Source organism: Amia ocellicauda, chromosome 23 (assembly GCF_036373705.1).
Source record: "Amia ocellicauda isolate fAmiCal2 chromosome 23, fAmiCal2.hap1, whole genome shotgun sequence".
Classification (NCBI taxonomy): Eukaryota; Metazoa; Chordata; class Actinopteri; order Amiiformes; family Amiidae; genus Amia; species Amia ocellicauda.
Window position 1 is genome coordinate 5,095,559 of NC_089872.1, and position 997,918 is coordinate 6,093,476.

General features: G+C 41.0%; 28 protein-coding genes, 9 long non-coding RNA genes and 1 other non-coding gene across 62 annotated transcripts; 16 read left to right on the plus strand and 22 right to left on the minus strand.

Annotated features, from left to right (window-relative positions):
- The first annotated feature begins 5,605 nt into the window (after nt 1-5,605).
- On the plus strand, nt 5,606-17,190 carry gng4 (G protein subunit gamma 4). The gene is made up of 3 exons (XM_066696921.1): nt 5,606-5,905; nt 10,496-10,603; nt 16,061-17,190. The coding sequence occupies exons 2-3, from the start codon at nt 10,505-10,507 to the stop codon at nt 16,187-16,189; spliced, it is 228 nt and encodes a 75-aa protein (XP_066553018.1). The 5' UTR covers nt 5,606-5,905; nt 10,496-10,504; the 3' UTR covers nt 16,190-17,190.
- A 5,994-nt stretch (nt 17,191-23,184) lies between these two features.
- eif4a3 (eukaryotic translation initiation factor 4A3) lies at nt 23,185-28,404 on the plus strand. Its single transcript, XM_066696721.1, has 12 exons — nt 23,185-23,441; nt 23,820-23,892; nt 23,988-24,054; nt 24,182-24,244; nt 24,936-25,068; nt 25,232-25,312; nt 25,419-25,560; nt 26,002-26,140; nt 26,584-26,699; nt 26,886-26,993; nt 27,507-27,634; nt 28,166-28,404. The coding sequence occupies exons 1-12, from the start codon at nt 23,288-23,290 to the stop codon at nt 28,180-28,182; spliced, it is 1,221 nt and encodes a 406-aa protein (XP_066552818.1). The 5' UTR covers nt 23,185-23,287; the 3' UTR covers nt 28,183-28,404.
- Nucleotides 28,405-32,357: 3,953 nt separating this feature from the next.
- Nucleotides 32,358-55,508, minus strand: LOC136718902 (atlastin-2). 3 transcript variants are annotated; one of them, XM_066696695.1, is made up of 14 exons: nt 55,418-55,508; nt 45,899-46,167; nt 41,528-41,662; nt 41,070-41,174; nt 39,737-39,787; nt 39,046-39,102; nt 38,518-38,610; nt 37,944-38,082; nt 37,421-37,548; nt 37,276-37,332; nt 36,790-36,861; nt 36,038-36,469; nt 34,600-34,614; nt 33,958-34,473 (listed from the first exon to the last, which is right to left on the minus strand). In XM_066696695.1, the coding sequence occupies exons 1-14, from the start codon at nt 55,488-55,490 to the stop codon at nt 34,363-34,365; spliced, it is 1,737 nt and encodes a 578-aa protein (XP_066552792.1). In that variant the 5' UTR covers nt 55,491-55,508; the 3' UTR covers nt 33,958-34,362. The 3 variants fall into 3 exon arrangements, with proteins under 3 accessions (XP_066552793.1, XP_066552792.1, XP_066552794.1); XM_066696696.1 differs by lacking the exons at nt 33,958-34,473; nt 34,600-34,614 and adding an exon at nt 32,358-33,947; XM_066696697.1 differs by lacking the exon at nt 34,600-34,614.
- Nucleotides 55,509-79,532: 24,024 nt separating this feature from the next.
- hnrnpll (heterogeneous nuclear ribonucleoprotein L like) lies at nt 79,533-113,875 on the minus strand. Its single transcript, XM_066696634.1, has 13 exons — nt 113,433-113,875; nt 94,710-94,828; nt 92,600-92,837; nt 89,992-90,079; nt 88,645-88,739; nt 88,482-88,554; nt 84,906-84,977; nt 84,274-84,488; nt 84,010-84,131; nt 82,936-83,137; nt 82,459-82,516; nt 82,174-82,272; nt 79,533-80,424 (listed from the first exon to the last, which is right to left on the minus strand). The coding sequence occupies exons 1-13, from the start codon at nt 113,661-113,663 to the stop codon at nt 80,369-80,371; spliced, it is 1,668 nt and encodes a 555-aa protein (XP_066552731.1). The 5' UTR covers nt 113,664-113,875; the 3' UTR covers nt 79,533-80,368.
- A 15,390-nt stretch (nt 113,876-129,265) lies between these two features.
- On the plus strand, nt 129,266-156,415 carry galm (galactose mutarotase). 3 transcript variants are annotated; one of them, XM_066697131.1, is made up of 7 exons: nt 129,277-129,750; nt 130,145-130,302; nt 137,460-137,666; nt 137,973-138,054; nt 143,347-143,497; nt 149,893-150,067; nt 155,489-156,415. In XM_066697131.1, the coding sequence occupies exons 1-7, from the start codon at nt 129,564-129,566 to the stop codon at nt 155,564-155,566; spliced, it is 1,038 nt and encodes a 345-aa protein (XP_066553228.1). In that variant the 5' UTR covers nt 129,277-129,563; the 3' UTR covers nt 155,567-156,415. The 3 variants fall into 3 exon arrangements, with proteins under 3 accessions (XP_066553227.1, XP_066553228.1, XP_066553229.1); XM_066697132.1 differs by lacking the exon at nt 137,460-137,666; XM_066697130.1 differs by lacking the exons at nt 137,460-137,666; nt 137,973-138,054; nt 143,347-143,497; nt 149,893-150,067; nt 155,489-156,415 and adding an exon at nt 134,785-135,824 and having other exon boundaries at nt 129,266-129,750.
- A 2,901-nt stretch (nt 156,416-159,316) lies between these two features.
- On the plus strand, nt 159,317-172,119 carry soul4 (heme-binding protein soul4). Of its 4 annotated transcripts, XM_066697135.1 has the most exons (7): nt 159,328-159,811; nt 162,281-162,348; nt 164,474-164,660; nt 166,298-166,389; nt 167,577-167,718; nt 168,110-168,293; nt 169,273-172,119. In XM_066697135.1, the coding sequence occupies exons 3-7, from the start codon at nt 164,495-164,497 to the stop codon at nt 169,445-169,447; spliced, it is 759 nt and encodes a 252-aa protein (XP_066553232.1). In that variant the 5' UTR covers nt 159,328-159,811; nt 162,281-162,348; nt 164,474-164,494; the 3' UTR covers nt 169,448-172,119. The 4 variants fall into 4 exon arrangements, with proteins under 4 accessions (XP_066553233.1, XP_066553230.1, XP_066553232.1 ...); XM_066697136.1 differs by lacking the exon at nt 162,281-162,348 and having other exon boundaries at nt 159,317-159,811; nt 164,425-164,660; nt 168,215-168,293; XM_066697133.1 differs by lacking the exon at nt 162,281-162,348 and having other exon boundaries at nt 159,325-159,811; nt 164,425-164,660.
- Nucleotides 159,373-159,446, minus strand: trnai-aau (transfer RNA isoleucine (anticodon AAU)). The gene has a single exon. It is a non-coding gene; the product is annotated as a tRNA-Ile (tRNA).
- Nucleotides 172,120-176,635: 4,516 nt separating the features above from the next.
- On the plus strand, nt 176,636-270,370 carry LOC136718742 (inactive tyrosine-protein kinase 7). Its single transcript, XM_066696467.1, has 20 exons — nt 176,636-177,226; nt 240,804-241,097; nt 250,448-250,550; nt 250,932-251,116; nt 253,556-253,703; nt 258,654-258,784; nt 259,640-259,906; nt 260,793-260,929; nt 261,068-261,203; nt 261,378-261,497; nt 261,584-261,733; nt 261,887-262,031; nt 263,329-263,456; nt 264,545-264,745; nt 265,253-265,408; nt 266,772-267,004; nt 267,162-267,242; nt 267,605-267,756; nt 267,947-268,125; nt 268,557-270,370. The coding sequence occupies exons 1-20, from the start codon at nt 177,094-177,096 to the stop codon at nt 268,715-268,717; spliced, it is 3,240 nt and encodes a 1,079-aa protein (XP_066552564.1). The 5' UTR covers nt 176,636-177,093; the 3' UTR covers nt 268,718-270,370.
- Nucleotides 270,371-277,669: 7,299 nt separating this feature from the next.
- Nucleotides 277,670-315,804, plus strand: LOC136719372 (serum response factor). Of its 4 annotated transcripts, XM_066697294.1 has the most exons (10): nt 277,670-278,674; nt 288,942-289,208; nt 304,416-304,656; nt 306,391-306,555; nt 306,951-307,067; nt 308,322-308,513; nt 309,671-309,747; nt 310,285-310,338; nt 311,791-311,918; nt 312,379-315,804. In XM_066697294.1, the coding sequence occupies exons 1-9, from the start codon at nt 278,024-278,026 to the stop codon at nt 311,890-311,892; spliced, it is 1,866 nt and encodes a 621-aa protein (XP_066553391.1). In that variant the 5' UTR covers nt 277,670-278,023; the 3' UTR covers nt 311,893-311,918; nt 312,379-315,804. The 4 variants fall into 4 exon arrangements, with proteins under 4 accessions (XP_066553391.1, XP_066553392.1, XP_066553390.1 ...); XM_066697295.1 differs by having other exon boundaries at nt 306,394-306,555; nt 311,791-315,804; XM_066697293.1 differs by having other exon boundaries at nt 277,671-278,674; nt 311,791-315,804.
- Nucleotides 315,805-320,620: 4,816 nt separating this feature from the next.
- tpcn3 (two pore segment channel 3) lies at nt 320,621-353,090 on the plus strand. Of its 3 annotated transcripts, XM_066696838.1 has the most exons (19): nt 320,621-321,035; nt 326,604-326,686; nt 328,711-328,825; nt 329,921-330,049; nt 330,484-330,600; nt 330,986-331,104; nt 335,897-335,998; nt 336,421-336,547; nt 336,930-337,131; nt 337,395-337,539; nt 341,196-341,381; nt 342,635-342,699; nt 344,063-344,150; nt 344,654-344,723; nt 346,832-347,051; nt 347,664-347,754; nt 347,968-348,081; nt 351,909-352,021; nt 352,308-353,090. In XM_066696838.1, exons 1-19 carry the CDS (start codon nt 320,931-320,933, stop codon nt 352,454-352,456), a joined length of 2,340 nt encoding a protein of 779 aa, XP_066552935.1. In that variant the 5' UTR covers nt 320,621-320,930; the 3' UTR covers nt 352,457-353,090. The 3 variants fall into 3 exon arrangements, with proteins under 3 accessions (XP_066552935.1, XP_066552937.1, XP_066552936.1); XM_066696840.1 differs by lacking the exon at nt 326,604-326,686; XM_066696839.1 differs by lacking the exons at nt 326,604-326,686; nt 328,711-328,825.
- Nucleotides 353,091-368,726: 15,636 nt separating this feature from the next.
- Nucleotides 368,727-426,440, plus strand: LOC136719373 (tau-tubulin kinase 1). The gene is made up of 14 exons (XM_066697297.1): nt 368,727-368,879; nt 370,832-370,979; nt 377,688-377,761; nt 379,673-379,813; nt 382,150-382,254; nt 395,516-395,581; nt 396,004-396,096; nt 396,359-396,484; nt 396,798-396,952; nt 399,632-399,833; nt 402,340-402,515; nt 403,168-403,726; nt 422,300-423,858; nt 425,407-426,440. The coding sequence occupies exons 1-14, from the start codon at nt 368,772-368,774 to the stop codon at nt 425,885-425,887; spliced, it is 3,993 nt and encodes a 1,330-aa protein (XP_066553394.1). The 5' UTR covers nt 368,727-368,771; the 3' UTR covers nt 425,888-426,440.
- An 11,417-nt stretch (nt 426,441-437,857) lies between these two features.
- On the plus strand, nt 437,858-450,679 carry slc22a7a (solute carrier family 22 member 7a). Its single transcript, XM_066697042.1, has 10 exons — nt 437,858-438,229; nt 442,014-442,117; nt 445,583-445,737; nt 446,234-446,402; nt 446,535-446,658; nt 446,922-447,031; nt 447,909-448,123; nt 448,751-448,859; nt 449,148-449,354; nt 449,751-450,679. Exons 1-10 carry the CDS (start codon nt 437,858-437,860, stop codon nt 449,839-449,841), a joined length of 1,656 nt encoding a protein of 551 aa, XP_066553139.1. The 3' UTR covers nt 449,842-450,679.
- Nucleotides 450,680-452,680: 2,001 nt separating this feature from the next.
- LOC136718936 (solute carrier family 22 member 7) lies at nt 452,681-461,741 on the plus strand. Its single transcript, XM_066696741.1, has 10 exons — nt 452,681-453,430; nt 453,728-453,831; nt 454,443-454,597; nt 454,880-455,048; nt 455,393-455,516; nt 455,739-455,848; nt 456,815-457,029; nt 457,764-457,872; nt 460,246-460,452; nt 461,114-461,741. Exons 1-10 carry the CDS (start codon nt 453,047-453,049, stop codon nt 461,151-461,153), a joined length of 1,617 nt encoding a protein of 538 aa, XP_066552838.1. The 5' UTR covers nt 452,681-453,046; the 3' UTR covers nt 461,154-461,741.
- Nucleotides 461,742-462,350: 609 nt separating this feature from the next.
- On the minus strand, nt 462,351-486,728 carry crip3 (cysteine-rich protein 3). Its single transcript, XM_066696742.1, has 9 exons — nt 486,552-486,728; nt 480,685-480,779; nt 472,044-472,101; nt 470,073-470,213; nt 468,196-468,270; nt 465,642-465,736; nt 464,716-464,773; nt 464,259-464,365; nt 462,351-464,153 (listed from the first exon to the last, which is right to left on the minus strand). Exons 1-8 carry the CDS (start codon nt 486,592-486,594, stop codon nt 464,289-464,291), a joined length of 642 nt encoding a protein of 213 aa, XP_066552839.1. The 5' UTR covers nt 486,595-486,728; the 3' UTR covers nt 462,351-464,153; nt 464,259-464,288.
- Nucleotides 486,729-489,325: 2,597 nt separating this feature from the next.
- Nucleotides 489,326-502,032, plus strand: pex6 (peroxisomal biogenesis factor 6). Its single transcript, XM_066696747.1, has 17 exons — nt 489,326-490,569; nt 490,666-490,835; nt 491,033-491,116; nt 491,310-491,421; nt 491,637-491,773; nt 492,063-492,174; nt 492,428-492,630; nt 493,278-493,473; nt 493,636-493,712; nt 493,991-494,123; nt 495,006-495,211; nt 495,368-495,429; nt 495,613-495,721; nt 496,219-496,335; nt 496,653-496,730; nt 497,738-497,877; nt 499,987-502,032. The coding sequence occupies exons 1-17, from the start codon at nt 489,346-489,348 to the stop codon at nt 500,121-500,123; spliced, it is 3,297 nt and encodes a 1,098-aa protein (XP_066552844.1). The 5' UTR covers nt 489,326-489,345; the 3' UTR covers nt 500,124-502,032.
- On the minus strand, nt 501,126-510,519 carry LOC136718943 (uncharacterized). Its single transcript, XR_010805335.1, has 3 exons — nt 510,411-510,519; nt 504,118-504,265; nt 501,126-502,167 (listed from the first exon to the last, which is right to left on the minus strand). It is a non-coding gene; the product is annotated as an uncharacterized LOC136718943 (long non-coding RNA).
- A 6,523-nt stretch (nt 510,520-517,042) lies between these two features.
- Nucleotides 517,043-646,533, plus strand: hhat (hedgehog acyltransferase). 4 transcript variants are annotated; one of them, XR_010805312.1, is made up of 14 exons: nt 517,057-517,226; nt 518,019-518,157; nt 521,239-521,306; nt 522,013-522,126; nt 522,922-523,116; nt 531,549-531,761; nt 535,247-535,418; nt 543,714-543,864; nt 560,197-560,232; nt 578,588-578,789; nt 580,460-580,604; nt 625,614-626,092; nt 631,294-631,374; nt 644,727-644,741. XR_010805312.1 is itself a non-coding variant. In XM_066696454.1 (13 exons), the coding sequence occupies exons 2-13, from the start codon at nt 518,040-518,042 to the stop codon at nt 644,804-644,806; spliced, it is 1,575 nt and encodes a 524-aa protein (XP_066552551.1). In that variant the 5' UTR covers nt 517,043-517,226; nt 518,019-518,039; the 3' UTR covers nt 644,807-646,533. The 4 variants fall into 4 exon arrangements, 3 of the variants coding, with proteins under 3 accessions (XP_066552551.1, XP_066552553.1, XP_066552552.1); XM_066696454.1 differs by lacking the exon at nt 625,614-626,092 and having other exon boundaries at nt 517,043-517,226; nt 644,727-646,533; XM_066696456.1 differs by lacking the exons at nt 631,294-631,374; nt 644,727-644,741 and having other exon boundaries at nt 517,056-517,226; nt 625,614-625,700; nt 625,950-626,370.
- On the minus strand, nt 631,568-749,343 carry LOC136718738 (potassium voltage-gated channel subfamily H member 1). Its single transcript, XM_066696453.1, has 12 exons — nt 749,115-749,343; nt 746,205-746,231; nt 741,644-741,767; nt 739,456-739,562; nt 738,356-738,484; nt 737,780-737,898; nt 735,462-735,854; nt 724,638-725,067; nt 701,458-701,657; nt 697,419-697,671; nt 680,098-680,294; nt 631,568-636,693 (listed from the first exon to the last, which is right to left on the minus strand). The coding sequence occupies exons 1-12, from the start codon at nt 749,185-749,187 to the stop codon at nt 635,842-635,844; spliced, it is 2,904 nt and encodes a 967-aa protein (XP_066552550.1). The 5' UTR covers nt 749,188-749,343; the 3' UTR covers nt 631,568-635,841.
- A 5,035-nt stretch (nt 749,344-754,378) lies between these two features.
- Nucleotides 754,379-763,728, plus strand: rcor3 (REST corepressor 3). The gene is made up of 12 exons (XM_066696445.1): nt 754,379-754,753; nt 754,862-754,918; nt 755,709-755,786; nt 755,896-755,948; nt 756,319-756,480; nt 756,730-756,854; nt 756,946-757,024; nt 757,208-757,426; nt 758,433-758,510; nt 758,958-759,015; nt 759,294-759,538; nt 760,426-763,728. Exons 1-12 carry the CDS (start codon nt 754,630-754,632, stop codon nt 760,756-760,758), a joined length of 1,611 nt encoding a protein of 536 aa, XP_066552542.1. The 5' UTR covers nt 754,379-754,629; the 3' UTR covers nt 760,759-763,728.
- A 1,578-nt stretch (nt 763,729-765,306) lies between these two features.
- traf5 (Tnf receptor-associated factor 5) lies at nt 765,307-778,309 on the plus strand. Of its 2 annotated transcripts, XM_066696862.1 has the most exons (11): nt 765,307-765,425; nt 767,051-767,279; nt 767,552-767,609; nt 771,545-771,646; nt 771,920-772,084; nt 772,484-772,561; nt 772,994-773,068; nt 773,311-773,403; nt 773,871-774,011; nt 774,169-774,340; nt 774,649-778,309. In XM_066696862.1, exons 2-11 carry the CDS (start codon nt 767,056-767,058, stop codon nt 775,212-775,214), a joined length of 1,674 nt encoding a protein of 557 aa, XP_066552959.1. In that variant the 5' UTR covers nt 765,307-765,425; nt 767,051-767,055; the 3' UTR covers nt 775,215-778,309. The 2 variants fall into 2 exon arrangements, with proteins under 2 accessions (XP_066552959.1, XP_066552960.1); XM_066696863.1 differs by lacking the exon at nt 773,311-773,403.
- A 636-nt stretch (nt 778,310-778,945) lies between these two features.
- LOC136719374 (creatine kinase, testis isozyme-like) lies at nt 778,946-782,301 on the plus strand. The gene is made up of 4 exons (XM_066697298.1): nt 778,946-779,023; nt 779,360-779,406; nt 779,698-779,896; nt 782,249-782,301. Exons 1-4 carry the CDS (start codon nt 779,008-779,010, stop codon nt 782,299-782,301), a joined length of 315 nt encoding a protein of 104 aa, XP_066553395.1. The 5' UTR covers nt 778,946-779,007.
- On the plus strand, nt 782,262-786,345 carry LOC136718733 (creatine kinase M-type). The gene is made up of 6 exons (XM_066696446.1): nt 782,262-782,488; nt 782,905-783,037; nt 783,108-783,273; nt 784,919-785,042; nt 785,454-785,643; nt 786,097-786,345. Exons 1-6 carry the CDS (start codon nt 782,348-782,350, stop codon nt 786,264-786,266), a joined length of 924 nt encoding a protein of 307 aa, XP_066552543.1. The 5' UTR covers nt 782,262-782,347; the 3' UTR covers nt 786,267-786,345.
- A 322-nt stretch (nt 786,346-786,667) lies between these two features.
- On the minus strand, nt 786,668-789,006 carry mrpl57 (mitochondrial ribosomal protein L57). Of its 3 annotated transcripts, none has more exons than XM_066696447.1 (2): nt 788,863-789,006; nt 786,668-787,590 (listed from the first exon to the last, which is right to left on the minus strand). In XM_066696447.1, the coding sequence occupies exon 2, from the start codon at nt 787,576-787,578 to the stop codon at nt 787,264-787,266; it is 315 nt and encodes a 104-aa protein (XP_066552544.1). In that variant the 5' UTR covers nt 787,579-787,590; nt 788,863-789,006; the 3' UTR covers nt 786,668-787,263. The 3 variants fall into 3 exon arrangements, with proteins under 3 accessions (XP_066552544.1, XP_066552545.1, XP_066552546.1); XM_066696448.1 differs by having other exon boundaries at nt 786,668-787,593; nt 788,863-789,003; XM_066696449.1 differs by having other exon boundaries at nt 788,913-788,993.
- Nucleotides 789,007-789,646: 640 nt separating this feature from the next.
- On the minus strand, nt 789,647-893,039 carry mark1 (MAP/microtubule affinity-regulating kinase 1). Of its 7 annotated transcripts, none has more exons than XM_066696440.1 (18): nt 892,636-893,039; nt 864,757-864,960; nt 859,070-859,123; nt 818,279-818,327; nt 816,789-816,854; nt 815,792-815,862; nt 813,845-813,901; nt 812,490-812,726; nt 811,698-811,817; nt 811,142-811,241; nt 809,570-809,682; nt 806,714-806,888; nt 805,504-805,685; nt 804,164-804,267; nt 803,198-803,365; nt 801,697-801,957; nt 795,705-795,749; nt 789,647-791,957 (listed from the first exon to the last, which is right to left on the minus strand). In XM_066696440.1, the coding sequence occupies exons 1-18, from the start codon at nt 892,684-892,686 to the stop codon at nt 791,603-791,605; spliced, it is 2,412 nt and encodes an 803-aa protein (XP_066552537.1). In that variant the 5' UTR covers nt 892,687-893,039; the 3' UTR covers nt 789,647-791,602. The 7 variants fall into 7 exon arrangements, with proteins under 7 accessions (XP_066552537.1, XP_066552536.1, XP_066552535.1 ...); XM_066696439.1 differs by having other exon boundaries at nt 806,735-806,888; nt 864,724-864,960; XM_066696438.1 differs by having other exon boundaries at nt 864,724-864,960.
- Nucleotides 893,040-907,090: 14,051 nt separating this feature from the next.
- Nucleotides 907,091-909,265, minus strand: LOC136719376 (zona pellucida sperm-binding protein 3). Its single transcript, XM_066697299.1, has 6 exons — nt 908,854-909,265; nt 908,642-908,760; nt 908,464-908,567; nt 908,191-908,371; nt 907,975-908,095; nt 907,091-907,821 (listed from the first exon to the last, which is right to left on the minus strand). Exons 1-6 carry the CDS (start codon nt 909,214-909,216, stop codon nt 907,732-907,734), a joined length of 978 nt encoding a protein of 325 aa, XP_066553396.1. The 5' UTR covers nt 909,217-909,265; the 3' UTR covers nt 907,091-907,731.
- A 2,347-nt stretch (nt 909,266-911,612) lies between these two features.
- Nucleotides 911,613-913,664, minus strand: LOC136719377 (zona pellucida sperm-binding protein 4-like). The gene is made up of 7 exons (XM_066697300.1): nt 913,156-913,664; nt 912,963-913,060; nt 912,856-912,884; nt 912,473-912,740; nt 912,239-912,386; nt 912,084-912,162; nt 911,613-911,985 (listed from the first exon to the last, which is right to left on the minus strand). Exons 1-7 carry the CDS (start codon nt 913,636-913,638, stop codon nt 911,804-911,806), a joined length of 1,287 nt encoding a protein of 428 aa, XP_066553397.1. The 5' UTR covers nt 913,639-913,664; the 3' UTR covers nt 911,613-911,803.
- A 4,828-nt stretch (nt 913,665-918,492) lies between these two features.
- LOC136719378 (zona pellucida sperm-binding protein 3-like) lies at nt 918,493-920,630 on the minus strand. The gene is made up of 9 exons (XM_066697301.1): nt 920,220-920,630; nt 920,008-920,126; nt 919,830-919,933; nt 919,560-919,737; nt 919,341-919,461; nt 919,102-919,187; nt 918,907-918,947; nt 918,707-918,826; nt 918,493-918,605 (listed from the first exon to the last, which is right to left on the minus strand). Exons 1-9 carry the CDS (start codon nt 920,580-920,582, stop codon nt 918,493-918,495), a joined length of 1,245 nt encoding a protein of 414 aa, XP_066553398.1. The 5' UTR covers nt 920,583-920,630.
- Nucleotides 920,631-922,512: 1,882 nt separating this feature from the next.
- Nucleotides 922,513-925,346, minus strand: LOC136719014 (uncharacterized). The gene is made up of 2 exons (XR_010805345.1): nt 923,450-925,346; nt 922,513-923,351 (listed from the first exon to the last, which is right to left on the minus strand). It is a non-coding gene; the product is annotated as an uncharacterized LOC136719014 (long non-coding RNA).
- An 8,957-nt stretch (nt 925,347-934,303) lies between these two features.
- On the minus strand, nt 934,304-936,820 carry LOC136719379 (zona pellucida sperm-binding protein 4-like). Its single transcript, XM_066697302.1, has 6 exons — nt 936,313-936,820; nt 936,120-936,217; nt 936,013-936,041; nt 935,630-935,897; nt 935,241-935,543; nt 934,304-935,142 (listed from the first exon to the last, which is right to left on the minus strand). Exons 1-5 carry the CDS (start codon nt 936,793-936,795, stop codon nt 935,303-935,305), a joined length of 1,119 nt encoding a protein of 372 aa, XP_066553399.1. The 5' UTR covers nt 936,796-936,820; the 3' UTR covers nt 934,304-935,142; nt 935,241-935,302.
- A 5,213-nt stretch (nt 936,821-942,033) lies between these two features.
- LOC136719015 (uncharacterized) lies at nt 942,034-942,762 on the minus strand. Its single transcript, XR_010805346.1, has 2 exons — nt 942,284-942,762; nt 942,034-942,182 (listed from the first exon to the last, which is right to left on the minus strand). It is a non-coding gene; the product is annotated as an uncharacterized LOC136719015 (long non-coding RNA).
- A 119-nt stretch (nt 942,763-942,881) lies between these two features.
- Nucleotides 942,882-944,159, minus strand: LOC136719380 (zona pellucida sperm-binding protein 3-like). Its single transcript, XM_066697303.1, has 5 exons — nt 943,797-944,159; nt 943,585-943,703; nt 943,407-943,510; nt 943,137-943,314; nt 942,882-943,038 (listed from the first exon to the last, which is right to left on the minus strand). Exons 1-5 carry the CDS (start codon nt 944,157-944,159, stop codon nt 942,882-942,884), a joined length of 921 nt encoding a protein of 306 aa, XP_066553400.1.
- Nucleotides 944,160-946,553: 2,394 nt separating this feature from the next.
- Nucleotides 946,554-949,262, minus strand: LOC136719016 (uncharacterized). The gene is made up of 2 exons (XR_010805347.1): nt 947,025-949,262; nt 946,554-946,926 (listed from the first exon to the last, which is right to left on the minus strand). It is a non-coding gene; the product is annotated as an uncharacterized LOC136719016 (long non-coding RNA).
- Nucleotides 949,263-957,843: 8,581 nt separating this feature from the next.
- On the minus strand, nt 957,844-960,677 carry LOC136719017 (uncharacterized). Its single transcript, XR_010805348.1, has 2 exons — nt 958,781-960,677; nt 957,844-958,682 (listed from the first exon to the last, which is right to left on the minus strand). It is a non-coding gene; the product is annotated as an uncharacterized LOC136719017 (long non-coding RNA).
- A 4,925-nt stretch (nt 960,678-965,602) lies between these two features.
- Nucleotides 965,603-966,331, minus strand: LOC136719018 (uncharacterized). Its single transcript, XR_010805349.1, has 2 exons — nt 966,248-966,331; nt 965,603-966,168 (listed from the first exon to the last, which is right to left on the minus strand). It is a non-coding gene; the product is annotated as an uncharacterized LOC136719018 (long non-coding RNA).
- A 119-nt stretch (nt 966,332-966,450) lies between these two features.
- Nucleotides 966,451-967,728, minus strand: LOC136719381 (zona pellucida sperm-binding protein 3-like). The gene is made up of 5 exons (XM_066697304.1): nt 967,366-967,728; nt 967,154-967,272; nt 966,976-967,079; nt 966,706-966,883; nt 966,451-966,607 (listed from the first exon to the last, which is right to left on the minus strand). The coding sequence occupies exons 1-5, from the start codon at nt 967,726-967,728 to the stop codon at nt 966,451-966,453; spliced, it is 921 nt and encodes a 306-aa protein (XP_066553401.1).
- A 2,396-nt stretch (nt 967,729-970,124) lies between these two features.
- LOC136719020 (uncharacterized) lies at nt 970,125-972,836 on the minus strand. The gene is made up of 2 exons (XR_010805350.1): nt 970,596-972,836; nt 970,125-970,497 (listed from the first exon to the last, which is right to left on the minus strand). It is a non-coding gene; the product is annotated as an uncharacterized LOC136719020 (long non-coding RNA).
- Nucleotides 972,837-981,449: 8,613 nt separating this feature from the next.
- LOC136719021 (uncharacterized) lies at nt 981,450-982,590 on the minus strand. Its single transcript, XR_010805351.1, has 2 exons — nt 982,387-982,590; nt 981,450-982,288 (listed from the first exon to the last, which is right to left on the minus strand). It is a non-coding gene; the product is annotated as an uncharacterized LOC136719021 (long non-coding RNA).
- A 9,627-nt stretch (nt 982,591-992,217) lies between these two features.
- Nucleotides 992,218-995,051, minus strand: LOC136718794 (uncharacterized). Its single transcript, XR_010805317.1, has 2 exons — nt 993,155-995,051; nt 992,218-993,056 (listed from the first exon to the last, which is right to left on the minus strand). It is a non-coding gene; the product is annotated as an uncharacterized LOC136718794 (long non-coding RNA).
- Nucleotides 995,052-997,918: the final 2,867 nt, after the last annotated feature.

A 997,918-nucleotide genomic window follows, 5' to 3' on the forward strand; every position in this document is an offset into this window, starting at 1 on the left:
TTGAGCTAACAATCGCGGCATGATCCCCCCCCCGGCACCGCCTCGTGAGCAGGCATATGGCAGGGTGTCCCTTTGCATGGTTCTTGGTGAACTCCATGGAAGTAGGCCTACCATGGAGGAGACGGCGTTGTGGTGACAGCAACTGAATTCCCATGCTTGCCTTCCCAGATCTCCCAGATCTCTTAGGAAGAGTTCTTCCTAAGAAATGAGGAGCAAATTGACAATTTTGTGGGGCGTAATGCGGGGCAGCCAAGCGGATGCATTCAGCGGTGGAGTGGGAATGGAGCTCTCTCATTCTCCGGTTAATTGACCAAACTCCACAGAACTCCAGAGCTCTCCTCCTCTGATGCGGAAATCCCACTTCTCCCTCTCGCTCAGTTTCCCCTCACCTCCGCTACAACCCTGTGAAGTTGCTGAGAGCATGCTTGCAAGTTTCTCCAACATCTAGTGAAACACCCAAGCACTGAAATGTGCATTACGGCTTGTTGTCCCAGTGGCTGTAGCCAGATACCAGAGAAAACCAAATCATCGGCCCAGCAACTGGAGGGGTGGGGAAACTATCTATAAACAAGGTTTTGCAGATGAGAATCCAGTGAGATTTGCACATGAATGCACATAATAACAATAATAATAATTTAAGACACTAAACTCTTTTACGGGAAATTAATTTGGTAAACTGCAAATGCTGTTTAAAACCCAAACTACATGACAAAAAAGATGCTTATGATTTTCTTTACTTTTCAAGTTAGTTGCTTCCAGTTTTTTCTTTTACTGCTAACTGGGCAAAGTGCAATAGGCAGGCTTTTAAACTGTAGCACGACATGATGGCAGCGTGAAAATTGTGCAAAACCAGATTTTTGTTAGTGTGAGAAGGAAAATATTTGTTTTGGTTTGATTTTGATTTTATGTACACTAAAAGACAATGTTTTGGTTATTTTTTCTTTTTCTTTTTTTTCTTTTTTTTACTTACCACGTCCCTGTTGTCTGAATTGTGGATTCTATTAAATGCTGCAGGACTCTACATTTGCTTCTAGAAACGTAAGCACCTTCTGACATGTTTGAAAGCTCTCTTGATGTTTACAAGTGTCTTTGCTGCCAACTGTCACATGGTCTATGGACCAATTTCAGTCTTTTTTTTTTTATTATTGTATACATGTACATGTTCTGGAACAGTCTTTATCACCTGTGTTTTCTGTCTTTCATGCAGTCATGCGGCCACAGGGAAGACTGAAGTATCGCTTGTGCCGTTCATGATAATGTGTGTGGGATGAAAGTCGCGCAAAATCCAATGTCTGGAGTGTGAGAGTTGAGTGCGAGCTTGCGGTGTGTAGGGCACTGTAAAATGGTTTATTTTCCAGTGTTGAATTCATTCTGCTCTGTAATTTAAAATCAGCTGTGAACTATGTAAGTTATTTGAGCTGGCAATTCATGTTTTTATCATTAATTAATAAAGCTTTTTTTTTTCCCTAAAACAGGGAGAGGGGTATTTCATATTTTTATACATATGTACAAAACAAGTGATGGCTGTACACACACACACACATACATATACATATAAATGAACAAGACTTAATAGGTCTGGTGTCCTTTTGTTAGGGCAGTTAATGGGTAAAGATTGCATCCACCCATCTTCATTTGTTTTCATTACAGCCATCTGTTGAATGTAAATGTAGTATTTGTACATGAGCCAGTCTCTTGTTATTTATAGTAATTCAGATACGTTATACATTTTAAATTGAGGTTTTTTTTTTGTATTAAGAACCTTTGTTTCCTTGGAATAATGGAAGGAGCCCCCAAGCACATCACAATGTTATGTAACTGAACACAGACATTTTTAAACTAAGTCATTCTTTGTTCAGAAGTACCCACAATGTAAACATCCTTATTAATATCCTCATACAAGCAGAAAGTTTCCTATGTTGTTATCAATGCCCAGCTGTTTCTAATTCAAACTTCAAGCTTCAGCTGAGTCCTGGGTCAGAAATGGGTGCATGATGGGAAATCGGAGTGGCAGAGGAATCCTGACGGGATCAGAACTGGGAAGCTTTACAAAGGAAGCCCATAATATACAAGTCTGCTATGAAACGTGGAACCTAGAAAAAATTTTTAGATGTCTCTAATGGAAGGACATTTTTTCAGGTCACAGCAAACAAAATGGTCAGGTTGTACAGAAAATAAAGTACTTGATAGAATGTTTAATTTTAATTGTATTTAAATTTAATTTTATATTTAGAATTTGTCGCATTTTATTTTATTGTATGTATGTATATATGTCTAAAGTATATATGTATTGAAAATGATTCACACCCATATTAAAAACTTTATTTAGTGTGTGATGCAGTTTAAAAAAATATTGTTCATTTTATTAGGTTTAATTATCAGTTTGAGGTTTTCAGAGTTTGTTGATCAGTGATTCAGCCCAGAGAAAACCACAGATTCTAGCTGAAGAGACATTAGAGAGATCCCCTGGAGATGTGTTAAAAAAAAAAAAAAAAAAAAAGATATCACTGGAAAATAAGCATAGTGTAATTAACATTATTAAACTAAATAGATCGCTGAAGAACGTGATGACAAGTATATATAGGGAAAAGATCAAACTGACTTGTAGTTCGGTGAATCTAAGTTACCATCACAGTAATGAAGCTACTGGCATTTCCGGCAATCAACCCCACCTTAACCCCCTTTGGTGGCACAAATGTAACTGTCCCACAAGCCCAGCATGAATGTGGAAGGAGAATGGAGCTGAGGGGGTTTTACAAGGTATGTACACTTTGGCAGTACCCATCAGAGTCTGGCCATCAGAGGGTCAAAGGGAAGATGTTGAAGGAGGCTGGATGCCATGGCTGTCTCACTATTATCTGATAATCACTTAATAAAGAAATGTTTATCTTATGGTTAAGTCTTTGTGATGCAAACCCTAAATCAGTGTAGCAATTTCTGCCTTGGTAATTCTTAGTAAGTATCAGTTATTCCGTGTTTAAGCAGGTGTGCCTTCAAGATCCAATAACTTTCTCAGGGTAATAAATAAGCGGTGTCACTATAATTGATTACCCTGTTGTTTTCACTACACAGTAATACAAATAAAGCTGTAATTGTATTTATAGACCAGTCCTGTGTAGACAGATAATTATAGCTTAAGCAGGAAATATAATCATATAATGAAGAATAAAATCTTGTATTTTTTATTTTTAAAGAAGACTTCATTACATATGAAATGACTGTTATTGACTCTCAATACCAGTCATTTTGTACATACCTGATTTTTCTTACTGTTTGTATGGTCATGTGTTCTAATTGCCATAGAAATCCAGATAGTACTGTGGAATGATAATTAAAAAATACAGCACACACTCTCACTAACTCTGTAACTGCTAATAAACTGGCTAAGACGAAGATGCCACAGTTTCTATTAAGTCGTGTGCTTCTTGTGATGGTAGGGTTTAAGTGATAACAGAACTATTCAATGCATTATGGGAAATATTTAGGCTCAGGCCTACTGTGGGCATTTTACCCCTTCATAGAAAACAAATCTGAAGTTTGTCTATTTTCTATTGGCATGCTGCAATGGCTAGAAAATACAAAAGAAAGGCTGAGAGCAGAGGTTATGGAGGGGGACATTTGGCATCCCTGCTTGTACTTTGAGGTGTCATAGAAACAGGCATGTTTCAGACCATGGGGCAGTAAAGCTAGGTCAACACCAACCAACATTATCAAAAGACACTGGCATAGTTGTACATGACCAGATCCAGTACATGGCAAAAGCATTTGTATGTCTTGACTAATTTAAATGTATGATAACTGGCAATTGAAGTAGTGAAATATCCCTTAATGAAGACACCAGAATGGAGACAAAGACTGGCTCTCTGGCTTCTTTTCCCATCATCTAGAGCCATCAGCATTTAATTTGAGAACCACAAGGAACAAACCTAACCCGGGCAATGACCTTCAACAGGCCAAAGTTGCAACAGTTTTTTGACCTATACAAAGAAATACTGGAAACGCATACCTTTCCACCTGCTGTGTTTGGATGATGCATTAGACTGAAATTGGGACAATCCACAAACCTGACAAAACTGTAGGTTCCACGGGTGCACACCAGGTAGCTAAAATGATCAGTGCGATGAGGGCTGCATGCATCTGCCTGCCCCCAGTCTGTTTTTGATTTTCCCCTAATGTATGGACTTTACAAACCTCACAGCTGCATGCACAGAAAGTCCACCCAATACTGTGTTGGACAGTCATCATAGCCAACTGTCCCTGGCTGCAGTCAATTGTTGAACACTGGCATTCTTCTACTTACACTACCGCCTCATGGCACACGCAAAAACCAAATCACTACTTCCCAACACAACATTATAAATATTGGGGCCAAAAGGGGCAAAAACACCTGAGGCCAGAGCAAGTACAGACACCGAAAACCAGCAGCCGTGATGCGGATCAGCAGTGCTGCTGCTCCATCAGTGGATAACCCTTTGCCAGCAGTAGATCATGGAAGTCGGGGCAACTTACATGTTTTGCATTACGATAGACAGTTACTCATATTACAACTGCGTCTACTTAGATGTCGGTTATACATAACTAACCCATCGCTATGGCCAGTCTTAATGAGGCTTGTTCTCCTCTCCCCACCCTATACTAATGTGAAAAACAGCGCTCCTGCTGCGCCGGATCGGCGGGATTGTGCAGATCTGCGCAGAACTGCGTGGCCAATACTTACAATTACCTACAATTCGCTGCACTGGTCAAGGCAGCTGGTGCTGACCGTACGGAGATACTTCTCATTGGTGGACGAAATGTTTTAATATTGTCTTCTACTGAAACCCATAATGCCGGCAGCTCGGAAATAATTGAAATAGGTTGCATTTTAAGTAGCGAAACAAAATGAAAAAGCACCAGCGAGAAAGTATTGGACTGGAGCTGCATTCCAGTGGTTTCTGATTTTCCACGTTTTCCTTAATCATTTTTAATAAATAATAATAATAATAATAATAATAATAATAATAATAATAATAATTATTATTATTATTATTATTATTATTAGTATTATTATTGTGGGGTAGAGCTTTATAACAACACCGCCACCTTTTCCTCAGGATCCCCACTCTCTGAACTCACTTCACGGCGGACCAGCTGGGAGACCCGGTGATGTAAACTGTGATACTGTGTGATGTAAAATGAAGCAGGGAAGCCTGTCTGCCTCCCCAGAGCACCGTGCTGCAATGAGGGCCATTCAAATGCAATGGATGCCATTTTCACAGTGCTGTGGGCAGTGAGACGGGGTGTGTGTGCGGTGCTGGGGGGGTGGGAGAGGCACACCGGGGGAGAGTCCAGTCCCGTCCCCGACAGCGGCACGAAAGCGGTCAAGGTTGCGGGCAGAAGCCGCATTCAGCGTCGCACCTCCGCCAGCACAGGCTTCATTTTGTGGGGGTCTGATGCTGTGTGACACCCCTCCTTGCCCTATATTCTCGTCGTCCTAGGGGAAAAAAAAAGGTCTTTCCCCAACTGCATTTATCACCCTCTCTCTCTCTCTCTCTCTCTCTCTCTCTCTCTCTCTCTCTCTCTCTCTCTCTCTCTCTCTCTCTCTCTCCAAGTCCAGCACCATCAAGGTTGGGCTGTGCGGTCCTCCCAGGGTCTCAGATTCAAAAGGAAAAGCCCCCCCACGCCGCTTGTGAGGAGCTTAAAAACAGGTTTAATAGCATGAAGCTCCAGCATCTAAACTGGTTATTATCTCATTAAGTGTGCTTACACTGTGACTGGGCAGAGTGCGTGTCATTGCCGTGTTTTCTTCTCTTTAACTGGATGTGAGTTCCCCCCCCCCTCCACTTGCTTTATTTTTACTGATCCTTTTTGTGGGCAGGAATCGCTCCCGTTTTCTGAATATCGAATCATCATCCGTCCACTTCAGGTAGGCAATGTCTATTTACTGGGTGAGTTATTTTGTGTAAAGACGTATTTTCGTGTCTGATGATGGGTTCAGTGCACGGTGAGGAGAGGCAATAATCAGCGATTTCGGTAACATATCAGAGCATCATCAACATGGTTGTTGCAGTAAGTAAGCATTATTCATATGCAAAGGAAAAGGGAAGAATATGTGCAATATTTGCGAGGTGGGCATAAAATAACTCCAAGCTGAATTGCTCAGATGCTGGGGAGGGTGGGGTAGGAGTGCAATTATGTAAAACAATGCGAGAGAGAGAAATGTTTAGCCTTGGATTGCATTGCACTGAAAAATACCTAGAATGTGCATGTTATAGGCAGGGTTTGACAGGCATTTCATTGCAATCCGACATTGGAGCTGCTGGTCAGCACATTTGAATAAAGATTGCACAGGAACACGGTTTTACCGGACTGTATACAATAATGTTGCATGTCGGAGGCATGCTATATATATTAAGAATCAAGCTGTATTCAAAAAGATCAGGGGAAAAAATGTGTTGATTATTGGGAGACTTTTGAACGCACCCTTCGCAGAGACATGGGGCTCTCTTTCATTAATTTATTGTCTTTCTGTCATTTTCCTTTTTGTGTATATATATATATATATTTATATATATATATATATATAAATCAATCGTCCCATTTAGAATTTCGGTTATTAGCAGGAGCTGACGGCTGCTGCGCTAATTGACTAATTGCCGTCTTGAAATATTGCTTCCGTAGTTATAATGAAGGAGTTTCTTGTTGTGGTGCTATTCCACTGGTCTTTGAAAACCTAAGGAATTCCGATTTGAGCTACAGCACAAGTGTTTATTGAAATGGACTTCATATATAGTAGTGTTAGGGTGAAGTTTTTCTCAATGGTTGCCTCTTGACACAATTGAACCAGCCCTTTAAAAATATTAAAGGTTGGATCTGTTTTTTTGTTTTTTTTGTTTTGTTTTTATCCCCATAACACTTTTTTTTTTTTTTTTTTTTTTTTTTATGAAAATCATAATCATAAGTGCGGGAAGATATTGGTATTCAAATCATAAAGATTGGAGTCAAGGATTTTTTTTTTGTATATATGATATCAGACAAACCGTTTTAAATCCATTGTTTAAGAAGTCATTTTCACAGCAATTACATTTTCATCCTACACAATCTCTTAATTCAGACCCATTGACAAATCCATTAATATAGCACTATTCCTTTCCAAAAAAAGAAAAGAAAATCCACATTACACAAAATACTCTGCCTGCTATGAGTTCTGTATGATTGTGAGCATCATTAGGCATTATTTTACTATCTGTCTTGGAGGGTTTTATCTTGACTTTATGTTTTTTTACACATGTATTGCCCAATTGCTTCATTAGACATTCAGCGACTTTTTATACTCTAATTAGAGGAGCTGTATTCTCCATGAACAGATGTGGGGCTTTCTCTGTGTCGACCTCTGAACCCTGCAATCTATAGCAGCCCAGGAGTGAAAAATTAATTTAGCGTTTTCAACATGCCATGAAAAAACAGCTTTAGCATGAGCAATCATATCCAAGCAAGCTGTGCAATACCCTCCTCATCCATACTCCTAGTTCAGTCCTCTTCTGGGTTCTGAATACGAGTTGAAGGCTAGTCTGGCCAGCTCAGCTCTCTCACTTGAGGATACTGACCAGTCTAGTTTTTTGCCTCTCAAGCCACCGTACCCAATCCACTACAAAGTTTGTGGACTAGGCAAGGAGATCTCCAAAAACACACCCCTCCTCCCCTCATTTTAGGAATGTAAATGTTGCCAATTATGTCTTCAGAAGTGCCACCCATAGCTTCATATTGGAGTGTCTGCTTTATGATCTCAAAGCTGCACAGCTAAGGAGTAAATTGCATAGCAATCTAAGAGACTGGAAGTGATTTTTAATACAAAAGCATACTTCTTCCTTGTTCTTCTCCATTGATGTTTTTTAATGCCTTTGTTCCTCTTGATAATTGTCGCCCCTCTGCGAGCCCTGACAATCACTTCTAATATGTAGCTGGAGAAATACAATGATATAATACAGTGATAGAATACAAAACACTTATTTGTTTTCACGCTCCACTACAATATATCAGTTTGAAAAATCCTGTGTGAGGAGCAGAAGTCATTAACTAGTGTGCTAGGAGGTTTGCTCATCCATTAACAATGAAAACAGTGTTTTCCACTTGGCTAATTGCATGCTTATGGTTTTAGATGGTAAAACCATAATTTTCGGGGATGGATTTTGCACCAGTCTGGAACTCAGTGGGTTTGGTTACCGTTTGCCGTTTCTTCATGTGTTGATCTTTGGGTCTTTCTTTTGGCACAGTCACCCAAAGCATGTTTATATATTATAGTATAAAGCAAACTTGGTCTAACCTTATGATCCGTTTGGCTTTTTAGCATTAGTATGCTGTATCAAAGAGCCATATATTATATGTACGGTGTGTATGTGTGGAGGCGGGGGGCAGCAAAATACTTTTACTATTCCTATAAAAAGAAAACCAGCATGGGATTGACACTGAGAGAATTTAAAACACTTCCATTAGTCAACTTTTGGGAAAGATTATTATGGTTATTAAGGACTGAAATAAAACATGCTGTTGTCGCCACTCCAATTCAGAGTTCTGTACAGTGTTTCTTCTAAGAGGGTGATTGATTGAGGCGTAAAGGATAGCCGCTCCAGCAAGCTCCCTTGGTTTCCAGCACTTTTTGACAGACTACCAAACCCCTGGTATTCTTTAAGCAAGGTCATTTACCCAGATTTACCTCAATACGTATCAGGCAAGCTGGGATGAGCATTCTTCAGTTTACTGGCTTAATAATGTTATCCTTCAGCATGATAGGTTGGTATTATACTGAAATATAAGTTTATTTTTGTGTGTGTGTACTTGGGAACTGTATTACCTTGCACTACACACTTCCTGAAGTATTCAAGAACATCAGAAAGTGTACCAATAAAACAGTTTGCCCCACCTTGCTCATTTGCCTTGGTATAGTTAATCCAGTGGATACCAACCCTGGTCCCAGGGTCCTGCTGTCCTGCTCACAGAGTATGTCATCCTTCTCTGAACCTGGCAGAGCATTGAAAGCCCTCAAGTCAGGGGACCGGTCTTGTGGCTTAGCGGGCAGCTGGTCAGATCAGACACTCGGATGCGAGACTGAGACAGCACCTTGTGCTGTTTCATACTGCACATGACTAAATATGAACATGTGCAGTTGGATAACATAAAAGCACTTTTATTTACTGATATGAATCTACACTGGACTTACACATATCGAATATTACTTTAAAATGTGTTAGTGGTCGAAGGGACCCCGGGAGGCAGCTTATATTGTAGTGGGTTTGCTTGTTCCACACCCCTACAACTGTTATGTAGTCTGAGCTGCCCAGGTCTGAATGCAAGCTTGTGTCTTCACAAGATCATTCTGGTGGCTGTGATAAATAACAAATTAAAGAAAGGCCAGATTGTTGCCCTTTACCCATAACAATGTGTTAGAGTCAATCCACGTCTGTTAATTTTACAGTGTACCTCAGTTTTGTTTTTTTAGTTTAGTTTTTTTTTAAAGACCTTTTCTTTTCGTGATATCGGTATCGATCTATTGAAATAAGCTACTGTGACTCTGCATGCAGAAATGCTGGGATATGCAGTGTGCCAGCTCAATTACTGCACTAAGAACCGCTCATATTGTGGTAATGCAATTTTTGAAAGTGGGATTAAGTCATTTGCAGCATATATATATGTATATTATATATATAATTGTTTCCAATATCGCTGCATGGACGTTAAAAGCAGCACAGGCATGGAGGCTGAATTTAATCAAGTGAAGCGTGCCTGCCTGCCAGCCTCTACAAACTGGAGCAGGCTTCACTTTGAAAACTAGTCTCCTGTATTAGCACGCATTAGAGCAACAGGGCACTTGAATTTAAAAGACATTTAAGTGCTGCCAAGTCTTTCTTTTACACTGCAGGCCGTAACATCAACTGCGTTTGTACGCCAGCTATTTCATTTGACAACAAAAGTCAAAAAAGAAAAAAAGAGAAGCACAGATGTGAGGATACTAATCAAGAGGAGGTTTCAAGGCTTAGAAAAATGTAGGGAATGTTCTACCACTCTTTAGAAATTCATCTTAGGTAGCAGTCTTTTTCATTTCCTTAGCAAATATCCTGATTTTATGTTTTTAAAGAAGAAGGCCCTCCCAGCATTGTTTTTCCAGATGTAGTATAATTTTACTACTTACAGAATAACAATTACAAATAAATAAATAGATACGTTCATACATACATACAAAAGGTATGACTTTGTAGCATCCCTATGATCTTAATAATAGATAGACTTAAACATTTAATTGTGTAAATCTGAGTATGTAAGGAAAGAAAAAGTAATGGTATGCTACGAAGTAGATATTATTAGTATTATTAGTATTATTTATTTCTTGGTTGATGCAATTATCCAGGATTTAAGGGGAAAGATGGTGTCCTCTTCTCAAGCCCAACCCAATCAGCCAACAAATTCATTTCTACTACAGTGCTGCTGTGGGATTTTTGACCTGCTTTTGTCTTTTGTGTAGGAAGCCACAATGAAGGACGGCATGGCCAACAACAGCACAGCCAGTATATCGCAGGCCAGGAAAGCAGTGGAGCAGCTGAAGATGGAGGCCTGCATGGACAGGATAAAGGTACAGAGATGGTGTGTGGGTGGGGTGGTGAGCTAGCTGACCTGGGCATGTATGTGGGATGATGGAGCTAAAACCTAATTGGTAGTCTCTATGCAGGTATAGTCGGGCACAGCAAAGGTAGTAAATATAGCTTAATACGGACAGTTTAACAGTAGCATAAGCGTTGGTATAATTAAAACATGATGTACCATGATGCAAATTCAATACATTGTAAAATATTGGGAGGTAGAGAAAAATGTGACATAAACCATTGAAAACGATGTGTGGTAAAGCCATGGAAAAGCTGACAAATTACTATTCCAATTGAATGCACTTAACTTGCATAAGGGGATTGATAGTATCATATATATTTGCCTTCTACTGAGTACCTTTTGTCTGTCAACTTGAATTTGAAAATGTATTCTCATAGTAGAGTTTGGAGTCTAGGACCGAAGTTGCAAATGAGTTGCTGTGACTACCTGTTCCCCAGCCATGCCATATAAATAAATAAAAATATATATTTACTCCTTTTGGGCTGGATCTGTAGGCTAAACCCTGAACATTAGCTGTACATTGCATTCTTTGTTTAGTACCGAGGGGTTGTTTGCTCTGAGAGGGGTGGATGACATTCGCTGGCCCAGTGCAGGCTGTGATGCCCAGATAAGGCCTGCAGCATTGATGACACTGTAGCCCTGGAAACTGAAGACTCTGAGACAAACATCCCAGCATACGGCTCTCTGGTTGGCCTTAGTATAGACGAAAACAGCCTGAATATGAATATTGTATATTGAAAGCAAAGGCTTCCACACAGGTGTGGCTTATGTGTTAATTAAGCAAGTAACATCCCAGCATGCTTAGGGTCATGTATAAGATTGCAGGACAGGCCTGGGTGCCTGTAAGACTATATGTCTATATGTCATTTTCCTGGAATGGTTTGGGTGCACTAATTCCCTCAGAAGGCAAAGGCAATGCTAATCGCTACTTAATGGTACTGAGTGATTATCTTCACCCCACGTTACAGCATTTCTTTACATCCAGTAGGGCTGTCTTTCAGGATGACAGTGCCCCCATCTACGGAGCACAAGTGGGTGCCCGGATATAGATATATCATAACAGTCTCAGTCATCAAATCTGAACCCAATAGAGCATTTATGGGATATTCTGGAACAACGCCACTGCGTTTTCCACCTATATCAACCAGAGTTGATTGACTTGCTCGTGACTGAAGGAATAGTGCTGCATCCCTCCTGCACAATTTGCACACACTGGCAGACTCTATGCCATGGCACATACAGGCCATATTGGCCACACGTGGCTGCCCAACACCCTTTTAAGTGACTTTACGTTGGTGTTTCCATGACACTGATCACCTTGCTTTGCTTGGGAAAGGTCTGTGGAAAATTAGGATGACATGTTAGGGGCCCCTGAGAGGCTTAGGTGGCCAAAGACTCCATTTTGTCCATTGATACACAGAAAAATATATTAACATTTTTCTTAAATTCCGAATTTATTCATAATCTATTTAAAAACCTAAAATGTATGTCAATTATTAGTGATATTTAGTGATCTGTACATAGAAGTTAGTGAGCTAACGTGCCTCATATGACAATTAAAACATGTTTTGAGATTTCTATTTCAGGGTCACACAAGGTGTAGTAATATAATTACTGTTAGCTTTTAGCTTGACTAAGGGACTGCTTTTAGTTTTTGTTGACAAATCTCTGCAGGTGACATTATAAAGGGGAACAACACCCTAGTTACAAGTCTATAACTGCATTTTGTTAATAGAATCTCAATATTGACTTAACGTGCTTTATTGACTTTAGACACAGTTTATTTGAAAATATCAAATATACCTGGTGATGCCGTGTGTTTAATGAAGCCATGAGTTTTATTAAAAACTGACCCGACTGAGGCACTATTCTCAGGGGCTGTGACATTATCTAAAGCTTCTTAATTACATAACTGGTGTTCAGTGTACTTACCATCAACTATTACCCTGTGCATCAGGGGAAGATCACTGTAATTATCTAAGTGAAAACTATTCTATTCATCACATTTTTATTTTCCCCCTGCGCTCTCTTCCTTTCTGTCCTGTTTTAAACGGGAAGCACGGCACAGTTCATCAGTGCGAGCGCGCCTGTATCATTAGCCTTTCGAGTCTGTGTCACCATACACCATTACAGCAAAAACGCAGGAATAACGAATAATCACAGGATTTGTCAGTCTGGATCAGGCCACATAACTGTAGGGAGACCTGCACATTTGGGTTTCCAATCAATGTTTGAAAAGGATAATACAAAACACAACAACCAAGTAGGTGTTGGTTGCAAAATGAGAACAAGATGCACTTCCCCACACCAATGGAATTTTTTGTATATTGGGAATTGAGGACACAAGTGCATGACTTATTGTTACTGTTTTCTGTATTTCAGAACCTAACCTAACCCCCCCCCCCCACACACACACACACACACCCTGAAAAGCAGTCTCCCTCAGATGTACTGAGGACTGCTTCTTTCCGGACGTCTCCGAATGTAATTATGGTACTGCCAGTTGAAGGGAGGCATCGATTGTAGGAACAAAGTACATGTTCAGCTGAGAGCGGTTAGGAGTATTCATTATTTCCTCAATCGCACGGTGGAATGTGATATTGGTAATTAGAGGGCCCTGCCGCTATCACTGGGAATATAATTATAGCTTGTCTCCCTGGGTTGCAGCGGTGCTGTGTGTCATGCTGGTGGGAGATGACACACTGAACCTTCCTGCCATCCTCTATATCTTGTGCGTTTTCAGATTTTGAACACAACAGGACCGGCCTGAGGCACAACACAGCTCGTGTGAACAAGTGCTGAAGGAAACTGGACTCCAAATTGTCATGTGTATGTGTTGGGGCTGCCCTGCAATGGCCTGGCAGCATACGGTGGGGTGGGGTGGGGTGCACCATGATCCTCTAGCAGATTTAAGTTGTTGTTTTTGTGTGTGTGTATTTCATTATACAACTCTATGACCCTTCCATGTGGCAGACGTATAGATGTATAGTATGATAGTTTCCTGCTCATGAGATGAAGTATGATCAACACTGAAATTATGCCTTACAAAATAAATAAACTGTGATTTGTTTCCCCCCTTTTTGCACGCATTGTGTAAGCGTAAATTAGTCTTTAAAGACTCCATGCTTCTTCAGAAAGTCTTTGACAATTCAAGACACACACGTCTGCAAGTTTTGCACTGCAAGCCCAGAAAGTCCACAGCCCAGCTATTACGCCCATTGGAGAATTTCCTGCTGCTGGATCTTTCCAAATACTGAACTCGGAGATAAACAAGGGTCTGAGATCAACACAGATGGGTCCGTGTCCGAGTTCACCTGTGGCCCTGTCCCTGACATCGGCTTGTCTGCAGCTGCTCCCCATTTCGCTGACGCAGTTTGTCCGAACGTCAGCTGTCATTTGCTGTATTCTGATATTGCCGTGAAGAGGTTTTTTCAGCAAGCATAAGCAACACATCACAAAAGGTGGCAAACACACAGTTGTGTAGTACCTTTGCACAGTTGTTGACCACCTTATAGCACCCTCTCCAAACACACCTGTTCAGAAAGCCCCTCAGTAATACCTCAGCCATCTCCTTATTTCTGTTTCATGCAGTAAAGGACTGTGATTGTTTAGCTATACCATGGACCCAAACACCTTACTTAGTTATATCAAATCTAGGAAATTACTTTTAAGGAAAATGTCTCCCCAAATGTTCTTTTGGACATTTTATCCAGTCTACAAAGGCACTGATGTCTGAACCTAACAGAACAGTTCGGAGGCAAGAGTTGTGTCTTTTTTACTTCCAAGATGTTTTATAGACCGAATCAGATTGAAAATATTATACTGACTGATTCCTCCAGTGACTACTTAACCAAGATCTGTGATATTTAATTGTCAGATGATATCAAATAAGAACATTAAAATCTGCAAGATATGTGATTTGTGAAAATATGACAGGAAATATCTCAAATTATTAAATAAGTATGACGTTTATGTTTAATTTAATATTATGTTTTGGGGTTTTGTTCTGTTCTGAACATTCAAATTCAGCTTCACTAGATCCAAGTTGTAAACTATAAATAAAAATGTACATCATACCACAGCAACAGAACCCCCCTCCCAGAAACATTCCTGAACAGTACCTACTCTTCTCTCTCTATAGGTTGGCATGGTATAAGGGGGCCAACAAAAACAGACACCTTATTATACAGGAAGATTAAAGAAAAGAGAGCAGGGATTTTCCACATTATGAATTGCTTATCTCTTGCCCCAGGTACTGTGTGCTTTTGTCCTTAGCTAAGCTGTAAATGCGGTTTGTTTTCAATAAGTAAGCAAGCCGTTAATATTTTCGAAAAGGCTGCCTGGCGGCCGGACTGTCTGCTCTAATTGCTCTCATTTGGTTGCTCAGCAGGCAGACAGGCAGTTTTTTTTTTTTTTCCTTTCCTTTAGGACGGTAAGCACAGGATGAGAGCTGACTGTCATTTGTTTCCTGTGCTGCTGTGTGGGGTTACTGAAGTGGAATAAACACAGCCCTTTCCAGAAGCTATGTCTCTCTCTCCTCTCTCTCTCTCTCTCTCTCTCTCTCTTTTCCCCCCAGGAGTAGCCATTCCTCCAAGTCCCTGAGCTTGATGCTGAAATTTCACATTTTGGTATCATCTCCAGGGGCGAAATATAATCCCGTTTTTATTTTGATACTATTCCCGATCACATGGTATCACTGTAGGTGACAAAATGAACAATGACAGGCTCATCTGAGTGACAGCCTACTGTCAGAAAGTATGTCAGTCTAATACACCAGTCAAAGTGCAGCGCAATTCAAAGAGAAAGGCGATGACCAGAGTACAAGTCATTGCTTTTTGTGTTTCTTGTTTTTGTCCCTTTCAGCACTAACTGACTGCCATCTTGGAATGACCTAGTTTCTGACACTGCCATTATTGCAAGGCTGTCATGGTTTGTTGTTGTTGTTGTTGTTGTTGTTGTTGTTGTTGTTGTAGCAAACAAGGTCTCTGAAATATTTTTTGTGATATATAAGAAAATGGACAAACTTTTATAGGTAATGCCAAACCCTTTATTCGCCTCACTTAACACAGTCCCTGTTGGTCAAGACAACTCCAGAACAAGTCTGTGTCTAAGGCAGCAGTGAACCTGATATCATACTTTAATACCTGCAAAATAATCTGCTATTCAGTAATCACCAGATCTTGAAAGTTAAGATCTTGTAATTTCTATTTTCTATTTCTATTTTGGGGCTTGATTAAGGATGACGATAGTTTGTTTCTTTTTCTTGTTCTCGGGTGCCTTCAGGGCAGGAGCTGACCTGCTGGCCTGCTTCAATACCCAGTTGCAACCTTTAAGTCACCAAGGTTTGCCAGGGCTTACACTGTAATCTGTACCGGGGACTTGAGCCACAATGACACTGTTTTGTGTTTGTTTGTCTTGCTCTCAGGTGTCTAAGGCCGCAGCGGACCTCATGGCGTACTGTGACGCCCACATACGAGAGGACCCGCTCATTGTGCCCGTGCCCGCCTCCGAGAACCCCTTCCGGGAGAAGAAATTCTTCTGCACCATCCTCTGAGAGCTCGGGGAGTCAGAGCAGAGGATGCGGGGTCCCTGCCGCACCACACCTTGACCGCTCTGGAGCTGACGAGCAGCCTGAGAGCCTCCAAGTCCGCCTTCCTTATTGAGAGCAGCCTCTGTGTGAGGCCTGCCAGGAGTGGCACCAGTCCAAAAACTGGTGTCAATTGATTGTCTGTGTTTCGTTTAGGTTTGTTAACGCTTATTATTAGAGAACAGCATTGCTCATTGCCTAAAGAGAGATTTTTGATTTATTTATTTGTTGGTTTGTTTGTTTTCTTTTTAAGTGATTGGACTTACATGCCTTGGGACAATAGAAAATCAAGCAAACACAGGAATTCTCTGGAAAAACACACACTTTCTTTGCAGTTGAATCCCTTAACAACATGGTTTTAGATACAATTCAGGTCAAGAAAAAAACAGGTACAAATCAGGTATACATTTCAAGATTGAAAATATTTATTAATTTTCATTATTTATTTGATTTTGTTTATTTATTTTTCTCTGTTTTTTTGCCCAAGATATACCTACTGGTAACAAGATCGCTCAAATTAATTTAAAAAGGATCTTACTTGTAAGCAATAGATTTTTCTTACAACACATTATCACCTAATCTGGGAGTTGGCTGGAAAAGTAGAAGGTAACTTCTAAGCATTTGATTTGGGATATATCACTGTTCCTGTGCCCTAAATGTACTGCGTTGATATACATAGACCATTAGTTATCTAGCTTTGCAAAATTGAGACATGATTTTGTTGCAATTTCGGATTTCCTATAATTGTTTCTGTATACTGCTATATACTTACTGTCTCTGCGTTATCAAAGCTAATTGAAAGAGGATTAAGTGAAATTGAACTAAAAAATATTCAACCATCCAAAAATGTCTAGGATAGGCACACATTTGCTAGGGGGGGGGGTTAACATTACTAACAAAGCATGTTTTAAAGCGGTTGAAAATAATAGAGGAAACCCTGGAATTAAAAAATTAAGAAATGTGCTTCATTCAGGATCCGTGAATTGATTATGAGGGGTATGTAATACTTTAAATTTCGATTAAATCACAGCCATATTTATCTCGCTATATTTGAATGAATCACCAGTGCTTGCCTTTTCTAAGCACAAAAGAGAGCCTCTGAAAGTAATGCAAGTTATTTTAAGAAATAACCAAGCTATCTTGGGTAGGGTTTATGTCTTTCCATCCGCCTCAGTGGTTTTCATGTCTAACCTGTTCCGTATCCTATTCTAAGTGTTTCTGTGGGATTATCTGGAGTGGGTCTTGCTCACTAAGTTCTGCAGACAAACAATTCATGAATGTGTTAAAAATAGCTTCTGATTTGACTTCCACAAGATCAATAAATTAACCTCAAACACATGTACCTGAAAATACACTTAGGGAATAATGTTGACGTTTGGGTACCACTGCCCTGCAACTTCAAGGCCATTCCCTTTATGCTGTTTTTTAGGAGATCAGGAAGTGGGACAACACTTATATATATATATATATATATATATATCGCGCACAATGGGCCACGTACCTCCTGGCCAGGGTGGGTTGAGGATCCAGCAGGGGCAAGCTTGATTCGTTGATCATGAGTGATTTTGGTGGCTGCTCAGGTACCTACTTGCATTGTATCCTCTAACTGGTGTCATAAACAGACTGGGGGCATCACGGGCCTTGCTGTGCTAGAAACCATCATTCCATTTAACATGCAGAGCATGTGCAGCAGTGAGCCCAATTAAGGAAAGTTAATTCAAGATGCAAAACCATTCCCACTTTCTAACAGTGTGTGGTCCATTTACAGGGCAGCCGAGGGTTGGGCTATGGGTAGTTTATTGAAATCTGCTCAGAATCCAGCCAATGCTTCATGGTCTCAGCAGAAGCCGTATCAGAGCATCCTGCAGAAAACATCAGATAAGAGACAAGTGGATGGCTGTGATAACTGTTTCCATAAGAAAAAACATAGAAAGACATTTGCCTTTTTTTCACATGGATCTGCTGGATCTCCTGACTGTGCAATCACAGTTATGAAGTTAAATAAAGAAATCCCAGATACACTGGAAAAAACCCTTTGCCATCCTAGAGAAGCACAAATTGTGCCCATTAATAAAACTTTCCCGAAAAAATGCCTGCAAAGCCAGGACAAGACTTAGAGACACAGATAGAGTAACTTATTTATATTAAGCTTCACTTTATAGCCCATACATACATGTACTGTTTCATTTACTGTTAGAGAACTGCCTCTATCTCTAGAAAAAGACGTAAATATTATATATAAATATATATATATTTAAAAGAAGGACGTGTGTGTGTGTGTGTGTGTGTGTGTGTGTGTGTGATTGGGTGTTTATGTAATGACATATTAATGTAATTCTATATGAATGTATTTATCTATTTCTTTATAAGTTATTGGAATAGGATTATGGCTGGTGCTGAAAACTATGTCGCAATATTAATGATGCATTGCGACCGGAGTAAACTATCATACATGGGCATTGAAACATTGCCAAAGTGCAATACAGAAAGAAACAAAAAAAAAGACAAGACATTACCATCTGTGAATGGCTTTCACTCACAACAGAGGGAGATTGGTATTAAACTATATACCTCTTTATCGGTATATCTAATTTTGATGTCATCCCTGAATTATGTGCCACAAGATCTTGAGAATGAGAGCTTGACAGTAGGACCCGGTTGTACCCTGTAAACACCCATATACCTTGCAGTTTTCCTCTGATTGCCCCAAGATTTCTTTCTTCCAGCCTTCCCTCAATTCAAGGCTAAGTAATATTAAATATGGAAGTATTAGGATTTCTGGGAATTGTGCTGAAGTCGGGATGGGGTGAAGTGACATCTTGCTCCAGGGTAGAGTAGTTCGCTGGTCTTGTTACTGGAGGGTATCTGTGATATCTTTGCTTTGTGAAAGACATCACTTGGTCACACCCATCTGGACACCATCAAGTTGCTATTTTAACATATGCTGAGATGGTATGTTTTTTTTCTTCTGTATTTTGGACAGATGCTGTCTGTGACCCATATGCTTTCCAGTTTCTGTCACCTGGGTCTTTGCTGTTTTACCCCATAGGTATTTCTCAATGAAATCTGGGGAGTCCCTGATTGGGGGAGTGGGGGTTGGGTTCGGAGTGTTCCAGTTGGAAATGTATAACTCATACTTGGAAATTCAGGTCCTGTTGTAAAATATTCTTTACAGCCACCCAAGTGACAATCCTCACTCACTGTTATTTTCCGGGTCCCATGTTTTATAATCTCACAAACACTACAGCTGCCCCCACCCCCGTCGGAGAGTCTCACACAATCGGTACAGTTAAGTCAGAATTTCCCTTACCCCCTGATAACAAAGTCGCACTAGGCCACTGACTCACCCCTTCATTGAGCAGTTTCTCATCAATCCTGTTTAATGTTTTTTGGTTGTTTTGTGTGTGCATTCAGCCTTTGCTTTCCAGAATAATCTGTGTAAATTGTTATTTTTTCCTATCAGATATACAGCACCACTTCAGCATGGTCTGTAGCATCTGTGAGAGCTTGGCACATTTTTCCAGCCCATTATCAGTTAAGACATAAAAAAATAAATCTGCTATAACCCTCATGTTCTGGGCATGCAGGACTCAGTTTTCAAAAACAACCAACCATCTGTTAATTCTGACTTTCTGTTAATAACATCATCAGAGATGTTTATACATTCTTGGAAAGGAAGCCAAACCAATGTGGAAAAGAAGTATAAAAAAATAATCCTGAATGAATGATTATAAAGGTTGTCTTTTTTTCTACACTGAATTAGTGTCCATTTCTTGCTGTTGAAACAGGAGGCAAATCCAGAAAAAAGTTTGCTCTTCTCATTGGTTTGGTTTGGTTTGTTTTCTTTTGCTGGGGCATTTTCTGCTATGATAACTTTATTAGACTTATCCTGGTTTAGTAGCAGGTGGCTCTGGCCTTACTTGAAAGATGTGCATGCTTTTCCACTCCTTCTTTCTGAGACAGCCTACTCTTTAGAAAAAGACAGTAGACCATATTAAAGTGCATGTTAGATTGTCAAGCTCTGTGAGAATAACTTATCATGTATAATACTGTCACAGCCTTGACTAAGAGTGGAAAAAAAATAAGCACAATTTTAGACTTTGCTGTTTTTAAAATTCAATTAAAATGAATAAATAAAAATGGAAGTGGTTCCTTTTTACAAAAAGTAGATTTGAAATACATTTCGCAGAGCGCTGATACTTAAATGGAATATGTGGTTCCTTCACGTTGTAAAACCATATTTCAAAAAAACTTTTCACCTTTTTTGCTGAAGTGTAAAGCCATGTATGTAGCAGAGAAAATCATCCCCACAAAAATGTAAATGTTTCGTGCCGCCATTTTCTGTGGAATCTTTTGAGAAGGTGGGCAATTTGTTTTCTTTGTGATGGTGACACTAAAAAGCCAACCCCATCTATATTTCTGTTAACTCATGATCCAGATGTCTATTTTATAACCTGATTACATTTTCAGCCCTAACGAAGACTTAATGTGCTGGTGCAATCTTCAGCAAATTAAAAATATGTCCCTAAAATGTGCAAATGTTTTGATTTCTACCTGCCACCCAAACCTGAAGTAGAGAGAAACCAAAACCATTGTGAATTCACAATTTCTTTAGTATATTTAGGCTCAGTCTCACATTTGTTTGGCTTGGGTTAGGTTGTTACAACTGATCACCTCTGCTTAGGTCCACACCAGGAGCTCTGTGAGATCTGACAATGAGCATTAGGTTCATTTTATCGGTCACGCTGAATTACCAAATTCTAAAGACTGAACACTTTTTAGTCAATCAGGAATTGTGTTCAATATATGGAAACCTGGTCTGTTAGGGCTGAAGGGGTATTCAAATTTCTCAACAACTTAATCTACCAAAACGCCTGCTTAATATCTCAGAATGTGTCTCCAGATCTTTATAATTTGATGACGTAAGGGGTGTCCTATAACACCTGTAAGATGGAGGCTCAACCAGGGTTGGCCAGCCCTAGCTTAGAGAGGATGTGGTCAGGGTTTGGACCAGTTCCTACAAATACCCTGTGTGATAGCATAACACCCCAAGAACCCCACAGTCCACACTAAAACCACTCACAACGCCATGTTCAAGAAAGCTCAGCTGGACTTACAGTGTCCAAACAGAGGAACATAAGTAAGATTTCTTTGCTTGTAGCCAAAGGATTCTAGAATCTGGTCATTTCTTGAAAGCATCCAATTCTCCTATGCTTTTTACAAGGAATTTAACATTGTTTCTTAGTTGATATGTATTTGTTTATTTATTAATTTGCTGTTGTACTTGTGTCTACATTAGGATTCTTTCTGGTGTCTTTATACAGTAATTCTACACAGTTTTGTTGAGCTCTTAGTGTATATGGTTACACAAAGCCAGTGTTCTGTTTTTTCTTTAATGATTTGTGTTCGTGACTTTGTTTCTCTGCTATGTCTATAGATACATGTAGTTATTTTTATTTTTTTAAGAATTCCCACTGTGCTGTACCAGGGGTGTCAAACTCAGTTACTAAATTATTTAAGTTATCTTCTCAATTAGGCTTAATTAAGATGTGTGTATGTATATATATTTAAAATAAAAAAATAATCAATCCCTGAACTGTACCAAGTACCTGGAAGCAGGATTAGAAGACTACAATATCAGACAGAAAGGACCGCAATGATTCCAGTTTCTATATTTTTGAAACTGAGAGATCAAAACATCACAAAACTAAATGACTTTTGATCCATTCCATTCTGTACTTGGTCAGCACAATATATAATTCCTTTGATACATCATTTTGTCAAACATTATTATAAAGTACAAAATACACTCACACACCAATGGATCAGGGTTAACTTTATAGTATAATTTAAAATGTATACAGTATTGTTTGGCATGTTTTTATTTGATTTCTTTGTTTCAGCAACTCACCGAGATACCTTGTAAATAATGCATACCCTCTTCTATTATGTACTGTATATGGTACTGTTTTTGCACTAAATTCTTATAGAAGCCTAGTTGTTTAGCAGTGTGCAGCAAATGTCCGACACAAACTCGTTTTGCCTAAAATATCAGGCTTTATTACTGTTTGGTTGAATACAAAAATGAAATGGAACACAATAAAGGCTTCCAAATCACTTTGTGCAGTTTTCATTGTTATTATTACTGCTGCTATAATCATTTTACATTATTAGATTCTACCATGGTACGTGGTTTTATATTCTGTAGTATACTACAGAACAGGTGTACAGGTGCAGGTGTACAGGTTTACTATGATATACTATGATACATTCTTAGATTCTACCATGGCACCATAGTTTTTAAAATTTGACAATGTCTTAAACTGTATATTTTTGTATTTTATGACATCAGACAATAAATACAAACAATACAACTAGAAATAATGCAATCTACTAAAATTGCTGAATGTAAAATACTGGCTGAATCGTGATGTATATTAGGTATATCAAAATAAATGAGAAAATGTAATGAATACAAAATGAAACCAAGTAAAATAGATTGAATGCTATGCCCTGCAAGTCATTTGGTGTTTTTCTCCTGCAATGAGTTTTAGGTGGTGATCAGCCCTCATGATGCTGGGTCATTCAATAGATTGATGATTGATGGTAGCAGAGGGCGCTATATGAGAAACAAGGCGGCGTGGTGCCCTCTAGTGGTCAATTGCCTTTACCATTGCCTATCCGTGTACTAGTCCTATTACATTTGAGTAATTCCTCGATTCAACAGTAGACTGTGCAAATATGCGAATTAATTGATTCACAAGATTATAATCTGCGCATCTTTTAGACAACTGACCCGTTCATCAAAGGCTCCATTTATTTACTATTGCTTTGGATGAAAGGCACATCTTCACGCCAGCACCTAAGGCATCAGATATTAGCCACCCTGATCACATGACAGCGGTGTTAGCAGCGCAGGTGCGTTGCCGCCTCTTACGTCACCGCGCCGCTTAGGCCCTTGTTTACGCGTCACTTTACACGCGTCTTTCTGCGCCAGCTCGGGGCTCGTTGTTGCCGCTCTGCAGTGCTGTTCTCCCTTCGTTTGCAGCTCTTTCTCTCCACGCCATGGCAGCGACACCAGCACCGGTCAGGAAGAGACTCCTGAAGGATGAGGACATGACCAAAATTGAGTTCGAGACGAGCGAGGAGGTGGATGTGACCCCCACGTTCGACACCATGGGCTTGCGAGAGGACCTCCTCCGCGGGATCTACGCTTACGGTGAGCCCGGGGATGTGGTCGAGGTGTAGGCCTGTCCACGTCTGTATAAATCGGACGAATTCAAGTAAACATTTAGTTGGATATTGGCTCCCTTTCGGGGGACCTGTGACGTACGGTGTAAATTTCTTACGAAGATGTTGAATTATAGACTTATTTTATGTATTTATTTTCAATTTATTCAGTTGGTTTAAATACGCGTTCTAAGGTCCGGGTTCAAATCTGTCCCGGCGTGATTCGCACCGTCCCGTCCTAGTTCTTTATCGTCACTTTTTAAACTGAAAATGTGTAATGGAAACGGTAGGAAAAGTGTAAAATGTTAAATCTGGTCGTGACCAGGGGGGAGTTTTCTAAGGAATTTAACTTTCCCCCCCAATGCAGGGTTTGAGAAGCCATCCGCCATCCAGCAAAGGGCAATCAAACAGATCATCAAAGGCAGGGACGTCATTGCACAGTAAGTACACTTTGCGTAACATGTTTTGGTGTCCCTGTTTTAAAATGGCAGGCTGTCCAGCTGAGTGCGTAACGTTGCGTTGTTGTTGATTGCAGGTCCCAGTCTGGTACAGGTAAAACTGCCACTTTCTGCGTCTCCGTGCTGCAGTGCTTGGATATCCAGGTAAGCTGTCCTTTTCACTTTATTTGACATGACTGCTATTGATCTTTATTAAATCAATTCATTTGACTTTATTTGTCTTGCTTGGTTCTGTTTTAAGCATGCAGCACACTTTTTTTTCCCCTCCCAGGTTCGGGAAACCCAAGCACTCATCTTGGCTCCAACCAGGGAGTTGGCAGGACAAATTCAAAAGGTAGTCTTTCCGGTTTCTTTGTTTTTCCCCCACCTTGCTTCACTTTAAAAAAGACAAGACTCTCATTATTACCCCGTGTTGTATTTTTTATGTTAATTTTTGTGGCACTGGACTAGTGTTGTAGGAGAAATCATCAACTTCCTTTAAAGTTCACACTTTAAAAGTTTGCAGTTTTTCTCATGTTTCCAAATTGCCTTGCACAAATACCAGTTTATGGTATACGGTTATATATCAAGTATTACTCAACAGTACTCTTGCTCTAGATTTGGGAACAATGTTTTGTACCAATTAATGTAATAAATGTTTCTAATCTACCTTCTTTTACTATGCTAATTAATCCTCGTGAACTGTAGTAAACCTGTAGTAAACCTTACAAAAACATGTTGTTTGCCAATAGAAGTCCACAGTGTTATAGATATCTATGTGGAGATGTATATCATTATTTCAAAGAAAGGTTGCCAGTACTTTTGCCTGCCCTATTATCTACAAAATAAAATTTTAAATGCAGACTTGTATCCTTGTCAAAACTAAATGGGCAGAAGAGAACTTTTGACATCTGTCTGCAGAGTCAATTTTACTAAATTCTGTAAGCTTTCCTTTCATTTTGTGATGTATTCACCAGTGAGTATTTGATCAGAGAACCAGGTTGCATGGGAGCCGTGTGAGCTGACCAGTTTCATTCCTTCTCCAGGTATTGCTGGCTCTCGGGGACTATATGAACGTGCAGTGCCACGCCTGTATCGGTGGCACCAATGTCGGAGAAGACATCAGGAAGCTGGATTATGGGCAGCACGTCGTTGCTGGCACTCCAGGACGTGTGTTTGGTAAGATCCCTGCGCTCGATTGGTGGCTTTCGGGTAGAGGTCCGATTTTGTGTAATGATTTACAGCACTGTGGGTGTCATAACCGTATGGCAGCATTTTGGCTACTGCAATCCGTTCTAGTTTGGCCATTCACCCCTAGTTGTCTGTGCTATGCTTTGAACAGACATGATCCGCAGGAGGAGCCTGAGGACTCGTGCCATCAAGATGCTGGTTCTCGATGAAGCGGATGAAATGCTTAACAAAGGTAAGGGTATACCCTGCAGATGAGTAAAAGAAACCTGTCTTTCTTTGTCAAACTGATATATTTCCACTGGCGACAACAAATTACATCATCCCTCCTTGCCTTTTAGGTTTCAAGGAGCAGATTTATGATGTGTACAGGTACCTGCCCCCTGCCACACAGGTGTGTCTGATCAGTGCCACATTGCCACACGAAATCCTGGAGATGACCAACAAGTTCATGACTGACCCTATTCGAATCCTGGTCAAACGGTAAGGGGCCTTAAAGATATCTTTGTATTAACGGAGCTGCCATGTTTTGGTTTTTATTTCATTTAAAACCCAATTACCTAAAACCAGGAGATGCAAAAGAAAGTTACGTGAAGTGGTACACAAACTGATAGGCAATACAAGAGTGACAATAGAAACAAAGTGTGCTTGGAGTTAGTCTGTAGACCAGAAGATGCCAACTCTGTTAGCAGAGAGACGCAATCTCTAAATCCTCAATCACAGCATTCCCTTAAACTGGGATTCATGTCAAATTATTATAGTGGCGTCCATTTATTCCTCATGCCCTTTATTGTAGCTCCATAAATACTGGTTTAAACTCACGTTTTGTGTCCATGGCTACGTGGCTTCTGAAACCCTAGTGATACGATAAAGCTTGTTGAAGCTGGTTTCACGTGCCTTCTCTGCTCTGCCCGCTCTTTCCAGTGATGAGTTGACCCTGGAAGGTATCAAGCAGTTCTTCGTGGCGGTGGAGAGAGAGGAATGGAAGTTCGACACGCTGTGCGACCTATACGACACCCTCACCATTACGCAGGCAGTCATCTTCTGCAACACCAAGAGAAAGGTGAGTTCTTCTCTGCACTGTGTGTGTGTTGAGTAGCTGACATCCAGGTTTCCCAGTCCTTGTCCAGGGGGCCCGGTACCTTCTGATCCCCCACTCCTAATTCCTTTTTGCCTCATTATTGAGCCCTTAATTGGTGATAATTGGAAAGATTGTTTTTTCCCCACCACAATTCTCAAGTTAAAGTTAAATCAAGATTGCGAATAGAAAATGGGATCAGTCCTGTTCCACCCTCTGCCACATTTTTGAAATGATCTGTTTATTCCACAGATGCCTTTATCCAAGGTGAAACCAGTACTTATCCACTGGAATCCTCTGTTCTTTACACTCCTTAATGTGGCTGGAATGATTTTACTCCTATGCAGATTGCATTGCTTGCTGAATTGGGAGACTGACATGGTGGTGTTTGGATCTCTTAATGATTTTGCTTCTCTGACGCACAATAGGTTGACTGGCTGACGGAGAAAATGAGGGAAGCCAACTTCACGGTGTCTTCGATGCATGGGGACATGCCTCAGAAGGAGCGAGAGTCCATCATGAAGGAGTTCAGATCAGGCGCTAGGTAGGCATTAACTCACTATGTCCCTCCCGTTTCCCTGGTACTGGTTAAAAGATTACTCTGTACATGCAGTGATTAACATTGATTGCCTTCAGTCATTAAGACGTCTCATTTTGCCCTGTTGATTGTATTGTAATTGTATGTGATGGCTGAACCACTGCATTCACATTTGTCATTGTGTTTTTGCAGCCGTGTTCTCATATCCACAGACGTTTGGGCCAGAGGCTTGGATGTTCCTCAGGTGTCCCTGATTATCAACTATGATCTGCCGAACAACAGAGAATTGTACATTCACAGGTAATGTGCCATAAATGGTCCTCTTGAATCATCCTCGACTCATAGAATGAAACCACCTGGAGGGGAGGCAAGCACTAGGCCTGGGCCTTAAGCCGTGGACCCCCAGATATTTACATTCTCCTGTAGCGATCTGCCACCCTATAGGAGTTATTGTTTGTTGTTTGTGTATTTCAATGTGTGGCTACCCTGCAGAGGGCGCTATACAAAAAACAAATACATTGTTTTGCTGCCCCTGCTGAAGTCAGGTATTAGTTCTCTCTTAAAGAGGCTACACTAACAAAATAGCCAAGTGGGTACGAATCAGCTGAAGTCATGAACGGCTGAGACAAGATAGTCTCGTCTAATGTCCAGTATTCACATCACTCATTTGAAACTGTTATTGATTTTACTCATTCTTGTCTGTTGAGCAGTTTCAGAACTGTAAATGTAACGATTGCTGTTTGTGTAAGTTTGTATTCATGCATTAATTGAATGCCGCTGCTCGTGCACTCCTGCCGTTTCTCTCATTTGCAGGATTGGGCGATCAGGTCGTTACGGGCGTAAGGGTGTCGCCATCAACTTTGTGAAGAACGACGATATCCGTATCCTCCGCGACATCGAGCAGTACTACTCCACACAGATTGATGAAATGCCCATGAACGGTAACCTTCCACTTGACATTGTAGTTTATAAGCAAAGCTGTGTGCATTTATCTAGGCGTCTCAGTTTTTTTTTATGTATTTTCATTGCCAAAGCCTCTCCAACACCGTGATATTGATTTAATAAATAAAGGTAGTACATTAAACACACTAAAGGCACAATCTATTGTTGAAAGCATAATTCACATCCTTGTGTTCCTCAAGTTATGTGTTTGACATTGTAGCAGGATTTATTTTATATTCTTTAGATCTGTCGTGTTCTTTTTTATGTAAACAAATAATATAATGAAGCTGAGTACTTACTGGTTCATGTTTTACTTATTTAATTCTGACTAACCAGCTTTGTGTAATTTTGTTTCTCTTTGGCATTATTCAAATTACAATGTAAAACAAATCCTTAATAGTATGCAGTCATGAATTTTTTTTCACTGATTTGTATTCACATTTAATTTCTACTGGCTTATACAATGCTTTTAATTGAAGAAGTAAACTGATTCTTCCTAATTAACCCCTTTTTTGTGTTTTTTTGTGCAGTTGCTGACCTGATCTGAAGAGTACAAGAAGTGCCCAGAGAATTAGCTGGATTGTGTGGATTCATATTTGTTTGTTTTTATATAGAAATCCTTCTATAGCACAGCTCTTGTTTTTATATAAGTTTATCTGGATGTTTCCTTCCAAGTTTTTGTTATTGCCGACCATATTACAGACATACATGCCACATAATTGTGAAACCCTTTTGTAAATAAAGCATTTGGTTTGTTGCCGTAATGTCACCTGCTGTGTAGCAAACTGCCTGCTTTGTGCTTTGCTCTTGTTTACTCCAGTATGATGTCTGACTGACTTTCAACTGAACAGTTTTAAGATTGAATTCAAAATCATTCTGAATGAGCTTTCATAAATCACTTTAATCTGCACCTCAGATCCAGCTGGTATCAACCCCTCTGCTGGGCAGTCATGAATTTGTATAGGATAACAAAACCTTTCTTTCCTAGCTGTGATGTTTGCTTGTTTTTTTCAGATGGAGGTTGACACTGCAGTTTAAGCAATAAGTATTTGGTTTGAAATGGCTTTTATTCTGATTATTATTATTTTATTTTTTAGCTAAACTTCAGCACAAATAAAACTTCAGCAAACTGCTCTGTCTGCCAAAACATATCTTTAAACTTTAAACTAATTAATGAAGATTTCCAGACCAGTGTGTGTAGTTTTGTTCAATTAAAGATGTTTACTCCTTTAAAATGAAATTAAAAATAGTCTAAGACAGCTGTTGATGTGTAATGAGGGTAAAAAACAGGCATTTCTTTATCCAAATACACTTGTATTTTGTAGTGGAGTTAAACCATAAAACCAGAATCCACTAGATACATCATTATAGAGCACATGTGTGATCATGTCATTAATTTGTATTGATTGATGGAAAGTGTTCGCAATTTGAGTGAGGGACAGTCATGTAACTGAATGACCACATATATTTAAGTTAATGACATCCTTAATTGTGGCTCGGGTTCGAGTTAAAATTACATACCGTTGTTTACCAAACCATGCCCTCATGGCTCGAGAGAATTGAACAACAGGTGGAAATTGATCGATTGATAAGGGCCGTGTTTGAGTCGTACGATACATTGCATCACACAAGTGAATATAGCATTTGCAAATGTTTTAATCCTATTTCTGTTTTTGTGTGTGTGTGTATATATATATATATATATATATATATATAATATGTATATACACACCGATCAGCCATAACATTATGACCACTGACAGGTGAAGTGAATAACACTAATAATCTCATTATCATGGCACCTGTCAGTGGGTGGGATATATTAGGCAGCAAGTGAACATTTTGTCCTCAAAGTTGATGTGTTACAAGCAGGAAAAATGGGCAAGCGTAAGGATCTGAGCAACTTTGGTAAGGGCCAAATTGTGATGGCTAGACGACTGGCTCAGAGCATCTCCAAAACAAGTCCGATCCATGGAGGCCCCACCTCGGAACTTACAGGACTTAAAGGATCTGCTGCTAACGTCTTGGTGCCAGATACCACAGCACACCTTCAGAGGTCTAGTGGAGTCCATGCCTCGACGGGTCAGGGCTGGTTTGGTGGCAAAAGGGGGACCTACACAATATTAGGCAGGTGGTCATAATGTTATGGCTGATCGGTGTATTTTAAAGCATTCCCCTCCCCCTCGTTTGTATTAATTTTCATCTAATTTAGATGTAAATACCAAATGAAATGCAGGACAGTTTCATGTTTGCATTTCATGCCAAGTAGACTTATTTATAAACTGATATGGTGGTTTCAATTCACATTTAGGACAGTTATGACAGACTTTAGAATGACTAAATAAGATGCTTCAGTAAGACATAAGAGTTCACAATTCAGGCACAGCAATGGAGTGAGCCTCATATATGATGGTCTGATTTATATGGGGAAAACACAATTGACATAGTAAGACTTCTCAAAATTACAGGTATGAGATCAGCAGCTGTGTTTATGATCACATTAGAGAATGGCAGATTGCCCCACTTGCCATTCCTTCAGACCTGAATTAGGTTCCAAGGTTTTGAAAAATCTTTAATGCAACCAGAAATGAGACTGAATAAAAATTATGTTTTAATCAAAACTCTTTAATTGCTAAACTTTTTGACCATTTGAATGGATATCAGGTCCAAACCGTTTTAAAATACCAATACCAACATCATATGATAGCATCATTACTGTACAGTGTGAGGTCATTAGACTGCACTATACTTACTGTACAGTGTGAGGTCATTAGACTGCACTATAGTTACTGTACAGTGAGAGGTCATTAGACTGCACTATAGTTACTGTACAGTGTGAGGTCATTAGACTGCACTATAGTTACTCAACAGTGTGAGATCATTAGACTGCATTATAGTTACTGTACAGTGTGAGGTCATTTGACAGCACTATAGTTACTGTGCAGTGTGAGGTCACTATTGTTTTTATATTTTATGTTATAGCTATTATCAACTAATTTTCTTGTCCTGATGTACTTTTTATAATAGTAAGGTAATTAATTAATCTGTACTGGACAACTGAATGCAATAACAAGGTTTCCAACCTACTGCCCATTGTAAAAAAAAAAAAAAAAAAATCTAAAAGTTCCATTTTAAAATATTGTTTTAAAATGATTACATCTTTCAACCAATACCTATACATGTGAATAAAACATGTAAAAATATTATTTACTTTGCCCACCATTTCTCTCTTCAATCGGGTGATTTCAAATTACAACAAGATGAGCTATACTGCCATTTGATTGGTTATTAATCAGCCAATAAAAGGAACTTCAGGATATAAGGGGTGTTAACTTCTACAAAAGCCCCAAAAATACAACCTACCATGTGACATCCATTGTAATGGACACAAGATCTTAAGGCGTTAAAAGCAAATGTATGAGTAAAGTTACTTTGAACAGCTTCATAAAAACTACAAAGATAATATCAAATATTTGATAATATCAAAATATACTGGAAGTTTGACCAACAAATCGGCACAGATGGACATCTTACAGCAGAACTATAAAATTGGATGAGTGCATCACGGAAAAACAAAACATCATTGAATGGAAAATGTCATTTTATGGTTTAATAACCAGGTGAGGACTGATCAATAGAGCATACTGGTAGCATGCGTGGGTCAAATACTTTAGTTTGGGGTAAATGGACAAACTGCCAATTCAGAGAAAATGTCAAGAGGCAGTCAGAGGAGAGCAACCAGACTTATTCCAGGTCTGAAGGGAATGTCCTAAAGAGACACAGAGGGAACTGAACCTTTTCACCCTGGAACAGAGGAGACTTAATTCTAGTCTTCAAAAGCATGAAGGGCATTGACCACCTCAAACCAGAGGAGCTTTTCCAGAGCAGCAGGGACACGTGGACAAATGGAAATTGGGCTTCAAGTAAAAAAAAAAAAAGTTACAAAGGCCAAAAACACCATGTAGAAGATGGGATGATGAAAGCAGACGATGTCCTGATAGAACGAGAGACACTTTGTAAATCCTCTGCTGTATGTACAGTCTTTTTTTTTTTTTAATGCATATATACAAATTTTAAATTTTCATTTCTATTCAAATCTCCCCAGCCAATTTTAAATTACACTCCTGCTACAGGCTATAGCAGACTTAAGAGCAACAAAAAGTGAACAGGGACAACCGGTGAGGACTAGTAGGAAGGAAGGTTGAAACTCCTCCCAGGCAGGGGTCTTTCCCATAATACTTACCTCAGGAGAAGGAAAGGGGAAGATGTGTGAAATATTAGGGATGATAGTGCCTGTGTTTAAAGCATTAACATTTTGTACAAAGATAAAATGAACCTCAAGTTCAAAAGTGAAATCTACAACCCTCTCTATAAAACTGCAGCATAGTAAAATTTAATTTGTGCCAGAAGAGTAGATTAAAACAATGGCAAGGAACTGGGCTCCTGGGGGCCACAGTGCACACCAGTGGATTGTCTCATCCACACCTTCTCCCATCAAGGGAAATCATGCAGTTAAAAAAAAAAAAAAAAAAAAAAAAAAACACACACTTCACTGAAGTCAAAACTTAGGGCAGTGGTAGAGTAAAAAGAAAAGGCACAGCAGGCCTGGCCATCACTTCATCAGATGAGTGCACCAGCTCATATCCACACAGGCTTTTACATTGTTGGTCAACTCACTCACTTACCAGTACCCCTCCCACCCCCAAACAAGACAGTCTAATGTTGAGCTAGTATAGGTTTATTGTGGGGACAGATGAAATCTTCAAGGTTCAATTAATAACTTAATATGGTCACTTAAGAAAGTGTTCTGACAGAAGATGCAAGCAAGATGCCCTCCTACAGAGGTGGAGATAAAAAGGGTTTGGGGGGGGGAAGAGAAGATCACAGGGAAATGGCCAAAATAAAAAATAAAAAATAACCACACCCCTTCCCTCCCCACCTCCCATTAACTCAGCATAATTTACTATGTAGTACTTTGATTTAATTATGCATTGAAAAATAAATTACAGGAAATAACTTTAAAATGCAATGAAAGAAAAAAAAAAAAAACTAACATTCCAAATTTGCTTTTGCCAGAAGGGTGGAATCGCAGCTCAAGGCAGCTTCACAGGTTTAGGAAAAAAAAATGAACAGAAAACAACTCACATTTACACCAACCACAAGACATTCCTTTACATTGACTGCACTTTACCCTACTACAGAACCATATTTTTTCCATAAACTACAAAATTTGATACAAAATTGGTATTTATATATTTATAGTTCATATACATGCCCTATGTGTGATCAAAGAGGAAAAACAATTACAAACATCAGCCTGTAGGCAATACATTTTGGATGGAATTGTCATGGAAACATTGGCATTATCAAATGTACAATAGTGCCACGTATATTACAGAAAGACAGGAGAGGGTGGGGGGGGAGAAAACTTAAAATCACCTAAATATTTTTAGGGCGAGTCCGTAGATGTAATTGGAATATAAAAAAGAAAATGTACAGTCTTGAATTATGTCCCCTGCCCCACCTTTCTAACTATAGGATCTTGATCTCTACATTGTATGTGCTGGGTGGGTCTGGTAACATGCAATGTTTAATACTGGTACACCAACAAAGCGAAAACTAGTGGTACTGGTAGGAGTAGTGGCTCAAGGTCTGCTTCCATTGAGGAACCGTAAAATTCAAGAACTAGTTCAGACCGGCTCAGAGGAGAGAGAGAAAAATTGTAGATAGCTAGGTTTTGCCCGAGTTAAACAAAGCAGCCATGAGGCTACCTTTCCCTGAAATACCCTTTAAACCAAACCAGTGCAATCCGTTTAATAAAAAAAAAAAAAAAAAAAACCCTACATGCAATAGTAAAAAAAAAAAAAAACCTTTTCTAAACCAGCCCTTGATTCCAATTAAAGAAATAAATGGTTTCCAAATTCAGTTTAAAACAAACAAATGGGGGGGGGGGGAAATTCATCTCAAACTCGTCAAATTCAGCAAGAAAGGGGTGTGGACAGGGAGAGAAGGGAAACGGACTAGACCCCCCGATGGGCGGCCGCAGCTTGTCTTCAGATTTGGTGGCAGTATCCTGTGAAGCCAGCTCAGCCAACTACAGTGAAGAGTGTAAACTTTGGTTTGCACGGTCCTCAGTCTACAATACGCACTAGGACACCAGAGCTGGGGTACAGGTGACCGTGATGGGGAGCGTCACTTTGTCTTTAATTTGGCATGTTGGGTGACCTGCTCCGTCAGACCGGCTTTGATGGAGTTTGCCACAGTCTGGCGGATATTATCCTCCATAAAGTGATCGCTCAGGGGCTTCAATACCTGAAAAGTGAGAAATGTAGAACAAAAAAAAAAAAAACATGGTAAAATGATGTCAGAAATGGTTTTACAAAAATAAAATGCAGTAGGACAAACCAATGAAAACAATTGTATAAATAGTAAGAAAATAAAGCTTTACATAGAACTATTAAAATCACAACAATTGTATACCAAAACAAATGTAAACCATGGCAACAGAACGTGATGCAGAACAGGACTTCTCTAAAGACTAAAACCGTACAGCCATCCCATCCCCAAAAGTAAGACTTCTAAAGATGGTGCAAACTTATACTCTACATGCAGTGTGAACCAGGTATACTTTACAGTATTAATCTCTAACAGCATGGACAGTCCATATAAACAATGTACTAATATATATATATATAAATTGAATACAAAGCAAAAAAAAAAAAAAAAGCTAGTTTTTCTTCTTGTTATTGTTGTTTGAGGACAGTCTCTTTCTCTGCGTTGGTACAAAAGAGCGGCGCACAATTCGACTTCTCGCCATTTCAAATAGTTTGGAAACCACCTATAAAACAGGGAAGAGGTGAGGGGTGAGGTAAAGGGAACAGGTAGGTTAGTGCCAGACTTCAGAAAAAGCAAGAACTGATTTGAAAAAGGAGCAAGGCTCACTGGAAATGCCATCCCCTCTCACCTTTCTCGGAGTCCTCTGTGTAGCAAAAGCAAAAAGAAGCAAGAAGATTAAAAGCAGTAATGAAAAGTTGCACATTTAAAAACAGGGATAAAAGAGCAGGTGAAAAGTGGGTACAGGTGAGTGGTATTTCAGAATTCAGGTGATCCAAGGATAAAGTGGTGGAAACAAAATTCCTTTCAAAACCACTACACATTCACCGCCAAGAGAAGACTCAAATGCACAATTCCCGTGCAATAAAATGTCAACAAGTGATCGGGTTTAATTAACTAGATTTGGAAGCTCTTATGGAATTAATGTGAATCAAAATCTTCAACTGATAAAAATATCAATATAATCTATCCATTAGATGGAATTTAAAACTAAAATGCATTTACACCTGCAAGATTTATTTAATAGAAATCAATGGCATCTGGGTGAAGAGGGATCAAGTGCTAGAATAGCATTTCTTATATTTCACTTTGTGAAATGTCTTGGGCAGAAAATCCCAAACAAGCAAGAATGGAAAACTGGTGGAAACCAGTAAAAGGGAACACTGACAGGAGTATTTGAGAAGTAATAAAACTTAGGAAGTTAAGTTCGAATTTAAGTTCTTCCTCAGAGGAATACAGGAACCTTGTAGCTTACATAAACGAAGATGTTAACGTATGCAATTTAGTTAGATTCTCAGGGATTTAAATGCGAGTTGCCGACAGATAGGCCGTCTGAAGTGGACTATTGTTTTACTGTTCTATAGTTCTGAATAGATTTAAAGAAATGCTGCAATACAATATCCAAATCAAGGAAAAATCAACATTTATCATATAAGACAACTAAACATGTAAATACTCTTACATGGAAGTAATGCTCTTAATTACTGCTGTTCAGAAAACACCACTGTAGAATCAACCAAGGCCTTGAATATTACTCCTCAATCATAAATGTAGTCTTAAAACAGGCAATGAAAGTTAGATGGGACAGGAATGAAGTTCACCGGGCAAGAAGTGGAGCTGTATATTACTATGCTACTCCCTAACCGATCCAAAATACCCAGGGAACCAGAACAGCACTACATTTTGAAATTGATGGAATCCAGCAGCAAAAACATTTTTACCCTCGGAGGGGAAACTCTTGCAGTTGCCTCCAATGCTGAAATAAAAGGATTTCCATTAAATGTGACTGTATGGAAGAAAAGTATCAAGTAAATGGCTTGAATTGCAAACTAGTCTTTATGAATCTTAACTAATTTTGGATCGTACACTCCAACACAAACGAGTAACCCAAGAGAGCATGTGGGCCAAAATTGTTTAAAAATTTAAGCCATTCATTTTGAAACACTACCTAAAAGGAACTTTTTATATATATATATATATATATTATATATATATATATATATATATATAAATTTTAAAACCAAAGAAATGAACAACAAAAAAATTAAAAAAAAAAAAAACACACCCACCTGTTCCCACAAGGTTTCTGCTACTTGATCGATGATTGCTCCCAGTTCTCTGAACTCTCCCGAGTATTTGACGTATGCCCAGGTGCACAAGGATATCAGTGCTACTCCCATGATAAGGTTACAGAGGGTAGCTATTGAGTTCAAACCAATGAAACCAGTCACTCCTGAGATGATGTACAAGGCAAACATGACAGCAAAGAGGGTAGCTGGTGTGCGAGCAGCATAAAATATATTTTTGCTGTCGTTGTGCTTGATAAAGTTTGCATAGACCTCCTCCAGCTCTGCCTCCAGCTGCTCCTGGTACCGCTGACAGAACTCCTCTCCGCCCATCTTCTTCACCGCGCGGAACTGCCGGATGGAGGACTCCTTGTAATCCAGGTGCTTACGCTCCAGATCGGTAGGTGCAATGTAAGGCTTGTCTCCTCCACAGACCTGCGCAGACAGTTCAGGCGGTTAGCTTCACGAGACAAACTGACTAATAGCTAAAGCACACTGGTGGCCCAAACTTCTGAAAAGTCCTGCAATTAAACCACATTGAGGATTCAACCCAGCAGCGGAACACTCCTGTGCTGGGGAAATATTCCTCCATGGGAAACTAATCTCTCACTTCTTTAGAAGGCTCTATTCATCTCATGTGTGAAGTAGTGGAAATATAGTTGCTATAGAAGAATAGAAGCACTCATGGATTGTTTGAATATAGTTCAAGTTGTGAGAGCACTAGTGAGAGCACCAATAACAGCCCAAGTGCCTACCTGCTCCATGTTTTTGTTGTAGCTATCTTTTGCTGCCGCAACAGCGGTTAGGTTGTTGGCTTCGGCGGTTGCCTAAACAAGAACAAAATTGGAGTTTCACTACACAAAAATGGAGCAACAGGGACATTTACCTTCACACATTTAAAGCAGAAATGGTGTAAGAAATGCACCACTCAACTGATCAAGTCTTCAACCAACAAATTTAAAATTCACACCTCTTGATAAAGGAACACTGAGGAACTATCCTAAATACCATAATGGGTACAAAATCCAGTGAAAGTCTTGGAGCAAAAGCAGCTGTCGGACTTACTTTTTATCAGGGGTTCCAAGGGGGTTCAACATCAAAACTAGTGCTTTAAAATTAGATGCTGGATCACATTAGACCTGGGCAGGTTGTGAAAGATCCAGCCTTGGAATGGAGAGACCTTACTCTACTCTTATTTACTTTCTGTACATCATGGGGAAGAACGCAAGAAAGGCACCAACCTGCAACATGGATTTGGGATGAGGCAATTCCTCTCCTTGGTATATTTTGATGTAGGACTACATGAGGGGGAAGAAAAGTAAAGATAATATAAAACAAATGCATATTAAATACACAGAACTACAAGTGCACATACAGACGACTTACTTTAAAATACTCCACAAGATCTCGGCAGGTCACTTTGGACCCACTTATTTCTTTTTCCACCAGGTGCTCAGGGGCTAGTAGCAATGGCACAAGATTTTCCAGCTGTTTCTTGAAATCACAATCAATATCTTAAAAAAAAAAAAAAAAAATTACAAACCATTAAATGTCACCCAAAAAAAAAAAAAAAAAAAGGCTTCAAAATGGTGATGCCCCTTAAACACTGCTGCAGTCTGAGAGTGGGGTTCAGCAGCTACAATTAATAAGTCCAACTAAAGTGCAAAAAAATTGTTAGTTTTAATCACATACATTTACCATTTTAAGCATTTAATGCCATCAGCTGAACACTGGCTATTTTGCATATCAAAAACATCTTGCATCTTTGGTTAGAGCCAGTATAAAACTGGCAAGCATTTCACATTTGGGCTGTGCAAGTTCAAGAGCCTGGCATTCCTAATTAGCACGGAAGGAGGGCAAGTGGATCAAGACAACTTTTGCATGAGAATGTGAGAGAGGGAACCTGTACCTTTCAATCTTCCATCAAAGTTTGGATTTGTGGCGACTTTAAGACCAGGATGTGGCAGTAAAAAACAGCCAATGCTGGAGAAACAGGAGTGGATGTGTTTCCTCACATTCTGCAGCTCCTCGTGCTGATTTTGTTTGACCTAAAACAAGAGAGATGAACCCTGCTATGACAGACGGGCACCCTCCAATTACCAGTTGTGCTTACTCTTATTACCAGCTTTCCCTTACCATTTACAGATCAATATAGGAGCACCTGCATTTAAAATCATAACTTCCAGTGGAAGTTGTGGGTAAACATGGCAGATTCAGTTTGACATTACTCACACATGCTCTACCTTCCAAATTGTTTAAACAATGCCAGAATTTGAAATTTTAAGCATCTGAAAAGGGCGATCAACATACTGAAAACCAGGGCCCTGTTCGGCAAGATACATAATTTATGCAAAGTTTATAAGATATGATATACAATTTAATGTATTGCGGTACCAATATCACTGACCCCTTAGTAACATTGTAGCTACATTGTGCAAGAATACCTTGATGTGTAGGAATGCTGTACACTACAAAAAACTCACCTGCAATCTCTTCTCTAAAAAACTCTCCCCTCCCTTCAGACCATACTTGTGCTCATAGGGATAGCTCCAGTCTCTTATGAGAAACATAAGTTTCTGTGTGAAAATGGGCAAGAAGAAGAAAACCAAAATGCTTTCATTTTTCAAATGCTGCATCTGGACCACACTCTTTAGTATGTAAAGAGAAAGTTATGATTTTGCAATATAAAGATATTTTAGGTAAAGTCTTACATTTACAGAAAGACCGTGTAGTGCAATTTGTTTATAAGAAAAATATACAATTTTCTCTTTTTAGATCCATTTTTAATTTTGTATAGTTCCCATACAGGGTTGCCACAGAGCACGTTACAGAATGAAAAATCTAGATCCACACACACAAGATGGGAAGATACATTTGGGGAGGCCTTCATCAAGCAGTGGATGTGCATCTATACACATTTGAAATTCAATGCAATGATGCCTTATAGACCACCATTTGCATTAAATTAGCCTTTGAATGTGTCGCACTTAATTAGACAAATAATGGCATACCTGGAAGGGTTTCTGATAGATTTCCTCCATTGCAAGCCGACCATATTCTGTAAAGAGCTATAAAGAGAAGGAATGAGGAACACATTAAATCTAATTCATACAAAATGGAGCAAGGGATCCCAATGGGATCTATGTGTCCAGAAGCACCACTTAGTTTCCTGGGTAAAAAGTATAGATTATAGCATATGTTAAGGGTGTGTATGACTACTCCTTACAGCCAGGCATATAAGATGTGCGTATTAGTGCGCATGAAATTACAATTGATTGTACGCTGTGCATTTCTCTTTGCTGCATAAGGTTTCAGTTTCTCTGACAAGCCTGTGATCACCGTCGGGCACGCTTTGGCCATTACACACTTTCTAATAGTAGAGGGGGTTCAACGAGTGCAGATCTGCTGCTACTGTCAAAGAGCTCAGCGCTTTTCAACACATCCCTGTCACTTTGAAAAGCTTCTAGTCAATGTGTGGAAATTACAAATGTATTACTTTAAAAGCTTTAGGGTTCTCAATTTAAAAACTAGTCTAAGATTACTGCCCATGGAAATCAGATGCTGAAACTGCAAGGTTATCAAAAAATGTACTTAAATGTTAGGCACATCTATTATGCCCACTGCATTTTGTTCAAGTCTACAACGTGGCTTAAAGTGCACACCGAAGCTAAAGCATTGACTTGGAAAAGGAGTAGTGTTTACCTGGAGATGTTGAAGGTCATCTTCCTGTATATTTTGAGACAAGTTATAAACCTGGAAAAGAAAATTCAGTTTAAAAAATAGGAATGAGAAGCAATTGAATGTACTAGACGTTCACTTAATTTCCCACACTGGCTATTGTTTCTACATGTAGTTTAGGGTCTTTGGAAATCCAAGTGCTCGCATTTGATGCTGTTCTTCTTACATTCTAGTTTCCTCTGTAGTTAGAAACAAAACCATTGAACTAAGTTCTATCCCCTCTCCCTCTTTTTGCTGTAAGCTTCCCATCAGAATCCATGTTTTGAAGATGCATACTAAATCACTGAGGACCTCAAGTCATACTTCACAGTCCCCATGACGGAGCTAAAACAGGAATTGCAGCTGGAGTGCTAGCTTTACATTTCTATACACGCAGCTTTCCCCTCACTTTAAGGGCACTACCAGTCTATAGCGGGCAGTGTAAAGTACTGTACAGGAGGACTGAGAACTGTGCGAGATGTACCACGTGTTTCCATGGTAACAGGAGAGCGTAGCTCCAGGGCTCCTGTTACCAAGGAAACTTCAGTCTTTTTTTATTGATTTATTGACCTTTAAATGAAAATTTTGGAAATTCTACAGTGTGCTATAATTGTTTTTAACTATCTTGCATGATTGCACCATTGCTTAGGTTAATTCATGGTGTGGTTTACAGGGCTGTACACCAACAAATTGCCAACACACCAACCAGGCTAATAGCCCATGAAAATTAACCTGCTTGGATTATGGCCAGCACACCCAGATTAAAGACCATCTAACATTGCAAAAAAAATAAATAAAAATAACTTGCGATTTCTGAATAATAAACCATGAAACATTCTGCACTAGTTAGTGCTTTGTTAGATAATTACAATGGAGGAAAAACTTAAATTCATGATATCTCCACTGAGCCTTGTACTGATCAGATTGGTTGATGGGGGTTTACGTTTTGCTGCTTGTTTGCAGCACCCCTCTGCCACTCCCATCTCCATTTAAATCAATGGGATCTGCCACGCCACATCTGGTGTGAAAGCCCCTTTACAAGATGTCGCCTCTTAGCAAACGGCATGCAGATGTTAGCGCTTTATTGTTGGAAGTTAGGACTGATGCAATTTTAACTCAATTTGAGGTCGCCAAACGGACAGACTGACATGCTTCCGAAATTCGCCCAAGGTGGATTAGAGTACAGTTTTGGGTTTATAACCATTGAGGTGTAGAGTACCAGTTGCCTTGCATAAACGTGCCATCCAAAGGAGTAAAAAAAAAAAAAAAAAATTCTACCCGTAGAATGTTGCAAATGACAAAGCAGGAATGAACTCACCTGTACTGAGCTGGTCATAGTGCTTAAAGCAAACACTGTTGCACAGTCTTTGATGGTTGACTGACTGTCAAAGGCCCCCTGTGTGTCAATTAATAGGACTGCAACCTACAAAAAGCAAAATAAACTAGATTTAGTGTGCCCCATGACATCCTACACCTTGTAAATTGAGGATTTGGGCAAGAACAAAGAAAATTACCATTAAAAAGAGTAGAAAATATCCACAAGAAAATTTAAAACTGATTATTCTGTAAACCCTGCCAGCTGCTTCTTAATGAAAGAATACCGTCTGAGAAATTGTACTCCATCAAAGTGTGAAATCCTAAAGCGTTCCTCTACAGCAAAGAATTGTCATCCCCTTAACACTACACATGGCTTCAAATCCGTAACTTCACAAAAGTGAAAAAGCTACATTGTATATTTCGGTAGTACAAGCTGGAAAGCACAAAATAAGTAAGCACCTTGCTTCCATCAGGCTTTTCAACCACAAACACTTCACTCCAGACTTGAATACCCGTCGTTTCTCTCTCACAGCCTCCTCTCCATGTAAAACCAGTCAGAGGGTCTTCATTGCCACCCAACCAAGAACAGGAATTCTAGGAAGAGAAAAACAGCCTGTTAACAACAAGCAATCTATACTATGATCTGTGAATGTTAAAGGGTTCGTCAAGCTGTTCCACTGGAGGGCACTGTGCAGTTAGATCTAAAATAACCATCACATTGCTGCAATTCAAACACTGAATTGACAATTCACACAATTTAATACTATATATTCCTTGTACACAATGGTAAGACAGGCATCAGATTGTTCAAATAAATACAATGTGTAACCGTGATTTCAGTGAGATTAGAAGGCATAACCCTGATGTATGTCAAACCCATCACATGTAGAAAACTATACAACCTAGAGGAATGCCACATTACAACCAATTACGAGCCACTCAGGAAAATAAGTGGCCCATGCATCACACGGTATGCAGTACTAACTGGCCGCCTTTGGACTACAACAGTCACTCCAGCAGACGCAACCTGACCATATAATGGCACTTGGAATCCCAAGAGAATTCTGTTAAAACCTCTCCAAGACAGCAAATGAGGTCTTCATGTGTTGAACAAAGGACAGCATTAATACAAAGCATTCTTTGAACCAGATCAGCTAGAAACTATGGATAAAACGGATTACAAGTGTTACAAAAGCATTTATTTACACTCACCTAAAGGATTATTAGGAACACCATACTAATACTGTGTTTGACCCCCTTTCGCCTTCAGAACTGCCTTAATTCTACGTGGCATCGATTCAACAAGGTGCTGAAAGCATTCTTTAGAAATGTTGGCTCATATTGATAGGATAGCATCTTGCAGTTGATGGAGATTTGTGGGATGCACATCCAGGGCACAAAGCTCCCGTTCCACCACATCCCAAAGATGCTCTATTGGGTTGAGATCTGGTGACTGTGGGGGCCAGTTTAGTACAGTGAACTCATTGTCATGTTCAAGAAACCAATTTGAAATGATTCGACCTTTGTGACATGGTGCATTATCCTGCTGGAAGTAGCTATCAGAGGATGGGTACATGGTGGTCATAAAGGGATGGACATGGTCAGAAACAATGCTCAGGTAGGCTGTGGCATTTAAACGATGCCCAATTGGCACTAAGGGGCCTAAAGTGTGCCAAGAAAACATCCCCCACACCATTACACCACCACCACCAGCCTGCACAGTGGTAACAAGGCATGATGGATCCATGTTCTCATTCTGTTTACGCCAAATTCTGACTACCATCTGAATGTCTCAACAGAAATCGAGACTCATCAGACCAGGCAACATTTTTCCAGTCTTCAACTGTCCAATTTTGGTGAGCTTGTGCAAATTGTAGCCTCTTTTTCCTATTTGTAGTGGAGATGAGTGGTACCCGGTGGGGTCTTCTGCTGTTGTAGCCCATCCGCCTCAAGGTTGTACGTGTTGTGGCTTCACAAATGCTTTGCTGCATACCTCGGTTGTAACGAGTGGTTATTTCAGTCAATGTTGCTCTTCTATCAGCTTGAATCAGTCGGCCCATTCTCCTCTGACCTCTAGCATCAACAAGGCATTTTCGCCCACAGGACTGCCGCATACTGGATGTTTTTCCCTTTTCACACCATTCTTTGTAAACCCTAGAAATGGTTGTGCGTGAAAATCCCAGTAACTGAGCAGATTGTGAAATACTCGGACCGGCCCGTCTAGCACCAACAACCATGCCACGCTCAAAATTGCTTAAATCACCTTTCTCTCCCATTCAGACATTCAGTTTGGAGTTCAGGAGATTGTCTTGACCAGGACCACACCCCTAAATGCATTGAAGCAACTGCCATGTGATTGGTTGGTTAGATAATTGCATTAATGAGAAATTGAACAGGTGTTCCTAATAATCCTTTAGGTGAGTGTATATATACACATTATACAAAAAAAGAAACCCCGAGTGCCAGTCCAAAGTAAGTGTATAGCAAAATCATTCCTTAGTTATGCCAATTCATATTATTTTCCTTGTTTAACACCTCAAAAGATTAATTCAGGTTTCGATTATAGTAGGATTTCCCAACCAGTGTGCTGGAGCTGGAAAAAAAGCACAATATTAAAATGTGCATTTAAATGAAATAGATTTGTGTTGGAAATACCCAATGAAAGGTTTATACATTATATATATATATAAAAAAAAAAAAAAAAACTGTACAGCTAAATACAAGCACTGTGTAGATGCTATTAAACTCTTCACTTGCAGAGGGTGACTTAACCTTCTGCGTCATGCCTGTTAAAGCACAGGAGAAGACTGCTGCGTACAACACTCAAAGTCCTCTTTACTTGCACATGCTACATAGCATTCATAACTTCCACAGTGCACCTCGTGGCTGCTGGTCACCAGAGTAATCTGTATGATCACCATCCATTGACATTCCTCCACTTCATGAACCACACATTAGGTGGAGGAAAGGCTCCCACAGCTCCACACACTGAGCATTTGAATGCTATTAATCTAAAATTGCTATTAACAGGTCAATGGATTTTAAATCAGGCCCTAAAAGGATGTTATGAAAGACCCATATTCATTTTTTTTTTTTTTTTTTTTTTTTTTTTTTTAAAAGGCACCTTTAAGGGTCATACAAGCAGGAAGAATGGAGATTAGGGGGGTGGGGGGTTGAGCTGCAACGTTCCACAGCAGAAACTCCAAATTCACAGCCTGAAGGAAAATTAACCTTCCAGGGTGCAAGGACTTTAACAATAAGGCCAAGCTCAGAAGTTCCACATCACACGACTCTTATGTGGGGAAGGAATAGTAATGGTCTTCAGTCTGCCACCTGTTCCAAAACCCCCAAGAGCATGTGGCTCGGGGCAGCAGGACCACAACACAGTGGTTCCAAGGTTGTGGAAAACAGGAGAGCAGTTTTTAGTGTGTGGGTTCCTCCCCAATGAAACGGGTCGATTACTGGAGTTAATCAGAGAGCAGAACATTTAAAATGTATCCCCCAAACAGGCAGCAGACCAATGCCAATGCCAACGGCCTGGTCGGACAAACCCCTCCCTTCCAAATTGGTCTGCAGAAGCACGTTAATCAAATTTGTGATTAAAATGGAGGGGGGAAAAAATAAAAAATATCCTGTTTAAGCTACATCAGAAAACAACCTCCATCACAAAAGTCAGTCACAGTCCCAGAAAATGTCAGATATTGCAAAATGCTATCAACTGGTTTTACAGACCACAATTAGCTCCCCATGATTAACATTCTTGTCCAAGACTAATGCTTATCTGGGTCTGTGAAGCCTAACCTATTTGTAGGAAGTATTTCAGTCAAGTTAGATACTTTAGATTTAAAGCTTTGTATAAAAATGTGGCATTCCTCACCTCTATATACAAGTTCCATGAAAAACCACTCCAGATACAATTTGTTGTGTGTAATTTAACAATGCATGCTTTAAAACCATTTTTTAAAACTGCAAACTTAAATGGGCAAATTTTGCACTGCAAGAAAACCATACATTCTAAAGATGCAGAAAAAAACAGACTAACTTTGAATTAAACAGTTTCTACAAAACAAGATAAAAGAACAATTCTCTGAGTGAGGGGACACTCACAAGCTAGGGTCAGTACTAATCTCTGAAGGGAAGGATGAACAAAGCAGCTTGAGTTATCAGCTCACTTAACTGGTCTTAAATCACTGCAGCGCTCCAAATATGAAAAAGAAAAAAAGCTAAGGACACTGAATCAAAGCAAAAAGTAATTTCATCTGTCCTTCATAGCATTAACACATCTATAAAAATAGCTCTTCCCTAGCTACCTGACCTATAATCAGAAATGACAGCTCAGAAAGTGATCCACATCATGTTGCAGGCTGTACATCTTCACTAGATTACTAATGGTCAGAAAGGCCTGGCAAGGGTGAGGGGCCCTGCAACAATCTCGTCACCTCGTGAGGACACCAACCCCTACACTTTATATTAAGTCATTCATGGGTTTTAAAGTAGAAAACTCAAACTAGATCGATGAACAGCACTGTCCTGACCTCTGACCCACAAGGATTCATTCCACCAAGTTCAGGAAAAATGAAAAGGCTTTATACTCAAGCTCCAGTATTTCACGAAATAAGGAATTTCAACAAGCTTGGCTAGCTTAAGCTGCGAATGTGTACTTCATTGATTTTAGTATTGAAAGGTTACTTAATCTGTACAGCGACCAAAATAGGACTACTGGTTAAAACCACCAATGGGCGATTGTGAAGCACTGTAGGTTAATGAATCACACGGACAACGAGCAATAGGCACAGCTATAGAGTTCATCCCCCACTTGGCAGGGCATACCTTGTTGTACATGTATCGAAGCATGAAGTCCAGCAGGAAGGACTTGCCCTTGCGGAAGGCCCCGGCCACCGACACCACTACCACATTGAGGTCGCGGATGTGTTCCTGCAGGAGGATGCGCTCCAGAGCATCCTCATCCAGCTCAAAGTTGTGGTTGTCCTCGTGGGCCAGCACGATCTGAATGGGGCGTGCCTCCTTCATGGGGACATCGTCTCCATTCAGTGGCTGTCCGTCCTCACTCGGGGGCACCTCCTCCACACAAGGCACTCCTGGAAGACATTTGTTACTGACCAGGGTGGAAAGGCAGTGTGTCCTGGCACCATTGTATTACAAGTTCAAGGATTATAGTGCTTAATATTATAGGTAGATATGGGAGTGAGTGTAAAGCATTGCAGGGCTGGGCTGCTCCTTTTCCAAAAGTACATTGCTGAAGCTAGGTTACAAAATCATATACATTATGAATTCTGATTAATTCTTCCAATCTCTGAATGCATGCGTTATGGAAATGCTTGGTTTTCGCTTTCCTTCAGCACATCAGAGCATGGAGAGGGCATTATATCACTGCTGACTGCACTCACTTCAGAGACTTCAGAGTAAATATCAATAAATAAAGACAGCTATGTTTTTATATAAAAGGTGGCTATGACATTAAAAACCTGTGTCAAAAAGTCAGATCCAATTAGTCTACAAGCTAGGCAAAAATTACACCAATGCAATGGCACTAAATGTATTTGAAGAGGCATTTGCTTTGCTCAGAGAAAGGGGGATTGTGTCAATAGGAAAATTGGTGGCCTTCATGGCCGATGGCAGCACTTAACATGGGACAGATGACAGCGGTGCAGGCATAATTTAATGACACCGCAAGTCACATTGGAGATTTCTGGTGTATGCCCCACAGGCTTGAAACAAAGTTTTAAAGTGTCCTTTATGTTTCGAGTTTCCAGCCATCCCACAAATTTAAGATAAACCATTTAGTTTAAAACCAGCCACAGACACGTCAACCTTGTTATACAACTTTAGCGGTTGTGTCCATGGGTCTCTCTACAGACCACAACCTCCCATTTGTCAGCAAACATTACATTGTATGGCCTCACTTGAAGTATTATTTTTAATTAACTATATGCTTAATACACAAGTTAAATATTAATCCATAAAATCAGTTTTCCCAATGTCTTTCCACCTTTTTGAAGACATGTCTGGCTATTAAGGAATTTTTAACATTTTATAGGAGCAGTAAATTGCATCAGATTCTTTAATAAAAATGCATTAGTTTGAGGTATAAGAAAACATTTGACGCCAAGGTGTATAATTGGCTACCAAATTTTACAAAGTTTAGGAGCCAAATGCTCCCAAGGAGTTCTGCAAAGTGTGCCCTGCCGAGACATCTTAATTCTAAATTCATCACTGCCTGAAGTGGTGAATATATGGGGCTCTGTATAAATCAACTGTTAAACTCCGCAACACCCTAGCCTGCATTGTACCTTTAAAAGCATTTAAAAAAAAAAAAAAAGAGGGGAGCCTAAATATCAATATTAAATACGAGTCAACGTGCCTACTAAAATACCACAAATTTGACTGTAAAGGACACTTTTCACATTGCGTGGAATGAGAGTCATCGAGTAGGAGCTTGCACTATTCTCTGCTGGATCAGCCTACGTCTCTAGTTTAATAGACTCCCACAAGAATACCCCCCACCCCAGTTTCCTCTTGAGCGTTGTAGCTTTCCAAGCAACAAATAGCTATTTGGTTTTACTCTTCCTCCCCAATAGATTTCAAGAAGGGCAGCAAAAATGTGCCACTGGGCTCCATTCTTGGACCCATCCTTTATTCATGCATTATGCCTATGGGTAGAATCCAAGTCTCCACTGCTACAAACACCCAACTATGCAACCAAGAAAGCAGAATTGTGCAAGTGGTTTACATTCCAACATTAGAACCTGGATTACGTAAAATGTTTCTCTGCGATACCTCATTCAGTCCATCTTGAAAGAAGATGGATGTTAAATCACAATTCATGTCCATGTTCAATGGCTGTCAAAAACAAACTGCAAGCTTGGTAGAGGCCAATACACACTAATGCTACATCATAGTGTAGGATTTGCCATTACAAATTTTCCAATGAAAACCAATCCCAGTGTAATCAAAGGTTCTAAGCAAGGAGTAAAAAAAATGTAAGCTTAACACTTATTCTTGCATTCCATTTTTTTTTCATTCCTTGGAAAAACATCAAAACGAGGCCGTGTTGTGGCACTTCAGGGGTTTAAAGCACAGGAAACTTACTTTGAAGAATGCAGGTTGTGCACAAGTTGACCATAGCTTTTAATGTTAACACAATGTAGAATTGTATCTGAGCTTTCAGGATTTTGAAACCACACACACCAGGTGTTTTCGGATGACATTCCCCCTCACCCTTATTAGAATGCAGACATTTAGTGTAACCAACAAATTTAAACATTCTGTAGATAGGTTGTTTTTCATTGTGAGCTTTTGTTCAGTTTGGGAACTTGGGTAGAAGTGAAGGTTTTCATTTCAGTTTGGACAATTGGTAAAGGAAGAGGAGGCAAGAATTTATGGGAATATCCTGTAAAAATGTATAAAAACTCATGAAACGCATATCCACATACACAATCCACAGCAATCATTAAGATTATTGTCATTCAAAAAATGAGTGTGTAGGTTACCTCAGGCTAGAGTGCTGGGACAGCATTTAAAACTACCAATTACAGAAATGTCCAATTACTCTATGCAGATCATACTGGACTAAGTTATAAAATTTACCTTTCCAACACATCCCATTCCAAAAATCACACTTAGGATAAGTTACCAGGTATTAATCTATTGAAGCAAACCAGTGTAGGCGAGTGGGTTGATTCAAGCAATGCAAATATTGGATTGCACTGCAATCAAATTGATAGTTGCAGGTGTTATTTTCCTTTTTGCACGTGGGATTGTTTACTTGCAAGAACAGCCATGGACACAGTAATGCTTCATTGTCTACAGAAACTACAATTGCCATCAAGTAATAAGACAATGGCCAATACGGACTTGATAATTATGACTCAAATTGCTGTGTGTAGGACAAATCTTGTAGTTATGTAGTTTTTCCACAATGCAGGATGTTATGACATCCCGAAACACAAAAAGCACACAGTGACGGCTTTTGCCTTGGTAAAAATGCATTACGTGTTCCATATACACCAATTACAACACTTACAAATGCACAAGTCATTTCTGGAGCTGTGCTAGTTCACAGTCCAGGCTAAAAACTAGTCTTTCTAGGGTTATACTTTGCAACCAATGTTAAATCGTTTACATTGTCATAGTTCTGGTTCTCACCTCTTCCCTCTGCTTATACAAACACATTCCGGTCAATTCCGGTCAAGAGGTAGTGGACCAAGACATTCTCCAGTGTAAGCAGACTGACCTCGATGGTGACCTGGTGAGCCAAGACAGTTGAACTTGTTTTCCTGGGCTGTGAATTTGGGCCCCACTCCCCTTTACAGAGACAATGCCCATTCTTCAGTCTGTAAAGTGCTCCGTGGCAATTCCTTTGTGAAAGGTGCTATACTGAATGAAGAATGATTGACAATTGTTACTTTCCACAACAGGATCTGCTTGCAAACAGATTTACCCGACCCTAAATGTACATCTAGACTAAGTGCTACACTCATGTACATCTCCAATTATCTGTGCTCTGCTGGAGTCGACAGTCGGTTCCAGGTCTGTCAATATCATTGACTTCACATGTATATTCTTGTGGCTTATTTCATTTTTCAATGGGATGGGAGAGAGAAGAGGGAGAGGTCTTAATTGGATTCATGTCATATAAATGGCAGATGCATGCAGGGTTTAAAGTAGTGCATTTTTCTTGGCAGGGCTACACTGCACAAGAAAAATGCAATTTGATTTGCAAATTTCAGGAATAACAATGTATGAGGAGGGTTTCCAAGAGAGACAACAGCTCCTCTGAAAAAGCCTGCAGTGCCTGGCACATCAAGAGTAGCATCTGAATTCTTTCATTAATAAGCCCATGCATTCCATCAGAGCTGTGCCAAGGACAACATATTGGGGCATAATCTAGAGCTCATCAGGACATTATCAAGTTACAGCAAATGATGACTTTGCAGGTACCGAAGGCTGCTGTAGAACAGGATATAAATAAACCTTCTCCATTTCACATGGCTTCCCTATGACAGCTAGCAGAACTGCAACCTCCTGAAGGACCAACAATGCAGGCTCCCATCCCTCTAAATATACATGCTATACTGCAGACTAGAATTACAATAAGCATAACGATTATTCAACAGTTCTGATTATTTTTCCCCCCCATCCCCACAGAAGTAACCGACAGTTGAACAGCTGCAAGAGCTCATATTGATTAATCAGCATTGTGGGAAGAAATGGGCAATAGAGGAATTTACCGATTACTTGTAAACATAAGATTGAGCTAGGAGTCCTACATAAGAGGCAAAAATCAACCAATTTCTGCATTTGACAGGACCATGCATGACCACCCGCACAAAGAGCTGCATGCATTTCTCATTGAGTATTCTAGTAGTACATCAAATATGTTCATTAATCACCAGTAAAATAGGTTTTAATGAAAATTTGATCTAACTAAAAAGGAATGGCTTAAATGCTACATTTACACAAAAAGGTCAAAATAAGTGTTTCCAGAGTAAAACTAACCACCTCCCTCCAATCCCAAAATAAATAAATCCAATGAAAATGCTTTTACACAACACAATAGAAGGATGCCATCACAAAATTACATTCCAGTCATGAGCAACAGAAACTCCAGATTGTCTTGTGGGGGCAGGAGCAGTATACGGTCAACATGGGTCAACATGGGTCAACATGGGTCAACATGGGTCAACATGGGTCAACATGGGTCAACATGGGTCAACCCCCCCCTCCCCCGCTGCAGCAAGGCAGATTAAGCTTCCCAGAAGCACATAGTTAACCAGGTACAGCCTAAATTTAAGAATATGAAACTACACCCATGTGTACAGTTTCAGCACAGAGCCAGGACAAGGAATCTATTCTCTTAATATTAAGTCAAACTGGCACACCCTAACATTAGATGAAGTCAAATTCACATACATACAACACAAACAAATATTATGTTGGTAACCTAGTTTTCACTGCATTAGTCAAGACTTATCTGGTACACAGCTTTCAAATTACCTGATCAGCATAAAAAAAATCATGTGAAGCATGCTTCTCAGATCTCGTGGAGTACGGTAGCAGTTCTATTAACTTAATTTACAGTGAATTAACCAAAGTTTGCAGCATTGACTCCGATAAGCAGATATTGTGTGTAATGCAAAACAAGGGTGAGATTCTATAATATAGAAACAAGTATTAACATTAAAAGACATTTAGAAAGACACCCTTCGTTATGAAGAGGATAAACCTACTTCCATAGTAAAGTACTAAATACAATGAGGAATGACCAACTCTGATCAAACTAATAAATGGCAAGTCAAAATCAGTACAAAATGAAGTTAAGACTTGAACTCTTTTCACACTGGTGCAAAGGGATGTGGTTTCACAACATACATGGCCTGGGTAAGAACTAGGGTCCGAACTGAATTTATAAGTCAAGATTTCAAATCAGAAAAAGTAGACAAAAATACTTTATGAAAACTTCTTCACGTTTCCAGGTATAAGAAAGATCGCAGTAAAGCAAGAAATTCTAAATTCCATGTCCATGACTGCTTCCATGTAAACACATTCTCCAAGATTTCAATTGAAATGGCATTTCCCTTTAATATCCTCTCGTATGAAGCCCAGACTGTCTTTAAGTCTTCATAGTATTTAAATCAAAATTCCCTAGTCAGGCGATTGGCCATTTAACAATCGTTACATTGCAAACATTCGTTATGGACCAAACAATGTCCCTTCACTACAGTATACATTACCAGTACTATGATTTTTATTTTAGTTATTTTAAACCTGCTCAAAATACACTCCCAGAATGAAACATTTACACTGGTTTAGGGATTTAGGTGAAAAATCTACTGTATGTTGGTGCAACATGCATTTTCTGTTACAAAATTCACACCTCTATGAATATTTAGAGACCGCTTATACAAAAAGCTTACAATGTGAAAACCTTTCACCCAATTCACTGGAAACTTAACTCTTATCCGCTTTTGCAGTCATCCTGTGGAATTTCTCAACTCCACCAATTTTAATTTTTCAATCTTTAAAAGACAAAATAAAACTGTGGGATATTATAATTTGTTTCAATGTTAAAGTTATAAAAGTTTTATTGCCCAAGGGGTTAAAGCTCAGAAAGCTATGCTGGATCTTCACAGTCATTTAAGTACAATACTAGATATCTGAAGAAAACTACAAACTACAAAATTGCCTAAACCTACGACTTTGCGAAAAGAAATTCACATGGCACTCCCCGTTCCATTACCGAACACCTTAGCGAAAAACTTGGAAACAGGCTGGACAGGTTAATGGATTTAGTCTTGGGAAAACTGCATCCCTTTAGGGATTAATGGAAGGAATGCGTACACAGCCACTCATTCTTGAAGACAGAGTACATACTCTTACAGGGTAGTGTACAGTGTGTTCTGCTCCATAGCAATTTTGGTTCTGTAATATTTCAAAGGGTGTAAATCTAACAATGAGAACGCCAATCTGTGAAGAACCCAGAAAGCATGGCCCCACGTAACCACCCCCTACTATCGATACATTCTTTCCAAAGGAGATTCATATGCCTCAATGAACCAATATTAAAAGGTGCTTTGAAGCAGAGCAGTAATGCAACCAATGATTATTAGGCTAGAAAATAAACTGATTAAACGTATACATTTGTAAGACTTCCAGTCACTTTCAACCCATTCATAACAGACACACAGATGCCAATAAAACCAACAATGATCATGAACAATCACATGTGAGGCACTGAAAGGTGGGAAATTAACCCTACTGTACTTTGTTTTCTTCATGGTCACTGCATTATTGATTTAACGATCTGCTTATGTTTAGGATTGGATCTTGGTTTGTTAAACCTGTGGGGACAGGTGCTGTTGGCATTTCAATCCAGACCAGAATGTCAAAGCGTTCAAATCCTGCATACTTCAAAATGAAGGTGAACCTCTCCGCATTTACCAGGTTTAACCAAGTACCCAGTGTCTGTCAGGCAATATGTTCTGTAAAGCTTTATGCTGTGAAATTAGCATTTTCTGACCGTCCACCACAGATCCCAGGTGTCATTAACTTATTAATTTGACAATTTACATTACTTCACAGATCTCAAAGTATTTACTCACACCAAGTTTATTTTTTATCTCATTAAAATGTCTTCACACATACAACTGAAGATTTCAGAAGGCAAAGAAAGTTCTCTGCAATGTCAAAAGGTGCCCTTGCAATTACTTGTAACGGCTGTAATCCCATATTTACAACACTTCTGAAACAGTCCTGCGAAACACCAAAGGCTCACAGAGATCATCTCTGCACAAGCCTTGCATACACCCAGTGTTTCCCATGTGCGTGTGGACTTGCCACGTGATAACACCCAGGTCTTTTCAGAAACCCGTCAGCACTCAGCAGTTAATATTTAGGGAGAAAAAAAAACAAAAAAAAAACATCAAAAATGGAACAAAATGATAAGCTATTAAATCAATACTGCAACAGAAATTAAGTTAATACAATGGAGCATTAAAATAACAGTAGGTGCTCATCATAGGAGCTGACCTACTACCCCTTGAAATAAAAGGCATCTAGTCACCTAGACTTCTCTCTCCCCATCACTAGGTTTAGCAAACACTGGACACGCCACACTAATCCAATTCTCTGTCCATCTATGGAACTTTTCCATTTCACAGACTTTCCCCAATCCCTTCACTCAGGAACAGAAAAGGTTCCTAAAAAGATCCAAAAAACACACTTGAACATTTTCAATTTATCATCCTACAGGGACTGCTGCCAGTTTCCACAGACAGATTGGCATTACCCTACATGTGAAAGTGTCAAACGGGGTCAATGTTCAAATTCCTACGTGTGACATTAAGATCAAGGACAACTGAGCAATGCAGAGTTAGCTTCTGTCCCATATTTCGCATGCGGTGTACAGCATATAAAAGAAAGGTCCACACTGACTTTTTAATCTTTTCAGGGCCACCTCTCATAAGCAAATCAGGGGGCTTAAAAGTGGAAGGCAGGCACATTACAGTCACTGCCTGTTTTGCAACTGTAATGAAACTCCACAAAGTAAAGAAGGTAAAAAGTAATTTGTTGCAATATTAATTTTCTTTACCAACCCAAATAAAATCTAATTTACAGCTGTGTCATGGGTTGTGTAATGCTCTAGTACTCTGGCCCAGCAAAAAAAAAACTTGTAGTTCAACTAATCTCTGAGCAACAGACATCTGTTCAATTTCTGTATGGTCTGCCCCTTGCACATTATTATTCAAATATTAAGTATGACCGAGATGCATTTGAAGAACTATAAATGTTTGCAGAGGGGTTAAAATTGAAAATAGTCGGTTTACACAAGTTCCTTTACAATCAGTACTCTAATAAATTAGTAACTCGGAAAAGTGAACTTCAGCCAAAGCATTTCATATAGTGAACATTATCTTCTTGTCTGTTCCATACACGAGATTAAACGCTCAGGTTTTAAATTAATAAAAATACATCCCAAGAGGGGTGATCTGGTTTGGAAGAAACCCATTTCGGGGTCAGTTCATATTCATGCTCATCATTTCTGCATTAACATCAAACAAAATGTGTCAATAATACAGATGATCGGTTGAATTATTTGAGGGCAAACCATGCTGAACGAGATCGCTGCTTGGCAAAATCAATGCAACCGGTCAGGCTAATTGGTAGGAGACCTGAAGAAGCTCAATACATTTCTGGTCCACTGAAATACGTCCAAAAGCATCGCAGTGCACATCAGGATGAATGCACCTGGGAGCAGCAACAATCAGTACTGCCCCCCCCCCCCCTAGTAGCGAAGAAATTGGTGTGGAGAGGAGCCAAATAAAGCGCAATAATTCCAATACACTCTTGGGTAATATCACAGCCATGTAAATAAACCCGTCATTGAAAAGGTTAAAAAACAAAAAAGGGTCAACGGCGTATATATTTCACTTGACAGCGCTGTAAAATATTCAATAGTGTACTGCATAGCGTGTAGAAAACGTTATTACATCCTTTAAAAGGTCGTCGTTATTATATCATAACTAAAACCCAAGTGCCAGGCCGGGGCTTTTCTCAAGGACCCTGGCCGTGTCGCGCAGCCGGACCCAGCCCCCCTCAGACGCGTCAGCCCCAAATTGACAGCGCTGCTGGCGGGACAGAGCAGGCCAGGTGTGAGAGGAGGCTGAGCCCGGGGAACCGAGCACCCTGCAACTGCATCTCAGCCGGGCAGCACCGCAGAAAAACACACACTGAGCCCAAGCCGCACATCCGAGAAGGAGTCCGATTACGCGTATATATTCTTTTACAGCTCTACAGCGCTCCTAGAAAAGGCTTGAGATAAGCGGTTACCTTCAGCGAAGACGCTGCTTTTGCAGTTTTGCTCGAATCTATTTCGATTCCTCAGCCCGCTCTCCTCCGCCATCTTGTTCTGTTTAAAATAATCAAACCCGCTGACGTCAAACGCACTCGGCCCCCTTCTTTATTGAGTCGAGGCGGCACTATGGCGTCCGCCGGGTCCTAAATAGCTCCAAGGGTTTTGACAGCAGCACCTCGGTGAGTTACAGCAACAGAGGCAATTTTGATTTCAATAGTTGCACCATTGAGGCAATTGCATTTGTGATATCAAAAGTGCAATTGTTAGCCAGGAACGGGCTAACAAAATGTATAGATTACAAATATTTGATTTCAGTATTATAAATAAGTGTATGTAACTATTATGATTTGATATAAATAGCATTTAGCCTATAATATACTACAAACATATCTGTCTAAAAATACAATTAGGGGTATGAACATAGTTCTAGTGCTAATAGTTGAATTGAGAAGATCACTTCCATATGTATAGATCTGGATGATTTTGCAGTATTTTAAAGTAAGATAAAGTTATTCCCTATCGAGATAGTCCCTTTATCTGATAGCTGTATCTGATGCTTTGAAATGTTTCTTATGCAAATTGTAAGTCCTGGATAAGGGTATTTGCTAATAAATAAACAATAATAATACCACAAAACACACTACTGTTTTACTGGAAGTGTATTTTTGTCATCATAAAATATATTTTGGGTGGTATGGATTATTTTGTAAGGTTATTAATCATATTTATTGGATGTAAAATGAATGCATTTCTGAAGTAAAACATATATTACATACTATTTAATCCACAATCTGTTGATATCTGTAAGTAGGCATAACAATACAATTTGCATGCCACATTAAAAAGACATGGGGGGTAACTGCCCCTTTTCACAGTGATGTAATTATGGAAATGGCAGCCTATTCTGTTGTTCAGTAAGTAAGTAAGTAAGTAAATCAATTCAACATCAAAAGGTGTAACTCCATGTCAGAGTCTAGATTTATAACATGTATTATTTGACATAGTCACTTATCTACACTAACTATTATGTACTGAACAATAGAACAACAGTAGTTGTGTTTTAATGCATCAGCTGTCAGTGCATTTATCCATAGTATATCGCCTCCTCATTGCCAATGTTTTTAGTTTTCCTTTATACTTGGTATAGGTCAATACAGTCTTGTTTATTAATATGAATTGCAAATGCATCGGTCCTTCAGATTCAATCAGTTTTTACCTTTTGTGTTTACTTTGGTGAAAAGCAATTTAATACCCTTAAGAAAATGTATTTTAGTTTCAAGGTACATGTGAAGAACAATCTGATCTAATACCTTCTTGGGGGAGTCAAAGTGGAGGAGAGGGCTGTTGCTGAGGTATGATGCATTTGAGAGAGAGCTAGAATGGGGTGACCCAATTCCTTTTACTACTTTAAATGCATTATTCTCAAGAGGCTGATTTGATTGCAGCGCCGGTTTCGTTAATGTGCTGCGTTCAATTGTACCTTCCAGCTGTTCTAAAAAAAATGTTGTTTTCAGTGTCCTGTCTAGATTCCAAAAATAGTCTGTTGTACCATTGTTGCAGCAAGATTGTGTATCCCATATATGAAGTTCTTTGTGTATTGTCTTGGAGAAGCCAGTTGTAGTTCTGTTTAGCTTTTTAGAAAAACATTTTCATCTGAGGCCATATAGAGAACAAAAGACAAAGTCTGATAAAGTTTGGGGTAACTCACTGCCCAGCAACCACAGGGTGTCATCTTCTAGATGATATCATGTTCTTAAGAAAAACTTGAGATGAGTCTTAATGACCAACTGTATCCAGAGCGCTTGTTATAGCTGAATAAACTATTTTGGTATTATTCTATTTAAATTAGGCCCTGAGTATTCCTCATCCACCTATCTATTGAGGGAGTACATTTCTCCCTATCAGAACAATGACTGACTAAAAAAGACTCAAGGAAGACATCAAGGAAGTGTACAAAGGCAAAGTCACAGCAAAACATTCTGTAAAGGAACAAAATACACTGCTATAGGACTATAGAGGCACACGTCAATGGTGAGCATGTTGAGCAGGGTTGGTAATCTGATCTTTTGTCATTGGCTGTGATCAGTGCAAGAGAGAGATGGATTACAGTCTAAAGGTGCTATCTGAAGTATATGCATGGAAGCCCTAGTATTCATAACAATCAGCAGGAAAGAACGTACAGTAATTTCTAATACAAAATATCACTCACCTTGTGTTTGTTAAACTGTTTCTTTTTTATGTCTCTTTCCAACGTTTGTACACAGCCTGCATCTTTTGAATGTCTTAATAATAGTATTTAATTATGTTTATTATCAGGGAAGCTGCCATGTGTCTAACAATGACGGGGCCGGAATGTCTGGGGGGTGGGGGGGAGTGGGTGGAAAATCATATGTTTTATAAGCTTACTTACACAATTTTCAGGAGTGCGAAACTGTATTTAAAATTATATCCAATCACAGAGCAGCATTTCCAAACATTCATATACCTCTTATCTTATGTATAGATGTAATCCCTTTCATACTCAAAGGTAATGAGGAAATGCCCCAAAGTGAAGGTGGAGAGGCAATAAAACGCATGAGCACCAAAAGTGTCTGTACACAACGGGGTCCGCAAAGTAGGTCAGCTTTGGTAGGACACACTACACAGCGGGAAGCACAGCGCTGGGCCGAGGAAAACACAAGTGCCAGTCAGTCCTGCCTATAAGCAGAGAGTTTTGATATTCTGTGCCGAGAGTGAGCTAGAGTAGACATGATGTTGTGGAACTGATAGGATGTGGAATCTGACCATTTGAAGCAGTCTGATTTGTGTAGTACAGCCTCAGTCCTCACTTCTGTCTGCTGCATCTTTGTGAACTCCATGTCCTTGTATGGTGCCCATTAAGAGCTGATTTAATAACCCGTTCCTCACAGCAGAAGAAAACTGGAGCCTAATGCCAACCGTAGGGATCAAGAAAGATTCCTAAAGCTTAAGCAGCTACACACTCTTGTCTGTTGCACATGTTGGATTCTCCAGGGATGTGTTGGAGCCATCCACTTAAACACTACATCATGACATTAAGATACGCAATCTGCAGGAAAGGTGAAAAAGCATACATGCACGGTCATTGTGGTTAAAGCTGAGAAGGCTCAACTTCTAAGGCAAATTTAGTGTAGTATGAAAACTACTTGCAAATCTTGCCAGTTTATTTTTCCTGTTGATGCTACAGGTTGTGCACTTAGGGAGGAAGTGAACTGGTAAAGGTGAAACCATCAGAATTATTACAAAAACTGGTATGGAGAACTGAAGTCTTATAAAAGAGTATATGGGACAGGGGACTTTTAACTTGGTCCTGGAGAGCACGTCATGTGTATTGTATTGGCCACCCTTAAGTGAGCAATTTATAAAGTCTTGGAAGCATTTCATTCAGATCATTTAAGCAGGCGTTTTGCTACATTCAGTCCTTTTGAGATCATTTGGAATAAACACCATAGTAGCCTCTCAAGGATCAGATTTCTATTAACTGCACATATTACTTGCTTAATTGTTAACAGGTTCATAGTCAGCAGAAATTGTAGCATGCAAAGAGTCAAATATACCAGGATAGGAAATTTGAAAGTTATTAATACATACATGAGACTCTAATGTAAAACGTGTGAAATTATCTTTTTCCTACAATTTCTTCCGCTCTACTCTCTGTTCCAAATTTTAGATAAAGCAGTATTAAACTTAAATGGGGACTCCAAAAAAATACTGATTAAGTTACAAGGACAGAAATAATGCAGGATAAAAAAAGGGATAAACACAATTACCTTTTTTGTGTTTATCTCATTATATTGCAAGGGCATTTGGGTTTCAGTCTTTATGTAAAAACAACGATAATACCAAAACAGGAGAAAGGTGCTAGTCCAGTGTATCCATAGATCTTCATTCTCTAAAGGAAAAATGGTCACCTGCTGAGCATCAAATATAGAAATGATGTGTCTTTCCAAGATCTTTAATATTTCAGCACCCAGAGATGCACCTGGACTGTCCTACACAAATGCAACGACTGGATTAGGGACAGAAATTAAATCTGCTTTGGGTTCACTGTTATGTCTGATTATTGTTTGATGGCGGATGCAGCCTGGAATACCAAAGCATTTCAGACAAAGTATGTTTGTGTTTTTAGAGCAGTGAGGAGCAAATGGAAGTCTTCTAAATTGATTTAAACACAAATTAGCAACATAAGAAGATAATAACAGAAGGGGCCATCAACAATATTATTTTTGTTAACACTATACATAAAATATATGTTTCAGGTATGTTATGCAATGAAAGTCAATATGCAGATGCATGGATGCTGTACTGTTGTCTTTGTGCTGAATCAAAGGAACAGCTCCTCTCTGCAAATATACCACACATCATATCTCACTCCCCACCCAGTCACCACACTGCCTGAGGTTCTACAGCTTCCTCCTTGCTTAAATGAAGCCCAACAGCAATAAAGCATGCTGCTGCTCTCACTAGAGTTCAAAACTTTCTTTGCACATAAGTCTATTGCAACTGTAACAAAACTCCACAAAGTAAAGAGGGTAAAAAGTAATTTGTTGCAATATTTATGCTGCCCTGATAACTTCCTGTCCCTCCCTTTGCTTCTTTGCTCTACCACCCAAACGCAACTGTGGGAACATATGCTTAAAAAATTTGCTCGGTTTGCAAAATAACATAATAGAAAGAGGCAGATTTACAGTGGCTTATTTAAAGAGTTTTGGTCCCCTCCGTGGAATACAGTTTCACCAGTGTTGGTCTGACACAGGGACTCCCAGAATTCAGTGCCTACTCAGATCATAGAAAGGTGTTTATTACAATTCTTAATTTTCTCCAAATCATGCTCAAGTCATACATGAGGCTGGAGGTCCGAGAGATTTTACGGGACAGAACTGTGAGTCCAGTTACAGTCAGGGCTTCCCGCATTGTGAAGCCCCTTTGGTATATTTTATTATAGTCAGTTTAAACAGTGCCTGTACGAACCTGCTGACATTACTGTCCATTAAACCTCAGTACTGCACATGCTAATTGTGAAAGGCTTTCTATTAATTAGAGGGACCTCTTTGTCTTCAATGTGAAGTGGATGGTAATTTAAAAAAGTATTTTTTCCTTTTATTATCATCCGTTCATCTAATTTCAATAAGGAAGGGGTCACAGTATTTATTATTAGTATCAATCAAGATTTATTCAAGAATTTGTAGTCCTCATAAGAGGCTGCTATTCAATTTGGCTACCATGCAAAATGGAGTCAGTGTCAGCTCTCTTCACTCAAAACCCGACAACAAGATGTTTTTTCTCTTTTGTTTTGTTGGTGGTGTGTTCTCTTCGTTAATTTGAAAATGGAAGTGGTGAAACCTTGTGACTGTGAAAGCCAGTGGTCTTGTTGCTGGTTCAGCTTGTACTTCAATCTTAATGTACTGTGAAAAAAAACCCCGCTAGATTCCCTACTGGGAAGCATTCTGGTTCGCAGTCTAAGAGGTCACATGGGGGCGAGTTCAAGAGTAAGTTGCACTCCAGTAACCTCTGTGATTCAGTCTCACTTACACACACTGCTCCCTATTAATATCACTACTTCTACTACCACTACTACTAGTTGTCCTACTTCTAATAATAATAATAATAATAATAATAACAATAATTCATAATAACCATAAAGTAATGACTAAATGAACAATTTTATCAAAAAACTACTAAACAAAACAATAATAGTGTTCGAGCTTCCCATGTTAAATATAGTACACCATTTTTTACCCTCAAGCAATGTCTCCAACTCTGTTAAGGTCACTGTAGTCAAACCCCTCCTTAACCCACTCTTTGTATATGTGTAAAATAAATAACAGAGTGCTGCAGGGCTCTTTTCTGGGACCTACAGTGAGGGGGAAAAAAGTATTTGATCCCCTGCTGATTTTGTACGTTTGCCCACTGACAAATAAATGATCAGTCTATAATTTTAATGGAGATGTATTTTAACAGTGAGAGAAGAATAACAACAAAAAAACCTTAATGTGCTTCTTCTTGAGCCACTCCTTTGTTGCCTTGGCTGTGTGTTTTGGGTCATTGTCATGCTGGAATACCCATCCACGACCCATTTTCAATTCCCTGGCTGAGGGAAGGAGGTTTTCACCCAAGATTTGACGGTACATGGCCCCGTCCATCATCCCTTTGGATGCGGTGCAGTTGTCCTGTCCCCTTAGCAGAAAAACACCCCCAAAGCATAATGTTTCCACCTCCATGTTTGACGGTGGGGATGGTGTTCTTGGGGTCATTCCTCCTCCTCCAAACACGGCGAGTTGAGTTGATGCCAAATAGCTCGATTTTGGTCTCATCTGACCACAACACTTTCACCCAGTTCTCCTCTGAATCATTCAGATGTTCATTGGCAAACTTCAGACGGGCCTGTACATGTGCTTTCTTGAGCAGGGGGACCTTGCGGGCGCTGCAGGATTTCAGTCCTTCACGGCATAGTGTGTTACCAGTTGTTTTCTTGGTGACTATGGTCCCAGCTGCCTTGAGATCATTAACAAGATCCTCCCGTGTAGTTCTGGGCTGATTCCTCACCGTTCTCATGATCATTGAGACTCCACGAGGTGAGATCTTGCATGGAGCCCCAGACCGAGGGAGACTGACAGTTATTTTGTGTTTCTTCCATTTGCTAATAATCGCACCAACTGTTGTCACCTTCTCACCAAGCTGCTTGGCGATGGTCTTGTAGCCCATTCCAGCCTTGTGTAGGTCTACAATGTTGTCCCTGACATCCTTGGACAGCTCTTTGGTCTTGGCCATGGTGGAGAGTTTGGAATCTGATTGATTGATTGCTTCTGTGGACAGGTGTCTTTTATACAGGTAATGAGCTGAGATTAGGAGCACTCCCTTTAAGAGAGTGCTCCTAATCTCAGCTCGTTACCTGTATAAAAGACACCTGGGAGCCAGAAATCTTGCTGATTGATAGGGGATCAAATACTTATTTCCCTCATTAACATGCAAATCAATTTATAACTTTTTTGAAATGCATTTTTCTGGATTTTGTTGTTGTTATTCTGTCTCTCACTGTTAAAATACACCTACCATTAAAATTATAGACTGATCATTTCTTTGTCAGTGGGCAAACGTACAAAATGAGCCGGGGATCAAATACTTTTTTCCCTCACTGTATACTATTAATTCTGTACTTACTATGCCTTGGGTTGAGATCTGGTGACTGTGAAGGCCATAGCATATGATTCACATCATTTTCATACTCATACTTCATATTCAGTGAGCCCTCGTGCCTGTGGATGGGGGCATTGTCATCCTGGAAGAGACCACTCCCATCAGCATAGAAATGTTTCACCATTAAGGTGATCACTCAGAATAACGTGACCCTTCCCTCTAAGGAGACAAGTGGACCCAATCCATGCCAGGAAAATGCCCCTCACAGCATAACAGAGCCTCCGGACCCCCTCACTGTAGGGTCCAGCAGTCAGGCCTGTACCGTTCTCTTGGTGTCCCACACATGTACTCGCCCACTTGTCGAGAATATGGTGAAGGATGACTCATCTGACCAGATCACTTTTTTCCAAATCTCTGTAGACCAGTGCCTATGGTTTCTGCACCACTGAACTCTCAGATTTGCATTTGTCTTTGTAATGAGGGGTTTATGCACTGCAGCCCTACTATAATACCCCTCTCTGTGTAGTTCTCGACAAACTGTTCTTGTTGACAGTCTGATCACATCCTGCATTGACATTCTCAGTCACCTGGGAAAGAGTTGCTCTTCTGTTTTTCCTTACATATCGCAGTAATGCACGAGCATCACGGTCATCGAATGTGCACTTTTGACCACAATTTCCAACCCTATTTAGTGATGTCTTTCCAATAGATCTAAATGCAGATGTAACTGTAGTCACTGCTCCTATTGATACACTAGCCAGTTGAGCGTCTTTGTGACTGAAACTCCTGCCATTCGTGCCCCAATAATGACCCCTCTTTCAAAGTCACTTAGATCCTTTCCTCTTGCCATCTTGATCCAAAATCGAGGTCAACTGGGCCTGCTCAGCATTTGTATACATGCCACAGAGCATGATAGGATGTTAATTGTTTAATTGTATCATGCATTACACCTGTTTGGAGGCATGTGCATTCATTATTTTCCTCCACTTTTTCCATTAATTTGTCTCCCGATTGTATATGCAAATCAAGATGACTTTAGATGATATAACCTTTAATTAATTTAGAGACTCATCTAATTGTATCCATTAATCTTGGTAACCACTGGTTACATATTCCATTTGCAGTGGTTAACCTTTCATACTCTCTGTAAACAGCTATTTTTAATGACTGTGAACTTTTGACAGCCCTGCTTTTCATGTCTCCATGTAAAACAGGAAGATGGGAACAAAATAAAACCATGCATTCCACTGGATACAGACAGTTGCTGTAATTCACTGTGACCAATCATGGTCATGGGTTTATACACCACTGCGGAAGACTGCTTGTGTCAAGCATAAAAACTGCTCTGTCCTCCAGTGGTAGAGTCACGAATAAACTTATAATCACAGAGATACTATTAACTAATGTCACAAAAAGTGCTTTTCAGCTGTCTACATCAGTGCATGTAGTTCAAGTATGGGCCAATTATTATGAAGGATGCTACACAAAATAAACATTGACTTATTCATAGTCGGAACAACAGCAGTGTGCAGGCCCTGTCGTTTTGGATTATAATAAGATTACTGATACTTTTACGTCACCAGCTGCTTAGCCATGTAATCAGTGTTACGTTGGTCTAATTGAGGAACAATAATGAAGGAGCTGAGATGTGAAAAAGAGAAATTGTGACTCCTTCACCGTGTGCAGTGAACAGGTTACACATTCATGGCTTAGTTTTACATTTTAAGAGGAGATTAAGCTGGTTGTACTGGCATCTTCACAGCAGTTGTTTCCCCACGGGTGCTGCTTCCAATCCACTGACTGTGAAAAGCAGTCAGGAAGCCTAAACCTAGGATTTCTAACATGAAAGTGTGGGACAACAGCCAAATACCGGCTTTGATTCCCTTTAATATGGCTTAGAAATCAGGATGGTGTTTGGCAAAGGTCAAGGTCACTTCCAAGCACTTTCCCTAGATCTCATTTATTTGGTCATCCTCCCCACGAACTTTCAGAGATTGAATGTTTATTACATGAGCATAGCTAGGATTAGCCTGAGGAAAGCTCCTCACAATACAGCATTTGTGCCCTGTGTTTGAAGGTTATACTTCCCACTCTCAAAGAGAACACCACCACCTCCCAAGACATGCAATTTTTGGACAAAAACATTTTGGTTTCTGTAGCACATTTTCCTAGTTTATGTTTTGTATTTTCTTGGGCAATATCCCTGCTGGCACTCGCCACAAGAAAATAACAAATGTTATGCATCTCTGTGGGCACATTTAAAGAAATCTATCTTTATTATTTTGTAAAGATGATGACAAAAGATGACTAGTGATTTTTTAACTTACTAAAAGTCAAAGCATAGACTTTTTACAGTATTCCCTTATTGTGTTTTTTATCATGTGGGTTTATACTTCACCCAAACTCAATTCTGGATGGTCTAAACAGAGCACATTTTCTTTCATGTGTCTACAACTTGGACTCATGCCTTCTCCTCTCTGGCTCCCCAGTGATGGAACAAGCTGTCTGTGAACATCAGGACGGCACCATCTCTCATCACCCTCTGAGGCGTCCCCCAGACGCCTCTGTTCAGCCTGTACTTGTAGACCTTGTAGGTCTCTGGCAATCTATATCCTTGCCCTGCATCCCGTGCCTAGACAGAGCGATGCCAACTGAATCACTCTTATTTGTGGTCAGTTTGCACATTATTCACTTTATTGCTTCTAGAGCTTCTCTCAGTTGTCCTGGTTATTACTTTGTACCCTTACAAAAGCACCTTTTGTTGTATTGTGTGATTCTGCAAACATTGTAGTGTTTTTGTAAGCCTTTTAAGGCACCTTAGATATATAGGCCAAAATAAAGTAATTCTTAAGTTTTACTGGCCAAGTACTATCCACTAATTAATCAATAAATAATAAGTGTGTCTAATTACAATCTGGCTGTAATGCAATTGTAAATGAATAAACAAGGAACCCCAGAAAAGGATTTCTTATGTTAAGCTCAGATGACAGGCTGCTCTTGGGGGGGGAGTGAAATACACATTTTAGTGGTGAACTGGTCTTTACTACTCAAGTATTGGAGCTTGGGATGGATCACAAGAGCAGTGGCGGTGCTACAGGGGGGGGTCTTCCAGCCCCAGTCCACAACCTAGATGTTTTGATCAAATACTGTCAATGCTATCCAACACTAATGAAGACTACCCTAAGTATGTACAAAAGATTCTTCACAGCTCTGGGTCTGTATATCTATTTGGGAAGAGGACGCCTCAAAGTCATAGGGTGTATTTACACCCCCCAAAAAAAGATTGCTAGGCAGCTTAGAACCATCTAAAAACAGGCCAATGTCAAAGGATGACTCGTGGAGGGCTTTGTGCTGAAATTGAATCTGAGATTTACTTATTGAGATCTATGAAGACCTTGGCCAAGGGTGAGTACATCCTTTTAGGTTGACCAGCATATTGAATTCTTCCGGGTGTGGTACACAAACGCTCCCTCATGATTAACTTTCACAATATCCGAAACAGAGCCCTGACATAACATTGTCTCAGTTACACACATCACCTCGGATTCTTACTTCTTTTAAAACAAATTAATAGAAACATTTGAATTGACACTGGGTTTTATTTGTTTGCTGGGAACCTCTGTGAATTGGCGTAAATCCACCCCTGTTGTCACAAGTGGTGCAGAAAGTGGTTATGTGTCTTTTTTGATGACGTTTTCTTGGGGTTTTATGGAATGACACTGACTGAGGTGACTGAAACTTGACATGGACAGACAGCATCAACAGTATGTACTGATTAATCAGCACTGTGGGCAGAAATGAGGGAAACTGAAGAGCAGGCCCACTTTGGCTCTCATGTCAGGTGCAAGGTTTCTGGCCACCGGGCTAATTAATTAGCACAACTGTTCGTAAATCGCAAATGTCAATCACATCAGTCCATGTCGTCCTATGTTGCTCCCAGAAAACACCATCCAAATAGCTGAATAATTTCACAGCAATACTCTCAGCAAACTAACTGATGTCACAAACTTAGTGGTTTCAAATGCAGGGTTGTTTTTTCCTCTGAGTTTTGTTCCAAACAGGCTCCCAGTTACTGGATGACTAAGATTTGCTGCTTAAGTAAATGACCAAGAGCGCAGACAAGGGCCCTGATATAAGCCCCATGTCTACCTATCTTGGATGATGACACCCAGTGCCAAATGGTTTTATCTCATTTCATGAATCAAATGTAATTAAACCAGTTGAAGCTCAGGTCGCCAGAATGAATCAAAAGCACATTACATTAAAACAATCGTTCATGGTTTATTGGCTCCCTTCTCTGTGTAGCTTTCATTAAACCTTCATAATGCACAATGACCGCAGGCATAATACACCATAACATTTTTTCCTAATGACACAACAGGCACATCATTACTCATTACACTGATTATAGTACTTGTTTGTGTTAGAGTTAAGGTGTGGGAATGTTCTGAAGTATGTTATGGTTTACATTGTCTCAATGAGCAGATGAACCACAGTGAACAATAGTAGATTGAATGAATGTGATTGTGGTGTTATGTAGCCTTGTAGTACTTTAAGTGTGTTGAAGCCCACACAGAGGGCGTGCTGAATAAAGTCTAACCAAAGAACTTGTTATTCCATCTGCTTAAAAAAATACTTTAAAACTGTTTAGTAAATCGGTCAGATTAATGTATTAATTGAGAGCTTTAATTGGAACAAACATCAAAAGCCATGTCTTAGCCATGTTTTTTTTACATCCCAGATTAAATAATGCTACAATTCTTTAGATCTCCAATATATTTTTGTCCTTAAAATATATTCATAATTGCTGGTCTTTCGAATGTGCATCAGGAGCTAACTTAACAGTTATATATATGATAGCAATGAGGCCCTTGCAGAGCAAAAACATAATCAATATTTCATGCTCTGAATTGAGCAAGGCCAAACTAAACAGTGTGAAGAGAAATGAATAGCTGAACACAGGCCAAGCAAGACTTTTCCTGGGTCTATTACAAAACCTGAACTGAATGCATCTGCACTTCCCTTCCTAAACTCTTGTGTCTCCCATAGTCTCAGACCAGCTGAGATTATATAGCAGTCTGGAATTATGTACCATGTCACAGGCCACTGTGCATAGGTGTGTCAGTTTAAGAAGTGTGGGATACAAAAATAAAATAAACATTACTGTCTTTCTTCTGCTTCCTTTTCCTTGTTCCAATCCAGTCTGCGCTTGCAGGCAGGAAAAAATGGACGAGTGATAAGTCTTTCTCCAGGCTTTAAAATACACTGGAAAGACTAAATGAGAGAGCTATTTTCACTGCATATTAACAGCTTCCATTAAGCAACTAGAATGGAAGTTTCTGGAAACGGAATCTGCGTTGTAAAAAAATCGCATTGACAGTTGAAAAGTGGAAGCCGTTCACTGTGTTAGAATGTAAATATTTAAAAGCATTATAGTTTAAAAGGGGGTTGACACCTACACTCTGTAAGGAGCCAGTTTTGCATGTGACCTAATGCAAATATCACAGGTTAGGGCATTTTCGTATAGATCACACATTATCATGTGTTACACATTAAGTATATCCCTAGGTGCTCTCTGTAAGGAGTTATAAGCCACTGCTCAATTTGACCTTAAGAAGAGGTCAGAAGTCATGGGGGCAGGATACAAGAGTCAGCCATTAGCTGATATTTTCCTGTTCAGTAATTGCTGTTGTTTCCTACAGAATACAAGAGTCAGTCTTATCTGTTACTTTCCTGTTCTGAAATACGTACATTTGTATTGTCTCCCACAAAAAGCCTTTAGCTTGAATCCTGCTCAGTAATAAAAATAATGTAAAAAGTCAGCTAATTAAGATGCCAATTAAGTCATGCAAAGCTGTTTACTTAAAATCTGCATTTAATGTAATGTCGTTCTAATAAGAAATACAGATTGCTAGTGAGATGTTAACTGTTCTAACAGCGTCTGCTTCAAACAGTGGTCAAAAGTGTGCTGACAGAAGGTACAAAACATTATCACACAATCACTTGCATTTTGGAGGATATGCATTTTTTGCTGGCCTCAACTTTGCTTTGCTTCTTTTTTCCAATCTATTTGACATTTTCGTGTTGTGCTACACAGTTCTTTTATTTGAAGTATCAGACTGAGATTGTCCGATACATGATTGCTCCACCTCAAATCCAAACGTGAAATGCAATTGTCATAGCAATGAAATGCAGCTGTCAAACCGATGACCTTTATAAACCTAGAATAGGGCTGTATATTTGGCTTAAAGGACTGCTGGAGTAAAATATCTCCCCAGGTGATGGTCCAGAGCCAGTCAATCAGCAAGAAGGTGATACAGAGCTGGGAAAGATCCACCCACAAGTTCACACATGCTAGCCTATCAGCATCCTGGCTCCATCATCCAGTGGTCATCCTGGGCTGCGTGGGTGGAACAGCAACACTAGCAAGAAGGCCCAGATGGGTGACTGATACTGTTCCACCTTCACATGTTTTTAAGGTGGCACTGAAAGAACATGAAGCATTAAAGCTTTGCCAAGATTGATGCTGCCAAAAGTCAGTTCCTGCTGCCAACCAGAGCAATCAACGTTATTAATTTGCTTAGGCGTGATCTTGCACATGAGCTTTTAAATTCAATGTGTTGTTCATTAACAATTGAAGACAAATACTGACTTCTTATAATGTGTTGATAACTGCAGACAACAACAAAATAAGTCAGATAACTGAATACAAATACATTAAAAGCCTTTATTGGTTATTATTAATGCTGGCTAATGAAGCCATGATGGTCAATGGTTAGCTTTGATGTCATTCCTGCTTTAAAAATCAACGCCTCTCTGTTTAAAGGAGGTTTTCAAATTTGTGTCCTGTCTCAAAGTGTTGTCATACTATTATACCCAGCCCCCTTTGATTGTTCACGGCAATCACAAACTATTAGCTGCCACTTCAGTCCCATACAGAGCTGTTTGGCAAAGCACTTAAAAAACATCAGGAAGTACTTAGGCAGCACTTAACACCGACTCATCTTACCCAGCACCGGTCAACTATGCACTTAGTATTCATGAAGGCCCTCATCAGCCGAGCACTGCGCTAGCCAGGCATCGCTCCAGGACACTACTGACCAGTGACTAGTGTGGCTATCCATCCTCCCCCTGACCCTCTATCTCTCTACCTTTCACAGGCACAGAGGCCCAGGAGGTGAGTGAATGACTATTCCCAAGGTTTGAGTCAAGCTAACAGCTCTGTGTTTAAGTCCCACTTGTGTAACACCCCATTATCCTGTTTTTCTGCAGCTCATTGTGATGTCATTGGGCCTTACCATCGAGTGCTGTGGCCAGTTGCATAAAATGTCTTAATTAAATAAGTAAAGCATGTAATACAGCAGTTGTTCCACATACCCAACTCCACACTTTTTATTGTGGGGAAAAATGGGGGCAAATCAATTAAAAATAAAAACCTGAAATGTCTTCATTAGAGAAGTATTCATTCCCTTTGCTATTACATTCCTAAATAAGCTCAGGTGCAACCAACTGCCTTCAGAATTAATGCAATGTGATGAGTGGAGTCCTTCTGTGTGCAATACATGTGGTTCAGATGATTTCAGATCAAAAAGACCTGTCTCTGTAAGGTCCCACAGTTCACAAATTAGGCCTGTATAGTGTCAAGAAGGAAGACATTTCAGAAAAAGTCCTGTTTAAAATCCCACCTGGCATGTGGGAGACTGAAAAGTTGTGGCAAAAGATTCTATGGTCTGATTAAACAAAAATTGATCTCTTTGGCCTAAATGTAGAGCGTTATGTCTGACGCAAACTCAACATGGCACATCTTCCTATAGGCACTGTCAATGTAAGGCAGGTTTCCAGTGTGACCATTTTTTAACACTTTACACTACATAAACTTTAGATTTAAATTTAAAACTCACCAAATATTGGAGGAAGGCACATTGTGTATTATTTCAGGCCGTCACCTCCTGGATAACGGAAACACAGCAGAAAAACTTCAAAAGCACCTGAGGTGTCTTCCTGTGTTATTATTGTTATCGTTTCACTTACTCCTTGAAAGTAATTCAGTTTCCATAGATAACATGTGGGACAAACTGTTAAGAGTTATTATTTTCTCCTTTCCAACAGCAGATGAGCTTAATGCACAGCAGAGATAATTTGTGCAAGTACACAATCTCACATTCAAGGAGAGGAGAAATCTGTCACTTTGATTGCAGTGTATTCCAACATTTGCATCACCGAACCACACACCTGTGCTGGTTTGAATGAATAGGTTAATGCGTGTTTACATATTTTAAGTGTATGATTTCCGGAATTGAATATGTTTGCAAGGTAAATTGTAACTTTCTTATTCCAGTACATTCTGCACAAAGTCATTTGTTTTGGTCGTTTAAAAATGAAAGCTGTTTTAACTCCAGTCCAAGGTGACTGCTTCACGTACAAAAAAAATATTATATATATATAATCTTGGATATACATTACATGTGTAAAGTGATGCAGGAAGTTCCGTCTCTTCCAGAATTGTGGCAAATCAATTCACACACACATTTCTCACTGCAATATCAGGTAATTATCACACAACAAAAGCACACAAAGACAATAAATTAGGATCTGAAAACAAGATGTAAAATATAAAGCTGAAAACAAGTAAAGCAGGAAAACAATCCTTTTTCATAGTAAGCTGTAAATACATTTTTGGCAAACCCGATCAGCAACATATGAAGTTCTCTGTAATGCTGATGTGACACACTGATTTCTTTTTATTTTGAGAAACACAAAGCAGCTTTAGTAAAAGTCTGAATGTGTATATATATATATAGTATTTATAAATAACATGGTGTATTTTATTTTGATATAGGAATACACTGCAAATGTTATATATAAGAGTACTGTGCTATAGAAGATAATGCATCCGATATGAATTCTTGTAGTGATGATGACTTTTAGCCTGAATTTGATATCCTTGAACAAAGGTAATGAGAGAGAGAGAGAGAGAGAAGGTTATTATATTATTGTTATGTGAAATTATGTTATCGTTTGTAGGACAGACACCTCTGAGAAGAACACATTTGGAAAGAATACATATAGTTTTTGAATCCAATTTACTTCAAGCGATTTGAGCATTGCTATTACTGCAAACAACCTCAGTCTTCAGGTAAGGTCATTGCAACAAAGGGCACTTACAATTAAAGTGATGCACTGCCGTCAGAGCTGTGGGTCGGTTATAATTCATGCTCTATGTATATTTTACATTTTAAAAGAAATAGAGTGTTTTTTATTTGCTTTATGAGGCAGTCTGAAGTGTGGAAATGTCAGCCAAGGATTGGTGCCTTCCTAGGTGGCAATATATTGCTATCAGCCTCCATAGTCTATAGAGCCCCCCCTTTATAGACACTTCATGTTTTCTAGAACATGAAATTGGCAATATTTCGTCCTCCACTTTTTTCAGACACCAGATTAAATATCTCCATGGAACGGTGGCAAAGGTCTGGATGCATAAACAGCTTGCACATAGATGACCAAGAGGCAAAAAGAGTCCGGGCTACAGCAAAATTCAGCTCCTACACTTTTGTGGAAGTTGACTTAAAAAACTAGACCACATACAATTTGTTAATTTTTTATTTTTTTTTCCTCTCTGTAAAATAAAAACAATGCACCATGAGCCAATAATGTCCTTATTTTATAAAGTAATGAAACAGGAGGCAGTTCTCAGCTGGAACTGGAGGGACTGAGAATCATGTTCAGCTGACACATCCCAATATCATTTCAATGGTCGAAAAACGGATTTTGCCTGCTGGGTTATTTTTTTTTATTCTCAGTATATGGCTGGCAGCCACACAATTAAAATAGTGCCCAACTCCACAAACTGCCAAGGGAGAGCTGAAATATTCAGTTGTCTTTTTAAAATATAAAAATGGTGGCTTGTGAATGGTGTTCATAAGAATCTAAGGAGCATCAACATTTGGAAAATTGTTGTTTTTGTATTTGAAGCTCTTAATCTAATATATGATGTGCTAGATATAGTTTTACCAAAAAGCATTTAATTATCCTTACAGATGACATAGAACGCAGTGTTCCCCAGGAACTTATTGTAACTTTGGATGGCAGAGCGCTGGATCTTTCACCCATGCCAGCACAATTTTCCTCCACAAAAATCTGAGCCATGACAATCATGTCTGTAATGGATTATGCAAAAATATGACTATTCAATCAATCCTTTTACAGCTAAATTGAAATATTTCTGTTACCTTTTTTCAATTTACAGATTGGGTGATTGTGCATTTGGCAGGAAAATTATAAATCACATTATTATTACTATACTTATTATTGTTATGAATTGGTAAGACATTAATGCTAAAAAAGGCAGGCAGGACTGGGCTTGAAAAATCTGTTTTTACAGGGTGCTTGGGAGGCTTTTGTTTATTTACTGTTCTGGCCTTGTTTGGATAGACTACACCGAACGGCAGGGCCCGGGGACACAGTATTGCACCTATGGAGACCAGCATGAAAACCAGCAAGTGCTGTATTTGAAGTCGAATATCTTTATTGATTTTTTTTTTTTTTAAAGCGTTTTTTCATACCATACTCTTTCTATGTGCATTCATATATACAAAGACTGGTCTTTCTCTCTACCTAATGAAGGAAGACTGAGGTTGCTTTACTTTTACTTCCTTATCAGAGAACATTAAGTCAGGGGTGACATTCAAAGCTCAAGATTGATACATCTTCAGTGGTTAGGTGAAGTGATACGGATATTTGAAAAAAGAGGATATTTAAGGTTTAAATGAGCTGAACTGCCCTTAAAAATGTGAGACCACAATCTAAAAACGCAGGATTGTATATAATACTCAGCTGCTTAGTCAAGATATGTCCAGTCATTGTATATTTAAAAACTGACATTCACAAACATGTTTTAAAGCATACCAATAAATAGGCACATCCAAGTATTCGTCCTCTTGTGGGAAGTGCTCCTTACTTACAGCCACCCACATGATTAATAACAACAGGGAATACAAAGAGGAGAAAACAACATTGTAGAATAAGAATCACAATGAATGGGGAATGTGTGACCTTCGGGAAAAGAAAGAGGGGAAAAAAAGAAAACGAAACCACACACAGAGGGGCTGAAAAGAAGCCAGCTTATTTGGTGCCGCAGCAGCAGCAGCAGCTTTTCAGACCCAGACCAGTCTGAGTTGTAAAGAGAACCGAAACATGAGCAAGGCACAGATGACAGCAGCAAGGCGGGATAATTTTAGTGCCGGGGTCACCAGAGAAGGGTGCGTATACAGATCCAAAGGGGATTGGTGTAAACATAGAGATCGGGCCTGCACACAGATACAGATACAGGGAGTGTAGATTGTGAACATAACCCAAAGGCTAATGACTAATGGACACTTTGAGACAAGTCAGACTGTTGAACTGAGAGATATAATTGTGGAGTTAAAGATTCAGACCTTCTTTCGATAATAATTGGTGTTTGTTTACTGCACCAAGCATATAGTTAACTCTGATCAGCTGTTCACTCTTAACCCAGTTCATTAGTCATGCTATTGACTTGATTGTGAAAGTAATTGCAAATTAACTGTTAATTCACATTTATTTTCCATTAGCGTGTTATTGTGTGAAGAAATGTTAATGCACTTTGACTGTAGAAACAATATTGCAATATTAACCCTATGGATATGTTTTTTGTTGTGTTATATACTGATTTTAGTATGTTGTGAAGTGCTTGAAGATGTCTTCCACTATATATAATTAATACTGACTTAAACTGATTAAACAAAGAACTTGCTTTCACTTCTACTTATTATTATTATTATTATTATTATTATTATTATTATTATTATTATTATTATTTTTAAAAAGAAGACGGAGAAGGAGGAGATTAATGATAATATTTACAGGGTATGTACATCCCCCGCATGGTTATTATTGTGTTTATATAAAGATAAATTATCTTCTCGTAATTTTCTACATCTTTGAAGTTGTCTATGACATTTACACTTGTGAACTGCAGTTTGCTTGACTTGATAAAGCGATGTGAATGCATCCCCCCTTCCAGTGAACAGGAACCAGCAACATTGTTTATTTTTATACAAGAATGTTTCACAGGTCTATTTTAATCTTTTCATTTGGTAAGATAGCTTTCGCACCAACGTTCACGGCACGATTTCTTGGTGACGAACTTACAGTATATTAAACAATGTGACTTGGGGTACTCCAGTTTAAAGGTTCGCCATCCCTGGTCGAGATGAAGAAAATGATACATGTATGTAAACTCCTAGATCTTTTTCATATGTTGCTTCTTCTAGTTATATACTTTTTCAATTTAATATTTGTGTATACTATGTTTTTGTTGCCTACATTTATTGTATTCCATTCACCTACGTTCAATTAAATTTGCCACGTGATAAAGCATAACTGAATATTGTCGAAGTCATTGCACTCCTCTGAACTGCCTCTAGAGCAGCAATATCCTTCTTGAAGTGTGGAGCCCAGAACTGTACACAGTATTCCAGATGAGCTCTAACTAGTGCATTGTACAGTCTTAACATTACTCAAGTCCCACAATTGGTTCAATTAAGCAGTTAACGATCTGGACAGAAGAAGCTGTAGACCCTGAGGCTCTCCAGGACCAGGGTTAGCCACCCCTGGTCTAGAGCATTACTATTAATTAGGGAAGGGAGAGGCCCTATTACTGATACCTGAGGAACCCCACTTATTATGAGGCCACATTCATGAATCTGTTTTCGATACATCAGTTCCTCCTCCACTTGCCTACATTGTATTGGACTCCCATAGCACCTAATTTCAGAATTAGTCATTTGTGTGGACCTTAACCAAAAGCTTTTGGAAATCCAATTATATTATATTTTAAATGATCTACTGCTGCGGCGGATTGTTCAAGAAAGAAGGAACGCCGGCAAGACATTATCTACTTTGTCTATATTCATGCTGTATTCAAGAAAATACTTTCCCATTTAGATACTGCTCTAATCTTCATCCAGTGACTTTGGAGACCTGTGGTTAGTATGGTGTCCAACATGCAGCCCATAATGTCAAAATAAAAAGGAAAGAAAGGACACATCTTCACCATGGCAACTCTCGGTCACAAAGCAGCTTATGTATTCAAACCACTTGCTGACAAGTTGGGATAGCAGTTGCTTAGGGGACCCTGGCATGTTATGCAACAGCTGTTCCTTCCAAGGGGAAACCTCTGCAGCCCTGCAGCAGATCCCAGCACGGCTCAGGTTCAGCACAGGAGGTGGACAATTGGGGGCACTGTTCCAAGACGTCTCAGGTTGCCTCAGTAGAGCTCCTTTCCACGGGCAATGGGGGAAATATAATACTGCTCTTGTGTGTCCTGTAAGTGTCCTCTCAAAAGACAACTTACTGTTCTCTGTATCAAAAATTGAAAAAAAGGAAAAGAAAAATCCATATGATTATGCTCGTATAAAAAACAAACAAAAAAAAAACAGACTCCTCAGCAGTTGGCTCCCCAACAGGCCTCCCTGTGCAATATACACGATTAACAGGCTTATCTTGGTCATTCATATTACAGCTTCTTTTAATCACCAGCTGATAAAACATCCTATTGGGTGAAGCCTCCTTTACAGCCTTTTTTCTATAGTAGATGGATGAAAAAAAGTGGAATTCCAGTGGGATAGCTCCTACTCCCCTAGGCCGAGGGTCTGGATCTTCAGGCCGTTGGAAGATAAACTTGCTGCCGCAAGAACCATACCTACCAGAGGTTTAAAAACATAGGGATATATGAAGAACAAATGCGATCAATAGATCAAAAGGTGTAATTTGAAATGAAGGATATTGGTTTGAGAGGCAGACCTTTGTAAAGGGTTAACTATATTAAAACACGAGGAGATTAATATGTACTAGATTGTATGTATCCATAGTTCCAAGAAGTCTCCAACAGCTCAATCCCCCATAGCCACTCATTTACATACGATAAATTGCCAGTCTTGCTCACATTATTGCATTCATTCTTAAGGGGTTTCTTGAACTGCACAGCACACCACTGCAGGCTGAATGCAGGGATAGAGTGAAGGAGAAAATGTCATTAGCAGAAGCACAGCCATGGCTTACTGAATTAGAGAAGGAAAGCACAATTCTTCTCCAATCACAAGCCTCTTTGAGATACTGAAGCATGTGTGAACCTGCACAGAAAAAGCACAGGCCTGATCTGCCCCTGGTATGGGGGTCTTTATGTTTATTTCTCACCGGGAGAAGTCAAGGAGTGTATGCGTTTCAAAATGAATCCTAACCTCCGTAGCAGTGAGCCAGAAAAACCCACCGTGGAATTACAAACCCCTTAAAAACAAACCGAAAAGCAAACAGTACAGCTGCCTCAGAGATTCAAAGGGGTCAGGTATTGAAAAACACATTTTCAAAGCGTTCTCTGTTGCCCTTGTACGACCAGCTTTGGCTGTAGTTACAGCACGGTTCATCTTTCAAAGACTTCTTTTGTTTCTATAAACTGAACAAAAGGTATATTATCATGTTACTCCCGAGTTCCAGTCTATTTTTTTTTTTTTTTTTTACAAGGACACAAAATGTGATTAAAGTATGCAGCTCTCTGACAGCCCAAGATAAGACGCCACATCAGCACTTGGCTATTTTTAGCCGGCTGAACATTCAGTCTCAGTTAAAATACAGATAACTCTGAGAGAGTTGCGTAACCCGAGTCTGCAAGATGTTCAGACACATGGCTTGTTATTTCCTAAGTGCTTCTCAGCAGCGAGGGACCCTGTCAAAAGCAAATGGTGTGTGTGTGCGTAGGGGGGTGTCTTTGTCACAGCAGAAGGATAGAGTTTGCAGAGACACACATTTATAACTTGGGAGACTCTGGTGTGTGGACTAAGCTGATCCTAAATGAATATCTGCGAGTAAATAGATCTTTCTTCCTTTTTATAGCATCTGGCCTATATTTTCACTTAAAAAAAAACTAAATTCTGTTAGGAGAATAAATGGCTGAGTCTCTCAAATCCTGGCCTGATAAAACAGATATGCCAGAAGTGTGGTAAAGAGCAGAGGGGGAGTCTGGCTCCTAATCAGGAAGCTGATTTGTCCAAAATAGGTGACTTGTTTTCCTAGCTCTTAGCGGACCACCAATGAGTGAGATAAGTTGGCCGTGAACCCAAGCAATCAATAATGGCTGTTCAAACCGCAGAGATTATCTGCCGTTTATGGAAAGTTACCCAGATAGGGATTTTCTTCAACAGTTTATTTTGAGTTTCACACATTCGTAATTGACAAAAAAAAAAGGAACTCACATCCTGACATGGGTAAATGAAAGGTTATGCCACAAGATTGTGTCACTACTTCCTCTAATTACACAATGATTCAAAATGGCCTCCAAATCTAATGACTTTTACTTAAATTGTCATAGTGTCAATTAAGTCAGAGTGACTAAAATTTTTGAGACCCAATCAAGTTCCCACCCCCCACAATGTGTACGAAATAACATGGAAGGCTTTCCTCATGCCATTGGTCCAAAACTATCCCTCTGTCCAAATTACATCCATGATGGGTAATTTTTCCTCCACAAGCACACTGAGTGAATTCCCCCTCCTTTTCGGCTGTGTTTATGCTCGGATGTGAAAGCGAACAATCAGCATTTCCTTTTGTGGGGACTGAGAAAGCAAAATGAAAACGCACAGCAACGCGAGCATCACTACACATCATTGTGTAGACTGGGGTTATTCAATGAGTTTGTGCAGCTTGTAGAAACATACAGAAACGTCCCCGATTCTTTCACTCACTCCCGTTGATATTAACCTTGCCTAGCAGTGCTCTACGTGGATGATTCCTAAGTCATTATATGACTTGGTCCAGAATAAGCAGAGTTCCTTCTCTGTGGGAGGCAGGGCCGGGGAGAGAGGTACGTCTGTAAACTGGGGGACCGTGAAGGATGCTCCAAGCCTTGGCCAGAACAGAGACTAATTAAACTCAGGGTTGTGCAGATACAGTTATTGACCTCCGCGCAGTGCTCCCACAACAGGCAGCTGGCCAGCTAGGAGAGCGGACATTTTCAGATCCAGAATTTCAGCCTTGGCCCCCTCGCTCCCCCAGAAAACACACAACACCCCTCCCCCAAACACACACACACACACACACAGCTTACAGCGATTCTATGACGACTTCATCTTTCACACTGCTTCCCAGAGCACCCTTTGACTCCAGCATAATCTCTGAGGCATGCGGGACGTGCCAAGTGGCAAGAAACAGACGACCTATGGTCACAAGTGGGTGTAGCCTTATCTCAGCCCTAAGAATTAATGAAGTGGAGCCTCGCACACTTGGAACAATGCTATAAACTCAAACAACGACAAAACGCGCTCACTCATTTTCTTGTGTTGTTTCACTCGGAAAGCACAACTGATTCCCTCCCGTCCAAAGCAGAATGCATCCACGACTCCCAATCATTTTTCATTTCATTTATTTCTTTTAAGCACCGTTCACCGCCCTGGAGCCCGTCTTTTGAAGTTACTGCACTTTTCTACAGTATTCTAGCTTGGCCTTCTCAGAAAGCCCCTGGTGCGCAGCGCTATTTCTCGTTTAATCCACAACACTCGGAATTGAATCAGGTGGTACACAGGACACAAACACACTGCGCTATTAAATTGTAATCCATGTCCGAACCCTTTTAAAATAAAATGCAGAAACGAGAAGCATCCCCAACAGCAAATTACATTGCTTAATGGATCTTAAACGCATTTAAAGGGGCATTAACATACTCTAATGATTTGCGCACAAGGGTTAGCTCATCTGAACAGACAACGTGCCATTTATCCTTTGGCGCAAAACAAACCCAGCCACTTTAGAAATCGAATCCATTAGCTACAGCACGTCGGTTAAGGCGCACAAGTGAACACAAAATTGGGATTTAAACCGCTGCAGTTTTGAATTTGACCAGCAAAGAAAGAAAAACTCCAAAAGTAGTAACCAGCAAATGTTTAATGACTCATGCTCACAGTGGAAACGCCATGCCAGGTACAAACACTGAAACAATGCACTGAAAACACTGACGGCTACAAAAATCATGGACATCTAGGTGTAAACATTGTACAAACACAGCGTCTAAAACTGATCAAAGTGCCTTCTCTAACAAAATGGTTTTGCTCTATTCTGAAGTCAGACACCAGGTCTTACATTAGATTTCCCCGCCCCGCCCCTTAAGTACTATACACATTCATATATTACAATGTGGTCTAAATATTACAGTCTATAAACATGTTGTTCTCTTAAGTACCAAGTGAGCCCAAGTCTGGGAGTTAGGCCCTCACACAACCACGGAATAAAATTAAACTTGAACAAGCTTGCAGAATTTGGTAAAATAATACACTGTATCGTATAGGTCAGTGAAATCCGTTCACGTCCGAAACAGAGAGCAAGGATCCGCTGGAATCTTTTAAAAACACCACACTGCTCTGGCGTTTCACGGCAATAACATCATTTTCATTGAAATCAAGTAATCTCAGGGATGCTTGAATAGGATTCTCTCTCCTTTCTTTCGTTTTACCCACAAGATCACTCGGATAAACCAGGACGCCCTTTCCCCTCGCCTCATTTGTCTGGCGCCCCAGATCGTCTACTGTAAGATTTTAAGTGTGATATATATGTATATATACTCTCGTCCTCTGGCTGCATGATCACAATGAGTTAATGAAGGCTGAGAAAAGGCAGCTTCGCAATCCGTCGGCTGCCCTCGGCGATCAGGGTGGATCGTGGCTCTCCTGGCAGCTGTCCCTCTGACTCGACACTGGTCTCCAGCTTTATAGGTGCGATGAAGTGGAGAAGCAGAGTTTCAGGGTGTACGGGTTGGATCCATCTGCAAGAGGAGAAGCGGGAGGTTAGACGAGGTGGCGGCGAGGCTTACGTTGCGTGATCAGCGGGACATTCGTTTCAGAGTCTCGATCGCTATGCAGAAGACAGAACCCACAGAAACCCAGGTATTATCACGACACGCACTTTTGTACTGAGGGTCAATTCATTAAACATCTGGTTCAATTACTAATCGACAAGTCAGTGTGCTTTTTATACTTGGAGCACTGACAGTTTCCCCCGTGGAAATAATGAGGAAGATAAAACAGTTACAGTCAAAGGTATTGGCGCTGTACAACAACAATAATGCGCTGCACTCCTTTGCTTAGCTTAATACATAATCCTTTATTTAATGTCACTTCTTTTCCAATAACAAGTGTTTTAATTACCTCAGGTCAATCGACTGGAATCTTTACTACTACGCACTAGTAGAAAAACATTTTGAAATTACACAATTAATAGAATACACTGGTGTAATAAGCAATATATATTGCCCCACACGAATTTGTGAATAATATAGTTTCAAATGAAGGGTGCCAGCACTTTTGTTTTCTGTCACTATATGTAAACCTGTTCATAGGCCTAAAATTCTGTCCTTCTTTAGGAGTGAAAAACCTCCCAGAGAAAGCAGAAAACCTTTAATATTAACCTTTAGTATTAATATTAAAAACCCCAGAGGACTCTCTACTCCACTTTGAGATGACAGTTCGAATAGCACGAATATTTTGACAACAGGGGCTTAGTCCAGCCAACTGCACAGTTCCTTCTCGCCACATTGTGCACGGATCAAAAGTAACCAATGAGGGTATGGGAACCCACAAGCCCCTATCGCCAACATGGCTGTGACCGAGTACCCCCAACCGCGGGCTCCAAACGGCTGGCAGGCGCTCCCCACTTCATTTCAAATACCTTCTGCTCACTTATAATTTACATCTTTGCAAACCGGAGTTCAAGGACTTGAGCTTCAAAACAAGGTCCTTCTGTTTGAAGCACACAATAGCATACATTATATAAAGACAATAGGCAACGTGCAAGCCACAACAGCACAAATATCTGGACCGTTCCCACTCTAAGTTAGGCAACCTACTGTAATCCATGTGTGTGTGCTGCAATTACACTGACACAAAGGGCCACACTTCCTTCACTGAAATATTTAGAGCTGGTTCATATCGTAGGGTGTAATTGCTGCTGTAGAGTGAAGCAGCCCACCTACGCAGGCGTAACAGTTACATCAGCGTTCGAGTCGATATGTAAATGTTGCCCTTCGCAGTGTGGAGATCCAGGCAGACGGTTTTAACAGCGGTGAAGGTCTAATCGCTCCACAATACCGATTCACCGGCTCTCTCATATCCACCTGATGTGTTGCTGGGAGACTTGTATTCAGGTGGTCGGTGCAAAATCCTGCTTTATTAAAAACACTAAGGGGAACTTTGAGCGTTGGCTATAGTTTAATTAAGAAACGCACTTTGAGATTTAAATGTGTTAATTAAGGGTTCATATTTCCACATAAGTACCCAGACCTAAGACACGCAAACTGGGGTTTGTAAGGTTTCCCAACCAATCGGTTTATGTGTGTGCGCGTGTGTGTGCACACGTGTGTGTACGCAACAATTCTTCAATCCAGGGGAGGAAATGCAACAGAAAACCCACAAAATAAAGGATTTTGAAGATCAAGTCAAGATATCTTATTCCAACTTAATACAGTAAGGAGTGAACAGACAGTTCTGTCCATCCACTGTTATTCATTGCCACTTACTTGGTATTCTGATCTGGTAGTGATTCAGGACCGTCAAGACTTCAACGGCATGCGTCTTAGTATCAAACTCTAGTAACCCTGAGATCGTTTTGGATGAGGCTAAAAAAGACAAAATCAAGACGACATTGGTTATGTTTGGAAACAGACCTCCACGTCTCATTGCTTTTCATGATTAGCTGCACAGTTTCTATTGTCCAGATACAAACTTGTATTACCCCTTGTGTGCAAATCTTTGTGTAACACATCAATTGAGTCATTCGAGTCACTAATTTGTAGCACACTTACGCTTTGCATCGAACACTTTGAACTTGATGAACCCAGGCACGTCGTGTTCGGTACACAACTGCAAACAAACAAAAACAGAGAAGCAAAAAGGTACGTTAATACAACAGCAGCACAAAGTTAGAGTTCTGGGTGGGACAACAGATTCTGATTACTGTGCTTTAAAGTAACATCGATTTAGTAAAGCCACTTGCTGTACTGTAAGGCTTTCAAATCTATATCCTACACCACTAGATGGTGCTGCAGTTCACTTTAAAACTCAATCTTTGAAGAGGCAGACCATTTGGAGCTTGCTCTGTGTTTTGTCCTGGGCATGCCTTATTTAAACTTTAAGGTTGGAAAACTAAAAGCTGTACAGTTCAGGCAGTAAAGTAACCTCCCTATCTCTCCCTGGAGTTGGGGTTTCCCTGGCAGTTGCCTGTCAATTTAGACCGACAGGCACCATAAACGCACTGATCTGAGAAATCGAGTCACCCTCACCCTCTGCAGCTCGTCCTCGGTGACGCAGGGTGGCACGTTGTAGAAGTGCAGGACACAGGAGGGGGGCTGGATGATGTTCTTGGAGGCCTGGCCAGCACTGGTGAAGCGGTTGTTTCGGGTCATGGCGAAGTCTTTGTAGCTGCTGGTGCCATCTTCCAGCTCGAACACCTGGCTGGGGATGACGGCCTGCTGCTTGGACACACTGCCACAGAGACGGGACACAAAGAGGCCAGCAGTCAGCCTGTGGCACACCTTCGCTTGACTGTTGTGGGCGATTTAGCGCAGCAGTGTAGGAGACCGAACGTCAGCTCACCAGTGTTCCAGAAACCTACCAGAACTACACCAAATGTTTATTTAAACTCAGAAAAACTATTTTCATTTTGAGTCCCTGTCCTGATCTTCTATGCTCCATTATTGTGCATTGTAATTGTGAGTATTGCTCTTTTATTAAAGTGGGGCGTATTATAAGCAAATCAGCAAACAGGGGAAGTAACTGTGGTAACTTTTAGGGCTTTGAATACTGTAAACAGAAAGACTAGGTGGTTTTGTATGTTATGAACTGCATACCGCATGAAAGACTCCCTGTGATTAGGGCCTGTGTGTGGTTCTCTCTGTTACGAAGAAAGCCTTTAAAGATTGAGCAAAATTCTCAAGTTTACTGTAAAGAAGGATTATCCTGTCCAATGCCTTTTCAGAGGTCCATTTCTGAACACGCTAAACTAGACTGGAAGCACAAATGGGCATTCTTCTAGTAAAACACTGTGTAATAAGCAATAACCACAAAGTCTTTTCAATATTTCAAACCGCTTGATCTCTTGGGAGCCAGTAAAGAATGATGCTGTTGAGGTCTTGGTGGCCAGGCTTGAACAGTGGTGTGACACTATGCCTTGGAAATGCAGGTGACGTGTGGTTTGGCGACAGAGATGCCGTACATTGTGTAGCTCCACCGCAGACTAGAATTGCGTCTCAGGAAAAAAAAAAAAAAAAAAAGCCCAAAAATGGCCGATATGAACAATGCACAATTCGTGGGAAATATCCCAGGCTCCACAGTATGTCACAGAAGCAGAAGCTTACCAGACATTGAGCCTCTTCCCAAACACCTTGATGCTGTTGAGGTGTGTGATGGCCCGGTCCACAGCGTACTCATCGCCCATCTCCACCAGAGCCGTGCCTGGGACACTCTTCATGAATTTCACCTGCGAAGCACACATGCAGTTGTCAAACAAAATCTCCACCCACAATCTGAAATGCACTGAACACGATCCGCCACGTTTTAAGACTACAAGGATGGCGACCACAACCCCGGCCCCTTATCAACTGATCGGCCCATCCCCTGACCTTCTCGATGTTGCCGTAGAGACAGAAGAGGTTGAAGATACGGGTGCAGTTCATCTTGCTGGGGTGCAGGCCGCTCACCATGGCCACGGAGCTGGAGGAGTGGCCCATGTAGGAGGAGGTCTGGGGGAGCGGGTAGGCCACCACCTCTGGGATGTCGTGAGCGCTCATTTTATACCTGTTATTACTGGGCAGCGGCAGCAGGGGGCAGTGGGACCCTGGAATGGAAAACCGCAGAATGCATTCATCCCACACACCAACAGAAATCAGTCTTCTTGGGGAAGGTCTGAGGTTATGGCAGCTGTTGCATTTGTTATTGTTCACTTATGCTTTTTCACGGATTGTAATTCACCGCAGGCCTGGGGTCAATCAAAATCACTATTACAGCAGACTGAGTTACAGTTACAGTAGAATTAAAAGAACCCCCCCCCCAATGAACTCAATCCTAAATGGTAACTTTTTCTCATTGCAGTCAGTTTAATATTAATCGACTCACTACTGATGCTGAAATACAGTGTATCATGTCTGGCTTCCGTCTCCGATTACAAAACAAACGCCAAGCCAAGCCATCTGTCCTGAACCCCACACTCCGAACGTGCCTTGCTCAGAGGAAAAAATCAAAGGCCGAAGCTCACCGTATCCATTATCACTGTAGGAGGACGGGTGCTCTCCTAGAATAGCTTGTCGTTGCCTCCCCTTTCCTCGGTCTGAAAAATGTAGATGTTAAAAAAAAAGTCAATTATGGAAAGGAAAGACACAAAACATATAAACAGAGATAATCCACAAACGTGCACCTACTTAGCAGTCACATGCTTAGAGATATGGAACAGTCAGAGCAAAACCTGCTAATTGTGTAGTGGTTGTCTTTTTTCTTTTTTTTCTTTTAATCTTACACCAGGCCTCACATTTAAAAAAAATAAAAAATAAATGACTACACACTTGCTTGCTTGCTGGCCCCTTTACACATGGCTGAAGACAAAAAGGCCATTTCAAGGTCACGGGTTTAAAGAGTTTAAGGATCTCGGGGAGATGGTAACCAAGGTGATGAAACATTGTCGACATATCGCATAACTGCATATCAAAGTACATTTGATTTTCCAAATTCTAAACAAGCAGCTTTTTCTCTCCATTGTTTAGCTATTTTAGAAGGTTTTTTTTGCCCCACATGATGAGTAAGTAAGTAACTAAGAAGCAAGTTTACAGAATTGAGAGCAAAAGTGCTAGTACAGGTTGGCAAAGGAAAGGAAAACTGTATTGCAACTATTATACAGGCAAGTACAGACCATTTGAAAAAGAAAACAAAGTTGTACAGCTTAAATAAAAAACAAAATGTAAAAACAAACAATAAATCACACCGTAAGTTTTACATTTTCTTTGCATCTCTTGTGAATAACTTTACAATGGGGAAAAACAGTACCTGGGTTATACCACTAGCGTCAACTGCAACACTTTCAAAGAGGCCTCCTTTATACTGGTACTTCAGCACAAGCGAAAAACATCAACCTGTGTTACATGGTTTTACAGTCAGTACAGTCCAGACAATTTCAACTTAAAACAGTGTCATACATTCACAGTGGAGCAGCAGAATGGACTAAAGGACCTACGCTTTCAGTGGATCTCCCCCCGTCACTCTAACCGCTTGGGTGAGCCCATATGCTAATATTGGATCGGTCTACAGGGAGCGGCAGTGTGAAAAATAAAGATTACGTCAGTTAATGGGGGGCTACTTCCATGGCAAGCTGGAAACAGTCTTTGAAACAGTCTCAACACGGAATGGCTTTATCTGAATAGATTTGTTCCAAATACTTTCATATATTGCTCTAGATCTTGTTATATTGGCTAGTAAGTTCACTGGCCTTTAAGAGAAGAGAGATATTCACAAAATTAATTAATTAATACAAACAATGAAGGCAGATAAGAGATTACTTAAAGACAGCACTTAAGGAGTTCATCCGATTTGTGACGCATACATAAAGATGCTCTGAATAGAAGACAGAAATATATTTGTTTTAAATCTGATAACGTGTATCTGGCTCTCCAGGTTCCTGTGACAAAATCAGTTTCTAAAAACCACAAAATTCCCCTGACATTCGTAGCCTGTAGTAGGCAATTATACGGGGGCATTGCAACAAGACGTCGAATGGCAGCATGAGGCTGAAAATCAGACAGTTTTGGGTAGGAGGTTTGGAAGGGTTTCACATGTATGCGGTGGAAACAGAAACTAAACACAATCTGACAGGGAAAACAAGTAATCAGATTGACAGGAGCTTGATTGAGTTACTAGCTGTAAAAGGGCAGGAACTTCAGTCAATTCTGCGTTGCCCCATTAACATTAGTTTCAGATCAATAGCAAGATACTTTTAATTACCAATTTCTCTTTGCATCGTGAACCAACAGTATTTTACAAAATCAACATTCTTAAGGTTGACAGATTTCTAAAAAGGGGGACTACAGCCATGCTAATCTCAACAAGATCCCCAACAGAATACAGCAGAAACCAAAAGACACTTTTTACCCTTGGCTTCCACTGTACGTCTCCGTGTACCTTGGCTTTGAAGTACCAAGGCCAGATTTAAAACAGACCACACACTTAATTGGTTTGTCATTTTATAATTGCAATTAGGACATCAAATTTTTACTGCAATTAAATATGTTCTTGTTCATTAGACACAACAGCCTTAAATATGATAATTATCTATCAAACAGATTAAGTGAGCAACATACTGATGTTGATGGCACTGCATTAAAAATTAAATAAGTAAATCCAATGTTATTTTATATATTCTTATATAATTCTCAAAGGCTTTTATTCCAAAATGCCATTAGCAAAAAACAAACAAAAAAATATTATGAAATGGTCAGTCAATTTAATTTAACATTTATCGTCCATTTGGCCAATTAACTTAATTCTAACTTTCCGATATTAAGTTTATTTCCAAGTAAGTAAAAAAAAAAAAAAAAAGTTGCCAATTACACTGGATAAAAAAAGGCTTTGGGAATTATGGAATTGAGGATGCAGCTTTGAAAGATGTTGATTGACACAACCTAAAAAGTTCAAATGCCCCTGAAGAGCAACACTAATTTCTTTTTTTTTTTTTGGTTTGTTGTTTTTAACCTGATCTGATGAAAAGATTGTCATTCAGGTAAAAAGTGTCTAGCAAAGACAATTGGTCCCCCGATTGTTTATAACTGGTATTTTTGAAAGGTCCTGTTAAAAGCATGAAGACAGGGGATCTAAAGCTGGGCCCACGTCTGTGTGGGGTAATTCCTCCTGGAACAGGGGGGGTTCCTTCCTTACGAGGCGTGTTGAGGCGGTGCATGCAGACAAGGATGTGTGGCAAGTCTGAGGTCTGTCTCTCTGTCTCTGTCTCTCTCAGGGCTGGGAATGAATGCATGATGAGGTGCAGAGTCAGCCTGGCTGAGGTCCCTCCTGAGTCCATCTCAATTTCTCTGTCCCCCTCTGTCCTCTCTCCTCACTGTAGCAGCGTGCAGGGCGGTAGAATCTGGACTATGTGGTCAATCAGTCCTAATTTCGTTTTTTTTTTTTTGGTTTGCTGTTCAGGAAAGTGAGTGTGTTGCTTGGAGAGGTAGGAGTCTTATGTGCTTGCTGCCTTGTCTGTAAGTTTGAGTTCCACCTTGACTTTGGTCCTTTACACCAAACAGTAGGGGGAGCTAGAGTCACAGTATAGGCAGCAAAAAGTTTGCATTCTTTTGTTTTCGCTTTTAAATACTAACCCTTATAAACAAAAAAGAACAATGCTAGGACATGTTTCTATACCACATACAGAATATATATATATATATATATTTTTTTTTTTTTTCAAATGCTTATCAGATGACCAATATATTTTATTTCAACATTTTCAGCCTGAATGTGACTGATGCAGGCAACAGTAGAAAATAAATGTCTCACTCAGTGCGACTGCTGAGATTAAAATCTTCTAATTCACAGCAATGTGAGAAAAAGCTTTTAACTTTCTTTTGCCTGATTCTCTCCCACTCAGTTGGCAGTTTCTTCTACTGAAACATGTGGGAGTAACTCGACTGCGACAGTTCAATAAAAATTTACCTTACACCCGCATACAGTCACGCTCAGGCAGATCGAAACTACCTAACATCATTGCGTTTACTTCGCTGGTTAAGCAAACAGAAGGCACCAAAGCACAGATGGACAGAGCAAAGTCAGAGACGTGATGAAAAAAAGATCTTACCTCGTCTAACCAAATACGGTTTAGTGTAGTCCCAACTATCATTGTCATTTCTGATTACGTTAAGGCGGGTGGGCTACAGGAAAAACAAAACAAGAGCACACTGTATGTCTGGTCTCAGGGAAAATCGAAAGAATGAGTGGAGGCAGAAGTGGGGGATATTTACCCGGGCGTATTCGATTTTCAGGGTGCAGCAGCCGGCGTAAATATCGGCTCCGTTGAGGGCAGCTTTAGCTTTCTGAGCGCTCTGAACGGATTCAAATGTAGAGGCAAGTTAAGGAAGGTATTTTACAGTTTACGGAGACTAGATTCCAATATTATTCAGGAAAAGGTCTGCAAATAGTATTACAGGGCATCGCCAAGTACAGATTCCAGTGATGTGCAAGGAATATTAATGAAAGACAGAAAAATGAATCAATGGCATGCGTGTAAGGTTCAGACTTCTCAACAACTGAGGGAAAATAGAAAAGAAAAAAACGAAAGATGTATTTTCTTCCGTAATATTTTTTTCCATAAAAAAACAATGCAATAAAAATAGGTCAGCCTCATCTTGAACAGAAAATGTGCCAATACTGCATGTATACTCGCCGCATGTCTCGCAGTGCCCATGCTGACAATTCATATACATTTACCGACCTAGAAACAGCCAAACCAGTGGCATCTCAGTGCCATCACAGATTGTGTTTCTCCAGTAATGTCTCCCCTGCCCTGAGGTGTGACACAGAAAGTGACTTTACCCAAGGTCACATTTACAGGCCTGTGTTGGGCATGCGGTCCCCTGCAATCATGCAACTGAAGTGTGTTCTGCCACGCTGGGTCGCTAATAGTATTCACCACAGTGGAAAGTTTTACTTTCTTCATGGCAAATCATTATACTGCCCCTCACACCCATATATCGTCTGACCTGTGGTTTGGATTGTTTCTTTGATGTTGTTTGGCAGGTAGCAGAGCTTGATTTTATAGAAACTTACAGGAAGTGCCAATACACGACTGAAAACAATATCATTATTTTCCCCAGATTTTCTCATAGCTTTGTCAATTCTATCAAAAGGAATATGTAACTTTAACAAATCATTCTTTATTGCGGATCACCTTAAACAAAGGCAATCAATCATATCCAATAATAGATCATAAAATCTAAATCAAATGTGGTCAAAAACAGAAGGCATTAGTAACAGGATCTGAACAATATTGCTTATTTTTTAATAAAACTATTGTAAAATAGGACACATTACTGTATTCTTTATGACATCAGATTCACGTGTTTTAGGGTAATCTTCCGCATGGAAAGTTTATTTCATGAATGACATGACCCAGTTTCTGGCCCGGTGACATGCATATTTAATGAAATCTGCTTCCCCCATGCTGCGGGTCTGCAGAATATCTGATGCTCTTCCACAGTTGTGAATAATCTGAAATAATCTGTAAAGTTAAAAGGCCATCCTGTATCTAGGGGAATAGACCCTTGCATAGCTTTCCTCTGGCTGAGGCTGAAGCACAATTTGAAAAGGATATTCCACCATCGCTTGAATCCCGTTCCGCTTGAAAATCACAATGCGCAGCACATTTCCAATGGGATTGCACACGGTATATAAAACATCCTGAAAGGAAAATGGAACAGGGGGGGAATAAATATAAATACAAATCAATAAGAATTCCAATTACTGTAAAATCAATTTTACAAGTAGTGGAAAGGAGTTCAATTTAAATTTGAGGGTCAAACAAACTGTCCACATTTACCACAGTGACTGGAATCCAGTGCAATTTCACAGTGTTAAACATGCAATCTGTCCTGGTTTTAATAAGGATAATCACAAAATTGAATCCTCACAAGATCTGAAATGTACTTCAGATCACAACGGTAAATCTATTTAAGGTATAAGATGTATTTAAGATAAAATCATCTTAAATATACCTTACACCTTTACCAATATGTATTCTTTATGACATCAGATCATCTAATTCACGTGTTTTAGGGTAATCTTCCGCATGGAAAGTTTATTTCATGAATTACAAAAATATGTTTTAAATTTCTCCTACAAGGTAAGAGAAGGGGACTCTATAGGTGAGCAATAGCTCCATGTCACTGGAGTTTCAAATCTGTTGCATTTAAGATCGATGGCATGTAAGGCAAGAATTGAAGATCTGGGGTCAAGGGTTTAAGCAATACCTTTATTCAGCAGAGCAAGACTGTACCCAAACACTATCACAATAGATTCCCTGCCTGATAGTAAACTATGGCTTTGCATTAATCCTGCTCTGTAGTGTAGGGTGTCAATTTAGATAATTGCACCTAATGAGCCGTGATAGGATGAGACATAACATGCCATAATACCTTGGCATAATGCTCGGCACCATACTTAACTTAATCAGTGTCACGTGAATCTGCAGAACTTCTAACGTCCCGTTGCGAATGGTCAGTAAATATGTAAAATCGTTCTGCTGTCAACACAATTATTTTATTAGTGGTGATAAAACCACATTTAATATACATTTATATACATTAAAAATTGTTTTTTTCACCACTATATATTATAGTGGTGTGTGTGTGTGAGAGAGAGATAAATAGCTATAAATACACAGATATGGTCAAAGTTGTTGGTACCCCTCCACAAAAAACAAAGAATGCACAATTTCCTCTGAAATAGCTTGAAATTGACAAAAGTAATTGGCATCCACCATTGTTTATTCCATATTTAGAAACAGACTTTGATTTTGATTTTGTTTTTCAACATAATATTGTAAATAAAACAAATGAAAATGGCATGGACAAAAATGATGGGACCCTCAACCTAATATTTTGTTGTACAACCTTTAGAGGCAATCAAACATTTTCTGTAGCTCTCAATGAGACTTCTGCACCTGTTAACAGGTAGTTTCAGGTTTGATGGTGCCTTCTCCAGACTGCAAGTTTCAGCTTTTTCCATAGATGTTCAATAGGATTGAGATCAGGACTCATAGAAGGCCACTTCCAATGTATTGTTCTTATCCATTCTTGGGTGCTTTTAGCTGTGTGTTTTGGGTCATTATCCTGTTGGAGGACCCATGACCTGTGACTGAGACCGAGCTTTCTGACACTAGGCAGTATGTTTTGCTCCAGAATGCCTGGATAGTCTTGAGATTTCATTGTGCCCTGCACAGACTCAAGGCACCCTGTGCCAGACGCAGCAAAGCAGCACCAAAACATAACCTTGGGGTTCATCTTGCGTCTCTTTGGCAGTTATCCTTGGTTCTTTTTCTGCCATTCGCACTATCCTTCTGTTCAATCTGGGGTCGATTTTCCTCTTGCGGCTGCGCCCAGGGAGGTTGGCTACAGTTCCATGGACCTTGAACTTCTTAATAATAATTGCAATAACTGTTGTCAAAGGAACGTCAAGCTTCTTGGAGATGGTCTTGTAGCCTTTACCTTTACCATACTTGTCTATTATTTTCTTTCTGATCTCCGCAGCCAAATCTCTCCTTTGCTTTCTCTGATCCATGTTCAGTGTGGTGCACACAATGATACCAAATGGCACAGTGACTACTTTCCTCTATTTAAATAGGCTGAATGACTGATTACAAGATTGGACATGTGTGATACTAATTAAATAAACTAATTAGTTTAGAATATCACTATAATCCAATTATTTATTATCTTTTCTAAGTGGTACCAACAAATGTGTCCAGGCCATTTTACAATATCTTTGTAGAATGAGCAATAATTCATCTCTTTTCACAGATTCATTGCTTTATTCTATGACATACCAAAAGCATGCAAGTATACATGATGCAATACCTTTTAATTTAATCACTTTTCAGGAGGAATGAAGCATTATTTCAATGAGCTGTAAGGGTACCAACAAATTTGACCACATCTGTATACACACATATTCAGATGTACACACGCACACCAGTAGTAAAATATTTTATTAACTCACCACTTACTATTTACTACTTATTCTATTTTTCAGCAATATCAACATTCCCAGGAAGAAAATACTAATTAAATGTAAAATTCAAACACTGCTGTACATCTCAAGAAATGCCACCCTCTCACTGCCAGGTTACATCACACACAGGGAGCAGTCCCCCCAAAACACCATTCTCATCTCTCTCAATAAGGGGACGTGTTCCCTCCTCACCGTAGTAATGGGGTACAGGGGGTTCTGGATGGACAGGAGCAGGACTTTGTTGCCGCTGTTGGGGTTGTCGGAGTTGGTGGGCCGGGTGATCCTCTTGCTGGTGGAGTAGTTGAAGAAGGCCTGCTGGCCCGCGATGTAGACGGCCTCGCTGGCGCCACACGCCACACACTTGTCCGCGCTCTCCACACCCTCAAACTCCACCAGGGCCTGGCGCTTGAAGGGCATCATCATCACGTAACTGCAAAACACGAGCACACAAACACAATTGCCATATATATTTTCATCTTTGACAAGGATGAAGTTGTGGCGGCGTACTGAACATTCATATTTGCCACAAAGTTGACCATTGTTTATGTAGGAATTGATATTCTCATATAGTGAAGTTAGCGTTCTCATGCTCAGTTTTAAATACACACAGGCAGGGATACATAAAGCATTAAAGTTAAGCATTAAAGTTTAAAAATGGCTCTGCTATTCCACAGAATGTTCTAAACGTCTGGCTACAAATAGGGTGTATTTTGTTCAACACCAAAAATGAAAGAAACATCGTATGAACAATGGTATACATGGTATACATGCAAATTTAGCTCATCCTTGAGAAAAAGGGATGTAATGTTGCCATTGTGTGCTAATTACCTGAATATTATATAAGTAAACACATGGACATTTATTCTTGTCATGTTATAGAGCTAAATATGTCATATTCCCTCCTACATGGTGCTGTGTAGCAAAACAAAAAATGTTTGACCTACACATTCAAAGAGTACTTATTAAAAACAAATACTAGGTAACTGATTAAGCCATTAAGAGCTGATCAAAAGATCTGAAAGGAAAAGCAATAAAACAAATACCGAGATGAATTAGACAATATCAGACAGAGACGTGGGTTATTTTTAACTTCCATATCAAGTAGAAAGCAGTCTGTACAATAATCTGCTGTTTTTAGGATGCCTTGCTTTAACAAAGTACAAAATATGAGGCTGTGACACAGATCAACTTTTCATGAGAACAAAACAAGCTCAGCATTGCCATGTTAATCCTGTGTTAATGTTACAGCGAATCAGTTACAGTAAATTGCCAACACCGCGCTGACTATTACAGCATAGACAAAAACAGTGTTTGCCACATACAGCACAGATCCATTACCACATAGACAAAAACATTGCCAACACTGTGCCAACAATAATATAAAGAGCATCCCCATTACAGCGCATTAACCCTGTTTAGACAACTGTATTACTCTTGATTATTGAAAATTACTTCTACTACTACTGATAATACATTCCTATTGAGGTTTTGTATTTTGGTGTGTTTTGTTTAACCTCAGTTGCTGTTGACCTGTCTGTCACACTGTATAGCAGAGGGGTATAGCTGGGAAACTAACTGTCAACACCAACTAGAATGGTTTCAATGAGAATTGTTGTAGAGTAGTATGTGAGTCTTTGCACACATTACATAACCCTTGGGCTATAGTATTCCCTTCATCTGGAAAAACAGTTTCCATAAAAGACTTTTTAAACAAAACAAAACTGTGTCTAGCATGAAACAAATGTGAAGGGTATTATTTTGATTTGGCAGTAGTTGAAGTCACAGTAGTTGTACAATCATTGGGTCTTTACAGGGTTAATGCGCTGTGATGGGGACGCTCTTTATAGGACAGGCGCTGTTATTTTTGGGTTTCCTTTCAAAAAAGGTACAAGAACAGAGGGGAAAGCATATCTTACCATTGGATTACTTCACATGACACAAATACATTTAGTTGTGAATCATCTGACTTGTGCGTTTAATATAGAAGCAGAGCGAACGTTGCATACAAAAAAAACACATTGTGTAATTTAATAAAGCAAACCAAGCTCGTAAGAAAGAGTACTTCACTAGCCTGCGAAGTAAATTATTTTCACAACATGTCAAGACAACAAACACAAAACCCAGCATTACATACCGTGAGTATCAGGGCAACATTTGGTTCAGCAAACTGCATTTGACATTACATTGAAAGGTTTATTCGAACCCTTTAATCTGCAATCGAGCGGTACTCGTTTGCTACCCCACAGTGAACATCAGGACCAGGCCCCAGCTGTGAGGACAAGCAGACCGGGGAAAGTCTTACCATATTGTTCCGAATTTCTCCAAGGCTTCCACCAGATCGGCCTCCACCACCGACTCACACAGCCCCCGGACATGGACCACAGGGGACGGGGCGATCCGGTGGGCATCGTCCCCATTGTCCTGTAAAGGGAGACCTCGGATTAGGAGCGCTAGGAGTCAAACCGGGACAGCTGGCTGTGTGCAGAGCAGCTGTTATCAGATGGTCGTGTAAAACTGCATAAAACACAGTCAAATGCATGCTAATGAGTTCAGAACTTGTTGCTTTTACATGCAAATGCACCCTGTTATTTGATGTACACCTTGTTTTCTTTATTCAGAGATGCCGTCCTGTAGTAGATTTTTATAGAAGTATAAATAACTGCGCTTACCACAGAAATGAGGGGGAAAAAAAATCATTGAGGAATGTAAAATTATGTTTTTAATTGTCCCCCTCTCAGGTTTTAATTTGCTTTTGTTCTTATTTCCAGTGATCTATTCTAAAGGCTGTACGTTTTTAATAGCATTTCCTTCTATTAAAAAAAGCACTGAGATCTGGGATTATATTCTGTTTTAAAATGTGTTTTGCTGCAATCCACCTAAGCACATGAAGGACATTTCAACTGCTTTGATGTCTTAGGTTTCAAAGCAAGTGGAACTCTCGACAGAAATAAAAATCATGTGCACTTGCCTAATTCTCCTCAGAAACAAAACTGTTTTCAACGCAACACACACAAATCTCCCAAAAACATAAAGAATCAGTCATTGTAAATTAGAATAAATAATGAAATTAAATCCAACATATAATTAAATAACAGTCAAGTGTTAGTAGCTAAATCAGGTGCAAATTAAAAGAAGTTAATGGTGAATTTCAGCCGAACATAAAGTAGACTTTGTTAGTTCAAATTACAAATATAAATGTCACCCTTTATTAATTTGATATAGGAAGGTGATATAAGCATTTCTTTGGGCATTTATGCAAAGGTTTATCCCACCTGGCTCCTTTCAGATGTACTATGGGGTCATATTCTGGCTGGATCGTGTGTGGTGCGAGATCAATCTCCAAGCATATTCATATCGCATTAACAGGTGCGACAGCTTCAACACAATTGAGCTTTAGAGGAGTGTCATGTGATTTATGCACTTCCAGGAAGGAGAAGAAAAAACAAAGGCTAACCACAGTTTTGTTTAGATGGAGAGCAAGAGTGGCAGGAGGGAATTTGGCGAGATACTCAACACATTTGAGAATAATGCAACCAGAACAGATGAACTCAGGGATGTAGGCTACATCTGTGCGAGCAACAGTAAAGAGCTGTGGAACCAAAAAATGTTCATTTTTAGACCGAATAAAAACGTTCTCCAGCTAGACCTTCCATCTGGCTGCTTTCCATCACCTGTCTATTCCAGGACAGAAGACCAATACAATGCATTTTACCAGTAGCTGACATCTCTGGATTATACAGACAAACCAGCTGAAATAAAGTTGTGGCAATTGAAGTTATGATTAGAATTACTTAAATAGGAGTCTTATTGCGTTACTTAAATATTAAAATCGACAATCTACCATCTCTGCCATCTGGAAGCACTAACTATTTATATTTGCAGGTCTAGTTCATATTTCTTGGTTACACTTGTGCCAGTAGAACTAAGGTAAATAAATGTACTTTGCATCCTTCCCCAGTACATGCATGCTAAATAGAGATAAGAATGATACCAGTGAAATGAAGGAGAGAAAGAACAAATGTATTCCTACAGTACTTTGGGAGAAACTAAGTGAAGGATATTGCTTCAGCTACAGCACTGTCTCACAGCTGTACAGAAAACTAGCCCCCGTTTCTCAATCTCAACATCCTCTCTACCTCCTACTCTCTTTTCATGTCAACTGTCTTTAGTCTTCTTTCATCTCATTGCCTGTGGTGTTACGAAAGCAATATCTTTTACAGGCATCTCGCTTCCCAGCGTCGCCTTGTAGTCACTTCCCTTTCATTCTGCAAGAAGCCCTCTCCTTCACCTCTCATGCGTTCCCCTTTGACAGCGAGGTGAAACAGTTGTCACTTTCAGAGGCAGTTCATGTGGTGTAGGTGCAGTTAGGGCAGGCAGCCCGTGTGGAAGGGTGGTTGGTCATGGCTTTGCTACACAATTGAGTGTGTAGGTGACACTTATGGGCTGTGTATTTTCCAGAGAAGAAAAATCTGTGACGTGCCAATACTGAATTAAAATAAAAAAGGAATATGAAGGAGTCTACCGAAAAGCTTTCAATGCAGGGAGATGTTAACATTTCCACCCACTCCACATCACTGCTGCAGAGCAAGGCAGATGTATACCATTTCATTTTGTTGAAGGGGAATTCAAGGATTTTCATTAATTTTGGTTGGACTGTCCATTACAGTCTATAATGCATCTCATCTGCATTTTCATTTTTTCCAGGATTTTGTTTTTGGGCTGGTTTGGTTACTGCTTAAAGGAAGAATTCCAGCAAAACCAGAATGAACAGACCTCTTCAATTGGCCTCTTCATGTCTTTATACAATAAATACAAATTGTTTTCCTCTGGTACACCACTCATCATGTCAACCCTATCAAAAGTAACTTTGCAATGAAACGTGACCAGAGCACTTCCTCCATTCCAACCTTGATATTTGGAAAGAGTAGAGCCTTGGATTTTTGGCATTACGATTTGCCTTTAGATCTTAAATCAGATGTATTTGCATGCTAATTGCCCTGAAAATGTATGTTTAATTCGCAGTCGAGAACAATGTGCAATGATACAACTGACAGCTTGGAAGCTAAATCAGGCAAAGAGTGAGAACGGCGAAAAAAGAGCAAACTGAGGCGTGAATGTAAGCGATTAGTGCAACTGCTTAACTTTTGTGGAGTGGAATGAAGTGCTCAAGAGAAATGGGAAAATGAATCGTCTCATTCACATACTACATCACATATAAAGATAATTTTCATACAAAAATAAATGGCAAGAACACAAAGCCCTAGTAAGAAGTTTACAATACTGTACAAACTTTCTGTGCACCTTACTGATGCATACATATTGCCGAAGAAAGTTTTTCATATGTTAAAAAATAAAAAGCTGGTTTAATACATCTGATTTAATCTGAAAGGTTTTTTTTTTTCTCAAAAACATTACAGAGCCACAATAACGTCTAATAATTTCTGATACAAATCAATAATCAAAAAACAGAGAACTACCTTTTGAGTTTCAGCCAAAAAAGGTGTGGTCAAAAGGGAATAATTTTTTGACGTCACTGCAAATTGGACACCAGGATGCCGAATGAATCCAGCTGTTAATTAATTGTGCTGCTAAGGGGCTCTGCAATCAAAAATGCCATCAAAACATTGACAGGAAATGGTCATGAACATAACAATATCCCAGCAACTTTTCATATTTTGGCTTTTTAAAAAAAAAAAAGTGTATCGGTTTTTGGCTGACCCATGTCAGCTTCTACAATAAATCGAAACTAAACGTTTTCAAGTTCCCCAATGCTCCAAAGCTGCAGTAGGGGGAACCAAAAGTGCCATCAAAAAGATGACGGTTGAAATGGGAAGCCCCAAAAACTCACAACAATAAACAAAAAGGATCTCTATTTTGTGAAGTGACATTTTCAATCTCCCAAAGCCTTCAAATGAATTGCTTGAACATCCACATTAATATCTGGCAATATTAATAGGGCTCTGATTCTGGGACTGTTATGCTTCCTGTCATATTACAAGGACAGGGTTATCTGGTGACACTTGCTGACATAGGAATGTCAAGATATAAGCATTTTCTCCTTTGCATACAGTGAACGGAAAACCCTGCCATCTTTAGCACCGTTACTTGCTTCTCTTGGCACTATGTAAATGTGCCTATGTAAATTGGAGGTCACTTGGCTTAAGGGTACAGGAAGTAGAATAGAAATTAGGCTTTAAGTAATCAGACGCAGATAATCAAATCGTCAGGAAAGCACAAAGGTCAGCACAGTGGCATAATGCATCAGTAGAGTGACCACAGGACTCGCTTAAATATCGCTTAAAAGATCAAGCAAAACAAAAGGTTCAAGATAAGGCAAGAGTCACACTCTATAACCGATGGAGGTTAAACTACCTTCAAACCTAATCAAGGTGGATGTGCCTTTCGTTTTTGTTTAAATTCATTTGCAGATGAGCAAACAGATCTTGAATGACTGAAACTGAATTCAACAGCACACTTTTAAAAGTCCATGTGTTTGACCAATGTACAACACACAGGGGAAGAGAGGAAATGGGAACAGATTTCTTTCTGCATTATTATTATTGTCATTGTCATTTAGCTGACGCTCTTATCCAGGGCGACTTACATTTGTACCCATTTATACAGCTGGGCATTTTAATGGAGCTTCTAAGTGAAGTACCTTGCTTAAGAATACAACAGCACTGCCCCACCCAGGATTTGAACCCACAACCTGATGAGTCCAGAGCCCTAACCACTACTCCACAGTGCTGCCTCACTGTGTGGAGTGAAGGGGGGTGTTTGGGAAGATGGTGAAAGAGTATTCTTAAATCATCGGATTGTAAAAGTATTTCCAATCGATTAAGTAGACCTTTGCAATAATGAAATTGGTGATCATTAGAAAACTTCGCCTGGATCTCTCTCAGCCCTCAAGGTCAGTTCAAACTACTCGGTCAATGAAAATTAAAGTGTGTGTAGCTGGTAAACTTGCTATTGTTTTCTTCTTTCTTTCTTTTTCTACTAAGTATGACTGAAGTCTAAAATGTAACAGTATGCAATTTACAGGTGTAAAATGCATTGTGAAATTGTGAACGGGACCATTCAACTTTATTCAATCTGAATTTTGCATTAAAATGATATAAATTTAACCGAAGCAGGTTTCCATTCCAATCAATGCATTTTAAAACAAGACCAACTGTTTACTATGCAATCCGACATGCAATTATATTGAGCCGAGCAGTACAATTACAAATGCCGGCTTTGGAGGTAACTGGGATAATGCAGAAATTAAAGCACTGTCTACAATGTGGATGGAAGATAAAGTTAAAAATAAACTGAAGGAAGTGTATGAGTGCTGCGGTCTATGAGGATATAACTATAGAAGCGATCACAGAAGGCTTCAATCGATGGTTATCAATCACTCGCCCGACCAAGTTAAAAGGAAAATAAAAACACAGACTTTAAAAATTACAACAAATGCAGTGGAGTCCAGAGAAAAGGTTGCAAATTTTTCAGAGGAACTCAGAAGAAATACTGAGCAGCTGCTTGGATTTTGTGGGACATATGGAACTGCAGCAGACAGCACCGAAGACACAGACACTTCTGAAATACTACTACTATAATATATTATATGTGCTGTATGTGTGTGTGTATGTAATAGACATTTTCAGATTATAAATCTCAATAGGCTATTGATAACTAATGCATACGATTTCTTGGGATTTAATGTAGATGTCCTACTAAATGTGCTTCGCTTTCGGGTGAATTGCATAACACTTTTAGACTTGCAAAACTGAAGATAGACATTTGAAAAGGGAAATATATTAATTTGATTCCCCATTTAACCAGCTTTTTTTTTATTATTATATTAGAAAGCTTCTGCTGCAAAGGGTTAAGATTACTTTAAATGAAAATATAGAACCGAACAACAGCCTATATAAGTTGTGATTATAAATACATCACATACACCTGTAAGCAGACCTAAATGTCATCCGTAACTGGTTTGTTTGCGCAGATTTATTAAATTCCCGACATGCATTTCATTTAGGCCTAAATTTGAGGCTGCCCAGGGCAGGCCTAATAAGTGTGAACGGGGTCTTAAAAACAAACTGAACCGGAGGGTTTAAAGAACAATGGCCTAGGTTTTTAGTGGTGTACATCATTTTGTTTTGGTTTTTCTTGGTTTTCTTTTTTAAGGCCTTCAGTATGCTAAATGGTTTCTCAAGATTCGCCGGATATAGCACAGCAGAACTGGTTCAGTTGGAGCCGATAGAAACATCCGCTTGTGTTCGGCGGTTTGGAGTTGCTCTCTGCAAAGGTTTTTGCTCAGGAGATAACGGCGCCGACATTTGCGGTCAGAACAACGCCAAAACAGAACAAAAAAAAGGTGGTTGTAAAAATTCACGTGTTTTTATCAAGAATAGCTTTGCGGAATGAAAAGTGCATTATGTGCACAGTAGCTCAAGGTGAACATCAAAGGGGTGTGAATTCGATTGCCGACAAGTCACAATCGGCCGCCATACAATGTTCCTTTACCCGGGTTTTGTGTCGTGTTCTAGCTTCACAAAACCACTATGCCAAAAACCGGTTGCGAGTCAATTCAAGCACACAGACAACATTTGCAAAGAAAGAAAAAACAATAGGGTTTCGTATTTGGCAAAGTGCATGAGCATGGTGCAAGGCAAGATAAGGAGGCTTCTCTCAGTTATTTTTAGCAGGCAGCTGACATTTAAGGAGTGGCTCAGAATAAATGTAGGCCACATTGTAAAAAAAAACTCCACACCATGCATTGTGATACACGGGCAATAAACAGGAGGAGGAATGTGCACGGTGGGAGAGCTGTGTGTACCTAGAAGAGTTTCATTAATTGTAGACATACACCCTTACTCAGGGTGACCTGCAGTCCTACACTAATTTAATGCAAGTTTCATAATTCAATATGAGAGATCTGAGACAAAGGCCTCAACAAAGTCAAACAACAGCAGCATGTTACAGAGTGATTTCCCATTTCCCAACTCAATTGCCATTATATTGCAGGTGGATTTGCACATAACACCAGTAAACAGCTCAAAACAGCTGGAAATAGGGTATGTAGCATTCAGCACCCATGCCAACTTGCTTAAAATCTATAACAGTATGGTTGTGGTTGAATGAGAGTTTGTCAGCTATCCCCAGATACTCTTACTGCTCTCTATATTACGCACAGTCCTGTAGATCACTATCCATATAAATATATTCATGGAGCAACAATGGCATGCGTTATTGTATATTTTTAAAACTTTGTGATATTCCCCATCTATGCTTAGACTCATATTCTGCTCACAGACTTTCCCTCCACTGTCCTAATCATGCACAACATAATACAAAGGCCAGTAAAGTACAGTGTAAGCATATTCCCTAACAGCCACAACAAGGTGATCACACACTTGCTTTAAAGTGATTTCAGGCTGATTATACTTCAGCAGGGACACGTGCTATAAAATGAAAATTCCCAACAGCCAATTTTATAAACTTGCATGATTCTCAACTACACTTTTTATTCTTTTAAAATAAAGAATACACCAGTGCAGCACGCAGCACAAAAACATTGCAAGAAAACCTCGCCATGGTTCGCTTCAACTGTTAATGAATCCTCTAGAGTTATTTTTTGGGTCAGTGTTTGCCACCCTGTCAATACTTTTTTTTACGTTATTGGATCTAAGTCCCCTACGTTCAAGACGTCGGCAAGATTCGTAGCATCTCACACTGATGCTGGGGACATGCCAACTCCAAGGCAGTTTTCTCTGTGACTGACATACACTCCTGCCCAAAAACTAGTGTACATCTCATCAGAAGCTTATGGAGATTCGATAAAAGGCCCTACTGAAGGAGCTGAAGAAAAAAATTATGATGTATGCTAATATCTTTCAGATCCCTGCGGCTGGCTTTTTAATGGGTTACGAATAATGATCAAGAACCAACTGGGAATGAAACTGCGTGAAACTCTCCCATGATCATCGTTCTGCTGAACTGCTTTGATAGTAGACACAGCACAATTTTAAATGATATATCTAAACCCTTCCAGTTGTAAAATCCTGGAAGGGTTACAATCTCTCTCTCAAGCTCATTCATAATTCAAAATAAAAAATAAAATCTGCTGTACTTTGTATTTAGCATTAAAATGGTGACCATTTACCTCAATAATATTAAATATATATATATATATATATATATATATATATATATATATATATATATATATATACTGGTTTAAAATAATATTCTGTGTTTAATTGCCTGCCGTTGACGTTGTGAGTGTTGAAAAGGTAGAAATACCAATTATAGGTGTGATGCAATCTTCGTTTTCTGTTCGGGCTGAAATGAAAAATATTTTCTAACAGCCTTGCTCACCAGTGTGTGCAATTATTTCATTGAATCAGTCCCTTAAACTAGTAAAACAGTCAAGAATGCTAAGTAAATATGGGGCTCACTCTCTTGAAATGAAAATAAAAAAAACAAGATTCTCTAGGCAGTAATTACATTTTGACTTTGCTAAATGTTCAAAACAGTACAAATAAAAAGATCATGCATGAGAGTTATCTGTAAAAAAAAAAGAAACACTGCAATCTTCTCGGCCTCATCCGTTTTATTTTTGTCTTGTTTTGCAAAGTTTACTTATCAAAGCTTTAAAAGGAGAAAAAAAAAAAAAAAGCATTCTTACAATCAGCCTGAATTCACTTTAAAGCAAGTGTGTGATTACATTGTTGTGGCTATTAAAACTGCACAAGGTAGAGATAGAAACGTTAAGGAAGCAATTTCATGATTTGAGATTTGTTTTAACTCTCCTGATCTGTCCACACATGCACCATTTACAAATCAAAATATCATATTATGTATCATGTAGAGCAAAGACGACACCAAATGGCATTGTATTTGCTCAGTACTATCTAGGTGTATTGGTCTTTAAGCAATTCAATCATTAACCTTCTTTCCAGTAACTGTGCCATCTCCCCAGTAGGTCAAATGTACTAAACAAATAAATAAATAAGGGTGCTTTTGTACGTCAGAGGCCATTTCTTATCTGTAAGTGTGTTTGTATCTGAACAGGTTTTATGACAATACAGTAATTCAGGTTTAGCTTGTGCAATAGAAATGACACGCAAACAAAATTCAAAAAGTGTAATTTGAACTGGATCTATCAGGATTACCAAAAGTAGAAGTCAGTAGAAGACTGAGCCTAAAAACATTCAAATAGAATTGGGAAGCTTTAGCCCACGACCCCTAGATTCTGGGCCCCCAAAATGAGTCCAGTCCAAAAACATGGTCATCTTGAGGAGCAGGATTTTAACAAGATACCATCCCATGATCCCAAATCCAGTAGTTGATCAGCCCAGTCTGCCATTAAAAGACCATTTCAACCACGGGATTCCCAAACCGGTCATGGAGGACCCCCTGCCCTGCTGGTTTTTGTTCCAACCCGAGCTCTTAATTGCTCAATTGATTCCTTAATTGAACTAACAATGCAGTATAAGGCTCAATTATATAATTAAGAGCTCGTTTGGAACGAAAACCAGGAGGGCAGGGGGTCCTCCAGGATTAGTTTAGGAAACCCCAGTTTTAATCAACAGATGCTGGTTGAAAGTAGTGATGTTACAAAACCCTAGACCTGGAAGGCGGCAGCGCCTTCTATTTTTAGTTTTATCCAGATTGTTAATTGCTTAATTGAGCCAATTGTGGGTCCTTAATTAGTCAGAACTTTCATGCGTTCCAGGTATCCTGTGGTTGGTGATTTAGAGAGACCTATAAAGCCTGCAGGATTTTGGTCCTCCGGAACACGGTTGACCACCCCTGCACTACATGCTATTATACCCAGGAATAGCAAAATGGGATACTATGGATTAGTGGTCACCAAGCCTGGTCCTGGGAAGCCCCAATCCATCAGTTTTCATAGGTGGCTTCAATCAGTGGCTGATCATTATAGCTGACATTGTAGCTCTGCAGGACCAGGGTGAAGATCTCCAATTTTATCATGTTATTATAGTTATAGCATCTTAATTGAACAAGGATGCAACAAAAATGTCTAAACCTCACTGAAGCTGGTTCTCGTTTTTATTGCTGCTCTTGCTCTGTTATTGTTATGCAATTTAGAAGAACTTGGCATGGTTTTTACACACTAACATACAATGTACTACACATACACAACATTACAAGAGTAACACCAATATAAAACAAAACAAAAACAAAAACCGGGAAAAAATCTGCATTACATTAAAGTACAGGCTTGTATTCATGTTTATTATGATGACCATAATTGCATCTATTTGGAATCACCAATTATTTTTGTTTTATATGGTGAGAGTTGACAGTTCCATCCGGATCTCTCCTACACCTCCTATACTAATGCAGGAGAGAAGTCAGCAAGCGAATAAACCGCGCTGATAAGCCATCTGCTTTCCTTGCTACCGTGCAATTGTGCAATGTGCTGCAAAGCTGTAGCATTGTGGGGAGGATTGCAGCACTACAGAGATCACAGGCTCCCAATAAGCCCAGGTTGTGGTGGAACAAGCTGTGGAATCCCTGACTCAAGCCCTGCCAACAATCTGGGTGACACTTGGGTGATTGCAGTCAAAGCAACCACGACACAAACCAGATTAGAACCAGTGCTCTCTGGACTATAGGGCTCAACCCGGCCGAGGCTTCTAGCAGCCGAGCCATCCGGGAGCTCATCAGGGGTGCAAATTATGACACACCCCTAACACAATCCTCGGGGGTGACTGCAAGCTTTATTCCTTCACTGCAAAGACACGGGAGCAGTCTCCGTCTGTCCCATCGCCCAATCAAAGACTGCCACGCTGCATCAAAATGCTGCTCCTTATTACTTTCCCTCTTTCGGTGACACCAAACCAAATTAGGCAATCTGAAATGGGTGGAAAGCAGTCACATGGAGAGAGAGAGAGAGACAAAAATCGTATAAAAAGGCAAACTGAACACTGTGCTTTAATACACAGTGTACGGAGAATGAGAAATGTTTGACCACTGACCACTGTGTCAATGAGATCTCTCCAGAGCAAGACTGGGGAGGTTTTTCTGGTGAGAGAGGAGGCCCTCTGCGATCGAGCAGCTGAGAGAGACGCCATGTAGAAGTTGTTTTGCTAAAGATGCTCTTGTGGCAGGCAGGCCTGAGGGAAGGCAGCGCAGACACAGTCAGCAGGGAGGTAAAAATGAATATATAAATAAACATACAGCGCTTTGAGACAGCTCTGTTTGAACTCGACAGACATTGAACCCAATTTCAAAGCACAGGGCTTCTAGTGGTGTTCCGGCCTGATCCAAAGAATCAGCCCGCGTTTGAACCCCTATTGAAGCTCTATTGATGAGGGAGAGGAATAATCCACACACAATGCACTGAAGTACAGTGTGGGAGACATTAACTGCTTTCGTAATGTGCAATTGGAACTACAGCACTGTGCAGTCGATTCTCATCACAGGAACTGCGGGTACTTTGACAATGAAGGTGTCCTTACTTTGCCGGAGAGGTTATGCCAATTATAGGCTCTCGTTTTACAGCACTACGCTTTATTTTTTAACAGCAAAGCAGATTGGCCATTCTGAGGTATAAGAGGTTCTACCTTACAGAAACGCGTGCCAAAAATCAACTTTATGTTTTAGTCATCCATTTTACAGTACATTGAGCACATCAGACATCAGTTTTTTCCTGCCCCCCTTTTTGTATGGCAATACGGGTTAAAAAAGCTTTTCAAATTCACAGCTCTTTCACAAGAATGTTTTAAATCGAAAAAATCTAATTAAAAATCAAATGAGTTCTGTAAGGGGTAAACAATGGCTCTCTCAATCTATCACCACAACTACTATGCACTGATTTTTTATTTTTTAAGGGATTAAGGTCTTGTTTTCATATTAGCACAGCACTACGCCATGTGGAATATGTGATCACAAGGACCTTCATTAAAAGGTTTTACCAGCTTAATATTCATGTGCACTGCAGTCAAGCATCTCATGAGCTGTAATGCAGTACAGTATTGTTTTTCTCACAGACTAATTCTCAATTGTGACAGCTTTGGGTTATATCCCTCTACAACAGGTAACTCCAAAATAAACCTTAAAAATACAAAATCAATAACACAAATAATGTATTTTGAATGATGTCACCTAATCGAAGTGGTTTGCATTTTTTATAGTTTCAAGTTGAATTCAATGACTTCATTTAAAACAAAACTATTACATGGTTAGGCCTTCTGTCCACAAAAAAAAAAAAAAAAAAAAAAGGTCAAGTGGCATACATTTTGAGGTACATGTATATTTTGTATATTATATTAAATGGTGTTGCCCTTGAAAATCTAAACACTAAAAGCCGCAACCACAGGATTTCACTTTCACAATTATCTATCTATAAAATCTATATTTACAGACAAAGACATTTATTTGGCCTTAGATCTCTGTGCATTTAAGATTAAATGAAACAGCTGTTCAAGGAACATAAAACTATTTCTTTTATATTAAACAAACCAAACAAAAAAATCCAGAACTGCCAGATACTGCTAAATAAAACAAACTCACAAGCAAAGTGGACAGACCGGTTTGATTTTCAGCACTTTGTGAAGAAGGTAAACACTGGAGGGAGGAATAGTGACATTGACTGGGAAATGTTAATAATGCTCTCCAGCTTTTTGGAACGTTCTCTAGCAATGGGCATTTGATGTTTAGAGCAGCTGTTTGGAATTCAGAAATTAAGTTGCATAATTCAATTACTCTGTGACTTTGTAGCAGAGCAGTGTGGAGGGGCACAGGGAGAATTAATTACGCCAACCGCGGCGAGATTCGTTACAGAGGCTCCGGAGCGAAAAACATCTTTGTCACCCTGTGATTAGCCTTTGTTTTCATAAGCAAATAGCAGTGTCCTTGAAAAACATACAACAAACAGAACATACACGGAAGACAAACTTTCAATCAGGGGTCAAAGGCTGTCATGCAATTAGAGACCAGCTTTATCAGTTTGCACACTGACACCAACAACTACCAACTTATTGTTGTGCTGTTAACCTCAGCCTGGTTTCAATACCGTCAGGCCTTACTAAAGCTTTGAGGATTGGCTATAATTAATCCAATATGGTACACATGCTATTATCTAGTACAGATTAATAATTGCTGCCTTGTGGTTCCTATGTTTACCATTCAGCCTCAAACACTTTAAATATAGATACAGTAACCATGCCATCCTTTTAACACTACACTGAACACAGTCATGCACTATGAAAAAATATGTAAATTAAAAAATAAAAACCCTTATTATTATTTTTATTATCCAGGGCAACTTACATTTGTACCCATTTATACAGCTGTGCATTTTACTGGAGCAATCTAAGTGAAGTACCTTGCTCAAGGGTACAACAGCACTGCCCCACCTGGGACTTGAACCCACAACTAAATGACTTAAATCCAGAGTCAAAAATCAAACAAAGCACATGCTCTCTGCAGTCAGGCTAAAGTCACGTTCTTGTAGCGCAGATGTCTGCAGTTCTGCATGAGTCTGCACGGCTCCACCAATTGGAACGCTGAGATTCTGCAACTTAGGTCTGAAAAGTTCATTTTCTTTATACCAAATATCTAAATAATGTCATTTAACAAATCACCTGTGTATTTGATGCATTAAACATTGTACCAGATGTTAAAAGACTGATGATTAAAGATTTCCTATAAAACCTGTTAGTTAGGGGCTCTCAGGGACTGTGTTTGTGCAGATAAAAATGTGGAGTATATTATTATTTGGATTATTGTTAATTTATAACATATAAATAACACATTTTCCGATTAACTGTACACATATTAGTATTTAACTCATGTCCATGTTAGTTTTCGCGTTTATGAAGACAATCCCCATTCATTCAACAAATGTATTACCCTGTATTACCCTGTTTAGCACGAATTGTACCTGTAGTACTAGAAATAGTACACAGTAATCCAAGTGTGTAGTGTGTAACTGGTATATTAGGTTTTATATTGTAGGTTTTTATCTTTATCTTGTTTTATATTAGGAGGTATCTTGTTTAAAGTATACTTATATTATATTTTTTAACGGTCTTCCCTGAGCCAAATCCAAACTATGTTTACTTCTATTGTGACATTTAGAAGTCTTTCTAAAACAAACCATTTGTTTTACGAGATGTAATGGTTAAATCATCCCTTCTCTTTATCGGGGGATGAAATGGATCAGAAAACAGTTTTGTGTACAAACGGTGCAATAACTTCTATCAAAACACACAATTTTCTGGACATTTGCCCTGGGAAAGTCGTCTTTTCTGCAAGGCTGAACGCTACAGAATTAAGGCTATACCGTAGGACCCGATAGTACAACAACACATAAACAAAGGAGGACTCCCCTGACACTCGTTGAAGCCATCAGAGATATTGCAGAAAATAGCATGCTTTCCTCTGAGTATCAATCCTGAAAAAATTTCCATTTAATGCATCAACGTCCACTCTGTGTGGTGCTGTGTAATGTTTCAATGCTATCTTCACCTAATTATCAAGCACACAAGCTGTTGAAAAATGCTAACATATCACAGAAATAGCTGATTAGTGCAAAAGGGAAATATTTTTACTCAAGGGCTTCAAATAGTAGACTACCATGCACAAAGCAGTTTGAAGTATTTACACAACACTAAAGACTCCCAGCACTTCAAACAGCAAGGCAAAATACGAATATAAATACGCCATTTTTTTCTCTTTTTTTTTTTTATGGAGAGCACATAAGATCCTCTTTGTGATTCTCTGCCACACTAAAGTTAATCTCTGCTTCAAATCAAATTACCAGTCAGTCATCATTTCTAGTTGCAACACCTAATGGGCCTTGTTTGACAGTTGATTCTTCCTTCTACAAGGTGAAAACCCATGCTTGTAATTTCCTGTCGGCGGCAAATGCATTTTTGTTATTCACAAGTACAGCGTTACTCTTTGTATCCTTTGAAAAGCACTTGTGTAATACAGTATCCTTCTATATAAAGTATTGATGATTGATCATATTGTACTTTTATTAACCTTTCAAGTCACCTTGGATAAAGCCCTCTATGAAATTAATATTATAATAATAATAATGTTGCTGCAAAAGTGCTGTACCATTCATTCTCTAGACGTCAAACACTTTCACAAACAACAGCCCAAAAATGAAACCTCGGCTAAGTAGGCCAGCCATTCAGACGATTTGTCAGAAGACGGTTCCAAGACCACAGTACACTACTGCTAAAAGCCCTTATTCCCAATGCAGTCTTAACCCTGGGAACATCAAAAATTTTACATAACTCTCAGTACCAGAAGCGGCACAAATAAAAAGGCATTAAGAAGACATTGGTCCAAAATAGTTTTATAAACACAAACCAGCCTTCGTGGATGTCTAACTAGTAACATACAAACAAATCAACTGGAATTTATATAACAGATGTATTGTACTCATTTCTGGAGCAGGCAGTCTTCATATGAAACAGAAAAATAACAATTGAAGCCTCCATTAACTTGCCATGAATCTTAATCTCTGTGCTCTAGCTGTGCAACCTTTTACAAAACAGGTTGATCAAACTGATATCATCAGCATACCAACACCAGCTGCAAAACACCACCTGTTTGAAAAAACAACACAAACAAAAATGAAGAACCATCTTCTTTGAAAATCTAAGTAATGATTCATAGACTGGGGTAGTGGCAAGACCCTAAATCAACTGATCTATACAGTGCTATCTTAAGTAGACATTTTTACAGACTGCTACGAAGGCCTTGCTCTTCCTGCTGCTCCTCGTGTCTAAGTACAACTGGCGGGCAAGAATGATGCGTTTCAACGCAGTGCGAATAAAACGGTCACTAACAGATACTGCATTTGCTGTCGGTTTGTACTCTTTGGAATTCTTTTTTGTAGCGAAAGTCACATTTGACTAAAGCGTAATCCTGCAGATGAATATAAAAACACACGGTTAAAAAATATCTTTGATTAGACGTCCACAAGTAACATTTAGTCAAATACATAAATTCCATGCTCTTTGCGTTTCATTTCTAATATTCATTTTATGTTCTAAAATACACTTAGGTTTGTGCTGTTCATCACAGATGGGGAAAGTACCTTGGGTAAGGTGACTGGCGTGAATATTACATTTAGTTAGCCTGCAATTAACACATTTCCAAACCACATTCTATCAGTTTCTCTCTCTGGTGAAAAGAAAATGACGGTTCTTTTAGCGTTGAACTCCAAAAGTGTTTCCATTTTCCATTATAATTACCCTCTCACTGTTCTTAGCACTAGTGACATTTTTAATTTGTCTTTCCGGCTCTGAAGGTGCATTTATTTATTTTGCACAGCAAACTATTCCATCCTAAATTTGCCTGGTTAAATCAAGAACAAACCAATTCAACACTCATGTCTTTCAGTAGGTACAGCATTCACTGCAAGATGTAAATGTCAGTCATTCAAATAGATCCAAAACTAAGTAAAACTGCTAATTGCATCAGTAAAAGCAAAGCAGGGCAGCGAGCCGTGACAATATGCAATGCCATTCTGATCCTGTCCAACACCAAGTCCAAGTAGCTGCAAAAGGTTGGTGTTTCTCCATTTTAAACCTATCACATTCGACAAAGAAAAATCAATAGCTAATTTATTGGACAACCTGGCTCTCTTTTCATACCGGGTGCAATCCCATTAAAGCAAGAGGCTCGACTAGAGGCGTGCATTCATCTGTGGTACACTGCCAAGCATGGGTCCTTACTACGGGCAGATTTGCATTGCCCCCTGCGTTTTATAACTTGGGATGAAAATGAGCAATATTACAGAAAGTGAATTAACGTTTGCATTTGCATGTGGCAGATAACGTTAGTAAACAAAATGTAAAATGATCAGTGTGGTAGAAAACCTATCCAGAAATGTCTCAAAACCACTTAAGCATGGAACAATAGCAACAGCAAAGCACCCTCACTGTGTATTTCAACCGAGTTACAAATCCTGTAATTCAGTGTGTAAAGAAACAGACTATTTTTGTACAGCGAGACATAATGAAATCACTGACTATTATTTCCCCTTCCTCGAGCAATTAAAATTGATAGGTAATCAGTGGTCTATTGGCAATAATGCTCAAGCTTTAATTTATGTAAAGTCGGACTGAGCACTGCTGAGATAAAAGGGAATTTGGTATCATCTGTAAAGCAGCTGGTTCTTTTGGCTCACAGGCAGAGGACTCAAAGCTTTTCCTCAGATTTGCACAGCCTTGCTGGTAACCTGCCTAGCATTCTGCGTTACTAATCTAAGTACTACTTTAAATGCTTTCCGCTAAATGCAGTCTACTATTAATCTGAGATGGCACAGAGTGATACCCAAAGAAAACAGGCTTTTCTTCTCCAATCATCTGGGTTTAAACTAATTGTTAGATGGTGGGGAGACAACACAGGATTACAAATGACTGGAGAGCAACCTGGAAGCTCTGAATATCATCTAGCAGTTTGCAAGGCATACACTAATAATGTGCGACATTAGGCAGGACATGTCATTGTGATATTATGGAAAGCAAGCATTTGAAAAGGTAAGAGGCAGAATATATCAGGACAGATATATCTCCAGTATAAATCTTTTTTTAATATCAACATAAAAGTGTGCAAAAGGGCTCTTGCGATGTGTTTCACAATTATCTGGGTTTTTGAATGAGTGAAAATTATAGGTCATAAAGGTGACATCATAAAGGTCAAATATGTCCTCTATTTATTCTCAAGGTGTTTTCTATCAAGTGATGGAGTACATACACATAACCATCACATGAGAATGAGTCGAGGGAGTTCGTAAATGCATTTGCTCACTTTTAAAGGCTAGGGTTTCAGAAATTGCATAGGAATTATGCACAGAAAACATAACAATAAGGTTACTGGTCTCAAAATAAGAGGTACAAATACATTGATCTGTTTGGTACATCATTGCTAAGGGCTGTGAAGGCATTTCAGATCCCTGCAGCAAATGCACTTGTTCAATTGCAGTGGGATGTTTTGTTTGCACGCTGCTCTTGTATATCAGATTATGAATGTGCTTCATTGCAGCCACCTAAAATGACATTGACACGTATTTGCATGTGCGATTTTTTTTGGGTCTCCTGGCACTGCCAATCATGCAGGTAGTCTTTCGCATGGTGGATTACAACAACTTCCTGCATGCTGCACAATCTAGCAGCCTAGCCCAATCGACAGAGGAAACTAGATGCAGAAATGCCCTTCTTAAACACTACAAGCTAACCAAAAAAGAGGAGGACATTTCCAAACTAGGAGAGACATTGTTTCTGGCTGTCGTGGTCTGGTTTCATTGTGTCGTATGGTTACATATGTAACATGTGAGTGAGACGTGTGTCACACAGGATGCCAGTATAGGTGCTATGATTACTTAAGATAATCTACATCTGCGTCCACTACTGAAAAAAAAAATCCCACAGCTTACTTTTCCTGACACATTGATTTGATGTTCGTGACAACTAGAGTATATATGCAAACCAAATCAAACTTGCTGTAGGAAAGACTGTAGTAGCGTAGGCCTGTCAAGAATTAACCACTTGGTTAGCAGCCCCGATTATTTTGAATTACTCACTTTATTATGATATAGGGGTGCTGATCTCCTCACAGCTGACCCTCAAGGTACAGCCGGCCATACCCTACTCTAGCAAACATGCTTTTAATACTTGATCAATGCCCTACTATCTATGCATTTCCATAAGCAACAGAACTGCTGAACAATATTTCGTGAAAGTACTTGCGCAGTGATTGTGTGGATCGTTGTATCGAACGACTTTCTCTCAGGGCAATTCAGTGTCAATAACCTTTCCAGTCACTGTAGGAAACGCAGCTCTGTGCGGACAATTCACTGACATTGGTGCCGGATCAGCTGGACACGGTGCGAGTCCACCGCACACATCCCGGAGAGACCAAAGTTATATAGCGCCACTCCGCACACTGCGCACTTAGTTCAGCCCGCAGACACGTTTCTGTTGATTTTCTGCGGGGTTGCTAAAGTTAAATCAGGTGGCTGGCGCACTCGGGATCTTACCCTTCTATTAGCTCCGTATTTCGAGGAGGACCAGTTGGCCCTTTTCTCCGCACCGGGGCCAGCCGCATCCTCGTCGTCCGCCGGCAGCCCAGGCGATGCCGACCCCGAGTCCTCCCCTTCCTCCAGATCCTCGCCCTCCTCCTCCTCCTCCTCTTCCTCCTCCTCTCCCGTCTTCAGGCGCTTGGGCGCTCGCTCGTATTCCCCTTCTTCGTATTCCTCAATCAGAGACATTGCTGGTCCAAGGGGCTCTTTAACGGCGGCCGGAAAAACCAAAAAACAGCGATCGATCAGACGCTTGACAATCGCCCCCTGCAGCCCCGTTGACCCCGTCAAGCCAGTGCTCTCCGCCCAGCCGTGTACATCAACCGCCAGCTAAATGTCACCCAGAACCCGCAGCCTCCACGTATCTGTCTCGTCCCTCTTTGTTCACATTGCAGTACTGACTGCTAAGCCCCGCCTCGCAGCCTTGCCATTGGAGAGCCCCTGGCGAATGCCGTCCTCTCATTGGGTGCGGCGACTGCCCATCTTCCGCAGGGCGGGTGATCTGAAGGCTCCGCCGCGGCAGCTCCATTCAGCCGGCCTCTGCTCTCCTCCTCGTCTGTTGCTGACGTCTGGGGCTCGGTGTGTGACTGCGGAGGCGTTAAAGCAATGTGTGGCATCCAATGCAAGGATTGAACAGTAAAGTAACTGCGTAGAGCCTATTATAAAGACAGACTTCACTTAAAAAGAGCAACTTTTCATTTCCCTGGCTGAATGATTCGCTTTGGACACATTTGCGCAGAATCTAATCAGTAACCCCCGCGTTATTCTGCCCTAGGATGTGTTGACTAGTTATAAATTTAACCGTTCACACCAACATTTTTAGTTTTTTATTTTCTTCTTTATTCCGCAGATAAGTGTATCTGTAGAAAATATGGGAGATGCCTGCTTTTCCAACGCAGTTATAAAGGTGTCCGAGTTGTCTTTCTCCAACTGACATTTCTTCACTACTAATAAATTGGCTTGTTCAATGCAGCATATGTAATCATTAGGAAAATAGCATAAATGGTCCTGCTTATTATTTGTATTATAATATGCAAATATGTTCAATTAAAATTCAGGCCGTTTAAATCCAAGTGTTGGCAATTTCCGGGCAGTAGTTATGGGCAATGGGCCAAAAAGTCACTTAAGTCTGAAATTAAGGGTGGTATGTAGAAAGTGGTTAGGAAAAGCACGGAGAGTACACATATTTGTACAGAACCAGCTAACTGGGTGAATAGCTTTGATCATTTAAGGGATTTGGATCTTCAGGATATGCACAGGGCCTGGGTTCACACATAAGAGTGACACCTACTGGTCCACCTACTCCACTACAGCAGCTAATTTATCTTTAGAGGTCACCCAGGTCTTAACCATGGCCAGTCCAGTTTGTTTTTTGATTTATGAAGTCTAGGTGGTATTGTTGCTGCTAATAGTATAGATCAGTGGTTTTCAAACTGGTCCTGGAGTACCCCCTGTCCTGCTGTTTTTTTTTTTTTTCTCCAACCCAGGTCTTAATTAATTAATTTAACGGTGTATTGCTTTGTTGGTTCAATTAAGGATTCAATTAAGCAATTAAGACCTCGATTGGAACAAAAAACAGCAGGGCAGGTGGTACTCCAGGACCGGTTTGAAAACCACTGGTATAGATTATGATTAATATGAGTTTTTATTGTCTGACTTAATCATGTTGCTTGTGTTTTTGGTTTTGTGTGATGTATTGAATATAAGATTGTCTCTCACCATGCACTTCTTGAGACCTTGAGATGTAGTGCATGAAAATATGTATTATTACTCCTACTCCCACTACGAATAATAATAAATAATATGACAGATGGAAACCCACTATCAAGTACTGTGTTTGTAATTTAGTGTTTTTGTTATTCACTGTAATACAACATTTTTATCCTTCAAAAAGTACTAGTGTAAGATAGTATGATATTGCATTATTATTATTGTACTATGGCTTCCTCAATGAGAAATCATTAAGAAACACACTCTGTGTATTAGGAAATAAGACATGGATATTACTGTATAGCTTACGTAGTAAAATTTAATTATTAACTACAAAATGTACTGTTTATTATTTACACCATAGTAAATATTCACATACATAAAACACTGTCAGTTGTAGCTGCAGTTTTAAACACTATGGTCAACTGTTTTAATATATCTCATTATATAAAAAGATACTATAGATTATCAAAGTGTTTACAGTAGCACTTACTAGTGTTTTTACTGTAGTAATTTTAAGAACTATGGGGGGGTGGACTAGTTTCACTACATTTTGTAAGTTATTGCAAGTTCATAATAAAGTACATTACAGAACAACTTCTAATATAGAATAAAAACACAAAAGAGTAGATTTGCTAGTGTACACAGTGTTTGTTTAAAAAAATTATAGCAACTGTTTATAACAATAGTTTACTATTGTGTTTTTGCCTACAATTTCATACAGTATTAATTATCTTGAAGCTATGTCATCCAAGTTTCAGACCAAGATTATAATAATATTTATTTAAATCAGGATCCCCTCCAACATTTGAACATCCCATGAGATGGGGTGGGGGGTACATTGGCAACGAAACCAAGAATGTATAATTATAGTGGGAACAAGGAAGGCAGGCTCCTCAGCACAACATAGCAATACAATATATTTTTCATTCAATATGGAGGTGACTGACTGATACACGGATTCTTCCCTATTGCACATTAAACAGGACTAGACAATATACATATGCATTTGCCAAATTGATACATCTGTTTCCTATTATAGATTCTATAAAACAGTAATGTATTTATATCTTAATTAATAAGAGCAGTGCTTTATCCAATAGATGTATATATATTCTCTTTATTACTCTTTGGTTTTGGCACACTCTCACTGTGTTGAATATAATTGTCTCTGAGCTGCAGAAACTGACAGAGGCTATCCACAATTGTACATTTGAAATGTGAAATGGTTAAGAGAGCCAGACCTGAGAACCAAATTAAGTTGGGGCCTTGTGGGGAACTGGGGCCCTTTGTCAGGGAAATTACAAAATGACAGAGTCTCATATGTGCACGGTCAAAATGATGTAAGATAATGACAGCAAACCTGGGAACATCAAAATGTATTTCTGGGGAAAGTAAGGCCCCTTTGACAATGCAGTTATTCTCCCGTTCTAGAAGGGCTGTAATTCAACACATCATAAAGTTAAATGGAAATGGCTTTGGTGATCATATGAGGCAATAACGAGCATGTGCTTATGTGCAGCCTTGCGGACAGAACTGAAACCCCTTTAAAAAATCTTTGCATGTCATCCTGCTTTTTTGTAATGTGGAAATTGCACTGTCGGGGTCAGGGCTTGTTTTTCAGCTGCAGTCTTCAAAAGAAGAAGTGTCTGCTTATGACTCACGTTTGACATCTCTTTATCTTCCAAAATGCAAGATATGACATATATATGTCACGAGCAGTATATATATATGTGTGTGTGTTTTTTCGCATTTTGCTCATGCTCACAAGTGAAGGCAAAGTGCTGATCGTAAAATGATAACTACTTTCAGCAGTATTTGTGTGACGGGTTCAGACACTCACACTGCCGGTTACCTCTTGCTGACGAAATCTTAGACGGATTATTTTGCTTTAATTAATAACACGCAAACCTGACTGACATTTGTATTATTATTATGAATAATAATGTAATTCATATTAATATTATTGTTTTTAGTTCATGCAAGATCTCAGGGGTATTCGTTTTTATTATACTGCATCGTTTGGCGGATGCCTTTACACAAGGTGACTTAGAGGTATTAAAATAATTGCGATACCTATAATGGAGCATTATCATCTCCGGTGTTACTGCGGATAAGTGACACGGTGGAATACTAAGTGGAGCAGTTTAACAGGAATGTAGGATACAGCTTATAAACAGGCAGCGAATGCGACAATACTGCACATAAAATTAAGAATGACAATAGGCTTGAACACTAGAAGAAATTGCTCAAAAGAAAGTGCTTTTGCTGTGATCATTCTCTAGTGTGAATGAGTGCTGTGCTGCTAATGGCAGTTTAGGTTGCAAGGGAGATTAATAGGAATAGTTTCCCATTTATACATATAAAAACCTCTGTAAGACCAGCAGTTTTGCAGACAACAGAATCATACAGTACTGAAAAAAAATTACATCATTCTTATCAGGTGAAGTATTGCTTCTTGTTTTTAAGTTGAGACCTGCTGTAGCTAAGCTCGCTATTTCTAGGAGAGGGATTCTAAGTGACAGTGCTTAATTAGTACTGAATGCATTTGAATATACTGTCCTGTGTTGTTCAATTGGGTTTAGATCTGGTTACTGTGAAGACCATAGCATATGATTCACATCATTTTCATACTCAGTATGAACCCATTCAGTGAGCCCTCGTGCCCTGTGGATGGGGGCATTGTCATCCTGGAAGAGACCACTCCCATCAGGATAGAAATGTTTCACCACAGGATAAAGGTGATCACTCAGAATAACTTTGTCATGATTTGCAGTGACCCTTCCTTCTAAGGGGACAAGTGGACCCAAACCATGCCAGGAAAATGTCCCCCACAGCATAACAGAGCCTCCGGACCCCCTCACTGTAGGGGTCAAGCAGTCAGGCCTGCACCGTTCTCTTGGTGTCGCCACACATGCACTCCCCAATTGTCGACAATATGGTGAATTAGATCAGTGCCAGTTTTTTGCACCACTGAACTCTCCTCTTGCCATCTTGATCCAAAATTGAGGCCAACTGGGCCTGCTCAGCATTTGTATACATGCCACAGAGCATGATAGGATGCTAATTGCTTAATTGTATCATTCAGTACACTTCTTTGGAGGCATCTGCATTCATAAATGTTCCATTTATTCAGTTTTTTCCTTTAATTTGTCACCTGTCTGTATGTCTGTGTGTAATCAGGTTTGTCCCCAAAACCTCCAGTCCTTGGGAAGAAAGCGACCTGCTTACTGCAGCTTTATAGAGAACAGACTGTATAACCAGAGGAGTTAGTCAACAAAGAATATGTAACCAAAATAGCCTTTTATTGTCTGTCAGCAGACCTGATCCCATATCAGTTTCATTGGTAGATAGAGGGAGAATACATTTGAAGGGTGCTGCAAAGTGAAAGCATTTGGCAGTGACATTTAACATCCTTCGTTTTCTTTTTTTTTTCCACGATGATTTGCACGAGGTTTAGCCAGCTTGAATCAGATTTCTGTTTGAAAAGACAACAAGCAAAAGGAAGAGGTCAAGGAAAAGCCAAGCATGTACAAACATCTTCCTGCAAACTATTTGACACTATGCAGTGCAGTGGCGCATACGCAGTACTGTATGACACTGTAAAGAATAAAAAAAGAAAAGAGAGGCAAATCATTTCAGAGATACTGTGTCAGGAGAGTGCGAGAAAACATTACACAACTGACCTAGTTCTTAATGAATTCATATTCTAGTGCTTTAAATACTCCAATGCAGAAGATAATTTATAATGAGCGCATTAGTGCACTGAGCTGTGACTGGACGCTTTCGGGTTGGGCGTGTTACAGGTGCTTCTGTGTGTAGCAGGGAGGAAGTGAAATTACAGAAAGACCCATCTGACTAACTACCCATATTGTGAGTGCATGGTTAACACTTCTCACATATTGTATTTCAATTTGAAAGTGTTAAATGTTCCAGTTCAGGTAATCGTAACCTATATCAGATTGTTATTACTTGGCAGAGTGGGCTTAAGTTATGCTGAAAGGAAACCCCATCTGAAACTGACCTACAAATAGAGCAGTTTACGGCAATTAGTACCACAATTAACAACTGAAGAAACCTTAAAAGCATTAGTGGAGGGCAAAGGAAGTGGAATCCTGGTCAAGGCATTTGTGACAAGGGTAGCTTAACTCAATTTTTGTTTTACAATTTTAATAATGTTGGCTTATATAAGTTTGCAGAGGCCTATAGGGGTACAATCCCTGTAAGGCCATGTGTCACTTCATGTTGATATATTGGGCTTTGAACAAGCAGACTGCATGTCAATTTATTGTTTTTAAATGGCAATGTATTATATGCAAAAGAACGAGAAGAAAAAGGCAAGTTTTACTGAATTTGACTGACTTGACAATTGCACAACCTGACAATTGCACAACCTGCTCACCAGGCAATTTATATATATATATATTCACGAGGAAGGCTGTACATGCCAAACAAATAATATTAAGAACAAGGCAAGAACTCCTTTCTACATGTTGTCGATCTTTTGCTTTCTAATGCTCATTTACAGACTTCAGGGCATTAATAAGAAGAATGCAGAATGTCAGTTTGAAGGGCATAACAATTACAACAAGCACTGTCATGGGTTAGCAAAGGCCGCTGTCCTGTATTGGAGGGTGAATACGTTTCCTTACTAAAGGGAAGTGAGACGCGTTTCTAAACAGATGTCGACACATCAAGATTTTTTTTTTTCGAAATCTCTCCCAGTACCTAGTGGTTGCTTTTGAAGACATTTTTCTCCTGTTTACAGATTTAGCTTTTTGTCTGCAGAAAGGGGAAGACACACTGCCCTCTTGGATAAGCTGATGTCTGACATGAAGGCGGAATTTCAAATGTGGAGCTGGCTGGCTTGAATTTGCCTAGACAATGCTATTTCTGTCAGTCATGAAAATAATTGTAAGGAAGAGAAAAAGCTTTGAACAACAACAAATTACCCTATCAGGAGTGCAAGGTGGTGGCAGTGAAGAGTATGAATGTGTGTGTGTGTATTTGTATGTGTGTGTGGGGGGTTCTAGGCTAGTAGCATACCTATTAAGCTGAAATTCCTTTAGATGTTTAATACATGCAGTGCAGAATATAACAAAGGGGAATTACAATGCCCACAGTGTTTTTTATGGGCACATTTTAGATTAAAAATAGAACTGAATCGTTTCTTCAGGGTTCAGAACAATACCTGTCTTTAAAATTACACCACGTGCAAAGTGAAAAAGATCACAGTAAATTGTTTAATTCCTGGGCAATTAACAGGTAGGCTGATTTGACCCAGAAACAAAGGCTTTGCTCTTATGTGGACTTAAATATTGTTCTTTATTGTTCTGCATTAAATACAAAATATTTATATATACAATCATCAGAGCATCCTCTCCCCAAATAAATGGACATCACTATTTACACATTGATACATGTAATGAATATAGAAGAGACAATCATACAAGACACAAATTGTCAGTTCGCTGTAATTAACTTAATAACCATTCACAGGGAAATGCAATCAAATGGAAACCAGCCTTTAAGAATAATATACTTACATTTACTGTTAAAGACTGATATTTAATTTAAGGATTTACTAATAAAATGTTCTGGCGTCTCTGTGGACAGGCTAGCAAGAGGAGATGGCAGTTGGAGATGGAATCGAGACCTTAAACGCACCAACTGAAACATTCATGAGTACAGACAACCCCAATGGGCATATGTAGAAGTTAAATAGAGTTTATTTTGGCCTAGACTCACTTGACTAAGGGAACAATGACCTGGCCATGAGGACGAGGCCATCGGAGCCCCCCCACTAGGTGGAATGAGCCAAGGGGCTGCTGCAAAAGGCGTAATTTGGGGTAGAAGAGGGATGCAAAGCAACAAATGCTGGGAAAGTGTGTTTCTCTTTCGATGGGAAAGGCAGAAGTCAGGCTCCAGACTGGTCTTTCTCCCAAACTTCAGTTTCAAACAATCCATTAGATACAATATGCAAACATTTTTAAAAACTGAGAAAACAGTGCTCCAGGTTTTCTATGTACCTCTCAATTATCAGTAGTTTAATACCTGGAACTGGTAATTCTGACCTCTTAAAGCGATCACTGAATCAATTCATTAATTAAAGGCCTTTACACCACCACAATTGTTGTTTTGTATCATTTTGCTGTGTTTTGTTTCCCTTTTCATCATTTGTCTTTCAATGTATTCACTTTGTGCTTTTGGTTTGGCACTATGCTGATTGACATTCATTGTTTTGATTACCACACACCTAAGTCGGTAATTGTATTCTGAGGTGCTAGTTTTCCTACAGTCATTTAATGCCCCACTAGGCTTATGGGCATGTATACAAACATGAGCAACACCCTATTGTGTCCTATTGCCTACACATGAAGCAATGTTAGGAGTTTCCAGTGAGTTAAGATGTTGGTTTATGTGCTAAAGTGCCTCAGGTATTAAATTAAAGTTACCCTCAGGAATCTCAGGTCATTGATGGGTCATTGATGGATTTGTTTGTCCAATGTGATAATGACTATAAAAGAGAAAGAATGATAGGGAGAAAGAAGAAAAGAAAAAGAACAAACAACCAACAGGTCATAAAAACCCATGCATTGGTCTCCCAAGTTGTTCTGACCCTCATTGAAAAGCTGTGGTTCTTCTTCCATTGTTAAATATCTAGATCTGTGAAACTTACTCATGTTACTGGAGAGCCTAAGGGTCTTATAATAATAATAATAAAACTTTACTTTCTATAGCGCCTTTAAAAGTTGCATCTCAAAGCGCTTTACAAGGAAAAAAATAATAATAATAATTATAGCTTATGGCTATCAATCCATTCAAGCTTTTCCAAACTTAATTGAACCAATTACTAAAATAATTGGTCTAATTGGCCACTCATTTCCTGGTCTATAGTCTCTGCAGATCTGATGTTGCCTATACTGTACAACTGATCTACTGATACATATGTTTTCTATCACCATCCTTTCTTCGAATAAAGAAATCAATGATATAGTAATAACCGTAACATTGATTACATTCTGAATCATTAGAGCTCGGTATTTATAGGTGTAAAGCTCACCCTGGGATGGCTTTGTGGTACAGGCCACCAAACAAAATTATTTTAGAAGGCATTACAGCATGTTGTTTTTGTCACTCAATGATTAGTGTGGTTTCGGTTTGCACAGTTTGCAAGGCCACAGCCAAGGCAAGCTCCTGCTTGTAAATAAAACAAACACAATTTGAAATCTGTCCCCTAGCTCAAGACCAGACTGTACTTGGCCCATTATATTTAAGCTGCCAGCTATTGTGATGAATGGTCCTTTCATGGGAGTTGCATTAAAAAGTAAAAAACGCAACTTGTTTTCTTTGTGTTGATCTCTAGGAAACAGTTCACAATGTGCAATTTTAAAGCATTCTATGAGCTTCCCTTTCTCCACAGGGACTTGACTGGGCCCTATTGGAAAGGGTGGTTCTCTGATCTTATCACAGGATCATGACCTACTGCTTTGAACACTGCCTGCCCTGTTTCCAACCTCCACAGCCTTTCCCTGCTCTCGTGTGGAAGAATGCTGCCCTGTATTGATTTCTTCTTGTCTGATGTGCTTGTCTGATGTTAAATACACAATGTTTCCAAATCTACAAATCTGTACCTTCATGTGTTTATATTTCTAAGCATCAGAGAGAAGCATCTGACAAAAACTGAAGCCACCTCTGAGTTAAAGTTGGCAGGTTTCTATTAGCTTTCATCCCAATCTTTGACTAACATGTTATATCTGGGTGCACAAATTGCATTTATACAGCTTTAATAAGGGAGAGGGCACCCAGCAGGGTCCTAGGCAGGGATACACTGTATTCATCTAGACCGATAAAGGCCAATTGGTTTGGCATAGAAAAGTGTGTCTGTCCATATATATATGAAAAGAGAGACCCCATTTGCTACAATATAGTCCCATAATAAGTGACCTTCACTAGTGATTAATTGTACACTATTAAGTGTATGTTATTAAGGTCCATTCTCATAGAAAAACCCATTGTACATTACATATTCAGAAGTAAAAACTTGGTTATGATACATTTGTAATCTCATTTACAATCTCTGGGCCACTTCAGGAGGCTGAAGACAGAGCCTACATACTCCAATCCCCATGCCATCAAGGTTATCCTGTATTTTGCATACTGCAATCCCACAATGCTTAGAGTCCATCTACCACACCAGTGAGAGGTTATGATGCAGATGGAACAGTTATTCCCTGATGGCTTTTTCCCTTGGTCCCAATGGGCCAATTGTACGCCACCCTCTGGGAACTCCAAGCACAAGCCACCAAATGGCACAAGTGGGATTCAATCCACCTCCCTCATCTGTAGGAAAGTCTTCTTTAACCACCACACCAACCAGGGGCAATTTTAGGCTATAAGATGAGAGAGAGCATGACATGAAATAGCACAACTGAAGAGGAAGTATGCAATAGGATATGACACATGTGAGAAAAGGAATAAGACTGTGAGCAGAAGAAATGAAACGACTATCATTTTGATTTGACTGCTGGTGGTTTTATTAAGATCTCCATGTTATTATTTATGGTTACAAATGACATTAATTCAGAACAAGGTGTAATACTGTGTTCATTAACTATTTTAAGAAGGGCTGTGTTTTATACTTCAAACATATATCAACTAGGAATGTATAGCAGAGAACAAATCAGGTAACAAAAGAGCAAAATTTGATTTTTATTGAGCCCAATTAGGTCAATCTACTGTACTTAATATCTATAGTTTACTAATGAAGCTCATAGCTCATTTTCAAATGACCACATCTTTCTCATACCCTGATCATTTTAATGCATGTTCCATGTAACTACATGCCAATTATTTCTGCTTCAAGCTGGAACTGGTTTCTATAGAAACCGTAATCCTTATAGCAATTTTCACACTTGATTCCTTTGTACCCACTGAGCAGAATATATGAAAAACTGGCACACAGTAGCTCAACAAACTGGTCAAATGTGACTTTTTTTTCTATGTAGGGCAAAGCACTAACTGTTTCTAATTTGAAGGTCTACATGAAAATACACAACAATGTAATGTCTCACTACACAGCCTTTTTGATTCTGATGTAATCTGAAGGTGTGTAGTGTCTGTTTTTGTCTTCATTTTATGGTCAATCTTCTCTAACCAGTGACAAAGTGGCACAAAATATAGCAGTATACCTTTGTACTGTATACTGTATAAACCATTAGCTCTTCCAATTGTATATTTTCCATAAAAGAAAAGAAAAAGTTTTGTTCAGAGAACGTTACCATATTAAGCATTACAAAATGGGTTAAGGAGTGTGTGTTATTGTAATATGAAATACAATGCAATTAAGTAGGTAACCCATATTTGTCCATTACAATAAGACACTATTGTTAACTGTTTTTGAAATATTTTAATAGCACACATTAATTACAATAGGGGTTATAATGAAGTTCTTTCACATCTTCTAACAAAAAACAAAACCCTCCCCCCAAAATTAATATAAGAAAAATTCTAAAGCACTCTTGTGTTAACTGCTGCCACTGTGTTGGGCTCCCAGAAATAGCCAGGGCCGAGGGAAACTGACAGACTCACAACATATGATGCAAACTGTGATTTTATTACAGTGTTGGGGTGAATGAAAACAAACAAACAAAAAAGACTAGCCCTTATTGAGACTACCCTGCTCCCAATTGCTCCCCACCCCCCCAATCCTGGCAGCCCTGCGGGTCAGGTGCTCCCACGCACCGCGTCATTTTCCCAGGGCTTCTGGGATACGTAGTGTTGACCTGTCAGTCATTATGTGCTCCTCCTAGCACCATGTCAAAGTGTTTATTTATGTTTTAATTTCCATATAAGGTGAATTGGCAAATCACAGAGAGATATACACTGCCTACTGACACTGCATTGAAAGAGACATCTTACAAAAACTGAAACAGACTCCAACCCTTGAGTGACAAAAGAAAGTGGTTGAAAAGTATGAAAAAAGAATTACAAGTATGCTGCTGTAGCAAAACAGGAGGCAAGAATAATGCTATATTGTTTAGGCATATTTTTTCAAGTATTTATTTTTAAATTGCATATATTATTATAGCTGTTCAGCATGGGCTTTCAACTGTTGTAGCTGTTTAGGTTGCTAGTTACTCTACTTACAGTACACTGACGTCTGTGAAGGGAAGTCGGGAAGGAAGTTGGTGTCGCACAGTACTCTGAAGGCTATTGATAAAGCATAGAGCCCTGCAACCCACACAACAGTGTCTCTAGGTTCCCTCTGCTAAACAGATCCACATTTCCACCTTCCAAAGGACATTTAGGGTAAGAGTAATTTGCATATGTGAAAATCATTCAAAACTAGGCAGAGGCTTGAGGAAAAGTGCATAAATAGGAATACGTAGGCTGAGCACACAAGAGCCACATGGATTAATTTGTGTGGGTGGTCAGCTTTGACAGCTTAAATTGAGAAATAAAATTATTTCTTGTCAGTAAACAAACTATACCATTATTCACATGTCATACATTATTGTTATTTTAGCAGAGTTCTGTTTTTCTTATGAAACTAAACAAAATAAATGATGACTTCACAAATAAGCAAGCTTTATTAGTGTCGAAGGCTGAGTGAAAAAGAGTTTCATTAGAATGCTTGTGAAGGTATTGCAGCTACCAAGGCGTCTGGGGCCCTATGGAGTAACTGATCAATTATTTAAATTGCAAATTACAGACTTGTAATGGAAAAATGTGTCTAAATGTGATTATTGGCCCCTAAAATCATGCAGGATGGCTGAATTTGCCCTGCAGTGTTTCTGGCACTTGTATTGATGTACTTGGTATTTCAAGTCAGTAAATGCATGCATTGTGAAAAGCGACAGACATACTCCACAGTAAGAGACAATTTTAATGAAAAGATTTTCAGATATCTATAACACACACACATGCCATGATACAGTTGCTGATTTGGTAGAATTGTTCCAGTACTTTGTAAGATCTGCATATTGTACCAGAACAAATACCATTAATTAATTGCGCCAAGTAATTAAAAGTAAATGACCTGGTAAGAATCTCAGCTGACATCTATGCCATTACAATTGCCAGTCCTAGCAGACTGAAGAAATAATATTTATACACATACACACATATATACAGACGGGTGACAAATTAAAGGAAACACCAACATAAAGTGTCTCAGTAAAGTGTTGGGCACCACAAGCCATTAGAACAGCTTCAATGCGCCTTGACATAGACTCTGTGATCTCTGGAACTCTACTGGAGGGATGAACACCATTCTTCCAAAAGATATTCCCTCATTTGGTGTTTTGATGATGGTGGTGGAGAGCGCTATATAACACGTTGGTCCAAAATCTTCCATAGGTGTTCAATTGGGTTGAGATCTGGTGACTGCGAAGGCCATAGCAAATGATTCACATCATTTTCATAATCATCACACAATTCAGTGAGCCCTCGTGCCCATTGTCATCCTGGAAGAGACCACTCCCATCAGGATAGAAATGGTTCACCATAGGATAAAGGTGATCACTCAGAATAACTTTGTCATGATTTGCAGTGACCCTGCCCTCTAAAGGGACAAGTGGACCCACCCTCACATGCACACATATTCCTATAAAATCACAAACAAAATCCCATGGGTTTTTAAAATCAGGTTTGGCCAGGGTTTGTGAAAAACTGTCCTGTTTAAAAAGTTCAATTTTGCACACAATTTGGAAATCACCAAGACACTTAGGTGTTCCACTGTAAAAGGTCACTCACTCAATCCCTGTCCATTAGAAACACAGTTCCTTGTTGATGTTGTCTAAAGTGCATGGGCTTGTGCGAATATCTAGTATTTTGGTGGTGCAGGTTTCATTTTCATGTTCACTTCAGTAAGTGAGGATTAAAGAGGTTTATGAAAATGCAGAAAAAGGGCTAATGTTTCTCAGTTGTGGAATAACCTAGTGGAGGACTGTATCTCACTAACACTTCATTAATATGGTGTAATCTAAGAAGGATGTTAGAAAATTCAAACAAGAATTATTTGTTCTTCTTAGCTCCAACCGTAAATCGAACTTGCTTTTTTCATTTGTCATTTTTGTCAGTTAAAGTCCATTTCCCTAACTCAACTCAGTATGCCTGAGACAGCAGAAAATGGTTAGTATAACTGAAAGCAGTGTGCGTGTATTCGGTGTGTCTAACGTACCTCAAAATGTGCATTGGTTGGATGCATCAGACTTTTGCCCAGTGGGCTCTTGGGGAAACAGATAAATGAATATTGGCAATCCTTTTTACACATCATTAAAGACCCAAAATTAGCACAGCTGTCTATCCTTGTTAAGCCCCAGGCCTTATGCATTGCTGTCTGATAATTAGTACTCAGTTGGTGGGTAGTACTTACAAAATAGGAATGATTTTAAAAAACTTAAATGACTTCTTAAAATCTATGTAAAGGATAGCCAAAGGTCCCCCAAATTCTAAACTAAATAATAATAATAATAATAATAATAATAATAATAATAATAATAATAATAATAATAAAGAAATGAATGAAATGCCAGCACTAACAAAAGAGTAAGTAACAACATATTTTGACTCAGTCTCTTTAAACTTATATTCTACATGTATAAGGACAATATAATTTCATAAGCAGTGTTATTAAACATCTAAGTGTAGTGTTGCTCTGTTAGCTGTGATTTACAATACTAGCTGGCTTCCCTTCCACCTATTAACACATCAAACCCATTTTCTAAAATAAAATACTTCTGCTTTAAAAAAAATAACAACAAAAACATTGCAACTGCAACTTATGCTGAACTGTAAGCTTCAGTTTTAACACCAATCTCTGGAAAGCCGCAACCTTGTTTGGATGGTTGTGTTCTTGCCTATGTAACACTTTCTGAAACCACTTTAATTATCTTGAGAGATTAATGGTATTTCTGCTTTTAGTGCTGTGTGAAGGCTCACAGTGCGACACGGTTGAGGGGCATCAGGGCGAAGATGAGGTGCTGAATGTAGATCAAGTGCAAGCCTGGGGCAAGAGAGATGATGGAAAAAATCATCAGAGCATGGGATCGGATCCCAGAAGCACACAGCTGCATTCAAACATTTACTAAAACAGCCTTTGTCATAAAAGGATACCCTGTACGACTTATTTTTAAAGCAGATAATCCCCCTCGTTCAGACGTCACCCTAAAAACACAATTTGTGAAAAGCTCTATATTAATTGATTAATTGGAAGACTGTCAGAAGGAATGTAAGACTATAGTACTCTGTGAACCATATGGACATTCTCAAAGGCGGGTGCTTCCTCTACACAAAATAATGATACATGTCTGAACATGTTTTAGAAATTATGGAAATTGCAAATCAGATCATATTTTAAAGCAGTGTTATATATATTACTTTTTTGTTACATTACTTTAAAGTGAAATGCCTAGCAGTGTAGCCTGACATTTTTTTGCATAGTTAATTAAGATATATATATTAAAAGAGTTTACAAATGAGAGGAGGCCATTTGACCCATCGTGCTCGTTTGGTGTCCATTAATAACTAAGTGATCCAAGGATCCTATCCAGTCTATTTTTAAATGTTCCCAAATTTTCAGCTTCAACCACATCACTGGGGAGTTTGTTACAGATTGTGACAACTCTCTGTGTGAAGAAGTGTCTCCTGTTTTCTGTTTTGAATGCCTTGAAGTCCAATTTCCATTTGTGTCCCCGGGTGCGTATGTCCCTGCTGATCTGGAAAAGCTCCTCTGGTTTGAAAAGTGTCACATTTTAAAACTCATTATAAAACCTACAATAATTTATAGCGGTGGTTCTCAAACTAATCAAACACTGCACTATAACACAACATTTGTCTAAGTAACATGTACTATGGTCAAAACGGTAATAACGAATGAAAATACGGCAATTTTCTGAATTCCCTCAAAACAGTTTTTGGGTCGCATTCTTGTAGCGCAGATTTCCGCAGTTCTGCGCAGATCTGCAGAATCGCAGCGATCCCATTGGTGGAGCCGCGCAGACCTGCGGACTTCTGCGCTGCATGAACGCGACTTTGGATCTTCACTTGTCGCTTTCTGATGATGTAACGCGTCACAAGCTTACAAATTTCCTTCTATTTCACAATTACATGGACTTTACCGACATATAATTACCATAACACGATATTAAAATCAATGAATAGGATTTTAAAATAAAATTCATAATTTATGTACCGATACTTATTTTGCGGAATTACGTCTTCTTGTTCGTATACGTTTACTTTACTGAAACATCCGGGAAATTAGGTGTTTGTAAATACACTAACTCGTCAAGTTTAGTGGTCATAAACTTATCGTTTGGTAGCATGTATTGATTGCTGACGACGCTTTAGCTTAGCTACAATTAAACTGACAGTATGACTCAAGTAACAAAGGAACAATTTGGTACAATACCACAGAAAGGAAGCGTAGAAAAATTTATATTAAAATCCGACGATGTGGTGGTAGAAATCATATCTCTTGGATGTATAATTACAGCTTTAAAGACGAAAGACAAGCGAGGCCAATTTGATGACATCGTTCTTGGTTTTGATAATCTAGAGGGTGGGTTGTATTTTATTGGCACTTAATTCACTACACTACACTACAATTGTGAACATCGGACATCTAGATCTACAGAATCAAATACGGCGATTTGTTTCCGTGTGGAGTATAGTCTGGTCGAAATCGTGTAGCGCAGATGACCGCCGTTCTGCGCGGCTCCACCAATGGGATCGGCGGGATTGTCCAGATCTGCGCAGAACTGCGGAGATTTGCGCCACGACATACGTGACCTATAACACTTTACTATATACTAGCGTCAAAAAAATATATATATTGAACAAATAGATACATAATGATGGTTTATTAAACAGCGTCATAGAGATGTTTTTACACCTTTACAGTTTCTAGTTTGCAGCAGGACGTTTCTCGACTCGTCTTGTTTGTTTTCATGCAGGATACTGCTTTGGAAATTCGCGGTATTTTGGAGCCGTTGTGGGACGGGTAGCCAACAGGATCGCCAAAGGGAAGTTCAGTGTGGATGGAAAGGAGTATCAGCTTGGCATCAATAACGGGCCTAATGCTCTGCACGGAGGACTGGAAGGCTTTGACAAGGTAAATGAAGAGACCAGTGACACATGTCACTTATCAGTGCAGCTTAAATGCAGATGTCCGCAGTTCTGCCCGGGTCTGCGCGGCTCCTTCAATGCAGATCAGCGGGAATCTGCGGAACAAAAATGGGAGCTCGTTTCTGCAGTTTTATGCCCTGGAATCTAAAACAATAGGGAATATCATGATCTGGCCATGCGGTTTTAGTTCAGTTTGCTGGTGGTGTTCTCAGTCAAATGTAAACTGAGTAAAAGGAAGGAACCTATACTATTTTGGAAGCAGGCAGTAGCAAGTTTACAGGCAAAGTGCGAGTGTTGCAGTGGTGTGGGGATAATTAATTGTTGGCATGTATTAAATTATGCATTTTCATTGCTTTCAAAAAGCACACACATAACAGTTGCACAATCACGATTTCTTTCTCATGTGCTATCTACAATTATTTTGAGTTTAAGGGAGAAATGTGTGCTCTGTGAAACGGCTGAAAAAGGTGGATTTTTTCCCCCCACCAATAGGGGACTTTTGAGAGATGTCTGGCAACCCTGTTCACAGGTGCCCACTCAGTTACATGTGTTGTGTGGCAAGCCAAAGTTCACCCGGTCTGGACCTGCGCTTTGGACAATTCCTACAGTGGGCAAATCATAGAAAGCAGCTCATCACAAAGAGGGTTTATTTAAAATAATCAGCTACTGGATTCAATTTGTATGAATTATATAACATTTAAAAAACAAAACGTCATTCATCATGTTGAAGTCTTCTGAATTGAATTAATATAGATCACAGTGCTTTGGTAGTACTTAGACTTTTAATCTTGTACGCTGAAGAACACTCTTGTGTTCCAAGCTTACACATGAGCACAGCTTTCGAATTACTATAAAAATAAACATTGGTTCCAATACTATAATAATAAAATCCATAAATGTACACTGCGATCCTTGGGGAAGCCCAGTCACAGTTGCCTGGGACATTGCAATACTCCAACCAGCAATTTCTTCACTAGAGGCCTCTTCCCTAAGTCCTGAGTGCTGTGGGCCACGTCTTCAATAACTAGTGTGCTTTTGCAGGCGAAGAACAACTGATTTCAAACTGGGGCCCACGCAAAAGGGATTCAGTGGATTGTGCTAGAGAAGGCTTAAATTTTCTCTACCTTCACCCCCCATGGTGTCAGTTTTAAATTATGTCCAGCTGATTGATTGGATTTGAAATTTATAATCCAAATCTTACCAGAACGCCTCCTGTTTACCATTTTTAAAGTGGCACTGGTCTGTATTTTAATGTTTGGCCATGCATGGATTGCTTTGTCATGCTTCCGGCATTATTCAAAAGTAACATGTAAATGATTCTCCCCTCAAGGGCTTGCAAACAAAAGATGCACGCATGTATTTGCCCAGACTGTTATCTGTGTTAGAGTGGAGTGGGTCTAATTTTGGTCATTTGTATCGGTGTTCCCTTGAGACACATTATGGGTTATCTGACATTGCCTCATTTGACAGCAAATGAAAGAAAAATAGAGATAGTGTTGGGCAATTAAGCAGGGAACTCTGTTAATGCATTATCTGTGCATCGGTGAGTTTGAAACCTGTGCAGACTGAGGGAAAGAAACACTGTTGGAATGATATTTCCTAAGCAAAAGATCCTGTTCCAGTGACATCATATCTGCCAGTTGCATTGTTCCAGGTTGGCAGAACAAATTAATCATATCAACGATGGTTGCCACTGGCGTTTGCCCTGTGTGGAAAGTATGACGTGGCCCTTTGATCTTTTAATTGATTTAAATGTACAAATTCACAGAAAACAACTACTATGAACACATTTAAGACAATTAAGTTTGCTTGAATAGCATTATCCTGAAATCAGTGATTGCAGTAGCATTGCATGGCATTGTATGTTCTGCTGTTGATGTGACCATGTGCTAAACCTTTGTAGTAAAACAGGCTGTTATTAACTCTGCAAAGGCCAAAATATGTATGATTCCTTCATGGATCTGTAGAATGCATTCCCGTCCTTTAAATCAGACCTATATAGATGCAACGGAAAAGCTTTAAACCTTGTCATATAGAATGCCTTTAGAATTCAGCCTTGGGCCTTGATGTCCTCTTTTATAATTGCATTAGATCAATTAAAAGCTCAATACACTATCATAATGGCTCTGCAAATAGCTCAGTTCAGTTTAATGCTAACTAAACCATGAACTGCATGGATCAAGGCTCGATCCCTGATGTAAGTATAATGATTAACTTGGATCTGAAACAAGGCCTACTATTGATTTCAATCTCTTCAGTGTACTTTTCTTATGTTTGCTTGCAGTCCATTTCCATAAATAAAACAATGTGATTTTATTTTTGAAATCATCTAAATGATTCCTCTGGATGGATTCTGGTGAAAGTGTATGAGAAAATAATTTGCCTAGATTTGAGTTGAAAATCATGGTGTTTGTGGAATTATGTTTCTTGGAAAGGCAGGAGCAAGTAAGCCTGTATTAACTCCTGAATTAATTCAAAAGTACCAATTATAATGAGAGAAGAATGGCCAAGAGAACATTCTGCTTAGATTTAGTAGCTAATGGATCCCACAATTTCATCCAGACGTTTCCTGAGTCAGCTTGAGAGTCACATCGCTGTCAAGCTCAATCCTGAGCCCTGTAAATCTTTGTTTAAAAATGTGCCTTTTAAGTGCCTTTTCATTCAAAATCTTAATTTCCACTTGTGATCTCAAGTCCTCTTCCCATTGCTGACTTTGCAGTAGTCTGTGGGCTGGACTTCTACCATCACCTTCAGGAGTCTGAATACCTGCAACTATGTCTCTTGCCATTAGCTCTGTTCTGTATCTGTAGGTTTTTTAAATAAGTCAAAATATCCTGTCATATTGGCTGTTCAACCTTTTAAAAATGATTTAATTTGTTTAAGGACTTCACACAAGCCTAGGTATTAGTGTATAGTTATTTTGGTTGAAAGGAAAAGTAGAGGTTCTTGTGTTTTTATGTGTGTGTGTTTGGTGCTTTTTCATAATAATGATTCTGTAGTCAAGGTTTGCTTTACCCTTGTTGTGTTACTGCCAGGCGATCTGCCTGCTTTAGGCTGCACCGCAATAGGATTTCATTCTGTCTTTTTCATTGTCCAAATGTACTACCCACACACTCGCAGTGTCCTCTGTTCTCTAACACCCACTCCATCACCTTTGCACACCAGCCTCTACCAACACAATGAGTTTGTCAAGGAACATCATGTACAGTGCAGTAGAATTGAATATACGGAAATGGCCTTTCTGCTAAAGCACTGCAGATTATCATCGGGGTGGGAAATGTATCACTAATAAAAGACTGATTCATATTTCCTGATAGAAAAGAACATCTTCAGAACATGTAGGCCTATATATTCCTAATCAAAAAGTTCAGCCTACACTGTTTAGCAATTTAATAGATTTGTTGTTTTTTCATACAACTCTGATCTATATTCAGGATACAATTATCGATCGAAGCGACTTATACTAATGTGCAGAATACACAGATGGCTAGGTTTGTACTAGGTTATAGAAGAAGAGCCTCATACAAAGAAGAAAATGTTGTGTGCTTACAACAGATGGCTGTTTCTGCCTGTCTGTCTTGTTTTGAGAGCTCTTGCCAGTTTCCACCCCTAAGGAAACGGAGGTTATCTAATCAGCAGAGCTAACCATGCTATTCATTTCCTTATTGCTTCTTTTACACAGAAAGCATTGACCTTTCCAGGGCCCTGTAAAAGATCTGTGCAGCTATTCACTACACTGCAGACATACTGTTTTTGGTTACCGCAACGTTTTGTGCTTTACTCTTATAGAGTTGAAACCACTCCTGTGCGATTGGTTTGCCTCTCCACAAAATTAAGGAATTTAATCTTTTTAGCTGTAGGCTAAGGCTCCCTTTTCAACAGGTGATAGATTGTCACCCTAGTTCAAATTCTTCCTCACTACTGAGCATATATCATGTTTGTCAGGGCCCTGTTTTTGCTCTTGAAGTTTGGAAAGCAGAGTCTTTAGGTGGGTAATGCTATGTTTGTCTTAAAATTTAAAGCACCCGCTGTTGGCATGATTTGAGTTATTTGGCATCCTTGTTTTTGTCGACATTGGAGCTGATACAGTGTGTGTCAATTGTACTGCAGTGCTCTGTCTCCCAACCTGCATTTGCTCAGCAAGTAGGAGTTATTAGGCTACCGGAGCCACTTTGGAGACAATGGTTTACTCAGAGAAGGAACACAAGTTTTATGTTCCTTGTTTTGATCTGTTGAAAGTTTTGTTTCTCACCTACAGCAGTCTCTCAAGGCAACTACTGTCGCTACTGTCCACATTCTCCTCCTCACTCACCTCAGCCAAGAAGTCTTACTTCCAATCTCTCTTCAAATCCACTGTCAACAACCCCTGCAAACTCTACTCCACCTTCTCCTCCCTCTTTGCCCCCCTCCCCCTCCTCCTCCCTCATCTCTCACTGCTGATGATTTTGCCTCCTTCTTCTCCTTTAAGATTGCAGACATCCGCAGGCTCTTCAATACGCCACCCTCATCTCCCATCACACTGAAACCTCCCACCGATCAAGCTTCCTTTTCTTCATTCTCACCTCTCTCAGATGCTGAAGTTTCTGCTCTCCTCCTACATCATAAACCTACAACATGTGCCCTGGATCCTCTCCCTTCTCGCCTCTTCCAAGCAACCGCTCCTGATCTTCTCCCCTTCATCTCCTCCGTCCTCAACTCCTCACTCCTCTCCGGCTGTTTCCCCTCTGCATTTAAACAAGCTGCTGTCATCCCACTGCTCAAGAAACCAACCCTTGACGCCAGCTCTCCTCAGAACTACCACCCTGTCTCCCTACTCCCCTTCCTCTCAAAGACTCTCAAGCAGGTGGTCCACCATCAGCTCTCTGACTTTCTGTCCCAACACTCACTCCTTGATCCTCTGCAATCCGGCTTCCGCACAGCTCACTCCACTGAGACGGCTCTCCTGGCAGTCACCGACTCCCTCAGCTGTGCTCGGGCGGCCTCCCTCTCCTCCGTCCTCATCCTCCTTGACCTCTCCGCAGCATTTGACACCGTTGATCACTCCATCCTCCTCTCCTGCCTCACTGACCTTGGAATCTCTGGGACTGCTCTCACCTGGTTCTCCTCCTACCTCAGTGACCGGTCCTATCAAGTGACATGGCGAGGCTCCTCACCTCATCCACCCCCAACCTCTCCTCACAGGCGTACCCCAAGTCTCTGTCCTGGGCCTGCTCCTTTTCTCTCTCTACACTCGCTCCCTGGGCCCCCTCATCGCATCCAATGGTTTCTCCTACCACTTCTACGCTGATGATGCCCACATCTTCTAGATCAGATCTTCTTTCCCTCTTCCGACCCTCTCATACCCTCTCGCATCTCTTCCTGCTTGTCTGCCATTTCTGCCTGGATGCACTCACACCACCTCAAGCTCAACCTCTCCAAATCGGATCTCCTGTTTTTCCCTCACTCTTCCTCACCTTCTGCTGACCTCCCCATCTCGATCCCCTTGGAATCCACCACACTCTCTCCTTCTTCTTCTGCTAAAAATCTAGGAGTCACCCTCGATCCTTCGCTCTCCTACACCCAGCACATCACCACGCTGACACGCACCTGTAGATTCTTCCTGAGCAACATACACCGGATCCGTCCCTTCCTCACCGACTACTCGACTCAGCTGCTCGTCCAGTCACTGGTCCTCTCCCGCCTGGACTACTGCAACTCCCTCCTGGCTGGCCTTCCTGCATCTACTACCCGCCCGCTCCAGGTCATCCAGAACTCTGCGGCTCGTTTGGTATTCTCTCTGCCGCGATTCACACACGCTACCCCACTGCTCTGCTCCCTCCATTGGCTCCCGATACCGGCACGCATTCAGTTCAAGACACTGACCCTCATTTACCGCTGTCTCGACCACACAGCCTCAAACTACCTTCAGACACTCGTCTTTCCATACATCCCCTCCAGACCACTGCGCTCCTCCAGTGTCAGAAGACTAACTCTACCTCCTCTCCACTCTGCTTCCTCCAGAGCCCGCTCCTTCTCATCCCTGGCCCCTAAATGGTGGAACGACCTGCCCACCGAAGTCAAAACAGCAGAGTCCTTGACCTCATTCTGGCGCTTACTCAAGACACATCTTTTCAGACAGTACTTGTAATATTAGTCTTTTTATCCCTGCAAAATAGCACTTTACAGTTTTATTATGCTTTTTGGGCTTTTGATTGTTTTCCTCCTTGCTCCCTTTCCCGTAGCCCTTGACTGTGACCTTGACAGCACTTAGCTTTCACCGTCCAGGATGTAGGACCTCACTTACTGTACTTGTGTAAATTGGAATTTGTAAAATGTATTTTGAATTACTATGTTTTAGTTAAATTGACTTAACTGTATTTTTGCACTTTGTTTTGCACTTATGGTGTAAGTCGCCCTGGATAAGGGCGTCTGCCAAGAAATAATAAAAAAATAAATAATAATAAATAAATAAATAAATAAATAAATATTATTATTATTATTATTATTATTATTATTATTATTATTATTATTAACTAAAATGTATTGAACATCGACATCAGTGTTTGCTTTTCCAACCGGGGCTAAAATCCTGAACTGCTGTGTTTGGAAGACTACCATTTTTGATTTTTTGTTTTGGCTGCAGCATTGAACTCCCCAGTTCCATATGGCCTTGTCAGGTGAAAACAGGATTAACACATGAAGCTCCCAATCAGGTTCAGAAAGCTCAAACAGGCTTAAATAACATCTTGTCAGCTTCTCATTTAAAGTCTTTTTTTTTTACACCACAAGTTAATTTTTATACTCTTCACCCTGGTTTATATATAGTAGTTTGTAATGCTGTTGTTTGGCTGTCATCTCATTCATTACTTGTTTCTTTTCACATCCTATCATGCTCTCTTCGTGATTCTCAGCAGCTGTGTTGATTTTCTGAATTGAAAATGTAAGCCGTTTTGATAATGCTAAACTTTGCACGTTCTCGCGCACAGTAAATCACTGTGTGTGTGAGTGTGTGTGTGTGTTAATGCCTGTGAATCTTTATCTTCTCTCCATCATGTGTGTAATGCTCTCCTACGTTTTCTGGCTCATTGCTTTATTTCTGTCGCTTTCCCGGTGACATTCCCAAACACACGGCTCCCAGCAGACTGACACCCGGTTGCTTTGCAGGCCATCTGGACTTCTCAAGCGCTTCCTAATGGAGTGAGCTTCTCGCTGACCAGTCCAGATGGTGATCAGGGCTACCCTGGGGAGCTGCGGGCACAGGTGACCTATGAACTGGCAGGAGAGGTGCTGACAGTGCAGTTCACAGCAGAGGCTAGCAGGACCACTCCCATCAACCTCACCAACCACTCCTATTTCAACCTGGCTGGACACGTAAGCCTTACTGACCTTGTTGATTAGCTTTTTATTATGTTCGTATCCCAATATGCGTGTATATTATGTGCATTTACAAGCATATGCACTCAAAAAAGGAAAGCACTTGTCAATCGGTAGTCCCGGTCAAAAGCATTTAAACCTCACTTGCTGTTAAGAATAAATAGGAAATAGGAAATCGCTAGTTCGAAAAGTGAATTGGTGTCATTTAAAATCAAATTGTGCAAACTCTGTGCAGAATGCAAGCTTTTCTGAATAATTAGGTGCAACCTAATGGAATCCTGGAATCCTCTGTTTTGCCCCCAGGCTGCCCCTGACATCTATGATCATGAAGTCTCCATCCCAGCAGAAGCATATCTGCCCGTTGACGACACCATGATTCCAACAGGTCAGTTAAAGCCCCCGTGCTGAAGTAGCAATTACACTGCTGCGATTACCACCTCGGAAGTGCTGAGCACTCACTGAAAAGGAAGCTGTGGTTTGTTCTGCTCTGAAAATTGTCAAGAACACGTGTCGGCTGTCGGGCCCCCAGAGCTTTTTCCTCTATTATTCAGCTTGTCACATTTGTGGCATAGAGCTTTGGTTAGTTAAAACAGTAGCTGGGGGGGAGGGGGGGGTCTGATCTTAGTGTAGGTGCGCACATTGACTGGTCAAACGCTAGCCTGGGGGAGCTGAGAAAAAGTCCTCTCTTGGTGGCTATAGCAGCAAAACAAAATCTGTTTGACTCTGTGACAGACTGCCGTTGACTCAAAAGACATCTGCCAGTGACCACTCTATAACAGGAAGTGTGCTCATCTCAGGCATCACAAACTGGGAATTTGCTAAAATATGGAAATGAAACCACTATATCCCTAATATAGACTAGCTAATTTCCTCATGACTTTCACCAGCAATCCAAAGCACTATATAAGGATCATGTGTGTGTATATATATATACATATATACATGATCCTTATATAGTGCTTTGGATTGCTGGTGAAAGTCATGAGGAAATTAGCTAGTCTATATTAGGGATATAGTGGTTTCATTTCCATATTTTAGCAAATTAAAATGTATATATGTGTATTTATATATATATATATATATATACATACATACATATATACACATATATATATATACAGTGAGGGGAAAAAAGTATTTGATCCCCTGCTGATTTTGTACGTTTGCCCACTAACAAAGAAATGATCAGTCTATAATTTTAATGGTAGGTGTATTTTAACAGTGAGAGACAGAATAACAACAAAAAAATCCAGAAAAACGCATTTCAAAAAAGTTATGAATTGATTTGCATGTTAATGAGTGAAATAAGTATTTGACCCCTTCGACTTAGTACTTGGTGGCAAAACCCTTGTTGGCACAGAGGTCAGACGTTTCTTGTAGTTGGCCACCAGGTTTGCACACATCTCAGGAGGGATTTTGTCCCACTCCTCTTTGCAGATCCTCTCCAAGTCATTAAGGTTTCGAGGCTGACTTTTGGCAACTCGAACCTTCAGCTCCCTCCACAGATTTTCTATGGGATTAAGGTCTGGAGACTGGCTAGGCCACTCCAGGACCTTCATGTGCTTCTTCTTGAGCCACTCCTTTGTTGCCTTGGCTGTGTGTTTTGGGTCATTGTCATGCTGGAATACCCATCCATGACCCATTTTCAATGCCCTGGCTGAGGGAAGGAGGTTCTCACCCAAGATTTGACGTTACATGGCCCCGTCCATCGTCCCTTTGATGCGGTGCAGTTGTCCTGTCCCCTTAGCAGAAAAACACCTCCAAAGCATAATGTTTCCACCTCCATGTTTGACGGTGGGGATGGTGTTCTTGGGGTCATAGGCAGCATTCCTCCTCCTCCAAACACGGCGAGTTGAGTTGATGCCAAAGAGCTCGATTTTGGTCTCATCTGACCACAACACTTTCACCTAATTCTCCTCAGAATCATTCAGATGTTCATTGGCAAATTTCAGACAGGCCTGTACATGTGCTTTCTTGGGCAGGGGGACCTTGCGGGCGCTGCAGGATTTCATTCCTCCACGGCGTAGTGTTACCAATTGTTTTCTTGGTGACTATGGTCCCAGCTGCCTTGAGATCATTAACAAGATCCTCCCGTGTAGTTCTGGGCTGATTCCTCACCTTTCTCATGATCATTGAAACTCCACGAGGTGAGATCTTGCATGGAGCCCCAGACCGAGGGAGACTGACAGTTATTTTGTGTTTCTTCCATTTGCGAATAATCGCACCAACTGTTGTCACCTTCTCACCAAGCTGCTTGGCAATGGTCTTGTAGCCCATTCCAGCCTTGTGTAGGTCTACAATCTTGTCCCTGACATCCTTGGACAGCTCTTTGGTCTTGGCCATGGTGGAGATTTTGTAATCTGATTGATTGCTTCTGTGGACAGGTGTCTTTTATACAGGTAACGAGCTGAGATTAGGAGCACTCCCTTTAAGAGAGTGCTGCTAATCTCAGCTCGTTACCTGTATAAAAGACACCTGGGAGCCAGAAATCTTGCTGATTGATAGGGGATCAAATACTTATTTCCCTCATTAACATGCAAATCAATTTATAACTTTTTTGAACTGCGTTTTTCTTGATTTTTTTGTTGTTATTCTGTCTCTCACTGTTACAATACACCTACCATTAAAATTATAGACTGATCATTTCTTTGTTAGTGGGCAAACGTACAAAATCAGCAGGGGATCAAATACTTTTTTCCCTCACTGTATCATTATTTGACATACAACTACCCGTTTATACAGCTGGATTTTGCTTGCGAAATCTGGGTAAAGTACTTTGCTCACGGGTACAACAGCAGTGTCAGGTGGGGTTGAACCCACAACCCTCCACTCAGGAGTCCAGAGCCCTAACCAGTACCCTATACTACTGAAATAAGCACATCTATTTTTACTGCTGCATTGGTTTTACTTTTACTTCAGCAAGCAGAAAAGGGAAACATCTGAAAAAGGAACAAAAGCTCTTACGGTATGCATGTTGTTAGTCACTGCTTTTCAAATCAAAACTGAAACTCACCTGCAAGACACAAATTCCAGTTCCAAAACTGTTGTTTTTTTGGCCGAAGATTCTTGATTCCGTAAAGGAATGATTGAATCAGTCAATAAATCAATCTTTATTTGATATAGTGCCCTTCACCAAGAAATTGTCCCAGAATGCTTTGCCAGACCATTGTCCACGTGATACACAAGTCAGTGTAGACATGTAGTACAGCAGATAAGCAGGGAGGGGAGAGAACCAAAAAGTCACTGGAGAATATAAATTCCTGGGGGGGTCCAAGGCCGAATGGTTGCCTCCCCTCCAGGTTACAGAGTTATGAATAGAAGCTGCTGTATTTGTTTTGAGGATTTTAGATTGTCCTGCGAACAAAATGAAGTGAGGAAGTGAGGATGAAGTGAAGGCAGCTGAGGTCACAGTATTAATGTGGTCCTGGCCTAATTAGGTTAGTGTCAATTCAGAACAAGCACTCTCATTTCAAGGTGCGCCTAACAAGCTCATTTATAACTGTCTGCACGGGCTCTTCCTGGACTGAGTCACTCTTCGTGCCACGCTGAACGGGAGGCCTTTATCTTGTACTAGCTCTGACAGAAACGCGTATTATTTGGTGTGATCATTATTTATACATTTACTTTACCTCAGAGACGTTCAGTGCAACAGAAGTGTATTTTGTCATAGTTACTGAAGGAACCCTCTTAAAAGGATGAAAATGGCAGCGCAGGAGTTGTGGTGCAAATGGAAAGGAAGTCTTTATTGCAGGCCGGCCTGGAAGAACAACAGTGAACGCGAGGTATTCTCTTGTTCAAACAGCTTTCTTACAGATCTCTTCCGGGTTTTGCATTTGATACAGTTCTAACAAAAGGTGCATAATATCCAATCAGCAGCAATCCTGGATGTGCATGTGGATTGGTTCAGCCCTCGCCTCTCTACTTCCTCTTCCTCCTTTGGAGGGTTGGGTTGCCGAGCAGCGGGGGAGACGTCACTGTTTCCTCCACAAAGCATTCTGGGACGCACAAAGGGCTGTAGTTGGAGAGAGTTGTTCCACGTGTTTTGCATGTGGAACCAAAGAGAAAAGTGGCTGTGCAGGGGCAGGGGACAAAACTATACAACACAATATTTTACATATTCCATCCATATAAATATATATATATATATATATATATATATATATATATATATATATATATATATATATAATGTTTTTGAATATTTATCCAGAACTGATATGTATTTTATTGTATTTAAATTTCTGACAAGCCCTCAGTTCTTTCAGTACGTTGTTTTGTACGACCATACTTTGGGGTAAGAGGATATTTGTCATTGCACTTCTCTCTGGGGCTGATATCTTACTGATAAACTACATTCAGCATTTTGAAATTGAATACTTAAATTAACTGAAAATGCTTAATTTGGCCTTTTATATAATTGCCAGCAGTTTAATTTGTTCCATTTGTGCAATATTTAAATAACTGTTCAAAATAACATTTGTTCCCAGTTTCCCAAACATACAAATAGGTGTGGCTCATTATTCAGGGGGCTGGGTATATAAAGAGGGAAGGGTACGTCTGTAGGCAGAGATCTCCTGTTTACACCTGCGATTTAGTTGTTTTTGTTGATTGTTTCAAAGCTTGTGCTTGGGGTGCGGAAGTTATGAAGCCACTTATTTTCTAGTTTTAAGTATTTTGTTTTGATAAACTACATTATAAGAGTAGTAAGGAACTAGAAGCTCAACCAAGAGCCAGTTTTCCATTGCTGTATTTTGACAGTCCTTGGTGTAGTGTTTACATGGGCTGCTGAATTGCAACACAAAACCCACCAGAACACAAGTTGCGCAGAAGTGGCTTTTAAGACACACAAGATCTTCCGCAATACTTTGAACTTCTGTTGTGGTTTGATTCAGGGTCCCATACTTATATATAAACACCAATGCAACGAAAACAACATCAGGCTTTATTTAACATTGAGAAAAAGTCATAGAGAAACTGATGGCTGAGAACAGCAGAGTCCCTAGTCCACGTCTACACAGGATGTTTCTGGCTAGCATCATGTCACCGTTTCAGGACCAGCTACTCTTGATTGGGGCAAATGGGCCATCAAGCACTGACCACAACGGTTTAATACTCCCAGGCTGCGTGGGGACTTTGCATGCTCTCTCACATACACAGACATTACTCTTTGAGCATGACATTGTCTATGCGAGCTGATCTTATTGGTTTACAGGATGCTGTAGGTCTGCCAGTCAGCCGCATCGTCTCCTCTATATTGCAACATCAGACCAGGTGTTGGGAATCGTGCCAAACAAATATGCATAGAGTGAAAACAAGCAATCACTACTAGAATAAAACAAACCGCAATATGATGAATCAAACATGGGGAATGTTATGTGGAAGGCAAGACAAAACATGGTTGTAGGTATGATATTAAGTTCTATCAATCACTTTGACAGTTTGGATGTTCTGTCTGCCACCTGGCTGCAGAGCTTTGAGTTAATCACTTAAGTGACATTTTGACAGACTTAAAAGGTTAACTAACATCAATAAACAAAAGCATATCCATCACATTACACAATACAAAGAGTACTACTGGAGAAAAAAAATCTAAGCAATACAATGAAGAGAGAATCTACACAAAATAATACATCCCTGTTGGTTTTGACCTTCTTTATGCTTTCCTCAACTACCCCAGGTGAAGTCAGACCAGTACAGGGCTCACCCTTTGACCTCCGGAGCCCAGTGCTGATTGGCCAGCGCTTGAAGGACGTGCCGGGCCCTGGATTCGATCATAACTTCTGTGTGTCGTCGCCCGGGGAGCCGTTGGCAGAAAGGCCTTGTGCAAGGTCAGTCTGTGGCTCTCCAGGACGATGGTTTCTCTCACCCCCGTTTCTTCTGCTTTTCACTCCAGATTAGCCCATGTGCTTATTGAACTTGAAATGTAATATATTTTCTGCATTAGGTCTCTGTGGTTGCTCTCTGTTGCATCGGTTATGTCTTGTTAACACTCAGAGCAGTATTCTTGGTTGTCCTGAACTGCTTGCTACTCTGTGGTTAACCATTTGAGATGTTTAGTGTTGTAACACTCCTATAATAAGTTTGTTTTGCGTGAGCCAGATTGCATACCAAACATTTAATCATGGAAATGTTATACTTAATGGTGGCAACATTGAAATACAGCTGGTACTGTGCTATCTTTCTCACCCCTTCAGAGTATTTATTGTGCTCACAATAGGTTGCATCATACATTGATGCAGTGAACTTTAGATGGACACTGGATTACTTTAGATTTTCATTATTTGTCAGAAATGCTGACTGTTTCTGTGTTGCGATAGTGAAATGAATTTACAGCTTTTCAAAAGACTATCTAGCACTGAATTTGAATGACAGCAACTGGGCTGTTTGAACAGTGTTTCAGACATTCAAGGCAAGAACAAAACTATTGGTTATAACACAGGAAATGGTAAATGGGCGATACGCTATAGACCCCATGTGAACAATAAGCAGTGCATGAAAAATGTTTAAGGTGTCAGTAAGGTGCTATATAATATATATATATGTTTTTTTTAGTTCTTGTTTTTCTCTTACATGATCTTGTTTGCTTGGTTCTTAGGGAAATAGACCTTCCAGAAGAGAAGTTAAACAAAACTGAAAGTAAATAGCTAATGTAGAAAAGGAACCAAGAGACAAATTGAGAGTTTGTTTGTCTGTGTTGCCTACATGTTGACCTCCCATCCTCCGCACTATGGGATAATGTACAGGCTGTTGTGTGTTGCCGGGGCCTCCAGCTGCTCGGATTTATAAATAGCTGCAACTCTTCTTCAGCGTCTCCTGCTGCTCCTGACAAGCAGATTGCTTTCAGACCACTGTCACACGGGGGGTGGGAAACAAAAAGCCTGGCAACAACCAAAAAAAGTGCTTTTCTTTAGTTCAGTCATTTAGAGCAGAAAAGACGTGTGATGCAGTTTTGAAGGTTCCCATGACAGCACAAAATACAAGCACAGAAAAATAACAAGCTGCTCGTGCTGCAGGCGTCCCACACCGAATTAAAAATAGTTTGACTCTGAGCAGAGGGGATCTATCTCACCTGAACGTTCTCTGTAGACGTCTGACAAAAAGGTTATGGTTCTTGCCGATTTCTCTTCAACAAAGCTGTTTATAGTAAATCGTTTCTTGTTGGTTGAAATAAATTGAAATGGGTCCGCTGGTCTATTGCATTGGTGACAACCTTGAAAGAGAGAAAATGTTCAATTGGCAATGGGCCAGACGCATTGCAAGACGAACAGACCAAAGACGGACACACAAAGCTTATCGAATGGATCCCAAGAGGTTAAGTGTCTCTTATCTTGTAATTAAGTAAACATGTACTTCTGTTGAAAAGATACCAGCAGGAGATTTAGATGTGAATTCATTTAAAGGGAGCTTGTATGCAGGGCAACAGTTAACATCCAACATTTTGCATACATACAACAGCACAGTGGTAACAAAATCACAATTAAAAATAACTCCAGACATTACAGGCTTGAAATACACTCACCTAAAGGATTATTAGGAACACCATACTAATACTGTGTTTGACCCCCTTTCGCCTTCAGAACTGCCTTAATTCTACGTGGCATTGATTCAACAAGGTGCTGAAAGCATTCTTTAGAAATGTTGGCCCATATTGATAGGATAGCATCTTGCAGTTGATGGAGATTTGTGGGATGCACATCCAGGGCACGAAGCTCCCGTTCCACCACATCCCAAAGATGCTCTATTGGGTTGAGATCTGGTGACTGTGGGGGCCAGTTTAGTACAGTGAACTCATTGTCATGTTCAAGAAACCAATTTGAAATGATTCGACCTTTGTGACATGGTGCATTATCCTGCTGGAAGTAGCCATCAGAGGATGGGTACATGGTGGTCATAAAGGGATGGACATGGTCAGAAACAATGCTCAGGTAGGCCGTGGCATTTAAATGATGCCCAATTGGCACTAAGGGGCCTAAAGTGTGCCAAGAAAACATCCCCCACACCATTACACCACCACCACCAGCCTGCACAGTGGTAACAAGGCATGATGGATCCATGTTCTCATTCTGTTTACGCCAAATTCTGACTCTACCATCTGAATGTCTCAACAGAAATCGAGACTCATCAGACCAGGCAACATTTTTACAGTCTTCAACTGTCCAATTTTGGTGAGCTTGTGCAAATTGTAGCCTCTTTTTCCTATTTGTAGTGGAGATGAGTGGTACCCGGTGGGGTCTTCTGCTGTTGTAGCCCATCCGCCTCAAGGTTGTACGTGTTGTGGCTTCACAAATGCTTTGCTGCATACCTCGGTTGTAACGAGTGGTTATTTCAGTCAAAGTTGCTCTTCTATCAGCTTGAATCAGTCGGCCCATTCTCCTCTGACCTCTAGCATCAACAAGGCATTTTCGCCCCCACAGGACTGCCGCATACTGGATGTTTTTCCCTTTTCACACCATTCTTTGTAAACCCTAGAAATGGTTGTGCGTGAAAATCCCAGTAACTGAGCAGATTGTGAAATACTCAGAGCGGCCCGTCTGGCACCAACAACCATGCCACGCTCAAAATTGCTTAAATCACCTTTCTTTCCCATTCAGACATTCAGTTTGGAGTTCAGGAGATTGTCTTGACCAGGACCACACCCCTAAATGCATTGAAGCAACTGCCATGTGATTGGTTGGTTAGATAATTGCATTAATGAGAATTGAACAGGTGTTCCTAATAATCCTTTAGGTGAGTGTATATCTGCTATTGTATGGGCTATTTGATTCTGTGGTATTAAAAACATTTTAATTTCTCAACGGTTTAAAGATCCCAGAGATGTAAAGGGTCAAGATGTTTTTGGGGGGGTCGCATTTTCCCTTCCATCATGAACTTTGATGGATTCTCAAATTCTGGAAATGTATCTCATAGTTCAGTGAAAAGGCTAGCTGATGTTTTTCTTCTGAAAATGACTAATGGATGACTAATTGATGCCTTTTGCTGTTACATTCACCTGATACAGAGGAGCTAAACTACAGCCATGCATCAGAAATACATTTACAGCTCACTGAGCTAACACAGGGTAACTGGTGTGTTTTGTTTCATATCTTTTGACATTGTAGTCCTTCATCATGGAGGATTCTAGTCATATAAGCAATCAGCTTTTTCTTTAACTTCATAAAAAAATTAAAATATCAACATCTCTTATCTGTGCTCCACTTTTTTTTTCTTGCCCCACAGTCCATTTTGAATCCACACAGAAGAGTGTCCCTCACTCCCAATTGACAACACTCTCCTATTAGGCAGTCTGTTCACACTTTTATGCAAATATTTCAAATATCTGTATCACCAACTTTTATAATCAGAATTTAAGAGAACAATTTTTGTAATATGATTTCCAAATTAATCATTAAAGGACTGATGTTCAAAATGTGTTTTATTCATAGGTTATTTAGGTCATACCTTTCTGCAGGCCTACCCAAATGTAACTGCAGGCCACATTAGACAATCATTGGACACCAGGGATCAAACCAGCTTGTTAAAAAACAATTAAGTGTCTTAAACAGGGTCTGCTTTGTCTAAACGCTGACAATCCCCTGTTACAATGTGGACGTGACTGTAGTTGAACAGCCACCTGACGTAATTTTTTACCTGAACCTGTGCATCCCGTAATAAAGGAAATCAATGTTATTCAGAGACAGACTTTAAGGTAGGAGTTGTGCCAAGCTGGACATTTTTTAAGGTCATAAAAATTGTTCAAAGGGGGACTCAAACTCAACCAAGTAATTATAGATCAGTCAGTCATTTCTGTAACGTGTCACATGAGGATAACAACAATGTTCACCACTGTGGTGACAGTCCCCACGTAACTGCACGTACACTGCAGGAATGCCACGAGCAAACTAAGCACCACAATGCATTTTGCAGAAAGTGTCAGTGCTGTAATCTCAAGCATGTAAGCAATTGTCTTCAGGGCCGTACTGTCCACAGCAGCCATAGCAAGTACTGAAAATGTACAGTCACGTCCACATGTTAACCAGCATTTAGAAAGGGCTGATGCTGTTTAACTCGCTTAATTGAGGGGCCATTGTTCGCCCCTACTGGCACTGTGCCACTTTGCATAAATGTTCAATATTTGAAGTGTAAATGTGAACCTTCTGCAAGATGCTAAATGGCTAAGCTACCAGATAGGCCTATACTGATATGTTTGTGCTCGGTGTTGTCGCATGCCAGTCTCGGCATGCAGCCAGACAATTATAGTATTCTAGCACTCTGTATACGAGACAAGTACAGATTATATTACTGAAGGCACCGTAAAAAGACTCCCGTAGTTGGGTTATGAGAGAGAGCGTGCCTTATAAGGTGTTTTTTTGGACAGCATTGGTTCTCACCTTTTTTGGGTCCTTGCCTCAGTTCCACAGAGCACCTCTGGGATGTACTTGAAGTAACAAATCAGCTATTCTTGCTGCACTAGAAACTACTGTGGGAATAATGTATACATTTCAACCTAGATATTTTTTCAACCAATAATGCTAATTTATTTTTGTATTATTGCTAGAAGGCGTCCTACATACACTGCCTTCATTACAGACTTTAGAAACTTCACACAACCTCTGAGATCATTCTCCCTCTGTCTGGTGTGGCTGTGTCATAGCTGCCTGTTTCAGTGCTTTGGAAGCCCAGGCTGTTATGTGTCTAAGTCCCGAGACTCTCCTCCGTTTATCTTCCCGAAAACCTACCCAAAATCCTATTCGTTTTCATTGGAGGCTTGTCATTCCATATTAGCTTCCCCTAGCTGCCCGTGGCTCAAAACTGTTTTATTCCCCCCAAGTCGTTTGACAGGTACATCCTTCTAGCAGAATTCAATACACTGTTGTTGCTGCTGCTGCTGCTGCTGTTTTGTTTCAATGTCGCTCAAATTGAAACAAACTTTCAAACAAGTGGCTTTCAAAAACCAAGTCACGTAGTATCTTCTATTTCTCTGACTTGCAGCCTGACACAAACTGCTATTAATTCCAAGGTTGGTCTGTGTGAAATGGCCCACGGAGGCACTGATTCATCCGGCGAGAAAGCGGCCTTTGCCAAGAACCTGTTTAACCAGGCCCTTGTGCACTCAATCTCCCTGTTAATGCACTACTCCTAGTTATTATTTCCTTCCTGATTCAGCAGTAGTTTATACAAGCTCTGGCCTGGGTTGGGGCTGACTTTAAGAACTGTTTTTTTCAGATTTCCAGCAGTAAAACATTCTATTCCAAGAAGCAGATTTGGATACAGCCTATCGAGCAACCCTTTCTGAAGAAACGCAGGCACCGAATCCCTCCCTAATTCGGCTGAATGGGATCCTTGTTCTGTGATTGGCAGCACATGTACTGCACAAGTTCCCTTTGAGGCTTGGCAGGATTTCCTATATTAAGCTATATTATGAGAGTGATCTAAAGCCCAGTGCTTCCTGTTGTTCTCCCCAGTTGGCACGGCCTCTGCGAGGAATTCTTTATGGCCTGGGTTTAGCTGCAGGCGCAGTGCGATGAAAATGATCTCAACACTGGGCCTGTCTCCCTGCCAGCCCGCCACTGCACTGATACAAACACTGTCTTGGTCGCTGCTTGTGTCTGCAAATGCAAAAGGTAGTGAAAAAGGTATTTTTAGGTAATGATGTCAATTTATGTCTGGTTTCTGCACACCAGCAGGAAAAAGTTTTCACTCCCTCCCTCAGCTACAATGCTTAGAATTTGCACTGATGTTGTTTGTATTAGGTTTGTTTGCTTTAAAATCACCATTATTGGTGATATAGGTTTACTGCTCAGAATATGCACTTGCTGAACTGTGGTGTCAGATTAGCAGTGGCAAGTGAAAGTAATAGGATGTTGAAAATTTACTAGGGTGAGCTGACTTGACTGGAGGCAAAGGATTGAGTGTGTCTGTAGAGCACATGAAATTGGGGTTCCCAGCTGTATATGTGACCTGAAATAGAGTAAAGGAGTTGTATGTGCGTCACCACTGAGCACAGTCTGATGTCCATAGGCAGCACTGTGGAGTAGTAATTAGGGCTCTGGACTCATGACTGGAAGGTTGTGGGTGGGGCAGTGCTGTTGTACCCTTGAGCAAGGTACTTCACTTAGATTGCTCCAGTAAAATGCCCAGCTGTATAAATGGGTACAAATGTAAGTTGCCCTGGATAAGAGCGTCAGCTAAATGAAAAAAAAAAAATAATAATAATAATAATAATAACGTGTGTCTGTCTTTTTAGAGTGTATCACCCTGGGAGTGGCCGGGGCCTAGCAGTGAGCACCACCATGCCCGGAATGCAGTTCTACACTGCCAACTTCCTGGATGGGTCAGTGAAGGGCAAGGCAGGGGTGGCATACCCCAAACACGGGGCCTTCTGCCTGGAAACGCAGAACTGGCCCAATGCTGTGAACCAGGTAAGCGCACAGTTGGGTTGTTCCCCTGAATTGAAGTGGAGCAAATGTCAAAAATACCACTCCTTGCCTGACATAGAGCAACACACCCCCAACTGACCAAAACCCACTTAGATGTTTGCATTTACTTGCAGTCATGTGACTCTGACAAATTGTATTTTACAGGCTGAAGTGTAATGTGGAAGAACATGTTAGTCAACATTGTTAGCTTTCAGTCACTTTTCTACCTAACAGTTTTATTTATTGAAGCTATAATTTGTATATTTAATTTGATATTCCAATGTTTTCAAATAATATGAACTTTATAATGTGACGGCATATTTTCATAGAATGCAAATAACTCAAACTGTTGAAAGCATAAGCATTTTCTTGATGTTTTAGCCTCCCATTTACCTCCAAGGGCTTAGTGAAGCATCTCTTTTCTGGGGTGGGGGCGTTAACTGAAACTGAGACTATAGGCCTCTGCTATCCTGATACTGGGGGAGGAAGGTGCAAATGTAGCACTCAGATGTTCTTCAGCTGAGCAAAGAGCTGGATTTCTGCTGAGAGGTGATCTTTGGGGGCACTGAGTGGGCACATGAAAATCAGTCTCCTTACTCTGCTTAAACCACTCAGTGCGGGCCGGGAGGAGAAGCCGCCCGCAGGCTGGTGAAGTGCACACTGTGCTAAGTTTCGCTGGCTCTCGCTGACTCATGGGAAAGCGGTGCACAATTTTGCTGCTGGCTGAACGCAGTGTTGAAAGGGGCTCTCCACACTTTCCTGTCAATTGCTGGTTGGTGCTTTTGGTTTTGTTTCTTCTTTATTTTTGGTGGGTTACCGATCTTTGGGAATTGGTTTTGGCTCCCAGGACCAGCCTCCTAGATGAGATCAAGGCACAAATGTTTTCATTGTGAGACTCTTTCTCAGCCCTGTTTCTGGAAACTCACTCTGGTTAGCATTCAGCCTGAGCTCACAATGAAACCGTTGTTTCACTTCGTCAAAGCCATTTCTCTTGTCCTCCAGGTGTTAAGGGGGAAATGGTCTAAGGATGTGCACCCAGTTTGCAACAAACAACTGAAGTTCAGTTTCTGCTTACTTGATTTAATATTGAAGTTATTAAAGGGAAATAGGCACGGTTCTATGGTTTAATGCATGTTTATGTTGTTGCTATAATGTATAATTCAGATGTATACCACTCGTCCAGATTGATTCTATCATACTTACCAAATAGTGGTGGATGTGAAAAACAAGCATGTGTGGTCCTTCGGGTTTACAGGATGTGCTGTGTCATAACTTCCTGGCCACCAGACAAACGACAAAATCACCAGATTTGTCTTCCCCATGGCAACTTGACTCGATTATCATCAAGTCAACTAAGTCTTACTGTTTCTTAGTGCATATTCTTACGCCTTGATAGCGGTTATAGTTTCCATAGACAGCGTGAAGTGTTGCTGTGTCTACGGCTATGGGAAAAACACATTATTAATGAAGTTATTAATCTCTAAATGATGTCTGAGATGTGATTCTATCTTACATAAGCAGATCAGATTCAGTAAAAGAAGAGTTTTCAGAAGAGTTTTTGTGATCCCCGGAGACTCTGAAATGAAGAGGTGAGAGTCAGTGAAGAGGTGTTTGTTAAATACATTGTGCGCCAGAACGTGACCCCGGAATGCACTGGTCTGTGGTGCCCTGTCTGTTTTGGTTCATGAATTACTGGTCATTTATCTCCTCAAAGGCCTAACCCTGCATTTGGAAACGACACGCACTGCGGCTGCTTCCAGAGAGAGGAAGAGGGTGTTTCCTGAAGATACCATTAGCTCAAAACCATTTTAACCATTTAATCTGGTCTGGTTTGGCAAATAGACACTTCAGCAGTTGGTGGTTTTCCAGTGTTTGTTTTAATGTGTTAATGTTGTTTACAAGAACGGGCGCCGTGCTTGGAGAATGACTTGGTGATGTCACTCTCTGGAAGCACTCCTTTTTAACCCCCCCATATCTGGTTATGCAAAGTTATACAAGACATGTGTGATGTACTTGTCAAGACCATTAATAAATATATAGTAGGCTAATACTCATTATGACTATTAAACCTGTACTATGTTACAAACTATGCATCCTGAAACCCATTTTTTGCCCTCCCAGAACCGTCGGACTCAGTGTCAGCTGGAAATCAGGTTTGCAGACCTGCGTGCAGTCTCTCCACAGAGCTGTGATTGAGTGTGTGAATTTGCACCACTGTTTCCTAGGAACCCGTAAACTCACAGCTTTTTTTCCCGGGGGGTTGTTTAAATCCAAATCATTGGGGCCGTCACATGAGTACCCTGGGGGGAGCGTTGATGCCTCTAAATAACAAACAAACAAATGGAATATGATCTTAATCCATTTTTATTTATTTTTTTAGCACACACCAGGGCAACTTACATTTGTTATATTTTTTTACATCCAGTTACCCATTTATATAGCTGGGTTTTTACTGGAGCAATCTAGGTACAGTATCTTGCTTGCCAAACAAATGGAACATGATCTTAATCCTCATAAAGAAAAGAAGCAATAGCTATTTTGTTTACACATTTTTTTGATCCATCTTTCACTTTCCCTTTCAAGAAAACAAAGCTGGTAATTACATAAAGTGCCTTTCCTGGAACACAGTGAAGTTTTTTTTTTATTGTTGTTGCCATGTACCTATGGAGACATAGTTGAGTGTGAAACAGCTGTAATGTGTTCAGGCCCTGCGCTTTATTAAGTCCCCCACACTAGGTGCCCTGAAAGCACTTGTATGGGTTTAAGTATGCGTGGGAGTGAGCTGTTATGGGGGAGGAGCGCTAGTAAAGAGAGGAGAGGTCTCATGGCAGCACATTCGGAGCTGTGACCCTCTGTGTGTATTGATCGCGATCATGTTCACAATGTGGAGAAACTAACCTAAATGTATTTCCATCATACGTGCCGACAATACCTTACCATGTTGTTGTTGCATTCCTGGGAGTGAAAAAGATTCTTATACTGGTGACGTTCTGGGACTAGAGCTGCTAGTCCAATGGTGAAAGAGGCTTTGTGTGTGTGGTGGGGGGGTAAACACTTCTGTAGACTGGCAGTTGTACAAAGGACTGTGTTTCAGATGCCAGTCTTTGTAAATAAAATGGAGCTAGACCTTTCAGAGTTGAAGCAATCTTGTTTTCAAAATGGCTCTCCTCTCTCTTCCAAGAAAAAACATGAATTCTGTCATTAATTATAAAATAAGAAATGTGTTGCACGGATTTTCTGCTTTGCATTTGATCTCAATTAAATAAATAAGCCCTTTCCCCACCAACTGAAAATGGCTGTTATGAAGTTGGTAATAAAAGCAGTCAACTTGTTTTTATTGTGGACTACTGGATATACATTAAAATGCCATCACCAAGAACACCTTATGGCAGTAAAGTGCACTCTTACCGTACTGCAGGAATACAATGCAAGCAAAAGCAGTTTCTAACAGGCATGTACAGTAACAAGAGGGTCCCAAAAGCAGGCTTGACACAGTAGATATCGTATTCAGTGCATCTCAAGATTTCTAGAAATGTGGAACAAATCCCAGCAGTTATTTCTGGCTTGTAACTGAAATTTTTCCCCCTTTTTAATTCAGCAGTTTTACAGAGCTTTGTCCAAGCCTCTGTGTGCACTGGCTGTGAAAATGCATTTTGAATGTAAAGTAGTAGGTCATGATGAGCATCTTTTGTCCAGTTTTTGTTTTGCAGTGGATTCTACAATTCACTTAGTTGAGTCATTTCCTTTGATTACAAATTCAGTTGTACTTAATTATTGTACTCATGGTACGTCAGATTCACTAGAACAATATCATGTTCGTTTGGCACCAGTCTGAAGCAGTCTGGAGGTTTTCTTGCTAAGGGAACTGCAATCTCTCAGTGCCATCCTCCTGTTCTAATGTCTTCACTCTCCCAAGTCCTGGCAACTTAATAATATGCTGTTCCTGCTACTGCCACCGTAATGGCTGGCAATCTGCAGCTCTATAATGATACCCTTTGTGTTTCTTCCGAGCCCGAATTACGTGGGCGACATCTGTAATCGCAGGAGCCCATGCCTGTGTGAGCTTGATTGCAGCCCGCACTAGATTCAGCTGGAGAACAAAGCGCGCCGAGCAAATGACAGGACAGAAAAAAAAAAAAATACTTCAATTAGCATGAGTACGGTACCGGTGCCTGCGCCACTGTAGGGAGAGTGCCCTCTTAGATGCTCCGTCACGGGTGCAAGCTGAATTTTCATCTCTGCTTTTATCTCCAAGAGGCCGAGGACAGGGCAACGACCAACATGTAAACGTGCCGACACAAATAAAATGACAGGAAACTGATACAGGTGTTATTTCAGTTTCCTTTCTTACTCTGTGGTGTATGTTGTTCTCTTTGCTGCAGTCCACACTGCTATTATGTGTCCTCTGTAATAATCATAGCCTTTCCAAATAGAAACGGTTCTGCACCGATCTCTGTGCAGTATATTCTGAGCAAGTGCACCCGAGTAGCTAATTAAGAACAGTGACGCAAGTTAAAAAGAGAAATAATTACCAGAAAGCGCATGAAAAGGCCCAGTGCTCTTCAGTTAGTACTCTAATTCTAACTCTCAATCCTGTTCAAGAGGGCACACCTGTGTCTTTTGGAAACAAAACAAAAAAATATTCTTAATTGCTTTATAATGCTGAGCCCTTAATTTAACTTTATTCTTAATTTACTTTTGTAAGGGGGCTTTATCTGCTCTTGGCAGTTGGATTGAATTACATACCATTTTAGATGTAACACCAAATCCTCCACGTGTTTAATGAACTGTCGTTCTCTTAAACCTGTGTAAAGAGCTGCAAACACTGCAATAAGATCATTTGGCATGTGTTTTGAACCCTAGCTGTTTACATTAACAGACACCAATTACTTCAGAAACCCAGCACTTGGAAGAGTTAAATTAAAAAGAGTGGTTAATGCTATTATGTCATACCAGCTCATCTCATTGAGAGAAGGAGTTGCTTTAAAACAAAAAGGTCTCACGGAAAATATGTAATAAAGGGGTTTGGTCAGCCTAACACCGGAAGACACGGCGGTCTCCCAGGAACAGGCTTGGGAAACCATATCCTAACTCAAAAGACAGCCTTTTCATATTCGTATCTCTTAATGCAGAAGCGGTGTCAGGACGAGAGTGGGAAGCGAATGCAGAATTTGGAAGATAAAACAAAAAGTCTTTCCACAGCATGCGAATTAATAAATAAATAAATATCAAGAACGCATTAATACAAATATCTTCCCCTCTCATCTTTTATGTTTACCATCTCCTTGTCACCATTTCTGTCCATTTCAGTCAGTAGCTGGTCTGAGAAACAGTAGCACAGATGACCAATCAAAAAGGAGTGTTTCACCGAGCCCTAAGCAGGATGTGTCTTCTGTTTTCTCTTCCCACCTGTGTGTGTAATAGGCCCATTTCCCAGATGCCCTGCTGAGGCCCGGAGAGAAGTATCACCACAAAACCAGCTTCAGGTTCTTCACTGCCTAAAACCAGCACCGTTAGAGGACTGTAGGAGAACAGCAACACGGACAGCCGACTGTATTCTGCGATTGCCAGTGTAGGCTGATCTTTTCTTCTGTTTGCAGCAAGGATTGGTCATCCAGTTACACACTTTATCAGTGCACAAGAAACATTACAAATTAATAATAATTTTGAAAAAGTGTTGTGCAGTCTTTTGTGTGCCTTAATCAACTACTGTATAATCAAAAACGAATCTATGCTGAACAAAATGCCAAGATTAGGATCTATATCGATGTTGCGACGCCAACTAAGAATCTTTCACATGGAATCAATAACGGGCCCAAATCTATCGTCTACCACAGTTTTGAGAAATACTGCGTTTTCATGGTGAGAAGCAAATGTGATGTTGAAATAAAAATATATGATGACGGGAGATCTGACTTCCCCATCTTAGTAACTTAATTGTTGGAGAGTGATCTTACTGGAGCTGTTTTACGAACTGATTGGCTGGGGTGCCAGTGTGGTTCTGCCTCAACTCATTGCTCGGGCAATCAATTAATTGGCAATGGCCTGCAGATCTCCTCTGGGGTAGTTATCTGGGTAGGGTAGGGGTCCAGTCCTTTTGTTCCAGTCCTGTTTGTCATTCCTTTTTCAATTCAGCTGCAATTCAATTACAGTCTGTTATGTCAGTGGCAAAAATAATTGGACTTGGAATTTGGAATAGGGTCCAAAAGAGGGAATTGGAATTGAGCCCAACCCTGGTAGATGTGTTCTTCAGCGATCCTGCAACCTCTGTGCTTTTCTTTTTCTCTCTCGTTCACTACATGCACTGTCACGGTTTTAATTTGTTTGTATCATTAAAGGGACAATACCTAATTTCCGGGCTAATAAGTTTTTTTTTTTTTTTAATTCTCCTTTTCAGATTTTCTTGATATACACCTTGCACAGCTCACACGTGTGTGCGTGCACACACACACACACATACATACACATACAATTAGGTCCATAAATATTTTGGACAGTGACACAATTGTCATAATATTGCCTCTGTATGCCACCACAATGGATTTTGAAAGGAAACATCTTTTAGATCTTTTCATCTTTAATTTGAGGGTAGTTACATCCAAATTGGGTGAACGGTGTAGGAATTACACCCATTTTTATGTGTTCCCCCAATTTTAGGGTCTGGAACCCATAGACATCACCACTGTACTGCAGCTGTCTTTAGTTCTGACTTGTTCTTTGGGTGTTTTGCCTTCAAAACTAACCAATCAAACCAATCAGAGAGATAGCAAAAGCATTAGGTGTGGCCAAATCAACTATTTGGTACCTTCTTCAAAAAAAAGGACTGCAATGGTGAGCTCAGGATCACCAAAAGGCCCGGAAGACCACAGAAAACAACTGTGGTGGATGACAGAATAATTATTTCCATGGTGAAGAAAAACCCCTTCACAACAGTTGGCCAGATCAAGAACATCGTCCAGAAGGTAGGTGTATCTGTGTCTGTGTCAAACAATTAAGAGAAGACTTCACCAGTAAATACAGAGGGTTTACCACAAGATATAAACAGGAAACAGGAAGACCAAATTACAGTTTGCCAAAAAACATCTAAAGAACCCTGTACAGTTCTGGAACAACATCCTATGGACAGATGAGACAAAGATCAAGATCAACCAGGATGATGGGAAGAGAAGAGTATGGAGAAGGGAAGGAACTACTCATGATCTGAAGCACACCACCTCATCTGTGAAGCATGTTATGGCATGGGCATGAACTGGTTCCCTTGTATTTATTGATGATGTGACTGCTGACAAAAGCAGCAGGATTAATTCTGAAGTGTTTAGGGCTATATTATCTGCTCAGATTCAGCCAAATGCTTCAAAACTCATTGCACGGCACTTCACAGTGCAGATGGACAATGACCCAGAGCATACTGCGAAAGCAACCCAAGACTTTTTTTAAGGTGAAGAAATTGAATATTCTGCAATGGCCAAGTCAATCACCTGACCTGAATCCAATTGAGCATGCATTTCACTTGCTGAAGGAAAAACGCACGAAGAACAAGCAGGAACTAAAGACAGCTGCAGTACAGGCCTGGCAGAGCATCGCCAGGGAAGAAACAAAGCATCTGGTGATGTCTATGGGTTCCAGACTTCAGGCAGTCATTGACTGCAAATGATTTGTAACCAAGTATTGAAACTCACAACTTAATTCATGAAATTGGGGGGACCACATATACAAATGGGTGTAATTCCTACACCTCCAACTTGGATGTAACTACCCTCAAAGATGAAAGTCTACACTTAAAGCACATCTTGATTGTTTCCTTTCAAATCCATTCTGGTGGTGTACAGAGCCAAAATGATGACAATTGTGTCACTGTCCAAATATTTATGGACCTAACTGTACATATATCTTTGATTTCTCCTTTCAAAGGTATATAAACATAATCATCTCATGGAGACTGTTTCTATTTCTCTTAATATGCTTCTATATGCTAACCAATTCATTTTTTTTTTTTTTTTTTTTCAAAAAACGATTCTGGTGTATGCTGCACTTCAGTCTCGTATTTCATACATCTAAAATCAACCGTTCACAAGTGTTCTGTTTGTGCATGTCCATTAACCAGATAATAATGGAAAATAGGAAGCAGACGTCTGGATATTTAACTTTACACTGGTATAGAATGTAGTTGCTTCCCAAAAAATACTTGGATCTACTCTAATAGGTTCTGAGATACTCATGATTGTAACTGAGTAGCACTCAGCTTTTTGTGCAATAAAGAGGTGTTGAAGCGCCATCTAGTGTCTTCTGGACTAAAATTGCAGCGCATGATTTCATTTGAACCCAGAGTGACATGCACATGTTTTTTTGTTATTAATTTCCCTTTCTGTATTAAGGACACCAATTACAATAGGGGATTAGATCAAGAGCTAGCCAAATTATGACACTAGCAAAGAGTGTTTCGTTCAAGTGCAACAAATACAGGATGTCATACAGCAACAAACACTAACGGGCATATTGCTATCAAAGTGTGCAGAGCGGTTGCTATTTCTTTATAACAGCTCTGGCGATATCCCAGCCCCTGCAGATGCTTCAGTGCAATAGCACCTGCGCTCAACAGGTCGGATGCTGCTGCCGGACTGCATGGGGGTCTGTCTATCCCAATAAAAATACATACACAGAATATATTCAATCAAACAATATAATATGTATGTAATTGCCAAAAAGACTGGGTCCCACTCTCCCGCGCCGGCTGAACCTCAGAGCCTATTCACAGGCGCGACCCCACCCCTGCCCGGCACGGGGGCTTTGACCTGCTCCGTTGCCGGCCTGGGCCGGTTCACCCCTCCTTAGGCGACCTGGTGACCCCCGGGCTCCCCCAGGGGCGCCATGTCGATGCCGGGCTCGGTGCGGACGCCCGCTCGGCATAGCCCGCTGCAGCCCAGAGCCCCGGCGCTCAAGCGGTCCGCCAGCCTCAGCCTCCCGGTGGCTTGGATTACAGGCGCACGCCACTGCGCCCGGCTGTTTCTGGGTGAATATGGAGGTCTGATACGGGTTTTATGGGACTTTATGGAGGTTTGGTATGGTATTTATGTGGCTTTATGGTGTATAGACATGCACACGACGTACCGCAAAAATGAGGGGAGAATTAGCACCTAGGACAGTAGTCTCTGGGCACTAGTGGTTACAAAGCGCATAAGAAGGTATAAAGCAGTTAAAGGGAGCCCTGACTATGTTAAATATTTACAGCAACAAATAAAATAGTTTATATTCAAACAATCTGTTAAAAGTTAAAAAGGATAATCAGTCCAACGTGTGTGCAAAAATTATGGCCAGTACGGGGATCGAACCCGCGACCTTGGCGTTATTAGCACCACGCTCTAACCAACTGAGCTAACCGGCCGTCGACGGGTTTCGAGGTCTTATATTTTGTACATGAATATTTCTATAATTGAATAAGCAAAAGTAATCTTGGGGAGGGATTGTAATTGATTGATGCAGTTAAAAGAGACTTTTGCGCCAGGCGATGCCATTGTTCCCTCAGCGGCTCGCCTGCATTTTTGTTGTTGCCGGCCAGCGCATTCTAGTCACATGATCCTGCTGGAAGCCGCTACTCGTCATGTGACTAGAGTGCGCTGGCTGTCAACAAAACCTGCGGGGTGAGCAGTGGAGGAGCGCAGTGGTGTGTAGTGGCGGAGCGTGTACTACACTGCGCTATTATTCGCCTAAGCCCGCCAAAAACACGGCGAACTCACCTCAGCTGCACAGGTAAGACGTCGTTTAGCACCATTGTAACGTTTTCTTCCTATCTGAACTGGCGAGGGCGGGCAGGTGGAGGGGGCTCTTGCCTGACGTTTGAAACACACACTTGTCACTGGTCACTCTTCTGCGGACTGCAATGCCTTTTACTGCAGGCGTGTTTTTGTGTGTATGTGTGTCATTGTAATTGTTGCCTAATCTTGAGGTGTTTTTTTCTCTCTAAACGTTATTTTGCGGTGCGAGGGCTGTCGTGTTTGCAGTTGCGTGACCGCCCCGCTTGGATGGGAGCGCACTGACCTACTTTCCTCCCCCGTCCGCCGTGTTTTCCCCGACTGCGGCTCCGGTCTCCAAATGGGAGAGCCCAGCGGGGACACATCTGATCTTAATCGGCTGAGGGGTCCGAGAGGGCAATCCCGTTAGCCAGTGTATGCTTTGAAGACTGGTGATAGCTTTCAGATCAGCTGTTGTAGTAATTGATTTGTAGGATGCCGTCATGTCCTGTCAGCGCATTGGACGTGCCAGTATTGACACTATGCACACACGCTGAACACAGTCCCAGTTTGTGCATGTCCGGGTTGACTGGGTCTACTTGGCATGGCTTGGGAATGCACTTTAATCATCCTAAAGCATGGACCAAATGCTTTTTATTTTGTTTGCCTTGCGGGTCCTGTTTTTGAGCTCACTTGGATCAAATAGCTATACACTGTAGCACGACCAGGGGTGCCGCTTTATACTTCTGTCTCCTGTTCTCACTCCTGTTCTCACTCCGTGCACATGCATGCATTCATCTGTCTCTCTCTGGTTTTCAACCTTGCCTTTCTCATGATGTGTGTTTTATGTGTGCGCAAAGTATGACTTAGATGTACGAGTTACTGAAGTTCGGCTATTCTGTAGAGATTTTGCTCAGCTTGTAATGTTACCACTGAGTAAATTGCATGCAAAGTCAAATGTTTGTTTTTTGTTTTATATGATGTATCAGCAGCAGGAGTAGCTTATATCAATCCACTGCTTGATGAAGGCCTCCCCAATAGTGTAGACATCTTGTTATGCATGTATATATCCTGTTAGGATGTTTACCATGTTTTATAGATCTTATTTTACTGTGTTATGAAAACTGCACTGTTGTGAATAGTGTGAGTTGGTATCCATATTATCATGCATAAGGGAAAAACAAAAAACATTAACCATTTAGTTCATTTCAAAACTGCTGACAATGTCCTGTAAAATGTGTGTGATTTCTGTAAAATAAGAAATTGCCTATTTTTTTATTATAATGTTGTTAACTGTATAATTTTAAATGTTGCTCCATAAAAAAAAAAAAAGTGTCACTTTAGTTAGTGATCAAATGATTTGACTGCCTGGTATGATATATGTGCAGATTGTTTCTATTTTAGCTACACTGTACCTGCCACCCCCAATTGGCTTTCTCTGTGTACCATTTTCGTTCTGTGTGAACACAATGAAAATCTTTAAAAGCATATTATACATTATCGAACACACCTGAATTCGGCAGACTTTACACCGGTTCCAACTATTAAAGTGGTGTAGCCTCATCGAACTGATTGTTTCAGTTGTCCGCTTTTGTGTTTTCAGTACCAATCTTTTGCATTACACCCATGTTTCGCATGTGATTCAGTGTTATTTCTAATCACGTGTACGGACAGTTTAGAAGCTGCACTTCAAAATCAAGGTCATGCTTAAAATCCAAACAAAACCACACGTATACAATCAGAGAAACCATATCGACTCGCAGGTGACATTTGTATTAAGTAAGAATGCAAAAGTTTACCGTGTGACAAAAACAAGTAAATCATCATTTAAAAACCTACCCTACTTTAAAAAGGATTTGTTGGTCTAATCTGAATCCTTGTGGACTATGGAACTGAATATATATTAGAGGGATATGCTGCAGCAAAAATGTATAGGCTTTTTCCACTTCTCTTATGATCTTGTTCTAGGCTCATCAAAATTATACCTTTTAAAACTTGAATGACATTTAAGACTAGGTGCTTAGCAGATTAATATATATTTATATATTTACTATTTTTGTAGTATTGTTCATTTGGAAGTCCAGAAATATTTCATATATGTTGGCTTGAAGTTTAGAAAAGGAGGATGTGAATAGTTGTTCTGTTTTGTTTTTTTGTTTTGCCAATATAATCTGAGGTGGTTCAGATCCAGCTGACCCTGTCTGGAAAGCAGTCTTGCTGTCGTTTGTTGTCACCTGATTATCCACACACCCTCACCCACGCGCCGAGCCACCCACGCGTTTCTGAGCGCAGTATCAAGGTCTGTGTTTTTGTGCGGACGGTTGCCATGGGATTGGGGAGATTGTGCTCAAGGGCTGAGGGGCTGCGGCCGTCCGGGCTCTTCCTGTGATTGTCTCGCACACAGGTGCCAGGCCAGCAATACAGATCATTGCTGATCGTGTCTCAGTTGAAGCTGTCTGCTCATGGCCCATATGCTCCCTTGTTTCAGTGTCGAGGTGCCATGGCTGGCCTGAGAGGATTATCCCCACTGCAGACGACACTCCCCCACCAACCAACGTAGACCCTTCTGATTTTCTCTAATCTTAATGATAATCACTGTAATCTCTAGATTTCTTTTTCAACCGTGATGTTGTTTAGTCTTGTAATGTTGTATATGAATGCTTATTATGTATCGAATATTGAATGCTAGTGCTTGTTAAACTATATCTGTCGCCTTGGATTAAGTTATCTGCTAAATACCGAAAACAATACAATTACACAGCTCACAACCCAAAACAACAGTAGCTAGCAGACCTTACCATAACCAGACTTGAGGTCAAATGTGTTCCTATCACTCCTCTAGCAATTCATCCTCCCTTAAATGCAATACACCTGTATAGGATCTCTGCCCCCTTTGGCGATGGAGAACTTTGGGAGCAGGGGAGTTTGATCGGAGTGAGCTAGGAGAGCTGGGATTAATGAGGTCTCGTCTGGAGGAACAGGGGTAACCGCAGTCCTGAGAGCATTTGAAGAATGCTGCAAAAGTGTTTTATCCCCAGTCTGATCGCAACCCTGTCAGAATACATGTAGAACCAATTTTCACTCGCCTGTCAAAACGTAAAATGTAGGCTGCGTTTACATGTGCGTTTACAAATATAAAGGTGTAAGGCTGAATTACAACAGCGGTGTTACATTAACAAGCAGTTATCATTTTTGTCCCCATGGGCTTACTGTATTTTTCAGGGAATGTGTTGCTATCCAAGTTCTCCCATTGTCACGGCTGTTAAGATCTGAGATTTTTAAGAGTTTGGGTTTTAAACTGTGCTGTACAGATGACTGCTGTGCTTTCCTCCAGGCAGGAACCACAACTGTACATACACTTCAAGGCCAAAAATATGTGGAACATCTTGTTCCAAAATCATGGGCATTAAAATGGATTTGGTTCCCCCATTTGCTGCTATAACAGCCTCCACTCTTCTAGGAAGGCTTTCCACTAGATTTTGGAACATTGCTGCAGGGATTTGCTTTCATTCAGGCAGCCAGAAGAGCATTAGTGAGGTCGGGCACTGATGTTGTGTGATCAGGCCTGGCTCGCAGTCGGCATTCCAAATAATCTCAAAGGTGTTCAATGGGGTTGAGGTCAGGGCTCTGTGCAGACCAGTCAAGTTCTTCCACACTGATCTTGACAAACCATTTCTGTATGGGCCTCGCTTTGTGCACAGGGGCATTGTCATGCTGAAACAGGAAAGGGCCTTCCCCCAAACTGTTGCCACAAAGTTGGAAGTGCAAAATCGTTTAGAATGTCATTGTATGCTGTAGTGTTTAGATTTCCCTTTAGTGGAACTAAGGGGCTGAGCCTGAACCATGTAAAACAGACCCACACCATTATTCAAACTCCACCAAACTTTACAGTTGGCACTATGCATTCTGGCAGGTAGCGTTCTCCTGGCAGCTGCCAAACCCAGATTTGTCCGTCGGACTGCCAGCTGGTAAAGTGCGAGTTCTCTCCAGAGAACGTGTTTCCACTGCTCCAGAATCCACTGGCGGTGAGCTTTACACCACTCCGGCCAACACTTGGCATTGTGCATGGTGATCTTGGACTTGTGTCCGGCTGCTTGGCCATGGAAACCCGTTTCATGAAGCTCCTGACAAACTTGTTCTTGTGCTGATGTTGCTTCCAAAGGCAGTTTGGAACTTGGCAGTGATTGTTGCAACTACTACTACATACTTCATGCACTACATGCTTCAGCACTCGGCGATCCTGTTCTGTGAGCTTGCGTGGCCTTTCACTTTGCGGCTGAGCAGTTGTCGCTCCTAGATGTTTCCACTTCACAATAACAGCACTTACAGTGCTAGCAGCGCTAGCAGGGCAGAAATTTGACTAACTGACTTAATGGAAAGGTGGCATCTTGACACGTTGAAAGTCACTGAACTCTTCAGTACGGCCCATTCTGCTGCCAATATTTGTCTATGGAGCTTGCATGGCTGTGTGCTTGATTTTTATACACCTGCAATGGGTGTAGCTGAAATTGCCGAATTCACTAATTAGAAGGGGTGTCCACATACTTTTGGCCATGTAGTGTATGTGTTACCATGTATAGGTCCAGCTGTTATTTGATTGTCTTCCAAATCCAATCTCCTTTCCCCATTTAGGCTACACAATTGTAAGATGTCCAAACTCTTATCCGTGTCTGTGTCGAAGGTGTCCTGCAGATCCCCGGGAATGGCACGCATCACATTCGAGGACCTCGCCGCGTTGGACGACGAACAGCTGGATGATGATGATGTCGCGCAGAACAATCCTGAGCCAATGGCCGAGGAGGAGCAGGAGAGACTGTTTGCTCATTGGCAGGCTGTGGCCAGCACACACCAAGTATCCCTCCCACAAGGTACAGACAAGGGCCTGTATTCACATAGTTCTATAACTTTCGAGTCAAATAAGAGTCTGAAAAAATAAACTGTGTACTGAAATGCTATGCATCACCATATGTCTGTATTCAGATGCAGCTGCCTCCGCACCCCTGAGTGTGTTGGTATTGGCAGGCTGATCCAAGCTAGCTGTGCAAGATGGAGGATTGGGTTTTGATTGCCAAAATGAAAGCACAGTTTAATGTGCACCAAACCTCTGATCTAGCGCAAAGACTTGACAAGTTTGTGACTCATAGATTTTATACTTGTGAAATAAGCAGAGACCTATATATAAGGTTTCAAAGAGCAACATAAATAATTGTTTAAAATGATTTCACACAGGGTTGCAGAGTTTTCTAATGAGGGTCTAAGTGTTGTGTGGCTTTTGTCCTGACCAGCTCTCTGTAATGAATGTAGTATAATTACTGCATTAACTTGCTGTAATTAAATTCTCAGGGGGATTTTCAAGATTCCTGATGTAATGTACCTTAAATCAATGGCAACTTTTAAGCCCTGAACTGTAAAAGACCTTGGAAAAAGCCTATTCAGAAAATAATGAGATTAACGGATTTCGACTGGGACTCGAGCTGAAAGGAGAATTGGAAGTAGCAGCGTGGCATCCCTTCAGGATATGTTTTGTATCTGTGAATACTTGACATTTCTCTTTGATTATTTACTAACTTAAGGTGGTAATATTTATTTTTGTTCTTTGTTTTGGAAATGGAGCAGTTTGCAAAATATCATATTCCAAAACAATGTCCTGCCTTACAAAAAAGACATTAATATATAATTTGTTCAGTATCGTCTGTCAATAAATGTAGGTGGAACAATGAACTGTGATTAATTACTAGGTGCTTAAGACCGTTTTAAAGTTGTAACCTTTTAATCATGTTGTGTTTAAAAATGCCATTTAGGAATGCAATGAAATGCATAGTTTGAGGTGTAAGTGTATTTTGGGAATTCAACCCCTGTCTATAGAGAGAGCCCTTCCAGTGCACTTAACCAAATTAATCTGTGACCGTGTGAGAGAAAATATCAAAGCCTGACTTGGTCAAGCCCACGTGCTGCCCAGGTTACTCCTGCTGTCAGTGGGCGAGATGGCGGAGGCTTTGCTACAGTGCTGTACGGTGCAGTACAGCACAGTACAGCTGGAACACAGCGGTTTTGACAGCTTGCGACTCTCCCACCAGTGCAGTTGCCAGATGATAATCGGGCAGGATTGGAGTTGCCCTTGTTCCTGTGACAGCCCTGTTGAGTCAGCTTAAGCCTGTGGTCATTGGACGTCCAGTTACAGTTACTATAAAAGGAAAGCGTGTTGTTTTTTCATTCTCGGCTCCAGATGTGTTAACCTTCATATGTAATGCACTGTTGATGTTGCTCTGTACACACAAATCCCAGGCTGCATATTGGTGCCCAGTACCCAAACTGCATGGTACTGTGGGGCTACAGTGTCTGAAAATGGCAGCTGGAGAAGTTGGAAATTAACTTGATCTTGGTTTTAATTCAGGAGGGCAGATACTGCAGATATCTGTGGGAGTTTGTGGTCAGGCTTGAGTAAACATAATGTGCTTATCAGTGCATGTGTGTATTTACTTCTGCTTTTTTTTTTTTTATCCAGAGATGTCTGGTCCGATTCAGCAGATGACAAGACAAAACCAAGCACAAGAGCAAGAGCAAGTTCCTTATGTGCCGGTATCTCGGCATGAAAAGGTAGGCTGGATTCTTACACTTGGGTTTTGTAGTGTGTGTTTATTTTTTTCTTGTCAGGGGAGTAAAGAACTTGTAATCTTTGTTCTAGAACTCCCTTACCACAATAAAATGCTTATCGAGACCTGGAAGGTTGTAGAAACCTACAAAGTGAGTTTGAAAGGGAGCTATCTTTAACCGTGGTAAAGTGTGTGTGTCTGTCGATGAGCAGTGGGTGGCTTTGTTCAAGCAGTGACAGCTTCTTTATGAATACTGCCTGGTGTTTTAACTGATAACCACAAATTACACTCCACGAAAACCTACATAGAAAATTGTTTAAATTTTTTTACACTGTTAAAACACCAGATTGGCAAGATATTTTAATAATGTAAAGCATGCAAACACTATACAACAATGATTTAATGATACAGAGAGGCCAAACACTACTGACCAATCGCATTTGTCTTTAGATCCATGTCATAGAATATGCTGGTTAGTGATGAGCAATGTAGAAATACGGGAATGCGGCGTAAAAGGAAAAGTATTCATGATTAGGAGACAAAGTGAAGATTTCACTGAAGAAAGAATTAAAGGAAACACAGACTTTGTCCATAAATACTACAGTCATTTCTGTGGTTTCGGAGAAAACGGGCCTGTGGGATCGTGGAGGATGTATGCGGTGCTTTTCATATCCAATTGAAAACTCTGGCCTCCTCCTGCTGGTGTGGAAGATATGTCACTGACGGAAACCACAACAAACATGAAAGACAACGCGATGAAGAGGAGGACGTTACTCGAGAATTTGTGACTAATGGCACCGAATAATGGCCGATATGGAAAATTGCTCAAATGGGCAATTCCGTCTATAGCACGGCTGCGTGGAAAAGTTTTGAATCTGCAATCTACATGCTAAAATGAACTTTGATCACAAAATAATCTTTAACTGTTTTGGGCAGGAAGAAGTTTAAGAGATGTTGGAGAAGTAGTTAATGGATTACATGCTCACTTCACCCCCTGTAAAAGCCATTTATGTTTGAAAGCTGAAAATACCGGATTTTGTCAAACAGTGATTTAGAAAAAGCAGAAAAAAATAAAACCTTAATAATAGGTCCTGTTCATGATTAAACCTCTCTTTCTCTGTCTGACCGTGTTTATAAAGCCGGGCTCTGCGGGGGCAGCACTGAAAGGTGTTTGTTGCTGTGGTGTTTCAGCTGGAGGAAGTGCAGTATGAGGAGAGGGTGTATCCAGCTGGAAAGTGGGCCTGTATCACCAAGGGAGAGGACATGTATGAGCAGAGCATTTCTATGGGCTTCATGAAACTCATGCGCTACATTTGCAAGGAGAATTCTGCAGGTATGACCCAGCAAACATGCACGGGGCATTTCATTGTTTAGGACTATGTATTTTAATCGAGTCACCCTTTGTGCTCCAATAAATCCAAGGCTGTATAACATTTACAGGTCTAAAGAAAAATATTGACACCTACTTTATTTCCTATGTTATGATGTGGTTTGATGGAATTATGGAGTTCTCAACCGCAATGTTTAATGCTAAAGAATCATTAAGTGTATGATTCCAGTGTATGAAGCACACTCTTTCAGTTACTCTTAGTAGCATATGAGTAGTCTGTGTGTGCTGGGACTGTACGCCTCTCCCAATGAGATCCGGATCTCTTTTTATGATTATTTCTTAAGTTAAATAAATCCTCCCAATAACCAGTTCCCACTATGGTCCTGTTTTCCAGGGCGCTACTTGGGAATGACCATTCCTGTCATGAATGAGATCCAGATGTTGCAGGATGGGAAGGGCTTCATGAAAGATATCTTGACCGCGTATTACCTTCCGGCAGAGTTCCAGGACGACCCCCCGGTGCCCACAGACTCTGAGATCGCCATTGTGCAGAGAGAGTCTATCCGAGTCCTCAGCAGGTGAGCCAGTGAGGGCCTGACTTTGCACTAATACATATAAAAATCTAAACCTAAAATATAAATACAAACCACTAACCCCCCCACAAAAAAAAAACCCCTACATTTAGCACATAGATTTCACTACCAGCCACCCCTGAGACGTGAACATGTACTGAGGGACTGAAGAAATCCTTTGGACAATAGTCTTTTCATCCTTAATCAACTGCTGGGTATTTGCGAATACACATTGGGGGTAGGAAGATGTTTCTGAGTGCTTAGCAACTAGTTTGAATCATCCAGGGATATTTTGCAAAGGGGATGTATGCCAGATTATTTGAATAAAGCAAACTACGCATAGAATCATTTATTCATTTTAAGAAAAACAATATGCTAGATTTAAAGCATTCACGTCCGGTTCTTGTCAGCAGGGTCACAGATGGACAGGACAGGGGCGGTATGACATTTATACCTTAGTAATTAATAACATGGTTGTCATAATATTACTGTATTATGGTAATGGTATGAGTATGTATGTATCTTGGTCTGGGTCTTGGTTCAGATAAGATTTTCTCACTGTGACTGCTGTAGCCTGCTAAACCACTGATCTGCATGCACTGTGCTGTTTGCTTCTCTCCAAGCTATGCCTTTAATGAGGGCTTTATGGAGTTAATGAGATCAAGTGGGCACATGTGCTTTTCTCTAGTGCTGGTGAGCTGTGCTCTTTCACAAGGAGCCAGACCAGGTTTCTAAGTCAAACTGGGCCTGCACTTCCATCCTGACTAGACGCGTGTCCTGTTTCAACTCTTTCGTTCATTGTTTCATTGTCGCTCACTCCTCCAGCCCAATGACTTGCGTTCATCGACTTTCTTCTGCTTCTGTTCTACGGGAACTTGTTGTGTAACGGGCACCTGTTTGAATTTACTCTCGAAATCAAAAGCAACTATGGAAACAGAACCAGGCCTTCACTCAGATGCCGCGTTGCTTGTCTTTGAATCGGCAGGGTGTTCTACGGGACGACCACCGAGGAGACCATTTCCAGGCAGATCAGCTTGCTGTGGGAGCTGCTGGGGTCCACGGACGACTTCCACAGGGACGTCTACATGGTGGCAGTGTACCAGAACCCCGGTGTGCCCTGCCGGAGAAACGAGATCTGGTTTATCCGCCGCGACCCATAGAGGCCAGACAGGGCCCCAGATTGCACCTGAAACAAACTGGGCCCTGGGTTCCCTTGCACTATGTCTACCCTAACACAGATTTATTGCCTGTATAGACATAAAAACAAAAATCCAAGAGTTCCCCATACCTGGTTTCCTTTGTGTGCCTAAATTGTCATTAGAATGTAGAGATCTGGTAGCTTGGAGATGCTTTTCCCTGACAATGGGGGGAGAGAGAGAGAGAGAGAGAGAGAGAGAGAGACACACACACACACACACACACACACATACACACACACACACACACACACACAGACTGAGATAGACTTTTGAGAATTGGGAATGTACTAAGCAATTCCTTCTGTTTTAATATCCGATCCTTTTCTATTCTTGACATCTCCACCACAAAGCTTATAGTGGGAAACAAAATAAGGCTTTCACTGTGGCCACAGTAGGAATTGAATGGTTAGTGAAATATCAGGGATGGCCTATTAATACTTCACAAAATCCTCCTAATCTTTGGTGCATTACAAAAAAACTCATATATGTAGGCATAGCTGTCAGGACGGTGCGTGTGCCTCTCAGCCTTCCCTTTTGAGGGTCTGACCTCGGGACTCGCCCCCCCAGCCGATGTATTTAGACGCAGCGTTTTACTCCGGTGCTGACTGGGTCCAAGTGTTTTGTGTCTGCAAATCTATAGGCTTGAACTCATTACTCGGAAGGCGGGGGAGGGCATGGCATAGTTTGGGTGTCTGAGCTCCTATTATGGTTTGTCTGCCTGTCTAATGGTGGGGGAGGATTTAAAAGGTTTGTTTTGAACACATTCTGGGTGCCGTTAGTTTGTTTTGGAACTATTCACTGCCTGCCATTTACTATTATTGTTAACTGTTGGTTGTTTTTATGCTTTATGAAAAAGTCAGTCCTCTCAGTCTGTAGATTGATTTTCATGTTTTGGAGCTACTTTAACCAGTCTCAGCCAGGAGATGCACAGCAATAATCAGGGCTGGCATTAAAACGTTTATAGATTTTTTTCTCTGGGGGCATTATTCTTCAATGTATATTAGGTTTTACATCTGTTACAATTTGAATTAAGATTTTTTTCCATTTGGAAGAAAATGTAGTATAGATATCTAGTGCTTTTTGAGATTTTTTCTTAATTATTATTATTATTTGTTTTTATCATGATAGAATCTGGAATCCAGCAATTGTTAACAGTTTTATCCTATCTAGGTGTTTTATTGTCAATGCGGTCTCTCTAACCAAGGACATTTGTTATTTAATTCAAATGTTTACATGTTTATTTTTTATATATTAAAACCAATGGTGAAACTGACATGCCACTATCAGGCAACTAGCATCAGCACTTGTCTTAGACATAAGCTATTTTTATGATGAAGAATACAATCCTGAGGGCACAACAGGACAGTATTTAGACCATGCTTTTTATTGTTCAATGGATTATGACTGAGGAACACTATATGTTTGAGTAATTCAACTAGATTTATCATGTACTAAATTACCTCCAAATATAAATGGCTAGGAATGCATAAACACATTCTGTTACAAAAGCTGAGAAATTGATCTTTGATAGTATATGTACACTGTACTGAGAGCGTTAAAGAGATACATTGGTGCTTTGAATTCTCATCATTACTGTTCTTCAGCTTAGCACCTTCGAGTAGCCAGTGTATTCAATTTTAATACTAACTGCGTGGTAAGGTGATTATTTTTTTAAATAAACCTATAGCTCTTTGAAAGGGATACTATTATTAACTTTTAAATCATTTTAATATTTATGTATGTGTGTGTGTATATATATATATATATATATATATATATATATATATATATATATAATGTGAAACACACACAAACAAACTATGTATGTAATGGAGGAGAGGCAGGGAGCAGGTTATTTTTAGCTCCGTTTAGTAAGCTAGTTTAACTTGGACGAGGTGAACCGAAAGATAATCATTTTTCTGACCTCAGCAACAATCGAAGAGATGGCACGTATTTGGAGCAGTGTTCTTCAGAGCCAGGCCTCGAGGTCCTGCTTGCTTCTGATTCGCACTTCATTCAGCTCGGGCCCTTTGAAGAGGTCACGGTTACTCACTGAACCAATCAAACGCTCTCCGAAAGTGTTTTCCAGGCACCTCTCACCGTACCCGTGTGAGGCCCCGAAGCTCTGGATTTGAACACTGCTTTGGCGTAACTCTAGATGTTTTAGTCTGACGCTTTATTTTTCTTCAGTCTTCTTTTCAGCTTTTTGTACCGTGTGGATTATGTGTAGTTTTTTTTTTCTGGTTTCAGTTCTGTGAGGTACGGTGCTTTTGTGAAATTGCTTTGAATGCTTTTGTATGTGTTCTCACTTTGAAGGCGAATAAACCCTTGTCCCCTATGTGGATCTCCTATCTATCTATCTGTCTATCTATACGTACATGTATACGGCATGCGCAAGACAGTGTTTGAAGACCACGTTCCAGGAAGTGGAAGTTCTCGTCTGTTTTTATTGCATGCTGCTGTGCAGAGTAGCCTGCTGCGCTGTTGTTTGAGACACTCGGTTTGTGGAATCTGGGGTTGTTTTGTTTGCATCATGACAAAATGCAGCATACATTGAGATGGGGGTTTGTACGAGGTGTATTGTCATAAGAGAGACGTGTCCTGTGTTAATAAAGTGTATTTCAGTCAGTCTACCCTGCTGTGTACTGTATTTATTTACTCACATTTAAATGCATATAAATGGCAGTTTTATACTGTTATGCTTTAGTGATGCACTACTTGACGTTTTAATACTACTGAGCCAAGATTAAATCAATTTAAACATAGTCTGGAAGAACCGGCAATGTAACCATAAACTCGCAACCTATGTGACTCCGTAGCTGGCAATGTGATCCTGCTGGTGTCAGAGTCATTTAATTAGTTTCTGACAAATCTATAAATATCAAATGTGAGACAATAACAAGATCAGGGTGTGGCGATGCAATTAAAGAGTGGAACCTACCTTCCTTCTGGGACCACCATGATGAAATGAATTACCTGGATAACCCCAATGTAGAAATTTTTAGACCAGTTAGGCGCCGACAGCACCTTTATTTTGGAACTGAAAATGAATGTTATGAAACTGAAAGACTGCCTATGTCAAATGGAAGCCGAATATTATGGATGTCTGAGGTCGCTTTTTTATTTTTATTCTCGCACTGAACAGGAAGTTTTCACCCTCTTATGTCACTTTTATCTTTCTGCTCTATTAACAGGAATGTACGGTTGCCCTGAAGTGCAACTGCTGAAAAAATAAAGCAGGGGCTGCGAGATTTGCAGTGGCTGTGAGATTTGGAAGTGCTGAAAAAATAAATCAGGGGCTGCGAGATTTGCAGTGGCTGTGAGATTTGGAAGTGCTAAAAAAATAAAGAAGCTGCTGCAGCATTTTCAGAAGCAATTACGGAAAGGGAGGGTGCATTGTGAAATATATTTGACTGATGCCATTGGACAGCAAGCAAGTCACGTTGGCCGAGTTGCTTCTCCAGAAGAGCCAACAGAATCTGAGAAACGGGCGCCAACTGCGCAGAGCACGAAGTATCATATTAATATTGCTGTGATCTGCTCTCTATCCACTTTGTGGTGATATTTTAAGAGTTATAGGGCTGTCCTAAAATGTATTTGAAATTAATGAAAGCTTATGGAATCACTAATTTAACTAAACATGTATATGTCCATATACAATTACAGTACTCAGCCTATATGTAAACTCTAAGAAGTGAAGGTTCTAATAAGAACCTTTTTGGATTCCCAGGGTTGATACTGTGGAGGATCCTTAAGGTTCTTATTAGAACCCTTTACCAAGGTTCCCTGCAAACCAGGATCATTGAAGCACGTTGAATGTATGTTAAATCAATCGCGATCATGATGAAAAGGGCTCTTAAATGCTCCCTTGTGTTTACCACGGAGCTCACGCTTCTTAAACGATCCCTTTAACTTTAAGGTTCGATAGAACCGCTGAAGAATCTTAAAGTTTTAGAGTGAGTATGTACTCGGTTGGTGTTTTTCTGTTACAGTTATTAATTTACTGTAGAAGCTTTATTTTCTGTTCACTGTATTTGAAACATTTTACGTTTAAAAAGTAAAGTAGTCCTGATCCGATGTAAATTACAATGTCTGGTCACGCATAAGTGGTGCAGGCTAATTCGATAGCAATTCCAAAAGATAGAATAACACTCATTAATAATAATAATAATAATAATAATAATAAAAGATGTTGATGTTTATAGCAATTAAATATACTTTTCTGTGTAAATGGGTTAATGTGTGTGTATATATATATATATATATATATGTTTGCTTTATAATATATATTGTGCAGGCACATTTGTAAATTGTTTATTTGAAGTAAACAATACAACAAAGGTTAAGGTTCCCAACAGGTTTTGTACAGAACACTACAGACAGGTCGTGGTTTTAAAGCAGAAAAGTACATTCAGTATAAAACGCATGTAGAAGTAAGATAAGTTAGAGAGACAATGCAAAAGTCCTTAATAAAATAAAAATCCATCCATTTTCGAAGCCGCTTATCCTGGTCAGGGTGGCGGGGAAGCCGGAGCCGATTCCGGCAGGCAAGGCGGATCGGCAGGAATACAGCCAGGACGGGACGCAGCCCATTGCTGGGCAGTTTAGCTTTGCCGATCAACCTGGGGTGGGAAGAAGCCGGAGACCCGGGGAAACTGCGCAGACAGACACCGAGCCGAGACCCGAACCCAGCGCCACCGTGCCGCCCCTAAAATAAAAATACTATCTTATATTAATGTGTTGTTTATTATTGTTTCTTAGTGTTTTGGAGATTCATATTTGTTAAAGCCGTCTCTCTGATTTTGCATTTCCCAAATTAGCTCATGCTCTTGTGTATTAGATCAGTAAACTGCTCCTTCTGATGGAATTGTTAACGGATGTTTTCTGTTAGCGCTTAAGAATAATAAAGCACTGTCACACTGCCTTGTAATAATGAAGTACAGTTGTTAATTTAGTAAATCTAGCTACTTTTAACCCCATTCTGTCTCCTACCTAAGCTTTCATTAATTTCGAATACATTTTAGGACAGCCCTATAACTCTTAATATATCACCACAAAGTGGATAGAGAGCAGATCACAGCAATATTAATATGATACTTCGCGCTCTGCGCAGTTGGCGCCCGTTTCTCAGATTCTGTTGACTCTTCTGGAGAAGCAGCTCGGCCGACGTGACTTGCTTGCTGTCCAATGGCATCAGTCAAATATATTTCACAATGCACCCTCCCTTTCCGTAATTGCCTCAGAAAATGCTGCAGCAGCTTCTTTATTTTTTCAGCACTTCTAAATCTCGCACCCGATGCAAATCTCGCAGCCCCTGCTTTATTTTTTCAGCAGCTGTTTTATTTTTTCAGCAGTTGCACTTCAGGGCCACCGTAGGGAATGCGCCCGTGCTGTATTGACTCAATGCTGTCATCTGTTGGCCAGTTGTTATAGACACAACACTCATTTATTACAACACAATTGTGGTTTAAAATTAAATCATTTGGTTAATTGTACTCAGAGGCATGTGCACTGAGACTGTAAAGGGGACCCAAAACATGTGGTGCACTATATTTCCCTCCACAAAGCATAGGGGGCCAACAAATGAGGCCCTGCACTTAACTTTTAAAGCAGCGGTGCTCAATCCTGTCCTGGAGGACACCGTACCCTGCTGGATTTTGTTCTCAGTTACTTATTCGAACCCTTAATTGAACTAATAATTTCCTAAATCAGTCTTTTCATTATTTTTAACAGATGGGGTTTTATGTGAAGTATAAAACTGTATAATTAAATTATCTAATTATGGCACCAACTTTGAATGGAATGGAATCAAATTGAGTCAAATTACTTCAATTAAGGGTTCAATTAAGTAATCGAGAGCTCGGTTGGAACAAAGACCAGCAGGGTAGGTGGTACTCCACGACCAGGAGTGAGAAGCACTGCTCTAAACACTGGTAGAACAACTGGAAACAAACTATCCTTCCCTATCACCTTTTTTGGAAAGACATTACCTTGAAGGTGTGTGAGTCACGCCTATGTCATTGAATCATGGGTTGCGGTTATTTTTAGAGTGCAAATAAAAACACGCATACAGCGCTGATAAAGACTCCCATAGGATTCAGCGCCTGTTTGCACAGCAGTCTGTGGGTGCTGGGGGGTCTCACTTTAGCCGGGACAGATTAAATCCAGCGCCCGGGAGTTCACAGCCTGTCTGGCCCTGCAGCTCCTTATCCCTCTGTCTCGGAGCCTGACTGGGAAACACAGTGCCGCCCGTTTGAAGTCTGTGTAGGCAATGCACCAAGTCCTGTCCCTTCCTTTACCAGTCACTATAGCCTTTCACATGACGACACTCGTTTAAAGCGTGTAATAACAGTGTTTATTATATGTTTATAACTAAAAATAGTTCTTCCCATGCTACTCAGATGGAAATGTAATATATAAGAATCACTGTAACTCTCTTATCCTTACTCAAGTCTGTTTAGTATCATTATTGTTATTATTATTATTATTATTATTATTATTATTATTATTATTATTATTATTATTATTAATAATGATAATAATCTACTAAGATTTGTCTTGTTATTTTCCTACAGGACAGGGCATGAGTGCGGGTTAGGCAGGGGGCAAACTAACTTTTATAAATATATTTGTTTAAGATTTATTGGCTGGTTTTAATGAAGGGAAACTTTTAGGTGAATATCAACTAAGCTTCTTTTCAGTAAGTTTGTAATTATTAATTTACTTACTCTGGATAGTTTCAAGTGCCAATGGAAACATATACATAGATGGATACATGAATGGCATATTATTATTTGGTTTTGTAGCAGTAATAACACAGACAACAATTATAATAATGTAATTAATGTTATTAAATAACACCAGTCCCTTTCGGTTGCAAGGTCCAACATCTCAGTTGTATCCCATTCAAGGCGTACACGCAGCGCAGTTCTCCGCAGTCCTGCGCACATTTGCGGCATCGCACCGGTCACATTGGCGGATCCGCGCACAGCTGCGCAGCCCGACCGCGAACGATTCTCCTTCCCTTTCTTCTCCTCTCTCTTCATCGCCCAGGAGGTAGCAGCACTGATCCCCTTTTCACTCTTCCCATTGAAACCTGCTCCTGGAAACCGGAAGCGGCTCTAACACAGGGGAGAGGGGGAGAGAGAGAGAGAGAGAGAGAGAGAGACTTTCCTTTCCTCGGAGCGCAGCGGAGCGGCGTGCGGAGCGTGTGCGGTGGTTTGTGGGACTGAAGCGGGCGGCAGCCGGGGCTTGTTGGGAAACGGGTCTCAAGCCGGAGGGAGCCCGTCAGGACTTGCTTTGCAATCTTCTTCTCCTTCGTCTGGAAAGAGAGGAAGCAATAAAAAGCTCTGTGTCAAGATGGAATAAACTCTTTCCCCAGAGAAAGCCAACTCTCCGTGCGACCCGGACGCCAGCGCTAGAAGTGGGAGCCCTTCTTTTTCCTGCGCCAGGGTTGCTACATTGGCATAAGATAACATTTTCGCAGGAACTGGTTTCGTGCGCCCCTGTTTGCGGACAGCCCCGTCCCCGCCGCCACTCGCCTTTCTTCCAGTCTCCTCTGAGTGTTCGTTCGCTTGGGTTTGGGTGGTCGAAGCACTCAAGCTATCATGGAGCTATCGGCGGAGGAGCGGAGTCCGCGGCGGGACTACCACCCCCCGGCCCCAGACACCCGCAAGCGCCGGGAGCTGCGGTCCCCCCGGGCGGCCACCGCGCTGGCCCTCAGCCTACTGTGCGCGCAAGGTGAGTCCCCTCCGTGTGGGTGCAAAACGCGTTAAAGCCGGGCAAGTACGGTGCTTTGTACGGGTTGCGGAGGACAGTCCCACCGAAAGGACCGGGGAGGCGATGCAAATGCTTCGGTTCTGAATTATTGAGGCTTTGTTTTGTTCAAGTCTGAGCAGCTTTGTTAACATTGCTCTCGGAGGAAGTTTATTATTCTTGCGTCGTTTACAATTATATTTTGCTCTGCAGCGTGATTTGGATTTGGTGTTTTTTGTTTGTTGTCGCGCAGAAACGTAAGAAAGTTTGCAGAATAGTTCATGCAGCTAATTAGTGCCTTAAACCCAAACCCCCGTGTTTTGGGACTGTAAAACTGCAAATTAATCTGTATTTGAGTGGATTGTTATAGCCATCGTGTACTACTACTTGTAACGGTGGCTTTTGGGAAGTTTTATAGTAAAGGTGCAAGTTAAAAGCGTAGGCCAGATAAAACAGCGTTACTATGCACGTATGTGTACTGGGTCAGAGCTGTACCTGAACTTGGGGGGTAACTGACATGAGTGTAGGTTTAATTAGAAATGCTTAATTGGGTACTTGATTAGAAATCTGCTGATGAAAAAGGCTAGTTACTGCCCTTAATAGTATATAACGTTATTTGGAAGTTGCGTACTTTACACACTGTAAACTTTACACTGTTTACAGTTTACGACTTTATAAATATTTTTTTCTTGTTCTCCTGGATTAGTAAGAAATTGGTGGTCCATCCGTCACACTGTGAGGAGTCTCTTTGGGATGGTTTTACGGCGATGGTGGGTTGCAAGGGAGTTTGGTTTGTCCCATGACCAGATCGGGTTGGAAATGGTAAAGCAATCCGACGTTAGTGAGCTCTGAGCCTTGAGCTTTTTTAAACAAAGTTGGATGTTCGTTCCCCTAAGCTAGTACATGATCTAAAGGACTGTTATCTTTGCTTTTTTTAAAAAATAAAGGTTTTGTGAGTTTCTTAAAACATGACAAAGATGCAATTCAGCCACTTTCTCTTTGATTATCATGGTGCTAACCCATGCAGAAGAAGTCCACACTTCACTGCCCGTGCCTGCCGATCCCTCCAGCTCCCAGTTGAACCAACACCCACACAATGAAGCAGGCAGCTCCGAGTTAGGACACAATTAGAGCTGTTAGTGGGGAGCACAGGGTTTAGTAATGCAGAAAGCCAGGTTTCGGATGTCTTTGCTTAGGATGTGGTTTTGCTTTCCTAACCGTCTCGCCCTAAGCTGTGCTCCTTCAAGCCTGTTCTCTGGTCGTGGTGCTTGGTGATGTTAGGAATCCACAAGACAACTTGTCCACTGAACAAAATAAGGTCTAACCGTGTTATCCCTCCAAGAGTGTTTTAGATTTTACCTAAGTTATGAAGAGATCTACCCCCCTATCCTCCCTTGTTTAATGAACACTATGAGACTCCTGTTCTCCTCAGATTTGTATTTGTTTGTGCCCAGGGAAGTTTGAGAAGTAGTGCCTACTCAACGAGGATAGCCGCAGGGTCTAGGAAGGAAATTGCAGCTCATTTACAAGGAGACAAAAAGATAAAAGGGCCAAGTCTGAGGGACACTTAACAGATGCTCAGTCTACACACTTCAGTGGTTGGTGAAATACCTTCTCCCTTTGTCATTGTAATCATTAGTGATTGGTTGGTGGGGGGTACTTTAGATTGTACTTGGAAAAGTACTTGATCCAGTTATTTAAGAAATACAGATTATATACATTTACTTCCTGGGAGTCTTAAGAGTCGAGTACAGGCACTGTTAGAAAGCAGACGAATAAAAATGCGGCATTGTAAGTTTGATGAACTCTCACCTACTCACTGGAGGCTGAAGACTTACAGAAGCACCGTACTATTTTCTACAGGCCGTGACTTTGACTGTGTTTGGGACAGATTTACATTTTGTTTGTTTTTTCTCCTGTAAAATGAATTCAGCGGGTCCTGCGTGTGTGGTTAGTATTGTTTGGGTTGAGATGTTAAACGTCTCCTTTTGTCCAAAGACTAACGACTTCAGCCGCTCTATAAAACACTGCTGCATTACAAATACTTCAGAAAGCCAAGTTGAAGGCCCATCTGAATTGTTTACCTGGAGGTAACGCAGCGCAACAGGAACCAAACCAATCCTTCTCTTTTATTGCCTTGTTGAGCTGGGTACTGACGAAGATTTTAAATATTTATTGGTGCAGTTGTAGGTTGTTAAGTCTGATAATAATATCGCTCTTGGATGGTTAGATGGAATGTCAGGAACTAGTGGGTTTCATCACATCAAGTCATAACCAATTGTAAGCCAGTCTATTGTCTTGATAAGATGGCCAGGGATTCTTCTTGGATTCCAGGACATGAATGGCAATGTCTCAATTTGTGAATTGGTCTATTGATGTATTTGACGTCTTCACATCTGGAAAGTAATTAGATTTTTTTTAACTGTTCATGCAGATTGCTGTGTGTGCATACTCCATATTAGTGAGATGAATAGAGAGACCCTGAGAAATGATCATGTTTGTGTTATTTATTATCTACATTCTTAGATGTTTTTAAGGAATGCACGCTGGTGTGATATTGTAATTCGCTCCCTAATTTGGTGAAGAAAGGCAAAACAAAAGCATGTAGTGCATTAGGGCATATACAGTGTGGGAAAAAAGTATTTGATCCCCTGCTGATTTTGTACGTTTGCCCACTGACAACGAAATGATCAGTCTATAATTTTAATGGTTGGTGTATTTTAACAGTGAGAGACAGAATAACAACAAAAAAAATCCAGAAAAATGCATTTCAAAAAAGTTATACATTTATTTGCATGTTAATGAGGGAAATAAGTATTTGACCCCTTCGACTTAGTACTTGGTGGCAAAACCCTTGTTGGCAATCACAGAGGTCCGACGTTTCTTGTAGTTGGCCACCAGGTTTGCACACATCTCAGGAGGGATTTTGTCCCACTCCTCTTTGCAGATCCTCTCCAAGTCATTAAGGTTTCGAGGCTGACGTTTGGCAACTCGAACCTTCAGCTCCCTCCACAGATTTTCTATGGGATTAAGGTCTGGAGACTGGCTAGGCCACTCCAGGAGCTTAATGTGCTTCTTCATGAGCCACTCCTTTGTTGCCTTGGATGTGTGTTTTGGGTCATTGTCATACTGGAATACCCACCCACGACCCATTTTCAATGCCCTGGCTGAGGGAAGGAGGTTCTCACCCAAGATTTGACAGTATATGGCCCCGTCCATCGTCCCTTTGATGCGGTGCAATTGTCCTGTTCCCTTAGCAGAAAAACACCCCCAAAGCATAATGTTTCCACCTCCATGTTTGACGGGGGGGATGGTGTTCTTGGGGTCATTCCTCCTCCTCCAAACATGGCGAGTTGAGTTGATGCCAAAGAGCTCGATTTTGGTCTCATCTGACCACAACACTTTCACCCAGTTCTCCTCTGAATCATTCAGATGTTCATTGGCAAACTTCAGACGGGCCTGTACATGTGCTTTCTTGAGCAGGGGGACCTTGCGGGCGCTGCAGGATTTCAGTCCTTCACGGCATAGTGTGTTACCAATTGTTTTCTTGGTCACTATGGTCCCAGCTGCCTTGAGATCATTAACAAGATCCTCCCGTGTAGTTCTCGGCTGATTTTTCACCGTTCTCATGATCATTGAATCTCCACGAGGTGAGATCTTGCATGGAGCCCCAGACCGAGGGAGACTGACAGTTATTTTGTGTTTCTCCATTTGCGAATAATAGCACCAACTGTTGTCACCTTCTCACCAAGCTGCTTGGCAATGGTCTTGTAGCCCATTCCAGCCTTGTGTAGGTCTACAATCTTGTCCCTGACATCCTTGGACAGCTCTTTGGTCTTGGCCATGGTGGAGAGTTTGGAATCTGATTGATTGATTGCTTCTGTGGACAGGTGTATTTTATACAGGTAACGAGCTGAGATTAGGAGCACTCCCTTTAAGAGAGTGCTCCTAATCTCAGCTCGTTACCTGTATGAAAGACACCTGAGAGCCAGAAATCTTGCTGATTGATAGGGGATCAAATACTTATTTCCCTCATTAACATGCAAATCAATTTATAACTTTTTTGAAATGCGTTTTTCTGGATTTTTTTGTTGTTATTCTGTCTCTCACTGTTAAAATACACCTACCATTAAAATTATAGACTGATCATTTCTTTGTCAGTGGGCAAACATACAAAATCAGAAGGGGATCAAATACTTGTTTCACTCACTATATATATATTTTTTTCCATGAGCAATTGTTGAAATTTGTTCAAATGATCCGTTTCTTCAGGAAAGCTTGATTTTTATCTGTTTCGGGGCAAAGAGGAAATTTGACTGAATTCTGCTGTAAACTGTTTCATTAGAACCACATTTTCAAACTTCTCTAAAGAAGGTCTAATAAAAGCAACCGGCAGTTGTGATTAGAGCTCTTATTGAATAATGCGGAACAGCCCTCTCTCTTCTTGGAACTGACTGACTATTCCGAGACCCCACTGTGAGGCGGCTAGAACTTCCCATACACAAGTGTCTGTGTCTGCAAGCACACCGGCACCCCCCATCCCCACTGTCCCTTTTGTGACTGGAGAACTCGCTTCCAGCCCTTTCACACTAGCAGCCTTACCTGGGTCGACCCTACCCAGGTTCAGATACGATATCAAGAAAGTCAGGCATGAGCTTTCAGACTACACTTTCAATAAATGAGTTCAATCTCGGCTCACAGAGAGAAGTCTGCAGGGTGGCTCGCTGTGCCCGGGTAAGTGCTGGCAGACCCGCCTCCCCGGGTGCATCTCTCTTGGTCCGTGCTTTCACACTAATGACAGCCAACTTCCGGGTCGCTAAAAAGTGCGTTGTCATAACCTGAACTAAATATACAGAGCTACAAACTGAAAATAGCCTTGTTTGTAAAATTTGCCTATAGTAACAGCTTTCAGACATCAACTTCAATGTGCAGTGGTCTGTGTACACCTACCAAGCTTCATTCGGATGGTTTCCTATTTACCTCTGGAACTTCCAAAAGAGGTTCATTCATCACTGCACTGGGATAGACTGCACTGCCAGATGCATTGATTTGTTCAACTAGATATCAGCTCTGGGAGGATACTACCATCTAACCTATCCTTATTTGTCAAAGAGGCAAACAGTCTGGATCCACTGAATGCCGGAAATTGCCTTTGTCTTCAGCTGTAACCTTTATTAAGATTCTTATGGCTACACCATAACCCCGCATAGATGAAGATAGCAGCCCAATTCCGGTGCTGGAAGGAAGATGGCTGGTGTCCAATAAACTGATTACTTAATGCCTAAATTGTAGCGATTCAGGTTCAGAAGCAAAAGCATTTACCATTCACCATGTGGATTTAGCTGTAAGTTGCTAATCTTTCTATTGTGATGCATCTTATTCACAATTGACTTGTGATTATTGTGTAAAAAGTCCTTGAGCAGAATGCTCTACCCTGAACTTATCACACAAAAAGTGACTTTTTATCAAGAGATGAGTTGGTACTGTACTGCAGGGCTTTTCAGTTCTGGTCCTCCGAGTCCATCATGTTTTCGCATTGTCTTCCCAGTAGAACTCCTTATAAACATTTTGAAGATTTTTCATAATTAGTGATAGATGCCCATTTTCTGCACTTGTTTCTTAAAATACTGTTAGGGTTTTTATAACCACGTAATTTTATGTTAGGGTTTTGTGTACTACATCGTGGCTTCACCATAGAGGTCATACAATTTTGATGTCCAGGCACAGGTGGGAATTTACGCTCTCATTGATATAGTTTACATTCCAGAACCCTGGCTAATTTGAAACCATACACCTCAACCAACGTAACATTAAAACCCTGAAGTGCTTTGGCACAGAGTAATTCATCATTTGTAACCCAGTGTATTTAGGTCTTAAAATGGTTAAAAGCCAAAAGGAAAGTAACTGGTTCAAATAAAGGGATCAACAAGAGTGCTCACTGAGAGTCAGTACCAGAGGTGAGCGGAAAACCCCAGCTTTATCGATTTACACCTAAAAATTATTTATGTTGGTTGAAAGATTAAATATATGAATGAAATTTAAGTCTTTCAAATAAAAAGAAATGTAGAGGGCAAAATCTGAGTTTCCTACGAGATCTTAAATTTGTATGATCTATCGCAGAAGATAAAGAAGACTGACCCCCAGAGATCAAAGCCATTTTCCATGCTTGTGAGATGACTGCCCCCTCCTCTTTGTCTGAAGCCAGTTCAGCCATAAATCAATCGGTTGTAAATCACTGGGTGAAGGTATAGGTGCCTTCGATGCAGCTTCCCATTTCCTGTCAACACCTGGTGTTTTACGGTTGCTTTATGAATAATAGGTGGAAATGTATTCCGGGGAGTTTGGTTTTCATGTATCTGCCGATAAGGAAGCAAGCTATGTAATCTCCACAGTGTAGAGGGGGCAGGTGTTACAGCATCTGTCTTTATAGTGTTGTGCAGAGGTATGTATGGCATTTAGGCTACCTATATAGTATGGTTGTTGGCTGAAAATATCCTGGTATATTAATCATTCAGTTTTTATTTGTATAGCGCCCTTCGCAGGGTAGCCACAGAGCGCTTTACAGTTTGTAATATTATATGGTCTCTGGTGGGAGGATTTTCTATAGGGTTTTGATAGTATTGAGAGTAAGCTAAATGAATGATGAGACTGCCATCTGTTATGATCTCATTCTGAAAATATGTAAGCGTAGCAGCTGTTTATCTTCTTTAAGTTCTAGTCGCAGTGAAACTCGGTCCTGGTTAAATATGGATTTACTATTATATACATTTAATCCCTGTGTGGTATCAGACTTTACTTACCTACACCCCCTGATCTGACCACACTTTCACAGGCCAGATGTAGAGGGAGCAATGTGCCCTCTGAAAGGTTTGCAGTCTGGTCTTTTGCTTCTCTTCACACTGAGACCACAACAGCATAAGAAAAGCACTATAGGACAGACTGATGCGGCTCTCGCCCAGATCACCGCAGACTCGTGGAGGCCTGGTAGGTCATGGGGATCCCTGTCGCCTGGTTAACCAAGGAAACCCTGGCTGACGTCTCGAGCTGCGCCAATTGCTTGACACCGTCTAAGGGAATCTCTATGCTCCAACTCTTTCTTTAGTAGATCTGCCATGTCGCCAAGATTGGATTTGGCAAAGTATGGCTTTAAGGACACAACCTGTATTTCAATTGGAGAGCTATCGATTCAAGAGCTGTATAATGCAGTGACCTATCGGTGTTGGTAAAGTTCGCGCTAACTGCTTGGAAAGCTACATCAATAGTATCCACTTATGTATTCATTTGTAAGTTGGTAGTTTAGGCCTTCACATTAATAAGTGAAAGTGTACTAGAGTTGATGAGGTTTGTCTTTTGTTTGGTAGTTATTTGGTGATGCATTTAATTTTAAATTCTAGGAACTCCATGTATTTATCAGCTATATCGTTTTGAAGTTTGTTCAGTGATTCAGCCTAGAGAAAACTGTAAAGATGAGTGAACATATTTAAGATGGCTCATAGAGTTGTCTCTCTTCGCTGAATCTGTGTTCAACGAACTCTAATCACTAAATTAATAAACACTTTCTTGTTCTAAATCAACTTCCGAAAAATGGTTCCAAATGAAGCATGTGAACCCTCTCAATTACGACTGTGTGTTTGTGTATGTTTTATTACTACCCTGTTAAGTTATTCTGTACAGTTTTACATGAGAGATTTGAATTTTTCTTCTGTAACAAGGAGGCAAGAGAAATGTAGCAATGTTTCCACTCCAGTTCCATCTCTGCGTGACCTTGCTGAGTTCATGCGCTTCCTGCTCATACGTGGAAGCATGCAGACCCCTCGTCAAGGTGTGGTGGGTTTCCATTGCCAAGTTCCTACACAGGACCCTGGGAATTCTGTTCGCTATAGATGCAATATTCATCTAGCACAAACTGCTTCACCAAATTCATTTTACCACCCCCCTTTATTTTTAATGCAGAAGTGTTTTTCCATTTATTCACTGAAACAGGTAAAAAGGCCTAACACCTCGAGCACGAGAGCACAGCGGGGCACGCATTAGTGTCGTGGAGCTGGAATCATTCGGCTCAAGCTGCGAGTGCATTCTGCCAGAGCTGCACGTGGTACTTGAAACTGGGCTGCTTTCTTTCAGTTCCCTGTCGACTCATTGATTGTGCATGCATGGGAATCCCTGGATGAACCACCTCCAAGAGAACGGACAGTACTGGGGGGTGGGATTAAAGCATGAGATCAGAGAGGCGTTTCAAGAGCAGCAACAAAGCATTGAGAATGATGGTGGAAGTGGAAAATCTGTTTGCTTCAATTCACATGAGGCACAACTGTGTTTTAATGGCAATCCACTCCTTAACCTATTATCCTGAAATTCCTGCTCTGGTGCCATGGTCTCTCTCCACTGCAGCCGAGCAGGAAGCAGGTGGTGGTACGGAGGTGCGGAGAGCGTAGGGTTCTTGTTTTGGTTGTGGCCTTAGTATACAGAAGGGCTTGTGTGTTTAATTGACACACTGCGGCACGCAAGCAGACCAGTAGATCAGCAGCACAGGAGTGTACTTGTGCGGGAGAAGGTTATTTTTCAAAAGAGTTGCATTTCATACGTCTTTTCCTCCTACATCTACTCACTGTAATGGGCTTCGGCATTATTTTGGTCCGAGGCAATATATTCTGCTATAGACATTGTAGCATACAGGTCCAGTCCAGAGCAGATGCTGTGTTTGGAGTAGCATCAAGGACAATGTAGGGATGGATGGATTTAAGATGGCTATTCCGTAGAGGTTGGATTAATTTGCAGTCTTTGTGATAATGCAGAAAAGCATTGATTTTTCAAATCGTATTTTAGCTCTTCATCTGCCGGTGCAATTTGACTGACGCACTTTAAATCTTGAATGCCTGTTGCTGGTGTGTAACTCTTAAACTAGACAAGTCTTGAGTTGCCATGTAGAGGGAGTCCTGTTCAAATGTATTTTAGCTTTCTGTTACTTCTGATCTATGATCATACTCTTAAATTTCAGACTTCAATCATACTTAGTACAAGAAAAAACAATAGCAAGTTTACCAGCTACACACTTTCATTTTAATCGACCGAGTAGTTTGAACTGTTTACATTATAACTCATTACTTAGCCTAGACTTTTTTTAATATATATAAAGATGTGCGCTAGCGAAATGTAACAGTACATTTAAGGCTATAGATCGATATGACATTCAAACAATACAGAGACAATACTGTGTGTCCTGCAGTGGTGTGAGCTGTCTTGGTGCCCGTGTTTATTCTGTGTTTATTCCGCGTCTCTCAGACACGCAGTCCCTGGGGGCAGGTCTTGAGTTACGTCACATGCTGACGCTTTCCGCCCGGCCCAGGGTCCGGCACGTTCACATATACATTTAGGCCGGCCGGGTCGAAAAGCGGGACTAGTTTTGACCCAGCCCAGGGCCGGCCTAAATCTATGACCCCGTTCACGTATGAGTTAGCCCGTCCCATGTTGTATGTATGTATGTTTTGTGGTTAGGCCGTGGAGTGTTAAGCTTCACGGTATTTCAACATACCAGGACTCGCTGACCTAATAAATCAAGTGGGGAATCTTGAGTGCTCCTGTTACGGGTGTGTAATGCAGCTCCACGTTAGGAGGGGGGGGATATACACAAAAAAAATAATGCAGGGACGGTAGTCTAATGCAACGTGGCAGATGAATTCCTCAGAGATGTCTTTAAGAATAAGATCCACACAACTGATTTTGGCGTGAAGGGTCCGGCCCCCTGCCTGGGCCTGATCAAAGCACAGCGAGCGCCTGAGTCTGGGAGTGGGAGGCTCACTCCTCTCTCGGCCTTGCCCATAACGCCAATCAATAAACAAGCAACCTTGTCACTCTGGGTGGCATGTTTGATGCCCTGGCGACTTTTATTCCCAGGCATGTGAGCTGGCCACTGGCCAGCACGCGCTACCTCACTGGGAAACTGAGAGCATGTCAATGTTTCTCACTCCCTCGCTTTCTTTTCTGCCTGTTATATTCAACAATGTCTGAATTATGATACTGGCTAGCAGCCACCAGCCAGAATGTTGTCTCATATGGTCTGTAATTACCTTGCTTTGTTCTTTTTTTGGGGCATTTTTTCTTTCTCCCCACGCTGCCTGCTTCTAGCAAGCAAATTCTTTTTCTAATGATAACCATACTAGTTTGACATATGTTGCGGCTGTAGGCCAGGCTTTAAAAAAAATTATAATTACGGGCAGAGTAGTTGCAATTACCACTGAGCTTGGTGCTAATCATTTGTTTTTTTTCCCTGAGAAAACAAAACCCAAAGAGAAGGAAACTAGCAGATATAAAATCCTAACTGCCATGATTATCAATGTTTGCAGCAACCCTGTCGCCAGTGTTCTGCTTACTTTTTTGTAATTGTTGTTTTTCCTTTATTATTAATGAAATCTGTTTGCCCCAGACTTTTATGGTTTGGATTGTGGATCATTATCTCTGATTTGTATCTGTAGGCAGTGCACTAACTATATATACTAGCCCAGTCAGTCCACAGTAGAATATGGTGCTATAGTACCTTTTTTGTTCAAGTTTTATGCTCATGTTGCCTGGTTGTACAATTCCTCCTTCAGGTAATGACTGCATTAGATTGTGACTATTTCCATCCAACAGTATTTAAATGTTTATATATTTGAGTTTATAATAATAATGAGCCCTTATCTTAGTTTATAAATTAACCTTATAACTGTTTTTATAATTGTGACCAATTAGAATAAAACAATATACTTTCCTGCTGGAAAATTACGTTTACTTTTTGTGCTTGTTTTAAGTGAAAATCCTTAAAATTGAAAGCAGATTGTGAAGGCAACCAAGTATTTGTGAATTGTGAGTTGTGAATTGATAAAACAAACATTTATCTGCTTACATGGCAGACCTAGCTGATGAAAACAATACTCAAAAAACCCTCCTATATAATCACTCAAATCATCATTATTTTTGTTTGTTCAGTGCGTTTTGGAAAGACAGATTACCCACACCGCTCTGCCAAGGCATGTCTGCAGTAATCCATGGCTGATTATTAAAACATGCACATTGCCTAACTTCTGGCTAGGCATTACGTCAAGGAAACAACACCGATTTATTTTTGTCGGATAAAATGCAGCAAGTCCCGTGTCAGCTCTGCAAATTAAGAATGTGAAATTATTCTGTGCTGTTGCTGAGAAGTTGTCCTCCTTATGCTTGTGCTGTACTGGGAGCATTGACAGCAGTATTTTTCCATGATTAAATGTTCTGCCCATGAAACAATATATTGTGGGCTCCTCGTTTATTACTGTACTTGTGCTTCCTTGCTCACCTCAAGTCCCTTTGGCTTAATAACAAGATCTTGGAATAATTTTTATTACATTTCAGTTTTTAATTGCAGCACTGTCATTGTGCTCTTTTCAGTAAAGCACAGTTACACATTAAAGCAAACCACACATGAAAAGCTAAGAGAAGCTAACCCAAGATACCAATACTGTATTCATTTTCATAAAGTTCCCTTCATGGCGGGAACTCTGCAGAATTGAAGACAAACACAGACCGTTCTTTAATATGATACATGCTAGTTTTATTTGCCTCAGCAGTGTTGTGAATTTAAAATATGTCCATCACTGCATCCTTGCTGCACGATCAACGATTCTTTCACATTATTAACCTTTCTGATAGCTTCATGTTTCTCTATCACAGTGGGTACAACTTCAAACCAGTCTGCTAAGGATCCAATACAATTGAGCCCTGCCCCCTTAAACACATTCACGCTGGCGGTAGTGAGACGTGCATTCTTTTAGCTGTGTGAAAAAAACGCGCTGCTCTGAAGTTTGCAACATTGGGCTGAAAGGTTAGCCACGTCCATCTGGTATTAAAAATGCTTCCTGTTGCTATTAAACCCGGGCAGCACAGTCTTGCTTCATCAGCCTCATTCCTGCAGTGGAAACGATGGCTCCCTCAGGCCAACAGGAAAATCGCCGTCTGCCTCGCGCTTAGGATTGTTAGGGAAACAATAGGCATTTCCTTGCAGCTGCAGGTAGATATTGCTCTGTGATCAGGGAACATTGATCAAGGCTAGGCCACCAGTTGCTTCCTGCTTGTTTGCAACCCCACTGATGAATGTACACGTTGGAAGCTGGAGTCTTTTGAACTGTCGTTTTATTTATAGGGCCATTCAGAAAACAAAAAACACAAAAGCTTTCATTTTTCTTTCATTCTGCCTTTCAAAGCATAGCCAAACGGGAAAAAGACTTCCTAAGCTGCTACCTTGACAGATTAAGGCCTGTTGGACATTTCCACTGTGCAATGTAGTTCCTGTGCAGTCAGATAAACTGATGCCCCCAACACACACACTTAATTACATCTGCCTGGTATGTGTTGGAAGGTGTCGGTGACTAATTGGAAATTCACAGCTGCTGTCCTGCTCCGTTTTGAAAACAGGCCTTTTTGTACCTGATCTCTGATAAGCCCTGCAGGTTTTTTTATTTTATTTTATTTTGCTTGAAGCAGGAGAGGAAAAGCCCTGACCTTAGCACTGTGTGTTTTCATGGCACCTCTCATGTTTGACTTCATGCAGATGTATGCAATAAAACCCCATTCACCCTCTCCAGCAAACCAACCACAAAGGGCTGGCTTATACAAGATCTTTAAACAGACCAACTTGATCAAGCTATGAATATTTAGGCCTACTGTTTTATTAAAGTCTCTTTTTTTTTTGGGATGGGGTTGTGTACCTATCTTTCAATATTCAACCTGCTGTGGTTCCTCTAAGCTGAATGAGGATTTTTACTTAATCTAAATAAATCAAATTCAGGTGTTAAAAGGTTTATTGTGCCCACTTAAAGTAAAAGCCTTGTCCAGGTTTTTCCACACCATCTGGTTAAGTTTCCTTTATTAGTGTGTTTTTATTAGTAAATGTCCACATTTCAGAAATGCTGTAACCTAGGCATACTAATTATTGACGTTGGATAGGGAACATCGATGGTCTAATGATGGTTTATTACAGCTTTGATGGCTTTCAAGATCTTAACAAAGATGACTAAGTACCACTATAAAAATATAGATAGCAATGGTTAATTTGAAAAACTAAACTTTGAAGAATCAGTTGACAGTTATTTAAATTGGCTTCCCTCCTACACAAAGTGATTTAAACACTTTTTTTTTTTGAGGTCCCACGCTACCTTGCCAAGCTTGCAGTGCACGGGTGAGTGGGAGATGACACTGGGGCATGTGCTGCAATGTGTTATTAGGCAGAATCATTGAGGAAGAGATGCTCTAGAGGAGAACGCTACGTTATTTTTCTGGGTCTGCTTTCAAACCTCTCCCTGCCTCTCTTGTGGCCGTGTTCCTGCCTGCACATGGGGCTGCTAATTGGACCTGGTTTAGGTCGCAGAATCCACAAGGCTCTGCCGATTTGATGAATTTCTACAAGAAAGGGTTCATGCATTCACTAGCAATTAAAATGTCGCTAAGCCAATGCAGCTGTCTTTGTGGACAGCAGGACGGCAGCAGAGGTTTAAGGTGATGAGAATGCTGTGGTGGCTCCACATAGAAATTGGATATAATTGACTAGATCACCTTAGTATTCATTCTTTAAGCCTACAATATCTCATAAATATCGCTTGTTGGTGGCTAGTACTCCTGTACTCAATATACAGGGTCTTAGAAGTGTTCAAAATACAACTTTTACCCCTTTTTTTAAATTAATGGATATTTTAGCACTACCGTAACAATAACCCCCCCCCCACATCGCTTCTGCGTGCTTAAGAAATGAGTTCACTGGAACACTGTTACAATGGTGTGAATGGTTTCCAGACCTTGTTTTTTTTCCCTTTTATAACTGTTTTAACAAAGACAGAGACTGAAATTGTATACCCTAGCTTACTAACACCCTGGGAGCTTTGATCTTCATGGGGCCTCAGATCCAGAATCTTTATTTTGTAACTTGATGTCAAGCGGAGTCAAAGATGCGTAGAAGAAATATAGGCCCTGGCAGCCTTCACTGTATGGGTCTGAAGCATCTCTGCTTGCTGTTATTTTATTGGCCTTTATTCAGATGTAAAAGCACAATTGCTTTATAAGCAATTATATTTCAGGGATTTCAGTTTTCAGCCTTTATTTTTGTCCCTTTTTTAAAGTGCTTTGAACCAAATTCCCTTTCTTAATACAAGAAAGTTTAGTCACCAAACATTTGATCCTTCCTCTCCCTTTAGCTGCTCATTTCACATTTGAGCCTGTCATTCAAATAAACGTAAAGCAGTCGCATGAATCACTTCTCTCCCCCAAACCACCCCCCCCAACACCCCCCCATCACGATGCTATTTTAAATGCCACTCTGTTCTCACGCTTTACCTGATTTTAGCTCCAATGTGTTACTTTTCTCATCGTTGTGTTGTTTTTCAACTGCAAATTAAACGGCCTTTTCTTGTAATTTGTATGCAAATGCAAACTTATGACTGACCTAATGCAGTGCTATTAACTCTGGTCCTGGAGCACCACTGTGTCTTCTTTTTGTTGCAACCATGAACCCTCAAATCCTTATATTAACCATCTCCAGCAGCTGCTACTGAAAAAGGACCAATTAAGCAATTATTGCTACATACAAGTATCCAATTTAGAGTTCAGCTAGGAACTGCAGTGGTAGGCATATTCCAGAACCAGGGCTGAAAACCACTAGCCTAATTCAAGTGACAAGTTATAGTAAAGCAAAATCTATTTAAAGCTACAGCAGCAGAAGAAGAAAGTATCAAATATTCTGGAATAGCAATCATGGGCCAAAAGAGTCTTGTGAACTTATCTTCCATTATTGGCAGTGTGCAGCAGAGTTTGCGCTAGACTTTTTTTTTTTTGACAGCCAATGTGGCCGTTAATATTCCAGAATTCCAGCCATATAGAACTACTGGACATATGTTTTAAATAGCCATATAATAGCCTACATTTAAACAGCAATAAAACACAAACGCTATGATCCAACAAATGTATTTTCATTCTGCTGACTACTTTATATAACTTCACAAACTTTGTGAACTGATAGGCTACAAAAATAAAATAAAACAAATCGCCTTGCTATTGTTAATTAAATAAAGCCATTAGCCTACATTAAATGTATGTCTCTTTGCATTCTAAGCCCGTCAAATTAAATAACTTGAAAATAAGTTAAATGAAGCAGTTAGGTCTAAAACATAAAATAGGCTGTTCTGTCCAAATTCCACATTTGTCAAATTCCCGTTTGTTTGTGGCACAACTTCATTGAATAGGAGTGAACCGCTGCTTGTGCAAAGTTGAAGAAATCCAACCCCTTGGCACAACTTGCAACTCTCATCAACCTTGTCACCTTTTCTTCAGTGACGTGGTTTCTCGGGGCTGTTTTTTTTTTTTTTAATATACTGTTCTGGAGTGAGAATCCACGCACTGCAGGCACACTGGACACAACAATTGTGCTGTCAATCTTTCCCAGCTTTGCCCGGTTGGGATAGATATAGTCACATGACCAAACACTCAGGCAACATATCTTATAGGTCACACAATATTAGGCTATTTAATATGCTATTAATCAATTTATTTATTTGGCATATTTTCCACCGGACGTTTTGGCCGTCGATATTTTCATCTGCCGGACAACTACACATGATACCGGCAAACATAAACCCTGGTATGCAGTTCTGTCCTCCTTGGGATGTTTTATGGGTTGCAAAGCAGAGATTGGTTGGATGGACAAGATGGGCAGTCTGAATAGGTCAACGCTTTGGTCAAGTTTAGTTTACTTACTCTTGGTTCACTATAAGACCGTTGTATCTGAATGTTTGGCGATGATGAAACAAGCGGGTGAAAAGGGAATGTATATTACTGGTTCATTAACTCGGTTTAGAACAGCAGTTGATTCATAATCATTGAAAAAAGCTATGGCTGTTCCCACATCTGGTGATCTATTTATACAATACTGTGGTCTTTTTCAACTCAGTTGTGAATGTGGCAGGTGCTTCTAGACCCTATTAAATAGAACAACCTACCATTTCTGGTATTTATTACACTATAAAACATGCATCACAAATGGGGATATAGAAAGCATGAGTGTGTTTAAATACATGGTCAGTGTAATGCAATTATAAGCAGAAACATTTTCTCCGGGGTGTGGAAAATTGCATTACAGGGCATAAAGGTGAAAAAGTAGACATGCTGAAACCACAGCTGGGTTAAGTATTACACTTGTAAATAAAGCCACGATAAAGTGTTTATTGCTATATTGAAAAACAAAAGGTTGATGGTACATTAGGCTATTATTAAAATACAATATGTGTCTAAGTGAGTAGCTGTTGAAATTTCTGCAGAAGAGGATTCCACCAGAGGATAAACTCTTGTAATCCATACTATTTAGCAGTTTTGATGCAGAATATAGATGTGGAAAAGTTCAAAAGAGTTCCCAAAAAGGTAAATAAATAAAAAAATAAGTTGGCATAGCAACATATGAGGCAAGACAGAAAAACTGAAGCAATTGATTTTCTTAAAATATTTCCTTTGTACTAGAGAATTCTGTAATGCAAACAGATTGGGTTTGAAACCTGTGACTGTCCCTATAAAGAACGTATGGTTATATGAGATCCCTATGTTGTATAAATTAACTGAACTGTTTTTTATTGGTTTGTTCAACATTAAATGTGCAGAAACTGAACGACAACACAAGTTCACACAAATATACATTTGTGTCACTTTTCCTTCTGTAGGTTTCTAGTCCTTGTCATTCCTATTTAGTGGCTGTATCAGATCACTGTAATTACCACAATACCTCAGAATAACTTAGTTTCATGTGTAATTAAACCAACATTGCAGACACACACCATATTGCTCACAGATTAGGAGTACTGCGCTTTGTCAGACATTCGAAACCCATGTGTTTTGCCACTATGGAAATAAAACTTCTGACTGGCGGTAACCATAGATACTTGTCTTGCTGTACACATGCTCGTGACTTACTTTGATCTGTTGTAATTAATCTTGTCTCCATTCAACAGTACCACCTATTTATAATTACTCCAGACCTTTCCAGGCTTTAAACAACAATGAAACAAACTAGACTGCCACTTAATGGTTACTGTGCTACACGTATAAACACATCAAGGCTTCAGCAACACACGGTTATAAATGTGTAAATCAAAGATTAGGTAAATAATATGATTTACAACCAGAATAGCCTTTTGTATATATTTACTTTTGCTAATATTAATGTACATGATTTTCAGCCTTTGATTTATTTTCTCATTTATGCCTTGGGCTTCACTTAAGTTCAGTTTTATTATATAGACTTCATAGCAGTTGACAAATTATTGCCTGGGATCAGAAATCAGAATGAGAAACAACAAATAAAATTAGACTATATGAAGCATTCAGCTGCAAACTGTTGGATTTCTGTTGGAAATTAGTGCTGTCTATAGGAATCAAATTGTGGAAACCACTTGAATGACTTCCCTCACTTTATTGAATCCACCCCTGTGTTAGTGTTAGAGCTGTAGAGAAGACTTATTTAATCTTACTGTTGTCCGGCTGGTTTGTTCATTCCCACTGAGGCATCTGATGTGATGTACAGAGTTGTATGAGGCTAGAGCTGTACACGTCCAAAGAAATAATTCAAGTAGCAGATTTTCCATTAGTTTTAATCTATACCCTTATTGCAGCTCAAAAAAACAAAACAACCTAAGACCGCACTGGAAACTCAGCTTACCGCCAGGTTCAGTCTCATAAAACCCTGGAGACCGATACAAGACCAGCTACGATTTTTGGCACGTAATGAACCGAAAATGAAGTAATTAAGTAAGGTTTGGGCCTGGACTTCAGCGAGTGAGTGAGAGCGTTGATTTTCCTTATGTATTTGCAGTCTGGTTATTCCAAGTATACAGTTGCATGAAAATGTACCATTTCAATTGAGAACAGTTTCTTGATCACCACACCCAAGTTCCCTATGGCTGCGCACAGAATTTTGCCAATCGGAAGAATTGCTTTGTCGTTTCTTCCCACTGTGCCAACTGGTCAACACAAACTCTTGCAGCTGTTTAAGCGTCAGTCAACCAAGTCAGTCGTGGGCTGCACTAAAATGGGGGATTTGATCATGCCTGGAGCATGTGTTTAATTGTCGCCCTCACAATAACAATGACCGTAACTGTACAGCCAGACTTGGAGTCCCTCACAGTGGCCTGGCTAGCATTCACGATGGGGTTTGGATGCTGAATGGCAGTGTCTCTGTCTACCATCTCTGTGGCTAACCAGTATTCCAGGAACTTTGGGTGAACTTATTGTAATTGAGGAAAAAGGGATTACAGAGGATGGAGAGAAGGGGTGGAGAGATCTGTCCTGTGGGAGCCTCAGACTCCAGTCTCAAAAGCTGGTCATATTTCCAACAAATGGCTCCTGACAAGCCAGACCTGTAATAAATGTGGAATCTTGTAAGAAACTCTACTAAAGCATCAAGGAGGTACATTACTGACTGGCCTGTTGAGCAGGGTTACAAGAAAAACCATTGCAATTCAAATTGATAACATTGATTCATGCCAATATGTAACTGAATAACAAAAATGTAAAGTCCATTTAGAGCGATCTCTGCAAAGTGGAATCCTCTTTTTAGTCCAGCACACAATCCAGTGGGTTTTACTGTTTTGCTAACTAATGAAGAGATCCTGGTAAGAACCAGGAGAAAATCTAATCGATGAGGACCTAATTTTAAAGTATAAATTAATTCTAGTAAATAAATGTTACATCACTGAATGCTAATGAGGAAAAGACAAGAAAAAATTAAACTCTTATCCTCGTTTATAAGATTTGATTTTGTCTTCGATTTAAAAATGCAAAGACACATTGCATCGCTGCAGTCTGGCACACTTTCTATGCAGACAGTATTGGAGAATATACTATTCTAAGAGTCTCTTGATAATTGTCACTGTTTCTACTGCAGCTCTCTATTTTGGTCTTGTGGTACGTCTGTTTCTACTTAGGGGACTCCCCATATTAAATCTGAAGAGTCTTTTATCCTTAAACTCGATGCATCTTGCCAGCAAAAATAACTTCTTTGTCTAGTCCTTTTGGGTTGTTTGAATCTCAATTAATATATATATATATATATATATTATTACTGTACATTGACTTAAATTAAGCTCCCTGGTACTGACCCATCTGAACAAAGTGCAGTGTTTCATGGGCTTGTCTAGTTGGTATACAAAAAAAAAAAACATTAATATCTCGTTTTGCAGACATTGCGGCCCCACTGAAAACTTCAAAGGAATGTGCCTTCAGATTGGTCAGCGGATGTGGATAAAACTTAAAACACTTTCCAGTCTCCTCCTGACCTAGGTTGTTCAGATCTCGCCAAGCCTTTTCAAGTGTATACAGATGCCAGTGTGGTGCCCTGTTGGCCCAGAGTTGTGAAGAATTGAGAAACTGTACTTTTGCCTTCCGGATCCTCCCTGTGCCATTCACTGTTTGAGATGGAGTGTTTGGTGGACAACCCAGTCATGGGCTGTTAACATCCAAAAAAAACAACTAGGACTGACTAGGTAGACCCTAAAGCTATTTTCACAGTAGTACACCAGCCTGGGTTATGATGACCCACTTTTTAATAGTCTGTTTTGTTGTTTTCTTCTCTTCAGTTGCATATAATCTGGCTTTTTGCTATATGTTCTGCTCATCTTTGTTTTTCCTCAGTCTATTTTTTCCATCTTTTAATTTTCTGAATCTGTTTTAATCACTAACAAATTCAGTCCTTTTACGGTTGTCAAATCATATTTTCTTTGTAATTCTTTGTAAAGTTCTACTCCTAACTTGTATTTGGAAACCACTCTATTATATTTCACCTATAATACAATATATCAGATTTGTCAACTTTTTTTAATGTTTAAATATAATCTTTTCTCTCTAATAAAAAGTAATTCACCCTTTGCCCTATGGGACTGACAACTGAACATGCTTAGAAAGTAAAATACTTTTTTTTGTGACTTCAAAGTCAGTCCTCACTCTTCAGAAATTTGACATGTTGTTTCCAGTGGTTGATTCGTAGGGAAAATGCTACCAAATGCTAGACATCGTCTTCAAACAAGTGCCAAAGAAGTCACATGGGTCAAGATATTATTGCTCAGTGAAGCCAGACATCAGTAATAATCTTTTAAAGTGTCGGTTCATCAGGGGACTAACATTGTGTCCGCATTATGCATAAACCCGGCGAATTACTCTTCATTATGTCAACTCTGCATATTGTGCTAATTGGCTATTCTTTTCACAGCAATTACTGTTTTTAGTTTTCATTTCCCTCTGATTGCCATTGTTAAAATTTGTCAGTGTTGATTAATGGAATGAGGAAGGTGTTGAAGGTTTTAAATTGGGTCCTTGTCATAACAAAGTGTGAGCTATACTGTACGTTTTTTTTTTTTTTTTTTTTTCCTCTTCTCTTTCATTCGGTTCCCATTTTCCAGAGCTGGGTCAGTACGCTTGGGAAGATTTGGCTTGGCTTTCTGTTTTTCATTTCCGGATTTCCGTGTTTTAATTTTTCTGCAGTTCTATTGAGGTTTTGTTTGTTCTTCACTCTTGAACATTTCTGTACAAATTTAACTCCCCAGGCCAAATCACACATGTAATTGTAAAGCCTTTGCCCCTTACCTGGCTGCTTAAAACTTGAACTTGAGATGCATATCCCATTGGTCTCTGTCCTAATTCTTGTCTCTCACGCTTCTGCTTTTTGACAGAAATACAGTTCTTGGCAGTATTAAGACATCCGTTCATACTGTTTAAAGAACAAGAGACCAGATTTTTGTTAGATCGGATACAGGTTAAAGATGTGCTAATGAAGTCTAAAGAATGTCTCCCTGTAGCATTTTTCATGGTACTTCTCAGCCTATAAAAACAAACCTTATAGAGTGCAACACTACTGCTCATAGTTGAGGGTAAGCACTGTGAAACATGGTCCAAAATGTGTGGTGAAAAACAGGAATTGAAACATTTGAGTTTTGAATGAAAAGACACAGATGGAAGTGCCTCTGTAGTCAGACGGAAGGACTCTGTTTTGTAGGAAGTACAGAGGTTTACAATATTGGGAGAAAATATTACAACAAATCCTTTGAAGAAAAAGTATCCAAGTCTTGACTAAGTGCCCCAGCTAAACAAGTGGGGAGTGATGTGGCTCCACTAAACGTCTGCCCTACTCCACCTTTGAAGCTCAATATTACCCCAGTCCCCCCAGAACTCCACGCTGCATTCTACTGTGGCCTTCCCCACCGAATATCCCATGCTCTCACTCCTTGAACAGAACGTCCCTTTCACAAAGCCATAGACTCCGGGGGCCTCCTGCCACAGTCTAAGCTCAGAAGAACGCAGACGCCTGTCCAAAACTACCCCAGCCAAGAGGAACAGTGGCTCTGCTTTAGTTTCACAGGAAAGCGGTTTTATTTGGTGTTAATCCAAGGAAAACCTCACAGGAGAGTGTATGGAGCGAGTGTGACATACCTGCTGCAGGACTGCACTGGGCCGAGGAAAGCGCGGGTGTGCTGACAGTAGTCTGGTTCTAGCTGTGTGAAGTGTCCATTCTCGTGTTTTGTCATGTCAATTGATGGCTGATTCATTTCATTGTCATGTTGAGGGATAAAGGTGTTTAGTTGGAGGGGGTTAACGTAACTTTTCTTTGGAGACGGCGCTGTATCATTGGATTCTCATTTCTCAACACATTCAGTATCTCTTCAGATATGCCATGAAATAAATACAAATGATTCTGATCTAGTAATATACCTGAATTGACAGTACCCATAATCCAATTATAATGCACCGAGCATTGTGGAAATCAATGTACTTAACATTACATGTATAAAATGAGGAACTGAATCTGTAAGCACTTTCAAATAGAAAAAAAAAATCAGTACAATACTTACAACCCCTGTAATGCATCCTCATATGGGCTTTTTTGTGTTTATTTTCATACATTGGATTTATGCAGTAATATATCTGAGATAAAGCCTGAATTGATAGGGGTTTATGGTAGACTGTCATTCTGATTTCTAAATAGGATTTAAGCCTTTTCTGGTTTAGGCACAGTAGCTAAGTCTGTCATTTGTGAAGTATTAAGCTTTGTTGGCAATATATTGAATGCTGTTTGCAGGGCACAGACCTACAGCAACACAGTCTGAAAGCTGTGTATGTACGCAAATAGCTCTTTAGGTTAAATAACCTCCCACAGTGTCAGGAGAGCTGGAGTTTTGTGGGTATGGTAGATATCCCTGCAGATTTTAAAGTTTTACACAACTCTGACCTTCAAGGCATTTAACTCTTCGATATCGCTGTTTAAGTTTTTGTGGATTCTAGATGCTGCTTTCTTTAAAGACAGCAAGAAAAGGGTCCCTTTAGACCCTGGTTTTTGTGGCAGGGTTTTGAAATTGCATTAAGCTGTGTGGTGGGCTTCAGAACTCTCCTCCAAGGGGCTAGAGCTCCGAACAAGTGGTTCTTGTTAGTAATGAGATCAGAACGAGACTGCAATTAAAATACAGCCCATATGCTTTTCATTAGATTTTTTTTTTTTTTCTTTAACTCATTTCAGCGATGCGCTTGCCAAAATAGACTCGGTTAAATCAAGCAGAATAGGGTTTTTAGTATATGAAATATAAGGGAATAATTTTAGTTCTAGCTTTCAGGCTGCTACCCCTTCTCCACTAATTTCAGATTAAACATTCAATCAGGCAGGTGACTGACCAATGAAGAAATGTCTCCTATCTCACACGATGAACGTCATTTGAATTTCACTGAAACTCTAACCTCTGGGCTCGTTTTGGAAACTTTCCGGAAGCTGCGACTTAATTGGAAGCAGTTCTGGCATCAAACGTCTCCCAGATGTATAGTTATCCTGTCTGTTATACACGATTAAATAATAATCCTATATTTTCGCTTTCTACAGAATAGGCCTGGGCTTTGTTCCATTTTTTCCTCTCCCTTGTTTAAATGTACACAGTGTAGTTTATGTAGCAGTCCTCTCCTTGCACCGACTTATATAACGTCTTGGCTGGAGTTTATTGATGCCTTGGGGTTAATCTAGAGCAGCGGTCATCATTTACTGTGACCCTTGTGGAGGTTTGAGATGGTGAGGCCTTGCTACTGTTGGAATCGATTATGCCTGTGGTCTTGATTTAAAATTAAGCCCCATTAACACTGAAATGCCGCCAAATTGCAGACAAATTGATGGCAACGTTTGCCTGCTTTTTCCCTGTTTCCCCCCGTTCACACTGGGTTTGAGGACCCATTCACACAGAGAACAGAGATTGCTGGCAAGAGCGTTGTGACCATGGGAACGAGATGTTACAGAAGCCCGTGGATCCAGAGACCGACACTCTGGACGTGTTTGTGCAAGTGCAATCATTTCCCCATTTAAAGATGTGGGAGAAGCAGTAAAATACTGCGAGATGGATATTTAGGAGATGTCGCACTATTGTTATTGTATATTTTTATATAGGCTAAACAATCACCATTCAGCAGCATAACGCTGATTATAATATTCACAAATATAGTAGCCTATTGTGTTCTGTATAACTGCATACAGTGTGTTTAAATAGACATTTGGATGCGGTCACTATTCAGACTGTCATACGATTATGAAAATTAATTTCTTTGCTGGTCAGATCTGAGCACATTCTGCACAACGTAATGCACCTATGTATTTGATTTGTATCGGAAGTAGTAAAATGTGTTAGACTACACGTAGTAACTTTATTGCCGTCATTATTTTTTTGTTATTTATTTAAGTACAAAATAACAGTACAGTTCATATATGCATTTATCATGTAAAATGTAAATATCCTCTGTTTTACTACTACAAAAGGACTTGATGCTGAATTTGCCGGCAATGACCCATTCACACAGACCTTGCTGGCAACTAAATAAATAAAAACATGGACATTTTTATTCCCTAATATAGCCTCATTGCTACACAGGGAATAACACTTGGGTATAACTGCAATGGGTATGAATCATTTTAGAAGCGCTGAACAGCAGAACTGTTACATCAAAGATGGTCTGAAGGCATGCAGTTTATGTCCAGGGTGCAGTTTTATTTTTTCATGTTTATTGTCTCTGGGCTGTTTTAGATTAACTGCACTTCCTAGCCAGTCTGTGGGTTTCAATAGACAAGGCTCTCCCATTGTGTCGCAGAGGCATTTGTGTGTGCTATAAACACTGCAGTATCACCGCTTCACCCCCTGTATTCATTAAAGGAAACGGGAGAGGAGTCAGCAGTTATTTATGGCAGTGATATGACAGAATCCGTATTGATTCAGGGCAACTGGCTGCCTCTGCACCTTATGAAACATTCATGGAAGTGGGTTAGGGTCAGCTGAACCAAGGGCAGGCCATTCAAATGCTTATTTAACCACTGAGAGTGCTGGAATGAAGCCTCTCTCAAATAGCAGCCAAAGAGCGAGGATGACCTGCCCCCGCCAAGGAAACAGACTTCCTCCTCCAGCTATGACTTCGGTTTACGACCATTAACCTTAATCCTGCAGTGCTGGTGTCTATACCTGCGTTGTGCATCCTCAATCCACGACCTTAAAATCACCTTTACTTCAGTGGAATAAATGAATGGTAGATTACTGTTTTTTCAGTGCTTCGTAGCCTCTGTGCAAATGAAATGTCCATTAGGGTTAGTGTGGGTCAAGAACTCTTTCCTCACCTCACTTTGTGTTTATTTTTATTTTCCATTTGTTCTCCTGCCTTGATTTTCTGCAGAGAACTGTCTTAGATTTCTAAAAGGTAAAAGGATGAAAATGTTCTGACCTCTTTGTCAAGACTCATTCCCAGCTTTCAGTCTGGGGGAGTTCTCGGTTGTCCATATCTCTTCAGTATCGCAGACCTGACAGTAGCCAGAATCGAGCTCTGGGGTCAGATGATTCTGTTCTTCAGTGGACGGTTTTGGATGAAGTCACCTTTCTTATGGAGTTTTGCCCGTGTTGTGTGACACAGATTCGTCTGAAGGGCTTCCGTTTTTGCAGTTGACAAATAGTGTGTGTTGGGCCTATTACTTCTAGGTGACATACATTAAAGAACTCTGAATCTTAAAAAGCCACTTAGTGTTAATATTGTTACTGCGAAGTTTCTGCCTTTCCCCCCGGGCTAATGAATAGCATAATGATTCTTGGAACTGGCTCTATCTAGCACCGATCCTCTCCTAATTATAGTCACTCAGTAGTTTTGTTGAAGTATGTGTGTATTATGGTACACTTTATTTGAGTAGAAACATTTCCCATCTTCATATTGCAAACATAAGATTCATCTTAAGGGTTTCCACCTCGGATTTTGCCATAGCAACAACATATAAAAATTGAAAACTGCTGTCTCTGTAATGTATACTTTGCAAGTTTAATTGTAGCCTTGTTTTATAAATTAGGTTTTCGTCTTAAACTATTCCGCTAAGTTAAGTCTGATACACATTACTGTTTTAAATGTTTTTGAGGGGGGAAAAATGACCTTTTTTGAATAAAGTTCAGTGTTCCGGTTGTGGCTGATTTAGATAATGTAATACATACTGTTTATGTAATACAAATAATTTCCTGCCCCCTGGAGTCCAATGTAACACTAAACAACAAATGCTGCAATCGCCGAATATCAGAGGGGATTAACCCTTTGCATGGACTCCTTTTCTCTCCGAACATCAGCCGCGGACGTACAGAGTCCACAGTAATTGATTTTCCCATGGCCAAGCTGTGTCTGAAGTCAGAGAAATAAAGAAGTGGCTCATTTTTGCACGTTTGCTGTAGTCAAAACAATCTTGTTTAAGCATGGTCGACTGCTTTCTTTTGCATTTCTTTTCAGGAGCGAGGAAACGAGACCCTGCCACTCCTTGAAGTCTGTCTTTTCCTTGTAATTAAGTCTAATAAAGTTGTCGGGTGGTTGCAAGGCTGTTTGTGTACAGGGTCCTCCTGTGCCCAGGTGATTTGTAATTTGCAGTTACGGTCACACCTCGCCTAGGTTGTAAAGAGCAACTATTCTTGCAGCCCCCAACACCCTTTCTCTTCTGAGCCTGCCTGTCTGTACTCGCCAGGGAAACACTATCCACACCAGAGTATTTCCTCTGTTGTCATTATTGATCCCGATATTAGATCACTCTTACTTGGAGCCTTTCTGTGTTTTCATTCAGATCTGCGCCATTTCCAACAAGCAACCATTTGTGATCTTTGATTGGGGTGGGAGATATTGTCTTTGAAAATTCAATCGATTTGTATTTTATATAGCGCCCTTTTTATCATCTGTGCGCCAATGCCAATACAGCTTTGAGTTGGCTGTTTTTAACAAAGAATTACTCTAATCTTATGGCTCGCTTCACAATAACAATTCCCATACTGGGACAGAGTTGGATCATGTTACCTTCTTTCAAAGAAGCCAGTGCAGAATAAACTCCAGTCATGATTTTGTCTGGTATTTAACATAGTTAATATGAAATATCTTGTGGTTTAGAAAATGCTGATGCAAAATACTATTCGGAGAATATGTGGCACGTTATTTGTTTTTTATTGTATTTTTAAAATGTTTCCCTTCATTATCATAATGTTTTTGTCTCTTTGGCAATAAATGTTCACAACCATGTAAAACACAAAAACCTTTTATGTGAACAGCAGAAAGTGCTGACTGCTGTAGGAATACAGCATCGATTGGATATGAAATAAGTTGTAGACTGATAAATGTGGATTCTATTGCACTTTTTCTGCATTCTGGGGGCTAATGTGTGCTTTATAAGCTCCCATATTTATTTTACATCTCAGGATTCCCATTGCTAAGCATACGTCCGCACGCTCGAGGCATTAAAACCCATTAGGCTGGGGCTCTGCCTGCAGTTTTGTGTGCTGAACTGTTGAGAAGTCGTGAAGGTATGGATAATTACATCACCTGAATTAGCATGTGATATATAGCCACACTTTGCTGTGGTAGCAAGAAAACCCCTTAAAGATAATATTGGTGATATTCTGAACCTCAAAGTAGCTTAAAATCAGACAAGAATGCAAATTGTTAGCTGGCCTGTCATTTAATCTCCAGAATTGGTTATAATGCAAGAAGCACACAAGGCAAAAGTGTAGTATTGGACTGCAGGGATGGCAATCAGTTGTAGTTTGGACGGTTTCTGATGACGCTCTTTGTTTAAGCACAAAGCCGCCATTAGGAAACTCTGTGAAATGGATCTTTTCTTCCAAAAAAGGCCATTTTAGATTAACCTTGCAATGGAAAGTCTTCAGTATTTTGATACCCCTTTAACCTTGAAAGGTGACCAGATCCCATTACATTGCTTTGCGTGCTTTTCCTGCCCAGAATGTTTGGACTCTGTGAAAGGGGAAAGCTGCCATGTTTGTCAATTAAGAAAAATGACTTTTCTGAGGTTATCCAAGTGTCATATCTTAACTACCTTGGTAGACTCTTGTTTCTGTTTCCATGAATAGAGGCATGTCATTTTATTTCTAATATTGCTGGCAGAACACACATTAGTCTGCAGCCCACCCTCTTTGAAACCAAACCCCTGGGTATTACAGTGTGTTTAAGGCGGAGGTGAGTGTGAGTCTGAAGCTTTCACAGCTCTATCTGACCCCTCTGAGTGATGTCATCTAAAAGCCTAGGATTACCACAGGGCTCTGAAATAGCTCCTGCTGACTGGCATGTGGGAGAACAAAACCCTCTCCCTTTGAATACTCATAACCTGGGTCCATTTTAAGGTGTTTTAGTGTATTTGTCTGCTGAAATACTCAATCTGTAATGTAATTTGCACCCCTGAACACACTACTAACCTTTATAACGTTACTGTGTGAAAAGTTAAGACTGGTATGTTGGTTGTAAACAATATGTAACTTCTCTTCTGACACAAACAAACCAAAAATAGACAAATAGGTCGGATAAATATATTCAGATAGGTTTGTCATATTTGTATTTTGATGAACACTATTTGCTGCTTGGATCCTATGCTGATAATTGAAGAATCCTTGCAAATTCAGTTAGTCTTAAGACAAAAGGCCAAAAGTGGACAGAGGTTTGATCATCAAGAGTTATATTGGGCACTTCAAGGGGGAAAAAGGGCAGGGGAAAGAAAATGGGCACCTCTGCATGCCCCTGTGTAATTACGTGCACACACAGCAGTGCTGTTGCAAACTCAAAACAAAACTCAAACATTTTCCATTTTGTTTTTTTGTTTATGATATATTTATATATATTTTTTTCAATGTATATGGCACTAGTTTGATCATATAGTATAATGCACCACAGCTGTGCAATGCACTTCCTTAGGCTCTGAGGCGCGCACTACACATTAAAAGAAATGTCAATCACTTTTTGGAAAAAGGCTTTTAAGGATCTCTTAGTTACAAGTTTTAAAAATCTTTTCAGACTTTTTATTGGGCTTTTTAATTAAGCTCATTGGCTAACCTAGCTGCTTGTTTTCTTGCTTATTTCGTCTGTGTGTACTGTACTGCTGTATTGCAACTGTGTACTGTGTCTGTTTTGAGTGTAGTGCGTAGGTATTATAAATGTATAATAATGTAGTTGAGGAGGTAAAGAAACTGTTGTAGCTTGCAAGACGCACATGAGTAACGAGTAACTGGGAAGGCTGAGTACTCTGTGCAGTTTAAACGGATCCAATGTGCCGTCCTTGACGGACAGGTTTTCGGGTCCAGGGGCAGCGGCCTGCACCAGCTGAGCGTCTCCATTCTGCCATCGCGGCTCCGGTGCGGTCCAGTGTAAAGTGCTCCTATACTGTCCACGGGTGTTGCTGCTGCCACCGCCATCTCTCAAACTTTTCAGTAGCTGCGAACCAGGTAGACCCAACTAATCGACAATTAATTACATTTTAAGATTTTTATAATCGACGTAATCGCTAAGTTGTTGCAGCCCCACTGTCGCTCAGTACTATTGAATCTGTAAGTGAGTTTTAATGATGAGGCAGATAATGCCAACTAGTAGGTGATTGGATATCTTGCGAAATTAACCGCTGTGACACTGGGTCATGAATGTAATTCACGGGACTTGTAGTTTTCGTTGCCTTCTCAGTTAATTGCGACAATCCGTAACCGAACTAATTTCCCACATTTGCTGCTTTCATAATGATTAGTGTAAAATATCGTTATTATAATCATAATTGCAAGAGAACACTCTTCCCACTACAACACGGAATCATTTCAGCAATTTTCATTTTCGGTGCCTTCTTGAGCCTTGCAGCTGTCAGCGTCTCCTGTCAGCTGTTTATTTAAACAGGAGAATGATGAGAACCCAATCAAGGATGTCATCAGATCTGGCGTGCTGGTGCTGTGGGATGCTCCAGCCAGTGACAACACAATATAGATGGCGATCAGTATTCCCACGCCCATTAAAGAAGCCCACCCTGCAAGTTTAGCACTATAGAAGTTTGGGGTCCCTGTGCTTGATTGACATGAGGTTTATCAGAGCAAGATTAAATCACAGTTTTGGTGTCTGTGATTAAGACACTGTTTTCTGGTGAGGGACTCAGTCTTGCTCTATAAAGAACCGAAATTCTACCACCACAATAATACCAACTAAGTAGCCTGCTATTACAAGCCCAAGTTCACATGGATCCTTGCTTTCTGAATTTGTCAATGAAAAGGTTACACACACACACACACACACGTAATTTCTCTGAAGTGAAATTTTATGCCTCAGTGAATTGTTTTCTTTCTTAGCGAAGATCAAGTTTTTTGGGCTGAAATGTGAGATGACTGTTCAGCTACAAGCATTTCACCATTTCTTGTTTTATCTGCTGGGCATTCCAAAAAGAAAAGTGGTGTGGTCTGACCAATGGGAAATGGGAAAAGTGGAGAAGATTTTATGTATTTTTTCCCCTCCTGTTTTGTGTCTGTACATTATTTTAAAAAGATTATCTTAAATTGTTCCTTGTAAGTGCCTCTGTTCTGCACAGCTTTATGCGTACACTTCCTAGATTTGTTTTCCATTGAGCAGCATGCCTTCCTAATAGAACCTACTGAAATTATTTGAATTCAAGCTTTAATATAGTCAGGTATTTTTCTAGGGATGAGTGAGTTTGCATCTAAATTAAACCCTCTTGGAGTGAATTGCCTCAGGAAACCTGTCACACTGGTGGAATGGGAGACGGCTCTACAAATCACTTCAGGCTCGTCAACTGAAGGCAATTTCTACCAGGGATGGTAATCTCAGGTAGTTACCTGAACTCGTTTATTTGGATAGAGTCCAACTGCCCGTTATTTATCAGTGTTTCGTAAACCTATAGGAATCCAGTGTTGTCCATCATTGGTTTACAAGTCAACACACATTAATTTGTAGGGATGCTTTAGATTTTTATTTTTCAGTATGAGGGGCAGCCTAACATAATGAAATCCTCCTGTAGAATTGAGCAGTGGCCCCAAATTGTAGTGGATTTACTGGTTCCTTTTCCCATTGTTTGCCGGGACATTCTGGGTGGTGCTTGAGTTCCAGCCTCTGAGTCTGTGTCTATGTCGGTTTACCGCTGGCTTCTGTCAAGCTATCATCTCATGGGGAGAACATCTCAGCACCGCCCCAGAGGAGACTCCCTCAGACCCCTAGAGTCAGCTTTCAGGCAGCAGAGACCAATGCCTGGAAAAGGCCACCTGTGTCACTTTAGTCAAAGGCCTACAACCATAGTCAATGTAGCAGCTTCGCAGTCACTTCTCACAGTCGCCCATAACACCACCAGACACATCCACTGTATCCAGCAGCAAATTAATTCTGTTCCTCTACTAGTGCACAACACAGTGCTGGACTGGACCCCCACTATTAGTAGACAGAACATTTCTTATTGGTGCTTGCAATGATATGTTACAGGCAGCACTGTGGAATAGTGGTTGGGGCAGTGCTGTTGTACCCTTGAGCAAGGTACTTCACTTAGATTGCTCCAGCAAAATAACCAGCTGTATAAATGGGTACAAATGTAAGTCACCCTGGATAAGAGTGTCTGCTAAATGACAAATAATGTCATGGATTGGTGTAGATTTTACCTTTTTATGTTTTGGTGCTCAATTCTATTTTTAGAGAAACTTATCTGTATAATTATTCTAGCTTAGGTGTGAAGAACTTATTAGCTGATTGTTTTCATGTGAGCAGTTTCAGAATTGGATCAACTTTAAATGGCAAGAATTTGTCAAATAACTTCTCAGTGTGGAACAAAAGGGTTGTGGGGTGGGAGCTTTGAAATAGGTGTTTCACGGCCAATAGTGTTCACCCAGGCAGATTCTCGATACCAGACATTTACAAAGCAGTCTGTACTAAATCACACTGCTCAGTCAATTCAATCTGACCTGTTGCACTGACTTTAATCACTTCAGCTGGTTACATTTCACTGGGCCTCATCCCTTTGCCTCAGTTTTCTGCTAAAAAAAAAAAAAAACCCTCCTGCAGTTACTAATCCTTAAGCTTATTAGCAGTGCAATTTACCACTGACTTAATCTATGAGTTGGTGGCCCCAGTCCTCCACTGTAGATATTAGTTTGTTATCCAGCTAAATAAAAAAAAAGCATTTGCCAACTTCAGTCTAATCTGAGACAGGGTTCATTACTAAATCATCTCCTAAAATTACTTCTGCTTTCTAGTACCTCTCTTCCTTAGACTCCAAAGTTTCAAACAAAACTGTCATTTCCTGCTGCGGTACTGTAGTGGGCAACTTAAACACAATTGCCTCTCCAACCCAAACCATTGCGTCCGAAGACGACCACAAGTTTGCCTGGAAAGCTCAACGTTCGTAGACTGTTGATCTAAGGCACATTCCACAAGTTCAAAACTCAAGTCTTCAGTGAGCAGTCATGCTTTAATGCAGTCATGGTATTTCTCCCTATCTGTTGTGTGTTGTTAGTCTCCTTAAACATGGAATCAAATTAGAACCTTGAAAGACAAGGCCGGGTTTATGCAAATCCAAACCACGGTCTTTGAAGATCTGAAGGATGCGGTTAGCCATCATTCCAAAACCCAACCATTTTTCAGTGCTCCCGAAGCTGCAGAACATCTCATCTCTGGCATTGACCTGAACTGCCAGGACCGAGTGTTGAGAGCACTTCACAGAACTCAAGCAGCCTGGAAAATCTTCTGAGGACACTTGAGCTTGGAAAGTCATCAGTCCTTGCCACCAGACATAACAGTTCAGGGCTGCATCGCTGTCTGGGCTGCAGTGGTGTGGATGTGGTTGCAAGTTTGGTCTCTCATGTTCTGTGCAGATACTTCTCCAGACATGTTTTAGGTCTTCCAGGAGGCATACTAATGAGTGAGCCATGCCACAGGACTGATCATCTAAATATTTATCTCTGCTGTGGTTTTTAACAATCCTTTTAAAAATGTGCAAACCTAAATGATCCTAAACTTTGGAATGCAGTGCTGTGAGCTGGCAAAGATGGACTTGTCAGTTTAATGGGGCGCTGATTAAAGAGAATTTCCCCACTCCACCCGGCCACCCTTACTCCATTCTTTTCATCCTGCATTTTCTTCCCCTGTTGAAACCACCTTCTCTCCATTTTCATGTATCTTCAGTCTTAGCCATTTTTTTTCACCCTATGGTGAATTAATCGCATCTTTGTGGGGAAGGGTGTTTGAATTCATTAAAGCAGAGCACATCACAACATATCTTCTCATTTCAATACAAAAGGATCTGTGATGTCCATACAAATGTGCTCATAAGGGTGTTTTTGTGGTCAAGCCTGTGAATTTAATCCATTGAACAAACCCTCCTTTTTTTGTATTTGACTGAATGCTAGTTGTTTCTTTTAATTCTCACTTGCCTGTAAGAATTTTAAGAGACACGAGAAAAAATCACTATGTGGGGAAGGAATTGGACCTGGCTGTTAATTTTTGTTTGTTTTTTAGTTTAGTTTTGTTTTCTAGGTCCAGCCTCCTAGTGCACGACACCCTGAAAGCACTGTAAAAACTGTACTGAATGGAGCTTTGTTATTGGTCAAAGTGGTGTAGCATCAGAGGAGACGTACCTCTGCTTCAGGAGTTGAAAATGCAAGGAAACCAGGAAAGTCTGGGACTTTTGAATGCCTAGACAATGTACAGGGCCAATGGACATCATTTTATCATCTCCACCCCATCTGCTTTCCCCAAGGATCCCTATGCAAGAGTTATCTAGTAAGGAATGGGTCACCCCTACATTTGTTTTGACAGTGTGATCGTTTCATAACGTAGGTGCTTCAGCTCTCGGAGCCTAGTTTTCATCACCAGGAATCTGGCCTCAGTTTGCCACGTGGGCTCTTGGAATTACTGTCCCAAGTGTTCAATAGTCCTTTCTAACGATTAGTTTTAGCACAGTAGTCTGTCATGTGCAGGACTTTCTTAGGCGGCAGAGCTATGAAACTGATATCCCAGAGTGGACGGGGATGGGCTAGTACAGTGAAACAGCTAGCGTTGGGTGGAGTAAGAGTTGGACAAATGTAGATTGCTCTTATTGGTTGAGGCCATGCTTGTGCTAGGTTTATATCTTCAAGTCTGACCAGGAAAATTGATTTAAATCCTTATTTAACAAATTGTAACTGCAGGACAACTATAACTCTGACCCTATAATGGAAATTGGAGATTTGGTGTTTGGTGTTAACAACCCTAGAAAATGGTTATACAAGGTGCTTTGTTGTGATTAGAGCTGGGGCAGAGGGGAGGTATGTAGAAATATCCGGTTAGATTTTATTTGCCCTCAGAAGAAAATATTTAGTCCCCATTTTAGTGCTCTGCCTTTTCTAAACCTTGTAAATCATTCATAACGAGCTTATTAGTGCAACTGCATAAGTGTGATCATCTGCACAGCAGTCTTCAGTTTCCCCATCACACTGTGAATGCTCCGCACCGGTCACTGCAGGGGCAGAAAAGGCAATCGCTGCAGCTTAGTGGGGGCCGGGAGATTTCAGGACTAATTGCCAGGGGAAAATGATAGAGAGAATGGAAGTTACTTTTGTTGTCTGGTCAATTAACAATCCATTGGGGCCTTCCTCTCCCTCTTTCCCTCTTTTTCTCTGGCAAATCCCTCTCAAGCTATATAGTAGAATACTATATACACCTAAGATAATTAAACCTTAAACAACAATTAAACATTAACAGTTGGTTTCTCAGACTTAGCTCTAGTCTTGGATTACAACATTATGTAGTTTAAGACTAGTGTTAATCTGGGTATGTGAAACCGGCCTTAAGTCTCCGGTAAAGAGTCCTCTCCCTCTCTCTCTCTCTCTCTCTCTCTTGTTGTGTGTGGAAAGACATAAATTATCCCTCTGAATATCAGCATCGCATGCAATGGCTGCAGGGGCCTGTTACGCCTGGGAGTTCAACAGGCGATGTGTTGCAGGATAGTAGCTGTCTGTGGTGTAGCCAAATACTTGTATACTTTGATGCAGAACGTCTTGGGCTGGTGTTTGACAGACTGCATGGAGACCTGCCATTTGTGTTCCTGCAGGAAGATCGAATGACAAGGTAACATCAGAGGAAGAGGGTGTATGAGAGGAAGGGTGAAGGAGTGCCAGTGGGAGAGGGAGGTAGAAGAAGGAGTAGAGGTAGGGAGAGAGGGAGGAAGGAAGAGGAAAAGAAAGGGAGAGAGGGGGAAGTAGTTAGAGATCCTAAGTTTTGCCAGCATCCAACCTTCCTGTCAAGTTTCCAAGTAGCTCAAAGGAGTTTCCACTCAAGCCTGAGCACAGCGCGCAGAACTAACGTGGAGAGTTGACTAATCCCCTGTCCCGAGCTTGAACCCGTTCTCGGCGAGCCCAGCCAAAGCGTGGTGTTTTTCAGGTTTTACCTCTCCTTTTAATGGGTTGCAAACAGCAAAGATTAATAGCTTCTATATGGAGTCCATGTGCCCCTTTCTTGTTACGCACCATTAATTGGAAGGCCCAGACGCCTTCACGTGGGGTCTCTCCCTGCGTCTCCCCTTCACCACAGGATCTGTGGGTCAGCCTGGTTCAACTCAGATCTCCCAGGGTGCCTCCCCCGATACCTCTTCTACTTAACAGTTTACTGGACGTGACTTACAGACAAGTGGTTGGTTGTTGCCCCCCCCCCCGTGTTCAGGGACACTTTCAAGGGTAAAACCACTCCAGCTTGCACTCTTCCATGTCACCTCTGTTTGAAACATCAGGGTATAAGATACTAAAGCAGCCAGTCTTTGCCTAGACTCGAGTGTAACCCCACAGTTGTTCTGGGGATATTTTTCTTTAGGTCATCGAACTCCGACAAACACTTTCAGCACTTTCAGGTCTCATTTCAGCACAGAAATGGACATTAATGACAGAAAGTGTTGCTTTGGACTCCGCTGTGGCTCTACATTTGATTATTTCTAAGCGTTTTTTGGATGTGATCCTGAAAGAACAGCCTGTGACAAACAGCCTGAGCCGTGTCCGGGCATTGTGGTATCTTGCATGCCTAGTTTGTGCGTTGCTGGTGGGCAGGGGGCGCTGGGCAGAGCTCAGCAAGGGAGCCGTGCCTCTGGGCTGCGCAGTAATGGAGGCAAGGAGACGCGTTGAGCTTCGGGGATGAAGAGAGAGGCTTACTGCAGTGTAATGGCGCATTTCCGTAGTGTGTGGACGTGGGGGGTGGCCTCCACAGCACGGTCTGTGAGCTTGTGAGCCCCAGCTGTTGTTCTTCAGGCAGCATGGACTGCGTCCGGATTTAACTGGAGTGCAAAGCGCGAGAGAAAGGGAGGGAGGGGTTGTAGTGTTGCAGAGTGGTGGAGGTGGGGGGTTAGATCCCCAACGACATGCTGTGAAAGAGGAACTGACAGGAATAAATGAATTCAAGATGTGAATGAGCCATCACTTTATTTGGCAGAACAAGCCCCTTACCTCCTACCCTCCGTCAATCCCACAGTCCTCATCTCTGGACTCTGTGCCAAGCCTCCCATTACTGAGAAGGTGCAGGACGGACCGGCCTGGCTGTTGGCTGAAAGGAATGTTTGCGGTCGGCTGTTGAAATCTTTTTTTTTTTTTTTTTTTTTTCTCCCTGTAACCATTTTCTTTCAATTAAAACATCAAATAAAATCAGAGCTTGCTCACCACTTAAGTCTGCAATAAATTAAGACATTTTTTAATGCAGTTCTCCTAGTGTGCATGGCTTTTTTTTAACCCCTATGATACCTGTAAATCACGAGAGTGAAATGCTTCTTGTACTATTTTAGTAATTAATTGGTTGAAATTAGGTTAGGTTCTGATTTTTGCAGTCAATCGAAGTCAGCACTCGTTGTATTTCTGAACCCGATTTACACAATTGCCTGGCTCACTTCAGCACTTGCAGATTGTGCCCCGATCGCAATGCCAACCATATTGTTTGCAGATGTTAGCCATATAGTTGATCAGTCCCTCCACCCGGCCGTCCCCGCCTCAGACCAGCTTGTGAATTGTCTCCTGGCTCTTTTGGACCAGAGCTCTCTGAGCAGCTGAAGACAATCTTATTTGGTTCCCAAAGCCAGCTCTTGCTCTTTAAGGACTCTGCAGGGCACATTAACTCAATGACCAAATATCTGCTTAATTTCTAGTTTCCTTAACAGGTACAAACAAGCCAATGTAGGAAGTATTATTTTGGTTTCCCATAAAAAAATGTCTGCGTTTGCATTTTACCCTTTTTCTTGTATTACTTTTAGTTGGATTTACATAGACACACAGTAATGCACTATCAGATCTGCCTTTAAACATACATGATTTGTGACTACGCATTGCTCCGTATTGAATGGGTGGCTAATTTGTGCACTTAATGAAATACCTGTGTGTCACTTGTTCATCCAAAGTCCATTTAAGTCCTTCCCTATTCGAGACAGAGAAACAAAACTGAGCTACTGAGGGGTGAAGTCTGTGTCTGGCACATGTACTGGCAGGTTTCTGATGGTAACTCAGATCTCTGATACAGTACTGCCTAAACAGCCCTGCATAGCCCATCTCTGTTGTAAAGCAGTGGTTCACGGGAGCTTGGGATTTCACAGCCATGAATATCAGCTTTGTCATTCTGACTCGGGAATGTCAGCGCTGGAATCTTGGAAGAGGTTCAGGAACTTGGCGAGGCAGAGATTAGCAGAGGTAAAACAAATCCCTGATAACTGACACCCCCCAACTGCTGCTGGCCCCCTCCCTTCACCTTATTTTTCCTCCCTGTCTCTGACAATGAAATACTGGGTGATCTCTTGCCCTTCTGGGATGTCTAATGCAGTCAGGCTGAAGCAGTAAAGTAGCAGTAATCCTCTCAAAAAAAAAAAAAAAAAAAAAAAAAAAAAAAAAGACATGGGTCAATATCTTCCAAATGAGTTTTAATAAATACATTTTAGCACCTGTTGGAACTGTCTCCCTGTCTTCAAAATCAAGTTAAGCATTGTGCACTTTTATTTAAATAAAAATCTCTGAGCTGTTTCTTATTTTTGAGTCTTCAGATGTCTCTATAAAGCCCTTTATATATGTGGTTCGGGTTCATCTAGATGGGCAACAAGTACTGCGCACCAGATTAGTTCCAGCTAATTTTCTACTGGATTAGCATGGACGTTGTTGAGTAAGTGCAGTTGTGTGGGTTTTTCCCCCTCTTTCTTTCTGTTTCGCTCTCTGAAGGGTTAAATTTGTGCTTGAACAGGCGTGAAGGAAAGGTGTCCGCTTTCTTGGAATTGAAGCGCAGTCAGTGTGGGAGGCCTGTGGGAGCATTTACACTCTAGTGTGTTAGATCCAGGGGAGTCTCCGCTAAAACAACCCAGTCTGTATCCCCTCCCTCATCGGGAGACCGCAGCCTGAAGGTGCTGTTCCAATAACTATTCATGTGTTTCCTTTTTTTTTTTCCTCCTTTGTTTTAAATACATACCAGAGCCACACCTCCCCCCTCCCCCCCAAGAACATGGGTCACTTTATGGAGTGACTGGCTGTAGGTAAACCATGTTTTGTCTTGTTATATTGATTAAAAATCATGCCTTCAGTTTTCTCCCTGACCTCAGACTGGTTGCTCAAAAGCCATGGGACCAGCTGACCTTCCAGTGTCACCTTGGAAAGGGCTTCGGGAACTGGTAGTGTTTGGAAGTAGTGGTTGTAGTGCTTTCTGTTCATCTGCATGCTTTAAATTGTCATAAGCGTTGGCTTTGCAGGTGAGGGAAGTGTTGAACAGAGCAGTTGCCCTGACTGTCATTAAACCACAGGCCCCTCCACTAATGCAGCCACACTAATGTGGAGATCTTGTGCTAATTGCTGCAAAGTCCTGAACATCATTTTAATTACACTAATGCCTCCCCTCCTACCTTTTTGTGTTATAAGCAGAAGTAATTTATTTATCATCCTGGTCAGTGCACTTACACACTGGAAACATGCCAATTGAAATGTTTTTTTCCTCCATTCTTTCAGTGCCCAACCCAACCTGACTCAATATTTTCTTAACCTGTAAAAGAGAGAGACCAGCACTCCTTCAGACAAAGGAGCAGACATGTTCCCTAATATTGTCCTTTCAGTGTGAAATGAATAGATGGGATTTGGCTGCCATTTGGTACTCAACATGTCAAGAATGGTTATACCTGGGATGTGTTACTTAGAGGCAGGTGGGCAGCATTAGGACTTGGCAAAAACAACACTTCATTTGAGCTCCAGCAGGGAATGAAAGAACCCAGTCATCATCCAGCTGGTAGATTTGCCCTTTAGGAATGTGTGCATTTAGTCCAGTGTTTGTGATACTTAACATTTTCAGGCATAATAGTGATCCTTAAATCTTAAAGGTGCTTGCTTGTCTTTATTTAAATATAAATTGAAAGGAGAAGGTAGAAGGCAATCCATTTTGAATTGCCTTTAAAGTGTTGCACCACCACAAAAGCATCAGACCCAGGAAAACTCCCTCAAGGAACAGGCAGGCAGTAGTGTAGTGAAACAATACATCCCCCCCCTCCTCCCATTCATTAAGAAAAGCAAAGGTATCGTTTACAGCGCTGCTTTCTATACCTGCAGGGCTACGAAAGTGCTCCATCATTTCTGCACAGCTATTACTACGTCCACTTCAAAGTAACCTCGACAGATTGGATCTCCTGACATTTGTCTGTTTTGACAGGCCGGGGCAATGTTTTTGCAGCATTGGCCACTTTTGAATTTCACTTAATTACGAAGAATTTTAACTAGGGCTCATTTAAGATAGACTAGAGCCCTCTTGTTCTAACCTGGTATAATCTTGCCTTGAATGGTTTTAATCGGTTTGGAAGACATTGGACAAGGTTTGTGAGAAAAATGTTAATGGTCTCTTGTAATCCTATTTAAATGCTCTGTCAGTGTGTACCTGTATGGGAATCATTTTTTTTTTCCTTATTTCCCAGTACCTTTACATTTGTAGAATGAATACATTTGAAGATGTACAATCTAATATAATAGTTGTTTTGAGGACATGTTAAATAGCAACACATCTTAATTTCCACTTTTATAACCTGCTCGAGGCAGCAAACCTGACTCAGGTTGCCTCTTTAGTTTGATTTAATTCCCTCTTATGTTATCAGATTTCATTTTATTTTGTTCATTCTCATGTACCAATTGAGCAAAGCAGTGCCAGAACTCTGCATGCAGGAAGTTTGATTTCATTTCACGGAGCTATGGGGCATTGTAAAGAATGTCTAGAACTCACCTTTATGACAGGGGATAGATGGAGAATGAGAAAAATGTGTGACCTTGGTTCAGCTAAATGAGACTCACACAAACTTTCCCCAGGTGCTGCTTTTCGATACATTAATCGCTTCTGATTTCCATTAAAAGGAGCTCAGTTTATGCTTATAACAGGAATCATTTAGTGAATGATACAGGAGAAGTTTAGATATTTGCTTCTCCACCTTGATCTCTTTACATTTCAATTCATAGCACCCCTATCAGCCGTGTAGAATGACACAAAAGATTTGTTTTCCAAGTAAAGATTGTTGTTTTTTTAAGTCTGACACTGCATAATTCCTCCACACTAAACGGTTATGTGGTTTCTGAGCATAGTGTGACTTTTACGGTGAGAGTTAAAAAACTGATGCCAGATTTCTTGCAATATTTCCTGAAATGGCATATTGTGCGTCTCCCCCCCCCATGTCGAAATGGTCTTGCTGGGCTTAGGAATGTGACAAGGGATCTTGTTCTCCGTATATGGAGATTGAATCTGACGTTCGTGGGGAAAACCGCCCCAATCTCACGTCTGACTTCCACCTTCCAATTATAAGTGTCCCCTCCATCAATGCAGTCCCTTAACTCCTCCTAGATTAGTTCTGTGGAGATGTGGGCTCATCTGCCCCTTGGTTTCCCGTCTCCTGCAGCAGGTTTGTTGGCTCAGCTGCTTGGCAAGAGAAAAACTCGCTGGGACAGTCTGTCTAGCTGGGTTTGCTTCCACCCTGTACTGCTTAGCTGCTGCTCTCTGGAAAGGAACTGGTGTGAAAGCCCCTCTTTTTGCACGCCAGGTGCGGATTGGCCCTGCCATTGTTATCGTTATTGGCACTGAACATGTGAGAGACGGCAGCATTGGCTCTGATTGTTTGAGACCCCCTCCCACCTCTGAGCCACACACTTCTCCGGGGTTTACTCCTGCCAACATCTGACCTCCTGTCCTCGTCAGATAGTCCCCTTTAACGAGCCTCGGCAATTAGCGTCCACAGCCACTTTCAGGGGGGTCCCACTGTAGAAAACACGGTCCCGGTTCCAGAAAAACAAAGGGTGGGGGGGGCCCGAGTGGGATTTCATTCACACTTTTCAGACGGCATGCTATTAAATTGTCTTGTGCCCATTGGGTCCAGCAGTATCATTGTGTCTGTCAAGCCTGACTGCTTAAGGACAGTTTTCTTTCAATTTATTCAGCAGATAATTAATTGAGTTATGTTCAATAGGGGCCTTGACTTCATAAAAATAATACATGGCCAAGCAAGTTTGCAGAAACTGGGTTATGAGTGATTGCCTATGGTTTGGGAAGATTTGTTCACCGAATCCAGTAAAAGTACATTGTCTCTCTACCTGCATAATACCAATGTGAAAAACTGAATTGTACTTTCTTTGTAACAAGTTACTGAGGTATGGAGAGTAATCAGGGGACTCCGGATGTGCCTTTGAAGTGTAGCAGGGATAATCCTGTTTCTTCACATTAAGAATCTGATCTGTGTGTCTTTCGGGTTTTTATGGACATCGAATAGAAAGATGAATAAACGTGAGTAGCAGGTTTGTTTGCAATGGGAGGGTTCTCAGGTTTAGACGTGCTCTTAAATTAAGCTGGCATCTGTGAGTATGCTTTTGATCTTCGACAAATGCAGATCTTGTATAGCATTTCCACACTAAGAGCTCTGGGAGTTTTTGTAGATTTCTGAAAGTATGATGCTATATATTCTGATGTGTGTATTTTTGTGTTTATCTTGCTGGGTCCATAGATTTGGGTGGAAAATGAGCATGTCTATACATTTTTACTTTATTACTTCCTACTCTACCTCTCTGTTAAAGTGCCTCAACTGTTCACCCTATAAACATGAAGTTATCATTAAGTGTCTTAGTAAAATCTCCACTGTGCAATCATTTATAGGAGCTTTCATACATTTCCCTGCTCCCTTTCCTGTCTTCGAAACAGAACTGTCTCAGGTAATGGACTCTTCCCAACTCACTAGCATCAAGGGAGTGCAGACCTCAGAGTAGAGATGAATTATTTTCTTTCTGACCTCTGTCCAAGAGTGATCTTCTACGCAGAGCGAGACTTCCTGCACTTGTCTACAGACACAAGCCATACTGATGGGTGTGCTATAGCAACGGGCCTTCCAAAACGTCCGTAAGATGTATGCTGCCCTGTCTGTGGAAAACCAGTTGCGGTGTTGCCTTGAGGATGGGTTTGTTCACTGTTTGAGCAAGTTCCCATTTGATCTCCAGTCCCTTCTTGTTTTTGACCTGATCAGTATTCCTGCAGCATCATACAGACAGTATGCTAATGAAGTCCCACCATCTCCCGTTTCTTCCAATCCTAACTATTGACCCCCACCCTGCTTAATCACTGTTCCTCTGAGCCGCAGAGCCTCTGATTGCTCTGAGCCTCTGCAGCCAAGCAGAAAATCTCGAACCTGGTGCCAAAACCATACTTTATAGAATTTAAGTCTGTCAGAGTAAAATATCTCCTGATTTACATCTACTGAGTTCATGCAAGACAACGTTTCCTCCCAGCTCTTCCTTCAGTTAGAGCGTGCATGAGATATTACTCTTTGCCTTTTGAAGTCCATCTCTATGCGTGGGTGATACAAGGCTGAAAGTTAGTGAAGACTGAGTGTCCTGGGCAAGACTTTACTGGTAGTGTCTTCCTGCCCCTCTCCCCTGAGCTTCCCCATCTATAGTATCTTCCTGTCTGGCGCCCAGAGACCTCCCTGTCCATTCCCCAGCAGGCCCATTCAGCCGAACTCCTTTGCTGCACACACTTACACAATACACTACAAATTGAGGCTATATAGCACCTTTCATCGTGATGAATCACAAGGCACTTCAGAAGAACCAGACTCCAAATGGCAGCTTGAACAAATAGGTATTTAACTGGGACTTTGATTACAGAAATATACACACAGATTCATTTTGGCGTGGAGTTGTAACAAGGGAATTTATTAACTTAAAAGTCCTGACAGCTTTTGTTTTCTGTTCTACCCGAGGAGAGCAGATGAGTCCAAAGTCTTGCGAACACAAATCAAGGCCCCTAGCGGAGGGACTTGGAAAGCTCTGCTATGTAAAATGTGCTGTGAACATGCCAGGAAGAGAGAATGTAAAGTGAATGTGAAAAGCACATTGAAGAATAGATCTCGAAGGACAGCGAGTATGCGTTTTCTAATCAAATCTACTAGTAAGTCTTGCTGCTGAATACTGAACTAATGTTGTTTTGGAATTGGAACTAATGACCAAGTTTCAACCCCCACCCAGGATTACAGGAGTCCATCTGAGAGAAACCAATAACATGAATTCAGGGGGTGATATGTAGTGGAGCATGGTTCTTAGGTGGAATTAGGAAGCCTTGCAGATGGGTCTGCCATAAGGCTCAAATTGAACTTCACATCCCTGAAAACACTCATCTCGGCTGGATGGACTAAAGCCGGGCAATGGAATGGATTGCACAGGCTGGTATCAGATTCTGCGTTTCCAAGTATCACCCACTAGAAATGTATGTGGATGAGGCTGTGACCAGTGTTAAGACATGACAAGGCACTTTCAACCCCCATCCTCTCCCCCCCACATAGTCTGTCTCGAATGATGGATTTGCCATAATTATCAGGAGACTGAAACAAGTGTCTGCAGTGAAATTGTTGAAACGGACTCCCCAGCTTCCCCCCCTCACACTTGCATATATTACAAGCCTGTCACCACCCTTACACCTCTCTGTACAGATTCCACAACCAGGTGTTAAAAGCCCCCCCGGAGCCATGGCTTCCAGTGACACCACTCTGAATCGCACTTTGTCTAAGTCAGAGAAGGGGAGGAGACCCACCCACCCAGAGGTTTAATCTTAGTGCTCATTTTCACAAATAATTCCTGCTTTTCATACATGCATAACTACATAAATGCATGCATGCATAGATACATATACAACATAAATTAAATAAAAAAAAAATGCTCAGTTCAGCATTTCAAGGAATAGAATTAGAATTTTTTATTTGAATCTGATATGAGTTAGTAAAGTGAATATTGTTGGGTGCATTAGAAAGCTGTTTGGTGAAATCAGGGTTATATTAGGTCTTAAGGTTCCTCCATGTCCTTGCCTTTTTGCTTTCGTTCTGTCAGACGCCCTACCCCCCAATGTCTGAGTATCACACAGGGCTCCAGGGAGGGGATTTAGGTGTTAGTAACTTGATATCTGATAGGGGGTACTGGGTTTTTCATTTGCATGTAATTGTATGGTTAAGGAAAAGCATATTCAGCATATCAAAAAGAATGTGTGCTTTACGCTGCATTCTGAATTGTACCATTGTGAAACAAAAAACACAGTCTCTTCTCTTTTAGCCCCCCCCCCCCCCCAGCTCTCTAATTCTTATGGAAACGTCTATGCCACTAGTTTATAGCATTACAGAAGTTTGTTTAAATAATTCAATACATATGGAAGAAAGGGCAATTTAGATGCACTAATTAGCAACTACCTTACTGTAGCAGTTGTCTGATTTTTAAACTTCTTGAAAGGAGTCAAACCTCTAAACTCATTCCAGACTTGACGGCACATTTGATTATAAATGTGTTCCAGTGTGCTTGTTTTTGTGGGCTGTGCGTGGCTGTGTCCAGTTATTTGCATTTTCCCATTCAGACTTTATTTTTGTTACAATCACACATTTCCATTTTATTTATATTCTTCTTTCACAATTTCCCCCCCCGCCCCCATGTGGTAAATATTGATCGACCTCATCGTGATTAGGAAAGTACATCAAATATTCATAAAGGCTGCTCTCAAATGGGATAAAAGGCCATCACGTTTATTACACAAACATTCCTGTTTTTTGCCTTTGTTTGGTTTCTTCCTGTACTTCCTTGTAGGTTTAAACCTGTGAAGGTTTTTTTTTTTACTGCCTGTCATTTCATTACCTGATAAAATTAGTACTCTTGAGTGTTACAAATCTCCAGCAGGTGTTCATATGTACGCTATAAATTAACCTACTTGTTAGCATTTCAGAAATGTTACATCCACATGAGCCTGGATTGAGGAAGAAATTTGAGTTACTCCTTTTGATTGATGTTCCTCAGCTGCTTTAGGTGAAATTTAATTTACCTTTTTGTCTGTTGAGTCTTAAATGAATGTGTAAAGGAATTAGTAGCTGTCAATCCTTAAGATAAACACCTTTTTTGAATTATTTATAATTGTCAATAAATCTTTCCTCTGAACCTCCCAGTTTGAAATCTGAAATTGATAATTGACTTGTTCTGGCATGAGAATAGTGTGATGGTCTCTCTTCACGCTGAGTCCACTGTGCAAATGGCAGAGCTATAGCATGCTAAGGGGGTAAACAGCTCACTCAAAGCACACCCAACCCTGGCACCACTCAATGTGGTTTAGGACCAATCCAGCCATACCAGAGCCCAGATTCAAACCCCCAATATCTGGACTTAACCTGTTTTAAACCTTGGAAATTCTAGTAATTGCTGTAATTTCTTAATAAATACAGTAAGTGACGTCTACAGTTTGAACACTCAGGAGTTGCTGGGTATTTATCCCCATTTGCAGTAGAAAATTAAATAGCATGTACAGTAATTAAGGTGCTCCGCTGTGTTCTCGTTAAGGGAAGGTAGCTGCTGCTTGCCGCCTTTGTAGTGTAAATTGGCCACCTACAGCGCAGTGCAAATGACAAAGATTTCAGCACACCGCTAAGCATGTTAATTAAAAGTTAATGGATTGTAATTAAATCTTACTCCGAAGGAATACATTGATTCCCCTTTAAGTTAATATAGTTCGGTTGAATTAATTTGTGGTCTGTCTGTATTTATATTTAGTAGTTTTTATTTGATGTTTCCAATTTTATGTATATATATTTTTTATAACACACCAGGAATGGTGATTGACATAGCTGAATCAGAATTTTAGATAATTAGACAATTAGGAAGCCTATGCCAAATGCAAGCATCACCTCCTCCTTCCCATCTGTACTAATGAAATACCAATAACAGCATTTAGTGTTGATTCCCAAAGAAAGCATCTGAAGAATGGTCTGCTTGTCCTTTTTTAATCTGGTGCAACACACATCATTTTGGCCATGTAGTTATTGCTTAATAATGTCTTTGTCTGCCTCGAGGTTGTGGTGTTCTCAAATGTCATCCACATATTTGCAGCATTTGTATTTCATGAACAGGCTAAATTATAAAGTTGACTTTCAGCATGTTGCTTAATTTCTCCTTTCATAACTAGCATTATTTGTATTTAATTGTTTTGGTATACTTTGGTCTTTGTGGGAGGAGAGAACTCGTAGTTCACGGGGGTGATTTATGAAGTCGCCCAGCATGTATTAATTGGGTGGTATGCATGCAGGTCAACGCAACATAGGATGTTGTTGAGTCATGCTGGCAGTCTGACCAAAGCTGCTATAAGTCCGACCATGTAGTATAAACTCTGCAAATGTGCACAGACTTGGTGGTGGCTTTTCCAGCAGAGGGTACTACAAAAATGAACACATGGGTCACTGTCCATAAATAGCTGACCAGCCAGTGTAGGCTTTTAAATAGAGGTTGAAGTTTTACAACGTTCTTATCAAATCTTTAGCTCTAATAGGGTTTGAAGTTTGAGATTATAAGGTCAATGAATTTACCCCACTGCTATAAGTGTAAAAAGTGTAACCAAGTCTTTTAGGATTTATTTTTCTATCTGATCTTACTTTAAGAGGACAATTAGAGATTGGCTATGACTGCAGTTAGTTTAGTAGTGCTTTAAGGTCTATGAACTATTGTGTTGAGAGACAAATACAATCATTACACATGATGTCTTTGACAAGCATTTGAACCATGGCTTGCTTCCATTGATAGTCCCAAGACAGACTTTGATGGCTAAATTCAGTACAAAACGAGAAACGCAGCAATTTCCTGTCCTGATTGTTTTATAATGATAATAAATAGCTAATGAAACGCAATTAAAACCAATACAAAATGATAATAAATTGTTAGATATATCTGGTCAGGATCTATTTATTGGTCTTTTGCTGAAGTTGTCTGAATATAAAGAGAGAATTAAATAGCTTTAATTTCCCTGGATGATCTCTGTTAGTGATATGTTGCTGAACACATGCCAACTCCAGAATAGCGCAGTTCAGTCCTGGAGCAGAGACTGGCTGGAAGCGTGTCCCAGGCAAGCAGCCACAAATGCTGAGCTGGTGTGCTTAGTGTCTAGTTGAGTGTGCTTATGCGTGTGTTTTTTTTTTTTTTTTTTTTCTGAAATATGAATTTAGTTGGAAAACTTGGGAAAGGAAAATGTGCCATTTGATCCAGACTGCACAGAACCTCCTCCACTGAGCCGTGGAGGGGACACAGGATCCTGCCCAGTCTTCAGGCCCACAGATTCCAGGGGCTAAGGGGCAGCTAGGCTCTTAACACTGGGCTCTCTGTTGCAGTGGGGGGGATGGTACAGCTTCACAGGGACTGTTACCATAGCGATGTACAGAAAGAAAGGGGGGTGGGGGGTAGGTAGGTGTTGCGTGTGTGTGTGGGCTTGGTGTAGGGGCAGGCGGTATGTATTTATTGTTTAAAATGTATTAGAGGTAATCAATATGGCCTCCTACAGTTCAGTGAGTAGAGTGGAGGAATTCAACTCTGCCGTTGTTTCAGTAGAGAAGGAGGAGGCAGGGGGGGACCTGGACTAAATTATACCTCTAATGAAGACGCACGAACGGATACAGACACATGCGCACACACACATATACTACTGGCCCCTTTGCAGGGCGTCTCTTTGAGCAGGCCAGTCTGATGGCTTTGCGTTTTGAAAAGGGAGACCGCAGACTCCACGTGGACAAAGGACATCAAAGCTCAAGTCCATTTCTTTGTGTGCGTGTTACAGTTGCTTAAATTTACTCGAGCCAAGTTCTTTTATTTCATTAAATTGTTTGTTTGGGCATTTCCATTTATTTGTTTCTAATTTTGCTTTCTTCATATCAGGGTGCTTTCTGGTCATATTCAGATATAGTAACGAGCTCAACATATGTTGCCTGGCCCAAAATGCTGGATCGGTTTCACGATCAGCCTAAATCACTTCAGACAACCACATGCAGGGGGAACAGGGAAATGTTTCAGTTCAGCAGGAATGTCTTTTACTGTAGCTTGCTGCATTTCAGACCATGCCAATGACTGAATGATTGCGCGTTTGCAAAGCTCTAGTTTCTAAATGTTATTTTGGCTGTGGCTGATGGTTGTTTATTATTAATGCTGGGACAATCGTACAAAAGTATTTGATCCCCTGCTGATTTTGTACGTTTGCCCACTGACAAAGAAATGATCAGTCTATAATTTTAATGGTAGGTGTAACAGTGAGAGACAGAATAACAAAAAAATCCAGAAACGCATTTCAAAAAAAGTTATAAATTGATTTGCATGTTAATGAGAGAAATAAGTATTTGACCCCTTCGACTTAGTACTTGGTGGCAAAACCCTTGTTGGCAATCACAGAAGTCAGACGTTTCTTGTAGTTGGCCACCAGGTTTGCACACATCTCAGGAGGGATTTTGTCCCACTCCTCTCTGCAGATCCTCTCCAAGTCATTAAGGTTTCGAGGCTGACGTTTGGCAACTCGAACCTTCAGCTCCCTCCACAGATTTTCTATGGGATTAAGGTCTGGAGACTGGCTAGGCCACTCCAGGAGCTTAATGTGCTTCTTCTTGAGCCACTCCTTTGTTGCCTTGGCTGTGTTTTGGGTCATTGTCATACTGGAATACCCATCCATGACCCATTTTCAATGCCCTGGCTGAGGGAAGGAGGTTCTCAGCCAAGATTTGACGGTACATGGCCCCGTCCATCGTCCCTTTGATGTGGTGCAGTTGTCCTGTCCCCTTAGCAGAAAAACACCCCCAAAGCATAATGTTTCCACCTCCATGTTTGACGGTGGGGATGGTGTTCTTGGGGTCATAGGCAGCATTCCTCCTCCTCCAAACACGTCAAGTTGAGTTGATGCCAAAGAGCTCGATTTTGGTCTCATCTGACTACAACACTTTCACCCAGTTCTCCTCTGAATCATTCAGATGTTCATTGGCAAACTTCAGACGGGCCTGTACATGTGCTTTCTTGAGCAGGGGGACCTTGCAGGTGCTGCAGGATTTCAGTCCTTCACGGCGTAGTGTGTTACCAATTGTTTTCTTGGTGACTATGGTCCCAGCTGCCTTGAGATCATTAACAAGATCCTCTCGTGTAGTTCTGGGCTGATTCCTCACCGTTCTCATGATCTTTGAAACTCCACGAGGTGAGATCTTGCATGGAGCCCCAGACCGAGGGAGACTGACAGTTATTTTGTGTTTCTTCCATTTGCGAATAATCGCACCAACTGTTGTCACCTTCTCACCAAGCTGCTTGGTGATGGTCTTGTAGCCCATTCCAGCCTTGTGTAGGTCTACAATCTTGTCCCTGACATCCTTGGACAGCTCTTTGGTCTTGGCCATGGTGGAGAGTTTGGAATCTGATTGATTGATTCCTTCTGTGGACAGGTGTATTTTATACAGGTAACGAGCTGAGATTAGGAGCACTCCCTTTAAGAGAGTGCTCCTAATCTCAGATCGTTACCTGTATAAAAGACACCAGAAATCTTGCTGATTGATAGGGGATCAAATACTTATTTCCCTCATTAACATGCAAATCAATTTATAACTTTTTTGAAATGCGTTTTTCTGGATTTTTTTGTTGTTATTCTGTCTCTCACTGTTAAAATACACCTACCATTAAAATTATAGACTGATAATTTCTTTGTCAGTGGGCAAACATACAAAATCAGCAGGGGATCAAATACTTTTTTCCCTCACTGTATAGGCAGTTTTTGTTTTTATCCTATTACCAGAGGAAACGTTCGCTAGCTGTGTGTTCTCCGCGTCTCATGCCATTTGTGCCTAAGCTTTCTAACCACACTCTCTCAATTGCGATAATGCTGTTATTGTTTTGTGCAGCGCCAAGAAGATTACACTAATATATTATTTTCATTTCCGTCTTCGCTATATTCAGTCTTAGCTGATAAGTCATGAGTTTAAGCTCAAATCAATTCTGAAATGTTTTTGTGCATCCTAGATTAAAACTGGACACTTAATTTGGCAGCTGTAAGGGGGAAATTCCTTTAGTTATCAGGCTTCCTGTTTAAAATTGTCATTTATATCTGGCTCTTGATCTTTGTTGGTTAAATCCTGAATCAAGACTAACCTTTTTCCTTTTTTCTGAAGGGCCCCGGGTCTGTGACTAAAGGCGCTGTATATGTTTGTTTTGTGATGATTCAGCTGTTGAGAGGTTTTTCTTGTGGGGGATGTACAGAATGACACGAAATCGTTATTTGACCATTACATGGGACAGAAGCTACCAGAGTGTGTGTTGGTTCATGGCAAACTGGGAGGAAGCGTGAGGAAAGAGAATTAAACTGTGCCAATGTGTGAACTACTTTGTTCACCCAATTGGAATGATTTCTAAAACACTTTTTCAGCTGTTCTGTTCTAAGTGTCCATCTCAGTCAGTGTCCGTCTGTATGCCTCCTAGAGAATACCTTCCTAATAGTCTAATGGCTTTGAGTCTGTTATAATTTTATCTTGGCATGTTCAGAAAATGTATTTCAATTCAGTGCCAACGTAAATAACAATCAGAAGTGAAAACAACCCGCAAAAATCTGGTTACTCGTTCAAACCCGGGCTCACAGCACGTTAGCAGATGGCCATATTGGCTTCAGTGTTCTTGTGCCCCATAAGACTACAGATTGCAGATGAAGGATATTTCTTGGAACAGCTGAGGGGAGTGGGCAGAGCAGTTGCGATGAATTTGTCATTTGTTAATTAAGCTGTATCGGGATAGACTGGGTGGCCAATGAAGGCTTACTCTTTGAAGCATACGGAGCGTGTGGCAGACTGTACACATTCCTCTGTAATTCGGCCTTTGATGTTAACTTATCTTAATATAATGAAGTCTTCAAGTGTAGCTATTACTTGCAAGGGGTATGGTGTGGTTTTCTTTCCCGGTAACAGGCTTTTTTCTGAGATTTGTGTATTAACATTTACTGATGAAGCCCAAGTCTTAATTATGCCAGTAATGTGGTGTAAAATAACAGTATCTTCTCCGCGACTCTTGTAACGAAACCTCATTATAATCCGTTGCTGCTTTTGGAAACCGAATGCGCCACGTGTCAATTACACAGTTTGCTGGCACTGCGATGAATAAACACTAAGTTTTTCTCCATTTTCACCATATCTGGAGGCCAAGCAATATTCCCTTTCTCAGCAGCTTAGATTTGGGTTGTTAGCTTTTTTTTTTTCTGCATGAAAGCAGAAATGTAAGCATTCAGTTATCGTCCACACCCTAGCATAGTATTTGTTGTGCTTGCAAAATGTCTGTGCCCATTAATGGTTGGCAAAATGTACCTGCTTGACTAGGCCTTGCCTCATCAGAAAGATTAAGACACCAAAACTGAAATGGGAAATGTTGTTCAGGGGATTAAAAAAAAGTTTCTGGCTCTGGTGTAATTAATATCGGATTTGCTATCTTTACCTCCAGTGGACATGTATTTCTTTACAGTGTATGTGTTTCAGTGAGAAGGTAAAAAGGGTTTATTTCCACCAAAATTGTTAAATGTATTCAGCTGCCCAGTTCAGTTACATCGCATCAAAAGCCACTGATCAGCAATTGAACCCTGTTAACTATCGTGTTGAAGTTAAATGCCTCTGACTTGAGAAAGAGAAGCAGCATTATTATACCAGACCCAAATTGGTGCAAATGTGACAGCAGTACATTCAGGAGGTGGAATAGAGGATAGGCTAGTCTTTCTCTGCTCTCTGTGTTAATATATTGTGGTTTAGTTTTGTTTCTGTGGTTATTTTGAACAAACATTCAGACCAAGTATATAAGTCAGCAAGAAGTCTAATTTGTTTGCTGGACATTAAGAAAAGAAAATTGGAAAATAAACTTTCCTTTTCTTCCCAACCCCCCCATTCCCAGGTAATGGAATACTTAATAGATGCTGTTTTTGCTTCCCGATATCAGAGTGCTGCTTCCGAAGAAAATACAGCTGCAATTCTGTAGTTTTTAAGATTTGGAATGTGAAGGGTGTGTTTTTTTTTAATTATTTTTTTATTAAGTGCTGCTGTAGAATGCTCAGCTCTTTAGGGATTACCTTGAAAATGAGAAGCGAGGAGAGGGGGGTGGAGTCCTGGGGAGCTGTAATTGTGATAGATAGATAAAGGAACAGTTGCCATGGCATCAAAACCCGTACAGTTTGGTTTTAAGTGCAGGATCCCTTGGGAGAAGCGTTCCCAACAATGCCACATGGGAGACTGAATACATTTGATTGTATTCTCCATTGTGAGGCACAAAAAAAGCCCTGGGTCTTATTACTGGAAAACAGCTCTGGATTTACACAGCAGACCTCTACACGGGCAGTCTCCAATGGCCTTGCAATCTAATCTTGCAGCCTGTGAGATTATTAATCCCAGAGCAAACAAAACCCATACTACAGGTTTACACTTTACCTTTTGTAATGAAGTGTGAGCTGAGCTTAAGATGGTAATTTTACGTTTTTTATTTTTTGTGTGGTATAAAACAAACTGCACCGTTGTAACAATCTATGTTTACAAATGGATTAATATGCACTTCCTGGTGGGAGATATTCAGTAGCTAGAATATGAATTTGCAGAATTTTGAATCCAATCCGCACATTCTGCATATGAGAATAATGAATAAAATGTGGGGAATACTCGGCTATATACTGGACTAATATAGAATATTAACTGCACATGACGTCCACACCTTAAGGAATACTGAACTCCGATGATTGTTACTGTAATCGCTCTCCACCACCACAAATGTGTATTCAAACCTTAACCTTTACTTAGTGGTAATGGCACTGGAATGATAAACATGTGGCAAAAACAACTCTCCCCTCCCTTTTTAAAGAAAGCAAAGAACACCGTAATTCAAACCCCTGATGGGTGCTCTGAGGTAATGTATGGCTTTTTCCAATTTTTCAATGGTGTATAGATGGGCAACCCCAATATTTGTGATGTTAGCAAATATACCACAGACTGAGCTACTCTTCTTGATGCTGTCATCTGCTCTGTAGGAATAAAATCTTCAATTGGATTTACAGGACAACAATAACAGTGCTGGACTACTCCCATTTTCAAAACTCAGTGCTCTGGTTACATTGCCTGTAAATGTAATGAATACTGAATCCCACATTAAAAGATTAGTAATGTAATGATGTGGTAGAACATGTCACATGATTAAACTGCTGACATACTAATCATGCCCGGTAATGACACCACTGCATGACTGAAGAGTGTTGTTTCTCGTTTATTACACAAGTCATCTGTAATTGAAAAACCATAAAGACTAGACTGTGTTTTACACAAAGTATAGAGCACTTCATTCCTCCCAGCACAAGGTGGTCATGCAGTCTGCTTCATTAAACCACTTAATGATTAATAATCTCCCAATTTCCTTTAATTTCATCAGTCATTCTATTAACACACAATGAGGTGACCAACAACAGCTACTGGCATTTATTTAGTCATACATCTTATTCAATACTATTTCATAGAATACATTTAAATGTTTCAGTTTACTCATAGGAACACAATTTCTCAACAAAGGATTACAAAACACAGCACGTTTTCCTGGAACAGTTTAAATAAAATGCTGAAATCAACATCAGTACTGTATACAAAAGATAATACAATTCTTCTTTAATCATTTGTTTTGTCTGCTCTCAGACATATATTTTTTTTCTCACTTTTGAAGGCAAGTAATAAAAATAAGTGTTTGAAACCGAATGCCTCTCCAGCAAATAAAACTTGTCTTAACCTAAATTAAACTTAACAATTTTATTATGTAAAAAACATAACTCAATTGCGTCATAATGTAATTTAATCAATTTCATAATATAATTTAAACAATCTGAAACACTAATTGAAGATAAGAAAAGGTGAGAAATGCTATTGCACATGCATTGGAATTTAATCCTTGGTTAATGGTGAACTAGACTAGGCTATATAATTTCCCAGGTTGTGATTGTCCTGGTAGCCAAAATATGATCATGAAGCAGAATGTTAATAGAATTCCATGCTGTTCCGTTGAAGCTTACTGAGAGCCCCAAGTGAAAGTTGAAGGTTATAACCAAATCTAGCCTTTAACATGAATAATCTGAGTTTAACCCAGCTGGGTTGATAAGATGACTGTCTCCAGCTGTTTAAACAGTCACAGAACCAAAAGGCTTTCTGAGTTTTGCAGCAGTGTGGATATGATTTCTTTCCGCCCGCGTCCCTGTTATACGGCACCGAAAGATGAAGAATGCTTCTTTGGGATGGCTGAGAGCAGTTTTTGGATGGACTGCGGGGAAGGCTGTTTTTTCGGTTCAAGGGTCTAGACAGGAAGTGAAAGATAACCTTTTCTTTTGGGAGTGCTATTGCAAAGAAGACGTGTGCTGCTGTTGGAATGCGATCCACATACTGCTGCATTGATCTGTGTTGGGAGCTTCTGGGATTTTTATGTCATCTTGTATTTTTTTTTGTTGTAGTCGTTGCACAGCAGTGTAAAAAAAAATGATATGTGCATGTAATTGTTTGTCTGTCTTTTACATAACTAAAGGATCACTTTTATGAGCCTGCATAGAGAATCAAGCTAGAGGAGGTCATCGGTGACATGTATTTTGGTCAATTAACATCATAATCTGAACTCCAGATGTCTGCAAAAAAGCTGCCAAATGTGCTTCTGGGAAATAAGTATAATTCTAAAGTGGAATTCGTCTTTTGTTTTTAAAAGAAGCATTTTAAAAAGCAGGACACTGAATTAAGTATTGTCCGGCCAACGAAGCATGGAGTGGTGTCTTCTGCTTTTATACTCAGTGGCAATCAAGGTTTCTTCCAGAAGCTTAATAAACTTCCAGGTGTTTTGTGTAACCACTAAATGACAAAAGCCTAAAGGACCACAGTACAGTATTTATTTTTTATTTTGAATAAATGTGAAGATGTTTGTATTTAGAAAGAGCAGAGGAAATACAATATTACTTGCATACTTATCAGTTATGAGCTGTTTTTTTAGGTGATTTTTATCAGACTCCTTTTGGAGTTTTTTTTTTTGTGTTGATATAGCATTTGGTTTGCCTAATTGATTCTCTATTTTCTAATTTAAATTTGATTCAACACTGCACGTTGAATAAACACTTTCCTTTCTAGTTATCAGCAACCACACTTACCACCTCTGTGCCCTTTGATCTGATTAAACCATTAAAGCAGACAAATATGAGAATTTCCACACCTTTCTGAAATGGCTAATGCTTTAACGTTGTATTTTAAGTCTCTACTACTTGCCATTTTCCTTCCTGATAGACCAAGGGAGACAGTTGTGTCCTGGTAACATGACACAATGCCGTATTACTCATTGCCACCTTTAGGATGTGGACTAGGAGATAAATACCTGTAATTTTATTGGAAGCCAGAGACTTCTCGGCTTTATTTACTGTGAGGGAATGGAATGAATCAAATGTAACATGAAAAGGCTGTGGGTGCAGTGTTGACGCTATAATGTAAATATCGGGAGAGATTACACGGTACAGAGAAACTGCTGACTCATTACAGCTGTGCCGTAGAGTATGAAAGAGCTCACAGGTCTGTTTTGTTTTAGGTGAGCATTTTTTTTTTTTTTTAATTATTTTTTATTATTTCCCCCTCCCATGTGGGCGGGTTACTATACTTTCCTTTCCTTTGGCATCAGAGGCATTGATCAATCTCATAACTTACTACAGACTGGAAGAGAGCAGTCGAGCAACTTTTTAATGATCTGAATGCTAAATAAGAGTTCTCCAGGCTGGAGTTAGAGTAACCCCGGATCATGTCCAGTGGGGCCGTAGTTGAACTTGACACAAATGTGCTGAACATGTTGCACTGCTTGGCACCAGCCCTGGAACTTTGGCAGCCGCTCGTACATTCCATCCCCATTAATGGAACGCACGGTAACCACGCTGTATCGGCGTGGTTGCAGTAAGATGAAGGATGCATTGACTCGGGCCAGGTGCTGCACAGTGTGCTTCTGTTCAGGGTGCCTTTTGAACTGGTCTGGTGACTCCCTTTCAAACGGGTTGGTGATGAGCCGTACAAGTAAAACATTGTCGACGAGCTCCGCCTCCTAACACCAACCGAAAACCTTTCCGTGTGCTCCGAGTGCCGTCGCTCGTGTTCTGGTTTGCTTCGCACTTGAATGAAAAAAGGCTCTCTTGGATCTGTGACCTCATTGCACCCAAACATATAGTACTTCAGATATACTTTTTTGCTGGAACACTTTGAAAGGAAACAGAGGGGAGTCTGTGCAGCAAAACTTCAAAAGGATTATTGAATGTCTAATAGTCTTCTGCTTTGCAAATCCAGTTAGTTTGAGAGTGTCAGACCTGCATTCTTACCAGTGTGCTCAGACTATAAACCAGTAGGCAGTTTTGGTGTAAGGGCTGGCAAAACTGCCTACTGGATTATAGTCTATATTCTGTATAGAGGCCACCGGTGTACCTGCACATGAGTGATCTTTAACACTCACTCCTAACCTCTCTCAGGGGGTTGAATTTCCTGGACTCTATAGAACAAAGCTGCCACAGGCATTTAAGCCTTTATAACACTACCTTACACCCATTAGCGAAGAAATGCACACAACAGTGTTTATCGTACACGCTGTACAGCTCTCAAAGTATAGAGTTACTGAAAATTTCAAAAGCAGTACACTGTGTAATTATTGTGAGCTTCCTATTGTAATTTTAATAGGGAGACTTTTTTTTTGGGGGGTGTCATTGATTGGGACTGCATAACAACCAGAAGTGTAATTTCATGGACTGAATGTAGCCTGTGTAGGTTAATGGTCTTAAAAGCAAGCTATAAGGGAGATGTGTGAGAGTTAGAGTTCAGATAGGAGAAAGCAATTGGGACTTCAATGGGCTTCCCTTTGATTATGGGGCTTTCCTTTAATAACAGGCTTCCCCAGGAGAAGCATGAAAGTCCTCCCGATGAGACGCTGATAAATGACAACTTTCCACAGACTTGGAAGACTTCAGCTCTTGGCACTTGGCTCTTGGGCCCCCCCCCCCCGACTTCCTTTGCTATCTTGAAAGGACTGAACAGTGATCCACAGGCTTAAATTCCCATTTGATCTTTTCATATCTGGAGCCGTCTTGCTTCAGCAGATTAAACGCACTTGGCTCCTTATTTGATGTATGAAAGAAGCAATCTGCTTCCTCGAGGGTTCATCAGTGTTTAAGAACTGCAAATCTTCATTTCAGCTCTCATCGTAAGCTATCCTCTTCCAGCCCTTCCAAACCCAGTCTAAACAGTTGCCGCTTTGCTTTCTGCATCTCCTTCTCAAGCAATAAAGCAGGGAAAGACGGATTGCTTGCTTGCTTTAGTAAAGTCTAAAGATGACAGCGCATTGCAAGCGACGAAAACAAATGTGGCATTTTAAAGAAGGAATGGCTTGATGTCTTACCTAGATCACATTCTCTCCGACACTGCATCTTTCTTTGGCTCCCGCAGTGTGATGGATGTGTGGGGATTGTGAATCACTCAGGAAGTTCCCTGGTGCTTGACAGGGACTGACTGTCTTATTAACTCAGTTAGAGCCGAGTGGTCTCTCCAAGTAGTGCTTTTATTTCTGTTCTGTTTGCACTGTCACTATAGTGTTGCTTCCTAATTCAGTTCACCCACGACATCTCTATCTCTGAAATAACTTGAAGGAAAAAGGCAAATAAAAAAAGGCATATTTGTTCTGGCTTCTCTTTTGGAAAGTATTTGACATTGTTCCCCAAGGTTGAAATCAGGCATTTTAAGTCGTGCACAGTCCTGCTTAAAACAGCTAATCCTTTGTACAGTTTCTGTGGGCAGGTTCGTTGTCCAAAACATTGTTTTCTTCTGCTCAAAACAACAATTTAGTGATAACATCTCGTACTTTAAGCTGAAATCTGCACGTGTCGCAAAACTAAGGGGGTTTTGAGGCGTTTCTATGCCCCTCTCAGAACCTGTTTTTTATATAAAGATCGCAATTAAAAACTGTCGTTCTCTGCAGACAATTACTAGACATCCCGAGTCGCCAGCGCAGCAGACTGAAGCTGTACGACGGGGGGAAGAAATAATATGGCACGATTACAAAGCGTTCTTCTTGGCTCAGAGTGCCAAGAAATCTGTGTATGGTTAAAAGATAGACTTCCCCCCTTTCAAACATCAAATAACCCACCCTGACATGTATTTATTGACCTATTCCATGTATACCTTTTGCACAATTTGTTTACCCAACATTATTCTATTGTCGCCCTGGAGCTCTTCTGAAAGAGTTGATCTGCTCACACCGAGTTGGTAGAAAGCAGCAGGAGAATCGCAAATTAATCCTAACACCAAATTTTTAAAGCTCACCTCAGTCCTTAGTGGAGCCTTTTATTCAAATCCTGTAAATTACATTTCCCTCTTGATAAAAGCGAAGATGTTGCGGAGGCTACATTTAAATCCCCAATTGATTTACTGATGACATGACGACCATGTCACATTGCACAAAAGTCAAGCCATAGTCAGCCTTCTGGGGGCAAGTTTTCAGTGCCTTGCGTGTCAATCATGAACTCCACATGCCATTGTGGATTAAGATCTTGTCTTTTTGAATTGGAACATCCATTCAATATTCCCTCATTAACCGAATTTGGAATCACCAATTAGTCAGCTCCCCTCCCCTGCTGCTGCTTCAGTAGGAATGAGACAGAGCATGCAACCTCTTAAATGCACTTTGTCAATCCCATCTGCTACTTTTCACACTACAAGCCCAGAATGCCCTCAGCTCTGCTCTGTTCCACCAATTGGAAGAGCTGCTAAGACTGTCTGCAGGCTGCCAGTTCTTCAGAAGCAGTTAGTGATGTGCGAGGAAATTGAGAGGTTGCCCCAGATGATGACTTTTACCTACCCTGTTCCCAAGTGCACAGCCAGTTGTGCATCACCCCCTTGGGAGCTCCTGGCTAGGTCAACAGAAACAAAATGGATATCAGCTGGGCTTGCTTACAGCAGAATTTAAAGGGAATGTAATATCGGGCACAATAGCCAATGTGGCTAATCTCCAAAGTAGAAGCATTACAAGACCAGAGCTAAGGACACGTACTTGCAAGTTCAGACATTGTCAGCAGTCATCAGCTGCAGCTTCATCTCTGCCAGAGACACCAGGCTGAACAGTACTTATTCATAACAAACTGCTGTCTCACAAAACCACTAAAGAGCAAGTTAAGCATTTCCTAAAAATAGAAAATATTGGAATTTAGCATGCCAGGATTAATTCTCAATTTTTATCACCCCCAAAACATTTAACACCTAATCGTTCCAAGATTCCAAAGTGGTAAAAGTGCCCCTACAGCACCAACAGTTCGACTCCAGCACTACGTGATGGGGATTTCCCTCAGGGCAGGGTTCAAATTGGCTGCCAGGGCAGGGAGAATTTGAGGCCAGGGTTTTCTTGGCTACAGCTTCTTGGCAGGTTTTCCATTGGCTTACAGTACACTGCTCCACAGTATCCGTGAAGGCTACATCATATCTGTAATGAAGATAACCTCGGGACCCAAAGTTTTTCGTTGTTCGTTTTTCTTCACATCTGCAAACCAAATTAATCTTACTTGATGAGGAAGAGTTGTGGATGACGTGCCACTGGTCTTTCCCATGATGCTGTAGCTCTGCTGCTTGCACTTGACTAGCCCACCGCAGATATCTCTCCCAGAGGTGCAGACTGTATTCATACACCAGTGTGGGTCCTCGGATGGCTCTTGGAGAGTGAAAACAAGTGACAACTGTCTGCTTTCTGTCCTATGAGGGTTCAATATTGCTGTGTCTGCAGCTGTGTGATGGCCATTAATGACAGAGTAGGTCTGTTATTTTCTGGTGCTGAAGAGATGAAGTCATAGGGCGTCGAGTTCTTCTGTGGCCTGTGGTGCACACCATATCCACAGTTCAAGACCAGCCATGGTGCAGTGTGCTCTGAAGTGCTAGGTGGTCCAGACCGCTTGGGGGTTAGTGATACAATTACATTTATTATAACGGGACATTATAAAATGTACAATTTTGTAATTGGGAGCAGTTAACATGTCCTAGTGTGTGACTCCCTGTGTATCTGGGAGAGCTTCTGCTTGGCCATGTGAGCCAGCTGGGAGCAGTCTGTCCGCAGGTCAGCCAAGACAGAAGAGACTGTGCAATGGCAGGACCTGGCCTTTGTCTCCTCCAGCAGGCCGTGTGAGTGTGTGTAGAAGAATGCCCCACTCACAATAGAAGCCTTTCAGACAGGCCCCCCCCACCCCTACCCTGGTATTCATACAAATTCCACGCACATTATAGCTGAAAGTATTCAGACCTATTGCTTGAAAGGTGACTCAATCAATTTAATATATTTTGTCTTTGCCTTTTTTCAATATGTTTTTATTGAACCACAATTCACCCTTGGGGAAAACTGTTAGTTATAGAGAATCTTTGCATTGCCATGAGCAATATTCGAAAGTTCATAGTCCCCTCCTATCTAAATGTATTGTACCTGGCATCTTGAGTTTGTCTAAGATAAAGCAGTATTCAACTAATCCTGAAAAGATTTAATAGATTAATGTAGATTTAACGGTAGTTATCAAACTAATTTGAAACATTTGGACATTCCTTTAGAGGTGTCCATACTTTCATCTACAAACTGTGTTAATATAAAAAAATATATATATTGCTAATATAAAAATACAAAATGCATTGCTCTTGATGTCATTTTCTGCAAACACATCAGCTTCTCCTATTGTTTTTCTTTGGCAATACTGCAACCTTGCCTCACAAGGACCGGCAGGAAGAGTGGGAATTCATCAAACGCACAGAATGCTTTCCGTTAAATTGGTTTTGGATAAAAACGTGCACGTTAACCATGGGTAACTTTACACCTTGTGGGGAGAACTACAGTGCCTCTCTCGTCTGTGCGCTGTGCTTTATCAGGAATGAAAACTGCGGTACGTCATTGTGTTCTGGAAAAAACTACCCTGGATACTGTTTTTAGACGCCAGTGCAGTGCGTCACAGATAGGAGTTTTGCAATACCGTGTCGATGTAGGTCACAAGGCCGAAATGTTTAATCAAGTTGGCAGAGGTCCAGGTCGTTGAAGACGGTGCCTGGGTTACAGCTCAGTGGCGACCTCTGCATTGCTTCTGTAGTTACATAAGAGACGTTAAAGATGAGAGCCATCCAGCCCATCTTGATAGAGTAGTGACTTTGTTCGTCCCATTCCTGAGTTGGAATACCTGAATTCCCTCTGTGTAAGAGCTTAATTTCCTTTAACCCATCCATGTATGACACTCATTTAGGAGTTTAGGACACTCATCTTCAGTCTTTTGAAGTCTGCAGGGCAATGTATTTTTTGTAATTGTTTGCAAAATTGTAAACTGTGGTAAATCAGATTTTCCTAATGCATTATAATATTTAGTTTAATGTTTGTTAATTTCAGTTCTCTGCTTTGTACCCTGTCTGCGATATTAGTAATGCTGTGCTGTTTAAAAAGAAAATATACCCCCTTTGTCTGTCATTTCCTACTCTGTGACCCATACAGTTAATGTTGATATAACTGCTTATTCATCAGTGATCTATTTTCCCGGATAGTTGAATAGAGTCATGCTAGCAAGTAGCAGTCGAGATTCTGGATGACTGAACTTAGAGACGGGGGGTGCCAATACTTATAGATGTAGCTCCATATTTTCTGAAAGCCATCTATTTGTATTATTTTGAAGAGCTTTTTTCGGGGACAGCTGAAACAATGACGGCGATTGTATGCTTGTTCTGCTTCACATTCGTACCTCTATCACTCGTCCTTTTGGCCTTGCGTCTTACTTTTTCTGTGCTGTGGTTGGCGGTACAGAACAACACAAGAAAAGACTCTTGTTTTATTCATTGGCGCAGAAGATGTCTATTCATGGGCTGGGAGATCAGGGCCAGAATCTGTTAAAGTACTCTGATGGATAAAATGTGGAGGGGAGAGGCAGCTTTCAAACGAAGATGGGGGAGATAGAAAAGGGGGTGTAACTGCCCTCAGCTTTGCATTTCCTGAAGCACATTGACAGCCCGGGTCAAGGAACGGGCCCGTACTCTTGTACAATCTTAACCTCTCCTTTTCTCCGGCAGATTTCTCTAAACCCCGGCAAACAGCCCGCTTAGTATTGTGCGTGTTTGAAAGTCCTGTGTGTATAGTTGTGTAGCCAGGCCTATTTGCCAGACAATGTGAAGAAATATGATTGATTTTGGTGGTTGTTTTGTTTAATCGTGTGTGTCTAAGGTTGTTGTTTTTTTATTCAGTAACTGCAGTGGTATAAATGATGAATTTGCTTGCCTCATACTTCTTGGGTCTTCATACATCATTCCGTCCTGAATGCTTTGATTCACTAACCCTAGACTGCAGTTTGGGGTGTGTTTTGGGCCTACCTGGTGACTGGTTTCCATTTGTTGGTGCTTTCATTATCCTGTTTAGAAATACTGTTGTTGACTGAACTGATCAAGGCCTCGATTTATCTTGCAGCTGCAGTGGATAAAGGCTGAGGTGGGGGGGTAGGTGGAGGAGATGCTGTACAGAGAATTTTCTTTAAACGGAAGGTGGGGGGATTAAAGCTCTAGAATTCCAAGCTGTTTGTCAACTCCTCTTTATTACTCTGTCAGTGACCAAACAGTATTTACACACCCGAAAATATCTAAAAACATCCACTGATGTAAGCCAATTAAATATGTAAGCCCTGTATTTACTCTTTATGAAAGAGAAGCGTGCTTGTCTTTCAATCGGCACTGAAGACTTAAGCCAGTTAATGCATCTCCACGGGCGAGGTAGTAGGGGCTCGCTGCCAGATGCCATCGGCAGCTTACCTGTGCTGTCTGTGCCAGCTGCGGAGTACAATGTGCGCTGTGAAACGCATCCGCACCGGCCAGGGAGTCCCAGCTGTCCCTCGAGTATGTTTGTAAAGTCTGGAAAGATGCACTCTTTGGCTGCAGGCTTTTATTTGTTGGAATTAATAAACCGTAATCAGCAGCTGAACAAAGACTCACTCGTTCGCTCTTCCCTCTCACCATGCCCCACGTGCAATTTTTTATTTTATTGGAGACTGTTTTGAGTACAGTATGAACAGCTGTATTATCAATTGTACATGCCCAACCTCCTCACACCTAGCTAGAACACTTTAAAGGTAATCTCTGGACATGTATTTAACTGTTACTTTCAAACAATTTTACCAACTACATATATCAAATGTCTTCAGTAGATTAAGGAAGCTAGATTATTGTTATTGGTACAAAATGTTTTCTGGAGTATTCATTTTAATCTTGCCTGTTTGCATGACTTTTTAGAACACACACCCCCCCTTAGTGTGTTGCAGTGCATCTAGTGGGACCCACACTGTCTGTGAAAGCCCAGTAGAAAGAGAGAATCCATGCATTCTTCCTAAGGAGACAGAGAGAGACTAAGTTTAGCCTCCGATGAGCCACAATCTCATGTGAAATTGCATTGCTCTTTGAATCTATGGCAACTGCCGGCGACTCGAGCTGTGTCTGGGCTGGGGGTCCCCACACGTACTGCAATGAGCCACTGAGGGGCAAGTCTCCAGATCCCATCAACGCACTGAACTGCGCATTCTCAACAAACAGCTATGCTGTTATTTTTTGCAGTAACTGAGGAAGAAAGAGATTGATTGAAATACAATTTAAGGGCATTGTATACTAGTTTTGTAACATGTAAGCCACCTCAGATAAAAATGTCCGACAATTATGAATAATAATCCAGTTAAGGCCTCCAGCTGGAAGGAAGGATTTCTGCAGTCCCAGCTACACTATTGCTGACCTTATGTACTGTCAAGAAGCTTTCCAATTGTCATAATAGTTTTGAATAATAGTGTGCACCACGTTGCCTTTGTCTCTTTGTCGGTTTGAACTTTCTCTCATTGATGTTGTCTGATCCCATTTTGAATAACAACCTCCTTTCCTTTGTTTGTCCCGTCTCTCAAACAGTGCTCCTCATCCAGGGGGCCTTGTACTTTACCAAGGAACCCAAGTCCCAGGATGCCTTGCACGGCCGGAGTGCCATGCTGCGCTGCGAGGTCAGTAACCCGACGGAAGTGCACTACACCTGGCTGCACAATGGCGAGCTGGTCCAGGACAACGAGCGCCGCTTCCAAGAGGGCAGCAACCTCAAGTTCACTGCCGTGGACCGCCAGCTGGACTCTGGCAACTTCCAGTGTGTGGCCAGCAACCCAGCCGGAGCAGAGGAGGCCCGCTCCACTAACGCCTCCTTCAACATTAAGTGTGAGTCCCCGTCCCTGACCTTCTCAAACGCCTCTCATCTCAGATTCAAATGCTATTGCCTATACGCCTTTAGTACCTTTTTTCCTTCTGCATCAAGGTGAGGTCTTCTAACAGCTCTCCTAATCCCAATGTGAAACGTGCTCACCTGCTCCAGACGGTTTCAACCGATTCCATTCCGTCTCCTCCAAAACTGGAGAAAGTCACAGACCAGTTATTCAAATTATTAAAAGGGGCGTACACCGACTTGCAAGTATTTGCAAATAAATCTGAAGCCCAAGTCATGCACAGGAAAGCCAAAAAATATTCAGAAATTGCTTAAATAATTTTACATAAAAGAAAACCGTAGACAATAGTCAACTCCTTAAGCTTGCTCTCTATCTTTGTCTCTTGATCTTATTTATAAAACAAAGCAACTCACTTTCCTCCAGAAATACAACTCTCCAGGTACATTGTATTGCAAAATACTGTCTACCTCACTGAGCACAACCGGGAGCACCTCGCCCAGTCTGGAATTACACCTGTAACAATTCAGGAGCCTGTAACAGTGCTGACTGCACACAGCACCTTGAACATGCTTTCCATGGGCATCTCGCTGAAGGAAGGTTCTGGCATTGTCATTTGGGGCTCTTGACAAGGGCAGCGACATTTACTTTCATAAATATCCTGAAAACAAAAGACTAGTCTGTTTGGCCAAAAGCACTTGGCTTGGAAAGAGACTAAACTGACTGACTGTTGAAAGGTTTGCTTTATTAATCAGAGCTGCACACACAGTCCAATGTGTAGTTCCTGTTGACCTCCTGATGTCCTAGAAGTCACGGCCAAAGCAGTAGGCCAAAACAAACCATTGCTCTTTCAATACACTGCAAATTGGTCCCATTGGAAGTATGACTTTGTTCTTTAAGATAAGGATCTTCCACTAAGTCAACTGGCTTGAAAAGAAACACCTACACCAAGAAGATTTTTTGTCTTTTTAAAGAAAGGCCAGAAAAAGTCCTCCTCCATACTGCTTGCCAAGATTAAGCACGAGTGAATGGCTGTCTGCGTCTGATAATGAGCAAAAAAGAGTCCCATTTTGTTGATTTTTTTTCTTTCCAAAGTGCAGGAGTGGCCAGACTCTAATGAAAGAGCAATTTGTTTTTGTTAATGAGGGTCAGGACTTTGACGGCTCGGACTGGGAAAAGTAACACAATCAAGTGTCAGTGAAGTGCCGAGCTCCCAGGCACACTGCTTGTTAGTGCTGATCATTAAGGGAGATTGCCAAGCTGGAAGGAAAATCTGGGAAAAAATAAAATGCTGATGCTGTCAGGAGAAAGACAACCAAAATAATCAGTCATCCAAGAGTAACAACTATGGTTGTAACGGTATACCAGTATGGCGGTTTATCGCGATATTGACATGTTCACGATATGATAATTGTACATTTGCTTATCCATGTTTTTAGAAAAAAAAATTAAACCAGATCTCACCTGTGATGCTGCGCATATGCAACTTCTTTCCACTTGACTGCTTAGACTCCACCCATACATGTACAGCAGAGAAAATGTCCGAGACAGAGGCTGCTAATTCTAATCTCTATCCCCCACTGAAAACAAAGTTAAAATCTGCAGTATGAGAATACTTGGAGTATCTGAAAAACGAACGCGGGGTTGTCCTTGAAGATGGATATCCAGTTTGCAAGAAATGTGGACGAAGAGTGGCTGCAAAAGGAGCAAATACCGTGGAGGGGAAAACGTATTTGATCCCCTGCTGATTTTGTATGTTTGCCCACTGACAAAGAAATGATCAGTCTATAATTTTAATGGTAGGTGTATTTTAGCAGTGAGAGACAGAATAACAAAAAAATCCAGACAAACGCATTTCAAAAAAGTTATAAATTGATTTGCATATTAATGAGGGAAATAAGTATTTGACCCCTTCCACTTAGTACTTGGTGGCAATACCCTTGTTGGCAATCACAGAGGTCAGACGTTTCTTGTAGTTGGCCACCAGGTTTGCACACATCTCAGGAGGGATTTTGTCCCACTCCTCTTTGCAGATCCTCTCCAAGTCATTAAGGTTTCGAGGCTGACGTTTAGCAACTCGAACCTTCAGCTCCCTCCACAGATTTTCTATGGGATTAAGGTCTGGAGACTGGCTAGGTCACTCCAGGACCTTAATGTGCTTCTTCTTGAGCCACTCCTTTGTTGCTTTGGCTGTGTGTTTTGGGTCATTGTCATGCTGGAATACCCATCCACGACCCATTTTCAATGCCCTGGCTGAGGGAAGGAGGATCTCTCCCAAGATTTGACCGTACATGGCCCCGTCCATCGTCCCTTTGATGCGGTGCAGTTGTCCTGTCCCCTTAGCAGAAAAACACCCCCAAAGCATAATGTTTCCACCTCCATGTTTGACGGTGGGGATGGTGTTCTTGGGGTCATAGGCAGCATTCCTCCTCCTCCAAACACGGCGAGTTGAGTTGATGCCAAAGAGCTCGATTTTGGTCTCATCTGACCACAACACTTTCACCCAGTTCTCCTCTGAATCATTCAGATCTTCAGACGGGCCTGTACATGTGCTTTCTTGAGCAGGGGCACCTTGCGGGTGCTGCAGGATTTCAGTCCTTCACAGCGTAGTGTGTTACCAATTGTTTTCTTGGTGACTATGGTCCCAGCTGCCTTGAGATCATTAACAAGATCCTCCCGTGTAGTTCTGGGCTGATTCCTCACCGTTCTCATGATCATTGAAACTCCACAAGGTGAGATCTTGCATGGAGCCCCAGACCGAGGGAGACTGACAGTTATTTTGTGTTTCTTCCATTTGCGAATAATCGCACCAACTGTTGTCACCTTCTCACCAAGCTGCTTGGCGATGGTCTTGTAGCCCATTCCAGCCTTGTGTAGGTCTACAATCTTGTCCCTGACATCCTTGGACAGCTCTTTGGTCTCGGCCATGGTGGAGAGTTTGGAATCTGATTGATTGATTGCTTCTGTGGACAGGTGTCTTTTATACAGGTAACGAGCAGAGATTAGGAGCACTCCCTGTTAGAGAGTGCTCCTAATCTCAGCTCGTTACCTGTATAAAAGACACCTGGTAGCCAGAAATCTTGCTGATTGATAGGGGATCAAATACTTATTTCACTCATTAACATGCAAATCAATTTATACGTTTTTTGAAATGCGTTTTTCTGGATTTTTTTGCTGTTCTGTCTCATGTTAAAATACACCTACCATTAAAATGATAGACTGATAATTTCTTTGTCAGTGGGCAAACATACAAAATCAGCAGGGGATCAAATACTTTTTACAACAGTCAAAATAAAAGTTCGGTTTAACTTGAAGAAATAATGACTGAAATATATTACTATTGTACAATAGAATGTAGCCTACTTAAAGTTATAACAACAATAATAATAAAGTTTATTTAAACATTATTTAAGGAATATATATTTTTTTGTCCATATTTTTAATTTAGTAAACCTCTGTTGTGCAGACTAACAAAAGTCGTTACCATCTGATTGCATTTTCAATAATATATTTGTATTAAATCATAGAATCCATACAAATTATATCAGACAACCCAGAATTTGAGGAAATAAAATACATTTCATAAGACTCTTATCTTAAATTATTATCTTAAATAATAATACATTAAGAATAAATTAAGGTTTTATTAATTACATTGATTTAGACATGTTTTTGATAATAAACATTTGAATTAGTTTGCCCCATCTAAGTTATATCCCACATTTCAGTTCCCATTTACATCCATGTTGTTGGTTCATTATGTGGTTATATGTAGTTACATGCTATTTTTATCATGTTTATAATTCTGTTAATTCTTTAGGGTCAAGCTACCTCTGCAAAGACACTTCCTGATCCAGCTCAACCAACTGTCACACAGTCACTTGCAAAAGGAATCAAGTTAGATCCTACATCCAAACAAGCCAAAGAATTGAATCATGCTGTAGCTTATTTAATTGCTAAAGACATGATGCCCTTTAGAGTAGTGGAAAAACCTGGCACTTTTTGCTCTCCTATTTATGCTGTTCAAGAGGAAGGACAGTTTGGTTTATTCTGGTCTAATCTAAAGAGAAATAACTTATTCCTTATTTTGTTCAAATGGGTGATGTGTAGCTTGTCTTTATTTTTTCAAAAGGTAGACTCATACTTCCATAAAATAAATTTTTCATAAAAAAAGTTTGTTATAATAAACCATATCTGTTTTCATTCATTTAAAGGTAATTGTAGCTGATGATTATAATAATAATGATTGTTTAATATCGTATACCGTGAAACAGTGATATTTTCTGAGACGATTATCATACCGTGAAAATCTCATACCGTTACAACCCTAGTAACAACATGCTTGTAAGTGCATTTTCTGTCCGTTTGCAACTGCTCTGCAGGTACCAGGGGATTAGAAAGCTCCGGTTTCATTACGCATGCCCTGTGCGGTAGACCGTTCAATAGTTGTATTTTGGGAATGTCATTCTGCCAAAATGACATTACTTTCAGCTGCATCCATTTTGGCAGCAAAGCTGAAAAGAAATGAACAGGCCCCTTACTAAAACCATCCCTTAAAGGTAGGGTATGCAATCTTTTCCAGAAAATGTTTTTGTTATACTGGTTGAAAGTCTCCACATCCTGATAGCAATCAATTATTTAAGTGGTCTAAAATGTAAAATCTTCTGTGGAAGGGACAGGACTAAAAAAGGATCGACCAATCATTGCATTCGGTCCGAATGTAATGATAGGATGTCCTTCCTGTCTGTCAATCTATATTTGCATGCCGCTGCACAACTTGTTTGCATAGACAATCACACATCATCAGCGCAGGAACCTTGACACTGCAGAGTGAGCGTGAGAACGGAAGGCGAGCCGCAGCTATTATTTTTAAAAACATAATAACCGTTAATAAGTTGTTTACGTTAGTTATTATTGTAATGTCTAACCTGTGAATGAGACATGTAATCTGAAAGCGTTGCAATCGATTCCACCAACACATCTCTCCTCCTGGCGCTGAGACTCTGCTCTGTGTGTGCGCGCATGTGTGATATAGGGGGCGTGGCTTTTGAGACGTCTCTGAAGCGAGGGTGGGCTCTATGCTTTCAAAACAAGCTTGGTAACCTGCTGGCCTCTCAGGATTGCATACCCTAGCTTTAAGAAAGAACCCTAAGATCTTTGTCTTCATTTATAAACTTTGATGTTTTCCTTCTCTTTAAGAAATAAAAGGGGTTTTCTATTAATAGTTTTTGAGCAATTAGCAGACCTATGGTAAAATGCACACATCGGAAATTCAGTGTCATAAGCCTTGTTACAGCCAATGTCTCGCGATTGCTAAAACTGTCACTAGTGACCGGTTCAAAACGTACAGTTTCCCAGAACTCAGCAAAAGCTCTTAGCTGAAGTGATCTGCAGGAGAGGCATCAGTTTGCATTGCTTTCCAAACTCTCTCCTTTCCCTTAAAAGCTTTTCTGGTCAGCCCCTTATCACACTATCTGACAGAGATGCTTTCTGTAATCAGCTCTCAGGCCCGAGTCTGCGATCTTTTTTAATGGAATGGATTTTTGCTGGAGATTTATATTGCCGGGGTTGCTGTGGCTCAGGACTGATGAATTCTCCCGTAATATTTTTGAAACCCAAGTTTTTGTTGTTTTTTTGTTTTTTTTTGGGGAGGGGGGGGGTGGTTCTTCCTAACGCAAAGGTTATATGCTGGGTTGTATGCTGCCCTGGGATATATAACAGGAAACATCCCAGATGAGCTTGAACACAGGCTGCCACTGGAGTAACAAAATCCTATACATCACGCCTTACCTTTGACAGAACAGCCCAGTGTGGAGCCACTGTTTCCTGAGTGTTGCCTGGGGAGCTGGGCCGACAGTGTTACTACATACCTGATCCACAACCTGCCTCTTGGACCTGCTCTGAGCCATCACTTTATCCACTTAGAAGTTGTTTTCAATGGAAAGCTCAGGGAATTTAACAGGATAAAGAATTTGAACCACCTGGTATAGCTTTGAGGGTGTTTTTATAAATCTGTGAAAAGGGTTTAAAGTCACTGAAAATTGTGAATTGTACAGTTCAACGGTGTAGAAAACAGATGCGTGGGTGAAAATTGAGCAGCCAAATATAGTAAAGTACCCAGTGAAATTGATCAGTAGACATCCCAAATGACAATGAACCTATTTGTGCATTTGTTTAGTTACCAGTATTTATTTTTATCTGAAATTGTGAAATGGTCTATTTTCGCATTGGGTTTTCTTCTCCTATTAACACCACAGATTAAATCCCGTCTCTTGCTGTGTGTGTGATGAGGGGTCAAGGAGTCGGCGATTCTTTCAAATGCAGTATAAATCCTGTGACATGCAGTTAGCAGAATCTTGTAAAACATTGAGGACAAACTGCAGTGTCTGTGGGTTTGTTTGTCTTTTTAAGGTACCTCCCATTTAAATAGCTGTGTGTGGTCAGAACAGAACAGCCTTTTTCACAGTGTGACCACTATGTTTCCCCAGGGGGAGGACTGCAATGGCAGTGGGATGTGTATACAGATCCAGTCTGCTTTTCTCTTAGCCATTAGTTGCTTCCACTCGGATCCAAAAACAGTTGCTTTCTAGAGTTTCAGGTAATCTGTAAAAATGTGCACACACAAGTTGCATAGTTCAGGTTTGGCAATAAATGTAGAAGATGCACAGTGACTCAAAGATACAGTACAATTAAAGTAGCTATTCTGAATAGTGAATAAAGGCATATGAAGAGCAACTAGTGTAACACAAAGTTAAACAGTATTGGTGAGCTCTGTGAATAGAACTGTATTGTCTGTGTGTGTGGTGGGGGGGGTAGCTTTCAGTGTCTCATATGTTTGAGCAGATGGGCAGACGGGTGTTATCTGTCTGTCACCCGTCTTGCTTGACAGTGAGTACTGGCTCCCCTCATCACAATGCATGTATGCATCCAGCTGGGTGACAGAGATGGTAAATTAATTTCCGGCTCAATGTTGATCCTAAGAAAATCATATATATGGTATAATCACTGTCGTCAGATTAGGTGGGGTTCTCCTGTGCAGTTTTTCCCAGTCGCATGGTGGGCATTGCTCCCACAGCTGTAGGAACCTGTTGGAAATTGAATTGCTGCTAATTAATCCTGCTGTTTTTGTTCTCGTTGAGTCTGAGTGCAGGTGACAGGTGATCAAACAATGCGTGACAGCAAGCACAGCTCGGCAGGAAGACCAGGGGAAGAGGGATTTTGTGTCTTTTTGCAGTGCTGTTAAGCTTCGCGGCTCCCAATTTACACACTACATACACACGCTGGCACATTAGGATGCTGTAGTGTGATCGTAAAAGGAGAGCATCAAATCTGGAAGACTGGAATAACTGTTCTATGGATTATCATATTTCTAGAGGAAGCCGTGTAGCCCAGTGATTATCTCTTAGCATCACAATCTCTATACAGCAATAATGCTCTGCTCTATTGATACTGGCAGCTCTTTTATAAAAGAGTGGATCGCTGATGTAACTGGCCACTCAGGAGTTTTGTCCTCTGTATCTGGACTCGGGGAAAATCTTCTGCCGTTGGACTGGAAAATAAGGCAACACGTTTCACAGAACTCCTTTCCCCAAATGTAGTATCGCAAATGGGAGATCTTTCTTATTATAGATGTTTGGAGTTTTCTTCTACTACGACTAAGGACGTGGAAATCCTCCCCAGGAAACTGGAAATGGGAAAATGATTGCCTTGCAAATCGTCCTGCACTGTCAATCAAAAACTGACTGCAAGGGGTATTGCCATCTTGAGAAGGGTCGCCTGAGGTCACAGGCCTCCAGGGGTGGCAGTCAGTGTATCAGTCAATTTGTACACATGCTGGAAAACTCCATAGCACTTACCCTACGGCTATGAGATGGTCGTTAAAAACATTAAAATATTGTGTTTCACAGTGACATTAATTGAAACAAAAACCAAAAAGTGTGCATGTACAAGCATAATCATACTGTTGAGAAGCCCTTATGTAAAGTCTTATTTCCATTTTATTAATTTAGAACCTTTTCCATTGAGTAAAATTAATGATTTAGATTTATTTTGCCATAATCTTCAATCTAATTTCTTGATCATAATTCAACATTAAAACCTGGAAGCTTTAACTCCCAATTCCATCTAAAAAAGCTTTTTGACATATTGGGCCTTTTTTCTTTTTCTGCAAAATTCTCCAGTTGGAAATATAATGGTTTTCCAAGCTCTGGGTAGACTGATTGGGCTAGTAATAAACAATGGATAATTCTTCTCTGGGATTGTGGTCCTAACTGTTGCCTCTCTTTGAAACGCACCCACTCATGTGATAATTCAGAACAGTTTTGAATGAAGCCAGATACACAAAGATTATTTAAACAGCTGGACAGTTGTAATGTAGGTGGCGCAGCTAAAATGTGATCTTAAGCGATTTTAAAATAATTGTTTATTTTTAATTCCAGCTGCCTCCTCACAGCGTCTGGCAACTGTTTTATCGGTGCTATTCCAAGCTGATATGAATGTGAGGGGAGGCAGAAGTTTGCCTGTGTTGTGGACTGTTTGTAATGGCTATATTCCCTGGTTGCCGACTTCTCAATGGATTGAAAAAGGAGAAATTATCTTCCCGTTCTTTTTAAGGACATGTTTCTGCAGACGTTGCCACTTGTTTGTGTCACAGGCATTTCTTCTGAGCACATTTTATGGAAAGTGGACAAATACTTGAAGATAATGGAGACTTTCTTGGTATTGAATGTGCCACTCCCATTCGATAAAAGCACAGTTCCACAGTGAAAAGTCTCTTATCTCCAAGTAACTGGGGGGGCAGTGAGAGAGCAGGGATGATATGTGTTTTAATTTCTTTGATGATTAACATTGCCAGGCAGAACTCCTTCTCCTTCCCTGGCCCCATAGAGAGACTGTAAATCTCTGACCTCCCAGGGTTTTCCTTCACTGCGTATATTATGTGCAATATAAATATATCAAGCAATAATTATATACTCAAACAACCCCCCTCCCCTGCCTCCAAAAGAACAAATGTTGTTATTGTTGCAGTCGCATGGAAGCTTCAACTGAATTTGAAGATTGTCCTGAATATTCCTCCCCCTGTTTGCAGAACACTTGGAAACTGATTGTAAAACACCCTTTAGTTGGGTAGAACAGGTTCCTCTCTTCTGGCTGCCCTATCAAAGTGCTTACAGCAGTTAAAGTGCAGATCGATTTTTGCGTTTCGAAGTCTGTGCGCAGTCTGGATAGTGGAAGTTAACTTTTTCTTCACCCGTATCCAAAGGGAACTCCCTTCCTGTTCAAGTTTGGTACTTTCAATTTGTACCAAATGCCGAGGGCTTGACTTCCTTGTTTCCTCCTTGTCTCCAGGGTTAGAGAGTGGAGGGGTCACGCTGAAGGAACCAGCCTCCGAGGCGGAGATCGAGAGCTCTGTGCCAATCACGCTGCGCTGCCACATTGATGGACATCCACGGTCAGTCCCTCTCCTCCAATCATGGCTTCAGAGTCTGCTTGACCATTTGTATGCTGCAAATATAACTTTAGTTATGTTTCCTTTTAGTCAATGCCTATGTCACCTGTTTTTTTGTTTTTTAATAGCCAAAACAGCAGCTTACCATTTTAGTTGAATTATTTTAGCTGAACAATATTCTGGGATGTACCCCAAAGTAAAACACTGGACTATTTCAGCTGACTGGCGTACCAGAAATATTTCATTAAACTCGCACACTGAGAACTCTTAACTTCAACCACATGTTTGCAAGCATTCGAAGGAGACTTTGAAGGAAATTCAGACCAAACTGACAGTCTGTCCCACTACTCAGTCGTCGTCTTATGTCCTTCTTGCCTGTTTCAGCCCAACCTGCCAGTGGTTCAGAGATGGCACCAAGCTGACAGAGAAAACCCACCAAATCAATAACAAGGAGCGCACGCTGACCATTAAGAGCGCCAGCCCTGATGACAATGGCCTCTACTATTGTTGTGCCAAGAACGCAGCCGGTCAAGTCTGCAGCAACGCCAACTTCACGCTCAACATTATAGGTGAGCTGGTGCCCCTGTGCTTACCTCATCAACATCTTGTTCATAGAATCTGAAGGTAACCAGTCAGTGAAAAGCCTGGGGACACCCATTATCTCTTTGTGTAACTGACTGCTGCTTGTTTAGTTTGATGAGAGCAATGAACTAACTGGGAAAGAACTTCATTCCCAGTCCTCATTCAGTTGTTTTTGAGTGTGTATTTACATAATTAAACCAGACTCTCTCAAAAGGTGATCTTGGTTCATTTGGCCAACAAAAGTGAGTGTTAATATAAATGGAATGGAGGTTTTTTTTTTTCTAAATTAATGTACCGTTTCCAAGTGAACAGAGTTTGGTTCATTAGAAACAAACAATATTGGAAAAACTGCGGAGAAAATTCTAACTCTTGATCTGCTCTGCCACTACTTTATATTTTCATACGCCTAACAGCATTTGCCTTCAGGTCCTAACCTGTATCCCTCTAGACGTATTGTGTGGGAACTGCATTGCAGAAACAGAAAGGGTTTTGGTTCTCTGAAACAGATACTCATGGTTTGGTTTATTGGACTGTTGTCAAACTCATCCCACCAGCTCGGCTGTCTAAAGCCTCTACAAAATGTAAGGAAGAAACACTGCTGTCAGTTGACTTTCCAGGTGTTTAGTGTCTGAAAAGCATTTTGCAGAAATTGTGCCGAATTAGTCCTGCTTGAAAATCTGATGGTTTTCCACAATCCCCTTGCCTGTAAGGCAGTATTAGCCATCATTTTCTGGGAAGGGACTCTGCAACACTGAACTTGTCTGTATTAAAGATGTGAGTGAGAGAAATGGCCTCTTATTGGGTAGAGGTTTAATCTCCTCAATTTCAATAAAATCAAAGAAACCTCAGTAGAAAAATAATACACGGATATTTGTTTCAATTCCCTCTTTTTAATTCAACTTGCTTCAGTACTCACAGTGAGTTTGCAGCCTGATTTTTTTTTTTTTTTTTTTTTTTCTAAATGAGTTTTTCAAGATCTCTGGCTGTATTAAAGTTACCACCTGGGGTTGAAAGTGCTTTGGACGTTTGGCTCAGTTTACAGACCGACTTGCTGCTACTTCTGTGTGTGAGAGCCACCGTTTCGGTTGAAAACAGGAACTTGGCAGGTCTGAGTGGTTGACGGGGCCCCGATCAGCCGCCATCTAGAGCGGTTCAAAACTGTGGAGCAGCCCTGTGTTTTCACAACTCCAGGGGGAATAGCGTGTTCTAATTAGTCCCCTACAATTTAAACTGCGAAATTAATTCATATCCCACAAACAAACAAACTATTTATGATGGTTTCAAATGCTTTTGACAGGTGTCTCCCAGTTCTGCCATTTTAAGCTTCAGACCTCCTCATTTATATTTGCTTGTTTTCTCTTCTCTTCATGCTAATCCCCTTTTCGTCTATTAATCCCCTTGTCACACAGTAAGCCCTGACTCTGTGAAGTTTGCTCTGCTTCCGTGTCTGTAGAGCAATGAGATGTGCGTTTTCACCGGGGCTGATTCCACTGTAGCTTCAGTGTTGCGCAGCCCATCCCCCCTCTACCATCACCCTCGTTGCCCCACACTGTTCACTTCTAGACAGGGCTGGGGTAACTTATTTTGTTCCATTCCAGCTGCAGCTCAATTCCATCCAGTCCATTCCTATTCCAGTTCTCATTACCTTTACATGGCACGAGTATTCGGAATATAAGAATCTGGAATATATATTCAGAATATTCCGTTTACATGCATTGGAATTCTTGATACTCCGCAAGAGGAATATTCTGTGCAGAATCAAGTAAAACGCAATAAAAGCTATATGCAATATCCTGCAATCCATCTATTATCAAGTTATTGTTTCATAAAGTATAATCTGTATATAAAAAAGGATACTGCATACAATAAAAAATCTTATTTTCTTTTTTCAAATTTTCAGCCATATTTATTCCACAGGTTGTTGTGCATCCAGCTCGTGTAGGTAGCCACCATATTCCCATATTTGTGCTTGGCTTCCAATCAAGGGTAGCTGTGACACTGGAGATATTTTGTTAGGTTATTCACAGACATTTTTGATAAGCCTTTTGAGCTTCAATTAGGAATGTTTCCTGACCTCATTAAATCAGCCAGAGGCCCAGGGTTGTTGAAACTCTGCTGTAGTAGAACCTAAAACCTGGCTCTGTCTGTTGTTCACAGTGTTTAATAAACATTGGTATGCGAGCGAGTAATGTAACGGTGCCTAAGAACACGGGGAGGGGGAGGCCTGTCTGCTAGAAAGAGTCACTTTTGCACTTTCTTCCATTCAACTGCTTTCACTGTCCTGCAGTGTCTTAACTATTCAAGAGCTTTTGAATAATCTGTATGCCGGGGGGAAAAGCACTTGTAGGTTTGGAAGTATTAGTTCAGATTCCAGCTCTTTGTTTTCATGACTCCCGTCCACAACCCTTCTGTCCTTCCTTCCTCAGATAAGAGTTTTCCAAGGCCGGTGGTCAGCCCTGAGGACCAGGTGGTCAACAAGAACGAGGAGGCCGTGTTCCACTGCCAGTTCACCGCGGAGCCGATGCCCAAGGTGGAGTGGTACCACGAAAACGAGCTGGTCACCAACAAGTCCAGGTACTGCCCATGATTTCACACTACAGAATCTGGCTTGTTGTGTAGTGAAAGTAACCTGCAGTGCTTGAGATGGTGTATTTTTCTCTCCAGGCGACCCATGAGAAGACTGTCCTTTTTTGGATTAATGTCCACCCTTCCAAACGGTTAAAATGTGTTTTCACATTACAGAAACGGGTTCACTTTGGTTTACTCTTTCAGTTTTAACACTGAGCGCTCCCTCACAGTTTAGAGTTGAGTTAGTAGCTTTCTTACCTCTGTAGATCGTTTACAGATGGCTTATATTCCATGCATAAGATATTTATTGGTCTCTTTCTCAGTTTCAAACAAAGCAAAGAAAGTTGCGCGTGTGTGTGTGTGCGCGCGCATTTCCAACACACTGGTCTGATATCTCGGTGTTTTGCTAATGATGTGCAAAAAAGGTTGGTCACCGTATTTATCGGGTTAGAATTCCAGTTCTTGGGATTTGGGTGGGGGGTGGACAACAGCTGCATTTTTAAAATTTTCCCAGATTGCGCCCCCCTTCTCACATGTACTCACGCAGTATGCACACTGTGTGACAAAACATAATCTGCACACTGTCCACACAGGGGATACTGGACTCGAGTGTCACAGACCAGCACCGTTCGCTTCGTGACCTGGAGAGGAAATCACGTGTGAGAAAATGCACTGCCTTTTTTTTTTTTTTTTTTAATACCTGGGAAAAGCCTTTCACACCAGCCCAGACACCACGCATCCCAGAGCATGGCTGGGTTACTTTTATGTGGCCACTCTAACAATCGGTCTCTTTGCTTAACTGGGCCTCTGCAGTTGTTTAACCGGTGTTTCACACCTTTTTATAAAGCTGTCAGCCTGGCCTCATGTAGCCCTGTCTGTCTGCCCGGCGGGCTGCAGCTCCTCTTGCACGCCTCTGAAAACAGCTTTCACAGCAGGATGTGAGCCGTAGGGAACACCGACATGCTCAGCAACCCTGTGGCTATAGAGCCCAGCAACAGCGTGTGGTTTTTAGTAGATTTTCATTTTTTTTTTTTCTCCCCCATTGGAAAAGTTTCAGAAAAGAGATCAGTTTGATCACAAAAGGAGGGTTTAGAACAGGGTATCATTCATCATTAGCTAGAACTACCTTCCATTTTAAAAAATACTAAACCGAAAAGAACCCTGCAGTCTCCAATCGATTTTGAAACTGAGCCCCTCTTTCTGATCGGAGTGGGCCTCAAGCAAGAAGAAAACACAACAGGTCTGGCAAAGACTTGATACTTGGAGGTTTAAAATCTACCCTGATTTAAGTGTGTTGGTTCTTTGACGAACAGGCCTTCATAGTCTGTAGATGGCGAATTAGGCAGCGATTTGGGTGCTGTCCAAGCAGTTCAGGAGATTAACACGTTATTGAATCTGTGCTGATTTAAAAGGGCGCAGATAAATCGTGTCTCTCGCGCCCCTTCATGCAGATAATCTTCCTGAATGAGGATCGAGCCAATTCCTTGGGCTGGCTGCTCTCATGTTATTTTTCTCTGTACTGCGGTACTATCTGGACCTTTAACTAAGCCCTCATGCTAAGATGAGCCAGCATGTATGTGGCATTCCTTCCTTTAAGTGTCAGATTCAATAACATTCACTTTCTCAATGGCTTTCTTCAACCAAAGCCGCCAAGCTCAAGTTTGACAGCTTTTAAATGTGTTGGTCTTAGATTGGATTATAATAGCAATCGAGGCGCTTGTTTGTATTTTTATTTTGGTTTTCTTCATTCCAGGGGTGATGGTAGGGATGTGCAGAAGTGCATGCCTGTCTGCATGTGTGTGTTGAGGTACTGAGATCAGGACCTTCCTGTTCTGTAGAAATTGAGCTAAGTTTACTTCAACATTTTTATATGATTTTAGGGGGACTTTGGATGTGGTTTGTCCTATTGTGATGTAAAAGTCTGGGAAGTTATGCAAAGGTTGCAAAATCAAATCTATAAGCAGATGTAGAAAAATCTTCTGAGGAGAGTAGGATTTCAATATCAGCTGACAGGGACGCGAGCACCAGACTTCCAAACGGAGAGCACCACAGTGTCTTTCCTGACCCCTAGACTTTCTGCCTACCAATGATAATGAACCCCTTTACTGGCGTCCGCATTTACGAGTTTGGATGCGGAGAAGTGATTAACAAAGGAATTGGCCCACTGGCGAGACTCGCACTGCCCTGGGCTCTGATGTTTTATCGCCCTATACTCTGCTATCCAATTCCAGAAACTGAAATAGGTGATAAAGATATTCTGTATGTCTTTTTGAAGTGATGACCGATAACTTAACATCCCACATGAGCGTAGTGTCTTTGTGTACTTGGCAAGCCTGCAATGGAAGCTTAGTCAATTGTATTTTTTCTTTGTCTGTTTATTATTCTGTTATTATTATTGATTGCATTTCCCCTGTCTCCCTAGCTCCTTGTGTCTGTAGACTGGGATGGTAATATAGTTTTATTAGCCTGAAACAAAGCAGTACAGCCAGAATTAGTTAATTGTTTTAAAATGGGATACAATAAGTCAAAATGAGTGCATTCTGTCCCTTCAACACTGAGTTTCATTTAGATAAGAGGGGAAAAAACATACTAATGTAAGTTGTGAACAATAATATTGTGTGGATGACTTTTATATGAAAAGTTTAAATCTTATTGCAGCAGTCATACAACACGTAGGGGATATCTAGATATTTGAGTGGGGTTTGTGTATGTTTGATGGTATACATATATTTGTGTCTGGGTGCATGTTTGTGTACATCTATGTAACTTTCCTTTATGTACAGTGAGGGGAAAAAAGTATTTGATCCCCTGCTGATTTTGTACGTTTGCCCACTAACAAAGAAATGATCAGTCTATAATTTTAATGGTAGGTGTATTTTAACAGTGAGAGACAGAATAACAAAAAAATCCAGAAAAACGCATTTCAAAAAAGTTATAAATTGATTTGCATGTTAATGAGTGAAATAAGTATTTGATCCCCTATCAATCAGCAAGATTTCTGGCTCCCAGGTGTCTTTTATACAGGTAACGTTCTGAGATTAGGAGCACTCTCTTAAAGAGAGTGCTCCTAATCTCAGCTCGTTACCTGTATAAAAGATACCTGTCCACAGAAGCAATCAATCAATCAGATTTCAAACTCTCCACCATGGCCAAGACCAAAGAGCTGTCCAAGGATGTCAGGGACAAGATTGTAGACCTACACAAGGCTGGAATGGGCTACAAGACCATCACCAAGCAGCTTGGTGAGAAGGTGACAACAGTTGGTGCGATTATTCGCAAATGGAAGAAACACAAAATAACTGTCAGTCTCCCTCGGTCTGGGGCTCCATGCAAGATCTCACCTCGTGGAGATTCAAAGATCATGAGAAAGGTGAGGAATCAGCCCAGAACTACACGGGAGGATCTTGTTAATGATATCAAGGCAGCTGGGACCATAGTCACCAAGAAAACAATTGGTAACACACTACGCTGTGAAGGACTGAAATCCTGCAGCACCTGCAAGTTCCCCCAGCTCAAGAAAGCACATGTACAGGCCCGTCTGAAGTTTGCCAATGAACATCTGAATGATTCAGAGGAGAACTGGGTGAAAGTGTTGTAGTCAGATGAGACCAAAATCGAGCTCTTTGGCATCAACTCAACTCGACGTGTTTGTAGGAGGAGGAATGACCCCAAGAACACCATCCCCACGGTCAAACATGGAGGTGGAAACATTATGCTTTGGGGGTGTTTTTCTGCTAAGGGGACAGGACAACTGCACCGCATCAAAGGGACGATGGACGGGGCCATGTACCGTCAAATCTTGGGTGAGAACCTCCTTCCCTCAGCCAGGGTGTTGAAAATGGGTCGTGGATGGGTATTCCAGCATGACAATGACCCAAAACACACAGCCAAGGCAACAAAGGAGTGGCTCAAGAAGAAGCACATTAAGGTCCTGGAGTGGCCTAGCCAGTCTCCAGATCTTAATCCCATAGAAAATCTGTGGAGGGAGCTGAAGGTTCGAGTTGCCAAACCTCAGCCTCGCAACCTTAATGACTTGGAGAGGATCTGCAAAGAGGAGTGGGACAAAATCCCTCCTGAGATGTGTGCAAACCTGGTGGCCAACTACAAGAAACATCTGACCTCTGTGATTGCCAAGGGTTTTGCCACCAATTACTAAGTCGAAGGGGTCAAATAACATGCAACATGCATCATTAACATGCAAATCAATTTATAACTTTTTTGAAATGCGTTTTTCTGGATTTTTTTGTTGTTATTCTGTCTCTCACTGTTAAAATACACCTGATAATTTCTTTGTCAGTGGGCAAACGTACAAAATCAGCAGGGGATCAAATACTTTTTTCCCTCACTGTATGTATATATTTTGAAGCCTGACCCGGGGTCAGGTGATAGAGGGGTGATATATTCCAGTCCTCGTCTTCCACTTCCTCACTGCTCGGACTACAGAGCTGCTTGACTGCTTTTTCACTTTTTTTAGCTTCCAGCTTAGGCATGGGAACCCTTTAGTCATTATGGAAGACCCTCCTTACAACTGTGATCTACAGCTCTCCTGATCTCTTAACAAGACAGGATGTTTCTGGCAGGGTAGTGAATACATTGTGCCTGCAGTGACAGCAGTCTCAGACTTTCTTTTTGCTGACAAAACAGAAGCATGTGGTGTGTCTGGGGGAGGGGGGGTTTACTCATCCACACAAACACTTTTCTTCCACTTTAGCTGCTTCAGGTTTTTGAGGTGCAGTGGCCCACCCCAGTAGCTGGCTATGTCAAACTTATAGGCGTGCCTTGACACAGACGTGATCTCATAGTACCAACCCAATTCATTTTAATTTGATTTTTACACCTGCCCCTGAATGGGATCAAATGGATGAAATTCTGAAGTGTTTGATTTTCCCCCGTCTACACATTTTGCTGGAGTGCTGGGCATGTTTTTGATGGCAGTGTTTTTGGTGCTCTCCCCAGGGTGATGGTGTTCAGCAATGGCACCCTCGTGATCATGCAGGTTAAGGCCCGCCTCACCGGGCAGTACAAATGTGTGGCCAGAGCGCCGAAAGGAAACGCCGTGAACCTGCAGGCCACACTGAGAATCGCAGGTAAGAAAAAACGCACGTGCACACACACACACACCCCTCTCTTCACTCGCATCACAATGACAGCTTTACCAGCTTTTGCGTCTCTTCCCACAACAAATGATCTATACACCTGCTTTTCCTTCTGTATGGTCTTAAAGATAATATGTATTTTTACTGTTTGAGAAAACCGCTTCCGTAAATCAACCTACAAAAAATTTAATTGTATTCCTATTTATATCTTTTTGGGGGGATGTTGTGGTCAGTGGTACTAATCCACACATTTAATCTGCTGTTTCTTTAGTGTCTTGTTGATTTCCCCCTGCGGGACTCTGGCCTCTCTCCCTCAGTTGGGGCTCTGGGCAGCAGCAGGTCAGGGCCTCACAGTGCCACAGTCCCCGCCATTGTTCACTCGGCAGTATTTGTTCTTGAGGAATTTTTAAACCCTGGACCCTCAGGCCACATATATTTGCAACATTGACCTACTGAACCAGAGTCCTATTTAATTGCATTAATTCACTTAATCTGTCACTAATCCGTTACAGTGTTAAACTGGATTGTGTCATAGCTATTCACAATTTAGAACTGAAGTCATTTGCCTGTTTTTACACTTTTACCCACTTAATAAATCTGCAGTTTTGTTGTAATAAGCTTTTTTTTTTTTTTTTAAATCATCTCACTGTGATCAGTTCCAGCTGCATGCCTTATTTAAATAACTGGGCTGTGGACATTCAGTGGTTGTAGTGCAAAACAAGTTGGCCTTGACAGCATGTGTTTTGGTACACTTTTATTAGTTTGAACTAAATGGTGATATCCCAACTGGGTGGAATATAATTGTACATTCCTGATCTAAGACAAAAAATCTCTCTCCTGCCCTAGAAATCGAGGACATGCCTCCCTCGATGACCAGGGTCTTCACAGGGGACACCATGCAGAGGGTGAGATGCCAGGCCCCCCAAGGACACCCTAAGCCCGAGGTGTGGTGGGAGAAGCAGGGGGTCCGCATCCCTTCCAGCGGCCGAATATACCAGGATGGCTTCGACCTGGTCTTCAGTCCCATCGAAGGGGGAGACTCGGGCAACTACACCTGCGTGGCTGAGAACAAGGCCGGGGAGAAGAGGCAGGAGCTCAGCGTAACTGTGGCCAGTAAGGAGCAGCTTCACTCACTTCCCTCTGACTTGAACAGGACTGATTCTGAAACCAAGAACACTCTGCCGCCAGATTAAACTGCTCCGGGGTTCTCTGTCCAGTCCAGTGTTGGGGAATCGGTTTTTCCTTCCAGCTGAGCTCTCAATTACCAAACTGACACCTTAACTAGGACTCTAATGAGCTTCAACAGACTTTTTAAAATCTTTTTCTGCTTAAAGATCATTAGGTGTTTTCACACGACTGCAACTGACACGCCACGAGGCCAGCCCCGGGTTGACTTCTGCCTACGTTCACATTTCCCCAACTTGACAGCCCCAGCGTTGTCACCCCAGGGAGAACATTTAGCCCCGGGTTCAAAACTCTCAATCCCGCTCTCGGGCAGTGGGGAGGACACACCTGGTTGAGAGTTTTGCCCTGGGTTTAAATTGTCACTGTGAATGCAGCTATCAGAAATGTGAAGGTGTCGCCCAGGGGCAGAGAGGCCCATGGGAAAAGCCCTTTTATAGAAAAGCTAATGAAGTAAATAAGCCCAGTTGAACCTGAAACTAAAAGAGTGGTACTGGACAGTCCATAAGCCTCTGAACTGGGTTAGGCAAACCAGCTTTCCATGCTGACCTGCTGCCATCCCTTTCAGTGGAAACTTTCCCTTGAATTGGAAAAGTAGATCTCATTGCCCAGTAATCTGTCTAGTGATTGAAATGCTTGTTGTTGGGCTTTGCACTGCATAGCTATTATCCCTATTAAAATGTGCAATGGCATTTGAGATTGGGCAGTGTTGTATATAATTTTCTAACTGTAGGAAAGGATTCAGTTTCCTCCTAGGTCCGACGTGCTCCTGTGTATTTTAAAGAAATTCTCTCTCTCTCTCTCTCTCTCGTGCCAGCAATCCCAGAGTGGGTGACCAGGCCTGGGGACAGTCAACTGGAGGAGGGGAAGCCAGGCTTTCTGCACTGCCATGCCAGAGCCACCCCCGAGCCCGCTGTCACCTGGTACCGCAACAACATCGAGATCCAATTTGGGGTGAGACTGCTGCCCACTCCCACGATGCACTGCTTGCTGCAACACGGTCCAACCTTTTTTGCAACCTGCCAGCACTTTACATTGAAACTCACTGCACCACTACTGTCTGATTCATTGCGAACTCGTGCTTTATTTCAGGATGGCCGCTTCACAAAGCTTCCTAACGGGACCCTGCGCATCAACAACGTGGAGGTGTATGATGGGACGCTGTACCGCTGTCTTTGCAGCACTGAGGCTGGCTACATCCAGGGCCAGGCCCGAGTGCATGTGCTCGGTGAGTTTGCGTCTCTGTCTTTTAATCACTTTCTGTGCTCTGAGATTGTGGTTTCAGGGTGTGCCATCATATCACTCTCTCAATATCACACTCCAGTCTTCCCAAGTGTAATATATTATCGGTTTTGTCTTAATTCCGTCCCCCACGTTCACTCTCTCTGCTTGTGTGTTTCAGAGAAGCTGAAGTTCACCCCTCCCCCCCAGGCTGTGCAGTGCATGGAGCTGGATAGAGAAATCACCGTGGTATGCTCCGCCACGGGCCGAGAGACCCCTGTCATCCAGTGGGTCAAAGCAGGTCAGTGGAACATAGAAAGATGGCCCCTTCCCCTACCTCTTCCTCCTGGGTCTGGGCTTGATAGACTCCTCTTCTCTGTCCCTCAGATGGCACTGAGATCCCCCCTCGGGTGAATCAGAGGAGTGGCGTGTTGCACTTCACAAAGGTGACACGCAGCGACGCGGGCAACTACACCTGTGTGGCGTCCAACAGCCTGCAGGGGGAGATCCGGGCGGCAGTTTACATCAACGTGGCAGGTAAGACACCTCCCCAGCCAGCACTGCTCTGTCCAACCCTCTGTTCTGCATGACGGTCTCTTCCAATTCTCCTTTCTCAGGTGTGCCGTGCCACAGTGTCAATGTGTTCTCACAACTCTTGTTTCTTCTCTCTCGCTGGATTTTGTTTTCCAGTGTTCATCTTGTTCAAGCTGGAGCCAGAGAACACCACAGTGTACCAGGGCCACACTGCCATCCTGCACTGCCAGGCCACCGGAGATCCCGAGCCCTCCATACAGTGGATGATCAAAGACAAAGTCCTAGACCCCAGCAAACACAGGTCCAGAAAAATACTCTCTACTGTCAGTCCCAACTGTTTAAACTGCTGATCAAAACCTACTCCCAATTCGTTGCATCCTGTCTGTGTGCCTGTGAAATAGTCATCGTACAGAATGTAGCAAACCATGAATAAATCTGTAAACTGCACTGGAGTTAAGCTAGCCTAACCGCGACCAGAACGGCATGTGTCTTTTAATAATAAGTGAGACTCTTGCCCTTTTCCACCCGTTTTGTTTTTCTTTGGAGAATGAATGTTAAGTGCTTATTTGTTTAACCTCTTCCAAATCGAGTCATACGGATGCCTGCTTAATAGTGCACTGCGATTTTCACATCAGTTCCCAAATTGCTGCTGCTTTTCTCGGCGGTTATTAGTTTGGTGCCAAGGAATAGCGTCTCGGTCATGCATGGCACCTGTGAGGGCTGCCAGCTGCGCAGGGTTGTGTTGTAAAGGGTGGGAAGGACAGCTATTACAACTAATAAGATCTGGGGTTAAATGGTCTGGCATGTGATGCGCTTGGCTTTCTTGGGAAATAGTTTATTTTTTGTTGGCAGAGCTGCTTCAGAATCGTATTACTCTTGATTAATATAAATTCTTAGCCTTGAAGCGGAGCGTTTTAGCTGGGGAGCTGTGCTTGATTTCCTGAGATCTGCTTTAAGTAGACATGGAAGCTTCTCTTCATATCCCAGTATCGGTATATATCGCAGTTTTGTATGTTTTGGGTCTGTTTCCCTCCCTTTCTGTTTTTCCACCAGCTTGTATAAAGTATTAAAACATTAATAACTTGCAATGCTCTAAATGGGATAGTGATAGAACTTCAGTCGGAAACTTGGAATCTCCAGATGGGGGAGAGATGTAGGTTAAGTAGAACGTAGAAATGCTGTTCCTGGAATCAGATCACGTGCCCCTGGCGAGGGTTTCTTCAGTACACACACCAAAGCTGGTTATTTATTACAAATAAATACAGAAACTTGGGTGGATTAGAGGAAGTCATTAAAGTACAGTTGCTTTTGCTTGAAGCAGTTTGGAATCACAAGTCTCTGTTATCATGAAGTTCCCACATTATCTCAACTGCTGATCAAAAGCATGAAGCATCGTTTACTGGCTACCAAAACAAACCAAAAACTACCACATGGGCCACAAGGTCCTGTGTAGGGAAATTTTAAACTAAGATAGCAAACTTCATCAGCATCACCATACATCTTGAATACAACACAGGCTAAATCAACACTGGCTTCATCCCGTGCAATATTCCTCCATCCCAGGCACTTACAGAACGCCTCGCTGTTTCCCTTCTTAGGTTTCAGAAGATGCCGAACGGCTCCCTGATCATCACGGACGTCTCCACAGAGGACACGGGCAAATACACCTGCATAGCTGGGAACAGCTGTAACATCAGGTCCAGTGTGGCTCAGCTCTACGTTGTAGGTAAGAAACCCACTCCTATAGGCCAGTGCAGTATATGAACCGTAAAGTTCTGGTCATATAGGCACTCTTGTAATTTAATACCAGAGTTAGTGTTACACTTGTTTAAGTGTCGACGATTTCACTACCGTACATGATGTACACCATGCCTAATAAACATCTCTCATCAGGACTGACATACTACCTATTGTGCAAGAGATTTCATATCAGATAGATCGATAATCAGTCTGGCTTTCTTGACTTTCAGCCTAATAACCTCTGAGCAACCTCTTCAAACCCCGAATCAGAACATTCTAGCACACTTCCTTGTGTTGCTGTGTGCAGCAGGCTGGGTTTGAATGGTGTAGTGAGTGGTATTTGAAGCGATGAAAAAAACGAGCCGCCATCCTGCCACATGGGTGTTTTGGGTCCAGAAGAATGGGTCTTCTGGTTGAAGTGGTATTCAGCTGAAGTGGCGCCCTACCAGAGTGAAAAGCCATTTGTGTGGAAAGAGAGAGAGATGGTCCATGGTCTTGCTGCTCCACACTGTAACTGAAGTGTACATCTTTATTCCCCGGCCATGTAAGGCCAAGGGGGGAGCTGAGAGCAACTTTAACTAGACAAGAAATGGACGGCTTTCTGTAAATAACAGACACGGGGATAGAAAGCGAGATTGAATTAAGCAGATAGATAGATAAAGCTTGCATTCAGTTACAAAGGATACAAGATGACAAAGGGGCTCACTGTAGTCAATGACTTTAAGGTGGCCCTTCATTTGACATCTGGGCTGGAATGTAATCTGATAAGTTTTAATGCAATAAACGTGTGTTCGAACCTCAGGGAAGAGTGGAGAATTCACAGTGGAGTGAGTATGTAGAAGAAGTAAAGGGCTGTATAACATGCATGCATGGTGAAATAGGTAGCGGAAATCTGTAGGTATAAGTGAAAAGGCAAATACCAGTGTGAATGTCATTAACTGTCCTACCAATTATGGTACAGTACGCAATCCCAATTGCCCCAAGGCTGACTGTGCCTGGCTCCTGTGCTGCAGCGCTCGCCTTGCACCTTCTGAGAGGTTTTCTGACGTTGTGTGCATTTGTTCCCCCTCATAGAAAAACCTGTGACCAAGCTGACCAACGATGGGGAGAAAGCGCCCTACAAGATGATCCAGACCATCGGGCTTTCGGTGGGGGCGGCGGTGGCCTACATCATCATCGTGCTGGGGCTCATGTTCTACTGCAAGAAGAGACGCAATGCCAAGAGGCTGCAGAAGACCGTGGAGGGGGAAGAGCCAGAGATGGAGTGTTTGAATGGTCAGTGTGGCTGTATTTCTTAAATAGTTTTTAAGAGGACAGCGCTATTTTGGGCTTGCGTTACCCAGACTTGAGAGAGTGTGCAGATAACAAACGCACAACCCAACCTTTAACTCAGACAGAAATGGTCCAGACGGGTAATCCGCATGCTATAAGCTCTAGTTTCTTATCCAGCTGTGTTAATTGTGCCCCTGCTGTAGGCATTAATGACTGGCTGCAGCAGGGAAATAATTAGTTATTACTTTGCACTCTACTGTAAATTGCAAATCAGGTGGATAGGTAAATAGACCTGATACCCGAGATCGGCTTTTATTTTATTATGTAACTCTGAAGCCGTAAAACAGGTCTATCCTGTACTCGATTGCACGCCAACGTGTCTGGTGCCTTCCCTCGTTCTGGAAAGCCGATTTACAGGGATACTGAAGGAAGCACTTTGGTTAGTATGCTAGTACGTGGACTGAACTGGCCTCTTGTGTTCTCATGCGCTGATGTGGGTCTTGGCTGTAGGCGGGACAGTCCAGCAAAATGGCCAGACAACAGCGGAGATCCAAGAAGAGGTGGCACTGACCAACCTGGGCACCACGGCCACCACCAACAAGCGGCATAGCACCAACGACAAGATGCACTTCCCCCGGGCCAACCTGCAGACAATTACCACACTGGGTACGAGCCATCTAGATAATAAGAATACATATCTGCCTCTTCCCTTCATAGCGTATTATAATACCTAATCATGTGAAAGTGACACTTTTCTACACACACAGGCTGTGACACGTACAGTATGGGTAATAAAATGTCTCAGCCAATTATAAACCTGCTTGTCTACCTTAAAGAATTTACAACTTCTATTTATTTTTTTAATTATTACATTGTAAAACAAATCTGGTTGCTTTGTAGAGTCGAGACAATTTCAGGACAACTGTCTTTAGAGCCCTATTATTTTTCCCATCATCCCCATCTTTAGTCCTTCCAGTAATGGCTCTTGCTCTAGGCCACACAGTCAAAGGACACCTGCAGCTATCCTCACTCTGTCCTCCATCTCTCCCGGGACCCCTGACTGCTGCAGATCCACTGCAGGTGCACCACTCCCATGATGCCTTGCTCTCACCAAGACACCTCTATAGATCTACTGCAGATTTTCAAATGAGCTAATGGAGGGTTTTAAAAAGAAAAGTGAATGCAGTAAATTCGTACAAACTAGGGTAGAAAACTTCAGTTTGGTTTTATTATTCACAATCTAGACTGTTTTGAGTGCCAGTGCATTCTGTGGAAGTGTGATTTTTATTTTTATTTTCCAATCCACCCAAGTGAACTAGTATAATGCTGTATTCAGGGAAGTCACAAATCGATAAAGAATAATGTCAAATGCTCCGACAATTATCCTAATTTTAAAAAGCCTGTTATTGCTAAGGGACATGCAACTCGCTAGCAATACTTGTCAGGGTGTAGATATTTTTTAATTATAATTTTCACAGTTTGGCAGAGTAAACACAGAGTAATGAAATCATTATGGAAATCTGTTTCTTTACACTCTTTACTTTATCCTCAAAAGTTTCCACACCACTATAGACTGCAACCAGTTCTCCATTTCAATCCATGAGTCTTTCATTCCTTCACTTGGGTCCTCATAATGAACTGAGACTCGCTCTGGGACCCCCCTGTCTCTTCTGATTTTCATTAGTCTTCATTACTTAGACTAATCAAACCCTTAATTGCTTTTCTTTTTTTAATGTTCTTTCTTAACGAGTTTCTGAAATCTCCTGCTTTAACATTGAGTTAAAGACTGAAAGATGAAAAAGTTACCCAGTGGAGGAACAACAAAAATAAAAAAGCATTTAATCTACTTTTGTTAATTTAAATGAGCACTGCTGTCATTCCCCCACTTGTTTCTGTGCGATTCCACATTAGTATTAAAAGGGTGTTAACGCAGCAAGACGATAAAACTTTTATGAATATGTCGCTGCGGCGATTAGATGTCCTGAGGTTGGGCTGTTGTTAATGGCGGAGCGTGTGTTGTGCTTGGCAGGGAAGGGCGAGTTTGGGGAGGTGCTCCTGGCCAAGGCAAAGGGGCTGGAGGAGGGCGAAGGGGAGACGGTGGTCCTGGTGAAGAGCCTGCAGACCCGCGACGAGCAGCTGCAGCTGGACTTCCGCCGTGAGTTTGAGATGTTCGGCAAACTCAACCACGCCAACGTCGTGCGGCTCCTTGGCCTGTGCCGGGAGGCCGAGCCCCACTACATGATCCTGGAATACGTGGACCTGGTAACTCAGCCCTCTGTCCTTACTCTACACACACACACTTTAATAGATTCAAATTTGAGTTTTTAGAGGGATGGGTTTACTGATCAGCAGGAAAATGTTTGAATTTTTGAGTTTAGCCTTGGATTGAGCTGTTTTTTTGCGTGTTTTGTTTCTTCAGGGGGATTTGAAGCAGTTCCTGAGAATCTCCAAAAGCAAAGATGAGAAAATCAAGCCTCAGCCGATCAGCACCAAACAAAAAGTGAGTACAACTGGGCTGCTGTGAGCACTGCTGTGCCGACCTGGTGAGAGCATCCCCGCAGTGCTGCAGGGTCATTGCAGAGGTTTTGAAGGGATTTTTAAGTAACCTTTCAGACTGCAGCCTGGAAAAACAATTAAACAGTTGAGTGTTTATTTTATTGAGTCACAAGATAAGATGAGGAATTCATGAGAGCCAACTCCTCAGACACTAATAGTGCCTGCTAAGATCTAATGAATTTTATGGAAACGCACTCTGTCAGCAACGACTGTGCGTCCTCTGTGTCCGGTACTGTGATGACCGAAGTGATTTAAGACCCCCCTTTTGTGTAACTGCTGTCACTCACCATGATGTCCTTGTGCCAGGTGTCCATCTGCGCCCAGGTGGCATTGGGGATGGAGCACCTCTCCAACCATCGCTTCGTCCACAAAGACCTGGCTGCCCGCAACTGCCTGATCTCCGCCCAGCGGCAGGTCAAGGTTTCAGCCCTCAGCCTGAGCAAAGACGTCTACAACAGGTAAGTGAGACCGGCTTTTTATTGGCTAATTCTAAGACCAGGTTCATTCAATTCCAGACACCTGGTCATGAAAACTTCTCATTGAGCTGGGATCTGCTGCCACCCTGTGGACAAATACCCATAGTGCACCTGGGCCTGTGCCACCCGGCCAGCTTGAGCGCTCAGTTTCTTTCTCTCTCCCTCTACGCAGTGAGTACTACCACTACCGCCAGGCCTGGATCCCCCTGCGCTGGCTGCCTGCTGAGTCGGTGTTCGAGGACGACTTCTCCACCAAGTCTGACGTGTGGTCCTACGGGGTGCTGATATGGGAGGTGTTCTCACACGGGGAGCTGCCCCACAGCAAGCTGAGCGACGACGAGGTCCTGGCAGGTGAGAGGCTGGGCGCCACCCTGCCGCCGCCCACACAGTCCTCGCCAACCATGGCTCAGTTGCCCTTACACAAGGCGCTGGGTGGGCTCCAGTCAGCCAGGGTTGCCTCAGCAGCCAGCCACGCACCATTTGATCCCGTACGCTTTAACGGTTGACAGTGACATATTTGGGAGGGTATGGAAGAGAAGAGAATATTGTTGGTTTCAAATTATGTGGGGGGTTGAATTTCAGCTTTAAATGTATCTAGACCCACAAGCATTTGAACTTGGCTCAGATATTCTTAGTGTAGAGGGCTTGAAAAAAACATATCCAAGGGTGATTGGAAACGTTTCTGCTATTGTGCTGCTTCGCACACAGGTCTGAGTTACTCCCCAGGCAGGAGCTGCTGGGTGCGTGTTTCTCTCCTAATTGCCTTGCCCTCGTCCTGACAGGTCTGCAGTCTGGGAAGATGAAGCTGCCCCTGCCAGAGGGCTGTCCCTCCAAAATCTATAAGCTGATGGTGCGCTGCTGGGCCCCCAGCCTCAAAGACCGGCCTTCGTTCAGCGAGATCGCAAACGCTCTGGGGGAGCTGCCCACGGACAGCAAAGTGTGAGAGGACTGGACTGCGCGTGCATGTGCGTGTGTGGGTGGGTGGGGGTTGCGTTGGTTCCAGACTGGCCCACCGCGCTCCACATGGCGCCGTCAGATAAACCCTTTTGCGACCTCGGAGATTTGAGTCAACGATTTAAATTCCATTTTGTTTTTTAAGAGACTGCTTATTATTATCTAGACCTTTTTATTATGTTTGTAAACAACGGAGGGACGTCTGCCTTAATCTCAGCGCTGTTCTCACTAAGCCTTCTGTTTCTCACTGTGCGTTGGGGGCCGCGGGGGTGTCCAGACCACATTCCCACAGCACAAGAGATTTTTCCACCCCTCAATGTACACCTCTGGGAACTACCTCTGCGTAAAAGAAAATCGAAAGTACAAAGCTCCATCCCAACACCTACCAATCTGGACAAAGGAGTTGAGTTTTAAAGCTACCCTAAGTGTAGCACTGTTAATGCTGTCTGTCTGGGCTGGATTGTTTCAGGTGACATCATTGGTTTGTGTGCGTAAAGGAACCGGGCACACAAAAGCCTTTGTTTTTAATTCCTAACCGGGCCGCGAAAAGCAAGGACAATGGAGACCAGGCTCGGTCCCCTTAAGAAGCAGCTCTACAGAGGGCTAGTATCTGTTACTGGCCTCCCTGGCTCGGGATGCAGCGTAGGCCGAAGAACCAGTGGCCAAATATCTGAATTGCTGAAGGGCCCTGACTCATGCTTTGCACACCAATAGTGAATCAAGCCAATCATGACAGTGCAGCAGCTGTGCTTTGAAACGTGGAGAGAACGGCACTCAAACTGCAATGGAAAGGGGTGTGGAGGGAGGGAGGTAGGGCTGTGTGGGGGGTTATTCTTTGTATTTTATCCTGCAGTGCTTTAACAAGGACCCTCACTTTTGTTGGGGAGAGTGTATCATTTCCTGAAGCCAGTGGTCGAAGCAGAGATGACTATTTAGCAGCTGTATATGAGAATAGTGGCCCTGCATCATGCCCGAGTGTCATGTCTTTGCCATTTCCCCGCTCCTTGTTTTCCTCACCCGCCTGGTTCAAGTGAACGTCGCTTCGCAACAAGAATTGGAGGTCTACGCGGAGAGACCTTCCCCCTTGTTGATGTACATAATGTAGAAACCATACCGCTAACCACACTAAAGTTACCTGTTTTCTATTTTAGAAGGAGATGCTGGAACCTGTTTATTTATCGTGAAGGTTCTTTGTTTTTATTTTTCACCAAGGTACAAAATTTCGTATCCATTTTTTCTGTATTTTTTCATTAAGGTTGTATATGTATTAGGCATTTTATTAATACATATCATTGTACAACAACAAAAACTAGAGAAAATGGAAAGGCTGAAAAACTGGTAAGACTGTGGGTCACAGTTACATGAATAACTTAAAGTGCCTGTATATGAAGGATTTTTTTGGGGTGAATTTTACAATATCTTTTAAAATGCCGAGGCCTCTTGTTAAAATTTTTTTTTTTTACGATTTTGTTTTATACATTTATGGTTTGTTTTTAATGTGTAAACTTTTGAAATACGTAGCAGTTTCATTTTACCTGAATGCTAGGCACTTACACCTAGTCCTTTTAATCTGCTTGTGCAAATGGTTACAGTAGCCATGATTTATACCTGCTGCTCTCAATAAAGGTTCACCTTTTTTTAACTCCTGTCCTGTGTTTCATGGCTGAATGGTATAGTCAGCAGTTCAAGCAATGCAAGCCTTTTTGACAATATGTAACACTAGGATTGTGTTAAACTTGCTATGACAAATAAGTACAGGGTGCGCAGTGTATGTATTTGTGTAGGTTTTAATTGGTTGAGTCTTTGTTTCAAACTGAACATCACATTGCCACTAGAGGGCATTGGAAAAGAAAGTGTTGTGATTTGGACTAGTCACAACAAACTGTACACTGAATCAAAGAAAAATCGAGAGAATTTGCTCAGTATAAAGAACGTGTTTGTATTTAATGTCAGCACCTTAATCCAGGAATATACTTGTCCATTCCCACTAGGTCATGAAACTTTAATTTGGTTGTTAATCCTCCAGATGCGTTCACAGTGATATTAAGCAGTTACAATGATATATAAAACACTAGTGAAGCTTCACCACTTCGGATGGTGAAATGTGGGAGAAAGCATTCCTGTGTTCTCCCTTCCGATATCACCACTAAAGCTATATTTTATTAATGGTGTCACTGAGCCACACTCCTGTTCTGCTCCCAAACAAATTGCAGTCATTAACGTCGCCAGAGTGGAGCAGAAGCATCTGCCGGTGGGGGCTGTTATTGTAAAAGCCAGAGCGTTTAAGTGTTTTATGAGGTCAAACCCAGGGTGTCTGTTTCATCACCTGTATCTCCGGACAGACGCGTCTGTTCTGTGTCAGACTGAGGGCCCTGGACAATCTCCAGCGTTCACCTCTGCGTTGCAGTACAAACTGGCGATGCACATGGCGTTGCACGGTTAGTGGAAGGAGTTCGGAGTAACGTCTCTCTCCATAGGTATATAAAAGCAAAACCGCATTTAACCTAAAGTAAGACTGAGTTTAAAATGTGAACTTTCAACACCAAGTCTAATCCTTTGATAGAAGTGCGTCTTTTCTGTTTTGTTTCATGTCCTAGTGACTTCCTGTGCTGGGCGTCTTCGTACTAATTCTTATTAATTCTATTTTTGGACAGGTTTTCAGCTAACAGGTGTCACTTCAAACTATAAAGCAGGGATTTAAAGACCCATTTGAACTTTAGGTGAGTTTAAAAAGGTTTAGGATCAATGTTTTGAGAGGACATCGGCGTACAATTAATACCTTCTGAACAGACTTTTCAAGCTTTGAGAGGAAGTGATACATGAACGTATATCAAAGTCACACCAGTTTCCTCATTAGCACTGATGCATCTTTAAAATGAGAAAAAAATACTTCCCCTATACTACATATACTTTTTTTTTTTTTTTTTTTTTTTTTTTTTTTTTTTTTTTTTAAACCAGATTGTGATAACTTGCGGTGTATATTTACCGCACAAACGCGCACGCTGGAAGAAAAAAAAAAAAGGGATGGAATAAATGACTATTTGATGAATGTCAGGCAAGATCAAAGCCTTCCACTGAGCAAGGGACGATTTTAGTCATTCTTTTTCTCGCGCCATATCGGCCAATAGCGCACTTCCCACACACGAAGGTAGCTGATAGCTTGGCACTACGTATCCATTAAAGAGCAGCAAATCAATTTTTGCACACGAGGGAGAGCAAAGCACACGCACGCACACGCAACATTTTAAATCACCGCTCTCGGTTTCAGATTCCCTCATTAGTATTCACCAGAAAGCTCCAGGCATCAAGTAGATGGAAATGCAACAAGCTTCTCGCGGAAAGTGGCATCTGGAGAGGAATAAGGCCAGAGCGATTTCAAATCCTCTTTGTTTCACAATCCACAATATTCACTCGGTTTTATTTCATTACCTGGATGGAACCCCCCAATTTCACAAACGCAGACCCCATTTTTTCTTAGCACTTTTTCTAACGAGATAAATATTCCCCACCTTGGACACCTTGAACTTGAAGGAGCTGCACATTTCTGTTATTAGATAGTCAGTTCAATTCCAGTGCAGCTGCTTTCCTTTTGTTACCGACAGGTACAGCATGCCAGGCAGAATTGTTCTATCTCTAGGTGACCCGTTGTGTCAGGGCATTGTGAACGATGCTTGGACTGAGTGCGTTTCTAAGAGCTAGTCAATTACTGGCAATTTGAAATTGGAACTGGATTCTTTTTAGATTGGTGTTAGTTGAGATGCATTTTAGGATTTGTTTTTATTTCTGCTTTTAATATATACCGATTTTTAAAGATCCCTGTAAAACGTGAGGACTGGGCCATTTCAGGACCAGGCTAGGTACTACACTGTACAGATTCAGCACTGTTAGGTTTTTATTTTCCTTCTCACGTCTAACCTTTTCCCCTTTGATTGCGAGGAATAAGGAGACCTCATTAAGAGACTTTGTTTTAACAGTGATTCATGATTTCAACTGCCACCCAGCTACGCACAAATGTCAGAATCCGCATGTCTAACCTTACGCAATAAAATGATCACTACACAAACAAACCCAATTGTATGATTTGACATGTAATGCGATTTAAACGCCAACCGTTTTCATTTTAAATCTGTGATCTGTACCGTAATCCTTTTAAAACTTGAAACCGGAGCTGCTGTACTGAACCAACAGTCTCCCTCCCTCTCTCGGAACGGTCTCCCTGGGTTATCGCCCTCCTCTGTTCTTGAAGTGCCACGCTGATCTGATGAAAATAATGGGTCGCGTGTTCTTTAGGGATTTCCATGGCAACAGCCCACACACATGCCTACACCCTCAACCGTACGACCAGCATCGAGGTGTTGAAGATGGAATATACATGCATGACTCGCAAGCCTCATGCGTGGAAAGATTGTGGCTTTGTTAACCAACCTGTCAATTAACCCCTAAGACGACAGGGGAGAGTAACACTGACTCCAGCGGGGGTCGGAGCTGGACTGGAGCCTTCAGTTTGTTTCCGGGGGACCTGCTCTAGATCGGAGCTCCTTATCCGTCGTGCTGATGGCACAGGAAGGAATTCGAGGAAAGGGAAGATTACATTGGAGGCTTTTGCCTTTTTTTTTTTTTTGGTTATTGTTCAGATCGAGAGTCTGCTACACTGTACCCTGTCTCACGTCAATTATCCCCACTATCTCTGAATCAGGGTCCCAGATACTGGCCACACCCCCTGTGAGCCCAGCCTGGGTTTCTGACTGATGTTCAGGTAACTTTCAAAACAAACCCTTCACTTCCTTCCTGTTCCTTTACCATTATGATGATTGGAAAATAGAAAGTATTTCCATCGGGCTCTTAATCAAGCTGATTATTTTGTGTCACAATCCGTTATATGCTGGCCTGTGCTAAACAAAACGATGATTCAGTTCTTCGCACCATTAGCGAATGAGACGTCACCTTAGAGACGAATGAAGGACTAATCAAAGACGTGTTGTAGAAACCAGTTGATGGGATAACTAACTTTTACCTTTTTAATCAATTTTCCCCTCATCATTCTATGGAGCCTGACGGCTTTTTAAGCTTTATAGGTCATAAAGGTTGATCACTTTCAAGATGTCAGCTTGCATTCACTCTGTCCTTGAGGCCACTGTGTGTCTGCAGGCCCCACTCCAGCGCTGGAGAGTCGCCAGCTCCCGGCAACACAGCAGAGTTCACAGAAGCAACTGCGAAAAACATCAGACAGGCCTTAGCCCAGGGGACTGGACTGCGGTACTCAATTGCTGAAGACATTTGTGGCTTCGACAACGTACACATCGGAGGACATGTTTTGTCTCATGCCTCCTGACGCATCATGGATGTTCTAGAAGGGAGTTGAATCCAGCAATTGACGCTTCCAAATTGTGGTGAAAAAATAAGGACAAGTAACTGTCGAATGTGTATATATTAAAGCAGACATTAACAAGAGGGTTCACTTGTGCTTTGTCTGGCCAGGGGCAAAGAGCTCAAAACTGTGCAAGGATCCATTAGCATGCAGTTGTAGCATCCAGTTGCGCTACAACCCGAGGCTTCATAGAAAACCTACTCACTCATAACCCGCCTACTGTAACCCTTGATCACGAGAAGGCTGTTGTGAAAAACATCTCTTGACATGCAAATGAGGCTTTATTTTTGGCCCGCGCGGCTTCGGCCGATTCGCACTTCAAGGGTTCTTCGCAGCCCTCGCGTGGTCGTCTTCACCTGGCCTCCCCTCTCTGCTGCCTGGGGTGGCGGTGTCACCTTGTGTCTCAATATGCCGATGCGCAGAGGACCCTCTCAACACGGCTCCTGCAGTGACGTGAGAGTGGAAGGCTCCCTGGGTCCGCCTGCCCCTTGTCTTACAGCTCAGAGAGGCTTCTGGGGGTCCATGGCTACAGGCCTAGGCCTAATGGTTGCCTTCCCTCTAGACAATATAATTCTATGTTATAGCAGCAAGGAGATCAGAGAGTTCAGTAATACACATGAAAGTTACTTGGGAGGTGGGGAAGGATATTCCTAGAGAATCTCAGCATTTTAAAACTTCTACATTTACCATCATATGTAACTGGTCAATGTATAACTGATGCAAGGTTATTGCAACAGCGTTAGATTTGCTAGCTTTTAGAGTTCCTTTATACTGTCAAACCAGTAAAAGGCCAGTTTTACAGAGGGCTTTTGCAGAGAGATCATATATGGGTTCACGTCTCAATTGTACAGCGACCATGAACCTAAATCTGCACTCATAAGAGTCATTAGTCAGTTTTGCATTTCACCATCGGGGATTTTCAAAGCTTAAGGGCAGAGAAAATGTTCAATACACCATACATGGCTTTCTAAGCATTCCACAGTAGGTACGACTGCAGCTCGGCTCTGTAAGGAGTTATAAGCCCCTTTGACGGTTATGGATTTAGCACAACGTGTAATATATACATATTATACACAAACCTTGTGCTGTTCTTTAAACACTAATTTATAGACAAAAATGTTGGGTTTATCTTAACAGTGGAAACCGTAAACCCAACGGGATGGAAGTCTGTGTTGATTCATGAATAAAAACAAAAAACGATACCAGCAGTAACACTGTGCTTTAAACTTTCTCTAGGGTTTATTGAAATCTAACCCTCTGTGCCTTTTAGGAAGACCCAGTCTGAGCTCCTGAGGGGTTGCATTTGATTTCTCTGAGTGGAAGCGGTCGCAATTTGAGAGCATGAGCCATGTTGGTGCTGTGGCCCCCAGGTTCATGCTCGAGATTCCTGTTAGTCTGGCCAAAGGCTGCTGTGTCAGAGGCAGGGGGACAGAGCTAACTGGCTCCCACCAGGGCAGCGGCATCACGGTGAAGGCAACAGAACCGGAGGGTCATTTTCACTAAGCAGGAAACTAAATTACAGTTCTCTGGAATTTGGGGAGTTAAACCTACATCTTCAATAAAATACATTTAAAACAGACATAATTATTGTATTTAAATGTGATTTTATTGATTTATTTTGAAGGCAAACTGAAAGCTTCACAAATAAATGCATTTCTCACAGTCCCATTCTCCCAAGATTTACAACCATGCCAGAAAGTTCATGTTAGAAGTGATTCCCCTACACCGGGGATTCCCAACCCTGGTCCCTACCCTGCTGTTTTTTTTTGCAACTGATTTCTCAATTACTTAATTGAACCCTTAATTCAAGTAATTTGTTTACATTTGACTGTTTACTACCCTTCCCAGACACTGGCACGCTAACAAAGTGACACTAAAAAAGGGTCCAGTCCAGACCCTTCAGGTGTGCCTCTCCGAACTGTGACTGAGCAGCTCTGGAGAACGATACCTCCTCAGAACTGCTTAATTGGTATAATTGCCATCGCGTTATTCGTCCCTGCATATTGGAAGAAGGCCTAATCGAATTTAATGCAGCATCCAGTTAAACAGTTGCCATAGCAACTGGGCCAGCCTGGCATCGTTTGCCGTGCTGTAAAGTGAGAGGGCTGCCGAGTCCCTGACAGCTTCATACTGGGTGTCTTTGGTTTCAGACACAGGCACGGCCCCCCTCTGTCCGACAGTGATCGGGAATGTTGTTAAACACACAGCCCAGTTCCATGTTTACAAGCCAGTGGTCTCAATATCTCAAACTCAGCTACATAACCTGAACTGCATTTCAGAGCAAGAAATATCCCTAAATTGATGCTGCAATAGACTGGCTAAATTATGAGCAATACTAGGTGTATTTTTGAATCTCCAAATCATGTCCTGGGTTCTCAGTTTTTGTAAAGAAAAGAGTTGCAGGTGTCTGGAACAAACTACCAAGTATATATATAGCAGCACATTCCTTCAAGAAACAGCAGCATAGAAGTATGGGATAGATTTAGCTACTATAAACAACTGAGTTAATGCCTAAATGACCTCAGCGGTCCTAGAATGCAGTGCAGGAAAGGCACAATGTACAACAAAGTACAACGTTTTTTGTTTTACATGCCCAACAAAACTTTTTTTTTTTGTTACAGCAGTTTTCCTACTACATTTCAATTAAAATACTGCATATATATTTTCTATCCATTAGAATTATTTTAGTTTTACTTATGTAGCTTAATCCTTCATCACACAACAATCTATAAAATAAGAAAAACGTTTTGACTTAAGTTTAGTAGTATAATGTACATATCTCTATAAACTCTCATGCAGCAGATTTTTCCTCATCCAGAATATTTCCCATTACTTGTAAAACTTAAATGTAAAGTTAATTGTATCCGGATTATACACTAGATTAAAAAGCAAAACAAACGAATGGTGGTTTATTTCTATCAGACTTTTCATTAAACACAAAACGCACGACACACGTCAAAGCCACTAATTTATTGTAGGCTACGTCACTTAATTGCTTCCTGGTTATGCTAATTGGAAGCAATGTGCACTACTTTATTACGGTTAACTAACGATTCGCGTGTCCTGTTGGCAGTTTGCTAGGACAACCACTATAATGTAATAGCAACTGTCGTAACTAGTATAAACCAGCAAAAACCGTCCAAAACCAATTGCAAGCTCTCAGGTAACAGATACTACACATCTGTCCCCGCATGCAGCCGCACTCTCTGACCCGCAGTATCTCAGCGCTGTCGCTTTAAACGCGACCAGCAACCTCCTCTCCGCGGTGACGTCATGATGAGCGCAACCATTTTGGCATTTATTCTAATGACCGCGGCCTGGCGTCCAATGGCGGCGCCGCTCCGGGCCTGGGTGGCCAATCGCGGCGCACCGCTGTGACTCACCAAAAAAGGAGAGCGAACACCATAAAAGGAAACATTGTATCTCTTTATATGGAGGAAAGTAGATCTCGGGCTGCGATATCCGTCCACGCCAAGATAGTTCAAAATAAGTAAAGGAAGGCTTTCCTCTCACCGTGGCGCTGGTTTAAATCGAGGTGGGGGGTTTGGGGGGCAGATCGGGCCACCGGGGACAATTCGAGGTAGATTTGGGGGGAATGTGCATGACTTTAATGGGGAACTACACGACGAGGCGGAGTGATCTGCAGGGCGTGATGCGCGTTTTCCTTTTGGAGAAAGTGCTGCGAGTTTTGGAAATAGAGGAGGTTGAGCTTGACTGCGCCGGGCGGAGGGGTCTTATGGGGCAGCATCACTTCTAAAACTTACTTCTGCGCTTCTAAAAGGGCCGGGGAGCCTTTTGGACTGGCCGGGCAGTGTTTTCTGGCTTGTTTACCTCCGTGCCGGTTGGTGTATGTGCTGCGCTGTAATCACACCAACACGCACCGGCGAGCGGCTGGCTTTTTAAAGACACAGTTGTGTTCACAATATAATGTTACCTAGCCAGGCTGGGTCGGCACCAACTGGAAACGGGGCATCGTCGGGCAGGGGCAACACGGGACACGGTTCGGGGGTGGTTGGGAGCGGGGTCCGTCCCGGCTTGGTCAGAGCAGGGTTAATCGGAGTAGCGACTGGGGTCAGCGGCGGGGTTGGGCGATCGGGGGACGGGGCTGGGATGTTGGGGGGAAACGGGACAGGAGGGGGTTCCCGAGGGGTTGCACGGCCGGGGAATGGAGCGGGATTGGTCGGATTGCAAGGGACGGGTCCGGGGGGCATGGGAGGCATGACGCCGGGAGTTCCCGTTCCCGGGGGTGGGAGGTATGACCCGGAAAGGGAGAGCACGCCCCAGGTGTACAGCGCCTCGGACGCCGATTCGGAATCGGGGGATGACGACGACCCCATGGGCGCAGCCGGGGACAGCCGGCGAGGGGTGAAGCGGGAGAGGCCGGAGATGGAGTCCGCGGTGGTGGGACAGGAGGCCGGGGTGCCACCGGGGGGATACGGAGGAGTGGCTGGAGGTGTAGCCGGTGCAAAACCTGGGAAAAAGACGCGAGGACGAGTGAAGATTAAAATGGAGTTTATCGACAACAAGCTGAGGCGATACACGACATTCAGCAAGAGGAAGACGGGCATTATGAAAAAGGTGAGTAGCGACCCGCGGCACACAGGCCTGAGCAGAGCTGTCACGGAGGTTCATAAAGTTACCCGGCGGTTCCCAGAGTTCACTCGGTAGATGTTCACGACACATCCAGCTCTACAGAAACGCACACTAACTTTTTTTCTTTCAAGACTGAGAGCTAGGCGAGTAGTAGCCGTGCATTTAAGTTTGCAACTCGAGGTGAATGGCACTTTAAATCGTCCACAAACGACTACAACAACATTCAGCTATTAAACCAAGGAACTGTCCAACAACTCCCAGGGTTGATCAGTGTTGATCTTTATCCAGGGAGACAGGGGCGTCCGTCACGCTGTGAAAAAACAGTCCTGATTCTACATCCTGCATTTTGAACGCAGATCTTGTTCAGGTTGAAGTCTGGAAAAACCACAGATGTGTGTTTAGAGATGTGTTGGGGGTTAACACAGAGCAGCCCCACAAATAATAGCGGACTGGGCGCACGTCTCGTCTGTTTACATGCGCGCAGGACTGGGCTGCTCTCCACGTGTAGACCGGAGCTGCGGGACTGCCGCTCCTGCGCTGCTGCTGCTGCTGGCGGGCAGGGGGTGGGAACTACTACACACTGAAAACACGGGCAAGTGCTTTATATAGAAAGGAGCAACTGGCACTAACACCCCCCCCCCCCACGCCCCGTTTGACCTGTCAGTGTTTATATCTGTAGCTGGTACGTAGTAACATGAGATTCAACAAAGATGTTTCTAAACATGTAAGTGCAATCTGATAATGGTAGTGTCAGTGGTGATATTAGGGTCATAATATTGGAGCTTTTAGGTAATAGAGAACAGGTGACCACCAAAATAAAGCTTCTAATAGTCGTATTAAACTATTTTGTTTTTCTTCATTTAACCATATTCTTCATATTTTAACCCAGGTTTAGCCCAGGTCTAAGGCGTTTTCAAGAGGGAGTTAATGTCATTCTGAGCCACTTGTTGCTTTGAGTGTATAACTCATCTTGGATTGAAATTATTCGATATTAAACATCCCTGCTTGGATATCTAGTCCTGAGGACCACATGTGTGGTCTGGCATCCCTTCCAACTGTGCATTTAATAACGTAGGCTTATTAAAATCTAAGCTGAACACATCTCATAATGTAGTCTTTTTATTTATTCATTTATTTATTTTGTCTGCCCTCAATGGAACGGGTTATTGCTGCCCCATATCTGTTCAAATCATTCTTTAATGGTGTACCAATTAGTGATGAACAGACAGGTGGGAATTACTTTGTTACTCACTCGTGCAAGAAGCATTGTAAACTGTAGCCTACATACCCCCAGTTGCTTCAAATTGAAGATACCTCATCACTAAATTACTGTACCCAAAAGTCACACTGCTGATGTCTAACCCTGTGACGTCTGAAAACAAATAAAAAAGAAAAGGAAAGCTGGAATCTAGCATACAGTTCAATAAGAATAAGATGGGGAGTCTTGAGGACTAGCGCTGATAAATTCTGGTCAACATAACAATCAACTACACAGGTTAATTATTCAAAAAGAACATGATCTTTAGCCATGCAGTGTAGGTGGACGGAGGCACACCAGGTCCAGGTTGATACCACTGCCCCACCCGACTCAAGCGATTGTATCATAACACCACCACAGTATTAGGCTAATGCCTGACCATACAGTATTAATCAGTACCTCCACCTTTTCATCTAGCTCTGGGGATTTGTGTTGAAACCCCCCCCCCCACGGGGAGGAATCTCTTTCACAAATCAAAACCACATTTAAAAATAAATTAAAGCAACAAAAAAAAAAGATGCAAAACGGAGAGATGAGAAACTGCTCTGAGATGCTATCTTGTATCCTGCCGTTAGATGTGATGTATACAAAAACGTCATTTCATCTCGCATCTGTGTTTTCATCTTCAGCTCATCTCTCCCCCTTGCCTGCGTTTAATAGCAACACTTCTGTCCTTTCCGAAGGGGCGCTTGAGTTCGGTATGTTCTTCAACTCGGGATCGTATGAAGTGCAGAGGAAAACGCTCTTCTCTCTGGTACTCGTTGTTTCATGAATGTTGTTTGCAGGTATGAGGATCTCGGCCTACATCTGGCGCTTGACTCCGTTATTGCCCATTGTAGCTCCAGCTCAAAAGTGTCCCACACTCTCCTGTTCCCTTCCTTCACACTGCACCAGTTCGGTCAGAGTTGAATTTGTTTTGAAGGAAAGTTTTTTTTTTTTTTTTTTGCTGTCATGGTTGCACCCAGCTGTTGCTCTCGCCGTGACCAAAATGCATCATTGCCCTGGGCTTCATGGTTGAGTTGGCAGATTCCCATTTCTTACAATCCCTGTGAGGCCAGTCCGAATCCAGTACAAACAAGACCTGTGGTGCATCACTGTTTGGCTTACTCGTTTCTTAAAGTGGTCGGTGTTGTTGGCATTGCACATCCGAGCGCACACAAATGTTCTATTTTAATTTTCTCCTGCAGTTAGCATCTGTGCGGGTACTTTGCTGTCGCTTCCTTCAAAGCCACAGGCCCTGTCTTACCTTGAGTTTTCAAAAGTAATGTAAATGTATCTATAATCTGTAGGCCTTAATGCCAAATGGTAGGAATGGTTCCTCACCAAGATGGACTGTATTAGCTTACCATGGAGTAAGCTACATCCTGTGGTACTGCGTACGTACATGCACACTGGGCGGCCCGTGTAACGAGTGTCATTCGTTCAGCTTGTGTTCAGTAGGAGAGTAGAATCTGATTCTGAATTCTGATCGTGTCTGAAACCTGGAATGTGATTGAGTTTGGGGTTTACTAGCATGTTGAGACTTCCACCTGCCTTCGTCTGGAGCTGAGCACAGTTGCCTAGTTGCCTAGGCTGAACCTTGGCCAGAGAGTTTCAGGAGTGTGCAGGTCAGTAGTGAAGTGCTGTTTGAAAGGAACCTCCTGTCATCTCCTGGCGCTGTGCCTGAATCGGTCCAGGACTCTCCCTCTCCCTCCCCTCCCCCAATCCACATGCTCTGATTTTTCTTGTTCATATCAAATCCTTCCCTCCAGTCCATGTACACATCCACACACAGACTGAGGCGGCCTCGCATAGTCACTGTGATTCCTGCTGGACTCTTCAGATGAGGCAACGTTCTAAAGCCAATTAAGCCAATTATTCTCTTAAGCCCTTAAAGTCTATCTTCATGAAATCTCTGTACTCACAAGCACAAGCTTAGTGAATATGGTGGGAAATATTTAATTACTGCATATAGAGTTTTATTGTCTGTTAGGCATTGAGGCTCTTAGACAGTCTATACAACTGCTGACTTGAGCATGCATTTACCACAGGCTTCTGTTAGGGATTTTTGTTTAAATAATTTCCAAATACCCTTTTTAAGCAGTGTGTTTTTGGAATATGTTGGCAATGACTAGACCTCCATGTGTTTTCATTACTTGAGCAAAGTATGAGAGTTTCTTAGAATAATACATGGTACAGCAAAAGGTGAAAGCGTTGACTGTTAAAAACGTAGGTGGTGTGTGGAGATAAAATAACTTGATGTGCGAGCACAGCAGATAATCTACAACTTTGAATGCGGCTTGCATCATTTTGCACTGTGTAGCACTGCTGTTGAGCACATTATAACGCCACCTTCTCTGCAGGCATTTCAATTACTTAGTTGCTTCTGAAATCCCTGTGTTCACATTCTGATGCACTTTTCCAAGATCCCAGGCAGATTGGGAATGGCTGGTTGTAATTAACTTGTACTTGACTGACTTTGAGGGTGTTCAGAGGTTTTTGTAAAGGTACAGAGGATAATCGCTCATTCCTTGGGGAAATTCTTCACCACACCGTTATCAAATCAGCATTGAAAGGAAAGCTTCTGATTTATGAAACCTGAAAAGGCATCCCTTTCTTTGTAGTATTGTCAATAAATTTAACACGTCATTATTAATATTAATTTATTTTCTTCATCTGTGTGTGTGTGTGTGTGTGTGTGTGGGGTGGGGGGGGGCGGTGGTGATTGTCTGTAGCCACTAATTATGTATTAACATTTCTTCCAGTATACCAATAAAAGCTGTACAAAAAAGTAAATGTGTATTTTAATTTAAAATAAGTGTGCAGGTCAAAGTTTAAAGAAAAGGCTCCAAATGACTTAAAGCATATATGTACAGCCTCCACATGGGAGATTTAGGCAGCTCCCCAGGTCCCTAGCCAGAAAACTACCCCAATGGCTGTAACACTAAAGATTGTACACTGATAAAAGGAAAAGGAAGTTCTATTGCAGGTGACCTTACTTTCAGCAAGCTGCAATATATTACAATGGCCATGACAACCCACCACCTATCCCACGTGGGCTCCAGGCACCAGTGATAGTCTTCAAGAAATTTGAGCTTCATCTCCTGAATGATGCAAAATAAAATGCCCCTTCCATAAGATGTATACATCCAAGTTTCTCTATTTGAGAGAGGAATGAAATACAGATCACATCGGATCTTATAATTGTAGCCTCCTGAATGCTGTTCAACAACAAACAAAACCTGTAGTTCTAACAGGAACTGCTGGAAATAACCCTGTACCCCGCATCCAGCAGTCTCGCCGTGATTACTAAGCAATGGTGAACTGAGACGCATTGGGTACTTTGTTTGATATGATTCATGAAAGTGTGTAGGCTGTTAACCAGTTACCTGTTGGGAGTTGTCAAGATAGCGCCGGGACACCAAGAAAAGAAACCCGAGGTGTGCGTCTAGGCATGGTCACGATTTACTCGGCTTCATCTAGCTTGCCAAGACTAGGAGCTGTGCTATTGCTCCTTTGAATCTTGAGGATATAAACAATTATATAAGCTTGGCTTCCTGCCTGCACCAATAGACGTGGAGATAATTTGCTATCATTATTCATGTTATGCCTCTCAAAGCCATATGTGGTGTGATTATATTTTAATATATATATTTTTTTTCAATCCTTTTGTTACTCATGGTTTAGTTTGAGCAATTTGTGCTACATGGCTCTTCTGATCTGTTACCCCACTTATTAATCGGATCAGAAGGCATGTAGGCTCGTTTTTTCCTTTTCCTACAGTTTTATCGCTTAATCCAAACCCTGTTTATCAGTATTTCTTGACAATGTCCTTGTGGTACTGTAGGTTCAGCATTTTCTGTTACTGACTCATCCTGCACAAAAAACACCCAAAGAATGAAACCATAAACTGTCTGACAGACTGTATTTCACATTAAGGGGGAGGTCCTCTGAAAGTCTAAAGTTCTTCACTAGTTTAGTCACTTCTCCTCCCCGGTCTCTGCATAACATCTCTGACTTCACTTCCTGTAGTAGTGTAGTCATGGAGAGTAGGTGTCTTCTGATTGTCAAAAATGAAAATCCAAATTTCACCAAAGGAATGTTTTCTCCCTCTTCACATGCTATCAAATCGGACAGAGTAAGCCAGTCGGGGCGGTGCGGGGGGGTTCAGAGACTGGTAGAGGGGTCTTTCTATTTCCGACTGCTTCCCAAGCTGACGTGCTCTCCAACTGCCGATTGTAATCTGGCCGATCCTGAACGATGGTCGGTCATGAGGAGGAATGTGTGTTCGCTCAAACTGAGTTCTTTCCATCTGCCTTTGAGATTGTTGAGCTGCTCACTGTGGCCTTGGCACCTGGCCACAGCCCCCTTGTATCAGGTCCATCTGCTGGCTGTGTGTCCGTCTGCAGCGTTGAGGATGCTAATAATCGAGCCAGGGTATTTTAAAATGGCCCTGAAATGAAAGCCTAATTGGATACCATTATACCAACATTGAATACATGCTGAATGGTTTTTATTTTATTTATTTAGTTCCCAGACTTATTTCAAGTGACTGTTATTGTGTTTTTATTTCCTGCTGGAGCCTGGTTTGAGTAGAACAGTCTCTCTCTCCCTGTGGGGTTCAACTTCCTAGATTTATCGCAGCAAATCCCTGCAGTCCTGGCAGCAGGCGGGACTGTTTTCAGGTGCTCTGTAATGCAGGTGTGTTCCTCTGTGTCAGTCATATGAGGAAGTGGAACCCCTTTGTTGAAGGCTTTTTAAACTTTAATTCCCCCTTCCTCTCATTGAGTTGGATATTGGTAGGCAGTTTGATGTATATCTCCTGTATTTTATTTGTTATAAGACAAGAGGCCTTGAAAGTCTGCTTTACACGAGGCGTCTGGGAGTACAGATACTGTGAGTTTCATGAGCAAGATCCTTTTATTTTCATTGGCCGTTTTCTTGTTCTTGTAGCCATGTTGGCAGGGCTGTGTTCATCCAGACAGCGGCTGTTTTAGCATTCGCTTACAACACAGGCTACAGGCGCTTCTGTCTCGTAAGGGCAAAAGTGGGGCACTTCCCAAATCACAAAGTATGCTGCCATCCTGATGGGGGTAAAAGTATTAACTTGTATATTCCAAAGGATTGACCTTTCAGGTCATCTGTAAAGTGGATGCAAGGAGGAGGAAAATGGAGCTGGCTTATCAGATGAACGTGGGAGAAGTCAAAGAGCCCTATTTATAAAACCCGTTTTCATGCAGCTTCCTTGTGAATTTGATTATTATATGTGAAAGAAGAGTGTTATAGAGTTTCCTGAATTGGGGGCAGTAAACATTGTACACTAATATTGGTCATATGACTTTCTATGCTGGCGAGTCGCTTTCACTTGCTCTCGTTGCACTTGTTTCAGTGGTCTTGCGAAGACCTGTCTAGCCACGTAGATTAGTGTAATCTGCTTTAGAGCGCTGTTTGTTTGCAATCCCAACCCAGTTTGGGTGATTTGAGGAACTTTCTTAGGGTGGCGACAAGATTCTTGGATCCTGAGGGACTTGGTTAAATGTGTCTACATGAATAGAGAATTGCAAGGAGATAGGCGGGGGGGGTGGGGGAGGTACAAACGCAAAACCACTTCCTGTTTATATGTGTCCATGCTTACAAAAATATCATGCTGTTTCCCAGTGGTTTAGCTTTGGTGACTTATTTCTGTTCCAGTAATGGTTTGAGCCCCAGTCTTAAAGTAAAATAAATCTGCATCTGGCAGGGATCCAGTGAGTTTAACCTCATGACCTGTTCTGCTCCTTGACTAGAGCGATCGATGAGGTGGGGTTGGCAGGTTGTCTGCTGGGTGTTGTTCATCACGAACTCCATTAACAATAGGCGCAGTGCTTGTCCCTCCGAGTCCTATCTCTGTGGTCTCAATTATCAGTTTTGTGTTTTTCCTGGAGTTGGCCCATGTTATGTTTTGCGAGTCTGTTCTTGACAGCCCACAAGCTGCAGCCAGTGCGTAGGAGATGCCTCTCTCTGCTGGTGATCAATGAGCCCTTGTCCTGCAGGGCTGTGTAAACACCCAGGGTGTGGATGCCAACTGTAATGTGCCCACCCCCCCGATCAGCAGCGTAACATAACGCACGCTGCCGTCCTGATTTAGTGAGAGCTGCAGAAAAGCAATTGAAGCAGGACTGCAAAGCAAAGCTAGCCTGCTCCAATACTGAAACTCTGTAGGCCGGCTGAGGTCCTCACTTATTTGCTGATAAAAGGTGTGAAGATATTGAGAACAAAGCTTGCACAAGGTTTCAAGATAATCACATGCTGCTTTTAAAAATATATTTGGGAGTTTCCATCGGTGGTCTCTTGCAAAACATTTATTTAAAAAGCTTGATCTGTGCTCCACGCAGAGGCTCCATCGACTCGAGACGTTTCTGGGAAGTACCAAGAGATTGGACCAGCACGATGGGGATGAATGACCTCTTGGCATTCATGACCTTTCCTCTGTTCTGATTTTCCTCTTCAGACTAGAACCAAATGTTTTTAAACACGTTTTATTGACCGATGGGCAGACTTGGGCTGGTAAAACAAGCCACTCTTCCTCGCCCCCTCTGACTTCACTCTGGCATTTCTGGCAAGGCTGGATGGTGGCAGTGAAACGTTTACTATATTGAATAACTGCAGACGCCTTCTTGCCGGGCTTCCAAAAACAACAAAATAACCCCAAACATAGGATGGCTAGTAGTGCATCACATTACATCAGCACTGGGCTATTTTGTGTGTTTGTTCTAAAGCATTGTTGGCAGAACTCCCCAGATATTCCAGTGTTTATGCACAGATAAAGTATGTAACCTCTAACAGCTACAGCATTGGATGCCATTATATTTGTTTGTTTCATGTCCTTAGCACCAGTTTCTCACAGAACTCCCTAGTTTGTGGTTTGATTACCAGCATCTCTATCCCAAAGTGGCTCTTAAGGTTCATATCCACTATGGCTTCTGGGATATGGGCTGAGCCTTGCGTTTGGGTGTAGCGCTGTGCATTTCAAATAATCCAATAACGATATCACTATTTTAAACCCTTGTATCAATGTTTACTTTTAATTGTACTGACATGAGACAGTAGAGCAGCACATGTAAAGAACTTCAAGATGACCTAATAGATAGACCCTTAAATTAACACTTATATTGTGTGGCGCCTACATTTTACAGGTTAAGCTTTTCAAAATGAAAAATATCCGAAGCTCATGCCTTACTTTGTTACCGTATCATCCACTTTACTGGGTTGGAAAGTTAAACGTACACCACCTTGTTTCTCCCGGCTTACCCGTCACCACAAACTCATTTCTGGGCCTCGGGGCGAATGATTGTTTCGAGAAGCACATGAGAGGAGGGCCTGGTGAGTGAAACACCGTTCCTGAACGCTGTCTGTGCATTGTGCCTTGATTTAAAGAGATCTGTGGTTCATAGAAGGCACGTTATTGATTTAAAAGTTCTAAATTGTCTTAAGTGATCTTGGAAACACTTCATGGCTTTCCTTCAGAACGCACACCAATGTTTACACTCTGTACAGTGTGTGTTGGAGGCAGTTTTCCTTTACCTGATCTACTGTCTGTAAAAAAAGCAACCAGCGTTTCCTCTTGTTTGACAGCTTCTCATTAAAATGCACGAGAAAGTAAGGGAACAGTGATGTAAAGTGGTCGCTAGAGCTCCTTCACTCTGTTGCAAAGTGTTGTTTAGGACTGTTCTGGTGCAGGGTCTTGGTGTTGGAGAGACGAGGTAGCTGGGCTTACTGGAGTAATCGGCCCCTATGCAAATACTTGCTGGGAATTCCCATTTTTCCATGAAAATGACTTTTCCCTTCAGGGCTGCTAATGACAGAGAGAACCATCCTGTGCACATTAATGTTTCTCCCATTTCACAGAGTCCTCCTGGGCTCAATGGCTTGGCTCTGTAGACTGGGAAAAATCAGTCTGCATATGCCACATTAAATATACATTCTAATTACATAGGAGTAAAGAGGCAGGCTGTCTTTGTTTATCTGCTGTTCCTGCTCGACTAAGGTAATTAGTCATACATATTTTATGTAATATTAGATTTTTGGCATATCTTTTTTTAATGCTTCGCAGGATTACCCTGACCCGAAAGGTTTGCTTAATACACGAGTTGGTGAGACTGGAGGGGATGATGGCCTTAATGAGTCCCTCAGGATGTCATTTTTAAAACTGAAGCAGAGACTTATCCTAAAACTGTCATCCTGCTGTGTTACAAAGTCTTGAAGTCATGTCTGTGATTTTTCTTCATACGCTGACAAGTTTAAAGTCCACCGCAAAGACTGTTTCATAGTGGTTGTTGTACAACAGGGTGTACAGCCTTGGCATTTGGCTTCCGCATAACACCATGGGTCTGTGTTTCTGTGTCTATGGCAAACCACATGTATGTTCCTGGAAGTTTTTGTATATTTTGTCTTTAGTTTGTTACATTGAATAGGCTACTCCTAAAAACCAAATGTCCAAAGGAATTGATACATAGGCCTTAGAAGGTTTGTGGCTTCATTTATTTATGCATTTATGCCATTCAGCATGTTACATCCATTCATTTGTCGATGTCTGATTTGATTTTGACATGTCAGAGGTTTCTCATCTCAGTCTGGCCTTATCCACTTGGATGTTTGTGTGCTATGAGGATGGAAATGTCCCTTTATGGAATGGAGCCTCCCATTGCATAGCTGTTCAATCCATCTTGGGATTTATGAGCTGCAGCATCCTTTAACATCAAACTGAGGAAGTGAAGAATCATATCAGTCTCACGGTCATTTTAACTTCCATCTGAGAAAAGAAAACTAGAAGCTCATATCCAGCACATAGTGTTTGCTGATATGCATAGGAGGCTATTGACCATAACCTAGTGATTGTCTGCTCTCCAGGGCCAGGGTTGGACACCTATGACGGTGGCGTCCTATGCAGCAGACCCTTGTTCCTAGCTCAGGTTGCTCGGCAGTGGGCGTCTAGTTTCCTAGCCTGTGATTGACCTGCCTTCCTCTTCTCTCTAGGCTTACGAGCTGTCGACATTGACAGGCACCCAGGTGCTGCTGCTGGTGGCGAGCGAGACTGGGCACGTGTACACCTTCGCCACGCGCAAGCTGCAGCCCATGATCACCAGCGAGACGGGCAAGGCGCTGATCCAGACCTGCCTGAACTCCCCCGACTCGCCGCCCCGCTCAGACCCCACCACCGACCAGCGCATGAGCGCCACCGGCTTCGAAGAGACCGACCTCACATACCAGGTGTCTGAGTCGGACAGCTGCGGAGAGACCAAGGTAGGGTCCCGTCCGGTCCCGTCCGGCTCCATTCACGGTTTCACTAGGGCTTTACTGGATGCCAAAAGTGAGCTGTTCTACTAAAAGTGCATTAAATGATTGCTAGTGCAACAAAGGTAATCCCGCCCCACCACCCCCCACATCACTCTTGCTTCCTGTCAATGTCGGTCTCTTTCTCTCGTTCTTTTTCTTGTAGCTTCTCTTTTCGCTTGCTTGCTGTCCCTTGCGGTCTTCAACCTACAAAGGAGCTACTGCAGCTACTGTACCTTACTTTTAAATACTTGTAATCTGTATGTATTGAATGTATGTGGAGGTTTTAAGAGATCTGGGATTTCTTTACCATAGCAACAACGTTTATTTTTCAGTTTTGCAAACCAGTCACATAAAGCCAAGTAACTTCTGTGCAAAATCATGTCTTTGAGTTTGGATGGTATGGCCAGGCTGATGGCACAGTCAGATTTAGCCAGGGTGCTTGTAAAGGAGAACTTAAAAAGGTAGGTGGCCAGGCTGATGGATGTAATTTTGTTTTTTAATCTCGTCTCGTCTAATCAAATATTCATGAAAAACATTGGGTTAATATGGGATAGTGAGAACAATTGTGATGGCTCTACTATGCATTGCATTAAATATACATGATGGCATCATCAATATCTTTTAGTGGCAGACCGTTAATGCTCAAAGCTGAAGCCATTCATTATTGAAAAGGTTCTCTGCCCTTCATCACTCTCCTCAAATCTCCATTGGTCAAGCAGCCCAACACTGAGCATCTGTTTGGTGGAATTAAATCACATTTTTGTAATCCAGTGTCTCCAAAATTGTACGATTTAGATTGACATCACAAGGACGTATAGCTTAATGAGGTCACTTCAGACATTATACTTGATAATTCCAAATAAATAATTCTGTACAATCCAAGCTCCAGAATTAGACGGCACAATCAAACCACTCTTTATATTAATGCTGTTAAGGGGATGGAGTAGGTGGTGTTAAGATCATTTTTGATTTTAAATACTGCTCAGTAGACCTTTAATGTAACCTTTCTTGCTTAGTGTTTATACTTTTTGTGTATCTATATCATATTTATTTATGTATTTATTTTAATCATTTCAATGAGATCAGCCAGTTTTTTGGTATAAAATTGTAGGCTTAAACCCAAAAGCTGTCAAGCCTCAAAAAAGCAGAGTTTTCCAAAAAAAATGCCCTCGTTGTTCTGGTAGGTTATGTAATATTTTGCGTTTCTTCTCATGGGTCCACACAGTAGCAAGTGATGTGTACTCGTTAAGAGTAAGGATTATAATTACTGATAATAAATAAAGACATGACGAAGCATGACTGCGTAATTCAGTTAAAGGGTATTATATATATCATTATATAGATTATCATTTTCTATAGAACTATAGACTTTTGTACCTGGGCTACTGACTGCTTCCTAATGATTAACCTCATTTCAATTACATCTTTGTATGTTTGTCATCCTGAATGTGCTACAAAATCGGATCTTTTCCATCAGTCCTGTCTGTTATTCTGGGTTCTCTACAAGAGCCTATGAGAAAAGCAGTCTTGTCTTCAGTGCAGTAGAAGAGCCCAGCAGCATCGCAAAACCACTAAGCTGTGGTTAATAATGAATAGAGCCCACAAAGTGAATCCTATATTGGAGCATTTTGCTAAATTCGTCTTGGATACATTCAGAATATTTATATCCAAGCTATTTCCTTTCCAAAGCATTGCCAAATCTCATCTAAATTGTACCAGGAGACATTGTTGCGCTCTCGCATCGCAATCCATGATGTCGAGTCCCTGTCTTTGCATCGTGAATGCAAAAGCGACAAGGTGCACAGAAATGCTGAAGCGAATCCTCTTTGAATTCACTGGGGTTCTCCTGCGCTGAGGTGCAATTGGAAATAATGTGAAACCGCGTTCTTCCTTTTAAAGAACAACCAAAAATTGTAACCACACTACATTTTCTATATGAGCTTGGTTGTGTTCATTTATATATTTACAGACCCTATCTGCACGCCATAGTTTACCCATACTCTTAGAACACCACTAAAAACACTAACACTGTGTGTAAGCAGACTCCTTTGTTGTAAAGCAGTTTGAATAACCCCCTCTCTCCCCTGAACTAACCTATCTCAGTCCCTCAGTGTGTTTGTTACCTGTTAACATTTAAAAGCGTTGTGCCAACCTAGCATTTACTTTTTCTTCAATACAGCACCACTCGAAACAAACACATTCTAGTACATGAGTTGTAGTCCCTCCTTCGTTCTATGGCTTGCCCTCCTGCAGTTACAGCCTGTTCCAAGTTAAATGTGAGTGTCCTTGAACAATAGCATCAGCTGCCGAAAATCATTTTGGTCATTTCATTTATTTATTTCCCCTTAACAACAGGTTAAAATGAGACTTTGATCAATACATGAATGGAGATTTAGTGAACCACTCCCTGTACTGCTGCTGTAGCTTTTAGAAGTCAAGGATTTTTCTTTCTCTTTCAATCCCCCACCCCTCCTGTGTGTTTGGTTTGACATCCGGCAATGAAATGGTGCATTTGGTTTACAGTGGAGTGTCTGCTTATTAGCAGAGATTGTATGATCTTGTGTGGTTTGCCACTGCCTGGAAGTAGCCTCCTGTAAAAGGCAGGTGCTGGCAGATTTTTCACTTCCTTACGTGGTCTAATTTAAAAAAAAATGCAAAAAGGGGGCAACATCTGTTTATGTACCGTTTGATCTGCTTCATTGCGATATGAATTTTGTTGGCGATTTGAACTGTACAACCCAGTACACGAATGTATATAGAGACACACACAGCCAACATACACAAGCACTCTCCTCTCATTGATAAAAATTTGATTCTGCCTCCATGGCTATATATGGTATGGTTTCCCTGCCTGCTTTCTTGGCAGCGGCCTCTCACATTCCTTATAAGCTGCAGCTGTCTCTGTCTTTGGTGTCGTGTGATTTTTTTTTTTTTTTTTTTTTCTCCTATTTAGTAGGGTGGGGGTAGATTGAGGTTGGGGGATGGGGGATGGGGGGTGGGGTATGGGGGGTGGATATTAAAGAGGGCAAATGGAATGGAACATTTGGCAGAAACATTCCCTGGGATGTAATATATTCACATTGGCTGCTCGGGGCTCTGTTTTGGAGTCACGCATGCTGTTTTAGAGGGAGGGGAGCAGCCAGAGGAAGAGGAGGTGGCAGTGGTAGGGAGGGTTAAAGTTTAGACTCCTATAAATGTCTACAGGCAGAATGAAGAGATGTGATCATAAAGTGACATGACGACAGGTTGCATCAGTGGAGGACTAACATACAGCCTTTATTTGTGGTGTTTTGTGCCTGACGTTCCTCCTGATTTCTGTATTCAAACATCATAATTCGTTTGTATATGACTTTATAATAACATTTTGAACTGCACTGAAGACAATTTGTAGGATAAACTCAACGATTTGTGAAGGTCTGTACTGAAATTGCACTTGCTGAATTACAAAAACAAACTCAAACATGAATGTTGGTACGATGGCCCAAACCAGCAGATGACTCAAGGCAGTGCAGCCTGGGGTGAGCGAGGGCGAACCTTCAGTGTTCAGAGTCTGTGGTTCTCTAACTTTCGAAATTAACTAGTTTTGCACCCTAAGACTTATTTCAAGTATTGCCACACACAAGTGCTAAACAGAGGTGTGAGCCACAAACGTGAAACATGACTTCCTCCTGTAAGTGACTGGAAGTATTTAATGCCGGCGATGGCAGAGTTGCTGCTTGTTTGACCGCAGATTGACTGGTATATAGGGTGTGCACTTAATTGAGGAGGGGAAGTGGATTTTCGTCCGTGAAAGCTGCACTGCCCCAATGTGTTTTTTGCCGAACAGGTAACCAGTTATGTTGCCCAGAGGCAGTTATCCTTGAATTTTGAGGTATACAGTTAAGGGACCATTAAGATTGCTGTAACTGCCTTGTTCTTCCATAATCTAGTTTTGCAAATTAGTTTTCCATCTTCCACAGTCTATTTATCTTGGTTGTCCTTTTTCATCCTTTCCAGTACATGCTGGAGACTGGTCAGACCTGTGCCCCAGTTTAAAACCTTTAAAAAAGTCATGCAAGTTTAGTTGGTCTCTTAGGGGTCAATTGTCATGTTGAAAAATGAACCTCTTCACCCACAAAGCACCTTGCTGTGCCCACTACAGGAGAATGACGAATGGAAAGTGATCGCTCCTTTAGAAATGTCCCATTCATAAGACTACAGGAAAATAATTTGGAAAAGGTTCATGATTTTTCATATAAATGTATTTTGTCTGATTCCTGCTTGTTGCAGTAGGATTTGTTACTATGCCCTCTAGCTCCATCAGTCCTGCTGGGGGTATCTAAAAGACCCTGACAAAACTCGTATTGGGTATAAAAATAAAATGAGAGCATTGCCGGCAGGACAGATGCTGGGAGCATGTATGCGAAGTGGTTATTCTGCGATTTCCTTTGGTTTCATAAATGTCCTTCATGAAACTTCACCTATGTATCAATGCCTGCATTTTAATGTCAAATGCTGGGCTTTAAGTGACTAATTGTAAACTGGTAAGACTGAATTATATCTCCGGTGTTATAAAGACATGCTTTAACCAGATGACCTTGCACTTCAGCTCTGGCTCCAAGTGGAAATTTACATCTGATGTGATTGAAACAGTGTCTAATTCATATAGCCAATATTTGAACCATGGAATAAAAATAATATAGCTACAATGAGATTCCCCCCCATTTTCGATTTCTGGCAATGTGCATGTTTATTGCTGCTATCTATGTTGGTCAATAATGACATTGAGAGCTATCTGCATGGCAGCAACGGAGCTCGATAGCAAGGCAGTCTCAAAAAAATAAATGAAGGTCCATCCTTATCTATTTAACACTGCTGTGGTTGATCTTTTCTCTGGGTGTGTTCAACAAACTCTGAAGATAAGTGTTAAGATTCCAGCTGATTGAATGGAGTCCAGACAGATGCTGTGTATATCTTTGTAAAGTGTTGATTTATTGATCTGGACTTCAACTATATACAAAGTCTTAAGCTACTGGAAGGTTTCAGAAGATTTTGAGGATTAAGAGAAATGGATCTAAAGATTTTTAAACTACATGGTATGCCTAGCTTATTTCTTCGAACAACCCAATGAAATTCATCTGGATTGATTCTGGTGAATCTGCAATTTGTTGTTTTTATTTACTCCACAATCCGTGGGTAAGCATAAATAACATGCTTTCCTAATTCTTTGGAATGACTTGAAAATATTAGAATAGAGCTCTGGCAACAATTAGGCTTGTAACTAGGAACCAGATGAGATAGTCGACTGAATGGCCGATCTTGATAAAACATTTCCTGCCATTTAATCGCCTAATCTCGTGGAAGTAGAACTTCTATTATAGCGGCTTATATCTTAATGGTTAGGGGGAAAAAAATCTCTGATTTAAAGCTATGTATATGAAATATGTTTGAATACAGTCACCAGCATATAGGGCTTTCCAAAGTGAGCCCTAATGAGACATCCCACAGCCTCCGTTCCAGTCTGCCTTTACTTATTGTCGAGGTTCTGTCGTATCATTATTTTAGGGGGCAGTTATTGTTCAGGATCATTGCTTCCTTTGGGTAAAGAAGATGTATAGGATGTAATGTTGCTCAGTAGAGCTTCCATTAAACAACAAGGAGAAATGGAGATATTGGTGATGCTGGGACTGGACCAGGGAAACCACCAACTTTTGGAGTGGTAGAAGGTACCCGTAAAACAAATTTTGGCAAAGGGATTTTTACTTTTAATCGATTTGAATTCATCAGATCACTTTAGAATGAATCTGCCACAGTGTTGCATTTAATTTTTATAGGGCTGTGATGGTTTGTCCACATGCTCTGCTCCCTCCGAAGCTTAGCCATTGCACAAGTGTCGTGCTCCAGACTGAATGGGAATTTAAGATCTGTTGCGGATATCTCCCCTCGTGCAACAAACTGAGATGAGCAGTGTACCGTTTCCATTGCAAAAAAATAAAATGGCATGCTTGCTTAATTTAGAGTAGAACACGCAACTGTTGAAAATTTAAGTATTCTGATTCTATTTGCTTCAGTGGTATTTTTTATTAAATCCACATAGTTCCCACTGTAGTGCATTTTAGAAACACCTGGAATGCTTTTGACCTTGACCATGACGGTGTTATTTTGTCCTATTTATAAGGAGTACAGTCTGTTTGTGGCCAATTTTTTATTTATTTTTTGTTCAGTCTTCATCTACAAGAGTAAAGCAGGCCATGTCTACATAGCTTGCTTTTCTTTTGGTGTCTTTTCTTAATTCTAAAGGTCTCTCCAGTTTAGATCCACTCAATTTAACTTTAAACCTGTGCCACACGGTCAACAAACCCATTTCTAGATAATCATAACGCTCTCTCACCCCCGTTTTTCATCAGAATTGCACACGGTCTGTGAGGCTATAACTCTGACACTTAAATTACAAGTGTGTGAAGTGTCCTGGAGTGAAAATGGGAACATTTTCACCTTCTGTTCATGGACAGCCAGATCAAGTGGAGATGATTGGGGCGGGTGGTGGGAGAACTGGAGTATATTTCATCATTTTTAAAGAGAACACTAAATGGTGTGAGAAATGTAGATCCCTTTTTTAATACCAAGAGTAGGATGTATATCCCAATTTTAACTTTACTTGAACATGTGTTTATAGCAGATGCACAGTAATCAACCTAAGCAGAGGGGAATATAGTTAGCAAAATGAAAACTTTTATTTTACCTATTATGTCTTGTGTAATACACACAAGGAGTTAAAAGCTCCTCTAAGCTTCTGTAAGGGAGTTGATTGAAATTCGTGTGTAGTACAAGGGTTGAACTTGACTGTCTGCATTTGTTAAATGTACCGCTTCTTGGGAGAAGAAAAAACTGAAATATTTGTTGTAAATCCATGCACAAAGTGTCAGATTCCACATCAATTGTTATTCTGATGCACGTAGAGATCAAAACTAAACAAACATGCATGCTGCAAAACGTGTCCAATCTGGTGTGTATGCATTTAGTTTTGAAAGCTGCAGGCTGTTCTTCAAAGTGTTTTCTTGTGCAGCGTTTGTTTTCACCTTAACATTCAGTATAAATCCGATGCATGCAACTCTGCAAACTGTTATTCTTAGTTGGGCAAGTTTCATCATGAATCCATTGTATTACCTCTTCGGAGATTTGAACCTTTTCACCTTTGATTTATTATCCCCCCCCAGGTTGCGGGGTGCAATTTGTATAGGCTGTGTTTGCAAAAAAAAAAAAAAAAAAAAAAAATCAGTGCAACATTTTATAAGGTCATGAACCCCAGGATACCCTTAATATGGCAACACTTTTGTTAATACTTAAACATGAAACCCTGAGGGACACAGACAATGAAACACTCTTCTGGAGGACTGTGTTTTAAAGCAGCCAGAAAGTGTCCTTCAGCGTGGATGATCTCCCCTCTGTTCTCTAGAACAATGCCTCTATTGGCTGGGGGAAGGATAGAGGGTGACAACGGAGTACCATTGAGATAATGGAAAGTTAATTTGCTTAGATATGCACCCTTATCACAAGGCTGCTCCTAAACTGGGTGTCGAGAGAGGGAGAGGGAGAGGGTCTGAGCAGAGGAATCGCAGTGCCAGGGCAAGCAGTGGATTGTGGGTATGGCACCCCCCTTTCCTAAGAGCGACAGACCAGGACACCAGCCATTGGCTGCCCTTCTCCAAATTGGGCTGCCTTGCCTTTTTTAGCAGTCCCAAACGGAGCTGTGAATTCCATATGGTTGGCAAGCTGACAGAGGGAGACGGGAGCCAGCAAATGGGAGATTAAAGCTGTGACAGGAGGGCAAGCTATACGATTGTCTCGCTGATTTTAACCCTCCACAGGTCAGTCTGGACTCGGGCTTTAACATCTTGGATTACTGTGTAAAATCCTTCAAATTTTCTGATTTTATAAATCTGTATAAACATTCTCCCTTATCATAGCAGTAAAATAGAAATCTTCCCTTTACACTCTGAAGTGATAGTTATTTAATCTTTCTAAAGCAAATCTATTTGTTACATCATACTTAACTTTATTCTGAAGAGAATGTTTTGGGAATTGGAACCCCAGTGACTTTGCAAAAAGTGTATCAGTGTAAATAGACTTTTCAGTTTACCTCATGTAAAAAAAGGAAATAAACCCTTTTGTATATTTTAAAAAATGCTATATTAAACAATACAAAAAAATGCACTCTCTCCTCCTCCTCATTGTGTAAATTCAAACTTTGAATACAATGCATAATGAAAATGTTATTGATAACTGTAGTATATAGATGTGATCCATATTGTCAATCGGGAAATGGTATTCCCTGACTGAAGCAGGAAGTCTTGAGTAGCCCTTGTTACGGGGATGGGTATTATGGGGTACCTGGTGTTGCTATGACAAAAAGGTGTGCAACCTAACCCAGGGCAGCGAGAAAACCACAGTCCACTGTTTATACATTCTAATATATATTGAAAACTGTGCTTAAAAATGTATATACATCCCCAGAGATTATTGCTAACAGTTCACTGTACTGTACTGCTGTCTAAAAAAAACTGTAGTCCGTTCTTGGAAACAACTTTTTCAACATTAATGTCTACGTTGTAAATATGAAAATGCATGTCCGATTATTTGTGAGACTGTTTATGCATGACTAAGCTGAAATTTCTTGAAGGATTGCATTGTTTATCTCTTTGCCATAGCAACGGAAAATTTGTGGGCGCTCTCCAGTTCTCCTTACAAGCACTGTAGTTTGTAGTGGAATGATTTCGATCCAGATAAATTGCATTGTACTGAAATGTCTGTACATTATAGAATCGCATGCACGTAGGACTCCCATTCTATTACCCCATATTCTGAATTGCTATGCTGTTTTGAGTATGCTGTTCCAAGTATGTGATGCCCAGTACCTCCCTTGTGTCCAGGATAATCTATGAATACTAGCGCATGTAGGCACCTTATTTGGAATACGCTACCGAAGTATGAGGAGGTTAGAGACTGTTGCTATGGAAGCTTTTGTAGTATATACCACTATTTTTGCTTGCATAGATAGTTTATAGAGACTATCCTGTAGTGCACCGAATAACATTCTAAAACATCCAATGGCGCTAAAGTTTCCAATTTGTATTTTCATAGTCATGACAGATTGTACTGTACACTTGTTTTTCTCTTTGCAGTTTTACACAGTGAAAGAGTCATGCAAAAACAGAATACATTACATTTCTAGTAGTCATTCTTCCTCTACAGTTCAGAGCACCATATTCAGGATAGTCATTGTTCATCAAGGCTGGAGGGAGAGTGAATGGAGGTCTTGCTTCCTGTTGCAACAGTTTAGTGCTACGGCTTCAAACATAACAACATTTATCTGTTTAATGTGTTGGGGGGGGGGGGGTTATGCTTAATTATTCTAATGGTTCTCCAAAGTTTCAAAAGCTTTGGTAACTGCATTAGATCTGGAGCCAGTCCTTTAACGCCATGGAGCATTGATGCTAATCAGGTCTGTGAAGGGAATAATTAGTTGGTTTCCACTAATTTTGTCCTCATCATAAATGCACTTGACTAGCAGGTTAGAGTGGGGTGCAAGCGAAACCATTGGGTCTTAAAGAAGAGGACTGGGAGACTTCAGTGAGTGATTCAGGAAGTGGGGGTGGGGGACAGAGAACACCACAGGGCTGGACTATCTCACGCTCCTGACACCTGCTGGGGTGGGTCCTGAAATGACAGTTGTGGAGGTCAGAGGGTGTGCCACCAGATCGGCACAGAAGGGACACAAGGTGTAGGCCTCTCAGGTTTCCATGGCCTCATCTACATTGTTTGTGGACTGGAATCCTTTCTCATCAACTTTTGGCTACTTTGAACATTACAGAGAAGGGTTTTAGTGGTGCAGGCAATTGGGACAGTCTGCCCTGCACCCTAGACAGCTTGGCCCACAGTTGGACAGGGGAACAGCCCTGGCCTAGAAGCCCCTTTCTTCAGGACATTAAAGATCAAATGCCACCACAGGCTGAGGTTAAGCAGGGAGTCTGGTGTGGGCCCTCCAGTGTTTATTCATCTGGCCTGGCAGTCCTCATCAGATAGTATGGATGTGATTTTCACAAGTGCTTGTGCAGTGTCAGTGCCCAACCCTCCTCTTGCTGTGGTCCTGGAGTCTGGCTCTTGCGTGCCTCATCTGCACAGGCTCCCTACTGCCTCCAGGGGGGATAACGGGGCATTGTGATTTTACAGTGAGGCTGTGTTGCACACAGCTGGGTAAAGAGTGCCAGTCTTTAAGGTCCAAGTCCAACACTTGGGTACCAATTTACTGGGTTAGGAGACAAAAGGAAAATAATCGTCCATCCCCGTTTTGCTTTTGTTTTACTTCACATTCTATAGACTGGAATGGTTTGGTTATGTTTATGTACGTACAAATAAACATCTTACAATCATAATCAATTTTAAGCAAGATGGACAATATGAGGCAAGAGAATTGTATCGAGCGTTTGTCCCAGGTTGAAGATGAAAATGTGATCTGGGCCTTCACACTGGGGTGGGGTGGGCAGGGGAGGGAATAGGCCCTCTTGTTAAAGCTGTGAAAAAAATTAAGCTCAGGGGAGTGACCTTGCCCACACTGACCCCAAAGGCCTGTTCCAGCTGGTGTGGAGGGAGTTAACGGGCCTCCCATCGGCTCGGGTTTCTGCTCGGCTGTCTCTGGCCTCAGCTGTTGCTGCCGCGTCTCCACATTCTGGCTGCACCGCCCCGCCAGGACAGCCACGGCTACAACCCCTGTGTCCTACATCCTTCAGCTAGTGAACACTTTTGTAGGATTTAAGGTATAGTGTAATGTTTTCCCAATATCACACCTCGTGAGGTTGTTTTAATCTTAATTTTGTTTTATATATAAGTTACATCCCACTTAAAAAAAAACTAAAAGCACGAATGTAATAATAACGAATGTAACTGAGGCAAGTCTGCCCAAATCCTTATCTCTGCGTTCCACTGAGTCTTCCAGATCGGAATGGCTGCATTGAGCCGCGGTATGTGCGCCGTCTCCGTCAAGCTTTTCACAATGGGTGCTGATGATCCAGTGAGGTCAGCCAGCATTCCCCAGGCTAGGGACTGGCACTCTGACAGTAGCGTTTGGCTCCCCTCCTCCCCTGTCGAGACCCGTACCCCTGTGCTGAAATGCAAAGTCTCAGAGCAGCTGTTCAAAGCCCTAACCCTCTCCGACTGCAGCGCATATGAGGGCTGCTGTCGTCTGTTGCAGCAGCTGCAGCCTGGTCTGTTTGTGATCTGCAGCCACCTCACACAACTCCTTGCTGTTACTGTGCCAACTTGTCTGAGGGCTCCCTACTGTGAATTAAGGGATCAATGCAGTGGGCATAGGAAGCCAAAACCAATTTTAAATTTTTAACTGCAAATAGTTGAGTTTGGGCCCCAACAAATTATCTCCCATTTCCTGTTTGAGATTTGGGAAAGTGGTAGGATGGGGGAGTACCTTATTAGTGTATCCCTGTGTGTGTTCTTGGGATAGGGAAACTGTGTAGTCTACTGGAACGGCTAGTCTATGGAATGCATTTAGTGCTTTTCACCCACTGAGTTAGTGACACACAAAACGACCAGCAAGAGAGCCTTCAACACGGCCCCTGCAGACTGACTGCTTAGAACCAAGCGTGCCCCTTAAATATGATTCACCACACTTTCTGAATTGCCATTTTAAAAGGATTGTGTAATGCATGATAAGGGTTACGTATGTACAGTTAAAACAAAAAAAACAAAAAAACCTCTGCTAGAATAATTTGCAGTGTAATACAGTACTAAATCGCATTTCTCATTTAAATATAGGAAAAAAAAAAAATTTAAATAGAAAAGTCTTTATTTATGTAATTAGACTGTAAAACCAAATTTGCATGCTGGAGGTATTCTCTTAATTAAAACTGTAGCCTCAACAAGGTGTGAACAGAATTAAGAAACCGGAATTAAGTTACAGCTCCTGGAAATGCATCCAAAGCTCTACAGCCAACCATTTGCAAGGTGTGTTAGAAACTGTATTGTGCAGAAAATTCAGGCAATGCATTACAGCAGGTTGTGTCGGTGTAGGTGTATTCATCATTTGTGAGTGCACACAGGGTTGTCACATTGCTCTGCTTTTGGCTTTTGAATGGAGAACCCGAATTTCATGAACTTACCGTTACCCCAGTCTGAGCTGCAGGACCAGTTTTTGTGCCCTAGGTACTGTGCTGTGGGCCAGGGGCTGGTTGGCACAGCGGTGTAGTAATGTAATGTGCCCCAGCAGTCCACACAAATGTTCTCTACACCCACTCCCTCTCACCCACCTACCCCTCAGCTGCACACTGCAGGAGACGTGATTCAGGCCTGCCAACCCCACAAGGTCTTTATCAAGTGATCATCCTCAGCATCTCCTTTTTATACCCGACTGGCACAAGCCGGCTCGAATTGTCATCCCAGTTTTCTCCCCACCCTCCATATTATGATGAACACACTACTGATGCAGACCCATGTCAGACAGAGCCTGCACCGATGTGTCATCACAGTGTAAAATTTAAAATCATCCAAAAATGAGAGGAAAAGGCTTAGCAAGCCATTGTCATGGAAACCCATTAAACAAGGAACAGAGGGTGTGTGTGTGTGTGTGTGTGTGTGTGTGTGTGTCTGTGCTCTCCATCAAGGTTGGACTCTTGGAGCAAAGTTATTAGTCATCTATGGAAAGAAAGGAGAAAAAAAGTACTCGGCAGATCTATCTTTGGGGGGGTGGGGTGCTACAGCTAAAGCACTTTAGTTTGTCAATCATTTAAACAGATGCCCCTCCTCACCATTTAGTTTCCTGCTGTCTTTTATTATTATTATTATTATTATTATTATTATTATTATTATTATTTGTATTTCTTGGTAAACGCCTTTATCCAGGGCATATACACTCACCTAAAGGATTATTAGGAACACCTGTTCAATTTCTCAGTAATGCAATTATCTAACCAACCAATCACATGGCAGTTGCTTCAATGCAATTTGGGGATGTGGTCCTGGTCAAGACAATCTCCTGAACTCCAAACTGAATGTCTGAATGGGAAAGAAAGGTGATTTAAGCAATTTTGAGCGTGGCATGGTTGTTGGTGCCAGACGGGCCGGTCTGAGTATTTCACAATCTGCTCAGTTACTGGGATTTTCACGCACAACCATTTCTAGGGTTTACAAAGAATGGTGTGCAAAGCGAAAAACATCCAGTATGCGGCAGTCCTGTGGGCGAAAATGCCTTGTTGATGCTAGAGGTCAGAGGAGAATGGGTCGACTGATTCAAGCTGATAGAAGAGCAACTTTGACTGAAATAACCACTCGTTACAACCGAGGTATGCAGCAAAGCATTTGTGAAGCCACAACACGTACAACCTTGAGGCGGATGGGCTACAACAGCAGAAGACCCCACCAGGTACCACTCATCTCCACTACAAATAGGAAAAAGAGCTCAAAAAGCTCACCAAAATTGGACAGTTGAAGACTGGAAAAATGTTGCCTGGTCTGATGAGTCTCGATTTCTGTTGAGACATTCAGATGGTAGAGTCAGAATTTGGCGTAAACAGAATGAGAACATGGATCCATCATGCCTTGTTACCACTGTGCAGGCTGGTGGTGGTGGTGTAATGGTGTGGGGGATGTTTTCTTGGCACACTTTAGGCCCCTTAGTGCCAATTGGGCATCGTTTAAATGCCACGGCCTACCTGAGCATTGTTTCTGACCATGTCCATCCCTTTATGACCACCATGTACCCATCCTCTGATGGCTACTTTCAGCAGGATAATGCACCATGTCACAAAGGTCGAATCATTTCAAATTGGTTTCTTGAACATGACAATGAGTTCACTGTACTAAACTGGCCCCCACAGTCACCAGATCTCAACCCAATAGAGCATCTTTGGGATGTGGTGGAACGAGAGCTTCGTGCCCTGGATGTGCATCCCACAAATCTCCATCAACTGCAAGATGCTATCCTATCAATATGGGCCAACATTTCTAAAGAATGCTTTCAGCCCCTTGTTGAATCAATGCCACGTAGAATTAAGGCAGTTCTGAAGGCGAAAGGGGGTCAAACACAGTATTAGTATGGTGTTCCTAATAATCCTTTAGGTGAGTGTATGTTATATTGTTTTGTTCTCTTATACAGAATTTAATCGTAGTGCCTGGCAATAACCTGATCCATGTAACCATAGAGGACAACTTCGATCAATGCAGGAGTCAGAGTTGTCAAGTAAACAAACTTACAAAACAAAGTGAATTTTAAAGTTATGACTTTCTCATCTGGTTTGCACCCCTCGACCTACTGCTCTGAGCTTTTGTTTCATCCTCATGATTGACATCTCCACTTCCTCCCAACTTCCACAAACGTATGAGCAAGAACTATCGCAGGATGTGTATTGTATGTGCTCCACCTGTACATTTTCTACCTTTTGTAGTTTTTTCCGCAGAATATTTGCACTGACATCTTTGTTCTATGCATCACAGTTAAAACTCTAAAGTCTTCAAAGCTATTGTAGTGATGAAGGAAGGTATTTGCTGGAGAATTCAATTGATTATCCAAAAGCTCTTCCCTGTTCTGCTGTATCAAAGCCTTTCCTTATGTTAATGTGCACTGTTTTTAAAGATAGTCTGTTACTCTTGACGCATCTCCCTTACTGGGGTCGGCTCATTGTGAATTCTTCCACAGTTGTCGTAATGAGGGGCCTGTAAATAGAATAACCTTTTACCTCCAGAAGCACCTGTTTCTCTGTCACAGTAATTCATTCCATGGGGCCTCACAATCCTCATGCTGTGGGCCTCTAGCTGCCCAGTTGCTTTGTGTTTGTGGCCTTGTAGCTCAGCTTCTTGTCATCGAGTTCAGGGAGTTATGTTGCACCCAGTTGGTTAGGAACTGAGCAATGGACAATATTGATTGGTGGTTTGCCTTTTCGTTATGTCTTGTGATCTTCAAATGACCTGATGACTTTCTCAGACCAGATCTCTGCTCATAGTCACTGAGCGTAAAGAGGACTCAGTCTGTGACTTCATGTCTATGATTCACAATATGATAACCAGACAAGGTCATACTACTTTCATTGCAATGTCTCGGGGGTTCCTAATGACCAAGAACTCCCTCTTGTTTGTAGCTCTTGTTGTGGTTCTCAAGGCCCTGATCCCGTCTTCTCTCATCTCTTCCTGCAGGACACATTAAAGCCTGCCTTCACAGTGGCCAGTCTGCCCGGCACCACCACCACCGCCCCCACCACCTCCACCACCATGCAGGTCACCAGCGGCCCGTCCTTCCCAATCACCAACTACCTGGCACCTGTCTCGGCCAGCGCCAACACCAACAGCATCACCAGCGCCAACGGTACCGTGCTCAAGACCACGGGCCCCTCCGGGAGTGTCATGCAGCTGCCTGGAGGCTTCACCTTCATGTCAGGTAGGGAAGGAATCTGTGCATCTCTGCTCTGTTTGTTCAAGCTGCTAACCTTGTCTTATTTCTATCACGGTTTTTGTTGTCCACCCTCCTGATGCAGTTGTTTTAACCTGGGAGAGCTCTGTTTGGTTGTAATGGATGCCCAGATGTTTTTTACTGTGACTTTGGTCTCTCTCTCCTGTCTGCTGGAGCTCCGTGGGAAGAATTTTCATTGGTGACATCACAGGCACAATGGAATTCATTCCTCTTAAGCTTTTGGAACCAATCAAGCCACACATACTTCAATCAAAGCAAAGCACAATCCTAATAGCTCAAATTCCTATATGTATATGTACATTTTTCTTGGCCACCAAATATTCATGCTATCTGTTGCCAGTGTTATCCAAGAGAGACCAGTTATCCATTTTCGAGTGTGTATACAAACAACCTGAATAAAATCTCCAATCTAAACAAGCCAAATTGACTCTTCCTGTGAGAAGTATAATTAAACGTGTTGGTTTGTTTATGTGATAGTTAACCACAATTGTTTGTATTGTCATGAGCTTCTGTACAGTACAATAGATGCACTTGAGACAAGTGATGAAAGGTCTTCCTCTCACTTAAAGCATTTCATGTATTATCTTTCCACAGAGGTGAATGTTTACAACAGTAACTTGTTTTGTGGCAACTGGCAGGATTTATAGTCGTTTTTAACTTTGAAGCAGTGTTTATGGTCTTTATCCTGTGTATGCAAATGACTTTTGTATATTTTATTACAACAACCTTTACAAACCATAATTGCGATGAGAACTTCCCTTGGTTCACTTGAAAGGGCCAACTGTATGTTCAAACATGTTCCTCAATGTTGCTCATGCAGTGAGGCCAAATTCTAATGTTCAAGGCACATTTGCCATGATTGGGTACGCATTAATTATTCAGAGGTGATAGAAACTCAATTTATTACCCATATTTAATTTATCCCAAACTAGCTTTTTGTAGATTACATTTCATATGAGCTTGCTTATGCCTGTAGTACTTGCTGTCAAAATACCATTTGGTGACACACACATTTTGAACCTTTTTAAAAAGATATCTGCATTGTTCATAACATTTAAAATTGCATGTCTTTCCAGGGGTTTCATCAAAATTCTGCTGAAGTAATTGAAGTACACTTAATGTTTTTGTGCACCTAAAACTCCATTTTTTTTTATTTTTTTTTTAATTTCTTCCCATGGGTAGGAATAGTTGGTATAGATCTTACCTACTACTCTATTCCCCACCATAAAATCTTCCTGCTCTTCTTTAGGAACTATGAGCCTTGTTTTAATTTGAGCACCCAACTACTCGAGATTCAAGGGCGAAGAAATTTGAACTGTCGCTCTCCTTCTGTATTAAAGAAAACTGTGGTTCTGTAACTTGGGTCCCGAACCCAAATTATTCAAAAAATACTGTTGTTACCTCGTTTGCTTATGTTTTGACAACATTCCTCAGAACATTTGCTTCATATTGGGTTCAAACCACAGATGTAATAGTACACATCCTCTGACGACAACAAACTGAGCCACTGTGTGTCCGTGACCCTGCAGAGACAGATTCGTCCTGTTCATGCACACGTGACCACAAAATCCATCCGAGACGTCTCCTTCTCGAATCCAGAAGGACAGTCACAGTTTGATCAAACTGTCAACTGAAGGCAAGGCTGGGCCTGAACATCAGAAAAGCAAACTCAAACCTCAGTGTGTGTGTTTTGTGTTCCAGCAGGTACCCCGCTCCCCCCGGGCACCCCCACCATTCCGATTGGGCAGCTGCAGTCGCACTCGCTGGCCATCCAGGGCCAGCAGGGGCAGACAATCCAGGCAACGACTGCCCAGGGCCAGGGAGGACAGGCTGTGTTCCGCTTCCCGGCCACCGTCTCGCTCACAGGTCAGTGTGGCCCCGGCCTGTTTGTCTACCAGATATATGTTGACGATAGAAACTGTGATGTCAAATTAGAGCAGTCCTTTTTTCTTTCCATCCTTGACACTAGAAACAGGCATCCCTGTTCACATGCAGAGAGTTCAGCTGTGATGCATTTTGAAAGAGCTCTTGTCTGCTGTGCTAGACTAGATTGTATTGTGCAAAGTGTTTACCTACATCAGTGTTCCTCAGCTCTGGGTTTGTGCTCCTGATTCCGCCAGCGTTTTTAATTGGGTAGTGCAACCATTTAGTCATTTAAATTTACCCCCCGATTAACCTGTTTAAACTCAAAAGCAGGTAATTGTTTCTGCTCTGCGGACTGTGGGTTTCACAGTGCTTTTGTACGTCTCTGTGCCTGGCAGGTGGAGCGATGCCACAGCAGCTGCAGGCGATCCAGGTGCACCCCACCACACAGCACAGCCCGGCCAGCTCTAGTGACAGCACCCCCGAGATGTCCCAGGCCTCCACCAGCTCTGCAGGTAACGCAAAGCTCTGTGAGGCAAAATCTACACAACAACAGATCCAGATATACACACACCAGGAATAAAGTCAGCAGTGCAAACGCACAAAACTCCTACAGGGATCCCTCCTACTCACTCGCTCCCAATGCAGGCCAACGCAAGCACACGCATTTCTGCTAACACCAGCACACACCTCAGACTAGATGCTGACTTTCACACAGATGGGTGGGTGGGGGGGGGGGGGATACACAAAGCCAGCCTTAATATCCTCAATATCGGGGATTTCCATACTCACACACACACACTCGCGGTGCCCTGTGCATCCCTGCCCTAATGGCACGCATTCCCACTCCTCTACTGGCAGGGGTGACGGGAAGAGGCGTACAGTACCCCACGCTTGCAATTACATGCCTCCCTCCTCGACTGCTGAAGGCACGGCACATACACTCCCACGCAAAACTGAGCACGAGTCCATACACACTGGGGAGAAAAACAGCCCCACGCACAAGCGGCAAGTACAGTGGCACTGCCACCTGCAGCTGCGCAGCATTAGACACGCGTAATTAAATGCACAGCCTGGCGCAGTGGTGTGGGCTACCTGCATACCAAACACCCATGCCTGTTCATCCGCATGGAGCCACAGGAAGACGGCCATTGTACTGAAACGCAAGTTCTTTTTATCTCGAACTCAGCTGGAATAAACCTTTTTTTTTTATTGTAAATGAATCGAATAAATGCATATATTTTTACACTAAATATGTATGTAGTTAAATCTATATTAAAGCTGTTATATACAGCATAATCCTCATTACATACTTATTACATTATTAATTATTATAAATAGCCAATTTGTTGGAGCCATTCCTGTTCAGTAGTTCTCGGATGGGGTGGGGGAGATTTACAGCAGCATCCAGATTATAGTTCATATTCTGGAAAACTGTTGGAGAGGTTTGTGCTTTATTTTGGGGCAAACCCCCCAGTGTATTTAAAGAGAAGTCTCCTCCTGTACTGTGTTGCCATCTAGTGTGCAGTAGTAGCCACAGCTTCATCTTTGGTCGGTGAGGTTTTGATTTCCTCGCCTCTTAAGAATCTGGCGGCTGCAGCACTAAACATCCCCTTGTGCTGTTACTGCGCTTAAACGTGTGCCTTTTTATTTTTTATTTTGGAGAAGTTGAACTCTCGCCCCGTTTTCAAAACGTACGGTGTGCATTGGGTGGCCCTCGTACCTGTATCATGCTCAGTGTGCTACAGACTCTTTCTCTGTGCCCGCAGTAAGCCTCCCTGCCACCATCGTCACCTCTTCTGTGCCCACCTCCATGGCGGGTCACATGATGTACCCCAGCCCCCACGCGGTGATGTATGCCTCCACGCCCACCCTGGCAGATGGCGGGCTGGCCGTGCTCAACGCCTTCTCTCAGGCCCCCTCCGCCATGCAGGTGTCCCACACGCAGGGCCAGGATCAAGGTGAGCCAGGGCACAGGGCTTGGGGTGTGCAGTTCCAGGGCGAGGAGTTGGGGACAGATAAGCCACCAGGCCATAAACAACGGGCAGGAAGAAGGAAGTGGTGCGTGACTAGGGGGAGGGGTTAAAATGATCGAGGTAGTAACCAAGCATAGGGCCTAGGGTTGCCTTGATATCAGAATTACCCGTCAACAAGTTTTGATTTATTGAACTTTTGTTTTTTCTACGTTTATTGTAATTTCGGTGTCTACAATATTTATAAACGCACTCCTATTGGAATTGGAAGCTCTGTTTTGGCATGGAATTCTTTGTATAAAATAAAGCGCAAGTGTTACAATAGAGTAGGATGTGTTACTTCATTAAAATAAACCTCTTTAATCAGTATTACAATTATGTATTCTTTGGAGTATTTTCTTAATAGTGCCCCAAATTAAAAACCACGCAACACATTTATAAAGTATAGATGTATAGATATTGCTTACTTATGTGTATGCAATTTACTACATATAAAGTTTATAGGTTATTAAATGTTATAAAAAGGAAACTGGTTAAAATTTTACACCTAATATTTTTGTTGCCCTGCAGTAATACTACTTTGTACATTCACAATCTTTCAAATGGATGCACACGGTACACAGTGAAAACAAATAACTATAATGTCAACATGTATGACAAATCTGAATTAACGATATTAAATGTTTTATTTATGTAGCAGCTGTACTGTGAACACTGTGTAGCAGCAGTGTGTATTCATTTTAATAATAATGAATTAAGCCCTTTTTTCCTTTTCTTGTGTTTTATATGTACGGAAAAAAAACTTTTTGGTATTAAGCCTGTGGTAGGAAAACCAGACTCTGCTTTTTTCATAGACTGTGGAACACGGACACCGAATGTTTAGATTTTGTATTTAAAACCTGTGGCATTAGTCAAGTGGGAAGTCAGTTCAGTGTTATGTAATCGTGGCAACCCTAATCAGGCCTAACTAGCTAGATGTGAGTAACTGAGGGGAGTGATAAGAGGGAGGTGAGCTGACAAGAGGAGGGGGCTGCTGAAAGTCATTAAGCACAGGGATTTAATGCAGGGGAAGTGTATTCAAAGGCTACTGTAAGGCGGAAGACAGTTTAGTAGATATTGTCTAACAGGATGATGTTGTTTTTCAGGTGGAGTCCCTCAGGTGTTCCTCACAGGGCCTCCAGGAACAGTACAGATCCCCGTCTCCGCAGTGCAGCTACACCCAGTACGGAAAAATCTCCATTTTACTAGTTAAACTTTAAACACTTACTCATAAACAAGCTCGCACCCTCGTTTATCTGAGTCTTGCTTTATTGTCCTCCAGGTTTCAGCCCACCGTTCCGTTTAACTTTTTTAACTTTTCAATTTATTTGAAGGGTCTGTTACATAACACAACACACATGTCGAACGGCCTGGGCTGTGCGAATTTCGGTGGCAATTCTGGAAAAGTGTAATCTTGAGTCAGGGTCTCCCCTCGGCTCACATGAACGAGCACAGTTTTCTTTCACATTACACCCATGGGGTTTGTGAGCTGAGGGAAAAGATCCATATGAAGATTTTAAGTTTAGTTTAGAATGTATAAAGATTTAATCAGGCAAAACAAATGATTATAGATTTCTTCGTACTTCCTAGATTACACCTAGAAGAAACGGCTCTCTAAAGTTGCAGTAGATGAGTCAGTGTCCAGAACAAAGCACTCTTGGGGGACGGGGCAGGGGGGCTGCAGCGCAGTGGTGCTTTATTCACCTGTCTTGTGTTCTAGATGGTGATTGGCCAGCAGTCCGGTAGCAGCAGCAGTAACCTGACAGAGCTACAGGTAGTCAACTTGGAAGCCCCCCACAATGCCAAGAGCGACTGACAGACACACGGATACACAGACATCAAGGCCAGGAAGCGCAGACATAACTTTATAGAGACTGCCACGACTATTTATTGATGCCTTTTAGCAGCATATATACGAAAATGTATATATCAATATGGATGTGCACTCCCTAATATATACACTTGGGGGTGCATGTGCATATTTACATTTTCACACACCCGGTATACATATGAAACGTATGTATATTTGTGTGTGTGTGTGTGTGGATACGCACACGTATGCACACACACCTCAATATAGGAAGAGACAAGGTATTGTCTCCGTGTCCTTGGATCCTATTCTCATATAACTGAGAGTGTCGTATTGTGTGTGTGTATTTTTATAGTGACAACGTTACTGCAACATGCGCACATTGCAGGTGCTGCGGCTTTTCACTTCAGCCAAAGAGACATTAATTTGTGTGTATTTGGGTGGGGGGCGGTGGGGGTAAGGGAACCAGGGAGATCTGAAAATGTACATAATACTTTTTTTATTTTGAGAAAAGAGAAATGAACTATTTTTAGCCTGTTTGTGCAATGGCATGTGGCTGTTTTTGTTTTTTTTAATATACATTAGAGAGAGGGAGCTAGGGCTTTTTTTCTAGGTAGAAGTGGGCAAAAGCCCTGTAATACATTGAACCATGTTGAGAGAATCCAGTGCCAAACCATTAGTGACCCAACAGGGCTGATTTGCTTCACACAGAAGAGTTCTTGTTTAACTGCTTGAGGAGTTCCCCCTGTTGGTGATCAGACAGTAATGCAGACCGCATGTATGTGGGGCAATGTGCAGGCCAGCACAGGTCTCTCTCAGACCAACCATTGACTGCATTTTATAGTTTGTTCCATTTTTAATTAGCTTATTCTACACTGTATGTATCCTCCACTGGGTGTTCCCTATGCTTTGCCGACACTGTACTACAGCTTAGTTACCAAACTCCTAGGGTCCGAAATATCGAAATTGTGTGTCAACTACCCTACTTTTTAATTAATTAATTGTGCGAGAAGCACAACAGACATGGATTTAGAAGGATAATAAAGGCATCCCATCTGTAACTGCTGGTCTGTGATAAATGATCCCTTTATTATGATGAGCAACATATGGCCCAAAGATTGAGCTGAACTACCAGAGCATTATTTTGATTTTAGCATTTAAGGAAAAAGTCCACTGTTTATTTTCAGTTTACTTTCAAAACTGAAAAGCTAAAATCTTTGGTTGATCTGTGTATGACGTTGCGGCTGTGGCACCCGCATCACAGCCAGAGCTGAGCTGTGCAATCATCAGTCCATCTAAGAACAAGATTTAGAAACTGTATAGTGCGTGTCTCCTGATTTGCTGATGTGTTCTGAAGCTTTGCAAAATCACTTAGGTTATCTTTCCTGTTTTTTTTCCTTGTAACCCTTTTTTCAGGGAGATGAGTACAGAGAGATGCATCTGCCAAATAAAAACAAAAATGCTTCTTCCACTCCCACCTTCCCTTCTGATGGTTATATATTTATTTACGAGAGATGACACCACATGGCAGCTTTTTCTCCTTGGTTAGTCGTGTTACGTCGTTTTTCTCTTGTAGTTTGTTTCTGAATCTGTTGCAGTCTGTGGCAGGATGTCTGTCTCCTTCATTATTCTACTGTGTTGATTGCTTTTAAGATTTCTTTAGATCAGTCACTGTAGTTTGACTGAATTCAGGAGGTGTCTTGACAAAAACTGAACAAAATTCAAAAGAACCAAAGTGGGTGTTTTTGACTTTAACCACACATTTCTCAAGGTTTTAGCTGGAAGTCTGCGGTAGACAGATATTCTCTTCTAACTGTAAAAATAATTGCGAGAAGGCAGTGTGTGCAGCCAGTCAAGCAGAAAATGCCCGGTCCCCCTGTATGATGTCACCCATTCGATTTATGACACTGCCATAGGCATCCATGGTAACTGTCCCTAAATAGCTGGAGCATTGATCAAAGCATCTGATCAAGGATCTGATGCCCTTTCTCCTCTTTTAAGCAGACTTTCTCCTCCTTGATCTCCAGTTCTAACTCAACTGGATCAACGCCCCGAACACACTCTGGAATAAGGCTCCGTTCCCCCGTGTGCTTCAGTCACGCAAGCCTGGTGAAGAACAGCCATTTCCCATAACGAGCGAAGGCTTGACATTGAACTTGTCTAACATTTGCAGACTAACGCTTTTTTGGATTGATTGAATTTGAAAAACAAAACCAATTTGATTTTAGAAATACTGTATATGCAGTGACTTAGATTGCACTTGCTGAGCTTTTGTTCTTCCAAATTCTCAAATATAACGGTTTGCAGAAGAAAGCAATTTGGCAAGAGGAGGCGGGAGTGGAAGAGCCTATAATATATGTGCATACCCTATTTAAAATAAATCGGTTCTGATCAGTATACAATCATACTGGGAGACGCACTGCGCCCAAGGAAGCCCCCTTCCCCAGTTCTATATATTAGAGAAATGCTCAGGGTGCAGCTGACGGAGCCCCAGTCTCCCAAAGCAGTCGCTAGTAAATGAACCGCTTCTCAATTTATCAGAGCTATCGGCCAAAACGTTCAGTCAGTCTTTCCTGTAAACGCAGATGTGCCATTTCCTGAGCTTGTGGGACTGACCCAGGCTTTTCCATTCCAGCAGATTGCAGGCTCACAAAAGGCCTCCCACTATTCAAACATCAATGGTCCTGGACCCCAGCCCCCCAGTCTAAATAAATACCAATCAGTAATGTTTTTCCAGTTATTTTCTTTCACACACTGCAGCTCTTGCCCAGCCACGTGTTCCTGCTGTCCAGTTATAGTCTTGCATGTTTAGTTCCCTTTCATCCACTTCCTGCTCACAAGAAAGTACAACAGAGACCAGGACTCTTGACTTTGCTATGACCATGATCAAAGGTTTTGTTTATAATATTTTGTTAATATGTACTGTAATATTTCAAAGTGCTTAACATGTGCATTTAAAGGGAAAGGGAGGAGTGGATCAGATATTTGAAAATGTGAATACCTCCCAGCTTGGTTGTTTGAGGATTTCCAATTACTTGGTTTTATGATGTCCTTTTAGGCTGCAATTTGTTTGAAAAGTTTTTCAGTATAAATGAAAATCTCACACCCAAGAAAGGTGAAGTTTTATGCACATTTAATATTGGCGTAGATTCTCATTACTTTATTTCTGATTACTTTTCAAGAAGAATAAAGTGGAAATATATATACAATATGATCTGTCAAAACATTTTCACATTGGATATCTCAAACACACATTATTCAATTATTTAATGGAAAAAAAGAATATATGAATAGATTACACACCACATAGGTTTCCCGAATTGCATTTTCGCCATTGCAGAAACCTTGAACTCTGTCGCCAGTTTTGCAATGACTACAAATGGCTCCAGATCTGTGACGCTGGCTTCTGAAAGTCAGGTTTGGAGACCCACCCGCGGCCTCTCCACAGAGCTGTGATCGCTAATAAATAAATCCCGTTGTAGGTATTAATGTTTAGAAATATTTAATTCAGCTCTCTCTTGCCAGAAGGTCAAAGGTCAATGTGGACAGTTGGCCTTTTTTTATTTTATTTTTTAAACTCTGGTACATTTATGGTTGTCCTTTTTTTGCCTTGTTGTATTTTATCTGTGATGGGTCCTTTCCCTCAGGAATTGAAACATTTTGTTAATACCGTACCTGGGAGATGCCATCTGCTGCTGTTTGGTCATCCCCTGTTGGCGAAATAGGGGTGGGAGGGATGCTGTTGAAGGGATTGGGGCTGAAAGGGAATGTTGGACAAGCGAACACCAGCGCTTTCTCTGTCTAAAATGCTCAGTGCGTTGGTCAGCCAGTGATGATCTGTGGCTTCTGGTTCCACCTGGAGCGAGTTCAAGATGACTTATGAACTTTGACATTTGCTTCCCAGAAATGGGGCAAGCAGTCCTTTGACCCGTTGGGTGACCCGGCAAGCAGCTACTGGGTGACCCATTGTAAATGGGAGGGAATGAAGGCCAGGTTTACCCATAGGCTCACGAAAAGCAAATTCATCTTCAAAAAACAATGGCAGAGTATGTAGATTGTTTCAATTCAGTGAGTTCTTAATGTCTGAAATGGCTGACCCAAGGGCACATGACAGACTGGTTCTTTGGCCGAAAGCATGGCACCCCCTCCACTGATATTTCTGCTGACCCAGACCTCAGTGTGACGTTGATCCTTTGCATCATGGTTTCTAGAACGTGACACACTGGCTTCACAACACGGTTTTCTGTAACTCTTAACAGACCATTGAGAAATGGTCCCCTCCATTCTGTGCTCACTAGAGTCATGCTCTGACTTCGAATGTAGGGGCTCTGGCTGGCGGCCCACAGTCAGGCCAGCCAGTGGGATTGGGAGGACAGGCGCCAGGCCAAACTCGTCGAATCTGTAGCACAGCGGTGCCTTTCTCACTGTGCCAGCTGTGCTTCCTGTGCAGGATACCTGGAACGAAGAGGCATTCACATCAGAACAGCTACTGTAGTTTTTATACTAGGGAAATGAGAGAAGAAATCCTCAAACCGAACAAAACAAACAAAAGCCTTGAAATAGTAAAATAAAAAATATTTTTCTAAATGTTTGATTTTCAGTATTTATGTACTACACATGACGACAAAGAAAAAGAAAAGACTGCGTTCTCGATCTGTAGTTTTCTGTGTGTGGCTTGTTTTCTCATGTTCCCTTGCGGGTGGAGTTGGGCACACTTCTGTTTTTCCTTTCTTCTCCAGCCATAGAAGTCAAGGTTTAGGCTGCTTCAATGTGCTGATCCTTGTGTCTTTTTGTTTTATCTAAGGAAATCTCGCATTTTCCTGGATCAGTCACTTTTATTCTAGGGCTTTATTTTGTTTTCCCCTGACGCACATGCCTTTGTATTTTTATTTAATAAATATATTAAAATGGACTTGAAGTGGAGGCATTAAAAACACTGATGACAATGTTTTATTTAGACTTGAGAAGAAAAAAACAACTTTAAAATTATCACAATCCTAGTGTTCAGCTAATGGACAAAGGCTGAAAATGGTATTTTCTAATGTCACTTGTCCCAATTTCTTTTATTTTGTGTGTGACAAATATCGAGGAAATAAAAACATTCTCCACCAAGCACTGAGTTTGATAAGCTTTTTGAAAGCTGTTTTTAAATTATAATTTAGTTCCACACGCCAAGCAAACGACATGGTATAAACCTTGACTTTTTTTTGTAACTATGAAAATAGAATTACGGATTGTACACCAGATCTCTTGATATGATATGTGATTAGATTATTCTAAAATTATTATTATTTTATTTTTTTTGGTAGTTTGTTTTTATTAACTTCCAGAGTTTTGTCTGCGGAGTTTATGTATGTAACACGGTAACTCTGTACAGAGATTTCTTTTGTATAAAAAAAATAAAAAATAAAAAAAGCTTCAATAAATGTATCATTTGTGAACTCTTGCTTTATTTGTGTGATTTCATTATGTGTGTGACAGAACATAGTGTATTACAAATATATTGAAGCCATTGGCAAACCCAAGACATTGGTTTTTCAGGTCAACAATACTGTAGTTTACATCTAATTGTATAGCTATATACAGAGTTGGGGTAATGTGTTTGTAACATACTGCAATACTGTAATTTTACTTGTCTTAATAATGAGTTAACGTAGTTTTAATTTGAGTAATAATATTAGTTTCTTTACAGTTACAGACTTATTGATGCCTTTTAGCAACATATATATGAGTGTTTTTTTCAATATGGACATGCACCCCCTAATATATACACTAGGGGATGCATGTGCATATTTACATTTTCACACACGCGGTATACATATGAAACATATATATATTTGTGTGTGTGTGGATATGCACCCAAATGTTCTTGGGTATTGTCCTAATTCACAGAAGGTAAACACAGATGGCTGAGCAAAGGTGGGGTCCCTGGTATCAATAGTAACAGAAGGTTGATAAGGACACAGTTTGCTTATCAGTCCTGTATCAATAGCATATCAAAAGCTATTGATAAGGACGAGTAAGGAGACAGTCTGTCTCTGTTGGGAGGGATGAGTTAATCACTGCTGAGAAAGGTATGGGTGAGCTGTTACCCTGGAATGTGGGAGAGTGGGGTGAGGGCTCCATTGTCACTTGGTATGCTAATAGGCAGCTGCCATTGGATACTCTGGTGGGTGGGGTGGTCACTCTGGAAGGTGGAGTTGGACAGGGGTTCAACTCATAAAGGCTGACTTGTCCATAAAGTCTTTGTATCAGTTTTGCCTTGCTGTATCCGGTATACTTGTATGCTGTGATCTATATTCTGGACTCTGTAATAAATCACATTGAACCTGAACTGTCTTAGTTCCAGTAACTGCTACAGGAGGTTCCATTTTCCTACAATGGATGATAATGCACATGGTGCCGAGGAAGGTGAGGGCTTAGTATTCGGGTGATGATGACCTCTGGTGGTGAGCTTGTAAATTGCGGGATGTGTGGGATGAAACAGTGACAATTATTTTATGTTAAGCATTAAGGAAAAGTCCAGCATTTACATTCAGTGCTGATCTCTCCCTGGAAAAATGAAAATCTAAAATCTTGGGTTGATCTGTGTATAACGTTGCATCAATTATTTCAGTCAAGATTTAGAAACTATAGTGCGTGTCTCCTGATTTGCTGATGTGCTGAAGCTTTGCAAAATCACTTGTAACCCTTTTTTCAGGGAGATGAGTACAGAGGCATCTGCCAAATAAAAACAAAAATGCTTCTTCCACTCCCACTTTCACTTCTGATGGTTATTTATTTATTTTGGAGAGATGACACTACATGGCAGCTTTTTCTGCTTGGTTAGTCGTGTTACGTCGTTTTTCTCTTGTAGTTTGTTTCTGAATCTGTTGCAGTCTGTGGCAGAATGTCTGTATTTCTCTTTCATTATTCTACTGTGTTGATTGCTTTTAAGATTTCTTTAGATCAGTCACTGTGGTTTGACTGAATTCAGGAGGTGTCTTGACAAAAACTGAACAAAATTCAAAAGAACCAAAGTGGGTGTTTCTGACTTTAACCACACATTTCTTAAGGTTTTAGCTGGAAGTTTGCGGTAGACAGATATTCTCTTCTAACTGTAAAGATAATTGCGAGAAGGCAGTGTGTGCAGCCAGTCAGTCAGAAAATACCCGGTCCCCCTGTATGATGTCACCCCTTTGCTTTATGACACTGCCGTAGGCATCCATGGTAACTGTCCCTAAATAGCTGGAGCATTGATCAAAGCATCTGATCAAGGATCTGATGCCCTTTCTCCTCTATGGAGGGTGATCAGTGCCAAAATTAAGATAAACGTGATTATGAACATGAAGATGATTATGAACATGATTATCAACATGTAGATGATTATTAACATGATTATGAAGATGAACATGAAGAGGATTATGAACATGAAGATGATTATGTGTATTGGATTAGCCAATAAGCACACTGGCTACCGCCCACTCTGATTGATTGTGTGTTCGAATTATGATGTATGGATGATGTTTTTTAGATATATATTTTTTTTACAAATATATTTAATTTCATGGAGTTACACGGTTTCAGAGTGTGGAGGACTATCAATGCTGAAATGTAAAATAAATACAGAGAACATAAATACATGATTAAACGAATATAGGGGCATTTAGACCTATATTTATTTATTAATCTATTGATTTATTTATTTCAACATTTATTTATGCATTCATTACTTTCATGTATATATTTATTTCCTGATTGTCTATTTGCTATCTACATTTCGTAGTGTCTCTTGTATTTTTTTTTCTTTTTCGATGTGATAAAACATTGAACTCTGTCAATCAGAGCTAGTGGGCTGTAGCCAGTGCGCTTATTGGCTAATCCAACGCACATAATCATCTTCATAATCATCTTCACGCTCATAATCCTCTTCATGTTCATCTTCATAATCATGTTAATAATCATCTTCATAATCATCTTCATGTTCATAATCACGTTCATCTTAATTTTAGCACTGATCACCCTCCATACTCCTCCTTGATCTCCAGTTCTAACTCAACTGGATCAACGCCAAACACACTCTGGAATAAGGCTCCGTTCCCCCTTGTGCTTCAGTCACGCAAGGAGAGCATAAGCCTGGCGAAGAACAGCCATCTCCCATAACAAGCAAAGGCTTGGCAGAGGCAGAGTTAGTCTTCTGGCACTGGAAGACCGCAGTGGTCTGGAGGGGATGTATGGGGAGACGAGGCACTGAAGGTAGCTTGGTGCAGTATGGTCGAGACAGCGGTAGGTGAGGGTCAGTGTCTTGAACTGAATACGTGCTGGTATCGGGAGCCAGTGGAGGGAGCGGAGCAGTGGAGTAGCGTGTGCGAATCGGGACAGAGAGAATACCAGACGAGCCACAGAGTTCTGGATGAGCTGAAGCGGGCGGGTATAGTTGCAGGCAGGCCGACCAAGAGGGAGTTGCAGTAGTCCAGGCGGGAGAGGACCAGTAACTGGACGAGCAGCTGAGTCGAGTAGTTGGTAAGGAAGGGTCGGATACAGCGTATGTTGCTCTGGAAGAATCTGCAGGTGCGTGTCAGCGTGGTGATGTGCTGGGTGTAGGAGAGCGCAGGATCGAGGGGATTTAGATGGAGAGATCAGCAGAAGATGAGGAAGGGGGGTGAAATCCAATTTGGAGAGGTTGAGCTTGAGGTGGTGCGAGTGCATCCAGGGGGAGATAGACAAGCAGGAAGATGTGAGAGGAGATGACAGGGTCAGAAGAGGGAAAAGAGGAAGATCTGGGCATCATCAGCATAGAAGTGGTAGGAGAAACCATGGGATGCGATGAGGGGGCCCAGGGAGCGAGTATAGAGAGAGAATAGGAGGGGGCCCAGGACGGAGCCTTGTGGTTCGCCTGTGAGGAGAGGTTGGGGGGTGGATGAGGAACTTCGCCATGTCACTTGGTAGGTCCGGTCACTGAGGTAGGAGGAGAACCAGGTGAGAGCAGTTCCACAGATTCCAAGGTCAGCGAGGCAGGACAGGAGGATGGAGTCATCGACGATGTCAAATGCTGCAGAGAGATCAAGGAGCCCTGTTCCTCCTCCCTGCCTGGAAAGACAGGGGGAGTGGGACAGGACAAACAGAGAGGATAGGGAAGAAGGGGTGGTTTGAGTTCTCAGGGGGAGATCCATGTCTCAGTGAGAGCGAGGAAATCCAGAGAGTGGTGGGAGGCAAAAGCGGGGATGAAGTTGGCCTTGTTGGAAGTAGAGTGGCAGTTCCACAGACCACCAGAGAGTGGAGTAGACAGGAGGGAGGAGGAAGGAGGAAGGGAGAGACAGGAAGATGAGATTAGGGAAGCAATGGAGCACAGGTGCACGGCGAGAGGAAGGAGTGAGCAGGACAGGAATCGGCAAGATCGTCTCCTTGCAGTCTTCTCCCACAGTCCCACAGCTACAGTCCCTGCCCTTTGGAGATTAACTACTACATAAAGTTAATAGTCGTTCTACCTAGTATAGTATGGGTAGTATGTGGTTGATATATATTGAAAGGTTATCTCAATTAAAAGAATGCTTGAGTGCTGTTAGTTTTGCGAGTGTTTATAATGAAGCTAGTAAATTGAAATATATATTTGATGTTACGTTGTGGAGTGCACAGATCTCTACTGAGATTGTATTGTATTGACTGCTCTAATTGTTACCCAGTTTATACCAGACTACTGACAGATGACTTTGTTTTTTATTATTGCTGAGCCTTTGTAATGAAGTTGCTGATTAATACAAGATTTCCTACACTACTGAGCCGAGAACTAAGGCAACCCATGGCTTTAAGCTACAGTTTATTTGTTTGTGTATGTGTAATAATAATATTATTATTCCTTTTTTCTCAAGAAACGAATAACGACTAATATATTACGTTTTATCAGTAACGACCCCAACACTGTATGGAATCATAATAGGGTGTCAGCAAATTGATTGCAATCGTCCCTGTGCCACTGAACATTACATACATACATAAACACTCACTCTCTCTCTCTCTCTCTCTCTCTCTCTCTCTCTCTCTCTCTCTCTCTCTCTCTCTCTCTCTCTCTCTCTCTCACACACACACACACACATTGGTATATATATATATATATATATATATAATATATATATATATATATATATATATATATATGCACAGTGACGATTGCAATCCATTTGCTGACACCCCATTGTGATTCCCATTTCCAGGAGGAAACAGCCTCTTTCCTTCAAACCTGCTCGGATTCCCAGTTCCCTTTCCGCCAGGTCTCTGTCACATGACGGGTCAAAAATCATGGCTCCAGCAGGGAAAACACTCAATAACTTTTATTGCTAAGTTTTTCAAGCAGCAGCCCTTGCGTAATGTCGGAGCAGTTTGCGACTTCTGTCTCGGGTAAAACTAAAGACGCACGACTGAAAAGAGGATTTGAAGTCTAGCCCACCAAGAGGGATCCTGCAAGACGTTTTGCTCTTTTTTTTTTGTTTTGTCTCCTGTCGTAGTGGACTCCCACCTACCACGGGATTTCCTGAAAACTGCCGTTTGTGCTGGATGTAACAGGAAAGTTGCACATCGAGATGTCACAAACTGAAAACGTTACCCATCCAGTCTCAATGACCACCTCCGTCCAAAGCAGTGCTCTTAACGGGGACAATGAGAAACAGAACTGCAAAACCGAGCTGGTAAGAGATGCCCTTTTTCCACTCATCTGTTTTTGCTTTAAACTGCAACTCTACACTTCTGGGGCTTTCAGCTGCTCGACACACCGAGGAAGCATTGCAGTCTGAGCTCGGGGATGCCTTTTCTCGAGTGCACTTGGTGGGGTTGGGTCGTTTTAAACGGGACTTTAAATCTTCGTGCATTGAGCCCCGATCTCTAATCTGCGTGTAGGAATGTGCACTTCAGAAGTATAGCGGTCGCGCTGCTGTAGCGCAGATTTCGGCAGACCTGCTCAGATGTGCAGAATCTCGCCGATCCCATTGGTAGAGCCACGCAGAACTGCGGACATCTGCGCAACACGAAGGCGACCAGCGTTCGCAGGAAAATGAAACGGATGCTTATATTAAAAAAAAAAAGACGAGTATGTCCTAACACAACGTTTAGTTATGCCGTTTTTACGTTTACATAATATGCTCCTTATCTCCCATTCCGTTCAATTCAATTCAGTTCTTACTCGAGGGTCTAAAGCGTATGTGTAAAGTGTGCTGACATGAAGTGTACTATTGAATGCAATATTAAACGTGCCGTTTATTTAGTTGGTCAATCTGAACATTATCATCATATTATTATCATATTAAACGGTGGCAACTCAGGTTGAGAAAAAGCATCCATGACGTAAACAGGGAACGCAATTTTGAAAGTGTTAACTTTCTGCTTAAGATGAGTTGTTTCCTTCTTGTAGAATTAGTAAAATAAACCTATAAACATCTTATGATATAAATATGATTGGATTATCACTAGCAACCTCTTTATAGCTGTGACCAGGATGACTATTCTATATCCTTTATTCCTGTCTTAAACAATGTCAATGTATTTGAGTTGTATACGTCCAAATTTAGTATAGGGTGTACTGGTCACACTTTACTATAATGGTAAACAATTCTTAATAAATTGATCTATAAATACCACAGGAGTAACACGTGAATACTATGTGTTTCATCTGTATTCTGCTGTTAATCTCATACATTTTATTAATAATGTTGACCGCTGTTGTAAAATGTTACCATTATAAAAAAAAAAAAAACCTTTGCACTGGTTCAAAGGTTTCTCATGTTGTACATATGATGTTTTTTCAGCCTTGTTTTTGTCAAAGCCTGTCAAGCAGAAAAGAAAAACCAAATGCACATTTAAGAATCCTTCACCTATTTAAACATAATAATAAAATAAAACCTAAATAGTGTCTGTACAGAACATAAAACTACTTGGAATACAATTAAATTAATCTCTGGTTAATGTTATTAGAAGTGCATGTGTTACTTCTTATGAAAAAAATGTTATTGATTTGTTATTTTAAATGAAGTAACTCCAAGGTAACAGTCATACAGAGTGGTCAAAAATATGATAAAGCAGCAATAACAACAAAAAACTAGAAGTTGCATGCAACTTTTAAGGCTCCCATGTTGTAACAGTAGGTTTCAGATTTGAGCAGGCATTTGTAGTTTAAATGCATGTGTTGTTAAATGTGTGATTTTCAATTCTAATCCACTGTAGTATACATTTGAGGTTTTCAATCTTTTGTCACTTGAAGTGTGTATTTCAATGTCAGTGAGGTATAATATTAATTTCTTGATTGCATGCATCAATTTTGTAAGGTACCATTGTATTTTTCACTTGATTCTAGCATATATGTGAAGTTTGCATTGTGTCATTCAAGATGCAGAATGCAATTCCCAAGTTTGGCCACATGATGGAGGTAGAGGTCTACATAAGGAATGTCATGATTGGACTGACATGTGAAGCTGTCATTTTGGTTGGTGTACAGCAGCCAGGTTTTGTGTCCTATCAACTTGGCTTCATCAACTTTGACAGATCTTTGTATTAGTCTAATCACTAACAATTTAAGTACATTAGGCTATAGTTCTGAATATATTTGCTGTCATAAGTGACATAATGTAACACAATTTGGTGAGTTTTTGAATATGCTGATGGGTCAATTTCATGCTTTTATAAATATGCGTATTTAGCATATGTGCACAGTAATTTTCTTGTGGCTGCCATGTTGTTGCACACAGTCACTTATCTCTTGCAGACAGTTAGCAGTGTCTATGTAATACATGCAAAGTTTCAGGGAACTGGGCTTTAGAGTTCCAGAGTAGTAGCTGTTTTCATTTTCGCACGCGGACACATGTTAAATCCAACATTGCAGCTTAACCGTGTACCTCAAAAACTTAATTATCAGGTTTTATGTTCAAGGCACAGACATAGACATAGGTGCTGAGTTTCATCTGCATACTGCATTCCAGTGTAGAGGTAATCTGATACTTGTCTGAAGCGACGCATACGTTTTTTTTCATTGGCCCACAGCACCCATGTTTTTCACTGGGGCAACTAGCCTTTAACACCCTTGGTAGGACTCTGTACTAGTGTCATGCATGCCAATTTGTGTCACAGTGGGTAAAAGGGGCATGGATTAGAAGGCACCAAAGCTGGAATCAGAGAATGCTACATGGCGGACAAAGCGTGCGCCCGGGGAACTTCTGATGAACAAGCGTAGTAGTGGGGCATAAGGTATGCATGTGTATGAAGTGGCATAGGCATGTGTCATTAGGTTTTGGAGAAGAAGATTTCTGTTGCATTTCACAATTTAGACAATGTAGTATAGATTTGAGGTTTTCAATCTTTTGTCACTTGAAGTGTGTATTTCAGTGTCACTGGACTTTAATTTAAATGTCCTCATTGCTTGCTTCAATGATGTCAGGTACCATTGTATTTTTCACTTAATTCTAGCATATATGTGAAGTTTTCATTATTGTGTCATTCAAGATGCGGAATGCAATTCCCAAGTTTGGCCAAATGATGGAGGTAGAGGTCTATATAACGAATGTCAGTATATGGTTGAGGCTGTCATTTTCATTGGTGTATAGCAGTCATGTTTTTGTCCAATCAACTTGGCTTTTTCAACTTTGACAGATGTTTGTACTAGTGTTAATCACTGAAAATTGAAGCACCTTAGGATTCACTGTTCTGTAGATATTCACTGCTGCATGTGACTTGGCCTTCAGCATCGGTACCAGTGCGCCGTATCATCGTCGGTGACAAAACTCACCACAATCAAGAATAACATTGTAATTTATTATTGTGCCAAGTTTGGTGAGTTTTTGAATATCGCTCATGGGTTTTTGTTTGGGGTCAAAGTTCATGCTTTTATAAATACACGTATTTTGCATATGTGCTCAGTCATTTGCTTGTGGCTGCCATGTTCTTGCACGTAGTCACTTGCCTTTTGCACATGTTGACAACAGTTTTTGCATAAAGGTTTTGGTAAGCAGAGTATTCATGGTCAAGTTCCCCCTCTTGTGGTCAAATATTTTAAGGAACAAGCCAGTTACAATCTCAATAAACCAACTACACTTATTTTAGTTAAATATATCAATTTAATTACATGATTAATACCATCAATACCTCTAATATCATAATATATTAGTAAACACTTGATTCTCTAAGTCTCATTTTGTGTACACAATCTAACCATTTAAGTAGCTTAAGATTGCTGCTGACAATTTGCAGTTACCTTCTCAAGCTTATTTAGTTGCATACCTGGTATTTCATATAGTTATCACATAGATTTCTGATGTGTGCATTATATATATTTACAGCTGGAAAAGCGAAGTACATCACTATGGAGCAAATAGCTCCAATTCGTTTTTACTATTGCGCCTGACCGAGTATGTCCGTTTTCTCGGGTTTAGCTCACACAGTACACGTCTTATGTTCACCCTTTCAAATCTACTTTATAGAGCCAACGATTCTACATCTTACCATAAATTACGATTTCACTGAGAGAGAAGAGGACAAAATTCGCACCCCCCCCCCCGTTGCATCGTTAACATGATATAAACTCGTTGTGATCTCAGATTGAAATTACTTTCAAATGAAAGCAATAACCCACCGCTACAGATCCAGCAATGCTATTGCTCTTGTACCACTGTCCATTTTCATGTATTTATTTTATAAAACGTGTATTAATGTTTCTTATGAATCACATTTAATCCTATATTTTAGTTGCTTTTCTTCACGGTTTCTCTACAGCTGAAATAATCCCTCAATAGTTTGTGTACTTGTTATAAAAAAATCAAACGAACAAGGAAACAAAAACAAGCTTTAAACAGCTTAAAACTCCTGCAGCTTTTAAAATCGTAGTTACCTTCTCAACCTTATTTAGTTGCTTACTTGATGTTTAATTTGGTTGTCACATTAATTACCGATGTGTTGTGTTAATTTTAGCTTCAGGTGGCACTCGGTCTCAGTTTGAAATTACTTTCAAATTAAAGCAATAACCCACCGCTACAGATTCAGCAATGTCATTGCTGTTGTACCACTGTTCATATTCATGTATTTATTTAAATAACTTGTATTTTCGTGTTTTGTCAATCACTTTTAATTCTGTTTTAGTTTCACTTTCGGTTTGTCTCGCTTTTCTCCACGGCTTCTCTATTGCTGAAACAATCCCTAACTATAATCTCAGTTTACACTATTTGTATTTGCTTGCAGAAGTGTCTGTGTGTTTAAACAGATACTTTCCATTGTAATAATGTTGCAAGTGACTGATAGATCTTAGTTTTAGTTTAGTTTTGTACATGCCAAAGATGGCGCCTGAATCTTGTTTTCTCAGTGAAAAATACGATATATGCTGCCACAAGTGGTGAAAGTGCGTCATTACAGTCAGAAAATTGGACAAAATTGACTTTTTGTCTCAAACATTTGTTCATTGCTCCCATATTTCTTCATGTAGGAACTTTTCTTATAGAATATTTGTAGAGAACAGTCCAAAGATGCTGTATACCAAAGCACACATCAGTCAGTCAAATGGTCTATAAGGAGTTGAGACTGAAGTGTTTTCAGCATAATCGAACATTGTGGGCACACCATGTGATTTATCAATTTACTGTTATATCCAAATCAAGTATTAACATAAGCGCACTATGTAGAAAAAGTTCCATAACTCAACTCTTTACCATTCCTGAGAAAATGATGTTTAAAAACAGTCATTTTTTTGGACTACAGTCAAGATGGCTGCCAAACCATGTGACTTTAGGGCACCATATTGCATTCGAGTGACCATACCATAGACCCCTACACTCATACCAAGTTTGGTGAGTTTTCACCAAGCGGTTCAAAAGTTATAGGCATTTGAAAATATTCTGGCGGAAGAAAAGAAAAATAATAATAAAAATCCTTACAACAACAATAGGCTTCCGGGCATCCTGGACCTGGAAGCCTAATAATAATAATAAAAATCCTAACAGAAACAGTAGGCTTAGAGCACTTCCTGCATGGAAGCCTACAAATGTTATAAAACTGACTCTGTTGTGGAGTCCTGTGTGACAATGAGGGAGGGCTTAAAGAGGGTAATTCAAGTGGTAGCTGCGCTTGACTGCTTTTAAAACGCCATCTTCATACAAAGATGGAAACGTTTGAGGGCGATGCTGCACAGAGCCACATGAGACTTGGTGACCTTGAGCACTTGGCTGTAATGTCATCTACTACATGTTGGCCGCTCCTGTACCTTACGGTCTTCCGTTGACTTGCAGGAGCTTCAGCTGGCAGCCGCATATGTGTCGGATGCTCAGTACAACAGGAACGTCTGCTTTGAGAAGACCCCGCAGGGCATCAGGTTAGTAAAGAGTTGGCAGGGGCATGAATGAAAACCTGGAAGATCGAATGGGGGGCCTGGGGTGGACATCCCTCACTGGGGGAATGAGAGGGACACAGACAATCCACCATTATCTGAACCACTTGGTTGCTGAACCACATGAGTGTTCCACTGGTTCGACGGTGTTTTCTAGGGGTGATTGGCATGTAAAATTGAAGAGCAGCTGTAAGAAGAGTTTTTGTAAATTAGCCAGTGCTGTGGGGAGAAATGAGTTAAACTGATTCAGCTGGTGTGAGAAGAGAGGGATTCATCAGACAGAGTGTGTCTTCTGTGCTTATTGGTCTTTCTCTCACCAGGTGAATCAGTGTCTGTCATTTCCTCGCATGTGTCTCATCTGTAAATGTGAGGCGTTTCAGTCAGTCATTCTGTACCCCATCCAGAAAACATCCATTCAAGTGCAGAACAAGTGCAAAAATTTGCCTTGCCTGGACTCTTTTGTCAGTGCTTCTGGAACTTTCTATCCATGTGACTAGCCTGTTCGGTGCTTGTGGTAACAGCTGCTTTCTCCCTGTGGGAAAATGAAGGAAAATGAAAGTGCGCAGAGTATAGTAAATTCAGCCTGTTGTAAGATTTAGGCCGAGACCAAATGAAAACCTTGGCCTACATGCTAATTGCATATTTCTTATGCGTGATGGCATTTCTTTTTAATATCAAAGTAGTAGAACATGTCTTTGAATGCGCTGTGTTGCCCGTTCAGAGTCCTGACATCACTTCCACAGAACACCTCCGGGATGAACTGGCACAGCGGTTCATGAAAGCTGCAGAGATGGACTTCACTCTCTGCACTAGAAATGGTGTTATGGACTGGCAGCTGTCATTAAAGTCTATGACCTAAAACAGAATATTTTTAAAAGATTGATTTATAGAATGCATTTTTTTTTTTAAAGGTGGGAAAAAGTGGACAAATGGTGTATTTTACAGTGCATCCGGAAAGTATTCACAGCGCTACACTTTTTCCACATTCTGTTATGTTACAGCCTTATTCCCAAATGGATTAAATTCATTATTTTCCTCAAAATTCTACAAACAATACCCCATAATGACAATGTGAAAGAAGTTTGTTTGAAATCTTTGCAAATTTATTAAAAATAAAAAACTAAAAAAGCACATGTACATAAGTTTTCACAGCCTTTGCCATGACACTCAAAAATTGAGCTCAGGTGCATCCTGTTTCCACTGATCATCCTTGAGATGTTTCTACAACTTGATTGGAGTCCACCTGTGGTAAAAAATTCTGCAGCATTGACGGTCCCAATGAGCACAGTGGCCTCCATCATCCGTAAATGGAAGAAGTTTGGAACCACCAGGACTCTTCTTAGAGCTGGCTGCCCGGCCAAACTGAGCGATTGAGGGAGAAGGGCCTTAGTCAGGGAGGTGACCAAGAACCCGATGGTCACTCTGACAGAGCTCCAGCGTGTCTCTGTGGAGAGAGGAGAACCTTCCAGAAGAACAACCATCTCTGCAGCACTCCACCAATCAGGCCTGTATGGTAGAATGGGCAGACGGAAGCCACTCCTCAGTAAAAGGCACATGACAGCCCTGAAGGCACCTGAAGGACTCTCAGACCATGAGAAACAAAATTCAAAGACAAAGATTGAACTCTTTGGCCTTAATGGCAAGCGTCATGTCTGGAGGAAACCAGGCAACGCTCATCACCTGGCCAATACCATCCCTACAGTGAACCATGGTGGTGGCAGCATCATGTTTTTGGGATGTTTTTCAGCGGCAGGAACTGGGAGACTAGTGAGGATCGAGGGAAAGATGAATGCAGCAATGTACAGAGACATCCTTGATGAAAACCTGCTCCAGAGCGCTCTGGACCTTTATTTAATTTAAGGACATATTAAATGACTACAGGGGGCACCCCCCTCCATGTTTGTGAAAGCAAAATAAGGATTTTCTCATCTATAAATTAGTTTTTAACGTGTGAAAGAGGACTCAAGTCAAGCAGCCAACCAACCAATAAGCTGCTTTCTGTCTTTTAGATTGTATTGGCTCTACAACCACTGGGGGATGCGGGTTATCATATACATCTTCATCATCATCGATATGGCCCTTGCTGTGTTTGAAGACCCGGCTCTCGTTCCTTTACCGATATGGGTAAGCACTGCAAAAAAGCAGGAAATAAATGGACCTGAAAGAAAATACATGTAACTTTTAGTAGTAGTAATAGTAGTTTTATTATTATATTATCAACTTTGTTATAATTTAATGACTAAGTTGTATTGAAAGCATATTTGTGATGGGACATACAGGGCACCCAGGATGACTGAGAAGGATCTTGTTCATAGACTGAAGGCTGTGCTTTGGTAGAGAGAGAGCTTTCTTTAGTGGTTTCATTAACTGCTTAACACACAACTCCCTATTTCTCTGGACCCTTAAAAGATTCCCTTGACAGAAGTGGAAGCTTTGATTTAGCATCTCAATCCAATGCATTACCATGTACATCCCAAGAGAAGTGTCTGGAAATAGCCCCATTATCTCCTACATTTCGGAAGTCGCTGGTAATATTTAGTGATTTAGTCTTGACCAACAGTCTTATCCACTAGGATCCTCTTGTCCTCATTTAAGTTTTGTCTTTCCTCACCACAAACTGTCTGAGAATGATTCTGAGTGAGAGACACTAACACTTTGTGTAAATCTACAAGCAGTTTTACATGAATAGCAATATTATCATGATTTCACTTGCAGTCACAAACTATTCTGATTGCAAAGGGCCCAGTAAATGACCTAAAACTGGAGACATAAAATGCTAACTACAAAAAGGAATATGGAGCCCAGCCCCCAAATCTTATATATATATAAATATATGTAATGTCTGTTAATTTTTACTTAAAGCATCTTTTCTTCTAAGGGCTTCAGAATCCCCTCATTGGGTCAATCTAAATCTCATCAGTTCATGGAAAAATAGGATTTGACTCCTAGGGCCTGTCGTCACATCACTCTAAAATGTGCAAAAATCATCTAAGCATTACAGGGATCATGTAAGATACCAAAGTGGCTTCAAACTTAGTCTTCCTCAGGTAACGAGTCAGAATGTCATGGTGTTTCTGATTCATTTGGCAAAATTGACAGGTCCTCTTTCTTGTGCCAGCCAAAAGGACAGGAGATGAACCAGAGGTGATTCTGATGATGTCAAACCGCACCTTCATCCTTTCCCTGTGTCGTTATTCCTTTTTTCGGATTGTTTTCCAGGCAACGTCTGTGGGAGAGTTAATCTGTCTGTGCGCCTTCACTGTGCGTCTGGTCCACTATGCCAAAGTCATCCCACGGCAGAAGTTCTGGAAAGATCCCAAAAACATTTGCATCATGATTGTCATATTAGTAAGTAGTCTGTGTTCGGTGTTTCAAACTTTCCAAGGGCACAACAGAAATGTCTCATGTAGACTGTAAGAGTTCAGTCCACACTGAGTTGGGTATTTTAGGGTCCTGAACAGGAAGCATTGGCATTTATATTTAAATTAAACATTCACCGTTAAATTCACATACTGTATTATATGTCACATTGGATAGGGTCTCAGTCAAACTAATGCTGAGAAAACCTTGTTGTCTTCAACTTTGTATTGACTAATCAGGAAAATAGTGTCTGTCATATGAAAGTGAAATTTAAATGCATTCGGAATAGTAAGTTACATATTTGCACTTTAATTTAGTTTTGTTGGTGAATGGCAATGGCTTTTGCATTTGGAAATTCTCAGTTTCAACATCTGCAAGTAACCTACGTTTGCATTTCAATCCAAATCTGCCTCTCTCCCCAGCTCACATTAGTGGATATGATCATATTTGGGTCCCTGAAGGCCTTTGGGTACTATGGGGTTCGCTGGTCACGTGTGCTGAGACCTCTGTTCCTTGTTAACATCACAGAAGGCCGTCAGGTATCCAGCTTCATCATTCTCTTATATATATTTATCATTAGTGACTATTATTTCCAGCAATATTCAATGGCAAAGGTCTGGATTTCAAATTACAGAATGCTTTTTCACACCTTTTTGAAGAAGTCCCAAAGTCGACCAACTGATTCCCTGGGAAAACATATTGTACATGTTTTTCACATTCAAAACATTTTCCTATCATCTGTTGTGAATTTTGTATTCTATTTTCATGGGTGGTCTGGTTTCAATTAGTGAGTGCTGATCAGCTAGTAAAAATGATGATGCAGAAGTTAAGCTTGGTTTGGAGATTGATTGAGGTGTTTAAGATTTCTCTTCTGTCTCTCACTTTCCCACAATGCCCTTTCCCTCCCACCCATGTCTCCTGCAGGTTCGAAGGGCATTCAGGAGTATTCGAAACACCTTGCCACAAATCTTGTATGTGTTTCTGCTGTTCATGTTCAGCATCCTGATGTTCTCTCTTATGGCACTCAAACTGTTTGGAAAAAGGCAAGTGTTTGGAATGTCTCTTATGTTTGTTCATGTGGTTTTATAATGTAAGTTATTTATTAATTATTTGACTCTTGCTTTTATCCTGGGACGGCAGAAGTGCACTATAGAAGGGTGGGAGGGATATCCATACATTGCAAGTTACAGTGTACGGTACTGTTGAGCTTTAGAAAGTACTCTCCAAAGTACATTCACTCTTCCAAAGTGAACCATACAATATTGAATTTGGAATTGGCAACTTTTAACTTTCAAAATATATAATAGTGTACTTGTAGTGAAATATCTGATTCACTGCCTATGATAGTTAAGTCTTGAGGTCAGTGTCACATACTGCAGTGATGCATATTGTTTTTAAGCCCATGTTAAATTGTTTGACTGACCTACATTTTTATTCCTGCAAATGAATATTGCCTTATCCTAACAATGTATGCATTGCCATCAAATTATATAGAGTATGTTATACTAACAGTTTCTTTTGGTATATGGGAAGGCCCTTAAAATAACCTCCTTGGAACGTCTAGTTGGCCATTCGAGTGCCTGTCTGTAATTTTGTTTGCCCTTAAATGATTTAGTGTGCAGAAAAAAAGACCACCAAGAAAGCCAGATATGCGCATGGGAAGGCAGCGAGCAGAAGAGTAGCCAGGAATGTGGAAATCGGGTTACGTACCAAGTTGCATTTCTGAGGCAGAGTAGGCTGTTGCAAGACTACAGTGCAGATGGTGGGGGAGCAGCATTGGTGGGTAGACTGATGCAGCTCTCACTGACAACTCATAGTTACAGGTCATAGTTACCCATTAATACTGTTTATTAGGTGAACGTATTTTACATTTTACATTTTACAGATAAAAGCATTCAAAATTTTAATTCTTGTGACTACATTTTTTTTAAATCAATTACTAAAATCACTTAAAAAAAAATTAAAATCTCAAAGTGATTAAATTCAAAATAACTGAACATCTGCTAACCAACAAAAAATGTCAAATACATTGAAAATAACTGAAAATGAATCGGACAAATCAAAAAAATAAAATAAAACAGGAAAAATAAAAAACAAACCAAAACAGTCCAATTCATTTAAAATTAAAACCAAACGGCCAATGCATTTGACAAAGAAATATAACAAAAACAACCCAAAAAACCAATCAAACTAGTGTTTTTAAAAACAACTAAATCTTTAAAAACAATTAAAATTCATTTTAAAATATAATCTTTTATAAAATAATTAAAAGATCTTGGCTCGGGCTCCAGCAGCGGGAGATGGTCGTCCCCGGAGGTGGGTCCCATCAAGGGATCCTAAGCTCCCCCAGATCTTTTATGTGCCAGATCTTGTAGGCTTCCTCCTTGCCCCTCTGATGGACCTCCAGATTGACATACTCACGAATGAGTACCATGCCCCTCCGCGCGGTGACAATCGGGTCCAGCTCCTGCTTATTAAAAAGGCAGATGTTCCGTCCCTCCCACAGGGCCTGCTTCACTGCGCAGACGACACGCCACCAGCACCTCAGGGAGGGAGATGTTATTCCTTTGGCAGGGCCATAAAGGATCCGCTGGGCGGTCGTCCGCACAGGAACGGCAAACCTGCGGAGGAACGGGAAAAACAGGAGCCAGACCCTGCAGGCGGAGGGGCAATCCCTAAAGATTAGAGCCTCTGTCTCCTTCCCCAGGCAACCCTTATAGGGGCAGGTGTCATAAGGAGCTATGCCCCTTCTGTGCATGAACACTCGCGTGGGGAGACACCGACTCACAGCCATCCAGGAGACCTCTTTCTGTGTATTCGTGAGGCAAACGTGCGTAGCGTTAGCCCAGATAAACCGGCAGGTTTCGGGAGGGAAATCTTCTATCCGGCTGGTCTCCTGGGTAGATCTCATCTGGCTACAGATGGTCTTATAATCCCAGGAGGCCAGCACGACTTTATGGAGGCCTACTTCGAGCGCAAAGGCTCGGAGCACCCTGTAGAACGGCGGGGGATCCCACGAGTGCGGCTTGGTGTTATCCATGGCACAGAGGCCGAATGGTCTCAGGCTGCGGGCAAAATAAAAGCGGTTCATAAAACTCACTTTCTTGCCAGCAGCCTGGATGTTCTTGACCACATAGGCCAGCCCCTGCGCCTTTACCAGCCGCACAACGTCCGGGGCCCCCCTGCCTCCATCCAGGGTACCCTTCACCATCTGCACTCTTTTCAGCCTCTCCATTTTGCTCCCCCAGACAAACCGAAATATAATTCGGGTCACTAGTTTTGCGATGACCTTGTCTGGGGGGAAGATCATTAATACTGTTTTATTGTTTGGAGTATTTTACATTTAACAAATAAAAACAATTCAAATTTTTAATACTTATGATTAAAAACTTTTTTTTAAATCAATTCTTAAAATCACTTACATTTTTTAAAATCTTTGTGATTTAACAAAAACAAAAAAACTTAACTTTAAATAAACAAGTGCACAAAACAACAAAATAAACGTGATTAAAGCAAAACTGCTAACCAACATAAAAGTCAAATACATTGATAATAACTGAAAATGCACTGGACAAAAAAAATAAAAAAAACAATTAAAAAGGTAAAAATAAAAAACAAACAAAAAGGTCCAATGCATTTAAAATTAAATCCAAAACGGACAATGTATTTGACAAAAAAATAGAACAAAACTAAACCAAAAAAACCCCTAAACAATTAGTGTTTTAAAAACAACTAAATCTTTAAAAACAGTTAAAATTCATTTTTAAAAGTCATTTTAAAATCAATCATTCATAAAATAGTTAAAAGATCTTGGACTCGGGCTCCAGCAGGGGGAACTGACCGTCCCCGGAGGTGGGTCCCATCATGGGATCCTAAGCTCCCCCAGATCTTGTATATGCCAGCTCTTATAGGCTTCCTCCTTGCCCCTCTGATGGACCTCCAGATTGACGTAGTCTCTCACAAGCACCATGCCCCTCCGCGCGATGACAATCGGGTCGACCTCCTGCTTATTGAATAGACAGATTTTCCGTCCCTCCCACAGGGCCTGCTTCACTGCGCAGACGACACGCCACCAGCACCTCAGGGTGGAAGATGTTAATCCCCTGGCAGGACCGTATAAGATCTGCTGGGCCGTCGCCCGCGCAGGAACGGCAAACCTGTGGAGGAACGGAGAAAACAGGAGCCAGACCCTGTAGGCGGAGGGGCAATCTCTAAAGATGGGAGCCTCCGTCTCCTTCCCCAGGCAACCCTTATAGGGGCAGGTGTCATAAGGAGCTATGCCCCTTCTGTGCATGAACACTCGGGTGGGGAGACACCGACTCACAGCCATCCAGGAGACATCTTTCTGCGTATTCGTGAGGCAAACGTGCGTAGCGTTAGCCCAGATAAACCGGCAGGTTTCGGGAGGGAAATCTTCTATCCGGCTGGTCTCCTGGGTAGATCTCATCTGGCTACAGATGGTCTTATAATCCCAGGAGGCCAGCACGACTTTATGGAGGCCTACTTCGAGCGCAAAGGCTCGGAGCGCCCTGTAGAACGGCGGGGGATCCCACGAGTGCGGCCTAGTGTTATCCATGGCGCAGAGGCCGAATGGTCTCAGGCTGCTGGCAAAATAAAAGCGGTTCATGAAACTCACTTTCTTGCCAGCAGCCTGGATGTTCTTGACCACATAGGCCAGCCCCTGCGCCTTTATCAGCCGCACAACGTCCGGGACCCCCCTGCCTCCATCCAGGGTACCCTTCACCATCTGCACTCTTTTCAGCCTCTCCATTTTGCTCCCCCAGACAAACCGAAATATAATTCGGGTCACTAGTTTTGCGATGACCTTGTCTTGGGGGAAGATCATTCCTACGTAGAGGAGTATCGGGAAGAGGATGGCCTTTACGACCAGCACCTTACCAGCCATCATCAAGATCCTTGTGCTCCAGCCGTGGATCTTCTTTTGGACCTTAGATATGGCCTCCTCCCAGCTCCGGGTGCCCGTGTTGGTCCCGTCGATCGTGATCCCCAGAACCTTGATAAACGGCTTCACAGGGAACACGGTCGGCGGGCCCCGGCCGACAGGCCATGCCCTGGAGAGGTATACCTCGCTCTTGGCCTTGTTGACAGCGGCCCCCGTCGCCCTGCAGAAGCCGTCCAGCAGTTCCTCGACCCTGGCCACGGCCACGTCGTCTATGTAGGCCAGGGCCTTCAGTTGCTCTCCGCCGGAACCCGGGAGATGGAAACCTGTCACCCGGACGTCACGGCGGATCGCCTGCATGAATGGCTCCAGACAGAGGACGTACAGCAGGGCCGACAGGGGACAACCCTGCCGGACCCCCGACCTGACCGGAAATGGCGTTTCACAAGGACCGTGCTGCTTAGACCGCTGTAAATGATCTTAACCCATTTCCTCAGGCCAAGAGCGAGACCCATCCTCTCCATGACGAGCTGCAGGTATTCGTGGCCCACTCTGTCGAAGGCTTTCTCCTGGTCCAAGCTGATTAGGACCAGGGGAAGCCCTCTCTCGTTCGAGTAGGCCACGACATCCCTGAGCAGCATGGGAAGATCATTAAGCTTGAACAATTGCCCCTTGAGGGTTCCCTGTTAGAATTGGCTACAACATCCCGCTCAGACCCCCCCACGCCGGTCCTACAGGCGGTCCGGGGGCTGATGCAGATGCAGGTTGATCCGGAAATAATTACCATGTTTATACCTTTTGTTTCGGACATGAATTCATATTTTACCAATGAAGTTGGATAAACTACCCTGATGAAATAAATGCAACATTTTCGCTTTAATTATTTTCATAAACAATTTCTTTCTCAATTTAAAAAAATATATTTTTCTTACCAGAAAATTTGTAACCCAGGAGGGGACACCATACTTTACCAATTACCTCGACATTGTGTTTGAACTGTATGTGCTGGTGACCACCGCGAACAGCCCTGATGTCATGTGAGTATCTGGTACATTATACATTTCATCTGTGCTATATTCATACTTTGATTTGCTATTTACAGAGCAGATAATTGCGCATAGAAGTTCATATTCCGCAGCTTTCGTTTTGCTAAAACCTTGAAAGACGTCAAAAAGAGCTCAGAGCGAGCAATTACAGTTTCAACCAAGCTGCATTATTACAGTCGAATGGCACGACATTGAATTACTGTACCAAGGCCGACTTTCCAGCTGGGTAATAAGACATGGATTTTGCAAAAGTATGGGGCATTGAAAAGCAATATTCAATAGCCCTGTTCATTATGAAAATTTAAGAACTATGATGTGGAAGTGAAATGTTCAAAATATCCCCTAAATACCCACTTACCTTTTCTGTACCCTGGAAGTCTAACACATTTATTTGCCTTTACATTGTCTTAAAGGATGCCAGCCTACAATAACAGCTTGTTTTTTGCGGCTTTCTTCGTGTTGTATATTGTCATCAACACCTACATCTTCATGTACGTATTCCTGGCTGTTGTCTACAACAACTACAAGAAACATCTGAAGGTAAATTTTCTTTGGAGAAAGTCGAGAGGTTCCTGAGTTTCATTTTCTGTATTCACTCTGTAATTGTATGATTGTATTCAACAAATTAGTTGGTCAAATAAAGTAATATTCATAAAGAAGAATACATTTAGAAACCCTTTTTTGGAAATAATTTTATAGTTATTATTTTTATTGATGCAGTAGAAATAAATATTCTTGAGAGAGACGATAGAGTTGAAATGACACCTGAAAAGGAGAAGGTGAGAGAGAGAGAGGAACAAATGGTGAGAACCACAGATTCCAAAGAAGGAAAAAAAATGGAGGAGAAATAAGAGAGGAAAGTGGATAAATGGGAGAGATGAAGTGACTGATGGGCAAAGTGTGTGTGGTGTGTCTCTCACAGGAAGAAGTGAGACAAGTGGTGAGGGCGAAGAGAGACAAGATGGTGCGGGCCTTCGTGGTGCTGCAGGAGAGCCGGGGGGGGCAACCGGTCGTTGCGCAGGAGGACTGGAACCAGCTGGTCAAGATGGTGCAGCCGGACATCAGCACCTCCCACCGGCAGCTGCTGTGGAGCGTGTGCAATGAGGACAAGAATGGATACATAGGTTCGTTTCCTGTCCGGCGACTTACAGTAATCGTGAAACTATGATGTCATGCTGAGGTCACCCCCTCTCTAAAAGATGGAAAACAAACATCCCTTGCCAGTTATTTATTTAATGAAGCATTTAATTTGCTTTTGTTGGGTGAAACCCTAAATCTCAGAGACTACTGGAAGTTATTTTGTGTTTTCTGAAAGATGTGTGTACATAATATGGGCCTCATGGGTACAAATGTGTAAACAGTTAGCATGGGTGACTTGTCTCCACAGGGAAAGCTGCCTTTGTACAGCTGGCTGACCTCCTTAACATCCAGGTTATCACCCTGAAGTCTCGCATCCACCCCCTGCAAATTAGATTTCCACGGCTTTACAGCTCGGCGGCTAGCAGGCTGATCTGCCGCCTGGTGCGGCACAAGTAAGTGTCTTTATCTGGAGGTCCCTCCCCTAAACCTCACAGGCTTCCGTAGGACTTTCTTCTCCAGTCAAGCCACATCTGAGTGTTCGCTGTCCCTGTGGTGAAAAGCACACAGCTTTGCACAAGAAACCATGTTATTGTTGATTTCCAGTTTTTCTAAATGTGTTTTGTTTTTGTGAAGCACCACTGAATTTGGTCGGAAATCATTTATTTTTGGTACCAAGGGAACTGGGAATAACTATGAACATAAGAACATAAGAAAGTTTACAAACAAGAGGAGGTCATTCGACCCATCGTGCTTGTTTGGTGTCCATTAATAATAAGTGATCTTAGTTATGGATGAGGTTAAAGGCCTATTATGTAAAGCTATCGCTGCTGTAGCGTAAGGTACACTTATAAATATCAATTAAAGAAGTGAATTGATAGTATCACCTTATCACAAATCCTGGAATCTTGTAGAACTCAATTTCTGTAATAATTGCACGCAGACACCAATTCCAAAGATATAAATTGTCAAATTTATTCAAAAACAAAGACTAAATGTAGCACTACACTAATTATACAAAACGGAAAAACTAATTAAAATTCAACTCTAGATCAATAAGTCAAAGACAAATCACTTCCGTGACCAAATCAAATACCATGGGATCGCATATGATAACACACAAATCGTTAAACAAAAAAGGTTATAAACACATTGACTACAATACCGGTTAGTAAGACGAAGGTGAGTCTCTCATTAGTATTGTTAGTCAGACATTAAATAACTACGCAGGTTAGTATTTATGTCAGGTAACTTCTCGTTATATATATATATCAGTCTCATTTACGTTTAGGTGCCGAGAAAGATCCTATCATTACTTGTTACCACAATTTCCCTTAACTGATTATTATTCAATGATTAAGGATAGGCAGGGCCACCTATAATCTGGTGTCTATTAACTTGTGTCAATTTCAGACTAAACAGTGAAACAGGAATGAGAAGATATTTCTCGGCGTTGACAGATTTTATTTCTAAAATGATCAACAAAACAGTTTAATGCAACACACATTTATATTTAAGCAAAACTAAATGATATTACACATTCTAGAGTTATGAATCACAGATTAACATTTCTAATTGAATTCTCAAATGTCATGAATCACAAACCCCAAACTGTTAAACTTATCTGAACTTCGTCGCAGAGAGGCCTCTCTGGCTTCGGGCTCAGATAACAGCACACGGCACGAGGTCTGTGTGGTTTGGAACAAAGGCAGTCCGGTTTGGCTTTGTCCAAGAACTTCCACTCAGTCGATGCACCTGGAAGTTGGGGTTTCGCGAATATAGAGTCTTTTCCAAACAGATTTTCCACTGGTTTGAAGGCTCCAAGGTTGTGCACAAAATGTTCTTGGCAAGCAGGGTCTCTCACCATACTTATTTGAAGACAAAGTCTTTGAGGAAAGCAGGGCCCTGTTTGGTTCCAAGGGTCGAGTTTCTTAAGACTCAAATAGCTATTTAAATGACTGACACTTTCGTATACAGTCGACTTTGTCCAGCTGTAAAACTCCACTGATCAGGTGGGCACAGGTGGGCATGTGCAGTCTGTAAAGTTCTTTATTTAATAAAGTCCTTTAAAAGAATTCTTCGTATGGCTCAATCTCCTTCTCCCAGTTTAACTCTTCTGTTGCCGGCAAAGACTTGGTTGGTTTCTGGTTCCGGTTCGGGCAACAGAGCTACAGGTTGAGCTGTGGCAGCGAGTTTCTGGTTCAGGTGAGAGAGAGAGAGAGAGAGAGAGCGTGTGCTGTTCTTTATACGCCTGTCAGATCAATAGGTGATTGGTTCTTGAGTTTGGATTTCGGTTTCACCCCCAGTGTCCTATTGGAGGGGGCTTGATTTTATGACTGATGTCAATCCATGCCATCTTTTGGAAATGCCGGTTGGCCCGGGTTCGTAGCTCTGTGTCGGGATTTCGGCTCTCGTCCATTCCAAAGAGTTTTTATTACCTACAGGCCCCCTTCCCCAGACATCTCACAGCAGGATTCCAAACTATTTGGCCTATTCTCGGTGCCATCCTCCCAAGACTGTCACTTTGATGTAAACCAGTCCCACACTTTAAGGAAATCTGATAACTTTGGGGGGAGAGGTCTTTAGATCAGTGCTTCAGCTCAGAGCTAATATGCTCTTATCAAAATACACCCATCATAATGCTACAGCGTGAAGTATGATATTAATATTGCTGTGATCTTCTGCTCTCTATCCACTTTGTGGTGACATATTAATAGAGTCATAGGGCTGTCCTAAAATGTATTCGAAATTATTGAAAGCTTAGGTAGGAGACAGAATGGGGTTTAAAGTAGCTAGATTTACTAAATTAACAACTGTACTTAATTATTACAAGGCAGTGTGACAGTGCTTTATTTTTATTATTATTCTTAAGCGCTAACAGAAAACATCCATTAACAATTCCATCAGAAGGAGCAAGACAAGAGCATGAGCTAATTTGGTAAATGCAAAATTAGAGAGAGGGCTTTAACAAATATGAATAACTCCAAAAAATCGAAGAAATAATAATAAATAACACATTCATATAAAATCGTATTTTTATTTTGGGGCCGGCACGGTGGCGCTGGGTTCGGGTCTCTGCTCGGGTGCCTGTCTGCGCGGTTTCCCCAGGTCTCCCACTTCTTCCCACCATCAGCCAAGTTGATTGGCAAAGCTAAATTGCCCTGCAATGGGCTGCGTCCCATCCTGGGTGTGTTCCTGCCGATCCTCCATGCCTGCCGGGATCGGTTCCGGCTTCCCCGCCACCCTGACCAGGATAAGCGGCTTTGAAAATTGATGGATTTTTATTTTATTAAGGACTTTTGCATTGTCTCTCTAACTTATCTTAATTCTACATGTTTTATATTGAATGTACTTTTATTATTATTATTATTATTATTATTATTAATAATAACGAGTGTTATTCTATCATTTGGAATTGCGCTCAAATTAGCCTGCCCCACTTATGCGTGACCAGACATTGTAATTTACATTGGATCAGGACTACTTTACTTTTTAAACGTAAAATCTTTCAAATACAGTTAACAGAAAATAAAGCTTCTACAGTAAATTAATATTGAGATTGGATTTCGGTTTCAGCCCCCAGTGTCCTATTGGAGGGGGGCTTGATTTATGACTGATGTCAATCCATGCCATCTTTTGGAAATGCCGGTTGGCCCGGGTTCGTAGCTCTGTCGGGATTTCGGCTCTCGTCCATTTCAAAGAGCTTTTATTACCTACAGGCCCCCTTCCCCAGACATCTCACAGCAGGATTCCAAACTATTTGGCCTATTCTCGGTGCCATCCTCCCAAAACTGTCACTTTGATGTAAACCAATTCCACACTTTAAGGAAATCTGATAACTTTGGGGGGAGAGGTCTTTAGATCAGTGCTTCAGCTCAGAGCTAATATGCTCTTATCAAAATACACCCATCATAATGCTACACTGCGCAACAACCTTTTCCTCACAAGAGACAAAGGAGAGTGTGCTTCAAGTTGAAGGTAAATCCTGGATTTTAAACTTCTAACCTTAAGCTGCTTCAGAAAGTCTTGATCCCATCGAGGGCATCATTACCCCTTGCTTATTGTATCTGTGCATTTGAATGACCGCAGCCTGGCCCGTCGTCTCTTGCAGGGGGTTCATCTACATCTACGACCTGGTGATTCTGGTGAACGCTGTGTTCATCGGCCTGGACGAGGAGAACCCACTGATCTCCAACGCGGAGTGGGTGTTCCTGGGACTGTACTTGCTGGAGATCCTGCTGAAGCTGTACACCTATGAGCCGCGCTCATTTTTTGCCAGACATGAGTTTTGGAACTGGTAGGCATTGGACCATGTGCCAGTTTACTGACTTTTATGATTTGTTAATAAATGTACTTCATCAAAGCTTCTACAAAGCAAAGTAACAAGGTTTGCTAAGTAAGGTTCACCTCAGAATCACACATGATGAAATCACTTCTGATGATTAAATTTGACCTGTACTATTCCAAACTTACAGCTGATTTTCACCCTGAACCCTTTAGTCCATTCAGTAAAGTGAGAGATCGTGTCAAATCCTAGGTGTTTACCTTACCGATATAATATAAATGAAGGAGGATATCTCTTAGCAGTAATATAATGGTGTCCCAAGAGATAAAATACAGTAATACAGGTATTTTTAACCTCGTGAGCCACCCATGCAGGTTTCTAGGAGATGCATTGAGAGGGACTGGGTTATCAAGCCCTAGACGAAAGCATGTGAAGCACAGTGCTCTCTGAGGAGTCGAGCTCAAGTCAGCTGGCTTTTAAGCTCGAGAGTGCCCCAGCGGGCCGATGTTTAATGCACACTGATGGCTGGAGTGGCTGCTTCCCCTCAGCTGCAGAGGTGCAATCTGTGTGGAAATTTGTTACAAGATAGGGGGATGTTTGCCAGCATCTAGAGCATATAGGCAAACAAAGCACTTAATTCCTATTGAAAGCAAGCGGCAGTCTGGTCCCTGTAAGACAATTGATCACCTCCTCCTCATTCGCAGGGCGAGGATGGGCATTGCAGAAGTGATTGATATACCGCTTTCATACCCTGAGAGATGGGCTCACCCGGGCTTTTCTGAACTAAGTTACAGATATCTTGAAGAAGCTCTTGGGGACAGAGAGCACAAGTGGTCTTGCTTTCTTTTGAGGAATGAAATGGCAGGAAATGTTTGCATTGACATTAGGGCATTCCTTTGGGCAGCAGATGGATTCATTGCCCAATTCTACTTACATGGATACGCAGACATGCATCTTTGGGATGGTAGGAGAAGAAGAAAAGTGCATGTACAGTTAGTGGTATGGTTCAAACACATAGTAAGTGTAAAGATATATAGGACTGGGGGATGGAGACGACCCAGGACCCAGCTCACCTTGACCCTGTTCTGGGTGAAGTGGTTATTCGATATAGATGGATGGATGAACACGCCACTCAGCATCATGGCCTCCAGAACACTCAGCTGTATTCTCTCTCGCTCATGAGACTAGTTGCTCTCAGTTTAATCTTTGCAAAGGTTTTCTCCAGCAGTGCAGGGCTTTATGGATTTCTGCTTCTCCTTCCACAGGTTTGACACCATCATCATCATTTCTGCTTTAGTTGCCACCATCGCCAACTCCGCAATGAAATCATGTGAGTAAAAGCCAACCCGCCTAATGAGCCTAATGATAGTTGTTATTGGAATCTTAACTCTTTTGTGAATGTGTTTATTTTACTACTTTTACTACGTTTAATTTATGTACAGTTGCAGTTGGTGGTTCATTTAGTTTATATTTCATTTTTAAACCATACTTATCATTAATGCCTTTCAGAATTTGTTTTGGCAGTTATTCAGCTGAGAGAAAATGAAGGATTCAGTTGACTGAACTCATTTGAGATGGGAGAGAAATCAATTGAGTGGCAGTCCCTTGTTTACACAACCCCTGTCTAAACTCAGGATACTTGCCAGACACTGTATAGCTTTAAGGAATAATATTTACTAAACTTAATGGAAAATAACATTTTTCAAAGAAGGGTTGTGAATATCTTCAGCTACAACTGTATGTATGTGTATCTATATGTGCGTGCGTGTGTGCGTGCGTGCGTGTGTGTGTGTATACAAATGTAATGGGTATTCAGATCATCTAACTGTTTTCACATTTTGTTGCTTTAAAGCTTGCATTCTTGACACTTTGAAGTAGGAGTGAATGTATTATATACACAACATACTCCATACATAACAAAAAACAAAAAACAGACGTAATTAGATAATTAATATGAAATAAAAATGGTAGTCATGATTGCCGAAGTACTCCTACCTATTGGTGTGGCAAACCTAAACAAATTCAGGTGCACAAAATGACCTTGACAAGCCACTCAATTACTTAAATGGCCTCTGTCTATGTGCAATTAAAGTGGTTCTCATGATTTTGGAATAAAACCATTCAAAATCGATAGATCGATATAGACACATAATGTGTGTGTTCAGATTTTTACAGATGGGCTGTTCATTTTAACTTCTCAATTTGTGTTTGTAAGGTCTGTGCTTTCTTCACATTCTGTTTCACTAATGATGGTTTGCTTGAAGTTGGCCTCCCTTGACTGCTGTGATGCAGTGATCCCAGCCCCTGTAAAGTCTCCTTCAGCAACGTGGAGGAGCTTGTAGCTGTTATTCAGAGCACAGCGATTTCCCATTTGGCTTTCAGAGCAGTCTGCTGTGCTGCTGTGTCCCCATTTCTCAGAAAGCACTGTTGTGCTGTTCACATCTCTGTGTGGTAGGCAGAGTTATTATAGAAAGTAAGAGGTAAGGAATATAAAACATTTTAGGAGTGGTATTTAGATTTTGACCTGAGTAATGAACTAGTTTGAATTAACCATGCCACCATACTGCCCACAAGCCTGCTAAAAATGTCCTCCTAAAGCTGCTGCCAAGCCCTGTCCTGCAGAGGGATCTTCCTTCCTGACCTTCAGAGGAGAAAGCACTTTAAACCATATGGGTGTCTGTTGTGTATTTCAGCTGGTGGCTACACCAGCCGTCAAATCCTGGATATAGTCTTTATCCTAAGGGTCCTGAGGCTTATTCGCATCGTGGACAGTATCAAGAGGTAAGGGTCTCTCTGCTTTGTTGTTCAATTAGGTGGAAGAGGTGAAGGGATGATTAGTGGTTAATGAAGTTGGGCTGTGATTTGCACTGCCAGTTTAATGCAATCATCTCTCTCCATTAACTGTGAACTGTTACTCGGTGGTCTTGAGAAGGTGTCCATTGATTTTGATGTGTATGAGTTTATTTGTGTAAGGATGTATTATTACTACTACTATTGCTCTTTGGTATTTAATGTTATTATTTTTTAGCCACTTTTTCTTTCAAGTTATAAAGGTAATGCTGAAGTCTGTGTGTGTGTGAGTGTTTTTAACAAATGTAATTCATGAATATTGTATTAGGAGTCTTGTAGGTGCTTAAATCTCAGCTGATTTCTTTAGTATGAAGAGAAACAGACTTGGCAGAACATGTCTTGAAGAATGCATGAGTTTCTCACAAAATCATTACAATCAATTTTGAGTTTTCCACTTGCTCTTCATGGAGTTTTGAATCATCTGTGTTTTTCAGGTTTCGGGCTATTATCAATACCATTATAAAGATTGGCCCCACGATTATTACTTTTGGACAGCTCATAATTGTAAGTCAGCTTCTCCTCTAACAATGTCTGAGTTCATTATCTGTCTAATAATATGTCTATAATGCAATCACCTCATTTTCCAAGACACTTTTTTAAAAATTAATATTCAAAGCAAGCTTAGAAACAACTGGGTTTGGTCAAACAAGTATTTCTCTGTCTTTAAACTGTGGTAACCAAGACTAGATATTTAACATTGGTTGACATTGAAGTTTTTTCATCTGGGATTCCAAAACATCTTGTTAATGGTTTGCCGACCAATCTAATATTATCTCTGTGGTTCTTGGATGAGACCTGTCCTGCTCCTGCACTACACATTTCAGTTAATACAGTGGGGGGAAAAAGTATTTGATCCCCTGCTTATTTTGTATGTTTGCCCACTGACAAAGAAAAGATCAGTCTATAATTTTAATGGTAGATGTATTTTAACAGTGAGAGACAGAATAACAACAAAAAAAATCCAGAAAAAAACGCATTTAAAAAAAGTTATAAATTGATTTGCATGTTAATGAGGGAAATAAGTATTTGACCCCTTCGACTTAGTACTTGGTGGCAAAACCCTTGTTGGCAATCACAGAGGTCAGACGTTTCTTGTAGTTGGCCACCAGGTTTGCACACATCTCAGGAGGGATTTTGTCCCACTCCTCTTTGCAGATCCTCTCCAAGTCATTAAGGTTTCGAGGCTGACGTTTGTCAACTCGAACCTTCAGCTCCCTCCACAGATTTTCTATGGGATTAAGGTCTGGAGACTGGCTAGGCCAATCCAGGACCTTAATGTGCTTCTTCTTGAGCCACTCCTTTGTTGCCTTGGCTGTGTGTTTTGGGTTATTGTCATGCTGGAATACCATCCACGACCCATTTTCAATGCCCTGGCTGAGGGAAGGAAGTTCTCACCCAAGGTTTGACGTTACATGGCCCTGTCCATCGTCCCTTTGATGCGGGGCAGTTGTCCTGTCCCCTTAGCAGAAAAACACCCCCAAAGCATAATGTTTGACGGTGGGGATGGTGTTCTTGGGGTCATTCCTCCTCCTCCAAACACGGCGAGTTCAGTTGATGCCAAAGAGCTCGATTTTGGTCTCATCTGACCACAACACTTTCACCTAGTTCTCCTCTGAATCATTCAGATGTTGGCAAACTTCAGACAGGCCTGTACATGTGCTTTCTTGAGCAGGGGGGCCTTGCGGGCGCTGCAGGATTTCAGTCCTTCACGGCGTAGTGTGTTACCAATTGTTTTCTTGGTGACTATGGTCCCAGCTGCCTCGAGATCATTAACAAGATCCTCCCGTGTAGTTCTGGGCTGATTCCTCACCGTTCTCATGTTCATTGAAACTCCACGATGTGAGATCTTGCATGGAGCCCCAGACCGAGGGAGACTGACAGTTATTTTGTGTTTCTTCCATTTGCGAATAATCGCACCAACTGTTGTCACCTTCTCACCAAGCTGCTTGGCGATGGTCTTGTACCCCATTCCAGCCTTGTGTAGGTCTACAATCTTGTCCCTGACATCCTTGGACAGCTCTTTAGTCTTGGCCATGGTGGAGAGTTTGGAATCTGATTGATTGATTCCTTCTGTGGACAGGTGTCTTTTATACAGGTAATGAGCTGAGATTAGGAGCACTCCCTTTAAGAGAGTGCTCCTAATCTCAGCTCGTTACCTGTATAAAAGACACCTGGGAGCCAGAAATCTTGCTGATTGATAGGGGATCAAATACTTATTTCCCTCATTAACATGCAAATCAATTTATAACTTTTTTGAAATGCGTTTTTCTGGATTTTTTTTGCTGTTATTCTGTCTTTCACTGTTAAAATATACCTACCATTAAAATTATAGACTGATCATTTCTTTGTCAGTGGGCAAACGTACAAAATCAGCAGGGGATCAAATACTTTTTTCCCTCACTGTAGGTTTCTCGTCTTAGCATTAGAACTTCTGTATTTCTTACTAATACGCAAAATATATACCAAAGCTCATTGGACACAACCTTTGCATTTCAAGTATTTACCACACCACCACCAAAGCGTGAACTAGAGATGTCTAATTGAGCCAAATATATTTTAATAGTCACTTTAGTGTGGTGTTTTTTCTTCTACTTTTTATTCCTTGTTGGCAGGTGGTTTATTACATCTTTGCTGTGATTGGTATGGAATCGTTCAAGGGAAAAATCACATTCTACGGCTTCAACTCGTCGGACCCTGCCAGCGCGTACTGTGGCAACCCACTCCTGAAAGACTCTGCGTTTGCAAGACACAACTACTGCAAGAACAACTTCAATGACATTGTTTCCTCATTCATCCTTCTCTTGGAGCTCACTGTTGTGAACCAGTGGAACGATATCCTTTTGAACAGAAGCCCCAGGGATATGATGCTATTTTGAAGGATTTTGACCTGAAGTTAATCTTTCCTATTTATGAAATAAAAACACATTATACAAGGCAAAATGTTTAACCCCTAAGCTTGTTGGCTGTATCTGTGACTACACATTTACAACTTCATCATTTTGTATTGGAATAAGCTTCAGTCAACGCTAAACCTACACACGCACGCGCACGCACACACAGAGGGAGATAGATTGAAATTGAATGGATCTAATCCCAGCAGAACAGAGGTTCAAAAGCTAATATCAGAACAGTATGTCTTTGTGACTTTCTTTAGGAGACAAGGTGGCAGTGAAACCTGCAGTCTAAGCATCATAGGAGTGTTGTCCTCACTCACAGGAGTCATTAATGCTTGTGTGTGGAGGCTACGGGGAAGGCGGAAGTCTGCAGGCAAAGATTGAGGCTTTTAGGGGAATGTAAAGTTAGGATTATATTTGGGAAGATAGGATTTAGATGCGAGCTGCACCAGTCCTCCCTATGATGGTATAGGTCTGCCGTTTCCTCTGAGGACAGGTTTATGAATGAATGTTTTTGAACTGCCTCCTGTTTTCTTTAACCTTCCATCACTCCTGACCAATGGATTTACAGTGGTCACTCACGTTGCAGCCAGGATCTATTTTGTTGTGTTTCACATTGTGGTGGTTATCATCATTATCAAGTAAGTTTGTGTTTAATATTATTGTCTCAAGTAAACAAACTTTGTAAACAAAAAACAAACTAATACCTTACTCATCATGAAGTAGCTCACTGGTCAGAGGAATTTAGCTGCATCCTGTTTGCAAATTTGCAAATGTGCTAAAACAACAAAATCTGTGAAGTGTTTTGTTGATGAAATCTGATCGACTCTTCTGTTTGCTTGTCTGATCTGCAGCATTTTAGTCGCATTCATTCTGGAAGCTTTTTTTGTGGAGTATACGTTAGAAAAGTGTGATCTACAGACTTCAATTGAGAAGAAGATACAGGAGCTGGAATTGGGAATTGAGCAGTAAGTATTCTATTATCAATACTAATCTAGCTAGAGGCACATATGTTTTGTTGTTCGTTATATTTGTTTATAATACACATGTTCAATATTCTACCGCATATATATTTTTCCAATTTTCTCTATCCTAGCTTTGATTTCAGCATTAAACTTCAACCAAGTTTTGCCCAACACTGTAGTCTGTACGGTTGCCCTGAAGTGCAACTGCTGAAAAAAATAAAGCAGCGGCTGCGAGATTTGCAATGGCTGTGAGATTTGGAAGTGCTGAAAAAATAAAGCGGCTGCTGTAGCATTTTCAGAAGCAGTTACGGAAAGGGAGGTACATTGTAAAATATATTTGACTGATGCCATTGGACAGCAATCAAGTCACGTCGGCCGAGTTGCTTCTCCAGAAGAGCCAACAGAATCTGAGAAACGGGCGCCAACTGCGCAGAGCGCTGTAGCATAAGGTACACTTATAAATTTCAATGAAAGAAGTGATTTTATAGTATCACCTTATCACGAATCCTGGAATCTTGTAGAACTCAATTTCTGTAATAATTGGACGCAGACACCAATTCCAAAGATATAAATTGTCAAATTTATTCAAAAACAGAGACTAAATGGGATTGCATATGGTATCACACAAATCGTTAAATAAAAAAGGTTATAAACACATTGACTACAATACCGGTTAGTAAGACGAAGGTGAGTCTCTCATTAGTATTGTTAGTCGGACATTAAATAACTACGCAGGTTAGTATTTATGTCAGATAACTTCATTATATATATTAGTCTCATTTATGTTTAGGTGCCAAGAAAGATCCTATCATTACTTGTTACCACAATTTCCCTTAACTGATTATTATTCAATGATTAAGGATAGGCAGGGACACCAATAATCTAATGTCTATTAGTGTCAATTTCAGACTAAACAGTGAAACAGGAATGAGAAGATATTTCTCGGCGTTGACAGATTTTATTTCTAAAATTATCAACAAAACAGTTTAATGCAACACACATTTATATTTAAGCAAAACTAAATATTACACATTCTAGACTTATGAATCACAGATTAACATTTCTAATTGATTTCTCCAATGTCATGAATCACAAAATCCAAACTGTTAAACTTATCTGAACTTCGTCGCAGAGAGGCCTCTCTGGCTTCGGGCTCAGATAAAAGCACACGGCACGAGGTCCGTGTGGTTTGGAACAAAGGCAGTCCGGTTCGGCTTTGTCCAAGAACTTCCACTCAGTCGATGCACCTGGAAGTTGGGGTTTCGCGAATATAGAGTCCTTTCCAAATAGATTTTCCACTGGTTTGAAGGCTCCAAGTTTGTGCACAAAATCTTCTTTGTAAGCAGGGTCTCTCACCTTACTTATTTGAAGACAAAGTCAGACTCAAATAGCTATTTAAATGACTGACACTTTTGTATTCAGTCAATTGTCCAGCTGTAAAACTCCACTGATCAGGTGGGCACAGGCGGGCATGCGCAGTCTGTAAAGTTCTTTATTTAATAAAGTCCTTTAAAAGAATTCTTCGTACGGCTCAATCTCCTTCTCCCAGTTTAACTCTTCTGTTTTCGGCAAAGACCGGTTCTGGCAACAGAGCTACAGGTTGAGCTGTGGCAGCGAGTTACTGGTTCAGGTGAGAGAGAGAGAGACGTGCACTGTCCTTTATACACCTGTCAGATCAATAGGTGATTGGTTCTTGAGTTTTTGAGATTGGATTTTGGTTTCAGCCCCCAGTGTCCTATTGGAGGGGGCTTGATTTATGACTGATGTCAATCCATGCCATCTTTTGGAAATGCCGGTTGGCCCGGGTTCGTAGCTCTGTGTCGGGATTTCGGCTCTCGTCCATTTCAAAGAGTTTTTATTACCTACAGGCCCCCTTCCCCAGACATCTCACAGCAGGATTCCAAACTATTTGGCCTATTCTCGGTGCCATCTTCCCAAGACTGTCACTTTGATTTAAACCAGTCCCACACTTTAAGGAAATTTGATAACTTTGGGGGGAGAGGTCTTCTTTAGATCAGTGCTTCAGCTCAGAGCTAATATGCTCTTATCAAAATACACCCATCATAATGCTACAGCGCGAAGTATGATATTAATATTGCTGTGATCTTCTGCTCTCTATCCACTTTGTGGTGACATATTAATAGAGTCATAGGGCTGTCCTAAAATGTATTCAAAATTATTGAAAGCTTAGGTAGGAGACAGAATGGGGTTTAAAGTAGCTAGATTTACTAAATTAACAACTGTACTTAATTATTACAAGGCAGTGTGACAGTGCTTTATTTTTATTATTATTCTTAAGCACTAACAGAAAACATCCATTAACAATTCCATCAGAAGGAGCAAGACAAGAGCATGAGCTAATTTGGTAAATGCCAAATTAGAGAGAGGGCTTTAACAGATATGAATAACTCCAAAAAATCGAAGAAATAATAATAAATAACACATTCATATAAAATCGTATTTTTATTTTGGGGCCGGCACGGTGGCGCTGGGTTCGGGTCTTTGCTCGGGTGCCTGTCTGTGCGGTTTCCCCAGGTCTCCCACTTCTTCCCACCATCAGCCAGGTTGATTGGCAAAGCTAAATTGCCCTGCAATGGGCTGCGTCCCATCCTGGGTGTGTTCCTGCCGATCCTCCATGCCTGCCGGGATCGGCTCTGGCTTCCCCGCCACCCTGACCAGGATAAGCGGCTTTGAAAATGGATGGATTTTTATTTTATTAAGGACTTTTGCATTGTCTCTCTAACTTATCTTAATTCTACATGTTTTATATTGAATGTACTTTTATTATTATTATTATTATTATTATTATTATTATTATTAATAATAACAAGTGTTATTCTATCATTTGGAATTGCGCTCAAATTAGCCTGCCCCACTTATGCGTGACCAGACATTGTAATTTACATTGGATCAGGACTACTTTACTTTTTAAACGTAAAATCTTTCAAATACAGTTAACAGAAAATAAAGCTTCTACAGTAAATTAATAACTGTAACAGAAAAAAACACCAACCGGGTACATACTCACTCTAAAAATCGAAGATTCTTCAGCGGTTCTATTTAGAACCTTTGGGTTGTTCGTGAGTTAAAGGGTTCGTTAACGTTTAAGGTTCTTTAAGGATCCTTGTTTGCAGGGAACCTTGGTAAAAGGTTCTAATAGGAACCTTAAAGGTTCCTCCACAATATCAACCCTGGGAATCCAAAAAAGATTCTTATTAGAACCTTCACTTCTTAGAGTTTATATATAGGCTGAGTACTGTAATTGTATTTGAAAATCTACAGGCTCGCCAACGTGACTTGCTTGCTGTCCAATGGCATCAGTCAAATATATTTTACAATGTGTACCCTCCCTTTCCGTAATTGCTTCTGAAAATGCTGCAGCAGGCGCTTTATTTTTTCAGCACTTCCAAATCTCGCAGCTGCTGTTTTATTTTTTCAGCACTTCCAAATCTCACAGCCACTGCTTTATTTTTTCAGCAGATGCACTTCAGGGCCACCGTAAGTCTGGCCTTTTTTTCAGAATCCACTTTTTGTTTGCTTCAGAATTGTTAATATCCCTGTCAGGTGGATTTACAAAAATCTGAACTCAATGCACGGTTTCTCCCCAAAAGAACAGTGGTGACATCCTCATACGTGTTGTCTGGGACTATCATGTGACTTTCCAATGGGGGATTTAGTTTGGTGTGTCCAATCATTCAAAGAGTAACCCAGCTGAACACCTTGAAAGAAGGAATTTGAATGTGAATTATACCTATTATATATATAATATTATACACACACATATTGAAGATAAACATGTCAAGAAATCCCTTTGTTTCTGCAACTCTCAGAGATGAGCAGGATAAGGGCATTGCGGAAGACATGGAAACTCAGGAGAATGACCTTGGCCCTGCAGAAAACGTCAAAGGAAAGTCTTCTCTCATGTTCAGGATTGCATCAAAAAGTGAGTCATTCCTAGAATCCCTGCCTGTATGTTTTGTTTGTCCCTTTTTGTAATGTCTTTTGAATGCACAATATACATGTTAAAAATGCAACACACACATTTAAGAGAATACACAAAAATCTGCCTCCATAACTGTTTTCTTCTCAGAATTCCTGCTGAAAACGTTTGAGAACTTATTTTTAATTTGTAGCCCCCCGATGTTGTTCACAAGCTGGTATAGAACCAGCGCACCTTCTGATAAGACCATTTCTGGGTCCTGTGACAACTGTTCTCATTGTTACCCCAGGATACAAGACTGTGGATACCCTGTTACAGAGGATATTTGAGGCCGATCTGGGCCCTGAGGATAACGGCTGCAGTTTGGACGAGTGTGGAGAGGATCCTGACAATCCTTTGTCTCCAGGCTTCCAGAACCCAACCTTTGACAGCATATAGTTTTTTTTTTTTTTAATTATTGAAAAAGGGATTTTCAAATCACTTCAATGAACTGTATTATTATATATATAATATACGTATGCATTGCTTCCATGTATGGATCAAAGGTTTATATTCTCTCAAATGTATTGAAAATTAACCAAATGTACAGGCAGTGAAAAAATGAAATGAAGTAGATTGCATACTTCATATTGCTATATAGTACAAAGTATTTCTTAATGTATGTATTGTTATTATTGTTGTTGTTTTTATAAGGATATGAATGTAGCATAACTGTATCCATAAGAAAAGCTTTATATGCAATATACTTTGCCTTCTGTGATAAATTATTGTATAAAGTATATATGAGAGTACATTAATGCTGGATTTGAGTACAGTGTGATTCAGATCTGAATGGTCTCTTCTGCTTTTATAAGCCAGGACATGGTTCATTCACACTTTTCACTATTTGTACTTTTTCATGTAAAGTTATGCTTTGTGTGCTAGGTTGGATGAAGGCTTTTCTAGCAAATCAAGTGATTTAAAATACACTTCACAGAAAACCACAATGTTTCTGATGCATTCCTTTTTCTTTTTTTCTTTCCTTTTAAAGCGGTCGGTTCTCGCTCCACCTCAACATGAAGCTTGTTCTTTGTTTTTGAAGTTGTTTTTTTTTATTCAGATCCAAAGCACAGTAAGCAGGGACTTTACTGCTGTCAGTCACAGGCCTGAAACAAGTATCTGTGGGGACGGCCTGCCTGCACTCACAACATGCAACTCCATTATCTCCCTGCAGGGGTCCCTCATGTAAATACTCCTAAACATATATTATGTCAGCTTTGTGTGTGTAATCCCCAAACTGGGGTTGATCACAAAAACAAAAGACAGGACATCACTGAAAAACAGGAAATGGAAATAGCAGTTGATGCAGAAAGGCTGTTACTATACACTCACCTAAAGGATTATTAGGAACACCTGTTCAATTTCTCATTAATGCAATTATCTAACCAACCAATCACATGGCAGTTGCTTCAATGCATTTAGGGGTGTGGTCCTGGTCAAGACAATCTCCTGAACTCCAAACTGAATGTCTGAATGGGAAAGAAAGGTGATTTAAGCAATTTTGAGCGTGGCATGGTTGTTGGTGCCAGGCGGGCCGGTCTGAGTATTTCACAATCTGCTCAGTTACTGGGATTTTCACGCACAACCATTTCTAGGGTTTACAAAGAATGGTGTGAAAAGGGAAAAACATCCAGTATGCGGCAGTCCTGTGGGCGAAAATGCCTTGTTGATGCTAGAGGTCAGAGGAGAATGGGCCGACTGATTCAAGCTGATAGAAGAGCAACTTTGACTGAAATAACCACTCGTTACAACCGAGGTATGCAGCAAAGCATTTGTGAAGCCACAACACGTACAACCTTGAGGCGGATGGGCTACAACAGCAGAAGACCCCACCGGGTACCACTCATCTCCATTACAAATAGGAAAAAGAGGCTACAATTTGCACAAGCTCACCAAAATTGGACAGTTGAAGACTGGAAAAATGTTGCCTGGTCTGATGAGTCTCGATTTCTGTTGAGACATTCAGATGGTAGAGTCAGAATTTGGCGTAAACAGAATGAGAACATGGATCCATCATGCCTTGTTACCACTGTGCAGGCTGGTGGTGGTGGTGTAATGGTGTGGGGGATGTTTTCTTGGCACACTTTAGGCCCCTTAGTGCCAATTGGGCATCGTTTAAATGCCACGGCCTACCTGAGCATTGTTTCTGACCATGTCCATCCCTTTATGACCACCATGTACCCATCCTCTGATGGCTACTTCCAGCAGGATAATGCACCATGTCACAAAGGTCGAATCATTTCAAATTGGTTTCTTGAACATGACAATGAGTTCACTGTACTAAACTGGCCCCCACAGTCACCAGATCTCAACCCAATAGAGCATCTTTGGGATGTGGTGGAACGGGAGCTTCGTGCCCTGGATGTGCATCCCACAAATCTCCATCAACTGCAAGATGCTATCCTATCAATATGGGCCAACATTTCTAAAGAATGCTTTCAGCACCTTGTTGAATCAATGCCACGTAGAATTAAGGCAGTTCTGAAGGCGAAAGGGGGTCAAACACAGTATTAGTATGGTGTTCCTAATAATCCTTTAGGTGAGTGTATAGCAGTTACTATTGGGTTGTTTTGGTGGTGTGTTTATATATGGAAAGAGGAAGATAAAGACTTGATATAACCTAGCTTGAGAAGGCCAGGCACAATCAAACACATTGTGATTAAAGCAGGCAATGTAGTAAAATGATGTTGTCGTCACTGCCTATGGAAATGTCTTTCTGAAACTATTGCTGAATAAATGGAGACAGGATAACCGAGAGCGGAGAACATTTGGGGCTTGTGTCCTCTATGATGAGATGGGTTTATTTCTTTCTTTGTAGTTCAGCATCTGTTTCGGTCTTAATTGGTTAGCTGTGCGGATGGTAATGGTGGTGCTGGTTGCTGAAGGCATGGAAGAGTTTGTGTTAAGCCCCCCAGGGCCAGATTATAATTGACGGGGTCGTGTCGGGGAAAAGAAGGCACTGACTGGAAGGCTTGCGTGGTATCGCCTGATAATGTGCTGGAGCTCTTTGTGCTTTCATTCTCCTGCTTTTATGGGTGCAAAACTACAGCAGCTTCAAACAGATCTATTGCAGCCTTAAAGCTTTAATTTTTGTTTTATTGTTATTGTTTCTTTGTTTATCTCTTTTTATGATTTCTAGGAAGTTGACAATTGAGATTTTGTATGCCGGTTGTATTGTTGCACTGCAGAACCACATTTTTACCCCCCTCCCCCTTACAAAATTACTGAATATGTCCAGACACCTCTGGAAAGAAAGGGAGGGTGGGGCTCAGAGAATTGACACATTATCATTCTGTGATTCATCCTTTTATTGAAGGATTTAGGATGCTGGGACATAATTGTCCTTGGTGCCAGGTATCTTTGTGTTTTGAAATTATTCCTTTATTTGTTGTTGTTGGTTTTTACCCTTTTCACTTTCTACCCTTTTAACCCTGTCCTTATACATACAGGCCTCATTGTCAGGCTCAACAAAGTAGAAATATATTGAGTTATTGCTTTTGCATTTGTTAAAGTAGCTAAATTTGGTATAGTTCTGTAGTCCTGTTAACTGCTTGGAACAGGTTAAAGACAAATAAGAGTAGTAAACAAATTGTGTGTATCTGTATTTGCCTTGGATTAGGGCATACACCTAAGAAATAAATGTTGAATTATTAGCAATCCTAGCAACATTGTATCGGAATCAGTCCCATCCTGTAGGCTTTAATGTCAACACATTTCACATATTGACAACAGTCTAGTAGTTATTGACAAAATATATATATTTTTGTAGACTAAATCAGTGTTCAACAAACTCTGAATTAATAGTTAATTAATAGTTTGGTAACAGTATTAATAAGTGAATCACCAAACAGCTCTTCAAATTAAGATTGTGTATGACAGTGTATATAAAAATGAATTGCAAACAATTACAGAAAAACTAAAAGTGTAATCGCAAAAACAATAAGAAATAGAAATGAAGTAAATGGATCTGAGAGAACAAATATGGGACAATTAAAAGAGTGAAGTTGGAAGTTGGTGTGTGTGTGTATGTGTGTGTGTGTGTGTGTGTATGTACATATATATATACACACACACACCAAATTCCAACTTCACTCTTTTAATTGTCCCATATTGTCCCATTTTCTCCCTCTGATCCATTCATGATTTTTTTTACCAAAAGATGAAAAAAGGCCTAGTAGAAGACAACCACATAAAAGATGGGAAGATGAAATCATTAACTTTACAGGTGTGACATGGAAAAGAGAAGCTGTAGATCGAAGCAAGTGGAAACATCCTGGGGAGGCCTTCATCCAGTGATGGATTGATATAGGCTGATGGTGATGGTGAAATATGTAATGTCTGTGCACATGTGTGTCCAAGTAAACTGCCCTGGGAGTTTTTGCCTTATTCCTGCACACTTTTGCAGAGCTATTTTTGAACCATGATTCCAGAATTAAAATTAGTCTTTCAAAACGAATGTAAATCATACATACAAAATTGCACACGTGATGCATGTTGTCACCTAAGAATTCTTATTCTGCTCTGTGTACTTTGCTTTCCTTTAAAAAAATAATAATAATAATTAAAAAAAAAAAGAATTTTAATTAATTAATTAATTCTTTAAGTTTTGGTTGAATTAAAATAATGTACATGTGCACAATTTATACTGGAAGCATACATATATAACTGATATATACATACGGTTTAATAGTGTGTTACCTTTTACGTTAAAGTAGACATTTTAAAAATAGATTACAGGCTGCTGCCATATTCCAGGCGCCTGCTTGGTATTTATTGTTTCAATACTTTTCCCGTGTCCACTAGTCAGGCGAACGCTGCTAAAATCAGTGTTAAAGAGATTTTAGCAGAATACTTCACTGAAGTTGCTATGCAACTGAAACATCCATAGCTAACTACAGCTAGCTTACGGCTCGGGGAACGCAGGCTCCGAGGTGCATTGTGGGAGAATCCCTGTGATGCTGATTCAGGAGGAGAAGCGGAGAGCGAGAAGAGGAGGGTGGAAGATGGTGCAACAGCAAATGAGAAAAAAACTGCAATGACCCTGCGAACAGAATAATGCGTCTCTACAAAGCTTCCAAAACTGAGATCTTATTCCGGCGGCAAAAGAACAGGTCAGGAAAACCGCATTCCTCTGCTTATTGTTTCTCCTCCTCGACGACGATATGCATATCGTTAATGTATTTTTAACCATTCGCTTTTCATTGCATTGGCACCTTGTCTATTGTAGTAGACTACTAGCAAACGCCCATAGGGAGCACCTTGCTATTGCCATAGCGTGTGTATTATTTACCAAGAACAGCAGTACCGCCTCGACATAAAACAAGTGACGGCTTCCATCTGCATTATGGCTAATAAATTAATACATGTCACTTCTACGGAATAACGATAATGAATAATTGACTTAAATGCATTATAATGCAGGCCTTAGACGAATTGCTGGTTCGGTGTAATCATGGGAGTTGTAGTCTTCTGGTGTAAAAGCTTGGCGGGGCGAGCCTTTAATTTTCCCAAGTGAAGAACGACATCTCCCAGAGTGCTCTACCCGCCCTACCCGAGTAGATGGTCCCTTTTCGTGCAGGGTTGACTGTCTGGAAATACCTTCAATGGGTGCCGTCTGGAGGCGGGCCCCGAGGGTTGGGGAAGCTGAGGCGGCTTCCCATTGGCCGAGGTTGTTCGGGGTGCCGGGTGAGGTGCGCGCGGGGTGGATGCTGTTTCTTTGGCAACCGGTGTCCGCGTGCGCCGCCTGTCGCGAGGAAGACGCGCGCTGTGGGCTCACGCTGCAGTGCGGACAAAAAAAAAAAAAAAAAAATGTAGGAGGAGAGGGATAGGCTAGCGGGAGGACTTGGCATTTAATAAAGCACAATAAAATACTTTAACCTCCTTTGGACTTCGCTGGACGTCTAAGTTGCCGCCCGTGTTTGGCTGTAACCCGTTCATTTCTATTTTAGACGGAAACGCAGGCACTGCAATGCTAGGAAATCCTGCATCCGAAAATGCCTAAAATCACGACTATAAGAACAATTTCGAGCGAGTAATCAACGGGGGATATCCTACCTTGCTGAAGTGGACTATCATAATATATTACATAATGCAAATCTACTTTCTGCAAAGATATGTATTGGACACAACTTTGATAACTAATGAGAAGCTATATAATAATATTGGAACCCATATTTAGTGATCCCGGCAACAGAGCTAGTGCTAGTGTGTGCGTTAATTAACAGCCTTTCTGCATAAGTAAAACGGGAAAAAAGGGGCAACTAAAACAGGACAGCGCTTTTATGTTCCTCCTGGTGGTGTTGATGGACCAGGCTCCTCGGTGATGAATGATCCCCGGTTGTGTAGCATCGCACCCTGGCAGAGCCGGGAATGATGCTCCAGTGCCGCACGCCGTGCACTGACTCGCACTGCAGCGCCACTCTGTAGGTGAGAGAGTAATTTCATGCCGGATCATCTCTAAGGCCACCCCGCCTCACTCTTGGCGAATGGATCGGGAAGAAGGGGATTGTAAGCCCAGTGGATAAACGATCTTCATTTTAGTTGAAATCCTCGGAGACGAGTGGGTCTGCGGTGCTGGGGACGCACATTGACGTGTTCCCTCCCCGCACCTCCCCACATCCCACATGAAGGTTACAAAACGGAGGAGAGAGGAATGACCACAGTAGTTTCTGTACCAGGTAAAGCCACCCTTTACATCTCCTATCTAATGGCACCTGTCAGTGCACCGGCTTCCCTTCTGCAAAATAATTAGCCTGCTTTCATTTTCTCTCTAACGCACCGACGTTTCCTTATGCGTGGTTTAATCTAAATGGTCTTTTTCAGGGGTTGGGTGCGTGGGTGTGAGAGGGGGTGTTTTAGATTACATTAGGAAACGTGTAGGGGTGTTCATGCTTTGAAGCAGTGTTTTTGGGACGTCTTATTTATGCTATGGTTCTCACAGCTTAGTGCTAGAAAGTGGCCTATATAGAAATATGCCTATGAGGCGAAATTGCTGCAAAATGCATTGTAACGTATTTATAGTCTCCCCCTACCCCCCGCAGTTTATTGTATTGTAATAGCTCTGTTGCAACTTGTTTAATTGCAAAAGCTGCATGATTTGTATTGATACAGAGGACTGGGGCGTGGGGGTGGGGGATTCACATCAATACATGTCAACTCCATACATTCAAAATGCACATGAGATATTGTCTTGAGATGCACAATAATAACCTTCAGCTTTCTGTGCTTCAGATACACCACCACTGCAGCTATACAGACGGATGCATTTCATTTCAAATATCTCACCAGTGGTTTGCTTTAAATGACTACCCTTTCACTTTAAACCAACTTACTCTCTTTGCATGTATTAATTTTAACAATCACATGGATGCCACCTTGCACCATACTAAAGGGAGGAACAGTTACTACTTTTATGAATCACTGATGACTGTAATCGTCTTTAGATACCTATATGCATTTGATTCTAATGATGCAGAAATGCATTGTCACCGTCAAAGCTGTCCTTTCTTTCATTGATGTGACTGTGGCTGCAAAACCTCATTTTTTTGGAGCAAGAAAGGTTTGATGTATCTCAGATAAAGTATATTGTTAACTTCCAAAGTCAGTCATTAAATCATGCCATATTTAGAATACATAAAATACATAAATAAACAAGACATGGAACTAGATAAGGTCTTAGCATACTTCAAGTTTTGATGATGATTTTAGGGTTCTAGTAGTAAACTGTGACTTAGGCTTTTGTGTCTTCAAGGGCAGGTTTGCAAATTGCGGTTAATACAGAGCCATCACAATGTAGGCCTAGGTGTCATCTTTTTAAAGACACCGAATCAAGGTGTTCCTCGCTCCCATTTCTATTCTGTTCTCTATTTTCTAGAACACTGAAGAAGTCCCAACTTGAAATATTTGATCAAAACTGAGTTCCTAATACATTATTCTCATTACACCCTATTTGGATGGGCAAAATAGCATAATGATCAGTCTTATGTTAGTGCACCTATTGTGTAGCCTAGCTGCAAGAATAAAGTAACAGTGATTTGGGCTGATATTTTTGCCTATAGACAATGCAGATCAACAGAGGGCGCTGTTCAATGTCTCATCTCCCTGTTGCCTTTGATTGTCCTTGTTAAAATCAATATCATATTGCCCCTGTCTTTTGGTTAATGTGCAGTTTACACTGAATGTGTAGCACAGTTATTAGGTGTCTTCCTGCTGAAGATGAAAAAACTCATCAATTTGTTCTGTTGATGAGAAAAATAAATATATAGGATGTTGGTCTACTGGGTGATACTGCTTTCTTAACCGTTTAGTTAGCGGACTCACAATGAAATAATAGCATCTTTAAGGTGATAAGATAATCACCCCACTTGAGTATAAATTATGGGCCTTACACAGAGCAGGCAACCCTCCAATATTCAAGGTTGTCTTCATATTTTGTCTTCTTATTTTAATTATGCTAAATTCTACAGTGCGACAGTCGTGTCAGTGATTCAATTCCAATCTGACACAGCAGTTTGGTTTTTATAGAACTGTTCTACTGCAGTGTTGTGTTTCCCTGGCAGGTGTAACAAAATATCCTGTATTTCATTGACTTACAGGCTGACAGAGGAGGGTTTTGGCATCGGGTGAATTGGGAATCCGGTACATGGCATTTTAAGAAAGACGTAAGGTTTTTTGAAGAGGTTTTTTAATATGGTGAGAGGTTTATGTGTTCTTGAGTAAGACCCTGGAAATGTGGCTGCACTTCACCTCTTGAGTCCAAATTGAAAATGGCTGTCGCAGCTTCTCATTCCTGGGATTTAGACAATTTGTTATTTTGCTCTTTTAGGAAACCTGAATGCAACAAACCCGTGCTTGTGCAAAATAAATCCCTCACCTTCTATTTAGAGATGCTGAGACAGAAGACCGAAGAGGGCACATTTTCTTATCCGCCTCTGCCAGTATGAGTCTTTTCTAGCAAGATTAGCAGAGTACAGTTCTCAGAGTCTTGCTAAAGTCCTAAATCCATATTTTGTGGGGAAAGCCAAAGAAAGCTGTGCAACTAACAACTTTAATTCCAAACAGAGCGAAGCTGAGCCAATTATATTATTTTATTCCACTGAATTCATATTGACCTTTTTTTATTTTACACCTGAAGGCAACTAAAGAGAACTGCAGCAAAATGAGCTACTGTCTAAACACTAGGCAAAGCTAAAGATGGTGGTCTATAATGAGAGACTGACTTCCGAGAACCTAAACAAGCTCCTAACGGAGTTTACAATGACGAGTCATTAAAGAGACAGGAAAGGCTCATAGTTAATCAGAAATAAATGAATGTGATCTAGTTTCGTATAGACTTTCCTTGAATTAAAATAAAATTTGTATAGACAGAATGGTACAAAGTGGAAATTCAAAGGAGCAATGAGCTGCACTTGTTTGGGCCTTTCTACACTATTTTACAATTGGGAAAAAGAAACCAACATGTACAGTAAATGTTAAGCAAAAAATATTCAAAACACATTGCCTAGATCCCAGTGAGATTAGAACATGTTCAAATACAAACATTTAATTGTTGATTCTATTCATATTTTGAACAAATGAATGTATATATTGTTTTCTTCACATAATTTCTATCAAGTTTGGCATATCTGTTTCAGTCTCCACCTCAGGACTATGAAACACATATAAGAAATTAGTCTGGAGGCAAATTAGATTCTGATATACTGAAAACACAGCCTGCTAACCTACTGTGTGGTTGCATATATGCTGTTTACCCCCAGACTGCTGAGCTCCAGCCTAGGCAATATCTGGAGCTAGCTCAGCTGGGGTTAGTGTGGAGCAACCAAGTGAATCGACCTCATAAGATTATGTTGTCCCTAGGCTATGATGGTGCAGAGATATATTTTGTTTTCTATGCTGGTCTCTACATAAAATTGACCTGCTGAATCCCCAAAGTACCCCTCAATATAGGGGCATGATTTTGCTGGACCCTTTTCTAATTCGTCCACTGAGTTAACTAACTGCGGTTTACTTACCACATAGAACGGCACTTCTTGGGCAAAATGAACCCAAACCTGGGTTTTTATCCATGTTGTTTTAAAACAAAGACAAGGTAGGCTCTATGAGGAACTATACACAATACTTATTTTTGTAAACCCAGGAGAACCGGTACAGAATAGCACGTATAAACCCTCTTTTTGTTCCAGACAGTGTTTCAGTGACCCAGATTCAGTTGTATGTATTTCTCAATATTTAATTCATGACAGGGAGGGTTCTATTCTAGGTGAAGCATATTTCCGTGTGTGCAGTGCAGGATACATACTACAGAGAGTCTTGCCTAAGCGATGCCTATGCAGGTCCTTTTGTCTCCATTAATTCATACAGTTGAAGTTTTCAACAGAAATCATCTCTTAGTCACCAACACATAGTCCTCACAAAACTCCAACTAAATGGATCTAATGATGTCACCTAATTGGCTGTATTTGTTTATGAAATAGCTGAACCTTTGACAGCATGACTTCCAAATAAAAAGTCCCAAGGTGCTCATTTTTATACTCAAAGACTGATAAGTTTAATGTTGTAGTTTCATTAAATGTATGGATTATCCTCTCAGAATCTCTGTCCCATTCAAAGACACTTACAGTGAGGGAAAAAAGTATTTGATCCCCTGCTGATTTTGTACGTTTGCCCACTGACAAAGAAATGATCAGTCTATAATTTTAATGGTAGGTGTATTTTAACAGAGAGAGACAGAATAACAACAACAAAATCCAGAAAAACGCATTTCAAAAAAGTTATAAATTGATTTGCATGTTAATGAGGGAAATAAGTATTTGATCCCCTATCAATCAGCAAGATTTCTGGCTCCCAGGTGTCTTTTATACAGGTAACGTTCTGAGATTAGGAGCACTCTCTTACCTGTATAAAAGACACCTGTCCACAGAAGCAATCAATCAATCAGATTCCAAACTCTCCACCATGGCCAAGACCAAAGAGCTGTCCAAGGATGTCAGGGACAAGACTGTAGACCTACACAAGGCTGGAATGGGCTACAAGACCATCGCCAAGCAGCTTGGTGAGAAGGTGACAACAGTTGGTGCGATTATTCGCAAATGGAAGAAACACAAAATAACTGTCAGTCTCCCTCGGTCTGGGGCTCCATGCAAGATCTCACCTCGTGGAGTTTCAATGAACATGAGAACGGTGAGGAATCAGCCCAGAACTACACGGGAGGATCTTGTTAATGATCTCGAGGCAGCTGGGACCATAGTCACCAAGAAAACAGTTGGTAACACACTACGCCGTGAAGGACTGAAATCCTGCAGCGCCCGCAAGGTCCCCCTGCTCAAGAAAGCACATGTACAGGCCCTTCTGAAGTTTGCCAATGAACATTTGAATGATTCAGAGGAGAACTGCGTGAAAGTGTTGTGGTCAGATGAGACCAAAATCGAGCTCTTTGGCATCAACTCAACTCGCCGTGTTTGTAGGAGGAGGAATGACCCCAAGAACACCATCCCCACCGTCAAACATGGAGGTGGAAACATTGTGCTTTGGGGGTGTTTTTCTGCTAAGGGGACAGGACAACTGCACCGCATCAAAGGGACGATGGATGGGGCCATGTACCGTCAGATCTTGGGTGAGAACCTCCTTCCCTCAGTCGGGGCATTGAAAATGGGTCGTGGATGGGGATTCCAGCATGACAATGACCCAAAACACACAGCCAAGGCAACAAAGGAGTGGCTCAAGAAGAAGCACATTAAGGTCCTGGAGTGGCCTAGCCAGTCTCCAGACCTTAATCCCATAGAAAATCTGTGGAGGGAGCTGAAGGTTCGAGTTGCCAAACGTCAGCCTCGAAACCTTAATGACTTGGAGAGGATCTGCAAAGAGCAGTGGGACAAAATCCCTCCTGAGATGTGTGCAAACCTGGTGGCCAACTACAAGAAACGTCTGACCTCTGTGATTGCCAACAAGGGTTTTGCCACCAAGTACTAAGTCGAAGGGGTCAAATACTTATTTCCCTCATTAACATGCAAATCAATTTATAACTTTTTTGAAATGCGTTTTTCTGGATTTTTTTGTTGTTATTCTGTCTATCACTGTTAAAATACACCTACCATTAAAATTATAGACTGATCATTTCTTTGTCAGTGGGCAAACGTACAAAATCAGCAGGGGATCAAATACTTTTTTCCCCCACTGTAGTAGCAGTAAATGGATACATTTCAAAGTATATGATTGGCTGTAGGAAAAGGTTGGGCACGTTGCTCTGTTTTGTTTTGTGGAGGCAGGTTTAAACACCTGGACTACTATAGATTATCTGGAGGTTATGGGGCTAGTTAACAAACCCTTTTAAAATAGTTTCCTTTAAACGCTTTCAGTCTTAACCCCAAACTGGAAGAAGAAAGGTAACCATTCAATATGATAAGAGCAAAAAATAATAATTCTGGGGACACTTCTTTTTCCGACTGATTAAACCATTATCTTGTGAAAGTGCTGTTTGAGAGAGAAATCTTTAATTAATTGGCGATATTCATAGTCAGGTGCTAAAAAAGGCACGGAGGTCGCTGCACATCTTTTCACAGCAATTCCGATGTCATCCAGATATAGATCCTCCATCATTTCATGGAATACAAATGAATTGACGAAAGACTCATGGGTATTGTGGGATGAGCAAATGCTGTGACTGCCTGGGTAAACCTCCACTGAGTTAAGACACACGCGTGCATTGTGTAGAGATACCTTTCCTGCTTGGTCATACTGCTCGGATTCTCTGGCTCTCTCTCCCCCAGATGCTTTTCTGTTTCTTTTTGCTTTGCTCTTTTCTGCAATAAGTGCATAAAGCATAGCTGAAAGGTACTGCACACTGGAAAAATCCAGCATGATTTAGTATTCAGGATTGTTATCTGTCAGTTCATGCATGTATTGTTTTTCCTGCTGTTCTGGGCACCGCATGCATAATGGCACACATTTCTTGTTTTAAATGCAATATCCTGCTCCCAGCTGAATGTACTGTGTAAGGAAAAAAACACACCATCTCAATAATACATTACATGGTAGACTATTGCTGGTTTGTTTTGCTAGTTTATTTCCCTAAATGCAACTGAAATGAATTATTCTTGAAGAAAAAACATTTGGCCGTGCAATTGTACAATTAAAATCAGCTTAACAGTGTAGCACTATATACTAATAATGTGTGCCATACAGTAGTCCATCTCACTTTCAATTCTCCTAATTTGGAAGTGCTCATGTTTGAATACATTTTAGTCTCAACATTGGATATTACATGGCTAGCTGATTATGAAACATCTGTGAACATTAGTTGCTAAAGAAAAATGTATTATTGGTTGGTCATGGGATGAGAATGAATGGAAATTGTGAAAGAGAAGAGGATGCAAAATACAACAAAAAGTAACCATTAATTTTACAAAGTGTCAAAATGTGATTCAAATATGTGTTTACAAAGATATAAAAACTCTACAGGTGGGCATTCCTTCATTTTATTGCAGTTTAAAGATTTCCTTTCATAAGTTGGATGGAAATAAGACTTCCATTGCACAGTATTTTAGGCCCTTGTTTTACAATTTGTGCACACATAAATAAGTCTACACCTTGCTTTAAATGTCATGTATCTTACTAGGGCTGTAAATCTACCTCCAATTAGCTAAACTTGTAAACACATCATAAATTTGATTATCCACCATTTAAACAAGCATAAATGAGCATTTCAGTAATTAATCATTTTATATTACACCAGCAATATTTGAAGTAATATGTTGGTCCATTTAATACTTTGAGGTGCTTATCACATAGATTAAAAGTATTAAAGTCAAACATAAACATTCTGTCAATATAATGCATCTTTAATTTATTTTGTAGGAAAACGAGCATTATTACTGTAAGGTGTATTCTAGCTTTACCTTGCACAACCTTAAAATAAGCATAAGGAATTTCAGTTTCAGAATAGTTTTCACTTTAGTTTTTTAGCATTTGGTATTAAATATGAAAATAGCAAGGTGCAAGGTTCAGAATGATTTTTATGGAGAATAACACAATGCATTGGGAATGAAAGCATTTGCATGGGTGCTCTGTTGTGCTAACTGGAATTTGCATTATCCAGACCACAAATGCTTTTGATCAGAAATACATTATTCAAATTCAATGTAAACAACAGTGACAATAGTGTTAAGAGCTCAGTGCTGCATAGCTGTCATTTCACAAATTATCTTAAGGCTTCTCCTGTTTATAAAAAGAGGAACCCAAGTCTTCCCTTGTAGTTTAATGTTGAATTTTGAAATATTTGACTGTAGAGAAAGTCCACTTGCTCAGAGAAGTTAAAAATGAAACAAAACAGTGGAGTTTACCCTTTAAACTAAAACAGTTAAAGAAATGGTTCATCTTTACGTGATCCTCAAATCAACTGTAATTGTAAAGGTAACTCTGCTTCCTGTAATGTGATTAATACTGTGTACAATAAACAAACAAGTAAATACTACAGCTTGTGAAAAGGTACAAGTGCCATGCTGTAAAATTATGATTTTATGAAATATAATTTGGGACACTAAAACATTTTTTAAATTGACAAGTGCACTGTAAGGGAACATGCTAAGGGGCTGGGCCAACTTTAAAGGGGAAACTGAAGAAACCACACCAAGGATGTTGGAAGGATTAGTTTTAGTTTTTTAAAATAAACTATTGTCTCAATTATTATTTAAAAAGTTTTACTATTACTAAAACTACTATGATTTTAAAATTATTATTATTATTTTTTTTTTGTCTGATGGGGTTTTAAAAAAATATTTCAAATATGTATTTAAAGGTTGAAACTCTTACAGCCCTACCTTACTGTATTAGGTAATTTAAAATAATCTCAAATATATTTGCAGTTCTTCAAACCTGGTGAAGCTGATATGGATATTACCAAGCCTCCTCCAAATTTGTGCTGGATATGGGCATTCAATAAAAAGCCCAGTTAGTTAGCTCTCTTACTGCCTGAGTATTAGAATTAACAGGTCTACAAAATGTTGTATTAGTTTTGAATGCCTAAGTAAGAAGTACTGGATTATATCAACATTGTTCTCTATTTAAGATTCATAAGGAACCTGTTACACCCCTTATTGTCGATTTTGTTATTCTTCAGTAAATAAAGTCAGTGATTATTGTCACTTGCAGTTTCACACACACACTCATTATGTTAAACTTTATTGAAATAACTCATTAATCTTTATCAGCTGAAACTCTGCTGGAACTAAATTTCATTTCACTAGCACCATTTACTACAAGCTACATTTAATATTTAATATTTTTCCTATAAAAACTGTGCTTTGTTATGAGACCCTGCTATTTATATAACCTGCATTTGTCTCTTATTAAAAATGTTTGTTTGTTACTGATGGGATATTCTGTTGAAGCTGTAGTCTGTCCTTTAGATTATTTTTCTTAACAAAAACTATTCCAGTAAGAATAGCTCATGGTCTCTGTTTGACAAAGCTGATTGCCAGGAATCAAGTTTTGCTGAATTAAGAATTTGCTAAACACACATTTTAAATCGGAAAGACGGGGGATGGGAGAAGAGCATTCTGTTACACCAGTTGCATATGTTTTTTATTTATGTGATGCTTTCCCTGTGCACTTTCTGGCTTTTGGTCTTTTTTTTTTTTTTCACTGGAATATTTATCCTACAAAAGTATAATCTAAAGAGAAATATCTATAGAAGACCTCACAAACCCTTTAACACTGCATTGTGTTTATGCATAATATGAACCACTCTGAAGAAGATGTAAGTAATCAACAACCAACTGCTATTATGATGTTTTTTTTGTGGTGGTGGAGGGTGAGCTCATGTACTAATTACCTTTCATTTTTGGAAGTTCACACTCCAATAGGGTGCTGTGGTAAATTGAGTGTTGGATGCTTGCTGTAGACTAACTGCAGATTAGCAGTGCTGTTTGACCCACTGGAGACCCGGGACTGAGTGGCAGGGGGAGGTGTTGGGGTCAGGACTGTGTTGAACTTCCACAGAGCGACAGGGGTCCTGCAAGCACCATGCCAATCAGTCAGAGACCTGTAACCCAGTTCCTGGACAGCTGCATTGCCTTCTGGGCTGCGGTCCGAATGACTTTGTGACAGTAGTTTCCAAGTTTGTCACGTTTTCGAAACCTCTACCCACTAACAGTTTCTGTTGTCTTACAAAACGCCCACAGAGCTGTTGCTCTCCAGGACAGCGTCTGCAGGCCTCTGTCCTAGATATTAGATAAATGTTTTTAACAGCCTGAGAGGACAGTGTTTTCACTGAAGGTGAGGAAAAATGAACCGATTGAATTAACTACCCTTTCCCAATTCATTCAATTTGTGAGTTTGAAAAGCAAGCAAGAGGCTAACTATGTTTTATTTTGAAATACAAACCAACAACCAAATACATATAAAAAATAAGAACCCATTTTACATATTCGCAATAGTTTAAAGGTCTTTCCTTATGTGCTGTTTCATTTGTTCTTTTTCCTCTTCCTTTTGGGGTGGGGTGCTGATTTTACAGATGCTTATTTATTTTTCTTTGCTCCATAACAGGATTGCAGGTCTGTGTTTCAATTTTGTATTACATCAGAGTGGTAATACAAACACATGAAAGTGGGATAAATGCCAAGATGGAATTTAGAGATGCTTACATGTGTCTGTGTTGAATCTCCTGCAGATAAATGGCTCGTTTAAGTTGGGAGCTGCCCGTGTACTGTCTGGCTGGCCAATGCAGTGCCTAGCACCAGCTCTTCAGGACGAAGCAAACATGAACGGGGCTGGGGAGCAGGCCGATATCCTCCCGGCCAACTGCATGGTCAAGGACCGCTGGAAAGTGGTGAGTATGGATGGTCATTGCAACCAGCGTTCAGATTGACGTTTGTGAAGTTCAAACACTCCAGTGATTGGAAATTACTGTCATTAATGGAAGATCAGCCCATTTGGAGAGTTTACAAAGCTGAGAAACATGCTGAGATGGATATACGCTACTGAGGGATTTGGCCCGATTAATCTTTTAAGACTTTCACTACAAGTGCTATTAAAATATAAATATATATGTTGTGAGAAACTAAGTAAAGCCACCAGACACAACATTCTATACAGCAAACCAGCTGTTACATAGACTCTGCCATTCAGTGCCTCAATCCAATTACTTTCAGATCTGTTTGGAAATGCTTTTTATGTTGTTGCTAATTCACATGGATACCGCCAATTGAAACGAGCAGTGAAATGACAATGTTGCCCACTTGACTAATGCACAGTGGGATTATGGCTCAGTGACACAGAACCTTAAAGTGCCCTTTAATGCTGTCTTTGAGGATGGTTAATTGAGAGCTCTCTAGCCTAACACCTCCATTAATCTAGCTCATATCATCTAGGAGGAAGGATGACAAGGCATCTGGGATTGAGTTTAGAGGAGCTTGTGACTGGGCTGCATCCTGCCTCTTGTGGCCTTTAACATCTGGGCCCAGTCAATCAAGGACATTTATTACTTATTCACTTTATATTTCTCATAGTCAGTTGAGGATGAGTTGGGGTTAAACATTGAATAGTCTCCTGCAATACTACACAAAAAAACAGACAAACAAATTATTGTTTATACAATTAATTACTTAATATTCATCTTAAAGGATTTGTTGTTATAATGCAATTCCCTGTGCTTCTCCCTTTTATATAATACCCAGTTTGGTTTGCCAATTATCTGATGTGTATCTAAAAACTATGTGGGAATGTATTTATTTAACTAACTATCAAAACTGGTTTAGCTGACAAGTGTAGGATATAAAATGTATTAATAACCTTAAAAAAGAAAATCATATTACATTCCTTTATTTTTTAATTTAAATGATTTTAAATTTAAATATCATTTTGACTAATTAACCAATTTGCACATCAGTGGTTTAGTTTATCTGTGAAATTTCACTCTCTTGGGCATTTGGATGTTCTTTACAGAGAGCAACAGTAACAGGAAAAAGTGACACAAATAATATATGAAAGCCCTGGTTGTGCACAGTGGAGCTGTCTTGTCTGTGTAACGTAAACTGAAGTCGATTGGAACTCATGCACTATATTCTGTGGCTGATCAATAATGCTTCTGGTTTTCCTCAAACTACAATTGTTTCAAGAAAGAGCAGGAAGTTAAATTGTAATCTCAAAACAAAAGCCACGATGCACAGTGCTTTTACATTTCAGATGAGTTTTTATTGATGACAGATGGGCTTTCTGCTGGTTGATAGGCAAAGGAAATAAACTATATTGCCCCACTGGCTAATTTAAAAAACTGTGGAAAATCTGTGGTTTAAATGCCCAGTTCTAATCAATGCTAAAATCAACCATGCATGTTTCTAATAGATGGAGAGAAATTGGCTGAGGCTTGCTTACTTTTTTCTTTTTTACAGACAGTTGTGGACTTTACTGAACACTAGGGCTTTATTGTGTACCATATACTTAGACCATGTATTCTCAAAGAAGGACTAATATATTTTTAGAAGTAATGCAGATCCAATCAATTAATTATTTCTTGATTATAGTCAAAAATATCTTATAACACAACGCCTTTTCTATAGATTCACCCTTGCAATGGGTGCCGTCTTCATGCAAAAACAAAAGCAAAGGTGGGACATATATGGATAACAATTAATCGAGATTCAGCACATAGCAGAGACAGCATACAAGCATCAACACTACGATGAAGAGTCTGGCTGTGTCCTGTGTCCGCGGCTCTGGCAGACACCATCTTGTACAAAGCTGATGTTTCCCCTTTTTTTCTCTCCTCTTTTTCACGCTCAGCTGAAGAAAATCGGGGGAGGAGGTTTCGGGGAGATCTACGAAGCCCTCGACCTACTGACCAGAGAGAATGTAGCACTGAAGGTGGAGTCGGCCCAGCAACCCAAACAGGTCCTCAAGATGGAAGTCGCGGTCCTGAAGAAACTGCAAGGTGAGTCAGACCATGCGCCGTGTGGGGTTTGGGCCTGCCATGGCACTTTAACTTCCCTATATCTTATTCCTGCTCTGTTGTTTATTGTTGAGAGGGTATTGTGCCCTTTGGTGTATATTTCACTACCTTTGACAAGGACCAATACAGGTTTTGTTTTTTGTTTTTCTTGGTATCATGTATCATGGGTAGTTATTGCTGAGTTGGGATGTGGAAAATGACTATAAACTGGAAGGGATCAAATGGCAACCCTCCCGTACATCCACCCCCCCCGCGAAACTGAACACAATGCATGAAAGAAGACATCTTGACTGGAGTGAGAAACTTTCATTTTATAATGAGTAACAATCTGTATGATAAAATCGTAAAGAAACAATACAGGTACAATAAGTAAAAATGCATGTTTCTACAAAGTCGCACTTGCTCTTTAAAGGGAGTGTTTGTATGTTCAATTTACGTGGGCTTCATATCTTGCTTTTTTTCATATGCTGCTGTGTGTGTCCCTGGCGGTTCTCTTGTTATTTCTACTCTGATTGTCCTGTGCCACACTTAGTAACTCCTTGAGCACACGTTCCTTCTGAGAGTCCTCCAGGCTTCTTTACAGGAGAGGAGATACAGAGCAGAGGTTGTGTCACACAGGAAGATGTCTGGAAGAAACTAGCGGCTTTGCAGAAAATAGCGGACCACTGATTTTCTTCCCAGTTACACCTCATCACAATCAGTCCCAGGAGTATTCTGTTTGCGTTTGCGTATCTTGCAAAATCACTTGGGCTCCTGGCATTTTTTTAACTGTATCAACACAAATATCAGTAATACTGTGATTCAGTGAAGATATTACAGAAAAGCCTATAAATAATCCTACATTTGCTAACCTTATCTGAAAAGGCTGTGTGTGACTTGAGTTATTTAAACTTGCATTTTGAGTAATAACACATGCCTTTACTTCATAGGCGATTGTTTCTTCTGAGTGTGCTTTAAGATGGAACCAAATGCCAGTTTTTGATTGTATTTGAGGTACAAAAGTAAAGACTGACGTTCTTTATAATGACACATTACGGTCATATGTAGCCACCTCCCTGAAAGTTGAAACATGACATTGGAGAGCTTGACTTCCTGCTTGCTGCCCTCTGGAAGCTAGAAGTTGAAAGTATTGATGCTGCTGGAAAAAGATCAGACATTTTTCTGCTGTAACAGAAAGATTAGCTACTGTCGGGAAGCCGTTTCCGTTCTCAGACGTGTCTACTGGGAATCCCTGATATTGAAAACCTGAGCACACACATTCCCAGGGTGTCTTTCTCTAGTCTCCTTAATCCATTGATATTTCCATGTGAGGAAATCCCTGGTTTAGCCATATTTGCAGCTCCCGTGGTCAGCTCAGTGCGAGTATACCGATGAAAGTAAACAGCGCAAGCATTTGTTTCCAAACTGCAGGGCTGTATTGTAATGAGACTATAGCCATTTGAACATGTCATTTTAACCTACATTACATGTGACATGTTTTCAGGCACTTCAGTGGGGCTCAGTTTATTTTCTATGGAAACAGCTTTGTACAATTATTTTTTAAATAATTAGTCTAAATAAAACATTATGTACATCACTTGAGAAAAGACAATGCCAAGTTACAGATTCTCTGTGTGTTCATTTGGATTCAGATTAGTCCTACTATAATTACCCAGGAACAACACACTGTGCTTGAACAGTTTTCTCACCAAATAGCAAATGTGCTAGTTTTGAGCTTTCTTATCCTCTATGAAAATACATTTGTGAACCTTTAAGAACTGAGGAAAATGGTGTACAGATAACAAACCGTATACAGTAGATTTGCCAGTGACTAATACAAAAATGATTGCCTTATTGTAAAGACATAGAAACTATATTGACCACAGTATTTAAAACTGCATCTACAGGTATATGCTGTACATATATTAATATTTACAATTGTGTTGCTCTGAATACTGCATTAAGCTTTTAGAGTATGTTTTTTTCCCCCCGTTCTTTCTTGCTGAGAACCAAGGTACATGCTGAGTCACAGGTTTATGAGAAGAAAGAAAAAAAGGTCCATGACTTCTAGATAACTTGAAATTAAGGAACTTAAGGGATTCCAAAGACTAGCATCCTATATCAACACATTTCTAAAACTGTAACTGTAATTGCTCTTTCATCCTTTACAAGCTGGAGTGATTTTTAAGCAGATAAGAATCCAGTGCTCTAGTGCTGAATATCGCAAGACGAGGGTGTCCCGGAGGCCGGTTATTTCAATGTACCCAAGGCTCAAACAAAGCCCGTCTCCCAGCAGCTGTGTGTGATTCTGGAGAAACAGCAGAGGGACACACCCATACTGCACCAAATGCAGATTTAAAGCTGGAAAGACTACGTGGAGCAATTAAAGGCTGTATGTTTAATGCTTGCCAGGTTGTGAATGATAAATAGGGAAACATGAAAGCCACACTACTTAAAGAGTAAAAGCAACAAGTCAGAACTCTGCTACTAACTTTAAGACAGAACACTTGTTGACCAGTGATATATATAAGTGAATGTGTCTGGGTGTGCTTGCTTCACTATATAGTGTATTTAATTCAAATATTTTAGTAAGCGGCACTGAATATGTTTTTTCCACCAAAGGGAAGAAACTTCAGGGGGATTTTGAAAGGTTTTATGCTTCAGTGCCAAATTAATGCTTCTAAATTGGCTGATATTTATTTGGAGTTGATTTAAAAAACATTTTACTGTAATTATAACACCGGGCACGTCCGCAGAGATCCTTAAACTTGCTATACTGTGTGTGGTGCTGTGGTGCATTATTCCAGTCCCCACCCCAGTGACTCAATCCTGCTGCTTTTTGTGTCTCTCTTCACGGGATAAACTGCTAAAGATCAAGCTGAAAAAAACAAAAACGGCTGTATTAATCAAGCACGCCGTCTAATTCAGACTTAAAAATGCAATGGAACCCACACTGTTATGCCCAGTGGCATTCGATCCCTGACATTTTTCATCCCGGGCATATGCTGCTGAAGAAACGTTTCAGGACCTGTACAGATAAAACACCAGGCAAATGAGCTCTGAAGACCAGCGGGCCCCGTGCAGGCTGAGAGACAGTGCAAGGCCTTAAAATATGCAGTGATTATGAATTCCTTGGCAGTTCCTCTCAGATACAGGACTTTAAGTTACAGTTGCACCTGTCAGATGCATTCTTTCTGGTTCATAGCCTGGAGATGCTCTAATGTTACTGCCAGGCATAAAAAAAAACCCATCCAAACCAAAATGTTTAATGAGCCTGAAAGGTTTGCGTGCCGAGCTTCAGAGAATGTCTAGAAATACCTTTTGTGTCCTTTGGATTCTATTTCTTTATCTTCATGTGAGTGCCAGTACTTAAAAGGGATTAGTTGCTTAAATGCCAGTGCCTTTGCTGTTTTTTGGCAGCTACAGTGGTGTCAATATTTTACAAAAGCCTGAGCACATTGTGGTTACTTGTGAATGTCATATAGAGGTAGCCCTGATGATGCCAAACCCAAATGAAAGAGATGATGTTATAATCCTAAATTTTTGAGTCCATTCCTCCGGGATCATTACTGGTGCAACAATGGCATATTTTGGGCTTAGACATGCTCGCAGTCATGTATAATATTCTACTGTCAAGGCACTAGATGGCAGTATAACCAGAAGAGTATTGCCCCCAGTACACCGGCGCTGCCTTAAATTGCCTTAACACTGTCTCAAATTGGATTGCATGGTGGCGACTTTTCTATTTTCTTGCACAAGCCAAGTATCCAATAACCAAGTAAATTCAAAACCCAATCCTAACCCAAACCTTTACCCCAACAGTCACTCAGCCCAAATCCTCTTCTGCCTCGTATTCTGTGTATGAACAGCACGTCTTGGTTTGGAGGCCGAGTAAGATTTGATAATATATCACACATGACTGTAATTGCTTGTAATCAAGTTATGTCCATTTGCAAAACCAATGACCTGTTACTCGTTGTTCAGCAGTGATTCATCTGTACTGGCAGTCATCTGGAAAACAAAAGCTGCAGTTCTCAATCGTTTGTGCTGAAACTTGTGGCAATTTTTACATAAACTACACAAAGTACTGTATTCATGAAACCTGCATTAGAAAAGAAGAAATGTTTAAACAGGCGTAAAGAACCTGACATGAGGAGCTTGTGAAGCTAATCCAGTTATCCGTTCTTCGTCACTTGCCTAATTGATCCGAAAAGTTTGAATGCCTGAGACATGTCGTTGCACTCCTAAGCTATTATTTTGAGGAAGACTCTGCAGTAAGCACATTCCAGTCACGTGTGAAACAACAAAGCTGAAAAATACTGATCAGTACCGTAGACCTCTGCAAAATACGCAGGTTCTCCATTTCAGCCTAAGGCATGACCTACAGCTAGTAGTTTCGATCTTTTCTCTCATGAAACAGCAATATTTCAAGCGGCTGATGGCAATGATGCGGGTATAATTCATTCATATACAAATGACTGTCAAAAAGCACACAGCTGGTACTTTTCAACATGCCGAATAATCTGCACTGACTGAATAAATTATGAAGACTATCCTTTGATCATATTACATACATACATACATACATACATACATACATATATATAAGTAAGGATATCAAACATAAAGTAGTATTCCTTGCTGTTATTTTACTGTAAACTTTCTTATCATATTGACCCCTTCCACTGTGGACCAACTTCATCCATGTGTCATGAGGGGTTTTGGCAGTTCAGTTCTAATAGTCTCCCAGAGCATGTATATCTGCTCTCTCCTTTTTCAGTCTCCTGTGAAGCTCATCCCATAACATTTCGGGGGTTAAGGATCTGGGACTGGTGAAGTCAGGGCCTCCATTTTAAAACTTGCTGTACTTTATAATGGAAATTCTGAAGGTTTTTTATTTGATTAGCATGATTCCCATGATGGGAAAGACAAACCGCTTTACCCAGAAGCAGTACGAATGGGAGTGAGATGGAGAAGTCACGCTTTTCACTACAATTAGGCAGTGGAGTCTGAGCTGTGCAAAACAGGATCTGACATTTTCTCACCTCACCTCTATTCCAGTGGAAGTGGAAATATAAAGGTGGAGTTGATTTCTGCCAACACAAGTTAATGTCTGTTTAATGACACAGCATTGGATTGGGAACAAGCTTTCACACTACAATTTCGATAAGCCGGTTAGACCTAAGATCTAAAGGAAATACTGTGATGTCTTTTGGCTCACTCACTCACAAACCACTTATACTCATGGGACAGGGGTAAAACACGTTTTAAGTTTTAAGTATCTCGGCAATGAGATTGATCAACACCCTTTGAAGACTGTACTGTACTTGCTTTTTTTGGAGTTTTCATATAGGTTGCCATTTTTGCCATATTGTAGTATAATCTATACAACAATGCAAACGACAGACAATCTAAATCAACCAAAGGAAGCAAGCACTCTCTAAAAACAGATTTAGCAGCCCAGGTCCTGCTAAGGATTTTTAAAGGGTTTGTTTAGATTTCTTCCTTAACCTTTATCTCATATAAGTTCTTGAATCTTTGCAACCGGGCTCATAGTGTATGAGCTTTTTATGGTGATGTCATGCCTCTGAACTTAGTAGAGCGTTCAAACCCCCCGTGCCTCAGCAGAGCAGCCTTTGCCATAGTGGATTCGTCGCTCCGCTGGTGGAGTTGTGCAGATCAGACGCTTGGAGGTTTGCCTGAGACGGCGTTTCAAATACGAGAGGAGGCTCTGACCACACACGCTTCTCTGCATTAGCCATACGCAGTGTCTCATCAACTTTCAAGGTCTCTTTAAGAAACATATATTTAGAGAAGATACACTGTACCCTCTCAGCTCGCCTTCCTTCAGAGCCTGCTCCGTTTCCACCCTCGCCCTGAAGTGGTGAAATGACCTCCCCACTGAGGTCAGGTCTGCACAGTCCTTGAGCACCTCTAAGTGATTACTCAAGACACATCTGTTCAGACTGTACCTGTAATATAGCAGCCAAATCCACTGGGCTGCTCAGCGCTCTTGTTGTTTTGCGACTGATTCTTTATGCTCCTGTCTACTTATGTATTGTTAGCACTGTTTTTCTCCTATGCCTACCTTTTTTATGTAAACTGTAAGCCTCCCAGGATAAGGGCCAATAACTAAATTATGATAATGGATTACACTTGCAGACCATTCTAACCTTCTACCCTGAAACCCCTCTAATTATGTGGACCCTTATGTTAGTCACCAGCTTACATAAAGCTAAATTACATTTTTTTCTAAATATTATTATTCTCCTGGAGGTGTATGTATTTTATAAATATATTTAAATATATGTGGGTATGTGTGTATAGAGAAAGTTTAGAGAATTTTATCAGGGTGTTCAACATTCAGGTAAAGTTCCACCAATTATTTTGACATTTTTCCTACACTCACACTCACTGTACTAATTAGTGCTGAGAAATATTTATATAGAAGAATACAGCAACAAACTCAGCCTTTGATGTTTTTATATGTTGCCCTTGGGGGATGATTGTTCTTTTTAAATTTTAAAATTTTCTCTATTGGGATTGATTTAAAATGTGAGGGATGTCATGTCTCTAGTGATTCCTTAGTTAAATAACTCAAACCTTGTCTTGTTCTGTGAAATATTATGAAGTGTGTGCCATTATAAATCTGCTTTCATTTGATGGGAAAGATCTGCAGTAATAATAATTCCTTTTTATTTTATTCTACAGGAAAAGACCATGTCTGTAAATTTATTGGATGTGGAAGAAACGAAAAGTTCAATTACGTAGTCATGCAACTTCAGGTAAGATCTCCCTTCTCAACCAGCCTTTTATTTCAAAGACCTACAAACGTTTTTAGTTTAAATCAATAAATCAGAACAAATCGTTCATCCTGTTACATCCAAATTGTTTCTTGATCTAGGTCAATACTTCATATTTTTTTATCTCATATTAAATTCTTTAGTTAAAACATGAAAAAACCAAAAGAACATATAATAACATGGTTTTGTTAGGATTACTTAGAGCATGAGCGGGAACAGTCATTGTGGAAACTAGCAGATGCGTTGTTGCGTCCAACTTGTTTAGGTTAAACACACAAATGTCATCAGAATCCACTTACAGCCTCATTGTACAGCACTGTATGTGAGCTTTATGCATTAGCACAAGGCCTCCTGAAGGACTGGCTTGGAACCGGGTAGCCTTTTCAGCTGGCTTGCAGAAAGCCCTGCTGCGTGGAGAGCTGTAATTTCAGCCGTTTCCATGTTTTCAACCACTCTGCCAGTGGGTTCTGGAGCAGGGGAAACAGGAGGTTGATGAATCATCTCTAACCCTGCCTCCAACTGGAGCTGTCTCCTTTCTCCAAACCAATTTACTGAACATTTAAGCCCGCTACTCCATTAATTCTTGCTGATAAGAGACGAGCTCGCTTTTTAATTATAAATGTTCTCATTTCAATATGCTTACTGGCACTCTCTCATTTCCTGCCTAAATGTTCACAGACCTATAACTGATATGGATTGATGAACAACAAGTAACGTTAAAGAAGGACAGATTAAAATGGAGTCCGAGAGAGGACTGTTTGTGTTCTGATTTGACCAAAGTTAAATGTATTCATTTTTTATGCAGTTTTTTTGGCTAACAATAGCTATTAGACTATGATACATTTATGCAGTATACTATATATTGAAATGCAACAATGAAAACCTAAAGCAGCCAAAAGATTAAGAATAAAAAGGACTGCTTTGGGAACCTTAGTGTTACCCAAGCCAATTACTAACTAACAACCGTGCAACACTAATACAGGTTAAAAAACTTGAAAACTGTATAACTGTGTCGTACACAATTATAATCATCCTGATCATATGTAGATCTCTGTGGACCCTAGAGATGTAGGGTCCCAGAAAATTCTGAGCATTTTTCTCTGAAATGCACAAATCCTCTATGTATTGCTGATACCGATCTAGTGCTTAATCTGTGAACGTGTACATTTTCCCGGCCCCTAATCAAAAGGTAATTTATTTGTTCTATGATATACTGGTTGACTTTTTGAATATGTCGGTAATGTATAAATAACTTTTGTGAGAGTATAGCAAAGATATCTGTGGTTTTTGTTTTCTTTGAGTATATTTTGCCAGTTTCAGTTGTGTGAAGTCCATGTCCATGTCCACTTACACACAGAATGCTCCCTCTGTTTACCTCCACAAGAAAGAGCCATAATTTTCCATTGAAAAGCAGTGCGTTGAAATTCTCCACTCTAGTACAGTAGAAGAGAAGAGCTGACATACATCCCCTTTCTGAAATGCTTCTGTGAAAATAATGCAAAGTTTTAACTGAAGTCTGACTCTTCTAATTAAATGCTGATTTCTTGTCTAATTCCCCCAAAACAGACAGTGGGCGGGTTGATTGAAACAAAATTATTATTATTCATTTTTAGTCCATATATATTAATATTACACATTACATTATTTTATTTCCAAAATAAGCGACCCCACCATAATGGCTTAAATGGATATTCAATTGTTTGATAATAGAAAATTCCAAAGAAAGGCCAAATATTCCTTGCTAATTGTCTCCCTACAATAATACATTTGTTGGGTTGAGTTTTGTGGACCCTGGGATTGAATACAGATTGTCTGGTGCTAATGGGGTGGGGGGTGGACAGCTAATGGCTGTTACTTGAATATTCAGTAACAGTGGTCTTTTCTTTCTTTCAGGGAAGAAACCTAGCGGACCTCAGAAGAAGTCAGCCCCGGGGGACCTTCACGATGAGCACAACCCTGCGATTAGGAAAACAGATCTTAGAATCGATAGAAGCCATTCACTCCGTTGGGTTCCTCCACAGGGATATCAAACCCGTACGTACCGCCCTTTGTCCCGGCCTGTCTGTACAGAGCACCACCTCTGATGAGGGTAGATGCACATATCAAAGAATCCGTCCATTATAATGTCAGACTGTTTGTTATAAAGGCAGTGCACCTGGACAGGATAATTGGCTGAACTCCGTATTTTAATTAACAGTGATAAATATCATATTTTTTATTATAATTCATAAAAAAGTGTCAGTTCCCAGTCTACCCATGCCTTAATATCTTCTCATTACCACTTTGGGGTAATTTCCAGCATATGTTAACGGCAGACAAACATCATTCACTTGGAAATCTGTGAATTTTGTCAACCAAACAGGAGCAATAACTCAGTCTGTAAAATTGATTAACAATGGCATACACTATATATATATATATATATATATATATATATATATATATATATATGTGTGTGTGTGTGTGTGTGTGTGTGTGTGTATGTGTGTGTGTTGCTTTTCTGTTGGACTGTTGCAGATCATTGGGTGAAGAGCTGATTAAGACTTCAGCAAATTTGGGACCTCATTGGTCATTTTTTTCTCATTAGTCTGATCACAGTCTCTTTGGAAAATATTCCCCAGAGGTGATGATTTACTGAGTCTCACCAGAGAATTCACTTTGGACAATACTCTATGCAAACTGCCCCTCAGCTACTGACATTTACATAGCTCATTAGAAGCTGCAGAGCAATGCAGATGCAACTGACTAAACACTGAGGAAGGCAGGCTTGTACGCTTGTTCTCGTGATGCTGGTTTCTGAGAATAAAAAAAAGATCATATATCTATAAACTGAAGAAGCAAGAAGTAAGGGATACTTTTAGTACTGCAGCAATGTACCAATGACCAATAGATCACCCCATAGCAGCATTTACTCACTCCAACCTATCCAGCACATATCAGCTGCAGAAATACATACAGTAAAAAGAAACTGAGGGAAATGGTTACCCTGCCTGCCTCTTATTCGCAAGATTTTACTGTGGCATTATTGACATTATGATTATTTATTTCTCAGCAAATGCCCTTACCCAGCGACGTCTGCTATTACACATTAAAGGAAAACTAAGATAAATAGCAGATATAAAAATACTTTATTGTGATCTTTAAGTGTCATGTCATGTATTTTCGTTATGTCAAAGCCTCTCCAACACGGTGATATCGATATAAGAAAATATAGTACTTTGTGTAAAGTCACAAACTCTTGGTGAAATCATAATTCAAAAATCTCTGTTCCTCAAGCTATGATGTCCTTGTAGAATCAAGTGATTATTGTCAGTGTAGTCTGAATGCAGAATGGTCTGCCAGTGAGGTGTTAGTTCTTGAAAAAATAAATAAACAAAAAAACAACTCAATTCCATTAAATAAGGAATATGTGTTTCCATGAATCTCTGTGCAAGTGACAGATGCAAATTTTCAGGTCAAATCATATTTATTAATGTGTAAGATAGCGATCACTTTGAATAGAAATGAATGTGGATATTTATCCGATGACTGGCAGTCAAATATTAGGAGATGATTGAAAACGGCTTCCTTGTCAGTTATCCAACTGTTTATGTAATAAATAGTACATAATGCTATTATTTTATTATAATAAAAAAAAATATATGTAGTGTGTGAACAGGAGCAATAACACGTACGGAATATTGGTGGCAAACAGACTCAAAAATTATAATAAAACCCAGACAGAACAGTATGTGTCCCAACATTTTTTCAACCTGATATTAAAATCTGAATATTACTGCCCCACAGAAACAGAGTATAACATATTAAAAGTACAATCTGAATGAAATGTTAAATACCATAGTTGCTAGTATAGTACAGACAAAATTTATATAGTCAAACAGTATGAGTCAGGGTTTGTTTTATGAGTTGTAAGACCAGTAGCCAGTGGCGTAGTAATGGGAGGAAAGGAGATGGCGATTCAGGGGGCCCTGAGATGTGGGGCCCATGCAGCAGGGACATGCCTGTTTGTCGCAATCTCCCTTCCCCCTATCCATGCCGCGATCTTGGTACTTCGTACCGCACCTCGGCAGCAATCCTTCCCCCAGACCGCACTTTGCCAGCCCCCCCCACCCCCGGACCCGCACTTCGCCAGCAGGTGGCCCTGAAATCCTTGCTACGCCCCTGCCAGTAGCTAAGGCAATGATAATCAAAAGACCTGAAATGAAAAACATTATAGATTTCTAAATATTCTTTTTTACTATCTGCATGTTCAACTTTCATCTGTCACCTTTGAAATACCAGTACAAGATAAAATATAATGAGTTTGAGGACCACTAGCTTACACATTTCACTTTACTGCTGAGGTTAACTGATCCTTTCCTTTCTTCCAGTCCAATTTTGCAATGGGAAGACTCCCTTCAACATACAGAAAATGCTACATGTTAGACTTTGGCCTAGCACGGCAATATACCAACACGAATGGAGAAGTCCGCCCTGTAAGTAACTGCCTAATTTTGTATTGCTCTTTCATTTGGGTTAGGTCAGCTCACTGGTTTTGTTTTCCTTAAGCTTGACTACTAGCAAAGTAGCTCTTGCTTAAAGTGGCTTTTGCAAATGATCTTCAAATCAAATGTAGCTGATTACATAGGAAAAAAGAAAAAACATGCTGACTGCTTTTGTTAAGAAATATATGTATGTATTCAAATGACTATTGACCTAAACAGGTTTAAGTAATGATACACAATTCCCAACTTGATATGGGATCTCGTGCATCAGTCAAGATGTCTTTAAAAGCCATGTTTAATTAAATGATGCCTCTTTATTATTAAACTGATTCTTCATTCTAATTTGTGATTAAAGCACCGATGTCAGAAAAAAAAAAACAACTACCGTATCGAGCTATATTAACTCTAATTACCCAGACTGGTTTCCTTTGATTTGAGTTTTTGCATATAATTTGATTTACAAGGATGTTAATAGGGTATTCATTTTGTGACAGAAAATGTAAATGTTTTCAAGAGGCAAACAAAACCCGCTTTGCCTCAAGATGAAGCAAAGAAGGGTTACTGATGAAGAACATTAATTCTTAATCCATTTCACATGAAAGCCATTCTGATTTCTCCAGCTGGGGTTGTATTGACAGTTTGGCATACATGCATTGCAGCCTCATGTTTGTTCATTGCCTATTAAGACCAATTGTAAAATAACAGACAAATGGTGAAAATATCAAAGTGTTGTAATTTTCAGTCTGGGGACATGTGAAAGTTTTTATTTTACTCTGTGCCTAAGATGACAAGTTTTTCACCCCAAAACCACTTTGTAAAAAATTTATTTAGATTAATGACTTAGCTTAATGACTTAACTTAACTTAAACAGAGGTTCCCCCACAGCCGTATACACTGAATTTCATTATATGTATTTTTTTTTTAATATAGATTACATTTGTTATAGTGTATTGTACATTAAGTATGTCATCTGCATATAATGTGCTACTCTGAGAAGTAAATGGAACACAAATCATCTCTTCTTAGAAGTGTACTGCATACAACAATGCATTATTTTTTTGTGTAATCTATTAGGCATGGATGTATATATGCCTCAAAAATATATGTACATCTTATTCCAATGTCTTTACACTGCAGGAGGTCAATGTTATTCAAATATGTTAAGGGCTAGCAGTTTTTCACACTTGATTTAATTGAAGGAAGTCAACAGAATATAGGCAAACAAAACTGTGAGAAAAAAACAGCTTTGCCTTGTGCTTATACTATTGATTTGCGTTCAGAAAAATGCATGCCCAGTCATTTATTCGGAGCCAGCCTGCTGTTCACTGGGTCTGTGCTGAAGGTGATTGCTTGCGGGGGTAATTATGGGATTCGATAAATAAAAATAAAACAAGGACGTTACATAGTGAAATGCAGTGAATGTATTCAGAAAGACTCTTTACAGTTTTCCAATGACAGAAGTGATGTTCCAGCCACATGCAGAATTACGCGCTTGTTTAGAGACATACAGATCATTATTTAAGGCTCCATTAGACTTTAACAATACTAAGCTGTTTTTTTGTTTCTGTTTATATTGGTCTGTATTATAATTATATTTCTTAGCAGATGCCCCTATCCAAGGCAAATTACAATTGTTACAACATACCATATTATTTTTGCATATCTAGTTAAAGTACCTTGCTCAAGGGTACAAAAGTCCTGGGACTGAACCCACAACCCTCCACTCAGGAGTCCAGAGCCCTAACCAGTACTCCACACTGCTGCCCTATACAGTATAATCGTCTGAATGCACAGGCTTAAACTCAGATGTAGTGTCGTTACACACAATTTTGTCAGTTACAATTACACACAAGCCCCGTTCACCTTTTTCATTAATGTCTGAGTGCTTATTAAACAGGCTTTTCCTGAATCCTGCTTCCACAGGATAAGGACTCTGTCACGATGCCAAAACCACAACCCATACATGTGGTCCAACTATCCTGGAAAATGATTAGTTTCTCGCAAACTAGATAAAACAGATTACAGATCCTCATTGTGCACCTTGACTCCCATTCTGTACACTGAGTTCTCTGCAGTGAAAACTAGACGGATGCCCTCAGTTTAACATGTCTAATGGTTATTTGCTAGGCAATGAGTACCCATCTTGGCTCTGTGCCTCCTATTGTGCATCAGTATGGGCTAGAGCCAAGATGGATCTGCCACACACAGGCACCCGAAAATAAACTGGTGGACTGTGCACTCTGCAACGCATCCAATGATCTCCAATTGCCCATTAACTCTGCCGACCACTACGGCTTTCCCATTAGCCTGTGGCTGTTTAAGATGAAAGTAGTTCATCTTAGTCACCATAGAAAGCATCTGAGTGGCAGTACAAAGTTTGCACAACCGTGGTCTTAAGTCCATTCCATCAACTGGAATCTCCATGGTTTAATTTAGGCTACAAATGTGTTCGATAAACTCATTAAACAATATAAATCAAATAAAGTAATCACTACTTCGCCATCACAGCTGTCCATGACTGTACATCAGTTGTCTACTGACAGCTCAGCTTGGAAACAGTGATCTCTCAACCAGCGGGTCCCAAACATTTTCACACTGAGGCCCAGTTATTTGTGGCACAGCCAACATACATTTTATTGCATTTAATATATACACACAATGCACTCGTACAAAGGAAATAGTGCAATAGAATACAGAACACTTGAAGCATTTTAAATTATTTTCTTAAAATTTGGATGGATTGTTTTTAATTTTGTTTTTGAGAGGAATGTGATAGCGTGCAGGAGGAAATATGCTACAGACTGGCTGCAGATGGGCTAAGGGCAGGAAATGGTCAATGGACAGGCGTTTGAAAACCACTCCTCTAAACTACAGGGCCTAGTGTGGTTGCTAAGCAGAGGATTTTACCAGCTGATCCACTTTGGAGCCCTCACAATTTGATCCTTTTTGACTCAGAAGATCTATTATCTACTCAGGAATACAAACTGATTGAGTGCTGGTATTAATTGTATGTGATTATAATTTAACACATATTAAAAGTTAATCCACCCAGAGGTGCCTCTTCTGTAAACCAAAGCAGATACAATTCTCATAACAATCTCCCTGATGGCTTTAAGTGGAGAAAAATAAAAAGACTCAATCAGCTGCAACCAAGCTTTCATATCTTATATCGAGACATAAATCTTGTTTGGATAACAAGTGTTTAATTATACCATCAGCTTATTTGTTGCAAAGGCTACAGTTTAAAAAAAAATACAATTAATTTGCGTTCTACACAAGTATGTACACGTGTATCCTTTTGGAAAAGAAGTAGACTGTTCTTTTAAAAGATGTCAATCTCTACACGTCTGCTAAATGTTAATGAAGGGTTTGCACTTTGCAGTTAAAAAGAATGATTAAACCAAGCTTACTTGGAAGATCATAATGATTTTTTCCCCCATTATTTATTTTATTTTTTATTTTTGTATCTACGTTACTCATTTTACTAGTTTTTTAAGGAGGATGTTTCAAGTATGTGACAGTGCGATTGACTAACCTTAATTCTAGTTATATTTGTTTTACCTTTTGGTTATTTGCTAATATTTGCGCTGGGCAGGTTGTCTGTATTTATATTGTGACCTGCAAAGTCAACCCGTTAAAGGCTGTATATAAAATCTGCTTTATTAGAGTCAGGGTTGGAGGTGCCTGGTCGTGCAAATTCAGGGGGGAGCTAAAAAATCATCTCACATCCAATGATACTGATCCTCCTTTGCCTTTTTGACATTTTCTTTGAAATAATATTCTTCAAGCTTTCTAAAAAAAAACAAAAAACTCTGGTCACATGTATGTAATTGCATTACTATACTCTAGTCATCTCTGACAAACAGTTACAGGCCTAACAGGCTAGTTCTTTGTGGGAACTCCATTGTTTGTTTTCATTAAGATAGTGCTAAATCACAGCTGATACAGCAGATGTTGCTATGATATGATCAAAAGCACTTCTTCTGTTTTGGCTCTGATTAACATTGGTGCACAGGGGAGGGATACATCATGTTTTGATAAGAGTGATGTTGCCTTAATTACATTGGACACTTACATTGATGCTAATTATTAGGTGACATAATGAGAGAAAACAAAGGGTAGCAAAGATATAAGTCATGCAGACTTTGTGTACTGTTATGAAGTCACCGCACTGATTATTCCCAACTGGTTGTCAAACACTCCCCCCTGAATGTTTGCTTTCTTGAAGATGTTCATTTCTGTATCACTGCGCATGAGACTAAAGACACTTCTGTTTGCATACAAACCAATATATTACACACACAAACCAATATAGTATGCATGCGAAGTTGTGAACCAATACTGTATGCATGCAATCCAATGTATTATGGCCTGTTTGGCCCCTCATACTTTTCAGTCATATTTTGTTAGAGCCGAAGTCAGGGAGTTGCTGCCTGGTTACTGCTGTAAAAATGAAGGGGAGAGGAACAAAATTAAGTTGTCCTGCAGGAATGTTAAACTGATAAACTGAGAAATTGATAAACTTATTGTGTTCCTGACTGGGAGATAAACTTAGTGGTAATGTTACCCTCTGGCTTTAAACTGAGCAAAATATGAATGTCACAGACAGAACACAGGGAATGCCTGTAACATGTGATTGGTCCTCAAGCCTCATTTGGCAGTCTATGAGGAATGCTGCTTATTTTAGTAATGGAAGAGGGTCTTGTTCGTTAATAAACAAATTAATATTGAGCGAAAAAACAGATTCACTTTGCAAACCACTTGAAGCTTCCGATAAACTTTCAAGGAGCCTGTTGTTGTTTATTGGTTAACAGGATGACTTTGAGAACAGTGGGCCTGTAGTGCATCATGTGTTTTGTATTTTCTTGAGAGGAGAGAAAAAAGGAGCACAATCTGGGCTTTGAAAGAACATGTCTGCAATCGAGAGCTCTCTTCCCCTTCTCAGAAGCTGCTCGTTGCTCTCTTTGTAATTTCCACTGGTTGGCATGCTCTTCCAGAAATCTACAGCATGTTATTCAATGGAGAAGGCAGGGGGGAGCTTGGAAAACCATCTGTTTGTGTAGTCAAATGGAAGCAAATTAATCGGAAATGTGTCTTGGGTGCCAGTTTGTTCTTATACTGGGTTTCCATTTGTGCTCTCTTTATACTACCTCCTCACATCCTGTGCAGTTCAGAAATTCATCCCCCCCCTCCCCTCCCCATCAATGTATCATTTTACTCTTGCATAGAATATTTACATTTATTTTTGAAACATGTCTTTTACTGCTGTAATCCTCATATAGGCCTACACCTTTAAGCAAGGTAGAGAAAAAGTGAGAACTATCAGTAGTGCTGAATTTTGTAAGGGAAGAAAAGTTATTCCCACACATACTTCAGGCTAGCTTCCATCTTGCGTGTGTGTGTGTGCGCGTACATGAGGAAATTCACTGGCCTACACATTAACAGAGAGAGAGGCTGAAAATGTGGCTAATGTCATAGGAGGCCTTAGCCAGAAGAAAATAACCAGATGTAATGGGATTTGGAAAGATTTTTAGACCTCTCAGTTTCAAGTGCTGGTGCCATTGCTTAATTTAGTCCCTGTCTGAATGGCTATTCAGAACTTACAATTAGAAGTATCTTAATTCCCTTCTTCTTAAATTCTCTTCTGAGTGCAACTACATGAGAGGAATATATGCTGTGTCTGTATGCATCAGTGGACGATGTTCTGAATCCTGGCTTGAGCTGGTATTTGTGTGTGTGTCTGTGTGTATTTCTGTAGCTGAGTCAGCTGCTCTCCATTGATTAGGAAGGCAAGCCTCCCATGATTCAACCTGCACTGCAGTAGTTTTCTCAAGCGATAGTAAACCCAGCAAGTCACAGAGCCTCCAGTGAAAATGACCTTCAGCCAACACTGTGGATGACACTGAAGGCAGAGAGGAGGATTCTCAGCTGCAGACTCTTATACTGACACCTGGCACTCAGCTTAAAATGATTAAATCAGGCTTGTCTTATAAGGAGCTGGGATAATGGAGTATATATTTATAGATTACACATACAATTCTGATTTAGTATGCAAACATTCGCCTTGATTCCTGTATACTATAAATAGAAAACCTGACCATTCTACATAATCATTTTAACTTATTAACTTGGTCCATGTTTTCAACGTCCAAGGCCTGTAACTGATTAATAAAATATTGTCCCATTACCATTTTTACTGTATTTTTCTACCCTGTTTGTTGGTTGGTGGGTGTGGCCAAATTCCTGTATTTTCTCTTCCCAACCAATCAATACATTAATTGTAATATGAGTCATTCTATGGACCCCTAAACTACATTGTAATCAGAAACCCTCTGACACACACACCACATTTTAATTGCCATTTTGCCATTTTAGACATCGAAGGCCTCCATTCCTTTTTCAGAATTAATTTTAGTAAAGTCAATAACAGACCGCTAGAGGCGGTTTTTAAAAAACACCAGTCTTTTTTAAATGTTGACTGCTGCACCTTCTGGTAGTATTAAAACATCACCTGTAGGTTTGGAGACTGCTGGATGTAGACTTGATGTCTACTTATGGGTGTACGCTCAGTGACATATGAAAACAATGATGAAAACAAACCTGGGAGTCTAGAACCCATTTTAATGGATTGGATTGCTGGTTATATCATTAATTTAGTTTCTGGACGTATGCAGTTCAAGGAGTATGCTTATAATAACGGAAATGTCAAACCTTTTCATCTTCTTAACAGCAGAAATGTTGTTACTCTAGGTCTAATTAAGTGAAACATCTGATTTTATGGTGCTGTGTAGAACCCAACAAACACTGGGATGCAGAGATGTTTAATTAATCGTTTTCTCATTTGGTCCATAAGTGATTCTCAAGATTAATACACTATTGCCAGGTGCAGGCTCTGTAATTAGTCGAGATTTGAAATAATGTACTAGTCAGCAAGATGTACTTTTCTCTCTGTATTGAGTTTCATTCCTTGCAGTCCACTCAGACATTTCACCATAAAATGATCTCTTAGTGATTTTTAGATTTTTAGAATACTTCCGGTACCACGTGCCAGGCCAGGGAGACAGGCAGAGATTAGAAAGTTTAACACGTGGTTGAAAGCTTGGAGTAGGGTAGAGGGGTTTAGGTTTATTGAGCATTGGTCTTTCTTCTGCGATAGATGGGACCTGTACAAACCGGACGGTCTACATCTAAACAGAAGGGGGGCTAATGCATTGGGAGAGCGTATGTGCAGTGAAATTGAGAATCATTTAAACTAGGAACCAGGGGGGCAGGGAGCTCTGACAATGGGAGATGTTCCTCTAAGGAAAGAAAGCCAAGGGAAACTGCTAGTAGGAAAGTCCTGAAATGTTTGTACCTCAATGCCAGGAGTATAAGGAACAAGATGTTAGACTTGGAAGCCACAGTGCTAGCATGTGACTACGATGTTGTAGGAGTGACAGAAACATGGCTTACAGAAAATGATGGGGATGAAGTTGGAAGGATACACACAGTTTAGGAGAGACAGGCAAAATCGAAGAGGGGGTGGGGTAGCATTATATGTGAAAAATGACATATAGGCAGAAGAACTTGTGGGTGAAACTTTTGAACAAGAGATCTGGAGGATTAGCGGTAGGAGTGTGTTACAGGCCACCAAACTCAGATATTCAGAAAGATGCTGCATTGTTCAGTGTAGCAAGGATGTGGCTGTTATAATGGGGGATTTCAATTTCCCAAACTTAGACTGGGAAAGCCCAGTGGGGACTACAGAAGCAGAAATAGAAATGGTTGAGATTGTAAATGACTGCTTTCTAACTCAATTTGTCAGGGAACCAACCAGAAAGAGTGCATGTATTGACTTGATCTTTTCAAATGACCAAGATAGAGTCAGGGGGGCAGCAGTTAGAGAACCAATGTCAAATTGTGATCACAATATGGTTAGCTTTGAGGCATACTTTCAAAAAACAAGGTCCAAGTCTAAAACAATGGTCTACAATTTTAGAAAGCAAACCTTGAAGGTATGAGATGGCACTTAGAAGAGGTAGACTGGAGCACATTGGATACAGAGTCAGTTGAAAATGGATGGGTATATCTTAAGAATATACTACTTGAGTCTCAGGAGCAATTTGTACCAAAACTTAGCAAATTGAGGACCAAAAAACACTGGCCAAATTGGTTTAATAGAGGTATGCAAAAAATTATCAAGAGAAAGAAAATGTTGTATAGCGTATACAAAAGGGATGGTGACGAAACAAAATACATAGAATATGTTGAGCTGCAAAGAGATCTTAAGAAAGGGATCAGGAAAGCAAAGAGGGAAATAGAAAGAAACATAGCTCTTCGAACTAAAACCAATGCAAAGAGCTTTTTTCAATATTACAACAGCAAGCGGTCAATAAAGGAGGAAGTGAAACAGATTGGTGCAATCACAAGGGCAAAAATGGAGGTATCTTGTAAAACGAACAAGATGTGGCAAATGTTCTAAATTAGTATTTCACAGAGGTTTTTACAAAAGAAAAACAGATGACATGCCACAGGTTGACAATCAGTCCAGTTAAACCCTAAGAGAGATCAGGATAAATGAGGAGGAGGTACTAAAGGGACTAGCAGAATTAAAAACAAACAAATCACCTGGGCCAGATGGGATATTTCCAACAGAAATGAGGGAAATTATTTATAGGCCGCTAACTCAATTATTCCAAATGACACTTAGAACAGGGGATGTGCCAACTGACTGGAAGATAGCAAATGTCATACCAATCCACAAGAAAGGGGACAAAACTGAGCCAGGAAATTACAGACCAATCAGTCTCACCTGCATCACTTGTAAAATGTTGGAAAAAATGATTAGACAGAAAATAGAGGAGCATCTTAATGAAAACCATATTCTTGGAGATAGTCAACATGGGTTTAGACGAGGCAGATCATGTCTTACTAATTTATTATAATTTTTTGAACATGCAACTGCAGCTGTAGATCACGTGAAAGCATATGATATGATATACTTAGATTTCCAAAAAGCTTTTGATAAGGTTCCACACCAAAGACTGATCCTCAAATTGGAAGCTGTAGACATTCAGGGTAATGTAAGTAGATGGATTATGAACTGGTTTATGTATAGGAAACAGAGGGTGTCGATTAGAGTGAGGTTGTTAGTGGAGTTCCACAGGGATCAGTACTAGGGCCTTTGCTTTTTCTAATCTATATTAATGATCTGGACTCTGGGATAGTTAGCTAACTAGTCAAATTTGCAGATGATACTAAAATAGGTGGCTCAACAGATACAATCTTGGCAGCACAGACTATTCAGAGGGACTTAGATAATATTCAGTTGTGGGCCGACACCTGGCAAATGAAATTCAATGTGGACAAGTGCAAGGTAATACATGCAGGTAACAAAAATGTCCACTATAATTACACTATAGGAGGTACAGATCTAGATGAAGTAATGCATGAGAAAGACCTAGGAGTCTATGTGGACTCCTCACTTTCTCCATCCAAGCAATGTGGGGAAGCAATAAAAAAGGCAAACAGAATACTAGGGTATATTGTCAAAAGTGTATAATTTAAAACAAGGGAAGTAATGTTAAGACTGTACAATGCGCTAGTTAGACCTCATCTGGAATACTGTGTGCAGTTCTGGGCACCACACTTCAAGAAGGATATTGCTGCTCTAGAGGCAGTTCAGAGGAGAGCAACCAGACTTATTCCAGGTCTGAAGGGAATGTCCTACTGAGAGACTGAGGAAACTGAACCTTTTCACCCTGGAACAGAGGAGACTACGTGGGGACTTGATCCAAGTCTTCAAAATCATGAAAGGTATCGACCACATCAAACCAGAGGAGCTTTTCCAGATCAGCAGGGACACACGCACCCAGGGACACAAAAGGAAATTGGGCTTCAAGGCATTCAAAATGGAAAACAGGAGACACTTCTTTACACAGAGAGTAGTCACAATCTGGAATAAACTACCCAGCGATGTGGTAGAAGCTGAAAGTTTGGGAACATTTAAAAATAGACTAGATAGGATCCTTGGATCACTTAGATATTAATGGACACCAAACGAGCACGATGGGTCGAATGGCCTCCTCTTGTTTGTAAACTTTCTTATGTTCTTATGTTCTTATGTTCTTTGCTATGAATGAAATGCAGGAATACAAAAGTAAATACATAAGCTCTATATTATTATTATTTTTATACAGGCTTTTCAGATTTTTCCTTGATAAGGCCGAAGATTGTTGTGAGGCAATAGTTTTCCTCTGCACCACCCTTACTAATCTTAACCTACAAGTCTGTCTTGAATGAATGAATGGCAATAAAAGTGAATCTGAAGCAAATGATGGGGTTGCAATGAATAGGCCAGCATGGTTTGGCAACATGTTTGGTTTCAGTCAAGGAAGTATGGCACACCAATGCCAAAAGGTATTTACTTGTATCTGAAGCACCAGTGGAAAAATTGGGATTTCAAACTGATAATTCTCGAATGCACTAAGGAACACTGAAAATGCACCTGTCTCTAGCCAATCCCAGTGCAATGGTAGAGGTTGTATATTAAATACACAGTAGTGCTTCAGAATTGTTGCTCATTTCATATGTGCACAATACATTTTGCTTTATTTTATAATTATTATTTTTGAAAATCATTTAATTGCTTTGTTTCCAAACCTGGAGCACAACCTCACCACCCAGACTGCACACATGGCACTTAAATATTTATCACTGCATATTGAATTTCTTCCTCGACACTGAACAACTGGAACTTGGCTGGTGGCGTGACTGGAACAAATCATCACAAAAGTGTAGCTCAGAAAGGGCATTCAGTCAGAAGTTATAAGCAAGGTTTCATTACACGTTGATATTGTAACGATGAAATCAAGTTATTTTACATCATGTGCATTTCTCTTTCATTGTGTTTCTCACTTATGTTCTCTCATGGATCTTTTACGAGTAATTCTGTTTTTTTTTTTTTTTCTGATTTTGATTGCCCCTGTTATTAATTATTCCAGCAGAATTAGGTTGTGTGGAGATTTTTGCAAAGCGGAAGGACAAGAAGAGGAAGGGGAAAGAGAAATATCTTAGTGGCGTACCAATACCATTTTCACAACCTTATTTTAATTCCTCCCTGTGTATGATCTCTCTCTAATATTTTCACCAGTCACATACATAAGCCCATAAGCTCGAGTCCTACCGGGCCACATAGGCTTCTGGTTTCCATATCACACTATTCTAAGCAGTAATTTTGCTAATTGAACTAATTGTTTGCTTAATCAGAGCAGCTTGACTGTTGGAATGTCACCTCTAGGGTCCAGATTTGAGGAACTGGTCAAATGCAGCAGAATCAACAATGGAAAATGCTGGAGAAATGCATATGATCTGACATGAAAGGAATAGGAAATGAAATAACGTTAAACAGGGCAGACGATATGAACTTGTCTTGAACGACAGCAGTTGCATCATTTTATTATTAACGTCTTTTGATTTACGTTACTTTCACATATTGATTTGGTTTGACTATGGTTTTTGATTATTCTGCTTTATTTGTCATTGTGTCTTGATTTTGTGTTTCTTCTTCTTCCTTTTATTTTGTGTTTTACAGTTCCTTTTGGCCTTTTATTTTGAAGCGTATGTTTGACCTGTTTCTCCCATCAGCCCGCTCGCTCGCTCGCTCCCATCACAGTCACAGTTTGACAGAGTGAAGTTGTGAGTGTGCTGTCACCAAGCTTTTTTGTTTCGCACTGCTGCTCATGGGTCTCGCCAGGGATTTGGATCAGCCAGGGCAAGGAAGCTCTGTCATTCAAGAATCTGTATTGAAGTAATAGGAACACTAAAGACCAATTAGTAGGGTCTACTGTACTGTTCTCAAACAAAACAATAACATTTTCTTTTAAACTTCTTCTCATAGTGAAGTTTCACATGTTACTGACATGAAAATGCTCAAAAATATCTCCCTTTCCATTCCTGTTCAGTAGGGTCTTGATTTATTCTCTTACCAACTCAGGGATATGGATGGTTACAAACCAAATCACTTGTTCAGTTTTATTTTTTTATTACTGGTCAACAGAAAACCACACCATGTCCCCCAATAAGGAAAAAGTTGTCTATTGAGAGAAGATTTTGAAAATGGAGTGCAATGATCTTCAACCTTTTTGAACATAAGAAAGGTCTCAAGCTGGCAAACTTGATTTGGCTATTTGTATATTTTGTTTGGTGAATTTCAGCCTTGAATCTATTATAGGAAAGATTCAGCTGTATGACTGGTTACTATATTTTTCTCTCTGATCCTTCTTCCCTGTTTTACATTGAAAGATATTAAATATTTTGAATCCCATCATATTTTCCACTGGACAAGACTAAAGAGATTCAGTACCTATCCGTTCTTGACAATCATTTGAAACCATGACTTAGTCTAATTTCTCCTCTTTGACCTTTCCCCAGAACACCACTGTCCTCTTTGTAACTGGATCACTGTGTTCTAAATTACATCTTACTGGAGCATTGTACCATTTTAACATTTCTTCACTTGATGTACCATACACTTTTTTGATGTATATCCGTGTTTTTGATTTGGCTTTTTTTTTTGGGCTTGTCCAGATAATGTCAAATTTTCCGGTTTGATATTTGTAATGTAACCTGCTATCTGCACATACAATTTGTAAACCTTATATTTAATTGACTGGATGTCTTCTCAGTTTGTAATAGTGAGAAACAAACAAACACACAAGTTATCAAGATGTTAAAATTGGAATACAAAATAACAGGAACCTTGGGATACTTCGGTAAAATTTATGCTTGTTTTTGGTGTACAATACTACACTCCCGGCCTGATTTATTGTAAGGGTAAGATCAAAATGAGAAGACAATTCTTAACTGCTTTGATTTCAACTCTGTGCTAAAGCTCTGGTGAGACCCTTGACTGCAGCCGAGTCTCTGTTTGATTTGTTTGCTGTAGTTTTTTTAATTTTAGTTGCAAGTTTCCTTCAAGTCAGTAAATTTTGTTACGTGCATGTTTTTAACTCAAAAAAACTAAATGCCAGTTCCTGCATATCTTTCCTACAAAGTGCATTACATTTAAATCGGTGATTGCACAGTTTTTAATGTGAAAAGCATAAACAGGCCACTGGTCTAAACATATAAGGACTCCAAAGAACTCTTAAAACTGAATAAAGTAATGATGCTAGTTAGTCTTTGGAGCAGAATCCTTATAAGATTGAATAAACGTGCTTTGAATGGTTGTGGAATATGTATTTTATTTACATGTTTTCTCTTTGTTTTTTAGCCTAGAAATGTTGCAGGATTTCGGGGAACAGTTCGCTATGCTTCAGTTAATGCACATAAAAACAAAGTGAGTGCCTTCTACCATTTCAGTTTGCCTTAGGTGTCTTACATATATTTTACTGGACATCAAAGAACCTGGAAATTCAAATTTGCAATAATATTTTATGTTTCCATGTTCTTAGTAGGAGTCCCTTTGTTTGGGATTCACTGTGATAATGTAAATGGCTGTTCCTAAATGATCAATGACCCATTCCCTGTGAAATGCCATTATTTCTGACATTGACAGTAATGAAATTTCAAAAGTTAGTCCATGCATTTCACAAACTTTATTAAATTATCCAAGTTTGTATTCATCTCTATATAAAACACATCCATGTGAGACATCATACATATTCTTTCACTAGATTGAATAAAAAAAGAGAGAATTGACACATCAGCTCATATAAAATAAAACCATAACGTTCCCCTTTTCTCTCTGCTAATTTTCAGGAAATGGGTCGCCATGATGACTTGTGGTCCTTATTTTACATGTTAGTTGAATTTGCAGTTGGTCAGTTACCTTGGCGCAAAATTAAGGATAAGGTAAGCACTTTTTGTTCACAACAGTTTCCAATCCTATTGAAATGTCTTTAAATCAATATTACTAGAGTAGTTCTCTCTGCCAAAACATATGGTTAATATGTGGATTTTTGTATTGAATACAGTTATCTGCACCCTTATAAATGTTTACTGCAGTATAATCATAGTAAAAAGTGTAGCAAGGCAAAGTTAAATCATGTTTGCTGTTTTTTGGTGTCAAGAGTATTAATTATGCATAGTCCGTCCTCTTTTATGTTTTTTACAGGAGCAAGTTGGCCAGATCAAAGAGAGATATGACCACAGGATGCTGCTCAAACACATGCCTTCAGAGTTTCACACCTTCCTAGATCATGTATTAGGCCTTGATTATTTCACTAAGCCAGACTATCAGGTAAAAAATATATAATTTAATAGATTTATTTTGCCTTTTAGTTGATGGTGTTTCTACTTTTCCCTGATCCAATTTGAAATGGTTCTAATGAGATATAAGGCACACACTTTATCAGAACTTCAGCCCAACACACATTTTCACACATTTGAAATTGGCTTTCCACTGCATTGTCTCAAGAAGCCCCTTGGAAACAAAGCTACATTGAAGGCAACCATGGACGACACAGAGTGGGCTGTTCTGCAGTTGAGGTGGTGCTGCCCAATGTTACCCTGACCCCTGCCTAACTGATTGTATGCTTTATTGTGCTCCGCAGCTTTTAATGTCAGTGTTTGAGAGCAGCATGAAGGAGCGGATTATAACGGAGAACGAGCCGTTTGACTGGGAGAAAGGAGGCACTGATTCATTGTTATCAACCAGCACCTCCACCCCACCCCAGCACAACACGAGGCAGACGGCAGCCATGGTGGGGTAAGAGAATCTCCCTCTTCAGACCGAGTGCCTGTCCTACCCCCTGTAACGAATCCACACACAGACACCCAAGGAAAAAGAAAGTTTAAAGGAAGGATGTAGTAGAGTCTTCATTTTGTCACAAAATGTATGTGGGACCTCCTTCTCCCATACACCCATCCAGGTAGTGAGAGCAGAAGGATACTGATTACATTTAATTGAAAAAATAGTTCCCCTGCCCAGATAACCTGGAAAAACGCCAAAGCACAACAAGTTTGATTTAAAGGCAAGTATTGCACAAGTTCCCTCTTCATGTAGAAGTCAAATTAAAAAATATATGAAGGCTTTCACACACAAGATCTCCCCAAAAAGATGGTCTCAGATTGATGTCCATAAAAAAATTGAAAAAATGAACAGAACAGGTGGGGGATGAATATTGGCCTGCCTTAACCTTGGGCTTCAGAGAACTACTTTAATGATAATTTATCCTCTTCAACTTGACATTCATACACAAGCACTCTTACTTGCAATCACATCGGAGAAAAGTTACAGCTTTCCGTTTCCATGAGGATCCTCTCTTTGAAGCCGTGGTCTGCAGCGGTGCGGCACAGCGTACTGCCGCACCAGCTCCCTATCCAACTGATTAGATCTCCGGAGAGAGCCATTTCTTCCCCTCGCATTCTCAAGCTTTTTCTTTAGATCTGCGTTGTTTTGATAAAGATCAAGAAAGCGGTTTCTGTGGAGCAGTGGGAAAAACTTGGGGTGAAAATTGACGATACCGAGGGAATAATGTTTGTTATTATGATAGGAGGACGGCAATGTCTGATTTTATTTTCTGCTCAAATACAGGACAAACCGGCTATTAGGCATGATAAGCAGAATAAATGGTCACCCTCTCTGTCTCTCACACACAGAAAAGACTAGAATAAACTGTCCCTTTTCAGGCTGCAAAAGATTGTACATTAGGACTGTTTGGGCTACTGGGCTGTGCAAGGTATTGTAATTGCAATAACACTAGAAGAAACAACTTCTCTTGAAATACAGATGGTTCATAATGCCAGAAAAAAATTACCAACCAAATGCCTCTAGGGGAAGCTAAACAAAATATAGTTCCCAATATCTTACACAAAGGATGAAAATATGAAGAATAAATGTGCATGCAGATCTCTTAATTTGTATTCCGAGCTCAGAGCTGATGTTAGCTTTTAAAATGATTAATGCAATGCAACATTTAACATTGCACCCACCCGATTCAAGCAAAACGGCCTGTGCTAATTCACAAGCATTTATATGCAGACCACATTGAATCCTGTCCTGCACTGTCTAGACCTTGTGCTGTTTGCCTCAGATTTAGACTAGACTTAGACTAATATGGACTACACTCAGTTTAGGGGGAACTAATTCAATTTGGAGGTATTTGCTGAAGTATTAAGATACATATTGTGTACAGTACACTGATTGCGGATGTAAATTAAAAATCATTTGCAACCCAAAAGACTGGCTGTCCAAATAAGTAACAGACATACTTACTTTAAGGAATATGAATGCTTTAATCTCCTTGTTCTGTTTTAACTGGATGATTTATCGTCTTCATGTACCACTTTTAATAACATTGATCATTTAAAACTTTCTTGTGTGGGATTTGACTGCTGTTTTTGGCTTACACTGTTTTATTGGCTTGTACACCTGCAAATCCAACCTCCGGGTAATGTTATAATGGTGAGACTGACGTCTTAGTGAATGATTCAGTGGAGCGAGTGCAGATCGCAGTGAATTGAAAACTAGAATTCGGGTCAAACCTGGAAACGTAAATAACTTCTCTTCTGCCCTAATAGAAGCTCCGGTCAAAATCCTGACCTGGTGATGCTTAAAATGACTGATCGTTTCAAGACATATGCACTGTGAGCACATCTCACTTTATTTGTTATTTTGTTTGCTTTTATTTAGAAAGCTTCAAATTCCATGACGGTGAAAGGGTGATGTGAGCATTGCTTGTCATTGAGGTCTTTGAAGAGATTGTCAGCATGGGTCACAGCAGGTCCATTTCTTCCCCACCCCTTTAATACAGTTGCAGACAAAAGTTTTGGCACCTGTCAATTGAAACAGTGCTATTCATGAATACGTTTACCTTGATAAAGCTTTAACAATTATATATTTTTCAGTGTGTCCTGAATAATGAATTATCCTAGTGAGTACTTCTAAAACTCCCAACATAGATTATTTCAGAGTGAGGTGCCAATACTTATGGCTGCAATTCCTTAGATATCAATGGAGAGGCAGACAAAAGTATTCACACCCTGTCCAGTAAATCAACCAAATTTAAAAGCATGCTATGGTTAATATAAATTAAGAGTGAATACCTTGGTGTCAAGTGAAGGGTGACAGTACTTTAGTCTGCGACTACTATCAGTCTTTTGAGGACATCTGGTTAACTGCATTTTTATTATCATTTGGTATGAGTGACCATCATGCACCAACGCCTCCTACAGTAAAGAGTCAGTCTAACATCCATGTGAATGTCGAGATCACAGTCCCCATTGCCAATGAGAGAGGTCTAAGCTGTAACCTGTGACTGGTTGTGTATGAAAGCTGAGAACCATGGGAAGTGGCTAGTTGACGCACTTAGGAGCTGGAGTCTGCAGTCTGGAGCTTGTGCTGTGGAATCCATGCCCAACAGACCTAAAGTGCCTCTTGTTTCAGGGTTGTGAACGTGACCCCAGTGCCCGGAGATCTGCAGCGAGAGAACACGGATGACGTGCTGCAGGACGAACACTTCAGCGACCAGGAGAACGCCCCCCCGGTGGTCCCCGGTCGGCAGAGCGAAAGCCAACTGCCCAACGAAGTTGAGGTGTGGGAAGATACTGACTTCAACCGTAACAAACTCAGGATCAGCATCAGCAAGGTACTCTCCTGTGGCCTCTCTGCAGCATCTCGCCAGACCTGTGTCCATCACACACATTGGTCATTTGTGTGTAGCACCTTTGTTACAACTAATCCTGGTCCTTGGGGAACTACTGGGTCCTTGATTCAGCTCCTTGATTTCCATAGTAGCCGAGTCAGAATTGATGTTGTAGGGAAATTGAAGGTACATTTTTGAGGCCAACCTGTAGTCTTGATATTCTGTGGAGCTGAGACTTGGTTTCTTAATTGAAGTAGTTATTTGCTTAGTCCAGATTAACATGATCTTTAGCCACTGATGTAACCCTTGTATAAAAGCTGAAGGATGTGGACCAGAGATAAAGACCATTGGTTACAAATCACACATGCTTCTTATTATACATTTTGTCCTAATGTAATGTAACTAGTCTTAAGGACTTCAAGTAAGAATGAATTGATACTCAGGACATAATATAAACACTGGGTTACTCTTATTCATATACAAAACACAAATCGTATATCACAACTGAAACATAAGAAGGGTTATTTTCAAAGGATTTAACCAGAATCGTAGTGAAATGGATTTCATCTTTGTTGTTGTAGTTGCTATTATTTGTATTACGGTTCTTATTGTTTTAACTGCAGTGTCTGTGCTCATGCAGAGGACTGTTTGTAGGGGGATCAATACTTATACAGATACTCTTTATCCCAGAGTATTTGTGTGTAATTTTTATTTTATGATCGCTTCATTGAGAAAATATTGTGCAGGCAATAAAGAATGCATTGATTTAATACACTGGGGGTGAGGTGGTGTGTAGTGTAGCGCAGTTTGCCTCAGCAAGCATACTAGTAAATCGTTCAATTGTAAACTGTCAAACTCACTGAGTGTCAGCTTAACAAATAAAGCCGCGTATATCACTGCAGTTTGAAAGGTTCATTTCAGCAGCAAATTTACATTTTAAGTTTTTTGCAGTGCCTATACTCCCTGTTTTAGTCCAGTAACTAAAACAATATATAGTATAAGGCAGCTATACTCTACTAAATATTCTACCTATGATTGAATAAGCTTTGTTTTGTATAGAAACGTGTATGCAATACAAATCATCTTTTGTTGACTGTGACACCTTGCCAGTTTTGCAGAAGGAATGACAACTCCAGATTTATAACAACCTTTTGTTTACCACAAAATAGGATTTCAAGCTTTTGGCTACAATTTGTCTAACACATTTTCTTTCACAAATTTGCAATGTCACTTGGTGTCTTCTGGACTTTCATAAATTAGGATCAGAAAAGTTGTATGTCAGAGAAGTATTAATCAAGGTAAATGTTTAATGCAAAATTTTAAAAACGTTTTTTTTTACCTATATTTTTCCTTTACACTTATAAATACATGCATAATTGAAGAACGTAACACAGAATCCCAAGTTTTATTGAAAGTTCTTTAACTTTAAACTCAGACAATACTGAAGATATATCCAACAGGATTTACATACATACATTTACAGTTTCTTCATCTCTAAAAAGCAAAGCATGCTACTTACAATTCGGAATAAGTTGCCAAGTAGTTTGTTCAGTATGTACAGTAATCTTCTCAAAGTCCAAAAAATAATGAAGATTTTCTGTCAATCCAAACAACTGTATGGACAAAAGTATTGATACCTTTCATTTGTTTATTAATTTATACATTGAGACAGTGTTCATTGTATATAATTGTATTGAACTATAGTTTAACAATATTGAGTAAACTGAATGAATTGTTGAGTAGCGTATTCAAAATACTTTCAGACACAGCTCATAAGTGTTGGCACCCCTTGTCTCGACATAGTTCACTCATCTGCAAAAAAACTTGCATTGCTACTTGCTTGGGTGAATCCTAAAAATAATGAGCCAGAAGTTTGTAATTGGTGAAGAATGGTTTCATAAACAATAACATTTTCACTTTCATATTCTGTGGTCTTGGACTGGTAGCAACATAATCCATTTACATTTGGTTATATTAAGTACATAAATAATAAACTTTTTGTTCTTATTTTCCACTGTACATATTTTTGTGTAGGTTTTATTTTTATAAATTCATGCATTATTAAATGTTTTCTAATAGGCAATAAAATGCAGCAGGTGTTTTTCTACTATCAGTCAGTTACATTGGATAATTAAATGTTACCACTGTAAATTATAAAATGTATGGTGCTGTAATTAGTTTTTCCTGTTATCGAATGCATCTTCTTTAATATGATAATATTTTTGACATTTGCAAAACCTGCTTCTTCTCTTAGCTGTGTTTGGTGCATCAGATTGCCAAATGTGTTATTTCATATCTGAAATGAAGCTGAGATTTTAAGTGTGACTCGTAGATGGCACTGCTGATAATATATTATTGTTCAAGATGTTTCCACTTTTTTTTTATGTAGCTTTTCCTATCCTAGGCTGGACACCAATGGGCACCACCCTGTGCTTTCACAATGGTCTGGGCATGTCGGCAGCAGCCCTATATTTAACCTTCATTCTCCCTCGTCATCGTTTCTCCTCAGGCACAGAGTGCCCTGGAGGAGGACCCCAGCCGAGGAGCCTGCCCTGTGTCTCCGGTCAGAATTCCCCCGGAGTCACCCAGCGTTCAGGTGCGCTCTCTGAGGTACCGGCGGGTCAACAGCCCCGAGTCAGACCGGCTGTCGGCAGCAGAGGGAAGGGCAGACATCTGTGACCGAAGGTGGGGGTTCCGTTTTATTTTGCCACACCTGCTGTACTCTATTGCTTCTTTCAACAAGGTATTCATTCAGTGTCTCCAACCAGCTCTGCATTCGAACACCCAGTTTTATGGTTAAATGAATGCAATTAAATGAAACCTCCAAGAGACTGACATTTGATTCACATGTACTTAATTCTGCTATAACCGTATTAAGAATACAAATCAGAGACAGCCAATCTTGAATTGTGTATGCGGTACCCAATAAAAACGATTTATTAACCACACACATTCACACTACAGTTCATGTTGACCTGACACTTGAATGCATTTGGCTGACTTGTCAAACACTCCGTTAAAATCCTTTAGAAAAAAAACTATGTAGTCAGATATGCTAAGCTTTGTTTTTCACTACATCTGTGCCTGCCAGTGGCATTTTAAATGATGGATCTTAGCCTCCAATTAATCTTCGGATTATCAAAATGTTGGCAGATCCCATATAAATGGAAGGAATCGTGGGATATCTAAGTGCATCACTGATTGGTGGTTTCAGAATAACAGAACTGGCTTCTCTGTTAATCTTTTTGTACGTGAAAATTATGAATTGACTTAAGCCAATAGTTTCATTAACAATATGCTTATTTCCTGCTAACTGGTTTTGAAATTGCCGTTCCAGATCTAAAATGGACATCCTAGGCTCTCCGTCCAGACAGGTGTACTCCTCTCAGCCGGCGCAGATGCTGTCTGTGGACACTGGGCAGGGGGACCGGCAGGTGAGCGGGAGGATAGAGGTGTCCGTCTCAGTGGAGCACGAGGCCCTCAGCAACGCCTTCAAGTCTGTCCCCCTGGCTGAGGAGGAGGACTTCGACAGCAAGGAGTGGGTCATCATCGATAAGGAGACGGAGCTCAAGGACTTCCACCCTGGGGCCGAGCCCAGCACCTCGGGCACCACGGACGATGAGCCGGAGGAGTTGCGGCCCATCGAAGAGCACGAGGAGAGGAGGAGGCTGGGGGGTGCGGAGGCGGTGGTCCGGCCCAAGGAGGGGCGGTCCCGGGGCATGCTGACCGTGGCCGAGGAGGACACATCGCGGAGGAGCGGAGGCCGCGGGGGCCATTCTGCGTCAGAGAGCAGGCAAGAGATGCCCACTGTCAGCCCTGCCCAGTCTCCGTGCCACTCGCTGCCTTCCACCCGGCCCAAGCGCAGGGAGTCGGAGCCATCTGGTCCTCACAGACAGGTAAGGGCTTCCTCAGCACTCTGAAAGGGCTTCTCTGACCTGAAAATGCTGCAGACCACATTCCTAAATCCCTTTGTGTTTCTGTTGTTGTTTTCTTTTCCTTTTCCTTTCTGTCATGGAATCTGAACATAAAGGAAACAGAAAGAAACAATTTGGTCGTGTTCAGGGATCCCGGAACTCTTTCTTTTCTTTTCTTTTCTTTTCTTTTCTTTTCTTTTCTTATCCATTCAGAATTCTTGAAACCTGAAGATAAAAGAAACAAGTCTCTTGAGATTCAGTTGAATTACGATCCTTTCAAAAGAAGCTAAAATGGACCAAATCCTAGTGTCTTCAGATGTTTTTTTAAATTTGATTAATCCTTTATTTTGTATCCTGTTGTATTTTTTTTAACTTTCTCAGTTTTTTTATCATATGCAACAGCTTTAATCCTATAGCTGTTTGTGCTGTGCAATAAAAACAACATGAATTGCAAGTATTAAAAAATAATAAAAATAATAAATAAAAATTAGACTAACAGGAATTGCCTTGTTTAGGATATACATAAAAGTTGCTCATCATAACTTGTGACTCTTGTGTGATCTAGGAATGTGGTTTGCTGGAAAAAAATAAATATTGAAAATGGAAAGAAATTTGAGATTTCTCGCACTGAACTGCCAATGAATAAGTTTAAATAAGGAAAGAAGGTGTGCCTTAGTTTATTTTTTTAAAACAAGATATGGTTAAATTTAACACACACAATGTTAAATCAAAGCTTATGTGTCAACAGTTTTAAGTTAGTTTTCCTGCTTTTTGTCTGTAAATTTTGACCAGCAATTGTGCTCAACTGTGCAACAACAACGAAACAAGATTTCACATTACATATTACCGGTGATCACAGTTAGCACAGCTTATGATATCTGTGTTCTGGATAGTAAATCAAATGCATCTTATCTCCTGTGTTTGCTAATCAGACCTTTAAGGTAAGTATTCTCTGCGTAAATATCGGAATACATACTTCTTTTAATATATGCAACTGACCGCATACTAAAAACCTGGGAAATATAAGCATGCTTTTAAAGACAGTGTTACAGAAGCGGGGGTTGGGGGGTTCAGTTCAGTACTTAGTGATGCACCTCAGAGACATTTTTCAAGTGCTAAAAATGTTTTTACAGAGTTTTAAGTGCTTGGGTACAGTAATCTGGAAACTGGGCTGGTGGCAAAAGGTCAAGCTTAAGAAAATACTTTTCAAAAGTTGAGGAACCAAAAATGTTCTTTGTTTTTAAGCAGAACGATTGAAATTACATTCACAGGAAGAATGAAAACTAAAGGAAAAAACAGGACTGGAAACAAACAATGACTGTATATCACTCTGTCCATAACTGTTAATTCACTACAGAACAACTAAAATGTCCCCACTTGAAGCAAGCTGTGAGCATTTTAGTGTTCTGTGAACTATTGTACCCACAGTGCATGTAGCATAATTAAATATTGTGACATCATTCAGTGCTTTGGCATACTGAAAAGCAAGATCTGCAGCTGTCCAGTGTTGACACAGGGTGTTGGCTTTCTGGGTCTATCGGGGCAATTGCTAGGTTGGTTGTCAACCCAGTGGATTATGTGTTGATGGGATTCCTGATGGGACTACCTTTTAGCCTCTGTTGTGCTGGTGCATCTTGGTCTAAGGTACGGAATAGAAGTGGGGTGGAATCAAAGATGCTGTGTCTCTATCCAGTGTCAGCCTTTTAGAGATTTTGCTTTCAGAATAAGTACAGCAATTGGCTGTAATTCTGCATTTAGGATCAGTATGAACAGCCTCTGTTTGTTGCCATTAACACCCATTGAACTGAGTGCTGTTTCTATCTGGATAGAAATGAGACAGACTTACAGATTTCTGTGCAACCTGTGCTTCCTGTTGGAACCGATTGCCCTGTATGCTGTGGCAGATTGTAGATGCTGGGAAATTGTCAGTCAAGCCAGAGACTTAGTATGTTGTCTGCGTTTTATTTTAATTTTTTTATATGACCTATATAAGCAACAGCACCATAATACATGCCCAGGAGCTATATCCACCTCCATAGCTGATTCTTTGCTGTAGTTATAAGAAAAAACCCTCGCAAGAAGAAAGAAGTGCCTGGGTGCCTGTTATGCGATTCCATTCCCTGAATCATAATTTAAAGTCCGCTATTATGGAGAGTTGACTCTAGGCCTGCATGCTCTCTATCAAAATATTTAATTAGATTTCAAAGTTGAATATATACAGTATATATATTTAAGTTCATATTATGAGGTTTAACTTGCTGGGACTAGAGTATTTACTGGTGCCTACATTCCAAGATTGGACCCAGTATAGCGGAAAATAAACTTAGTCTCTCTTACTGGCACCAACTATCAACTATCTTATTTTCCCGGAGTCTCACGGTTGTAAACACTTGTACAAGACCGCTATCTAGATACAAATTCTAAAGCTCTGTTTTTGCAAATGTGCGTAACTAAGCTCATTGACAGGTATGTCTCTACCAACATAGTGTAGTTAATATGATGACAGTTTACAGTTGAGCAGTTCTGAGGTAGTTGGTAGTGCAGTCTCCAGTATTTTGAAAGCTCTGTGGTTCATAGCTATCCATACTTGTGTTTGAATGGGCTCAGACGAGTATTATTAATGTATGGGTGTATAACTTATGGGTGTCGTACATTTGAACACTGATCATATGCTTTACAAAAGTGGAGTAATATGATAAGTATCTGACCTGTTATCCAAAGCTAATTGGGATGAATATAATAATAATTATAATTATAATATGCATTTATACAGTGCCTTTCATCCCACAGAATCCCAAAGTACTTTAAAGTTGGAAGGGGACTTTCATTTGCCACTAAAGTGTAGCCCCACCTGGGTGATTCTTGGCAGACATTTTCTTGGAGTCAGTTCCTCACTATACTGCACTACCCTGCACTATGCTACTCTTCACTGCACTGCAGATAAAGTGTAGACATAAGCAGTTATTTAGCCAGTTAAATGGCGGGGGATTTTGTTTTGGTAGGCCATACTCAGAAAGCCGGATTTGGAATTGAACCATAACACAGTTAGACCTCCACTCTCTGAAAAGGGACCTTTAATGTTTAATGTTTAATGTTGTCACAGCCACAGACCAGCACTCTTCTCCCAGTCCAAGCACTTCCACTTTTCCCCACAAGATGTCACCATCACCCTTCCTTAACAGTCACTTCTCCCAGCTCAGTCATTCAATCAACATTCCTGAAACCCCTGTGCACTCAGGCGATCAGCCTCTGCTCCCATTCGCCCTGCACCTCCCAACCTGGTTCCCTGCTCCATATATAAACCCCTCACTAACACTCAGTCATCGCAAAGATTTGTCAGTGCATCACTACAATTCCAAGCATTCTCCCCATGCTTTGTTTAGCCTTGTCTCATCCTTGTTTCCTTGACTTTGCTCTTCCCCTGGTCGCCTGACCCTTGCTCGTGACTACGACCTCGTCTTTGCATTACCACCAATTGCCCTGTCCTGCCGATATCCGACCCCCGCCTGTCTTGAACATCCCACCAGCACCCGCAACTGGGTTCCCCTCTTCCCGTGCCCACGGTACGTTACAGAAAACTCCGCCATCTAATGGACCCAGCAGTGCTGACCACCCTCGCCCCACCCTTGAGACTGCTCTGGACCAGGACTTACAGGCGGAAGTCGCGTGCTGAGACGAGGCGCTCACCATGGCAACTCATCCATCTGGCGATCAGACTGGGCAATTCAATGAAGACGAGGGGAACCTGGTCCACTCCTGCTTTGACTTGTCCGACTGCCAGCCTCAGCCCTTCACCCAACCCCGTGGGTGAGATGGAGTCCATGCCACTGGGCAGAACACGCCTGTCCCCCGATGAGAGACAGAGGAGAGTAATGCAGCACCTCTGCCTGTATTGTGGACAGTCGGGGGATTTCCGGTTTGTGTGTCCAAGTCGTCCTGGCTCCCCTGTCACTTCCCCTGCCAACCCTGTGAGTGCCAAACTGTGCCCGCTCGTCACTCCGGCTCAGTGCAATGTCCGGGCTCGGATCCAGCTCGGTGATAAACACATCTTTGTTTATGCACTGCTGGACCCCAGTTCTGCAGGGAATTTCATAAACAGGGTGACTGTCATTAAACACCACATCCCTCTCTCACAGTGTGTGCCCCTCTCCACATCCGGGCTGTCAAAAACCAGCCCATTGGTTCCGGCCCGGTGTCCCAAAAGACGAACCCCATCACAATGTCCATCGATCTGCTACACTTGGAAACACTGCCCTTTCTGGTGATCGACTCTCCTGGAGCAGACATCATTCTCGGCCTGCTGTGGCTCGCTCACCACAACCCAGTCATCTCCTGGACTGATGGGGACATAATATCCTGGGGACAGAACTGTTTCTCCCGGTTCTCATCCCTGCCGGGCGACACGCATAGAGAGCCCCCTTCTCTCTGCTCTGACACAGATCCCCCTGAATACACAGACCTGGCAGTGGTGTTCAGCAGGACCCAGGCTTCCAGTTTGCCACCGCACCGGCCCGGGGACTGTGCCATTGACCTCCTTTCGGGCACCTCTCCTCTCAGAGGGCACATTTACCCTCTCTCTCTCCCAGAGTCACAGGCCATGGAAGAGTACATCAGAGAGGGTCTGCACCTGGGAATCATCCGTCTGTCCACGTCGCCTGCCGCCGCCAGCTTCTTTTTAGTTTCCAAGAAGGACGGCATTCTTCGGCCCTGCATTGACTACAGGGGGCTCAATGCAGTGATGGTGAAGTACCAGTACCTGCTGCCCTTGGTGCCTGCCCCCCTTGAGCAACTAAGAGGAGCCTGCTACTTCACCAAACTGGACCTGCGCAGTGCATACAACCTCATCCGGATTCGAGCTGGGAATGAAAGGAAGACAGCGTTTATCTCCCACACCGACCATTACGAATACCTGGTCATGCCGTTTGGTCTCGCCAATGCCTCTTCTGTCTTCCAGGCAGTCGTGAATGAGGCTATGAAATCATTCCTGAATCGGTTTGTCATCGTCTACATTGACAACATCTTGATCTACTCCTCCTCCCTCTCTGAGCATGGCTCCGTCCACCTGTCCAGCGAATCGTACCTATTTCCCGTCATCTGTGTGCCCCCACATGCTGCGCTGGATTCATTCGACTCCTGCCTCTGGCCATCCTGGTGTCGCCTGTACTGTTGTGTTGGTTCGGGGAAAATTCTGGTGGCCCGGTTTAGTGCGTGAGGTCACCAGGTTAATCGGTGCCTGCTCCACCTGCGCACAGTCCAAAGCCTCCAGACACCTCCCTGCTGGTCTGCTCGAGCCGCTTCCTGTCCCTCACTGTCCGTCGTCCCACATTGCTGTGGATTTCATCACAGATCTCCCTAAACCGCAGGGCTACACCGCCATCCTGGTGGCCATCGATCGGTTCTCCAAGGGCTGCTGGCTCATTCCTCTGAAGGGACTCCCCACTGCGCTTGAGATAGCGGAGATGTTGTTCAATTACGTCTTTCGCATCTACGGGCTGCCAGAGGACATTGTTTCCGACCGAGGTCCCCAGTTCACCTCCCTTGTCTGGTCTGCCTTTTTCAAGGCACTACACGTGAATGTCAGCCTTAAGTCCAGATATCACCCCCAGGTCTAATGGACAGACTGAAGCGCCTCTTGCCCTTGGCTGAGTATGTGCAGAACTCCCTCAGCAGCTCTTCCTCCGGCCTCACCCCATTCCAGTGCACCCTTGGATACCAGCCTGTCCTGTTCCCCTGGGATGAGGAATTCACGGATATCCCAGCGCTGGATGACTGGTTTTGCAGCAGTGCTGCAGTCTGACAAGTGGCGCACACCCGGCTGCAGCGTGCAATCCGACGCCAGAAGACCATCACCGCGGTCCAGCATCACAATATCTGCCAGGACAGGAGGTTTGGCTGTCCACCCAGGACATCAAGATTAGGCTGCCCTCCAAGAAGCTCAGTCACCGATTATATTGGTCCTTTCCGGATTCTGCTCCAGATAAATCCAGTTGCCTACCGCCTGCAGCTGTCCCCTCACTACCGGATCGCACCCACATTCCATGTCTCCCTGTTAAAGCCTGTGGTATCAGATCACTCGCCTTCTCCTCAGCTTGTCTTGTCTCCTGCTGCTGCTCCTCCTCCTCCCCCTCTGGATCTCGATGATGGTCCTGCTTACACTATGCACTCCCTGCTTTGATCCCACCTGCAATACTTGGTGGACTGGGAGGGATACGGTCCAGAGGTGTGCTCCTGGGTTCCTGCCTCCGATGTCCTTTACCCTTCCCTCATTTCTGACTTTCATGCTGCCCATCCCTCTGCACCTGCTCCTCGGCCCCGTGGCTGTCCCCGCTGTGTCCTGTCTGGTTGGCTGACCGTGGAGGGGGTGGTAATGTCACAGCCACAGACCAACACTCTTCTCCCAGTCCAAGCACTTCCACTTTTCCCCACTAAATGTCACCATCACCCTTCCTTACCAGTCACTTCTCCCAGCTCAGTCATTCAATCAACATTCCTGAAACCCCTGTGCACTCATGCAATTCGCCCTGCACCTCCCAACCTGGTTGCTCTTCCCCTGATTGCCTGTTTGCCTGATCGCCTGACCCTTGCCCGTGACCACGACCTCGTCTTTGCATTACCACCGATTTACCACTGTGCTGCTGATATCCGACCTCCACCTGTCTTGACCATCCCACCAGTACCGCAAATGGGTTCCCCTATTCCCGTGCCCACGGTACATTACCAATGTCCACAGGGGGAACTGGAGCTCAGTTTAACATCTGAAAGATGGGCAAACTGGCCTATTTAGTTTTAACTCCACCATGCTTGGTGGTCATATCTAAGACGTTAATACATACTGGATTAATTAATTAATTGAAATTGTCATATTTGTCAAAATTAGTCGGTCTTTATTTTTGGCAAAGATGCATAATAATAAAAAAGTCATTTCACTATCCATCTGCACCTCCCAGACTTCGGGTATTTATTAGGTATTAAATACTGTCTACTTGGCTGTTAAAAAATGCCAATGTATGAGCTCTTTGCGTATCTCATAAACACTTTTCATGGGAGTAAAAAATAAAAGTTACTCATAATTCTCACGGTTCTAAACCTTTGTGTTATATTTCAGATCATAGTTAATTGTTAATGCGCTGACATGATTTTTTGCTACTGCTGTGTGTCTTGAAATAGTATACGTGACAAATGGAAAAGGTCCAGCATGACAATTATAATACGATTATAATTGGATCAGAAAGAGAATAATGCCGGGGTCACTCTACACGATTTCTACAATCCAACCCGATTTTGTGGGCAGCTCACACTTAACAACTATTTTGCACCGAATTTGTGTCTTGCGCCGTGAATGTGCGCACACTACACGATCGCTTAAGTACAGGAGAACACACACTACACGACTGATCTGACATCCTTGTCGTGGCGATCTGTGTTACAGCCTCCAAATCTCGCAGAAACACACGTGATCCACACAGCGAAAAGGTCAACAAACACGGACGTGCACATGTACAGGTCACGTTTGTGCTGCTCCACCAGTGGGGTCAGTGGATTTCTGCAGATCTGTGCAAAACTGCGGAAAGAACGCGACCACAAGCTGCTGCTGCTGTTTGTGTTCGTCTGTGCGGACAATATATATATATATATATAGTATTTTAATATAACGTGCCCCGAAACAACCATTGGTATTTGAAGTATTTTAATAAATACGTATGACAATCTTAGTCTCCTGCCATGTTTATTCTTCCTGTTTCTTCTCTCTTCTTCAGTCAGCTCAGCTCTCATTGGCTGCTGATCACGTCACTCTCCACGATCGGCGCTGATCAAGTCGTAAATATTAAACATGTTTAATAAAATCGTAGGGGCTCCGACAAGCTTACGATCGGATCGGAGGGCAAGCGATTGCATCGCAGCCCGTCTCATACTACACGACCATCGGCAGCGGGGATGCGGCCCGACCAGGCTGCTTGTCGTGACGATCAGTGCCGATCTGTCGTGAGGGCCAAATCGGGCTCAAATCAGGCTTAAAATTGTGTAGTGTGACCCCGGCATAAGTGTTTGGGTGTAAGATAAAGACAGCAAAAATTCTAACTTTCTTTTTTATGTATTTTATGTTAAGAGTTAATTTAGGTATCATAATTTTGATTATTTTGATGTAACGATGTCTGATTTAGAACTGCTTTCACCAATAGAGTAATACGCCATACACTTTATCAGAAACTTACAATAATAATGAGAGATCTCTCTCCAGTCTTCTGTACCTAAGAAAATTAAAATGTCTTCACAAGCTGAGATAACACGTGAAATTAATCACAAGGCTTTGTGTCACAGCCTAGAAAACCCTTTGTATTGTGATTCAGTTCGCAGTGCTGCTGTTGGTAGAGTGTGAGAGTGTTTGTATGGGGGTGGGGGTTACAGCTTTGAGTCTCTGCGTTGTGATTCACACAAACATCCTGCACTTAGTTAGTCCTGCACATATTCTCTTCAGTAAGTAGGCTAGCTTGACTTTTAAGACCTTTGAGTCTCTTTTTTTTATATCTTCTCCCTCTGAGGAGATTTCAGCAGCATGCACAGAGAAAAAAAAAAAAAAGATAAGACAAAGAAAGAGCTAGTCTTCCCCCGCCTGACACCTTTTCCTCCACTCTTATTGGTCTTTTTCAGTTGGAGGAGGAAAGGCAATCCCAACAGTCTTTCCCGAGGCCCAACCAATTGAGAAGATTGGCATCCTATGTCTTCTCCTCCTCAACTCTGGAAACGGAGCACTACCCTCACCCAGGTGGCACTTTCCTCCAACGCAGTCGCTCAGCAGAAAGCAGCCCTGCGCGCATACCCGCTCGAAGGCACTTGCCCCTCTTACCCGGGAGTCAGAGACCTAGGCATTCGATCCTCATTGCGTCAAGATTACAGGTTCAGCAAGTGTTGGCGAAATTTAGGAACAAATCGTGAGATATACACAAAAGAAAGCAAAACCAACAAACCCATCACAGATAAAAAAGAAAAAGAAAATAAAAGAAAGTCTAAAAAAAATAAGAAACTTTTTCCTTTTTTTTAAATTCGTGCAATAAACTTGGTCTGCTCCACGCATTCAGAGTTCAATGCAGTACATGAGCCCGGGAAACTAGTAGTGCAAGTCAATACCATAAGGAGAAAGAGGACAAGACAGGATGGTATCGCTTCAGTATTGGTTTCTGCATGTGTAAATAGAGGAGGAGAAAAAAGTCACTGTTGATACATAGACTTTTTGAATTGGTGTAAATTTAGATTTGAAAACTCATTATATAAAAGTGCAGTTTTTTTTTTTAAAGGGGGGGTGGGTTTGGGGTACATTTCTGTTACACATTTGTTGTTAACAAAAAAAGTAGTTATTCTGATCTCTTAAGGTTTTTGCTACAGAATCTCACTCCAAAAGCTTTCCCTGCCACTTCTTCAGAGGTGGAAGAGAGGAACGGAAGCACAGACTGCACGTTTGGGTCGAATCCTTTTTTGTTGCTGGTGTTGAAAGGATCCACAATTGCTGAAATCTGTTTGTGTTGTGGTGTTCGTTAGTTCTCCAGGAAACACGCGGCAGTGGTTGAACATGCTTCCTAAGAAAGCTTACATGAAGCTGGGACTGAGCCCAGTCTGGGATGTTATGTGACTGTCAGGCTGTTTACATTCTGCAAAAAATGTAATAGAAATAAAATAACAGCCCTGCGAAGCTGAAAACATTGACAGCAGTTAATTAACAGTTTTGAATATGTTTTTTTTTCCGGTTTTTTTTTCATACTTTAAGGCAAACTAGTGTATTATAAACATAACATGCACAGAATGTACACCCATGTTATACATGGCCAGATTTGCTTTGTGTTATGAAAACTGTCACCGAATCATTGCTTTCACTGCAAAATCCAGAACTGCCTCTTGCTTATATCATGGTGACAGGCCTGCATGGTGTTTCCCTATAGTCTTCCAGTGTGTGAGGAACCCGACAAAATTGTCAGAAATTCTCCTGCGGTGCAGTCATGTGGTTTTGTCAAACCACAGTCTGTCAGTCAGCCTATTTCATAAAGAGTGGTCAAGTGTCCACTCAGCAGCCTTAGCCTATGAAAGTGATGATCTAGCAGTATAGTAAAGGCGCCCTGACACGACTAGATAGTCCCATAAAACAGTTCCATTCCCGAGAGATTGTCATTGTAGGCCAGTCAAACCATACCATGATGTGTGTTTTTTTTATTATTATTAATGCTGGTAGCAGGTTATTTAAACAAAGCACATGAATGTGTTTCGGTGATGCTAAGGGCATCCCAAGGGTAATGTTTCACTTTGTGGAATCTGGCTTTCTTAAAGGTACTTCAGGATGCAGCAACTCCAGGAAAACCTGAGATAATGCCAAAAAAATTACAAAATTAAACCGAATGATTTGTCAGCAGATTTAAGATAAAATTGAGTCCTTAAGCATTAAACTCTTTGGTGGCATCTGTTTAACTGTCACAGAGAAGCATTTTCTTCTGTATTTGTTAACAGATATTTTGTAAACCAGGCTTTGCTGTGCTTAATTGAGCATTTATCCAGGCAATTTGGAATATGAGGAACGACTGGAAGTAATGTGAGGAAGATGAACTATTCTGCAGCAAACCCAAAGTAGCCATCAACCCCTGAATAGCAATCCCTTCTGTTCATTTAAACTTGCTGTGTTCCACCTATACAGTTTTAAAACATTATAATTTCTGTTTACTGGAATTGGCAAAGAACACTCCTAGCCTAAGGGGCAACAGCACATGTAATCAGAAGATAACCAAGATAATTTTTCAAAGGTTGTAAATTATTTATTTCAAAGTCTGTTAGCATTTCGGTGAACAAAATGTATTGATTTCACTGGCATAATATCTATGAATAGGTTAGGCTTTGTTTACATCTGAAAGCCTGGTTTTTGGATTTACATAAAATGGTTCCACTTTAAGGAAAGGGGGAAGAAATCTTGTAAATGATTTAATTTGAACATTTCAAGATGTAGAGACATTGCTTCTTATTGCTACCAGGAGGTCAAAGACAGACTGACAGTACCCCTTAGGTTTTGCTTCCTAATTGACACTGTGTACAATAATCAGGCTGTAGTAGATATGCCTGTGTAAATACAAGAACACCTGACAAAGTGTAATATAAATTGGGTTACACTTTATAATAAGGTGCTGCTTATTAAGGTTATTAATTATTTATACATGTTCAATAGATGATTAATATATACTTTCTAAAGCATCACTAATGCATTATAAATTAGTTATTATAATTGGTTATTACTCAGTTATAGCAATGTATGGAATGAACACAAGGTTGAACTGGTAGCTAAAAAGTGTTCCTCTTACACATTTATAATCAAGACAGGAATGTGTCAAGACAGTAGTGAAGTTTGCTTTATAACCTGTTCATAAATTATTTGAAAGATGACACTTTTTAGCAACCTGTTAGACTTTTTGACCATTCAATGTATTGCTATAACTGATTTATAATGCATTATTAAAACTGTATAAAGTATATATTAATCTATTACACATTTATACATCATTTATACATTAACATGTTAATAAGATATTGCCTTATTATAAAGGTTGTATAGTATACAAAATCTGAACAGGTGAATATGACTTAGAAGATATGCAGGCAGGGCGTGAAATGCTATTGATTGTGGTGGAAAACAAACTGAAAGTGTGATATAGACCCATTACTACAATAACTATCTTGCTGATCTTAAGGGTTTCTTGTTGGATAAGATTGTTAGCTTTACCTTTCTTTGTTTTTCTTACTTGAAGTGGGGGGTTAATCAACTCATTTGTTTTAATTTGTGATTAAGATGTTGCTGAGAGTGTAACCACTGGAAAACCTGACTACACGAACAAAACGGAGTGTGAATTGAAATTGCACCGAGAAAATGTTGCCATGTGATCATTTTCTCACACTAGACACTTTGTAAACTGGACTTTGTTGCATACTGCAGTTACATCCTGTATGTTTTCTTACCATCTCCACTATTATTATTATTTAGATTTTTATATATACTGTGCAAAGACTTGTATTCATGAACATTTGACCCCACAATATGAAGAGACATTCCTTTGATTATCTAACAACCTCAAAACATATGGCATAAAGTTATATATTAGATACCTTACGTATATCGTACCTTACCTTATTGTAAGGCTGGTAAGGCACAGAACTGCAAGAATGTCATGTGAAAAAAGTTCTTAATGTTTCATGTATGGTTATGTTGGTGCCATTCCCTAAAAGACTATTCAAAAAGTGTACTGGTCTTTGTCCCTTAAAGGAGGGAAACAATACCTAGTAGAACAAATAATAGAACATTTTGAAAAACAGCTTCTCTAATCCCTTTTCTGAAATAATCACGCATCCTATACATGGTTTCACACAGATCTACATCTGCGGTTTTGAATGAACCATGCTCTCCCACAAAAATAAAAAATACACATCCTGTTCCTCCAATATTTGAACATAATGTGAAGTTACAAAGTCGTATCAATTTGGATTTAAATCTGTGGGGAGGAATATTATGTTAATCATCATGAAAAAAATACACTAAACACTTCAATTAACACAACTCTCTGTTTGCTAAGAGTAGGTATATGGGTGACATTGTTACCCAAAAAGACGTTTCAGCTTTGTGGGTATTGTGAATTGCATGGCTTTGTATACTTGATGGGTCTGTCACAGGTAATATTTCTCAAACCCACAATGTAGAGTAACTGAGATTTAGGCTGAGATTAAATCAAAACGTTGACCCACCCGCTATTAGACAGTACAGTACTGTCCTCAATGGTGGCTTCAGGTTTTGTAAGATGCTTCATTCTTCTAATCATTGATAAATGTAATCGCTATGAGCTGGTGGGTCAAAGGTTTGAATTAATCTGTCCCAGTTAAGCGTGTAAATTACAAAAAGACCAGAATACTTGTCATAGCTTATAAAACAACACAATCCTTTTAAAATGCTTCTTAATTTATTTTTCAAGGGTAATTAGCTTTATATGTCATTAAAAAGAATATTAACTGTTTTCCTTTATTATTTTGCTACATGTGAATGTTGTCTGATGGGTAAATATCAATCAGGTAGATATATAATGTTTCAATATGACTAATACATATAGTAAAAGATCAAATATTATTGGAGAGACGTAGTAGTGTGTTGCGGGTTTACAGACTTGTTTGTTACAGTCAGCATCAAGTTGTGGTGGACTGTACCTTGTAGAGTAATATAAACCTATAACCTTGAGTTCCCAGCAATTTTAATATTCAGAGGAAAAAAAAAAGTTTGTGTGTGATTTTCATTCAAGTCCTGATATTGTGAAATTCTGAAACTATTTTGCCTTACAGTCTTTCAGTTCTTTTCCATGCAATAGAAGTTGCCTTTTTTGTTTAGTATTTTTTTTTATTTTTTTTTATTTGACTAATTCATTTTGGATGCTGATTTCATGATTGCTGAATTCACTATACCGTCATGACATCCATTTTGCTTTTTGTTTTGTTTCCAAAGAGTTATCTTTAGAGGAGAAAAGCTTGTAAGTGAAAAAGAAGTGAATAATGTTAAGAACTTAATAAACTATGTAACGGGTATAGTTTAAAAAAATGTTTGCTGCTATAACAGAATACATTACTAGAGTGCAATACTATATAGAAATATTGATATCGATGGCCAATATTTAACTGTAGCTAGATACTATTTGTGATGTCTGTGACCTGTGATGCACGATAATAGTGCTCAACAATACAGTTTCCATAGTTCACCTCAAGAGTAACCAAAAACAGGGACAGGGTTCTTCGATGTTTCTCACTTTCAGAGTGTGCGAACGCTCCTCTTTTGTGTTGCTTTTGTATTGTTTTATCTTCAGTGCATTCACAGTTTTAAGTGTATTATGTAGTTAAGCAATGGAAAAAAAACAGCTGTTTAAATGTCTGGACAGTCTTTGACAGAGATTAAGATACTCGTGTTTGTGTCCTACTTTTCTGTTGCTCTCACGAATGGAATCACTGCAGTGCTTAAATGACCCACTATTACATGAATGATATATTTTTTTATGGTTGCTTCCACTTTGCCTAACTAAGCACTTAAAGCAATTGTCTGTCTGTGCTAAATAGCAATCAGAATGTAACAACTTGTAACAGGGTACCTTAACAGAGAACAATCGATACCTACACAGATATAGGCTTATTCTTTGTGAAAACGGAAAAACAAAATTAATTGCCAAGAGCTTTGTGCATAAGTGTAATTTGGATTACTTTTCTGGGAAATTAATTCACATTATATAATTTAGATGTTATTATTGTTAGAAAATCAGTAACAACTGTACAAATACTTGCAGATGAGGTTTCAATGTGTAAACATGAGAGAAGTCCTTATTTAACTTTCAGAACAATTTAAAAACGTGTTTAACATGAATATAGTCTAGGGAGGTACCAAGAATCTGTGCACCGAGCTAACATGTTGACGCAGAGTTCATTAATAAATAACTAAAGGTTTATGAAAATGTCTTCGAAAGCTGCTTTTTAAAACAAGATGGATTCACAGAAGGAGTCCATATGCAGCCATGGTCCCCAGCAAGACTGTCATGCTTTTATCGTAATCTGCATCAATGTGAACAAGTAATCCATCGCTGCTTCAGGATTTACTCACCTTTGAGTGGTTGTCCACAATATGACGCAAGGAGCTTCAACGAGGGTTAGATTGAATGGTGAAAGAGTCAGACATACAATAGGGTGGCAGCATAAAGTTTCAGACATCAATGTGCAATTCTTTTCAGATTGTCTCTGATCAGCACGATTCTCATCCAGTTTCCCCTTTTTTACTTGGCACAAATCTCACTTAGGCCTAAAAGGATTCACTCTGCGAAAGGCTCTTTCTGTAAACTACACTGCTTTAGCCATTAAAAACTACTGTATATTGAATGTATGTGTTCTTAAACTGCTGAACTGGGAGTGATTTACAGTGATCTACTTTTGGCGTTCATCTGCATGATGTATTTTAATCGTTGTAAAGAGCCCATGCTGTATTTCACAAAACATAGTGTTCATTTCCAAGAAGAGGTGCTTCATGGCAGTCAGAGCCCACCAAATCCCCCTGCACTGTACCACTGGTACGCATCGCTTGGCAAGACTCTGCTTGATTTGACACACGTCACCTTCTTAGCTTGGGAGAGCTTACAACCAAGACTCCACTATCATGAAGCACTTCCAGACAGAGAAAAGAGCTATATTTATTTTTTCCTGTTGCTTTTGTATCTTTCGACTGGTAAAAGGATACTCACGGATCTGTGATACATAGTTAAACTGGTACAGACGAAATGTTCAGATGTAAGTATATGTACACATATATATATATATATATATATATATATATATCCATTTTATACCTATCAGACAAAATCAGAACAGTCAGCCATAACTATCTTAAAGATTGTATGTGTTTATTTCTATATTTTTTTCTTGTGATATCCTGTTTTGTCAGATACTGAGTGCTATCACTCTGATGGTATACTTTTTGAAATGGGTGTTTTAGATTTTAAGTGCGAGTAAATATTTCTACCATATACAATAAATGAATACAATCGGGGCAGCACTATATTTGCACACTAATTCTTAAATGCTTGTACTTAGTTTTAAGAGTACAGATAAATTGACCTGATAATATTTATCCAACAGTTTGGATGGAACTTGGTATTCTGGACTACTCTGCTCAATGTTTCCAGATACTGGAATAAGACAGTGCCAGAGCAAAACCCAAAACAGATTTCTGTTCAATATTATCAGCAGAAAACGGCAACATTTTGATAATATGCGCTCCAATAAGAGATCTTAAAGCAATTCTTGAACAGTGAATACATCTGTGTCCTGAGTAAAGGGTACACTCTAGGCTCCTCACATATGTGTGCATGTAAATCCATATCATCGACCAGTGTGAAAAGCAGGTCCTGATTGATCATTCCCCATTCAGACTCTTACCCATGACCACTTCTGCCATGTGATTCATTTTTAATTCCTTAGTGTGCGTTTGTTCCATATAAAAATTAATTCTCCTACAAAATTGTACAATGTTAAAGTTAGCAAATTTACCTTAGTGCCTGATATAGCCTATAACACCTGAGTGTGATGTATAGGAAAATAGTAATAATAATAATTCAAATCAACAAATTCAGAGTAGTTATGTGTTTAGATTGTATTCAAAAGAGATTACTGAGCAGACCATTGTATAACCATGTTTGTAGTGCAGTATGATATTGAGTGTGTTGTAGTAATAGTATAAAGTATGTTTGGTGCTACTATATTGTGCAGCTTCCCTGCCATTAGCAGTATCATCTGTGCTCTTAGTTTACTCAATTTTCTCAGTGTCTGTTTACCATTTTGTGATTGAATGATGGAATAAATGTTCTGTTGCTCCATGTAAATCCCCTGTTGTCGTACAAATCACCCAGACATTGTACCATAATTCTTTGGAGAGCATAATATCAACCAGCACTGTAAAGACACCTGCAGCTGATAATTGTCAGTTTGCCATTCTAGTTCTAGAAGCCCCGCCCCCTGAATTGTGTTTAACAAAATTAATTAGTTTGTTTGTCCATTTGTTTGTTTCTTTGGTTACCTTTTTTAAATATAAAAGCTGCTTGCTGCACTTTGCATTATAGATTAACTGCGAACTTCTGAGGACACTTAAACACGTATTGTAAAATATATTTACTGTTACAGCAACAATGTGATCCGTGAGTGTCTTTTCATTATATATCATTTAAAAAAAAGCCTTTCTGAGATATGTAATCAGTTTTGTAACGCAATAACACTGTACAGTAGGCTTGTAAAATCTACAAGAAAAGCATGTATTTTAACATTTTTAATAAAAGTTACCAATGTACATATATACATATATATATATATAAATATTAAATGCATTACATGTATATTAGCATGCAAGAAAGTTGCTTAATGGCTGTATATATAGCAATCCACTGTATCTAAGGATAAACTTGAAATCACAAATGGGCTGAGTGATTAAAAAAAAAATGCTGTGCAATGGATTTTTTGTGCCTTTTTTATTCATGTATGTAATCTAGACAATCTTGAAAAGCTTGTATACAACCAAAATATTATTAAAGGATTTGAGGGAGGACTTTAAAACCTTGTTGTTTTGTTTTTGCTTGTCGCTTACCTACGTATTTTACCCCAGTCGAATATTCAATATGCAAAACAACATAATGGACCAATTTACTGATCACAACAATTGTCTTGTCATTTCCTGTCAGTCGGTATTCTATTTTTCATGTACTTTTTTAATTAAGCTGAAACCAAATCAGATCAAGCACACATAATAGGATATTAAAAATATTATAAATTGAATGCACTGGGAAAGATGAGCTACATAAACTATTAATTGAATTGTGTTTTATATGAAAAGTGAATAATTTCTTCCTGTGATTGTTCCACTTCGCTGGTACAACATTTCGTTCACATTTCTTTCGGCAGCTTTCTTTGTTTCAGACTTTAACCTGTTTCCAAACCCTGCATTCAGTTTTAAGTTTCTTTATGAACATTGATCAGAAACCCGCCTTGGTTAGTACTGGAATTACATTCAATTGGTGTAATCTGTGTTATCTGGATTCCTTTTCGACCTTTTACCAGTGTTCTTGCATTCAGCACACTATTTCAAGATAAAATACAATGAAGAGTCATAGATTGTATGCACAGAATGTGTTCTAGTGTGCTGTTTGTTTGTGTTGTTATACTTCCTTATTTATACAATAGTTATCTTTACACTGAAAATTACTTTAGTATTCAACATTTTTCTTGGCACCTGATTTCTATAAACGTCGAAGCAAAGTTGTGTCTATCCTAGTAATACTCCGCTATTACCTATGTGGTCAGAAAAGCAGAAACAGTGTAATGGCAACTGTCTTGGTTTTAACTAAATCCAGTCATTGAATCTTTAGCATCTTTTTGGAATCTAGTACTATTCTGAGCTTCAATATCATTTGATGCAAAGGCTTCGTCATACAAGATACAGTAGTGTAGGAATTTTACATTTAAAGCTGACCTAATTTAATAGTTTTACCAAATACAGCCACTGTCCATGAACAATTTTACACCCTGAACAATTATTTACAATGTTAGTGTTACTGAGTGATTGTTTGTGTGTGTGCGTGTGTGTGTATGTGTGTGTGTGTTGATTTGGTGAAATCTATGAAGGAATTAAAAAAAAATCTGGGCATCATACAGGGAGCGCTTATCTGCATGTTTCAAAGAAGGTATGTTCAAGGTATGGAGAATGGTAAAGCACACAAACAATAGTTCAACCAGGTAAAGTAAACATTGGTAAAAGAGAGTACACTGACAAACAACTAAGAAATACAATGGAATGGTCAGATTTGTATTCTCTTCAAAAGTCTGTTCCTACCCATCCAGTTTGCCTTTCAGTGCTGTTGAAGTAGGTCCCTCACATCAATGAGAGATCTTGTCCACATGACTCTCCCCCCATGTGCAATCATTAATGTTTTTTTGTTGGCTTCGTTGCAGGTACTATCAGCCAAACCTTTTGTGCAGAATGGTCTGCCTTTGCCGGTGCCTTCTTGTCTGCCTTACCACGACTACCGAACACAGGAGCAAGCAGTGGAGAAGGACGTGCCGAGGCTGCACGCTTTCCCCCACCACGGGGTGAAGAGAGTGGGTTTCTTGTCGTCGGTGCTGACTGGTATCTTACCGCACCACCACGAATTCCACATCCTGCCTGTTGAACACAGGGAAGAGGGGGACAAGGCAGACTTCCTGAAGGCCGGAGCCGAGCCACAGAGCGAGTCCAGCAGCGAGCTGAGCCAGAAGAGTACGGAGCGCAGCCAGGATGGAGCCCCCTCCACCCTGCTGGCCGACGACCAGAAAGAGTCCAAGGGCAAGGCTTCCACCGTAGAAGGAGACCTGGAGATGGAGGAAGGCTCCAAAACGCTGGTTCTGTTCTCCCCAGGGGACATGAGAAAATCCCTGGCAGCGGGAGACCTGGCCCCAGATGTGGATTTGGGGACGATGGCTGCCATCACTCCGCAGAGCGAGAGGCCGCAGCCCATGGGCAGCCAGTTGGATGTCTCGGAGCCAGGGACGCTCTCCTCCGTGCTGAAGTCGGAACCAAAGCCCCCAATCGCTGCCACTGCCACCTCCTCCCCGTTCACCAAAGTCGAGCGCACTTTCGTCCATATTGCCGAGAAGTCGCACTTAAACATCATGTCTTCCAGTGGCCAGCAGGTGAAGCAGGACGACTACGACTTTTTCGGAGGGGTGGAGGAGCCCTCGGCCAGTGGGGAACTCCAGGAGAGGGAGAGCGTCAAGGAGAACGGGGAGCTGAGTTCCACAGAGAAGGAGGCTGAACCAGAGAGCTCGGCGCGGGCAGCCGCCCCGTCAGAAGCATCCACCCAGAGCCCTGTGGAGGACCCCAAGCTGCAGAATGGTATAGATGTCTCCACAGAAAATGAAACGGACCAGAAGCCCGAGGAAATCCCTCCTCTTGTCTCTGTAGAGTCTGAACAGGTTGTCACAGAAGTATCTCCCATGGTGCACCTGGAGCCCCCACCGGAAGAACCGAAAGAAGATGTATTGCAGGAAGAATGTCCACCCAAGTCCCCAGAGGAGAAGGCAACGAGCAAACCTGCGAGGGAAAGATACAAGAGCCGGATCCCTGTCCTGGTTTCAGAAGAAGACACCGGCTCGGATCACTCGACTTCCCTGTCTGCCAAAGAGCGAATGCACAAGAGGATGAAGCAGCAGGACCTGGCACGCTTGATCATCGAGAAGCGACAGGGCCGCTTGATGAGACTGGCTTCGGGAGGCTCCTCCTCGGCCTCCTCTGGGGATGACCGCCGCCGCCCGTCTGAGACATCGGCCACTGGCTCGGAAGAGGAAACGCACGACTCGGACGACTCCTTCACCAGGAGGGCTGTCAGTTCCAAACCCAAAGCTCTGGAGAGTGAGGCAGGGAGGGAGCGGCCGAGAAGCAGGATCCCGCGGCCTGTCACCCCTGTGATGAAGCTTTCAGGCCAGCAAGGGTCTGGGGTCTTATCTCCGCTATCTCACACAATACCTATTGCTCAGAGACCTCCAGCCACAATTTTTAATAGGTATGTACAGAATGATCACCTGATGCATGTTTTTATTGACCACATACGAGTGGACTTTTTCTGGGAAAGGGGAAAGCGACCTATACACCTTGCATGGATATTAACTGTGGACCCCAGTCCCAAGGTGCACACCCATCAAAACCCACAGTTATACTCATAATCAGAATACAATGATCTCCATCAATAAAATCTCTAAAAATAAATTCTACTGAATACAATGAAAAATTCAGGATAAATAGTCTTGATGGGTTTAAAGCAGTATATTCAACCACATACAAGACCAGTTGTCTACACAACCAGCTACCACATGACAATTCTTACTTTTTATTATGTCTTGTCATAAGCAATGCTCTTTGGAAGTCATTTGATCATTTTGTGTGCCAAACCAAATTCGTTATAGATCCATTTATCTGAAGTATCTGAAGATTTTTGATGCTTTTGTCCAAACAGTGGTTAGTCTGTTAGTATTCATTCAGGGTTATTGTTATTATTATTGTGTTAAACAAATCGAGGACGGGGCTGATCAGGGTTTGACTGGACAACAGAACATCTTTAGCCTGACGGTTTGGAAGAAAGACAACTAGTAAAATGAGGAGAAAGATTTGTATTAATCCAGTCTGAAACTGGTGTATGAACTATATGTATTCCACTGAGTGTAGATTATTCTACCAAAGGAAATGTAACGGAGTAACTACTTTTTACATAAAAAATCAGGGCAATCTAAAACTGTCTACTAAATACCTGGATGAAATAGTGGGGTTAATTAGTTACCAGCAACCGAAACGAGCAAGACATGCGGAATGGCCTGTCTTGAGTTGTTTTGTTCTCGTTAATTGGCGTGTGAACTCATTCTATACGCAAAATGCAAAGATTGCAGAGAAGATTTGCACAAGGCTATTGATTGTGCATTATGCAGTCAGGCTGAATCAACATTTAGACACTTCTTGGCTCCATTTCTCTTTATTTAGCTTCCTGACTTTGTTTTCAGGAGCTTTTATGTTTTTTTTTATTTTTTATTATTATTGTATTTAACTGGTTTTGCAGGAATGTTCCAGACTAATATGTGTTTAACTATAGACTGGAATACAGCTGTACCACTATATTTATCCAATTGCTGAAGCCGTTTACACTGTGCATGCAAATCCTGCTAACACTAATCACAGCAAATCTCATTCATGTTACAATACTTGTACAATAAATGTATCAGAGACACCACATATTTTTCATTTGCATTAAGTTATCTTAATCTCTTAGGCCTGGACCAAATCCAAATCTCGACTGTACTTCCTATAACAAATGAAAAACCATAATTGACGATGGGTTTAGCATTAGGCAGAATCCTCCGTCAAACAAAAAGCTGTCATTTTTGAGCATACCAAATTCCATCGCTCTGTACAGCACAGTTTTTAGGATACAGTTGTTTGGGTAGGCTAAGTCAATATATAACTACTCTGTAGATTGTAGTGACAGAGGGCTTTTTTGGTTAATTGTATGAAAGAAAACATTAATATATCTAATAATACAATACTTGTACTTGTCTCGTTCTAGGCTTCAGATGCAAAGACCAGGGAATGCAGGCATGAATGTCCACTCCGACTCCAGGTCCAAACAGATGCAGTCGCAGCCACAGCCCTCCCCCAGCCCGGCTGCGTACCGTGGCAGCCCCCGGATGCCTGTGCGGGGGAGCTCCCGCCCATCTGCCACCCCCCTGCCACGCAGCCTGAGCGCCTCCCCACGCAGCTTCTCCACCTCCCGAACAGACAGCCCCTCCCCCTCGCGCCAACGCCGGCAGCCTGCTGTCATGGAGGTCCGCCGGCAGCTCATCTCGTTCCGCGCAAACACGGCCCTGCCGCTTAAGCCAAAAGCCCCAGCCCCTGCAGTGTTAGGGGCCGGAGGAGGGGCAACAGAGGAGGCCACAGCCCCACCGCCGAATGCCAGCAAGCCCCGGGGCAAGAGCAGGCCTCCTCTGCAGGTGCATTCAGCCCGAGGAAGACGAGAGGCCTCCGAGAGCAAGGCCACCGGCAGATAATAACCTTACTGTGCCGCCGTCAGCCACCATGGTAATTTCATGCTTCTTACTCTACTTCAGAATTCCACACCGCCTCGAAAAAATTAAAATCTCTATCCCCTCATTTCTCCTCACCAACACGCCCAGGCCAAAATAAACATTTCGGATTTCTAAACGTGATGTATTATAGACCTCTTAGCAGGATGTGGAACAACTGACAAACACAGATACTGAAGGCTTGAAGACTCTGTGTTGGGCCAGTGTTTTCCCACAGCTTTGCCAACCAGCGTCTGGGAGTCCATACCTGACCCGCTGTCTCTGCTGCTCCGGTGTCTGTTGACCATTGTTCACTGTCATCGACATTAACTAGAGGCACTGAACCCACGTGTATCTCACCCTCGCTAGCTTTCAAAGAGTGAAGCTGCAGAATTCTCATGCAAACACATTCAAACCTCAGCTGCCAACTGTGAGCCGACACTGCTGCCAATGTCCAGTTAGTGCCAGCGGCCCAGACAAAAAGAGAGACCTCAACACTGGCCCAGCAAATTGCTGGATTTCTGTGTGTGTGTGTGTGTGTGTGTGTGTGTGTGTGTATATATATATATATATATATATATATACACACACACACACACACACACACACACACACACACACACACAAACAAATATAAATGTACGCATTTCTTGTTTTTCTGCAATAACAGGAATATTGTTCCAAAAATGAAGGGGGTATGAAGAGCAAAAAAAACAAAAAGAGAAGTACAAAACAATTACCACTTTGGAGCTGTAATCTCATTAGTCCTTGTTAAACAAGGAGAGAGCGGTCGTTCATTCAAAATTCATAAGGAGCGATCAGACAGGTGTATTACTGTATGACACACTAGAGACCTTATTAGTATTAAGAGCTTCCAGTAACAGCAACAGAAAAAAATAAGTTGTCATCTCATACAGTATAGGAAAGAGTGCAGCTCGGCCCTGCTGCCAGTCCTGTATATTATCATGTTGAACTATCAGCCCAATCTCTTTATTTTCTTTATTTTATATTCTTTATTTTTTTACATGTGAACTTAATCAATCCGAGGACAAACGTGCAGTCATGCTTTTGTTGTTCATGTACAATATACCGAGCTGTCTGCCTTGTGCTTTTTAAGAGGGTCAGCATTTCAAGGTTATGCACAACAGAAGCTGCCATCTTGAACTTGAGGCAGACAGCTCTGCCATTGTGGATAAGCACTATAATCACATTAAACCCGGATACAGTTATTGACTCGGTTCCAGGGAAAATATGAATGTGTCTGCCGTTTCCCATAAGATACGGTCTTTTGCTGTTTTGCAAATCACATGAGGCACCCTCCACCATGAAAAGCAGCCAAAGAAATGTCTTTATTAACTAGAGGACAATATACAACCATATACCCATTGGCTACCCAGTAAAATCCCTTAGTTTTCCGCTGTTGCAGAGTAAACCGGCTTAAACCCTAGGCTATATTTAGCTAATTCAAATCAATAAAAAATGACAATGCACTGGTTTCAATTCTATGAGATGAGAAATGAGAATGATTTCACTTAAAAAATCAATCAACCTATAATTCACGTGGAAAGATACCATAGTGTTGTTTTGCACATGAGCAGATACTGTAGTGTTTATAAACTTCTAGGGCAAGTTTTGTGCAAGTCTGTGCATTCATTGGAGGACAGCCCAAGTTGATTGATTGATTGGTTGATGTAGAAAACTAGACCAATTATTTGAAATATGACTGAATGTCTTTCACACTCACTTACAGTTAAATACATTTTGGACGGATTCAAACTAGAGAATTGTTCTATCACTAAATTATGCTACCTAATCTCGAATCAAATTAAACATGGTCACAAAGGCATTGCCACAGATTGTTTTACAATGGGATTGATGAAGTTCCATCCAAGATTCATACTTACTGTGACTCAGATCCAAATTACTTTCTCATGATGACAGTGCAGACGCACTACAAGACAATGCACGCAAACAGCGTCCACCCAGTGTAGGATCCCAAAGGAGTGTATTTTAGTGTTTATTTGCATATAAATTGTATTTAAAAAAATGTATAATATAGAATAATCTATTTATTTATTTATTTGTTTAATTAATTGTTTAATTATGCATGGCTTTAAGTGTTATTTTCAATTAAAATCTGAATAGAGATGGCAAATCTGAAATGTTTATTTGGTCTGGGGGATATACATAAATATATACATTTATGTATATATAAATGTAAGGGCATGGGAAAATGCAGCACTGAATAAGCCTGGAATTTAATTGTGAAGCCTTCCATGAGAACAATGGGCATGCCTTTTAGTACTTAAACAAATTTTTGGTGTTTAATAATACTTTAAGCAAAGTCTGTATATACCATAATTATTTCTGGGTGGGGAAAAAACGAAAACATCTTTATTTTTGTCGGATGAAAGCGAAATCAAAACAAAACGTACAAAATGTGTTTTTTTTTTTTTGCATTTGGGTAACTATCACACACACCATCATTACTAAAACATGTGCAGAACAAAATGCCACTGAAAACTGTATTTCCCATGAAACACTGATGGGACGGTGAAACAAATGTCAACCCAAGTTACGTTCTCTCTTTGTTATTTTAGGCAGATGGTAGATGAAGCATAACACTACTGAGAAGTGCCCCGCAGTGAAAGTACAGTAATGTACAGGCACTTCCAGCGTGGTGTTGCTATTTGTGATACTGAACAGCAGGACTGTGGGAGGGGGGAATGGGATGGTGGGGTGGTGGTTTAAGAGTTTATTCCACTGACAGGTCCCCCAAGTCACTGAATTTGACTGAACGGCATGGCCTGTACTGCAGATACCCTGATCTTGACATCTATCTTACACTCCCGTTAGACTAAAAGCCCATTACATTCAAGTGTGAATCAGGGACTCAAAACAATCTTTCAAATTTTGCGTCTAACATGGCAATTTGACTTTCACCAGTTAACTAGTGTGTTACTGTTTTTTCTTTTGTTCATTTTTGTTTGTTTTTAGGTTCTTAAAATAACAAAAACAACAAAGTAGAGCCGAGACCAAATTGACACTAGTATTCCAATATAGTAAATTAAAAAACTATGGTTTTCCCAGTAGAAAAATCTGTGTTTAAAAGATATTGGTCAGAAGGAGCATTGCAAAGATTAGATTCTACATCCTCGAATTTTTCAATTATTTGCATTCCATTCTCCTTTGAAACAAGTTAGCTTGTGATACTAGTTGTACAGGGATGGGTGGAGGCCATTATATTTATGTGTGGTTCTGGGTTTCCATGCCTAGTCTGAACATCAGCTCATTAAATGGCATTGCTAGAATGTGTCTTTATTTAGCTGCTGTTCTGAACACTGCTGAACAAACACAGATCTGTGGTGACTGACAGTGTGCGGATGTCAAAGATGTTACAGGAAACATGTATTTGTTTGTATAGATCTATGCTTCTGACAATCATATCAAGGAAACCAAAAGAACATTAAGGATATTTTTGGAAAATCACTTTTCATTTTGCCAAATTGGTTACACATTTTTTGATCAGTTTTATTCTAATATTAGTATTAGTAATATTATTATTCCTTCTTGGTAAATCATTTATTTATTTATTTAATTTTGTCATATTGTGAGCATGACACATTCTGTTGAACTGAGAACTGTCATACAACAATTTCTTACACAGGTCCAAGAGAAAAGTATGATTTCAGTCTCATTTCAGAAATCCGCATCTGTGTGGCAGTAGAGTTCAGCACCACAGCCACCATATCCCCCATAAAAGGCTAAATATAATTATTATGTATCAGTTGGGCTAGAATCCAATTCGAGTCCCTTGGAAGGTAATTCAGAAATGCTGGTACCAAAAATTAAAAGACCACACAGATTCTTACACCCTTATGATGGTGTCTATTCGTGGCCGACTTCAGAAGCGAGTGTGTGTATTGTTTTAAAATTTAAGTTTCAGTAAACCGAGGGACAGGTAACCAGCAGAACCATTGAGGGACAGGTAACCAGCAGAACCATTCGCCCTTACAATAATCCGACCCCAAATGCTTGTATGGTCGTCTTAGATGCAATCAGTTCCAAATAAGTCCATGACGTCAATATGTGTAGGGGGGAAATATATTATTCCTGATTGCATAGACAGTCACCTTCAATTGGTTTTAAACTCATAAGTAAACTGCATTGTGTTTCATTATCTATATAGAGATTGTTGAAAATGTTGCAGTTTGATTTGCAGGTTGTGATATAAAGTTTCTCTTGGTGTCAGGAGAATTCCCATCAGAAAACATTAGCTTCATATCTGCCCAGAAAACTGATCATTGGGTTGTTTAACCATTAAAAACCATTGCCTTACAAAAATGTCCAAAAGTATGGGCACTTTAATGAATCAAACTATAATTAGTAATTTTGCCTTACAGTCGACAATAGAGTTCAACAAAAATGACCTCAGTTTTCTACCCCTCGCTGTGCTACAACTACTACTGTTATTAACTAAATCCAAACAAACCTCCATAAAGTAAATCAGAAAGATTCTGTTATAAAGAACTTAATATATTCTACAATTTCACAAGTTACACCAATATTCCTGATCGCTGCTAAAAGAAAGTTGAGAAAACATAAAGTATTAATCCTATATTCACCCCAATTAACCTTTCAACTAATGTCCTTGGCATGTTGACCTCTTTAGCACATGGATGACTGCTAGTCGTTAAAGGTCTAAAGTTATGCAAGTGTACAGTGTGACCTGTCAGTGAATGGACTGTTGGTCTGTGTTAATGCATCATGTTGTTGTTGCTAGGATTTTTTGTGGTGGAATTGTAAGTGAATGAAGTGTCTTCGAAAGAAAAAGAAAAATCCTTATCTGGCTTTAGCTCTCTCTGCTCGGATCGGCGGTGTTTCAACACTGCGAGATCTAACGATGCACCACCTTTTTTTGAGTTTCAGAGAGTTCTTTTGTCAGGGACACCGACTCAGTTTGAACCATATTGAAATCTGATACCACAGGCCCGTGCTCAATACAGAGGCGTGCGCCAGAAACTAGCGGAAAACTAGGAGGATAAAAAACGATGCGTGTGTGCACGGCGAATACACGCGTTTCAGAACACGGTCACGCCACAGCTTATAGCATTAACTGAAACAGAACCAGAAAAAAAAATATATATATATATATAAATATATATATATATATATACAGTGAGGGAAAAAAGTATTTGATCCCCTGTTGATTTTGTACGTTTGCCCACTGACAAAGAAATGATCAGTCTATAATTTTAATGGTAGGTGTATTTTAACAGTGAGAGACAGAATAACAACAAAAAAATCCAGAAAAAAGCATTTCAAAAAAGTTATAAATTGATTTGCATGTTAATGAGGGAAATAAGTATTTGACCCCTTCGACTTAGTACTTGGTGGCAAAACCCTTGTTGGCAATCACAGAGGTCAGACGTTTCTTGTAGTTGGCCACCAGGTTTGCACACATCTCAGGAGGGATTTTGTCCCACTCCTCTTTGCAGATCCTCTCCAAGTCATTAAGGTTTCGAGGCTGACGTTTGGCAACTCGAACCTTCAGCTCCCTCCACAGATTTTCTATGGGATTAAGGTCTGGAGACTGGCTAGGCCACTCCAGGACCTTAATGTGCTTCTTCTTGAGCCACTCCTTTGTTGCCTTGGCTGTGGGTTTTGGGTCATTGTCATGCTGGAATACCCATCCACAATGCCCTGGCTGAGGGAAGGAGGTTCTCACCCAAGATTTGACGGTTCATGGCCCTGTCCATCATCCCTTGATGCGGTGCAGTTGTCCTGTCCCCTTAGCAGAAAAACACCCCCAAAGCATAATGTTTCCACCTCCATGTTTGACGGTGGGGATGGTGTTCTTGGGGTCATTCCTCCTCCTCCAAACACGGCGAGTTGAGTTGATGCCAAAGAGCTCGATTTTGGTCTCATCTGACCACAACACTTTCACCCAGTTCTACTCTGAACCATTCAGATGTTGGCAAACTTCAGATGGGCCTGTACATGTGCTTTCTTGAGCAGGGGGACCTTGCGGGCGCTGCAGGATTTCAGTCCTTCACGGCGTAGTGTGTTACCAATTGTTTTCTTGGTGACTATGGTCACAACTGCCTTGAGATCATTAACAAGATCCTCCCGTGTAGTTCTGGGCTGATTCCTCACCGTTCTCATGATCATTAAAACTCCACGAGGTGAGATCTTGCATGGAGCCCCAGACCGAGGGAATAATCGCACCAACTGTTGTCACCTTCTCACCAAGCTGCTTGGCGATGGTCTTGTAGCCCATTCCAGCCTTGTGTAGGTCTACAATCTTGTCCCTGACATCCTTGGACAGCTCTTTGGTCTTGGCCATGGTGGAGAGTTTGGAATCTGATTGATTGATTGCTTCTGTTAAAGGGAGTGCTCCTAATCTCAGCTCTTTACCTGTATAAAAGACACCTGGGAGCCAGAAATCTTGCTGATTGATAGGGGATCAAATACTTATTTCACTCATTAACATGCAAATCAATTTATAACTTTTTTGAAATGCGTTTTTCAGGATTTTTTTGTTGTTATTCTGTCTCTCACTGTTAAAATACACCTACCATTAAAAGTATAGACTGATCATTTCTTTGTCAGTGGGCAAATGTACAAAATCAGCAGGGGATCAAGTACTTTTTTCCCTCACTGTATATAGGACACCGCAAACAACAGAAAATACTTCAGGGGAGGGTTCTCCTTCCTTTTGCTTCTTATTAGAAACAATTTGCATCACTTCACAAGGTACATGCAGCAGCCCTTTTACCTTGAGAGAGAGAATGCCTTTTGGATACATGTACTTAACTTACACTTTCTAAATCCCCATCCCAGTCACACAGATATAGTCCTACATCAGAAACTGAATATTTTGAACTCTATGGAGGCACAGAGGTTTTCCTCTTCAAGCCCGAACCAGAGTTCAAGAAAAAATTACAACCCACCCTTGCCAATTTGAAATTGCAGCCCCAGGACTTTATAATGGATTGGCTGTATAGGGTCCAAATCTTCACTGTAGGAAGTGACTCCAAGGGGTGAAGTAGATGCCCTTTCAAAGTATATGATACAAAACACAATGAGGTAGACTGCAAGCTTTCAGAGTTGCTTTGAGATGTTTATTTTGCAATTTTTTGAAAGAATGATGTGTCAGAAGGTTATTCTTTGATGTGTGGAGATAAGGAATTGGAAAGATCTTGATAGTGTGCGGTCTTGTTTGTGTTTTTTTTTAATTATTATTGGATTTGCTTTACAACAAAAAGTTTTCATGAAAATAAAAAGCTGACATCTAGTAAGGAGTTTTGTGACATACAGCTGGTGAATGGGTGAAGGTCTTTATTAAATCTGCTCCACATCAGTGATAACCAATATAAAACAGTAGGGTGGTGTATTCGCTTAGATTATAAACCCACAACACTCTCTCTCACATCAAAACAAAGAAAAGTGTGACATCTATAAAATACAAGCAAGGTTTTTGGGTCAAAAGGCTATGCCTCCATTTTTTAGCGATGCCTCCATAATGGTTTTTATTTCTCTTTTTTTTTTTTAAGGAAGCAGCTACATAATGTTTACACATTGCAAATAGAATGTACAAAATAAAATAAAAAATAAACTAACTGCATGGCAAATAATTATTGGCCATAAAAAAAATGGCATGTATCATATTATTATTGGAAGATATTGTGAGATCTCATTAGCCATTTGTTCCTTTTTCATAACCAACTCTGTCTATACAATCTCACAATGTGGACTCTTGTTTGTATCAGAAAGCAGCCATCATTTGTTATTAAAAGGTAATTACAGACCCATGCTATTAAAAAGCCTGCATATCTTTTTACTGTCGTTGGCCTGTTGTTTTTCTTTACAAAGTGAATTGTTTCAACAGATGATTATTTGTATCAAATATGTTGATGCCCTCTCAGTTTAGGCTTCATCTGCAATGTGTGTGAATAACTTCTGACAACTGGCATGTCGTTGTGAAGTCTGCACAGCAAGTAAGTATATGGACTGTTTTGTCATTGTGTCAGTGATCTGATGCCAATCGTCTTAGTAGTCTTATAAAACAGTCAAAATGCCCTGTTACCATCTATTCCCCAGGTGCCCACAACTATTGTATTGCAGTCCATGGTGTAGATTTTGTCCTCTTTCGATGGGAAGGGGCCCTCCATAAAAATATCTGTTCTGCCCTTCTGCCAACTTTGAACAACATTGACCTGCCTTCCCTCCTCGTAGACTGTCTGTTGTCCTCTCCAGCAAAAAGGATGGCACAGAATGATGAGTTGCATGGACCTTGAGGTTGCATGGACACCGTGTTCCTTTAATTGAGGTAAAAAAAACATGATTGTAGCCAACCATGATCTTACAAAGCATCACAACTTCTATTTAGGGATCCCTGCCTATATGCCACTGCAGTGCCTAAATCGTCACTTAAAAACACACTCCTCTGAATGTCAGTGTCTTCAATTCAGTTTGATTAAAAATTCTGCCCACTGCTCCCATTTGATCAAAGCTTTTGCATTTTCTTTCAAGAAGGAAGCAGTTACAAATTTGGATTCATGCCCAAACCCTTCCCAACCCCAAAAGACCATCATGGTATGAATCCATTGAGATTTGGAATCACCTTCTGAAGAACATTTTGACTGGTTCAAAATGCACCATTTAGGTCTGAGGTGTTCCTCTCCTGAATGCCAAAAAGATGCCCAACCTTGTCACGAGCATTACTTACTCAAGGACACTCTGACCCATGTTTAAAACGCAAGAGAAATCACTTTCTACAGCTGCGGTTTTCAGTGCCCTTTAAAGATGTGTTTACACGGGAGCCTTTATAGATCAACAAAGAACTACTGTTTTAATGACCTGGATTCTAATTTAAGAGATATTCCAGTAATGGACATTGATGCTTTATTAAAATCATTTAAAATTATACAAACCATTATAGTATAGTATGTTTTCACTTTATATAGTTGCTTATATTTTTCTAACCCCTGCAGTCACCGAAACCAACATTTTAGAAGAAGTCAGGTACATATCAGAACAAAGTTTTCAACATTAATCCACACACAACAGGTCAATCCACACAGAAACTATGCACGCTATGCTGCACAATTGTATAATTCATTTTTCACATCATTTCACAAGAAGGACATATGGAACATGTTTGGCATTGAGGACTGTATTCCCTGTATATACTGGCACTGCTCTGATTATTTTCATTTTAAGAGTAACTGCAATGGTTTGATAAATACAAAATCACACAGTATATTTCTCTGTTAACTCGTGCTATTTTTAACTAATTTCCCATTAAGATGATGCGCATTAATAGTCAACAACAATTTTGTGGAAATAGGAATTCACATGCTGCTTTGTTTATGATTACATTAGAATTGTCGTCACTTTTTGTCAAGATGTTATCCAAAAAAAGGCCTGAATACAGAATACAGAATATGAACTGAGCTGATGATTCCAGCTCAATGCTTGAAACGTGTGAAATTAGAAAGGATAAATCCATGAGTGTCTTCACATGCAATTAAATGTGTTTTATGTTTGAAAATGGAGTTCATTTTTAACTGCCCCAATGTGGTTGTGTATCCAACCCTTGAAGGTTGGTGTAAAACATTTTTCTCTACTGGGAGTTGAGCTTTTTCCAAATTTAAAGCACTTTTTCAATACAAATGATAGACTAGTAGAGCAGTTTACATTTACAGCCATAGAAGGCCTCTCAATTTCATTTCTTTAGAGTGGATGAAAGTAAGTATTCGGCTTACATAGGCCTCTCATTTATTTTCTTGGACAAAGTACGAACTTACTGAGTTTCAAATCTCAGATAAAGACTGCAGCCTATTTTTAAAGGGTTTAAAATAAAATAACATCCCAGGAAATGGGGTTGAGGTCTTCCAGACGTCATCCGAAAAATTGGAGAGGAGTGATCCATATTAAGCAAGAACCTCTTTGTCCCCAACCAGAGGAACAATACCCTTTCTTCTCGTCTGAATGGGAGACTTGCACTCATGTGAACATGTATATAATGCTAGGGGAGCTCCAGGCTACTAAAGGTAAACAGTGTGTTATATTTGTAGTTTGTCCATATGGCTAAGTCTGTGCTCTCCTTATTGCTAATTTGGTGTCAACACAACAATATTATGCCATGTGCAGTAAGTGCCATATTAAATTATATTTGTCCATGGTTTGGTATGGAATGTTTGCATCTTATATTTGCAAGGACGCCAATTAAATCTAGTTATATTTGAGAGATTACAAAACTAGCAATGCAAAAGAGGTGGAAGGAGAGATGTTACATTTGAATTAAGACCTTTTTGTATATAATTCTTCCACCCCAATCACCTGTCTCTGTGACATATTGACACTAAATTGACATTTAAACTCTGCCTGGGCGTACATACTGCATCTCTGTGGTTTGGTTTTATGCCTCAGGGCCTATGTAAGCCGAATACTTATTTTCATCCACTCTAAAGAAATGAAACTGATGTTTTTTGCTATATTATTATGTTCACATTTCTATTGCTTTACTGCAACTTCTCCTATGCCTGTATTATGTATGCACATATTCACTCATTATACTTGGAAGTAAGCTCATTATATTTTGCTGCACTTTTGTAATGCCATAAGATGTTTCTTGTGTAAACTGTAACTCGCCCTGAATACATAATAATAATAATCATAATAATAATATATTGTAATTAGGCAGGACACGTGAAGTTCCACAATGCAATGCATTTTATGGAATGTGAAAATGAATTACAATGTGTTTTTGATATGTCTTTGGGAAGTTAATTACCTGTGGGCACAGACCTGTTTTAGCAAAATGGTTTGGATGCTGTATTAACTATTGCTTAGTCCAAATTGGGAGGCAATGGGAAGAAAAAAAAATGTGCCAATTCCAAAAAACAGAAATTGAGATGTTGCTGTGTTCCAGCTTTTATCTGTTGACCTTTTCATAGAGCTGCTCTGTAAAATCAATTAAAGTGGAACTGACATCTGAATTGAGAATGAGAAGCTTATCTTCACATGGAAAAAGCACCCTGTACATCAACTGACTGCAGTATGACGAAAGATAGAAATCTCCCTACTGCAGATACTTAGGCATGAGATTACTGTCACTAGAGTGGAAGCATGAAAAGCACATGCCCTGCCGAGCAGCCCTGGCATGTGCTACACATGTAACAGTGTTAAAACTGTGTCATGGGGCTTTGGGTTGGCCTCAGCTCGGAGCGCACGTATGAAGTTCATAAACCCTGCTCCAATCCAGGCTTGAGGCGGCCTAGGTTTCTTTGGGCTCGAACTGCCGTCTCTCTATGCCAGAAGACCTGCCCCCCGTTGCAGTCAATTTGGACTACATTCAGAGAGAGATTAGGTCACTGTAACCCCTGTTGATGTTTTTGTATCCCTTCTCTCAGTGTTTCTGTGTGTGTTTTAACCCTTCTTTCAGTCACTCTGTGTTCGTGTCGGTGTGTGTACCCTATAGTCCCACTGTCTATCTCAGTGTATGAGCTACACCCTCTGTCTGTTGCCATCACTTGGTTCACATCAGCATGAATTCTGGGATATTCGGCCCCCAGCTACCCAAGAATCAGTCCATTTCAATGGAAGACCCCCTCCAAGGAAGATTGGCTGTTTTTCCCTCCATTACTGAGATACACAGTAGATTCTTGCCATTAAACGGCTCAGTACAGAGAGATTTAGTTTCAGCTATGTTTTGAACAGAGACACAGACATGCCCTTCCAAAAAGAGGTGGTTACAGAATTAGCCCTGAGATGAATGATGCCAATAACACAACTGAACCCTTTGCCTACCCTGAGAGGGTAGAAAATCAATTTAAACATGTGGTTCATCTACATGTGACTGAGTCCCAGCCTCCCACACCCACATACTGGGTCTTTCTCAGATCTCCAGGTCTCCTACCATTTCCAACTAACTCCAAGCCAACCAACATGAGGTTTGACGAGCTGCTGCAGGAGGTTGGTGCATTCTCCAGGTTCCAGTGCATGGTGATCCTGATCCTCTGCATTCCCAGAGTCATAATGCCCTTCCACTTCCTCCTGCACAACTTCATCTCAGCTGTGCCCCCCCACCACTGCGCTCTCTCTCGCCTGCACAATGGCAGCCTCGCTCCGGAACTCCCAGAAGCACAAGTGCTGCTTCTCCAAATCCCCAGGGAGCACGATGGCTCTCTCAGCTCCTGCACGGTCTTCACCCCCCTACAACTTCCTCCCTTCTCCGGAAACATCACCAACACCACCATCCCTTGCCCCCACGGCTGGGTTTACAATCACTCGCAGTTCCTCTCGACCACTGCCACGCAGGTAAGGAAAACAATCTGTTCAGAGTGTAGTTTGGGCAATTTTTTTTTGCCTCTTCTGTTGCTGACTTGCTGGTTAAAGGCACTATAATTCTGTATGCGTGCTTCATTTACTGTACTCCAGTGATACTCCTTTAACTGCACTAGGGAAATGTGGTAAATGTAAAAGACAAATACATATATATGGTTATTTTAAATCTTGAAAATGTCATTGGATTAAGGTATCAATCAAATTATTATTTCTAATAATGATGATAATAGAATAAATCTGTCCTATTTACAGTGTAAGCCTCGTTTTCCTGAGAGAGCTCTCCCAATTAAATACATTTTGCCTCTTTACATAGAACGAGAGTTTGGTACGAGTTGAGTGTGACTGCAGAGGCTGAGACCGGCTCCGTAGTCAGCATGCTGGGATTGTGGGAATGCTCAAAACATTGAACATCTGTTAGTTTTATGCTATGATTGAAAACAGAAATGCACTGCTACTTTTCCCCGCAGATGTGTCACTCATGGTATTCTTATGCGGTTTCAAAAAGCTTCTGACTGTAGTTTCAGTCACGTGTTTAACGTTGTTTGTTTGTTTTTGCAAGCATAAAGGAATCAGTGTGTAGAGAGGTCAATAATTAATTATTGAGCCTTGGGAAGATGTGTAACAGCCGTAGATGTCACAACAGCCTGTTAGAGGACATTCATAAAGACACATGGCAGTAAACAAGAAATTATTCAATTTAGTACAGTATCCAGAAATAGACAGAAATTGATCATTTTTACTGAATTAAGAAAGACAGTGATATACCTGTCGACCTTCTCTGTGCTGTTGATAATGACATGGACAATGGAGTTATAGACAAAAGTATTGGCCCTGTCTGAACTCAGTTCTCAAACCTGCATCTTTGCTGCTACTCACTAAATAAAATTCGATATGTCAGTGTTTCAAAAAGTATATAAAAATGTTTTTAGTAGTTTTTAGTTTTTAGTAGGGCTACTTTTTTCAGAATTGTTCTTTATTTCAATATGAAACGTCAAGTTAAGATAATTGGAAAACTGTTATATAAAGTAGGGTATCAGAAAATAAAATCTGAAAACAGGGGGATTTTATTAGTCCTGGAGTCACCCTGCTCTCAATATGACTATAAAAAGTTGACACTTAGGAGTTCAAATCTGTCTGAGGTTCACATCTGTCACCGCCAGTTCACTTTTGATTAGTTATGTAGAAAACAAATGAAATCTGACAGATTATTTTCCTGCAGCTCGTCATCAATACTAAAAGTCATGTCACCCCTCCTGAGCTGCTTTCTGCAAGAGATACATTGTAATGGCCGACTGCCACTTATTCACACTAGGAATCAATGCCATGCTGTGGGCACCGGCTCTGATTATCTCACAGACCCCTTTGTTTATTATATCAAAACAAGGATTGGTTTTAATCTCAGTGACTCCCTGGTACACTGGTGGCATGGCCTGTCATGTGCTAACTGGTAACCATGAAGTTTATTTTCTATGAATTGAAGGAAAACATGTATTAATTAACAGCTGCAAGACACTGACATCAGGCGTCTATTAAATCTCAGCCCAGAGTGCAGGATGCTCGCTATAGCCTAAATCGGGCTGCTTTCCAATCCCTGCAATGCTATTGATAGCTGTAGCCAGGAGTTCCCAGGATGCAGTGCACATCGGGCCAAACTCTGCCAGGGTGGGTGAGTGGAAGTCAGCCAGACAATCCTCAGTTAAAAAAACATCTACTTCCCTTACTGACAACTAGCAGAACTGTTTGTGACTGCTGTGACTGACCTCTTGTGTGACAAGGAATGTCACAGTCCTTTATGGCTCATACACTTCATATTCATGTATGCGTCTCAGCCATTGCCATAGAACTGTCCTGTCCATAGAAAATGTCCTTTCAAGAGCTACTGGGATTCCTCAACTCAGCTCCCATGTTTTCTGTGTTTGATAACGTAATCACTAAGGGTTGCTTTATACTTTTGACCCAACCCAGTCTCAGTTAATGGTCTTTGACGATCTGAGTGACATCATCTGGATTCCTTAAGTGACATATTTGTGTTGAGAAGTCATACAGCCTTTTCTTTTGTGTAATGTACAGGGTGTGATCATGGTGAGAGATTTCCAGTGGTTGCTTGCCAGTGAAGCACAATTGAAAACCTGGTATATGGGTCTGCATCTGTGAGAGAAATACAAGCAGCCTTTAGGCCACAAAACCTGGACTGTAGAGTTGAATTTCAGTGAGTTGGATATGTTCATTTTAAATCACTGTATTATAAAGACCTTGAAACTTTTCATTCTGATGAGTAAACAGGTGTTCTAATTTTAAAAATGTTAGACCTCATGTAATTTTTATGTAAACCAGGAGGTCCCATAGAGATGCAAAATCTTGTTTTCCAAGAGTTGTGTTGAATTCAGTCATTCAGAGATCATGTGGAATAAACACGTGCAAGCCCAAAGCATACAACTTCCCTAAACAGAACACGCAACTCGCTTACTTAACCAGAATGTAATTTGTTTTCAGTCGTGAAGTGGAACATTAACAGGACGTCTCACATGGGCACCACGACTAGAGAACATATTGCCCAGAAGAAAACAACACTTGCTGTGGTCAGTTAGGGAAAACCATACAGCCAGGTGTGGGTCGCACATGATTTCTGAAAACCAACAATTCTACTTTCATGAGCACCAACCAGTGATGACTGAACTGTTGTTTTTTGTCATATGTTTGGTGTCACTCATTTTCCCAACATTCCTTATGAGCAAGTATTCACATAGGATACATTATCTCTTTAAACATGTCATGCAGTGTGCATTGACTAATGGTTCGCACCTTCTTTGAGCTTTGTGTAGACATTACCCCTGTAAAGCAATTACTGGCAAGTCCTTTTGGGAAGGGCGCTGTTAAATAGAGATTGATTGATGAGACAAGCCAGTCAGTGTAGCTTGACATTTGTGTAGCTAGAAACGCGCGCTCTCAGACGTGTTTGTGAGTGCAGTTGCTTTGTTGTGTTCCCGTGTGTTTGCTCGTTTGGCAGTGTATCCATCAGCTGTCTGTGCACTCTAGACATCATGATGGCCAATTTTAAGAGGCTTGAGGTTTGTTTCCTCAGAAAAGGCTTCTATTTTCTCAGAGAGAGCAGTAAATCATAGAGATGAAGGACTCTATTACAACTCCACAAGTTTATGACCGTGCCAATCTCTATAGGGATCTGTAAAGGGCTCATTTTCCATTCCTGCTGGCACAGGCCTGTACTGTAATCAGCCTGTGTATTTCATTGTAAAACTACATAACACATTTTGCATATTCCCCAATGGGGTCTTTTCTTTTACACCTCCACAACATTACAGAGTAACAATTCCTTTTCTTCATCAAATAACTCCAATTAAGCTCCCCCATCAATATTACCTTGCCACACACATTTAATTATGCAAAGCACCAGCTGCCTTTTATTTTAATAAGACAACCGATGCTGTCCTGCTTGTTTGCAGTAATTCTCAGAGGAACGTTTTTTTCACAGAACAACAAAAAGCCTTCCGTCTTCTTTTTTTCTCTTCTCTCTGGTGTCTGTTTTATTGAATCTTCTCAGAAGCAGGATGTAGGAAACCTGCCTGCTTGTTATCTTGTTATATCTGACACGGTTGTGTGTGATGCTTATGGACAGCCCAGAAGAAAATATAGCTGCAGTATATACAGTCATTTTAAACCCATATCTCTTGATTTGTTGATTTTTTGTCAATCTATTTAAAATTAGTAATGTTAGCAAATGTCCTTTGTGCATTCCCAGTGGGATTTGGTGTGCGAGAACAAAAAACTCAACCAAGCTCTGGCAACTTACTTCTTCATCGGAGTCACACTGGGAGCAGTGATCTTTGGCTACTTATCTGACAAGTATGTTTTACATGATTCTCTTTACAATACAAATTTTCTGTGTAACTCTGTATGCCCTGCTGTGTCCTTGTTCATCATCATGCTATAAGATAGTAAATGTATTAAACATAGTCATTACATTATATACAGAGGGGTGACAAATTAAAGGAAAAAACAACATTAAGTGTCTCAGTGTCCTTCAATGTGCCTTGACATAGACTCTACGAGTCTCTAGAACTCTTCTGGAGGGATGAACACCATTCTTCCAAAAGATATTCCCTCATTTGGTGTTTTGATGATGGTGGTGGAGAGCACTGTCTAACACGTCGGTCCAAAATCTCCCATAGGTGTTCATATGGCGAAGGCCATAGCATATGATTCACATAATTTTCAAATAATTATCGATCCAATATCGAGGTCAACTGGGCCTGCTCAGCATTGTTATACATGCCACAGAGCGTGATAGGATGTTAATTACTTAATTGTATAATGCAGTACACCAGTGGCGTTGTTAGACCTGGGCTTCCGGGGCTTAAGCCCCGGGTCTTTTTGTACTAGCCCCGGGTCTTTTGATCCATTTCCAAAAATATATTTGTACTCCGAAAATGTACCATAACAGCATTGCTGCCCAATTTTTCCAAACATGCATGTCTTGCAATAATACGAAAACACAATCAACACCCCCCCCCCCCTCCTGTCTTACCGGAGAAAACAAAGAGAAAAATTGAGATCGGGGGATATTCATAAAACATTCGGGGCTTTAGCCCCCCTAAAACCTGAAGTCTAGCGTACACCTGTTTGGAGGCATCTGCATTTGTTATGTTCCTCCACTCATTTATTCAGGTTTTTCCATTAATTTGTCACCTGTATGTACATGTATTTCATTGTCTGGTCATCTGACACCCATTTGTGTATTAATTACAAATCACTGAAGAAAACATATTACTATGATATTATATGGGTTATTTTGTGTTTTAGTTATTTACTTAATTTGGTCCTTTCTAACATTCTACATAGAACATTAAAGTTGTGGTTCCATGCTTGATACATCCAACTTATGCTTCAATGACAGTAAGGTGTCAGCTACTCCAACAACACTGTGTACAAAGAGTGCCTCTTGGTCTTAGTCTTAACATATATTCTTGTTCATTTGCACTTATCTCCTCTTGTCTGTGTGTCAACATTGGCCCGTGATGAAGTTTTGCAGATACTGAATGTCTATATTGTGTTCCCTGGTAACTAGCTCTGTTCTACACTAAATACATTTACTTCCTTTTAATATGTGTGTTCAGGACCATCCTTTAAGACCAGGAACAACCCTGCTTGCTCTTTTTGTTTTATACCTTTTTATGTCCAACCCCGCCAAATATTTACATATATGTTGAAAACTGTGTATGTGTGTATATAGATCAGGGTGGGGGGAAGTCTGGCCTCCGGGCTGAATACGCCCCTGAGGCTGTTTGCTCCGGCCCTAGAGTCCATTTGGAAAAAATAATTTCTGTGACATACACTTAATACTAGAAGCGCCGAGATTATGTAATAAACATCTCTACTGCGTTTTAACTGCATAAACACGAAAATAAACATATTTACCTAGAATAGCCAAAATCGGGAAATTTTGAATGGTCATTAAAATACATAATAACTCAAATATAACGCATAATCCTGCCTGCCCTTTACAATAGAGTCAGTCTGGCGCTCAAGTGGCGATCTCTACCTGTCTACAGTCTTTCATGTGCTTGAAAAACACTCGCATTGTACAGCATTACAGGTATTTTCTTACAACTGTAGTTAGATCGAGTGGATACAGTGATTACCCGCAAATAAACATGGATTGGAAATGGAGACTGAAGAGAGCTCGTTTTGGACATGCCGTGTATGAACATGACTGATTCAGGGGCATCAGTGATACTGGGAATGACAAATCATTCGTCGGTTTGTGCCAGTTTTGTAAAAACATTGCGATTGAAATGCCAGGTCCAAATGGCACTCCACTGATCAATACGCGATTGCTACTGCACATAGTACAGAGTGCAATAACGCAGGCACATCGCGTGCAAAATAATGATTCATGGACATTATCAGTGGAGGAGCATTTATTGCAATGCTATATATTCGTGGAGTAAAAGTGTCCACTGTCAAAATGCAGTGTGAGGTACGAGCTCATGCAGGGAAAATGCAGAAACGTGTCCTGTGTGGACTGTCCCGAGCTGTCAGGTATGCAGGATAAATATATAGTAAATAGTTCATTGAAATACACTGCTTTTATTCACTGTAGCTTTGTATGTTGAAAACAAAATTTACAGTGTTGAAAATGTTTACTTTAGTGTACAATTATGTTTTGATAAATGCAATAGTTATTTTTGAACTATAAAATATTGCTTTTGAGCATTATTCCAATATTTACGTTTACACCGTTTTTGAACTTTTTGTTATTGTAGGATATATCGTTATTTATGTTTTGACTGCAGTGTGTGCGTTTAGAAAAAAGTGATTTGTTCTTGCATTCGAATGTAAGTTTCATCTGTATTAATGTTTTGATGTAGGTGTATTAATTAAGGTTGGGGACCGTGAATACATTTGTGAACACTCAAATGGCCCTTGATTGAAAAAGGTTCCCCACCCCTGATATAGATACATATATGCATAGGTTTATGAATTAATACAAATAATACCCTATATGTCATCTTTATATAACAGTAATTTACTGCCCATTTGCAGTAAACAAGTATCTCTAAAATCATGGATATAAAGCACCCCATCAAAAGTTTCCATTAGATCAGTTACTAAGACATCATATGAAGTACTGAACCTTTTGAACCTTTCAACTGTTAAACTAAATTAAACATTTCAACACAAGGATACATAGTTAGTCTTTAACAACAACACCAACCTTTTCCTTCCTCGCGACAGCACCAAAAAATAAAATAAATTAAAGCTAATAAACCTGCCAGGTTACACAATCCAAACACAAGTAAACCAGTGACCTGTCATTCTTCATAATTTCTTCTATTAAAGGCAACTAGCAGGAGAAACAGATCTAACCCCGCCCCTTTCAGAATTTAGTTCACTTATTATGTCTCACCATCATACCTGCTGTTTGAGGTAGTCTTATGTCACAGGTTAATGTGAGTAGAGCAAAACAGTCTGAACCGAGGCCTGGACAAAAGCAAAACTTTCCCCTACCCACCATTTCCAAATTACAAGCTTGTACCTTATCTCGTTTTAAATGAAGGCAGCACTTTCTACTACTTAAAAATAAAAATGTAATGTGTGATTCACAGGTAGGTCAAAGTTATGATGTGGTCTGGGCATATGTGAGTGTGAAGACTAAAACCGGTTTACTTCAACACTGTTACACAGATTCATAAGAGCATGAGGTACTTTGAGCCATTACATCCTGTCTCAGTGGCTATAATCTCCTGCCAGTAGGCTCTTCTTGATTTGTGTACACCATAATGCTTTCCCACTGGCTTTGATGTACAGGTTTGGCCGCAAACCCATGCTGCTGGTCTCCTTTGTGGCCAGTACAGTATTCGGAACAGTGTCGGCTTTCTCTGTGTCCTATGTGATGTTCGCTGTGACCAGGACGCTGAGTGGCATGGCCCTTACCGGAATGTCCCTCTGCACCATTGCCTTGAGTAGGTGAAATTTGCTATTTTTGTTTGGTTTATTTTTTGGTTTATATTATCAAAGAGACTGAAATTGACTGAATACAATATCTGTGCAAGAAATGCAAAGTAAGCCATCTTTATTTCCATATAACTCTCATACAGGACATCCAACAAACTCACTCACACCTCATTACAAAGTGCAGTGAAATACAATCAGTCCAAAATACAATATACACTATACAACATCTTAGTGCAAATGAGCTGACCAGTACAGAATAAATTCAATGAATACTCCTTGCCAACAGTATACAGAGTAAGGACATTGAATTACGTCTTGACTTTACAAGAAGACCAACGGCTCAATTGGAACGAAGGCATTTTTAACTAAACAAGCCATCCAGTTCCTGTAATATCCATCACTTATCCTTGCAATTAACAAATACCAATGACGATGGATCAATGGGGAAGTTAGAAGGTGCAATGGAGGGTGAATTGCCTTGACGATTGCTTTGTAATTTCCCAGGTGTGGAATGGATTGACATCAAGCACCGAAACTTCACCAGCACTATCATCGGTCTCTTCTGGAGTTTTGGGAGCATGCTGCTGGCCCTGCTCGCCTATTTGATCCAAGACTGGAGACAGCTGATGCTCGCGGTCACCTCACCTTGCCTCATTGCCATCATCACGTGGTGGTAAGGGTACCACAGCAAACCACGGAAATGTATCCAGCAAATCTGATGTTTATTTTCTTTGATCAGATAAAAAAGCAACACATGCACATCCCGAATCTTATAAGTCATGATGTAACTCTATAAACATTGCAGGTGGCTCCCCGAGTCTGCGAGATGGCTCTTGGCTAATGGAAAAGTGGAGAGCGCTAAACAATACCTAGCCCAGTGTGCAAAAATGAACAGGAGGCAAGCTTCTTCCTCTAAGATTAGCACTGAGGTAGGTGATGTGGTCAATGGCGAGGGTCCAGAATTCAACTTCTTTTTCTTAGCCTCAATATCAGCAAAGGGAAAACATTCATGATAAAATAAGACCGCAAACTCGATATCCAAAATCTATAAATAACAATGCTGATTTTAACCATTGTTTAATTAATAATTTCATTCTATTGACCCATTCGTTTTTTTTGTCCAAATATAAAAGCAGACTCATTCCAAAGTCTGCAACAGTACATTTATTTCCAACTCTTTGTACCTGTCTAGGCCCTGACCAAGATAAGCATATCAGAGAATGCTAACCAAAAATATTCCTACTTGGATCTGGTGAGGACCCCAAAAATGAAAAGAATCACAGTTAGTTTGGGAATTGTCTGGTAAGAGTGCAACGCATGCCTCATTTATTCATATTCTCATTGAATGTATGACAGCTGCATGACATCTGTTAAAAATCTGCTTAACAAAGACTTTAACTTCAGCCACCTTATGTCCACCTAAATCATTACTGTGCACAGTAAATATTTAAATTTTTCAGTCTAAATTGAAAGATCATTCGGAAATGATTTGGCAAATAAAACATTAATTTAATAATTGAGCTATACCTTACATATGCTCCAAACACAATGTGGCCTGGCATGTCTAGAAACATAAGAACATAAGAAAGTTTACAAATGAGAGGAGGCCATTCGACCCATCGTGCTCATTTGGTGTCCATTAATCCAAGGATCACATCCAATCTATTTCTGAATGTTCCCAAATTGTTGCTTCAACCACATCGCTGGGGAGTTTGTTTCAGATTGTAATAACTCTCTGTGTGAAGAAGTGTCTCCTGTTTTTTGTCTTGAATGCCTTGAATGTGTTCCTGGGTCTGTGTGTCCCTAGGTCTGTGTGTCCCTGCAGATCTGGAAAAGCTCCTCTGGTTTGATGTGGTCGATGCCTTTCATGATTTTGAAGACTTGAATCAAGTCCCCACGTAGTCTCCTCTGTTCCAGGGTGAAAAGGTTCAGTTCCCTCAGTCTCTCAGTAGGACATTCCCTTCAGACCTGGAATAAGTCTGGTTGCTCGCCTCTGTACTGCCTCTATAGCAGCGATATCTTTTAAATCTGATGTTTTTTGTTGTTGTGTTTGGTTTGTTTGCCTGCTTATTTGTTTTTCAATGAGAAGATGTATCAGAGACCACCCCCCCAACCACTCCACCCCAGCTACAGTGCTTCTCCATTCACAGACCCATTTAATTTCATTGTGATTTTGTAGGTTTGGAGTTGCTTTCACATATTATGGCATCAGCTTAAAAATCACAGGCTTTGGAATGGACATGTACCTCACGCACTTTATATATGCTGCCATTGAGGTGCCGGCCAAAGTGGGGACCTACTTCGTCCTTGATAGAATTGGGCGAAGAAACAGCCAAGCTTGGTCTCTTATCATCACAGGAATCCTAATAGGAGTTAACACAGCCATCCCCACAAGTAAGTAACCAACAGTATTTATTTAATTTGATCTGTTTCTAAATTGAACGCAACATAACAGATTTAAAATAAAATTGTCCATCAGTCTTTGAAAATCACCAAGTATGAGTTTCATTTCTAGCAATGGTCATCTGCCAAGAAGTACATTGAATAGGGTATTTTACAAATACCAATGCATCTTGTGGTTGCTATGTTTTTTTAACTCCACATCAGTGTTTTGAAAAACAGTAAGTGAACCCTTGACCTGTGTTGTGTTGTGCTACTGATTAACTTGAGTTTGTAATGAGGGAAGTTTGGTATCAGAACCTTTTATGTCCCCTGATCTCTTATTAACTCTGTGTATTTCAGTCCAATGTAGCTTTTGTTGTTAGGAACGGAATACACACCAGTAACACAAATTGAGAGATGATTTTTATTATAGATTATTTTATTATTATAATAGAAGAATAACATTTTTAATTTAACTGGTTTGTCTATAAAAGCCACTACTTGTGCTGTGCTTGGCCACAGTTTATGCCCAATTCCCCAGACTGCAGGAGCTGTGACAATAATGGAGGTCTTAGTTAGGGTCTTAGAATGGGTTAATGACCCCTTTAGTTAGGTTGATTCGCTCTCTGTCCTCCTCAGCTCAACGACTGGTCCGCACTCTGGTTGCCGTCCTCGGGAAAGGATTCTCAGAGGCAGCCTTCACCACGGCCTTCCTCTACACCGCAGAGCTTTATCCCACTGTCCTCAGGTGAGTGTCAGTATTAACAAGACATATCTGCTGAGGTTCATTTAAATGTGGCCTTCTGTCCTTTTCCGTTGGGACATGAATTTCAAAATGGGCAAAAATAAGATGCTGCTTGCAAAGTCAGTTCTGAAACCTCATTGGAGTCACTTGCAAACTCCATTGACTTTTCAGAAAATGTCTCCAGTCTCCACTCTTACACAATCGCGCAGTACAGTTACAAAAATCGGACTTCTCAAAATCACTTCACAAACAGGTCCTGGCCCACACTTTCCTGTTCCCGATTGTCAATAGGCAGTGTGGTCTGGGTTATACTTCTTTCGTGGGACGCCTGGGGGGCTCGTTGGCACCCATGATAATGCTCCTGGAGGACTTGTGGCTTCTGACACCTCCCCTGATCTTTGCTGGAACCGCCGTTTTCTGCGGCTGTATCGTGTTCCTGCTGTCGGAAACACAGGATGTCCGTCTTCCGGAAACGGTGGTTGATGTGGAGGAGGGCAGGTATGATCAGCACAATTATCAGCATCAATATTGTAAATTCTTATTGAAAAGTTGTCTCCTTAAAGCTCAGCTCTTGTGTAAAATGTTAAGACTGATCCTCTGCTAACTAAACAGCAGATCTCACTTTCTCTTTTGGACTACTAAAAGGCATTACTTTCAACGAATATCTTGAATTTTTGGTTTTTAGTTTTATTTAAAGTCATTAAAAAAAATCTATGCTGTCATTGTTTCATTATACTGCTTTTTCAGTATTAGACCATAGGGTTAATAAGCATAGTGATCATTTAATCTGTAACATAAATTATAATGTATATGTGTATGTAAGCCTATTGTTTTTCTGTTTTTTTTATAACAAATGTCATATTGTTAAACCGGTGTATTTTATTTCACTTTCAGGCATAAGCGTGATCTGGAAAGAGAACCACCTGCTGAAGATCTGAATGGAATCAGTCTAATACCAGTTGCTACAAATGGAGCTGGTCATTGATAAGGGATTGTGGCCACTGTGCAAGTAGGGTTGAGACCATAGACCACTGGACCACTATCTGACTTTGAAATGAACAAAACACAGAAATTGAATAATGTATGTCTTATCAGTTTATTTCTTACTTAGGAATGGCATAAGCTGATCTACAAAGTACTTTTGGTTAGGGATATATCTGGTTATACACAGACCTGCTGCTGAATGAACAAAAGTGACAAACTTTTTTTTTCTCATGCTTTTTTCAGGGATGATTTTAGGTGCTGTTGAGATGTTACACATACTGCACCACAGTAAAACAGTAATACAGGGTCCTAACCCATGTTTGATCAGGTCTTAACCATTTAATTTCTGTCTGACTTCTAATGGTTCGGATGTTTGTTGAACAAATAAATTAGAAAGAAAACTGTGGTGGAAGACTCAGTGAAAATAAGTGCATCCATTTGAATGCACTGTTTACATTGTCATGATGGGTCCTAAATTATTTTTGTTGTTGTTGATTCTTTCTTTTTGGTTTGGTATTGGTTTACTTTGCTCTGTGTTTCAAGTGGTACATCATTGACAGTTAACATTAATTGATCGATTTAGCCAATGGAATGAATGATCAGACAGTGGAGGAAAATAAACAAACACGAAATAACTGCAGAGAAATTGTAGGCTGCTGCCACACTTTTCTCAGGATGTTTTAAATCTTTTGCAGAATAACAGACCTAAGCTGAAACCTGTCGTCAAGCGGGGTATGGCTGGAAGAGTAGTCCCATTTCCTTTAGTCAAAGACACTGGCAGATACTCAACTAAGGAGTTTAAACTGCAAAATAGAAACAGCAAAGTTAAGTTAAAGACAAATCTGGTACTCATGTGGCTATTTGTTCAATTCAGTAAGTGTAATTGCATGTGCCAGTTAGATATCACATTGCAATGGGCTGCTTGTGAAGACATTAATCACTACTGGATGTACTTGTAATTGTGACCCTAAAAAGCCCATCTGTCAATTAGCAGCTACATTTCGAATAATACCCACAGGGAAGGCTAGGTGTTTTTGTTGTCTGCACACTCGAAAACAAGGAGCTCATTGAAAAAGAAGAGGTGACTTTGTCAAATAAGAGTTCATTAGAATCACCTGAGGGCTCAATGTTGGGTCTCACATTTTATTACAGGCTCTTAGCAATGCCTCTTAATCAGCATTTAATGTAGTGAAGCTGTAATCCGTTTTCCTTCTCATTTGATCTAGACAGTAGGTGACTTTTGAAATTGAAGGAACAATGGGTGGTTTTCAAGGAGCTTTCCTACAGTCAGAATGGGCCTGCGAGACCAGCGTTTGTTTCTACTCTTAGTCTGAGTTGGCAAACCTCATCTGTTACCAAGGAGAGAAGCTTTCCAATTTCATTGTGTCCAATTAGATGGGACTCTGTTACCCATTGACCAATATTTGATAGAATGTATAACCTTTCATAAGGACAAGATGACTTTTGAGACTCCAAAAGCACTCCAGCATACCACCCTATTGCTCTGTAATAGTTAGTGACTTGACAAACTTTACCTGGTCAAGTAAATGGTAAGTGTGACAGATGTGTGTGGAATTGCCTTGTCAGTAAGCTGTAAGGATAAGATTTGGTAGTGTCTGTATGTCATCAAGATTTGCCACTTTGCCACTTTCCAATACATTACTCTGAATAGACTGACTCCACTGCATTTTCAGATCATTTTTGTGTGATGTTCGGTTCGTTAGTTATAACTCGGGTTTCTGATTTTAAGGACTCATTCCCAGTTGTGCAATCTGAGACTGATCGTAGGGTCTAGACTTCACAGAGAGTGTCACAATGCAAGTGTAAGAAATCTTTAGAGGACAGGGATTACGGTACATCCCAGGATGCATTATTAAGTGAGGCTTGTACAAAAATTTATGTGAACTTTTTCATTACGTGGAGATTTACATAAGCAATACTCAAGAAGGTGAAGGTCATACAGGCCAAAGCAATCCCTTGAAATGTAAGGCCCTCTGCATATTACTCCTAGTAATAATAATAGTAGCATAGAATGCTGCATATCTGTCTATCTATATCTAAACATTTTTATACTAATAAGGACAGTCATCAGTTTACAACAGAGGTTTCATCCTGTAGTTTTAGCCAGACCCCTTGACATAAGATGAGTACATGGATATAATTATACACCACATTTTTCAACCATAACATCACTGGAGATTTGCTTTGTATTCTATGAGAAAATCACAATAAATGCATTTATCAGGGAATAATGATCAAATGATCTGTAAATTGTCATATAACACAATTTAGCTCATAAAGAGGTGGGTTTTTTAAGCAACTAATTTTTTTTTTTTTTTAAGGGTTTATATAATGTGACCTTTATAAAGTGATGCTAGTACTATTATTATTATTATTATTATTATTATTATTATTATTATTATTATTAGTAATAATAATAATAATAATAATAATAATAATAATAATAATAATAATAACAATACCTGTAAGAGCATTAGTACCCAGGAAAAGTGTTACCTTGAGAAAATCCACACTGGGATCACATTTATTGGCATAACAATGTATTACAAGACAAGGTGCAAGAGCAAGGAACACATAATTAACAAAGTCGGCCTAAACTCATGATGCTGAAAAGCTCTTCTGTTGCATTATAAAACTGCCCAGTTGATTAGGTGAATATTTTCTTTGCATTGAGGTTATCAGCATACAATCACTGAAGCCTCAGAGCAGTTGGACTTTGAACTCAATTTAAACAGTCTGAGAAGAAAATGTAAAGAATCTGTGTCTCTGCAGGAGAGTTTTAAGACATGATGTGTGCCATGATTAAAGGACAAAAGCAGCAATGTGCAAACATTGTGAAGGATCATGGGAGGCTGTTGATTTGGATATCGTCTGCTTGTCACTCTTTCCTGTTTACAGCCTGCAGTTAATATACTGCAACCAAAGTAAATGTATAAATATAGACAAAGAATGCTGGGTTAACACTAACCCATTTTAATCCACAATTTATTTCCATAAGTAACCTTTGGAGCTCCAGGGAGATTTAAGAGATTCAATAAGGTCAAAGTCCACTCTGAGTGTACAGAGGTAGACCTGGGTATTGTAGAGGCAATGCTAGCTCAGCTACTTAGGTGACAGGAGTTTGGATTTGTTCCTCGTGGCGGGAGCACTTCCCTTCAGGGCATCTTCATTAAGCCTGGTGAAAGATGAAGTTTGAAAACCTCCTCACCGAGATCAACGGCTTTGGGAAGTACCAGATCCTGATCTTCTGTTTGATCATCATCCCTCGGATTACCCTGCCCTGCCACTTCCTGCTCAACAACTTCATCGCTGCCTTGCCCTCCCACCACTGTGACTTTTCCTCCCTGGGGGATGGCGACGTTTTCGGCAACCTCTCCCAGGAGCAGAGGCTGGCTGTCAGCATCCCCAGGAACCCTGATGGGACTCTCAGCAGCTGCAAGATGTTCGCTGAGCCTCAGTTCCAGCTGCTGAATACCACCTATGAGAACGGGACCCAGCCTGCCATAGTCAGCTGCCAGAATGGATGGGTGTATGAAAACAGCACCTTCAAATCAACTCTTGCAACAGAGGTATGGCTTTCTTTCTATTCAGAGATATCCTGGAGATGGAAGATGAATCGCAAATATGTTTCCATTGTGCACATAACCCCAAGCAATGGGATGGCAGTAATGAGGGTCCCATGCTTAACTCTAGGTATCTACTCAAAATCCAATCAGGAATGATTACATTTATCCATTTTAAAGATATGAAATCTCTTATACAGTCACAGTTGTTTTGATATTTAGTGTGACAATAACTTAAATCCTCACTGTTGCTAATAAGTGCCTCAATCATGCCATTATGCAAACTGTTTCTTCTCTCTGAAGTGGGACCTGGTTTGTGACAAGAAAGGAATGAATCGGGCCACCGCCACCATCTTCTTTGTTGGTGTGATGTTTGGAGCTGTTGCATTCGGCATCCTCAGTGACAGGTAGAATTGTCTTCTGGCCTTACAGCGTCTGGTACACCTTTCTGTTTCTGTCAATATTGAATTATCACATTTACATTCACACTGGATTCACACCTTTCTAAATGTGTTATTAGGAGCGTTTCAAAATTATGACAGTGGTCTATACATTCCTGTGCACTGTAACTAGTACCATAAAAGATAGTGATTAGTTTAATTGTTTTCATTCTGTGAGGTAATGAATGTAGATCCTAACCACAATTCGCTTAGCTTGTTGTCAGAGGAAAGATGGTGGAATAACCAAGCTCTGTGAATATTAAATGAGGTCTCTTCTTGACCAAAGGATTATCCAAAGAAACCAACAAACATTCTGCATCGAACTACCTATGGCCTTTTACCGAATGGCAAAGTGGCTAACTGTGTCATTATATTTTGTATTGCAAACTCAGGTTGAACACTAGTATAGAATCTCTTTGTTTTGTGGTAGTTATATTGTGAAGGGAGTTTGACTACTTTCAACTGTTCCTTGATATATCATCCTTGGCTCCTGGTAACCGCTCAGTCCAAAATTATTGTGGAGTTTGAAACACTTGTTTGAAGCACAACACAGCAGTGGTGACATACTTGTCTTGCAGGTATGGCAGGAAGCCCATGCTCCTGGTGTCCTATATTTCAGCGATAGCTTTTGGATTCGCCAATGCCTTCTCAACATCCTATATAATGTTCGCCATCACGCGTTTTTTCACCGGTTTCAGCCTCACAGGGATCAGCATCATTTGCATTGTCCTCAGTAAGTGGGATCTTTTCACTTTTCTCACCATGAAGTCCAGCTCTTTGCTTTTCTGTGGTATTTGATTCAATGTATATTTGTCTGTTTCTCTCATTATGATCATGATTTGTGTTTCTTGGATATTGGTTTATATTATATTATAAACCACCAACAAGGAAATAACCAATCAGAGAGCAGTAATATTATTAATAATAATAATAATAATAATAATAATAATAATAATAATAATAATAATAATAATTGCAGCTGTGGCAGAGTTTAACATATCCCTTTCCCTCGCAGGTATGGAGTGGGTGGACATTGAACACAGGACATTCATAGGGGTGATAGGTAGCATGGCCTGGAGTGCAGGCAACACACTGCTGGCTGGCATCGCCTACTTAGTGAATGACTGGAGGCTCCTGGTTGTGACTGTCACCTCCCCTCTTTTCTTGGCTGTCATAACCTGGTGGTAGGCACAAAAATGGGGTTTCAACTGTACCAGTAGAAATAAACAAAACAAACTGACAATTAAATGTATTTCCTTGTTTGTATTAAAGTCCAATCCAATTTCTGGTTCACAATGGTTCACTTTCTTCAGATATGTAAATATGTAATGTGTCAATATGACATGAGATTCAATTTTAAATATTTCACATCAGGGTGGATAGTGAGTTAGTGGTTCATTTGTGCAAATGGTTGTTTCCATGGTGATGAAAGTTGATCTTTTTCAGCCGAGTTTTGAAATAGTTTTGTTTTTGTCCAAATGTTTTTTTGTCACCTGTAACTTTGGCAACAATCTTGGTTTTGATGTAGCTGGATCCCAGAGTCTGCGAGATGGCTGCTCGCCAACGGAAAGGGGAAACAGGCACACAAGTACTTGTCCAAATGCGCCAAAATGAACAACAGGGAGGAATTCTCATCCAAAATGACTACCGAGGTAAACCACTAAGACACACACAGTTCCTCAAACCTCAATACAATAACACAAATTCCTGTTTTTCCTATTAACAAGACATTTACTGTCATCACTGGACCACCTAGACTCTATCTCTCTTCCCACTGGTATTGTTTTGTTGAAAACATTATGAATTATTCACTGTACAATGTAAGAAAAAAACAATCTTATTTTCACTAGATTTAAACTTATTGTCTTCTTCAGACACTTTGCAGCATTATGACTGTGGAGAAAGGAAACAGGAATTACACCTACCTGGACCTGGTGAGGACTCCCAAAATGAGAAAACTGGCTATTTACACTGGGACAGTGTGGTAAGAATCCCCTGCCTGCCTAATGTCTGTAACAATTGTGCATTTGTGAATGAGGAAGCCATTGGCACAGTAATGGCCGCCCAACACCATTGTTCTTACAGCAAACATGATTATAAACACCCTCTGTTTCGTGTCATAATGTGATTGTCTCCTGATAGGCAATCTCCTGTGATAGCCTTATGTCATTTCTTTGGAGAATCATCAATATTTTGAAAACACTTGCTCTATAGTGGATAATGCCACTTTATGCAATATAGTGCAATCATTACAAGTTCCCACCAAAAGTCAATATTTCCCACAATGCCTAAGCTATGGTAGTGTGAGGAAAACAGGCCAGATATGTCAGATATGTGTATACATGACAGGGGGTGTTCTGTAAGGGAATCTGTACAATAATCTGTATATAAGTGTTATTGTTTTAGTTCATGTTCATGTTTCAGGCTTTGTGGGCATCAGAAAAATGTGTATGTCAATATAACAAAGGTCTCCCTATCTGAAGCATGTATGCAGTGCTAACTGTTGATGCATGCTCACAATTGGTGGTCTTAAATACAGCAGCATGAAAAGACGAATGGATTCTTGTTGGCATCCTCACGCGCAATAGTAAATAGTAATAGAAAAAGTAAAGCAGTTGAGGTTGGAGACAGATTATTATTTTATTACAGATATTACTCACATGCAGATGGACCACATTAGGTTACTGAAAAGAGAAATATGAATTATCTTGGCAAGAGAAGAGTTCAAGTATACATGAAGTAGTAACACCCACTGTCAATTTATGGAAATCAGGGTGCCCAGCCCGCGAAGGGGTCTTTGGCTGTAGGTTTACTGCATTGATGTGGGTAATGTGTTTAAACTGCTGAAATATTTCTGACCCTGAACAACCATTGGCTGAACCAAACGTATACAAATGATGTACCTGTAACACATAATGTATTTTCTTTATTTCTTCTTTTTCTTGAATAGGTTTGGAGTTGCCCTGACCTATTATGGAATAAGCCTGAACATTACTGGGTTTGGTCTGAATATATACCTCACCCAGTTCATCTATGGTGCCATTGAAGTGCCCGCCAAACTGCTGGTCTACTACAGTCTTGATTGGGTGGGCAGAAGACACAGTCAAGCTGTACCATTAATTCTGACTGGAGTGTGCATCGCCATAAACATTGCCCTTCCGAGGGGTAAGGACCCCACTTTATTTTATGCCTTCATGTCAAAGAGTTGTGCTTTATAAAAAAATGTATATTCTATGTAATGTGTAAAAAAGGAGACATGGTATTCAGGAAAAATTTTACAATTTTAGGAATTACTGACCAAAGACCTTTTTAGTATAAAATCATATTGGAATTTAGATTACGAGTTAGTCTTGCATACTGCACTTTTTATGACTATAGGTATTCATATTAATTTTTTTCCTGACACCTGTTTACACCTGTTTCACCCAAGCAAGCAACTCAACTGTGCACATAATCTTGGTTATATAGATCTCTTTAAATCAGCAACAACTTCGGAACTGGGAAAAGCTATTAAACTGAATCCAATTAAGCCAATAATGGGTTGAATGAAGTGACTAAGAGAATGAGAACAATGAAAAACTGGAGCCAATTAGACCCAACCCTATTGCGAAATGTCACTTAGAACTTTCAGGAATGCTAAATCGAGAGCACCGAAGCAGAAAATGCGTTGGAAATAATCTCAGAAAGTGTTTCAGTGTGATTCTCTGGGGCTGCTTCCCAAAATAGACTTCTGCGAGGTGAAGGCCAAGAGTTGTAACAGAGTCTAATCATTAAAGGTGAAATAAAAATAAAAATCAATACTAGCTTTTAGCATGGTGCATGCTTAGACTTTTGTGTATTGGTAACTGAAAAAAATACGTCTAACATATGGTGGTGGTGTTTTTTTATGTATTATTCAGATTTATGGCTTTTCCGCACCATCGTTGCCATTCTTGGAAAGGGTCTCTCAGAAGCTTCCTTTACTGTGGTCTTCCTTTACACAGCTGAGCTTTACCCTACTGTTGTGAGGTGAGTTGCTGTTATTTAAGTGAATGTTATCTGTAACCATTTGTCAGCAGGATCTAGAGATTTGCTTTACACAGGGATTAGGAAGATCAGGTATTTCCAAGTGTCCAGAGGTTAAACATTCAGTCTGTAAGTGTAGGTGATTACAGTTCACCAGGTTTAACTGTGTTGTTGTTGTTTTTTTAAGTAGTTTTACATTATAGGCCTCTATTTTTTTTATAAGCACTGATGGTGTTTTATAAACAATTGTTTTACTTAAGAGCAGCCTAACCAAACCAAAAAGACAAAACAAAATGAAATCACGCAATCTTGAGGCAAAAAAGCAACAGTGATTTTTATTTCTAACAGGGACAATGCTTGAACATGTTCAAGTGACAGCTATTCAATCCCACGGTGACACTGTCAGTTGTTTGCCTAGCGTTAAATTAACTTTGGTCACGCGTTTTAATCCAATAATAACTACAAGCCTCAAAAACAAGATAGTTTGACCTAAACAAGGTCAAACTGCACGGCCCTGAACATCTTTTCTGAAACTCCCAACTGTACACTCTACAAAATAAATTTAATTAAAATGGACTCCCTCAGGGTCCAGTGACCAGCAGTGACCACATTAGATTTCAGTTCAGCTTAAAGCAAAACAGGTAGAAGCCATAGATTGTCAATCAAATACCAAGAGTATTTTTACCATAATTACTGTTCATCCTATGAACCAGATACACTCATTGGTTGAAATTGTGATGAATTACCCAGTGTCCCATGCAGTCGATTGGGTGAATGTCTTCTCTGGTAGAAACCTGTAAAAAAACTGCTCCCTGACTGTGGACCTTTCTCTGTTTTTAATACACTGCTGCCCGATAATGTATTGTCCTCCGTATGTATTGTAACTTTTCAAGATAGACAATATCCCTTATGAACATTTACCACAGTAGATCTGCATTAGTTTACTTCCAAATATGTGACCATGGTGTCCTACAGTAAACTTTAAATGGAGTTTTAAACTAAGGTTCAGGAGGTGGAAAACCCCAATCTCACACCTGATGATGATGTTGGTGGTGGAGAACTCTGTCTAACACGTGTTCAATTGGGTTGAGATCTGGTGACTGTGAAGGCCATAGCATATGATTCACATCATTTTCATACTCATCAGACCATTCAGTGAGCCCTCGTGCCTGTGGATGGGGGCATTGTCATCCTGGAAGAGACCACTCCCACCAGGATAGAAATGTGTCACCAGAAGATAAAGGTGATCACTCAGAATAACTTAGTAATGATTTACAGTGACCCTTCTCTCTAAGGGGACAAGTAAGTAGTCCCAAACCATGCCCAGAAAATGCCCCCGAGAACACTAGCCAGTCTTTGTGACTGAAGCTCCTGCCATTTGTGCCCCAATAATGACCCCTCTTTCAAAAGTCACTTTGATCCTTTCCTCTTGCCATCTTGATCCAAAATCGAGGTCAGCTGGCCCTGCTCAGCATTTGTATACATGCCACAGATTATGATAGGATGTTAATTTGCTTAATTGTATCATGCAGTGCACCTGTTTGGAGGCATCTGCATTCATTGTGTTCCTCTACTCATTTATTCAGGTTTTTCCTTTAATTTGTCACGTGTCTGTACGTCTAGTGGGGTTGTATGAACTCCTGAAGGATGGATAATAAAGGAGGCTTCCAATGAATTATTTTGATTTAAGAAGTCTTAACTTTTGTCATTCCTTCACTTACATTATGTATGCATGTTTGTTATTGTCATTTCAGAACAGTACGTGTAGATGGTTTGAACTGAATGTTATTGTCTCGCACATGGGATGATATGAAAGTATTCAAGGGGTGGAATAGCTATTAAAAGAATGAGTAAGATGGGCTGAATTATCCCCCCCTCTCTCGGTTGCGACCTTCCTTATGTTCTCAGAGTTCATTTGAAGAGCAAGCTAGAAATCTCAGCAAAGCACACCAGCCCTAGAGGCAGGGCTTAAAGAACAGTGTGGCTGCTCCTGAGTGACATCGCAAAAAACTATTGCAATGTTTTGTTCAAACAAAAACTAAATATTATACATATGTCAGTGTGGTCCATTAAAAAGTAGTAATTACTTTTGTCATTCATCTTGCAAACTGCAAACAAAATGCATTAAAACAAACTAAAAATGTCCAGTTTCAGACTACAGAAAAGTCATATGTACATATGATAATACAGGTATAATAAAAATGTTGAAGACAGCACCATTCCAGTGATCTGCCTGGTAATCTGTGTTTTGCAAACAATACTTACTAAACTGAAGAATTCTAGTTCTTCATTGCAGCTGTGCCATGGTAAATTACTGCAGGATTTACCCCCGCGGTTGAATAACCCAAAATGTTGTTGCTGTCTTTGTTCCTGCAGACAAAACGGCATTGGCTACAACTCCTTCATGGCGCGGCTGGGGGTGTCCTTCGCCCCACTGATCATGCTGCTGGAGGACGTGTGGAGGATGTTACCCCAGCTCATCTTCTGCTTGGTAGCCATCGGTGCCGGACTAGTGGCGTGGCTGCTCCCGGAAACCAAAAACGTACGCCTGCCAGAAACCATTGAGGATGTAGAGCAGACCAGGTACTGTCATCCAACAGCAATGTCAATGATATTGTATATAATGATTGATTACTCTTGTAAACTTTTTAAGTTGCCTTACAAGTCTCTGCCAAATGCATTATTAGGCTTCCAGGGCCAGCATGGTTCACTATGGCTGATTTCCAATACTTTTAAGCAACAATTGTCAAAATTCATAGGATTTCAATTTTTACCAGTCTGAAATTACCATTATGTCCTAAATGTACTCTAGCAATACAGTAGTATAGCTAAAATGTTGAATTGCATATTTTAATTTTAAAGGAATCATATGGTATTGAAGAGCCATAAATATTATGTAACAAAAACATCTAAATCTACAAACACCTGCAAGCCTCAAAGTTACCTGCAACTTCTAGTTATTCTAAGTATTACATTATTCTTAAGATCATAATATACTGAATAATTGCAGAAATGCTCTAAATATTGAACATCTATCAGTTTCATGCAGTGTTGGAAAAGATAATAGAGGGTTGGAAAATTTCAACTGAAATGCACTTCTGAATAATTCAAGTGCCTCTGTAATGCATCATGACATTACTGTACCATGATTGCAGTGCTCAACAGTGATGAGAGTTTGGAGCGACAGGGTCAGTGTTACTCCTTCCGCCGCCGTTGCTTTCACCTGCTTATGATTGTGTTGCAGGAAACGGAGTGTTGCCTTTCCAGCCCAAGACAATAACTAAATCCCACTGAAGCCCCTAACCTAGTCTCTGAAAACAGCTGGGAAACCGTTCGAAATGAGAAGAACTGAAAAAGGAAAACAAAGATTGTGGATACACCTATTGTCTGGTTGCCTCAAAAACTATACGATAAGAAAATGTATACGGTTTTCTGATCCATACTTTATCTTCCGAAAGATACACATCTTAAAAAGTAAGCAAATGTTTTCAGAAAATCTAATTCTCTGAATGCATTGTAAGTCCTTGTTATTGCATCAGAGGTTAACTGGCTATAGCACTTTCATTTGTATTGTTCACTCAGGAGTGACCACAGATTGCATTGTACACATCTGTGCTTTACATGTTTTATACCTTTCCATGCGTTACACTGCACGACAATCCTACCCCTAGAATGAATGAAACGTACTTGAATCATTTGTACACATTCTAGTTTCCCCGATCTGGTTAATTGGGTTTTCATTTTTTACTTCACCCTCTCTCTCCTGCCTGGCAGAAGAGAGGGAAAGATACAAAGTTGGATTTAAAATACTCTGTAAAAAGTCCCACAAATTAAAGACAATTCACATAATAAAAAGGAAAAGTTTAGTAATACTAGTGTTTGTCTGAATCATCCATCAACCCCAAACCTTTAGAAAAGTTTCTGCTTCCACTGTGACTGAATACAGCAGTGTAGTCATTTTCAGAAAAAAGTTGAGGAAAATGGTCTTGCCTTGGGTGCTCTAAGGTATAATGTAAATGCAAATCTGCTACAGTCACAATATACTCCTCTCCAAAAAAGGGTATTCCACATCACAGATAAAAACAGATTAAATGAGAATGGCATGTTCATATCATTCCATATTTGACTATGCCTACTCTCTTTGTTCCCTCTGCTCAGATTGTTATCGACTATCTTCATAAAAGTCACATCAGAAAAGACTCCTCAGATCTTATTACCCAGAACAAAATTACCTCAAGACACAGGAGACCTGCAAAAGTGTATAATGAAATAAATAAATCAAATAAGTTTAGGACTAATAATAGGAGGCATCATCAGCCTTTATCGATCCACTGCTAGATGCAGGCCTCCAAAATGTTTGCACTTGTTTTAATGAACTTTTTCAGGTCCCAACAGCAAATCTTATTTAATCTTTTAGGATATATAAAGTGGGGTCAAAATAAATCTCTCAATTCTGTTTAAGGATAAAAAGCAATCACCCATCAGTGTCAAAACTATGTTTATTCAAGACTGTTATAAATAGTAATTATACAAAAACAAAGCAAAACTAAATTGCTGTGCTTATTATGCATTGAAGTTTTCATATTAAGTTCCATCACTTCAGGGCTCAAATCAAACAGTTTTTTTTTTGTTTGTTTTTTTAAACAATGGTTTCAGTACAACAGCTGACAAATTATATACAAATTAAACAATCGTCATTCTTCAAATGCCAGCAAATCTTTCAGTCGGAACCACCTGGGCTTTTATTACAACTTACCTTTTCATCCTTGTATTTCATGTTCAAGATACATAAATACACAGCAATGCAGCTTTTTTAACAGCAATATTAACATTGTTCATGATAGAGGCCATTACATTTATTATAATTGTCAACACAAGGACTTTTTTTTTTTTTTTTTTTTGTATTACACATAAGAGGAGCGAGCATCATTACATCATATCATAAAACCGAAATCCCGGCAAAGTGTTAAATCGACAGCTTTTGTTTTGGCATGTCACATAGATCATAAATTAGAGCAAGTCTTAGCCGGCTAATTAAGCGGTTGAACGCAACTCCCAAATAGGAATGCAAATTGGTTTGTGGACGTTGCTCTCTGACGCTCTCTCATAAGCCAGCCCTGTTCCTCGAGAGTCCCATGGCTTTATACATCCGCAGTCACCAAAGAATTGCAACTAATCGTGCCCACAAACGCAATCCATTAAGTAGGTAACAGTTTGTCTAACCAGGATTAGCGATAGGCCAACCCTGATATAAGCCAAGGAAAATAAAGGTAGTACAGTGCCATCCAGTGGCTTCCATGCAGGAAACGCAAAGCCTTTGCACTCGACACCAACTCACACTAAACAGGCTAACGTCATATACTTGTTGGTTGTCATCTTCCATTAAAAGATAATAATGCAATGAATTCAACACATTGGTATTTATTTTTTCATACCTCACTCTGCATTGCTGAGGTTGACCAATTATTATTTCAACCATCTCCAAGTTAGAGAAGAATAGTCCACATTGTCTTAGGCTGTTTCGATGTGCTGGAGCTAAATTCTCAAAGATCCAAATCTAATTATGCCCTAAATGCACTCTAGCAGTCAGTAGTATAGCTAAAATGTTGAATTACATCTTTATTTTAATTTTAAAGGGATCAAATGGTATTGAAGAGCCATCAATATTATGTAACAAAAACATCTAAATATCTTAAGGATGTTCAGAGGAATCCCTAGACCAGACCAGGAATGAAATGTTTACGATTTTCTAACAATGGTACCATTTGCAAGATGCTTAGTTAACACCAGACATTTTCAACACTGAGCCTTAACGAACAATATCACGTGACTTGAGAAATAGCATTTCAAAAACCGAGCACCTTTTTACACCGAGACAACTCCCAGATAAAATGGCAATATATGAAGAATAATATTTAAACACTGATTACATAAATGGTAAATGACATTCTATGAAAGAATAATGCATTTGGTTTTCTACCTGCATGAAGTCAGATACTTGCCAGCCAAATTGAAGCAACATTTATAAGTATATACACAGACTGAACAGTTCACTTTTAAGATGTGCCAAAACAATATCTTTCATACATGTTAAAATAAAATTAGTTTTATACACTTAAGAATTACATGGCGCAAAGAGAAAGAAAAGCATATGCAGGAAGTCCAAAAGATATGAACGTACAGTTGCAGTCCAGTAAATCGCCATTCATTCATTTTTCTTCATTCCAGGGAATCCATAATAAAATGTCTGCTTTTTTAATGCCCCTTCCAGACGCATGAACAAACTAGGAGTTAAACAAAATCAAAGTCAGCAATGCTGCCTACTCACCAAATAAGGAAGAGAGGATATTTTCAGTTTCTTATTTAATATTCACATTTCAAATACATACCTTGCGTATTCGCCATTTGTGGCAGGAGAGTTAGGACTGGCTGGAATTCACAGTCTGCTCGTTGTCTTTCTCATAAACGTAGCACCCCACCTCTCCGATGTTCACTCCTAGAACAAGGACACTGGTTCAAGCCATCCATTTTGCAACACGATTTTTGATTTTCTGGTTTTACTTTCAAACTAACATTAAAATGTCAGTCATTTAATTTCTAGTTTCTCAACACACTGTGTTACAAGTCATTCTCTCCTCCATGGCTGGTTCCACGGAGGTGGTTGTAGTGGTGAATAACACAGCATCCCAGAAGACACTGCTTCTCGACTTCTTGAAGGAAAGGAAGTCTACAGACAAACTATTAATCTTCGAATACCAGAACAGGCTGGCACACCGCAAAATGAAGAAAACGAAAACAGACAACCACACACAAGAAAAGAGCTAATTCAAAAATTGTGAAACTGACCTTTTGGTCCAAAAAGGTATCCATAGCAAGGAACATGGCAATATGGCTTCCCCTCATGCTGTAAATAAAAGCAGGCAGATGGACTGGAATTAAAACCACATTATGATGAGCAGATCCATTTCTCTCAAATGAAATGCTGAATAGGTCTAAAAAAGGAACCTCTGAATAGCTTTGTAGGAAGGAACATGCAATAGAAAGATGAACAGTGCACATAAATCTGTAGAACATGCTATCTTGACTAATTTAATGAAAACAAATTGAAATTTTGCATCCTTACTGGTTGTATGCAGTATTTCCTTTTTTTATTATTTATTCAAGTTAGCCTATGAAGTAAACTTTGTCAAAGAGGAAAATACTTCAACACATTTCAATGATTCTCTTAATCGCAGCTCAGACTTTTGCCTCCAATGGTCTGATCCCCAGGACAGAAACATTAGAACTTCCCTAGTGCTGTGTGACACGTCCTCATTTAACTTAAATTGGAAAAAAAATAAGCAAATCCATCATATTTAAAAAGTTGTGCTGCTGGGTTGTTTTTGGTATCCCGGGGTGGTGAAGCATGTGCACGATGTGAAAATGCAGCGAGCAGCTCCATTGTGAGTGAGACGGATACCATTGAATGCTTGCCATTCTTCAAGGTCCCACCAGAGGGCAGCCTAATCCCTCACATTACAAACTGTTCTGCCACTAAAAGGTACTACATAAAATAATGCAAAATCATGTGGAGTCCTTGGCTTTTTAAGACATTGATTTAAAGGTACACCATTGAACACCTCAGATCCATTCTTGCCCCATTATGCTGGCATCCATTTCTAGCTATATGACATGAACAGTAGTGGCTCTCGTGATTAATTACCAGTCTGCAAAGGTGGCTATATTTACTGAACATGACTGCCCTCAAGCCCGACTCTCTACCCTAAGTGTACCTCGGCGTGGCCTCCGGAGGTCAAAGTCTTCTTACACCTCTGACAGCGCAGACAGGGCCGGTGCCAGTTTCTGCCCAGGGACATCACCTTCTCTGCTGCAGAGGGACAGAAAACATGGCACAACACATCGTTAGGCCACTGTAGCTCCTGGGCCAGCTGTCTGGGGCAGCGAACTCTGGTCCTAGAGCTGCCCAGTTCAGGAAGCTTAAAATCACTGCCTGGATCAGGAGATATTAAGTCTCTGGCATGTTGAATTGTGATCAGTTAATCAGAATTAGTCATTGAGGGTTGAATGTTACTCAGATGTTTTGTTTGTTTTTCCCCTTTCAATGTCCAGCTTTGCCTTATTTGGAATTGCTTAGCTGAACAATAACCAATAAAGCTGCAGTTGAGAGTATTGACACCCTCTATTATCTTGGGGGTCTGGAAACAAAGTTTAGGGAATAAGACACAGCGGGAGGTATACAAAACACAAACTCTCTAGAGACCAAACCATTACAGTAATAGCATTCAGTGTAATGTGACATTTTCTACAGAAAACAAATACACCTTAAAGTGACAAAATGAAATTAAAAATGTAATTGCAAATAAACTAAATGTATATTGTAAGCTATAAAAATGACTTTGTACCAAGTGTCCCCTAAACAGCTCTGAATTGATACTGAAAATAACAAAAAGGAGGAAGGAGATAACTTTAGAACAGAAGAGGGAAGCCACATTTCCAATCGCACAAATGGAAGGGAGAAAATAATGTGACAAAGAGGTGCCAAATCAGCTGGTGATAAGTCAGGTCTGCTTGTCACTGTATTGGCATTTCCATACTTGCAGTGAAGGGAGGGTAAGGACACCGCACCTAATGATTTATTGAGGGAAAAAGTTAAAAAAAAAAAAGTGATAGTGAGACGTGGGTGTAAATCTATCCAAACAGCAGACGTCTCTATGCGGTTTCTACAGAATCCAGAATAAGTATATTTTCAGCAATAATCTCCAAGACCTTCTGTACGCTTACTGAAGCAACCTTCCAGCTGGACAGAAAACCAACAGCAGAGTCAGGCATAAATTAGACAATACAGTCCTGGCTTTTTAAAGTATTGCTTTTAAAAAGAAAAAAAATCTATCTAAAATTAATTCAAGGAGAGCCCTATGAAATCCATTAATATTGTAGCATGATCTTAAATGTTTGATCAAAAAACTGATAGCAAATCAGGAATAACTATAGAAGTTGTATTATGAAACTGAAAAAGCTAATAATTGAAAAATAAACGTGCACTCTCAAAGGGTACAGTTTGAGCTCATTAATAATGGAAAAAAAAAAAAACATACCCTTCAACTTTTCCAATTTTAATGACCAGTTTCTGTGGCTGCTTTGAGCAGTGGGTGTGTTTTACTGTGATGTGGAATTTCTGTGATGCATTCATGCTGGTGATAAAGACTCTACTGTAGGGCCATGAGAAGTGTTTCCAGGGTATTTATAGTGGACGGCATGCCCCGAAACAGGCCCAGTTCTATTTTTAAACTGCCGAGACCCTCAGAGCACAGGAGAGCACAATCTGTAGATTCAGTGTCAGAAAAAAAAGAGGGGAAATGGCTCCCAACTGCCAGTACAAACAAGTTAGTCCTCATCTCATCCATACAGACCATTTATCACGACCTGATGGCAAGAGAGCCAGGCCGGACAACAAAAGGACCCTTTCCAGTCCCGACCTGGCTTTTTGAATGCCACCAAGGCCGGAACCAACTCCCAGCACAGTAAAAATAACAAGACAAAATGCGGTTTGTGAGGGATGAATCACAAGTTTCCAGGCACAGAAGTCACTCCCTTCTCCTGTGACTTTAGAGAATTACCACTCCAATTTGGACTAACCACTGCAAATCATTATTAAATATTGGAGGACATATTTTTAAAAGGTTTGTTTTATTATACAAAAATTGCCAGAGGGTTTTGTTCCGTTTTGTTTTCCCCAGCACCTTTAAGCTTTCCAGTCTTAGGTACTCAATCTCCATTTTCCATTGTGAATATATGCAAAGTGAGGCCAAATACCCATGTACATAGGTGAGGGGATTAAATAAGCTTCCGTTTTTTCCCTATGTTGGGCATGACTGTGAACATCACTTTACCTTCATTTAAAAACAAAAAAAAGACTCTTCAGCCCAGAACCACAAAACAGAGCCATGAATAACAAAACCTCAACACCACTGCATGCGAGAATGCTCTGCCATAGACACCACTAGAATGCACTGCATTTTTTGTTATTTTTAGTAAAAAGCCAACTATCACCTACCCTCCTACCCCCCCCCCACAAAAACTGAAACGTATACACATTTGCTTTTCAGTTACACAGCACTAAAAGCACTAAACAGTTATATAACATTATATATATATATATATATATATATATATATATATATATATATATATATATATATATATTCACTGCAAAGTCTGAACAACTCCTTGTATTTTATTTTGTTTTTCTTGGAAGAACATTCCTTTGAGGGTGTAGGGTGTAGGAATGTTTGAATACATTATATTTTGAGCCGTTTTGGCACTTACCGAAATACACCACCTTTCCACAACCAGGGCACAGCGAAGTCTCACCAGCAAAAGTCTTCACATAGGTGGAGCCCACTGGAAAAACAAAACCGTGCTGTGACTGTGACACCGTTTACACAATTAGAAGCAGTGTTCAGGAACGGTCATATCATAATACTACTCATTATCATGTTTACGTAAAAAAGCTGTAATGTCATTTCTAGAGAATTTCTCAGCTTGAAACCTATCATGTCTGGATTGATTTTTTTTTTTTTGCATACCGTACAGTAACATTTAACAGAAATCCACGTCTCCATAGCAACATGCTCTCCGCGGCACTGCGGGTGTCAGTTTGTGTCTGAAGACTTCACGGTCTGTGTGGGTGGATCAAAACCTGCACCTATTCAGTTCTGCAATTGCCCTTCAAACCTGAAAATCTTTTGGAGAGATGAGGCAGTCTTACTAAATAATTCATAAACATACAGTCCTAGTGAAAAGTATTCATACCCTTAAGTTCTAATGGTATTTCAGTGGCCCACTTAGTTGAATAAACTATACTTGTATTCAATACCCAGATCATCAAGTGTGTTAAACACAGATTCAGCCCAGAGGAACTAAATATTTCAGTGGACTGAACAGTTTTAGGAAAAAGTGACTGACCGTATCGATTTCTGTAGAGTAAGTGTCAAAGGTTTGCATACTCCCTACACACAATATCACGTCCTTTGCTAATTTTGGTTGGTTTGTTTTTTAGACTGGACTATTCAAACAGCATCAATCCAAAGAATAACACCGAAGGGAAAAACAGTTTTTAAAAAGCTGCTACTTGCTCCTTCAAATGCTCTATTTGTCCACATCTTCAACTCATTCATAGCTCATGGAGAATAAATGAGTTTGTCTAGCTGTGAGGGTAGTACATTTCATGCAATCCCACTCATCTATTGGCTTTGGGATGCTGCTGGGTGGATTTCAGCCTGTTGTGTTTGCAAAAGTTGTCCGAGCACATTCAGCTGCACTTGCCTTGTGTGTCAGATTTAGGCCTCCAGACTTGTTCACAAGGTTGAAACCGAGAACACGTAGGGAATTATTTGCCAAGGTCTACCCATGCCGTTGCAGATCTCAATCGACTCTGCAAGGGGGAGTGCAAACCTGAGCCTTCCTTTACCAGGGCAAGATTTCTAGATAAGATACCATTTCGCAAAAGGGCCAAACAGTTTGAACTCCACAGGAAAGACGGAAGGAACTAATTTGTGTTGCTCCCTACAAACGCAGCCCACCTCCCACTTATGAGCGGTTAATGTTCGCATATCTCCCGCTTGGCTTTTTTGGAGCGTCCAGCTGAAAGAATAGCAGATAGATTTTGCCTGCTCTGCTGAAAGGAAAAGAATCATTAAAACAAATATTTAAGGAAGCAAGATTAAAACTGGCCAATTAAAATTCCTCTGCGAGGAGCAGGGGCGCTCATTAAAATCGTTTAGCCACGTATCCCTTGACAATCTCATACCAGTTCTATTTTAAGCTCATTAGCAGAGTTGTGCTGAAGAGTGTTCTGGACTCGCATCAAATAAAAAAAATAAAAAATAAAAAAATAAACTGGTGAGAAAATAATGTACTTTCTTCCATTACTTAGATCCTTATCTTCAATGTCTGAATGAAACCTCTGAGGTCTCCAAAAGTAGTCAAAAAACTGCTTGCATTGTCACACTTTCAATTTGGCCTGGTCAGGAATTCATGTAAACAGCCAAAGATCATTTAAACACTTGTTTATTAGCCTCAGCTAAATAAATACATTACTGATAATTACTAATAACAACTTCATATGGTTTTCATTTGTTCGGTTTAAATTTGTAAATCCAAAAAATTAGTGATCCCTCCCAGCTGCCCCGCCCTTCTCTTACCTTTCGTCTGTGGCCTTATCACCTGGTTGGGCGTCCAGGGGGTTGTGGGAGAGGTGTCAATGGGGCTGTCCATGGACCGGTTGACCGGGGTTGGTGGTGGGGTGTCGTAGATGTAGGAGCCGGCACCTCCAATGTTAACACCTACCAACGGCATGGGCAGGGTAAAGTGGCGACACACTACAGTCACATGCCAACCCAGACCACCATCATATTTTGCAATGCTGCAAGTTCAATACATTTAAGCCCCGGAGAAAAAGCCCGTTATGGTGCAATAACGGTTGATTTAGTTTAACTGCTGTAGCACTAATATGCTAAATATCTAATATGTACGATGCCTGTTTTTAAGGTTGGGACTTTTGGTTTGTGGTTAGGCTTGTATTCAGTCTGGGAGGTAAATCCTGGTACCAAAGGTTAAAAGTTTCTTAATTCTTCTTTCTCCAATTGCCGATGCTGCTAAATGAGTACTCTCCTTCGCTATGACACTTGCAATTATTATCCCAGGTCAAGCTCGCTCTACATTGCCTAGATTTTTGAATCATTTTTAATGTGTGTGTCACCGTTCAGGCTCCTAATTTAAAATCATTTTAAATTAAACCGGCCCCAGCGAGGATAAACTGCTATTTTATTCATCCTAAAAAAAAAAAAAGATCAAGAATCACTTGAGGGAATAAGCCAATTAAAGTCCTCATTAGATTAATTTGTAGAAAAGTAGCAGACGTTCTCCAAATGGGGGAACAAAAAGGTTTTGACAAAGTGTTGCCATGCGTTTTAACATTAAGGTAAATATTATGGCACAGTTTGTCTTTTGTCTTTATTGTAATGGTTATGATGATTTATTGGTCTGGTGAAACTCCACTCCAAGTCTGACATCTGAATGGCAGAACTGGAAATACTTTCTCTTATTCTTCTTGGGAATGTGTTGAATCAACAAAACAGCCAGTCTCTGAAAGCCATATTGTGCACTATTTTCAAACTGTGCATTTCACAAACATCACGCTGGTCTGCAGAAATGAACAGACAGCCAGAACCATTCGATCCTTGGAGGGCCTGTTGCCTTTCATTTCTTTCCAGGTCTTTCTTCGCTCCCAAATCATTTGGTGAAACCGGCCTCAGACAGTGCAGGACTGGGACTCGGATAGGTTGCGTTTACATAGTTGTGCGAGAACACCCTTTCAACCAACCATCCGAAACACGTCCCCGTTAGAGTCATTCGCTCTGTTCGTTAGGAGTGCTCAAAGAAATTCCCACGAAGCTCATTTTTACATCCGCGCCATTCCATTGTGTTCAATCGCATTGCAAATTCATTTAATCGTTTTAGTTTTTTGTTTTTGTTTTGAATCGCACTTCCTTGTGATCAAGTTGCAGCAAGTATACACAGAAGCAGCTTCTTGCCATTTATGGCGATTTCAGATTGGATTTTACCTTTCACTGTATTACTTGACAACTTTAGACTGATGTTGCGGAAATATGCTGCTAAGCCTCCAAGCAGGTTTTTGAGGTGTCTACTCTCAGACCACGAATAGCCCTGGTATAGTTTTAAGGCTGCCTCTATCACTGACAGGCAGGCAAATGGTAAGAATGGGAAAAACAGCCATTGCATACAATTCAGCAATTAAATCTCTAGTGCAGATACAACTGTTTATTGTTAATGCAACAATATAAATCTAAATTCATGAACTGTCTTCTTTAAAAACATGTTGCTAGCTGAAGTTCACACGTTTACACACGTATGCAAAACGACTCCTGTGGAACTACAGCTCCACTTAGATCGAGTTCAATATTTGCATGTTGCCCTGCATTGTTGTTCGTTTGTTAGTTCAGTTTTTGTATTGTTTTAAACTTAAGACTGTACTTTTTAAGCTATAAAAAAGTAACAACGGACAACTTTCTGGGTGGAGCGAGATCCCTGGAATATACTGTATAATACGATTCTACAGGGAAGAGCTTTACATCAAGGCCCCACCCTCTTACCTTTAGGTCCAAAGAGAGTCCCATAGCATGGTTTGTGGCAATAGGGCATCCCATCGTGCTGTGAAACAAAACGGGAACATGGGACTTTAGAAACACCAAATACAGTTTATATTGGATGACAAATGTCTGCCGACTTATGATTGTACGGCACCAACACATTTCAGTGTAAAAACTACATTTGACCAAGTGCCCTATACAAAAAACTGCTTTGGAAAATTGGAAAAGTAGTTCCTTACACACAGTGTTCGTAAATGACAACGAGGGCATTGGCTGTACACTCTGACAGATTCCACATCTCCGCCAGTGACAACACACTGCGGACAAAACCCTGACCAAGATGAAATTAGACCAACTCTGGAAGCTAGAACTAAAGTGCAAGATGTTATTTCTCCTCATCACAGATGCCTTCCAGATGCTTGCCGCCAAGTACTGTTGACACTGATAAATAAATATGGAAGTAGGTCGAGTCTACTTTGTTGGTTCATTGCAACATGGCAGTTTAGACTGCTTTCAGTTCTTGGTCCAATCGAATCATTTTTGTTTCTCCAATGGTTCCTCCAAAATATACTATTTAATATTATGATTTAAGTCATTTATCAGGTGCCTTTTTCCAAATGTTCACATACAACAGGGCAGGGGTAACAATATTATAAAGCATTCTAGGCTTTTCCATTTCAACTTTAAAATTGTATTTATTTCTCCTTTAGAAGCAAACTTTAAATTGTAAAGTGGCACAAACATTTGAAGCAAAATCTGGGCAAAATAAATCCTTTCAAACATTACTCTCATCACATTCTTATTTTTAGCAAACTGTTTCTAAATGTGCCTCTCATTCCAAGCCATGAACGGACCAATAAAATAATATCTGTACAACAAACAAAAGTTCCAGTAGCAAGAGAGAGGAGGAATGAAGTCAATAATGCAATTCTCAGTGCCCTGGGAGCTCAACTCCTCCGCCTTACACCTACTAATCACTTTCTACAGACTAAATATAGATGTGCAGCTCACAGACTCCTACAGAGTGAGCCACCTCAGGCAGTATTGCATAACAGAGTACAAAACCATGAGCTGACTAATATACACAAGAAACAAAATACTCAGGATATGGTCTTATTGAGTGAGCTCCTCATTTTGGAGAATTATAATAAAATAATATATAATATAAAATGCAAAGATTGGGAAACGGACTTGATAGTCAGCTTCTGTCAAAGTTATCCACTAAAAGATGCAGATCAATTTAATATTGGAGGTTATATACAGCCGATTTTGCTCACTTAGTGCACAGTGGCTAATAAATACTAGCCATATACCCAGCACTCACTTCAGAGAACTTTAATAGTTTGTTTCAGACCATAATCTGTTATCCACATGCTTGTTATTTTCGCAGCTCTTATGGCTAAGATTTGAAGTTCAATACTGACTAGGCTTAGATATCTACTTTAAATAGTTAAAATCTCTGTTTCAAGATCTAGGTGGCAGGAATCTCAGACTGATACTATGTTGCAACTTTTAATGGTCATTTAAGTTTAACTGCTTTTACAGGTCATGCTGTCACTAGTTCTCCCTAGAGATTTGGAAGAAAAAAAAATCATGCTCAAGGCGAAACCAGATTTCAGAGATTCAAAAAAAACTTCACTAAAATATCCCATAAATGTCTCTTATACAGGAAGTGGTTTCAGACAGACTGGAACTGCCACAAGTCAGATATCCACATGGGTTTGCTGGGGCAGTAAATAAATAAAATACAAGTTACACACCAAAGCTTAGTGAAATATCTGCCCTGTCAAAGAAATAAATATGAGGAAAACATTTTTTTTTTAAACTACCTCAAAAATGTATTTATTTTTTAAATCTTTGCAAGATGTTGAAGATTGGATGTTGGATATTATTATTAAATTGTTATAACTTATCTGTGGGTCATTCAATGAACAAAATGAAAATTGTAGCTGTAGAAACTATAAAATTAGTTGTGGATAACTTTGTCAGACTTGGGTTGTAAAGCTTGCATTTTTAAATCAATATCTCATTCTATTACCAAGACTAATCAATGCTCTTGGTGGGATTCTTTACTGGCTGCCTGGCTTTGCTCAACTCCAGTTTAAATCTTTGACTCCCAATCAACCGATCATTGTATTCATGAGAACAGGTTACAAATGGTGGTCTGAAATCTCTAATTTCTCGTTTTTTAATTGCAGAGATGTGATACTGGTAACAGTAAACTGAATTATTGGAGCCATTAAAAATGTGGCTTCAAGTTATAGTTACTCCTTTTCTCCCCTCAGTGTAACACTAAAGTAACCAAGGGCTCTGATTTTCTGCTGATTTAATCAGATCTATACTTGTGAATGCCTATTTCAGCATTAAACCTGAAAACTCCTAGAATCAGTGAAAACTTTGCATAGCTGCCTGCTTCAAACGCCAGAGGAGAATATGACAATGCTGGAGGTAAACGCAATGTCCTGTTAGAAATCTGTTGATAGTTTTTACAAATGTTTTGAGTTTGGTTGTTGTTGTATTTGTAGCAAGTCTCCCCTGTCTTGTGGGCAGAATGAGGCCATTGTGGTGCATCAGTTTCAGTTGATTTAGAGAATGCATTTCAGATGAGTGTTTCCATTGCATCCAGCTTGATCAGCTGGTGGTCTCTTTCCTGTGTATTAAAATTCAATATTAAGAATTCCATCGGATTTCACAATATTATTTCATTTTTAAATTATACCAGATAAAAAATTTTTTTTTTTTTTTTTTACCCAAACTCGTACATAAAAATGTGTGGAGGCCATTTAGTCCATCATGTTGGCGAATCTCATCCTCCACCAAGAAACTGCTTCATCTATGTGGCTGGGAAACTGGTTCCAGACCCCTACAACTCCTTGTGTAAAGTGTACACAAGAATAATGTCTATTCCTTGGGTTGTCTTATCCATGTTTTTTAATTATCCATGTATTCCTGAGCAGAAGACGTTTTCTAGAGCAGCAATATTCCTTTTGTAAAATGGTGACCACAATTGAACATAACACCCTAAATAAGTTCTGCTAGTGCCTTGTATAACTATAACATCACTTCAAATCAATTTACATTTGACACTTTTCCCTTGATACTGAGTTTTCTGCAGAAATATCTCAGCTCTTTACAGTTGCTGTATATTTTCTATGGTTCACTGTACCACATTATTCCAATTTACCAGGCTTAACAATGGATACCAAAGGGTTAAACTGGATTAAACTTGAAAACTGCTCTTTAAAAAGCCAGCTACCTACACCCATATTCCTGAACTCATGAATATTCATGCTGGAAATGCAAAGGTCATATTTTTAACAAAGCTAGAAGTCATGGGCATTCACCTCATTAATGTAAAGCATGTGCCCCTAGGAAAGTATGAGCTAATGTGCAGCTGTGTAGTTTATCTGGCAAAGAACAGACACATACAAGGTGGTGCTGGATAACAGAAGAACCTGTCCCTGCTCTCACATTCCCCATGTAAGTCAAGGTCATTAAAGCAATCCATTTCAGTCCATTTCAGGAGTGCAAGGGCCCATTCCCACCCCAATTCCCAATGCTTAGACAACACTGCATTAGACTTTCAGTTTAGGCCTGAAGTCCATCCAATCTGCTAGGGTTTAACCGATTTGCTTTCGAACAAAGATAAAGCCCGTCTTCTTATACCCACCCAAATAGTTTTCAGTGTTTAAATGATGATGCGACTATCTGAACGTTCGATTTCAGGCGGAAATTGTATTATACCTTCAATATTTTCAGGTCTATAGAGCTATATAAAATGCTTTCCTTCAGTCTTTTGGCAGTTTCTGTTTGGAGGTTCAGCAGATTAAACCATTTTGTGACTGAAAGTAGAGGGAAATACCGGACTGTAAATGGCTCTTTTTCACTATCCTCAACTAACTTGGTGGATTGTGACAGGCAGTCCAGATGCTTGCAGACTGGTATTTAGGCAGCCACAGCCTCCAGTTTGAGTACTTTGCTGATTAAGTCATAGACCATAACTGCTGAATGTACAACTGTACATATGCTTTGTAGACGGCAAAACATTGGCTACATTTTGTGAGCCTCTAATTTTCACAGCAATGAAATCCGACTCTGTGACTGACGAGCTTTGAATGCTGCAATAAGTCACTTAATTAAGGTTTTGCTTTGCTACGATTTTATTAAGGCCACAATAGAGGCTCTTTCAGAACGGTCCACGAGACTGGATCTTGGGAATGGTTGTTCTTGTTTTTTTTTTTTGTTCCACTTCAGATTTTTGTGGATCCACTATAAGGAGCTACCAGCGTGAGAGAGCCATTAAGGATAGTTATAGTTATTTAGGATTTCTGAAACCCTTAACATTTGGCACATCGTAGGAGAAATTTGGAAATATGTGAAAAATGCCTCAATAGGAAAAGTCTTTAGGCATTTAAAAAAAAAAAAAAAAGAAAAGGTAGATCATATTTCAGTCACTATTACACTTCCAAGAAAAAGAAAATAGCATGGGTTAATGAAGTGGAGAAAAAAAAAGTCAAACTCTAGTGATTTGTAGAGATGTTTCCTAGCTTTTAACTCTGTTCCGATCAACACTATCCCATTCTGTTAGCAAGTTGGCTGCCAGTCATAAAGCCGAGCACCGAACAAGGAATCAGTGTGCGAGAGCTCGGCGATAAGGAACACTACCGGCTTTCTGCTCCGAGTCCACTGTGGGATTTAGCACCGAGACTTGGCCTGGACTAGAATGTCAACCCGACTTCAAACGGGGGCTCCGAACAATCAAAGGTATTCTGCAAAGACATCCCCGTACCAGAGCATAATGTAGTATTCACAACTGCCAAGAGTCGCAAGCAGACCCGAGACAATGTTAGGCAGGTCTACTCCACACAAATAAGACCTCTCAGATTACAGGGCTGTTATCCCAGGCTAGGATTAACAAAAACACACACAAATCAAATGGCTAGCATATTGAAAAATAATTGAATAGAATCAAACAGGATGGCACCATGTATTGAGTCTGGGCTACTGACATTCAGTATCTCTGGCTTTCTCTACAATCCACAAGGATTTCCATCTAAAATGGAAAGGATTAAACAGTATTCTATGTAATCCACTATTTTCATTAGGTTTTAAATTGCTTCAACTTTTAATCCAAGATGGGCAGTATTAGGACAAAGCTCTTAAATCATTACTGAGTGTCGGAGAGATAAATAGATTTCTTAAAACTACGGTCTCCAAAAACACAAGATTATTAAAGGTCTATTAGATCAAGGTGACTCGTATTGCGCTGTATCATTAAATATATAGAAAACCATTCCAAAGTTTTGATTGTCTTTTACACCCCCAGTCTGTGCGATTTCCTTTGTCCTAAATAGTCTTTTTTGCATGGTTCAGAAGGGTCTTGTTTGTTTGCTTTTATTCCAATTTCTACATTGAAGGAACACATGAGAACTGAATTTCCGATCCCTCGGTTTCTCCTGGATAATTGCAGGACATCCTTCAGCTACCCAGTAGGGGGTAGAAATCAATCACTCTTTTGTCAAGAATGTTAAAAGAAACAATAAAATACACTCACGAGCAAAGAGCGAGCTGAACATGAAACATTGATCGCACAAAATATTAAAAACAATATTTAAACACATTGTAGAATTACAAACCTATTTTACAAGTGTGCAAGACCAACTGGTAACAATCGGTCATTTAAACACCTTTCAATTCTGTAGAGAACCATAGAGATGAGATGCTACGAATCTTCCTGTAGGTTCAAATAGAACTTCTAGTTTTTCAGCTACAGGTAACTGATATAAATAAATCCAAACTGTTACTCTTTCATGATTAAATTCACAGCAAAACTGTAGATGCTTTAACCTGCTTTGGCCTCTGATGCAGGGAAATTAACTGTCTCCATTTTACTTCTTTACACCTTGAACTAATTATTTTGGCATTTTTTTCTTCTTCATCTTCATTCTGCTAGCTGAAAAGGGTCATCGGATACTGCGGAAGAGGTCTGGAAGTGCTAATGAGACACGATTTAAATCCTAGCCCGCTTTCATCAAAAATTTACGGACTGGCTGGCGTTCTCGGCCCGAGGAGAAGGAAACTGTAAGGCGGCGAAGAGAACAGAAGATGTGGATTTGATTGCACAGCCAGGTTGCAGATCAGCGAGCCAGAAAATGCTCTTGTTCTTTGGCACAGGACAATCAAACCTGCCGTGGAATCCATTATATATCACAAATCATTCAATGCAGGTTTGGTGCCATTGGACAGGAGATGGTGTCAGGTTCACTGGGATTTCTATTGCTACTGTTTGAGCATGTTCAGTTCCAAGGCTCAAAAGGAACGTTCGAGGCCAAGGCAGAGATTGGGCAATATCTGTGGCTGACAAACCCATCACCATCACCCATCTAGGTTTTTGCTCAACCAATATTAATATTGCTGGGAGTAGCCTACACTAAAACAGTTATTTAGATGCAGTGATTTAGAATTATATGCACTGTAACTCTGTGTCAATTTGTAAAATCCCTTACTTTTTCAAGTCTGAAAACACTTATTAACAAACTTATTAATTACAAATATGTAATTAGCAATTTTCCTGTAGGTCCTGTAGTTTTGATTTGGTCTAGGTCGTAGCCTCAGATTAGGAACGTTTAATTAGTGTTGATGGGATTTTAGATGCCCTGGGCCTGTGTCATCTTGTAGCTCAAAGACATCAGACTCCAATTCTGAGCCTGCAGTGTCTTCTGCATTTCATTCAGCTATTTAATTGGTTTATTTATATTAATTTATTGTACAGTGCATTCAGATTTACACTATAGTACCGTTGAATTATGCCAGATTACTTTTTGAATCTAATAATGGTACATTGGGTTACATGACCCAACATGCAAGAAAATGCAGATTTGATTCATTTAATGATTTGGTAGTGGAGATATGTACACAACCTATTGTGTGATATGTTATGGTAATAAAATAATGTAGCTATTCAAGTGTAAAACACTACAATACTGGCTGGGTATCTTATCTGTACAGACACTAAGACAACACCCTTTGAATATGAAAGATTATACCTCTTTTAGGCCATCTGAAATCCTATACTAGAGAAAGGAATGTTACTAGTTCATTTGTTAATGTTTTAAAGCCTATATGGATGAAGGTAAAATGTTCACGCCTGAGTTAGTATCAAGAATTAGCATTTTGACCTCTATCTTGACAGAGGTCAGAGCACTCAACTTGGAGGTTTATGAAGCTTTTTATGTACTGTAGTTTTACTTTATCTATTAATTTTGTTCTCAGTCTCTGGCCCTGGTTCTTTGTGGAGATAATGGTCTAACCCTATGTGGTTCAATAACGGTTTTGAAAAACTTAACCAATACAGTACTTTGCCCCGAGACAAATATTCTTCCAAGGAAATCAACCACACAGTAATTTCAATTGTTCCTCTGTTTTTTTTTGGCTCCCCCCCCCAACAAAAACACCAGGCCCCATCTCATCACAAAAACAACAGTGGTCTGCTTCCAATTCCATGACCTTTCGTTGCCGGGACCCTGGTCAAGGGTCAATGGTCAAACTCCCCCTCCACTGACTTGACATCAGGATTCTAAAATTACTTTGGGTTTATCTGTAAACAAGACTGCTACATGACCACAAAACAGAACCAAACAGAAATAAATCATAACGAATGCTTTCACTGTGAGGGATGTTTGGTACAAAAGGCTAATTATTTCCCAATTTCTTTAAACAAATGCATAACCTCTGCCAGTTAAGAGATTTGGCTTTTTACAATCTCAGCTCTAGCCATCTCATGTCAGGTTTGCATAGAAGCAACAGTAGTTTACTAGAGAGCAGAAACAAACATAACAGACTAAATTTCCCTAACCCACAGTTAAATATAACTATCATATCAATCTCCTTTATCATAGAGATGTAGAGCTGACTGTTACCTTTAGATTGCATTCTCACCCCAACCCCACCAACCAGAAGCATGGAAAACACCAAGAGCCATAGAAGACAGTTTAAAAGCTGCCAGTTGGTGACTATGATTAATTTTATCTACTCAACCATAATCAAGGCCTTAAACAGTTGATTATTGAAGCACTCCCCACACCACGTATCCATACTATAAAGAGACTAAAGAACCTGATAATAAAATTGATTGATTTAAATGGAGTATAAACACAAACATAAGTGCAAACATCAGTTCTGTTGAATACACAGGCCTTATTGTTGTAGCAACCCATTATGTGGGTCAGACACTCACACAATCATCTTGAGTTAATGATGTAGTTGAAGCCAAAATGTTTGAAGTGTTCCAGATTTCCCAATTACCGTCCATTTGAAACGCTTTCCTTGGCGATTAGCATGTAGTGGACTTAATGATATTCATTAAACTATACCGATTTAATCAATGATAACTGTTGAACACTGGTATTCAGCCTAAAGAAAACTAGATTGGAGTTGACTGAAACAAGTTAAGACCAATATTCAATGGTTAATCAGAATATCAGTTTTTGGGTCACTTGGCAAATAAATCTATCAGGAGGCATTTCTCTTCCAACAACCCCCCCTACAATTGTAAGACAACCACAGAAAATCACCCAAGAGGCCTTCTTTCCCCTGCTCTCTCCCGAGCCCTCAGTAGGATTGGGTATCACCAGCAGCTCCTTACCTCGGCATGTCCTCCCGCAGACAGGGTCTTATTACATCGTTCACATTTCAGGCAGAATCGATGCCAGTTCTTCCCCAGGGAACTCACTTTTTCAGCTGGTATGCAAGAAAGAAAAGAGTAGAAACAAAAAAGAAAAGTCAGCAGAGCCGATGCAGTTGAATCTTCACAGCAGCGGCTCAGATCGGAAGGGGACCACTTTTTCCAAGGTGGCAAGATCTCTCTGCAGTCAAACTGGGACGGTTGGAAATGGGAACAAAAGTTGCCCTTTATTTAACTTCAAATGAAGCATTACCTCTTCTAGTAGTATTGGCGCTTAATTACCTTGGCACCCAATCCATCCGTGATCAATCAATTGATGGTGAATCCTGATTTTCATGTGCTAGTAACTGCAAACAGAAATACAGACCTAAACCAAATGAATACTTTGTAATACAAATGCATTACATCTCTTTAATTGTAACTTTTGCTGTAATTTTCCATTTGGTGTAATACAGCATTAATTTACATTTAAACATTGGCAATGATCAAATCCCACCGGGTCTCTACGGGTCTAGTGACACACTCTGCGAGATAGCGAGAAGATCTGAGAGGAGCTTACAGTGTGATAATTATCAATGCTGTTCGTTCTACCCAACCTGAACAAAAAATCCAGAGGGAAAAGGGGGTGGAAAATCAAACATTACATCAATCCTTTAGTTCTTCATGTTTGAGACCAGCTGTGCTTCCTCTTCCATCACATTATGCAACATAATATCCCCTTTAAAGATAAGGTATTGGAGTTAATAAGAGAAAAAATATGTCTAAGATGCACATAATCTAATAAGCCTTTCCCATTCCAATGCTTGTCCAACCATAATAAGTATTTTCTACAAAAGAACTAGGACAGAAAGTGCATTAGATTCAAATGTTGCATTTTTGGAAGGTCTCTTGGAGGGGGAGTCGGGCGTCACATAGGGATGCTTCACTTCACACTGGCAAAAACCTGAAGTTAATCCAGTTTCTGCCCCACAGAAACGTGAAATTGAAGAGGGGGAACGAAGGTATAAAAAAATACTCTGCTAGCTCAGGTTGTCCCACTTATTACAAACACCTTTAAAACAAGAGATGAATGTACCAAAAGGGAGTGGCTTTCCTAAAGTGGTGTTAATGTTATGGAATTCAGACTTTGTGATGAGAGTACAATATTCATAAAATCCTTTGACTTGGACTTAACAATGCAGGAAATAAAAAAAGCTTACTTTCATTTCAAGAAGCTACCTATATTGAAAGCTTAGGTAATGGTTCCCAATTCCGTTTATACACAGAAGTATAGACTACTTGATAAAACAGTTATAATTTACCCCGAGGCAGACATGAATGTCAAGCTCACAGAAGTTAATAAGCTACAATACAGTCGGCGGCAGTTTCCCCCAGTGTTATGACTCCTAAACATTTCACACCTCAGTAAGCACTAAGCAGCTGTAATCCACATTGACTGCATGAGAATGCATCTCAATTCATCTCTCGGTGGGGTCCCCACAGGATAACCGTGTAACCTGCGGTCTTATCAAGGCGGAAAGCTTGGCACCCACATATGAAAAAACAAACATTACAATCAGCTGTGGACCATTTCAAGACGTTTAAGTCCATACTTTCCCACATTGCACCAAGGAGTCAAAATGCAGGAACCAATAATGCCGTTAGAAATTAATTTTTATTTTATTTTCTTAAGAAGAGAGCAAGAACACACCCACCCACATTCCTCATTTGAAAGACAAAAATTCTCTTAACTAACCCAACTATTATGAAGACCTGCAACTTGACAATGTAGCAAACTACAGAAAGTCAAAATGGCAGATTGTAAATTGGATCACTGGGCTGTGGATAGTCATTGCGTGTCACTGCAGTGTTACACGTGCCCTCACACTCAGATGCAGCACAGCAAGCTGTTCTTGGGCGAATACCTTCGGAGGATTCATTTTACCCAGTTCTCTCCTTGTTTTTTCATAAAAACGTGAATTTCAAATGCAAATCATTGAAAAAGGTGGGGGGGGGGGGGGAAGGCAAGCCTGTAAACTCTTACACCAAACAATCATTTCACCTGCTCAAGAAATAGGGATATTTTCCATTTGGTGACACTGAACTACACTGAAGAAAGAAAACAGGAAATCTCCATGGAATGTAAATAAATCATAGTTTACTATATGAGGATGGGGGTGTTTTTTATTCTTTCCTATTGCCAAAAATCAAGATATTGGATGAGTGTTGGATGTCTGGTGCTCTTATTGGACTCAAATATACATCAGAGTATGAATAGGATTTACACATTGCACTATCTACACCCACATGACTAACTAGCACTGATAACTCAAAGACTTGGGTGCACATGATGTGTAAGTCAAAAAGGGCTGGTTTCACTAACCCAGATTAGTATTAATCTTGGAATACCCAATGTTGTTTTATGTAAAATTGGACAAGCCTAGGGCTAATTTATGGTCTGTGAAAGCAGCAGATAGACTAGTTCACGTCCGGGACTCTTGGTAGCATTATTAGTCAGGGTAAAAAGTATTGAAATGAAACAATGTTATTCAGCGATTCCTTTAGTTCAAGTTAAATATCTTTTCATAGTCAAAGCTTTACACAGACCTGTCGTTATTAGTCTACATTTAAATGCAGGGTATGACATTGTGAATTCTTTAAAATTACGCATTTATATAAAAGAAACCTACAGAGGGTCATGCCCAAAGTCCTATGGCAACTATCTAAAACTGACATGCAGACATTTGGTTATCATATAAGACACTGTAAAATGACACTGCAATATTGTCGCTGCCAGTTCTTAATGGTTCATTTTTAAAATCCGCTTGTGGAAACCTCAGAACAGCTCAAGTAGCCGAGTGGGCCTCTTCCACTGCCTCTGAGGAGCGGACAGTTTTAATTGCTTTCCTGCATTTCAGTTCTTGACATTTTTGTGAATTGTTAAAGGATTGCTGTAGCCAATGCTTCATGCAAAGTCACTCGGTGTGCACTCTGCAGCTTTAAACACCATGGTGAACTTATTTTTTGGGGAAAAGACATATTTCCATGTTTTTCTTAGTCCAGGGCTTACATAGTTTGTTAGAAAAAAATAGCCTTCATACATTTTTCCTGTCTCAGCGGGTTTAGTTATATAACTTACCAGATCATTCTTATTATTTTATTTATTTTGCTTTGTAAGAAGAATAGGAAAGGCACTTAAAAACAGAGAATTGAAGCATGGGCATTTTCATCCCCTCTCAGCTCCCACATACACTGAAGCCAAGCTATTATGATAAGTTTAAATCGCTGGCAATCTCTAGTGAAAGATGACATTAAACCCTATGGACACCACGGTGTGTGATCATTTAGGAAGCATTTGCCTCATTTCACAAACACACAAGATACAGGCAGGGCCGACACAAACAGGAGCATCCGTGATGCATTACAGATGCTTTCATTCATCATTGAGGTCACAAGTGCCGTGGAACAAATATTGTTTATTAAATATTCATACGCTACTACTTATTTGCAGTTCACCCATAACCTCATAGTGATCTATATTAAACTAGCTGGACACTCTTTTATATAATTTCCTTTAGCTCTGGCTCGAACAGAGGAAATGAGATGCGCATAAGTTTCATGCTTTTGGTTTGAACCCCACCCTCTATGGTTGACCCCTCTATGCATTTTACCAGATGTCATGCGTTATGCAGAGTGTGTGTGTTAGTCCTAAGCTAAATGTAATAATCTGCAGCCTATTACTGCCAATACCCTGCACTGCGCCACAAGCATCAGAGCTGAAATCACTTTGACATGATATGCTAGTTGTAAAGAGCACCTGCACTAGAATGCACATATGACACGGTTGTTGATATTTTGGCACCCACAGATGGTATTTTGTTAGCACCTATATGTCCATCAGCAGAACACACCAGGAGTGTGGTTCACAGAACAGTACTAAAAACATTTCACAGCGAGCATAGGTTGGACCTCATACCCCTAGAACACCTCTGGGATAAACTGTAAACATGATAATTAACTGTGGAGACCAGGGAAGTGTAAGCCTTCGGTTTTTAATGCCCGGTGTCAGCCTGCCCCTGGGGCCGGGCAATTCCAGTCTTCAAAGACAACAAAGGTTTCTGGTTTTCATTCCACTTTCACTCAGGTCTAATTTACTTTAATTTAAGTCATTATTTAGAGAATACATCAGATTGCCTCTCAGTTTCTAATTGATAGAGACCTTTAAATATGACAATTCCTCAACTCTGCCCTACACTTTGTTTATACATTGAGAACTTCTATCTGTAGTTTGTTTAAAAAATAAATAAAATAAAAAGGAGATGGATCACTCAGTTCTTACTGAAAAAGATAGACTATGCTGAAGTATAGCCCGCCCCCCAGAAGAGATGCACCAGTCCTTTTAGCTCCTGGAACCATTACTGTCACTATCCATCCAAACACAATTATGCCACAGCTGAATAGGTTTCTGTCAAACACTGATGTCCCCCACAGTGACAATCAGCTATTGATGGGGTTCCAGTACCACAGCCTGTGCCAGGAGGTTACATAACTTATTTGTTTTGTTCATTTTTCATGGCCATTAGAGGAATATTTACAAGGCTTCATTTTTCAGGATTTGGGGGGGTGCTATGATTTGAACCTCCAAATACAAAGGATTGTATCCGACACTGGACAGACATGGTAGAAGACCAACCTCAACAAAGCTTGGTTTAACTTAATATTCGCCACAAGCCTGAACTCAAAATGTTGCTATATCTCTTGAAAAGGGGAAAACCTTGCATTTTATTGATTTACTTAATTTCTCGTTGCTCTTCATGTGGACCAGCGATAACTCTAGCGTCTGATTGTGGAATCCCTGTCAAGTTAAAAAGATACAGGCTTACTCATGTCATGGCCATCTACACTGCTGAAACAAAACCCCCTAAAAATAAAAAGTGGCGTTCATATTTCAATATCAGTTTTATTGGTTCTCTACCTCCCTGACAGCCAATCACTTCAGAAATGCCAACAAAGACTCACACTGTGTGGAGGAAAATCTCAGCCCCAGCTGTTATGTAAAAAAAAGAACAGCTCATATCAAGGGAGCCTGGCACATCTGAGAAAGGCAGAGTTGTGCGTTGCAGTTTGTGGAGTCGAGGATGAATGCCATGGAGGGCAAAAGTGACCTGAAGACAAGGATTGTGGTCACTGAATACAGAGACACTGCACTACTGAACTAAAGCCACAATGAAGAGGTTGATGGTTGATCAGTAGCTGCTTTATTGTATTATTATTTGTATTCAATTACGGATAGGTTCCATCTGGGGATCACAAAAAGCCAAAAAGAGGAAACTATTTTAAAAAACAGATGTGTACCGCACACACCAGTGCAATGCATACTTTAATGTAGCTCTTTACTGACGTCTGACAGATAACATGCCAAATGGGGATCATACCACATTTTGAGGAGAAACTTTGAGTGCCCTTGTTTTTAACCCTTCAAAAGGAACATCAACTATGTCCGCTGTATACAACATTGCAATTCCATTACAATATAGACAAAGACACAGATGCAGTAAAGCTGATCTTCGTTTAGAATATGGTAGGTAGATGAATGCTACATTATAACAGTTCATGGACCGCCTATAATTAAAATTACACAACACGCAATTAGTGAATTTTCTTTTGTTGATGGGTTTAAATTTAGTAATAGAACCGAGAACCAATAGAACCAAGAACCGACATCGGCATTTCAATTAAGATCCCCAATGGTCAGCGCGTCTGTCTGGAACAGTAACAGGTTCGCTTGCATTCTTCACAATAATGCAACATAATTATGTAATATCTTAATAATCAAGAATCAATCTTACCAAAAAAGACAGGTTTTTCGCATCTGGGGCAGATGGAGGTCATTCTGCTCAAGTTCAGCTGCCAACCACTGAAAATTTAATCCCGACTGCTCTTGCTCTTGCTCTTGCTCTGCTCTGCTCTGCTCTGCTCTGTTTTCCACTCTGCTGTACAGATCTGCTCTCCAGTTCCCAATTCCGCGCCGCCAACTTATTCAACTTTAAAGATCCTCGGCGTCCCGCCCCCTGCAGAATTCACACGGGTGGGATGACATGATAGAGCTCCTGATTGGTTGGTGAACATGTCATTTAAACCGGTCGCGTCCGTCTAGCGCAAATTCACGCAGTTGTGCGCAGATCAACAGAAGTCCGCCGATCCCATTGGTGGAGCAGCGCAGACCCGCGCATAACTGCGTAAATCTGCGCTTCACGAACTTGACCTGTGGGTGAAGTCCACAAAAAAGGACCCGGTCGGAAAAAACGGCTTGAAAATAATGTAGTTGCAGCAATTCTGAGTTTTATTGATGAAGCAACAGGTTGGTGATACAATAACGTTTTGAGCAATCAATCAATTACAGATCTGCACACCCAGAATTGTGTTACAGACATACACACAATGTCAGTTGTCGTGTTTGTTTTCCCTCTCATTTGTTTTAGTTGATTGAATATGTCAGGATATGTCACGACCCCACTGCAGTAAAAAGAAAAGTAAACAAATAAATAAAATGGGTGTTGTAACGTCAACAAAAAGATGTGCTTCATATCTCCTCATCGGACTAAGGTTATGTACATAGTATGTCCGGTCTGCTGGCAAAACAAAATTACGTTGTTCAATATCCCCTGAAAAGAAACGATGGGGGGGTCGTCTTTTTTTATCAGTAACCAGTTTGAGAAACGTCTGTATACAAATGAAGTGCAGCACTGTTTCATTGCTGCAATCTGTGGGTATGTTTACACGTCACTGTGATGACGTAAAAAGCTGACATATGTGACTACTGCGTCCTGCATAGCTTAGCTTAATTAAAGACACGTGTAACATTGAGTTATATTATTATTATTATTATTATTATTATTATTATTATTATTATTATTAGTATAGTTATATATTACATGTTAGGATAATAAATCGCCTACTCCCTATCACTTAATCAACTGATTAAATGTCATATTTAAATTGGTCCCTCTAGTCTTTCTCTATAGAATGGTGCTTTTTAAAGTCATAAACTTCAAAGCTGTTTTAAAACACGTCAATCAGTACAGAATGTAGTAAAAGTCTCTCAAAAGAGGCAAACAAGGTGGACTGAAACTGTGATTGTAAAAACAAAAGTGATCATTTTCTCTAAACCAAAACAGGTTGTGTTTTTGTTTCCAGTCCTCGGGAGTCTTTTCCACAACTCCCATTTCTATATTATTTTTAAAGTGAGGGCAGAACACTAATACAAATATATAAATGTAACTCTTTGTTGTTAGGCCATAAAAAACAAGGATGTTTCTGTATCCAGTCCTAAAATGGCACTGCTACATATGTCACAACAATTAAAAGTTAAATTTACCAAATAATGATTGGTATTGTGTCCTAAATTTGTATCTTCATTCACATCAGGCCAATATTGTGTTCTACAGAACTCATCTTTTGTGTCCTAAAATTAGATGTGGACATATAATAAAAACGTTTCAGGAAACCTTTCAAACTGCATTGTTATTTTTATGTGATCCAGTATTTGTTTGCCACCATCACTTAGCATCTGGAAGACAATGCGTAATTCACTCCCTACCTTCCAGATATAGATATATAGAGATGTTATTGTCTAGGGGGCAGGAAGGAAGCTGTCTAAGCCAGCCAGTGGTGTTACATGCATTTGTCTTTTTAAAATAGATAAAGAATATTGAACTGCCTTAGACTTTGGCCATGTTATTGATAAAAGGGGATTGTCTCTCAACAAAAAGGCATTTGTTAAGTTGTTCCTTAGAAGAGTCAGACAACATTTTAGAGCTTAACGCTAACTCTCCAAGAACAGAACATGCAATACATGTACAACAACAAAAAATCATAAAATGTAAGGTTTGTATCAAGTCCGAATAGTATTTTTTGTTTTGAAAATGGAGTCTTACATTTTTCTGTCTAGTATGAGGTTTTTACTTGAGAAAATTAATGTACATTAGGGATAGGCAGTTCCAGTTCTCTAGGGCCAAAAGGATTGCTGGTTTTCATTCTACCTCAAGTCTTAATCACTTAACTGAAGTCATTATTAAGATAATTAGTCAAATCTCCTGTTTATTCCAGAGCTAATCAGCTGCTAATTAAAACCTACAAGTGTGCAGGATGTTCGCCTGGAGGCCTGGAATTGCCTTGTCCTGATGTTCATTTCAGTCTAATGTCATGATGCACAGTGTTTTGAACTGCCACCTCTCCACACTTACACTGTTTTTCTGTATCTGGTGCTGTTGTTTTGCTTGGTAATTTAAAAAAAATGAAAATAGGAAAGTGACATCTTTTATAATCCCAAACCTATAAATTCACTTTTTGTTTGTACAGTAATGATGTATTCTCAAGAAATACGAAACACAAACGTATAAATATAGTAACATGACAGTCAGAATTTACTCACAAAGACTTCACTGTTATTTAATTTGACTGAAACCTCACATTTTCGTTTATACTTAGAGTACTGTATTTGTAAAGCACAGGCAGTGGAGGGAAATGTGTATTGATCTGTAGCGCCCCCTGACGGACCACTCGCAGGCAGCCGCGGTGTTGGACAGCTCTGGGCTCCGCCCGGCGCCCTGGCCCTCATCAGTGCGCTCTGTGCTCGACAACATGGCGGCGCAGGTAGAGCTGTTTTGCCTGGATCCCTTTCCGTCTCACTACCATCCTCTACACGTGTTGCTGGCCAGGTGTCATTTCAACCGCGTATTTCCGAGTAGACATGACTCCCCCTGCGTGCTGCTGGCTGCTCGACGGCGACAGCCCCCTCCGAGGACTGACATTTTCATCTGCGCCCAGGTAACTGCAGAGGAAGACATCCCGGACGGCGGGGCTGTGGTGCGCAGCGACAGTGTTGTAAAAGTCTACACAAGCAGGCTTTTTCAGAGACATTACGGGTTTCAGGCCGGCGCGAAGGTTGCGCTGCGGTTAGTGGCGCCGCTAGGTCTCAGTAAAATAGTCATAGGGGCGAGAAGTAGGCAGAGTTTTAAATGGGCCACTTCTGACAAATTCTCCAATGGGCTTCTTATACTCGCCTCCTGTCAGAAACAAACCCTTTTGGCCAGGCAAGGGGACGTGTTGCTGGTTCCTTATCATCCCCTGTTTGGCGATGACATTGCCCAGGTCCACCAGCATCTCCTGGACCTGGTTGTCTTGGAGACCACGCCTGTCACGCAAGGCGTCATCAGCGTCAGCACCAGCGTGCTAGTGTCGGACTGCAGGGACCTGGCGCCCCCCCACAGCTCCTGGGAAGGGTCTGGCCATGCATACACCACCAGACTGTTCACATCCCTCTATGCGTCCGATTTTGCACACTATGCCAACAGTCTGAGCGGAGGCAGTTCTTTGCTGGACACCAAGAAAGTGGTGAATTCATCCTTTTCGGACTTTCTGCAAGCTTTAGAGTGCAAGGTTGATGTCCGGGTCGTGGACGTGTCCAGCCTCATTAAACAGGCGAGGATCAAACCCAAAGATGAGCGAGAGTCAGGCTTCGACATAGATGCGTGTGTGTTTGTGAGCAAACAGGCACTGCTGAAACTGGGGCTGTTCAACCACGAGTGGGTCATCGTGTCCGCCTTCAGCGCCACTTCGGACAAGATGAGGAACTCCACGAGGAACGAGCCCCTGCAGGGTCTCGGGAGGGCTGATGACAAAGTTGGCAGCAAGGATGCGGGGAAGAACAGGGGCGGCCACTTCGCTGCCATTGTTGTCGCCGATTTTGCCAAATCCCCTGAGCTGGAGCTGCAGGACAGTGCAGGATTGGTGTCGCCCTCTCTGTGGTTCAACCTGTCCGGTGGTGCCCAGGTGCCCATCAGCAGCAGGCCCGTTAAAATAAAGGTGAGGTGCCAACATTTCTCAGGTGCAATTGGTTTAAGAGGGCGGTTTTAATTGTGCATTGTTTGAAATTGAGCTTTTCCAAATGATGTCCTACAGAGGTGCTACGAGCGGCTCTCCCCAGAGGGAAGACGGCGCAAAGACAGCAAGTCCTGCACCGTGTCCCCACCCTACGCCACAGCACTGCACGTCGAACCTGTGATTTCACCAGACTACAGCGCCAGAGGGGTCTTTGACAGTGTTTTGTATGAACACTTTAGCTCACCCAGGTTAGTAAAACACTTGAGAGAGATGTGCATAGAGTTTTCAGCCTCAATCTGTTTGTACAGCGGATAAATCCAAGATTGGTGGGGGTAAAGTGAGTTTTGCCCCCTGGATGAGCACCCTGTAGAATCGTCAATGTCCTGCCAGGTGTAGTTGAGACTGTCACACAAGTTACATCCCCTGCTGTCTTCTGTTATTACAGGCTGGTGCAGCTGTGGGATGTGTTGTGCATTCCCACTGAGGGACACGCTGAGTTCCTCGAAAGTCACGCAGAAGGATTTACGAGGTAATGTCTCGCCCCTGTTTGAAAAAAAGCTAAGATTAAAGACACCAACAATATAATTGGCTGCTTGTGAGAATATCCATGCGAGAAATAACATGTACTCAGAAAGACAGCAGCATCAACTGAGATATGTGTTATTGTAGATGATAGTCACTTTATTTTTTCCTCCAATCTTTTTTTTTGTGTGTGTGTGAAGGTGGCCAGTCCTCTATTTCAAAGTGAAGAAAGTCTGTGGCGCCACTGTACAGAAAGGAGAAATTAACCCTCTGGGCTACCTGGCAGATACAGAGCACACGTCTCTGTACATGGTAAGACAGAAGTGCTCCTGTGTAGGCAGAGTCAAGTTTTCAGTTAAAATACACCATGACATCTTCACATCTTAATCGGTGATTGGAAAATAGTTTCAAAACCTGTGGGACTGTGGCCTCCCAGCACCAAGGTTGCCCATACTGGATTGTCTTTGTCTTAACAGCTGCCAGTGTGTTTCGGCTGTAATTTCAGTGCCGTTATTTTCCGTCCTCAGGCGGGATGCACTAACAGCTGCATCCCATCCTCCGGCCTGGCAGATGGGCCCTCGTTCTGGAGCTGCCTCTCTCCCCCTGGCCTGTCGCTCACCGTGGAGGTGCTCACCAGCATCATTCAGCCTTACGTCACGGAGGGGTCAGTACCCGTGGCTGCAGCTCAATGAACAGACACCTGCAGTGTTTTTATAATTATCTGTAGTTTTTCAAAAAAGCTAAAAACTTTTGAATGGACAAGTTAGGTTACTTTCCTGGTAATATTATATTTCAAATAAACTTTCCGGACCAATGCATTGAAGATGGAGACAATAGTGAGTTTTTTTCTCTATAAAATACCCCCCAACACAATACAAATAATAGGTTTTATAATGCTTCACTCTCTAGTTGGTCCATCCGCTCAGCTTCTCTGTCCTGTCTCTGCCCTTCAGCGCTATAATGCTGGCGAGCGCCTGCACTGTTTTGGTCCAGGGGCCGAGGGGCAGTGGAAAAGTCACCGTCATCCGAGCTGCGTGTAGGAGACTGAACCTGCACTTGCTCAAGGTACTTTTTTTTTCTTGTTTTTAAAACAAAATGGTAATAAAAGTAGTTATTGATGTGATTGCTTGTGCATTTTATTTGGAAAGATTATTAAATTGTGTTCAAACTGATGATCTTTGATCCAAGGTCAGATAGCAACCCCTTTCGACTTCCTTCCTAAACATAGTGTGCCGTGAACAAGTATCAGTGTTGGATAAGAGTTGGGGCTGTGTGTTTGTGCTGAAATTGCTATAAACCGATAGGGGGGCTCTTGCAGGTGGACTGTGTCTCTCTGTGTGGCGAAACGGCCGGCGCCACGGAGGCCAAGCTCCAGACTGCCATCTCCCGGGCCAAGCTGCACCGGCCCTGCATCCTGCTGCTGAGGAACGTCCAGCTGGTGTCCAGGGAGCGCGGCGGTCCCGGGGACGACCCCAGGGTGGTCTCTGCTCTCCAAAAGCTCATTGCGGACACGCCAGCCAGGTAACCGCCAGACCAGTTGCCCTGTACCCTCGCTGAGGTGAAGCGCGAGTGAGGTCAGGGGCAATTTATTAGCCATGCCACTTCAGTATTTTGTTTTACTGAGGTTGTTTGCCTTAATAACTCTTCTACCCTGTAGCATGAAAGCTGAAGTGTGTGGAAGAGTGAGGTAGTACCATGTGACTAATAAAAACAGGATTGCTCACTCCAAGGACATTCCAGCACAGTGTGATGCTAATTAGCAGGGTCTGCTGCCAGGAATCGAATCGAAAACAGACAACAGCGAATTACTCAGACATGCATTGTTACTCATGCCACAAGTGAGAATCTCAAAGTAGAAAATAGAGGTGGTATTAGCTATCCATTGTATTCCTCTTAAAATAAGCAACTTATTTTGCTTTTATTCATTATTCATCATCTGTTTTTAGGGTCTGGATAGCCACGGTCCTGCAAAAAAGTTGCCTAAAATTGTCAGAGTATATATATGAATTCAATAAATTCACTGGTCATAGTTGTGCAAATTATTAGTTCCATGAAGTCATTGAGATCTTATTTTTCTTTCATTTCACTGCTTATTCGCCTAAGAAAGAAGTAATAAAAACAACAACAACAACACAACAGCTCCTGATTTTGCCTTCCTGTGTTTGCAGCTGTTGCCAGGTGGTCGTGGTTGGCACCGTGTGCAGCCCGCATGAGCTGTCCCCCGATGTGATGGCAGCATTTGTCCACCAGGTGCCAGTGGAGAGCCCCACCGAGGAGCAGAGGAAAGCGATGCTGACCAGTCTGGCTGCGGGGCTGCCTCTGGGGAAAGATGTGAACCTAGGCAAGATCGCCAAGCAGACTGCGGTGAGGACTCTGCCCGAAGCTATCCCCCCTACCCACTTCAGAGGCCCGGGCACTGTTTTTTTCCCACTAAGCATTCAGAACTGCTGTATTTTGCTCCTCAAATTCAGTCTCTACACAGGCTTCCTGTCCAAGAGAAACTGAAGATGCCTTTTTGTTTTTCAGGGCTTTGTCCTTGGTGATCTTAATGCACTGCTGGCCCATGCTGGGAAAGCAGCCCACAGACGAATCCTGAAGACCTGGTAAGACATGTTTCTGGCTATTGCACGGACAAAAAGCACCTGCTGGACAGACTAGGATTTTATATTTTATATATCTCCCGACGCTGATCAGTGACTGTGACACCTCTGCCTGTCTTGTCAGATTTGTGACTCGGATCGTCTGGCTCACCTATTGAGTCAAATGTGATGCATCTGATTGTAATAATTGAATAATGCAATAATTATATTAAGGATAATAAGAGCTTTGGTAGGGGTCGATGCCCGAGCAGCACAAGATTAACATTGTGGCTTTTCTGTAGTTTCCCTGGTGGTATCAGTTTGGCAGAGGAGGAGGACCTGTGTGCCTCAGGAGTGTCCATCTTGGCAGAGGACTTCAGCGGCGCCCTGGACCAGCTGCACCAAGCGCATGCCAATGCCATAGGGGCCCCCAAGGTAGGCTGATCACACTGGAGAAGAGAGATGCTCAAACATTGATATGACTGTAAAGTTGGTCAGTCATTTCCTGCATAATTGTCCCTGTATAACTTGGATGGGTGTTTTCTCCTTTTTTAAGTTACTTTGTATAACTGAGATTACATCTAAAAACTCAGTTACCTTTATATATGATCTAGGGCCTAATTTTCCCAAGCTCCTCAAGTATTTAGTCATGATTTAAGGGCAGTAGAAATGTTTATTAGAGTTACTGAAACAAACTTCAGGATTAGCTTCCCACTCAAAATGGTTGCAAAAACTTCTGCAGATGTATCTTAATTTGACAAATTGCTACATTGAATGAACTGAATTCAAACTGCAGGTCTTATATCATTCCCCAGTGTGGGGCGCTCTAGGGATTCAGGACTCGAGCACAGTCAGTTGGAGGAACGTCTAGTGATTAAGAAACTGCTTTCCAATTTAAATCAATTGTTCTGTAAATCTGTGCTTTTTTTTGTACACTTTTGTTGATAAATGATGTGTTCCCACTAGAAAATTGAAACGTTAAAATGATTTATTTACACATCCTAAGAAATAATATTGAATAAGACATATTACCAATAAAAAGAAGCATGACGAAATAAATGCCCATTGCTGCTGCCGCTTAATCAACACCTCTGTTAATAGAATGACTAATTGAGATCATCAAAGGAATCTGGAGATTATTAATCAATTAATGGTTTAATGTAACAGACTGCATGACCATCTTGCACTGGGAGGAACATAGACATTGCGTGTGTTTCATTTCTTGTGGTCCAGCGGTACACTTTGCGTCCCGTCAATGCTCAGCCACCCACAGGAGAGCGAGCTGTGGGTGACCGCTGTCTGGTCTTTGTGCACTAGATCCCGTCGGTGAAGTGGCAGGACGTGGGTGGCCTCCAGCAGGTGAAGAAGGAGATCTTGGACACCATCCAGTTGCCCCTGGAGCATCCCGAGCTGCTATCTCTGGGCCTGAGGCGCTCTGGGCTGCTGCTGTACGGGCCGCCGGGCACTGGCAAAACCCTCCTGGCCAAAGCCGTGGCCACTGAATGCGCCATGACCTTTCTCAGGTACAGAGGCCCAATGGTCCCTCTCCCCCCACTGACCTCCAAAATGCCAGCCAACTCTCTTGCAATTTTAATGACAGAAAACCAGATATGGACTTGGAAACCTTGCTATATTTGCGATGTTTGTGGTATAACTATTAAAATCTCTCCTTTTGCTAGTGTTAAGGGACCAGAGCTGATCAACATGTACGTGGGACAAAGTGAGGAAAACGTTCGAGAGGGTGAGTTTGTGAAAGCACCAGTTGAGCTTGCTTTGCAGCACACAGGAATCGGGTCTGTATTCAGTTAAGACTAATCTTATTTTTTGTTAAAATAATGAGCCCATCTCTATTTATACTGTGAGAAAACAAAAGGTAGTTTTTATTTATCATAAAACAGAAATGTATCTGGCTTTCCTTTGTCAGTGTTTTCAAAAGCAAGGGCTGCTTCCCCCTGCATCATCTTCTTTGACGAGTTGGATTCCCTGGCTCCCAACAGAGGCCGGAGTGGAGACTCAGGAGGCGTCATGGACCGGTATGTGTCATTTGTATATTGTGAGTCACTGGCAGCCCTCGGAGAAACCAGAAAGAGCCTGGGAGTTTTTAGGAGGGCCTGGAAAACCTGGAATCTTGCTGCATTGACATCTAGCTGCTAGATTGTTTGGTGGCACAGGTTCTGGCAACCAACAAATCCGGCTCTTATTAATTGTCTGGGTTGATTGGCTGAGGTCTGTTCATTAGCTTGTTGGGGTGGGGCCCATTTAGCCAGTTTGGGCCTATGATTGTGTGCCACCTGTACTTGAAAAAGGAAGGATGTTGATGGATGTTAGAGAGGGTGGCAGGGAGTCTCTGATGTCAGGAATTAAAATCCAACACAAAGGATAGTAAATAGTGTGTAGTATTTTTTTTTTTTTTTTTTTGTGTTTTGCCTTGTTGCAAGAAGCTTGGTGTGAGAAAAGGGCCACTTAAGTGAAAACCTTAATTAATTTAATTAAGGACAAGCCTTATGTGATACTCATGATGTGTTTTTAGAGTGGTATCTCAGCTCCTCGCTGAGCTGGACGGGCTACACTCCTCAGGGGACGTGTTTGTGATCGGAGCAACCAACCGACCCGATCTACTCGACCAATCACTGCTCAGGCCTGGCAGGTAGGCACCCAGCATGAGTGGCCAATGAACTTGTTTTTCGTTGTGTTTTTTTCAGCATTACAATGTAACGATTCCAATGACTGAACGTTTTCAATATCTCAAATGACAGAACTGTAGTTCAGGTGAGACCACAGAATAACCCTCAGCTTTTATGATCATCAGCTATACTATTATTGTCCCAGACATGTGGGATTTAAGATTGTTCCTCATGATTTCTAATTCTGCAGCACTTTTGGTTCCTTTACATTTGACTGTCATGTGCAGGTTGTTTTTTCAATGATCTGTTTTAAACTACTGTTTTTCGTGTCCTCTGTCAGGTTTGATAAGCTGGTTTATGTGGGAATCAACGAAGATAAGGAGTCTCAGCTACAAGTCCTGAAGGCTATAACCAGAAAGTAAGTCTTCTCAATCAGAGACTCAGCTGCGCCAAAGCAACATGCCAACCTATTAAACCATGGACAGGGTCTTGCCAAAAGACTCTCCAGTTTTAAATCTATATATTGACTGAAATATATGACATAGATCATAGCGTTTGGTGTTACAGTAAACGGGTGATAACTTCATGGAAAGACGTTGTATTCCTTAAACTGAAAAATCGACTGTTTATGCATCATAACAGATTGTTTTTGGGTTACGCATGATTTTCTTGGAGAAATGAGAATCCCTTTGTGTTCCTCTGGACCTTGTAAAAGCTGTACAGGTTGAGACACTGTCAGAAAAAGACAGACAAAGAAGCCAGCATGCACGTATGTCATTTTCTCAGACCAAAACAATTCCATGTTACCACACAATACACCACAGGATATTTCCACTCTTTATTTTGCTAGCCTTTAGCAAAGGAGTAATTTTTTTAAAGAAAGAAAATAGTTACAGAAATTCCAGGTTACAGAATGTTTTCATTTCAGTCATTTTGGTTTTTAAGTCGTGACTCGATGCAAGTCGGGAGTCACAGAACGCAAGGCAGCTTGAAAATAAGATAATTTGTGCTACATTTCCAAACCCATAAAAATTAACTCGCAATACACTTGCCCTTTCTTACTCGTTCTCCTCTCTGTTTCTCTCTCTTCAAGTATATATTTTTGCTTTTCCTCTGCCCTCTTCTCTAGTCCTTGTTCTCATTGCTTCTGTCTTTTCTCTGGCCCATCTTTTTGCAATAGCCTTTGTAAATCCACATTCCTTCTCTTCTTCTGGAAGCTGTTGATCCCATCCCTCCGTTCTCTGCAAGTTCAGGCTGCTCTTTCTCCCTCCGTAGGAACGCTGCTTAGTAGGAAGTGTCGGTTAGGAGCCGGCGGTCATTCCACACACTGATGCCTTCTGTCTGTTATCGTCCGTGTGTCCCTCTACTCTCCAAGCCACAAAAAACACCCACGCCTATCTTTTTTCCCTGCCCATTTTTCTCTAGGTTCAAGGTGGATCTGAGTGTCAGTCTCTTGGACATCATTGAGCATTGCCCCCCCCAGCTGACGGGAGCAGACATGTATGCGCTTTGCTCGGATGCCATGACGTCGGCCATCAAAAGGAAGATTTGCAGGATTGATGAAGGTCTGGGATTTTTTATTTTATTATTATTATTTTTTTTACTTAAAACCCCTCTGCTTCACAGCAACATGAATAACATAACAAAAACTGTGGAGTTACGGAAACGGATTCTCCTAGCGAGGGAAGAACATCTCCTCTCTCACCAGGTTAATCCGTTTCAATCATTTCGAGACACAGAATTGCTCAGCTCTTGCAGCTGCATTTCTGTTGTAAGTGTCAGTCACAAAACTCACAGTCAGTGTCATTCGGTAGCCCTCCCAGCAAACAACATCCAAATAGACGAATAGCCATTTCATTGTAGTTCTACTTACAAGTGCAGATTTTAAAAAAAAATGAAGTACATTACATGCCAAAAAGAAACATTCACAAATGGTGCATAAAGCCAAAACCAATTTAATTTGGCAAAATCCAGTCTGTATTTTGCTAGCTTTGTGAGTTGCTTTCATTTCTTTTGCATCTAAACTTCAGACCAAAGTTTTTGTATTTTTTTCATTAGAAATCAAGCATAATGAGAGAGCAATTTCTGGGAATCAATAAAAGCAAATCAACTCAATCTAGGAGGCAACGTGGATCAAGATATAGTTTTATAATTGGATCATATGATATGTCTATATGCGAAGGACATAAGAATACAATTGAATCTAACAGCATAATCGCAAGCATTAGCCTAATGGGCAGAGATGCATTCAGATCCAGAAGGTTGTTTTATTGATTCTGGACACTGGAAAGCTGCATAGGTTGAAACCAAAGGCAAGGAACCTTTTTAATGCAATGAACACGTTTTGAACAGATTTCAGTTTAAAATGGTACTTGTTTGCATGAAACACGTGAAAGGGGAGATTGTGAAAGGGACAGTTACTATGGAAAACATAAAGGGTTCCCCCACCTCAAATCCCACTCTGGGTTGAAGACTGGTTGAAATTTAGTTTAAGGTTTATTAAACCAAACCCACAGCCAATTCCTGACCATGCTTTTCTGTACTTAAACATCATTTTGTAGCACTTGCTGGCTGGTGATTCATTGACTCCCATTACAAACCTGTCCTCTCTAATGCTGGAACGCCTCTCCCATATCCCCTCTTCACCCTCTCTATTTACCGTAAATCCTTTCACAGACACAGTCTTGTATAATCTGTCAGTCTGTCGCCAAAAATGTTGAGTCCCACAAAGACCATTTATGCTGCTTCTCCAGTTCAATGTTTTTTGGAGGCTACTAGGTTGGAAATCCTCAGTCAACTCAACTCACAGCTATGATGTTTACATAGAAGAAAGGTCGGCTGTGATGCCATGAGTTGTCAATGCAAACAGTTGAGGTGGAGCTTTCTAGCAAGGAATGTGGAGCTCACAAGGTGCCTGCTAAGACACAGGGGGCTGTTGGACAACAAGGAGAGGGGATCCTGGCCAACTGAATTCCATACATCTCCTCTAGAACTTGTTTATTTTCGTGCCACCCCCCCAGGGCAGCCTGTTCACAGTGGACTTTGACACTTGATTCAAACCAGTGTTGTCTAGACTTTTATTAAGCTAACAAATAACAGCATTCCAGGTGATTAAAATGACCACTTCGCCTGCTGAAGATGCAAAGAAAAGTTAGAACATGCTGGTCCTGTTATCTCTTATGAAACCACGTAGATTTAAATAGCAAGTAGCAACTGTCAATCGTTGTCCTGTTGCAGTTTTAGAGACAGTCAAATTCAGACACATCAGACAAGGTAGAGAACTGAAGTATAGCTTTTAAAGGTCTTCCCAAATTGTGTTGCTTTAGTGTGAAATTTACTTCACTTCTAACTCCAAATAAAGGTCAACTAGTGGAGGAGGGGGAGTTTTCCTTTCATTATTGAATAGGTATACTTTTAGTTCGTCAGTTTTCAGGGGTAATAATAGATACAAGTTTGAAGCACACTATCTGAATGCATATCAGTTATTACATGTCTTAAGTAAGTGTTTTGTTTGGCATTGGTTGCTTTCTGTCTACGTAGAGAACTATAACAGGGTAATAAAGATCAGCTCTAGCAAATGGCACAGACACAACGTAGAATTCATGAAGCAGCTTTTAGCTCACAATCAGCGGAGTTATCTTACTGCTTGTGTGTATTTCTCCTCCTCTACCCAGGTCTGGACACAGAAAATTCTGAGCTTGTTCTGACACAGGAGGATTTCCAACACGCGCTAGAGAAACTATATCCATCTGTATCCGATCAGGAGCTGCTGAAGTACAAACTCATCCAACAGAAATTCACAGCAAAGTAACAGCACCCAGGTCGGCCCAAGATTTCTTTAATGACATCCCTTTTCAAAGCTGGCCTTCCGCAGGCCAATCCACATACTCCTGCACTACATTCACAAAACGCAGAACTACTCCTGAAGCTTACTCCTTTTTTGTTTTCTATTTTTTTGTTTACCTTTTGGTTTTAGCGGGAACAGAAAGGGAAAAACAGAATCACAGAGCTCAGTTTTCAAGGTCCGCTACACCTGCTAGAAGTTCATCCTTCAAATCACAAGCACTTTTTACTTCATAGGGAAAAAAAGAATGTTACTACTTGTAATAATATTTATTATAAACATTGAGCTTCTCGATGTTTGCTACTGTTCTCCATGCCCCAGATTAGCATTAGCAAAAATAACATACTCCATAAAAAAAACACCAAATAAACCCTTAAATCTGTCATTACATTTTCACCAGAGATATATAAACATGTCGTAACATTAACAGCAGCTTAGACACACTGGCCTATTTGTAATAGCTATTTTATTTAATTTTTTTAACAAACTGCTGTAAAACAAATCACTCACTTTTTAGAAGAAAATATGTATTTGTCTTACATGATTAATGGTAAATTCAGCCAGTCGCAATGCTGTAGTTTGTTAGTCACATATTCTATGCAATTATTTAATAAAATAAAATATGAATGTAGCATTTAAAAGAAAATAATAATACTAATATATATATATAAATATATTAATGTACGTATGGTAAAATTTCAAAGCTGCTTACAAACCCAATGACTTGGGCACAATTTAAAATGAATAAAAATACAAGTTATCTCACTGAAACGGAGAGGGCGGAGCCTCAACCTGATTGGTTATGATAAGACAGACAGACTGTCCCCATTTGTTGGGTTAGTAGGGACGGTCATCCAGTTAGCTTGTGTTCAGTAGACAGATTTGCAATGCGTTAGTGTGAGATAACTGGACTCAAAATAACGTCAATAGGGAGCAACCCTCTGTATATATAGGATGCTTTGTGTTGTGTTCTTTTTTTTTACTCTACCTGGCTTTATACTAGTTTTGAGCCAACTACTACTTTACTGACCTCAAAGCTGAAATAGTTCGCAAACACAAACTGGAAGGGGTACAGGCTGCTGGCGATTTTGATAGAGTCTGTAATGCAGTCGCCTTTTGCCTCTATGGGATTTCTTCCTGTTTAACAGATGTATCTTTAGATGCAGTGTTTCCTTCAAAGCAAGGCCACATCCACTGTGCACTTAAACTCAGAATGGGCAATCTTCATTACAGGGACAGAAAAAAATACTTAAGTTCCTTGCAAATCAAGATGTGTCTTCTGTGGATGTTAGAAACTAATCATTTCAGTTCTAAAAGCAGATCAAGTGATGTGATTATTCAATATTATCCAATCAGTAAGTGTAAAAACATAACTTTTGGAGATTCCCTCTGCTTTTGGTACATCTTTTTCTTCCATACTCTTGTTATGTTCATCTTGATGGTAAAACACTAAATAACATTAGTTAGAAATCAGAGTAGAGTAGAAATCAGGAGAGCATTTGTGGGCAGCTGGGAGTGCCAGTCTAGTGCACTAGTCCTGTTGCTAACAGGCTATGATAGTACCCAGCACAAACCTGGTAGCATCTTGCTCTTTCTTGAGACACAATTTCTCTGAACAGTGTTAACATACATTCCTATTCCAGAAAATAAATAACAATAAATAGCAGATTACAGGGAAATCATTTTATATTACTGTTGGAACTAAATGTAAATAATTTACAAACACCCCAATTTGTAATATAATGAACCATAATAAATATATATTTAAGAAATGTACACATCACTGTATATGAAGTGGCTGATAACGGAGTTGTATGAATTCTTGTGGTCGATTATTATTATTATTTTTTTTAAATAAACATTACATTCTCCTGTGTTTTGTTAGTTCGTCGATTCAGATTCCATTGAAAAACTAGTTCCTCTGCAGTGGCTCGGACTTCCGTTTGCAACCCAGCATCTCCTCCTCTCTGCATCGTGAACTCAGGTGAAATGAGGCATTCGAATGGAGGTGCTGAAAGACAAAAGAAGGGCTCTGAATAATTTTTTCCCACAGTTCATATCTTTCCAAAGGAGGGGGTACCCCGTAGGGAACAAATGTATGTTTCTAGAAATGTGCCTCTTTTTTATATACCACAATAGGCCCCTTTTTGGCCCCATTTCAAATATATATGGGATATATTTTAGTCTATAATCCATATACTAATTGCATATGTTGAACATCTATTTTGGAAATTAACCTCCTATATAGGGATTACACACTAAAATACATTTACAATATACAAAAAGGCGATAATTGTATCATGTGAAAACTATAAGGATCACATATTTCTACTATGTATTAGAAAATGTATTATATACTCAGCAAAAAAAGAAACGTCCTCTCACTGCTTTTATTTTCAGCAAACTTAATGTGTAAATATTTGTATGAACATAAAAAGATTCAACAACTAAGACATAAACTGAACAAGTTTCACAGACATGTGACTAACAGAAATGGAATAATGTGTCCCTGAACAAAGCGGGGGTCAAAATCAAAAGTAACAGCCAGTATCTGGTGTGGCCACCAGCTGCATTAAGTACTGCAGTGCATCTCCTCCTCATGGACGGCACCAGATTTGCCAGAGATGTTACCCCACTCTTCCACCAAAGCACTTGCACCCTCCGATCCAACAGGTCCCAGACGTGCTCAATGGGATTGAGATCGGGGCTCTTCGCTGGCCATGGAAGAACACTAACATTCCTGTCTTGCAGGAAATCACGTCCAGCGAAGGTGGGTTTGTGCCCATAGGCGACGTTGTTGCAGGTGATGTCTGGTAAGGACCTGCCTTACAACAGGCCTACAAGCCCTCAGTCCAGCCTCTCGCAGCCTATTGCGGACAGTCTGAGCACTGATGGAGGGATTGTGTGTCCCTGGTGTAACTGCTGCCATCCTGTACCTGTCCCGCAGGTGTGATATTGGGATGTACCGATCCTGTGCAGGTGTTGTTACACATGGTCTGCCACTGCAAGGACGATCAGCTGTCTTTCCTGTCTCCCTGTAGCGCTGCTGGCACGTTCATGCAGGTGAGCAGGGACCCTGGGCATCTTTCTTTTGGTGTTTTTCAGTGTTTTTGTAACTGTGATCTTAATTGCCTACCGTCTGTAAGCTGTTAGTATCTTAACGACCGTTCCACAGGTGCATGTTAATTAATTGTTTATGGTTCATTGAACAAGCATGGAAAACATTGTTTAAACCCTTTACAATAAAGATCTGTAAAGTTATTTGGATTTTTACAAAATTATCTTTAAAATACAGTGTTCTGAAAAAGGGATGTTTCTTTTTTTGCTGAGTATATTTCCTACCACTTTCAAGGAAATGATAGATTACAAACCTAAATTGGGCAGTGGGAACTTTGCTAACACTGACAAATGCAGTGTGTAGTATGAGACAACCTGTAAGATTAGAGAGAGTGGGTACCTGTTTGTCCCGGGTCTGGGACTCAAAGCGAGCGAGTGACCTTTACCATTGTACTCAATGCACAGCCAATTGTTCTGGTCAAAGCAGGGAGCACCGTCATTAAATTATCACTTCTAAAGTTCACCCACACCATTTGTACACACGCATTGCACACACTTGGGAAAATTATGGTGTTACCTGCAAAGCTTGCTAATATCCTGCTAAGAGAAAAAGTACAGTTAACATTAAATATTGTTCAGTTTCAGATGCAGTTACAGAGGAATGTATTGACACCCTTCGGTGGGAGCAAAGTTCTGCAGTTCCTTGAGTTACGTAACTCTTTCATTAAGCTATTCTTATTTTTATAATATTAATATCTTAATATCTGTTTCAGGGTTCGTTGAATGCTGATTCAGCCCAGTGAAAACAGATGTAGGGGTTGAACTTTAGACTCCATTTATTTTCTCTTGGAGTTTGATGCCGTTTTCTGTGTCTCAGTCTTATGTTTACAGTCATTTTATTTACCGCTTACGTGGCCTTTGCAACTTTTGTGCGTTTCATCCTTTTCCTCCTCATCAGGGTGACCTGGGGCCTTTTCAACCCAGCGATCAGCAACAGGAGTCTAGGCCGGGACTTGGTGAGCCAGCTTCTCAGTAGCGTCCCTTTGGGAAACCTGCAGGAGGAGGTGACAGAGGAAAATTACTAACAATGCACACCGGCCTTTCACAAAGCTATGTCTGAGTGTAAATACAGTTTCTCAACTGTGCATCACAAGGAGAAGCAAAAAACAAAACAAAACAGAAATTTGGCAGTGGGAGGCAACAATATAATTAAGCTCTATTTCTGGTGTCACTTCACTTATTTTTAAGATGTATGAAATTAATCTGTCTTCCTCATGACTAGAGCTTGGAACACCAGTCTTTAACTGGAACCCGGATCTCAGTGCGAAATGCTGCTGCTTGTTTTCTCACTTTTAACCCCATAAAGAGATGCTATCCGTTATAGGGCTGGTTTCACAGACCCCAATTAGCTCTCGTCTTGGACATTCCAATGTTATTTGAGGTTGAGTAGTCCAAGACTAGTGCTAATCAATGTTTGAAACCAGCCAAAGGACTCTTAAAGAAAATACGATTTCCTAAGAAAGGCTGGTATTGAGAACAGAAAAGGGTCTGCTGCCCATCACAATCTTAAAGGCAATGCTTCATAGCTGTAGTGCAAAAGCCTCTGACGTAAAGGAAGTTTGGCCCAAGTCTTGAAACACTGCTGGTAGAAAGAATGGCTTAATTTAGGTTTGTATTTATTTTGAATATTAATCACAAAGCCAAGTAAAGGCCCACTTTATGAGTTTCCATGTCATTGATTCTCATGGTTCCCGATCTGGTCTGTAAAATTCTAGCACTAATTCTGATTCAAAGGGTGGAGGATCCAATACCAATTTTCCTAAAGACTCAATTCAAAATATCAACATATATCTCTAGTACTCTTCAGAACATCTGCTTTGAAAACATCTGTGGAAGGAGGTGGGCCACCATGGATAGAGATTGCAGTGCAATTACACTACATCTCACTGTTGATCTGGTTCAACCAAAACTACAAGTGTGGTCTTCTCTCATCACTAAAGTTAAATAAATCCCTCAACACTAATATGAAAAGATTTGTAGTCTGCTTTTAAGTTTGAGAGGGCTTCAATTGAGCAATTACCAAGGCCTCAAGTATAAATCTTAACCTACTTACATAGCCTATGTATCTGCAAAGATGATTCAGAAGGTCTTTATTTGAACTACACATATAAGATGGATGTGTCCTTCTTAAGACCAAGCTGTGCTGCTCAATCACACTCCACTATGCTCAGCATAACCTCAGGTGAGGAAAAAACAAAACCCTGCACATCTGGTTGTTTTGTCCATGCAAGCAGATTTAATCTACAGATTTTCAACCACTCCTGCAAACACAAGTCACAGGTGGAAACGGAAATGCAGAACCTAAACTTTTTTTAATCAAAAGATGCTGTTTATTCAACACCTCAGCAAACATGGAGAATTATATATTGCCATATCTTCTATAACTTGTCTACTAGGCTTCTGGTCAACTTTGCTGTGTGGGTCTACTGACCACTGTAATTAAGGCCTGTTGTAATGTTCCTGCTACCCTCCACAAGGAGAAAATGCCTTAGGCTGTATCTAATATGCTTTTTTCCTTGAGTGCAATATAAATATATATATAATTTGTATGTGGCAGGTTGTTTGAGTAAACACAGCAAAGTAACTTTAATCTTAAACTTTTAAAAGCACAATGGTGGCCTTTCTATATACATTACTACAGAGGCTTGAAATGAATATGAATTAAAATGAATAAGTAAATAATTTTTTTTTACTGATCCTTGCATGATTTATGACATTTAGAAAAGGAATTGTTAATTGACATTTTGAATTATAACCCTCAATTCAGATCCCTTTTTTTTGCTCATGGATCAGTAATGAGCAATCAGACTACTTCTCTTTTAACTGCACTAAAAAATCTATGGTAAGTGGCAGGTGGGAGCTCAGCTCTGGCAACAGCTGACTGGTATCACCTGGGATCTGCTCGACTGATCTCACCTCCCCTATAGTAGAGCCAGACAACCCCAGGTGACCCTGTACCAGTATAATAAAGTTATTTCCTGTTGTCCCTAGCCCACATCAACAGCATTGGCATCTATATATGCTAGATGCCATTTAACAAGCAAACAGTAACCCTTCTAACAAATATGAAAGACTCGCAAGCACAGCTTGCCAGCCACAGGTTATATTTCATATGGGCCTCTGTTACAATCCAGTCCATAACTATAAAATTAAATAAGTTACCAATCACTCTGTCTTTTACAAGTATTTTTCTCTTTACAGACATGTGGAAATGATCATAACTCACCTCCTTTAATGAAGACAAAGGGAGTTTGTAGGGAGTTAACCAACATCTGTAATTTTTTATCTTAACCTAATCTTTATTATTATTGTCTGGAACCCTTTACAATAGTGCAGACTCCTGAACTTCAATCCCGGGTGGGGGATACTGCTGTTTTACCCTTAAGCAAGATACACACACTGTAGGCAAGGATCTCACCATTGTCTTGGATTATGCAAATAGTTAATAATTTCCTAATTGTTTCATCTGGAAATACTTGTGTTTTTGCAGTCCAATTTGCTGAACTGTAGCGTGCAACTTTTATCTTCTATCTGAATTTGCAGCTGCATTTTCATTATAGTCATTTCTGCCATGTGGCATCGTACACTACCAAACAATGCTTATGACGAGCCGTATTCTTTCCAACGATACTGTGTTTTCAATTTTTGTTCATTCTTGATATTGTTTTGTTTGTTGTTAAAACAAACTCATTCAAACCTAACAGCACTGTGTAGGCCAAAGTAATTCAGCTAGTGATGCTGCAGCCCACTTTCCCCCAAAATTCTTCTTGCCAAACTAACCAGCTAGCCTCCTGAACAGCGACACCTCCAGACCCTAGATGTACACGTCCAGCTATAGTACAGTATGGCCTGCTGGTCTGGGGCCTGTGCTTTGTTTCTGTTTTTTTTTTATATACATCCATTGCCCTGAATCCCTCGGAGTTCTGAGTGCTGAGTCCGTTGGAAAATATAAAACCTTTAATTGTTTGACTTTTGCTGGTTGAGCACAGTCTAACTGACCAGAGAGAAATCTAGCAATGTTTAGATCCGTAGAAGCCATTGTGTTTGGATGTCGATGTTAAATATATTGAACACACCATTGTTTCTTTGCTGTGGGTTTTTTCTTTGTTTGTTTGTGGCGGGTTTTCTCCAAAGATACTCCAGCCCAAAGCATAAGGAGTGTTTCAGGCCAGTTTTGTCTTGTTGTTTGGTTCTCAAGACTTTTATGAAGGAAAGTATATTCTGTTCTAACACATCCCATTTTATCCTGGTAGTAGGTGGAATATTGCCTATATCAGACCCTCCAAGCCAGTGGAGAACTAAAAACAGCAATCTTCCCTGCTGATTTCAGTCCACGAGACAATTCCACTGCCTTCTCTGGCTTGCAAAGTATCTGACATCCTTGCATGACCTCTTGTGACACCCCACACCGTAAACTTTTGATTTCCTTCTCCAACAGACATCCTCTTCTATGAGTTCATATCCCAGCCCAGAGGCAAGGAATATCCTCAAACAGCAATAACCTAAGGTGGACAAAACCTCTTGCTTCTTCAGGAAATCCCTGCTGTCAGCTGTCGAATCCACAAGATAAATTATGTTTTTATATACCAGTGGAAATCCAAATTTACTAGTATCTACTGCTACACAGTTTAATTTCTCCTTAAACAGAACACGTAGAATAGAAAATTGCTCCTTTTCTTTAGGTTTTGGGAAGAAGGAAAAAAGATGGTTGTCTAGTTTTTATACATCTTTGAGACTTATTTCAACCCTTTTGAAATATGTTTAACGTCTTATTTGATAAGCTACAGTGAGGGAAAAAAGTATTTGATCCCCTGCTGATTTTGTACGTTTGCCCACTGACAAAGAAATGATCAGTCTATAATTTTAATGGTAGGTGTATTTTAACAGTGAGAGACAGAATAACAACAAAAAAATCCAGAAAAACGCATTTCAAAAAATGTATACATTGATTTGCATGTTAATGAGGGAAATAAGTATTTGATCCCCTATCAATCAGCAAGATTTCTGGCTCCCAGGTGTCTTTTATACAGGTAACGAGCTGAGATTAGGAGCACTCTCTTAGAGGGAGTGCTCCTAATCTCAGCTCGTTACCTATATAAAAGACACCTGTCCACAGAAGCAATCAATCAATCAGATTCCAAACTCTCTACCATGGCCAAGACCAAAGAGCTGTCCAAGGATGTCAGGGACAAGATTGTAGACCTACACATGGCTGGAATGGGCTACAAGACCATCACCAAACAGCTTGGTGAGAAGGTGACAACAGTTGGTGCGATTATTCGCAAATGGAAGAAACACAAAATAACTGTCAGTCTCCCTCGGTCTGGGGCTCCATGCAAGATCTCACCTCATGGACGTGGAGAACAGTGAGGAATCAGCCCAGAACTACATGGGAGGATCTTGTTAATGATCTCAAGGCAGCTGGGACCATAGTCACCAAGAAAACAAATGGTAACACACTACGCCGTGAAGGACTGAAATCCTGCAGCGCCCGCAAGGTCCCCCTGCTCAAGAAAGCACATGTACAGGCATGTCTGAAGTTTGCCAATGAACATCTGAATGATTCAGAGTAGAACTGGGTGAAAGTGTTGTGGTCAGATGAGACCAAAATCGAGCTCTTTGGCATCAACTCAACTCGCCGTGTTTGGAGGAGGAGGAATGACCCCAAGAACACCATCCCCACCGTCAAACATGGAGGTGGAAACATTATGCTTTGGGGGTGTTTTTCTGCTAAGGGGACTGGACAACTGCACCACATCAAAGGGACGATGGACGGGGCCATGTACCGTCAAATCTTGGGTGAGAACCTCCTTCCCTCAGTCGGGGCATTGAAAATGGGTCGTGGATGGGTATTACAGCATGACAATAACCCAAAACACACAGCCAAGGCAACAAAGGAGTGGCTCAAGAAGAAGCACGTTAAGGTCCTGGAGTGACCTAGCCAGTCTCCAGACCTTAATCCCATAGAAAATCTGTGGAGGGAGCTGAAGGTTCGAGTTGCCAAACGTCAGCCTTAAAACCTTAATGACTTGGAGAGGATCTGCAAAGAGGAGTGGGACAAAATCCCTCCTGAGATGTGTGCAAACCTGGTGGCCAACTACAAGAAACATCTGACCTCTGTGATTGCCAACAAGGGTTTTGCCACCAAGAACTAAGTCGAAGGGGTCAAATACTTATTTCCCTCATTAACATGCAAATCAATTTATAACTTTTTTGAAATGCGTTTTTCTGGATTTTGTTGTTGTTATTCTGTCTCTCACTGTTAAAATACACCTACCATTAAAATTATAGACTGATCATTTCTTTGTCAGTGGGCAAACGTACAAAATCAGCAGGGGATCAAATACTTTTTTCCCACACTGTATCTTCCCTTGACAAATGCACAGCTAATCCCCACTAATAAAAGTTACAGGAGGTGGGCATTTTCCAGCCGTCAGCCTCTTTCTGACCTTTGACATCAGCTGCAGCAGCTGACCAATTGCAGGAATCCATTGAACTGGTAGCAAGTTACCTGGGGATTCTTTATATAAATGTTCATCTTTATTACCATCATTATTATTATACATTTTTCTTATAGAAACATAACCCTATCAGTTATTCACATATTCTGAATCACATTCTGCTAGAACATCTATCGAATGCACATTTAAGAAGAGCAATGCAATTGTCCCCCAGTTCTCCCCCTGGTGTGTCAGAATATTGTTTAGCCACTACTTAAATCCAGCCTTCAAATATTTGCATATCCAAGGCACTAGCATTTTAAAACATTGGCACAGTTCAGTGTTATCAGACTACAAAATAAGCTCTGAAAATGCTGAGACCTTTTTTTTTTAAATGCGTGCAGTAAACATACAAAATAGCCACATCTGTGGATAAAACAGCAACTGCATGTTAGACTTCAAATTCAGATTAATGAATTCCAATAATGGCTTTTCCCCCCAGAAGATTTATTTTGTAGTAGATTATAACAATAAATTAGAGTTCCCTATTCTGCTTTGCATGCTCTAGCTCTAGCTCTAGTGGTTGTAAACTCCCCACACACACCCCCACCACAAACCATCACCCAACAATATTAAAAAACTTACATATCGGAACCTCATAAATCTGGAAGGATATGAAACTGAAAGTTGTTCTTACCAATTGACCCCACACATTTGTTAGGTTATACCCCCGGCGTCCCTGCAAAGGTACATATATGATCCAGATGGAGTTTCTGCTCTCACACTAGAAGGTTCAGCCAGGATGCAAAAACAAATCTACTAAATAATGGGAGGCCATGAACTCTGAGGGGAGGAGGGGGTAGAGGGTGAGAGAGATGTGGTGTGGGGGGGTTAGGGGGTGGGTTAAAATGCAGGGTCCACTCAGCAGTTCTCTCTGCAAATGTGAATGTCCCATCCTGGGGCCCTGACCAATCGGGGCAGAGAGATGCCCAGTTGCCATGACATCTGACACATTTACCCACCAAAAAAAACCTTTTACCTTTTTTATTTTTTACTGTGTGTGTGTGTGTGTGTGAGAGAGTGTTTACAATAATACAGATCTGCACCAGGGAAGGACAAACCTAGTTGTCAAATGAAAAAAAACAGGGTAGAAAAGGTAAAACTACCAAATATTCTGCACAGTGGGAAGTTGAATTGCATTTTACAAGTAACCCACAGAGAAAGCTAGAAAGGGTTGATTAAAAGATGGCCACCATTGTGCCAAGCCGAATGAGAAACCCGAAGTTTAAAGTGAAAGTAAGAATTATTTGACTTATTTGGTTCCTTTCTGGTGTGATTGCTTTCAGAAGACCTGGACACATTTTGTTAATGTCTTCTCAGGTCCCTTTTACCCATTTTAGTGTGTGTTGTGCGTTTGCGTAGCTAAAGGGATCAGAATCAAGTTTAGTTAAGCCTTCCCCTCTTCTGCACAATGAAAAAAAGGTATACTGCAGTACCAGACAATTTTATGTTGAATTTTTGTCATGACAAAGAATGTCCCTGGACCTTTCATAAGTCTTACTAAATTGAGGAATATTTAAAATCATATTATTGTTTATGAATTAAATGTTATTGTTATATTTGTGGAGGGGAAGGAATTTGTATTAGTATTAACTTTTATGTGAGAGAGCGTGTGTGTGAATGGTGTCAGCAGCTAGGGCAGAGACAAGAAATTATTATTACCGGGATTAACATTTAGTGCACCTGTTAAAAAGGGCATGATTACAGGCGTTTTAAAGAAACCACACTGGTTGTTTTAAACTTTCTAAGAGTTTTTGCCATCCTTGACAAAATCAAGAGGAGCACTGCCTAATTGACAGCATGCACACCTCACATGAAATGCTCTGCTTGAACCTTGACAAATTATCCTCTTTCAGTCACTGCAAACCCTTTGCCAGGTGTCCCAACCTTATAGGAAGATGATTTCTGCTGCTGCGCAATCTCCCTGCATCTGTCAGAGAATTCAATGACAGAACTTGGATTACATCAAATAGATACATCAAATAGATAACATAAAGCAATTTTCTCTTTGCCCGTTCGGAGGTGCTCCGACCTCCAAGAGCAGCATTCCTTCTTGGAAATTACAGTGCTTGCTGCTCTCCATGACTAACATGGCAATCTCTTGCGCACAACTGACACGCTTGTCTTGAGAACAGATGGTGGATCCTCACAGAGGAAGAATAGATTACTTCAATAAGCAATGTGCCTCCTTTCTTGTACTTTTGGTCAGGTGCCACTGCATACTAAAACCCTCCACAGGTTAGAGCAGGACTCGAATGGGTTGAAAATGTCACCTGTGCATCCATAGATGCAGTGTATTGGATGATTGTCACAAATGCCAAATGACAGACACCAAACAATCCAAATGGCAAATCCAATGAATGGTCAAAGTCCATAAGTCAAAATGTCTTTACCCAATTCACCTTCACCTTCACCTCAAAGGGTACCAACTTACTGCTTTTATGCAGGAAGTCGGACAGTCAGGTCAGGTGCAGGTCAGGTGCTTCCTTAACATGATTCATCCTCCCAGGGCTTCTTGGAGGTGTTGTGTTGATCTGCCGGCCAAGTAGTGCTATGCCTCGTGCTATGCTACAGTAGTTATTATTCTTTGCAAATGACTTTCTCAATTGGAACAAGCAGAGAGATAAAAGGTAGAATCTGCTAACAAAAGAATACAATGATTGCACTGGATTATTATTATTGTTATCATTTCCCAGTATGAAAAACATGCAGCATGCCAACTGAAGCGGGCATATCTTAAAAAGTGAAGGAATATCATACTAAACACACAAGACTGTGATTAGTCTGCAATTTTCTCTGTGTTGGGTGCAGGACTGCATGACTCTCTCTGTATAGGGTGCAGTGGTGCAGCATCACATATCTGAAGCTGATTTTGAAGGCTTTAAAAACTTGCATTCCTATTGTTCTTTTCGTAAAACAAAACAACAGATGTGTTGAATTTGAGCAGTACAGATCTAGGACCCAGAGTCACAAATCTGTGAACTCATTGGTATTACAAGAACTCTTAAAAGAAGAAGAAAAAAAGTTTCAGGACACAAATCTAAATTTTTTGTCACTGCAGTTTAACTCTGCGCAGAGTGACTCCCTAGGTTTTCAGCAAGTGATTCTTCCAAAGCCGGGCCAACTTGCTTTGCATGTGTCAGATAGCATGTGTGAATTGCTGTAGGGGGCACCGTGTTAAGACATGTAAGCTGCTGGGAATGTGACTTAAGAAAAGGAGACTGGGAAAAGGGCACAGGGCACACTTGTTTCATTGGTCTTCTGGGCCCTGAATTCCCAGTTAACCAGTGCTCCAGTATATGCTTTGTTACCCTACATAAATGTGGTTTTGAAAAGCTGTTCTCAATTTAAAAAACATATTTTAAATAATTGATGATTATTGGTGGTCCCAGCCCAAAACTAATGTATACTTCTAGTAAGTACAAAAAAAATGTTATTGTTTAATTTGTATTACTGAGTAAAATCTGACACTGTAGGAATACGTATTACATACAAGGGATATATTAAGTTTTCAAATGGCACTTTAAATCCTGAAGCTGAAGTGCTACAATCCTGGTTAGTAACTTAATCCTGGTTAGTAACTTAGATAGGATCCTTCAAGATAAGGTATTCTGGGAAGAGCTGAAAGAATGCAGTGTATGCACATTTATTGAAGCCTCTGTACAAAGTGTGTGCTTCATAAATGGCCTACAGACGTTTTTTCTAATCCAGGTCCTCAGAACCCACTGTGTCTCCTATGCTTTTCTTCCCCATGAGCCCTTCGTCACTTTGGCCTATCAAAACCTGTAATTTAACTATTTCCATGATACGCTCTTTTGTCATATGAATTCCAGCTCTTAAAAGGATTATCTGAAGTTACACAATAGCATTTTCCCAGCAAAATGGCCTGGGATTTTGAGTTCCCCTCAATTACCTGTAATTAACAGTGTTTATTAGAGAAAATGTCGATGCTCTATGATCTGTGTTTATGCACCATTCATTGGTAACCTAAGAAGTTGTTCATGAGGGGTCAGGAGAGATGTATTAGACAGGTTGAAGAACAGCCATTTGCTTTAAAGGGGGAGCAATTTATTAAATCCCGTCTCTGAAAGTCACCTCTGCTTCCGGTGCGCCTGCGGGGGCATTGGGTGCATCGACGCCCTGTGGAACACATGAGGAATATAGACGCATCTGATTGGTGCTCTCAGCAGCAGCACAGCAGCCCATTATACAATACCATTGTCTCCCGAAGAGACAAAACCAGGAGGGCTTGTATCTGCTTAGCTAAAACAATGTGATTAGCTGGGGAGTGACCGAACGAAGCCAGGATCTCATTGCTAGAACAGTCAGTGCTGACTTCAGCTCATCCCCGTGTTTATACACTGTTCAGGGCTGTACAGCACATGCAAGGGCTATGAGAAGCATAGATTTATTAATTCGTTGTTAGATTTTATGTTCCTTATAACTTCCTAAGAGGAGTCACAAAAGGCATGAAGGTCCTTAGGTATCTGGGTTTTCATAGTTGAGTTGTGTGTTTTCTGTTTCCAGATAATGATATAGTTTTTATGCCCAGAGCATTTTTGAGAAATAGTTTTCCAAAAATTGATTTGAAATTCCTCTGATGGATGACCCAGTGCTTTTAGGTACCTCCTTCATTCTGTTCTGCAAACAACATGCAGCCCAAAACATCCATTTTTGTATCTATTAAAAGCTAAAGGAGGAGGAGAGAAATATCAGGCCATTTGATCACGAGAAAGCTGAGTAAAGGAAAAAACAAACAGCCTCCGATCTAACACCGCAACACACAAAGTCTCAAAGCATCTCTTACAAAAAGTAAGCGTAGTTCAGTACAATATGCTTTAATTATACTAAATATAGACTTTTTATAATTTATCTTGAGATGGCAGTACCAGTGATATACCACTTTACTCAGTTTAGTCAAATATCCCTCGTGTGTGTGGTGTAATTTTCAGGATCTGCACAAACAGATTGCTCTCACTTTTTGGGAAGCACAAGGTACATCACAAATGAATAAAATAAGTAATTTCAAAACAATCAAAAACCAGTCTAGGTTTCACAGTTTGACAAGTCATTTTAGTTATCATATAATGTGAATATACATTTTAAACGTACCAGTAGCGACTTACTTAGGGACTCAGGACAGTAATTGCTTCATCTGCCTATATAATACACTGAAACACTTTAGAAATGCAAGCACAGATCCAATACAGACTAAAAGATATTTCCACAGTGACATCTTGTCATTATTTGTACGTCTGAAACTCAGGGATGGTATGGGTCAGATAGTGCATTCAAGTCCCCTATGAAAGTGATTGAGATGAACAGGGGGATCCGTCCAAAAAAAGGTAACAAATTATTATGAGGTTAAAATCAAAATCATAGAGATCTACCAGTGGGTTGCCATCTATGTTGACAGGCTGGCAGTCCAAGAAGTTTGAGTCATGATCTATCCACTGTAGGGGCTCCTTCATGAGATACCAGAAGAGTTGTGTGTCTTTGGGGGGGTTCATGGGCTTATCACAGAGACGCCATACAGCAAAACATGTGGAAATATCTTGGAGAGGCCTTCATCTGGCCGTGGATCAATAAAGCCAGCTGCTGAAATATACACTCACCTAAAGGATTATTAGGAACACCATACTAATACTGTGTTTGACCCCCTTTCGCCTTTAGAACTGCCTTAATTCTATGTGACATTGATTCAACAAGGGGCTGAAAGCATTCTTTAGAAATGTTGGCCCATATTGATAGGATAGCATCTTGCAGTTGATGGAGATTTGTGGGATGCACATCCAGGGCACGAAGCTCCCGTTCCACCACATCCCAAAGATGCTCTATTGGGTTGATAAAGGGATGGTCATAAAGGGATGGACATGGTCAGAAACAATGCTCAGGTAGGCCGTGGCATTTAAACGATGCCCAATTGGCACTAAGGGGCCTAAAGTGTGCCAAGAAAACATCCCCCACACCATTACACCACCACCACCAGCCTGCACAGTGGTAACAAGGCATGATGGATCCATGTTCTCATTCTGTTTACGCCAAATTCTGACTCTACCATCTGAATGTCTCAACAGAAATCGAGACTCATCAGACCAGGCAACATTTTTCCAGTCTTCAACTGTCCAATTTTGGTGAGCTTGTGCAAATTGTAGCCTCTTTTTCCTATTTGTAGTGGAGATGAGTGGTACCCGGTGGGGTCTTCTGCTGTTGTAGCCCATCCGCCTCAAGGTTGTACGTGTTGTGGCTTCACAAATGCTTTGCTGCATACCTCGGTTGTAACGAGTGGTTATTTCAGTCAAAGTTGCTCTTCTATCAGCTTGAATCAGTTGGCCCATTATCCTCTGACCTCTAGCATCAACAAGGCATTTTCGCCCACAGGACTGCCGCATACTGGATGTTTTTCCCTTTTCACACCATTCTTTGTAAACCCTAGAAATGGTTGTGCGTGAAAATCCCAGTAACTGAGCAGATTGTGAAATACTCAGACCGGCCCGTCTGGCACCAACAACCATGCCATGCTCAAAATTGCTTAAATCACCTTTCTTTCCCATTCAGACATTCAGTTTGGAGTTCAGGAGATTGTCTTGACCAGGACCACACCCCTAAATGCATTGAAGCAACTGCCATGTGATTGGTTGGTTAGATAATTGCATTAATGAGAAATTGAACAGGTGTTCCTAATAATCCTTTAGGTGAGTGTATATACCCTGTAACCTTCATGTATAGAGACAGAATATAAAATTCGGACCTTAAGGAGACATGTGTGTATATGCCAAAATAATTGTTTAATTATATTATTAAAATATTATGCTTTGATAAAAGACCTGTTTTTAGGTTTTGCAACGAAAAAGAACATTATTATAAGGGGTAAAGATATAACCAGTTTGTCCCCCTATTGTTGACTCCTTAAGTTTTTCTTATCCTTTATAGGGTAGACACTCTATAATGTTTGTGTAGCAAGTATTGCCGTTGTAGTGTACACAGTATGTTTAGCTTTTAAGTTCCAAAATTAAGCCTTATTTGGCTGGTTAAGTCTAAAATGTGATTATGAACATAATCCATTGCACAATGTCTCCCTAATATACTAAAACAGCTATATATTTGGCAGAAAAGAAGAAATGATGAATGTCAAAGAACGGCTGTGTCTTTAAGAAAATAACAGCTTTTTGACGTGTTCTCCTGGGTTTCTGACCCTGCGCTGGCGGTGTATGGTTGAAGCTTTGTTTCCAAAAAAAAAAAAGCGGCTTGTCCAATCGACATAGGTCCCATCCAAACAGATTGCGCAAAGACACCCTCGATGGCCAAATCCACCAATAACAGGACGGCAGGGGCGGGACAGAATCCAAGTTGTCGGAGCAGATTCCAGGACTATTTACAAAGTAGCAGAGAAGAAAATGTAGCCGGTTCCAGAAAACTGGAGACATGTTAGGAAAATAACACGTTTTTTCTTGTGAGTAGAAGTGGAAGCGTTTCTTAGGTTTCTTCGTTTAAAATTCACGGCGTAGAGACGGGATTTATTGTGCTTTTGAACGTGCAATAGTCGCCTAGCTCTGTTTGTATCCCTTCTACTAAAACACGTTTTGCTGTTAGTGAGGGGACGCAAATTTAATATTCACCGGGAGAAAAGTCCCAAGTGTTTCGGTCATGTGACATAACATTGTCAGAGAGCGTCATACCTTGCAATATTTGCATAAGTGAAAATAGATTATAAAAAAATAGGTCATGCACTACAACAATTGCAAGATAAACCCACTTATTGCATTCAGAGTTAAGAAGGAAAAGCGAAAGTAAATATATTGCAATGTTGGGGGAACACTCAAATCCATTTTTTGGGAGACATTATAATATTGATTTGCAGTATTTGTGGATCTATTTTTCTGAAGTACGGTAGTGTAGTGTCCATCAGTTACTATACTACCTACAATAGCCTATATGCTACAGTTTGATAATAGTTTGATACACTTTAGTCGTGTTGCTGTTGTTTAAAACATCAGCAGACACATGCACTTCACTTTAATTATACCTTTAATTTAATTGATTTATGTATAATTCATATATTCTGCTAACATGAAAGTGTCCAAATTGAAATTGACATGCATTAATGACTTGAGTTAGCACCTTGTTACTTGTTTGGGAGAATTTGGTTGTTATTGTTGTTGTGTATAATATCATAAAAAAATCACCACTTCAAATATAAAAAGTAGATTTACTTTACTAACCACTGTCAATTGTTTCATTGCAGGACAAGAGCTTCCAGGTGAAAATGAGATCTCATAAAGCCAGTCTCGCAGCTCTGCCCACTTGGGAAATAGCTGTGTACTGGCTGTTATCATTTGGTTCTCATTTTTACTCTTTTTACAGCTTGCACAGATTTTCCAAAGGTAAGATTAAACTTCCAGATGTGTCACCCGTTCCATGACCTCTGAACTCCGGGTGTACAGGATCATTTAAGATAAATTGAGCAAATAATTGTGATACCAATAGATGATTGCTGATCAAAATTCCATTATTGTCATTAGGTGCCATTCAGCCGTTATAACCACTCCCTAGTATAATCCAGCAATTACACAGGCGATGCATATTCATCTTATCCATCTTTTCCGTGACTGAGCTTCTGTTTAAGTAAGTAGTTAATTCAGTTTATGGTTCAATTAATGGCTCAGCTGGAGGAGCAGGATTGTGAAGCCCAGAGCTAATCACAGAGACTTCCAGTTGGGCCAGCTTTGTCAATCTCGGTTCTGTGAGGTTTGCAGTTACATTTCAATTTTGGCCAGACCCAACTCTCAGGTACTTAGTTGGTTGAATTACTTTATTCATTAGGTACACGTAGCATTTCTCTTCGTTCTTCCAAAGGTTCTGTTAAGTGTATAACATTATAATTAATAAGCCAATTTAATAAGCTATTTAACATCGTTTTGCAATTAGGTGCTCCAGTTGAAACAAACACCAGCAGACATTGTGGCCCTCAAGGGACCGAGTGAGATGCCCCTGTGGGTGTCAGGGCATAGACATTGTTCATACTAGGCAGCCAATTAAAGAGCAATCTGAACTTCCTTTCCTTCCAGAAGATTAAAATACTTGGCATTGTATTACAGACAGTGATTGGTTTGCTCGAATCTTATGTAGCAAGTGAAACGGGGCTCATGTAGTTGTGCAGATATTTATTACTGGTGTCCTGTTAGCATAGCATAGATGAACTCAAAGAAATGATTCACTCTTTTTATTCTGCTTTTAATAGGCCATCCCTATCAACATCCTCCACATTCCCCTGCACAAAACTGTCCATTTGTATGTAATTGCACGTTGCACAGCGGTGAAATAGATGAGTTCAATCTGATTGGTTATATTATATATTGGTCATATACGCATATCTTTTTTATTTTCAAGTATGTGCAAGTGTTCCCAGGCCTAGAGAGAGACCCAGCTAAAAGGCAGCTCTTCATTAGCGAGCTCCTGGACATAAATAATTGAAGCCATATGAATGCAGGTATACAAAGGGAGGTCAGACGTAGCAGGAGACACAGCTGTAGTCTAGCGCTTGTCTTATGGAGGATCAGTCGGTGCCTGAGGGCCTTCTGCAAACTCCACGGAGATCCACAGGCAGGTGAAAGGTCTTTGAGGTAAATGCTTTAGTGATACATGAGAGATTTTCCACTGGAACGTTTTTTTTTTTCCTTAAATGAGCCTTTGAGAGAATGTGTCACAAATACATTGACAAGTATGTGACAGTATATCTCGCAGTGTGACCATTAAAGTATCTGGAAGCTTCACCTCTGCATCTCACATTTCTATTTTTAGGTGCATCTCTTTACTTACATATAACTGAATCTTCAACTTCCGTCAAGCTAGCTCTCTGAATCCAGTACAGAAGGCACTGCCGGTGTTCACTGTTTGCTCACTAGAGGATGCTGCTACTCCGCTGGTCCTGCACTGCAGTTGCCGCTACTGTATAGTGTCTCTTGCATGTGAATTCGGCGGAGTTGGTGGTGCATTAAGTTTCCAGATTGCTGCTGCACCAGACAGGGATGCCTTCTGCTTAGGTGATGAGGTGATTGCCAGAGGAAGTGAAAGGAGATAAAAAAAAAATAAAAAAAAAAGTGACACTGCACTGCAGTCAGGAGGAGAGGAGGGCTGGTGGGTCCTGAACAGGGAAGCCTTTGTGCATTTAGGGGATTCCCCCGACTCAGCAGAAAAACTACCAAGCAAACAAGCGTCTCTCAGGGTACGGGAACGACCGTCACGTTCACATTGTAGCAGATAAAACCAGAGATGGCAGGAAGGGAGGAGGGTGTGCAGGCTGCTCCCGGGCTGGTCTTGTGACTGCTGACTCACAAATCAAAGTCTCACAAATCGAGGCACCACCCTTTTTCTTTAAACTGCACAACAACAATCTGTAGACTGGCTCCGAGCCTCCCCAGATCACGGATACAGATTAGGGAGACCGTTTTAATGTCTGCCGCTAAGTATGGTGAAGGCTTTTTGTTTCATTACCTGTTTTTCTCGAGTTTACACATTTGACAGCTGACTCAAAATGCTTGTTTATGTGACTGATTTTATTTGATTTCCCCCTGTGCACTGGTGTCTTACAATGTCCCCTCCAATTCAAACACTCTGTGACTTGTGGTTTTGCTAGTGAGTATTATTAGCTAGGCTTAAGCAATGGCAGCTTTTGGAGTCACTTCAATTGGTTTCTGTTTACAGTGGATTCCTGGTAGTAGCATCCCAAGCTCAGGTACTAGGCCTCACCTAACCAGACCCCTATTTTCAGTGGAGGAAGCGAGTCCAGAATCAGACCAACATTATGCAAATTACTTCAGATATTATCTGAAAACACTGAAATTTGTGATCATATTCTCAAAAATAGCATATTCTCCAAGTAAACGTGCTCTTATGAAAATATATTGTGATAGTTGCCTGCTATTGACTATACGCAAGTGCCCTACATTTCCCCCAAAAGATATTCATATATTCAGTGCATATTATACAGGAACTTTAACTTGGACGGTCACGTCAATATAGAAAAACTATTTTCTGATTTTGCAAAGATCTCTTCCTGGTGCCGGTTCTTCTGCCTTGGGGTTGTACAAAAGGTTGTGGCTTGGGATCATGGCCAAAGGCAAAGTAATTAAAAGTCCTTTTCATTATTGCTTTGACGTAAAACATACTCTGGCATCAAAGTTATACGTAAATAAATGCACAAGCAGATAAATGAATGTCAAATTCCCAAGCAGAAGGTTTCATTATATTTCTCGATAACCCTCTCTCGCAGTGAAAGCAGTACTTTTAAACGGCTGTCAGCATCGGGTTCGCTTTCTTAATGCTTGAGCGTCAGTAGGCATTGTCGTGAGCCACTTTAGCAATGAAAGCCTGGCTTTGGTGCAATACGTTTGCTGATTTGCCGAGCTCTGAAAGTCCCAGTCCTTTTCTGTGCCTTCATTTCTTATATTTCACTTTTTCAACAGGGTATGAAGCAGGCCTGGGGAGAGAATTTGAATTTGAAAAAGGATTCCTGATTTGGGGCTTCAAAAAGGTAATGTTCAATAAATATGCATTAGACCCAATCTCATTGGAATGATTGACGGTGTTGTCTGGCTTTTAAAGTGTCCTGGTACTTTGACTTTTTTTCTGGATATTGTTCAAGCTGTTGCGCAGTGGAAGGAAGTGGCAGCGATGGTACAATTTTCTAATTTGCCTGTAGTCTCTGAATTAAGTTTTTTCCTCAAATGTGTTTGAAAGATGCACAGAACAATAAATGGACTTGTATTTTCAAAATAAGCCCCTCAGCCAGAGGGTATTGCTGCAGATGTGTCCAGTGTGAGTTTCCCATGGTGCCCTTCTATAGTACAAACAGTGCTCCAATCCTAATTAGCTCTTTCACAGCCTCAAGCAAGAATAATAGTTACATATTATTTTCTGGCAATGCAGTTTATTACTTATGCACCCTCTGATATTCTGTATTCTGTCTATATTCTCTTGCATTGGCCAAGACTGATCAAATTGAGCTCAAAGCCTTTCAGGTAAACTTCGCTGGGGAAGCATATTAGTGTAATGCAGTGCTGAAAAAAAGCCCTCTGTTGAAAAACTGATATGCCACCCCCTCTCTCTTTTTTTGCCTTGAGGTGTTTGCAGAAACAGGCTTTGTGGAGTTAGAAACCACCAGGAGATATTCACTAAGACAGCACTGCCTTTGGTCACTGACAATCCTCATTTCTGTGTCCATGTTACTTGTTATTAAGGACCCGACAGACTTTGAGTGGAGCTTTTGGAGCGAATGGGCCAAAAAATGTCTAATCTGGACTATGCTGGGCCATGCACTGGTGTCCAAGGTGTCTGATTTCTACATTCCTAAGGTAAATTGCCCTCCAATGCCCCCCCCCACCTCCACCGATTATATTTAAAAACTTTCATCTGTTCAATTTGTTCTTTAGTCTTGCTTCTCAAATACGTACAGCCCAGTATATGGTTTTGCAGTTTGACTAATATGCTTGCCTGTTTAATATGTTAAAACTTCATTTAACGGCAGACCCATTTGTTTCAATACCTTTATGAAGATGTAGACAACCGATTCTACCCCATTACTGTTACTTTAATTTATTCTCTACTTTTGTCAAACAAAGCTTGCCTGGTCACAAACCCATTCTTCGGTTGTGCAGAAGAAAGACCGTTTTTAATACAAGGAGTAAGTTCAAGGTTAAGGGAGAATTAATTGATGCTTTGAAGTCTTTTTGTGCATTTGTGCAGACATCCCTCCTGCCCGTCACAGCCTTTAGGGGTCACGATGAAAATAGTAGCACAGCGAAAGGCCAACAAAATTAAAATGCAGAGCGCTAGGAGATGTGTTTTATTGCTCCAGCATTATCTTTTTGATCCCTGTATAGCCTGCCAATTTGCAGATATATAAATCTCATCTTACAAATGAGTAATAAAACAGATATGATAGAGTCCTGGGTATTGTTGTGCATAAGAAATAGTTTCTTACACACTCTCTGTACCATTGTCCTTTATGAAATCTGTCTCCCTTCTCCCATCTTAATTGTTAACTGTTTTTGTATGTTTTCACTGCCCAAGAAATAATTCATACATAATAATATTTGTGTAGCAATATGTGTTGGTGGCTGGGGACTTATCCAGGCTTTGTCCCTCAGTGCAGGGCTGCAGTGCTCACAGTGTATGGGGTGCTGGCAGCTGCGTCTCTGGTGGGGATGAGAGGGGTGGCTGTTGTGGTGCTGCACATGTCTGTCTCTTACGCTGTGGCTCTGATGAAAAGACCGGCCCTGTCCTGGACCTGCTCCATAGCGCTGCTGTCCACCTTTCACATGAACGCCCTGCAGGAAATACAGGTACGGAGTTGACACCGATTAGGACTCGGATTTATGGGTCTGTTTGATTTACGTTTTGGTTTAGGGTAACTTAAAAACTGCTTGGTCCAAAAGTTACGCTTTGGCACAATATAGTGTGAAGCAAAACATTTGAGTCAGAATCCAGTTACTGTGGCTAATGAAGGTCCCCAGGTCCAGACTAAATCATAACTTTACCCTAGCTATTTCAAGAAAAGAAGATTAGTGGAATTTGCAAACTTTACCCTACCAGGCTGTAATCTTAATCGTGAAATGTAAGTACAATATATATCTCGGACGCAGGTGACTGGCAATGCTTAAGCCTTTCTCCAAGGGGAATGACATATGCCATAGCAAACTCATTGTTCACTGTGTTCCTTCTTAACAATCCACAACAGGCTAACAGATCTCAAATGGTCATCCTGTGCCAGTGATCCTAAAGCCCCCTGTCACTTTGCTTATCTACACTAGAGAATGTAGTGTTGCATTTGCCCTCTATGAAAATGACTGTCCAGCTTCTCCCTGGTAAATCAGTTTTCTTTCTCCAGTGTCTTCTCAACTAGGGGGTTCTTTTGTCCAGTGCAGGAATATGGTTGGCAGGCGAAGAAACACAGTTGTTTCAGAAATCTTGCTGTTCTTGTGTGTGTTCTAAATGATCATTATCTGCTGGTCATCTCATCTCTTTGCATGTAGTGTGGCTGCTATTTAGGGTTTACTGTAGTTTACTGTACTGCTTTGGTGCAGCTTGCAGAAACTGTGTATCACAACACCCAGCCCCCTGCTGCCTTCATTTTATTGACTGATGTGTTCCTTGTACATCACCCTGAGTACAGTTTTTCTCCCTCCAGTTTGGATGGTCTAATTCCTTCTTCAGAACTGCTATAGTACCAGGACACTGCATGTGTCATGGCACTGCAGCGCTTAGAGATCTGTTCCCAATAATTCAAATCCCTGTTAAAATGACTCCTGTTTGCTTAGCGTAGCTCAGTGTCTCAGAGCTATCAGTCAGCAAAACAAACAGCCCCTTTACAGACACCATTTATTAATGAGGGCTTCTATTTCCTCTGGAACATATCTGAGCTCTCCTCACAGTTTAAACCCTCGGTTCGCTACAGCTTCATATGACCAAACTACACTTACATATGCAAAACAATTCCTTCCAATGTCCAGACCCCGGTAATTCAAGTGTTATAGCCAGTTGTGCCAGTGGAAGTTACCCCTCATGCATCTCGCCTATTCCCCTTGTTGACACAGTAGCCTAATACACATTTTTTTTGTTCTGAAGCACTGTGACACTCAACATGACCTTATATTATAATCTCCCTTTTAAAATCTTTATTTTGTGTCATTCTATAGTTGCTAATTAAGGAAACTTGTAGAAAACATTAAATGCCCCCTTTTAATGTTTTTGATTAATGGAATGATCATTAATTGATTTTGAAGGTCAGTCATAATGTGAAGCAGTGCTCATCAAATATGTAAGAACCCACTAAAAATGCTATCTGCTAAAAGCACACCTCATAGAAAATCTCATTGGAGAAAAGAGGAATTAAAAATGACATGATTTCCATATGTTTGTGTATTTTAAAGCTGATTATTGTAGTCTCACACTAATATAGTTCACAACTAACATTAAATAGCATACTTGCCTGAGAGAGTCTTCTGTGGATTTTTTTGTTATTTATGTGGCTGGGTGGATTTTGTTTTACATAAACTGATTTATTTTGTACTTTGACAACTATGGAAGTATTGTATATGATCTTTTAGAACATAAGAACATAAGAAAGTTTACAAACGAGAGGAGGCCATTCGACCCATCGTGCTTGGTTGGTGTTCATTAATATCTAAGTGATCCAAGGATCCTATCCAGTCTATTTTTAAATGTTCCCAAACTTTCAGCTTCTACCACATCGCTGGGTAGTTTATTCCAGATTGTGACTACTCTCTGTGTAAAGAATTGTCTCCTGTTTTCCATTTTGAATGCCTTGAAGCCCAATTTCCATTTGTGTCCCCGGGTGCGTGTGTCCCTGCTGATCTGGAGAAGCTCCTCTGGTTTGATGTGGTCGATACCTTTCATGATTTTGAAGACTTGGATCAAGTCCCCATGTAATCTCCTCTGTTCCAGGTTGAAAAGGTTCAGTTCCCTCAGTCTCTTCGAGTAGGACTTTCCCTTCAGACCTGGAATAAGTCTGGTTGCTCTCCTCTGAACTGCCTCTAAAGCAGCAATATCCTTCTTGAAGTGTGGTGCCCAGAACTGTACACAGTATTCCAGATGAGGTCTAACTAACGCATTGTACAGTCTTAACATTACTTCCCTTGTTTTAAATTATACACTTTTGACAATATACCCTAGCATTCTGTTTGCCTTTTTTATTGCTTCCCCACATTGCTTGGATGGAGAAAGTGAAGAGTCCATGTAGACTCCTAGGTCTTTCTCATGCGTTACTTCATCTAGATCTGTACCTCCCATAGTGTAATTATAGTGGACATTTTTTTTACCTGCATGTATTACCTTGCACTTGTCCACATTGAATTTTATTTGCCAGGTGTCAGCAACTGAAAATTATCTAAGTCCCTCTGAATAGCCTGTGCTGCTAAGATTGTATCTGCTGAGCCACCTATTTTAGTATCATCTGCAAATCTGACAAGTTTGCTAACTATCCCAGAGTCCAGATCATTAATATAGATTAGAAAAAGCAAAGGCCCTAGTACTGATCCCTGTGGAACTCCACTAACAACCTCACTCCAGTTTGAAGCAACTCCTCTAATCGACACCCTCTGTTTCCTATACATCAACCAGTACATAATCCATCTACTTACATTTCCCTGAATGCCTACAGCTTCAAATTTGAGGATCAGTGTTTGGTGTGGAACCTTATCAAAAGCTTTTTGGAAATCTAAGTATATCATATCATATGCTTTCACATGATCTACAGCTCCAGTTGCATGTTCAAAAAATTATAATAAATTAGTAAGACATGATCTGCCTCGTCTAAACCCATGTTGACTATCTCCAAGAATATGGTTTTCATTAAGATGCTCCTCTATTTTCTGTCTAATACTTTTTTCCAACATTTTACAGGTGATGCAGGTGAGACTGATTGGTCTGTAATTTCCTGGCTCAGTTTTGTCCCCTTTCTTGTGGATTGGTATGACATTTGCTATCTTCCAGTCAGTTGGCACATCCCCTGTTCTAAGTGTCATTTGGAATAATTGAGTTAGCGGTCTATAAATAATTTCCCTCATTTCTTGAAGTACTGTTGGAGATATCCCATCTGGCCCAGGTGATTTGTTTGTTTTTAATTCTGCTAGTCCCTTTAGTACCTCCTCATTTATCCTGATCTCTCTTTAGGGTTTGACTGGACTGACTTTCAACCTGTGGCATGTCATCTGTTTTTTCTTTTGTAAAAACCTCTGTGAAATACTCATTTAGAATATTTGCCACATCTTGTTCATTTTCCAAGATACCTCAATTTTTGCCCTTTATCTGTTGCACTTCCTCCTTTATTGACCGCTTGCTGTTGTAATATTGAAAAAAGCTCTTTGCATTGGTTTTAGCTCCAAGAGCTATGTTTCTTTCTATTTCCCTCTTTGCTTTCCTGATCCCTTTCTTAAGATCTCTTTGCAGCTCAACATATTCTATGTATTTTGTTTCGTCACCATCCCTTTTGTATGCGGTATTTTCTTTCTCTTGATATTTTTTTGCATACCTCTATTAAACCATTTTGGCCAGTGTTTTTTGGTCCTCAATTTGCTAAGTTTTGGTACAAATTGCTCCTGAGCCTCATGTAGTATATTCTTAAAATATACCCATCCATTTTCAACTGACTCTATCCAATGTGCTCCAGTCTACCTCTTCTAAGTGCCGTCTCATACCTTCAAGATTTGCTTTTCTAAAATTGTAGACCATTGTTTTAGACTTGGACCTTGTTTTTTGAAAGAATGCCTCAAAGCTAACCATATTGTGATCACAATTTGCCATTGGTTCTCTAACTACTGTCCCCCTCACTCTATCTTGGTCATTTGAAAAGATCAAGTCAATACATGCACTCTCTCTGGTTGGTTCCCTGACAAATTGAGTTAGAAAGCAGTCATTTACCATCTCAACCATTTCTATTTCTGCTTCGGTAGTCCCCACTGGGCTTTCCCAGTCTAAGTTTGGGAAATTCAAATCCCCCATTATAACAGCCACATCCTTGCTACATGCAGTCCTGATTATACTGTACAATGCAGCATCTTTCTGAATATCTGAGTTTGGTGGCCTGTAACACACTCCTACCGCTAATCCTCCAGATCTCTTGTTCAAAAGTTTCACCCACAAAGATTCTGTTCCGTTACTGGGATCTAATACAAGTTCTTTTGCCTCAATGTCATTTTTCACATATAATGCTACCCCACCCCCTCTTCGATTTTGACTGTCTCTCCTAAACTGTGTGTATCCTTCCAACTTGTATTCATCCCCATCATTTTCTGTAAGCCATTTTTCTGTCACTGTGGCTTCCAAGTCTAACATCTTGTTCCTTTTGCTCCTGGCATTGAGGTACAAACATTTCAGGACTTTCCTACTAGCAGTTTCCCTTGGTTTTCTTTCCTTAGTGGAACATCTCCCATTGTCAGAGCTCCCTGCCCCCCTGGTTCCTAGTTTAAATGATTCTCAATTTCACTGTACATACACTCTCTCAATGCATTAGCCCCCCTTCTGTTTAGATGTAGACCGTCCGGTTTGTACAGGTCCCATCTATCCCAGAAGAAAGACCAATGCTCCATAAACCTAAACCCCTCTTCCCTACACCAAGCTTTCAACCACGTGTTAAACATGTCTGCCTGTCTTCCTGGCCTGGCACGTGGTACCGGAAGTATTTCAGAGAAAACTACCGTGGAGGTTCTGCTCTTTATTTTTGTTCCTAACTCTTTAAATTTGTCTTGCAGAACCTCTGTCCTACCTTTTCCTATGTCATTGGTTCCAATGTGGACCATGACCAGTGGATTCCCCCCGGCTTTGGCCAGTAGCCCGTCTACTAGTTTAGGGAGATCTGAGCACCAGGCAGGCAAGATACCATGCGGGTCTCCTTGTCACTAGAACACACTGTGTGATCTACACCTCTAAGAATTGAGTCTCCTACTATAACTACCTCCTTCTTCTGGGGGGGAGTGGGCACCATGGTGCTCTGGTGCTCAACTGCCCCCCCATCACCCTCTGAGCTGTCACTGTCCAACTCGGTGTCCAGCAGTTGGAACCTGTTGGGCAATTCAAGCTCTTGGGGTGTCTCTAGGGGTTGTGCACGCCCTTTTCTGTGGTTACGACCTACTGTAACCCAGCAGTTCTCTACGCTGTCCTGCTCTAAGGTCTCAACTGATGCACACCATCTCTCTCATGGGCTGATTGACCAATTCTTCTATATCCCTAATACATCGCAGATCGACAAGCTGAGCCTCAAGATCACGAACCTTGATCTCTAGGATTTCAACCTGCTGACAACGTTCACAAATGAAGCCTTCTTGGATGAGTTCATCCAGGAAGGCAATAATTCTGCAAACCTGACACTATAGTGGCCACATGCTTCTAAATGTTACTTTTTTTTTTTTTTTTTTTCTTTATACTTCTCTTGGTTCCTGCTGCTAGTCAACTGTCTTAACTTTTGTCAGTGAGAAACAGCACAGCTCTTTCTCAACAGCTGCTTTAAGTAGCTTTTGTATACCTACCCCCAATTCACACCTAACTGGCCCCACCTGGCTCCTCCTGCAACAGAATTCCTGCTAGTCCTTTCACCAACTGAACTGACTTCAATTTAGGCAAACTACAGACAATGCTAACATCAATTAAGGCAAACTTTAAAACAAAATGAGCAATGCTAAGACTGGTCTGAAACTAGTCAAACAACAAGATGGCTACCTCTCACCTGTACTCTCCTGTCTCCCTCTGTGGCAACTTCTAAATACTTCTGTTTTTTTTTTGGGGATAGTTTTGATAGTTTTAATTAAAGACCCATTCTCTCTTCAAGTCTGACTGTATTCATGGCTCAATAAACAGTATACAGTGTATCTCATTCCCTTCTGAGAGTTTTAAACTAGACTTTATCTTCAGCTAGCATTTTGCATTTGAGATCCACTAACCTTGCTTGCTGAGAATAATAATTATAATAAATAACCATACAAATAATGTTGTACTGATCCCAAACCACAGCTACATCTACCATTGACCTTGTGTGTATGTGTGTCTATGAGAGAGAGTTTTTTAAGAGGTAACAAAGGTACAGAAATGAAGGCAAGTTCCTTTTGAAAATTGCAGGGATGTAACACCTGTGGCCTACTCACTTCCATCTGTGTCGGCCAGCCTGTACTGCTGTTCCCTGTGCTGGCATTGCCTCATCTGCTCTGTACACTAAAACGCTATTGAATTATTGAGAAGCACACTTGAGGATAAGTCAGTAGATTTGACCCAATAGGACAGGAGTTCAGAGAAAAGGGAGTCACGTGGTCTCACTTCCCAACAGAAACTGTCTCTTCTTCGCACTTGTACAAGGATAGAAAAATCTTGGTAAGAAGGGCATTGGGTCAGATAAACCACCAAGAGGCCAATGACAACTTTGAACGATCTGCAGTGCTCCATGGCTGAGAGGAGAAACTGTCCATGTGTCAACACTAGCTCAGATTCTCCACACATTTGGCCTGTATGGATGAGTGGCAAGAAGGAAGACTTTTCTGAAAATCCTGTAAAATCCTGCTTGAAATTGCAAAAAGATGTGGTAAAAGATTCTGTGGTCTGATGAAACAAAAATTGAAGCATTTGGCCAAGAAGAATTGGTTTATTTTGCACAATCCAGATGTGCAAACCTGGTATAGACCCCAGAAGACTCACAGATGTAATTACTGCCAATATTTGGTTCTACGAAGTATTGAATAATTCTTTAACCAAGACATTTAAGTGTTTTTCATTAACTGTTGTTCCTCAAAAAAATATATCTTGCCCCTTCAAAGAGTAGGCTGTCTAAATCAAAGGGAAAAATCCCATTTTAATGCATCAAAACTGCTTTTAGTGACGCACAGCCCAAGTTAACAACTTACCCAGCTTTTGAGAACACAATGGCATTATCTTTTCATAGCCAACTGATTCTCCACTGTATGTCCTGTATAAAAGTACCCATGACCACTGCTACTGGAATAGCACGACAGTGGCCAGAAGAGTTTCACCCCAGGGTTACTGCAGGACACCTTAAAACCCTTTACTTCATAAGACGAACTTCACAACATGGTAATTACCCTATTACTCAGAGTGACTTCAAATGTGTTATTATTGGACGGAATTGTTTGCAATAAATATAAATGGTTATCCCGGTAAGTAGATAATGGCCTTTCTAACTGCTGATCCCTTGTCTATTAGAGTATCATTTATTAAGTCAACAATTTGTATTGCTTTTACACTGCTTTCCGTCTTTGCTTTCTTTCCTCTTGTGTGCCAGACTTTACTGGGTGACTTAATTAAAGCCCATGAGTCTGTAGAAAAGCCCAAATAAACAAACACAAGCAGGACTGCTTAAGATAACAGAAATGGCTTAAAAATCTGACTGTATGAAGCAAATTCAAGTCTATATTTTACTACATTGGCTTATAAGGCATCTCCAAAAAAAGCAGCCAAGTTACTTGTAAGAATAATTAAGAGAGATTTTCTTAATACCATTATTTAATACTTCAAAATAATTCAACAATCTTAAGTCTCTGGAACAGCTTAGACCACCCATTACCACAAGCTAGTCCAGATAACATTCCAGAACCATTATCCTAACTAAAAAAGACTAGTTCATTTACAAAAAACGGAGAACTTATTTATTAATTTATTTTGTGAATTCCTAAGACAAAATAACTTTCTAATCTGTGCATCTGAAGAGCTTCTCTTTTGAAAGCCCATATACAGAATAAACCTGAGAAAGGCTCATTTCATAGGGGACTGTTGGGTGAAGACTTTAGCATCACATGTAGCACTTCAATCACTCCAAAGTACACTTCACATGCTAGAGAAACACAGCCAAGACAGAAACTACATTATTATGATTATAATTAGTTTTTGGGTGATTTTTCTTCTAAGTGAAACAAAAGCAAAAATGTAACTTGGTTCCTTTTATAAAAAAAGAAGGGAAAAGATGAAAAAGTTCATAGTAATGAGCATCTCTGATGAAGGAGACGGTTTGACATCTCTGCCATCTAAGAATCTGCAAAGCATACGTTTTTGGTCTAATTTTGCAAATAAATGGGTTCGGTCAGAGATCTCTAGAGGGATAAAAACTACAAGGCCCTGAAGATCAAGGTTACCCATGATGGAGCTAAAACACAATGCCCAGTTTTGTGTGGCACATATAAGATTGTAACCCATGTTGCCTCACCCATTCCTTAGGCTGAAGCCGTCGGTCTTCAGTGGTTCCCTTTTCTTTCTGTTGCAGAAAAGCTGGTATGAGACGGAAAGTGAGTACTACCTGCTGCTCTTTTGCCTGGCTGTCAGCTGTTTGCGCTACACCAGCTTCAGCCTGGAGTTCTGCTGGCAGCCCTTGCACAAGTCCCACCTCACCTCCCTCTTCTGGTTGTCTGCCTACATCTTCTATCACCCCTTGTTCTTCAATGGACCCATCATCACCTTTGAAGAATTCTCTTGCCAGGTACTCGCTCCCTTTGGAAAACGTAGAGGATTATGGGTTGTAGCATTTCTGAGTAAGATGTCTGATGCATAAACATTAAATTAGAGGTGGAAGTCTAAATACATAAAGGGACCTAATTAATTCAGGTGTAGCAAACAGTTTGTTTTGTTTGTGCTTCAAGTTTAAGTCAAAGCTTTTAGTTTTCCCACAAACAAATGTACTGAAACATTTCCGAGCTAATGAAAGGAAAGGGAGCTCATTAATATAGTAAATGGTGCATTGGTTTTAATATGCGAGAACACTCTTTCCAGCTAATTTATTTGTAATGCACTGCATACCATTTTGTACCATTTTCTCCAAATGGAGCTGTCCTATTTTTCATGTTCTTCGCAGGCGTTGACAAGTTGTTGCCGCATAAAAGTAATGTTTCAAAGCGCTAATTTGTGAATTGTTCCACAGAGAGCCCATACAGATTAGTATAAAAGGAGAGACCCAGCCAGAGATGGATGTTTCCCCATTTTCCATCTGGCGGAGAACCCTGTGACTTATTAACTGCAGTAGAAGCCCCACTGCCCTGAATTCTGAAGTGCTTTCCTCTCTAATACTAATGGTTTTACATTGAAGAACAAAGAGAATTGAAATTCCTGTGAAATATATTTGGAATGGAGAAGGAAATAAGCCCTGTGAATGTGAATTAGTTTCCTGCAGAGTAGGGGCGCATGCTGACTAGGCAGTTCAAAGGCAGGTTGTGCCATGTTTCACAGTATTTTGTCACTTACTGGATTCTAGACATGTTTCTAGTTATGTAGTTCACTTAAGATTAAACTATTTAATTTGCTTTTATGTCACACTACAGAGTGCATGAAACTGCTGTACCCTCCCATGCTATATTGCATTCTCCACGAAATGCAGTTACCGCTCCTCGAGTGTTTGATATATAGAGCCCCATAATCTGATTTGAACAGCACATCGCTATCTCTGACATCAGCGGTTCTCAACCCATTTGGCGACTTATACTCTAAAACGCTTAAAAAATTGATTTAAAAGATACGCTCTCCAATTTGTGATACTGAACACCTAACATCCAACTCACCCTTTCTGGAGTGATCTTGGGGAATTTTCTGAGCTCGGTGCTAAAACAAATTTGATCGTATTTGCTGTGTGGATGAATTGGTTCTGACAATGCAGAAAACGTGAGCTGCTTATCCTGCAGAAAACAAGCAACCAAGAAAGTTTGTTCTATAATTTCTGCTTTGGGCTTTGAATCCATAAGGGGATTTTGTGCTGTGTTTTGTGTTTTTGTTTGTGCTTTCTTGTTCATTTTTTCTTCCTGCTGACCTTATAATAGTTTTGCTTTGTGACAGTAATGGTGTTTTAAGATCATATTCCTCTAAGGCTCATATTGATGGTTGATTTCACCAGGGTTTTCCTGACAAACTGAAGCAATTGGATAGGGTACAGTTGTGTTATACACTAACATTGCTGTTCTCAAATAACAATTGTGGTCTTTGTAAGTATCTTAAGATTTGAAAGGAAAGCTTAGATAGCGATTATGATAAAGCTATAGTAACGAATGAAAAGAGTGAAGTAGTAAATCTAAAAAATGAACACTCTACTTTGAAAATGCAAAGATAGTGAATAGCACTTGCATTAAGTAATTTTGTAACAATTTATTTATTTCCTTTTGAGAAATATTTGTCTTTATAAAATACAAAGCTGTTCCATATTTTGTCTTTATTAAAGGGACACACTTTATATTTTCCTGTGGTGATGCTGAAAGGCCTCCGACAAAATTGGTGGCAAAGAGAATATCACCTTCTGTCTTCAGCCACATGCAGAAGCTGTCTGTACACTCATTTGTTGAGGAAAAACTCAAGATAGATAGCAGATACATCATTCAGACTCCACTTTAGATGTTAACAATGTTCCGATGAAGAAAGGTGCATGGATTCTCTGACTCCCAGTCACTTCACAGGTTTTTTGTGTTCTTCTCTTTGGGAGATTTTGAAGTTTGTGACATAAAATGTATTTCACTGGCGAGACAGGGTCAAATTCGAAGTGCCTTTTCTATTTCCGATTTTATTACTAAAGGAAATTCCAATCCAGTAAGTGAACTGCGTGGGTCTGGGGAACAAAGGCATTGGTCACTTTTTCACAGATTTCTCTATTTGATTGATCTAATAAACTATTTACTTCACTTTTACAGTGTTATTTCCTTACTATGAACCTTACTACGGTTGAAAGTTCCTCTCATTTTTTCTTAGTCTGCCTTTTCTGAAAGGATACTTTTGTTTGAATATAATGGCCCATTCGTTCTCTCATTTCCTTCTTCCTTACTCTTGTTTTTTTCTTTTGCTAGATCAATAGAAGGAGTTTCCCCTTGGGTTTATCTGATTTAGGGAACAGTGGTCATTAACCATTTCTGCCATTTAATTCAATTTCAATTTAATTTTGAAAAAATGGTGGATGGGTGAAAAAACAAATCGATTATTGCCTGCATTTTTGTATTTTGCACATTGTTGATCTGAGTTTTGTGCTTGATCCCTTTAGTTTACAGTGTAAACATATGTAGGGTAATTTGACAGTTTTGCCTTGGTAATACCACACACTTACTTTGCTTTACCCTGGTTTGTGCCCCAGTTCACTATACCTTGCCATTGGGTACAATCATTGGCTTTTATAAGGGATATCATGAGAATACCTGAACACCACTGGGCAGCACTGTGGAGTAGTGGGTTCAAATCCTGGGTGGGGCAGTGCTGTTGTAGCCTTGAGCAAGGTACTTCAATTAGATTGCTCCAGTAAAATGCCCAGCTGTATAAATGGGTACAAATGTAAGTCACCCTGGATAAGAGCGTCTGCTAAATGAAAAATAATGTAATGAATACTCCTCTCAGTACTAATTGTATGAGTTGGACTCGTATTGATTCTCAAACATTTCCTATTGCTGAAATATATGGTCAACCCATAATTTCTTCTGGACGCTTTCCAACTTCCTTGCTAATGCGTATTGCTCACATTTTGTTCCTAGTGCTTCTTGTTTTGAAGTGTAAGTATCTATGGATGGTCTTAACTGCAATTGTCCTTTCATAATTAAGTCTGTATCTGCTTCACTGGTTTCATTCATCCTCCCCTCCCTACTGTTCAATTTAAAATTCTTCTTGACTCCTTTGTCCAAATAGGTTTATGAAACAAGTCTTCTCTGTAGAAGGTATTTAAATGTCCCATATAACATTGATGTTATAGGTTTTGTTTTTAATGTTTTTTTATATTTTTCTTAAAGAGGAGCTGTTCTGTCCTGTAGGAACATACTTGGAACTTGTCTTGAATTAGAAAGAACTTGAAAAGTTTCCAGATAAGTTATTTTTCTGAAGAAATGTTCTGTCAGTACCTTTCCTGATTTTTAATACTTGACTCAAATGCCTGTGTAAACATCTCTGTTCCAGGTTAAATAAGATCCAGTGCTCTAATTCTGTAATGTAGCACCGGCCAATGTTGTCTTGCAGATGCAGAAGCCATATACAAGCACTGCCAGGTTGGGCGCCCGTGCCCTGTTCGTGAGCATGATGAGAATCATCCTTTGGTGGTGTGTGGCAGAGTCTATGATTCACCTAATGTACATGCACGCAGTCCAGACTAATGAGACCTACTTGAAAATTCTACCATACTGGGCTCTCGGTGAGTATTCTCCTCTGTGTTGTTCTAATTTACTGCTTTACCTTTTTCTAATTCTTTTAAAATGCATCTCGTTGAAGAGACATAACAATGTTACCACATATGTTGTAGGTGTTGACATATCTCAGTTTAAAATATGAATCTGCCCTCTGTTTACCTTCTGCAATGTCCCTGCAGCTGCACCCTTCCTGTTCTTGTCCCACGAATCTTTGGAACTTTGCTCCCTGAAGATTCTAAATATATGCACACCATTTATTTGTTTGAGTAGAAAGGCTTTCACTTGATTTGGTGTATTTAGACATTTAGACTCTCTTATATGTAAAGGGAGGTGCTTTAAATATCAGGTGATTGATTTGTTCACTGATTGCTTGCACATTATAATTTCAGTTCAAGTTAAAACTGCCCAAGAGCAAAAGAAGGCTTAACTAGCAGAGAATTGTTCCTGAAATGTTCCTGCATTTCTCCTACACTAGTTTGGACAACACAAAATAAATGACAGTGGTGTCTTTAAGCCTGCTGCAATGTTTTTGACAGATGGCAGAGTTCTGTGCCCTTCCTCCCGCAACCGTTTCATTTGCCCCTCCAGTCTCTTTCTGGTTCACTGTTCGAGTCCAGCCCAGACGGGTTCTGTGCGGATGAAGTCAGGAGTAGGTCATTGTTGATATTCTCCTTTAAGCACTATGTTAATACTCCCAGGTTTGTGACAATGTGCAATGTGCAATGAGGTATACATCTGTACTGTCAGTTCCTCACAAAAAGCAACCTCTACAAAGCACAACCTTTGGTACAATATTTTACCTGTGAAGAGAGACTGGTTCCATTATGTTGTAGAATATTGTGAATGGGTCAGTTTATATTTTGTTATGGTGTAATAACCAACCTAATCTTCCATAAGGACCTTGTATGACAAACTATGTATGTTTATATAGTTTTAATTGATGTGATAGGCAAGCTGACAAACTTTAGCTTTCATGAAATGACAGTTCCGTCTGATTTGGCTTTAGAGCTGCGGAGTCTTGTACAAAAGTTCCAGGCGTTTCCACGTATCAGATCCCAAGCAATGTACATCACATTACTGTCTCCTCTGATATTAAATAATGAGTAGCACTTTGGTCTAAGAATAGCAAAGCCATTATTTCAAAAGCATCTTAAAAAAATTATATATTAAAAAAAAAAAAAAAAATATATATATATATATATATATATATATATATATATATATATATATATATATATATATATATAGTGAGGGGAAAAAAGTATTTGATCCCCTGCTGATTTTGTATGTTTTCCCACTGACAAAGAAATGATCAGTCTATAATTTTGATGGTAGGTGTATTTTAACAGTGAGAGACAGAATAACAACAACAAAATCCAGAAAAACGCATTTCAAAAAAGTTACACATTGATTTGCATGTTAATGAGGGAAATAAGTATTTGAACCCCTATCAATCAGCAAGATTTCTGGCTCCCAGGTGTCTTTTATATGGGTAACAAGCTGAGATTAGGGAGTGCTCCTAATCTCAGCTCGTTACCTGTATAAAAGACACCTGTCCACAGAAGCAAGTTATTAATCAGATTCCAAACTCTCCACCATGACCAAGACCAAAGAGCTGTCCAAGGATGTCAGGGACAAGATTGTAGACCTACACAAGGCTGGAATGGGCTACAAGACCATTGCCAAGCAGCTTGGTGAGAAGGTGACAACAGTTGGTGCGATTATTCGCAAATGGAAGAAACACAAAATAACTGTCAGTCTCCCTCAGTCTGGGGCTCCATGCAAGATCTCACCTCGTGGAGTTTCAGTGATCATGAGAATGGTGAGTAATCAGCCCAGAAATACACGGGAGGATCTTGTTAATGATCTCAAGGCAGCTGGGACCATAGTCACCAAGAAAACAATTGGTAACACACTACGCTGTGAAGGACTGAAATCCTGCAGCGCCCGCAAGGTCCCCCTGCTCAAGAAAGCACATGTACAGGCCCATCTGAAGTTTGCCAGTGAACATCTGAATGATTCAGAGGAGAACTGGGTGAAAGTGTTGTGGTCAGATGAGACCAAAATCGAGCTCTTTGGCATCAACTCAACTCGCCGTGTTTGGAGGAGGAGGAATGGTGCCTATGACCCCAAGAACACCATACCCACCGTCAAACATGGAGGTGGAAACATTATGCTTTGGGGGTGTTTTTCTGCTAAGGGGACAGGACAACTGCACCGCATCAAAGGGACGATGGACAGGGCCATGTACCGTCATATCTTGGGTGAGAACCTCCTTCCCTCAGCCAGGGCATTGAAAATGGGTCGTGGATGGGTATTCCAGCATGACAATGACCCAAAACACACAGCCAAGGCAACAAAGGAGTGGCTCAAAAAGAAGCACATTAAGGTCCTGGAGTGGCCTAGCCAGTCTCCAGACCTTAATCCCATAGAAAATCTGTGGAGGGAGCTGAAGGTTCGAGTTGACAAACGTCTGCAAAGAGGAGTGGGACAAAATCCCTCCTGAGATGTGTGCAAACCTGGTGGCCAACTACAAGAAACGTCTGACCTCTGTGATTGCCAACAAGGGTTTTGCCACCAAGTACTAAGTCGAAGGGGTCAAATACTTATTTCCCTCATTAACATGCAAATCAATTTATAACTTTTTTGAAATGCGTTTTTCTGGATTTTTTTGTTGTTATTCTGTCTATCACAGTTAAAATACACCTACCATTAAAATTATAGACTGATCATTTCTTTGTCAGGGGGCAAACGTACAAAATCAGCAGGGGATCAAATACTTTTTCCCTCACTGTGTACGTATATATATATATATATATATTATTTAGAATCTCAACTTTTCCCCTTTTCATACCGACCGCTGCAGAATTGCCAATTACTGTCAAGAATAGCTGTGACCCAAGCATCAGCCTGAGACATAACGCACTGTACACACGTGCTCTGTCAGCTTCATTTCATCGATACATTGAACTTTCTGTCTGTTAGTATGAAGTTACTTCTATAGGTCACCAGCAACAACACAAGCAGCAGCTGGGTATAACTTAGGACTTCTTCTGTAGCCGGGTGGCGGCATATTGGAACTGACAAGACTTGCAACAGAACATAACTTAACAATAATACCCACTTCCACCACACTTGATTTTTTTTGTACAAATGTAAATGTAGTTGATGCAAAGCTATGACACATCTGTCAATCAATATGTTAAGAAGCTTCAGAAAAAGTCAAGGTCAAGGTAGTCATCATTCAAAATTCATTGCAATACAGGAATATCTTATCTTAGCTGTGTGGCACCAATCTTGTATTCTTATAATCACCAGGTAAAAGGAAACCTTACCAATACCTGGGCTGATAACAACTCCCTAATCAATGCCAATCACTCTTGTACTTGTCTATGTGTGCGCCACACCTTGGCAGCATTCCCGCACAGTTGGCTAGTGGCACAGGGTCCACGGTACAGGGCGCTTCCTTCACTCTGAGTGGATTTTAATTAACGAGTTCCTTTGGGAGTCCAACAAAACACGTTTGAAGGTTCCAGACATTCCTCATGACAAAAGTATATGCTATGTTTAATTGTTTGTTCATCCACTGCTTATTTTACTCCTGCCTCCTGCAGAGTACCATCTTATTCTTCCTGCAGGGGAAGGGGATGGAGGGGGGGGGGAATCAGGGTTTTCTGTTTTTTGTTGTATCATAATCTTAATTTAATTGTTTGCCAAGTTGGTTATGTCTCTATCTCTATATTTGAAGGTCTTTTTTTTTGGGGGGGGGGTTGTTGTTTCAAGGTTCTGCACATAGAATGTAATTGAGAGCAGGAGAGAATATTTAATTTGTCTAGCTATTTAAGTTCTCAGACTACACTGAAAATCCAGAGGAGACTGTGGCCTTTGAAGAATGGACTATTCTGAACTCAAAGCTCCTTATTAAAAGATGTAAATCCAAACATCTCCTCAATTATTTAACTGGGTGTCTACTGTGTTTAAGAGCATAGATATGGTATCTGTTTAAATATAAGTTTATAACTACTTTCTATGGAATCAGGTGTCAGAATGTTTTGGAAGTCATAAAATAACCAAAAGGGTGCATATTGTCTCTCAAAGAAAAAAATAGACACTGAAGAATCAAAGCTCTATGTATTAATATGCATTTAAGAACAATCGTATTTACAAATGCAGTTATAAATTAAGTTACAATTGTGTACTTACATATAATTACACTGTTATTATAAGGAACTATAGATGTAGTTACTGAGTACCTACTATGTAAATACTGTTACTAGGAGATGTATTGTCAAATATGTGGTTCTGTATTAATGGTTTTGTGCCGCAGTGCCTAATGCTGTCTTATTTAAACCATAAACAGGGGAGAAAGATTAGAATGTATAATAAAATTGAGAATTATCCACCTGCTTGTCACACAAGTTTAATCACATGAAAACAATGCAGTAAATGGAATGATTTGCTTAATAGCAAAGAGAGAGGTTGTTAATGTCCTGAATTTCAATGTCAAGCTGAACGTCAGATTGGCTCGGTTTAATAACCGGCGCAGCATACTGCCTGGGGGGGATACAGTTTTTATGTAATAGTACTTACCGCATGTTGTGTATCTTGTGTTACACAAGAGTTTCCACCTTTTGCTATTTTGAGGGTTAATCCACTTACTATAATAAGTGGTATTTTATCATTCGTTGAATTAATTGCTTTTTAGCCCTTTTTACGATTTGTATGCTCTTCAGATGTATATCAAATCCATCTACCTCCTGTTAAAGATACAACCGTAATGGTTATATGGTTAAATTCATCAAACAGAATCAATAATAAATTAAATTATTCTGTTTGTTCAGCTCTTTAATTTACTACATAATGCAGAAGTAAAAATGTGGTTCTGCACCAAATCATCCAGGGTAAGTAAGGCTTCCTATATAGGGTGTTCTACGCTTTTCTGTTTTTATTTCTCTAATTCTCCATCAAACAGTAATTTTCTCTGCATTCTGTTGCTTCAATGTAACTTTAGTCTTGGTCTCCACAGGCCTCAGTGTGTCAAAGAAATCTCTTCAAGAAAATTACATTTCTGTGAATAGTATTCAAAGGCACACTACTAAAGACACAAAACATGCCGAATACATTCCATTAAAAGAGTCCCTAGGCACTATGCAAGCATTTAAGCATGCAGTTTAAAAATAAGTAGTGTTAATGTTACTCAGATGTTCTGCATAACAACAGATTTTCACACTATAAGATTAATCATTTGCCATATTCCTTGTCACAGCTGAGGCTAAGTTTATCCCTTCATATGTTGTATTTTACCACTCAATGAATACGTGTAACTGCTTTTGTTCTTTCTAGTATGAATGTGTTTACTTAAGCTGGGCTTAATCTTCCAATAATTGAGAACGTATAAACCAATCATTTTGAGACTGCACTAGTTTGCCTTTAAGGAAGCAATGGACTGTAAAAGGTGAGAGTATTGTCACAAGCCTAGTTAGAGTCTTAGCCTTCCACTGTTGAGGTAAATTGTTTCATACAGCACTCATACTGCAGTATTTAAATATGATTGCAGCTTTTTTGGAGAGATCCATAAATGAGGGAAAAGCCAATGTATTTTAAGCTTAAAGGTAGGGTATGCAATCTTTTCCAAAACATTTTTTGTTATACTGGTTGAAAGTCTCTTCACGTCCTGATAGCAGTCAATAATTTAAGTGGTCTAAATGTAAATATATATATATCTTCTGTGGAAGGGACAGGAATAAAAAAGGATCGACCAATCATTACATTCGGTCCGAATGTATTGAAAGGATGTCCTTCCTCTCTGTCAATCTATATTTGCATACCGCCGCGCAACTTGTTCGCGCAGACAATCACACGTCATCAGCGCATGAACCTTGACGTTGTGCAGAGTGAGCACGAGAATGGAAGACGAGCTGCAGCTTTTATTTTTAAAAACATAATAACTGTAAATAAGTTGTTTACGTTCGTTATTACTGTAATGTCTAACCTATGAATGAGACATGCGGTAATCTGAAACTGTTGCGATCTATTCCACCCACACGTCTCTACTGGCGCTGAGACCCTGCTCTGTGTGTGTGCGCATGTGTGATAGAGGGGGCGTGGCTTTGGAGACGCCTCTGAAGCGAGGGCGGGCTCTATGCTTTTAAAACAAGCTGCTGACTGCTGTCCTCTCAGGATTGCATACCCTAGCTTTAAGTAAACACATTCATTCTAAAAAGATCAAAAGCAGTTACACTTATTCACTGAGTGGAAAAATACAACATATGAAGAGATAAACTAGGAATATGGCAAATGAATAATCTTATAGTGTGAAATTCTGTTGTTATGCTGAACATCTGAGTAACATTAACACTACTTGTTTTTAAACTGCATGTTTAAATGCTTGCACAGTGCCTAGGGACTCTTTTAATGGAATGTATTCGGCATGTTTTGTGTCTTTAGTAGTCTGCCTTTGAATAGTTTTCACAGAAATAATGTAATTTTCTTGAAGAGATTTCATTGAGACACTGAGGCCTGCAGAGACCAAGACTAAAGTTAAATTAAAGCAACAGAATGCAAAAGAAAAAGTCTGCTTGATGGAGAATTAGAGAAATGAAAATGGAAAAGCGTAGAACAGCTTATATAGAAAGCCTTACTTTCCCTAAATTAATTGGATCCGAAACCAAATTTGTACTTCTTGTAACTGGACAAATCATGAAGGAAAAATAAGAGCAGAATTTTTGTGTCCGTTGTAGTGACAAGTCCACAAACAAAGTTGAGGTCAACCATCCAGGGCCAAGAGTCCTTCCATGAATAATGCATAACAAAACAAAACTTTAGTAGAAGTTCCCAATTTGCATTTAAACACATTTCCACCTGGAATGTTCTGAATCAAGAAAATACAGAGTACAATGTAGAAAATAAATAACAAATGAAAAAACAAGAAAACAAAAACGTAAACTTTTTTTTTTTTTTTTTTTTTAGAGGAACTAGAATTAAAAATGTGGGATCTCCTACTGACTCTTCTGTCTTTCGGATGAAATAGTAGGCCTTCTGTATGTTTGATTTCTCAAAAATGCAATCTGTCCAAAAACATCACCCTATGCACTTTCCGCATCCTTTGCAGCCCAGAAACCATCTAAATGGAAATTAAATGCCGGAAAGCGCACAGCTCCAGATACATATATATTGTTTCATCAGGCAGCAAATCCCTCATGAGGAATGTTTACGATATACGTTATCTCGTCCGCGAGCTGCAAGCCCAACGCATGATTCATCCCTGAGCTCGTCTCCGCCCTTAAGTCTCGCGCATCAACCCTATTAAATCAAATACTAATTTTACAATTGCAATTTTTTTGATGAAGAATGGGTAATGGTTTCTATATATGTGGTTGAACATCACGGACAACATGCTTGGATTTTGAAAATGGAAGGGGGAGGGAATGGAGTTAATCTTTCTAATCTGGGAAGACAGAACCATGTAAAGCCATTTCCTCACTTTAGCTGGAGCTGTGGTGTATTTATTTATGGAATAATTCTGATTTATTTTGCATGAATGCCCATTCTTCTGAATTTTTTTTTTATTTCCAGTTAGTAAACTTCTCCCTCATAATAGATGGGAAGCTTTAATGATCCCCTTTGAACAATAAATCTTCAGTGGGTGATTTGGACTCTGAAGACTAAATTACATGCTTTGACCTTTCAGGAAAACTGGTCATGTCAGAGCATCTACAACAATTCTTCAATCTTGCAGTCTGTTATCTCTGTTATGTTACAGATGTATTGATTGCATTTCATAAAATAAATCTACATTTCTATATGTGCTTAGTCAATCAAATAACTTTCAAAAGCCTGTTTTGGCAAACTATTCCTGTGGGAATAGAAACTTGACATTTTCCATCTTTCAGGTTTGGTTTTAAGGGAGCCTCTTTCTTTCTACATACTATCTAAATGAGAGACTAAAACATAACCAAACATACACTAGAGTACACATGGGATTAAAGAGAAGCACACAGATTTGGTGCCCTTTTAAGGGGTCAGTTTAACGGGTTAAATTTTGTTAAAATGATTCCATGATTTATTTTTTATCTCTAATTGTTTATTTGTTCTATGCTTTAATTTACATTACATTGAGACATTAAACTGTGTATATTTCAATAAGAACTGGAAAAAATTAGGTGTTCTAAAACTTTTGACCGGTAGTGTACATTTAAAGACTTAATTAACAGGAGTAAGAATGGAAAAGTCTGTACAGTGTTTTTAATGTTGAGTTTTACACTGGACTTGTGTTGACAAAAATCTCCTTCGGCTTCCAGGTGGGCTTGCTTTGGGCCTGGTCCTGTTCTTCTACGTGAAGTACCTGGTGCTGTTTGGGTTTCCTTCACTCATTGTGCAGCTGGACGGAGTGACCCCACCACAGCTGCCTCGCTGCGTCAGCATCATGTACAGCTTCACAGGGATGTGGAGGTGAGCTTTCCTCTCCTTCGTCAGTTTGCACATAACACCTATTTTTCATAACTCACCGGCTTGGTTTGTTGTAGAACATAAGAAAGTTTACAAACGAGAGGAGGCCAGTTGACCCATCGTGCTCGTTTGGTGTCCATTAATAACTAAGTGATCCCAGGATCTTATCCAGTCTATTTTTGAATGTTCCCAAATTGTCACTGGGGAGTTTGTTCAGATTGTGACGCCTCTCTGTGTGAAGAAGTATCTCCTGTTTTCTGTCTTGAATGCCTTGAAGCCCAATTTCCATTTGTGTCCCCGGGTCCGTGTGTCCCTGCAGATCTGGAAAAGCTCCTCTGGTTTGATGTGAGTCCACATAAACTCCTAGGTCTTTCTCATGCATTACTACTTCCAGTTCTATTCCTCCCGTAGTGTAATTATAGTGGACATTATAGTGTACTGCTTTCTAGTTAGTTACTGGTTCAGCAGATATACATTTTAAACATAAGCAACCACAGATGTAGGTTAGCTGTAACATCAAGTCATTTAAATGTTTTAAGAGGTTACAGTATTTATTGGAAGCACGGTGTGCAGAGATTACTGCAGTGGGTGAGCAGGCTAACCTTTAGCCAGGTTATTTTAATGTCTTCCACTGCCTTTTAATGCCTGTGAGGATGTTGAATAACAGTGCTGTCATATCCCAGTGGACTTGATTCCTGAAAATGAAATGTCTTCTCATATGCATCCACTATGCCAGAGAGAAAGATGAGAGCTGCACTATTTTTGTACAGTCGTAATTTTTGTGTAAGCATACTTGTTTCTTTAACTTTTTAAATATTATGATATAATTGGGAGATGACAAGTTATTTTGCTGCCTTGTGACTTGTGGGTGAGAGAGAGCGTTTGACTGGTCAGCTTTCCCGCAACAGACCTATTTCCGCAGTGTGCCTTTAAAAAGAGGACGGCTTTTCCCAGCCACTCCAACAGGCAGCTCTCTAGTCGAATGCAGCGTGTGTAGTACTGAGTCCTGCCTGCAGGAGGCACAGTAGCCTCAGTTTTACCAGTTACGAGTCACTGAATGTAAATACACACACTATAGAATAGTACCATGTGATAAAGAATGGTACTTTATTGCACTAAACATACAAATTACTGCATGCATAGACTTGCATAGATTATAATATAACAAAGGTAACTGCTCGAAATGCAGCTGTGCTTTGTAAAATATACAGGTAGATTTGAATTATTCTTGACTGGAACTTGCATGTTAGTGGGTGGGCCTGGTTTTACTCCAGTTTCCTTGCCCTATGACCTGAATCACTATATAAACGGCTTCATTCACGATTAACGACCAGCGGCCAGGCAAGTCATGAGGTGATAGGGTGAAGTCTGCCATCACATATCAAGTAATGATGCATAGAAGAAAATCAAGCGGGGTAAGTTGCTGTTATGTATTTTTCTTATTTTCAGTGTAGCTGGTTTTGTAATACTAATTTGCGTTAAATTGTAATCTGTAGCTGTCATTGTCGGTCTGAATCTCCCTTTTAGCTTGTGTAATCCCCCCCCCCCAAACGCAACCCAGAGCCTCCCTGTCGGTAAGGATGAGAGGCATAACAGAGTTTAGGAAACACGCTTTTGGTTCGAAGGGATCATTTTTATTCAGTGAGAATGAATGTGAATGTGTTTCCATCTCTGCAGTTTAACACTGTCCAGTTTTCCTCCTCCTTCCTTTTTAAAGAATGGACAAAAACCTTGATATGGTGACTTAATATCATCCCGATCCTTACACAGAAAAATAAGCGTTTTTGTTTTTTTTTTGGGGTCCTTTTAACACTGCAGGATACTGATATTGGCAATTGCTCTCTGCCCTCTCCATTCCACAGTGCTTTTTAGATTTGTTAATGTAAGCTCCCTGCATAGTCCACCTCCCATCGAGATATAGACACACATATTAGATTGCAGAATTATTTTTTGGATTCTTGAAAGCACACCTACAGAGCTGTATTTTTTCTTTTTTCTTTAAACAGAAACTGGATATCTGTCCTGTTTGTTTTAGCTACTTTGTTTGTATATAGTAGTATTTACCAGGTCTGGGCATCAAGGCAAATTCCTCTCATACAACGGTGGTTCAAGAGGTGAAAAAGAGAGAGAAAAAAACTATGGAAACTCAGGCAGGCAGTATCGATGTTCCAGATGATGGATGATAACTCTCTAGACTCCAGGACTGCTGTATTGGCAAGGGGGGGTGGGGGTGTATGAGGGGGTTGTCACAGTTGCTGCTGTTCCTGTACAGAGTTGATACATTGATTTGCCCCCAACCCCCAGGATACTATTGAGGCCCTTGTCTGAAACACATTTGTAGAGGTGTGTGTGTGTATCAAAAGATTAGCCTATAAATGACTTTGTTATTGGCTTAAGGGTTTAAGCATTGATCCAATGAAAGCAGCTTTAATCCCAGTTTTGCCAACTGTGCACTACAGATGGGCAGATTGTGCTTCAGCAGTGGAGTTAACAATGACTAACTTTTAATTATCTGAGTATTAAAATAAAATATGGTAGATGTAATTGAATCTAATACAATTCATAGTATACGTTTGGTTTTGTGAGGTGAATGACAGGAATTGGGAAAAGGATCAAAGAGAAAATAGTGTCTATTTTCTACCGTGTCATCCTTCAAGGGATGAATGAGCTACAGGCGAGAAAATGACTGTAGAAATCCAAACCATTAATCTAAGATCTGGTTGCCGTAGCTCCACTTTCAAAACCGGCACAACTACTGAGCTCGCGGCACTGTTTCATCGCTCGAGATTTCTTTGGCAACCGGCTTTCCTTCCACAGTGGTTGTTTCTGCCTCCAGAAGCGTCTCTTTGATTCATGAAGCCGTGAGTTGCTGTAAGAGCATGAGACGTACCTCTTCAGTCTTTGCCTGCAGATTTAGAAACTTAGGTTGCTCTACAAGGTAGTCAATGAGAAAAGCCGCTAACCTGGGCCAAGTTTTGTTTAGATGACCTAGGCTGTGTCTTGTGAACTCCATAGGTTTTTTTTAGTTTTTTATTCTTCATGACCAAATAAAGTGTTGTATCATATTTGTTTGCACAGGGTAAGTCTCAAGGGAAGACCACAGCCAGCAGCACCACTTAGGAGCTTTCTAATCTTCTTGCTGCTGTATCATATAATTATACTGCCTGAAGGGGAGGCAACCATTAGACCTAGACCTTAAGCTATAGTCTAATGGTATTTGTTTATTTTGCTTATCTGTTATATTCAATTTGTAAATCACTCCTGCGAAGGGCACTATACTAAATACAAATTGAATATTATGTTTGGACCACTCGTGAGATGAAAAGCTCCAGTAGATAAACAGTATTCTCTCCAATTCCAAGCAGACTAGTTTATTTTGCTAGAGTCAGTCCAAATTCAGCTTGCTTTGCAGACACGTATTTGCCAGATAAATGTAAGCAAATCAAATGCAGCAGATTGTGTTTTCGGGGGTCCGAGACCTGCAAATAAATGGAAGATTTCTTCATTATTTTTCCAAGTCACACATTGCTTCTCGGTAGTTCATTCAAAATACTAATTTCACATTCAACCGCATGGCATATGAAGGCAGTGCTCATTCACTATTCTAAAACATATATTTATCTATCTGGAACAGTATGTTGACATCTGAAGTATCACTTTGAAGATGAAGAACATGATTTACTTATTACTGTAAGACGTTAGCTGTCTGTAAAATAGGTTGAAACAGATTTCCCAAAATGCAAGCAACAAAATAATGAACTTCATGCTATTTGACATCCTACATGCATTATTACAAGTCAGATATAGTAAGCCATAACTGAAGCCTCTAATATTACAGAAGTCAGATGCTTGAATCACTAAAGCAAAATTACTTTCATTTCAAAAAGCAGTACTACGCCTTTTTATGGACAAGGGCATCTGCTAATAAATAACTAGTTGTGCTAGTTTTCTGATTGATGATACAGGTCCATGTAGAGAGATGACTCCTGCTGAAATAAGTAATGTATGGGTGCCTGTAGTTTGGAGATGATCATCTGCACTCAAATCTAAGGGTCCTGCTGAGGGGAATGCAGTGAAGGAAGTGAACAGAACTGAATACAAGTGATGAAACATAAACAAATGTATACAAAGTGTAGCGTAAGGTACACTTATAAATTTCAATTAAAGAAGTGAATTTATAGTATCACCTTATCACGAATCCTGGAATCTTGTAGAACTCAATTTCTGTAATAATTGGACGCAGACACCAATTCCAAAGATATAAACTGTCAAATTTATTCAAAAACAAAGACTAAATGTAGCACTACACTAGTTATACGAAAGGGAAAAACTAATTAAAATTCAACTCTAGATCAACAAATCAAAGACAAATCACTTCCGTGACCAAATCAAAGACCATGGGATCGCATATGATAACACACAAATCGTTAAACAAAAAAGGTTATAAACACATTGACTACAATACCAGTTAGTAAGACGAAGGTGAGTCTCTCGTTAGTATTATTAGTCAGACATTGAATAACTATGCAGGTTAGTATTTATGTCTGGTAACTTCTTGTTATATATATATATATATATCAGTCTCATTTACGTTTAGGTGCCGAGAAAGATCCTATCATTACTTGTTACCACAATTTCCCTTAACTGATTATTATTCAATGATTAAGGATAGGCAGGGCCACCAATAATCTAATGTCTATTAACTTGTGTCAATTTCAGACTAAACAGTTAAACAGGAATGAGAAGATATTTCTCGGCGTTGACAGATTTTATTTCTAAAATTATCAACAAAACAGTTTAATGCAACACACATTTATATTTAAGAAAACTAAATGATATTACACATTCTAGAGTTATGAATCACAGATTAACATTTCTAATTGATTTCTCAAATGTCATGAATCATGAACTCCAAACTGTTAAACTTATCTGAACTTCGTCGCAGAGAGGCCTCTCTGGCTTCGGGCTCAGATAACAGCACATGGCACGAGGTCCATGTGGTTGGAACAAAGGCAGTCCGATTCGGCTTTGTCCAAGAATTCCGCTCAGTCGATGCACCTGGAAGTTGGGGTTTCGTGAATGTAGAGTATTTTCCAAACAGATTTTCCACTGGTTTGAAGGCTCCAAGGTTGTGCACAAAATCTTCTTTGTAAGCAGGGTTCCACCGTAGTTACTTGAAGACAAAGTCTTTGAGGAAAGCAGGGCCCTGTTTTTTCCAAGGGTCAAGTTTCTTAAGACTCAAATAGCTATTTAAATGACTGACACTTTCGTATACAGTCGACTTAGTCAATTGTCCAGCTGTAAAACTCCACTGATCAGGTGGGCACAGGCGGGCAGCGCAGTCTGTAAAGTCCTTTAAAAGAATTCTTCGTACGGCTCAATCTCCTTCTCCCAGTTTAACTCTTCTGTTGCCGGCAAAGACTTAGTTGGTTTCTGGTTCTGGTTCTGGCAACAGAGCTACAGGTTGAGCTGTGGCAGCGAGTTACTGGTTCAGGTGAGAGAGAGAGAGAGAAAAAGGCCGTGCGTTGTTCCTTATAGTCTGTCAGATCAATAGGTGATTGGTTGTTGAATTTTTGAGATTGGATTTCAGTTTCAGCCCCCAGTGTCCTATTGGAGGGGGGCTTGATTTATGACTGATGTCAATCCATGCCATCTTTTGGAAATGCCGGTTGGCCGCGGTTCGTAGCTCTATGTCGGGATTTCGGCTCTCGTCCACTTCAAAGAGTTTTTATCACCTACAGGCCCCTTTCTCCAGACATTTCACAGCAGGACTCTAAACCATTCGGCCCATTCTCGGTGCCATCCTCCCCAAAACTGTCACTCTGATGCAAACCAGTTCCAAGCTGATGAGCTAAGGAAATCTGATAACTTTGGGGGGGAGAGGTCTTCTTTAGATCAGTGCTTCAGCTCAGAGCCAAAATGCTCTTATCAAAATACACCCAACATAACGCTACAAAAGTAACGTTGAAGTTGAAACACTGAATTACAGCTTTAAACCTAGGCTTCCAAAAAATAAAGCACTAAACCCTGTGAAACACTGATTTTGTATTTTTTTATTTATTTCTCTCCCTATATCCCGATCACTTGGGTTATTATATTGATATACATCCGTATTTATTTATCCCAAAGACAACAGCCAGACCAAAGAAAATATTTTTTTTGGAAACCTTCTCTGTGTAAAAGGTGTGGAGAATGTACCTAAAGTTAGAAGACATCTACTGCATATTTACAGGATTGAATGGGGATGTGCAGTTGTCCGTGGGATGTGTTTTGTTATAACTTTACAGTACACTGAAATCAGTAGGCACATCATGATGTAATGCAGTTAAGAATAGGGAAAGTTACATAAGCCCTCCAGAGCTCTCAGCAGGTAGCGTCTCTGAGCAATATGTTTATACATCTAGCATAGGTCTGGGCTGTTGAGTGATCCTGAGTGTAATTAATCCACCAGCAGCTCCTCGGAGAGCCTGGTCAGATGCTTGGGGCTAAAAGGGCTGCGTAGCCATTTTAGGCAGGAAGAACATCCAACACAGGGCATGAGTCAATATAGAGACTGTGGTATTTATTTGAAGTAGGGAAATGTCAGGACTGTAGGTACAAGAAACTAAAGAAAAGTTTCCTCACATAAAGGCTTCATTACTTGCATTACTAATCCCAAAAAACATAGGGTGGGTAACTAAAATAACTGTGAAAAGAGAGTCAGGCTTCCAGGCAGGGGTGCTGGGTGAGGGAGACAGGGTCTGCAACAACTACTGCAAGACAGGGATAGAGAGGTCAAATGAGGGAACGCCAAGCTGCTGGGGGGGCTTGCAATCAAGTTCAGCGCTACCGGCTGTGCGTCTTCAGCTGACCTCCTGCGGCCGGCTGATGAACTAGACCCAACCAACGTGGCCGGTCACAATCACATAACCCATCTGCCATGTGCTGGGACAGGGGAATCATGTCACAGATCATCATCTTCTAAACAAAATTTCATATCTTGTTTGCCTAAGACCTTGTCTCCCACACTTAGATTTGAACAGCCTGAACGACAAATTTTAGCTTCCTACGAATTACACAAGACAATGTTGTGAAGTGGGTAGGAAGAAATCGGGAGATGAAAGAATTCAAAGTGAAACAACCAAGAAATGTCTGATAGAAAAGACCAAGATGGAGTAAAGATGTAAGGCCAAGATAGAAAAGTACACCGCCTCTCTTGGTCTCTCAGTTAATTGCAAACTGTAATGTGCCATCCATTGTAATTAACTAAGCAGGTTTTGTCTTGCTTGTAAAAGCCAAAGCTAAATTTAGAAAGGTAAGCACCCTGCAGCTTTCCTTATAATCCACTCCAGCATGTACATAAAATCTAAGTAGCTTCAGTTATGTCTGTCATACTTCTTTACAACTATTGAGTGAAGGAGCTCGTCTCAAAGCAACTGTGAACATTCGTTTGCAACGGTTTTTCATTTCTTAGTATATAGATCTAGTTTATAGGTCTCCAGGGCATTAAGGCCCTTCTGACTAGAAGATCTTTGTACAACTTGAGATTTCTGTACATCTTACGTTTGAGTATTTTTGAAAATATTTTTTCAGTCCAGAAGATTTACTTTCAAAGCAAACTGGATTTGATGTCAAATGTATTTTAAAATATTCAAACATTTTGATTTCTGATATACACTCACCTAAAGGATTATTAGGAACACCATACTAATACTGTGTTTGACCCCCTTTCGCCTTCAGAACTGCCTTAATTCTACGTGGCATTGATTCAACAAGGTGCTGAAAGCATTCTTTAGAAATGTTGGCCCATATTGATAGGATAGCATCTTGCAGTTGATGGAGATTTGTGGGATGCACATCCAGGGCACGAAGCTCCCGTTCCACCACATCCCAAAGATGCTCTATTGGGTTGAGATCTGGTGACTGTGGGGGCCAGTTTAGTACAGTGAACTCATTGTCATGTTCAAGAAACCAATTTGAAATGATTCGACCTTTGTGACATGGTGCATTATCCTGCTGGAAGTAGCCATCAGAGGATGGGTACATGGTGGTCATAAAGGGATGGACATGGTCAGAAACAATGCTCAGGTAGGCCGTGGCATTTAAACGATGCCCAAAACATCCCCCACACCATTACACCACCATCACCAGCCTGCACAGTGGTAACAAGGCATGATGGATCCATGTTCTCATTCTGTTTACGCCAAATTCTGACTCTACCATCTGAATGTCTCAACAGAAATCGAGACTCATCAGACCAGGCAACATTTTTCCAGTCTTCAACTGTCCAATTTTGGTGAGCTTGTGCAAATTGTAGCCTCTTTTTCCTATTTGTAGTGGAAATGAGTGGTACCCGGTGGGGTCTTCTGCTGTTGTAGCCCATCCGCCTCAAGGTTGTACGTGTTGTGGCTTCACAAATGCTTTGCTGCATACCTCGGTTGTAACGAGTGGTTATTTCAGTCAAAGTTGCTATTCTATCAGCTTGAATCAGTCGACCCATTCTCCTCTGACCTCTAGCATCAACAAGGCATTTTCGCCCACAGGACTGCCGCATACTGGATGTTTTTCGCTTTGCACACCATTCTTTGTAAACCCTAGAAATGGTTGTGCGTGAAAATCCCAGTAACTGAGCAGATTGTGAAATACTCAGACCGGCCCGTCTGGCACCAACAACCATGCCACGCTCAAAATTGCTTAAATCACCTTTCTTTCCCATTCAGATATTCAGTTTGGAGTTCAGGAGATTGTCTTGACCAGGACCACACCCCTAAATGCATTGAAGCAACTGCCATGTGATTGGTTGGTTAGATAATTGCATTAATGAGAAATTGAACAGGTGTTCCTAATAATCCTTTAGGTGAGTGTATATCTTCAATTATTTAGAAAATGTTTCCCCTGGCCATTTCAGAACACAGTCGGAAATATGTTCAGCTTTGAAATCAATGATTTTCGCATTGAGAATTTTGTCTTATTTGATTTACCTGGCAAAAAAACCCATTTAAAATAGCATAACTGGGGCAGGCTGAAAGAAGAGCTTGTTTCTTCTGCAATTTCTTCATATTTTGTTTCTTTCTAGCTGTTCATCACACACTGTATTTGTTTCTGTGAAGGTGATTTGCTATCCAAGATAACAATTCCAAGAAAAATTGTTTCCCAAATAATTTTCTCACCACTGATTGCCAGAAAGTGCATACACAGGACGGGAGCAAATCGACTTCAGCCTAGCCATCAATCACAAATTACAACGCAGCACAGTACCTGATGGATTTGTATTAGGTTGGAAGGAAGGAAGAATCTCCTGTCAAACAAAAAGGCTCAGGAAGTTTACTTTTCAGTGTGCTTCTTAGACTCTATTCAAAGGTTTTGGGTCATACACACATGCATTTGGTGCTCAACTCAAAATAGTGCTCTATTGATTGAAGTGAGAAAAGGTAGAACAGTTCTGGTAGGTGGCCCTACCTTTCAGAACTTATTCGAACTTATTTTGTTAGTATATTTAAATAAATTATTAAGTAGTAATCAAGCTATATGATGGAGAGATGCACTGATAAGAATGTAAGAACCAAGGAGGAAATTAGAAAAAATAGGTTGTCTACTTCCTTCATCAAAGCAGTTAATGTTCAGAAAGACCAAAAGTCCAAAGTCTGTTCAGTATGTCTCTTTTTAGGCATTTGGAGATTGTGCATTGTACCCATTCAAGAAACACTTAGATTGATGACCACCTCCGCCATATGACAGTAGCAGAGAGTCATTCTGTATTTATCTTTCTAGATGTCTTCTGACATTCTAGTGCGTCGTCCTCTCCCCCTGAAGGACGTCTCAGCTGTGCTCTGCTAATTATTTAATTACTATTTTTAATATCAAGAAATGGGAAAATCTCGTCACCAGTTGGGGGATTGAGCTGTTTGTTTACAAGTGTCAACTTTTCCCCTGAAGGTATGGCTCCCAGACTCATAAGCCTTATGCATTACTCAAGCAGCAAAGTTATTGGGCTCCCCTTGAATTTCCTTCTGCCCTGGATGACCTTCAGCACACGGATCCCCTACTGAAAAGTCAATGCACATTCTTTTCCTCCAACGTTTTGAGAATTATTTGTCTGCTGCACCCTCATAAATTATTGGAAAAATAAAACTGATTACTTCAGAGCAGTGCAAAATCATCATTATTTTTTTTTTTATCTTGGCTTTTGGGCTTCTTACAGTGCATGCTGTGCAGTGCTGAGCAGTACCACCACATGCTCGGTTTAGAGGCACCACTTTTAACTTGTCATGTGTGCATTCTTAGTCAATTCTTGAGTTCGGCTTGCACAGCGATAGAACACAGACAGAATTTAAAAACGGAGGCTTGGTGTAAAGTTGGTGTTGAATCAATAATTAATGTGTCCGTTTTCGTGCTGAATGATATATTTGTATTACCTCACCATAGTCTGAGAATAATGCTTCTGAAATATTAAAGAGTATGAGCACACCTTGGGAATACAGAACAGCTGAGTTTATGACTGGAATCTTATACTTCTTATAACTTCAATATTACATACGTATAGGCCGGGTATGTTTTTCCTGTTTTCAGTATTTCATATTTGATTCACAAGGTCTGTGCATTAAACAACAATAACCTGAAAATACATTATCATTCTAAAGTCAACAACTGGTTGCCTACATAAACCCTCCTAGGAAACATGAAACTCGAGGCTTTCCAGGCATTGCTTCTTTTGTTGCCCCTTCCTAATGTCATCTGTGACACCATTAATGGCAAAACGTCCCTGAAATGTAGTAATTGGTGTTCATGTACCTCCCCCACTCTCATCTGCCACTGCAAGTGCCAACTGGCGCTGACAATGTAGACCCATTTACTGAGCAGAGTAGCGTTTCGTCTCATCTCTGAATATGGCCAACATAATCCATTCTAATTTTTCTTTTATATGCAAAACACTGCCTCGTTAGATTTTCATTAAGGGTCTGAGAGATCACTGTCATACTTTGCGGCAACGTGTAATTTCAATGTAAGCAACATCTCAGACACTTAAGAGTCGCAAAATTAGTGTTGGCCACTAAAAGAAAGATCATTTGCTACTAATTATCTACATTTTCTGATTGGTTGCCCAGTTTTATGTTTGAAATCATTCTTCTCCACTAGACTGGGTTGAGTCTTCCTCTGTTAGACAGTGTGATCTTCAAGGTCATTATTTTTGTGGGGGATGGCTCGGGTTACAGAGAGATTGTGAATGGCAAATTTGGAGTGTAAGCAGGGATGTTTTTGTTCTCAATAGTGAATAATTCTAATGTGAGTGAGACACTTGAGTTAAAGTGCATCTAATGAGGCATATGGGAGAAAGTTGTAATGTGACATTTTAACATCTTAATGTATTTAAAAAGCAACTAATGCAAAGTGCTCCAGTCAAAACCTGCTGGGGTGCCACTCTTTTTATTGCATGTTTGAGGTTAGTCTGAGTGTTGTCCTCTCTGAGTCAAGGGCAAACATCACACAAGAGTAGGCTAAAGTGGATAAATGTTGACTTCTAAATGAGGTTAGACTCTGTATGAGTGGATGCAGGACTGAAAAAAATGTTCTGGATGTGTCTTCAAAGTACTCTATCAGCCCTTTAGACACAATAAGGCAAGGTGGCCTTGATTGAAACCTGCCCCTTCCTGCAGGGGGGTGCACAGAAACGACACAACACATTGTTCCTCCATGGCAACCACAGGCCAGTTGCGGGTTGTAATTAGGGTTCCCAGTGATCATCTGTGCTGGATTTATTTGAAATGTTGCGGGTGGGTTGAATGACGAATGGTTTTGGTCAGCTACAAGTACACAATAAAAATACTTCTACTTGGTATAGTGTCTTCGTCTTGAGTAAGCCCCCTATGGTGGTTGTTTTCTTCTCTTTAATGGCCCTCAGTGGGGCCATGTATGAATCAGTTTTTTAAGTGTTGTATAATGAAACCACAGTGCACACGAATAATAGTCCCACTCCCTGCTTATTGCAAGCACTATCTTGTTAATTATTAACAGTAGACTGGCAATAATCACCTGCTGCAATGGATAAATCAATCAATTTTGATTTTAATTAACCAGGATCTTGCTTTGTGAGTTTTATGCATAATTTCACATTCATTATGCATTTATGGGGAATGCTGTGGTGAAGAACGAGATCAATGCGGACTGAGGCTGGGCTCGTCTTTCTATTCAGGCAGGAACCGATTGTTCAGTGTGCGGCCACAAAAGGCCATTGAGCCTGGCCTCCACAATGCAGAAGTGCACAGCTGTCTGGGTATCAGTCATAACATGTGCTCCGTCGCCTAGCGCTCAGCTCAAGTCCTCCCCGTTAAAAGACGCGTCTGCTATTGACAGAGCACTTGATTTTGGTTCCAACTACGCCTAATGAAGAAGTACAGCAGTTACGAATGATTGAATTTGCCCAGACTCCTCATGAGCCGTGAAGCAGGCTCTGTTGAAATATTGATGCTACAACCTCAAGCTTAATTTGAGTAAAACCAAATTAAACTGAGATGTTTGATTAGGCAGAAAGACATTTACATTTTCCTGTCATTATTATTTCAGAAACTTTTTGGGCTCATTTTACAGAATATTAATTTCCTTGTCTAAATGTAACATGCAAGTTTAGAAACATGGATATACTTGATGCCAAAGTGTGATATTATTATTTGTTTTGTCAGGCCTTGGCTGTTCTTTTATATAGTTTGTTGAAGTTGCCTTGGATAAAGGTGATGGACAACTTAATACTACATAATATTAATTGTCCTCTATGGCTAAATGGAAATGAAGTGGAATATGAGACTCTTGAGTTTGTGAGTCTTGTCAGTCTCATAGTGCCGTCATTTAAAAAAAGAGTCTTTCCTGGAGAATCAGTTTAAGGACATTGACTTGGTTTAGTCAGACAATAGTTGAGAGTTTTATATACATTTGTAATACTTTTTAAATAGTGTGCTTAGATAATACATATGGGTCTTTAATTTTGGTGTTGTGTTGTTGTTGTTATATTTGACTGTCCAGTATTTTCTCTGCTTCCAAGTCTGAGGAGAAACACCCTTGTAACATAGCACATCCAAAGTAACTATGAGTCTGGGCTTCTGGTAACTCCAGTGTTTTTTTTCTCGTACCACTGAAGCAGGGGTCACCAAAGGCGGGGGGTTGGGGGGGGGGCGTTGTCCAGGAGAACAAGCTATATCAACCGTGACCCTGTATTTTCTTGTTTCCGTGGACAACTTTTTATTTTTCTGCTTTAGGAAGCATGTTTCTGAAGTTAACAGCACTTTTACAGCAGATGGGAGAACACGTTAAACTAACATCACAAGTGATCAAACTCAGTAAGAGTTTTATTAACCTGTCAGAGGGGGTAGAAAATAGATAGATGCACAAAGTGTCTTCATTAAAGCTTTTGAGGTTTTGAATGCAATCCATGGTCAAGCAAACGCACATAAAGTCTTGCTCCTTTCTCTAATGTAAATTTCTGCATTTTTCTCCATTTGGTCAGTGGCAGTTTGATTGTACAAATTCTGCTGCAGTTGAGATATGTATTCACATAAATACATAAACTGCAAACTATTGCGGAATGAGAATGAAACAAATGCAGCACAAGTCAAATTTAATGGAAAAGGGGCTCCCTTGTGAGAACTGTAATGTACTGATGCGTGGGTTATGGGGACTGAGGAAATAAGTCACAGGGACGGCTTTAGTTAATCATAACTATAATTTATTGAAGAGAACACATTCTTAAGAATTGCTCTAACTTAATGTGCTTATCCAGCATGACAGTAGTCAACCTTCACCATCAGAGGGCGCCCCTCAACAGATTCTACTATTCAACACTCCTCCCTCTTAAATTGTGCGGTCCATACACTTATTTGTGTGTGTGAGTGGCTGCCTACCAGAATGCTGAAGAACTGCCGATCCTTTTGTGCAAAGTCCACACAGATAAGTTTGCTACACCCGGATAGGCCATTTCCAGGGATGAGATGGTGCAGCTGGAGATGTGTCCCATACTGCCTGCATACAGTACACTGTTTAACCCTTTCCTCAATGTCTCTCTCCAAATTTGGCCACCAGACAAAGCTTTGTGCTAAAGCCTTCATCTGGCACAATACAAGATGCTCTTCGTGGAGGTTTTCCAACAACTCGGCATGATCACTTGGTGGTATTATCACCCTCAGTCCACAGAAGATACAACCTTGTTCAGCTGACAGTTGCTCCTGTCTAATGACATAAGGCTTTAAGGCTTCGTTTTCCAGGTGGTTTGGCCATCCTGTCATGGTTAACTGCCACACTGTGAGATAGAACCGGATCATGGCATGTTGCTTTTGAAATATCGTTGGATGGCAGTTCTTCCATGCAAGAGAAATGTGTGCATAGGACAGTGGGGAGGCTTGCCGTGAAACAACCATAATAGTTTAAAAGTCCCAGAGATGATCTAAGTTCTGCTACATTTTTTGGTCGTGGGGCTTTAGTAATTGCCTCCACCTTGTCGTCAGTTGGATGCAAACCTTCAGCATCTACCAAGTGACCCAAGTATTCTACACTTTTATGCATAAACCTGCATTTGGACAATTTTACTTATAGCATTTCAGTCTGGTAAAGACCTCTTCCAGTGTTTTCAGGTGCTGCTCTTCACTACTAGCAGTTATTAGGATGTCATCAAGAAAACACTCCAAGGTCTTGAAAATGTTGTATATCTGATCCATCACAGACTGAACAATTAAAGGTGCACTGGAGATTCCAAAAGACAGACTGGTATTTGTATAACCCCTTATGTGTATTGATCACCAAATACTGCTGTTAATCTACAGTTGCTGATATGCAGTGTTGAGATCCAAGTTACTGAACACAGTCTGCTTTGGGGACTACAACAAGTGCTGTCCAGCTGCTCCTCTCAGTCTTGGAGATGATGCTATCTTTCTGCAACTAGTCTAATTCTTCTCCACAGCTTTATTGAGTGCACAAGGAACAGGCCTTGATTAGTGGACTATTGCTCTGGCATTTTTAATTAACCAAACTTCAGCTTTGACTACCGGTCAACAGATCTTTCTCAACATGTGTCTTCGAATAAGTCTTGAGGAAAACGAGATTGGCTTTGTGCAAAGAACTCTATGTAGGAGAGAAGCAAAACTCTCTTATGTGGAATTGTATACATTTTATTTAACATGTTATTTGGGGCTTGGTGTGTATGCACAATAGAAAAAAGATTTGCAGTGTATGCATGGATTAAAAAAAAAGATATTGGCAAACTACTAACTGGGGGCCCAGGCAGTTGTGTTCATACATGAGAGCAGGCATGAGTAGAGAACTGATTGGCCGCTTCAACTGTAGGAATGTGTGGTGTGACCCTGATCTGTAATGTCTGTGTCTGTGTCTGTTATGGTCTAGTTTAAAATGATGATATTGATAAATCCAAAAAATGAAGGAGTAATGAGTGTAAAATGTACTGACATTTCAATGGAATAGCAATCGTTAGGAAATAGATGGAGTAAAGACGATAATAAGTTTGCTTCAGTAACATACCTTCGGTACATCAAAATGGGAAGCACTACTCCCTCTTAATGGGCAGGGGGAGCTTGAATCAGATTATAAATTGTATTGAGATTAATTAAGAGCTGCAAATTGTGAAGCAGTTCAATTTGCAAGGTTTCGTTCTGCCAAGAAGAAAATGGTAGCCGTGACCGCTCTCTGTAATTATAACATTTGAGACAAGATTAAAAATGGGCTTTAGACTGATGTGATCAGTCTTGTTATTTGTTCTGTTTCGAGGGTGTATCCAAAGAGTGCTGTCAAACTGCAGGATATGATTATTTGTCTTTTGTTTTCTGGGAGCGGGTTACAGTGACAGTGACAGTGACAGAGGTTGTTAAGTCTTACAATTGAAGTACAGCTGTAAGAGTTTGCATTGATTAATCAGCACATGATGAGAAGCAATGAATGAAGCTACGTTCAGCTTGCAAGATAGGAAGGGAAGTCTTCAAACACACTCAAGTTTCCAGACTGTGTTGTACTTAATCAGCCACATGTGGTTTTAATTAAGTCTTTTTTGTTCAATAGAAACTATCTTGCTTAATTGCAATTGACTGTCAGCTAATATCTAGGAAAATCAATTACAAACTTTTCATATTAAACCCTTTCCAAATTATTCTACTGTCCACTTCAATAGAGTCTTGTTTAAAGCTACAAAAATAGTGTGCAGAATCCTACAGCTGGAAGCGGACATTGTCATAGATGGGGGGATATTATTAGTCTTATGCCTGTGACCTTATATGTGGAAGCTGTGTCTCTTCTTTAGTTAACACTTAATGCCTGCTCTTTCTGTCATTTTTAAATAAAATAAACCAAACCTCTTTTCTTTTTCAGGCACTTTGATGTGGGACTGTATCATTGGTTAATCAGGTAAGTCGCATTCTTCCTACAGCTCCTGTCATATTAGATTTTTCTGTGTAAAACCAGTCAATGAAACATGGGTCTTAAGAGTTGTTTGTGTAACACCTTGGATGCAGAACATTCCTCTTGAGGAGGTGTACTGTTTTCACAAAAATAAGTGCTCATGTCCAACACAACAGGTAGTATTGACTGGAGATGTAGGTGCAGTCTATTGATCTTATCCCCCATGTCTGTTTCCAGCGTTCAGCGCCTGTGTGGGGAAAAACCTGTGATTCACCCTGTTTGTCTTTCAATGGTTTGTTTTCCTTCACCTGGGGAGACCAGCACTCTCGTAGACCGAAACTTCCATTTCCTCTTGTGACATTGCATTTTGTGAAATGAGTTCTGCGGTGAAAACCTGAGAAACGAGAAATGGGGAATGTTGACAAAAGAGCAAAGTTGAAATTCGTGAGCGATCTCAGGCAAATGTTACCTGAATAATGATATGTGAAGTTTGCGCTACTTAGTTGTTAAGGCCTTAGTCCTGTCTCCATGGTGATTTGAGCAAAGTGTACCTTTCCACAGAGACGGCTTTGATCTTTTGAGGTTTCTGTAACATCACACAGACAAGAAATATGTTTGACTTATTTGGCAGCGGATTGGTTTTATGTTATTGATGAGTCTTTGAGAGCACCAGACTTAGGAGTGTGCAAAAGTACTGCTTGATAAGGACAGCTGTGACTTATTTCATTTTTTTATTTTTTTAATTCTGTTTTATAAATAAAACAATCTTAAAATAAAAAAGTCCAGCCTGAATGGAAAGTATTGTAAAGCTCAACTGGGCAGCTCCTGATATTCTCAGAATGCTATGTAATATTAAAATGAAAACAAAATGTAGGCCTATGTAAGAATTCCTTGAACCTTGTTGGAAAAATACTGTACATGTGAATGCTGCAGTGCACCACTCAAACCTAAGAGCATAATTAATAAAATATTACTTATGCAGCATATACAGTAAAACTGCACTGTCACTGTGGGAAATCAATTTATTTTCACTGTTCAAACTTCATGGCAATTTGTCATAACAGAAAGAGGGGATGGCAGGTGTCAGATGATTGATTATCCAGAGAGTTTAATCAAGTAGCATGATATAATTTTACCCAGTTTAAATAAATAATATTGTTTACATGCTTTAATAATGGGGTGGTGAAAAACCTTACAGATGTAGTCTTTTTTCAACTTGATTTGCAAGCATGACAAATGGCCTAAAATCATGATTGGGTTTGATCCAGAAATGTAACCCTCATGTTCCTTTTGTAGTACCACAGTTCATCCCCATCCCCTAAAGATATTACAACTGGAACAGTTTGTAAAAGAAAAAGAAACAAAAGCAGGTTTATTGGTACTTACAAAACGCTTCAAGTAGCACGTAGGACTGTGCATTGTAAATTAAACATTTTAATGGAATTAAACTAGTCATAAATCAGCCCCCCAAGGTTTTTCATCAGTTATGTGGCTTCCCAGATGCACTGTAATACATATTTATTGGTATATCAGTAATAGTGCTCAAGGGCATTGCATTGAATTACAACTTAAAAATGTATGTTCTTGCTTTTCTTTTGGCAATATTCGGTTTGCGAAATTGATTCTCATTTTGTTTCGTTTTTGTGTTTTTCTTTCTTTTTCTTTCAGAATCTGATCAATTTCACCAAAGTCAGTGAGAGTGTAGTGTTTCTAGTCTAGCGTTTTGGATTTACACCTTTAGTAACTGGTTTCACAGACCAAGATTAGCACTAGTTTTGGAATCTGCAGTGTTATTTAAAGTAGCCGTTGAAGTCACAAACTTATATATATGTTACAAATCGTATATAGATAATACCACAGAGAAAATGGAACTTGGTTTAATTAGGAATTATATTTTTTTAAGCAATAATGCTTATTCTCAGAGCCAGCGCTTCTGAGGAGGGCTCTGTCACAGACAGATATGCCCCGTTTCCGGCCCTGGACGCTTAAACGGGTGTTTCCACTGGCTAAGTGTCTGGATGCGTCCGTGTTTTGTGGATGGTTAACAATCTGGTGCTAGACGTGTCCGTAAGCGTCCGTCCCCACTGAGGACATGATTCGCTTTCAGAATTGGAGGTGTGTGCTTGACTTGTAGACACAGGGAAGAGATCCGATACATTGTGTTGGAAGATATAATTTCAAGTGCCCTGTGCGATCACGAAGAAATTACAGTTTTATTAGCAGCATGGAGTGAAATCCACGTACAAAGACAATGACTGCTCACAGTTAATATCCGAGTGCATTAAACACTTGGATTTCACAGGACCGGTGCAGTGCCGTGACTAGTTAAAAATAAACTGAAGGATAATAATCAGATCGGTAGAAGCCGATTTTATTAATAACTGGACGGTGTTTCAGGCTGTGTTTTGTGAATGGTGTGCAGGACAATCCGCAGAGACAGTCAGTATGAAGGCGAACACGATTCAGTTAACGTTCCCATTTACAAGTTAAATTAATGAATAAATAAATACAGCAGATCTGGTTTTCCTCTCTAAAACATTAAGGACTGGTTTAATAAATGCGTCCATAAACGCCATGACTGAGACGTGCACACTTTAGTTCAATTATAACCTGCTATATTGTAGCTGGATGATTCATCGTTAAACGTGTGTATTTTGTTCCAACTGTAGCTTGCCCTGGTTAAGGACGTCTGATAAGTAAATTATAAATAATACGGCAAAATGTATTGTTTGCAGTTACAAATCTATAGTAAGAGTAATAAATTAAGGGAGTCACGCTGTGCCGTTTAAAATACATATCTACTAGCACAAATGATGACGATAATAATAACAATACATATTTGCAATTTAGTATTATTGTTGCACATGGAAACGTATTCTTATGGGACCGTGCTTGTCTGAATATAATGTTGTGTATACATGTTTAGCTCTTCCTGATATCTCTTAACAGAAACGTGTATTTATTACGCTGTTTACAATCATGTAAAGCAGAAAGAATAAAACAGACACACAAGTCCTCTCCACGTCAGGCTGTGTCGCTCGTAGTGTTTCCTGTCTCTGTTTTTAAAACGAAACACAAACCAAACCCACAGTCAAAGATCATTGTTTTCCACTGTCTTACTAGGCTGTGTATCTGTATTGTGCTGTTTTCTTCCCCTGATATTTCTAAGCAGAATTGGCAGCACATTAAGACCTGATGAAGGTCATGTAATGGGTCAGCGTTTGCTCCAGTGTAACAGTGGTCACAATAAAACACCCTGCTGTTCATCTGCGTACTATTGCACAGACAGAGCTCCTGCTAGCCAATGTGTGTTTTTTTACAAAAGGGAGTCTAGCTGGGAACAAATAAATAAAATAACGGACTGTACCTTCAATGTACCATATGTCTTTTACTTCACTTAAAACGGAGAGCCTGAAAGAGCATCCCAGCGCACCGAAGATGGGCTCAGTGACTTAATGTAGAAGGCAGAGAGCTAATATTTTAAAGCTTTCAGCTGCAGGCTGGACTATCAGGGAGGGGATTGAAAGCTTAACACTCTGGTTAAAACTTTCTTCGACTTTTGCAAACTCAAATAAACCCCAAGAAATGTTCTCAAACTTTCTTAAAATGAAAAAAAAAAAAAAAAACACACACAAACGTACATATGTATATACTGTAACTATTTTAGGTCTTTCTTAATTGAACTTTTGTTTCAGTTTTTTTCTCCTTTAACCCATTTTCGAGTCTTGCTCTGAGAAAACTGGCAGTGCATTTTCACAACATTTTCAAAAAGCTTTCAAAATCAAGCTGCAAGTGAGGAATATAGGGCTTCTGTTGCCCTGACCGTACTGTAGAACTGCAGTCCGACAAATAACGGCAAAATATTATTTTAGTTTATTTTCGGTGCCCTTTTTTAGCAGTTCTCTGAAGGCTGCAGTGGGCAAGTATTGTAATTGGCTGGTGGGGTGACAGAGTGCTTCCAGCAGAGCTCTGTGGGGAGTCAGGTTGGGTCAATATGATTCCGCCCCTGCTGGGAAAGAAATGGATTAGGAGTTGAGGGAAGTTCATTATCGCTTCTCTCCAGACCACAGTGCGTCAAATGTACAAGTACCCTCTGTCTTTACGTGTAGTAAAGGGGCTTCCAGGGCTGTGGCATCAAAAACAGCTAATAAATTCCTGTTACTTGTTCATTAAGCCAATAAAGGTCATAGAAATTATTATAGAAATGTACAGGTGTATATGTGTGTACACTACATGGCCAAATGTATGTGGACACCCCTTTCTAGTCTCCATAGACAAATATTGGCAGCAGAATGGGCTGTACTGAAGAGCTCAGTGACATTAAACGTGGCAATGTCATAGGATTCCACGTTTCCAACAAGTCAGTTAGTCATCTTTCTGCCCTGCTAGAGCTGCCCCGGTCAACTGTAAGTGCTGTTATTGTGAAGTGGAAACGTCTAGGAGCGACAACAGCTCAGACGCGAAGTGAGAGGCCACACAAGCTCACAGAAAAGGACCGCTGAGTGCTGAAGCATGTAGCATGTAAGAATCGTCTGTCCTCAGTTGCAACAATTCCAAAATTGCCTCTAGAAGCAATGCCAGCACGAGAACTGTTCGTCAGGAGCTTCATGGGTTTCCATGGCTGAGCAACCGCACACAAGCTGTTATCAAAGATGCAGTTAAATCTTGAGTTATTCGTCAAGTGACCACAATTATACTCGGCACAAATAAAACAGATGTCTCTGTGTCTGAATAATTGTAACAGGTGTGCATTATTTATAACCCCCTTTAGCAAAGAACAAAACAAATACACTAAATATATGTATTTATTCGCAAAATATGCAAGTGCTGCTTCCATTGCCAGGACTGTTCCTACAAATACTTATGATAATGTAAAGGGGGCGCTGTCCAGATAAAAAATACAGACTGTAAGAAATTTGACAGAGGCAGCTGAGTGATGCCCACAAAGATATTTTGGGATTGTGGGAGTTGTGTTTCTCAGGTCTATGGCTGACTGTGGTCAAAATATTTTAGTAATTGCCCACATACATACCAAAAGCACAACACAACAGACGTTTTTTACATTTTGTCCCTTTGATTGAATTTCACGTTAAGCAACTCATTTATTTCCACACACCTAGCGCTGTGCACTGTTGCTGTTTTTCATTGTTTCCTGTTCACATTCTTATTCCCTACTGGATTTGTTTATGCTGAGTGCATATCGTCGTATTCAGGGATCCGCGCTCATAACTCATTTTTCGGCACACGGTGGATGAGCATGAAAATTAGTTTGAAGTGTAAATCGAATCTTCCGCATGTTCAGTAATGTAAATTTCAACAATAACTCCTGTGTTTCAGCATAGTTCCGCTAATGGCCCTGATAAACAATAGCGCTTGTTTGTGATGGAAATGAGGATTGTTTCCAATTACTCCGATGTTCTAAAATGCAATGAATGTATTTTTAGCTTGAGTGAACCTTCTTTCTTTCATGTGAGGAACATATTGAGTTTGTTTTAGCTGAGCTCTTTCTGTTAGACCCAGAAAAAGTGATGTTTATTTGTTTCTTCCTTTACATGCCCAGATTTGTTTTGTGTTAAAAAAAAATAAAAAATTAATGCATCCATTGGACTTCCTATTAGCGTAATGACATTTTCAAGTTTATTTCCATGTTGGCAAGCAGAGGTCTTCGTAAAACACAGAATGGCATTGAGCGATTTTAGTGCATTAAGAGGGGTGTGGGCTTTCGAGAGATATTTAGTTTTTAGGTGTCATTCAGGTTCCATATATCATCAAAAGGTACCATGATTGATCTGAAAAACAATAAATAAAATGGTTGCTCACACTTCGTGCACTAATAATGGAATGTGCAGAACTGTCTCTCTCATATTTCCATGAAACTTGGAAATCTACTTGGAACTTGTTCCAGTAATACTTCCAGGAATACATATGCTTTTAGTTCATTTTCATTTTGTGTATGTATGATTTTCATATACCTTTATTGACATTGTGGGATATTGGAATATTATATGGCACAATTCTATTTGTTTCCATTTTTTGGTATAGGCCTGATATGTTTTCTGTACATGCTGACAGTGAATACAAACCTCAATATGTTAAAATAGCAAAACACTTGATTATTGTAATCATTTGAAAGGGATGCCCACGTGAATATGAGGCTAATTACATATGGAGACGTTATTTACAGTTAACAGTTTGGTATTTGTTATCTAGGTAAATTGGTATTTGTCACAGATGAGCCATCCTGCTTTTTTTCCATGAAGTCATCATAATTGTGGCCGCCAGACATAACATTGATATACTATCATTTTACTCCTCCAAGTGGCAGCTGCAGAGTTCATTATTATTTTTTGTCTCATCTCAATCACATTCTGGGGACTTGCACATCATTTCCATTAAGTGGAAAACTGCAGAATGAGAAATTGAATACATCTCATTTTAAGGATGGCCAGGGGTAAAGCTAATATGAAGTCGCTTTCCTCAGTCTTTGTGCGTGCGCGCGTGCGCGCGCGTGTGTGTGTGTGTGTGTGTGTGTGTGTGTGTGTGTGTGTTTGTTTACTTAGAAATGGAAGTAGAAGTCTAGTGTTTCCAGTCTTTAATGTGTTCTGAATGTACAAATCTTTGAGGACCTCTTCTTAATCTTGAATAACAGTTTTCAAATCCAAAACAGGATAGAATGAATTGAAATTCTCTTACTTAATATATTGGTAAATGGAAGCTCAGTGAAATAAAACAAAAAATGCCACCACATCCAGTATTTTGTACTTATTCACTGTATTTTGTTTCTCAGATTTAAAAGTCAATTTACACTCTTATGTTAAAAGGCATCACATTCACTTCCACAACATTAAAAGCTGATGTTTGCATTGTACTAGAGAACATAGTAAACGAACATGCTTCAAGCACAGGATTTGATAGAAGATCATTCATGTTTAATGCTTAGGTTTTGAGAGTGTTTTATTTTATTTATTTTTTCCAAAAGAATCATTCATTTCCCCCTTTTTTCTTATGACAGTAGCATTATATCAGCACTCAATATTATCAAGGGTTTTGTCTCTCCTTCAGGTTTGTGTTATGGTTAACCCTGCTTTTTGTGTTGCCCACAGTTCTGCAGTTCTGCAGTTCGGTAAAAATAAAAATTCCTCAGTCTTGATGCAGCTGAAAATCTTTTATTCAGCATGTCTGAAGTGCTACCCCACATGATCTCCAAGAGAGCACAATCTGGGCTTTTGTTAAAAAATATTGCTGGACAGACTGTCTGATAGGTAATCAATGAATTAGTCAGACATAAATAAATTGCATTTCAGGTGTGACAGTTAGTACTTTGTTGCCAAGTTCAGAGCTGATGCTCCAGTTTAAGACAAGATCCTCATGAATGTGGAGAGTAAACGACTGTTGGGGACCTTGTGTGTGCGGGTTGTTTAACCCATAATTTTGGGTTTAATATTATTCAATTTATTTCCTTATTTCCTTATCCAGAGTGACTTACAATGTTAGATTCACTCCACTTACAATATATCAAAGTATATTACATATAATTACCCATTATACAACTGGGGTTTTGCTGGAGCAATCTACAGTACCTAGCTCAAGGGCAGTGTCACCTGGGATTGAACCCACAACCCTGTGCTCAGGAGTCCAGAGCCCTGACTGCATTCCACACTGCTGGACTATGTAAAAATTTTACTACAGCTTTGAAAAAGCAAATTGTAACATCTGATGCTTTAAAATTCCCTAGCTTCTATGTGTTTACATGTTTAATTAACTGAGTTTCCTCAGACCAGTTCTGGAGATGTTATGTGAATTCCAGACACAGAAAAATGTGCAGTCCTGCTTCTTCTAAAGATAGGCTCTCATCCACATCTGTCTGCTGGCCAGTTCCCCCACTCTACTTCCATGACAATGGTCTAGACATAGTCCAGTATAGCAGATCTCAGTGTGTCTGTGCCTGCTTCACCTTGCGTTGGGCATTGTCGCACACTTTGCTATAACATTCAGTATTTCAAACCAAATTTTCTCATTTTAATATGGCAGGGTGCTGTAAAGGGGCAGCATTCAAATGTATTGATCTGCGGGCCCCGGCACAGCTAATTAGTTCTTTTGTTTACATCATTAGGGCCTTGTTATTATGCAACTGTTTATGCATGCACTTTTGAAACAAAAGAGAGAGAGCTGTTGTTGAGCTCCAGAGAGCTCAGGGGCTGAGAGGGATGATTATTACTGATGGGAGGGATGTTCCCCATCCAAACAACGGCCATTATTAACACATGCCTGACAATTGTCTTTGATGTGCTTATTTACACTGAAGATAATTTTATTAATTTTAAGGACACAGCATTTGGGGCTTTATATTGCAGACGTATAATGAAAATACTACTAATTAGCTGTGTTTTGTCTTTATTGTGCTCTTTTTAGTACATTAAGCCAGTGCTTCTCAAATTGTTTAGATCTCATGACTCTTGCGGCAGACCACACAATAAACTGCATAATTTAACATAAATAACAATTTGAGAAGAAATAACAAAAATCACTATCAAGAATAACTATCTTTGTATGTTTTGATGTGATAGAATAATTATAGTTTATTTTCATCTTTCCCATTTGATACCCATTTATCAAGAGAAGGATGTGTTATTTTATTTTAACATTATAGCAAAGTGGAATCTGGGCCGTGGTTTAGTGCTATAAGATAATTTACATTTTAAATATAATACATTGATTCTCTAGAAAGATTAATAAGTATAGTTTTGTTGTAGGTATTACTGCATTGATCACCAAATAAGTTTCAACTAATGAGTGTGAATACTTTTGACTTCACTTTAATGTACATATATTTATACTTTTTCCCCACTGTCTACATAGTACAAAAAATACAATTTTGGGTTGATGGTAACAGGACAAAAAATATGGTTTTAGAATTCCAGATGTGTTATTAAGTGCAACTTGCATCTAATACATCGGCAAAGACACAAACAAATAATAACACAAGAATAGAAAACTACATTAGAGGGGGGTTGTCGACTCGGCATGATGCTTCCTGCGTCAATGACTGTCAAACTGGGAAAAACAAATTTCGGAAACACTTGCTGGTCCTTTAAATGCCAGGTTTATCGGCTTTTTCACATGAGAAAAGTCCTCGGGATTGCTTTCAATGTAAACAGAAAATAATGTTTAAAGGGTTTGTCCTCTGGGTAAATGTCAGTGATGTTTTGTTCTGTGTATAGTTCCAGCTAATAAACATCCATTATTTTTACTGCCGGAGAGAGGAAATGGAGGTAGTAAAGTGTGTAGTAGAGGGTAGGAAACTGGCTCATGGCCCACTTCTGGTTTCCGTGTAAAAAAAAAAAAAGCTACACTCACAGGCGTTTGAGGCGGGGGAGCTGGGAGGGGGGTGCGCCAGCTGTATGCCGCAATCAGTTGGGGAATTTTCTGCCAAAAACTGACAGTCCATTAGGTCAAATACAGCTTTTATAAGGAATAATTTCATGCAAAAAAATTGGTAGCGCACCATATCAAAGCTCTGCCCATTCAAGGTCCACCCATGGCAACGTTAATGCTGATGTCTTCATCTCGTTTGGTCATTTGATGGTGTATCTAGATGTATTTATGAATAAAGGCATTATATGTATATCTTTAAAAACACAAATCTACACCTCTGGTCTAAGCTCCTTTTTATTTGAACATTTAAAATAATGGAAGTTGACAGGAGAGGACTCTTGCATTGTGGTTACCTCTGTAGATGACGCTATTGGAGTCAATCTGCTTTAATTCTGTGTTGTCGCGTTGCGGATATCAAAAAATAATCCCTCTTCACTCAGATGTAGTATTTTATTTATGCTGTGTTACATACAATATGTACACAGCTGCTGTGGAGAATGAGTCCTTTCATGTGTTTCATTAAAGGTAAACCCAGGGCCTTTTATAAAATAGCTGGTGATCCAAAGTGTTTCCAGGTTTGCGTGGTTTGACAATAAGATGAAATCCCTATGATAGAAAGCTCAAGCAGAATGCATTTTATTACAGCCTAGGCTACTAAAGATTCCCCGAGTGTCTTAACTGAGTGAGAACATATGTAGGCCATGCAAAAGTATTAAACATCTTAATCTCTCTGTTGCACTCCATGGTTTTAATAGTTTAACCTGTAGTCTCATAGATATTATTATTATTAATTTCTTAGCAGACACCCTTGTCCAGGGTGACTTACAAAATATAAGAGCAATACAAAGTGCAATAATACAGTGCATAATACATTTTACAAATTCCAATTTACACAAGTGTATATGAGATATACAGTAAACCATATATGATGTCTTACATCCTGGATTGTAAAAGCTGACCAGATGTTAGGTCACAGTCAAGGGCCAGGGGAAAGGGAGCATAGGGGAAATCAAAATAAACAATACGAGTACTAGTAAAGCAATGCAAGAGTATGACAAAAAGTGCAATCTTACAGGAGAGTAAATGACTAAATTACAAGTAGAGTCTGAAAAGATGTGTCTTGAGTAAGCGCCGGAAGGAAGTCAGAGATTCTGCTGTTTTGACAGTGGGAAGGTCATTCCACCACTTAGGGGCCAGGGATGAGAAGGAGCGCCTCTGGAGGAAGGAGAGTGGAGAGGAGAGTGGCGAGTTCTGGCACCAGAAGACCACAGTGGTCTGGAGGGGATGTATGGGGAGACTAGGCACTGAAGGTAGCTTGGTGCAGTGTGGTCGAGACAGCGGTAGGTGAGGGTCAATGTTTTGAACTGAATGCGTGCCGGTATCGAGAGCCAGTGGAGGGAGCGGAGCAGTGGAGCAGGGTGTGCAAATCGGGGCAGAGAGATTACCAGATGAGTTCTGGATGAGCTGGAGCGGGCGGGTAGTAGTTGCAGGCAGGCTGGCTAGGAGGGAGTTGCAGTAGTCCAGGCGGGAGAGGACCAATGTCTGGATGAGCAGTCGAGTAGTTGGTGAGGAAGGGTCGGATTCGGCTTATGTTGCTCAGGAAGAATCTGCAGGTACGTGTATGCGTGGTGATGTGCTGGGTATAGGAGAGCGCAGGATCGAGGGTGACTCCTAAGTTTTTAGCAGAAGAAGAAGGAGAGAGTGTGGTGGATTCCAAGGGGATCGAGATGGAGAGATCAGTAGAAGGTGAGGAAGATGGAGGGAAAAACAGGAGATCCGATTTGGAGAGGTTGAGCTTGAGGTGGTGCAAGTACATCCAGCTGGAGATAGCAGACAAACAGGAAGAGATAAAAGAGATAAAGATAAAAGTCATGGTGATGATATATAGATATTGTAGTACCTATTTCTCATATGACATTAATATGATTTGTAATGATTTTTTTTTTCAAGATGTCTGTCTGTATCTACTTGGCAGAATGAGTAAAGATGCCAAAACACAATAAAATCGGATCTCGCGCCAACCTGTGCCCATTTAATGACATTTCCCTCAAATCTACAGAATGTATGCAACCAGAAGGGACTGGGCTTTGAAATAAGCACACTGTAAGGGCATGAAATATTCACATCTTCCAATGATTAAAAAGTGAAGTACTAACATAATAGTTGAAAGGATTATCTTGATAAATGTGGCACTAAAATGATTCCCTGCTGTTTGCGCCACAGAGGTTTATTTGGTGAGAAACATTGTATTGTCTTTCTAGGCCAAGCTAAGGTTTAACTGATAAGTTTCAATCATTTAAACATTCCTCGGCTGGAAAGCAGCGCCTTTTCGAATTCAAAGGCGCTGTAGAAGTCGCATGTATGTAACTCAAACAAAGACGGGTCTCTCAATATAACCTAATTACCTGCTCGAGGATGTCTTCTTCAGAGTCACAGATCAGGGTTATGAAAGGGATTTGTTTCGAACGCTTTGACACTGTTCATTAGTTTGTAATCATCTCTTTGTGCTAGTGATCAAAAGGCTCCACTTTACATGTTAGATGGCATTCACTCCACAAAGCTCATCCATAAATTATGACACATATTAGTGTATTCAAATTCAGGGGTCTCACGCATTGAACTCCACTGACCGAAAAACATAGCACATCACGTACAAATTCAGCCATTTTCTGTTTTTTTCACCACACATTTTGTGTTTGCCTGATTTCTCTGAATAGTTTATATGTATTTCTCAAGTGTTTTATTATCCATACTTAAGGCAGTCAAATAATCACAGTCAGTTTTCTGATTGCAATTTTAAATTTGTTTGGCTTTTTTCACCCACTCAAGATTCTTGCCGTGTTGTTCACTTGGTGCTATTTCTCAGACACTTTACTTGTATCTCGCCTGTTTATTTTAATATGACTGGGCCCTTCATGAACTTGTGAGCCTGTGCATACGATTATGAAATCCATTTAAACAATGAGTAAGTTTCCAAAAAAATTATAATAAGTGGTAGCTTCTCATTTGAATTCAGTGTCAGTAACTCACTGCAGAATGACTAAACCTTGTAGATGTCTCAGCTCTTATACATATTCTAAACCTGACAAGAAATAAGATGCCTTTCACTTTCTGTCAGGGATTTTACAATATTTGCAAACCTTTTGGAAAAAAAAAATATTTTAATCTACTAATAAATATTGTGTTTAGTATTCTTTGCACAGCCCATGACCCAGCCAATAGTGCTTTCCTGGCTTTAGGATGAAGGAATATATGAAGGATATGAATATGAAGGAATTTTTATAACCTGTCTTTCCCATCTAATTTTGTCTTCCTTATTGGTAGTGGTTATTTAGTGTTATTACTGTGTTATTACAAACATTTTAAAGTTAGACTGGGGTGAAATAAGGTGAGGAACTCTGCATGTGCTCCCAAATGTTGTGAGCAATAACGAATGCATTCCACATGGAAAAGGCAGTGAATGTGTTCTGTAAAATCATGATGCAATGCTTGATTGTTTAATATTTTTTCAGCATCCGTTATGGTCAGCCTTCAAGAGATCATAGATTTGTGAGAATTGATGTGATGAGCCCTGCTACTTTTTTTTTGACAGGAGATATAGTTTAAGAAATGATGCTTGACAAACAAGAATCTATACAGAAATGTCTTTAATATGTTATATGTAATTAAAGTTTTGAAGGCCAAAAAGAGATTCTACAGATCTGTTTTGTTGCAAAGACATGGACTGAATTTGAACACGCATATATATATATACAGTGAGGGAAAAAAGTATTTGATCCCCTGCTGATTTTGTACATTTGCCCACTGACAAAGAAATGATCAGTCTATAATTTTAATGGTAGGTGTATTTTAACAGTGAGAGACAGAATAACAAAAAAATCCAGAAAAACGCATTTCAAAAAAGTTATACATTGATTTGCATGTTAATGAGGGAAATAAGTATTTGACCCCTTCGACTTAGTACTTGGTGGCAAAACCCTTGTTGGCAATCACAGAGGTCAGACGTTTCTTGTAGTTGGCCACCAGGTTTGCACACATCTCAGGAGGGATTTTGTCCCACTCCTCTTTGCAGATCCTCTCCAAGTCATGAAGGTTTCGAGGCTGACGTTTGTCAACTCGAACCTTCAGCTCCCTCCACAGATTTTCTATGGGATTAAGGTCTAGAGACTGGCTAGGCCACTCCAGGACCTTAATGTGCTTCTTCTTGAGTCACTCCTTTGTTGCCTTGGCTGTGTGTTTCAGGTCATTGTCATGCTGGATTACCCATCCACGACCCATTTTCAATGCCCTGGCTGAGGGAAGGAGGTTCTCACCCAAGATTTGACGAAACATGACCCTGTCTATCGTCCCTTTGATGCGGTGCAGTTGTCCTGTCCCCTTAGCAGAAATACACCCCCATGTTTGACAGTGGGGATGGTGTTCTTGGGGTTATAGGCAGCATTCCTCCTCCTCCAAACACGGCGAGCTGAGTTGATGCCAAAGAGCTCGATTTTGGTCTCATCTGACCACCACACTTTCACCCAGTTCTCCTCTGAATCATTCAGATGTTCATTGGCAAACTTCAGACGGGCCTGTACATGTGCTTTCTTGAGCAGGGGGACCTTGCGGGCGCTGCAGGATTTCAGTCCTTCACGGTGTAATGTGTTACCAATTGTTTTCATTGTGACTATGGTCCCAGCTGCCTTGAGATCATTAACAAGATCCTCCCGTGTAGTTCTGGGCTGATTCCTCACCTTTCTCATGATCATTGAAACTCCATGAGGTAAGATTTTGCATGGAGCCCCAAAGAGAGGGAGACTGACAGTTATTTTGTGTTTCTTCCATTTGCGACTAATCGCACCAACTGTTGTCACCTTCTCACCAAGCTGCTTGGCGATGGTCTTGTAGCCCATTCCAGCCTTGTGTAGGTCTACAATCTTGTCCCTGACATCCTTGGACAGCTCTTTGGTCTTGGCCATGGTGGAGAGTTTGGAATCTGATTGATTGATTGCTTCTGTGGACAGGTGTCTTTTATACAGGTAACGAGCTGAGATTAGGAGCACTCCCTTTAAGAGACTGCTCCTAATCTCAGCTCGTTACCTGTATAAAAGACACATGGGAGCCAGAAATCTTGCTGATTGATAGGGGATCAAATACTTATTTCCCTCATTAACATGCAAATCAATGTATAACTTTTTTGAAATGCGTTTTTCTGGATTTTTTTGTTGTTGTCTCTCACTGTTAAAATACACCTACCATTAAAATTATAGACTGATCATTTCTTTGTCAGTGGGCAAACATACAAAATCAGCAGGGGATCAAATACTTTTTTCCCCTCACTGTATATATATATATGTATATACACTCACCTAAAGGATTATTAGGAACACCTGTTCAATTTCTCATTAATGCAATTATCTAACCAACCAATCACATGGCAGTTGCTTCAATGCATTTAGGGGTGTGGTCCTGGTCAAGACAATCTCCTGAACTCCAAACTGAATGTCTGAATGGGAAAGAAAGGTGATTTAAGCAATTTTGAGCGTGGCATGGTTGTTGGTTCCAGACGGGCCGGTCTGAGTATTTCACAATCTGCTCAGTTACTGGGATTTTCACGCACAACCATTTTTAGGGTTTACAAAGAATGGTGTGAAAAGGGAATAACATCCAGTATGCGGCAGTCCTGTGGGCGAAAATGCCTTGTTGATGCTAGAGGTCAGAGGAGAATGGGCCGACTGATTCAAGCTGATAGAAGAGCAACTTTGACTGAAATAACCACTCGTTACAACCGAGGTATGCAGCAAAGCATTTGTGAAGCCACAACACGTACAACCTTGAGGCGGATGGGCTACAACAGCAGAAGACCCCACCGGTTACCACTCATCTCCACTACAAATAGGAAAAAGAGGCTACAATTTGCACAAGCTCACCAAAATTGGACAGTTGAAGACTGGAAAAATGTTGCCTGGTCTGATGAGTCTCGATTTCTGTTGAGACATTCAGATGGTAGAGTCAGCATTTGGCGTAAACAGAATGAGAACATGGATCCATCATGCCTTGTTACCACTGTGCAGGCTGGTGGTGGTGGTGTAATGGTGTGGGGGATGTTTTCTTGGCACACTTTAGGCCCCTTAGTGCCAATTGGGCATCGTTTAAATGCCACGGCCTACCTGAGCATTGTTTCTGACAATGTCCATCCCTTTATGACCACCATGTACCCATCCTCTGATGGCTACTTCCAGCAGGATAATGAACCATGTCACAAAGGTCGAATCATTTCAAATTGGTTTCTTGAACATGACAATGAGTTCACTGTACTAAACTGGCCCCCACAGTCACCAGATCTCAACCCAATAGAGCATCTTTGGGATGTGGTGGAACGGGAGCTTCGTGCCCTGGATGTGCATCCCACAAATCTCCATCAACTGCAAGATGCTATCCTATCAATATGGGCCAACATTTCTAAAGAATGCTTTCAGCCCCTTGTTGAATCAATGCCACGTAGAATTAAGGCAGTTCTGAAGGCGAAAGGGGGTCAAACACAGTATTATTATGGTGTTCCTAATAATCCTTTAGGTGAGTGTATATAGAAAGAGGGAGACATTAATTTCAGCAAGTTTTCTGTATGTCATTTTGAGAACAAAGATGTGAAAGTGTTTTTTCCTGTTTCCTGCATGGGGGTCTTAATTTATTTAAACCCAGTTAAAACTATAAAAAAAGCTTTACAAGGATTGCGTGAGAGCCTCCCAAACTGATATCACTGTCCTTGGTTCGTATTTTGCATGCTGTGCGCTTCAGTAGCGACTTGCACGTTGTGGCAGATAATGACATCTGACAGCCCGTTGTGTAACCATGGCACCCTAAAGAGAAGAACATTACCTCTCTATGAAAAGTTATTCTTTGTTCTATGAAAGATGAATTGGAAAGAGCGCTCGGAAATGGTTTTCTTCATTAAACAATGATTGTTTTGTTGTTTATTGTCTTTTCTTGAAATAGCTAGCATGGTTGATTTCCCTTGGAATAAGAAAGCTAGACTTCTGATAAACAACCCCAAAAGACAGGAGAAGAAGTGAATGACAGAATAATAAAAGTAAAATGGGAAAGAAACCAAAAGAGGCAACAGTGCCTGAATATCTCATGTCCCAAAGCATATGATTTAGAGGAAAGCTAGAGGTACATTTGGTCTTTTTTTTCAGCTTTCGAAGTTAATCACTGCAGCAAGTCAGTCTGTACCAGTGCCGCCGGGGGTTGTGAATGAAAGATTTTGACAATCCTTTGGAGACCTTGAGAAAATTGCTTAGACAGCCCAGATTCTTAAAAATACATATACATTATTTTTATATATATATATATTTTTTTTATTCTTGTTTTTTCCCCTTCCTTTATTGTACAATGTGATTAATTCCAAACAAATGTAATTATTTGTTTGCAAATGTTTATAAATATTGGCGTGGCAATTTGTAGGACCAAGCATCCAGGGTTTCCTCAATTTGTTGTGCAACAGCAACCCCTGGTTCTTGTTTTGCGTCTGTGTGAGCTCTGCAGCATTTCCAAAAGGAGCTACATTTGTCCTCCATCCAAGCATTTCGCTCAGCTGTTAGCACTGAGCATTTGTAGTGTACAATTAACTGATGACCTGACAGTGAATGTGTATATGTTAGCTTCATCATTCTCATGAGGGTATGAGGGTTTTAGAAATAAACACAATGAAAATGAAATTAATTGGGCGGGGAAATAAATTGGAGATTTATTTGATTTTCTTTCAAATACATATTTATTTATCCTTCGACTTTGAATCAAATTGTATATGGTATTATTGTAGCATACAACCAATTACATGTTGCAGACATATTTTAAAACTGCAGATGTGTCGAACAGAAAAGACACACCAGTAAATGGCAATCTAGAGTTTCCTCAAGTGTTTGAGAATGTAAAGGCATCTGTAGTGCCCTTGTTTTGCAGAGTCTACAGCAACAGATTACTTTTAATGTATTTCTTTTTAAGCCGGCAAACATTCTTAAGCATGACTTGAAAATGTTTGATGTGTGGAGAAACTTTGGTCTGACCAGATGAAAGGCAATTGTGCTTCATTATTACACCCCCCCAATCCAGCCAGGCTAGTTGGTTTTCAGGGGCTTGCAATCTATGATGTACTAAACTAAGGTCAATGCTGCTATGAAACTGACTGGAAGAAGACTTCAGTATTTTGTTAAGTGGATGCAAAAGATAAGTTACTGAAACAAATAACTGTGAATTGAAAATACATAAATAAGACGCAGGGGATTATTTTTGGTGGAAGTCTGCAGACCAGTGTTCTACTTCTAAACATTGTACTGTATAAAATCTCAGACTGCAAGCTTATAAACCAGTCTGTTTGGCCAGTGCTCTTCAACTGCACATCTTAGGAGAAATTGGGAACCGTATTTGTGAGCTACAGTATTTCAATTGCTTCTTACTGTATTTAAGGAACTCTAAAAACGTAATTATAAAAATAACCGGCTTTAAGAGTCCATCCCTCGAAATGTATCACACTGTGTATTATTGACAAGGTTGTCATTCTCATGTTCCTGAAGTCATTATGCAATCTTTAAACTTGGGCTCCACAGACATTTATTGGCCATCAGTGTTATGGATGCTGAAGATAAGAGCGGTAATGAAAACCGTGTGGCAATGGCTCACTTTTCACACACAAACTGCTGTGTTGTTTTTGTCTGCTGCTGTGGTGCTGCAGGAGAGATGGTGATGGTTGGCTGGGTCTTCTGGGCTTTAACGGCAATAAAAGCTGCATGGTTTTAAATGGAATCCAGATCTGTACTACAATGCAATATCTTTAGTCTGGAATTATTATGTGTTTAAATCAGTCAGATCAGCGCTGTCTGGTTTCATTCAGCTTGTAAGCAGTTTAGCATGGTAACTGTCTGTATCTTCTCATATTGACAGAAATTGACTGAACCAAGCTTAACAGTGGTGACTTCTTCTCCCTTACGTCTTGTGTCTGTTGTTGCAGGTATATCTACCTACCCCTTGGAGGTTCTCACCATGGCTTACTGCGTAAGGTAGTGTCCACCGCACTGGCCTTTGGGTTTGTCTCCTTCTGGCACGGAGGCCATGACTACTTAATGGGCTGGGCCGTTTTAAACTGGATGGGGATCATGGCAGAAAATGGAGTTAAGACAATCCTGTCCATCCCCCTTGTTTTCAACTTCACTGTAAGTTTGATTTGATTTCTCACCACCTCTGCTTCCTGTCTGAAACAAAGTAGGAGATAAAGTCCAGTTGTAGTCCAATGTTTTCACACCCAACATATGAAACATTATTTGAGAGAGAGAAAGAGAGAGAGAAAAATATATTTAATAATGTTGTGTATTACATGAAAAACATATGGACAGATTTTCACATGAGGCCTAATATTCCTGAAACAAACTCACAGTTCACAGAAATATATAGAGACTGTCCCTCAGTCTAGGCCTAATGCTCATCTTAAGCTTTATCAGGCTTTATAAGTTCAAGCTTTATGATATGTGTAGGTATTTACAGTATGCTATGCTATGGCAGTGTGACTGTGCAATTTGAAAATGTAATCTCCACTAAATTTCTAAGAGCTACTATGTTGCAGAGTTTCATACTCGAGGGGGAAATAAAGGGAAAGTTCTCGGATGCATTTTAAAATTAAGCCAGTTTTAGAAATCATGTAGAGAGCGTTGCAACAGTCTACCTGGTCATGCATGCCTTGTCTCTAGTTTTCTCTCCTCGTATTCGATGCCACCAAAAGTTCATTTGATTTCCAATGAATAATTTGTCCACTTACAAGTGTGGATCCCTGGCAGTTGGGAAAGCTGGCCTGTATATGTGTGTGCGTGTGTGTGCCGCAGCCAGAGTGATTAATGGTGTGTTGTAGAGGCTTTCATGGGTCTACACCTCCTTTCACTGCAGGCTGCTCACCAAGAACTTGCTGAGATTGAGTGACCAAAGGACTCTCTGGAGCCACCAACTCCAACGTTTCATATTAAATTCAAATGGATAGAGGAAATTTGACATGTGTAGGGAACAAGTTCTCTGTAGAAGAGCGTGTTATTTTGATGCAGAAGAATCGGTCCATTCCCCTCCTTTAAAGTAGTAAAGATTAATAAATTGTGGCTCCCCCACTGCAGCGCCACTGTTTGTATATATAAATAAACTGTCTTTTAGTGCTTGTAAACATGAATGAAAAGAAAAAAAAGGTGTATAGTTGCTTATAACTTATATAAACTTATATTTGGTGTATAAATATGTATACATGCACTTGTATTTACTGGTAGGGTGTTTATGGTTATGGTTATAAAGAACTAGATGTTAGGTTGCGATTCAGTCCTGGATACTACCCAAAGGGACAGGGTCTTATTTTGTTACATGAGACCTCGGTGTAACGTATCTTTGTATAACAAAGCTGCCTTTTGGCCACTGTGTGCTGTCACTCAAGCAGTTTTCCCCTCCTGGTATAAAGATTGGCACATAGTGACCCAGCCTCATTTTGCTCGAAGCCGAGAAGTGCCCATTGCAAACCTTGAAGCCTTTGGCTAGAATCCTTTTTCTCGGATAACTGGGGTTACATTACCAACCTAACGTTGACTTTTGAGTCAAGAATACTACCAAAGTGGGAGAGGTGGCCATATAACCAAGCTGTTGCAAGAGAGGCCAACAGCGGACTGGTGTGGAAGCTTGCCGAGAGGCCTAAGCCTGTTAGGATTTAATAAGGAAACCAAACTACAATATATAACAACCCTGTATTAATTTGCCTCCTATCCTCTGTACTGAGTTACAGTTAACAAGTTGAGGTTGTCTCCTGCTTTTTTGTCCTATTTGTGCATAAAATCTGACTCTTCCTCTCCTTCCACTGTAGGAGCGCTGCTTCTCTGCACCAATGAGGCGAAGAGGTCAGGCCTTCCTGTCTGCCTTCTGCACGGCTTCACTCATACTGTCCAACCTTGTGTTTCTCGGTGGGAATCATGTGGCCCGCATATTCTGGACGCGGATTTTTGTTCAAGGTATGTGCTTTGATTGACAGCTCACATACACCAGCTGGCCTCCCTTGATAACATGAGCACCGGGAGAAGCTCATGTATCAGGACACTGGCTTAATCATGATCGTCTCTCTGACTTTTTAACCCAATGCACGTGATAAAGGTCCCCTCGGAAAAAAGTGCCCATCTTGTGCAAAGATAAAGCCCTGAAAATTGCCAATGAAAAGCATTGGTTCAGGTTAACTTGTTGAATCCTCTTTTTAACCTCTGTACTACCAGCTACGTTAGATAACAGAGCAGTCTGTGGTACCAGTAGAGATGCATAGACGTATATATCCTTCAAAATGGGCATCCGTTTCCTATCTCACCTGAGCCCTCCATTACAGTGCACAACTCCAATACAGTTCTCTTAAAAAATCTAAAATTCAGTCGTCTCTGTTCTGTACTATAAGGTTTTAAATTAAATACTGAATTCTTAGCTGACATTCATTGGACATTCATAATTGTGTTCTAGGGGTTCTCCAGCTCTTATCTCCCATTTCACTGAAATTTGCATTTCTCTGCATCTTATCTGTTCCTTTCTTTAAGAAGGAGAGAACCAGCGTAATTCTCAGTCGTTCTCTAAATGACCATAATTGTTTTTTTTTTCCTTCTCCTTCTTGTAATGTGTTAAGCTTCTGGGTTACATAATTGATTTGGAAATCACCGGTCATATTGTATTACTTTCAGTCTGTTCATATTGTGTATTTATCATTACTCATATGTCCAAACATGTTGTGTTGTACAGTGCAATTTAGGTATTTTTCTTTTTCTTTGTTTCTACACTCACCTAAAGGATTATTAGGAACACCTGTTCAATTTCTCATTAATGCAATTATCTAACCAACCAATCACATGGCAGTTGCTTCAATGCATTTAGGGGTGTGGTCCTGGTCAAGACAATCTCCTGAACTCCAAACTGAATGTCTGAATGGGAAAGAAAGGTGATTTAAGCAATTTTGAGCGTGGCATGGTTGTTGGTGCCAGACGGGCCTGTCTGAGTATTTCACAATCTGCTCAGTTACTGGGATTTTCACGCACAACCATTTCTAGGGTTTACAAAGAATGGTGTGAAAAGGGAAAAACATCCAGTATGCAGCAGTCCTGTGGGCGAAAATGCCTTGTTGATGCTAGTGGTCAGAGGAGAATGGGCCGACTGATTCAAGCTGATAGAAGAGCAACTTTGACTGAAATAACCACTCGTTACAACCGAGGTATGCAGCAAAGCATTTGTGAAGCCACAACACGTACAACCTTGAGGCGGATGGGCTACAACAGCAGAAGACCCCACCGGGTACCACTCATCTCCACTACAAATAGGAAAAAGAGGCTACAATTTGCACAAGCTCACCAAAATTGGACAGTTGAAGACTGGAAAAATGTTGCCTGGTCTGATGAGTCTCGATTTCTGTTGAGACATTCAGATGGTAGAGTCAGAATTTGGCGTAAACAGAATGAGAACATGGATCCATCATGCCTTGTTACCACTGTGCAGGCTGGTGGTGGTGGTGTAATGGTGTGGGGGATGTTTTGGGCATCGTTTAAATGCCACGGCCTACCTGAGCATTGTTTCTGACCATGTCCATCCCTTTATGACCACCATGTACCCATCCTCTGATGGCTACTTCCAGCAGGATAATGCACCATGTCACAAAGGTCGAATCATTTCAAATTGGTTTCTTGAACATGACAATGAGTTCACTGTACTAAACTGGCCCCCACAGTCACCAGATCTCAACCCAATAGAGCATCTTTGGGATGTGGTGGAACGGGAGCTTCGTGCCCTGGATGTGCATCCCACAAATCTCCATCAACTGCAAGATGCTATCCTATCAATATGGGCCAACATTTCTAAAGAATGCTTTTAGCACCTTGTTGAATCAATGCCACGTAGAATTAAGGCAGTTCTGAAGGCGAAAGGGGGTCAAACACAGTATTAGTATGGTGTTCCTAATAATCCTTTAGGTGAGTGTACATTGTAATGCTGAGTGTCACAGATTGTGATGTACAAATTCATAATGTCCTGATATTTGGTGCTGCTACCTTGCACAAGGACTTTCCATTTAATGTGGATTTATTTTCAGTTATTGCCACACGAGTCCACTCCTTAGAAATGTAGTAACAGTTCGCTGACAGTATATTTATGCTTAAATCGCTTATGTTTAGTCACCTTAAGTATCGTTGCAATTAAGCATTTCTTAAGCAGGCTTAAAATAATTTGCTAAATAAAATAAAATAAACAGCTGCATGGTATCATGCATTTGCCATTGCCTTTGTCTTCCTGCTGCCACTGTTCAGCTGTAGATCAAGTAAACATTAAATAATTGGGTGAGCACTGTGTATGGGCTTTGCCTGTTTTCTGCAGCCTTTTTATTTTTTGCCTCTACCAGGCCTCCCAGCCGCAGCTTTACTGCCTGCAGTTGTAATCCTGTTCAGCATGCTTATATCTTTATGACAAGCATGGATTTAATATTTTATCACGTAGAAGCAGACAGAGATGAGGATGATGTGGGAAGCATTGTGTGAATCAATTAAAGTGCCCCACACCCCCTCCACGTCTTGTTCCCTCCCTGCTCCCTCAACCTCCTCCCTCACTCTCTTCGGACATCAAGCAAGGCACAGCGGCACCAGTTCAATCAGCCTTTGTTCTTGGCAGCTCTGTGTGCTCCAGACGGATTGAAAATAACCTCTTCTTAAGCTCCTCGTTGGGTTCTGCAGATATGTCTGAATGCAGTGGGCTCCGAGTGCCTTCATTTCAGGTTGGGGTTACACAGCCCTGCAACAGTTCCATATATCATGAGCACGCGGTCTGGACTTGCTTACCCTACTTTCCCAGAATTGTGGGTTAATCCGTCTTGGTTGGAGAACAGAATAGGCAAACCCCTTGGGTGTGAGAGCAAACTGCATGTGGATTTTTTTCCCGCTTGAGAAAAGAATAGCAGACATTGATTATTTAAATCTTTACAACCAATTTTTTTTTTTTCTTTTTTGTAATGCCAAGGTCACAGTGCTATTATACACTATAATGCATACTCTTTGTTTGATTCTGTTATATTATTTCTGCAAAGATGAATTTACTATACTAACTAATAAACTGGTAATCTTGATTCCTGAAGTATATATGAGGACACTAAATCACATTGCGCAGTACTCCAAAGACCATTGCTGAAGTTGTGAAGCCTGTGCAACACTGTTTTGCTTCCCTCTCTCTATATAGTCAGCTCTTTCAGGTCTTCTTTGGATGGAAGAATTAGTTCAAATGAACATATGACTAATTTGAACTAAAAACTTAAATTATAAAATTAAAAAAGAACATATAATCATCTTCTCTAAGCTTCCCTAAATTGGGAATGGATCCTTTATTTTTCAGCCAGCTGCTACAAATAACTTGTAATTTCTCTGTTTCTTTGGGTTCAGTATACAGAGGCTTTCTGTGCTGTCAAAAAGTAATGGCAAGGTCACTGGCATTACCTTTAAAATGATGCTCTGTGATTTTTAAATTTTCGTTGTTTCCATTGGCCTTGGCAGGCTAAAATCCTGTTAATGTATAGGCTGGATTATAGGACACAAAATACATTGTCAAGAACTGATATAGTGTTTTATCAAGGGGGCCCAAACTCTCCCCTTTGTTTTCACTGTGTTCCACCATGTCTCTGAAAGCTTTTTAGAAAGGCAAACATTACATTTCTTTCCTTTACTGAATGTCAAGGGGTTTCACACTGTGCAATGGTAACTACCTAAGTGTGTCAATAATTAAAGATCTACTGGCCGGTATTTCTTAAACAATCTTAATATAGTAACAGTACCACTTTATTTCCATAACACAAGGATTAGTTACCATCGGTTTGCTTTATCTTGGTCGGGAGCTCAACTTTTAAGAAACTCCTAATATTGTAAGAAAGCTAAATTTGAAGAAATCCAAGCACACATGATCCTAAAAATAAAACGGAAACAGTGTTGTGAGTCTCCGCATTGTTGTTGTTAATTAAATAATGCTCCGTAGATCTCCGTAGATCACAAAGAGGAAGCTGGCAGAGGATAGCAATGTATTGCAGGTATCTGGTGCTTTCCTAGGTGAAGAGGCATAATTATGATTTGTAATTGTGTTTTATAATGCCGTAAGTCCTGTATTTTTATGCTGAGATGCTGTGACGTGTCTCTACAGTCCTGCTGACTAAGAAGCAAAGCAATGATGAAGGATGACTAATGCAAGAAAGTAGGGCTGTTTTTGAAACAATTAGACGTCCTGTCAGATATGTGGACACTACAGTGGGGTGAAGTGGTGTTTCTTTGCATAGATGTGCAAAGTATTCTGCATTGTGGCTTTGCTTTAGTGGCAATATTAAGGTTCTTTAATGCATTTGCTGGTTTTATTGAAGTGTTGCTGCTTGATGTGCTTCACTTAATTATCCCTGCCTGTGAAATCCAAACCTGTCACTGACATCACTTTCAACAAGGTTTTAGCAGTGTCTGTTCCTTTTTTTGCCTTTGTTTGAATGTTTCCTTCCCATTCCTTTTCCCTTTCCTATTGTCGTTTCACATCTGTTAATAATGGCGAAGATCGTGTAATTAACATCATTCTGAGGTTTTAATTTGTGGTATGATTATTATGCACAAGCCCCCTGATGACTTTAAATTGCTGGGTGCTGCACCTGCTTTGTTCCGTTACTGTGTTTACTGGAAACATGATTAGCGTTAGTTTTTGAAAAGCAAACTACTGCTGTAAAACGATGCATGCACCGAGTATGTGTTTAACACAGGGATTTTGTATGAATAATTCCTGGAGGTGTGTGATTGCAATCAAATGTAACTTCTAAGTCTCTGTTAGAAGTTCAACAGCAGTTAGTCTGCAGGGAAAGGCACAAATCTCACACTTGGAGGGAGAAATCATACACAGCAAGAAGTTGAGAAGTTATCATTTAAGTTAAGCTTTATTGTCTTAACTTTGTGCTCATTAGTTTTTAATAATCACAGATCACCAAGCTCTGTGGTCATAATGGTCATTATTGGTTGACTATGAGCAAACCATAATCTTTCTTCCAAAGTCCTCAGCCTGGAAAATGACACCTTTCAAGGTAGAAAGATGAAGAATTCTGTAAAGGACCAAACGCAAGGAACTTGCTTTAAAGGGATCTGTGTGCCAGATTTTGGATTATATAACAGTGGATATAGCTTCATTGGAGACCCCAGGAAAGGAGCTTTCACCACTTTAAACATGACTGAGTGATGAACATGTCACCATGATGTGGAGAATGAGATGGTGCCAATGGGGCCATGGTACACTTCGCGTCTCAGTAATAATTTGGGAGGTTTGCAAATCTGGAAGCTTAGAACTTATTCTCTACTCTTCCAGATAGCCACAGTACTGAACTTATTTCCAGTGAGTTAAATACATTATGTTGCCCTGCATTTGAATGACTGGTGCATTGCTAGTCTCTTTTTTTTTGGGGGGGGGGAAACAAATTCTCTTTTGAAAGGCTTCAAAGCATGTTTCTATAGTTTTTAATACTTTTTATGTTGTATCTTTTGAAAGGCTTCAAAGCATGTTTCTATAGTTTTTAATACTTTTTATGTTGTATAATTACTAAAACTCATTATGCAGTGTCTGCTTTGTTTATATGATGTCATACTGTCTGTTTATACTTGAGTGCATTATACTGTGTGTGTCCACGCACATTATACCATGTGGATAATAACTATTGCTAGCCCTTGGGGAACAATTTTTCAGCTTCTTGAACTGGGCTTGCTAGCACAGTGGCTGGTGCACTCTACAATTCTGGGCTCACCTCATTTAAGTGATAGATAACTTCCTCAAAGCAAAGGAATACTCTTTAGGGTCTCTGACTGACATGGATTAGAATGCTGATTCCTGAGAGTGGGAATCAAGTCTCCTAATGAACAAAGAGCTTCTGTGAATGTCAGCAACGTTAGGTTAGTGAAATCCTAGTTTTCCAATAATAACTGAGAACCTAACCATCAGTGCCAGCTCATGTCTGTAGTAATAACTTAGTAAATGAACCTTAGTGCTAGCTCACTTCTGTAATAATAACCAAGTAACTGAACCTCAGTGATGGGGAAACGCCTTAATGATAACTGAGGAACTGAGCACAAATATTCGAGTGGTGAAAATCATAGAATAATACAGTATTAATAAATACAGACCGAAATGTATACAGTAATGTATACAACAGAGTAAAAACTGTTCAGCCGAACGTGTCAGAACAAGTAATCTGCTCACCTGGGAGTTGTAGAGCTGGTAGGCTAAACTGCAACCTGATCAAATTCAAATCTGCAAGCAATAATACAGTAATATAAAGTAGTTCTAGACACCTCAGGAAGGGGCAACGGCCAGCTTCCACCGCAGCTGTAGAGAGGAGATAGCACACAGTACAATCTCTTTATTTGTGCACAGAAAACTGCTCTCTGAGTCACAGGTCATACCTGCACAACCTTCTCCCATGGATATGAGCTGTTATTTCTATGTGAATTAGAGAGGAGGAAGGACTGAATCAGATTTTCATCAAATATTTGTCTGTATTTATCTTCATCCATTTTGCCCTCAGCTCACAAACTTCCTGGTCCATGCTGATGCAAACATCCCCATAGCATGATGTTACCACCACCCATGCCTCACAATACGGATGGTATTACCTGGCTGAAGTGTGGATTTGTTCTTTACATCTACTTGTTTGAAAGGCAGTTCTGATGTGCTTCTCTGAGAGGGAGGGAGGTTCAGCTGGCTCAACAGATGTAGTATTAATTAAGAGATGCCTTCAGCCTGGATGTACTGTGATTCTCATAGGCTGGGCATGAATCTCGTCAAACACATGCTAGAGCATGTCAATCAACATTTTGCAAGTCATGTAATAGCTTTACACCCCACAGAAGAATTATCCTCAAGCAAAGACCTACACAGCTGGGCTTAGTCGGGGCCAACATTATAATCAAGCGACTTCCCTGCCCACTCAGGTTAAGTGACTGTGTGTGGCTGAAAGGGGACACACCAAATACAAAGTGTTATTATTATTTTTTTTTGTTTGTTTGTTTTAACTGGTCAGTGTGTAACATTTTTTTGGCAAGAGTCACAAATAATTTTGACAAAGAGTGGGGATATGATTTCATTCTGTCCAGTTATCGAATGTGTAGCCTAATGGACGCATATGTTTGAATCCGTTCTTGGTAGTTCTAGTTCCAAGTGGCTGATCTGCATTGCTGAGATGTGCCTTGTTTGAGTGGGAGACATCTGCTGTGGTCCTGTGACAGACCTCCTTCATGCTTTCGATGGAAGTTGGATTTGTCCAATTAGTCCCTTGAGTAGCATTCTAATTAATCACAGGGAATTTGTATGGGATTCAGATTAAGACAGAATCTGGGTAAAGTGGACATTCAGATACAAAAAGTATATGCCTAAACTGTGTAATAAGTAATGTGCAACTTGAGTAACTGTTAAACTTACTTCTGAGGACAATTTAGCAGTATGAGATATATTTTTATAAGAAAAAATAATTTTGTAGCCGCACTCTCACTTATTCGTATTTTTAGACCAGACTTTTGTATAATAAAAAAAAATGTTTTATTGAATCAATAAAACATTTTTTTTTGTATTATACAAAAGTCTGGCTACAAAATACATTTTTCTTTATATATTTTTGCCTTATTTTGGCCAGCACCTCATGGGAATGAAGACGCTGTAGTGCATGGATGCTTTCAACTTACATTCATACATATATACACTCACCTAAAGGATTATTAGGAACACCTGTTCAATTTCTCATTAATGCAATTATCTAACCAACCAATCACATGGCAGTTGCTTCAATGCATTTAGGGGTGTGGTCCTGGTCAAGACAATCTCCTGAACTCCAAACTGAATGTCTGAATGGGAAAGAAAGGTGATTTAAGCAATTTTGAGCGTGGCATGGTTGTTGGTGCCAGACGGGCCGGTCTGAGTATTTCACAATCTGCTCAGTTACTGGGATTTTTACGTACAACCATTTCTAGGGTTTCCAAAGAATGGTGTGAAAAGGGAAAAACATCCAGTATGCGGCAGTCCTGTGGGCGAAAATGCCTTGTTGATGCTAGAGGTCAGAGGAGAATGGGCCGACTGATTCAAGCTGATAGAAGAGCAACTTTGACTGAAATAACCACTCGTTACAACCGAGGTATGCAGCAAAGCATTTGTGAAGCCATAACACGTACAACCTTGAGGCGGATGGGCTACAACAGCAGAAGACCCCACCGGGTACCACTCATCTCCACTACAAATAGGAAAAAGAGGCTTCAATTTGCACAAGCTCACCAAAATTGGACAGTTGAAGACTGGAAAAATGTTGCCTGGTCTGATGAGTCTCGATTTCTGTTGAGACATTCAGATGGTAGAGTCAGAATTTGGCGTAAACAGAATGAGAACATGGATCCATCATGCCTTGTTACCACTGTGCAGGCTGGTGGTGGTGGTGTAATGGTGTGGGGGATGTTTTCTTGGCACACTTTAGGCCCCTTAGTGCCAATTGGGCATCGTTTAAATGCCACGGCCTACCTGAGCATTGTTTCTGACCATGTCCATCCCTTTATGACCACCATGTACCCATCCTCTGATGGCTACTTCCAGCAGGATAATGCACCATGTCACAAAGGTCGAATCATTTTCAATTGGTTTCTTGAACATGACAGTGAGTTCACTGTACTAAACTGGCCCCCACAGTCACCAGATCTCAACCTAATAGAGCATCTTTGGGATGTGGTGGAACGGGAGCTTCGTGCCCTGGATGTGCATCCCACAAATCTCCATCAACTGCAAGATGCTATCCTATCAATATGGGCCAACATTTCTAAAGAATGCTTTCAGCACCTTGTTGAATCAATGCCACGTAGAATTAAGGCAGTTCTGAAGGCGAAAGGGGGTCAAACACAGTATTAGTATGGTGTTCCTAATAATCCTTTAGGTGAGTGTATATATTCACATAAGGACATTGGGTGTTGCATAAATGAAATAAGTATCAAAAGAATTTTGAAAAACAACTTTGTAATGTATTTGTTTGTATGCTGCTTTTTAAATGGGAATAGGTATATACTCCAAATGTGATCATACAGCATAAATTTAGATTTTGCCATACTATGCTGACGCAGTCACTAATTGTGTCTTACTATAAACATCTTCTCTATAACAGTCATCAGACATAATCACTTTCTTTGTGCCCACATTTGTATGCATTACATTTATTTGGCAAGTCATGTTCAATAACAGTTTACTTACAAGGTCTTCTCAAAATGTGAGTATGGCATTTGCTGTAAAATTCTCCTGAAACCTGTCCAGCAAAAAAAAATATATATATATATATATATATTATATTATATATATAACCCCCACTATTTTAGGTGTCACGGTTGCCTCGTGAGAGGACCATAAAGCTAATAGAGAAAGGACCCAAGTGCAGAGCTACTACACTGAGCGGACAGAAACCAAGGAGAATCCAATAGCGAGGTCGAGGTCACAGGCAAAAGGTCGAAGTCCAGGAGGTCAATAGAAACAGGTACAGGACAAGGGGCTAAGGAGAACAAGGAACCAGGAGAAACAGGTAGAGCTGACAACACTTTGCCCAGAGTGAGGGCAGTGAGGGGTTTATAAAGGAGAGCAGAAACTTAGAAGACAAGAGCAGGACCAATGAGAACAAAGGACAGAAGCAGAAGTGCACAAGGGTGAGGAGGAATGTTAATTGATAGAATTAATAAAGGAAAGCAGTGAAGGGAGCTGGAAAAGGCAAGAGAACATTGGCGGCCTCTAGTGGAGGAAGAGGGTCAGGGCTAGGGAACTGTGACATTAGGTCTTTCTTATAGAAGCGCACACAATTTATACTGTACTATGGTTGCATTTTTTGCCTATTGGTATGTTTAGATATGTCAGGATTTAATTTCAAATTCTGTGGTGCAGTTTTTGGCAACAGATGATAAATAAATAAATCAGTATTCATTAAAGTATTTTAATCAATCTGTTTTAGAAAAATAAATATTAGGATTTGGGTTTCCAATTTGAATTCCTTCTGAAGGGCTGTGTCATCGTGTTACACAATGTGCATCACCTTGCTTTCACTTTTGTGCTCATAGGTTATCTGCTTGGAACTGGTACTTTTCCATAGCCTTCCAATTTCATTTTGCTGAAATGGGAAAGGAATGAATATGAACACTTTGTAAATGTTTTGTGACATTTGAAGAGTGTTGGGTGTATGTCAGTTGTCCCATGAGGGGGTGACATTTATGGAGTCACAATGTACTAATATGTTGATTGCAGTTGTAGCTGGGAGAGGAGCTGTTGATTGACTGTGGCATGAAGGGTAATTTAAACCAAACAATCCACTTAAGTGACCTATTAGTTAAAAGCAGGCACGAATAGTCTTCACTGTGGTCCTGAGAGGCAAGAAATGCATACTTCACGGACAGCTTTTTTGAGTATTTTCACATCTGGGGGCAACAGCGTATTAAACTTCTACTACTCAAATGGATCTGATGACAAATCAGTGAGCTTCTTCTCCAGCTCTTCTCTCACTTTTCTTTATGTCTCAATTAATTGTGAAAGCTAATGCTAATAATATTAATAATAATATAATACTAATGTAATAGTGTCATAATAGTGGTAAAAATATGTAATACATATGTAATAATGTTAACTCTCATGTGAGTTTAAGCATAGGGTTTAAAGTACTATCTCTCACATTTTATGCAGTTTCAGCAATGGTTTAGCTAGGTATAGTAATTCATATTAAAAAATATGATCCATTAAACTATACATATTTATCAACAGGGTTGGGAGGGTTACTTTTAAAAAGTATTCCGTTACAAAATACTGATTACCTTGTTTTGAAAATAATCTGTAACCTAATCCAATACATTACTCCAAGTCAGTAACGTAATCAGAATACTTTTAGATTACTTTTGGAATACTTTTTTCACATTATTAAAAAACAAAAGCAGTTGAGTTCAAGAATTGAAACAAAATGGACTACACATTCTAATATGGATGACATATTGAAATTGTTAATTTGTATCCACAATACAAACAATTTAAATGGTAATTAAGATTTGCATCAGTTGAATTTTCTTGCATATTTATACATTTTGTAGTAGTGTATGCATTTTTAAACAAGTGAAACTGCATAAATCAGAAAATGCGTTAATGTCAAACATTCACAGTCATTTTAATGCAGGCGTTGGTTTCAGTTTTTTGCTAATCATTGATGTGTGCAACGCTTTTTCTTGAAAACTTAAACAGGTATCTTCTCTGTAAGTTCGTTAAATGCTTACAAAGACTACAGTTTATTGTGTTCTATCTGTGAAGATACACGGATCAAGCAACTTGCTATAACAAAGGGGATTTAAATGTATTGCATTGTTCTATCGACGAGAAACTGGTCACTGGTTTCAAATCCCCAGCATCGAAAACACACATTGAAATCAATGCAATTAGCGCATCACTTTTTAGTATCAACGTATGAGGAATGTTATGCATCTTGTTTCAGCCATTAACACATTATTGACGTCTTACCTTCTTTTAAATGATATGTATCAGTTTGAAAAGATTAAAGGTTTGACATATGAGGATCCCCTTAACGTACACTCTGTTAAAGAGCACACCACTGGTTATGACTAGTTTATTCAGTCTGTGTGATTTGTTTGGTTTTGATTCTTACCTGTAAAATTCTCCTGAAAACTGGTCCAATAAAATATATATTTATTTATCTGAATCCCACTATTTTGTGTCTTTCTTATAGAAACCACTGGTTAGGACTAGTTTATTCAGTCTGTGTAATGTGTTTGTTTTTAGACTATTAACATGTTGTATGTTGTTATTTTGGTATTATATTAAGTCTTTCAATCTTAAGGTCACAGAACCAGCTATGATGCAAAATATTGAATTATTAAATCATATTTATTATATTTTTTATAAAAATGTGTATTTTCTACTCTGATTTCAATCATAATTCTATTAAGGCTGCACACATAAAATTGTACCTCCTGATGTTAAGTTGAGTCCTTTAGAGGACGTGGTGGGCACATCTTGCACTTTAATATTTGCTCCATTTTCTTTCTTTGAAAGTGAACAATTGCCTGTACTTCAACGAGTTAAATCCCTGCTAACACACAATGTTGCCACAACGTTGCAAAAACGTAATTTACATTAGCACAACATTTTAGAACTGTGTGTATCTGGGATGCTGACTAACCTTTGTTGATATCTAAAGTTTAAACCCCCCTTGGCTAAACTAAGTTTAACCAGCTACAATTTATAATTTATAGTTCTTTCTAGGCTGGATCAGTTTTAAACCACCTCAGAAAATTATAAATATGTAAAGTTTAATTAACAATTTTAATTAAACTAAATAAATCTCTAATTTACATTGTTTCAGATTCAGTGTTTCACTGTTTACAATACATTCAACTGTAGCTCAAGCTTTTAATTATTTGCTGGATGTCAATGAGCTTTCCAGATTATTTTGACTGCAACTGTTATATAAATATAGATGTGGAGGGATTCAGACAATGCCGTTGGCTTTTCAGAACTGTCAGCACAACAATGCTTTTTGTTTGTCTGTTAGATTACAGCACACCACCGGGGAACACACTGATATGGGATTTTTCCCAAGCTCATATTAAAAACATTTCAAACGTCCAGCTGAAACAAAATTACTGGTATTACTGGTTTCATGACATCTTACAGAGAAATGGCCTAAAATGTCCTGACCTCATTCTACCTTGGATGAAAAAACAGGCATTGGAACAGAATTTCTTTGTATTTTATTCCTTATAAGCTTTGGTCTCTCTATGTATTTTAGGGTTTCTAAGTGTCAGGTCGATTATCTGTGTAAGGCAGTGTTCAAACTCAGACAAAGATAATGACATTTCTCAACCCACTGCCATATAATCATGCAGTCAAGAACACATGAACTTTGACGGATTGTCAAGTTGATTTTCCTGGTGAAATACAAGGACATAACTGAAAGTGGACTGTGCTTTTCTGCTTTAGCCAGATGTGTCATAGATATGCCCATGCTTACTTTTAGGCAGACATAGATTTTGCTTATTTAAGTGCATTTAGTAAAAAATGTATGAACATCCATTAATTTATCTATTAATAATAAAATTAATTACAGAGTTTAACATAAACCCCTGTACATCAGCATAGGTTGAGAGGTTGCTCAATGTTTCAGTGAACTATTATCAAGAATCAATTATATTTTTTAATCTCTTTTAATGTTCCCCAGAAAGATTTGTTTTCAGGTGATCCCAGCATCTGTTTTCTATCCATACTATTTTCTCTTCCTCACATCTCTGAATATGCTTCTTCTCTTGGCATAAATAATTCAAAATAATATCATGAGCACGAGGTCTGTAATTTCCCCAGGATCAGTGTTTTGATTGGCGATTAGTGAAATATTGTTAAATATGAAGGTTAGTGATCATGTAGCTGCAATAAAGGTGCTGAAGCACAGTAATAATAATTGTAACGTGATCGTGTCACAGTGCTTGACATAATTTACAACACTGAGATCAGTGGACTTGCAGATATTACTCACATGCTTAGGATATTTGAAGAAGTAGCATTAGAGAAATAGGGCTTGCACTTGTTTTGTTTCTTTTACGTTTTCAGCCTTCTCAGTTCCAGTGCTTGTTCTGCTGACCCTATCTTTCTTCAAATATTATATTATAACCAGCCTCATCCTATTTTATGTCTTTGAATATTATGCCTTTTAGTTTAACGCCCATCCCAACGAAGGTCAACATCAAAGTAGATCACATGGGGGGGAATGAAAAGAGACCAATTTTTATATCCGAATGGAATAATGTGGAATTGTGGCTATACACTCACCTAAAGGATTATTAGGAACACCATACTAATACTGTGTTTGACCCCCTTTCGCCTTCAGAACTGCCTTAATTCTACGTGGCATTGATTCAACAAGGTGCTAAAAGCATTCTTTAGAAATGTTGGCCCATATTGATAGGATAGCATCTTGCAGTTGATGGAGATTTGTGGGATGCACATCCAGGGCACGAAGCTCCCGTTCCACCACATCCCAAAGATGCTCTATTGGGTTGAGGTCTGGTGACTGTGGGGGCCAGTTTAGTACAGTGAACTCATTGTCATGTTCAAGAAACCAATTTGAAATGATTCGACCTTTGTGACATGGTGCATTATCCTGCTGGAAGTAGCCATCAGAGGATGGGTACATGGTGGTCATAAAGGGATGGACATGGTCAGAAACAATGCTCAGGTAGGCCGTGGCATTTAAACGATGCCCAAAACATCCCCCACACCATTACACCACCACCACCAGCCTGCACAGTGGTAACAAGGCATGATGGATCCATGTTCTCATTCTGTTTACGCCAAATTCTGAACCATCTGAATGTCTCAACAGAAATCGAGACTCATCAGACCAGGCAACATTTTTCCAGTCTTCAACTGTCCAATTTTGGTGAGCTTGTGCAAATTGAAGCCTCTTTTTCCTATTTGTAGTGGAGATGAGTGGTACCCGGTGGGGTCTTCTGCTGTTGTAGCCCATCCGCCTCAAGGTTGTACGTGTTGTGGCTTCACAAATGCTTTGCTGCATACCTCGGTTGTAACGAGTGGTTATTTCAGTCAAAGTTGCTCTTCTATCAGCTTGAATCAGTCGGCCCATTCTCCTCTGACCTCTAGCATCAACAAGGCATTTTCGCCCACAGGACTGCCGCATACTGGATGTTTTTCCCTTTTCACACCATTCTTTGTAAACCCTAGAAATGGTTGTGCGTGAAAATCCCAGTAACTGAGCAGATTGTGAAATACTCAGACCGGCCCGTCTGGCACCAACAACCATGCCACGCTCAAAATTGCTTAAATCACCCTTCTTTCCCATTCAGACATTCAGTTTGGAGTTCAGGAGATTGTCTTGACCAGGACCACACCCCTAAATGCATTGACGCAACTGCCATGTGATTGGTTGGTTAGATAATTGCATTAATGAGAAATTGAACAGGTGTTCCTAATAATCCTTTAGGTGAGTGTATATTTATATGAGAGTACATGAGAGTGATCCAGTACAGCCTTCCTCACAGGCATTGCCATCTAATTAAGATCTGCAATTAGCATTAATGGCTGCCTCCCACATCCAGTCTTTTCCAGAACCCCTAACAATCATAGATTGCTGGTTTGTTTCCAGTGACGTTCTCATCTGGATGTTGGCTAAATTATCCGGAGATGCTTTGGGTGCTGGAAAGGTTGCAAGAATGTGAAAGGTTAATTTGCCTTTAATGGAGGGGAAATGTAATAAAAACCAATTTGGTTGATGGAAGTCAGTGGTTATTGTAAGTTTTATATGAGTGTACAAGTTTAATATGTACACGGTCGCCGTTAGTACGGGGGTAATGAATATTGGAAACTGAGGAATTTTCAGTAAGAAGGAAAAGTTACAGCCGGTCTGTACAATAAATAATGGTCGTTCCCTCAGGCAGTTGAAGTCATCTGATGACCAACTGCCCAGTGTGTTCCCCAGTCTCATTTATAATCATCACTTTGCAGTTTGTGGTGCATTTTCAGTTCAGCGAGTGCTACTTAATATATTTAGTAAATGAAAATACAGCTCAATTGATGATAATGATGGGTTGTTTATTATACAACTGGATTAATACCGTTACTTGGGCTCACTCAAAAAGGCTTGAAATTCACACTTCCTTGTACTTAATATAGTCACTCTCAAATCAAATTAATTGCCTCACTCTTAAATGAATGAATGAATGAATTTTTAAGTGCTAGTTAATAGGTTTCAATTCAATTAACAGAATGTTACTGTTCAAGAAATGTACATATTCTCCCATACAGTCTGAATTAAGTCTGAATTTTATTATATTATATTATATATTATATTATATTATATTTATTATATTTTAATTTATTAAATGAATGTGAAAGTGTAAGTCTAAGCTTATTTTATTTTATTATTTTATTAGAAAACTCTTCACAGACAGCTATAGTTCTGGGGTGGGGTGGCTGTACATCACATGCGTATCATGACTTTGCCCTTTGCTCTTAACACTGACCTACAGTTGCTGTCGATAGATGGAAACTAATTGTGTCGAGTGCTTCACCAAGAGATAACAGCAGGATTGTTCTTCTTTTTAAGTAGCTGAAGTGGACTACAATGAAGCAGAAATCAGATGCATTGCATTTTTATTTTCTATCAGTTTAAGTACAGTTACACCAGCTTCAATCAGGGCTGTGCAAAACAGCTGACAAATAGAACGACAAAAAGGTAGCTTTGACACTCGTCTGAAACCTTTCTGTGATTATTACAGCAAATGGGATCATTGCTTGTGGATTGCATTGCATACTGTGCCACTCCTCCCAATCACTTGAGCCCATTATCCTTGGTTTAGTAAATGTCAACAAATGTCATGTGGCTTTGGAAGAGTGTCAGAAACAATTTGGTGAGAGTCCCGTCAGAACTAAATAAACAGATTTTTTGAGTCAGAGTATAGTTGGCTCAAAACCTTGAAGATGAACCTCTGGGGTGTGGGGAAACATAGCTTGGAGGAAACCATTAGATCCAGAATTAAAATAGCATGGCGTGGGCGGACGTTGCGTTGTGCACTGATGTTATTAGGAGACTTGCCCTAGAAGTAAGACTGTACGATGCATGTTCATGGGAGACCATCCACTGGGTGCTCTTGAGGGCGAATGCTACTTGTTGTCTGACTGTTGAATGTTTGTGTATATGTAGAACCTTGGATGTTAGAGCTTGCTAAACCTATAAAGTCACAATTGATAAAGGCATCTGATAAATAACTACATTAATACTACTATGTTGACTTAATTTTAAAAGCCTTCTGCACACAGTCTTCTTATTAGACCACTGACTCGCTTTTTCTAAGTTCAGAATCGGATCTGCAAGTGTTATAACTCAAACTCCTCAGGTGGCTGAAAACTGTAACTGTGTGACCAATTTAGTGATCAGTTCTTTAGTCACTTCTGCAAGAGCTTAGAAGCCATGGAAACCAGAAAATCAAGAGGTTCTACGGGGATGTGAATTGCTTTGTTATACCCAAGGCACCTTTGATAGGAATCCTGATATTCTCCAAACTTCTGCGAGCATAAAAATCGGGAGACCAACCAATATTCGAAAACACATTATAAGCAAATTATGCAGTGTAAACTGTAAACCCTTTAAGTGAGCTGATTAGTAGAGACTGCAATGTGCTGAGAATCAGTTAGATTGGTGCTTGTTTGGCACACATATTTTGCCTTGTTTCTTTGGTTTCCCATGGAAAAAATGCTCAGTAAGGATTGAAGTAAACTGTGTCAGCGATTACAGAAAACACAATCCAGTCATTTGTAAATTATGAAACAAGCAATTTTCATACTTGTTTTTCTGATTATAGTACAAAGGAACACACATAGAGCAGTGGCATTGTCTTTACATTATTTTTTTGTATATGTTTTGAAGTGTCAAATCTCACTGCTCGCTTCATCTATCTCTAACTGACTTGAAAACTTCCCTTAGATCTATAAAACAACGGTCTTGAGTTTGATGCTGTCTCTGTCTTTCACAATGTGATTAGTGTTGCATAACATATGTTTGGGAATGAAAACAATCCCCGTCACTCTCTTAGTTTCTAGTCTAAGCATAAATACAGGTAACACCTCCCCCTTTTCCACTTTGCATATCCCAATGTTTTCTACACTGCTATTCTACACCACCACTGCAAAACTGTCCTTGTTGCAAAGTCAATGAACAGCACAAGTAAAGTAAGCTTGACAAAATGAATTAGCCACCCAATCTTATAGCTACCTATAGCTATCTAACGTTACCCAATTTTACGGATGGATTTTCTATGGATAGTGGCTTTGGACAAATATTTTGACTATTCGAATAGTTGCCCCCCCCCCCCCCCCCCAGTTTACAATGCAACATGCGAATACTGCAATGTGACAATTTTAGCAATTTTTGAAAAAGTTGTGAACTTAGTTAAATAAACATTAGGTTATGTAAAAAATACCTTCTTATATAGTATTAGAAGACATATGGAAATGGCATAATAACAGCAGCAATAAGCAGACCTGTTAACTCTCACGTATCTTCTGTCGTATTACTGTTTCCCGATAGTGTCACAACTTTTCAACAGTACAGGCTTTAAAATAATATATACACCGATCAGCCATAACATTATGACCACCTGCCTAATATTGTGTAGGTCCCCCTTTTTGCCGCCAAAACAGCCCTGAACCATCGAGGCATGGACTCCACTAGACCTCTAAAGGTGTGCTGTGGTATCTGGCACCAAGACATTAGCAGCAGATCCTTTAAGTCCTGTAAGTTGTGAGGTGGGGCCTCCATGGATCGGACTTGTTTGTCCAGCACATCCCACAAATGCTCGATTGGATTGAGATCTGGGGAATTTGGAGGCCAAGTCAACACCTTGAACTCATGACTCATCAGACCAGGCCACCTTCTTCTATTGCTCCGTGGTCCAGTTCTGATGCTCACGTGCCCATTGTAGGCACTTTTGGCAGTGGACAGGGGTCAGCATGGGCACCCTGAGTGGTCTGCAGCTACGCAGCCCCATACGCAACAAACTGTGATGCACTGTGTGTTCTGACACCTTTCTATCAGAACCAGCATTGACTTTTTCAGCAATTTGAGCTACAGTAGCTCGTCTGTTGGATCGGACCACACGGGCCAGCCTTCACTCCCCAACGTGCGTCAGTGAGCCTTGGCCACCCATGACCCTGTCGCCGGTTGACCGCTTTTCCTTCCTTGTACCACTTTTGATAGGTACTGACCACTGCAGACCGGGAACACCCCACAAGAGCTGCAGTTTTGGAGATGCTCTGACCCAGTAATCGAGCCATCACAATTTGGCCCAATTTTGGCACAAAGTCGCTCAGATCCTTACGCTTGCCCATTTTTCCTGCTTCTAACACATCAACTTTGAGGACAAAATGTTCACTTGCTGCATAATATATTCCACCCACTGACAGGTGCCATGATAACAAGTATATAATGTTAGATTCGACTATTCATTAAAGATGTGCACTATCAACAAGTGAATTTTCGACTTCGGTCTCATCCCAACTTTGGATTATGGGAATTAGTTATTTTTCTAGTTATTATTGTTTTTGTATTCATATCTATAGCACATATATTATAATAAACGTCTTACTATCTATTTGTTGTAGTTAACTGACATCCCTATGCATCAAAAAGTCACGAGAGGTGACCTACTGACAGCTGTTCTACAAACAAATCACCCGGTTGTGTATGCCCCCGACCCCCCTAGAACAATCAGTGCCCCTGCTGCAAACACAGAATCCTGTAGGAAACACTGGCATATCCCTCCTCCACCACACACATCACTCTTGAAGCAACTCCTTGTCTCTTTCAACCAAGTGTGTGGGGGGTGTGTGGATTTTATAGCCTCGTGGCTAGGCCATTGTTGCTTTGGCCTAGCAGGTTTAGGACAAATATAATGAGGTTGTCTGAAGCTCCAGGAAGCTTCTATCCAAATTGACATCCAAGATCATCCATTTATACAGTTGGGTTTTTATTAGAACAATCTGGTTGAGGTAGCTCTCTAAATGGCACAACAATGGCAGTGTCTCAACTGGGATTTAAACCTAACCCTCTCTGGTTCTGAGTCTGGAGCCCTAAACACTACAACGCACTGAATTCACACAGGGTCCATGTTGTGTAGCGGAATCCTGCTTGCATCTGCACAGCCCAGGCTGCAGGTTTGCCTGTACTGTTGTGACCAGGAGGAAGAAGAGGCAACCAGCAGGCTGGCATCATGAGGTAATGCGCTGAGGTAGAAGGGCAGCTGCCTTTCAGCATTCTTCTCCATCACCAATGCAAATTAATCGTGAACAGGCCTACCAATAAAATACACTGATCAGCCATAACATTATGACCTTTGACAGGTGAAGTGAATAACACTGATAATCTCCTTATCATGGCACCTGTCAGTGGGTGGGATATATTAGGCAGCAAGTGAACATTTTGCCCTGAAAGTTGATGTGTTAGAAGCAGGAAAAATGGCAAGCGTAAGGATCTGAGTGACTTTGACAAGGGCCAAATTGTGATGGCTAGACGACTGGGTCAGAGCTTCTCCAAAACTGCAGCTCTTGTGGGGTGTTCCCGGTCTGCAGTGGTCAGTACCTCTCTCAAGGAAGGAAAACCGGTCACCCGGCGAAAGGGTCATGGGGGCGGCCAAGGCTCATTGATGCACGTGGGGAGCGAAGGCTGGCCCGTGTGGTCCAATCCAACAGACGAGCTACTGTAGCTCAAATTGTTGAAAAAGTTTGTGCTGGTTCTGATAGAAAGGTGTCAGAACATACAGTGCATCGCGGTTTGTTGCGTATGGGGCTACGTAGCCGCAGACCAGTCAGGGTGCCCATGCTGACCCCTGTCCACTGCCGAAAGCGCCTACAATGGCCACGTGAGCATCAGAACTGGACCACGGAGCAATGGAAGAAGGGGCCTGGTCTGACGAATCACTAGTTCAAGGTGTTGACTTGGCCTTCAAATTTCCCAGATCTCAATCCAATTGAGCATCTGTGGGATGTGTTGGACAAACAAGTCCGATCCATGGAGGCCCCAACTTGCGACTTACAGGACTTAAATGATACCACAGCACACCTTCAGAGGTCTAGTGGAGTCCATGCCTCAACGGATCATAACTGTTTTGGCAGCAAAAGGGGGACCTACACAATATTAGGCAGGTGGTCATAATGTTATAGCTGATCGGTGTATGTCCGCATGATCGGAACCTGCAGTTTCTCACTTAAATTACTCATTAGTAATTTTTCTATTGTCTCAGGCAACAGCTAATTGTCCCTTTTAAGCATGACCAATTGCTTCCGAAAAATGTATATTTTTATGCAAGAATTTGTGTTAGGGCTAGGGTTTAGTTTCATTTGTTTTATAATGTGGGATTTTGGTTTCTAACAGAGTAGGGATGAGCCAGAGTTCGCTTCTTTCCTCCCACAAATATGTTTTGCCTCTGGTTGGATTACAGTGGCCATATTTTCTTTACAGATTTTGCTGGAAATAGGGTTAAGGCAGGGTTAGGGTTTCATACAGTTAGGTCCATAAATATTTGGACAGTGACATAATTGTCATCATGTTGGCTCTGTACACCACCACAATGGATTTGAATGTAAACAATCAAGATGTGTAGACTTTCATCTTTAATTTGAGGGTAGTTATGTCTTAATTGGGTGAACGGTGTAGGAATTATACCCATTTGTATATGTGGTCCCCCCAATTTTAGGGGCTCAAAAGTAATTGGACAAACTAACATAATCAATTAATTAAATTGTGAGTATTGAAATACGTGGTTGCAAATCCTTCGCAGTCAATGACTGGAACCCAGAAGGTCTGGAACCCAGAGACATCACCAGATCCTGGGTTTGTTCCCTGGCGATGCTCTGCCAGGCCTTTACTGCAGCTGTCTTTAGTTCCTGCTTGTTCTTGGGATGTTTTGTCTTCAGTTTTGCCTTCAGTAAGTGAAATGCATGCTCAGTTGGATTTAGGTCAGGTGATTGACTTGGCCATTGCAGAACATTACACTTCTTCGCCTTAAAAAAGTATTGGGTTGCTTTCGCAGTATGCTTCGGGTCATTGTCCATCGTGCAATGAGTTTTGAAGCATTTGGCTGAATCTGAGCAGATAATATAGCCCTAAACACTTCAGAATTCATCCTGCTGCTTTTGTCAGCAGTCACATCATCAATAAATACAAGGGAACCAGTTCATGTCCATGCCATAACATGCTTCACAGATGAGGTGGTGTGCTTCGGATCAAGAGCAGTTCCTTCCCTTCTCCATACTCTTCTCTTTCCATAATCCTGGTTGATCTTGATCTTTGATCTTTGTCTCATCTGTCCATAGGATGTTGTTCCAGAACTGTACAGAGTTCTTTAGATGTTTTTTGGCAAACTCTAATCTGGTCTTCCTGTTTCCTGTTTATATCTTGTGGTAAACCCTCTGTATTTACTGTTACTGTCAGTTCTTGATTGTTGACTTTGACACAGATAAGCCTACCTCCTGGAGGGTGTTTGTGAAGGGGTTTTTCTTCACCAGGGAAAGAATTCTTCTGTCATCCACCACAGTTGTTTTCCGTGGTCTTCTGGGCATTTTGGTGTTCCTGAGCTCACCAGTGCGTTCTTTCTTTTTAAGAATGTACCAAATAGTTGATTTGGCCACACCTAATATCTTTGCTATCTCTCTGAAGGCAAAATGCCCCAAGAACAAGCAGGAACTAAAGACAGCTGCAGTACAGGCCTGGCAGAGCATCACCAGGGAAGAAACCCAGCATCTGGTGATGTCTATGGGTTCCAGACTTCAGGCAGTCATTGACTGCAAAAGATTTGCAACCATGTATTGAAACTCACAATTTAATTCATGATGACGATACACTTAGCTCACGAGACGAGACGATACACGATATTGTGTTCACGAGAAGGAGACGAGACAATATTTTAACACTATTTTTAAGAAATCTTCAATGACGAAATATGACTTGAAAAATAGTCTTTTATTTGACTGAAAGTCACAAAATGCAAAACAATGCAGGTGCATTTTGAAATGTTTGAACTAATCATCTTGTAATGAATGTTACTTCAGTTCTACTTTCTGAGTATGAATTATCATATGCAGTAAAAGACAGAATAATATGCAAGCACTGTAAAAGATTTTGCCACAAACTCAACTGACTGGCTTTTCTCCTGTATGATTTCACATGAGTCTCTTCAGACCTTATAACTGTGCATGAACTATGCATGAGCTTCTAACTTCTAACTGAAGCTGTATGTGACCTTCTAACTGAACTCCTTTCCACAAATTGAACATAAAAAATTAAAACCATATAAATAACAAAAATAAATAACAAAATAAGTTTTTCTTAGTCTTATTTTTTAAGTGCAAACAATAAGTGCAACATAATGAAAGTAGTACTCTCTCGATACTAAAGGGCAAACAGAGACTGACCAAATTTTTCTTCAAGCATGATACAGAGCCCAGCCTAAGATATGGTCATGTTCTTTTTCAAGAATATAAGCATGTCTATGTTTTCTGGCAGCAGTTGAGACCTTTGGGCAGTAACTATGTCTCCTGCAGTTGAAAAGACACACTCCCTTGGAACACAGGGATGGAAAGGTATGCTTTGGCAAGTGGAGACAGCAAAGGATATTGAGAGCAGTTTTCTCTCCACCACTTCAGAGGGCAGCTACTGAGTGGGGTAGAGGCCTCTCTTCTGTAGAGTTCAATTTCCCTCTCGATCCCTCTTTTGGACTGTTCTAGCTCAGTAGAGAAAGAGTCCCCTAGCAGATCCTCAAGTGCCATCTTCTTGGAAGCAGTCACAATAGCGATGCCATGGTTTGGTCTGTTAAGCTCCCAGTCAGTGACCGCTGCTTGTAAAACTTCGGCTATGTTTGGCCCTGTGTGGGACTCGAAAAGTGGGCGAGTCTGCAGTACAACATTTACCATTTCCCATTCACTGTTGATTGTGTGGGCTGTAATTGTGATATAGCTCTGCGTACCCCTAGAATCCAGCCGTCAGTTGTTATTGGCGATGCTTTCTGCCTCTTTCAGGGTCTGTACCACCTTGGCCTTGGACTCTTTGTAGAGGTTCGGGACCACCGTGCGAGTAAAATGCGTGCGTGACGGGATGGTGTACTTCGGTTCCAGTGTGTGGAGGAGTTGCCAAAATCCCAGATTTTCCACCACGGAAAATGGCCTCATTATCAGCTGCAATGAAAATGCCGATGTCTCTCGTTATTGCCGTGGCTCTAACGCTTGACTATGAATGTTGAGGCATTTGTCAGCGTTGTCTGGCCTTTCAGTGTTTTCTTCACAGGCGCGGTTGATTTTAGTTGAGAGCTGTGGTGGTTCTGTAGGTGTCTTTGCATAGTGCTTGTGTTAGCCGCGGTGTACGGCACTATTTTCTTACAGTGCTTACATATTGTTCGTGTCTTGTCTGTCACTCTGTCGCTGTTTATTGTTTCCACCAGGTACCCAAAATGCTGCCACACAAACGATTTTTAAGTGGCGGGGGCATCTTCTATGCTAATTTCACCCTCACACTCCATCATGCTGATATCGTGAGACAGCTTTTCACCTCGACGAGAAATATCGTCACGTGGCACGAGATCTCGTCACACCCCTACCGTTCACCCAATTTGGATGTACCCTCAAATTAAAGATGAAAGTCTACACTTAAAGCACATCTTGTTTCCTTTCAAATCCATTGTGGTGGTGTACAGAGGCAAGATGATGACAATTGTGTCACTGTCCAGATATTTATGCACCTAACTGTATGCTGGGATACATGTTATGAAGAATGCATTCTGGGTAAATCAAATCAGTCTTTTTTATTAGTTTTCCAAACTTCACTTCAGTTTGTTAACACTTAATATCTGCTCACAAAACAAATGCCTTTAAACCCATTCAATCACTCATATAATGTTCCCCCGTCGGCACCAGGGAGAAATGAAAACGTCATGCCAAGCACTGTTGACAAATTGCATTGATTACGCTGTCAGTTATATTTGAAGAGGGTTGATTGCTTCAGTCATGCACTAATATGGCGATTGGGTAAACACGGGTAATAAAATTAAATACAGAGGAAACACATTAGTAACTAATTGGCTTAAAAGAAGAAAAACAAACACTCCGGTAATCTATTAGTAATAGTTATGTTTTCATACTTCACACAAATCATGGTTGAATGTTACGTAGAAGAGACATTCCATTTTCATTCAGAGAAACATTTAACTTTGGCTAGAAATACATTTACAGGCACCAATTTTCAAACAAACATGACACAAACCAGTCAGGTTTGAACATTGAACAATGAACATTGTAGCCAAAATATTATATTGAATTATTGGGTACTGTAAACAATGTATGTTTTCTTTATATCACTGTGCATTTGGACTCATTGTGTTAACTTGCCATACCTGTATATAATTCAAAGTCAATAATAAAACTAGTGAGGCACAATGATTTGCTTAGGCCCTCCCATGTTAATACATTCAAACTCAGAGACACTGCTAACCTGTGTTTCAAAACATAACGTGACTTGACGTTCCCCCTTTTTCTTTTTCTAACACATCTTAGTTTTGTGTTAGAGTTTGAATACTGGCAAACTACTGGTCTACTAAAAAAACTGTCTTTGCAGGATGGAGTTCTTTTATGTACAATTTGAGGGTGAAGAATAGCAAGCTGCAAAGTTATATTTCCCTAACAATTACATTACATAATTCAGAGTAGAACAATTGAAAAAGCCCTTAGTGTCCACATTATTCCTAAATGATCTTTGAATGTGAGGTTTTCACTTCAGCTTTGATTATTTTCAGCAGTGGAAAATTGTAAATAAATTGAGACACCTGGCAGGGTCTGAATGTGCCTCTTTGTTCTAGCTGCAATGTATAACCACCTCAGCTGAAGGAAAAGGGATTTATATATACTTTAAACACCTCTATATTTAATTTAACAGACATGTTCAACAGTTTGTCTAGAAATATCCAATTATCCTGATTTATAGAGCTATCGAGCACTCCCTGCACCTGAGAGGCACAATATTACAACCTGTTCAATTTGGCATGAGTGAGACAGAATAAGCACATACGAAGAAGTGGAGCCTGTTTCAGAAATGGTATTACAGTAGATCTACAACAATTCCTAAACTAAAGGTGAATTACAACTGGTTTAAGACCTGTTATTTCTGTGGGGGGATTACTGAATTACTAGATTACTAGTCTTATTAAAAAACAAAAAAGTAACTAATCAACAATAAATTAAATTACTTTAGATTTTGACCTGTTCTGCGAGCACTGTAGATTTGATTGCAAATCCTTTCATTCAAACCTGCAGGTTGGAAAGGACAGCTATGCAGAAATCCGCGGGACACAGATGTGTTTATAATAGCTGATAAATGGCTTGGGGCGAACTCTGCTATTGTTGGTCTTTGTCTGTGGTGCATCAGCAGGCTCTGACACAGCCTCTCAATGTTTGGAAATTGATTTATTTTCTACCGGTTGTCTGAAATAAGAAATTGAACTGTAGTCAAATATATGGGGACATATAGAGGTTACAGTATTTGTAGTTTTTGTAGTTTACAAAAACTATAATTACACATATTGGGGGTGGGGCACAACAGCATAGAGAAACCGTTTTATTCCTAATTTATTTGATTTTGTTATAGGGGAACATTATAAACTCACAAGCTGGTGTAAATACGTTATCTAGACAGTAGATATAATCGTGTCAGTGTTTATAAAGAATGCATCTTCTGAGACAGGCCTCTGTTATCCCGCAGACTGACACCATGTAAATGTTCCAGGTCCTTCTGCAGACACACAGAAAGTAGTCCTCTCAATCTCAAAACAATCAGGATTAGAGACCCATTTGAAATAAATTCTGTTTCTCTCTGGTGTAGGAAGGGAGGCAGGTAGGCAGGAGGCGTTACCTATCAATATAAGACAGAGCAATAATGAAAAACTGTAATTTTCTTAATGCATTTGGTCACATCGCAGAAAAGAGCTACTCTTTTTCTGGCAGTCACCGCAGCCTGCAAAACTCAAACCCCTGGTGTTTTCTAACGCCTTCAGTCCTTGAGAACAGATGCCTTCAGTGTAATAAGCTTCGAGCCTTTATGTTCACTCTCACTCCGGATGGCACCTCTACTGGAGACCTCTTGTGAGAGTTACCCACTTTGCCCAGAATTTCACTCTGTTGTAGAAACTACCCAGCAATTTCAGGACACACAGAATGAGAATGAATCACACTTGTCTGTGTGTGTTCTGTCAGCTACACAAAACATACAAACAGTACTGCAGTGCAAAGTATTAAAACTCCCTCAAATATGACTGCATTTCAAAGAGTGCACAGTGGACTCAATTAATCTTGACAACAGTGAAACATTTGCACTGTTGATATATCTATAAATATAAATACAATTCTTGCAGGACATCCGGAAGTAGTGGCTTTGTAATGGCACCCCATAAGTCTGTCAACAACATGATTATATTGAACAGCATACAGACCGTTGTTAATTGATTGATTGATTGATTAGCCCTTTTTTATTTGCTTAACAGATTCTCCTGAGAGAAAGTGATCCCAATTATACATTTTCCACAGTGTGCACTGAATGCCACACGTACTAATAGACTCTTATTACCTTTAATAATTGCCAGCTCATTTTCTCTCAGTTTGGAAAGAAAATATAGTTTTTGAGGCCATATGGTGTTGTAGGCATGAAATGCACCTTGGTTTTGGACCAGTGCAGATGAATCAGGTCACAATTAAATTCTCTTAGATTCTGATTAATTAATTCTGACCACTTTACAACTGGTGCTAGAACAATGTACTTTAAATGACTGTAATTGGTTTTAATTAATTTTGGCCACGGTTCAGGTTGGTTGATTTAACAAATGTATATCTGTTGTGACTTGTCCTTACTGAGGATTTTTGAAATGGAAACTGTGGGAATCCAGTCCAGAAGCCATTCATCCAGTTGCTGTCTGGATTACTCTGCTGCTTAGGGAAGCACTGTAATGTTTCTGGTATCACATTAAAGTATAAATTGTCCTGTTGGAAGTTTGTAGAGATGGCTTCTATAATCCCGCTCAAAACCCCAGGGAGATAAGACTGTGATAACTGGATTTGTGTTACTCTTTTAAAGTGGAGCCATTGGAAACTGACTGACCTTTGATTACAAATGCCACTGGCTCCACCTTTTGTAAGTGTCAGCTTTGCTGTTTCAAAGGCGGTGAAGCACAGATATATCAAAGTGCCAAGCCTCCCTCTATCAAGTGATCAAGTGCAAGGCAAGCGTCCTGTCAAAGGTCAGAGGCACCAGCTGCTCATTCTTCAAAATATGTCTTGAAGGGGTTAAAGAGACTGGGGCAAAACATTAATAATTAATGGTAGACCAGGAAAGGACACACTACTATAAAGACAATGTATATGTATAAAAGAATGTCGAGGCTGTGCTCCTTTGAAAATGGTGATTAACCACCTGTCATGTTTCCATCACAGAATGGTTATTTGTGTTAAGGAATCTTTGGATTTGATTGTCTTGCTCCAGAAAGTATATTCATAACATGCACATATCATATAGGTTTTATTTTCTATACCTTTGTTGAGCAGGTATAGAAAATAAAACAAAACATATGTGCATGGTATATTAATTTACTTTCTGGAGCAAGACACTCAAATCCATATCTTTGCAATGAGCCCAAACACAGGGTCTGGATGTTGACTCAAATACAGGCACTTGATGTAGTATGTTTAACAGTAGTTTAATTTCTGTTTATAGTTCTAACCTTGAGAAGAGCACATAGTGAAGTGTAAAAATTATTTAAAGCAGGTGCTGTAACTTAATAAATGGTGAATCGGACTTGTGGCAGTTGATTTAACTGGAATTAAAATATAAAGAAGGTGAAACTCAGTTAAGAGCAGCTGCAACATACACACTGTTTCAAAGCTTTTTGCAAAACGAATAATCTAGAAAAGGCAGCACCCAATTGAAAGAAAATGCAGGAGTAAGAGTTGCAGCACAGAGTTGCACTATTAACCTTTTATTTTGCATTATTTTGTGCATTCTATTAATATCAAGAAAGGAACATGAAATAGGTGGTATGAAATCAACATCCATTTTCTTTTTTCATATATCATTTAATGTTATGATTGTTTAATGTGAGCAGGCAGAATTATTATCATGTATAATCATGTTGTGGATGAGTGAATGCTTTAAAATGAATGAATCTTGTATTTGTATAGACATACATACAGAAATACATGCACAGAATTATTGATTAAATGTTTGGTTGAATAGATTATTTTAATGTTTGAACTACATTTTAAAAGACATTAAATTATTAATAATATAAAAATATGAAACACGTAGGCATATATGATCATACAGATGTGCTTACAAATATAGTTCACTTGATACTAATGGATTTGTATCCACTTTAGCAATACAAATAAACACGTGTTGTTGTTTTTTTAAACTAGTCCTTAGGACAAATTCCACTCCAGGATGATTGGTCCTTAAGTGGCTGATTAAAAAAGAAACATCTAAAATGTTATTGTGAATTTTCTTGAAGGTATGTGATTCAAAATGGTATGTAATCATATTTGATTTCTTTTTTAAAGTATTTTCATTATCTAATGTTCCAGGAGAATTCTAGGTCATATCCCCATTGTTGATTTTCAGATCTTACAGGTCAGGTTTAAATCCAGATAAAAAGACATGGGCTTTCATAGGGGAGTCTTTTCATTATCCACTTCAGAAGGAGGAGGCAGAATTTATTCCTATAATATACATTCAGAATTGCCTCATGGAGTCTAACAAGATCTGTGCCTTAATCAGCAAAGGATGCTAGAGTAAATCCTCTTTGGTGTAATCTTGAAGAACCAGTGGGGCATCTGTAAACCAATTATCTCTTAGCCCATTTGTAGCAACGGGCACAAAACTCGACTTTATTGTGATGGTTTCAGGCAATCGGGCATCATCAACTTTGGAAATCTGGAGGTCTTGCACCTGTCAGACTGGGGGTGACAAGAATGTGCATCTCAGTAACAAGATGACTCACACAGGAAATGACATCGTAATCAGAAAGCATCACTCAATCTAAACGGCTAATGTGGGGGAAAGTACAACTTTGTATGACTGATTTAATTGGAGACCAGAGATGTAGCAATAGGCTTTGGGAAGTTAATTACTGAAACGAAAAAACTTAATTTGATATGATTTCAAAGAGATGACAAATAGATGCCTAGATTGGTACGGAGATATAAATATACTAATATAGTGTGTGTGTATATATATATATATATATATATATGTATAAAAGACACCTGTCCACAGAAGCAATCAATCAATCAGATTCCAAACTCTCCACCATGGCCAAGACCAAAGAGTTGTCCAAGGATGTCAGGGACAAGATTGTAGACCTACACAAGGCTGGAATGGGCTACAAGACCATTGCCAAGCAGCTTGGTGAGAAGGTGACAACAGTTGGTGCGATTATTCGCAAATGGAAGAAACACAAAATAACTGTCAGTCTCCCTCGGTCTGGGGCTCCATGTAAGATCTCACCTCGTGGAGTTTCAATGATCATGAGAACGGTGAGAAATCAGCCCAGAACAGGGAGGATCTTGTTAATGATCTCAAGGCAGCTGGGACCATAGTCGCCAAGAAAACAATTGGTAACACACTACGCCGTGAAGGACTGAAATCCTGCAGCGCCCGCAAGGTCCCCCTGCTCAAGAAAGCACATGTACAGGCCCGTCTGAAGTTTGCCAGTGAACTTCTGAATGATTCAGAGGAGAACTGGGTGAAATTGTTGTGGTCAGATGAGACCAAAATCGAGCTCTTTGGCATCAGCTCAGCTCGCCGTGTTTGGAGGAGGAGGAATGCTGCCTATGACCCCAAGAACACCATCCCCACCGTCAAACATGGAGGTGGAAACATTATGCTTTGGGGGTGTTTTTCTGCTAAGGGGACAGGACAACTGCACCGCATTAAAGGGACGATGGACGGGGCCATGTACTGTCAAATCTTGGGTGAGAACCTCCTTCCCTCAGCCAGGGCATTGAAAATGGTCGTGGATGGGTATTCCAGCATGACAATGACCCAAAACACACAGCCAAGGCAACAAAGGAGTGGCTCAAGAAGAAGCACATTAAGGTCCTGGAGTGGCCTAGCCAGTCTCCAGACCTTAATCCCATAGAAAATCTGTGGAGGGAGCTGAAGGTTCGAGTTGCCAAACGTCAGCCTCGAAACCTTAATGACTTGGAGAGGATCTGCATAGAAGGAGTGGGACAAAATCCCTCCTGAGATGTTTGCAAACCTGGTGGCTAACTACAAGAAACGTCTGACCTCTTTGATTGCCAACAAGGGTTTTGCCACCAAGTACTAAGTCGAAGGGGTCAAATACTTATTTCCCTCATTAACATGCAAATCAATTTATAACTTTTTTGAAATGCGTTTTTCTGGATTTTTTTGTTGTTATTCTGTCTCTCACTGTTAAAATACACCTACCATTAAAATTATAGACTGATCATTTCTTTGTCAGGGGGCAAACGTACAAAATCAGCAGGGGATCAAATACGTTTTTCCCTCACTGTATATATATATATATTGCAGCTGTCAAGTGTGTTTCGGGCATTTTGTCTTATCTCTGGGCTGGTGAGAGCTGCTGCTACGGCGGTTTGCTGCTCCAGGTAACGATCCAGCATATCCAAGGTGCTGTTCCATCGTGTGGTAACATCCATGATTAACTTGTGTGATGGCAGTTGTAGCAGCTTCTGCTTGGACATCAACACCGTGGTAGCTGTTGAACTCTGCAGTACAACATTTACCATTTCCCAGTCACTGTTGATTGTGTGGGCTGTAATTGTGATATAGCTCTGAGTACCCCTAGAATCCAACTCGGTTGTTATGGCGATGCTTTCTGCCTCTTTCAGGGTCTGTACCACCTTGGCCTTGGAATGTTTGTAGAGGTTCGTGACCACCGTGCGAGTAAAATGCGCGTGTGACGGGATGGAGTCGCCGAAATCCCAGATTTTCCACTACGGAAAATGGCCTCATATCAGCTGCAATGAAAATGCCAATGTCTCTCGTTATTGCCTTGGCTCTAACGCTTGACTGTGAAAGTTGTGATGCAAAGGCATTTGTCAGCGTTGTCTGGGCTTTCAGTGTTTTCTTCACAGGCGTGGTTGATTTTAGTTGAGAGCTGTGGTGGTTCTGTAGGTGTCTTTGCAGTTAGTGCTCATGTTAGCCGCGGTGTACGGCACTATTTTCTTACAGTGCTTACATATTGTTCGTGTCTTGTCTGTCACTCTGTCACCGTTTATAGTTTCCACCGGGTACCCAAAATGCTGCCACACAAATGATTTATAAGTGGCGGGGGCATCTTCTATGCTAATTTCACCCTCACACTCCATCATGCAGATATCGTGAGACAGCATTTCACCTCGATGAGAAATATCGTCACGGTTTAATATCACGAGATCTCGTCACACACCTACTTAAAGGGGAACTAGTGTGAAGCACCTGCTGACAGTGAAAAGCTGTTTTTATTTATTTATTTATTTATTGAAAGCAATCAACAGATTACTCAGCTGGAGCTACGTGTGTCTCTCTATATGAGATAGCCGAAACCGATCTTCATTTAGGAAAATAAATGCATAAAAGTGCCCCTTCCTCCTCCCATTATTAGCTACAACAACCAATTTATTTCTTCTTAATCGATTTAATGTGGAAAAAGATGGCATGTTTGAGATGACCAGAAATTAGATGACAATTCCTTTTCCAATGCGAGACAATGGACAAGGGACATCCAACTGTGTGATGTAGAACTGAAACTCATTCAATTGCTATGTGTAGGTTCCTATAAAGACTTAAAAATAAATTCCAAAATAAATTGGAACAGTTGGCATAATGTATATCTGCTCCATTTCTGACAAACATTTGGCAATTAGAAAGGAAAAAATATGTTGTCCCCTGTAAAATGACCAGGGATGCGGCAATGAAAATTTCATTTCGGTATGAAGAAACAAAAATATCCAACCCACAACATTTAGTCAGTTTCAGATTTTTTTTAAATATTAGAATGCATACATGCTTACATGATGTAAACCAATCATTTTAGGTAATTAATCAGTTAGTTCACCTTTAAGGGTTTAAAGATGGCTGAACGTTTGTTTATATAGGTTTCGTTTATATCAGTTCCCACAACATTAGTCAACTCTAAATTATGTTATTTGTTTCAATTTGATCAGATAATGTTGTTTATGTTGGAATTTATGTTATCTATAATAACATGACATATTATAGCCTATTGATCACCCTGATTGATTGATTACCCTTTTTAAAACATTTTATTATCAGACACGCTTAACCAGGGTAAATATCTGTATATTATAACATGCTGCATTTCAGTATTATGTAAAAATTGAATATAGAATTCACAAAAGGATGTTGTAAGCTTTTTCCTTGTTTCACTGCCGGAGCAATTTTCTTTCATTACAGTTGCTGTGTTGCACATGCGTTCAACGATACTGAAGCTCTTGTGCTGGTACACATTGATTTTAAGTAACAGAGAGATAATAATTGAGCTCAGCCATACAGTTGTTCCCTTCAGGCAACCAAAAGCCAGTTATTCTTAGTTTCTGCAGGTAATGAGCATCAACAACACACATAAATGGATTTTTAAGTGCTTTTTTTTATACAGCTGAAGGAAACTAAAATGAAGCATGAGAGAAGTGTTAGGTAGTGCAGTGCTAGATGTAGGATTGTACCCTAAGGGTTTGCCCAGCTAGATCTGATCTTTTCTCACTACATTAAAGCTTTACCATCCTTTGATCTGTGGAGCAGCTTTATGCGGTACACTATCATATCCATTATTGCGAGGTTACACAATGACAGTCAGGTAACACATGGGCTCTGGTTCGCCAAGCTTTCTATGTATCTGTCACTCATAATAATAATGGTCATGCTTTATAACTGTTAACAACAAGGTTATAAATACTTTAATACAAAAGCCAGCCAGTTTTATTGCTTATTTATTAATAGTATGTACTAAGATTTACAGTAGCAGCTATTACATGCCTAGTAAGGATATGACACCAGTTAAACGACAAAATAAATATTTTTGTAAAACTTGTGGTTATCAAGGACTTCTATGTATGCTCATTTCAGGCAATGGAGGGTTTTGGGTCAGTTCAGGATACACACGCTGCTCCATTTCAACCAATACGGCCAACTAGGTCAAATAGACACACCCTAAAAGCACTCCTGATGAAGTCCTTGAACTCACAATCAGACCCCCTCCAGGGGAAACAGACTCCAATATCCAACCAGGCGTGAGTGGACCTGTATTGTGAAAACCTGCTGTCTGACTCACAATATATCTATACGAAATTGAGAGTGGCTACTGTGCTTGTGCAGAATACTTCAAAAGATCACAGAGATCAAGTGGGTTTGGAGGAGGGGTGACAGAGGTGTTCAATTCCTGTTGCAACTAAGGTTCTCCAGCTAACAGGAGTGCAGGAATGAAGCCTCGGCCCCGAGGGAAACTGTAATTTGCTGAGGCTGAGGCTCTGGCTGTCTGTGATACTCGATTGAACAGCTCCTAATGAGCATACATCAGAGGCCATAGTCTCTTACCCTTACTTTCACAGAAGAGAGTTCATACATTGTCTCTAATATATATATTTGTACAACAAGGGCATACATTTGATCCTATATGCCTCCCTCTGTATATAGTGTGTGTGTGTGGACATGTTCATGATTCATTCCCTTGAGTGAATAGTGATCCTTAATCTATACTTGTTAATCAATAGTATCTGCATCAGCCTGGAGAAAACCTTAAGGATTCCAGCTGTTCGGACTGGAATGTTGGTTTTCTTTGCTTTTCGTTTTGTTTAGTTTCTTTAAAGTATTTTTTAGGCTGAATCAGTTTGAAAACAGTTCTGAAATTATATAATTTATACATGAACATTTTTAATGAATGACATAATAACATTGTCTGGAAGGAACAGTGTGAGTACTTTCCAGCACAACTCTACAATGTTTAGAAGATAGGAAACATTGTTCATGTAAAAAAAAACACTGATAGAAGCTGAGCTGGTATTGTCGGTAGCTCCCCAGCTTTGGGTCTGAACTTACAGTAAGACTCCTTTACAATTGCATTCAATAGCATTCTTTAGTAATCTCATTAAGGACAAAGGGAGCCCTCTAATACTGATTGTGTACTGCAGGACCAACTTTCTGGTTTCAACTGGCCTTAGACGGAAAACATGCCTGCTCAGCAGATTGTCTGACACTAACCTTCACCTCGACATTATCCTGCTGTCATTGACTTGCCTGCAGGAATGTATGAGTCCATTACTGTATAGCAGCATGTATAGAAATGCAACCAGCCTGAACCCCACAATTGTATCTGTCATTTCAATTGCAATAAGTGACTAGACACATTAAGAGCCAAAGGCAATACTTTCAGTAATCCGGAGCCCGGGAGGCATTGGGCATTATCCGATTAGATGGCTGAAGTCATATAGCAGAAGAAACCTACTTCACAGGCTTGTCAGAGGTAGAGCTGATTTTCTGAATAAGGGTAAATTAAATTGGATTGTGGGATAGAGGAGGGGGATGGCATAAGGTTGCAGTGTTTTAGAAGTGATCTTCCCAAAGCCTTTGAGATTACACTTTCTCCCAGGTATTGGGTCATTAGCCAGGTAGATACTAGTCTTGGTAGCACTCTACTTCGGGAAAGTATTGATGGTTCGGCAGTACAGACTCCAAGACGCATTCACCTGGGAGGGCTTGTTATTTAAAGAAAAGCAGTGTGTAACATGTCTACATTTAAGTGATTTCTATATGTATGTTCTTTTTCCTTTATAATTATGACAATTCATGTATTATTTCACTACTGTTTTGGTTGTGTCCTGCAATTGTCTTCTGTGTGCATTGGTAGGCCTTCGAGACCATTATTCTTGCAATAATTGAATTGAATAATTGAATATTATAATTCCTATTATAACTATAGTTTCTGTTCCTCTGTTTTCACTTAAATAAACAGCAGTGTTCCTGTTTCCCACAATTCAGCAGTTCTTGTATTCCCCTGAGTATCTTGTTTTGGGAGAGAGAGAGAGAGAGAGAGAGAGAGAAAAATGTAATGCAGGTGCATGTGCCTGAAGTGACTGTAATAGTGGGGCCAGGCAGGGCACACACACTGTTTATTCTTGTTTTTTTTCTCCTGCACCGTCTTCATCTTTTACTTAAACTTTTTTGGTTTGTTTATCTAGCATTTACAATATTGAGTCTGTAACTTCCCATGTAAGTGGGTTACAGTGAGGTTAGCCTCCATACTAAGGGTTACAAAATGCCATAAAATGAAGAAGAATTTCCTTTATGACTTTGGACCAAAAAGACTAGGTTGTGACTTGAAATCCAGTGGACTGATTCAAAAAGGTTTACTTTTTGTATTAACCCGAGCTGTTAATGTAAGCCTCTTTCTACTGAAATATTTTTTGTCTTGAAACACAATGGCACTTTGCAATACTTGTAGTCTTTGTGTGTATATTGCTGTATAGCTGACTGGCTGCACTGCATTTCCTTACCCCTGTAACCAGTGACTGTTTTCAAAGGGTTGCATTATTGTGTATGCATTGACATATTTGGAGGGCAACTGAATTTTCAAAGGTGAAATTATTAAGGACTGCTGTCATATCCGGAAGCTATGTTATAATGAACATGCTTTGAAAGGGATCACACACAAAATAAATAACAAACAATCCTTGTGATATATGTAGGCCAGGGTTTCACAGAGCTAAACCAATATGTGTTTTTGATTCAATTAAATGGAAAATGTTGTGTAAATGCTGGGCAAATGCTGGGCAAATCCGTGGAGACTTCAGAAATCTTCAGTAGATACATGCAACTGACTTGGACTGCATTGGAATGGGGGAGTGTAGCCGGGTGTTTAATTATTGAGATTATTATTATGATGAATTACAAACTATTTTATATACTTGAAGTGTTTGTGTATTTCTGTTCTGAACCTTTACCACCTTAAAATGTTATCAGTCTACATTGTTTTAATGGAGCGTTAAATGGAAATGTTTATCAACTGAAAAATGTGAAGCTGAAAAACTCTCAGTCCTCCAGGGAAACTACAATGGGAATGATTTCTGTCCTGGAACAGATTTCACAAAAGTATATTAAAATCATATTAAAATGTGTTTAAACCCACTTCAGATTTGCAAAATGCAATACAGCAGTCAAGTGTTATGTTTGTGTACAAGTCTCCAACTGGCTCTATCCACAGATGGTTGTTTTGCTTTTTCTCCCCTCTCCAGATGAAGGACGAAGAATTGTTCGGTTTTGTTAAGTGTACCTACTATTTCCCAGCCAGTGAATATATATATATATATATAGGGAAAAACACACACTCGCAAACCCACGGGTGTTTTAATTACTGTGGGAATCAAGCAGCTGCTAGAATTCTTTGATTATCATAATCATTTCAAGCAATCTATACTAATTACATTTCCCTCATATAATTAGGTTTTATTAAGCAATATTTATTATTATAATTAAGTGACTCCATTACATAAACTAGGCTTTAAACATCACGTTGAGTGTATTGTGCCTCTTTTCACAATCATGCATTATATGATCACCATTGGAAAAAATCTAATGTAAATGCATCAAAGTTTCAGGTTAAAAAAGAAATAATAAGAAAACAAGAAATAATAATGAGAGTCAGGGTTAATGCTACAGGTATAGTGAGGGAAAAAAGTATTTGATCCCCTGCTGATTTTGTACGTTTGCCCACTGACAAAGAAATGATCAGTCTATAATTTTAATGGTAGGTGTATTTTAACAGTGAGAGACAGAATAACAACAAACAAATCCAGAAAAACGCATTTCAAAAAAGTTATACATTGATTTGCATGTTAATGAGGGAAATAAGTATTTGATCCCCTATCAATCAGCAAGATTTCTGGCTCCCAGGTGTCTTTATACAGGTAACGAGCTGAGATTAGGAGCACTCTCTTAAAGGAAGTGCTCCTAATCTCAGCTCGTTACCTGTATAAAAGACACCTGTCCACAGAAGCAATCAATCAATCAGATTCCAAACTCTCCAACACGGCCAAGACCAAAGAGCTGTCCAAGGATGTCAGGGACAAGATTGTAGACCTACACAAGGCTGGAATGGGCTACAAGACCATCACCAAGCAGCTTGGTGAGAAGGTGACAACAGTTGGTGCGATTATTTGCAAATGGAAGAAACACAAAATAACTGTCAGTCTCCCTTGGTCTGGGGCTCCATGCAAGATCTCACCTCGTGGAGTTCAATGATCATGAGAACGGTGAGGAATCAGCCCAGAACTACACGGGAGGATCTTGATAATGATCTCAAGGCAGCTGGGACCATAGTCACCAAGAAAACAATTGGTAACACACTATGCTGTGAAGGACTGAAATCCTGCAGCGCCCGCAAGGTCCCCCTGCTCAAGAAAGCACATGTACAGGCCCGTCTGAAGTTTGCCAACATCTGAATGATTCAGAGGAGAACTGGGTGAAAGTTTTGTGGTCAGATGAGACCAAAATTGAGCTCTTTGGCATCAACTCAACTCGCCGTGTTTGGAGGAGGAGGAATGCTGCCTATGACCCCAAGAACACCATCCCCACGGTCAAACATGGAGGTGGAAACATTATGCTTTGGGGGTGTTTTTCTGCTAAGGGGACAGGACAACTGCACCGCATCAAAGGGACGATGGACAGGGCCATGTACCGTCAAATCTTGGGTGAGAACCTCCTTCCCTCAACCAGGGCATTGAAAATGGGTCGTGGATGGGTATTCCAGCATGACAATGACCCAAAACACACAGCCAAGGCAACAAAGGAGTGGCTCAAGAAGAAGCACATTAAGGTCCTGGAGTGGCCTAGCCAGTCTCCAGACCTTAATCCCATAGAAAATCTGTGGAGGGAGCTGAAGGTTCGAGTTGCCAAACGTCAGCCTTAAAACCTTAATGACTTGGAGAGGATCTGCAAAGAGGAGTGGGACAAAATCCCTCCTGAGATGTTTGCAAACCTGGTGGTCAACTACAAGAAATGTCTGACCTCTGTGATTGCCAACAAGGGTTTTGCCACCAAGTACTAAGTCAAAGGGGTCAAATACTTATTTCCCTCATTAACATGCAAATCAATTTATAACTTTTTGAAATGCATTTTTCTGGATTTTTTTGTTGTTATTCTGTCTCTCACTGTTAAAATACACCTACCATTAAAATTATAGATTGATCATTTCTTTGTCAGTGGGCAAACGTACAAAATCAAATCAAATACTTTTTTCCCCTGCTGTATATATGCAGGTTCCAACAGGGTCAGCACCAATATCTCACCCTCTCTCATTCTCACTCTTACTCTCTCACAACACTACAATATATATATATACATTACATTTTGTGTTTAAATGAAGCATGTGAATACTTTTGAATACAAGTCTCTCTTTATTGTATATTATTATTATGTATTTCTTAGCAGACGCCCTTATCCTGTGCGATTTACAAAACATAAGAGCAATACGAAGTGCAAATAATACAGTGCAGTTCAAAACATGATGTACAGGTCCTACATATATGAATTGATGTGTATATGTATATAGATATTCACGTATATTGATGTATGTATAGTGTATGTTTATGACATGTTCGCCAGATGTGTTACATACCACTTTATTTAAACTTAGTTTGTTGGATGGGAGTTTCTGTCTGCCTTTCCTCCTAGAGTAGAAGAGGAGGACTCATTTAGTGTTAAAAACAGGAAAGAAAATAAAAAACCAATTGATCCGGATGATTCCTGGCATAATGGCCTGTCAAGCCCGGGCAGATCCTGCTGCACTGCAGTTATTTGGAAAGCTGTCCGAGGTGCTGAAATGTAGCAATGATAACAGATTGAGTGTCAGTTGGAAATGCAGCCCTGTTATTGTCTAAATTGATCAATTGTCTGTGATGCGAACAGATCTTGCTTTGCAGACCAAAAGGGTAGCTGTGACTGTTGCTGTTGCTTCCCCACTCCACCCTGCAATTAGTGTACAGGTGTGGGTAAACACGCCACTACCCAACTCTGCCTCTTTATGTAGACTTTTTAAATAATTCACTGAGCTGATACTGCAAAAATATCTGTATCACTGCCGTTTAGTGATTTAATTATCTGTGATGCCACACTTTCTGAAATCTCCTGATTCCTTGGCTGGTACCATAGGTTCTTTGGATTTAGATTGATCTCTGTCACATACACTGTACCTGACAAATCAGTGATTGTAGAAAGCATGTGTTGCAATCCCACCCTGTTTTTACATTTCTTCCAAAGAAAAGACTTACCATGAACAATGATACTCTTTTACCAATCATTAGATTATGTCACCTGTTTTGGATTACTTATATAACAGTGTGATCCACGTTACCTGCTATTGTTTCTGTGCAGCTAACTGACTGACCTGCTGCTGAAAGTACACAGCAAGAGGGCCTTTAATTCCAACACTACCTGTGTCAACTTTTGGCTTCACACCAACTCGACTCCCTCTGGGAGCTGAAGCAGCACAATCGGGTTATTTAAAGCATTCCTGAAATCAAACGCATTTAACAAAACTGTAGTGACCCCTTTTCACTTTCACACTCTGAAAAACTGTTTAGCATTATTATTATTATTTGTTATTTTTGGTATTAATTCCTGACACCAGACCACATTAGTCCATTCCGCTGCAGTAATTACAATGATTATTAGCATTTGCAGAATTAGTGTCAGTATTATTTCCTCTACCCAGTGCTGCTCACTCCAGCACACAGATTCAGCTTGAATTGCAGTACTACTCTACCTAAAATGACATTGGCTAGTAAACGACTAGAGCTAATGTGTGTTTGTGAAACCAGACCAAAGCATGGCAGAGCTTTGAATGCAGGCTATCTATATGTTGTGCTCAGGGATAAATAGTGCTTGCTGGTTTCCACAGGGAGTTGCGTAGTTTTCCCTTTCTCTGCTTTCAATCAGGGTACAGACACTATGTCACTCTCCAACCCCTCTGCCTGGTGAAAACACAATCTGATATTATCTCATTTAGAGCGATGATTTCACATTAATTTCTAACCTTCCTTGGCAAAACAATCACTTAGCTATTGGGAAGGGCGCCCTGGCCCTTCCTTGCTGCCTGGGCTGGGGGGGCTGTGATGTGATTCTGAGCAGGGAAAGCCATCGTGACTGCGGCTTTCGGTCTCAGCCCTGCCCTTCTCCCATTCTGTCAGCATTTTGTTCCTCCATTTAATTGTTAGTTAATACAATGACATCTTTGGAAAATACTTGGGTTCATCGCCAACCCTGATTACATTGGAGAGATGTTGGGTCTGACAGGATATCAAACTTAAACCCATTGTGTTTCAGATTACGGTATGCAAATAAGAGGGTATTGAAAATGAGCTCCTTTGCTCTATTCTTGTCATTTGCATTTCTTGTTTTGTAGTGGAGTATATGTATTATTAATACACGGTTATGTATTGTGCAACTTATTACCACATCCAGGCCCCTCAGCCTATTAAATTGTGGAGAGACCATCTTAATACGCTCTCTGTAACCTGCGCTGAGAATGCACAGTCACGAATAATGGTCTTTCTTGACCAACAGGGCCTGTGTCTGATTCATGCTAAAAGGAGCTGACAAACCCGCTTCTGAACTATCCACCTGGAATACAGCACGACTCTATGACAATGACATTACAGAGCTCCTTGCAGATGAACCAAGCCACTTAACATTACGATTCAAAGTCCTGAGCGCTGGCACAGTTTCCAAAGTGACACACGGAGGCAAATTTAGAGTGAAGGACAAGCTGATATCATTCACTATAAACAAGGGCCTTTATTTGTTATCAAAAGCTAACTTGAACAGATGAAAGACTCCTTCTGTTTGCCTTAAGCCTTTACTTTTCCATTGGAGCTTATGAAATGCATGTGTGCTGTTGTGTTTTTGTTTGTTGCGAAAAGATCAGCTGATCAGGTTCTATTGTGTCAATCATAGTGGTTACAATGATCACGTGGTAATGTACAGTATATCCAATGGAAATGGTTAATATAATTTCAGTATGAAAGCGCTTCCCCTCAAGGCACAGAATTTATAATTTATGGAAGATATTAAAAAAGTATAACAAAAAGGAAAAATAAGCATCTGCAGACAGGTGGGGTAAGCAACCTTGCATATTAAGATGAACAACAACAAGAATAAGTTATTAAAAAGCGATAATTCAACTGGAACAAAATACCAAGGACAAAGTGGGGCAGTCTCAGTGTGGGAGCCTGGAGTTTTGTATTATGCAGGGCTGGATAAGAACAGTTGATATACCACTAGAACCAAAGTGGTAAAAACTCCACAATTTATGAGAGCTCATTTTAAGATTGCAAGCCTCTGCATTAATAAAATACAATGGGGAAAAGGTTTGCAGGATTTCTTTAGAAGCCTGATTTGTTCCTTGTTTTTGTTTTTTAAGAAGTTTTCCTACCTCAGCTTGAGTGAGCATTACTTTATTGCACCGGAGAGCACTTTCCTACTGGCCACAAAACATCACAGAGGGACTGAGGCAGAAATGAGAATTGAAATTGTATTATTCCAAGGAATCAATGGCAGAGGCTTGTGCACACTTTGCCAATTGTATTTCAAGCTGTTATATCAGCTGAAGGTGGACACACTAAATACTTGACCATGGATGCCAAAAACACTAAAGTAGCTCCATACAGTATTGAGGATTGATTTTTCACTCAGGCTATTTTTTCTGTGCGACCTGCAATTTTAAACGTGGAGATCCATACTGTTCACACTCCTGCAGTTTTGGAAATGCTCTCAGTGGTTACTGTACAAAAGGCACAAAGAAAAAAAAACTTCAGATTCTTGTATAATGTCAATCTGAACAGACAGAGAGCTTGACCTTGACAGAACAATACTAGACCTCTGTTCTTTTCAGTGCAGTTCTGAGGTGACTGTAATTGAGACTGGGCTTAAAGGGAATGTAAAAGAGTATTTTCACAAACTACAGAAAACTTTGAACAATAATCCAACAAACTCTGTCACAAATAATAGAATGCTATCTGTAGATAATATAATATCCAGTCCGCTCACAATGCTAACCATTTAAAGCCCTATTCACAACATAGATGCTGCATTTTATGTTCTGCATTTACCATTTACACACAATATTGAAGGTTCAGTGTCTGCAACTTGGCCTCATTTACAAATGACATGGATATTGTGGTGTTAAACTATTTTTTTTTATGTTTAGTTTTACAGGACAGGATTTGTTTTATTTATTTATTTTTGAAAGTGGAAATCAGATTTCCAGAAATGGTAGGCAATGATATTAAGTAAACCTATGTGGGGGTCCAGCAAAAAAAATAACCTACACATTGACTTTTTGTAAATATTGACACTTTTTGTGTTGTCTTTAAATGTTCATAGAATTACGCCAGCGACTCCTTGTATTATATTGGTAATTGGCAGGCTGTTGTTTGTTGTGTAAATCTGATTGGAACTAGAAAATTATCTAGTCAGTGTATTGCACTGCTGGCTATAGGGAGTGATGGTCATACTGAACTGTTACAGGTATTGGTAGGGTGCTCATCATTCTTAAAATAAAATAATGCACAACTAATGCCTATTGGAAGCGAGAGCACTTTGATTGGAAGACATTGAATAGATTTTTAACATCTCATATGAAATATTAGACAATTGAAATCATCTGGTTGGGAATACAGTGAGGGAAAAAAGTATTTGATCCCCTGCTGAGTTTGTACGTTCGCCCACTGACAAAGAAATGATCAGTCTATAATTTTAATGGTAGTTGTATTTTAACAGTGAGAGACAGAATAACAACAAAAAAATCCCGAAAAACGCATTTCAAAAAAGTTATAAATTGATTTGCATGTTAATGAGGGAAATAAGTATTTGATCCCCTATCAATCAACAAGATTTCTGGCTCCCAGGTGTCTTTTATACAGGTAACGAGCTGAGATTAGGAGCACTCTCTTAAAGGGATCAATCAATCAATCAATCAGATTCCAAACTCTCTACCATGGCCAAGACCAAAGAGCTGTCCAAGGATGTCAGGGACAAGATTGTAGACCTACACAAGGCTGGAATGGGCTACAAGACCATCACCAAGCAGCTTGGTGAGAAGGTGACAACAGTTGGTGCGATTATTCGCAAATGGAAGAAACACAAAATAACTGTCAGTCTCCCTCGGTCTGGGGCTCCATGCAAGATCTCACCTCGTGGAGTTTCAATGATCATGAGAATGGTTGAGGAATCAGCCCAGAACTACATGGGAGGATCTTGTTAATGATCTCAAGGCAGCTGGGACCATAGTCACCAAGAAAACAATTGGTAACACACTACGCTGTGATGGACTGAAATCCTGCAGCGCCCGCAAGGTCCCCCTGCTCAAGAAAGCACATGTACAGGCCCGTCTGAAGTTTGCCAATGAACATCTGAATGATTCAGAGGAGTGGTCAGATGAGACCAAAATCGAGCTCTTTGGCATCAACTCAACTCGCCGTGTTTGGAGGAGGAGGAATGACCCCAAGAACACCATCCCCACTGTCAAACATGGAGGTGGAAACATTATGCTTTGGGGGTGTTTTTCTGCTAAGGGGACAGGACAACTGCACCGCATCAAAGGGACGAAGGACGGGGCCATGTACCGTCAAATCTTGGGTGAGAACCTCCTTCCCTCAGCCAGGGCATTGAAAAAGGGTCGTGGATGGGTATTCCAGCATGACAATGACCCAAAACACACAGCCAAGGCAACAAAAGAGTGGCTCAAGAAGAAGCACATTAAGGTCCTGGAGTGGCCTAGCCAGTCTCCAGACCTTAATCCCATAGAAAATCTTTGGAGGGAGCTGAAGGTTCGAGTTGCCAAACGTCAGCCTTAAAACCTTAATGACTTGGAGAGGATCTGCAAAGAGGAGTGGGACAAAATCCCTCCTGAGATGTGTGCAAACCTGGTGGCCAACTACAAGAAACGTCTGACCTCTGTGATTGCCAACAAGGGTTTTGCCACCAAGTACTAGTACCAAGTGCGTTTTTCTGGATTTTTTTGTTGTTATTCTGTCTCTCACTGTTAAAATACACCTACCATTCAAATTATAGACTGATCATTTCTTTGTCAGTGGGCAAACGTACAAAATCAGCAGGGGATCAAATACTTTGCCACTGTTTATAAGAAATGTCTTGAACCCCAGCATGTTAAAGATGTACAAGTGTGTTCACTCTTTTAAAAATAATGGAAAACTTAAGAATACATCTTTTTCAATGAATCAAGTGTAATACTTGAGGAGAATCCTATATTATTATACATGTTCTTATATATTATCATGTAATATTATTAATTGTCTCTCTCTCTATACAGGTTGGCCTACTGCAGCTGTATCAGTGCTAGCGTTTCTGTATTGCTTTGCCCAGATAGGAATGGAGTGGGACAGAAAACGTCAGTAAAGTGAGCTGAAAACCAAACTACTGTGGGCTATTATGTGTAACTACAGAAAAATTGATGTAATTGCGTGTACAGAAATGTGGCCTAGAATGGAATTCAATACGTTTTTTCTACACTCCCAATTTGGATTTGCAAATATATAGACATCAGCTAGACACAGCGCTGCCACCCCTTTCACCAGCACAGGAGACGAAGAGATCGATCACTTATCTTCCACATCTTGTGTAGTAGGAGCATCTGCTTTTCTTTCAGTCCAGTCCTCAGTGGATCTGCAAGCAACACAGGACGACAGCTCACCCAACCCTGGCAGCATTCAGAGTCTACCCTGCCACAGTCAGCAGCTCTGAACCAGCCATAGATGGACTATTGGGCCCAGCATTCACTTCAGAGCTAAGGTTTTTGAACACTTCAGTTTCTCAATAACCCGTTACATTTTTGTTTATTTAAGATGCATGAACAGGAAGGTTCTGTATAAGGAGGAGAAAATGACAAATTCTGTGTCAATGTTGAAAATAACAAATCATGTGGCTGTGTTTTATTTATATTTTAACTAATAATCCTCATCCTGTATTTTTTAACACAATTCAGCACTGTATTTACAGTTTTCCAAGTTGTTTCATAAGGTGACCGAACAGAATGAGGAATAAATAAATAAAGACCTTTCAGCTTCCTTCATGATAGATGAACTGAAATCAAGGAAAATAATAACGCTATAAAATAAGGTACAGAGATGAGACACAACGTTTTACAGCAGTGAAGAACTGTGAACCAAAACCTTACTGGAAATCTTATTTTGTAGACACGGTGGTGAACGGTATATGAATGCAATTTTAAATCACCTTTGAGAAGACAATTCAGTGTATGGGGGAATTAACTACCTTTCAAATGAAGAAAAATCAGCTCACAGATTGATGGGACACTGACAATACATCAACTAGAGAAATAGGAAATCAAGGGTTTTTCATTTCAATTCAAGCGTTCCGTTTCTTGGCTTTCTTGTATTGCATGTAGCCGGTGGTGTTTCTTCTTTTAATTATGCGTCTGTTTTTTGTATTATTTATGTGTCTTTAGGGCTATAGATCGACTTACATTCATGCACTGCTTAAAATAGCAGCACATTTGCCTAAGTGCTTTACAGAGCTAGGAGCTCCCCTCACAGATCTGTTTCATAGCACTGAAAGAATAAGAACAGCTCCATGGCACTAATCAGATTATCGAGCAGGTCAAAGAAAAATCCTATTTAATTACTATTGCTCAAAGCTTAGACTTAGTTGTTTGAGTTGCACAAAGCTAAGAAAAAACTAATATTTATTTATCTCTCTCTCGGCTACATTACCATTAAAAAGCTTATTGTAAGACTAGGTTTCATTACAATGCAATCCTGTAAGCAATGGATTAGCCATGTCATAAAAACGCCTGGTAATTGGCATTAAAAAACAAAAATTTTGATTAAACTTTGATTGGACTCAGCGATTAGCAAATGCCAGGTGTGTTCTGAGTGAAGGATGGTCTGAAGAGTGTCTTTGCAGAGAACCTTTTGGTGGGTCAAGGATGTAGTGCCTGTTGTTCAGGAGCACACAGCCTGTTCCCGGCGCTGCTGTCAGCTAAGCGCAGCAATAATCTGCATTTCACGATGTGCAGCACTTATGTCATATTTAGCAGCATGAAAAGAGAGCGTTCCAGGATGATGAATCTGAAGAGGTTGTGCTTCAGCAAACTATAGGCATCAGCTTAGCTGTTCTGTTGCTCTGTGCCAGCAGCTGACAATAGAGCGACACTGTGTTAGTATGATAAAGTAACAAACGCACTTCCCTGTGGAGACACGGTGCATCTAAGGCGAGATGTTATGCTGTTCGATAACTCAGATCTACACTGTAAGGAAGAGGGACGAGCCTCTCTGGGCTGTTAATGAATTCCACTGGAGACCGTGCTCCATGTGTAGGTGTTTTCAATATTACTGCCAGTGTTTTGATGTAACCTTGAAATGATACTCATCGTATATCAGTGTAAAAGCTGTTTCAAGAGAGCAGCATGCCAAACATTTTTACAGTCCCCATACTGATGCATTCCCCCTGTAGGATGAACTTGAATAGTGAATCACAAAGAGGTTGTAGTGACCAGTAATATTGCCTGACATATTAACTGATTAGCCCTGATGGTGGAACAATATGCATTCAAAATAATACATTTAATGTACTTCGATGACCTGTGGGGTGGCCGATGTAGGGAGTTTTTAAGATGGCAGAAATGTTAGGCACTTAATGAACAAATATTGATTGTGTTAATTTCACAGTGACAATCCTGCATCGTACTTCCCTTTGAAACTGAGGACCTCAAAGGGTCTCAATATGAGCTCCAGCTGCCATTCCTCAGGAGGTCCCCCATCCTGGTTTTGTCCCACCTGAGCACTTGACTACCTCATACAAATACTCATTGTCTTATTCCTATTCCTATTCCTATTCCTATTGAACAATAAAAAAGTAATATGTAATATGTGTATTATTTTAAATAATATTACTCAAAACATCTGTTTGTCATGATATTTTTTTATATTGTTTTTCTTCATTTCGATAAGAACCATTCATACTATGCTGGTCTGTAATTTATGATGAGGTGTCTTTTCCTGATACATTGTAGTACTTAATGAGAGCATAAGTTTTGTATAAAAAAAAAAAAAAAGCTATGCGACCCTTGTGATCTTGAAACACTGTTGTCAGATCTTCTTGTTCAGCACTGATGACCAAAAACCAGTCATCTTAAACGGCTGTGCTGTGGAAACAATGTACTAGTAACTGATCTTATGTTTAATGGAAATGGACATGCTTTATCACAAGCCGACTTTTCCCCTTTTCTTTCTGCGTCATCTGAAATAGAGCAGTGATACAACTTCAGAAACAACATGCAGGGTTGTAGGTAATGAGTGCATTTAACAAACAGCTTGTTATTGAACTGGGACTGGGATTTCTGGTGAGCTGGCTTTATCCTTCCTTGATTCATCTGTACCCCTGGTCACATAACCCCAAGATTGATGCTCTTACACAGAAGCGTAATTACTGCGGACACATTACCAAGCGGAAGTGCAGGTGTGTGACAGAAGCCCTGTATACCCTGTGGGCACGGTTGAATTCAAAAACACTACCCTCAGAAAAACCTTCTCTGATCCTGGGGGATTTAAGCAAGAAAGAGCAACTTTCTCCAGGCTTTCCCTAATTCTTTAAAATGGAAGAATCGTCCAGAATTATAGATGTTTTTTGTTCACCGTTATGAAATCTGCTAGCTTACCTGGGTTGCTGAAAAATGGTCTAGTCTGTGAGAGTTTGTAGACATGAAATCTACATTCCCTTTTCAGCCAGACAGGGGAGTAAGTATCCTGGGTATGGTTTCATTGTAGCGGACGTCTACTGTGTGACCGAACATCTGCAGCCCCCCCCCTCGTGTCAGACAGCATGTGCAGCCATCACCACTTTGCCCCTTGTCAGCGCCTCTGCTTCTGATGCCTGACCCAGGATGTGCGTCCCCTGAGCTCTGCACACTGACCACAGTCAGGAGTGGAGTGTGTGGATCTGTCAGCCTGCGCGCTCGAGCCAATAGCAGCATCTGTCACCTTCACCAGCGGTTTACGATGAAAGGTATCCCCCCATCGTCAGTGCACTGTTTAGTGTTCATGGGAATTGGTACAGCAGTATGATGTTTAGTTATTTGGTCTTTTCTAAATCTCGAATCTCTGAATGTACTGAATGTCAGTGTTGCAAAGATTAAGCTACTTATTTCTATTTGGTTTCTATTCAGGCAACTGGTGAAAATGGTTCCAATTACATTGTTTTGGGGGATGGGGGTTTTGTGTAAAGCTTAATTTGAGCACAAAGTTTCAGTACATTAAAAGCTGCAGCTGCTGTGTAGGAAACAGTGTTTGTTACAAGGTGTTAAGCTTTCAGAACAAAGACTAAGAACAGAAGGATAGGGAATGGGTGGGTTGGTAGAAAGAAGCCTTTGATCTGAGCAGTCAAGAGGAAAAACATTCTACGTTATCCACAACCACAGAGTGACGCTGGCTTCTCGGGTGAGTCATTTCGGCTGAGGGATCCAAATGTATTTGTTGTTTGACTCGAAAGGAATGACAGTGTGCAGAAAGTCATCGCAGGACAAGATGTCTAGTCTAGCATGAATGAAAGTTATGGGGGTGCAATGGTGCTTTCAGATGTTAAAGATTAATAGAGGAATTTGAATAGAGAAATGGAGAGATTTTTGAAACAGCCAGCTACTGTATGCATTTACATATAATTAATGTCTATTCCATTAAGCCTGGGGTTCCAAACACTTGTGTATACCGTCTCTCCCTTGATAATTGTTTGAACCAATTATTCAGGGATACAACCTTTTTGAAACAGAAGAAGCCTTTCACTGTGTAGAGGTAGTCTGATTAACCATCGCGACTTCATATTTGAATAGGAAATGTAACGCCCTGAAAGCAGGGTTGTGTGTGTGAGGACCAGAAATAAAATCAAAGGGAAAATATTCTAATTTACATAAATGATGACATCCAGTGCCAATAATTAAAAACAAACAAACAAAAAATAACGTTTCAAAGGACAGGGTCTGTGGAGCTTTACACCTGACATAAACACCTTCCTTAAATGCCAGATTTCTCTTGTTATTTAGGACTGTGCTTGAGTCCCAATTTCCTGAACCGAAAACACTTGACCTACACACTTGGTATCTCATGTTTAAAGGATTTTGTTGTTGAATGAAGAACACAAACACCTGGCTAAAATGCCAGTAAGAATATTATAGAACTATAATGTTTTGCGTCGTCGTTCTATAGTCCCAGATACCAGGCTTCAATCACAATGAGGTAGTTCATTTTATAAAAGGAACAACTTCTGTAGCTTGACCCTGGACTTCATGTCATAAAGGATTATGGTTTTGGAACTGAATGCTGGACTCAAATAGCTGTGTTAAATGCCAGGTATTTTTCCGTTATAATGGACTGTACTTGTGTAGCTGTACTGAGGACCCAAACACTGGGTTTAAAGGCCCAGTATTTAAATTATTATTGACTAAGGTTGTGTAGTTATACTCGCCTTCAGCTGCATCCCATTGAATGTGCAAACAGTATCTCCTCTTCTACTTCTTCAACTTCTTTTCAATCTGTGTCAGTTGAGTCAGATACTCAACTCTTCACCCATATCACATTATCCAAAATATAGGCAGGTCACAGTTGTCCCAGCCTGTAATGGGAGCACACAGTCTCTAATCTCTTTTATCCATTCAGGCTGTTCCTGCCCTAGGCTGGCTACCCTGTAGATCTCTGTCAATTCATCTTCATCAGAGGCCTGCCCCACTGTACAATCCCTACAGGCCAAGGGACCTATTACAGAATCTCACTTTATTCAAACATGAAATATACATGACATGGGTTGACTGGTGATTTTTACAAAACTGCTACTTTCTGCCCGTGGTCTCAATCCCAGTCATGTATTTACAAGTAATGATTGTGCATTTGGTATTTCAGTGGAACATAAGTACAGGAGGTGGAGTGCACACAAATGTGCTCAAGTAACTATATTTGCAAAGTTAACTGTTTTTTAAATTACAGCTCCAGGGATCAAAGCTTGGGTTTACCAATTCACAACTGCATTTCAACCAAAAGCTCTGGGAGTAAATTCACCCCTCAGAGGTAAGCATCTCAAGCATGCACATAAATTATATCTGAAATAAACCAATTCATAGTTGTAAAAGCAGTACTGTATGCAGTTGGGTGCTGGTATATATTATACTATAGTGTATGAAGCAGAAAGTCTTTGTGAAAATACACCCAGCTTAGGGACCAATTTGAAAGAGCACACCGCTGTAATTTAGGACCAAACCGGTTCATGTATAAAATATTTTATTATTATAAATAATATTTTACATATCTTTACAAATACTCTTATTTGTGCTTAGTTAAAAGTTTTGTTACAGGAAATATATGAATACAATAACATGTGCATAAATCACATTGTTCTTTTTTTATGTTTTCCCCTTCTTTTTTTGTATAACATTCCAAAACAGTACATACATTGCTACCTGGCAGCGTTCATGGCTGACCACAAAAATAGTTTCTAATTGTTTTTCTTCATTCTTCATGCTTGCGCAGATGTATTAAAGAAGTGCAACAGAAAAATCAAGTAAAACTTTTTTTGGTGCTTGACATTGGAAAGGGAAGGTAACATGATGTTGTACAAAGCAGAACAGCAAAACAGATGTACAGTAATTGTAATGCACATGCATGATGGCTAAATGTAGTTACACCATTTCATAATGCGACTCTTAAAGGCTCTGTTTCTGGGTGGCCTCACTAGAATCCCAGTGAAGTGCAGAAAAAAGAAAATAAAAAATTGAGACTTTTGCCCTTCTGTTGAGAACTCGGCTCCTCCCTCTATTGCATTACAATTTGTAATCTAAGGAAGGATTATAATACATTTGAATTACTTTGTATCTCAGATTTGATTTCGTTTTTTAAAAGTCCATAGCATAACAGACACTTAAGTTGGGGGAAGGCCTTCGTATAAAATACATTTTGGGGTGTAATAGTGTTGTTGATCATGAAACACTTTCATTTTCTGCATAGAAGTCTTGCTCTTTCACATTGACGTAAAACATCCCTAAAGTCATCTCTGTTGGATTTTTCCCTATCCAAAAAACACATTTATTTAGAGCTTTTGTGAAAAGTAAAATTAACACTTTTTAAGATATTGCTTAGCAGTCTGCCAGTGCTTATTGCTGGCTCTTATGTACTGTCAATGGCGAAGGAAATACCATGCAATGTTTTGGGGGGTTAAACCTCATCCTTAAGAATCAGAAGCCTATTTTCAATACCTTATTGATATCTATTGCTTGGTACTTCAGTAACTGTACAAACTGAAATACATATTTTTCTAGGCTCTGTCAGAAGATCTGTGTGCCTTCTGCAACAGAGAGATTTCACTATGGGACCCCTTTGCACGAGACCATACAATAACACCACATGTTAGTTGTGATGATACGGACAAACTGGTAAAGGAAGATCATGTCACCCAAACCCACACAGCGGTGAAGTAAGATGGATAACAACATGGATTTACTGCATTTAAAATACACATAGAACTGAAGCTAAAGACAACCAGCTTTAACGATTTATTTTCATATATTATAGAAAAGGCCCAATTTGATATTTTATTAATTCTAAAGTACATACGAGCATATTATTGCAAAATTATTAAACTAAAGACGGGACTGAAGTAGTTTATTTTGTTATAGTATTTTACATTACAAAAAACAAATCAAATTTTAATACTTATGATTAAAATTTGTTTTAAATTCAATTCTAAAATCATATCTAAATGTTAAAATCCTAAAAGTGATTCCAAACGAAAATACAAAATGAACTCAATAAACAAATGCATTAAAACAATCAAAACAATTAAATGTGTAAAGGTGGCAACTGCCAAACAACAATAATTTAACAAAACAGTCGAATGCATTGAAATGTAACGGAAATGCATCAGATAAATAAAAAAACAAACTAAACATCAAAGGAACAGAAACAAAAGAGTCAGATGCATTTAAAGGAATAAAAGCAGTCAATGCATTAGACAAAATAAAAACACACAACCACCAATCAATCAAAACAAAAGAAAAACAAGTGTCTTTTAACATAAATAATTTCATTAAAAACAATGTTAAAATGCAAGTAAAAACATTATTTTTCAAAATTAAAAGCACTGATGATACGGACAAACTGGTAAAGGAAGATCATGTCATCCAAGTAAGCTTGGATTTACTGCGTTTAAAATACACATAAAACTGAAGGCCAGCAATTGTCTAAAGCTTGGCTAAAGACAACCAGCTTTAACAATTTAAGACTTTTGTTTTGTTTTATTTTCCTATACTCTAGAAAAGGCCCAATTTGATATGTTATGAATTCTGAAGTACATACTAGCATAATATTGCAAAATTATTCAACTAAAGACAGGACTGAAATAGACGGGTCTTTGAAGTCCTCGCTGCAGAAGGTTAAACTTGCTCACTCGAAGGGTTGGAGGCCTATGGCAAGCCAAATTATCATTTAGAGATATCTCTAAATGCATTTAAAGATATCTTCAAATATTTAAAGATATCTATAAATCATTTAAATATGTCTATACATGATTTAGAGATATCTGCAAACGATTTAGAGATATTTAAATAAGGTGCTTTTTAAAGATATCTCTAAATGATTTGCAGATATCTCAATGATTTGAAGATATCTAAATCATTTAAAGATATCTGCAAATCATTTAGAGATATCTGCAAATCATTTAGATATATCTTCAAATGACTTCCTGTTCATTTAGAGATATCTGCAAATCATTTCAAGATATCTTCAAATGACTTCCTGTATTTTGGCTGAGATTATCACTTCCTGTTTTCTTATTCAGTTACATAGAAATGTAAATCAATCAAATCCTGTAATCGGCCCAAACCATTTCTGACAACCGCCTGAAAGGAATAGGAATTTAAATAATGCTGGCAAACATATATATATATATATATATATATATCTCAGTGATTTGGAAATAGTTACCCAACATTACTGTATTACTGTCGGTCACACTAACAATCTGAATGCTTGTGTGCAAACTGCTCTTAGTTTCAAGAGCTATCTATAACAAACAAGAATGGGTGACTCCTGAGAGTTTTCCTTTTTAATTCACATTTTGAATGACAGGGGATGTAATTAGGATTGTATGTAGCTTCTTAACGCCTGGCTACAGCAGAATAGACTATAAAACATACAGCTGAGAATGAAGAATGGTATCGTAATTGTAGCTGTAGATCCCAAGTGTAAATTTGGAGCTTGTAGATCCACAGTAAACAAAACTGAGGAAACGCTTAGCTCAGCATTGTGTATGGATGCAGAATGTAATTACATATCTGATATCCATGCCTAGGGAAAGACAGCAATGAAAGACAAAAGTCAAGGCCACTGGTAAAGACTCACGCATGTGTAGGCCCACGTGGTGTCAGAGTAGTCTTTGCTTTGAGCCAAAACGAGAGGGCTGGGCGAAGGGAGGATTTGGAAGACCTGCTTGCTAAAGAAACACATCCGTATTCCATTGGCTATGTGAAACCGTGCAATACTTCCATTAGCAGTTCAGGTTTTAAGCTTGAGGTCCGAGGACAACGACTTTGAAAACCAGAAAGGGAGGAGATTTCTCCTTCACATGGACCAGACCGAACGATAAGGTTTAGGAATACTTTAGTGCAAAAAAACGCATTCAGTTCATTTCGACACCATGATATGTCAGCACTCATCTGCATAAACCACTATGGAGGAACAGGCGAAGGACAAAGGAACATACATGGGTGGTCAGTGGCTAAATGACATGCTGATAGCAACATACAACTAATTTGTGACACAACACAGAGGTTTACGATTGAAATAAACTGAGAGCCAGAGAGCTGATAGGAATGGAAACAAAAGGTGTTTAGAAGTCGATCTAAAACAGGATGATGGTCCTGAGAACTTGTTAATGATTTTGCGGTCATATAAAACATTAATAAATAAATAAATACAACTTAAATAAATGGTTTGCTGCCTGTTGATCTGAAACAAGAACAAAACTAAATGAAACAAAAAAACTAGCAAATGGACAATTTACTGTTCAGAAAGACCTAAAATCGGTCAATAAGATAGAAATCGCACAGAGGCTCTTTTGATAAATAAAAATAGAATTCGGCTCTTTCCATTGTAAACGCTACAAAAAAGGAGACAAAATAACGACCCGTGAGAACTCAGATATACAGCTAACATTCACTGCAAACTGAGTCGAGCTGTAATCCAGTAACGTAATCCAGCTGTAATCCAAGGTGTGAGGTGCAGCTACAGTGCGGACTGAACTTCACCTCCATGCAACCACACCCCACGATGGGTCCATGCTTGCCTCGCTGGAGTGACAGCTCAATCAATCGGGCGCATTGGCCTTCCTGGACATCGTGTCAACCAGCCTAACGTTCCCGCAGCCACAGTCACAGGAACACATTGCGTCATCTGACCCGATGTGGTTCCGGTTACAGTCTGTGCACCGTTTCCAGGACAGACTCAAAACTCTGCTTCCGAGAAGTGTCGGGGGGAGAAAAAAAACTACGAAAAAATATCCTCCTTGTCCGACTCTGGAGACACCGGCCTGGAGATTTCAAACAGGTGCTGAGGCGAGCTGCGCGACTTTCTAGATTTCAGTATTCTCAGCAATTCGGCCAGCTGGCTCTCCAGGCTGGCCATCCTGCTGTTGAGGGCCTTGATGTCCTCTTTGAGTTCATGCTTCAGCTCCAGAATGGAAGCTTGGATGGTGTGTTCAGGGATGGGGTAAAAGGTGTGTTTGACCTCGGCCTGCACCGGGCTCCTGTCCTGGGGGCTGCGGACCTCTCCCACGTTGTCCAGGCGCAGGTCACTTTTGGTGATGCCACTGTCGCATGAATCTGTCTTCTTCAGCGACGTCTCCTCATGGGATTTAGTTCTCTCAGGCAGGGTCTCCATGGATTCGGCCTTGGACACTTTGTTCCAGTTGTCGGCCTTCCCCACGGACTCCTTGAACCTGTTCCAGCCTTTGCCTTTGGTGGTCTCGGCCGATTTGCTCCCTGCATAGTTGGCGGCTGCTGGGGCTTGCAGCTTGGCTCGGTCCGAGGCCCCTGAGGCGGAGGCGCTGGTGGAGACGGAGGGGACGGGCGTGGCAGGGCTCTCGGTGACCGTGACGATGCTGGTGGTGGCGATGACGTCCTGGGGGGCCTGCTCGATGTGGACAGTGCCTTTCTCCACATCCACATCGTCCGGGTCTTTGGTCCTCTCCGCGGCCAGGCGTGCCTCCTTCTGCTGCCTGAACCTCTGGAACAGTCTGCGGACCGGGTGGTCGGGGGGCAGGTTCAGTGGGGCTTCGTTCTTCCTCCTCAGCCTCTCCTCCTCCTCACGCTTCACATCACTGATCTTCCGGAATACAATCTAAAGGGTGCGACAAAAACAAGTCAAAATCAGTGGTTTCAAAGGCCTGTGTAATTATTACTACCATATATATTTATTAACATGCCCTAAATACTAGATAATGGCATCTTTATATAGCAGATTGGAAAGTGGATAGAGATACACTAGGCTTCCAAATTGCCTTTTCTTGTTAAACTGGAATACTATTTCTGCTTTACAGCTCACAATTTGTGTGAATCCATGCATCGCAAAAACCTGTAGTAGTCCAAGTCAGAATTCTGGATTCTGATTTAGACTACTGTTACTTCTAAGGGCACAAGGAAGGACATCTTGCTGATTTCATTGTCATCCTTTTGTTGGGCCAACCTTCTGAAGCTGGGAGAGAATCTGCTCAGCTAGATATATTGCTGCTAGTGGCAGGTATAGGTCTGATGCATAAGAGATGAGAACACTGTGTATTCCTGATGGCTACCAGATTGCATGCAGGGTTCACAGGCCACTTTCAATAAGCTTGACCTGGAATACATGGCTGGTTTGATTCTTCATATAAATAATAAATTCAATGATGTTGGCCCTTGAGAAATTCACATGCCCGGTCCTGGCTTTTCAGGCTGCCCAGTACTGACATGTCCACAAGAGCAAATGTCTGGACTGCCAATTATTATTATTTATTTATTAGCAGACACCCTTGACCAGGGCAACTGACAAAATTTAAGAGCAATACAAAGTGCAGGAATTATACAGGAAAAGTTCTAAAATACAAGATCGGATGATACCGATACTGATATTTTCCTATTATTTATAGACGTATAGAACGAGAGCAGGACCGGGGGGGGGGCAAGTGTCCACAAATCATGCTCCTTTTTCTGAAGTGTCAAGTGACTTCAAGTGCTTAATCAATACAATCTGAAGTATTTACTGTTAAAACTTTTGTGGGCTTAAAGGGTACAGTGTACAGTGCACCCGGAAAGTATTCACAGCGCTTCACTTTTTCCACATTTTGTTATGTTACAGCCTTATTCCAAAATTGATTAAATTTATTATTTTCCTCAAAGTTCTACAAACAATACCCCATAATGACAACGTGAAAGAAGTTTGTTTGAAATCTTTGCAAATTTATTAAAAACAAAAAAAGCACATTGTGACAGCCCGCTGTCTGTCACGGCATGGCTTGCTGCTGACGTCCGCTGATGAGGTGCTCATGTGCCGCAGCTGTGTTGTCTGCTCCCTCGCTAACAGGCTGCGGGCTCAGGGCTGCGGTCAATGAGCACCGAGGCGATTGTGACATCAGTGGCATCTGTGCCCTGTTTATTTAATCCCTCTCCCTCCCCGACGGAGGCAGCTAACCAGAGAGAAGGAGAACTGTTTGTAGAACCCCTGCCTGCCCAGAGTACCCTGTTTTGTGGATGTTTGTGTCTTTATTTTGCTTTTGTTTTCCCTGTTTGTCTGTGTCCCCTGAATGGACCTGACCTTTAATAAAGCCCGGACACTACCGGAATTCGAGACTTTCTCTCTCCCCTTTGTGTCCGGTGTTTACACACATGTACATAAGTATTCACAGCCTTTGCTCAATACTTTTTTGAAGCACCTTTGGTACCAATTACAGCCTCAAGTATTTGTGAGTATGATGCTACAAGCTTGGCACACCTATTTTTGGGCAGTTTCTCCCATTCTTCTTTGCAGGACCTCTCAAGCTCCATCAGATTGGATGGGGAGCGTCGGTGCACAGCCATTTTCAGATCTCTCCAGAGATGTTCAATCAGGTTCAAGTCTGGGCTCTGGCTGGGCCACTCAAGGACATTCACAGAGTTGTCCTGTAGCCACTCCTTTGAACCTTCGCCCCAGTCTGAGGTCCAGAGTGCTCTGGAGCAGGTTTTCATCAAGGATGTCTCTGTACATTGCTGCATTCATCTTTCCCTCGATCCTGACTAGTCTCCCAGTTCCTGCCACTGAAAAACATCCCCACAGCATGATGCTGCCACCACCATGCTTCACTGTAGGAAGAGTCCTGGTGGTTCCAAACTTCTTCCATTTACGGATGATGGAGGCCACTGTGCTCATTGGGACCTTCAATGCTGCAAAAAAATGTCTGTACCCTTCCCCAGATCTGTGCCTCGATACAATCCTGTCTCGGAGGTCTACAGACAATTCCTTGGACTTCATGGCTTGGTTTGTGCTCTGACATGCACTGTTAACTGTGGGACCTTATATAGACAGGTGTGTGCCTTTCCAAATCATGTCCAATCAACTGAATATACCACAGGTGGACTCCAAACAAGATGTAGAAACATCTCAAGGATGATCAGTGGAAACAGGATGCATCTGAACTCAATTTTGAGTGTCATGGCAAAGGCTGTGAATACTTATGTACATGTGCTTTTTTGTTTTTTATTTTTTATAAATTTGCAAAGATTTCAAACAGACTCCTTTCATGTTGTCATTATGGGGTATTGTTTGTAGAATTTTGAGGAAAATAATTAATTTAATCCATTTTGGAATAAGGCTGTAAACATAACAAAATGTGGAAAAAGTGAAGCGCTGTGAATACTTTCCGGATGCACCGTACCTTATCAGCCCATTACGGACTTTTCAGTTTTGTAATTAAATAAGTAAACTTGTAAGTCACCCTGGACAAGGGCATCTGCTAAGAAATAAATAATAATAATACATTTAATTTAGTAAATTTAAGACAAAATCTACCACAAGTGTTTAGATGAGAGATTAATCTTTGTTTTAATACCCACTTTATTGGGAAGCAATTCACATATCTGTAAGAAAACATGTAAAACTTAGATTTTGGTGGGCTTAACTGGGTCACTTCCCCTACTCTTTTGTAATTTCATAATGGAGAATAATCATAGTAAGAAAATAAAATCACCATTACATTTTCCTCTGGCACTCAGAACAGCAGTATTGTGGAAAGGGGTATATGATATACTAGCACTGTGACCATTATAATCATTCAGAAAGGAATCTAAGCTTTGATAAAAAGAAAGACTTACTTTATCCAATAACCTTATTGTGTAAATGGTCTGCATGTGACGACACAGCATTCACATAATAACAGTGACAACAACATGTTCATTCTCCACCATTGTGAAATAATGGCTTCACAATGTATGTGCAGGACAGAGTAGATCTGTCTAATTTTGAGTTCTGATAAGGCTAGACAATATCACCATATAAAGGACCTGCAGAAATGAACCTAAATAACCAGACATGTATGCTGCCTAGAACCATAAAACAATGGCTCTATTACCAAATTAAAACAGTCAGTCAGAACTGTGGAATTAGACCAAAACAAAAATGATTTGATTTCTAGTAATTGTCTTGTTGAGTAGCCCTGAAGACAACCCTCATTGGCTTCTGGGCCATCTATCACAGAAGGCCCTGTACTAAATGGTTGTTGGTAAATGGTTTGCTGCACACTATGGGCTCGTCTTGATAGAATTACCATCAGCTCTGTCTCCCCCACAAGCACTATAAGAACTTTAGACACATAACACACAAGCATTTAACTTAGCACTGTAGCCTCCTTCTAAGCAGAGTCCAGTTGGTCAGTCTGCCTCTGCCCCGTGGCTGTTCATTAATACACATTATCGAGGGAAAAAAACACTTGAATTGCGATTGAACTGTGCATCAATTAGAGTCCTGCATCTGGGGCCCTTCTGGTTGCTATTAGAGACAGTGACAAACAGCCCGATCTGCCTCTAGTCCTACAAAAATTGGGTTGATAATTAACTGCATGCTAATTTCAATTTTCAACATCGTTATTGTCGTGGTGCGTATCCCCACCCCCTGTTTTCCCACAGCAGATCAACTTCCTTTCATTATGACAATTACAATGTTAATGAAATTATAAAGCATGGGCTATTATGGGTCATTAGCTTTTTAATCAAGGTCCAATTAAAAAGGACTAATACAAATTAATCAAAAATTGATGCTTTTTTTCCCCAACTGTAACATACCAACAAACACAGTTGTAGATTACAGTAAGACGGGGCAGAAACCCAGTCGTCCAGAATTGCACCTCCTGGACAGCCAGGAGTTACACAAACCCAAACCAATCTTCTGGAATGATCACTGAGATGAAGATAGCTTGTTAAAATTGGGATTGTGGCATCGAACAGTATTTAAACCTGATCACAATCGGCCCTGTTATACCTTTACATGCTCCCTTAACATAAGTTAACATAAGTTCATTAGGACTTTAGTCACAAGAGAAAAAAAAAAAAAAAAAAAAGTTAAATGTACCAACCACTGCAGAATTCAGTTCAGTCTATTTTGGCAACCATGTAGCACATATACCATAGAATATATTCCCTTTTCTCTTTAAATAAATAAATATATATTTTGTTTCCATAACCTGGATAGGTAATTTTACCCCAAACTCTGTGTAAATTCCTATCTTCACCTCTATCAACCCAATGAGAATCCCAGTAGCATGCTTTGAAACATCCCATATTTCAAACACTTCAAACTATGAACAGGTTTAAAACTGTTTTCTAAGACTTCACATTTTGAACGCCCTTCTTCAGACTATAGACGGCAGTGTCTATACTTTTCAAACAGTGTAGCAGCCATCTTGATATTTCAAATGGAGTTGCACCAATAGGTCAGTTTTGTCCTTTATTTTCCTCTCTCTCTATTGCTTCTGAAGGATTTATTTTGCAGCTGCTGGAATACATGCGGCTTGCCTGGGTTTTGGCAGATGTTTCATTCCGTCTGAAGCGTGAAACTGTATTGTTACAGAGCAGGAGGGCCATGGCTATGAAGGTCACTAATTGCATTTCAGTGCGGTGCCAGGGCCCTCTCTCACGGCTGTGGCACCGGGGTCTACATGGAGAGTATCACTGGCTCACCTTTTCAGAGACCGCTTCATCAGGTGTCGAGCACAGTTAACGGGGGGAAATGCTTTCTTTTTCCATTTGTCAATTTCAGAGACTATTACTGCACAAACACAGTACATTACTGTCTTTAAGAGACAACTAAATAAGCATAGAGAAGAAAAAAAAAACCTTGGATGTTAGATTAACAACTCTCTCTGTATCTTACTCTGTCTTTTGCTGAATTAAATACTGCTGTCTTGATTAAATACAGTGTCCGAGGGCATTTTGAGACTTCCATTCAGCCCAGTCAAATTACATTTTATTATAGGAGAAAACAGCAGTGTGATGGATAATTGAGCAAGAGACTTAGTTTTCAAACCATCGCGGCACCAACTGCTTACGATGCCGATGTGTAGTCTTAGGGGTCTCAGATTGCTTAGTCTCTTAAACACCATGTACAGTCTTTATTATCCAAAAATTACAAAAGCAAAGCAGGCCTGATAAAAAACAGAGATTATGTTCTTATTGCTGCATATTGCTTTATTTATTATAAGCGAGGGGGGATTTTTTTTAAAGTAGGACAAGTTTAACAAAGATGCTAATGAGCTATTATCTATCTTGTATCAGTTTTATAATCTTTCAATTTGCATTTGGTATTTTTCTGGGATGGCTTTGTGTTTGGCAGATATTGCCATCTATCTAGCGATGACATGGACGCAAGAGACACTTATAATACGATAAAGCACAGCGATAATAGACAACATAGCCAAAGAGAACAGACTACATGTGTTACTTTTTCATGAAGGCCCCACCTCACAGTGTGACTTTACAGAAATGCATGAGGATGAGAAGACGGGAATCTGAAGTCAGAGAGCAATAAATGGGATGGTGTAGGAATGGGCAGACACATACCAGTGAAAGAAATAGAATAAAGGAATCATATTAAGATGATCTGTGTTCGGAACCTGGCACTTACCAGGATTAAGCAGGCTCAGTGTCACAGGATACAGCTCGTTACTGCATCAGAGACCTAATTGCATCACACAGAGTTCATAGAGATTGCTATATGCTGCAAAACAGATTTTGATGAAAGTATTACACCAAAAAGCCAAGCCAATTGCCTATAGGGGTAAAATTGACTTAGATAATACAAGTTTCGTTGTTTTATCATTGTATCTTTTTATTTTTTAACATAAAGGAATGAAAACTCAGCAGAAACCAAAGCTGGCTACCCTCCTGCATGCATAATATAACTGTCATATACCATCTGCTTTTGGGACGGGATGTCACATTAGGGAAATCTGGCATCCAGCGAGTTTACTACTTAAAGTCTGTGAATGAGAAACACCTTTGAATTCCTCCAGAAACAGAACAAAAACTCTGGTTTTGTTATCTTTTTAATTAACAGTACCCAACATGGCCCAGCTGCCCGGTGATTTCTGCTTTAGTGATTTCACATTCACAAATAAATAAATAACAAACCGTGCAATTAAAAATTCTGCTTTACAATCACTTTTCTTACAAGACCAAATTTAAAAAAAAAGGCTCGGTACAAAAGCTATAAATAGCTCACCCCATTTAAAATACCAAGCGCTTACGTAGCCAAATGCTGAAGCACAGAGAGAGGCAGAAGCTGTTTTGTTTGTTTACCAGACCCTGTATGGTTCACCTCAAAGCCGTCTGTGTCTTTGCCGGGCAGCGCTCTAATATTCTCCCACTGGTAGCTATGATGGAAGTTACCCTGATGGTATTAATATATAAGTACCAGAATTTTGGCTTGATCCAAATCCCTGTCACTGTGGACTTTACCCAGCAATTTAGCATTATCCTTTCACTCACAATCTGAATAGAGAAAGAGCAATGGATGACATTTGATTTTTAAGTATATTTTCTATGTTTACAATCTCACTTTATACTTTAAAGGCAATACTAACAGTCAACCAGTACAACTAGTCACAGTATCCTTATAGTTTGTATTGTGATATTACTACAGTATTAGAAAGCACTTCCTTCAGTCAGTAATATTTGAGTATTTGTATTTACAACAAGTAGTTTTAGACCTTTTCAATGGTGGTTCAAGATAGGAGGGTTTTTATCTCTGGTCTTCAAACACACATATTGCGGTTGAAGCGAGTTTCTAGCAAGGAAAATGCTAAGCATGTTCAATCCAGTTCCTCCAACACAGGCCATTAAACCAGTGAACAGAGCTCAACAGTGAGGAGTTTTAGCACTACCTTGGAAGAATGGATTTGTTTTACTATTAGCCTTAATAATACTTTAAAGATAGTTTTCAAATATTTATGTACTGAATTAAAATATTGTTCAATGAATTGAACAAATAAAATCTAATTGAAATCTAATTTTTTTAAAGTTAATTGAGTGGTAATTATTTTATTCAAACATTACTCTCTTAACTGAACATCCTCCAGAAAATGACTGCAAAAGAATTATAAGAAAATGCACTCAAAATGGGTGTAACTCATGAGTTTACCCTTTACCACTGCTGGGAAGACTGTTGCATTAATGGCATGTGCAATTTATATTCATTTTCGAAAGCCCATGTTAAAGCATTCTAAGCTGGTCTGAAATTCTACTTTCCACCCACCCATTTAAATTTGCAATCCAAATAAACGTATTTTACTCTGTGAAAGTTCTGTGCAAACTACATTACAGGAAGCTGTAGACGTAAAACACTTATTTTACATGCAGCATGAGTATATGGTGGAACGGCTCAAGGTCTTGTGCACTAGGGATCCTTAGATCTTATTACCTAATGAGTCTTTCTGCCTCAGACTAAGTCACCCTGAAAATGAGAGACCAGTGGTGTTAATGAGAGGTCAAACACCTGCATGGTTCACATCAGCTGAAATTCATTAATCACCATAATTTATTTATTCATTTTAATAAGCGTCTGCCACACACTGCACTCCTAAGGCCAGGCTGTGGATCATAAACCAGTCATTTGTGGTGTTGACTTTTCTGGGGCGGCAGGCAGATCCCTTTTTTCTCTAGATGAAAAGAAAGTTGTTTATTTTCACGGTATTGTACATTTTACAAAGGGGATTATTCTGCCACTCCCAAAGAACAATATGGATTCCCTACCTGATCTTTCTAAGAGAAGAGGAAATAGAAGGCACTAATCTTGAGTAAGCTTCAGTTCAAGAGTATCCTCAGACCACCAAGAAATGTTCATGAAATCAACTGATTGTTTCACTCTTTTCCCAGTCCAAATGGAGATCCAGAATTTGATGGATGGGGAACCCAACTTGCTGAGTCCACAGGCTAGGATTTGTGGTCTAACTTAATACGAAAAGGATTCAGGACTTGCTTTCCAATTGGGGCGATTCCACCCTGCCAGCAGTACAGATGGATGGGAATCAGAGAGACAGCTTGAGGCTTGAGTGGCTTGAGTGGCATTCTGATTACACTGTCCATGGCCTTGACATATTTGACAAAATAAATGTATACGTTGTGACGTTCCGCACCTACTGACTGGCCCTTTAAGACGGGAGCTTAAAAGAGGAAGTAGAAACCTGGAAGGGGAGGCTTCTTTTCATTCTGTAGTTAGGGTGTTCCAGGGTCTTTTAGCCCAAGCCGTGGTTGTTTTTCTTTGTTTTCATAGTTTTTTATTTTATAAAGTTAGGTAGATTATGGATTTATTTTCTAATAACCCCACATAAACTGAGGTACATTGCGATCAAGGACCCACGCTGGATTTATCGAGCTGTTAGCGACCCAGACGACTGAGAAGACGACTGCGAGCTTGTGGAGCCGTCACAGATGCCAGATATTGTACAGATGAGTAAAAGAGTGCTTTTGTATAAGTGTGGATAAATACTGTCAACCATATAATCTGTTGAAAATAATGTTACTTGTCTGTTTTGTTTATTCCTTATTTTACTTATGAATTGTATGCTCTGGTTCAATCCCTAATACACACCAGTTTTATTTATGGAATCTGTTTGACTTCCTTGGAGAGGAGGAACACCTCTTGATTGCCATAGCACCTCCCTGGAGTTAGGGCATTGGGAAGGGGGTTGGTAAGCCTCACTCCCATGTCCTTGTAATGAGTTGGGAAGGAAACATGAAGATTAATTCTCCCTTGGTATATTAGAATATACTTGGCACCCCAGATAAATACATAAAAGGGACAGTTAAGCCTTTTTCGTTACAACCATCACAATGTCTAGGTGGACAGACTGACATTCTATAGAACCCTTACTTATTAGATTTGGTAGTTTATCAGTAAGTATAGGCTGCAATGTGCAATGAAAATGTGTTGCTTCAAAATGGTAGGGTAATCTAATTGTAGGGTAAAATAAAAAGGGTTTTGCTGTGCAGTTTGTGCAAGACACTGCACACTTGATCAAACTGCAATGTGCAGGCCTGGCTTGTGTATGTGGATGGAGCTCCTCCACTCAGTGATGGCTTTGCAAGGCACGATTCGTTTTCTCATGTTGACAAATGCTCGTTCTTCCGACAGCACCTACAGCAACGACTCTCCCAGAAAACCTTTCCCTGTCAAAGTCAAAAATACAAAATACTGCCTTCAGGAATCACATTTTCTGTAAGTCACCAGCTGGGTAACCGGGGGGTATGTGTGTTTCCGATTGTTTTGTTTTTTATTTCAGCTACGTATTGCTCAGCACTATCCTCGCACACACGCCAAAAACGCACACAGATGTCTCCCAAACTGGTAACTTCATAAGTTCTCAATGAAAGTCAAGCCAAGAATACTTTCGAAGTCAATACTCTGGTCTTTAGCCGGGGCTAAAATGAGAGACAGCAGGGAGAGGAGCAGCACAGCAAACAAGCTCATTAATATTTATAAAGCCGAAATACTGGGAATTTGCAAGCCCTTAAAGTAATGGCTATGCGCTGAAAGGTGAACAAAGACTTTACTGGAATACACCTCAATGAAAAAGGAAAATGTTATAATGAAAATAATAGTAATGATAATACAGCAATACAAAATAAAGTATGTTGTGTCTTGTTTGCAGTTGTATGCATGAATACTTTTCACATTTTACCTCAGGGGTAAACCGCATGCCTATATAGGAAAAGAGAGAACATAAAAAAAAAAAACTATCAAGAAATTAAACTGCTGTGGCCCTCAGGTGAAGCATACTTGAGAGCCACAAGCCCATGTGATGGTGGTTTTGTATGCAATAGGCCGATCTGGCAGTTTGTGAATGTAAAACGTAACCTCCAGTGGTGTAGTTGTTTTGTATTTGCGACTGCTCATCAAGAACCAAGACAAATTTAAAAGGTCCCTTGGTAAAATGCTTTTCAAAGTTCACACCCAGCCCCAGGCTGAAAGGAGTTATTTTCATAATGTTGCTAAGCAAATATGGGCTTACCGATATAGTCCTAATGGTCTCTGGGGGTTGGGGAGTTCATTCCAACCATATTGCTCCCGTATTAACTATGCTGTGAAAACAACCTCAAAATCATTTGCCAGTCCACACACTAATAAAAATAAATGGGTAGGTAGGATTATGTTTACTGCTTCTTCACTATATTAGAGTGCCACATAGTTATGCATCCTAAAGGCCCAAGTAAGAGTTTCATTCTTCCTCTTTGCTGTATGGAGTATAATGAGAGTCTGGCATATCAGTCTTGTCAAACTACAGTGCTAAGTTCCCAAGCCGATATATTTGCCAGCCTTAGATCAATCCTGGCCCACTGGTCCCTAGTACCGATTAGTCTTCTGATAACAACATGAGGAAGACAAACATTACAACAGAGATCGTTTCCTGGGACACAACACTTTATATCTGACAGCATCAGACCAGTACACAGCTGGCACGACCACCTGTGCATTTGCTAGTGTTTGGGGTGGCATGAAACACTCTAACTTCGACAGTCTTTAGTGTCCAAAGTGAAAATGGTATGTGTACTGGGTTTTGGTTGGACTCTGAATTTTGTAAAACTCCAAATATATGAATGGGAATATTTAAGTGTTTACAATGGGGTGAGAATGACACAAACTCCTCACCTTCATTTCATAATCTCAACACATTCCTGAAGATATTTCTTCTATAAAAGAGCAACAAAGCTTACATACTCTGTCCATCGAAGGGAAATCATCTGCTATCGAATCTGTTGAAACATTAATTTGCCCATATGCAGATTTCTCTGTTTTTATAAATGATGAGAAAATTGCATCTTAAAGGAAGGTAGAATTGACAGAGGAACTTAAATGAATAAAGCATGCTTTGTATTCTGCCCTAGTATCCCACTCCATTCTCTGTAATGCATTTGTTCAAATTCATATGGTGCATCTGTACTGTATGTTTGCCTTGAATACATTGTGTAGGTGTCAGTCAGGTCTGCAGAGGTTTCCAGTTGCATTTGTGTGATTAAACAAACTGAATGAAAAATAAATCAGGGTTGATTAAATGCAAATATAATCAATAACACAAACAAACAAATAAATACATAAAATCAACATATGGCAATATCAACTGCCCCAGCAGAATAGTGACTCTTCAAACTACACTGGTTTATTTCCATTCGTCACTCAGAAATGCCCCTACACTAATATATCTCCGTATCATCTCCATCCTTTTTCAAATGCTTCCTCAAGATTCTTCCGCAAAGTCTACTCTTCTTGGTTTATCCCCTTACAACTGCTGTAATCCTCTGGCTTTCCTTTTGGCCTCTTCCATGAGGTTGTCTTCATGTTTTTCCATTTCATGTGACCACAGCAATTCTACCTGCACTGCACTGCCAGTAGGCTGCAAGAACATCAGGGGCCAACCTGCATGTGGGAAGAGAGAAGTCCTCATTCAGTGCAGTTGTTGGCTTTTACTGCAGATATTCTGGCCTGATCTGGTCTGGTTTTCAGCTCTGTTCTGGTTTGCAAAGTTCAGTTTAAGGAACCACTCACCACATTCATTCGTTGTTTGTTTGGGATGTTTTATTATTGGTGAGAGACCACATACTCTACTCCACATGGCAAAAGAAAACCCTAAACAAAAACGACCCAGGAACTCACTACAGTAGATCTCATCTGATACACAACAACAACCGAAGAACATAAAAAGCAACGGTCAGACAATGTTATCTCCTCCACATACTACTACAATGGAGTGGTGATGTTTCCAGCACGATGCTGCACTATTACTGTCATTGATTGATTGCCTTTGATTGGACGCTAGCTACTCATTTCACCACCACAATGTTTGTATCATCATTAGAAGCCATGTTCTGCTCGTTTTTCCTCAAGCACAGCCCCTTTCGTCCTCAGCTGAGCCAGAGAGACGTCTCACTGGAGAATTTCCCTTCATTGCCTCGCCGTGAGGGAGAGGAGGGGTGCAGGCTGATTAAGGTGATATACAGTCATGTGGAAATAGCGCCCCACTGCTTTCATATTAGCAGCTGACAAACAACATCGGTGCTTAATCAGCAACACGCCAGGACACCTTCTTAAACAATACAGTCCCAAATGATTACTAATTTCACACTCTTGCCAGGAACAGCCAAGGATACGTGCTCTTCAAAGGAACGCCATGCCACAACATCTCGTGCAGTGTATGTTACAACCTACAAGATCATCTCTTGCATATGCATGAGCTCAGGAGTGGATGTACAGAGCAGTAATTTAAGCTTACACCTAGTTTCTGTCCATCACTCTGGTTGTAGTGAATACATTAGAAATGTCCTTGAAGTCAGGCTTCCAAAACACATTGACAATAAAGGTCATAGGTCATTGATTTGTTTGTTCGTTTGTGTGTTTTTTTTTGGTTATTTTCTCATTTTATTTTATTTCTTGGGGTGGGGGGATAACCATGAATAAAATTTTCCACAGAATTCACCCACACTTATTAGAAATGTTTCTTTACCAAAACAGCAGTGTTTCTGTACTCTCCAAAACTCTTAAACACAGACTGAAGTAAACAAGTGTTGGTGTAATAAAAGACTAGTATATCAGTGTTAAGTGTTTTTATTGAGATGAGGCCATTAAAGCCCACACACATGTATTTGCTGGAAGTGGGATTCTCTCTCTTCAACCTTCCAGCAATTCACAATGCAAATCACTTTCATATCGCTTCAGGTCATATGGAGATGAATGAAAGGGGATCTCAAATCAGGTAGAAATGAGCCATGAAAGATGGTACCACAGTTTTATATACACATATTGATATAATTAGATACCCAAGTGCAATCCTACACCAGTATTCCGGAGAACTTGGCAGTCTTTTACAAATTCAGACGTCTGTATCATTCATAATTGATGCCCAATTAAAATAACTTAGTGGCAGAAATTGGCAGAAAATAATTATGGATTTCATCTTTTTCCTTCAGTCTAGTTTGTCTTCATTCTTTAACTTTACTCCTCAAATCCTTAACAGCAATATTTGTTTTCCACATACCGTCTAAAAATAAAAAATGACTACATGTTCACTTCTGTGTCAGGTCTGTTTCAAGGATTTTTATTGGAATGTTTTACTTGGAAAAATGTTCAAAGTGAATTGTATTCCATACTTTATATCCAGCTATACAGTGAGGGAAAAAAGTATTTGATCCCCTGCTGATTTTGTACGTTTGCCCACTGACAAAGAAATGATCAGTCTATAATTTTAATGGTAGGTGTATTTTAACAGTGAGAGACAGAATAACAACAAAAAAATCCAGACAAACGCATTTCAGAAAAGTTACAAAATTGATTTGCATGTTAATGAGGGAAATAAGTATTTGACACCTTCGACTTTCACTCACTCTATACACACCTTTATATACACACACATACACAACATTACACACAAACTGTATTCTTCAAATTTACCAACTGTAATAAAAATAGAAGCATTTCAAAGTATTAGATGAAGACATTTTCTAGGTCTTTAAATATTTAATCAAAAGCATTTAAATAACATCCTTTCCCCGGAACTCGTGAAGCGGGTTAGTGTCTGCACTTCCCAAAGTGGTACTCCTGTGAGCATACAATGTCTTCTTCAAATGTTGCATTATGTAACAGTTAAAGGCTTTGATGCCCCCCTTTTCCACAAACAAAACACAAGCACAGCCCTTTCACTCTATTGGTAAATGTGTCTGCAAATTGAGATATACTAATAATTCGACAAAAGATGCACTCATCAAATTGATCAAAACACTTGGTGTGTCTGTACACTATTACATGTAATTGTCAATTAGCAGGCATGCCTATAAGAAACTACTTTACATTCATACTCAGAAAGAAATAACCTTTAAGGAAGCTCTCAATTACTTAATTGAACCCTTAATTGAACTAATAATTTCCTAAATCAGAACCTTTTAATTATTTTTAACAGTAAGAGTTTTAAGTTAAGAATTAAATTGTATAAGGAAATTATCATCTTATTATGGAAGCACAGAATTTAAAGATTCAAATGTAATCAAATTAGTTCACTTAAGGGTTCAATTAAGTAATTGGAGGGCTCAGTTGGAACAAGAACCAGCAGGGTTGGTGGTACTCCAGGACAGGTTTGAGAACCACTGCTTTAAGGAATATATATGTTTTATTTGTGACTATATTACCACTATCCCACAAGCGTGCTTTATTTACTGTGTTGTACTTTCAATATATCTGGTGGATTGAGGACAAAAGTGTTTATGGCTTAAGAGTTTGTAGGGATTCACTATCAGTCCTATATGAATAAGTAATGACATTTTTGGGATTCACAGTATTTAATTTATATATGTAAGGAACTGATTGAAACTGATTGAGGATTTCAAATCAGATCCTTACCAGGAATTAAATTCAGGTTTTGAGGGCTATGCACGCCAAACTGACAATTACATCTACCATATTTTAGATTTGCTATTGTAGAGGTTCATTATAAAGCACTTATTTTGTATCAGCAGCCTTGAAATCAGCTTCTACATGTTTTTAGTTGTACCTCACTCTTATGGGGGAAATAAAGCCTTTGATTTTCCAGCCATGTCTAATTATTTTCTGTTCTTGCCGTTCAAGTCACTTTTCACTTCACTGCTTCTCCAGCTATCCCAAATGACAGACACACATCGCCCCCAACAGATTTCCTTTATGGTTTCTCGCTAAGAAAATAAGTCAAGACTTGACTGAGCACCTTTACATTTGCACAGTACAAAAACCATGTGCTGCAGGTTGAATTAAGGAAATTGTAATAAAATGGAATCAAATGATAAAATGGTCTTAATGCATTTGTTTACCATACATTCATACAATGTAAATACAAGTGGACACAAACACACACACGCAACCTGTGTTCCTCTTGTCCAAAAGCAAGTTCATTAGAACAACCACCGGGATTATTTCTTGTGCTCGTTTAATAAATCTAGCTCAATAGAGAAATCTGCATAGCATCACAAAACCAGGACTTTCAGCTACACGTGTGCATGAGTTAATGAATCCAACTGATCTATAGAAAAACAAACACAAGACGTAAAGGAAGTTTAATTAGAGAAAGCTCAAGAACAATTCCAGCGTTTAATAAAGCATTATAAAGTACATACCTACATGCAAATCAGGAGCCACAGAGACTCATCCATCAAAACTATGAAGGTAATACCACAGTAATTGTGGCTCCAAGCACTTGACTGAGTTGTAAGGCAGTGTTTATTTTTAACTTGTACATTATAGCTCTGGATCCCAGAGGAGGCCCAGGACAAACCATCCAATAAATAAGACCCTTATTAAAAAATGTGTGTGTGTTTGTGTGGGGGGGATGCATGCTGCAACTTCAGAGAGACATCTAGTTTATACGTAGGTGAAGGCTCCAGACTTTCCATTTGGTTTGTATGAATTCTATTAATTCTTCATTTTATATGGTTGGTGCCGCACTCACAAATAGTGCTGAAGCCAGCAATTAATTTCACAATCTCAGCTTTTGTGATATTTTTTTCACTCTACTGTTTAATTGGGTATTACGTTTCTTGAACTTTAACCCCTGGTGTACACAGTACTCTCTATCAATAACCTTCATATTGGTCCTTACTATCAAGTGCCAAAAACATATACATTTGCTCAAGACCCCAGAAACCGAGTAGTGTGTTAATCTGTAAGGTTGTGTTTTCCTTTATACTGAAACTGCCAAGTATATATTATATTGCATAAAGGCTTTTCTCTACAAGGTTTCTACTATGTGTGTGTTGAGGTACTGGTTTTCTTATTGTGTATATTATTCATAAAACGCAACTTTCCCCACAGTGGGTCAAACAACAAAACGCATCATCATCGTTATTGTCTAAAGTGATACAGCTAAAAATAAAAATGACAAGAATGTTTTTTCGCATCTCCCAGCTGCAAGTGACAGTGTGGGTTAGATCTCTGCTATTGTAGTCCAACATTAATGTCGGGAACCCTACACACAGATGCTTTTGTTCATTAGAAGTCACATTACATAAAGATGGAGATTCCTTTTCTGTTGGGGCACTGCTGAAAAAACCTGAGTAAATCTATCACTGCAGGAGAAAAAATGAAGACCAATAATGAACCTTCTCACGATGTATAGATCTGGCTTCTTTTTTTATAAAAAGTAAAATAAACAGACTGGATGTTCAATATTTAAATATATAGCTTGAATCTTAAATAATAATAATAATAATAATAATAATCAAATAGAACAATCATTTTAACGAACTACTGTGAAAGGTGTCAAATATTTAGTCTCTTGTGGTTTTCTCACTACTAATATAAGATCTTTCCACATGTAGGAAGCAGAACAAGACAGTTCTGTCTGTGTAGTAAATGAAAGCAGCTGGTACTGTAAACAGATGGGTTTCAGATGTCTCTCCCATAAGAGGAGGCTATAAGAAATGTTCTCTCCTCTTTACAATCACAGGGTATTTCCTTCAATTTCTTGATAGCCTTTGATAATAGACTGCAAGTCAACACTTCATTTTTGTTGTTCTTGATGAATGATTTCAAGGCACAACTTACAGTCCTTTCAGTTATGTAACTCGTTGTCCAGGCTTTTCTTTTCTATTAATTTGTTAATCTACATATCACACACAGGGAACTGGATAGTTAGACGTGATAACTCTGAAATCTGAAAACAGACTGCACTGCATGTGCATATAAACTTTACGCCCAGGCCTTCCTGCAGAACCGTATCAGTGTACATGTAACTCAGGCCTTTGCTCTTTGCATTTGGGGCAAATACACCCTTCACTGTTTTGTTTTGTAAAGAAGAGGCTACTGAGCACCAGAACTCAGAAGCACCCTTGTAATCAGAGCAGCAATGGTTGAATGTCAACTTTAGCACCTGAGATTCTCCTGTCAGGACGAGAACTAGACAGACATGATTTAAAAGCTCTTTTGAAAGTGTAAATAAGATGACCAAATATGTATGTGATATGGGTCACATGTTTAGGTTTAGGAGAACACTTAACATTGATTTCTGAACTTGGAGTGGTCTCTATTTTTTTCCAGACCTTTATAATAATATAAACAGTGCATGACATAAAGGATTATTTTCATTCAAGGGACTCTACCTGTAAATGAATTTGCAGCCTGTAGAGAAGTATTTATTTCATCCAATTGATTCGCTAATCAGAGCAATTAAGACACTGTGGCCCTTGTTAGAAAACCCCAGCCCTAAGGCATGCGTCTCGCCAAGTTGTTCGTCTCTTGCCACAATGTCAATCCAGAAAACAAAGAGCCGAGCTGAAATGTCTCTTGGAGGAGAGGAGCAGATCCCACTATTAATACCCCTTGTGATGGTAAGAGTCACAAGTCGATTTGGAAAAAGAGAACAAATAATAAATAAATAGTAATCCATTATGATTATTACTATTAATAATAATGTTATCGTTATTACAGAGGTTCCCCCTAATCAGTTGTACCTGTAACTATGGATGTACAGCCAGTTTGGCACCATTTACAGGACATCCCATTTACAGATGGTGGGTAAGACAGCCTGGATGGGAACCTCAAGATGTGACACTCAGTGTTGAGTTCTTTAACAGCTGCTTCAGAATCCTTGTTCACATTTTATGTGTAACGCTACTTCCATTGGCTGGTTTAGGCCACAGCAAGTCTCTCACAGCTGTGAAGCAAAACAAACACATATGTTCACTGGCGAACCCTTCCTCTAAAGAGGGAAGGCTGTGCAGGGCTGCTTCACAGAATCAGCAGATTTATAGGAACGGTGTCACAGAACCTCGGCCACTCCGCTGCTAAATCTGCAAAGAAGTGCAGTGGAGGCACACCTGTCAGCGCAGTGATTCACACGCATGTATATTGCACATTCAAGCAGAATGAGATGTGTGGGGCTTCGCTTTCAATTGATTACATGTGAAAGCTGCTGATTTGCTGGCTGGCCCCATCTGAAAGCTGGCAATAATAATTCAAACCGGATGACTAGCAACAGGGAATGGATCAGACTTAAAATATATGAAACCAAGACATTTCTTCGAGCAGTAAATATACAGTAGAACTACACATGAATTCAGCACAAAGACAGAACAGTTCTGTTCTTGTGGCATGACCGCAAGAGTGAGGCTTTTCTGCCTCATTTCAGAATGTGTCAGTTAAGGTTTGTAGTTTTAGTGTCAACAGTTGTTCATCACTTATGTTCGGATTTTCTTATGCCAATTTCGTATGTTAATTTTTGTCAGAGTAGAGGTAGCACCTCTTCCACTGACTTGAACTTTCAGGAGTTAAGAGGTTAATTTTCATAAAGAACTGCCAGGCAATTCTCTCTCCTTTTCAATAAAGCCCACTTTTATGAAGCAAATTCTGCAACGGTTCATTTCAGTAGAGCAAAACGGGGGAAGTTTAATTAAATACAAGTGCTGTTGTGTAGTTCTGAAGGGTTATTGAAAGAAAATTGATATCCCGTTTGACACAACACTGCACACACATACTCGTATTCACTGTTATTATTCAATTGTATAGACAAATTCATGTTGTCAAAAATGTTTTTTATTTTAAGAAGGGGAATAAAACTGGCCTACTTAGTAACTATTCCTTTGTTGCTTGCAAATTATATGGGAAATTGAATGTTATTAGGCACTAATTGTATCTGCCTATCAAATTAATTGTGTTCCAATTACAAAAGGCCCTCTGTTTTTACCTCTAGTACAAATTAATACCAGTGTCATTAGAATTAAGTGTAAGGACTGTCGTTTGGTTTGGCCATTTATTTTATTGAGTTTGCTGGCTGTACTACCTATTGAAATATGAGTTATGTACAATATAGTGGAGCCAGGATCTGGGTGTATTTATTAGTCAGTGAAATTCAACAATTTGATCAAGCAGCTTGTCTTTAAACAAGAAGAGTTTTCGTCATGTTAGCAAGATAGTAACGTGTGCGTATCGGTAAAAAGGATAGGGTCCCCAGAGTGTGGTTGTTAGAAAAATAAAATGTAAATGAAAAAACCAAAGCCAACTAGCTTCAAAAGTGGGGAATCCTGTTTATGTCATAGCACAGCTTAAGAAAACCACATTCAAATCCTCTAACTGATTCGGGGAGAAACAAAGAGAAGAAAAACTAGAATACACGTCATCTTGATTGTGTGGGATTGTTTTATAATTATCTGTGGGATCAGGTGCCGGCTAATTTATTTGTATTTTTTTTATTTTAGATATCCTGTACTCACTGAAACCAAGGCAGAATGGGATGAGAGTAAAATTATTGATATGACTTATGCATGCAATATTAAAAAAAACACTTTTACATTCAATTGATTTACAATGCCTGGAACAACAACCAGGAGTTATATTCAGACAATGCTTTAGATTACGCACGGACTGCCAAGCATCTTCAATCTATAGTCCTTTTCTGAAAGTGCAACAGAATACAAAAAAGTGTAACTCAACATAAATTTGTCTGGGCACATTATATAAATAGTAAAAGAAAAACTGTCACCTATTCTCTTAGCAGAAGTGGAACAAAGGATCCAGTAAACACAACACTAGGGCTTAATTTTTAAAAGAGGGAGGTGGTATTCTTTAGTTCCCACTTATCTATACACGCTGTACACTAATTCAAGACAAGCTTCTCCAGAAAGCATATCCTGTGCATCACTGCGCAAAGGTGCTTCTCGCTCTGCTGACTGAAGACAAATCACTGGAGAATAAAGACTCCACCACTCACTGGGGAGATGTCTTCCCCCAGCTGTCAAGTAAGCAGACAGTAATACCAGTGGGAGTCCCTGACCTGCGGTAGCAAAACTGGGAAAAAGATCAGCGGTTTCCAAGATTCAGGGTCCCCTAAGCAGCGCTTCTTTCACCTCGAGTGCATTTCTCCTGCCAACTTTGCGTCAAAAATCATAAAAAGAAAGCGCTGTGCTTGAATGGAAACCATACCCCCCGCCACTCAAAAGAAAACAGAAATCGAACACACCTCCTCGCAAGTGATCCAGGAAAAGAAAATGACACTTGCCCGTTTTTCAGGTTTTTATGGTTAATCATCCGATTAATAAAACATGCTGGCTGTGCAATTCAGATTAACGTCAACCGGATACTATGACTTGTAAAAGAGAAAGTTTTTACACTTGATTATTTCTGACTAGTAGCTTACAGCAAAGCAGTCTGTTGCATCTGGAGTGATTATGCCGCACAGAAGGAAGCTTTGGAACAGAGTACTAGCTATGACGGTTGTTTCATTCTTTCTTGTTCAAATTAAGCATAACTATCATTCTTTTTAGGGTGCACACAGCAATTATCTTTAACACACTCAATTCTAACATGCTACAAACAATTACTTTTAAAATGGCTCTTGCATGAACAAAGATGACAATTAAAACTGCACAGGCATTACTGCAAAGAGTCTGTTTGAGAGGTGAGATTCCTCTGTTCAAGAATTCCTTCAGAATCACAGTTATCAAAGAAGTCTCATATGACATTCATTTAATATTGGAGATGTCAGTACAGCCTGTCAATCACTTCTCAGAGATTCATTTCTGCGCCTTTTATTTTCAATAACAATGAGATGTAAAGATTACTGTACCTTTCCAAAGCCATATATTTTCTAAGCTATAGTAATCGCCACAGGATGTCCATAAATCTATTTTGGTTCAAGACAGATCAATGTCCTCTCCTTTCTTGGGAGCTCTTGACCTGTCAGTGATCATTGAAAGTACTCTCATCGATCTCGGATATTGTCTCTGTATGTTTATCAGTTCGTGCACATTCCTCCCATACAATTTCAGAATAATTCAGAATAAATAAGTACCCGACAACTATACAGTCATTTTGCAGACATTTGTTTTCCTGCCTCTGTCTCCATTTACATTTGAAAGACGTTTAGGTTTTCAGGAGAATTCTCATCGCTGTGTTTTAAGAACTTGGAAGCCATTATTCTTCCTATTGTTTGGAGCAGTTGACTGGGTGAGTCATAAACTTGAGAGGATCAATGACTAAAACACTTACGGAGTGATAAATTTAAGCTAATACGTCTTCAAACCTCCCAAAGTGCAAAGAAATTAATCAATTTTCAGGAGTGGTAGTGCATATATAAACACACACAGTCGTTCAACAAAGGGAATGGGATAAGTCTCTGATAACGGAATGGACTAAAAGTCATGTGTTATGTAGAGAGAGCTTTTTTTATGGGCTTATTAACCCCCAGCATTTATTGTGCTATTTTGGACAACAGTATATTGCCAGCATTAATGGAGATTTACAGTGAGCCAATACGGCACAAGCTGGGAGCATAACAGTGGTAGTAATAGCATTAGCTCTGAAAACATGATATGGCCCTGACCTCATGATGAGCTGCAATGGCCAATCAGGAGGCAACCCCAGAGACCAATGGTATAGTATTTATCTTGGAGTAGTCAAGCACTGACCTACATCCCATGAAGCTCAACGCACAATACTGTATTTTCTTGGCTTTGTTTTTGTCTGTTGCCTGTATGCTAATTTATGAAGTAGAGAGGAATGCTTTTTCTATTCTTGCTAGTGAAACCATGACAACGCACTTCAGGATATATATGGGGGGGAAGTAGTAAATATTATCCTATCTGCATTATTTATCAACCTGCGAGATCAAAATCGGAATTGACTAGCTGTTATCTCTTTACAGTTCTCAAGAAACCCTTAGAAAAGGAAACTGCTGCCTCATAAGAAAGGAACAAAAAAATAATACTCCCAGCTAATTAACATGTTTTACATTTGAATGGGCTATTTATATATAGGAGAATTAAGCCTACGTTTTTAGTTCCAGTTGCCTTTCGGGAAGCTCTCATTTACAATGCTAATTCTCACACAAAAGTGCCATTGCGGTCCTCTATGCAGGTGCGGTGTGAAGGTACACTTTGAAAAGACGCGGAGCAGAGACAGCTCTGAGATCCCGCAGCCAGGGCTCCAAACAGGTGACCACTTGACCGGCTTCTCTACTTCACGCAAAGGGAAACTGTGGCGCAGATGGAAGCAGCATGAATTCGACATAGCCGATCAATTTCGCCGCATGGCATCTCATCAGAGGAGAGAGAGCGCAACCCAGAGCCGTGCCTGTCTGCTTTAACCCGTTCGAACTGTACTGTTTCCTGTCCCACTGCAGTAGTTAGATCAGAAGAGGTTGGATTTTGCTTGGCTGACAAGTACTCTTCCACAGTAAAGTTTATTTGGGAGGGACGAGACAAAACCAACATCTTCTGGCCGTTAAGTATGTGGTTAAAGCACACTGCCATCCCAGAATACCTACAGTGCATCCATCTAGCACGTGAAATAGAGGATGGAAAAGTGAGAACACCCCCACCAGGTGGCACCCCAACAATTGCCACAAAGAAGCGTATGTGTTATCAGTGCATGTTTTGGAGGACATGTGCAAATGGTGTACATCTCTCCCATGCTGGTGTCAAAGAACATAGTGGTATTGGATTATTTAATGAAAATATATATATAAAATAAATAACACATTTTAAAAATGATGGGTATTTAAAAAAAAAAATTCTAAAACTATGAAGAAAAAGAGATTATGCCAAGAAACTAGCCTGGGTCTGGGTCAATAACTGGAAAGAAGATATTAGGTGTCACCTGGGAAGCCCTTTCAACTCAGGGCTATGTACACTATAATTACTAGTGGGGCACAAACACGGCCTCAATAAGAGAAGCTGCATAATGTGCCTTCTGGTGCTTTCTCTCTCTTCTCTAATCCAACCAGCCTATATAATCAATAAGATAGTGCCTAGCAATTTACATGCAAATCATCCTCAAGTACTCTACTGTACCTCCTAGAGCTGAAAGACTTATTAAGTAGACACAATAAACCAGAGGTTGTGTCTACAGGATCAGCAAATAAAGGACCACTGCAATGTACTGTAAGTGGCTTATGCACGACTGGATACCCTCAAGTTGTCTTTATTAAAGGCGTTTTTCACCTTATTTCTAGTCTTCTGCTCTGTGCTGTGTTTCAAAGTCAGCCCTGTGAAACAATCCACAGGAAGGAAAAAAAAATTAATCGTAGTGCAATGTTCACACAAAGAGGACAGGGAACAAAGGGAACATGTCAAAAAGACAGCTTACAGCATCACCGCAGACAATGACTCACTCTGCAGGGACGGGGTTTGAATCATGTTAAGCACAGCGATGAGGAACATGAAAAAGAACGACGGAAAGAAGTGAAATTCACAGACCAAATCAAAAGGGGTGAATTAAGAAGATGCTGCCATAATCGCGTCATTGGTATCTTTTGTCTAAATGTGTATACTAGTGCATATGCATCAAAATGTACTGAAATTATATTTAAATCTGAAAGAATATATTAGGGGGAACAAAGACCAGCCAATTTTTATTTTATTACGGTTTAATTCACTTTCCAGTAAATCATTGATCTTGTAGACCTGCTGTAACACTTGAGTTTTCATCAATACGAGAACACTGAAATAATTGAGGACACTTGCATTCTTACTTAATTTGTATTTCTTCGGAAGCTCTGCAACCAGATCTAGCGGCAGCCTGCACTTTAATACAGCAGACCAGCTCTTGTGGTTAACTTAGCTTTGGTTAGTCTCTTTGTCTCCAATTATATGCTGTCAGCACTGTGGATTACACAGATCAATCCAGAGTCGCTGAGTTAATTGCCTCCAGTGATTTCAAAACTGTTATCTGTATCATGTGCTGCCTCTCTTTAGGTCCAAAGAGAACTGTGAAGTGCTGTAAACGTAGACAACAAACTAGAACAACTGTAAAACTTTGGGCGAAATTCAATCAAAACTTTGACCCACTCGCTAATAGCAAACTACAAACCTGTGGCCTATATCATTTATATCCATTTATGATTAGGAGAATGCAGCATCTTATTCAAAATGAAGTAATGAACTGGGTATATTATTTTTTGGAAGCAGGTGGGTCAGTATTTTTATTTCACATCTGTGAATCCCTCTCCAGCATCCAAGCTTGCAGGTGATAGCAATAAACTCTGGGACAGATTTTCTCATAAACTTAAATGTAGCACAGTTTCTCTACTGCCCTGTTAGTCACCTCTGTCTGTCGCTTGATATAGTGTCAAGCACGCAGCTTTTGTTCTGAGAAACAGAATCAATAGAGATTATGGTCACTAAGATAACTAAACATTATGAGCAATCTTAGCTTTTCCCTCTGACACACAAACATTCACATTTTCATTACAATAGTTACCAAAAAAAAAAACTATTTTAAAATGTTAAAAATGCCACTTCTCACAGATGCCACTAAAGCCCAAAAATGTCCACTGTGCAATTCAAAGCACAGGGGTTTCTTAAATACTTTAAAGTGAATACAATACAAGACAATGCACTAATGCTTCGATGACAAAGATAACTATTTATGTCATCATAACTACATACAGCATAAGGATTAAAATGTACACCAAGTGGACCAAGTGGACAATTCCTTGTGTTGTGACCGAGGCACAGCTGAGAAGTAAAATAAATGTCAGTGAATTCCAATCATTTCACGTGTTTTCTGTGTAACATGTCAAGCAAAAAGGTCAAGAAAGTTGTGTGCATTATGGTCAGCATGTAACATGTTGAGAAAACATTAACTTCCTAAAAAGCGTAATGGCAAGAGGGGCAGTAATCCAGCAAATAAATGCAACAGTACTTTGGCTCTTATGCCTATTGAAGCCTAGTCCATCTACAAGAGGACAGTGGCGAGTAATGGTTCAGATCTTAAATTACCCAGCTGGGTTCTGCTGCATATAGTCTCAAGTGAGTTTTCTATTCAAAGGAATATCAGGCTTTTTACTGACCAATTATTGTCATCTCATTTTCACTTGAATCTTTGAAACCCAGACAGAAATGGATTGATTGTTCTAACTACTAAAGGGACTAGTTTCAATGTACTTATTTTTAAACTCTGAGTGAAGGTTACACTCTCTTGTTTCGCCTACATGTTTAAAATGTTTATTCGGCTGCATATCTCAAAAAAGTGCAAAAGGCTCCCGCTGACTTGAAATGAAAGTACTGAGACTATGCGCTCAGCAGGACCTAACTGTGTGGTTTACTCCAAATCAATTGCACTATTCCACCCATTGTTAGCTCTGGCAAAACTTAAATGTTGATATGCTTTTGAACTCTGCTTTCTGCCTCTGTTCCCTATGTTATTTGCTCATTAACTGCAGGCTGGTGCCTACCTGCTAGCAGGAACAACGTAATCTGCTCCTTTACGAGCTGAATGAGGCTTGCATCAGCTTGGTCTACTCTACATAAAACGTGGAACCTTCAATACCTGAGGCATGTTTACACTTCAAATGTAAAAGGGAAATGCCATAAAACACAGGCACTATTTACGGCAGCGCAGTGCCAGGACTGAAGCAGAAGGATTCGCAGTGTAAAATACAATGCTTTTCAGGTGCTTCTTACAAGCAGCGGCAGACAGTAGGAGGCAACAGTAGGCAATAACAATGAACAATGACAATATTTTGAATTGTCTACTTTTGGGACGTTAAAAATCATCTGGTGTCTGGAACACATCCCACAGTATTTTAGCAGCCCTTTATGTTTAGAATTATCATTAGCACCCGACTCGTATTCATGCAATGATTTGGTATGCCAGGTGTGCTCCTATACTACCCAGCTGTGCAATCCATTGGCATTATCATTTTCTGGTTTCCAACAGACATTGCAAAACACAACAGCATGCTAACAACCAATCAAATACCAAGAGTAGCTGGAGTAGTAATATGAAAAATTAGGTTAATTAAAGAAAGACAGTAAAAGAAAGCAAGAAAAAAGACGGGTGGCTGAACAGATGCAGAGAAAGAAAAAAAGCATATTTATTTATTTCTGTATTCATTCTTTCCATTTTGGTACAAATCCCAATTAGATCCTGCTTAGTTCTTTCTCTTTCTGAGTTGTGAATGACTACAAATTCCCAATGAACTGTGCAAAACCAGCTTTGAATATTTATTCGTGGTGCAGATGTTTGCTCATTAAGTGATCTTTAATAAAAACATAACTTGTTTAACAAATTCTTAATGCAATGAATACAAAAAAGACAACATATACAGTGAGGGAAAAAAGATCCCCTGCGGATTTTGTACGTTTGCCCACTGACAAAGAAATGATCAATCTATAATTTTAATGGTAGGTGTATTTTAACAGTGAGAGACAGAATAACAACAAAAAAATCCAGAAAAACGCATTTCAAAAAAGTTATACATTGATTTGCATGTTAATGAGGGAAATAAGTATTTGATCCCCTATCAATCAGCAAGATTTCTGGCTCCCAGGTGTCTTTTATACAGGTAACGAGCTGAGATTAGGAGCAGTCTCTTAAAGGGAGTGCTCCTAATCTCAGCTCGTTACCTGTATAAAAGACACCTGTCCACAGAAGCAATCAATCAATCAGATTCCAAACTCTCCACCATGGCCAAGACCAAAGAGCTGTCCAAGGATGTCAGGGACAAGATTGTAGACCTACACAAGGCTGGAATGGGCTACAAGACCATCGCCAAGCAGCTTGGTGAGAAGGTGACAACAGTTGGTGCGATTATTCACAAATGGATGAAACACAAAATAACTGTCAGTCTCCCTCGGTCTGGGGCTCCATGCAAGATCTCACCTCGTGGAGTTTCAATGATCATTAGAACGGTGAAGAATTAGCCCAGAACTACACGGGAGGATCTTGTTAATGATCTCAAGGCAGCTGGGACCATAGTCACCAAGAAAACAATTGGTAACACACTACGCCGTGAAGGACTGAAATCCTGCAGCGCCCGCAAGGTCCCCCTGCTCAAGAAAGCACATGTACAGGCCCATCTGAAGTTTGCCAACATCTGAATGGTTCAGAGTAGAACTGGGTGAAAGTGTTGTGGTCAGATGAGACCAAAATCGAGCTCTTTGGCATCAACTCAACTCGCCGTGTTTGGAGGAGGAGGAATGACCCCAAGAACACCATTCCCACCGTCAAACATGGAGGTGGAAACATTATGCTTTGGGGGTGTTTTTCTGCTAAGGGAACAGGACAACTGCACCGCATCAAAGGGACGATAGACAGGGCCATGTTCTGTCAAATCTTGGGTGAGAACCTCCTTCCGTCAGCCAGGGCATTGAAAATGGGTCGTGGATGGGCATTCCAGCATGACAATAACCCAAAACACACAGCCAAGGCAACAAGGGAGTGGCTCAAGAAGAAGCACATTAAGGTCCTGGAGTAGCCTAGCCAGTCTCCAGACCTTAATCCCATAGAAAATCTGTGGAGGGAGCTGAAGGTTCAAGTTGCTAAGCGTCAGCCTCAAAATCTTAATGACTTGGAGAGGATCTGCAAAGAGGAGTGGGACAAAATCCCTCCTGAGATGTGTGCAAACCTGGTGGCCAACTACAAGAAACCTCTGACCTCTGTGATTGCCAACAAGGGTTTTGCCACCAAGTACTAAGTCTAAGGGGTCAAATACTTATTTCCTTCATTAACATGCAAATCAATTTATAACTTTTTTGAAATGCGTTCTTCTGGATTTTTATGTTGTTATTCTGTCTCTCACTGTTAAAATACACCTACCATTAAAATTATAGACTGATCATTTCTTTGTCAGTGGGCAAACGTACAAAATCAGCAGGGGATCAAATACTTTTTTCCCTCACTGTACAATAGCTTACATATGCAGGAATACAGGTACATATAGTGTATTTGCTGGCATGATTTAAATGTGAGGATTGTGAGAAAAACCTACCAATATAACATGTACATAATTAATGCCCTTTACGAGATCAAGGATATCCGTGGTTTTAAATTAGTAGTGTTCTGGGTTCACTGAGGCTGAACAAAAAGTAAAATAGAAACAAGAGATATACAAGACAAATATACTAGCTGATAAACAGGAAAATAAAAAAATAAAACATATCAATAGTATGGTAACACTACAATGCACAGCACACCACAATATCTTCCAGATGATGAAAAAAAAAGAAACACAATGCTAGATTGTTTTCCTTGCTGCTGCTGTTTTTATGTGTGTGTGTCATATCACAAATTACTGAGGAGCTCCAAAACATATCGGTCAATGGGTTTCAACTCCTCTTGCTGTTATTGCTGTTTAATTTAAAATAATAGCTCGCTCTCCGGTTCCCACGCTTGAGTCGAGCACAACACAGAGATCAATGTAGTGGAGGCACAGAGACACGCAGTGCAATATCAGTTATCGGGAAGGCGAAACTCAGCTGACTTCTCCATTACACTTTTGCCATGCGAAAGGATGCAGACCTGCCAGCATTCTAAATGGCCTTCCAAATTGGCCAGGCACTGTGCTTGTTACAGCACTATTTCACTGTGTCAAAACACGCCATTACTAGATCAAGCACAAGAATGGAAGAATGGGAACATCTCTCCAACCCCTCAAACAGTGGCTATCTGTACAATGCATCTTTATAGAAACCTGTGCCTTGACTCACACTGCCAATCATGAGCAGAGGTGGAAAGAGCAACAATACACTGCTATTGCCTGGCTTATACTTAATACATGTGGGCTATGCGGACCAATGCTAGGGACAGCGAATTAATCCACCTCTTTTATATCATCTGTTCTCATCCTGTATAAGTATTTTGTCCTCGGTCCTGGGGAGGCAACTGTAGTTGGGCGAGGTCCCACGATCAATTGGTAGCTCGCGATCGACCTGTTAGGGACCCCTGACTTAATATGTTGTGTGAAAGGTGTCTCTTATTGAATAAGGAATGCTATCAAGTGCAATTTGGGCTCCAAAAACTTTGTGAAATGTCATCCTATACAACACAACGTATTAACTTATAATAAATCACACATCTAAAGGTTTAGAATATAATAATCAACCCCCATACTCCCCGTCTAAAAATAGTTTGGTGCAGGATCTCTTGTAACTGACCTACAGTAGACAATCTGTGTTGTGTTTTCATACTATTTAAATGTAATAAACTATTTATTAAAAAGAAATGAACATCCCATTAGACTGACAGCACTTCAGCTCCCTGAAATGTGACACAGGAAGTATACAAATGTTTGGAAATGCTGAGCTGTGATTGGATGGTTTCTCATATGTGATTTACAATGTAATTAATAGTAGCATAGTTACTAGCAGCTGTTATCTACTTATCCACCCAATTGTATTTTATGAGGCAAAGGGAAGGCATAGTTAAGCATTAGCCATGATCATATTTCACCCCTGTAGGTATAATTCAGTGCCCTGTCCAAATAAGGGTCTCTGTTTACTTATGTCAAGTGTGTGGATGTGGAAGATGAGAAAGGTTGCTTGGAAAACAGAAAGCTGATTTTAGAACCTCCAACTGCCCTTCTCAGCCAACCGATAACCCCCGCCCCTCTTGCTGCAGTGCAGTTGTAGGGAAAAAAGAATTATAGCTCACTCCATGCAATTATATTAGCAGTAAGTCCAATCAGTATATCACGCTTGGGTGCGTGTTTCTCCTGGCTGAGAATTCGCTCCCTGACAGTAACATGACTCCCTGGGCACCGTGGCTGCCATGTGGAGATGGAGTGGGGAACAATTCTCAAAGCAGTTACTTTCACGTCGGTTGAAAAATTAAACAAGCCTTAATTAAGCACAGCAAGGGTGGCTGCCTTTCCATCGCTCTCGTATTCGGCACTTAATGTTTTTCTCTCTTTTGACAAGAAAAGTTAATCTGCGACCAAATGTTTGATCTGGGGAAAACGGTCCAAATTAAAAAAAAAATTACAATAATCTTTCTACTCGTCCGTGCTAAAATATTTTTAAGGACAATTGGATAGTTTGAATTCAATTGGAAAAAAAAGATAGTTCTGATCTTGAGAAATTAAATATTGCAAGCGTGGTAAGAATGGGAACATCTAATTATGCACCTACAATTCATCTATAATGATATGAGCAATCATTTCATAGGCAAGTAAACCCTACTTTATGATGAACAAACAAAAAAAGAAAAAACATGATGGAACTTAAATGACGCAGATACAAGCCACAAATTGAAAAATGCAGATACTTGACACTTATTAGTCTCACAGCTGGATCATTACGTGGTTCTCAAAATGCAAAACTATGTCCATTTCGGGCTTACAAACTCATAAAACAAACCCTGAAACATGCTGTTTGACTGCACAGATTATGTCTGTTTTCAAAAATGAGGCTCACAGGGAAGCTGGAGAAGACCTCTTCAGAGGTAATTCACGTAATCTGTTTGGATATAAAGCTGTCATTCAAACGGTGTTGAATTTATTTCATATTGAAGTGACAAATAACAGGCTAATAATAATACACTATATATTTCCATTCAGCATGTGGCTTTTGAATATGATCAGACCTGATGATACACAGCTTAGAGGGTTGTTCCTGTTTATGGCCATTTACTTTTCAATAAAATTATCATGGTGCACAGCCTATACACACCTTTGTGTATTCTGTAGTGTGTTCACTTTCAGAATCTGAATCAGACTCCGTATCAAAGCAGCAGGAACAAAAGCACCTAACAAGAATAATAATATAATGTTTGCTTGTATTCCAGTAACTGCAGTATTTCACGCTTCATTCACATTGTACTTTGGATATGTTACACTCAATTACTGTGGGGCAGTGATATTTTATTTCAGATTGTACAATGTTTTGGGTCATATATTAGTCTGATTGGGTCCTATTATCATTTTTGTGTTTTCTCATCACAGATTCTGGTTGTCATGAATTTCCTCCACGTATTATTGCTCCTGCTCGCATCATGCAATATTAATATTTTTAATAACCATTTAACATGAACACATATCCCCAAAGACTACTGATGTACAATAATGCTGTACACCCAGGGAAAGCATTATGTATGAATGTTATTACATAGAATGTTGGATAGTTGGCCAGAAAACGGTTTTCAATCGTCTCCTAGTTTATGACTGCCAGGGTCAAAGGATACATATCCACATTCATGATGTACAAAGTGATGGATAGTTTACAAACTGATAAATAGGATTTTATACGAAACCTAACATTTACCTGAAAACTTCATTGAAACACATTCTTTACTGACCATTTTTTCATCTGGACCAGACTGACAACAATCACTTGTTTCTGTAGGAACTTCATAGCTTGCGGAACACTGAGTTTTAAATTATGCTTTCCCCAATAATCATGAGTTTATGCAGTACTAAGTCCTGTTTTATGTATTGTCAGAATTAATGTGTTGTGTGTTGGGGAGGTTTTGACATAATGAAAATACGTGATTTGGACTCTTAACATTTAAAGACCATGGGAATGTAAAACATTTTTATATGTGCTATTTATCTTAGTTTTTCTTTAATAACCCCGCTCTCCTAATTAAGATCTCTCTGGTGAACCCACTCAGCTAATGGAATTGCGCTGCACAGCAAAATTAATCATTACAGTGTATAGCAGATGCTGGACCCCTCCCTCCTGCCCCCACACCTCCTGTTTCGATTCCTCCAGAAAGGTTAATTGGACCTCTTGGTTCTATAGTGTTTCAGGACTGTCAGATCCCAAATCGAGAATGACAAGCCCTAGGGGTTAATTTGAAGGACGCTTTCAAAGGGACAAGGCACCCACACCAAAACAGCTTGCGCTTCCTCCTCTAGGTTGACCGTGAAATTCATAGTTTTGGGCCATCTACTATGCTAATGCACACGGCTGTAAGCGCACGGATACACATCTAGGACCATTCATGCATGCATGTCAACCACACTGAGGAAACACACAACTGCTGCCAAGGCAAAACCAAGAACTCTACAGACACCACAAGAGTTCAGCTGTGGCAAGAACATGTATCGACTCCAAACTTCAGTGAGGTCGGTGCAATATATATATATATATATATATATATATATATATATATATATATATATATATATATATATATATATATATATAAATATATATAATATATATCATTACTGTTCACGTTGCATACTATGAATGAAAATGTGAATATATTAGTATGTGCATTCCCTGAAGACCCAGAAATCCCTAAATCATTGAGTGGGTTTTTACCTTTTTGCCAGGAAACATATTTTTGTATTTAAAGAACTCAACAGTGGTCCAATTTCTATATCGATTCCACTTTATGTCTGGCTATGGGAGATGATTCAATCCAATGTGATGATGTATATAACTGGAACTGGAACGACATGTATGACACTGAATTACTACGACAGTACGTACAAAGTTTCAACTTCAATGTAAATGCTTTCTGAAAACTGCCATTTAGGAATAAATTAACTGTATTCACTGCAGTTGGCATTAAATCTGTTGCTTCCTTCATGTCACTTCTTATTTATCATTTTCACGAAGTGATACAAAGCCTCAGGGTAGAAAACAACCCATCATCCTTAGCCATACACACACATGTCACTGTAAGCATTCATTTCTGTCAACAAAATGACATTTACCTAAAGATTTTGTAACCTGTATGTTGCCCAAACTATAGAGCATGGACAATGAATGTATAGTTAGGTCCATAAATATTTGGACAGTGACATAATTGTCATAATTTTGGCTCTGTACGCCACCACAATGGATTTGAAAGGAAACAAAGTGTAAACTTTCATCTTTAATTTGAGGGTAGCTACATCCAAATTGGGTGAATGGTGTAGGAATTAGACCCATTTGTATATGTGGTCCCCCCAATTTTAGGGGCTCAAAAGTATTCGGACAAACTAACATGATCATGAATTAAATTGTGAGTTTCAATACTTGGTTGCAAATCCTTTGCAGTCAATGACTGCCTGATGTCTGGAACCCATAGACATCACCAGATGTTGGGTTTCTTCCCTGGTGATGCTCTGCCAGGCCTGTACTGCAGCTGTCTTTAGTTCCTGCTTGTTCTTGGCGTGTTTTGCCTATGCAAATCTATTGTGGTGGCGTACAAAGCCAAAATGATGACAATTGTGTCACTGTCCAAATATTTATGGACCTAACTGTATGACTAATATTATGAAATGTACACAGGAAGTACACAGGAAGAAAACTTCTATCAATGTCTGCTCCATGTAAAGGGGAAAGTACAATATCTGTGCTTTCGTCATGTACCTTTCCAAGCTTCATCTTTCAATTCACCAAAATTAAAGAGACAAGCAGGTGCAAAAACAGAAGTATAACTTTGTGTTTTTTTCATTGTTATCTTCAGCTTCAAAATTCACCCAAAGCTAACATTCCACACAAAAATGTGCATATGCATCATGTTACCTGGGTAATATTAGTGGCATATTTAAATATACCCCAAAATACACCTGTACCTGTGGGTGCCGAGCTTTATTATAACCTACTCTATACATAAGGAGTCTGAAAATATTCTTCTCTTTCATTTCTGCAGGATCAGATACTGTTGAATGGCCTTTTACAAAAGCTTGAGGGAATAAGTAAGGCACAGATACAGTCGAGTCTGCAAAGGATGCCAAGCACCTCTCTAATTAAGCAGGCTCTCATTACCACTTTCCTGCCATCCACTTCACTGAGACGCTTGGCAATCAAGAGAGAGGTACAAATGTGCATGGAAATAAAGACCAGGCAGAGACTGATGCACATCGCAGCCAAGTGTAGGGTGGCTTAAATCAAACCTTTAATAAGCAGAATGAAGAACTGAGCATGCAGTGAGCTGGTTTGCAGAAAATAAGCTGAGGGAGGCTCTGCAGTATAATAGTGAAAAGGGGGGAAATATAGGGCTGAATTAGTAGAACTTAATTAATTTCTTTCTTAAGGTACCCGAGTTGTTTTGAGCTCCCTCTGACAATGTTTGAATTAATCAATAAATTACATCATCTGATCACTAGTGGCCCCACACACTTCCAACTCTAAATGTCTACTTGTGTTAATCAGTTAGCTGTGCCATTCAGTTAGATTGGAGTTCCACCATTTGTTTTTCTTTAACATTCAATTTTTACTCCTCACCCCCAGATCAGGTGGAGACATTTTTTAAGTTTTGTATGCATTCAAACAATACTTGTAATCATTTATGTATTACTGTAAACATTCTGTGAAAAAATTAAACTCACTCCCAGCCTTACTATGTACCTCTGTTATGTATCTGGGCTGGACTGCATGTAATGTGAAGTAATTGCAAACAATAGCTTGCTCCTAAAGATGTTCCCCAGGATCCAGATTTATTCAGCTTCCAGCAGCGTAAATCACTTCACTTGTGGCAAAAGGGTTCTCTCAGACTGCTTTAACATATCTAGAGCTCTGATGTGAATGACTGTTAGAAAAATATCTGCCTAAATTCTCTGCATGTCATGTCACACACAAGTATTAACAGTAGAGCAACATGATAGAGCAAAAAACTTAAACATATAATCTTGTTTATAAAGACTATATAATGTTAATACTTCAAAGGTTTTGTGTTTAGAGTGATTTCTCCACCTCAAGAAACACTATAAAGTTTAAATTGTTATACTTAAAGAATATACATATAAACAATGACATTTAAAAAAGAAATAAGGCCAATCCAGGCACAGTCATGTAATTTTTGTAAATTATAATTATCATTTTCAAAACCTTGCTACTTTCTGCTTAAGGCTCTTAGCCAGCAAAATGTAGAATCCACAGTGAAGTTTCAGCTTTAAAAAAACAAAGAAAAAAGGCCCTAAGCTGAGACCATAAAAAGGCCAGACAAATTGCTCATTATGCCAGGCTGAAGCCTTGACAAATTGGTGACCTCACCTGGCCGGGCACTCTTCACGTCTACAAAGTCCAATAATTTGATCTCCAGAGACCTCAATTTCATTTTTCACTGGGCTCTCATCTATTAACTTGAAATGGTCTAAATTATATTCTTCAGCGGTGAAGTAAATGTCTCAGTATTAAATAGAGAAAACCACATCCCCATGTTCAACAATACGTTATTGGCTCCAAGTAACTGGAAAGTAGAAGTTGTATTTTCATCTCAATATGCTTTTATGACATGCATGGGTGATCTAAATAACAACTAGTCACAATTTGTAGACAGCTTCTAATTCTAAAACAGACTACTATAAGTGTAACATTAATTAGATGCATCAAGAGTTTGGAATGGAAACACAAATGAACCTCGCACCATTTCTCCCATTTGGTTTCTGCAGATTTGGCTCCTTACAAGCTCATTAAAAAAAATTAATCTCCAAAAAAATGCTAAGGTGCATTGTATCTCAAAGGACTGGAATTTTGTTGCCGAGCTCTAGGAATCTAATTGAGCCTTAAAAGACTTGACTCAAGAGACTGTTTAAGAGGGCTTCAATAATTCCACACAGGGCATATTAAATCCTCTTATTGTCAGCAGGCCTATTTTGCATTTTGTCAACATAAGAAAAATACAAAGAAACGTAATTAACACAAGAACAGAGCTGGGTTATGAATAGATATTTGTATCAAGAGTTATTTTTATATATATATTGTAGATATACAATAAGGTACTTTTATACAGAGATTACAAAGTCATGTTTCAGGCTGAACAGACACTTTCAGGAAAGAGCCCCATCCAAATCAATGAAAAAGTGATTACTGCCACCATTCATTGTAAATCCCATTTTGAAAACACATCTTTGAGACAGTTGCAACTTAAAACAGCCCTTGCACCCTATCACAGACATCCTATTAACTCTTGTTTAATGTATGTTGAAATGGAAATTAACAGGAAGAGCTAAAATCTATACGTTGTCATTTTCCCCTTAATGTATGAATTAATGTATTGTGTGTTGTTGTTTTTTAACTAGTGTTGATAGCTTGTCGCTCTACCTCTTTTATCATGGAATGTAAAACTTTAGGGTAAAATCACAGGAGAGAAAAAAAAACAATGGAAGAGGTGACGTGATTGCGATTGTGGGCCACTTCTGGCTCTGGGAGCTAACAGCAGCTCATGGTTTTAATGATCGTGAAAACAGACGGGCCTACAATCCGTGCTTTCGAACACGGAGGCCCATCGAAGCATGCCACCGCAACGCGAGGAAGCGGCTCACCAGAGGAGGGGGGCTGAACGAAATGAGACGAGACAGGCAGCTCTCGCAAAGGGAATACAATGACAAAGCGCAAAACAAAACAGGAACCGCCGCGAATTCCTGATTAATCATAAGGCGCTGTAAGGCCTGCTGCAGCCGCGTGTGCCTTGGAAGAATATTTACAAATGTCTTCAAACGGTCTTTACTGCTTTTTCCTTTGCTTAAAAAACAAAAGACGTTGAAATACAAAATTCCCATCTCTCTGTGATGTGGCTGAAAGTCCAAGCTAATAAGGCATTACTTCTCTGGAAGACATATATCAGAGGATATATGAATACAAAATAGAAAGCATTTGTTAGTATAAAATGCTATGTATGGCTTTAATTCAATGTCTCAAACACTAGGAATTGATGGCACTAGGAATTGTATCTTGACCACATACTAACTGTGAGATGTACTTTTACAAGGAGCTGATTTTTATCCTAACAAAACCTTGTGCTGGGAGGAATGTAGAGGATGGCACAATCTCTGAGCTATTTCTTACGTAATACTAACCTTGGCGATATCAACAAAAGGGACATGGCTATGCGTGGGAATGACCTGCAAAAGCTCAGCCACTCATAAAAATCTGTAGAATACTGAAGCACTACAGAGAAAATGCTACAAAAGCACACAAAAAAAACATTGTCTCATGATGATGGGAAGATCAAAGATATCGTTGCATATTTGGAATTTTCAATAAACACATGCCACAGTATTACACTAACTACATTGAGATAATAGATTTTGCAGTGGCCTTGAGTTGAAATTCACAGTTTTTGTGTGTGTGTCTTTTTGGTATTTTTAGTTTATATGCTTTATACTAATAGCACAGAATGTACCATAGCATACAATTAAATCACCTACATTTACAGGTACATCAAGGTGAATAATACTGGCATTATTTTAGTACTTTAGTAACTTGAATCATGCCCCACAAAGTGTTGCTGTGAATCTACAATGCATGGTGTAAAATATGTTTCAGGTGCCTCTGGGTACAGCAGGGTCTGTTTCCATCATCCATGGTAAGAGGAGATGATGTTTGGGAAGAAACAGGCAGAGCTTAAATATGTGTATACTGTGTGACACGCACTAGAAGTCAACATGAGTGGTCCTCTTCCCTTGTGATAGCATACGCACAAGGGTGCAGGAACAGAAAACATTATCATCAAATTGGTTATAAAAAAGAATTATGAAGCCATTTTATGTCTGCCCGGTTTAAGTCCATTAGCACTTTCTTCTGAAAATCCCACAGCTTATCTAGGCAGGCACCTTGTATTAAAGATTACGCAACCCTGGCTCCTTTTTAAACGTCAAAGACTGTAATGGTATGTGATGGCATTTGTAGGTATGCAAAAAATAAAAAATAAAGATTTTTCCATCTTAAGCACACATAAATTGTGTAAAAGGATAACGAAAACCATTGACATAAAGCCTGAATAAATGGATCGGTAAATGTAGAGTCAGGATGCACTGCCTGCTCTGTCATGCAGTGTGAAGAACGGAGCTGGAGAAGTCCATTAGAACTTCACAGGAGTCTTTAAAGATTAGCATCAGCGTGTTACTTGTACCATTTCTGGATATATTTTTTTTGTATATGAAAACACTAATACAATGTTAACGTGAATGGCAGAGTCCCAAGTACCTTCCAGCAAAATCATGTGTCAAGCAGCAAATTTAAATGCCATGTACGTTTTGGCTTTGAGAATGATCTGTCAAGAACTCATCTCACAGGGATTTCTTTCAGGAAGGATTATGGTTTCCTGCATTATTTGAAAATGGTTCTGTAAATAAGCTGCACTGGTTAGTTTACTATAAAAGTGTAATTGAAATGAAACCTGGTTTTTCATTTTGACTAAAATACTTTTAATCTGTCCAGAGACGCATTGTTCTCTATGGAAAATTCTGTTAATTATACAAATAATTCTACATTTTCAAACACCTTTCCACCTCAAGTTTTTTTTTGACAGTGGTTCCCAATTTGGTGAAGGTAATAAATGGGGTCACAAATTCAGGGTGACATCTTTTGTTATTTTGTTTTGTTTTTCTCCTCCCATAATTTTGGAATTACTAATGCAACTCTCACCGTCACATGTGGAGGGTGAGGGGCCACCCATCTCTTTTCACCATGCTGGATGGGAGGGATCAGTGCCGATTGGAGGAGAGACACATCCCTCTCAGTGGTCAGAAAACATTACCAACATTTAAATGGGGTCTCGCCAAGTAAAAGGTTGGGAAGACATCAGAAAACTGGCCATTGAAAGGTGCCTCCTCACATTTTCACCGAAGCCACAGTCATTTCCTCCAGGGCCTGGGAAGACATGCATGTTATACATGGAGTTCCATCCTTCGTTTTGGTGTTCTGGATCCAACAAAAGAAACGGACTGAATTAATTAAATAATTTAGATGTCTGATTTTAAATGCACCAGCGCCACACAAATAATTCTACCACTGAATCGTAAGGACAACTTGCACTGAGCCGTTGCACATCTGTCCGTGGCATATGCTTCATAATAAGGCAAGGCAACACAAGGCCTAAGCAGATGTTTAACAGGTGAAACCAGAAATCATAAGCTCCATCTCTTAAGCCCCCAGGCCATTCTTCTAACTCAATGGAAAACTCAAGATCCCCCTTGTGTATCCAACAGCCTTAATGGCCTTATAATTAATGAAAAGCCATTACAATTAAACTAGCCTTTCTTCGCCCATCATTTTGATTAATAACAAACCTGGTCTAGAATACTGCTCGACAATTTTGATTATTATTAAAGAAGAGGAAAAGGAGAAAAAGAGAAGAAATAATAATATAGATATAATATATAATATAGACTTGGCTTTTGGAGAGGTAGACTCCATTTGCTAAAGCCCATCATCCAAAACATAACACAATACAAAACTAACTAATGCATTACTAACTTTGTCACTGTTTTCTATTAAAAAGAACCCAACTGTAGGCTTGCTTTACATACAGATTCTACTGCAAATTGGAATTAACTTGTTTCTTTTAATGCAAATATATACCTGAATGCTGAGATTTGCTGTGTGACATATCTTAATCTCTGAGGCCATGCTGCACCATGTACAATTTGCCTTCTATAAATAGAGAAACAGGGATTTCACCTATCAGGCAAATAAACATCAGCCTTGCAGAGACCCTATGAGAAATCAAGTCAAAACAACTCAGAACAGAATATAAATCACAGTGACACTCGAGCGCATTGGGACCCCGCTGTAGTAAAAACGTAATGATTGAACGATAAGGAAAAAAAAAAAAACAGGGAGGCCTAGCTGGCACTTTGATCCCTCTTAGCTCTGTCTATAGCAGTAATGAATGCTGTTTTGAGATAACCTTCACAGCAGCTACAAATTCACAGAGTTCCCCCACAGAGTCCCTCAGTAACCTTCAGTGACTGTGTGTGTGGGAAGGAGTCAGGGGGAGGGAGGTACATAATTCCTGCACACATGAAGACATGTTATGACTTGTTCTAACCCAGCTCTTTCATGTCCTGCCATATGTAGTGTAATTTGTGTTGTACTACAAATTGTGTCGTTTTGCAGGTCTAAATTATCAATCATTGAGAATGCATGCATGCATACTTGTCAGTTTGACTTATTAAGCCCCGGTAATTGGCTCAATTAATCAAGTCACAATGTGGATAAAACAAGAAGCTGTTGTGCTGTCCCACCCTCACCCACTACTTCAGACTGCCGGTCAGTTTTCTAGCCCCATATATTCTGAACACCCTGGGATCCTCAATGAGAACTAGCCGGTTTGAAGTATTAAAACACTTTGCACACTTCATCCCTCTGAAAATCCATGGAAAACAGTATATGTTAAGGAAAAACGTGGAGTCATACTGCAGTGAGGCCAAAGTACTCGGTTACTTCACTTTCTTTTATAGGATCTACAGTGAGGGAAAAAAGTATTTGATCCCCTGCTGATTTTGTACGTTTGCCCACTGACAAAGAAATGATCAGTCTATAATTTTAATGGTTGGTGTATTTTAACAGTGAGAGACAGAATAACAACGAAAATATCCAGAAAAATGCATTTCAAAAAAGTTATAAATTGATTTGCATGTTAATGAGGGAAATAAGTATTTGATCCCCTATCAATCAGCAAGATTTCTGGCTCCCAGGTGTCTTTTATACAGGTAACGAGCTGAGATTAGGAGCACTCTCTTAAAGGAAGTGCTCCTAATCTCAGCTCGTTACCTGTATAAAAGACACCTGTCCACAGAAGCAATCAATCAATCAGATTCCAAACTCTCCACCATGGCCAAGACCAAAGAGCTGTCCAAGGATGTCAGGGACAAATTGTAGACCTACACAAGGCTGGAATGGGCTACAAGACCATCGCCAAGCAGCTTGGTGAGAAGGTGACAACAGTTGGTGTGATTATTCGCAAATGGAAGAAACACAAAATAACTGTCAGTCTCACTCGGTCTGGGGCTCCATGCAAGATCTCACCTCGTGGAGTTTCAATGATCATGAGAACGGTGAGGAATCAGCCCAGAACTACACAGGAGGATCTTGTTAATGATCTCAAGGCAGCTGGGACCATAGTCACCAAGAAAACAATTGGTAACACGCTACGCCATGAAGGACTGAAATCCTGCAGCGCCCGCAAGGTCCCCCCTGCTCAAGAAAGCACATGTACAGGCCCATCTGAAGTTTGCCAATGAACATCTGAATGATTCAGAGGAGAACTGGGTGAAAGTGTTGTGGTCAGATGAGACCAAAATCGAGCTCTTTGGCATCAACTCAACTCGCCGTGTTTGGAGGAGGAGGAATGCTGCCTATGACCCCAAGAACACCATCCCCACCATCAAACATGGAGGTGGTAACATTATGCTTTGGGGGTGTTTTTCTTCTAAGGGGACAGGACAACTACAACTGTGCAAACCTGGTGGCCAACTAGAAGAAACGTCTGACCTGTGTGATTGCCAACAAGGGTTTTGCCACCAAGAACTAGGTCGAAGGGTCAAATACTTATTTCACTCATTAACATGCAAATCAAATTATAACTTTTTTGAAATGCGTTTTTCTGGATTTATTTGCTGTTATTCTGTCTCTCACTGTTAAAATACACCTACCATTAAAATTATAGACTGATCATTTCTTTGTCAGTGGGCAAACATACAAAATTAGCAGGGGATCAAATACTTTTTTACCTCACTGTACAGCTCTGGAAAAAATTAAGAGACCACTTAACATTGATTTCTGAAGTTGGAGTGGTCTCTTAATTTTTTCCAGAGCTGTATATGGTGTTGTGAATTGTTGCATTAGCTATTGGGGGTTTAATCAGACTGTCAGGCAGATCATCGCTGACAAAGATCCGGCAAAGAGCGATGAGATTCAGGGTACCCGAAGCGATGAAAATGACAGCAGGCAATAATAATAAATGATATATGTAGAGAATCTATCAAGGGAGAAAGATAATTTGCAAAGCAAGAATGGAGCTGAATCCTTAAGCAGCTGTGACATCATCAACAGGCGACCTTAATGGGCTTCAAGAGATCCCACCCAGATACCCGGAAAGGCCTTTGCAAAACCACTGAGCCCCCTGCTAGACAGACTGAGCCATGACTTTGCAGTATAAAACCACCAATACTCTTAACTAGAGCTGAGGAGAGATGACAGTCAAGCTAATAGCTATCACACACAGCTGCCATTGGTGGGCCAATGCAAGATGGCCCCGTTAACAGACAGCACTTTGCATTCGTAATTCGTAAAGTACTTTGCTTATGTAAAACCGACAGCACTGTTTTTTTCCCCCGGAATAACTACATTTTCATCTGTCAATCATTCTGTTGCATTATATTCTTGCAGTGCCCTCCTTGTATGCATATTACAGGGTGCTTTGCATTAGGCTAACTACAGAGATATTATCTATAACCAGAAAAAGCAGAGCAAAACATGTGGAGTTTCAGGAACAAAGTAAAGGTCAAGATTGACTGTGTGGCTACGTTCTGCAGTCGGAGGAGGTATAATAATGGAAAGCAGGATCTTGGGAACTTCAGAATTCCTGCAAAATATGAGTTGGAATCAAGAGCCACTAACACAGACAGACAGCACCAATATTTAGAGACTTGCAGGAAGGATGTCAGAATCAAAGACTGTGAAGAGCTATCAAGCTTGGGAGGATACATGAAGTGCTTTATAATCCTTAAGAGAACTCCCTTTGATGCTTCTGAATGAGATCCTTATGCTAATCTCAGCACATCTCATGCATGTTGCTGTCTGCATTTGTCTTTTTGGCCTCAAACACGACTTTGGGCTCTTGTCTCTAGTATCAGCTCAACCCAGCAACTTTTGAATAAACAATGCCACTGGATCCTTGAGCTTGGGTACTAAGGATACCTGAGTCAACAAGAAAGGCCACCCCAGCTGATTTCAGTACACTAGTCAAATTGCCACTCATTCGGCTCAAGATTGACCAGCTCTAATTGTTTTCAATTGTTTTGTACCCCATTTGCTCACTCTCTGTTGCTGTCGTATTCTGAGTAGCACTTTGAATCAACAGACTTGTCTGCCACCGTTGATAGCAAAACATGATGTGACACAAAAAGCAATATTTAAATTACAATTTGGAACTGGCTTGAGACAGGGTGCGGAGGTGGGGTGGGAGGAAAATTAATGCAAAGGCTTTCTCATCTGAAAGCAGAGCACCCTTCAACTGGAAAAAGCTAACATTTGAGACTCTTGCAGACAGAGGCAGTGAGAACGTGAGAAATGCTGATTCGGAAACACACTTGTGTGAGCTTTGCCGCCTTTCATAACCAAAGTGAGTTCGGTTCTAATTCCAGCCAGTGCCCTCCGGTCAGTCCGTTCGCTTTGCCTTCCTGGAAGTCATTTCCTCTTCACCCCGCCAAGCCCTCCAGAGCACAAATAATGAGTCCACCCTAATCAAGGCATTGAGTATCAAATAAAGCGCACATCACAGTGCTGCAGCCACACTAATGATTCAGCCACCTGAGCCTTCCGTGGAAAGTCAGGTTTCTCTTTAAAACGAGAGGGAGAAAAAGTAGGAACTTATTCAGATGCCTGAAATTGAATTACTCTGCAGATACACACACATGCAATGTACACCCTAGGCTTTAAGCAACGAGTAAGCTCATGTGATAAGGACATGGTTTTCTCTTGTGGGGGAGGGCCTCTGAGAGCTACAGCAATATATCCAACACAGTTTATAGCACGCAAGGTCTCCTCATCTCTTGATGCTTTCTTAGAGCAGCCAAGGCTGAATTGGAAACGTGAGACTCAATGGGTTGATAGAGAAAAGCCCAAAGACTCCTACCCTCTTCCTCAGGTTGTACGTCAGTAGGAGGTTCCGTGAGAAGTGGTTGGAGAATGCGGTGTAGAACTCCAGCACCTTCTGCAAGGCGTCCCGCTTGATGACATGCAGGTCACAGTACGTCAAGGCTCTGACGTTCGCGCAGGCCTGAGCCAGATTCACTTCCTTCCAGAAGACATCCCCGAACACGTCTCCTTTCCCTGAAGAGAGAAGACGACACTGGGAGTTATTTCTCCTATCTGTGAGGGAGTGCTTCCAAGAGTGAAAAAGAGATGTTCCTCCTTGGCAAGGGCTTGTGGGAGTCTGGAACAAGTTACACAGCCATGTTTGTGGAATCTGACACTTTAGGATAAGTCAATTAACAGCTGCATGAAAATAATGGAACAATTAGTTATTAGCATACAAGAAAATGAGATAGACAGTCCACACATTTATTATGTTGTGCAATGTTTTAGTTGCAAGATTTTCATTCTTTGAATTCCTCTTCAGAAATGCCACGTTCTGATCTACTACAACCCTTGAACCAGCACAGGGGAAATGAAGATAAAACGCAAGCTTCATCCAAAATGTGAAGTTACAAACCCAACAGCAGAGGATTTACATAGCTGTATTTGGCAACAATGCAGTCTCAAGGTCTGTAAAAGACTACAGGCGTCAAGGTTGACATCGAAAACCCACACAACCCTAGCAGTGCTTAAGTCAGTTGGGCTCCATCACTAAAGAGTATCCCTCTTTAGTAAAACTCCACCACTTGATTAACCTTCAATTTGCAATTTTGAACAAGCAATCCTTGGACCATGTGGCCCATGCCAATTTCCATCCATGGTATTTAACCCTCTGAGGAACTAGGAAGCCTGCATACTACATACAAATATGATGGCACCATTTATTTGCATGAGTCTCAAACCTGCCCGGCTGAGAGCCTCACCTCTGTTAGAGCAGGGACCTAGCTCATCCCTACATCCCTTGCAGTATTTTCTGCCTTTTGTTCCCAACCAGCTCCAAGCTTCTTAAATGGTTTAATTAACTAATTCACTTAATAGAGTTCTGTAGGCGGCAAATTCTTTTATAAGCAATGCACCTTCAAAATAACCTTTTAGGCTAACATCTGTGAAACACCTTGAAAAAAATCTAAAATATTGAAATGTTAATTGAAAACAGAGCAACATTAAGTACCTGAGAGCTCTAATGGGAATTAAATCCCCAAGACACCCCTCTGTGACAACAAAGGCTAAGGGCTACACACACTTCAGAAGTCTAGGTCTATCTGGGTGGAAAGCATCTTAAATATTATACACTCCTCCACAGAAATAAAATAATTTGTAGAAACTCTTACAGTACACCCAGAATCATTTAACTGAACCTTTCAACAAGGACAAATTGGATTTGATCATAAGCGGAGTACTGCATAACACAATTTGTTTACATAGCTTTCACTGTGCTTTGAAATTACATGGTTTTCAATTTAGTGGTCAAAGATAACACCTGGGCTGGATGATTCAGTGCTTAATTTAAAAGGGGCTGTGTGAGCAAAAGAGATTGAGAGTTTATATATTAGTGGATCTGTCAAACCACATCAAGTGTATCACTTTCCCAAGAGCCAGGGTCGAGATCCAGACCTATTTACATAGCAGACAGCTCGGTTCTCAAAATAGTTTTGACACTAATTGGAATGAAAGAATTTCTTTGAATTTTTTACACCTTGGTAAAATAATGGAAAAATAAATGGGGTTATGTAAAAATTGCAGTTAGTATATGGTTAATGAGAAGTGGCTGAAAAGTGTCTAAATATTTTATGTAAAACGTATTGCTTTTAAACCAACGTGAAGGCCTTATTTGGAAAAACAGTGGATTGATGAGGTTGGGTCCAGGATATAGCAGGGTATAACTCCTACACAGGGAACATGCATATACATTTACCATCTCTACAGGTTATACAGAGTATGCTGACAAAATGAGTTAACTGGCAAATGGAAGCCACACATGACTGTAATACTGAAGCAAGGCCAAAGGCACTTAACAACTACATTCACAGCTCATCTGAAATGTGTCTAGACTTCCAATGGAGAAGGCAATCGTTAAGGTCACTTAATATTTTCAATACATGGAGAGCTCCAAAAATAAAGAAATTCAAATGTTCAAGTGCTTACTATACAGAAAGCACACAACTACAATTATGAGAGTGGGTGGCTGTAATTAGGATGGTTTTTGACACATACTAAAACAAGTTCATTAGACACTAATGGGATTTGGTTTTTTAATGTACTGAAATGCCTGCTGGAAAAAATAATAAAGTCAAGGTTTTGAAAATAAAAGAGCGGTTTTGTAATTGATTTCTTTTCTCTTCATTTTTTTTGTTTTATTTGTCAGAGCTTGTTAAAAAATTATCCAAGGGCTTGTGAAAAGCAAATTGAAAGTAAGCACTCCATGCTGATTATATCTCACTGAAATTATGTTATTTAATTTAAAAGGCATACATGTGTGCAGAAAGAAAAATACAAAGTCTTAATGTTTGCGTAAGTAGTTACACTTCAATGCCATAGAGATTACAGTCTTCCACTGTGTGTGTGCGTGTGAGGTTGATTGCAGTCTGAGCTTTTCAATGAGCCTGAAACCCTAGTTCAGGTTGTGTAATTATGTTTGGCAGCGCAGTTGGAGAATGCCATGGCCAGACGTCGTGTACTGAGGTAATATTGCAGCAATGTGCTCTTTATTGAAATATTATACATTAGGTGTCCAATATTTCAGCCTGCCCACATGAAAGGGCATTCATGTAGGGCCTATTAGTTTCAGTCTTTGGCATATTCTGAACTTATTCTTCAAGGGGATAACAATATACACTCACCTAAAGGATTATTAGGAACACCATACTAATACTGTGTTTGACCCCCTTTCGCCTTCAGAACTGCCTTAATTCTACGTGGCATTGATTCAACAAGGTGCTAAAAGCATTCTTTAGAAATGTTGGCCCATATTGATAGGATAGCATCTTGCAGTTGATGGAGATTTGTGGGATGCACATCCAGGGCACGAAGCTCCCGTTCCACCACATCCCAAAGATGCTCTATTGGGTTGAGATCTGGTGACTGTGGGGGCCAGTTTAGTACAGTGAACTCATTGTCATGTTCAAGAAACCAATTTGAAATGATTCGATCTTTGTGACATGGTGCATTATCCTGCTGGAAGTAGCCATCAGAGGATGGGTACATGGTGGTCATAAAGGGATGGACATGGTCAGAAACAATGCTCAGGTAGGCCGTGGCATTTAAACGATGCCCAATTGGCACTAAGGGGCCTTAAGTGTGCCAAGAAAACATCCCCCACACCATTACACCACCACCACCAGCCTGCACAGTGGTAACAAGGCATGATGGATCCATGTTCTCATTCTGTTTACGCCAAATTCTGACTCTACCATCTGAATGTCTCAACAGAAATCGAGACTCATCAGACCAGGCAACATTTTTCCAGTCTTCAACTGTCCAATTTTGGTGAGCTTGTGCAAATTGTAGCCTCTTTTTCCTATTTGTAGTGGAGATGAGTGGTACCCGGTGGGGTCTTCTGCTGTTGTAGCCCATCCGCCTCAAGGTTGTACGTGTTGTGGCTTCACAAATGCTTTGCTGCATACCTCGGTTGTAACGAGTGGTTATTTCAGTCAAAGTTGCTCTTCTATCAGCTTGAATCAGTCGGCCCATTCTCCTCTGACCTCTAGCATCAACATTTTCGGCATTTTCGCCCACAGGACTGCCGCATACTGGATGTTTTTCCCTTTTCACACCATTCTTTGTAAACCCTAGAAATGGTTGTGCGTGAAAATCCCAGTAACTGAGCAGATTGTGAAATACTCAGACCGGCCCGTCTGGCACCAACAACCATGCCACGCTCAAAATTGCTTAAATCACCTTTCTTTCCCATTCAGACATTCAGTTTGGAGTTCAGGAGATTGTCTTGACCAGGACCACACCCCTAAATGCATTGAAGCAACTGCCATGTGATTGGTTGGTTAGATAATTGCATTAATGAGAAATTGTTCCTAATAATCCTTGAGGTGAGTGTATATATATATATATATATATATATATATATATATTTTTTTTTTTTTTATTTTTTTTTTCCCAGAGCTGTATATGACATCATAACTGGTACAGCAAATACAATTCCCCAGACTGAACATGTAAAACCTTTGACCAGCATGTCCATAATTGTACAATTTATACAGAAACAAACATAATATGACCTAATATCACTGAATTGTGATGTATTTCTTTAATGCCAGTTTCCTTAATAAAAATGTATTGTGCATTTAAATAATTTATAAAGACAGTTTATAAATAAGCCTTTCAGTACTCAGCAGTCAGGTTTGCAAAAGAAATACAGCAGCCAGTAAATTTGACTGATGCTGAATATATTAGATACAGGCGAATGGCAACAGGCTTCCAGTTGCTACATACTATAGATTTCCACATACAGAGCCTTTAACATGGAACTAAATAATTAGTAATGGTAAGGGGGGCGGGGACACACTAATTAAATATTGCTGCGAAAGGTGTCGTTTCAATTAATTAAAACATAAAAAAACGTCAGCCTTTGCTCTTCCACATTTCTTGTGATCACCTGAATTAATGGCTGGAGCAAAGTCATTTCCCTAATGCTGCAAGTCAAATATGAAAGAACCCCTCTTGCCATCAATTGTGAGGATGTCCTTGAAACTATAGTGACACGAGAAGAGGATTACTATTAAATGATTAGCATTACTGTAAACGAGGTATAATTGTTTAGGACTGCAATCAGGAGGCCCCTGTTTACACTAAGAGTAATGGGAATTTTGACTCTCTGAGTACCTCTCAGAAAAGGCTTAATGAAACCCTACAGGGTGAGTCAAAAGTCTCTGTGCACCTGCTGCAAACAATCAGAGCTAGACATACTAATGGTTTGGGCACATTTTAAGAGTCAGAAATGACAGGGGGGATGAACTAAACAAAGATTCAGTTAAACTATTTTGTGGAAAGAATTAGTGGTTAAGCTGTTGATTAATACTTAATGTTGGGTGTTCCTGCAGTAAGCTGCCAAAATGGAGTGTAGATGTGGTCTACCACTTATTATTACCATGAGATGTACCAAAATGTTCTCCCGTGCATTACCATGTATGCTTTTTTGAGCCGAATGCGTACATTCCTATGTTTCCCTGAGAGCATGCCTGAACTGCAAGCCCTAAAAATACATTAATTTTGACTTTTCAGGTTTTCCCAGTGTGTTGGGAGCAATAGGACTCTTATTTTTAAGAAAAGTAAAATATTATAACAGCTGAAAGAAAAAATATACAGAAATGACTGCCTATTAGGTAAGCATACCTATTTTAAATAGTTAATGGATAAGTGATATTTTTTCATTTTAATTTTTAATTTAAATTTTTAATTTGGAAATGGTCCCCATGTCCTCTTAGACATGCATCTATGCCTAGTCTACAAAGACTCCTCACAGTCTCCTTGAACCTACAGAAGTCAAGAGAAACCAGAAAAACAGACGTGGAGATGCGTGTATAAAAGCACGTGGGGACCATTTCCTAAATTTGCTGTAGCTTTGATTGAGAGATGTATTTGTATTTATATTCTCTATGAAAAATACTTCTCGTCTACAGGAGGTGCACAGGAACGTTTGATTTGATTTGATTTTTGATTTTCTGCACAAATTATCTGTGAATCACTTATTAACTGAAGCCAATAAGTGGTTTCAGATGGTTCTCAAGGTTATCTGCTCACCCTATTTATTTATTATTATTTTTCACCTGGGTTCAACCCTGATCATGGACTGATAGTATACTGTATCACAAATTAATTAACTCATTAATTCAATTGCCCAGATGGGAACTATTCTTGCAATTCAAAATCAATGATATCTGACATTTGCCCAGAAGGACTGTGTGGACAGCAAGCCCCATAGCATTGAGTAAATATAAAGTGTACAGACAAGAGGACCCTGACACACAACACAGTGTGAAATAAACACAGTGATGGCGAGAACACCTCCAAAGTAATTATAGGTCAGTAAACATGAGAATTGGGGCGCAGTTATAGATGATAACAAGAGGGCCACATACAAATCATCAGTATGTTAATTGAAGGAACCGTTGTGACTTAAATAACAGACCTCAGTGTTTCCCCCAGAAAATTACAGGGGTATCACAGTGTTTATCTGAATTGTTGGGAGGGGATTGCAGTTTTCAAGTGGATGGACACAAAGGCATTTCAGTCCATCATCTTAGGCAATTGAGCTCTAGGTCCACAGACTGTTTTCCAGGGAATTAGCAGAAAACACTTGTCAAAGAATATCTCTCACTGAAGGAGATATTTTTTTCCTCTAATGCAACACTATGTACAGGCATTTGGGCCGAGCAACTAGAAGATCTTTGTGTGCGGTTTCAAACTTCCTCCAGTAAAAGAGTCCAATAAAAAATGGTATCATTGCATGGGAATAACCATATAACAAAAATTTAATAACATTTTAGGTAACAAAAAATCCTGAAGTACAATTACAGTGCCAGCTCTTTTCCTAGAGGAGATTTTTTCCATGATAACCGTTTTTACACACCTTTTTTTAATTCTTATTTAAATAGTTGTGGTCAGTTAAAACAAAAACCCCTAAATGCTTTGAGCAAGTCAGCTCTAAATTGAACCAAAATGCACAAAAGTATTTATTTTGATTAGCAGGTAGGTCAGTGTTTTGATTTAATTCCCCCATTAGTGAGCTGCAATAGTTTTTTGTAAACAACAGCATATTAGAGTTAAAAAATAAACGTGGTCCCTTAAGAGGAAATAATCAGTCAGAATAGAGTCAAATCATGTATTTGCTTTTTCGGGAAAGTAATATATCAAGCATTCCAGACTAACTGAAACCTCTTCTAAAATGAATCAATACAGTTGTGGTGTCAACAGAAGACTGTGAAAGGGGATACAGCCCGTTGATGATTATTGAAAGTGACAAAATGTGCTTTAATGGAGTTGGGAAGCCTTGCTTGTATAAAATGCATTGCTCCACCTCCTGCACAAATTCTCTCCATGTTCTCATACCAAGAGTGGGTTGGCCAAAGAACAATGTTTTAGCGACAGATATTAGCACCAGGATTCGAAGCAAAAACACTGCCAAGCATATTTAAGAAAAGATTTGGAAAATATTGTGGTAGCATTTTTACACCCAGTACTTCACTTTATTTTAATTTGGTTTTATTTCTGATAAAAACCTATATCCCCCTTGAACAAATACACCGATCAGCCATAACATTATGACTACATGCCTAATATTGTGTAGGTCCCCCTTTTGCCGCCAAAACAGCCCTGACCCATCAAGGCATGGACTCCAATAGACCACCAAGACGTTAGCAGCAGATCCTTTAAGTCCTGCAAGTTGCGAGGTGGATCGGACTTGTTTGGCCAGCACATCCCACAGATGCTCGATTGGATTGAGATCTGGGGAATTTGGAGGCCAAGTCAACACCTTGACCTCGTGATTCATCAGACCAGGCCACCTTCTTCCATTGCTCCGTGGTCTAGTTCTGATGCTCACGTGCCCATTGTAGGTGCTTTTGGCAGTGGACAGGGGTCAGCATGGGCACCCTGACTGGTCTGTGGCTACGCAGCCCCATACGCAACAAACTGTGATGCACTGTGTGTTCTGATACCTTTCTATCAGAACCAGCATTAACTTTTTCAGCAATTTGAGCTACAGTATCCCGTCTGTTGGATCGGACCACACGGGCCAGCCTTCGCTCCCCCGTGCATAAATGAGCCTTGGCCGCCCATGACCCTGTCGCCTGTTCATCGCTTTTCCTTCCTTGGACCACTTTTGATAGGTACTGACCACTGCAGACCGGGAACACCCCACAAGAGCTGCAGTTTTGGAGATGCTCTGACCCAGTCATCTAGCCATCACAATTTGACCCTTGTCAAAGTCGCTCAGATCCTTATGCTTGCCCATTTTTCCTGCTTCTAACACATCAACTTGAGGACAGAATGTTCACTTGCTGCCTAATATATCCCACCCACTGACAGGTGCCATGATAATGAGATTATCAGTGTTATTCACTTCAACTGTCAGTGGTCATAATGTTATGGCTGATCGCTGTATATTAGGATACATTATAATTATTTTGACTCAAAGGCACCAAAAATAAACAGACTATATTGAACTGACTATTATATCCCTGGTATTTAGGACTTGCATTGGTGATTAATTTTGAGAGTTCCCCTAGTTAACCGTTTACAATTCGAGTACTGGTACTACCTATACTTGGGTTCCAATGCATGTGTACTTCAGGAACAGGTACTTTGCAGATTGCTTTCACCCCAATGCCTCAAAGTGACACCTAAGCACAGTTTTACCAGTTACCCTCCCTTTAACTCAATTTAGAGTCACCTCCTTCATCACTTCAACCACTTGAACACTGTCACCTTCAAAGATGGAGAAGATCGTGATCAGATGTAATTGCATTGATTTAACAGGTCTCATTTTGAGGACGGGAGAATTTAAAACGATAAAGTATTTGCAGATGCATTTGAACCCAAGTATAGTTTAGAATATATGTTTCTTGTGCTACAGAGAGAAAGCATGATCTGTAAAAGAACTGCTGGGTGATCGAGATTCACACACAGTCTGGAGGATGTCACGCAGTGTTTAGGATTCAGGTCCTGACAGAGGCCATTATCACACGCATCTCCACAATCGTCTTGGCTGTAAGCGGGTGAAGTGAGCAGCCACCCTTGAATACCAAGTTTGACAGTGCTTACGCATCTGTAAGAGGAGGCCAAAACAGAATGTATCATTGCAGTATCTAAAGGCTATGGACTCCAAGGCTGAGTTAATTTGTCCTGTGCTCTTGACAGTTGTAGATTCACGCTTTAACCCAAGAGGAAGCGTTTGAAAAGCCCACAGTCTAACCACTCCTTAAGCTGTTTTACAGAGATAAGCACATGTGTAAGGTCTTGTTGTCAAGCCATGTGACAGAAAGGGAAAATAAATATATATTCCAGATCAAAAAAAGCAAACGTGCAAAAGTAGCTCCCACATAGAGACAACCCTACATAGGATTAAAATCCCATACTCCTACACAGCTACACAAATAATAATAATAGACCGGTCTCCCTGCCAAGGCAGGTGCAGCAGATGTTTTATGACAGGGATGCTTAGAAAAAAAATGTTTCAGTTCAGTCTCACCCTGCGTTACAACCCTGAGCTAATTAATATATTAAAATGGATGTCTCCAGGAGCTCCTTAATTATAGCCCTAGTAACTCAACTATTGTTTTCCATTAGATTGAATAAAGCCTCAATCAGAGGTTCAACGGGTCAGAAAGCGCCATTAGGATAATGGCTATGGATCCATTTATTCCGGACAACACAAATCAACCAAATGGTACAAGAGAAGAAGCTTTATATTAACTGTGTATCTCCATACAGTGTGCACCAGACATTCAGAAGAACCTGATCATTGATGTAGGTTTCACATATTTATTTCACCTTCATTAAAGCCGCAAAGCCAAATCATTATAATGTCATTCATTGATAATTGATAAAAAACTACAATTCCTGGACAGAATCAATTCTGTATCACAGCCTTACTTGTGAGAAGTCTGATTGTAATAGACCAATTCATGAATACCAAAGGGTATGCAACCCATATATTTGAAAGACCCATCTGTTCCTTGAGAGACAATAATTAGTTCTGTTAAGTAATTAAGAGTTGGGCTGGAATGAAGATCAGAAAACCCACAGCCCTCCAGGAGCAGGGCTTTGAAAAAGTAGAAAGACTTCATATGTGATAGCAAGACTGGGATGTAGTCTTAATTCTACTAATTAAGAGAGTGTGGAAGCCTACTCATTACTTTGTCCAACTTACTGTAAGCTTTCAAGGTTTGTGAAAAAATTGGACTGAACGAATGTCAAGAGTCTGCTGATTTCAGCAGTCTTTCAGTCACAATTTCAGTTGGCCTATTTGGGCCACGGCTGCGTCACTCTCTTCCTGTCATTTCCTCTTCTCAAATCTCTTTGTTTAACCTTTAGTCTCATTAAACATTCTCTTCAAGAGGCACATTGTTTTATCACAGTTGTATGTAATTGCTGCTGCTGCTGCTGCTGCAACCTACTGGTGTGACGCAAGAGCCCACACAGCTGTGGCTCCAGCAGACAAGGCCCAATCTCTCTTATCTTATTCTGAGAAATAAGCACAAATATGCAGAATATGTCCTTATTGTTGAATTAATCTTCTGCAGATGGAATTTTAAGCCATAAATTAGCAATAGTGTGGCTTTTTTCTGCTTCAATACACATCTGACTCATGTTAACTCGAACACAACTCCAAATGTTTGTAATTGTTCCATTTTTGTTTACTTCTGCATGACAGATAATAATGTATTTGTTAGATTAAGTTTGTCATTTGGCATGGTAAATTGATTTTATTATTCACATCTCATATGCTGGGGTATAACACAATTGAAGAACCAAACAGAGAGAATATAAAAAGATTGCTGAAGAGTTTTGTCCCTGTATCCACACTCCATCAATGCAAAGATACTCTACATTCATAATTTGACTGTACAATGACACCATAAAATTACTAGTGTCACTAGTGTGTACAATATTCTTCTATTTCAAGCTATGCTGTACTATATTTTTTCAGAATTACTTCAATAACTTTTAATGGTCTCTTATTCTGAAATAACATTTAAACAAACAAACCAAAAATGGTAACAGATTTATCCATTATAAGCAAATGCCACTTTTACTGCAAAAATAAAAACACACAAAACGTTGGAAAAGCATGACTTTTCAGTGTACAATTTTGCATTACACAATGTACTCTTTTGTCTGCTACAAATCAAAAAGACTACAGAGGAATGTGCATGATTTGGTCTTTGCTTTCATTACTAGAATAAAACGGCCCATGTCCAAGAGAATTGTCTGAATCCGCCTGATTGATGAATAGGAAGCCTCTTTATCTCTCGTTCCAGCCCGATACAGTTTTTTGATAGGAATAACGACACAGACAATTTAACCTCTGGAGAGGGAGATGCCTGCATCTGACTCATCTCGATGTCTGTAGAAATACTTCAAAATGTGCAGGAAGAGCCTTACGTGAGAAGATAGACCCATGGCGATCATGATATCAGTACAACACTTGACACCTGTTCAATATGCATTTTTCATCAGCATGTCTTAAAACACTTGGGTGGTTTGTCACAGGAGTAAAATCTCATTCTGCATATGTCAAACTACCTTCTGCAAATCCGAATGGCAATTGAACACTGTGATTTCCACATTGTGCAGCATTTTGGGACATTACCATATCTTAGTCACTGGTCACCAAACCCCAAACCATCTATACAACTCTCAGACTGGTATTGGAAGTCTCTCACATTTCATTGGCTGATGGGAGCAGTTGGCAGCACCAGTGGGAGGTCAGTGACAGGTCATAACTTCCTGCCAAGCCTCAAAACTCCGGGTGCATGTATTAAATAGCTTTACTTCTGCCAACCTTAAAATGTTGTTTCGGGGTCACTTAATATTGGGACGCTTGTGACCCAGTTGTTTATTAGTGCCATCAATCTGAAAGAGACCCTTGACAGCAGCCCCTAATGTGCTCCCATATGGATTCTTTAAATTGTTTAAATGAATCATATTACTTTTTCCAGATTAGGACAAACCTGGTCCTTACTTACGTGAATAATATTGAGGTGTTTGTCTCAAATGATCTCTAAAGTACTGCATTTAAAAGAAAACCTTGTTTAATCAAATACTTTATCAAATCGATGATCTCTGAGACCAGGGAAAGGAACATTTTTCTTTATTGACTGTTTGTCTGTTTTCAGATGAGAGTGCAGTTCCAGCAGTTTAGCTGAGGTTCACAAAGCTTGCTGTACATCAATCAAAGACCTCAAAACAATGGCCCCTGTAAACGGAGACCAGTCTTTGAATCGAAAGCGCACAACCTTTATGTTTTCAAAAGAAGCCTGAGAATTTCACATGGAAGTCAATAACGTCATGGGTCATTTACTGGTAATGAATTCTCGCTTCTCTTGCACCATGAAAGGCAATTTGGTCATACATAGGCCTGCGAATAACTGAGCAAGACAGAGCTACAGGCCACGGAAAGACAGACATGACCTTTTTACAACTGACAGAATAATTCACTTCACGGGCTATATGGTGCATAGGGTCAGTCTCAGGTGAAAAATGTAATTAAAATCAAAATGGTAAGAGACTGGTTATTTGGAGTGGGGCGAGAGGTTAAACATTGAGTTGACCAAGGAACAAGAATAATGCTTTCCTGCACCAGCAGAGGAGAGCATCACGAAATCCTTCTATGATTCATTAAATGTTAGATGGATCCCACAGGAATGGAGAGGCCACTTATTTCTGAATCATTGGTGGCATTGCACATGGAGAAAGTTGTAACTCGACTGATTAAATAAGTAAATGATTCAATTCGTCTGACAAAGAGTCCAGATGGCATGAAAGCCAGTGAACCTTTGACTCACAGGAATGAGACTTGGGGCCAGATTCAATTAAATATTGACCCACGCAGTAATGGCAAACTACAGACCTGGACTTAATAGACGTTATATTTATGAGCAGAAGAAAGAAGCATCTGAAAATAAATACAGCTGCCACAGAGTACAGGTTTGTATTTTTCTATCTCATTTCATCCCAGTCTTGGTCTATATAGATTACTCCACAGAAATGGCATGAAGGTTTTAGTCAAGTGGCAAATCGAGCCTTGCACCCTGCTATCTTTTCATATACATTTATTTAACACAGCAACTTTTTCCACTGTGTTTGTTTTTACCTCACACAACAGTAGAACTGATGCAAATTATTTTTGCATCTGCCAAAACAGACTCTGTGAAGTAACGGCAGACATTGTGCACAGCTTATTGATGTGAAGAATGATCATTTGACAGGTTTCTTATATCTTCTAAAGGTACTACAGAGCCCTGCCATCTGATTAAGGTATGCTAATGGAGCAACAGTGTAATCTGCAACTTTAAGTTCAGATGGGAGACCCAGATGGGAAAATCCAGCCGCAGTCTATACAAAAATAAGCTTAAGCATCTCACAATCTTTCACTCTGACTCAAAACTTTAAACTCAAAACTTACTCAGGTGTACACTATTTCAGTCGTAGCTGAATATTTTTTAACACAATTGTGTGTCACTCAATTGTATCGAGAGCATTGACTGCTTTCCAATGCTTTCTCAATGCTGTTTGTGATGACATATGGAAGGCGGGCACATATTGGTGTGGCACAATGCCCTGAAATCGGTGGAAACTAGCAAACATATGTGCAACACCAATACACTTCCACCATCTACTTCAAATAAATAAAATTTCAAAATCCATAGAAAAATTTGCTCTTATGCAATTTGTATTTTAACTATGCTTCTTTATGCTCCTGCTTTTGTATTGTTAGCACTTCTATCATTTTACTGCAACTGCTCCCATGCCTACTTCTACCTTTAGCACATATCTAGGACTTAACTGAATTATGTCTTCACTTATCAGCTCATTGGACTGTAGGCCTATTGTATTTGGACTGATTGTATTACGGCACTTTGGAATGCTTTGAAATGTTGTGTAAACTGTAAGTCCCCCTGGATAAGGGCGTCAGCTAAGAAATAAATAATAATAGCAAAATCAATTTAAAATAGTTATTAAGCAGCTCTGCATTGATATAAATATCAATCCCACTCTGCATCACAGTCACTAAATCTGCCAGTTCTACCTTTAACAATGTCCTGATGCTGAGCTGGCACCATTGTGAGTTTAAAACAAGCCTGGTATCACAAAAGCCAAGTCACACTTCCTCATGTAGGACAAGTATTTGAGCTCAGCGTGTCTGGCAGTGGGATGAATGAGATGTGACACGGAGGTGTAGGGGGCTGGCCGATGGCTAACACACGTGGTTACAGTTTCAAGTGTCCTGTGTGTTTATTTCAGCCCTCTTGTTTTTTCGTGACAGGGCCGTGTTTTCTTTTTTTATCTTCTCTGCCGGCAGCACTGGCCATGAGGACTGGGCCACAGATGGTATCACCGGAGGTGTTTGAAGTTCGTTTTTTAAACCAAATGGATGAGGTGACAAGACGGCTTTTTACCCGGCACACCTCTGAAGGAACTTATAAATTTGTCTCGGAATATTAAGCCAAGCAATGCCGTTTTATTTGCACTCCAGCACCAACTATGTTGACCTAATGAAGAACATTGGCATATTCATAGTATTTTTCTTCTTCTTCTTCTTCTTAATAATAATAATAATAATAATAATAATAATAATAATAATAATATACAAATTTAAGACAGTGACTGTGGGCCCGATATTCATAGGGTTTGCACACCACGGAGAGGGGTATGCGTATCGCAATTGGCTATCACGCACAAATGCGCATTATTTGCTATATATTCAAAACACCGTCTTGCGTGTCACAATCCATTCTGCGCCACTCACCACATAATCATATGCATGGTGCAATATGGGGTGAGTTGCTGAAATTATGCTGATTCCTGCTTCATTCGTAGATGTGAACAACACTAAAAACAGGTTTTGCGACGCGCAAAGTAACGCGTTGAAAACGATGGTGTTAACATTACAGGATGTCAGCGACATTACATCACACAGTCCACAATGGGAATTTTCTGTTTTTATATATGGTTTTATGTGTGCTGCATCAAAACAAGTCCCTAACTCTATATTTGACTGAATGGCAATACATAAATACATACATAAATAGGAAAAGTAGCATGCAGCGTGTATCCGTGGTCATTTGGACAGTAATGCTGCACTGTACACCCGGCAACGGCAACCCTGACGTGCTGAAGGTGTACCAGCCTCCAATTTGCCCCCTCATACGTTCTCAACATGAGTGCATTAACTTATTGTACAGGCAAATAACATATACATACAAATATATGTTCTTATTGCTAATTTATATATTTATTCGAGACTAACTGCAGTAATTGAATCCTATACAAGTAATCGGGACAGTTGGCTGTGGTGGCTGTAGGCTACTTATAACAGGTTTTGTTTGAATCTTAGCCTTGTATCTCTGTTGGTGCAGTGGTTAAGAAACAGTGCTGCAATCCTACTGGATTCAATTCTAGATGTAGGGAGATATTTGTTATATTTTTAATTCTTTTTTTTTTCTGAAGTTTAATGGCATCGGAGTAGAACAAACAGTTAAGGTGATAAGGTAATTCATAAGGCTTTCACACAGTTTTTCTTAATAAGAATTGCATTTCAATAACACAGTTCAAGAAACATGAACTAGTGGCAAATGTAAGAAAAAGCAAAGCAAATTAACTCACTGATATCCAGTAAGAGTGGATCATTAATCAAATGCAGCCAAACTAAATAAGAAATCAATAAGAATTGTTATTATTATTATTATTATTATTATTATTATTATTATTATTATAATAATAGGACATCCAAATATGTGCTCAAGTAAAATAAATACATTCTTTTTGTCAGAAGGATTGTAAGCAAAGTTTTTTTCAAAAGATAAAAATAAACTCACTTTTTGAGTAAGTAAGTAAGCTAATGAATAGCTAATCAATAATGATATTGTGGCTACACAGCACTACAGTAGGTGCTGGACACATTAATGATGGACACACAGCAGTAGTAATGTACATAATAGCATTATGTTTGATTCTGTGTATGTGTATTATCCTGCAGTAAGACAGCAATTATGGGTATTGTGTAATATCTATTACTACTACGTCCACAATATTGTGTTTGTACCACAATACTATGCATATGAGCCTCGTTGTGTGCTCTGTCAGGACAATGTACATGTACTTGCTAATGTTGTTCTCTCATATATGAATCTGTACAAATAACTGAACATTTCAAACATCAAAAACAAGTACAAAAACATGACGTTCCCACTGCCTTTTATTTATCCACCTGCAGAGTCCTGTTCCTTTACACTAAGTGTGCCTAATTACTGTGTATTTACACTGTAATTACTTTACAGTGTAATTACAGTGTAAATAGGCATAATTACACTGGTAGTTAAATACACAGTAATTAGGGACACTTAACGTAAAATGATACCATACATTCAATAATTGTGTACTACTACTAATAATAATACTAATACTAGGCCTAATGTTTACAATTGTATTATGACACTGTGTATTAGTTGGTACCCTGGTCGCTATTCTTACATATTGTGAAATGGCACTTTTGTATCTGCACATGGGCTGACTGAGACCCTAATCACAGGTCTCAGCATATGAGGAATCACCGGTCATATTCTCATTCTTAAATCTATTATGTATTATTTTCAGATGCAGATCAGGGTAGAGGTGTTTAAAGGCAGTATAAAGACCATACAAATTTGCTCCCAAGATCTGTGCTGAATGCAAGCTAATTATGAGCAGTGCATTCTCATTGGTCACAATCTGGGGAGTTCATGCCAGTGGATAAATACAGCAATTGCCAGGAGCTTCTGGTTTTATTATTCTAAAGCACGATTGCAATGCTCTGTTTCTTGCTCCATTTGAAATGTGACCTCATTACAATCCAGGGTCTCGTTTTGGTCTTTCTTGCAGGCGAGAGATTGGCAAAAGGGAATTGTAATAAAACAAAATAGCAGAACACTATACTTTTGGGCACAAATACAAGAAAATAGGGCTGGTATCCCAACATACAGACCTTAAGGGACATTAAAAGTGCAGAGAATGATGGCTTTGCTGCTATTATTATCTATTTGTTTTTGCTGAGACAAGCAATTAACAGTCATAGCTTCCCAAGCAGTTAGAAGAAAATAGGTTTATGATCCACATTTCTGGAGGGCAAAAAGAGTTAACAACGATCAGTTTAGTGGTCCCTACAACAGTATTAGTTGCATATAGCATCGAGAGGACTTCTACCTATCTCTTGTTCACTTTGAATTTGAAACTTGCAAAGAGAGGGCTACTTATTTGCATTTCATATATATTCAGACCAAATAAAACATTATAAAAAACATAAGACATAAAAACAAATTACGGCATATATGAGCTCAAACAATTATTCAGATATAAACAAAAACAGAGCTTCAGACATTATGCAGGAGCGAGAATACAGCAGCAGAATGTTACATTTTCAAAAAAATCTGTTTCTCAGCAGAAGCAAAATACATACAGAGCAACCAATTAACAACCAATTAGGATTGGAATGGGCAGCAATGGAGTGAACACCAAGTTTAACTTGAAACAATGCATACAGAGTGATTAGTGAATGCTTCTATAATTTCAGAACATACAAGACACAAGGTTAAACACCGAACTTACCTAGAATGGCCACCACTTCATCATCCTGTATCACTTCTAAGGACCCCGACACTACAAAGCAGAGGCTGTCCACACTTTCACCTGCGTGATAAATAAGGTCCCCAGGAGCACAGTGGATGGTCTGAAACTCCATGGCTAAAGCACGCAAGCAGCCATCACTTGCCAGTCTGAAGGCCGGGTGCTCCTTAAAGACTTTGCGGTTCAAATGGACGCATATGTCTGCTCTCATGTCCTTTGGGCAGATCTGTAACACCTAGGAGAGAACCAAAAAAGAGGCTGAAAAGGTTTGTAACCAATGCAGACCAAAAAAAACTGGCTTTAATATTTACAGGACACGTGTTGTTGCACAACCAAGAGGCTTCTAAGGTAGCTTTCCAGATGCACAACCAAGAGGCTTCTAAGGTAGCTTTCCAGATGCTGGAGAAATTCCTTCAAAGGCAGTGAAAGATAATCGCAAGTTTATGCACATTTTAAAAAGAACCTCAATCTCTCTGGTTACCAATTCATTTTTTTATTTTTTAAATAAAGAAAACTATAGAGCCAAACATTGTCCCTTGCTTTATTTGGATAACCCAGCTGTATTAATCATTTTGACATCTCATCACTTTCAAATCCCACGCGCCGTTATATAGACGATTAGGAGTGCCTCAGTGTAGAAATACAAAGGCCCTCTCTTGACTCCTAACTGGATTGTACTTTTCATCATTTTAGCACTCAGATGCACCGTTACTCACCTCCACTTAACAGTGACTTGTATAAACGACACACTTAAAATATGCTGAGCAGATTTCTGTATGAACTAAAAGTGATTAATTTCCATGTATGGCTTGCTAAAGCTATTGCTTGTAGTCTACAGAAGAGCCATACATATTGATATAGATCAGAAAACAAACAACAACAACCATCATGACTGATATTTATCCATAAGATATACTTTTTGTCAGGTTTGAATGTGTGGTCTACAGCGTGTGAAATATTAAATGCCAATCTAATCTACTTGTATTGAACTTGTATTGAAGGTGAACTCATTTAATTTGAATTAAACCAATGCATTTGGAGAGTGTACTTCAGGAAACTGTTTAAAAACCAAGAAAACTTGGAGCAGGCTAGGAGATTTTATTAGCAGTGTTCATGCACAATAGCTTTCAAATGTTTGGGGAAGTCAAGGCCCCCCATAAGACCCAGGAATGGTACTCTGAGTCACATAGACGCCACACGAAAGCCAACACAACTTTATGCATCCAGAGTTATCGAAGGCCATGCAAACTTCTCAATGACTCTCCAGATCCTTTAGTGTCTGTCTGTGAACAGTTCTGTATGGGTGGTATATGGTCAATTCTAGAAAAGTAACATTCAAACATGTTTCTCCCTTTCAGAAATCCAAAAATGGTTACAGAATGGGGGTTTCTCCTCCACACCTGTAAAAGATTGATCAGAAGGCAAGCCATATAGCAAAAGAGCAACCAATAGTATGAATGAACTGACTGGGAAATGGATCTGCATGAGGCAAAAGCACGCAACCCTCAGTAGCTCCCATTGTGTGCTTTTGGAATTAATTTAGTTCAGTTTGGTGGTGAATTTCTGTTATGAAGGAATTTCTAAGTCAGTGCCACCCCAGTTTGTCTTTCATATGGGCTCTACAGTCATTGCATCGACACAACTGAACCGAGCAAAGTACATGCTGCAATCTTCTCTGCTGCCACAATGCAAGGACCTTAAAGCCATGTTTAATTAATGAGGGCAGTCTTCTGAAATTGGTATCTGAAAGCAAAAATCAATATATCCTGGCCTCAAAAGACTGGGCAGAAGGCTTCTATTAGTCGTACAGTATTTTCTTTTTAACCACCACAAGCTCTGTTAGTCCAATTTCAGATTTTGCAAACAAGAAAGATTTTATTGTTTGTCAGGCAGGACACTATGCCACGGTCTGAAAAATCCTTTCTTCACACATTAACAAAAGGGAATGAACTACAAATTAAAAACAAATTCCAATTATTTTACAGTCACGCACTGGAATTAGGATAAAATACTTTGAATGTGTAGTTTTATTCCTGACCATAGTATCAATTACATTTTTGTATTATGAGCTATTGGGTTTGGCTTCACTTAATGCTAATGTAATTGAATCCCACTGGATGTAAACATTGCATGATCTTGTGTCTGAAAAGTAAATTAATAACTCCAGAAATAATAGTGAACATTGTCAGTTTGACAAAGATACCTACAGTTACTGCAACAGATCAAATATGCTTTATATAAGTGTGTATCACGTGATGGTTTATACCATATATGCTCTTAGACTGCACAATAAAATAGGATTATCTTCCAGACATTTCTGCTTAATCTAAAGCCGTATAGTTATTTGCCTGAAATCAAATGTCTTTTCACAAATAAATGGTTTAAAAACAGGAATAATAATACCGCTATCTCTCACTTATTATCTCTATTTGATGCATTTAATATAATGTTAAATGACTATAAGAGCTTTAATTTGAGTATTTACCTTGGGAAAAAAAGCTTCAAAGACTTACAAAATTCTTCCTACCCTAGGTCAAAAGTTCTTAAAAATGTTTATTTTTTCCTTTGCAAAATGTTTGCTCCTTTAGTGTGTGTACGGTTTTAACCATTTCCTTTCTACTGTTAACTGTGTGCCATGACTACAGCATTTTGAAAGCAGTGTCTGTGAAACATACAACTTAGAACGTAGGGTGGCAGGGCCTATTAGCAAGCTGTTAAAACATCACAAACGAGTGCAAAAACATGACACGTGCCTCTGTCCAGCACACTCCCTTAATTTATCCACCTATAGAGTCCTGTTCCTGTAATGCTGTGGATCTATTAATATATTATAATGACTCAGTAATTGGAAACATGAGATGCAAATGTATTCAGGGCTGATGTTAAACATGCACATAGCGCAATCGAATTTTAATTGCGTGAAAGCCCTAATTCGACTGAATATAAAACATTTTGAGTGATATTTGCGTGATGTATTCATCCAATAGCTGTGCAAAGTTGTGCTCAAACAGTGGGAATAACAGTGCACTGTGGAATGTGCAGGCGGGTTTGCGAGGCACAGGAAACAAAATCTATATTCCAGTGCTGCTCAAAACTTTGCGCCATGTTAAAATATCTCTCTTTTTTTGGGGGCAAATTACATTTTGTTTGGGAGGCACACATTTTTGAATATCGGGCCCTGTATCTCTTTCAATCCTGTCAAGAATATTTAGAGATTGCCTGTTAACATGATGCACTAATATGCAAATGCATACAATAAATAACAGCAGTCTTCCTCATAAAATTATCTGAATCAATCTGAACTAAAGTGAAAAAACTCTTCAGGTTTCACACTGAATATCTGTGTTATTTGTTAAGTTATCCACTTCTTAACACTTGAATGCATGTGAGTGTGTGTTTGTGTAAAAATACATTCGGTAACACTTTACATTAAGTGTCCCTAATTACTGTGTATTTACACTGTAATTACTTGTTACAGTGTAAATAATCATAATTACAGTGGTAGTTACCAAATAAATACACAGTAATTATGTATACACGAACACACACTCACATGCATTCAAGTGAAACATACAACTTAGAAGGTAGGGTGGCATGGCCTATTAGAAAGCTATTCTCGTTACATAATAGCTGTCAAAATCTTAAGCAAAGCAGGCAGCACAGCAAAAGCACATCAACTTACTATAAGTGTAGGTAGGGCTGTTAGACGACGCTTTATGCAACACATTTTTGCTAAGCCATGGAGCAGCAAGCAAAAATAAGAGGCTTTCCAACCATTTCAAGCAAATAGATAGATCAAGGCAATTTAAAAGGTTAGTTTAGCTCAGACTCTAGCTAAGCAGTCTCATCAAGTGTTAGCCAAATGGAGGCGCTATGTTTCTTCTTCTTCTCTCTCTCTCTCACTCCCTCTCTCCAGCAGGCCATTTCCAGAATCCCAAGTTTTACTACCATCTACCATGCGTGCGTTGACAGACACACCAGCATGCGAGCTAATGAATGTCTGGCTTACAGTTAGAGATACCTTTTCAGTATCTATGCCTCTGGACATGGACCAGGTAGAGACGATGTAGTCCATGACCCTCTCGCTCAGACCTTTGGGAACCTGGTAGAGCTTCAGGAAGTCACGAACACTGTTGAGCATCTCGTGGTACCTGTTGGTGTTGGCATACATTTGCTGGAAGATCGTCGTCACGTTACCAAAGATGGTTGCATACAGCAGAGCTAAAATGACAAAGTATGTGTTGATTAATACTTGGACAACAGATGGTTTTGCCCATATAAAAGAGGTCTTATCCTGAAACCTCACCGATCACCCACACAGATCCACTGATATACAGCATCGCTGTGCATTGATTGTTTTTTTTTTATTGTTTTTTTACTGTTGAAAGATTTCCACTGATTGGTATTTTAGATAGCGATAATCCTTGTTCAAATTGCAGTTAAATGAACCTTTTGTTTTAGGGTCAATGGATTTTTCCTAATGGCACAGATCAATGCTAATAAGGTAAGAGAGGTTATTGTTATTTATTTATCTTTTTAAGTTGCCTATAGACAAAAACACATGCAATTTAATTATTTTAGTCACTCACTGCCAAAGCTACAAAATAATCCAGAGCTCCACATTCCAGTGTTAGCAATCAATATATAGGTAACAATATATTGACATAAAAAAAATAAAAATATATATATATATACACACACACAGCTCTGGGAAAAATTAAAAGACCACTGCAAAATTATCAGTTTCTCTCGTTTTACAATTTATAGGTATTTGTTTGGGTAAAATGAACATTTTTGTTTTATTCTATAAACTACAGACAACATTTCTCCCAAATTTCAAATAAAAATATGAATGGAATGGAATGGCTGCCATACATGTAGAGATGCTGATTTAAGAAACATTTGCAGTGGTCTCATATTTTTTTGTATACATATATATATATATATATATATATCACTCCCCACACACAAACCAACCCTTAATTAACATAAATAAGTAATTTTACAATAGTTAGTTGGAAATAATTATATATATATATATATATATCTTGAAAATAAGCAATAAGCACAAATGATGAAACACACTCACATATATATTAGGGCCCAACAGATATATCGGAACACCTTAACAGAAATATCTGTATCGGCACATCTTCCACCGATAATCCACGGATATACAGTGAGGGAAAAAAGTATTTGATCCCCTGCTGATTTTGTACATTTGCCCACTGACAAAGAAATGATCAGTCTATAATTTTAATGGTAGGTGTATTTTAACAGTGAGAGACAGAATAACAACAAAAAAATCCAGAAAAACGCATTTCAAAAAATGTATACATTGATTTGCATGTTAATGACGGAAATAAGTATTTGATCCCCTATCAATCAGCAAGATTTCTGGCTCCCAGGTGTCTTTTATACAGGTAACGAGCTGAGATTAGGAGCACTCTCTTAAAGGGAGTGCTCCAAATCTCAGCTCGTTACCTGTATAAAAGACACCTGTCCACAGAAGCAATCAATCAATCAGATTCCAAACTCTCCACCATGGCCAAGACCAAAGAGCTGTCAAAGGATGTCAGGGACAAGACTGTAGACCTACACAAGGCTGGAATGGGCTACAAGACCATCGCCAAGCAGCTTGGTGAGAAGGTGACAACAGTTGGTGTGATTATTCGCAAATGGAAGAAACACAAAATAACTGTCAGTCTCCCTCGGTCTGGGGCTCCATGCAAGATCTCACCTCGTGGAGTTTCAATGATCATGAGAACGGTGAGGAATCAGCCCAGAACTACACGGGAGGATCTTGTTAATGATCTCAAGGCAGCTGGGACCACAGTCACCAAGAAAACAATTGGTAACACACTACGCCGTGAAGGACTGAAATCCTGCAGCGCCCGCAAGGTCCCCCTGCTCAAGAAAGCACATGTACAGGCCCGTCTGAAGTTTGCCAATGAACATCTAAATGATTCAGAGGAGAACTGGGTGAAAGTGTTGTGGTCAGATGAGACCAAAATCAAGCTCTTTGGCATCAACTCAACTCGCTGTGTTTGGAGGAGGAGGAATGACCCCAAGAACACCATCCCCACCGTCAAACATGGAGGTGGAAACATTATGCTTTGGGCGTGTTTTTCTGCTAAGGGGACAGGACAACTGCTCCGCATCAAAGGGACGATGGACAGGGCCATGTACCATCAAATCTTGGGTGAGAACCTCCTTCCCTCAGCCAGGGCATTGAAAATGGGTCGTGGATGGGTATTCCAGCATGACAATGACCCAAAACACACAGCCAAGGCAACAAAGGATTGGCTCAAGAAGAAGCACATTAAGGTCCTGGAGTGGCCTAGCCAGTCTCCAGACCTTAATCCCATAGAAAATCTGTGGAAGGAGCTGAAGGTTCGAGTTGCCAAACGTCAGCCTCGAAACCTTAATGACTTGGAGAGGATCTGCAAAGAGGAGTGGGACAAAATCCCTCCTGAGATGTGTGCAAACCTGGTGGCCAACTACAAGAAAAGTCTGACCTCTGTGATTGCCAGCAAGAGTTTTGCCACCAAGTACTAAGTCGAAGGGGTCAAATACTTATTTCCCTCATTAACATGCAAATCAATTTATAACTTTTTTGTTGTTATTCTGTCTCTCACTGTTAAAATACACCTACCATTAAAATTATAGACTGATCATTTCTTTGTCAGTGGGAAAACTTACAAAATCAGCAGGGGATCAAATACTTTTTTCCCTCACTGTATTTTCTCAAACTATTGGCTAAATAGTTTTTTCAAATTACCATAAAACCGTCCTCAGTCTTCAGACAATAAATACATACCTGTTTCTTTGGTTTTACAGTCATTATACTTATTTACCATTATTTTGTTACATTTATGGTATTTTAGTTTTCGCTGGATGCTCTGATTCCACAGTGACTCTCATGCACAGCGGCGCCGCGCACACTACTGAGCGCCGTGGTGAAACAATCACGCCCACTGAGGAACACAGGGCTCATAAACCAATAAACATGTGTTTTACTAAAACCCTCATAACCGATAGAAAGTGTTTTTGAAAGCTGCGCTGCATTTGAGTATCCATGGTTTTGATTGTTTATTTTCGTCATGACTGAATATACTACAGTATACTATGGCGTAAAGGCTTAATTTTACTGAAAAGTTAATTAAACCGCTTTTCAAAATTCACAATAGCAATTAAAATGAATAAACACAGTAAATGTTCGCTGAAGATGCTGACTGGATATCAGCAAACAAAAACTGTCTCCAAATGACAAGCACACTCAGAACACAGTAAAACATCTAAAGAAAATGAGAGTGAAAAACACATCTCTCAGACAATGTTGGATAAAACGGAAACTGTACATGGTATTTATGAAACCATTTAAAATCTTACACTGTATTTTGGCTATGATTCATATTGCAATACGTTTAACATACATATTAAATAAGTTACAATTTCAAGGGCATTTTAAAATACATTTTGTAAAACAAATACAGCTATTCTGTGCTGCCTGCAGCAAGCAGGACTTGCGAACCCGAGAGAACCTGACGCATGTAAAAATGCAAATATAAGCCAATCCAGCTCTTAACACTATCATAGTATTTGCTCTAATGTAAAGAGCATGCATATTTTTCCTTTATTCTCCCTTATTCTAATTTATTTTTACAATGTTTGATTTGTGGTTGTTATTTATGATGAAAATTAAGTTTATTATGTAAAATGTAAAAATATAAAAGGTCCTGCAGTCAGTGCATATTTGACACAATTTCTGATAGGGAATCCATGGTATTCATGAGAGATCCATGCTAGAAAATGTCTGTTTTGCATGCTAACAAAACAAGTAAATATCAGCAAATATATATGTAATCAGGACATTTTGCTTACCAATTTCCGGTCCCAAAAAATCTGTATTGGTCAGGCTCTAATATATATATATATATATATATATATAAATAAAACACACACACACACACTTAATGCATTAATTTTTTATCATATGAGCTCAATGATTATTTCCAGAAAGCTAAGATGAAGAAAGAAAATGGTTCTATTGATGTAGACTACTGGCAGTAAGAACACCTGAGAAGCAAGTGGGAACTGTACCATGAAAACATGATTGTGGAAAACTAAAATACATCCCCACACTATACAATTTCATTCTGCTTTGAGATTGCCTTTCTCAGACCATTTATTTCCTCATACGTAAGGGATGCTACCTGGATACTTTGATATTTAGGATAGTTGTTAGTTTTTTTCAACTAGACAAAATTATGCACAGTGAGTGCTAAGTCTCTCAAAAACTGAAATTGGCTGAATAATATTACAATGATCTCTTATTGAACCTACATTTTTAAAATAAATGGGACTTGAGTATTATTAGTATTATTAGTTACAAATGTATTTAAAATTGTCTATTCTTCCAATTCCCTTCTACAAATGGACTGACCAGCACAGTAAATATTGAGTTAAACAGGTCTATATCTGAAATGGAAACATTCAGGAAACGTGTCAACATTTTATTGTAACTTTATTTGGAAGAATAAATCTACTAAAACTAAGTTTATACATTCTTAGTATAATGTTGCTACCATTGAAATGTTATTTATATATAGTACACTGTATAGGCTAATAGCGCTTAAAAAAACAGTAAGTAAGTTAGTAAGTAAGTTACCTTGGCTAAAGGTGCCAGCAATAATCATATCATATCAATAAGTTATTACAGGGTAACGGTGACTGTAAAAATATCAAAGAGTGCCTGGGAATATGGGGCAAGATAGCAAATCTACACTTATAGTATATATATATATATATATATATATATATATATATATATATATATATATATATATATATATATATATATTAAAGCACCACTGATAAACTGTTTCCTTCATGTATAATGGAAGTGTAATTCCTAGGCCTGCAGTCTGATTCAGCTGAGTACCCCCCACCCTGACAACACACACAATCACATCACAGCTATCCTGACTCTATCAAGTGGAACAGCCAATCTGAAAACTGCAGCCTGGGCTGTTTCTCCTTCTTGGAATAATGAAACCCATAAAAACGGAAAAACGGAACTAAATTCTCCCCCGCGAGCGTGACCGAGGTCAAAGGAACAGTAATAAGAACTGGGGAAATCGATAGATAAATAACAAAAGCTGAATTGAAAGTTCTTGCAAGCTGTTTTTCTCCTCTGAGTCACTGTGATTACTACATAGTTTCATTGTCTCCTGATGTGAAATAATTGTATCCACAGCTGGCATTGTTACCTAATTACCATAAATACAAGAATAAATACAAAATCCACAACTCCACATAAATGTCTTATGTGTGAAAAGTCCAAGATTATGGAGCAATGCAACAACCATTGCTGAATTAAACTGAACATTTCTATTGTTTTCCTGTGGAATTGTGTATCATGGTGTTTCATACACTTACCCTTGTAAAGCGTGTGAAAACCATAACACAGAATTGTGCATTGCGCATTTGGGGATGACAAAAAGAATTGGGAACATCAGAGCTTGACAGAACAGAATGGTCGACAGAAGCAAAATACCACGAACAAGAATACAACTATATTTCCAAATCAACTAGTAACAAAGCATCTCGACCGCATCGAAGAGAATAGCGATAGGTTGTAAATGGTATGCTTTTGTAGGTCTATACTTTCAATGCTTTCATTTGTATATACATTACTACATTCTATTTCACAGATATTCCTTTTGAGATAAGACATTGGCATGCACACGCACATGTACACGCACACGCAGTTAAAACCACTTCCAAGAATTGAAAGAAATTAATTAAGCACATACCACTGCTCCTGAATCAATCAATCTAAAGTCTACAGAGGCACACAAAATTGACAATAATTACAATAATACATGCAAAAACAATCAGCCGCTAAAACAAAGGCACAGATTACATTAGAAACTTCAGGTCACTTGCCTGTTGAAAAGAATGATTGTGTTTGTAATGCACAATTAAGTGGGGTTTCAAATCTAATCTGGGCCTCAGTTACATGTAACATTAGAAGACTAGCGATCACAAAAAATTACAGCAGGTAAGTGGGCACCTCGGATTGACCCAGTGGGTATCTAATTGATTCAAGAACATTATGGGGTCAGCACCTCCAGGGTCGACATCCTCCGGCTTCCAGAGCAAGGTGCTGCAGTATTACCGGCACCAGACTTTGTAAGGAAATGCTTTCTATGGCTGTGATCACTTCCAATATTGTAAATGTGAATATCTGCCTGCAGGTAAGGCCTTGAAAAATTCACAGGACCATGTGAAGTAGCTACTGAGTCAGACACCTCTAGTTTCCTGCCAAGGCACACTAATATAGAACTGATGAAGCCGTCAGAAAAATCAGCTGCTATCTCATCATGAAATATCCCCTGATGATGTCCAATGTTATGGTTTTTCTACTATGCATGGGTACATATAATGATTAATTGTTAAAGGAAGCTGTTTAATATGACATAAATCATGTAATCTGTAATCTCTTTTGTAAATAAATAAACATACAGCAGAAAAGGAAATGATGAATACTAAATAAAGAGACCAGTAATACTCTGTTTAGATTTGACAGATGTATTCAGTCCACACTTATCTCCTGGACAATAAATAAATACACCAATCAAACTGAAGTTAGGTGGAATGCTCAGAGCGCACGTAGTAAACTGTAAGAAATCCTTCAGCTAATGGTGTGGGCAGAGCACTATAAAACACATTAACGTAACTCTACTCGACTGTAATGCACTGAAAGATCTATCACTGTCGCAATGTTATACAGCAGTACTCCAAAGTTATATAACACACATTCTGAATTTATAAACCCAGCACGAGTCACACTACTCAGATTCACATTTTCAATAAGATTATTCCAATCAAAAACATTGTCAGGATTCTTTATTTTTCAGTTTCTTTGCAATTTAGAGTAGTTATAACCTAGTTATTACTAGCTGGTATTTTATAACTGGCCAGTTACTGAAGAGATAAGGATTTAGTGATTTTTTAGTGACTTTCCTAGGACCTATAGCAGTTTTTCTGTGTGTATTATTATCCAAGTGAAGTATCCAACTGTCAGTGTAACACTAAGCCACCACCAACATTTCTAACCCATCTAATGAAGGTTATGTACAGGGTCAAGGGCAGGTACAATCATTTCCACTCACTTCAGTTAAACCAGGCCAACGTCTGCATGTCACAAGTGATTGTACAGTACACAGCGACAAAATGAGAACACACCGCTTGTGCTGAGACCAAAAAACGTCCCTCCCGCTACACAGAGTTACAAGCATGCAAAACTGTCAACTGCTTATGCTCAAGGGCACGGTCTTCCAAAGAAGAAAACGAGAAAAAGGAAAATAAATAATGCAGGGGTTAAGCATTTCAGAAGCGCTTAAATGTTCCGCACACCTTGCGTAACAGAATTTGCAATGAAAAAAAGGCGTGAAGACAGGATGGATTCACGGAGAGTAAGAAGAACGCTGTAAGCCAAGAGCTGCAGAGGGGAAAGTTGACATTACCGAATCTGAAACCCATGTTGTGAACTGATACAGAGCACTGCGGACAGAGGGTGTCTGCTAGCATCAACTGGAATGCCAACCTCGCTGAAGTGCCTTTAGGTTTCGGTTCAGTTTCTGCTTCTTTCAGTGAAAATCAGAGCCAGCTTTTATTGCCCAGCAATGAGAGCAATATGCCTCAAAAAAGGTCACATCTTTACATTGCTGTCCAACCAATTTCTCGTATCCCTTAAAGAACGAACTCGAGAAACTGCCTGAGAAAGTTTCAGTTTAAACACTTAGCCATGAAAGGCATGAAGGCTAGTGTAATTACACCAGTACACACAATTAGAACATGTTATATATGTCATATCATTGTCTGTTATTAAATGTTTATACAGGCATCTATGGGATACTGTTGGTGGAAGCTAAAGGCCTGTTGAAGTCTGTATTTCCTTATAATTTTTAAATCGAGAGAGAGAGAGAGAGAGAGAGAGGTGGGTCACTGCACTCTTCTGCTGTTGAAAGCAGTACAATTTTAACACTAGGAAAGATATGCATAATTTCTCATCTATAATTATTTGCTCAAGGAATAATATTAGGTTGACCTTTAAGTGGTTGGAAGGGTTTGTGCTTGGCTTTTACTAACCTATACAGTGCCAAGTCGTAAAGCACTATCTGAAGAACACTTGCACCACTGTTTCTCTGTTCATTACATTCACAGGCAGTTTGACTTAACACGGCCAGAAGAAGACTTTGAAGTGCATTCATAAGACCGGAAGACAAGAGAATATCACTTTCAGAGTCAGCAAACTATACAAAAGAAATCCTCCTCTTGAGAAAACGCATTTTGATTTAAAGTTAAAGACACAACCTGCTCTCGAGGTAAATACAAGAAGTAAAACGGAATTAAATTGCGCTGCCGTCTCTTAGTGTTACATTTGCTGCCTTTTGTGGATTACATTTGTAAAAACAATCATCCTTGCCCCCACTCGCAAAAAGAATAGGAAGTTTTCATTTAATTTCTGGATTTATAACTAAGGGTCACACAATGATGCAGTGGTTCCTGTCTGTATGACCGAATCTTTACTACAGCAGATTTTCTGAGGGTGTTGTATCTTCATTTGTGTCAGCCAATCCAAAGTATTTATTTTGATAATGACTTATTATCTCATATTAGCATCACTATCTCAGTTGTTTCTCAGGCACGGGACATCTTTCGCTGTGCTAAATTCCTAATTTCTAAAGGTTATTGGGCTGCCCATTTATGTACCCGGCCACGAAAGAGGACAAGTCTGAGGTGAAGCTATCCTTTCTCCCGATAACAGTTAAGGCCTAACAACCACAGATAAGCCTAATAAACCACACAAGGGAGCCTTATCTGTCTGTTCAGGAGAATCCTGCCTCATGGCCCCTTGCTTTTTTGAATGGCACTGCTTTCAAGTTATTTGTTTTGTTTTTTGTAATCTTATCAAATAATGCCAGTAGCAGAGATGCCAAGAGCTAATAAGATTCAGCTCCCAGTTCATGTCAAACTGAGATTCGACAGGACAGAGCCAGGCCACACCTGAACACCAATTTTACTCACTTTTCCAGCTTCAGGACAAAATAAATTAAGATAGGACTAAATATATGTATATCGCAGTGCATCTAGTTACCTACAAATGGCAGAATTGAAACCGATTCTAAAAATAAAGAATAATGAGGTAAAATGATCCAAAACCAGGTTTCAGTATAAGCAGTATTACAGTATTCGGTATAATCCATTTTGCAATGACAGCCCAGAAGCTGCTCTAAGCTCCAAATTGCTCAGTGCAGGTTATAAATTGCTGCTAACACACTAATACATGCTCTTTACACCGTTACAGCAAGTGGAAATTGCATTGACTTTGAGCTGCTGTTTTTAAAATTAATTTCCACTATGGATTGGAGAGTGAGGACAAGTGGGTGTGTTGTTTTTTCCCCTTCCTTGTTCAGTGCTTATTTTTTGTTTGTTTTAGTTTTTTTCATTCATCTATAGAAAGGTAATGGTCTTTGAGAAGTTTTATTAAGAAAAAACTGTCTTAGTTCAAGAAACAGGACTGTATTGAAGTTATATTCTGTTTCCACTGCACAGAAATCTCATATCCCTGGGAGTGAGTCTGCAACAATTTAGAAACATTCAATTTTGTGTAGTATAAATGGTGCTGAAACATGCTTTAAACCACTGCATTATCATTTGGTGGTGTGTAAGAAGTTCATCCATTACACAAACCAGCTCAGTTGTACATGTGTGTTTGTTTATGTTGGTTATGTTTTGCTTATTGATGAAAATAATTGCTTTCTCAGTGTTGATAGGCCACAATCAATATGGACAATGCCATAAATAAAATCCAGGGCTACGCTGTGAAACTAATGGCTCTCTATGGGCAAATAGCATATGAAAGGGATGGCACAGGCATGAAGAAAGACCTGTCAGAGGGCACAAAGGAGGAGATTTATCAAGGATGCAGCACAATAGTGTAAACCACCCCATTATTGTCTAAATGGAAAATCAAATCCATTAGGCCTGCAAAGATGCTGTACAGTACATACAGCCAAGCCACTTTATGGGAACTTTGCATCAGAGATTGGTTTAGAACTGCTGGATTTCCAAGTCACTGCTTTAGCAAAGTACATAGGTGAATGAATTGATGAAACGCAATACACTCTAAGGATTGTGTAAAACAAAAACACATAAGTAAACACAAATATTTGTACAGAAATTGTAGCTGTCTTTTAGCTTTGCCACAATTAAAACATGATGTCATTCATGTCAAACTGGTTCTGAACAAGATAGCTGGATACCAACAGGTCCCTAAATGATGACCAAACGAAATACAGCAAAGGGGGACATCAAACTGACTGGCAACACAAAGATATACACTGGTAATTGAGATACAGAAAACTGCTATAAAAACACAGCTTATTGTCAGGATTCCATGGATGAAAGACACACAATATAAATGTATTGTATTATTATTGTTGATCATATTTGTGCATATTTGTTTTTATTACCATAGTTAATACTCTACTTAGAAATTTAAATTTAAATGGGTGTTAAAGTACACAGGCCCATAAAATATCCTTACTCAAAGGAGTTTATGATGTACATAATCATCAAAATTATATCAATCGGGGAGAAATATCCCTGTCTTAAAGCACAGCTTGGAGTCAGCAAAGATTGTTATCAAACACTTACAAAACATTTTTAAATCTCATGCCCTCAATGCACTCTCATGGCCCCTCTTTGGAATTGTCGATTACTGAGCTTGAAACAGCACTAAGAGTTCGATGCAGCTTGAGGAGGGATGGCAAAACAAAAAAAAATATATACAACCTCTGATATGTATGTTGTCAAAGCCGTCTGCTATTTCTCACACTGCAAACTCATGCCTTCTTGCGCATTTATCACACCAATCAGATGTTCTGATGCAGATGGCACAGCTATCAGCCTAGACCTGCAGATGCCTGAGAAGCCACAGGAGTTGCTCATGTGTGGCAAACATTTTTTTCTTCCAGTACCCTCCATCACAACTGTGCTTGCCCCAAGTGTGCGCTGCCCTGCTGGCCAAAACTGTCATGGGCTATAACTGAGACCGATTTGTCAAGCTTATAGCTCACATTAATCTGAAAGTATCCCAGATTTACAGAGGAACGTTTTGCTGTGTGCTTAACCTGATTGTCTCACTCCCTGCATCTATCTATCAGTTATAAGGAAGACCAGTTGGAAAGTGTTGTTTTTCATCTTTCCTCCAAATTGCATTGACTAGAGCAACCAACAGGAAATGGCTGCGTGTCTACATAGGATGCTAAACTACAAATAATAGTTCATGTGAACATAACGATAGTAAGATCTATGACATTTTAATATTGCAAAGTAGGCTGAAAAACTATAAAAAAACAAGTAGAAACCAAACAAAATGCAAAAAGGAATAATACAAAAATGCAGAGAATGGTCTATTTTTATACTCTGGTAGAACTATTGCAGAATGCACTTATTCTGTGGAATGGGATTTTTAATATTTGGTTCTAAAAGGCAGAATTATTCCTTCCAGACGGTGACACTTCTGACTGCAGTGAATAATGAGGCGTTATTGTGCAATCTCTGAGCAATTCCATAAAAGACTTTCCAAAGAGTACTTTCGTGAACAGCTCTACCTGGCACCAGATTGATGCATCACGTGAGGTGAAAGCTCCTTCTCCGTCAAAGATCCAGGGGTTACATGTGAGCCTGATTACTTGAGACTTTAGAGAGTGTGGAATCAGCAGGCATAAATGCACAAAATCATTACTAGGGCTGTTAAAGAGGCTTCTCTGAGTCAATGTGCAGGGTGAAAAACATTCTGTTTTTCATATGCATATGTTCAACCAGGCACATTGAAATAGCTAATACAAAAGTGATTTTAGCAGATTTTCATTTTTTTCGTGCAGCTCCACAAATACATGTCCAAAACAATTCAACCACTTAGGTAACCATGATTCTCCAAAACTGTAAAGTCTTTTCCCAGTGTGCACAGCTCTGTCAAAATGAATTTGTCCCCAGGAAGAAAGAGCTACACAGCAGAGTGCAGAAATGATGTGCATAATTTACCTTCAGTCATGCTGTCCTGCTGTTCTCAGGGAGTGAGGAAAACATGGGCCATTAGTCCAGGCCAACTGATAATAATGCCCTGGAGAACCTACAGGGATCTGGCAGCTTTTACTGTTTGACAGGCTCAGCTACAAAAGACTTGCGAAGAATTTGCTGTTGTTATCGGGCAAGACAGAAGTTGGACCTGAAAAAAGTCCTTAAAACCTCTTCCAATGACTCTCAGCTACTTGATTAAAGCCAAAGGAAAGCAACCAAACGGTCCAGAGCTCACATCCAGCACTCATGGCCCATTTCAACATACAGGAAGTTTTCACTCAAATGCCTGCCTTGGATCAATGCTCAGACACAAGAAGTCATATGTGAATGCCATTTAAAGGGCTTCTGATTATCCAAGCTTTGCAATTGAGAAATGAGTGTTAACCCCTTCCATGTCCTAGTCAGAATTAACCTCTTGCAGGGTTTGTTTGTTTATTGCCACGATGAAGCACAATATATCCAAGAATACGAACTTCAGAAGGCGTGACTGAATTAGAGAGGGATAAGAGATAGGCTTTCCAGGGATTTTAACATCAGCAGATTCTGTAATGAAATACTCTTTTGTCGAGAAATTATTTGAGCAATTAAAGGGGCACAATTCAGTTTTAGAGAGCCTGATGCAACTGAGCCAGTTCTCCAAGGTTTGCCAGGTTTGCCGATAACATTTCAATGGCAACGTTGTTTCTGTGACTAGAGAGCCAAAATGTTTCGCTGTACCCAAAAAAAGTGATGCCACCACTGCAAGGTCTAAAAAGAGAGAGCAAGGTTATTGAAAGTCTGTTGTTGTGAATGGTATGAGCATAGCTAAGAAATGTAAAAAGCTGAAAGACTATCCATCTGGTCTAACCACTCGTGTTAAATGAGCACAGATCTGCTTAGAAATAAACACATATCTGACTTGAACTAATATGCCACAGGTTGCCATTTGCCATCATTAAAAACTTGGCAGTGTGCAGCACAAAATGCTCTATACTGTATGCATCTGTGATCTATGCTGATGCTTCCTTACAGCTAAGAACTGGTAAGCCTCTCCTCCCCAATCGTTCTCATCTCTCCCTCCCTGAAATACTGGATCTGCAATCGTCTCTGTTGGCAGCCACTTTCTCTTTGCTCTGCCCTTGCAGATGCACTCTGATAATGTCTCCAAGCAGCCTGTATAAAACACCAGTCTCTTAAAGTGTTGCATCAGCTCACCCCACGCCCACTGCAGAGCTGTCACATAATGCCGTTAGATCTTTGGCTCGCTCCATTGCTGGGAGCTGGGAAGGATTTGTACTGCACACACCCCCCAGCTTAATACTACGAGAATCACTTCTACCACTGTCATGTGACCAACCTCATCTGTGTTGCCGACTCAGGGGAAGTTTGATATAGAGGTCATATAGAGGTTGGAGTTGTCTATGAGCTGGATTGAAGTAAAATCAACACACTGACCCAGAATGAGCTCAAAGCTCAGAAAAGAGAGGCTGAATATGGAGTTCTTTGTTTGTTATCACATGTGATAATCCCATCCATCAATTACTAGTGACAATAAAGACAGAAGCAAAAGTTATGTTTTTGGGAGGATTCCCCCCCCCCCAAAGTTTCCCAAGTCCCCAGTAAGAAGGTTGCCATAGTTACAATGGATTCATTCTGTCCCTTGTAATACTTGCGATCAGACCTCATGCTGACAGACACCTTCCTAAAGCTTGCTGCCGGCGTGTTAATAAAGATTACAGTTTTAAGGCCCGCAATTTCACACACACATAAAACTGTCTCAGACATGAGTCGAGGAATATTGTTAATGTAAAAAACTGTGACAAGCTGGTGTGTTTCTATCAGGACACATCCAAGTACTGTAAGACAGAGGGACCAGGTGTCCAAGCGAAGCTCATTTATCAAATTAAAGTACCTGTTACTCTGTTATCTGGTTTCACAAAGGCTTCCTGCTGGGATTACAACAACTGCAGGATTTCTGCTGTCCATTAATTGCACGAGAAATGTGATTGAGATTGTATCATGTTACGATTGCCATATTTTGGTTAGTGTTTAAAATCTGCCAGAATGGTATCACTAAAACATAATCCTAGTATTAAGGGGGTGGAGGAATATGATAGCTTATTGCACAGAACCCCGTGTGAATTCCTTCTTGTAAGACGTGGGGATGTCTATAAATAATTGATATATGGATTTCTATAAATAACTGCTACCCTATAGGTTACCAATGGACCTTATATTGGCTTTCAAAGGATTTCTGAGAATATTTGTATAACCATTACTTTACAGCAAAATGCTACAAGAAAATTACTTCAAATTAAGTCTCAGCTATGGAATGTAAAGAGCAATTTTGAAGAAGGTACGGATGAAATGGAATTGAAATGTGTGCCTTCAGCGACTACCTCAAAATATTGAAAGCCTTTTCTGCAAACTTTCTGATACGACTTGACAAACCCATTGATTTCTGGTTTATCCAAATAGACAAACAAGATGTAAAAGGGCTTCTCTTTAAAGTTATAAACCGAAAACATATCCTAGGCTTAAAATTGACTCTAGAAAATGAATTGTGCAGTCTCCACTCTAATTTAGTTGTAATTTCCTGTCAGGATGTTGTGTGAAGTATTACGATGCATTATGAAAAAGCCAATTTATTTATAAGTGTGGCTGTGGCCTGCCCTCTTATTTAGGAGAGTGGAAAACTCTCCAGAACTGAGACTGCACCCAGGGGTATGCAGTGTGAAAGGCAGGAGAATTAAGTTCACAAGCCAGACCAGACTGTATGCCAACCTAGAATGGTGTTTCTAGCTCCCTGTTAACTTCACTCCTCCCTGTACATACACTTAATTTAACAAATGCAACCAGTAAGTGAACCAGTGTACCACATATACAGCTCTGGAAAAAATTGAGTGCTCTCTTAATTTTTACCAGAGCTGTAAGTTAATGTTCCCGTTTCAAGCTGTTCAAGAAACCTATTACACTGAATGGATCTTCATTCATAGTAGATCTAATACATAGACGTGCAGAGACACTGTGTGCTCCCAATAAGTGAAACAAAGTTTTTCTTTAAATATATAAATAAATTAATATATGACGGAGTGATTGACAGCATTTTACTCTGTCAATCACTCCATCCTCCTCTCCTACCTCGCTGACCTTGGAATCTGTGGAACTGCTCTCACCTGGTTCTCTTCCTAACTCAACGACCGGACCTACCACATGGCAAGGTTCCTCATCCATCCCCCAACCTCTCCTCACAGGCGTATCCCAAGGCTCTGCCCTGGGCCCCCTCCTGTTCTCTCTCTACACTTGCTCCCTGGGCCCCCTCATCGCATCCCATGGTTTGATGATGATGCCCAGATCTTCCTGTCTTTTCCCTCATCTGACCCTCTCATCTCTTCCTGTTTGTCTGCTATCTCCACTTGGATGCACTCGCATCACCTCAAGCTCAACCTCTCCAAATCGGATCTCCTCTTTTTCCCTCCCTCTTCCTCATCTTCTGCTGATCTCTCCATCTCAATCCCCTTGGAATCCACGACACTATCTCCTTCTTCTTCCACTAAAAACCTAGGAGTCACCCTCGATCCTGCGCCTCGATACCGGCATGCATTCAGTTCAAGACACTGACCCTCTCCTACTGCTGTCTTGACCACACTGCACCTCCAGACCCTCCTCTTTGACCTCCTTCCGGTGCTTACTCAAGACACATCTTTTCAGACACTACTTGTAATTTAGCCATTTACTCTCCTGTAAGATAGCACTTTATGTTTTATCATTCTACTTACCTTGCATTACTAGTACTTGTATTGTTATTTTGATTTCCCCTATGCTCCCTTTCCCTTGGCCCTTGACTGTGACCTAACATCTTGTCTGCACTCAGCTTTTACAATCCAGTATGTAAGACCTCATATATTGTATACACTTCCGTAAATTGGAATTTGTAATATGTTTTATGCCTTGAACTGCACTGTATTTTTGCACTTTGTATTGTGCTTATATTTTGTAAGTCGCCCTGGATAAGGGCATCTACTAAGAAATAAATAATAATAATAATAATAATAATAATAATAATAATAATAATAATAATAATAATAATAATAATAATAATTTTACCCTCTTGCCCTTTTGCAAACGCCACTGAGTCCAATAAACCCAGAGGCAGTTTGAGTTTCCTAACTGTTCACCCATGAAAGCACCTCAGGTCATCTTTTGCAAGATTTCCCATCACAGCTTTCACAAGCCATCACATCAAGGCAGATGGTCGTGTTGTGAAAAGCTGCTACGCTGACACTACCTGAAGATGCCACGAGACGCTAATGGGAGGCGAAAGGGTTATAAATATATAAATCAGTAAAAATGCCCCTGCACAAGAAAGGCAAGGGTAGGTCAGCGAATGCAGTGGACTTGGCACATACCAAGACATACAGATGAACCCCCCTCACATTCATTCTGTGCCAAGACTCCCAGTCACGCAGTGTGCTGCTATGGCGATAACAGGTTTGGACATTGATTGCCATGACCGTTATTTTGAATATGCTGCAAGGATGGTGGGGGGGGGATAAAAACATTCATATATCGGTCTGCTGTTTCACCTTATGTGACACAGTTTCTTCCTGTCTTGGTGCCGATTAAGGTTGAAGGAAAGAACGTGCTGGACGCTTCCCTGTCGTGATTGCAGCCTCTAAGAAGACAGTGCCATCTGAGTTCTCTTATGGACAAGGGCTTTCATCAACGAAACCTGGGGGTGGGATGACCGGGAAGGATAATACCTGCCCATGGCCAGACACCAAGCTCGCTGGCTGTGCTAAATGAGAGCCAAGCCACGATACTGCCACAAATCCAGATCAACGCAAATGTTGTCTGGTTGACTTTCCCTACCATCAAACAGTGTTTTAAACTGAGACTGAAAGTTGGTTGCATTAAGACAGAAAAGGGTGCTTTAGCTTTAGTCCAACATGTTCAAAATGCCTGTTTCTTGTTACTAACGGTGAGGAAAAATACTGCTTCACAAAAGTCTAAAATTGAGCCATGGTTTTAATGACATAATACATTTAATATATTTCAATAAAAAGGAATACAGATTTTGATCATTATTATTGATTTTGCACAATTGTTTTTTCATGGGTGAAAAGTATTTAGGCATTTCATCAGACTGCCTGGATTAATTATAAGGACCCCATGGGACTGCCAAACTCTAGTGTGAAAACCATGGGTTGCATATGACAATAGATATTATTAAAGAAATCATCTTCCTCGCAAGGACACTCGATTACTTTCTACTGCACAGACAGTGCCATACAATATCAAAGTTGAATACGGTAATGAAATACCATATAATGAGAATTTAAAACAATGTCCAAAGAGCTTACAGTCACATTGTGATGCTGACAGAATCATCTCGGGGAATGATGCAAAGTAATAATTAATTTTAGCGGGTTACATTAAATTTAGCCGGCTACTGAAAAATCTGAACTGAAAGGAGAGCCGATATTGTGATTTCGTTAGAAAAACAAAACAACAACATGAGCTTCATTGAATTTCTATTTGTAGATGTGAAAATGTTTTACAAGTAATGAAGATATGACAACATCAATATGTGTGGTGTCCTATAACTGAGGTCAGTGTGCTTTCCTGGCTATACTGTTTGTGACTTGAGCCAGTAGCTGCCAGGGCCAGACGTACAACTCTACAGATGGTACTTGGGCCGCCAAGACAGCCCCGTGTTGATGAGTGCATGTTGTTAGCAGTTCCAGCTACATGAAAACTTTCAATTGATGCAATAGCTGACTGGCATAGTGGATTTGCAGAGTGAAATATACAAGAATATATATATATATATATATACAGTACTGTGCAAAAGTTTTAGGCAGGTGTGAAAAAATGATGTAAAGTAAGATTGCTTTCAAAAATAGACATGTTAACAGATTATATTTATCAATTAACAAAATGCAAAGTGAGTGAACAGAAGGGTGTGACCACCCTTTGCCTTCAAAACAGCATCAATTCTTCTAGGTACACTTGCACAAAGTTTTTGAAGGAACTCGGCAGGTAGGTTGGCCCAAACATCTTGGAGAACTAAGCACAGTTCTTCTGTGGATTTAGGCAGCCTCAGTTGCTTCTCACTCTTCATGTAATCCCAGACAGACTCGATGATATTGAGATCAGGGTTCTGTGGGGGCCATACCATCACTTCCAGGGCTCCTTGTTCTTCTTTACGCTGAACATAGTTCTTAATGACTTTCGCTGTATGTTTGGGGACAAATCTTCCATGAAGGTCACTTCTCCAGACAGTAGATGGGTGTACCAGGGTCCCACTGTTTTCTGCCAATTCTGAGCTGATGGCACTACTGGACATCTTCCGATTGTGAAGGGAAGTAAGCATGATATGTCTTCATCTGCTGCAGTAAGTTTCCTTGGCTGACCACTGCATCTACGGTCCTCAACATTGCCCATTTCTTTGTGCTTCTTCAAAAAAGCTTGGACAGCACATCTGGAAACCCCTGTCTGCCTTGAAATTTCTGCCTGGGAGAGACTTGCTGATGCAGTATAACTACCTTGGGTCTTGTTGCTGTGCTCAGTCTTGCCATGGTGTATGACTTTTGACAGTAAACTGTCTTCAGCAACCTCACCTTGTTAGCTGAGTTGGGCTGTTCCTCACCCAGTTTTATTCCTCCTACACAGCTGTTTCTGTTTCAGTTAATGATTGTGTTTCAACCTACATATTGATTTGATTATCATTAGCACCTGTTTGGTATAATTGTTTAATCATTATCCTGACTATATGCCTACAAAATCCCTGACTTTGTGCAAGTGTACCTAGAAGAATTGATGCTGTTTTGAAGGCAAAGGGTGGTCACACCAAATATGGATTTGATGTAGATTTTTCCTCTGTTCACTCACTTTGCATTTAGTTAATTGATAAATATCATATATTAATATTTTTGAAAGCATTCTTACTTTACAGCATTGTTTCACACCTGCCTAAAACTTTTGCACAGTACTGTGTATATATATATATATATATATTTTTTTTTTTTTTATTATTATTATTTATTTATTTTTAAACTACTTTATAGAGTATTCTTCCTTCTATAAGGCTTTTTCTTGCTGACCCCTTCATGACCCTGCATTTCTTAAATCCCAGCAAGGAAGCAGTCTCCCTGCCACTTGACTGGCTTTGTTTGTTACATTAAAGTTGCATGGGATAATTATCAATAAACTACATGGGAATATATATTGCTTGGGTCCTCCGGGGGACTGCAGGGTTTAGTCATGTTCTCGAAAACCACAGCAGTCAGCAGATGTATTGATTTAAAGTCAAGTCACCTTAATCAATCAGTGACACACAAACCTCACAAAAAATCACTAAACCTTTGTAAACCAATTCTCTGCAGGAGAAAAAGATGCTGAAATATCTTCTATTTAAAGCCAACAAATACATTCCCTTTTAGAAAATTAAATTCAGATACATCTAGGCAATGTGTGCACATGTTCCCTGACGATCAACACACCTGCAAATGCAATTTTCAGTCTGGCATCAGAAGAGTAACACAATCAGAATCAAATGTAAAAAATCTCTTCCACTTATGGAAATGTTACTTCCAAAACAAAATAGACCCTATTACTGTAGTGCAAATCTGAGCACAAATGTAAAACAAAGAAATCCAATGCATGCACACCCTTAATTTGAAACAATGTCATTTAGTTACATATTGTCAAATGCTTACACACAGACTGTCTTAACACAGTTCAGTCAACTGGAATCTTCATAGTTCTCTCTCTAGGGCTCAGCAAACTTTAAAAGATATTGATATATTGATAATAAAGTAGCATATAGGCTAATGAACACCATTAAATTACATTAATTTCCTAATAACATTGTTTCAAATGAAGCATGTGCATAATTTCTGTAGAAACTTAATTGCAACAAACACAAAAAAATATAATTTTACAATTTCTTTCCAATACTGGCATTCAATCAGAAGGTTAAATGGAGTTTAACTACATCAGTACAAGGACTATTTAACTATAGTTATTGGGCAACCAGTTTTATAAATAAAGCACAGCTTATACTATCCTGATTCCCATACGGTCACAGACAAAAGCTCACATAAAATAAAGGTTAAATTCAATCTCAACCTCAAGCAATATTATACCTTCTGGATAGCACAAGCTATGATTCATAAATAGCAAATCAAAACAAGCCCAGGTAATAGAAAAAGTATAAACACTAATACAATTACACTTAAACTAGAAGAACACAGTCTGCCCTTTCCATGAGAGCTGATACAAAAAACTGGTGATATTCCTTTCTTTTAATCCTAATCCTAATTAGCATTTATATTTGATGTAAAATAGATCAAACAAAAATGGTGCAATATAACATCATGATGAGGCAGGTGGCATAGACAGTCAACACAAGTTCTTATTTCTAGGGTCAATGTTCTAGACCAGGAGAGAGTATCAGTGTCTCTTTATTAGTCAATCACTGCACATATTCATTAGCACTGACCTCTCTGCATTGCTAGAGACACCCTGCACAAAGACCAATACCTCCTCCAATATGGTAACTATGGGGTTCCTTGTTAACACAGTAAAGAAACAGGCTAATCCATCCTGGCCTTGCAATCATAACTTCCAGCTCTGCGGAAGGCAACCTCATTAATCAAGCAGAGCGGCAGAGCCAGGGGACAATTTAGAATTAATGGGAATTCACATGTGAACCTGGGATATAACCTGTAACATTTACACTTTTCAAGTGTCCTGCATTTGATTAGAAATGTTGATGCATTGTAATCCTATTTTAATACCTTAATAGTTTATAATGTGCTATGTGCTGCTGATAACCTCTGCTCACGTCACAAGCTTGTCCAGCTTTCTTTACAAAATCAAAGTGCAGATACAGATACAAGAATAGGGAACACAGACAAAGAAAAAGCACTGATCAGCAAAATATTATTTGCCTACTGCTAAGAATATACTCAAACACTCAGTTAAACAAATGTTTTCATTCAAACATTAACCATTTTAATCAAGGTCGGAGCCCATAGAAAAGCATCAGTCAAATTATTTATATAAATCTATATTAAAAAAACAGGCTACATCAATTTCACATTTCAACACCATAAACGGAAATGGAAGTGAAAATGTGTACATCATCGTCAACATTTTGGTTGCTATTGAAGATGGAGATGCACCAGTCCATTCAGTTTATTAAAGTATATTTAGGCACTGATCACAAGATGATGATGTTGGGTAAAAAACAGAAATTGCACTCAGCTAAACATTCAAAATACGTTCATCAATGTCGTTCACAGAGAAAATAATTCAACAAAAAAAAGAAAAAATAAATTCTACGCCAAATCGAAAATGCTGCATTTTTCAGCAGCAAACAGATTTCTGATCATATATGGAGGGGAGAAAAACAAAAACTCCTTCAGCATGAGAAACAGTTTTATAACTTCAAAGTGTATTACAGAAGATAAAATACACCATGGGATAAAGCCAAACACAAACAGAAAAAAGACAGGACTGATACGGTGCAAATACAGTACAGGTTGAGGAGTACTTCAACTTCTGAACCAAAAAAGATAAACCGACACACTTTTAAAAAGAAGCATGACTTTCCAAAATTAATACACTCACCCTGTCACTATAAAGGGAGTTTATTTGTCGGTGTCTAGAATTTGCAGTTGATCTGCAGAATAAACAAACCTGTAAAGCCATTATCAAAACCTGTGGTCCACACACTTCAAGCTTGTTATTGGAAATCCAATTCTGTTCACCCCAGGGTTTCATATCACTCAAAATGTTCCACAGATGTTTTTCTGAAGGGCTTAAAGCACTTTAATCTTATTTTCATCAGAAAGGCAAGTTGGGTTTCATTATATGCCACTGAGTTTCATTATGCTAGGCAGAGTCTGAACACCACACCACAACACACCAAAAACTTTCAATGTTGGGGGTAACAGGAACCCATTCTTTTTCTCAGTCTAACTACACTTAATGATAAAAACACTTTCTTGCCCACAACCTTAGTTTCTCAGAAACAGCCGAGTCCCAATGTGACGAGAGCCAAAATATGCAAAATAACAAATGCACAGACAAAAGTTTATAGTCAATAGCTTCCTAACCTGTCATCATCACCGAAGAGAGATGAGATAATAAATAAACAATGAAGCCACTAGCAAGACTTTGAAACTCTCTCCCTTGCAAGAGTATTACATCACAAACACTGAAATCTTAGCCGCATCATATTGGAAATCCTTTTTGTTTTTTTGGGAAGCATCTCATCCCTACAAATTAAGCTTCTATTGAACATGAGTGATTTGACATTATAATGTCAAATGGCTACACAGTGTAAAGAGCTTCTGTGGTTTTGATGACACTTAAATAAACAAAGGGGGATGGTAATAATAATATTATAAATCACATATGAGAAACCAGCCAATCACAGAGCAGCGTTTCCAAACATTCCTATCTCTTATCTTGTGTATGAATGTCATCCTGTTAATAGAATTATCAGGATTAAAAAAATATTGTTATCAGTAACATTCAGGACACTTAATGCAAGTGGTGCAAGTTTCACAGGATGTAGGCCTACATTTAATCTTAATAGTTTTGTTACATTTAACCAGCATGAAAACACAACACAGGCTACAGCAGTAGGTCAGTTACAGCCAAAAAAAATGTGATGGAGAGAAAGGGGGTTTATTGTTAAATACAAAATGTATGTTATTTTTTTCCACTGGAAAGATCCTGTGTCAAATCCTGATGTGTGTGATTTATAATAAGTTAATAGGTCATCTTAATGGTGTCTCTCATTGTATAAAAGACGTCACACTGTTCAGTTTGGGCGAGAGGAATTCTGGATGCACAAACTGACTTTTACAAAACAGACAACCTTCTCATGATGCATGAACTTATCAAATAAATCCTCTAATGAAAAAGGCAGGGAATAAGGAAGAGGGGACTGGAACCCACATGAATGAGAAAGAAGACAGAGCTAAGTGAGAGGAAGTGGAGGATCCAACTAGTACAAGGGCAGAAGACAATCAAAGCGATACTCACAGCCGATCATCATCATAGCTACAGCAAAGATCTTCTCTCCGTCGGTGGTGGGCGCGATGTTCCCGAACCCAATGCTGGTGAGGCTGGTCATGGTGAAGTACAGGGAGGTGATATAGACCGACTCCTTGTTGGGGCCGCCCTCCCACTTCCCCGTTCCAGAGACGTTAAACCGATAGGGCGTGCCGATGGTCTCCCCCAGCATGTAGAGCCAGCTGTCCCTCCGCACCAAGTTGGTGTCCTCATTGATGACCTCGTAGTCCCCAATGCTATACCAGATGCAGGCCAGCCAGTGAGCGGCCAACCCGAACACACACACCAGCAGCACCAAGACTGCCGCGCCGTACTCGATGTAATGGTCCAGTTTCCGGGCCACCCGGCCCAACCGCAGCAGACGGACCACCTTCAGGGAGCTGAAGAGGCTGCTGATGCCCTGGGGGGGAAGGAGAGAGGCAGAACATATTCAGTTGTGGCTCAAGCTTTTTCACAATTTTATGCAATATGATATAAATTGTTACTCTGATATTGCGTTATTCAGTCCAAGCATCCAGGTCAGCTTACAGTAAATGTATAATGGCTCAGATCTCTCAAAGGCCAATGGATTTAAATGCATATCAAAAATCTGCACAAAGCATTCATGCCACAAAGCAGAATTAGAGTCTATTAAAATAATGAGAAAGACTACACACACTATGTAAAATCATAAAGTTACTTTCACATTTTCTCTCCTCTGTAACAGTGACTTCTTATTTTAGTGCATTATATTTATAATAGTAATAGTGTTTAATTGTACTCTCTCCCAAGGCTACTTTACTTAACAAGTGCCGTTCAATCTATTTACTTAAAAAAACAAATATTGCCACTGTTGGTTTTTTTTTGTTCCTCCGCATTGAACCATTGGGATAACATTTATTTTTGAAATATTGATATGGAAATACGCCATAACATGTAATTTGAATTCTATGAGAAACTAGGCTATGTAGGGCATGTATTTTGAAAAGAACCAGTGCACTTTTCAGAGGATGCATGTATGATGTCTACATCTTTCCTGTACGAGGGTGATGGCAAGTCCAAAGTGTGAGTCTGTGGATACTCCCATTTTTCCAGAACAGAATGCAAAATAAGCATGATCCTCAAATTAAAAACCAGAAGAAAACTAAAAGCACCCAAAGTTTACGTTTGGATGACTGTGCTGAGACAAGCAATTCAGTATTGTACTCCATTGCTTTACAGTTAATCATTGAAACTGCTCTAGTGGGACTAACAGAAATGAGGCCTTCTGGCCAGATGCCCTGTCAGGTTCTTGCAAGGGAAGCAGGCTTTAATTCTTGAGAGGCTGGACTGGGGAGAAAGCAATGATGGAGTTCTTGACAGGATCCGTAAAGCTCAACAGACGGCCCTCGGCTGTAATCCCATCTGCTTAATCCAATTCACACGCGCTGTACGTCCCGATCTCCTCTTCTGGACCCTTTGCCAAGCCCCCCCCGCCACCTTCCCTGCCCCTTCAACAGTGGCAGTTACAGAACGATGGCACTGAGGTGACCTGACACCAGAATGTGTGACATGAACAGAAGGTTCATCACCTGGGAGGCAGTGCAAAACAACTCATTAAAAGTGGGAAATGATATCCATAGCTATCGGGTAGCCGGGAAAACACATTCAGTTCTCAAGTAGTCAGTTACTAAAAATACATGAATATAAATAAAGAAATGAATATCGATCTATAGGAAACAACATTACAGAGGTGTGTCTGAGTCCCATCTCTATTGTTGGCTTATCCAGCCCTTGGTAACGGAAAGGCTGGCTCGACTCCCAGCAAGCACAACCTCTCACTGTCCTTGTAGTATCAATTTAAAGAAGTCAATCTTGTTTAATTGTTGGCATCCCATTTCTTACTTAGGATCCATTCCTTGCCGATGCACTGCATAATGCTCTGTTGGTCTTTCGGTCCTTTCTTCTTATGGAGATGCACTTTGTGTGTGCATGTGTGTGAGAGGGTGCTTTTCATCAGAGTGTTTTAAAATTACTGCCAGGGGGATGAAATTTGCATTGCCACCAGTGTTTTTCCCATTGGTCAAGTTATTAATGTGCAACACTGAGATGCTGGTATCAGAGGAGTCCTGCAGCACAAAGGATTCTGGGTGTTGCAGATTGTGGCAGGTGGTGTCTACCTGTCACACAACAGCGCCCTCTTCAGCCCTCTTTGCTGGGGGGCTATGCGTCTATGATACGGAGTGTACAAATAAAGAATCAACATAATTCTCAACTGGATGCCTCTGTGTAAATGAAGAATTGGCAAATCCAGATCAGGGTAGGGGGAGGAGACTACTCTCAATCAAAAGCAGATGGCGTAGATTGGACATTCTGTACCAACTCATCTGAGGTTCAATTATACAAAGTGAAGGAGTTTTTTTTCTTTTCTCTTTTTATACTTCCATGTCAGTGTGTAATCAATTCTGTTTGAATTATATGTAGCAGAAAATTGGGGTCCTGTGTTTAGTGCTGTACTGTGTAAGCCCTTACTTTTTCAATAAATATAGATCTTTAAAAATAAAAAATAAAAAATAAAATAAAATAAAAATTAACATGTCTTGCAGGAAAATCTCAAATAACTCCCCTCTTTTCAGAGCAGGATTTTGTGTTCAGAGCTATTAGGAGTTGATATAAGGCATCTTGTTTGTGGATCAGCTGCAGAAAGGGAGAATCCTGGGGCCCATTGTATCTGTAAGTCTCTTTCAACTACAATGTTTCGGTTATTCTCTGAAGACATGAACAAGCTGAAAGGTGGAATGCAAGAGATAAAATTCACTCCCACTCCTGGATTCGGCAAACTACGGTAGTTACAGCACCGAATCAAGGTACTATTGTTCCGTGAAGTGTTTCTACAAATTCAAAGGCATGTTGCAGCGATTCAGCAAGGGCTGAGTGCACAATGAGGGCATATATAGCATCTTGGAATGAGCCATAGAAAGTCTTTCAGCCCAGCGTTTTGAAAGTACAGCTGCATTGCTTGAAATTCCCAGGGATGACAAGGTTTGTCCTTTTAATATTTGTGGTGAAGAGCACTTATTTCAGAGCATACATAAATTGCACAGGGATCAGTTTAACTACAAAGCCGGTATGGAAATGCGCTTCATTTTGTGTGACCTATGCCCTAGCGAGGAAAATTTAATCTCTGCAAAATACAGCAATGTAGCAATGCATACCTGTGTTTTAGAGCAGGAAAAACATCAATATTGATGGTAAGGGGCATACATAACCTTGCTCATCTGTGTCACATCAAACACATTTTTTTAGTTTTTTTTTTGAGAGAAGCATGTCTCCGTTGCCTCATTCCTGTGCTGTTCTCTGGCTCCATTGAATATTTTCCTTCACTTCCAGGTGATATAAGCATCTTCCATGAATGCAGGCCCTATGCTGTTGTCTGACACATTGCAATATGCATCGGCAGTCATTGTGCAAAAACTAAATCAATCTTTGCATAGCATAACATGACCTCTGGCACAACTCACTGTTGGTAGACAGAGTTGGTTCCCTTTCCTCAGTACTTTTGGTAATATAGTGTACATTAGGAGAAATGGCCTTGATCCACACACTCATACTGAGAACATCATTCTCCAGGAAAGGCTAGAAAGAAGGGTTGGAAAATGAAAACGGCAAGGCCTACTTGAGTGACAGCTCGATGGTTCCAGTTCTTCCCAGTCCGACAGACAAACAGAAGGCAGAGAAGCCATGCAAACAGAAACGGAATTCAAAAGAAGAAAAACACACATGAAAAAATGATCAAACAAACAAACGACACCACAAAAAGCCCCAAAAAGTGAAGTAAAAATAAATACACTCATACATTCAGACATGAACTGAAAAGGAAATAATAATAATTAATAATGTGGAACAAAGTGATGTAAAAACAAACGCGAAAGTCTGACGACATGCATATTTTACTCTCCTGAAAGCTAGCACTTTACAACGTTTTATCATACTACTTGGCTGGCTTTACTAGTACTCGTATTGTTTATTTTGATTTCCCCTATGCTCCCTTTCCCCTGGCCCTTGACTGTAAGACCTCATATATTGTATGCACTTGTGTAAATTGTAATTTGTAAGATGTACTTATGCTTAGAATTGCACTGTATTTATGTACATTGGAATCTGTAATGTTTTTTTCCTTGAACTGCACTGTATTTTTGCACTTTGTATTGCGCTTATATTTTGTAAGTCACCCTGGATAAGGGTGTCTGCTAAGAAATACATAATAATAATAAATAATAGTCAGAAAGCACGTTTGAAACGCATCTCTACCGATTTGTGATTGAGAGAAAGATGGCTGACATACATCTGCAAACAGCTTCTATTTGTGACTGACTCATTGGCTACATTACAAATTTAGAAATAAACACCTTAAAAAAGCCTTTCATTATTGATAACACAGCTTGGCAAAATGCACTGTTCAGCTGTGTACAATGAAGTTTAAAATTGGCCCAAACCCCTATGTTCAAAACCTGCATGTGAGTTACTCTCCTCCTGCGTGTGTGGCTGTGTCATCTTCCCCTTTCAGTTTGAAAACTATGTCAGCATGGTGCTGCGAAACACAGACACCCACAGCAAGGCTTACAGTACGATTTCAAATACTGAGATCTACCAATCCTCAGGGAGTTCACAGGGCCCTTCAATACTGTTCTTTAGAGATTGTAAGGAGTGGATTGGAAACACAATAACTGGTGGTTCTAGTAACTTCGCTACAGAATGAATACATCTCAACCAGCAAATGAAATGGAAACAGTAATATTTTATAGCAATTCCCTATAGCCCTACAGCTGTCAGCGAGCACAGTCTGATTCATACTTAAAAGCCAAGTCTTGTAACTAAACCGGTAAAACTTTGACTTACCTTTCTGGAGTGTTATGTGTGGGGAAATGCTAGTTCAGGGTTTCTCTAACACATCTGGTTGACAAGTTATTATCGTGCCTCTGTGCAACTTAATTATCAGCCTTATTGAAAGTCTGGAATGAGTCACCACTGGCCAAACTGTGTTAACCCAGGGATTAGGGCAGCACTGTGGAGTAGTAGTTAGGGCTCTGAACTCATAACTACAAGGTTGAGGGTTCAAATCCTGGGTGGGGCAATGGTTGAACAAGGTTCTTCACTTAGACTGCTCTAGTAAAATGCCCAGCTGTATAAATGGGTACAAATTTATAAGAGCAACAAGTAATGTAATTGTAACCCACTACAAAGATAACAAAGTAAAACTTTACAATTAAGAAAAATGTTTAAACTAACAAACCAAATTAGTATAAAGAAGTCCTGATACGTATATATATTTCTTTACTTGGTTACGGTTCTCCCTCCTTTTACCCTGTAATAGTTTGTTAAGTGGTTCCTCAAACTCTGTCCTGAGGCTACTGTAACAGAATGGACCCAACGTCACCGTGAAATATATGTGCCTCGTATAATGAAGATCCAGCCAGTCACCAAAACAACCCTGAACTCGATATTTACTTGATAGAGAGCCTTGCAGACTCACTCAGCGTGCCACCCAAGCAAAGAGACCCCCTAATCGACAGCCTGGGAGCTGCAGAATTGCCTCCCTTAGGAATTAAGATTAGAATGCATTTCTGCTCCTATTGGTTAACAGTAAATTAGAACAACTCGTTCTCTGTTATTGAGGCACTAGAGGCAGTTTAAATCCCAAGGATGGAAAGACAAACGGCAGTCTCTCTGCTACAAGACATTATTCTGATGAGCTTGTTTCAGTGCTCAACAAACAATACTGCAGCGTTCCCACAAATGAATTGAACCATCAGCACTTCAACACTACAAATTCTTAACATGTCATAATCCAGTGCAGTATAACGGCAGAATGTCCATGTGTGATTGAATTGCTTAGTTAATGCCTTTTCCACACAAAAGAACTCAAACAAACCTGAAAGATTATCTTCCATTTTAAAGAATAATTTCCACATCAATGTTCATGCTTTTTGAATTTCCACACAATTTTGATACAGATTGCCGATCAAATTTAATCTCATCCAATAACTGAAATTGAGTAGAAACCAAAAGCAAAAGAGCACATTTAGATTTTTTTCAAAAAGTTGTACATTATTCCTTTTATCTGTTTTCTTTCTAAATGTAATGTGTACTTGATACTCTAATATTTTCGAACAGCTGTGAAATTATGCAAACTTTCCACTTTATAACCAACATTTAGAAGTCTTTATTTTTCATTGATTCATCTCAAAATGCTCCGTATCACATATTTTGACAACAGTAACTTTAAGTGTAAACCGGGTGCCTAGAGTAGACCAGATTCATTAAATAAATAAGTCACACTTGTTTTGAAATGGAGTTACTGATTATAACGGTAATTTGGAGAGACACATAGGGAATGGCGGTCATGTGAATGGAGGATAGAAGAGCAAAGAGAAAGCCATAACAGGCTGTAGGAGCGGTTAGTCCTATATGTAAGCAACAGCAAATGTTCAACTTTTGCAGTTTGACAGTAGCCCCAGTGATACAGTAATTCTCTAGCAAAATAATCTCTGCTTTATGCAAAATCAATTCCTCTATCCATTAGCCAGGTACTACCAAACATCTTTTTATTCCTGCGGCCATCCAGAATTGATTTGTCATGGAACTCTGGCAGCCTGTAACCTTGAGTTGAATTGCAAAGGAAAAAATGGGTATTGATCAGGCCAGAAACCTGCACTGAAACACTACCTGAGGGAATGTGGGATTGCAGCTGCCTGGGCAAAATTTTAACCCAGATCTCATGGACAAATTCGGTACATCTGTTTAAGTTGTTTATAGGCGATGTATCCATATTTTGGGCAGAAACTTCATTTCAAATAGCAAAGCCATAATAGTGGGACGTGATTGCAGTGGTCATTGATTTGTAGCTGACCATTGTCAACACAAACTGAAATCTTTAATAATCACCATTAATGTGGAAGTTCTGAAGGTGGCATCTTGACCGGTTTCACAGGTTTGTGTTTGCTAGTCTTATAAAACTTTGAAGAAAATATAAGTTTCAAATAAACCTTAAATAAAAAAGGAATATTATAATGATCTGTATTACATCCATACATACTGGATTAGTCTTGAAGGAGGAGAGCACTTTGTATCAGATTAATAAAAAAAGACTACAAAATAAGTTATCTCCCTCTCCAAGCAAGTAAACCTATATTTAAGCCATCCAAAACTGAGCCTCATTAATTACCATAGAATCTCAAATCTTCCAGAATAGCTGAGATGAAATTGATCATATTTAAATTAAATTACATTTTTATCTAACCTCGCTTTAACAAGGCAGAACAACTTTTGTAAATTATTCCTCCGCATCGTCTCATTCAACCAGTTAAATAAGGCCGTGAAGCCTTATTTTGGGGAGGACTTTCACAAGACAGAAATTAAGCAAAACTGAACAAAACCATTAGGAAAAGCTGGCTTCTGCAATTCCAGATGGTTTGCCTTTCATAAAGTCAATTGGTTTCTGGATTTTTTTTCTTCTTTTTTTATCCAAGAATTTCTATGGAGATCTATGAAATTATGGGACTGCTATGGCATCCTACTGTGACATTAAAAACTAAATTTGTCTAGCACTCCCTATTCATACAGTTTCTGGTTGCCTTATGTACACACATCTTAATTCATGTCTAATACAATTTCATTAATTCTAAATTCTAACTCAACAGAGGCCATTATTACTTAACTGAACTAATTACTGCCACAACTTAGTGTATGTCATTTTTGCCAGGTCTTTAAAAGGAACTAGACCTGTGCCGACGACAGATTTGTATTATCGATATTCCAGTAGGATACCTCCGGGAAGGGGGGGGCGTTGTTAGGAAGACTCTTCAAATTCACTTTCCAATTCTGTTTTATTGTTCAATCAAACAGTAGAACTACATAAATACAAAATAAACAAAATATTAATATACACAGAATAATATAAAGATTATAATAAACGATGTGCAGATGACTCCATTGCAAATGTCAGTGTTATAAAGTTGTTGACTTAAAATCCTGACTCTGAAAGAAACATTTGAAATACACTTTTTAGATTCAAATAAATATTTAAAAGAACGTTGTGTAAATGACTCAGTTGCAATTTTTTTTTTCTAAGTGTTACAAACGTGTCTTTCGGTGATGTGTTGGAGGTTCCTGCCAGAATTCCCACCATATTGACCATATTGTGTAGCTTTAAGGATGATCACACTGGAGCTGCAATGTTTTGCTCTTCGTTTTAAAAACAATTCTTCAATGGAGCCTAATATCCAATCACATGATCAAAGCATTGGAACCAAGAAAAGCATCACTTAACAAAACTAAAATAGCCTACAATGATACAAATAAGATTAATTTAATAGGGGGAAAATTCTGAAATGTCTTTTCCTGTTTAATAGGAGTCTCACTAGAATGACACAATTCTCGCAGCACTTGCTCATGGACCTATGGTAATTACACATCTCAATTCGTTTATTTCACAGAAAAACGGTATTGATAATTAATCATTTTCACAGCGGTGAAGCGGTATACCATTTACCAACACAGCCCTACACCACTATGACATCATGGAATAGCCTCATAGACTCAGTCATTAAACTTTGAGAGTCAACCTTCAAAGCAACCAGCTGTTTATTTACAATAGGGCTCTTTGGTACCACAGTATGTTAGTGAATCTCTCTAATATAATTTGCCAAACAAACCAATGGAGTCATCTGCACATTGTTCTTTTAAATCTTTACATATTTTATTCAGCTTGTGTGTACTTGTTAATATTACATTTATATTGTAAATAACCCCCAGACCCCCCACCGACTGTAATACCGACCTCTGCACTAAATTCTTAAGGTAATTCGATAATAAAAATCTGTCACGGGCACAGTACTAACACAGTGTCCCTCACAGCTTCCTGCAAACCCTGAAGATTCGTGAATCCACTAGCTGTTCTTCATTCAGCAGCAGTGAATGATGTCAGAATGAAGAAGTTGCCTCACAGACACAGTGGCTTGGACAGTGTAAGATATTAAAATATAAAAAAAGTGTCACAATTGGGTCCTCCAAGACACAAATTCTGCATCAGTGCTTTTTGAATTTTGATATTCCAAAACCCCAGATCTCAAGACACATATGGGGTCTGTACAAGTCCAGGAAGCTGTAAGAGCTGGGTTTTATGGCATGCTACAATAACCCTGTGCCTTTTTTTAATGAGATGAGGCACAAATCCAAAACCAAGAGGGCAGAATTCACCCCAGTGCTATTTTACCTCAAGGCTATCTCAGTGCTTGTGTAATTAAGGCACTGCTTTTCTGCAACTGCACCCAAACTGTGGCAAGAGTTACGGGAGCTTTTCACAGGAAGTGAAGTCTAAATCGTGACCTCAGTGATCTGAAAAGTCCCCTAATTATTAAGCCATCAAATGAAGAGAGAAATCACTGAAAAATAAAATTAGACACAAATACACAAAACATGTGCCCTTCAATGGGAGATACAGAGAGACTGGAAAAGTTAACAGCTGCTCTGGCCACTGGGAGTTGTGGGCCTATACCCACTTCCATTCACTTGGGTTCCACTAGGGGCTCATTGAATTGGAAAGAATTTGCAAATCCCTTAATGCATAATTAGACCAGATGTTGCAATGCCTAGACAAAACCTTAACGTGAGTGGAAAAACTGATGAGGTTTCATTTTTTTCTGTTACTTTTTCTCTCTCTCTCTTTCTCAAAACTGCAAGAGCGTTGCATCTAGGTGGAACGGATAAAGACCTTGGTCAAACAGGCCAGGAAACAATCATTTTTGGGTAGGCATATGTCCGTTCCAAGGTCAGTGTATCTGCCACTTCATTGTGGCGGTGTACGATAATAAACCACTCTCCCCTCCCTGTCCACGGCTCAATTCATCACAGAGACAAACCCTCACCACAGCTGGCACCCTAAAGACACCAAGGGGGATTTACGAAAGACAGCTCGCCCTTCCCTCTGACTGGGGACTCCGCTCTGCCCCGGTTACAGTTAAACACTGGAAAATGACAAATCGGTTAAAATGGCTGGCGTTCAACTCTGTGCTTTTCAGGAACCTTGCCCAGCGAGAGAAGTTAACAGGGTGGGGGGAAGCGGGCAAAGAGATCAGAGACAGAAACAGTTCAATTGTCTGTGCCTTTGTGAGATCCACAATATCAACTGTCATTTGGCATCCAAGAGAGAAGCCATGAATACACAGGCTAAAGCATGTGCTGTGTGTCATGTATTTTATCCCACTAGCTTTCCAAACTAACAGGAATGAATTCTTCATCTGTAATATATTCAATAATACAACTGTATATCCCATGACGCATTGTAATGAATGCATTGTATTAGCATATCTTCAAATTTAATTTACTTCTTTGGTTTTAAAATTGGATGCCAACTTTTTACCTTTAATTGCTAGACCACAACAATGTTCAGGTAACACATTCTGATCAAACCGTTGGGGTTACTTTGTATCCACACGTTTCAACAGAGCATAAAATAATTATTATTGAATATGCCAACAAAGCCATAGTCTTACAATTCTGAGGCAAATATGTGGAATGCCACACAGAGAATAGTTTGGCTGTAAATGTTTAGCAGGCTCAGCAGCTATAACCCCCCTGTGGGGCAATTATTGTTTTTGAGACAAATCAACCTCTTGAAACAATGGCTCCAGATTGGAGTACTGGGAATGCTAAAGACACGACTTCATTCAAGAGTCGAGATCCTTCCTACACATTTGACTCCAATCACATGGACCGCTTTTCTACACCCACTGCAATAAAAAGTAAAGGTGCCGGCGGGATTGGGCAGCCACTGACCTCATCCACATTCTCGAAGGCGTTGATGACGTCATAGGGCAGACAGGACAGCAGGTCGATGACGAACCAGGTCTTCAGGTAGTTCATGCGGATGAGCTTGGGGTCTGAGATTACCTCACCCGCCGGCCCCACGAAGGTGGTGTGGAAATTGAGCACGATGTCCACCAGGAAGATCACATCCACGATGCTGTCCACCACCAGCCACGTGACGTTGTTCTGCTTGGTCTTGAAGGACACATTGTAGGGGACCATGATGGCCGTATAGAAGGTCAGGATGAGGATGACCCAGTCCCAGGTGGTTTTGAAGGTGCAGTAGTGAAGGATGATGTGGGGGGGGGTCTTTGGTGTCTCTTGCTTGTACTGTGGAAGAATCTCAGATCCCAGCTGCAGCACCTAGGAGGAGAAAACACCAAAGATTCATCTAGGCCTTCTTGGTGGAGTTAATGCCTGCTACAAATCAAATCCCAATATTTTGTTTTGCGGAAACTTTAGTTTGTGTGTGTGTTGCTGTAATACATTATGTCAACTGTGTGCAGAGTATGACAATGACTATTTGTACCTTCTTAAAATCTCCCTCCTTCCTACATTATATATGAAACAAACACACAAATGAAGGTCCCTCGTCTGCAGCTGCCCAGTGCAAGCGTGTGTGTGTTATTTCCCAATACATTTAATTGCCAAAGTGGTGCCTCAGCAGTTCGATTAAAGTAAAGTTAATGAGTCAATAAATATTGCTAATGCGGTGTCACTGAGCAAGACAAAAAGCATGTGGCACCACAAACTGAATTCTTTACATACATTTCTGAAAATGATAAATGATGCTGTAGGGAGGCTGTCTCTAGTTTAAAAGATTTATATAAGTTATATAAGTACTGTCTCTCTTGCATGCCAGTTACCAACACTTTTGCCCACTAAGCATGGAATGCAGATTTAGATGCTTGATTGAAATAGGTTAAAAATGATCAAACAAATAAAAATATAATTAAAAATAAAAATAAAATAAAAATAATCACTAAACTGTTAGCATGTATCAGGTTATGTAACACAATAAGAGATTGATTCAGTGTTGGTGGTACTAGATAACTATAAGCAGACCCAGAGAGGTAGTGATTTTGATCTGATTTGGGGATTCAAGTTAAATATGCACTATATATCTTATCTTTGTACAGCTAGGACAGGCACTTCAATCTCAAGTTCGGTGGCAGGGTGACTTAATTGCTTAATTAACTCAATGGGGTGATATTACAGGATAAGATTCATTTTTATGGCATGAAATTAATCTTCTCCATGATTTGCAAAACACTGTAGTATTTCAGTTGCCCTTCGTGAAGATGTGCATGTGCATGAATTAGGCCTTGTTTCGCATGAAGAATTATGGCACTTTTCATTGCATGAGAATGCACAGCGGACTAGACAGAATTCTTCATTAAGAAGTGGGCATGGATCACATTCTCAGTTGGGCCTGCAGATATGTGAAGGATAATTTCCAAGATAATTACACTCACTCTGCAGTTTAGTGATATGGTTGCCATAGAAGCATATTTACAAAGAATCACAGAACATGGATTTTGAGCAAATCAAAAGGTATCTCAAGCTGATTTGGGGATACATTTATTTATGTATTTGCATCTCTTTTCCCGGAGTCTAATCATACGGGGAGGGGAATGTAACTGAAATTGAATTCTTGTGTAGATCAGACACAAATGCAATAAAATAATACTTATAACGGTGGCTCCTGAGTCCATCAACTGGCAAAAGCCTTTTAAAGGAATGCAAGGTAGACTTATAATGCAGACTTGACAATCTTAGCACATCACTGCGTGCAAGGCACTCTAGGGCCACAACCAGGTGGTCTGTGGATAGACGTTGCGTTAAATTCTCTGCCAAAGTTCACACAACACACCCTTTTAACCATCTGCTTCAGTACATTTGACTGGAGGTGAACCAAAGGCTAGCGTGATCGACAACAACAATGCTTTATGCTGGAGGCGCTTCACAAACCCTAACCCTCACGTTGTACAGAGGTACAGAGAAGACTATCTCCCTAGCAACTTGATTGTATTACTTCACCATCGCCAAGCATGTGGATTAAATGCCAGAAAGCCCGAACGCGAATTCAGTAATGGTAATAATTAACGAGGACAACAATCCACAGCCCTCGTGGTCCTGTCTAACGTTTTATGTGTCCCGACCTGATAGTGTCAGAGGTGCGGTGTTCTTAACAGTACACAGAAATTGCACAGTCGAGGAAATACTAGATATGACTGGGTGGGTAGTCCAGTGGGACGCCAACACATTCTCCTACGTATAATACGTACCTCGGCTAAGCGTGAATGCTTGTGGACATTTTCTCCTTTGTGAACAGTCGGTGCCAGCTGCTGTAACACACCTCTGCTACTAGTAAGAGCTCTGGTGAGACGGGCAAATTTTCCCCAGCCTTAAGACAAAAACAAAAGAAAAAGTCAACAGTTGGAGGTTAATGCCTATGTTGTTACAGTCATGGTTGCTCAAATTGTGAACATCTGCTATAGATAAGGTTCATGTACAATCAGGCATGGAGTATAAGCCAGCCTCATGCTATGAGCCACATTTGGTTCAAATGCATACTGGTCGGACCCGAGGGTTTTGTTCTTTTGAGTTTACACTAGTCCAATCCATTATTGTTAGACAACTGGTTCAGTGTTACCTAAATACGTAATGTTACCATTTAAATACCTGGCTAACTCATATGTTAAGATTGGTGTTTTACACAGCCACCCTGTGATGAATTAACAAGTACAAACCTAAAAGAAGTCAGGAGTATAGAAACAGTTCCAAAACCAACTCCTTCAGTCACCTCAGTCTAATCCTTTTCAGTGATGCAGACTGGCATCTCAGTTGAGCCATCAACTAACCTTTGGACGAGTCGTCTTCTATGGGCTGCTTGAACGCGGTGATGTCACTGAAGGTGCACAGAAACAGCACTACCTTGTCCTGTTCGTTCCGAATGGGAGCGATTTTGACGAAGAACCACACAGGCATCCCTGAAACAAACAAAACCATGGCTAGGTCTCAGAGTGGGGAAGTGCCAATTTGATCGTTACAGTCTCTATCAGGGGTGTACAACTCCAGTCCTGCAGGGTCAAGGGGTCTTCGGGGGTTTGAGTGCTTAACTTCCTCAAACAACTAATTACTGGCTTCATGGGACTAATTGCACAACATTTCCCAGTTCTAAAGGGCAGTATGATTCAGTGACACCCGTGACACATACTGATTTGCTGTCCTCCAGATAGAGTTAAACACCTCTAGTCAATTTAAATTTTCCCCATCATCATATGAGAAGCATTCCTTGCATGTCACAGAATTGCAGAATTTTTGGCTGATGAGCATAACGGTTACAATGAAGAGGAGGTCATCGAAGAATTTTGGGCGTTAAGACTTTGAGTCTTCCAAGAATCCCACATCACGCCTTCCTCTGAAAGGATCCAAAGAAAAAATGGCCACTATTTATGGTCATGCCTTTTAACACCATTTATTGAGCCCCATGGGGAGTTTAGAATTGTCATTCTTACTCCAAAGGATTAGAGAGAAATAGAGCAGATTGACGGTGCCACAGAGACCCATAGCACACAGGCATACGACGAGGCAGCAACGATCTCAGCAACAGCAGATGATGAGGTTTGTCAGGCAGAGAAATTACTAGGCAGCAAGATCAGAGAACACTCCTTTCATGCGCTATATCATCACTGGTGGGATATGGCTGTATATTTAGCTTTGTACTGTAACTTGCTCAGGAGGGAGGGGGCCGATGGGGGACAACAACATGGGGTATTAATAAGAAGCATACTGAGAATATTCTAAATACAAATTCTCTCTGAGCATGTCCAGTTCCTCCTGTTTTATTTTTAAATACAGTAAATCCATTATGTTTTTATTTACATTTTCAGTTGGGCGGTGTTCTTTTAAACGGAAGGATCTAAGAACACTGGAATTGTGGCGCACGTGCAATACTTACGGTTCTTCTTGTACATGAGTATTTCAAATGAATTCATCTCATAGTTTTCGAAGGTCTGCCGCACTTTCTCGCAAGTCTCCTTGTCCGTCAGCTCCCCGTACATGAAGCTGGGAGACACAAATCGACAGCAGTTTATGAGCATCGAAAGCCGGCGCTGTCTCCAGACTAAGAGGGCTTTAAACACATGGCTTTGCAAAGTAAATAGAATGGAGCTTTGCCGAGGGAGACAGGGCTGTGAAAAATGGCACAGATCACAATTATTTCTGAGAAAAAAATCCAATATGTCATTTAATCAGCATACACAAATACGGATTACCTTGGTTTTGTCTTTATTCAGAAATGCAATGTGGAAAGTAGCAAACCAAAAGGTGGTTGTTCCACCACTTATAGGTGTTTTCAGAGTCTCCATTATTTAACATATATACTAAATACACATTAAGTCATTTCTTTATTATACACAGGTAAATGTTTTTATAATGTAACTATGATGAGTTATTTGAGATCTGAGACTGTCATCTTTTACAAAGTTTACCTCAGTTTGCTTTTCTGACAAGCAAACTGTCCTAGCTAGGTGCTAGTTGTAAAGAAACAGCAAAACAGACCAGTTCTATATGATCTGTTCTTCACATATTTGTAATCAGTAATAGAATATAAATATATCAACATATAATATAAAATGTGATTTTTCCATATGGGTTAGCCCGGCATGATTTGAAGGTACAAAACTATGCAAATCTGCCCAATTGACAATATAAGTGTTATGATGAAGGTGTAAGGAATTCAGAAATCACAGTTATAACGCTGTGTAGATGTTTAGCAGATATACCTCTGTGGTGCAAAGGCAGTCAGATGATTTCTAGCTCCCACCCTGAGAGAGCCGTGGCTCTCAGGAAAAGCCCTGTGCTCCCATCGGTGTCATCTGGAGCACACTAACCAAGCTATTAAGGGACCTGTTTGCATTCAAGTAATGAACCTAATTAAAAGCTACCAACCATTAAAACCTATTTATTATGCGCCGTGATAAAAGAGAACCCAAATTGTGCACTGTTCAATAGAAGAAGTCATTTTTTCTATGCTCGCTAATTATTATTTTTATTTGTATACATATGTATTAATGATCTTGCTATGGTAATCCGATAGAAGCACATTAGAGAGGCAATAAGAAGCAGGAGGGGCATCTGTGAATAATACTACATGTCAAAATTGTGTGCAATGACTTCCACTGCCACCCATTCTTGTTAGGTTGAAGAGGAGCAATGAACTTCCTACTCTAGCCTCCACTTAGAATGCAGGTTGGGCCCTAAAGTCCCAGATGGTTTATATGCAGGCTTTATCATGGGCAACTTTATATAGACACACATATATATATTGGTAGCCCAAGGTCTTATAAAATGCAAGTGTTAATGAGAATGTTCTCTTGTACTGGAATTCTTAATTCCTTTTGAAAATCAGAAGGACATTTACATTTTGTTTTGAAGCAAATTAGTAATCCAAGAGGAATTCAAACCTACTGATTAGCCAGGTCAAACACAAGATAGAATATAGCAACTTAATTATAAGATACTGTCAAAATATGTTGTGTTGGCAACTCAATTAATTATTGTAAGATGTTTGCTTGTATTGCTAACAAAAAACAGGTTTAATCATCAGTGAGGTAAGAAACTGGTGCAGTATTTATTTATTTATTACCAGAAAGTATGACACTCTTATTTTAGTCCAACAATATGACAATCTTTTTTTATTCTGCCAACATTGAGCCGCCTTGTTGTTTAATCTCAGATGTTCTTTCATTTATTGAACATGATTCAGCTATTTTCTACTCATTTCCATAATATGACAGTCAAAGTTACAAGACCAACCTAAAAATAGAACAAGGATTACAAGCCTTTGAAATTAATAAAAGACCATTTTGAAAGAGACCATTTCAGTACATATTACATTCACTATGACTGCATACTGATTTGGCATCACCTACGTTGGGAACACAGGCATGTTCCTTCAGTTTGCTTATTTTTTTGGAAGCGGCATTAGACTCAGCAATACTAACACAAATATGATTGATGTCATTGGATTAAAATGCTTGAACAAAAAGCTGCTAAAATCAACTAAAACAGAAGTTCAATCTTGGTACCTTATGCATTTGAGGTGTCAAACACAGAATGGCAAATTCAAAAAGCCAGGCCAGTACCTGCACGTGCTACTCTTTTGCATAACCTCTGCCCGGTGGTAGCCTGAGAGTTTGCAGAATCCATCGTTGCTGTACACAATGGGCCAGTCGACAATCTGGGCATTTCCCAGAACAAAATTGGTGTCTGTTGGAAAAAAGAAAAAGAAGAAAAAAAAAGAAGAAAAAGAGGGGACCACATATGGAGTTAAAACGCATTTGGTGGTTAGGCCTTTTAAAGTTAGACAAAGGTACATTGATTAAGCAATGGAAGCCATAAAATGTAAAGCATTAGTGGAAAAAGCAGCAACACTTCTAAATACTCACTGATCAGTCAGGTCTTGAAAGTAAAGCTAGGTACATGGGATGATTTTATATATATTTTTCTGCATTTGTCTCTTTGCATTAGTGAAAAAATATAATGGAAAGAACAGCATCAATGGTCATGGTTATGATGGAATTAGTGTATAGTCTATGGAAAACATTTGTCTAATGCTATGATGCAGTTGCAGAAATCTCAAGTTTACTGCTCACCATTATCACATGACAACTGCAAGATTTTTAACACTAAAAGCCACAGTAATGGGAGATAAGGATAAGGGATATGACAAACTATTTTCTCCAACCAGACAAAGCAAAGAAAGCTCCTGGAAGTATTTCTGCATTGTCAAATGATCCAAACAAAATACTAGCTCTAACTGAAATCCACATTAAATTATCATTTCTGTCGTTAAAGATGCATTCCACAAACTGTTGACATGGGATCTTTACAAAAGTAGGCTAATAAACAGTGTGCTATTTTATGACATACAGAAGAATAACATGCAGATAACAAAACAGCACTTTGGTGAATGCACAGGGGAAGGTCATTCACATTTCCACAATTCGTCTCTCAAAAAGAAATTGGTAACACAGTGAAAGTAAGGAAATGTCCACCTTGACAGTAAGTGGTGGGTTCTAATCTTAGTTATTGGGGCTACATCAAATCAAAACAGTGTTACTAGTTTGAGACGTCTAAAAACAAATGCTGCCCCATCATTTTCCATAATGTGTACAGTATATGGCATCACTGGTAGGAGGTGCAAATACAGTCAACAATAAGAGATGTTAAACCAATTAGGTGCCGTGAAACATTTTCAGCACTGCTATACAAAGGACAGCACAAATCCAATCCAGGACAGCCAGAGTACCTCACTGTTAATCTCAGGTTTACCAATTATTTACAACCTATGAACACTTGTTGAATAAGTCCAGTTAAGTGAACAGTTAATTTAATCTGGTAGATTCAATGGAATTAACAAATCCCAAACTGGCTTTAAAACAACTGCAAATAAAGGGCAATGTTTTGGACATGCACACATTCCCAATTCCCCAGTATCAATTTTTGTGCATCAGTTTAATCCTCTATGATAGATCCGTTTTTTAAGTGGTTTGGTTTCTTAACACAATTCCCATAACAGACCTGAAAGCTTTATTTAAACTCTATATATATATATACATACAGTTAGGGAAAAAAGTATTTGATCCCCTGCTGATTTTGTACGTTTGCCCACTGACAAAGAAATGATCAGTCTATAATTTTAATGGTAGGTGTATTTCAACAGTGAGAGACAGAATAACAGAATAAAAATGCAGAAAAATGCATTTCAAAAAAGTTATAAATTGATTTGCATGTTAATGAGGGAAATAAGTATTTGATCCCCTATCAATCAGCAAGATTTCTGGCTCCCAGGTGTCTTTTATACAGGTAACGAGCTGAGATTAGGAGCACTCTCTTAAAGGGAGTGCTCCTAATCTCAGCTCGTTACCTGTATAAAAGACACCTGTCCACAGAAGCAATCAATCAATCAGATTCCAAACTCTCCACCATGGCCAAGACCAAAGAGCTGTCCAAGGATGTCAGGGACAAGATAGACCTACACAAGGCTGGAATGGGCTACAAGACCATCGCCAAGCAGCTTGGTGAGAAGGTGACAACAGTTGGTGTGATTATTCGCAAATGGAAGAAACACAAAATAACTGTCAGTCTCCCTCGGTCTGGGGCTCCATGCAAGATCTCACCTCGTGGAGTTTCAATGATCATGAGAACGGTGAGGAATCAGCCCAGAACTACACGGGAGGATCTTGTTAATGATCTCAAGGCAGCTGGGACCACAGTCACCAAGAAAACAATTACAATCACACTACGCCGTGAAGGACTGAAATCCTGCAGCGCCCGCAAGGTCCCCCTGCTCAAGAAAGCACATGTACAGGCCCGTCTGAAGTTTGCCAATGAACATCTGAATGATTCAGAGGAGAACTGGGTGAAAGTGTTGTGGTCAGATGTGGACCAAAATCGAGCTCTTTGGCATCAACTCAACTCGCCGTGTTTGGAGGAGGAGGAATGACCCCAAGAACACCATCCCCACCGTCAAACATGGAGGTGGAAACATTATGCTTTGGGGGTGTTTTTCTGCTAAGGGGACAGGACAACTGCACCGCATCAAAGGGACGATGGACGGGGGCCATGTACCGTCAAATCTTGGGTGAGAACCTCCTTCCCTCAGCCAGGGAATTGAAAATGGGTCGTGGATGGGTATTCCAGCATGACAATGACCCAAAACACACAGCCAAGGCAACAAAGGAGTGGCTCAAGAAGAAGCACATTAAGGTCCTGGAGTGGCCTAGCCAGTCTCCAGACCTTAATCCCATAGAAAATCTGTGGAGGGAGCTGAAGGTTCGATCTGCCAAACGTCAGCCTCGAAACCTTAATGACTTGGAGAGGATCTGCAAAGAGGAGTGGGACAAAATCCCTCCTGAGATGTGTGCAAACCTGGTGGCCAACTACAAGAAACGTCTGACCTCTGTGATTGCCAACAAGGGTTTTGCCACCAAGTACTAAGTCAAAGGGGTCAAATACTTATTTCCCTCATTAACATGCAAATCAATGCCTGTACATGTGCTTTCTTGAGCAGGGGGACCTTGCGGGCACTGCAGGATTTCAGTCCTTCACGGCGTAGTGTGTTACCAATTGTTTTCTTGGTGACTATGGTCCCAGCTGCCTTGAGAACATTAACAAGATCCTCCCGTGTAGTTCTGGGCTGATTCCTCACCGTTCTCATGATCATTGAAACTCCACGAGGTGAGATCTTGCATGGAGCCCCAGACCGAGTGAGACTGACAGTTATTTTGTGTTTCTTCCATTTGCGAATAATCGCACCAACTGTTGTCACCTTCTCACCAAGCTGCTTGGTGATGGTCTTGTAGCCCATTCCAGCCTTGTGTAGGTCTACAACTCCCTTTAAGAGAGTGCTCCTAATCTCAGCTTGTTAACTGATCATTTCTTTGTCAGTGGGCAAACACACAAAATCAGCAGGGGATCAAATACTTTTCTCCCTCACTGTATATATATATATATATATATATATATGTGTGTGTGTGTGTATGAGAGAGACACCAAATGCTGTCTTGAAAGCTTATATGCCTTAGATTTTCAACAGATTCTCAAGTATTTAATAATTGCACACATGGAAATTTGGTCAAGAAATACATAAACATCAATGTGCCAGAATTGATATAGCATAGTAAGAAATCTGTTTTCCCAGTTAATTGTTTACATGCTGCATAAGCAATGTTGTTTTGAATTTATTTTTATTTTTTATTTTTTTGGAAGCAGGCATGATTAACTGAATGCATGCAGTACGAATCACAAACAATGTAATTCTGTAATTTGTATAGTTCAAGATGTTTTGTTAATTAAACTTTGTTATCAATTATATGTTTTCAGAGATTGTTGAACACTGATTCAGCCCAGAGATAACTGTACAGATTCCAGATGACTGAACAGTCAAGACAGAGGGTTTCTCCCAAAGGGACAACTATTGCCTTGTGTCTTGTCCCTCAGACTAGTGATGCCATATCTGTTCACACTCCATGAACACAGCTGAAATATAACTGAATATTGCCTGGTGCTTCTTATCCACATGATAGCAACCAAAACAGGTAGTTTTCAGTCAATCAAGGTAAAGTTATAAGCAGCTTACAAATTAGACACACAGTTCAAATAGAATAACATTGTCAACACATCCACAAAATATGCTTTGCATGAATGAAGTCAAAGAAAAAGGAAAGGGTTCATTAGAGGAGTTAGAAGGACAAGCTACCTAACAAGCAAAATACAAAACTACAGGGTATCTAAATGTAGACAAGCACTTACTACTACTATTGAGACAAGCACAAAACAATATGGAAATTGTCGTTCCATGCCAACATTTGTTATTTCACAAAGGGGGATATGCTAAAGGTTCTGTCTGTAAGAATTATTATACACTGAGATTTAAAGGAAAACTGTGGTTCTTTAAGCTTTGGCTTTAAGCATTTTAGTTAAAAGAATAACAATACTTCCTAAGAGTGACAGAAAGCAAGAAAATGAAAACAAATTAAAAAAAGAGAGATTAAAACTCTCAACTACAATTTGTTTTGAAGTGCTTTGTGTCAAAAACTTTGTAAATTAACAGAAATTGGTATAGAACATTAGTGTAGTAACAGATAGTTGAAGAGAGGATTTGCAGGATAACAGAACACCACTGCAGAACAGTTTCTATACCTGTCTGTCTATGTGATAATGTCCAAACTGAAAAGTTAAAAAGAAAAAATGTTAAAGCAAGAGTAACACAATACTATTTAAAACAAACAAACAAACACTGTAGAACTGTAAAATCACTTTGTAATTTTGTGACCTGTTCACTTCAATGAAATATATACCCTAGGTTTTCAGATCCATGAAACTAACAATTAACCATATCTATTCATGAATAACAATGTAACCAGCTTGGGGTAAAACTGTGCTCATTAAACACACACATCTCTCTCTCTCTCTCTCTCTCTCTCTCTCTCTCTCTCTCGCTCTCTCATATATATATATATATATATATATATATATATATATATATATATATATATATATATCACACATACATACACACACGGACATGTATATGAGAAAATCTTTAGGTTCTGTAAAGATTTTCTCATATACCCCACTGAATTGATACATGTGTATAAAGTTATTTCACAGGCATGCAATCTCCCCACACCATTTCTTTGCAATGAGAAGTGAACAGGACTGTGGGAGAGAAAACTGTTGTGAGGGAGGGCAGTCTTGAGGCAGAAGCTCAATTGTGGTGAACGAGCTGAAAATAATCCCTGCCCGTGTTATTTACACAGCACAGTACCGATTTCACCCAACAGCCCCACTCTCTTTCTTATTGAAAGAGCTATGAAGAACATTGCAGGAATATGACGTGATACACTGCATCATACTACATTTTATTAGGCCATTACTTCACTGCAAACGCTAGGATTCATAAGAAATGCGTAATCTGTAAATAGTATCCGCTTAAGAGCTGATGATTCTATTGAAATGAGGGGAATTTTTATCAAGTCTGCTTTATATAGCATGGTGATCACTTTCTCATATTGTGGATTTGAATTGAATGCCCATTTAAACAGACCTGAAAGAGGCGCTGAAAATAACAAAAGGAAAAACTATAAGTGTGGATTATGCCCAACCTATATTAACTCATAGACCAAACATGCAAATAATGTTTTTTTTAATACTAATGAACCCAAAACATATTAATTTGTGTGTAACATTGCATAGTGGTGTGTGAGAGAAAAAAAGTTGACTTGGATAAAGGCATCCACTAAAGTAGACCAATTTGTAGTCATAGGCATCAAAGCTATCAAATCCTTAGAAAGCATTTGCCAAATATACCCTGTGGAGTGAGAAAAAACTTTCAGAAAATGTCGTTTGTTGTTGTGAAGGCAGAGTTAAAAGGTAGATCAATCTTGTTTAGAAATACCATGCATGAATTCAAAAGAAATATTGGCATATTTCAGCCCTGCATTCAGTGCGTTATTATGCAACAGAAGTGATCCTGTTTATGTGCACTATTCTAATGATTATCAATGACTTCAGAGAGATAAATAGCCAACATTTTTAAAGAGGCGGTATAGAAAATATGTGGCATGCAGTGAATGATGTATTGACAATATCTTCCAGAATTACCATTGAAGAACACTTAGCCTGGATATAAGTTGTAAATTGTAACAACCAGGATGCAAGCTATCTGAATGCAAATATCACACACGAGCAGTGGAGAGCATTAAACTTACTTGAATTATTATTACCCTGGGCTTTTCCTTGGTTTATGAAGCAAATCTGAGACGTGATCAAATACATTGCAAACAGACAACAAAATGTTTAAACTGCTTAGAGAAAAGGAACATTCTTAATATTAAAACATAGTGCGCAAATCGCAAATGTCTTTACAATGGAGAATGTATAATGCATAGTTGGTATAATCATTATATTAGTGCAGTATAATTGGTTTCTAAGGTATCACTTTTTCTCTGGTTTGTCCGATTAGTGTTGATATCTCAGAGGACCAGCGTATCATCACTCCAGTCCAGCGCCACACCTGCTCCGCTTGATCTGTCACAGTGTTAGCAACTATTGAACAGCGTATCTGCTTGCGCTCTCACAGCGCAGGTGTCCGCAGTTCTGCAAAATCCCAGCGATCCCATTTGTGGAGCCGCGCAGACTCTGCGGGACTCTGCGCTACAAAAACGCCACCTCTGTTTAAACATCATACATATGCATCTATATATAACAGCATATACATTTAAAGACAAGCCTAATTAATTATATATGCATTCAATTTGAATTTAATTCGATTCCTTTGGTATTGTTTTTTTCATACACGTTTCAAAATTTAGTAGCAGTAAATGGACTGGATTAAATTGTAATAATGTTCTTTATACTCGTTAATCGACATTTCCCGAAGTGGCATCAGCTGTTCTGCAATAATGTTTTTATAAAAGGAACACTAAATTAGGCTATTATTTGAGAACAGAATCCACATAGCACATTTCGAAGCTTTATAAATTAATGTTATTTAGGGTGATAGAAAGTAAACGGGTTGTTTTTAGGCGATGATCATATCAATCCTTGTTTTCATAAATAAACGTGAAGATAATCTAAATACATATATGCACACTGGCATATTTCAAAGACACAAAGACGCATGCGATGTGCTATTGTAAGGGACACACAAATGCAAAGTACTAGCATTGCTTCTTTTTTGTTTTATTTTTCTTCTAACTTTTCTTGGATTGGAAAAGACAAAATACATGCAATGGTGCTCCAAATAAAGCAGCTAGGTCCGAGGTGAGCATGGTGGGGTCTTAGATGTGTTTGCTGGCTGTTGTTCTTATTATTTTTAGTGCTTTTCTTCCTACTGTATCGATCAAGTTCAAGTGCTTACTGGAATCGGACCCCTGGCTTTGCTGCTTGTATCCCCCCACCGTCTCCCAATTCTGCAGAACTCAGAGGTCCCAATGCATGGAAACCTCCACCATGCATTGACAACTAATTACACATCCAACTTTACCAATAATGCATTAAGTAGGAATACTATATACATTAGAATGATTATAATCCAGTTCCACTCACCGTTAGACCGTCTGACTATATTTTCCAGGAATGTGTTTTGAGGGGCTACAAGTCCTCTCCTTCCCCCTGCCATGCCGCCTCGTCATTGATTCAGTCCGCTATAGGTGTAAACGGGCTCAGCGTTCTGGGATGCTGACACTATCCGCAGGACAACACCTCCTGTCCGCTGTCTTCATGGTATCCGCTCCGACTGAGCCTGTGGTCCAGGGCTGTCCTTCACTCTGAGACGGTGCTCCCCCTGTTGAGCAAGAACGGAAGAAAATGGCAGAGGGTGGTGGGGGGGAGGGGGCAGAGAGAGAAAAAAAAACTAATCTGGGATCGTCTGCTTGATTACAAATTCAGGTACCCAAGCAGTTTTTTTATTTATTTTTTATTTCTCCACCACCAAAGCATGATTTCCATCTGCTGGTGATGCAAGGAACTGCGTCTCACTGACCCGTCCAAAGCATGATACAAGCCCAGACTGAGTTATGCAGGAGTTCAAAATTTACAATATCCATCTGTAGAAAAAGCTATCCACCTATAGAAAAGTGACCTAGTCAAAATTGTCCGAAAGGCAAACAAATAGAAGCTGTGTGTGATATTGGGTTTGAACAGGACAGCTATTACGCCACACGGCTCCAAAAAATCAGTCCTAGGTGGCTCTGCCACTTATTCACCGAACCTCCCTCGTGACGTGTCCTTTCGGTATCCACCGCGGCAGCTGATCTTCAGCAACTGTGTACGGCATTCAGGATAAAAGCATCAGCTACAATACTAATTATTGGGATTTTACATTTCATTAAGACAAAATCGAATGGAGCATCTTCAGTGTGAGGCAGTCAAGACTCTTATCTCCCGCTGCTCCTAGTTGGGCTGTGGACAGTAGGAGCCCTCCAGGTCTTTGTCTTTGCTTGTGGAGTGTATGCTAGAGAACAAATGGCAGCAGAACCCCATCGTGAGTAAATGTCTAACGGCGAGATCTCACAGGCTTTCTGTTCTGGAGTGATCCTAGTAAGAGGTGTAGAAAATACATTGTTTTTGTTGTTTCCACATAAAAAATTCGTTGGAAAATTAGGCCCAGGATGTCAAATAAGCCATGAAGCCATACCATTGAAAGTGGTCCTTTAAATGTATGTGTACACCCCAGCAGCTACTTTAAACATTGTATCCTGTATAGTGCATGAACATCCTTGGACATGAAATCTTTCCATAGCCCAAATTAACAAATGAAAAACAGTGCTGGTTATTGCAACACCATCGGGGGCAGCACAGAATCAGGCTGGCAGGGTCTCGGCTTGAAAGACACACAGAAAGTCATATGCACGATGCCAAAAATTGCTTTAATAAGTACAGTACAGAAATATTGTGGACAGAAAAATAAATGATAACCAAAAAAAACTTAGCTCTTCTTTTGAGCTTCACTACTTTTGGCAATTCCATCTCTATTTAGACAGAGAGCAAAGTTGCTTACTTGTATCTAATACCAAGAAACAAACAAAACAATGAGGTGTCCAACTTCCTGTTACTATGATATGTGACGGTAGGCAAAACCATTTCCCCCAAAGGATCCTTGGGGATGAAATTAAGTCACAAGCCACCACAATGCCCCTCCTACCAATACACCACATTGTAGAGTGGCTCACCTGCTTCAACGACTGACAGAGACATCCATTCTGGGGCTTCCAGATTGCGTTGGAGTGGGAGGAGCTGCATAAGCAAGTGGAGCTTCAGGGATCAGGCGTTCTGCAGCAGGAAATCTAAAAATATATCAGATCTATAACTATATATATGTGTGTGTGTGTGTGTGTTAGAATCAACACATTCCATATATCAGCATCACCATATGGGTTACAACTGCTATTATCATAAATCTAAAATAAATTAAAAGCAAGATAAGAAAATAATCTTCTAAGGACTGAAGTAGAATTTCCTCTGCTGTAGTGGTACTTGTTTGGACTACTTCTCTTCATTTTGTTTCACTGAGGCTATAATGATACCCTCCCAAAAGGTTCAAATGTGTCATTTTGGTTTACAGGACACTGCCTCTGCAATTCTAACACTATGTGTCTCAACATAACCTCCCTTTTATGGTAGAAATGGCCTAAAGCTGAAACTCTTAAGTACCCTGGCACAGAATTTGCTTCTGTCCCTCACGCTGTATATTTTCACAACATGTAACTGTTGTATTTTACACAACACCTGGAATCACTGGCCTTTGCAAATCTCATGGCATATGGATTTATGCTCAGCTATTGTTCCAGGGACATAACACTCATGACACACTTATTCATTCCATGGCACTTACTCAGCCCGTTTGACACTGACATATGAGTCAACTCAAAAAGCAGCTTCTGTTGGCTAGATAAGTTATGATTAACAAAGATTAAAGAAGGCTGAGTGTCATCCTTAATGAGATATTAGCTTAAGCTTTTTTTTTCCATCTATAGACAATAGCTTCTCCCTAAAATCTGTTTATTAACTAAAATATCATATATTGATATATAACAACATATTTAGCAGCAATAACACCTAACACCAATTTACAGCATTTGCAGCAACCAGTTCCAGACAAACATTCCATTTTACTGCCAATCTGAGTAGCACATTGACACTGAAGTCATTCTGTATGAGTGTAAACATGCCAGCAGCAATCAGAAAGCAGTGTGCATCTGAGGGAAGATTAAAAAAAATATGGGTTAAGACATGGGGCTAGACCAAATCACAACTTTGACCTACCCACCGATTTGGAAAGTCAGGCGTTGTATCACGAGGCTGGGACAAAGGAAAAAACGCATTGAAAACAATTCTTACCTTGCTCAGAACCTTCCCCCGAATCCCACAGAACAGCTTTGGCATGGACAGGGAACGTAAACCAAGAAAAGACCACAGATATCATCTTCTCTTGCTGCACTTCAAACTGTGTTATAGGAGGAATTGTACACAGTATTCCATTGACCCTGATGAATCCCAGATTAATACAAAAAAACATACCAAGCTTATGAAAGGAGAGTAATCCCTACCCATGTGTTTTCATGATTACTTAGCTGGCTATTAAGAGTTGTTTCGACAGCTGTGAATGAAAATACATATCTAACCAGCTGAGTCCAGTCCAGGTTTCCAAACATCTTGACACCAGTGCACTGCATTTCTGATCAAATGAAATGAATTAGTCCAATTAAGTAATTAGCAGTAAAACCAATTCAATACAGGTGTCCTCCCCCACAACATATCCCACCCGATTAAATACACTAGGCACTGCCTTTGAATTTTATCTGCTCATATTTCCTTTAAACTAAGTAGTGAGCAGGACTCCGAGTGAGGTTGATGCCAGTTCTTCTTCACTCTCTCTTTCTGGTTGCTTGTGTTCCAAAATCTCTCTCCTCCTTTCTCCTTTCAAGCTGTTATTGAGTTTTGGCCGAGAGCAGTGTCCTAGTGGTGTCTGAGCCTCAGGTTATGAAAGTTGTGGAGCACTGTTGTGAGGCCTGTTTGTTCCTTAATTATGATTAATCGAAATGTAAGCTAATATATTCATTTACAACTCACCCAGCCCCTGCCAGTGGCTCAAGAACATTCTGTCCCCCTCCCACAACATACAGATTGCTCCATTGTGTTTTCCATTCACGGTATTCATGTTCACTGCAGATTGTGAGCACTGCGCAGACTGACCACCAGCTAGCCTGCTCCCAGTATGCCGCCTTCAAAGCCCCATCCTCTGCACTGTATTACTCTGTCAGCTCCAGCTGTCAAATGCAGTCAGCCATAATTATTCACAAGGAGAATCATTATTCACAATGAGCATTGTTGACAAGTACCTCATGTCCAATCAAAACCAAAAAAAAAAGAAAACAAACATTTTTATCCAACTAGGCATCATTTCAGCTCCAATAATTTCCTCAGCACTTCAGTCTTACCACACGACTTCCCACACTTAGGGAGGATACATGTAATTTATGGTTTTGCATGGATGGATTTACACAGCAACAGATATTTGTATTGATCCAGGTAACAATAAGTCAATTAATAACACAAAACTTGATATAAGACATTTCACCTTGCTATCAGTGAACATCAAAGCATACAAATGTTGGAAGCATCACCCAATTAAAAGCCCTGTCTGGAGACAGAAAATGTTACTGATATGGTGTTTGATTGCCATCTGTTGGCCCAGAGTTGAAACATACATTTAAAGAGCATAGGTGGGTCTTCAAAAATAATGTCTGAATTTTGACCCACAGGGAAATACAGTGCTGCGGAAATCAAACCAGCCATCTTTAACACAAAACAGCCAAGCGTGAAACAGCAGACACTAACACATCAATATCTGCTGCTCAATCCTGATGCTTAAACCCGAGCTTCTTGCAGGTTGATATTTAGGAGTTGTGGAAGTGCTGAGGAGGGGGGGATTTATAATGTAGCTATTTTGTATGTTCTAATTTTAACACAACAAGGCTTTGAGTGACTTTTTTAATAGATTTAGTTTAATATGGATTTTATGATGGTTTTAGGATTTGAACTCCACAGTCAGTGACCTTAGCAGAAAGACTAGAGCAATTCTGACCAGTGATTATTCCTTTAAAAAGTCTTAAAGGTATTTTGTATCTTGTCAGTGTGAAGTTTCAATCTACTACGAAATACATTCATCGTAAAATATGTATTTGAACCTATCAGTGTCCCTCAGTCCAGGTACTCCAGTTTGAGGACTTCATTACCGGACAACCGAGACGTGTCCAAACCGCACGCAAATTGGTTTAATTGAAAACTTGAATTTGTGACTATGTACATCCACATTAAACTGAACTATAAAGTAACATCTAAACATATATATGGTCTGGATGTGAAACACCACCACGGAGACGTTTTGCTTTAATAACTGAATGCTTCGGACGGGCACTGGCGCTCGACAGAGCCAGGCAGACCTGAGTCCACTGCCGCTGTAGTAGGACACTGAAAGCAACAAATGCAGTATAAAAATACATCCAATTAATCCACTTCATACAGAAGCGTTGTGCTACTACAAAAAAATCAAACTACAGCATAATCTCATGTTGACCTGCACGTCCATTAACCACATGAAAAACAACAACACAGCTCCTACAGAATAAACAAGCCTCTCCGTTGCAGCCGGTGCACGCTGCCCTAACCGCAGCACGACTTCACTGCGCCCCACAATTCCTTCCGCATGAAGAAATAGGTCCTTCTGAACTCGGAGGCTGTTTGCAATACAATCTTATATCCCCATAAAACGAATAATGCATTTTAAACAGGCAAGCGCCCCACCGTGTTAAAATGAAGCGAAACCAATAAACCGCGGGTATGCATACAAGGCCAGCCCTTTAAGGATAATAACAAATGTCGGTGGATGAATACATGACATTTGCACAGTGACACTGCTGCGCAGAAAGGGGAGTTGTTTTGAAAAAAAAAAAAAAAAGAAAAAAAAAAGAAAGAAAAAAGGCAAGCCCGGCTACTGTAGTACGTTGTATGCTGTTTAATTTTAATTTATTAAAAAATAAAGGCCAATACATATTTAGCAATGCCCGGGATGATGGAGAAGGGGTCGGAGTACCTGGGGAAGGGCCGGTCGAATGGCACGAAAAGCCCTTCCAACGCCTCGAATGGACATTTTTCAGACGAGAGCGGCAGCGACGACGAACACGGTATAGCCTCGAACACAGCTCTCACTCGGTTTAGTGGGAATGGGCTTTTGAAGCGAGATCTTATATATATTCTCTCAGATGGCTTACGTGTGCTTGTCCTTTTCACAGATGTGGGAATGCGAGTGGGATCGGAGTACCAAGCGAGCATACCCGAATTTGATCCCGGTACGCTGTTTTGGTGCCTTATGGGCTTCAGTACCTGACGTTAGCGGTAGCCTCGGTATGACGAGGTTCAACCCCGGGTGCAAGTCTTCTATTAATATATTATTTATATATAGCATTTTATCTGTCTTGATACATTTCCGAGCTATGGGACATGCATGTTTATGTGATCGAGTTGGTATTTTACAGTATAGCTAGCTGGCCAACTGTTAAGCTGTCATAAAATATGATTATTCTATATTGGATGGATTCTTGTATTTTGTATGGTCATGATTGTTGTTATTGATATTGAACATTTAACAAGGTAATAACGAGTATGTGATTATAAAATATAAAGTGGTGTACAGTCATGTTTATCATACTAGTTACCTTGACGACTCATTGCTTATACATAGGCTACACAGTACATACAGTAGCCTGTAGCCTGTTGTTTGGCAATTTAAACCCCACTGTTATATGCCTTAAAAGTTGAATAAAAATGTATGTCAACAGCACCTTCTGTGTTTTTCCAGTGTTTGTTACTTATCTAACTTTTCAGGAATACTCCGTCCAAATAACCAAACTTTCATAACAAAGTGCAGGTCTATGTGTATCAGCCTGATATGACTTGTACTCCCAGAGAGAAATGTTAATGTAGATGTAACACTAAACGGGTTTCCTGGTTTCTGAAGGATGCTTAGTGCATTAAACTTGTGGGAATGATTAGGTTGCAGATTAAAGGAGTTACTCAGGGGAAGGTACGAAGCCGTAATTTACTACCTACTTTAAAACAAGTTGTGTATTTATTTTGAAGGTGCTACAAAGTACACGGACAAAGATAGTGGGGGCATGCTGGTGTGGTCTCCATACCATATGATAGCAGATCCTAAATGTAAGTTATTATCATTATTATTAAGGAAGATTTAATATTTTTTGCTTTTCATGGTTTAGTTCAAAAATGCTGTGCTCAACTTATTTTTTCTTATATACTTTTTCTACAGTGGATGAATACATTGCAATTGCAAAAGAAAAGCATGGCTACAATGTGGAGCAGGTTTGAGCTCTTTTTTGCCTTATCGAATAAGTGAGGTATATAAGGCACTCTAGCAGTGAGTTTGATACAGGTTGAAGTACACTCATGCCGTTCACTCCAGTATGGCACTGTATGGAGCAGGAGTCACTTCCTTACACACAGAGTTGTGGGTGCAGGGACTAACTCAAGCTGTGAGGGCAGAGTCACTCATCTTTTTTGATGGAACTCTGCCACATGAAATAGTTCATTTAAATCTAGCTCAGATAACTATAGTGTAAGTGTTGAGGGAGTGTATATTGTCAACATAGTGAACAAAACCTCTTCTCTAGTGATGGATTTCAGTCTGTTGTTTCAAATTCCTTCTCAATGTGTGTTCGCTGGTGATCCACAGGCTCTGGGCATGCTGTTCTGGCACAAGCACAACATTGAGAAGTCACTTGCTGATCTCCCAAACTTCACTCCCTTCCCTGACGAGTGGACTGTGGAAGACAAAGTGCTGTTTGAGCAAGCGTTCAGCTTTCATGGGAAAAGCTTCCACAGGATACAACAAATGGTAACTTTTCCCTTTGATATGTATTTCACTGTCCAACTCTTGTGGTTTCAGTGGAGTTCCACTAATTTACACTTCTTCCATTTATCCCTGTTGTTTCAGAATTCATATTCTTTTTACATGGTTTTATTTTAATGTACAGCCTTTCAAGTGAAATTTCTGATTGTAAACAATTTGGATGTGGAATAAAAATTCCATAATGTTATAGAGAATAATACAGTTTCTTCAACATTTCCCCCCCCCCCCCGTTAGCTACCAGATAAGTCCATTTCGAGTTTGGTAAAGTACTACTATTCCTGGAAAAAAACCCGCTCCCGGACAAGTTTAATGGATCGCCAAGCCAGAAAGTTGGCAAACCGAAATAATCAAGACGAAAGGTAACATTAAACTTTGAACAAAAGTTTGTGTGAGTGTGTGAGAGAACATAAAGTAACGTAATTATGTTTTAATGATGTTTTTCAATATTAGTGATGAAGAGATGGAAGAAGCCAATCCCAATGAAGCCAACGACAGCGATTATGATCCCACTAAGGAAACAAAAAAAGAGGTAATTGCTGCTTTATATAGTGCAAATATCCTACAAAAGGAAATAAGTGCTCTTCGGAAATAATAATTTGCAAAACTTTCACCATATTGAAATATTTGGGATCCATTTTCATATTCAGTAACCACTTCACTTGGTCCAGGGTGTTTACAGTGTTTTATGTCTCTGCTTCAATGTGCCCCTCAGACTCAACCTGAACAGCCTGCCCAGACCAGTAAGATTGGGTTGGGACGCCGGGAACACCAGAACCTGCAACACAGACACCACTCCCAGCGGTCCAAGTGCCGGCCCCCCAAAGGCATGTTCTTGACTCAGGAGGATGTGGTGGCCATTTCCTGTAGCCCCAGCGCTGCAAACACTATACTTAGACAACTGGACATGGAGCTGGTGTCTTTAAAACGACAGGTACCCCCCCCACTTCCTCCTCTCATGGCATTACCGAAGCGTTAACACAGCCTATTTGTAGTGCAGGGTATATGTGTACAGTAATTCGTTCCTTGAAAACTGCTCCTCACGTGAAATGTCATACATCGGAAATTAAATCCCCATTGATTCCCATTTAATAATCTTCAATTGGTTCCAGAGCCCCCAAAAATTCCTCTTCAACCCACAAACTTCCCCTTAATAAAGGACAGAACAGTATCTAAATATGAAAATCACTGAAATTCTGGATCAATTTTGAAAGAAATTAGCATAAAGTCGTTAAGTAAATGACAATCAATCTCTTGCGGTATGCATGAGTCCTGCACAAATAGAGGCCGGGGCTGACTGTTTTCTTTAAAGCACTTATCAGTGTTCGAAAACATACATACAAAATTAAGAGATTATTAAATATAAAACTGAAATAAAGTAATTGATTAATAATGTCTTAATCCTAAAGTCACAACATCAAATTCTTGTCTGTTGTGGTGTAATTTGTGATGTACGCCTTGCGCAGAAGCAAAACAATCATCTGCTTTGCCAGCTCCCTTCTCGTAAGAGTGAAAATATGCATATTTAGTGAAAAACTGGTATTAATTTCTGTGTCTCGTATAACTGAAATCTATATCGGTAGCTTGTATAGTGAGGGATTACTGTATATTGATTTGTATTACTCTGTGTGTATGGAAAGCTGTAGTTCCCTGCAGTGAAAGATGCCCTAAGATGCAGTGTGACATTTCTAGATAGAACTGTCAAAGTGCAGTGCTGCAAATGAGACATCTGATTTCCAGAGATACAGTTAGCATTATGGAGTAATGGGAAGAGAAAAAAAATATGCACCTTTTATATACAAGACTATAACGTGTTAGGTAAAATATGTAAGCGATATACAGTTGTTGGTTTTTACTGGTGAGTTAGTTTCCTTCGGTACATATGCATGCAAGGAAGCTTTTTGATTTTCCTTAATAGCAACTTCACTTCTCTCTCCAAGGTTCAAAATGCAAAACAAGTTAACAGTGGTATGAAACAGAAGCTGGAAGCAGGTATAGATGACTTCAGACTTCCAGAGGTAAATAATAGTGGTTAACAGATTTCAAATGTAGATTTTGTGCATGTTAAAGGCACTGCAGAGGAGTGTTTACTTTGAAGATGTTAAACACATTGTACTGCAACTCTCTTGGGAAATTATGTAGTAAAACATAAACCCTGATCATCATCTATTTTTGAGTATATAGTTTTAAGAGTAGAATGTAATCTAGTGTATTCAAATTAACTTACTTAATTAATCAATTTCGATTTATTTGATATTGTCTACATTAAAGTCTGCCTGACCCAAGCAAAGGGAAAATTAGCTTTGTTTACTTAAGTCTGCTTTCCACTTTTCCACTAAGATGTGATTAATATACTTTTGTGTGAGGTTTTTGTTACAATAATCGGTGCTTATTCCTGAAAGGTAAAGACTTTTTGAGAGATGACAGTAAAACAATATAAATGTATAATTGTGTGTTTCCTGTAGTGCAACCAGAAAGTAAACGCCCGCTGGACTACAGATGAACAGCTTCTTGCAGTTCAAGGTAAACGTCAGTCTCTTTAATCCGTGATGTGTTTTGTTACATATTTGATTTGATGTATTCCACTGAAAATTGAAACTCTTATAAAGTGTTACAAATACTTAAAGGGAGAAAAAGAATCATAGGCCTTTCGTTAGAATAACCCTATAGGTTGATTTAAGTATGTGGATACATCCCTTCAGTAAAAAGTTTCCCCATTATTTGTGTGGTGCTCAGTGTCTGAGTAACCCCCGCCTTGGTGACTTTGCTCCGGCTGATCTACCCTGTCTTTGTCTCCGCAGGTGTCCGGAAGTATGGGAAAGACTTCCAAGCTATTGCCGACGTTATCGGTAATAAGACCGTAGGTCAGGTAAAAAACTTCTTTGTGAACTACCGTCGCCGCTTTAACTTGGAGGAGGTGCTCCAGGAGTGGGAGGCAGAACAGGGAACTCGGGCGCCCAACGGTGACACCACTACCTCAGGGGAGGAGGGGAAGAGCAGTGCCAACACCCCGTCAGGGAAGAGTACGGACGAAGAGGAGGAGGAGGTGGTGGAGCTTTCTACTTGCCTTTCACAAACCTGAGCCCCCATTCACACAGGACTCAATATGTTGTATATTTAAGACCATGAACAACTCCCCTCCTGCCTTAATGAGGAGGTGGAGGCCTGTTTGGAGTTATTGGGACCAAACACAATATCACGAAAGTCACTAATATTTAATTGCCATAGAGTGACATAAGGGCATACATTATATAAGACTGTGTAGATATATTTGAGCGCTTTTTAACACCTGCACCTACCCTCTGCTCAGAATCATGACATTACCCACTGCAGGGAGCTCACTGAATCTTCTCTGCTTGAACAAATATCAAGCTCTGTGTGAGTGGAGCTGATTAAACTGAACCCATTGGTCACTGCAAGGACCCCAGATCAGTGCTGCTTAAAACCAAGATAATTTTGCTTTGTGAAATACAGTCTGAGAGGATTCTGTCAATTGGGTTCAAGTATAACATTTTAAATTAAGCTGTGTATTGTGAACACTCTCTGAATGCTACAAATTATGAATTAGCCATTTTATAGCCATAGCCATATACTCCTACTCGTGTACTATTTGGTATTTAACTATTTATAGAACTATTTAAATCCAATTAAACTGTTATTCCTTAAAGTTGCTGTTGTCCCAGATTTTGATGTCAAATAGTTCTCTCTTTCTCTGTGTTTCTCTCTCCTTCTTGTACATGCATATATATGGATCAATTGAAGCCACCTATGTTAATACTAGTGGCTTGTAGGAAATGCATCAAGATTATTTTTTAATTTGGTGTCGCATAAACCAATCCAGCATTGAAACCGCAGTGCAGCCAATGCCTCAGTATGGTGTGTCTAGTTTGTTGGGTAAATACAAAACCAGACTAATTCTCTCCCCTCTCCCAGGCCAGCCCAGCCTCCGGCCCGTCTCCTGCAGCCCAGGCGTCCTCCGCCCAGACGCCGGCGCCGGCCACGGCCTCCCTGAACCAGCCTCCCCCGCTCCTCCGGCCCTCGCTGCCTGCCACGCCCGCCCTGCACCGGCAGCCTCCGCCGCTGCAGCAGCAGGCCCGCTTCCTGCAGCCCCGGCCCACCCTCCATCAGCCCCCGCCGCTCATCCGGCCCACCAACCCCATGCCCCCGCGCCTCAACCCCAGGCCAGCCGTCACCACTGTGAGCGGGCAGCAGCCCCCGACGCTGATCGGGATCCAGGCCGAGACGCCGTCTTCCTCTCTTCACTGAAGGGCAGTTTCAACCACCTCTTGTTGTTATTGTCATGAGTTACAATAATGTCTATTTTTCCTTTCAAGAGACTAGATCTTTTGCTGATGAAGTGGCAGACAATGTCAATGTCAGTTTGCAGAAGCCTTGTGTTCACATTAGGGTGCATTGCTTATCTGATGGAGAGTTTTTGTATCACATAGAAGCCAATTAGTGAGAGATTAAGGGTTCATATGTTTTTTTTTTAATTCTCATTGGAAACTTTATTTTGGTATTCAAATGAACTGTTGCCCTATCACTCGATTTATTAGAGTAAATCTATATTAATGACCAATCAATTAGCTTATTTAGAATTTCTGACCATCCCCTCCCAAAACAATCTTAAACTATAAAAACAGTAAGAAAAATCCATCACTGATTCACTCAGCCAAAACCAAGAACCAAAAACCTAAACCTTTTTATTCCCTCTCTCCATGTAGTCTGCAACAACATTAACACTAGACATCTGTGTATGCAGCATTATCTGAGTGACAGGCATCTTATTTTGGGAGGAATATTTTATGTTATAAGTATAAAATAAATCAAGGATGTGTGCTGCATATTTTTTGTTTGTTTTTCGAAATAACTCAGTTATTTACTGTATCAAAAATGCTGATTTCTTTAATATAGAACTAATAGTTATTGGTCTTGTGTATATAAGCAGTTATTTATTTTTCTACTTGGTGCTATGGACTCCTGACTAATTTTGCATAAGCGCAGAATAATTATCACCATAAAAGTGCTCTTAAGTACACAGAAGTATTTTTTCTTTCGTGATAGCGTAGAGTGAGCCTGACTAGATGTCTTGAAACTGGAAGAAGCAGATGAAGAAACGATGAGAATCAATGTCGCCTGTTAGGTCAGGTGAATGGTTTCTGAAGTATGTAATTTGATTTCTTATATATATATATATATATATATATATATATATATATATATATATATATATATATATATATATATATTTATTTATTTTAATAATTCAAAAGAAGAAAAATAAGCTGTATTTTTAAAAATGCTGGTCCTTGCATTCCATTTTGAGGTGTTTTGTTTGTATTTCCTTGGGTTATCTTTTCAGAAAGCAAAATAATGATTTGCTGGCCTGCACTGTTGAATTAAATGGCATTTAGTCTTTTTCCTTCTATTTAAATGTTTGTGAAGCGTGACTGGCTCAACAAAGAACACATTCAAATTTGAAAAGCTGTGGAAAACAGGGAACATAAGACCCCCTTCCCATCCTTTGGGATCTCGGTAGAATGCTTGGTAAATATTGTCACCCCCGCTTAGCTCTCTTGCTTTTCATTCGATATTACGACTTTGAAATGAACAGATGTAGTCTTTGTCATAGAATTATTAAAAAAAAAAAAAAAAAAGCAGTGCAAGTTTAAATTAAAGGAATTTCTGCTGTATGAATTGCTGTCGAGTGTATTGCAAACTGGGTAAGGGGTTAGTTGTGATCTGTATATCCTGAAATAGTTTTTAGGTTACTGATGCAAAGCATTTAGGGAACTCCTAATGTTGTAATGAACTTTAGTTAAATGTTAAAAAAAAAAAGAGGATGAGGACTAATGTAACAGATTGAATAACCTTTTAACCATTAATATCGTCCTGGCAAACACTTACTGTCTATTTATGTCACACTTTGTTCATCCACCCAGGCTGCCAAAAGTGTCCCTGGCACACATTGCTTACCATTTTGCCTTAATTGTAATGCATGACTTTTAAAACAATACCCCTTTTTGGTGTTTTTTTTTAACTAATGTGAATTCAGTGCATCAAAATTACCAATATTGTAGTGTCCTTTCTAAAATCAATGTCTCTGTGTAAAACATGCATTTTCTTGTAGAAAGTAACACATTTGTATCTCAAGTTGTTTGTTGTTTGTTTGTTTTTGTACTTAAACTCTGATTTTGCCTTTTTTTTAAACAAGTGTCTGGTATGGTTTATGTTTTTGTATGTTTGTGAATGAAATTGCACTTCAAGTCACTTTTGCATTTTCCGGTGCATTTGTTGTTGTTTTAGTTTTTTTTAATGGTTTCCAATTTGACCTTAACGGAGATCCTTACAAATGACTTCATAAGTTACATCAAGGACTAGACTGCTGATCACAGGGTTGCTGTCTCCGTTCGGATGCATCTTGAAAACATTAGCTGGGTGTGTTTCTCATGAATACCATACTTTGCTCTCTACTTCATTTTAAAAAGCCAGAATTTTGAAAATAGTTTCCACTAAAAATAAATTGGAAATTCAAAATGGAAAAAGGAAATATCCATATTAGTTTATAACGCTAAATGTTGAACTTGCATATGCTGATGTCCCAATCTCGTAAGTATCGTTTCAATGTAAGCAGCCCAGTGTCTCCCTTCCCCAGCCCCATATCTTACAGCATGTTCCAAAGACAGTGTCCAATGGAGCATTACTCAACACTAGACCAGTGCACTAGGCCTGGGATAATTTGTATTTGCTGTATTTTATTATACCAGTATGTGACATTTATAGTATAGGTCTTGGAATCTTAACAAGACTTGAACATTAAATGTAGGTAGGTCATCACACCATTTTTCTGTCACTACCCCTCTGCCCTTAGGGAAAGAGACTGCTAAAACTCTTGATTATATTATACCTTTTAGTACCTTGTAACTCAAAACAAGTGCTTCTTTTAAAAGTTTCCTGTACTGTACTTCTTTAGAAAACAGCACACATGTTTTGAAAACCTCAAAATGTAATTGCAATATAGGTTAACTGTTTGTACATAGTGGAAGTACTATCTGTTTATAGTTATGTACTTTGCAACGTGTAAAGTATTTAAAAAAAGAAAAAAGTACCTAAATTGTATGTCTGTGCATGTATAAACTGTCATGGTTTACTGCTAATTGATGGTTCAGTGGTTACATGCTAGTTATTATAACAGCATTAAAAGTCAGAAGTAGTCGTTATGCGGCTGCTTTTTCATTGACTGCTTGATTGTGCTTTCTTTCAGCGTGAAATGTTTCCTTTTAGAATCTCACCTTTGTTATTTCCCGCACCACTTTAAAATGTCTAGGTACACTAAAATCAATCAACTGCCTAGCTTGGAATCCCACACCTTTATGTCAATTGGGCATCTTGTTCTTAGAAGTCTATGCACACGTCTTGGAGGGATCAGCTATCAGTCAGGTGATGTATATTAAATGAGTATCAGATGTCTTTGCCTTCGATAATATTTTATTGGTTTTGCGTGATAGACTAAGGGTCAGGAATGGATCAAAATTGCTATGAACCCCCTGACAAGTCTGCAGTATTGAGGTGTACCACATGGCATATTTCAAAGCATTGGGCTGTCACTTCAGAAGGAAGGGAAGTAGTGTGAAGTGAACCAGCATGGACAGCACTCAGAGACTGGGTCTCTCATGGTCTGATCTCATGTGCTCTACTTGACTGTATACCAACTGCACCACACAGGAGGAATGGCATTGTGATACTCATTTTTCCATCATCTGCAACTTCTTGTGTGAATTTGATTCGACAGACGTTAATGCTCATCACCATCCCAGATTGGCTGATAACGTCTCATCTGCAGAACAACAACCCACAACGACACCAAAATGGATTGCAAAGTCATTTGTTCTTCGTCCCGTTGAACATGAGGGCAGGAGAACCCAAACGGAGCTTAACTAATTCATAGGGCACATGCTTGGTGCTTGTCAGCCTTGTGCAAATGCTGTACTGGGAAGTGTTCCCGTGACGTCACTGGATTTAAAATATGCAAGCGCTTAGGGATTGTACTTGTGCAAAGCAGACAAATTGCTGAAAACACCAGATTTGTTGAGCACTCCTTCAGTTTTATTAAGAATGTGTCGAGATTAAGGATCAGTGTAGCGTGTGGCGCAGATATGCGCAGGTCTGCGCTTATCCACCAATGACGCTGTATAACGCAAGTATTAGCATTGGCATGCACCCTGTTAGCACTAGATGGCAGGATGTCTTCACAAAATCGAAATATGCGTCTCATTGCGTTATAACAGGCGAGTGGGGTGAGGATCGAGGATGTCCATCACCAGGGAACTGCCCTGCTTGGTTAAAATAAAATACATAATAATTATGACTATATTAATTGTAAGTGTCAAATCGAATTCTTCTCCAAACGTTTGCTATAAATTATAATACAGTATAGCCTACAGTAAACACATAGTAAAATAATAATAATAATAATAATAATAATAATAATAATAATAATAATAATAATAATAGTACTACTACTAACAAATAGTTAATTCAACCAGTGTGTCACAGTTTCTAGTGACACCGTCATTATCACACGCTACTGGGCGGAGGTGGCGGGGAAGAAGCAGGGGGTTTAAATACGCGGTCGCGACTACGGTGGCGTTCTCGTTGCGCAGATGCGCGCAGTTCTGCGCACATCTGCAGAATCCCACCGCTCCCATTGGCGGAGCCGCGCAGATCGGCGCAACACCACCGCGACCCACAGGAGTTGCGCCGCTACACGCGACTTCCTCTCTGTTTTCCGCTCTTATCAGCCAGTCGGCACGGCGCCGGGTCAGACGCGAGTCGATGTGTGAAGCGGCACCGCGCATGTGTGTACAGCACTAGAGCTGAAGCGCAGCCCCAGCCGGAGCGCATCCTCACCGCGCTGAACGGCAGGCAACCAGGTAGGCAATCACAGCGCCTTTCCAAGTTCATACTTCACCGTCGCCTTTTTCTGGGTTTAGGATGGAAACCGAAAGTAAAACAGTCTCATTCTACCCCCGTTTGCTTGAAAGAGAGTCATTATTTTAAAAAGGGAATCGACGTTTGCATAACTTTACATCTTACAAACTGAAAAACGGTCTTTGTATGCAGATGTAAAACGTAGATAACACATGCGTGGTTGAAACAAGTATTGAAGTCTTCTCGTTGAAGAGCTGGGGATTCCCCATACGCATACCAGCGAACCTCTCTATTACTATGCCGCTTTGAAATAGCTAAAATAAATAAAAAAAAACACGAACATCGAGCACATCTCTGCCCGTAGAAAGAAGTTTGAGTAGAGTCTGAGTAGACTGTGCCAACGTTGTGAGTACCTACCATCGCACACGGAGTGAGTAGCGCAGGAAACGGTGCGTGGTGTTATTGAGAATCCTAATTAAGAAGCAGAGACGCATGCAGACGACTTAGTCCTGCCTTGTGGACGAAAATATCGGTGTTTTTTCCAAGTAAAGATCATGCATGCCGTTTTTTGTTAGTCCCGAAAGTGTGAATTGTCAAGTGGTTGCAGAGATAGCCATGTGTGTGTTAGTTGCAAACGCTTCCGTAATAGGATATCTAAATTAAAATTGTACCTTTGCAGGACATTCTGCCTTGGATTTTGGAATCCGAATATTAGTTTAAGTAACACACAGGAGAACGAAAGCATCCTGTTAGTGTCATGAAGCGCTGCCATTGGTCGGTTTCACAGTTTTCGGCAGGGGATTTCTGAGGCGTCATTTTGTCCCCCTGTCTTGGCGTTTTAATGCCCCTCATACACGCTGTCAGATGCGAGCTTGATCATTTCCGCCAAGATATCTCCTGTGCATGTGTGGTGCTGAGCTGACACTTATTAAAATGGGTTAAATATATTTAGTTCTACATGGATTTGCAAATAGATAGTCAGCAGCATGGAGGACTATCCATATATACACAGATAAAATAATGCATGTTTAAATAGATACATGTTGAAGTAAATCAGTCAATACATGTTGGAATAAAACTGCGGCTGGAACAGATATTGATTTAAATGAACTCTGCGTGAGTGCGTGGATATACAACTATACGGTAACTTTTAAAAAGACAATTTCTAACTGTATTTAGTTATTTAATCGGATATGTTTCAATATCTGTGTGGCTCTGCAGTTCTGCGCGGGTCTGCGCGGCTCCACCAATGGGATCAGGGGATTGTGCAGATCTGCGCAGAACTACGCAGACACCTGCGCTACAAGAACAGTATTATCTACTTACGTTATTTACAGCTGACTGGGCATTTGCCTTGATAAATACAGACTGCAGATATAATTATTCACTGTAAAATATTTGAATTAATATCACAAAGTAGCTTTATTTTCCATTGACCAAATGTGCGTGATTATATTTAAAAACCGTAAAGCAAATGCCTATTGCTGGGAAATAACGAATCGACGCGCCGGTTTCCTACTACCGCGCATGCGCACGCAGAATATTATTCTCACTACACTGACCGATGGGTGCGAATCGAGTCGGGTCTGTACTCACCGCTCTCCTGCCCCGGTGTGTCCCTCGGCAGGCTCCATGGCTTCGGAGGACAGCCCCGGCGTGGCGGGCGGCCTGTCCAGGCAGAACTCCGGGGCGGCGGCGTCCTTCGAGTTCGACTCGGCGCTGATGGGACGGACCCTGCAGTTCGTGGAGAAGCTGGAGGAGCAGTACATATGTCCCAGCTGTGGCCGGCTGGTCCTCAACCCTCACCAGACAGGCTGCGGGCACATATTCTGCTACCAGTGCATCAAAACCTTCCAGTAAGAAGACCATCAGTTTCACTCCCCTCTCTATATGACTCTATATGTGCTTGAACACAAAGTTACAATTAGTAAAAAGACATTAAATAGCAACAATAATTCAATCTTTGTTATGTCTCGTGCTAGTCAATGGGTCATTTTGTTATTTTAAAATAGCTTTGAATTCCCACAAATGTTTCAATCCGTTTTAAATGTCAGTGGTGAACTGCCACCCACCCCACCCCTAAAAAAAAAAAAAAAAAGCTTATGTTGATGTATCTTTTATCTTTCAGAGAGAGCAGCACTATTCCAAAATGTCCAATAGATAACGCTTTGATCAAATCAAATGAGGTAAGAGCCAGGTCAAGACACTTAACTAACCACAGCACTGTGCCAACCTGTATATCTTGCTTCCCAGGACATACACTCACCTAAAGGATTATTAGGAACACCTGTTCAATTTCTCATTAATGCAATTATCTAACCAACCAATCACATGGCAGTTGCTTCAATGCATTTAGGGGTGTGGTCCTGGTCAAGACAATCTCCTGAACTCCAAACTGAATGTCTGAATGGGAAAGAAAGGTGATTTAAGCAATTTTGAGCGTGGCATGGTTGTTGGTGCCAGACGGGCCGGTCTGAGTATTTCACAATCTGCTCAGTTACTGGGATTTTCACGCACAACCATTTCTAGGGTTTACAAAGAATGGTGTGAAAAGGGAAAAACATCCAGTATGCGGCAGTCCTGTGGGCGAAAATGCCTTGTTGATGCTAGAGGTCAGAGGAGAATGGGCCGACTGATTCAAGCTGATAGAAGAGCAACTTTGACTGAAATAACCACTCGTTACAACCGAGGTATGCAGCAAAGCATTTGTGAAGCCACAACACGTACAACCTTGAGGCGGATGGGCTACAACAGCAGAAGACCCCACCGGGTACCACTCATCTCCACTACAAATAGGAAAAAGAGGATACAATTTGCACAAGCTCACCAAAATTGGACAGTTGAAGACTGGAAAAATGTTGCCTGGTCTGATGAGTCTCGATTTCTGTTGAGACATTCAGATGGTAGAGTCAGAATTTGGCGTAAACAGAATGAGAACATGGATCCATCATGCCTTGTTACCACTGTGCAGGCTGGTGGTGGTGGTGTAATGGTGTGGGGGATGTTTTCTTGGCACACTTTAGGCCCCTTAGTGCCAATTGGGCATCGTTTAAATGCCACGGCCTACCTGAGCATTGTTTCTGACCATGTCCATCCCTTTATGACCACCATGTACCCATCCTCTGATGGCTACTTCCAGCAGGATAATGCACCATGTCACAAAGGTCCAATCATTTCAAATTGGTTTCTTGAACATGACAATGAGTTCACTGTACTAAACTGGCCCCCACAGTCACCAGATCTCAACCCAATAGAGCATCTTTGGGATGTGGTGGAACGGGAGCTTCGTGCCCTGGATGTGCATCCCACAAATCTCCATCAAATGCAAGATGCTATCCTATCAATATGGGCCAACATTTCTAAAGAATGCTTTCAGCACCTTGTTGAATCGATGCCACGTAGAATTAAGGCAGTTCTGAAGGCGAAAGGGGGTCAAACACAGTATTAGTATGGTGTTCCTAATAATCCTTTAGGTGAGTGTATATCAACAAAATCCAGGTGTAACTCGTCTTAAATAAATGACACTCCTGCAAGAAAAAATATTCATGTTCCTTTCAACTCCGTTCTCTTAATCTGCTGTCACCAAAATAAAAAGAGAATCTCTTAACACATCAACCCATATTATTGGAAAAGGGCAGTGGCCCTCAAACATCCCAAGCATCCCTGTCATGTTCACCCTACGTGTTGAAGTACATTAATACATTTTATGTTATTGTGCTAGTTAAGAAAAATAAACTGCTACATTTAAATTATTCAAAACTATGTTATTTCTTGTACAACAGATGCTAATGTGGCACTGCTTAGGAGGTCAAATAAAAGAGGCAATGCCTAATAAATTACACAAGGCTAATGACCGGGAATGTGTTAATTATTTATACCAATACAATAACTGGTCGTTGAGAAGCTGTCAGAGATGTATGTGCACGAGAGGAAGGCATGAATACATGGCTGTATGTCTAGCCTGGATACATTGATTTAAGTATAGCTACAGGACGTAGGTGTTCAGTGAGATTACTGTTTCCACAAGATAAACGGAAAACCTATATGTTTTTACTTTGCATCGTTATTCTTCCAGAAATAATTTGCCACAGCATGCAAACGGAGCACTTGCATTGAGGAGGTATTTGTTTTATTACAAACTACCTGCCTGACAAGAACCAACAGGGAGCCAATTTCTATACAGGATGAATTTCAATATTATTTTACCTTTATTTAACCATAAAAAAAATGTGTGTTCAGTAAAGAAGACTCTGCAATAAACAGATTCATAAAATACAAATGTTATTTTGTTGTGAACAAAAAAACTCTAGTATTGTAACAACATATACAGTGAGGGGAAAAAAGTATTTGATCCCCTGCTGATTTTGTACGTTTGCCCACTGACAAAGAAATGATCAGTCTATAATTTTAATGGTAGGTGTATTTTAACAGTGAGAGACAGAATAACAACAAAAAAATCCAGAAGAACGCATTTCAAAAAAGTTATAAATTGATTTGCATGTTAATGAGTGAAATAAGTATTTGACCCCTTCGACTTAGTACTTGGTGGCAAAACCCTTGTTGGCAATCACAGAGGTCAGACGTTTCTTGTAGTTGGCCACCAGGTTTGCACACATCTCAGGAGGGATTTTGTCCCACTCCTCTTTGCAGATCCTCTCCAAGTCATTAAGGTTTCGAGGCTGACATTTGGCAGATCGAACCTTCAGCTCCCTCCACAGATTTTCTATGGGATTAAGGTCTGGAGACTGGCTAGGCTACTCCAGGACCTTAATGTGCTTCTTCTTGAGCCACTCCTTTGTTGCCTTGGCTGTGTGTTTTGGGTCATTGTCATGCTGGAATACCCATCCACGACCCATTTTCAATTCCCTGGCTGAGGGAAGGAGGTTCTCACCCAAGATTTGACGGTACATGGCCCCCGTCCATCGTCCCTTTGATGCGGTGCAGTTGTCCTGTCCCCTTAGCAGAAAAACACCCCCAAAGCATAATGTTTCCACCTCCATGTTTGACGGTGGGTATGGTGTTCTTGGGGTCATAGGCACCATTCCACCTCCAAAAACGGCGAGTTGAGTTGATGCCAAAGAGCTCGATTTTGGTCTCGCTTTCACCCAGTTCTCCTCTGAATCATTCAGATGTTCATTGGCAATCTTCAGACGGGCCTGTACATGTGCTTTCTTGAGAAGGGGGACCTTGCGGACACTGCAGGATTTCAGTCCTTCAGTCCTTCCTTGTTACCAATTGTTTTCTTGGTGACTATGGTCCCAGCTGCCTTGAGATCATTAACAAGATCCTCCCGTGTAGTTCTGGGCTGATTCCTCACCGTTCTCATGATCATTGAAACTCCACGAGGTGAGATCTTGCATGGAGCCCCAGACCGAGGGAGACTGACAGTTATTTTGTGTTTCTTCCATTTGCGAATAATCACACCAACTGTTGTCACTTTCTCACCAAGCTGCTTGGCGATGGTCTTGTAGCCCATTCCAGCCATGTGTAGGTCTACAATCTTGTCCCTGACATCCTTGGACAGCTCTTTGGTCTTGGCCATGGTGGAGAGTTTGGAATCTGATTGATTGATTGCTTCTGTGGACAGGTGTCTTTTATACAGGTAACGAGCTGAGATTAGGAGCACTCCCTTTAAGAGAGTGCTCCTAATCTCAGCTCGTTACCTGTATAAAAGACACCTGGGAGCCAGAAATCTTGTTGATTGATAGGGGATCAAATACTTATTTCCCTCATTAACATGCAAATCAATTTATAACTTTTTTGAAATGCATTTTTCTGGATTTTTTTGTTGTCATTCTGTCTCTCACTGTTAAAATACACCTACCATTAAAATGATAGATTGATCATTTCTTTGTCAGTGGGCAAACGTACAAAATCAGCAGGGGATCAAATACTTTTTTCCCTCACTGTATACACAACACTGCAGAGTAAACCTGAAAATTCAAAATGTGCTCCATTTGCTTTCAATTGACCCCTGACTTGGAAACCGTTATAGTTTGTTTCCTATAGAAGGAGGAAATATAAGAAACTGATCGTGTGTATATATATATATATATATATATATATATAATGTGTAGGTGTTTGACGTTAAGATCTGAACTGAGATCTGCTTTTTCCTTAGGTTTTTCAAGATAACTGCTGTAAAAGAGAAATATTGAACTTGGAAATATACTGCACTAACTCTCCAGACTGTAGTTTCAAGGTGCCAATATGTCGCTTACAGGTATGTCAAAAATGTAATTAGCACTTATATTAGCAGTAAGCCTGTGTTGAAGTTTACTGTGTAGGAGTCTGTGGCAAACATTTTTGTAGTAATGTAACTGATTAAATATAATAATATGCAACTCACAATACCATAATTCACACAACCTCCAAATAAATAAACAAAACTTCTGCCAAAGTCAAAAAGGAAAGCGGCAGTATGGAAGAAAAAATATTTCTAGAGAACCTTTCAGGCATTTGCCCCGCGACGCTGTTTTTGTTCTCTTCCACCCAGGAGCATCTGAAGCTGTGTCTCTACGAATCCGTGCAGTGCTCCAACACGGGCTGCACCGACGTCATGTTCCGCAATGACCTAATGGACCACTTGAAGAGCATTTGTGCTTACCGAACAGAGCCGTGTCCGCACTGCAGGAAGTATTTTCTGCAGATCCAGTTACAGGTGAAGACAGTCTGTTTTCATTGTGTTTTTTTGGTGCCTGAAAACTCAGACCTGCTGCTGTACTCTCTGCTGACGCTTTGATGTGTAATCAAATGGCACTGCTGGAATTCCCAGCATGCCTTGTTCCAAATCGATATGTCCTAACTGAAATGGCACCAAATTCAGGAGCACAAACTCGCACTTTGATTTATTTTTTCCCTCCCACCTTGAAGAAGTTTCGATCTGAAGGATTTTTCAGGGTGAATGGGTCTCCCCGCCTAGCTTATCAAAGGGAGATTTAATGTACAGTAAACATTAATTAATGTAAAATGCAGTACCAAATGTAGGTATAAAATATATGTTAACAGGAAGTGCATACACTGTTCCCTCTGTCAATGCCATTTGTTCATGTATTTTAAGGAACATGAAGACAACAACTGTCCTGAGTTTAAGGTTCACTGTCCAAACAAATGTCCCCAGGTTTTAAAAAGGCATCAGGTAAGAGGCCATCATTGCTTTATATGACTTTTTGCAGGTGAAACCTTTTATGAGAGAGTTTTCTATTTACTATAAACATACAACAAAGAGATGTGAGTGGTTAAATCAGTGGCATAATTCCTAATTCACTAATTTATGTTTTAAACGTTTAAACTGTATTCATGTGAAATATGAATAATTACACAATTGACCAATTCGCTTTTAAAGCTTAACCTAATAAAGTTCATAATAATTTAATACATGTAAACACTAGCTTAGGAGAACCCTCTGATAAAATGTCTCAATTATGTATGGTGTCTTTCTGTTCTTCTAGCACCCAATATGACTTGTAAAATAACGGGTCTTGGTGCTGACAGGTTTGAGAGTATGAGAGTGCAGCCAACGCTAATTGCTGCAGCCTGAGCTTTTGGTTTTCTTTGTTTGCTTTTGTAGCTCAAAGACCATTTTCACGAATGCCCAGCAGTTGAAGTGGACTGTACATACAAGAAGTACGGCTGTAATGTCAGGGTTGGTACAAACTAATTCATCACGACGTGTTCAGTTCAAAGCGTTGAGTAATATTATTCAGCAAGGCTGCAAACCAGTTTCGAACGTTGGAATGAGTGTTCAAGGAAGACGTGATCTTAATTTGAATCAGTATTAAGACAGCTTTAAATGTAAGGCAGACTCCCGTGGGAGAGTTCAGAGCATGTGTAACTATTCCCCCTTTTTAAATACCAGTATAAGGGTTTCCTTTTCTTTTTAAGTAGGAAAAGCGAGTGGAAGTACAAGCCCATGAAGACGTAGCCCTGAAGGACCATCTGCTTTTGGTTTTGGAAAGTAACGCCAATTTGGAAAAAAAGGTGAAATTTGAGTCAGAACCAGACTTCGGGCTTTTATTCCATTTGTACTAAAAACAACTCAAAAAAACAACAATTGGACTTATTAAATTAAACAGGACGAGAATAACAGCTGCTAGACATTACAATTATTCTATTTTTGGAATAATTCTGCACACATTGTATCATCAGATCTACCCATGAGTGTGCCGTGTGAAAATTAAATTAGTGAATGGGTTTGACAAGTTGCATGTCAGAGGACCTGTGCTTGATCTCATCTATCCTGAAGCTATGGAAATTGTTTTAAAGTTTGTTAATTGGCAATTACAGAACAGGGGGTGGGGAAAGGGGGAAAAACTGATGATATTAAATTAACAAAAAAGTGATTGATAGAATCCATTCAGTTAGTCTGTTATATACAAACCATCTATTACACCCCAGTAGTTGCTTTCTTGGATCCAGAATATCTAACACCAGGCTCTTTTCAACAGATTGACAATCTTCAGAAAACTATGCTCCTGAAGAATCATGAATTTCAAGAGTTAACCAGCGTTGTCAACTGCCTGGAGAATGAAATCAAGCCCCTGGTGCAGCAAGTCAACAAGACTGATGGCGTGCTGTCCACTGTGCAGGTGAGACTCTCTTCTTCATGCGTCAGATTTCCCTCAGATTGGCCAAGGGACGATTTCAACATTCCTTGAAAATAATGCCTTATTGAAAGTCCAGGTATTGTGGAGATGTCGTTAATGTCCACTTTTCTCCTGTGGTCTTCCGTTCCCGCCACAACAGAAGTCCCTCGAGGAGCAGAAGGACAGGGTGTCCAGCATCCAGATCCAGCTGCAGCAGCTCTCGCGTGCCTTCAACCAAGACTCCAGCCGCTCCGAGGTGGGGCAGCTGAAGACCTCAATGGACAACCTGAAACAGCAGGTCTCTGTGATCGAGTCACTTCAAGACCGCTTGAGTAAGTGCCCTTCGCCTTCCTCACTAGACACCCACTGCAGTGAGCTGAAGCAATGAACCTATTCCGTTCAAACGGAGGCAGTCAGCTCTTTCAGAATTATCTTCGGTTTGGGTGAACATTCACTGAGAGCTCATCCCTGGATCGCAGAGCAAAGGGCAAAAGCACAGAAAACTCTAAGGCTTTAGACAACAAGCCTTATTCATGAGTAGACATTAATTAACCTACTCATGAATATTAGCAACACTAAAAATACATAATTCCTTATCATCATGTGACATGGTTTAAGAGTAGACGCTCTTCTCCTCCAGCCGTCCTCGACGATCAATACAAGCGCCATTCCCGGCTGCTGAACATCCACGTGGACCAGCTCAACCTGAATGACGAGAGGTTCAACCAGGTGGAGGCCACGTCCTACAACGGCAAGCTCATCTGGAAGATCCGGGACTACCAGAAGAAGAAAGAGGCAGCCACCTCCATTTACAGCACGCCCTTCTACACCAGCCGCAGTGGCTACCGCCTGTGTGCCAGGGCCTACCTGAATGGGGACGGCAGTGGCCGGGGAACCCACGTCTCCCTGTACATCGTGCTGATGAGGGGCGACTTCGACTCCCTGCTGCCCTGGCCGTTCAGACAGGGCGTGTCCCTCATGATCTTGGACCAGAGCGGGGCTAAGATCGACATTGTGGACTTCTTCAAGCCGGACCTGGCCAGCAACAGCTTCCGCCGGCCGGTCTCTGAGATGAACGTGGCTTCGGGCTTCCCCTGCTTCGTCACGCACACCGACCTGGAGAACCCCAAGAACGGCGTCTACGTGAAGGACGACACGCTGTTCGTCAAAATCAAAGTGGACATAACGGGCCTGGAGGACCTGTAGACACTCCCCGCCAGCGGCAGTTTTATCTCCTGCCAGTCACGCCATTTTGTTGTTATTAACGTAGAACAATTGTACTCTGCGTTGTAGCAGCAGAGCCTTACTGCAAGTGCATCTGAAAAAAAAAGCTTGTTCACTGTAAACTGGATCCAGGGGGTTGTCAGTTGTTTTGCCTGCTTTTTGCGATTGCTGTGAAAGGAACTCCCTCCTTCCCACCAAAAAAAAACAAGTTCAAGCTTGGTTTGTGAGCTCGTCTACTGCTTTGTGTGCATGTAGTTTGATTTGCAATGCTTTTTCTGAAGCAGCTCTTTGCACATGCACTGTAATGTTACTGCACCTCTCAAGGGCAGTAAGGAAACATGAGAACTCGTTTACTTTCTGTCATGGTATTAGTACTGCCACACCGTGCTCTGATCCATTTATGAAGGTCAAAAGAACTAGGCTTTGCTCAGTTGTAATTTATCAAATTATTAGACAATGTTGCAGGGTCTCTTATCCTGAAACATTTCCTTTGTACAAGCAACTTGTCAACAGCTACTTAATATATAGTTCTGAAGGATTGTGTGGACAACAAATAGTCTATCCTGCTCGAAGTGTTACACTATGCTAGTAAGAGGAGCATGTTCAGGAAGCAGCTGGAAGGATATGTTTTAGAGGATTTCTAATCCAACGGATATTGTTGGATCATTCACAATATTGGATGATTTGCAAGCATTCCCTAAAAGCTGTATTCATGATTGAGAGCTATCCTGGGTTAAAGCTGCCTAAGCTGTGATGTTAGGCAGGCAAGTTAACCAGTCAGATTAATTTATATTAAAACAATGTCTTTTTAAAATGTTTACGGTGACATTGGTCAGCAGGTAGGTGTCTGACCTTTGTTTCCAGACTCCATGAATGGAATGTCTTCTTCATGAAGAATTTAGAATTAGATGTGCTTAAGAATACAACTGCTCACATATTTTGAAATCGTATTCTGTTTCCCTTTTCTGCTTTCGCTGGAACTTTTGTGTCGATTGTCAAAGTCCTGAACAGGAATTGGTTGTTGTATCGTTCTTGTTCCCAAAACTTCAGAACTTCTCCTTTTCAGTCATAAGATCCATCATCATTATCATTCACTACTAAATGACTGGTGGTGACATTCTCTTTATTTTAATTATTTCTATTAAAGATATTTTGGAGTATATCAGAGGATATATTTTTATATTAGTAGTCTACTAATGGCAGTTGTTTACCTGTATAATTTATTTTTATGAGACCAGAGGAAGCCTGGAGCTTGAGACAAAATGTCAGATATTTTTTTTCAATTTTACAACACAGTGTATTTTTGTAGCTCTGTCTGTCTGTCTGTGTTTTATTTTCCAATGCGATGTGACAAGAATATTTCTGAATTAGCAAAGCTGAAACTACTCTGCTAATACATACTATATGGTTTCCGTTGACTGTGTTTAACCACATGCAAAACGGAAACAGGACATTACTGAGTCATGGATTCCATTAACTCTGCTTGCCTGATTGCATGATTTAGGTTTATTGGTGGTTACTTGTGTTTTTGGCGGGGTGGGGGGGTTACCACTTCATGCTAGTACTAGAAATGAAGCAGTATTTAAATACTACTAATTGGACTTATGGTTATCTCCAAATCAAATATAAAACTACATGATTTCAAAAACAGGCTGTTTATCCCTTAGCAAAAGTTCACATTGAAAGGGCAATTGTGTTATTTATTCATATGTTATTGCATCAGACTTCGTCAGTCACTACAGTTTAGTAAAAATATGCACCGCAATACTCATTTACTGACATCATCAGCTTTGGTCTCCAACAATGACGGCTTCAAAACAGAAAAGGCAAATATATACTGGTATTACCAAGAGCAAAACCAAATAGATCTACTGCACATGATACAAATGAACAACTATACAAACGTGCATCCTTTTCCACTGTCACAGAATGCTTGTGCAGCTGAAATTGAATATACCGCAAAACTATCTAACAGTAAATATTAATAATACTGAAAGAAGAAGGGAATTTGTGTATGAAACTTGAATCGAGTGTGAGTGCTGGAGATTGAGGTTGCGAAATGTGACACTATGCAAAGTGACGGTGCAGATTGAGAGAAATGAAGGGCCTGTTTGTGAAAGCAGTGGTTTTGAATAGCTGGACTCTGCACTCACTGCCCAAGAAATGAGAAACCTTTCATGCCCTAGCCTAGTGGCAGCTCAAACACACGGGCATAGAGCCCAGGCGGTGTCAGAGGGCAGACAGCTCCATTGCATCCCATTTCCATATATTTTTGAATATAAATCACTGATCTTAAAATTTTTCAGATGACAAAAGTGGTTCCTTTTCATTTCAAATATATGGGATGTATTTTAACTATATTTTAGTCAGTAATCCATTTATTTATTTTCTAGGTTGAAAATATAGTGTAAAAATTAATCTCACCATATAGTTTCAACCTATAAAATGTATGGAGTATAGACTAAATATAGATTTTAAAATCTATCCTGTGTATTTTACATATACATAAAAAAGGGAGTGATTTTGACAGTTGGAGGGTCACACTTTTCGAACCATATATTAAAAATATATCTAAGTGGATTCCTCCAGCTCTTTCAGACTGAATGGGAGTTGGTTCTGTGTTTTCTTATACACACGTTTAGGAAATATCGTGGCCCGTCTGATGACAGGGTTCCTGATTTATGCGGTACGGATGGAAAACCTGCTAATTGCAGCACATAGGTAGGATCTCATGATGATCTAAAGGAACAGTCTAACCGTCCCCTACTTGTCTAGGTTTGAGTGGAGGATCAGATGTAAAACATGAATGCTTTTCACACAACAGCCATTTTCACTTTGGCTCATCACTTTCTTGATGCATTTCGTTGTGACTCAACTGCTGGAAAGATCTCATCTGCATCACTGCTGTCATTTCTGTATGCGCTGTTATTTCAATTTGACTGGCTAAGTCGTGTAATTTGATTGCATCTTATTTAACAGATTCACTTTTTGGATGGTAATATTATATCAAGATTCACACAAGCATAACAACTGTACTGACACTGTACTGCTTTTGTTAAATAAATAACTGCTATTTATTTGAAGTATTTTTCTTTGGGTAAATAAATAAATAAACTGAGGTTTGCAAGGATAATTAAAGTATTGGAAGTATTTGCTCTCTGTTAACATTCTACACATTAATACACAAGACACAACAGGCACAAGAGTTGTCCAATTCCTCTTACCTGCAGCTTTGAACTCTCTGCCAAGACTGTTTAGTAGCCTGGTAGCATTCAACAGCTGCACTGCACTATTTCACCAGTGAGGGGATGCTGTTGGAAATGTTTGTGTTGCACTGTTCTGTACAAGGAATAATTACAGTAAAGAACCTTTGGAAACCATCACCCACAATACTCCATTTCTAATCCTCACACTCAACAGAATAACAGAATAGTACTTATATACACAGTATATAAAGCTGAGTAGACTATATTGGGTGTTATTTCCCATTCTGTGGACTTGCAGTGACGACACACAATGCCAAAATATCAGCCTGATTTAGATTTCCAAAAATAACCATACTGTTTTACAGTGTGTCACCCGATACGGGACAACCTTCATCCAGTTTGCACAGGAGTGTGTGTCAGGTGGGGAACAAACAGGGTCTCCTCAAATGGTGTGCGCAGTCATAAATGAACTATTAATATCTCTCCGCCCCGCTGGCCAGTGTAAGATCTCAGCTTCTCCTGTACCATTGACTGCTTTCAGCACTGTTCCCAATTCCATCTTGTCCAAAATGTGGAAGCTCAGACGTAAGTTCATAATTCTCCCTATTTCAGTTTTTTGTTTGCTTGTTTTTTGTGTTGCCTTTCTCAGCTGCAGATGTTTGTGTTTGCAGTGTTGTGAAAACCTCTGTAATTGTGTATCAGTCTTTTTTCCACCATAGACTTGTTTTGTTTTCCCGACTGTTGTCTACTTGTGAAAACTCTGAAAAGTTTCACATTTTTACAAAACGCCCAAGAAAAGCCACGCATGGAAACAACACAACGTTGACAACTTTTGTTTTCTGTTCTGACACTGACTCTAAATTTGCCCATTATTAGACATTGTTTATCATAATCTTCTTGTTGTTTTGCCCTCTCTTTTAGCTCCAGTTGAGTTACCTTTGGCCACAAGGTACAAGTCTATTCTAGAGGTACTGAATTTATTACATAATAATAATCATCATCATCATGTTAAGATTTGGATCGTAATTTCACATTAAGTTAAAAATTGCAACAGCAAAGAAATGTAATGGGTGGTGCTGTGCAAAACCTGGACATCTTTCTCCGCTTCAGACAGCTGTGGCCATTTCATTATTTTGATGTATATTGGGAGGAGGCATTAGACATTCCCTGAACATACAACCATTTATCAACCATTAAACTAATTATCATGCAGCGATTTCCACCTCCAATATTTGCAAATATTGCATTCCACACCGCAGGAGAAAAAGCCAGTGGACCCCATGTCTCTGATCAGACTGGGAAGGCTGTCCCCCGAGGAGGAGTTTCCCGTTCTGAGCAGGAACTACACTTGCATGGCCCAGATCCTCACACTGCCCATGTACAAGCGCCAGTTCAACCGGGCTACCGACAGTGGCTTCATATTTGATGACGTCATACGGCCAGGGCTAGAAGACCCGGGTAAGTACGATCTATATATATATATATATATATATATGTTTTTTACAAGAAGTGTGCATTCTGTTTTGCTGCCACTCTACTCTGTTTCACTTCTGAAGAGCAAAGCCATGCATTCATAAATAAGAACTGAAAAACCCTCACAAGAACCCTCTCTTTTACCTGTAATTCAACAAATGACATTACATCAAACTCATGTGATGTGCTGATTAAGACCATGAAGGAGCATGAAGAACTACACAAACCACAGACAGGAACTCAATATAGACAACAGTTTAGATCTACACCCAAGTACACAACACAGAGCAGGATCAGCTGTCCAAATAGGAAGCCAAAAGGGGGTTGGTTGTTGGCCAGGCCTGATTATAACTTGTCCGTGTAGCTATACTAAGCATTAACCAACAAGTGATAACACACACATGGATGTCTGGAATCCTCTGTATGGTTTTGAACATTTTTGAGCTTCTTGGGGGAAGTTCATTCTTCTTAATCAAGCCCCTTCAGGACCAAACCAAACAGCCAGCGTGGTGTCCTTAATTGACAACACAGTGGCAGGTGAAGAACTGATTGTGTTCGTGCTGGAGGAATTCATAAAAAACACTGTAATCTGCCAATAAATCCCCTGGCCCTTCAAGGCATGTGACATTTCTAGATGGATGGTCACGCTGTCAAATTAGCACTTGGCAAGAGCAGTCTAGTTGGACTTGTTGCCAGGGGAGACAAACTGTTGGTGTCTACTCAACTGGAATTACCACAAAGCAATGCCTTTGTACACAAACTCTGAGGTACAGTATAAATTGAAAAATCAATGCAAACAAAAAGGTGGAGAAATCCAAAAACTGCAAGCAATCGTGGACACATCATAGCACATGCCACTGAGGAAATCCAGACAATGAATGAATGAAATATGCACCGCTATTGCTACTTGACGTCAGTCTGCTTTCAGAATGTTTAAGAATAAATCCTATGATATCTTGCATCCGTTGTGAATTTAGCTGACATCAAGCAAAATCATAGAAGTTATTGGACAAAATAAGGCCTTCATTTTAAAGCACAATTCTTAGTAATATTCCTTAATTGCAAGTCATTCTCCAAAACACACTCTGTCAGGGAAATACCTAAAATCTCAATTTCTAGCCACAGAAAAAGGGAAGTTATGCTAAACCTAGAAATGTTCTCTATCTGAGCACTTTAAATGCCAAGCCACACGTCTGTATAAGCCTAGAAGGAACGTAATGTTTTAATACAGATTTCATGTCTCCCTATGTGACCTCCCCATATGTCCTGCTTATAATCGATCAGTTACATAGCCTAATAGGAATCATTGATAGAATACATTTTTTTTAGCACATTTAACAGTTCATTAAAACTTTGCAGGAAGGTGAGACTACATTAGTGCTAGGGATGGGAATTTTAAATAATTCAATATTTGTGTGTATTTGATTAACCTAACGATAGTCCCTGCTCTGATGCTCACGTGAATAAAAGGCATGTGCGTATACAAGCCTACTATACATTACTATCAAATACATTAAGTATTGTAGTGTGCTCCTCCAGTGGCGCTGCGGGTTAAACACCTTTAGTCTTAGGGTGGTGCCCCTGTAGGAGCACTGGGTTTAATCTAAGTAATTGTGTATGTACGGGGGCCATGTACCGTCAAATCTTGGGTGAGAACCTCCTTCCCTCAGCCAGGGCATTGAAAATGGGTCGTGGATGGGTATTCCAGCATGACAATGACCCAAAACACACAGCCAAGGCAACAAAGGAGTGGCTCAAGAAGAAGCATATTAAGGTCCTGGAGTGACCTAGCCAGTCTCCAGACCTTAATCCCATAGAAAATCTGTGGAGGGAGCTGAAGGTTCGAGTTGCCAAACGTCAGCCTCGAAACCTTAATGACTTGGAGAGGATCTGCAAAGAGGAGTGGGACAAAATCCCTCCTGAGATGTGTGCAAACCTGGTGGCCAACTACAAGAAACATCTGACCTCTGTGATTGCCAACAAGGGTTTTGCCACCAAGTACTAAGTCGAAGGGGTCAAATACTTATTTCCCTCATTAACATGCAAATCAATTTATAACTTTTTTGAAATGCGTTCTTCTGGATTTTTTTGTTGTTATTCTGTCTCTCACTGTTAAAATACACCTACCATTAAAATTATAGACTGATAATTTCTTTGTCAGTGGGCAAACGTACAAAATCAGCAGGGGATCAAATACTTTTTTCCCCTCACTGTATGTAGATGTACTGCTATTTAACAGTGACAATGTTTAAAACTAATCACACACAATCTTGGTTCTTTTAAAATGTAGTTACATCCTTGTCTGCTTTTTAATCTGTCAAATGATTTTTACCGCAGTGAAAGTGAACAATCCTGTGTCAGTGTTCAGTATATGGTGGACTTGGGAGTAGCCTGGCTGTGTTTGTGTGGTGGTCTGCAGGGGAGTCTTCAGGCCCCATGTCAGTGGGCTGTGTGGCTGGAGATGGTCAGTCATACATCGTCTTCTGTGACTTCTTTGATCGCGTCCTCGAGCTCTACCACAAGGGCTACAGAAGGGCCAGCACCCAGCGCAGTGACTTCAACTATGACAACTTGAAGGTAAAACAAGCAGGTTTTGGAAAGGGAAATTCTCCTTTTTCTTGGACACTGCAATTAAGTTTATCGGAAAGCTTCATACAACTCATATAGCAGCCTATTCCTTTTTTTTTGTGCATCATAAATGTGTTAGAATAAATAAAGACGGGAACAAAAACCATTTGTTATGACTTTTGTAGTCAGAGGAAGATTTCCAGCTATTGTCATCATGAAGAATTGTTATGCCTCCTACAGAAGTGAGATTTGGGAACTGAGTTGGAATGCCACCACAATAGTATAGTACAAATCGAATGAGAATAACAATTTTGTGGCCTAGCATGCTCTCTACATGCAGTTACTGGAGCCTATAAAGTTTGAAATGACTCTGAATGCCAAGTACCCACACCTACACACAGCAACGTTGTCTGTGCGTTGTGCAGGGCGGAGATGACTTTGACAGCCAGTACGTGACGAGCTGTGAGGTCTGCGTTGGCCGCAATGTCGAAGACTTCTCCTTCCCACCACACTGCAGCAGAGGAGAGCGCAGACAGCTCCTCTCGCTGGCTGACAAAGGTACAGTACTTCTCCCTTAAACCAGCATGTTTACAGCGCAGCGTTTCTAAACCGTACCTCTTCATTCCAGCCTTCAGGCAGCTGAGTGAAGAGATTCCTGGCACCCTAGTCTCTCTGCAGCAGCTGGCCGCGGACAGAGCACAGCTGGGGTGTGTGGGACTCCCTGTGGACACCCCCTCAGCCGCCATGCTGAGGACTGGGGTGGCGAGAGATTGGCCAGATGCACGGGCAGTATGGTGGGTTTGTTCAGCCCTTAAAGCACCGACACACAAGAGAAAGGAGACCAGAGAGCTGTGTCAGTGTTAGTAATAAGAGTTGTATTAGTAATATAAGGGTTTTGCCCATCTGCAGGGGAAATCTATTTGCTTGTGTTTGCTGTCTGATGAAAAATAGCTTTAAGCTTTGAGGAACGGATTACTAAACTGGGAGAACAAAGTGCAAGAAAGGGGGTTTTTATCTCGCCGAACGGATGCAAAAGTCTTCAGATGCATATACACATACACATATACACTCACCTAAAGGATTATTAGGAACACCATACTAATACTGTGTTTGACCCCCTTTTGCCTTCAGAACTGCCTTAATTCTACGTGGCATTGATTCAACAAGGTGCTGAAAGCATTCTTTAGAAATGTTGGCCCATATTGATAGGATAGCATCTTGCAGTTGATGGAGATTTGTGGGATGCACATCCAGGGCACGAAGCTCCCGTTCCACCACATCCCAAAGATGCTCTATTGCGTTGAGATCTGGTGACTGGGGGCCAGTTTAGTACAGTGAACTCATTGTCATGTTCAAGAAACCAATTTGAAATGATTCGACCTTTGTGACATGGTGCATTATCCTGCTGGAAGTAGCCATCAGAGGATGGGTACATGGTGGTCATAAAGGGATGGACATGGTCAGAAACAATGCTCAGGTAGGCCGTGGCATTTAAACGATGCCCAATTGGCACTAAGGGGCCTAAAGTGTGCCAAGAAAACATCCCCCACACCATTACACCACCACCACCAGCCTGCACAGTGGTAACAAGGCATGATGGATCCATGTTCTCATTCTGTTTATGCCAAATTCTGACTCTACCATCTGAATGTCTCAACAGAAATCGAGACTCATCAGACCAGGCAACATTTTTCCAGTCTTCAACTGTCCAATTTTGGTGAGCTTGTGCAAATTGTAGCCTCTTTTTCCTATTTGTAGTGGAGATGAGTGGTACCCGGTGGGGTCTTCTGCTGTTGTAGCCCATCCGCCTCAAGGTTGTACGTGTTGTGGCTTCACAAATGCTGCATACCTCGGTTGTAACGAGTGGTTATTTCAGTCAAAGTTGCTCTTCTATCAGCTTGAATCAGTCGGCCCATTCTCCTCTGACCTCTAGCATCAACAAGGCATTTTCGCCCACAGGACTGCCGCATACTGGATGTTTTTCCCTTTTCACACCATTCTTTGTAAACCCTAGAAATGGTTGTGCGTGAAAATCCCAGTAACTGAGCAGATTGTGAAATACTCAGACCGGCCCGTCTGGCACCAACAACCATGCCACGCTCAAAATTGCTTAAATCACCTTTCTTTCCCATTCAGACATTCAGTTTGGAGTTCAGGAGATTGTCTTGACCAGGACCACACCCCTAAATGCATTGAAGCAACTGCCATGTGATTGGTTGGTTAGATAATTGCATTAATGAGAAATTGAACAGGTGTTCCTAATAATCCTTTAGGTGAGTGTATACAAACATGCATGCATTATGTACATCTTCTTCAGGAAGGCATGTAGGAGTCTTTTGAGCAAAGGTTTTCTTTTTTAAATGGACATTACAATTAGGATTTGCCTCTCACTCTACATAAGCTAAATGGCTCTCTGCATCTGTGTTGTGCATTTCACAGGATCAGCAAAGACGAAAGCCTGGTTGTGTTAATTAACATTGAAGAGCACCTGCAGTTAATATCCACGCGCAAAGACGACAACATCAAGAAGGCATTTGAATGCGTTTGCACTACGCTGCGGAAGGTGAGTTAAAAACAGCTGGAGACACCTCTCTCGTTGGGACGTATCCAGAGTCCAACTAAACATTTCAAAGGCTAATTAACAAGAAGAGCACAACAAAGTTGTTGGATGCCCCCACAGAATGAACGTCTGTGATGAGCTTCTTAGAAAAAGTTAACTGTTACATAATATCTGTCCCAATTATAATTTGCCTTTCTACAAAAATCAGAAGAAATGAAGGAACTCCAATTCTTTCTATACTCAATAAAAGTGCTCCTATTACACGTACCAAAACTACATGGCCATGCACTGTAAATGCACACAAAGTACAGCATCAGAGGAATGCAGGAAGCGAAACTCTTTGCGTTTCATCAATACAGACACAGTAATTAAAAGCTGTATTGTTGTGTCCCCTGCTGTTTCATGTGGCGTGAGCTGGAGGAGCTGTATAAGAGACTGAGGCACCCGTTCGTATGGAAAGACCACCTGGGCTATGTGCTGAGCTCTCCGGCCGAGGTGGGGACGGGGCTGAGAGCCAGTGTCCGGGTGGCACTGAAGCACATCCAGCACCACTGGCAGCTGGGCAACATCCTGGACAGACTGCGCCTGAGACTGGCCCACACAGGTACACCCGGCCGGGGGTCCCATCAGCCCTTGCGGTGCACTGCAGGGGAAAAACACAGATGGTACAGATGAATGAAAATTATGAAAAGACTTGATTCTGTTTTCTTTTTAAGATGTAAACTATTCAGACTCAGGACAATAAACTTCTTAGCACAGTATATGCAGTTCCTACCACATTGACCGAACCACCCAAGACCTGAAAGAAGTGATACTCTGTGACCGAGAGAAAAGTTAATCAAGAGAATAAACCACTGTAATTAGCAGTATTAAGTTGCTGTGGCTGAAATACCAGAGCCATCCCAGGGAAAGTCATTTGGTTTAACCTTTTAACAAAAAAAAACTAAAAATATTTAACCTTTAACAAGAAAAATCTTGTTTAGAAGTATCTAGTAGGAAGGATTTTTTCAGAAGACATTTTAACAGACCTTATCTCCCATCTCTCGTTTCTCCTCAGGCTGTGCTGCCGGCAGTGTCTGTGAGGTTTTCAATGCACAAACCATTGGCTTCACTGAAGTAGAGCTGCTGCAGTTTCTTGTGGACGGTGTCAAACTCCTGATAGTCATGGACAAGACACTAGGCCAGCCAGACGGAACTATTGATCACCTAATCCCTGCTCACAAGTAAAGTGAAAGGCAGAGGCTTAAAAAAAATTGTATCGTACATCACCATAATAAAGGACTTTGTGTAAGACATGAAAATGCAATGCAAGCAGCTTAAATCAGTCAATTTTTACTACAAAGCACAGTACAGGTACTGCTCAATCTAGATATGCAGATTCACATTTCTGAGTTCCAAGAGTTCCTAATTACTTGGGTAATGGGCTGTACTGAACACAGATTATAGTTATACATTTTCTGGTTTATACTGTTAAAATGTGCATTTACTGACTCACAAAAGGGAATTCCCTAAAGACACTGGCCTAGAGTAGCAGCATGTAACACTGTCTCACAAAGATGGCAATGTAAGCATTTAAGATCAGATACAAAAATAAAAAAGGGAATTGGAAGAACCATTCAAACAGGAAATTACTGAACATCAACATCTTTATTTCACACACATGGCTCAATGGCAGTAGGCAAACAAGTTGTGAAGGAAATAAAAACTGCACTCTCATTGGCGTTTTACATCTTAGCCACATTTAGACATGATGTATATGATCTCAGAACTATAGAAAGATGCCAGTTATATCTCTAGCATTTAGTAACCTTCACTTGATTGCATAGGTTTTGTGTAATGAACAAATAAGTACCTCAGCCAATACTGACATTTTCAAGTAACCTGATCGATTCACAATCTATCAATACCCACTATGAAAGCAGACATTTTATTTGAACAGCGTGGAGCACTGTTAGACACATTTAAGCCGGGATTTCCCAAACACTTCATTTTCTTTTAAATCTGGGCTCCAATCCAATTCAACAGTATTCAGACCAGTAGGTAACATATTTAAAATGCTAATTTCCAAGAGCTCAAAGCAGCCTACTGCATGTTGCTCAAAACGCTTCACTGGAGTCTTGAATTCAAATATTTAGTTGTCTATAAAAGTCCTCTTTTTACTTCCTTGTGATGTTTCCAAGGAGCTCTGTGATGTGATGAGTCATTCTCATGTATTCATACATTTTTAGGAGACGCTCCACTTTTTGGAGATGTTCAGGTGGCCGAGGTGGTCTGCCACATATCTGTGTTCAGGAAAGTTGGCGGCTTTGGCGGCCTTCAAGTTGGTCCAGTTGATCATGCGGCGCTCGGCGCTGTGGCCCCGCTCCTGCTCCGCGCTCATGTACGGGCGGCTCAGCCAGTACTCGTTCTCCGCCTCGATCTCCAGCCGCTCGATCACGTTGCGTTTCATCTGCCAGGTGACCTGCCGGGGCCGCCGGTACTTCCCGATCCACTGCTTGCCCGGGATACCCTTTCTGAACAAAGCTACCGTGAGGAACATCTTGGCGAGCTCCTGCTTAACGATTCCAAGAGGTGGGGGGGAAAGCATACAAAAATTAAATACCATTGATGTGTGTAAGTGAGTCTATGCAATGAGCAGTGGTTCATTTCATTTTCAACTATTCATAATTATTCACACCAATGTTTCCTACAATAGTGTCGTTTCCTATAGCACAAAATATAGAGCATCAGGAAATGTAAGCATTTGTTCTTAAATGAATAAATAAAATTACTCAAAACTATGAACTACTTGTAGAATTTACAATATTTGGTAGCTATTGCTAGCAATTTAAAATGTAAGTCAATCTATTTTTTGTTCAATAAACAAAAATACTTGTTATTGTTTAATAAGTGGTTACTTAAAAAAACAATGTACTCAACAAGTAATTTTTATAATAACTGATACGATATTCAAGTAATCCTGTTAATTGGTCTAAGTCAGTGGTTCTCAATACTGGTCCTGGAGTACCACCTACCTTGCTGGTTTTTGTTCCAACTGAGCTCTAAATTACTTAATTGAACCCCTAATTGAAGTAATTTACTAAATCAGAGCCTTTTAATTATTTTAACAGTATGGGTTTTAACTATACAATTGTAAAAGGAAATTATCTTAAGGAACCAACTTATCAATTACAATAAGGGTTCAATTAAATAACAAATCAGTCAGCAGGGTAGGATGTTGCACTCCAGGACCAGGATTGAGAACCACTGATTTAAATAATGGTAGTTAATACACGTATTACGTTAAATAAAACAATTATGCCGTATGCATTTATATTACACTGAAATAGTAAAATAACTGTTGAAGCAATAATTATTTGTAAGGGATTTGTTTCACCCTTGGAGTATGAACTGTACGCCTTAGGGAGGCCTTAAAACGAGCAAGTCCTCAATTGTATGATTCGATCCCTGTTTTCATCATTCGTTTACAAGGAGTGTATTCAAGGTAAACTTAGCATGACCTCAATGAGCTCTGCAAACCACCTGTGCCAATGAAAACAGAAACACAAAAGCAAACTCAATGTGACCTTGCTTCTACCTGAACATCAGCTGTCGCATTACACGTGTTTGACACTATCCCACCGCAAAGCGAGGGGGATATATTATGAATAGGGCTTGTGCAGTAACAACTTTGAATACTTTCCTGTAATAGCAGAACGGCAGAATTGAAAATGAAAATCATGTAAACCGTTGGGGGACACCCGGACGACAGTGAATAAAAATGCATGCTTCAAGAGACAAAAACAAACAAAAAACATCAATTAACATGAGCTTAAAATCTTACCTTTTAGTTCCCGTAGAGAAAAACAAAACAAAACCCCCTTGTCTATTTACCTCAGCAGAAAAACTATTCCAGCCGTATATTTACTGCCTCCTCATGCACACATCCCATAACCTCCCGTTTATTCTGCTTCCGGTGAACTCAAACTACGGATAGCAGACAAAGACAAATGCATGAAACGCGGAACTGGAACGCGAGGAGAGTTGTAGTGTAGTTTTAACATTGCACTCTATATTTCCACAGTGAATTTAACATTAACTTAACTTTAACCTTGACAGTCACAAGTGACTCTCAGTTTATCAATTACTGTAAGGTCTTTAAAAATGAGTGGTCTGCTATTCCCTCTCTGGGTTAAGTGCCGGTTTTCAGTTCTATCCACACCTATTTGAATGCATTGTTGAGCTTAAAGTTGTCCTGTGGTCCTGACCCTGTCCATTATCTTCAGTATTTGAAATACCTGATTCAAATCCACTTTTCATCTGCCCTTCAAGTCCAGTGAACACAGGGAATTCACTTCAGCTGCATTTCTTTAATCTCTGTCCAGGGCCATACATCATTATAATGTGGGAAAGTGCAGTTTTACAGAATATTCTGAATTGCATCTTTCAAATTAATTGCATTACATTGATTTAGCTTAGACACACTACTACACTACATATCCATCTGCATGAAGGGCCACAAAGCACCCTGCTTAGATGCGGCAGAATTTTATTTTATGGGCCTCTTCCAAGATACTGGCATTGTGGTAAAGACAAAAGCAAAACAAATAAAGACAGCACACTTTGCATTTGAGACTCTTTCAAGTAAGTTTTAATATTGTGCACCAGTGAGACTGAATCAAGATGACTTGCATCAAACTTTCCTTGACTGAACATTAGGGGGCGGGTACATGTTTTATTGTGGTTTCTTTATTTTTATTTTTAACCTTCTTGTTTTGCTTCTGAGCATCATTATCGGCTAAGGCAACGAAATGCATGTCCATTCTGGAACAGTACCATCACAGGAAGGAAGCTACATCACACACTACAAAACAGCATATACAGTCCTCCTTGGTTTCCCATAATGCCCCAGTTGGAAGGCAATACAAATGTCCGTTCCATTTCAACATGGTTCCAGAGATTATCACAGCTTTTTATGTTGTCTAATAATTATTTTCTTTGAAATTAAGAACGTCTGTGTCATTTTCCTACTCTTCACAAAGTGTGTGGATGGGAACCACATGCCAGTATTACAGTAATACAACATGGAATACCATTGCACAGTTAACCGCGATGGTTAATTCAGTACAAAATAACAAGTATAAATGTACCAGTACTAGTGGTTTTACATACTTTTATAATCACTAATTACAAAGGGGGGGGGGGGGAAGCAACCTGAAATAAAAACAAAAACAAACCAAAAATCTAAAAGAAATGAACAAATAAAATTCCTAATTATCTTTTTTGTATAGGTGAATGCCTCATAATTACAAAGCAGCTTAATACAGGCATAATGTGGTGGAATAAATACAAGAAGTTGCTAAAATATTCAGCACAAACAAGTTAAACTGGGACAATTAACTGTACAACCACTAAACAGGTGATTCAAGAGCTACTGTGATATCTTTTACTGCCAGGAAATGGGAACAATGAGAAATGGTTGTTAGTCTGCTGTTGAACATAAAAATCCCAGAGTGTTGTGGTAAGGGAGGCTTCACAACAAAGTCAATAAAAGGTGTAACTGCAACAGAGTTGTCACAATATCTCTTGTACCAGCTGATGAAAACCCCCAATTCACACCATGAAATAAGATGCAGCAGTCAAAGGTACTATCATTTTTGTCTTTCTTTTAATGCTTTCTGTTTGCCTTTACATTTGTTGGTGCTTTTCCCAGGGGCAACAGATGAAATGACAGATTACACAACCGGGAGCAGCAGTCCAGAAAGCCAGAGTATTGTGTTTGTGAACGGAATCCAAGTCTCAATATGCATTTTGAATTCAGCATTTCTCGTATATTGCGACAACTCTGTGGACCGGGAGGAGAGGGGGGCGAGGTGAGGGGGAAATAAAGTAATTCTGTACGTTTTTTTTTTCCTTTGTACTGATGAGAATAAAAATAAGTTTAAAACATTTATTAAAAAAAATAAAACCACACAGTGGAGGTAAGCAATCTAACAGATGTCAATAACATTTAGGAAGAACTTCAAACTCAAAAAAAGTACACAGTATTAGACATTAAACATACATTTTCTGTACAGAAATCAAGACAACTATACAAGACCTGTAGATGTTAAGCTATAAGATTCTCGTATTATACAACTCTATGAACATAAACCGTGAACAGAATACTCTATATATTTACCTGTACATAATAAAGTATTTTTATTGGTTGGTTTGTCTATATGGTATATCAGCATATAGCGCTGAGTTTTGCACGTCATTAATTAGAAAGGCTGAACTTTATTGCAATAAGGGTCATTGTTTTTAACCATTTATTGTATATGGTGGTGGGTGTAGTTGCATGGGGCAGGGTTGTTGTTGAAGGGTGGGGTGGTATATTATATTTGATTTCTCTTTGAATTGTTTTTCTGTTTCCACTGGCCAAACACTCAACAGTAGCCTCAAATACCAGTACATTCGACAAGGTGATCACTGTACACCGCTCCTGAGTCTACCCTGATCCCATGAATGAAAGCAGTCTTTTGGGTTTTGCTCCTTTTTAAATTCCATTCTTTGTTTTGTGTTATTCCCCCCCTCCTCGCTTTTCACAGCTTCAGCTCGTTGGCGATTTTGGAGGCAATGTTCTTGAAGGCGATGGAGGTGCCCGAGATCCTCTTGAAGCGTACGCCGTTGAGGGAGAGCCGCGGCAGCTTGCACACCTCCATCTCCCACTGCACCAGGTTGTCCTGCCGAGCGTCACCGTGGACGCAGAAGAGCAGGAAGCGCTCACGCTGCTCGTAGTCGCAGTTGTTGGCGTCCAGCACTTTGCGGATCTCCCTCATCATGTCGTTGGGGTCCATGGAGCTGGTGGTCTTCATGCTCCAGGTGAAGCGCAGGGACCTCGGCTTGGAGTCCTTGCCGTCGTCCTTGTCCCTCTCTTTTGGCTCCCCCGAGGTGCTCCTGGGGGCAGGGGGTGAAAACATTCAGATCAGCAGGGAAACGGGAAACTTGGCCCCTTACTAAGGCCAGAGGTCTCCCACGCTGGTCCTGAAGAGCCCACATTACAGTGACTTTATTGGGTCCTTCTAAAATCACCAGTTTCAAAAGACTGGGAACACATGTTAGTTATTCCATCAATGAAGAAAGACATTTGTGTAGTTAAGGGAACTCTTGGTCCATGCAGCTCTGAAGGATATTCAGATGAAAGTTCTGAATAATCTTCAAATCCCTCAATGTACCAAAACACCTGCTTAACTCACTGAGAATTATTTCAGGCCTTTATTAATTGATGGTTTAAGGCAGACCTATGAAAACCTGATGGACTGGGGCTGTCCAGGTCCAGGGTGGGAAACCCCCATCTTAGTCTTTGATGCCAGGGCATTCTTAACCATATACTCCACACCACAAAACTCTTTGTACTGCCTGCTAAGCAGCAGACAACAAAAGGACTATACATACAAACCATGGTTAGGTTTGTTTTGGATACAGGGAAACACAACCCTTTACATAAAGAAACTTCTGATTTGCTCTTAGAAGCCTGCAATGACTATTTAGCTCTACTATGACAGCGTAATAATAGATGACCTGCAGTAATTGTCCCTGTTGAACGGTTTGGTGGTTCAATGAAAAAGACAGACAGACAAAAACTCAAAGACATAAGCAGTCTCTCATTTTAATGTAAGATGAATAAAAGGGTAAGAAAGTAATGTCATTAAATAACCATTATTTGAACAAAAGGATATTGAATCAAAATCAAGTCCTTAAAAATGTAAAATTTAGATTTGCTCTGGACCAAGAAAAATAATACTTTCTGGTATAATTGATGACAATTCAGGAATTCCCCACTTTTCAGATATGCTTCTGCTTTTATTATGCATATGAACATCAAATAACATTACTTAAACTCAACTGGATAGATTCCTCAATTTTTTTTTTTTTTTTTTTTTTAAGTAGACATATTGGACACTCTGCTGTTTAAAGATAGGTATAATTATATATAAAAAATATATACACTGTAGGAAGCAATCTGCATGATTATACAAGTTACATACATACTAAATGCACAACATAATAAAAAAAGACAACCACCCAAAAGTATAAAAAAAACTCCCAAGACAATATGACCGCTTCTTTTACACCAATGCCAATTAGAACTGTATCAAGTGTAGGCTTATATGGAGAGCATCCAAATGAAGAGCAAATTAATTCTTGGCCCTGGGATTATTAAATGGTAATGTTTTGCCAGGATGTTAAAAATGGGAACTTGATCTGTATCTAAAACAGGCTTTCACACCTTCAGAGGAAATAGCATGTATTCTATAAATATATGTATATTTATATACAATGAAACCAGAAAAAATGTACCAGAAACATGCCATATGTATTAATTCTTATGCACTACTCGATACAGGTCGTTCCAGGTGTCAATTTAACATGCTCTAAGCAAATAATGGCAGTAATAGAATGGTGGATACTCACCAAGTGAATGTAATGCACCCTTTAGATTCAACAGAGAGATGATAATACAAAGCAAATCCCTCACAATTGAACTTGATTAAAGGCTACTTTCGATTCAAATGAACTTTTGCTTGTGCACCTACTACAGTATTGTTCTTTCTAACCATCAATATTTACAGTACTAGTTAATTAAAGAATCAGTTGAAGATGAGTATATTTAAACAGCATTACGTGGTTTTGCGTTTTGCTAAAGGTAGATGAATAAATAACTTGATCCATCAATCAAAAGGCATTTTTCAAAGAGTAAAAGAGGAGCGGACACATTGCTAACTCAATTGTTAATGCCAAACAACTGGAATTGCAGAAGCAACTGGTTAGTATGATAAACTCCAAGTACATTTAACCTAAATCCGCTGGGTTTGCCACATGCTTACTTCATCACCTGACTCAGCTGGAATTGAGCACAGAGAAGAGACCAGCAAAACAAACTTCCTCATTCTGTTGAGCACACTTGCCTGTTAGCAGCGTTCAACTGTAAAAGACAGAGGAATGCACTACAGCACGATTAGATCAGATATTCCTAACAAAAACAAAAATGTCTTGCAGGCATATGAAAATCCAGCCAGCACCTGTGTGAAATCACTGGACATGAACATCTCAAGTGTAACCTTTCACTCTTGCATGTGGCAGACTATTCATTATCTACTTAGTATTAGAATTAAGATAACAGTCACATTTTTCTACTTCTAACCTTTTGAATGTACTAGATGTGGCTGTGCTGGTATCTGTGGTTTATGGTTTATGTGGTCGCAGTGTGAGTTTTAGTAATCTACCACAGCTGCATACTGTATGCTGGTACCTTGTGTTAGCAGATTAATTAAATGTGTTTTGTTTTTTACTTCTGTCTATATTGGGGTATACCCAACTATCCATCTTTTTGGAGGAGCTGCTGTTCTTTTTGTATGTGAATGGCACCTTTATCTGTCTTGTCAGGGAAGCCAGTAACAACAGCTAAAGAACATAAACAATTAATCAGTATTTAATTCAACAGGCAATGTCAAAGCTAGCAGATAAGACTCAATAGAGGGCATGCCCCTCAGACACCTCTTTTTGATGAATACATTCTTTATAAGTTATAAACAAAAGGAAGTAAATATTTCTGTTGTCAAAACTTCCTCACTCCTGAATGCTTTCTATCTGCACATCAAACAAACATGCAACTCGCACTATTCCAACAAGTACAAGTCACAGTAAATCGGGGACATTCAAAATGCTCCTTCACATCAACTATTTGACTCGGGCATTCCTCACACATCCTAGTACTCAAGAGGAGCCATTTCTCTCAGACCTGACTGAGAACTGTATAAACAGAAACAAACAAACACCATTTGGGAAGACGAGACACGCTAAGGTCAATGACATTCTCAAACAGAATCCAAGTGAATACACTATGGGTTTCAATTCTGCAAACAGACACACGAGACACAGTGATCTCAGTTCGTGGAATGGCTCTGTTCTCAATGGGATTACATATGGAATTAAAGACACACAGGACAACACTTTTGATGGCATGGGTCCGTATCCTGTACGGACAGAAACCAACTTTAAAGATCTATGGGGCAAAAATTGATTTGTATAAAATATAGACATCTTATAGACATCAACAAATGTACTATGTTATCCTAGTGTGTTTTGTTTGTTGACACTAACTGAGGAGATTGAGACTTCTAACTGAAAAGTAAGTACAAGACTTTGTGTTGATTATGCAGTGGGAAGAAAGGAGGAAACCGGTTCTGCAGGAGAGATGAGGAGCCCTATAAACATCAAAATGGGTTTATGTGGTGAATTCCTCCTCTCTCTCTCTCACCAGGTGAACCAGTTTACTATCAATTCCTCCCACAGTCCTGACTGATAAATGCACCCTTTTGCTGCTGTGCCTCAGCCAGTGTTCATCCCATACCCCTCCCTGAAAAGTCCAATACCCATTCATCCTGACAGTCAAACAGTTTATTTGAGTGGATCTAGATTAAATGATATTGACATGTCTATTGAGCAGCATTTCTCCTGCCCTGTGAGTTGAGGCTCCCTTCCTAGACTGGGACTACTCTGCCTGGGCCTCCCTACTCGGAGTGGGTTAGTAGTTCGAGTCTGTGGATTTACGCAGTACGCTGGCTGCCATCGGTGCTAAGGAGTCAAATGGCACATGTCAATTATGGGACCTTGCTTTGATAGTGGATAGTGGCCTCTCACCTGGGGGTGTCAGTTCTGCCACTGGCTTCGCCTTCACTCGGACCCCTCGAAAACAATCAGAGTAAAAGTTCAGTATCAAGAGCAGTTAAGGGTCCACACAACAGCTGGGAGAGCAACAGCACCAAAACACATCACAAGCCACAACTAAAGGCCTCCAAGGAAAAACCTGATAGCTCAGCCCTGGACAGGTTATCATCAAGTTTTTTCTAGGACTCCTTGATTGCACAAGCAAACATGACAACTGTAAGTTAATCATTTCTCTCTCTTAAACATTCTTAACATTAAATGGGAATTTATTGCTTTATATTTTAACATTGACACAATACAACAGGTCATAGTAGGCGTGTTCTGCATCACAGTTGAAATAGAACCATGGAAATTGGAAGAGCATTGTCTACACAAACATCAAGGAACCACTGTGCACGGAGAAACAACACTTACATTTACAGCACAAGACAGGAAACATGAAATGTTAAAAACAATTCTAGAGGTATTTAGTTACACAAATCTAATATCACTTCATATTGTAGTAATGTCTGTCAAGAGAAGGTCAACCCATGTAAGAACTCCTGAAATAACTCACATTTTGGAATCATGCCTGTTCTGTTCTGGACTTTTACAATACAATAGCATCTAGTAAACCCCTGCTGAACTCAAATTCACCATGATACAAGTATAACATTTGTTTTTCAGTTAAAGCCCATTAATAAGTACATCATCCAATAACTGTTAGCCAGGGATGCCCAAAATCTGGTCCAAGAGGGCCTCAACTTCTTAAAACGAATTTCTTAATTAAGCAATTAGTCACAAGCATAGGTATTTAGGAGGCAATGTGTTAAACGCCCTATATAACATATAGGATTCAACCTTCCAGGACTGGATTTTAGGCCCCTGCTAAAAATCTACTTTATCCATTAACGCTTAATACATACCTGACAGTGATCCCCCTCCCCCTCCCCCCAAACAATTGAATTAATCAAACTATAGCCACCATTTAACATCTCTCCAAACATCTGCAAATATCTGGAGTCATTCCTTGTCATTATCAATGTTTAGCACACAGTGTGATACACTACAATACATTATCATCATAAGCAAAGTGGATAAAATATTTTTCACAAAATACATCTGACTAGTAATGGAGCCTTTCCTCAAAACATGGCGGTGATCCTTGGTTCAGTTACAGAAGAAATGGAGATTTGGGAAATATGGATGTGAAATTGTTATAGAAAGCTAGTACTTCAAACACAAGTTCAATTCTAGGGTGATACTTCCCTTTTAGGCATTAAAACACATTCATGAACAGGTGATGAACGGTCCATCAGTCAAAGAGCTCTGTTCATAAACAACCGTTTTTCAAAGCAGTACAAAGCAGTTCAGGTTTGTGTCTCCTGCTAAATAAACCAATTCCTGATATTCTAAATATTGCCATATAAAGTGCAACACTAAATTTCTTCCACCCAAAAATGTGTAACCTACTAACCGATGGTATTTTCAATTATGAGAGCTCATTTTTGGCAAATCAAAGTGACCATAGCTAGTTTAGTCTTATGGACGCCAATCTTTTATGTGGCAAATGTAAGTTATTGTTACCTTTGTTTAAGTCAATAATCAGTTTATGTGGCTGTGACAATGTTTGGACTTCTCTGTAAGCAAAGGTCACAAACAACAGTGAGACTTACACATTGAGAGGTATTACTGAAATGGTTGTGTGATAACTGATGGCTGCATTCAATGAGAATATGTAGTTCCTTCAATTTTCCATTCAGATTGTTCAATTTGGTCATGCTTTGTTTTGTTGTTGTTGGTTTGTCCATGTTTTAATTGTTTTTTTGGGGGGGCCTGATTGTGTGACACCTTCCTGAAAATAAAGGTCGACAAAACTTAAATGTTAGGCGATGAACTTGGAACAAAATAAGTGGCTATACATAAATAGCTCTACAGGAGGAAAAACTGTACATACATGTCTTGAACATTAAGGCATGAAAACAATTTGATTAACAAAAATTAAATAGCCTCTTACTTTAAGGACAGAGATTAATTCTAAATATATATATTTTTTAACTTACAGAACTGCTTTAATACTGACAAGCAATTTTAAATCTCTCGAGTTCTTTACGTCTCCCACAATGTGTGTGTGTGTGTGTGTGTGTATGTGTACACATATGGATGTATAGATTATAAAGAATGCTTTCTCTACAAGGTTACAGAGGATTACCACACAGTGGGGTGATTCGATTAGTTTATCTGACAGTTTTTCAGATGGGGCACAGAGTGGCGACACAGAGGGGCTAATTCAGCACTTATGCGGATGGACAGCTGCTTAAATTGACCGGGCTTCACAGAGACACACGTGGGAGAATTTATTCCGGATCGTCAACTAAGCAAACTAACCTGCCGACACTAAGCTCCCTGTGGAAAGAGTTAAGTCTCTATCCATGAGCACACTACCCTACAAGTCTAGAGGAAGTGGAGAGAGTGATATTCAGATTTGCTCCTACCTTCTGGACAACCTGAAAGATAGAGTTCTATAATGGGGGGAGGGGGGAGAAAAAGAAATGCAGTAAGGCATTTGTAGTAGAGTAATAAAGAATGAAAAACATACTGTCAACCACTGCAGATCAAAGTATAGAGGGAGAAAATGCAAAAGCATTCTGTTTGTGTGTCCAGGTTGTGTGTGAGATAAAAAATAAAATAAAAAAAATAAAATCAAACACTGATATTATAAGTTATATTTAAGATATAGGTGAGAGCAATAAACTGTCGGGAGTGGGATCTTGTCACTGCAATGCTGTTTATTAGAGAAGCAGCATTTTCAGAAAGTCCTTTTTTATGGCCCTGTTGAGCTAACCTGTCAAAAATTGTCATCTTTGCCCAGGAGTGACTTGGCATTTTCTTTTTAAAAACAACCCAACCTTATTCACTCTGCTATAATTTTGTCTTTCTATGCTTTAGGAGCAGTATCAAACAAAATATTATATTTAATCTTCAGCCCTATTATTTATTATTAATAAGACATTTTGAATTCCCTTTCTTCCAAAACTTTACATTTTGTGATCATTAAAAAAAAAAAAAAAAAAAAAAAGTTGTGTGAGTTCTTGTTTACCCCACTGCTACACAAACCCTGAACTCCTTAGGTATTAAAACTAACGGTTTGTGAATGTAATCCTAATAAAGTCAGTGTACCAGCAGCAGGCACGATCTTTGCTTCTTTGCATTAATTAACTATTTTTTTATGCACTCATATAAATGTCACAGTAGGCATCGCCATAAAGCTAGTGTAGGTAATATCCCAAGGCTGCATTACAAACTGTCCTTGAAAGACTGCGGGTTGGTCATTGAAACTGCACAGTCAGCGCTGCTTGTGGCTCTCTGGAGAAATGTGCGTCACTGCGGGTTCGATACAGACAGGCAAGGACAGTGAACAGGGAGAAAGCACTCTTCTACATGACAACCACCTGAAATGTACGCCATCCTTAGCTCAGACTCGCTAACCATAAGAAGTGTACACTTTAATTAATATATATATATGTATATGTGTGTGTGTTTTAATAGGATATTCCCGACAGAGTTGGGTTTCTTAATTTTTAAAAGTGGATTTCCTTTTAACCGCTCAATTAATGAAAGAAGAGAAAACTATGAAACACGAGCTGAACTGAGGTAAATTCTGGACATTTTTCTCAATCCAGCCATGCTAAAAGCCTGATTGATATGTAAGGCATGCAGAAATTGCATTTATGTGTTCGAGCTATGCATCTATAGTGCCGACTTTTAGGGTATGAACATATTATGAAAATACCTTACGACAGTCAATGAAGCACTGAATCACTAATATATTTAATGGAAAGCTGTTAGTTTGTAGTGTATATAAATCCCTGTACTTTCTCCAGTTCAGATACATTGAGGATGCTGCAGACTGCCTCGGTAATATCATTACTACAGCACTGAGCTGCAGAAGCATTAATCAAAATGTTCAGCATTACACGAGTACACACTGCAGCCTCCCCACAGCAAGAGCCAGGGAGCACGTACAAGTTCCACAATGGTTTGGATAGACGAGGTTTTACAAACGTCTAGCAATGCACCAAAACGCGTCTTTGTCTTAGTAGGTCTGGTGGTGTCACCTGTATTTCAGTCATGGACCACACCACTGTTTAATAAAAAAATTTTGCTACACGGGGAAAACATTTAAAAAAAGTCTCTTGAATTAAAAACTCCCAATTAAAAAGCTGTGACTGAATTATTATTATGAGACAGAAACAGAGCCACAGAAAGCCAAATCCTTAATGCTCCATTGAGTCTCTTTGGATCACATTATTTCAATCAACTGTAAATAAATAACCTCTAAGTTCGTAGATGCTTATTAATTGAGCCATAGCCTAACTAAGTAACACCTACAAACACACCACAACTTCCTGCACTTTAGAAACCCCATTTTATTCAAAGCTATGCTGTCAGAGTGTAGTAACATTCAGGTCTTTTCTGTGTTCAATAACACTACCCACAGAGACATATGACGTACTTTTTCGATAAGGTGACGGTGTCAGCCTGTGTATAGGAGAACCACAATTAACAAAGAAACCTACAGCACAACGTAGTGTAGAGCAGCATTAGAGGAAATGCACTGTGGAGGAAATTGGCGGGAAGCTGATGAGAAAATATTCAGCATTTTGTAAATAAGAAAGAAGAAAATGATGTGGCTTGAATTTCTATTTGGCATTTCAAAAGTTCAGGGAGATAAATAAGTCTGTCCATATCTCTCTCAATTCACACATATGGAAAGGGTAGTAGGTGGCTAGATAGAAACATGCACATTATACCAAACGAAAGGTCCTGTGGGTACAGAAATGAGCTAGGTGAGCCCTGTCTGTTTGATTCATTTCTGACATTATGCTGAAAATCTAATCCTGACACCTCAATCCCTATATCTAGTAAGATTGTATCAATTGCGGCGAGGTGGAGATCTAAGCTGATGAGATGCACATTTTTCGCAAAGAGAATTAACCCTGTGTTTACCAAAGCCATAGGGTGAAATGATATGGAGACCCTTGTTTAGTCCTGGCAGTGACTTAAAGCTAATGGGTTGTGAGGCCAAAGCAGCATGAGACCTGCTACACAGTGGATAAAGCTCCCGGTTTCACATCAACAGTCAAGAATCGGCTACAACCATCTCCTCCATTCCTGGTCCTGGGAAGCCCCACTGCATCAGGATTTATAGGCATTTCCAATCAATGGCTCAGGATCACGTTAATCTTGACTAATGAAGCCAAGAACACGTTCCCTTGCGTCCGATTCAGTGATTGAGATGGGTTGGATGCAATCTGGCTGGATACTCTCTCTCTCATTGCCGGGGACTACACTAATATAGGCTCAATGCAAAACCTTGGTTTGTTTTTGAAAGGCACCAAAAGTTGGTGCACAGGGAAGGTGGGAAGCTTTACTCACGTCACTGTGAACATCTGTTTTCTGACTGCCTCTGTCTATTCAAAGGGGTAGGCCATCGCAGTCATTAAGGGCCAGATTCATGTAGGTTTTGGAAGTACATTTGGTCCCTCAAGGACTGGCATGACCCAATCCTGGCCTACACTCTATTCCTGGGACCTCATCGAGGCGATCCCGAGCACTGATCACCTCCTGAGTTCCCACTGGGCCAGAGAGATGCAGTCCTCTTCTCCCCACCAATGCAAAAGCCTCTACATTTCTCCAATTCCAAATTCCCAATGTGACACAAGTGTTTATTTAACTATTTTTTATTAAAGCCCAGGCCACCACCTACTTCATTCTATCGGAGGTGCGTAGATGCGAGAGTAGACCAGGATATAGAGATATAGCACCTTAATGGCCAGGTAAATATAAAGTAGAAAGTGGCACAATGCTGAAGTCTAATTTACTAAAAAAAAAAAAAAAAAAAAAAGTCACACGAATAAAACTACTACTTCTACTTTTTATAACAGAACGACTTCACAGGAAATATACCGGCAAGGAAACTAACCTGCGGACGAATTTGGAGGTGATCTTGCTGATGATGCCAGTGGAGGTGCCACGGCGGGCCTGGGCCAGGGCGGCGGTGTCATGCGAGAGGGTGGGCGAGGCGGGCGGGCCGTTGTAGGTGGCGTTGCGGCGGTCGCGGAGCTGCGCCCCGTGAAAGGTGCTACGGCTGGAGCTGCCGCGGGGGAACCGCGTCCGGTCCGGCGTGGTGCTGCTGATGCTGTGGGCTGATGGGGACGCGGCCGGGGCACGGGAGCCAGTTGAGCTGTGGCATGGACACACCGAGAGAGAGAGAGAGAGAGAGAGAGAGAGAGAGAGAGAGAGAGAGAGAGAGAGAGAGAGAGAGAGAGAGATAAAGAGAGACAGAGGCACGGACAGAGAGAGATGGAAGCATTGCGTGGGGGGATGCGGAGAGACAGACGAACAGGGAGACAGACACAGGAAGTCAGGTTAACTTTTTGAAGGTCTTTTATTTATTATTCATTATTATCTCTAATGAAAGCCATACGAATAGCTGAACTGCCCTATATCTGACAATCTTCCAGGTCATCCAGAAAACTCACTCACTGCACCGTGGACCCCACAATTAATCTCTGCCCATTACAGAAGATGAGATGACCGTTACCTTTGAGTCCTACGAGCTTACTATTCAAGTGCACGATAGATCTACACCTCATTGTTGTAGTGGTGCATCTTTGTACAGTATTTTGTTCTTCTATCTAACTGTAGAACCTTGGAACCAAATATGTTTTAGAGTTCAATATAAGCCACCTCAGAAAAATTTAAAACGTGAGGCATGAACTGAAGAAAGCGGTCACCAAGGACAAGCTACACAACCTGGAGGAGCTGAGCGTGAGTGGCCCTCCTGAGAAGCTGATAAACTTCTAAAGTCTACAGGAAGCACTTCCAGGATGCTTTCAAAATCTAAGGAGTATGTATACATAACTGTTTGACAGATATGCAGTTGTCACATCCAATATTGACAGAAAATACTGAGAGGACACTGTACACTCTGCTAATTTAGTTACATTTCAACCAGGGGTATGAGAATAAATCTGGGATCTGTTGTATTTGTGCCAGCCTATTTTCTCTCTTTCAGTGTTAGCAGCATCCTTTCATTAAATACGCAAAGGGTTGTGGTGCTCGTTTTAACATAGCTGGGCTCCTGCAGAAGAATTAATGCCTTCATTATATAGTTATTTTTGTTTTATTTCTTGTTATTCCCCCCCCCCCAACTCGAAAGTCTCTCTCAGACTCAGTGAAGCAAAACAGCCTCCGGAATGGAGATCTGATTTCAAAAGGGCAGTGAACTGATACAGATAAGAGTTTTCAAAAAAACTCATATTTTAAATTACAAGGATGGGTGAGTGTCCTCCACTATACTGTGCACTACAGGAGCACAGACCCACAGGCAAAAAAGAAGATCCAAAAAGCACCGGGGTATATTTATGGCCGAACCCATAGCACGCACACACATCTGTGCTATCCCTGGCACCCAGGCTCACCCGGGTCTGTAGGGCTCAGTGCCGTCCTCGATGGGCGGCAGCGTGACCTTGATAGGGTGTCCCGAAGCCGACATGGACTTGACGTGGCGTGGCCGGGTGGAGGGCACCGCGGAGGTTGCCGCTGCCGACGAGGGAGTGCTGCTAGCACAGGCGGACATTTCAGTCAGGCTTCAGAGAGGGAGGGAGGGAGAAAGAGACAGAGGAGAAAAGGGGAGAGAGAAGAGAAGACAGGGAGGTAGTGTGTGGAAACAGAGGAAGAATGGGAGGATGAGAGAGAAGGAGAGAGAGGGGGGCAGAAATTGGGAGAAGGAGATTGAGAGGTAGGGAAAAAGAACAAAAGAAAAATATCAGAAACCAATTCACAGTAAAAGTCCTTTCATTTGACACAACCAAAAAGAGCTGCTAATATTTTAGAACCCTTATCTATTCTTCTGAATTTATGTACATTTTAATTAACTTTAGTATAGTAAGGACTAAGAAAGACATGTTTAACAATACACGGATGAGTGGTTGAGCCATGAGGTCAAGATGAGGATCTACTATCTTAGGGGAACAGAATAAAACCACAGCTGCACTGTGAAAGTAACTGGACTCATTTTATTAATGGGTCCGCATGGGCTGTAATGGTTAAAATCAATTTAAGCAGAAAATCGTAACACTGGAAGGCTGCCACCCAAATAATCCCCCAACTAATCAAGACGGAGCCAAGCAATATTAATGCGAAGAGCCTTTACAATTTGCTGAATTATCCAAATGTCCAATAAAACGGCCACACCTGTGGTTCACACATCATGCTCCTCTGGAAATTGACCAGATTAGCGGTTTGTTTTTCACATGCTCCTTTTATGTGCTTGATGTTGTGTCACACGCAATACAGCACCATCTTCAAAAAGGGGCCATATTTGGTTTGAATAATTGTGTTTAAAGTGTGTGGTGTTGAGAGGAATAGGCAGCGGGCGGCCGTACCTGCTGTCTTTGCCGTTGGGTATGGCGGAGTAGCGGTCGGTGCTGGAGCGCTCGCACACGTACGTGTTTCTCCGGGTCATTCCTCCCCCCGGCAACACGTTATTCTGCGTGGAGACACAGGGATGGACTTTAATATAAGCATCTTAAAAATGAAACAAAAACATCTCCCCTGTTCAGAATTTCCTCTCGCTCAACCAGTTATTCTGTATGCTTTTATTTGATCTAATTATAGATATAATATTTAGGACAAATTTGCCAGCAGTTAGGAGAACAATGCTATATAGTGACTGACTGTCAAAGAGCAAGACAGCACAGAAGAGGATACAAAGAATGGATGGAAGAATGGAAGAGGATGTATAAGAATACAAAACCCTTCTGCTTTTAATTTACTGTAATTGGCTTGCATAATATCATGCATGAGAGTACTTTAGAAACCCACCGATCATTCATAATAATCCCATTGACCACAATTCAGATAAAACATTGTAAACAACTGATCATCACGCAGGCAAAAAAAGGGTGTTAAAGCTGTTCCTTCGTCTTCCGCAGGGCTGATGTAGATAACGAACAACTAACTTAAAAGTGTGGCGGTTAAGCCAGATGAGTGTTGTACTACAAAGGGGAAAGACCAAACACATTCGGGAAAAACTGGCACACTTATTTTAAATAATGTAACAAGTATCCAGAACCTTAAAATGTATCAAACGTCTATGCGACAGGAATCCTCCCTTATAAAAGCTTACTGTATCATGAAGGAAAACCAAGCGAGGTACAATCATGGAATTAAAATACACACATGGACAACCATGGCAAAATACATGTATGCTAAAACTGGGAAAAATGACAAATTACCACGACGATGGAATGTGGTCAATATATTAATTAGGTTTATCTCATGCAAGGCAGACACCTATTGTACACAGAGGTTAGGAAATGCCATTACTTTGTCGTGTTGCAGGAGCTAATTTCTTACTACAGAACTAGACTCAATTCTGACACTCCTGCTGATGTTCTCTACAGCTGCAATCTTACGCCTCATTACATTAATTTTTCATGTTATTTAGTCACAGAATAAGAGCAGTCTGAGCGTGTTAATAAATAAACACAGACGTGTGGAGTGATGGTTGGGGATCTGGACTCCTGAGTGGAGGGTTGTGGCGCAACAAGGAAACCCACGTAGCTACAGCACGCCACAAGAGCCGACACCAGCTGTGCTCTCAAGTTAGCACACAGAAGACTGGGTTGAAAAACAGTGCTTTTGGCTATGCGTCGCCTTACTCACAACTCATACAGCCCAAGTGGGGCATGCTCCCCTGCCCCCAGCCAGCTGGCTCTCTTACCCCAGGCGCTGTGGCCGACTTCTTCCTCTCTGGGACTACGAGTGGGCTGGTGGGCATGTCTCCTTTGGAGCTGGTGGTGCCCAGCTTGCGTGCGGTGTCCCAGTCCTCTTTCTGGTCGCTCTCCACGCTGTTGGCCTGGGCGCGCTTGGTGTAGGACACAGCCGGAGGGATGGTGGGGCCGGCTGCAAACGGCACAGGACCACTTCCAGTTACAGCAATACATCTCTGCTGGGCCTCGCCACTCAAACACAACTACCACATATCCCCAGTGGAGAGCTGTTCCCACTAGGGCTGGCTGTAGCAAGGCAAGCGTTCACAGGTACGGTGGAGGAAATGTGGACGAATTGTAAATTGACAGGACTCAAATATCCCACACTTGATTGGTCTACAAGGACGGTCTAGGACTAGGACTCCTCCAGTACTCAGACCTTCTACTTTTGTTCACAGCTTTAAAATCTTACAAGACCTTTCACAAAAGCAGATTTTTTTTAAAAACACTTCTGTCTGGAGGCAAAAATCCTTGGAAATTCAAATTTGAAACGAAAATGTGCACTGCTCCACTTCATATGCACTGGGTTTCAATTTGCAAAATGATTCAGTCTTCAATACGTATACAAAAAAATCATTATATGCAGTCCAAAGAGGAAAAAAGAAAACCTTCTCTTTTATATAAATAAACCCCATTTGATGTAAAGCGCTTCACTAATCAGGGTATGTGATGCAGTTCGCTTGCGATGCCTTCAGGTCCTCAGCTTAATACAGCCGAGATACAGGAGATAAGCTTCATACAATTGGGTTCCGTTTCATTAAACATATTGAAAAAGAAAACCGATAGAGAATAAAGCTCTATCTAAATGCCAAGCTACACAAGAAGGCAGGGAGGCAGATGCTTTTCAAATGCATTGCGCTGAGCCGAGGTTTCCCCAAAAATAAACGAAATATCAGCCCAGAAAAAGAGCCCAGTAATAATAATGATAATATATGCATACATAAATAAAATGAAGAAATGATTAATACAAGCAAGTAACCCAGCTAAGCAATCCCATCCACATGCATTGCTCTTAAAATTCCTGCAAGCTGGGAGGTGCAGGGGGTGGTGAGGGTAAGCCAGCCAGCAAAGCCAGCGCAGGGTTGCAACACGCTTGTACAGTAGCAAGCCTACACTAAGACACTGCACACTCAGAGGTGGGAATTGTGCGTGTTACTTTACTTGGTTGAATGTCATCCCCACCATGATCACTGAACCGCCGCTGCTTCTGGTTGGCCGATATGCTGCGCTGGACCTTGGAGTGGGCCGGGGACTGCGTGGAGCTGTTGTTGAGGTCGCTGCTGGGTCGTGACCTTTGACACAGGTTACTGTTGGACAGGGACTCGCTTCCTTCAAACTGAACCCCCACCCCAAGAAAACACACATTAATGACTCATTCAGGGTGGCTCAGCTGTTTATATAGCTTCCAGTCTTTGGCAAGCTTTCATTTGCCACGTGCTATAATGTTTTGAAACAGAACTACGTTAACAAAATACAGAACCTGATGCACATTTGTCCACGTAAGAGTGTCTTCAATTGCTATGTATTGCTCTCCAAAGACAGGCTGGTGATGATCTGTCACGAAGAACTTGGGTCACCTTCAGGCGTGTTCAGACGCTACGGTCACCTCAGGTGCACAGTTTGTTAATACTCTTGTAATCACAGATTTAAAAGTATACTCAGTATTTAAGGGTACAAAAAAATAAAGATTATCCATCAACCGCAGCTCTCTGCATACGATCGCTTACTCACACGCCAGCTCAAGAGCGCTTAAAATACAGATTTCCACATGCTGTCAGCTCCTCTTGAGAGAGCAATACATCACAAACACTGGACAGCTGCTGATGAGCGCCGTGCATGTCTCGTGGCTCTTGAGCACAGGAACAGACAATGACACGGCTACAAATGAAGAGATGCCCCTGAATGGAAACGTACAGAAGAACAGTACAGGCAGCAGAATGCATCCACAGGCTCGAAGGGTGGGGTTCACAAGAACGAGCAAAAAGAATATAACTACTTCAAACCTATTTGTGTATTTTCATATGGGAAAGTGGTACGTTAAGAGTTAAAACGGCAACAAACAACAAGATCTTCCCATCAAATAATCCCTCTAGATGGACAATCCATCAGAAGAGTGATATACTGCAAAGAACATGGAAGACTGGCCATATGATAGAGTACCTGCGTATCTACCTACTGAGGTATGGTACGGTGACGAAACGAACAGGTTCTTCCATTGGTGTGGAACATCTGCTAAATTCACACTACCCATGTTTGGACCCATTGAATGTCACGGTACCTCACACCCTTACAAAAGATAATGAGCAAAAGTGATGCCAATGCATATCGTTTGGATTCATAGCTAGATACACAGCACTACATGTTGATCTTTGCACATTACTCAGCTAGTTAGTCACCACATCCAGGACACTATCACTATACAAGAGATGTACACACCCTCATTTGCCACTGGACGCCAGACACACACGTCTGAAAAGTGAGCCTTTTCAATGTTACAAGCCCAGGGGCATAGTAACAGCTCTCTGAGTAATGGGGCTGTGATCTATGAGCCATGCAGATGCAAACTGGAAGGCTAGAGAATTGCTGAAGTGAAAAGCAGCAGATGGGAACAAGGTAGAGGCCAGTGTTTCTTATGTGATTATGATTATTCCCCTGCTTGTGGGCTTGCAGCAGTGCAACTGGGCCGAGCTGTTAGTGGCTGGAGGTGCAGCTGGGTTTGCCCGGGAGCTGAGCTGTGAAATTGGGAGAAAGTGGGGGATGGTATCCAGGCCGTTTGCTCCTGCATCTGCAATTCCCCTTGCAAATGGAGACCCAAAAAACAAACCAAAATCTGCAGCTGTTTCCACGAAATCCTAGGGAATTAAATCAGCTTCCACATCAGCCAGCAGGCGTTAAGAGAACAGATCCGCCAAAGGATTAAATCTCTCTTCCTCCTTACATAGAAACAGGCATTACACTGCTTATAAAGGGTGTTATGAGAATGCATGTAACACCTGCTTTCTTGGGAGACCGATCCCAATGCACCTTAACCATACGCCAGCTGAAATGGCAACTATTGATGCGAATGGCTTCAACATCCTGACATGAACGCCATGGCTAGAGCTCTCCAATATCACCATACAGGCCTGACCATGGCCATGTCTCTACATTTACAACACATGCATTGCGATTAAGGATTTATGACAATGTAAACTACAACAAAATATTATTTCTTTCATCTATCATTTTCCTTTAGATTTTTTCCACCCATTCTGAACACTTGATTAAAAAACTAAAAACAAAACAAAACAAAAAAAAAACACATCCCTCTGTGGACCTAGAATTGTGTTTTTGTTCTGTTTTTAAATGGTTTTACAATGCATTGTGCTTTCTAATTGCAACTCTTAGAAGTCACTGTGCATAAAGTACACAACCAAACAAACAATTAATAATGGTTACAATGCGTCTAGCAAAGCACAGCACCACCCACTTCTTATTCTTCACACAGTCCCTGCTGCACAACCATGAATCTTAATTACTCTGCACTTGGCTGGATCCTCACTGACCACGGTCAAGCCCCAGATTCAAACTTCCATCAGAAGCACAGCTTTAAGCTCCCTTTACACAACGCTCAAACAAATGACCAGCCCACTGTGTCAGACAGGTCCCAGAGCAAGAGAGGTTGGTATAGGCTGCTAAACAGTACAAGGGTCATCTCTTTTAAGAGTAGATTGTAAAGTGTGAGCGTGAAGACTAAAGTGAAAATGTGCACAGAAGAAAAGGGATATGCACACAAATAAGGAAACTTAGCTCAATAGATCTGTATTTTTGTTCCTCGGGTGTTTGTGTGACTTGTAAGGGAGACATTTGTGCAGTCAGACTTTGCATATAACAACTTGGGTTAGCTTTCCGATTTACAAACTATTGTATTTATTCTGTATTTTCTAGGTTAGAGAGTACAGGTTTAACCAACTAAAAATGGTTCTATAGAATGGGGTAGTTATGCCAGGCAGTGGTCACACGAGTTTCTGAACTTACCTCTGGGGGTTTTCTGCCCAGTAGAAGGTAAGTGGCCATGACTTCATCGTACTTCTGTCCAATTAAAGACTCCGTAATTTCGTCTCTGGAGAAGCCCATGGTCACCATTAACTCTGAAAAAATACATGAAAATGAAGATTACCCATCTGGCAAAAAAATGTATGTGTGAAATTTGGAAATCTTAAACAGAGAATAGCAACCCAGGAAACAGTTTCTCAAACTTGTGTGTCCCACTCTGCCAAAGCAGACATTTCCATGGATTTCCCAGACCCCACCCCTGGTGACAAAACGCATTTGCTTATCTCTAAATCCCAGTAATACAAACTGATTCAGATTACTGGAACATAAAACCATTAAACAAATATAGATATGCTTTTCTTGTGGGGGAGTTATTTTGATCTTATCCCACATTACCTAAACTCTTTTTATGTGACCTACTTTTTAAGTGTGCACTTTATTCAGTGCAAGGTGGCCATGTAGTGTGCTTAATTAAACTACTTATTGATTAATAATCTGACAATTCCTTTCATCATCTCAAATTTGCTTTTATCGGCTAATATAAGGCTACTTTAAATGGGATTTGATAGTCCTTGCAGAACCAACAAAATGTGCAAAGCATCTGTAGACTAGCCATTAACTACAGGTACACTGTTAGACATCTTGGCAGTCTTCATCTTGTACAAATCAGCAATTTGGGGTAGATATTCCCTTTTTAGTTGTCCTGCTATAGAAACTGCTCCTGCATTTATTTAGTTTATTCAGAAATGCATGTTATTTGCGATTTTCAGGGTTATTTTTCCTTGGGGAACATAAGCACCCAAAAATGCATCTGTCAAAAAGAAAATTACACCTTGTCAGCGTTCATAACGTTCTCTCCACTTTACATTTTTTACTGGAGGAGGTCGTTTAACAGCCCTCAATCTCTGTTTTTTTCTGGCGATAAAAGTCAGTCTATTGTTTATTTTCGAGTGAGGTCTAAAGATAAATGACAAGTTGCGCAAAATAAATTGAACCCATCAGTGTGCAGAATACCTGGTATATATCGTTGCGTGCGTTAGTTCAATGAAATTGATGTTATTCTTCAACGCATAGGTTTATTCACTTCGTTTTTCTATTTCTAATTTGTCAAACAACCATTTGTTGATTTCTTAATTGTGAAGTCAATTAACATAACTGGAGGCTGCAGGGACATCTAGGCCATAGCAGTGGAATTACATTTTGAAAAATAAAAAACCAAGGCTGCAGAAAACGCAGGATCCTACATATGACCGGCCAACTGCACCCCATTCTCCCCCATTTACCATCCTATTGGGATGTCGTTATTTCCGCATCAACCCGTGTTTTTGCATCAGCCCACGGACCCCCTGGAAGACCGGCGGGGATCACCCTTTGAGAACCACTGGTGTAGATGACTCTCTTGTAGCAGCAATCACATTACATATAGTGCCGCAAGTTATGATTTCCAAGAGGGAGGAAAAATAAAAGGAGATTGCTTTTCAAGACACAAATCGAGTGAATTACTGGCTGCGAGTCTGAAGTCAGGCTACGATCTACAAAACGAAATCGACTGACCTATCCTTTTGGTGTCGCTGAAATCAGGTTCTGGCTCGATGTAGGGCTTCAGCTCCTCTTCTTCGTAGCCGACATTCATCCACCGGTCCTTCATAATTTGCTGGGAAAGAGAGCACTGGTCAGGGGCCGGTGCTGGAGACAACAGCGGTGTGGGCAGCCGCGCACCTCCAGCCATGGCAGATGGAAAATTGACAGTTTCTTTTACGATATTTGACAGCTGTAACACTGAGCAGTCTTTCACACGCAATTCATACATCAGACAAGCAATCACTGCCATGAAGGCACATTTAACTTGATTTGCCTGACAGGCACAAAGTACTGTTAGACGAGAGAAGGAAAAAAAAAAAAAAAGGTTTATTAGAATGTCATTTCAAATATTTATCTTGTCTTAGATCACACAAATCCTATGTAATGCCTGTATTTGACTGATGAGTCAACTCTTAATAAGGAGTGTGCAAATCAAATATGTTTGAAGCCCCCTTAGTACTTCTGGGGGGCAATTTCAATATCAAGAGGAAATAAATGAGGGCTGAAGCACAAGCAAGCAAAGACTTACCTCCAGGCTGCCTCGTTTGACAGGATTGAGGACCAGCAGTTTCTTTAGTAGGTTTTCACAGTCTGTGGACATGTAGAAAGGGATTCGATACTTCCCTCTCAACACCCTCTCCCTCAGCTCCTGCAACAGAAACACACCCAAAACCCTTCATGCATTTTCCTCCGCCTTCAAGCACCTGCCATTGGGTCATGTAGGGCTTTGTTCTGGAGCTCAGTAACTCACACTGGCTGATGACATCACTGAAATGGAGAAGAACTAATTGAATTCTTTCATAACCAACCAAAAATTACATTAGCATTTTCTTTTTTTTTTACTTGCTGTTTTTACAAAAACGTTTTCTTTTCTACCCTCGGCGGCTGGTTTCAGAGACAGCGTGTCCGTGCCAAAATGTCCAGCAAACGAAACTGTGTGCAGTTTGTCCTCAACCGGTCAACTTACTCTTGTAAAACTCAACAACACAAAATAGGGATACTAATTACTGATGCACAGACACAACTGGTAATTTCATTGCATCTAACATTGGTGTAATAAGCTTGGTTAATTCTCTTTGCTCCTCAAAGCCAGACACCTGCACACTGACAGCGCTCACCTAAACGAAGGGAGATCTGAAATCCAGCACATCCTTTTTCTACTGCCAGGTTAGCCTATTAAGGGCTGGAATTCGTTCCCGAGAAAGGACTCAAGCAGATGATTCAATTAGAGCATCTGATTGGTGATCAAGGGCTCAGGTGGAATGACTAGCAGGGTACGCCTACATTTCTGTTCTGCTTTCACGCTTTCAAACGGGTTTACCTTCAGGTTCTGGCCATCGAAGGGCAGGGAGCCGCTGACCAGTGTATAGAGGATGACCCCCAGGCTCCAAACATCCACCTCCGGCCCATCATATTTCTTGCCCTGGAACAGCTCGGGGGCGGCATAGGGCGGGCTGCCACAGAACGTGTCCAGTTTGTTACCGATCGTAAACTCGTTGCTAAAACCAAAGTCGGCTATTTTAATATTCATGTCGGCGTCCAGCAACAAGTTTTCTGCCTGTTGAAAGAAAGGTGAGGGGAATGTTAATGCGCACGTGGATTACATGAGCACATGTAGCAAGGAACGCAGGATATACAGCTCTCCACTCCAAGACCACTCCAAGTTCAGAAATCAATGTTACGTGGTCTCTTAATTTTTTCCAGAGCTGTAGTTTCAGATATAAAGTGGACATTTTGTCAGCCAAATTACTAAACAAAATGATATTGGAGAAAGTACACTTTTTTTAAATATTTTTTTTTAAGAACAGTATCAGAATCAGTTCTTCACCCTGTTTTGATTAGCAGCAGTGCTCTGCTTTATATGAAATTGCTTTTCTTTCAGTTAACCCTTTAACTGTCACTCAGAAGTACATTTTAGGTACGCAAAATAGCTTCTGACTCCAGTTCCTGAGCCTTCAATGACCAGTGAAATGTCACAATTGAATATTTTCCCTATTAAGACATATAGACACTGTTGCAGAAGTCTCTGAAATGGCCCAATGTTTCAGACACAAAAAGGTACTAAAAAAAGTACAGATTCAGCTGAAAGGGTAAAGATGATTGTAGAATGTTATAGTGTCAGTGTCTCCCTTATTGGGTACCTTTTATTTCAGACATTTTATTTTTAAGCTCTGGGCAAAAGTAAATTTGCAATGTAGTCTAGGAAGGCAATCATTCTGCCCCATGAATGACATTATTTATTTGGGATGGATTACAATTCCATTACTTTCATAAAAATCAAGTTGCACTTAATTCAGTAAATAGGATGCATCTTCAAGTTGCCCTCTTTACAGGAAGTAATCCACTGAAGTGACAGTGTTTCAGTTGCGTGCAGATAGATGAGGGGAGAGAGTGATAAATACAGGGTGGTTAACAAGGGTACTGAAAATCAGTAGAGGGGAACATTGAATGTCCAAAAGCTCTTGTTTTAGGAAGAAATCTATTGCGACGGGGTCAATGAGCCAACGATAAGGGTTAAGGAGAGTTACAACGGTCAGACTCATTCATCACAAACCACCTCAGATCACACAACCTGCTATAAACATTGAGGAAGAGTGTACGAAGCAGATAAAACCTCTTTAATATTCCAAAAATGGTATGGAGTAAGGTAAGTGCAAGAGGATGTTTGAAGCTCACCTTGAGGTCCCTGTGAACAATCCTCTTTTGATGACAATACTGGACAGCAGAGACAATCTGAAAAACAGTATAATTCAAAAGATAGAGAGGGTTTAAATAAAGAGTAAAAAAAAAAAAAAACTTAAGTTGGTGTTTTTTTCCTGTGCTATTTTGCATGTTCTCTCCTACGGAAGCGTATTGCTGCCACCCAAAAAAATATACCATTTTTGTTTTGTTTTTTTGTTATTTTGGGGGCGTGTTGTTGCCAGAGGATTATTTTTTTGGGGGGTGGGGGGGGGGGGGGGGTGGGGGGGGGGGGGGGTGGGGGGGGGGGGGGGTGGGGGGGGGGGGGGGGTGGGTGGGTGTTGTTAAGATCCCAGTTTCACTAGCTAAACAGGAATTACAAGTGTTTCAGACATTGTCCACTTTTACCTTAACCTTCGTCTTAAGCATAAAGATATATTACAATGTTTGAGTCACGTAAACGGAACTGTGCTCAGTATGAGAACATTTAGAAGGTATTTAATAGAAAAACATGTCAGTTTTACTTGAAGTAGCATTGGTTTGTGGAAATAGTAAACACGGGAAGCTACATTTTTTTTTTTTTTGCTTCCGCACTCTCCTGCTATTTCCCTGAGGTTATTGGCCAGCAATAATGTAGGCTCCAAATATTAAACAAATAACAGGAAAATACAGGTAACAAAGTGAAAAGAAAAATATATGAGAAAACCTTACCATTACCTTTATGTGTTTGTTTGTTTGTTCCTATACATATACAGTGACACTCTTGCCGAACACTTAAGAAACTGTTCTTTGTCGTAAGATATCTGATATTTGAACAGCTTGGGAAGTGAATTTGGAGAACAGAAGATAGCCTGCAGCAATATAGTCCCTGAGAGATATGTGACAGCAAAAGGAGAAAATTAGGCATAAGTGACAAGAAGAATTACAGTGTAATTGTGACAACTGTGCCTTTTTAAATTATACACTTCGGCACCTTCGCATGAAGGGGGAAGCAGTTTATTTGTGAATTAAAAGGGTTTTAATTGATTTAAAGCAGGACATTTAAGCATTGGTGCAAACCACAAACCAAAAACAACCACCACCACATGCATTTGAGCCTAGTCCTTTATGTGCATACTTCACAGCTGGTTCTAATGGAGACTAATGCTTGTCTAACAAGACAGAACTGATAGAAATGAATGGACTCACACCATGGGTTAATCATGATTGCTCCCTTGAGGTAAAACGCACAGAAAGCCCATTTTCTATTTTTAACTAGGTTTTTTGTAAACAAAAAAAACTGAAAAAGAACAATCCGAGAGCACAACTGATCTTTAAAGAATATAACAAGTGTGGACACTAGATGTCAGCATTTCGGGAACATGAGATGCATTTCAATTTCAATCGGTACCTCACTAGCCAAGCTGACTATCCTTTCATTGACTTCATGCAAGTTTCCAGGTTGCCTTGTTCCCGAGCACAGATTACCTGCGTCTTTATTAAACGTGTCCATTTGTTACGCAGATAAAACAGACCCGTACTGAGCAGATCTTTAACACAAAATCGATAACACTTACATAGCGTGGGAAATTTGAAATGTCAATAGCTACAAAATTGCGATTCTAATGGCAAGGATGACATTGTGCTATGGCAACATATAATTATAAAAGGAATCAATACATAAATAAATCACTCTTTATATGCTGCTGCTGTTCACGACGCATTCATGTTGGATATATTAAATGAGTAGCATATGAGCTGTATGTCATGAATACAGGCTTATTCCAATGAAATGAACATGACGTTAATAGGAAATCTTGTGCTATTAGATGTATTAGACCGCAATTACCAGAATAAAAATAATAAAGACTGGCCTGAATTAACTGCTCCCTGTGCCGTTAAATCAGTTGATTCCACTGCCCCACCTCCCCAACTTTTTTTTTTTTTAAATGGTCTTCTACTCACCTGTCGAAATTTCGCTCTGGCCTCTTTTTCTTTCATCCTCCCATGTGCAACTAGGTAGTCAAACACCTCTCCTAGAAGAGGAGAAACACAGAAGTATGTTTAATCAAGCAAGAAGAGACTGCCTGTGTTTAAAGGTATACTGAGCAGTATTCATTAAAAAAAAAAAAAAAAAAAAAAAAACACTGCTCGACTCATTTCCCTGTGTTAAGACTAGGAGCAAACAAATGAAAACGTGTCAGACGTCTTTACATTTACTAGGGTTTTGTGGTTGAGTTTTGTGATAAAGAACAAAATGCATAGTCCTTGTATTGATCAGGAAATTGTGTTTAATGTTGACTGTTTTTTAAGGACATACTGCTCTGTTAACTCAATATTGGGGGGTACAGCTGGTAGTGAAGGAAAGTCATAATTCAAAAGGTTTCCTTTGTAAGACATGGCGATTATAAACCCTGAAAACAAACGATCAATTTACCACAATTCCTGTTTACGGCCCAAGAACACAGCAACACAAACAGCAACAGGATAAACATGCTGGACTTTACTCAACAGGCAAGAGCCTCAGACCATGCCAGGAGACACGGTGTTAAAGAGGGTTAAATTCCCTTATGCTGCGTTCTGCCTCTTAATTTACAAGGGCCTTGCTGAAATGTGCTGCTAATCTGCCAGCAATCTGAGCCATAAGTCACATGACAACAAAAATAAATAAATCTAAAAAACAGGCAGAAGCTAGCTGAATTTCTGTAGCCTCGGGATGCGTCTACTACACGGCCCGTCCAAACCGTTTCTCCAGATGGCCATCGACACTTCCACGCTTCAACTGCCAATAATATAACATTTACTACAAATTTGTATGGCCTGTTTGTCAGCCTTGAAATGAATAATTCATGCTAATGGAGGACCACTACTCAGTAATAACCAGTAATTTAAGGATTGATACGCAGCCGTTTGCGGACGCGGCTCTGAATACCATTGAGGTCTGTTCGTGCCGATCACTCACCTCCGCTGGCGTACTCCATGACTAAATAAAGCGTCTTCTCCGTTTCAATTACTTCAAATAATTTAACTGCAAGGGAGAAGAGATGAATACAAGAAAAGAAAAAAAACTTATTAGGAAGTCAACATAACAGCTTATTTTCTTTTTTTCCTTTCTGCATTGCATTTCAAAATCAAATCAAGTTAATAACTGGATATAAGGCAAAATTACGACTTAGAAATTGTTTTGTCAAAGCAAAATGAAATAAAATGCAAATTCAAAGTATTAATTTCTCAGTAATATTGTTTTGCTGTCAAGGCTGGGATGCTTCACAACTCACCATATTAGGTCTAAATTACAATGAATAGATGAGTGCACTGACAGAAGATACAGCTTTTATACAAACTGGTTTCCTGCTAACATCATAAGTGTCTTGTGAATATGTGCTCACTTCATATGGATTTAGATGAACATAGAAACAAGTTAATTGAGTTTTAGACCAACACTGGAGTCACAATCGTATGCCCGTCTTTCACAGACTGGTCGATCACACACAATTGGGTTAAAGTTCAGGTTAGGGACAGGAATAGAAACAGGGTCACAATAAGGGTAAAGAGATGCCCACACATTAGGTGTTCATCTCAATTAGATGAAACCTAAATTGTAGGTGTCATGTTATTGGATTCGGTTCCTGCTGTACATTTGAGTGGCATGCCCTGGTCCTCACAGAAAACATCTGAATGATCATTAAATTGGAGGAAACCCTACCGATGTATTGAAGAAGGAATGCGGTGGTTTAAGGCAGATTTATCAGTTGGCACACTATTCATTTAAGGTTGCTGGTGTCCTCTATGCAGTAAATCCAGGCTCCTACAGTACATGCTTACAGTACAGGGCACAATCTTGGCATGGGAGGCCAAAGACTGATCTTCAGCTTTTGAGACTTTGCAGAGGGATTCACACCCCCCCCGGCCTGCACTGGTGAAAAGACCAGGCTCCGTTTCTCCTTGCAGACAGGAGAAAATGACTAAACGGTGGCAAGAATGGCCTCCATTGTGTTGGGAAAAGCAGCCTCGCACGATCATCTAACAGCCTTCTTACACGATAATATGAAGGTAATTCACCCCCAAGCCCACTGTCTGACAGGAACGTGTTTCGGAGTTGAATGGATAGTCTCAGCCACTCTGGAGAGAGGCACTAATGGGGAAAGGGGCACTCAGCCCATCCCTTTACACAACAGCAGCGTTTGAACAGATGCCGCAGCTCGTCTCATTGTATTTTTTTCAGTGAAGACCCCAAATTGAATCTATTTATTTGCCAGCTCTTTCTGTGGCTGTAAATTGACTGACTGTTATTAGGTGTTAATAGACCGATGTGTGGGACAGCGGTAGTTTAATGGCTCCTGTCACAGAAGCAGCAATGATTTGCACTTGTAAAACTGCATTAGAGATAAGGGCAAAGAAAACTGAGGTAGAGTGGCAAGTATAGGAAAAGAAATCCTGATTGAAACCTACCTATATTAGGGTGATTCAAGATCTTCATTATTCGTACTTCCCGAAAGAGCTGTGAAAATAGAAAAAGATCAGTGAAATTGCATAAAATTATGATTTATACACACACACACACAAAATCAGTTCTATGCAGCAGTACATAGTAAATTGCAATCCACCTCTTATAGCAGCACCACAAACAATTTTTAAATCTCTAGAAAGCCCTTCTATCAACAGTGACCGAAAGCAAAAAAGAATAAACATTTTCACATTTATTCTGTGACTGTTTCCTCAGAGATAAACAGGCTCTGCCCTATGGCTGGTGGAAGATTAAAAAAAAAAATGTCAAGCCTGGAACCAAAATGGCACCTGTGTAACTGCATGTGGAACTACGGCCCGCCAGGGTTTCTCTAAAATTTGGGCAGGATTCTGGGAAAACATCTGATGGATGCCAAAGCCTCGCCTCCCATACATCGCACAGCACCACTCTGCTCTGCTCTGCTCTGCTCTGAAGATAAGGCAGTGACTCACAGTAACACTGGAATTTGGTCTCCCTGAGAAGGATATTAAAGCCCACAATTTGGGATAAGGCTTTGACCACACTGGCATTCATGCCACAAGGGCACGAGGAGTTCCTAAACATGCAAGAGAGGATGAAAGGGGGGGTGGACATGCATTTCTAAAGCGGCAAGTAGGCCGTTTTCAACCAGGAAACAATGCCCAACTAAAACAGGACTAATGCCAACTGTACAGAACAGAGCAGAACGTGGGCTGGATCCTGATTGATGTGGGCTTTCATTCCTTCAGTACACAGATGAGGTTTGTGGTGTCAGGTGCCAATCTCTTCCATAAGCCCCACTGCTTTTTTTTAAGGGTTAACCAGAGTATAAAACACAAAGGCATAAAACAAACAGAACAGTATTGTCTTTGATAAATGACTGTCTGTATTCAGAATGTTTTCTTCCAAATTGCAGGAAAGGCAAACCTTGTTATGTAGGTCAACTATTAGTCCGTGAGTATAAAACACAAATGTGGCTACTGGCTACAGTGGTGGAAAAAACCCTAAAAACATTTTGCAGTTCAGCTAGACCATATGAAAATGCAGGGGACTGGAAAGAGCTGGCTTGATTTATTCTACCACAGATGAAGAAACATCACATTTCAATTTACCCTGCGCAACGAAAAACATATACATGCATATCTATATAAAATGCATAGGCAATGAGTTTCAGATACTGCATTACATGTCTTTGTTTTTATTTATGGCCGGTACACTGTGTGCTACATCCTCATCAATACGAATAATGCTGCCAAAGTAAAGGGACGAAGCTTTATGAATCCAATCTGTTTGTTCTCTCGCTGCTCGACTTCAGAAGGAATATTAACGGAGCTCAAATTTTGGGGAAGAACAGAATAAGAAAAATCACATGAGGCCAGAACGAAAAATAATAATAATCAAAAAACACATATCCATTCACCCGGTTTTTATATAAACAGGGTTATTTCCATTTGAAGGAACATTTATCATGTTGTCCCGCAAAGTCACTCTTCACACACACCCCAAGTACAAAGCACAACACTAGGGAGAAAAGTTTATATATTGGTTAGTAAATATATATGGAAAATGATAGAATAAGTCAAACACATTTAGTAATCACTTTAAAAACTAAACAAAATACTAAAAATTTTACAAAATCTAAAAATGGAACATTTGTTAAACCAGAGTCCATTTCTAAACTACACTGGCCCAGAAATTGATTAAAATTATGTGCTCTAAAGATACCAAATACTGCTAGAAGCATAATCCACTGGACCAAAAGAAAAAGGCTGTATTTTGTACCAGCTTTGATAGCCACAAAGTACTAGTTTCAAATATTAATGCTTCCAGTTATTGCCTTTGAAGTCTCTGTCTCACTGTTCATCACAGAGATTGTTTCGGTGCTGCAGCTGACTTGAATTTATGAGCAAAAGACACCACTGGCTCTCTGGTGCGCTCATTTTTCTTGGAGATGACCTCAATAACTAGAAGACTAGACAGCTCTCTGAATAGGCACAAAAGCAATTCTTAAAGGTACAATTAGAGTATTTACTTAACGAACGAGTGCTGTAAGTACTCACACTGGCCAATCTGCAAGTGGTGAGGAAGGCTGAGGGTTGTGCAGTGACAGAAAGCTGTTTAACCCTGCCCGTCTTATTATGAGAGGCTTTGGAGGACGATATGATAATCAATGCAAAAGGTCCTTGTAATCTACATTAAAAAGCAGTTAGGAGACAAATAGGATTATATTCTTAACGGACGTGTGTTTTGTGGGGGGGAATGTTTAACCCTTTCTATACGGAGGTCAAGTTCAAGTTCCTTCTCTACTAACATGACAGTCTTGGTAGGATGTGAAATATTTTGGTGTAATTTCACGTCATTTTTACCCAAAACTCTGAACTTGGCTTCTCTGTTCAGGCATGGAAAAGGAGCCACACAGCTATGATATTAATTCAATCCTTACGATGCAGTTTTGCCATTATATATGAGCTGCTTGGAGATGAATGCGTCGAAGTCAACCGACTTTTAATCCTGTGACATTTACAATGGAATTATGGCAAATGAAGGTGGAAAACTTATATATAATATAATACATTTATACACATTTGAAAAAAATCACTAAGATTGGTGTCCTTAAGCCTCTGTTTTTCTAGAATGCCCTACCACTTTGTATATTAGCAAACATGACCTGAAATGACTTGTTGCTGGTTTTAAATAGGTTTTCTATACTGTAAGCACTGGAATTATTAAATCATTAGCTATCCAGCTGGCCAACCACAAAAACCTTTTTTCCATCTTCAATATCTCAAACTCTGAACAGAATTACAGTGATCTAGATGTGTATGTCAAAATGCAGGAAGAGAGCAGAGAGAATGACGTGGCTGTGCTCTGTCAGGCAAAGTTGCTTCTTGGAGGCGGGATGCTTTAATGGAGCTTTTCCATCACCGCAACATCTCAGGATCAACCAGCGCACCGAGCACATGTCGCGCTCTGTGTCGGCCTCCTGACGGCCCACTGCCGGCTCTATGGCACAGTGCTGCCTCGTTGCGTCCTGCGAGGGGGAGCGGCTCAGCGTGCGTCACACGCTCTGTCACACAGACCGGGGGAGCAGCCGAGCAGACACACACAGAGGCAGGCACGGCTGAGCAGAGCCACGGTGACAGGCTGGCTTATGCCATTGCGCAGGAAACAATGCTAGGCCGCTCGCTCCATCTGCCTCCTGCACAAGGGAAACTTGACATTCATTCGAAAAGACACCTTTTGTTTCTGACAGCTGAAAGTCTCTCCCCCCACTGCCATGATCTCTCCTGCTTTCTAGAAACAGGAACACCTAAAAACACCAGTCTACTGCACAACAGTGACACTTCCCTCAATTACACAAAATACTGAAAAACATTAAATATATATATTGAATTCCTAAAATTCCTAGTCTGACCTTCATGTGTGCCATGAAACAAGGCTAGTATGGTCATATTTTTATTACAAATACATCAATATACTTTTTACAGCCGAGGTAAACATTACAGTTAACCATTTTCTCTTATTAACCCACAAAGATAAAATGAGTACATCTGAAGATTGCTCAGGTTACTGTGCTATACAGACACACACGCACACACAAGAGAGCTATCCATGTAGTTCTCAGTTACGTAATATCAGTTATATCAGTAAAGCACAGGACCAGGTTACGAGTTATTTCTAATGCTCGTGTGAGAAGCAGTAAAAGTGGTTAAAAACTCAAGAATCATGAAAAGGAAATCCAGACCACAGGGAAATCCTCCACTTAATGCAAGAGAGATAAAGGGCAGTCTTGCTTTAATCAGAAATACAGTATCTCCAAAAGCAAGCTCACAGTCCTTTAGTTCATTACAACAAGATTTTAAACAAGGTGATTTATTTTCTGGACATGACACACATGGGGGAACATAGGCATGAATGTTACATTTACTTTGACAACAGCTTCTACCCCATCTAAGAATATCCCTTATTATCAGACCGTCTGCCCTGCTTCATTCTCAGTTTTCTTGTCCGCTGTAACTCTTCTTGCAGTAGGCTGGGTGTAGCTGCTAGCTTTTGTTAAGCTGTTAAGACAACGCTAACTCTACCCTCTTAGTCCCCAGAAGAGATTCAATTTGCTTTGTGTTTCAGAGCTAGCAAACAGCTTTCCTGCGTCGAGGATCTGCCTTCGACATGAAACAGCCCAGCTCCGTACGCACTCTCTCTCTACCACCAAGCAATCTGAAAGCCACGCACCTCCCAGCCATAGAGGCGTCGATCTGGAAAAACAGCACCCTGTCAGCCTGGTGACAGAGATGGTGAACAAAGATTGGATGTGGGCTGAAATGTAATTACGAGGTATGGACCATGTTAAAATAAGTGTAACAGAGTAATTATAATAAAATTAAACATGGCTGTAAGGCTGTTGCATGTTCCAGATTATGCTGTAGTGTGTAAGACATGCACGGTAACGGTTCTAGGGGTGGAATAAGGCTTGACGCACAACAATCCTCCCCCGATTAAGATGAAAGGCAGCAGAAAGAGATCAAAACACTCCTGGACAGGAGGACGAGTAATGGGAAGTTATACATCTGAGTTCCTGTTAATTGGATTGGCTGGTTCTACCACCCAGCTACTACTAGTGAGATTACAGCCTGTTTCCCTGCCATGTATTAATGCACTATATAACATCGTGTCTGTAATGGAAAATAAGTGGAAAATTCATACCTCTATTGTACAATGGTGTCAGACCTGTGATAACTGAGCATCTTTCACACTCTATGAAGGTTTCAGGCTGATTTGTATGGTGGCCCTGAAGTGCCAAACACAAAAACAAAAAGGAAAACGCAAATGCAAATGCAAAAAAAAAAACACTCTTGCGTTTTTGTGTTTTGCACTTCAGGGCCACTGTAGCTTTGGTTGAGAAAACATTATAGAAAAACAAGGTAGACCCAACAATACATACACTATTTGAGTACTTTGAAATTCTGCAACACCTAGAAGTGCGACGTCGGTGCTTCAGAAATAAACCCACTTTGGAAGTATAAACTGGTGAGTCGTGTCGTAAAGGTGTAGTACTTTATCTTGCCAGTACGAGCCCTTAGGTTCCAAGGGCGTCATACAGGGTTATAAAACAAGCAACTGGGGTTACGCCACATCTCGCTGCACTAGCTTCTTGATGAGGCTTCAGGCCAGCAGCCTCCGGTGGCGGTCGGGAACGATGATAATTCACCTCTCCTGACAGGGATGAGAAGCAGATTACAGCTAATAGGAGTATCGATCAGCCAAGCAAGGACCGAGGAGAGAGTGAATGCTCGAAAACCCATAGAAATAGATCCGGGCCCAAATCAGATTCTCCGGTGCAGAATGGGTCAGTCAGACATCTGTTACTGTACACTCACACTTCCTGGCACCGTGCAGTACAAGGCTGTACTATATTACAATCTGCACCTGAATTATTTTTTCTGTAGCAATTGGCAAAATTAGCTCCAGAACTGGGCTTAAATAAGGTTCTGCACACAAATTGGATCCGTGTGTGTGTCTGTGTAGCGCAATAGCTCCTCTGTTCTCTGCCATGGAGCGATTATACAAACTGCTAATGTCTTCATAACAGTCAAGCCTATCTGTAAGCCAGCGGTGTTTAATAGAATACTGTGACTAGATTTTTGTTTAAGAAAAGGAAAAACAGGATGGAAATACTTCAGATTTGTGTAATAATGCAAAGAACTCAACGCCAAGCCACCCAGTTTAAAAACGCATTTCTATCTTTTGCTTGGGAGTTTTGGTACTACCACATCTTCAAATATCAGGGCCAAAAAATACAGGCAGTGCTTTTAATATTGTATTGCACTGGATTGAGCAGATTCAGAAATAGCATTGTGATGGACCATGGGTAACAATTTCAATACTCTACCATGCTTTACAGACTACACTTACATCGAGCTTCAGTTAATCTCCATGTGGCAATGGGAAGCTTATCTTATCTTATTGTTTCTCCTCACTTTGCAAAAGCTTGCACCCGTGCTTACGAAAGCTTACCACACGTACGCCCCATTACCAAATAAATGGCCAGCTTAGTTTAGAGGTGTAAATATTACAAATGCAGATTAAATCCTGCAAATCTCAGTTTTTCATGAGTAATACTAAGCGGGACCTTATACCGTGGAGATTTCCTTTAAGAAAATAAAAAATAATAAAAGACCACTGCAAAACAAAAGACAGGTTTTGCGTAACAGGGTATGCTGCCAATTTACCATCTCTCTTTGACGGATGCTAAAGCACCGATGCCTGTGAGGATCTGGAAATGACTAGACAACAAAACGCGTGTGTTGGAGACAGCTGCCATACGGTACCATCAAACAAATGTCACTCTTCATGACCGTTCAGCCAGATACGAAGACAATCTTCAGATGCTCCCTTTTCACTAGAATCCCACCCTCCTTTTATTCCTCTTCCAAGATAAGCTGGCAATGCACAGAAAGCTCAGTTTAAACTCGGTTTCGTTGACATTTCTAGCTGGTGCGGGTTTTTATTTGAGCTACAGGATTACTGCTAAATACTAGAAAGGGAGTGATTTTGTCATTGTTGTTGCTGCTGTCCTTGTCATTTAAAAGTGAATTACACTAGTGATGCCATTAATAAAGAGTTCCCCACACATACTGGGATGGAGGGAGAGGTTATACAAAAGTCTGGATTGACACTGGAGTCCATTGGTCAAAAACAGAGACTCCTCCGACCAACACATCTGCAGTGCCGATGTGTATGAAAAGGACATTGTTGGTTCAGATCCTGCCTGCTGTCACGTACAATATCTAGTTCTCAGTCCCAGAGCTGCTTAGAAAACCATTTTATTTATGTTTTCAGCACAGGAATGTGAGCAGGCGGGGAAATATACATATCAGCAAATCGGAGTTAGATCAAAAATGCTCTATGCTGATAAATTAGGTAAACAAAACAATTTTTTGTTTTCTTCTACTTCAGCAAGTAGCTTCCCTGCAGTTCACCAGGTAAGACAGATTAATATAACAGCGTGTCTTATCTCCAGCAGGAATCCAGGTTCCCGCTGAGGCAGAGCAGAAGCCATTAGATAAACCCCGGTGCTTTAGACTGGTTGACCTGTTGCTGTGCTCACGTCTGGTCACATACAATTTACACGGAGCAGATAAATAAAGCCCTGAAAGCGGCAGAGCGCGGTGAACAGCGAGACTTCCAGAGGCATGACATTTGCGAATTAAAGGCCCAGTCGTAGAAAACAATACTGAGGCCTACAACTGCTGCTCCTTCAACTACCCCCAATGCATTGGATTCGGTTTCCCAGAACCTTGAGTTTTTAGACTTCTAGACACTGGTATTAAAGTACATTTCACTTTGTATGAATTCTGTATGAAATGAAGCACATATTTATTGAGACTTAGTGAATGTGGCTCCTAGGCCCTGTTCAGACCTATAACTGCTACTGTACATTCCTAAAGAGCAGGCTTCTTCAGACTGCTTTGTCAGATAGTGGAAGCTGGACTTTCAGATATGCAATTTAAAAATATATACTTAGCAGGTCTATAAGCTGTACTATAATGAGGCCTAAGAGATAAAAATAGAAAACGAGCACAAAAACATACACATCTGTTGATCTACTTGTTCACTACAGATTGAGGCCACCTTGTACTCATCCTTCAACGATGCATTATGTAACAACTGCAATATTGCACATTTCCTATGAAGCCAAGATGAATGATTCATTTGAACAATCTGCAAAATTCACACAGTGGAAAGACAAGTGAAACCGCTTTTGTGCCCTAATAAAAATAGAATAATGTTGGTTAATAATAGTAATACATATTCTTCAGAAAGGGCAGACCTAATTACAATTACAATTAAAAGGGCAAATCTCCATAATTTATTGTAAGTGATAATAATGAATGTAGCTAATTGATTCGATCTCTGAACAGAGTTAGTTGTTGCTTGTATGAATGGCACAATTACACACACACGGTACAATACAGCACAGTATGGGTGCTATGGGTGCTGTTGATCTCATCTGGAGCTCAAATTTAGAAATCCCCCTGTAAATTGAATAATCAAAATGAATTCCCCAGATGAAATACCAAATTTTCATATAATGAATGCATGTTTTTTTTTTTGTTTATATATGAAGTCCTTTTTCAATATTCTCTCACCTACAGAAGACACCCATCTCAAAACACTTTCTCTGTATTATGCTGCCTCATCTGTAATTTCTCTTTGCATTGCATTAGGACTTGAGAAATGGTCTTTGAACAATAATCCAGGGGCGCAGGGAGGGAGGATTGGGAGTATTGCATTCAAACAGGTGTCATAAATCCAAAAGTGGACATCGATTCAAACAGTGTCACAATCACATGCACTAGTATTGTCAGTATTTTTTTAACAGCTGGTAAATCAGTTTGATTTAGAGTTGTCAGGCTTCAAATCCAAACATTAAACAGGTAATTAATCCAAAACAAGCAGCATATTTTAATGAATGGTAAAATGTGACTGTGTGACAAATAATTGGGGAATATGTGTCCTCACCATTTCAAAGCTTTAGACAAAATAATCACAAAAACACAGCGTCTGGGGAGATGAGATGTTTGGTTCCCCCTCAGGTCTTATTTAAAGCACACTAATTAGGTTAAAAGGGAAATGAAGATAAATTATTTGACGCTCAGTTTGGAAGCGAAATGATGAAATTTGGAAAGCCTTTGGTTTGTGATAATCAAATATTAAAAAAAAGATTGTATTATAATCGGATTTATTGTAAGCAAAGAGGTTATTCATAATACTGCAGGGTTCCAAGTTTATTAACTTGACATAAAGCAGTCTTTTGAGAAGGCCATTGTAAGTCTGAACCGGAGGAAGGCAGTCCACACAAAGCAAAAGTACAAAGATTATTACCACACACTGTTCTCTAGGTCTTTCAAACCCTGAATGCTTCTAGCTAACTTGTCATTATGTAGATTGGCTCCCAAGTTTATCTGACACTGAAGGTGCAATACCGTGACCAGTAATTTACAGATCATTTCCATACAAACATCTGGATTTACTTTCAACCTCCAATACCAGCTTTCCTTTGCTGAGCTGGTGTCTGCTCTTGCTTAACTGATCAGTCACTAATGGGTTCCCGGTCTTTAGAAACTGGTGAGTTTAGACCAAAATAAAAACTCTACTAACCTTTTACTATGCAGTGCATCTGGAAAGTATTCACAGCGCTTACATTTTTCCACATTTTGTTATGTTACAGCCTTATTCCGAAATGGATTAAATTAATTATTTTCCTCAAAATTCTACAAACAATACCCCATAATGACAACTGAAAGAAGTTTGTTTGAAATCTTTGCAAATGTATTAAAAAAAAAAAAAAAAAACAACATGTACATAAGTATTCACAGCCTTTGCTCAATACTTTGTTGAAGCACCTTTGGCACCAATTACATCCTCAAGTCTTTGTGAGTATGATGCTACAAGCTTGGCAATCCTATTTTTGGCCAGTTTCTCCCATTCTTCTTTGCAGGACCTCTCAAGCTCCATCAGGTTGGATGATGAGCGTCAGTGCACAACCATTTTCAGATCTCTCCAGAGATGTTCAATCAGGTTCAAGTCTGGGCTCTGGCTGGGCCACTCAAGGACATTCACAGAGTTGTCCTGTAGCCACTCCTTTATCTTGGCTGTGTGCTTAGGGTTGTTGTCCTGTTGGAAGATGAACCTTCGCCCTAGTCGGAGGTCCAGAGCGCTCTGGAGCAGGTTTTCATCAAGGATGTCCCTCGATCCTGACTAGTCTCCCAGTTCCTTCCACTGAAAAACATCCCCACAGCATGATGCTGCCACCACCATGCTTCACTGTAGAGATGGTATTGGCCAGGTGATGAGCGGTGCTTGGTTTCCTCCAGACATGACGCATGCCATTAAGGCCAAAGAGTTCAATCTTTGTTTCTCATGGTCTGAGAGTCCTTCAGGTGCCTTTTGGCAAACTCCAGGCGGGCTGTCATGTGCCTTTTACTGAGGAGTGGCTTCCATCTGGCCACTCTACCATACAGGCCTGATTGGTGGAGTGCTGCAAAGATGGTTGTTCTTCTGGAAGGTTCTCCTCTCTCCACAGAGACACGCTGGAGCTCTGCCAGAGTGACCATCGGGTTCTTGGTCACCTCCCTAAGGCCCTTCTCCCCCGATCGCTCAGTTTGGCCAGGCGGCCAGGTCTGGGAAGAGTCCTGGTGGTTCCAAACTTCTTCCATTTACGGATGATGGAGGCCACTGTGCTCATTGGGACCTTCAATGCTGCAGAAATGTTTCTGTACCCTTCCCCAGATCTGTGCCTCGATACAATGCTGTCTCGGAGGTCTACAGACAATTCCTTGGACTTCATGGCTTGGTTTGTGCTCTGACATGCACTATTAACTGTGGGACCTTATATACACAGGTGTGTGCCTTTCCAAATCATGTCCAATCAACTGAATTTACCACAGGTGGACTCCAAACAAGATGTAGAAACATCTCAAGGATGATCAGTGGAAACTGACCTGAACTCAATTTTGAGTGTCATGGCAAAGGCTTTGAATACTTATGTACATGTTCTTTTTGTGTTTTTTATTTTTAATACATTTACAAAGATTTCAAACAAACTTCTTTCACGTTGTCATTATGGGGTATTGTTTGTAGAATTTTTAGGAAAATAATTAAATTTAATCCATTTTGGAATAAGGCTGTAACATAACAAAATGTGGAAAAAGTGAAGCACTGAATACTTTCCGGATGCACTGTACACCAGTATATAAAACAATCTGATTTAAATGTAAATTCGGATATAACATGGTAAATCAAAAATGGTTTTGGAAGTCAAAACACAAAGCCATACATTTTTTTTTACTTTCACTTAAAAAAAGAGTTGTTTGCAAGTCTTAAAGTTATAATGTTGACAGTTTAAAACTACTGATTTACTTAGTTTAGCTTCATTTGAATATGTTATATAAGTAAAAACTGCTGTATCCAAAAAAAAAAAAATCATACTTAACAGTTAATTACTTAATCTATGTATAAGTTTGCTAAGTGACAAAGTAGCCGCTGTGCCTATTTGCTAAAATACCCAAATCATTTTGTTTTGGAAGGCTGTGTAATTAAAAGCCTTTTCTGATATTATGTGAATTTTGCATTTTCCTAAGCATTACACACAGATGATGGATGTTGATGAAACTGAATCGCATGGTTGCATTTAGCAGTACGCAACCGCTGTTGTTGATGCACTGTATGTTATGCACTTAAAATATACATTGTAATTAAACAAAGGAGGTACAATTTAACCATTGCACAACAGATTTATTTACTGTATACACAGTGTTAGTTCTAACAAAAATGATTGGTAGACTTAATACAAGAAATGCTTGAGGCCAAAGCAAGTTCGATATAACATGGTTTCACCTATAAAGCGGTAAGAGTTTTTGGCTCCCGAGGACAACATTATATCGGGGTATTATATCTTTTAGGGATGCCTGAATTCCTGAAATACAAATTACCAGAGCCTATACCGACAAATGGTCATGAATGCATATTAAAATACTTGAATCTAGAGGACGTCTCACTGACTATACAAAACTAATCTAAATCTAATCAGCCCCCAGAGAGAATCCTTCGTGCTCACACACAGGGAAAATCAGGAGCTCGAAACCAAAGCAAACCAAGGCAGCCTCTCTCGCCTCGACTGTGCCCTGATACATCTTTAAAGCCGAGCTATAAATAAACACGCAGGCAGCACACGAGAGCCTGCGGCGTGGATGCACCTCATTTGCCAGGTCTTTTTAAACGCAATCTGCTTTGAGAAGCCGCTCCTGCTGTTCGGCGCCTCGGTGGCCGGACGCTGCTGTGCCTGTGCGGGCTCTCGCTGTCCCACCCTGATAAGTCAGGTCAGCCCCACTGGCACAGAACGGCACAGCGCAGGGCATCAACACAAAGCCTTCGACGGCTGCCCTCCCCGCAGGAGAGCGGTCGGGGAAGACGGAAATATCAAAGTTGATTACTCCCAGCAGACGACTGAAAGGAAACGGCCTACTATCGCAACCCCTTATCCCACAGCATGGGACTGTACAGTAACATCACCTCTTTTAACCTCAGCAGCCAGGCCCCGCGGCTTACTTGACACATGATATGCGAGTGAGGTGACAGGCAGTAGACAAACAGAAGCCTGCCCATCAGGGCTGCAGCTTCTCCGTCAAAGCCTTAATTAAATAAACACGGTGAAATCTGGGGTCACCCCAGGTCAAAGCCGCAAACTGTTTCTTAAACGCGGGCTTTCTACTATCTTCCTGCTGTTGTCATTCCTGTTGTTATTTCTGTCCGAGGAAAACAACACCGCACTATAAATCACTCTACGATGTCGGCTGTTAGTGCTCGAATCTTGCCGTTTCCAACAACACCAGTGCATTAGATTATGTAAACCAGGGATGTCTCGTCGGCTGTTTAATGTTATGTAAATTCCCCAGAGGTTTGCCGTCTATAATAACTGCTTCAATTTTATGGAAGGTTGGATTGAGGCACGTCCTCTGTGAAGGGAACAGTTTTTAAAGAAACTAGAGAGGGTAGCAGGTCACTCATGCTTGGGACCACAGGAGAACATGTTAGAGTCAGATAGTGGTAGAACAAGTCTAAACACCGCAATGGAGTTGCGTCACTTCATGTATGCTTGGGCAGTCACCTTTTCATATCAAAGAAGACACATTCAGACACACTGTACTACATTTCAATTTCTAAGACATTTCTATTTCAAACACTGACACCAGACAAAGGAGGCAAGTTCTCCAATCAATCAGTACCAGATAGAAACCAAAGTATTTCACATTTTAAATAAGTCAGTTATATCTGTTTTCTGGTGCTGTAGTTTGTGCCTTAATTCATATCATATTGTGTTTGTACTTTGCGTGGTTCTGTTCTCCATATTTGGACTCCTATTGTCCCTGCTCTGGCACAGAGGTTTTGAAACTACTTCCCAAAATGCATTGCTAAGGAGTAACGGAGGAGGAAGTTAGTGTATTACAGATACATGTGTTGTGATCAGCTAGTCTTCATCATAGTCAAAGCAGAGATAACAGAGAATCACTCAAAACACATGGATATGAAAGCGGTATGAAATTAAATGAGATGGAAAAAGGAACTGATGCTGACAGCTATCAAACTCCTTCTGTGTGAAACGTCCATCTAAACATTGACTGGACGCACATCCATTTAAATTTGGTCTTACATTTTTGTTTTAGTCCGTTAGGCAACTATATCAAATCTTTTCATCAGTGTTATTTATACACCTCACACCAGAAACAAATTAGACTTATTTAAAACAAAAACAAAAAATGAAGAAATCTCAACTGCCAGAAAAACAAACAAAACTCACAAAAAAATAAATAGGTTCACAAATGAAATTATGCCATAATCTAATAACAAGAATCATCAAAAAAGAAAGACTTGCTTTATTGAGGGTTCTTGCTTGCCCCCAACTGAATGACAGGGTAATTCCAAGCATGTTCTGTGCTCTACAGTTGCCATCTGAAGCCAGCTATCAAATTGTAGACTTTAAATAGATGATAAACACAGATAAACCTGTGTTTACGAATTCCCAGGAGTTGTGGGATTGCGTTCTGTACTTCAAGCTCTGCTCTTCGCCTCCGTGACAATTGTCAGAGTAAAACTTCCCGAGCAACGAAGGGATATCTATTCTATACGATTGCCTGATCTTCTGAACACTGACAACGTGTCTGTTCTTTATAAGTCAGGTGTGGCCAAATGGGGTGTGTAGACTTCTGAGGGACTTCAGGCTAGTTGAGTGAGCTGGATGCAATGAATGGAGACATCATGATCATTTAAAGATCATGAATAACTGCTCAGATAAGGAGGGGAGACACTGGCCACAGCTGGCTGAGAGATATGGATCAAGCATCTGGATCTGCACGTCTGAAACGGACTTGGCAAATCTGGGGGAGATTCTGCACCTACAAGGGTGGACAAAATGCCTGGAACCACCCTGATGGTTAAGTCAGACTTGCATCTCCAGTTGAGGAGTGGGTTGCCTCACTTCACTAAGCATTAAGGCTGAAGACTATAGCCAGACCCTACAGAGTAAGTTACAGATAACAATCCAAGACTATTTATGTGCTCTGGTTAAATTCAACTTCTGGGTGGGTACAGATGAGGGTTATCCAATACTTATGTCCCAAATAAGGGTGAAAATTATTTTGCCAGTGCCATTGAACACTGGGTTGGCAGTGCCACCATGCAAACAGCATCCCAACGGCCAACAACAGGTTCAATGGGAGTTAGCCCTATGGGTGGTATAGCAATAACTCGCCACTCCACTCCGTTAGACTGGGACTCAATTTGATATGGGTTGCTGCAAACCAGCCAATAAACCAATCTTTTGTTTTTGAGGGGTGGGCTGTGAAATATCTTCAGTCTTTATGGCAAAAGGAATCTCTTTCCAAGTGAGAATGATCTGCAAACTACACAAAGTGAGTATAGCACTGCAGCCCCTGCTGGCCATGTGACTGAGCTGTACCATCACTACAGAGGAGTATATTGGGCTATGCTTAGAATTTCTCTGCCTTCCTCTACCACCGATGCAAACACACACACACACACACACGCACACAGAGACAAATGTGTCCATTGACAAAAAGAAAAAAAACAAGAAAAAAAAAACGGCATGAGAACATGTTTTTGCCTAAGCAAAGAGGAAATGAAAGTTGGATTTAAAAAAAAGTGTGCCGATCCACCTACCTGTTTAGAATGCAAGATGTGAAACTAAAGGGATAGAGAGAGAGATGAAAGAAATCGCTAAATAACGACAACAGCTGTTGCAAATACCACCCAGAGCAATGTTAAACAGGATAAAACAAAAAAGGCATTTACCCATCGCAACCCCACCCCCATCTATAAACAGCTCTTCTTTTTAGGCAAACTTTAATGGCAGATTTGCAAATCGAGCAATGGAGTAGGACAATATCAGCCACGCATTAGATACAGTCCCTGGTTGGTTTAGAGATTAAGCTTGTTATTATTTAAATCGGCCAATTCATTTTCTTACCTTCGGGGAGCTGTTTTACCCTCCCATGTAATTAATGTAAGTCCAACTGATTAGTGTGTGAGATGGCACAGGAGGGCAGAGCTTGAGTTTGTGATTGAAGTGTGATCTGCAGCTGTCAATAGAGGGCAAGTACAATTCCCCTGAAGCAGTAACATTTCCCTTTAGTTCACAAAATACTTAAGATAAATATGACACAGAAATAGTTATTTACAGACCTCAATTATTCTCTAAGCAAACTAGAATACATTAATACACTTTAGTGGAATGAAATTACCAAGATGTTACTCTTCAAACACAAGCTAAAAGGAGTATAGTCCTTACATCAGATCACGGTCTGATACAAGGGGGAACTACATGACAAACATTTCCGTCTCAAGATGACCAATTCCATTTTTTTTTGGTCCTTTTCTTCAGATTTCATAATCTCATGCTTTGACTTTCTGGCATTGCACAAGACCGTTGGTGTGGTACGGCTCTGGGCTGAGCAGATCCAACCGTGAGCGCAGTGCTAGTCTGGCACATGTTTTTTATTAAAGCAAAGTTATGATGCACATTTATTTTCAACTTGGAAACATGAATGAATAAGCTGTTAAAAAATGCTCCCCACCCAAGGCATTTATGGGATGCTCTCTGATGAAGACTTGTTTACTTCTTAAAACAAAAACCGTAAAACCTGCGATTTGATAAATTTTATGGCTCCAGACTTGTATGTAGTTTGGCGAAATACTTGGTGAAAAAAGTGCTAACCACTACTGTAGAGGGCATGATGGCTTATAAAGAAAGGATACCTATGCAGACTGAACAATGTTTATGTTGCCTATTTAAAAAAAAACTTAAAATGCTGCCTGGTTGATGAAGCTGTAAAGATGGGGGTTAAAAAAAAACAAAAAAACGAATGTGTTTCCATTGTCATAATTAAAGATTGATTTCCATAATGATGGGACAGAACAATAAAACTATTTGTCTGGTCTGACAGTCCACTAGACAGCCTTTTTGGACAATTAAGGCGAAAGGAGCCTCGTTACAGCTTGGCTGCTTAACGGCGTTTGTGTCTCTTCGTTTGCATCAGAAGAGCACAAAAAGTCACATTTCACAAACTATAAATAGACGGCGCAGAAAGCTCATGCAAGAGATCCAGCTCGCATTTATTTATTCGAATACACAGCTGTACTGAAATTGGCAGATCTGTTGTTTCAATGCACAGGGCACAGAGCAGCTCACTCCCTTTTCTCCCCGCTGCAGCAGTGCACTTTTCCCCTTTCATGCTCAGCGCCGCAGCCCACACCTGCATGGAGGAGATTACAGACAGACTCCTCGGTTGAAGCGTGCAAAATCCTCAAAGGGATTAAGAAAGTCGGTCCCAACTGTCACTCTCCCTTTGAAGCACAGACGCAGATCGGAATTAGCCGACACAGAATTGCAAAAGTGAAGTAGATTCAGATCCACGGGTGATTTCAGACCACAGTCAAAGACGGGAGTGTGGGACAAGTTACCAGATCATGCTCTAGACACTAAATCTTCAGAATCCTTCCGGAAATGGCTTGATTAGATAACCAACAAGTAACAGGAGTCCAATTCTCTCACAGACGCACACAGACCACTTTAGTCTGGTTTTATACATCCATCATAATTAAACACAAAGGGATTTTTCAATAAAATAGTTCATAATCAACTAACTGGAATAACCTGACAAAATGCAGTGCATAACCTCAACCCAATGAATAATAAACTAAGCAATGAATATATATGTGGTTCATTTCAAGTGTTAATAACTGGACAGCCACGAATCATTTATTTATTTGAAAGTGAAGTGAATCTTCACATTTTACCCTACTTTTAATGCTTACTGTATTTCAAAACTAGAGCTGAGACTCATTAGTGAAATAGAGACAAGAAAAGCTTGGGTACACACTTCCATGTGACACATGCGAGAAGAACTAGATACAAAAGCAGCAGGTTCATTTCCACCAGATCTCCAGATGCCAGCTTTCTACAGAAGAGGTGCCTGAGCTTGAAAAGGCCTTTTTAAGCACCACAAGAGGGGGACTTTAATAACCCTGGAAGAGGAATTCCCAGCAGCAGTAGAACATTTCAAAATCAAAGTCCTAAAGTGTAATGTGAAAGCCAAGACGCTGTCCCCTGCTATATGAAGTTCACTCAGTACGCATCATACGTCTGAGCCCAAAAGATACGGCACACACACAGAGGATTTAATGCCCTGCTCCAATTACAGCTAATGGTAACGTTGAACCTACGTTGGTCTTAAATATTGAAATTGCAGAACGAAAAGCTCTCAGAAAGGCATTTTTAGCTTCGATTCTATTTTTAGTAAGATATATTTTAAAATGACAACAACAACATTCCTCGCTGACACTGACAAGTGTTGCGCTTCCTGTAACAGACTCCCAGGGGGAGCGCTGCCCATGCATCCTCAAACAGCCCAGCTCCTCCGCCAGATGTCTTTCCACTGTACACCTAATTTATTCTCCCGCACTTCATAAACACCACGACTGACCCTCTCGACCTCAGAGAGGCAATGGAAAGCGCTCGGCCTACCAACCATAACACACTCGAAGACAACCAGGAGTGTAGCTGAACTTCTCGAAGTGACGAGGGCAAAGCACTCTAGGAGAGAACTCGGGAGCTGAATTGTTTCCACATGTTCCCAATTCTGGCAGATGTGCGCAGCGGCATGTTTGAATAAGCTCTCGGCAGGTTCTGGGAAGTGTGTGTACGTTACAAAACAAAAACAGGAAAGATTGAGACGGGAAAAGAAGAAAAAAAAAAAGATTGAGCTGTGTTTTACACTTCATTCTCTATGTATCAGTAATGTTTTCCACATTTATTGAGTATAAATGATACATCACCTTTTCACCTAGTTTTTCTTATTTGGTTGAGAGCTGCCGATTTCAGCACAACTCGGCTTGAAAGCCATAAATATGGGACTAGTTTGGAAGAGAAAGAGTAGCACGTACAGACGGGTGACAAATTAAAGGAAAAACTCAGTAAGGTGTTGGGCACCATGAGCCACCAGAATAGCTTCAGTGCTCTTGGCACAGATTCTAAGAGTCTCTGAACTCTACTGGAGGGATGAACACCATTCTTCCAAAAGATATTCCCTCATTTGGTGTTTTGATGATGGCAGTGGAGAGCGCTGTCTAACACGTCGGTCCAAAATCTCCCATAGGTGTTCAATTGGGTTGACATCTGGTGACTGAGAAGGCCATAGCATATGATTCACATAATTTTAATCCTCTATCAAACCACTCAGTGACCCTCGTGCCCTGTGTATATGGGCATTGTCATCCTGGAAGAGACCACTCCCATCAGGATAGATATGTTTCACCAGAGGATAGAGGTGTTCACTTTGTAATGATTTGCAGCGACCCTTCCCTCTAAAGGGACAAGTGGACCCAAACCATGCCAGGAAAATGCCCCCCACAGCATAACAGAGCCTCCGGACACCCTTACTGTAGGGGTCAAGCAGTCAGGCCTGTACTGTTCACTTGGTGTCCCATACATGCACTCGCCCACTTGTCCAGAACACGAGCCAGTTGAGCATTTTTGTGACTGAAGCTCCTGACATTTGTGCCCCAATAATGCCCCCTCTTTCAAAGTCACTTAGATCCTTTCCTCTTGCCATCTTGATCCAAAATCAAGGCCAACTGGGCCTGCTCAGCATTTTTATACATACCACAAAGCATGATAGGATGTTAATTGCTTAATTGTATCATGCAGTACACCTCTTTGGAGGCATCTGTATTCGCTATGTTCCTCCACTCATTTATTCAGGTTTACTTTTAATTTGTCACCCGTCTTTACATCCAGCTACGTGTGATGTGAATAGACTGAACCAAATATCAGTAACACTCTTAGGTCAATGATGACTTGTTGGTTAATCTGGTCTCTTTGACTGAAGCTACAGTGATACAGGATGCTCTCATGATTTGTTTTCATTTCCTCACAACAGTCCTGCAGTCATCAAATTACGTTAAGGCAAGCCTCCAGACTGCCACAACACCATTAAAGATTTAGGCAGTCAATTTCGGAAAAACGTTTCTCTGCCGAAGCTTTTTCGCTGGCAGCTGAAATAAATCACTTGCCCCACTCTTGAGATTCACGAACTCTTCATTAATACCGGGAAAGTGCCAGGCACTGCAGAAAGCAGCATACATTTACAGAAAGTGGAAAAAAAAAAGTTAAAACTGGTGTCTTGGGAAATACAAAGTCTCTGCCTGATCATTTGAGTATGAAAATTGCAGCATGTTTCTTCAACTATATCCCACAAAAATAATACTTTCTTCAATCACAAGTAGGAGCATCAGAAAAGAGGTCTGGACACATACAGGGTTTAACTCAAAGTCTTCATGTTTTGGAAAACAGTTACAGGGACATCCTGATTTAATCTTCCAGTCAGTCCTTAGTTCTGACACTCATCCAGGAAAAAGGAATTTACTGGGCTGACTTTTCCTGGGCATACTTTATTTTTGTAGTAGAATGAGAGTCTCCGAGGCCAGAGCTGGGATGTTCAGCTGTTGTTTATACTGGCTGTGCTGCTCTTTTATGACTTTCAAACTGTAATCCCCTGTGTTACCCTCTCCTCAATGTTTTATATTTACACCTATATTCATGTAAAACAATGAAGTCTAGATTGTTTAATGATTTGAAAACATTCATGTGTAATTAATTTCCATGGCTGTCATTTTTCTAATAGGAAATCCAACTGGGTATTACACTCACTTCACTAGAGGTACCTTAGGGTTAATACCTGCCTTGTTAATGATTCTAAGGAGTGTGTATGTGTGCCCATACCTGTTTAATGGCTTTAATAGCTTTAATATTTTTGGAATGGACAGATAGGACCCTTATAATCACAACAGACCACAGAATGATCAACAGCAGTCATGTTCTTTTTCACAACATCCTGAGACAATGAAGACTAAATATAAATCCCTCACACACAAAGAAAAGACCTACAGTGAGGGAAATAAGTATTTGATCCCCTATCAATCAGCAAGATTTCTGGCTCCCAGGTGTCTTTTATGCAGGTAACGAGCTGAGATTAGGAGCACTCTCTTAAAGGGAGTGCTCCTAATCTCAGCTCGTTACCTGTATAAAAGACACCTGTCCACAGAAGCAATCAATCAATCAGATTCCAAACTCTCCACCATGGCCAAGACCAAAGAGCTGTCCAAGGATGTCAGGGACAAGATTGTAGACCTACACAAGGCTGGAATGGGCTACAAGACCATTGCCAAGCAGCTTGGTGAGAAGGTGACAACAGTTGGTGCGATTATTCGCAAATGGAAGAAACACAAAATAACTGTCAGTCTCCCTCGGTCTGGGGCTCCATGCAAGATCTCGCCTCGTGGAGTTGCAATGATCATGAGAACAGTGAGGAATCGGCCCAGAACTACACGGGAGGATCTTGTTAATGATCTCGAGGCAGCTGGGACCATAGTCACCAAGAAAACAATTGGTAACACACTACGCTGTGAAGGACTGAAATCCTGCAGTGCCCGCAAGGTCCCCCTGCTCAAGAAAGCACATGTACAGGCCCGTCTGAAGTTTGCCAATGAACATCTGAATGATTCAGAGGAGAACTGGGTGAAAGTGTTGTGGTCAGATGAGATCAAATTCGAGCTCTTTGGCATCAACTCAACTCGCCGTGTTTGGAGGAGGAGGAATGACCTCAAGAACACCATCCCCACCGTCAAACATGGAGGTGGAAACATTATGCTTTGGGGGTGTTTTTCTGCTAAGGGGACAGGACAACTGCACCGCATCAAAGGGACGATGGACGGGGCCATGTACCGTCAAATCTTGGGTGAGAACCTCCTTCCCTCAGCCAGGGCATTGAAAATGGGTCGTGGATGGGTATTCCAGCATGACAATGACCCAAAACACACGGCCAAGGCAACAAAGGAGTGGCTCAAGAAGAAGCACATTAAGGTCCTGGAGTGGCCTAGCCAGTCTCCTGACCTTAATCCCATAGAAAATCTGTGGAGGGAGCTGCCAAATGTCAGCCTCGAAACCTTAATGACTTGGAGAGGATCTGCAAACAGGAGTGGGACAAAATCCCTCCTGTGATGTGTACAAACCTGGTGGCCAACTACAAGAAATGTCTGACCTCTGTGATTGCCAACAAGGGTTTTGCCACCAAGTACTAAGTCGAAGGGGTCAAATACTTATTTCCCTCATTAACATGCAAATCAATTTATAACTTTTTTGAAATGCATTTTTCTGGATTTTTTTGTTGTTATTCTGTCTCTCACTGTTAAAATACACCTACCATTAAAATTATAGACTGATCATTTCTTTGTCAGTGGTCAAATGTACAAAATCAGCAGGGGATCAAATACTTTTTCCCCCTCACTTTACAGTAGAGAACCACACCCATTACAGCAATGGACACTTCACGAGCAAACAACAGCAGTCACTCCTCCATTCCTGCACACACTACAGCTAACAAGGATAGACTTTTGAAAATCTTAGGATCCATTTATGCCTATATAGGCTCTGTTCAGTTTCAGGTGTGCATCTACAGCAGATATTAGTAAACTTCTCCATATAAAATCCACTGCGGAAGAGCAAGGTAACAGGCAGCTTTGTTTATTTGCCAACTGTAACAGCTGAAATGCTGTCATGCCTCGTTAGAAAAAGTGTCAGGTTCCATAGGTTAGACTGCGCTCTCCAACTGCCTTTCCTGGGCAAACAACTATTGGTCCGGGAACAGGCTACAGCAGGAAAGAGAAAGTCAGAACACTTTGATTGGTTTTGCACTAGTTTAGTGGGAAGTTCTACACTGTTGACAACAAAAGTCTCACCAAAAGAGACATAAAGATAGGTTAATTATGGTCTCTACCAATTAATAGCATCATATCAGGTGGTTAAGCGAGTTGCTCATCAGATTGCACTGGTCTGAAGATGCAGTGACACATGGAAAAGCCGCAACCATGTGTGGTATGCAGGAGGACAGAAGCTTAAACACGTGCTACCAGCTCCAGTAGTTATTTTTCTATAGGCAATAGAAGTGGTTTCAAGTTATGAATGTGAACTTTCTGTGGCCCAGGGCAAACACACACACCGAGAAAGGATGACTACAGCACTGGTGTCTCTTCTGTAATGGAAGATGCATTGACAGTCACAGCAGGGATCAATTAGTGCTTTTTTTTTTTTTTTTTAAACACACGCATGGAATTTCTGCCGTTTCACGCATTCCTATGGCGGACATAAAAAGGAAGTGAACGCCAATCCTATTCTCAGCATCTTCATTAGTGGAGAATGCTTTACAAAAGGGTACAGGTGGCACAACACATGGGGGGGGTGTATAATCATACATATTGAAGGATATCTGCCCTCTCTAGCTGAAATCTCTCATTAAACCATGTCTGCCTATTAGTTGAATCACAGATATGATTGAAGATAACGTGACATTCTATTTATTTAGGTATCCATTTATTCACATTTTAAGGATGTTTTCAGGACATATGAAAGAACACATCAGTTTTTCCCCCCAAGATCTTGGTAAATAAAACAAAAGCAGAAATTAAACAATGGCATTGCACTGGTTAGAGCAAAGAAATCAGTCCAGACCCAGATTTGTCCTGTGCTACACGAAAATGCTATAAGGAGGATATTGCTGCACTGAGAAGAGTTCAAAGAAGAGCAATGAGATTAATACCTGGGCTCAAAGAATTGTCTTACACAGACAGGTTAAGGAAACTATCTTTAGTATTGAACCAAGAGGATTTGATTCACATATTCACATAGGCATGAAAACTTTAAACCCAAGACTACTTCAAGGCCCATAATGCAAGACTGACCAGAGGCTACAAGTGGAATTAGGCTGATGGAGATTTGGAAGCATTTGCATTTCTTATATCTAAATAAATAAAATTAAAGATTTAAGCTACAAAAATTTGTTTTGCTGATAATGGAAGGTGATTTGTTGGCACAGGGGAGATTTAATGGCAAATAGTCACTGCAGGAAAAGACATCAAAAGCAGTTGCTCTGTAAACACCTGACAGGAGAAGCACACATGCCTTCGATGCATCGCAGGTTATTAGAGGTGTTTTCAGGTCAATTCAAATTGACCTGCCTCAAAAACCTCAATCACCTGTCCCCTATGGGTTTGTGTTTCAGCCTGTCGCCAGGAAAAACTGATTACACAAAAATGACAAAAAAAAAAATCACCAATGTGTATGTTTTTGGCACCTGGGGAATTTGCAGCCAGTGCTTGAAATGTATGTTAATCTGCTCCCAGTATGACAACACACGATGTGAATTCTAGTCTTACATAAACATATAGGTCAGGACAGAGATGGAAGGTGGCAGCCAGACAGTACAAAGCGAACAGCTGTCACCTTGCTGTGCCACCTCCGGTTGGTCTTCTACATTTGTTTTCTTGCTAAATTCATTCAGTCAACCTGGAAAGGCTGTGGGTAGGGCGGATCCGCTTTTCACTTAGACAAATCAGCCCTGCCCGCCTGAACTTTCACAGAACGACAAGGATTGATTCCTGCTGCACCATGTCGCCATTTCCTTTCAATTACAGGGTGTAAACGCACTGTATTTTGCTTTTTCTCCCCCACCCACCGTCGTTTTTCACAGTTTAGTAGCACATTAACAGGATTTTGGGAGAGAGCCGAGATGTGTGCAGGAGCCGAGCTGGTATCAACTGCTGCCAATACTTCAATTAAGACCCAGCTGTGTGAAGCAGGCCGGCTCTCGCCGCACTGCAGAGTGACACAGGAGCGGCCTTGTTCAGAGAGCGCCAAGGTGACTGATGCTACTCAAACACCAATTCAGACAACTGCAGGGAATCTTAACCCATCCCATTCCCTTAATGCTACGTCAGCAGTGTAGATTTCTAAAACAGAAATAAATATTACTGACTGAGGGGGTCAGTAATGCATATGCTTTGAACCATCATCACACAAGCATTGCCGTTCTCTAACGGACAATAAAAACTCGGGAGGTTCCTCAATTCGGTTCAAAAACCTTTATATGCCTGATGTGCAATATCTAATCTAATCTCACTTCATCTAATGTAGTATATGGTCAGAAGCTCAGAAAATGTGCAAGGGGGCAGGAAGGGGCTGCTGCCAAATATAGGCTGAATTTTCAGAGGGCAAAAAGCAGAATGTGTAACAGCACACACACAGCACAGGATAACACTGACAAATTAATCTCTGGAGACAACAAACAGCACATCAGCCATCCATTTACCCTGTGTAAATGTAAGGGGAGAAACTAAATCACAAGACTTTTCATAAGAATTCAGGAACTCTGGAGCCGTCCATGCGCAGCTCCCACCTGCCCTGCCTCAGAAACGTGTGGTGCTACCCCACCACCACCACACGCAAATACACACGCATTCGACACGAGTGCAGTGATTTTCCAAGCAAACCACACCCATCTTTTCCAAAGCCACCACAGGAACCCAAAAGACCCAAAACCTAATTCCAGAACTCAGGAAACAATCTACCCCCTTTCAACGGCAACAAATAACTCTGATACATCTGACAGTAAAGGCCAACGAACATCCCATTCCCGCACCACATTTTCCAGTTCGTTTCTCCACCCATATCGATCGACCCTCTGCTTCCCCCTCCACCTCCCTCTCTGAATATCATTTTACATCCTCTCGAGTCCTTCAACCTAATGGAAAATCTTCTATGGAAAGATCTTATTGAATCTGGAGAATGACAGGTTGAGACTCTGAAAGGCGATATGGAAAACGACAGCCCTACTTAGAGAGGCCTCGAAACTTGGCCCAACATGAATGCATATCAGAGTATCTTAGCAGCGTAATACTGACCTGTTCCCAGAATGGCTAAAGCAATACCAATATCTTCAGTAAGCACCTGGGACAGTTAACACATTTTTTTGAAATACCCTTAAATTGATTCCTGCCTAGCAAGAACACCTGACCATTTCTATAAGGCTGATATACACAGCTAGGGAGGAGGATGCTACTTTTCACCTTCGGTTGGAAGATTTTGCAGAAGTGGGCATCGTGTACAGTGAATTGACAGCAGATCATAGTATGAAGTCCCCAACATACCATTTGTAGCTTAAATTGTACACAACACGATCATGAAATGCAAACAGGCATAGAGCACCATTCGTTAAACAAACTTAAATGTATGCCATCAAGTAATATCGTGCAAAATTATGTATTACATGGCGCATCTTTAACAGATTGCATTCTGCAGCGATGTCAATGCAGCTGAAGCCTGCAATAAACAGCACTGTCCGTGAAGGACGGGATTAGGAGGAATGCAGGGAATTATACCCCATGTTCACTTACTTGACAGGTCACCTTCGACTCTTGAAGAGCTGCTCTGTGTCACTACCACTACACTATAATGAGCCAAGAATCCAGTCAATTGCCTCCCCTCCCCTATATACTATACTGCAGGTAGTAGGAATCGTCCCTTACAGAGTTGAACCTCATATTTGAAATAGAAAATTGAATGAGTCACTTTGTGCAAGTGGGAGCTGAATAAGAGTGCAGTGCCAAATTAAAATAATTATCTTCCCAATCAACTGAAATTGCACAAGACTCTTCTGACATCTTATAACCTAAATGTACTAGAATCCGTAATTAACTGAAGGCAAATTAGTCCGATTAGTCCCTAAGAAATAAAGAAGAAAATCAAATGTAGACAGTAGATGCTAAAATACATTTTTAACATGGTGCTTTTTGTCTTAATTGATGCCTCACCAGAGATCATGTGCAGTTTCTGGGCATTGGATTCTACTACATACAACATTTTATTGTCAAATAAAATTACTATTTGACAAAAAGTATAGTGCAATAAAAGTGATATTTACTGTGATTCACAATTATTTGTCGCAATAGGGCCATTTTGTTCTGCAAAGCGTGTGTAGATTCAGGTCGGCGATGCATACATGCATTAAAACAAGTGCAAATATGTTAAGCATTTTGGAACTGTACATTCGGCAGCAGGCTACAGCACTGTCTACAATAATGAAACAGAGCCTCTATAAAGAACAGGCTTTATGACATCCTGTGGGGGTTATTATCACATCAAGACAGACACACTCACAAGGGAAAACTCCCTCAGGAATCCTTCCTGGAAGAATTCCTCCTGAATCAAAAAAGTTCCAGTGTCAAACAGAACCGCACAGAGCAGCCCAGTGAGATTTACTACTGTATCTTGAGCAGTTGGTGAACACTGTACGGAGAGCCCCCAGCAAAAGACATGCCTAAAAGAGTGAAATAATTGAGTTTTTAATATGAACGGTGCACTTCAAAGTAATCCCCTACAGTGCTGGAGCCCGGGCCTTGTTCGAAGCATCAGCAGCAGACCCTGCCAAAGAAGGACTGCCAGAAAAATCTCTTGGTGGCCGAGCGTGTGAAGGCAATGGTGCATCGCTGAGCCGTGAATCAGTTTTCCTCACGCGCTGTGTCAGAAACACTCGTTAACTGTGACATATGGCCAGAGGGAGTGGGCAGTGACTTGCAGACCAGTAAGCAGCCTTTGAATGTTGAATATATCTTGATGACTATTAATTCCTTATCTTGTTGCAATTAGAATATACCCTTTGCAGGAAATAACCATTAATGCATCCAAGCACATATTCCATAAATATAAAAAAAAAAACAATTAAGATCTCAGCCAATGGAGATGTACAGTTTAATCCAATGAGCACTGATAAATCTGGTTTTAGTTGCATTCTCTTATTTTCAAGTTTCCCTTTATAAATGTGGCCTATCACAATGATGTTATTCATGATTCGGGTCTATTTCTGCTTAGATGGATTTTTGCAATGTTAACATTTTTTGTGCAGCTAAAGAACTGCCATGTCAATATGGATTACATGACAAATCAGCCTTGCATTAGCTCCTGGAGTCCACTAATGAAGTACCGAATCCTCAAGACCTCACCACTTTGCCCTACCACATTTCTCACCTTTAACCTTGATGCATCCCTTTTCAGAAATCAATCTGGAAAGCATGGCCACCGGGCAATCATTTCCACTCCTCTCCCCAAGCAGCACTGCTGAAAAGGTACATTAACTCTGTCCGGGTTCGAGTGATGACTTAAAAAGCAAAAGCTCCAAGTTCCCCCAAATATTTCCTATAAGTACTGAAGTTTAATGAACATTTTTGTTATAGAAGTATATAAATAGTACTGGATCTTCTTTGTCTCCTGCGGTATCCTCAAAGGGGAATTATCCCATCTGACAGGTTGTGTTATACATTGCACTGGTTAGTTCTGAAACAAATTGTCTATTAACATGAGCTAGAGAAGAAAAGCCTGGGAACATTTTACCATCCAAAACTGTGTCTGGGAACATGCAGGGGAGCCGGAAGAACTACGTCTGCATGTCACTGTGAACCTGTCTGGTCACGTCAGCATTCTCGAGGATACGACACGTGACCAGAATCGGGACAAAAGCAGCAGGAATCATGACACGTCAGATATAAGCCTTTAAATAACCTTGAGTGTCTTAAAAATGCAAGAGATGGAGGTGTGTGTGGGGGGGGGCTTCTGATCACAGTAGCCTTCCTTTCAGGCAGCTCCCAGACAGCAATCTCGCTCAGCGCTTTCGCCCGGCTCTGACAGCTGATGAAGAAAGATGCGATCCTGACCGTCATTACCTCCCATATTCCCACAGCTGGGGCTCTGATTATTGTCACAGTTACCCAAGAACATAACAGCACTGTACACTACCTTCTCTCCAGATGTACTGCACAGTGGCAGAGAGGGAGAAAGACAAAGACACACACACACACACACACAAGCTGATGCCATCTGACTGGCCTGATTTGCCATTTGACTTGATATTAAAAGAGAGCAATAAGAGCACAGAGCACGAGCACGAGGCCCACTGTAAGAGCAGTGACCAGGGCAACACGGTCAACGCAGTACTTAAACCACTCAAAGGGTTTGTAAAAATGTAACGACAAAAGCAGGTTCCAGAAATGTCCATTACACCGATTAACTGTTAAAGGTAAAGAAATGTGTCAGTTCTAAAGGACATTTGCAAAGGAGGTCCATCATTGGAGAGAGGTGATTGGTTGATGTAGCAAAGTTAATACCCTGGCCAGTTCATCAATGCTTGTAGTTTGGACGGCACTGATTAAGTTATCCCACTGAGTACAGTGTTTCTAAAGTGAATACAGTACCTGATAGTAGCAGAGGAGTAACGCTTTAGCTCTTTAGCTGAAAGCTTACGGTCAATACCCTGCAGAAAAGGCAGTTCTCTGACGCAGATATGTTTTATATACCAGATAAGAATGTCTACTAATCAATAAATAGCTTTTCCATAATTTGTTTCAACATGCCATTTTGCTGGTGCGCTTGGCCCAGATTGTGAAGCGCACTGATTTACATATATGCAAAAAAGCCTCTCAACTCTTCAGACACGTCTCTTGGAAGGAGATGTTGCAACGTGAAAAGAGCAGGCATTCTCACTGTCTCTCGCACGCGACGTGCTTTACTCTCAAGGGGATGGGAGGAGTAGGGAGTGGCTCAGGGTCTCCACGCTTCAAAAGACACACTGCTTAAGACATCTGCACAGAGGCTCGTTTGCATACTCGTAAATCATTCACAACCCCGGCCAAAGTGCACGGGAATAATTGGGATGTATAAACACAGGAACTGTACATTGGAGGGCAGCCATAACACCTTTGTCACTGCTTTAAATGAGCATGATCAAGCACACCCAGTTTTCTGAACCAAACTAAACAAACAAAAAATAAGATAAGAGTCACTTGTGTATGAAAAACAAGAATCATACCTTTGCATAAAGGTAGAAGAAATGCTTTAATTCTCCTATATTATTCTTCTTCCGTTGAATGAGTGAAATGCTGACAATTGAGTCTGCTGAATGCTTTTGGGAAGAACACACTTAGAAAATATACAAATCCTTTTGCTCATTTATTTCTGCAGATGCTTAAAAAGCTTCAACATATTCGAATAATAGACAGAGAGGTTGAACCTTTGTTCTTTTTTAATGTCCTCCGGAATAAATTAAAGAGACATTGCAATTGTGCACTCCACTTCCATGCATCTGACCTGATATTTTTACAAACCACCTGGTGCTTGGTATATTTGGAGCCAATTAATTAATTTGCAAGGAAATAATTAGGTTACAAAAGAAAAACCCTCCTGAAGAAATAGTGACAGTGCGGCGGCTGAGGAAAGGGTAGCACAGCTGCGTTCCCATTAACCCTCTGACGCAGAGCGGAAACCAAGACCACTCCACTCGCTCAAGGCCTCAGTCCTGTGGTGACATAGCTGCCGTCATAAATCATCCTACCAGGTCGAATTTGCTGAACACAAGCACCAGAAAGTAGCCTGAGTTTACAGTTGGTCGACGAGGAGACCTTGAGCAAGAACCAGACCCTTCCCTTTCTTGGCACGTGTGGATGCATACAGTCTCCAGTAATTCTTAATCCAGTTAAGCAAAGAAGTTAAAACTCCTGCTGCAGCACACACACACACTATGCAATAAATCCTGTGGATACTGCAGCAGTTCACAATCACCAAGGCCCACTCAGACGAGCAGTTACAGGTTTGCTAGTTAAAGTGTGAGCTGGGAATTGCTATAACATAACCCTTTATGAACAAAGTAAGGAGAATAACAGTGTCTGAAAGCTAAACATTCTAGAGCAACATTCTTCAAATCTGGCCAAAGATCCATCTGAGAATTCAGCTGAACTCCATTGTACCAATTTCCTCTTTCCTAGACCCAACTGCAGGTGAAAATTCCTCATGAATCCCATAGAGACCCATAAATCCTGGCTGGATTGCAGTTCTCAGACACTGGATCTGAAGGAGGCTGCTCTAGACTCCAAATATTTATTTTAAATGCATCCGATTTCAACATTCAGATGTTGTGTGTGCTGCAGCCTTGACGCGTTGACCATAGGGGGCTCTTCCAAACGATATTATGGATTTTCATCAGCCTCTACTGGGACTAAAATAATACAGCACAGAGAGGTAGCACTTTACATCAGCCATGATCAGTTTCAGCTGAGGCAGCAGGACGGGCGCTGTCAGGACAATGACACCGACACCCTGCATTTTCCTCTCCGATGCCGAGCAGGACGTGCCTGACCTTGTGGAGGCCTCAGACACTGTCCCCCAAACAGCAGCGCTCTCTGACACCCGGGGAAAACACGGGGGGCATTACATGCCTTCTAAACCATCGCTGCAAAGACGTGTCACATTCAGCTACTTGCACACTTACTACACAGTGTCTCCGTCCGATTCCCTGATCAAAATACAAGGACATACCCTGGCTCCCAGGTCGCTTTTCTCTAGAAAGCACAGCAAACACACAAAAGGCTCACTTCAAAGCGGTTCTAAACAAGTATGGTTTTAAACGAGATTGAAAAGTTCTCACTGCAGCAGAGTTCCTATTATTTATAGGCAGAATATACCCTAATACAATAGAAAAACAATACAACAAAAGCAAATGCCACCAGAGCAGCAAGTCGTGCCAGCGTACTCTCAAAACCAGAAACTGAATTAGAAGTACTTTCAGAAGGAAATTCAAACAGGATTCAGAAAGAGGCACAGCCACTAGTGCTTGTTTGTTGTCAGTGTTGTAGTTCTTCACTGAAAACGGATCCCCAAAAGAATTCACTTCCAGAAATGCCAGCCTAGGAGATGAGTTTTATTCCCCCTACAGCGTGCCCTTCCTTTTTGAAAACATCCGTCCTGAATTTTCCTCCGCCCTGATCTCCGAGGGCACGTGGTTGTCGAGAGCAGGGTGCGCTCCGATTAACAGATTGAGATATTCAACGTGCAATCTAATTAAGATAGGATGCGTCTCTCATGGGAAAGAATTACCCCGAGCTTAAACACCTTGTAAAAGACCGATCACCTGGGGAGTTACTAAGCGTTTTGTTTTGAAGCCGCTGAGTTGTTAAGTTGTCAATGTTGCTGCCACTGACTATCACCGCCACAACTGCTTCACTGGGGCAGTATAATCCTGCCCTGAAACCAAAGCCTCTATGCTCTCAATGTGTTAATTTCCAAAGATAAGAGACATGTGGATCTGCTTCAAAAGGGCTGAGCACTTTCACCAAATTATGTCCATCCATTTGTCTCTCTAATCATCTACTGAACAATGACTGAACCAAATCCAGATCTTTTATTATATTACAATTAAGACCGCAGTTCTTCGTAGAGCTGATCTGGCAATTGCCACTGCTAGAATGTAGAATGTGACTTTGTTGCCAATTCATTCTGTGTTAAATGCAAACTACTGTCATGATTATTAACCTCTGGTTTTGTATTCCCTTGCGTTCAAGACAAACGTAAATTTTAATTTAATATTTAATGTAATTTTCATTTCTTTAAAATCCAACATTTCTGTGAACGTGGCACCCGAGAAGTGCACCCGCTGACCTTTAATCTGCTAAAGAATGCATGATGTTTGATAGAAACCAGCTATATAGATAATTTGTATGGTATATCCACACATATTTAGTCATTGCTGTATATTATATCCACTGATGCATGAAACCCAAATATGAAAGATAAGGCTTAGATCAGATTAAAATAATAACAAATTAATAAAAAGCTTTATCCATTTGGCAAATTTCATGAGTACAGCTTTAGCATGCTTCATGGCAGATAAGTCAGCAGAGTAATATCTGGGAGAGGTTAGAACAATCATATTCCAACCTAGTGAATACACCAGCTCTTCTTTCAGATGGATTCATTAAACAGCGGCAGGCACGATTTCCCGGAATAAAAATGTGTCACTGTGGCATCACAACCCCACAATTAAGTACAGTTTGATTATCCACGGCCGCTAACTCAAATCACCTTGCGTCTCCAAAGCCCCATCAAGAGAAAGAGACGTGATAATGGAACTATCAAAATGGTTAATTATTGCGATCATTCCATCATTTTTGTAAGCAGCACTGAGGGGTCTAGAAAAGCGCTCTCTTTGTTCAGTTTTCCCCTGTGTGAAATTAAAAGGGGAAAAAAGTGATAGCAGGAATGTGTTTTTCGTTGTTTGTTTAAATATGCATATTGTAGTCAACTAAGCCTGTCTTAGTATTTCAAAGGACTGGCTTTTAACCTTAAGCACCAAATCAAACCACCAAAGAAAGGCTGTATAATTAAACCACAATAAAATTAAGCTGTTTCTTTTGCAAATGTCTTAAAATCCACCTAGGTATCTGATTGAGCAGGTGTTTTTACAAAACCTAAAATCAGTAAACCAAAATAAGTAAGTACATAATAACAATGTCAGAGAGTCAATTAAGATCTCAAACAGATATTGTAATGACTTTGCTTTCCAAATAGCTTTTATTACTAAACTAAATGCTGACATCTCACAAATTGGGGTTATTTTCTAGTCTTTTTCAGTGTTTTAATATTAATTCAGCAGACTTTTGCATCACCATCGACTACTAGTGAAGTGCTGGGCTAATTATTAATATGGTTAGTAGTTAAATACTACAGTAGTTAAAGCAGGTGGAGGGCGGGGTCTGCTTGAGTAGCACTGCACAGCAGCCAATGGGCAGCTTTGTTAGACAAACCACTCCCCCTTTGAGTGGAGTGTTCTCATATTTTAGTTACATAAGTCCGTACCCTTTGTGCCCATACCCTCAAATCCTCAGTTCGCAACTCACCGAGTCTTCGTGTGTGCAGTACTGAGCCCACAATAAACTCTGGTTATTGCATTGCCTGGCAGCAGCTTCATCCTCAGATAGCAAGCTCCGATAAAACTGCCATGTACAACAGCGGAAGACAACAGTGGACTTTGGTATCGGCTTTTCCCCGAGTCAGCCGGGTAATGGCAGTGATCCCAAAAGACTGACATTTCTCCGTTGATTGGTTTGACAAAAGTATCCGCGGAAGGAAAATAAAGCTCTCCAGTGTCTTCACTCAAGATTACATACCGAAGCCGAGCAATCTACATTGTAAAAGCCGGGTTTTAGTGTTTGAAAGGAGCAGTCACTTTGAAGACCAATGTGACCAAGCATGCAAGATGGGCTGAATGGCCTTCACTGGTTAGGAGCTTTTCTTATGTTACAATCCATGATATATAAAAAAACAAATAGGATAATACACAGAGAAGAACAGAAGGAAGAAGGAGTAGAGAATCAGAATCCAAGCATCAAGCCTCTTGCCAATCATAAGACACAGGACTTGATTATGGGTTTGCTTTAGATAGGAGGTAGAATGCTCTAGGAGACAAACAGTCATTTGGTACTCATGGGCAGGTCAAAGTTTTCATTTGACCTGCATGCAGGGGGCAGAAAAAAAAAAATCACTGTAGACAACAAACAAAAACTTGAACAGTGTCAGAAAACCAGTTTCTTCCTTCAGCACAGCCTTTGGATACACAGCTAAGCTGAAGCCTGCTTTGAAGCACACTTTTTAGCCAGCATTTCAAAAGACGTCAGCCTGCTGCACTCTCCCCTCGAAACTGAGCATTATTGGAATGGATGTTACAGACTTACACTACATGAAAAAAAAATAAAAAAAAATAAAAACTGCTTAAAAATGTACTCAACTTGGTCTTTCTCGATTATAAAAAAGAAACAGGAGCCAGAGTTTAAGTAGATAAACCCATTTGGCGCTTGACAGACTGTTTGGAAGAGGCCTTTGATATACAGTGAGGGAAAAAAGTATTTGATCCCCTGCTGATTATGTACGTTTGCCCACTGACAAAGAAATGATCAGTCTATAATTTTAATTGTAGGTGTATTTTAACAGTGAGAGACAGAATAACAACAAAAAAATCCAGAAAAACGCATGTCAAAAAAGTTACAAATTGATTTGCATGTTAAGGGGGGAAATAAGTATTTGACCCCTTCGACTTAGTACTTGGTGGCAAAACCCTTGTTGGCAATCACAGAGGTTTCTTGTAGTTGGCCACCAGGTTTGCACACATCTCAGGAGGGATTTTGTCCCACTCCTCTTTGCAGATCCTCTCCAGTCATTAAGGTTTCGAGGCTGACGTTAGGCAACTCGAACCTTCAGCTCCCTCCACAGATTTTCTATGGGATTAAGGTCAGGAGACTGGCTAGGCCACTCCAGGACCTTAATGTGCTTCTTCTTGAGCCACTCCTTTGTTGCCTTGGCCGTGTGTTTTGGGTCATTGTCATGCTGGAATACCCATCCACGACCCATTTTCAATGCCCTGGCTGAGGGAAGGAGGTTCTCACCCAAGATTTGACGGTACATGGCCCCGTCCATCGTCCCTTTAATGCGGTGCAGTTGTCCTGTTCCCTTAGCAGAAAAACACCCCCAAAGCATAATGTTTCCACCTCCATGTTTGACGGTGGGGATGGTGTTCTTGGGGTCATTCCTCCTCCTCCAAACACGGCGAGTTGAGTTGATGCCAAAGAGCTTGATTTTGGTCTCATCTGACCACAACACTTTCACCCAGTTCTCCTCTGAATCATTCAGATGTTGGCAAACTTCAGACAGGTCTGTACATGTGCTTTCTTGAGCAGGGGGACCTTGCGGGCGCTTCAGGATTTCAGTCCTTCATGGCATAGTGTGTTACCAATTGTTTTCTTGGCGACTATGTTCCCAGCTGCCTTGAGATCATTAAAAAGATCCTCCCGTGTAGTTCCGAGCTGATTCCTCACCGTTCTCATGATCATTGAAACTCCACGAGGTGAGATCTTGCATGGAGCCCCAGACCGAGGGAGATTGACAGTTATTTTGTGTTTCTTCCATTTGTGAATAATCGCACCAACTGTTGTCACCTTTTCACCAAGCTGCTTGGCGATGGTCTTGTAGCCCATTCCAGCCTTGTGTAGGTCTACAATCTTGTCCCTGACATCCTTGGACAGCTCTTTGGTCTTGGCCATGGTGGAGAGTTTGGAATCTGATTGATTGATTGCTTCCATGGACAGGTGTCTTTTATACAGGTAACGAGCTGAGATTAGGAGCACTCCCTTTAAGAGAGTGCTCCTAATCTCAGCTCGTTACCTGTATAAAAGACACCTGGGAGCCAGAAATCTTGCTGATTGATAGGGGATCAAATACTTATTTCCCTCATTAACATGCAAATCAATTTATAACTTTTTTGAAATGCGTTTTTCTGGATTTTTTTGTTGTTATTCTGTCTCTCACTGTTAAAATACACCTAGCATTAAAATTATAGACTGATCATTTCTTTGTCAGTGGGCAAACGTACAAAATCAGCTGGGGATCAAATACTTTTTTCCCCTCACTGTACATCCCTGGCTGTGACGAACAAAAATTTTAATTTCTGACTTCATATCCTGCACTCGCAGTTCAGAGACCATAAACATCTTTGAAAAGTTTTCCTAGCAGTCATAGGGTATTAGTAGCTAGACAGGAAGCTTTCTAGGCCCTGCATAATTTCTCATGGGCGGACAGTTTTAGCATCATGGCGACCACATGCTTTTCACCTCTGCGTGTCTCTGTGTATGTCTCTCCCAGACATACAAGACCATTCTTTCAGTTCCAAATGATAATTTCGCTTCTCTTCAGGTTGAAATGAAATTCATTAAACATTACAGATGGAGCCATGTGCTGTAAATAGGCCTTCACCCAGCTGGGATTGTGCACAGTGATCATTACCTCAGTGGGTAATGGGGCATGTTTCCACAATCTCCCTTAAGATGCAGCCGCCTCCTTCAAATTCGGGGGTTTTAGCTAATTAAAATCTAAAACAAGCAAGTAACACAGCGAGAGGCTTTGTTGTCCTTTTTGATTACTACATTCTTTTAATTTGTTGGCATTGCCTTGTGATGAGGAGTCTGCCGGATAGGCAGAAAGCTCCACCAGAGATGGACCTGTTGTAAATTTATTGTATTGTCATCTCAGCCAGGTGGAAATGTTAGATAGGGGAGAAATCGGATTTCTCCAAGGCAGCAGACTGGGCCAGACATGTAGCAATAGAGTTTAGCGATTATTCCTGTCCAGTGTTTCCCAGTTAGCAGCACTAAAGAAAATAAGCTTTGCTTTATTACAATATTGATTTAGAAGTGGGTATAGCTTCAGATCATTAAACAAAAACCCAATAATAACAGCTGGCCATAATATAGTGCAAATACGTAAAAAAAAAAAAAAAAAAGGTACATCAAATCTAAGTTGATTTTGAATGTGGCTTCTCCCAAGAAAAGTTTTATAAATAAATTATGTATTATAGTTTGGAACAATGTTAAAACTGCCAAAACTGCAGGAATTTCAGATTCTGTTTACAGTGCTATTTAATAGACATGCATTCAATACTATATTGATGGCAAGTACATTCGATCTTGTTTATCAGACACTTGGCATATTTCGAGTCGCCCATTTTTCATGTCTTGGCATAAAAATCATCAGGGTAGCAGTTCTGAATCTTGGATACAGCATACTCTGAGCGTTCGGAGGACTCAATCAAGTCCCAGTTAGAGCAGTCAATCCATAACACTGATACACCCGATATCGTTAAAAAGGGCAATGTTGTTAGCGTGTCGCCAGGGTTCAGTGGGCAGAGGCTTGCAGGGGAGTCTGCAGATCATTGTGTGAGCACTGACTGTGTGTAGCTTCTCTGATGCCTGGAGGTTGGGGGTTGTCAGGAGTTGCAGCGGCATCTTATCCTCAGCTGGGTACTATACCTAGGCTGTGGGCACAATGAGCTGGCAGTGATGTGCATTTCAGAGGACGCCTGCTTCCTCCCAACCCTGCTGGACAAGCACGAGTCTCGCCACTGATCCAAGTTCAGTAATTGGTAAAAGAGAAGCAAAATAATTGGGAGTTTTCTGAATTTAGAACAGCACCTTTTCATCCCTTTGCACTTTTAATTGGTCCATTTCAGGCCGGACTTCGAAGAGTAAACTAAAATAAAAATTAAATAGCATATATAAATAACAGTCCCCGAATGTTTAGACTGATAAGAAATTTGTTTTGAGAAGAGAAAAAACAAAACAGGAGAAACCTTGATATCTGGTTGGCTTTAAGCGAACAAGCTCTACAAATAGTAATTATATGAATAGAACTCTCAAAAACTCAAAAAGCCCTTCGGATATAAAGTGGAAATAAGAGCGTCCGCTGTATATGGTATTACTAAATCAGGAAACAAGACAAATTCCTTTCCTCTAATGCACTGTGACTACTGGGCCTGGTAATAGATGTGCAGGCAGTATTATTTTTTGCTACCAAGACCACAAAAACGTTAAGTGAAATGCTAGAAACGAAACATGCTTTCTGGTTTGCCAATTTCAGTTGTACAGTCATCTTAAGGGCTGCATTTGCCAAAAAAAAAAAAAGAAAGCCAGACAATGGATGAGTAGTACATACTGATTAGTATTTAGGGAAATTGATTGGTTCCTTGACTTTTTTCCACCCCTTGTTATAACCAAGAGCAGAAATCAGTGCTACATTAAAATGAGCAGCTTTGCTAGAGCGGTGACATTAGTGTGATAACAGGGCAGAGTAGGCATGTTTGGATCTCGAAACCAGGCCAGGTGCGTTATGCAGGGCCTGTTGTACATTGTTATGCTGAAGGCATACGTTTATACTGAGCGTATGGAAGAGAGCTGCATACGAATCCACTATTTTTAGGGGTGTTCATTCTAACACAGAACAGCGCTGTCCAAAGGTGATCATTCTGACACTTGCACGGCTTGTCTTTCATCAAGCCGTGCGCTGCCAGCACAATTAAAAAAATAGGCAGATGTTTTCTTTTTTATGAGAAATCACTTGATTGAAGAGCCCTGATAATTTAATAAAGAAAACTGCATAAATTCCTTTGGTTGTCCTGAAACCACAAGCTGGACACGCCAAGGATTATTCCACTCAAACAAACATATGCTTTCCGCTTCAGCAGAGAGACACGTTTTGCACAATTAAATGAGTAAGTCTTCATCGGATCTGATCTAGCTGCTTATGTAGGATGTACAGTATCTGGACAAGAAATCCATGTTAAAACCAGCAGAGCCACACAAGAACTCACCAGGCATTCAGCGGGCTAATTTTAGCCACATTATTCCCATTCACTCCCATGCCAAATCACCCATTCTTTTCATCCAGATTTTTCTTCTAATGTTCATTTATTTAAAGAACACTTGTAAAATCTCACTTGGACATTATGTGCACTTGAAAGTGGATATCGGTGAAAAGAAGTATGGTTTAGATCCGATTCATCCTTTAAAGTGGTTACAATTAATGAACTCTTACTGAAGAATGCTCGTCTACATCTAATTTACTTCATCTTCAACCATTCTTCTCATTTTCAGTAGCATGCAAACCAGCCGGAAGTAATCAAATTGAACATCAATCCAAAAGAATGTCCATCTGTGCCAAGAAAAACATTCTGGTATTTTTGCCCTTTATATAGTGTACACTATAGCCATCGATTGTATGGGACTCAATATGTTGATAAAGAATCAATTAGATTACAATCAGAAACAGGGGTAATTTAATGCTTACAAGCATTAAACCGAGTTTCCTGGTTAAGCATGGACACCAAACACTTGCCACAGAGGGACTGAATAAGTCCTTACAAACCATAATCTTGTTTTAATTAAATGTACTTCCATGACAACCTGTACAAGCAACACTGCTAAACCAGTCATTTGGACAAAAGGTGACGGCCTAAGTTCAGATCACATGACCTCCAAAGCTACATTTAAAACCAGGTTCTAAAACTATCAAGCCCTTCACGGAATTTTAATTTCCTGTAGCACCACAACCCCCTTGAAAAAGAGACCGTACTTTCCAAGGGAGATTGGTTACATAAAGGTTAAATCTATAAAACAGGGGACTGAGTTAACTGCAGCGAGGCGCTGTCAGTCAGATACCAAATGCAACGTAATGAATACAGGTCTGACATTACCGGCGTGCGTTTTGGCACTGCTGCAGCCGAGGGATTCTTTGTGACTCACTGGAACCATTGTTAACATCCTCCTCCTGGGTACTTCATTTGCCACTAATGTCATCCAGAAACCAAAACAAGTCTATACATGCAATAGAGTTAAGCAGCACTATTTTTAGATCCGAATTCGAAAGATGAGCTCTCTTGTATCACTTGAGTGGGAACATGCGGCAATGTGTATGGGAAATGTCTGGAATGAAACCAGCGTATCAGGAGGGGAACGTGATGAGGTATTGAAAGGTTTCGGTGATGTATCTCTGTAAAATCATTAATGAACTTTGATATCTGTGATCCCTTTAAATAGCATCTGCAGAGACGTATTATGGTTTGTGGCTCTAGCTGTCAATTTCAAATGGACTAAAGGTGACTGACAGTGAGGATGAGGGTGATTATGATGATGTCGCATGGTGTGTTATGATATGAAGAATAAGTCACGTTCGCATCGTGCCTTGGCTCCTTCGTGCCGTGTTGTTCGGGCAGCAGTGCACTGTGTCTAGCTGGAGTGTGTTCTGCGCGCAGTATTGATCTGCTCTATCAAGGACTGAGGACCTTGAGAAATGCAGCAGTCCTGCAGGATCTGCAAGCATCCTCCCTGATGGGGCTCCATTTCTGACAGGGCTGTTCTTTCATTTACAGGTGATCTTACGTTTTGTGAATCGATCCTGCCCTACCTGGCGCAGCCGATTATAAATCCTTCATGTGAAGCATATCTGAAACTAAGTAAGGGGCCAGATCAAATTAAATCATATTCCATGTGACCACCCCACTAACAGCAACCCTGTACTTCAGAGCAGTTATATATATGAATAAGAGGAAGGTACGTATAGAATAGTTTTGTAGTTTTCTGTGAGCAGGTGGATCAAAATTGATTTAATCCCTGTATTTAATACAGAGCACATTTATTCCAAGGTAGTTCATGTAGAAGAAGTTGAAAGTTATTTTAAGCATTAAAAAATCCAAAACAATACGGATAATAATAGCAACATGTTTGTTAGTAACATACTGTATGAGATACTGGCAAACAACAGCAACTGAAATGAAACTGATCAATGGCCAGAGGTAAATCCAGTTGAATGAAGGTTTACATCTTAAACATTAGGAAAAAAAAAAAAAAAGCTATTAAAATAATGAGCAGTTTTTTTACTGATACGTGTTGAAATGTATTGACATACTTCAAAAGAAGGTGGTATTCTCAAGACAGATTTATTGAAAATCTTTTTAACCGACTAGACTAAATCCACAAAATCTAATTTCTTTCCAAAAAGAATATGCTAACTTGTTCCATTATAAAATTAAGCATGTGTCAATTATTCCGACCAGAACAAAAGAAAACAATTAGAAATACACACAAAGTCCATGTTTTCATGTGTTGTAGAACCAGTAATTCATTGGAAGGCAGAGAGGCTGAACAAATATTTGTCGGTTCATAATGATATGTATATATAAAAAAAAAAAACCTTGACAATGTAAGCTCTCTTACGAAAAAGTGCTCCTGGTACAAGATAAGGTTTGCCCCTGAAGGAACCATGGTTAAAGTGTAACTACTACTTTTAAAGAAGCTTAGTAGTACAGAAATTACTTGATGAAGGTCCATTTGGCCTGAGGACAGACTGATAAGTCGAGACTGCTTGGCAAGGGAAGACATCCACAAGTCAAAACAGGCAATATAATACAGTCCGGCACATTCTTCCTAATTGCCACCTACAGCTCCATATAAGTCAGACACCACCTTGGTTACCTTACACATGTGAAACCAAAACTACAAAAGCATGTAAAACAGGCCCTGAGCACTGAATGACTGCAACATATTGCGCATCTTTCTCCGTTAAGAATAAAGTGCAACGTGGTGTGACTCACCTTTTGTAGACTTGTAGGGTTCAGTTGTGTTTTGTCTATTATCTTCACGGCAACCTGGAAGTTAAAGGGTGATAGGGTTAATATTGGTTTTGGACCTACCAAATAAAAACAAACATGCAAAAAAACTAAATCTTTAAATTCAAGGAAAACAAAGATTTAAAAACAGACGCTAAGGGTTGGTTTCACAGACCCCAATTTGCAGTCAGCATGGATTAGTGCACTGAAAGCCTTCATTCCTCGCAGTTTAGGCACATCACAGGGTTGCCATTTCAGATAAGGACCAGCACAGCAGTCAGTGTGTTTAAAGACTGAGAGAACACTAAATTGCCTGCTTGTCACCCGGTAGAAGAGAAACGGAGAGGGGAGACACTGAAGGATGAGGTAGACACTAGGCCCGATTCACAGCGTCAACGGACGTCACTTTGCAGTTTAACAGGCATCTTATAGAGTTGCACAAACTAGACGTCTGTCAAATATCTCTGCTAAGCTGTAATATCCTATTGTATACATTTAGTTATTTAACCAATATTCAAATGTAATTAAACTTATTTGAAAAAGTAAAGATAAAATATGTTCTGGGTATCAGGCCTATTATGTAAAATGTCTGCTTTTAGTTTTGTATACAATTGGCAGAAATTACACAAAAAACAGAACTACTACATTGTCTAGACAAGCAAGCAATGAACCCATTAAACCTGATCGCATAGGAGTAACGTTTTGTTGTCATTGTGCAAGCATGGGGAAGTTCACCTACAACTGAGGAACTGGGGCTAGAAAAGTAAGAGGAAGTTATATTGTGAGCAGACGATGACCGTTTTTTTCTTTGGGAGGCGGGGGTGGATTTATAGCTATTTGGGTTTTGATTTCTTTAAAGTTTACACATCCTAATATTCCCCCTGCTTCCTTAATCTTTGTGGGGTGGAACACACGGCTTTGTACCAATGATAGAGGAAGTGTCTGTTGGAGGGAAATCTGTGTCGCGCCATTATCTACACTGAATCATTGAAGGTTTGAAGATTTTGTATGCTCCATCTAATTTCGTCACAGTTTGCTTACAGGAATCTGTTCAAAAGCAGTTTAAGTGTCAAGTATATTCATTCGAGGACGGCTGCCCCAACATATGGGACTTTCAAGCAAGAGAAAAGCTCCTTGCCCCAGATTAAACAATTTAAACAGTCGAAGCATAACAGTTATGAGGAGAGATTGTTAGTTCTGAAAAGTTGAATACACTAAATCAGAGCTTAAGATCTTCAATAAATTCAGTCAGGACTGTTCCCCTGATAAGAGCAAAAGGGATTTCTGTGGGCGAGCGTTTATCCGAAGCCCATCTCATCCTGGGGAAAACGTGCAGGTGTTTTTCTGCAGAGAATAGGTTTGAAAAGGTTGAGAATCGGCGGGTGAAGAGAATGACAGATAGCAAGCGGGGATGAAACGGGGAAGAGAAACGACTAAACTCCCAACTGTGCATTCAGGGAAAAAAAGTGAAAGGACGCCCACATTTTTATGCTTCAATCCAATGAGACAGTCCATACTTTTATGTTGTGGAAACACACCAGTGAAAACCATGGACAAAAAATACGCCATGTGTGTTTGTAATTGAACGTCGAACCTGGAGAGCAGCCAACGCAATGGTCAGAAAGGAAAGGATGCTGACACCGAGTGCGCCTTTGCCAGAGTTCCTCCCCACTCGTTCGCAATAGGCAGCTCACTCAGACACTTTATTGGATTCTTACTTCTTATAACCATGTGTGCAGCACCGTTTATGTCAATCTACAATCTCCTAGATTAACCTTCAAAGGGAGTAGTTCAAAAAAAGGAAAGGGGGAAAAAACGTAGCCTCAGGTGAAATGAGTAAAAAGCATTTTTCCAACCAGGCAGCTGGGGAAGAGAAGGTCAGCTTGCATCTGATAAAAATGTATTGAATTTGACATGTGCTCCCTGTGCAAAGGCCTTTTATTTATTTATTAATTCACTCTCCCCCACATTACAGCATTACCAGGTCAAGGAAACTACTGAACTATGTAAACTATTAAAAGCAACCAGATGGAACTTAATGTCCTCAGAGTAGCCTAACTATGCAATAAAATCAGTAGCGTTAAGTTTGGAGGGAAAAAAAAAACACTGACCTGTGTCTTTTCTTCACACAGGTCATTTTCTGGAGTAATTCCTAATCCTACACCAAATCGTTATTGTATTATTTGAGCCAACAGTAATTTGTTCAAAGAGGTTGACCTGTGTCCTGCTGATATAGGGAAGAAAGAAGGTGCCTGAGATTTCGATTCCACTGAAATCAGCCGGAAAATCACTTTTAATCAGATTGCAGTTTCCCCCTGCCAACAAAAACAAAAAGTGGATGGAGCCATGTTGTGCGCTGGTGGATCCCCATTTCTTTCTCTTCAAGGTAGGCAGAAGCACAGACTTCTCTTCCTTGCAGGGGAATTCTTCTTTATGGCAAACCGTTAAAACCGTACGTGCCGTTGGACTTTGCCAACAGGTGCTTAGGTGAAGGATGATTTTGGGGGGGAAAAGTGAAACAATGTGAATTCCCAGACGCTGATGTCAATATATGATATTGAAAAAGGAATAATCGTCATTTACCAGTGGATTCAATTTTAAAAAATCATCTTTAATCATACCACCTTATACATGTATATCCTGCCAACACCCAAAGTTTCAATACTATGGCTGCAGCCAAATATATGTACGACATTTTAAAGACAAATTTTGAAGTGGTTTAAATAGAGATTACTTTTTAATTGAATCCCTTGGTAGTTGATGAATGGGTGTAGTTTTGTGCATTTCATAGGGGAAAAGAAATACCCTTTAAAATGCAATTTTGAATATGAAGAGTAAAATTGTAGATATCATTAGAATCCTAATTTAGATTCAGTAGAAAGCAGCATTAAACTCTCCCGGTTTCATTCAGTAAATCTAGCCTCATCGAACGGCCTCAGCTGATCTGACGCACAGCTGTCAAGCGGTGTCCGTGTGTGACGGACCGATCTCAGATACTTCACCTAGATGCCTTAAATGAGCTTTAAGGCTGATGGTTTTGTCCAGACGATGCAGTGGGTGCTTAATGAAGTGAGACGATGCCGAGAGGTCCTGGTAAATAATATTAGCGAGTCTGTAAGAAGGGCACTTAACAAAAGAGGATCAAGGCCTTCTTTTAGTCAGTGCACCTGTTCCAGCAGCACGATTTCTCAGCAGAGACACTGACATCCAAGCCTTGGCCCTTCAAATTCATACAGGTGTGGATTGTTACATTATAAAATGTTATTTTTCTGGCTGTAGCTTGATCGCCGTGACGCCGCGGCCGAGAAGAAATGAAACATGCCGCGGGGCTGCAGGCTACGCACCTAACGCGGTTATACTAGCGCGGCTGCTGGATGAGAAAACTGATAAGTGTAAAGCTCTGCGCCATTATCAACGGAAAAAGAAATAAGGGAGGCGGGAGGTAGGTAGGAGAGTACAAAGTACGCATGAGGAAGAGCTCATTAAAACACACCGGAGCCTGTGAATGGTGGCTGGTCGAGATGGTCAAGCCCGATAGCTTCACGGTCCATTTCAGCTCAGATGTTTCAGCTGTGAGTTGGCAAGGCAGTAATGCGTCACAAGACCCCAGGCCCAGCCGCCCGGTGGCTCTCCGGCACCTGATGCGATGAGACAACACCTGCTGGCTTTCCTTGCCGGTGCGCAGAGCCAGTCAGCATGTTTCCCAGGCCCTAATGGCCACTGGTTTGACCTCTATCACACTATGGGAAGATCTGACTGGCATTCCATCGCTTCAGCCATCACCCTGCATGGCTTTAAGCAGTAGAGAGAGCTTGGCTTCTCTGCATTTCCATTCATAAGTCCTTCCTTCTCGCCCCTCCTCCCCAGTTTAATCCACTGAATTTCACGTCACTCTGAAAAGCAACTGCCATATCCATTTCAGCAATCGGTTTAATATGGCATATTCACCTGGGGATGAACTTGTAGCTTATGGGAGGTGCTGTATATAACCCAGGTAAAATAAAACAACTAAAATACAATATTTCAACAGATGTGTTTGCAAAAAGGTGATGAAAATGTACTGTGGTCCAAATAACTACAGTTCACATACTCATTTTGGTTACTTTGTCCAAGATTAATCTAATAGTACTGAACTAGTAAGTTGTGTGTGTATGTGTTGATCACAGAAGCTACAAAGAAAAACAAAAAAAATAAAAGTATTATTTAAAAAAGTACAGTTAGACTACAACTAAGCAGACTTCAGTTTATAAAACTGCAACTACAGTATAGCTGTTAATTACTATGCTGCTAGTTACTTTCCCCGCACTAAAGAAAGCTGCAATTGCATTTGTCTCTTCTAGGAATGAGTAGAAAAGAGAACCGTACGTGATCTACAAAACGTCCGATTCATCTGATGAAATTCAGTGCGGTAAGGCTTTAAGTATTGCTTCTGACCAGGTGACCACAAATTTGTTTAATTGTATAAGGTTTTAAAACTGAAATTAAACCATTTGCTTCCTTTTGGCACCATCATTCGTTTTGGCCTGGCAGTGTATTCGTGAGAGGTGAACCCACTGACAGGAACCCCTCGCACAGCCTGCCATTCACTGCCACTCCCAGGTTTAAAGGCCTAAACTGTTTGACAGTGAAAACAAGCCTATAAAATAAAATTTTAAAAAAGCTTTCTGCAGCAGGGTATGTCTTGTGTGAAGGGTGGAGTACATGTGCCATTATTCTTCAGTGAATAGAGACAATATCCACTGAAGGGAGCTGCCTATCCAAAGGAACGATCTAGATTGTTCTACCACAAACCTTGTGCAGCATTCTCATTGTTGCAAATAACATCGATAAAATAGCTCTATAGGTTTTCTTCTCAGTGAGGAACCTCAATATTTCTCAAAATAATTTGTACATATTAATACTGTTGATTGTTGGCAACAAACTTTCATTTCAAACAGATCCAGTCATCTGTAGCTGGACGCATACAGGGTTTAAGTTTTTTCTGTAATGATTTTCGTTTTGTACAATGTTTGAGAATTGTTTTGTTCACAGAAAATCTGACATATCCTTCCCTTATACTGTACATGTGTAAAGTATGTGTTAGATCCTATTGACTGTTGGACTGGTGAAGCAAAGGTGTGATTAGAAGATCATCTGCTTATAGGGATAAATCCAAGCTTTAAGCCCAGCATTTAAATCAAATATCTCTGGAAACACCAGGAAAAGGTTTTGGTTTGTTTCTCGGGGTGGGAAACACTTTCAAACTGTAAGTCCAACATTTGCTTTTCAAATTTCAAAACGAATGAAAGTCTTATTGTACTGAATGGGGATGCACTTCTAATTTTGTTCACTGTTGGTAAAAGAAAGGGGAAGCACAGAAACCGAGTTGTGCGGAGAAGGGAGTGGAGCCTAAATCAAAAGAGAGAGGGGTATCATTATTTTTGAGATGTGCTACGTTTAAAACGATCTCTTAAGCTTTGGAACTGCGGTCTGTGTGAATAGACGGACTACCACAATCAAAACCTTTGTGCACATGCATTTCATGTCAGACAGACACGATCTGACCGGGTAAATATCAATACAATTAGAAACACAGAAAATCACCACACACAAGTGAACATTCTCATTTGCAAGAAAAAGTATTAAAACCTGGGACGTACAGGGCTGCGATGGGTGCCAGCTGTCTCACTCACCTCTCGTCCCGTGAGCACATGCCGGGCCAGTTTGACCTTGGCAAAGTTGCCCTTGCCAATGGTCTTGAGCAGGCGGTAGTTGCCGATGTGCGGCTGCTCGTCTGTGGTTGAGGCGATGGAGTTCCGGCATCGGGGAATGTTTTGCCGGCTACTGGACTTGGGAGGCTGGACGAGAGGTTCATGGTAGGCATCCACTGATGTGTGCTGAAAGACAAAAGCAACAAACAAAATTCAAGGAGGTGAAGACCATATTAAAAAAAATAAATGTAAACTTACAACCCTGGCCCTGTAGAAGCCCAATCCAGCAGGTTTTTATAGATCTTCCTAAAATCATACATTTTTAAAAAGATCAAGAACGGGCGAGTTTGATTGAGTGTCATATGTGTTTCTACTGCTGAGTCTGATTGATGGGAACTGGTCAAGCTGTGATTGCAAGTGCTCATCATGATGATTAAGGAGTGAAAGTCATCTTAAAAGTGCTTGAAAAGCATTTGAAAACAAAACCGCTTTTGCGCCAAAGTGCATCTAGCAGAGCTTCAAAGAAAATGAGAGAGCGCATAGCCAAGCAGTCAGAATTTGGATTCAAAGAATACAAATTCAATGAAAATACAGAAACCGATCATATATATATATATTTTTTTTTTACAAGGAGGCCATACTCAAGTCCTTCGGGGCCACTATGACTTCTGTTCTTCATTCCAGCTCAACCACTGTTTGCTCAATTTGAAATATTTGACAATTGAAAATATATTTTATTCCAGTTACAATAATTGAAAATATTTCAAACATTTTCAGAGACCTTATACAGTCAAAAATTAAAACCATTCAAATATGTTAAAGACTATGTAGACCTAAAGCAGGAGGCGGCTATGGATTTCCAGGAATTGAGTTTGTTGGATCGTAATTGTGAATTCTCCATCTGGTCACATATAGCAGCGACTCGCTCTCATATATACACTCACCAAAAGGATTATTAGGAACACCTGTTCAATTTCTCATTAATGCAATTATCTAACCAACCAATCACATGGCTGTTGCTTCAATGCATTTAGGGGTGTGGTCCTGGTCAAGACAATCTCCTGAACTCCAAACTGAATGTCTGAATGGGAAAGAAAGGTGATTTAAGCAATTTTGAGCGTGGCATGGTTGTTGGTGCCAGATGGGCCGGTCTGAGTATTTCACAATCTCCTCAGTTACTGGGATTTTCACGTACAACCATTTCTAGGGTTTACAAAGAATGGTGTGAAAAGGGAAAAACATCCAGTATGCGGCAGTCCTGTGGGCGAAAATGCCTTGTTTCTGACCATGTCCACCCTTTATGACCACCATGTACCCATCCTCTGATGGCTACTTCCAGCAGGATAATGCACCATGTCACAAAGGTCGAATCATTTCAAATTGGTTTCTTGAACATGACAATGAGTTCACTGTACTAAACTGGCCCCCACAGTCACCAGATCTCAACCCAATAGAGCATCTTTGGTGGTGGAACGGGAGCTTCGTGCCCTGGATGTGCATCCCACAAATCTCCATCAACTGCAAGATGCTATCCTATCAATATGGGCCAACATTTCTAAAGAATGCTTTCAGCACCTTGTTGAATCAATGCCACGTAGAATTAAGGCAGTTCTGAAGGCGAAAGGGGGTCAAACACAGTATTAGTATGGTGTTCCTAATAATCCTTTAGGTGAGTATATATATATATATATATATATATATACACACACACACACACACACATTAGAGCCACCTCTCTGCTAAGGACCTTGATATGTTGATTTTATTAAAGCATTTTCAGAAAAGTTTTTTTTTATATATATATATATATATATATATATATATATATAAAAACTTTTCTGAAAATGCTTTAATAAAATCAACATATCAAGGTCCTTAGCAGAGAGGTGGCTCTAATTGCAACACATACAGGAACAGTCTGTGAAGAGATTTCAAAAGCAAAGCACTTCAAAAGATACACTTATCCAGTACTGCCAACAGAATAAACAACCTGTGCTGAAAAACTGCAAAACTCGTTTCTGTAGGTTGTTCATCCATTTCTAGCAGTTAGTAATCTGAGTTAAGAACTCCAGTGGATACTGCAGGGTGCAGATGGTAATTTTGATACATCGATCACCTGTCACAGCAGGCTGGCCGAGTTAATCTTTGTCCACTACTGTAAGCTGAATTATTTCAGTTTCATTTAGGCCCGATTACCCGATAGGCTTTGCAATCTGACAGGTAATTAATAATCTCAGCTCAGGAAAGAAGCAAGATATTTTTAGGCCCTTCAAAAGATGCATTTTTCCATCAAGTATTGTTAATGTGGGATTTTGCAGGCAGTAGAAACAGGTCTTGGTTTTACACACAGTGTGTTGATCTTTTTACATTGCTCACATTCCCATTAATTTGATAATGAATTATTTGTTGAGTCCCTGACTGGGTTCTTACAATTTTTTTTTTTTTATGTGGCAGTTGTTACTTTCCAAACACGGACCAACACACAGTACAGCTTTTGACACGCTGTGAGGCATAAATACTACTGAGGCATAATAACTACAGCACACTTCTCCTTGCCCTGTCTTTTGCAACACTTTAGTTCTTATTATATTACTTTAATTAGAACAATATTATATAATGTGCTCTGTGCTCTTTTGTGGAAATGTGATTGTGTGGACACTGTAAGTCACCTCAGGCAAGAGAGTCTGCTAATAAATAAAGACAGAAGAACACCACCACCAAAAAAGTAACAATTCACTTTGCTGGCTCCGATGAGACAAAAAACAAGACAAATGGCCTATGACTGAATTTTAAAGGTCTCATTTTCTCCAAGGTTGGACATGCCTGTCCAAGGAGGAAAAAAAGAACAGTACTCTCTCAGGAATAGTGCATCCTTCAAACAAGTGTTTTTTTTTTTGCAACCCAGCTTTGATGCTCTAGGAGTAACACAATGTGCTGTCCAGGAAACACCAAGCAGCATTCAGACCCACATTTCTAAAAGGGAGGTGGCAGGGTAGGCCAAAGATTTGTCTCATCTAATTAACAGTTATAGCCCTGAGGAATAGGTCACTTGCATTAACGCAGCAGAACATAGAGAGCCGATACGCACTGCTACCGCACAAAATTTGGTTTTAGCAGTAATCGGGAGCGACCAAAATCACCCTGCAGTACCCCAAGGAAATTGGAGATGCACTTAACAAATAAAAAAAAAAAATGCAAGCCTTTAAATTATACTCTGATTGCTTTTTGTTTAGTTTTTTTCACTGTCAAACAATGATTGTATTGGCACATTCAACAACTTTTCTGTTAAGCAGTATAGTTGTTGCATGTTGCATCTTTTCAGGACGAGGAACTGGCGTGAACCCATCCATGGATGATTGCGATATCCTACTATCAGATTACGGAGGAATGATTCAGGACACACGGGTGTCTAAGTCCTTCAGTAAGCGCTTCTCTCTCAGTGGTTTTCTGGGTGTTGTCGTTCCTTAAATCCCAGATACAGAGAAACCTCTAAGCGTCTTTTAAATAACTCACTTAGAACTACCTTTTTGGGGTTTGGCCTCTTTCCCCACTCGGTCACTTCTACCTAGGGCTGTAACGAAAGGTCATTTACACCTTTGGGGGTTTGGAAACAACAATGAGCGAACCTTCAGTAGTGCTAATTTGTATAATTTAAAAATTGGTTATGCCATAGCAATTTCCAAAGGTAATGATTATAAGTTGAATAAATTATCAAGGATTAGTTTAAAAACTCCAGTATCGAAACTTAATACTTATGTAATGAGGATTAACAAATGAAAAGTTAGACTTGGGATTTTCCCATCTGACATGTGATTTACTATTGTCCTGTGGTTTTAAGAGAACAGAACACAACAAAAACAAAAGAACAGTGAAAACCACAAGATGAACCAACAGCCCTACTTCCACCTGCTAGCTCTCTACTCCCACAAGTAGTACTTTTCTAAAGGAGCTTTTCATAGTTGACAAGCGATCGGGAATGATAAATCTCCCCCATACAAGCCTCCGCACCGGACTAGGGATGTGACGGAGCTGACAGAAACTTTAATCGATTGATTGCAGATTTTAAAACATTAAATCCGTTGAATGCGGATTCGGACGTAGCGTATTTAGTTGTAGGTTGAGGGGCAGTTTGTATTTGTCAGTATTACTGTAAATTAAGTTTGCTACAATTTTTTATTAAAAAACAAAAAATGAAATATTTAACATTTTATTTAAATGCTGTAAATGTGAAAGAGATGATTTTTTTCTCCTAAAATGTAATGTAAAAATGTAGTACTTTTATTACTATTATTTTACTGTTCAAATTAACAATTGCATGAGTCTTCAGACATTTTCAGTTAACTGTTCAGATGCAAAAGTTACAATTCAACATGGTTTCTTAAGTTCTTAACATTTATCTAATACTACTATTACTAGTCACTTTACTACTTACATGTAGTTTAGGCTAATGGTTGTACACTACATTCATGCAGGCATGCAGGGGTTTAAACTGTGAAGTTATAATGCGCTGGCACATTTGGCATCAGTTATGTGGTCAAGAAAAATGCACAGAGGAGGACAGGGTCAAACCCAAATACCAGAGTAAATTATGTAAAAATGAGGAAAAACGAAAAAGCACACCCATTCCAAATATAAACAGTATTGATCTTCTATATCCTTAAATGACTGCATTATAGAAGTGCAAGATTTAAAGGTAAAGTAAGTTGCCGATGGTTTCATTGTTAGCAATGTTGTATCTTATGTTAAATTATGCGCAAAGCTTTTTTTTCTATGATCATTATGCTTTCTATCTTGTGGGTCTGTTGTGCACCGTTAGATACTTTACATCGTGTTGTAGTCCTACCCTTAAAACACTAATATAAAGTATTAAAGCCACAAGACAGTTTAATTTGAACACGTTGTCACATGAAAGCCATGGATTCCATGATGGAAGTTTTTTTAAGTGTTATTCTTGCATGTGTAAACCAGTCTTTCTGGCATTTTCCTGCAAAAACCGCTAGAGCTAATTTGTGAGTGAGGTTAAAACACATCGGTGAACTCCACCACCAACACTGAAAATACATTCACTTTATAGGGTGGTACAGAAAGATACACTTCAGTCTATCTTGCAAGGACAGGTATCCATACTGGTAACAATCCACATCAACCCTATCTGTAACAATCACATCATTCCTTCTCTCTGTACAATAACACCTAAACTGACTTCATCCATGTGCATGTTGCAATGGTAGACAAATATTTTGCTACAAATTCAAATTCGTTTGTTTTAGTATTCGACAGGGTTCGGATTTGCTAAACATGTGCGAAGTCTGACATCTGCGAATGCGTATTCGAACTTCGTCACAACCCTACATTGGACTCTCACTCCAGGCTCAACCATACCCGGGAAAATGCCCGCTGGTTGTTCCCTTCGGAGAAAGGGTGTGTTGGCAAAATGACAAAATGTACCAAACAAGTACAACTCCACACTGCACAATAGTTCAGTCCACTCCAGGTTCGGCCTTTCGTACGTCCAGTACGGTTTAATCATAACGACCTATATTTGATATCATCCAGAGGTCTGCAAATACACACACAAACTAGTCACAAGCACACGAGCCAACACCTGATCCCATCTTATGTAAGAGCCCCCAGCTCTGGAAGCCCGATATGGATCTATCCGTTATGCAACTGAAGTCCAATTCATTTCCCTAAAGCATAAAACCTATTCTAAATAAATAAACGTCACTTAAGCTATACTTTAGACTATCTTCCATGTAAACACCATCTTCATCAGGACTGCGAGTTAATGTTTTGAATTTCCGTGGCACCATGATCCTGAAAGCAATACAGACTCCTTCCCTTCTTACTCTGGGTGCTCTGAAAAACCCTGCCCTATCCATTAACAGTCTACTCGGTGCCAGGATGCAGTGACACACCTTGAGGCTTAACAGGCCTGGCAGGGCAATGCGTGCTGAATCTGCAGCAACGCCAATGCTTCCTGGATTGCAATTCTGTTACACATATACTTTCAAATGAGGTTCTGTAATTTTATTGTGCACTGCATTGCGTCGTTGCAAATTACAATAGGTTATACTGCACTGAGATAATCCTAATCTGGGACTGTTTTAGGCTGAAGATCCGACACAAAAACTTACTGTTCTTTGCTCCCTGACCTCTCCAATCACCTGTACCACCCTATATTCTCTCTTGCTCTGTTCATTCTTCTTCTGTTAGCGGCTTAAGCCATACCATTCCCTCCCTCTAACCTCCAGTGGTAGAACCAGCTAGCGAAGAATACCAGACCTGCATCTGTAGGCTGATGGTCTCTCTGCTTTGAAATGTATACACTATTATGCCCATGTTTAACCATTAGTTTGACACCCTTGCGATCTTGTACTGTATTTGGTCTATTTTTATTTTTACAATTCATTCATTTTGTAATACCATTACAATGTTACCTCCACACTGCACAACTGGTTGAAATTCCATATACAATGCAAGTCACCTAAATTACCTAACAAAAGGGTCAGCTAATTAAAATACTTGTTTTTCAGCACTTATGACTAGATACTTCCGGCATTAAAGCACTGCCTTGTCATAGCTTTTCCAGTAGGGCTCCTTGAAAATCAACAACACACCAAACATTAAAAATAAAATACTGGCAGCAGGAAAGGAGCACGTCTTTAAAACAAATAACGCAAGGTCCACAAATAAGGAAGGAGGGACACGTCTTATCGGTGATGTACAGCTTCCTTTCACAGGGGCCTGCCAGAGTAGTGTGGCGCAGGTTTCACATACACTGGTATCACTTCACCAACAGAACAAGATTAATAGCTTAATTTAGCATTTAATGACCGGTTTCATGGTGCTCACGGATGCACTCTTTGGCTAGGTGGGGGGCAACGTTCAAGCCCTTGTGAACTAGTCTTAGAACAGGAGTGGGCAAAGTTTAGGAGGAAACTGCTGTATGAGGTCCTATCAAAGACTCTTCCACAGACTTCTTTCAAGAACCTCCTTTTAATCTCGTGTCGTCTTTTTGGATCCCATTTCATACTTCCCTCGTCCCAGGGATGACCCTTTCTCTTGCTATGTGTCCAATATACACTCACCTAAAGGATTATTAGGAACACCTGTTCAATTTCTCATTAATGCAATTATCTAACCAACCAATCACATGGCAGTTGCTTCAATGCATTTAGGGGTGTGGTCCTGGTCAAGACAATCTCCTGAACTCCAAACTGAATGTCTGAATGGGAAAGAAAGGTGATTTAAGCAATTTTGAGCGTGGCATGGTTGTTGGTGCCAGATGGGCCGGTCTGAGTATTTCACAATCTGCTCAGTTACTGGGATTTTCACGCACAACCATTTCTAGGGTTTACAAAGAATGGTGTGAAAAGGGAAAAACATCCAGTATGCGGCAGTCCTGTGGGCGAAAATGCCTTGTTGATGCTAGAGGTCAGAGGAGAATGGGCCGACTGATTCAAGCTGATAGAAGAGCAACTTTGACTGAAATAACCACTCGTTACAACCGAGGTATGCAGCAAAGCATTTGTGAAGCCACAACACGTACAACCTTGAGGCAGATGGGCTACAACAGCTGAAGACCCCACCGGGTACCACTCATCTCCACTACAAATAGGAAAAAGAGGCTACAATTTGCACAAGCTCACCAAAATTGGACAGTTGAAGACTGGAAAAATGTTGCCTGGTCTGATGAGTCTCGATTTCTGTTGAGACATTCAGATGGTAGAGTCAGAATTTGGCGTAAACAGAATGAGAACATGGATCCATCATGCCTTGTTACCACTGTGCAGGCTGGTGGTGGTGGTGTAATGGTGTGGGGGATGTTTTCTTGGCACACTTTAGGCCCCTTAGTGCCAATTGGGCATCGTTTAAATGCCACGGCCTACCTGAGCATTGTTTCTGACCATGTCCATCCCTTTATGACCACCATGTACCCATCCTCTGATGGCTACTTCCAGCAGGATAATGCACCATGTCACAAAGGTCCAATCATTTCAAATTGGTTTCTTGAACATGACAATGAGTTCACTGTACTAAACTGGCCCCCACAGTCACCAGATCTCAACCCAATAGAGCATCTTCGGGATGTGGTGGAACGGAAGCTTCGTGCCCTGGATGTGCATCCCACAAATTTCCATCAACTGCAAGATGCTATCCTATCAATATGGGCCAACATTTCTAAAGAATGCTTTCAGCACCTTGTTGAATCAATGCCACGTAGAATTAAGGCAGTTCTGAAGGCGAAAGGGGGTCAAACACAGTATTAGTATGGTGTTCCTAATAATCCTTTAGGTGAGTGTATTTCCATTTTAGTCTCTTCACTCCTACGATGATGTCACGTACTCTGGTCTGGGCTTTATAGCCATATTCCTTTTTTGTCTCGTTTCTTCAGATCATTCATCTTGCTTTGTGTCGTCTGTAGATTGTGTTTTAGTTTTACAGTCAGGGTCCAGGTTTCACTTCCTTATACTTCCATATTCCATACGTTTTTAAAGACACAAAACAATTTTTATTTATGCTCCTACTTTACCTAAATTAAAATAAGCATTTCATAATGCCTCTAACTAAAAGCTTGTCTTGTTCAATAGAGTATTTAACCAATATATTTTATAGTGTTTTACATTCCAATTGAACCCAAACTAATGGGATTAGATAACTGGATTCATCTCACACTGATGAAGAACATCCTATTGAAGGGCGAGAGACACCTACTTAAAGAAGAATTTTACATTGGCGGAGTCTGTGCCATTGGTTCCTAATGGGATAATAATCAGGATCTAGGTTTAATATATTAATTTGGCTCCTGGAAGTGATGGTTACTGAATTATAAGGAGACAAAACAACCAACCACAAAAAAAAAAAAAAAAACACCAAACAAATTTGAATCAAGCTGAAGATCTTAGAAGAATCTTCAATCTCTGCTGCTGCTTTATCACTCGGCCACAGAGGAGTCAACAGTCCACAAAAGACACAGCCCAACCCCAGCACTCAGGGCAGACATATTCACTGGAACGTTTCTCTGCCACAGAGAAGAGAAAAGACAAAGCAGGAGTCTCTGGGAATCTGGCAGATTGAATGATTGATTGATTGATTAATTATGGTCCAAGATCTTAACCACCTGACCTGACAAAGAAAAGATGGCTGCTTTAGTTTAGTGCAAATTCACCTTAATCCCTAAGACAGGAGTCTGTAAAAGCACATCTTTCAAGTGATGGTGGGAGAAATCAATTTACCGGCCATTGAAAAGTCGGGATTTGTCGATTCTCGGACACAGGATACATATGCGTTTGAAAATAAGGTGAACAACAGCACAGTGAAATAAATCTGCTCTTTTTGAAAACTACTCTCCATTCTAGAACAGAACCATACAGGGAACAAAGATTTACTGTCTGGCCATTTTTCGACCAATCCTTTTTTTTAGCAAGAGCAGTTTTTCTAGCCACGGGACACACAGTATCTAATCTGGGTAACACTTAGATCAGCTTTCTCTCAATAGTAAGGAAGCAGGTAAGGAAGTACAGAGCACAAGTGCCGAGTAAGACTTATTAATCGATTAGTCTTAGTTAATTAGTCTTTCAAAAATTAAATCCACATGTTCAACATTGCTATATTCCTACAGTGAGGGAAAGAAGTATTTGATCCCCTGCTGATTTTGTACGTTTGCCCACTGACAAAGAAATGATCAGTCTATAATTTTAATGGTAGGTGTATTTTAACAGTGAGAGACAGAATAACAACAAAAAAATCCAGAAAAATGCATTTCAGAAAAGTTATAAATTGATTTGCATGTTAATGAGGGAAATAAGTATTTGACCCCTTCGACTTAGTACTTGGTGGCAAAACCCTTGTTGGCAATCACAGAGGTCAGACGTTTCTTGTAGTTGGCCACCAGGTTTGCACACATCTCAGGAGGGATTTTGTCCCACTCCTCTTTGCAGATCCTCTCCAAGTCATTAAGGTTTCGAGGCTGACGTTTGGCAACTCGAACCTTCAGCTCCCTACACAGATTTTCTATGGGATTAAGGACTGGAGACTGGCTAGGCCACTCCAGGACCTTAATGTGCTTCTTCTTGAGCCACTCCTTTGTTGCCTTGGCTGTGTGTTTTGGGTCATTGTCATGCTGGAATACCCATACACGACCCATTTTCAATGCCCTGGCTGAGGGAAGGAGGTTCTCACCCAAGATTTGACGGTACATGGCCCCGTCCATCGTCCCTTTGATGCGGTGCAGTTGTCCTGTCCCCTTAGCAGAAAAACACCCCCAAAGCATAATGTTTCCACCTCCATGTTTGACGGTGGGGATGGTGTTCTTGAGGTCATTCCTCCTCCTCCAAACACGGCGAGTTGAGTTGATGCCAAAGAGCTCGAATTTGATCTCATCTGACCACAACACTTTCACCCAGTTCTCCTCTGAATCATTCAGATGTTCATTGGCAAACTTCAGACGGGCCTGTACATGTGCTTTCTTGAGCAGGGGGACCTTGCGGGCACTGCAGGATTTCAGTCCTTCATGGCGTAGTGTGTTACAAATTGTTTTCTTGGTGACTATGGTCCCAGCTGCCTCGAGATCATTAACAAGATCCTCCTGTGTAGTTCTGGGCTGATTCCTCACTTCTCATGATCATTGAAACTCCACGAGGTGAGATCTTGCATGGAGCCCCAGACCGCGGGAGACTGACAGTTATTTTGTGTTTCTTCCATTTGCGAATAATCGCACCAACTGTTGTCACCTTCTCACCAAGCTGCTTGGCAATGGTCTTGTAGCCCATTCCAGCCTTGTGTAGGTCTACAATCTTGTCCCTGACATCCTTGGACAGCTCTTTGGTCTTGGCCATGGTGGAGAGTTTGGAATCTGATTGATTGATTGCTTCCATGGACAGGTGTCTTTTATACAGGTAACGAGCTGAGATTAGGAAAACTCCCTTTAAGAGAGTGCTCCTAATCTCAGCTCGTTACCTGTATAAAAGACACCTGGGAGCCAGAAATCTCACTGATTGATAGGGGATCAAATACTTATTTCCCTCATTAACAATTTATAACTTTTTTGAAATGCGTTTTTCTGGATTTTTTTGTTGTTATTCTGTCTCTCACTGTTAAAATACACCTACCATTAAAATTATAGACTGATCATTTCTTTGTCAGTGGGCAAACGTACAAAATCAGCAGGGGATCAAATACTTTTTTCCCCTCACTGTATCTGTCTATAAAAAAGCTGGATCCTTTAGACAACAATGTTCTCTGTTATGATAGGGGTTTAATGTTAAGGATTGACGTTACAGCACCGAATTACATTAGTGAGAGGTTTGAATCTATATTCAGTAGGCTAACATTTGTTAAGGACTTTAAACTGTCATGTGCAAAATGTATCAACCAATAGGCAGGGCTTTTAGGAATATTCAAATCATAAACCTATGATAAGATGGAACACAGGTGGAATGGATCCCATATCTGGTACACGGACTATGCATCCTGGATTGTATACATTTATACGGTGACACAATGACAAGGGGGTCTAGAACTCTTTGGGAGTTTGCGAGTAGTCCTACCTTAGAACCTATATAGCCCTGTTCACCAGTTCTGGAAGGATGAGCCTAGAAACACTGCCTATTGGTTGGTGTAGATCTCTTTTATACAATTGAAATACAATGGTAATTGTGAAAGTAGAACTGAAATGATCACGGTGTCACATTCATATTTATTGGAAGTGTATGACCCCCTTTTCATGGTCCCCAGATCACTACCATGTAATAGATTTCTGATTAATATGGTAACACCCCCCCACTATATACTAATCAAGTTTATCCACCATTTATCTTCAGAGAACAGGCCAGGAATGCTCTTTCAAGTTGTTTACGTCACCAGAAGCCTATTTAGTTTTGTTAAAATTGAGTTACACAGCAGTGCAATGAACCCACAAATATATTAATTTAAGCCGTTTCAGACAGCTTGTTTGAGTGAAGGCCATTTTGCACCGACTGTATAACATGAGGGGTCTTCACATACAGGAGACACAATTGTCCTGGTCTGGAACACCAAACAACCAACAACGATTAACCTGAGCTTTCAGAGGGAACAACAAATTAATTCAATATATACAATACAATCAGAAGTCCAGAAAGGCCCTGGTGTTTCCTTGGAAAACATTATCTCATTATTAGGGTTATATTTGGCCCGTTGTGTGATGTAAACAATGAAATTAAAAAGCAATTTCAAAGCAGTCATGAGAAGGGTGTGCAGGCCAGGTGCCAACAAATTATGGAGATTATATAGCAGAACTAATCTTAAAGGCAAGCAACTGCCTTTCAGCTGATTATTTCTGAAAAAATGGGTATGAACAGCATTCAGCGAAGGTGTGAACTGAAATCTCAAAAAGGCTTTTTCCCTGAAGAGAGAAAATGCACACAAAGGGAACGAGGCAACAAACCAGTTGGAAAAGCAAAACGGATTTGTTTCTTTATATTCCGAGTTGCTCTTTCAATAAAGCTTCAGAGCGTTTGAACCCTCCGTTGCAGAAAGTTGACGCCAAGTCAACTGCTTGATAGATTTGGAACTGAAGCCTAAAGTTCTAGATCAAATACCTTTTGAGGAACGGCAGCGCTTGAGATACAGCAAGTCTTTTCACATTCTGTACAGGGCTATGTACTTGCACATACTTTCGTAGAGGATTAAGAGTATGTTTATTTTTTATTTTTTTGTTCTGAAACACAACAGTGATATTACTTTCATGAGGTCTCTAGTGGAAGTGAAAGCAATAGATTTACTTAAAAGGGCAACAGAGACACTATTCTTGCTCTTGGTGATTTTAATGGCAGCCCTCACAGAAGCTGACTCAGCACAGAGCAGTAATGTGCAACCTTGTGCTTCCAGACAGCCAGCAAAAGAAACCTTTAACACTGTGTGCCAAATACAATTATACCTTTAAACTTAATTTATTTTTTTCCCCAGAATAGGATGACCCATTGGACATTCTTGTGGAAACCTTTTGTATCTTTCAGGGGAGTGTGTCAAATCATATCACCTGCAAAAGACAGGAGTTCAAGATAACTAGTCAAGATGTATAAGCTAAGTTAACTGCCCCAGGACAACCCAGGCAAGGGAGAGGAGTATCAACAAACATATAGTTATCTAACATTTTAAAACAAACATTGCCAGAAGTTAAAATCTTTTTTTCAGAATCTGAGGAAAAAGTCCAACTCCTTCACATACCATATTTCATCAATCACAGTCTCTAACGAATCATAGCGAACTGGAAATCGCCCCGTGTTGACTGCATCACACGATATCAGCTTCACACAAATGCTGTAGGACAAATGAGACAGGAGGATGTCTAAAGGGAACTGAATCTGTTTTGCAAAAGGTTTTTTGTTGGGGACCAAACAGATTAGAAAAGCTCGGCACTGATTCATACAACCAACAGTCCGCTCTTGCTCCCAGACAGGGTTTTCCAATACACAAGGAACGCACAATCCTGGGGGCTAGGAGGACACTGTGTCTAGGAGGCTTTGGGTTATAATTTCACTTGAGCTCTTAACTACCTGCTTCAACAAATGACTGCACAAATGTCAGTCTCCCTGAGTTCTAAAGTGTTGACTGTGGGCAAAAACAAAACATATGAAACCTGCTGGATTGGAGACAAGACTGGATAGGAGAGAGAAACCTTTAGAGCAAATCCACAAAGCTATTTCATGACCTAAAAATTCTCAGCAAACTCTAAATATGCCTAACACATTTAATGCATACAAAAAGCAATCCCTGGAATGTATTGACATGAAGCAAAGCACACACAAACATGATACATATTATTTTAAATACATTCATTCGTATATAAACAAAACATTAGAGCCAAATCAGACTGCAGTAAAAAGGTATCATTAAAACACAAAATTGGCATTACCATCTTCAGCTTTAAGAAAAAAAAAAATCTTAACCTCTTAACCCTCAAAATTACTTCCAGAGCCATGGAAAGAATAATTACTGGCATATTATGTAAACGACGGATGCAAAACATGACAAAGTAGAACACTGTAATTTATATCTCTAAATGTAAACAACAAACAATGTTTAGCCATTATTCTGCTTGTTTTATAAGTGGTTCAGTCATTATTTCTAATTTCTCATCAATACATCTCAAACGTGAAAAGTGTTTTATTTGGGGAATTAAGTGGTTTTCAAACCCAAGCCGGTTTAGGCGCGTCATCCTTTTTCTCTACTACCGCGTGTCCATTAATCATCAAACCGCTGTTGTCCTTTTCTGAAGCCGAAACAGATCAGACACGTTCTCTGGTTTCTAGAGCAGCCGGACAAGTAAATGAATCGGAAGAAACTTTGCCAGAGATGGGCGGGGTGGCCTGTGTATCTGTCAAGAGCAAATACGGAGAAATCGGAGGGGTAATTGCGAGCGCAGAAGTGACAAACATTGACATTCATGTAAAATTATTAACATTGTCAAGGCTATAATTATCCTACAACTGTACTCTTATCTTCACAAATCCCCTTTAGCACACAATCAATACACACTGATAAAGGTAGAGAGAAAGATTTGATTGCAACTCAAGTACAGTGTCCACTATATACTCTCCTACTCTCTTTAAAGGGAATGATCCCAAGGGGTAAACCATGCAGACATTAGGGGGTTTTGCCGCAATCGTTAGTTTCAGAGGGTCGTCTGGGGAGCCAGTTATTTGCAGGGTCTGAGTGAACAGTCTGGGTGGTTCTCACCTGCAGGGGTGGGAAGCAGGCCGAGTCCAGAGCCATCACACTTTACAATCTGGCCTTTCGACTCATTAATAAGGTCCAGGGCCTTAATGGAGGCCCGATCTGCCGCTGAACAGAACAAACAGTAACTAACTTAGGGCTTCCCAGGATAGGTTATGTTTCCCCACAAAAACAGCATCTGCTCAACGTGTACAGAAGTACAGCCGTGAAACATTAACCCACCAGGTGAGGTTTACATGAGTTTTAAATCCCACAGAGAAGAAGAGCACACCCATGTTTGAAAATCTTTCAGAATATGAATGGAAGTCCCAGCAGGCACTTTATAGCCACTATCTAAAACAAGATAGCCTAAACCCCTTTCCTAGAGGGCAAGATTCTGCACATTTTATAGCGCTGCCTCCATCCATCCCGAGAAAGATGGAAAGAGTGAGTATTTAGTAAATGATTAATAGTAGTTAGGAGCCCTAATGCAATACAAAACAGGAGTCCGTAAGGATCAAATGTTAGGCATCCCTAGTCTAAACATAAAAAAGTCACAGGAGACACTTAAAATGGGACTGATTGAATGGTTCACATGAATCTTTTTGAAAGGTTTGTAAAGTGTAGTCAGTCTGCATTTAGTTTAGTTGTTTCAGCATTGTCCCGTTTCTTGTTCCTAACCCTATTCTTTCGCCTGAGGGAAGTCACCGGTCAATAAGAAACATAACAATGTGTGGTAAGGGAACACAAAGAACGCATAAATCCAAACATGCAGGGACCTAACTGCTATAAGATTGGAGGAAAACATTTTCCAAAGACGCCCTGAAGCCCGTAAAGGCCAAAAGCGATCCAACTTCAGAAACATTGCATTCTTGCCATTGGCCTAGTGTTTTGATGAAATCAAAAATGGGATATTTTGGTCAAATCAGAACCAACACCTGAAATTCTCAAGCAAGTGCAGCAGTGGGACAGGTTGGGTTTCTTCCGATGGAGGGAAAACTCGGTTCATATCAATTTCAAAATACAGAGGCAGAAGATTGAAATCTCAACGGTTGCTGATGTCCGTGATTAACAGGGATCTGACGGCTTTTATCGATTACAAGATTAGTTCCCACAGCCTCCTTCGCGAGACAAGTGGACCATGTGGGCAACGACTGTGACGCATTAATCATCGTTTCGTTTTAAAGAGCGCACGCAGGCGCACAATGGAGATGGTGTGTGAGAAGCGCACGAGATAAACTTCGTACCTTCAGCGCAGGACGACAGCCTCAGCTCCCTCCTCTGCCCGTTGCTTAGTTAAGGGTGTCAGGCGTAATCAGCTTTTTACAAAAACAGGAAGACTAATGGGCCTGCAGCGATGTTAAGCAGTGATATTATAGTTTACAGCATGGCATGGTGAATGGCTTTCGGTACAGTGTGGAGGCTGAAAGCTTGTCAAGTCATTGGACTTAGTAACCGGATGGGAGAGGGGGTGACAAAATAGTAACATTGTTGTGATCGGTCAGTCCACTGCTTAAATTTCTTGCCGGATTGATGACAATAGTACAACCAGAATACCAATAATGATCCTAAAAAGTTCAATCATTTAACAGACAATTTCATCTAAAGTGCACTATTTTTTATCAGCTGCAGTCACCTAAAGCAAGACGTTGGGTTATCTGTGACATGCAGGTTAAAAACCAGGGCTGGAAAGAACTGGATCCTAATGGTAACAAACTTCTTATCTTAACTGAACCACCTTGACTCTTATTATGTAGGAAAAGCCATCTGAAGAACATAGTCTTCAGTGAATCGTGCAAATTCAAACAACCCTAGTATCTTATGGACCCTGTACTTGCACACACAGGCTGTGGGCCTGTTAGCCTTCAAGCTCTAGGACTGCAATGCAATTTAATGCGAGGGAGAATCCAACAAGGACGACATTAATCTGGGGGCTGCCGATGCTTAGTGTCTCAAGGGGTCAGATGTCATACTGAAATCAATCCAACACCGCAGTGCACTTGCCGATGCACATTAAACTCAATTAGATCAAACTGGCACTAATTAGACTGTTTCTGTAAAGAGTTGCAGGCTCAGAAACTGGAAATAAATCACACATTCATGAATGTAGTTTTCGAGATTACGCGGTGCTAATTCCAGACATTCCTTCTGTTCAGTTTCTAATTTTAAGGTTATAACGAAACAAAACAGCATTAATATTAAACCAAATATTATCCAGTACTGTACAACCCAAGTTAACCCCACCCCACTTTCTTGCAACACAAAGCATTTTAAAAGACCAATAAGATTTGAAGCTGGGCAACAGCATCGCTATTTAAACATGTTTAGGATAGTGGATAATTTTAGGCAAATGGTACTGTTCTGTTTTTAGTTTTTTTTAAGAGGTTACTTCAACTGCTTCAAATAAACGCTGCTTCTTTAGGTCAGATTGCTTAAGTTAATTGCTTCAGTTTGAAGACAAGAACTTTCGCAAACACAAGGACTTACAAAGAGTAGAGCACTGAACAGTGCACAGTGACACACAGAACAAAGGCCAGCACTGTTTTTCCTAGAACAACAAAAACAGTCAATGAACCGGATGAGCCGGATGGCTACATGGCCAAACATGAACTGAAGCCGCTGTGGCAGGGCTGCCGCAGAAACACGATGCAACCCGATCCCCGCCTGGCCTCTGCCACTTCAAAACAACGTGGTCACTCCGGGCACAGCTGTCAGGCAGACGACACAGTTCGAAAAAAGGAAAACGGATGTCAAACTTGGAGACCTTCAGTAGGAAATCACCACGCGTCTGCCTTTCAGATCGGGGAGTCGCAGAGCCCCCTGTGGGTCAGAGCTTCCTTTAAACGTCATGCGATATTTTGTCACCTCTTCATCTTGTTGATTCGCAGCGCCTATTGGGACTGAAGAAAGTCATTTTAAATAATCCCTTCCTTTTCACTTTCCCATTCTGCTCTCTTTCAAGACTCTCCTGTGTTGGTTTAAGTGAAACTGTGTGCATACCTCTGTGTTGCAAGTGCTTTCTTTCCTGCTGCAGAGTGAAGGATGGTATATCCATTAACTCCACCTTTCACAATCACTGCAACAGCTGCCGAGTTTGTTACATTTGCAAAGCATCAGTCACTTTTCTCCTGTTGCCTTGTTTCTTGGGCCAGCTTTTACCTAACACGCCACACCCAAAGAACAAAGCCCATGTCGAGTTTCTAATGTCCAAATATCTCGAATTTCACTAAAATAATGCTAACCCTGGCAGGGGAGTCATGTAGTTCCCAAACCTACCACACAAGGCACAACACTAGTTACCTCAACAGACAAGAATGTCTTTTCAGCGATGTGTAAGATAATAAAAATAAAGTAAAAAGTAGTTAAAGTTGAAAATTAAAACGACAGCTGATAGAACAATGAGAGAGAGTTGGAAAGATCTCTTGCGCATTTAATTTTTTCTTTTGTTATGATCACAAAGGGTAATATGCTAACAAAGACTTGTTTAGTGAAGTGAACAGGAGCAATGTGTGGTTTTCTACGTTTCACTAAATTCAAGAGCCATCAAAATGGCGTTTCAAATCAAATTCCTAGCTTTCTAATTTTTATTTGGTTATGTATTTCCCTGCCTTCAAAACCACTTCCTGTGTCTAACGGATCATCTTCACAGTTCGTAACAGGACAATGCAATGCGGGCCATAAAAAGAGTGGATTTCAAAACATCTGAATTATTGAACCCTGAAGTACCAAAGCTGTTAATATTGCAGAACATACCAAATATAAAAATCTTACAATAGTGACAAACAAGAGCTAGCCACACAATAATCCAACTGACTTTCTTAAAAAGACAATATTACATAGATAAAGAATGTCCAAATTCAAGTCTGTAGAGGATGGTTTGGCAGTTTCATAGACCAGCAAGTGCTTCTGGGAAATAAACAAATGGGTAAAAGCATGCCTAATCTCAATCACGAGCCTACCTGTGTCCTCCGGGCCAGGCCTGTGCACGGAGTGAAATAATTAAGTGGGTGGACTTTGCCAATCCGTTTCAGGATTTGTAATGCCTCGATTCAGCCTGCCTGAAACCTCTCCTTCAGGCTGTAGAGATTCAATCCTGTGAACCTGTCTTCTTATGACTCACCTAGTAGTCTTTTGTGACTATTCAGACTCCTGTTCACCAGAGTTTTTCTATTGTTGTTGTTGTTGTTTCCCCTTCATCACGGCAATATACATTTCAAAGTGTGGTATCTGCGAATTTGCGAACACTGCCCACCAGATTACATCCTGGCAAGTTCTGACATTTCCATCCCTAATCTGCAAACATCACTTTATACAATCAAATTGTACACCCCCCACAACCGTTGTCTATTCACATAACCGAGGAATCTACAATGTAGACCTGGTTTGACTAAGAATGCAGCACAAAGAAATTGCACAATGCAAGCTTCTCACTCACAACACATCCTGGGCCATCAGCATGATAAGCAGATCCTATGGTAAGAGCAGCGTGGAAAAGAAATACAGACAAATGAGGTGACATCATGGGAAAATCAGTGCTTGTGGGGAGGTGGGGGGATTACTGCCTTTCGAAGAAGCAAAAGATCCCATCCAAGGGAGATCTTGTCTAATAAAGGTAAACAACGATGGGGGATTCCCCAGTCACCCCTACTGCACTGTGACTTTACCTTTCCCTGCTTGCACTCGACCCCAAGCAAAAAAACATGATAAACTACAGATTCAAAATCGATATCAAAGGAATTAAAAGATTGGCAACTTCTGGGAAATCCATTTACAGGAAGCATTAACTACATTCCAAGAAACTTCAATCATATATATGTATATGCAGTAAGATTTTTTGCTTAGCAAGTCGTTACGTGTAAACGATACCCACAAAAGGTTAAACAATATCTAAAAAGCTCAGGAGTACCAAGTTCTTGCTGTAACATTAATGCAATGGCATGATGCAGCACAAAAAACTGAACTGCATTAATTCCCATTCTCTGCAGAAATAGGCACACAGAATAAATAAAGAGTCTTGTGATTTTGACGGATACACATTTCTCCAGCTGTACGATTTATGACATCACCTTGTACTATAAAGACTTGGAAGCCCCCCAAAAAAACATACAAAAAATAGCCTTTTAAACCTGTATATATAAAAGCTGAAGATTTATTTTGTTTAAAAAGAAATACATAAACTGCACATTGAAGGTTAAATCAAATATTACCCTATGGCAGAACTACTTTAACACCACCACAAAAAAACTATTATGAAACTAATTATCAGCTTGATCCTTTCCACAATAATCAATAATTAAGCAAAATTAAAGAATCAATATGAATAGCAATGACTGCCACAAGCGGAAAGAACACCTGTATTCACTTTTTGGCACAGCTGGAAAGCACACATTTCATAGTGTTATGGACTTCATTGCTTCATCGCCTGGTTATGATGCTGCCATTAGTGGCTGCCGAACAGATGCAGAGGGCTTTATGGATGGGAGTCGGATGGGAGTAGAACGCAAGCAGCAAAAACAACAACAACAGGGAATTCAGGGGGAACATCCTGTTGGGTATACGGGAGAACTTAAACGCCAGGAAAATGGAGACATTATTCAATTCCCCTGAAGCGACACCGGCTGTGACCTCTGTATCGCACAGAGACATCACTTTACAAACTCCTTTCCAATGACACTGCTTCCTGAGAGAGCAGCATCCAGCTCATTAAAGCAAGCTACTAAAGAGCAGCCAGGAAAACCACGTGTGGCCCAACAACTGCAGATTGTGCAGCCAAAACTTTTTTAGAGTGAAGAATCTAATAAACAAATCCCTGAATAAGAGCTGGCTTCTGTACATCTGTAGCTGGTAAATGAACCAAGTGATTCCAATAAGAGGAACAACACTGCCCGACTCTTTTGTGGAGTGGCCCTCCAAAGGGGAGCCGTATCGGGGAAAGCTCTGCTGATAATAGCAGTGATTACAGCGGAGCGTGATCTGAGCCACAGTGTATAGAGCGAAACATTATCACTCAAAGGTTGGGGGGGGGGAATTGAATTAAATGGAGTGCACTTTCGTTTCTTGCCATGGAAAATGCAAAGCGTAGCCACGTAACTCACTCATATAGACTGGATAGGATCCTAGGATCACTTAGATATTAATGAACACCAAACGAGCACGATGTGTCGAATGGCCTCCTCTCATTTGTAAACTTTATGTTCTTATATACATGCCTTACCTCGGCTGCGTCCGAGTATAATTTTAAGTGGAAAGCAAAAAACTGCACCACTGCATGCAGATCACAACCACGCATGCTACTCATGAAACACAAAGGCTGTTTGCAGCGGGCAGCTCCGGCGACTGAAAAGGGTACGTCTTCATCTTCATCGAAGTCCATTGCGATGACCCCGAGACTGAATCACCCGAATACCTGCATTAGTATCTCTATAAAACATTTATAAAAAAACAGAAGTATTGAGCCCTATTTTAAGGAGTTGATTTTGCTTCAATAACATCAAAATGAAGCCTTAAAACTAAATGTGAGTTTTTTTAACAGATCTTCAACTGGATCAATAATAAAGAGCCTTCATCTGTATATATTTTCTCTCTGCCCAGAAGAAATGCTTAAACAACTAAAGTCCTACACATGTGAGATGGAGTACATCAGTCAGACAGTAACACTGTGCTGTAGTCATGACAGTACAGCAGATTTTGACATTAATCCAGGGGAGGGTGTCAGGACAGAATTAATGGACCACAAACCACAGAGAGAGTGACTGTGTGTGCCTGTGTGTGTGTGTATAAAGTTGTTTAAATCCTATTTTCCGGACTCAGATCATTTTTCATCTTGTCAATTTATTAACTATCCCTAATCAAGAATAAATGGTCAAATGAATAACTCAAAGCAGTGCCTCACACCGAGAGGGTAAAATTCACCAAAACCAGGCTGTAAATCTTGGATCACTTCCACCGTGATTACACATTGACAAAGAAACGAACACCTGCATTTATTTTTACGACTGCGTTTGCGATTTATGTTCCAGGTATTTGCAATCTTACAATCATAAAGCCTCCCTAATCCCCAAGCATTAAAAACAACTTTTTAAACTTAGACTTTATTAATTGTAACTGCAGAAACTATTAAAACTTGGGTCACTGAGGGACATTCTAGGCCCAGGGGACAAGTATTGAGGAGAACTGTGCTACAGCGTCTGGGTTTAGAGAAAGGCAAGTTCCTTTGGCAGTCTCATGAGAAGCTAGACACACACCAGTCATCAGAGACTGAGACCTTGGAAGTGACTCAGCCCATCTAGATCTAAACAAACACAACCAAAATGCCAATTCTGTGGCTTTATCCATCATGGCAAATCCCAAAACATGGCATTACCCTGTGGGCCTCGAAATCCTGCCATCAGCTCCACACTGTTTTAATTTTTAGTGGGGGTGGTGGGGGGAGAAGTCTCACAACATTAAAACCTTCTCCTGTGTTCAGTCACGGCACTGTTCAAGCCAAAGCCCCTCGGTCACATGTTGTGGATCAAAATGGCACAAACCAATTTTTTTGGGCCATAGCTTCAGGGGTCTTTTACGCACTTTGTTATCCTTACATTTGAAAGCAGCCAGAGATTCAAACCACTGTGACCTCCACTGGTTTAGCCAACTCATCCCTTTGAAGAACAGAAGACTGAAAAGGTTTATATGGTTTGAATAGAGCACAGCAATATCCACACCCTTCAAGAAATACCTTTTATTAGAACTATGGGAACTATGGGTTCTAGCACCTGGGATAGAACTGAACATATACGTGTTAATCCTCCGTCTGCCACTTAGTAACTGGTTTGTGGGGGTGAGGGAAAATCAGAAGACTTACAACTAATTAGAACTAATTTAGTCATGACACATAAAAGAAACCACATGCAATATTCATTCCCCACTCCCAAAACTGGTAGTAATCTAGCACAATGTGACCCTGTCTTTCAGCAGCATGATTAGGCAAGAAATGAAAGGCAACCAAGTGGCTCCATGGAGCAGTGTGACATCACAAAGATGATGGAAGTGCGACATGATCTGTTCTGCCTATCAGTCCATTACAAGATGTTGCAATCCCCGCTGAAACTCTTAACAGCACATTAATGGTCTGGCTAAGGTGTACAGCCAGAGGGTGTTTCCACTTCAGCTGAGCTAAGCCTCATAGAAACCTTGGACAATAACTGGACCTTTGACTTAACAATGTTTTAGCATATATGGAAGGGTGTACTTAAAAGAAAACAAAAAGCATATAAGCCATGATTTTATATTTTTTATGATAATATCTAAACATTTCCATTGCAACTTTCTGGAAAGCACCTGCTAGCAGGGATTTTATCTTCACTGTAACAACCACATCTTTATAACGTTCAGGCCAATTCAATTATAGGGAAGTTGGGCTTGGGTACACGTACTATAAACATTGATCAGACTTACTATTGGAGACTGTGTTACTTAGCAAGACATGGAATTAAGCAGAGCATGTACCCCTTTCATCTTCTTTAATTTATCTTTACCTTCTGGACTAGATCCAGACCATCATAGTGATTTAGAACGGGTCTGACTGGCTGTTCACCCCCCGAATCATTTACAAGCTCATTGAGCAAGCAGATTTAGAAACAGGGAATGGGGAAGGTCAAGAGCTCTCTTGCATCTATTAAGGGAGTACTTTATTCCAAACATTTCCTGGTTTCATTTCAGTGACATTTCGTTTCACACTTTGTTTTTTTTAATTTGCCAACTCATGGGGGTGGGGATTCTTAAACATTAGAAGATATGAGCAAAAGGCAATTAGCACCAAACTGTGCACAGACATCTTATTGGAGCAGCCACATGCAAAGCACCGATTCACTTCCTAGTTTCAAACTATTATTTTCTGATAAGCTTAGCGATTCCGTGGCGCAGAATATAGTGTTGTTAGTAATTCGAGCTGGAAAATGGTGAAGAAATAGAAGATGTGTGGTTGTGAGGGCACAAACTGTGAAAAAGAAAATGAAAAAGCAAGGACATACAGGTGTTTTCTGTGTAGTTGACTTTTTAAGAAAGATCATAAGAACAGATACAAAAACCTAGTGGCAGTGTGGTTCTCCAGAAAGTGGGGATAAAACTTGCCATATTTGACATTTTCATTTGAACATGATGAGTGGTCAGGAAATTGCATGAAGAAGAAAATGTATAGGAAGGTTTGCTTACATTTAGTGCTGATCATTTAATTGGGAAACATCCTTTAGCAATTTGACAAGTTTTATGCAATTACCACTAAACCTGTTGCTCCTTTTAATCCATTATGTGCTCACATGTGGCATGGAACTCCTTCAAGACAGCATTTGATGGCCCAAACTTAAATTCTTTTTTCGGTGTGCGCGCAATACAGAAGAAAACCAATGACATGCTTTCTTTCCCAACAACAAAAGGGAATGCACTGCCTCGGGGTACAATTCTCATTCGGAAAAAATAAAAGATTAAAAAAGCTCTGGTTTCTCAGTCTGATGCAGTTATTTAATTGTTTGATCAGTGAAAGCCTTGCTACCAATCTCCTAAGCTACAGTGAGCCCTTCTGTCACTCTGGTTGTTGTTTTTGCAATAGCCTCTGGTCCCTTTAGCCTATGGCCACCCTTTCTGCATAGAATGTATATGAATAGTCTTTTTGAACCTAATCTCCTGCCTATCACGTTTACTGGCTGACTGACATTCGCTGGGCCTGGCTTCACATTACAAAAGAGTCAAGGGAGTCAGAATATTTATTGGGCAGCTCTGCTTCGTGGCTGCCAGACACACGAGCTCCTGAAATCTAGCTTGTTCTCTCCCAGTCTCAGATAAGCATTATCTCGCTTTCCAAATTAGAGAAGGAAAAAAAAAGAAGAAAAAGTGCTGTATGATTCAAACAGTGGTGGTTTAGTCTGCATCTTCCTGTTATTTTAGCTATCCTTTTTTGCATATCCTATTGCCTACTCTTTGTGTGATCGATGGCGACAAAAATGGCTTCTGAAAAGGCTCTGGAGGGCTGATGGTCAGAAAATGGAACATGGAAGGAGTAGGGAATATTACTCTTGCGCTCTTGCACACAACCACAAATCTTCAGACACTCTGCCCTGAAAGATCGTCATAAAAACTTTTTTTTTTTTTTTTTTTTTTTTTTTTTTACAAGATACTGGCAGGAACTGGGTAGCCGTAACAGAAAACTCAAAGCAGACATAACAACTGCGTTTCTGAACAGGCGAGGAATTTTTGAAAAATAAACAGGAACTAAACTATAGATTTAACACAAAAAAATGCAGAAGAACCCACTGCGCTCTGAAGTTCAACACCCGAATCAGGCAGGCCAGACATTTACTGCAGTCCATAAGTGTGTAATATGAAAACAGCGACCTAACCTGAGCTGAATTTAAATACCGCAGTGAGTGAGAAACTGTTGGAATTTGCCCTCCATCTATAGCAATAAAGAAAGGAGAGAGGCTGGTTTCAGGTTCACTTGGCCTTCAATTTCCTAGACAATTTGTTCAAATGAAAGGTTTGTGGGTAAGCAGTTATGTCCAACAAAGTCCCATGCTTTGACCCCATGTTATTTGCACAAGCAGCCAAATCACCTTTTCCAGATAGAGGCGGAGTATTCTGCTGTGCAACACTTTGAATGACACTGTATATTGTTGTGATAAGAAGGTCAAGTATGAGATTATGTAGCGTCAGACAAAACTGGAATTGGCCTGTGTTTGCAAGGTCTGCAAGTGAAACTAAGCATTACTGAAATGGTTTTGGCATCTCATATAGCCAGCTCATAATGCTAGTTTAATTTCAATAAGTATTAACACTGACATGCAAATTTAGCACTGAAGACTGTATTTTATGGTCAAATGTTCTTAATGTGTCAAATAATATATTTTCTCAAAAGAATAAATCCAGATTTTTCTTCCTGAAAAATAATAAGGAAGTCAAATAAGCAATATAAGCTAAAAATACAAGGTGTGTAACAACCATTTAATTAGTCAATTTGTCAACTTTAAACCTAAATCTTCAAAGTATGTCCACTACCTCACCTGTACAGTAGTTTTTCATGTGTAATTGATTCGCCATTTTAAAGAGATCTCAACAAGCTACACCAGGAATGGCAACTAAACATCACTCATCCAGGTCACAAAACTAAACTTGATGAAAGCTGAAGCATACAAATTGGTCTCACTTGTGCTCTTCAATACAGATAAGTAAGATCCAATCAACCATCACCTCCTGTTGCTGGATTTTTTTAAGTAACTTGTTCTTTCGGGAGATCAGAAATGAAATGTTTTTAAGCATAGATAGTATAGTAAGAATTAACAGCCTATGATTACTACTAGTAGTATTATTATGCCAACCACACTGTTTGTTTTGCAGTTCACACCTGCACATAGAACAAATTTATACAGAAAACATGAATAAAATACAGTAGAGTCCGAGGGATCCTGGCCTTGAATGTGTGTGAAAGGCAACAGGACAACCCAGGAAGTGCTGTGTCTGACAGGACTCCGGCCACCGTGGCTTCTCTCCAATGAGAAGCACAGCAGTGCAAGAATATATTGACTGCAGTCTTCAAAAAGTGGGGATGGGGCCGCTTCACTTTACACACAGTACAACCAGGGTTAAGGACTTGGCTCGACCTGGATCCGGAACCCCCTACCTAGCATGGGTCGAGTTCGGGTAGCGCAGATTCCCGCAGGTCTGCGCAGATCTGCAAAATCCCCGCGATCCCATTGGTGGAGCCGCACAAGAACTGCGGGAATCTGCGCTACAGCAAGGTGGCCTTCATTCTTCCCGTCTCGAGTAGTGTAAAAAAAAAAGTTGCAGTGCAATTGCGGTCCGTTTTTCATTTTGACAACCCATTTCTGTAAAAGGACGTGCGTCAAACTATGGCTAAACGTCTGTTCTGGTCCTAACCCTATATACCCTTATGTATGGCCTACAAGATGCCTTCTAATTTAAATCTTAAATTAAAGCATGCCCACATATGACTGTACCCTATTTCCAAGTCTAGTAGTAGTTGTAATATTGTGCATTGTCATCTTGCGGGTCGTTTGCAACAGCACCAAGCTTACTGACTGCTCCCCACTCAGAGCAAATGTGAAATCAAAAATACAATAATGCACTCGTTTAAAATCCTTTGAAGAGCCTGTTTTCCTCCATCTCTCGGTAACCAGTCCTAACGGTGGACTTTTTTTTTATTATTTAAAAAAGTGGCTGAACCATGCAATGTACCTGTGCTGGCAGGACAAGAACTACAAATTCGCGATTTGGTGTTCACTTGAAAAATATAATAAACAAAAAAAGGCAGCCTCTTAAAACAAGCAAAACCAAAACTAAATGCACCTTAAACACCCCCAGCAACCTGCGTCCATTCAAATTCAAACTAGCTACCGGAATGTTTCATTTAATATATTTCATTGTATACCCAAGGACAATACCAGAGGCATAATGGACCGGCAGGCCAGATTCCTACACAGGTCCTCCTGCAATACACACAGCTCGTGCATTATTAGCGATACACATTTTTAAAAATCTAGCTTTAACGTCTTTAATCTAAGCCTGCATGTGCATATTTTAACGTTTCAGTTGCCATGTATCACAAAAAGAGAAACACTACTGACTACTTTCATTAGCAAACAGCATTTTGTTTCCATTGCAAATCTAGGACACAATAGGACATTCAATTATGCATAAAAAAGCGGAGATACACTGGATTATATTGATGCCAGGATAGTGCATTTGTTTCACCATCCAAACATTGTTTATAGTCAACGAGGAGTATTGTCAAATGTTACGTATAATGTAGCGAGCAACAACGCTATAGAAGCCAGAGATCTGGAACGTTACGTTAGTGCAACGCTCTATAAACGTCTCATCATCCAAGTTCTCAGCGGATGCAGATTTTCTTTAGTTTTTTTTCTGCTTTTTCTCAATTAACTGAACCATGACAGTAAAAGTGAAGTATATAGCCTTTAAATACCGACCCCCCACCCCCCCATCCTCCTCTCCGATCGAGCTCCTTCCCAAACTATCCCCCCCATTCTTCGCCGCCTCATTTTGCAACGTCGACATCGGCACATTCCCCACACGTACGCGGCACTGAACCAGCAGAGCCCGAGCATGGGGGTCGGGAGAACAAACAAGATGGCATTCGCGAATACTTACATTCTCTGTGTCGCGCTCATTCACAGTGGGCAATGGCGTTCTGGTCGACATTTTGTGGTTTTAGGCCGCTTCGCAAAGCAACAAGCTCGGGAGCGCAGACAAGGGGAGGAGGGGTGGGGGGCAGTGAGGAAAGGGGTGAATTCGCTACCTCCTACACCCCCGACGGCATTGTGAGCCCGACCGTCCGAACCCCAGTTTGTCCCGTTATAGCATGGCGCGTCCGGGGCCCGCTGGGAGCCGGCTGAGGGGGTCTAGGCGAGATTTGGCTGCGCCCTCCAGGTAGATCGCCAGCTATAGCACCGCGCAGAGAGCAGGGGAGTTTGTATGGAAACGGAACCTCTTGCATTGATCCACCCTGATAGACACACAGAGAAAAACGAGCAGGGGAGGGAGGGGGGAGTTTCACATCCCCAAGCAGGAGCTGCCTTCTGCCCTCCTCAGGAAGATGATCAAGCACTTCCAGATTCACTTGGGGGAATGCATGGGTACCGCGGACTACCTCATCTGACATGCATGTGTTATTTATTTAGCACATGTTTTGATGCACTGCTGCGGCAGCTGTCTCTGAGTGCCAGTATAGGCGGCGGAAGGCACGGCTATTTGATAGGGGGGGGGGCATACTACAGCACAGATGTCGATTATGGAAGGAAATTATTAATGTTTTTGTTTTTTTGGGGGGGGAGGATTTTTTTAAATGTATTTTCTTGTTTGTTTGTTTTTTGTTAGTTTGTCTATTTTTCCTGTTTTGGTCTGATGTTGTTGGTTATCTTTTAGTTTCAGCTGCCAGGGAATTTACTTAAACTGAACTTGTCTGATGATAGTTGACATAATATTGCCGATTTAAAATAACTTTAATTTAATTAATTAACCAGCTGACTTGTTACAGTCAAGCTGAGTAATATATGCATTTATAAGAAACTGATGCATATCACGTGTTTGTTTAGTTTGTGTTGGTTATATTATTATTACTACTATTACTATATTTATTAAAATATAGGGTGGTTGTGGCTGCTTGCCGTTTCAACAACTTATTCCCACTCATAATTTTATCTTTATATATTTTACATGTAAATGTCATGTATGAGTTGAAAAAATAATTTGCAAATTCTTCTATCTGTGTAGTTGCTATTTCTCCAGTTTGGGTATAAAGCTTCTATTTCCCCCTTCCCTTGGCTGAATGGGACAATATTACAGTCCTGATTTAAGTTGTGATTATTGTGATGATGAAGATAAAACTGTTAGTAAAACATCAAGTTACGAATATTGTATTCATATCAAATACCCTCCTATTGTCCTTGCAGGAAAGAAAACTCGGAAAACTCGACCAGAGCACCACCTGTTGACAGAAAGTGCTAATTGAAGCGAAAACTGTACCTTCTCTCCATGACATATAACATGTTTATCCCATTGCTGTTTTTCTCTTCACCCTACTGTTTTACACTTTAATTACCATGACTACGTGTAACACAATAGCCTACAGAGAAGTAGAAGTAGAAAGTGTGTATTTTGATCGTGCAACCTTACCTGATGTATAAAATATATTTCTATATTTGTTAGTTTATTATATAGCCCCAGTCATGTTTACAGTGAAATATGTCCTATAAAGAGTTAGAGATATAACCACTTTTCAAGAGAAACACATGATGTATGCAAGAATAACGAAGTCTACATTTTATTATCAATCAATCAATCAATCAATTTTTATTTGTATAGTGCCCTTCGTAGGGTAGCCACAGAGCGCTTTACAGACTGGTAAACATACAACAAACGTACAGCAAAATAAAATACATAAATACAATAAAATATAATATAGACCTGTGAACATTTTACATGATCTAGAATAAAGTGAGTGAACATTTAAGTAAATAAACCATTTAGGCACAGAGGAGATAAAAACAAAAAACTCCTATGGATGGCATGTAGGAGAAAATTAATATCTGGGGGTCCATGGCTTAGGGCCTAGGCATAATGGTTGCCTCCCCTCCAGGCGGTATAGTTATTACAGCAGCAAGGAGATCAGAAAGTTCTTTATCAGTGCTGCTGGCTGTGGTCTTCCCTCTGTAGGAGGCCTCTTGCTGGCCATCGGGGGTGGGGGGGTTGGACCATCAACAGACTTTGGGTTGCGATCGCTCATCAGACCTTTCGTGTGGATGCCCTGTTGACCCTCCGTGGTGCGTCATGCAGAATCCAGTGTACATGCTCAAGCTGAAGGCACGTCCTTAAGATTCAGTCGTGCGAGGGAGGAAGCGCGGTGTTGTAAAATACTCAGATTTCATGTATTTGGAGAAAAGCAACACACATGAGATCTTGCTTTCATTTTGTTATGTGCCTTGAAATGTGTACCTTGTGAGTCACACTGGTTAAGGTCAAATACATCTGTAAATAAAATCAACAATGGGACAACTATATAATGTCCTCTAATCTATATAAAATCAATTAAGATAGAATATCAACTTAATACTCAGGATGACCCAAAAGGTCAACTTTGCAAGGGTCACCACACTCCAGAGTGAAAAACATACTTATTGTAAAGAGAAAACTATGGGTCTTCATAAGCATGTGGGAAAGTACAGCACTAAGGTCAAGCATTGTTTCTTTTGAATGTGAGGAAATTAGATGAGAAATCATATCACTGTTGAGCATCTGACTGAATGTGGAATTCTGGACCTTATAGGATTATACATCTGCCCATGTGTTTGTCTCAGCAGGTTTATTAACATTTCCACGTCCTGACATGTTTTTAAACTAAGTAGAAAGTCCAAATGCAGTAATCTTACATTCATGCAGGTCTCCAAAAACATTCAAAGATGCTAGAGAAATTCCAACCCCCCAAACCTCTCTTCGGATCACAGTCGATGATGGTTTTTGTTTTCTCCTGAAGTTGCACAGTGGTGGACTTCAACGAGAGGAGTTTTGTGTGTGTGTGTGTGTGTGTGTGTTGTCTTTTATATGTCAGACAGCACGGGAAGTGACAGTCTCCAGAATTCACACTACCGGTGTGCAAAACCACAAAGAGATGGAGGAGGCAATGTAGTTTTATTCTGGTCTGCTTTTCCAGCCCATTGCAATGACTCCCCTCTCCTTTGGTAACAGGCTTGCTCCTCTGTGCTGAGGGGGATGTTCACAAGAGCACACATATGGACAGGCTGTGAAAGCTATGGCAGGGGGAGCCTTGGGTACTGTACAGCATGTCAAGACAGACGCCAATTCAAAACTGCCCTGCGAATGAGATGAGATCGCAGACGCCTCCTTCAAGACTGAGTTTTCTTAAACAGGGAATGCCCCAGTTCTGCACAGACAGGGGTGGGAATTCAAATTGCGTCGCAGCTCGGGGAGTCCTGTTGTGGGCAGACCTGGTTCCACACAAAGCAGTTCCACACTTCCATACTAACAGCAGGGCTTAGATTAGATCAGCACTATTAGGTTGATGAGGGGTTTGAATGCCTGTCAGCACTATCGAGATTTAAGATGCCTTTTCTGTTTGATGTAACTACAACTGGCAACCAAGTGTTTTGCCTGGGCTAGGAGACATGATTAAATTGCAGGTTGAAGTAAACAGCTGTCAAAGCTCCCCAGAGGATTACAGCTCCTTATGTAACTTTTAAATGCGTGACCTCCAGGATGTTTTTGTTTTTATTGTATTATGTCATTATGTCTATATGTTTTGAGCACTGTATTGTAAGAACATTAAAAAATGGGAGGTTTTTACCGAGCTTCATTGACTTCTAGTATCCAGCTGGTCTCAGAATTAAATCCAGATGTTTCTTAAAGGTGCCTGGGGAGTTTACAAACCCCACAACTCTATGTGTAAAGGAGCTTTTGTCCTAAATGAACTTGATATTACTCTCCACTGACCTTATTTACCTGTTTGTTGTTTGTGCTTTTGCTATATGGGAGTTAATAATTTAAAAGTGTGTGGACTGAAGGTGTGAGTCTCTGTAGTGCATTCAACATATGAAAAGTATAATCCAATTTAAAATGTTTTCATTACATTTATATCTATCATGTGAATACAGTTGGGATGTAGTAGTATATAGTTGTGTAAGTTCAGTTATTATGGGCTACTTGTTAGTTGAATAATGTGGATGTGGATGTGGATGTTTAAAATGATACACTTAATTACTACAAGTATAAGCTCTTTATAAGTCTGGGAAGGAGAAAACACCAAATGAATGTGCTGTATTTACCCAGCTAAGAATCATCTTATATAACCAGAAATGTTTTCTCCAGGAGGTCACATGCAATCATCTTGAGTCCCTTTAATCAGATATGTTCCCCAAATTATTTTTCTCTGCTGTAATATATGTATTCATAACAAAATAAAAAATATGTTGCACCGGGCGTGACTTGCACTTTCACCAGTGAACTGATGTATAATTAGATGACATTCAACATCTATCATTCCGAGAAAGTCTGAGTCAGTTTTGGAAGTGACTATTTGAGAGCATTCTTTGTGGAGCACGTCAATATAGGAATACTGCGGCATCAAGGATCAGTTTCCAATGCACTTCCTATTGAAGGACAATTGCACATTTCACGGGCGTGTTGGGGGTGGAGCCGGTTGCAGGCAGCCCGTGCAAGCATGGGACTGAAGCCAGCGGTGTGGATCACACCTTTACAAAACAAATGCTCTGCCAACAGATGCCTGATCTGCTACAGGGGGATTACAGTCTAAATAGTAGATCTGTTAAGCAGCCCTCTGTATCATGAATCATGTGTCAGTCAGAGCAGCCACAGAGTAGCTTCAATACAGCACATCTACACTAGAGAATGGCAAGCAAAAGGGCATCACCGTCCTGTTATTTCTAAGAATAAGCATAGGTAGCACTATATGTCTTCTTTTGTGTATACAAATTTTGAAGGATAATTGACTAAATGTACTAAACCCTGCGATTACAATGTAATAATTTAGTAAGTTGTAATTTAGTAATTTGCCATTAACACTAAACAACACGTCCCTAATTTAACAAAACTAGAAAGCTATACACTATAACCCAAGAAATTACTGGTAACACTGACTATAATTGAGCATATGTCTCCACCTATGGTCATTTTTGTGTAATAGGTTTTATTTTTAGTTTGCACAGAACAGAGAATTCAGAGTTATAAAGAAAATAAAAATACAGTACAAGATACAAACAAAATAGTTAACTCAGGTGCAGGACTACAGCATGTTTTTTAAGGAGCAGCTGTTTGCTTGAAATCTGATCTGCTGTAGTGGGGATGTTTTTTTTATTGTTTTATTGTCCTTCACACCCCAGAAGCTTCTAATAATTCAAATGGTCTGCCTCATGATGACAGCAACTTATACAATTAATTAATATTATTATTACTAGCCTACTGTAATAGTAATTGTTATTTTATTACTGTAGGGGGCACTGTTTAATCTCAGACAGAAATTATAATCTAATGCCTGGACAGTGACAGGGCACAATGTAACATATAGATTAGAAACATCCCTGTCTGAGTCCCTCCTTCTGGAGGAAGGCTATACTACTGCTGTCAATCACAGCTGCAGCTTCTGCTGTTTCCACTTGCCTAGACTTTTACACACAATTCTCTCTAACTTAAAGTGGCCTTGTGGTCACTAGTGATGGCAACTGATATAAAATTACAATTCCACATCTAGTCTATAAACAGTGGAGATTTATAGAACCATGATTTTGTTTTCCTCTTCCTCACAGCTTATTTTTTCACGGGGATTAAACTGCTTTTATTGTTTTCTAAAGGTTATTCACTAACCGCACACTATTAATTTGGAGATGTGACACAGCAGTGAAGTGATAAAAGTCAAAAGTCTTAATTTCTGTTGATCCCAGTTTCAAAGCCAGGTGTACCAGCAAGACATTAACACCAGAAGCAAAGAAACCCAACCACAATATATTTCCAAAGCTCACATCTCATTTCAGTGTAATAACAATGTGAAATTGCTATTAAACTAAAAGGGCTCCCGTTAAGGTACAACGCTTCAGTTGAAGCAACCCTTCGGATCCCAGTGAATCAGGCAGTCAGGCCAGTCAGCGTTTCAGCTACAGGGGAAACTGTTCAGCAGGAGACGAGCGCTCGGGAAGGAAAATGCACAAGCACAGAAGTAGTCCGTTCGTTTATCTTCCATTTATTGAAAGTTTCACACAGCCTTTATACAGTCTAAAAAACAACTTCAGCAACAGTTACGGGGCAGTCCTGATACATAGTTACACAACTTAATAGTAATGATTCATTGGCTAATGCGTTTGGGAAATAATTTTTTTTGCAGTGTTCCCACAAGCAGGTGCACGTCATGCCTCGTGGGAATGTTATTGTCCGAGGATGTGTGTAACCCATAATATATTTGTGTTTCAGGAAGGGGAAAGTGTAGCACATACTGTATGAACAACATGTTTTGTGTCTGCCACAGCTGCAGGGATTACAAGCAGTTCTGCAAGCTATTTCAGCAGTATGCATGACATAGATAATAAGTAAAGTTATGAATAACTCACAATTCCTAACTAGTAACTTACTGGAAAGTTTCCTATATTTTCTAACAGTTATACAGTGGGTATATACAATACATAGGAGGCAATTTTACCTCAACAGCTCCACAGCACAGCCTATTAATAAAAGACATAAGGCCCCTGTACTACTAACATGCATGATTATAGTGCCTCTAGGACCCCTATAGTATTAATAGGGAGCCTGGGTCCTCTACATCAGTAAGAAAGCCCAGAGACACATGTGTTGTTAATGGGGAGCCCCTGGTGCTCATAGTAATAAAATCAGTGTATTTTTACTGTAATCCTCCAGGTGGCAAATTAAAATATTCAGGTTGTATAGGAAACACATAGGCTACTGTAAGACCTGTCCAGTATTAGGAAATTCAAGCATGTAATTTTAATAACTAAGGTTTATGGTATGCTATTATTTTTTTCTGTGGCTGTATTGGTTTGTACCACATGGGTTACACTCACCACACTTAATGGTGCACAGATATGTTCAGTGTGGGAAACACTATGAGAAAGCTTGCATGACCAAACTTGTGCTTTATGTATTGGTCAATTTGTGGCCTAGAAAATAGTAAGTGGGTTTGGGCGGTGGCTCAGTTACTCTTACAGTAACTAGCATGTTTGGGTGCTTCAGAGCCTGAATGTGTATTCCCTATATTTGACTTAATTTATTTGAATGATTTTAATATTTTAATATTTTATTTTAATTTGCAATCCCTTGTCCTTTTATTCCCTGGTGTTTTAATAAACTTAATTTTTTTCAAGATTAACTTCCATTGTTTTACCATAACTCCAGTGCTAGATAAAAAAAAAAACTGAATTAACCTAAACTGAAGGTGGTGCCTTCAGTGGCATAGTTGGCTACACCATTGTACATCCAGTAGCCCTTGCTACACATACACGTATTAGTAAAGCATTTATTTGATCTTTGTTGAACTCTTTCTGTTTTAACTGTGTCACCCTAAAAAACAGTCACCATCTCCTACCTTTCTGAATCTGACTGGTACTGGTACTACTACAGCTCTGCATCCTTTGTCAACATACTATACGAGGAAAGTGTCTAAGTTTAGTCACATCTACATGTATTTTCTGCATCTCCACACAGTAGCAGATCACATTGTATTAATTAGAAATGTACAGTGCCCTCCAGATTGAGTCATACCTGATTCAATGTCACAAAAAGTTGGTTTTAACAAAGAAAGGTGTACAGAGTTTTATTTTTTACTTATAAACAACTGTAAAATAAAACACTAAGACAATCAGTATTAGAGACCGCAAAAACATTTTAGCCCAACATGTATTGGATTTCAATGTTTAGGGTATGAATCATTTTGAACCTCATTTTTGAACAAATATTTTAAGTCTAGCACAATGTCTGACAATAGTACTGTTGTCATTAATTTATGCAACCAATACTGAATGTACACTTGCATGTACACTTGCATTTATGCATATATGCCAGCAGAGCAGTCGCCTAGTATCGTTTTTCACGTGTTTACTTGTTTAGTTACGGAGTGGACCTTTAGAAAACAATAAAAGCAGTTTAATCCCTGTGAAAAAATAAGCTGTGAGGAAGAGGAAAACAAAATCATGGTTCTATAAATCCACTGTTTATAGACTAGATGTGGAATTGTAATTTTATATCAGTTGCCATCACTAGTGACCACAAGGCCACTTTAGGTTAGAGAGAATTGTGCGTAAAAGTCTAGGCAAGTGGAAACAGCAGAAGCTGCATGGACCTAGAGACATGTTTGAGGTGAGTTTTAAAAACCCTCACATGCTGGAGAGTTTCTGGAGCATTGTTAGAGAAAAGAAAAACTGCATGCACCTGAATGACTTTGTAGTCGAGGCTTTGATTGATAATAAAGATCATAACTTTAATGAAGCAGTGGCAGAGTACGATATAGGGGTATGGTTGAGGAGACATTGTGAGATCCTGTCAGAAAGTAAGAGTTATGGATGAGGATGGGGTTTGGACTGGTGCTCAGAGGTGGCAGGTATGCCTGCAGGTGGAAGTGGCCTCCATCAGTGGGGTACACCACCTGCTGAGCACCGTTGTTTTAGGAGCAAACAGAGGGCAAGTCTCTTACCATGGCATGCCCAAGCTTTGCAGAAACTGGAGGGCAGTGGAGGAGGGCACCTTTTTAGGAATTGTCCCTCCTCCTATGCAAATACGGCGAGGGCCCTTGGGGGGAGTGGAGTGGAAATGAAGCAAACTGAGACTCCTACAAGTGCAACACCCCAGGACAAGGGCAGGGAGGAAACAGTACACAGGAGTCTCATATGCTCCCTTTCTGACTTTGAGTTGGAGTCAGAGGCGGAGCGGGAGGGGAAGTGGACAGTAAAAATAGGAAAGAGAAGAAGAAGGGCACGGAGGAGGAGTGTGAACATGGGGGGTGGTGGAGAGTAAGAGAGTGAATTCTGCTAGCTCCTCCCCTGCAGCTGCGACCCCTCCCACTCAGTTTTATACGCCCCTCTCTGAGACCGGAGCAGAGGGTTGTGGGCCTCCTTCACTTCCCCCAGTGGAAAGGCTGTGGGCAGTCCGGTAGAGGACTGGTCCTCTCACAGTCGCATTCCTCCTGCCCCACTCCCCAGACGTCTCTCTCAGGGGAGGGGACCAAAAGAAGTCTGCCCTCCCGGTGGTAGTGCGACAGCCACAGGTCCTCAGGAGATGAGATTTAGCGCCGGTGGCTACGATCATGAAGGCCTTCGGCCATCTCTCATAAACCACTTGCAAAAGAAGTAAAGTCCATTTTATCTCTAAAGTATTTATTTTATACCAACCAAATTCTGCATAAATTAACCTAATTTTATAGCCATCTGTTATCTGAAATGTCCTGACCAGTTTGTCCAAAAGTTGGTTACCAGGGAGTTAAGGTCACATGCAGGAGTCATGTCCCCTGCACCTTGTTTGCCACTTTTGAGATACGAAAATACCGTAACACTGGTGGGGGGGTTTGGATTGAGAAATGTCAACCTAAAGGAGGTGCTGGCAATTAGATGACGCTGGGGGGGAGGGAGTTTTGAGGGCAAATTGTACACTGATGACATTTTAAACGACATATTCAATACAGTACTTAAAATAACTGAACATCTTCCAAAAATACTGGACAGGGGGTCAAAGTACATACACTACATGGCCAAAAGTATGTGGACACCGGCTCATCAGACATCTCATTCCAAAATCATGGGCATTAATATGGAGATGGTCCCCCCATTGATGCAATAATGCTCCACTCTTCTGTAAAGGCTTTCCACTAGATACATTGTTGAGAGGATTTCAGCCACAAGAGCATTACTGATGTCGAGCATTGATGTTGGGCGATCAAGCCTGGCTCACAGTCGGCTTTTCCATTTATCCCAAAGGTGGGATGGGGTTGAGGTCAGGGCTCTGTGTGGGCCAGTCAAATTCTTCCACACAGATGTCATCCGCCAAACCCAGATTCTGTCAAACTGCCAGATGGTGAAGCATGATTCATCACTCCAGAGATCGCATTTCCACTGCTCCCAGGTCAAATGGTTGTGAGCTTAACACCACTCCAGACAATGCTTGGCATTGTGCATGGAGATCTTAGGCTTGTGCGGCTGCTCGGCCATGGAAACCAATTTCACGAAGCTCCCGACAAACAGTTCTTCTGCTGATGTTGCTTCCAGAAGCAGTTTGGCACTCGGAAGTGATTGTTGCAACCAACAAAAGACTATTTTTATGTGCTATGTACTTCAGCACTCAACAGTCCCATTCTGTGAGCTTGTGTGGCCGACCACTTCGCGGCTGAGCTGTTGTTGCTCCTAGACATTTCCTCTTAGCAATAACAGCACTTACAGCTCACCAGGGCAGCTCTAGCCGGGCAGAAATTTGACAAACTGACTTGTTGGAAAGGTAGCATCCTATGACAGTGCCACATTGAAAGTCATTGAGCTCTCAGTAAAGTTAATTCTACTGCCAATGCTTGTCTAAGGAGATTGCTGTGTGGCTTGATTTTACAGTGGCTCTCAAAAGTATTCACCCCTCTTGGACTTTTCCATCATTGTGTCATTGTGTTACAACATGAAATCAGAATGGATTTAATCAGGAGTGTAGCATTGGGTGTATTTTGATAAGAGCATTTTAGCTCTTAGCTGAAGCACTGATCTAAAGAAGACCTCTACCCCCCCAAAGTTATCGGAGTTCCTTAACTCATCAGCTTGGAACTGGTTGACATCAAAGTGACAGTTTTGAGGAGGATGGCGCCGAGAGTAGGCCAAATGGTTTGGAATCCTGCTATGAGATGTCTGGAGAAAGGGGCCTGTAGGTAATAAAAACTCTTTGAAGTGGACGAGAGCCGAAATCCCGACATCCCGAGCTATGAACCCGGGCCAACCGGCATTTCCAAAAGATGGCATGGATTGACATCAGTCATAAATCAAGCCCCCCTCCAATAGGACACTGGGGGCTGAAACCGAAATCCAATCTCAAAAACTCAAGAACCAATCACCTATTGATCTGACAGACTATAAAGAACAGCGCACAGTCTCTTTCTCTCTCTCTCTCTCTCTCTCACCTGAACCAGTAACTCGCTGCCACAGCTCAACCTGTAGCTCTGTTGCCAGAACCGGAACCAGAAACCAACTAAGTCTTTGCCGGCAACAGAAGAGTTAAACTGGGAGAAGGAGATTGAGCCGTACGAAGAATTATTTTAAAGGACTTTATTAAATAAAGAACTTTACAGACTGCGCATGCCCGCCTGTGCCCACCTGATCAGTGGAGTTTTACAGCTGGACAAATGACTAAGTCGACTGTATACGAAAGTGTTCAGTCATTTAAATAGCTATTTGAGTCTTAAGAAACTTGACCCTTGGAACAAACAGGGCCCTGCTTTCCTCAAAGACTTTGTCTTCAAGTAACTACGGTGGAACCCTGCTTACAAAGAAGATTTTGTGCACAACCTTGGAGCCTTCAAACCAGTGGAAAATCTGTTTGGAAAAGACTCTACATTCGCGAAACCCCAACTTCCAGGTGCATCGACTGAGTGGAAGTTCTTGGACAAAGCCGAACCGGACTGCCTTTGTTCCAAACCACACGGACCTCGTGCCGTGTGCTGTTATCTGAGCCCGAAGCCAGAGAGGCCTCTCTGCGATGAAGTTCAGATAAGTTTAACAGTTTGGAGTTTGTGATTCATGACATTTGAGAAATCAATTAGAAATGTTAATCTGTGATTCATAACTCTAGAATGTGTAATATCATTTAGTTTTCTTAAATATAAATGTGTGTTGCATTAAACTGTTTTGTTGATAATTTTTGAAATAAAATCTGTCAACGCCGAGAAATATCTTCTCATTCCTGTTTAACGGTTTAGTCTGAAATTGACACAAGTTAATAGACACCAGATTATAGATGGCCCTGCCTATCCTTAATCATTGAATAATAATCAGTTAAGGGAAATTGTGGTAACAAGTAATGATAGGATCTTTCTCGGCACCTAAACGTAAATGAGACTGATATATATAACGAGAAGTTACCTGACATAAATACTAACCTGCGTAGTTATTTAATGTCTGACTAACAATACTAATGAGAGACTCACTTTCGTCTTACTAACCGGTATTGTAGTCAATGTGTTTATAACCTTTTTTTGTTTAACGATTTGTGTGTTATGCGATCCCATGGTCTTTGATTTGGTCACGGAAGTGATTTGTCTTTGATTTGTTGATCTAGAGTTGAATTTTAATTAGTTTTTCCCTTTTGTATAATTAGTGTAGTGCTACATTTAGTCTTTGTTTTTTAATAAATTTGACAATTTATATCTTTGGAATTGGTGTCTGCGTCCAATTGTTGCAGAAATTGAGTTCTACAAGATTCCAGGATTCGTGATAAGGTGATACTATAAATTCACTTCTTTAATTGAAATCCTTATGCTACAGGAGTTTTTGCCACTGATCAACACTGAAAATGTCCATAATGTCAAAATGAAAAATAAGATCTGCATGTTTCTCTAAATTAATTACAAATACAAACAGAAAATAATTGAATGCATAAGTAATCAACCCCTTCAGTCAATATTTGGTAGAGGCACCTTTGGCAGCAATTACAGCTATGAGTCTATGTGGATAAGTCTCTACCAGCTTTGCACATCTGGACACAGCAATGTTTGCCCATTCTTCTTTGCACAATTGCTCATCAAGTTGGATGGGGCCCTTTGGTGAACAGCAATGTTCAACTCTTCCACATATTCTCAATTGGATTGAGGTCCAGAATTTGACTGGGTCACTCCAGGACAGTGACCTTTTATTTTTAAGCCACACCAGTGTGGCTTTGGCTGTATGTTTGGGGTCATTGCCCTGCTGCAAGATAATCTCCCAAGTCTCTTGCAGACTTCAGCAGGTTTATTTACATTATTTCTCTGAACTTTGCTGCATCTATATTGCGTAATGCTGCAACCACCATGCATCACAGTAGGGATGGTATTCTCAGGATGATGAGTGGTGTTAGGGTTAGTGTTGAGGCCAAAAAGCTCCATGTTGGTCTCATCAGATCATACAATCTTCCTCTATTTGGTCTCAGAGTCTCCCACATGCCAAATACACTAATTAGAAGGGGTGTCCACATACTATTGGTCATGTAGTGTAAAAATACCAGACAGTCCGCTAAAATACTGTCCTGCTTGCAACTCTAATTGGCACAGACTTTACAATTTTATACTTTTTGAATGGTGTTTGTTATTTGTTTATTGGTTTATATGTTGGTTTTTTTAAACAGTTATTGACCTAAAATAAGTAAAAAAGGAAACTATATAGATAATGATAGCATCAAAGTTTGCACTGTTTTTTGTGGCTCCGGAGCTGGAGCTGGTTAAAAGCAGACGGAGCCGGAGCCGCAACTTTGGAGCTGCACCGTAGCCGCTCGGGAGCTGGAGCTGGGGCTGCTGGAGCAGGGGGACTCCATCAGCTCCAGAGCCAGCCTGGAGCTGGAGCTGAACCTCTGGAGCCACTCCGGAGCCGGAGCCAGCAAACCCGGAGCACTACCAACCCTACTGTACAGTGTTAAGTTTTCGTCCACGAGAAATCCGGCTATTTCGCGCAGTGCTCCTAACGCTCCTCGGTTAACTCCTGCAGCTCAGAGGAGCGCCTGGCGTACGCGGTCCGAACCCCGAAAAAGTCACTGCTTTTGTTCAAAATACATGGATTCGATTTTTGTATACGCCACCGTCTCCGCAGTCGCTACCAAAATGACAATGTCAGTTTATCTTCATTACGTCATTCTGTTTCGACTAGTTTCAAAGGGTTTGCGGCGTTTCGGCATAGGAGAAAAAGCCCAAGCCGATCTGGGATCACCTCCAGTTGACCCAAAATACAGCAAACGCAAAGGTACACACTCCTAGCTCGGATTCCCGCTCTGTGACGAATGTATACATCTCAAATCAAACCTCAGATTCGATGTAACAGACCCAACACTGCATAGTGGCATCAGATGATCGTTTCTATGGAAAAATATGTAAACGGCCACGGGCATGGCGCACGCATGCACAGGTTTCTCTTCGAGATAATGACGTTAGTTGAACAGGAAGTTAATCCCTCATAGGTTAATTCACATTTGCTTTGAATAGATGAACATGCAAAGCTGCTTTTCGAACAATAATTCGTGATCTACACATCTGATCTAACCGGGTAGCTTCGTGTCGGATGTAAGCGTTTGTAACCCCGTTCTCCTCCTGCAGTTTCTACGATACAGTGTCCTCCGATCAGCTGTAGGCTGCCAGCCCCATGGCACTGTGGTGGGATGTTCTGAAAGTGGGAATCTTTTTCTGAACACGCGATTCCGAGCCCTCCAGGGCCTAATTTTCGGCATCACTAGCTGTAGGCACAAAAGCTGCAGAGATCCTGGAAAGCAGCAACACGCCAACTGCGAGCTAAAGGACAGTTTTAGACCAGCTGTAGTGGCCATGGATAGCCATCCTGCTGAACTTGGAGAGCAAAGAGGAAAGACACAGGGCATGGTCTGTTCTCAGCTTTATTGATCATTCACACAACAGTCAAGCTGTGGGTGAGCTTGCTCTCCTGTACAGCACAGTCCCCAGCACAGCAATGCACACCACAGCCACAGCAGCCACCACACCAGCCAGGAGCACAACCTCAGCAGAGATGCCTGCAAAGAAAGCCCACCCCACTGGTCACTCACTTTAGGTCAAACCCAGACTACAGCAAGAGACCGCAACCTCTGGCTCCAATTTCAATAGGCCCCAGTACCTGCTTCTTTGCGGTCCTCTGCAGTCAGGGGAGACCTCTGGGCATTCGTCTCCACTGGAGGGATGGCATCCTGCGGCTTCTCCAGCACACGCACAAACACTGTGGCATCACCTTCCCATTCTGGAAGGTGGAGAGGCTTGGATCCAGCCACACATACTATACCCCAGTACCACACGCACAACCAGGCAAAGGATCCTTACCCTCCTTGAAAGCCAAGTCCCTCCTGTACCTCCCAAAGTACCTGGATTTAGAGACAGGGCTACAGCTGGAGTCACAGCAGCTACAGACCTGATCGCTCCCATCCACCGAGCTCCAGCTACAATAGGGATACAGCCATCAGGACGGAGACCCGGAGAAGGACACCAAGGGCCTCAAGCACCCTCCTCCCCCTCTACCTGTTGCCCACAGGGTAGCAGGCCTTGTCCAGGTTGTCCACAGCCTGGGAAGCAGCAGTCACCTTCAGGTGGCAGGTCATGTAGATCTGAGCAGAACAGACATTGGCACAGTTAGTGCACCCTGGGAGAGCTGCTTCAATGCCCAAGAAGCCACACAGTTGAGAAAGCAGAGGCCAACCAAGCCAAAGATGCAAAAGCAGTAGTCAAAAGCTCAGAGGCAGAGTGGCTGGGAGACTTACAGAGCTGTTGGCATCATTGTGGAACCTGAAGGCATCAAGCACCATCTGCAGCTTAGTGACGTCCTGAGGTCTTGGCATGAAGTGAGAACTGGAGCCCGTCACCTTGGCATCAATCAGGCAACTGGGGACAGGAGGAAATCCATGATCAGTCCCTGCTCGGAGTCGACACCCAACACCTGCAAGCACCCTGGCCATGCTTAGCTATGGGATCTCACTCACCCATAGTTCCCAATGAAAGTGTAACTGGGAGAAGAGGTCGGGTCAGAGGTCAAGGTGGCCACACAGCTGTCCACAAACAGCCGCAGGGGCACGTGGCTGGCCTGGTTGACGGAGGCTTGGATGTTCAGGACGTCCCCCAGGAAGTACACGTTGGAGGGTCTAGGGGAGCTCCAGTCATCTGCGGAGACGGGGAGCAGCATGAGGCCTCTACAGAGCAGAGCAGCACTCCAGTACACGGGAGGGTTAGAGCTGCATTAGGTTGGCCTCTACCAGTCATGAGCTGCAGGGAGAAGTCCAGGAGATCCTCCGCAGACTTGGTGGAGGTGTATGGGACCCAGGTTGGCTGCAGGGCATCGCTGCTCACATTGTGGAGCCTATGGAGCAGACAGCAATTACACACCGATCCTACAGCAGCTAGGCTGAAGCAGTACTGCAGCAGAGTCCTCACCGGAGGTAGTGACACTCGATGTGGACAACAGCAGGGTCGGTTCTCACGATGCCAGTGTTGGCAATCGGGGACGGGTGGTAGTTTAGGGAGAAGCTGTAAACCAGCTCGTCTTCGGTCATCTACAAGTGAAAGGCACAACGGTTAAGCTCAGGATGGTTTAACCCATTCACCGTGCGAGTCTACAGCCGTATTCTCCCCCCTCCCCTACTTACCGACAGGGCGCTGCCACAGCCCTGCAGCTCCGACTGGAAGACCAGGACCGTGTCGTTCTGCCCACTGAGCGCACAGCCTCCCAGCTGGATATCCGCAGCCTGGATCAGCTCGCCGGTACCGAACAGGTCTCTCTCCACCGACACCTGGATCGCGCTGTCCCCGCACTGTGCCCACACGACGGGGGAGACTTGCTGCTTGAACAGAGAAGAATCCACTCGCACAACGGCCTTGGCTCTGGCGGGAGGCTTGGCTCTGGCTGCAGGCTTGGCTCTCGCCCACTTAGAAACTCTGCCGGCGTCGCAGAGCCCAGCGAACACACACAGCACTAGCAGCCCACACCAAGAAGCCCTCGTACGTAGCATTGTGGCGAAAATACAAGAACAGCTCACAGATTCGCGATGCTTACCCAGCCCACACCGCCTCCTTTTATACACTGAGATGATCCCGCTCAGCGTGTCTCTCTGAGGAGACAGCGCGACATTTTCACGTGGAATTCGGCGACAAGTGGGGCTGCAACAGCAGCGGCGCGGATCCAGCGCGGATCCCAGTGCGTCCCGTCCTGCACAGGTGCAGCGAGTAGTGACGACGGAACCGATTTTGCCGCTGTGTGAGCGTGTTTCGTGCTGTCCCGACTTCATTTTTTAGGCTACAGAGAGCAGATGAGCAACACTCAATTCAATGCTGTTGGTACCACTACCAGTACTCCAGCTAATGATTATAATAGTAGCCTGTGAGTTCGTAGAACTAGGACCCTGCCACCTGCTTTCCTCCCCGCGATAGGTGGCCGTGTCGTCTTTTTAAATAATCCCTTATTGATGAATAATCTCACGATTCCACGCGAATCATGTCAATTAGTCAAGTTATCAACAGAATACCAGGTGCTGTATTGAATTTTGCAATACACCTCGAAGCATGTCATTTCATGCCTTTACTAGGGAACTGGGATTATCCGAGACAAACGCAGTCTCATTATTACAATTCAATGACAGTGTGCACAAGGATTTCTCAACACTGTGCCAGGGATGTAATTCACGGGTTGCAGATTGCCGTATCTGTGACACAGTCACTTGACTTCATTTTGTATTTGATATGTTTTCTTCAACATTCGTTTGCACCTTTTTATTTCACTAACTTAACATTCTTTAATTACTTTGAATTTGGCTCGATTGAACTTGGGAAATGGGTTGTCAACAGCGTTCATGGCGGTTTTAATTGAATTATCCATAGAGCTCGTGATTGGTGGAAAATACCATTTCATTACAATACAATTCATTGTAATGTACAATACAATTCATCATTTTACAATCTGCTCAAAACAATATTTCAAGAAATAGAAAATATATAGGCGTTGCTGATTGCTCTTTGCCGTTTAGTCCCTTATTGATGAATAATCTCACGATTCCACACGAATCATGTCAATTCATCAGTCGGACACGTTGAATATTGCGGCAGCAACTGTACACAATTATTGAAAGGGGGCATGCAACGCGTTTTGACCTCATAGTCATTACGATTGGTCAGAATGTGTCATTACGTCATTTCAGTGTTTCATTTTACGAGTTGCTAGAATTCTGTACCTTCTCTCCGGGACATATAACATGTGTGTTCATCCCATTGCTGGCTTTCTCTTCAGCCTACGGTTTACACCTTCACAACCGTGACTACATTTACAATATTTAATGGTTCATAAATATATTCGTCATGAAAGTAAATGAAATTAGTTTAAGAATTCATGTATTAGCAGGCGTTATCCATGGCGATGTAGACGTATAACCTATAAGCTATACAAAAGCTCAAATATGATCACTTCAGACCCAACCGGAGTAACTGCAATAATATTCAATAACTTCAGAAAGACGGAGTCAGTAGAAGAGCAAATACGGGTTCAAGTCACCTACGGGGCAGAACAAATTGGAACAAATAATGTGACCGTTACATCAGCGTCCGATACCACTGTCTCAAGTATTGTAGATACAAGGCAGTTTAAGTGCAGGATTATACAGCAGGTATAAAAAGAACACATCGCATATTGTAGATCACGGACTCATTTGAAAAGTAGAATACAGCGCAGTGCCAAATTGAAACAAATGTCGAATTGTAAGGGGTTTTAAAGCAATCTGAATTGCACCGCGGTTAGGTTATTCGACTCCCCCCAGACTTACAGTCTTTTATCCTTCACTAACCGAGTGAAATTCTAGTTTCACGATGGTTTACAGTGGTATAAAATTCAAGTAATAAAAAAGACACTGTTTTCAACATTCATTATCATTGTATTTTAACCGTCAGAATTAACGGAGATTCTGTTAAATGTTATTTTACAGTTGTGAACACTGATTATACGGTAGTTTGTCATTAAAGAATACACATATTTCAACCTTCACTATTACAGTTAGTTAATCAACCTTCAAAACTACAGAGATTTTTTACAGTGTGGATACAGGAAGCTTATTGGGATTTCTTCTTTGGATCTGGGCAACATGCCAATCAATACAGATCAAGCAAAAGACCAAGTTTAATCCACCTCAGGACTATACTCTCAGCAACCCCTCACACACGAAAGGGAATTCTGAGCAGCGGACACAAGGAGGGGCCACTTGTTGCCACCCCTGTAAAAGGCACAGTAGGGCCACGAGTACTACACACCGGTTGGCGTGCATTACTAGAGGGAAGAGCAGCCACTGAACAGAGGGCCTGGAGTCAGGCTCTGGAGCACACGGCTGAAGGATCTTTGCAAGGCAAGAAGAAACGGAGCGAGTCAGACATTTCACAGTCCACATTTTATTCAAAAACCTGCTCCAGTTACAGTTGGGATGCCCGCATGTGGGGCCTGGCTCTCCACACAGCCGCCAGCACCACAGCACAGAGCACAAGCACCGTGAAGGCAGCCACGGTCAGCACACCATAGCCGAAAGCCTGGGGCACTGTGGAGACGGGAGAGGGACAGGCAGCTCACAAGGGTGCAGACATGAGAGGGCTGAGCGCCAGCAGAGTGTCAAAGCTCCCCTCCTCACCTTCACTGGGAGAAGCCCTCCTGTCCACAGCAGGGAGCTCAGAGGCAGTCAGGATCACTTCCCCACTGGACACCACGGCCATCTCCCTGGAGGCCCTCTGCACCGGGGCAACGGCTCTCCCTGAAGGGACAAGAGCAGCATTACAGAAGCAGCCCCTCCACTGGGGGAGCCTTAGGGAAAGATGCCAGTCCAGCTCACACTGGAACCGAGCCACTCACTCATTCTCTGGTTGCACGGAGTGACACAGCGGTCAGTAGCACTGGGTTGGCACACTGCTGCACTACAGTGGATGAACACCTGGGGGAGCACGAGATGCAGTACAATACAATGCCGCCATGGGGAATGTGGCGTTCCTTGGCCAATAGACCCTTACCTTCGCCTTCAGAGGGAGCTGGGAGCCAGCATCCACAAAAGTGAACATCTGCACGATGAAGCGCTTGTAGTGCGTTGGGTATGGCAGCCCTGAAGAGCCAGCCACAGGAACCAAGGTGGTCTGGTACTGGTCATCTCTGTACGGACACCTGGAAAGAGCACCACACATGGGTCAAGAGGTCTGCCTAAACCACCAACACAAGCTGGCCGGCAAGAGATACAGGGCTCCAGTTACCCAGCAACCAGCAGGCTCCACTGGGGCTGGCCGAGCGGGCTGGGGGTGGAAGTTGCCCAGCAGTCTTCCAGAGTCAGGACAATGTTGGGGTCGGTCCTATTCAGGATGCGAACCTCAACATACACAGGATCCCGCAGGACCTTGGTCACGGGGTAGTCCCCATCACCGTAGTAGGCGTCATACACAGCTTCTACAGGAGGAACGACGGAGAGCTTTAGGAAGCCAGCATGCATTGGAAACCAGTACATAGCATGGCCATGTACAAGGGCTCATCACAGTACCCGTTGCAATCCTGAGCTCCACACTGAGAGGTCCAGGGGCCACGACTGAAGGAGGAGGCGGGGCTGCAGTGTACACTACAGCCTCCACAGGAACAAGCTCACTGCCCGAATACTTGCACAGGAAGGTCAGCCTGGAGGGAGAAGCAGGCAGCCATTGGACCCAGTCGGGTACTGGCACATGGAGACGGCCACTGGGGAGCCCCACTTACTCATAGTAGCTGTCCCTGGTGATGGAGCCATCAGGCCCCTCCTGCACATCACGTTTAGAGGACATCGTGTTCTCGTACACCACATCGCCACCCTCACTCTGGAAGAGGGAAGCAGACCCTCACGTTATACAGCCAAGACAATCAGCACAAGGCGCTGCAATGCTCAGGCCAAAGCTGGGAACCGCTTCCTCACCTTCAGTGTGCTGCCACAGGCACTGACTGGGAACTGGAACAAGGCAAAGCCAGCAGTGGTGCCAACAGGGCTGCAGGGGGCGCCCTGACCCCCCAGCAGGCTGACGGTGTCAAGGCTCAGCGGAGGCCTGGTCACATTCCTGGGTACTACAACCACAAACTGACCATCCGTGGTGCATTGCACAGTCACTGGAGGGAGAGGGGAGAAGATTAGCAAAGCAATGCGCTCAGGAGCCGTTTGTACGAGATTTTGCCCATACCACTCACCCTCATTGCTGTAATAACAGGGCTGTCTTCCCCTCTGATCAAAGCAGCAGTTACTCGCTTCACAGTCGGCTCTACTGATTGCAGGGGCGCCACACGCCATTTTCTCGTTGTCACTAACCGAGCAGTTCTGACCCTGGGCTATAGACACGTCCACCGCAGCCGCCATCAGCAGACAGACAAGACTCCAGACCCGCACGCTCATCCCACACCTCTCCATTGTGCAACTCGGCAACGAAGTGCCGAGAAGCGGCGCTCCGCTCCTTAAATAATCCGGCGCCCTGATTGGCTCAGGGCTGGCCCTGGCGCAGCAGGCTGCACGAGGATTTCAGCCACCCCAGCGGGCCAGTCGGGCTCTTTGGTGGAGCTCTCGCTTTGCTGCCGCACAATCACTGTCAGATGCCACATCACTGTCTGTCGGCAAGCCCGCCGCGCCCCGCTGCGCTCACTTCACTGCCCCGGCTCTCAACGCACAGCTCCCCTACCTACTGAGCACTCATCTCCAAGACTTCCACAGCTTTTTAGAGAGAGTTCCGACTCATCATACGGTCGGTGTGCGACACTCGCAACACTAGCAGTGAAGATGAATAACTGTATGACATTGTAACACGTCTTCTTCAGAGACAGTGAATGCTGGATTTTGAAAAGAACGGAAATGCAAAAGCACATTGAAATTGAGCATCGAGTTCAACTTTAAACGGACAGTGTGCCTCATCACGTCCTCCTTGTGACTTGGGACGAGAACACGATTTGGAGAAACTAGAGACCGGGGGCTTTCAAACGATGTCTTACTCGCGTATGTAGAGTCTTCATAGCATGGGCTACAGGCTTGCGAAATCAGCCATGTGTCCTAGTGTACAGGGCTGATTTGCGTATGCCCGAGTGTTTGTTTCTAGCCTGTCAGCCGATTTGCCTTAAAATACGAAAGGTCACAACTTGGTCTTTAATTTGATACAAGATAAAAGCATATGGCACAACGAAGCAAGGGGAAACACGGTAACACTTTACAATAATGGGCATTAATTCCTCATGAATTCCGATAGTACAACACGGGGAAAACACATGAATGCATGATGTAATTCTTGTGAACTCATTTGTAATTCAAGTATGTGAATTCATCATGATGTAAAGACTCTTATTCATATGGAATTCTTTTTTAATCCCCTGGCGAGCGAGTAAGAGGGTATGAATTCATTATGATTCATGATTATTAAGGGTCTTCTTTTCTGCAGTATGTTCCTCATGAATTAATTCGTAATTCAACAAATGGTGTTAATCATGTGTACAAATCGGGACTGGCTATTTGAATAAAAGCAAACAAAATATATGGATTCATCTCAATTTTGAATTTTAAAATATATTTTTCTTGCAATAATCGGCGTTATGCCAAGTTACGTTTTCTCGTAAGGAATCGAGCTTATTTACAAGCTAATCACATGCACTTCATGTTTAAAGACAATTATTTTGAAGTCATGACTTATTCATGTTTTTCTCCTAATGAACACTGCATGATCGAACAACTATAGTCAACTGAAATATGTGGGTATAGCCGCTTCATGCTTTGCTGTAAGGGCATACAATTATTGTTTTTAAATGTTAGCGCATGTATATACGTGTAAATATTGTAGCGATATCTGCTGCGTGTGTTCGCCACCAAAACAACAAATAATCGGACCGAGCCGTGTTTCCTGCAACAGGCTTTATTTTTCAAAACATTGTAATGCAGCTACACCCGTCTCTATCACTTCTGTCCTGTCCTACTTCTGCGGCGGACCGGGCGCCCCTATATATGCCCTCGGCCCGTGACGTCTCCCCCAATCACGGCGCCTAAGTTCCCGCGCTGCGCTGACCCATGAACGCGGAATTCAGTATTTCCCTCTGTCTAACAGTAATAATTACATTGTTCATTGTTTTCTTGTTTTACTCTGTTTTTAAAGTCTGTAAAGCGCTTTGAGCACCATCAAAAAAGCGCTGAATAAATAAAGGTATTATTATTATTGTTATTATTATGATCACTGAATGCCGTGGGACGCGTGGATGACCCAGCGGACCCGTGTGTGACTCGATTCACAGGCACATCGGGGCACCGTTTGTAGTAGTACATCCCAAACAGCATGAAACCCCTATACCTACATATTTTACTATACATTCTTGCCCCTAGACTAAGGACTTTACTATAATGGTCTGCTCATGCAGTGTTCATTACGAGATAACATGAATCAGTCATGACTTTCAAATAATTGGCTGTAAACATGAAGTGCATTAGCTTGTAAATAAGCATGATTCTTTACAAGAAAACGTAACGTGGCAAAACCCCGATTATTACAAGCAATAATACATTTTAAACCTCAAAATTGTGATGAATCCATACATTTTGTTTGCTTTTATTCAAATAGCCAGTCTCGATTTGTATTGAATTTGTATTTGTAATGAGTTCATACCCTCTTACTTGCTTGCCAGGGGGTTGTGAAAAACATGAATTCATGTGTGAAGACATATACATACATCTGAGTTCACAAGAATAACATCATGCATTCATGTGTTTTTCCTGTGTTGTACTATCGGAATTCATGAAGAATGAATGCCCATTATTGTAAAGTGTTACCAGAAACACAAACAGGAAAAATGCCAGTAGAGAATGGCTACCGCTGAGATTGTTTATTCAACAGTGAACAGGGCAATGTCAGGCTTTAACAACGAGACGAATGGCCATTCTGAGTGCTCTGAATTATGAACATCTACTTGGGGACTTTTCCGAAGAAGGGGATTAACTATAACACGGAAAGCAGACGAAACCGAATGTTAATTAGTATGCATTTTTGATATCAACAGTTAGCAGGTTAATTCTTGATATCAACAATTGTATTCTAGATATCAGCAATTATGGATTAAATGTCACAACGGCTTGCCATAAAAATGTCCCCAATTGAAACAAACGGCAGGTAACTGCTGCTCTTTTGGAGGTCCCGGTAGCGCATTAAAACAGCGGGCTCTCTAACCTTTGTGCCACTTCGCTGGGATTAGAGCTCTGGAGCAGAGATTTGTGGCTTTAATCCCAGGCAGGAGATACAGTTGCTGTACATTTGCGCAAGGTACAGTACAGATTGCTCCAATAGAAACACAACTGTACAAAGGGGTCAAGATCTGTTAAAACAATGCTATATGTTGTAAGTCATGTAATCATTTAGAATAAGCAGAGACAGGTCACAAAGTGAACTGATTAAAATAGGAATTTATAAAATGTACTATGCTTTGAATTGCTTTGTATTATGTAAATCTGAATTTGTATTGTTTGATGCCTCGTACTGAACTGTATGTTTGCACGTTGTATTGCGCTTATGTTTTGTAAGTCGCCTTGGCTAAGGGCGTCTGCCAATCAATAATAATAATAATTATATACTACTACTACTACTACTAATAATAATGCAGGACTGGTCATCTGAAAATGGAGATTATAGCAATACAAATCAACAACCCTCTACGGCTTTTTAATGTTCATACAATTACAGACAACCCATGAAGAAATTGTCACACACATAAAACAACAAAAAACGCATTCACTTGCTTTGCAAGGTGTACTTTTAAATGTACGGGGGCTGCAACGTATAAAATCCCATTAAGAATCAAGCCTCTGCCACTAAGACTGTAAACCAACCAAATCTCCATCAGTTCCAGCGATCTAATCGCAATATTCAACTTTTGAAATAATTTCCAAATCACAAGTGTGTGAGAGGCTGTGGCGAATGAGTTTTAGGTAGTGCTGTCCGACTCGAGATGCTGCGCACCTGCTAGAAATGTGCGCCTTCATTGGAAATAAGCGGTTTCCGCCGCTGATGTAGGCGTTTCTAGGCGAATGCAAGTCTCTTGTTGTGACGGCCGAATTCATGAACATCTCCATGAATGAGTTTGAGATCCTTATTGATGTGCAGGTGCGTGAGATCAAAGTCATTTTTCTTTCATAGCGGAGCACAAATGTGTTTGGAGTAGTTTTAGCGCACTGAATGCTCGCTCACCTGTTGCTGTCGTGACCGGTATGGTATAGGAACACATTACAAACTAATCACTCTCATCGTAAGTCTGTACAGTTACATTTTCGTCCACGAGAAATCCGGCTATTTCGCGCAGTGCTCCTAACGCTCCTCGCTTAACTCCTGCAGCTCAGAGGAGCGCCTGGCGTACGCGGTCCGAACCCCGAAAAAGTCACTGCTTTTGTTCAAAATACATGGATTCGATTTTTGTATACGCCACCGTCTCCGCAGTCGCTACCAAAATGACAATGTCAGTTTATATTCATTACGTCATTCTGTTTCGACTAGTTTCAAAGGGTTTGCGGCGTTTCGTCATAGGAGAAAAAGCCCAAGCCGATCTGGGATCACCTCCAGTTGACCCAAAATACAGCAAACGCAAAGGTACACACTCCTAGCTCGGATTCCCGCTCTGTGACGAATGTATACATCTCAAATCAAACCTCAGATTCGATGTAACAGACCCAACACTGCATAGTGGCATCAGATGATCGTTTCTATGGAAAAATATGTAAACGGCCACGGGCATGGCGCACGCATGCACAGGTTTCTCTTCGAGATAATGACGTTAGTTGAACAGGAAGTTAATCCCTCATAGGTTAATTCACATTTGCTTTGAATAGATGAACATGCAAAGCTGCTTTTCGAACAATAATTCGTGATCTACACATCTGATCTAACCGGGTAGCTTCGTGTCGGATGTAAGCGTTTGTAACCCCGTTCTCCTCCTGCAGTTTCTACGATACAGTGTCCTCCGATCAGCTGTAGGCTGCCAGCCCCGTGGCACTGTGGTGGGATGTTCTGAAAGTGGGAATCTTTTTCTGAACACGTGATTCCGAGCCCTCCAGGGCCTAATTTTCGGCATCACTAGCTGTAGGCACAAAAGCTGCAGAAATCCTGGAAAGCAGCAACACGCCAACTGCGAGCTAAAGGACAGTTTTAGACCAGCTGTAGTGGCCATGGATAGCCATCCTGCTGAACTTGGAGAGCAAAGAGGAAAGACACAGGGCATGGTCTGTTCTCAGCTTTATTGATCATTCACACAACAGTCAAGCTGTGGGTGAGCTTGCTCTCCTGTACAGCACAGTCCCCAGCACAGCAATGCACACCACAGCCACAGCAGCCACCACACCAGCCAGGAGCACAACCTCAGCAGAGATGCCTGCAAAGAAAGCCCACCCCACTGGTCACTCACTTTAGGTCAAACCCAGACTACAGCAAGAGACCGCAACCTCTGGCTCCAATTTCAATAGGCCCCAGTACCTGCTTCTTTGCGGTCCTCTGCAGTCAGGGGAGACCTCTGGGCATTCGTCTCCACTGGAGGGATGGCATCCTGCGGCTTCTCCAGCACACGCACAAACACTGTGGCATCACCTTCCCATTCTGGAAGGTGGAGAGGCTTGGATCCAGCCACACATACTATACCCCAGTACCACACGCACAACCAGGCAAAGGATCCTTACCCTCCTTGAAAGCCAAGTCCCTCCTGTACCTCCCAAAGTACCTGGATTTAGAGACAGGGCTACAGCTGGAGTCACAGCAGCTACAGACCTGATCGCTCCCATCCACCGAGCTCCAGCTACAATAGGGATACAGCCATCAGGACGGAGACCCGGAGAAGGACACCAAGGGCCTCAAGCACCCTCCTCCCCCTCTACCTGTTGCCCACAGGGTAGCAGGCCTTGTCCAGGTTGTCCACAGCCTGGGAAGCAGCAGTCACCTTCAGGTGGCAGGTCATGTAGATCTGAGCAGAACAGACATTGGCACAGTTAGTGCACCCTGGGAGAGCTGCTTCAATGCCCAAGAAGCCACACAGTTGAGAAAGCAGAGGCCAACCAAGCCAAAGATGCAAAAGCAGTAGTCAAAAGCTCAGAGGCAGAGTGGCTGGGAGACTTACAGAGCTGTTGGCATCATTGTGGAACCTGAAGGCATCAAGCACCATCTGCAGCTTAGTGACGTCCTGAGGTCTTGGCATGAAGTGAGAACTGGAGCCCGTCACCTTGGCATCAATCAGGCAACTGGGGACAGGAGGAAATCCATGATCAGTCCCTGCTCGGAGTCGACACCCAACACCTGCAAGCACCCTGGCCATGCTTAGCTATGGGATCTCACTCACCCATAGTTCCCAATGAAAGTGTAACTGGGAGAAGAGGTCGGGTCAGAGGTCAAGGTGGCCACACAGCTGTCCACAAACAGCCGCAGGGGCACGTGGCTGGCCTGGTTGACGGAGGCTTGGATGTTCAGGACGTCCCCCAGGAAGTACACGTTGGAGGGTCTAGGGGAGCTCCAGTCATCTGCGGAGACGGGGAGCAGCATGAGGCCTCTACAGAGCAGAGCAGCACTCCAGTACACGGGAGGGTTAGAGCTGCATTAGGTTGGCCTCTACCAGTCATGAGCTGCAGGGAGAAGTCCAGGAGATCCTCCGCAGACTTGGTGGAGGTGTATGGGACCCAGGTTGGCTGCAGGGCATCGCTGCTCACATTGTGGAGCCTATGGAGCAGACAGCAATTACACACCGATCCTACAGCAGCTAGGCTGAAGCAGTACTGCAGCAGAGTCCTCACCGGAGGTAGTGACACTCGATGTGGACAACAGCAGGGTCGGTTCTCACGATGCCAGTGTTGGCAATCGGGGACGGGTGGTAGTTTAGGGAGAAGCTGTAAACCAGCTCGTCTTCGGTCATCTACAAGTGAAAGGCACAACGGTTAAGCTCAGGATGGTTTAACCCATTCACCGTGCGAGTCTACAGCCGTATTCTCCCCCCTCCCCTACTTACCGACAGGGCGCTGCCACAGCCCTGCAGCTCCGACTGGAAGACCAGGACCGTGTGGTTCTGCCCACTGAGCGCACAGCCTCCCAGCTGGATATCCGCAGCCTGGATCAGCTCGCCGGTACCGAACAGGTCTCTCTCCACCGACACCTGGATCGCGCTGTCCCCGCACTGTGCCCACACGACGGGGGAGACTTGCTGCTTGAACAGAGAAGAATCCACTCGCACAACGGCCTTGGCTCTGGCGGGAGGCTTGGCTCTGGCTGCAGGCTTGGCTCTCGCCCACTTAGAAACTCTGCCGGCGTCGCAGAGCCCAGCGAACACACACAGCACTAGCAGCCCACACCAAGAAGCCCTCGTACGTAGCATTGTGGCGAAAATACAAGAACAGCTCACAGATTCGCGATGCTTACCCAGCCCACACCGCCTCCTTTTATACACTGAGATGATCCCGCTCAGCGTGTCTCTCTGAGGAGACAGCGCGACATTTTCACGTGGAATTCGGCGACAAGTGGGGCTGCAACAGCAGCGGCGCGGATCCAGCGCGGATCCCAGTGCGTCCCGTCCTGCACAGGTGCAGCGAGTAGTGACGACGGAACCGATTTTGCCGCTGTGTGAGCGTGTTTCGTGCTGTCCCGACTTCATTTTTTAGGCTACAGAGAGCAGATGAGCAACACTCAATTCAATGCTGTTGGTACCACTACCAGTACTCCAGCTAATGATTATAATAGTAGCCTGTGAGTTCGTAGAACTAGGACCCTGCCACCTGCTTTCCTCCCCGCGATAGGTGGCCGTGTCGTCTTTTTAAATAATCCCTTATTGATGAATAATCTCACGATTCCACGCGAATCATGTCAATTAGTCAAGTTATCAACAGAATACCAGGTGCTGTATTGAATTTTGCAATACACCTCGAAGCATGTCATTTCATGCCTTTACTAGGGAACTGGGATTATCCGAGACAAACGCAGTCTCATTATTACAATTCAATGACAGTGTGCACAAGGATTTCTCAACACTGTGCCAGGGATGTAATTCACGGGTTGCAGATTGCCGTATCTGTGACACAGTCACTTGACTTCATTTTGTATTTGATATGTTTTCTTCAACATTCGTTTGCACCTTTTTATTTCACTAACTTAACATTCTTTAATTACTTTGAATTTGGCTCGATTGAACTTGGGAAATGGGTTGTCAACAGCGTTCATGGCGGTTTTAATTGAATTATCCATAGAGCTCGTGATTGGTGGAAAATACAACTTCATTACAATACAATTCATTGTAATGTACAATACAATTCATCATTTTACAATCTGCTCAAAACAATATTTCAAGAAATAGAAAATATATAGGCGTTGCTGATTGCTCTTTGCGGTTTAGTCCCTTATTGATGAATAATCTCACGATTCCACACGAATCATGTCAATTCATCAGTCGGACACGTTGAATATTGCGGCAGCAACTGTACACAATTATTGAAAGGGGGCATGCAACCCGTTTTGACCTCATATTCATTACGATTGGTCAGAATGTGTCATTACGTCATTTCAGTGTTTCATTTTACGAGTTGCTAGAATTCTGTACCTTCTCTCCGGGACATATAACATGTGTGTTCATCCCATTGCTGGCTTTCTCTTCAGCCTACGGTTTACACCTTCACAACCGTGACTACATTTACAATATTTAATGGTTCATAAATATATTCGTCATGAAAGTAAATGAAATTAGTTTAAGAATTCATGTATTAGCAGGCGTTATCCATGGCGATGTAGACGTATAACCTATAAGCTATACAAAAGCTCAAATATGATCACTTCAGACCCAACCGGAGTAACTGCAATAATATTCAATAACTTCAGAAAGACGGAGTCAGTAGAAGAGCAAATACGGGTTCAAGTCACCTACGGGGCAGAACAAATTGGAACAAATAATGTGACCGTTACATCAGCGTCCGATACCACTGTCTCAAGTATTGTAGATACAAGGCAGTTTAAGTGCAGGATTATACAGCAGGTATAAAAAGAACACATCGCATATTGTAGATCACGGACTCATTTGAAAAGTAGAATACAGCGCAGTGCCAAATTGAAACAAATGTCGAATTGTAAGGGGTTTTAAAGCAATCTGAATTGCACCGCGGTTAGGTTATTCGACTCCCCCCAGACTTACAGTCTTTTATCCTTCACTAACCGAGTGAAATTCTAGTTTCACGATGGTTTACAGTGGTTTAAAATTCTAGTAATAAAAAAGACACTGTTTTCAACATTCATTATCATTGTATTTTAACCGTCAGAATTAACGGAGATTCTGTTAAATGTTATTTTACAGTTGTGAACACTGATTATACGGTAGTTTGTCATTAAAGAATAAACATATTTCAACCTTCACTATTACAGTTAGTTAATTAACCTTCAAAACTACAGAGATTTTTTACAGTGTGGATACAGGAAGCTTATTGGGATTTCTTCTTTGGATCTGGGCAACATGCCAATCAATACAGATCAAGCAAAAGACCAAGTTTAATCCACCTCAGGACTATACTCTCAGCAACCCCTCACACACGAAAGGGAATTCTGAGCAGCGGACACAAGGAGGGGCCACTTGTTGCCACCCCTGTAAAAGGCACAGTAGGGCCACGAGTACTACACACCGGTTGGCGTGCATTACTAGAGGGAAGAGCAGCCACTGAACAGAGGGCCTGGAGTCAGGCTCTGGAGCACACGGCTGAAGGATCTTTGCAAGGCAAGAAGAAACGGAGCGAGTCAGACATTTCACAGTCCACATTTTATTCAAAAACCTGCTCCAGCTACAGTTGGGATGCCCGCATGTGGGGCCTGGCTCTCCACACAGCCGCCAGCACCACAGCACAGAGCACAAGCACCGTGAAGGCAGCCACGGTCAGCACACCATAGCCGAAAGCCTGGGGCACTGTGGAGACGGGAGAGGGACAGGCAGCTCACAAGGGTGCAGACATGAGAGGGCTGAGCGCCAGCAGAGTGTCAAAGCTCCCCTCCTCACCTTCACTGGGAGAAGCCCTCCTGTCCACAGCAGGGAGCTCAGAGGCAGTCAGGATCACTTCCCCACTGGACACCACGGCCATCTCCCTGGAGGCCCTCTGCACCGGGGCAACGGCTCTCCCTGAAGGGACAAGAGCAGCATTACAGAAGCAGCCCCTCCACTGGGGGAGCCTTAGGGAAAGATGCCAGTCCAGCTCACACTGGAACCGAGCCACTCACTCATTCTCTGGTTGCACGGAGTGACACAGCGGTCAGTAGCACTGGGTTGGCACACTGCTGCACTACAGTGGATGAACACCTGGGGGAGCACGAGATGCAGTACAATACAATGCCGCCATGGGGAATGTGGCGTTCCTTGGCCAATAGACCCTTACCTTCGCCTTCAGAGGGAGCTGGGAGCCAGCATCCACAAAAGTGAACATCTGCACGATGAAGCGCTTGTAGTGCGTTGGGTATGGCAGCCCTGAAGAGCCAGCCACAGGAACCAAGGTGGTCTGGTACTGGTCATCTCTGTACGGACACCTGGAAAGAGCACCACACATGGGTCAAGAGGTCTGCCTAAACCACCAACACAAGCTGGCCGGCAAGAGATACAGGGCTCCAGTTACCCAGCAACCAGCAGGCTCCACTGGGGCTGGCCGAGCGGGCTGGGGGTGGAAGTTGCCCAGCAGTCTTCCAGAGTCAGGACAATGTTGGGGTCGGTCCTATTCAGGATGCGAACCTCAACATACACAGGATCCCGCAGGACCTTGGTCACGGGGTAGTCCCCATCACCGTAGTAGGCGTCATACACAGCTTCTACAGGAGGAACGACGGAGAGCTTTAGGAAGCCAGCATGCATTGGAAACCAGTACATAGCATGGCCATGTACAAGGGCTCATCACAGTACCCGTTGCAATCCTGAGCTCCACACTGAGAGGTCCAGGGGCCACGACTGAAGGAGGAGGCGGGGCTGCAGTGTACACTACAGCCTCCACAGGAACAAGCTCACTGCCCGAATACTTGCACAGGAAGGTCAGCCTGGAAGGAGAAGCAGGCAGCCATTGGACCCAGTCGGGTACTGGCACATGGAGACGGCCACTGGGGAGCCCCACTTACTCATAGTAGCTGTCCCTGGTGATGGAGCCATCAGGCCCCTCCTGCACATCACGTTTAGAGGACATCGTGTTCTCGTACACCACATCGCCACCCTCACTCTGGAAGAGGGAAGCAGACCCTCACGTTATACAGCCAAGACAATCAGCACAAGGCGCTGCAATGCTCAGGCCAAAGCTGGGAACCGCTTCCTCACCTTCAGTGTGCTGCCACAGGCACTGACTGGGAACTGGAACAAGGCAAAGCCAGCAGTGGTGCCAACAGGGCTGCAGGGGGCGCCCTGACCCCCCAGCAGGCTGACGGTGTCAAGGCTCAGCGGAGGCCTGGTCACATTCCTGGGTACTACAACCACAAACTGACCATCCGTGGTGCATTGCACAGTCACTGGAGGGAGAGGGGAGAAGATTAGCAAAGCAATGCGCTCAGGAGCCGTTTGTACGAGATTTTGCCCATACCACTCACCCTCATTGCTGTAATAACAGGGCTGTCTTCCCCTCTGATCAAAGCAGCAGTTACTCGCTTCACAGTCGGCTCTACTGATTGCAGGGGCGCCACACGCCATTTTCTCGTTGTCACTAACCGAGCAGTTCTGACCCTGGGCTATAGACACGTCCACCGCAGCCGCCATCAGCAGACAGACAAGACTCCAGACCCGCACGCTCATCCCACACCTCTCCATTGTGCAACTCGGCAACGAAGTGCCGAGAAGCGGCGCTCCGCTCCTTAAATAATCCGGCGCCCTGATTGGCTCAGGGCTGGCCCTGGCGCAGCAGGCTGCACGAGGATTTCAGCCACCCCAGCGGGCCAGTCGGGCTCTTTGGTGGAGCTCTCGCTTTGCTGCCGCACAATCACTGTCAGATGCCACATCACTGTCTGTCGGCAAGCCCGCCGCGCCCCGCTGCGCTCACTTCACTGCCCCGGCTCTCAACGCACAGCTCCCCTACCTACTGAGCACTCATCTCCAAGACTTTCACAGCTTTTTAGAGAGAGTTCCGACTCATCATACGGTCGGTGTGCGACACTCGCAACAGTAGCAGTGAAGATGAATAGCTGTATGACATTGTAACACGTCTTCTTCAGAGACAGTGAATGCTGGATTTTGAAAAGAACGGAAATGCAAAAGCACATTGAAATTGAGCATCGAGTTCAACTTTAAACGGACAGTGTGCCTCATCACGTCCTCCTTGTGACTTGGGACGAGAACACGATTTGATGCCCTGATTGCAACGAACCAATTACTTCCAGCGTCACCGAGTGCACTCTGAAAATGTATGGCAAGCAGTTGTGACATTTAATCCATCATTTCTAAAATCAAAAATACAATTGGTGATATCAAGAATGATCTGCTATTTTTGATATCACCAATTGTATTTTGGATTTCATAAACTGTATTTTTGATATCAGAAATTGAATTTTTGATATCAAAAATGCATACTAATTATAGCATCCGGTTCTATTTGTCATATCAAAAATGCATACTAATTATCATACGGTTCTATTTTTCATATCAAAAATGCATACTAATTGACGTCCGGTGATTTGAAACTCAACCCTTTACACTCCGCCCCATTATTTTCAGATCTTCCGCGATCGGAGAAATAAATTGTACGTTTTTCAAAACTATAAAATATACCAGAGACTAGAGAAACTAGAGACCGGGAGCTTTCAAACGATGTCTTACTCGCGTATGTAGAGTCTTCATAGCATGGGCTACAGGCTTGCGAAATCAGCCATGTGTCCTAGTGTACAGGGCTGATTTGCGTATGCCCGAGTGTTTGTTTCTAGCCTGTCAGCCGATTTGCCTTAAAATACGAAAGGTCACAACTTGTTCTTTAATTTGATACAAGATAAAAGCATATGGCACAACGAAGCAAGGGGAAACACGGTAACACTTTACAATAATGGGCATTAATTCCTCATGAATTCCGATAGTACAACACGGGGAAAACACATGAATGCATGATGTAATTCTTGTGAACTCATTTGTAATTCAAGTATGTGAATTCATCATGATGTAAAGACTCTTATTCATATGGAATTCTTTTTTAATCCCCAGGCGAGCGAGTAAGAGGGTATGAATTCATTATGATTCATGATTATTAAGGGTCTTCTTTTCTGCAGTATGTTCCTCATGAATTAATTCGTAATTCAACAAATGGTGTTAATCATGTGTACAAATCGGGACTGGCTATTTGAATAAAAGCAAACAAAATATATGGATTCATCTCAATTTTGAATTTTAAAATATATTTTTCTTGCAATAATCGGCGTTATGCCAAGTTACGTTTTCTCGTAAGGAATCGAGCTTATTTACAAGCTAATCACATGCACTTCATGTTTAAAGACAATTATTTTGAAGTCATGACTTATTCATGTTTTTCTCCTAATGAACACTGCATGATCGAACAACTATAGTCAACTGAAATATGTGGGTATAGCCGCTTCATGCTTTGCTGTAAGGGCATACAATTATTGTTTTTAAATGTTAGCGCATGTATATACGTGTAAATATTGTAGCGATATCTGCTGCGTGTGTTCGCCACCAAAACAACAAATAATCGGACCGAGCCGTGTTTCCTGCAACAGGCTTTATTTTTCAAAACATTGTAATGCAGCTACACCCGTCTCTATCACTTCTGTCCTGTCCTACTTCTGCGGCGGACCGGGCGCCCCTATATATGCCCTCGGCCCGTGACGTCTCCCCCAATCACGGCGCCTAAGTTCCCGCGCTGCGCTGACCCATGAACGCGGAATTCAGTATTTCCCTCTGTCTAACAGTAATAATTACATTGTTCATTGTTTTCTTGTTTTACTCTGTTTTTAAAGTCTGTAAAGCGCTTTGAGCACCATCAAAAAAGCGCTGAATAAATAAAGGTATTATTATTATTGTTATTATTATGATCACTGAATGCCGTGGAACGCGTTGATGACCCAGCGGACCCGTGTGTGACTCGATTCACAGGCACATCGGGGCACCGTTTGTAGTAGTACATCCCAAACAGCATGAAACCCCTATACCTACATATTTTACTATACATTCTTGCCCCTAGACTAAGGACTTTACTATAATGGTCTGCTCATGCAGTGTTCATTACGAGATAACATGAATCAGTCATGACTTTCAAATAATTGGCTGTAAACATGAAGTGCATTAGCTTGTAAATAAGCATGATTCTTTACAAGAAAACGTAACGTGGCAAAACCCCGATTATTACAAGCAATAATACATTTTAAACCTCAAAATTGTGATGAATCCATACATTTTGTTTGCTTTTATTCAAATAGCCAGTCTCGATTTGTATTGAATTTGTATTTGTAATGAGTTCATACCCTCTTACTTGCTTGCCAGGGGGTTGTGAAAAACATGAATTCATGTGTGAAGACATATACATACATCTGAGTTCACAAGAATAACATCATGCATTCATGTGTTTTTCCTGTGTTGTACTATCGGAATTCATGAAGAATGAATGCCCATTATTGTAAAGTGTTACCAGAAACACAAACAGGAAAAATGCCAGTAGAGAATGGCTACCGCTGAGATTGTTTATTCAACAGTGAACAGGGCAATGTCAGGCTTTAACAACGAGACGAATGGCCATTCTGAGTGCTCTGAATTATGAACATCTACTTGGGGACTTTTCCGAAGAAGGGGATTAACTATAACACGGAAAGCAGACGAAACCGAATGTTAATTAGTATGCATTTTTGATATCAACAGTTAGCAGGTTAATTCTTGATATCAACAATTGTATTCTAGATATCAGCAATTATGGATTAAATGTCACAACGGCTTGCCATAAAAATGTCCCCAATTGAAACAAACGGCAGGTAACTGCTGCTCTTTTGGAGGTCCCGGTAGCGCATTAAAACAGCGGGCTCTCTAACCTTTGTGCCACTTCGCTGGGATTAGAGCTCTGGAGCAGAGATTTGTGGCTTTAATCCCAGGCAGGAGATACAGTTGCTGTACATTTGCGCAAGGTACAGTACAGATTGCTCCAATAGAAACACAACTGTACAAAGGGGTCAAGATCTGTTAAAACAATGCTATATGTTGTAAGTCATGTAATCATTTAGAATAAGCAGAGACAGGTCACAAAGTGAACTGATTAAAATAGGAATTTATAAAATGTACTATGCTTTGAATTGCTTTGTATTATGTAAATCTGAATTTGTATTGTTTGATGCCTCGTACTGAACTCTATGTTTGCACGTTGTATTGCGCTTATGTTTTGTAAGTCGCCTTGGCTAAGGGCGTCTGCCAATCAATAATAATAATAATTATATACTACTACTACTACTAATAATAATGCAGGACTGGTCATCTGAAAATGGAGATTATAGCAATACAAATCAACAACCCTCTACGGCTATTTAATGTTCATACAATTACAGACAACCCACGAAGAAATTGTCACACACATAAAACAACAAAAAACGCATTCACTTGCTTTGCAAGGTGTACTTTTAAATGTACGGGGGCTGCAACGTATAAAATCCCATTAAGAATCAAGCCTCTGCCACTAAGACTGTAAACCAACCAAATCTCCATCAGTTCCAGCGATCTAATCGCAATATTCAACTTTTGAAATAATTTCCAAATCACAAGTGTGTGAGAGGCTGTGGCGAATGAGTTTTAGGTAGTGCTGTCCGACTCGAGATGCTGCGCACCTGCTAGAAATGTGCGCCTTCATTGGAAATAAGCGGTTTCCGCCGCTGATGTAGGCGTTTCTAGGCGAATGCAAGTCTCTTGTTGTGACGGCCGAATTCATGAACATCTCCATGAATGAGTTTGAGATCCTTATTGATGTGCAGGTGCCCGAGATCAAAGTCATTTTTCTTTCATAGCGGAGCACAAATGTGTTTGGAGTAGTTTTAGCGCACTGAATGCTCGCTCACCTGTTGCTGTCGTGACCGGTATGGTATAGGAACACATTACAAACTAATCACTCTCATCGTAAGTCTGTACAGTTACATTTTCGTCCACGAGAAATCCGGCTATTTCGCGCAGTGCTCCTAACGCTCCTCGGTTAACTCCTGCAGCTCAGAGGAGCGCCTGGCGTACGCGGTCCGAACCCCGAAAAAGTCACTGCTTTTGTTCAAAATACATGTATTCGATTTTTGTATACGCCACCGTCTCCGCAGTCGCTACCAAAATGACAATGTCAGTTTATCTTCATTGCGTCATTCTGTTTCGACTAGTTTCAAAGGGTTTGCGGCGTTTCGGCATAGGAGAAAAAGCCCAAGCCGATCTGGGATCACCTCCAGTTGACCCAAAATACAGCAAACGCAAAGGTACACACTCCTAGCTCGGATTCCCGCTCTGTGACGAATGTATACATCTCAAATCAAACCTCAGATTCGATGTAACAGACCCAACACTGCATAGTGGCATCAGATGATCGTTTCTATGGAAAAATATGTAAACGGCCACGGGCATGGCGCACGCATGCACAGGTTTCTCTTCGAGATAATGACGTTAGTTGAACAGGAAGTTAATCCCTCATAGGTTAATTCACATTTGCTTTGAATAGATGAACATGCAAAGCTGCTTTTCGAACAATAATTCGTGATCTACACATCTGATCTAACCGGGTAGCTTCGTGTCGGATGTAAGCGTTTGTAACCCCGTTCTCCTCCTGCAGTTTCTACGATACAGTGTCCTCCGATCAGCTGTAGGCTGCCAGCCCCGTGGCACTGTGGTGCGATGTTCTGAAAGTGGGAATCTTTTTCTGAACACGTGATTTCGAGCCCTCCAGGGCCTAATTTTCGGCATCACTAGCTGTAGGCACAAAAGCTGCAGAGATCCTGGAAAGCAGCAACACGCCAACTGCGAGCTAAAGGACAGTTTTAGACCAGCTGTAGTGGCCATGGATTGCCATCCTGCTGAACTTGGAGAGCAAACAGGAAAGACACAGGGCATGGTCTGTTCTCAGCTTTATTGATCATTCACACAACAGTCAAGCTGTGGGTGAGCTTGCTCTCCTGTACAGCACAGTCCCCAGCACAGCAATGCACACCACAGCCACAGCAGCCACCACACCAGCCAGGAGCACAACCTCAGCAGAGATGCCTGCAAAGAAAGCCCACCCCACTGGTCACTCACTTTAGGTCAAACCCAGACTACAGCAAGAGACCGCAACCTCTGGCTCCAATTTCAATAGGCCCCAGTACCTGCTTCTTTGCGGTCCTCTGCAGTCAGGGGAGACCTCTGGGCATTCGTCTCCACTGGAGGGATGGCATCCTGCGGCTTCTCCAGCATACGCACAAACACTGTGGCATCACCTTCCCATTCTGGAAGGTGGAGAGGCTTGGATCCAGCCACACATACTATACCCCAGTACCACACGCACAACCAGGCAAAGGATCCTTACCCTCCTTGAAAGCCAAGTCCCTCCTGTACCTCCCAAAGTACCTGGATTTAGAGACAGGGCTACAGCTGGAGTCACAGCAGCTACAGACCTGATCGCTCCCATCCACCGAGCTCCAGCTACAATAGGGATACAGCCATCAGGACGGAGACCCGGAGAAGGACACCAAGGGCCTCAAGCACCCTCCTCCCCCTCTACCTGTTGCCCACAGGGTAGCAGGCCTTGTCCAGGTTGTCCACAGCCTGGGAAGCAGCAGTCACCTTCAGGTGGCAGGTCATGTAGATCTGAGCAGAACAGACATTGGCACAGTTAGTGCACCCTGGGAGAGCTGCTTCAATGCCCAAGAAGCCACACAGTTGAGAAAGCAGAGGCCAACCAAGCCAAAGATGCAAAAGCAGTAGTCAAAAGCTCAGAGGCAGAGTGGCTGGGAGACTTACAGAGCTGTTGGCATCATTGTGGAACCTGAAGGCATCAAGCACCATCTGCAGCTTAGTGACGTCCTGAGGTCTTGGCATGAAGTGAGAACTGGAGCCCGTCACCTTGGCATCAATCAGGCAACTGGGGACAGGAGGAAATCCATGATCAGTCCCTGCTCGGAGTCGACACCCAACACCTGCAAGCACCCTGGCCATGCTTAGCTATGGGATCTCACTCACCCATAGTTCCCAATGAAAGTGTAACTGGGAGAAGAGGTCGGGTCAGAGGTCAAGGTGGCCACACAGCTGTCCACAAACAGCCGCAGGGGCACGTGGCTGGCCTGGTTGACGGAGGCTTGGATGTTCAGGACGTCCCCCAGGAAGTACACGTTGGAGGGTCTAGGGGAGCTCCAGTCATCTGCGGAGACGGGGAGCAGCATGAGGCCTCTACAGAGCAGAGCAGCACTCCAGTACACGGGAGGGTTAGAGCTGCATTAGGTTGGCCTCTACCAGTCATGAGCTGCAGGGAGAAGTCCAGGAGATCCTCCGCAGACTTGGTGGAGGTGTATGGGACCCAGGTTGGCTGCAGGGCATCGCTGCTCACATTGTGGAGCCTATGGAGCAGACAGCAATTACACACCGATCCTACAGCAGCTAGGCTGAAGCAGTACTGCAGCAGAGTCCTCACCGGAGGTAGTGACACTCGATGTGGACAACAGCAGGGTCGGTTCTCACGATGCCAGTGTTGGCAATCGGGGACGGGTGGTAGTTTAGGGAGAAGCTGTAAACCAGCTCGTCTTCGGTCATCTACAAGTGAAAGGCACAACGGTTAAGCTCAGGATGGTTTAACCCATTCACCGTGCGAGTCTACAGCCGTATTCTCCCCCCTCCCCTACTTACCGACAGGGCGCTGCCACAGCCCTGCAGCTCCGACTGGAAGACCAGGACCGTGTCGTTCTGCCCACTGAGCGCACAGCCTCCCAGCTGGATATCCGCAGCCTGGATCAGCTCGCCGGTACCGAACAGGTCTCTCTCCACCGACACCTGGATCGCGCTGTCCCCGCACTGTGCCCACACGACGGGGGAGACTTGCTGCTTGAACAGAGAAGAATCCACTCGCACAACGGCCTTGGCTCTGGCGGGAGGCTTGGCTCTGGCTGCAGGCTTGGCTCTCGCCCACTTAGAAACTCTGCCGGCGTCGCAGAGCCCAGCGAACACACACAGCACTAGCAGCCCACACCAAGAAGCCCTCGTACGTAGCATTGTGGCGAAAATACAAGAACAGCTCACAGATTCGCGATGCTTACCCAGCCCACACCGCCTCCTTCTATACACTGAGATGATCCCGCTCAGCGTGTCTCTCTGAGGAGACAGCGCGACATTTTCACGTGGAATTCGGCGACAAGTGGGGCTGCAACAGCAGCGGCGCGGATCCAGCGCGGATCCCAGTGCGTCCCGTCCTGCACAGGTGCAGCGAGTAGTGACGACGGAACCGATTTTGCCGCTGTGTGAGCGTGTTTCGTGCTGTCCCGACTTCATTTTTTAGGCTACAGAGAGCAGATGAGCAACACTCAATTCAATGCTGTTGGTACCACTACCAGTACTCCAGCTAATGATTATAATAGTAGCCTGTGAGTTCGTAGAACTAGGACCCTGCCACCTGCTTTCCTCCCCGCGATAGGTGGCCGTGTCGTCTTTTTAAATAATCCCTTATTGATGAATAATCTCACGATTCCACGCGAATCATGTCAATTAGTCAAGTTATCAACAGAATACCAGGTGCTGTATTGAATTTTGCAATACACCTCGAAGCATGTCATTTCATGCCTTTACTAGGGAACTGGGATTATCCGAGACAAACGCAGTCTCATTATTACAATTCAATGACAGTGTGCACAAGGATTTCTCAACACTGTGCCAGGGATGTAATTCACGGGTTGCAGATTGCCGTATCTGTGACACAGTCACTTGACTTCATTTTGTATTTGATATGTTTTCTTCAACATTCGTTTGCACCTTTTTATTTCACTAACTTAACATTCTTTAATTACTTTGAATTTGGCTCGATTGAACTTGGGAAATGGGTTGTCAACAGCGTTCATGGCGGTTTTAATTGAATTATCCATAGAGCTCGTGATTGGTGGAAAATACAACTTCATTACAATACAATTCATTGTAATGTACAATACAATTCATCATTTTACAATCTGCTCAAAACAATATTTCAAGAAATAGAAAATATATAGGCGTTGCTGATTGCTCTTTGCGGTTTAGTCCCTTATTGATGAATAATCTCACGATTCCACACGAATCATGTCAATTCATCAGTCGGACACATTGAATATTGCGGCAGCAACTGTACACAATTATTGAAAGGGGGCATGCAACGCGTTTTGACCTCATATTCATTACGATTGGTCAGAATGTGTCATTACGTCATTTCAGTGTTTCATTTTACGAGTTGCTAGAATTCTGTACCTTCTCTCCGGGACATATAACATGTGTGTTCATCCCATTGCTGGCTTTCTCTTCAGCCTACGGTTTACACCTTCACAACCGTGACTACATTTACAATATTTAATGGTTCATAAATATATTCGTCATGAAAGTAAATGAAATTAGTTTAAGAATTCATGTATTAGCAGGCGTTATCCATGGCTATGTAGACGTATAACCTATAAGCTATACAAAAGCTCAAATATGATCACTTCAGACCCAACCGGAGTAACTGCAATACTATTCAATAACTTCAGAAAGACGGAGTCAGTAGAAGAGCAAATACGGGTTCAAGTCACCTACGGGGCAGAACAAATTGGAACAAATAATGTGACCGTTACATCAGCGTCCGATACCACTGTCTCAAGTATTGTAGATACAAGGCAGTTTAAGTGCAGGATTATACAGCAGGTATAAAAAGAACACATCGCATATTGTAGATCACGGACTCATTTGAAAAGTAGAATACAGCGCAGTGCCAAATTGAAACAAATGTCGAATTGTAAGGGGTTTTAAAGCAATCTGAATTGCACCGCGGTTAGGTTATTCGACTCCCCCCAGACTTAGTCTTTTATCCTTCACTAACCGAGTGAAATTCTAGTTTCACGATGGTTTACAGTGGTTTAAAATTCAAGTAATAAAAAAGACACTGTTTTCAACATTCATTATCATTGTATTTTAACCGTCAGAATTAACGGAGATTCTGTTAAATGTTATTTTACAGTTGTGAACACTGATTATACGGTAGTTTGTCATTAAAGAATAAACATATTTCAACCTTCACTATTACAGTTAGTTAATTAACCTTCAAAACTACAGAGATTTTTTACAGTGTGGATACAGGAAGCTTATTGGGATTTCTTCTTTGGATCTGGGCAACATGCCAATCAATACAGATCAAGCAAAAGACCAAGTTTAATCCACCTCAGGACTATACTCTCAGCAACCCCTCACACACGAAAGGGAATTCTGAGCAGCGGACACAAGGAGGGGCCACTTGTTGCCACCCCTGTAAAAGGCACAGTAGGGCCACGAGTACTACACACCGGTTGGCGTGCATTACTAGAGGGAAGAGCAGCCACTGAACAGAGGGCCTGGAGTCAGGCTCTGGAGCACACGGCTGAAGGATCTTTGCAAGGCAAGAAGAAACGGAGCGAGTCAGACATTTCACAGTCCACATTTTATTCAAAAACCTGCTCCAGTTACAGTTGGGATGCCCGCATGTGGGGCCTGGCTCTCCACACAGCCGCCAGCACCACAGCACAGAGCACAAGCACCGTGAAGGCAGCCACGGTCAGCACACCATAGCCGAAAGCCTGGGGCACTGTGGAGACGGGAGAGGGACAGGCAGCTCACAAGGGTGCAGACATGAGAGGGCTGAGCGCCAGCAGAGTGTCAAAGCTCCCCTCCTCACCTTCACTGGGAGAAGCCCTCCTGTCCACAGCAGGGAGCTCAGAGGCAGTCAGGATCACTTCCCCACTGGACACCACGGCCATCTCCCTGGAGGCCCTCTGCACCGGGGCAACAGCTCTCCCTGAAGGGACAAGAGCAGCATTACAGAAGCAGCCCCTCCACTGGGGGAGCCTTAGGGAAAGATGCCAGTCCAGCTCACACTGGAACCGAGCCACTCACTCATTCTCTGGTTGCACGGAGTGACACAGCGGTCAGTAGCACTGGGTTGGCACACTGCTGCACTACAGTGGATGAACACCTGGGGGAGCACGAGATGCAGTACAATACAATGCCGCCATGGGGAATGTGGCGTTCCTTGGCCAATAGACCCTTACCTTCGCCTTCAGAGGGAGCTGGGAGCCAGCATCCACAAAAGTGAACATCTGCACGATGAAGCGCTTGTAGTGCGTTGGGTATGGCAGCCCTGAAGAGCCAGCCACAGGAACCAAGGTGGTCTGGTACTGGTCATCTCTGTACGGACACCTGGAAAGAGCACCACACATGGGTCAAGAGGTCTGCCTAAACCACCAACACAAGCTGGCCGGCAAGAGATACAGGGCTCCAGTTACCCAGCAACCAGCAGGCTCCACTGGGGCTGGCCGAGCGGGCTGGGGGTGGAAGTTGCCCAGCAGTCTTCCAGAGTCAGGACAATGTTGGGGTCGGTCCTATTCAGGATGCGAACCTCAACATACACAGGATCCCGCAGGACCTTGGTCACGGGGTAGTCCCCATCACCGTAGTAGGCGTCATACACAGCTTCTACAGGAGGAACGACGGAGAGCTTTAGGAAGCCAGCATGCATTGGAAACCAGTACATAGCATGGCCATGTACAAGGGCTCATCACAGTACCCGTTGCAATCCTGAGCTCCACACTGAGAGGTCCAGGGGCCACGACTGAAGGAGGAGGCGGGGCTGCAGTGTACACTACAGCCTCCACAGGAACAAGCTCACTGCCCGAATACTTGCACAGGAAGGTCAGCCTGGAAGGAGAAGCAGGCAGCCATTGGACCCAGTCGGGTACTGGCACATGGAGACGGCCACTGGGGAGCCCCACTTACTCATAGTAGCTGTCCCTGGTGATGGAGCCATCAGGCCCCTCCTGCACATCACGTTTAGAGGACATCGTGTTCTCGTACACCACATCGCCACCCTCACTCTGGAAGAGGGAAGCAGACCCTCACGTTATACAGCCAAGACAATCAGCACAAGGCGCTGCAATGCTCAGGCCAAAGCTGGGAACCGCTTCCTCACCTTCAGTGTGCTGCCACAGGCACTGACTGGGAACTGGAACAAGGCAAAGCCAGCAGTGGTGCCAACAGGGCTGCAGGGGGCGCCCTGACCCCCCAGCAGGCTGACGGTGTCAAGGCTCAGCGGAGGCCTGGTCACATTCCTGGGTACTACAACCACAAACTGACCATCCGTGGTGCATTGCACAGTCACTGGAGGGAGAGGGGAGAAGATTAGCAAAGCAATGCGCTCAGGAGCCGTTTGTACGAGATTTTGCCCATACCACTCACCCTCATTGCTGTAATAACAGGGCTGTCTTCCCCTCTGATCAAAGCAGCAGTTACTCGCTTCACAGTCGGCTCTACTGATTGCAGGGGCGCCACACGCCATTTTCTCGTTGTCACTAACCGAGCAGTTCTGACCCTGGGCTATAGACACGTCCACCGCAGCCGCCATCAGCAGACAGACAAGACTCCAGACCCGCACGCTCATCCCACACCTCTCCATTGTGCAACTCGGCAACGAAGTGCCGAGAAGCGGCGCTCCGCTCCTTAAATAATCCGGCGCCCTGATTGGCTCAGGGCTGGCCCTGGCGCAGCAGGCTGCACGAGGATTTCAGCCACCCCAGCGGGCCAGTCGGGCTCTTTGGTGGAGCTCTCGCTTTGCTGCCGCACAATCACTGTCAGATGCCACATCACTGTCTGTCGGCAAGCCCGCCGCGCCCCGCTGCGCTCACTTCACTGCCCCGGCTCTCAACGCACAGCTCCCCTACCTACTGAGCACTCATCTCCAAGACTTCCACAGCTTTTTAGAGAGAGTTCCGACTCATCATTCGGTCGGTGTGCGACACTCGCAACACTAGCAGTGAAGATGAATAACTGTATGACATTGTAACACGTCTTCTTCAGAGACAGTGAATGCTGGATTTTGAAAAGAACGGAAATGCAAAAGCACATTGAAATTGAGCATCGAGTTCAACTTTAAACGGACAGTGTGCCTCATCACGTCCTCCTTGTGACTTGGGACGAGAACACGATTTGATGCCCTGATTGCAACGAACCAATTACTTCCAGTGTCACCGAGTGCACTCTGAAAATGTATGGCAAGCAGTTGTGACATTTAATCCATCATTTCTAAAATCAAAAATACAATTGGTGATATCAAGAATGATCTGCTATTTTTGATATCACCAATTGTATTTTGGATTTCATAAACTGTATTTTTGATATCAGAAATTGAATTTTTGCAATCAAAAATGCATACTAATTATAGCATCCGGTTCTATTTGTCATATCAAAAATGCATACTAATTATCATACGGTTCTATTTGTCATATCAAAAATGCATACTAATTGACGTCCGGTGATTTGAAACTCAACCCTTTACACTCCGCCCCATTATTTTCAGATCTTCCGCGATCGGAGAAATAAATTGTACGTTTTTCAAAACTATAAAATATACCAGAGACTGGAGAAACTAGAGACCGGGAGCTTTCAAACGATGTCTTACTCGCGTATGTAGAGTCTTCATAGCATGGGCTACAGGCTTGCGAAATCAGCCATGTGTCCTAGTGTACAGGGCTGATTTGCGTATGCCCGAGTGTTTGTTTCTAGCCTGTCAGCCGATTTGCCTTAAAATACGAAAGGTCACAACTTGGTCTTTAATTTGATACAAGATAAAAGCATTTGGCACAACGAAGCAAGGGGAAACACGGTAACACTTTACAATAATGGGCATTAATTCCTCATGAATTCCGATAGTACAACACGGGGAAAACACATGAATGCATGATGTAATTCTTGTGAACTCATTTGTAATTCAAGTATGTGAATTCATCATGATGTAAAGACTCTTATTCATATGGAATTCTTTTTAAATCCCCAGGCGAGCGAGTAAGAGGGTATGAATTCATTATGATTCATGATTATTAAGGGTCTTCTTTTCTGCAGTATGTTCCTCATGAATTAATTCGTAATTCAACAAATGGTGTTAATCATGTGTACAAATCGGGACTGGCTATTTGAATAAAAGCAAACAAAATATATGGATTCATCTCAATTTTGAATTTTAAAATATATTTTTCTTGCAATAATCGGCGTTATGCCAAGTTACGTTTTCTCGTAAGGAATCGAGCTTATTTACAAGCTAATCACATGCACTTCATGTTTAAAGACAATTATTTTGACTTATTCATGTTTTTCTCCTAATGAACACTGCATGATCGAACAACTATAGTCAACTGAAATATGTGGGTATAGCCGCTTCATGCTTTGCTGTAAGGGCATACAATTATTGTTTTTAAATGTTAGCGCATGTATATACGTGTAAATATTGTAGCGATATCTGCTGCGTGTGTTCGCCACCAAAACAACAAATAATCGGACCGAGCCGTGTTTCCTGCAACAGGCTTTATTTTTCAAAACATTGTAATGCAGCTACACCCGTCTCTATCACTTCTGTCCTGTCCTACTTCTGCGGCGGACCGGGCGCCCCTATATATGCCCTCGGCCCGTGACGTCTCCCCCAATCACGGCGCCTAAGTTCCCGCGCTGCGCTGACCCATGAACGCGGAATTCAGTATTTCCCTCTGTCTAACAGTATTAATTACATTGTTCATTGTTTTCTTGTTTTACTCTGTTTTTAAAGTCTGTAAAGCGCTTTGAGCACCATCAAAAAAGCGCTGAATAAATAAAGGTATTATTATTATTGTTATTATTATGATCACTGAATGCCGTGGGACGCGTTGATGACCCAGCGGACCCGTGTGTGACTCGATTCACAGGCACATCGGGGCACCGTTTGTAGTAGTACATCCCAAACAGCATGAAACCCCTATACCTACATATTTTACTATACATTCTTGCCCCTAGACTAAGGACTTTACTATAATGGTCTGCTCATGCAGTGTTCATTACGAGATAACATGAATCAGTCATGACTTTCAAATAATTGGCTGTAAACATGAAGTGCATTAGCTTGTAAATAAGCATGATTCTTTACAAGAAAACGTAACGTGGCAAAACCCCGATTATTACAAGCAATAATACATTTTAAACCTCAAAATTGTGATGAATCCATACATTTTGTTTGCTTTTATTCAAATAGCCAGTCTCGATTTGTATTGAATTTGTATTTGTAATGAGTTCATACCCTCTTACTTGCTTGCCAGGGGGTTGTGAAAAACATGAATTCATGTGTGAAGACATATACATACATCTGAGTTCACAAGAATAACATCATGCATTCATGTGTTTTTCCTGTGTTGTACTATCGGAATTCATGAAGAATGAATGCCCATTATTGTAAAGTGTTACCAGAAACACAAACAGGAAAAATGCCAGTAGAGAATGGCTACCGCTGAGATTGTTTATTCAACAGTGAACAGGGCAATGTCAGGCTTTAACAACGAGACGAATGGCCATTCTGAGTGCTCTGAATTATGAACATCTACTTGGAGACTTTTCCGAAGAAGGGGATTAACTATAACACGGAAAGCAGACGAAACCGAATGTTAATTAGTATGCATTTTTGATATCAACAGTTAGCAGGTTAATTCTTGATATCAACAATTGTATTCTAGATATCAGCAATTATGGATTAAATGTCACAACGGCTTGCCATAAAAATGTCCCCAATTGAAACAAACGGCAGGTAACTGCTGCTCTTTTGGAGGTCCCGGTAGCGCATTAAAACAGCGGGCTCTCTAACCTTTGTGCCACTTCGCTGGGATTAGAGCTCTGGAGCAGAGATTTGTGGCTTTAATCCCAGGCAGGAGATACAGTTGCTGTACATTTGCGCAAGGTACAGTACAGATTGCTCCAATAGAAACACAACTGTACAAAGGGGTCAAGATCTGTTAAAACAATGCTATATGTTGTAAGTCATGTAATCATTTAGAATAAGCAGAGACAGGTCACAAAGTGAACTGATTAAAATAGGAATTTATAAAATGTACTATGCTTTGAATTGCTTTGTATTATGTAAATCTGAATTTGTATTGTTTGATGCCTCGTACTGAACTGTATGTTTGCACGTTGTATTGCGCTTATGTTTTGTAAGTCGCCTTGGCTAAGGGCGTCTGCCAATCAATAAATAATAATAATTATATACTACTACTACTACTAATAATAATGCAGGACTGGTCATCTGAAAATGGAGATTATAGCAATACAAATCAACAACCCTCTACGGCTTTTTAATGTTCATACAATTACAGACAACCCACGAAGAAATTGTCACACACATAAAACAACAAAAAACGCATTCACTTGCTTTGCAAGGTGTACTTTTAAATGTACGGGGGCTGCAACGTATAAAATCCCATTAAGAATCAAGCCTCTGCCACCAAGACTGTAAACCAACCAAATCTCCATCAGTTCCAGCGATCTAATCGCAATATTCAACTTTTGAAATAATTTCCAAATCACAAGTGTGTGAGAGGCTGTGGCGAATGAGTTTTAGGTAGTGCTGTCCGACTCGAGATGCTGCGCACCTGCTAGAAATGTGCGCCTTCATTGGAAATAAGCGGTTTCCGCCGCTGATGTAGGCGTTTCTAGGCGAATGCAAGTCTCTTGTTGTGACGGCCGAATTCATGAACATCTCCATGAATGAGTTTGAGATCCTTATTGATGTGCAGGTGCGTGAGATCAAAGTCATTTTTCTTTCATAGCGGAGCACAAATGTGTTTGGAGTAGTTTTAGCGCACTGAATGCTCGCTCACCTGTTGCTGTCGTGACCGGTATGGTATAGGAACACATTACAAACTAATCACTCTCATCGTAAGTCTGTACAGTTACATTTTCGTCCACGAGAAATCCGGCTATTTCGCGCAGTGCTCCTAACGCTCCTCGCTTAACTCCTGCAGCTCAGAGGAGCGCCTGGCGTACGCGGTCCGAACCCCGAAAAAGTCACTGCTTTTGTTCAAAATACATGGATTCGATTTTTGTACACGCCACCGTCTCCGCAGTCGCTACCAAAATGACAATGTCAGTTTATCTTCATTACGTCATTCTGTTTCGACTAGTTTCAAAGGGTTTGCGGCGTTTCGGCATAGGAGAAAAAGCCCAAGCCGATCTGGGATCACCTCCAGTTGACCCAAAATACAGCAAACGCAAAGGTACACACTCCTAGCTCGGATTCCCGCTCTGTGACGAATGTATACATCTCAAATCAAACCTCAGATTCGATGTAACAGACCCAACACTGCATAGTGGCATCAGATGATCGTTTCTATGGAAAAATATGTAAACGGCCACGGGCATGGCGCACGCATGCACAGGTTTCTCTTCGAGATAATGACGTTAGTTGAACAGGAAGTTAATCCCTCATAGGTTAATTCACATTTGCTTTGAATAGATGAACATGCAAAGCTGCTTTTCGAACAATAATTCGTGATCTACACATCTGATCTAACCGGGTAGCTTCGTGTCGGATGTAAGCGTTTGTAACCCCGTTCTCCTCCTGCAGTTTCTACGATACAGTGTCCTCCGATCAGCTGTAGGCTGCCAGCCCCGTGGCACTGTGGTGGGATGTTCTGAAAGTGGGAATCTTTTTCTGAACACGTGATTCCGAGCCCTCCAGGGCCTAATTTTCGGCATCACTAGCTGTAGGCACAAAAGCTGCAGAGATCCTGGAAAGCAGCAACACGCCAACTGCGAGCTAAAGGACAGTTTTAGACCAGCTGTAGTGGCCATGGATTGCCATCCTGCTGAACTTGGAGAGCAAAGAGGAAAGACACAGGGCATGGTCTGTTCTCAGCTTTATTGATCATTCACACAACAGTCAAGCTGTGGGTGAGCTTGCTCTCCTGTACAGCACAGTCCCCAGCACAGCAATGCACACCACAGCCACAGCAGCCACCACACCAGCCAGGACCACAACCTCAGCAGAGATGCCTGCAAAGAAAGCCCACCCCACTGGTCACTCACTTTAGGTCAAACCCAGACTACAGCAAGAGACCGCAACCTCTGGCTCCAATTTCAATAGGCCCCAGTACCTGCTTCTTTGCGGTCCTCTGCAGTCAGGGGAGACCTCTGGGCATTCGTCTCCACTGGAGGGATGGCATCCTGCGGCTTCTCCAGCACACGCACAAACACTGTGGCATCACCTTCCCATTCTGGAAGGTGGAGAGGCTTGGATCCAGCCACACATACTATACCCCAGTACCACACGCACAACCAGGCAAAGGATCCTTACCCTCCTTGAAAGCCAAGTCCCTCCTGTACCTCCCAAAGTACCTGGATTTAGAGACAGGGCTACAGCTGGAGTCACAGCAGCTACAGACCTGATCGCTCCCATCCACCGAGCTCCAGCTACAATAGGGATACAGCCATCAGGACGGAGACCCGGAGAAGGACACCAAGGGCCTCAAGCACCCTCCTCCCCCTCTACCTGTTGCCCACAGGGTAGCAGGCCTTGTCCAGGTTGTCCACAGCCTGGGAAGCAGCAGTCACCTTCAGGTGGCAGGTCATGTAGATCTGAGCAGAACAGACATTGGCACAGTTAGTGCACCCTGGGAGAGCTGCTTCAATGCCCAAGAAGCCACACAGTTGAGAAAGCAGAGGCCAACCAAGCCAAAGATGCAAAAGCAGTAGTCAAAAGCTCAGAGGCAGAGTGGCTGGGAGACTTACAGAGCTGTTGGCATCATTGTGGAACCTGAAGGCATCAAGCACCATCTGCAGCTTAGTGACGTCCTGAGGTCTTGGCATGAAGTGAGAACTGGAGCCCGTCACCTTGGCATCAATCAGGCAACTGGGGACAGGAGGAAATCCATGATCAGTCCCTGCTCGGAGTCGACACCCAACACCTGCAAGCACCCTGGCCATGCTTAGCTATGGGATCTCACTCACCCATAGTTCCCAATGAAAGTGTAACTGGGAGAAGAGGTCGGGTCAGAGGTCAAGGTGGCCACACAGCTGTCCACAAACAGCCGCAGGGGCACGTGGCTGGCCTGGTTGACGGAGGCTTGGATGTTCAGGACGTCCCCCAGGAAGTACACGTTGGAGGGTCTAGGGGAGCTCCAGTCATCTGCGGAGACGGGGAGCAGCATGAGGCCTCTACAGAGCAGAGCAGCACTCCAGTACACGGGAGGGTTAGAGCTGCATTAGGTTGGCCTCTACCAGTCATGAGCTGCAGGGAGAAGTCCAGGAGATCCTCCGCAGACTTGGTGGAGGTGTATGGGACCCAGGTTGGCTGCAGGGCATCGCTGCTCACATTGTGGAGCCTATGGAGCAGACAGCAATTACACACCGATCCTACAGCAGCTAGGCTGAAGCAGTACTGCAGCAGAGTCCTCACCGGAGGTAGTGACACTCGATGTGGACAACAGCAGGGTCGGTTCTCACGATGCCAGTGTTGGCAATCGGGGACGGGTGGTAGTTTAGGGAGAAGCTGTAAACCAGCTCGTCTTCGGTCATCTACAAGTGAAAGGCACAACGGTTAAGCTCAGGATGGTTTAACCCATTCACCGTGCGAGTCTACAGCCGTATTCTCCCCCCTCCCCTACTTACCGACAGGGCGCTGCCACAGCCCTGCAGCTCCGACTGGAAGACCAGGACCGTGTGGTTCTGCCCACTGAGCGCACAGCCTCCCAGCTGGATATCCGCAGCCTGGATCAGCTCGCCGGTACCGAACAGGTCTCTCTCCACCGACACCTGGATCGCGCTGTCCCCGCACTGTGCCCACACGACGGGGGAGACTTGCTGCTTGAACAGAGAAGAATCCACTCGCACAACGGCCTTGGCTCTGGCGGGAGGCTTGGCTCTGGCTGCAGGCTTGGCTCTCGCCCACTTAGAAACTCTGCCGGCGTCGCAGAGCCCAGCGAACACACACAGCACTAGCAGCCCACACCAAGAAGCCCTCGTACGTAGCATTGTGGCGAAAATACAAGAACAGCTCACAGATTCGCGATGCTTACCCAGCCCACACCGCCTCCTTCTATACACTGAGATGATCCCGCTCAGCGTGTCTCTCTGAGGAGACAGCGCGACATTTTCACGTGGAATTCGGCGACAAGTGGGGCTGCAACAGCAGCGGCGCGGATCCAGCGCGGATCCCAGTGCGTCCCGTCCTGCACAGGTGCAGCGAGTAGTGACGACGGAACCGATTTTGCCGCTGTGTGAGCGTGTTTCGTGCTGTCCCGACTTCATTTTTTAGGCTACAGAGAGCAGATGAGCAACACTCAATTCAATGCTGTTGGTACCACTACCAGTACTCCAGCTAATGATTATAATAGTAGCCTGTGAGTTCGTAGAACTAGGACCCTGCCACCTGCTTTCCTCCCCGCGATAGGTGGCCGTGTCGTCTTTTTAAATAATCCCTTATTGATGAATAATCTCACGATTCCACGCGAATCATGTCAATTAGTCAAGTTATCAACAGAATACCAGGTGCTGTATTGAATTTTGCAATACACCTCGAAGCATGTCATTTCATGCCTTTACTAGGGAACTGGGATTATCCGAGACAAACGCAGTCTCATTATTACAATTCAATGACAGTGTGCACAAGGATTTCTCAACACTGTGCCAGGGATGTAATTCACGGGTTGCAGATTGCCGTATCTGTGACACAGTCACTTGACTTCATTTTGTATTTGATATGTTTTCTTCAACATTCGTTTGCACCTTTTTATTTCACTAACTTAACATTCTTTAATTACTTTGAATTTGGCTCGATTGAACTTGGGAAATGGGTTGTCAACAGCGTTCATGGCGGTTTTAATTGAATTATCCATAGAGCTCGTGATTGGTGGAAAATACAACTTCATTACAATACAATTCATTGTAATGTACAATACAATTCATCATTTTACAATCTGCTCAAAACAATATTTCAAGAAATAGAAAATATATAGGCGTTGCTGATTGCTCTTTGCGGTTTAGTCCCTTATTGATGAATAATCTCACGATTCCACACGAATCATGTCAATTCATCAGTCGGACACGTTGAATATTGCGGCAGCAACTGTACACAATTATTGAAAGGGGGCATGCAACGCGTTTTGACCTCATATTCATTACGATTGGTCAGAATGTGTCATTACGTCATTTCAGTGTTTCATTTTACGAGTTGCTAGAATTCTGTACCTTCTCTCCGGGACATATAACATGTGTGTTCATCCCATTGCTGGCTTTCTCTTCAGCCTACGGTTTACACCTTCACAACCGTGACTACATTTACAATATTTAATGGTTCATAAATATATTCGTCATGAAAGTAAATGAAATTAGTTTAAGAATTCATGTATTAGCAGGCGTTATCCATGGCGATGTAGACGTATAACCTATAAGCTATACAAAAGCTCAAATATGATCACTTCAGACCCAACCGGAGTAACTGCAATACTATTCAATAACTTCAGAAAGACGGAGTCAGTAGAAGAGCAAATACGGGTTCAAGTCACCTACGGGGCAGAACAAATTGGAACAAATAATGTGACCGTTACATCAGCGTCCGATACCACTGTCTCAAGTATTGTAGATACAAGGCAGTTTAAGTGCAGGATTATACAGCAGGTATAAAAAGAACACATCGCATATTGTAGATCACGGACTCATTTGAAAAGTAGAATACAGCGCAGTGCCAAATTGAAACAAATGTCGAATTGTAAGGGGTTTTAAAGCAATCTGAATTGCACCGCGGTTAGGTTATTCGACTCCCCCCAGACTTAGTCTTTTATCCTTCACTAACCGAGTGAAATTCTAGTTTCACGATGGTTTACAGTGGTTTAAAATTCAAGTAATAAAAAAGACACTGTTTTCAACATTCATTATCATTGTATTTTAACCGTCAGAATTAACGGAGATTCTGTTAAATGTTATTTTACAGTTGTGAACACTGATTATACGGTAGTTTGTCATTAAAGAATAAACATATTTCAACCTTCACTATTACAGTTAGTTAATTAACCTTCAAAACTACAGAGATTTTTTACAGTGTGGATACAGGAAGCTTATTGGGATTTCTTCTTTGGATCTGGGCAACATGCCAATCAATACAGATCAAGCAAAAGACCAAGTTTAATCCACCTCAGGACTATACTCTCAGCAACCCCTCACACACGAAAGGGAATTCTGAGCAGCGGACACAAGGAGGGGCCACTTGTTGCCACCCCTGTAAAAGGCACAGTAGGGCCACGAGTACTACACACCGGTTGGCATGCATTACTAGAGGGAAGAGCAGCCACTGAACAGAGGGCCTGGAGTCAGGCTCTGGAGCACACGGCTGAAGGATCTTTGCAAGGCAAGAAGAAACGGAGCGAGTCAGACATTTCACAGTCCACATTTTATTCAAAAACCTGCTCCAGTTACAGTTGGGATGCCCGCATGTGGGGCCTGGCTCTCCACACAGCCGCCAGCACCACAGCACAGAGCACAAGCACCGTGAAGGCAGCCACGGTCAGCACACCATAGCCGAAAGCCTGGGGCACTGTGGAGACGGGAGAGGGACAGGCAGCTCACAAGGGTGCAGACATGAGAGGGCTGAGCGCCAGCAGAGTGTCAAAGCTCCCCTCCTCACCTTCACTGGGAGAAGCCCTCCTGTCCACAGCAGGGAGCTCAGAGGCAGTCAGGATCACTTCCCCACTGGACACCACGGCCATCTCCCTGGAGGCCCTCTGCACCGGGGCAACGGCTCTCCCTGAAGGGACAAGAGCAGCATTACAGAAGCAGCCCCTCCACTGGGGGAGCCTTAGGGAAAGATGCCAGTCCAGCTCACACTGGAACCGAGCCACTCACTCATTCTCTGGTTGCACGGAGTGACACAGCGGTCAGTAGCACTGGGTTGGCACACTGCTGCACTACAGTGGATGAACACCTGGGGGAGCACGAGATGCAGTACAATACAATGCCGCCATGGGGAATGTGGCGTTCCTTGGCCAATAGACCCTTACCTTCGCCTTCAGAGGGAGCTGGGAGCCAGCATCCACAAAAGTGAACATCTGCACGATGAAGCGCTTGTAGTGCGTTGGGTATGGCAGCCCTGAAGAGCCAGCCACAGGAACCAAGGTGGTCTGGTACTGGTCATCTCTGTACGGACACCTGGAAAGAGCACCACACATGGGTCAAGAGGTCTGCCTAAACCACCAACACAAGCTGGCCGGCAAGAGATACAGGGCTCCAGTTACCCAGCAACCAGCAGGCTCCACTGGGGCTGGCCGAGCGGGCTGGGGGTGGAAGTTGCCCAGCAGTCTTCCAGAGTCAGGACAATGTTGGGGTCGGTCCTATTCAGGATGCGAACCTCAACATACACAGGATCCCGCAGGACCTTGGTCACGGGGTAGTCCCCATCACCGTAGTAGGCGTCATACACAGCTTCTACAGGAGGAACGACGGAGAGCTTTAGGAAGCCAGCATGCATTGGAAACCAGTACATAGCATGGCCATGTACAAGGGCTCATCACAGTACCCGTTGCAATCCTGAGCTCCACACTGAGAGGTCCAGGGGCCACGACTGAAGGAGGAGGCGGGGCTGCAGTGTACACTACAGCCTCCACAGGAACAAGCTCACTGCCCGAATACTTGCACAGGAAGGTCAGCCTGGAAGGAGAAGCAGGCAGCCATTGGACCCAGTCGGGTACTGGCACATGGAGACGGCCACTGGGGAGCCCCACTTACTCATAGTAGCTGTCCCTGGTGATGGAGCCATCAGGCCCCTCCTGCACATCACGTTTAGAGGACATCGTGTTCTCGTACACCACATCGCCACCCTCACTCTGGAAGAGGGAAGCAGACCCTCACGTTATACAGCCAAGACAATCAGCACAAGGCGCTGCAATGCTCAGGCCAAAGCTGGGAACCGCTTCCTCACCTTCAGTGTGCTGCCACAGGCACTGACTGGGAACTGGAACAAGGCAAAGCCAGCAGTGGTGCCAACAGGGCTGCAGGGGGCGCCCTGACCCCCCAGCAGGCTGACGGTGTCAAGGCTCAGCGGAGGCCTGGTCACATTCCTGGGTACTACAACCACAAACTGACCATCCGTGGTGCATTGCACAGTCACTGGAGGGAGAGGGGAGAAGATTAGCAAAGCAATGCGCTCAGGAGCCGTTTGTACGAGATTTTGCCCATACCACTCACCCTCATTGCTGTAATAACAGGGCTGTCTTCCCCTCTGATCAAAGCAGCAGTTACTCGCTTCACAGTCGGCTCTACTGATTGCAGGGGCGCCACACGCCATTTTCTCGTTGTCACTAACCGAGCAGTTCTGACCCTGGGCTATAGACACGTCCACCGCAGCCGCCATCAGCAGACAGACAAGACTCCAGACCCGCACGCTCATCCCACACCTCTCCATTGTGCAACTCGGCAACGAAGTGCCGAGAAGCGGCGCTCCGCTCCTTAAATAATCCGGCGCCCTGATTGGCTCAGGGCTGGCCCTGGCGCAGCAGGCTGCACGAGGATTTCAGCCACCCCAGCGGGCCAGTCGGGCTCTTTGGTGGAGCTCTCGCTTTGCTGCCGCACAATCACTGTCAGATGCCACATCACTGTCTGTCGGCAAGCCCGCCGCGCCCCGCTGCGCTCACTTCACTGCCCCGGCTCTCAACGCACAGCTCCCCTACCTACTGAGCACTCATCTCCAAGACTTCCACAGCTTTTTAGAGAGAGTTCCGACTCATCATACGGTCGGTGTGCGACACTCGCAACAGTAGCAGTGAAGATGAATAGCTGTATGACATTGTAACACGTCTTCTTCAGAGACAGTGAATGCTGGATTTTGAAAAGAACGGAAATGCAAAAGCACATTGAAATTGAGCATCGAGTTCAACTTTAAACGGACAGTGTGCCTCATCACGTCCTCCTTGTGACTTGGGACGAGAACACGATTTGATGCCCTGATTGCAACGAACCAATTACTTCCAGCGTCACCGAGTGCACTCTGAAAATGTATGGCAAGCAGTTGTGACATTTAATCCATCATTTCTAAAATCAAAAATACAATTGGTGATATCAAGAATGATCTGCTATTTTTGATATCACCAATTGTATTTTGGATTTCATAAACTGTATTTTTGATATCAGAAATTGAATTTTTGATATCAAAAATGCATACTAATTATAGCATCCGGTTCTATTTGTCATATCAAAAATGCATACTAATTATCATACGGTTCTATTTTTCATATCAAAAATGCATACTAATTGACGTCCGGTGATTTGAAACTCAACCCTTTACACTCCGCCCCATTATTTTCAGATCTTCCGCGATCGGAGAAATAAATTGTACGTTTTTCAAAACTATAAAATATACCAGAGACTAGAGAAACTAGAGACCGGGAGCTTTCAAACGATGTCTTACTCGCGTATGTAGAGTCTTCATAGCATGGGCTACAGGCTTGCGAAATCAGCCATGTGTCCTAGTGTACAGGGCTGATTTGCGTATGCCCGAGTGTTTGTTTCTAGCCTGTCAGCCGATTTGCCTTAAAATACGAAAGGTCACAACTTGGTCTTTAATTTGATACAAGATAAAAGCATATGGCACAACGAAGCAAGGGGAAACACGGTAACACTTTACAATAATGGGCATTAATTCCTCATGAATTCCGATAGTACAACACGGGGAAAACACATGAATGCATGATGTAATTCTTGTGAACTCATTTGTAATTCAAGTATGTGAATTCATCATGATGTAAAGACTCTTATTCATATGGAATTCTTTTTTAATCCCCTGGCGAGCGAGTAAGAGGGTATGAATTCATTATGATTCATGATTATTAAGGGTCTTCTTTTCTGCAGTATGTTCCTCATGAATTAATTCGTAATTCAACAAATGGTGTTAATCATGTGTACAAATCGGGACTGGCTATTTGAATAAAAGCAAACAAAATATATGGATTCATCTCAATTTTGAATTTTAAAATATATTTTTCTTGCAATAATCGGCGTTATGCCAAGTTACGTTTTCTCGTAAGGAATCGAGCTTATTTACAAGCTAATCACATGCACTTCATGTTTAAAGACAATTATTTTGAAGTCATGACTTATTCATGTTTTTCTCCTAATGAACACTGCATGATCGAACAACTATAGTCAACTGAAATATGTGGGTATAGCCGCTTCATGCTTTGCTGTAAGGGCATACAATTATTGTTTTTAAATGTTAGCGCATGTATATACGTGTAAATATTGTAGCGATATCTGCTGCGTGTGTTCGCCACCAAAACAACAAATAATCGGACCGAGCCGTGTTTCCTGCAACAGGCTTTATTTTTCAAAACATTGTAATGCAGCTACACCCGTCTCTATCACTTCTGTCCTGTCCTACTTCTGCGGCGGACCGGGCGCCCCTATATATGCCCTCGGCCCGTGACGTCTCCCCCAATCACGGCGCCTAAGTTCCCGCGCTGCGCTGACCCATGAACGCGGAATTCAGTATTTCCCTCTGTCTAACAGTAATAATTACATTGTTCATTGTTTTCTTGTTTTACTCTGTTTTTAAAGTCTGTAAAGCGCTTTGAGCACCATCAAAAAAGCGCTGAATAAATAAAGGTATTATTATTATTGTTATTATTATGATCACTGAATGCCGTGGGACGCGTTGATGACCCAGCGGACCCGTGTGTGACTCGATTCACAGGCACATCGTGGCACCGTTTGTAGTAGTACATCCCAAACAGCATGAAACCCCTATACCTACATATTTTAGTATACATTCTTGCCCCTAGACTAAGGACTTTACTATAATGCTCTGCTCATGCAGTGTTCATTACGAGATAACATGAATCAGTCATGACTTTCAAATAATTGGCTGTAAACATGAAGTGCATTAGCTTGTAAATAAGCATGATTCTTTACAAGAAAACGTAACGTGACAGAACCCCGATTATTACAAGCAATAATACATTTTAAACCTCAAAATTGTGATGAATCCATACATTTTGTTTGCTTTTATTCAAATAGCCAGTCTCGATTTGTATTGAATTTGTATTTGTAATGAGACATATACATACATCTGAGTTCACAAGAATAACATCATGCATTCATGTGTTTTTTCTGTGTTGTAGTATCGGAATTCATGAAGAATGAATGCCCATTATTGTAAAGTGTTACCAGAAACACAAACAGGAAAAATGCCAGTAGAGAATGGCTACCGCTGAGATTGTTTATTCAACAGTGAACAGGGCAATGTCAGGCTTTAACAACGAGACGAATGGCCATTCTGAGTGCTCTGAATTATGAACATCTACTTGGGGACTTTTCCGAAGAAGGGGATTAACTATAACACGGAAAGCAGACGAAACCGAATGTTAATTAGTATGCATTTTTGATATCAAAAATACATGTGTTGATATCAACAGTTAGCAGGTTAATTCTTGATATCAACAATTGTATTCTAGATATCAGCAATTATGGGTTAAATGTCACAACGGCTTGCCATAAAAATGTCCCCAATTGAAACAAACGGCAGGTAACTGCTGCTCTTTTGGAGGTCCCGGTAGCGCATTAAAACAGCGGGCTCTCTAACCTTTGTGCCACTTCGCTGGGATTAGAGCTCTGGAGCAGAGATTTGTGGCTTTAATCCCAGGCAGGAGATACAGTTGCTGTACATTTGCGCAAGGTACAGTACAGATTGCTCCAATAGAAACACAACTGTACAAAGGGGTCAAGATCTGTTAAAACAATGCTATATGTTGTAAGTCATGTAATCATTTAGAATAAGCAGAGACAGGTCACAAAGTGAACTGATTAAAATAGGAATTTATAAAATGTACTATGCTTTGAATTGCTTTGTATTATGTAAATCTGAATTTGTATTGTTTGATGCCTCGTACTGAACTGTATGTTTGCACGTTGTATTGCGCTTATGTTTTGTAAGTCGCCTTGGCTAAGGGCGTCTGCCAATCAATAAATAATAATAATTATATACTACTACTACTAATAATAATAATGCAGGACTGGTCATCTGAAAATGGAGATTATAGCAATACAAATCAACAACCCTCTACGGCTTTTTAATGTTCATACAATTACAGACAACCCATGAAGAAATTGTCACACACATAAAACAACAAAAAACGCATTCACTTGCTTTGCAAAGTGTACTTTTAAATGTACGGGGGCTGCAACGTATAAAATCCCATTAAGAATCAAGCCTCTGCCACTAAGACTGTAAACCAACCAAATCTCCATCAGTTCCAGCGATCTAATCGCAATATTCAACTTTTGAAATAATTTCCAAATCACAAGTGTGTGAGAGGCTGTGGCGAATGAGTTTTAGGTAGTGCTGTCCGACTCGAGATGCTGCGCACCTGCTAGAAATGTGCGCCTTCATTGGAAAAAAGCGGTTTCCGCCGCTGATGTAGGCGTGTCTAGGCGAATGCAAGTCTCTTGTTGTGACGGCCGAATTCATGAACATCTCCATGAATGAGTTTGAGATCCTTATTGATGTGCAGGTGCCTGAGATCAAAGTCATTTTTCTTTCATAGCGGAGCACAAATGTGTTTGGAGTAGTTTTAGCGCACTGAATGCTCGCTCACCTGTTGCTGTCGTGACCGGTATGGTATAGGAACACATTACAAACTAATCACTCTCATCGTAAGTCTGTACAGTTACATTTTCGTCCACGAGAAATCCGGCTATTTCGCGCAGTGCTCCTAACGCTCCTCGGTTAACTCCTGCAGCTCAGAGGAGCGCCTGGCGTACGCGGTCCGAACCCCGAAAAAGTCACTGCTTTTGTTCAAAATACATGGATTCGATTTTTGTATACGCCACCGTCTCCGCAGTCGCTACCAAAATGACAATGTCAGTTTATCTTCATTGCGTCATTCTGTTTCGACTAGTTTCAAAGGGTTTGCGGCGTTTCGGCATAGGAGAAAAAGCCCAAGCCGATCTGGGATCACCTCCAGTTGACCCAAAATACAGCAAACGCAAAGGTACACACTCCTAGCTCGGATTCCCGCTCTGTGACGAATGTATACATCTCAAATCAAACCTCAGATTCGATGTAACAGACCCAACACTGCATAGTGGCATCAGATGATCGTTTCTATGGAAAAATATGTAAACGGCCACGGGCATGGCGCACGCATGCACAGGTTTCTCTTCGAGATAATGACGTTAGTTGAACAGGAAGTTAATCCCTCATAGGTTAATTCACATTTGCTTTGAATAGATGAACATGCAAAGCTGCTTTTCGAACAATAATTCGTGATCTACACATCTGATCTAACCGGGTAGCTTCGTGTCGGATGTAAGCGTTTGTAACCCCGTTCTCCTCCTGCAGTTTCTACGATACAGTGTCCTCCGATCAGCTGTAGGCTGCCAGCCCCGTGGCACTGTGGTGCGATGTTCTGAAAGTGGGAATCTTTTTCTGAACACGTGATTTCGAGCCCTCCAGGGCCTAATTTTCGGCATCACTAGCTGTAGGCACAAAAGCTGCAGAGATCCTGGAAAGCAGCAACACGCCAACTGCGAGCTAAAGGACAGTTTTAGACCAGCTGTAGTGGCCATGGATTGCCATCTTGCTGAACTTGGAGAGCAAACAGGAAAGACACAGGGCATGGTCTGTTCTCAGCTTTATTGATCATTCACACAACAGTCAAGCTGTGGGTGAGCTTGCTCTCCTGTACAGCACAGTCCCCAGCACAGCAATGCACACCACAGCCACAGCAGCCACCACACCAGCCAGGAGCACAACCTCAGCAGAGATGCCTGCAAAGAAAGCCCACCCCACTGGTCACTCACTTTAGGTCAAACCCAGACTACAGCAAGAGACCGCAACCTCTGGCTCCAATTTCAATAGGCCCCAGTACCTGCTTCTTTGCGGTCCTCTGCAGTCAGGGGAGACCTCTGGGCATTCGTCTCCACTGGAGGGATGGCATCCTGCGGCTTCTCCAGCACACGCACAAACACTGTGGCATCACCTTCCCATTCTGGAAGGTGGAGAGGCTTGGATCCAGCCACACATACTATACCCCAGTACCACACGCACAACCAGGCAAAGGATCCTTACCCTCCTTGAAAGCCAAGTCCCTCCTGTACCTCCCAAAGTACCTGGATTTAGAGACAGGGCTACAGCTGGAGTCACAGCAGCTACAGACCTGATCGCTCCCATCCACCGAGCTCCAGCTACAATAGGGATACAGCCATCAGGACGGAGACCCGGAGAAGGACACCAAGGGCCTCAAGCACCCTCCTCCCCCTCTACCTGTTGCCCACAGGGTAGCAGGCCTTGTCCAGGTTGTCCACAGCCTGGGAAGCAGCAGTCACCTTCAGGTGGCAGGTCATGTAGATCTGAGCAGAACAGACATTGGCACAGTTAGTGCACCCTGGGAGAGCTGCTTCAATGCCCAAGAAGCCACACAGTTGAGAAAGCAGAGGCCAACCAAGCCAAAGATGCAAAAGCAGTAGTCAAAAGCTCAGAGGCAGAGTGGCTGGGAGACTTACAGAGCTGTTGGCATCATTGTGGAACCTGAAGGCATCAAGCACCATCTGCAGCTTAGTGACGTCCTGAGGTCTTGGCATGAAGTGAGAACTGGAGCCCGTCACCTTGGCATCAATCAGGCAACTGGGGACAGGAGGAAATCCATGATCAGTCCCTGCTCGGAGTCGACACCCAACACCTGCAAGCACCCTGGCCATGCTTAGCTATGGGATCTCACTCACCCATAGTTCCCAATGAAAGTGTAACTGGGAGAAGAGGTCGGGTCAGAGGTCAAGGTGGCCACACAGCTGTCCACAAACAGCCGCAGGGGCACGTGGCTGGCCTGGTTGACGGAGGCTTGGATGTTCAGGACGTCCCCCAGGAAGTACACGTTGGAGGGTCTAGGGGAGCTCCAGTCATCTGCGGAGACGGGGAGCAGCATGAGGCCTCTACAGAGCAGAGCAGCACTCCAGTACACGGGAGGGTTAGAGCTGCATTAGGTTGGCCTCTACCAGTCATGAGCTGCAGGGAGAAGTCCAGGAGATCCTCCGCAGACTTGGTGGAGGTGTATGGGACCCAGGTTGGCTGCAGGGCATCGCTGCTCACATTGTGGAGCCTATGGAGCAGACAGCAATTACACACCGATCCTACAGCAGCTAGGCTGAAGCAGTACTGCAGCAGAGTCCTCACCGGAGGTAGTGACACTCGATGTGGACAACAGCAGGGTCGGTTCTCACGATGCCAGTGTTGGCAATCGGGGACGGGTGGTAGTTTAGGGAGAAGCTGTAAACCAGCTCGTCTTCGGTCATCTACAAGTGAAAGGCACAACGGTTAAGCTCAGGATGGTTTAACCCATTCACCGTGCGAGTCTACAGCCGTATTCTCCCCCCTCCCCTACTTACCGACAGGGCGCTGCCACAGCCCTGCAGCTCCGACTGGAAGACCAGGACCGTGTCGTTCTGCCCACTGAGCGCACAGCCTCCCAGCTGGATATCCGCAGCCTGGATCAGCTCGCCGGTACCGAACAGGTCTCTCTCCACCGACACCTGGATCGCGCTGTCCCCGCACTGTGCCCACACGACGGGGGAGACTTGCTGCTTGAACAGAGAAGAATCCACTCGCACAACGGCCTTGGCTCTGGCGGGAGGCTTGGCTCTGGCTGCAGGCTTGGCTCTCGCCCACTTAGAAACTCTGCCGGCGTCGCAGAGCCCAGCGAACACACACAGCACTAGCAGCCCACACCAAGAAGCCCTCGTACGTAGCATTGTGGCGAAAATACAAGAACAGCTCACAGATTCGCGATGCTTACCCAGCCCACACCGCCTCCTTTTATACACTGAGATGATCCCGCTCAGCGTGTCTCTCTGAGGAGACAGCGCGACATTTTCACGTGGAATTCGGCGACAAGTGGGGCTGCAACAGCAGCGGCGCGGATCCAGCGCGGATCCCAGTGCGTCCCGTCCTGCACAGGTGCAGCGAGTAGTGACGACGGAACCGATTTTGCCGCTGTGTGAGCGTGTTTCGTGCTGTCCCGACTTCATTTTTTAGGCTACAGAGAGCAGATGAGCAACACTCAATTCAATGCTGTTGGTACCACTACCAGTACTCCAGCTAATGATTATAATAGTAGCCTGTGAGTTCGTAGAACTAGGACCCTGCCACCTGCTTTCCTCCCCGCGATAGGTGGCCGTGTCGTCTTTTTAAATAATCCCTTATTGATGAATAATCTCACGATTCCACGCGAATCATGTCAATTAGTCAAGTTATCAACAGAATACCAGGTGCTGTATTGAATTTTGCAATACACCTCGAAGCATGTCATTTCATGCCTTTACTAGGGAACTGGGATTATCCGAGACAAACGCAGTCTCATTATTACAATTCAATGACAGTGTGCACAAGGATTTCTCAACACTGTGCCAGGGATGTAATTCACGGGTTGCAGATTGCCGTATCTGTGACACAGTCACTTGACTTCATTTTGTATTTGATATGTTTTCTTCAACATTCGTTTGCACCTTTTTATTTCACTAACTTAACATTCTTTAATTACTTTGAATTTGGCTCGATTGAACTTGGGAAATGGGTTGTCAACAGCGTTCATGGCGGTTTTAATTGAATTATCCATAGAGCTCGTGATTGGTGGAAAATACAACTTCATTACAATACAATTCATTGTAATGTACAATACAATTCATCATTTTACAATCTGCTCAAAACAATATTTCAAGAAATAGAAAATATATAGGCGTTGCTGATTGCTCTTTGCCGTTTAGTCCCTTATTGATGAATAATCTCACGATTCCACACGAATCATGTCAATTCATCAGTCGGACACGTTGAATATTGCGGCAGCAACTGTACACAATTATTGAAAGGGGGCATGCAACGCGTTTTGACCTCATATTCATTACGATTGGTCAGAATGTGTCATTACGTCATTTCAGTGTTTCATTTTACGAGTTGCTAGAATTCTGTACCTTCTCTCCGGGACATATAACATGTGTGTTCATCCCATTGCTGGCTTTCTCTTCAGCCTACGGTTTACACCTTCACAACCATGACTACATTTACAATATTTAATGGTTCATAAATATATTCGTCATGAAAGTAAATGAAATTAGTTTAAGAATTTATGTATTAGCAGGCGTTATCCATGGCGATGTAGACGTATAACCTATAAGCTATACAAAAGCTCAAATATGATCACTTCAGACCCAACCGGAGTAACTGCAATACTATTCAATAACTTCAGAAAGACGGAGTCAGTAGAAGAGCAAATACGGGTTCAAGTCACCTACGGGGCAGAACAAATTGGAACAAATAATGTGACCGTTACATCAGCGTCCGATACCACTGTCTCAAGTATTGTAGATACAAGGCAGTTTAAGTGCAGGATTATACAGCAGGTATAAAAAGAACACATCGCATATTGTAGATCACGGACTCATTTGAAAAGTAGAATACAGCGCAGTGCCAAATTGAAACAAGTGTCGAATTGTAAGGGGTTTTAAAGCAATCTGAATTGCACCGCGGTTAGGTTATTCGACTCCCCCCAGACTTACAGTCTTTTATCCTTCACTAACCGAGTGAAATTCTAGTTTCACGATGGTTTACAGTGGTTTAAAATTCAAGTAATAAAAAAGACACTGTTTTCAACATTCATTATCATTGTATTTTAACCGTCAGAATTAACGGAGATTCTGTTAAATGTTATTTTACAGTTGTGAACACTGATTATACGGTAGTTTGTCATTAAAGAATAAACATATTTCAACCTTCACTATTACAGTTAGTTAATTAACCTTCAAAACTACAGAGATTTTTTACAGTGTGGATACAGGAAGCTTATTGGGATTTCTTCTTTGGATCTGGGCAACATGCCAATCAATACAGATCAAGCAAAAGACCAAGTTTAATCCACCTCAGGACTATACTCTCAGCAACCCCTCACACACGAAAGGGAATTCTGAGCAGCGGACACAAGGAGGGGCCACTTGTTGCCACCCCTGTAAAAGGCACAGTAGGGCCACGAGTACTACACACCGGTTGGCGTGCATTACTAGAGGGAAGAGCAGCCACTGAACAGAGGGCCTGGAGTCAGGCTCTGGAGCACACGGCTGAAGGATCTTTGCAAGGCAAGAAGAAACGGAGCGAGTCAGACATTTCACAGTCCACATTTTATTCAAAAACCTGCTCCAGCTACAGTTGGGATGCCCGCATGTGGGGCCTGGCTCTCCACACAGCCGCCAGCACCACAGCACAGAGCACAAGCACCGTGAAGGCAGCCACGGTCAGCACACCATAGCCGAAAGCCTGGGGCACTGTGGAGACGGGAGAGGGACAGGCAGCTCACAAGGGTGCAGACATGAGAGGGCTGAGCGCCAGCAGAGTGTCAAAGCTCCCCTCCTCACCTTCACTGGGAGAAGCCCTCCTGTCCACAGCAGGGAGCTCAGAGGCAGTCAGGATCACTTCCCCACTGGACACCACGGCCATCTCCCTGGAGGCCCTCTGCACCGGGGCAACGGCTCTCCCTGAAGGGACAAGAGCAGCATTACAGAAGCAGCCCCTCCACTGGGGGAGCCTTAGGGAAAGATGCCAGTCCAGCTCACACTGGAACCGAGCCACTCACTCATTCTCTGGTTGCACGGAGTGACACAGCGGTCAGTAGCACTGGGTTGGCACACTGCTGCACTACAGTGGATGAACACCTGGGGGAGCACGAGATGCAGTACAATACAATGCCGCCATGGGGAATGTGGCGTTCCTTGGCCAATAGACCCTTACCTTCGCCTTCAGAGGGAGCTGGGAGCCAGCATCCACAAAAGTGAACATCTGCACGATGAAGCGCTTGTAGTGCGTTGGGTATGGCAGCCCTGAAGAGCCAGCCACAGGAACCAAGGTGGTCTGGTACTGGTCATCTCTGTACGGACACCTGGAAAGAGCACCACACATGGGTCAAGAGGTCTGCCTAAACCACCAACACAAGCTGGCCGGCAAGAGATACAGGGCTCCAGTTACCCAGCAACCAGCAGGCTCCACTGGGGCTGGCCGAGCGGGCTGGGGGTGGAAGTTGCCCAGCAGTCTTCCAGAGTCAGGACAATGTTGGGGTCGGTCCTATTCAGGATGCGAACCTCAACATACACAGGATCCCGCAGGACCTTGGTCACGGGGTAGTCCCCATCACCGTAGTAGGCGTCATACACAGCTTCTACAGGAGGAACGACGGAGAGCTTTAGGAAGCCAGCATGCATTGGAAACCAGTACATAGCATGGCCATGTACAAGGGCTCATCACAGTACCCGTTGCAATCCTGAGCTCCACACTGAGAGGTCCAGGGGCCACGACTGAAGGAGGAGGCGGGGCTGCAGTGTACACTACAGCCTCCACAGGAACAAGCTCACTGCCCGAATACTTGCACAGGAAGGTCAGCCTGGAAGGAGAAGCAGGCAGCCATTGGACCCAGTCGGGTACTGGCACATGGAGACGGCCACTGGGGAGCCCCACTTACTCATAGTAGCTGTCCCTGGTGATGGAGCCATCAGGCCCCTCCTGCACATCACGTTTAGAGGACATCGTGTTCTCGTACACCACATCGCCACCCTCACTCTGGAAGAGGGAAGCAGACCCTCACGTTATACAGCCAAGACAATCAGCACAAGGCGCTGCAATGCTCAGGCCAAAGCTGGGAACCGCTTCCTCACCTTCAGTGTGCTGCCACAGGCACTGACTGGGAACTGGAACAAGGCAAAGCCAGCAGTGGTGCCAACAGGGCTGCAGGGGGCGCCCTGACCCCCCAGCAGGCTGACGGTGTCAAGGCTCAGCGGAGGCCTGGTCACATTCCTGGGTACTACAACCACAAACTGACCATCCGTGGTGCATTGCACAGTCACTGGAGGGAGAGGGGAGAAGATTAGCAAAGCAATGCGCTCAGGAGCCGTTTGTACGAGATTTTGCCCATACCACTCACCCTCATTGCTGTAATAACAGGGCTGTCTTCCCCTCTGATCAAAGCAGCAGTTACTCGCTTCACAGTCGGCTCTACTGATTGCAGGGGCGCCACACGCCATTTTCTCGTTGTCACTAACCGAGCAGTTCTGACCCTGGGCTATAGACACGTCCACCGCAGCCGCCATCAGCAGACAGACAAGACTCCAGACCCGCACGCTCATCCCACACCTCTCCATTGTGCAACTCGGCAACGAAGTGCCGAGAAGCGGCGCTCCGCTCCTTAAATAATCCGGCGCCCTGATTGGCTCAGGGCTGGCCCTGGCGCAGCAGGCTGCACGAGGATTTCAGCCACCCCAGCGGGCCAGTCGGGCTCTTTGGTGGAGCTCTCGCTTTGCTGCCGCACAATCACTGTCAGATGCCACAGCACTGTCTGTCGGCAAGCCCGCCGCGCCCCGCTGCGCTCACTTCACTGCCCCGGCTCTCAACGCACAGCTCCCCTACCTACTGAGCACTCATCTCCAAGACTTTCACAGCTTTTTAGAGAGAGTTCCGACTCATCATACGGTCGGTGTGCGACACTCGCAACAGTAGCAGTGAAGATGAATAGCTGTATGACATTGTAACACGTCTTCTTCAGAGACAGTGAATGCTGGATTTTGAAAAGAACGGAAATGCAAAAGCACATTGAAATTGAGCATCGAGTTCAACTTTAAACGGACAGTGTGCCTCATCACGTCCTCCTTGTGACTTGGGACGAGAACACGATTTGATGCCCTGATTGCAACGAACCAATTACTTCCAGCGTCACCGAGTGCACTCTGAAAATGTATGGCAAGCAGTTGTGACATTTAATCCATCATTTCTAAAATCAAAAATACAATTGGTGATATCAAGAATGATCTGCTATTTTTGATATCACCAATTGTATTTTGGATTTCATAAACTGTATTTTTGATATCAGAAATTGAATTTTTGATATCAAAAATGCATACTAATTATAGCATCCGGTTCTATTTGTCATATCAAAAATGCATACTAATTATCATACGGTTCTATTTTTCATATCAAAAATGCATACTAATTGACGTCCGGTGATTTGAAACTCAACCCTTTACACTCCGCCCCATTATTTTCAGATCTTCCGCGATCGGAGAAATAAATTGTACGTTTTTCAAAACTATAAAATATACCAGAGACTAGAGAAACTAGAGACCGGGAGCTTTCAAACGATGTCTTACTCGCGTATGTAGAGTCTTCATAGCATGGGCTACAGGCTTGCGAAATCAGCCATGTGTCCTAGTGTACAGGGCTGATTTGCGTATGCCCGAGTGTTTGTTTCTAGCCTGTCAGCCGATTTGCCTTAAAATACGAAAGGTCACAACTTGGTCTTTAATTTGATACAAGATAAAAGCATATGGCACAACGAAGCAAGGGGAAACACGGTAACACTTTACAATAATGGGCATTAATTCCTCATGAATTCCGATAGTACAACACGGGGAAAACACATGAATGCATGATGTAATTCTTGTGAACTCATTTGTAATTCAAGTATGTGAATTCATCATGATGTAAAGACTCTTATTCATATGGAATTCTTTTTTAATCCCCTGGCGAGCGAGTAAGAGGGTATGAATTCATTATGATTCATGATTATTAAGGGTCTTCTTTTCTGCAGTATGTTCCTCATGAATTAATTCGTAATTCAACAAATGGTGTTAATCATGTGTACAAATCGGGACTGGCTATTTGAATAAAAGCAAACAAAATATATGGATTCATCTCAATTTTGAATTTTAAAATATATTTTTCTTGCAATAATCGGCGTTATGCCAAGTTACGTTTTCTCGTAAGGAATCGAGCTTATTTACAAGCTAATCACATGCACTTCATGTTTAAAGACAATTATTTTGAAGTCATGACTTATTCATGTTTTTCTCCTAATGAACACTGCATGATCGAACAACTATAGTCAACTGAAATATGTGGGTATAGCCGCTTCATGCTTTGCTGTAAGGGCATACAATTATTGTTTTTAAATGTTAGCGCATGTATATACGTGTAAATATTGTAGCGATATCTGCTGCGTGTGTTCGCCACCAAAACAACAAATAATCGGACCGAGCCGTGTTTCCTGCAACAGGCTTTATTTTTCAAAACATTGTAATGCAGCTACACCCGTCTCTATCACTTCTGTCCTGTCCTACTTCTGCGGCGGACCGGGCGCCCCTATATATGCCCTCGGCCCGTGACGTCTCCCCCAATCACGGCGCCTAAGTTCCCGCGCTGCGCTGACCCATGAACGCGGAATTCAGTATTTCCCTCTGTCTAACAGTAATAATTACATTGTTCATTGTTTTCTTGTTTTACTCTGTTTTTAAAGTCTGTAAAGCGCTTTGAGCACCATCAAAAAAGCGCTGAATAAATAAAGGTATTATTATTATTGTTATTATTATGATCACTGAATGCCGTGGGACGCGTTGATGACCCAGCGGACCCGTGTGTGACTCGATTCACAGGCACATCGGGGCACCGTTTGTAGTAGTACATCCCAAACAGCATGAAACCCCTATACCTACATATTTTAGTATACATTCTTGCCCCTAGACTAAGGACTTTACTATAATGCTCTGCTCATGCAGTGTTCATTACGAGATAACATGAATCAGTCATGACTTTCAAATAATTGGCTGTAAACATGAAGTGCATTAGCTTGTAAATAAGCATGATTCTTTACAAGAAAACGTAACGTGACAGAACCCCGATTATTACAAGCAATAATACATTTTAAACCTCAAAATTGTGATGAATCCATACATTTTGTTTGCTTTTATTCAAATAGCCAGTCTCGATTTGTATTGAATTTGTATTTGTAATGAGTTCATACCCTCTTACTTGCTTGCCAGGGGGTTGTGAAAAACATGAATTCATGTGTGAAGACATATACATACATCTGAGTTCACAAGAATAACATCATGCATTCATGTGTTTTTTCTGTGTTGTAGTATCGGAATTCATGAAGAATGAATGCCCATTATTGTAAAGTGTTACCAGAAACACAAACAGGAAAAATGCCAGTAGAGAATGGCTACCGCTGAGATTGTTTATTCAACAGTGAACAGGGCAATGTCAGGCTTTAACAACGAGACGAATGGCCATTCTGAGTGCTCTGAATTATGAACATCTACTTGGGGACTTTTCCGAAGAAGGGGATTAACTATAACACGGAAAGCAGACGAAACCGAATGTTAATTAGTATGCATTTTTGATATCAAAAATACATTTGTTGATATCAACAGTTAGCAGGTTAATTCTTGATATCAACAATTGTATTCTAGATATCAGCAATTATGGGTTAAATGTCACAACGGCTTGCCATAAAAATGTCCCCATTTGAAACAAACGGCAGGTAACTGCTGCTCTTTTGGAGGTCCCGGTAGCGCATTAAAACAGCGGGCTCTCTAACCTTTGTGCCACTTCGCTGGGATTAGAGCTCTGGAGCAGAGATTTGTGGCTTTAATCCCAGGCAGGAGATACAGTTGCTGTACATTTGCGCAAGGTACAGTACAGATTGCTCCAATAGAAACACAACTGTACAAAGGGGTCAAGATCTGTTAAAACAATGCTATATGTTGTAAGTCATGTAATCATTAAGAATAAGCAGAGACAGGTCACAAAGTGAACTGATTAAAATAGGAATTTATAAAATGTACTATGCTTTGAATTGCTTTGTATTATGTAAATCTGAATTTGTATTGTTTGATGCCTCGTACTGAACTGTATGTTTGCACGTTGTATTGCGCTTATGTTTTGTAATTCGCCTTGGCTAAGGGCGTCTGCCAATCAATAAATAATAATAATTATATACTACTACTACTAATAATAATAATGCAGGACTGGTCATCTGAAAATGGAGATTATAGCAATACAAATCAACAACCCTCTACGGCTATTTAATGTTCATACAATTACAGACAACCCATGAAGAAATTGTCACACACATAAAACAACAAAAAACGCATTCACTTGCTTTGCAAGGTGTACTTTTAAATGTACGGGGGCTGCAACGTATAAAATCCCATTAAGAATCAAGCCTCTGCCACTAAGACTGTAAACCAACCAAATCTCCATCAGTTCCAGCGATCTAATCGCAATATTCAACTTTTGAAATAATTTCCAAATCACAAGTGTGTGAGAGGCTGTGGCGAATGAGTTTTAGGTAGTGCTGTCCGACTCGAGATGCTGCGCACCTGCTAGAAATGTGCGCCTTCATTGGAAATAAGCGGTTTCCGCCGCTGATGTAGGCGTTTCTAGGCGAATGCAAGTCTCTTGTTGTGACGGCCGAATTCATGAACATCTCCATGAATGAGTTTGAGATCCTTATTGATGTGCAGGTGCCTGAGATCAAAGTCATTTTTCTTTCATAGCGGAGCACAAATGTGTTTGGAGTAGTTTTAGCGCACTGAATGCTCGCTCACCTGTTGCTGTCGTGACCGGTATGGTATAGGAACACATTACAAACTAATCACTCTCATCGTAAGTCTGTACAGTTACATTTTCGTCCACGAGAAATCCGGCTATTTCGCGCAGTGCTCCTAACGCTCCTCGGTTAACTCCTGCAGCTCAGAGGAGCGCCTGGCGTACGCGGTCCGAACCCCGAAAAAGTCACTGCTTTTGTTCAAAATACATGGATTCGATTTTTGTATACGCCACCGTCTCCGCAGTCGCTACCAAAATGACAATGTCAGTTTATCTTCATTGCGTCATTCTGTTTCGACTAGTTTCAAAGGGTTTGCGGCGTTTCGGCATAGGAGAAAAAGCCCAAGCCGATCTGGGATCACCTCCAGTTGACCCAAAATACAGCAAACGCAAAGGTACACACTCCTAGCTCGGATTCCCGCTCTGTGACGAATGTATACATCTCAAATCAAACCTCAGATTCGATGTAACAGACCCAACACTGCATAGTGGCATCAGATGATCGTTTCTATGGAAAAATATGTAAACGGCCACGGGCATGGCGCACGCATGCACAGGTTTCTCTTCGAGATAATGACGTTAGTTGAACAGGAAGTTAATCCCTCATAGGTTAATTCACATTTGCTTTGAATAGATGAACATGCAAAGCTGCTTTTCGAACAATAATTCGTGATCTACACATCTGATCTAACCGGGTAGCTTCGTGTCGGATGTAAGCGTTTGTAACCCCGTTCTCCTCCTGCAGTTTCTACGATACAGTGTCCTCCGATCAGCTGTAGGCTGCCAGCCCCGTGGCACTGTGGTGCGATGTTCTGAAAGTGGGAATCTTTTTCTGAACACGTGATTTCGAGCCCTCCAGGGCCTAATTTTCGGCATCACTAGCTGTAGGCACAAAAGCTGCAGAGATCCTGGAAAGCAGCAACACGCCAACTGCGAGCTAAAGGACAGTTTTAGACCAGCTGTAGTGGCCATGGATTGCCATCCTGCTGAACTTGGAGAGCAAACAGGAAAGACACAGGGCATGGTCTGTTCTCAGCTTTATTGATCATTCACACAACAGTCAAGCTGTGGGTGAGCTTGCTCTCCTGTACAGCACAGTCCCCAGCACAGCAATGCACACCACAGCCACAGCAGCCACCACACCAGCCAGGAGCACAACCTCAGCAGAGATGCCTGCAAAGAAAGCCCACCCCACTGGTCACTCACTTTAGGTCAAACCCAGACTACAGCAAGAGACCGCAACCTCTGGCTCCAATTTCAATAGGCCCCAGTACCTGCTTCTTTGCGGTCCTCTGCAGTCAGGGGAGACCTCTGGGCATTCGTCTCCACTGGAGGGATGGCATCCTGCGGCTTCTCCAGCACACGCACAAACACTGTGGCATCACCTTCCCATTCTGGAAGGTGGAGAGGCTTGGATCCAGCCACACATACTATACCCCAGTACCACACGCACAACCAGGCAAAGGATCCTTACCCTCCTTGAAAGCCAAGTCCCTCCTGTACCTCCCAAAGTACCTGGATTTAGAGACAGGGCTACAGCTGGAGTCACAGCAGCTACAGACCTGATCGCTCCCATCCACTGAGCTCCAGCTACAATAGGGATACAGCCATCAGGACGGAGACCCGGAGAAGGACACCAAGGGCCTCAAGCACCCTCCTCCCCCTCTACCTGTTGCCCACAGGGTAGCAGGCCTTGTCCAGGTTGTCCACAGCCTGGGAAGCAGCAGTCACCTTCAGGTGGCAGGTCATGTAGATCTGAGCAGAACAGACATTGGCACAGTTAGTGCACCCTGGGAGAGCTGCTTCAATGCCCAAGAAGCCACACAGTTGAGAAAGCAGAGGCCAACCAAGCCAAAGATGCAAAAGCAGTAGTCAAAAGCTCAGAGGCAGAGTGGCTGGGAGACTTACAGAGCTGTTGGCATCATTGTGGAACCTGAAGGCATCAAGCACCATCTGCAGCTTAGTGACGTCCTGAGGTCTTGGCATGAAGTGAGAACTGGAGCCCGTCACCTTGGCATCAATCAGGCAACTGGGGACAGGAGGAAATCCATGATCAGTCCCTGCTCGGAGTCGACACCCAACACCTGCAAGCACCCTGGCCATGCTTAGCTATGGGATCTCACTCACCCATAGTTCCCAATGAAAGTGTAACTGGGAGAAGAGGTCGGGTCAGAGGTCAAGGTGGCCACACAGCTGTCCACAAACAGCCGCAGGGGCACGTGGCTGGCCTGGTTGACGGAGGCTTGGATGTTCAGGACGTCCCCCAGGAAGTACACGTTGGAGGGTCTAGGGGAGCTCCAGTCATCTGCGGAGACGGGGAGCAGCATGAGGCCTCTACAGAGCAGAGCAGCACTCCAGTACACGGGAGGGTTAGAGCTGCATTAGGTTGGCCTCTACCAGTCATGAGCTGCAGGGAGAAGTCCAGGAGATCCTCCGCAGACTTGGTGGAGGTGTATGGGACCCAGGTTGGCTGCAGGGCATCGCTGCTCACATTGTGGAGCCTATGGAGCAGACAGCAATTACACACCGATCCTACAGCAGCTAGGCTGAAGCAGTACTGCAGCAGAGTCCTCACCGGAGGTAGTGACACTCGATGTGGACAACAGCAGGGTCGGTTCTCACGATGCCAGTGTTGGCAATCGGGGACGGGTGGTAGTTTAGGGAGAAGCTGTAAACCAGCTCGTCTTCGGTCATCTACAAGTGAAAGGCACAACGGTTAAGCTCAGGATGGTTTAACCCATTCACCGTGCGAGTCTACAGCCGTATTCTCCCCCCTCCCCTACTTACCGACAGGGCGCTGCCACAGCCCTGCAGCTCCGACTGGAAGACCAGGACCGTGTCGTTCTGCCCACTGAGCGCACAGCCTCCCAGCTGGATATCCGCAGCCTGGATCAGCTCGCCGGTACCGAACAGGTCTCTCTCCACCGACACCTGGATCGCGCTGTCCCCGCACTGTGCCCACACGACGGGGGAGACTTGCTGCTTGAACAGAGAAGAATCCACTCGCACAACGGCCTTGGCTCTGGCGGGAGGCTTGGCTCTGGCTGCAGGCTTGGCTCTCGCCCACTTAGAAACTCTGCCGGCGTCGCAGAGCCCAGCGAACACACACAGCACTAGCAGCCCACACCAAGAAGCCCTCGTACGTAGCATTGTGGCGAAAATACAAGAACAGCTCACAGATTCGCGATGCTTACCCAGCCCACACCGCCTCCTTTTATACACTGAGATGATCCCGCTCAGCGTGTCTCTCTGAGGAGACAGCGCGACATTTTCACGTGGAATTCGGCGACAAGTGGGGCTGCAACAGCAGCGGCGCGGATCCAGCGCGGATCCCAGTGCGTCCCGTCCTGCACAGGTGCAGCGAGTAGTGACGACGGAACCGATTTTGCCGCTGTGTGAGCGTGTTTCGTGCTGTCCCGACTTCATTTTTTAGGCTACAGAGAGCAGATGAGCAACACTCAATTCAATGCTGTTGGTACCACTACCAGTACTCCAGCTAATGATTATAATAGTAGCCTGTGAGTTCGTAGAACTAGGACCCTGCCACCTGCTTTCCTCCCCGCGATAGGTGGCCGTGTCGTCTTTTTAAATAATCCCTTATTGATGAATAATCTCACGATTCCACGCGAATCATGTCAATTAGTCAAGTTATCAACAGAATACCAGGTGCTGTATTGAATTTTGCAATACACCTCGAAGCATGTCATTTCATGCCTTTACTAGGGAACTGGGATTATCCGAGACAAACGCAGTCTCATTATTACAATTCAATGACAGTGTGCACAAGGATTTCTCAACACTGTGCCAGGGATGTAATTCACGGGTTGCAGATTGCCGTATCTGTGACACAGTCACTTGACTTCATTTTGTATTTGATATGTTTTCTTCAACATTCGTTTGCACCTTTTTATTTCACTAACTTAACATTCTTTAATTACTTTGAATTTGGCTCGATTGAACTTGGGAAATGGGTTGTCAACAGCGTTCATGGCGGTTTTAATTGAATTATCCATAGAGCTCGTGATTGGTGGAAAATACAACTTCATTACAATACAATTCATTGTAATGTACAATACAATTCATCATTTTACAATCTGCTCAAAACAATATTTCAAGAAATAGAAAATATATAGGCGTTGCTGATTGCTCTTTGCGGTTTAGTCCCTTATTGATGAATAATCTCACGATTCCACACGAATCATGTCAATTCATCAGTCGGACACGTTGAATATTGCGGCAGCAACTGTACACAATTATTGAAAGGGGGCATGCAACGCGTTTTGACCTCATATTCATTACGATTGGTCAGAATGTGTCATTACGTCATTTCAGTGTTTCATTTTACGAGTTGCTAGAATTCTGTACCTTCTCTCCGGGACATATAACATGTGTGTTCATCCCATTGCTGGCTTTCTCTTCAGCCTACGGTTTACACCTTCACAACCGTGACTACATTTACAATATTTAATGGTTCATAAATATATTCGTCATGAAAGTAAATGAAATTAGTTTAAGAATTCATGTATTAGCAGGCGTTATCCATGGCGATGTAGACGTATAACCTATAAGCTATACAAAAGCTCAAATATGATCACTTCAGACCCAACCGGAGTAACTGCAATACTATTCAATAACTTCAGAAAGACGGAGTCAGTAGAAGAGCAAATACGGGTTCAAGTCACCTACGGGGCAGAACAAATTGGAACAAATAATGTGACCGTTACATCAGCGTCCGATACCACTGTCTCAAGTATTGTAGATACAAGGCAGTTTAAGTGCAGGATTATACAGCAGGTATAAAAAGAACACATCGCATATTGTAGATCACGGACTCATTTGAAAAGTAGAATACAGCGCAGTGCCAAATTGAAACAAATGTCGAATTGTAAGGGGTTTTAAAGCAATCTGAATTGCACCGCGGTTAGGTTATTCGACTCCCCCCAGACTTACAGTCTTTTATCCTTCACTAACCGAGTGAAATTCTAGTTTCACGATGGTTTACAGTGGTTTAAAATTCAAGTAATAAAAAAGACACTGTTTTCAACATTCATTATCATTGTATTTTAACCGTCAGAATTAACGGAGATTCTGTTAAATGTTATTTTACAGTTGTGAACACTGATTATACGGTAGTTTGTCATTAAAGAATAAACATATTTCAACCTTCACTATTACAGTTAGTTAATTAACCTTCAAAACTACAGAGATTTTTTACAGTGTGGATACAGGAAGCTTATTGGGATTTCTTCTTTGGATCTGGGCAACATGCCAATCAATACAGATCAAGCAAAAGACCAAGTTTAATCCACCTCAGGACTATACTCTCAGCAACCCCTCACACACGAAAGGGAATTCTGAGCAGCGGACACAAGGAGGGGCCACTTGTTGCCACCCCTGTAAAAGGCACAGTAGGGCCACGAATACTACTCACCGGTTGGCGTGCATTACTAGAGGGAAGAGCAGCCACTGAACAGAGGGCCTGGAGTCAGGCTCTGGAGCACACGGCTGAAGGATCTTTGCAAGGCAAGAAGAAACGGAGCGAGTCAGACATTTCACAGTCCACATTTTATTCAAAAACCTGCTCCAGTTACAGTTGGGATGCCCGCATGTGGGGCCTGGCTCTCCACACAGCCGCCAGCACCACAGCACAGAGCACAAGCACCGTGAAGGCAGCCACGGTCAGCACACCATAGCCGAAAGCCTGGGGCACTGTGGAGACGGGAGAGGGACAGGCAGCTCACAAGGGTGCAGACATGAGAGGGCTGAGCGCCAGCAGAGTGTCAAAGCTCCCCTCCTCACCTTCACTGGGAGAAGCCCTCCTGTCCACAGCAGGGAGCTCAGAGGCAGTCAGGATCACTTCCCCACTGGACACCACGGCCATCTCCCTGGAGGCCCTCTGCACCGGGGCAACAGCTCTCCCTGAAGGGACAAGAGCAGCATTACAGAAGCAGCCCCTCCACTGGGGGAGCCTTAGGGAAAGATGCCAGTCCAGCTCACACTGGAACCGAGCCACTCACTCATTCTCTGGTTGCACGGAGTGACACAGCGGTCAGTAGCACTGGGTTGGCACACTGCTGCACTACAGTGGATGAACACCTGGGGGAGCACGAGATGCAGTACAATACAATGCCGCCATGGGGAATGTGGCGTTCCTTGGCCAATAGACCCTTACCTTCGCCTTCAGAGGGAGCTGGGAGCCAGCATCCACAAAAGTGAACATCTGCACGATGAAGCGCTTGTAGTGCGTTGGGTATGGCAGCCCTGAAGAGCCAGCCACAGGAACCAAGGTGGTCTGGTACTGGTCATCTCTGTACGGACACCTGGAAAGAGCACCACACATGGGTCAAGAGGTCTGCCTAAACCACCAACACAAGCTGGCCGGCAAGAGATACAGGGCTCCAGTTACCCAGCAACCAGCAGGCTCCACTGGGGCTGGCCGAGCGGGCTGGGGGTGGAAGTTGCCCAGCAGTCTTCCAGAGTCAGGACAATGTTGGGGTCGGTCCTATTCAGGATGCGAACCTCAACATACACAGGATCCCGCAGGACCTTGGTCACGGGGTAGTCCCCATCACCGTAGTAGGCGTCATACACAGCTTCTACAGGAGGAACGACGGAGAGCTTTAGGAAGCCAGCATGCATTGGAAACCAGTACATAGCATGGCCATGTACAAGGGCTCATCACAGTACCCGTTGCAATCCTGAGCTCCACACTGAGAGGTCCAGGGGCCACGACTGAAGGAGGAGGCGGGGCTGCAGTGTACACTACAGCCTCCACAGGAACAAGCTCACTGCCCGAATACTTGCACAGGAAGGTCAGCCTGGAAGGAGAAGCAGGCAGCCATTGGACCCAGTCGGGTACTGGCACATGGAGACGGCCACTGGGGAGCCCCACTTACTCATAGTAGCTGTCCCTGGTGATGGAGCCATCAGGCCCCTCCTGCACATCACGTTTAGAGGACATCGTGTTCTCGTACACCACATCGCCACCCTCACTCTGGAAGAGGGAAGCAGACCCTCACGTTATACAGCCAAGACAATCAGCACAAGGCGCTGCAATGCTCAGGCCAAAGCTGGGAACCGCTTCCTCACCTTCAGTGTGCTGCCACAGGCACTGACTGGGAACTGGAACAAGGCAAAGCCAGCAGTGGTGCCAACAGGGCTGCAGGGGGCGCCCTGACCCCCCAGCAGGCTGACGGTGTCAAGGCTCAGCGGAGGCCTGGTCACATTCCTGGGTACTACAACCACAAACTGACCATCCGTGGTGCATTGCACAGTCACTGGAGGGAGAGGGGAGAAGATTAGCAAAGCAATGCGCTCAGGAGCCGTTTGTACGAGATTTTGCCCATACCACTCACCCTCATTGCTGTAATAACAGGGCTGTCTTCCCCTCTGATCAAAGCAGCAGTTACTCGCTTCACAGTCGGCTCTACTGATTGCAGGGGCGCCACACGCCATTTTCTCGTTGTCACTAACCGAGCAGTTCTGACCCTGGGCTATAGACACGTCCACCGCAGCCGCCATCAGCAGACAGACAAGACTCCAGACCCGCACGCTCATCCCAGACCTGTCCATTGTGCAACTCGGCAACGAAGTGCCGAGAAGCGGCGCTCCGCTCCTTAAATAATCCGGCGCCCTGATTGGCTCAGGGCTGGCCCTGGCGCAGCAGGCTGCACGAGGATTTCAGCCACCCCAGCGGGCCAGTCGGGCTCTTTGGTGGAGCTCTCGCTTTGCTGCCGCACAATCACTGTCAGATGCCACATCACTGTCTGTCGGCAAGCCCGCCGCGCCCCGCTGCGCTCACTTCACTGCCCCGGCTCTCAACGCACAGCTCCCCTACCTACTGAGCACTCATCTCCAAGACTTTCACAGCTTTTTAGAGAGAGTTCCGACTCATCATACGGTCGGTGTGCGACACTCGCAACACTAGCAGTGAAGATGAATAGCTGTATGACATTGTAACACGTCTTCTTCAGAGACAGTGAATGCTGGATTTTGAAAAGAACGGAAATGCAAAAGCACATTGAAATTGAGCATCGAGTTCAACTTTAAACGGACAGTGTGCCTCATCACGTCCTCCTTGTGACTTGGGACGAGAACACGATTTGATGCCCTGATTGCAACGAACCAATTACTTCCAGCGTCACCGAGTGCACTCTGAAAATGTATGGCAAGCAGTTGTGACATTTAATCCATCATTTCTAAAATCAAAAATACAATTGGTGATATCAAGAATGATCTGCTATTTTTGATATCACCAATTGTATTTTGGATTTCATAAACTGTATTTTTGATATCAGAAATTGAATTTTTGCAATCAAAAATGCATACTAATTATAGCATCCGGTTCTATTTGTCATATCAAAAATGCATACTAATTATCATACGGTTCTATTTGTCATATCAAAAATGCATACTAATTGACGTCCGGTGATTTGAAACTCAACCCTTTACACTCCGCCCCATTATTTTCAGATCTTCCGCGATCGGAGAAATAAATTGTACGTTTTTCAAAACTATAAAATATACCAGAGACTGGAGAAACTAGAGACCGGGAGCTTTCAAACGATGTCTTACTCGCGTATGTAGAGTCTTCATAGCATGGGCTACAGGCTTGCGAAATCAGCCATGTGTCCTAGTGTACAGGGCTGATTTGCGTATGCCCGAGTGTTTGTTTCTAGCCTGTCAGCCGATTTGCCTTAAAATACGAAAGGTCACAACTTGGTCTTTAATTTGATACAAGATAAAAGCATTTGGCACAACGAAGCAAGGGGAAACACGGTAACACTTTACAATAATGGGCATTAATTCCTCATGAATTCCGATAGTACAACACGGGGAAAACACATGAATGCATGATGTAATTCTTGTGAACTCATTTGTAATTCAAGTATGTGAATTCATCATGATGTAAAGACTCTTATTCATATGGAATTCTTTTTTAATCCCCAGGCGAGCGAGTAAGAGGGTATGAATTCATTATGATTCATGATTATTAAGGGTCTTCTTTTCTGCAGTATGTTCCTCATGAATTAATTCGTAATTCAACAAATGGTGTTAATCATGTGTACAAATCGGGACTGGCTATTTGAATAAAAGCAAACAAAATATATGGATTCATCTCAATTTTGAATTTTAAAATATATTTTTCTTGCAATAATCGGCGTTATGCCAAGTTACGTTTTCTCGTAAGGAATCGAGCTTATTTACAAGCTAATCACATGCACTTCATGTTTAAAGACAATTATTTTGAAGTCATGACTTATTCATGTTTTTCTCCTAATGAACACTGCATGATCGAACAACTATAGTCAACTGAAATATGTGGGTATAGCCGCTTCATGCTTTGCTGTAAGGGCATACAATTATTGTTTTTAAATGTTAGCGCATGTATATACGTGTAAATATTGTAGCGATATCTGCTGCGTGTGTTCGCCACCAAAACAACAAATAATCGGACCGAGCCGTGTTTCCTGCAACAGGCTTTATTTTTCAAAACATTGTAATGCAGCTACACCCGTCTCTATCACTTCTGTCCTGTCCTACTTCTGCGGCGGACCGGGCGCCCCTATATATGCCCTCGGCCCGTGACGTCTCCCCCAATCACGGCGCCTAAGTTCCCGCGCTGCGCTGACCCATGAACGCGGAATTCAGTATTTCCCTCTGTCTAACAGTATTAATTACATTGTTCATTGTTTTCTTGTTTTACTCTGTTTTTAAAGTCTGTAAAGCGCTTTGAGCACCATCAAAAAAGCGCTGAATAAATAAAGGTATTATTATTGTTATTATTATGATCACTGAATGCCGTGGAACGCGTTGATGACCCAGCGGACCCGTGTGTGACTCGATTCACAGGCACATCGGGGCACCGTTTGTAGTAGTACATCCCAAACAGCATGAAACCCCTATACCTACATATTTTACTATACATTCTTGCCCCTAGACTAAGGACTTTACTATAATGCTCTGCTCATGCAGTGTTCATTACGAGATAACATGAATCAGTCATGACTTTCAAATATTTGGCTGTAAACATGAAGTGCATTAGCTTGTAAATAAGCATGATTCTTTACAAGAAAACGTAACGTGGCAAAACCCCGATTATTACAAGCAATAATACATTTTAAACCTCAAAATTGTGATGAATCCATACATTTTGTTTGCTTTTATTCAAATAGCCAGTCTCGATTTGTATTGAATTTGTATTTGTAATGAGTTCATACCCTCTTACTTGCTTGCCAGGGGGTTGTGAAAAACATGAATTCATGTGTGAAGACATATACATACATCTGAGTTCACAAGAATAACATCATGCATTCATGTGTTTTTCCTGTGTTGTACTATCGGAATTCATGAAGAATGAATGCCCATTATTGTAAAGTGTTACCAGAAACACAAACAGGAAAAATGCCAGTAGAGAATGGCTACCGCTGAGATTGTTTATTCAACAGTGAACAGGGCAATGTCAGGCTTTAACAACGAGACGAATGGCCATTCTGAGTGCTCTGAATTATGAACATCTACTTGGGGACTTTTCCGAAGAAGGGGATTAACTATAACACGGAAAGCAGACGAAACCGAATGTTAATTAGTATGCATTTTTGATATCAACAGTTAGCAGGTTAATTCTTGATATCAACAATTGTATTCTAGATATCAGCAATTATGGATTAAATGTCACAACGGCTTGCCATAAAAATGTCCCCAATTGAAACAAACGGCAGGTAACTGCTGCTCTTTTGGAGGTCCCGGTAGCGCATTAAAACAGCGGGCTCTCTAACCTTTGTGCCACTTCGCTGGGATTAGAGCTCTGGAGCAGAGATTTGTGGCTTTAATCCCAGGCAGGAGATACAGTTGCTGTACATTTGCGCAAGGTACAGTACAGATTGCTCCAATAGAAACACAACTGTACAAAGGGGTCAAGATCTGTTAAAACAATGCTATATGTTGTAAGTCATGTAATCATTTAGAATAAGCAGAGACAGGTCACAAAGTGAACTGATTAAAATAGGAATTTATAAAATGTACTATGCTTTGAATTGCTTTGTATTATGTAAATCTGAATTTGTATTGTTTGATGCCTCGTACTGAACTCTATGTTTGCACGTTGTATTGCGCTTATGTTTTGTAAGTCGCCTTGGCTAAGGGCGTCTGCCAATCAATAAATAATAATAATTATATACTACTACTACTACTAATAATAATGCAGGACTGGTCATCTGAAAATGGAGATTATAGCAATACAAATCAACAACCCTCTACGGCTTTTTAATGTTCATACAATTACAGACAACCCATGAAGAAATTGTCACACACATAAAACAACAAAAAACGCATTCACTTGCTTTGCAAGGTGTACTTTTAAATGTACGGGGGCTGCAACGTATAAAATCCCATTAAGAATCAAGCCTCTGCCACCAAGACTGTAAACCAACCAAATCTCCATCAGTTCCAGCGATCTAATCGCAATATTCAACTTTTGAAATAATTTCCAAATCACAAGTGTGTGAGAGGCTGTGGCGAATGAGTTTTAGGTAGTGCTGTCCGACTCGAGATGCTGCGCACCTGCTAGAAATGTGCGCCTTCATTGGAAATAAGCGGTTTCCGCCGCTGATGTAGGCGTTTCTAGGCGAATGCAAGTCTCTTGTTGTGACGGCCGAATTCATGAACATCTCCATGAATGAGTTTGAGATCCTTATTGATGTGCAGGTGCCTGAGATCAAAGTCATTTTTCTTTCATAGCGGAGCACAAATGTGTTTGGAGTAGTTTTAGCGCACTGAATGCTCGCTCACCTGTTGCTGTCGTGACCGGTATGGTATCGGAACACATTACAAACTAATCACTCTCATCGTAAGTCTGTACAGTTACATTTTCGTCCACGAGAAATCCGGCTATTTCGCGCAGTGCTCCTAACGCTCCTCGGTTAACTCCTGCAGCTCAGAGGAGCGCCTGGCGTACGCGGTCCGAACCCCGAAAAAGTCACTGCTTTTGTTCAAAATACATGTATTCGATTTTTGTATACGCCACCGTCTCCGCAGTCGCTACCAAAATGACAATGTCAGTTTATCTTCATTGCGTCATTCTGTTTCGACTAGTTTCAAAGGGTTTGCGGCGTTTCGGCATAGGAGAAAAAGCCCAAGCCGATCTGGGATCACCTCCAGTTGACCCAAAATACAGCAAACGCAAAGGTACACACTCCTAGCTCGGATTCCCGCTCTGTGACGAATGTATACATCTCAAATCAAACCTCAGATTCGATGTAACAGACCCAACACTGCATAGTGGCATCAGATGATCGTTTCTATGGAAAAATATGTAAACGGCCACGGGCATGGCGCACGCATGCACAGGTTTCTCTTCGAGATAATGACGTTAGTTGAACAGGAAGTTAATCCCTCATAGGTTAATTCACATTTGCTTTGAATAGATTAACATGCAAAGCTGCTTTTCGAACAATAATTCGTGATCTACACATCTGATCTAACCGGGTAGCTTCGTGTCGGATGTAAGCGTTTGTAACCCCGTTCTCCTCCTGCAGTTTCTACGATACAGTGTCCTCCGATCAGCTGTAGGCTGCCAGCCCCGTGGCACTGTGGTGCGATGTTCTGAAAGTGGGAATCTTTTTCTGAACACGTGATTTCGAGCCCTCCAGGGCCTAATTTTCGGCATCACTAGCTGTAGGCACAAAAGCTGCAGAGATCCTGGAAAGCAGCAACACGCCAACTGCGAGCTAAAGGACAGTTTTAGACCAGCTGTAGTGGCCATGGATTGCCATCCTGCTGAACTTGGAGAGCAAACAGGAAAGACACAGGGCATGGTCTGTTCTCAGCTTTATTGATCATTCACACAACAGTCAAGCTGTGGGTGAGCTTGCTCTCCTGTACAGCACAGTCCCCAGCACAGCAATGCACACCACAGCCACAGCAGCCACCACACCAGCCAGGAGCACAACCTCAGCAGAGATGCCTGCAAAGAAAGCCCACCCCACTGGTCACTCACTTTAGGTCAAACCCAGACTACAGCAAGAGACCGCAACCTCTGGCTCCAATTTCAATAGGCCCCAGTACCTGCTTCTTTGCGGTCCTCTGCAGTCAGGGGAGACCTCTGGGCATTCGTCTCCACTGGAGGGATGGCATCCTGCGGCTTCTCCAGCATACGCACAAACACTGTGGCATCACCTTCCCATTCTGGAAGGTGGAGAGGCTTGGATCCAGCCACACATACTATACCCCAGTACCACACGCACAACCAGGCAAAGGATCCTTACCCTCCTTGAAAGCCAAGTCCCTCCTGTACCTCCCAAAGTACCTGGATTTAGAGACAGGGCTACAGCTGGAGTCACAGCAGCTACAGACCTGATCGCTCCCATCCACCGAGCTCCAGCTACAATAGGGATACAGCCATCAGGACGGAGACCCGGAGAAGGACACCAAGGGCCTCAAGCACCCTCCTCCCCCTCTACCTGTTGCCCACAGGGTAGCAGGCCTTGTCCAGGTTGTCCACAGCCTGGGAAGCAGCAGTCACCTTCAGGTGGCAGGTCATGTAGATCTGAGCAGAACAGACATTGGCACAGTTAGTGCACCCTGGGAGAGCTGCTTCAATGCCCAAGAAGCCACACAGTTGAGAAAGCAGAGGCCAACCAAGCCAAAGATGCAAAAGCAGTAGTCAAAAGCTCAGAGGCAGAGTGGCTGGGAGACTTACAGAGCTGTTGGCATCATTGTGGAACCTGAAGGCATCAAGCACCATCTGCAGCTTAGTGACGTCCTGAGGTCTTGGCATGAAGTGAGAACTGGAGCCCGTCACCTTGGCATCAATCAGGCAACTGGGGACAGGAGGAAATCCATGATCAGTCCCTGCTCGGAGTCGACACCCAACACCTGCAAGCACCCTGGCCATGCTTAGCTATGGGATCTCACTCACCCATAGTTCCCAATGAAAGTGTAACTGGGAGAAGAGGTCGGGTCAGAGGTCAAGGTGGCCACACAGCTGTCCACAAACAGCCGCAGGGGCACGTGGCTGGCCTGGTTGACGGAGGCTTGGATGTTCAGGACGTCCCCCAGGAAGTACACGTTGGAGGGTCTAGGGGAGCTCCAGTCATCTGCGGAGACGGGGAGCAGCATGAGGCCTCTACAGAGCAGAGCAGCACTCCAGTACACGGGAGGGTTAGAGCTGCATTAGGTTGGCCTCTACCAGTCATGAGCTGCAGGGAGAAGTCCAGGAGATCCTCCGCAGACTTGGTGGAGGTGTATGGGACCCAGGTTGGCTGCAGGGCATCGCTGCTCACATTGTGGAGCCTATGGAGCAGACAGCAATTACACACCGATCCTACAGCAGCTAGGCTGAAGCAGTACTGCAGCAGAGTCCTCACCGGAGGTAGTGACACTCGATGTGGACAACAGCAGGGTCGGTTCTCACGATGCCAGTGTTGGCAATCGGGGACGGGTGGTAGTTTAGGGAGAAGCTGTAAACCAGCTCGTCTTCGGTCATCTACAAGTGAAAGGCACAACGGTTAAGCTCAGGATGGTTTAACCCATTCACCGTGCGAGTCTACAGCCGTATTCTCCCCCCTCCCCTACTTACCGACAGGGCGCTGCCACAGCCCTGCAGCTCCGACTGGAAGACCAGGACCGTGTCGTTCTGCCCACTGAGCGCACAGCCTCCCAGCTGGATATCCGCAGCCTGGATCAGCTCGCCGGTACCGAACAGGTCTCTCTCCACCGACACCTGGATCGCGCTGTCCCCGCACTGTGCCCACACGACGGGGGAGACTTGCTGCTTGAACAGAGAAGAATCCACTCGCACAACGGCCTTGGCTCTGGCGGGAGGCTTGGCTCTGGCTGCAGGCTTGGCTCTCGCCCACTTAGAAACTCTGCCGGCGTCGCAGAGCCCAGCGAACACACACAGCACTAGCAGCCCACACCAAGAAGCCCTCGTACGTAGCATTGTGGCGAAAATACAAGAACAGCTCACAGATTCGCGATGCTTACCCAGCCCACACCGCCTCCTTTTATACACTGAGATGATCCCGCTCAGCGTGTCTCTCTGAGGAGACAGCGCGACATTTTCACGTGGAATTCGGCGACAAGTGGGGCTGCAACAGCAGCGGCGCGGATCCAGCGCGGATCCCAGTGCGTCCCGTCCTGCACAGGTGCAGCGAGTAGTGACGACGGAACCGATTTTGCCGCTGTGTGAGCGTGTTTCGTGCTGTCCCGACTTCATTTTTTAGGCTACAGAGAGCAGATGAGCAACACTCAATTCAATGCTGTTGGTACCACTACCAGTACTCCAGCTAATGATTATAATAGTAGCCTGTGAGTTCGTAGAACTAGGACCCTGCCACCTGCTTTCCTCCCCGCGATAGGTGGCCGTGTCGTCTTTTTAAATAATCCCTTATTGATGAATAATCTCACGATTCCACGCGAATCATGTCAATTAGTCAAGTTATCAACAGAATACCAGGTGCTGTATTGAATTTTGCAATACACCTCGAAGCATGTCATTTCATGCCTTTACTAGGGAACTGGGATTATCCGAGACAAACGCAGTCTCATTATTACAATTCAATGACAGTGTGCACAAGGATTTCTCAACACTGTGCCAGGGATGTAATTCACGGGTTGCAGATTGCCGTATCTGTGACACAGTCACTTGACTTCATTTTGTATTTGATATGTTTTCTTCAACATTCGTTTGCACCTTTTTATTTCACTAACTTAACATTCTTTAATTACTTTGAATTTGGCTCGATTGAACTTGGGAAATGGGTTGTCAACAGCGTTCATGGCGGTTTTAATTGAATTATCCATAGAGCTCGTGATTGGTGGAAAATACAACTTCATTACAATACAATTCATTGTAATGTACAATACAATTCATCATTTTACAATCTGCTCAAAACAATATTTCAAGAAATAGAAAATATATAGGCGTTGCTGATTGCTCTTTGCGGTTTAGTCCCTTATTGATGAATAATCTCACGATTCCACACGAATCATGTCAATTCATCAGTCGGACACGTTGAATATTGCGGCAGCAACTGTACACAATTATTGAAAGGGGGCATGCATCGCGTTTTGACCTCATATTCATTACGATTGGTCAGAATGTGTCATTACGTCATTTCAGTGTTTCATTTTACGAGTTGCTAGAATTCTGTACCTTCTCTCCGGAACATATAACATGTGTGTTCATCCCATTGCTGGCTTTCTCTTCAGCCTACGGTTTACACCTTCACAACCGTGACTACATTTACAATATTTAATGGTTCATAAATATATTCGTCATGAAAGTAAATGAAATTAGTTTAAGAATTCATGTATTAGCAGGCGTTATCCATGGCGATGTAGACGTATAACCTATAAGCTATACAAAAGCTCAAATATGATCACTTCAGACCCAACCGGAGTAACTGCAATACTATTCAATAACTTCAGAAAGATGGAGTCAGTAGAAGAGCAAATACGGGTTCAAGTCACCTACGGGGCAGAACAAATTGGAACAAATAATGTGACCGTTACATCAGCGTCCGATACCACTGTCTCAAGTATTGTAGATACAAGGCAGTTTAAGTGCAGGATTATACAGCAGGTATAAAAAGAACACATCGCATATTGTAGATCACGGACTCATTTGAAAAGTAGAATACAGCGCAGTGCCAAATTGAAACAAATGTCGAATTGTAAGGGGTTTTAAAGCAATCTGAATTGCACCGCGGTTAGGTTATTCGACTCCCCCCAGACTTACAGTCTTTTATCCTTCACTAACCGAGTGAAATTCTAGTTTCACGATGGTTTACAGTGGTTTAAAATTCAAGTAATAAAAAAGACACTGTTTTCAACATTCATTATCATTGTATTTTAACCGTCAGAATTAACGGAGATTCTGTTAAATGTTATTTTACAGTTGTGAACACTGATTATACGGTAGTTTGTCATTAAAGAATAAACATATTTCAACCTTCACTATTACAGTTAGTTAATTAACCTTCAAAACTACAGAGATTTTTTACAGTGTGGATACAGGAAGCTTATTGGGATTTCTTCTTTGGATCTGGGCAACATGCCAATCAATACAGATCAAGCAAAAGACCAAGTTTAATCCACCTCAGGACTATACTCTCAGCAACCCCTCACACACGAAAGGGAATTCTGAGCAGCGGACACAAGGAGGGGCCACTTGTTGCCACCCCTGTAAAAGGCACAGTAGGGCCACGAGTACTACACACCGGTTGGCGTGCATTACTAGAGGGAAGAGCAGCCACTGAACAGAGGGCCTGGAGTCAGGCTCTGGAGCACACGGCTGAAGGATCTTTGCAAGGCAAGAAGAAACGGAGCGAGTCAGACATTTCACAGTCCACATTTTATTCAAAAACCTGCTCCAGTTACAGTTGGGATGCCCGCATGTGGGGCCTGGCTCTCCACACAGCCGCCAGCACCACAGCACAGAGCACAAGCACCGTGAAGGCAGCCACGGTCAGCACACCATAGCCGAAAGCCTGGGGCACTGTGGAGACGGGAGAGGGACAGGCAGCTCACAAGGGTGCAGACATGAGAGGGCTGAGCGCCAGCAGAGTGTCAAAGCTCCCCTCCTCACCTTCACTGGGAGAAGCCCTCCTGTCCACAGCAGGGAGCTCAGAGGCAGTCAGGATCACTTCCCCACTGGACACCACGGCCATCTCCCTGGAGGCCCTCTGCACCGGGGCAACGGCTCTCCCTGAAGGGACAAGAGCAGCATTACAGAAGCAGCCCCTCCACTGGGGGAGCCTTAGGGAAAGATGCCAGTCCAGCTCACACTGGAACCGAGCCACTCACTCATTCTCTGGTTGCACGGAGTGATGCATTGGAAACCAGTACATAGCATGGCCATGTACAAGGGCTCATCACAGTACCCGTTGCAATCCTGAGCTCCACACTGAGAGGTCCAGGGGCCACGACTGAAGGAGGAGGCGGGGCTGCAGTGTACACTACAGCCTCCACAGGAACAAGCTCACTGCCCGAATACTTGCACAGGAAGGTCAGCCTGGAGGGAGAAGCAGGCAGCCATTGGACCCAGTCGGGTACTGGCACATGGAGACGGCCACTGGGGAGCCCCACTTACTCATAGTAGCTGTCCCTGGTGATGGAGCCATCAGGCCCCTCCTGCACATCACGTTTAGAGGACATCGTGTTCTCGTACACCACATCGCCACCCTCACTCTGGAAGAGGGAAGCAGACCCTCACGTTATACAGCCAAGACAATCAGCACAAGGCGCTGCAATGCTCAGGCCAAAGCTGGGAACCGCTTCCTCACCTTCAGTGTGCTGCCACAGGCACTGACTGGGAACTGGAACAAGGCAAAGCCAGCAGTGGTGCCAACAGGGCTGCAGGGGGCGCCCTGACCCCCCAGCAGGCTGACGGTGTCAAGGCTCAGCGGAGGCCTGGTCACATTCCTGGGTACTACAACCACAAACTGACCATCCGTGGTGCATTGCACAGTCACTGGAGGGAGAGGGGAGAAGATTAGCAAAGCAATGCGCTCAGGAGCCGTTTGTACGAGATTTTGCCCATACCACTCACCCTCATTGCTGTAATAACAGGGCTGTCTTCCCCTCTGATCAAAGCAGCAGTTACTCGCTTCACAGTCGGCTCTACTGATTGCAGGGGCGCCACACGCCATTTTCTCGTTGTCACTAACCGAGCAGTTCTGACCCTGGGCTATAGACACGTCCACCGCAGCCGCCATCAGCAGACAGACAAGACTCCAGACCCGCACGCTCATCCCACACCTCTCCATTGTGCAACTCGGCAACGAAGTGCCGAGAAGCGGCGCTCCGCTCCTTAAATAATCCGGCGCCCTGATTGGCTCAGGGCTGGCCCTGGCGCAGCAGGCTGCACGAGGATTTCAGCCACCCCAGCGGGCCAGTCGGGCTCTTTGGTGGAGCTCTCGCTTTGCTGCCGCACAATCACTGTCAGATGCCACATCACTGTCTGTCGGCAAGCCCGCCGCGCCCCGCTGCGCTCACTTCACTGCCCCGGCTCTCAACGCACAGCTCCCCTACCTACTGAGCACTCATCTCCAAGACTTCCACAGCTTTTTAGAGAGAGTTCCGACTCATCATACGGTCGGTGTGCGACACTCGCAACACTAGCAGTGAAGATGAATAACTGTATGACATTGTAACACGTCTTCTTCAGAGACAGTGAATGCTGGATTTTGAAAAGAACGGAAATGCAAAAGCACATTGAAATTGAGCATCGAGTTCAACTTTAAACGGACAGTGTGCCTCATCACGTCCTCCTTGTGACTTGGGACGAGAACACGATTTGGAGAAACTAGAGACCGGGGGCTTTCAAACGATGTCTTACTCGCGTATTTAGAGTCTTCATAGCATGGGCTACAGGCTTGCGAAATCAGCCATGTGTCCTAGTGTACAGGGCTGATTTGCGTATGCCCGAGTGTTTGTTTCTAGTCTGTCAGCCGATTTGCCTTAAAATACGAAAGGTCACAACTTGTTCTTTAATTTGATACAAGATAAAAGCATATGGCACAACGAAGCAAGGGGAAACACGGTAACACTTTACAATAATGGGCATTAATTCCTCATGAATTCCGATAGTACAACACGGGGAAAACACATGAATGCATGATGTAATTCTTGTGAACTCATTTGTAATTCAAGTATGTGAATTCATCATGATGTAAAGACTCTTATTCATATGGAATTCTTTTTTAATCCCCTGGCGAGCGAGTAAGAGGGTATGAATTCATTATGATTCATGATTATTAAGGGTCTTCTTTTCTGCAGTATGTTCCTCATGAATTAATTCGTAATTCAACAAATGGTGTTAATCATGTGTACAAATCGGGACTGGCTATTTGAATAAAAGCAAACAAAATATATGGATTCATCTCAATTTTGAATTTTAAAATATATTTTTCTTGCAATAATCGGCGTTATGCCAAGTTACGTTTTCTCGTAAGGAATCGAGCTTATTTACAAGCTAATCACATGCACTTCATGTTTAAAGACAATTATTTTGAAGTCATGACTTATTCATGTTTTTCTCCTAATGAACACTGCATGATCGAACAACTATAGTCAACTGAAATATGTGGGTATAGCCGCTTCATGCTTTGCTGTAAGGGCATACAATTATTGTTTTTAAATGTTAGCGCATGTATATACGTGTAAATATTGTAGCGATATCTGCTGCGTGTGTTCGCCACCAAAACAACAAATAATCGGACCGAGCCGTGTTTCCTGCAACAGGCTTTATTTTTCAAAACATTGTAATGCAGCTACACCCGTCTCTATCACTTCTGTCCTGTCCTACTTCTGCGGCGGACCGGGCGCCCCTATATATGCCCTCGGCCCGTGACGTCTCCCCCAATCACGGCGCCTAAGTTCCCGCGCTGCGCTGACCCATGAACGCGGAATTCAGTATTTCCCTCTGTCTAACAGTAATAATTACATTGTTCATTGTTTTCTTGTTTTACTCTGTTTTTAAAGTCTGTAAAGCGCTTTGAGCACCATCAAAAAAGCGCTGAATAAATAAAGGTATTATTATTGTTATTATTATGATCACTGAATGCCGTGGAACGCGTTGATGACCCAGCGGACCCGTGTGTGACTCGATTCACAGGCACATCGGGGCACCGTTTGTAGTAGTACATCCCAAACAGCATGAAACCCCTATACCTACATATTTTACTATACATTCTTGCCCCTAGACTAAGGACTTTACTATAATGCTCTGCTCATGCAGTGTTCATTACGAGATAACATGAATCAGTCATGACTTTCAAATAATTGGCTGTAAACATGAAGTGCATTAGCTTGTAAATAAGCATGATTCTTTACAAGAAAACGTAACGTGGCAAAACCCCGATTATTACAAGCAATAATACATTTTAAACCTCAAAATTGTGATGAATCCATACATTTTGTTTGCTTTTATTCAAATAGCCAGTCTCGATTTGTATTGAATTTGTATTTGTAATGAGTTCATACCCTCTTACTTGCTTGCCAGGGGGTTGTGAAAAACATGAATTCATGTGTGAAGACATATACATACATCTGAGTTCACAAGAATAACATCATGCATTCATGTGTTTTTCCTGTGTTGTACTATCGGAATTCATGAAGAATGAATGCCCATTATTGTAAAGTGTTACCAGAAACACAAACAGGAAAAATGCCAGTAGAGAATGGCTACCGCTGAGATTGTTTATTCAACAGTGAACAGGGCAATGTCAGGCTTTAACAACGAGACGAATGGCCATTCTGAGTGCTCTGAATTATGAACATCTACTTGGGGACTTTTCCGAAGAAGGGGATTAACTATAACACGGAAAGCAGACGAAACCGAATGTTAATTAGTATGCATTTTTGATATCAACAGTTAGCAGGTTAATTCTTGATATCAACAATTGTATTATAGATATCAGCAATTATGGATTAAATGTCACAACGGCTTGCCATAAAAATGTCCCCAATTGAAACAAACGGCAGGTAACTGCTGCTCTTTTGGAGGTCCCGGTAGCGCATTAAAACAGCGGGCTCTCTAACCTTTGTGCCACTTCGCTGGGATTAGAGCTCTGGAGCAGAGATTTGTGGCTTTAATCCCAGGCAGGAGATACAGTTGCTGTACATTTGCGCAAGGTACAGTACAGATTGCTCCAATAGAAACACAACTGTACAAAGGGGTCAAGATCTGTTAAAACAATGCTATATGTTGTAAGTCATGTAATCATTTAGAATAAGCAGAGACAGGTCACAAAGTGAACTGATTAAAATAGGAATTTATAAAATGTACTATGCTTTGAATTGCTTTGTATTATGTAAATCTGAATTTGTATTGTTTGATGCCTCGTACTGAACTGTATGTTTGCACGTTGTATTGCGCTTATGTTTTGTAAGTCGCCTTGGCTAAGGGCGTCTGCCAATCAATAAATAATAATAATTATATACTACTACTACTAATAATAATAATGCAGGACTGGTCATCTGAAAATGGAGATTATAGCAATACAAATCAACAACCCTCTACGGCTTTTTAATGTTCATACAATTACAGACAACCCATGAAGAAATTGTCACACACATAAAACAACAAAAAACGCATTCACTTGCTTTGCAAGGTGTACTTTTAAATGTACGGGGGCTGCAACGTATAAAATCCCATTAAGAATCAAGCCTCTGCCACTAAGACTGTAAACCAACCAAATCTCCATCAGTTCCAGCGATCTAATCGCAATATTCAACTTTTGAAATAATTTCCAAATCACAAGTGTGTGAGAGGCTGTGGCGAATGAGTTTTAGGTAGTGCTGTCCGACTCGAGATGCTGCGCACCTGCTAGAAATGTGCGCCTTCATTGGAAATAAGCGGTTTCCGCCGCTGATGTAGGCGTTTCTAGGCGAATGCAAGTCTCTTGTTGTGACGGCCGAATTCATGAACATCTCCATGAATGAGTTTGAGATCCTTATTGATGTGCAGGTGCGTGAGATCAAAGTCATTTTTCTTTCATAGCGGAGCACAAATGTGTTTGGAGTAGTTTTAGCGCACTGAATGCTCGCTCACCTGTTGCTGTCGTGACCGGTATGGTATAGGAACACATTACAAACTAATCACTCTCATCGTAAGTCTGTACAGTTACATTTTCGTCCACGAGAAATCCGGCTATTTCGCGCAGTGCTCCTAACGCTCCTCGGTTAACTCCTGCAGCTCAGAGGAGCGCCTGGCGTACGCGGTCCGAACCCCGAAAAAGTCACTGCTTTTGTTCAAAATACATGGATTCGATTTTTGTATACGCCACCGTCTCCGCAGTCGCTACCAAAATGACAATGTCAGTTTATCTTCATTACGTCATTCTGTTTCGACTAGTTTCAAAGGGTTTGCGGCGTTTCGGCATAGGAGAAAAAGCCCAAGCCGATCTGGGATCACCTCCAGTCGACCCAAAATACAGCAAACGCAAAGGTACACACTCCTAGCTCGGATTCCCGCTCTGTGACGAATGTATACATCTCAAATCAAACCTCAGATTCGATGTAACAGACCCAACACTGCATAGTGGCATCAGATGATCGTTTCTATGGAAAAATATGTAAACGGCCACGGGCATGGCGCACGCATGCACAGGTTTCTCTTCGAGATAATGACGTTAGTTGAACAGGAAGTTAATCCCTCATAGGTTAATTCACATTTGCTTTGAATAGATGAACATGCAAAGCTGCTTTTCGAACAATAATTCGTGATCTACACATCTGATCTAACCGGGTAGCTTCGTGTCGGATGTAAGCGTTTGTAACCCCGTTCTCCTCCTGCAGTTTCTACGATACAGTGTCCTCCGATCAGCTGTAGGCTGCCAGCCCCGTGGCACTGTGGTGCGATGTTCTGAAAGTGGGAATCTTTTTCTGAACACGTGATTTCGAGCCCTCCAGGGCCTAATTTTCGGCATCACTAGCTGTAGGCACAAAAGCTGCAGAGATCCTGGAAAGCAGCAACACGCCAACTGCGAGCTAAAGGACAGTTTTAGACCAGCTGTAGTGGCCATGGATTGCCATCCTGCTGAACTTGGAGAGCAAACAGGAAAGACACAGGGCATGGTCTGTTCTCAGCTTTATTGATCATTCACACAACAGTCAAGCTGTGGGTGAGCTTGCTCTCCTGTACAGCACAGTCCCCAGCACAGCAATGCACACCACAGCCACAGCAGCCACCACACCAGCCAGGAGCACAACCTCAGCAGAGATGCCTGCAAAGAAAGCCCACCCCACTGGTCACTCACTTTAGGTCAAACCCAGACTACAGCAAGAGACCGCAACCTCTGGCTCCAATTTCAATAGGCCCCAGTACCTGCTTCTTTGCGGTCCTCTGCAGTCAGGGGAGACCTCTGGGCATTCGTCTCCACTGGAGGGATGGCATCCTGCGGCTTCTCCAGCACACGCACAAACACTGTGGCATCACCTTCCCATTCTGGAAGGTGGAGAGGCTTGGATCCAGCCACACATACTATACCCCAGTACCACACGCACAACCAGGCAAAGGATCCTTACCCTCCTTGAAAGCCAAGTCCCTCCTGTACCTCCCAAAGTACCTGGATTTAGAGACAGGGCTACAGCTGGAGTCACAGCAGCTACAGACCTGATCGCTCCCATCCACCGAGCTCCAGCTACAATAGGGATACAGCCATCAGGACGGAGACCCGGAGAAGGACACCAAGGGCCTCAAGCACCCTCCTCCCCCTCTACCTGTTGCCCACAGGGTAGCAGGCCTTGTCCAGGTTGTCCACAGCCTGGGAAGCAGCAGTCACCTTCAGGTGGCAGGTCATGTAGATCTGAGCAGAACAGACATTGGCACAGTTAGTGCACCCTGGGAGAGCTGCTTCAATGCCCAAGAAGCCACACAGTTGAGAAAGCAGAGGCCAACCAAGCCAAAGATGCAAAAGCAGTAGTCAAAAGCTCAGAGGCAGAGTGGCTGGGAGACTTACAGAGCTGTTGGCATCATTGTGGAACCTGAAGGCATCAAGCACCATCTGCAGCTTAGTGACGTCCTGAGGTCTTGGCATGAAGTGAGAACTGGAGCCCGTCACCTTGGCATCAATCAGGCAACTGGGGACAGGAGGAAATCCATGATCAGTCCCTGCTCGGAGTCGACACCCAACACCTGCAAGCACCCTGGCCATGCTTAGCTATGGGATCTCACTCACCCATAGTTCCCAATGAAAGTGTAACTGGGAGAAGAGGTCGGGTCAGAGGTCAAGGTGGCCACACAGCTGTCCACAAACAGCCGCAGGGGCACGTGGCTGGCCTGGTTGACGGAGGCTTGGATGTTCAGGACGTCCCCCAGGAAGTACACGTTGGAGGGTCTAGGGGAGCTCCAGTCATCTGCGGAGACGGGGAGCAGCATGAGGCCTCTACAGAGCAGAGCAGCACTCCAGTACACGGGAGGGTTAGAGCTGCATTAGGTTGGCCTCTACCAGTCATGAGCTGCAGGGAGAAGTCCAGGAGATCCTCCGCAGACTTGGTGGAGGTGTATGGGACCCAGGTTGGCTGCAGGGCATCGCTGCTCACATTGTGGAGCCTATGGAGCAGACAGCAATTACACACCGATCCTACAGCAGCTAGGCTGAAGCAGTACTGCAGCAGAGTCCTCACCGGAGGTAGTGACACTCGATGTGGACAACAGCAGGGTCGGTTCTCACGATGCCAGTGTTGGCAATCGGGGACGGGTGGTAGTTTAGGGAGAAGCTGTAAACCAGCTCGTCTTCGGTCATCTACAAGTGAAAGGCACAACGGTTAAGCTCAGGATGGTTTAACCCATTCACCGTGCGAGTCTACAGCCGTATTCTCCCCCCTCCCCTACTTACCGACAGGGCGCTGCCACAGCCCTGCAGCTCCGACTGGAAGACCAGGACCGTGTCGTTCTGCCCACTGAGCGCACAGCCTCCCAGCTGGATATCCGCAGCCTGGATCAGCTCGCCGGTACCGAACAGGTCTCTCTCCACCGACACCTGGATCGCGCTGTCCCCGCACTGTGCCCACACGACGGGGGAGACTTGCTGCTTGAACAGAGAAGAATCCACTCGCACAACGGCCTTGGCTCTGGCGGGAGGCTTGGCTCTGGCTGCAGGCTTGGCTCTCGCCCACTTAGAAACTCTGCCGGCGTCGCAGAGCCCAGCGAACACACACAGCACTAGCAGCCCACACCAAGAAGCCCTCGTACGTAGCATTGTGGCGAAAATACAAGAACAGCTCACAGATTCGCGATGCTTACCCAGCCCACACCGCCTCCTTTTATACACTGAGATGATCCCGCTCAGCGTGTCTCTCTGAGGAGACAGCGCGACATTTTCACGTGGAATTCGGCGACAAGTGGGGCTGCAACAGCAGCGGCGCGGATCCAGCGCGGATCCCAGTGCGTCCCGTCCTGCACAGGTGCAGCGAGTAGTGACGACGGAACCGATTTTGCCGCTGTGTGAGCGTGTTTCGTGCTGTCCCGACTTCATTTTTTAGGCTACAGAGAGCAGATGAGCAACACTCAATTCAATGCTGTTGGTACCACTACCAGTACTCCAGCTAATGATTATAATAGTAGCCTGTGAGTTCGTAGAACTAGGACCCTGCCACCTGCTTTCCTCCCCGCGATAGGTGGCCGTGTCGTCTTTTTAAATAATCCCTTATTGATGAATAATCTCACGATTCCACGCGAATCATGTCAATTAGTCAAATTATCAACAGAATACCAGGTGCTGTATTGAATTTTGCAATACACCTCGAAGCATGTAATTTCATGCCTTTACTAGGGAACTGGGATTATCCGAGACAAACGCAGTCTCATTATTACAATTCAATGACAGTGTGCACAAGGATTTCTCAACACTGTGCCAGGGATGTAATTCACGGGTTGCAGATTGCCGTATCTGTGACACAGTCACTTGACTTCATTTTGTATTTGATATGTTTTCTTCAACATTCGTTTGCACCTTTTTATTTCACTAACTTAACATTCTTTAATTACTTTGAATTTGGCTCGATTGAACTTGGGAAATGGGTTGTCAACAGCGTTCATGGCGGTTTTAATTGAATTATCCATAGAGCTCGTGATTGGTGGAAAATACAACTTCATTACAATACAATTCATTGTAATGTACAATACAATTCATCATTTTACAATCTGCTCAAAACAATATTTCAAGAAATAGAAAATATATAGGCGTTGCTGATTGCTCTTTGCGGTTTAGTCCCTTATTGATGAATAATCTCACGATTCCACACGAATCATGTCAATTCATCAGTCGGACACGTTGAATATTGCGGCAGCAACTGTACACAATTATTGAAAGGGGGCATGCAACGCGTTTTGACCTCATATTCATTACGATTGGTCAGAATGTGTCATTACGTCATTTCAGTGTTTCATTTTACGAGTTGCTAGAATTCTGTACCTTCTCTCCGGGACATATAACATGTGTGTTCATCCCATTGCTGGCTTTCTCTTCAGCCTACGGTTTACACCTTCACAACCGTGACTACATTTACAATATTTAATGGTTCATAAATATATTCGTCATGAAAGTAAATGAAATTAGTTTAAGAATTCATGTATTAGCAGGCGTTATCCATGGCGATGTAGACGTATAACCTATAAGCTATACAAAAGCTCAAATATGATCACTTCAGACCCAACCGGAGTAACTGCAATACTATTCAATAACTTCAGAAAGACGGAGTCAGTAGAAGAGCAAATACGGGTTCAAGTCACCTACGGGGCAGAACAAATTGGAACAAATAATGTGACCGTTACATCAGCGTCCGATACCACTGTCTCAAGTATTGTAGATACAAGGCAGTTTAAGTGCAGGATTATACAGCAGGTATAAAAAGAACACATCGCATATTGTAGATCACGGACTCATTTGAAAAGTAGAATACAGCGCAGTGCCAAATTGAAACAAATGTCGAATTGTAAGGGGTTTTAAAGCAATCTGAATTGCACCGCGGTTAGGTTATTCGACTCCCCCCAGACTTACAGTCTTTTATCCTTCACTAACCGAGTGAAATTCTAGTTTCACGATGGTTTACAGTGGTTTAAAATTCAAGTAATAAAAAAGACACTGTTTTCAACATTCATTATCATTGTATTTTAACCGTCAGAATTAACGGAGATTCTGTTAAATGTTATTTTACAGTTGTGAACACTGATTATACGGTAGTTTGTCATTAAAGAATAAACATATTTCAACCTTCACTATTACAGTTAGTTAATTAACCTTCAAAACTACAGAGATTTTTTACAGTGTGGATACAGGAAGCTTATTGGGATTTCTTCTTTGGATCTGGGCAACATGCCAATCAATACAGATCAAGCAAAAGACCAAGTTTAATCCACCTCAGGACTATACTCTCAGCAACCCCTCACACACGAAAGGGAATTCTGAGCAGCGGACACAAGGAGGGGCCACTTGTTGCCACCCCTGTAAAAGGCACAGTAGGGCCACGAGTACTACACACCGGTTGGCGTGCATTACTAGAGGGAAGAGCAGCCACTGAACAGAGGGCCTGGAGTCAGGCTCTGGAGCACACGGCTGAAGGATCTTTGCAAGGCAAGAAGAAACGGAGCGAGTCAGACATTTCACAGTCCACATTTTATTCAAAAACCTGCTCCAGTTACAGTTGGGATGCCCGCATGTGGGGCCTGGCTCTCCACACAGCCGCCAGCACCACAGCACAGAGCACAAGCACCGTGAAGGCAGCCACGGTCAGCACACCATAGCCGAAAGCCTGGGGCACTGTGGAGACGGGAGAGGGACAGGCAGCTCACAAGGGTGCAGACATGAGAGGGCTGAGCGCCAGCAGAGTGTCAAAGCTCCCCTCCTCACCTTCACTGGGAGAAGCCCTCCTGTCCACAGCAGGGAGCTCAGAGGCAGTCAGGATCACTTCCCCACTGGACACCACGGCCATCTCCCTGGAGGCCCTCTGCACCGGGGCAACAGCTCTCCCTGAAGGGACAAGAGCAGCATTACAGAAGCAGCCCCTCCACTGGGGGAGCCTTAGGGAAAGATGCCAGTCCAGCTCACACTGGAACCGAGCCACTCACTCATTCTCTGGTTGCACGGAGTGACACAGCGGTCAGTAGCACTGGGTTGGCACACTGCTGCACTACAGTGGATGAACACCTGGGGGAGCACGAGATGCAGTACAATACAATGCCGCCATGGGGAATGTGGCGTTCCTTGGCCAATAGACCCTTACCTTCGCCTTCAGAGGGAGCTGGGAGCCAGCATCCACAAAAGTGAACATCTGCACGATGAAGCGCTTGTAGTGCGTTGGGTATGGCAGCCCTGAAGAGCCAGCCACAGGAACCAAGGTGGTCTGGTACTGGTCATCTCTGTACGGACACCTGGAAAGAGCACCACACATGGGTCAAGAGGTCTGCCTAAACCACCAACACAAGCTGGCCGGCAAGAGATACAGGGCTCCAGTTACCCAGCAACCAGCAGGCTCCACTGGGGCTGGCCGAGCGGGCTGGGGGTGGAAGTTGCCCAGCAGTCTTCCAGAGTCAGGACAATGTTGGGGTCGGTCCTATTCAGGATGCGAACCTCAACATACACAGGATCCCGCAGGACCTTGGTCACGGGGTAGTCCCCATCACCGTAGTAGGCGTCATACACAGCTTCTACAGGAGGAACGACGGAGAGCTTTAGGAAGCCAGCATGCATTGGAAACCAGTACATAGCATGGCCATGTACAAGGGCTCATCACAGTACCCGTTGCAATCCTGAGCTCCACACTGAGAGGTCCAGGGGCCACGACTGAAGGAGGAGGCGGGGCTGCAGTGTACACTACAGCCTCCACAGGAACAAGCTCACTGCCCGAATACTTGCACAGGAAGGTCAGCCTGGAAGGAGAAGCAGGCAGCCATTGGACCCAGTCGGGTACTGGCACATGGAGACGGCCACTGGGGAGCCCCACTTACTCATAGTAGCTGTCCCTGGTGATGGAGCCATCAGGCCCCTCCTGCACATCACGTTTAGAGGACATCGTGTTCTCGTACACCACATCGCCACCCTCACTCTGGAAGAGGGAAGCAGACCCTCACGTTATACAGCCAAGACAATCAGCACAAGGCGCTGCAATGCTCAGGCCAAAGCTGGGAACCGCTTCCTCACCTTCAGTGTGCTGCCACAGGCACTGACTGGGAACTGGAACAAGGCAAAGCCAGCAGTGGTGCCAACAGGGCTGCAGGGGGCGCCCTGACCCCCCAGCAGGCTGACGGTGTCAAGGCTCAGCGGAGGCCTGGTCACATTCCTGGGTACTACAACCACAAACTGACCATCCGTGGTGCATTGCACAGTCACTGGAGGGAGAGGGGAGAAGATTAGCAAAGCAATGCGCTCAGGAGCCGTTTGTACGAGATTTTGCCCATACCACTCACCCTCATTGCTGTAATAACAGGGCTGTCTTCCCCTCTGATCAAAGCAGCAGTTACTCGCTTCACAGTCGGCTCTACTGATTGCAGGGGCGCCACACGCCATTTTCTCGTTGTCACTAACCGAGCAGTTCTGACCCTGGGCTATAGACACGTCCACCGCAGCCGCCATCAGCAGACAGACAAGACTCCAGACCCGCACGCTCATCCCACACCTCTCCATTGTGCAACTCGGCAACGAAGTGCCGAGAAGCGGCGCTCCGCTCCTTAAATAATCCGGCGCCCTGATTGGCTCAGGGCTGGCCCTGGCGCAGCAGGCTGCACGAGGATTTCAGCCACCCCAGCGGGCCAGTCGGGCTCTTTGGTGGAGCTCTCGCTTTGCTGCCGCACAATCACTGTCAGATGCCACATCACTGTCTGTCGGCAAGCCCGCCGCGCCCCGCTGCGCTCACTTCACTGCCCCGGCTCTCAACGCACAGCTCCCCTACCTACTGAGCACTCATCTCCAAGACTTTCACAGCTTTTTAGAGAGAGTTCCGACTCATCATACGGTCGGTGTGCGACACTCGCAACAGTAGCAGTGAAGATGAATAGCTGTATGACATTGTAACACGTCTTCTTCAGAGACAGTGAATGCTGGATTTTGAAAAGAACGGAAATGCAAAAGCACATTGAAATTGAGCATCGAGTTCAACTTTAAACGGACAGTGTGCCTCATCACGTCCTCCTTGTGACTTGGGACGAGAACACGATTTGATGCCCTGATTGCAACGAACCAATTACTTCCAGCGTCACCGAGTGCACTCTGAAAATGTATGGCAAGCAGTTGTGACATTTAATCCATCATTTCTAAAATCAAAAATACAATTGGTGATATCAAGAATGATCTGCTATTTTTGATATCACCAATTGTATTTTGGATTTCATAAACTGTATTTTTGATATCAGAAATTGAATTTTTGATATCAAAAATGCATACTAATTATAGCATCCGGTTCTATTTGTCATATCAAAAATGCATACTAATTATCATACGGTTCTATTTTTCATATCAAAAATGCATACTAATTGACGTCCGGTGATTTGAAACTCAACCCTTTACACTCCGCCCCATTATTTTCAGATCTTCCGCGATCGGAGAAATAAATTGTACGTTTTTCAAAACTATAAAATATACCAGAGACTAGAGAAACTAGAGACCGGGAGCTTTCAAACGATGTCTTACTCGCGTATGTAGAGTCTTCATAGCATGGGCTACAGGCTTGCGAAATCAGCCATGTGTCCTAGTGTACAGGGCTGATTTGCGTATGCCCGAGTGTTTGTTTCTAGCCTGTCAGCCGATTTGCCTTAAAATACGAAAGGTCACAACTTGTTCTTTAATTTGATACAAGATAAAAGCATATGGCACAACGAAGCAAGGGGAAACACGGTAACACTTTACAATAATGGGCATTAATTCCTCATGAATTCCGATAGTACAACACGGGGAAAACACATGAATGCATGATGTAATTCTTGTGAACTCATTTGTAATTCAAGTATGTGAATTCATCATGATGTAAAGACTCTTATTCATATGGAATTCTTTTTTAATCCCCAGGCGAGCGAGTAAGAGGGTATGAATTCATTATGATTCATGATTATTAAGGGTCTTCTTTTCTGCAGTATGTTCCTCATGAATTAATTCGTAATTCAACAAATGGTGTTAATCATGTGTACAAATCGGGACTGGCTATTTGAATAAAAGCAAACAAAATATATGGATTCATCTCAATTTTGAATTTTAAAATATATTTTTCTTGCAATAATCGGCGTTATGCCAAGTTACGTTTTCTCGTAAGGAATCGAGCTTATTTACAAGCTAATCACATGCACTTCATGTTTAAAGACAATTATTTTGAAGTCATGACTTATTCATGTTTTTCTCCTAATGAACACTGCATGATCGAACAACTATAGTCAACTGAAATATGTGGGTATAGCCGCTTCATGCTTTGCTGTAAGGGCATACAATTATTGTTTTTAAATGTTAGCGCATGTATATACGTGTAAATATTGTAGCGATATCTGCTGCGTGTGTTCGCCACCAAAACAACAAATAATCGGACCGAGCCGTGTTTCCTGCAACAGGCTTTATTTTTCAAAACATTGTAATGCAGCTACACCCGTCTCTATCACTTCTGTCCTGTCCTACTTCTGCGGCGGACCGGGCGCCCCTATATATGCCCTCGGCCCGTGACGTCTCCCCCAATCACGGCGCCTAAGTTCCCGCGCTGCGCTGACCCATGAACGCGGAATTCAGTATTTCCCTCTGTCTAACAGTAATAATTACATTGTTCATTGTTTTCTTGTTTTACTCTGTTTTTAAAGTCTGTAAAGCGCTTTGAGCACCATCAAAAAAGCGCTGAATAAATAAAGGTATTATTATTATTGTTATTATTATGATCACTGAATGCCGTGGAACGCGTTGATGACCCAGCGGACCCGTGTGTGACTCGATTCACAGGCACATCGGGGCACCGTTTGTAGTAGTACATCCCAAACAGCATGAAACCCCTATACCTACATATTTTACTATACATTCTTGCCCCTAGACTAAGGACTTTACTATAATGGTCTGCTCATGCAGTGTTCATTACGAGATAACATGAATCAGTCATGACTTTCAAATAATTGGCTGTAAACATGAAGTGCATTAGCTTGTAAATAAGCATGATTCTTTACAAGAAAACGTAACGTGGCAAAACCCCGATTATTACAAGCAATAATACATTTTAAACCTCAAAATTGTGATGAATCCATACATTTTGTTTGCTTTTATTCAAATAGCCAGTCTCGATTTGTATTGAATTTGTATTTGTAATGAGTTCATACCCTCTTACTTGCTTGCCAGGGGGTTGTGAAAAACATGAATTCATGTGTGAAGACATATACATACATCTGAGTTCACAAGAATAACATCATGCATTCATGTGTTTTTCCTGTGTTGTACTATCGGAATTCATGAAGAATGAATGCCCATTATTGTAAAGTGTTACCAGAAACACAAACAGGAAAAATGCCAGTAGAGAATGGCTACCGCTGAGATTGTTTATTCAACAGTGAACAGGGCAATGTCAGGCTTTAACAACGAGACGAATGGCCATTCTGAGTGCTCTGAATTATGAACATCTACTTGGGGACTTTTCCGAAGAAGGGGATTAACTATAACACGGAAAGCAGACGAAACCGAATGTTAATTAGTATGCATTTTTGATATCAACAGTTAGCAGGTTAATTCTTGATATCAACAATTGTATTCTAGATATCAGCAATTATGGATTAAATGTCACAACGGCTTGCCATAAAAATGTCCCCAATTGAAACAAACGGCAGGTAACTGCTGCTCTTTTGGAGGTCCCGGTAGCGCATTAAAACAGCGGGCTCTCTAAC

Bases quoted from the DNA above. Each gene is read 5' to 3' on its own strand.
- mark1 (XM_066696438.1), bottom strand. From the start codon at position 892,686: ATGTCGACCAGAACGCCATTGCCCACTGTGAATGAGCGCGACACAGAG. The intron at 816,855-818,278 runs GTAGGTTTCAAT...TCTCCCTTGCAG, and splicing joins CTTGAATCACCCTAATATAG to TTAAATTATTTGAAGTAATT. The intron at 813,902-815,791 runs GTGAGTAGAAGA...ACTGTTTTTCAG, and splicing joins CCAGAGCGAAATTTCGACAG to ATTGTCTCTGCTGTCCAGTA.
- LOC136718742 (XM_066696467.1), top strand. From the start codon at position 177,094: ATGGAGCTATCGGCGGAGGAGCGGAGTCCGCGGCGGGACTACCACCCC. The intron at 258,785-259,639 runs GTAAGAAAAAAC...CTCCTGCCCTAG, and splicing joins GGCCACACTGAGAATCGCAG to AAATCGAGGACATGCCTCCC. The intron at 264,746-265,252 runs GTCAGTGTGGCT...TCTTGGCTGTAG, and splicing joins AGAGATGGAGTGTTTGAATG to GCGGGACAGTCCAGCAAAAT.
- LOC136718733 (XM_066696446.1), top strand. From the start codon at position 782,348: ATGTCAGTGGGCTGTGTGGCTGGAGATGGTCAGTCATACATCGTCTTC. The intron at 783,038-783,107 runs GTACAGTACTTC...TCTTCATTCCAG, and splicing joins CCTCTCGCTGGCTGACAAAG to CCTTCAGGCAGCTGAGTGAA. The intron at 785,043-785,453 runs GTGAGTTAAAAA...ATGTGGCGTGAG, and splicing joins TTTGCACTACGCTGCGGAAG to CTGGAGGAGCTGTATAAGAG.
- LOC136719374 (XM_066697298.1), top strand. The intron at 779,407-779,697 runs GTACTGAATTTA...TCCACACCGCAG, and splicing joins GGTACAAGTCTATTCTAGAG to GAGAAAAAGCCAGTGGACCC. The intron at 779,897-782,248 runs GTAAGTACGATC...TTTTTACCGCAG, and splicing joins GCCAGGGCTAGAAGACCCGG to TGAAAGTGAACAATCCTGTG.
- pex6 (XM_066696747.1), top strand. From the start codon at position 489,346: ATGGCGGCGCAGGTAGAGCTGTTTTGCCTGGATCCCTTTCCGTCTCAC. The intron at 491,774-492,062 runs GTCAGTACCCGT...TCTGCCCTTCAG, and splicing joins CAGCCTTACGTCACGGAGGG to CGCTATAATGCTGGCGAGCG. The intron at 497,878-499,986 runs GTCTGGGATTTT...TCCTCTACCCAG, and splicing joins GATTTGCAGGATTGATGAAG to GTCTGGACACAGAAAATTCT.
- LOC136718936 (XM_066696741.1), top strand. From the start codon at position 453,047: ATGAAGTTTGAAAACCTCCTCACCGAGATCAACGGCTTTGGGAAGTAC. The intron at 454,598-454,879 runs GTAAGTGGGATC...TTTCCCTCGCAG, and splicing joins CATCATTTGCATTGTCCTCA to GTATGGAGTGGGTGGACATT. The intron at 455,849-456,814 runs GTAAGAATCCCC...TTTCTTGAATAG, and splicing joins ATTTACACTGGGACAGTGTG to GTTTGGAGTTGCCCTGACCT.
- traf5 (XM_066696862.1), top strand. From the start codon at position 767,056: ATGGCTTCGGAGGACAGCCCCGGCGTGGCGGGCGGCCTGTCCAGGCAG. The intron at 772,562-772,993 runs GTAAGAGGCCAT...TTGCTTTTGTAG, and splicing joins AGGTTTTAAAAAGGCATCAG to CTCAAAGACCATTTTCACGA. The intron at 774,012-774,168 runs GTGAGACTCTCT...CCGCCACAACAG, and splicing joins GCGTGCTGTCCACTGTGCAG to AAGTCCCTCGAGGAGCAGAA.
- crip3 (XM_066696742.1), bottom strand. From the start codon at position 486,594: ATGACCTCCATCTGCCCCAGATGCGAAAAACCTGTCTTTTTTG. The intron at 464,774-465,641 runs GTACACTTAGGG...TTTTATTTACAG, and splicing joins CCTCCGGAGGCCACGCCGAG to CATGAGGGGAAGCCATATTG. The intron at 464,366-464,715 runs GTCAGTTTCACA...TCCTTGTTCTAG, and splicing joins ATACCTTTTTGGACCAAAAG to GAGTGAACATCGGAGAGGTG.
- LOC136719377 (XM_066697300.1), bottom strand. From the start codon at position 913,638: ATGGAGAGGTGTGGGATGAGCGTGCGGGTCTGGAGTCTTGTCTGTCTG. The intron at 912,885-912,962 runs GTAAGTGGGGCT...TTCTCCCTCCAG, and splicing joins ACCAGGGACAGCTACTATGA to GCTGACCTTCCTGTGCAAGT. The intron at 912,387-912,472 runs GTAACTGGAGCC...TGCTCTTTCCAG, and splicing joins TGGAGCCTGCTGGTTGCTGG to GTGTCCGTACAGAGATGACC.
- tpcn3 (XM_066696838.1), top strand. From the start codon at position 320,931: ATGTCACAAACTGAAAACGTTACCCATCCAGTCTCAATGACCACCTCC. The intron at 330,601-330,985 runs GTATCCAGCTTC...TGTCTCCTGCAG, and splicing joins ACATCACAGAAGGCCGTCAG to GTTCGAAGGGCATTCAGGAG. The intron at 344,151-344,653 runs GTAAGGGTCTCT...TGTGTTTTTCAG, and splicing joins ATCGTGGACAGTATCAAGAG to GTTTCGGGCTATTATCAATA.
- LOC136719372 (XM_066697294.1), top strand. From the start codon at position 278,024: ATGTTACCTAGCCAGGCTGGGTCGGCACCAACTGGAAACGGGGCATCG. The intron at 278,675-288,941 runs GTGAGTAGCGAC...TCTTCTCTCTAG, and splicing joins AGACGGGCATTATGAAAAAG to GCTTACGAGCTGTCGACATT. The intron at 307,068-308,321 runs GTAACGCAAAGC...CTGTGCCCGCAG, and splicing joins GGCCTCCACCAGCTCTGCAG to TAAGCCTCCCTGCCACCATC.
- soul4 (XM_066697133.1), top strand. From the start codon at position 164,441: ATGTCCAAACTCTTATCCGTGTCTGTGTCGAAGGTGTCCTGCAGATCC. The intron at 166,390-167,576 runs GTAGGCTGGATT...GTGGTGTTTCAG, and splicing joins CGGTATCTCGGCATGAAAAG to CTGGAGGAAGTGCAGTATGA. The intron at 167,719-168,109 runs GTATGACCCAGC...CCTGTTTTCCAG, and splicing joins TTGCAAGGAGAATTCTGCAG to GGCGCTACTTGGGAATGACC.
- LOC136718738 (XM_066696453.1), bottom strand. From the start codon at position 749,187: ATGGCAGGGGGAAGGAGAGGACTTGTAGCCCCTCAAAACACATTCCTG. The intron at 725,068-735,461 runs GTCAGTGGCTGC...CTTCCCCCCCAG, and splicing joins CCTTCGAGAATGTGGATGAG to GGCATCAGCAGCCTCTTCAG. The intron at 701,658-724,637 runs GTGAGTATCGCT...TTGTCATTTTAG, and splicing joins AGCTATGATGATGATCGGCT to CTCTGCTGTATGCAACCATC.
- slc22a7a (XM_066697042.1), top strand. From the start codon at position 437,858: ATGAGGTTTGACGAGCTGCTGCAGGAGGTTGGTGCATTCTCCAGGTTC. The intron at 442,118-445,582 runs GTATGTTTTACA...TTTGATGTACAG, and splicing joins TTTGGCTACTTATCTGACAA to GTTTGGCCGCAAACCCATGC. The intron at 446,659-446,921 runs GTAGGTGATGTG...GTACCTGTCTAG, and splicing joins CCTCTAAGATTAGCACTGAG to GCCCTGACCAAGATAAGCAT.
- galm (XM_066697130.1), top strand. From the start codon at position 129,564: ATGACTCAAGTAACAAAGGAACAATTTGGTACAATACCACAGAAAGGA. The intron at 129,751-130,144 runs GTGGGTTGTATT...GTTTTCATGCAG, and splicing joins TGGTTTTGATAATCTAGAGG to GATACTGCTTTGGAAATTCG. The intron at 130,303-134,784 runs GTAAATGAAGAG...TTCTCCTTTAAG, and splicing joins GACTGGAAGGCTTTGACAAG to ATTGCAGACATCCGCAGGCT.
- hnrnpll (XM_066696634.1), bottom strand. From the start codon at position 113,663: ATGTCTCTGATTGAGGAATACGAAGAAGGGGAATACGAGCGAGCGCCC. The intron at 82,517-82,935 runs GTGAGGGTGACT...GTTTGTTTGCAG, and splicing joins CCGAGGACGAGCTGCAGAGG to TTGTGTACCGAACACGACGT. The intron at 82,273-82,458 runs GTAAGTGTGCTA...TGTCTTTTTTAG, and splicing joins CAAAGTGTTCGATGCAAAGC to CCTCATCCAAAACGATCTCA.
- LOC136719373 (XM_066697297.1), top strand. From the start codon at position 368,772: ATGCAGTGCCTAGCACCAGCTCTTCAGGACGAAGCAAACATGAACGGG. The intron at 370,980-377,687 runs GTGAGTCAGACC...TTTATTCTACAG, and splicing joins GGTCCTGAAGAAACTGCAAG to GAAAAGACCATGTCTGTAAA. The intron at 382,255-395,515 runs GTAAGTAACTGC...TTTGTTTTTTAG, and splicing joins CGAATGGAGAAGTCCGCCCT to CCTAGAAATGTTGCAGGATT.
- hhat (XM_066696454.1), top strand. From the start codon at position 518,040: ATGAGATCTCATAAAGCCAGTCTCGCAGCTCTGCCCACTTGGGAAATA. The intron at 531,762-535,246 runs GTACTCGCTCCC...GTTGTCTTGCAG, and splicing joins TTGAAGAATTCTCTTGCCAG to ATGCAGAAGCCATATACAAG. The intron at 560,233-578,587 runs GTAAGTCGCATT...CTGTTGTTGCAG, and splicing joins CTGTATCATTGGTTAATCAG to GTATATCTACCTACCCCTTG.
- LOC136719380 (XM_066697303.1), bottom strand. From the start codon at position 944,159: ATGCTACGTACGAGGGCTTCTTGGTGTGGGCTGCTAGTGCTGTGTGTG. The intron at 943,704-943,796 runs GTAAGTAGGGGA...TTTCACTTGTAG, and splicing joins GCTGTGGCAGCGCCCTGTCG to ATGACCGAAGACGAGCTGGT. The intron at 943,511-943,584 runs GTGAGGACTCTG...TCTGCTCCATAG, and splicing joins ATCGAGTGTCACTACCTCCG to GCTCCACAATGTGAGCAGCG.
- LOC136719376 (XM_066697299.1), bottom strand. From the start codon at position 909,216: ATGCTACGTACGAGGGCTTCTTGGTGTGGGCTGCTAGTGCTGTGTGTG. The intron at 908,372-908,463 runs GTAGAGGCCAAC...CCGTCTCCGCAG, and splicing joins CTCCCTGCAGCTCATGACTG to ATGACTGGAGCTCCCCTAGA. The intron at 907,822-907,974 runs GTAAGTCTCCCA...TGTTCTGCTCAG, and splicing joins ACAATGATGCCAACAGCTCT to ATCTACATGACCTGCCACCT.
- rcor3 (XM_066696445.1), top strand. From the start codon at position 754,630: ATGCCCGGGATGATGGAGAAGGGGTCGGAGTACCTGGGGAAGGGCCGG. The intron at 754,754-754,861 runs GTATAGCCTCGA...TCCTTTTCACAG, and splicing joins CGGCAGCGACGACGAACACG to ATGTGGGAATGCGAGTGGGA. The intron at 755,949-756,318 runs GTTTGAGCTCTT...GGTGATCCACAG, and splicing joins ATGGCTACAATGTGGAGCAG to GCTCTGGGCATGCTGTTCTG.
- LOC136719381 (XM_066697304.1), bottom strand. From the start codon at position 967,728: ATGCTACGTACGAGGGCTTCTTGGTGTGGGCTGCTAGTGCTGTGTGTG. The intron at 967,273-967,365 runs GTAAGTAGGGGA...TTTCACTTGTAG, and splicing joins GCTGTGGCAGCGCCCTGTCG to ATGACCGAAGACGAGCTGGT. The intron at 967,080-967,153 runs GTGAGGACTCTG...TCTGCTCCATAG, and splicing joins ATCGAGTGTCACTACCTCCG to GCTCCACAATGTGAGCAGCG.
- mrpl57 (XM_066696447.1), bottom strand. From the start codon at position 787,578: ATGTTCCTCACGGTAGCTTTGTTCAGAAAGGGTATCCCGGGCAAGCAG.
- LOC136719378 (XM_066697301.1), bottom strand. From the start codon at position 920,582: ATGCTACGTACGAGGGCTTCTTGGTGTGGGCTGCTAGTGCTGTGTGTG. The intron at 919,462-919,559 runs GTGAGTGAGATC...TCCTGTCCCCAG, and splicing joins ACTTTCATTGGGAACTATGG to TTGCCTGATTGATGCCAAGG. The intron at 918,948-919,101 runs GTAGAGGGGGAG...CTCTAAATCCAG, and splicing joins TGCTACCCTGTGGGCAACAG to GTACTTTGGGAGGTACAGGA.
- eif4a3 (XM_066696721.1), top strand. From the start codon at position 23,288: ATGGCAGCGACACCAGCACCGGTCAGGAAGAGACTCCTGAAGGATGAG. The intron at 25,561-26,001 runs GTAAGGGGCCTT...CGCTCTTTCCAG, and splicing joins ATTCGAATCCTGGTCAAACG to TGATGAGTTGACCCTGGAAG. The intron at 26,141-26,583 runs GTGAGTTCTTCT...GACGCACAATAG, and splicing joins TCTGCAACACCAAGAGAAAG to GTTGACTGGCTGACGGAGAA.
- LOC136718902 (XM_066696695.1), bottom strand. From the start codon at position 55,490: ATGGCGGAGGAGAGCGGGCTGAGGAATCGAAATAGATTCGAGCAAAAC. The intron at 46,168-55,417 runs GTAACCGCTTAT...AATGTCTTCCAG, and splicing joins AAGCAGCGTCTTCGCTGAAG to GAGTGCCTTGTGTGGAGGAG. The intron at 41,663-45,898 runs GTATGCCCTGCC...TTCTCTTCCTAG, and splicing joins TTCGATACATGTACAACAAG to AATTCCTGTTCTTGGTTGGG.
- LOC136719379 (XM_066697302.1), bottom strand. From the start codon at position 936,795: ATGGAGAGGTGTGGGATGAGCGTGCGGGTCTGGAGTCTTGTCTGTCTG. The intron at 936,218-936,312 runs GTGAGGAAGCGG...TCCCTCTTCCAG, and splicing joins CCTGTGGCAGCACACTGAAG to AGTGAGGGTGGCGATGTGGT. The intron at 935,898-936,012 runs GTGAGCTTGTTC...TACTGTGATGAG, and splicing joins CCTGTGCAAGTATTCGGGCA to CCCTTGTACATGGCCATGCT.
- gng4 (XM_066696921.1), top strand. From the start codon at position 10,505: ATGAAGGACGGCATGGCCAACAACAGCACAGCCAGTATATCGCAGGCC. The intron at 10,604-16,060 runs GTACAGAGATGG...TCTTGCTCTCAG, and splicing joins CCTGCATGGACAGGATAAAG to GTGTCTAAGGCCGCAGCGGA.